The 1053897-nt window shown below is 36.7% G+C and overlaps 41 protein-coding genes and 2 long non-coding RNA genes across 56 annotated transcripts; 24 read left to right on the plus strand and 19 right to left on the minus strand.

The window, feature by feature from the left end:
* Positions 1–1154: 1154 nt before the first annotated feature.
* LOC112043204 (diacylglycerol kinase eta) lies at positions 1155–30567 on the plus strand. 2 transcript variants are annotated; one of them, XM_052891474.1, is made up of 18 exons: positions 1155–1348; positions 6084–6175; positions 18670–18875; positions 19449–19645; positions 20081–20226; positions 21734–21845; positions 22032–22219; positions 22521–22605; positions 22781–22888; positions 23356–23504; positions 23980–25413; positions 25778–26197; positions 26576–26750; positions 27094–27323; positions 27449–27569; positions 27930–28523; positions 28725–28847; positions 29341–30567. In XM_052891474.1, the coding sequence occupies exons 2-16, from the start codon at positions 6093–6095 to the stop codon at positions 28110–28112; spliced, it is 3837 nt and encodes a 1278-aa protein (XP_052747434.1). In that variant the 5' UTR covers positions 1155–1348; positions 6084–6092; the 3' UTR covers positions 28113–28523; positions 28725–28847; positions 29341–30567. The 2 variants fall into 2 exon arrangements, with proteins under 2 accessions (XP_052747434.1, XP_052747433.1); XM_052891473.1 differs by having other exon boundaries at positions 1218–1348; positions 25781–26197.
* On the minus strand, positions 22253–30694 carry LOC128199919 (uncharacterized). The gene is made up of 3 exons (XR_008252442.1): positions 30561–30694; positions 23337–23486; positions 22253–22567 (listed from the first exon to the last, which is right to left on the minus strand). It is a non-coding gene; the product is annotated as an uncharacterized LOC128199919 (long non-coding RNA).
* Positions 30695–41307: 10613 nt separating this feature from the next.
* On the minus strand, positions 41308–46877 carry LOC112043221 (probable glutamate--tRNA ligase, mitochondrial). Its single transcript, XM_024078538.2, has 6 exons — positions 46422–46877; positions 45526–45721; positions 44765–44979; positions 43523–43638; positions 42432–42541; positions 41308–42034 (listed from the first exon to the last, which is right to left on the minus strand). The coding sequence occupies exons 1-6, from the start codon at positions 46757–46759 to the stop codon at positions 41501–41503; spliced, it is 1509 nt and encodes a 502-aa protein (XP_023934306.2). The 5' UTR covers positions 46760–46877; the 3' UTR covers positions 41308–41500.
* A 269-nt stretch (positions 46878–47146) lies between these two features.
* Positions 47147–49745, plus strand: LOC112058091 (DCN1-like protein 1). Its single transcript, XM_024098777.2, has 3 exons — positions 47147–47295; positions 47440–48039; positions 48402–49745. The coding sequence occupies exons 1-3, from the start codon at positions 47293–47295 to the stop codon at positions 48594–48596; spliced, it is 798 nt and encodes a 265-aa protein (XP_023954545.1). The 5' UTR covers positions 47147–47292; the 3' UTR covers positions 48597–49745.
* A 3513-nt stretch (positions 49746–53258) lies between these two features.
* Positions 53259–55007, plus strand: LOC112043230 (NADH dehydrogenase [ubiquinone] 1 alpha subcomplex subunit 2). 2 transcript variants are annotated; one of them, XM_024078551.2, is made up of 3 exons: positions 53259–53432; positions 53779–53885; positions 54808–55007. In XM_024078551.2, the coding sequence occupies exons 1-3, from the start codon at positions 53353–53355 to the stop codon at positions 54888–54890; spliced, it is 270 nt and encodes an 89-aa protein (XP_023934319.1). In that variant the 5' UTR covers positions 53259–53352; the 3' UTR covers positions 54891–55007. The 2 variants fall into 2 exon arrangements, with proteins under 2 accessions (XP_023934319.1, XP_052747439.1); XM_052891479.1 differs by lacking the exon at positions 53259–53432 and adding an exon at positions 53480–53618.
* Positions 55008–55379: 372 nt separating this feature from the next.
* LOC112058099 (probable pseudouridine-5'-phosphatase) lies at positions 55380–61048 on the minus strand. The gene is made up of 4 exons (XM_024098787.2): positions 60701–61048; positions 59990–60208; positions 57367–57599; positions 55380–57040 (listed from the first exon to the last, which is right to left on the minus strand). Exons 1-4 carry the CDS (start codon positions 60813–60815, stop codon positions 56867–56869), a joined length of 741 nt encoding a protein of 246 aa, XP_023954555.1. The 5' UTR covers positions 60816–61048; the 3' UTR covers positions 55380–56866.
* A 338-nt stretch (positions 61049–61386) lies between these two features.
* LOC112058108 (uncharacterized) lies at positions 61387–173762 on the plus strand. The gene is made up of 11 exons (XM_024098808.2): positions 61387–61794; positions 139702–139854; positions 156314–156437; positions 156824–156934; positions 159734–159890; positions 167372–167534; positions 167693–168274; positions 168450–168603; positions 169156–169325; positions 170155–170301; positions 170865–173762. Exons 1-11 carry the CDS (start codon positions 61572–61574, stop codon positions 171188–171190), a joined length of 2310 nt encoding a protein of 769 aa, XP_023954576.2. The 5' UTR covers positions 61387–61571; the 3' UTR covers positions 171191–173762.
* Positions 173763–177276: 3514 nt separating this feature from the next.
* On the minus strand, positions 177277–189847 carry LOC112043238 (kelch domain-containing protein 4). The gene is made up of 9 exons (XM_024078562.2): positions 189641–189847; positions 189003–189176; positions 188115–188236; positions 187593–187701; positions 186779–187006; positions 185810–186010; positions 183925–184126; positions 182619–182834; positions 177277–177882 (listed from the first exon to the last, which is right to left on the minus strand). Exons 1-9 carry the CDS (start codon positions 189749–189751, stop codon positions 177743–177745), a joined length of 1503 nt encoding a protein of 500 aa, XP_023934330.2. The 5' UTR covers positions 189752–189847; the 3' UTR covers positions 177277–177742.
* A 277-nt stretch (positions 189848–190124) lies between these two features.
* Positions 190125–202541, plus strand: LOC112058123 (general transcription factor IIF subunit 1). Its single transcript, XM_052891475.1, has 13 exons — positions 190125–190328; positions 191379–191557; positions 193028–193162; positions 194158–194259; positions 194820–194888; positions 195402–195523; positions 196353–196475; positions 198032–198140; positions 198508–198573; positions 199060–199205; positions 200227–200322; positions 200887–201031; positions 202277–202541. Exons 1-13 carry the CDS (start codon positions 190308–190310, stop codon positions 202482–202484), a joined length of 1521 nt encoding a protein of 506 aa, XP_052747435.1. The 5' UTR covers positions 190125–190307; the 3' UTR covers positions 202485–202541.
* A 5975-nt stretch (positions 202542–208516) lies between these two features.
* Positions 208517–242939, minus strand: LOC112058135 (organic cation transporter protein). Its single transcript, XM_024098822.2, has 12 exons — positions 242755–242939; positions 222838–223067; positions 218633–218810; positions 217769–217898; positions 217267–217395; positions 216798–216990; positions 216173–216278; positions 215076–215308; positions 214485–214564; positions 213990–214165; positions 213044–213198; positions 208517–210838 (listed from the first exon to the last, which is right to left on the minus strand). The coding sequence occupies exons 1-12, from the start codon at positions 242755–242757 to the stop codon at positions 210772–210774; spliced, it is 1680 nt and encodes a 559-aa protein (XP_023954590.1). The 5' UTR covers positions 242758–242939; the 3' UTR covers positions 208517–210771.
* A 10009-nt stretch (positions 242940–252948) lies between these two features.
* Positions 252949–276636, plus strand: LOC112058145 (E3 ubiquitin-protein ligase RNF13). Of its 3 annotated transcripts, XM_052891469.1 has the most exons (13): positions 252949–253143; positions 253391–253440; positions 255576–255772; positions 259532–259879; positions 261554–261645; positions 264332–264434; positions 265398–265506; positions 266245–266419; positions 266702–266865; positions 268770–268871; positions 269742–269782; positions 270621–270772; positions 271163–276636. In XM_052891469.1, exons 4-13 carry the CDS (start codon positions 259734–259736, stop codon positions 271213–271215), a joined length of 1137 nt encoding a protein of 378 aa, XP_052747429.1. In that variant the 5' UTR covers positions 252949–253143; positions 253391–253440; positions 255576–255772; positions 259532–259733; the 3' UTR covers positions 271216–276636. The 3 variants fall into 3 exon arrangements, with proteins under 3 accessions (XP_052747429.1, XP_052747428.1, XP_052747430.1); XM_052891468.1 differs by lacking the exon at positions 253391–253440; XM_052891470.1 differs by lacking the exon at positions 253391–253440 and having other exon boundaries at positions 259532–259698.
* A 1222-nt stretch (positions 276637–277858) lies between these two features.
* On the minus strand, positions 277859–288949 carry LOC112058170 (60S acidic ribosomal protein P0). The gene is made up of 7 exons (XM_024098882.2): positions 288879–288949; positions 288603–288691; positions 287864–288100; positions 281381–281537; positions 280689–280813; positions 279384–279620; positions 277859–278251 (listed from the first exon to the last, which is right to left on the minus strand). Exons 2-7 carry the CDS (start codon positions 288654–288656, stop codon positions 278111–278113), a joined length of 951 nt encoding a protein of 316 aa, XP_023954650.1. The 5' UTR covers positions 288657–288691; positions 288879–288949; the 3' UTR covers positions 277859–278110.
* A 793-nt stretch (positions 288950–289742) lies between these two features.
* Positions 289743–308537, plus strand: LOC112058180 (PAX3- and PAX7-binding protein 1). Its single transcript, XM_052891555.1, has 18 exons — positions 289743–290092; positions 291027–291163; positions 291900–292184; positions 292846–292993; positions 293477–293584; positions 295413–295557; positions 296108–296340; positions 296530–296888; positions 297381–297504; positions 298128–298316; positions 298697–298872; positions 299302–299366; positions 301072–301250; positions 302088–302268; positions 302614–302747; positions 303310–303484; positions 304824–304848; positions 308412–308537. The coding sequence occupies exons 1-18, from the start codon at positions 289930–289932 to the stop codon at positions 308535–308537; spliced, it is 2952 nt and encodes a 983-aa protein (XP_052747515.1). The 5' UTR covers positions 289743–289929.
* LOC112058205 (protein arginine N-methyltransferase 9-like) lies at positions 306265–311453 on the minus strand. Its single transcript, XM_024098916.2, has one exon. It carries the CDS (start codon positions 311313–311315, stop codon positions 309126–309128), a length of 2190 nt encoding a protein of 729 aa, XP_023954684.1. The 5' UTR covers positions 311316–311453; the 3' UTR covers positions 306265–309125.
* A 1495-nt stretch (positions 311454–312948) lies between these two features.
* On the minus strand, positions 312949–316200 carry LOC112043247 (RCC1 domain-containing protein 1). Its single transcript, XM_024078572.2, has 2 exons — positions 315221–316200; positions 312949–313497 (listed from the first exon to the last, which is right to left on the minus strand). Exons 1-2 carry the CDS (start codon positions 315829–315831, stop codon positions 313017–313019), a joined length of 1092 nt encoding a protein of 363 aa, XP_023934340.2. The 5' UTR covers positions 315832–316200; the 3' UTR covers positions 312949–313016.
* A 2534-nt stretch (positions 316201–318734) lies between these two features.
* On the plus strand, positions 318735–333796 carry LOC112058215 (zinc finger protein 91). The gene is made up of 6 exons (XM_024098926.2): positions 318735–319098; positions 323263–323395; positions 323694–324858; positions 325440–326073; positions 326467–326664; positions 326780–333796. The coding sequence occupies exons 1-6, from the start codon at positions 318979–318981 to the stop codon at positions 329495–329497; spliced, it is 4968 nt and encodes a 1655-aa protein (XP_023954694.2). The 5' UTR covers positions 318735–318978; the 3' UTR covers positions 329498–333796.
* Positions 333797–333908: 112 nt separating this feature from the next.
* LOC112058223 (actin nucleation-promoting factor WASL) lies at positions 333909–354700 on the minus strand. 2 transcript variants are annotated; one of them, XM_052881433.1, is made up of 11 exons: positions 354349–354700; positions 347076–347303; positions 346501–346600; positions 342644–342817; positions 342344–342460; positions 341495–341668; positions 341187–341264; positions 340979–341086; positions 340436–340635; positions 339501–339590; positions 333909–339095 (listed from the first exon to the last, which is right to left on the minus strand). In XM_052881433.1, the coding sequence occupies exons 1-11, from the start codon at positions 354433–354435 to the stop codon at positions 338925–338927; spliced, it is 1527 nt and encodes a 508-aa protein (XP_052737393.1). In that variant the 5' UTR covers positions 354436–354700; the 3' UTR covers positions 333909–338924. The 2 variants fall into 2 exon arrangements, with proteins under 2 accessions (XP_052737393.1, XP_052737394.1); XM_052881434.1 differs by lacking the exon at positions 354349–354700 and adding an exon at positions 348065–348192.
* A 715-nt stretch (positions 354701–355415) lies between these two features.
* On the minus strand, positions 355416–376417 carry LOC112058271 (uncharacterized). Its single transcript, XM_024098986.2, has 3 exons — positions 376092–376417; positions 367374–367547; positions 355416–361695 (listed from the first exon to the last, which is right to left on the minus strand). The coding sequence occupies exons 1-3, from the start codon at positions 376156–376158 to the stop codon at positions 361604–361606; spliced, it is 333 nt and encodes a 110-aa protein (XP_023954754.2). The 5' UTR covers positions 376159–376417; the 3' UTR covers positions 355416–361603.
* Positions 376418–376651: 234 nt separating this feature from the next.
* On the plus strand, positions 376652–380972 carry LOC112058256 (MICOS complex subunit MIC27). Of its 2 annotated transcripts, XM_024098967.2 has the most exons (8): positions 376653–376802; positions 376900–377057; positions 377832–377998; positions 378556–378665; positions 379164–379299; positions 379672–379844; positions 380737–380775; positions 380868–380972. In XM_024098967.2, the coding sequence occupies exons 2-6, from the start codon at positions 376900–376902 to the stop codon at positions 379842–379844; spliced, it is 744 nt and encodes a 247-aa protein (XP_023954735.2). In that variant the 5' UTR covers positions 376653–376802; the 3' UTR covers positions 380737–380775; positions 380868–380972. The 2 variants fall into 2 exon arrangements, with proteins under 2 accessions (XP_023954743.2, XP_023954735.2); XM_024098975.2 differs by lacking the exon at positions 380737–380775 and having other exon boundaries at positions 376652–376802.
* LOC112058235 (probable ATP-dependent RNA helicase DDX23) lies at positions 380897–383754 on the minus strand. The gene has a single exon (XM_024098945.2). The coding sequence runs from the start codon at positions 383606–383608 to the stop codon at positions 381125–381127; it is 2484 nt and encodes an 827-aa protein (XP_023954713.1). The 5' UTR covers positions 383609–383754; the 3' UTR covers positions 380897–381124.
* A 5567-nt stretch (positions 383755–389321) lies between these two features.
* Positions 389322–396972, plus strand: LOC112058282 (exonuclease 3'-5' domain-containing protein 2). Its single transcript, XM_024098999.2, has 10 exons — positions 389322–389741; positions 390282–390438; positions 391989–392189; positions 392546–392790; positions 392937–393080; positions 393595–393797; positions 394642–394807; positions 395215–395376; positions 396184–396348; positions 396717–396972. The coding sequence occupies exons 1-10, from the start codon at positions 389560–389562 to the stop codon at positions 396784–396786; spliced, it is 1695 nt and encodes a 564-aa protein (XP_023954767.2). The 5' UTR covers positions 389322–389559; the 3' UTR covers positions 396787–396972.
* An 812-nt stretch (positions 396973–397784) lies between these two features.
* Positions 397785–402759, plus strand: LOC112058299 (uncharacterized). The gene is made up of 7 exons (XM_024099023.2): positions 397785–397963; positions 398085–398254; positions 398726–398903; positions 399821–399978; positions 400181–400352; positions 401816–401940; positions 402608–402759. The coding sequence occupies exons 1-7, from the start codon at positions 397912–397914 to the stop codon at positions 402740–402742; spliced, it is 990 nt and encodes a 329-aa protein (XP_023954791.1). The 5' UTR covers positions 397785–397911; the 3' UTR covers positions 402743–402759.
* Positions 402760–402860: 101 nt separating this feature from the next.
* LOC112058290 (dolichyl-diphosphooligosaccharide--protein glycosyltransferase subunit STT3A) lies at positions 402861–415095 on the minus strand. The gene is made up of 13 exons (XM_024099011.2): positions 414849–415095; positions 413808–413975; positions 412190–412350; positions 411628–411825; positions 410683–410874; positions 409986–410139; positions 409836–409913; positions 409546–409706; positions 408892–409056; positions 408358–408546; positions 407205–407424; positions 406252–406440; positions 402861–404856 (listed from the first exon to the last, which is right to left on the minus strand). The coding sequence occupies exons 1-13, from the start codon at positions 414949–414951 to the stop codon at positions 404711–404713; spliced, it is 2124 nt and encodes a 707-aa protein (XP_023954779.2). The 5' UTR covers positions 414952–415095; the 3' UTR covers positions 402861–404710.
* A 398-nt stretch (positions 415096–415493) lies between these two features.
* Positions 415494–466391, plus strand: LOC112058310 (anoctamin-1). Of its 4 annotated transcripts, XM_052881309.1 has the most exons (21): positions 415494–416045; positions 426852–426949; positions 434602–434715; positions 436295–436511; positions 437903–437968; positions 438827–438895; positions 441549–441709; positions 442742–442910; positions 443391–443511; positions 443866–443977; positions 444352–444512; positions 447267–447403; positions 448102–448368; positions 449386–449589; positions 450113–450261; positions 450392–450477; positions 451413–451618; positions 453261–453421; positions 454072–454174; positions 455206–455371; positions 459429–466391. In XM_052881309.1, the coding sequence occupies exons 1-21, from the start codon at positions 415815–415817 to the stop codon at positions 459599–459601; spliced, it is 3171 nt and encodes a 1056-aa protein (XP_052737269.1). In that variant the 5' UTR covers positions 415494–415814; the 3' UTR covers positions 459602–466391. The 4 variants fall into 4 exon arrangements, with proteins under 4 accessions (XP_052737269.1, XP_052737266.1, XP_052737267.1 ...); XM_052881306.1 differs by lacking the exons at positions 438827–438895; positions 455206–455371; positions 459429–466391 and having other exon boundaries at positions 454072–454272; XM_052881307.1 differs by lacking the exons at positions 434602–434715; positions 455206–455371; positions 459429–466391 and having other exon boundaries at positions 454072–454272.
* Positions 466392–466977: 586 nt separating this feature from the next.
* Positions 466978–573434, plus strand: LOC112058332 (adenylyl cyclase 78C). Of its 3 annotated transcripts, none has more exons than XM_024099094.2 (26): positions 466978–467466; positions 518707–518752; positions 535623–535693; positions 554319–554423; positions 556504–556582; positions 556946–557022; positions 557346–557438; positions 557805–557847; positions 557924–558076; positions 559707–559903; positions 560771–560963; positions 561477–561620; positions 562352–562431; positions 562952–563101; positions 563622–563758; positions 564538–564711; positions 565806–565917; positions 566345–566443; positions 567689–567900; positions 568696–568884; positions 569796–570092; positions 570572–570806; positions 571706–571826; positions 572606–572712; positions 573065–573179; positions 573258–573434. In XM_024099094.2, exons 3-26 carry the CDS (start codon positions 535643–535645, stop codon positions 573416–573418), a joined length of 3324 nt encoding a protein of 1107 aa, XP_023954862.2. In that variant the 5' UTR covers positions 466978–467466; positions 518707–518752; positions 535623–535642; the 3' UTR covers positions 573419–573434. The 3 variants fall into 3 exon arrangements, 2 of the variants coding, with proteins under 2 accessions (XP_023954862.2, XP_023954886.2); XM_024099118.2 differs by lacking the exon at positions 466978–467466 and adding an exon at positions 502531–502740; XR_008250823.1 differs by lacking the exons at positions 466978–467466; positions 573258–573434 and adding an exon at positions 502531–502740 and having other exon boundaries at positions 571706–571831.
* On the minus strand, positions 540380–543324 carry LOC128198081 (piggyBac transposable element-derived protein 4-like). The gene is made up of 2 exons (XM_052881431.1): positions 542787–543324; positions 540380–542505 (listed from the first exon to the last, which is right to left on the minus strand). Exons 1-2 carry the CDS (start codon positions 543071–543073, stop codon positions 540519–540521), a joined length of 2274 nt encoding a protein of 757 aa, XP_052737391.1. The 5' UTR covers positions 543074–543324; the 3' UTR covers positions 540380–540518.
* Positions 573435–573727: 293 nt separating the features above from the next.
* LOC112058356 (uncharacterized) lies at positions 573728–580385 on the plus strand. Its single transcript, XM_052891556.1, has 14 exons — positions 573728–573799; positions 573956–574065; positions 574242–574328; positions 574380–574479; positions 574636–574734; positions 574891–575000; positions 575177–575263; positions 575315–575414; positions 576533–576631; positions 577274–577467; positions 577508–577625; positions 577684–577873; positions 578255–578366; positions 579000–580385. The coding sequence occupies exons 1-14, from the start codon at positions 573728–573730 to the stop codon at positions 579394–579396; spliced, it is 1875 nt and encodes a 624-aa protein (XP_052747516.1). The 3' UTR covers positions 579397–580385.
* Positions 580386–580811: 426 nt separating this feature from the next.
* LOC112058366 (FERM, ARHGEF and pleckstrin domain-containing protein 1) lies at positions 580812–666467 on the minus strand. Its single transcript, XM_024099151.2, has 29 exons — positions 666141–666467; positions 663090–663245; positions 662730–662872; positions 634997–635101; positions 634591–634813; positions 627985–628108; positions 627463–627527; positions 626957–627135; positions 626593–626753; positions 625975–626049; positions 621743–621861; positions 621149–621300; positions 620863–620889; positions 620394–620480; positions 620176–620263; positions 601135–601335; positions 600015–600105; positions 599353–599479; positions 597788–597971; positions 596200–596267; positions 595182–595362; positions 594418–594555; positions 593885–593982; positions 593235–593358; positions 592570–592713; positions 591157–591281; positions 590147–590289; positions 589078–589194; positions 580812–587972 (listed from the first exon to the last, which is right to left on the minus strand). Exons 2-29 carry the CDS (start codon positions 663163–663165, stop codon positions 587927–587929), a joined length of 3411 nt encoding a protein of 1136 aa, XP_023954919.2. The 5' UTR covers positions 663166–663245; positions 666141–666467; the 3' UTR covers positions 580812–587926.
* LOC128199925 (uncharacterized) lies at positions 585807–586547 on the plus strand. The gene has a single exon (XM_052891557.1). The coding sequence runs from the start codon at positions 585807–585809 to the stop codon at positions 586545–586547; it is 741 nt and encodes a 246-aa protein (XP_052747517.1).
* Positions 666468–668038: 1571 nt separating the features above from the next.
* LOC112058383 (probable phospholipid-transporting ATPase IIB) lies at positions 668039–691121 on the plus strand. Of its 2 annotated transcripts, XM_052891449.1 has the most exons (19): positions 668039–668211; positions 668280–668382; positions 668972–669174; positions 669832–670077; positions 671868–672088; positions 673862–674069; positions 674569–674791; positions 675171–675360; positions 675981–676096; positions 676729–676866; positions 677674–677847; positions 678222–678392; positions 679513–679701; positions 680774–680960; positions 682044–682219; positions 682712–682816; positions 683226–683352; positions 684310–684513; positions 685158–691121. In XM_052891449.1, exons 1-19 carry the CDS (start codon positions 668159–668161, stop codon positions 685295–685297), a joined length of 3174 nt encoding a protein of 1057 aa, XP_052747409.1. In that variant the 5' UTR covers positions 668039–668158; the 3' UTR covers positions 685298–691121. The 2 variants fall into 2 exon arrangements, with proteins under 2 accessions (XP_052747409.1, XP_052747408.1); XM_052891448.1 differs by lacking the exons at positions 682712–682816; positions 683226–683352; positions 684310–684513; positions 685158–691121 and having other exon boundaries at positions 678222–678543; positions 682044–682185.
* Positions 690972–694372, minus strand: LOC112043256 (uncharacterized). The gene has a single exon (XM_024078583.2). The coding sequence runs from the start codon at positions 694178–694180 to the stop codon at positions 692438–692440; it is 1743 nt and encodes a 580-aa protein (XP_023934351.2). The 5' UTR covers positions 694181–694372; the 3' UTR covers positions 690972–692437.
* A 1030-nt stretch (positions 694373–695402) lies between these two features.
* On the plus strand, positions 695403–715949 carry LOC112058392 (replication factor C subunit 1). The gene is made up of 18 exons (XM_024099191.2): positions 695403–695635; positions 696252–696353; positions 697410–698220; positions 698845–698954; positions 699177–699305; positions 699628–700018; positions 700545–700665; positions 700839–700966; positions 701393–701539; positions 702359–702442; positions 702601–702749; positions 703128–703322; positions 703785–703936; positions 704028–704154; positions 704267–704412; positions 712695–712908; positions 713730–713894; positions 714281–715949. The coding sequence occupies exons 1-18, from the start codon at positions 695627–695629 to the stop codon at positions 714404–714406; spliced, it is 3306 nt and encodes a 1101-aa protein (XP_023954959.2). The 5' UTR covers positions 695403–695626; the 3' UTR covers positions 714407–715949.
* Positions 715950–716742: 793 nt separating this feature from the next.
* LOC112043269 (uncharacterized) lies at positions 716743–717174 on the minus strand. The gene has a single exon (XM_024078592.2). It carries the CDS (start codon positions 717027–717029, stop codon positions 716802–716804), a length of 228 nt encoding a protein of 75 aa, XP_023934360.1. The 5' UTR covers positions 717030–717174; the 3' UTR covers positions 716743–716801.
* A 2426-nt stretch (positions 717175–719600) lies between these two features.
* LOC112058408 (aspartate aminotransferase, cytoplasmic) lies at positions 719601–732905 on the plus strand. Its single transcript, XM_024099214.2, has 10 exons — positions 719601–719894; positions 720937–721044; positions 722806–722879; positions 723603–723711; positions 726114–726331; positions 727205–727355; positions 727863–728028; positions 728463–728534; positions 729223–729438; positions 732731–732905. Exons 1-10 carry the CDS (start codon positions 719783–719785, stop codon positions 732753–732755), a joined length of 1251 nt encoding a protein of 416 aa, XP_023954982.1. The 5' UTR covers positions 719601–719782; the 3' UTR covers positions 732756–732905.
* A 310-nt stretch (positions 732906–733215) lies between these two features.
* LOC112058400 (periodic tryptophan protein 1 homolog) lies at positions 733216–743599 on the minus strand. Its single transcript, XM_024099203.2, has 13 exons — positions 743378–743599; positions 741795–741853; positions 741002–741123; positions 739759–739832; positions 739328–739433; positions 738412–738519; positions 737552–737726; positions 736444–736540; positions 736031–736201; positions 735390–735480; positions 735005–735086; positions 734131–734282; positions 733216–733340 (listed from the first exon to the last, which is right to left on the minus strand). Exons 1-13 carry the CDS (start codon positions 743462–743464, stop codon positions 733270–733272), a joined length of 1395 nt encoding a protein of 464 aa, XP_023954971.2. The 5' UTR covers positions 743465–743599; the 3' UTR covers positions 733216–733269.
* A 333-nt stretch (positions 743600–743932) lies between these two features.
* On the plus strand, positions 743933–751859 carry LOC112058421 (uncharacterized). Of its 2 annotated transcripts, none has more exons than XM_024099246.2 (9): positions 743933–744179; positions 744464–744665; positions 745182–745297; positions 746034–746287; positions 746632–746696; positions 747173–747307; positions 748325–748400; positions 749628–749799; positions 750826–751859. In XM_024099246.2, exons 2-9 carry the CDS (start codon positions 744480–744482, stop codon positions 751016–751018), a joined length of 1197 nt encoding a protein of 398 aa, XP_023955014.2. In that variant the 5' UTR covers positions 743933–744179; positions 744464–744479; the 3' UTR covers positions 751019–751859. The 2 variants fall into 2 exon arrangements, with proteins under 2 accessions (XP_023955014.2, XP_023955024.2); XM_024099256.2 differs by having other exon boundaries at positions 747185–747307.
* A 513-nt stretch (positions 751860–752372) lies between these two features.
* Positions 752373–759098, minus strand: LOC112058429 (protein lifeguard 4-like). The gene is made up of 5 exons (XM_024099270.2): positions 758911–759098; positions 757498–757661; positions 756191–756296; positions 755166–755317; positions 752373–753994 (listed from the first exon to the last, which is right to left on the minus strand). Exons 1-5 carry the CDS (start codon positions 758974–758976, stop codon positions 753742–753744), a joined length of 741 nt encoding a protein of 246 aa, XP_023955038.1. The 5' UTR covers positions 758977–759098; the 3' UTR covers positions 752373–753741.
* A 21171-nt stretch (positions 759099–780269) lies between these two features.
* Positions 780270–851623, plus strand: LOC112058436 (acetylcholinesterase-like). Its single transcript, XM_024099283.2, has 5 exons — positions 780270–780369; positions 822711–822798; positions 844817–846620; positions 847438–847613; positions 848515–851623. The coding sequence occupies exons 3-5, from the start codon at positions 844849–844851 to the stop codon at positions 848637–848639; spliced, it is 2073 nt and encodes a 690-aa protein (XP_023955051.2). The 5' UTR covers positions 780270–780369; positions 822711–822798; positions 844817–844848; the 3' UTR covers positions 848640–851623.
* A 19571-nt stretch (positions 851624–871194) lies between these two features.
* Positions 871195–877857, plus strand: LOC112057898 (uncharacterized). Its single transcript, XM_052881430.1, has 8 exons — positions 871195–871214; positions 872055–872155; positions 872731–872863; positions 873771–873910; positions 874387–874447; positions 875407–875518; positions 876723–876818; positions 877519–877857. Exons 2-8 carry the CDS (start codon positions 872077–872079, stop codon positions 877615–877617), a joined length of 720 nt encoding a protein of 239 aa, XP_052737390.1. The 5' UTR covers positions 871195–871214; positions 872055–872076; the 3' UTR covers positions 877618–877857.
* A 10117-nt stretch (positions 877858–887974) lies between these two features.
* On the plus strand, positions 887975–896481 carry LOC128198080 (uncharacterized). The gene is made up of 3 exons (XR_008250822.1): positions 887975–888286; positions 893441–893574; positions 894490–896481. It is a non-coding gene; the product is annotated as an uncharacterized LOC128198080 (long non-coding RNA).
* A 7727-nt stretch (positions 896482–904208) lies between these two features.
* LOC112057869 (uncharacterized) lies at positions 904209–909662 on the plus strand. The gene is made up of 5 exons (XM_024098437.2): positions 904209–904342; positions 905683–905743; positions 906976–907087; positions 907914–908006; positions 909232–909662. Exons 1-5 carry the CDS (start codon positions 904240–904242, stop codon positions 909298–909300), a joined length of 438 nt encoding a protein of 145 aa, XP_023954205.2. The 5' UTR covers positions 904209–904239; the 3' UTR covers positions 909301–909662.
* Positions 909663–912788: 3126 nt separating this feature from the next.
* LOC112057893 (uncharacterized) lies at positions 912789–922051 on the minus strand. The gene is made up of 5 exons (XM_024098492.2): positions 921929–922051; positions 920542–920602; positions 919105–919216; positions 913757–913870; positions 912789–912956 (listed from the first exon to the last, which is right to left on the minus strand). Exons 1-5 carry the CDS (start codon positions 921978–921980, stop codon positions 912891–912893), a joined length of 405 nt encoding a protein of 134 aa, XP_023954260.1. The 5' UTR covers positions 921981–922051; the 3' UTR covers positions 912789–912890.
* Positions 922052–943866: 21815 nt separating this feature from the next.
* On the plus strand, positions 943867–954206 carry LOC112057886 (uncharacterized). The gene is made up of 6 exons (XM_024098477.2): positions 943867–943994; positions 945731–945870; positions 946557–946617; positions 948135–948246; positions 953098–953211; positions 954024–954206. The coding sequence occupies exons 1-6, from the start codon at positions 943951–943953 to the stop codon at positions 954081–954083; spliced, it is 531 nt and encodes a 176-aa protein (XP_023954245.2). The 5' UTR covers positions 943867–943950; the 3' UTR covers positions 954084–954206.
* Positions 954207–1053897: the final 99691 nt, after the last annotated feature.

The raw sequence follows: 1053897 nt of genomic DNA on the forward strand, positions 1-1053897 counted from the left end.
TATTCCCTCACTAGTGTTTTTTATATATTGGAAGAAGTATTGTGTTACACCTGTGTATAGAATATGAATTTATGATGGATGATATTTGGCTATCTCTATGTACATTACCGCGAACACCCGTCTGAAGTTAGTTCACTCAATCTCACTCAATCATTCGCGATTTTGTATCTTATTATGGCCGCTTGTTCTACGATTCGGTGTTCTGCAGTTAAAGATTTTAATATAGAAATAAGTGAATGTATAACCTGTGCGCATTAAGTTGACACCTGGCTACCAAACACATCCATACAAACACAGTACAAACATCATTCGAGCCAGGTGTCAAGTTAAACCGCACGAGCTGTAGTCCTTAACGAAATATCTACACTATGTATTTATTATTAAAATTAAGCATTAAATTAATGAAAAAAATGGTTACAATTAATGGTCGTTTGATCGTTAGCCAGCTATTTTTGTGAACTACCTCAATTTTCAGTAGTGTTTCTCAGTATAAATATTACTCGTACGTTAAATATGTTCAATGGATTTGAATTACAATTAGAGACTTAGCGCTGTAGGCGCCCACGAGCACGACTAGTCAGGTCGTGCTTGTGGGCGTGGTCTGCTCTTGGTCACGGCGGCCACGATCATGACCTATTATCGGCTGCTACATTTATTATTCTGTCCATTGTAATGCAAGACGGGGCGCATAGCAATCTACGACGTCCACAATCGCTGTATGGGACAATCCTACGATAAGTTTAATGGCCTAAGATACGAAATGTCGAAACATTATGGAATCGCTACGGATTTAAGAGGTTGTGGTACCGCCCCTGGTCGTTGCGGCCATTAGTGGTGATTTTTTTTTTTTATTCTTTACAAGTTAGCCCTTGACTACAATCTCACCTGATGGTAAGTGATGATGTAATCTAAGATGGAAGCGGGCTAACTTGTTAGGAGGAGAATGAAAATCCACACTCCTTTCGGTTTCTTCACGACATCGTACCGGAACGCTAAATCGCTTGGCGGTACGTCTTTGCCGGTAGGGTGCTAACTAGCCACGGCGGAAGCCTCCCACCAGCTAGACCTGGACCAATTAAGAAAACCTCAATCCGTCAAAATTTTTGTGGTCGTCTATGGCGAAAAGTAACTGGAACGAACTGTTGTCAGGTACACGGCGACACACGCGCGGCCCACCTTCTGCAACGTGTGCCGCGAGCCGCTGGGCGCGCTGGGCACGGCGCACGCGCTGGCCTGCGAGCTGTGCAAGTACAAGGCGCACAAGCGATGCGCCGCGCGCGCGCCGCCGTCATGCAAGTGGAGCACGCTCGCCTCGCTCGGGCCGCACGTCGTCGAGGACCCCGACGGGGTGAGTGGAGCACCCCACTCGTGAACTTATCGCGCCCCACCTTCTGCGACGAGTGCCCCAAGCCGCTGGGCACGGCGCACGCCTGAGCAACCCGACGGGGTGACTGGAACACCCCACACGGAGCAACAGTACACACCCCAGAATATACGGTCTCACGCCTTACAACCTGGTAAATAGTTTCATAGACGAAGTCTCTAACGAATTGCCTTACTACTACAAATTTATTTATTTACACAACAAACATAAAATCTTAGAACTATGGATAAAATTCAGTGCAAGAGGCGGCCTTATCACTAATAGTGATCTCTTCCAGGTTACCTAACTTGAAGAAGTATAAAAACCAGTGAGACCCGTCTCACTGGTTTTTATACTTCTTCTTTATAGTCGCAATAACATAAGTACTCTAAAAACTATATCTACGGATATAATAATTAATAAACTTCATAAAATACATACTGTAAATAATACATAATATACACTTATATACATTAAAATACTTAAATATATATAATATAATATAATTATTGATTAACTAATAGTCAAACTAGATACCTAGGTACCGTAAACCAATAAGCTTACTTAAATACATCTAGTAGTTCCAAACATTCACGCGCTCTAACATAGGTAAATACTCGTAGTTATTATTTAATTGAATTAAACATTTAAGAGCGTGCAGCACGTCTGTAGGATATGGATAAAATTAGCGCAAGCGAGACGCCGAATTATGACTTTCACGTGAGTGAAAAGCACGGAGCGATTGACGCGCGACGCAAATTTTATGCCGTGAGCGCCAAAACCATTTTTACCTAATTGCAAGTAAATTAAAAAACATAACGAAAAACAAAATGTTCAAGATATATACCTAATGTTCTATACAAAACAAAAATTTAAGTAAATAAGTTTGCTTTTCCTGAGATTGAAAGCAAAATGTGAGCAAAACATGTATTTTTCAAAAAAATAAACAATCGAGAAAAGTTTTACAAATTGTGTATTTTGTATAGTCATAACGAAGCTAACACTTTGAAATATCATTTACCCAAATATCAGGCTCCTAACTTTTCCAGAATCTGAGATTCAGAACCATTTGTAACCTCCTAATTACATATTGCACACTCTTAATAGTTAATTTAATACGTTAATTTGAAAAGTAATGTAATAGCTACATAACGTTGACTCACAAACAACAACTGGCTATCCGTCATGTGTAAATAATCCTAAGATAACAATAATTTATATCAATGCAATGCACACAATACTACCTCGATATGATCTTACTGACTTTTATTACCGTCTAACGACGAGATCGTTGAATTGATTATTTAACGACCCAGTTTTTCCTATTTGATTGATAGTCTAGGAGCTGGTGAACATATTTCTTAAAGAATCATGCAGCAGATAACGATAGTAATTAAGGAAAAAAATAAACTAATGATCTACTACTGAACCTGCCTTTTTTATGAATAATTGCCATACATTTAAATGCGAGTAATATTCCCATCTCCCCTCCAACTAGTCGGTAAAGACTGTATGAGGAGTGGGTACGACATTAGTTCAGCGGGCAGGGATCGAACCACCACCCCTCGGTGATGAGTCCGCCCCTTTACCGTTGAACTATTGAGTCTTGGTCTGTTTAGATTATTTGAATTTTTTATCTTAAGATATACTCTAAACGGACACGAATTTTTGAAAATACTGATGATTTATGGTATAAAGTATTCTATATCTGTCTCCAAGATGCAATCTATTAGCTTATTGGTTAAGAATATTTTTATTATAGAATATTTTTTATATATTATTTTGTATTATTACATATTTATAAGCTGTTTACAAATATTTCACTTTTGAACTTACAAAATAAGTCAACAATTGACGGCCGCGTGGCCCTACTTTCTGCTTCCACGGCCGTGGGTTCGATTCCACAACTGGAAAATATTTGTGTGATGAGCATGGGTGTTTTCTAGTGTCTGTGTGTATTTATATATTATATAAGTATTTATATGTAGTATATAGAATATAAATATAAACGTATATGGAAATTATAATATCAACTATCTTAGTACCCATAACACAAGCTACTCTCTATACTTACTTTGGGGCTAGATAATGAATGTGTATTGTTTAAGTATATTTACTATTTATTATTATTAACAATAAATAAGGCAAATATTTTACCGGAGTTGATCAAGCATTGCGTAGCGGTCATGGTACGCTATGTCTACGGCGTAGCCTTCATGCATCAAAGCACTTTCTACGCTGCGATGTTCAAAAATCATAGCGTATTCAAACTCTCTCAATTACAAAAAAATAAATCCGGACCAAATTAAAAAGTAAGCTTAAGTTACTTAAAATAGTTAATAATAAAGATAATTGTTTAGTTAAAATGAGACGAATATCTTAGCAGTCCATGGATTCACCGCGCAGGAGCCGGGTCTGTCGCGTGGTAGAGAGAAAAACTCCGAGCAGAGTCCTGAACTTGTGACTACAGGATGTAGGGTTAAGCATTTCCTTGACAATCGATCAACACCCCCTGTTCGCTGTTCGTGTTGTTCCCTGCCTAGTCAAATTTGGTAAGATCCTATTAGAGCAGCTTTGGATACTCGTTCTAATATAGAACTAGCTGCACTTCTAGAGAGGTCTTTAAGCAAGTTATAGAGAGATTTTGTTGGTAGTCCTCTCGCACCTACTTCTACGGCGTACAGACTAACTACATAGCCTTTCTTAGTTAGTTTATTTGTTAGGTCATAATATTTATTCACTTTAATATTGTGGTCCTTCGGAATGTTAGTCTCACACGGCACAGTAAGCTCTACAACTACCATTCACTTAGTTTGTTTGGACATAATAAGTAATTAAACTTTAATACGTAGTACGTACCCTGAACAAAATTCATGTGCATTCATAGAGCCGAGTTTAAAGTCTAAACACTGGTATGCTATGGTTCACCTTCTCTCGGACTACTTATCTATGCGCCCCACTTTCTTGCCACTCAATTCTGTCATAACGGTTATTAATATCGATTGCAATGGAATCGCAATCGACGCGTCAGTGGGTATCGATACAGTCGATAGTCGTAATTCAGTTTATAGCGCTATAATTCTTCAACGACTTCATTTTATAGCGCTTGGCGTCTTAAATGTCCTCGTTCAACGCTTACCTATTAATTTGAGCTGTTAAATGTATTTTCCGTATAATCTTTGCACTGATTATTATTTATTAATTATTTATTTATTTAAAAAAGGTAAACATAGAAATAGAACGTGTTTATAATTTCACAGATAAACTTAGTCTAATAACAATATTGAAAAACGAACATATTAATATAAATGCGAAAGGTCATTAATCAAGATATCTCAAAAACCGATTAACGTACAAAGTTGAAATTTGGCAGGGAGTTAGTTAATAGGTAGTATAGAGGTCCAATAAGAACGGATTTTGCGAAAGGGCTGGATTAAGATCTAAGAACGGACGAAGTCGCGGGCGTCCGCTAGTTAAACATAAACAAAACTTACTACAATATTTGCAATTTGTTTTGTTGTTCAGTTTGCCAATCCGTAAAGGAAAAAAAAACCTACACATGAATAATTTAAATTACATTATTTTTTATAACACAACTATTAAAAAATATAATTATTATTGTAGCAGGTTTCGATAATTACGTCTTTTATTAGGCTTAGAAGGAACGTTTCAATATATTAATAGAGAATATTTTGCTTCAAAATAAATTGTGAGAATCGAAAATAAATTAATCTCTTAAAGACGGCCTCCGTGGCGCAGTGGTATGCGCGGTGGATTTACAAAACGGAGGTCCTAGCTTCGATCCCCGAACCAGATTGAGATTTTCTTAATTGGTCCAGGTCAGACGTACCGCCAAGCGATTTAGCGTTCCGGTACGATGCCGTGTAGAAACCAAAAGGGGTGTGGATTTTCATCCTCCTCCTAACAAGTTAGCCCGCTTCCATCATAAACTGCATCATCTTACCGTCAGGTGAGATTATAGTCAAGGGCTAACTTGTATACCGAATTTTTCAAAAAAGATCTCGAAAACTTTTTTAATCTATGTCTTCATCGCTTGAAGAGATAACTCCCGGCGTGCGGTCCAGTGGAACTGACAGGCGGTATAATTACCGACAACACTTTGCTTTTAGGCGCTTTCCCTCTTTTGATCCTCGGAATTAAGGGAAACTAGTACAAAGGGTAGAGATTATGCTGATGTTTTGTACAGCAGTAGGTACATGAATCTCTATTAAATTACTAATTAATTACGATAAACATAAAAAGCATTGAAAATGTTAGTAGGAGGCATTTTGTTTATTGACTGATTACCACCATGCTTGGTTCTGTTTCCAACCTGATGTGTTTTGGTTTAAGGGGTTACGAATTGAAACTGTTCTAGAGTTAAGTTAGATAACTAACCAGCTGTTTTTTTACTGTTGCTTAATTAATAGTTATACAACTTAACGTCCACAATGTCTCGTTCCATCGCGCGACGCTCAGAAATTTTTATTACCTGGTAACTCAGCTAGCTACCAAAATAAAAATCCAGAATTATCATAAATAAAAAAGTTGAGCGTCTGATCCAGACGAAGCTACTCACGGTAAATTAACTTGATAGTAATCACTTGTAAATTTGTTCCACGGATCTCGGGCTAAAAGCATAATTAAATTAAAATGGATATCTATTATCTTTATTTGTCCCAGTTATATATGTCACTGATACATTTGTCATTGTCCGCAGAACATAATAATGCCTCACCAGTGGCTGGAAGGCAACCTGCCTGTGGCGGCCAAGTGCGACGTGTGCGACAAGACGTGCGGCTCCGTACTCAGGTCAGTGCCTCGGCTTTGACGGCCTGGATTTACAAGACGGAGGTCCTGGGTTCGATCCCCGGCTGGGGCGATTGAGATTTTCTTAATTGGTCCAGGTCTGGCTGGTGGGAGGCTTCGGCCGTGGCTAGTTACCACCCTACCGACAAAGACGTACCGCCAAGCGATTTAGCGTTCCGGTACGATGTCGTGTAGAAACCGAAAGGGGTGTGGATAATCATCCTCCTCCTAACATGTTAGCCCGCTACCATCTTAGACTCCATCATCACTTACCATCAGGTGTGATTGTAGTCAAGGGCTAACTTGTAAAGAATAAAAAAAAAAAATGCGCCACGCGTCATCTATAGAAGTTATAATACCAGGATAACATAAGTGGCGTGTTCTATTCCAAAGTATGTATCTCAACATCAATATCATCATATCAGCCGATGGAAGTCCACTGCAGGACATAGGCCTTTTGTAGGGACTTCCAAACATCACGACCCTGAGCCGCCTGCAGCCAGCGAATCCCTGCTACTCGCTTTATGTCGTCAGTCCACCAGATAGGGGGTCACACCACTGCGCTTTCTAGTGCTGGGTTGCGATTCCAGTACCTTGGAACCCCAACGTCCATCGGCTCTTCGAACTAAGTGCCCCGTCCATTGCCACTTCAGCTAAGCGACTCGTTGAGCTATGTCGGCGAGTTTGGTTCTTCTGCGGATCTTCTCATTTCTGATTCGATCACGCAGAGATACTCCGAGCATAGGTCGTTCCATCGCCCGCTGTGTGACTTTGCCTTAGTTTGAAGTATGTATTTGTATCACCCATAATAATCGTAGTACCAGGGCAACATAAGTGCGGCGTGTTATATCCAAAGTATAGATATAAATGGCCTCAACTGATAGCCTGGATCTAAAGTGGATCACGTTTCACGATAGATTACAGCTAGTCGCGTGTCCGAGCGGTCGTGATGCAATGAGCTCTATGTCGTATGCCCACGGGAGCAGGAATTACACGGGTGAAACCAGTGGCGTAGCAAGGTGTGGTCGAAGTAGGCGGCCCCATACGGCCTCGCACCCAAAGGGGCCCTGCGGAGTCACAAGGCCCCGCACGACATCACTACAAAATTTACCATTTCATAATATTAGTCTAAAGGACAAAAAGTAAAAAAGTAAAAAGTAAAAGTAGTCTAAAGGAGTCTCTTTCAGCACATTTATATTTCTTCCACTATCATAAGAATATTATATTAAGTAATTGTATTATTAATTTAATTAATAAAGCACTCATCATTATCAACCCATATTCGGCTCACTGTTGAGCTCGAGTCTCCTCAGAATGAGAGGGGTTAGGCCAATAGTCCACCGCGCCGGCCCAATGCGGTGTGGCAGATTTCACACACGCAGAGAATTGAGAAAATTCTCAGATATACAGGTTTTCTCACGATGTTTTTCCTTCACCGTTTGAGACACGTGATATTTAATTTCTTAAAATGCACACAACTGAAAAGTTGGAGGTGCATGCCCCGGACTGGATTCGTACCCACACTCTCCGGAATCGGAGGCAGAGGTCATATCCACTGGGCTATCACGACACGAAAAATGAAGCATTACAGGTACTACGTAGATACGTGATATCTAAAGGAGAAATTCACGTTTCTTTGAGATAGGTTATACCATCACTCATCCAAACAAAAAAGAATCAAATTTGGACAAATGAGAACCGGCTCTAGATTTTCGTCGGTTAAAAAGAGGCCTCGTAGATGCGTTAGTGAGTAGTTAGTTTAACTGTCAAAGTCTACTAAAATTAGCATCTGTTGTTTCCGATATCTGGGTCAATTGGGTATTCACGAAGTGTTTAGTGTTACGTCAGCGAGTCAACGAACCGTAGTAACTGTTTTAGATTCACTACAACTTATTTGTGGATAGGCAAGTCTAATTCAGCCCCACGAGATACCTAACGCCTACCGGTCTGTTCTGGGCGTTTTAAATATAGCCGGCGACAGGCGTCTGCAATTGACGACCGCAAATTGAGTTTGTCTTAGAACAGGCTCCGTGGTGCATGGTTATATAAGAGCGATGCCCTTATATAACCGTGCACCACGATGCGATGATGATTTTTATTGTGGGGCAAGGCTGCCGATATACAATCTATATTTGTACTTCAAAAAAGAGCAATTCGAGCAATATATCAATTAAAATCACGCGAGTCCCTTCGCCAAAAGTTTAAAGAAATAGGTATACTAACAGTAGCCTGTCAATATATATATAACAGTATAGTATATGTAAGACAAAATATTAATTTGTACAAACGAAAAGGAGATTTAAACCCACGTCTTTCTAGACACGGGCATAAGTTAGTTATTTCTGCATATCGTCTCCAAAGAGTAAAAAAATCTTTTGTAGGTTTGGGTGTACTCTTCTATAATAAGATCCCCAAGACTGTGATGGACCTGCCAATGCATAGCTTTAAGTAATGTGTTAAAAAACATTTACTTAGTCGAGGGTACTACAACATTGATGAGTTCCTTAATGATAAAGATGCTTGGAGGCCGTTGGATCAGCTTCCACCTTCACACAGGAAGTAAAACTATAAGAAATGTAAACAGTAATTGTTATCAATTGTAAATTATAATACTGTATGACTTTTTCAAAAGAGCAACTGTTGAGTTTCTTGCCGGTATCTTCTCAGCAGAACCTGCCTTCCGAACCGGTGTTAGAATCTTTACATATTATAGTCAACTGACGTGTCAAAAGTGCTTGTAAACTGAGCCTACTTGAAATAAATGATTTTTGATTTTGATTTTGATTTTGCCCCATTCGTGCGCTGCGTTATGTTACGTCATCATCATCGACGCTGCGAGATTTCCATATATTTTATTTAAACTAGTGGAAGCCCGCAACTTCGTCCGCTCTTAGATCTCTATAAGCTACCCTCGTCGGCGTCGAGGTCGACCACCTATAAAACGTCCAAGCTCCATATCCCTAATACATTCAATCATGGGTTGGCCTGCTATTGGCTAACACAGTGATATTTTAGAAAGAAAGAAAATTTAATTATTTGACACATATAAACGCACAACACAGAAGACATCAAAAAAAGTAATTAAAATGAAGTGCCTAACTAAAATGAAAAGATATTAAATAAAGTCAAAAGAGCAGTAGCAGCGCAGCTCTGGTCTTCCGTGGAGCCAGGGTGACGCACGCGATTTTAGTGTCTTTCTTATGTTGTCTTTCTCCTCTTTTCCTCCTTTATTTTGGTTATTCCTTCAGCTTGACAAATACTCGTATTGTCAAGCTTTCATGCTACAAGATGTCCTACAAAAATATCTCGCGCAAGAAGCTTCCGCTTGTCACACTACCTACCACTTTACAAAGAGAAAGAGGTTACCTCGAAAAGGTTTTACTACAAACGGTGATCGATCTAAATTTCAGGTCACACAAGGGGACGGTGGAAATTGAAAAATTCAAAGCGATGCAAATCGACTGGACACGTGTAACGCGGTTTTCAATACCACCGTTTCGATACATAACATTTCTAATCGATATCAGTCATGTGTGTTCTTTATTGTAATAATTAATGTACGAATAGTTTGTGTGACAGCTTATGAAAACTGATGATTTGATTTTTGATGGCAGGTTTATAAGTTGGAGCGGATTGTTTAATCTTTTACATTGTTCAATAACTTTTTTTATTGTAGGGGTAGGTATGCCTACAACTCTAGTAGACTTGTGTGTTGTCAGGTCATATTTTCACAGTCTATTGAGATCATTGTCATAGTAATTCATTGTATAGTTTATGTAATACCTTTTTTTAAAACTGCTATTTCGATTTTGATGGTAAATATACTTAAGTTGGGACGACTTCGCTTATCAGTTACGTTATTATTAATTATTTTATTGAATGAAAATTCAATACAACCACCTCAAGCACCTCAAGTGTGGGCCCATTGTTGTAGGCAGACGTAAGTATGACGTAACTACGACTCTGAGTGTTATGAGGTCATATTTTCAGTCTATTGAGATCATTGAGATATAGGCTGATAATCCTTTGTACGAATGCAATATTATTAGAGTCAATCGCACATTTTGCAAATTGCCGATTTTCGGCTGGCTGTGACCACTACATTTTTTTAAAACCAATAGCCAATTTAATTATCTGCATCAAATTAATCAAGACATCAACCTTTTTACTCGTGATTCGAAAACGATCTGCTTCCGTCGTAACGTTATCAACTCATGGAAGTTGAAGATTTAGTGTACTTTACATTACTATTAATTTGCTCTTTCTTCATTGTTTATTTTTAGTGTATTTTGTTCTGTTTATATTCTAAGTTTTTCTGTGTCTTCTGTACAAGCCAGTTATTGATATTTATGTTTTAAATCTGTATTTCTTGTATATCTCTATTTTAGCGGACCCGGTCAAGCTTCGTTTTTACATAAGTGCACTTATTCTCTATCCCTACTCTACCCTTCTTTACCTCTACCCCTACCCTACCCCCACCCTACCCTACCCTACCCCGACCCTACCCCTACCCTACCCCTACCCCTACCGCTTGACTCTTAAACGTTTGTATAGGAAATAGAAAAGGGCAGTTTTTAGGGTTTTCCCGGAAATTATTTGATTTTTTCTCACCTTTTAAACCTTCCCTATACCTCCTACTTTCTCTCCTTTAGCGAGACTAACTAACAGCAATTCATTTTTATATATATAGATAGATTATGTTAATTGTTTTGTGTGCATAAAACGCGATCCGGCTGCACCTGACTGCGATCCCAAAATACGTTAGGTAACAGTGTAAGTTAAAGGTCAATAAAATACGTTTTAGCCACTCGTAGTTTTTAGAACTCCGCTGCATACCTATGAGTTTAGTTTAGACGGACGATACGAGTAATTAATTACCTTACACGTGGCTATCGGCAAAACGAACAACAACTGGGAGTCACCTTATGAAATCATGATTATTATTTTAACCTCCATCACTAAATCGACGTGTTTTAAATATACTTATACCTAAACTGTGACCTTCTGTGATTTAAACCGCTGAATGCTGGCGGCTCGAGACTGTTTTGTTTTGTCCAGCAGTGGACATCCATCAGGTGTTAATGCTGATGATGTTGATAGTACTGTGTAATATTTGTTTGTCCGTCTGGCTGGATGTGACATTGTATTTCCTCCTTCTTTCATAAAAACTGTCATCAAACCAACAAAAATCGGGTAACAAAGAGCGAACCGACGCAAATACGTCGCGAATCCGCGAAGAATACGAGAAACTATTCGCCACTCATGTTTGCGACGTGCCTTCGCGCGCGATTTGTACAGAAATGTGTACATTACAGTATGAAAAGCAGACTCGAAATTTCGTGTGGAACCAAGGACAGATTTTGTCGCGTATTCGTGGGAGTCGCGCCGAAAATTCGCAGCAACATAATCCAGAGCAGCCCTTAATGCTCAACCTGTGAAAATGAAATTCTGCATAGTGAAAGTCAAAATCTCTAGCATCATACCGCTTTACAACCCCGAGAAAGATGCGGGAATATTTGCTAAAATGTTTGACATTGCAAGTGTGAGTGCAGATCAGAGAGAACCTACGCCGCTTTTAGATCTTATATTCTAAAGAAAATTCTCCCCTGTACGGTAAAGCAAAACACCTCAAGTGTTTGTTCAGTTTAGGCTGAGATGTAACGGTGCGTTTGAAATAAACGTACCTAAATTAAACGTTTGTCTTTGTATTTCAAGTAACTAAGTAAATACTGATAATCTATACTAATATTATAAAGAGGTAAAGTTTGTAAGTTTGTAAGTTTGTAACAATTTTTTGTAATGGGATAATCTTCGGAACTACTAGTCCGATTTTAAAAATTCTTTCACCAGTAGAATGCAACGTTATCGGGGAGTGCTATAGGCCATATTTTATATTTGTATCATATATAACTATTGAGTTATCGCGGGTTTTCTCTTACAGGTCGGACCGAAAAACTTACTTATTCGCATGCGCTGCCTCAACCATTGCGTATAACTGAAATTAATGTATGGAGGCTTTTTGAACCTTTAAAAGTTCTACAAAAAAGTCCGCGACACCATATATCTTTTATATTTTAGCAGATATTTAGTACTTTAAAAAATTATTTAAATTTTAAACTAAGGTTTACGTCATTATTTACACAACTAAACTTAAATCCTTATCAAAATAAATTATTTAATAATCACAAGAATATTATAGAGTTAAGATTTGCCCTTTACAGTATGTTAATTAGTTATATATTTTCGGAGATAATACAAAATTTCTGAAAGTCGCAGAAATGCCGCTATATGACGCCCCGCGGTTTCAATTACGTGGTTCCCGTTTCCATGTGAATATAATGACCAAACATAGCCTATGACACTCGCAAATAATGTAGCTTTCTATTGGTAAAAGAATTTTCCAAATCGGTCCAGTACATCCAGAGATTACCCCCGACAACCACACAAACTTTACCTCTTTATAGTATTAGAATAGAAGTCGCTTGGGAAATTATAGTCTTTTGGTCATTGCACCACGCTCAAAAGGCTGGACCAATTTTGCTGAGGGTAGGGATAGGATAGGGGTAGGACAGTGGTAGGGTAGGGGTAATTTAGGGAAAGTGTAGGGTAGGGTAGGGTAGGTACGGATAAGGTAGGGGTAGTGTAGGGTACGGGCAAGGTAGAGGTAGGGGAATGATATGGAAGGTATAGGGTAGGGGAGGAGTAGGACAGTGTTAGGGTAAGGTAGGGTGGGGTAGGGTACGGGTAGGGTAGGATTAGGGTAGGGGTAAGGTAGGGGTAGGGAAGGGTTAGGGTTAGCGGTAGGGTAGGAGAAAGGTAGGGGTAGGGTAGAATAGGGTATGGATAGGGTACGGGTAGGGTTAGAGTAGGGGTAAGGTGGGGGAGGGTAGGGTTAGCGTTAGCGGTAGGGTAGGAGTAATGTAGAGGTAGGACAGGGTAGGGTTGGGTAGGTTTACTAGCAGGGTAAGGTAGAGGTAGAGAAGTTTACATCAATTTTTACGCGGACGAAGTCGCGGGCGTCCGCTATAATTATTAAAATCGTTAATTTAAAACTAAAGTTATGAGCCTTCAAACGCGCTTAATTATCATAATTACACAACAATTTTTGAACCTTTTTATCTTTTATGGTAAAATGAAGAACTTCCATGAATTTAATAAGAACTTTGTAGTTTTGTCGGGTCTGCGTGTCCTTGTCGTTTGCATACGTTTACGGTTTTTGGTAAAAAGCAACAAAAACATCCGCATTTCACCGCGGCTCGACTGGTGACACAGAGTAATTTTTTGCGCAAAGGATCAGTCTGGATGTTCAACGCAGAAATGAAGTAGTCTTGCCAGAAAAAGCTTTGAAAAAAGACATTTATTTGAATGGTAACTATTGTTAATAGTAGTAGTACAGTGTTATGAAAATCTCAAACACTATCGTACCTTTTACACTAAGCTCTTAACCATAGACATGTCGTGAAACCGCGCCGTGATTATAATGTCAGCCACTGACGATCAAGTACTCACATGCCTTAACTAACGTCTTGACTCTGATAAAACTGATAGTGTGTTGGTCGCGATCGTCATGTTACGCACATAGCGACTAAAATACTGACGCGCGATCGTCAGTGGCTGGCTTAAGACGCTCCATGTGTTCGATGCCTAACCGTTTTGTATTGAGCGGCACGTCATTCGCCTCTCGTCACCCGTGAGATATGCATTTGCAATTCAACGTGAAACCCCACTTAAGCTAACCTATATACATACACGTGTAACGCTGCCTTTGTCATCTATTTGGCTAGCTAGCAGCGCTAAATGGGACAGATGTGTGTCATTTTCTTTCTTTTGACTTCTATTAGTAGTCTACTTTCTTTCACTTATTACTTAGTAGAAAAACAAGTGTTGTAGATATGTGAAATATCGTACGGGTTAGCAATATTTTAGAATTTAAACTATCGTGAGTGTTATTCATATTATTGATAATGAAACACGGCTAAAACTCACGTGATATTAGGTCGGAGTATGCCCGACTAGTTTCGAACCCATACGGGGCCCTTAGTCATGAGCTGGTTCTTGCATCGCGGCACGATCCAAACTGCGAAGCGGCTGCGCGACGCGCTGCTGCTCGCATTGCGCGCTGGGAAAGTGGTTGAGTGGTGGGGAGTGAAGGTTCCGTTACACTCTCCGGTTCATTAATGTCATCTTCATTAGACTCGTCTTCTTGTAAGCAAACCGAACTAACGCTATCTTGTTCCAAGTTTGTTGTATGTGACAATGAAAGAAATAGCGGTTTCCACACTGTAGGCAGCAACCATCCATGATCCCGATTAAAATTAGGGTTAGCAATAGCAATGGCGTATCCATGTCATGCGTCGCCACGAATTCAAATAACTTTAACATCTGCCAGGTGTTCCGCGATAGCTGATGTATTTTTTTCTTAATAATCTGTATGTCTGTATGTTCAAACTAATCTCCAAACTGTTAATTGTTATTAATTATAAAACGAAATAACGATAAACCAAATTTGTGTTAGTATCTAGATTAATATTATGTAATAGGTGAGATTTGAATTTAAGTTTATTACGATTTAACCCAAAACTGCTCGACCGATTTTAAAAATTCTTTTACCATTGGAAATGTACACCTTTATCGTGTAACATAGGCTATATTTTATCTTCGTATTCTCACGGAAACGGGCACTACGCGGGTGAAACCGCGAAGCGTCTACTAGCAATTAATACAAAGGTACATCATATACGATTATATGAGTTTTAAGCTCTATTTTCCCGTCTCTCAACCTCACTCTAATGTCACTCTCCTATTTCCATTCTATTAATATATCTTCTATACTAAAATCGTCATGAGTTCACTTCAATAAAAAAAGCTAATATTTAAAATTCTCGTATCGCGATGTTTGTTGCAATACTCCTCCGAAACGGCTAAACCGATTTTTTTTTAAATTTTGTACATGCATATGATGCATATCGGGAGGTCTGAGAATCGGCCAATATCTATTATTCATACACGCAAGTGAATAATTTATAAGGTAAATCAACGTATGCCGGGTCATGCAGCCTTAATATATAAATGCGAAAGGTCATTCATCAAGAAATCTTGAAAACCGTACAAAGATGAAATTTGGCAGAGAGGTAGTCTATAGTTAGTAGGTCTAAGGGCGACGAATTCGCAGGTGTCCGCTAGTACTTGTATAATTCCAGTAACAACTCTAAGCAAAGAAAAATATTAATCAATCATCGAATAAAACCAACGTCCATAAAAGGTAATGATTACACAACACGAGGTTTCAATTTGCAGCGCAACTCTAGGTAATAATAGGAACAAGCTTTTGCACTTCAGACCTTTCATATTTCCTCTCCGGCCGACATGCTGGCAGGCTAGTGCCCTTAAACTGCAAGCCTGCGATCGCTAGACCTTCGCCTTTGTATAAAAGCTATGAATGTCTGCTCATACTTCTACGATTGGTAAGTGCGGTGGGCAACTATAGTGTTTGAATCGTGGTGACTTTGATTGGTAACAGCTAGGCTATTACGAAATTTTTATAACTCGTAAGTGCGAATTTCGAATTCATCTCTATCTCTCTCTGTTTAACACGATACTATAGAATGAGAAAAATAGCGATGAATTCGAAACTCGCACTTGCGAGTTATACAAAACATCGTTAGAGAATAGCCGTGCAGGAAACAAAGGTTGAGATGAGACCCTCAATCGTTTAAAAAGCGTATTTAATTTATTGTAGGATATTATTCAGTCATGAAATGTCAATCACCACAGCTTTAGCTACCTGGCAACGCTTCGAATTCAACGTTATAGATAAAACTTGCTCGCAAAGGGTTGCCATGAAACTATGTGTCTGGAACATTTCCTAATTAACTTTATTCGTAACTAGAGGACGGACTTTGTAAGAAAATCGGCGAAATCCTTTCTGGGCAAACGTCTACTAAATATAAACTACCTCCCTGCCGAATACCGACTTTGTACGTCAAGTGCAAGTGGTTTTCGAGATTTCGTGATGAGTAACCTTTCGCTTTTACATATTTAATAAATATCTCATTAAACGCATTATTCTTACTTACAATTTATTTTCAATAAACTCATTTTCAATTACGCTACTAATACGACTGTTGATGACGAACTATCATGTTTTATAAAATCACGCAGGTCTGACCACCACGTAACGTAAAACACTCACACGGGTGACGACAGGACGGAGTGGTGTTTAAGTGAAGTCTACAGTTGATTCCGGTACCTAGTTACAACTTTTAAGCTCATTCAAAAATAAATGACGGATGACAGAACCTAGGATTTCATAAATAATATCCGTTTTTTGTTAACGGTAAACGAAAAGTGTTATGTAAATTTTATTATTTATAAAATATATACTAGCAGAACCTTGTGGTTTCATCCGCGTAGTTCCCGTTCCCGTGGGAATACGGGAATAAAATATTATAATTAACAACCCATATTCGGCGGATTGGCAGACTTCACACATGTATAGAGAATCAAGAAAATTCTCAAGTTTCCGCACGATATTTCTCCTTCAAATTAAAAGAAGCGATTCTTTTACTTTATTTTTTTTATTATCATAACTGAAAAGTTGGAAGTGCATGTCCCGGCCGGACCTCGTCCGAATCGAAGGCAGAGGTCATAATATCACGGCACAGGGATATTTACTTTATTTAGACATCACGGACCTATTTAGATATCACGAATTGGAGAGGGATAAAATACCGAAAGCTTAAGTTATTTGATGAAGATTCAGATGTAAATTTAAAAAAAACTTACAGCCTGGGCATCTTCAAGATGAGAGTGAAAAGGCATCTTCTAGCAACGTTCCACCTAAGGCCACATCTACACTTAACATCAGATGAGATCGTGGCCAAGCGCGAGCTTCAACCAACCTCTGATCACAGAAACCAACGAGTCGTGAACCAACGGCGTACTGTAACTACTTTACAAAAATAAAATAAATACATCCAAAACCCATCAGTATACACCTACGTACCTCGAGAACGTTTTCCTGTATTTCAGAGAAGACCGGCACACGACGGGATATTGAAAAGAAAATCTCAGATGGATTTTGACGGTCGGCGAGCGACGCAACGCTTTCGAATTTCCGGAGTCGGGATATAAATACTCTCAGGTTTTATCTGCGGCGGATTTATTGGAGGGTAGTAATCCCTTGTTAGTGCTTAGTAGCTTAGGTATTAACAAAAAATGACAATGTTTTACTCGGTACATTTTAACTTTTCCCAGACCAAACACAATTAATTCACAATCTTATGTCGTCTTATCTTATCTCGTGTCATCGTCCTGGAAAGTCCCTCAGGCTTATTGTGTAGATATCAGGATTGTTCCACATCACGATAATCTGGCTAAAGCCGAAATGGAAAAAGTATCAAAATACTTGGACCTTGCTCACGAGATTACCGCCATGTGGAATGTTGAGTCAACTATTTATTATTGTTCCGACTGTTGTTTAGTCAATGGTCTTAGAGCGGAAAGCTTGAACCAACATCTTAAGAAGCTTTCACTTAACTGTTGGATCAAAAGTCGGAAACAGGCAATGATTCTTGAGACGACGCGTATTGCGTTCCTCACTCTGGAGCCCTGACCCCATAAGCACTCAATGTCCCGCAGCGGGAGGGTTTATTTTAAATTTATTTTAATTATAGTAAATAGTAAATTTGATAGCGCCTTACACAAATGACATTATGACCGCCGTTACCAAATAACAATGAGCGCAACTAAAATATTAGCGCCGCGCCTACGGAACTTGTTTCGTAGCGTGGAGTTATGTAACATAGTTTACTCTATGGTTACCTATGAGGTCTATGCTCTATCTATAATTGACTTTTTTAACCTATGTGTGCTCTGTGTTGTCTCGACGAAGCAATGGTGGTTTCCTGTTTTTAATTTTACATAAAATAATTAAATAAAGTCTACCTGAAGGTTAAGTTGTTTGGTAATTTTTATTGGTACTCAATATTCCCCTGAGCAAATATATCATTAAATATCGATTGTCTTTCTACAAACGTTACCGCTTCTAAAACTAAAACATGTATGGGAAAGAAGTCATGCCTGATGTCTATATATCTTTACTCTGCTATAGGTCAATGTCGTGACCTATCGATAACTTATGTTTTTATCATAATTTTTATTGAAATTAAAAAAGTACTTACTATTCTATATTCAGCTTTAAAGCGCCTTAACCATCATTATATCAGCGGGTGCACCAAAGCGTCTAAGAGAGTCTCAGAGAGTCAAAGAGTCTAGCCAGCCAGTCTGCTGGCTAGCGACTGGCTGGCTAGACTCCCTATGACACGTTCACTGTCGTCAGACCATCTATAAGAGAGACAACCAGCACTGTACTTAGATGTTTCCTATCTAAGTCAAGGTCTTGTTGAAAATCATTGGCATTCGCAACAGCTTTAGTTGTACGCATGAATGATATTTTGACCTAACAATATTAGCTACATTGTAATTCTCTGTTCTAGGCTACAAGACTTCCGCTGCATCTGGTGTCGCAAATGCGTCCACGCGAGCTGCCGTCCCAGCTGGCGTGCCGCTTGCTCCCTGGGGCCCGCGCGCGCGTCCGTAGTGCCGCCCACTCGCCTGCACTCCGTCGGCCCCGACGACGGGTGGCTGCCCGACAGACCGCCGAACGCTTCGCCGCTCATTGTCTTTGTCAACTCGAGATCTGGTGAGTTACTTCCCAGACGTTCCTATGACTCTCTATTCAACAACCGCCAACATGTTTACTGCCAGGAACGCGTTGCCAGACGAGCGTTGCAAAATGAGTAGTGTTCCGGCTTACATGCGAATTTCTGGAACCGAAGTTACACGAGTAACAAAGCACAAAATTACGCTCGTTTGGCCTCAACCTTATTGTCTTTGTGAAATCAAGATGTGGTGATTTAGTGACCATTCTACTCCGAGATCCTTCTGTGATCCCCTGGTTACCTACCACTAATACTTGCCCTCCGACGGGGTGAATAGTGTCCAAACAGGGGCTGAACGTCTCGCATCAGCCTCGCCTCACGTTGTGTTCGTCAACTTAAGATGTGGTGAATCCACTCTTCAGATACTTTTGTGATCCGACGAGTGACTTTTTGATAGACCACTGAGCTCCTAGTCACGTTCCACTGTTAAAAGATCCTGCTGTGAAGAATCACAGCTCCATCGCCCTTTGAATGACTCGGAGCCTTCTCATGAGGCTCACAATTTGCGTAATCACTTATTATATTATGCTGAGCTACGAGTAATTTCTAAATAGGGGACAACCAGGGCGTGAAGTTCCTCCGTCGCTTCAAGCAGCTGCTGAATCCCGCGCAAGTGTTCGAGCTGAGCGGTGCGGGCCCGCGGCTGGGCCTGCGCCTGTTCCGCCACTTCGCGCCGCTGAGGGTGCTGGTGTGCAGCGGGGACGGCTCCGTCGGCTGGGTGCTGCAGGAGGTGGACAAGCTGGAAATGCATGTAGGCTTCTTCTTTTTAATCTATGGTAATAGTAGCAGTTACTTAAGCGTTATGCAGATCGGTTAGATTTGGTAGTTTACTTAAAAGGGAGACTAAATGGCTAGATGCTTTTTTCATTTAGAGAAATTCGGTTTATTGAAATCGTCAGAATATATTAGCGATTATTTAAGGAATTATTTCCTTAAAATTAAAAAAAAAATAACCGCGTTTGTGGCTCGAGAAAATCTTGGAAACCCTCCCTTTCCCTTACGTTACGCTCAAATTGTTAGATTTACGAAATGCACAACTTTTACTTTATTTTTTTGTTGTAATTAGAACTAACTGTCCACAACAGGTTTGGCCAGGGGTGAGGGTCTCGAGTTTAAGGCCTGCGATTAACCATAACATTCGGCTGATGATGATATCGATGAGTTTTCAATAGTCATTTTCCTAAAGCGACAGGTGCAAACAGCGGTGCTGCCCCTGGGCACGGGCAACGATCTGGCGCGCGTGCTGGGTTGGGGCGCCTCCTGCGACGACGCCGCCAACCTGCAACAGCTCATCGAGCGCTATGAGCGGGCTTCCACCAAGATGCTGGACAGGTGAGCACAAGGACACGGATCACAGAATTCACGCCACCCAGTCCTGAATTAGCGTTTAAGCTATTTTGAGCAATTGCTTAGGACATTTCCTCTAGGGAAAAAAACACACGAACGATAAAGCAATTTAAAATTTCGCGCGTTTTAAATTGACGCTGATTTAGATAGGTACCAGATACATACTCTGCGGCACGTTTTAATATTTCACAGAAGATTGCGGCAACAAGTTAGCTTAATCCGGCTCTGCTACCGCCAAGATGTTGAATAGGCGACAATGGGAGGGCATTATAAAAAAGTAGGTACGGTAAGGTATGTAACAAAAACAAAACCCACCAACGGCAGTTTAGTAACAATATCACATCAAATCTTTTTACAGAGCACTTTACATTACAGCAGAGACAGTGCTATGTAAAAAAGTTACATCAACATTTCAGCGAAATATTTCGGACATCCATTTTGTATACGGAATGCCTAAGTAGTCACTTAAGCTTTTTGTACATTACGGCTTTAACATTATCTTGGTTTTAAGCCCAGAGAGGCGATGTAGCCGACATAAAGCCGTTTTATTGTGGGCTCTTAACCACGTCTAAAAATAGCGGGCCGTTTTACGTTCCGTTAAATGGGAAAAGGGGTGCACGGGTGGGACATTGCGGCCTGCGGGACCCACTTAACATTGAAATGAGTGTTGTATGAATATGTAATTTGTTAATAACTAGTACGTAGTTACTTTAAATGAAACTGCGTAAACAATTTTTATTAAACAAAGAGGATATAAAAGTCCTTGAGGTATTTTTCCTTCCCCATTGCCAGTGATTACTAGTTTGATCAATGTCTTCGAGGTGTTAAGTTGTTTCGATACCGATGCCTAGGTTCTATGAGCTATCCACAGAATACAGCCACTCTTCTACAGCACCACATCTCCAAAGCGTCTATGCAATGCCGATCAGCTGATTTGATCGTCCAGGTCTTAGCTGCATAAATAAATACGGGAAAGATTAGTGGATGGACAAGAAGCTTTTTTGTGTTTATAGAGATGTGTCTGTCTTTCCACGTTCTATCTACGGATGTCTTTTCATCCGTTGATAGAACGATGTAATTTAGAATAGAACTATGTAATTTAGAAAGTAACACAGTTATAGAAAATTTAAATAATTAATAAAAAGTTATAGAAAAATCTCAAAGTTGTACATTACGTTTTAAATGTGATTGAAGCTCAAATTCGGGAAAAGCTTCGCAATTTGATTACTGAATTATTTCTAACGATCCTACACGTGCATATGGAACCATCGGTAGGCGAGTCCTAATCGCCTAAACTTTTCCGGTTTTTCTTAAGTGACATTCAAGAAAAACACTTAAAACGTCCTAACAGATTAGAATCTAGGTTTAGACAGACAACACTTCAAGTCAAGTTACTTATCTAACTCACTAAATGTAGCATGTAACTCAAGTAAGTTACATGTTACATTTAGTTTTTACTTAAGCGCAAGATTTTAATGATAAAGGTTTTCAGGTGGTCGATAATGACGTTCGAGAGAGCGTTGACAGCCCCGCCGCCGCCGCCCGCGCCACCCGACCTGCTGGAGGAGAGCTCGCTGTTGAGGAACTTGCAGGAGATTGTGCAGGTAGCGAAACTTACATTGTACATGAAGTTGTACTATTTGGAATTCTAAATTTTGAAAACAGCAATTTCCACATCCATTGAAAGATTTTGAAATGCAAATATGCCATTGGGATTGTTAGATGCCATTATCAGTAGTGAGCTTTATAGTTTTACTTTATTTATAATTCGATATGGATATATTTCTCAGGCGGGCGAGTGTGGCGAGGGCGAGTGTACGCTGGCGCGTGCGGCGCTGCGGGCAGGCTGCGCACGGCTGGCAGCGGCGGGAGAGCGCGCGGGGGGCGGGGCCGCGCGTGCTGCACACCGCCTACGTCGCGCACTGTCGCTGCTGCTGCACGCGCGCGCGCACCTCGCGCACGACCACGCGCGCTGCGAGTAAGTCTCGCGAATTTTCAGTAGACAAGGGGCGGCTGCAGCTGACCATTTTGATTGATATCCGAAACCAAATTGCAGAACCATGTGGGTGTGTGTGAACGAAGTTAAATTACAGCGTCGAATTGCGCAGAGCGCACAATGTCTTACTTACATATTCACATTTGTTTAGTTCAAGTTATCATTCTGTTTTTACACTGCAAAGCTGAGCTCTCCCCTATTATAGAACAGGAATATGGAGACATACCCACTTACTCCTATACTTCAATACGAACAGTCTCTAAATCATCTTTATTTTTTCCAGTTCTTGGGAGCCGATGGACACGAGCGATAGCGAGCCCGAAGCGCCACCTGCAGCCGAGAAGGGGAGCATCGAAAAGACTGAAAAAGTACGTCTTTTTACGTACGTTTTATTGTACGTTGTTTTGTTACAAGTCTTTATAACATAACTACAATATGTGACGCTCATTTCCCACTTAATCTATGGAGTGAGCAACACATTCAAGTCAGGGACGAATCCAAAATAACACAGGGACGTACTTAAAAACAATTTGTTTTTTTTAGGAGCAGTTGAACTGGGCGGCGCGCGGCTGTGCGCTGGCGGGACGTGCGGACAGCGTGCGACGCGCGCTGCGAACGCTCGTGCGCACGCTGACGCACCTGTTCCCGCAGGTGAGCACGTGTGGTTGATTTAGTCCTTACTTATGTATTCCCAACTGTCTTGTACTTGTACTGTACTGTTAATATATTACGTTGCAACCGGCGGTCGGCTTATTTACGTAAAGCAAGTATGACAAAGGGATAAAAGTACTCCATATCTTATAAAGAGCGAGGCCTGACTCATAAGTGGCCCACTACTTGCCATGCCCTCCTCCCTCCCCCCTTCCCCCGACCTTACGGTCATACAAGCCGAATTGTCGGAGGGCGAACCCGGTACTTGCGTCTCGCGTTTTTCCCGGGCCGCCCTCTTGGCTCCCTACAAGTTATTTACTTATCATCCTTTTCCATTCTACGCACTCTCTTCTTTCTGGGACCCCACTAGGTACACGAACGATTCTCCCCTTCTCCCGCGGACCGTGAAATAATGCTGATAATGATGATTCATCGTCATCTCACGTACAGCATACTTGGTATTACAGGACGCGATCCGCGGCGAGGCGAGCGGCGCCAGCTCGGGCCAGGGCCAGGTGCCTGAGAGCGGAGCGCTGCCCGTGCCGCGCGCGTTCGCCGACAGCCGTCGCTCTTCTGCTGCTTCCGCGGTATCCGCGTCCTCCATGCAACCAGAAAAGTGAGTCAGCGAACTTCCTTTAAAATCAAAATAATCTGGCTTAGAAGAGAAAATGAGATATCAATAAATAAATTATTTATTTATTTATTTGTATTATCTTAATGACACTTGATTTCTCATATTGAACGCCAGCTTGTGGTGGCTGGACCTGGACAGTAATCATTTTATCAAACCTATGAGTATGTCAGTTCATGCTTCGACCATACCAGTAGATAGATACCAAGTACGGTATGCACCTATTTTGAATCATGTATAATATCAGATAACACAGGTCCAGAATCCTTTTATTTTCTTCGGGATAATCGTCAAAAAATATCCAAATGGCGCCATTACTTCAAATTCCATGATAAGAGTAGGATCACAGGCTGACTTACTTTCTGCTTTATAAAATGTAGATAGGTTGGCCATCCCAAACTCTGTGACTTGTTCTATTTGTGGCAGTATTAACTTATCTATTTTTTTTATTTGTCCACAGCATTCCAGATGTAGATGAAGACATAGTTAAGTTAATAAGTTCAAATCCGCAAGATTCTGTAGACAACTTGGACGTTGATAAATGTAGTCGCAATAAGACATGCTCAATCTCGCCTCAGGATCGGCTGTCGCCTTCCAATATTTCCTCCTGTGATACTAGCTCTTGCAAAAATCTTCTGAGGCCTGATATAGAGCGAACTAGCGCCACTTTTAATAGCAGTAGTCTTACCATACCTAACCTAGTTATCTCAGATGATAGTGATAAGAGAGATTCGTTAATACAGGGAGAAACTTATGAATCGGACCAATTGACTATAATAGACATCGACAAGCCGTATACTGACGACGTGCACTTTAACGATATTTGTGATCGAGTGACGCCCGCTAGCGGAGACTGCACGCCCGAGCGGAAGCTCTCGAGTGTCGACTTGGAGATAGACGCGACCAGTTCCGAGGGGTCCAACATTAGTGATGACTTTAGTTTAATATCGGAGATCATTGACTCCAAACCTGGAGACACAGAAGAGAGTGTCTGTATAGGACATATAGACTCACCCGAAATTTCTGATACGTACATGAATTCTGAAACCATACACGGAGAATCCATAATGGATGACATCAGCTCGATGCTCGGACAAGAGGTTCTATTAGCGATGATGGGCAAAAATGGAGAAAATGAAACTTACACAGATGACACAACTTTATTTACATCTGATACAGTTTCTGATATTCCAGTCGATATCGAGAGCCGTCATCCTAGTTTGGAAAAGAAAAATAAAGGGAAAATGAAATACATATCCAAACACAAAAAACCAGCTGAACCTGAAGTTGAGAAGTTCGGTTACGAAAACAGAGTGTTTTATATTGAAAATGCAACCAATGCCGATGAGCAAATTAAGTACTGCAGTTTAGCTCAATTTGAAGAGGGAAGTGATATAGCGAGAAAATCGTTTCGAAAAGCTTTGAGGAAAAGTATAAAGAAAAGAGTAAATGATGAGCCAAGTCTCAAACATCTTCTACCTAAAACAACAGAAGAGTTGTCAAGAGGTGATGAAACTCCAAACGTTCAAACCTCTCCCAAAATGAAACCAATACCAAAAATAGAAGAGAATAATACTGAAATCAAGGAACATGTAGCATTTCCACAAGTAAGCGTTGTAGTAGAACCGCCATCACCATCTCATAGTGAGGATAGAAGTTTAAAAACCTGCCAAAGTCGTATGGCATCAGTACTTAGTGATATTTTTGACCAGGGAACAGATACGTTAAGCGTTCACTCACCGGAACCTAATCTTAGAGATAGAGAGAGACGTCAATCTGACAACCCAAAGCTTTTAGGATCAGACTCAGAATACGGACAATTTCTCAGTTGTTCTCCTGCAGCGACCAGAAGAATATCATGTGGAAGTCTCTTCAAACCCGGGGAACCTGATAAGTTAGTTAAATATATTTTAAATACTTATCTGTAGACCTAGCAGGCGTCAACGACATATCTTGTAAAGATAAAAAGATATATTGTTGAGAAATAGCGGCAAATTCGATATATCGCTATCTCTCTTTCGTCCCAATGCAACAAAGAATAATATTTTCGATTCAGCCGCTATTGCTCGATATTGGTCTTTCTCTAGTCTTGTGATATGTCGTGATCATTTTAGGCCTATAGATTTATAGATGGTTTATAGATTATAAAGTCTAGCAATGTTTGTTTTTCTCGCTTTATAATTTTATGAATGCATTAAAAAATTAATATTTTTTTCAAATACTAGATTTGAAAATTTCAACTATTTTTTTCTATGAAGCAGGCTATCAACCTCAGTGTCATCTATATGGGGAGAAGGCGGAACCTTAGGTGGCGGTGGGAGTATAACTAAATCAGAAACCAGCGACCGAGCCAAGAAACTGCCAATCATCAACCCCTTGGTATCACTACCGGCATGGCCTCACGTCGCACAAGGCTTTATCAGCCAGTGCCTTTTAGCCAACGCCGATGCGTTATGTGCAGCCGTAAGCCCCCTAATGGATCCTGATGATACCCTATTGGAAGGGTTCTACGAACGAGCTGTAATGAATAACTATTTCGGTATCGGCATAGACGCCAAAATAACGCTGGATTTTCACAACAAGAGGGAGGAGCATCCAGAGAAGTGCAGATCAAGAGCAAGGAATTACATGTGGTATGGAGTACTTGGGTCGAAGGAGTGGGTTAATAGAACTTACAGGTAACAACTTCGGACATATTTTGTAATTTCCGTTTCTTATTTAATTATTAAGTGAACTCAACTATAACTTCCAAAAAATCTGATGACTTTAAATTATGGATAACAAAGGTGTAATGATAATGGATGTATAGAATAATGCTTCGATTAATTTATAACAATATGTTAAAAATTCAGGAAAAGAAAAGATCATTTTGACATTTCATAATTAAAGTCGTGATGAATTATGATTTTTAGTGTTCCGCAACTCAAAACGGGACTCTCGTTACTTCCTTGTCTATCTGTTTGTCCATTTAATCTTATAATGTGATTGATAAAAAAATATTTGTTAATGAGAGACGTGAGTGGAAATAATATTAAGAGTATGATTCTTTTTTCCAGACACCTTGGGCAACGAGTCCAATTAGAATGTGACGGTCAACGGATACCACTCCCGGAGCTGCAAGGCATCGTCGTATTAAATATATCGTCGTTCATGGGAGGGACCAACTTTTGGGGAGGAACCCGAGGAGATGACATTTTTCTCGCTCCATCTTTCGACGATCGGATACTTGAAGTGAGTAAACAAATACTGCTTACTTGTTGCCATGTTTCTCGGAATTGTACGTAAAATATTCATATTGGTTAAAAAAAAATACTATTATATGAATTATAAAGAGAAAAACAAGTATAACAATATCTTTAAATTCTAACTTAATCCTTATATTGCCCCATGCGATGACAAAGTTTTGGTAGATAATTTTTTGCCCGTAGGTAAGAAAGTATTGTTTGTCTGCCTGCAGCACGATAAAGTCTGAGATAGGTTATTCGATGGGAGGTTCTTGTAATCTAATTTTCAAGTTTACATTTTAGAGGTTATAAATTGGAAATCAGTAGTACATATCCATTTGTGTGCGCAGGTGGTAGCTGTTTTCGGTTCAGCCCAAATGGCCGCGTCCCGCCTCATCAACCTCCAGAAGCACCGCATAGCGCAGTGCCGCGCGGTGCAGATCAACATCCTGGGCGAGGAGTGCGTGCCCGTGCAGGTGGACGGCGAGGCGTGGCTGCAGCCGCCCGGCTGCGTGCGCATCATACACAAGAACAGGGCGCAGATGCTGTGCCGCTCCCGCGCGTTGGAGACCAGCCTGAGGTACCGCCGCACTCTAAGTGTGGACTGAATTGTTGATCTGATGATGATTATTCTAATCGTAGTAATTTCTGTCAATGAGTGCAAAATTTCACAAATAATTTATCTAAACAATGTAACATCAACAGAACATGGGACGAGAAACAGCAGCAAAAGGCGCACGCGAACGCGCCCGCGCGTGAGCTGGCGCCGGCCGAGGCTGCGCATCTGCTTGTACTGCTGGACGACGTCAACACCTTAGTCAAACATGTAAGATGTTTATTTTGTCTATGAACTTATGAAATAATTCGGCATAAAAATTACCTGATTTTAAATCGAGTGAATTTGTAACTTAAGGAACCTTTAATTATATTATCCAATTTTCTAAAATCAGGAGCTTCTAAATACGACGCGCTTTCGACCTTGACGCAACGGTGTCCTTGTGTTGTCTTAAGCTTGTCCGAGTTACGAACGCTTACAAAAATCTTATCATCAGACACAATACATAAACTCCTTAATGTAAGCATTATTAAATTAACCTTAATAATTGGATATAAGTGGGTATTTTTCAAGAAACCTTAAAGCAGTAAAGAACTAAATTTTTAAAACCATATTTTTGTCTTTCCTTAGATAAAACTAGCATGCATCAGTGAAAACAGCGCAGTTGGGACAGGCAGGGTTTGCGGAGCGCTGGCAATAGCGCGACGCGTCTCTGCGCAGGCCGACGCGCTGCAGGACGCCGAAGGGAAGCTGCTGCCTCCGCCGCAGCTGAGGCGCATGCTGGCGACGCTGGTCAGTGCAACTGTGCATTAGTGAACACTGCTGCGGGGGGACAGGCACAGTGTGCGGCGCGTCTCTGCGCAGGCCGACGCGCTGCAGGACGCCGAAGGGAAGCTTCTGCCTCCGCCGCAGCTGAGGCGCATGCTGGCGACGCTGGTCAGTGCAACTGTGCATTAGTGAACACTGCTGTGGGGGGACAGGCACAGTGTGCGGCGCGTCTCTGCGCAGGCCGACGCGCTGCAGGACGCCGAAGGGAAGCTGCTGCCTTCGCCGCAGCTGAGGCGCATGCTGGCGACGCTGGTCAGTGCAACTGTGCATTAGTGAACACTGCTGTGAGAGGACAGGCACAGTGTGCGGCGCGTCTCTGCGCAGGCCGACGCGCTGCAGGACGCCGAAGGGAAGCTGCTGCCTCCGCCGCAGCTGAGGCGCATGCTGGCGACGCTGGTCAGTGCAACTGTGCATTAGTGAACACTGCTGTAGGGGGACAAGCACAGTGTGCGGCGCGTCTCTGCGCAGGCCGACGCGCTGCAGGATGCCGAAGGGAAGTTCTGCCTCCGTTGAGGCGGTTGCTGGCGACACTGGTCAGTGCAAATGTGCATCACATGGAAAGATGCGCTTCTATAATGTTGATTTCTTTTGATGCAGGTTGAAAGTTGTAACGAGCTTCTGGAAAGCGGCCCGAACTTGGGCAGCGCGGCGACAGGCCTACGGGCGCATCTTGCGCGGTGTTTGCTGCGCGACGGCCTTGCGTACATACAGGCAGACGAGGTAAATAGCATCTGACGACGAAAATAGTTTATGAAATAAGACCAATATGGCCGTTCCTGTTCAATTAGACGTAAAGAGAGACGTAATGCAATGGAGAATTTAACAATAACTTTTGTTTTTAATCACTCCCGCATTCTCCAGTCACCACACAGTAATATTCCAAAGGCATATCGTAGAATGTCCTTAGATGGCATAAGACTATACTATTATCATTTAACACACAACTCTGTTACCTAACTGTAATTTCTTCTGATAGATTTTCTTTTCTCAATTTACATCCACATTTTCTACATCAATATTTTCAATTGCTGTTTAAAAAAGTTAACCAAATTAGCAATGTGACTCTGTTTATCAGTAATCCTTTGTAACCAAGTAATGTTGAGGCATTGTTAGTTAACATCTTCTTCTGTAGCCTTCGAAACAGTTTCTTACACATGACATGGTCATTGTACACATTCCATTTACCCGCCCTAACCTAAGTCTACCCTCATAGGCGCCAAAGAAAGCTGGCAGCAGATGGCTACGCGGACGCCGCAGCACTTCAGAAGGTGGCACATCACAAACCCCAGCTCAAGTGCGGTCTTGGGGCGTAAAAGAAGTCCAGACCTGGTTGGAGAGTCTCGAACTGACGGAGTACTGCGAGGCGTTTTCCAAGCATGACGTAACTGGGCGCGAACTTTTGTCTCTAGCGAGACGTGATCTACGCGATTTGGGAGTCACTAAAGTTGGTCACGTCAAGAGGATACTTCAAGCTGTTAAAGAGCTCCAGTGACGACGTCGAGGCCGTTCGGAGGGGAATGGCCATGGATAGGTAACGCTTGATACCTTGTCAAGAATCTTCCTGGTATATCAATAAGCAACTTCTCAGAAATCAAAGAGTTCTGTACTTAATTATTCTTGAACTTTTAACTCAAGCAATTTCGCTAAGTCGAGTGTGTAGTAAGAATGGTCAAGGAGAAGTCTTCGTATTTACAAAGTTGGAATTTTCTAGATACCTTCAAGTTATACTTTCGGATGTTTTCATCTTTTATTTTAAATTAATGACCAAAATTTTTCTGAACAAACGTCCGAAAGTTTAACTGGTTTATTGATGAAGATAAATTACGTCCTATTTCTGTATTAGCTACAACACCAACTATGCTATGTAATTCTGTAAAGGGAAACCTTTCGTAAGCTCTCGAAACTATTGTAACCTCAACATTCCTGATAGTAACTTGAAAGCGAATTTTATAATTCCCGCTTAAATAATCTATCCTCTTTACTTCGATTTCATGAATGTCGTACGACTTTATGCTTCTAATACCTAATTCTTGGAGCTTTCATTCATTTCATTTCATGTCTACACGGTTTAGTTTTTAAATACCTTTCTAACTCCTTGTCCTTCGCCACTTAAAAAAGTTGGTACCGAAAATTCGTGAATAGTGAATTCGTCATACACAACGAAATTCGGCCTACTATAAACTTTTTACTTCACGAGGCTAAGAGATTGAGGGTTGTGAATTGTTTTTATTAGTGGGACCTTGATAAGGCTGTTGATGACCATAATAAATGTTACGAGTATGTAAAAGTTGCAATTTAAATAAATATTGAATCTATGCGTGTATAAAAAAAACTCGGTACCAATTTGGCGGTTTTTCTTTCTCCACTTTTTTATATATCTATCTAAAGGAATGGGGTAAAATAGATTATTGAGACACATCGAATTTTACCTACCTCTTCCGATCTATGTTCCTTCGTCAACGAAATCTTTCCATGTCTATTTTATGTAACTGTAGGTATATTTATTATATCGTACTCTTTATTACACTTATCTAATGTTCTTAATAATTAATTTAACTGATTCTTTATTGTATTTTACTGCAAAACGAGAAACAGAGATCACTAATTTTGAAATGTTTTACATCAATAAATTAGCAACAACGCACCGGTTAAGAACAGCAGTTCTTGGACAGAACTTTACTTTCAAATGAAGTGTCTATTCTACAATTATTAATTCCAGACAGTAAAATGACAAGAGCAACTGTCACTGAATTGACATTCTACTAGTAAATGACATTTCAGTGACAGTTGCACTTGTCATTTTACTGACTGGAATTAATAACAATCGTAGAATGTGTCAATCTTCTTAACTGCTTAATTATTTATAAATAATGATTTCTTTGCGCGCGGCCATTTTGATTTTTAGCCGTTTAAACCATTGAAAAATGTAACTACCTACAACTAAGAGATTTAGAGCTCATATTAAAATGACAAGCATGTTGTGCTTAATCTGTGCGATTAGTCTGAAAAAAGTGGTTTATAAAAAATATACACAAAAATATCGTGAACAGTGTGATCGATTATTCGAATTGAACGAATCGAATTAAATAGGGATCAGAACGAATTTACTAGGTATTTTACCTGCTTATTAACATTAAATTAACCATAGCTTTTCAGGGCCCTACATGTCTGACATCAAAATGTCAGTTTTTATAATTGTGTAAATTTTGACGTCAGATAATGCACCAATTTGTTTATTATAATGTATCTCACTCGAATGTATTGTTATTACCCCTAAAATACAGTTCACATGTTAAGCACTCATTAGTTCCAAGATATTTTTAAAACAAAAACATTTATTAAATACATGTATATTTATTATATTTAGCTGGCACTGCAACACTTTTAAACATTATGGTGATGGTTGTGAAGATTATAGAAGCATAAAACGTGACGTCATACCTACTTATGATTTGACGTGATTGAAAATTGCCTAAATCTTGCTGGATTGTCTATGACTGAACAATGTGGATGAACTAGTGAACGCTTAGACCATTAATAACTATTAATGGTCTAAGTAGTTATTAATGGTCTAAGAGTGAACGAGAACAATCTGTAAATGTGTTGCCATGCCAGGAAGAAATAATTTAGCTTAGGACTCTAGATATTCTTTGATCTACAGCTAATAACATTATACTTTAGTCTGCCGGAAAAATTAAAAAATGTTGCAAAACTAACCAAAACAAAGGAACTAATAATATTCTTCTACTAGCAAACCAAGCACAGACTACTAATAAGTACTTGTGCGCTATCAATACAGGTTCATTTATTTTTCTAGTCAGGTTACCTAATTATAGTAATATACAATTTAAAGCAATATTTTTACGTTAACTGTAAAATAAATTAACATAATATTTTTCCAAAAATTATTGTGTAAAATTTCAACAAATTAATCCCCTAACTCAATGTTATTTTTCGGAATAGGAAATAGGAATGAGAGTTAAAAAAATAAGAAGCTGCCAGTATTGCCTTTACAAAATAAATGTAAATACGGCGTTCCATAATGCAATAAATTACAAATAATAGATCTAATTAAACCACTAAAATTACAGTTTAGCTGAAATCCTCTAGGAATTGACGGTAGAGTTATGAATACCATTAGACATGACGTCTTTAAAATAAAACGACAGTTAGATGTTGAAAATATCTCTTCGTATTGATTATTAAAAATTATTTTCTTGCTAGTCGTAAACGTTTATAAGTAAAGAAAAAAACTATCTTCCAGAAATATTGTTTCAATATAGATTTAAGATATTAGAATTTAATTATTTACAGTTTGCGTAGGCTAATTGGATTGGTTTTAAGAATAGGTATCTTGTTTAAAGTTATTTATTAACGGTTTCTAAATTTTACTAATTAATGGTGTAAGATTAAAATGAACCTATATTAAATTTTCCCACGGAATCCTACACCCATGCTACATGGATAGTGCCGAGTTGGAGTTTTCAATGTGTTCATACTGTGACGATCGCGTAAACGTAAACGCGAATTTCTAAGAAATTGAAACAGTTGTGCAGTAGTGCCACTAGATGGCGCTGTTTCTATTCCTTAGAAATTCGCGTTTACGTTTACGCGATCGTCACAGTATGAAAACATTGAAAACTCTCACGATGTAGGAAAATTTGGGTCGATTTGTCGCTGATAACGACTAATACCTAAGTGCCTATAGGTATCGCAACTTAATTGCCAAAACTTCTAAGCGCCTTTCTGAAACTTTACTCCGTCAACTATCGTTGGCCATATAAACCATCTAAAATAATCTTCTGATCAAATCGTCATTTGTAGATATAGAAACCGTAAATAACTACTTCTTGACTTTCTAAAAGTAAATCTATCTCACACCAAATTTTGAAGAATAAAAACGATTTTCAACGATATATCACTATCATCGCGACGATAGACAATCGTAAGTAGGTATTTCGCAACTTAATATTCTAAATGAAAAATATAAGCAATTTCTTTGTCTTTAATTATTCGAAACGTTGAACGGATTCGGTGTCGAATTAATTAATAAAGTAAAATAATATTAATAATAATACTCTTTTACATAAAATGTGATCTCTTGTCTTTATTAATAATATGTAGGTGTAATGTTACCGCGTCGGTTACATGAAACGTGTGATGTGACATTAGAAAACTAAAGGTCGGAACACTAAACGACCTACTATTGAGACTATTTATTTCAAGCTAAGTTTACGTATCACATGAGGTACATATTATTATGATGAAACGTAAAAAAAGTTTTCATTTCTCTACAGCAAAATTACACTTGTAAGTATTGTAAAATTGGATTCATTAATCATTAGCGGACGTCGTTCGTGGTCCCTACCGTACTCCCACCCTACACCAACCCTACCATATCCCTACTCAACCCTACCCTAGCCTATTCCTACCCTACCTCTAACCTACCCCTTCCCTATCCCTATCGTAACCTACCGCTATCCTATACTGCCTCGTGTTCTACCCCTATGTCCGTCTCCTGGTTCTAAGCTACCTCTTCACTAATTTTTAGTCGGTCCAGCCGTTCTTGAGTTATAAGGAGTGTAACTAACACAACTTTTTTTATATATATATAGATTATAGATATAGATTTTAATTAAGTATTATAATAATACCAATTTTGAGAATTACTAAAATCTATTATATATTTACTTACTTCTTATATATTTACATTACCGACGCGGTGGCTCTTCCTTAAAGGAACTAGGATCTGCCTTATAGGTGTTTTTATAAATGTATCTCCAAGTTATTTCTATTTATACGTACTCGTGTCGTGTGTGAAAACGTGTGTCTAAACTCATATTTGCATATTTATTTATATATAACATGTATATATACTTAATAGGTATATATTAGTTTTAAAACGAGACGAATGAAAATATTACCTACTATATTAAATAATAACACACTTAGCTCTAAATATTTCGCCGCGTATCGCGGTAAATAATGCCTTAGAACTATTTTAATATAACAAAAATATACTTACAACTTTATAAAAAAAGTCATAATTTTGATCTTATTGTCATTATTACAGGACTATAATTTATACTATAATATTTATACCGATTTTTTTTTCGAGTTAATTATTGTAAAATAAAAGTTCACATCTGAAAAATTCGCATAATTTTCATGAATGTAAGTACATATATTGATACTTCTGGAAATGAATTGTAATGTCGTAGCACTGGAGCAACGCAACGGCGACATTTTAATATGAACCTAGTAGGTACATAATATCCCATATGACAATTTTAAAATAATAACCGTATACTATTTTTCATGTGGTATCTAAACATTGTACAGTCTATATTGCAATAGGTCCAAAAATTATTTTCTAATAGGTTAAATAAATATCCTCATTTTTTAAATACTTTAAAATTTTACCTATTTTAGGAAACTAAAAGAGCAGGTACAAATTTTAAAACTTGAATTTTATCTACTAAAAAAATATATAGATAGTTACCAAAATCTATTTGGTTACTACTTTTTTGTATTTTGCGACAATATAATAAAATTATAATTTCTCATTTAATTATTTGTTTGTTTCACATCAACTCATGGGAATGATCTAAAGTTATTACCACCATTGCCATATTCTAATCTGTGACTAAGATAAATACAATAGACGGGAAAAGATCTTTCAAAATATTTCTTATTTATAATAAGTATTCTGCTAAATATAGGCACTTACCCATTATGTTTTTATTTATAAATACAGAATAGCCGAAAGTTTGCTCCAAAGCTACATTTTTAATACGAATGAGTGTTTCGAAATAACAAACAAACAAAACCACTAGAGCTCAAAGCCCTTTTTTTTCAACGAGTGCGTGGAGGATGTTGAATTTTTATTATTTGCATTAAATTGAAAAAATCCATATTTCGTAATTTACCTATCTACAGTAAAAAATATTATGTAGGTATGTTACTCGTTACTCGTTTAATAAATTAAACCTTAATTTCCTAGTGGTTAAACTTAAATAAAACTTGCGAATTTTGATAATAGTATAAGACTTTTTAACTTTATTTCTTCAAAGCACAGAATATAGTTTACTGCATAATTACGGGTATATATTCAAAAATAATTAAGACTTTATTTAACTGTTGAAGTATACTCATATCAATTAAGTAGTTAAGGACTTTTATAACGTTCGATACTTTATTGATATTTTGATGTTTGGCAATTTGAAGCAATAAAGAATCGAGGTTTGTCTCCTTTGTCTCAAATTAAGATTATCGTAGGTATTTATTTTGTATGTCACATCTAGTCATTGAAACAAAATATTTTTTTTAAATAAACATTTTCTTAAATTATAATATTCCACCTTTTCATTATATGTATATCCTTGTAAAATACATACTTAATTTAATGTGATAATATGATTTTCTTTATTTTATGATTCAACCGAATTTTCTAAATAAAACAGGGTGTATGTAAAATTTTGTTATACACGAATAAAGTTAATGCCGCACCGTATAAAAATATTTATAAATATTAGTGTATTTTATAAATATTTTTATGTAACTAAATTATTTATACTAAATAGTTTAACTACCGTATTTTCTTAACTAGTTTAGCCACTCTTGGTTTTAGCTCTTTTGAGCTTTTGTATACTGTACTGTACCCATGTTAGTGTGTTATGATACGAATCCTAGGTGGATACATTTATATCTTAGGATGCTTAAAATTAACATCGTGCAAAAGAGAATTCGAATAAAAACAATTATAAAACACAAAATAAAACTAGTTGTGAAAAAACCACAAATCAGCGGCATTAGATTCGTTTATGTACAGCAAAATTGATTAAACCCGGATTAAATTATTATTTATATTTGAACAATTATATTGCAAGACTGACTCTTTAAATTGTTTTTATAATTAAGTTATTATATTTCTGATTCACTGGATACTAAACAATACATGTTAAAATAAATGTTCTTAATAAACAATGTACTTATCACTTTTAATTAAATTTTCATTTCATATTATTTGAAATAATATTATTGTTTAATCATCGCATGTATATGCTACGATTGAAGGAAAATGATTGGAACGGTTCATTGGAAAGCGATAAGAATGCTACTTAAATTCCAGTTCAAAAAATTCTAACCCTTATGAAACACATTCACCACGTCATAATCCGTCTATCTTTTTCCTTTAGTCTGAGTCTGTACTTTAGTATTTAAGTTTAGTACTGCTCAAACATATAATTTAAGGTTTTTTTATCGTTGTGATTGAATACGAATAGTTTGTTTTATTCGGTTAATAAATATTTTTTCTGTAGATAATTTTAGGCAGCAAAATAAATAGTTTAGTTAGACCAAATCGTGATTTAGTGAATTATACGATTAGATACATTTGACTTGTAAGACCTTCTCTCGTAATTTTAGTAAAATATAATTTTTAATCTACATTCAAATCACTCATTGAGCTTTATACACAAGCAGTTAGCAGTCTGCTGTGTGTCCAAATGTGTTTATGTACGAAATTATTCTATGAAGATAATTTCACGCATATACCTACTGATAGTCTTAAACATAGGTTCTCAACGTGGGTAACAATGGGCGTTTTAGAGTATCTGGGCTCAGCCAAGGTCCCAAAATAAAAACAGCCCAGAAGGGTAGTAGGCAGATATAAAAGAGGAATACTCCTAAAACAAGAGGTATGAATTACAATAAAAACGTAAAAAAATAAGTTAATTAGACGTACTAAAATTGGATGATATAGAAAAATTTTAATTTTCAAATAGTTTTTTTAAGAGCACAATAAATTCAGGTGAAGTAATATTACTTAAAGACAAAATATAGTTGAGAACCTGTGGTCTAAGAACTTCTGAGGGCCACAATTCGTCTTTGTATACAGTTGTGTTTTCCAGTCCCATCAATATAATTTATAATTATACAATAGTTTACATTGATTTGATTTAGAAGCATCGACAATCTTTGAAAAAAAAAGTGTTAAAATTCTGACTATCACAGGGACCCCGTCTATGACGATTTTTTGGTTATCGTTTTAATTAGATTTATTTATATTTATTTTTGTTATCTGTTCTGCATTTATTTATTAACGAATTTTAATGATATTTGTACTAAGTCATAATTTAATATTGTCTCGTGAGGTTGAATAATACTCTGAATTGAATAAAATTATTGTCTATTTTTCTCTCAATATTTATATTTGGGAAATTCAATAAATTATACTGTTACTCATTTTATGTGTATTTATTTGACACTAACTGTTCATACCTACCACATGAGGTTAAATAAGTTGATGGGTTTATTTTGATATTGTTCGATTCTCTCAACTAACGATGACTATCAGTATTAATGTGCCTAGTGGAAAGTTTCAATGCTTTACTGTGACTATCGCGTAACCGTAAACACGAATTTCTAAGAAATTTGAAACGGTTGTGCAGTAGTGCCACTAGATGGCGCTGTTGGATATTACCTCTGCCTCCGATTCCGGAGGGTGTGGGTTCGCATCCGGTCCGGGACATGCACCACCAACTTTTCAGTTGATTTTAAGAAATTAAATGTCAGGTGTCTCACACGGTGAAGGAAAAACATCGTGAGGAAACCTGCATACCATCAGAAAATTTTCTTAATTCTGTTGGTGGTGGTTGTGGTGGTGATGGACTATTGACCTAACCACTCTTATTCTGAGAGGAGACTCGAGCTCAGTAATGAGCCGAATATGGGTTGATAATGATGATAATGAGGTAGGTCTGGACTTAAAGTGGACCATTAAAAACAAACTGGAGATGATATTTAAACAACGTATTACTTTATGTAACTACAATGGGTTTAAAAATTAAAATTTTAAGAAATAAAAAATTACTCAACGGTACAAACATTTACTTAAAAGAAGACTTTACCTCTAAAGTTCTTCAAAAGAGAAAGGAACTGCAAGAAGAATTTATTTCTAGAAGACAGCAAGGCGAAAATATTATTATGAAATACGATAAAATAATATCACTGGGTAATAATAAAAACTATACTAAAGATAAAGTTATCAACCAAGAGAGTCCGAAGTCGCGAAGCAACAAAAGGAAGCCACTTTCTTCTCCCGAAACTCTACCGATGCGCAAAAGTACCTATTATGCTCATAAAAAGAGTAAAACCATTGACTCCTATATGACATCAAATACTACTCTATCGAGCTCTACAATAGTATCGCCTCGAACTTAGCAACGAAAGGCCTCTCTCCTTCCAATATATAAAAACAGTATAACAAACAGTATCTCTCCCAAGCCGGCTGGCCTCCGAGGGAGCAGTAGACCTTCACCCTCCATCCAACATCACCATCTATATTACATTGCTACATTTAATGTGAGATCTCTTGTAGGAATAGGCCGCCTAGAAGAATTAGAACATGCCCTACAAAATATCAAATGGGACATATTAATAATATCGGAAGTTAAAAAAGAAGGAACACATATCATAGAGCATGACGAATACATATTACTTTACACAGGAAAGAAAAGTGGAAGTAATGGGGTAGGATTTATGGTAAAAAAGAAGTTTAAAAATAACATAATTGACTTTATGGCAATTTCTGATAGAGTCGCTAGATTGGACATACACATAGAAAGCATTTCAATGAGTATCATACAAATCTACTCGCCAACTGAAAATTCATCTGAAGATGAACTAGAGTGTCTCTACAACAACATTGAATTGGCCCTCGAAAATACTCTATCGAAAACATACTTAATAGGAGACTTCAATGCCAAGATCGGGTATGCCAACTCAGAGGATAACACTGTTATGGGCCCATGGGGATATGGAAATCGAAATAAGAGAGGATCAAGACTTATTAATTTTTGTTTTGAAAACCAACTCTACATAATGAATAGCCACTTTAAAAAGAAACCAAAACAAAGATGGACGTGGAAATCGCCTGATGGTCGTACATTTAATGAAATAGATTTCTTTATTACCAAAAGTAATGATATATCCTGCATCCGTAACATGGAAGTAATTAACACCTCACACCCAACTGATCACAGATTAGTCAGAGCTACTCTTGCCATTACAGAAAAACATCGCAAGCACAGAAGAATTTTTGGAAAACATCAGTCAGGATACCAGCCAATTGAATGCGAACACGTAAAAAATGCCTTCACAGAACTATCAAAAACACTAGAAACTACAAATGACATACAAAAAACTTATACAAATCTAATAAATACAATCCGAGAAAGCATTAATACATTGCCGGATAGAAAAACGGAAAATCGAATTCAATACTACGTGACAGATCAAGTGAGAAAAATGATTTCAGAAAGAACAGAAGTCAAAGGAAAATTATTTAAAACAGACTCTGAAAGAAATCGTTTAAAATATCTTTATAAAAAAATTAGAAAATCCTTAAAAACTAACAAAGAACACTACAAATTAAAGATATTTGAAGAGGAATTGATCAAAAGGAGATCTGTAAAACGCGGAAATAAACGTTTAAATAACACGAAAGAGTGGATACCAACTTTGAGAAACTCATCCGGCGCCACTACTACAAACAGAAACACCATTATTAAAGTAGCTACCGAGTTTTATCAAATTTTGTACAAAACGCCAGTCGAAATTGTAAATAACTCACCAATAAGAGATAAGAATATAGTTGAGATCCCTGTATTTCTCGAAAGTGAAATCCGGCGCGGAATCAATTCTTTGAAGTGTATGAAAAGCCCAGGAGAGGACAACATAACAAACGACACTATCAAAGCAATTTCCGAACCACTGACTCCTATATTAACCGAACTATTTAATAACATTTTAGAACAAGAAAAAATACCAGAACAATGGGAAACCTCAATCATAACCTTACTTTATAAAAAGGGAGACCCCCAGGAAATTAATAACTATCGGCCCATTAGCTTATTACAAGGGTTATATAAATTATTTACAAATATAATACTCTATAGGCTAAAGGGAGAGTTTGAGATCCACCAACCCCGAGAACAAGCAGGTTTTCGAAGAAATTACTCTACCTTGGACCATATTTTTACTCTTCGTCAAATCATGGAAAAATATGTAGAGTACGGAAAAACTATGTATTTAGCATTTATTGATTACTCCAAAGCTTTCGATTCCATTTTTTATGAATCCTTGTGGAGTGCTTTGAGGAGTCAAAACGTTGCTGAAAAATACATAAATATCCTTAAAGAAATCTACACGAAGAGTAAAGCAATAGTGAAACTTGAAAAGAGAGGGAGACCTTTTGAAGTAAAGCGAGGAGTAAGACAAGGGGACCCAATTTCGCCCAACCTTTTCACGGCTCTCCTAGAGTACATCTTCAGAAAGTTAAAATGGACCGGTTTAGGATTAAGTATAAATGGAGAATGTTTAAGTAATCTTCGCTTCGCCGACGACATAGTTTTACTGGCAAGAAGTCACGATCAGCTTGTACATATGATTAATACTTTAGATTCCCGCAGCCGAGAGTGTGGCTTACAAATGAATTTAGAGAAAACTTGCGTGATGACAAACAGTGACCGATATAAAGTTTCAGTGCAGGACAACGAGATTAAATATGTGGATGAGTATGTATATCTAGGTCAGAACATATCCTTCAAAGGACATTATGTCGATGAAGTCGATAGGCGGATCAAAAAAGCCTGGGCTGCATACTGGTCCTTAAAACATATATTTAAATCAAATATGGATGTTAAATTGAAGAAACAGGCAATGGACTCTGTAGTAACGCCAACTCTTTTATACGGCTGCCAAACGTGGCCGATCACTAAAGAAATAATTCATAAAATACAGGTTTCCCAAAGAGCCATGGAAAGGAGCATGCTAGGCCTAAAAATAAAACATAAAATAAAAAATAAAATAATAAGGAACAGGACAAAAGTTATAGACGCGGCCAAACTAGCATGTCTCCTAAAATGCCGCTGGGCTGGACACATAACAAGGACAACGGACGGGCGGTGGACAGAAAAGGTATTGCACTGGTACCCACGTGACGAGCGCCGGTCGAGAGGCCGGCCGCGACGACGCTGGCGCGACGACATCGTAGACACAGCGGGGACCACTTGGACAAGGTTGGCGAGAGATAGAGATACATGGAGAAGGATGGAGGAGGCCTATGCCCAAAAATGGGCGTTCCAATAATTAATTGACATAATATTAACAATGACGAAGAATTTTTCTGACATAAAATATTTATTAACATTTAAAATTGAAATTCAAATCAAAATTTAAATCAAACTTATAATGTACAAATTGAAATTGACATGTTTAAAAATTAATACTAAATTTATTATGTATAATGTTTTGCAATTACTTTTATATTATTGGAAATAAAGGCTTTATTTATTTATTTATTTATTTTATTACTTTATTACAGCCTTTATTCTTTCCAACGATTGACATTTACCTAAAAGTTGCATCATTTCCGCTACACTCGGCCCTTCGTTCAGCCCACTCAAAACCGATCGTAACATTTTCATCAAAACCGGAAACTTAACATTATTTCTATCGGAGAAACTTCTCAAATTGTCTTTTATGGATTCCTGCTCAAATTTATCTAAACTCTCCAAATTATCGAGAAGCTTCTCAAATAAATTCTTGTTTATTTCCAAATTATTTGAGGGTAGAATCCACAAAAACGCTAATTTCGGTGAAATCAGCTCATCTATCTTGGATATTCTGGACGTCGACCAGTCTAATATACTTTTAACGTGTTCCTCAGATATATTTAATGATTCTTTTGGATATTTTTGTGTAACTAAACTTTGCACTTCGGCTATTAAACCTTTGGTTAGATTCTCGTCTTTCAAACGTCGTTTTATTTCTAAACGATTGCATTCTTCCAGTAAGTCGGGATTGAGGCGGCTGGGGTGAGAAGAGATTCTCTCTATTTGGAACTGAAATAAAAAAGAATATCTTATGACAAACTGACCAGTAGACTTAAGTCGGATTTACATTTGTCTCGGTATCATACGTTTTGTATATGTAGTGCAATTGCAAAGTACTCAACAAGGTGCAAGATATAGTCCCTTATCTGCAGCGCTCACTTTGCAATTGCACGTTGTAGAGTCAACATCTCCTGAGGATGCTCCGGTTTCGGGGTGAAACGTACGTAGAGAGTATTTTGTCGGATCTGGGTGACTTTGTCGCATGAGTTCGTCGGCTTTTCGCGGATAATAGCATAATAAATAAATCATTATACAATCATGACGAACTTCCGCAAAGTAACGCCTGCTTCTATCCAATATTTAAAAGACTATAAATAAAGGCGTAAACTCGTGTAAAAGCTCTCACCTCGCTGGCTAAGTCGTCCATAGTCTTGAGCCGGATGCCTTCCCCTGCCACGTGATTGAACCCTCCCCCTGACAGCGTTATGTAGTTCACTAGTGCCAAGGGATATATACCTGAAAACAATTTAACAAGGTAACTTGCCTTGTACTATGCAGAGTCCAAGAAACGGTTCATGACCTAATATTTATTGGAGTTTACTCCATAAGATTATCCGGTCCAGAGTGGAAGCGCATCGCCAAGGACAGAGAAAAATGGAAACTTTTAGAGGAAGCCTTTGTCGAAGGACAAGCTCTATAGTAAAGAACTGATTTTAATAATAATAAGTAGTTCAAATTATTAATTATTAAACTGGTATACATTAACGTCAGAAAATTACAAATGTATTACAGCAATAAAGGCTTATTTTATTTTATGTTACTCCATAAGAATCGATTTTTCATATACAGCCCTCGGTATGAAAAACATATGAGCATTAAAATTCGATGAACGATGAATGACAGCATTTAAGTTTTTGTGCGCAACCTATTCTGCGCACCTTTCACCGTGCCCTGCTGTTCCTCGGCTCGGTTTCACTTTTCAGGCGAGAGTATTGAGACATACATAGTGTATGCTACGGGGTAACATATCTATTTAGACAGTCGATCTGAAAGAGTAAATTCCATTCGTGCGTCGGAGCTGATACAGTTTTTTTTATGGGTAGATAGTAGATAATGTTACTAGCACTTAGTCTGGCAATACAAATGACGGGTAATTGCCTGTCGCTATGAACGTAGCTAACCATTAGGCGTTTTCCTTCCTAGCCATCGCAAATTCATAAATATGTATAAGATAAAAAGTTTCTGACCATCTTCAGTTTTATTTGAAAAGTATTTTTCTTTTATTTTTAAGGAAGAATAATCTCTCTGAAATCTCTCTGAAAAAATGGTTTGGTCGTTTGGTGCGTCCGACACGCCGAATATGTTAAGCTTGTAAAATGAACAACCATAGAGTTTTTTAGAGAATCGTTCTGATAAAATTGTTTGAAATCAAGCCTTGTACAAGGCATGGCAGCAGTACCGTACCTAGATAACTTTCCAACGAATCATCAATGTTACCTTTGTTCCTGTAATCTTCCACTGTGACGTCACTCTGTCGTTTGCTCAGTTTAGTGCCGTCCGCATTCACGATTAACGGCAAGTGGCCAAATTGCGGGGGCGTCCAACCAAAGGCTCTGAAAAAAAAACATGGATGATGACAATTTCTCAGAATTAGTTATCATACTCAAATCAATAGCAAGAATTAGAATATGCCTACATATGCATTGAAGCTGTTCAAATTATCAACATCATTAACAACCAATATTCGACTCACTGTTGAGCACGAGCGCCCTCTCAGAATAAGAGGAGATAGCCTAATAGTGCACCACACTGGATTGGCAGACTTCGCATACGATGAGAATTTAGAAATTCTCAGGTATGCAGGTTTCCTTGCGATGTTTTTCCTTCACAGTTTGAGACACATGACATTTAATTTCTTAAAATGCACATAACTGTAAAGACCTGCCCTGACCGAATTCGAACTCCTCCTAACCGAAGGCAAAGGTCATATCCATTGGTCTATCACGATTCACGGCTCTTACGGTTCACAATGGCGGGAAACGGACACTACGCTTTTGCTGTAGGTACGAATTAAAAACGTAGATGTTGTTAAAGTCCTGGACTTTGCTTGGTGTTTTTCTCTCTACCACGCGATGGACCCGGCGCCCGCACGGTGAATCCATGGAATGCTAAGATATTCGTCTCCTCTCGTTTTGTGGGCTTGATGTAAAACGTAATAAAAATTTATCCATTAAAAGCGGACGCTCGCAACTTCGTCTGCCCTTATACTTCCTCAATCCAGCCCTATCGCAAAATCCGTTCTTACCGGATACCTACTAACTATAGACTACCCTCTATTGTATGTCAAGCAGTTTTCGAGATTTCGTGATGAATGACCTTTCGCATTTATGTATATTAAGATGTAAGGATGCCACCGTTCGAGGCGTCTTATTGTGTTGTAGAAAGTGGAAAGAGGAAGATATTGGAGTATAAAAATATAAACAAGCAACACAATGGTAGCACAGTGTCCTCATTTACAAATCAACAAATATTCAGTAACCATCGCTTTTCAACAGCAGCGGCTCCTCTTACACTAATGACAAGTCTCCAACCAATGGAAAATGTTGTCTCTATTTCATCCCATCGCAATATTTTCGCTATTGGTTGACAATGTCTCTTACCGTAAGCCGTGCCATGATACCTAGGTCTACAAAAGATCTGTTGTTTGCCTAATTAAATATAAGTCCTAGGCTGACTTACTTATAAATCAACAAATGCTTGGTAGTGGAGATCTGCCACTCCACACCGCGCAGAACATGCGTGACGCCCATGAGCCGGTCGTCCACCACATTAGCAAAGTGGTAGGTGGGGAAGCCGTCGCTCTTCATCAGCACCGGGTCCCCTTCCACCAGTGACACGTCATATGCTATGCCACCGAATATTAGGTCCTCGAATGACAGGCAATCAGATGATAGCTGAAAGCAATAGTTTTGTTTGTACTGTTTGAGCTTACTGTGTTTATAAAAATAATTAATGGTTTATATATCACCCAACATATAAGTAAAAACGTGTTTAGTTTTTATGTTGTAGAAGTAAGTGCAAGAGGCAATCTCTCCACATCTCGTGGGATGACTAGGACAGTATTTTCCTTATACGATGGGTAAGGTTACATATTTGCATGTCCAAAGGCAGAGGAAACAATTATGCACATCCCACATATTAAACAGCAATTTAACATGTTCATAATCTACCATAAATCCAAGAATCACAAATATTATAAAAAAAAAACACTATATATTATTTGAGTTTCTTTTTTCGTTGGAAGAGGTTAAATTTGACTTTTTGTTTGTTATGATTTTACCTAATAAATACTCAACTTATTTTGAAAATCTTTCACCATTAAGAAGCTACATATATGCCGATTAACACCAGATATATTTTATTCCTATAGTTGGAAGTTTACATCGAGTTTCACGTGGACAAAGTCGCAGGCGTCCGCTAGTGTTAAATAAATGACTAACCTTAAATCTAATACAGTGAGGTGTTCCTGCTCTAATTTTTGCATCTACATCTTCTTTGGACAAGCTTCTACACTTGTTATCATACTTGGGCAGCCTCTGATGCTTCACAGCATCCCTCCTTAGCAAGTTGAGCCGCCTTTCAGAGCAGAAACACTTGTATGCTGAATTGTTGTCGAGAAGTTTGTTAATGTGTTCTCTGTAAAATTACAATAACCTGATATACTAAATGTGAAAGTAAATCTGTATGTCTTTCTGTCACTTATTCAAAGCCTAACTGATTGTGATAAAATTTGGTAAAGAAGTAAATTGAACCTTGGAGCAGAACTTGGGCTACTTCCCCGAAAATCCATAGTTCCTGCAGGAATAATAAAAAACAATATTACATGAATGAAGTCATCCCCTAGGATGAAATAAAAACATACATTTTCATCAGATAAAGATTTTTTTTTTGTGTTCAGTTACATCTATCAGTGCTCAGTCGCTTGACTATAAACTGAATTTTTCATAGCATATAATGTTTCTAGTTAAAGGTCACTCCATTAAGCGACTCTTCATGTTGTGGTCCTTTTTTCGGGTATTACTGTCCACCACATAATTCATCCACAGTGGATCGCTATAGCCTTTTGGTCTTACCAGGCGTGATAAGCAATATCAGATAAAGATAGATCTTAGAGTTATGTAAACTGTTGGGCGCTGTCATTATCAACCTGGTAGATTGCTTATAACAATAAGGCCGCCTTTGCATGCTAAGGTTAAATTAATCATTTGTAATGTTTTTTTGATTATTTTTGTATTATTCTGTTCAATAAAGTATTTTTACTTCTTCATTTACAATAGGTAACAGATACTTACCAGAAAAATAATGGTTGACTCAAAAATTACAATTATTAACTTACTGATATATATTGAGTCTCTCACTCTGCACGTAAGGGCCATACTTCCCGTCTTTTCCGGGCCCTTCATCATATTCAATACCAGCCCATTGCAAGTCATTTATTAATGCTTCCACGGACCCCTCAACTTTCCTCGTCTGATCTGTATCCTCTATACGTAAGATAAAAACTCCTCCGCGGGATTTTGTATACAAATAATTATACAAAGCAGTCCTTAAACCCCCTAAGTGTAAGTATCCTGTTGGACTGGGAGCAAATCTTACTCTCGGGGCAATAGTTTTTACAGTACGGTAGCAACCATTTCTAGGTAGTATAATGCGACCCAAAACTTTAATCCACATATTTATAACATATTTATAATAATGACTTAATTAAAATTCTAAATAAAATAACTTGAAAACAAATTAACAAAACAATAAGTAAGCTGTAAGAGGTTATGTCAAAGACTAATAAATAAAATTATTTTTTGGCTGACAATGACAATCAGCTGTGAGCTGATCTGACAGAGAGACCGCGGAATAGGTATGGTCCACAGACAACAAATGAAGGTATAGTCTTCGAGTGCATTACTTGGAACCGCAACTAGCAATTTAAAATACATTTTACTGAGATGTTTATTTAAAAGGGCTCTAAAATGTTTTTTTAAATAAACAATTTTAGTGTCTTTTATCTTATAGGAAAGGAAGAATTTTAATAAATATATAACCGCTATGTGTATAGCTACCTTAACGAAAGCTAAAGAAAAACTAATTTTTCAAAAAAAAAAACATCTATTTGTCTATGATTGTTGCTTTTCATTTTTAGTAATTTCGATGTCGAAACAAGTGTGAATTAGTGAAAGTCATTTGATGAATTAACATATAATTATTCAAAAATGGTTAGTGCGTATCCTTATCACGTTTATGTATATATTTTCTATTAGTGTTTCTAAGCTTAACATAATTTATTGGAGATTATTAAAATCTGTTTGACAGTTGACGAAACTAAGGTTATGACATTACTTACTGCGTTTTCTTTTCAGAATAAATTAAAATCATCACAGAGAGATAAAGTGAAGAAGTTCGTTGCCTTCACGCAGACAACGGAGACCACTGCGATATACTGCTTGGCTCAGAATGATTGGAAATTAGACTTGGCGAGCGACAACTATTTTCAGAACCCTGAAGCGTATTACAAGGACTCCGTGAAAACTTCAGTAGATAGGAAAAAACTAGAACAACTATTCAACAAATACAGAGATCAACAGGAGAACGATAAAATCACCGTCGACGGTGTTATGAAGTTTTTAGAAGACCTAAATTTAAGTCCAGAATCTATATTAGTACTTATCATAGCGTGGAAGTGCAAAGCGGCAGTGCAGTGTGAATTCACTAAAGAAGAGTTCATGACGGGCTTGTTCGAACTCGGTGCTGACAGTATAGATAAATTAAAAACTAAACTACCAATGTTAGAAATGGAAATAAAAGATCCCAATAAGTTTAAGGATTTCTATCACTTCACTTTCAATTACGCTAAGAACCCCGGCCAGAAGGGTCTGGATTTAGATATGGCTATAGCTTATTGGAATATTGTATTACGTGGAAGATTTAAATTTTTAGATGCCTGGTGTAAATTTCTAGTGGTGTGTATAATTCTTATTTTTTGTTGTTTCAATGCCTTACTAGGTTTATATTTAATTGGCTGGATTAAAATCCAGAAGGGTACAATCTCAGCCTGATATACTATTTTCTCAGCCACTCCTAGTTCCGGGATTGTGCTTAATTGGAGGGAATAAGGCTGTAACGTTTATATGTGGAAAAATGTAAGCCCACTTAAAAAAAACAAATTTGAAATTGAGTAAAGTAAAAGCCAAAAATAAATATTTTCTTGGGAATACCAGTTTCATATGATTTTTTGGAAATACATGATATAATATTTTTCTATCTACTCATGTACAAAACTGCAGACAAAATTAGGATGCTTACTTTTTATTTTATATTACAGGACAATCATAAAAGGTCAATACCAAAAGACACTTGGAACTTACTGCTAGATTTTGCTACCCAAATTGATGATGGAATGAGCAACTATGACGCAGAGGGAGCCTGGCCTGTACTCATTGATGACTTCGTAGAGTGGTGTCAGAAACAAGAACTCACAGCGGATAGTCTAAAGTCTTTAGAGCCTGCATCTGGCTAGCCGACAATTGACAGCTGCCAACAGTATGGAGCGAGAAATGTACACATTTTGTCTGCAGAGACAAACATCCATGAACACAACATCTTCAAGAAGCTGGGCTTGTTCATGGTACATCTGCTGTCTCGCTTCCTTCTGTACAGTCTGGAGCTGTGTGCAGTTGAGTGGATCGCAATCATTATAGTTTTTGATCTGTGTAGCTGACTAAATTGAGAAGGGACATGGACATCATCTTAAAAATAGAAGTCTTTAGTCTATGAACTAAATAGTGACTTGTTAGATCTGTTTACTGCAGTTGTTCTTAGTGACGTTTATAACAGGAGTGAAACATCATAGTGCAAACTGTACATAAAAAAAGTATAACACCATAGACCTTTTGGTGTACTGTGTGGGGTAAGACTTGATACTTGGTCTTGGAAGTTTTTCACTAACCAAAAGTAAGTACTCGAACTGTACAAAGCTCTGAGCTCTCGTCCGTTAGAATTAAATATGAATCCTAGAAATCCTGTTTCCTAATGAACTGTTTCAATTTAAAATTATTTTGCTTTTAAATTATACAAAGAATCGAAAAAATCAATTTAGATGTTTCAATCAGATTTAATATTTGCGTTATAGCATACTAATCTGTGAAGATAGTAAAATTAAGATGTAAATATGTATATAAAAATTATGATATTATTTTCTTTTAATAATTATTAAAACTTAGAACCTTATTTTATTTTATTTTGTGTCTGTCTTGCAACATAATTGTCAATCTTGTTAATTGTATAAATATGCCATTCACCTATTTTTTAAATGCTTTATATATTTATTTGTATTTTCAAATATTTTTCATGTCAGTGACATTTTAAAATTGATAAGTTAAAAACTTTGTGGCTTGTTTCAAGTTATGTATAAAATTGCAGCAACAATATAATACATTGTCAGTTACATTTGTTGTTTATCTACTAATTGGATATATTTTCCATTTTTAAAAACTAGTGCCTAAAGTTCTTATTACAATTTCATAGGTAACATAATGTAGTATTTTAAGAAATATTGAAACAGCACATACAATTAATATTATATCATTAACTTGGAAAAAAAATTGGATTGATTATAATTATTAGAAGAGTTTGTTAATATTATGCATAAATAAAATGTTGAATTTCATCAATTTTTTTGTATGCGACAGAATTCTTGTACTTGTTATCCCCTTTACTTGAGAACTTAATTGTTGGGTCATAATGTGGCGTACAGTCAGTGGCGTGCAGTTCATACATGCATTAAAGCACTGCATACCCTAAAAATGTTTTGTTTAGTGCTAATCCAATGCACATTTACCCAGTTTGGTTAAATTGTCTTACTAGTGCATACCCTGATCAACAGCCTTATGCACGCCACTGGGCGTACTATAAAACTACAAGGCCTTCCTTCTTAGAGCAGAGGGGTTTGAGATTTTCACCCACCGCAGTGCTAGTATGGGGACTGGTTAGAATAAAAGCATTTATAAAATTATCACAACCAGTGTATAAAAATAATATGTGCTTTGGATGTATTTAGCCTTGCATTCATTGCACCTAAGAGAAATACCTATATCCCCTTGAAATATTTACGATTTACTATGTAAGTAAGTATTAAGTTTAGGTATCTCATAAATAATTTTAAATACAATTTAGCAATTCCGGTTTGAGCATTTGAGACTAACAAATTCAAAACCCAGTAATGAAATCAACAGGACTATTCACTTAGTCGGTTACTTTCAGAAAATGAAAGCCACCGAACTCCTTTGAAATCTTAAATATATATACAGGAAGAAATTTTTTTAGTGCGGATATTTTTATATTTTGTACATAAACAAAATTTAATGATCACCTATTTTTTCTTTTTTTTTTAACTGAAAAATAACAAAATTATCGTTAGCTAAAGTTATTTACTTTTGAACAGAATTTTAGGGTCACCCTATTGTGCGTTTATTTTATTTTCGTTTGATACCTAAAGGACGTCACCAGATCACTTTTAAGCTGAATATATCTTGTTTAGTAATAATATGTACATTATTTTGTTATTTTAGAGACATAAATTAAAAAAAAAATTACATAAAATGTATCGAACTGTTTGTAGATTTATATTCTATTAATGATACAGAACCACGAAAAAAAATATCCGCAGTAAAGACCGAATCACCCTGTATATTTTTTTTCCATAGACGATATAACGAAATTATGTAAAAGAAATAGAATCAAGCTCCGCTTCGAAAACAACGAAGTTTGTGGATGCGATCAAAAAAGACGCTTGAGGACATCTAACATTTTGGTAAAGGGTCACTGATTTAATAAAGGAGATCATTCATTTTGGGCCCTTTTTAAAAGTGCCGGCCAACGAAAAAAAATGGCATGAATCGTTAGAACTAGCCATTTGGAGTAATAGCTAATATGTCATGAAAGTTGTAGGAGGGCTCTGAACCAAGTTATACAGGTTCGAAGATTCGTTATTTCCATACATTTTGTCGATTTTCAAAAGTGCCCGCCAAGAAAAAAAACTAGTACGTATCGTTAGAACTGCCTATTTGAAACAATAGTTGGTATAGCACAAATGTTGTAGGAGTGCTCTGAACCAAGTTATACAGGTTCGATGACTCGTCACTTCTATACATTTTACTGAGTTTCGTAAGTGCCCACAAACAAAATAAATGATACGTATCGTTATAACTAGCCATTTGCAGCATTAGTTACTATAGCATAAACATTATGATGTAGCTCTGTGTCAAGTTATACAGTTTCGATGGTTCGTCAAATTCATCTATCTTATTGAATATTTAAAGTGCCGTTTTACAAAAATATGGTACTTATCGTTAGAACTGTACATTTGGAGTAATATTTAGTATTGCACAAATGATGCAGGCTTGTTCTGAACCAAGTATACCTGTATAGGGTTCGATGTCTCGTCACTTTTATGTATTTTATTGAATTTTGAAAGTGCCCACAAACAAAATTAATGATACGTATCGTCATAACTAGCAATTTCCAGATATAATGGCATAAACGTTGTAGTATATCTCCGAATCAAGATATACTGTTTCGATGATTCATCAAATCCATATATTTTATGGATTTTTTTAAAATACCGTTCACCAAAAACATATATCGTTAAAACTAGACATTAGGAGCAATAGATAGTAGGCACACGGTTCAGAACAATCCGATTTCTGAACAAAGTTATATAAGTTTCATGATTCGTAACTTTCATACTGATTATAACTTTCATATTAATGATACTCATTTTGTGTGCCACATGCAATGCTACATTATTGTGCAAATGCATTTAAAAATGTTATGTTATTGTGGATTTTGGGTAGAGTGAAATAAAAATATTTTTTTTAAGTTCTTTCTTCTGGCTCAGAGCAGGCCTACAGCGTTTGTACAATACTAACTATTACTCCCAGTTCCTATTACAGACAGTCAGTTCTAATGATTCGTACCATTTTTTTTGGCTGGCACTCAATATTTAATGAAATTCATGGATATGACAAATAGTCACACTTGTATAACTTGTCTCACAGCATTTCCACAAAGTGTCTGCTATACTAACCAACTAAATACTGTTCTAAATGATCAGTTAAAACGATACCTATAAGAATTTTATTGGCAGGCAACTTATAAATCAATAAAATGATATAACGGGCCATCAAAATTGTATAACGTATGGTTCAGAGCAGTTTTACAATATTCGTGTTCTAATAACTATTGCCACAAATAACCAGTTTTAACGATACGTTTCATTAGTATTGTTGGTGGGCACAAAACTCAAAAGTTTATTAAAGTCATATAAGTGACGAGGCATCGTACCTTTATAACTTGGTTTAGACCAAAACTACACCATTTGTGTCATACTAAATATTGCTCAAAATTGGCAGTTCTAACGATAAGTACCATATTTTTGTAAAACGGCAGTTTAAAAAATCAATAAGATGTATGGATTTAACGAATCATCGAAACTGTATAACTTGACAGAGAGCTACATTACAATGTTTATGCGATAGTAACTATTGCTGCAAATAGTTAGTTATAACGATACGTATCATTTATTTTGTTGGTTGGCACTTACAAAACTCAGTAAAATGTATAGAAGTGACGAGTAATCGAACCTGTATAACTTGGTTCAGAGCACTCCTACATCATTTGTGGCGTACTAACTATTGCTCCAAATAGGCAGTTCTAACGATACGTACCAGATTTTTTTCTTGGCGGGCACTTTTGAAAATCGACAAAATGTATGGAAATAACGAATCTTCGAACCTGTATAACTTGGTTCAGAGCCCTCCTACAACTTTCATGCCATATTAGTTATTACTCCCAATGGCTAGCTCTAACGATTCGTGCCATTTTTTTTTGTTGGCCGGCACTTTCAAAAAGAGCCCAAAAATGTATGGAGCGTGAATGATCTCCTTTGAAGCCTCAATAGCTCAACGGTAAGAGCGGTTGGACTCATCACCGAGGGGTGGTGGTTCAATCCCCGCCCCGTTGGTCTATTGTCGTACCCACTCCTAGCACAGTCTTTCCCGACTAGTTGGAGGGGAATGGGATTATTAGTCGTATATAAAAATGGCAAATATTCTTTTTTTTTTTTTAAATAACTATGGCAACTCTGACAACAACGGTCAATTTTGACCTTGACATTTATAACTGTCACTGTCAGTCATAAAGTAATCTGTCACTTCGGAGTCGAGAAAATTTTGATTCAATTTCTTCTATTGAGATTTGAGATAAATAAAGAGAAAATGACCGTTCGTTTTTCCGGAGCGCTCAAGGAGCTGCGAATCCACTTATGCCAAACCAGTTCCCAGTCGGCCGGTGTGAGGTTCGTGTGATTTGATTACATAAACATTTTTATAACCTGTCAACAAAAAAATGGTATTTGTTTGACTGTGGTGTACATAATTTGTAAGAAGCAGTAGTTTTTTACTGTTAGTTTAACAACAGTTAAAAAATTTAAAGCTGTTTATAAAATCATGAGTTCGGAGTTAGATCCTAGGTCATACAGCAGGTTGGATAATTTTGTGGGAACTTGTCTACACTTATTTGCACTGTGTCTGTGCTCTCACTAATATATTCTTTTGACACAAACCTCACGAAAATACAAACACTAACACCCTTCCCTTCTTTTTCTTTTGATAACTAGACCTTACACATTATTTTCATTTCAGAGAGTTTATACAGAAGTACTATGTGTCACTAAAAAAAGAGAACCCCGACTTTCCCATGCTAATTCGTGAATGCAGTGGCATCCAACCTCGTGTTTGGGCTCGATATGGTGAGTAGAAATTTAAATAAAGGCAGTAAAACATATAACTTTTCATATTCATTATAATCACTAAATTCTGAAACAGCCCTAGGAGAAAGAAGCAAAAATAATATTGAGTAAACTAACAAACCACACTTATACAGAATAGTAGACACCATGTAGTTTCACCTGTGTAGTTCCTGTTCTTGTACGAATATGGGTACATAAGATATAGCATATAGTACTTGGGGATCAACAGTGAAAGAATTTTAAAGAAAAAATCAATCTAATCTTTTTTTTTTATAATGATAGTATAGATTAACCCTTGTTGTTCCTGGCCTGTGATAATATGTCATATAGAATATGACACTCACATATAATATGGCTTTCAATTGTTAAAGAATACCTCTACAATACCAAGAAAACCTTAGCCTTTTTAGAATATTAGTGAATTACACTCCATATATATTCCAAGTATGGAAACTGGGTTTCTGTTCTTTTATTAAAATAGAATAAATCTTTTCTATTATCTGGTTACGAATTGCAGATAAAGGTTTTGAAGTAAATGAGCCCTTGTGTGATCTATCTGCTGAACAAGTACTGGGAATAATTGGAAGACTTAACTCTGTGTAATTTTCATTTTCACATTATTTGTAGATATTTTATTGTTTTAGTTTGGAATGTAAATAATCTAAACCGCTAAACTTAAACATTGAATAGTTAAAACATTACCACATAAAATTACTTCAATACATGCTTATTTAAGAAACCTAATTTAAAATTGTGTTCAATGGTAAGTTAGTTTAATTGTCAAATCATCTTTATCATTTGTGTAGTGATCATGACTTGATAAAATGTGTTTTAACATAATACAACACTTCGCTTTCGGTAGCATAATTATGAGAAAATCTAGCTAGTAAATACAACTAATAGAAATATCACATTGTTTCAGACAAAGGTAGTGAGAAAAGTGCTGCACTTACAAACCTATCTTCAAATGATGTCTTATCGACCATCAAGCAGTTAGTTAAATGAATTATTTTGTTGAATGAATATAAACTTGAAAATTATTGTGTATAAGTTTAATAAATGCATAGGCAATATAGATAATTATTTATGATTTTAAATAAAACACAAAACTTGTTTTGTTAATTTATTGATTTTTAATTTTTTATTAAAATAATCGTACTTTTGGAACTATAACTGACATGTTTGTTACAGCAAACAATATCACTTTAACCATCTATCTCATATTAAAGTGGATGCATGCATGATAAATCAGCGACTAAAAAACGTCCCCACCCAATGAGTGCCAAGCACAACTTTAATTCAACCTTAAACTCGGGATTTTATTGAATATTGGACTATATTTAAGGGTTTTGGTATAATTTTCTTTACCAATAATTCTAAAACTGTCAAAGCAACATTTGCCTATAATATTTTTCAAATTCAATAAATTGCAATATTTCAATTCATTTTTACATCAGAATGAGTTAAGGCAAGTAATGTAATGAAACAAGAGTCGAAGGCTTTTATCAGATGTGTGTATTTTCATCGCACATGCACTCGGATTTCTCAGAATTGGTTTTTCCGGCACAAAGAAAATATTTGGTGTACAATAATAATTATGGTAAAACTTGTCAAAAAATTATACTTACAAAACTAAAGTAGCTAAATATCTAAATATATTTTGTAAAACTATTACGCTGCTATTACTAATCTAATAATTACTATCAAAATGACTAACAAAGTTTGGTCAATTGTCATATTTTATGCACTAAAGACCCGTTTGATATCCTGTATAGTGTACATTCCGGACTAAAGGTTGTAGCTCAATAGAACCACTCCGCATCCGACTAGCAACGACCCAAGCGGTTAGTATTCTTGTATTCTTGTAGGACCTAGGCCTGTAGCCATGTGGCACATTCACTTTCTACAAAAGCTAACGCGTCGTAAACTAGAAAAATGTATGGGAATGACATATCCGATCGATAACTCTATCACGTGACGTGTCGATAGCAAATGCCATTCCTATTCCTTTTTTTTTTAATTTTGGAAGCGTTTGCGATTGTAGAAAGAGAATGGACGTGCTATATGACTACAGGCATAGATCAAAGCTTTTATAAAGTAGCACAAGAGACGGCACAGACATGTAGACAGCAGGCTCTCACCGCTATTTGAAAAGCGCAAGACATGCTACTTCTGCGAATGAAGATACCCCTTGCACAAAGCGCTAAACTTCTGTTGAGTTTTGCGCTATCCGCGAGCTACTTCCACAATCTGCTTTTTAAAATTTATGCTAATCTTGTAGCTTCGCTTGATCGCCTCGCTTGTAAAACACAACAAGGCCAGGTATGGCAGTTCGGTTGCCGGGTGGCTGTAATGGTAAATGACCTTAAAACTAAAATGTTGTTTACGATTTTTAATTAAGTCGTTCTTCTAACAGTAAATAATTACTATTTCGTCTGCGACCTGTATAGTAGGTAATTTTTTCACACTTTACAAAGAAACCACAAATGTAAAAATAGAATATCTATACCTGACTACTGTTAAGTTAGTTCTTTAATTTTGTTATTGAAAGTTAACAAGGCAATGTATAATATTACTTTGAGCTTATTTGACTTATTACATTATGGTTTCTGGGCTCTACTTTACTGGCTCGTCCGCGCAGTATAGGGTTATGACGACAAAGGGGACCGAGCGAAAGGCGCAAGTTAAGCCAATCCTCGGTGTCCAGCGGCGCTAACTTGCGACCATCGATATAATCTCAGAAGAGAAATAGACTTTCTACCAATGGCGGTGCAACCGGAAATACCGCTAACTCTTTCATTACGATGGAACAAGAGACTAACAGTAACAAGTCACAGACAAAATACCTCAATACAGGCCGCTAAATGTTTCGCATTTTCCCTAATTGCGAAAAACATGGCAAGCGGACGCAACCGCGTTCAAACACGCTTGGTGAGAGCACTATCTATAAGTTTGTGTTTCCTTTGTTTTTTTTTAAATATCTAAAATGGCGGTAGTCCGAATATTTCCGGCTGAAACTTTGCTAAGGAGGGCAGCACTATCGTCGCGTGCGACGTGAGCCGTTTGTCTAGATGCGGGTCTGGCACCATAACGACTTGCATGCCTGCGGAGACGCCAGCGGTGACACCGTGCGGGGAATCCTCGAAGACCAAACACTGTAAAGTATAAAAACTACTTTTGAAAACCGGAGATTCTAGATTTGTATAGATAGAACGCTCTTACGTAGATTTAATTGCTGCTTACAAATTATGGTTGTAGTTAAACTATACTGCCAACTGCCAAGTATGATTGTAGTCAAGCTAGTATGTTGTTTATTATCATTTTAAAATGGTGTAGATGAAAGTGATGGCGCTTACATTCGGTTTTTATTTCTATACATATTATTAACCATTCGGCATATGTAAAAAAAATAAAAATAAATTAAGAACATATGGTTAAATCCGGCTCGAAGGACCATTATATTTTTGTTTACAAAACTCACCTTTTCCGGCTTAGGTTTGTCAGGGAACCTGGCGGCTGCGACCAGGAATATGTCTGGGTGCGGTTTCCCGAACTTCACTTCCTTGTCAGTGCTGCCCATCACCATGTGGTGGAAGTGGCTGAAGAGATCTTTGTACGACGCTATCTTGGTCTTCACCGAACGTTCGCTCGACGATGTTGCGAGCGCGAAGGGGACTTGCGTTTTGTGTAAATGACGGATTAGTCTTTCAGCACCTATTACAGGAATAAATGTAAGAATAAATAAATTACAGGCACATGTGGATTAAGGCACTTCACGAACTAGACAGCTGCGACCAGAGCCACGATAAACAGTGAGTTTTGAATGCGCCCCACCCATGCGACCAATATTTCAAGCTAGAGTTGCGCACTAGTTCTATGACGAATGCGGCTCGGCCAGCTACCAGTTAGCGTTACGAAGGGCAGAATAGCTGCAGCAGCTTGACAGTTGGCTGATGACGAATGGACCGGTTAAATATTAGCATGGAGTGTGGATAGTCATCCTGAATTCTTTAACAAACCAAACACCGCCGAAATTAATTTTGACCTTGACGGATGTTACGACTAAAATATATACAAATGTATGTAGCAGGTATGTTCCCAGTAGGTACGCATTTCAATTAGAATGAATAAATTAAATTTAGCTCGTTCTGCAAATTGACGTAAACTTGTGTGACATAATTGAAGTTCACCTCAATGTTGAACTTGAAGTTCAAGCTACTTGAGATCATAAATTGCGATGTTTATTTATATGGTGAGGAACTCAACACTTCTCATGTACCTAGGTGCTCTTGAGTTGCTTAATGTCTATTATGTCTATTTCTATAATATGTTGGTAGGCGTAAGTATAGTCTTACCCCCACCCCATAATTTTAATTTGTATGCTGTTAGTGTGGTAATTATCCTCATCTAAACTAGACCTTGGAATGGCGGCCCTGCACCAGAAAGCGTAGTGTTGGTCGACCCCCCACCAGGTGGACTGACGACAACAAGCGAGTCGCTGGTATTTGTTGGATGGAGGCAGCTCAGGATTGAGATTTGGAAGTCCCTACAAAAGGCCTATGTCCTGCAATGGACGTCCATCGGCTGATATGATGATGATGATGGAACTAGACCTATCCATAGTGCAATTGTACCATTACTACATAACAGCAAAAATTGTACCCCAATCATCCAATTGGTAGAACCAATAAAACTTTTTGTGTTGGTCTGCAACATGTATATCTTATGTACTCTAACAACTAGTAGATTGTAGACTGCAGGGTTAGAGGTTTTAGAGGGTAAAGAATCAAACAAGTTTGTTGTGGGATCTTCCTCGACCAAGGGGCATTTGGAACCCTTGTAATATTAATTTCAAGTTTTTGACTAATTATTATCAACATTATCTAATAATATTATTACCTGACGTTTCGAAAATACTATACCTAATTGAAATTTAAAAAAAAAAACATTTGATTTTAATGAAATGTCTTAGTTCTGTGATTCGAAACAATTTCTTTAAACTTGATTAATAAAAAAGGCAAATCCAATGCAGATAAGTGTCTACTATTTTTAATCTTGATAAGATTATTGTGACACTTGTAACACAAATACAAGTAGGTGCATCGCTTTATCTGCATTCGGCCTTTTTTCCAATAAAACCTATTATAAGTTATAAACCATTATAACACTGGAAACTATTCCATTAAGGTTTTATAAAAAATAGCTTTCCTACATTAGCTAAATGATGGCTTATTAGTACTAATAATCTTTTAACTGAACCACAGAGACAAACACAACTAAAGTATAATGGTTCCTTATTGCCTACAGAAACCTTAAAAAACAACTGATGTATATTATATTCATCAATCACACATTTTCTTTCAATTGGTTTGGTAGTTTTGTCTTATTAGTAGTTTTGGATTTTTTTATCTTCAGTTATTGTCCTTTTATACGGTTTAAATTTTAACAATTTGTGGTTCCTGCTGTATTTAACTTTTGCACGCCAACTATGGCAGGATATGTGTTAAAATATAATATAAGACCTATGTAAATGTACCATATCCTGGCGAAATAAAATTGATTGATTGATTGATTTACTGTAAAGTACATCATCTTTATCAGTCTATTATGGCCCCTACAGGCAGTCCACCCTCCATATAGGAGGAAATATGAAGCTTTAGACCCACCACACTCCAAAGCTGGTTCACCGACCTAGGGTGTCTAATGTTTCTTTAACTACCACTAATGGTAATGATACTGGAACTAGCCATGCCTCAAAGAGCGTGCTAAGCCACTTTAAAAAAATACGTCGTCATCAACCCATATTTGGCGCACTGCTAAGCTTGAGTCTCCTCTCAAAATGAGAGGGATTAGGCCAATAGTCCACCAAGCTGGCCCAATGCGGATTGGCAGACTTCACACACACAGAGAATTAAGAAAATTCTCTGGTATGCAGGTTTCTTCACGATGATTTCCTTCACCGATTGAGACACGTGATATTTAATTTCTTAAAATGCACACAACTGAAAGGTGCATGCCCCTGACCGGATTCCAACCCACACCATCCAGAATCGGAGGCAGAGGTCATATCCACTGGGCTATCACGGCACTAAAAAAATACATACCATCCAATAAAGGTGACCCTGCCAGCATGGTATCACCAAGTTCCAACAACTGGTCTCTGAACTCTTTCGGTGAAACAGGAAGATTCAGATCTTTGCACAGAATCTCTGACAGTCTCTGCTCTGTGCCACCCAGTACCTTCATCATCAGCTCATCAGTGTATTCATGACCATATTTGGCACATAATTGGGTGATCATTTTTTTGTATACTTGTTCTGTGTCTGAAACATAGAAACTTTATTGTCAGCCAAGGCCAGAGCAATTGAAACTGTTAAAAACATGAACATGTATAAACAGCTATTTGAATTGTTAAATTTTTAAAAGACATTTTGCCATGTCATATCTTTTAAATATGACCAATATTCCCGTTTCCTCCAAACAGTCAGAAAAACTATATTAGGAGGTACAGGTCCAAACTACCATAGAAGATTGTGGTAAAACTCCTAGAAGAATACAATAATTATTTATTATATAATATAAGTATCAATCTACTATAATAGTATTTTAAATGCTTAAATTATATCATCAGCTGACAGTGATGTTATAGCTCATTCTCTAAGATTTGCTTCGCCAAAAAACGCGCGACATAACTTAGTAATAAATCTAAATATAGTCAACAGATGGTAAAAATGTTTCGTAATACCTAACCTGGTATAATAACACTGACAAACATATAAATTATAAGACAAACATTTAAAAGTTTAATTGCTTACCCAATAGAAGTCCGTCCATATCGAATATGCAATGGGTAACTTTTCTCACATTTCTCGTTGAATAACATTGTTTTCTGATAGTATTTGATACGGTTTTCAACAAACAAATCCTCATATTGTCCCCGGTATTACATAAACAGTCTCGAGTTTATTATTTAAAGCTATTAATGTTTTCCTTGATGCCTTAGGAATAGGAATAATGCACTTAATTAAATCTTAGCTTCGATTTTGTAATTATGAAAAATAATATAACTAAAAAAGAAATCGGCAAACTCTAACAGCTGTTTTGCCTACCACTCGACGAATAATAACTTTTTTAAAAAGTTACAAAACAAATGAAATAAAACATTTGACATTGACATTTCACATGAATGAAAAATACAATCAAAATCAAATTATATAGTCATTTGTATCCAACACTTATAAACTGAGGCTATTTCTTTCTAATGTAATCTTTAAACTTTTGTATGACAGAGATAGCAATGCGTAATGTTGCACCATTAAATATTTCGTCCGTAATTTACAAAATCCAAAAGTCGAAGTAAAAGTGTCTAACTGAAAAAATCTAAAAAATGGTACTGCTTTAACTTATAGCAAATATGATAAAAGCATAATTACATAATTCACGTGCATAACGATATTGCTGGCAACAAAAATGCAAGTAACTCGCACTCGCTTTCAGCGCACTTCAGGCGGCGCAGTCTTGCTGCGGCCGTCATGGATCGCAGTTGAATCGTCGTGGGCCGTTTTTATGGCGTGTAAACTGTCTAAAGTTTCATTTAAAATCCATTAATTTAATTTTATATGTAACTCATTCATTAGAGTAGATTTAATAATTAATCAAACTTAATTTGATAACTTTACCGCGAACATGGCTGTGAACGTGTGTTTTTGTGTTAAACTGTCCCCTAACAAAAAATCGATTTTTGGATTGAGAATGAAGAGCCAAATATTGTATTTGGTGTTGTTTGCGAGTTTCTTGGCGTATACTTCTGCTGCAAGTACGGAAACATCTTGTGCTAATGTGAAAAGTATTTTTGCAAAGAAAGGAATGAAATCGATCGTGGAGTTGGTGACCGAGCAGCCGAATTCAGGTAAGAATCACGCGCTTGTTGTAAACCTAAATAAGATACTGATAAATGATAATCGTATTTACGTAGTTTAGCTGGTTGTTGATATTGCTTGTGTACTTATTAATTTTGATTTTACCTCTATAATGCATTTCATAATTACTTTAGATGGAAAATAATTGCTAGCAAGTCGTATAAAATAAAAGCTTTCAATTATTATTATTATCATTAAGTATTTTGAAGATAACAATTGTTAACATAAAAGTGATTTAGTTATATTGATTGTTTCCATGTTGATTTTATGATATCTTTGAAGTTCTTGAAATTAAATATCCTAAGATTGAGACAGTACTTAATATTATGAATAAAGAAGACAGCATAATTAAAATACTGGAAGTATAAAACACCACGCACTTAAATCGGCTAGAGTATGTAGAAGGACAAAAGGCTGTTAAGGGACTGGTAGCTATTGTTAAAAAACTTGAAGACCCCCGCCGATAAGGAAGCGTTTCATTTTACCTGTTCGAGAAACAAGTTAAGACAAGAAGTCTTTTAATTTTGTAGGAGCTTTTAATAATCCTACAAATTCCAGAGATGGTAATGGGAACTTTAACAAAGAGGCTTACTTTAAGCTTACTTTGGAATAAACGTTTCATATTAATATTACAAGTAAATTTTTAGATATTTTACGATATTAGTTGTTAGACAATGATAAACTGCAGCAAAATTATTATTACAAGCTTTTATTTTTTTATACTTTAATTAACGGTTATACGCGTATACACTTGCTTAGGGTACAACATATTAAAAAGACAAACTAAACATGTTTAACAGAAGAATGTAGGTGTAATAGTCTTAGTGGGCGGCGAGGTTGTGAAACGCATGAGTTTCAACATAAACAGATACCTACGCCTAATGCTTCTGCGAATCAAATATTGAAAGCTCCGCGACACTTCAAGTGCATGGCTGACCATCTGTCTTATATCTTGTAACAAAGAGTTGAAATTCATACATTTTATTTTAAATGTTTTCAATGTTAATGTACCCGGTTAAAAACAAGGACCAGCCAGCAGGTAATTAATTGATGCGTAGGTTACTATTAGGTTCAAACATTTATTCCTTCGAGTTATACGTATAAATACGCCTATAAATTGTAAATTAAGAAAAGATACGAGTATCTGAAGTTTAATTTAGTGTAACCAACGTTAAGGTTCCCATCAACTAACTGGTTTCTAGAGACAAAACTTTCATGCTCTTATAAAAATTTGGTTTATTGGTAACGAGGATGCTATTCGACCACACATATTTCATGAATTATAATTTACAATGGTAAAACATCTATAACAGAAATTATGCGCGATGACTTTTGTGGAAACCAATCCATTAGTGCTTCCTACTTACCCATGTAACCAATACGTTTCGATCTATTGACCCTAATTGTTCCATGTTAATCAATCAACAAAAAGGACAATTAATCAAACAAATGTGTTCGGTTTCGTGGGCTTAAATGATGAGGATCGTCACTTATGGAATAATAAAGTATAAGAAATATGTATTTCATTGCTGAAACCTTATATTTTTCAATTTTCAATCGAAATTTAATATTTTAAAACTTAATAGGTGCCACGTTTCCTAATATGGTGATAACATCTGATAGCACGAGCGCGGACGAGACGCACCAAGGCTTGAGCACTTTACATACTCAGCTTATTTAGCATGCAGTACTCGATTACCGGTCCTCTTAACGGCTGACTTGTCGCGTCGACTACCGGCATTTGTGTCTTGCTCACTGCAAAGTTCTGACGAACAATTCAATAAATTCGCAAGTCTGGATAATTTGCATGGAAGTGTCGTCAGGATACCGGGACAGGATCCAATGATTCATTCGGCAAATTAATTGAAATTTATATTTCATAATTACTTAAATAATTCGATAGCCACAATAAAAAACCTTTACATTTCACGAAGTCGTGTTAATTATTGTAAATATTGTTTTGAAGTAGGAATGCATTAAACATGTTGATCGTACCTATTTATTGCATGCAATAATCTTTTTTATATTGTAATACTTTTTACTTGTTTAATTATACGGAATAACGTGTAAAACTTGTGATTTATATAAATAATTCAAGCCAGGAAAATGTGAGGATGCATTTCGTTATCATTGGGTGAATATCCTGTTTGAAGACTTTCTAAACTAACCTATCTATCATTCTGTCACCTGAGTCACTTTAGATAGATAACGTGCGTTCGTTTTTGGAAAGCAGTAAAAAGTAAACTACCAAGTTATCGAATAAGTATTTGCATTTTTATTGATTATCGATTTATTATAAACACCGAAACTAAAGTTGATTCCAATGAACATGCTAGTGAAATATATAAATTGAATAAAATTATTTGCAATTTTTTATTAAAAATTTTAATAAAAATTAAGTATTTTTGAGTTATGTCACTTTGCCAGAACTATGTATGTACGTCTGTATAATGCAGTCCGCTATGCTAGTATTTATTCTGTGGGACAGGATCCTACCACAGTTCAGAAATAACTTACCATTAAATAAAACTAGTTTTACCCGGAGTTCCTTTTTTACCTTACACAGCTACCCAGAATGCAGTCAACTCTCACTCTATTAATAAATGGTACGCTATACAAATTGTCTAGTTCTGGTGGGTGGACTGGTTGACAAGCCGACAGCCAAAGAGATATAATGCAAAAGAGTGGCCGTAAGAAAACATTATTTTACCTAGCCACACATACCTTTTAAACTATTTTCGGAAGTTGGTTTGGTTTTATATGTATTAGTAAAGTGGACGCAAACGCGTTAGTGTGTGTAAACTAAAAATACCTACGAGGAGGCGTGTAAGATCAAAGTATGTATAGATTATTATTTATTTTTATAGTTTGTCTACATTCGGAAGTACAGACAGCGTTTGACAAATTGTTATTAGATTAAATTCAAGAAACTTGATTTCATTACAGATGGTCATTGTCAAATACACCTACATTGAGTTAATAAACTGACTGACTAACCTATGTGTCGACTGATATTCTCGGAACGTCTATCCTCTCTGTTACTGATCTCATGTTTAAATATCGCTGTAGACCAACATTGGTCAAACGTTGAGCAAACATTGAAAAGGTCGACAACCGGGTATTGATTAGGTTTCCAAGTGATTACTAATTTATCATTTGGCATCCTACCGGGAAAGTTACTAATGCATTCAACAATACTACACCCAAGTTTCGCTTCCTTGGAATATTTGAAAGTCTTCCGTTGAAACAATACATAAGTGAATTCATTAAGCATTTGCTACCATTTTTGTTTACATTTCATGCAACAAAGTTATCATTTGTTTACATTTCATGCAACTTGCGTTTGATGTAGTTTTTTTTTCTCTTTTCAATTAAGTCGATTTCTGAACGCAATTGCTGTATTATTCGCGCGATCGGTTTATTATTCGTATTTCAAATTGTGCCATGTATTTTTTTTAACTAACATTAAGTCCTTAAGTGGAATATTATTCGCTCGACATTTAAAATTCGAATTTTAAAAAGCCGATATGGACTATTTATATACTCAAAAGAAGGTATTTTTTGTTCGTGGGATTATAATTTGAAATTCGTCTTTTGCCAGGACAACTTTTGAATTACGAATTTTTAAATTAAATTTCAAATAAATTGTGGAAGAGCCTGAATGGTTAGACCTTTGTCATTCGACTCCACCGAGAAAACCGAATTATTTACATAAAACACTCTTGTTCAACCTCCACTTCACTTGTGCACCTTTACACTATACCCTATTATACATATAAAATGCGGTATCTATATATTAAAATTTTAGATGCATCAAATCAATGAAAATAAAACTAGAGCTACATGTTTGATGATGATGTTTGACATGATCCCTACGATTTTCTCGCCAAACTCTAGATAGACGAAGTTACAGTATAATAAAAGTAGGTATTACAATATAGTATAGACACATAAATTATAGACAGGATATACCTGCTCCGTAGTCGCTCGAAAATTCGAAATTTAAATGGGTAAAATTCACGTTCCAATTTCAAATTGGCATTCGTGTAGGTACTAGCACATACCTGAGTGTAAAATGCCATTATGCGAGGCAAATTGTTCGGGCTTTCACATGAACCCTTTCAATCAAGTTAAGTTGAATGGGACTCCATCAGTCACAGGCCTCATCAGCCCTTTTATCCTGCGCCCCGAAACCTCTTATTCTGTAATTAGGCCCTTATATTCATTGGGAACAGGATGCCGCGTTTTTTTTAATTTATTTGTACTGGCAACAATCGTGCAGAAATTGGAATATCTAATTAAGTCCTACTTGAACCTGTAGTAAGAGAGTTTATTCAAAGTACAATCTTCTAGATTGTACTTTGAATAAAATTAATATTAATAATAAAATTAACACTAACGAATAAGTTGCGTAAGGGTTTACCGACTTGTAAACATAATGGCAAACAATAACTTTGTGTTATGTAGGCAAAGATTTTAAACTACAGATATGTCACTACCACGTCGAAATAAGTGTGCATGTGTGTGTTCAGTGGAGTAGCAAAATTCGGATCACTTTTTCCGGTGATTTTAAAGGCAGGTAGCATATCTATAGCATAAAATAATCATTAGATATTAGTTTCAAATTCAGAACCTAGATATTTCTAAAAGTTATGAAACATAAAATTGATTTACGCGAGCTATTAATACCTATCGAGATATTTTCCTTTACCAAAACCCACAGGTCTTTCACGCCAGCACTAGATCAACGGCTGTCAATATTATGAATAGATTTTATTATTACCTATAGATCGTTAACATCGGCTAGGATCCGCTCGAGGTTGTTTGTGACGCAAACCTAAATGTACCAACGCGGCTGTTTAACAAAATTATTTATGTCAAACCACGTTTGGGTATCCGTCCGTCGACTAGGAAAATATTTGAAGAATGCGACTTGACCTATCTAGTGTTTGTCATGTTTAGTCCGCCCTTAGACCTCTTTAATACGGCCCTGTCGCAAAAAACTTTCTTAGCAAGATAAACTACATAAGTAAGTAGGTACCTACCTGCCAAATAATTATCATCTTTGTACATCAAGCAGTTTTCGATATTTCGTAATGACAAAGACCTTTCTTTAGTCTTTATCTAATAGTAGAGGAGCCGAAGAGGGGATTTTTGCAGTTACTCGAGCGCGGCAGATAAACCTAAGGGACTATACCTTACACTTTGTCGAGTACCTCCACCAAGTATGAGCCCTTAATATTGGTGGGTACGTTTAGGGCAACCAAAAAAAAAACTTCATAAATACTCAACCAGCACGTCAGATTAAGATAAGGTAGGTGAGTTGATAGCTAAAAAATGGAATAGGAGGGTTTCAAAGTTACAAAATTAAACCCTTATATTTTAGTGCTCGAGGTACGAGTGCGATTTATTTTTTACTTATTTTTAAGGAAATAATCTCCTAATTAATCGCTAAAATTTTCTTACAATTTCAGTAAGCCAAAGTAATAAAAATTGTTTTTAAAGTCTGTAGTTTTTTTTTCCACCGCTAAAAGCGGTAAAAGTAAATAACCATTTATTCTTCCTATAATTTAATGTACCAAATTTAATCGGTCTCAATGACGCTCGAGTAACTGCAAATTTAGCATCCCGGGCTCCCCTACTATAAAGACTACCAATTACTATCTATTGGACTTGTGTCGTACTCAAATTCACCAACAAATTGTCTATCATTTTTTGAGGGGGACTAGGGACGAAGTAAACTCCAACGATATTTTATACTAGAGATAGGGCACTAGCGCATCAAAACTGAGGCGGAGAAATGTCCATAATTATTAAACAACGAAAGTTATTTAAATACTTAGTACGTAAATATTGTCTACAATGTCGATTTGTTTGTTTAGGAAGTGTAAAAACGAAATATATTTACCTAAATACTCATATTATAAAACAAAATAAAAGCAAGTAGGTAAACCCAATATGTGTGTAATATATGTGTTCCAAAATTCGGAGCACTTTTCTTTTTTTTTTAAATAATCGCTGGGCTTCATCATAATTATCATTATTTGCCGAAGCGTTTTGCTAGACTACAGGGCAATGGTCTGCTCTCTTATCAGATAAGCCGTGTTTAGTCTCAACAAGCTCCTATGTGGTTGTAATCGATCAATGAGCGAATAAGTTGGTAACAAAGCTTTAAGAATACGCAAATAATAAGCAGCCTGAGCGAATAAACTTTTATGATAGGTAAAACTAAAACTACCATTAAACTTTCTCTATTAATTTCTACATTTACTTACAGAAAGTGGTACTTTAAAAGTTTATTGACTACTAACCGACGCTTCGAAGTTTCACCCGTGTAGTTCCCGTTCCCGTAAGAATATCGGGATAAAATATAGCCAATCAATCACACTCCAAATAACGTTGTATTCTGGTGGTAAAAAAATTTTGAAAATCAGTGGATCCAGAGATTACACCCCTAAAAAGCCGTAAACTTTACTCTTTATATTATTAGTACCAAAGATATGTCACAAGCGCGTCGAAACTGGCTAAATGAACAAAAGTGGCTAATTGTCTTTATTTCATTTAGTTTACAATGCGACTAAATGAAATAAAAACAATTAGCCACTCTTACAACGAAAGTTATATTTAAACAAATAATACCTAAATATTGTTTACAATGTCGAGTTGTGTTCAGGAAGTGTAAAAACTAATACATTAAATATATAATGTAAGTAAATAAAAAATAGTGCATATGTGCACTCCGTGGAGTAGCTAAATTCGGATCACTGTTTGCGGTGATTTTGTAGGGACGTAACTTGTCTATAGTATAAGATTATCATTATGTTTTCTAGTATTAAAAGAATTTTCAAAATCTGTTCAGTAGATCCAGGAATTACCCACTACATATCCTCAAACCTCTTTCACTCTATAATATTAGTAAAGATCTAAAAGTCGCATAGTCAAAGGAGCAGGTGCGATAATAAAATAGTGAACAAATTATGGCGATTAAAAGTCTTGGATTAATCGCATCGTAAGGACCTGCGCTAGCCGGACATACCAGGTGGCGACCTGTTTCATCGGGCCCAACCGGTCCGATGCAAAAACGTACCGCTTTGTTCACTGCCGGCCATTTATGCAAACCCGCCTCTGCATACTTAATTAAGATGTTAAGCTAATTAAAAATATCCGATTCTAATTAAAACCCGTTTGAAACCGCATCCCTGGTGCGTACTTTTTTAATCTGTCGCCGTGATTTAGAACCTTAATTGCGGTTGAGGCTAGTTTGTCTATGGTAAATTGTAATTCGATATTTAAATGGTTGAGAGGTACGAGACCGTAGTTCTAACATTATGAACTTGCCGTGAAAGAAACGATTCTAGATCGTCGAGATCTGACGACGACGACGACTGAGATGATGTAAAGGATATTAATTTTTGGAAGGTTAATCTAAAATAGATGAAGTTATATCTAAATCTAAATACCGAGTAACAATCTAAAAACAAGAACTTTTTACAAAAAATCCCGTTAGTAAAAGCATCCCTGAATATTTTGTATCTGTCGCAGTGATTTAGAACCGTAGTTGAAGTTAAGATCGTATTGTAATTCAATATTTGAATTGGTAGTAGGTAAAGATTTTTAATATAAATTATTATCATTGTATTGTAGGTTGGTATATCAATGGAGGCAAGCTGGAAACAGGATTATATTATATTATCATTATAAATTACCCTTTAATTATACACTCAAAGAACGACGCGATGACAAAAGAGGCTATATTTATCTCCGGTTCCTGAATGAGCATGAAAGATGATAATGTACGAACCTACCTTTACATTGGTGTAAGAATTTTGAAAATCGGCCCAGTATTTTCGTTGCTTTTTTATTACAGAGAAACAAATCTTTTCTCTTAATGATATTAGTGTAAATAAAGTATGGGATATGTTACAATTATTATTGGTTACTTGTACCGTTTCTTAACAAAAAGCACCTGCGACTTCGGTCCGCGACTGCGGCCAGTCTCGAGGGGTCGAGATGTGACGTGGCGAAAACAAAACAAGTTCGAACTTCCAATCGGTCCAGTGCGTGCATTCCATCGCCCCAAAGATTCTTTAGTCAAGAATGCGCGAGCGAGCTTGTAATGATTATAATCTCGATTTACTGGTCGATTCGTCATCGTCCGATTTAGTTAATGGAATAGCCCAACATTCGTGTGAGTAAACCTTATAGTTTGTAGTCCAGGATCTGGGGAACATTTTCACAATTGATTATTGTCTAATTTTCGAGCTTTACTTAATGATAATAATCTCGGTTTACTGGTCAATTCGATATTGTTAGATTTAGTTAATGGAATAGCCCAACATTCGTGTGAATAAACCTTATAATTTGTAGTCCAGGATCTGGGGAACATTTTCACAATTGATTATTGTCTAACTAATTTTCAAGGAGTTATAATAATAATCTCGGTTTACTGGTCGACTCGTTATCGTCCGATTTAGTTAATGGACCAACATTCGTGTAAATAAACCGAGAGATGATGACAATTTTTTAAATTGTATGATTATAAATTAAGAGTATGCTAATAGTAAAGCAATTTTGTAAAAGTAACGGGGTATCTGCGATCATTACTTTCGGAGCTACAGGGATTTAAAGGGTCAGATTTGCGGCGCTGCCGCGGATCCCTGCAAAACGCTCCACACAAAATGGTACGTATTAATGACGTCAAATAGTCAACTGACGTATCAAAAGTGCTTGTAAACTGCACTACTTGAAATAAATGAATTTTGAATATATTCAAACCTACCTAGTCATCATCCCCATTGGTTACTGTCACGCTAATTTTCTGTGACTAGTATCATCTTGATAAGACGTTCATTTTCCTTTCCATCTATTTATTTATATCATTTCGAATGATCTCTGTCCATCTTCCCAGTGAATCTATTAACGAGTCATTAAATTGTTGCTAACCAGCTGACTTTTTGCTGTTGATTAATAATATTTATGTGTACATACAGCATTGCCCTACAGTTTGCGTGGTACGTAAAGCAGTCCTATGCTCAGAAATTGTTATTGTCTCAGCTATCCCAACGAAAATTTGAGCGTTTCATCAAACGAAGCGATCACAGCAAATAAGCTTGATATTAATCAATTGTCGATCACGGAAAAAATTCTTTGACAGTAATAATCAATTGTAAAAATGTATCCTGGATCTTGGACTATTATAAACTGTGCGATGACTTATAACTTCATCTCGTGATTGTCACTCCGTTTGACGACCTCTTTGACGCAGTAGCGCGGCGGTAGGTTGGGAAAATGATATTATAATTGCCCAAATTGTTGGCAATCTGGGAGGCTTTGACTGCGGTTAGTTACTAGTGTTACTTGCCGCCCATCGCATTAACGTAATGAAGTTATAGAACGTTAGAGACTATGTTGTTTGTACTTGTCGATAAATAAATTAGTGAAAAGCTAATAGACGCATTGCTTAATCTTACTTACCAATTTTACTTCGTCGTTATCAACCCATATACGGCTCACTGCTGAGCTCAAGTCTCCTCTCAGAATGAGAGGGGTTAGGCCAATAGTCCACCACGCCGGCCCAACGCGGATTGGCAGACTTCACACACGCAGAGAATTAAGAAATTCTCTGGTATGCAGGTTTCCTCACGATGTTTTCCTTCACCGATTGAGACACGTGATATTTAATTTCTTAAAATGCACACAACTGAAAAGTTGGAGGTGCATGCCCCGGACCGGATTCGAACCCACAACCTCCGAAATCGGAGGCAGAGGTCATATCCACTGGGCTATCACGGCTCGATCACCAATTTTACTTGTGCGCTATTAAATTAAATTAAATTCCAGCAATAAATAATTATTTGATCTTATTTAAACATAATATATTTACTAGTAGACGCCGCGCGGTTTAACCCGCGTGGTTCCCGTTTCCATAGGGAATTAAATATAGCCTATAGCACTCGGGGATAATGTAGATTCGTAACAGTGAAAGAATTTTTAAATCGGTTCAATAGTTTCAATGCAAATGAACAAACAAATAATCAAATCTTTCCGCCTTATAATATTACGAATAGTATAGATTACGCAAATAATTCTTTGTAGCCGATTTGTAAAAATGAGGAGATTCTGTATGATTAGCTGTTCCTGTGTATTCTTTTTTACATTCTTATCACGTAGATAATATATTATTTATAAAAATAGAATTAATCACAAAGACTTATTATTGTACAAGAATAATGATTTTATCCGAGATACTATATCAATAATTTGTAATTATAATAACAATAGCTGCCGCCGCGCGGTTTAACCCGCGTGGTTCCCGTTCCTGTAGAAATACGGGCATAATATATGCTATAGCCTTCCTCGTTAAATGGGCTGTCTAACACTGAAAGAATTTTTCAAATCGGACCAGTATTTCCCGAGATTAGCGCGTTCAATCAAACAAACTCTTCAGCTTTATAATTTTAGTATAGATTGTCTGATTATAATTATTATAGGTACTGTCATCTTATCCGAACTATTCTTTTGTACCCATTGTTATTTTATACTAAAGACAGGTCACTAGCGCAAAAAACTGAGGCGGCATAATTGTCTTAGTTTCATTTAGTCGCTTATTAAACAAAGAAACTTCTTTAAACAAATAATGCCTAAATATTATCTACAATGTCGAGTTGCGTGTTTAGGAAGTGTAAAAACTATATAAATACATAAATATATAATGTAAGTAAACATAAATTGCGCATACTCTGTGAAGTCTTTAAATTTTTTGGATTACTTTATGCGGTCATTTTGTAGGCACGTACCTAACATATCTATAGAATAAACTAATCATTGATTGTACCTTCTTGTCTCTATGGCCAAAACCGGAAGCTCGCCAAAGCTTGTAGATCACCGACAACCGTCTCTGGTTCCATTGCGGTTATATAGCCACTGAACGTGTGATATCGTATTCAAGCAAAACCTCTAAATGTTAAAATATACTCGTAAAGATAGGCAATAAGTCGAGCGGAAACTTCGTGGAGTCGACACCTTTTTGCTGTAATGATTATACTGTTTTTTTTCTTTCTTGACTATCTTGTTTGTTAATATAGTATACCTACTGTATCTAGGTACCTATGTACTTCGACTTCAATTATTATTTTCCTAAATCGTTAACATCTGACACCAGATGCATAGATATTAAGCCTTACGCTTGTACACAAGAAACTATTCTCTTCAGACAGGAACAAAGCTTTGGTTTTGGCAATAAATATTATGTCAATGAAATAATGCAGCATGCTTGAGTGCCCTATTACGGGGTCTTATCTCCTACAGTAGACTACCATGGTCAAAGATTTTATACTATTAGATATTACAATCACTAACACGTCGAAACTGATGTGAACAAAGGTGCCTAATTGCTTTAATTTCATTTAGTTGCATAGTAGGTAGGTAAACGACTAAAGTTATCGTTGACTTATAAAATAGATGATTGGAACGATTGACAAATCGAAATGATCGGACGAATGGATTTGGCTGATATTTTAATTAAAGATATTAAAATATAACCTGGATACATATACGACTTTTTAACCCGAAAAAATCCATGATTCCCACGGGATTTGAGTAAAACTGAAATTCACGCGGTCGTGTCAAACGGTGAAGGAAAACATCGTGAGGAAACCTGCATACCAGTGAATTTTCTTAATTATCTACGTGTGTGAAGTCTGCCAATCCGCATTGGGCCAGCGTGGTGGTGGTCTAACCCCTCTCATTGTAAGAGGAGACTCGAGCTCAGCAGTGAGCCTAATATGGGTTGATAATGATGCTATACGGTAGTGCTTCCCTTACAAGACTAAACAGTATCTCGATCGATTATTCAGTTTACACATATTAGGCATGGCGAAATCGGTACAGTTTGTTACTAGCCCGTTACGGTGAGCAACAAAAACCGGACATTTCGGAGAGATCCTGCCCGGGACGCGGTCGCATGGGAGCGGAATGCGGTCCGGCGCGGGGCTGCGCGCGGGGCGGGGGGCAGGCCGTTTCATTACGAGCCTGCATTGTACAGGGGTTAAGTGAATGCTGGTGTTTGGTTAACACGTTCGTTGCGGTACGAGATCTATTGACCTCGTACTTTAGTGCGGTATGGGGTCGTTTTACCTCGTTTAATTATATACTCTAAACAAACGATCCGCTGATGTACGCCTTCAAACATAGATCAGCTGGTTCTTTATTTAGCATTATCGAAAATAAATTCCTTTAACTATATTATTTTGAATCCAAAGAAATATAGCGTCTTCAAGAGTTACGAGGTCATACATTACCACAGAACATTTTAGTACGAGGTCAAAAAACCTCGCGCCAGAGGAAAGTACAGAAGTTCAGTGCCACTGCGAAAGTGTTAACTATGTCAAATTAGTTGGCGCTACACTCTCGTCGGTCAAATTACGCTGTCAACTTACACATGGATTAGTTAATTTATGCTGTCACAGTCAACTAAACTGGCGCGCACTACGTAGATTCGTATCGCTTCGTATCGCGTTAAATTCACTTTAAGGTCTGTGGTGTAAACAATGTAAACCTACCCTTAATAAATTCATTACGAGCATGCATTGTACGGGGGTTTAAGCAATGATTATTTCGAACTACTTATAGATAATTAATAAGTTATGTACAAACAGAATCACCGCAAAAGTTAGCGACTCCATTGAGCGCTTAAATGCACAATTTCATGTTTACTTACATTATATCTTTATGTATATACATATATAGTTTTTACACTTCCGAAACACACACCTTGACATTGTAGACAATTATATAAGTATTACGTGTTTAAACAACTTTCAACTTTTGTTTAAATGAAATTAAGACAATAGGGATGATGACAGTTTTTTTTAAATTGTATATAAATTAAGAGTATGCTAATAGTAGAGCAATTTTACAAAAGTAACAGGGTATCTGCGATGATTACTTTCGGAGCTACAGGGATTTAAAGGGTCAGATTTGCGGCGCTGCCGCGGATTCCGGAAAAACGCCCCATACAAAATAGTACGAACTTATGACGTCGTAGGCAATTCATGATCGTTAGATTTGTATGGGCGTTTAAACAAAATTACTAATATCTTTGTTATTTGTGCGTTTATGTTTATAGCTCATTTATTAAAAATGTCACATTTACTTTTTAGGAAGCTAAAACTGTATGAATTTTCAACTAATTACGATAAAAGATTTTTATTAGATTTTGTAATTTTATAATCCCATTTATTTTGCAAATAACCAGACAATCTTTGCTTTTTATGTATAAATTAGTTAACATTTACCTAATTTACCCAAATGTATCATAAAAATCAATATATTCAAACTTAGTCATCATCCCCATTGTGCACACTTGTCCGCCTCAGTTTTGATGCTCTGGTGCCCTATCTCTAGTATGAATGTAATGCTTACTTGCCAGCAAAAAATATAGTTGCTTACCGAAGCATTGCAATGTAAACGGGGAACAAAGCAGGTCCCGAGTGTAATTATTGCGATAAAAGAATTCGAGTTCGGTCGCTTACACTGCGCTCTTAAAACCTAATGTCTGTACCAAAATTGTCACTTAACAATCTCCTATCTTTTACACCATGTTTTCGTTTGGCTTGGATAAAGCAATAATTAAAAAATAAAATGACTTTTTCTATTTATTATTTCTATGTATAATTATCCTTTATTGTTTCTATTTATTTATTTATTTAATAAAGATAATATATTCTTTTTTATTTTATTGTTTCTATTTATATCCTCGATTAGGTACAAGCCCACAAAGAAAATACTAAGTGTTTTGAAAAGTGTGCCATATATGGCACACAAACTCGGCAGAACAGCTCCCGTGTATCACATATGGCACACTGTCAAGTATACCAACGCGTTGGGTGCAATGTAAACAGGGAACAAAGCAGGTCTATAAAGCACGGACTGACTGCGCCTGTAATTGTTGCGCTGTAAGAGCTCGAGTTCAGCCGTTCGCTTTCGCGCACAGCCGTACTCCTAATGACTGTTGCAAATTGTACCAAAATCATCACTTACACACACATTACATCATATTTCTGTTTATGGTAATATTTAAAAAAATATGACATTTGACTTTTTATATTTATTATATCCTTGGTTTCAAGCCCACAAAGAAAACACTAGTTTGAACAGTGTGCCATATATGGCACACAAACTCGGCGGAACAGCTCCCGTGTACCACATGGCACACTGTTAAGTATACCAATACGTTGGGTGCAATGTAAGCGGGGAAAAAAGCAGGTCTATAAAGCACGGACTGACTGCGCCTGTAATTGTTGCGCTGTAAGAGCTCGAGTTCGGCCGTTCGCTTTCGCGTATAGCCGTTGTACCAAAATCACCACTTACACTTACATTACATCATATTTCTGTTTATGGTAATATTTAAAAAATATGACATTTGACTTTTTGTATTTATTATATTCTTGATTTCAAGCCCACAAAGAAAACACTATTTTGAACAGTGTGCCAAATATGGTACACAAACTCGGCGGAACAGCTCCCGTGTGTGCACATATGGCACACTGTTAAGTATACCAACGAGTTAGTGAATGTAATCGGGGAACAAAGCAAGTCTATAAGGCACGGACTGCGCCTGTAATTATTGCGCTATAGGATCTCGAGTTTGGCCGCTCACCCTGCGCGCGTAGTCGTACTCTAATGACTGGTGCAAATTGCATGCAAAATGTTTGTTATCACACCTGTTTATTGTGTTACTAGCTGACGCCGCGCGGTTTCACCCGCGTGGTTCCCGTTCCCGTATGAATGTGGGAATAATATAGCCTATAGCCTTCAGCGATAAATGGACTATCTAACACTGAAAGAATTTTTCAAATCGGACCAGTAGTTCCAGAGATTAGCGCGTTCAATCAAATAAACAAACTCTTCAGCTTTATAATATTAGTATAGATTATTGATTTTTGTTCAATGTTTACGTAGTTCTGCTTACCTGGTTCAAAAATATGTTACAATCCTTTCATCAGTTTTAACAAGTAATATTGAGCTCACTTTTGAGCACGAGTCTCTTTGAATGATAATAGCCATCACGCTGGCCTAATGCGGATTGGCAGACTTCACATACGTAACAGCGAATTATGAGAATTCAGGCAGGTGATATTTAGAACTACAGCTGCGGTGTATTAGTAAATAATTATATATTTTCATTCATTATGCACCTTTTTTAAGGATTCACAATAGAGCCAGACATTCCTCCTTAAAAAAGGGGGAAATGGAGCTGAAACCCACCACGCAACTGCAATTGGTTTAAATAGCGGGTTATTAGCTTAGAATAAAAATGGCTAACTGTGTATGGTTGACTTATTGTCGAAGGATCTGAGTACACTAACTTTAAAATTCCGGACAAATTCTTGAAAGCTCGATATTTTCATAGCCATAAACAAACTCGAACCCAAGACCAAATCATCTGAAGCCACATGTTAACCACTCAACATATGGGGCAATTTGCCACTACTATAGTAAATTTCTCCATAAAATCCAATCTTTTCGGTACTAAAGCTTCGATTGTAAGTGTTTTAAGGAATAATCTGCCATATGGTTGCCACGACGTTCATCAATTTGAGATAAATGACATGTTTATGACTTTATGGTGACCATAGTCAGCCCGCATCGTTGGTGGTGCGTCTCAAAATATACAATAATACTTTTTAAACCATTTTCAAACAATGTGGTGTTTTGTTTTCTTCTACGTTTCCGGTACGCCCTCTGAGTTTAAACTTTTTAAACTGTGTGCCATAATTGTAACAACAGATTGTAAATAGGGACTGGCTGGATGCATTAACATTCGTGCCTTCGTAGGAAATTTTTTTTTACAAATTCCACTAGGGGTTAAGAGTTCAACGTGTTTTTTTTTTTTGTTTTTAATTGCTGACATTAAAATAAAAAAAAAACTTTTATTTATGTAGTGTTGAGAATTGCATATTTCTTGTACCTACATGTTAAATTTTAATGAAGTATTTTTTCAAGTTACTCTTGGTTCTCGATAATTTAACTTTGACTTTTGTGACGTTTTTGTCAGCCTTCATTGATTTTAATAACAATATAAAATTAAATTCAGTTGTTATATAGGATTTTATATAAGAACTTTTCAAAAATTAAGTCTTTCAAGACACCTAGTAACGCGCCGCTTCGGAAAGTTAGCATGAAACTTAACAAATGTTTAATTCAAAATACATAATTATTTCAATTATAGACTCAGTTCAGATGAGGAAGTCACTAAAAATAATTTGTCAACAAATATAACATTAAAACCAGTACATCTATGGGAACATAAAAGTTACGTCTATGGTGTCAATAGACAAGCACGCGGCGTTATGATCACAGATGACTTATGAATGAACTCGGACCCCGTGGACCCCCAGCGGTGAGGGGCGATGGTGGGGGCATCGACAGGAATTCCAAAAACTCAGTGGGCGACTCGGACGTACAAAAAAGTCGTCGATCCGGCACGATGCACCAGAATCGGCATCTCTTGCTTTTTATTACAAATTGATTTCACTAAACTATACTCTTAACTTTAACTGGGGCTTCGTTACATTGTAGAAAGACTTACTTAGGCTTATATGGTTAGGGAATTTATTTTTAATTGATTTGAAAGCGAAATTCGATCGGTTAGCAATGTTGTATTTTAGTTTTTATTTCGAAAATGTCTGTGGAATATTAATGGTTATATTAATTACGAATAAGATTTAGTATTAATTATTTACACATTCTTATACTTGGCAAATATTTATGTTAATTACCCAATAATTACCTACATCGCCTTGTATTAACATATTGCAGGCTAGGCACCGCCTTCAAACTGATCAATTGTTTTAGTTGTGTTTGCGTACTTTGAAGTCGAAGCACACGTATTTTTTTTTTAATTATTTATTGCCTCGACAAGGCGGTCTTATTTATTACTTTCAAGTATATGAACAACCTTTAAATAAAACAAGCTTAGAATGAGGAAAAAATATGTAGCAGACTAAAGTAATGCAAGACATGTTATAAACAGCATAAATAAAAAAAAACTCTCAACATGACGACTAATAATTGATTTAATTTTAATAATTGTTTTTTTTAATACACTATGATTAAAAAAAACTAAATTCATTAAAGTGCTGTCAATAGCGTATTGTTAATTAATTTAAACAAATCCGCATTATCGAGTCACACATTGTTCAATAATGCACTAATCAATTAACAGCTAATTAAAAATGTATCGTTTAGAAAACTGGCATTCGTATGGTTTATTCACGACATTGGACAGTTATACGTCGTTAATATTTATCAGTAAATACATATTTGTCTTTCTTTTCTGTGTTAGTTAAGTGCTGGTGTAAGCGGCTTAGTGTCAAAGGTTCGAGGCGTGAGGTCCCGGGATTGTCTTTCGTGTTGCTATAAATTATTACTGTTTTCCATCTTCTGCACAAATAAAATAGCCTCGTTTAACATATGTTTTATATACTGCACCATACGCCTCGTGTTGAGGGCGGACTATAGTTGGCAAGACTTATACATAACTAGCTGACGCCGCGCAGTTTCGCCCGCGTGATTCCCGTTCCTATAAGAATATGGGGATAATATATAGCCTTCCTCGATTAATGGGCTATCTAACATTAAAATAATTTTTCAAATCGGACCAGTAGTTTCTGAGATTAGCGCGTTCAACTAAACAAACTCAAACAAACAAATCAACCCATATTTGGCTCACTGATGATTTAAAATTATGAATGCGAATGTTTGCAAGAATGTACGTTACTCTTCCAAATTACTGGAAATGGATGAATGAATCCAAACGATTGGACGAGTGGATTGCTGACGAATGGAGATGAATTTTACCTGAATTACCACATAGGCTGGGATTTGTGACAAAATTAAATTGACGTTGACGAAGTCGCGAAAAAGGGTTATATTGACATGGTGTGTTATATTATACTAGCTGACGCCGCGCGGTTTCATCCGCATTGTTCCCGTTCCTGCAGGAATACGGAGATAATATATAGCCTATAGCCTTCATCGATAAATGGGCTATCTAACACTGAAAGAAACTTTCAAATCGGACCAGTAGTACCTGAGATTAGCGCGTTCAAGCAAACAAACTCTTCAGCTTTATAATAGAGTAGAAGTAGAAGTAGATATGGTATCTAGGCAGTGTATTTTTCTAAGTATGAACTGCAAGCCACTGGTACACAGGTACCTACATAATTGAACATTTAAATAACACAAAAGGGGAGACAATGGAGGGGGGCGTGAAACGGTGGACGCGAACGGTTGCGCTATGGCCGGTTAAAATAACAGCGCGCCACATATTTGGTTAACATGACAAAGGTTGCTGAGGAATGCAGTTCATCTCGCCGGCGCTTCCTCGGCTGCACTGAGAGCCTCGTAGCACAGGAGACTGTGGATTAGTTTTTAAATCTCTTTAAACTTGACCTAACCTAACCCCCTAGGCTTCTAACTAAGCAAAATGCTCGTTACTTGTAAGGCCTTCTGGATTAAGGCTGAAAGTTTGTAAGTCCATGCTTTTACCATATGTAAGTACAGTAGGCAATTATGGAGTTTGTTGGTAGATATCAAGGGTCGAGAGTCTAGACCCTCAACCGTCTTAGTATAATACATAGTTGTTTTCATATTTTCGTCAGCATAATATGAGAAATCATGTACCAGTTCACTCTATGTTCTGCTAAAACTCTATAAAGCGATGCCATCTACTTGATCATAATCATTCAGTAATTTGACACCTATAATTACGTTCTATAATAACTTGAAATTTGATATAGACTTTCAATACCTATAATGAATAAAATGTCTTCGATTATTTTATCCGAGCTTCATCGTACAATATCTAGAAAATCTCTTTCAAAGTATAATAGTGACAATATGCACCCGAAGCATATAATTGTCAAGTGGATATGATATCCAAATCGTCTAGCTCTCAGCCTATCGTCCTCCAGTCGATTTTTATTTTCGTGTCACGTACCTTTGAGCCTCGTATTTTATAAACTGTTCAAGGAGCTTGTGTGTTTGAACAAGATTTAAACACCTGTTTATTACCAGCGCATGTATAAAACAATGCGACATACCATGGAGGCCAACCAACCACAGTAGCTGTATGATTTCCCATAATATGATGGAAATTAATAGCTTTCGGATTTAATTGGGAAATCGTACTGGTACGTTAAATAACGGGGCGGTACGGTGTTTCTTTGGCAGAAATCTTAGTCTTGCCTGCCCTCTGCTAACTAAATTATTTTGTGGCTTTATACAACCGCTCCTGCAACCCGTTTGATGACGGGTGACGTCGGTCTGTTGAGGTGTCGACCAACTAAACTAAACTAGCTTTAGTTTGGTAACTTTGGTTCTTCGGTTGTCATTTCTGGTTCAATCTCTGGTTTCCGAGCGTAAGTCGCTCGTAACTAGCCCGATTATGCCTCAGATCTTTAATGTTCATTTTAAATGATATTTATTGTTAATTTTCTTAAAAAATAGGAGAAATACACTGTTTCCAGATAACTGTATTATCTGATGAGATATTTCTCTTTCTCTGCACTATCTTTGACTGTATAATTTATAAAGGATGTATGTAACACTGAATTCATATTGCCTTTTCATCTAAACTTCCAGCGTCATGCTTTGTCGCAATAATCACCTGCCCTGTGGGACCCTCCATGTTTTCCTCGTAATGTGCTTGTAAATTGTACCTAAGTTAAGCCTAGCACACACTACAAAACATAAAATATATCCTACTTGAAACATGTTTTAGCAATTGGAGTGTTGGGTTCAACTGGACGATTGTTTGTAAACATTTGAAATTTAAATTCAATATTCTGTGAATATATGATTAACTGATATTGGGTTCATTGTTCTGTAAAGGTGACACTTTTAAATTGTAAAAAGTTTGATAAATTGATTCACACAGTTACAGACTTTAGAGAGATGCATGCCGAATAGTATCTGATTTGGCTTTATTTAACTATCATTATTCAATATTAACTATCATTAATTATAAATATTTTGTTTTGTTTCTACAATGTAATTTTTGTGAAGAAGTAGTTACCTAATTTATTTTTATTGAGACAGGATACAATAGGCAAGTTAAGCTAGCTTATCCTAATAAATATACTAATCATGCCCACGTGGCATGCTGCACTGCATTTTTACGCTGGACAGCCAGACTGATCCTTTGCCAGCCCTGTCACCAGTAGAGGCAACTAGCAACTATGTTAATAAATTGATTTATTTCCAGAGATCGAGTACGTTTGAACGAACTCTTTAGTATATTCTTAGTCCAGATGTTTCTATTGCCTTGTTGGTACCAATTTCATGTTGCCAAATGCGTACGAGCCTTTATGAGCACCCATTTGTTCGCGCTTGGCAAATATTTGACGCGGTCGCGCTTTGTTTCCGTATCACTGTCTCGCAAAGGATACTGACTGTGAGATGTTTGTTTGTTTATCACTTGGCGTCAGGGATGCCACATCTCTGAAAATTCGTTTGTAACAACTCCAAAGGGTTGTTTACTCATGTTTGTAATAAAAAAAAGTTTGAACAAAACTTTGGAAGGTAAAACTAACCACATTCAAATTTCTAGTAAGCTTTCCTTGAAAATTACAATGTGTGTATAACTTGAAAACCTCCTCCTTTGTGAAGGCAGTTAAAAAGTCTGATCCAGGACTTAACAATCCGAAGCCACACGACCAATTAATAGACAAACGAGACAGCAAATAGTTGGTATTGCAAGTTTTCTATGAAACTAACTGTATCAAAAAAGGGCAATTCAAATGAAAAGGAAATAAAGATCAACTTTTAACTGCATAATCGTGATTCCCATGCAAGTTAAGCTCGTGTTAGATGTAACACTGACGATGCAAGGGTCTAGCGATAATAAAAACTTACCTGCCTTATAGATGTTATCTGTGCACTCAAAAGGCGCCGCCCGCCTTCGCATCTGGCGTTTTATAACACAAATATCAACTTTATAGTTAAGGTATTAAGGTTTAATTTAGTTTGTTGAGTGGGTGGGTAACGGTGAGTATTACAACACTTTTGTTGGGCTTTTGTCGCGCAGTTTGCATTACTCATAAAATGGTGTGCCCGTGCCGTGAAGGTGGTACAATAATGGCGTTTATGTTATACAAGCTTTGCCCCGCGGTTCATCATCAACATTATCAACCTTCGGCTCACTGCTGAGCCTGAGTCTCCTCTCGGAATGAGAGGGTTAGACCAATAGTCCACCACGCTGGCAAAATGCGTATTGGCAGATTTCACAAACGTAGATAATTAATAAAAATCTCAGGATACGTGATATTTAATTTCTTAAAATGCACAAAACAGATGTGAACCAACACCCTCCGGAATCGGAGGCAGAGGTCATATCCACATTATCAAGTATACAGCCTTATGACAGCCTACAATCAATTTTTTAATTCGAACCAGTAGTTCCCTTGAAACTTGCTACCTTTCAAAGCCACCATACTCCATATTTCTTATGGCAGCACAGGTTGACAAACTTTCGGCCATTATAAAATGTTTGTTTGTCGAAGACTTATATCCCGATAGTCACGAGAGAAATTACTTTTGTAATAGATGCTATTTTCATTAGAAATATAAACGCCTATATTAGCTTATCGGATCATAGGTAAACACTAAAAATCCCATCATAATCGGTCCATTCGTTAGAAGCTACGATGCCACAAATAAACAGACAGACACGTCGAACTTTTGTCAATATTTAGCTTATAACTAACTCGATTTAGGTAAATAAATCGCATTATATTCGTTTAAAAGCTATCCTTAGTCTTCTTATAAGCACACAGATACGTCGAAGTTTTAACACCCTTTTTTATATCAGGAGGTAAAAAGACACCTTCACCGTTTACCCAATCAAGCTCACTACATCCGGGAGTAATAAAGCGAAGTATTTAGACTAAATAACGTATATCAATTAGACTAAAGATTCCCCGGATACGACCAAAACAATTTCATTGTGGCATAAAAATTCTTTTGGAATTGCCTTCCGCTCGGCTTAAGGCCGGGCATCCAGCCAACCACAGGCCAATGCTAAGCTAACATTTTATTGCTTTGTGTGACCGATGAGAATCAATTCATCCGGCAAATACAGATTTACTATTTATTACAGTATTTTGTTATTCAAGAAACCTACAGTGCATATGGACTTTTATTATTTTTCAACGTAAAAAGAAAAAGGTGTTATATCTGTATGACTTGGTATATTAGTGTCTGTCTGTGGCATCGTAGCTTTTTAACCGACTTCCAAAAAGTGGAGATTCTACGTTCGGCTGTATGTATGCACACAACATATACGTATGTATGTATCAAATAGATATAAAAATATATGAATGTATATTGTATATATGTAACAAACAACAAAAATGTAACAAATGGATTCATAATGGACGTGATTGAGATGGTTCTTAGCTGCATATAATTATGAATATTGAATTATTTAATGTTTTTCATCCAATCAAATTGCAATAAAGTGTTGCTAAGTTAAACTAAGTTTAACTAATAAAAGTTGCTAATCTAAGTGATTTTTTTTTCAAAGTAAAGAAATTATTTGGAAATCGTTATGAATCAACCGTGACTTCCATAAAAATTACCATTTCTTCTGACTTTGCATCTTAATATTCAAAATCCTAAATCAGAATTAAATACATTTATAATTAGTTTTAAACATTCAAGCTTTAGAAATAGCAAATCCATTGACACGTCGTTCTTCAAAATCAGTTTAGTAGAATGTAATCTTCCTATTCGGTATGCTAACGACTGCTAAAATCGCAATGTTTTAGCTTCGCCTTTCTCTGGAGGATGACTGCAATGAAGGTAGCCGCAGGGAATGCAGGCATTACGGCTTAACGTCAATTAACGTGGACATTAAACGCGCTGCGAGCGTAGGTGAACGAGTTGATATAAATACACGCGTACAGCTGCAGCGGTCAGCGGAATTAGAAAAAAATTGTTTGGTTTGTGTCTGTAATGCCAGCCACACACATTCAAGTATATCGCCAAGTCGAATTGTTTCTCTATTTTATTTATTTGTCTTTTTATTTTTAACAATGTTAATTAAATACAAAATATAATACAAAAACACTATTAAAATTTATAAAAAGATTCAACCCTTCTGCTGCTGAACGTTTGGATGTCCAAGCAACCGGCGGTCAGGGCTGCAGAGTGAAAAACCTCTTCACAATACGCGCCGTCTCAAGAATCACTGCCTTCTGTGTCCGACCCCTTGATCAAAAGCTTCATATGGTGTTAAGTTCTTAATTAAGGTCGCTAGAAGACCATTGACTGAAACGACTATTGGTATACTATTTTTTTCCTTACATGGCAAAAAAGGTAAACAAAGATCCGTCGTCACGACATTCACATATTTCTCACAAACCGTCCGTTTAAACTAAATCATTTATATACACATCACTTCATTTAACGCGCACACCGCGAATTACATAAAAACTGCTTGTAATTAACTATTATATCACATTTATTTCACTAAAAACGAAATCACAACAAGTTTTATTTCTACAGATTAACGAAAATGTTGCGAATTTGACATTTCGTAATGCTAGATTGTCTATGAATTGAAGAGACGGGAAAGATACATGAAATTATAACTTGTCGATAATTATGTACATATTTTTTAATTTTAATATTTGTGTCCTTTGTGGCTTATAAATAAAATAAATGTGTATCTTTATTAACACAGCACCAAAGAATATATTATACTCCATGGAGAAGAAGTAAATCTACATACATGAAAACGTTGGACATAGCAGCGACATTATTTCCGCATACGAATATTTTTTCATAAAGTCAGTGGCAATTTTAAATGGAGATTTTTGATTTTAAAATAGTTGAAGGACCTAATTGAGAAAAAACAAATAATAATTTAAAAAAATATATACAACCGACTTCAAAATATTAACGTACCCACGAAATTAAAAAAGGGAAAAATAATATCATTATATTTTCTGCCAAGCCAGTGTATTCAATCTATTAATTCAAGGTGTACCCTATCGTAAAGATTTTTGTTTCTCAGACATTATTTTTGTCTGTCATGTGTTTTTTTCAGTAACGACTTAAGTCAACATCAGACGGGCTTGGCAGTGACTTCAAAATGATCAATAAGTAGAAAATATAATAATGTTATCTTTCCCTTTTTAGTTTCGTGGGTACGTTAACATTTTGAAGTCGGTTGTATTTTTTCATAATATTTTTTTTTTATATTTTTAATATACCTAATAAATAAATCAATCCATATGAAATTCAACCTAAAATCCACCCATCTGAAAGTCGGAATTTTCGGTTAGTTATATTATTGTTAGTCATACACTACTCAGCAATCAGCAATAATATAACAACCAAACAACAAATAAATAACAAGACTAACAATTGCAAACGAAACAAATAAGTAATGATGATATGGAACAAACATTGACACGACCTCACTGTGAGCATGGAAGCGACAATGTGGCACTTTTTGCTCGCAGTAAACTCATCCTAAACCGAGCTTAACCAATCGCGGCGCGAGTGCTCCCGAATGTTTGTAATTATATAGCACGATCAAAAATTATTAAAAAACCGATAAACCGATTCTTCAACCACTTGCAAAATTTTTAAATTAAGAATAAAGAAAACAATACACAAATACGACTTGAATATTATGATTGCTGGATCAGAAAAATAAATAAAAGATTTGAAATACTAATGGAAAAAAATTTATTACTTTTGTTTCGCAACATGGTGAGATTTTTATTTTTCTGGTATACGTAAATCGTGATAGTCAGAGTTATTAGGATATTATATAAAGAAGTTTGAGAGATAGTGATGTACAAGGGGCCGAAACTTTAGTACAAAGGTTTTTTAATATATGACATTATGCGGTAATAAATTTAGTAGGTTCTAGAGCTAGAAAAATGTTACAGACAGTAAGTGTCCATTAATTCCAATTATGTTCTACATAGTCATTTGGACTAGTGGTGTATAACCAAGGTAAAAAAAGAAATAATAATCTTTAATTCAATAGAAAAATATTTTTGTCGCTTTTTTGTTTTTCTCAATTGTTTTCTTCAACAATTTAAAAATTAAAAATTTCCATTATAAATTGCCACTGACTTTATTTCAAAAATATTCGTATGCGGAAATAATGTCGCTACTATATCCAACAAAATGAAATGAAATGTTAATGTTTTTTAACTTTTGTAACTTTTGTATCTTTTGTAATTTTTAAAAATGTAAACTGTAAAATTTTTGTAATTTATGTACTTGGAAATAAAGGCTATATTATTATTATTATTATTATTATTACTATATCCAACATTTTCATGTATTTCATGATTCACTTCTTCTCCTTGGTGTATATATTCTTAAAATGATATTTAATTTCCTAAAATGCACACAACTGAAAAGTTGGAAAACGAAACGAATATGGAACGTATTCGTTTTATAAGATGACGTATAGTAACGGATATTTTAGTTTAGTTATTTCAGATATAACGATACCTACTTGATATCGTTACGATGCCCGCGGTTAACTTCTCAACCCTACTGATTGTCTTTGGTTCAAGTCAGCCATTATTGTTGTTTAAAATTGTCATCTAAGAAAATTTCAAGTATACAATAATATTTGACACAACATACCACATGGCGGTAATCTCGTGAGCAAGGTCTGTATTATTATAACGTCAAGTCTTACTTAGTTATGAAAATGGTTTCGATATTTTTTTCACTGCCACTTCCTTAAGCGCGCTGCAGACTGCTATACTTGACCGTGTGTGGCTGGCGTTACTGCTGAATGCGTTCTATTACACGCCGGAAGCTTTTAACCCGGATCTACGTGTTTAATTGTAATATATTATTGCGCACCCATAAAAGCAAATACATATACCTACAAAGTAAAAAACTTATTAATCTATTTACGTTTTGCAAAGTCGATTATAATAATTAAGTATACAAGTTTAAACGATAAAAATCTTGTGAATTGTGAATTGAAAAAAGTGATTAGTTGTATAACTGGATAGTTAATAGTCTATGCCATTAAAATAGCCAATTCCATAATTCAATAACTCAAATGAAAATGGCTGAAAAAGTCAGGCATCCGTATATCACGAGTCGTTGTAAAAATTTGCTTAACCTCAAAGTACTCGTAAAACGTTGGTACATTCCAGTGTTTCGTATCACGAGGTCCTGGGTTCGAGTCCTAGGTCAGGATATAAGATTCTGAGCTTATCTTTCTTTTAAGGAGATTTCAGTTAAAATTCTCAGTACGTAGATGGGAAGTCGGTGGTATTACACCCTGTGCTTCAGTTATAATCATTAACAACCGATAAATTATCACCCACTAACCCGCATTGGAGCAGCGTGGTGGGTCTAAGTTCCATATCCTCTCTCCTATTGGGAGATGGAGAGTTGGCGTATTATACTCGTAGTCAATATTCATTTATTCCGATTAGGTTTAGTTTACTTGCACTTTCGAAACGTCTATTAAAATTACAAAAATTATATTTGTAAGATAATGGTGATAATAATTAGTCGAAAACTTAAAATTCTATTTACGAGGGTTCCAAACGCGCCTTAGTCCGAGACCAAGTTTTACCAAGTTTCATAATAAATTAAGTTGATAGCGATGATAATGATAAACCTCATTTTTTCAACAGAAAAGTTTACATGAGTACTTTTGAATCACGAATTCAAATAGATTTTGCACAAAAGAATCCATCATTACTTCCTTTCATTTTTTGGCATTAACACAACAAAAGTGCATCGAAAAAAACTGGATCAAAGAGCCAGACGACCCAGTTACCGCTTCTATTAATATTTTCTCCAATACCGAAGTACGTACTGCATAGAGCCAGTGGCGGATTTACAAATATGCCGCCAGTAGGCTAATTGCCAATTCATAACTTTAAGCAAAACATTTACTTACACTTAGTCGCGGTTACTACACCATTAATCCTTCCTTAATGATAAAGGTGCTTGGAAGTCATTGGATCACCTTCCACCTTCACACAAGAAGTAAAAACTATATTAAATTGTAATGTTGTTTCGTTACCAATTGTAAATTAAAATACTGTGTGATTTTTTTTAAAAAGAGCAACTGTTGAGTTTCCTCCTTGTGTGTTGAGAACCTTCCGAACCGGTGGTAGAATCTTTACAAATAGTCAACTGACATTTTAAAAGTGCTTGTAAACTAAGCCTACTTGAAATAAATGAATTTTTGCCGCCCCTATACTGTCTTCTGAAATTCGATACCGTAGTTCGCAATCATATTTGTTACATATTTTCAATAGCTTTGCTTGTTGTGTGACTTTAGGACTAAAATATTAAAATTATCAATAGTAGAATATTCACTTTATTTCTGAAATATAAAACTATTACTACCTATGGGCCAAATTTGCTGCCCTCTGAAATCTGCCGCCCTAGGCTGCAGCCTACCTAACCTACTGGTAAATCCGCCACTGCATAGAGCTAATACTTCGACGCCGCTTTGAACTACCCACGTTATTTTAATACATTAACCATAATACGTCCTAGAGATCGACAACTTGAGAATTTGAAAAATAATCTATTAAATTATTTAGTGTTTGAGTCAGAGATCTACTTTCCTCTTTCTTAAGCGTTGAAAATCTTGAAATGACATTATAACGCTGTTTTTAATGGTCAGGTATCTCTATTTAGGTATATAGGAGGTAATTTGGAACTGAGATAGCCCAGTGAATATGAACTCTGCATTTAATTCGGAGTTATGTGCATTTAAAGAAATTAAATATAATGTGTCTCAAACGGTGAAGGAAAAACATCGCGAGGAAACCTGCATACCTGATATTTTCTTAATTCTCTACATATGTAAAGTCTGCAAATTCTAAAGCTAAGAAGGTACTAGAATGGACCCCGCACCAGAATGACCGAGATGGACCGAAGACATCAAGCGGGTTGCAGGGAGTCGCTGGATGCTGGCGGCTCTTCACCGTGATGTTTGGTAGTCTATACAAGAGGCCTATGTCCAGCAGTGGACGTCCATCGGCTGATGATGATGACTTTTCGAACCAAGAGACCCTACTCCGGGATTACTGCGAATTTCTTGAAGGAATGAAATTCTCAATTTTTCGGCTATTACTATGGCTCGGTACTATCCTGGGACTCAAACCCCAGACATTGTAATCCGTAGCTACTGGACATAAGAATAGTTCCTACCGTGCCCACCCTAGAATTAATTTATGCCCATCCTAGGAACTCTATTATGATACTAATAATAGACTTGATGTCGGGGCCAGGTCCACCCTAGGAAATAATCTTAGATACGCCAATGAGAATAGACCAATATAGCACTCAGAACAAAAGGTCGATGAAACATGTTTCTTTGTAGTTAAAATGTACAATAACACCATTCACGTCATCTTCATTCTTTCATCAGAAGGAAAACCGCAAATGAACGTAAATCGTTCAGAATATTATATAATTAATTAAAATAAATTAGCAATGATTTTCTGCATGCATGGAAAATACTGGGACTTTTGCTTCAGAAGCCAATCGGTCAAAAAAAGTTGGTCGCTAGGTCCGTCAACTATTAAAAAAAAAAATTCTTTACGGAGAAACAGACAGACAGTATCTAACACTGTCTCAGAGGGCCTAGTGGCAGTTTGATACTGTTACTATCGCGTTAACGTAAACGCGAATTTCTAAGGAATTGAAACAGCGCCATCTAGTGGCACTACTGCACAACTGTTCCAATTCCATATAAATTCGCGTTTACGTCAACGCGATAGTAACAGTATAAAATATTGAAAACTTCCACTAGGCACACTGACTACATCGTTACTTAACATACATTAATTCAATGCAGTAAGATGAGAAAAATATAATAATCCTCTGTTTTCTAAACAAAACTGTGGTACCTAATGTTTTTTTCGAAGAATAATAAATGCAAACAAAGCGTAGTTCGCATAAACACCGCACGAGTGACGGGCCGGGGTGTTAAGAAAAGATGATTCATCCAACTATTGAGAGGTGAATACGAGTCAGCCAAAAGTGATGACAAATAGCCGCTATCGATGTCAGCTTTACCTCTAGCGCATAGTATGCAGAACTTAGACACAGTGTCTTGGCAAAATCCTTAATTGAATAAGACCAAGAATATATTTCGTCCGAAATTGCTAGTTTACCGATGAGCTATTTTTTTTATTATTAAAAATAATATTTGCCATATCTTTTAAATGTGACCAATATTCCCATTTCCCTCTAACTAGTCTGGAAAGAGTGTACTAGGAGTGAGTACAACAATAGACCAACCAAGGCGGGGATCGAACCACCACCCCTCGGTGATGATATTGAGGCTTGATAAAGATTATTAAGTACTAGCGGACGCCCGCGACTTCGTCCGCGTAAAATTAGTTTTTTTAGAAATCCCTCGGAAACTATGAATTTTTCCGGGATGAAAAGTAGCCTATGTGTTAATCCAGAATAAAATCTATTTCCATTCCAAATTTCATCCAAATCGCTTTAGCAGCCGCAGCGTAAAGGAGGAACAAACACACACACACACACACAAACTTTCGTCTTTAAAATATTAGTGTGATAGCGGTCATGCTTTCGCTTTCGCTTTTACTTATGTACACATCTTCCCTACCCCTTCTATACCACATCTTCTCTACCTTACCCTACTCCCTACCTAAACCTACCCAACCCTACTGTGCCCCTACTTTTCCCTTACCCTACCGCTAACCCTAACCCTACCCTACCCCTGCCTTACCTCTACCCTACCCTTACCCTACCCCTACCTTACCCGTACCCTACCCGTACTCTACCCTACCCGTACCATACCCTACCCCTTCCCTACCCTACCTCTATCCTACCCTTCCCTATCGTACCCCTACCTCTACCCTACCCCTACACTACCCCTACCCTACCCTACTCGTACCCTACACCTTCCCTACCTTACTCCTACCCTTCCCCTACCTTTAGCAAAATCGGTCCTGCTCTTTGAGCGTGGTGCGATGACCAAAGGACTATTTCCCAAGAAACTAAAGTGGGGTAATCTCTGGATCTACTGGACCGATTTAGAAAATTCTTTTACCAGTAGTAAGCTACGTTATTTGCGAGTGTCATAGGCTATGTTTGATCCCCATATTCACACGGGAACGGGAACTACGTTATTAAAAGCGCGGGGCGTCATGTAGCGAAATTTCTGCGTCTTTTAGAAATTTTGTATTATCTCCGAAACTATTTAACTAATTAACATACTATAAAGGGCAAATCTTATCTCCATAATATCCTTGTGATTATTAAATAATTTATTTTGATAAGGATTTAAGTTAAGTAGCATAAATAATGACGCAAACCTAAGTATATAAAATTAATAATTTTTAAAACACTAAAGGTACTATATCTGCTAATATATAGAAGATAGATATGTGGCGTCGCGGATTTTTTTGTAGAACTTTAAAAGATACATAAAGCCTCCATACATTAATTTCAATTTTACACAATGGTTAAGGCAGCGCATGCGAATAAGTCTGCTAAAGAGGAATTTTGGTCCGACCTGTATGACAAAAACTGTGTTAACTCGGCGAATATATATCATACTAATATAAAATATAGCCTATAGCACTCCCCGATAATGTAGCATTCTATTGGTGAAAGAATTTTTGAAATCGGACCAGTAGTTCCGAAGATTACCCCATTTAAAAAATGTGACAAACTTACAAACTTACAAACTTTACCTCTTTATAATATTAGTATAGATTAGTATAGATAGAAGTATAGATTTAGTATACAAACTATAAGTAATAATATTTTCTTTCGTAGTTTACAATCGACGATCATTGCGTCTACTATATTAGTAACTATAAGAATACAATACTAACTAGGTATACGAATATCTCACTATAGCATAACGAAACCCACTGTTTTTAGACTTAGTCGGATTGTATTTCGATTATCACAATGATATTTTATATTAGAGATATGGCATTAGCGCATCAAAACTGAGGCGGACAAATGTGTATAATTGTCTTAATTTCATTTCTTCGCTTATTATAAAACGAAAGTTATTTAAACACATAATACTAAAATATTGTCTATGAATGTCGAATTGTGTGTTCAGAAAGGGTAAAAACTATTTTATACATATATTTTTATACGTAACTATTATACATATATACATAAGTATAATATAATGTAAGTAAACACAAAATTGTTCGTGTGTGTGCTCAGTGGAGTCGTCAAATTAGGATCACTTTGTGCAGTGATTAAAAGTATAAAATAATTATTGTATTATCAAAATTTAATAAAAAATAAACCAAGTCCGTACTATAAGTAGTTTCTAGGACAAACGAAACTCCACACGAGGGCATTGGTTTGTAAAATAATCTAGCGATATCTATGCCGTATTATTTACGATCGCTCAATGTATATGATATAAGTACGTCGTATCTAACACTTAGTAGATAAAGAGTCGATTATTTCACTACTCGGAAATCATACGGTAGCTATTTGATGACTGTTATTATTAGAAAAGAATGTTTACAAGCAAAGCGCGAGGCGTGCACTATTTCCGTGATAAAAAACAGATTTGCCACTCCACTGCGTTGCCGAGCGGGCAATTTTTAATGCACAAGTTAATAAGCACTAATTATGTATTATTTTGCTAAGTATAACCGTTGCAAACCGTTAAGATGAGGATAGGGCACGTACTACAAAACGAGAGATATGAGCTTAGCCTTAGCTCCAAGAGTGCTAGGTATTATATAGAGTGTTAGGTATTTTGCCTCGCAAAAGATCGGAACTGACTGCTAACCTTCGCTAGTCAGAGAGGTACTACAAGAAGAAGAATTATTATAAGAACTATTTCATTTCGATGATCCAGTGGTCAGCCTATGTGACATATCTGGCAACTTAAGCACGTTAAGCCTTCGGTCGCGATCATTATTACCATTAACATCTGATAGTGATTTGTTAATGAATTTAACACAATCACCCTAAGTCCAACCAATCGGCATTGGACCATTGTGGCAGAAGAGAGACCTGTTGGCCTGTTCACTAATCTGGTCTTTATTAACTGAGAAAATGTCATCTATCTGTGTGATATCCACGAAGGGTTGTCAGTGGATACCGGATGAACGTTACATTGAATCTCAATTTCATACATGTCAACTAACATACGTCAAAGTTAGTGAATTAGCCTGTTGGCTGTAATGGGCTGTTAAAATAGGCTGATAACTTAGATTAGGCTATAAGTGGATATTAGTAGATAAACACATAATCTTATAATTACCGTGAGATTATGGCGTAATTGCTATAATTGTTACCTCACAATTGAAATAAGAATGTAGGTATAATTTTCTTTTAATTGGAACCTATTGTTGATCCAATAGTTTTAATAAAAAAGAAGTTCACAGCCTAATGAAATACAGTCTAACTGAATTTAGAACTTCATTAGCTTTTCATTGACCGATAACTTCAATCATTATAAGTCTGTGAAAAAAATCAGCCTGGTTGTTCCAGTATGAAAATAATGAAAACACCATTCAAATCTGATCAGTATTTTTTACTTACAAGTCGAATACAGTTAAAGTAACTTATTTTGTTTTTATTAGCATATTAATAACTGATAACATTAATTACAAAGCTGATGTTATTTATACAAAGTTTTCGCTTTTTAGTGTTTTATTAGGTCCGCTATATCTTTTTAAACGGAGTTTATTACAGCTTTAGGGACCTGTGCTTTGGAAGTACGTACAGATTGTGTCGCATCGCAAGCTTTCGAATAAAAAGTAGGTACCTAAAGGTCGCTTTTCTTTACCGAACTTGGCTGACTCACTGCCATGTGCCTTTAATATGCCTATCAAGTTATCAACTAGATATAATATACTTATTTGCGTACTAACGATATCTACGGCATAAAGATTTCTTTCAATGTTGTAAACACCTAGTTTATGTCATTCGTTCCTAGAATTATAAAAACTTGACGGCTACGTACTCGTAGGTAGACATACAAGAGACTTTTCTCAGTGTTTTTCTATACGTAGCGTAAACGTTTTCCACGTGATTTTAGAATTTTTTAAAGTAGCTTAGGTATGTTACTCCTGATTATTATGACTCTGTGTCAAATTCTTTTGAAATTCGTCAAGTATTTGCGTGAAAAGTAACAAACTTCGTCGTAACGGGAACGTTACTTTAAAGGTTTTTTTTTAATATTAAAAAAAATATTAAATCCAATTTGATCGTATTTAGAACACACTAGCCGATATTCGCTGTTTCACCCGCGTAGTGCCCGTTCCTTTAAGAATTTTCAAAATCGGTCCAGCACATCCAGAAATTACCACCACAAACATTACCTCTTTATACAGTACAGATAAAATGTTAAATAGATACTCGTAGATCCAAGCTGGGAAACGAACGCAGTACCCTTTTGTATGGCAACCAACTGTGCCAGAGAGTTCGTCGTCAATTATTTATCTGAGAAAAAAATCACAACAAACTATTTTTAAACAAAAGGCGTGAGGTTTATCTTTTGTCCCGTTCTCTTGCAGCTTTCGATGCGCCCGAGCAGGTAGGGTGAATCATCCGGCCACAATAGCACATTATTCGACACTTTGCCTTGTTTGTTTTACATTGCTTTTCGTCCATACTGTATCGAGATTAAACTGATATCAAACACCGCAAGCTACACTCATATTGAAGATAGATTTCATGGCCACACTGGCTCATTATTCGACACTTTACCTTGCTTAATTTTCATTGCTTTTCGTCCATACTGTATCCAAATTAAACTGATATCAAACACCGCAAGCTACAGACATATTGAAGATAGATTTCATGGCCACACTGGCTCATTATTCCACACTTTGCCTTTCTTGGTTTTCATTGCTTTTCGTCCATACTGTATCCAAATTAAACGTAAATCAAACACCGCAAGCTATGTTGAAAATAGACTGATTTATTAGTGCATACCACCAGCTCAGACTATGTAAAGATTTAAACGAGAGACATCCTACACTTAATTATAATTATATAGTGTTGCTGAGGTACCTATAAAATACAAATTTATGCTGTTTTATTTGTATTTTTTATGCTTTCAGTAATAATAGTTTGGCTAGTAATTTTTTAGGCAATCTACTAGCAATATACATATTTTTCAACGTATACTAATTTTGATATTTAAACACTTTTCATCCATTAAATCATTAAAGGTCGTTTCGAATTCGGAGCTGTATAAAGCAACAACTGGACCAACAAGTTGAATTATACATATTTTTAATTTGTTCTGTGTTCGTCTACCACTTACTTAGTTGAAGGGTTTGTTGGTCAGGTACCTACAAAGATGTGTATAATTTTCTTTAAAAGTATTAAATTATACTTGGCTTTTCCAAAATCAAAATCATTATTCACTGTTTTATTGATAAGAACCGTAAAAAAAAACCCGTTTCAAAATAGAGACTTTTCTATTTTGAAACGGATTTTTCTTTATACTAGTACTCGAACCCAGAGCTTTTGATCGAAAGCATAGCCAACAACTGGACCAACAAGTTAAATTATACATATTTTTAATTTATTCTGTATTCGTCTAGTCTGTGCGGGCTTATTCTGATTTATCGTTGCGACCGGTGGCGCCGCCGCGGCAGCTTTTTATTTGCATCTATAATTACCGTGCATTTTATTTTACTTTTCAATTCGCCAGCCACCAGCGACACTTGTTAATGCGACTGTGTGTAATGTATTGTAATTGCACGTCTCGTTTTAAACCGCCATACTTGTTGGGGTTGTATGCGGTAATTAGATTTTTATGCAGAACTAGCGGACGAACACGATTACAGCTATTTAACATCGATTCTGTAGAGACAGTTTTTATAATCGCATTAGATCGTTGATCATGTACTTTGTCAGAAAAGTAACGTCTAGCGAGGCAGGTCCTATACAATAATTGGTCTGAGTGGCACCAGTGCTGCAGAAACGGCTCGAAGGAATGATGTATATGGCGGCAGTGTCTCAAAAGAAAGCACAGTGCGTTTTTGGTTCCAACGTTTTCGTTCTAGAAATTTCGACCTTCAGTACAAGCCTTGTGGACGGCAGGAGACCAAAGTTGATAATGAAGAATTGAAGACTATGTTGGAAGCCAATAGAAGATTATATTTACAAAATATATCATGGCTATTTATAAGTAGAAACAGGCTTCTATTTTTTTTTAATAATTCTAGTAAGTAAAACTATAAGGTGTCTTGTTGTTGACAGCAGGAGACCAAAGTTGATAATGCAGAATTGAAGACTATGGTGGAAGCCAATAGAAGATTATATTTACAAAATACATCATGTACATTTATAAGTAGAAACAGGCTTCTATTTTTTTTAAATAATTCTAGTAAGTAAAACTATAAGGTATCTTGTTGTTGACGGCAGGAGACCAAAGTTGATAATGCAGAATTGAAGACTATGGTGGAAGCCAATAGAAGATTATATTTACAAAATACATCATGGACATTTACAAGTAGAAACAGGCTTCTATTTCTTTTTTTAATAATTCTAGTAAGTAAAACTATAATGTATCTTGTTGTTGTTAAGTATAGGCATGTCTAGAGTAATTAAGTAGGTAATTTATCTCGTACTTAAATGTAAACATAATTACCATGTCCAGTGTCCTTGCGTACTAAACGCTCGTGTAGATGTTTTAAATTATAAGGTATGTGATGACATTATCCGGATATATTTAGATAAGCCGCAATTAAGTCCACAGATACTTAATTGGTAGGTACATATTATTCGCCTGTGATTTAGCAGGCTAATTCACTAACTTTGACGTATGTAAGTTGACATACACGAAATTGAGATTCTATGTAACAAATGTCATCCGGTGACAACCCTTCGTGGATATCATACAGTAGGTAGATGACATTTCTCATGATTTGAAGTTTATTTTAATAGGTTACTAATAAAATCCACATTAGTGATCAGCTGGTGGTCCAGCGGTCCTGGGTTCGAGTCCTAGTTCGGGTTATCTTAAACTTGGCTTTTTGTTCCAAGAAATTAAGAATAAAAAATCTAAAACTACACAATTAGCTCTGTGTTGTATATAAACAGCAGTTACCAAAAAAATGTTAAGGACCGCTTTCACCATCTTCTGTTATGTGGCGGTTAGTCTAAATGTCGTTTTGTCATTTTCTTGCCTTCATGCCAAATGACAATTTGTGAAATAGCTTATTTTACAAAGGCGGTGAAACCGGCCTTTAATGCCATTCAAGTGTGGTTGACCAACATATGCGTTTTCCGGTGTTGTCGTCCTTCCTTTGAACCCCCACATATGTTTTCTGTGCCCCCACGTCTACTGGTCATTTCCACGTTCCATTACGGCTTTTCTTTGCCGTACCATGACTAAACACTGTATCTTAATAAACATCAACTTTTGAGAAATCGCAGTTTGTATTTAGTCATTTCTATTTGTTAGAAACAGTATACCTATATAATATATAAATTCTCAGGGTGTTATTGTATTAGTCATTCTGTACAATAGAATGACGAATCAAATATATCAATTAAAAGTAAGAATTACACAGTATATTAAATTTAAATTTATAATAAATATAATAATTATAACAAATACAAACTATCAAATTGTTCACCCAGAGGCAAGGTACCCAATACGCTAGCGCTATTACCCCTCTGAAAAGCAAGGCTTAACCTTTGGGCTCTTGGGTCACCTGACGCACGGACTAATTTGTCAGACATATCATTGATTTTTTTTTTAGTATCTGTTGACCATGGACCTAAAGTCTCAAAGGTAAGCGCCGCAAAGTAAATAGTCATTCGATATGACCGAGTATTTACGAAGCTTACAAAATTGAGCGTATTCAGCAGCTGTGCCAGCCGTTTGGGACGTGTATGAGAGATGAGCCGCTGCCAACGTATGTACGCAGGTTGCGTCCCATACCTACTAAATCACGCCCTATAGACCATGGCACTATTGTCATCCCGTCGGGCCTCTTGCCGTCATCCCTGAACAAACCGGGAGGTTCTAATTGCGCGGGATTAGCGACAGTGGCCAGTGCGCGACGAATTATATCGTTAATAGTACCGTGGCGATACAAACGACCAGCGCTTCTGCTGCAGCTAAGTCCCAATGACCAAATTGATCCACGCGGCTACCGTATTCGTATAAAAAATAGTATCGGTTAAATAAACAAGCTTTATAGGTACTCGTATCTTGAAGGTTGAAAATACTCCAGATTCCCAAAGTACCCGTATTTAGAGCAGCACCTAGCTGAATACGTCTGATTATGTTTGACCAAGTGTTTTACAATACATTTATTGGTTCAGTTGGTATTTTATATCGTGAGGCATTCCAGTTTACAGCTCTATGAAGGGTTGGCTCTTCACGGAATTGGTGTGGCCTGTGACCGAAACATCTTACATATTATTATGAATAACTGTTAATTAAGATTTTTTTTTATTCTTTACAAGTTAGCCCTTGACTACAATCTCACCTGATGGTAAGTAATGATGCAATCTAAGATGGATGCGGGCTAACTTGTAAGGAGTAGGACGAAAATCCACACGCTTTTTTTGGCTTCTACACGACATCGTACCGGAATGCTAAATTGCATGGCGGTAATCGTTTGATAGTTTTTCTTCAAATTTCCCCAAATATTTTTATTAAATCTATACGAAATGCGAAAGTAAGTCTGTCTGTCGTCTGTTACCGACCGATCAAGATGAATTTTAGTACAGTGGTAAATTGGACTTTGGAGCAAAACATGGTATTTTTTGAGCCTAAAATGAAATCAGAGGAGGGTGAAATAGGGATTGAAAGTTTGTATGGAACAAATCATGAATAAAGTACGAAATATAATGTGATTTAAGATTTTTTTTAATTCTACCACAAAAGTGGTGAAATAGGGGTTTACTTTGATTCCCACGCAAACGAAGTCGCCCGCTAGTATTTCAATAATTCCTGAAAATAGAATGTGTACCTACATAAAGTCGGTCGGGATTTGGCCGAATGTTTCTCGTATAGCAACCCTGGCGAAGAACCAGCCCTGATTACGACCGTTTCAATTAAGGTATGCATTGAAACAAATTGGTTTTCCTTTGATCATTCAGCATTCGGACGCCATTTTGGGTCAGTGGTGTTAAGATTTGTTTTAAATTTTCTCTGAATTTATCTTTATGAATATTCTACTTGAAAGGGCGATTCGTATTGTTTGTTTTTGAACAGTCATAATAACGTTAGTTTTTTAGATTGTTTAACCTAAAACTGGATCCTTTTACTGACCGGGATTTTAAGATGTGTGAGAAGAAAATAATTGTTCTCATATTTTGTATGCGAGCTGTTGGAGGACTTGTCTGCCGATTTATCAGTCAACTAATCGTGCAATTAATCCAGGCACTAGGACTGTCTACTTTGCATTTAGTGGAGGCTAGTAATTTTCAAGTTCTCTCTAAATCTTCTTTATTCCAGTCGATGGTCGGACATACTACAAAGGAAGTAAGGAAGAAAAAAGGGTATTCAGAAGTGGCTATTAGGTACGCTGCAGGTTTATGGACACAGGGTCATTTGACCATGCATTTGCATTTGAATATCCAGCCAAGTGCTGTTATGTTTATAGGCGATAGTTTTCAACTTACCTTTTTTTTATTCTTTACAAGTTAGCCTTTGACTACAATCTCACCTGATGGTAAGTGATGATGCAGTCTTAAGATGGAAGCGGGCTAACTTGTTAGGAGGAGAAAATCGACACCCCTTTCGGTTTCTACACGGCATCGTACCGGAACGCTAAATCGCTTGGCGGTACGTCTTTGTCGGTAGGGTGGTAACTAGCCACGGCGGAAGCCTCCCACCAGCCAGACCTGGACAAATTAAGAAAATCTCAATCTGCCCAGCCGGGGATCGAACCCAGGACCTCCGTTTTGTAAATCCACCGCGCATACCACTGTGCCACGGAGGCCGTCAAGACTTTTAGTAAGGTAAACTGCTTGGTCCCTAAATTATTATTTCAAAATAAAAAAAGAATATCCAACGTCATCAAGAAAATTTAAGAAGTGTCTTTTTTTTACAAAATATAGGCTTGCACTTGTCTACAATTAAACCTGCCTAAGTTGGAGCGCGAATATGCCTATTCACTCTTGCTTTGAAGGCTTGAGTTGTTAAAATTATAAGCTTTGTAATATTATAAGGAATGCTTTAGAAGGTGGAATGCAATAAGAAAGGCCTGTATCCAACGTTGACCTACAGGTATACAAGGTGGTTATCTCGATAGATTAACTACTGGTTAAGTTTTGGCGGCGATTTAAAAGCTTTACAAACCAAAAGGCCGCTCTAATTTCTCTAAAGACCAGATGCCGCGTAACACTCAGCCTGATTCCTAGTTGTGACTTCTAAGCCTAGTTTGCTCAGAGTTAGTCCCAGCGGCGTTTCAATGAGTGCCGCTTGGCTGATGTAATCCCACTATCTAATCTACAGTCTGCATACATAGAGTCGCTTTGTTTTGTCTCTGAGTAAACACGCTGTGTCTCCAGAGACTTTAGAGTATATTCCTATAACTGCGTGGACAAAGACTAGGTAGAGCTGGTTTAAATTTTAATATTAAAGTCTGTAGTACGCCAGACAGACGTCGTTAGATATTTGACTGATCAGGGTGGTTTAGTACGAGTTCTTACAATTTCTATAACGAAATGTACTTTCATTTCGTTACAACGCATAATATGTGAACGCATATGTAAAGTTCTCAAAAAAGCAACAGACGCCCACCACCGATAGTATTACCGCTCATCTCATGTTTTAATGAATGAATAAATGGTCTTTGCACTATGTCCATGCCGATGATTAAGAACCCTGGTTGAGTACCCATGTTTGTAAAAGCTTTGCATTGTATACTTAATATAGCTAAGTGAGTGTGAATGAGTTATTGTTTTATTTTCTCAAAATTGAATACCTAAGCTTAAAGATATACCATATCATAGATTAAATATATAAATAGCACTAGTCTTATTATATTAGATGGACAAGTAACCTATTTTTACAATTTTTTAAATTTTTTAGCACTTAATCATGAATAATATGTTCCACATTGATATATTCCGCAAAAACCTGTTACATTTGAATGCCAAAAATTAATTTGATAACATTTTATCTGTTCTAAGTAGGTATGGCTACTTACAATGGCGATGGCTAATTCGATCATCATCATCATCATATGCTACTGCATCCTACGTCCACTGATAGACTGCTAGACATAGGCCTTTCTTAAGGACGTCGAAACAAGCTTTTGAGCAGCCTGCAAATAGCGGCTAATTCGGTCAGTAAGATGTCGAAAAGTATTAAAGTATTCGAGAAGCGTGCATCGTGCTAGAGGTACTACGAGTGATCTACATTATGCACCTTTCTTTATGCATTCTACTGTCGAGTGGGCGGTACTTGCCGCCCTTCCGCCCTGCCGCCCTCACGAGAGGCCGCGACACTCCAGACGCACGGCACGCCGGGAAAATTCAATAAATGCACTTTCCACGGCTATTTTCCGCTCTTTTGAGACCTGAGTTTTCGGTAAATACGTTAGATGAAAGTAGAATACGTTGCGAATAACGAACAGCTTCTAGTCAAAGACCTGCCTCGCAAGACATTATTTTTCTGTCAAAGTATATGATCAACGATCTTATGCGATTATAAACACTGTCTTCATAGAATCGATGTTTCATAGTTTACAATCGTGTCCGTCGGTTAAAACCATCCGTAAAAATACCTTCTTGTGTAGTTAAATGGTGTAAAAAACGAACAAAAACTGCTAGTTTAGTATAAGATAATTATGTATAAAATGTAAGCTCGTTTTCCTTAGAAAATGGCAGAAAATTTTGTTCGTGAATTTGGGTGAGATACTAGTCCTTATGTATTTAGTCTGAGAGTCATGGTTATTTAAATACTAGTAGATGCCGCGTGGTTTCACCCGCGTGGTTCCCGTTTCTGTAGGAATATAGGGATAAAATATAGCCTATAGCCTTCCTCGATAAATAGGCTATCTAACACTGAAAGAATTTTTCAAATCGGACCAGTAGTTCTTGAGATTAGCGCATTCAATCAAACAAACTCTTCAGCTTTATAATATTAGTATAGATTTTTAACCGACTTCCAATAAAGGAGAAAACTAATTTCGGCTGTATGTAGGTATGTTGTTTTGTAATATTAGTCTTAGGAACAACAAGGGTGGTTTGATGACGTGGAAAACCATCCTTTACTTAGGTAGTTCAGAGTGTCTCTTCTCAAGGCTCTTGTCTATGTCCAGTAGTGGACATCCATCGGCTAATAATGAAATAATGATAATGATTATGATAATGGCCAGAAAATAACTACGAACATCGTCAGCTACACAATTTAATAAATCATTCTCCTGTACCTTTTTTAGACCATTTCTGAAAACCCATATCATGAAGATGTATTAAATAATATGTATTAAATACATAGGAGTTTATAAAATATCTTGCTTACTTTATGTAAGGACATTGATCACAAGTAAGATTCAAAAATTAAAAAGAATGTCTCGAACCGAAAAACACTAACAAAAAATTGTCTATTGACGACAGACTTACTTGTACTTCAAGTCCCGAGAATGCAAGATGGGAATAGAAAAAAAATCGTCTTTTATTTTTTTTTAGAACAGACTCTGTGAGGCGACTGTCGACGCAAAACTTACAAAATATTTGTTCAAACAGGAAGGGATTGTACCGCCCCGCGGCTGAGCTTATGAATAGGAACGGTGTTTATTAGCCCATTGCTAAGTAATTTGAGTATATGCCGATGGTATGGGATAAAAGAAATATCGCTTGGCAAGCCCGCTTATTGATTTAGTACATAAACATGAAAACCGTATGTTTTTGTTAACTGTTTATCACTAACACGAACAAAAGAAGTAACATTGGAAAAAGCGGAAAATAATTCAGCATTGTAAACTAAAAAAGAAATAAGTTGTGATGTTTTAATTTAAAAAAGCGTCTAAAACTGGAAATAAAATAAAGAAAGAAATGACGGTAAATCCTGGTGAATTCATACCTTCATTCTGGATTCCCTAAATTTTATTTAATTTACAACTTACCTACGTGCTCATTCTTAAAATGCACACAACTTTTCAGAGTGCATTTTAAGAAATTAAATATCACGTGTCTCTAACGGTGAAGCAAAAACATCGTGAGGAAACCTTCATACCAGAGAATTTTCTTAATTCTCTGCGTGTGTGAAGTCTGCTAATCTGCATTGGGCCAGCGTGTTGGACTATTGGCCTAACCCCTCTCTTTCTGAGAGGAGACTCGAGCTCAGCAGTGGGTTAATAATAATGATGACATCATATTTAATAGTTATAATAGTGTACCCTTCTATCATAATAAATGTAACTAAATATTTCGATCAACGAATTCGTAATAAACTTTTACGAATTCGTTGACCGAAATATTATTATTTTTACAATGTTTACGTAATTACAATAGAGACATCTGGTTTATATAAATTGACGGCCATATCTGGCACGGCATCTGCGCGGGTACAGATAGAGCACAACTAGTGTTGCCAGGTGTATGGATAAAGCTGGACATAGTTAGGCTTTTCTAATCCGTGTCCGGCCGAAATAAATGATGTCTGGCTAGTCCGGCTTTTGTTAGGTTTTACATTTAGCAAACGAGAGAACGACTAGTGTGTTTGAGAACAAAAACAGTAATAATCATGATGGCTTAATTTTACATTAAAATAATCTTCGTACCTATTAATAATGATGTACACAAAATCCTCAATAATGTAGGCTATCCGGCCTTTTAAGAGTGTGCAATATGTAATTTGGTGGTTACAAATGGTTCTGGATCTCAGATTCTGAAAAAGTTAGGAGCCTGATATTTGGTGATGATATTTCAAAGTGTTAGCTTCGTTATGACTATACAAAATACACAATTTGTAAAACTTTTCTCGATAGTTTATTTTTTTTAAAAATTTAAAAAAACAAAAATTTAAGAAAAGCAAACTTATTTTCTTAAATTTTTGTTTTATATAGAAAATTAGGTATCTTGAACATGGCCATTATGTTGTTTAATTTACTTGCAATTAAGTAAAAATGGTTTTGGCGCTCACGTCATAAAATTTGCGTCGCGCGTCAATCGCTCCGTGCTTTTCACTCACGTGAAAGTCATAATTCGGCGTCTCGTTTGCGCTTCGAATTTTATCCATATCGTACCGATACGCTGCGCGCTCTTAACTCAAATGTCAGGCCAAACTGACTGGACTGTCCGACTTTTAATTGAGCACCTGGCAACCCTAGGCACAACCCGTCCGCAGTACGACAAACCCGGTCTATTTGTGGTGGGATATTGACCGCCCGGTGTTTACCTTGCACCTCCGCCGCTGCTAAACATAGCGGTAGACGCGCTGTTCACTATTCACAGATATTGAAGAGGAAGTTTTCATTTTTTTTTTAATGTAAACAATTGTGTTAGTGGATGGATGAGTTTTCTTTCCCTTGAAATGGGAAATTTTGCTAGAATTGTTTAGATACCGCCGAGTGGACGACCTAACTTCAAAGATTGGGCTTTCATTTATATTTTAAAAGCTCCTTCTGTTGATAGAAGGCAAGGGGACTTAAAATGTAAAGCTGATCCTTTTATAATAATAATAAATCTTTATTTATCAAAACTACATTATCACAATTAGTTTGAAGCCCTGCCTCCTGTACTAGTCATTACTGTGTGGCATTATTAACTAGTACAGGAGGCAGTGTCTTCCTATTATCATTGCTACAATAAAATTTTATAGTTGACATTTCCAAAAATCTTTTCTTAGTGAATGTCTATATTATTAAAAGGACTACTGACCAAAATTTGCTTACTGTATTCAGTAATCTGTAACAGATATTGAGGCTAAAAATAACTAATTAATCCCAGTAACTGATACCTATATTTCTTTATTTTAAGTCAAGCATTTTAAAACGGCTAAGTAAATGTTAGATAATTTTACTCATAGGATATTTTCTCTTCCGAAAAAACTAGTCATGCAAGCAAGAAAAAAATTACTACTCAAAGTTTTGTTACGCATTGTAAGCTTAACTACAAAACAAGTTTTTCTTTCTTTCATTGTTTGTTTCTTTCCTATAAAATACTTTAACAAACAATATTACAAAGGAAGTTAAGTATCACTGATAATAATCGATACTTTTTGTCAACATCAGAAGTGGGATAGATTTTAATCTTGAATTTTATTTAAAGATTGAATCGTACTTGAAAATGCATTTGAATATACAGACTATATTACGAATACTACAAAAGATTCACACAAGTTTTATTAAAAGCAAGTGTAGTGTATTTAATAAAATTCTTCTCTTCACTCGACAAACTGAACTCAGCTTTATTTGTCTGTGAATAAGAGTGGTTATTGAAAAGAAGGGCAGGAGGACAATGCTCAGAGATTTCACGCTCCATTCGATTACGGTTTTATAACGCCATCGCTGCAGTAATCCGGCCGCTAATCCCTTTGCCCTTAATACAAGCCCTTGTGTGCCGCGGTGATAAAGGCCGAGTAATTTCATGTGGATTACATAACATGTACTACATAATTTTCAATGTTCATATTGTGTACAAGTAATCTAATTCTTTTACTAACGGCTTCACTTTCAAAGTTATACAATTTATCAAAAAATAAGGCAACAAAGGCACACTTTGGATTAATCTATTTCTTTGAAATTATTACTAAGCATAAATATAAATAAATAAACAATTATAGATACATAGACAATACACACATTTCTAAATTCTAAAGTAAGCGTAGGTATAGCTAATGTAATGGGTACTAAGATAGCTGCTTTTAGCATTATATTTATTTACTACAAATAAATATTTAAGTAAATAATAAATATTCTATACTAATATTATAAAGCTGAAGAGTTAGTTTGTTTTTTGGTTGAACGCGCTAATCTCAGGAATTACTGGTCCGATTCGAAAAATTCTTTCAGTGTTAGATAGCCCATTTATCGAGGAAGGCTATAGGCTATATATTGTCCCCGTATTCATACGGAAACGGGAACTACGCGGGTAAAACCGCGCAGCGTCAGCTAGTAATATATAAATACACCCAAACGTTGGAAAACACATATGTTCATCATACAAATATTTTTCCAGTTGTAGGAAATCGAACCCACGGCGGAGGATGCAGCAAGGTCACTACACACTACGCCACTGCGTCAAATAGCAAGGAATAGATATTTTTACGATGGACCCAATGTTGTGGAATTATTATTTCACATCTTTATCATTATTATCATAACTATCGAATTTGTTAAAATCTTATCAATTGTTTCTAATACATAGGATTGTTAGTTCTTTTAATTTTTTTTTGTTGGTAATATTTTTGACATTACAAGTTGATCCGTAGGTTTTTCAAGGATCAATTTACGGATCAACTTAAATAACGCTTGAAAAATTAAAAAGTGTATGGGATTGACTTTCGTTACTGTCATTCCCATACATTTTGTTAGTTTTCGAAGCGTTAGCGTTTGTAGAAAGAGAATCGACGTGCCACATGGCTATATGCCCTGATCTCAGATCGAAAAGCCAAGCTAAAGCTTTCATAAGAAGCTTTTTATTACTATTAACATTATAACCCCAACATCAAACCCAGTAACATTTTTGTTTGTAATTTAGCATTCCACTGTTGAGTCAGAGAGGATATCAAAAACAAGTTTATGATACAATTGTTGTCTTTTTTTTTCAGGTAAAAAGATTCTGCATCTCGCATTACGTAAGCTGTAAGGAATGCAAGATTGGATGGAAGCATCAATGGGAGATTTTGTGCCTATATTGAAAAGAGGAGGGTAATGTTTTACGGATATATAATTTTTAATTAATTGTAAGTATTAATTAATACGTGAATCATTAAGTAATATAGAATGTGTGTACCCGTATAATAATACGAAACCAGTCTTTTTTACCGCATTCCATAAAGGACGACGTTTTGTTCGGCTGTTATGTATGTTTTTTGACTGTTTCTTTATTCAAGCAATAATTTATTGGCCAATGAAAACCATGCGGCTTATATGAATAAACTAAATATTTATCAAGCATCATTAAAAAGTAGTCAACCCATTTTAATACAGTTTATATGAAAATGTAATGATGTAAATTTTAAATGGCGAAATTGTCTTTGAATCATTAAATTCTTAATAAATAATTTACTTGCCAAATTAGCAAGATACATTTACCACCTACATCTACCGACCACCTGTATATATAATGCATGTATCTGCAAATAAATAATTTGATTAATTTAATGAAAAGATTAGGCAAAGCTTCACGCAGGACTTCACCATATTTTCATTGAGATCTTTACACAGATACGGAATTTAGGTAGAACATGGCGAGGTACAGTTCAATAAAGTTGCCATGTCTGCGTTTCATTAGACATTGTTTATTTACCCTAAATACGCGGAAACATCAATATTGACTACACTGCAGACTGCTGCTTCGGCAGCGCGATTCAATTTATTGTCTTACCTACCATATAAACCGATACCTACAGTTTAACTTGCTCTTGATTATGGTTTTTTAAATCATTCATCATTTAAAATGCTAAGGCTTTATTTCCTACTCCCCTAATACTTCTAATAGCCTCCTTCCTTATTGGAGAAAGGATATTCCTTGGCTGAATTTGTTGTGAGCTCTTCTCGGACCAAGGCAATTTGGAACCCTCGTAACTTTAATTTTAAGTTTTCGACTCTTATCACCACCATTAAATTAAATTATGACATAACTTGACGTTTCAAAAGTGCTTGTAAACTAATTAAAATAAATGAATTTTGAATTTAAATTTGATATCGGGCTTGACTTACCACGCTTCTAATAACATGGTTTTTGTCACCAATATATATAAATTCGTTTAAGTAGGTACTCTCAGATACCTATTTCTGAATTTTTTTATAATAACGTAAATGGACGATGAAGATCTTACTGGCAAAGTATACGTAATTTCAAAATAAATGTTCACGTATTCGGTATTCATGTCGACTAAAGAAATTTATGTATTATTTTTTAAATGTGACAAATATGGGTTCCATTTTTTTCGTCCGACGTAGGGAACCCTGAAAATATGACCTATATCCGTAGAAGCAAACACACTTATGGGCATGTGGAAAATCTTTATAGAAACGGCGGGGTCGATGGTTCGGCCTCGGGGCATTTAGGTGAAGAGCCACTGCACCGCCTTTGTGACTGGGTAAGGGCGAACTGTACTGTACGACGAGATTTGTTTACACTTTGAGAATAGCTATATATGGCTATACGGATATATGGTATGGAAAACCCTTATAGTGCTGATAGACTTGAGCATTCCTTTGTAATGAGCATTCATGCGAATGTTACATCACAGAAAAATACGGGAACATTCTATCGGCGAGCACTCTAGCGATCGTCAATTCTGACATCTTCACGAAGATTATCTTTTGACGAGCAAGGAATAGAGCGTTCGCTAGAAATCTCAAGGTGTTCGTAGCAATATTTGGCTCCATGCTTGGCTCGGCTCGTTGTTCAGTTCGACAAATATAAAAACGGCGAATGCTCGATGTTCTGTTACAAGTGAATGCTCAAGTCTATCAGCAACTTTGTATGCTTCTTAAAAAATAAATAAAAATCGTTTATTTCACTTTCTAAATTTACATAAATTAGTGCGAGTTTGGAACCTTCTTTTAGTAGTAGTAAAACTAAACTAATTAAAGAATAGACTACACAAATAGATACAAAGTTTCCTCACATCTCCTGGAAGCTGTTGATATATCATCACCATCATCATTATCAGCCGATAGACGTCCAATGCTGGACATAGACCTCTTGCAAGGACCTCCAAGCATAACCGTCTCGAGCCGCCAACATCCAGCGGCTCCCTGCAACCCGTTTGATATGCTCGGTCCACTTAGTGGGGGGTCGACCAACATTGCGCTTTCCGGTGAAAGGTCGTTATTGCAGCATCTCGGGAAACCAATCAATTCTTCGAAATTAGTGGCTGCCCATTGCCACTTTAGCTTCGCGACTCGCTGAGCTATGTTGCTCTATAGTCTGTTCAATTACTATAAAAACTAACATGAAAGATTACCAAAAACAACGGACATAAAACCTAAAAGTAACTAATTTCTCTTTGAAAGTGTTAGTAAAAGTTAGCGTAGGCATGTAGCAGTCGTAAATCGCGACAGGCACTAATCTCACTTCGCCAACAATTCCAATTTGCGAACTTCTGGAAGCTTCTCAGCGAGTAGACGCTGGCCCTTATTTACGTGGAGATATTATGAAATTGTTTGTAACAGCTGGAAGTTTGGGGCGTAATTAACACGTTGTTAGTTATGACATGAAAATTAAACGTAATTGCAGTATGGCCTAATATATTTTAACACTATATTTTCACAAATCCCACGAGAGCCATAGATTTTCTCGGGGTAAAAAGTAGCAGAAATATTACTCTAAAACCTCCTCTATATTCGAGTGAAGTTCCCATTAGAGTCTATTTGGCCGTTCTAAAGATAGCCCCGACAGACAGAAAGAAGGAAAGACAGACATACAACTATTTTTTTAAAGATTAAAAAAAAACATTTTAAATTGTAAATAAATCAGAGGCACACTTTAAATTTATTCATGTATATGTATTGATGTATGTACTTAATACTTATTTATACAATGACGAATTTAAAGTATAATAACTTTAGATAATTTAATTTCGGAAGACAGTTCCAACGAGATTTGAAAAAAGAACGCGCCACAACAGAACAATATTCCTGCGCTATCGTGATTCAATAGACAACGAAGCTTGTTTTTTTTTTGTTTAATTTCAGCACAGACTTGCGTTCTAGTGAATTCAATGTCGCGAACATTGCGGCGCGACTAACGATCCGCTGAAGTGACATATCCGCGCACAGAGCAATTAGCACGCAGAGCTTGAATGGGGGTTAACGCACCCACTCTCGGGGGTGATTATTTTAAAAATCTCAACTTTTACGCCTCAGTGCGAAACGTTTGAGGCGTGGAAATCGTGAATCAATGTGAAACTTTATATTATTTACTAGCTGACGCCGCGCGACATCATCCGCGTGGTTCCCGTTCCCGTAGGAATATGGGAACAAATTATAGCCTATAGCCTTCCTCGGTAAATGGGCTATCTAACACTGAAATAATTTTTCAAATCGGACCAGTAGTTCCTGAGATTAGCGCGTTCAATCAAACAAACAAACAAACTTCAGCTTTATAATATTAGTATAGATAACGCATCAAATATTTAAAATTGTCATTAATTATTAACGCTTTGGAACTTCAAAGAGTGGTTAATACCTACCTATTGGAGACGGTTCAATTCATTATTACGGTATTGTTCAATACATAATTAAGATTTGAAAAAAAAAACAAATCAAAAATGGATTTTGCTAATACATAAATAATAGCTAACAATTTGTTTCGATTTCTTTACTTTGTATTTGTGGACTTAGGCGTAAAAAAGATATAGGAATAGGATAATTGATTTGAAGCGACCAAGGATGCCTTGTAATATACGAAAACATTATTTTTTTTAGTGACTAATAATCCTATATTCGAATAAATCACGTAGGTATTCAAACGACTTCATTTTACACTCTTAAAATAGATACATTCACAAATCCGGGTAAGATTTATAGCCGTGTATGGAAGTCCGTGTCACATGGAGGCGAAGAAACGATCGTACTAAGTGATATGTCCGTGCATAGAGTAATTAACGTACAGAGGTTATTTTTACTGCGATCTCCTTATGTGAAGTGGTGATTATCTATGGTATTGGCATGATGTATTTTGCTGACTGGTCCAAGGCTAACGGAATGCTGTATTCCATTAAAACTTTAAATAATATAATATAATAATAATTTTAAATATAATAATTTGAAGGCCTCCGTGGTAGATTTACAAAACGGAGGTCCTGGGTTCGATCAGATTCAGATCGAGACAGATTGAGATTTTCTTAATTTGTCCAGGTCTGGCTGGTGGGAGGCTTCGGCCGTGGCTAGTTACCACCCTACTGGCAAAGACGTACCGCCAAGCGGTTTAGCGTTCCAGTACGATGCCGTGTAGAAACCGAAAGGGATGTGGATTTTCATCCTCTTCCTAACAAGTTAGCCCGCTTCCATCTTAGGCTGCACCATCACTTACCATCAGGTGAGATTGCAGTCAAGGGCTAACTTGTAAGGAATAAAATATATATATATATATATATATATATTAATCAGCTGATCCAATCAGTGGCAATGGGCGGGCACATAGTTTGAGGAGCCGATGGACGTTGGGGTCCCAAAGTGCTGGAATGGTGACCCCGCACTAGTAAGCGCAGTGTTGGCCGACCCCCCACCAGGTGGACTGACGACATCAAGCGAGTCGCAGGGATTCGCTGGATGCAGTCGGCTCAGTATCGTGATGTTTGGAAGTCCCTACAAAAGGCCTGTGTCCTGCAGTGGACGCCCATCGGCTGATATGATGATGATGATGTTGATGATGCAATCTGGGACTCAAACCCGGAACTTCTCAAACTTTTCTTTTAAACCACGGTATTGCCAATTGCGCCAATCGCCAAAAGACAAATGCAAAAAAACAAACTAATTTATTTTGAAAAACTTATATAACCTACAAAGACATTGTAGGCTTTTTAAAACATCATAATATCGCTATTGGCCTCAAACGTAAAACTCGATGATAATAAAGAATCAACAATAGTTACCATTCAGTAACTACGTGCGAATGTACGCTAAAAGCTTTTAGTGGGATTAAAAAGCAAAAGACTAAAAGAAAAGCATAGACTAAAATGAAAAAATAGATGGGACATTAATCGATGTAATGAAATTTCTACGGCAAAAAGGAATCGGGAAAGGCGCGTTTGGAACCCTCGTAACTTTAATTTTAAGTTTTCGAATAATTATTATCACCATTATCTTAAGTTTAATATTATTACCTGACGTTTCGAAAGAGCTTGTAAACTAAGCCTATTTGAAATAAATGAATTTTGACTTTGACTTTGACACACTCGTATGTACTTTAAACATTTCTAGTGTTCAATTTGGAGGTGTTTATAAAAATTATGAATTTTTCATCTAACGACGGAAAAGCACCACATCGGAAAGTTTGTCCACATTGTAAATCAACTTACAACTTAAATTAATAGACAAAAAAAATAAACTTAATCTTTCTATCTTGTTACAAAGGCGTTAACCAGATTTGTTTTAATATTTGTATTTAATGTACTTTTAAAGAAAACTCTGAGAACAATTCTGTCTATTTTTCTTTTAGTCAGCGTTAAAAGGTTGCTCAACTCTGAATATAGGTCTTATCTCTAGCGCTTTGCACTTTTTTATGATTTCGGTCCTTCATAAAGACCTAGCTTTAAGTGTTCCAGCTCTTATAATATTGCATTCATTTGAAAAGCTCTTGTTTTTACAGCATGTTGGAATGATACTTAAGTGCGTGCTTACCAGAGCTTAACTTAACAGAAAGAATTATACTTTGTTTTTATTTTTTGAAGTGTTAGGCTATTAACATACAAAGTCGTAGGCTGATTTTATCTCATACTATCTTCTACTTATATGTATATACTCAGAGGCAAAATTATCCGCCCACATTAATATGACATGAATAGGTATAATAAAGTGGGATAACTGTTGCCTCTGAGTATATCTATACTAGCTGGCTCCTTGTTTTGACATATTTTCTTTCACAAAAGTCTGAATCTCAGTCTTGAACTTTTTGACTCAAAATAGCAAAATTTTAACGATTAGCGTAATTTTGTTCATTCATCATCATCATTATCAACCCATAATCGGCTCTCTGCTGAGCTCGAGTCTCCTCTCAGAATGAGAGGCGTTAGGCCAATAGCCCACCACGCTGGCCCAATGCGGTTTGGCAGATTTCACACACGCAGAGAATTAAGAAAATACTCTGGTATGCAGGTTTCCTTACGATGTTTTTCCTTCACCGTTTGAGACACGTGATATTTAATTTCTTAAAATGCACAACTGAGAAGTTGGAGGTGCATGCCCCAGACCAGATTCGAACCCACACCCTCCGGCATCGGAGGCAGAGGTCATATCTACTGGGCTATCACGGCACGGAGATGTTTATTACTCAAACCAAATCGTGTAAACTGCCGGTATATGAACTTCCTGGTGCTAAACAGGGCTCTCTCATTGGCCAGCATGTTACGATTTGAGACAACGCGATAACTTGTGGGTACAATGTGAACTAAAATAGTTCTAGAGTCTAAGGCAGCACTCACACGGTAAAGATAGCCGCAGGAAAACATCGTTTAAGATATTTTCAAGTAAACTTTACAGACTTAGAGTAAAATTTTCTTACTCTTAAGTTTAAAGGTCTCTAGCGAAGGGTTGCTACGTTGCTGGAGATAATTCCCTGGATTTCATGTAGAAAATATCGAAAAATACGTTTTGCAACTGACCAATTGAGGATCTGGAACCTAGAAACCAGCAGCCTTCCGAAGCCACCACAGTCCAAAGTCCATAATGTTCTTACGTATGTCTCAAACGATGAAGGAAAAACATCGTGAGGAAACCTGCATACCTGAGAATTTTCTTAGTTCTCTACGTGTGTAAAGTCTGCCAATCCGCATTGGGCCGGCGCTGTGGACTATTGGCCAAAGCCGCTCATTCTGACAGAAGACTCGTGCTCTTGAGTTAGAAACTTTCAGCTTTCCTAAAATTAGGTATGTCTGGTTATCGTACGCTCTCGATCTCATAACGTTGTGTGTTACGCTTGCCACTGCACGAGTGGCAAGGGAAGTAACGAGCAGGGAAGTTGTGTGGTCATGTTACTCGTCCTGCCGCGAACATTCTTGAATTATTTCGGAAATATTCGCGCTATCGGTTTACTACGAGGCAGCGCGAGGTCGCCACGTTAACTCGTCCTGCCGCGAATGATATATCGGATATGATCGCGCGAGCATTTCCGTACCAGACCAGGCAGCGCGATATCGCGGCAGTACGAGTAGCACAGTGTGGCGGCCGGGTTAGCATCAAAAATAACAACGAGTATCAACAGTGTCATAAATCACAGCAATACGAGGCAGCGCAGCGATAAACGCTCAATTGCTGCTGCCGTAACACTCCGAGGCTGTTTTAATTTGGAGCAATAACATCAACTGATTGTTATTAGCATATTAGTTAAAGCAATTGATTAGCGGCCACGAGCTATTGAATGAATGAAAAGAATTATATGGATATGTCAAATCTGAACAAAAGTTTGAATGGGTATTTGGGTGATTTTAAAGGCGATTTTACCAAACTTTGTGCCGTTAATTTATAGGTTATCACTCAGGGGTTTGGTCGCTGTTCTGGGGCCTTACCACAAGCTAAATCCGTAGCGATTCCATAATGTTTTAACATTTTGTACCCTGAGGGCTTAGCTAAACTTATAGCAGAATTGCTTCGTCTAGCGATTTTGGACGTCATCTACCATTTGATTCACTCAATTCGCACCACTGACTGTGGTAACATTACTGACCCTCTTAAACAAGATGGGCCGATATCATGATGATTTGCAAAAGGTTGTGGTAAGCCTACTGGATATACTTACTCGACTCGACAAAGAAATAGATTATAATGTAGAATAGCAGATTTATTCCGATTTGCCCACAGCAACAGGATCTGCATGGGTGAAACCGCGCGTCACCTCTTGTTTTACATGATTCAACTACTTATAATTCTCAGTTAAGGGTTGTGTCTTTACTATGTAAAATTTAAAAAAAATCTTTAACAGAAAAATAAATTTTCCACAAATTAATCGATGTCCCGTCATTTACACAGTACACTCAAATTGCTTCAAATTATCAAGTGAAACGAACCCAGAATGTCGCTTTCGAACTTCCTGAATCTATTAAACCGTATGCATCCTTTGTCCCATAATTATGCTTTGAGTAATTTATGGGGCAAATTAATAAACAAAAGTATAGTAATGGCTCCCAAAGGGTACACAGCAATAACAGTTGCTCATTTTTACTTTTGTTTAATTCAATGTATTACTTGAATACATGAATATCTAAACAAAATATACGCCATCTAATTGTTAAGTAATAGGCAGGGTGAAAGGGACGGATAGTAAACGAATGCATGTGAACGAAATGCGTATGTTCAGATGGATGTGTGGTGTGACAAGAATAGATAAAATAAGGAATGAGTATATAAGAGGAAGTCTGAAGGTGGCGCCAGTGACAGAAAAATTGATGAGTAGAAGGTTAGCTTGGTATGGACATGTAATGCGTAGGGAGGAAAGTCATATTACTAGGAAAATGTTGAATGTGCAAGTGGAAGGACATAAGAAGAGAGGAAGGCCAAAGAAGAGATGGTTGGATTGTGTGAAAGAGGACATGTGTGTAAAAGGAGTGGATGATGAGTTGACGAGTAATAGAGACGAATGGAAAAGATTGATATATTTTTCCGACCCCACTTAAGTGGGATAAGGGTAAGGAGATGATGAGGCAGGATACCACACACGCTGGCGTTATTATTCCTCTGGATAGTAAAGCTAATCCTTTGCGGCCGAATAAGCGCCAGGTCTTGGGTCAATGATGGATCAGCTTATCATACACCATAATAATCAATTTTTCGACAGTTAATGTTTTACAATTATATAGATTTAATTATCGTAATCACATCAAGTATGGTCCTTTTAACTAAAACTATGTATAGGACCTTAGTTTTACTATCTAATTCACATATCTACAAAAATTCAGATTATATCGGACTAGACTCCGCACCACGAAACAAGTCCCGTAACCGCGGCGCTAAAATGGCGCTCATTGTCATTTAGTAATGGCGATCGTATTATTTTGTGTAAGGCGCTGTCAATTTTAGTTCAGGTTTTAGTCGCGGTACTTCTTTCGTGGCGCGGAGTACTTCAAGGAAATAATGAAAAAAAACTACCTAATTAATAGAGAAAGTAAATCCTGACACCTAAATAAACATTTTGCACGCAATCAGAATCGAAAAACACGGATACTATCCACGTATATCGTCAAAAGGGACTATTGAATTCGGTTACAATTGGAACCCAACATTGTAACACGTAGAACAGTTACCAAGTAAATTACAGAGGTTATAACTTAATAAGAAATGGTAGTAAATTTCAATATTCCGGAATGTAGCCGACTCTGCATAACAATAAAGTCTGGTTCAAACAATAACACGGTACGGTGGGTCGAATGCGATACATTATACAGCACAAATTCAACTGAAATTGAACCTTATGGTGTACGAAATACGGAGTTTCGGATAGAAGCAGGTGTCGCCAACTGTTGTTAAGAGAATTTCTGTAGGACGTGAGATGGTTTCTAGATAGGGGGTCGCAGTGTGAGCGTAATGTCACATTTCACACCACGTGCTACGTTTTCGGGGATCGTTCTCTTGGATAGTTTGAAGATGATCTTTAGTACGATAACACCAATATAGATAGTGTTATTTTGTACTTGGCGGGTTATCGGGGTTGATTATACAATTTTATGCGTATATTCTACCATAGCTTTATCTCATAATGTTCTTAGGGGATAAGAGGAATATTGAATATTTGATATTGAGATATTCAGATAGTACTTCCCGTTATATTACACACAATAGATAATAGTTTATAACCTTCAACTTCAACAAAAGTTTCTTATAAAGTGAGAAACAATTTATTTTAAAACAAATCTTGGTTATAGCGCTTAAATATTAATGGGCTGTCACCAAAGATTTTCTACTAGGTATTAGATATGTTACATGTTATGTTATGTTGTTATGTTGTTTATACCTTCAACTTCAACAATACTTTCATATAGAGAGAGAAAATTCATTCATTTTAAAGGCTTACACAGAAATTACTTATAACGCTTATATGTTAATGGGCCAAAGATTTTCTACTATGTTACGTGCCTACAAAAAGTGATCCGAAGTTAGCTTCTCTACATTTTTTTTTACACTGTATATATTTATGTATATATATTTCGTTTTTACATATTCTGAACACCCAACTCGACATTGTAGACAATTTTTAGTTATTATTTGCTTAGATAACTTTCGTTATTTACAATCCGACTATATGAAATTAAGACAATAAGCTATTTTCGTCCGCCTCAGTATCGAGGTGCTAATGACATATCTACTAATAACATAAAATCTTTGGTTGGCACGATAAGTAGTAATTATGTAGGTAACTACTATCCACGGGTGAAACCGCGCGTTTCTGCTAGCCTTCTTATTTTTACTCGGTTTCTTGCAATATACAAAAGTTGATAAAAATAAGTGAGTTAATAGCAGACAAAGTCGAATAATTAAGCTAAACTATGTATTATGCGGTATAAAGTATTTTTACTTGTTAGCATCTAAAAAGAAATATTAACTTGCAAATATTTAACCTTGCCGAGAACGTTGGCATTAGCATTTCATTATTCATTTTGCCCTTGAACTCGGTAAAAAGTTATTTACTATGAAAATATGAAAATGGAATAAGTTAAATAATTCCTACAAAATGTGAATTTCACTATTTTCTGGCTTTTATTTAAAATCCTGAATTACCTATTATATAAATTAAGCATTAAAGTAAAATAATAACTTTTAATATCATACTCTGTACCTACTTAAATCCTTTTAGGTAGCTAATATGTGTTTCTATGAATCAAACATTAATAAAAGTATGAAACCTGATATTAACACGTTGGTAAAACACAATAATCTTTTGTTGAAATCGTTTCTTATTGAGTGTTTTCTCTTCAAAAGATCATTATGGATTTGAAACAACATTTAGGGCTATTTTTCTCGTTTCCATAACTTATACAATTTATGTTTATTATAATTTCAATTAAATATTGGATAGAAGGAGGCGTTACTTTGCGGAAGTTCATCATGATTATATAATGATTTATTTATTTTGCTATCATCAAATATATAATTTCAATTTTCTTTTATATAAATACAGCCAATTAAGTTAGAATATTTTAACTTCTAACATCATTGAATACAGCAGTGAAGAATACATAAACACAATGAATAAATGAAAATTACACGGTTTCGTAGTTGCGGCGTTAAATAGTAACAAACATCCAAACACACATCTATACAAACTTTCGCGTTTATAATGTTAGTAGGACAGGATATTTGATAAAAAAATTTAATAAAAAATCTCAACCGACTTCAAAAACATAATACGTACCAACTAAAGTAAAAAACAAAAAAATAACATCGTATTATGTTCTACCTACAGATCAGTTTGAAGGCGGTGCTAACCCGGTGATGTATTAAATCCATGACAGAATATCATAAAGATAGAGGTTTTTCAGATTGTGTTCTTTCATGTAGCTCTTAAAACGGCTTGACATGATGAAAATGGGACCACCTCAGAAGCGGTCCAAGCGTCTTCGAGAAATCAGGTAATACATAAAAAAATCGAGAACCTCCTCCTTTTTTTGAAGTCGGATAAAAAGCCTATCTCTTCAACTATTTCGGTATATTGATACTGCACGTTATATGCGAATAATCACAGAGAAAGGGATCCTAACCTCAGGGGAAATCAAAAATCGTAATGCGACCGGTGTCGCAGGCACTCGCTAGCTACAAATAAAGCCTTATCTGACGTCGACACTTTATCAACTAAATCCAATAAGATAAGTCTTTATGTGACTTTCACACAAGAACTTTTTTAGACACCACAAGCTGTAAAAGCTTCAAAGCTCGTATAGTAGCCGGTTTCTAAATTTTATAATAGGTACGTATAGGCTTTTTGCTTTGTTGGCAAAAAGGGGTATTTTTGACAAGTTTAAAAAACTTGCCATTAATAAAAGCTGCCTTATTGGTCCACAGGATAGTCTATACGACTTCAGAATATAAAGTCCTGAGTTCGAATCCTGGCTAGAGATAGGAAATTTCGAGTTTTTCTTTCTCCTAAGGCATTCTGAGTATCGGCCTGCCTGGCAGCCTGATCATTATAATTTACTATAACATAAATCAAGATTGATTTATGTTTGATCACAGAGACAAAAACAGTATAACAATTCACACACCTCGCACTGGACCAGCCTTATGGGTCTAAGCTTCAAATCCACTTATTAATGGCCAGTATGCCTATTATGCGACCAACGACATATTTCGCGAAGAGAAATAGACAAAATGTCAACCAATGGCGTCAGAGTAGTACCAGTTCCATCTCTTTCGTCCCAACTCATCGAAATAGATAGCGATATTTCCGGTTGTCTATTTATCTTCACGATATATGTCTTCGGTCGCATGCCAGACGTACTTGCCCTGAAATAGCTATTAAAATAGCCTGATGTTGATGGTATTAAAAAATTAACTTAACTGACATTAAAAAAAAAGTTAAGCCAGCGATAATCAAAGTTAGAAAGGCTTCGCGTGTATCCTCCTATCCTAACTGTAATCAGACCTCTAAGATCCTCCAGATCCTCTAATTAAAGGCTTTCTGAGTCCCTAAACGATCAATCTTCGTTCCGCCATGCTCGCCGTTTACTTCGCCCGATATAGCCAATTTCGCCGGAATGCCCCATCGGTCGGTACGTCTAATTATAAAGGAATCCTTGCATGCGTCATCCTTTATTTATTCGAAGGGAATCTTTGCACTTGCGAATTAAAAAACGAGCAACGGTTCGCTAACGTGCGATATTTAAGTTAATTAACATTGTTATGTTCATCCCTTCGTAGGATTTGGACACGCTATCTTTTAGATAGGTACAAATTAGCGGTTGTAGCATAGAATAAATAATAGCACAAGAACACAGAGTAAATACGATCTCATCAAAACATGAATGTGAAAATGGGAGCCAAATTCTATATCACAAATGTGTGGCGTTATCGATTATGCTAACAACAGAAATGATATCTAAGTGGGTGCCAAACTCTATACATTATAGAACTTGGAATATTTAGCTTAAGATTTGAATTGGCTAGTATCGATGTATGGCCAGCGGCGAAGAGCTCATGCAAGCCGATTCCTGTCGGGTTACCTTTGAAAATCCATGCATATTCATTGTTGTACTGTATCTAGATATATGATTAACTGGAGTTTGTAGTACCCTTTTCTTTGGGACGGCTTAACATCTAAATTCCATCCATTGCCACTGATGCATACAGAAACGTGATAGCCCAGTAGAAATGACCTCTACCTTCAATCGGAGGGCGTAGGTTTGAAGCCGGTCCAGGGTATGCACCTTCAACTTTTAAGTTATGTGCATTTTAAGAAATTAAACATCACGTGTCTCAAACGGTGAAGGAAAATCATCGTGAGGAAATTTTTTTTGTCTTGGTGTGTGAAGTTTGTCAATCCAAATTGGGCCAGTATGACGGCCTATTAGCTGTTGTATTAGTATTATTTACTACTCTAATTCTGAGAGGAGATCCGTGCTTTGCAGTGAGCTATGGATTGCTAAGCTAGATCAACTTAGTGAATTTTAGTTCTTGCGTTCAAGTCAATATTTATACAGTCATTTTAAGTTGGCCTGAGTTCTATATAAAAGATAGAAAAAAATATAATATAGATGGCTGGTAGGCAACGTTGTGGTCTTTCTGACTTCTGACTCATCTCAATATCGAATACCTGTTTGATGTGTCTGCGTTAAAAGTAACTATCGACATATTTAACGATTTAGGTCATCGAAATGTTTACAACATTTGTATCTACATATACAATTCTGATTCATATAAATTACTTTGTTTTTCTGTCTTCTCAGTTTTGTTATTTTTTCATACAACCAATTTTACTTAACATTTTGATAATACAAATGTTTTGATAAATCCCTGTTATATGCATATCTTTGTCGTATTAAAAATTCATTTAATACATTTTTAGTTATATTTGATACTAGCGGACGCCCGCGACTTCGTCCGCGTGAAACCCTATTACTACCCTATCCCTATCCTACCCCTAACCTACCCCTAGCCTACCCATGCCCTTTCCTTACCCTACCACTACCCTAACCCTACCCTACCCCTACCCTACCACGCGACGGCGACGGAAGCTTAAAAAATGGAGTATCTTCTCCCGTTTTCTCAACATTTCCCTTCACTGCTCTGCTTCAATTGATTGTAGCGCGATGAAAAGTATACTATAACCTGCCCAAGAGTATAAAGAATAATTGTACCAAGTTTCGTTAATATCCGTCGAGTAATTTTTGTTTCTATAAAGAACATACAGACAGACAGACAAACAAAAATTTTACTGATTGCATTTTTGGCATCAGTATCGACCACTAATCACCCCCTGATAGTTATTTTGGAAATATATTTCATGTACAGAATTGATCTCTCTACAGATTTATTATAAGTATAGATTTCACCGTAGGTACTTCTATTACCTAGTAGGTACATAAATTATAAAACAATATCCAATACGTTTTTTGATCTCTATATGCGATACACTCAGAAGCACCCACCAATTGATTTTACACTATAAACCAGAGTATAAAATCATTGCGTAATACATAATTTATGAGGAATGAGGATGTTTTAGATACATGTGTGAATTCATGAAATTCAACCATTGACATTGTTTGAAAATATATTTTCTTCTCGTAACTTTCAATCTTTCAGCTTTTCAGGCACCCAAGTACAGTTATAGGCTATATATGTTGATCTCATACTACAAACAGTTCTTTATCCTACTTCCTACTAATATTAGAAACGCGAAAGTTTGTATGGATGTTTGGATGAATGTTTGGATATTTGTTACTCTTTAACGCCGCTGCTACGGTTGAAATTTGGAATGGAAATAGATTTTACTCTGGATTAACACATAGGCTACTTTTATCTCGGAAAAATCCAAGGTTCCCGCGGACGAAGTCGCGGTCGTCCGCTAGGTATATCTAAATCATTTCAGTATAGGCACTTAATCTAATTTCTTTTCACAAGCAATCATCGGCATTTACTTATCGATATAAATCATCCTCCTCAAGTCAAGTGCAATCTTCCTCGGGCCTATCTCAGCGGATGTCAGCCACTTCATAAATCTGCGCTCGTCGGGGCTGCCTTTCGATTGACTGCCGTGTGAGATGCGGGCGGGTAGGCAACATACTGGACCGACAGACTGACATAGTCAGACTTACCACATTTTAGGAAGATTGAAAATTAGTCATCCTATGGTCCTACTATTGGTAAGTACTGTAGCTAATTGGCAAAACGCGGATTAGCAGACATCACACGCGCAGAGATTAGGTATGCAGGATTCCTCACGATGATTTTCCTTTACCGTTTTTGACACGTGATATTTAATTTCTTAAAATGCACATAACTGGAAAGTTGGAGGTGCATATAATATTTTTTTTTATTTTATTTATTTAGAAAGGAAAACTTACAACTAAATACCTATAGAAAGAATAAAAAGAACAATATATAGAAAACAGAATGTAGCCAAATTACAAATGTTCGCAAATAAAGTTTACATATCAGATAGCAAGCTCGCAAGAAACATATAATACATAATCCAATATGATATAAAAGAGATAATGATAGCAATAATAATAAATTAAAAGAAAAGGCGAAAAAAACAACAAAACTTAATTGATAAGTAAACAAGCTAGCTTAACATAAACAAGTTAAAGTAATTCTTGGCCAGTGATTTACGGGCAGTGGTAGCCAAGGTACAGAAGAGATCAATTTCCTGTTCAACCACTTTCAATTTATTAAAAGAAAGACATGACCGACATATTATACGCTTTATACTTGAACGGTTGAAGGTCTTAACCCTTGAAACCTTCCGTACCTACTGTACTTACCTAGGTATATGGTAGGACCACAGGCTGACAAAATTTCAGCCTTCCTAAAATTACACATATCTGGCCATTGCAGGCTCCTCGGTCTGTACACCGTTAATGTGATGCTTGTTAGCTTTTTTATGTCTACTCTTTTATCTAGGGGTCGGGGAGCACAATCAACGGTAGATAGCTCAAGTGACATCGTCATCTGTACCTTTAAAGTCGTTTGACTTTATCTACGGAATTGACTGACCTGACTTACTATCAACAGAGTCAGAATCGAAGAATCGCAGAATCGAAGGATTGGTCCATAAGTGCTGAAATGGCAAACCCAAAAAGAAAACCGCAGTGTTGGTCGGTTAAATGGACTAATGACATCAGGCGGTTTACAGGGAGTTGCTGGATAAAGGGGGCTTTTCCTTTAGAGCTTGAATGCCCTTTAAAATAAACCTATGTCCAGCTGAGGACGTTCTTAGGCCGATATTGATGACTATTAACAAATAGTTGCAGTTACAGAATTCAATTTTTAATCGTTTACAATATCATTAAAACATTTCGGTACTGCCTTCTTGCTCTAAGGTTTATGCAGCTTCGCTTATACGGTTGGACTTGGTAACTTGCTTTTTTATCGCTGGGAAATACATTTGCGAAGAAATAATGTTACTGGAGCGTATGTGGGACTCGCCGAAGACCAGAATATCCACTAAAGCCCAGCGCAACCCTCTGCGTCTTAAATGCAGCAACATCTGATCGAATGAGACATTCCACACTGCCGCTTCGACGTTACCCAAAAGTTGTAAAACAATTGAGAAAATTAACCAAACCAAAGATCGTAAATAATAAAGAAGTCTTCATAGGTAAATTGGATGGGCAAATTCCCGCCTCCTGCCATTTGCCTTTCTTCTACGAATTGGTGGTGCATCTGTCAGCTCTCTTCCCTGCTCCGTCGTCTCCGTTAGGTAACTCTTCGCAATACTAGGTCATTTCTTGCCACTTAGTGATTGGACTTAGTAACTGCTCGAAGTATTAGAATTTAAATACACTCAACTCAGCTTAATACACTTGCGTTACGTCGACACATAACTTATCGTTAGTAAGTCCACGCTTAAGCGATAAAGAATGTGTCGTAACATCTCTTATTCTAACTTCTAGTGTCTAATTACAGTTTTATAGTGTTCCATCCATCAAAATGTAACCCTATATATCAGTTTTCGCTGTATGATTTACTGCAAGCCTGCAGTGTTTCCGTAGGAAGGCGCGCTCATCTGTGACCAAGCCTGCACCGTTCCGGACGATATTCGTTTCCTCTTTGGTACATTGCTGACCGCGCGATGCCATTGCTGCAAATTTCACTCTTATTGCATAATAACTCACATTTAAAACTATATTACTATGTTAAACTGCGTAATCAACGTCAGTCTTGAGAAAAATATAGTTAATTTTAATCGCCGATACATTATTGTATATTAATGTTAAAATAATAGTGATAAGTAAATTCCCACACTTTAAATTAAAGCTAAGTATGAGAATTCCGCATTTTACTCTGAACTGATTCCACGACAAGCTTTTTATCGTTTATAATTGTACTACGACATTTCTATAAGCTAGTTATTTACTGTCACTCACTGTTCAATTTGTTACATTTTTTGTCATCGTAGATTCATCACCTTTACCACCATCATCGTTAATATCAGATAAACTATTAACATTTTAACAACTTTAAACGTAAGACGATAACATCAAGTATAAGTATTTTGCAACTAAATTTTCCCCAAACTTAATAACTTATGATTACTTAAAATCTAAAACAACTAAACACACGTAATTATAGCTCATTCTCAATCTTGACCATGGTCTATTAAAGCTAGTGGTTCAAGTTGCACGCCTCGTCGACGACCGGCGGAGATAATTTGAGATATAATCGAGTATTAACGTCTACAGCATGCGACTAGTTTCGTGTGATGGCTTCATTGTGTTCTCGTTTAATATTTTGTGGTGAGAGATCTTCTGGGTGGTCGGTAATTATCATTCCCATTTGCTTTAGGCGTTTGTTTTTATGTACTTTAGGTCCCTTAATTGTTTTAGAATGTATATCGTAAGTGTGTTTCAGAATGCTAATACTGAAAGCACCTAAAACTCTTGTGTAATGGAATTTGTATGACTAGTTTGAAACCCATACGGGGTTCTTCCAAATCTTCATTAATTCTCTTCATCGTTATTTGTTTTATACGTAAATTAAATTGTCTATGACGCTAGGTGCTTGATATTGTCCTTGTTATTGTAGTACCATTGGCAACAAATGATGAAATTGGTACAATCGTAATTCGTAGACTTTGCAGTACGACAAGGATATACTTACTTTGGAGAGTTCTCTGAAGTTCTTTGGAGAGAGACAGAAGTTTACAATCTAGATTGTCTTTTATCCTAACATCGAGATACCGTGAAGTGAAGGATAGAAGCATTTGAGCTGAGATTTTTCTTCCCCTTACACTAATATACTAAGATTTTGTCAACTATATTTTTTCTTTTTAAGAAATTTAGGCGTTTCTCAATCTAGTACTCCCCTATATTCTCAAATTAACCTAAAATCCTGTGCTAAAAGAGGTACCTACGTCAATAGTACAACCCAAAAGGGGATCAAACCGTCGACCCCTATTATTAAGGCTTAGATTAATTATGATGAGCCTGGTTTGCTCCTACCCAGGTGGTCGGGCTCTATGATCATTGGTCTTATGTATCCACCGGCCATTCGCTTTGTTATTGGATATCTGACAATTAATAACTTAATGCTAGCTACAGACATTACTATTGTTTAAGCTCATATTGTGTTGCTAGAGACAATTTGTTATGATTACATGGTAAAATGTATTACGGATTACATCATCTATACAAGAGGTATTTAGGGATAGTCGTCGTAGCTTGGAAGCACATTTTGACGAATTTACTTATGTATTTTTGTCTGTTACAATGACTATGAATTTTACTCTTCTATGAAGTCTGCCATTGGGTCAGCCTGTTGGACTAACCTAACCTAACTATTCTGAGAGGAGACTCGTGCGCAACAGTGAGCCGGCAAGGGGTTACTAATGATAATGCATGTAAATGTATCGTATGACTACAAAATTTTACTCTTATGTATGTAATGTATGTACACGAAAATAAAAGACACCCAGCTGTTTCATTCGAGTAGTTCTCGTTTCGTGGTAATACGGTATCTGCATGATGTCATGCACATCGCGACCAATACACGACCAGTTTTATCGGATGTCCTGCCGGTAGCGCTGCAGGCACGTCGACTTATTGGATGGCGTGTGGCTAGCATATCTATACTATAAGTTCAGTGGTTAAGATATGCGACTACGGACCAGGGGTTCACAGTCATGGGTTTCGGTCCTGGATTTATCGGGTTTTTCTTCTTTGCCAGAAATTTTCTATTTTACTTCGGAGTAAGGAAGTGGGTACGAGCACACCTCAGTGACTTAGTCGGTCGTCATTCAAGCAGTTATACATTCTTGAAGTAATCTTTCAAAATACTCATATTTATTGGGATAATTTGTACTTTAAAACTTCAATACAAAAAGCAAAGTGAATTTATATCACAAAGGCGTAATTATTCAACACTTATTCGACACCTTAAACCATCCCTTCGTGGATAGGGGCGGCGGTGTTGCTGTTAAGGTAGCGCTAGCACCCGTTATTTGCAAATTTAACTGTTTTCAGAAAATGCAAAGCGTCATACTCATTTAATAATAGGTATGCTATGCTACAGTATGGTACTCTTTTTCGTTTCATTTAATAAAGTTACAATTTAAGACGTAATAAATATACAATCTCAGTTGACGTTAATTGATATTTTTATTTACAAAAGTACTGGGTTTCAAAATCATAATTTTTACCTAAAAATATCTTTGTTACGACATAAAGTCTATTAAAGCGAGTTGAGTAATGATCAAAAAGTAGACTACAACCAAACAACGACAAACTACAAAAACAATAGTAAAATCGATTTTTATATAAGGCTTAATTAATTCTCTGCGTGTCTACCAATGCGCATTGGGCCAGCGTGGTGGACTATTGGCCTAACCCCTCTTATTCTGAGAGGAGGCTTGAGCTCATCAGTGAGCCGAATATGGGTTGATAATGATGATGATATAAGACGTGGTCTAGTTTCGACCAGACTTAAACTTCATAAACAAAATAACCCCTAAATTTTCAAGACTCTCAAGTGTCTTGAAAATTTCCCGTAAAATATGCGAAAAGGTATGTTATTTATTTCCTTGTCACGTACAAAACAGTTACCAGCCAGCGCACCCTTAAAATCACAATCTAAACGAAGCTAGAGGGCTTTTAGAAGGCAACGAATTTATCAAAGCAAGCTCAATATGCAATGAAATTATTGCCTTCCTTCAACTACACTCCACGTAGCGTCACCAGCAAAACTTGAAAGAGCCACTCTCTTTTGTGTATTTTTTGCGAACGCTATTACCTTCAGAGGGCATGATTAAATGAATTTATGTTTATGAAAAAGAAAAACTAAAAGAAAAGATAGAGTGCGTTACAGCGTTGTTACTTCTAGCGTGAAATTGCTCAAGATGAAGACCCTTTACTGTATATTAATGTCTGTTTTTGCCCTTATTTTTGATGAAACTAAATAAAAAATAAAAAATGACTAACTCAAGGCTTGTTTTTCCCGACAGGCTTTTCGCCGTCTTTTTCGGTTTTACCATCCAACCGAAAAAGGCGTTAAACACAAAGGATTGAAAAATCAAAATATCTCAAAAAATAATAAATCAAAAATAATATATTAAAAATCTTTGCATTGCTTTGCATCGAACTTTTATCTAGAAGGTTTTATCATCAATTCATCATTTTTTTGAAAAAAGAGATTCATCATCAACATTATCAGCCTATTAGGCTTATGTTTATTACAGCTTAGGCAGTAACACCGCAATTTTCCAACTCCTTTTAAGAATTTTTAATAAAAAATTCTTAAAAGAATTAACCCACCCGAAATTTTGGCTGGTGGGAGGCTTCGGCCGTGGCTAGTTACCACCCTACCGACAAAGACATAACGCCAAGTGATTTAGCGTTCCGGTACAATGTCGTGTAGAAACAGAAAGGGGTGAGGATTTTCATCCTTCTCATCACAAGTTATCCCGCTTCCATCTTAGATTATAACATCACTTCAGGTGAGATTATAGTAAAGGGCTAACTTAAAAAAAAAACAAAAAGAATTAAAAAAAACCTGGACATCCACATGAGCTAAAAACTGGACGTTGATGTCTAGTTATCGCATCTAAAAGTAAGTTATCCAATGCGCTTGTCCAGCGCATACTTAAAAGAAACAAAATTTGAATTCTGAATTTTAAAACTACAAAGTGTTTCTCAAAGAACACATTTTACAATAAAAAAAAATAACTACGCATAGCGTTTTGTATCTAAGTCTACTTCATCAACTCCTTTCACAGGACCGCGAACAGAAATAAAAATGCATTATTCAAACGTACAATGGAGAAAACTATGAAGAAAATGCCTTGAGGCGGCGTCACGCTTTTCCTTTGCGAGAGGGACATAATCAAACCTGATGGAGGGGAGAGGACTCGCCTGCAATTACGTGATACGTCTAGCGCCGAGTGGGGGTCGTAGGGTTGGCACTACACGAGGTGACAGTGGCGTGAGCACTTGTGTATGTTTGATTGTCTGTAACAGAAAATTTAAAAATGTTTTTTTTTAAGTAGGCTTACTTTGCAAGAAACTTTGAAACGTCACGTTATGTTATCTAAATATATAAAACTCAAAGGTGACTGACTGATATAGTGATCTATCAACGCACAGTTGCACAGCCCAGACCACTGGACGGATCTGGCTGAAATTTGGCATGCATTGATGTTATGACGTAGGCATTCGCTAAGAGTGGATTTTGATTAATTCTACCCCAAGGGGATAAAATAGAGGTGTAAAGTTTATACGGAAAGTCCTTCATTTTTAGAGTTACAGTTTTAAAAATTTATCCATAAATCATAAAAAAATAAAAAATATAACGTGATTCAAGAATTTTGAAATTCAACCCCTAAAGTGGTAAAATAGGGGTTGAAAGTTTACATTGACTTCCACGCGGACGAAGTCGCGGGCGTCCGCTAGTTATAGTAATAAGTACAATCTAGGGTTCCAAACCGTCTCTTTAATCGACGTAAAAGTTATATAAATTTGACTTATCTCAAAATTCGATTTTACATGTTTTTATTAATTAACGTACTTTTCTCAGTGTAACACTGAAACTAAGAATATTTCAGAGTTTATTGCTTACACTAGCATATCCTCTGCGCTGGGAGTATGGGTGTAAAATATTACTCGGTGAAGATATAGCTTTCTCATGATGAGTGAACTTTTAAAATCAACAAATAGTTTACATTGATTAAAGCTACAATGACACGAAAAAACTGAGGGCAAGAGTTGGTAACAATGTATAAAATAAAAAAAAAATGTTTTTTTTATTGAATTGCCAACCCTACACAACAAGACTAGACAAGAAAATTGTGAATGAAAGGTTCGTAAGAGGAAACATTCTCGTACATATATCTGAATACAACTGTAGATATTTTTAGCACATTCCCCAGTTGTTGAAAGGCTGATTAATTCAACAGTCGTAGATGTGAAAGTTAACAAACGATTAATTTCGATTTGACTTTTTCGTATTACTTGAAGCATTTGAGATTCTTAGTAAATAATTAAGAATAGTATTGAGTGATGTAGATTTGCAAATTTTCTTGTATACTGTACAAACATAAATGTATGATATTTATAAAAGACACAAAAGTCGTATGTTTATTTTGTGTTGTCAGAAACGGTTTACAAAACGGTGAAGCAAACATAAAACTGTTAGAATAACTCTTTAATACGAAATCTAATGAAAATATCACAGCGTTATAAACAAAATACCAATTACTGCTATAATACTACTTAAAGATTATATAGGGTATCTTTTATCGTATAATATTCGTATTGTATTTTTTTCCCAAACTTCTCAAACTTGATCGCTGATCAGAGTTTCTGTAACTTGGCTATTACTCATAACCGGAAAATTCTGCTTGTTTCGGATAAACATCTAGTCTAGACAAAAAGTGAATGAAATATTGCGTTTCCAAGTAAAATGGTGTGAACGAATATAAATAGGGTTGTTAAGAAACTGATTCCTATATTTTTAGTGTTTATTTTTGTGTGCCCCACTATAAAGGCAGGCCTCCTTCTAGGAGGGGGATATGGAGCTTAGACCCACCACGCTCCTAAGGCTATAAGGGGGCCTAAGGGTGATAATATTGGATTACCAGATGTTAATGATATAACCGAAACCGACGGATTAACAAGTCACGTAGCACAACCCATTTCCCTACTCCAGGATTGCTCCTGAAAATTTCTTAGAAGAAAGAAACGCTTAGTATTACATTATCCGGCCTCAGGACTCAAACCTAGGACCTTTTGATCCTAAACCGTACCTATACATATGTATAACCACAGGAACAATGAAGCAGGCCAAGTTGTATGTATCGATGCTAATATGTTGTAGGGGATAATCTCTGGATCTACTGAACCGATTTTGAAAATTCGTTTACCACTAGAAAGCCACGTTATTTGTGAGTGTCAGGCTTATATTTTATACCCGTACTCTTACGGGAACGGGAACTACGCGGACCGTGGGGCGTCAGCAAGTATTACATAAATTGTAGACCATAGACACCACGCTTTGACGGCATTATGTCTAAAACAAGGATGTTATGGAGCTTCGACTTCGGCTCCGACACTTTTAAATCGGAGGATTTAATCGAAAGTCGATCGACATAATTCGCTACGAGTACTTTGCGATTCAATTCATTCAATTTATTTTCTTGTTGATTTGGAAACATGCCATTTTTTTTTCATTGTTTGTGTTTTATTTTATAAAAAAAATATTTGACTAAATAATGTTTTATTGGTCCTTACATAAAAAATCTCTCTCCTGCCACCACTTCTGACCCTGACTCCGACTCCGGTTGTGAGTCCGATAAATCAAATTAAAAAATTCTGACTCCGCCTTCGGTTCCGATAAAATTACCTCCGTTACATCCCTGGTCTAAAAAGTCGCTAATTCGTCATTAAAAGAACAGAAAAAGGTTTCCCTAGTTCAAGTAATCTGTAACATAATTCAAACAAAGTAACGATGTGATAGATCGTTAAAACGATGGTATCGCGCGCAATGAAGCTATTTGTGTCAAAAACACCCACAATAAGTAACAAATCACACCCGATTTGCGTGTTTGTTTTTGTTATTTATTTCGTGGTTAGGGTTTCTTACTTTTTAAAATGTTTTTGAACCCCAAAGGACAGTTGTTGTAAGTTTACTCAATCATAATTATGTACAAAAAAGTGTAATCTGTGTAAAATCGAATTTCACGGCGGTTTTAATAATTTTAATAAGTACTAAGTATTTATGCTTCACCGGTTTTTATAACTGTCGAATAGCTTAATCAATAGTTTTATTTTTACATAAAGTAAAAACTGGCAAAACTTTAGTTTAAACTAAAGTTTATTTTGGGGATAAGGTTTACCTATGTCAATGCATAGATATTATACCTTTAGTGTTATTCTGTAACGCAGATTTTATAACTCGACAATGTGAGTTTCGAATCCATCTACCTCTCTTTAAGTGGTATTATGTTAGAAAGAGAGAGATAGAATCGAATTCGAGACTCATACTGTCGAGTTGTAAAAACATCGTTACACAATAACGCCACAGTATCTCATCATGATGAAAGAGGAATTTGATACAAATGAAATACTGCCAGAGATTTTTTTGAAATGTCTAACTTGTTTGAAACGCTCTCAACACGTAACTCACTCGCCGCGTGTTTCTATTCTGTAAAACCGCATGTGTTTGTTTTTTCTGTGTCTCATAATAAAAGGGTTGTGCCTTTTTAGGCGATGAATCACACTAATAAGTATCTAAAGGCGAAAGTTTGTGTGTAAGCGTGTATGTTTGTTACTTCTAGCCAATTCTATTCACAAAACCGCATCCAAATCGACTCATTGGCTTGGGAGTTCCGATGCGACGGAAATACATTGCATTGCACAGGGGGGTTTAATGGACCAAAAGCCTCATTGGCTAGTTAGTATATGTTTTTTGACCGACTTCCAAAATGTTCGACTGTATGTAGGTGTGTTTTACATAATAATCTCCCGGATCTCCTAATAGAGTAGCGACCCGGTAAGAAGTTGGTGGTGTTACACCCTGTGCCTCGGAGAGCACGCTAAGCTGTCGGTTCCGGTCATTATCATTACCATCTGATAGCGATCATTACACCCTAAGCCCGCTAATCGACATTGTGATAGCTGTAGCTAATTGCGCAGTGCGCACTTGCTACAAATGAGTCGTCGCCATAGGCGTATACATGGCGGGAGGGGGGGCTTCCATGCCCACCCTAGAATGGACCTGTATCCACCCTAGAATAGACTTGTGCCCACTCTAGAATGAACCAGAACCCACCCTAGAATTCTGGGCTACCGATATGGAATTCTATTATGATACTAATAATAGACTTTTGACACGAGGGAGAAACACACTCATGTCGGAATATTATAAATCATGTTAATTGATTTGTCCTGTTCTTAATTTTACTTTACATTTTATTTCTACTACTAACGGGCGCCTGTGACTTTGTTTGCATTATATTTATTTGTTAATTTACAAATCCCGTGGGAAACAAGGATTTTTCGGGATAGAAATTAGTCTAAGTATATGTCGCTGAATGACCTATCTTCCAGTGAAAGTCGCATTAAAATCAGTTCAGGTAAAGTCAGACAGAAAACGCAGACATAAATTTTAAAAAGTACAATTTCTTGAGAAAACAGTAATTTTGAAATCACAGACATACACTTCATATATATGTATATAATTATGTATTGTTTTCAATAATATTTCATACGTTATCTGTAGGGAAACAGCTGTCTCTAATGTCATGTTTGACACTGATTGCATTGATGTTATTGCTTAAGTACTTCAATTGTAAGTGCCGAAGTAAGTACTACACTAGATAGTAAGTATTACATAATGATTATAAGACCTTAAATAGTTTCTACTAGATTTCTTACATAAAATAAGTCATACGTACGTATTATCTACGTTCGACTTCCCAAAATCGAGCTGTTGTAATTTCGTAATAGATAATTTTCTTTTGTGACATAGATAGGTATTATACTCTTAAGAAGTCTATATTATTTCTGATATTACCGGAAATTGCAACTTTAAAATGGGAAAAGAATCGGATAATATGATTTCCATGTTATTTCCTTTCAATATTCCTAGTGGATTGGTATTCCTAGCGGACAAAGTCGAGGATGTTTGTTAGTTATTTATTTATACGAGTAATTGGTAAAAGCACTTACATTATATCATTAAGTACTGTTGTAATTTCAATTGATTGTAAATGTTATACTTGCATATTAATAGTAATAATTATTATTATTAACAAGTTATTCAAAGTTGTATAATTTTCTCTAAGATCAAATTATATATAATACTTCTCTAACGCCCGCAGTTTCACTTGCAAAGTTCCCGGTTCAGTGAGAATACGGGGATAAAATGTACGACACTTCCAAATAAGATGATCTATTGGTGAAAAAAAATCAAAATCGGTTCAGTACTTATATCCATAAATTGTTCTTTACAATACCAAAAACTTTACCTACCTCTTTATAATATTAGCACAGAAAGCAGAATACATAATATATGTATGTATAAGATTATACTATGTGCACTGTAGCAAGGTGCGGGTGACAATTGCCATAAGACTATCGTGAGTCGTGGCAAACGAAATTTTAAGAGTAAATGGTAAGTGACGATGTTGTAGTGATCAAAGAGTTTCGTATGAGTTTCCTTTTCTACACTAATAATAGAAAAGATTTGTATTTTTTTATGTAACGAAAAAACTCGAAAATCTACTGGACGGATTTGAATAAATCTTTAACCAATACAAATCTTTAAGCCTCAATATCTCAACGGTTATAACGGTCGGACTCATCACCGAGGAGTAGTGGTTCGAACCCGCCTCGTTAGTCTATTGTCGTACCGACTCCTAACACAGTCTTTCCCTACTAACTAGTTGGGAAAGGCTGTGTTAGTGTGTGTTATTGTCCTCCAACTGGAGGGGAATTAAAAAAAAGAAAGCTTCATTATCAGATAGTAATTAAGGCTATATTTCCTGCTCTATTCCCATGAGAATGGGAACTACACTGGTGAAACCGCGAGCTTGTACTAGCTTTCTTGTATTTGAAAATGCCCAAATATTTTGTTTATAATTGTAGAGGCAAGTACATTCCCAAAGCGGACGGCGTCGGCTGTCGTGGGTAGTTTACCATCCGCGGAGTGTTTGTTTTGTTAGCATCGTACTGAGATTAAAGAAAGCGAGGGCGTGGGCCGGTGGCTCCCAAAGTTTGAAGCTTTTCAAAAAAGAAAGTTAAGTCTTAAATATGATCTAAAGAATGATACGAACGAAGAGTTGCTAGAAGCATCAGGTAGGTTAAGACAGTCCTTATAAGGCTTATATTTAGAACAAACCAGTGAACGTCCATCGGCTGATGATGTTGATAAAATAGCTTACCCTCCTTACCCCTTCTTCTTTCCTCTGGGCCGTTTCAGCACTTAGCCATGTGATTAGCCGTTGTGCGTTTCTCCTTACCCCTTACTACCTTACCTACCTTAAGAAGGGACACATATTGTGATAAATGACTACTCCGAATGGCTCTCCGAGCCGAGGTCCGTGTCTCACGCCTTTAAAGTATACTCTTAGTTTCGCCAATCCTTTGTTCTGCTTCTTCCTTTGGACCGCATCAGGCGATGCTTTTGCGCTCGCCCAAAATGACGCCCTCGTGACGTCGAGACGAACCAGACAAGATATGACGATGCAGTCTAGTAACTCTTTAGATGATACATGGGATTTTATTTACTTTATATGAGGTTTAAAAGTAAATAGAAATAATATTTTTTAATATATACGAGTAATACGTATATTTTGTTTCTGTATTTACTCGTAAATGGGTATGCCAGACATTATTTAGATAGGTATGTCTGCAGCTGCACTTGTACAGATAGTGGAAGTCTTTGTACCGTTCACGCATATTGAATCCAATGTAACATCGTTCGTAAAATATCACAGCCAAAATCATTGACTTTGGGAAACTTTGCCTCAAACGGAGATTCACATTAGAAACACGCTCTAAATCATACAAATACTATTTTTGTTGTGTTTGTTTACACTGCGATATACTTGCAGTGGTGTCTGGATGCGTGCTGCCATCCCTTGATATGGATACACAAATAAAGATGAGGGATTTTCACATTCCATGCACCGATTCGCCGAGATGCTTGGCTACTAGGATCTGCTATAATTTATAATGATAATGGGGAATTAATAACAGGGAGATTAAGGTTTCATATTGAAACATCAAACAGCCTGTATCCGTCCACTGCAGGCTGGACATAGGTTTTTCCGATATCGCCTTCCTCATCTAACCGTTTCCCACTACCTTTATGATGTCGTCGGACATCACCTGGCTCCCGCAACCCGCAACCCACCTAATGTCCTCGGTCCACCTAGTCCTCTTCTAACTATGTGCCCTGCCCATTGCCACTTCAGCTTCGCGTCTCTCTGAGCTACGTCAGTGACTTGGTCTTTCTGCGAATCTATTCATCTCTGATTAGATCTCGCAGAGACACTACAAGCATAGCTCTTACCCTGCTGTTACCCTGATCTAGGTAACATGAAGGATATGCTTTATTATAGTTTAATAAAGTCCAAGCCGTAGGCGGTCACCACTACGGAGACAAAACAATTATTGTTCCGTTGAAACTACAGAGCTATAGAGTAACAATGTTCCGTAACAATAATATCTTGATTAACGCAAATCCTTTTGATATTCGGGAGCGTTATTGTATTCAAGCTCGTGATTTCTGTCGGCGACGCGGGATAAACTGGAATCCAATTTATATGTCGTCGAGGGAATCTAGACGTTATTTCGGGAATGATAAGGTAGTGTATTGGTTGAATGTTAATTTATAGGGTCAATCTCAATTAAAATTAACGGTAGACGGTATAAGCTGAAGCGGTTTATTGTTATTTAACAATTGTTTGAAATTTAAAAATGTGCTGGGAAATGTTTACTCTTTTCTTATTTTATTTTATATTTTTGGGTATGTTTGTAGATGGGCTGGTTTGTACATTTCCTAATAGATTTCATTCAAACTCAATACTAATATTTAAAATCATTACCAAACATTCGCTCATTTTGTTTGTGTATTGTTTATGAATGAACGCAAGATGATCATGGTCAGTCATTTTAATGGGTCACACATTTTTCTACAAAGAAAAACCTTGCCAGTTAAAAATAATACAAGTAATATAAAGACAGTATATAAAAAATATTCAAGGCAGCAGGTATAACTGCTTCTACAGCTAGATAGTATTTTATAAACATCTTAGCCTCAGCAATGCTGTGTATGCTTTTATAAAGTTGTAATGTATCAGACTACTGTACTAATTGTTTATATTTTGTATTTTAATGTTTTCTGCTGCTATTGTTGGCATATCTAAGAAATATAAATAATTATAAGAAATACACACCATCTAATTGTACAATTGCAATTGGCAAAGTACCCATTATAATACATTATAAATACGCTGGCGCTTTTACCCCTCTGGCTGGCAAGACTAATCCTTTCCAAATCCAAATAAATCCAAATAAATGCCAGCTCTTGGGTTACTTGACGCAAGGATCAATTTGTCAGACATAAAATATTATAATTATTTTATTTATTTTAAATTTAAATTTCATTTTATTATAGTCTTATTTTATTTTAAGCTGATTAGAATGTTAGTACCGGTATAATGAATAAATTACAGAAATCAGTTGAGCAATTTAGGCTCGAAATAGGGCCCGCTTTGCGCCTAAGCCTTGTACCACACACCGTCATCCCCAAACTAAGGGCGTCGCGTCACTACGCGGCCGCAGGCTTTTGATATTTTAATATTTGCTCGTCGTCGAGCTCGTCGTTGAGCGGCGAGCGTGACTAATTCGAGGGGCGCGATAACATCAACCATCTCGATGTCGAGTCTATTATGAGTATGGTTTTATAGCTATTATAAATATTTTAGTACAGTAATTGGTGCAACAGATAATAATACTACTAATATTATAAACAAGCGGATGCTGACCGTTTGGAATTCGGGTTTTGTAGTATAACTTTTAAGTAGTAGAGCTGTTTGTGACGTAGATCGTCCGGGGAAGTATTAATGTCTTATACTGTTGTGTATTTTGTACTAACCCCATGCTTATTACTTCCACTAAGTGTTCTTGTCTAAAGGGTAATGCTACCGGGTGTTATAGATAAAGTTTAAGGTCAGCCGCCTTAACCAAGTAGCACGCCGATTCTCTTTCTACGATCGCTAACGCTTCGAAAACTAGACAGATGTATGGGAATGACAGATCTTGATCACGTGACCTGTCGATAGCAAATGTCATTCCCATACATATTTCTAGTTTTCGAAGCGTTAGCGATCGTAAAAAGAGAATCGACGTGCCACTTGGCTAGCGGCTGGGTTGAATATTTTTGCAAATGTTTCAATGAGCTGTGAATGTTACGTACCTACATTATTATTTTATTCATACGGTGTCTGGATAAATTGTATATTCTTATTATTCTGTCGATTAATCAGTCGGAAGGCTATGTGAGATGCAGTGGGCGGAATACTTAATAATGCCTGAAAATCAGCGCTACAGCTATTTAGCTGTAGCATAGAGTTGAGGCAGCGACCCATTCAGCCGAAGCGTATTAAGTTAGTATTAAGTCTCATGATTTCTCCTATTTATTTTATGTTTTTTGGCTGAATAAATGATTTTATTAATGTATCTCCTATTGATTTATTTCCTTTTTTTGAATTTTTAACAATGTTGATAAAATACGCAACCGGTGGTCAGGGCTAAAGAGTGAGGAACCTCCTCACAATACGCGCCGTCTCAAGAACCACTGCCTTCTGTATCTGACTCTTGATCCAACAGTTAAGTGAAAGCTTCTTAAGGTGTTGGTTGAAACTTTTCGCAGACCATTGACTGAAACAACTATCGGAACAATAACAGTTGACTCAAAATTCCACATGGCGGTAATCTCGTGAGCAAGGTCCAAGTATATTGATACTTTTTCTTTTTCGGCTTTAACCAAATTATCGTCATGTGGAACAGTAATATCAACAATTATTGAACGACGCACTGACCGATCGACTAGTATATTCTTTTTTATTTTAACAATTATTCAGGGGGAAACTATGTGGGTCCGCAGTAGGCTTAGATAATACTTACAGTTAGTATAGGTACTTATTACAAATATCTTTAGACTAAAACGCGTATTTTAGCAACAGTCTCAGCATGTGACACTTTTGGATGGGGTGGTTGATCGAAGGGGATGGTTCAGCCGGGCCTAAATAAGTTTAAACATCCGTCGGAGGGGGCCTTATTGCATTAGCGACGGGGAAGCGATCAATGCATCCATTGGCTTTGAAGCTATTCCCAATATTCTTTGAAACTATTTTTATTGCTTTTTGATTTTATTTTGAAGTAAGCGTTTGGTTTATTGCCTTACGTTTATAAATTTTTGATGTTCTAACACCTCAAAATAAAAAATATTCTAAGTATTACACTATATTTGCAACGATGTAGTTTAAAATGCAATATAAAATTTTTATTATTATTATGTTTTCATTCCTATCTTTAATCTATGGGAAACTCCTTGAAGAATTGACAAATATACCTACCTTCTCTTAACGTATTTGGATAACTAGGATTTATGTATAAAGTTCTCACCTTTTTAATAGAATAAATAAGAGACACTTAATCATCCATTCATAGATGAAATGTTCTATTTTGTACAATCTATACGTGTAATGCTTACCCTAGTTAAGAACTTTGTGCACGTCGCTACCGCAACATTGGCCACTAGCAGATGCGGACGGCCTGTGATGTTCTATTTTGTACAATCTGTACGTGTAATGCTTACCCTAGTTAAGAACTGTGTGCACGCCGCTAACGCTACATTGTTCGCTCGCAGATGCGGACGGTCTGTGCGCGACGCCAGGCTGCTGCGGCGCGGGGTCGCGGGCGCAGCTGGTGCAGCACGCGCGGCTGCAGCTGGAGGGAGCCGTGCGCAGCGAGCTCAACAAGCTGGCGGAGATACTGGCCACCAGGGCCAAGCGGTTCGACGGTGAGTACACACATATTTACTAATAGGTACTTTAGAATTTATACCTAGGACATATGATCTAGGTAGGTAGGTCCAATTTAGTGAAAAAGGTGAACCGTCGAATCCAACTCGGCTGGGCTGCATTCGGGAAACTTCGCGACATCTTTTCGTCCGACATTCCTCAGTGCCTGAAGACAAAAGTCTTCGAACAGTGCGTGTTGCCAGTGATGACCTAAGGTTCCGCGACTTGGTCGCTAACTATGGGCCTCATAAGAAGGCTCAGAGTCACACAGCGGGCGATGGAACGAGATATGTTAGGAGTATCTCTGCGTGATCGAATCAGAAATAAAAAAGATTCACTGCTGAGCTCGAGTCTCCTCTCAGAATGAGAGGGGTTAGGCCAATAGTCCACCACGATGGTCGCTGGCCCAATGCGGATTGGCAGACTACACACACGTGGAGAATTAAGACAATTTTGCTTTTCCTTCGTTTAAGACACGTGATATTTCATTTCGTAAAAAAAATAATATATTTACTACTACGGCATACCTACCTACTTACTAATTCTTAGCAGTTTTTGACGTGGCGCAGGTTTTGGGTTCGATTCCCGACTAGGCCGATTTAGGTTTTATTAATTGGTCCAGGTCTTGCTGATGGGAGGCTTCGGCTGTGGCTAACTACCAGTAAATACGTACCGCCAAACGGTTTAGCGTTCCGGTACGATGTCGTGTAGAAACCGAAAGGGATGTGGATTTTTATCCTCCTCCTAACAAGTTAGCCCGCTTCCATCTTAGATTGCATCATCATCATATTAGGTAAGATTGTAGTCAAGGGCTAATTTGTAAAGAATAAAAAAAACACTCTTGACTTCTCTGACAAAGAGAGGTCTAGGAGGATAAAACTAAGCTCCATATACATGTGAAGGGAAGCATGATTTGTAGTGGGCTGTTAAAATAATGACTAAATCGTAATTTTCACATTCATTTATTTTTCCATATTACTAGCAGTTAGGTATATATTTCTTGACCTGACCCGGGATTCGAACCCTGGACCTCATTGTCCGTAGCTGAAGCAAATAACCACACGACAATGAGACATTTATCCTTGTTATTTAAATACTAAATGACCTTTTATGAAACACCGATCTCATTCACTATAGACCGTATGAACAATGCGTTCAGTGATCGCCTCTCAATGAGCCAGACCACATCGCCTAGCCGTTACTAATGAACTAAAAGCCAGTGAGAGCCAGACATACCTAGATTTATAAATTTCTATCTTTTATATATTATTTTTTTTTTATTTAATAAATCTGAATCGGGAAATATAGCAATTTGTTTCATTGCGTTGGGACGAAGGAGATTTGGCTGGGAGTACTAAGCCGTCGCGCCGCCCGGTTAAAATTTTGTCTATTTCTCTTCTAGCGATATGTCTTGATATGATATGATGTCAATGGTTGGAGCTAGGCTCACAAACTTTCAGCTTTCATTAAATGCGGTATGTGTGGCTGTCACAGCCTCTCGATCTATAAGTGTTACTAATACTGCATGACTTCATTACTATGTTTTACTGCGACCATCAAAAGCTCTTACCATTGATCGCGCTATGTATAATACAAACCTAACGATTGAATAGAGTAAGATAATTAAAGCACATATTTCTTTTATTCAATGGCAAGCAATGGAATGCACTCCATAGATGTAAAAACTACTGCCTACCCTAAAGACTCAATACAAACCTATGTTGGACCACAGAGTACAAGGAATTTTCCAATTTTTACTCATTGTGCATACACTACTTAAAAACCTTCTGCACGCCACTTTGGCAAGTTAACCCTCGCCTACGATCATACCTGATGTTAAATGCCGATGCAGTTTATTCTACCCATATCTGTAACGGTTTTTACTATTTCGCTGGAAATCGAACCCAGGACCTCTCACATCACTACCAACTGCGCCACAAAGGTCGTCAAAATACAGTTTATATTATCATATTTGTTTTATCCCGATCTGTTTGTCATTTCACATTTAACTACGAAACTACTGATGAACGGATTATCATGCGATTTCAGAAATAATTTGAGATAAATTTCCATTTTCCTCCAGTTAAGGCAATAGTCCATCGAACCACCAACCCTCGGTAATGAGTCCGACCAATTTACCGTTGAGCTATTGAGGATTAATTACATAAAAATAAAAATTACTAATAATTCGAGTAACAATAGTAGTGGTTCTGCTGAGGAGTGTTTTCTCGCGATAACCCGCGAACGGTCACGCGGCTATTTATAGCTGACTCCTTGCTGTTGATACGCGCCTTGCACACGCAGAAAACACTCACGATATATAAATAAACGTAATTTAACCATACATTCAATAAACCGAATACGAATTAAGTTTTTGTTTATGTAAGTTGGTTGTATTTTTTGGCATCGTGGCTTACATAAACCGTCCCAGGAACCCTATTAATAACAGTAAGCTACTCAAAATCTATACTAATATTATAAAGCTGAAGAGTTTGTTTGTTTGTTTGATTGAACGCGCTAATCTCAGGAACTACTGGTCCGATTTGAAAAATTCTTTCAGTGTTAGATAGCCCATTTATTGACGAAGTCTATAGGCTATATATTATCCCCGTACTCCTACGGGAACCGGAACCACGCGGGTGGCAGCTAGTTAGTCAGATAAAGTCTTTATTGCGCAAAAAATTCAAAATTTTGGGCCGAAGCGGCGAACGTAAGCTTAACATTTCTGTCAAAACTTTGAATAAAACTGGAAATAAAACATAGCAATAGATAAATGAACAGTGGGAGTTTTCAATATTTTCATACTGTTACTATCACGTTAACGTAAACGCAAATTTATATGGAATTGAAACAGTTGTGCAGTAGTGCCACTAGATGGCGCTGTTTAAATTCCTTAGAAATTCGCGTTTACGTTACGTGACAGTAGCAATGTCAATAAACCACTCGAAGCTAGTAGAGTCAATCGACGACAATGTAAGGCCGCTGGGCATAGAAATATCTAGTAGTATATTTCTCTGTCTATTAATTTATTACTCCAAAGTTCTCACAAACTGCAGTCAAAGCCGGTTGTGCACTCGACTCAATATTGATTATTGACTTGTCCACTTTCCAACCGCTCAATACGCCTCGCTTAAAGCTCTCACAGATAAATTTTACTTGTATTTTCTCCCAGAAAACTACTTTTGTAAAATCCATAAAATACAATCAAGCTAAGTGCGTGTCAAGCCGCAGTGTAGGGTTCCGTAGTTTTGTGTCACTACAATTTGTAGAGACGGTAAACAACTAAGCTGTGATAGTTTGCCTTATTCATTTATTTATGTTATTAGGAAAACCGTGCCCAGACGCATAAAATATAAACTAAAACCTTGATGTTACTTTGTGAAATCGTACCTACCTACCTTTATAATGGTTAAAGAATTTAAAAAATCAGTCCAGTAGTTTTAAGTCAAATCATAACAAACAAAAATAAATTTGGCTGGTGGGAAGTTTCGGCCGTGGCTAGTTACCACCTTACGGATAAAGACGTACTGCCAAGCGATTTAGCGTTCCGATGTCGTGTAGAAACCGAAACCGAAAGGAGTGTGGATTTCATCCTACGCCTAACAAGTTAGCCCGTTTCCATCTTAGATTGCATCAACACTTACCATCATGTGAGATTGTAGTCAAGAGCTAACTTGTAGACAATAAAAAAAATGTATCAAATCTTTATATTCTCTTTATAATATTATTTTAGACTCTTTTTACACCATTCATGTAAACTCGTTTTAGCTGAATGACCACAATTTTCCCGTTGGCTATGAATGAATCGTGTGATAAGAAATGGGCACTTCTACTCGTAATACGTCATGTTTTATTTTAAACATGTTTGCCTTCATTGAAATATTAGGTAGGTATATGTCTTCTATTGCGAAATATTTCTTTTAAAAACCTAATGTTTTGAAGGTAATGAGCCGATTAACAGGAATTTTATTATTGGGAAATTTACAGCAACAAATTATTACGAATAGGTACCGAGAGTATTATCTATTTTATTTTTTATCCTGTATACAATAAGTGATAGTTGTGTGAAACTTAAAGATTCATTGAAATATTCGGGACTTTTGTAAATCTATGTGAAATCATTATTAAATAAGGGAAAAGGGTCTAAACACCAGTTTTCCTGTTAAGGTATGGAACCCTAAAAATCTAACATTTAGTAATTTTAAATCGATTTTAACATTAAGTCATCATCGCAAAACGATTCTATGGATATTTGCTAAAAGTGTAGATAAGGAAATTTTACCTATTACTTTTATTTAGGAAATATGTAGTAGGATTCTTGCGCAAATCAAAATAATACCACACAATACTCAAGCAAAACTCTTTCATGCTTCTTGTAAAACTTTCGGCAGAACAATATTTGCCGAGATAGATAGTAAAGATTTGGACAAAAACAACTGTAAGTACTTATTTTTAAGACACACATAAAATTTGGACAAAACAGTACTTATTTTTAAGACACCCTAAAAATCTTTGTTTAAAGTTAAAACTATTGCTGTAATTGCATAAATCATAATAAAAATACTCAAGCTAAACTCCATGCTTCTCGCAAAATTTTTCGGTAGGTCAGCCTTTACAAAGATAAATATAGCCAAAATTTGGATAAAATCTGCAGTACTTTTTTTAATCTTTTTTTATTTTTTTTAATCTGCAGGCCTACAAATCTATGTTTAAACTATTGCTGGTCCCAACAATCATTACCAGTGGTTGTGTCCACTTGCACTTCATAGATGCAAAAATGCACTGCTTACCCTGACGTCTCAATACAAGTCCGCTTTGGAGAGGGCATTTTCCATTTCGTACAATTTGTAGGCATAGTGCATACCTTCATTGAACACCTTGTGCACGCCATTGAATTTGTGTCCGGTCAATTAATGTAATGGCAGTGTTTTCTCAGCATAACTTTCGATCTGGTCGCAGCAATCACGCCTTGTTCGGAGCGAGCGTCCCGTTGGATGCCTTTCCACTGACGCGACTAGATGACGGGCCGCGATAGTGCGCAGTTCCTGGTAGCTCTGACCTTCCCGCTGGGTCATTCGCTAACTTAGTGGCTTTCAAATGTAACAAATTTGAAAAAAAGTATATTCGATATGTTTTTTATGCATCGTAACTTTTTTAACTTCAACCTATGATGACGAAACCGCATGAAGATTCACTCGTATTTAATTGAAAAATATTGCATTTTTCAGATTCAGCCAGGGCAACGTTAGAGTTAGTTTTTACTCTGTTTTTGTGGTTTCAACTCGAAAGTTTTTTACCTATGTATGTCAGGTACATTTTATAAGTCGAAGTCGTACACTTGATTTTCTATTTTTTTTTGTTTTAACTACACGATAGTTAAACTATAAGAGGCGAAAAAAAAAAGTATTTATTGCTGTTTTAGTTGTTTTTACATCTAAATAACATTTTAAATTTCTCATGTTAAACATCGACAAACGGTCGTTATTTTGGTTAAACTCGTCTCCCGACTACCTCCTCTAAATATTTTCACTCAGCCCTGTCTTTTGCAGTACGAGTCCATTTCGGATCAGATATACACCTGATCTCGTCTTCCTATCCTTTAGTCTGTCTACCTCTGATTCATTTGACGTCTTTCCATTCATACAATTCTGTCATTAGTCTGGTCCATTTTCTTAATCAAATTCAAATTCATTTATTGCCAGAATGTGGTAATGTACTTATTGTATTCAATTAACAGTAGTCATCAACCCATATTCGGCTCACTGCTGAGCTCGAGTCTCCTGTCAGAATGAGAGGGGCAAGGCCATTAGTCCACCACGCTGGCCTAATGCGGATTGGCATAATTCACACACGCAGAAAATTAAGATAATTCTCTGGTATGCAGGTTTCCTCACGATGTTTTCCTTCACCGATTGAGACACGTGATATTTAATTTCTTAAAATGCACACAACTGAAAAGTTGGAGGTGCATGCCCCGGACCGGATTCGAGCCCACACCCTTCGGAATCAGAGGCAGAGGTCATGTCCACTGGGCTATCACGGCTCCTATTCAATTAACAGGGTGTGGCACAATCACAATATTACTAATTGGCGTGCAAGAATACCAATAGTTATAGTATGTACCTAATGGTCTAAGTGAGATTTCTCTCAGCTTATCGTGTTATCTTGTCGTGTAAAGGCCCCCGCCCATGTTTGGCGAGGCGCCCGCGTCCCGTTCTGAGGCAATTACAGGCAGCGGGAAGCTCGCCTCATGTATTATGTATGGTCCAGTACTGCTACTTGCTAGCAGGCCTATGGCTGTGTCCCTTTTACTTAAACAAGCCTTAGGGCCAGTGCACACCTGATAAGATGCGACGAAGAGGCGTTTGTTCACCATCATTAGCGTTTTTTAATGGCTACACTACATGGTCAGCCGCCCTAGCCAAGTAGCATGTCGATTCTCTTTCTACGATCGCTAACGCTTCGAAAACTAGAAAAATGTAAGGGAATGACAGATCTTGATCACGTGACATGCCAAGCCCATATCTTTCTAGTTTTCAAAGCGTTAGCGATCGTAGAAAGAGAATCGATGTGCCACTTAGCTAGGGGGGTAGGGCTACCTAGAGAGGATTTGGATTCCACCACGCTGTACCAATGAGGGTTGACAGCGGTGATAATGTGACTTTGTGACGATCACAGTATTTATGATAATGACCAGTACCGACGTAGTATCGGATTAAGGTACCTTGATGATTGCAATCTTCCCCTGACCCCCTCCCCCTCTCTCCCTTAAGTAAACTGCACTTAACAAGTTTATTTACAATTGATGTAAATAAGAATCGTAGATATAATAATATGTGTCAATGAAAGTCAATTTAAAACGTCAATCCAATACTGGTCACCAACGGCTTAATATCAGCTTTCTTTGAGGCACAGGGAAATGCAACTAACCTCCTAACTCCAGGGTACTAGCACAGAAAACAACAGTAGAAGTACCAATAGTGAGAATTCCTTGGACGAAAAAACTCAACATTCACAGCTCGACACAGGAGTCCAACTCAAGACTACATGATCCGACTACATGCTAATTCGACGACGCAGTTGATAGGTAGTAATTACTTTTAATGTTATATATTATTTTTCCGAGTATACTAATGCAATAAAGCTGAAGAAAATGTTCGTTCGAAAGTACTAATCTCTGAAATAAACAGTTATTATACTCTCGCTAAACGTTGGTCTCGAGACCATCTGCTCTTATCTGTCGTCGGTATTAAGATGCACGTGTGAATGTATATTTAGAACGCCTCTTCGGTTTATCGTATCGCTACGACTTCGATTTAGAATTATACTAGCAAACGCTCGCGGCTTTTTCCGCATGTAGTTTGATTTTTTTTAATAACATTCCCTCTATTATATATAATATGGTGTCATGTTGAAGAATAAAAGTAGTAATATGATTTTTATTGCAAGAAAATTGCAAGTGGAAACACACGAAGCTAGAAAATCAAGGAAAGTTGGAGTATGTGAAACTTCATAATTGATTTTTGGTTTGCCGCGTTTACCAGGTCTATCCATCGAAAGGGCATTTGGTCAGATTTTAAAAAAGATGTTTTAAAATCGGTTCGCAACAGACGGCAATATCGGTGATAATACATAAAATAATACACAGCCGAACAAAGAACCTACTCCGCTCTGAAAATCGGTTACAACCTGCATTTCTGATGATGATCCCAAAGAACTTCAAAATTCGTAAAACACAGACAACGAAAGCCTTTTTCGAACCTTGAGTTCGATATCAATACTTTTTATCTCTGAATAGTTTTTTATTTTTCTGAACGCGCAAACAGGTGTTAGAACGTAGGCAGGTTCCTAATAGCGTGAAGTGACCAATTACCTACTTTAGAATAAAGGGGACATCCTCTACTTTAGCAATAACTATTTCATATTTTTATTTTCTTCGTATTAGGGCAGGAATTCTTCTTCCTGTCCTAATTTATAAGAAATATAATAGAACGTTCAAACATTACTGCGATGTATAGAAAGTGTTTTAATACTTGATGTCATAATTATGAGGAACCGTTTAGTCTCGAAGTCTTCATAATATTCTTAATTATTAGAACCGACTTCAATAAAGAGCTTATCAAGTCGACGTAATATTTTCAGTATTTGACATTTATTCTTATACTTAAATAATTATTAATTATGTCACGAGTACTAGCTTCTAAGCATGTCTGCCAAATTCCATAAATGTATGTATGTCTATCCGAGCATAATGCATATATACTTACTCGTGTGTATGTATATAAAATTATCTCAAAGACTGTCAAATTACATTTTTTTTTTTATTTGCAATTAAGGGAAAAGTGCAAGTTTCATTAAAATAGGTCCAGTGGTTTTTGATAAATAGATTAAAATATGTTTGAAGGCGGTTTAATTTTTTTTTTCCATTCTTGTTAGATAATGTATCTGTACTTATCTAAGAAATGTTCCCCCTTCCTCTGCAACTGAAACCCCGAAAACCTAGAAAAACCTATTAAAAAGACGAAAAATCTTCACGCATCAGGTTCATATGCTATACGTTTGAATGCATCACTTTGTATTGCTTTTCACATTCCATAATGCATTGTTCGGAAAATTAAGACCACTAAAGCTATGCTTGCGGCTCACTGAAGTACATAGCCAATCCCAACAGGTCCGTTATGCGAGCAATGCCAATTGTGCCCGATAGATTCGCCGGCGAATCTGTGTGACCCGTGTGTGACCCACTCGAGTGTGTGCGCGGGCCTTAAGTGCGCACTTAGTGCTTATCCGTGTTTGTGGGCTTTAAATTGAGCCGCCTAAGCCCTGGCACACATCATTATTCTTTAATAATTGTATAACTGCCTAGGGTTCCGTAATCTAGTAATAAAGTGGGGAGTTTCCTTTTTTTTATTCTTGTACAAGTTAGCCCTTGACTGCACTCTCACCTGATGGTAATTGATGATGAGAAGGATGAAAATCCACACCCCTTTCGGATTCTACACAACATCGTACCGGAACGCTAAATCACTGTGGTCTTAGCGTGTAGGGTGGTTACCTTCCACCAGCCAGATGAGCCTGAAAACTTCAATAGGTCCAGTCGGGGATCGAGGGATGATGACAGTTTTTTAAATTGTATATAAATTAAGAGTATACTAATAGTAAAGCAATTTTGTAAAAGGAACAGGGTATCTGCGATCATTACTTTCGGAGCTACAGGGATTTAAAGAGTCAGATTTGCGGCGCTGCCGCGGATCCCTGAAAAACGCCCTATACAAAATGGCTCGAAAAAATGACGTCATAGGCAATGTAATGATCGTTAGATTTGTATGCGCGTTCAAACAAAATTACTAATATCTTTGTTATTTGTGCGTTTATCTTTATAGTTCATATATTAAAAAATGTCACATTTAATGTAAGGAAGCTAAAACTGTATAAATTTTCATCTAATTACGATAAAAAAATTTTAATAGTTTTTGAAATTTTATAATCTCATTTATTTTGCAAATATCCAGACAATCTTTGCTTTTTATGTATAAATTAGTTAATATTGACCCTATTTACCCGAATGTATCATAAAAATCAATATATTCAAACCTAGTCATCATCCCCATTCCACTACAATTTGGGAAAAGGTTATGATAATAATTCACTCCACTAATATGTACCTATATCTATATATCACGAATATCACGTTTTCTCTTTCTTAATACACGAAAATAACATAATCTCTATCAAAGGTAAATTCTATTTGTTATTGAGGTACCCCATACTGCTTATATAAAATTCCTAAACCAATGGTATCACATTAACTATTAATCCTAAGTAAAGAATGTTAATTTGGTAGGCGCGGCCGACTCCACACGACGAGCTAATGTCGACTATCAAATGTCAGTTCATAGCTTGTTACCGAAATACACTCGCTTCCAAGTTCCGATGTTCAGTGATTTATTGATCATACAAATATTTGTAGTTTAGTTTCGTTATCAGCCTATTTAAAGGCCTAACGGACCATCAGGCTAATTCACACGTATGCTAGTTGACATATTCTAAATAGAGATTCTATGTAAAAATTTCATCAGTTTTTGTTTTTATTACTTTTTTATTCTTTACAAGTTATTTCCTTGATTACATTCTCACCTGATTACTAATATTATTAGACGAAAATGTTTGTGTGTGTAAGTGTGTTGTGAAGTATGTTTATACAACTAGGCAACTCTAGTCTATGTATTTAATATTCATACTTTAGAGAAGTTAAAACGATTTATAGAATGTTATATAAACGTCTATCAAGTATCGTGTCGACATTCCTGAATTAGCAACTTCTTTTTTCTATCAATCAACTTTATGTGAACTGACAATATAAATTACACATATGTCACATAAATTATAGTTTTTATTGTAATTAACATGATAATAATTTATTTTTCTGGGTAACTGTTTCCTTTATTATTGTCTACATTGATTTATTTCAATATTTTATCCAATAAAACTTGATCTTAAACCGATGCAGTTTCTTAGATGAAACCTTTATTTATTTATCTATATTAATATTATAAAGACGTAAAGTTCGTTTGTTAGCAATTGTGACGAGCGTTAAAGATTATAGTACAGGATTCTCCTTTCATCGCAAGTAATGATTTGATGTAAAATTCCTTCATTATTTCCCTAATTCTCTGCGTGTGTGAAGTCTACCGTGGTGGACTATTGGCCTGACCCCTCTCATTCTGAGAGGAGACTCGAGCTCAGCAGTGAGCTGAATAATGGTTGATAATAATGATGATGATTGCGCGTTTAGCGGTTTACTGCACTCAATTCCTGTCAAGCTTTTTTACTTTCCCCTTGGGTGGATTAAAACAATTTTATCACTAACACCGCAGCCTGTAGCTAGCTCGGCCCTCCTCGAGCCTTGTACTTCTAATCGAAATTTCCAAAACGAAAACGTAGTGTGCTTTCTTTCGCGACACCGGCGTTCGAGCCGTTTCTGCAGGACTGGTGCCACAATAGAACTCTTAACCGTAAAGAACGCAATATTTCAAGTTTTCCATTTTATGAACTGAGTGACGTAAAGAAAAAATAAAAGAGGAAACAAATGAATTAGGGTTTTCAAAACAAAAAACATTTATGAACTGTATAGATTTAAAATTGATATTCCTAACTGAATATGAAGAGGTGATATTCGAGATCAAAGTGGCCGAGCGACAAAACATCAATTTCACATGTAAAGGACCTAATAATTCCACCTAAAGTCAAGGGGCTGGTTTTTATAAATTATGCGTAGCCGTTATTTAAAAAAACGTACTGCTCGTCGGTCGGTGTGTGATGTTACATGCATACGTATCACCTAACCTTTTAATGGGAGGAAAGGTCATTTGAAGTCGGCCTCTTTTGTGTTTTTTACGGGACGACAAATTAGCACTTTACCGCGATCTACCTGATGTTAAGTGACCATGCAGTTTGTTTTACCGGTTCACCTGAATTCGATCTGGATATCATGTAAATAGTCTGATTATACCCGGTTAACATAAAAGAGGTGCAAGTTTATTTCACTTATTACACTTTTACTTTCTTTCTTTCTTTAGCTTAGCAAATTTTGATGGTTAAAACCCCTCTCTGTGGTGAAACTCCTCTCAGAGTGGCGTGGATCTCCCTTCTTCGAGGAGAAATATGATAGTAAGCTAGGTGAAATAAGCCGATAATTATCATGTTGACAAATAAGTCCCTAGTTAAATAAGCTAACTTATCCTAGTAACTATACAAATCATGTCCACGTGGAATGTTGGCAAGAATACTGGCTGTATTACTTGGACAGCCGGGCTGATCCTTTGAGCAAAGTAGGCAAAAATGAGCCAGCCCTTCTGTCACCAGTCAAGGCAACTAGCCGAGGTGAAATAATTCGGTGAAAGTTTTGGGCACTGTGCACTGAGCACACACATGGTCCAAGGGTTTCCACGGCAATTGGAACTTATGTAACTCTCGGTCGGAGAGGCATATTTGTGCCACTTACTGGTTTCAGCTTTTTCTGCTGCGGATCCATGCGGATTTTGTCTCCATTATATGAGACGGAGAAAATGTGTCAACGCATGTAGGGCCTGCCCAGGGAACCAGCGTCAATCCATCAGGCCTCTTGCCATCATTACATTGACAAGCGATTCCTTAAAGGGCGGAAGAGACGACTTCCTTACAAATATCCATAAGCACGCTTCCTCATGCCTGTCGAGAAAGCATCAACCTAACATCGCACTAGCGTGTGTTACATGAGCATAAAAACTGTTCGCTACCGAAGCGTTAAAACTGCAGAATTTGAAACATCAATCGTCAATGAATACATAGTTTTGTTTGTTTCCGCCTGTGGTTTCCCCGACAATGTAGCGCGTTAGAAAACGCAACATTGCCTTGCCAATGTTTGACCACGGCTTATTGGTGCAGTGACCCTGGCTTTTGCACCAAAGGTCACTGGTTCGAATCCCAAAATTATTAAAATAATAAACATGATAACATTAAATGCTGACCCATCAAATGTTGTTCTAATGTCATCTTCTGTTCATACAAAAATACTAAAATTGTTCGGGAAAGGGTAGAAGGGAGAAAAATGCTTTACGACCTATTCTCTTCATCGTTATCATTAACAACCCATATTTGGCTCTCTGTTGAGCACGAGTCTCCTCTCAGAATTACAGAGGTTAAGCTTTTAAGTTATAGTCCACTACGGATGCGGATTGGCAGACTTATCACACGTAGAGAATTAAGAAAATTCACAGGTATGCAAAGGTTTCCTCACGACTTTCTTCCTTCACCGTTTGAGACATGTGACAAGACACTATTCTTATATATATACCTAATGTATAAACAAAGTTTTATTAAAATCGGTCGAGCCGTTTCGAAGGTGTGCGACCGCGACGCGGATGCGTGTAATGATGACAAAAACCTTGACACGAGTTTCCACCTGACCCGAGAAGTTATTTATATAATAAATTGTTAAAAAAAATACAGGTGCGAGTCGAACTCGTCCACCGAAGGTTCCGTACATAAATCAAAATCGAACGTTACAAAATAAAACATTATCATCCTAAGCCAATGCTTTGGATGCTTTAGAGCAGAGTGGTGGGTCTAAGCTCCATAACCCCTTTGCTATAAGAAGGAAGTGCTGGACCTGTAATGGGCCGATAAAATGGGCTGATAATGATGACGCCGCTTCAAAGCCAAATCGAGAGCTTACTCGTAAATAACTTACCTACTATACAAATACTTTTATATACAATAATCATATCAGCCGATGGACGTCCACTGTTGGACATAGGCTTTCTGTAACCAGCGAATCCCTGCGATACATCCAATGTCATCAGTCCATCTAGTGAGGGGTCGACCAACACTACGTTTATAAGTGCGGGGTCGCCCCAAATACTTTTACTCTACTCCTAATTATACTCTTTAACATGGTAGTTAAAATGTTAACTACACGTGTGACCGCGTTGCTAATAGCTACGTATGTTAAACGGAGAATGCACGCACTGAGTATCGTGTGTAGTTATTTTTGCAGCTACCGTGTCGCACGCGAACGAATTATGAACAAGGCGCGGAATACAACGCCCAATAACAACTACACGCGGTCATTGCTCAGATCACAGTGTTATTATAATCTAGTGCTATATTCATCCGAGATTTTTTAACAACAACACAAAACATTCAAGTTTGCGTTATCAATATGTTGTTGACTCAATATAAGTGTTTATCGTCTACGAAATAATTGGGCACGCATGGTGGTCATGGCCATATTAATGCGTGAGGGCTCATAAACGTATCTACATACTTCAGTTCTCTCAGATGTAAAACAAACGATCTAGAAAATTAGACGCTTCTTGGATTTCAGCCATCCAAACGGTGGGGATAGTGCGTATTTGGAACTGACATAGCCCAGTGGATATGACATCTGCCTCCGATTCTGGAGGGTGTAGGTTCGAATCCGGTCCGGTTCAGTTCATGTGCATTTTAAGAAATTAAATATCACGTGTCAAACGGTGAAGGTAGAATTGTGAGGAAACCTGCATACCAGATGCAGATAATTATGAAAATTCTCATTTTCATAATTATCTGCGGGTGTAAAGTCTGCCAATCCGCATTGGGCCAGCGTGGTGGACTATTAGCCTAACCCCTCTCATTCTGAGAGGAGACTAGTGTTCAGAAGTGAGGCGAACATGGGTTGATAATGATGATATCGATGAATAATATGATTGTCACAACAATCATTTGAGTGAAAAGAAACTCTTATCTGTTATAGTAGGTAAGTACGAGTAATGCCAACGTATCGTAAATATCATCACAAGTCTACTAATTTTGTTTAAATTACATAGTATGTCAAAAAAAAACGATTAAAAACGTTGATATCATAACGGAGTCGCGTGCTGTGTAACTTTAACGCATTTTACTATCTCGAGACGCCAGACGCGCTATATTTAGCTTCCAATACTATTACTTAGGCGCCGATTGTTGATGACTTTTACGTCTAAATAAACATAAATAATAGACATAGTCTAAATAAATAGACTAAATGTACGCTTATGAAAATAGCGAAAAAATATTAAGTTATGTGACTTCACATACGTAGAAGACAGAAAAGGGATTAAAAAGAAATTCAATTGACTTTATACCTTCATTTTAAAGTGAGTATAAAAAAGATGCACTAAAATGCTAAAAATAACATCATCCATATCCATAACAAAAAATATACGAAATACTATAAATTTTAAGTTTTATATAGAAATATTTTTTTTACATCAAGTTAGTTACCTACAACAAGGTGTATACTGTTTCGACTAAGGCCTTGTAGGAATTTCTAAACACTAAGATCTAGCAACCAGCGACTCCCATATCACTCAGTGCGCGATTGACCAACACTGAGCTTTCCAGTGAGATCGCCATTTCAAAGCCTTGTGATCCCAACGTCCATCAGCTCTTCGAACTATTTGCTTCCTTTTCTTTGACCCTGCTTTCGGAAATACTAGGTCCACCTTCTCGTAAGTATATAAAAGTTTACTAAAGATAACATAGATACGTAGGTATAATAATTTGTTGGAATAGCGATACAAGTTATAATTAGTCGCCTTATAATTTATAGACTTACGCAGTTGGTATCGATAGGCAGTAGGCAAAGTATAGTGTAATGAACTAATCAATATTGCACAGTCTTATCGATCCGTTGCAGAAGTAACACGACGCCCTTAAAGGACCCACCGGCAGGGGTGACAAACCCTTACATCCTTTACCTTCATAACGAAGAATAACTTTGCATAGTAAAGTCGTAACTAGCAAATACTAAGGATAAAGATCTCACTTTGCAAAAAAATACCTACTTGGTGGCAGTTGGAACAGTTTTCAGTAGAAAAAATAATTTATGACTACGATAATATTCATTGTAAGGAATGATTGTAATTTATAAAGAGCAACTTTTGAGTTTATTGCTGGCTCTTCTCAACAGAACCTTCCCTCCAAAAGGATAGATCAAACTTGACCTTTCAAAAGTGCTTGTGAACTGTGAAATAAACGAAATTACTTACATTTTGATTTTGACCTAGAATCTTTACTTACTGTTAGATAATAATAGAAAAATACAAAAGGCATATCTAGCATATAATTGAAAATGACAAGGAAATCACTACAATATTGCTCTTAAAATGTCTTAAACGAATTAACTGAATATCTACTTAAATTAAATCATACTGTTACTGATAAAACCAGAGGATAAAATTAGATAGATTTGTCAAAACATGTTGTTTTGTAAAAAAAAAGAGAAAACAATTTCGAATTTTATTAAATTAATTTAATTTCAAGTTCTTGTGACAGGTTTGCCATCCCTGATCTTAGTATATAGTTCACCTACATCCATCAATACTTAGGTATATAGGTACAAACTAACCACAGTCCTGCGGTTACTATACAATTCACTTCGTAATTATGTACTCACGAATGTATATACCGACTCCTATACTATGTAAATGACGTTGACAACTATGTTACTGACTATGTTTGACAGTTGACTAATTAATCAGAAAACTAAAGTTGACTGACTAACTTGGAATAGCGGTTTGATGAGTGGTTTTGAAAATTATTAAATCTGTATAGGTATTTGTAGAATATTCTAATACATACAACAGTTATAGTTGCAAATAAACGCTAAAAGGATAAGGAGAGGCTCAAAGATTTACCCTGGCCGTCCAACGCGGAAATGCATTCAGCATTCTTGCCACCATTTTACGAGGCATGATTTGTATAGTTATTAGAACAAGTTAGCTGACCTAGGTTTCCAATTGTATTCTTTCTCAATAAAAAAAATTAAAACAATGAAATGTAAATGTTTAGGTACTTTGCCAAACTTTAATCTTCTTAATCCTTATACGACAGGTATTAAATAATCAACAAGAAAGTTAAATCTTCTAATATTGTAAATTAAATGGCTTGTTGCAGAATTCTTCCGCAAACTGCTGATGCTGTCGCGGGAGGAGTTCCACGCGATGTTCAAGCGCACGTACGGCATGATCTACGAGCAGCACTCCTACGTGTTCGTGCAGCTGTTCGAGCAGCTCGAGAGGTGACTATCGTGACTACTGTAGAGCTCTTCCGCAAACTGCTGATGCTGCGAGAGAAATGCCTGTCAGATAGGCAACGATGTGCTGCAAAAATCAGGGGCGTAGCAGCATAGTTATTACAACTTGTGTAGTGCGAGTATGTTACTACAAACATTTTGAAACCAATTTTACTTTGTGGTGAAAGACGAGTTAAGGGTAAATCAAAAACTGAAAAGATTTTTTTAGGATTTGCCGCTCGTCTATTGGGCCCGCAACTAATTATAGTACTAGCCTCACCAAGGGACGCTACGCCACTGGCAAAAATGGTTCTGTTTTTACCATTTTTGGTACGAAACCCTACAAACGAAACTATACATGGTGACTATAATACATTCTTGTTGTTCCTCAGGTACTACACCCGCGGTGACCTCGACTTCGACGAAATGATGGACGGCTTCTTTGGTGTGCTCTATCAGAAGATGTTCACAGTACTCAACGCGCAGTACAACTTCGACGAGAAGTAAGTTTTTGTTTAATTAAAATTAAAATACATCCTGATGTGTCTATGATTCATCGGCAAATAAACTCTACACTAATTCAAAGTGATGCAACATGGAAACAGAAATGAAAACTGTAATACCTATTTAGAAAAGTTCTGTCGCTAAAAGTTTTACATTCCATAAAACTACAAAAATAAACTCTTTCTAGGCACATCTCTTAAATTCAGTTGCAATTCGATGACAGAAGTTGAGACTGCTGTATAATTTAAAAATAAAACTGTCAAAATGATTAATTCCCTGCAGCAAATAGATTATTAGCCCACATAAAGAAGTCACAAATCATCGTACCGAATTTAAGCTTCAGACCGAATAACGTCATCAAATTCAACCTTAAAGACGTTAAAAACTAAATAGCGTTTTCAGTAACGATTTAATGACAATATCATAACCGTTACTAACACTTTGAATTATATTTTATTACAGTTCTGAGTTTTATTATAACACTTAAGTGTTTAGTAGATGGATTTCTTCATCATATCGGCACACTCTACCGGTTAAAGGGTTATATACGATTTCCAGATTTATGCTGAAGTTAAGGAATAGTAGCGCTATTCTGTAAAACTGATCTTATACAAAAGTGTGAGTCTGTATCTTTCTCTATCCTATAATACCTTATCGAAGGAGAGAGTAATGGTCGAATCCAAAACTCAATCTGTCGAGTTAAAAGACTATCATTACAGAGTAACGCCATCCTAAGCTTTTTGTAATTGCGATTCGTCGAAAAAAAAACAAGACCGAATTAGTTTTGGAAATCAATTAAAAATAAACATTACATTGTATGACGACGTATATCTCCTACAAAGTAATCGCTAAAATAGCCAGTTAGTGACGACAATCGGAAACTATGCCACGTAATGATCATTTAATTCTTCCACGCTTTCGAATATTTGGTTCCGTGAAATACAGGAATGGCGATCGCTGATTAATGTGGACAGTGGCCAAAGAGGACAGAACGTATAATTATAACGAGCGGCCAATGCGCCGGAGCGTATGCGTTTCGTGGAACTGAAAAGGATCGGAGACACACCCTAGGATGAAATTCGCTTAGTTTTTACCCGACTGATGCATGAAGGGTTATATTTTTCGCGCGTATCGTGTATGTATGTATGCAATATTATTTATTACCTCATATCTTCCAAACCACTAAACGGTGCAATTAAAATACCGTTAGATTTGTCTTAATAACCAAAGTGTTCTTAGATTGATGAAGTTAAAAAAAACAACACGACGACTGTGAGACGCTATAGACTCGAGGTGAAATTCGACAATTTGTCTTTCTCTTCACGAAATATCTCATGTCATAGGTACATCTCAGGTCTACTGGATGAAATCTAACAGAAAGAGATCTATTAAGAGTTACTAAAGTTACTAAAGTTGAGCAAGAGTTAAAGACGTTTTACGTCCGCGTGGAAATCAATGTAAACTTCACTACTTCAGGGATTAAATTTAAAAATTTTTGGAATCACATTATATTTCATATTTTTTTTCAAGATTTATGAACAATTTTTTAAAACTGTGACTAAAAATGAAGGACTTTCTATAGAATCTTTAAACCCCGATTTCACCCCCTTCTTATTTTATTTTCGCAATTGAAAGTGTCCTTTATTCTTCTCTGTATTATGGTCTTAAACGTGACAAATTTTATTTGAATTCATTGATGCCCGGCCAAGAACATCACAGACAGTCAAACATATAATGCCCTCCAATAAAAATTTTCGAAATATCTTCAATGTACAGAATCCGACCTGTTACAGTTTTATTATAAGTACCTATAGATTATAGAATAATTATTCAACGTTATTTCTAGTGCGTGCGTGCTACGTATGCGTTACACTAGATTCGATAATCATAAAAGGTGAACTAATAAAGTGTTAAAACAAGAAATATTAAAATTATTGATTCCGACTCAACAACTCTTATGATTTATTGATATTAACAGTATTACTCAACAATACAATAAATAGGTTAATTTACAACCGATATCCAAAAATTCTTTGAAGCGTTGAGTGATTTTATAATTGTTTCATATTTCGATACTCGAATACTATCGTCGTAATTTTCGAATCACACGAACTCGTACTAAAGGCTGAGACTAAAGTAAATGACACGAACGAACGATAATAGTGTTTTCTTTTAAATATATTTAGCGATAAACACGTGAGGTTTAGATACACGGCGGTGTAATGCGTTTCTTTGATGTCAGCTAATGTGGCCAGGGTCAGAGATAGCGTGTTGTTCAGCGATCCGTGACTGTTAAATTTTTACATAACTTCGAAGATGAATACATATTTTCTATGATATTATACTTTGTGAGCCGAAGAGGGGGAACATTTTAGATAAGCATAGGGACTTTTCATGCGGTTGAGTACATCTAATAAGTATGAGCCCTCAATATTTTTGGGTATGATTAGGATATTGGTCGACTCCAAACCAAGTGGACTGACGAAATCAAGCGAGTCGCAGAGATTCGCTGGATACAGGCGGCTCAGAATCGTGAAGTTTGGAAGTCTATGTCCTATGTCCTGCAGTGGACGTCAATCAAAAGCTAGTTGCCTCGACTAGTGACAGAAGGGCTGGTACAGTTTTAGCGCAAAGAGATCATTTGTGTCGGGCTGTCCAACGTGGAATTGCAGCCAGTACACTCTTGCTGAAAATCTACCTGACGTGGGTATGATTTATAAAGTTATTAGGATAAGTTAGTTTAAGGCTTGTATTCTTTGAAATGAAATGAATTAGTCTAACCACTGTTCACTGCTCAGGTACCTGAAGTGCGTGAACGAGCACATGCGCGACATCCAGCCGTTCGAGGACGTGCCGTCCAAGCTGTCGGTGCAGCTGCGGCGCGCCTTCGTCGCCACCAGGACCTTCCACAAGGCGCTGCGAGCTGGCTCGGAGGTGGTCCGGAACATGATGCAGGTAATGAGCATAGAAACCCATCATCAACAAGACGAATATCTTAGACCTTGTCCAGAAGGGGCGAATTCGTCGCGAATCGTATCGCGCGAATTCATACGCGCGTTGTCGAAGTACTAGACATCAATACATCGCGTCCACAAGCATCGCGCGAATTCACAATACGCGTAAATCGCGTGACTCTGAGTTAGTCGAGATACTAGGGACGCCTTGTTGTTTGTTGCGTTGTTGTTGTTGTTCAACTTCATGTTTCGTACTGAATTCCTCCCCCAATGCTCGCGCGCTGGTACGCGCCTTGTGGACGCAACGGTCGCGCGTAATACGCGCAAGAGAATCGCGGCGAATTCGCCTTTTCGGGACAGAGCCTTAGCAATCCATGGATTCACGGTGCGGGTGAAAGAAAGAAATATTATTTACTCCAAAAATAATCATTTTAGAACACATGTTCCTTGAACATTTTGAGTAATTTTTTGTTAAAGAATATAACCCTAAAGTTATGGGATATACTCCCGAGCACCCTGTATAAATTTCGTTATAACGGATGTGGACACAACCGTGCGAGCGGCTAAAACAGGACACGGACTTCCACTCTTTGCGGCGCGTTAGGTAGAGGATGTAATTTTTTCGAAAATTAAAGAAACGAAATTGTAGGTCCAGCAAGTTCTAAACATTTTTTCGACATTAATCACGAGAACAGAGAAAATAGCAAATTTCACTTTTTTGTGGTAGGTAGGTATATGGTAGTGATATGATGGTAACTTGCTGGATTTCAGCTTCTACCTATTGAGAAAGAAATGTCAATATGTACCTTTTGTCCAAAAACTGGCAGTGATTCAAATTATCAAGCAAATCATTATTGAGATGAGTCATTAAAACCAAACCTAATGATAAGTTGTTGCCATAAATAGTCCGTGACACGTATATGGACCACAAGGCGGAGTAACGAATGAATCGAATGGTTCGCTCACTATTAAATTGTACCAATTAAGACAATCGACGCGCCTCAGCTTGGTGACCTCCAGACACCAGTTTTGTAAATATTCGATTACAAGAGGTGAAACAAAGTCTATAGATACAGAGTTACCCATTTAGGTACTGAAATCTGTACTAATATTCAGTTTAGACCAATGGATGATCTCTGCCTTCGGAGGGCGTAAGTTCGAATCTGGTCCGGGACATGCACCTTCCACCAACATTTCAACACTTATATTATCTATGTATTACAAAGGCCTCATACGTTATCAATTCTGATGAATGCAAAATTCCTTTCCACTACTCGATACATCAGTTGTTATGTGCGCGCAAAACAAGCGCAAATAAATCTCAGCTCACCATTGTCCTAGCCTCATATCACACAGATAGACATGCAAATCACAATATTAAAATTCGGCGTTGAAAAGACATCGTTATTCAAGTCGGGTAGCGTGACCTTCGCACAAAGTATCTTAGTATCTGATTCACCGTCCGTTGCTCCCGTTGGCGCCACATGACACATTGCCTGCACAATTTATATATTAATATCACACACCCTCAGTCCTTGATTAGCCTATAAGCTCAAAAATCAAAATCAAAATTCATTAATTTTAAGTAGGCTCAATTTACAAGCACTTTTGACACTTCAGTTGACTATTTGTAAAGATTCTACCACCGGTTCGGAAGGCAGGTTCTGCTGAGAAGATACCGGCAAGAAACTCAACAGGTGCTCTTTTGAAATGAAAAAGTCATACAGTATTATAATTTACAATTGATAACAATTACAATTTCTTATAGTTTTACTTTCTGTGTGAAGGTGGAAGCTGATCCAATGGCCTCCAAGCACTTTTATCGTTAAGGAACTCATCAATAGTGTAGTAACCTCGATTAAGTAAATGTTTTTTAACACATTGCTTAAAGTTGTGCATTGGCAAGTCCATCACAGTCTTGGGGATCTTGTTATAGAAGAGTACCTACACCCAAACCTACAAAAGATTTTTTAACTCTTTGGAGACGATACGCAGAAATAACTAATTTTCTACGCAGAAATAGCTATTTCAGAAATTAGGGCATCGTATAGGGCACTATAACGACCGCCAAAAACAACGAGCACACGAAAATTACAAAACGCGCTTTGTAATTTTCGCGCGCTTTTTAAATTGACGTTGACGCTTTTTAAATTGAATAAGGTCCACAGACGAACATTGGTTATAGCATCAAGTTAGAGGCGTTTTCATGAAAGAAGCGGCTAAAAAATTACTCTGAACTCTGAACTAAAATTGACAGCGCCTTACACAAATGACAATAAGACTGCCATTACCAAATGAGTATGAGCGCCATTAATACCGCCGCGTCTGGGGGATTTCTTTCATGAAAAGGACTATACCTTAATCCGGCACTGCACAGTTCCATACCCTCTTAATTGATTTCATTAATCTCTACTAAGCACTGCCAAATAAACAAACCACTAGGTCAAAAACAAGTTACCAAATACTGTAGTAAACTTGAAAGTCGTTATTACGCAACAAGTAGGTTTTCAACCAATTAGGTGCCCAAAAGAAGTGAATTCATGACTATAAATTGCCGACAAAAATAAATTTTAATTCCCAACTTCCAACTGATCGATTCTGTTGCTGTGGGATCTCACTCCAAAGTTGTGGATTCATATTCTAAACGTTGATGTAAGTATAATGCATACTATCTATTGATATTGTACCTATAGGCAGCGCCGGCCCGAACTAAATTTTAGAATGGAGCGAGATCCAATTATGGCGCCTCTCCTGTTTGCTCCTAATAATAATTATATACCTATATCAATTGTGAGTGCAAAGTACGTATGGAACATGAAATCTCGACCATACTCAGAAGTGACCTACGTTCTTTACCATTTCGGCGCCCTCTAGGATTTGGCGCCTGGAGCGACTGCTCCGTTCGCCGTATGGGCGGGCCGGCCCTACCTATAGGTAGTGCTCGAATGCCGACGTTTGGCAAGTTCTTTGTTGACACTCCCATGATATGCGGGCGACGGGAGGGGAAGGACTGCGCGGGTATGAAGTCGTGCGCGCGGGGTACCGCTAACCCCTCCCGGCCCCCGCGGGCCATCGGGAGTGTTACGAACGAATTTACCAAGCTAAGCTATACATCAGATAGCCGTGGAGAAGACTTACGGATCACGACGAATCATCATCTGGATTTTATCGATATCTAATAAATCGATCAGGATTGATGATTCATTCTCTCCAGCACATTGGATATTTAGCTAGATAGCTGATGATCATAATGGTTTTGCAAAAGGTAAGCTTCCTGAAACGTACCTAGGTATGCTAGAAATTACACTAGAAAACATACCCTTAAAACCTGGACAAAGCCAGCTGCTTAGCGGCATCTTTTAGTATGGCGAAACTACATACTTCTTCGGATGAGCTTTGTCATAAAAAGCTGCCAAAAAATGTCTACTAAATAAGTCTGTGGTGATAAATAATCGCGTCTTCGTGTTAACTGATTAATATCACAATAATTATTCGGCACACATTTGCGTCCTCCTTCAGAATCTGTGAGCAGGCTCGATCGTGTTCACAAAAGAGCCGATCATTACATTTTGCGGTCGCGTTTGGTTTGCATGATGTCATCTCGGCTTGGCCGCTGTCTCTGTATAATAAATATTGAATGAATCCAATTAAATACCTACTATAAGTGTGATAACTGCTTTGTTGGTTTATGTGGTTTCTGATTATGAAGTCCTGAGTTCGAGTAATGTAGTTCCGCTCCTATTGGTAGTAGCATAGTAGTAGCGAAGCATGATATTAAATAGCCTAAAACCTTCCTCTATAAATTGAAATTAAATAAAAATTTTAATAAAAAAAATAGAACCGACTTCAAAACCTAACAACGTACCCACAAAAATAAAAAGCGAAAAATAACATCATAATATGTTCTACCAGCTGATCAGTATGAAGGCGGTGCTAAGCCGGTGATGTTATTGTACACCACAAAGAAAGATAAAAATACAATACAAAAAAAATGCACAATAGGCGACCTTATCGCTAAAAAGCGATCTATGTAACACAAAAATATTTATGAATGCGAACTAATAGTTCCTGAGATTAGCGCGTTTAACTAAAAAAGAAACACTTCAACTTTATAATATCAGTACTAAATAGTTGTATCAACATTCTAACTATAGGTACCTAGGTAATTAATCATGTACATACCTTCTTAATTGACAATATTAATTAGGGACAAATACATTTTTGCAATCATTACCGACAGTTTTTTAAAAGGCCAGAGTACCGAACGAGAAATAAAATGAAAAAAAATATCACATGCACGGTCATAATTAGCTGAAGTCGCCGGTTTCTTCATTAGTCACACCGAGTACATCAATCTTTGTAATAATATAAAACACGCATGTGCACACAACACACACAATTAATTGCACACTGCAACACATTCCGCGCGTTTTAGCGAGCAACTTGTAAGTACAAGTCGACCGCATCACTGTAGATTTTTTTTACCCGGAACTTGGTTAGTTAATATACTGAATATTAACTAACCAAGTTCCAGGTAAAAAAAAAAAATTCCAATAATAATAATAATACTTTGTTTCAAGCTTCAATAGGCTCATAATTATGTTAGTAAAAAATAGAATGTGTTAGTAACTTATAAACTATAGAAAACATATTTATTATTACATATTTATTATCACATATTTATAATGAAATTACGATTCTTCATTTATTTGATAGAAATATGCAACAATCGGCCTTGTTAATATGCACGATAACGAAGATAAAGATATAATAGAAAACCTGTAACGGTTAACTATCCTTTGTTGATGATAACTATACCATTATCAAACTATAGCACAGTTACAGTCATGGGATTTAATAAACAAATAGCCCACATTGCGAAAAACTTGCTGTTGTTCATTGAGAAGCTCCATCTTACATCTCTAACTATTGTTATCAAATGCTCATAAAATGTTATTGTGACCGACAAAGAAAAACATCATTCTTCTCAAATAGTTAACCGGCATTTAATAAAACACAAAAATATAAAAGATATACATCGATAACCTCTATTTAGAAGTCATACGTTTTGGATGCGGATGTTGCAGCAGTGTATGGTGAACTTATATAATGTTTCGACGAAGGCATAGCGACCAAGTATAATAATAGTATGCACGTATACACTTTTAAGCATCTACAGATATACCAAACAACCAACGACGTTTTAACACAGCACGATTCTGACTCAAATTCAGACCAAATTTGTATTGATAAGAAGAGTAAGAGCCTTTTGAAACAAGCCCTTTTTTAGTCACGAACTAATCTAAAAACGTGCCTACCAAGAACCTAGACTTATAGGTACATATGTCTATGTATTTCTATAATAACCAGCAACCCTATAGTGAGTTACACTCATACTTTTAGATTATAAGGTTTTCCTCGGCATTTTTGAGTGAGAGACGTGTTTCGAAAATATGTATAGGTGCTCAGGAGTATTTCCCATTTCGACTCGCAGGAGCCGAACTGCATAACTAATATTTAAAAAAAAAAACAAAAACTTTATATGTTTTATACAAAGTAATTCAAATAATTCCGACTATCCATGGAACACACGCCTTTATCTATCTTTGCATTTTAAAATACGTAAAATTTGGCTACGTCATAATAAGGATGTGTTTATAGGTAATATTTTAATATCTATTTAAAGCCTCAAAAATATTAATTTTAGAATACATGTTACTTGAACACTTTTAATTAATTGTCGGTAAAGAATATAACCCCAGAGTTATGGGAAATACTCCCCAGCAGCTTGTTTAATTTTACACTGATGCGAGTAACTAGCTGAATGCCAATCTAAATTGGATTTGGAAGTTGGCACGTCTGAAGATGTCAATGTTAACATGTCGACATTCCATTTATGTGTATCTTACGGAATGCTGATCGGCAATTATGTCGTAAAGCAACTCGCATGCCCTAAAGATCTGGGCAAAGCGAATACGTGCCTGCGCTGATACCGCTCGGGCCTAAGAATCCTAGATATTGATCTTCTCATTACAAGACTGGGTAGTTTACAAAACATTTACAACGTGAGCTATAAAGTTTCTTATTTGTTTTATTAAAAGGCTATTTGTCATATAATTTTTAAATATGACCAATATCACCTTCCTCTCCAATTGTTCGAAAGCAAAGAGTTATAAACAACTGCGAAAAGAGAGCATAACCTGCTTATGCGCAGCATAAGTGCTTTATGTTCTGTGGGTATAACAATATTCCAGCGTTTGAATCCGGCCCCTTTACCGTGTTGTTTATATACGGTCGAATTGAGAAACCTCCTTTTCGTCGGTTAAAAAAAAGGTTTGTTTGGTTTGATTTCTTGCAGTCATGTGACAAAATGCACTGCCCCTCATTCATCCTCATCCCTGAGGTTCTCATTAATAAAGGACGACTTTGCACAGCCAACTTACCCCAAAAGTTTTCATGAATTGAGGGAAATAGCCAACTGGGTCCGTGAACTTGATAGGTACATACTTTGGTGTTCCTTATCCTGTAAGTGCCTATAATTGGATTTGCCAATTAATTACCAACCAATTATATTAATTATCGGTAAATCCTTTGAAATAAGAGAAAGTCATCAAAATATTTTTACTTTGATTCTTCAAAAAAATGTGACAAGACCACCACGAATTTCCATACCATTAACCATGTAATTATAGACCGTAAATTCGCAAAAGAATTCGGAGAGAATATAATTATGCAGGTATCTACTTACAAGATTAAGCTGACATCACGTAACATGACCATCTCGATATGGTGTTGCTACTTTGGATAAAAACTGTTGACAAAAAGATATTTCAATTAAAGTCAGCTATAAACAAGGTTCTGTTTGGTTTTTCACTTCGACGTCTCTATCTGTAGTTCTTTCAGCACTTTAATAACCGAAATGGACAATGTTCCAAAAGTTTAGCCAATCCAATGCTCTAAACACCGTTTATCTTTAGTAAACGAAATAAATAATACATATCCCAAAGTTTAACCATTTCAATCTTGGGATTTGGATGTTCCTAGGCGAGACAAAGATGATTTTTTAAACAATTATGCGCTGCTGTGTCTCTTGATGTTAAATGGCAACCAAGTCTTAAGATGAAGCAGCTTAAGTGTTGGTACCTTTGACTAGTTTCTACCTGTCTGTTGTTTGTATGTTTTCATACTGCGACATACTATATTGCTAAGTAGCTACGTGTTTGTTGTAATAACCCGTTACCATCAGGTCTATTTATATTTTCACGGTTTACGTGAGCTGAGACTGCTACATAGGTGTAGATTATAATACGACACATGCACCAACACTGGCAGAGAAAAATTATAGAATGGCACCACTGGAGTACATTTTTACGGACGGACAGCTATAGGTAGAACAGATACATTGCCAAAATGTCCTGAATGTTTTTTAGACTGCTGATTAATGCTTTAACCGAGCTAAATGGTAATATTATTAACTTTCAGACAGGGGTAACTCAAGACTGTATAACAGCGTGGGCTCGCCTGCGGTTCTGCGGCACGTGCGCCGGGCAGCAGCCCCCGGCGTGCAGTCGGTACTGCCACAACGTCATCAAGGGCTGCCTGCCCACGCACGCTGACTTGGGCGAGCAATGGGACGCTTATGTTGGTAAGGCTTGGTCATCTTATTTGTTCAGAGCTCGATTTCGCTTGCAACAGCTCGACAACCAGCAAACAAGCAGCGATCAGACCTCCATCGTAAAAAAAATGTGATCCAATCTTGAAATCTTAAAGGAATTGTACAAAATCAACATTTTCGAATTGCAGATGCCGTAGAGAAGGTGGCAGATCGTCTGCTCGGACCATTCAACATCGCGATGGTCGTCGAGCCCATCGACATAAAAATATCGGAAGCCATCATGAGCTTCCAGGAGCGCAACCAGGAGATCTCGCAGAAAATCTTCTCCGGTTGCGGGACACCGGTACTGGGAGGGGGCGGCAGCACGGGGCCCTTCTTCGCCCCCGAGAGGAACAGACGCTTCGCGCGCTCCATACCGGACTTCGATTGGATGCAGAAGTCCAACGACGTCGACGACTTTGAGATCGAGGCCAATTTCGAGGGTCTCGTGAACGACGACCCGTCGCAGAGTAACCTATGGACGGCCCAGGGTATTCGGAAAGCGACGGAGGAAATGGCGGAACAAGCCAAATCAAGAACACGTTTTCTCCAGTACATGAGAGGACAGATCAAATTGGATGAGTTCGAGGAACACGAGAGGAGGAGGAGGGACGCCGACCCAGAGCCGGCGCCCGGTAATTCCGACATCGACTTCAAGGCGTACGATTTCGATGGTAAACGAGGTTCCAAAAAGAAGAAGCCCACAAGCAGTAAAGCTGAAGAGAGTCATGGTGAGTTAAATCCTTATTTAACTGTCATATCCTCCGGTTTCCACATTCAATAAGACGTATTAGGGTCAAGACTAGAACGTCTTGACCCTAATACGTCTAAATCTAAATCTAAGGTGATTTTTAGGGTTTTGCTGTGCCTCTAACGGTAATTAAAGGGAATTTATCATGTCTCCAGGTGCAGAATCAGGTCCAGCGCTGGAGAAGCTGGTGCGGGAGACGAGGGCGAGGGTACGCGCGTCACGCAACTACTGGCTGCATCTGCCCGCCGTGCTGTGCACGCCCATCAGCATCACCACCGCGCCCTGCTTCAACGGCTCACACGTCGCCAGGTACATGATCTCTGTATGATTCTGTGTCGCTAACGATGCTGGTGCGGGAAGCGCAACAACTGGATGCATCTGCTTAAATAGTTTGCACGTTGCACATAGTATCTAGTGGTTAGTTACGTGTCCCCATGACTTTTAGCACATCTGACGGACACGTCAATGAGGACATTATCTAGTCTTCAGTGTGTCTATGTGTTTGTGGCATCGTATACTCGTATATGAATGGTCTGATTTCAACGCAGTTCTAAAATAAATTCTGCTATGAATCTCAGGTGTAAACCAAGCAACTTAAATGAAATTTTATTGAAGTTGCTTGGTTTTTTTTGTTTTGTGAATTAAACTCGAGTACCTAAGCATAATTTAAAACTACTTTTATACCGTCAAGGAGCTCACAAATTCATTATGTTTTTCATAAGAGTTTAAAAACCCGTTCTCAGAATTCTTCAGAATTATCCTAAAACCTGGATGAGGAAGGCGGAGGATTGTGTAGTCTCGCTCGCTCTCGGAAAGGCCTATGTCCAGCAGCCTTTGTGACGTATCGTTTGCTCCCCACAGCTACACATCGATAGCGGCGGGCGACGGCAGCGCCGCGCTGGCGTCCAACCCGGAGCTGCGTACGCCGCCCGCGCCCGCGCCGCCCGCCGCCACCGCGGAGGCGCTCCGCGCGCTCACCGCCCGCCTCAAGGACGCCTACAACGGCGTCGAAGTGCAGTGGAAAGATTCCGGTAATTTGTCGTTTTACTTCCTTTTCTAACGACGAAAGACAGAGAGAAAGTCAACAATTCGACGTGTAAATAAATATATTCTTTATGTAGTCCGATTTTGATTGATTTTTTTTTATTATTGTCAATCTTCATTCGTATTTACGTTATTGCGGTCTTATGCTGAGTTATATGAAATTTATAAAATATCAGCAACATTTGTTGAGTTTTCGGTATCGACATCTAGAAAATATCATTATGATTAAACACATATTCACAGGCGTATATTAAGGTGGGCCGAATGGTCTAGTGCCCACCCTAGAATTCTGGGCATCCGATTAAAAATTCTATGATGGAAGCCAAAATACAAAATATACAAAGAAAAATCAATAAAATCAGTCGCTCCTTTTCAGAGGCCAGCGTCCACAAACATTGTTAACGAAATTTCTATATTGTCTCTGCTCAGGGGCATGACAGGAGCCAGGCCCACCCTAGGAAATAATCCTAGACACGCCAATGCACATATTCGTCGTCATAATTACAATCACAGATCAAAACCAGGAATTATTGCGAAATGGTTGCAGTACTAAGTGTCATAGACAACGAAGAACAACTTTAGAAAAAACTACCTTATCGGTACCAATAGCTTAGCTAAAAATCCCTTTGTATTTTCTCCCCTTCTTACTTTCGTTTTATTGATCTTCTATTTTCTCTTCGTCTTCTATTTACCGTGTCTTTTATTTTTTGTCATGACAGAGAAAACTATCGGCAATGTTACTTAAGGAAATTAGACATGAAGGTTTCTCATTTTAAATCTAGTAGATGACATTAACTCTTCAATTGCTCATTTCAGCGGAAGACCTGCAGGCGGCGGCGGCGTCGGTGAACGAGTTCGTCGACAACGGCGGCTCAGGGTCAGGCTCCGGAGACGACACCAACGACAACGACGACCTGCCCGACGACGACGAGGACAGGGACGCTGGCAACGACTACCCTGAAGGTTACACTCTTCTTCAACTCTATAACTGTCACTAAAGGGAACTTAGAGTTAAGATCATGCTGCTTCGATTTTTCAAACGTTGGCTTCTAAATCATCTATTCTTATAATAAATCTGTAGAGATGTCAATTCTGTACATGAAATATATTTCCATAGTAACTATCAGGGGGTGATTAGTGATCGATACTGATGCCATGCAATCAGTAAAATTTTTGTCTGTCTGTCTGTATTTTCGTTATAGAAATAAAAACTATTCGACGGATTTTAACGAAACTTGGTACAATTATTCTTCATACTCCTGGGCAGTTTATAGTATCATTCATCACGATAAGATCAATAGGAGCAGAGCAGTAAAAGGATATGTTGGGAAAACGGGAGACGTTACTACATGTTTACAGCGATACTACTGTAAGGGTTGGATTAAAGAGGTCTAAGGGTGGACAAAGTCCCGGGCGTCCGCTAGTCGTAAATAAATAATTACAAAGCTTTTATATAAAGTCTTACAACCGCACGTCTATGTGGTAAATGTTGAATGTAACCACTAAATAAAATATTTTTTTTGTAGGATCCGGAGACGGCAGACAGCCGGACTCGGGGACAACGCAGACCGAATCCATCAATCCGCCCTCACCACCGGAAGCACCAGAAGAGCCGATCGTGCCAAGCATCATCGACACCCCTGGCACAAACAACGTGCGAACGGGAATCCTAGACACACCGCCGGACGAAGACTTGCCAAGCGACATCGGCAGCCGGGCCGGATCCGACCCGGCGTTGGAAGAACCGGTGACCGGTTCTGCCGACCGACCTTCGCTACACAACGCACTGTTCACATATGCGTTACCAGTTGTTTGTGCGTGGTTCGGAACTATTGTCACCGATCTATTCTAAACTCAATCAACGCATTGGCGACGTCCTGTTCACGCGTACGATTATAATAATAATTTATTATAGAATAGTTCGCACATACGTAATGGAAATCACTATTTATTTTGTCAACGTTACTAATTTAATGACCCAGTTAATAAACGTGGTTATTGAAGTAAAGAAGAAATTTAATTTTAAATGATTATTTAATATGAAAGTTTAATTAATAGTCCGTAAATTTATGAATAGTCCGTAAATTGGGAATAGTCCAATTTATTTTTTAATATTTTTCCAATAAATAACAAGTGGCGAAAATGCAAAAAAGAAATTGTTTTGATTCATAATTTATGAATAGTCCGAAAATTGGGAATAGTCCAATTTATTTTTTTATATTTTTCCAATAAATAACAAGTGGCGAAAATGCAAAAAAATAAATTGTTTTGATTTATAATTTTACGTGCAAGCATTATTAATGATTTCTTTAACTTTTATTTTTATGAATTGATGGATCAATTTACTTTTTGTCGCGTTTTTTTAACAAGATGTCATTAGTTAGTAACAATCAGGATCGCGAAACGCGACGTCGCCATATTGATGAGAGTACGTGTAAAGTTAGAGCCTAGTCAGTGCGAGACGCGAGTGACGGTGAAGTGGGCGAGCTGCGGACGTAGCGAACGCTCCTGTGATATGAAACGTGTGGACAGAATATACGATGGGACTACAGACTCTCAACAAATTAAAAAATTAAATATTTACACAGTGAAATGTGTAGTGTTAATTTATTTTCTTAAATGGACTATTCGGTTGTCGGATAAGTGGTCGACAATAACAGTGAATTTAATTACCTAATTATTTTCTTTATATTTTCTCATCATAAATATTAGGTCGCAATTTCCAAAAAACTTTTTAGGAAAAAAAAATATGACAGCCAAATCGTGTATTTATTTAAATGATCTTGTAAATATTAACTGTAAATTATGATCGGATTAGATAGCGAATGTTTTTGATTCACGTACAGATTTTTGTATGGAAATTTGTGTTTATCCCGGTGTTACATTATTTGTTTTCTTGTGAACCATTTCTGTTCACTCTTACGGAGATTTAAATATTTAGAAGTATTCTTGTAATATCATTAGTAAATTCATCAAATCAGAATGCGCTGCGATATGACAATATTTCCTTCACACAATAATATATCATTCATAGTATTTTAATAAAATATCGCTATGGCAGTAACTGCGCATAAGTATAATTATTGTCAATTCAGAGATAAAGAACGCTTCTAACTATTTAATTTTTTGGATAAGAAAACATGATGAGTTTTTTTTGTAAATATTCTTGGCGGGAAAAAATGTCTATATTCTAGTTTCGGAGGTCAAAAAATATTTAAACTGTACATATAATTTTAATCTTACATAATAAGCGTAAGTTAAGACTGATTTGCTTTTGATATTTTTGTCTTTTCGAGTATAATACAATCATAAGAAAGATAACCTGTGTAATTTTGGTATTGTAAGAGTTTAAACTGACGGTTTTATGTACCTACTTATAAGTAATCTTTATATTTGAGTTACATTTCGTTAAATCAATAGACTATTTGCAAAATTAATATGCAAGAATTTCTTTATATTTAAGTACATATTTAATATTCAATGATAGTTTAAACTACGAATAGTTCAATTCAATATATTTGAGTAAAATACACTTAAAAATAAGCTATTCTTTCGAAACGGTTTTCTTTTGATTGTGCTATACTTGGCATTTCCATCGGATTAAGATTAACCGACTGACGTATAGTTAATTTTGCTTTATTAATTTTATATTTTTTACTGTAATGACGCAATTTTACATTTTGTAATTTAGGTTTTTTTTTATTATGTTGGCTTCAGCTTTACTTTTGCTATACATAGATATTGTAAATGAATTTCCATTTTAAGTTTACAATGCGTTAAAACTTAGTATTAGTAAAGTATAAATAAATTATATTATATATATTGAATACATTGGAAAATTGTAGATTTTTATAAATAACATATATGTCAACCCAGTGTACTGGCATATTGTTTTGACTATGCAGTATATGATAGTTCTAGAACCATCGCGAGTAATCTACTTTGTGACTTCACACCCAAAACAATTTTAATATCGAATTTACAAGTAAGATGAGATGAGATTGGGCTACCTGTGTGAAAAAAAGACATACAAGTTGATCTCAATAGGTACTATAGTTATATTTTATATCTCTCATTGGCATACATGAAGCATCCTTTTTCAATATCGATATTCGAAATACTGGTTTAAATATTATCTCCAAACAGCCTTGATTGGGATGGTTATATGAGAGAGAGATGCTGTACCTTAATTTGTCTTTGAAGTTTAATAAATGAATTTTATAATGTTTTCTATTTCTGTCGCAATATTTTAGAATTTTAGCAGTGATTGCATAGTCGAAGCTTTATGTCGATTATTTATTTTTACCTTAATAAACTATTTCACATGCCATACTTATATTGTATTTTTCATTTATTGAAGCGCACAACAATATTTATATTATAAATAACTGTTTATATGAAATAAAGTCGCAATAGATTTATAACATTTTTATTTTATTTTGAAAACATATCTTATCTACCACAATAACTTATTGGTGCATTAACATTTATAGATTCTAGACTAAGTATAAAAGCGACATAACTGCAACATAATATAATTTAACTGACTTTTAATATTTTTATTATTAACTCTTTATATTACGTTGAATAAAAAATACTTAGTATCTTGAATTTCACTTTGCACTTGACAGATTTATACTGACTATTTCTTATATTAGTTTATAAAGTATTTGGATATAAAAAATATCGTGCAAGTTATGGGACCAAAAAACGTATATCTTTTTTGTGACATATATTTTAGAGTTAATTTCGTCGCTAAATTCTTTAATAACTTGCATGCTAACTTTTTTTTTTAATACTAAAGTTACTTAACTAAAAACGACCATTAATTTCTTAAGCGCAATTAGTTTTTGTACATGTCCAGAACTTTTCTACAACATCTTTGTCAACAAAGATGAGGTAAATGATTTTTCACTTTACTCGAATATGTGTATCAAGACAATTTTTAGCAAAAATATAAAAAAGAAAATGATGTACACATGCAAAAAGAAAATGTTATGCATATTTGTTATTATTTTTTCAATAATATTAAAAATAAAATCAATAATTTTCATCAATTTGATATAACAATTAATAAACTTTAACAATAACAATGATCATTTAATTAGGTAGAATTTGAACAAAATAAAAACATAGCAATTCATATCGATGGTATCAAGTTAAACTATTTTTATATATCTTTGAAAATATTTAGGAAATGTAAATATATAAAAAAATATATTATCTTAAGGGATGATTTAATATAATCTTAAAATAGATAGCTAGGGTCTATACGTACGGCGGATTTCTTAAATGAATTGTAATCCGTCGATTTTAGTAACGTTGTTATTAGCCGTAACTTAAGTCAAAAGTTAAGTAAAATAACAAAAAATAAGATAATGAAAAATGGTCCTCTTATCATTTTTATAAAAAATAAATAAGTTTTTAAAAGATATTGAATAATTAATTTGCGATTTCACTACGAGATGTATCTAAAGACCGCAGCACGCAACGGGATAGCCAATTGTTGATAGTTGGGACATTTCTGAGAATGTATGTAATTTTCTATAAGCTTAAATAGAATAAAAAACTGCTTATGAAAAATAAATATAATTTATTATTTAAAAGATGTGTAGTCTCAAACTGGGCATGTTCGCTATGTTGAAATACACTGCCAACAATAACCTAAATAATAAAAACATTACTTGATATTTAATATATCAGCTATATTGAACAAAATTACAGGCAGATCAGAAAAATAAAAAACTTCGCCTTATTGCTGGCAACCAATTTCATCTACTAGCTAATTTTATTTCAACTAGGTCTATAAAAGGTTTTTTTTAATATTTCTGTCATGTCATTCTGCATGTCGGATCAATATGGACTATTCATTTACCTATATGAAGGTAAAATGAATAGTCCAAAATTTAATTATATATCGCTTATTAAGCTATCACACTGCCCTACATGTGAGAAATGTGTTAAATAATAATTTAGAGGTAAAAACATCATGAGTGACACTCATATTTAATATAGCAGCTGCAATAACAGAAAACTCCGGTCATACTCCGCCCCTGTCAGGGATACCCTGATTATTGCTTGGCAACTTCGTTCGTAACACTCCCGATGTTCTGCGCGGGCTGAGGGGCGTGTAGCAATGAATGAAAAACCCACGACTGTTGCTCGTCACTTCCCCGCACGCACGATTTCGCACCCACGCAGTCTTTCCCCCGTCGCCCGCATATCATGGGAGTGTTACCAACAAACTTGCCAGACCATAGAATTCCTGTTCGTTGTAGCGAGTAGCGGGGCAAGACAATTTTCGTTGTTTTTTTTAACATGACCAATATTCTTTTTCCCCTCCAACTACTCGGAAAATACTGTATTAGGAGTCCATCAAGCGGGGATCGAACTTCGACACTCTAGTAAGTAATATTCTAATTTAAAGAGAACTTTTGGAAAATAGTAGTACGGTTAATTTAGAATTCGAAGGTGTGTCGCGTCATAAAATATGCAAGAAATTGTTTTTTGGAAATTCTTCACTATTGTCTAATTCTTCACCTTCAAACTGTTTTAAATCAAATTTAGTACATTTAAAAATTTATTGCAAATAGGTTGTCTCGAAAACTCCTGGCGTAATTATCGACCCATAATGTTCGACCATGAATTTTTTAGGCAACCTACTCGAAATATATTTTTTGACGTAGTTACTAAATTAATAGACCTCTCTTCCAACAAACAGATGGGTGAGGGTCCTTTCTATAGTCTGGCAACTTCGTCGATGACACTCCCATGATATGCGGGCGACAGGTGGAAAGACCGCACGAGTGTGAAATCGTGCGTGCGGGGAAGTGACGTGCATCAGTCGTGGGTTTTTCATTCATCGCTACACGCCCCCCGGCCCGCGCGGAACATCGGGAGTGTTACGAACGAAGTTCCTTAGACAAGGACGTAGATTATGTCTTTCTCCGTCTCTCGTAGCCATTATAATTATAATTTATAAACTAATACTGTTTTTATTGTTATACTATACATATATAGATTGGTAGCTTACATTGTTTTTTATACTGAGTATGTAACAGCGCTACAGTGTAGACAAATGTGTAAATAAAATGATCAAGTGTATATTTTGTTTTATTGTTGCTATATATTCATATTATAAAGATGTAAGATATTTTTGTTAGTTTGTTTGTAGCGAATAGTTCCAAACTACTGAGCCGATTTTAACCATTTTTCGGTTAGTATCGTGGTACATACCCATTTAAAACGTTAGAAAATAATATTTTTTACATAAAAATGGAACCGACTTCAAAGACGTCTTTCAGTTATTTTTATTAACACAAAATTACAAAATCGATTTTTATGACAATGAAATGGGACCAATCTGAAAGTATAGTCTTTCAAACAAAAAATAATAAATTTCCAAAATTCCTTAATAAATGACGAAGTTATGAGGAAACAAACATTAACAAAAAAACATAAGCATCTAATTGAGAAACTTTAGCAAGAAGGGCCCAAAATAATCTCCCAATATGGCCTTCCCTAGGCCTGAAATATGATGAAGATGAAGTTACTGATCACACGAAAAGATGTATCTAAGGGTGGCCGCTCACTGACAATTTTTAGTTGGCCGATAGTTGGACGACATTTTAATTGTGCGTCTTTGCTATACCTCGCTATACCTGTTCTATTATCGGCCGACTAAGTCGGCCAACTAAAAGTTGTAAGTGAGCGGGTCTCTAATAAAAAAATATATGGTTTTATGTAACCACAATGCAAGTGATGAAATGAACTATAGGCGCCGCCATTTTGACTTTGGCTGCATTTTTATTTTATTTTAAATTTATTTTATGCTATTTTATTTTAATTTTAACCCCCGCGGTCAAATGTAACGCGGCATGCGACATGCGTTATAGATGGACGAAAAATTTGAAGTTTCACTTATAAATGAATTAGACATTGAAATGTAATTTTCCTTTTATTATAGTCTTATGTACAGTTTAATAAAATACCTATCACATTGATTGATAAAAATTATGCTTAACATTAAAAATATGTTATTCTTATAATTAACTTGTCAAGATCTAATAGGAAAGTTTATGCAAGTAATACAAAAATGTAAACATATTTTTCTAACTTTTCCATTACTGTAATATATACTGTTAGTATACTGTAAGATATAGTGTTAGTATATCTTACAGTAGTAATGGAAAAATCTAAATAACCAAAGGACCATACAAATAACATATGGTTCAAATACAAAACTTACCATTTTAAAATTTTCTCGTTAGTTTTAAAAAAATGACAGTTTTCAAGAAATATTCATAACAATCTTTGCACATTTAACTTGTTGATAGCAGCAATTATTAATAATATCTAAAACTTTCTTATAGAATATTTTCTTTAGAAATTAGATTTCACGTCTCTATCCCTCGTCGGAGCCTTCGCTATCGTCTGTCTCGCTCTCGGAGCCCGAAGTGGAGTACTCCTCGATGTCGGAGCCGAGCCAATCGGGTAATGGCGGCTGTTCGATCAGTGTTCTCCATTCGTTTAATTTGTGTAAATCTGAAAATAAAATATTATATATGAAAATATAATACCTACTAATTCATAATTCATGCGCGCGGGGGGGGGTGCGACGTGCCTGACGTGTTTATTTTGTTCCGCTGTTTATTTTTGTTATAATTGTTATAATGGAGAAATTAGTTGCTGCGGAAGTGTTAAAAGGTTTTCAAAGTATTGTGCTACCTTTAGAACTAAAGATCAATTCACTATTGGAGGCTGTTCGTGCACTGGAAGCAAAAATTGATGAGCAGAATGAGATGCATTCAGTTGCCGCAAAGCAAGGTAGTCAGAAAAATGTTGCCAGCCAGCCAGCTGATAAAACTGTTGGACAGAAACAGCAAGCTGCGACAGTGAGTGCAACTGGTTCGCGAACTCCGACGACGCAGCGAGAGCAGCCGAAGATCCGTCCCGACCCGGCCCGAGCGTTGACGACGAGGCGGCGGCGAGCGCTCGCGAGTACCACCGCGTCACCGAGAGAACAAGCCGATGTGCAATCGCAGCGGAGTGAATTACCGGTGGCGCCACCTGTGGATGCCGTTCCGAACGTAAACAGGAATTCCATGAATGCACCTACAGTGACTTTGTCCGCTGATGTACCAGTCGCCGAGGCGCTAGATGATAATGCGTTGGAGTTTCAACAGTGGCGCGTCGTTCGAGGTAAGCAACGTAAGGCACCGATTAGAGGCGCGGGACAAGTTGACGCTGAACTGGCTACGGTCGAAAAAAATAGACAAATTCACTTATGGTCATTAAGACATGATGTTACGGCAGAGCAAGTACAGTCATATATGATGAAAAAATGTTCTACTGGGGCACCTTACACGGTTCAAAAACTGCAGTTGAAACATACTAATTATGCCTCGTTTGTGGTGAACGTACCTGAAAGTTTGTTTGAGTTTTTCATGTCAGCTGAAAATTGGCCACCAAATGCAGAGCTTAGCGAGTGGTTTCGTAGACGTGAAACTAGAGAAAGCAATGATAACCGGCCCTTTTCAAAGTCGCAGGCGTAGACCTCGTAAAATATTAATTTATTACCAAAATGTAAGAGGTTTACGTACTAAACTTGAAGAGTTTTGTTCAGCGATTGTTGCTTCACCGGTGGACATTTATCTCATCAGTGAAACTTGGCTCACTGAGAGCATATCAGATTCGGAAGTTGTACCAAGTGGATTTAGCATGCTCAGGTGCGATAGAACAGACAATCGGCGTGGTGGCGGAGTAGCTATAATAGCACGATCAAAATACACACTTCAAACAATAAGTGTCCCGCTGGACTGCGCGTTGAACAGTGAGATAGTTTGTGCCGGTTTATACTGCGGTAAAAATTTATTATGTATATTAGTAGTAACATATATACCTCCGAAATCTAGTGAGGACAATTACTTAATGATTTACGAGTGCATAGAAAAAGTTTGTGCCCAATATAGTGAGCAAAAAATATTAATCTGTGGTGATTTTAACTTTAATTCTTCTTCTTTTAATGTTAAGTCTCAATTTGAATATGTATTAACCTTTTGTGAACTTGAACAAGTGAATAGTATTTCTAATGACAGTGGCCAATTTTTGGATTTAGTACTTGTTAGTGGATCATTGGGTCAGGTGATAGTGCAAAGGGCTGAGGAGTCACTTCTTCCACCGGATGCCTACCATCCACCGCTTGAATTAACTTTTGAATGTGCGCCTGACTGCTTATATATTAACTATTCTCCATCCAACTTGAAGCCGGAATGGAATTTTAAAAAAGCCAATTTTAAATTACTGTATGAGCGATTGGCTAATACAGATTGGTCACTCTTGTATAACACTTTAGAGCCTCTTACAGCAGTTGAAATATTTTATTCAACTCTTGAATCATGCTTTATTGATTATGTCCCTTTTAAGCAGTGCCTACTTGGGAAATCAAGATATATATATCCCGAGTGGTATTCTAGTAATACTAAACGAAACATAAAGTTAAAAGCGAAATATCACAAGTTAAAGAAAACCTTTAATAATAGTTCCTATTATAAGAGCTTATTTTCTAATTACCGGTGTTTAGTCAAGTCAAATATTCAGGAAGATTTTGCTTTATATAGGAGTAATATGGAACTTAACATAAAACGCGAACCTAATATGTTTTGGAGCTATATTACTTCAAAACGCACAGGGGCACGCAAACATAAGATATTGCAAGGGGGTCAGTTAGTACCGCCGGAGCAGTGTGTTGATCTCTTTGCAAAGTTTTTTAGCTCAGTGTATGCGCAGACACCTCCGCGTCTCAGCGTGGATGAAGCAGTGAGAGCGAGTGGGAGTGGTAGTGCTCGCATCCACATAGAGTCTATTCTCTGTGATGATGTTAAGGGAGCTCTAAAGAAACTTAAACCGAAATTTTCCGCTGGTCCAGATGGCATTCCACCTTACATAGTTAAAGATTGTGACAGGGTATTCTTATTGCCACTGCAGCATATTTTCAATGTTTGTTTTAGGAGTTCGTTCTATCCAGAAATCTGGAAAACGTCTAGGGTAGTGCCTGTTCCCAAAAAAAAGGCAACAGCTTAGAAGTAGGTGACTTTAGGCCTATCGCAGTATTGTCAGTTTTTGGAAAATTGTTTGAATCAATATTGGAGAGTCGAATAAGAAAGCAGTTTGAATACCAACTAACTGATGTCCAACATGGGTTCCGGGCAGGTCGATCAACTTGTAGTAACTTGTTGGCATTTTGGACTTATGTGACTGGGGCGGTTGATGGTAATTCACAGGTTGACGCAGCTTATTTTGATTTTCAAAAGGCGTTTGACGCTGTTGATAATGACGTACTTCTTAATAAGTTTGCTTCTGTTGGATTTACGCCATTACTACTCAATTTTTTCTCCAGTTACCTAAGAAATCGGCGGCAATACGTTCAGTATGAGGGACATTGTTCGGAACCTTATTTTACTCATTCAGGTGTAAGTCAAGGAAGCAATCTAGGACCATTGGAGTTTCTAATATTGATCAACGATTTGCCGAGTGTGATTACCCATGCTAGGTGCCTACTGTTTGCAGATGATTTGAAAGTCTTTCATAAGGTGGAACGCGTTTCGGATGCCAAAATTTTACAGAACGATGTTGATAACGTGTTGCAGTGGTGTACTCGTAATAAATTATTTTTTAACATTAATAAGTGCTCCGTCATTACATTCAGTCGAAAGGTTGAACCGATTGTAGTTACTTACCAACTAGGCGACACACATCTTTCGCGTGTAACGACGATTAGGGATTTGGGAACAAATATGTCAGAAAATTTGACATTCCGTAGCCATATAAAAGATATATGTACCAAAGCCTATAGGACTCTAGGGTTTGTGCTTCGCCAGTCACAGCATTTCAAATCTGTGGAAGTTATAAAGCTTTTGTATAATGCATATGTGAGGAGCAAACTGGAGTGTAATTCCATCATATGGAATCCATTTGAACATAAGTACATAGATATGGTAGAAAAGATCCAAAAAAAATTTATTAGATGACTCTACAGAAAGCAGTATGGCTACTCAGTTGGGTACCCTACCATATATCCAAGTTTGTTTCTCCTTGGTATGACCGGGTATGACAAACTGAAGTTAAGGCGTAACGTAGCTTTATTAAAATATATAATAATTTTAATTCAGGGCAAAATAAGTAATTCTGTTGTGCTAGAATCAGTAGGTTTGCATGTCCCGGACAAATACGCCAGTGCGCGACGTCGACATTTGTTTGCAATACCACATGGTAGAACAAAAGTGACTCAGCACGCACCGGTAGCGCTGGCGCTGCGCCTGCTCAATGATCTAACTGGTAACAATTTGGAATTGGACGTTTATCACTCTCCACCGCCGATACTTATAAAAACCATTAAATTATTACTAATGGAGTAGGTATAGGAGATTCGTTTTCCTATTTTGTTAAATTGATTTGTATGTTATTATTATTATTGATTAATGTTTTTGTATTTTTATTAGTATTTCTTTCTTTCTTTTTTTTATTTTGTGTTATTTTTATTGTAGTTTGTAATTTTTTGAAGTGTTATTTTTGTTCTAGTTAGTAAATTGTGTATCACCTGTACTGTTTTGTTAGTAATTATATAAAATTATAATGTATATTTGTAGCCCGGGAAGACGAATTGGGTAACTGTAATGTCTTCCCGGGTACTGTTTAAGTAAATAAATAAATAAATAAATAAATAACTGCAATAAAGGCTGAAAAAAAAGTCTAACCAGTCTAGCATTTACGAAAATATTGATGCAAATATTATCATTATTGACTACCCACATTCAGCTCATTGTTAAACAAGATTCTCCTCTCAGAATGAGAGGGGTTAGGCCAATAGTCCACCACGCTGGCCCAATGCGGATTGGCAGACTTCACACACGCAGATAATTTAGTAAATTCTCTGGCATGATGGTTTCCTCACGATGTTTTTCCTTCACCATTTGAAACACGTGATATTTTTTACATTTTAATATTTTCATTTGAGAGACGTGATGATAGCCCAGTGGATATGACGTCTGCCGTCGTCGCCGTCGATTCGGAGGGCGTAGGTTCGAATCCGGTCCGGGGCATGCACCTCCAACTTTTCACTTACGTGCATTTTAAGAAATTAAATATCACGAGGTGTGTGAAGTCTGCCAATCTTCATTGGGCCAGCGTGGTGGACTATTAGAAAAACCTCTCGCATTCTGAGAGGAGACTTGTGCTCAACAGTGAGCTGAATATGGGTTGTTGTTTGAAAAATACGTTACCTAGACTGTACATGTCCCCCAGATAGAACTGCTTGTCGTCCTTCTCGAGCACGCCGCCGTACACGTAGAGCACGGAGCGCTGCACGGCCAGCATGGCGGACATGCGCGCGCCGGGCCCGCCGCGCATCGGCTGCGCTGCCGGCGCCGCGGGCTGCTGCACGGCCGCTGCAGCCACAGCGCCGCCCAGCTTCATTGTGAACACTTCATCTGTTACCACTACAATAAAAAAATAACATATGTGACGCTTAAACGCTAACAGAGTTTATAGGTAATTAATAAGTCAATTAATAATTTAGTTTCAGTCTTTAGTCTTTTCTTTCATCTATATTTTTATAATTTCTTCATTTTTTTTTTAAATTTGTTTGTAATAATTTTATATAAAATATTTAGGTACGTAGTAGTCTAATTTATAGTATTGTAATCTGTAGTTTCCGAAGCTGGTGTCATAGTTATAATTTTTTATTTATATCACTAATATGATTTGATTATGTACTATGATGTTGTTTGTAAATAAAATAAAATGAAAAAAATGTGTATACAGGATGCTCGGGAGCATTTCCCATAATTTCAAGTTGACAAGTCCACTTATAGGAGCCGAACTGCATAACTAATATTTTTTTTTTTATTAAAAAATAAAAACTTTTTATGTTTTCATACAAAGTAATTCAAATAATTCCGACTATCCATGTCACATACGCCTGTATCTATCTTTGCATTTTAAAATACGTTAAACTTGGCAACGTCATAATTACAAGAATGCGTATAAAATTCACATTTTAAGATCTATTTAATAATATTTAATAGAAATATTATTTATTCTGAAAAATTTATTTTAGAACACATCTTCCTTGAACATTTTAAATTAATTTTCAGTAATGATTATAACCCCATAGTTATAGTAAATACTCCCCAGCACCCTGTATATTAGGATGCTATCTTTAGGACTTCCAATACAAGATTTTACACAGGGGCGCCGCGGCAGAGAGCGGCTCGACTGCGAAGAGAAAGATTGTGTCTGCGTCAACACACAATTTTACTCTATAATCCTTGAAGAGCATGATTATTGGTTAGCTGTCAGTTCCGAACACGAAAATTAACATTCCGTTTCACGCATTTCACATTTTGTTTTTTTGGTGTTTTGTTACTTTGCTTCCAATCTTGTTTGTGTTGTAAACTCATAAGTCGCTCCAAAGACCTTATCATCAGTTTATTTTAATTTTCCACCACAGATCCTGACCTCATTCCTTACAGATGAGACTCTAAAAATACCCCATATCCAGCAAGAGTATTGGTTTCCGTAACTTACCAGTAACAGCTTCTTTAGTTTGTGCACTCTCCTCTGGTTCAGAGATTTCTGTCTCTTGTGCGGCTGGTTGTGCGTTATCTAGTGAGGCGGGTGCGGTCTCTGTGCGGAGGGTGACGGCGTGCCAGCGACACTTGTCCAGGTCCAGCATTGACAGTTCGTCGCTCATCACTCCTGTCAATTCCTCTTCATTCTCTATGAAGTCCTAAAAACACAATTACGTAATTATTTGTCTATTTTAAAGGCCCAAAATAGGACAAAGCTTTACTCTTTACAGGGGAGAGGATAACATAGACCTTAAATCTGACTCACTGCTTTAATGTGGGTTGGCAAAAGGAATCTAGCACCAATAATCTTTTTAATAATGTTCACAGTAGATTTGGCACAGTTAAAGATCAGAAGTGGGATCAAAGTTTTCGTTAATTTTGATTGATTTCTGCTCCTATTAATGTATTTTAACAATTTTATTTATTTTCCTACAATAATCCATAACCAAATTTGTTAAGCTATACCAGGCTGGTCTTGGAGCCGGCTTCACCCTTGCGGCTCAGCTTGATCATATGATACCTACAGATATAGCAGCGAACACTAGCTAGACACAGGCATAAATTGGTTATTTCTGCGTATCATCTCCAAAGAGTTAAAAAATCTTTTGTAGGTTTGGGTGTACTCTTCTATAACAAGATCCCCAAGACTGTGATGGACTTGCCAATGCACAACTTTAAGCAATGTGTTAAAAAACATTTACTTAGTCGAGGTTACTACACTATTGATGAGTTCCTTAACGATAAAGATGCTTGGAGGCCATTGGATCAGCTTCCACCTTCACACAGGAAGTAAAACTATAAGAAATTGTAATTGTTATCAATTGTAAATTATAATACTGTATGACTTTTTCATTTCAAAAGAGCAACTGTTGAGTTTCTTGCCGGTATCTTCTCAGCAGAACCTGCCTTCCGAACCGGTGGTAGAATCTTTACAAATAGTCAACTGACGTGTCAAAAGTGCTTGTAAATTGAGCCTACTTGAAATAAATGAATTTTGATTTTTTTTAAACACTCACACATATACCGCCGAACACATAGCCCCTGTTGCTGTGCACGTTGACGGCGGCGGCGCGGCCCGCCATGCTGCTCTTGGAGCCAGCCAGCGCGCGCCACGACCAGGCGTCACCCTTGCGGCTCAGCGTGATCATACGATACCTACACATATAGCAGCGAACACTCACACATATACCGCCGAACACATAGCCCCTGTTGCTGTGCACGTTGACGGCGGCGGCGCGGCCCGCCAGGCTGCTCTTGGAGCCAGCCAGCGCGCGCCACGACCAGGCGTCACCCTTGCGGCTCAGCGTGATCATACGATACCTACACATATAGCAGCGAACACTCACACATATACCGCCGAACACATAGCCCCTGTTGCTGTGCACGTTGACGGCGGCGGCGCGGCCCGCCAGGCTGCTCTTGGAGCCAGCCAGCGCGCGCCACGACCAGGCGTCACCCTTGCGGCTCAGCGTGATCATACGATACCTACACATATAGCAGCGAACACTCACACATATACCGCCGAACACATAGCCCCTGTTGCTGTGCACGTTGACGGCGGCGGCGCGGCCTGCCATGCTGCTCTTGGAGCCAGCCAGCGCGCGCCACGACCAGGCGTCACCCTTGCGGCTCAGCGTGATCATACGATACCTACACATATAGCAGCGAACACTCACACATATACCGCCGAACACATAGCCCCTGTTGCTGTGCACGTTGACGGCGGCGGCGCGGCCCGCCATGCTGCTCTTGGAGCCAGCCAGCGCGCGCCACGACCAGGCGTCACCCTTGCGGCTCAGCGTGATCATACGATACCTACACATATAGCAGCGAACACTCACACATATACCGCCGAACACATAGCCCCTGTTGCTGTGCACGTTGACGGCGGCGGCGCGGCCCGCCAGGCTGCTCTTGGAGCCGGCCAGCGCGCGCCACGACCAGGCGTCACCCTTGCGGCTCAGCTTGAACATGTCCATGTGATTCTGCGTGCGCTCCGTACGCCCTTCGCGTATTCGTGAAAACCCGCCGTCGACTATTAACTGCAAATATATTACAAAACACAATTTTTTACCCAGACTGCCGACTGTGGAGGATTATGTTTTCTTAGAGCCATGGCTCAGTACTGCCAAAAACAGAATAGAATGGAAAATGTTAGAAGAGAGTTAGATTATTCATTTTCAATTTTTTAGGCTCATATGTTGAATGACACTAATTTAACACTGGAGATAATATTTTTAAGTGTGTATAGGTACAAATCAATTAAAAACGCCTTGTGAATTAATTGAATATATAAGAAAATATTAAAAAAAAATCATAGCCAATTGGACTAAACAGTAAAGTTTAGTTGAGGACATAAGAAATGAGACAAATATCTTAGCATTCCATGGATTCACCGTGCAGGTGCCAGGTCCATCGCGTGTTAGAGAGAAAAACACCAAGCAAAGTCAAGGACTTGTGACTACTGAATGTAGGGTTAAGGAATTCCTTGATAATCAATCAACACTCCCCTTCACTGCTTGTGTTGTTCTCCCTACCTATCCAAATTTGGTAAGATTCCATTAGAGCAGCTTTGGATACTCATTCTAATATAGAACTAGCTGCACTTCTAGAGAGGCCAAGGTCTTTAAGCAAGTTATACAGAGATTTTGCTGGTAATCCTCTCGCACCTACTTCTACGGAGTACAGACTAACATAGCCATTTTTAGATAGTTCATTTGTTAGGTCATACTATTTATTCACTTTTATACTGTGGTGCTTCGGAATGTTAGTCTCCCACGCCACAGTAAGCTAAAACAAATAAATCTTACCGAATCATTCCCAATGGGTAACATAACGCAGGCAGACCTAGCACACGGCCCCCTCCCACTGGGACTCAACTTCTCCCACTGCCGCGTGTCCAAACAGAATGTGTAGAGGTCATCGAAGTACCGGCACTCACGGCCGTCGTCACAGTAGCCACCAAATACGAACAGCTTGCGACCCAGCAGCACCATGCGGTGACCTGATCGTGGAGATGGACCGTTTGGAGCCACTACCTGTAAAAAACGACCTACTTTAGAACAATCAACTGAAGTAAAACTTCTCAAGCTCTCCCTGTCAACGTCCGTTCGCCGCCCGATTACACTTTTCGTAACATATTCAAAATTCAAAAGTTCAAAATTCATTTATTTTAATTAGGCTTAGTTTACAAGCACTTTTAAAATATAAGGGTTATGTTATAATTTAATTTAATCTAATGGTGGTAATAATAGACGAAAACTTAAAATTAAAGTTACGAGGGTTTCAAACCTTGGTCCGAGAAATGTCCACAACTCAGCCAAAGTTCTTTTTTTTGTTTACCACCATTTTACAAACTTATTTTTTTTCATTGAATAATAGAATTTATTCCAAAGACGTAACATATTAGTACATTATTTTCAAACATAGCAGTAATATTGTGATTGGAACCATCCCATTAAGTTTATTACTACTGTAACTTGCAAACGATTTAAAACTTAGCACACAGTCGTATAACACAGTTTAACACCATCACCAGCTTACTCCCCAAGTCGAGTTTGCATAAAGAAGTTTTACTTCATAAAAACTAACAAATACCGATATATAAGTAAACATGTAGTATACCTTTTCCCATTTCTTTTCTGTAAGTGAGAAACACCATAGATCCTTGTAATGGTAGAACTGTGTCTCTGTGGGGCTTGTAAATTCACCTCCAAATACCCATAGCTCGCCTCTGCAAAAAAATAAAAATTCTGCATTAGAAAATTGTCAGAGAGCTTGTTAACCTATCAGTTTAATTAATGTTTAATATGGTTAAATCAAATATTAAGATGTGGTACTGGTTCTGGGTTTCTAATTCCCCTCATTTATCTCAGAATGGAGGCCATAGAGTATTGTTTTATATACATTTAGTGGAGACCTGAGCCAGTGGGCCAATAAAATGTATTTGTTTATTTGTTTATTTATTTGGTCCACCAGTGACTGTTGCAGCATTTACACAAAAACAATATAAAAAAAACACAAACACAAGGCTCTGCACAATCAAATGAAGGTAGACACGGCATGCACATTTCCGTAATATTAAAATAAATTGACGATTAGATATAGAACACCTAGGTATTGATGATTTATGAAGAAAAAACTTACTTATTGGCGGATGTGGCAATAGTTTGATGGGCACTTCTTGGTGGTGGTGCTCCCGGCGCCTTCACTAGTCTCCAACTACCGTTAGCGGGATTGTAGAACAGCAACTCATTGTATACTTCTGTCTGACAATACAATTACTAGTAATAATAACAGTAATTTAAATATGAGATGAATATTTTTTATTATTAGCATTCCATGGATTCACAATGTGGTTCCTGGGTCCATCACACGGCAGAGAAAAACTCCAAGCAGAGCCCTGAACTTGTAACCAATGGGCATAGGGTTTAGGAATTCCTTGATGATCGATTAATACTCCCCTTCTTTGCTCGTATTATTCTCCTTGCCTAGCCTAATTTGGTAAGATCCTACTAGAGCAGCTTTGAATATAGGACTTACTGCAATTCTAGAGAGGCCAAGGTCTTACCCATAAAATTAAAGTGTGCAATCATTTTAGATTCAATAATCATTGTGTGTCATATTCTAATCAAAGTTTAACAGTCAATGTATGAGAAGCCTTCCATTTTAGCCATTTCTTTTAGCCGTGGATAGCCTAGTCCAGTCCATTCTCTCCATTGTTGTCACTGGCCACCAGTAGGCCAAAATATGGGCCAGAATGTATCTCATCTCGTGAAGATATAATGACATACTTTTGACCAATAGTGCAGAACCAGAAATATTACTCTCTTTGATTGCATGGGACAACAAGCTAGGATTGGGACAAATCTGCCACTATTGGCCAGCATTTGTCTTTTTCTCTCCACAAGATATGCCATGGCAAGTCCCACAATTGCTCTTTTGCCCAATATTTTTATATCCTTTAGTCTTAAAAGTGAAAACTGGACTCCTCTTTATATATTGTGTCCATAGAAGCCATTCTTTATTACCAACCTTTTGTCCATTATGAAACTCTCCACCAAACATGATGAGTTCATTGCTGGTGGGATGCGGAGTGAGGGAGGCATACGCTCTGGAGGATGGAGGACCTGGTAGTGTTTTATCTGATGCTGCAGCACGTTTAGCTTCCTCTCTCTCAATTTCTGCTATTACTTTAGCTATATCTTCCTACAGTTAAAACAACCAGGTAAAAATTAAACAAATGTTTTTATTACCTCTGGTATTTTTACCCAGTTACTACGAACGGCAGGTTAAATAAATAAGAAATTAACATTAAACATACAATAATAAAATTAAGTCAAAGGATGTTGAATAAAGTTAGATTAAAATAATGTTTATTAAGTTAAATTTAAAATAATAAGGAGTCAGATAGACTATTTAGTAGATTACTGTGATTAGTTACACTAACATTATTATTTTATTAGTAATTTGAGGTAAATAAATTAAGCATCTTGAAAACTGAAAGCACATTGCGTTTAATTAAAGAAATATCGCCAAGATGTGATTCGCGAATTTGCAAAATATTACCGGCAAATCTGCCACCAAAAGCAACATAAATTCTTCTTTATAAAAACAGTTTGATGATGCTTTTAGATAATAAATCAGTTTATAAAAATTTAAATAAAACTAACCTCTCCCAGATTTGCCAACTCCTTTTTCAATTTGTTTGCTAACTTTTTATCGGTTTTAGCAGCAGTTTTGACTGCTCCGCTCACTTTATTCTTATTCTTTTTTTTACCCATATTTATTAAATAATTTTTATGGTAAATTTATTATTTTTATTCTCTTTTTACTTTTTAACAACAACACAACCGATTCAAAATAAAAAAGAAATGTAGATTAAAAAATCCATATCTTCACCCACTGTCAAAATCAAGGAACTTACGTCAAAATAGTTCAAAGTTTTATTTTTGCATTAGTTTTATATTTTTATATTCTTTAGATATGTTTTAGCCAAACTACCGAATAAATATTTTTTTTTGTGTTACTTTTGTTTGATTTTTATTAAATTCTGATTTATTTATTGATAAAATTATTCTTTGTCACATCCACACTTTAATACGTGTTGAAATTTTAAAATTTTAGAAATGACCTATGACACAGCAATCATCAGCAAAGCAAATATCAAAACGCATTTTGCCAAGCAAGAGGTTGACGGAGTGTGTGTTACTGAAAGAATTTAATTAAAATATTATATTTTCCTCCAATAATGAACTTGAGGACGTTTAGATAGTTACAGTTTTACAATACAATCGTGTAGTGTAAATATTTTCATTAAATTACGTCAATAATTTCAAGATGACGACCCCAGGAGCCTCGGTATGAACAATATTTAAAAAATAATTAAAATATCGTAGTACTCCACTTGAAATTATAATATCTCTATTAACCATTATTTATTTAAGGACAATTTCTATCTTTTTTTATATGCATATGTCGAGTATATTCAGTTCGAGGTCCTGAGTTCGAGTCTCGGGTCGGGCATCATCATATAGTTGCATAGCCCTTGTGCAATATTTAGTTTTAAGGATGCATTTAAAATTCTCTCATACTTGGTTTAAAGTATAAAACATTTTTCATGACCTCAGTGATATTGAAATTGTAAAAATAAATAAAATAAAAATAGCCTTTATTCTCTGCTTATTACATTATATGCTTATTACATTATTATACGTATTACTAAGTGATGTAATAAACCAGAGCAGTCAGGTTGTCAGTCCTAAGGCCTATAACTCCTCTTATGTGGCTTAAGTTTCTGTTCTGTCGCTGATAGCTTCTTGGTTGATTTTGTAACTGCACTAGCCAATGAGGTGATGTTGCCACATGTAGAGGTAGGACAGACATACCTGCACATAAGTTAAAACTAAGCTGGACTGAGTATGCTAGTGTATTCATATGGAAATTCTTCACGAATGTTTAATATTATGATATGTCATATTTTACATAATAATAATATTTTTTAAGCCCATTTATTTCCAATCCACAAAAATAACAATAAAATACATGCAATATTTATAGTTAAAGACTAATAAATATAATATTTTTAAAAAATAGAGCATTGCAAATTACATTGCTGTTGCTGTAATCTTTGCCATTGATTGGGACCCCTTCTCGGGTAAAGGCCTCCTCTAGTTTCTTCCAGACTTCTCTCTCTTTAGCCTTTCCTGCTATTGTTTGTATATCATCTATCCACATTTTTTTGGGTCTCCCTCTTCTTTTTCCAGTTGATCCTTTCCATACTGTTGTCTTTAAAGTCCATCTTTTGTCTGTGTATCTTGCTATGTGACCTGCCCACCTCTACTATACATAATGTATAAAAAATATTTTCTTTTGATTATAATAATTCATTTAATTTTTTCTTGGTTTCAGAGTTCATCGTCCTCTGTACAAGAATTCAAAATCAGAGTGCCCAAGAATGTAAAGAAGAAGTATCACGTGATGAGGTTCAACGCCACACTCAACGTGGACTTTGCCAAGTGGACACACGTCAAAATGGAGAGGGAGAATAACATAAGGGAGTTCAAAGGGATAGAGGAAGATATGCCCAAGTAAGTGGGAAATTTATATTGAACAAATCTGCCTGCTAGCCCATTTACCCGGCATCAAAGCAGCAGTATAGGCCTATAGTCTGGTAAGTTTGTTGTTAATACTCCCAATGATATGTGGGAAAAGAACTAAGAATAAATAAGACTGCACGGGTGTGAAATCGTGCGTGCGGGGAAGTGACGTGCATCAGTCGTGGGTTTTTCATACATCGCGTCACACTCCCGTGCGCATCGGGAGTGTGACGAACGAAGTTGCCAAGCTATAAGTTTCATAATCTTCTCTTATAACAACAGAGGACTGATCTGTAGTTAAAATAGGCTGATAATGATCATGATGTTGATATCTGCTGGTAAACATTTACCTTACCTTACCCATCAGATAATCAGCAATGCATTCTGTTGGCACACTCAAATAATTAGGACAGTAGTATTTCCCATGACTAAACATTTATAGGAGTTGCATTAGAAACATTGGTGAAACTTAAACTGCCTCAGTTGGTAATTCTATGTGGCTTTGAATTACATTACAATTGAGGATTTCTTAATTGGTCCAGATCCGGCTGATGGCAGGCTTCGGCCGTAACTAGTTACCACCCTACCGGCAAGGACATACCACCAAGTGTTTTATACCCTTCCAGTTTCTGAATACACAACTTGTCATTGTAGACAATATTTAGGTATTATTTGTTTAAATAACTTTCATTGCGTTTACAATGCGACTAAATGAAATAATAACAATCAGCCACTTTAGTCTGCCTCAGTTACAACTTGCTAGTGGCACATCTATTCTATCTATCTATATATATAAAAATGAATTGCTGTTTATTAGTCTCGCTAAAACTCGAGAACGGCTTAACGGATTTATCTTATCTTGGTCTTGAAATGTTCATGGAGGTATAGGGAAAGGTTTAAAAGGTGAGAAAAAATCAAATAATTTCCAGGAAAACCTTTTCTATTTCCCATACAAACGTTTAAGAGTCAAGCGGTAGGGGTAGGGTAGGGATAGGGTAGGGGTAGGGTAGGGTTGAGGTAGGACCCCCTACCCTACCTCAACCCTACCCTACTAGAGTAGGGGTATAGAAGGGTAGAGTAGGGATAGAGAATAAGTGCACTTATGTCAAAACAAAGCTTGACCGGGTCCGCTAGTCTATATTATATAAATGAATTGCTGTTTGTTAGTCTCGCTAAAACTCGAGAACAGCTGAACAGATTCATCTTATCTTGGTCTTGAAATACTTGTGGAGGTATAGGAAAGGTTTAAAAGGTGAGAAAAATTAGAATAATTGCCGGGAAAGCCATAAAAACAACCCCTTTTCTATTTATCACACAAACATTTAAGAGTCAAAGGGGTAGCGAAAGGGAGGGGGTAGAGTACTTGTGTCAAAGTGAAGCTTGACCGGGTCCGCTAGTCTATAGTATAAAATCTTTGCTGATAATGATGAAGGAACCTTAACATAAGACATACCATTTCAGGTTTGGTGCAGGATCTGAGTATGGGCGCGACATGCGAGAGGAGGCGAGGCGGAAGAAGTTCGGCATCATCTCCAGGAAGTACAAGCCTGAAGATCAACCGTGGATACTTAAAGTTGGTGGAAAGACGGGCAAGAAGTTAGTATACCATTATTATTGAACAATATTGCTAACGATAAAATATTGGCTGGCGTTTACTTTAACAGATGCTTTCGGTTTTACCTGTGTTAAATGCCCATTACACAACATCTGATTATTTATCAGGTGTGATGTTCAGGGCAAAGTTTATGCTGAGCAATATTGTCCAAAATAAATAGTGAGGATGTAATAATGGTGTATCATATTTATATTGAATGAAATTTCCACCAAACATTTGAATATGAAGCATGATAGCCCAGTGGATATGACCTCTACCTCCAATATCAGTGGGTGTGAGTTCGAATCCGGTCCGGGGCACGCACCTCCAACTTTTCAGTTGTGTGCATTTTAAGAAATTAAATATCACATGTCTCAATTGGTGAAAGAAAACATCATGAGGAAACCTGCATACCAGAGAATTATCTTAATTCTCTGCGTGTGTGAAGTCTGCCAAACCGCATTGGGCCAGCGCGGTGGACTAATGGCCTTACCCCTCTCATTCTGAGAGGAGACTCGAGCTCAGCAGTGAGCCGAATATGGGTTGATGACGACGATTTGAATATGCAACAATCACTCAAAGGTAAAGAGAGGTTGTGATTCGATTCCTGCCTGTTAGGCTGTTGTCGTACCTGCTTCTAACTCAGTCTCTTCCAACTAAGAATAAAAAAAGAAAAAGTAAATTATAATACTGTATTTTTTTTTTTTTGAAAAGAGCAACTGTTGAGCTTCTTGCCAGTTCTTCTCAGCAGAACCTGGCTTCTGAACCAGTGGTAGAATCTTTACAAATAGTCAACTGGCGTTTCAAAACTGAGCCTACTTGAAATAAATGAATTTTGATTTTTGAGAACCTCCTTTTGGTTAAAAATTTGGAACATCCGAAAAACAAAATATGACTAGGTCACTTTAGGGATTTTTTGACAACTATTTAGATAACTAGGTGTTGTATCTACCATTTGCGTTTTATCCATCAATTACGGAACACCCTGTATATTCAGGTTCAAAGGAATCCGAGAAGGTGGCGTCTCAGAGAACGCGGCGTATTATGTGTTCACGCATGCGGCCGACGGCGCCATTGACGCATACCCGCTGCAGGAATGGTAAGTTGTGTTTTTTTTAATAATGACAAGTTACTCCTTGTCGATGTTAGGTGACTAGTCCTTTTAAAATTTCTTAAAACTCCGATGAATAATAGGATAGTTGACTTGTATCAAATACAATATAGACAATATTAATATCGTGTAGTATATAAAATAAGGATCAGAAATATTTTGATATTAATTAATAAATGTTAAGGATTTTAAAAATCATATATTTTTTAAAAAATTTCGTACATTAAAAACGCTGTCGTTCATTTTGTGACGTCTCGATGTTACTAAACGTCAAAGTAATATTGTTATATACCCTCCGTTTGTAAGGTTTGTTATAATGACGTCATGAAACAGTTGAAATATAGACCATCATGGCCGATAGGTGTTTTGGCTTGTACTGTCAAAAACATATTTAAAAACTAAATATGTTTTTGACTAGATGGTCTATATTTCAAATAAATAATTTTATTTATTTAAGACCTTTTAAAAAAGTGTCAACTAGCCTATTAAGGACATCCTCCTTGTTTGAACTTGGTTAAAAATTATTAACCTGAAAGTTTTTGTTACAGGTATAATTTCCAACCCATACAAAGATATAAAGCACTGTCGGCAGAAGAGGCGGAACAAGAGTTTGGAAGGTAAGAGATACTGCCTATCATAACTAATATTATAAATGTGGATTAAATATTTAAGGGGGCTCCCATATCTTATCGGCCCCATATCCCATAGCCTATATTCGGCTCACAGCTGAGCTCGAGTCTCCTTGAGGGGTTAGGCCAATAGTCCACCACGCTGGCCCAATGTGGTTTGGCAGACCTCACACACGCAGAGAATTAAGAAAATTCTCTGGTATGCAGATTTCCTCAAGATGTTTTCCTTCACCGTTTGAGACCCGTGATATTTAATTTCTTAAAAGGCACACAACTGAAAAGTTGTAGGTGTATGCCCCGGGTCGGATTCGAACCCACACCCCCGGAAATCGGAGGCAGAGGTCATATACACTAGGCTATCAGTGACACACATACACCAAACTATAAACATGACTTTTTTCCCTTTTTATTATTGATAATATTACGGAACCCTTCGTGCTCGAGTTCGACTTGCACTTCTCAAGCTTTTTTTTAAATATTGTAACAAAGAAAATGTTACAGACGTAACAAAGTGATCAACTACTTCTCGCTCATGTTGCGCAAACGCATGTGTGGTGACAACGCGGCGGAGGAGGGCGAGGACCCCGACGAGAAGAAAACTAAAAACGCTAAGGCTAAGAAAGGTGAGTATTCGTCATTAACAACCCATCGGTTCATGAGCTAACCTAACCTAACCTAACCACTCGCAAATGGTTTGTCTCGTCTCAGTTTGAGAGTGGTTAGGTTAGAAAAAGTCCACAAAGGCCCAATGCGGATTGGCAGACTTAACATTCATAGAAAATTAAGAAAATTTTCAGGGGTTCGGGTTTTCTCGTTGTTTTTACGTCACTGTTAGAAGTATGTGATATTTAATTTCTTAAAAGGCACATAACTAAAAATTTGGAGGTGCATGCCCCAGATTGGAATCGAATCAAAGGCAGAGGTCTTAATCACTGAGCTATCATGGCTTTGTAGTATGGTGAGTACTCGCAACAACGAAAGAAGCAACAAAGTGATCTCCTCCCTGGTGTTGATTATTCATCTGATCTTAAATGATAAACTGTTACTTATAGTACAGTATTACCACAGATACTCATGAAAAGTGAGGCATTGATAAAGCCTCACATCCCTGTGCCAATGGCTATACTGATCATTGCCAATGGTATCTTTCGAAACTTCAAAAGATTAAAGCTGTCTCAGACTTCCTTGTACTATAAAGTGTCACAAAATATACTTCAATTCTTCTTCTCATTATTTTTGTACTTTTCGAGTAACTAATAATGGCAATAACGTTTTTTTTTTTATTTTTGTGAAGGTTTATTAAAATACTGAAATAATTTAAACGGACTCTCGCGTGTTTTTTGATCGGCATTTGCCTGAAAAATCACGTGTTAGCCAATTTTTTTTTCAGATTTTGTTTTGTAATGGTGAAAAGGGTTGGCGAGCTCTGCTTTAAACGTAACTTTGTTACAGATCTGAAGATATCAGAAATGGACGAATGGATAGACTCTGACGACGACTCTTCAGACTCGGAAGGCGGTGAGAAAGAAAAGGAAGACGAAGAAGCCGCCGCTAAAAAGAAAAAGAACAAAAAAGGTAAGGTTTCATGAAAAAGCACTGAAATATATATTACTAGCGAACCCGGTCAAACTTCGTTTTGTCTTAGGTGCGCTTCTTCCTTATCTAACCTACTCCTACCCTACCCTAATCTACAAATGCTCCATGCACACTTCCACCACTCATTTTAGGGAAGTGGGGGGTTAGAAAGAGACAAAAAGTAGCTTATGTCACTCTCCACTTCTTTTCAACTCCACTTAAAAAATCACGTCAATTCGTCGCTCCGTTTTCTTGTAAAAGACTGACAGACAGACACACTTTCACATTTATGATATTAGTATGGATAACTAAACTCTTTCTATGTCTCTACTATAATAAATAAATAAAATAAAAAGCATTTTATTTCGCACATAAGTAAATTTTACACAGGGAACTAGGTTAATAAAATTTTAATTTTGTTACAAAACTAAAAAAAATACAATTTTTCTCAAGTAAGTTATTTTAATATATATAGTTTTTTTTAAATAGTGCGAACCCCTCTATTTGAGGGTGAAGGCCTCCTCCAGAGATGACCAGTAGTCTCTATCTGTGGCTTTTTTTCTCCATTGTTTTCCAGATGTCCTTTCAATGTCGTCTGCCCATATATTTCTAGGTCTTCCTTTTTTTCTAGCACCTAAATGTCTACTATGTCTCTACTATACTATATTTTATATGTATAATACTGTTCCTAAGGAGGTATGCTATAAGTTATAATTATTTATATATCATGCATATTAGGCGAGCTATTACATTTATTTTAGATGAAAATCCTTCATATGCACGTATTATAATAGTGGTATTCATTGTTACATGCTAAATGAAGTCACACGTAAGTATAAGCTAATATACACATCTGTAGAGTTACTGTTCTTGTTTCCTAACTCAACATACGAGTTTATCCTAAGTGACGGTTTTAGGTAATAAATTCGGATTTTAAGATTTCAGTTTAATTATGTTTTATCCGCAAAATCCAGATAAAACATTTAAATTGAACTCCTAAAATATCTGGAACATGTTACATAATTTTTCTAATGAAACAATATCAAACGTTTCACTATTATAGAATTTCTCTGGGATTTTATATTATGTATTTATTTTTTAATAACCAAAATTCATATTTTAAACTGAGAAAGATGGAAAAAATGATGTGAGCATAAAAGCATACCAATAAGGAAAATAATAAATCTGACCTTGCATATTGTTAAGTTCAGAGGGATTTTCGAAATAATTCATCAATATGGCAGAAATATTACACTTCACTGCAATCACTTTGTATTATACATAAATACAACAGAGATATATTGCACATCAGCACAATCACTTGGCATTTGTTACCTCTGCGATAGCAAAGGAATGACTAACTTGAAAATGAGGAACCGAGAGCTTCATATATGACATATCATGACAATGTGTCAATTTATTATTTACAGCTGTCAAGGTCTGTTTCCTGTCATGATACGTCAATTTACTGACTTATCATGACTTAGTAGGAACAATATTTAAAATTCCTAACAATTCCTATTACAGCATTAAACTATATCATTTAACATTTGTAGCTTTAAACAACAAGAAAAAGAAGAAAGTAGAAGACGAAGCGTTCGAAGAGAGTGACGACGGAGACGAGGAGGGAAGAGAAAGAGACTACATTTCAGACTCATCGGACAGGTAACTTTTGAAGAGATGCTTCTATCTTCATCATATCAGTCCACTGCAAGACTAAAGCCTTTTGTATTGACTTCCAAACATCTCGATCCTGAACCGCCTGCATCCAGTGAATCCCTGCGATTCGCTTGATGTCGTCAAACCTGGTGAGGGGTCAACCAGCACTGCGCTTTCTAGTGCGGGGTCGCCACGCCTAAGTTCGCCATTGTGACATTTAAGATTGGAGTGGAAAGCTAATATAATTGACATATTTGAAAAAGGCATTCAGACGTCTTGAAATAATTATAAAAAAGTCATAATTAATTTTTTCACTAATGTTCTCGTCTTGAGTTTATTTAATTTATTCTATCATTTGTTCTTTTTTTCGCAGTGAGTCAGACCATGAGACTAAAACTAACAAGGAACTGAAGGGAGTTGCAGAAGAAGATGCACTAAGGTTAGTAAATTGTTCTTTTTTGTCACTTTAAGGCTTTTGAAGTACTGACAATGATCATCATCATCATTGTCATCATCACTAACAACCCATATTCTGCTGTGCATGAGTATCCTCTCAGAATGAGAGGGGTTAGGCCTTAGTCCACCACACTGGCCAAATGCATATTGGCAGACTTCACACACGTAGGGAATTAAGAAAATTCTCAGGTATACAGGTTTCCTCACGATGTTATTCCTTTTCCGTTTGAGACACGTAATATTTAATTTCTTAAAATGCACATAACTAAAAAGATGAAAGTGAATGTCCCGGGCCGGATTCGAACCTACGCAATTCGAATCGAAGGCAGATGTCATATCCACTGGGCTTTCACATCACCCCTGTAATACTGGATAATGATTATAGTAAAACGTAATTGCCTTGTTACAGAGTTCGATAAAGTTTCATATAAAATTAATTTAAAAGTTACGCAATTCTTTTTTCCCGTAGGAAACTTCTGACATCGGATGAGGACAGTGAAGAAGACCAAGAGCAGAAGCAGGAGTCGGAGCAAGAGGACGAGCCCACTAAAGAGGGAGAAGAACGAGCTAGCAAGCTCACGAAGAAGAAGAAGAAACCAGACGAGACTAAGAAAGGTAGAATGGCGTTAAAGTCGGAACTTATATTGTAAATAACTTTCAAGTTTAAAAAACTAAAAAACACTCTTTAAGCACGCACTAAAAATTATAAATATTAGGTTTAAGTCACGCGACTATTTTTTTCGTATTCTTGAACCCTTCAAACCCTTTCATTGGTATCTATATCATGGGGGTGGATTTCAAACAGCCAGTCCGCCATCTTGGGGAGGTCGGCATATTGGATTTGTAATGACATTTATAGCTAGTCATGTATTGTCATCAGAACTCGGAGCGTGTGCAAAATTTCATCCTAATCGAAGACCGGGAAGTGGGTCAAATTAAGATTCCAAGATTTTCTTACATACATACATAGTTAGTTAGTTATAAGTGAAGCTAATATAAAGCGTGTAAAAAAAATATTGATAAATCAAAATGAGTTTTCAGGTTTTAACTAATATTATAGAGGTAATATTTGATAAGAAGAAAGAAGAAGAAGAAATACTTTATTGCACACAAAAATACAATTGTAAATTAAAACATTAAAAATATAATTTAAACTTAGCATGCAAAGGCGGCCTTATATATAAGTAATCTCTACCAGGCAACCCTTGACGAGAGAACTTGCAATTGAAAGTCTTCGAACAGTTCGTGTTGCTAGTTACTTGACAGCGTACGATGGAGCGAGCTATGCTTGGAGTTTCTCGTGAGTGATCGAATCAGATATGAGGAGATCCGCAGACATTAAAGTCACTGACGTAGCTCAGCGAGTCGCGAAGCTGAAGTGGCAATAGGCGGGGCACATACTTTGAGGAACTGATAGACGTTGGGGTCCCAAAGTACTGGATTGGCGACCCCGTACCTCAGACAGACTGACAGACAGGCTGCATAAGATTGTTTTACATCTAAAAAACTTAATGCATGCAGTGGCATGATTTTTTTAATTATAGAACATACATAGAACAAATTCAACCAAAAGTTACGTTAACGTTTGTTTCTTTATGTACAGTTTCCAGAGAAAAACATTTTTTTTTATTTCCAGATTCAAGCAGCGAATTCAGTTCAGATTCAGACACTGACCCAGAAAGCAGCACCAAGAAACCAAAGAAGGCCAAGAATGGAACCGACAAAAATGCTGGTAAGAGTAAGCCTCTGCATTCATTCCGTTTCTGACTATTGTTCATGTATTCGCTTTAATTAAGGAGAAACGGCGGATTTTGAATGCCTCCGTGGCGCAGTGGTATGCGCGGTGGATTTACAAGACGGAGGTCCTGGGTTCGATCCCCGGCTGGGCAGATTGAGATTTTCTTAATTTGTCCAGGTCTGGCTGGTGGGAGGCTTCGGCCGTGGCTAGTTACCACCCTACCGGCAAAGACGTACCGCCAAGCGATTTAGCGTCCCGGTACGATGCCGTGTAGAAACCGAAAGGGGTGTGGATTTTCATCCTCCTCCCAACAAGTTAGCCCGCTTCCATCTTTGACTGCATCATCACTTACCATCAGGTGAGATAGTAGTCAAGGGCTAACTTGTAAAGAATAAAAAAAAAATAAAAAAAAAAGTGTGTACTACCAGTATACTACGATAGTTTATAAGGCAGATATCCAGAGAACGGCCTAAAGAAGCTTTTGTTTTAGAAAAAATATATATTTCATGTATTATGTGTTGTGTATATAAGTCTTTCATCTGTATATGTGTTGTGTAGGTGGTGCGAGCGGGACGGGTAGCGCCAACACGTCGCGCGCGGGCACGCCCACGCCTTCGGCCGCCATGGCCGCCGTGGCTGCGGCCAACGCTGCCAACGCCAACCAACCCCCCTCCAAGCGACCTAAACTCGACCCCTCTTACACGTGAGTAAATGCACTTCTTTTTAGGATTGCGTACTCCACAAGGAACCCTTATAGTCTCGCCATGTTTAATAGTACATATAGCGAAGTAGGCTTCTAATAGAAGAGGGGTATTTGGAGTTTTGATCCAATAAGTTGCTTCAACGTTTTTTGGAAGTCCTAGGATAATAGGGATGATGACTAGGTTTAAATATATTGATTTTTATGATACATTCGGGTAAATAAGGTCAATGTTAACTAATTTATACATAAACAGCAAAGATTGTCTGGATATTTGCAAAATAAATATGATTGTAAAGTTTCGAAATCTATTAAAAATCTTTTATCGTAATTAAATGAAAATTCATAAAGTTTTAGCTTCCTTACATTAAATGTGACATTTTTAATATATATGAACTATAGACGTAAATGCACAAATAACAAAGATTGCAATGTAAATCTAACTGAAATGAGCGAGAAGTTAAACAGAACAAATATTCTTTTCAATTAATACCTTTTTAAGCTTAGCTTAGCATTAAGAAGGTGGAGTGACGATATAGTCAGGTTGCAGGAAAAACATGGCAACAAACAGCCAAAGACAGAAAAAAATATATAAAATGAAAATTAACACTACTAACATAATATAAAATTAGATAAGTAATATGAACTAACCCATTAACAATCTGTAAAACTTATAAGCCTTAATAATAATTTTCAAATAAAAAACATTACTGTATATGCTAGTGAGGAATTAAGCTATTTATTATTAATTGAGCTATTTTTATTATTTTTTATTTTTGCCTTTAGCTTGTTGATTGATTGTGAAGCTACCATCTAAGGAGATGGCCCATTCCAGGTCCACTCTTGTACCCCGTATCATTAAAATTTAATAAATACAAGGATTTTATTAAAATCTAAATAAGTGAATAAATCTAACTAAATAAAAAGAAAAAAAATTAAAACCCAAGTTCTTGAGTAATATTAAAGATGGCGCCCTTAAAGCAACTATGACATGACAATTGACAGCAAACGTCAAATCGAGTAATGCATTGAAAACGTCATAAATCCGCCATTATTACCCTTAATAGTGTTGCATTTCTTGGGAGAGAATGAATATTATTTCAAAAGAATTAAAGTAAATTCGTAGATTTGTATAGTCATATACATATAATAAAAAAAAAATCTTTTATTTCCGCCACTGTACAATGACTGATCCTGGCCTCCATACAATTATGGACCATCTCCTTTTAGCTTCTATTCTGTCTCCAGCGAGTGCGGCGTGACCGAGGAAGCAGTGCGCCGGTACCTGGCTCGCAAACCCATGACCACCACGGAGCTGCTCACCAAGTTCAAGTCCAAGCGCACCGGCGTCAGCTCGGAGCGGCTGGTGGAGACCATGACCCAGATCCTCAAGCGGATCAACCCGGTCAAGCAGAACATCAACGGCAAGATGTATCTCAGTATCAAACCCTCGTGATAGTACATGTGATAGTCTGAGAGCCGGCATTAGAAATGTACTTCTCATCAAAAAATCTACTTCGGACTATTTCAATTTTTTTGATGAGAAGGACCGTCATCTGTTATTTCTTAGTGATAAGAAATAAATTATAGATAATATTCACAGTGATGCATTGCAAATAGGTTGCCTAGTAAAATTCCTGCCAAACACATTTTTCATACAAATTCTAGGAAACCATGAACTAGATCAAAGGCAACATAATACAGTTAAATCTTAATATATAAATGCGAAAGGTAATTCATCACGAAATCTCGAAAACCGCTAGACGTACAAAGGTGAAATTTGGTAGAGAGGAAGTCTATGGTTAGTAAGTATCCGCTAAGAACGGATTTTGCGCTAGGGCCGGATTTAAAAGGTCTAAGGGCGGACGAAGTCGCGAGCGTCCGCTAGTTAGGCATAAAATGAGTTTTTGACAAATTAGACTAAATATCTGACGATGGTATATAGATAACATTACCTACTCAACTGTTTATATCTGGTAACCCCACAATTGCAGTGTGAAAGCTGGCAACCTTTACTTTTTCAATTCTTTTGGGTATATTCTTTTAAATAGTGTGTGATTTTATTTAACTGACCAATGAGGTAAGTAGATAAAATAAATATAGCAATATTATCCGGCCGCAATTTTACTAGGCAACCAATTTGCAATGTGCCAATTTGAATATTTTCATTCATTTCTTATCCCAAATAAATAACAGATAAGGGTATATATTTTTATGCCGGGTCTTGTACTATATTGAACAGGGGCAATAGAATGTGGAATGAGCAACAAATTATTTTTTCCTTATGATAGGGTAGCTAGGGTATGTAGACTATAGTAACGTCAGCATAGTAGAAACGCGTTATTAAATAGGGATGATGGCAAGAATTCAATATATTGATTTTTATCTATACTAATATTATAAAGAGGTAAAGTTTGTAAGTTTGTAAGTTTGTCACATTTTTTAAATGGGGTAATCTTCGGAACTACTGGTCCGATTTTAAAAATTTTTTCACCAGTAGAATGCTACATTATCGGGGAGTGCTATAGGCTATATTTTATATTGGTATCATATATATTAGCCGAGTTATCACAGTTTTTGTCATACAGGTCGGACCGAAAATCCTCTTAGGCAGACTTATTCGCATGCGCTGCCTTAACCATTGTGTAAAATTGAAATTAATGTATGGAGGCTTTATGTATCTTTAAAAGTTCTACAAAAAAGTCCGCGACACCATATACCTATCTTCTATACATTAGCAGATATAGTACCTTTTGTGTTTTAAAAATTATTAATTTTATATACTTAGGTTTGCGTCATTATTTATGCTACTTAACTTAAATACTTATCAAAATAAATTATTTAATAATCACAAGGATGTTATGGAGATAAGATTTGCCCTTTATAGTATGTTAATTAGTTAAATAGTTTCGGAGATAATACAAAATTTCTAAAAGGCGGAATGCCGCTTATGTTTAAGCGCCAACCGCCAAATTAAGTTGAACCTTCCTCTATAGGTTTCTACGTATTTTATAGGGATCAGCATTTTTGGTTACTAAACTCTATGTAGGCGTTTTATCCATTTACCAATAGATGGCGTTGAGCAAAAACACCATATTTTTGTACGGCGCTAGGGAGATTTATGCCGACTACATGATGATCGAAATTGATTGTTCATACATTGGTGTTGGTGGTGAAAAATTTACTTAGATTTTGGCAAGTCGATGTTAATTGTTAATGATTATGTTCTACTTTTAGGCACCACGTAGGTAGTTAAAGTTAGCTAGGTACTGTTTGTCTGACTCTGTCTATTTACGTATTTGCTTTTCAGATTTAGAAATAGAGATTAGAGACATACTTTAAGTTTAAGTTTTAATTTATTGTTTAGATACGTCGTACTTAGTACTTACTACTTTCTTTGTTTAGGTTCAGGACCAGGTTCAGGTAATCAGGTTTAAACTTTAAATTCAAATAAATAATTTGTAATTTTATTTTATTCGTTTCGTTTCGACTTTCGACTTTCGTCATACGTATTTCGTGTAATTAGTTATTATTTCGTTTTATGGTATTATTTCGATTATTGTGTATTAGAGGTGAGTCGTACTCGCTAAAACGCGTACTGAGTCTTACGAGTACGAGTACGCCGAGAGACGCGCTCCAAACACTAGCTCCACGAGTATTTAGAAGTACGAGCCATTAGGACCTATAGAATAGATACGTACTCCTAAATACTCAGTGGCCAGCGATTTTACATCATATTATCTGATACTAAGCGTACATTAATTTCAAACGTGTTCTACACAGTCATTTGGACTAGTGGTATGTACGCAAGGTACAAAAAAATTGAATCCTGAGTTCGATCCCGGGTAACAGAAAATCATTTTTGTCTTTTTATTTTGTTTTTTTCAATTGGTTTCTTCAACTATTTTTGGTTTTTGTAATCCACAAAAAAAAGAAAAAAATTTGCAAACAAAAATATATCAGTCATTAATTTAAAAATTTCAATTTAATTTTATTATTTAGTTATTTCTTTTAATATTACCTCATGATACTGTCGGGTTACATTAACTTGTTACTTTAGCGGATAAATAATCATACTAAAACAAATAAACATTATGTTTTTAAAATAAGGATTAAAATCAGGGACTCCAAATATTGGAGTATTAAGAGTATTAAGTGTATACTGCGTTAAAAAATCGGTCTTATGTTTGATAAGGTAAAGACAATTTTTCATCGGCAATGGGTCGTCACTCACACATTCTTAAACGAACGCGTCCGGGAACGCGTCTCGCGATGTTTTGTCTGTTGGAGTATGAAGTGTTTATTGCGTTGAAAAACCGGTCTTATGTCTAGACAACAAAGTCTATTTTCTTTCGGCATTGATAGAAGTATCTCACTCACACATTACTAATCGAACGCGTCTCTGAACACGTCCCGTATTGGTTGGACCGTTAGAGTATTTGCGAGTATTGGACTCGCACTCTGTTGACGTCTTGCGCTCCTCGGTACTCGGTACTTCTAAATACGCTTAATACGTGTATAAGTCCCTGCTCCGTACTCGTACGCCATACGTCTTCCAACAAACCTAGTGTTAAGACCTGCTCCAGTATATACGCCTCACCTCTATTGTGTATATAAATTAATTAAAACTTAGTAAGTGTAATTATTGTGTTTTGTGTTAACTTAATTTGGAAAAAGATATACATACGTAGTCTATACTAATATTATAAAGAGGTAAAGTTTGTAAGTTTGTCACATTTTTTAAATGGGGTAATCTTCGGAACTACTGGTCCGATTTTAAAAATTCTTTCACCAGTAGAATGCTACATTATCGGGGAGTGCTATAGGTTATATTTTATATTGGTATCATATATTTTAGCCGAGTTATCACAGTTTTTGTCATACAGGTCGGACTGAAAATCCTCTTATACAGACTTATTCGCATGCGCTGCCTTAACTATTGTGTAAAATTGAAGTTAATATATGGAGACTTTATGTATCTTTAAAAGTTCTACAAAAAAGTCCGCGACACCATATATCTATCTTCTATATAGAAGAAAAAAGGCCTTTTGTGTTTTAAAAATTATTAATTTTATATACTTAGGTTTACGTCATTATTTATACAACTAAACTTTAATCCTTATTAAAATAAATTATTTAATAATCACAAGGGTATTATGGAGATAAGATTTGCCCTTTACAGTATGTTAATTACTTAAATAGTTTCGGAGATAATACAAAATTTCTAAAAGACACAGAAATTCCACTATATGACGCCCGGCGCTTTCATTTACGTAGTTCCCGTTCCCGTGTGAATATGGGGATCAAACATAGCCTTGGACACTCGCAAATAACGTAGCTTTCTATTGGTAAAACAATTTTCCAAATCGGTCCAGTAGATCCAGAGATTACCTCCTACAACCACACGAACTTTACCTCTTTATATTATTAGCATAGAAGTCTCTATTTCTCTTGGTCATACCACCACTCTCGAAAGACTGGACCGATTTTGCTAAGGGTAGGAGTAAGATAGAGAAGTTACAGGGTAGGTTAGGGTACGGGTAGGGAAGCGTAGGGGTAGTGTAGGGGTAGGGTAGGTTTAGGGCCGGGTTTAGAGTAGTGGTAGGGTCGGGGTAGAGGTAGGGTAGTGGTAGGGTAGAGGTACGGGTAGGATAGGGAAGTGGCAGGGTAGGGGTAGGATAGGCGTGAGATAGGGGTACGGGTGGGATAGGGGTAGGAAAGGGATAGGGTACGGGGAGGGTACGGGTAGGATTGGGGTAGGGTATAGGTAAGGTAGGGGTAGGGTAGGGGTAGGGTTGGGGCAGTGGTAGGGTTGGGGTAGTGATAGGGTAGGGGTAGTGTAGGGGTAGGGTAGGTTAGGTTAGGTTAGGGGGTAGTAGTAAATTGACATCGAATTTTACGCAGACGAAGTCGCGGGCGTCCGCTAGTCAATAATATATTGAATTGAGTATGTTGAATGTGTCATAAAAATTCAACTTCAACATACTTTCAAAGAAGTGTCAACTAGCCTATTGTTATTAGAACGTAGTACAGTAGTTCAGTGAATTCAGTGATTGTTTATTGAATGTGACATCATGTGACCAGCTCTTTTGGCCTGAGTTTTAAATGAATAAAATTTACTTTATTTTTTTACTAAATAGCATCTTTTTTAGAATTTAAACTATCGTGAGTTCTATTCATATTAATTGATTATGAAATAGTTTGGATTCAGTTTGGATCGTGCTGCGTCGCAAGAACCAGCTCATGACTGAGGGCCCCGTATGGGTTTGAAACTAGTCGGGCGTACTCCGACCTTTTTTTATTAATTAATATAAATAGCATCTTTTTGAAAAAAAAGATGATTTTAATGAGAGTAACTACACTTTCTTTTGACAATATTGTGATGTTAATTTATGATCGTAATCTTTTTACCAAAAAAATGTGCTCACCAACCACTCACAGATGGATGATAATTTATAAACATATTTCTGTTTTGCTAACACTCCTTCAGTTTTATACATACGCGCCGGTACCAAGGCAAAATAACAACAAAATAAGTTTGATGTCCATTATAAATGTGATTATTAATAATATTTTTAAAATACATGAAATTGTTGATGTTCAACCAACGCCTTTCATTTTTAAATGCTTTAACTCCAATTATCAAAGCCCTCCTCAAAAAATCCCATTTTTACGTGTTTTCGTACATTGCGTACTGTTTTTAACCTGATATAATTTTAATTGATATATATTACATAAATTGAATGTATGCAATGCAAAGATGTTTTACTATTAGATATGTTACAAGCATACAAAAACACTGAATTTAGCTACTCGACTAAGTGGACGGCCAATTTTGTGTTTACTTTTATTATAAACTAGCTGGCGCCGCGTGGCGAGTAGGCGATTAGGTAATAATAGCGCCATCTTACATTAATTAGAGTAACTAATTTGATAGCAATATCTGTTAGAAACGTCAAAGTACGTGCCGTTTATCTGTTAGTTGTTTGTCTGTGGACATCTGTCAGTTGACAATCTCGGAGAGATCACGCGTTAGTTCTCAAGTTTATTCAGTTGAACGCTTGAGCTGGATCTAGTTGGTTTAGTAGTGTGTGAGTTATTTATAGTCCGGCATTGCATTGTTAGTTAATTGACTGGGAGGCAACACGAGTGGAGAAGGGGACCATTAACTAGTTTTAAATGGATCCCTTAACCCTACTGCCATCGGTCGCAAGTCCGAGATCCGCTCGGAGTTGACTCCCTGTCACATTTATATATATACTGTATATTTAATAATAATAATTTGTGAGATATCAAAATAAAACAGACTCTTAACATAAATTATATTTTTATTTAAAAAATAATGTACGACAAAATTATCATAAATTCAGACTTGTTAAAACATTGCATGTTAAAAATATTCCTTATGATAGGCAATTCGTTTTAAAACTAATTACAAAAATATATTTTCAAAATAATTTTCATATTAATACAGTATTATTTTTTATAAATCATTTCGTTCTATTTATTTGTCTGATATACTCGTAAATTATAATAAAATTCGGTATATTCAAGATTGAAAGTTGATATAAACTTGGTCTCTAATTGCCCAAGTTGCCACTTCTCTTTCTACGTCATTCCCCTACTTTTTTCTAGTTTTCGAAGCGTTTGCGTTCGTAGAAAGAGAATCGACGTGCCGCTTGGCTATAGGGGCAGACGCGCTAAGTGTGACACCAGACAGACAGATAGTAATAAATGAGAGTAGATAATTCATCAAATTATTCTGCTGTGCTTTCTTCTGCACAAAAGAAAGGATGCCATGAACTATAAAATCGTAATATTACTTTTGGTTCATCATGATGATGAACATCATTCATCATTATCATTAACAACCCATATTCTGTTCATATTCATACATTTCTGGACGTAGGAGCGAGATAACGTGCCACACAATTTGTAGGACAATGTGGCTGTTAAGTTGTATAACTATTAATTGAGCAACAAAAAAAAGAAACAGCTGGTTAGTAACAATTTTGGAACAAAAAATGCTATTGACAATTTCTGATGACTTCGTTAATGATACAAGGAGTTGTATCATTAAAGTCATCAGAAATTGTCAATAGCTGATTTTTTACTCTTCCTTTATTGCTAAATAATCACACGAAGGCGAAAGTTTGTGTGTAAGTGTGTAAGTATATTTGTTCCTCTTTTACGCTGCGGCTACTGAAGCGATTTGGAATGGGAATACATTTTACTCTGGATTAACACATAGGCTACTTTTTATCCCGGAAAAATCCATGGTTCCCGCGGGATTTGTAAAAAAACTGAATTCCACGCGGGCGTCCGCTAGTAATTAATAGTCATAGTACTTAACCACTCATCTGTGACCGCCATTTTGCTTAGCAGTCACATTACCTATCCTACAAATTGCGTGATACGTTATTTTGTTCCTACACTCAGAAGTTTTCATTACCTAGTTACCCTGTTAACTACCAGAATCAAGAATTTTCTTAAATATAACACTTGAGCGACTGATCAAGATGAAGCTACTCACAAAAAATTAAATTGATAGTAATCAATTGTAAAAATGTTCCCGGATCCTGGACTATACCTACCTTAATACCTTCTTATGTGCATTTTTGATGATAATGTAACTTTTAACCGACTCGGTTTTTTGTATATTTCTAAATATTTTTCGAAACTGGTAGCTATGGAGTTCGCCGTGATAAATTTTAATCAATGGTAGGGATTTCTTTAGTAATATTTATAATGCGTTATGCGAGCATAATTTTAATTGCTTAATCTAACTAACAAACATTAAAATTATACAATTTAATTTTAAGTAAAATTGACGCAATATCACAGTGTTTTAAGTAGGTAAATAAAAAAAATGAGTAAATCTATGTTAAATGTTAATTCAATATGTATTATGCTAAGTTATTGAAATTGCAAAAGGTTAATAGTAATATTACACTTTTTTTTATTAAGATTAAATTAACGACACACCCTTCATCAAATCATAAAAGTCAATATCGGAACTTAGAAATTAATTCATAATTTACAGTTATCGATGGAGTATGTGACATATTATTTATCTCAATTTGGTATTAGGTGTTAATTAAACTAAAATACAATCAATCTCTAAGTGCCACTAAAATGCATGTTAACTTTAAATTTGAAATCTAGAACATTTGTTTTTTTTTTTTATAACATTGAGTAAAATATTCTACGGAACATTTGAAATGCGTCTTGTACTATACATAGATAATTTGAAAATGAATAAGGTATGTGCGGGAGAAAGTATTAGCCGTAAGATCATGTTAAATATTTAATATTTCATCGTACAAGGTCTTTTCTTCTGGGTTATGCTTAGCTATGAACTTGCATAGGTCGGGTACTGTACATGTACAGTGCACCACAAATTCTTCCCATGGGAAAAATAAATTGCTCAAAATGACCCTGACCCACGAAAAACCTTAAATGTTTTGAAAAATTATAACAGTCGATAGTTTCCAATTAAAATCAAGTAGGCCGTTTGATTGATCCATCAACTACTCGCAGTTAGTAGATATCTACTAACTAGACCTTATAAAAATATGTGAACAATGATACTTTGGATAGACTAAAGGTTTACGTTATGCTGTTACAAGTTTCCGCAGAATACAAATGCTTATACGGTTTTACGTTATTTTTAGGCACATTTTAGATATGTCTCTAGTGAGCCGCCTGGCGGTGAGTTAGACCCATACGAGACGTTACATCTGTTAAGTTATCAGCGCTTTCAGTTTGTCGTTCTCTTCTGGACTGGCCACTTCGACATCTTCAGCTTTCCTGTAAAAAAAGAAATAGTTGTAGTCGTTTTCATGTACAGTGCTCGCCACGGATCTTTATGTTTGTGAAGTTAGCTGCGGAATGAGTATAGATGCGCGGTCGCGTCTAGCCAGCTCCCCGCACGCACCGTATGTACCGGTTATTGATTCATTGTGCTATCATTTGTTGCTAACTTCAGTGTTTTTACACGCTGCGTAAGGTATACTACTATCGTTAACAACTGAGTCTTAGGGCCATAAATCATTTCTCTATATCTATCTCGCTTGCACTTATGGGTCTTATGGAGCCGTCTAGTGAAGGGTGTAACAATGAAAGACATATTATCGATAAGTAAAGTTTATTATCGTATCTTGTTCACAAAATTAAAAAAATTAACAATATTTGATTTAATATAATACATATTTCATATTATATAATTATTAACTAAATAAAATTAATCTTCATCTGAGTCTTCATCATCAGAATCTTCGTCTTCTGCCAAATTTATTATAAGCGGCGCGTGATCTCTAATTAGAGCTTTTTGTAAATCTTTGTTTTGAAGTTCTTCGGCATGCCTAACACATTTGGCCCAGTCTTCTCGTGTGACATTTTCTATGGCTCGGTGGAGGTGATTTTCGACATCTGCTATCTTGAAGGTATTATTATTCTTCGCAACTTCTCCCTTTACTTGTGCCCAAATTAATTCTATTGGGTTATATTGACATTTCTTATACTGGAACCCAACCTCCTTCAGTAGTATTCTCATTGAAGTGTTGCCGCATTTAAAATCGGGTAATTGTTCACGGAATTTTTCTAAAATTTTCGCCACGGATGGATACTCTCCATTCTCATAAAATGAAGCTACAGTTCGCTTCAACACACTTTTATCAAAATCGTCAATATTAGTGACGGTTTGTGGTTTCTTAAAATTTGTTCTTGGTATACAGGTACTGCCTGATTGTGATACTTCCGTCTTGATTCGGTCCACTGTCGCTCTGCTCACACCACAAACAAATGCGGCCATTTCACGTGGTTTGTTGAAATTTAGAGAAGCCACTTTATTCGGATCACTTTTCAATTCATTGAGAAACAGGAATACGTTGTGAATCAGTGTTCGAGCTTGAGGGCTAATATCGCCATGTAATTTCTTCAGATCAACGTTAGAAAATAAAGTATCCATAGTGCGCAACGAGTAACACATGAATGTATTTATTTAATTGCAGTAAACACATTTATAGCAAAAAAAATACGCAATGCAATTACATTAGAAACCGACCAATCAGAATCGTCCAAATCATTATTGACTCATCATTAGCACGTGCGCAGGTAGCCGTTTATCGATAATTAGGGTGCGCAGGTAGGCGCGCTGCACATTCCTATCTTTTTTGACTTTTATGACCGGACGACTCAGATGATAACGCGCATACTATAGTTAATCTGCTAAATTCGTATCAAGCTGAAAATAGATACATGGCTCTCTACCTCAATCGAATCCTTGAGTACCTACTTGTACACACACAATGTATAAGAAAAGGCATAACACCATGATAAATATGGTCAAAGATGTAGGTAGGTCAAGATCCTTAGTTATACGTGAGGAATACGACTTTTGGAGGTGAAACCTAATTGTTACGTACGTGTAAGTACGTAACTATTGAGACTCCTGAAACTGCTGCAAGGTGCAGATAGGTTAAAATTTTTCCTTTCCAGTTCCCTTGTCTAAATTCAGGGGCAGTCCAACATATAAAGTGGTGATTGTTGCTTCTACTACTTGCGTTTTGGTCTTGCTACTTGCGTTTCTAAAACGCGCTTCAACAGCGCATTTAAAAAAACGTGGTGTGCACTGGCTTCAAGTGGTTGAAGTGTCCTCAACTACAAATTAATTTTAGGCATTGTGGTATTAGTATGTGGCACAACTTATTTTCTGTTTTTCTTTCTTACTGACTTTCATTCTGGACTTTTTGTCTTATATAGTGTAGCGTGTAGTCTAGAATTAATTAAACGTGTAAGTTAGCTGTTAGCGAATGTAATGAAATGACGTAGTCTTAATGTAAACAATATGGTACAGGCACGCATCTCGCTGTCGAGTGTAGATCCATTTAAGATAGTCGATCAGTAAAGCTCCTAACGTGAACACGCCTTTTATTTAAATGCCATCTAACCGAACATATTAAAACCGGCAAAGTGGTAACCTCGATGGCAAAATAGTTTCTAAGATAATCTTACCCGCAGAAGGTGTAACTGGAGACGATCTTCTCTCCCTCCTCTATAGTCTGCGGCATCTGCAGGCCGTTGGTCTCGGGCAGCAGCAGCCCCACCGAGCTGCCCACCACCGCTATCAGTCCCAGGATGAGCAGCGGCAGAGAACTCCATACGCGCTCCTGGAAGACGTAGTTTTTTTTTTAATTACTGGCTCTATATGACTCGGGGTTCTAGGCCTTTGCGTTTAAAGACATTAGCTCCATTGGCGAAAGATTGTGCACAATCTGTCCATTTTATGTACAATTCAGTGGTGCAACCACAGATTAATAGACAACACGTAAGATAGGGTGCAACTGTGCGTTAGCAGGGTAGTGTGTAAGCTCATAAGGTAATTTTTTTGGGAAACATAATATGACAAACTTTCTTTTCCAAAGAATTCTTGACGGGCCTCAGTAGGTGCAGTTATGACACAGACATAATCACAATTAAAAAATTGTTTTTTTTCATATTGTGTTGTTAGGTTTAGTAATCAAACCATATCGTAATATCATAATACCGTGATTAGATATGAAAATTTAAAAAAAGTGTGCTTTAGACCACTCGACTGAAACTTCTTTAAAAAATAAAACAATACTACAATAATAAAAGTGAAACTTGAAAAAAAATAGTATCGGTTAGGAGCGCCATCTCTCGTGTCGGACTTTATTCACTTAATAGGCTCCTGCTAGTTAGTCCACAATTAAGTCGTTCAAAGACAACGAATTAGGCGCTGGGCTTACTTGTGTTATGTCGTAGTTTAGCAGTGTTATTACAGATGGCGCTTGTATACCTTAACAGTAATACATTTCGATTACACTTTTTGTAACGCATTCACCAGCGTACACCCTAAGTAGTATATATGTATAAATGTAAATGTAAATGTATATGTATATAAGTGTATATGTATAAAGTTTTTGTCTGTGTGTCATACCGAGAACACTATGTACGGCGAGACGATGGTGGCGACGTAGCCGCTGACGTGGATGAGCGCGGTGCCCGACGCGCGCACCGGCGTGGGTAGAAGCTCCGCTGACCACTGGATGGCGGCGTTGTACGCCATGTTGATGAGGAACCGCGCCATTATGGCCAGCGCCACCTGCGCCACGCCTGGCCACAACACAAAAGGCTCATCATTACCAGAAAAGCAACTAGTGTCAAAAAGGTTAAAAGGACATGTTAAGTCTTCTAAACATACCTAATATAAATAAGAATGCGCCATATTCATCAGGAAGCGCGCCATTATGGCTAGCACCACGCATGACCATTATCATAATCAATAGAAAGAACGACGAACGATTTAGCATATAAACAAATCCCAAGAATTACATGCAAACAAAATTAGGTCCAATTGCTACAAAATTTAATTATAAATATAAAATAGAAGACAATAATATTCAGGAATACAATCAGTTGAATATTAACTTACCCTTTGGTAAAAATGCAGCAATTAAAGTAAGAACTCCTGAGATGATCATAGGTCCGCAAGTTAGAATTCTGCGGCCCCATCTGTAAGCAGATAAAATTAAAGTTATCAGAAGCAACTTTTGTGGTTTTACAGGGCCTCATAGATCCTCTTGACAATAATCACCGGATTTAGTTTTCTGCACATTAAAAAGTAGGTAAGTAATTTACTGTAATCTAATGGAACACGGAAGATGGCATGATTTATATAACCAAAGTTCTTATAATGTCAGTTTTAAAAATTCATGATTAGCAAACAGTGCAAACTCAAAAATGCTCAGATGATGTAATAGATCAATGATAAATATTAACTATAGAAAGCGACCCAAAATTGATCCCTGTGGGACACCCATTAAGGGCCACGAATCTCGCGACTTTGAAGCAAATCTTTTGAGTGTCGTCACTGAGATAAAAGACAATTAAATTAATTGCCAAAAAAAACTAACAAGATATTATGGTCAACATAATCGAATGCTTTAGACAAATCACAAGAACAGTTATTAGACTTCTGAACATTACCAGACTGATGTAGCATCTAAATGTAAACACAGCTTACTTGTCCAAAACAAAAGCCAACAGTGTGACCGAGGGTATCTCCGTGGCGGAAGTCAAGGTGAAGGTGATGAAGAAGTCGAAGCCCAGCCCCTCGGACATGCGCACCAGCCCGTCGAAGATGGCCGCGCACGCCATGTACACCACCACCATGATGCACATCATCTTGCGCAGCGGCGCGCTCTTGAACACGTCCTTCATTGACTCGTTGGTCTGTCTTGTTTGGCTCGCTGACACCTGTTAAATATTCATATTATCGCCGCTTAGCAATGACTTGCGGTACGGACGGCTTCAGTGTGCTCGTAGCGTTCGAGGCGCCCACATATCTTGTTGTGTAATTCTTTATGGAATACTTGGGATAGGCGGGGAGAGTGACTTGAGTGGAAAAGGGGAGTGTTTGTTAACAGTCAAAGGATCCTTTAACCCTACACACAACGTTCACAAGTGCGTGACATGGAGTCAAGGTCATTCTCTGCCTTTCTAGGGTCTTATTTTGGTTACAGTTTGATTTGTTTGTTCGACATTAGTTTTCTTATTTTTGTAATCACGTCTGAGTCCGCTAAAATTCATTTTCTAATATACCTAAATATTATAAAAGCGAAAGGTTATCACGAAATATCGAAAACCGCTTGCCGTACAAAGATGAAATTTGGCAGGGAGGTAGTTTCTAGTTAGTAGACGTCCATTAAGAGCAGATTTTGCAACAGGGCCGGAATAAGGTCTTACGGCGGACGAAGTCACGAGCGTCCGCAAGTATAGGTACTATAAGTATAAATTAACCATTTACTTTGCTGTATTTACTTAAGGAAATACAGGTAACTTATGCCTTTACTCGCTTTAAATGAAATAGCAATGGGCAGGTCACGCAAACAACCACAAAGACAAAGACAGATGGAACATAATAGCACTAAAATAGAGGTAATTGGAACCGAGTTGTTTGTCTAATAAAATGATCTGTACAGATTGGAGCATCATATGCGAGGACTTTCAATAAGATCGTGTTTTTTTGTAGAATCAAAACGTTTTTTCAAATGAAATCAGTCGAGGACAATTTTAATAAGTTATTTAATTTTACGTGCTAAATTAATGATTATCACTTACAATAAACTCATCCATGACGTCATCAGGAACCTTTGTGCCGTTGATTTTTTCAAATCGCCTTAGAACTTTGACAGCGTCATTGGCACGCCCTCGGGAGGAGAGCCATCTGTAAAAAAATCTTACTTATTTCTCTGTATTTTCTGAAGATAGAACAACTATTTATACTATGGATAAAATATAATGTATGGATAGTTGTGGCACGCTTAAGGCCAAAACTTTGATTGTCGGGTTAAGCTAGCAAAGAGTATATTAGGTTATAGTGGTGTTGGTAAACCCTCGTGTTTGTGAGCGGACGTAGGTACAGCCAATTGCATTTGATCCAGATATTTGTCGGTATACCGTCCTATCGAACTATAAGAGTGACAGCGAGGTATTTCTATTAAATTCCAGTGTATATAAGACTCATTTGACTTGAGGTACTTGAGGAACTATCAATACCTATGCCTATGCCGCAAGTTGATGGACGCCTAAAATTCCTAGAATGTCTTGGCTACTATGCATATAAGCGATGGTATTCCACTTATCATCAAGTCTACCATCTGCATAAACTGCTAGCAATTTACTAATAATATCGCTAGTTTCATTCGGCTCCCACAGCGAAATTAGCAGAACCGTTTATACTAACCTAGCACTCTCCGGCACAGTAAAAGGCACAGCAATGATGACCAGGACTGGTAACGTAGTGGCCCACAGCAGGTTCCTCCAGTCGCCTATCCAGACGGCCAGCCACGGCAGGATGAGGCATCCACCGCCGAAGTACAAGGCGATAGAGAGGTTCGCCACCCACGTGCGGTAGCGGGGACCCACGTATTCCAGCACTGAATGAAAATACTGTTTTTAAATATTATGATATAGGTTTTTACGCAAAAATCAGGTAACCAAACCGAAATATTTTCAACCGATGAGACTTTATATTGCATTTTTGAATCGTTTTTGATGTGTTGAGAGGCGATGTAATATAATTAACTGCCAAACTTTACAACTGGAAAACACGATCATCTTCCAAACTTTGGTACTAAGTACCCAACCAAGGCCTCATACTCCATAGCCATAGGCTAACTGACAAGTTAAAGAAAAGCCTTCAAGATACTTACCCAAGATATACATGATCATAAAGCAGCTGTCGTAAGACATGCCCACGAGTAGTCTGCAGAAGGCGAAGTCCCATATCCCTGTCGTGTAGATACTAGCAATACCGCCAACAATAGCGATTACATTCGATCCTGAAATTGAAAAGTACGTAAAACAACAAGTCAGACTCAATTTGCAGAAAGCTGTAGGGGTTTTTCCTTGTTCAAATGCATGCTCAACACACGCGGCGCCGCCAGCAGCAAGTGTAGATGTTTGCGGGTTCTGCATCTTTCATCAACAGCCATATCTTAGTCAATTCTCGTTTGAGAGTGCGAACCAAACTGAAATTTCGCAACTGTGGTGGGAAAGTTCTCGTCTGTATTTCACTCGTACCAAGTCTCTAATATAAGTAACTTCTTATTGTAATTGAGTGTTATGTATTAGAGAATTTTGCGAATATAGACTGTAGAGCACGCTACAAAGGAGTGTTTATAATTGGCATTCATACGTTAGACAAATTCTTACCAACCAAAGCAGGCACTCGTCCGAAGCGATCCGCCATCCAGCCGAAGTATATCCCTCCGACGAACGAGCCCACGAAGAAGATTGTCTGCGCCAACGGAGTGTAGCCAGCATTCTCGCACACCCAGCCACGCTGTAATGTGGAATTTAATGCTGTTATATTTAAAAGGTCCTTAATCAGTTATCAGGGGAGGGCCCCTTGTATACTTCCAGACACCACGAATTCTAACTGCTTGCACCCGAAAAGCTCTCCCCGGACTCTAACCGCCAGCATCCAAAAACTCCGTGTAAGAACCCGCTTGATGTCATCAGCCCACTTGTGGGGATCAACCAACACTGTAGGGTGCAGGTGGGTTTCGGTGCAGAGTTACCATTCCACTTGGGATACCAACGCGTGGCGACTCGCTGAGCTACTCGTATGAAGACTTTGGTTCTTCTGCGGTTCTCATAATTTCTGCACAGTTCACTACCTACTACCTACTCCAAGCATAGTTCGCTCTATCGCTCGGTGATTGACTTTGAGCTTTCAAATGAAGCCAATTATTAGTTATACAGTTAGCGACCAATTCTCGGATCCATAGATTGCTTGTAAACTGAATTTTACTAGAGGTAGTTACTTTATTTAAACAAATCAATAATTATCGACTTATTTTTAATGCTACTACCGGACGAGGCTTTTTGAGGCACTTTTTGGGCACGAGTTACGTGTTTCTTACCTATCTTCGTCGGGCAAGCATTTAAAAAGTACGTGTTTCTCATTCTCACTTCACTAATTTTTCGACAGATGTTTTGACAAGGCGTGTATAAAGAACTATTTTCTCACCTCGCTCTGTTTTGACCAGGCATGAAAAAGAACAATTTTCTCACCTCGCTAACAACAGTCTTATAGGGAATGTCGCCGAGCTCAAACTCCCAGCCGTCCCTGCAAGCTACGTGGGGAGTGTCGGGATGAACGGAGTAGTTCTGCAGCACATGCGTCCAGTTGGCGTCGAACATCAGGCATCTGTCCCACTCCTCCCCCTTGGGCGGCGCTGTGAGGTTCCGTCTGAAACGTACGAACCTTTTTAAACCTCGACCCAAAATATCAGGTAACTTTAGAAAAACCAGACAACCTTATATCGCCAGATTGTTGGGTTAATGTTGACCTGCTTGCCTAGGGGGCTAGGGTCGAATATTTGTTTTACCAATTGCATTAAATGACTGCGGGTACTTAGTTCGTACATAGTTCGAAGAGCCGATGGACGTTGGAGTCCCAAAGCTTTCTAGTGCGGGGTCGCGACCCTGCCAGCCAGGTGGACTGACGACATCAAGCGAGTCGCAGGGATTCGCTGGATATAGGTGGCTCAGTATCGTGATCTTTGGAAGTCCCTACAAATTCGGATGGCAGAATCTGCTGAGAAGAATCGGCAAGAAACTCAACAGTGGCTTACAAATATTAACTTTACAGCACGAGTAGGTACTAACTAGCACTAGCCTATGGTTTCGACGTTCATAAAATAAGGTAGGTATGTCTGGCTACTGCGTGTTTGAATCAGAAATGAGGAGATCCGAAGATAGTTAGAGCTGATCGACGTTGGGGATCCCAAGGCAAGTGTTGGTGGACCAAACCCCCCCAAAGTGGACATCCATTGGCTGATAATGATAATGATTCCTACGGGAATTCAAACCGTGCGGCGTATCATGCTACAATAGTAAGGCATTATCTTATGTCGTAATTAACTTTTAGAATCCGGAAAAGTTTATCTAAAAAAAGCGTTTTGGTAATTCCAACAAACCTGACAGTAAGATATTTCAATCATAATTCGATGACTTAAATCGATAAGATAATCAATAACGATGATAATTTAAAATCAAAAGTTTATTGAACATAAACTGTTTACTAATCTATATCCATAAATCATGTAGCAGGCAGCATCTTCGACCAATTTACCCGACTTAAAAAAGGAGGAAATTCTCACAAAAATATTTTTAGGCGTAGGTGGGTACTACTAAAAACATTGTTGGTTTGTTAATACCATTTGTAGATTGAGGGATGTTTGTGGAATATTAAGATTTATTGTTTTATAATATTCACAAAAGTACTAGCTAAAATAAAAACAACTCATCATATCAGCCGATATGATGATATGATGAGTGGACTGCGAGTCTTTGCGACTCGCTTGATGTCGTCAGTCCACCTGGTGGGGGGTCGACCAATGCTTTCTAGTGCGGGGTCAAAAAAAACTCAATCACAGCAAAGTAGAAACTGTCAAATCAAAAACCACTTTAGTGATGCAGATGCCTACAATTGCGGAACCCGACACTGAAGCCCGATACACGCTTGGCCGGTCTTTTTCAATTGATCTGCGAACCCACGTTACTGATGAGTGACGCCTACCCAGTAGGATAGCGATGTCTATCTCGTAGATGTTTTTCAGTCCTCGTTTTCCTTGTTTTTGATAACAAATTCGATATGACCTTGATATACTTGCTGATTAGCCGTGTATTACACAATTTTCTTTACTTATCTAAAAAGATAGGTGTGATGACACATACTAGGGTAGACCTACAGGCTTTCTTGATGATTACTGTTTACTAACAAAGAAATTAGAAATGAAGGTAGAAAACACATGTCATTTCTTAACTCATTTATTTTAAATTATGTATAGTTTGTTTATAAAATCTTATATAAAATATATTAACCATATCTAATTGTTCTAAGCTTAATAATCAAATTTATTTTCATGAATTTAAGAACAAGTTAATTATAACAATTTTTAGGTGTGAAATGACTAGTGATTTATACCCTCATTTTTAATTTTTTTGTTTTGTAAACAGTACTAATCAAGAACGGCTGTAGTATATACAGTAGGCACTATACGAAATGGATAATTTCTTCCACTTCTAAGCTCCGGGCTGCAAGTCACGCATTAGTCAGGTACATATTAGAAAAAAGCAAAGCTTTCATAGTTCAAGACTCGAAAATTATTTATGACCCAAGGGTCGGCCTAGACTCGAACCTGGAATCCTACGATCCCATTAATAAAATACCATCTTAGACATTTTAACACGGTTAGATAGCAGTCAAGAGCTACTTGACGATGATAAAAAAAATAAAAACCTGCCAAGTGCGCGACGAGACACGCGCAACGTAGGGTTCCGTAGTTCCGTCACCGATTCGAGACGGTGCATTTTGTTATTAGCGTCATATCTGAATAATTTTTATGCACGACTGCGTACTTCTCCAACTACATTTTATAAGTTTTAGTTTTTAAGACTTTATATTTTAAGCCCCACTTGGATAGGTAGTTTCTGTTATAATTTTCCTCTATATCTTGATACCTGGAATACATTAAATCTATTTGAAATTTGAGAGCCGTGATAGCCCAGTGGATATGACCTGCCTCCCATTCCGTAGAGTGTGGGTTCGAATCCGATCCGGACCTCCAACTTTTCAGTTGTGTGCATTTTAAGAAGTTAAATATCACGTGTCTCAAACTGTGAAGGAAAAACATCGTGAGGAAACCTGCATACCAGAGAATTTTCTTAATTGTCTTCACGTGTAAAGTCTGCCAATTCGCATTGGGTTAGCGTGGTAGAATATTAGCCTAACCCCTCTCATTCTGAGAGGAGACTCGAGCTCAGTAGTGAGCCGAATATGGGTTTATAATAATGATGATTATGATTTGAAAACTTATTCTATTCTATATTCATAGGCCTTTTGTTTGGTCTTCCAAGGTCTGGAAATCCCTACAAAAGGCCTATGTCCTTCAGTGGACGTCCTTCGGCTGATATTATGATAAAGAAGATGATGATGATGGATGGTGATTATATTCATGAACACTTCACAAACGGAACGGACAGACGGACATGTGGACATGGCGAAACTATTTTTTTTTTACTACGGAATCCTGAAAATGCGAGCCTTTAGTCGGCGATATATGACTATGATGTATGAAATGTAGCAAATTATTTTTCAGTTTTCCAGATAAGATTATGAATGTCTTTTTAAACGACAGAATCAGTATGCCAAGGTGAATGTATCGAAGTAGATAAGTCAAGCGTGAGCTGTGCATAAAATCCTTTTTTTAACGCTTATCGTAATTGACTACCTAACGAAGAATTCAAAACAAGTTAGTCGTGACAGCGAGAGTGAATTTTTGATTCAAAGAAGAGTAGGTAAAGGGGAAATTCCTACGAAATCTGGTTTACCTATAACCTATAGGTACCTACCATTTATATTGTTTTTTTTTTATTCTTTACAAGTTAGCCCTTGACTACAATCTCACCTGATGGTAAGTGATGATGAGTCTGAAATGGAAGCGGGCTAACTTGTTAGGAGGAGGATAAAAATCCACACTCCTTTCGATTTCTACACGGCATCGTACCGGAACGCTAAATCGCTTGGCGGTACACGTCTTTGCCGGTAGGCTGGTAACTAGCCATGGCCAAAGCTTCCCACCAGCCAGACCTGGACCAATTAAAAAAATCTCAATCTGCCCAGCCGGGAATCGAACCCAGGACGTCCGTTTTGTAAAGCCACCGCGCATACCACTGCGCCACGGAGACTGTCCGTTTTGTTTTTATTATTTTAAAGTTCATCCTTCGCCACAGCTAGGTACGGTACTTACGGTAGCCAATTATGGAGTTTGGACTGTGGCTTTGGAAGGTAGCTGGTTTCAGCCAAGGTCTCACGAACTCAGAATAAAATGAAAAATCATCAGTCTATAAGTAGGTACCTACATCTAGGTAGGTATCATATCCGTATACATATACTGATTATGTCAGGATTTTTTACAGGAAAATAAGTTTTCCTTACCGCGTGAACTACAATATAAACTATACTACTATTAAAGCAGCGTTTTAATGGAATATAGTATTAATAAAAAAATATTTGTACAGATTAGATACGTTAATGATTATTATTTATGTAAAATGATGAATGAAATTTATTTGGTCCATCATTGACTGTTACAGCATTTACACAATTACAATCTAAAAAAAATCAAATAAAGGTAGACACGGCATGGCCAATATTATGTTCAAAATAAAATTAATCAAAAAAAAAAAATAGGCTTATGTTGATGACTTACCGTAGTTCTAGATCCAAGTGTTCCAACTCTGGCACTCTGCACCAGTGCCTCTGCGGCGTGGCCGTGATGAACATCTGCACGAAGTACACGAACGCGAAGAACACGCCGAAGGGCGCCATGCCCAAGAACAGAAGCTTCTGGTAGCGACCGAACTCGCCCACGTGCGTGAGCACCGTCTCCAGGGCGTCGCTGTCTGCATGCTTCTTCTTGTTCAACTCTTCTTTTACGTCCTAGGGGGAAAAGAGTTGAATTTAATATCGTCGTCATCAACCCATATTCGGCTCACTGCTGAGCTCGAGTCTCCTATCAGAATGAGGGGTAAGGCCAATGTGGACTATTACACGCTGGCCCAATTGCGGATTGGCAGACTTCACACAAGCAGAGAATTAAGATATGCAGGTATGCATGTTTCCTCACATGTGAGATTGAGGCACGTGATATTTAATTTCTTAAAATGCACTCAACTGAAAAGTTGGGGGTGCATGCCTCGGACCGGATTCGAACCCACACCCTCCGGAATCGGAGGCAGAGGTCATATCCACTGGGCTATCACGGCTCTTTAAATAATTTAATATGACTCCTTTATATTATAACGTGTTTGTTATATAGTTTCAAATTGCTGATTAAAATACTCTGAAATATATATTGTTTTGTAATTTTAAAATAAAATAGTTTTACACAAACTGAATGTATAAAATATATAAAAAAAGAACGGAAAAAATCTGCCCACATTAAGAAGAACCCCAAGTGCGTGCCGTCACAAGAACCTTGTACCATTGATCGAACCAAGAGCCTTGTATGCGACCTGTAATCCAATAGCCAAACGAAAGCTTATATAAAAGTTGTTAGTCAAAGCTTTTCGCTATAATATAGGACTTAATGATCCTGAACACACTTTCGGAACAAATGTTGGTTTAATATTCCACATATCGGTAATCTCCTGAGCAAGGTATTTTGATACTACGATTAAGAAGATAATAAATTCAGAATATTTCATGCTCAGTAACTACATAGTTAAGGACAAGGAACATATTTACGTTAAGGCTAAGTTGCAGCGTAATTAGACCTAAATTGTTGCATTATTATAGCAATAAGATTAAATTGGTAACTAGTCCAGTTTTATGATTGCTCGTCGTGACCTATATCCGGCTTATTAACCGATCTTGACACAGAGATAGATTGTATCCCAGGAACGAATATAATATTTATTTATTTAAATTAGGCTTAGTTTACGAGCACTTTTTAACGTCAAGTATTCATGATTAATGGTCATACTTTTTACCCCAGACATAAAGAGTCTTCCCGGTATATTAAATAAGGGTTCCGTTTCCGTGGAAACGGAATCCGGGAAATGAGACATTTTAAAAATTATAAATTTTTTTTTTTTGCAGAAAGTTATATTATAAAAAAAATAAGTAAGTAAGACATACCGTCACTCACTAAATTCAAATAAAAACAATATTAGCCGTGTTTACTAATTAGCGTTTTATTGGTATTTAACGATAGATTTTTTATATACAATTTGAATATTTCTAACTTCTAACCTTAAATTTTATAGTTTCTCCCGTCATCGCCGTATTGAGAAAATCCCAAACCCAAGGATTCGCTACTACTCCAAAAATTAATCGTAGACCACGATTTATATCAGACGAGCCTAATAGTCGACGATAGTGCGAAACCGCACGTCACGGTTAACTGGCCAAGCACCTTCGTGGATTTTGATAAAAAAAGTGTATCTTTATTTCTGCCTTATCATCAAACCACAGTCTGGTGAATCGATCGATGTACGCCCACCAGCCTAGAGTTAAGATTACACGGTTTATTAATTCCAGTCAGTAAAATGACAAGTGCAACTGTAACTGAAATTGACAAGAATGTAAACACAAGACATAGCTCTACGGTGTAATACATTTGCCTTTTCCCTACGGGAAACAATAAAGGAAGAAAAAAAATGTAACTAAAATGACTTTTTACTAGTACATTTTAGTGCACTTCTCATTTTACTGACTGGAATTAATCCGACTTTAAGTAGAATTTTAGTAGCAATATTCGTAGATAGTAAAGAACAGAGCATATTTAAGGATTTACTATCGACAAAGCTTACTTCTACTGCTAAGTAACATTGATGTAAATGTAATGAATTTTTTTTTTCTCTCATTTATTTATTTCTCCTTTTTTTTTAAATTTTTAACTATGTTATACATAAAATATACGAAATTTATTATTAAAGTAACAAGCTTTATTTCAACAACATTGAATAATGGAAAGAAAACATTCAGAAAAGCCGAAATCAACGCACAATTAACGTATTAAACAAACACTCACAAGTTTAAAATAAAATGTTGTTAATGTACAGACATTATCCAGAAATAGATAATTGAGTAAAATATAGTAGATCCGATTAATCAAAATTAGTATCAACAGTCAACTTCGTCAGCATTACGTACCAACATCAACATGCTGTACATAATAGACTAAAAAGTACCTATGACCTCACATTGCGTTTGATGCTAAGTAAGTGCGTAGGTATTTTTTTCTTTTAGAATGAGGAAAATTTTCACGTATCACGAAGGATTGGCGATTATTCCGCCGGTAATCACACAGTCATGTCATAGTGCATGAGCTGGTAAGCCAGACTTTCGTCAATTTATGAAAGCTAAAAGCTAAAAGTCTGTGATCTCGTCTTCCAATACAAAAAAGAATTTTAGAAATCGGTCCAGGCGTATTTGAGTAATCGGTGTACATACATAAAAAAAAAATACCGACCGAATTGAGAACCTCCTCCTTTTTGAAGTTGGTTAAAAATACTAAAGTAGTAGTACTTAGCACTTACTTAGTAATACTAAGTAGGCCTTAGAGGTATATTGTACATCAATAGTAATATTATAAAGCTGAAAAGTTTTTTTGTTTGAGTGAACGCGCTAATCTCAGGAGCTACTGGTCCGATTTGAAAAATTCTTTCAGTGTTAGATAGCCCATTTATCGAAGAAGGCAGTAGCCTGTATATTATCCCCCGTATTCCTACTTCCGTCAGCTAGTTGAATAATAAAACTCCGAAAGTCTGATCACATAGGCTCATGGCACATCCGATATTCCAATCATACGAGTATTTCAATGACGTTAATCGATAAGATAATCAAAAATGATATCTAGTAAGTTGAATGTAAAACACTACACCTTGTCAGTTTAACTAATCCTACCCATCTATCATTTAGCTGGGGTTATAGGCTTTTAGAATTAACTGGTGCACGTCCGCGACTTTGTCTTTCATATTATTCAAAAAATAAAATAAGTATGACTGTTATCAAACCATATTCGACTCACTGCTGAGCTTGAGTCTCCTCTCAGAATGAGAGGGGAAACGGCCAACAGTCCACCACGCTGGCCCAATGCGGATTGAACGCAGAGAATTAAGAGAATTCTCTGGTATGCAGGTTTCCTCACGATGTTTTCCTTCATCGTTTGAAACACGTGATATTTAATTTCTTAAAATGCACACAACTGAAAAGTTGGAGGTGCATGCCCCGGACCGGATTCGTACCCACACCCTCCGGAATCGGAGGCAGAGGTCATATCCACTGGGCTATCACGGCTCAAAAAATCGAAAATAGATATAGGTAAGTATTGATAAATAAATAAAGTCAAGCTTAAGATACGCCCCAAGACATCTAGAGACGAGAAAAACACAAATAGACCAATAGCAGCGGAATGGAAAATATCGTTCCAACGCAACGAAAGAGAGCGATACTTCAACTCCACCGCTATTGGTCTTATTATCGTTCGAAAATATGCCTTTATCTTTTCTACTGAAGAAATACGTTCACGCACACAGATATTTAGCTTTTAGCGATCTCTGTTCTGTGTTCACGCATATACTCGTAGCACGCTATCTTGGACTCTTAGCCTATTACGTATGTATCCTGTGTCCCAGTTAACAAGATTTAACAATTCTACGTATTCTACGGCTAGTTACCACAAACCGTAACTAACATCTCAATTAGGTGTCATTTCCTAACTCGATTCGCATGTAAATGGCATTATCATCCATAAAAAGTGTGTTCACGCCTTTTATACCGTAACAAATTCCAGCAACTCTTTATTTGCATTGTAGAAATTCCGCGAAGGGCGTATTTTAAGACCTTTATTAATTATTTTTAAGTAAGTAGGGACTATACTTGTAAGTACCTGCCTAGGTTAGGTATTTCATTTTTTATTTTTTTTTGTTAAGTGACGGCTTTGTCCTCGAGTTATGTTGTGGACTGCAACAGACGCTTTTGGACATTTTGTCTATTTCTCTTCACTTGGTCTCATGTTAAAGTGGTTAGCCTATGTGTCTACAGATCATGTCTTGGGTTGAGTCCTAGGTTGGGCTATAAGACACTGAGCTTTTCTTTCTTCTAAGAAAATTTTCCGCCTGGTTTTGCAAAGTTGGTGGTTGTTACACCTCGTGCTTCGAAGAGCACGTTAAACCGTTGGTCCCGATCATTATCATTACCATCTGACAATGGTCGCCAAAGATTTTAACATTGCAACCCTAAGCCCAACAACCAAACCAAACAAAAATAAGGGCTTATTAATGAGCGACCAAAAATCAAAGTACTTAACCAATTATCTCACATTAGTAATTGATAGGGACTGTCCGTCTGTCCGACAGCTTCAGTCACAGTTTTGGTTTCTGCTGTAGTTCTGGCCGGTTTCCAGCCCAAACCGATACTAAACCGCAACCCGTTATTTCGCCGAACCTTGGCCGGAACCGAAACTGAAACTGTCGGTGGGACACTATATTGACAATCTCGATTAAAAATACAAACGAACGTGGAAAGCAGACAAAGAACTAAGATTAAATAATTGAAAAATAAGACATAATGCGCATCGTATTTGCATTGCACTACGGCGCCAGTAGCTTCCCTTCTCAACGGCGGCTCTGCTAGTAGGGTGCTCCCCCCCCCCTGAAATACCCCCGGAATCAACATCTCATATGGCTATGGAAATTTCGACTCTACAATGCTCAACAGTAACAAAATAAATCAATAATTCCATAATTAGGTAGGTACATGAATTACACCAAAGACGAACCAAGTTTTTTGGTCATGGTAAATAACAGCACAGTGTTAATTAGCCAATAATACAGCAATAGATTAGTAATACCTGATTTGGCTAAAATTAGGTGTCTGTCACGCCTTTGAGCATACCCGGATGTGATTAAAAGTTAACATAATACAATTTGCACACAAACATTAACCTTGGGCCGGCCTATGCACGGAAATCCTAATGTCAACACGATGCTTTTGTATAGTTCGTACCTACTGATTTCGCATTTACTGGATTACAGCACTGTCACCATTTTCAGCCTATTTAACGATAAATATAAACTACTCATCAAAAAAAAAATCTTTGTGGTAATTATATTGAAAAATCTATAGGTACTTATAATAAATCTGTAGAAAGGTCAATTCTGTAAATTAAATATATTTCCAAAATAACTATCAGGGGTTGATTAGTGATCGATACTGATGCCAAAAATGCAATCAGTAAAATTTTTGTCTGTCGTTCGTTATAGAAACAAAAAGTACTCCACGGACTACGAAACTTGGTACAATTATTCTTCGTACTCCTGGGCAGGTTATCGTATACTTTTCATCACGCTACGATCAATAGAAGCAGAGCAGTGCAGGGAAATGACGGAAAATGGAAGAAGATAGGTACTCCATTTTTTAAGTTTCCGTCGCGAGGTAGGGTAGGGGTATGGTAAAAGTAGGTTAGGGTAGGGGTAGGGGTACAGTAGGGGTAGAGTAGAGTAAGAGTTTGATAGGGGTAGGGTTAAGTCCCTACTCATTCCTTGTATAGTAGGGTATCTGTAGAGTGGGAGTAGGGTAGGGTAGTATTAAGGTTTCACGCGGACGAAGTCGCGGGCGTCCGCTAGTAAATGAATAAATGTAAACATTCTGCAAGTAGGTGCAGTTCCAGAGGACTGTTTTGATTTTATTGATGAGAAGTATCATCATCAGCCATGTTGCATCCACTGTTGGACATATGTATCTTTTAAGCAGCGCCAGCCCGTTAATTTTTGGGCTACTGTATACTATTATGTTAATATAATATTAAAATTATCATTGGCTGCAATACTTTAATGTTTTTCTTACAATAATCGCCGCTTACCGATAGTGCATTTGCATATTTTTAAATTCATTTCAAAGACGCACAAGAGTAAGTTTTAAACACATGATAAGCACGTACTCTTAATGTTTGCGACTCAGTAAAGGACGTGTCACTTCGGATATTTTACGCTTCTCATCTTTTGTTTTGTTAACAGACAAACACACATATCTCTTGAGTGACGTGGTGACATTTATGTACATATACAACCTGTCGAGTTGATGACCTTGTTCGTCAAATGGTAAGTTCAGGTTCGTAGCTAAATGAAGTCTCAGGTTATTAATTGATGTCGCTCCGCTATGTACATATTAAATATCCTTGATCTATGGTTTTTTTTATCTCTCAAGAAATTATCAGTTGTAATGTTGGTGCTTTGTGGTTGTGAATTGTGCACAATTTTAAAATAAACATTTTTTCTTTCATTGGAGAGAGATTTAGTCCTCAGCACTCATTCGCACGAGAGTTTTTTTAACGGACGTTAAAAAAGCGTTCAAATACAACAAATGCATTCCCGCGCCTCAGAGCATGTTGAGCAACCCATCCGGTCAGTGATCGTAACTGAATCAAAAATTATTTAAATCAAGCCACAATGTAGCAGCATGATAGAAGCTAACTTGTTAGGAGGAGGATAAAAATCCACATCCCTTTCGGATTCACACGCTACACGACATCGTACCGGAACGCTAAATCGCTTGGCAGTACGTCTTTGCCGGTCAAAAATCCTTCTTCAAGGAGGCCTGTATTGGGCTGATAAAATAGGCTGTTTTATTTTCATCGCACCAATACAATACAAAATTTATAATCACAGGATAGGTTGCTACATAATAAACATTTCATATTTATTTGCAGACTAATAAAACGTCAAATTTATGAATCAATAACATTACAATGTCTCGTAATAAGTAATGCTTTGTTATTAAACCTTGAGAAACACAACTCAAAAAGAATATAATGATAAAAGCTATCAACCTCGGTACTTCAGAGTGCGGGCATAATAATAAATAATAAATATACTTATAACTATAGTATAGAAATAAATGATAACCTTAAAAAGAAGAGTTATTGAATGTGCAAACTTCAACTATCATTATTAAACAGGTGACTTCGTTAAATCTTATTTATGCAATAAAATTTAATAACTTTCAGTTTCATGCTATACTGCATAAGTACATCTACCAGAACTTTCCGGTTTTACCCGCGTAATTTCTATTCGTGCGGGAAGCGAATCATCATCATTATCAAGCCATATTCGGCTCACTGTTGAGCATTAATCTCCTCTCAGAATGAAAGGGGTTAGGCAAATAGCCGACCACGCTGGCTCAATGCGGATTGGCAGACTTTACACACTTAGAGAATTAAGAAAATTCTCAGTTATGCAGGTTTCCTTACAATGTGTTTCCTTTACTGTTTGAGACACGTGATATTTATTTTTGTTTCTTTTGTGAAAAATCTTTACCCTTCATGGCCTTTCCAAGGCACACTATACGCCACTGAATGTAGGTAACACAAAAGAATTGTTCGATAGTAATGGTTTGATATAAGTAACCTTTGTTAATTGCCAAATTAAAGCGAAGGTCCAAGTTTCAACCTACATTGCAATGGAACCAAGGGAACCTTCGACACAATCAACAAGTCAAAAGCTTTCTCAAGACTTACTTAAGTTTCTCATTCACATGGCTTACAAAAGATTTCAATCTATAATCCATCCTACTTATATGTTACATCATACGAAGGTATTGTGTTCAAATCTTCAGAATGTTCATCCGGCTTTAGAGAAATATAATATGCAAGGTGTCATTCAATTCGGAAAAAAATGTGGATGATTTTTGAAAATTTATACTGTAAAAGGATTTTGGTTTTCTGCAAATATCTTAAATTAAGTTTGTTTTACATTTTGACGGCCTCCGTGACGCAGTGGTATGCGCGGTGGATTTACAAAAGGGAGGTCCTGGGTTCGATCCCCGGCTGGGCCGATTGAGATTTTCTTAATTGGTCCAGGTCTGGCTGGAAGGCTTCGGCCATGGCTACCGGCAAAGACGTACTGCCAAGCGATTTAGCGTTCCGGTACGATGTCGTGTAGATACCGAAAAGGGGTGTGGTTTTTCATCCTCCTCCTAACAAGTTAGCCCGCTTCCATCTTAGATTGCATCATCACTTACCATCAGGTGAGATTGTAGTCAAGGGCCAACTTGTACAGAATAAAAAAAAACCCTCTTCCATCTTAGACTGCATCATCACTTACCATCAGGTGAGATTGTAGTCAAGGGATTGTAAAGAATAAAAAAAACATTTAAGTAGAAATAAAAATTCTTAAAAAAAGAGTTGTCTTGTATTAAAGTAAAACTTCTTTAGCTCTTCCCCTGTATTCAATGTACTCTATGAATCTTCCTCGCCCGATTATACTTTTAGTAACGCCAATTTACTCCCCAAGCCGAGCGCGCGTAAAGAAAAGTTTTGTATCTACGCTCTAATTTGACTGATAATTTCGAAAATGGCGACAGATAACTATAGTTTTATTCACATACCAACAAAATCCAACATAATCTCTAGAAATGACATAATAGCTAAGTAATACCTTTTGAATATGGTGGTGATTATGTCAATGAATTATAGTCCTTGAGTTCCACGACACATAGAAATAGATAAGTAAGTATTTACAATGGTGATGTATGGTGTTTTATGATAATGCGATACAAACGCGGCAACGTGTCGCAATGCGTCGGCACCAAGAGTCGCTACGAATTTTAAATTGATCTGCAAGCGGGCCGAGGACAGAGCGACGTGGTCAAGCTTTTCGTGTTTATTTATTTACCCAATCTCTGAAGGACAGTTATTATTTTTCTTTTCTATGATAGGGGAGGATGAGGATTAACAAGGTAGAAAGAAAGAAAGAAAGATCTTTTTTTTAAGTGCCACTATCACATTATTAAATTCTAAATTAGGTATATTGTGGCTTAACTGTCCACTCAAACAGTGGAGCAATAAAAAATGCTCTGCGATATGTGGCATAACGTACATAAGTTTTCTATGGCATAACCTAGAAAAAGGCACCAACTTAGCATTTTGCCACATACTTTTTATAAAAAAAGTATGCAGCACTGATTTTTAGTTAAGGCCCAGTTCACCTACATCTCAGGTTGATGAATACAGGACGACAAAATGTTGGCGTCAAATAAAATGCACTGAATGCATATTGCTGGTGCAGTAGGTATACTTGGCAATTGCAAAGGATGAAATTTAGATAAAGGTAAGCCGTCCCAAAGAAAAAGAAATTCATATAGCGTGATACAGACTCCGGATCAAGATACAGTACAACTATGAATGTGCATGGATTTTTAAAGGTAACCCGGCGGGAATCGGCTTACATAAACTCTTCGCCGCTGATACTTGCTAAGTTAGTTAGACAGCTGAACTCTGAAAGTTACTCTACGAGTATTAGCACGCTCTATATCAAGCTGTTTGATGGATTTCAAAATTTATGATGAAGTTAGCTCAAAAAGCAGGAGTGAAAATTGTAAAAAGTTCCCATCTATCGCATGTGATTCTCATAAAAAGGTTGAGCTCTATACATATTGTTCCCCATGGCTTAGATCTTAGCAATGATGTTCGCGGACTGAGGTATCAGTACTTACGTCTTTATCGGATACGAATTGATGCGTACGATTTTTGTCTTCGTCGGCGAAGAGCCCACAATGACGCAAATGTAAATGTATATGTCATTAATCATGTAATATTTATTTATTCTACAAATGCTGCTAGGTATACATGGTAGGGCGAATGCAAAAGGTCAGCACGCAATCCTGCCCAGCGGCCAGCCCTGACTTCCTGATTTCGTGGATAGATAAAGAGGTTTCGATCTTTTTCACGCGATAGACGAGGTCGTTCAAGTACGAAGAGACGTCATCAAAGACTATTAATTTAGATTTAGAAAACTTTTTATGCGAAAGACAAATACGTTAACACGGATAAGATATACTAAGAGACTCTGTCCATCTCTTAATATAAAATTGTACTTCGATCCCGACTCGAAAATATTCAATTGCAAAAATATTGAGACTTAAAAAAAACCTACCTGAGACTAAAGACAAAAGCGCTTGCAGTGTAAACCTACTTGAAATAAACGAATAAAAATTGGATAATCAGAGATTACGTAAGAAATAGCTTAAACATAATCCTGTTTATAGATTTATTGTAGGGTTTTGGAAAAAAGTAAAGATTTGTAACTATAACCACATTGTTAAGAAATGCAATTAAGCTTTTTATTAGCAAGAATACAGTTTTATAATACAGACCTATATCTATATAGTGTTAGTCATAAGCTTCTATGATCTTCAGACACAATAAACGGCTAACGAGAATGAGGAATTATTAATTCATTAAACGATTATTATCGTTTATGATCACTGAATAATATGACCCAAGTACACAGCCTATAAACTCCTACTTTACTTCCTTAGAACAAGTCAACCGTGTAATTGTAATCCAATTACATTTTACATTACAAAGATAGTATATTAGTAGATAATTTTATATTTAATCTATCAATAAAAAGCTTACGTAGTGTTTTTTTTATAAAAATTGTCTGATTTAAATTTTTAAAGAAATTTCTAATCTTTAAAAAAAACTCTTGTATCATCTTGTTCTAGATTTACTCGTAATTTATGCACCAATTTTCATAAATGTGACTAAAATAATAGTAAGTAAATACAAATAAATACAAACTTTCAACTTCTATTCCACTCAATTTCGCAATTATATTTTCGCAACAAAAAGTAGCCCATGTTTAGCTCTAATCCAATTACCGGTTTATCTCTGTACAACAGTACATCAAAATTGGTTTAGTTTAGTCGTGAAAAGCTAAACAGACAAACAAATAGACAATTACAACAAAGATTTCGCATTTGTAATAGGTATTAACTATTAGTAGGGTTATAGGTTTTCGCCTGAACATTCTTTTGTACAACTAGGGTATTTCATCCTTACAGCTTTATTTCGCGTTTAAGAAATTTATGGCATATTGCCCTAATTTTTACCAAATTTTAACTATTTCCCTGTGTAAATCTTATTTTGTTTTGCGAAGATTTAAAATTTGGACCCTCAATCCAGATGCACACTGTAAGCTGTGGTCCAACATAGGTATTATTGACTTTGTATTGAACCCTTAGGGTATGCAGTGCATTTTTGCATCTAAAAAGTGCACGCCACTGACGGGTAGGACTTAGGAAAACGAGTTTCGAGTCAACTCTGTAATAGGTAGTTGTTTTCCACTTATCAACTGGTAGTGGTAGGCTATATTTGTTCCGTCAACAAATATCCTAAATAACCGTGTTCATTTAGTTAATATGTACTAGTGGCGAAGGATGGATTTTTAAAGGTAACCCGCCGGGAATCGGCTTGCATAAACTCTTCGCCGCTGGTACCTACTAAGCATACAGTTAAAATAAATATTAGTCTAAATGAGCTTGAATTTCGGTTCGGAAAAAGAAAAAGATAAGATAAAAGTGAAAATATTATATAACAGGGGAGCCAAAGAAGGGATTTATGGTTTCATTCGAACGCGGTTTGCATGTTATTGAGTAACTCTGCCAAGTAAAACCCTTAATATTGGGGGATAAAAAAAACGATCATCAGAAATACTCGTCGAGTGCAAATCGCCAGCCTTGCCCGCGACGCTTAAGTAAATGTCAATTTAGCATTAAAGACGGATTTAAATTCTATGTAAGCAATTAAAATTACCACTGATGTTAAATTAGCTATTAAGATAATAATTTAACATTCTATATTTATATTTTATAGCAATTATCTAACTGAAAATTACATAAATAGGTATTTAAGTGCAATTACTATAAATTACTAACTTGAGTAAGTTGGTCAATTGCTCAATTTACCTTTTATCTATGTAAGGTATGGCCTACCTAACGCCCGTATCTATCTACTTGAAGGCCTGTCTGTATTTCTATACATTTAATTATAAGATTCTAGAATTTTCACAAGTACATAATTCTTATCATTCGTATCTATCTTTAAGTTAAAATATGCGATCACACCTGATGTCAAGTGACGATACAGTCTGGATAATGTTATTAAGGTGTATTTACCGTTTAATGAAGCCATGGTTTTATATAATTAATTGATTTTTCCTACATAGCATTGCACCGAAACACTTAATTGATTGGCCGTATGCCTTAACCGGTGATCTACCTACCGCTAGATTGGTACATTGTAAAGCTGTTCTGATAACTCGACAGCGTTCGTATTCGTCTCTGTCTCTCTATAATATAGTGATAGAAAAATTGAGATATTCACAGTATCGGGTTATAAAAACATCAACAACCCATATTCGGCTCACTGTTGAGCATGAGTCCCCTCTCAGAATAAAAGGGTGGCCTTAGTCCACCATGCGCGCTCACCAAATGCAGATTTGCAGACTTCACACACCCAGAGAATTAAGGAAATTCTCAGGTGTGTTGGATTTCCTCACGATGTTATTCCTTCACCGTTTGAGGCACGTCATATTTGGTTTCTTAAAAGTGCACATAACTGAAAAATTAGAGGTGCATGCCCCAGACCAGATTCGAACCTACACCCTCCGAGTTGAAAGCAGAACAGAGATTTTCCAATTGTAAAGCAACATAGATTAATGTGCCAGGGAAAAAAAACTTAATTTATATAATTAAAGAAAATGTTGACGATTTCTGATTTCATGTCATTTTTCTTAGACAAAAATAAACGGTCCGTTTTCCATGTATTCTGTGACACAGGTCGACAACTAGCTTATCGCTTCAGCGCACGCGATAAAATTATGTTATTGTTACGTTTTAGTTCAAATAGTGTTCTCCCACTGGATGAAATTCGACCACAATAATTTTATTATTAGTAAAAGGAAAACACTGCATGTTTCCAATATATTCGAGATTTATGGAGCGTAAAAATAGAGATTTCTGAACAATTCTAAATCTACTTCGACGTTAGAGCTAGAAAAATTTTAAAATATGAAAAGTTTTCTAATTCTACTTTGACGATAGGGATCAGTTGACCGTTTGACAAATTAATATGTTCTTGTTCACTAACAATGATTAAATATTTCATCATCAGTCTTAGAGTAAGAATATTAGAATCATCATAAAATCATAATCAAGTATAACAGAATGAAGACTGGGAGCCGCAGAATAAAAAGGTGAGACCGGTAAGTGACACGAGTATTTGGCCATGAAGTCGTGGTCCTAAAGAATTTCTCCTAACTATTTCACCGCGGCTACTAGCTTCAACTAGTGACAGAAGTTGGCATTTTTTGCGCAATGGCAAAGGATCGGCATGACTATCACCATTACATCACTATAAGGCTTGATTTGTATAGTTATAATCAATCAATCAATCAATCAAATCATTTATTTGCTAGAATGTGTTACATGTTTTGGTCTTAAAATTATTGAGTCACCTATACATTCAACTGATTACAGTATGCGAATTTTTTACAATTAAAATATTAATTTCAATAATTTATCCTAATAACATATATTTGATGTGAAAAAACAATAAAAATTTCAACCTAAATTGAACATAAATATTTATTACAATTTTTATTATCTAACTAGCAAACCATAAATAAAATTTTACTATTTACAGAACAAAACTTTAAAATGATATATGAAACTGAAAAATAAATTGATGATGAGAATGAATAGATTAAATTGCTTATAGGTATAGTAGGATAATAATAAAAATTAAAAACCCGTTTTGGTTTCTACACGACATTGCACCAGAACGCTAAATCGCTTGGCAAGTACGTCTTTGCCGGTACTTGTACATATGTTTTCTGTGCCGGTAGGGTGGTAACTTACCACGGCCGAAGCCACTAGCCTGACCTAGACAAATTAACAAAACTTCGATTGGCCCAGCCGGGGATCGAACCCAGGATTTTCGTCACGTAAATCCACCGCGTACACCACTGCGCTACGGAGGGCGTCAAAATTGTTACGGGAACGGGGCACTACGCGGGTGAAACTGCGGGGCTTTTGCTAGTGTCAATTAAATTATAAGGGCCTAGTAGGTAAGTAAACACTCGTCAATGTAGCGTGCTTCATTTAACCTACTAAAATATTGATAACGCCTGCCTATAATATATCTGCTTATGTACCTACCAATACCAATTTGTAATTATTTGATGTAAGTAGGTTTTAAAATTATTTAAAGTTTAACTAAAGTTACTTTAATAATGGTTAAAAATAGTAAACGAAATGAGGTTCGTTTTAAATTACTTACCAATTTGTAGTTATTTGATGTAACTAGATTTTAAACTTATTACTAAAGTTACTTTAATAATGCTTAAAAATAGTAAACGAAATGAGAATGTTTTAAATTAGTTAGATAGGTACGCACTGAATAATTTTCTAATCGTTACATTAAAAACATCTTGTAGGTATCAAAGATTTACTACTTCGAAGAAAATGGAGTTTCATGTAAGTTCGTGAAATTCCATTTTCTTCGAATACCTACCTACCTAACTTTTATCCTTAAATCCCATTTCGGGAAATGTCTTTCAAGACATTTCAGGCATTTCATTGCAGGCACAGTCATGGACTAATTGGATGGTGAGTTGCTAGCTGACGTCACCGAAATAAGCTGCGGTAGTTGTTAGACGCAGGTATCCTACATAGTCAATCGACGGCGAGTGGGTCCACCGAAGCGGAGCGAGGCAGCGGAGCTGAGAAACGGAGAAATATTAACCAATAGGATTGCACAAAATCTCCGCTCCTCTTAAGTGGACGCGCGTGGAGTGAATCTCCGCCGCCGCCCCCTAAGTTGCGGCTGACAACTATTGGAATTCGCAGCTTATGGCACGATGTTCGGAAACGTCATAAAGATTGCTCCCGACTGTAAAAATTAAACTTTTGGTTAAAAATAAAACGATTTCCATGGACGAAGTCGCAGGGATACCTTGTTAAAGCCCTTCGCTAAATATAGACTGAGGAAATGCGACGCTGTTCAGTAACGATCTTTTGGCACTAAACCGCCACCTAATTATAGCAATTCATCAATTGCTAGAGAATATCTAATATTTGTCTTATACCTAGGTACCGAGTAGGACGATGGAGCTTGAAGCTCCGAGTTTGATTCCCATTCCAACTCGGGTCGCGTTTAGAAATGGTCGATATTCGTAGCTACACAATTTCGTCCTCGTTGAATTGGGTTTTTTTTAATTAACTGTCAATGAAATTAACCTCAAAATGATTTACTACGCTTGCGCGTAAGCGCTTGACGACTATAAAATAGAAATGGGTAGGTACATATAATCATTCAACACCTATGATGAAGAAAGAAAGAAAGAATGAGATGGAAGACATCCATGTTCACATCACACAAAATTTTTCCAGTTGTGGGAATCGAACCTACAGCCTACACGCAGGGTCATTAGTCACTACCCAATGCGCACTCAGCTGTCAAAAAGTTCTCTATTTTATTTAGATAAAGATTTAGATTTTGTTTCATTATTAAACCAACGACCTTTAATATTAAACCCCAAAAAAACTGAGGTCATTTGGTTATATAAATAGAGATAAATAGGTATACAATACAACATAATAACGTTATGTTAGTGAATTAATATGACATAGATTAAAAGCCTGTGATAGTCGGACCTTCCTCATTTTTTAAAGCTGAAAGTTTGCCTGTCTTTACTCCTGTTTCGTACCATATGTAAGGCAACCATAGAGTTTGGACCATGGTGGCGTTTGGTTTCTCATTATATCTTGTCGAAACTATTCAAAAATTACGTTTTGTACTTGGGTAATTGAAGGTCTGGAGCTTTAAAACTTGCTACCTCTCAAAGCCTCCACGGTCCTCCTCTTCTAGGTAAGCGCGCTCCAACTTAGACCGCATTATAACTTTCTATCAGGTAACTTGTAGTCAAGCGGAAGCCTAAAAAAACAGTCCATACTCTATAGTTGTCTGCTGTATCTTCCTTCCTATATAGCTTGGCAACTTCGTTCGTAGCACTCCCGATGGTCCGCATGGGGCGTGTAGCGATGAATGAAAACCCCACGACTGATGCACCTCACTTTCCCGCACACACGATTTCACACCCGCGCAGTCTTTCCCCCCGTAGCCCGCATATCATGGGAATGTCAACGAACTTGCCAGTATGACCGTACGAGCATGTACAACAAACTTTTAACTATATAAAATTAGGCAGGTCTGACCAACCTAGGCTCAGAAAATGTGCTAAAGAGGCTTATAAAGTAAATAAGTAATTATTTTTTAGTAGGCAAGTTACATCAAGATAATCTAAGTTGGTAGTTGGTATCTATCTCATACTACAATCTAGCCAATATATTACTGACTTAATTATGGACCTAATTAGCATAAACATTTATTTAATATGACTTTATTTTAGTTATAATTTATAACCGAGTTACGGAGCGACCAGACAAATCTGTTAAATTATTTTAGAATCTGCGTAGGTACGGGGCGTTTCGTATTCATTATTATTCAGAAATAATTCGGCTTTATTCATTTGAGTTTATTTTCAGACACTCTTGACATTGGGCGAACGCAAAACGCAAATCTGTGCGTCATGACACATGTTGTTGAACGTTCAAAGGCTTCAGCGCAGTAATGCGTTCACAGTTGCGTTTAGTTGAACTTTCGTCCTTGAACTTTTTGAGTTAAGAAATTTTGACAAAAAATTTAAGTGCCTATCTGTGATTTTATAAATAACTGGTTTATTCAAATGGTTACAGTTATTTACATGTATTTACACGACTATAACACATAATCGAACTTTAAAAAAAAATACTGCCTGTCTGACAGTCTGTCTGTATAATCGGACTGTATCTTTGGATTGTTGGGACTTTCACTAGAAGGTAAAGGAGGTTATTGAGCAAAAGGTGTGCGCGTTGGATTTACAAGACTTCAAGGTTTTGGGTTCGATCCCCGGCTGGGCTGATTGAGGTTTTCTTAATTGGTCCAGGTATACCCTACCGGCAAGACGTACCGCCAAGCGATTTAGTGTACCGGTACGATGTTGTGTACCAAAAGGGGTGTAAATTTTCATCCAACTCCTAACAAGTTAGCCCGCTTCCATCTTAGATTGCATCATCACTTACCATCAGATGAGATACTTATTACCATCCGTGTTGCCGCAGGATTCCAGAAAACCTAAATTTCACGCAGTTGAAGTTGCGCGCGTCCACTAGTCAACAACACAAATATAAACTATGTCGCTAGATCAGATAATATGAGAAAGACAAGAAAAATAATTCATTTATCTTCATTTGGACGTAGAACTTTGTAGGCATAAGTCTCTTACGAATTTCGATCGAAACTTTCGACCCACGCTGTAGACATTAAGCTTTGTACGGATTTAGAAAGTTACGATTCATTCCTTACGAGTTCGCTGCCTACCTATTTAGGTATTAACTAGGTATGACGTATGAGGTATGAAGTAACTTCTCGCTTACTATTTGCAAATAAGTAGAAGATGTACTTTTTAGTCATTAATTTAACTGCAGAACTTAACTACGACTTTATCGCACAGAAAAGTATTCAATCATAATCAATGGCGAATCATTATAATGGGGGTGATGAATAGGTTTGAATATATTGATTTTTATGATTCATTCGGGTGAATAAGGTCAATGTTATCTAATTTATACATAAAAAGCAAAGATTGTCTGGATATTTGCAAAATAAATAAGATTATAAAATTTCAAAATCTATTAAAAATCTTTTTCATACAGTTTTAGATTCCTTACATTGAATGTGACATTTTTTAATAAATGAATTATAAATATTTGAACGCCCATACAAATCTATCGATCATTATGTAACTAGCGTCATTAATTCGTACATTTCGTATGGGGCGTTTTTCAGGGATCCGTGGCAGTGCCGCAAATCTGACCTTTTAAATCCCTGTAACTCCGAAAGTAATGATCGCAGATACCCTGTTACTTAAACAAAATTTACTATTAGCATACTCTTAATTTATATACAATTTAAATAACTCTATTGATATGTAGAAATTAAGAGCCGTCTTGATCACTTTAACTTTTAACCATAAAAACCGCATCAGAACCGGTTTATTCGTTTAGAAGCTGCGATGCCAAAGACCCGTCAAATTTACGCCTCTTTTTCAATTTTCTCTTTATACAAAAGAGAAAATTGGAAGAAAAATATTTCCAATGATAATTATAATTTGTGCGGTTGTGTACACTCAGCAAAAGTGAATAGGCAACTTCTAGGCAAGCGCGCCCGAACCTCATTACTGCTTTCCACAAGGCATGATTAAATTCTGTATGCTAGTACCTACTCTACGGGTATAATTGGAATTGCAGTTAAGCACAAGCAAAAATAGCACAAAATAATGTAGGTGTAATACTCAGACCAATTATGAATTATCTATGGTCTTCTTAGTTCATGTTTACTTATTACTAGCAGTTATTACCTGTAGGAATACAGGGATAAAATATAGCCTATAGCACTCGGGACAAACAAACCTTTTCTCTATAGAATATTATTCGTAGTATAGATTAATAAACCAGTGGATTTATTCAGTGTTTTTGTATATTTGAAGATTTCACCAGATTACCGCCATGTGGAATCTTTAATCAACGGTTACTGTTACTGTTGCCGTCAATGGTCTTGATAGCGAAAAGCGTGGACCAACATGTTAAAAAGCTTTCGCTTGACTATCAGAGCAAGAGTCGAATAATGAATATGGCTATGATCTTTGAGACAGCGTATTGTGATTATGTTGCTTACTCCAGGGGTTCCCGAATTCTTTTGACTTCGAAACCCTTTTTGTTTCATTTCACCAATTTTTGGCGGAACTCTAGCTTAAGAAAGAAGTAAAGTGAAGACGGAAAACTCTTAAGTCTCGTCGCGTGGTAACGCGCCAGAAGAATATCGGTTTCCTAAATGGTGCCATGGAATTTTGGAATGCAATATTTTAAAACAAGTTAATTGAAAATGAATAATAAGTTACGTCAATTAATATTATCACAATTGAAACTATTGACAATATGAAAATCATGAATTTTCGCGGAACCTCTTAGGGCCTGTCATGGAATCTCAGGGTTCCGCGGAACACCATTTGGGAACCGCTGCCTTACTCTACAGTCGGTTGCTTAGGTAAGTACAGATTTTGTTTAAAAAAATAAGAGAAATATATATTGGTGTCTACTTAATAACAAATTGGGCTATTAACTAAGCTTTTACTCCTACTCATATCTAAAATAGTAGTTACCTATAGGCACAGAATAAATGTGGTCCTGAATTTGTCTTTACAAGCAGCGTGGTGAAGGCAGTGAAACCCATAAAAAAACGTCACGCGTCTCCTTGACATCCGCATATAAAAACTTTTTTCATACTTTGTATTTACTTGTTACATACTTATTTATAATTTACATTTAGTTTCATTTATTGTTTTTGCAGCGATGGATTCGACAAATCAAAATGTTCCAATGTCCAGATAAATAGGATCGCTCACTGACCTCCGCAAATCAGAAAAAATATAGGACAGCTGTTATTGTTGAGATAACGTCATTAAAGCGATAAAATACTTATTTATTGTGATTATGTATTTTATTCTTACTCGCAATTGGACGTATTTTTGTATAGGTTAGGTACTCTATATTCCTACAGTTATTATAGCCTAATGAACATAGTTAACTGGATATTATCGAAAGCTTTTTACAATTATAAATATTTTAATACAAGTGACGCAAATAAACAAAAGTGGAACACTTACACCCATCAACTTACCATTTTAGGGATCAACGGATCAACTATTTATAATCGCGACCACAATCACACACACACATAGACACGCGGTTGAAAATAACCAAAGAAATAGCGGTTGATGTTAATTTTTCCGTTCAGAAACACGTAATTTATGTGTACCAGATGCCACGACCGGCCGGCGCGGCGGTACGTAAACACTGCCGTGCCACCTCGGCACCATATGTGAAATTTATGAATACTGCAGTATACATGGTGTTTCTTTTATGAACATGTCGCTTTCGGTCGTCGTCGTCATATGGTCCTTTCTTCGTGCCAAGAGTTATGGAAATAATTTAGGGTATCTTTTCTTCGCAGGGATTCGCTGGATGCAGGTGGCTCAGTATAATATTTATGATGTTTGGAAGTCCCTACAAAAGGCCTATGTCCTGCAGTGGACGTCCATCGGCTGATATGATGATGAGGTGAAAGTCACTTCTGCACCATAATTATTATGTGAAAATTATGAATACTGCAATATACATGGTGTTTCTTCTATGATCATGTGGCTTTCGGCTGCGAATCTTATGGTCTTTTCTTCGTGCCAAAAGTTATGGAAATAATTTAGGGTATTTTTTTCTTCCGTCGATCGTGCCTATTTATTATGTGAAAATTATGAATACTGCAGTATGGTGTTTCATTTATAAGTATGTCGCTTTCGGCTGCGAATTTTAGGGTCCTTTCTTCGTGCCAAATAATTTAGGGTATCTTCCGTCGTGCCGTCAAAAGTCACTTCAGCATCATAATTATTATGTGAAAATTATGAATACTGCAGTATACATGGTGTTTCTTTTATGAACATGTCGCTTTCGGCTGCGAATCTTATGGTCCTTTCTTCTTGCCAAGAGTCGCGTTATGAAGATAATTTAGGGTACTTACTTCTTTCTCCCGACGTGCCGTCAAAAGTCACTTCTGCACCATAATTATTTTGTGAAAATTTGAATACTGCAGTATACATGTTGTTTCATTTTTGAACATGTCGCTTTTGGCTGCGAATCTTATCATCCTTTCTTCGGGCCAAGAGTCGCGTTATGAAGATAATTTAGGGTACATCTTTCTTCCGTCGTAAGGTATTTTTATTTCGTCGACCCGACGAAACTCAAAAACCGTGCTACCAACTTCGGCATCGTTATTATTCAAGTTTACGAATACTGCAATACATAATGTTTCATTTTGTGAATATGGCGCTTTCTTCGTGTCCAAAGTCGGGTTATAAAGATGTAAAGACTCGGAAGGATATTTCTTTCATAAAAGAAATTCTTAGTAGCAGCTGCTGAGAATTGAGAAGTCAACCAAGTCGTCAAAAGCCACAAAAGCTTTATAATTATTATGTGAAGTTTGTAAATACTGCCGTATACATAGTGCTTATGAATAGAACGCATTTAGAATTGAAGCTCGTTAAGTTTGTCAACTTAAAATAATCAAATTTTAAGTTGACAAACTTAACGAGATCTTGAGTTTAACCATAGAATACATACTTATGTACACAAATGAGAATCTTATGACTCTCCCTGAATCTACCACGCTGCTGCCATGCTGCATTTTACTGTGTTTTGGTTTACAAGTGGTGATAAATTAGCCACATAATGACTAGCTATTTATGCCTGAAGTTAACGGCCAAAAAGCAGCAGCGCTTCGAAGTAAATATACCTAGCAAATGCCTATTTAGGTAAAACTAAGTGGTTTATCAATCATTTTCGCAACTAGTAACATATGTTTTCTGTGTCAGTAGTACATAAATTTACCTTATATATCTATTTTATAATGCCTAGGATAGTCAAAACTTAAAAGCTTCAATCACTACCTTCACATAGATTTTTTCTAATTGAAAAAGTTACAGAAAACTTATAAACAATCGTCTTTTAAGCAACTTACGTTTTAAAAAGCATAAGTTGTATATAACTTTGTACAATAAATATAAGAAAATAATTTGCAGCGGTTTTGAAATGGATGAGATTAAGTATTTTATTTGGTTCGTATTGGAAAGATAATATCTTAACAATCCAAATTCATTCACCCTGTATAAAAATAAACTTAGTTTATGATTATCGCTATTTTAATTAATAAACCTTTTGTTATAAATACGAGTACCATACATTCAATAGAAGATAAAAGCTGTAGGTAGACGCAGTGCGGCAAACTTAGCAACAGGTTTAAAACCTCTTTTATCGACTGTTACTCGAGGTAATGGCGCCTCGATGTTACCGAGACTGATAAGTTTTAACCGACTCCGAAAATGAAGAACCTCATCCGAAATCCACAATAATATTTTAATCTATATCTATGAGAGGAGGATCTTAACTCATCATTTACTGTTATCATTATCCTAAAAACAAACCTTTCCTCAAACAAAATACCCTAACTCGTAGGTATCCACAACCGTAAGCCATTGAGGCGTTGAGGATTAAAATGACTCAAATCTACATGATCCATTTCGCTCCCCGAGGAGGACTATTTTGTCGTAGCCCGCACTCCTAGTTCCTTTGAGCTTTTCGCTGGAAGGGAAAAAGGAAAAATTTTCAAAGTCTTAAAAAAGAAACTTAAAAAGAACTTCGTTATTAAACCGTAGGTCACATGAAGGTTTACCTACACTGTGTATTAAGTGTGTACGTATATCTATACTAATATTATAAAGCTGAAGAGTTTGATTGTTTGTTTGTTTGATTGAACGCGCTAATCTCAGGAACTACTGGTCTGATTTGAAAAATTCTTTCAGTGTTAGATAGCCCATTTATCGACGAAGGCTATAGGCTATATATTATCCCCATATTCTTACGGGAACAGGAACCACGCGGGTGAGACCGTGCGGCTTCAGCTAGTTTTGTATATGGGTCTCTGACCTGAAAATGATTAATAATATTTTTTTATTTTAATTTATTTAAAGCCGCATCCGGAACTCTAACCTCGCAAGTCACAGTCAATTAAACTAACCGTAACCACTACACAAAATGGGCTTTTAACTAAGCTTTTACTCCTACTCGATCCTACAATAGTAGGTATAAGTAGCAGTATAATAATTATGTAGTTTTTATTAACTCGAGACGCATTTGAGCACGATATGAGTTGGCGCATTTTCACGGTCGATGGCGACCGATGTTCGCATTACAAAGGTCGCTGACCCAATTTCATAATTTCAGATGTATTCTTACAATAACAATAGAATTAAAATAAACTACACAACTAAGTATACGCTCCATTAGTATTTAATGCAAATTCTTGCAATATGTACTTATCCCAATGCATTTTGAGCATACGATTCCTTCATCGCATAGGTTGTCTGGAAGAGACTGTTGCACACTTGTGTATAGGTACTTTATTTTATGTCTTTGTTTAATGTATTTTTTTAGTTTTAAATGCTCAATCTTTACTTAATATTACAAAGAGGAAATATTTGTATGTTTGTTTGTAATGGTTGCATTTTAAATTTTGGGTGTCGGAAATAGACCTTTATTTAACTTCATAGTCCTGTTTATTGGTCTGAGTTTTTTTTTTATTGAGAAAGAATACATTAAGGAACTTAAGCTAACTTATCTGGTGTTGGTGGTGAATAGTGGAAAAATACTCATAATGCATTTCCGCGCTGGACAGTCAGGCAAATCCTTTGCGCAAAAAATGAGCCAGCCCTTCTGAGTCTGAGTCTGAGTCTATACTATATTTCAACGCTTTTTTACCGTCCGATAAAAAAGCTCTCATGCCAATGAGGGCTGTTAGCTTATACAAACATTTATCGCTTATAATTTTCAAAATTCTTGAAATCTTTTCAAATTACCCCGTAGAAATTTTCTTTAGGAATTTATACATTTTTTATCTATCTACTTTTATCCCTTACATAAACCTGTACTATGCTAGAATTTCCAAAATGTTAACAGCCGATATTGGCTTGTATTATCAAACGCAAACATAATATTTCAAATCCGGCTGATAATTCCAGAGATAAGCGCATTGCAAACATACTCTTCAGCTTCATTAAATTAGTATACACTAGCCGACGCCACGCGGTTTCATCCAAGTAGTTCCCGTTCCCGTGGGAATACGGAAACAAAATATAATTTATAATATTCACAAATAACGTGGCTTTCTAGTGGTAAAAGAATGGGGATGATGACTAGGTTTGAATATATTGATTTTTATGATACATTCGGGTAAATAAGGTCAATGTTAACTAATTTATACATAAAAAGCAAAGATTGTCTGGATATTTGCAAAATAAATAAGATTATAAAATTTCAAAATCTATTAAATTTTTTTTATCGTAATTAGATGATAATTCATACAGTTTTAGCTTCCTTACATTAAATGTGACATTTTTCAATAAATAAACTATAAACATAAACGTACAAATAACAATGATATTAGTAATTTTGTTTGAACGCCCATACAAACCTAACGATCAGCGAGCCAACGACGTCACTAAATCGTGCCATTTTGTATGGAGCGTTTTTCAGGGATTCGCGGCAGCGCCGCAAAACTGACCCTTTAAATCCCTGTAGCTCCGAAAGTAATGATCGCAGATACCCTGTTACTTTTACAAAATTGCTTTACTATTAGTATACTCTTAATTTATATACAATTAAAAAAACTGTCATCATCCCTATTGTAAAAATCGGTTCAGTAGATTCTGATATTTCCCCCTACAACCTCAAACAATGAATAATAATAGTACCTATAGATAGAAACCAGGTACCGTGTTAGTGTTGTGGTAAGGTGTTTGACGATGGCTTATGAGGTCCCAGGTTCAATTAAAAAAGGTTAATGGGTTATTCTTTCTTTTGAACAGTTTCTCAGTAACGCAGTCTTTTGTGAAAGTTACCTATATGTCTTCAGACAGGTTTTAAAGTAAGTAATCGTGTGTAGGTATAGTAGTAGTGTATATGTATATATAATATCTTTAGGATTATACGATTTTGGAAGTTTCTATGTCTTATAAATTGCAAGTGCGCTGTTCACCCACTCCAACGGTGTAGGTAACCCTTAAAGGGTTCTTAAGTTAAGTAATCCTTAAGAACCCTTTAAAAGAGTAAAAAAAATCTTTATTACCCGACTGCGTCGAAAGGAGGACTAATGTTTCGAGCGTGTGTATGTTTGTGTGTATGCGTGTTTGTGTGTATGTATGTCAATTTATTTGGCACGCCCTAAAACAGTTTAAAAAAGGTTTTTGACTTAAGACACAGTCTTTACTCTGCTTAAGAGGTGTCTTTGGATTCGTCAGAACTGTGGTATATAAATTTTATAAATGGGGCTTAAATTAAAAAAAAGGTGAGGAGTGGAGAAGTTTTTTTTATCTTATTTTGTATAAGTAGATATTGTGATAATCTTGATAAATGTCATTCCCATACATCTTTCTAGTTTTCGAAGCGTTAGCGATCGTAGAAAGAGAATCGACACGCCACTTGGCTAGGGGGGCTGGAATCTAGATCGCCGCGCCTGTTTGTCCGTATGTTTGCGATACCTAAGCTCGAAGACTACTGAACAGATTTACACGCTGTTTTACCTATAGATTCATTCATAAGCAAGGTTAAGTTAAAGACATTATCAGCACTTCGTGTAAATTGGTTGAGTCATTTAAAAATAAAGTACGATAATTGTTGAAAGTGTCGGAAGCCTCTGAAATTAGAAAAGTCGGGATTATGAAATAAATCTGCGGAAACTTTATACCTACTAGTCTTTTCTTTTAAAAAAACGAAGTGTTGCTTTTCCACCCGGACGAAGTTGGATAGATAGGATGTACCAAATATTAGGCACAAAATAAATCGTATTATAAGGGGCTAAATATTCTGTTTATCGTCAATAGCTTATAGATTGCTTGCGTAATTGTACTAGCCAATGGGGTGAAATTATCAAGTTGAATAAGTCAAAGAGAAGCTTGACTAGGTTCGCTACTTACTTTCAAGATAAACGACAGTTAAAATTAGACGTATTATTTGACCGTAAAGCACTTGATTTGTATTTTAACGCTAGCAAAGCTAACTAACCGTGCTTACGAAGCATATTATACCTACCTATACCTACCTAGAGGGGTGAATCACCTCTGAATGCTGAACATTAATAGTTCCCTGTCGCTTAGGTAGACGCTGACTACCGAATGTAATCTGTTATATCCGTAACAAATTGCATTTAAATATAACATGACTGGCAGCTTTTTACCCAACTTAAAAAGGAGAGTAAACGATCCAATGGAGAGCTAACTCTACACTCCAATATCGGACACTCTTACTTTATCACAACTAATGCTGTGAATCCTGGTCTTACAAGTAGGTTCACTACAAACCCTTTACCCACAATCATCATCATCAACATCATTATATCAGCCAATGGACGTCCACTGCAGGACAAAGGTCTTTTGTAGGGCCTCACGAATCACGATCTTGAGCCACCTGCATCCAGCGAATCCCTCGCTTGATGTCGTCAGTCCATCTGGTGGAGGAACGACCAACGCTACGTTTTCTAGTGCATTAAGATTTGGGACCCCAACGACTATCGGCTCTTCGAACTATGTGCCTCGTAGCCACAATGTGGTCAGTTAATCAGTTAGGATATCTTTATTACCAAACTAGTAGACGCCCCGCGGTTTCACCCTTCTAGTAGTACCTACCGGTTCCCATGGGAATACGAAGATAAAATATAGGATACAAGCGGACACCCGCACTTCGTCGGCGTGAAATTTACTTTTTCACAAATCCCTCGGGAACCCTGGATGTTTTCGGGATGAAAAAATCTATAGAGTAAAATCTATTTCCATTCGAAATTTCAGCTAAATCGGTTCAGTAGTTGCAGTGTTAAAGAGTAACAATCATCTATACAATCTTTCGAGTTTATTATATTTTATAGTAGGACTAGCAGACGCCGCGCGGCTGCACCCGCTTAGTCATCGGTTCCGTAGGAATACTGGGATAAAATATAGCCTGTAGCACTCGGAGATAGTTTAAGTTTCCAACAGTGTTCTGTAGTTTTGAAGCCTATTCAATGCAAACAATCAAATCTTTCCTCTTTATAATATTAGTATAGATGACTCATAAACAACATGACTTTCTATTGAAAATCAGTTTGTTTTATAAAAACTACGTAGGTTAATAGGTTACACGAAATAGGTTTCGGACATGGCACTACATAACTAAATTGGATGCAAATACTCTGCTTTCACCCCCTGCCAGGAATGTATCTTATTTCCGTACGTAAATGAATTTATCGATGTAGACGGTGTACGATGTATAGTGTCAGACAGTTTTATGGCGAAACTGAAACCATTTAAAACTGTGTTCCATCGCCCTTCAAGGCCTTGAAGGTTTTAAAATACAAACGAAGATTATATTTCGCCTTGTAACGTCGTCGTCATCAACCCATATTCGGCTCACTATTGAGCTCGAGTCTCCTCTCAGAATGAGAAGGGTAAGGCCACTACTCCACCACGCTGGCCCAATGCGGATTGGCAGACTTCACACACACGAGTATAAGAATTAAGATAATTATCTGGTATGCAGGTTTTCCTTCACCGATTGAGACACATGTTTAATTTCTTACAATGCACACAACTGAAAAGTTGGAGGTGCATGCCCCGGATCGGATTCGAACCCACACCCTCCGCAATCGGAGACAGAGGTCATATACACTGGGCTATCACGGCCTTGTAACGATCGGTGAGTAAATAAATGCCTACGTAATTGAATATTCAAAGAGCATCTTTTGAATACTGAAGGTTGACAACTTGACAGCCTTCACGTAGGTAAGGTACCTACTACCGTAAAACTAAACAATACTCAGGTAGATACCTACATAAATTAATTATCTATACTTATAATAAATCTGTAGAGAGGTCAATTCTGTACATGAAACATATTTCCTAAATACCTATCAGGAGGTGATTAGTGATCGATACAGAAGCTAAAAATGCAATCAGTAAAATTTTTGTCTGTCTGTCTTTCTGTCCGTCTGTCTGTCTGTCTGTCTGTATGTTCTTTATAGAAACAAAAAGTACTCGACGGACTACGAAACTGTGTACAATTATTCTTCGTACTCCTGGGCAGGTTAACGTATACTTTTCAACACGCTACGATCAATAGGAGCAGAGCAGTGAAGGGAAATGTTGGGAAAACGGGAAAAGTTACTCCATTTTTAAGCTACCGTCGCGTGGTAGGGTAGAGGTATGGTAGGGTAGAACGAAGTCTACGGACGTAGTCGCGGGCGTCCGCTAGTCGAACATAAAATAAAATACCGGCCAAGTCCGTGTCGCCCCACGCGCAGTGTAGGATTCCGTAGATTAGAGCAGTTTGATCCCTTATGTACACACTAGAATAGACGATAAATATAACTCGTAATTCATCCTCACTTTGCATGTAGAGAATCCCAAAAAAAAATATTTTTTCCCATTTTCTTATTATCACTTTATAGACGTAATTAATATAAATTACAACTTTCTAGTTCAAACAGACTCAGTTATCTTACTGACAACTTTATCTAATTAATTGACAACAGAATTTGTATGCAATTTTCGTGCTCCGAGTACGTTTTTTTAAGTCATAAAGGCCCTTGTGGTCTACGGAACCCTAAAAACGAGTGCGCTTTAGATCACACGAATGCAGTAAAACATCTTTAGTTCTCCCTCTCAACTTCCGTTCGCTTCGCCCGATTACACTTTTTGTAACGCACTCACTAGCTAACTCCCTAACGAACGGGAAATCTTCTGAGATTTCTTTCTGAAATCTTCTGAGATAAGTAAAATGTTTTTGAGGAATTCGCAGCGAGACTGTTTAGAGCGAACTAGAAGTTTCCCGTGATTTATACAAGCCGCAAATTTCAGGTGTACAAGTACTTAGTATTGTTTACAATAACTTTCGATATTCGTATACAGGCACTGGCAGCATTCAATTGTGGATAGGTATCCAAAGTATTTATAACTTTATTTATTGGGACAATGAGCTTAGTATTGTTCCCTATTAACCACTTTAATTAGCAACTTCCTGTACTCCAGTTGCACTGGCCTCATATTCATTAGTACGCGTAGCAGACGCCCTACAGTTTCACCCGCGTAATTCCCGTTCCCGTGGGAATACGGGATAAAATATAGCCAATGTCCATCAGCGATAATATAAGTACCTGTCTATGATAGCATTCTATTTTTTTTTTATTGTGTAAGTGCCATTGGCTCCTTTATGGGATCTCAGCGCCTTCGCCGGGGGTTTTGGGCGAGCGCAGAAGGCCAGAAGCATCACCTGATGGGGCCCGAAGGCAAAAGCAGAAAATGTGGGAGAACGAGACTCGGACTCGGCTTAGGGTTCATTCTAGAAGGGTGTTTTGGCCTGAATTCCCGGACACCCACGAGATCGTAGGTTAAAAAACCCACGTCTAGGTGACGTCAAATATAGAGGACCTCCTCCGTCTTCGTCGACGAGGTCCAGTAGTTTCAGAGACTAAGTATTTAATTCAAACAAAAAACAAATCTTTCCTTTTTATTGCTATCAAAGGATAATATCCATTCTGTAAGAACTTTATGAACTTTAGTTGATATGTCTTGGTTTTAAAACATTTTACAGTTACAGAAATGAATAGATAACTAAATAGCATTAGTAACTGTTACTGTTAATATTTTTCAATTAATAACTTCGTTTGTTGACTACCCACAATACACAAGAAAAATATCGTATTAAAATTACAGTTATTTGTCTATTCCTTGTTCAGTCTCATTCCTGGTATCTGTCATTCCGGAATCTGTGGGTTGTCATTTGACTTCAGGGTTCCCAACTTAGAGGTCGTCCCCCCAGATTTAGGGGGTAAATAAGTGCGATGGGATTTTTAGGGATTTTTTGACTCTTTAATATTTTAAAATTGATGACTTCTTTTTTGACCTAGTGACTTATAACAACATATAATATGTAAACATATAATACTACAACCACTCTGTGGCGACTGGCGGAAATTTTTATCCATTAAAAATATTGTTAAATTTATTCAATGTCAACAACATATCAAAAAATCTGAATCTGAAAACCTAATATTTTATGTATTAAAAAAATAAAGATTTTTGAGACATATTACAGCATATTATTTCTAAATCATTATGAATTTAATTTTTTAGGGAGATAACTAAATGATAAGGCGGATTTAGTGGTTTTTGACGGAAATTTTAGGGATAAATATTTTTGAGAATTGGTAACACTGTTTGACTTTGACAGCTTGTTGACAGCTGCAGCTGTCAGCTGTCCATTTAATTTTTCGATGAGTGATTCAAGTCGTAGTTAAATTAATTTTATTAAATTTCTTTTGATACCGCATGAAACGAGGTTTTACCAAAATCATCTGTGCTGTGTAAAATCAAAATAACCTATTTCAATAGTTCATATGTTTGTGAAATCTTCGGTTGCAGATATTTACGTAAATCAAGTGAGTAGTCGTTATGTACTTTTGTTTGGTTTTTGCGACTTTGGCTGTACACAGCGGAGTTGAATATAATTAATTCATTGTTTACACATTAAACCAAGGCCGACAAAATGTCTCAACTGTAAATTTGATTAGATGAACAGGACATGTTATTTTCATACGTTTTCGCATACTGAACAATGAATACATAGCGCTTGCATATATCCGACTGTTGTGGTTGCATGACCAGTTATGACGTTATTATCATTAGCAGGTAGTTCCTTGCCGAGTTATTTACTCCGAACGCATATGACGATCTCTGTGAGTATGTGACACTATTCATGCGATACTTTTTTATGGTATACAACTTCCAATCCAGTAGTAACAGCGCTTCTAAGTTCTATCGCATCAAATCATTAATTAATTATGTACCATAGTGATATAGTTCAAGAAGCAAAAGATACCTGGTTAACCTTTTGTATTGCCTACCAGATAATTATTGTTTGTAGCAAGTTTTCAGTTTTGTGACTGTCTAACACGGTTATTTAATTGAAATGGCATTATTGTTATAACCCATAACCATGTTAGATGATAGCAAAATTTATAAAAAAACTAGTGGACGCCCGCGACTTCGTTCGCGTGAAACTCGATGTAAACTTTCAACTACCTCTACCCTACCCTTAGGGGTATAAAAAATAGATGTTGGCCTATTCTCATAGATACCGGATAAGCACAAAAAATTTCATCAAAATCGGTCAAGCTGTTTCGGAGGAGTATGGCAAAGAACACTGTGACACGAGAATTTTATATATTAGATACTTATCAAAATGTGTACCTTCTCCTTTTTGAAGTTTGATTGAACCCGCTGCCACTCAAATGGTGTAATAAATAGGAATACTGTACAATTGTTCAATTAATCAGTCAATATTTTATTTGAAAACTTGTGGTGAGGATGACAATACAATATTTAAACAATGTTTAGCCTAAATCTGGCAAAATTATTAAAAATCAATTCCTAGCACAGCCATGCTCTATGGGTACTGTTTACCAACAAATAAACTAGAAATGATTGTAGAAAATGCATGTCATTTCATAACTTATTTAGTTTACATTATGTATTATTTGTATATAAAATGTTATTCAAAATATATTAACTATTCTAATAGTTCTAAGCTTATTAATCAAATTTATTTTCATTAATTTAAGAATAAGTTAATTACAATTAAGTGTATAATATGACTAGTGATTTATAGCGTCATTTTAATTTGTTTGTTGGTAAACAGTACACATCAAGCATGGCTGTAGTATAGGTAGGTAGATACATTATAATGTGAAAAAAAAAAACATCTGCTTATAATATAAAAAATGAAAAGAAATAAGTAGTCCCATGCTTCAGTCTGCCAGATGTTGTGGCAAGTTTTTGTTGTATTTTTTTGGATATTTTGTGACAAATTTTTGAAAGATGTAGGACTGAAACCTACCTAACTGTAACTCCAGCATTAGAAAGAATGTAAACTGGACATAAGATTTTACTATAAATTCAGTTGATGTGACAGACATCATAGAATTTCATTGTCATATAAAATAAAGAGTGCTATTAATATCTGTCAGTTATGTAAATCCTGAAAAATGTTCAAAACTTTACACTCGCCACTGAATTTATAGCCTTAAGTCACATACATACATATTCATTATGTTATGTATGTATAGTATGGTTGTATGAGAAACTGGAGTTTGTTTCATGCTGTATGAATTTCCTTTTCTTTGGAACAGCTTACCTTCGTCCAAATTCCATCCTTCGCTACTGCTAAATATACATAATATACAATGTTGAGTTGAGTGTTTAGGAACTTTAAAAACTGTATATGTATACATATATATAATGGAATTAAACACAAAACCGTGCATAGCCTAACCTAACCTAACCATTGGTTTCTGAGCCACTCAGTTCAAATCTTAGATTATAAACTAACAATATTTACAATTTTACGGTAACAAATGCACTGCAACTAGACCAGACATAAGCTAATATAGAAATTATTGATGAAAAAATTCAAAGAATTTTAAGTTTTAGCCATATTAAACTTCATACATTGTAGAATTATAACTGATGATCAGCGGATGACTAGCTGTTGCACCCATGTAAATACTTAGTTCCCTTATTAATACAGGGATAAATTAATATAAACAGTAAAGATAAAATAAGTAGAGTCAGCATGAAGAAATGTGTTGCAGTGCCATGCTGACTTCGGAGTCAAGAGGAGGTGGGACATTTAGTCTGTGCAATTAGCAGAAGTTCAGATTTTTCCTCCTCATGAAAAAAAAGGGATAAAATATAGTCACAAATAAATAATAATATGATCTATTGGTAAAAGAATTTGTAAAATTAGAACAGACAGACAGACGTGACAAAGAATCTTGTTATAATCTATATGTATGTAATGTATTTTTTTCAGATTCAGGAGATTAAAGTCTCACTTCAAGAGGATGTAACATTGTTTGCTATGTGAAGTGAATTCTAGAAGGAAGCGCGTGTGATGCGCTGACCATGCCTCGCGCGCTCCGCTCGTGCCTGCTCGGCCTGCTGGGCTGCCTCGGCTGCCTCGCCTCCGTCCGCTGCAACATCATCGTCTACACACAGGACATGCCACATGTAAGATTTATCATGACTAGTTACTGCGAATCTATACTTGTATACTCTATACTAATATATATTTTGTTTGATTGAACGCGCTCAATCTCTATATCTCTGGAACTTCTGGTCCGATTTGAAAAATTCTTTCAGTGTTAGATAACCGATTTATCGAGGAAGGCTATAGGCTATATATTATCCCCGTACTCCTACGGGAACGGGAACCACGCGGGTGAAACCGCGCGGCGTAAGCTAGTCTACATATAAGTTTATTAATATGTACGTTCTTGCCTGGGAAAGTACATAAAACCGTCGGTCCTTCACCTAATATCTCACTGGTTGTGTTGGCGTTTCTTACTGTTTTTTTTTATTCTTTACAAGTTAGTCCTTGACAACAATCTCACCTGATGGTAAGTGATGATGCAGTCTAAGATGGAAGCGGGCTAACTTGTTAGGAGGAGGATGAAAATCCACACTCCTTTCGGTTTCTACACGGCATCGTACCAGAACGATAATCTTCTTACTGTACGACTATGAGACCGCACCTGTGTTTGCGCATACATTTGTGCAGTACGCGAGTTGATGGCTGCGCTTGTTTGCTGTAGCCGTAATTCAGTCAGAAGATATTTTACTCCCTAAATTACCTTTAAAAAATCCAAGCATATTCATTGTTGTACTGTATCTAGATATATGAAAAACTGGAGTTTGTATCATACTGTATGAATTTCCTTACGGCTTACCTTCATCTAAATTCCATCCTTCGCCACTGTTTTACACTCACAAAATCATGCTGATTATTTTGTTTGTATGATTCACAAAACACATGTACTCAGTATGTGTGTCACGCGAAATAATAATGTAACTACATCGTTTACATGCGTTAGAAATTTATTAATTTTACAATGTATATTTTAATTAGGTAGTTAAAATAAACAAATATACTTTGTATTCGATAAACTCACCATTAAAGTGATAGTTGCGAAAAAAAGGGTAACCATAATATTATATTTTTATTAAGGACCTTCACCTTTCTAACGCGAGTATAAAATACATAATGACATAACATAATATTAAAAATAACACATTTATGGTCGTGAATTGAACTCTGCGTGAAAACTTTTTCTTCCACTATCATAACGCAGTTCGGTTCGCGATCTTAACGAAATCTATGTACCTATATGAACGATTTTTACATTTTATACTATTACGTACGTGCCTACCGCTAAAATTACCGCAAAAAGTGATCAAATTAAGCTTCTCCACTGAGCGCACACATGTACATATTTATTTTTACTTACAATATAGTATATTTATGTAAATATAATTTTTTCACTTTCTGAACACAATTCAACATTGTAAAACTTACTATCGCGCTCGCTTTTTTCACCTAAAATCAAGTAGATCGTCTGGTTGTTTAGTCAACTATTTTTATTAAAAACTATATTATATAATACTTTTGTCACCTGTTCTTCTATGGAACGTCTGCCTACCTTCTATCTTGAAGAGACAGATAGATATCGTCCTTGGTTAGAACTGCCTAAATTAAAGCCTGAATGCAACAGAAACCTCAGAAGTATGAGTAGGTATGGCTTCTTAGCACAATCGAAATATTTATAAACTAACTAGCGGATTCCCGCGGTATTACTCGCGTAGATGTCGTTCCTAAATATAGGATAGGACAGGGATAAATATAGCCTTTGTTACTCATTGATAATGTTGCTATCCATGTGTGAAAGAATTTTCATAATCGGCTTAGTGCTTTAGACAAACAAATAAACATTTGGATTTATAATATTAGTTGGATATTATTTATAAAAAAGTGTACACATGGCTAACAACCCGATAGCTTATCTAACGCTAACAAGGGAATATTACCGATTGAGATAATGACTTAAATCGGTTCACATTGCAGTTTATTCATTAATACCAACTAACTCGCATATGTGTTCAGTTAACTGCAGTGCTAAATGTATAGTAAAATAAATAAATAATAAATTATAATTGAAATTTATAATTATAATAAAATAACGGATTGACGAATTAAATCAAAATCTGTTTACAAGTTTCGATCGTGTAATGTGCTGGCTTAAAACTTTGTTTTGGTGTTTTAGAAAAATCAATGTTTAGTGTACATTAAATAATATAAAATTAATATAACTTAATATAAAATAAGTAAACTAAAAACGTTAATAAAAACACAATAAACCATTTGCATTTAATTAACTGTGATCAAAGTTTAATATAGCTTAACATTTCGTTGATAGTAAAATAGAAAATGTGTAAAACTTACTTCATATAAGTCCTGAATTTTAGATCGAATGTTACCTGAAATCTTTGATATTAGACACGATTTAAATGGATTTTATTTTCGAAATATCGTAAAGCTTACGTTAGTTAAATCGAAACTTTTTTTTAATTAAAAATTTTTTTTTTTGTGTTCTTGCTGCTTTTTTAGCACTTTTTCCAAAAAATGTATTAAATATTTAAATTACAAATACTCCATTCCTACTGTGAATAGTAAGGAAACAAATTTACAGTTTGCAAACTTGTATTATATAGATTACAAAAAAAAACATATTTTTTGGGATTATAAAGTCTCACAATTACAGATCTAATAACTAAAATTTTGGTAATCTCCGCAAATGACATAACATCAGCCGTCAAAGGTTAAATGCTTTAGCATCTCGATGCATGCAGATGATATCTAATAGAGTTGACTTCCTAGTGTTCGCTCAAGGACACGTTGTATGAAACACAAGTATTCATTGTCACAATACATGAACACCGCGAGACGAACTGGCCGAGGTAAATGTGGTGTCGGTTGAATAAAAAATCAGTGCAATTATAAAGAACGTTCGCTCCTCAAAGTGACTTTTGAATTTAGCCGGTTTTTCATCATAACACCATGGTGCACCCAGTTTTGAACAGTGTTATCGTGATGCATATTGTTGGGATGCAGCATTTTGTGAGTAATATGATATCTACTGTTGTGAAACTATAACGGGAATAAGATTCAGATTATCTTATTACAGATTTTTTAAAACTATTTTAAGTTCGATTCGGCAGGATTATTGACAATTTATCTAGGAAATAGCTGACGATGCGCGGTTTCACCCGCGTGGTTCCCGTTCCCGTAGGAATACGGGGATAATATATAGCCTATAGCCTTCCTCGATAAATGGGCTATCTAACACTGAAAGAATTTTTCAAATCGGACCAGTAGTTCCTGAGATTAGCGCGTTAAACCAAACAAACAAACTCTTCAGCTTTATAATATTAGTATATCTATAGATTAAGTACCTACGAAAATTTTGTGAAATATTAAACACTAAATAATATGTCGGTAACTGTTGTTCTTCTCCGAATCTTCTCATTTCTGAATCCATTACGCGCAGATACTCCGAGCAATAATGTTCTCCATCTTGTTTGACGGCCTCCGTGGCGAAGGTATTCGTTGGATTTACAAGGACGGAGGTCCTGGGTTGGATTCCCCACTGGGCCGATTGAGGTTTTCTTAATTCTGACTGGTGTTAAAGACTTGGTCGAGGAAGACCACCCTACCGGTGAAGACATACCGCCAAGTGATTTAGCATTTTGGTACGATGTCGTGTAAAAACCGAAAGGAGTGTGGATTTTCATCCTCCTCCTAACAAGTTAGCCTGCTTCCGTCTTAGCTAACTTGTAAATAATAAAAAAGACATCTGGTGCATGACTCAAGTCTTCTTGAGGCCCATGGTTAGCCAACAACTCTTTAATGCTATATTGTCATCTGTGTGTCAGATAGTGGAGGAGTTCCGCGACATGCCGGCGAGCTTCGGCCCCGAGCTGCCGGCGGACGGGCTGCGCGCGATGCTGGTGGCGGGCGAGCCGGCGGACGGCTGCTCGCCGCTCGCCAAGCCGCCGCCCGACGACAACTTCACCGGCAAGTGGCTCGTCGTAGTTGCTAGGTGAGTGCCTTTGTACATTCGCTGAGTTCCGCCACATGCCGGCGAGCTTCGGCCCCGAGCTGCCGGCGGACGGGCTGCGCGCGATGCTGGTGGCGGGCGAGCCGGCGGACGGCTGCTCGCCGCTCGCCAAGCCGCCGCCCGACGACAACTTCACCGGCAAGTGGCTCGTCGTAGTTGCTAGGTGAGGAACATTGATACATGATACATGCAAATCGTCTAGCTTTTGAAGCGCCTTAGGAGTAAAACTAAACTGTTCGAATGCTGTGACAGCAAACCAGACCTGACACTGCCCCGACGCAGGATAGCGAGTAATCGCAGTCCGCGAGTGGCCCTCGGATCTGGCACACCCAAACCCTCAGGCCACATTCCTCAACCTCGAAAGGAATTGGAAGAGATAACTGGAGGAGCAAGATCTCCCGCGACATACCCAGGCAAGGAAGGAAGAGAAGACTCGCATGTTCCGTCGCCGTCGTTCACACTCACGACGTGCGAGTCCCCGATATCTGACGTCACCCAGACGTGGGCTTTTTCTCTTCTTTCTAGTCTTTAAGGAGACGCCCTTAGAGAATCGTTCCGTCCATCACAAACTTTAGCTGATCGAAAAAGTAACGTTGAAGCGAAACTTTGTTTATAATGGGTATACTATTGAGATGATAGTTGTAATCACATCAATGAGATTTTGGGGAACAATGGGTTGATGCCCATTATTCTCCAAAATATCATTGATGCAAAGAACAGGCGAAAATGAAAAAGTCTGGGAGGATACCTATGCGTTTTACATTTTTTTAGTGAATCCATCCATTTTTTAGTGGTCCATCATCCATCAGCCTATTTTAATGGCCCCTACATAGTCAGGTTTGGCTTCCAGAAGTGGGGATTTGGTAACCAAGATTGATGTTAAACGTGCTCTCCTGGGCCCAAAGAGTGTAACGCCACTTTCTTACTCCTATCTCCGGTCTCTTGTCTGTAATGGCAATTCCTTGGATGAAAAGAAAGGTTAATATTCATAGCTTGACCCAGGGTCTTATCGTGCGCAGTCGCATACCAATGATTTACCAACGTGGCAGTTGAGTTATTTTAGTTACATTTATTTATTTACTCAGACGAGCCAACAACATTTATGCACACAAAATAACTGACAGATAAGATAAGCTAGCTACAAAATCAATTTCATAACATGAACTGCCATGAACACAGATATAGTAGTTATTAGAAAGATGGACAGACTATACAAAAGAACTAAGATATCGTCATCGTCATCAACCCATATTCGGCTCACTGCTGAGCTCGAGCCTCCTCTCAGAATGAGAGGATTTAGTCCACCACGCTAGCCCAGTGCGGATTGGCAGACTTCACACACGCAGAGAATGAAGATAATTCTCTGGTATGCAGGTTTCCTCACGATGTTTTCCTTCACCGATTGAGACACGTGATATTTAATTTCTTAAAATGCACACAACTGAAAAGTTGGAGGTACATGCCCCGGACCGGATTCGAACCCACACCCTCCGGAATCGGAGGCAGAGGTCATATCCACTGGGCTATCACTGCTCTTAACTTAAACTTACGCTCATAAACTAAGATATAATGTGTACAAAATACTAATTTTATGTACAAACAATTGTTTGAATTTTATAACACAACTAGCGGATCCGGTCAAGCTTTGCTTTGACTTATGTACCCTACCCTAACTCTACCCTACCCCTACCCTTGGTGAATATCCCTGCTGCAGCCTGCATGATATGTTTACGCGCAGTCATATGCCTCGTGTTCAAAACGGACCTATTTATTACAATAAGTTTTATCTTTAAGTTAAATAAAAATTGGACCTTAATACGTAATAATATGTACACAGGTATAACTGCAGTTTCGAGCAGAAGATTCGCAATGCGCAAGCAGCCGGCTACGACTGCGCCATTGTACACAACGTCAACTCCAGTGAACTTGGTGAGAATACCTTTTGATGTGAAACATTTATAGCAGCACGTAAAACCAATTTCTGGTGTTGCGACGCGTCGCCACGCTATATGATGGTATATATATATATATATATATACAGTCTATATGTAGTAATGTGTATGGTGTGGCGACGCGTCACATGTTTTTTTTAATTTCAATATTTACTCGCTGTCAGTTTCGCTATGGCTCTGCAACGTATAGCCAGTCAACAAGTAATATTTTTTATCTAGTATTTGCCCTATCAATAGCTCAACGGTAAGAGCGACTCATCACCGAGGGGTGGTGGTTCGATCTCCGCCTGTTGTCTATTGTCGTGCCCACTCCTAGCACAGTCTTTCCCGACTAGTTGGAGGGGAATGGGAATATGGGTCATATTTAAAAAGATATGGCAAATATTCTTTAAAAAAAGAATACTTATAGTCCAACGTCTGTCGTTGGCAATCAGTTCTATAGTTTTTACATTTAATTTTATTCAAAAAGTGTTTTCTTAAGTGCCTATAGTTGTTCGCGCGATACCAAAACACAAACAAGCTTAAATCTTAGTCTATGTATCTGTTTGTCGGGGGTAATATTTGGAAAGGCCGAACCGATTTTAATGGCATTTTCTTTGGAAGATAGAGGCGGTTATTGCGCAACACAAAGCTACTTTTTATCCCGGAAAAAACAATGGGTCCCGCGGGATTTGTCAAAAACTAATATTCATGCGGACGACGTTGCGGGCGTCCGCTAGTGTATAGAGGATACAGAGGTAAGATTTGAGTTTTTCTTTTGTTTGTTTCTTACGAATATGCTCCGAATCTACAGGACTACTTTTAAAATTATTTCACAAACAACATGACCATTATCAATGAGTTGTTGAGATTAATTAAGCTCAAAAAAAGAAATTTTTTGAGTTTAAGCTTAAGCGTAAAAGCTTTAAGAATATTTTTTTATAAATAGATAATACTTTTTCTAAAATTCAGCCTTATGTCGCCATTCTTAAGGACTTTATTTGCATATCATGAAGTTATTGACAAAATTGCGTTCAAAAGTGCAGAGATAAGTTGAGTGCATAATTATAACGTTATCTAGTCAATCCATTGAGCATTACGCTGGCTGTCCGAGACGAGTCAATCGATAAATAAACAATTTCTCTTAATTCACACGACAATTGCAATATATGATTTGATTGAATAAACTACTAAGAGCCCTATAAGACAAAGTCAAAGTTAGTGCAAGGTTCTGGTGGCATGTTTTGAATAGTTCTAGTTCGGAAAAAATACAAACACAATAAATTAAATTGTACTCACACTAATGGCTACTTTTCATACAGGAAAAATCCATGGTTCCCGCGGGATTTTTGAAAAGTTGAAATCCACGCGGACGAAGTCGCGGGCGTCCGCTAGTAGTAGTCCGCTATAACATGACATAAATGAATTCGATTTGAGATAAACCTGAGAGATTTGAGTCGTTGACCTCTCTTTTCTATACCGCAAGATAATAATTTGAATAAATATATAAGTAATTTAACTAAACTTCGATTCTCAAATCAACTTATGTGCAAATAGCTGACAATTATAAGCATTCAAACCAGAACTACACATTCAAAATTCACGAGCTGCTCTATATATTTTGACCAAATGGTCCGGTACTTTGCCGGAGTATTACCCATTTGACATCTGCCCGTCGAGTGGAGAGTACTTCAGTCCCGTCCACAGATAAATAATTGCTTCATTATAAAATTGTACAGGAACTATGTTGCTATAAATATAAAGTTTCCATTTACGTCGAAGCTCTTATTACACTCGCATAAAAGTTGATCTCACACTATTTTTAAACTTATATTTATATTATTAATAAGCTCTTGAGTGTTTTGTTATTTAATAATAATAATTAAAATGTTTGTCAATAACAAGGTCAATGTCCAAGGAAGTGACAAATTGCGAAATAATGTGAAAAGTAACAGTGTATAAAAATATTAATAATTGATAAATATTAAAAATAACTTATGTAGGAACGATTATATGTAGGTTATTTATAAAGTTTAACATTCAAGATACGCAAGAATGGAATCATTTGGGCCCTGCATCATCCGCAGAGGTTATAATAATGTAAGCTATTTATAGTAATGATTTTTGAAATAGATCAAATTGCTGACTTTCTGGATAGACTCTACATACAACACAGAATCTGACTCCAAATTAAATTCAAATTATGATTATATTAATAAATATTCTCAGTTCGAAGTAGAGAAGTTGTATGTTCCAAAACGTTTTTATTATTATTATTATTTAAACTGAATAAATTGAAAAAATATAGTTGTGAGTATGAAGACATACCAATCATTAACACATATTAATACAATTGTCTGTATGTTATTTCTGAATAAGTGTGTTATATCGGAAGTTATTTACACGATAACAAAATACAATATTTTTTGTTTATTTTGTGACTGTCTGTCTTTTTATCCTTGGATCAACTGAACGTAATTTACGTAAAGGCTTTTAAGCAACATATTGGCTAACTTTTATCTCGGAAAAATTAATTCATGGCTGCCGCGGTATATGTGAAAACTGAATATCACGCGTACGAAGTCGTCTGCTAGTATGCAAGGAGTACTAACGAAAATTTCTGCCCTTAATTCGAATCACATGTATATACCCAATTGAACTGGATTACGATGATTGTATTCCAGAGACGATGTCAGCGAAGGACGCCGAGGGAATAGTCATCCCGTCGGTTTTCGTCAGCGACCTCGCTGGTCTCATGCTCGCTGAGGAATACGTCTACTCCTACCGGTGAGTTCAAGAGATTACATACTTTGGCTATAGTCCTAAGATTCGTACCATAACTCGAGATTGAGAAAGACAAATATCGACCAATAGCGGTGCAATCGTAAAGATAACTCTTTCGTTACGTTGGGACCAAAGAGAGATCCATATTTTTACCTGCCGCTATTGGTCAATAATATATTAATTTATGTTCACAAGACATGTCGTTGACGCTTGCTAGGCCTACAGATTGCTTTTCTGTGCGTCGTTCGTCTCGTTACATACGTTTGTCCCATAGCGAAAGAAATAGATATGTAAGACAAACGAGAGCTTGTACCTCGGACAATTTACACTATAGAGTAGGTACCGTTTGCTTCAAATTATAGGCAAGATTGCAGGCAATAGATAGAAAAAGGAAGTCTTGGCTACGAGAAATAAGGGAATGGCATAAAGACATTCAGAGAACTTTTCTGCCTAGCAAAGAGAAGACCTTCAGTAATGGTGAGGCATTTTAAGAAGAAGACGACAAACTTAGGCAATAATTATCTCGTGACTCGCATCCTAGGACTGGGCAAACAAATAGGTGTATGCCACTTTAACAAGATGTTTACCTGTATAGGTAGAATAAACTTGTACACCCAAAAAAGCCCGCTTCCATCTCAGACTGCATCGCCACTTAACATCAGATGAAACCGCAGTCACAGGCTAAAATTTTGGAAAAACAGAAAAACATAGAATTCCCACCAAGAAGCCCTTTTAGTAGCAGAGAATTACTTGAAGCGGTGCCTGAAACTTGTGAATCCGGGTGCAAGTATAAAGGTTCCCTTGAAGACGCATCAATATAACTTAAACCTCGCGTCGATATAACTTAAACCTGCTTCCGTATACTTGAGAGAAAGGGAAGCCAGACAGGGAGCAGCGTAACGCGTTACGTTACGAAGCAGTTTACCATCCACTTCAAAAAATAATAACTGTGATGTACTTCTGCAGCTACTACGTGATGGTGAACGGCGACCTGCCCTTCAACATCAACACGCACCTGTTGCTGCCCTTCGCGATCGTCGTGGTGGTCTGCCTCCTCGTCATATTGATCTTTTTGGTGATATTTGTTTACAATTATTTTCAAAAATAATCTGTCAAGCTCTTTGCATCCTGAAACTCATCATCATCTTCATCATCATCAGCCTATAGACGTCCACTGCTAAACATAGGCCTCTTGCATGGACTTCCCAACAAAACAGTCTCGAGCAGCCAGCATCGTGCGGCTCCTAGCAACCTGCTTGATGTTCTCGTTTTAGTAACACACCAACACTGCGTTTTCCGGTGCGGAGTCGCCATTCCAGCGCCTTGGAACCTCAACGTCCATCGGCTCTTCAAACGTGACATATGTGCCATTACCACTTCAGCTTCGCGACTCGCTGAGCTATGTCAGTAACTTTGGTTTTTCTGCGGAACACCTCATTCCTGATTCGATTACGCAGAGAAACTCCAAGCATAGCCCATAGCCCTTATATACTATATATTATAATGGGGTATAAATGGTTTGGTTCACGGAGCCGACGTTGTATTGGCCAGTGGGCATTCCCCATCCTTTTTATAAGAAGAAAGGCTTTACTGAGCTTTTCAAATAGTCAGCTATAGCTTGGCAAATTCGTCCGTAACACTCCCTCTGCCTCGCGCGCACGATTTCACACCCGCACAGTCCTTTTTTTTCCCCCGTCGCCCGCATATCATTGGAGTGATCAATGAACTTGCCAAGCTACCTTGATGATAATAAGCTCAAATATGTTTTGTATCTGTCTAGATGGTAACTCAAATATATTTTCTATCTATCTAGATGGTAAAGTGCATCAACGACCGGCGGCGCGCGCGGCGTCACCGTCTCCCGAACAGGTCGTTGAAGAAGATCCCGACCTGCAAGTTCAGCAAGGGTGACCCTTACGAGACTTGCGCTATCTGTCTCGACGATTACCAGGAGGGGGAGCGGCTTCGCGTCCTGCCCTGCGCTCATGGTACGCTAATTCTCTTTTTCAGGGTAGAAGTCCTATCCATTATCCAACTCCTATCCATCAATATCTCGTTGTCTCTTAATATAGGATGATGACAGGATGTATAATATGTATTAACCCCTAAACTGTGAACATAGAATTCTCTCATGACAGAGATTAAAAACGTCCCAGCATGATAATGCATCCTGCACCACAGTTCAATCCTCCACAACTATAACTAGATCACATCATATAACATAAACATTTTCTAATTAATCTTTTAAGCGAATAAAATTAACGTTTTAGCATACCACACCAAATGCATCGACCCTTGGCTGACACAGAGTCGGCGCGTGTGTCCTGTTTGCAAGCGTAGAGTGCGCGCCGCCGGCGAGCGCCGCGCGCCCCGCTCTGACTCCGACTCTGACGACACGGAGCCCCTCGTCGCTGACTCGCCCCCCGCCACGCAGGTGAGCGAGCTCCTGCCGCGTGTGTCGACTCCTGGCTGACGCAGAGTAGAAACCTACGCAGCTGACTCCGACTCTGAAGACACAGAGCCCCTCGTCGCTGACTCGCCCCCCGCCACGCAGGTGAGCGCGCTCCTGCCGCGTGTGTCGACTCCTGGCTGACGCAGAGTAGAAACCTACGCAGCTGACTCCGACTCTGAAGACACAGAGCCCCTCGTCGCTGACTCGCCCCCCGCCACGCAGGTGAGCGCGCTCCTGCCGCGTGTGTCGACTCCTGGCTGACGCAGAGTAGAAACCTACGCAGCTGACTCCGACTCTGAAGACACAGAGCCCCTCGTCGCTGACTCGCCCCCCGCCACGCAGGTGAGCGCGCTCCTGCCGCGTGTGTCGACTCCTGGCTGACGCAGAGTAGAAACCTACGCAGCTGACTCCGACTCTGAAGACACAGAGCCCCTCGTCGCTGACTCGCCCCCCGCCACGCAGGTGAGCGCGCTCCTGCCGCGTGTGTCGACTCCTGGCTGACGCAGAGTAGAAACCTACGCAGCTGACTCCGACTCTGAAGACACAGAGCCCCTCGTCGCTGACTCGCCCCCCGCCACGCAGGTGAGCGCGCTCCTGCCGCGTGTGTCGACTCCTGGCTGACGCAGAGTAGAAACCTACGCAGCTGACTCCGACTCTGAAGACACAGAGCCCCTCGTCGCTGACTCGCCCCCCGCCACGCAGGTGAGCGCGCTCCTGCCGCGTGTGTCGACTCCTGGCTGACGCAGAGTAGAAACCTACGCAGCTGACTCCGACTCTGAAGACACAGAGCCCCTCGTCGCTGACTCGCCTCCCGCCACGCAGGTGAGCGCGCTCCTGCCGCGTGTGTCGACTCCTGGCTGACGCAGAGTAGACACCTACGCGGCTGGCTCCGACTCTGAAGACACGGAGCCCCTCGTCGCTGACTCAAATCGTCAAACGTCGCAAATGTGACATAGAAGTCGCAGTCTGACTACGATTCTGACGACACAGAGCCGCTCGCTGGCTCGTGCCGCGCCACGCAAGTGAATCGAGGCATGTATCCCACATGCATCTCATTAAATTACGCAAACTAATGACTGCGTCAATCATTGGTTCCCAAAGTGGTCCAGGTGGACCCCCAAGGGTCCACGGCAGACTCAACAGGGGTCTATGTTGTCGTAACAAAAAATTGGGTGTTCACGGTTCTTAAGCAGGGTCTATGAAATTGTATCTAGTTTCATACTGAATAGGGCGTTTTCTAAATAAAACAACATAAATTTTGAGTCCTTATGCTTATGTAAGTACCTAGATGGTAAAACGTAAACTTTTTATATTGGCTCACTTTGCTTTTTTACATCAATTCTCACTTCTTTTCGAAAACTGATAATTTTGTCGTCAATTTGATATGAACTGAGCCACAACGCAAATTTTAATAGTATACCTTCATACTTTTTCAACATTTGGGAAATGGTAGATATGTAGCAGAGGGGTCTACCGGAACCAGCTAGATTTCGAAAGTGGTCTTTGAGAAAAAAATTGTTTGGGAACCTCTGGCGTAAATTAATGAAATGCCTTTGTTACTTCATAAGCAATCCTACTATTATCACAAATCCGTGTTACAAATTGTCCGACTAAATCACTAGCTGAAAATTGCACATTTCACTCTGAAACCGGAGCTTTAATAAATAGAGATTCTACAATATTCAATTACAAAGTTCTCATATAAACTGATCCTTACAAAAACCAAATTAAACGACCTATACGGACAAATTGTTTGGTTTTTGTGTTCGACGTTGCTATTACTATATTTCCATTTACCATTTTGTTTGACATAATCTTGACCTTTCGAAAGTGCTTGTAAACTAAGCCTAATTGAAATAAACGAATTTTGACTTTGACTTTTCCAGGGAGGTACTTTCGATGAACAACGGGAGAACCCTTTCGTGAGGGCAGCGCGGTATATATCTAGGCTGCGCGGACGCAACGAGAACAGAGAAGCTGACGCTGAGGTGACATTCTCTTGTGTTTTTTCAGTCTCTCATTATTCCTGCAATCTTTTTTTTCTCTATTGTAAGGTACCAATTTGGTACTTCATAAAATTACGATCTACCCTATTTATGTGACTAATTAGTAATTTAACTTTAATCTAAACTTATTATATATTATTATACTAAGATAATCTCCAATAACTTAATCTTAGTCTTTCACTAACTATTACGTCTTTAGGTCACTTTGTTCACGTGATCTTCCATAAATTCCTGCAATCTGTCGTGAGACATTCAGCTGGATTTTAAGTATTTACATTAAGGCGTTTTAAGTGCAAAATCTAGTGATTTTCCCAAATATAATATAGTGTCTATTTCTAGATATCTGGTGATGCTCGTCTCTTGAGCCTTTTGAAAGTTGTACCAGGTTCTAGACTAATCTAATTTGACATAAACTGGTGAATTTGACTTAAGGGAGTAAGCTGGTGAATTGTCCTTAAGGGAGTAAGCTGGTAATTTGACTCAAGGTAGTAAGCTGGTGAATTTGACCTAAGAAATGAGACTTTCCAAAAAATTATGATCTTAATAGGGCAACTTTTAAGTTTATTGCCGGCTCTTTTCAGCAGAACCTGACTTCCGATTCTGAAGTCCTTATAAATAGTCACACTTGACTAAAGACTAAACTAATAACTAAATAAATTATTTTTAATTTTAGAGTGAAATTACAATGACATAATGCACTCAATGATATAATCACGTCACAGACAGAATGATTTTAAGCATTTCTTAATATACCTGTATAAGTTCGCAATGTACGTCTTCAAATTAAAAATGCAACATGGAAATCTACCCAAAAATTCCTTTTAAGACTCATTTTCAAATTTAATTTTTCAGGTAGCTCAACCCTCAGAAGCTCAAGACGAAACAGAAGAGAAGTAAGTAGTTTCTTTTGTCCTTAAATACGTAAATTGTCAATAAAACGAATAATATTTTAATTTTTATTCTATATCGAAGTCTTTCAAAAATAACTCTACTCTAACTCTAAAAAGCATAAAACAATCTCAGATTTGTTGTTTAACACCAAATTAAAATATAATTCTACCCACACCTCTCCGTCAGAGGTGTGGGTAGAATTCTACGCGACATCATGGTATGTGCCGGGTGGTAACTATATTCTGGCAAGTTCGTTGATAACACTCCCATGATATGCGGGCGACAGGGGGAAACACTGCGTCGGTGTGAAGTCGTCCGTGCGGGGAAGTGACGTGCATCAGTCGTGGGTTTCTCATTCATCGTTAAACGCCCCCCGCCCCGCACGGAACATCGGGAGTGTTACAAACGAAGTTGCCAAGCGCGGTCGATGACTACCACCAGACACATATGCAGTCAATATCAAATGGTATCTTCTTCTTCTTCTTTCTTCTGGGCCGCTACCGCACTTAGCCATGTGATTGGCCGTTGTGCGTGGGTCCCTCGGCGTAGGTTCCCGCTGGATTTATTCCATCCAGCCGAACTCGCTCCTGAAGCTTAGCAGGCCGCCCAGGTCTCCGATAGCCTCATGGAGTGTCGCTGAGGAACCAATGTAAGTTGCTCGTTGTTCCGTTACGCCTCTGCAACGGAGCATAACGTGTAGCGGTGTCTCGTTTTCCTCCATGCAGACTCCGCACAGAGGACTGTGAGTCATACCTAGAATTGAAAGGTGTTTGTTTAGCGGGCAGTGACCTGTTATTAAGCCAACTACTGTTCTCAACTCATCAAATGGTATGTTCACAGTCAAGAAACGCACGACACCCAGCCCCTCATCCGAGCCGAAGAGCCCGAGCGCCGGCGCCGCGGCCGCCGCTCGCGACGCTCGCGCTCCGGCCCGCCCGCGCGCTCCGAGCACTCCATCAACGCGACCCCCACCGCCGCGGAGGGGGAGATCGGTACGTATCTACGTACTAGGGCGGGGTGAAAAGTTCTCGGCCTGACACAGATAGAGCGTTTCAAGTAGGAAAAAAATATTTTTTCTGTCAGTTTCAACTTGTTCTTTCAAGTAGTTAGCTCACACGAATTTTTACTTCGATTAGGATGAAATTTTGCACACGTTCTGTGTTCTGATGATAATCATGACTAGCTAAGAAAAGTCATTACAAATCCAATAAAATATCTACCAAAGATGGCGGACTGGCCGTTCGATATGAGTATCAAATGAAAGGGCTTGTTGTCAGGAATACGAAAATTAGTGCGTTTATATCATTTACTCTTTTATTGCTCCTCATTTTTTGGCAATTAACTCTTCTTAATATTTGTCATATTGATGTTATATCTTCCAGGTGTAGCAGCGCTTCCCGCGGCGACCCCGGGCCCGCGGCACATGCGCGCGTGAGCACGTGAGCACGTGCACACATAGATATGTATTGATATAAATTGTTACTACTACATGACTCTGCGGTGACACCCGTGATGACTTGTTGGAATGCTTGAGATGACTTTGAGTATTAACGCTTACTTTTCTGGGACAGTTTTCAAAATGCGACAATATCATTCGTTAGATGCGACTTTATAATCTCCTGTTTCTAGTTATCACTTTTGCTTTTTAATTTATGACAATTTTCACCTGAATGAAGGTCGGCCAGTTTCATAGTATAGCGTGTCTTAGAAATTAGAATATAAAAAAAATATGAAAGACCTTACCCTTTTTATATATACTAATATTATAAAGCTGAATTGTTTGTTTGTTTGTACGCGCTAATCTCAGCAACTGTGACTTGACCATAAAGTGCCGTGTCAATAAATGATCTAATGGTTTATTGATAGCTTGTAATGTTACAAATCTCATCTAAGTAGACTTTGTGTTTTAAAGCCAGAATTTTTTTATGTAATGCATTTTATGTTGCGAGGAGTAATATTTAAGTTTTTCTATAAATCTTGGTATCAATTTCTTCACAAAATATAAACTCTTCACTAACCGAAAGCGTATCTAACGAGTGATATCAATAGAAAATTGAGTGTGTATGCAAATTTACTAATATTTTTTTATTATTACATTGTCTGAGATAATCTAAGATATATAAAATTTACCCAAAATCTATGGTAACAAATGAAGATATTACAAAATGGAACCACCTAATCAATTTGCCATGCATAAAAAACAATTTTAACTAATTAAAATGTTTGCAATTTTGCAATATTTAAAAAAAAAAGTCACTTTTGGCACTTGTGATAGATCATATTAAGTTCTACCATTAATATAGTCTATGAACTTACATGGAATGGTTTTAAAGTCAAATAAATAAAATATAAAATTCAGCAATTTATTGCAACTACCAAAGTTTATTGATATCATGTGCCAAAAAGGACTTCTTGAATTATTAACAGCTGTTTTCATCTGTAGTCTATTGGTAAGTTGCTAAGAAACATTATTGATCTAAAAAGAATTGAAACCTCAATAGTTCTGAATAGCTCAGTGGTAAAAAGGCTGGACTTATCACCGAGAGGTGGTTCGACCCCCCACCCGTTGGACTATTGTGCACACTCCTAACACAGTCTTTTCCGACTAGTTGGAGAGAATCAGCTATATTGGCCATATTTAAAAAGATATATATCAAATGCTCTTAAAAAAAGTTTTAGACGAAATAAAGCTGCTAAGTAACTAACCGACAGATTGAAGGTAGTATCCAAAAATGGCAATTATATAATAGTACCTTATACACTGACGAACGAATTAGTACCTTTAAGATATAATAATAAAGCATCAATTTGCACTATGTTCACTCCTCAATAAATTAGACATTGAAATAAAATAATAATGTCCGGCCGCTCAGAAATTGCATTTCTGACAGGTCATGATCAAATGGGCGATGTAACTTCGAACTGGCGTACAAGGTTGTTGAACTGCGCTGTTTCAAGGCTATAAGATAAGATAAGATAAATATACTTTATTTGCACACCACAAAGACAAAAACAAGTGAAATAAAAAACAAATTAAGAAGAGATCAGCATACAAAAGGCGGCCTTATCGCTAAGTAGCGATTTCTTCCAGGCAACCTTCGGTTTAGGAAAACTTAAGGACATCAGCAGGTGGCGTAAAACAAAAATAACCATAGTATTAGTAATACACATACATACAAATAATTTACATCCTAATACATAAACAATATTACACAAATACCTACAATAATGAATAAAATACATATCAAAATATACTAATAAATACCTTATATTGAAAAGAAATAATATATACAGATCGTCTTTACTGCACCAGATAATGAGTCTTTACGGCATTTTTAAAAATGACCAGTGTCTTTGATTGCCGTATGTTTAAAGGGAGAGCATTCCATAACTTAACGGCTTGCACAACGAAAGAATGTTTATAAAATTTCGTCTTATGCACGGGTAAACATAGAGTTAGTAATCGACACTGTCTCAGTTCAGACTGCACTCCCTGAAACGTAAATTTCTCCTTCAGATACACAGGAGATTTTGGATTAAACAACACACAGTACAAAAGTGAAAGTACATGCAGATCCCGGCGACGACGAATAGGGAGCCACTTGAGCTTCTGACGGAATTCAGAAATATGGTCATATTTGCGTAGGCTAAATATGAACCGAATAGCAAGATTTTGAAGTCGCTCAAGTTTATTGAGTTGGTCCTCAGTTATATTTAGATAGCTCGCGTCCGCATAATCTAAAACCGAAAGAAGAAGAGAATGTGCTAACATAACTTTAGTAGGAATTGGTAAAAATGAGCTATGCCAACTGTTTGTCTTTAGAGTGATGAGACAAAATAACGAGGCAATTGCAATTGAATATGTTTGTCCCGTTCGATCATGACCTGTCAGAAACGCAATTTCTGAGCTGCCTGATATTTCTGTAAATTCAGTTTTGAGCTGAATTCAGCAACATAATATGTTTAAGTTATCGACTGATGTGAAGCAACATATTTTGATCAATTTCTAAGTTTCATCATGTTTTTTTTCATTGATGATAAAAATGGAAACTAATCACATCGAAATAGATCAGAATAAGCCCTCGTTCGCACGAGAGTTTTTTAAACGGTTAAGAAAGCGTTCAAATATGAAGTAAAATGAAGGTCTATTTCCAACGTTCAAAATTTTAAATGCAACAGTGTGTTTTAAACACTTTGTCGTGTAAACATATACTTGGGAATGCATTTGTTTTATTTGTACGCGTTTTAAACGTCCGTTAAAAAAAAAACTCTCGTGCGAATGAGAGCTAATGTGGTTTGGCGTAAGAAATAATCATTTCGCTATTAAGGTTTGCAACAAAAAAACCTTCAAAAATACTTTTTTAAAAACTTGGAGAGTATTTTTGACTGAGACGTGAGTATTTAGATTTAGATTACATTTTTCAAAATTGCTTGTATAATCATGCTTACTCGAAATAAATAAATTTGAAACCCATCACATAAGACAATTTTTCACGGAAAATCAAATGTTGCAAATTATGAATAAATGAAATCTGAATCACAAGGAATAGTAATTATTTTATTATATAAGATGTAACAGAAAGCTTAGCGTGACGTTATTTAGTTACTACGGAGTATCGAAAAAAAAAATCTTATTTGTTTACTCTCTCTATGGCATTTCTATATTAATTAAATGATCGAAAACAACAAAATTTATTGTATCCAACCTTGAAGGAATTGGTAAAAAAATCCTTAAAGGTTGGATAAAATTAATTAATTGTAGTATCGTGGAACGCTTGGATATTCTTTCTATATATTAAAAACAACAAAGTTGATATGTTATATAAAATCGATAAAAATTTAATAGAAAACAAAAAAACTAAAATGAAATGATCGATCTTTTCACTGATTACCGTTCGCTTAAGAAAAGATGGACAAAAATGGCTTTATATATGACAAAAATTTTATTGATTTTTATGTAATAGAATCCTCTATCAAATAGTATAGTTGACAGAGGGATTTTAAATTAACAGCATTTATTAATTTTGTTTTTAATTTTCATTACTTATTCTCACATCTCCTGGCCTATAAATTTTCTTAATTTATCGATACCCACGTAGTAAAAAATATGGTGGTCACGCTAGGGACTGTGATTTAAAGCTAAAAATTATCGTGTATAGTTTATAGAATAGACATAAGGGTGAAGATGATAGGTGACCATGAACTTGGTACATGTTTGGCTCATTAATGGCTTGTAGCTTGGTGAACAATAAGATAACCCATTGCTGGAAATTTATAATGTTTTTATGGTAGCATGGTGCGGGTGACATGTGTATTTTTTACGTACAAACTTCACGGAATAGTATCATAAAATGAATGTACCTTTCTAATCAGTTTTGGAATTAATTTGTCTAACATAATGAAAAATAAATATTATTATTTTTGTCCGGCACGCACCATTTTAGGTAGATGGATGCTTAGAACTTGAATAAACATGCAAATGACTCGTCTGATATTAATTAAGAAGTAAAAAATTGCACCTAGATATACCAATGCTATCGAGTTGAGACAGATGTTAAGTTTTGACGACTCAAATAAAAATGGTACTACTTCCCTTAGTGAACTCTCTCTTTAAAGGCGAATTTTGTGCTTAATTTTTATACATACAGTACCAAGTTCATAATTATTATACACTATTACACTTTCCACCCTGTTTATTGTAGAATATTATGTATAGTAATTAGAATAAATTATAGAGTAATATATATATATGATATAATTATAAAGTCAAAGACTTCTGTGTATTATCTACTAGATCGGAATTTAACACTGAAACTGTCAATAATCCAATTTTTTCCATCGTAACCATAGAGTCGGGAACAGGATATCATTATGAAAAAAAAACGTTTTATTAAAAATAAATATGACGTATGTTCAGAGTCTGGCTAATGAAAGAAGAGACTGAAATGGCACGCCAAATTTAAAAAATCATTTAAATAAATTAAAAAAGCATGCGCGTTTTCATAATTTGTTTTAATTTTTTTTTTGTTTGTGAATACATTACTACCTTTAAATAAGTATTTAACTTATTCCAATATTGCACTATAATTTTTAAAATTTACTCCGATATTTTTTTAGTTTGGTTTCAGACTTTCATTAGCCAAACTTTAGTACATACATCATAGTAACCTAAACTTAATTTAAAATGGAATAGAAATAGCGCTATCTATTCACAGGTTGTGTTTTCTCTTGTTGTAACTAGATGGCGTAGTTTCATATCCATATAAATTCAAGTTTACTTTTACGGAATCGAAGTACCGTACCGTAGTTAATTTGTGAAGAATTTACCAATACTTTGTGGACAGTTTCCCATTTCCGGTCTAGACGAACACACATAGAAGCATTTGTAAATGCTAGATATTTTTATCATGCCGGAGCTTCCATCTTGTACCTTGTGTGTTTAATATTTAAAAAGACAATTGTATTATAAAGTAAACATAAACTTTAAGTACGGGTTCGTAACATGATGGAAATATGGATAGCAAGCTTCTTCAAGCCAAATACAAACTTAAATATTATTTGTAGCAAACGTGTGAAATACTAACACTAAAAATCTAATGAAGCTAAATGATGAACAAACTCAAATTATGGAATGTCAGATCATCACATACCTACCGGTGTGAAATAAATGACTATAAAAAGAATATTTGGCATTAACTCTAGTTTTAAAAGTATCGTCATTGACCTCAGAGGATTAAATAATTAACTACTTGTATAACAACTATTGTATATAATGCGGATTTTAGAGTAAGTTGATCTTTTGTTGTACCTACACACGGACGATTCAGACGCAATAAAAATATTCTATTTGATATAACATTTTTTTTATTTACTATTTGATGTGTTCCTTTTTTTTTTATTCTTTACAAGTTAGCCCTTGACTGCAATCTCACCTGATGGTAAGTGATTATGCAATCTAAGATGGAGGCGGGCTAACTTGTTAGGAGGAGGATGAAAATCCACACCCCTTTCGGTTTCTACACATCGTACCGGAACGCTAAATCGCTTGGCGGTAAGGTGGTAACTAACCACGGCCGAAGCCTCCCAAGCCAATATAATAATCTTCCATATTAATAATCTTTATTTAAAAAAAGCAAAATACACATAATAGTCAGGGATCCCTAGAACATTTTGTACACCTGATTACTAACAAGCTAATTCTTCGTAAGTAGCTTATCTCGATGAGACGATCAACTTTTTTATTTACGAAAATTCTTGATTCTGATAGATAACTGAGTTACCAGGAAATGAAAATTTCTGATCGTCGGAAAGAGATAATGTACCACGCAATTTGTAGGACAATGTGGCTGTTAGATTGTATAACTATTAATTAAACAACAGTAAAAAAACAGCTGATTAGTAACAACTTTTAATAACCAAATAATTGATACAAGTTGGGAGGAGGGTAGAGTATCAAAAGTTGTTACTAACCAGGTGTTTTTTTTACTGTTGCTCAATTAATAGTTATAAAATTGTTTGCAGCCACATTATCCTACAAATTGAGTGGTACATTATCTCGTTCCGAAGCTCTATATCAATAGCGGCTTAATCGAAAATAACACTTTCTTTGCCTGAATTAGGACGAAAAAGAGAACGATAAACTAGGTTATCATACTTTGTCAGTACGCTCATGTTTAAGTAGTGACGTTGTCAGCGCACCACAACGTCACTACTCAAACATGATCTATCATCATCAGCTACTCAACATCGTTCTCATAAGTTCGAGACGAGAGGAAGACAAATGACGACCATAGCGGCGCATCTCACGCAACGAAAGTGATATTCTCGAATCCGCCGCCATTGGTCGACAATACTTCTTTTGAAAGATCTGCCACGTGGTCCGGTTCTTGGTTTTTCTTCTAGTGTAAAGTTTGTGCATCTATTTTAGCTACATCTTCACTGAGTAACGTAAGCTTTATTTTATTCCCGTATTCCAACGACAACGGGAACTATGTGGGCGAGACTGCGGTGTGTCTTAAAAAGCCGTTCTCTCTAATATGGCTGACGCATTTCCGTGCGTCTCAAAAATGAAACAACAGTACTTTTCAAGTAGATTTATTCACTTACACCAATAAAAGCAACCGCCACATGGGTGTCCAAACCCGGCGGTGTTACTTTACACGAGTGTGCGAACATCCACACGCATTTGCCAATACACACTACACTCCGCTCTTCACTACTTACACAAACATCCAATTATTGGAGAAACAACAAATAATGAAAACCAGTACGAAAATAAGATAGTACAAGAGACAGTGTATAGTCTACAGTGGCAAATGAATCCTGTTGGCTTAGTCGAAGAGACCGAAGCCCATGTCGTCGTCGGACTCGGACTCTTCCTTCTCGGGCTTCTTCTCTTCTTCCTTTTTCTCTGCTGCGGGCGCGGCGGCGGCGGCGGGCGCGGCGGCTGCGGCGGCGAACTTGCTCGGGTCCTGTGGGACAAAATGTTTTAAAAATTATAGTGACTTTATTCACGCTAAAGACTCTTAGTTTTGCTTGGTTGGAGAATAAAGAGTTAATCACACATTTTTTTGTTTTTTATGATTAATTATAAACAATCCAAAAAACTAGATCAGAGAACCAATGAGACATTATAAGACTACATTAAGGTCTCCCTTAATCTGTCTGATTGAGGTTGGTCTCAAGATGATACAAGATTTTTTTTAAAAACAACATTTGCCATTTGGTAAATAAGACCAATATACTTCATCGTCCTGTTCTTCATCAATTAGTCTGAAAAGACTGTGATCACGCCTAAATGTACGATAGTCAACTTGTATCTTTAAAATGCCAGTGCAAATTTCATAAGAAAACAATCACACTAGGATAAATTTAAAGAACATTTAATTTAGTCTGAAAGCGAAGCCAGAAAAATATTCGATTTTACTGGTATTTTAACAGACATAATATTTTTTGAGGAATTAAAATTACAGTCAAATCGAATTAAATATAACGACATATTATTACCACTAAATGGGAAAGTCGCAGCTGAATCATGAATTAAGATTTTATTTTATGACTGTCATATTATTGTTTCATTATATTTGTCAATCATTTATCTTCACATTTGTGTTCTCATCAAATAATAAACTCATCCTCAATAATTATAGCTTTACAGTAGTAAGGTCTCAAAGTTAAATGCATGCAGATGGACAGACAGACAATGGACATGTTGAAACTAAAAGAGTGATATGATGATATGACCTAAAGACTATATTTCTTTGATTAACAAGCGATCTTTCTAGATTGAAAACTAGCGTCTAGTTCTAGCACATTGTAGGTTTTCCTAAAAAGAATATTTGCCATTTGTTGCTAAATAAGACCAATATTCCTGAAGTGAAAAGAGTGTGTGCGTCTGACAATTAAAGTGGACATGACAAAAATTCAGCATGCAGGGATCGAACCTACAACCACTTCATGTTGAATCCGGCCCCTTTACTTTATATTTTCTTGAGATGCTTACTATTTCATAGCATGACATCAGCAACATGAATCCGTCTTGGATTTGTGTTGTTGCAGTTATCTCACAATCAACAACGGCAAACAAAGCCGTTTCTCCCGTACCTTGATAAACTCCTTGATGGTGGTGGCCTCCTTGAACTCGACATCGGTGGCAGCGGCGATGGCCAGCAAGTTCTTGAACCCGTTGGCGATGGAGTGCGGCGCGGACGCCACGGTCGGGTAGCCGATGGCCAGCGACAGCGCCGCCACGTTGGCCACGCCCTCTTGGAACTTGGCGCGCAGGTCCTCGGGCTTGATGTCCAGGATGGCCGGCGCGAAGATGGTACCAGAGTCATACACCTATAGGATAAACAAATTAAATGTAAATGCCTATTTTTACGACATATTTTTAGAGTTAACTCCTTAAAAATCGATTTTTCATATATAGCCCCCTGTATGAAAAAAATATGGGCAGTAAAAGTTGATGAAAGATTGACAGTATTATGTTTTTTTGTGCAACCTATTCTGCACACTTTTCAGGCGTAGGTATTGAGACATACATAGTGTATGCTGGGGGGCTACATACACCTATTGAGACGGTCAATCTGACAGAATAAACTCCATTCGTGCGTCGGAGCTGACACACTTTTTTTTTATTTCTATACTGGCTCAGTGGTGATTAATGCATAGGACAACAGATTTGGGATTTAAAGTAAGAATTTGTCCCACAATTTCACTGGGTGTAGTGTTAAATGCCACATTGAAGATCACATGAACATAGAGACCTAAAGTTACAGTTAGTGGAAGACTTATTTAAGTTTAATTACTAATTAGTCACGTAATGTAAGGCTAGATTGTAATCTTATGAAGTACATGGTACTTTACAACAGAGATGAAAAAGATTTCACAAGTGATTATAATTTCTATATTATGTACTTGTTAATAATTACAATTAGTATATTGAGAGTTATAATTCTTAATATGTTCACACATAGTGTCAATTACCAGCAACAATACTGAAAATCAAAATGACACCACATGCAAACTGTTATTCCAAAGGTAAAATTTCAGAATGCACTATAATTATGCAAACTGTACTCAACACTTTGGGTATTATTGACTATTAGCATAGGCGTATAGAGGTACCTCTATATAGAATAAACCTGTGCCCACCTTAGGATTCTACGCTACCAATATGGAATTCTATTATGACACTAATAATATACTTGATATCAGGGGCCAGGCCCACCCAAGAAATAAATCTTAAATACGCCAATGACTATAAGAGATCCAAATTTATGCTGCTGTGAAAACTGCATCTTGAGATTCCCACATGTAGGAAATTTTGTTATGTTCATACATTTTATAATTTTATATTTTCTAAAGTGAAATACAAATAGGATCTTTTGCCAATGGTAGTTTTCTTACCTGTTTGACGACAAGACCGTACGAGAAGGGGGAGATGTTCAACATGTTCAGAAGAGTAGCTTCTGAAGCGCCCACTTTGTCTCCAGGCTTCAGGATGTGCACATCGTTGATGATTTCAATAGTACCTGTAATTATAACACGACTTATTTCTTTGTCTAACAGACAATGTCTAACAAAAAATTATAGCTCTAAAACATGCTACATCACATAGATCCAAAAATGCATTTATAAATTCCATGGATATGTGTGGGTACCGGGTTCATTGTGGAGCAGAGAAGTCTCTAATCCAGTGTCCAGAACTTGTGACCAGGGGGTGTAGGGTTAAGGAGTCTTTTAAATGGATTAACACTTCCCTTTCCTGCTTATGTTGTTCTCCCTGCCCAGTCAAAATTGGTAAGATCCTCACACAGAACCATCACAAACTAAGATGTTTGATATTTAAATTGTATCTTTAAAATGCCAGTGCAAATTTCACAAGAAAACAATCACACTAGGATAAATTTAAAGAAAATTTAATTTAGTCTGAAAGCGAAGCCAGTAAAACATTAGTTTATTTTACTGGTATTATAACAGACATAATATGTGAAATGAGGTATTAAAAACTATATCTCTTTGACCTCAATTAGAGGGGCAAGGGATCTATCTAAGAAGGTTGAAAGCATGAATTTTTACAGGATCATTTCCCAACTTACCCTTGGAAATCTTAGTGGGGATGGAGAGTGCCTGGAAGAAGGCAGTCTTCTCAGGTCCCAAGCCAGTGTTGTGCGCTGGAATCACCACAGCCAGTGGCGCAATGGCTCCAGGCCTGGCCGGAGCACGGACCTTGTTCTCCAGAAGCTTGTCACGGACCTTACAATTTAAACCAAAAATTTTAACCTCTGCTACACATTTATACACAATGTCCTATAACTAGAAAAACACTAACTCTCTGGTACCCAAGAGATGGTTGTCCAACAAAGATGACATCCACTTAATTCTAGGTCTTGCTGGTCAAAAGTTGTGGCTGATAGGGTGCAACGGAAGCATTTGGAGAAGGCCTATTTCAGGCGACATTATGTACAGCAGCATACTATAAACGTTCAAACGTCATAAGTTATGTATAAAAATAATGGCTGTTTGGAATAAAAGGCTAATTATTTATTTATTATAATATTTTATGTAGGGAAACTGAAATTTTGAACTAATTTTGAATTTTCCACAGTCAAATGACATGTCAACCTTCTAATAATGTTGTTTTTGAAATGAAATTTCTTTATGCACGCTTGGCTCGCGTAAGGTGGTGAATGTGTCACAAAAAGTATAATCACAAGAGCTAAAGAAGTATTATTATAGTTGTGTGGTCTATGCACACTCGTTTTTCTATATTAACATTTTACTCATTTTAAATTAAAGAAACATGAATGTAATGATTGCATTTATTATTCAATAACTATAAGAAAGATATAAACAATATATATCATACACATCTTTGGCATTTGAATTCCTTGTTAACATTGCAAACACCGCAAAGAGGCTTTTCACATAAACAACAATATTTAGTGGTTTTATTCTGACACCATGTAATTGAACATGCTCTTCTTTTTTTATGCTCCTTTTTATGATCTAAAGCCAGTAACTTGCCTGCAGACAGCCTTCTGCTCCTTAGATTTTTCAAATGAAAAACCTTTAAAAGTCCTGAATCTGAAAGAATAAAAATATTAAGGTGTCTATTTCAGGGAATGTAGAGAAAATAATCATTGTTATTATTATATATATCATCACAATCAGTCTATTTTAAAAGGATGCTACAGTGTCAGGCCTCTCTCCATTTAGGTGAGGAGATATGGAGCTTCGACGCACCACACTGTCCAATGTACTAGCGAACCTGGTCAAGCTTCACTTATGTGCAATTCTTCCTATTCCTAAGCTACTCCACCTTTGGAGTTGGATCAAACTGCACGCAGTGTGCAAATTTTCACAAAAGTTTAAGAGACCCATTGAAGACAAACAATGTGACAAAAAATTAATATATTAAGATTTATTAAATATTCATATCAAAATAAAATAAAGTGCACTTACCATTAAAATTTCTATAAACAATCTTATCTTCTTTAATCACATAACAATATAATCACTTTCTTCACTCTCTTAACATAATAAAAAGACACGAAAATTATTTGAAAGCTTAAAAATTCTTCTTTGTTGCTACACTGTTGACAGTACTTTAAATCCATCGCCAATCCTCTTGTAGTGTAAGTCTCCTAGCACATTAGTGGAGTGAATGATGAAATTTGATGATGAATGATGTGGTCTTTATTAGGTCAGTCCAGCGCATTGTCAACCTGCCACATATTCTTATGCCTTTGCCTGCACCACAAATCTTTCTATTGATGTGTTCTCTCATTGTGTCCAAAGAAAGTGACAATACAACATTGTACAATCAAAGTGTAATGTGATAAAATATTATGAGGGTAAGCATAAAACATATATTCATAAACCAGTCATAAGTTCAACAGCTACTGTGGTTTACTTGTCAATTACAGGGACAGGATACAGTTTAAAAAAATATTTTCCTGTAAAATAGTGTTATTGAGACATCACATTATTGAAGCAAAAGAATAGAATTCTGTCTCTGTCTAATATACTAGAAATCAGAATGTGTGTTGAAGTTATTGGCAAGTTTTAATATATGTTGACGTTAGAAAAAAGAAGTAGTTTAAACGTCACATTGTAAACAACTCTAGAATAAAAAGCTACATGTTATATCTAATATGAGTTTCTTTATTTAATTCAAAAGGCTTAAAGCTTAAGCCATCAGGTTATGGACCTTCAGCAAATAAGGTAAACATGAGTAATACCGATAATAAAAACGAAAATACTCTAGATGTTGAGAGATCGCCATTTTCCTATACGATGTCGAGTCTTCCGTGCATAGAGAAATTGGACGGATGCATGGATTACAGTACGTGGAAGTTCCAGATGGAACTTCATCTAATTCATGAAGATCTATGGGAATATACGACGACAACACCAACTGATGTACAAGGTAACAAAAGAGATCAAAAGGCTAGAGCTAAAATCTGCTTAATGGTAAAACCACATTGTTTAGTACATGTTCGTCAAACAAAGACAGCTAAAGAGGCATGGAATGCTTTAAAGGATGCGTTTGAGGACAAGGGTCTAAACAACAGATGTAGGTTGCTGTCAAGATTAGTTAGCATGAAATTAGAAAATTTCAAATCATTACGTGATTATGTGATTACCATAATGACAGTAGCACAACAGCTGCGTGATTTAGATAAGCAGATTGATGATGAATTACTAGCAGCCTTGATACTACAGGGCCTCACTGAAAAGTTTCAACCGCTGAGGATGACGATTGAAAATTCTAATACAGCACTCACTACGGACTACGTAAAATCCAAACTGTTCCAGATGGAAGAGCATTATATTCAAGGAGAGTCTTCTAGTAGCACAAACGCTTTAATTTGCCAAAAACCAAATACAACAAAAAAATCTAAGAACGTGGTCAAAAAGATCAAATGTTTTATCTGCGAGGGTCCTCATAAGGCTAGAGAATGTCCTATGAACCCGAAGAAAGGACATGCTGCTGCAGCACTGGGTGTACGGCAGATAGCCACGGACGAGAAGATGGAGTGGATCCTAGACTCGGGAGCGTCAAATCATATGACAAGCCAAAGGGATTGGTTGAATGAGTTTGAGTCGTGTGAAAGACGTATGGAGATTGCGTGTGCGAATGGCGACAGAATGTACGGTGAAGGGTTTGGTAATGTAGTGAGAGGAGGTCTGAAAGTTAATAGAGTTATGCTTGTAACTGCTCTGACGTGTAATTTACTGAGTGTAAGTCAGATCGTACAGAGTGGAAATGTAGTTGTATTTTCGAAGAATGGTTGTCGAGTTTTGAAAGATGAAGGATGTAAGATAAAAGGAGAGGTTTCTCATACAGGTGTTTTGGAAAATGGTGTATTTAAACTAAAATCCATATTTCAGAATCAAGCTTTAGCCTCGACTACATGTGCAGACGTGGAGTTATGGCATCGGAGGATGGCGCACCTAGGAATACGAAATCTTACTCTACTTAGAGATAAACTGGCAACTGGAGTTAGTTTTTCTGATAAGACTACAAATTTAGAGTGTGTAGCTTGCTTAACAGGAAAACAAACGAAACAACCATTTCAGAAAAAGTCTGCAAATCGAGCGAAGCAAATATTAGGTTTAGTTCACACTGACGTGTGTGGTCCAATGAGTGTCGAGTCATTAAATGGATACAAATATTATCTAATCTTTATAGATGATAAGACACGTAAAACCTTTGTTTATTTTCTCAGAAACAAGAGTGAAGTTTATGAGAAATTTAGAGAATTCAAAACATTTGCAGAGTTGCAGAGTGGACGGAAGATAAAAATTTTGCGTTCAGATAATGGTACTGAGTTCGTTAATAAGAGGATGAACCAATTTCTGTTGGAGAGTGGGATTGCTCATCAGCTCACGGTAGAGTACACACCTGAGCAAAACGGAGTTGCGGAGCGCGCAAATCGAACCATTACAGAGAAAGCTAGGTGCATGCTACAAGAATCGGGTTTAGATAATAAGTATTGGGCTGAAGCTGTCAATACTGCCGTTTACTTGAAAAATAGATCACCTACAATAGCAGTCAAAAATATGACGCCAGAACAAGCTTGGAGTGGTAAAAAGCAGGATCTGGGCATAATTAGAGTATTTGGCTGTAGAGCGTTCAAACATATTCCGGATGTGTTACGTAAGAAGTGGGATCCGAAAAGCATAGAACTGATTCATGTTGGTTATTGTGAAGATTCGAAGGCTTACAGATTAATCGAGCCTAAAACTGGAAGATTACACAAAGCGAGAGATGTGGTTTTCTTTGAATCAGAGAGATGCAATAACTCTAATGCAAAAGATACGAAATCAGAAGAGATTCAAGTTATAAGCATTGGAAATTCTGACGTTACAGAGGAATCAGTTGAAACTGAAGAAACAGAGGTTAATTCAGCGCAATCAGAAGCAGAGGCTGATGATAGTTTTATATCTACATCTGATATGGAACAAGAGGTATATAATCAAGAGAATATATCAGAGATTGTGACAGAAATAGAAAGAAGATATCCATTAAGGGATAGAGTTCCTAAGGATTATTCTGATTATGTCACGTACAAAGCTGTTAAAGATATCGAATATCCTTTGACTGTGAAGGAAGCTTTATCTAGAGAGGATAGTCACATGTGGAGAGCGGCAATCCAAGAGGAGATAAAAGCATTAAATAAAAACAACACTTGGACTTTAGTGAAGCTACCCACAAGTAAATGCAACTTAGTTGATTCTAAATGGATATTTAGAATTAAAGAAGAGGCGGGGGGAAAAAGATATAAGGCTCGCTTAGTTGCAAGAGGCTTCAGTCAAAGAAAAGGAATCGATTATTTCGAAACTTTTGCACCTGTGGTTAGACACAGTTCCTTGAGACTGCTTATAGCCTTGGCGGCGAGATTAGGACTTCATATAGATCAAATGGATGTGAAGACAGCTTTTCTTAACGGACGTCTAGAAGAGACAGTCTATATGAAGCAACCTGAAGGTTTTGAAACGAGAGAAGGATACGTCTGTCGTCTAAACAGGTCGTTATACGGTTTAAAACAAGCGCCAAGAGCATGGAATAAGAGACTCAATGGGACGTTAGAGAGACTTTGTTTTCTTAGATCCAAAAATGAACCATGCGTTTATTTTAGAGGTAATAAGCAAAATATAATTATTCTTGCTATTTACGTAGACGACATGCTTATTTTTTGGAAGGATGAGCAAGACATGAAGAAAATCAAAGAGGAGCTAACGTTGAGTTTTGAAATGAAAGATTTGGGAACTGCTAAGCTTATGCTTGGAATAAATATAATTCAGGATAAAGATGGGATAAGTCTTGATCAAGCAGACTACATAAGAGAGGTAATTCATGCATATGGAATGGATGATGCAAAACCAGTAGTTACACCTGCAGTTCAAGGACAAAGGTTAGAGAAACCAGGCCTTAATAATGTATTGCCTGATGTACCATATCAAGCACTGATTGGCTCACTTTTATATATAGCTGTGTGCACGAGACCAGACATAGCACATACAGTGAACAGTTTGAGTCAGTTTAACGGATGTTATGATAATAATCATTGGATAGCGGCCAAGAGAGTACTCCGATATCTAAAGGGAACAAGATCCGTCAAGCTAAAGTATTCTAATGTCTTACAAAATGAGATTATAGTGGGATATGCGGATGCTGACCACGCAGGAGACAGCGATAGAAGATCATATTCTGGTTCAGTATTTCTGTCTCAAGGAGGAGCTGTGTGCTGGAATAGTCAAAAACAAAAGACTATTGCACTGTCAACTGCAGAGGCAGAGTATGTAGCCCTATCAGAGAGTGCCAAAGAGGCTGTATTTCTACGTCGATTCATTACTGAAGTACAACAAGAAGCCTGCGGTGCGATAACTCTACATACAGACAGTCAATCTGCAATGGCTATTGCTCAAAATCCTGTACATCATCAGCGCACCAAACACATTGATGTGCGTTATCAATTTGTCAGAGAGGCGATTAAAAATGGTGAAATTAAACTTGAGTATGTTGAAACCTCACGTATGGTTGCTGATATATTTACCAAACCGTTAATGAAAGGTAAATTTGAGTGGTGTGTAAAAGGTATGGGATTAAGTGTATGAGTGCAAATGAGTGAGAAACTTGCGAATAAGGAGGAGTGTTGAAGTTATTGGCAAGTTTTAATATATGTTGACGTTAGAAAAAAGAAGTAGTTTAAACGTCACATTGTAAACAACTCTAGAATAAAAAGCTACATGTTATATCTAATATGAGTTTCTTTATTTAATTCAAAAGGCTTAAAGCTTAAGCCATCAATGTGCTTTCCTGTATCAGCAGGCCTAGCATTTACAGTATCTTAAGATGAGAAAAAAATGTAATGTCAACCAATAGTGCCTCTATTCTAAAAGTAGTAATGAACATATTTATAATGCCATTCACTGCTGTTCTAAAGATGAAATTTGGCAGAGAGGTAGTTTATATTTAGTAGACATCCGCAATGAACAGATTTTGCGACAGGGTCTGATTAACGGAGTCTAAGGGTGAAGATGCATCTGTTGGTCACCTGTAATGTTCTTACCTCAACTAGATCTCCACGGGTGAACACAAAGCCAACGTTTCCCTTGATGTGAGGGAGCAGCTTCTCAAGAGCGGGGTTGGTCTCCAGGTGGTCTTTGATGGCCTTCCGCATCATGGTGTTCTTGCCCATCAATATGATGCTGCTACCGCGGAGGGCTATACGGATCTGCTGCATTTGCTGCGAGCCCACATTGTCTGCGCCCACTATGAAGCATTTTGGATAGTCATCCAACAGGGTCTGGAAAACAATAACTTTTTGCAAAATCTACTGTCTATGATCCCTATGATTACTAGTTTACCACCCAACATGGTGGATTGCGGCAGTCAAGTGTCAACTCTTATAGTTTTATAGAGGTTCACATAACTAACACTGAACCTTTTTCTAAGAATTTACTTAATACAACATATAGCATGGTTTGACAATTAAAAGATATTGACTCTATAGAATAGAGCCATGAGAAGAAAACAAATCATGGAACTTCTACTCATTTGTAGTCTGCCAAGTTCGTTGATAACACTCCCATGATATGCGGGCGACAGGGGGAAGACCAGACTGCGGGTGTGAAGTCGTGCGTGTGGGGAAGTGACGTGCATCAGTCGTGGGTTTTCATTCATCGCTACACGCCCCACGGCCCGCGTGCAACATGGGGAGTGTTACAAACAAAGTTGCCAAGCTATAATGCTTATGGTACACTTCGTAGGTTATGTTGGATACTATTGTGTAAATAATTTCTACTTACGATGATCTTGGTAAAGTAGTTGGTCTTCCAAGTAGCCTTGTCCTCCCTACCCATCTTGTTGTGTGTAGGGACTTCGAAAAATTTAAGGACTGAAAATAACAAAAACAATCACTTATTACAACTTACACGACATGTCACCGCACATTTCAATTTCAGTGTAATCAAAATAACTTCAAATACGAATGTGTTTTACATAAATAATGCTAATTTAAGCAACTTATTAGGGTAATAATTTGGGATTATTTAAGTAAAAATGGATTTATTTTAACAACTCACCAAGACAAAACGCAAATCGCACAAATACGTGCGCGATTCGGGACAAAAAGAGACTTAGTGATGTGAAATTAAAATGTCATTGTCAATGTCAAAAGACAAATCAAAGATACGATCATTATTATAGGTATCGGAATCGTAATCATCATTCGTAAGCAATAAAATATTTTAACGATTCCTGCTGTAACGTATAATCTCATAATTGTTTTTGTACCTGTAAAAATAACTATGAAAAAAAAGATAAGTTTGTCAATCAAATTTGTCAAACACATTTAATTTTCATAAAGTTAAGGTGTTCATAAAGTTAAGGTGTAGGTTACATAAAACGCGTATGAAGAATCCTATTATTTTAAAGTAAAATTTCAAGTTTTTCCAGATTACTTTTTTTAATAACATTTTTAATAAATTGCTTCTTTTCCTACTAAAACATTACATATTTAATTGAGATGTATTAGCTTCGATGTTATAGGTAGGGTAGGGGTAAAAGTATTGAATAAAATGAATTCAACTTTATGCAATAAAACTCTAAATTGCCCCAAATCAATGTAAATGAAACGAGAGCTACATGTGTTTCCTGTGATTTCCCCGCCAAAAACTGTTGTCGACATAGCTCAACGAGTTGCACTGATGATGGTGATTGTTAAGATGATACTTTGATTTAAGGCAATTATTATTATAATAATCGATTTAATATGATTTTATGATGTACAGCCCTAATCCCTTTTCCATTTGTCTATGGAATTAATTAACATTAGTCTGTGCCTTAGATACAATAGGTGTCAAAGGTCTGTGCTTAATATTAATCTGTGGGTTCGACTATGTATGTTTACTTGGTGTCATGGAATATTACTCTTTGGTCTAATGTATATTTTTGTCTATGGGATTCCTTTACATTTTAATTTTTTCGTCTGCATTTCTGATTTCATTTCAAAAACCAATTTTAATTTTTAAATTATTACTATTACAATAATCATATGAAATTCACTTGTGTCTGAACATTTAATTCAACACTACAGATATTTTTAACATTGCACCGAAAAAATCAGAGTAAAACATGTCGTTGTTTCGTAAACCTAAAAAGTTTCAAAGACGTATGTTTTGTGGTGATGATGATGATGACGGAGACCCCGAGCCACCTCCGCCACCAATCATAAGCCACAATAGGAAGGAAAACAAGCCAGTTAAAACTACAACGCTATTAAGCTTTGCTGATGAAGGTATGGATTTTTCATTTCGTAACTGACGTTCATATAAAGTTCCAAACAAGTGCTAATATCAGGAGTTGTACTGAAATAATAATCTTTATTCTAATATACTTATATGAAATATTAATTATTGTTCGGTATAATCAATTTGTATAAATAAAACAATCTATGTAAAATGTAAATTGTTTATAACCAACAAAATAATTATAATTTCCTTGACAGTTTTGGTAACATTTATAGAAATTATAGAATGTACTTGACAAAAATGAACTTCATTTAGTTTGATCATCTACATTGTATATGTATAGTATACTTTATTCATACAAGTTACATACAACAACATACAGAATATGTAAAATTGCAACTTCAAAATGAGTATTGAACCAACTCATCTCATCATAGAAGAGAGATATTCTCAATGATGCAAATATGAGCAAAGCAAATCATAACATTAATGATTACAACATGTAACTTAGTCAAAATTATGCAATCCCATAATTCACTGTTCCATTACAATTTTTATGTATTCTGGTATCCTAAGGTAACAAGTCCTGGAACCTTCTCGAGGTGTTTACTTTACCACAAAATAATAATACAATCATGTCACATAATGTAACACTAATAATGAATTTACTACTACTGTTAGATTATCATGTATCTTTACATGTTTGAATTACAAAAGTTAAACCTATATGTATCCATATCATCAACTTATGAACATGATAGAATGGAATTCTAGAGGACAACCCAAGACAGATATTCATTATCATCAAACTATTTTAATGGCCCAGTATAGGGTCAGGTATACTCCTTATAGTGTAGGGGGCTTGGACCTTAAACCCGTGGTGGGTTTAAGGTCCAAGCTCAAGCTCTAAAGTGGGTTGGCATGGTATACAGACCACACAATGAGAAGGACTAATGTACGAGTTAATGTATCACATTACAGAGGAGGAGACAGAAGTGTTCAAAGTGAAGAAGTCCTCACAGAGCAAGAAGTTGAGCAAACGCAGGGACAAGGAGAAGCGCAGGGCACCAGACGGTGATAGTAATAAATATGACAATCATAATGATGACATCACTTTTGTAAGTTTTAAATGACAGCCATATATAGCCATTACATATGTTGTCCCTACTACAAACCCTCTACATACATTATTGCCATCATTACATCACAAAAAATACTATGTAAGTTCGGAACCCTAAAAATCACAGTATGAAAAATATGATATTGATTTAAAATGAACCATTCTTGAACTTACAATTTTTAAAATTACTGTTTTATGTCAATTTATTCGATCTCTAGTTCCTTAATTTAGAAAATTGCTAATTTTGTGAGGAAATTCCATATTTGCATAGCTCACTTCCTCCACCTCAATAAATATACTGAAAATAATGGTACATAATACAATAATTGATTTCTCAAACAAAGATTGTTAGTGAAAGAATAGATTATTATCAGAATAAAAAAATATCAATAACAATTTTTTAAAATGTCCATACAACATAAATGTTATAATATTGAATATCTATAATTCTATACTATCATTGAATTTATCAAATACATTGTAGTTTTAAAAGTAGAGTGGAAATCTGACTATCCATGTGTCTGTATTGGACAGATAAAGAAAACATGTCTTATGACTTTTCACAGTAGGTATTACCTATTTTCATATTACATAAATCTATTTTATGTAAATATTGTTAAACCGAGTATTAAATTCCAATGTTATTTATTCTGTTTCACATAAATTAATGTTGTGACAGTCAGATTTCTACTCTAACAATATAAATATAATTTTAATGTAAATAATATGAATAGGAACAACCAGCTGAGGACGAAAATAAAGAAAAAGAGAAACAACCCAAGCAAAAGAAGCGGGTCAACCTTGAGGGGCTGATCCTGTCCGGGCGGGAGGCACTGGCGGCGGGCGCGGGGGACTTGTCCGACAGCGGGGGGGAGGGGGAAGGAAGAGATACAGAGGAAGATAGTAGGGGGTTCCACCGGTACCGGCCGGAGACGGTGCGCGCGGCGCTGGCCGTGGCGCACTCTGGCCACATCCCCGATGCTGCACTCATCCACGCGGCACGCAAAACGCGACAGCAGGTATGAGAGGTGAGGGACTAGAGGAGGACACTGGACTACTTAGATATTGCGTTGGTGATCCGTCATTCACTCATCTGGTCGCATTATTGTGACAACTGCTGCACACTTTGGGAAGATATATAGGACTGTTGGTGGCTTTCTTTATCTTGGGATCCATGAACCTGTATTGCAGTAAATTTTGAGTGGTTTTGAGTTTTGCGATTTCTAACATGTATGTAACACCAACCTTTTTGTATATCATCATATGCGTGTTAATATTGTATTACAGGATTTTTTTCTGCAATGTTTAGACTATTTAAGTAGTTGGTTAAGTATGAAATATGTGTTTGGTTCTGGCAAAAATTATATGTTCAATTAATTCAATAAACCTATAATTGGTTATTATGTTATATTCACATGATAATTTTAAATAAACTACCAATAAATAGAGTTTTTTTTTATACGAAAAAAATAAGAATTAGTAAGTTGGGACGGGAGGGGGGTAGTTCTTCCCCTCCCGTCCGCATATCAAAAAAATATTTTCTGATTATTATAAAATTCAAAATTAGGAATCACCCTAATAAACATAAGATATTCTTTTAAAAAAATCATTTTGATTAAATGTCAGACACCAAACACGAGAAATAGATACAAGTTTTCCAGCAAACCCTTTGGTGTACAGGCTCGCGAGCTCGGGGACTTCGTGCCGATACACTCGGAGAGCGGGCCCGGCTCGCGGCTGATACGAGACGATGGCGACGATGATGATGATGACGAGGACGGTAGGATACAGGTGCGAGGGTTGGAACTGCCGAGCGACAAGCCTATACGTGAGTTATCGTTTTTTTAACCGCGTAAATTCTACGCGTATGTTTCTTTTTTAATGTTTGTTTTAAACAAAAAAAGAATTTTGAAGATTCTTTTTTTTGTTTAAAAGAGTATTTCCAGATTGTTCCCATTTAATTTCATGATTTTCATGAATTGGCTTAGTACAATTTTGTGTTAAAATGAAAATAACGAAATAGGACACACTACAAGTAAAAATTAACAAAAAAATCAACCGACTTCAAAATCAAACTAAAAAGTCTATTTCTCTTCACTTGTTCACACATGATCGTTTTCCCCACATTAGTTTTTTTAAATATATATGAAAATAAAATTTTTTATTAAAAGCAGGCGTTGTAGATGAAATAAAGCAGAAAAGTGAGTATTTTGCCAATATCCATCAAAACCAACTCAACAAAGCTGTAATACCACAGAGGTCTGTCTATAAAGAATTTAGAAGTTGATATTGTTTGTTTATGTATGTACAGGAGGTACGGCGGCGGCGGCGCTGTCGGACGAGGAGAATAACAGCGAAACTGAAGAATGGGAGGAGCAACAAATGCAGAAGGCCATGTCTGCCATGGGAGACATCACAGGTACGTGTTATTTATCTAATACTAGCAGGCCTGGTCAAGCTTCGCTTTGACTTATGTGCACTTCTTCCCTATCCCTACCCTACATTACCCGTACCCTACCTCTACCCTATTCCTGAATTAATTTGTTACAAAAAATGTGATAAATGAAGAACCTCTCGACCAGCAAAATCTTTCTATAACTTGCTTAAAGACCTTGGCTTCTCTAGAAGTGCAGCTAGTTCTATATTAGAATGAGTATCCAAAGCTGCTTGAATAGGATCTTACCAAATTTGGCTTGGCAGGGAGAACAACACAAGCAGAGAACGGGGAGTGTTGATAGATTGTCAAGGTATTCCTTAACCCTACATCAAGTAGTTACAAGTTCAGGACTCTGCTTGGAGTTTTTCTCTCTACCTCATGGAATGCTAAGATATTCGTCTCTCTGGTTATGTGAGCCTGTTCTTGAGTTATAAAATTACAACAAAAAGTGGCATTGATTTTTGTATAATATATAGATTCTGATATTTTTCATTATAGAATAATTGTTCAATTTGAAATTGTACAATAAAGCTAAAATATACACCAGAAAATCCAGTGTTGTTGTTCGATTTGAAAGTCCTTACCGAAAGCCTATGTCCAGCTGTGGACGTCCATTAGCTGTTACTGATGCTATTACATATATATATACACTTCTCTTTTTCTCATCATCATTCTCACATTGTTTCGATTTGTTTGACGAGAAGTATATTTTTCAAAATATCTTTGCAATTTATTTAGTAAAGAAAACACAACCTGTTTCCAGGCCTTGGTCCGAGAAAAGCCCACAACAAACTCAGCTAGGGTTTATTTTTTGTTTATAAGCTATTTATAAGCTTTCACTTGGTGGACCGATGACTTAAGTTATAGGGAGCCACTGGACGCAGGCGGCTTGGTGTTTTGAAGTAATTACAAAAGAGGCTAAGCCATGGAAAAAAGCATGTCAGGTATAAAAAAGCAGGATAAAATCAGAAGCAGTTATATCAGAGAGAAAACTCAAGTAGCTCATATCCTATTTCGAATCGACCAATTAAAGTGGCGATGGACCGGTCACATGATTCGAGATAAGCAAGGCAAGTGGAGCACTAACTTGGCTGACTGGTACCCTAGAAATGGTAAATGGGGCAGGGGACGTCAGTCAACGAGATGGGTAGACGATATCAAATTAACTGCAGGTAACCACTGGAATAGGGTAGCACAAAATAGAACGGAGTGGAAAAGACTGGAGGAGGCCTATGCCAACAGGCAATCCGAATTACTTGACATAATATATATGTGTATTGTTCAACTTGTATATCTAAATAAAGGGCTTATTATTATTCCAAAGGACTACAGTATTAAAGGGAATAAATATTATGACCTAACAAATGAACTAACTAAAAATGGCTACGTAGTTAGTCTGTACGCCGTAGAAGTAGGTGCGAGAGGATTACCAGCAAAATCTCTATAACCTGCTTATAACCTGCTTAAAGACCTTGGCCTCTCTAGAAGTGCAGCTAGTTCTATATTAGAACGAGTATCCAAAGCTGCTCTAATAGGATCTTACCAAATTTGGCTAGGCAGGGAGAACAACACGAGCAGAGAACGGGGAGTGTTGATCGATCATCAAGGAATTCCTTAACCCTACATCTTGCAGTCACAAGTTCAGGACTCTGCTCGAAGTTCTTCTCTCTACCACGCGACGGACCCGGCACCCGCACGGTGAGTCCATGGATGAAATGCTAAGATATTCGTCTCATTATTACAAGAGGCCTAAGTCCACTAGGTTCGTCTACCGATTGTCCATTGAGTGGTGTTTGTCGATGTATGACAGGCAATGGTATCGAGCTGAACCCGTTCGCCGTGGCGCCGCCGCCGCCGCAGCTGGGCGAGACCCCGGCGCACCTGCGCCCGCTGCGCGCGCCCGGCGACCCGCCGCCCGCCAACATGGACGAGCTCGCCGACGCGCTGCAGCAGAGGTGAGGCTTATCCGGCTTTTAACACCATTACCAATACAGCTCGAGTAAATGTTGATCGGCCCCTGTTGGTATTTTTCGATGACTACCCGCAAAAAGAAACATGTGTATTGAACTTGTATGTATATTTGTTAGCACTATTGTACGTCGAAATTTAAAATGTTGTATTAGCCTGTAGGTTTCACATGAGTAAATTATATATTCTTTGTTAAATAATAAATATTTTATACCTACAATTTCACAATATTCTTAAGTACCCAGTCATACACCCCCAATACGCTAATCGTGAAGTTGATCAAAGTTAATCGAATATGGTAGTGTAGAAACAAAGAGAGAGAGAGAGAAACCTCGCCTCGCTTAACTTCAGATCGTTGTCGTTTTTTGCGTCTGCGTCAAAGGATTCGAAGCGATCCGAGCTTCAAATACAAAGCATCTCTCTACACTACTCGGCTCACTTCAGAACTCATTCGATATGAAGCGAATATTTGAGGTTATGGAGCTCCGTATCTATTTGGTAAGGTTATCCTTAAGTGACAACAGCATATGTTTTCAGGTTGATGGAGCTGGAGATGAGCCGCCAGGAGACGATGAACAAGCGCGAGGCGGTGCGCGAGCGGCTGCTGGCGGCGGCGCGCACGCGCGAGTCCTGCCACGCGCGCTGCGCCGAGCTGGAGGCCGCGTACCGGCGCGCGCAGGCCGCCCGCGGGTACATCACCGACCTGGTCGAGTGCTTGGACGAGAAGGTGCGTGTCGCTCGCTGCACATTGTCTACCGCCAGCAGACGATGAACAAGCGCGAGGCGGTGCGCGAGCGGCTGCTGGCGGCGGCGCGCACGCGCGAGTCGCGCCACGCGCGCTGCGCCGAGCTGGAGGCCGCGTACCGGCGCGCGCAGGCCGCCCGCGGGTACATCACCGACCTGGTCGAGTGCTTGGACGAGAAGGTGCGTGTCGCTCGCTGCACATTGTCTACCGCCAGCAGACGATGAACAAGCGCGAGGCGGTGCGCGAGCGGCTGCTGGCGGCGGCGCGCACGCGCGAGTCGCGCCACGCGCGCTGCGCCGAGCTGGAGGCCGCGTACCGGCGCGCGCAGGCCGCCCGCGGGTACATCACCGACCTGGTCGAGTGCTTGGACGAGAAGGTGCGTGTCGCTCGCTGCACATTGTCTACCGCCAGCAGACGATGAACAAGCGCGAGGCGGTGCGCGAGCGGCTGCTGGCGGCGGCGCGCACGCGCGAGTTGCGCCACGCGCGCTGCGCCGAGCTGGAGGCCGCGTACCGGCGCGCGCAGGCCGCCCGCGGGTACATCACCGACCTGGTCGAGTGCTTGGACGAGAAGGTGCGTGTCGCTCGCTGCACATTGTCTACCGCCAGCAGACGTAAACACGCGACCAAATAAATAAACAAAATAAAGCAGAAAGAAGTAATTTTTTTTTTTTGTTCTTTTATCCTCGTGCGATCAGTCGACAGACTATGAGCAGAGGTGTTGTAAGTAAATTTGGCGGTTAAAAGCAATCTTCCCCAGTGGGAGCAGCTCCATGTAAATGTTATTTATGGCTTTCAATCAAATTTCCGTCTTTTCAAGCGTTGAATCGTCTGTGGTATAGTTAATTGTACAGCCAGGTGATTCGGATGGTTTCTGAGTCTGGCTTTGTACTTGATGTTACTGGTTTTTATTTCTTCTTTTACTGTCGGCATTTCTAGATGTTCGTGAATTTCTGTTATTCGTAGAAACCACGGCGAGTTCGACACTTGTTTCAATATGTAATTTTGCGCTCTTTGTATAATGTTAAGAAAGCAGTAATTAAAGGGCATCGTATTTGTGGTACAGATGCCGCAGCTGGAGGCGCTGGAGGCGCGCGCGCTGGCGCTGCACCGGCGGCGCTGCGAGTTCCTGGTGGAGCGGCGCCGCGCCGACGTGCGCGACCAGGCGCAGGACGTGCTCGCGCTGGCTGGTCAGTTACCGTCGTATGCCGTAGCATCATCTCAACTGATTGCGTCAACTGCTGGACATGGCTCCTTGAAAAAAAAAAAATACAATGCACTCAACGGTCCGGGGCATGCACCTCCAACTTTTCAGTTATGTGCATTTTAAGAAATTAAATATTACGTGTCTGAAACGGTGAAGGAAATACATCGTGAGGAAACCTGCATATCAGAGACTTTTTTTTTCTGTGTGTGTGAAGTTTGCCAATTCACTTTGGCCAGCATGGTGGTCTATTGGTCTAACTCCTCTCATTCTGAGAGCTCAGCAGTGAACCGAATATGGGTGATAATGATGAAGTCATAGATAAGACGTTTAACATAACTTGTACAACTTCTGAGTCATGGGCATGACATAGACAAACACCAGAGTCAGTGGTAAGACGTTGAACTTGACTTTATCAACTCCTGGCAGTGGGTCGCCCTCGACTCTGAATATTCGATTTTGACTAACAATTCTATGTGATTTCTGTAAAAACTGTTCCATTTTGGTTACTGTTCACTTTATGTGGGTAATGCGTTCTTTATCTCAGTTCTGAATAAAGCAGAACTCAAATATTTAAAAATATAAGAAAACGACTTTTTTTGAACACAGCTCGCGCCGGCGCCGCTAAACCAGTCGACTCAGAGGAGAAAAGACAACGCGCAGCGGAGCGAGAGGGAAGACGGCGCGCGAGGAGGTTGAAGCGAGAGGCAGCAGGCACCGCGTCCGCGCATCGGGACGGAGACTCGAGTGACGACGAGCTGCCGCCCGCGCAGCTGCACCACGCGCAGCAGGAGACAGGTGACACTTTGATTATATAGGTTGAAGCAAGAGGCAGCAGGCACCGCCTCCGCGACAGCTATGTAATATTACAATTCAGGTTCTTACAGCCAAATGTACTGCAATTCACTTTTACTAAATAATATTGCATTAAACTGTAACGTTATAGAGCAAAATCTCAAAACTTTAAAGCAAAACTTCAAACAAAACTCGAAACACGAAAAAATTGTCTGCCACCAATAACATTGAGGGTATACAAAAAAAGACTATATCCATATGCGAATGGAGACAAAACACTTAGTCTCGCCCTGCTTACACCTTTATAATTTCACAATCGCGTCTTACTCTTCCAATTATTATTTTTTTGACATCAAATCTATGTATTCTTGTCTATGTTGTAGAGGCAATCCGCGCGCTGTCCGGGCGGCTGTTCTCGGACGCGTTGAGCGCGTGGCGCGACGTGCGCGGCGTGTGCGCGCGACTATCGCGTCTGCGCCGGCGCCATCCCGTGCTCTACAACGACGCGTACGTCGCGGACTGCCTGCCCAAGCTGCTGGCGCCGTACGTGCGACATCAGGTATGTGTCAAAGGCATTGTGAACGCGACTCACGCGATTTGTTGGCGCGACGTACGCGGCGTTTGTGAGCGCTTTTCACTTTGTTATTATAACAAGTAATGGTAAGAAGTTCAGTACAAGAGAAAAAAATAAACAACTATTTTAAAACAAAATCTCCCTATTGCTCTTTAGCTTATTGAATTTAAATTTTTGTTTCATTTCATGTTTTTTTGTTTATTTTAAGCGACATTGAGCTGTTTAGCTTAGCTATAACTAACATTCTTGAATATTTTCAATAATATAGTATTAGTCCAAAAGATTGATGTTGGCATAATTCTAAAGTATAAAAGTGTATAAAAAATATTAATCCTGAAAGTGCATGATGTATGATTCATCATGAACTACTCTGTATTAAGTTTTTAATTTAATATCTTAATATCCTTGTTATAGTTAATATTATGGAACCCGTTAGCGGACGAAGACAACGAGGACTATGAAAAAATGGACTGGTACAAGTAAGTAAAGCTTACAATGTTATAATTTTTTTTTACTTAATATTAAAAAGAGGCATAAAATAGTATGAGCTTGTAGGAGGTAATCTGTGGATCTACTGACCCGATTTTGAAAATTTATTTACCGATAGAAAGTTGCGTTGATTGTGAATGTCATAGGTATGTTTTATCCTTATACCGACGGGAACGAGAACTACGCGAGTGAAACCGCGAGGCGTATGTTTCTTTTTTTTTTTTATTCTTTATAAGTTAGCCCTTGACTACAATCTCACCTGATGGTAAGTGATGATGCAGTCTAAGATGGAAGCGGGCTAACTTGTTAGGAGGAGGATGAAAATCCACACCCCTTTCGGTTTCTACACGGCATCGTACCGGAACGCTAAATCGCTTGGCAGTACGTCTTTGCCGGTAGGGTGGTAACTAGCTACGGCCGAAGCCTCCCACCAGCCAGACCTGGACAAATTAAGAAAATCTCAATCTGCCCAGCCGGGGATCGAACCCAGGACCTCCGTCTTGTAAATCCACCGCGCATACCACTGCGCCACAGAGGCCGTGGAAAATGTACGAATATATGTATAAAAAAAAATACAACCGACTTCAAAACCTAAAAACGTACCCACTAAACTAAAAAGTGAAAAATAACATCATAATATGTTCTACCTGCTGATCAGTATGAAGGCGCTGCTAAGCCGGTGATGTATTCATTCAAGCCATGTGAGCATATCTTATAGATTTAGATTTTGCAGACAGTGTTGTTTCATGTGGTCCTGTCAGAAATGGCTTAAATTAAGACAACACCGGCTAAGCACCGCCTTCATACTGATCAGCAGGTAGAACATATTATGATGTTATTTTTCACTTTTTAGTTTAGTGGGTACGTTTTTAGGTTTCGAAGTCGGTTGTATTTTTTTTATTAAAATTTTTATTATTTTTCCATTTTGAGTGTAAAATTTCATCTCAAACGAATACATCAGACCCCTAATGACAGTCACAACCCATCTTGGTACAAAATTCTCAGCAATACAAATTAATCAAGCCCAAGCACAAGGTAGCTACCGTAAACCGTTAAGGAGTTCCCTTAATAGACCTTGGTCTTCATCATCAGACCCCTAATAACAGACACAGCTCATCTAGGTAGAAAGTTTTCAGCAATACGAATTAATCAAGGCCAAACACAAGGTAGTTACTGTAAACTGTTAAGGAGTTCCCTTAATTGTTCTTGGTCTTCATCACCAAACCCCTAAATGACAGTCACAACCTATCTATGTGGAAAGTTCTCATTAATACAAATTAATCAAGCCCAAACACAAGGTAACTGCTGTAAATCGCCGAGGAGTTCCCTCGTCTGTTTTATGGCTCCATCATCAGATCGATTTTAAACCTTCGTGAAATTGTAGTGCTTAAAAGTAGTAAATGGAAAAGTTTACGAACACACTAGACACCCATATAATTTTCGAAAGTTTCCCTCAATTTCTCCAGGATTCCATCATCAGATCTTGACATGATGGCAATGGGACCAAATGGGGACTATACCGTTTCAAACAAAAAAATAATTTTTGAAATCGGTCCAGGCGTGTTTGAGTAATCGGTGTACATACATAAAAAAAAAAAAAGAAAAAATATTGACTGAATTGAGAACCTTCTCCTTTTTGAAGTCGGTTAATAACAATTTATTAGACATAGATTAAATATATCATCGTTTTACCAGATGCCTCATGATGTACGGCGTCAGGTCGGAGAAGGTGGCCAGTGACTCTGACGAGTCCTCGGAGTCGGACAGCGAGGCCCGGGAGCCTCCGCGCGTGACGGAGGACTCGGTGCGCGAGGACCCCGACCTCATGCTGGTGCCAACGATTATTGATAAGGTTGTGTTGCCGAAAGTTACTGGTGAGTCCGGCTCAAGTATGCAACGTATACATAGCTTGGCAACTTCGTTGATGACACTGCCATGATACGCGGGCGACGGGGGGAAAGACTGAGCGGGTGTGAAATCGTGGGGAAGTGAGGTGCATCAGTTGTGGGTTTTTCATTCATCGCTACACGTCCCCAGCCCGCGCGAGGGAGTGTTACGAACGAACTTGCCAAGCTATAGCTATACTGTAGGCGCAGAATGCATCAACGACATTTATATCGTTAAGATAAAAATACATATTTAGGACGAATGACGGCGAAGTAGCGGCCTCTCCGGCTCCCGTTGGTTTAAGAACAAGTTAATCATAATTAATATTAAGGTGTGAAATGACTAGTGATTTATACCCTCATTTTTAATTTGTTTGTTGGTAAACAGTACTCATCAAAAAAGGCTCTAGTATAGCAACATGCCGTGTGGATATGACCTCTGCCTCCGATTCCGGAGGGTGTGGGTTCGAATCCGGTCCGGGGCATGCACCTCCAACTTTTCAGTTGTGTGCATTTTTAGAAATTAAATATCACGTGTCTCTAACGGTGAAGGAAAAACATCGCGAGGAAACCTGCACGCCAGAGAATTTCTTAATTCTCTGCGTGTGTGAAGTCTGCCAATCCGCATTGGGCCAGCGTGGACTATTGGCCTAACCCCTCTCATTCTGAGAGGAGACTCGAGCTCAGCAGTGAGCCGTATATGGGTTGATAACGACGATAGTAACACGCGGCAATCGTGCGCGTCGGCGACGGCTGCGTGCCGCTCACCGACGTGCTCACGACACGCCGTAAAGAACGCAATGTGAAGGGTGTCCCGTCCCGCAGAGCTGGTGGAGGCGGCGTGGGACCCGGTGAGCGTGCGCGCGTGCGTGCGCCTGCGCCGCCTGCTGGAGCGCGCCTGTGAGCTGCCCGCCAGCGCCGCGCTGCCGCGCCTGGCCGCCGCCGCGCGCGCCCGCCTCGCGCACGCGCTCAACGCGGACGTGTTCCTGCCCGCGCTGCCGCCGCAGTCAGTGCTTTGTTTGTTTATTCATTAGCCCACCTCGTGACTCGCAGTCAGTTATTTCCTTTGTGTATTAATAATAATGTGTATTAGTAATAATAGCTCAGCGGTAGTTAAGCTATTGAGGCTCTGAGGTTTATTTATTTACTAGCCGACCTGGTGACTCACAGTCAGTTACTTCCTCTGTATATTTATTTACTAGCCGACCTGGTGACTCGCAGTAAGTTGCTGACGTTCTATTCAATTATCTGTCTACACTCTTACGATTTATTGATTCGGTTATTATATCCCGTGACTTCTAGAGTTGTCACTTGTAAAAGTTCTTCCCAGTTAGTGTAACAGTGATTGCAGGCTGCTGGAGGGTCCGGGCGGCGCGTTCTGGCGGCGCTGCCTCGGCAGCGGGGTGCGCTTGCTGCGCGCCGCGCTCGCGCTGTCCGCGCCGCCGCCCGCGCTCAACGCCAACTCGCTGGTGCTGGCGCTCGTCGGTGAGTGCCGGGCTGTTTACCACCATTGGCGAGGCCTGCCATGGCCTATGGCCCGTGCCTTATAGAGTGGCAATAAAGTGCGTTGACCTTTCGGTGGTTCAAGCAGGTGTTAACAACATTTTTGAAATTTATGCTAAACCCTATTTATGCTAAATAGTGGTTTGTTGGCATCAGTCAAGGTTCAATGCTAATCTTAATCTTATTGCCAATCTTGACGGCACGGACTATACTCGCAGTTCAAACTTTTGCAAAACAGTTCATAATATGTGGTGAGTTGGTGGATAGTTGCCAACGTCGGTAGTTGACAATTCTTCGGTTCCTTCTGGTTCAGTTTATAGCGGGGCATAAAATAATGTGACATTTGCGTCGCTAACACTGACTACGAATCCCAAAATCATCATAAACTTATTTTAATGTGTTAACATTATTGTTATGCAACTTGAATTTTTAGTTTACTTATCACCATTGCAACGGTTTAAAAGTACTTGTTAACAAAGAAATGAATGAGTTTTTGAATTTGAATTTTGAATTCAGAAATTGAATTAGAGTTTATCGGTTGCAGAGACGCTGTGCTGCGCGGCGGGCGCGGCGCCGGGCGTGCAGGTGGCGGGCGCGGCGAGCGCGCTGGCGGACACGCTGCCGCGCGCGGGCGAGCTGCGGGCGCGCGCGCTGCGCCGGCTGGCGGCGCTGGCGCAGCTCGCGCTGTCGCGGCTGCACTCCGACAACCCGCTGCATCTGTGAGTACATGTACAGTAGCAGTGGCGCAGACGCTACCGCGCGCGCGGTACGGGCGGTGGCCAGTGGCGTCCATTTCATAGATGCTTAAATGCACTGCCTACCCTACTGAGGAATCAATATGACCATGTATTAGAGAAGGGATTTTCCATTCTGTGCAATTTGTACGTATAATGCATACCCTAGCTAAAAACCTTGTGCAGGCCACTGACAGGTAATCTTCGGATCGTGTGTTCCTGAGTTCAAATCCCAGATATCTCTCTCCAGTTTGTCCTCATGACTGAGGATCGTGACTAAGTTGGCGAGTCGTGTTTCGAAAAACAACTGCTGACTGGGCTGGGCGACCGCTCAGGGACGCCAGGGATAAAGGAGCATTAAGCAAGTTGCAGGAAACCGCTGAATACTGGTTATATATAGGCTAATTTTATATCCCGGAAAAATCCATGGTCCCACGTGGCTGACAATTGCTGACAAGTTGCGGGTCCACTGGTAATAAATAAATCCAATGTTCACTAACGGATGCCTCGATCAACACTTTAAGGTGTCGGTCCCGGCCACTTTCATTAACATCCGAGTGATTGTTACAATATCAAGCATCACTCTAAGCCATGCAACGTATATGAAGAAAAAGAACTGAGCTCGAAATACCCTCTCCTATATAGAGGGAGGCTATTCTGTAAAGTTTTGTATAACTCGTATGCAAGTTTCGAATTTACCTCTACCCTTCTCATTATACATATAGTATGTATCGTGTTAGACAGAGAGAGGTAGAGGTGAATTCGTAACTATTGTAAAAATATAATTACAGAATATCCCTGCTAGTCCTGTAGTGGATCATTCTAATGATATCCTCCGATCGAATTTTCACCACTTTTTATTGGCATTGAACAGAGCACGGTTTGTCAAACTGGGGTACGCGAACCCCTAGAGGTTCGCCATTGGACGGCAGGGGGTTTGCGACAAGATTTACGTAATGGTGGCTTGAAAACTGATACCGAGTCAGAATTACGGTTAAAATTGTCCAAAATTACTTCTAACATTGAAACCATTTGCGATAAGAAACAAGCACACCCATCACATTAATATTATTCAAATACCTTTTATTCAAATAAAAACCTTATTTTTTTCAATAGTCAAATTATTTTTTTTCTTTGGGAGGCGGGGGGGGGGGCGGGTCCTCATTAGTCAGTAAGGGGTTCGCTGTTACATGGAAGTTGAAACGGGGGTTCGTGGAGCCGAAAGTTTGAGAAACCCTGGAATAGAGCCTTAGTTGCAATGAGTTAAAGTATAAAATCCATATCACAGGTTTTTTCACTTCATTAACACTTTTGTCGTTCACAGGAAAGCTCTGGAGCAAGCAAGGAACGTAATGGCAGAAGCGAAAGCGGCGGAATGACGGTTACAGCGCGGTGGTCTTCCTAGTTACGTTATGGATACGTTCAATACAAGCAGTTTGATATAGTAATAGGCCTCAGACTAATTATATAGGACCTGCCTCGATAGACGTTACTTTTCTATCAAAGTATGTGATCAACGATCAAAAAATTACAGATAATTTTGTTTTTAAATTTGGGTGCGATACATTGACCTCTTATAATAAAAGGATGCACAATCGTGTAGAAAATTTCACTTAAAATCTGGCCAATTTTGCTTTGACAGTTTTAGAATGATTGGTAAAGAAAATTATACCTAAAGGCCTTTAAATATAGTCCAATAATCAACAAAATCCCAAATTCAACCTTAAGGTTGAATTTGCAAAAGCGACTACTTGAATTGAGTGCCAAGAAGTTGTTTGGCACTCATTGAGTGGGGACGTTTTTTGGTCGATGGTTGTGCATCCACTTTTTAATAGGAGATCGATTGTGCGATATGAGCATGTCGGTGACGCGAACTCACAAGATTTTCCCAAACGTGTCCAATGCAGATTAAAGAAGTTTTAACTTCAAAATATTAGTTTAAATTGCATTAAGCATTTGATGGACATTTGAGAATATCAGCATGTGTTTGTTTAAACTTTAAACAATATCATATTATTATTATTTATGATTGCGATTTTTTGATATTACAAAAAAAAAAACGTGACAAAAATGCCGAATTAAAATCCCTGTAATTTTGATGTGCATTAAAATAATAAATAATTTAAATAACCCTTCTTGCAGTCGGATAAAACAATTACCTCGGTGTAAATAAGAAATATCAAAGTATATTGTGTAGAAAAGACACGTGTTGCAAAACACACACTGTTACTTAATATTAATATGCAGGTACATAATTATGAAATAATTATTAAAATAGATGATGTGGAAATATATTGTAAGGGTCGTTTTATTTCATTTTCCTGTAAACTCGAAAGTACTTTAGAAATAATTAGAAATATATTTTTCTTCTATTATTTTTGAAACTAGCAGACGCCGCACGTTTTCACCCGTGTGGTTCCCGTTTCCGTACGCATACGGGGATAAAATATAGCTTAGTACCAGCAGTGAAACAATTTTTCAAATCGGTTTAGTAGTTCCAGAGCTTATTCATAACATACAATTAAATCTTTCCTCTTTATAATATTAGTATAGATAAAATAATAAGCATGTTATAAAATGGAAATTATGACAAACATTTTTTTTATATATAACTTTAGGAACCAATCAATTCTAAACTTCTATATTGAAAAAATTAAAGTGTTTCTTTTAACGCCCAAGCGCTAAAAGTAACTTATTTGAGCGAGTGAGATAAAGGTTTCACAAGTTTGGCAATAAATATTTAAAGGGAATGCAATAAAACAGGAATCATTTAAGACATTTATTTTATTACAACATCAAATATCCATAAACAGTTTGTGTATATTTATATAGCCAAAATATCTATATATATTTATTTTAACATTTAGAGTACGAAGTAGTAGCAAAAAAAATACATAATTTAGTAGTAGATAGGTTGTCCGCACACACTCAATAATATATGTGGAGTAAGGATACATAAGGTGGTAGGTACCCCAACATATTGCCAATATTATTGTGTTTGTACGATTCCCCTATGATTTTATATTCAATGCTTGTGCACGAGGTTTAAATGATAGGTGTATGAATTAAATTCATGTTCGATTCCTACAAAGCCAAGAAAATTTATATTGTTCAACATTGAACCACAGTTAAACTGTGACATTCAATGCAGTTAGTTAAAATATATCTATACTTATAATAAATCTGTAGAGAGGTCAATTCTGTACATGAAATATATTTCCAAAATAACTATCAGGGGGTGATTAGTGATAGATACTGATCCCAAAAATGCAATCAGTAAAATTTTTGTCTGTCTGTCTGTCTGTCTGTCTGTCTGTCTGTATGTTCTTTATAGAAACAAAAACTACTGGACGGATTTTAACGAAACTTGGTACAATTATTCTACATACTCCTGGGCAGGTTATAGTATACTTTTCATTATGCTACGATCAATAGCAGCAGAGCAGTAAAGAGAAATGTTGAGAAAACGGGAGAAGTTACTCAATTTTTTAAGCTTCCGTCGCGTGTGCAGCCATAATTTATTTATTTATTATTTATTTATATAATGGGTAGGGTAGGGGTAGGGGTAGGGTAGGGTATGGTAGGAGTAGGAGTAGGGTAAGGCAGGGGTAGTTAAAAGTTTACATCTACTTCACGCGGACGAAGTCGCGGGCGTCCGCTAGTTAATAATAATTTTACATTGAAATCAAAAATATCTAGGTATAATATGTTACTCTAAGACAATATTATTAGTTATTGAGTGTATTATATTTTTAAATTTTTAAAAGTATCGTCGTACGAACTTTATTAACGTAGGTAAGCGGTAAGCGGGCGGGAGGGACCGTTTTTGTCTAGGCTTGGTCGAGTTACGTATAAATAACATAAATAAAAGTAGCAAATTATCTAAATGGAATGTAAGTATATAAAGTCCATTAAATAGTTGATAAATATAAAATAAGTAATACTTATTATCTAAATACTACCACCTAACATTTGTATACATCAACAGTTTTTTTTTTTGCTTTACAATTCTTTACCCTCTGTACTTTACCGCCCTTACAATAATTAAAAGATATAAAACGTGACTAGTACACATGTAAGCATGCATGTATTGAGCAATTAATAGTAAGCGGCATGGTTTTACGAAAAAAAATTGTAGTAATAAGCAAGCTCACATATTAACAACAATCTAGGTATTTATGAAATTGATAGTAAAGACTGAAAAAGCTTACTTTAGTACATACTTATTCTAAATATTACTAGATGTCGCCCAGCGGTTTTACCTGCGTAGTTTATATCCCAGTGAGAAGACAGGGATTCACTATAGCCACCATTAATTAGCTTTTACCACAAATACCAATACGATGTAGTAGTAAAAGTATTTTCAAAATCAGTTCAGTAAATCCAGGGATTACCCCCATACCACAAACTTTACCTCCTTAATCTTAAAGTATAGATTATGATAACATTATGCTTGACACAACATTAAGGTTACATAATACATGGCCATTACCGTAACACCGAACTGAGAAATTTGGCAGACCAGTAAAACTGATGGTTGTACAAATTTATATGAAGCTTTTTACATTACCCCAGTCCAGCAAATAACTGAGCCTGGCATTTTTGACCAACCCACACATGTCCAATTCAAGTGAGGTGACAACTTGACTATAAATATGATTTTCTTGTAGGATCCAGTGTAATTTGAACATCTTGTGTCTGGTTTCCGACAAGTCTGCCAATCTGACATAGTGGAACCCAATCTAACCTTTTTCCAAAAGAGCAAGAGCAGACTATAACTTGTGTATGCTAAAAACAGGTGGTTTAAATTCATTTACCACTCATACTATAAGCTAAAAAATAATAAACTACCTATTATTTATAAGAATGACTAGAACATCCAAACTGCATAAAAGCATGTTTTATTGAACAGTCCTTATTCAAAGTTTTACTGGGAACATGTACACTTATTGTGTTATTAACAAATTCTATGGTTAAATGCAAGATGACACATCTACTACTTTCTAAACTCTACACAAACCTAGGAGTGCCAGTATGATCTTTCTCTAAATGCTACATTGTATTCTATTACGTAAAAGGTTAATTGCAAGTAAATGGTAGAATATGCTTATACATTCTAATTTTATGAACAAAAAAATTATGACAATTTATATCGACATCTCAATTGGACCAAACCTCCCTGTCTCCAATACATCAGTACAACTTATTACCCTCATTCTTCTCCATATACAGATAATATTAACCTATTATAATAATGAGATCAATAAATAACTAATATATGTAATTAATACTACATATTTAACATTCGCATGCAATGTACTTATTCATAAAAGCAAGCAACATCAATATATGTATATGTGATTGCATTGAAATATGTAGCCTACCAATCAAAGTATTGTAATAATTGCATAACTTAGTATTAGTATAAAAAAAGTCTTAAATTGAACTCAATATAAATATATGCATAGCATACGAACACTATTGAAATAACACAACATAATTTTTGAAGTTGGTAGGTTGGTTTAAATACTGAAAGTAGTATAGATTATAGTGGTATAAATTATATGTTCACAAAAATACTATGTAGTAATAATACATAGTAAAAATTACAAGTTACCTAAGCCATTTAGGTACTTTCAAGATCTATCATCAATTTGTATGCTCCATCGCTGTCAACGCAGCAAAGAATATTGGCAACATTGCCTTTAATCATGGGTATCATTGGATCTACCAAAAATGCTGTTCCATCTATGAAACTGTTTGGCCGATGTGTTGAAACTTCAGATATACTCTCCATCAACTCTATTTTATACCAGCACAGTATTGCATTTGCATTGCCATCATGCTTGATTGTTAAGTTAACGACTTCTGGCGACAAACGAATGCAATTTCCCAAATCTATTGGATCTGAAAGAGGTGTGTACTCCAAATTTGTTAAATCCAAACTAAAGTGCTGTGACACTTGGTACTTGTTGATGTGTGCAGCAATTTTGTAGCCCACATTGCAGTCATTCAGCCTGTTGTTCAAATCTAACCATTCGCAACTAACTATTTGTGCCGTCAATGTAACAGCAGATGGCATAAACAGGCCACCGTGAACAAGATTTGTGCTTTGAAAGCGCTGAGCCAACTCTCTGTAATTCACATCTATATCTCCGCACAACTCAAGTATATTGCAGAATATTGCATGATATTTGTCATTACCAACAGACTCTGCGTGCCAGTTCTCCCCCATTATAATTGTTATCTTGCTCCTCGGAACATCACTATTGACATGGAAGACAGTTTCGAGGAACTCCCTGTCTTCCTCAGTTCTAGCATAGCAAGTCAAGGAATTAATGCCTCGTTTCAGCATGAACCAACCAAAGACAGGAAAAGGACACAAGTCGATGATTTTAATTTCAGATATATCAGTCAACTGGGTCAGGTGTACGTAAGCCATTCCTATGCAACGTTGGATCATCTTCATGTAGTCTTGATCGTTTAGAAATCGAAGAGTTTCAGGTGAGACCCTCATTATGTGATCATTGGGATTTGTTTCCAAGGTTAATTTTCCTGAATTCATCAAAAAATCTATAGTGAAAGTTTCATTGTTTGCAACATTTCTTGGGATGAAGTCAAAGAAGACAGCTTGTTGCCATCCGTTCGATTTATATTTATTTCTGGGATCAGTTGTAAGAGTAATGTTGGGTGTCAGTTGCAAGTTGAACCATCCAATCAACATATTAATGTTTGCGCTCTGCAATGCTTTTAATTCTACAAAATATGGTTCTGTTGAGCTGAGTTTTTCATCAATATCATTTGCATCATTGAAATTTACTTCAACAACTTCAACTGGATCGGTCATGTACTCAAAGTCACTGTACTGATGTAGATCCTCACAATCATAAGTGTGATCAAAGGGTAACATATGGACATTCAAATCTGGTATATTCAAGAATCGCTTAGGCTGGGACTGCAACTGATATTTTGCATTTAACAAATCAGAATGTGCACCCTGGATGAAAAACTTCGCAGTGTGAGGTATGACCTGTCCAGAGCTAGACAGCAAGTTTTTCCAAGCATGAGACAGTGTCTGCAAGATGTGCTCACCGAACAAACCCGCATCAAATAGCTCTGTGACTATCAAAGAACATTTTCCTCCAAGATCTGATTGATTCATGGCAGTTGACATTTTATTTAAGACCAGTATTGACATCGCCAGCCGGTTATCTTCCAGCACGCAGTCAGTGAGATTGGTCATGACATGTGATCCATCGCAAGCTGTGACTGCAGCCGCCTTGCTCTCTATAGCATACATTGCCAGCAATCCTGTTCCTGTGCCGACATCCAGTACAATGGATTCTCTGGGCTTCACCACCTCGTGAAGAGCGGCGCGGTATCCCTCGTTGCGGATTCGATCATTGAGCATTCTGTAGTGCCACCTTTCGACCAGCAAATTTTTCATTGAGTTGAGATTTTTTTCTGCCCTGACATAGCCAGCGTCGATATCCAAAGCTTTTCTAAACTGATTCCAAGCTTCGGCGTAATAGCCAAACTTATAAAGGTATTTTCCGATTTCATTCATTAGAAATACGTTTTCAGGGTATAGATCAATTGCTTGCCGAAAATTTGAAAACATCTCGTCAATTTTATTAGCATCCGCCAAGATTGAGTTCAGCTTCATGATATTAGACCTGAACTCCGGTTCGAGGGCTGGTTTTAATTGAGGATTTTTTTCGAAAGCCATAAAATATAAATTCACCGCTTTACCATAATTTCCATTGCTAGCGAGCTGCCTAGCGTATGCTATGTATTCTCCCGCTAACGCCGACATTTTGTAATTTATGTTTCATTAAAAATTCACTGATATTTGTTTTAAATATCGACCGGGTAAAGATTTTCAAATTTTCAAGAAAATTAACCAAACCACAGAGCACAGACACAGACTGCCACACCCACAGGCACACCTAGTGAACAAAGAGTATAATTATAGGTATAGTACGTGTAGTTCAAAGAACTAATAATAAGAGGAAATGAAATAAGGTCACGTGATCTGAAGCAAAAAAAATCTTAAAAATGGCGCCGTAACCGCTCACTTTTAATACCTACACACTTTGGGTATTACCCAAAGATTAAAGAATAATAGGCAGATAGTACGTACGGAACACGACGGTGTCGTAGCCGTGTCAAATACTAAATTCTAAAGAAGAATACTTTCTCGAGTCAGTGCGACACAAAGGTCGCGTCAGTAATTTTCAATATTATTCAAGAAAATTAGCGTCTTGTGTTTTTAACTATTTTAAAAACTGTTTACAAAAACTAAAGATATAAGATGGAGTATTTTTTATTGGTAGGTAATTATTTATTAATATATTAATTTACGTAAATGTTATTAGTGTTAAATTTTGACATACAAATTAAGAAAACAGTTTGTATACGCGGATGTCGAGGAGACGCGTGACGTTTGGTTTTTTATGGGTTTTAACAGAATGAAGACTCATTCTGGATTATCTTTATTCTGCGTTAATACCTATCTACCAACAAATATATTTAAGTTTGCACTTTCTGAAAGTAGAATCACAAGAATCACCATAAAAACGATCTGATTTCAAGAACAATATCAAATAAAAGAATACGTCAAAAACAATTAGATGGACTAAAAGTTTCACAGGACGTAAATGATTCCTTTAAATGGTGCCTACGTGCTTCAAGGCGGAGCTTTGTAATAATATGAATGATTTTGAAAGATACATATAACTGTTTGACATTATGTTATTCTTTAAAGCATTTTAAAAACAACGTAGGTGAGAATGAGACAAACATATTTTTACTCGTAAGGTTCATATTTCCATCGCACTTGTATAAAAATTATATAGACAACTTAGGACCCTTCCTCCTTACTCTTTCTTCATTGGTGTAGTTTAATGAATTATAAATAGGTGTCAAAGCTTACACCAGTTATAAATGATCTAAGCATTGTACCGAATCGTAAATCTATGGGTCTAAGTGTCAAAGGAATTTAAATATCTTTAACATTTTTGTCTATGGTATCTATGATTTCTGAAAACACTTGGCACGGTCTGTGGTACGTACTACGTTATCTATTAATCTGTGGAAGTACCTACGAACCGCGAATCTTTAATTTATTATTATTTTATCATTATTTTGTGAATATTTTTGTTGAAACTAAATTGCACTGTATTGTATTCTAACGAGAGACGTTATTTAGTGTGTAGTCGGAGTGAATCTTCTAAACTAAACTACTGTGGTAAGACACCAAAATAATAAATGTTGTACTATTACTAAAATATCCCGCGAGAATATCGTTTATCTTAATCCTTTTAAGGTTGATCCACAATCAAAATTTTATGATCTTTCACATTTGGTTTAAAGAATTAATGGTTCTCCTGAGGAGTCACAGTGCTTTGGTAGCTATAGTAGAGGAAAACATAAATAAAAAATCAATGTAATGTAAATGTTTACTTTACTGACAGAATCTCATATAGGTAAAGAGTAAGTATTCTGAGATTACAATTTACATACACACTTCAACTACGGTATTCCAAGATCCACCTATAAGACTTGAAATATTTGGGCTGTAAAATGACTTTGTAAAGCAATCCAATTTTTCATATTGCTGGGGAGAAAATCCCAGTTGGCCGTACTTATTCCACCCAGTAGTCCACACTGTGCCATCCTGGAGCAAAATAGCAGAATGTCTTGTGCCACAGGCTATATCCTTTATCAGTATATCAACTTCTCCATTAACATCACAGATATCAACAAGTGTGGGTGTAGCATAATTCTTTTTGGTTTCTACATTGTCTAGGCCGTTCTTGTTCATACCTAACTGACCTGTATCATTCCAGCCCCATACATATAAATCCCCATATTCACTTAAGGCTAGTGAATGCCAGCCACCAGCCCTTATTTTAGTTATTTTGATTCCTGCCAATGCTTCAACTTCAGTTGGGGTTTCCAAATTTATCAAATCACCATGACCAAGTTGCAATCTCCTGGAAATCCAAAAATTTTTTTTATAGATTTATCATAAATAATTATTAAGTAAAAATGTATAATATATAAGATTTAACCCACGTGGTTCCCATTTCCGTAGGTATATGGGGATAATATATAGCCTATAGCCTTCCTCAATAAATGGGCTATCTAACACTAAAAGAATTATTCAAATCAGACCAGTAGTTCCTGAGATTAGCGCGTTTAATCAAACAAACTCTTCAGCTTTATAATATTACTATAGATAGTATAGATTCCTAGGGTATAAAAGAATTCAATATTAATCTACTACTTCTGATTTCATGGAAATTTACAAAACTTGGGCCATTTTGAAACTGATTTTTTTTTTATTTTATATTTTTTTTGTATTCTATGGTAGTCTATCAAAAATAATTAAAATTTTAAAAATAAATCAATAAGATCTATTTTTAACAGTCTCACTGTTAAGGTATTATAAGAGCCGTGATAGCCCAGTGGATATGACCTCTGCCTCTGATTCCGGAGGGTGTGGGTTCGAATCTGGTCCCGGGCATGCACCTCCAACTTTTCAGTTGTGTGCATTTTAAGAAATTATATATCACGTGTCTCAAACGGTGAAGGAAAACATCGTGAGGAAACCTGCACACCAGAATTTTCTTAATTCTCTGCGTGTGTGAAATCTGCCAATCTGCATTGGGCCAGCGTGGTGGACTATTGACCTAACCCCTCTCATTCTGAGAAAAGACTCGAGCTCAGCAGTGAGCCGAATATGGGTTGATAACGACGAAAGCTAACGCTTTAGCAATAGAATGACTAAGGGGTTAACTGTCAACATCATAATTTCCAAGTATGTAAGGAGTTTGTTAGTGTGCTATATTTTTACACTATAGGTGTGTTTGTTTAGACATGCCCCGGGTACAGCTACAGTATTCAAAACTAAAAATGAGAGATATGAATTCCAGAGAATACATTTTTCTGTGTATATTTCAGACTATTACTGTGCATAGTCAGTATATATTTGAGAATTTAGTGTATGTCCATAAAAGCTCAGGCAATTTTAAAAGAAGATGTGATTGTAATAATATTAATGTTAGAAATAAAAATATAATTGTAGCACAGCACACTGGGTTACAAAAAATTAGTAATTCTTAGAAGGGCAATTGCATACGTTTTTATAAAAACTGCCACAACAAACCATGGGCAAGTTGAAAGTTTTTATCAAACAAAAGCTTATAGAAAAGTCGTGTTATAGTGTTAATGAAAACAACCAAAAAAGCTTTGCAATTTACTGGCTATTTATATATCTATTGTTAAATAATGATAAACTAAAAAAGAAAAAACCTGACTGAGTTTGTTGTGGGCTATTCTCAGAACAAGGCACTTCTTCTTCTTCAAAAATTTAATTTTATGTTTTCGAGTAATTATTGTCACCATTATTCCTTACTTTTATCTTAGTTTAAGAATTATAATATTTTAAGCAACAATCATTAAATTAGTATTGTAGGAACTTTTAAATTTAAAAAAAAAAACTATTTTGTCATGTTTTGTTTAAATAGCCCAATTCCCCTTCCCATCAGATAAAGATAGTCAAAACTCTTCTGATAAAGGTCTTCCTCACAAACTTTGTGTTACAATAGTGTAATATTAATCCAACTAGTAGGGAACCTATAACATTGATTTTATTGAGTTTGGCGCTTTAATGGCCTATTAAGGAGTTTGTAATTTATGAAAAAAAAATCATACCGTCCATTTCCCCATGTATAAACTCTGCCTTTGTCAGTGAGAAGTAAATAATGTTCATATCCACATTCAACGTCAATTACTTTGCCAAAACAGTGGCGTGTGTCCAGGTAGCTGGGTACTGACCCTGTGTAAACATTCCCCTCTGACGTCAAATAAATGTAAACATTGTTTGTAGCCACAACCTTTATAATGTCATCACTTGTCCTTAATTTCTTGACCTCATTCTCCAAAATGGGCTGCTCAGTAATATTCACCCTTTTGAATTGTTCAGTTTTAAAGTCATAAAACCAAATAGTTCTAGTCACTTTCTCTGCTAATATTAACATATAATCATTGCCTGCTATCAGAAAATTTGATTGTTTTGATGTCTTGCTTTGATTGGGCACTTTGATTACTTGATTATCTACACCTTTCCAGGCTCCCACTAAAATAAATGTATCGTCGATTTGAAAAATGTTATATGACCAGCACGACGTCACTAGTTTTGCCCGAGTTAAATCAATATCTTTTTCGTTTTCCTTTTCAAGTGGTTGGAAACTTTCAAATAAGCTTTTATTATTTGCATCCTTTATCCACTGCCCATACAAATTAGTTCCAGTAACATAGTACATTTTATTTAAATATCCAATGTAAAATACTGTTCATAGTATTTTATTATAATATTATTGTTCTACAAAACAACGTGGGTGTATTTTTCTTGCAGAGCAGCTCTTTTCACCCACGGATCACTATTTTTCACCAAAATTGTAACTGAAAATATATTTTTTAAATAATAAAACTTAAATGGTGGTCTTGGCAATCATAAAAAAAATATACTTAAACATATATTGCTTTTACTTTTAAAAATTCATAAAATCTTAATCATAAAAAATAATGCAAAATTCAAAACAATTTATTTTATCCACATTCATTTATCTTTTATTTTTTCAAAAATCAAAATAATAGACCAAAACAATAACTTGCACCACAGACGACAAATTGCACAGATTAGAATGCGACACATGCGAATGCGAAACGCGAAATGCGAACAGAGGTGAGGCGTATATACTGGAGCAGGTCTTAACACTAGGTTTGTTGGAAGACGTATGGCGTACGAGTACGGAGCAGGGACATAAACACGTATTAAGCGTATTTAGAAGTACCGAGTACCGAGGAGCGCAAGACGTCAACAGAGTGCGAGTCCAATACTCGCAAATACTCTAACGGTCGAACCAATGCGGGACGTGTTCAGAGACGCGTTCGATTAGTAATGTGTGAGTGAGAGACTTCTATCAATGCCGAAAGAAAATAGACTTTGTTGTCTAGACATAAGACCGGCTTTTCAACGCAATAAACACTTCATACTCCAGCAGTCAAAACATCGCGAGACGCGTTCCCGGACGCGTTCGTTTAAGAATGTGTGATCACTCACACATTCTTAAACGAACGGCAATGGGACGTCACCGTCCCATTGCCGAAGAAAAATTGTCTTTACCCTATTAAACATAAAACCGATTTTTCAACGCAGTAAACACTTAATACTCAATACACCAATATTTGGAGTCCCTGATTTTAATCCTTATTTTGAAAACATAATGTTTATTTGTTTTAGTATGATTATATATCCGCTAAAGTAACAAGTTAATGTAACCCGACAGTATCATGAGGTAATATTAAAAGAAATAACTAAATAATAAAATTCAATTGAAGTTTTGAAATTAATGACTGAAATATTTTATTTTGCAAATTTTTTTTTTGTGGATTACAAAAACCAAAAATAGTTGAAGAAACCAATTGAGAAAAACAAAATAAAAAGACAAAAATGATTTTCTGTTACCCGGGATCGAACTCAGGATTCTTAGTTTATCGTACCTTGCGTACATACCACTAGTCCAAATGACTTTGTAGAACTCGGTTGAAGTTAATGTACGCTACTATCAGATAATATGATGTAAAATCGCTGGCCACTGAGTATTTAGGAGTACGTATCTATTCTATAGGTCCTAATGGCTCGTACTTCTAAATACTCGTGGAGCTAGTCTTTGGAGCGCGTCTCTCGGCGTACTCGTACTCGTAATACTCAGTACGCGTTTTAGCGAGTACGACTCACCTCTAATGCGAACTTGTCATTTGTCATTGTCATAATTTACTTTAAAAGACTGGCTTTACGGCTCCGCGGTCTAGCTCTTTTGAGCCTTTCCAGTGCACAGATTACACCAATGTCTCAGACGAATTATATTCAGACTGTCACGTTAGAAGTTATCCCACTGTCAAAGATCAAGAAGAAGAACCAAACTCATTAAAAATGCTGGTTTGTGTAATTAAAAGCTTAATGAAAAGACATAAAAAATGGTCAAAAACAGTTTTAGACGATTTTATAACGGAGAATGCTCATGATTTTCAAATGTTTAACTTTCTGTATTATCCATTGAAAATAAAAAATCTCGTGAAAGAATTATTTCGATACGTTAATTAGTTCTCAACAGATGGGATTTTAAAGTGTGCACGCGGCGAGAGCTTGCGTTTAATGTGCGTGACGTCATCGTACTACACTTGCACGGCCCGTTCAGGCAATTTTGTACTTCTGCCTTAGCTACTGACGAACTAATACTTTGAATAATGGTAAATTAATATACGGGACATTAATTCGTAAATATGAAATTGACTGAACGGGCCAGGCAAGTGTTGTACGATGAGGTCACGCACAATATCGCGACTCTTCGCGGGAGTCGATATTTATGCGAACTTTGAATGCATGTAAAATCATAACTATTTGGTATTTTTAAATAAAACAAAAACTAGTGTTTTTGTATATATAAAAGCTCTAATGTAACAAAGTGAAACTTCGTTACATTAGAGCTTTTATATATTCGCTTCGCTTTGAAACAAGTGACTTATTTCTTCCCTACCTCTAAAATATTTTATAGAGGTAGTTTGTGAGTTTATGAGGATAAAGGGCTTTTTATATTTAACGATTTTATTGCATGTACTTTTAACGGTTACGTTGAAAAAAAAACGTACTAGGCAAAGTTGTACATCTAGTTCAAAACATGCAAATTTCAACGTGGTCGTTAAAAGTGCATACAATAAAAATCGTTAAACATAAAAAAGTAGTTAGGCCCGTCTTTTGGAAAATATTCACCATGTAAAAGAAAAAAAAACCAAGGCTGTGACTGAAACAACTATTAAAATTAATTAGTAAGTTTAAAATCAAAAGCTTAAATTTTCAGCACATGGTACGACTAAACTGCACTGAAAGTAGGGTTTTTTGTATTTTTTACAAAAGCCAATAAAACTTAAAAACCTCAAAATTTGGGCTAACAATAAATTATTAGCGTTATTTTATTAAGCCTTGATGTCAGCTATCAACCTGTATAGTATGTCGCAATATTTACGGGGCACGCTATAAAATAATAACTCCTAAAATCTCATTTGATAAGAATTAAAAATATATAAATAAATAAGAATACCTATGAATTATAGTGGCAACTTTGAGGTCGTTGCTGTTTCTGTTTCGCTCTCGCTTTCTTTCCATTGTCTGTTCTGCTCTTACTCCTCCACTGTCCACTTGATAAATTCTTGAAAATGGCGGAAGCCGGTTCGGGTACTTATTTAATATTTTCGTAACAGTTGATATCTTTGATAATAACATCATAAACTTAGCAGAATTTTACGTAACCGGTAATAGCTTTATCAAAAAAAATATTAATGTAGATGAACTAACACGGCGTTAAGCAATGAGTTAGTTGTGAAATGAAGGTTTTTGTGGACAAATCAATATGGCTCTCAAGCTTGGAAAATGCAGGCTTTGCCTCAAACTGGGCGACTTCTATTCCATCTTTACGGTGGACAACAATATGCAGCTTGCCGAAATGGTTATGGAATGCGCGCGGGTGAAAGTAAGTATTGAAGATAATGTCTCCCCGATAACACAATAACTGGAAACTTGCGGTCAACTTTATTGTATGAGCAAAGTCATCATATCGTTTTCCGTTTTCAAATGAGTTTCTATTTCACATCCTTTTATTTTAAGTTGCTAATTAGTGTTATCATGATTATATTTCATTCTTAAAAGTAGAAAAAGATCATTTTCATCAAAATGATCATTTTTCATTTCCATCTGTAGTTGTACAAGCAACTTACAGATTCCAGATTGTCATTGAATTTGTGAATATAAATATGTACCTACTTCAGAGATTAATAAATTTATCAACAAGCTTTAATATTGCATGTTTTGATTTTAAAATTTTCAATATACATCAATTGAATGCTTATTAGATATATAAACATTTAATTCTAATTAAGGTATAACAGCTGATAACAATGTTCTTTTTTGGAGGTAAATTTCAAAAATAGAAAAACCATCTGCCAGTGTAATCTTTTTAATAGATGTACTTATTATTAGAACTGTAAAGTAGTCATACAATTCTAATAAATGCTGATTCATACCATATTATTTTTCTCCTTAATTCTTAAACTTGAACTTGAAATTCAGTAATTTCTTTTGATTGGTTTAATCTCTAATGATGTTAAATATGTTACAGAATAATAATCTTGTGACCTGCTCAACATTAATATTTTCATCTTTGTTTAATTACTTGACTTACATTAATTAATTATTACATAGTTTTGGAGAAATAGTAGTTAATACTATTTTAACATTCACATCATGAAATAGATCTTTTAATTAATAAAATCCTATAGACAAGTGTGGAAAACCTTAGAAAAGACCATAAAAGTATTTAATTTTTCAAATTTTCATTTTGTTAGCAACATTTTAGTAACTAATTCATTTATTTATTGTTATCAGCTAATTCATTGTTCTCAAATGCATTCTTAGAATGTACATCATTATCATTAGATATACAAGAAGTAAAACATATTTAAAACAGTCCAACCAAACAACAAAATAATAGAAGTTGGATAATGAAATGTAATTTTGTATGCAGCTACTTTAGTTGTTTTGCTTTAGTGTTTGATGTAACATTACCAACTAATTTAAAATAATCTGTTAGAACATACTTTTTATTTTTATTATATTCAAATAAATTATTGCTTGTATATTTTTATTGTTGCACCATTTTGTGCTAATGAAAGCAATTCTCTCACTGAAGGTTGTTCTGTTACATTAAAATCTCCATTACATTCTGTGTTAGATTCTTCTTTTATGTACCATGTTTTATTTTGTTGTGTGGAGATTATAGTACCGCAATAAAATATTTCAAGTACTTGTTTGTTGTTTCTCCAACAATATGTTTGTGTAGGGATGTTTTTATTTTAAAATCTTCAAGCAAGCAAACTTTTGTTGGTGGGTCTATTATATTGTAAGTGTATTTAATAAATTTTGTTACTATTTAGGATTATTCAAAATTCAAAAATTCTATATTTATTTATTCTATGTAAGCTTACATTCTTAATTCTTATTTACAAGCACTTTTGAAACACCAACTTTCTCTTTGTAGTGACATAGGAATGTTTATTTAATATTTGGTTTCTGTCATTACCCATCTACAGGATGACTTTAAGAAGAAGAATAAGTAATAAATATACATTATACCAATCACTTATAATTATCTTTGGTGTGATTGTGATTAACAAAATTGCTACATTGTATGAATACCAACAAAAGATGAATTATTATTAATTTAATTAATGAGTTTACAGTACAGTGCAATTACTTTAAATACAGAAGCAGAAGAATGTAAAGTATCTAATGTAATAAATGCATTGAATATAAAATGTAATAAATTCTTAACAGTTTTTAAATCTGATTTTTAGTTGCTGCTTGTTTATGTGACCTTGAGTGTACATGACCTTTGTGTTATTTGATCCGTAGGTTCATTATCAACACTTTTAGTGTTTTCTTATATTTAACTGAAATTTAAACTATTTTCTGTTTAATAACAATGGTTTTTTTTTGTTTGTGTTCTAGATCTTTATCCTTTATATTTAAGATGATTTGTATACATTTCTACATTATTTCCTTTATTAACACTTACTTTATTGATAGTCGAAGTAAATATCTACATTTTTGTTCATTTATCTTACATTTTTGTCAAATTCTTTTTGATATAAACACTAATTATAATTATTATGTGATGTTGTATGTGTAGGATTTTAATTAAAATTAACTACATATTGGTGTAATTGTCTTTTTACCAGACTGCAAGAAGGGTTATGTATTTAGTGCATATCTTGTATGTATGTATGTATGTATGTATGTAACTATGTAATATTCTTTATTACCTGATATTTTCCAAACATAATTAAGATATCGTTAGATTTGTCTTGATAAACCAAGTGTTCTTAGATAGATGGAATTAAACTTGGGGTGGAATAAATTTTTTTTAGAATATTGTAATATGGGTATCAAATTACATGACTTTTCTTGAGGATTTTAAAATGGTATATCATAGCCATGTTAAAAAGAATTACGATTAGAAAAACGTTATTTATTATTGATCTATACAAAATAGGTAAGGCTGATGACTGTAGGTGCGCGCAGGTTTATGAAGTGAATGAATATAAATCACCTAAAAGACTAAATTAAATATATTGATTATAAAAATGGGACAAGTGTGAGCACCAAGGGTTCAGTAGAAATTTTTGAATATTTACTTAATGTTGGTGGTACATATGTCGTATACATTATTGTATTTTGTAACATGTAACAAATAAATCCGAAATTCACTGTCTGTCTGAAAATGTGTGAAATAAATAAAATAATTAAAGAAATAAAAAACCTATTAAACAATGTAGACTAAAATTGGACTAAAATCATTCTTTCCAATATTGTTCCCGACTGTTTTCTAATTGCTTTGTACACTTCTGGATTGAGCTTGTTTTTTTTTCTCTTTAGTTTTTTATATTTTATGCAGTCGGGTTTTTTTGTTTCTTTAATTATTTTTTGATAAGTTAAATGATAGGGTAATTCTATATAGTTGAACTACTTTTTAGTATTCTTAATAATTTTACATAATAATAAAAGCCTTTTTTATTTACTGATTTTTATTACATAATATTATTGTAATGTATCATTGACATTGATTGTACTTTCTTCAGCTTGCCCTCGGGCATAGGCCTCCTCCAGACACTTCCATAGTTCTCTCTCTTGCTTTCTTTCTCCATATGCCTCCTGCTGTCTTTCTTAGGTCATCCTCCCATCTTTAGCAGGGGTGAACTCTTTTCCTTTTTCCTATCCTAGGATACCACTCCATCACATCCCTGGTCCACTTATCTCTTTTATCCTGCATGAAGTGTCCTGTCCAATTCCACTTAAGCTTCTTAATTGTTACTGCCACATCTCTGACCTTGGTCATGCTTCGGATAGTGGAGAGTCTGTCTTTGTCTTGATTTTTATTTGAAGCATGCTTATTTTTAGATTATTTTGGCATGTTTTCAGTTTCATAATATTTTTCTCGGTCAGACCAAAAGTTTGGCAACCATAGGTTAAGCATGGCAAGATGCAGGTTTTGAATACTTAGACTTGTCTGATATAGGGATATCTTTATTTTTCAAATGTTTGAACCTAACTTTATAACTTCTTTTTTACAATTAGTATTATTATAATTAATTGGGTTTCCTTCGCTTAATAGATTATATTATACCGAAAAATAACATGTTAAATTGTAATCAGTTCACAATTTTACGGTAGATTATAATATTACAAGTGAGATTATAAACTAACGGTTTTTACAATCTGAATCTAAAATCAAACTGTGACATTTACATTAATACATTACCTATAAATTACATCACATGTTAAGGGAATATCAAAGTGTGACATGATAAGGAGTGGAAGAGGTTTCCTCAGTTTTGTGACGTTATCTATTAATATCAATTGTTTCTACATTCATTGATATAGCAAAAATATGAATGTTTAATATTTTAATGGACACTAAACTAATTGCTGAACTGTTGCTTTAATTTGTTATTAGTAGGTGTGAAATTTCAAAATATATTGTAATATCAGTTTTGGTTTGAGTCTAAAAAAAACAAATGAAATTTGTGTGACTTCATCTATAGATGGATCATTATTCATATATTGATGTGGTGTTTATCAGATATGCGATGGCGACGGACTTCCAGATAAGATTTGCAGCGAATGCATTCAGAAGTTGAGTAGTGCACATATCTTCAAACAGCAGTGCGAGCGCTCTGACCAAGAGCTCAGACGGAACTATGTTCCTCCTCCAGGTATGCTTTTTTTATTACTTTGCAAAACCGCCAATTTCAACATGCTTTTATACTTCCTACTTTTATGGAGTTGACATGTTTATATAAATGTATACGATAATGATGTGTTTTAATACAAACATATAGATGTTTCTGATATACTTCTTTAAATTAGTTGTGTTTCAATTTCATATTTTTATTCTTATTCATACTGACTCTCCACAGTAATTATTTATTAGTTGAATATTTTTTTCTTAATTAGACATTTTGAATTGCTTTTCTGTGTAGTAATATTTTTTTACTGTTTTAATATCAATAGGATTTAGTTCAACCCCGCCGCCTACCAGACAGAGCAGTGACTCTGCATTCTCATCCCAAACTGAAGTTTCGAAGCCATCATCCTCTACCGAGAGTCTAGTCACTCCAGTTAGCCGAACCAGGAAACGCAGTAGGGACAGTATCGACGAAGCGTCTTCCAGCAGTCGCTCCAACTATAAACCGGGAAGCTCGAAAAGAGTCGACGAGCTGCGCACGTCTTTGAAGAAACCAAGAGTCTCACAAACATCAGACTCTGATTATGAAGACAGTAGTCCATTCTATTCAGCGGAAACTGATTCTGATGAACCTCTGCAACACAAATGCAATCAGTGCTCCAAAGCTTTCAGGACATCCAAATCCCTTTGTGCACACATGAAATCTCACAAAAGAAAAATTAACATCTTTAATGCGCAGAACTCGCAAACCGCTACGACCCCTGAAAAGACGCCTAAAAAACAAGAGGACAGCAAAGAAACGAGGGAAGCTAATGAAGAAAAGGCCAAATTTAAGTGTGATAAATGCGGAAACAGTTTCAAATTACAAATAATGCTTAAGAGACATTATGAGTTTTGTGGCAAATCTCCACAAAAGCAGCTTCTGATTTCATTAGAGCCTATAGACATGGCACAAATGCCAACTTCATCAAACCAAAGTCCACAGATAAATTGTGATATGTGCGCTTCTAAATTTAAAACAGTAGACAATCTAGAGAAACATATGAAAATAGTGCACGCTGCTGTGCTAAAAAGAGAAAGAGTTTCAATATCCAATGAAAATGGTTTATTAGGCGTGCCGTGTGTCTATTGCAAAGAACCTTTTCTGGATTATTATCTTCACAGTGGTCACCTTTCTTCGTGTCCTAAAAAGAATGACTCTGTGACATTCGAATGCCCTATGTGCCAAAAGGTCATCAATAAGAAATCGTCATACATCCTTCACGCGAAGATGCACTTTTACCAGTTGGTCTCGGATGCAAAGGCGGAAAAACCTTCTAATAGTACAAATCAGGAGACTTATCAATGTCGCATGTGTACTAAGAAATTACCTTCTCAGGAAGCTCTGATTAGTCACCTGGCTGCACACATGAATAAAGTTGAAGAAGACAATGATGCGGCGGACGACGCTGCAGCCGACGACGATGTAGCGGATGATGATGTTGAATCCAAGTAAGATTTTAATTTTATTAATTTTATTATTTTTGAATATATTGATTTTTATGATACATTCGGGTAAAGAAGGTCAATGTTAGCTAATTTATACATAAAAAGCAAAGATTGTCTGGATATTTGCAAAATAAATGAGATTGTAAAATTTCAAAATCTATTAAAAATCTTTTATCGTAATTAGATGAAAATTCATACAGTTTTAGCTTCCTTACATTAAATGTGGCATGTTTTGATTTGATTAACAAAGATATTAATAATTTTGTTAGAACGCCCATACAATTTAACGATAATTATGTACCTACGACGTCATTAATTCGTACCATTTTGTTAGGGGCGTTTTTCAGGTATCCGTGGTAGTGCCGCAAATCTGACCTTTTAAATCCCTGTAGCTCCCAAAGTAATGATTGCAGATACCCTGTTACTTTTACAAAATTGTTTTACTATTAGCATACTTTTAATTTTTATACAATTTAAAAAACTGTCATCATCCCTATTGTCAGACAGTCTGTTTTCTGTTTTGAACTCATCCATAGCAGTTTGCATTAGTATGTATACTTTTTCAAACGATTTCTCTCTTTTAGAGCAAGCACTGCTGGAGATTCAGCATCGGTACACTCGGATTACAATTCCTATACACCCAGCGGGCCTTTAAGTTGCAAGTTCTGTGACAAAAGTTTCAAATACAAAAAGGCGTTGAAGTCGCACGAAGAGAAACACTTGGAAGGCAAAATAAAGATCGAAAAGCCGGACATAAAGCCCAGCGCTCTTTTGAATCAGACTACGAACTCGTACCGTTCAGACGAATCAGAATTGGAATCTAGTCAAGACGAGGCCGATGGAGATAACACCTGTGACATATGCGAGAAGCAGTTCTCTTACAAGCAGCTGTTAATAAAACACAGGAGGAAACACTCTATGACAGCAGGAACGAAGCGAGCGAAGATCAACTTGAAGGACTGTTCGGTCCGCTGCTTGATCTGCGACGTAGAAATGAAAGTCAGCGCCATCAACGAGCACAACCAGAAACACATAACAGCTAACATGAAGCCGCGGAATTTGTACACTTGCAAAGAGTGCAGCGAACAGTTTAAGAGTTGTAGTGGGCTCGCGAATCACATAAAGTTTGTGCACCGGTTGCACCAACCCCCCAATAGTAAAAAGATCGTGGTGCCTGCTGCTGATGTGGCGGATTTTTGTGAGGTCGTTGTGACGAAGGTGGGTAGGCGTGTAGTTACGTTGTTTTATGTAAATAATTTAAGTCAGATTCAGATGGTTGTTAACTGTGGGCTTCATAAAAAAGCCTCAACAGACTATTGAGACTCCACACCGGAAAGCACATATCAGGCATTAAATACGTTAAGCAAATAGGGAGTGGCTAATTGTAGGCTATTCAGAGTAGTGATGTTTGGATGTTACTACAAAAGGTCTATCTTGCCGTGGACGTCCATTGAATGATTTGATGATGATACGCATGTACTGCCCGTAAACATGTATTTTAACTTTTAATCACATAAATACAATATTTAAATTAAAGATAAATAAGTAGCTTATGATGGAATTCTTCTAAACATCTTCCTCACAGAGAATTTCTTTTTCTTGTTTTCACAGACGGAACCCCTGGACTATGTTCAGAGTCACAACGGCTTTGAGGTTTCCGTCGACGCTAGCGTTAACATGAGCGGTTTCACCTGCCCCGTGTGCAACAAGACCTTGCCCACGTTGATCTCCCTCAAGAGACACGTCAATTGGCACAAGAATGTCGGGAATAACATTGAGAAGAAATTGGAATGCTTCGTTTGTAAAGAGGTAAGCATAACTATAATTTTTAATTTATTATTTTTCATTCTGGTTCTTTTGTTGGTAAACTATAAAAAAATCAAGTGGAACATAGGAGATAGCCAATTGTTGTCAATTGTTGCAGATATTCCGATTCCAGTGTCATTACAAAATTCATATGCGCCAACATTACAAGGATCCCAACATAGATCCGAAGCTGCTCACGTGCTCCATCTGCAACCGCAAGAGCAAGCACCTCCGCGCCGCGCAGGCGCACATGAACTTCCACAAGCAGACGCGATTTAAGAACAAAGACTACGAGTGCTCTATTTGCAAAAAGGTCTTCCAGTACCGCAAAGTCTATCTCTCCCACATGGCCATCCACTTCAAGCGCGGCGAGAGCGCCGCCACCGCCGTCGTGGGCACCGTCGCGCCCTTGTCGCTCGACAAGAGCAAGTTCGACGGCACCTACACTTGCCAACTCTGCGGCAAAGTTTGCGATTCGGAAAACTCTCTCAAATGCCACACGAGCTGGCACAACTCGAAGACTCTACTGTATGGAGCGCGACACGAGTGCGAAATCTGCAACGTGCAGTTCACTAACAAAAGGCGGCTCGAGCTTCACACGAGAACACATTTCGAGGACGACAATGGACCTTTCAAATGCCATATATGCGGAAAAGGCTACATTGTCGAGGATTACTACAAGAGACACGTCAAAGGACACAACTTCGACCACCAGTCTCACAAGAAGCGCATAGAGAAACTCCGAAAGGATAAAGTGAAATGTCCCATTTGCGAGAGATACTACCCAGATTTGATCCATCTCATCAGACATCTGCGTCGCACGCACCCCGAAAGCAAAATGATCAAGGAAGACCCCGACGCCCCGCCTCCCATCTACTACTCGTGTAAACTGTGCGCCAAGGTTTTCTTGGATGAGCGGAGATTGCAACATCACGAGGAATCTCATTTGAGGAAACCGGAATTTTTCAAATGCAAATTTTGCGGAAAGAAAACAATCTCGCTCAAAAATCACAGGGTTCATATCAAAGGTCATTTGACTCAAAAATATATTGACGAACCCCTGAAGTGTACCCAAAAAGACTGCTCCGAGACTTTCGGCCGGGGCTACGACTTGCACTACCATCTGCGCGACGCGCACGGCATCACCGAAACTTGGATCGCAGAGCGCGGCCCGCGAGTGCCCGACGGGCCGCTCAAGGAGCTGCAGTGCTCCATATGCTTCAAAGTACTCGCCAGCAGAGGCAACTACGAGCGCCACATTGACTACCACAACTCTCTGAGATGCAACTATTGTTTCGAATACTTCACAGGCTCACAGTTTCTCGAAGGACATTTGACGTTCAGCTGCGAGAGGAAGAAATTGCTCGGTGACACTGAAATTTACCCAAAGAAAGTGAAGTGCCATATATGTTACAAAGCTTTCCACTTGCAAGTGAAGTTGGACTGTCACTTGCGCACCAAGCACGATATTAAAACGTTCAAAGAAGCTTCCGAGGGCAAAAAGGAGATAGTGTGCGATTATTGCTTCAAAGTGTTCGAAAACGAGTACGCTCTCAGCACCCACAAGATCTATCACCGCACCATCGGCTACTACGGCTGCATGTACTGCAACAGGAAGTTCAACACGATGACTCTGTACCGCAAACACAAGAACCACCACTTCGCCCAGCTCAACGTCGACAACCCGACGAAATGTGAACATTGCGACGAAACATTTGTCGCGTTCCGGGAAATGATATACCACTTGAGAGACGTTCACGGCGATGAGAAGGAATGGATCGTGCTACCCAAGGAATCCATTGAAGAGAAATGTCCTATCTGCAACAAAATTTTCTTCAATCTCCACAGACATTTGGATTACCACGAAGAAAACAGATGCAAGAAATGTGGCGAATACTTCTTCTCGCAAGTGGATTTCGACAACCATTTGTGTACGGTCGACAGCGACGAAGAAGTCACCGAAGCCAATACCAACGGCGTGCGGACCGTTTATGAGGAGTGCGTCTTCTGCTTCAAACCATTAACTAAAAAGAATTCGAAGAAGAAACACGATTTGATCCACAAGGGTTCAGGGTCTATATCGTGTCGATTCTGTCCTCTCAAATTCAAGACTATAGACGCGTTTAACATTCACGCCTTTTCTCATCGTAGCAGAAAGTACAAGAAGAAACCGATCAAGTGTCGGAAATGCGGGGAGAAGTTTGTGAAATACGGGCCGTTCATGAAACACATGAAAGGCGTCCACAAGTCGAACAAGAAGATTCACTACAGAGCGACCGTCATGCCGGAGGAATGCGTCGTGTGCCACGGAAGCTTCCCGAATCTGCACAACCACTATCGCGCGCATTTGCAGAACCAGTGTCTGCAATGTTTAAAGTATTTCACCTCCTGTAAAGTATTTTCCATGCACCAATGTGACAAAGAAGACTCGAATCCGGATAAAGTGTTCACGTGTGACGAAGACTTGTTGCATCTGATCAACACGTACGTTCCTAAAGACGAGAAAGACGACGAGAAGTATTACGGTTACGAGGGAGAAGAGGACGATGACGTCGACATAGAAACAGTGGACGAATCCGTCCCGTTCACATCTCTGGAACAAAAGCACGAACCAGATATTGCGTCACAGGACGAGGACAGCCAAAACTCCATAGACATTGAAGAGCAAAACCTACACGAAATGGTTCACGCACCCATAATATCTGATGTTCTTTCACTGTTTAAACAGAAAGAGGATAAAAACGACTCAGACGATGATGTTGTGGTTTTGACGGACGAAGATTCTGTTGGTTTCGAGGACAACATTTTGACAGTTATAACTATAGAGGATGATTGATCATAATATTATGAATGGAAGAAACTTCCATCTTGCAGTATTGACTGAAGGCTGATACAATGGTGTTATCATTTGTATTGAGACAACTTATTACAACAAGAAGGACTTTAAAACTACATTGATTTATGTTTTTTTAAAACAATCGATAATAGACTGTATGTCAAACATCCTTCTACATTAGACAAATGTGTAATACTTTTGCAAAGGAAAGCCTTTCAAAACCTCGTTTATTGTGACATGTGATATACTGAATGGTCCAAATATCGAACATTATTACCAAACAAATAATAATTGTATAGAAGTATCAAATATTTTAAGTAGGTATTTTATAATTTTTGGGACAAGTATTTTAAAATTGTAAATATTATTATAACTTTTAATTTTAGTAATGCATTGTTAGAAATTGCATTTACATGTAATATTTGTTCGCTTGTGAAGATTATGAATATGATAGGTTTTAGGGTTTATTGGTCATATGGGATTTTTTTTATAATTGATTTTCTCTCTTAGTGCGTTTAACGTAAAAATATTAGTTAAAGAGAGATATGTACTAGTATTAGAGTAATTATATCTCTCAAAATGCATCAAAATTCATTTATTTCAAGTAGGCTCAGTTTACAAGCACTTTTGACACGTCAGTTGACTATTTGTAAAGATTCTACCACCGGTTCGGAAGGCAGGTTCTGCTGAGAAGATACCGGCAAGAAACTCAACAGTTGCTCTTTTGAAAAAGTCATACAGTATTACAATTTACATTTGATAACAATTAAATTACAATTTCTTATAGTTTTATTTCCTGTGTGAAGGTGGAAGCTGATCCAATGGCCTCCAAGCACCTTTGTGGTTTGCCTCGTCTTCTTAGCTGTTGTTTAAATACAACATGACTACAGACCTTTTGGTATTTTGTTTCGACATATTGTCGTGGTAAAATATTTCCTATAAAACTAAAAAAAATAAGATCCGAATTAGAAATGATCTTCACCCATCAACAAAGAAAAATAAGATACAACGGAAGTCGAAAAATATTATAATGTACGCCTTGCTATATTTGATTATAAATTTTCCAATTTACATTAGAATAAGTTGCAGATTCTATTTGTGAGAGACTAAACTTGGGGTTTAGAGGCAAAAGAATGGTTTTTGAAAACGTTCTGTTTGCGTGGCGATTCTTTTTTACCGCTAAAATTCGCATTTGTCAGCAAATATTATATGATGTGCTAGTTGCAATACTATCTATACTATTTATTTAACTATTTCCTAAAAAAACTCGTTGGACTAGTTGCACACTAAATACGACTCAAAGTTGATGAACGTAAAGTCCAGTTTACTTTGTTTCAGTGTTATGATACTCAATAATTCCACATAAAAATCTCATACTAAGTCGATCCAAAATGTAGTACTTTGCTGACAAATGTGAAGTTTTATCATTTTTTTATTTGTGTATCAACTATGTATGAACAATCATGTGTAAATATATACAAATATTCCACCAGCTAGGAAGCTGCCATATTATATATGATCGCTATTTATAGTATAGGCATTGATTAAATGGAAATGGTAGACTAGGTTTATGAAAAATTGTACTGTATGTAGGTATTTTATTTACCTAATTAACCTATTTTCGTGTTGTGTGCTCGACCTAGAATTGTCATTAATGCTAAGCGCCCACATATCCGCGTCGTAACTCGTAAGCGTCCACTCGTATCCGATCGGACGGATCGCGTCAAACAAATTGTAGTAGGTATTTGTTTAAAAAGTCATACAAGTGCGTCCACTGATGCGCACTGATCGTACGAATCTACCGTAAAATGAAAAAATAGTGTCATGCGTCCGATGCTTACGATGCGGATATCTTGAGAATATAGTTAACAAGGAGTTTAGAAAGCCTTTAATTTCTCTTTTTTAATGAATCATGTCAAAGTAGTAATGAAAATTCAATAAACTACAATTTAAATCTTAAGCAAGGCAAAATAAGGTCGCAAATGAAATATTTGCGACCTTATTTTTAAATTGTAATATTTTGTAGCAATCGCAATTAAATGTAATGGTCTAAGATCCGAATTAGAAATGATCGTCACCTATCTGTTTGTTGGAAACTTGTTTTATATCAAAAGTATGCTTAAAATTTAACAATAATATGGCGGAACTATCATTAATAGACAATAATAATTAATATTCGTTTCTAATTCCGATCTTCTACTATAAGGGGCGTATATGTGACGAGTCGTAAGCGTAACGCACCTGTTAACAAACCACTATTGACATTGTTAGCGTTAAAATAAAGTCGAATATTCAAATGCCCACCGGCCAATACAACCCCAGGAGCCCAGGTAAATCCCCGGGCCTCGTATATAAATATCCAGATTATGTTATTAAACTAGAAAAATGTATGGGAATGACTGATCTTGATCACGTGACCTGTAGTTAGCAAATGTCATTCCCATACATTTTTCTAGTTTTCGAAGCGTTTGCGATCGTAGAATAAGAGTCGATTCTCTCAAAAAATCGGGGCTGTCAACGGGGAAATGGTGGGCTTCATTCCCTCCTGCTGGAGTATTTGTGTACCCCACTCTTAACACAGGATATTCGCTTGCTTAAAAAGCATTGGTCTACAAGATGCGATGGGAGTAAATGTGTTTAATTAATTTTGGACTTTATTTTAAAGGCATCAAGGTCAATAATAGTTTGATTCGTGCATTGACACGTTCAGCTGTGTTAAGATCTTTAAGCGTGCAGTATGAAAATATGGTATGACAAAAGGTCGCTGCAAGCAATAATAAATATAACATATGTGCCTACAGCGCTCGCGTCAATTATGATATCGACAAATTAATATCCAAATAAGAATAAAAGTTGAATTATGTTCCTGCTTGCAACAAGCTATTGTTGCTTGGGGTTTTGTGTGTAATAATTTGTGATTATTGTTTAAAATGATTTAACTTTAATGTTTATTTATTATGGAACTACACCAACTTTATTATTTCCATGCCAATTTCGATTTAATTTAATAAATAGAACTAAACTCTTGCTACTGTTTAATGTATATATTAACTATTGAAGCGGTTCTTATTAGACGTAAGATATTGAAATCTAATTGGTAGCCATGTGAGTTTTAGAGGTTTTAAAAAACCAATACGACAATGATCACTTAAATGGTAAAAAAGTACCTAAGGTTTGAAATTGGTCTATATCCAAGTGAATTGTCATGTATTATTTCTTAAACCCAGTGTAACCACCAGTTAAACTTATCCATGATATGGAAAAAGAGTTATTACGCACTAAATACTTAGCAGAGATAGCTAAAAATATTTTTGGCTCATCGAATCCATGTTTTTTTTTGTATTTTTTTAGTCAATAAAAAGAATACAATACAAATTATAGTTATAATAAAAAAAAAATTTGCTTTCAGTTAGTCTCGTTAAAACTCATTATTTTGATGTTAATTACTTGGTTTCGGTAGTTAAGAGTGATTATAATAAAATATTAGTGCTGTGCTAATAATTAATTAAAAAAAAAATGTTACTTTTGAAAATTTTATTTGTGACACTGTGGACTCGGACTGTGCAAAGTCTATAGAGAGTACAAAGTTCTTTTATTTTTGTAATAATGATCAATATTGATTTTTAGAAAATATATTTATAACTAATTCATTTACTAATCTCATAAGGTGTCTACACTGTGTCCTTTGTAGTAGGGGAGCCGAAGAGGGGATTTTTGCAGTTACTCGAGCGCGGCAGATAAACATAAGGGACTATACCTTGCACGTTGTTGAGTACCTCCACCAAGTATGAGCCCATAATATTGGTGGGTACATTTAGGGCAACCAAAAAAAAAACTAACTTCGGAAATACTCAACCAGCCTTCAGATTAAGATAAGGTAGGTGAGTTGATAGCTAAAAGGTGTGCATTTCAAAAACCTGACGATTTGAGCGTAACGTAATGGAATGGGAGGGTTCCAAAGTTACAAAATAAAACCCTTATATTTCTGTTATCGAACCACGAGCGTGGTTAATTTTTGACTTATTATGAGTGAAATAATCTGAAGAATCGCTCATTTTTTCCGACGATTTCAGTAAGCCAAAGTATTAAAAATTGTCTTTAAAGTCTGTAGTTATTTTTTCCACCGCTAAAATCAAAAAAAGTATATATCCATTTATTAATCCAATCATTTAATCTACCAAATGCAATCGGTCCCCATGACGCTTTAGTAACTGCAAATTTAGCATCTCGGGCTCCCCTACTATTGGGAATAATACGATTATTAAATTAAAATTGGGCAATAAATAACCTATCAAAATATGGTAGTGTTTTATCATTTTTACCTCCCGTGTACTTAATGACATCCCCCTAAATAACTAATGGTAATGGTAATAGATCACGATCTTTGTAAGTGACAAATTAAAAAGAAATTAAAGTATTAATTATTTATTTAGTCAACATATAATTATGTAGTGTTACAGGTGGTTATAACATTGCTTTATAAGTCTCGACGCTCATACATTTATGCTACAAGGTCCCAGACTTACAGATTTTTAATGTAAGTTTTAAAGTAGAGATAGCTTTAAATGTATCAATTGTGTATAGAAACATGACAACGATACGTATTTTGGCAGACTAACGTAAACCATCACGATTTTTTAAAACTTACACTAGAAACTGGTTTAACAATTAAATAGAAAACATAGTTTAATATTATAAAAATAGTTTTTGCGTCTTTTTTACAATCTATTTAAATGCTACAGACTATAACAGTAAATACACGCACGTGTTAGTTATGGTTTTCAGTGACGTACAAAACATACTTGTCAAATTGTAATGGCGACACTGCGTTTATAACGCACTAGCAGTTAACCCGTGCGTTTTAGGCTGACTACATACATTCATTTTCCGTATTCGTTTTCCAAATTTCGATTTGAAATTCCGTAAAATTACCGCAGACTACGTTTTTCTCATTCGAAATGTCGTCGCAAGAGCTCGCATGTTAAGTACGCGCGGAATTTATTCCGTTCGTAAAAAACGTACATGTGGATCATTTAAGGTGTTTTATATTGATTTTATGCTTTCGGTTTTCCGAATTCACGGAAAACGAGCGTTTGCGGCCAGCCTTAATGCTTATAATTACACGCATTTGATCGCCACAAAATTTGTAAATACGTCATAGCGCTATAACGACGACCGTCATTATAGTGATGGGATATATTTCAAAACATCGAAAAAAAAATATCAGTAGATAAGAGCAAAACGATAGCTACTCTGAAGACAAAGACAAAAAGTAAGTAATATTATGCTTTGTCAAAATACGTACAACTTGAAACGCAGATAATACCAAAGAAATCAATTATTCACTTTTCGTAAAGTCCGCAATGTAACACTTCTATTTATTAAGATACAAATGTTAATATATTTGATTCACCAATAAAGTTACAGTTAAAGCTCAAAACGAACTTATTTAATAGGTACAGCTTTCCTTAATATATCGACAAGTTGTACCACAAAATGCGGGCACTTTAAAAAATCAATGAAATGTATGGAAATGACGAATCGTCGGACCTGTACTATTTGGTTCAGAGCCAACCTACAACTTTTGTGCCATATTAGCTATTGCACCAAATGGCTAGTTCTAACGATTGTTGTTTTTTTTTGTTAGCCGGCACTTTCAAAACAGCCCATAAATGTATGGAGCGTGAATGATGTCCTTTGTATGTCTCTCTACACTTTTATAATTAAATTAAACGTTTAACATGCCTCATGTGCCTGGCAACTTGTCCTTTAGGCTACCAGTCCACCGAAGCGGAGCCGAAAAACGGAGAAATATTAACCAATAGGATTGCACAAAATCTCCGCTCCTCTTAAGTGGACAGGAACTTGCGAGCTAATTTAAAAATTCATATAAAACCGGTAAACGGAGCGGGGAAGTTTCTTCGGCCATTCACTTTACTCCGCAGCATCGCTCCGCTCCGGTACAGACAGTACGCAACTCCGCTCCGTATTAGTCCGTTTCTTCGCTACGCTCCCTCGCTCCGCTTTAGTGGACAGGCAGCCTAAGACAGCAATGTTTGTCAGCTCCTTCTAACATTTTAACTTGCAAAGTTGTGAATTTAGAAATTAGTTATCTCTTGATTATCTTGTGCTTTAATCTTAAATTTTAGAAATAAATAATACATAAGACAAAATGTCCTTAAAAATATAATGTTGTGAAAAAAAAAACACCTCTTAAATGTAATACATTAAGTCTTAATAATAATATAACATTAAATAATAAATCTTATTGATAACAAGTGGCTTACTAACAGTGAAAGTTATTGCTTCAAAGAAAAACATATAATACATATTTTTCGTTCATTAGGGCTCGCACACATGACGAAATATTACCGTGCGATTATTTTTGACATCTTCGAATATGCTTCTTTAGTGGGAGGCAGTCTAAAAGATTATAAATATAACATGATGGAGGAGATACAAGTTGATAATATCGCAGCTATATAGGTATCTAGTATCTACATTCCGGATTTACTATCTGGTGCACATCAAGAAAAACAAAATATTCGTTACTTTCATCGAAGGCAGACACATCGCATGAAAGACCTGCCTCGCAAGACATTATTTTTCTGTCAAAGTATATGATCAACGATCTTATGCGATTATAAACACTGTCTCTATATTATCGATGTTTCATAGTTTACAATCTTGTCCGTCGGTTAAAAACCTCCGTAAAAATACCTTTTTGAGTAGTTAAATGGTGTAAAAAAACGAACAAAAACTGCTAGTTTAGTATAAGATATGTATGAAATCTAAGCTCGTTTTCCTTAGAAAATGGCAAAAAATTTTGTTTGTGAATTTGGGTGCGATACTAGTCCTTATGTATTTAGTCTGAGCATGTCGAAGAGTGCAGCGCCACCATTTAAATGTAAACAACTATTACATGTATTAAAATACACAGCCGTGTCACGATAAAGCCACACCCTGGTGTTTTGCAATTTACAAAGTAGAGTGTAACTAACATAATTTATATTTACGAGTATATATAGTGAATTGGATTTGGATGAAATTGTGTATGTACGGCAATGGCATCGATCTCCTATTAAAAGTGGATGCACAATCAGCGACCAAAAACGTCCCCACTTAATGAGTGCCAAACACAACTTCTTGGCACTCAATTCAAGTAGTCGCATTTACAAATTAAACCTTAAACTCAATTCTTAAGGTTGAATTTGCTCTGAATTTGGAATTTTATTGATTAATGGACTATATTTAAAGGCTTTTAGGTTTTAATTTTCTTTACCAATATTACTAAAACTGTCAAAGCAAAATTGGCCAGTTTTTAAATGAAATTTTCTACATAATTGTGCGTCCTTTTATTATAAGAGGTCAATGAGGTACGGGTATAAATAATAGTCTGTAATAGCTATTAGCTAGCTTTTTTACCAGATATACAGAATTTATGTGAGTTAAATCAACTAAGTTTTATAATGTAGGGCCTACATTGTAGGTAATAGCGGTAATATTTCGCCGTATGTACTGATCTAAACATTTTACAGCTATATAAGTTACATCAAAACCTAAGGCAGTTACGTGGTTCCTTATAATTTACATCACATAAACTTCTAGAATAAGAAACGAAGAATAAATGAAAAATATAATTACTAACTATATAAGGTCACAACTTATGCGCACCAAATTAGTTTACAAATATATTTTCACTTAACATCAGGTTAACTTTTAAATAATAAAAAAAACTAACCCGAATCGGAAAAATGGTGGATTTAAGTTCTATATTCCTCTTTTCTTGAAATAATCATGGCTTCGTAGTACTTTCCTAACCAAGAATAGTTCCAAACAAGAATAGTTATGTATATTTTTTTTAAATACAAGTTCACGTCATATTCAGAAAATAATAAAATGGCGATGATGGTTATCAATGTTAAAATGTCAAGTATTTTTTGTAACAAACAAAAGCAATACAATAATTAAATTAAATGTAATGTGACTGGTGACTTGTTACGCAAGTTTGTCATTGTTAAGCATTTATTATTAAACTAATTTGTATTGTTATATTTATCATTGTATGGCTTTTAATCGAGGTTCCATAATGATTTGCTATAAAACCTTAAAACTCCTCAATGAAGCAATGAAATAAAAATAATAATAATTACAAAAAACACAATATTTTTCATACACAAGCTACTGCCAATACGATTATTAATTCCAGTCAGTAATATGACAAGTGCAACTGTCACTTTTCTGACTGGAATTAATAATCTCAAGTAAGATTAATAGTATGTACGATTATTAATTTCAGTCAGTAAAGTGACATTTCAGTGACAGTTGCACTTGTCATTTTACTGACTGTAATTAATAATCGTACTATAATTGAATGTTGAAATTAGTAAAATATTTCTTTCAATCCTATTACAATGAATACTTATCTAATAACTATTTATACACGGATATTTTCGTTAAATTTTAAAATCACTTTTGTTAACTTCAGTCGATTATTTCGTATGGAATTACTACATATATACATAATATACAACAAAATTATTTTTATTACAATACAATAATGATTAAAAAACGATAGATATGATAAACATTTAAATTAATAATTTTCAAAAATAATGCTAGCTAAGTTAGTATAGCTATAATGTAAAAATGTTTTCATACTTTCGACAAATTTAGTCGTGCGCTTTTTGTTATTATTTCACGCGACATAATGGTACCAGTTTGTACACACTCTTAGATTAAAAAAAAACATCATTATAGTTGTAGAATTGAAACTTGTATGTTTGTTACTAAATAAATCAACTGAAAATTTTATAGTATGAAAACACTTTTTATACATTTAAAATTATAAAATAAGTCGTCAATAAAGTCGTGTAGAATCACTAGTCGCACATGTTCATTCTAATCACACATGATCATGATGAACAAATATGATCACTATAATTAAGTATGTATGATCATTGTGATCACACATAATCATATTGTAAAGTATGATTATTTTAATCACAGCTATCTCTAGAATTAATTGTGATCAAAAGAATTATATTTCACAAAAACCTGACCCAGATGCTAACATAATAAAAGTTATGACTGGCCTAATCACTCAACAACTATAAGAACACTTGGTGTTACTCAAAAGATACATGTACGATGTTCTAGTCACATATAATCAAATATGATCATTATTATCATACTAGATTATTAGACTCACGTATTTATAGTGATAATTATAATCACAATCACTAATAACCTCTGATCACTCTAATAACGAATACTAGTCACCCCTGATCACTATAATCACACTTGATTGCTTAACGTGATGACTTGCATTTGTTATAATTAGACTTACGTAATCACACTCGTTTTCCAGTCTCACAGGATCACTAATCACACTAGACTTGATGATCACAACAATCACAGATAATAACTAGTCCCATTCTCCATCGCTCGTCGAATCTTCGGTGCTGTCTTCCGAGTCGGAGGAGTGTATCGCTCGCTTGCGTTCCTCGAGAGCCCTGGCGAGGGCGCCCGCGAGGCCGCTTGGCTCGGAACCACTGCTGGATTTCTCGTTTTCTGTCTTGCTGTCCGACCGACGTACCTGGATAAGGAGTAAGAAGTTACCAATATTAATACCGATTGTAGAGTCTGTACAAATAGATGAACGTTTAAAAAGTGCCTAACCTACAAACCGAATGTTATTACTAATTCATGCTAATTTATTTTATTTGTTCATTTTTGTTAAGATATATTTTGTTTATTTTATTTAGGGAATGTCATATGTAGGCGAGCTTTAACCTTCTAATATCCATCGGGACTCTGAGGGCAGTAGCAAGTTTGTTTTCATTGACTTTAAAGTGATTTCAAACCTGGTAATTTTTTGTTTGAATGTGGTACAAGTATACAAATGAAAAACTTTTACATTGGTAGGATTTTTTATTGGTAGGATTGGTAGGATTTAACAAAATAATAAATAATAATAATTAATTGGTGATAAGTGACTTACAGCTTTCAAGTTAAATCCTTGTCGTATTTCACTCATCAGATTGCTTCTGCTGTCATCGTTTAGTGAGGTTTTTGAGCCCACTTCCACATGCTGGAATGTTAAATAACACATTTAGAGATAATAATTAAATATGATAATAATACCGGGGTACCGGTCGGTTGGCGGGAACGACTTGCGATATAAGCGTGCGGTCGGCTTCAATATGCGTGGCGTTCGAGCCGTCCACATTTCTTGTTGTGTAATTCTTTATGGGTTACTTGGGATACGCGGAGATAGTGACTTGAGTGGAAAAGAGAAATGTTTGTTAACTGTGAAAGGATCCTTTAACCCTATACACAACGTTCACAAGTGCGTGACTCCACTCAAGGTCATTCTCTCCCATGCTAGGGTCTTATTTTGGTCACAGTTTGATTTGTTAATTAAGTTGTCCTGACAAATAATGTTATGTACATAACCTTTCTTCGACCTTTCATCCTAATTGTTCATCTAGATTGGCCAGGGGTTTTTTTTTTTTAAACATACAGTTTATTTATAAAATATACTTTTTGTTTATTGTACATTAGTTATTGAAATGAGAATGCCTAATTGACTCTGACGAGACTTTTAACAGCTCTCCAGCACAAGTTCCAAATAAATACTTCAATCGTAGTGTTTGTTTGGAATTCACCTCTGTACCTCACTGTCTAACATGATACTATAGAAAGAGAAAGATAGAGGCGAATTTAAACATTGTTACATAATAGCACTCCAAAACTCGCGTATTGTAATATCGGCAAGTAGGAATCATTGTTTAATCGAGAACTTTAAAAAGTTCGGAGCATAAACAGAAAGGGGAATTGTTTGCGAACAGATAGTTCCAAGAAGTGAATTAAACAAGATTTGTTTACGTTTAATTTCGATGGCACAATGACGAGCAAGGTTATTTGTAAAATTACCTTCAAGTTCTTGTTTCCTCCGCGGATGCTCTCCATGAGCGCGCTGCGAGCGTCCTGCGGCACGGCGGTGTCGGCGGGCATGGGCGGCGCGGGGGGCGGCGGGGGCGCGCACGGCGCCAGCGGGGGCGGCGGCGGCGGGGGCGGCGGCGCGGACGATGGCGGCGGCGGCGGGGGCACCGAGGGCGGTGCACTTGCAGGAGCTGGACATTGTAATCACAGACCATAGAAAATGGCAAAGGGGGCCCCGTATGTTTATATTGTAAGAAAATAGTCTTTAATAACGGCTACATAGAGTAAACACTAGTTAGTACTATAGCACTAGTCATGTCGTTAGACTCGTTTTAGATACATAACTTAATCAAAACATAGTTAGCTGGATCAAACAGAGGAGTTATTTTTTATTATTCAGAAGGCGAAATGAACTAAAGATAGAAAAGAGAGGTTTGGTTCTTAAATCAAAAGAGCAATCTTTCTCAAACGTCACGCGAAGTGCGCCAATAGTTTCAGTTACACAAGGCGGCTGTTGTACTCGTGTATACGTACGTTGATGTGGTCTCGGCGGCGGCGGGTTGCGCGGCGTGTGCAGCGTGACGGGCGGCGGCGGGGGAGGGGGCACGGCGCGCGCGGGCGGCGGCGGGGGAGCGCGGGACGCTGCGGGAAGTTAACATATTTCATATAATACCAGTTCACGCGAACACGCAGGTAATCTGACTTATTTTCTTAATCCCTATATTATTTGCATCCAACTTACGTGGTGCGGGGGGGTGCGGCGCGCGGGAGGGCACGGGCGGCGCGGGAGGCGGCGGCGGCATGGCACCTCGGGGCGATTCTGAAATTTGTACACATAAGTAATAAACAATTGATTTTTTTCAATTCTGCCGCTTACGTAATGCAAGTGCAAGCAAGGCAATGTTAATAAGGCAAGCGACGTCTTAGAGCAGGCACAGAGGGAACCTATTTTCCAAAATAAGTTTCTTAACAACCACTCCTCGCTAACCTGGGCACGGCACTAGACACTGCAAGTACAACTGTACCCTGGGCACGGCACCAGACTCTCACCGTTAGCCTTGGGCGCGTCGTGCAGCTCCTCCTTGACGGCGTCCATGCCGCCGTTCTTGTTGATGAAGTCGTAGATGAACTGACGCGTGGCGTGATCCTTGAGCTGCACCTCCGTGATGCCCGCCTTGCTGAAGAACGAGCGCATCTCCTCCTCGGGCAGGTCCACGTCGAAGCCTGGCAGACCACAAATATATTAAAAACTTTTTTGGCGTATCAAGAGTTCGCACAGACAAACTTTTCAGGTAATTTTGAGTGCTGCAATCTGCGTTAATTTTGTTATTTGGATTACAGAACGAAAGATTGGTAAAACGAAACTCTTCCTATCTGCGCAGGCTTTAACTTTTTTATGAGTTATGATCTACAGTTCGTTACATGTAGAATCGTGCACGTGACAGTTTGTATCACTCTTGAAAGTTTGTCGCGATTCACTATAGTAGATTATTAACAGGCGACTGACTGTCACCGTACCCAATTACCCATGCTATCTGAAAAACACTTTAGGGTATGGTACAATGTCGCGTTGAAACCAATTATGAGCATAAAACATTTTTAAAATTACCTTGATACCATCTTGGACTGCAAGTTAGGGAAAACCCTTTACCAACACACAGTGCGCCAGAGTCTCACTTAATTTAACAAACTGTTGGATTCTTTAGCTAATGGAGTGATGATTTTTTAGGTATGTAGATAAAAATAAATAATTTTAACTGTAACTGTATTCCCCGTATTTATCATCCTCAATTTCTAAATTGTTTTAAAAGAAGTTTAATATTCGAATCCGAAAATCTTAAAAGTGTGAATAAAGAACTATCATTAAGTTCTTCTACTGCAAAACTTTGATGAGCTTACCTTTATTCTCGTCCCACCCCACATGGGACACATGCTTGAAGTCTAACGGCATGCCGATGTCAGCTTTCGTCAGTTTACGCGCCTTCGGCTTCTTGCTCGAACTCTTCAGTGTGTAATCTGTAAGAAAATCCGAATATAGTTTAGGTATTATGGTAAGGAGTAGAGTAGAGGCGTAGTTCACTGACAATATGACTTTTAAAGTGCCATGTATCCGGTCGGCGGTAAAGGCGGCGTGAAACCATTGAGGCGGGGCGTGTTGGACACGCTGGAGTTGCGATTGTGTGTAGGGTTGTCACTCACTGGACAGGGTGTTGGTCTTGTTGGCGAGCGCTGGCGGCGCGGGTGCAGGCGCAGGCGCGGCGGGCGGCGGCGGCGGCGGCGTGACGCCATTGAGGCGCGGCGTGCTGGATACGCTGGAGCTGTGGGACGACACGCTGTTGGCGCGTGCCGACAGCATTGAGCGCTGTCTCCTCTCTGTTGGATGGAAACCTCTTTTATGTAAATCGGTAACAAGTTGACTTAGAATACGGGTCACGAGAAAATTATAAATGCATGTCTAACTAACAATATGTCAATATGTCAACAATGGGGATGATGACTAGGTTTGAATATATTGATTTTTATGATACATTCGGGTAAATAGGGTCAATGTTAACTAATTTATACATAAAAAACAAAGATTGTTTGGATATTTGCAAAATAAATGAGATTATAAAATTTCAAAATCTATTAAAAATATTTTATCGTAATTAGATGAAAATTCATACAGTTTTAGCTTCCTTACATTAAATGTGACATTTTTTAATATATGAACTATAAGCATAAACGCACAAATAACAAAGATAATGGTAATTTTGTTTGAACGCGCATACAAATCTAACGATCATTACATTGCCTATGACGTCATTAGTTAGAGCCATTTTGTATGGGGCGTTTTTCAGGGATCCGCGCCAGCGCCGCAAATCTGACTCTTTAAATCCCTGTAGCTCCGAAAGTAATGATCGCAGATACCTTGTTCCTTTTACAAAATTGCTTTACTATTAGTATACTCTTAATCTATATACAATTTAAAAAACTGTCATCATCCCTATTGTCTTATATCGCTGTGTTTCAATTTTGCCTATTGGTCGCCTCTCTCGTCACGAGATATGTTTTGACGCATGCTAGGCGTGCAGGTAGTTTAACAACTTAAATGAAGATGTAGTCTTTTTACCATTCCGGTGTTTAACCATTAGTGATGTGACACCGCTGTGGCAACTCGTTCTATCGCCCGCTGTGTGATTCTGAGCCTTCTTGTGAGGCCCATAGTAAGCGACTAAACCTCGGAGCCATAGGTCATCACTGGCAACACGCACTGTTCGAAGACTTTTGTCTTCAGGCACTGAGGAATTTCAGACGACAAGATATCGCGAAGTTTCCCGAATGCGGCCCGGCCGAGTTGAATTCTGCTATGGATAGCGGGCGATGGAACGAGCTACTCGTATGCTCGGAGATCGATATTATCGAATCAGAAATGAGGAGATCCGCAGAAGAACAAGTCACCGACATCAAGTCTATTATTAGTCGTATCTTAATAGAATTCCTTATCGGTAGCCCAGATTCCTAGGGTGGGCACAGGTCCACTCTATAATTATCCAAGTACCTATATGGTTCTCATTGCAATGATTATAATCTATCATAGGTTGTCTCGTAACTGGAATAAATGTTTCTTTTTGTAAAATGATGTCAGCATACAAAGTCAGAAACTTAACACATGTACCTATTATAATGTATGTAAATTATATAAATTTATATGTAGACGAGGTTCGACACCATAATTTGGTACTAACGCCACGTCGTAAAATCGACCCGATTTCACACCGTTTGATGACATAACAAGAAAAACATCTGTGGATGTCGTTTGTTTATATATTCGAGTACACACGTTTCGTATTATCCGCGCTAAGCGATCATTATCTTAATGCATAAACATGAGATGAAATCATTGCCCATTCAGATCAATAGAATAGGGAGAAGTTGTGTTTTCAGAGCGAATGTTGCATAACATGGGAGCAGAAGATATAGCGGCTATCATTTCAAAGCCATAACAGTTACAATAAGTAACTCCAGCAGGCTAATTCACTATCTTTGACTTTGACGTATGTTAGTTGACATATACGAAATTGAGATTCTATGTAACAAATGTCATCCGGTGTCTACTGGTGGATAACATACAGTAGGTAGATGATATTTCTCAACAGATTTTATGTTTATTTTAATAGGTTGATAATAAAGACCACAATAGTGAATAGGCCAGCAGGGCCTCAAGCTATGTTACATTTATATACTCAGAGGCACAATTATCCGTTCACTTTAATATGACGAGAGTATATTAAAGTGGGCGGATAATTGTGCCTCTGAGTATATTATCAAACATGGCTTGATGCCTTGCTGGCCTATAAAATTAAAAACCGTATGGGAATGACAAATCTAATTACCAGGTTGATCATCTAACCTATTCAACTGCTGAATGTATCTGGATAAATTGAGCAAATAAATAGATATAGGTATGATATAGAAAAGAAATAAATATTTTGATAATTTCCGGTACAATCCGACAAATCTGTTACCGCTCAGATAGGTTCAAAACCGTCAAGCTAATAAAACGTTATGTATATTAGCAGTGTAGCATTCTCAGGACACGTGAAATTTTGCATACACTTTGTCGGGAATATTAAAAAGTCTGAGATACTTTTCATCCAGAAATAACGAATGACACAAAATCGCTTGAAAAGAAATTCTAATCAAAGTGAAGTCAGATCTTGCGATTGTAAATTTTACAATAAAGATAGAGGGTTTTCCGTGAAGCCAATATTATCGATGTAACTTTATTTCTCCAATGAAGATAAGGAATATTGAACGTTATCACAACTGTCGACCGATGCTATCTGCGGAAAAGAATCTCCACTAGACCTCAGATGATTATACAATACTTTCACTCTCGCCCGCCATTTCTCGATTTACGTAATAATCTATTACTGCTTTTGTTATTCCAGTTAGCTGTAGATTGATTCCCAATACAGCCTTGTCTGATAATAATCAGTGGCCTAGCGGGCCTTGGATCATAATTAGTTGGGGTAAACCGAAAAGGGTAAAATTTTCTCACAAAAGAATCATTTCAGAGAAAGATATTCAGCTCGCAACAGTTCAAATTAAAGTAAATATACTTACTTTTCTTGCATTTATTTTCAGCAAATTGATTTATTAAATCAAATATAAGTAAGTAGCTGAAGAATTTTCAGTTTTTCTATAATTTCTGCTTCTACGAGTATATCTAGACAATAGTGATAAGTCTGATAATAGCTGTTCCTGTCCCATCGAAGTCCTTAAAGGCCTTTGTAACCCGGGGGTATTATTGATAGGTTGATACGGCGGTAGCTATGCTCCTGCTTGTCTTTAAATTTTTTGCAAACTGTGATATTTCACCTTTATACCGAATCAATAATATTGTGACATCTTGATCCTATTCTGCAGAATTATTGAGTGCTGCCAAGTAAACACACAAAGTCCAAAAAAAAAATACTGCTTCAGAAGCGCTCTATAATAATCGAAGGCAATTACGTTTATCAAGAAACATTTCTCATTCAGAGACAGTAGATTACCGTTAGTTTTCTAATAGAATATTTATGATGTCTGGTTAAAACTGGTCTCTGATTTGTTATCCTAAAATTAGATAAACTGATAAAATTAATGTGACTTTTATCTTTGATAATAAAATTACTGTAGATCTTCATTGTACCTATACAGCCAAGAGCCGCGTCCAAGTCAGACCCTGCGTTTGGAAGCTACGGTGCCACATACGAGACACACAAACAAACAGATACATGTGGTAAAGTTATAAATCCCCCTTTTTGGGGTTAAAAATCTGTAGCGGATTATTATCCAAGTACTTACTTGGATGAGGTACATGTAAGCAAGTAAGTCCGCTTCCATCTTAGTCTGCGTTGTCACCAAACATCAGGTGAAGCGACAGTCGAGGGGTAAATTGTCATTAAATAAAAAAAAATCCGGAATGAAATCGTCCAAGTGTGAATGACCGAATGTCTGTCGGCTGTCTGGACGTAACGGAGCGTACCATACGTGTTCCGATACGCATTAGATCGATTATGTTTACGAACCTTCTCGTCTCTGTTTCCGCAACTTAATTTTCTCGTTGAGAGTGTCTCTGAGCACTTTCGCTTCATCTTCGTTAGCGAAGTTGAACGCGGTCATGTAATCCTGCAAATTATTAAATATAAATTCAATACTACCTACTACTACTACTACCCGTAATTTTTATAAAGATAGGTTAGGTATAATTTTTGTCCAAAGAACAAAAAATCTTAGTACGTATAGGTCGCGCCAAATTTCGACTCCGCTTTGATATTGCAACATGCCGATCTGCGAGCTATTAAAAACCCGACTGCGATGTTTTAGTTTACTGCACAACCACACGCCTTGTGTTCAGAACGGACTCGAAGTTTAGGTGGTATCAAACTTCGAGTTAAAAATAAAAATATGATAAAAGTTTTTTTAGACAAGGACATAAAATATTAATATTTCTGACATTATTTAATTTGTTTTATTTAAATAAATGTAATTTAAAATTTTCTTGCACGCATATTAGGCAGATTATGTATGAGCCACACCAAAATGTAATCTAAGTAATATCTGTTCCACCACATTCTGGCAATAAATGAATTTCAATACGCACCTCAGCTTCAAAAGTGTGTAAATACGGCCGGGGGCTCTTATACTCAATTTGTAAATACACCTCATGCTCCCATATCATGGTCTTCCGATAGAGGCAGTATATCCGGAAGAAGTACGATCTTTTGCTGTTGTCTTTGATAAGGCAGAGCACTCCCGTGTCCTTTTTCTTCCATTCTGAATGTCCCGGACCCTCGGTTGTGAACAGTTGAACTACTGCTGTGGCTAGGCTCTGCAATAAATATTAATTTTGAATAAGACTACCAAGGTGATATAAATTAATTTTAGTGTGTGTGTTACTTGATAAAACTCCTTTGCTTGAAGATAAAAAATCTTCTAACACTGCATATTGCCAGTAATGACCTATACAGAGACTTGGTCGCTAACTATGGTCTTATAAGAAGTATCATACCTAAGCGAGATCTAAGATGGGGCGAGATATACTGGGAGTATTTCTGCGCGATCGAATCAGGAATAAGGAGTTCCGCAAGAAAACCAAACTCACTGATATGGGTTAATGTGTCGCAAAGATGAAGTGGAAATGGGCGGGGCAGATAGTTAGAATAGCCAATGGACGTCGGGCTCCCAAGGTGCTGGAATGGCTCCAGAAATCGCAGTGTTGGTCGACTCCCTCACTTGCTGTATGAACGATGTCAAGCGGGTTACAGCCGCTGGATACTGGCTGCCTGTGGTGTTTAAAACTTCATGCAAGACACCTATGTCCAGCGGTGGACGTCCATCGGCTGATAGTAATGATACATGAATGGCGATTGTGTATGTTACAAGATATGTAAGGAAGCTGAGGTCTTAGTTAGGATATGGGGAGTTTGGTTATGAAGAGTTTATCTTTTTTTCCAATATTTACATTAGCAGTCCAGAGTTACGTAGGCAGTAGTATAAATCACTTTCTTAGACTACAACATTATAGAGTTAAATATTATCATCATTCAAAGTCTCTACATGCACATATCATACAAAATGCAAAGAAATAACCCTGAGGTATCACGAGAAACTGTCAATCCACGCAAATAAGCTTGCGCGAGCTCTGAGTCGTGAGGGTGGACTTCTTTTTGCTCAGCAACAGAGACACAGCATCCCTGACCAAGAGAACAGATTTCTTTATTCAGTTAAAGGGGGAGTAGCTGATAGGGAACCTACAGAAACCTATAGCTCCCAAAGAAAACTTTTAACTAAGATAGTGCTATCTGATATATAAGTGGCATAATGCTTTTGAACTCTTATTTCTAGATCTAAGCCTTTGCTTGTAGAGGGCCAATTAAATGGCGTGCACAAGGCTTTCAACTATCACGCACGCCACGCCGTTTAATTATGCTGATGAACACACTTCGGTACGCAGATAATAAGTGTAATAAGCAATTTGCATGCTGCTCAGCAATTATTTGTCAACTGGTCAGTCGACATTTGAAAGACAAATGGAAGTGGCCCGACCGAGCAGGCTGTAATTTAGTAACTTTCACCTACTTATAAATACTGGCTGACTGACTGTTTAACATTTGCATATTGTACCAGCTTCCTGTGTTATCTATGTATTACTTGGTATCTATATTAATAATTTCGTCAAGGGGTACGTAAGACTCTATCGAAACTTTACATAATTAATTAATCTTAAAAAAATAAAGATTGTGAGTCAACGAGATCTGAGTTTTGTGGATATATGTTATATCCACAAAACTCAGATTGTCGAATAATTAGTTAAATTCTAATAATGCTGACACACAAATTGCAGTTTCCATAATATTTCACTGACAGCAAATGACATCTTGAGTATTTAACTGAGACCAATTACATAAGGACTTGTGTCTAATAAATCCATTTCTGATCTTTTTTTTATTCAATATTAAGTTAGTCCTTGACTAGTCAGCAAAAGTAATTACGTTTAGCTGTTTAAACTACTCAATATAACCTATTTTCTGGATACCCATAAGTTTTTACGTGGGTGAAGTCGTGGGCTCCCGCCCGCGTGAATACTTTTTGCATTTCATAATATAATACAACTGCAATAATATCATATGCAGTTGCTTGTTTATTTATTTATTTATTTATTTATTTATACACATGAAATATGCCCAGAGAAACATTACAGTTTCCCAATTCGTTTCTCGAGCAATCAGAAATAATAATTACAACAATAAATCTAAAATTACAAAATGAATATTAAACAATCAAAATAATTTAAAAATAATAAATTCAATTCAAATTAAAAATTAAGAATAAATTAACATTAACCAAGTCAATGTTGTTAACCAACCCACATTTAGCTTAAATTGCCAATTGTTTTTAATGTATGTGTTACTTGTTTAAGAACAGTATTAGTTTTAGTTTAAGCAGATTAATTCATTTTATATCAACAAAAAACTAAGAAAAATTTAAAATGTTCTAAGAATCTTAATTACATTAGTGTATTCAAAAATTTATTTAAATATAGATAGTTTGAATATTTGACATACTTAAAAATATTAGGTTTAAAATAATAATAATAATTGTTTATTTCTTATTTATTGGTATTTTTCTTCATATCTTGCTTACAGCTGACTACAAATATAATATGTTATTATGTAACATCCTCTTATTTATAAGGAAATGTTATGTATTATTATTTATTAAGTTATGCATGCTATTATTTATTATGACTATTGAAACTCATATTATGAAGTGAAAAATACCTGCAACTATGAAGTTTGACTTTATAAAAATATGGTAAAAAATTAAATTAAGGTTTTTAATATGTATGTGAATGAAAAATTATTATAAAATAAAACATTACTAAAATGCACAAAACTCAAAATATTTTCATCCTAGCATTCTTGTGTGATGCGGAAACCAGTTACAATAGTAGGTTCAAATCCAGTCCAGAGCGTGCAATCTAACTTTCAGTTATGTGCAGTTTAAGAAATTATATATCACATTGTGAGGAAAACTGCAGATCTGACAATTTCCTTAATTCTCTGTGTGTGAAGACTGCCAATCCACATTGCGCCAGTGTGGTGGACTAATGGCCTCATTCTGAGAGGAGACTTGTGCTCAGCAGTGAGCCAAATATTTGTTGCTAATGCTGAATAATGATACTGATACAATAACCTGACTCTGAGAGGCTTATTTAAAAGTTTTATATGAGTCTGTTTTTTGAAATTTTTAGGGTTAAGGATTTTCTATGCAGATGAAGTTGCAAACGTCTGCTAATGAATTTATAAGAGACAGATTTAGCTTTCATTATGAAATTTGAACATGAGATTATGACTCATTATGATTATTGTTTCACAAAACTTGTATAAGTGTGATTATTGTTTCACAAAACTTGTATTGTAATATGAAAGCTTTTTATTATACATCAAGACAAAAGAAAATTCTCTCAAACAATAGGTGTGTGTTTCTAAGTTTTATTTTATAATAGCCCAAACTTATGAGCTCTAAAAGTTATTTTTTCTATCCCTCAGATACAATGAGTTTTTATAACAATATCAGTCAGTATAACTAGTAAATACAATGCTGTAGGTCATTGAGTAGAGAGTGATTTTTGTTGATATACAACGTGTCCCAAAATTCAACGATAAGCGGGCGCCAAAAGATTGACCTGCTCATGAGCACTTAAGGAAAAATAATAAAAAAAATATACCTAAATTTTTTTTTTAGTTACAAAATAAATTTTAAAATTCTTTGAAAATTTACACCTTGTATGATATTTTGAACTACCGCAGCTACAATTTCTTAAATATGCTTAAGATTTTTTTTGTATCGGAACCTAAGTAGTACTACTATTCACCACAACTCTTAAAAACACCACAATGCCCGCAGTTTTTACACAAAAAAATATCAAAATATTTTTTTTCCCTCAAATTTTTAAAGATTTTTACTTTCAGTCTACTTTGACTCATGGTCTTGCAAAAAAAAGTATGAACACCGCTATGGCAAGTTATTTTCAAAGTTGACGCAACTAATCAAGATTTCAAAATAGTATAATACCCTAGGATAACTAGTCGCAAAAAAAAAATATGCGTACCATTTGTAAACAAGAACTAAATTTCTAAAATGTTTTTGCTCCTAGAAATCACTTTTACTTTATGCACAAAATGATGTGAGTCATACGTTGCAATTTCCTAGAATTTTAATGGAACGAACGATAACATTTAAAAATAAGAGAGAGAGAGAGAGAGAAAGATAGCGATAAGTATACGTTAGAGAGGGATAGACAGATGTTCTTTGTTGAATGACAATGATGCAGGTAAAGAAAATCCTGTTCCCAGCAAGTCAGTACGCTCTGCTCCTTTGTTTACTGCGCAACTTTCCGTATTCAATTGACGTGGCTCTCGTACTAACGACTTTTGGCTTTGCATTTTGGACTGGACTTAAGTGATCTGCAAACTGAACTGACCTGGCATTATTTTGGACTGTGCCTGTGTTTTGTGAATTGGACTTTTGGTGTATTTTGGACTGTTTAGCGTTATCATGCCGCAACCATACACGCCGATGGAATACGCTAACATGCATCTCATTTATGGAGAATGTCGGTGCAATGCTAACGCTGCTAGCAGATTGTATCGAGAAAGGTACCCAAACGCTCAAAGATATCCAGATTATCGGGTATTTATGAATGTGCATCAAGCGTTTTCGGAGGGTCGTTTGCCGTCAGCTAGAAGAAACGCTGGAAGACCTAGATCGGAATGCGATGAAGAAGTTCTCAATGAAATAAACATTGATTCAACTACCTCAGTGCGTGCCATAGAAGCAGCTACGGGAATCCCAAAAAGTTCAGCACATCGAATACTAAAACGTCATCGGCTACACCCATATCATTACAGACGTGTACAAACGTTACTATCACGGGACTATCCACTGCGGATCGCATTTTGCCGAGTGATGCTTCAAAAGCATCGGGAAGATCCTCAGTTCTTGGATAAAGTACTATGGTCGGATGAAACAACCTGCAAGAAAGATGGCTATTTAAATCTTCACAACCTACACAGCTGGAGCAATGAGAATCCGCACCTGATGAGAGAAGACAAATCCCAATATCAATTTAAGGTCAACTTATGGACGGGCATTTTAAATGGAAAAGTGATTGGGCCTTTTGAATTACAAGGAAACTTAGATGGGGACAGTTATTTGAACTTTTTACAAAATGATTTGCAAGAATTACTAGAAGACGTCCCCCTAAGCGACCTTCAAAATATGTGGTATCAAAATGATGGTTGCCCAGCTCACTACGCTCGTCCTGTGAGACAATACCTAGACCACGAGTATCCGGGGCGTTGGATCGGGCGACTTGGTCCTATCCTATGGCCACCCCGATCACCCGACCTAAACCCCCTGGATTTCTTTTATTGGGGTTGTCTCAAAGACAGGATCTACGCAAAACCGATTACGACATTGGACGAGCTTCGGCAAAAAATCACTCAGGCTGCGGCACATATCAATGCTAGAAGATATGCGCGAAAAATAAAACGGTCGTTTTTAAGGCGATGTCGTGCCTGTATTAATGCCGGTGGAAAACAATTCGAACATTTACTTTAATGTTGTGTAATTAAAATAACAAACACATTTTTGGAACATAGTAAAATTTATTACTAACAACAAGAACAATTAAGAAATTTGGTTCTTGTTTACAAATGGTACGCATATTTTTTTTTGTGACTAGTTATCCTAGGGTATTATACTATTTTGAAATCTTGATTAGTTGCGTCAACTTTGAAAATAACTTGCCATAGCGGTGTTCATACTTTTTTTTGCAAGACCATGAGTCAAAGTAGACTGAAAGTAAAAATCTTTAAAAATTTGAGGGAAAAAAAATATTTTGATTTTTTTTTGTGTAAAAACTGCGGGCATTGTGGTGTTTTTAAGAGTTGTGGTGAATAGTAGTACTACTTAGGTTCCGATACAAAAAAAATCTTAAGCATATTTAAGAAATTGTAGCTGCGGTAGTTCAAAATATCATACAAGGTGTAAATTTTCAAAGAATTTTAAAATTTATTTTGTAACTAAAAAAAAAATTTAGGTATATTTTTTTTATTATTTTTCCTTAAGTGCTCATGAGCAGGTCAATCTTTTGGCGCCCGCTTATCGTTGAATTTTGGGACACGTTGTATATGCCTAATAGAGCCGTGATAGCCTAGTGGATATGAGCTCTGCCTCCGATTCCGGAGGGTGTGGGTTCGAATCTGGTCCGGGGCATGCACTTCCAACTTTTCAGTTGTGTGCCTTTTAAGAAATTAAATATCACGTGTCTCAAACGGTGAAGGAGAACATCGTGAGGAAAGAATTATCTTAATTCTCTGCGTGTGTGAAGTCTGCCAATCCGTATTGGGCCAGCGTGGTGGACTATTGGCCTAACCCCTCTCATCCTGAGAGGAGACCCGAGCTCAGCAGTGAGCCGAATATGGGAATGATGACGACGATGCCTAATGCATATATAATAAGCCCGAAAGGTTTTTCAGTCACAGGTTACAGTCTTTCATTTATAATATTTGTTAGGATACAACTGAATTTAATAGGATGTTGAATGAAAAATAGGGGATATTGAGTAGCATATAGCTTTTTACCCCAGAAACATGTATGGTTATCACGGGATTCGTGAAAATCACCTACTTAGGGGAATACAGGGATAATAAAAAATAAAAAATTATAGTATAATAATTTTACAGAGGTCTGTGATCTCCACACTAGGATTGCCTGTATTGTGGTAATCACTTTCTTCCACAGAAGTGAAACAAGAAAAAGACATTATAAGAAGTGTGTGACCAACAAGTTAAATTAGGTAATAAAGTTTAGTTAGGTGGTAGTAAAGTTAAGTTAGGTGGTAATAATATTTAACCTATGACACTAACAAAGAGTGTGGTAAAATCTATTGGTAATTTTTCATCAATCCAGAGATCACCCCTATTACTCTACCATGTCATAGAATCTTTTTTAGCTAATATCTGGAACATTAAGTAGATAATGTGAAAAGGGTTTCTATTAAAGATAATTTTTTAAATTCTCTTGAATATGTGACAGAGGTTGTGATATCTAGAAAGTCTTGGCGGTGAATCATATTATTTGAATATAATGTACAATGTGGAAGTATTGTAGAATTTTTAAACACACACACATAGCTTGAATGATACGAATTACTGATATAACCAACATAAATCATCTACCTGTCATTACCACAGTTTATCAGCGTAACGGTAAATGATAAAATGCGATATAGCGATACTTCTAATCTACTAAATACGAATTTTACCGAAGGACATTTGGGTGTTCAAAGTCACAAGTTTACCAACCTGGCATTTTGGCCCGATGAGACTGAACACCTGATCGTTTTCATCCCGAGACAACAGGACGCTCGGCCTATTCTCTCCCCTCGGCATCCTGTTAAGCTTGCATAAAAAACACTCATAAAATCACTTTAAATAAGCACAAATGGATGTGTCAGACATCACAACTTCTCAATGTTTGTAATCTTCCCTACGTTTCTATTTTGGCACTCGCGACTAAAGGACCACAACGATACATACATATATCACTTATTAACATTTATTACAACATCGGGCGCGTATAATTTAGTAAAAAAATAAATTTACTTTCTCTACATCCCGTGCGTGAAACATCAATCATCAAACTGGTGTTGCAATATTTAATAAACCGGTCCGGTTGTCAAATGACGTCAGCTAGCCAGTGTTGCAAGTAAAACGTTATTTAGGCCCACAGACTCGACAGCTTTGTACCCACTTCAAAAAACTCGATTCCATAGCCGGTGTAATGAAAACAAGTTGTCGATGTTGCTGTTGTATTGAATTATACGAAATTATTGGGAAAAATATAGATGGGGAAAAGCTATACCGAAATGTTTTGGTTTGAACCTTAATAATATTTTCTATAGTGAGATTCTCTTTTTAATTAACTACAAAACTATGTATTTAATAACGTGAAGAAATAATATATCACTCTAGCTACTTAATAAATCTTAGAAATATATTCTTCATAGGTAGGTAGGTATAAGCACTGTGAAGTACGAAAAGTCAAAATTAAGTTAAGAAACTGGTTGAATAATATATTTCTTAAACTTTTGGGCATACTTAACACTGTGCTTTTTTTTTGTGTTTTTTTTACTTAAACATTTTTTTAGACTAGCTCGCAAGTTCCTGTCCACTTAGGAGAAGCTTGGATATTGTACAATCCTATTGGTTAATATTTCTTCGTTTCTCGGCTTCGCTTTGGTGGATTGGCAGCCTTACCCGATTAGCTGGAGGAGAGCAGGTACCGTTACCATTGGTCATGTTTAAAAGATATTGGAAATATACTTACTTTTTTTTAATTAATAGAAATCTGATGCAGAAATAAAAGACTGTTTAGTATGTATTATTTATTTACACAGCCCGATATGACAATAACAAGACTACATACTATAATAATTATTACAGAAACAAAATTTAATAACAGAGATCAATTAAATAGATATTCCTAGGCAGGTAAATAATTTTAAGTATAATGGTTATAATTCAGTAGTTAATGTATTGCGATGGACTGATAATAATTTAGTTTCCAACTTATATTGTTTCAATGTAAAATTACTAACATCTATTGCAGATAATAATAGACTTTATAATATAAGGTTACTTTGACTGTTAGTCTCAACACATTTACACAATTTATATAATATAGCAAAGCTACATTTATGTTATATTACGAGTCATAGATATTAAATGAAATTTGTCCAAGAACATCTTGTTTCTTTACTGTAGCACAGCGGCATGGACAAATTTTTAACTAGGGTATGGTATACATTATACGCTGATACAAAATTATATATCTATTGTAGGTTCGTATTGAGTTTTCAGAGAAGGCGACGCATTTGCATCTATGAAGTGCATGTCGCTGTGTTGCAGCATACAAGACTACAAGTGCCTGACTGACTGATAGTAACAAAATAAATAATGGCGAAACGTTATGTAGATAATAATTGACCTATGGCTAGACCCGACAGGCATTTTATTTATTGATTACCTACACATAAATAAGAGAAGTTTAATATCTATTCTCTATGTTCTAAATATTTCTGCGAGCTTAAAAATAGGTATACACTATCTATGGGGGCAATACACAGCCTGACAGATATATGTGAAAGCAATTTTTTTGCGATCTGAATTTTGAACAATACACGAAGAAATAGACAATAATAATTCATTCCGAATAAATTTTCATACTAACCTAGCTGTTTGTTCATTGTATTTGTTTTACAGACATTTAGCTGACCATAGAGAATAGATGTTAATAAGGGTTAAAATTTTAGGTTCCTTATATTATGTTTATTTCAAGCATAAATTGTACCTATTATTGGCATTATACAAAACGTACAAAAACTTATATTACTACGCAATTTTATCATACACACACTACATATTTTATACTAATTCGAGATAGATATAAGAAATTTATAATTGTTTTAATTGTCATTTAAACTAAATAAAATATAATATTGTGACTAAATCATACATAATACCTAATAAACCGTTATGCGTGATATATTTTATTTGCGTATCAGTGCCAAACATTTTAATAAGAACGTAATTTTTTTTATAAATGATCATTTTTAAGTTATCTCTCAAAAACTCGCTTGATTCAATATCACTAGATGTAAGTGGCAATGGAGTTTTGAATTAATTAATTTCAACACTGTTTTCTGTGTACTTACAAACTTATACACAAAAATAATCGCATTTATTTTATTGTGCGAATGTATACGCCGCGCGAAGGTTTATGGTCGCTCACGAAAGTGGAAGTCAGTCAGTAGCCAGCAGCGCTATTCTGTAACGATGTTTTCGTAACTAGCTAGTGCGAGTTTCGAATTCTCCTCTATCTCTCTCTGTCTAACACGATACTGTAAAATGAAAAAGAGAGGTGAATTCTAAACTCGCTCTTGCGAGTTTAAGAAAACTTCGTCATAGCACTAGCACTAGATTTCAAAGTTCTACGCATACCCACCACCCGGACGAGCGGTCATAGACCTTCGCATGACTACTCTACATCTAGAATTATTTGTTTATATTATTACTTGATGGAGTCATTTTTAATTTTTGTATGTTACAAATAAATAAACTCCTAGTCTAATCAGTTTCTAATAGCTAAGCTAACTTTGTACATTTACATTAACATCGAAATAACACTATATTAGCATATCGATTAATTGATCGAATCAATCGATGTTATACGTAATACATATTATAACGAACGAGACATCGAAAAATTGACGACACATTTCGATGTTAGAAAGATATCAAGGCAAGTTTATAGTCGTAATAGGGCGAATTTTATTTCGAAAGTAGATAAAAGACCCAAAGATTTTAAAATTATCTTACGATACCCTAATTTTTTTTAATTTTACCTACATTTAGGTACCCGTTGGACGATCATTCAGTTTGTACGACGCTGAGTTTTATAAACTAAGCATCCAAGGCAAAACTAAAACTTGTACTTTTATCCAAGGAGATATTTCTGCTGAGTCATTCTTTAAGACAGTGTCTTTCAAAAAGTAAAGTCGACCAAGCTTCATTGACATCAGTATGTTTTATAGTAAATTTCTACTTCTTTTTGAGTGATACACAAAATGTTTCTGTAGTATCAAAGTATCCCAAAGAACTCTAAAAAACATCGAAACGTCAAACGTAGTTTGGTGTTTTTTTTACTCTAAAACAATCGACTTAAAAATAAAACTAAATTACGTTAATCTGTGCTATTCTCACTCAATATAAATCACAAAAACAAATTGTACTCATTAAGTAACTAAGCAACTCGTGATTGGGAGATAAGAATAATAATTAATGTGTGAAGAATTATGCGTTATAAGATTGTTTATTATATTTTATTAAGTCATATTCGAAAAAATAATAGCTTTAGCTAAGTTTTACTATTTTTTTCAACATTTTAGAGAAATTGACGCATTTTTATCTGAATTTTTATAGTACATAATATTTGTTAGATTCGTATGTCTTTTCACCTTTGTTTGATAAGAGAAAACCAAGTAAATTGCCGATCCGCTATACCACTGTGGCTATACTAAAGAGCCCAATTATATTATATTATGGCCCAAATAACATACCTATAATCCACTTGAATTCAAAGCGTAACTATTTTAAACTACATAAAAGATAAATAATAAACTTTAAAAGCGAAAAACTTAAAAATAACAAATATTTGAGATGCATGTTTAAAATACAATAGTTAATTGAATAAACAAAATACAATGTAACAATATATAAATTCGACAAAAATAGCTCACACTAACACAACAGTTTACAAACCATACAGTTATGTATGAATTTCTGACATTTCATATCGCAGAAAAATCGCGACCTGTCAAATTTAATTTGACTTTAAATAAATGAATTAAAATATGTGAATTTGTTAGCGCCACACATTGTATCGCTGTGTGTGGCATATCTGGAACATCAAATTCTCTGATCTCCACGTTACGCGCGGCCTCAGTAAAAGATTCAACAGTATATAGACGATTATTTAAAGGAGAACAAATCCGTTACAAAAGTATTTTAATCCATGTTACAATTTGTAAAATGTAAATATTATCGCGTATATCCATTCACCCTGCTACCATATTGCCTAGTATTAATAAAATTAAAATATAAAAACACGCAGAAACCCTAATTCCATTTTCTACTATTATAATGAATAGGGATTTTTAATACGAAAAAATATTTAAAAACTTTTATTTAAAGTAATCAGATGTTAATTCCGAGTTTTCCACAACATATTTACAAAATATTTACGTATTTGGGGAAATCATAATGCTACACAACTTTAAATTAACAAATATATATTTTACGTTTTCTGCAAAATTGTTAATGTACAACTGTATGTTTTCTAAACTGCGTTTTTGTAAATAACTATACAATACATTTGTTCAAAGTAGGGTACCTCCCACACACTATATTTTATATGCACCTACTAAGGTGGGTACTTACTCAGTGCTTAATAATACTAATTTAGTACCTAAGCCCTGATTCTCTTTGAGATTGAAATCATTAGCAAACACACATGTTAAGAGTGCTACACACTTAGGTCGGCATTAATAGGCAGTGTTGCCAGTTGGATCTTATGAGAAGTTACCCGAAATATTAAAAAAAGTAACCTTTTCACTACTACTACTCTTGCTTTTACATCCACAGCATGGCTAAACCACCATTTCAGCCTCTGGGGGCTAAAGTAATTTTGTTTTTTTTTTTTTAATATCTGTCTGTTACGAATACTAGCCAAGTACTAAATTACTACAAACCGAAGGAGATTTTACTCGTAAATAGAATCATCTTAAATAAGGCCCTGATTGTTTGCCTTTTACTTATGGGATAAGAAAAATACAATTAAAGAGCAAGGATTTAAAAAACAATAGACGTTAATTTCTTAAATTCATACTTGATTTTTTAAGAAATTCAATGTGACTGCAACTTGCTCATTTCGCAACGTCAATTGTAACGTCTTCATTTATAGTGAGATTGACACAGAAACATCGATGAGTTCTTGAGCATTTGTCCGCATTTCTTGATTTAACGACCGTTCTGTTTTAGATATACGAAATTGTAAGTTAATTCTAAAAATTCCGAAATATCACGTAAAAGTAACCTTTTTATTAATGTAACCTAAAAGTTACCAATGCAGTCAAAAAATCACCTAAAAGGTTACAAAAGTAACCTTCTGGCAACACTGTTAATAGGTACAGACTTGCGGTAAAATCAAACTTAGGTAAGTAGTTAGTTTCAACCCGATTCAAACGCTATGATTTGTCGGAAGTTAGCTGCGGTCGTTAATACTTAATAGTTAGTACAGTACAGTACAAAATAAAGATGCGTGAACTGCTCCCGCCAGTTGCTGCTACGTTCCCGCCAGTGGCGTGCACTAGGTTTATAACTAGGGTATGCATTGTACGTACAAATTGTACGAAATGGAGAATGTCTTCTCCAATACAGGGTTGTAACTAGTCCTTAAGGTAGGCAGTGCATTTTCGCTTCTATGAAGTGTGCACGCCACGGGTTCCCGCTGATGCCTACAAATCCGTATTGCGAATCTTAACGATATTCAAAGACGTCATAAAGTCGAATACAACGATTCGTCTAAGTGTGAACACGCACTAAGATGCATAGTGTTGCCGTGAGTTTGTTTAAAATAAAGAAAGTTATACTCGCATTCGAGAAACTACTTATAACTTTTTAATTTCTTGTATAACTTTGGCTAAGTGTGTAGCACGTCGAACCCGGCCTCAAGCCTCAAGGCACTGTTCCATTGCTGCGTACCTTTGCTTTGGTTCATCATCCTTTTAATTCCGAGAGGAGACTCGTGCTCAATAGTGAGCCGAATATGGGTTGTTAATGATGATGATGATGATGATTATCAGAATTGACATAAAACTTTCACTGATGCAGTTTCACAGCAGCGACCCCTAAATTTAAATAAGTTTTTTTTATGACTACCCTCCATGGAACGGGGTTGATCATGATTCATTAGTTATGACGTTCAGAATAGCCGCACACAGCCGGCACAGCAATGGTACAGTGACTATAGCTAGGCAAGTTTGTTGATGACACTCCCATGATATGCGAGCGACGGGGGGCATAAGGAACGACTGCGCGGGTATGAAGTCGAGTCGTATCGTCGCTACCGAGCCCAGCCCGCGCGGACCATCGGGAATGTTAGGAACGAATTTTCCAAGCTATAGTATGGAGTCCTTGATCCGCAATTTTAATACATATATCGACAATGCCGAATGTACATATAAATATATCTTAACACTAAGTTTGTTGAGACACAGGCAACGCAGACGTGGGACACGAGCGATTTCTTCAACGCAGTAAATTAACAGGCGCAAACTACAGACCCAAGTCGAACCATCAATAGGTCCACATTTGGATAATAGGTACACAGTTTAGGCCACGAGCGTTCTTTGTTGAAATCCGCGCGCGATGAGAATGGAATGAAACCCAAAGATTTTATACTAGTTAGATATGTTACGTATCTACAAAATCAACAAAAAGTTACTGCACTGAGCGCACACATGCACAATTTCGTGTTTACCTACATTTTACTTCCTGAACACACACTTCGAGATTGTAGACAATGTTTATGTACTATTTGTTTAAGCTGTTGCGTTGTTAACAATGCGACTATATGAAATTAAGACAATTAGCCACTTTCGTCTGCCTCAGTTTTGACAGCGCTATTGACAGTATGAAATCTACGCTGACACGCGGACTGCGATTTGGTTCCAAAAGGTCGCAACCCATTCTCATTATGCGCGGGTTAAACGCAGTAAATATACCATGTTCGAGTCACACAGATACATGTGTTGTTATGACCATACAGGTATCTACTTCGAGGCTGTTTTGACTACGTTGCCTGTATCTCTACAATAATATATCAAGCCTAAGAATATGATAGGATTTCTATATCATAGCGAATTAGGGCCATGTTTGAGATTACTTTAGCTTTGGGCAAGTCCAGCGCGGCGAAACATCGCGACTGTGCGGAGACAGCTCAACTACAGCTGTCCTTTTTACCCGTCGTCTCGTCCACTTTGTTGGGGTCTATGTCGGATTTCGATGACCCCGGTTGGGGGATGTCCGGGTCTGAAAAGAAAGTCTGAATTTTAAATCCTTTAGTGAAACAAACAGCTTCATCTAGCCCCTACCGTGTGATATAACTCGAATAGTATGTGTTTTATAGAAATTACAAACTTATTTTATGTCAATAAACGGCGAAGGTAAAACATCGTGAGGAAACCTGCATACCTGAGAATTGTCTTAATTCTCTACGTGTGTAAAGTCTGCCAATCCACATTGGGCCAGCGTGGTGGACTATTGGCCTAACCCCTCTTATTCTGAGACTGCTCAACAGTGAGCCGAAATTAGGTTGCTAATGATGATGAAACTATAAGTTCGCAATTGACTATAAGATACCTATACGGCTAGTTAATTAGTTTAATATATGTAAAGGCGACATCAAAGACAATGTCGTGTTGAAATTGGTTGAGGTTCTCAAGGGAAATTATGATTATATTTACAATGTTTTTAGTAGGTACAACATTCATTTATTTTTTAAAGGTTAATATTACTTGCTCTGCTAGGTGAAGCAGGTAGATATGTATGTCAAATCTTAGAAGCTAAATATTACGTATTCTGTGACTAAATTTTAGCCATTTCCTAACCGTTGATTGATGAAATGATGTTTAGTATTGGTACGTGGTTAGGTACTTGGGTTTTTCGCACTATGAATAAGATTATGATACAGGAGCTGATCTAATGATGGAGTAAGTAGCTAGGAACTTCTAGATTTCTAGCTAAGACACATCATTACAAATCCAAAATGGCGGCCACCCAAGATGGCGGACATGCTGTTTGAAATCCACCCCCATGATATGGGTATCAAATGAAAGGATTTGCTGTCAGGAATACGAAAAAATAGTCACGTGACCTAAATCCAACATGGCCGCCGTCCCAAGATGGCGCATTGGCTATATGAAATGCAGCTCTATGATTGCAAAAACCGCGTTTTTTAGTGTTTTAAACTATTATTTTTGAACAAAACGCTCCATTTGTAATTTTTAGTGCGTGCTAAAAGCTTGTTTTTTAAACATTTACTTTACAAAATAAGTACACTCGTGTTTTAAGAACCCCTGTTATTCATCCGTTCTATAATCTACTGAATTTAATTATTTATTGATATACAAATTATATAAAACATCTAAACTTCCAATACAAACTGTGGGAGTCAGGTTATGATGACCGCATAATGATGTCATTTTATTAACTGATTTCCTTTTTTGCATCGGACATTAATACAATCGTGTAGATTGTCAAGATGATGAAAAATAAACTGTTCACAATTGGAATGACTTAGATGATGTCAGATCATTTAAGATATTTGCTTTAAGATTAACATTAACAAATTGTGGAGAAGTACCTACTCCTCAATTTAAATTAATGAACATGATTAATTAAACAATCGACTGTTTGATTTGACTACAATTTACCTAACAAGACTTAGGTAGCCACACAGGCTAGGTACCAAGACCTATCCCAGAAAAAACCATGGCGCCTTTTAAATTAAAAAAACTCGTGGAAAACGAACTGCAGATAAAATATAAATATTTCGTAAATAATAGTTTAAAAAACTAAAAAACTCGCTTTTAGCACGCACTAAAAATTACAAATGGATAGCAAACCCATTTGATACCCATATCATGGAGGTGCATTTCAAATAGCCTGTTCGTCATATTGTATTCAAGGTACGTGACTATTTATCGTATTCCTGAGAGCAAACCCTTTCATTTGATATGCATATCATGGGGTGGATTTCAAACAGCCAGTCCGCCATCTTGAGGAGGCCACCATATTTGATTTTTAATGACGTTTCTTAGCTAGTCATGTAAAGTCATCAGAACTCAAAGTGTGTGCTTTCATCCTAATCGAAGACCAAAGTGGGTCAAATTAAGTCTCCAAGATTTTCTAACATACATAGTTAGTTACAAGTGAAGCTAATATAAGCGTTTTTTTTATCGTGTTGAGTAAGTGCCGATGGCTCCATGTGGGACCACTACGGCGTCACCGGGGAGCTTGGGCGAGCGCAGAAGCATCGCCTGATGAGATTCGAAGGCTGAAATAAAGATAGAAGACGGAACGGCTCTCTAAGGGCGTCTTCTATGAGACTCGGACCTCGGCTTAGAGGGCCATTCGGGAAGGTGTAACCGTGACCTGAGTGAATCAGTCCGGACGCCCCCGAGATCGTGAGTTAGAAAACCCACGTCCGAGTGACGTTAAATATCGGGGACCTCGTCTTCGCCGGCGAAGACGCCGTGTTGCTTGTGATTGTGTTGCCCGGGAAGCATTGTCGCTCGTCATGTCATCGTCTGGATCGTAAAGGACGTTTTTGGGACGCCTCTGCTTGAAGTTAGCGTTAAGGTTGGGAGTGTAGTTGCAGGCCTCAACCACTACTTGGTTGGGATGGATGGCAGCTCTGTCGAAATAGTTTCGAGAGAGCTGTTTCATGTAACTACCTATTGAAGGTAAATCTAACAATATAAGCGTGTTAATAAAAGCTTCAACAGGCCTACACATACTCATAGCTACCTGCTAATCAATCAGCAGTAGTGGATCGTATTATTTCACCGAACACACATCGTAATCAGCATATTATTGGCTATTAACTATCGGATTTGTGTCATCGCACCGCGTCAAAGTGATAACATATTGACTATCTTACTATCGTCATGTTTTACGACAAACGTGACGTTGATAATAATCGTACTCTAATAGATTTATTACTTAATCCACTGGTAATAAGGTGTAAATTACATTGAAGATTGTGATCTTAATTAAACGATTTGTTACGCGTATTTCGGGTAGCAAATTGGATTAAGATAATTGGGATTTGTTGCTACAGCGATACACTGGTGATATTACGTATTCAATAATATCTTGTCGAACAATCAATTTTATACGTACCTTACTACGCACGTTAGTAAACCACGTACGATAGTTTTATCTGTTCGGCTTAGCGAGAACCTTTCTGTGATGTTATTTTTTTTTTCTTTTTACCAGTTTTTACCAGGAAAGCTCACCGAAGAGCATGATAATTTGTCGGTCGAGGTCATTATCATTAACATTTGATAGTGCAGCCAAGCCGCATTGAAGTAGCGTGAAGGAATCAATCCAAATCCCCCTATCTTATAGCTGAGAGTCTCAGACTAATTACATAAGAACCAGTATCGCACCTCAACTCAGGAACAAAATTGTCTGTATTTTTTTACGAACGAGGGACGAGGTAAACTCACACATTGAAAATATTTAGCACCAATAAATATATTCTGTGTCCTTACACCACACACTACTACCTACTACAAATTTGATTCGCAATACACACTCGTGTTAACACAGCAGAAACACATCGCTTCGATTCGTTGTACACCGAATATTCGATTACATGATCACTTTATGATGATTTTACTGTTCCGGCTGAAGAATCGATTCTTTTTAGATATTCTATTATATATCACAAATTTGATATAGTTAATTTAGAAGTACACACTCGTACAAATGAAACATAACTTCATCTTTTAGTAAACTAGCCACTTGGTTTGTTGGCCGCTTTTTATGCCATTCAACCGGCATTTTTAGGGAGCTCCTTACACGACGAAAACGTTTACAACAATGATACAACTATATAAAAAAGAAATTATAACCGCTTTAGATCATTGATCTAAATACTTTGACAGAAGGGTAACGTCTAGCGAGGCAGGTCCCTATACAATTTGTGTGAGCTGACTATATAAAATTGTCTGATAAAATGAAAAGACAGGAGTATAAGGTCCAATAAAAGTATAGGTTTAAGCCTTGTACTGTCGGGGTTTCCAATGGTCAGTAAGACTCACTAAGAAAGAATTTTTTACAAATTTCAACTTTAAGAAAAGAAGAACTATGAAGTTAAAGGAATTTTGTATTGACGAAGTCGCGGTTAGTGAAAAAATAAAAAAAGGTATAAGTCGTTATTTCTTCATTGGTGAAAGTAGGTAATCGATGTATATGAAACACGAGGGGTCAGCGGGATCATTCGATACGGAGTTTCCAGTTCACAGCGGCGTCTGTCCTTCAACTGTTACATCACGATAAGAGGTGGCACAAGGCCAGACTTAGCTCAGGGTTATGTAGTGTGTAGTAGATATTTCACCGGAGCTGTTATGATAAAACCATAAGTAACTACATTTGGACGTTACTTTAAATGAAAAACGTTTCATAAACTGACCCCATACATGAATCTAGTCGATCCACATTTTACATATCATATGAACAACATAAAATTGAAAATTTTGAAAAACCCCCGAGGGTCATAAAACTACTAATTACACTCTTGATCAAGTACTTTACTTTCTCTTTCAGTGCGCTTTAATTTGAGATTTGCGAGTATATTTGCAGACGTTCAGTTATTCTTCTCCATTTTCACATCCCACAACTTTTAAACGGCTCAACCGATTTTCATCAAACATGTCTAAGAACACTCGCACAGAAATTGAAATCGCTTCATCTGTTCGGGAGCTATGGTGCCAAAGACAGACTGTCAAACTTATAACACACCTCTTTTTGTGTCGGGGGTTAAAAATGGTCTATGTCAGTTTCCAGAGACAATTTTTCCATAATTCCTAGTTTCTCCATGCCGCACTAAAAGCTTTAGCTAAATGGAACACTCCATAAATTCTGTTGATGATATTTTTTCTAATGAAAGACTACCATCAAGCGTAATGGACAATCAAGATGAGGTCTAGGATTGGGCTCGTTAGATTACGCCTATTCAATCTTGCATCACTGTACTTATACGAGGATTTGAGGGCGAAAGAAAATATCACGTTTTTTATATTATACCGTCTATAACTTCGCTAACCTAAAGGTTCGTATCAAAAATGCGCTCGAAAGAAAACGTTTACATTTTTTAAAAAGAGTTAGTTGAATTTTTTTTCTGATTGTGTAAGTGCCATAGGCTCTTTAATGGGATCTCAGCGGCGTCACGGTTTGAGCGAGCGCAGTAACATCGCCTGATGGGGGATAAATCTCGGACATCAGCCGTTCTGGAAGGGCCTGTATTATTAGTTGAAGTTGTAAAACAGTGCTTAATAAATCCCGTACTATGGTTCCAATATCAGAGTAGAGTAGAGGGAGCAAATTACAGTTATTTTGTCGACCTTTGAGGATATTGGATTTGAGGAATCCGGTAAGGGGCATGCACCTCGAACTTTTCAGTTAATCATGTGCATTTTAAGAAAATAAACATCCGTTTCTCACACGGTGAACGAAAAACATGGTGAGGAAACCTGCTTACCTGAGTTTTTTTCAATTATCTATTTCTGTGAAGTCTGCCAACTCGCATTGGGCCAGCATGGTGGACTATTAGCCTAACCCGTCTCCTTCTGAGAAGAGACTCGCAAGAGTGAGCCCAATATGGGTTGTCAATGATGATGAATGGGTTCTATTAGCTGTGGTGACGAGTTGTTGAAGATGCGTTCTCAATGACAATGAATATGTTTACTTACCTGTAGTGACGAGTTGTTGAAGATGCGTTCTCAATGATGATGAATAGGTTCTCTTACCTGTAGTGACGAGTTGTTGAAGATGCGTTCTCAATGACAATGAATATGTTTACTTACCTGTAGTGACGAGTTGTTGAAGATGCGTTCTCAATGATGATGAATAGGTTCTCTTACCTGTAGTGACGAGTTGTTGAAGATGCGTTCTCAATGATGATGAATAGGTTCTCTTACCTGTGGTGACGAGTTGTTGAAGCCTCGATGGCAGGTCGGCGGTGGTGATCTCAGCGCCCTGCGGGTGCAGAATGTCCGGCATCGCGTTCCGTCGCCCCGTGCGACCCGTCTCGAGGAACTCCCGCGGCACTTCCTCACTATTCCTGTCCTGCATTATTGCCATCATTCTTAGCACTGGAAAATTAAATATATATTTTATTATATACTTAAGTTAATAATCATTTAGGGATCAGTTCTAAAGCGTAAGGCACACTGATCTGATCGCAGAAACATGCTAAAGGCAATCCCAAGCACATCAGAATGGCCATTGACCGTGGCTTAAGATGCTCGCATCTGTCATTTTCATCATAAATTGTTGTATTCTACATAACCAAAATTGGATATTTTATTTGGAAATTATACCTTCGCAAAAAAAAATACACCTAATACGAGTAGATATAAAATTAAACTACCAGTACAAGATTTATAACCATGCTCGATTACTTTAACATCATGCATTTATTCTGTCGGTCTCATTGTTTAGAATAACAATCAAGATTAACGACAACCAACTTAATGATAAATTATATGAGGAAATAATTCATCTATCGCTACCATTAAGCGGAAATTGCTAAAAAAATAAGACAATATTATGACGGCCTCCGTGGTGCAGTAGTATGCGCAGTGGATTCACAAAATGGTGGTCCTGGGTTCGATCCCTGGCTGGGCCAAATGAGGTTTTCTTAATTGGTCCAGGTCTGGCTGGTGGTAGGCTTCGGCTGTGGCTGGTTACCACCCTACCGGCAAAGACGTACCGCCAAGCGATTTAGCGTTCCGGTACGATGCCGTGTAGGCACCGAAAGGGGTGTGGATTTTCATCGTACTCCTAACAATTTAGTCCGCTTATATCTTAGATTGCATCATCACTTACTATCAGGTGAAATTATAGTCAAGGGCTAACTTGCAAAGAATAAAAAAAAAAAAATAATATTCCAAAACATAGGGATTGAAAATCTCAGATATGACCCAAGTTTGAACAGCGATGTCTTTTTTATTTAGATACCTTTCATCAACTGACTAAAATAATATACTCATAACTCTAAAACAAAACTTGTTTTAATATAGAACAGCTATATCTAATTGCATTTCACGGCACTTCGTAGCGGCGACGCTCGGCTGTTGTCAAGAACATGCACTGTACAATTTTAATGACGTCAGCAATTAATAAATATAATTAATCCAACTTCACGTCAAGTAGGCATTCCACTATATGTATATTGATGATATTATAAAGTAAAATTCAGATGTTCCAAAGACTCTCACTAAACTAAATATTAGCGGGGTTTACATGATTTTTTAACTTTATATAGCTGATTTAGCTATTTATGTAAACTGTACGTTTAAAATAATAGCTAATGATTTAATTTTTGGTTTCGTCTTGTAAAACATTTAATTTCTAAAGAAGTTTAACTTTTCAACTTGTCGAGATATAGACGAAAGCAAATGTCCTCCTTAAAGTAATACATCAACTAAACCTACTAATATTATAAATGCAAAAGTTTGTATGGATGTTTGTTACTGTTTAACTAACTGCTAATCTGATTTCGATGAAATTTAAAATAGATAATACCCTTAACAAATAAACTCTTTGTGCCGAAAAACCCATATATTTTTTTGCGAGCTAGACATAATACAGCCCTCCAACACCAAAATATTAAAATACTTAATTCTTTATCGTCAGACGATAAAAGAAAAGCAAATTAATCCGCATTATTTATTACTCAGTCTGACGTAATTTGTAGATGACCGGTTTTTTGAATAAGCCATTATTTATTGCGGGAAACCTGAAACTCGCTGTGACGCTGGCGAAAAGCGCGTGGGCTTACAAGGATATTTTTATACAATTCATCATTCAATAGGATTAAAAGCTGGTATACATTAGGATTAATATAGCCCATGTGTCGAAATATTTACTTTGCCGAATTGTTATTGGCCGAATTTGCAATTTGAATGATGCCCTTGCTAAATGTTTATTTTGGCCAATAGCGTGATTTCTAGAAATAGGAGGGTTTGTTGTATTAATATTGCTTTAATAATTTGGCAATCGACATCTAAAGGAATGCAATGATAACTAAGGTGCAATACTTATTTATAAGCGGTTAACACGTTAATATTAACATTAACCTCGTACGCAGAAAAAGATTTTGCGTCTCCAAGAGTTACGAGGTCGATAAACCTCGTTCCGCACCACAGAAAGTTTTATTACGTGGTCAAAAAACCTCGTACCGCACCAGGGGAAAGTACAGGAAAATCAGTGCCGCAGCGAACTTGTTAAGATTCTGTTTGTCGCCGATTGGTTGGACCTTATTGGTTGCTTGCGTAACTGTACTAGCCAATGGGGTGATGTTCCCGAGTTGCATAAGTCAAAGTTAAACTTGACTGGGTCCGCTAGTTCAAATATATGATTAGCAGGTGACCCGTGAAAGGTAAAAAGGAAAAACAATGACTGAAAGATATTTGACCTCTCAATCATGCTGACTCAACGTCCATGACATTTACCTGTTTTGTTATAAAATAGAATCAGGGCTTCTACCTACACAAAAGCGTCTATAGTATTATTTCTACAAACGTTTATTTAACTTGCTTCGTTTCGTTCTGCCTTTCTCATGCCATAAATGACAATAAACTCTGCCACTGTAGCCAAGTGGCATGTCGATTCTCTTTCTACGATTGCAAACGCTTCGAAAACTAGAAAAATGTATGGGAATGACTTATTCATTCAATGGAATGGGTCATTAGCTCATCGAAGCGACCACTTGGCTACAGGGGTTGGTCTCATTCAAATCAAAAGATCTTCACTTCTCAATCGAACAATCTCTGTAAGGCAGAGATTGCCGATTGAGGTTTTGAGGAGGCCAAAATATCTATAACTTATTGACGCCGCGGGTTTCACCCGCGTGGTTCCCGTTCCCGTAGGAATATGGGGATAATATATAGCCTATAGCCTTCCTCATTAAATGGGCTATCTACAACAGAAAGACAACAGAAAGAAAGAACTTAAATAAAATTACTGATAAACTAATTGGGATTGTGTAATTCGATGAAAATATCAATCCTCATCTGACAGGGAAGCGAGCAAGGAATTTGCAAGGACAAAAATAAATATTGCAAGCAATTTTGGAGGAATATAAAGACTTAATGAAATTGTGTATTTCTAAAAACATGTAATACCATGAATCGGTAGCAAAATTTGAATCCAATAACCGTTAATATTCATAAAATTCAGACAGTTGGTAAAGTAATGAGTAATCGAGGCCCCGGCAAAATCAATAGGACCCATACAACTTGCCTAATTGCTTTCGTAATTGCGCATAGCTCGGGGCACTGAATAAATATTGACAAGGGACAAACAGAAACCTATAGGTATAGTAGTTCTAATTGGGCGAGCGAAATTAACTCTCCATGAGTGGATTTTTGGATAGCCTGAAACGTTTTTAGCTCAACTTATACAAAAAGTTTTTAGGGTTCTGTGCCCTAAAAGATTCCGCTGTCCGTTAGACAGCAACAATTTTCACACATTATCTGTTTCTGTTGCCACTATAACAAGTACTAAAACATATTAAATATTAAAGTGGAACTTCTATACACGAACAGACATGATTTTTTTAGATAATGCTACGGAATACTTCATGAGCGAGTTCGACTCTCACTTGGTCGTCTTTTTATAGACACTGAAAGGCCGGGCATTTCCATAAAATACGCTTCTCAAGAAAATCCTACTCAATATTATCTGATGCCCGCGACTTCATCCACATGAATGTTGGAATTTACTAACCCTTTGATGGTGACCTCAGGACTTCGAAATCGAAGTCATAAAGATTAACCATTGAACTATCGGGGCAGTTATAACGAGGGGAAATATCTACCTCTCTATAAATTTTCCGATCACGTCACCAGAGCGCTATGACGTACGTAGGTACGGAATATTGAAGAGACAGTTCTCGCACTTAACGGGTTTAACACAAAATAGAAAGGTGTGTTGGCGCATTTGGCACGTCCACGGTTAGGTAAGTGGCGGCGTCATAATTGCTCGAGTAAGAAGCGATTGTTATGCTAATGGGCCCCAGTTTCAGACTGCCGCCGAGTTTCGTTTCACGATTCTATTGCTACAGACACGACCAACTTGCTTTCCAACATAGTATCCAATCTATACTAATATTATAATGCTGAAGAGTTTGTTTGTTTGTTTGAACGCGCATTACTGGAATTACTGGTCCGATTTGTAAAAATATTTCAATGTTAGTTATCTCATTTATCGAGGAATGCTATAGGCTATATATTATCCCCGTATTCCCACGGGAACGGGAACCACTCGGGTGAAACCGCGCGGCGTCAGCTAATACTATAATAGGTAGAAAACGCATCTGTATTGTACGTAAGTATTTCATAACAGGGAAAGCTCTAGGTTCACTCAACTTGAGTACATTTAGAAATCCGGTTACGTGTGTCTGTGTGACTTCAGTTTTAGGCTAGTTATCAAGTCGCAAGCAAGTAAAGCGTCCAGTACGACGTCACATAGAAGATAATTGAATTAACTGTGTCCAAATTAAAAATTAACAACAACAACATTACATGTTTGGAGTCCAGACATGTTAAGTAGCTTGTTTATTTGGACACGGTCATTACTTACTCACACCATGATTAATTACTTACTATCTGGACTTAAAACGATGTGAAAATGCTGCAAAGCGTGTTCAGTTATAGAAAAAAAAATACGTAATTAAAGTCTATCAAAAAAATGATTGTAAAGTATGTTGGAATGTAAGTTGGATAGGAAGTTGATAGTGTCTGTATAAAGCTTTTAGAATTTTAGATAATAGCTTCTGCTACGGCAATGAATAACTGACGCAAGTTTTTGTATCGCCACGACAATTCTCCTATAAGAAATGTTAGTATGAGTAACTTCTAATAATAGCTTTAGCTTGGGTTTCTCCTTTCAAATATATGCTGGAAATTTCTTAACAACTTTATTTAATACACAAAAAAAATGGCCAGATAACATTTTTTGCACAGGGGTAATTATAGCTCCCTTTAGGTAAGTGAAGAACTTGATGTGCTATTGAATAGATAGGATAGATTTGCGCACGCAGTGGTATGCGTGGTGGATTTACAAGACAGAGGTCCTGGGTTTGACCCCTGGCTGGGCCGATTGACGATTTCTTAATTGGTCCAGATCTCGCTGATGGGAGGCTTCGGCCGTGGCTAGGACCACCCTATCGACAAAGACGTACCGCCAAGCGATATAGCGTTCCGGTACGATATTGTAATCCAGTGTTGTTGACATAGAACAGCATAAATTCTAATTAACTTTAGCTGGTGTAACATATTATAGAAATCACTGCCTACTTCCAAGAATGCTTACATACAAAGGGAATAATTTTTATTTATGTACTTATAGAATATGAGAAATACTTAGCCCAAGATAATGATGGTATAAAGCAATACAATACAATAGAAAATCATTCCCATGACTCGCCTCTAACTAAATTATATTAGTACCAAAATTAAATGTACATACCACCATTATGTATTAACTGTATCCATATTGTTACCCATTACACATATATAAATATGTATTTATGTTTATGTACATATGTTTAGCATATAATTAATAAAAAATAAAATTTTAAAATCAGAATTAGATAGTGAGAACAAAGGCAAAAGAAATATTAAGAAAACCCAAAAATCAAAAATCACATGATGTACATTTAATCTCAGTTCCATGAGAAATTCTATAAATGGATGAAGGTATGCAAAACAGACATACTCAAATATTAAATGTAATTATAGAGATCATACTTTGTCATATAAAAGAATCAATGTAAATGTTAATGTCATCTCTGCACAATGCCATACCTATTAAGCCAATGATGTTGTTGGTATTTTTAAATCACTTTATGTGTCAACTGATGCATGCAACCACTTTATGGCTGAACTCTAGACCTATAAACGCATTGTGGTCTGGCGTATTCTGTGATATCTACATTGTATCATGTTACAAAGATATTTTTATTAATAAAAATCATAGTGGATGCCTTCAATTTCTTAGATTCTGCAGTATCTTATTTTTATTTTAACTATCAATTTCTCTCCAAGTAAATTACTACAAAATTTTGCGCATAATCAGTTCAGCAGTTAAGCATAAAATAGGAGTAGTACAAGCTCACTTTCACATTTATAATATTAAGTATAACAATAATGTATATTGTCTGTGTTTATAAGTATTTCATCTCTTTGTGATGAAGTTTTGGTGGGTTATTATAGATAAACACATAAAGGTTCCTCAGTTGAATTTGTATCTGAGAGAATATTTTGTATAATAAAGTTCTTGTATCAATGTTAGTTTCTATACTCCTCCAAACTATACAACTGAAATGTATAGTCTGGGTATGAGGATAATTATGTTGTAATATATTTTTTTATGATGCAAAACATTTGCCAGGCCAGGTAGTTTTCTCAAATAAAATAAATGGTTTATGAAACTCTTTCTTTTTCATTTAGCATTGAAATTAGTAAAAAACATAATACTGAGTCTATTTTGCATTACCACATCCACATATAAAGGAAAATGTAAGAAATTATATAATTATAGTATAGTATGAGTTTGTACCATTTCATTCCAAAGATCTCCGCTGTGTAACCATGGACTGTTGGGGTTATGTGATCATCACTCTACTGACATCATGCACCTCAAACTCCTGCATCAAGTCAATTTATTTGTTAGTATAAAAACCAATTTCACTGCTACATAATTATCATAAGAGAAAGCTTTATTAAAATGATAATGTTTTGTAATTCTGTTTCATTTGCTGCCAGGTTTTTTGGTTTGATCTAATAAGATTTATCATGGAATATACTGAGTTATTGACTAAGCTAGCTTTATGTCTTAATAATATAAATAATTATAATAATTGCAAATTTAATAAGTGCTAGAAAAACAGAATTGTTTTTTAAAAGCAATCAAGTTAGCAAATAATAAAATAACTTAAATAATTTGTGTATGAATGTATAGATAGCATAAAGATCAGATTTTGCATGAAAATCCTTTAATTTTAGAGTTTGATTTGATAAGAATAATTGACTATTGAAATACAGTTTAGATTCAGTCAACTGAATTCATATTATAGTATATTGTGCAGTATATAACCCCACAGGCTTATGTTTATTTGCATTGTGGGGTGTGAGAGGACTAGTAGTTTGCCACATAATATATACCACTGTGTAAGTTGTATGGGTAAATTGCAGTTGTAAAATATTATGAGTGTTTGAAGTGTAAAAACTCAATCAAAATATTCTATAATAATTGAAACCAACTAACTCTCTACCTTAAGGGCAAACCCTAAGGTTCTAAATCTCTTTTTTATTTATTATTCTATAGTAATTGTTTATTTGCATGTCATAGGACAATTAACAGTTTGGCTTAGATTTTATCATAAAGTAAACACAATAAAAATTCAAGTTGCTCATATTATTGTTACTTAGTTTATAAAATTTGATATGATTGTGAAATGTAAAATATTTTCAAATTAAAATATGTAATATAATGTATATATAGCAACAGAATGAAACTAGAATGTCAGCATAATTTATTCTACTTGAAATTCTAGTGTTCACTAATTAAAAAGAATTAAAATTTTACAAGTGCTAATTTATCATTGAAGAAAAAAAAAACATTAGAAACCTAGAATAAATTACTTATTTATCCATCTTTTATTTGATTGCCATAAAAACCCTTAGTGATTCATGATAAAATAAAAAGTAATTTAAAAATAAATTATGAATGGAGGAAAACCTTGACATTCAAATAAATGCATTTTTTATACACGAAGGAAATTTACTGATTCATAAACATTATTACTGATATAAGTGACCTTTAGTGATAAAAAAACTATTTTATTAAGCAACATGATTTCATTTGTGTTGTCACTTTTTATGGACTAGCGGACGCCCACGACTTTGTCCGCATGGAATTAAGTTTTTCACAAATCCTGTGGGAACCAAGGATTTTTCCGGGATGAATGTATGTTTTAATCCAGAGCAAAATCTATTTCCATTCCAAGTTTTAGCCAAATCGCTTTAGTAGCTCCAGCGTAAAAGAGGAACAAACATACTTACACACTTACACACAAAGTTTTGCCTTTATAATATTAGTGTGATAGACTGCTGTGCAATCACCATTAACTACAATAATATGACAACTTATACTAAAGGCAAACTTGTTGTGAATTGTTCATTATTCAACAAACAAATTAAAAATGAAGGTAGACAATCATTTAATACTGAATTTATGTAAAATGATGTATTGTTTTTTATAAAATAATATTCTAATAAAATTAACTTACTTAAACCTAATTGTTTAAAGTTTATTATTGCTACAATTAAAATTATTATTAGGCACAAAAAGGTAATTACTAGCGATTAATATATTTTATATTTGTTTGTTGATAAAGATTCCATATATTGACTTTGGCTTCACTATAGAAAGTTGATGCCTGTAAAAATTATTGTAGGGATGCTCTAGATTTTTAATTATTTTGGCAGCAAATAACACAGTAACAAAACACATCAAAGATGTGTCAAGATTCAAGCGCTTCTCTAAGTTTATGCCTTTCAAGCAAAAATCAAGTCCGCAGTCCAGAGACCAGCGGGGCGAAGCGCCAGCATGCGGGCCTTCTTTACCTGACCGACTCTTCAGACGTGCTCCGTTCCTGCGCTTGGGGACGCGCCCGACACGCACTCCGGTCATTTTAAACTACGCAAGGTGCTCTCTAAACAATTACCATTTATTGAAAACACAGCACAATCACAGAGGGACAATGGAAGATCTCACTTAAAACATTTCACAAAAACTGTGCGTTGGTCACTAATTTATTACTGTAGTAGAACAAGTCACGTTTTTAAATTGTGTACCACTGGAATCACATTTACTGAGACAAAGACGAAAAGAAAAATGAGCAGTGAAAATGAAGTGAACAGTTTACATTGATGTTAAGTTTGACTGTGACAGATTGAGTAAGTGTTTACATATCTTATATTCGATTTCCCGAAATTCTTAAATGCTAAAATTGTTCTAACATTATGATGAAAAAACAATTCATTGTACAGGAGTACAGAATAATTATTTTCTTTTTACTAACAAAAACATAAATGTTTTTTTTAAATTACAATTAGATAACAAAACTTATTTAACACATATTTTAACGTGTAACCGATTACCGAATGTATTACGTAATGTCATCCAAATTCGATTCGTTTCGATTTCGATCTGTCACTGTCAGTCAACTGTCAAAAACAAACGCAGCTGATCAAAATTTTACGAAAAACGAAAAATAAATGTAAAAAATTATAAAATTTATGTAATTTATTAACTGCTCTGACGTCGCGTTACAGGTATTTGTTACGTGTTATGATTTTGGTCTATATATTTTGTAAAAAGGAAATAATTTTAAATTGAATTATCTAATATTTTCGTCATTTTATCAAATAGATGATTCGCAAAATAGTTATTGGTTCTGGCATGCTGGCTTTAGTGCCGACCATCCGTGCTGCGACGCCGGTGCAGGAGTCTAAAGAGCCGACACGACCTCCACCCATGAAACCTTCCGAGTTACCGATATATGAAGCTCCTCATGCCGACTATGCAGAGTACGTGTAATCCTTCACAACCTTTGATAATTTATTGTTTACTTCCATTCAACGGTTTTATACTATTAGATATGTTACGTGCCTACAAAATCACCGCAAAAAGTGATACGATTTAAGCTTTAGCTAATCCACTGAGGGCACAATGCACAATTTTGTGTTTACCATTATATATTTATGTATACATAATTTTTACACTTCCTAAACATTCAACTCGACATTCTAGACAATATTTAAGGCTTTTTCAGACTATTAGGAATTTAGTCGAGTAGTGTAAAATTTAAGAGACGAATATCTAAGCATTCCATGTGTTCCATTGCGTGGTAGAGAGAAAAACACCAAGCAAAGTCCAGGACTTGTGACTACTGGATGTAGGGTTAAGGAATTCCTTGACGATCGATCAACACTCCCCTTCTCTGCTCGTGTTGTTCTCCCTACCTATCCAAATTTGGTAAGATCCTATTAGAGCAGCTTTTTAAAACATTTCTGAACACCGTAAATTTAGTCAAGTAGTTTAGTCGAGATGACACATTTTCAAATGCTTGTGAATATATAAATACACTATTTGCAACACAATATTTGAGGCGCTAAAAATAAAAAGTGCTTAAATTTATTTCATCTGGCTCTCTTGCAAAAATTCTTAGCAGACATTTGTATATTATCTTAGTAAATATAACCTTCCTGTAAAATTTCATCTTATTTCATGACTTTTATATAATATTTAGATAAACCATTTATTATGTTGTCCAGTATATTCCAAGTAGCTAAATATTTCAGGTATTTGGAAGAAAAAGCAAAAGAGAACAAAACCAGCTATGTGAGGTCTGCTCTCTTGGGACCAGTGCGGGCTGTGAGGGAGCAGGTGCAGATAGGGCTGGCGCACACTGAGTCTGCTACTAACACTATCAAGGACAACTACTCTGAATTACAGGACAGAAGCCAATGTTAGTGTGAATAATAAATTCTCATTACTTTTACACTTAGGTTCAAATTTGATAACCCAAGCTAAAATCCCTGATAAAATTAATTAAAATGCTGTGCATTGATAAGACCTGGATTAAGATATGCTCTCTAAAGCATAAGGCATTATACCAGCAATTTCCCTACACCAAGCTTCTATTGGAACTATCTTGAAAGACACAACTCATAAACTCAAACCACATAAGCTAACCAAGATATTCAATGATTTATCTGCAATAGATTATTTTAATTCCTTTTAGTTTTGTTGGATTCATTTATCAATTTCGAATAATATTGACTTAGCAAATAAATATATTCTATATTAGCAAACACCCTGTGGTGTCACCCCCTGTGATTCCCATTCCTGTAGAAATATGGGTATAAAATATAGTCTACAGCACACAGTCAGCTATAGTTTTCAAATCTATTCAGTAGTTCCATAGCCCATTCAAAACATACTAACAAACAATCATATCTTTCCTCTATATAATATTAGTGTAGATAATTTTGATTTATTTTCCCTCTTTTTTGTCTATTACAGGGATAGTGCAATATTTAAGGGAAGAAGAAAATAAACAGATAAGATATGGAGCAGTTGCAATGGGTGGTCTCACTGGTTTTATATTTGGACTGAGGGGTGGCCTAATTAGAGTATGTATATTATATTATAATAGCAGGCTTGGCAGATCAGTCCTGTGATGTTATATATTGTATTATGATGTATTTTAAATATATTGGATGTATTTAAATCTAACTGACTGCTTTGACGGTCTTAGTATTATTGGTAAAGAAAAATATACCTTAAGGCCTTTAAATATAGTCTAATATTCAATAAAATCGCAAATTCAGAGCAAATTCAACCTTAATGATTGAGTTTAAGGTTGAATTTGCAAATGCAACTACTTGAATTGAGTGCCAAGAAGTTGTGTTTGGCACTCACTGAGTGGGAATGTTTTTTGGTCGCTGATTGTGCATCCAAATTTTTTAATAGAAGATTGGTGCCTAATAGTTACAATGACATCTATAGATGTAGTTCGAGCTGTGCCTAAAAAAAGAAGATGCAAAGAACCATAAAAGAGTGTACCACAAACACACAATGTAGCTTTTTTAGGTCCCATAACTTTCTACAAACTTTGTTTTAACTTTCAGAGAATATTTTATGCCGGCTTAGGTACTACAGGTATGGGCTACATATGTTTCCCAGAAGAAACCAAACAACTTATGAAGGACAATGGGTCTCTTGCAAAACAGTATATCAATATTGCTTACAACTTTTTTTATGGAGGTAAGATTGAATAAGTATCATTGAAGTAGTAATACTTTATATTTATCTGTTATTTTATTACAAATTATTTGAGTAACCTACATAGACATAGAATGAAGAAATTTATATCTAAATGTTGCTATTTTTGTGTACATTTTTTAATGATTAATTTATTATTCAAATTATGTCAAAAAAAGTCTCCTCTTCATCCACTATCATAGTATGTGTGACTTTATGCTTAACTATATAAACTCAACTGCAACATCTTGGAGGAATTTAGGACAGATATTAATAAAATAGTGAAACAAGTAAGGTACCAAAGCATAGCATCTAATGTTGATGATGATGATGATGAACTGTTTATTTATGAAATTGTATTTTATTATTTACTAGTAAAACCGGGTGACCCACAACTGGAGGTTAAATTCCCTGATTTGTCTTTCCCTAAAGACTTGTCAGAGTTTGTTGACATGACAGTGTCTGTTGCCACATCTGTCAAACAAGCTGTGATGCCTCCACCATCTAAAGATGCTGGGGATAATAAACCTTCTGAACATAAGGAATAGGTATAATTTTGATTGTGTACAGCATGAATGTTTTGCTTGGTTTTGGTGTATTTTCTGTTTGTGTGCTGTCTTTTGCTTGATATAAATTATTTTTACATTGATATACATTGTTGGTTTCTATCAAATGCGAGAATGAATTATCCTTTAAATAGTTCTGAACATGGGAAATAAATAGTCAAGTATAATTTTAATTAAGTGTTTTGCTTGGTTTTGGTTCTTAGTTTCTGCCTTTCTACATTGTAAACTAAGCCTAATTGAAATAAATGAATATTGACTATTGACTATGGATATAAATTGATTGTTCCATCAAATGGGATGATAATTGTTTAAATAATAGGATAGGAAATATAATTTTATTTTATTCTAACATGAGTGTGATTTTGGTACTATATTTGGTAGATTCTCTTAACATGCTTTTAACTTTTGAGTTTTGCTGGGGAAAATAGGTGTGTTTTGCTTATAGACAGTGTCAGAAATTAGTAAAGATTTCACCTTTTTAACTATGTATCTATCTAGTTTGCACCTTGCATGGCAACTCTGTATGCTTTCACCCCTAATCTACTGAATAACCATAAAATATGATAATTTTTAATCTAGTATGTATTAATTCCCACTGATAAGAATAGAGCCTACAATATTGGTGTTGATACCTTGAATATCTCAACCGTTCTATTACAATTATGAGTGGTTTAGTCATAAATAGAAGTCAAACATACAAACTTTTATTTTTGTTTATATTGATAACCTTTTGTAATTCAAACTGGATTTATCAAATAGTTGCAGTGGTTGTGCCAAGTGGCTAGTGATTAACTTTCTAAATACACTCAAGCCCACAACATTCAGTGTTTATTATATTAAAATAGTAAACTTAATCTGTACAATTTGTTTTCAGATTACTTATCTGAAGAAGAAGACAAAGATTTCTGACAAAGTTAGTTAATAATTATTAAAACATTGTTTTGCTAATTCAATAAATAAATATCAGATAAATTTTGTTCTCTAACATGCACATTTTTGTTTCAGTACTGTGAAGGAAACTAAGTGAAATGAAATAAGTTTTAGAATTGTTATTTATTGTAACTCCAGTGTAATTTATTTAAAAAAATTGTAATTAAAATGTTAAATATGTTTACACTTGTTATTTCAACTGATCACACATCTAACACCTACTAATAATAATCAGGAGTGATCAACACTAATTTTAATTTTACAGTTATTGTATTTGTAAACAACTGTTAGATGTGGAATCAGCATTAAAATCCTTACAATATAATATAGAATTATGCAAAAATCATTTCCTCTCTTCTCTTCTTTGTAACAACTGTACCAGGCTTGTGTTGAGCCTCTGGATGGTTCATAAGCTCAGGTGGACATGTAGATACAGAGCTCGCTAGTAAAACTTGTTTAAGATCATAATATATGGCTGAATCCTCTTTAGTGACAAATGACACTGCTTTACCGGTCTTGCCCGCACGGCCAGTACGACCTATACGATGTGTGTAGTCCTCTATAGATTTTGCCATGTCATAGTTTATGACCATACTGACATCTTTAATATCAATACCTCGACCAGCAACATCAGTAGCAACCAATATATCCTTGGATCCATTTTTAAGAGATGCCAAAGCGAAGTCTCTCTGTTCCTGACCTTTACCACCATGTAACGTGCAAGCATTGAATCCAAGTTTCTCCAAACCTTTAGCAAGTACATCTGCACCTTTCTTTTGGTTAACAAATATGATAATGGGTGGTTCAACATTGCGTTGCAATATTTCTGTAAGCCTCTTACGTTTCTCGTTTTCTCCAATCATGTATACTACCTGTTCTGTCCTGTCTACTGGTTTACCGACAGACCCAATATATACTATTGCTGGTCTTCGTAAATAACTTCGAGCCAATCTTTCAACAGCTGGTGGCATAGTAGCTGTAAACATCACAGTTTGTCTATATTTTTTCTTTGTATTATAATTAGCAAGCAGCACAGATGCATCCTCAGCTGCGTCTGTATCTGGCTTAATGTTAGAAACTGGCATGTATTCTAAAATCTTCTGCACATCTGGTTCGAAACCCATGTCAATCATACGATCTGCTTCATCAAGTACAACGTAAGTGCATCGATTAAGGACTAAATATCTGTTCTCCAAGACGTCAATCAGACGACCAGGTGTAGCAATAACTATCTCACATCCAAGGCGAAGTTTGAAACCTTGGTCTTCTCTTGAAAGACCTCCAACAACTACAACAGAGGTAATGCCTAATGGAATACCAAATTTATTTGTTTCTTCTTCAATCTGTTGGGCCAATTCTCTGGTCGGTGCTAAGATTATGGCATAAGGACCTTGATCTGCATCTTCCATACGTTCACTTTTTGGTAAAGATTGAATCCAAGTTAACAGAGGTATTAAAAATGCTAAAGTTTTACCAGAACCAGTTTCTGCCACACCAATTATGTCACGATTTTGTAAACCAATAGGTATAGCTTGCCGCTGAATTGGAGTTGGGCTCTTATAGCCCACTTTGTTTATGATATCCATTATGTCACTATGGAAGTTTGCTTCCTTCCATGAGCGAGTTGGGTTTGGTATTTTGCCACCCTTGATGGTAATGTTGTAATCCTCTCTAAAGATTCTCCAGTCTCGTTCTGTCATTTCATCCACATCCTTTTCTGACCAGTGTCTATCATCCCACTTTTGTTTGTCTTCCTTCTTTTTAACTTTTTTCAAACGCAATTTTTCCTGTTCCTTTTCCAGTTCAGTTCTTCTCTTTTCCAATAGATTTCCATAAAACTTGGTGTAGTCTTTTTTCTGGGATTTAATATCAATGCCAGCAATGTGGCCCCGACCAAAGAATTGTACTTGATGCCTCTCCTTGTACAATTGATTGTAATCATTTGAAGTATCTTCTGAAGCATCCCAGTCAAAAACAAACTTCCTATCATTTAATCTTCTAACCCGTCGTTTCTTCTTGATAATCCCCAGGTAGCGAGCTTTTATAGCTTCCTCTTCCCTTTCCTTATCCTTTGTCTTATTATTTTCATCATTTTTATCTTTTTTATCATCTTTATTGCGATCAGCTTTTCTTTCTTCATATTTTCTTTCTCTCTCCTTCTCCCTTTCTCTTTCCCTTTCACGCTCTCTTTCCCGTTCTCTGTCCCTTTCTTCCCTGTACTTTCTATCCTCTTCTTTTTTGGAGGGGCCAGTGAGATCTATTGTAGTTACCACAGGCTTGTCAATGTTGGCTCTCATTGCTTCCACTTGCTCTTTGCGCCTCTCTAATGCAAGTGCAGCTCTCTGTTCTTTAGTTAAGAACACAGGCTTACTGCGAGCTTCCTCCTCAGCTTTTTTCTTGGCAAGCAGCTCCTCCAATGACAATGGTTCTCGTTTGACTGGTTTTGGTTGGTCTTCCTCCATGTTTTCTTCTTCATCTTGTTTACTGTCGTCGTCCCTTTTATTTCTGATTCTATCTCTGTCATCGGCATAGCGGTCTCTATTTCTTCCTTGTCCCTTCGGACTTCTTGATCGACCTCGATCTCTCCGAGGACTTTTCGAGCGTTCCCTATCTTTTCGTGGGCTACGCGCTCGTAAATCGCCGTCTTTCCTAGCGGGACTACGAGACCTATCTCGTTCTTTCCTAGGGCTCCTGGACCGATCGCGACGTTTCGCCTTTTCCCTATGAGTTTCCCGATCTTCATAGCGATCTCTTTCACGGCGTTCACGTGAACGCGATCGTCGACGATCTGTATTCCTGTCTGCGCCTCCAGCCATGGTACTTTTGAACAATTATGGTTACAAGATACAATAATGGTAATTCTGTTGGTGTTTTGAATTGATTTAGATTATAAATAGAGTGGTTTTATTTTTTCACTAAAAAAATTAACAAAATTCAACAAATAGACACAAAGACTTTGACAATAGAGTTGAACACAGATCACTATAGGTCTATAGTGATCTGTGCTATAGACTAGAGAGTTGAATGAGATTTTAGTTGAGTACGAACAATTTTTGGATTTACCCTTCGACCATTAAAAACAGGACCTGCCTCGCTAACCGTTATACTTGAAATTTTCTTAGATGTCAATTTTAAACAACAATAATGGCTGACTATGAACCAAAAACAATCAGTAGGGTTGAGAAGTTAACCGCGGGCATCGTAACGATATCAAGTAGGTATCGTTATATCTGAAATAACTAAACTAAAATATCCGTTACTATACGTCATCTTAAAAAACGAATACGTTCCATATTCGTTTCGTTTTCCAACTTTTCAGTTGTGTGCATTTTAGGAAATTAAATATCATTTTAAGAATATATACACCAAGGAGAAGAAGTGAATCATGAAATACATGAAAATGTTGGATATAGTAATAATAATAATAATAATAATAATATAGCCTTTATTTCCAAGTACATAAATTACAAAAATTTTACAGTTTACATTTTTAAAAATTACAAAAGATACAAAAGTTAAAAAACATTAACATTTCATTTCATTTTGTTGGATATAGTAGCGACATTATTTCCGCATACGAATATTTTTGAAATAAAGTCAGTGGCAATTTATAATGGAAATTTTTAATTTTTAAATTGTTGAAGAAAACAATTGAGAAAAACAAAAAAGCGACAAAAATATTTTTCTATTGAATTAAAGATTATTATTTCTTTCTTTTTTTACCTTGGTTATACACCACTAGTCCAAATGACTATGTAGAACATAATTGGAATTAATGTACACTTACTGTCTGTCTCTAATTATAATTCGTAACATTTTTCTAGCTCTAGAACCTACTAAATTTATTACCGCATAATGTCATCTATTCAAAAACCTTTGTACTAAAGTTTCGGCCCCTTGTACATCACTATCTCTCAAACTTCTTTATATAATATCCTAATAACTCTGACTATCACGATTTACGTATACCAGAAAAATAAAAATCTCACCATGTTGCGAAACAAAATAATAAATTTTTTTCCATTAGTATTTCAAATCCTTTATTTATTTTTCTGATCCAGCAATCATAATATTCAAGTCGTATTTGTGTATTGTTTTCTTTATTCTTAATTTAAAAATTTTGCAAGTGGTTGAAGAATCGGTTTATCGGTTTTTTAATAATTTTTGATCGTGCTATATAATTACAAACATTCGGGAGCACTCGCGCTCGGTTAACCTCGGTTTAGGATGAGTTAACTGCGAGCAAAAAGTGCCACATTGTCGCTTCCATGCTCACAGTGAGGTCGTGTCAATGTTTGTTCCATATCATCATTACTTATTTGTTTCGTTTGCAATTGTTAGTCTTGTTATTTATTTGTTGTTTGGTTGTTATATTATTGCTGATTGCTGAGTAGTGTATGACTAACAATAATATAACTAACCGAAAATTCCGACTTTCAGATGGGTGGATTTTAGGCTGAATTTCATATGGATTGATTTATTTATTAGGTATATTAAAAATATAAAAAAAAAATACTATGAAAAAATACAACCGACTTCAAAATGTTAACGTACCCACGAAACTAAAAAGGGAAAGATAACATTATTATATTTTCTACTTATTGATCATTTTGAAGTCGCTGCCAAGCCCGTCTGATGTTGACTTAAGTCGTTACTGAAAAAAACACATGACAGACAAAAATAATGTCTGAGAAACAAAAATCTTTACGATAGGGTACACCTTGAATTAATAGATTGAATACACTGGCTTGGCAGAAAATATAATGATATTATTTTTCCCTTTTTTAATTTCGTGGCTACGTTAATATTTTGAAGTCGGTTGTATATATTTTTTTAAATTATTATTTGTTTTTTCTCAATTAGGTCCTTCAACTATTTTAAAATCAAAAATCTCCATTTAAAATTGCCACTGACTTTATGAAAAAATATTCGTATGCGGAAATAATGTCGCTGCAATGTCCAACGTTTTCATGTATGTAGATTTACTTCTTCTCCATGGAGTATAATATATTCTTTGGTGCTGTGTTAATAAAGATACACATTTATTTTATTTATAAGCCACAAAGGACACAAATATTAAAATTAAAAAATATGTACATAATTATCGACAAGTTATAATTTCATGTATCTTTCCGTCTCTTCAATTCATAGACAATCTAGCATTACGAAATGTCAAATTCGCAACATTTTCGTTAATCTGTAGAAATAAAACTTGTTGTGATTTCGTTTTTAGTGAAATAAATGTGATATAATAGTTAATTACAAGCAGTTTTTATGTAATTCGCGGTGTGCGCGTTAAATGAAGTGATGTGTATATAAATGATTTAGTTTAAACGGACGGTTTGTGAGAAATATGTGAATGTCGTGACGACGGATCTTTGTTTACCTTTTTTGCCATGTAAGGAAAAAAATACTATACCCCTGGCATAGCGGTAACGGTTAGCGAGGCAGGTCCTGTTATTTAAATGGTCTAAGGTCGTCCGTGATCATTGAGCTCCTCAGTAAACAATTTATTTATTAATCTGTGCTTGTCATTGAGTTATTGACATGTGATTGACATCTTTTTAGCCGTTTGTGTTGGACACTGAGGTGGACTGAGTTTTATTTGATTTGTCGTCTGTGATATTCATTTGTAGTCTGTGTCTGTGACTTTTATTTTACGATTAACTTTGCTATTTGTTTTGTTGCTTAGGTGTGGGTAATATCGGATTCTCTGTGTATCAAATCGAAACTATATATTGATATTGAATATCGGATTCTGAAACTATATATTTTTTGAAACTATATATTTTCTAAGACTATATGTTTTCTGAAACATACATTAGTTTGAATCTATCTTGTATTACTGGATTCATGTCACTTCCTTATCGCTCTGGTGAGATTATGGCAATACATTTATTATGTACTTGAGGTTAAGTTTTTTAAGGGTTTATATATTTCCCCTTTTTTATATTAAGTTATTTAATGATTATTTAATTAATTTGTTATATATTTATTTATTTAATTAACCGACTTCATTATTTACGAATTAAAGTTTTTTTTTCTTTGCGCCATCTATGTTTGCGCCAAGGAACAAATTGGTTCGCGCCATTAACGCCATCTATTAATAACATGTTAACATTGTAATTTATATTTACAAGAATACTTAATTGATAATATAATTCCTTTATTTTCTTCGTTGCGCCATCTGTTTAAAGAAACATAAACTACAATGAATGATATTTACCTGTGATGCCATCTTTTAGGGTATTAAAACAATAGTTCGTAAATATAATGGTGATAAATTGAAAATATCTCATAAATGTTGACCCTGCATTAATTCGACGTACCTCTTTTTTTGATGACATTACCTTTGCATACATTTTGTTGTATTACAATTTAAATCTTATTTCTCTGTTATAAGTACCATATTGACTTGTATTGAAAAAAATATAGTGTTTTGCTGAATCGCGTTTTGGAATAAATTAATTAGTGCTCTATGTAATGAGATTTAAGTTTCATATTGACTTGTAATATAGGGTTTGGCCGAAAATACATAGTTTGAGAGCGAATCCGATTCAAGTACGATTTGCTCGATTCAGTTACATCGGAGGATTTTATTTTTCTCTACAGGCCCTTGACTACAATCTCACCAGTAATGATGCAATCTTAGATGGAAGCGGGTTAACTTCTTAGGAGCAGGATGAAAATCCGACATCGTACCGGAACGCTAATTCGCTTGGTGGTATGTCTTTGTCGGTAGGGTGGTAACTAGCCACGGCCGAAGTCTCACATCAGCCAGACCTGGACCAAGACCAAGAAAAATCTTGTCTTGTAAATCCACCACGCCTACCACTGCGCCACGGAGGCCGTCAAAAAAATGGAATGCAATACGGTTGTCTTCGAATTCACGGAAGACTTTGAAAATAATTAACAAGCCGCGAAGCCTGCGAACGGGCTCTACAGTCGCAGTTCATTCATAGCGCTATCGCCTCGAGTGTAGAGCGCGCACAATTATTTTTATTGTTTTTTGATGCAACATTAAGTACTATAAAATTTACTTGATTTTACTTGTTGTTTGTTTAATATAAAAAACATTATTTTATAGAATTAATTTCCTTTTAAAATAATTGTAATTTTAAACAAATTACAATCGGTTGTTCTAACTCTACTTCTTTTTTTTTGGTATACCTGTCTACTTATCAATTAAAAGATAATAAGCAATTTACAGGTGTTTGTAATAAGTACCAAATTAACTTGTAATCTAGTGTTTTGCCGAATAGATAGTACGAGAGCGAATCGAATTCACGTAGCATGTGCTCGTTTAGTTGATTCGGAGGCAATACAATAACAATTTACTTGAGGTTACATTTTTTCAAGTTTTATGGCGATTGTCAATTTTTTTAAAGGTTTATATTTCCCCTTTTTATTTTAATTTTGTTTTTTTTTCTTGGCGCCATCTGTGTTTGCGCCAAAGGAACCTATTGTTTTTCGCCATCCTGTGAATAACATGTTCATTTGTTTTGGTTTGCAAAAAAAATGCATTACGTTATAGGTTTTTTTCCTTTCGTATGTAGGTAATTTATTATTACAAATTAATACAACACAACAATACCTATATAATTATTTAACTTCCTTCGTTCGGATATCTGCTTACAACAACATAAACTATAATGAAGATACATGCGATGCCATCTATTTGAGTATTTGGGTAATCCAACTCTTAGTTAAATAAAACGATGGTTTAAGAAAATAATCGACATACTTCTTTTTTCATGTTTTATTTAAACTTTGCATACATTTTGTTGTATTGGATGAATATAATATACAATTTAAATCATATTAGTTTTTATTTTTATAAATTAATAAAAGATTATTAATTTATTAGATAATTCTTTTATTTTCTTCGTTCCGCCATCTGTTTAAAGAAACATAAAGTACAATGAATGATATTTACATGTGAATTGTGATGCCATCTATTTGGGTATTAAAACAATAGTTCGTAAATATAATGGTAGAAAATTGAAAATACCTGCTATAAGTAGACCCTGCATTATTTTGACGTACTTCTTTTTTCGATGTCATAATATGTCATTCATTTTGTTGTACTACAATTGAAACCTTATGTATTTATGATAAGTACTATATTGACTTGTATTTAAAAAAATATAGTGTTTTTCGGAATCGCGTTTTGGAATGATTGAATTAGTACCTTATGTAGTGACTTATAAGTTTCATATTGACTTGTATTAAAAAAATATAGTGTTTTGCTGAATCGCGTTTTGCTTTTGGAATGAATTAATTAGTGCCTTAAGATTTGAGACATAAGTTTCATTTTGACTTGTAATATAGGGTTTGGCCGAATACATGGTTTGAATCCGATTCATGTACGATTTGCCCGATTCAGTCACATCGGCAATATAGTGTTTCAGAAAATATATAGATGCCGAATGATTTGATATATAGATTTTGATATTACTACAATATATAGATTTAATATCTATATATGTTTTGTATCGTCCATACCTATTGTTGCTGTTCTTTTACAAAAAAACCCATAAACCGTTCGTGAACAATAAATTAACGTGGCCGTAACTTGTATAGGAAAACCCACGGCCTCTGATGACCGATTAACTGTCTCTCAATACCTACTTAATTACTCGGTAATATTTCTAGAACGGGTTGAAATTAAATACATCTGCTTCATTTCATAAAGTGAATTTATTTGAAATATTTTTTTGAATATTTGCGGTGTTTGTAGTTGTATTTTATATTTTACCTGCATACAATGAATATGTCCAAGTTAAAAATAAGTGTAACTTCTGCCGTGGCCCTCGGGGTTGCCGGTTTAACTTACGTAGTCTTACAAAAATTGAAAACGAAAACCGCTGCAGACGCCCTTAACTACTTGACGATTGAAGTTATTGGTTCAGAAAAGGAGTGCGAGCAAGCTGTCGCGAAAATCAGAAGGTATCAAAACGTATATTGCACCATACTTATATATTTATTTCACAATATATTTAGTCACTTACTTGGTACATATGTTTTGTATTCTTAGTTCATAATAACTGTACACCATACAGTAAAGTGTATATTTATTCCATTAAGTCATCATCATCACTACTTGGGCCCATTTGGAGCTTGTGTCTCCTCTCAGATTGAGAGAGGGTAGGCTAAGAGTCCACTTGCTAGCCCAATGGTAGTAATTTATTGTAACAAGCAATTACCTCCTAATTTTTGTATTAAAAGAATATTTGCCATATATATGTTAAGTATGACTATATAATATTCCTATTTCTCCTAATTAGGGGAAAAGACTGTAAGAAGAATTTTTGATGTGTTTGTTATTGTCAAGAGAAGTTTCATAAGAAAAAAAAAATAAAAAAATCACGGGGTATGGCAGTGGTAGGATAGGGTATGGGTAGTTGAAAGTTTACATCGAGTTTCACACGGACAAAGTCACGGGCGTCTACTAGTAGGGAATAAAACACTTATAATATTGTGTTTTAGGAAATGCAGTGAACAGGGCGCCATAGGTTTTGATTGTGAGTGGGTCACAGAGCAGGGAAGGAGGCAGCCCATAGCTCTACTGCAGCTGTCCACTCATGATGGCTATTGTGCTCTGATACGATTAAATCTAATTAAATCAATACCCAAAACATTACAAGTAAGTATGGTAAAACCTAGTTAGTACAATCATGCTTGATACATTTCACACATTTTTTTTTTTTTTTGTTTTTTTATTCTTTACAAGTTAGCCCTTGGCTACAATCTCACCTGATGGTAAGTGATGATGCAGTCTAAGATGGAAGTGGGCTAACTTATTAGGAGGAGGATGAAAATCCACACCCCTTTCGGTTTCTACACGGTATCACACATAATGCATTGTTTTAAATCAGCGTTTGCAACATAAGGTATCTTCTTTCTGGGCCTTTCTGCAGTCTGTTATGGACGTCCACTGTGTATAGGTTCATTGGTGCTGGTCATTAAAGTTATTCCAGCCAGTCAAACTTGCTCTCGTGTTATAATGTGTGCTGATCGCCTCATAGAGTGTGTTGCTAGGAACTTAGGAAGCTAATAGGCTGCTTTTATTTAAGATATATTTCACACATTTTATCATGGTTAATAGGATTTCATCATCTCATTGCATAAGTAAAGATATGATAATGTCAATAATGTTGGTCAGTTCAACAATTTTATTTGATGTATAGCCTGTCAAATTATTTCCGTTTACAGTCATTATATTGTCCTGCACATTTTTTGATGTCTTAAACAAATGATGTTGATGTCGAAACACTGCCTTTATGTTTTCAATTCAACTATCCCCACAATGTTAATACTGCATAAAACATGACTATATAAACATTTAGACTGACTATAGTTAAAAAAATGTGCAGGGCAATGCCAAGGCACTTAATTCAACACATTTGAAATACTCAAAATGGGTCAAAATTTCATTTTTTTTTATTCTGTTGATCTTGTAGGATTATTTGGGATAATATGGTTATTTTGGGATAGACAAAAAAATAAAAAAAATTGCATCCTAAATGAACTGGGTGTTGCAGAGTATTTCTATTTTCATACAAAGTAATTCAAATTATTCAGATTATCTATGTAACACACACCTTTATCTACCCATGCATTTTAAAATATGTAATGTAGTGGTAAAACTGTCAATATCTAACAAGATATTTCAATTGGCACTCTGCACTTCACTAGTAAGATATTTCATGATATTTATCAATGAATAAGTTTGGCTAGGTATAGGTATATAGGGCACACAATTTAAGATCTATTTACAAAAGAAATATTTTTTTCCAAAAATATTCATTTTAGAAATGTTCCTTAGACATTTTTAGTTAATTTTCCTTACAGAATATAACCCTAGAGTTATGGTAAATACTCCTGAGCACCCTGTATAATAAAGAGAGCTTTAACTATCATTTGTTGATCAGTGTAACTTACTCCTTAATTTAAATTCCCTGATGAAGGTTTCAAACTGAGTTAGTATTTAGTGCCCTGTTTATTGTGTAGTCTACACAAACCTTTTCAAAAATACAATGTCAAAGATCTCACTCAATTCAACCAAGGTCAAATGTTTTGGGTAAATGTTATCATAATAAAATAGTTTAACCAACTTTATGTACATTTGTTATTGTATTTTTTCCCCATGAATCACCATTTCTGAGTTGTTAAACATTGACATTAAACTTGCAGGAACTTTTGGAAGACAATAGTATATACAAGGTGGGGGTGGCTCCGAAGGATGATGCAAGGTATTTAGCCCAAGACTATGGAATATACATGCAAGGCACTTTGGATATAAGACATTTAGTACTTTTGTGTGGTTACCAAGATGGCGGGCTGGCAGCACAATCTAAATCGCTGCTGGGCATTATACTGGATAAAACTTGGAGGGTATGTGGTTTGAATAAGCTACTACTACTGCAAAAGAGAAAAAAATAATAGAATCAGGCGCTACTTTAAGTTCATTATGAGTAGTAATTAATTGATTTATTTTGCTATTTTCTTTGAAGAACCGCTGATATATATTTTTTTTTACAAGTTAGCCCTTGACTACAACCTCACCTGATGGTAAGCGATGAAGCAATCTAAGATGGAAGCGGGCTAACTTGTTCAGAGGAGGATGAAAATCCACACTCCTTTCGGTTACGATTAATGTAGGGTCAACATCTCATTCTGGTTTTGGTTTGAAGTGTAGAGGATTTTCGTACAGATCAGATGTTGAGTTGTTGCATTTTGATCTTTTGCAGATAAGATGTAGCGATTGGGCGGCAGAAGTATTATCTGAAAGCCAGGTGAAGTATGCAGCAGCTGATGCTCATGTGGCCATCAAGATATTCGTAAAACTTATCAATCATTATAATAAACGAGGCATATCATTGTTTGGGGCATATGGCAGGAACAATCATTGGAAAGATTTGAACATTTGCAAAAGATATGTCGATGTTCCATATAGAAGTAAAAAGAATGATAAACCTTCTGATAAAAGTAACAGGTAAGTTGTTACAGACCCGCACATGTTTCTTTGAAAATTGTAAAGAAACCTTTGTGTGTGTGTTAGACTCACACTTGGCCAGTTTTTTTTGGATTGCTTTAAACACTATTCGCAATATAATTGTTAATATTTTGTTTAATTTGTAGAACAAAGGACGCTAAACCTGTGAAAGAAACAGAGTGCAAACGCTACCCGCACGCGACGCGCTCCAAGCCGCTCTACCACAACTGCTTCCTGGAGGCGCCTGATGGAGAGCTGCTTTGCACGTGCGACAACCAGAAAGCCATGTGGTACGCCCTATGTAAATGCTAAATTAAAAAAAGTAATTATTTGGCACTCTTCGACCGATAGCGTCAGAGTTGAAATTTCATTCTTTCTTTGGTCCCAATGCAACAAAAGAGAAAGCAGTATTTTCGATTGCTCTGCATAGGATGCTATGCACACTCAGACCAATTATTGTATAGGACCTGCCTCGCTAGACGTTACTTTTCTGTCAAAGTATATGATCAACGATCTAGTGCGATTATAAAAACTATCTCTATAGTATCAATGTTAAATAGTTGTAATCGTGTTCGTCGGTTAAAGAGCTCCGTAAAAATATTTTTTTGTGTAAAAAACGGGCAAAAAATTCTAGTTTAGTATAAGATATATACCAAATCTAAGCTTCTTTTCGTTTTCTTCTGAAAATGACAGACAATTTTGCTCGTGACTATGAGTACGATACAGGTCCTACTATAATTGGTCTGAGTATGCACATGACTAAATTCTATTTAGTGATATGCCTATTGTTCAACAAACCATCAGGTACGTAGTAAAAGAGCTAGCTGACGTGGTGAGCAAGGAGCCACTGAAGGTGCGCCTGCGCTTCGAGCCAGCTGGCCGCTCGGTGGGCGACGTGGGGCGCTACTACCAGCTCACCAAGGAGAACAAGTGCGTCGTGTGCGGCGCGCACGACTCCTACATCCGCAAGAACGTCGTGCCCCGAGAGTACAGGAAGTACTTCCCGGGTGAGTGAAGGAGCTAGCGCACGCGGTGAGCAAGGAGGACTTTGCCTACGTGAAATTCGGCTGCGAAAAGTATAGATGTTTCCGTGATAAAAGTAAGTCTATATGTTGCTCAATAATCTCCTCCATCATCCAGTGAAATCGGTTCAGCTGCTTCAAAAATAAGTCCGGTCAAATAGATAGGACAGACAAGAATTTAAAAACAGTTTATTTTTGCTTTGGTATCGTGTACTTGTGTAATATATATCTTGAAATTGAACACATGACACTTGAATTTTATCTATATGTATTGATTTATTATTATTATAGAATCGTTTTCTTTTACTATTTCGCTATTATAGTAGCAATTTAATTCTTTTTACTATGATTTATGACTATTTTTATGAATAAAATATTTATACGGATATTGTTTTTTGAAATAACATAATAATAATAAAATGAACTAACTAAAAATGGCTATGTAGTTAGTCTGTACGCCGTAGAAGTAGGTGCGAGAGGATTACCAGCAAAATCTCTCTATAACTTGCTTAAAGACCTTGGCGTCTCTAGAAGTGCAGCTAGTTCTATATTAGAACGAGTATCCAAAGCTGCTCTAATAGGATCTTACCAAATTTGGATAGGTAGGGAGAACAACACGAGCAGAGAAGGGGAGTGTTGATCGATGGTCAAGGAATTCCTTAACCCTACATCCAGTAGTCACAAGTCCTGGACTTTGCTTGGTGTTTTTCTCTCTACCACGCGATGGACCTGGCACCCGCACGGTGAATCCATGGAATGCTAAGATATTCGTCTCACTGAGTCAAAATAGTAGTAGTTAAATAATATGATCGATATAATGTGTGTGCAGAAATAATGAAGGAGCATTCCTCTCACGACGTGGTGCTACTGTGCGTGTCGTGCCACCAGCTCAGCAACATGCTGGACCGCACGCTCCGCGAGCGGCTCGCCGAGCAGTGCGCCGCGCCGCTCGCCTCGCACGGACACAGCAGAGTCACTGAAGACGTTGACTGCAAGTATGTGCTTGTTGGGTGCTCATCATTATCAGACTAACGCCAATAGTGTAGTTGACTCATATCTAATTTAATTTAAACAATATTAATGTACATGGAATAAGGGACCAAAATATATCAATGTCATTTAATAAAAGTTAAGAATTTCTTTTAAAACTTAATTTAATTTTATTCAAATTTTCCAAACATTAAAAACGCTGTCGTCCATTTTGTGACATCACTAACACCCTTGATGTATTAAACGTCGAACTAATTGTTAACTAATATTTTTGTTACGCTCCATTTGTATGGGATTTATTGTAGTGACGTCATGAATGTATGCTGCGGGGTAACATACACCTATTTAGGCTCGGCCTGAAAGAGAAAACTCCATTCGAGCGTCGGAGCTGACACACACTTTTTTTTCATAGGAAGATCCGATCAGCCGCGCGTGCTCTGCTGTACCAGGCGCGCAAGCACGTGCTCCCCGAGGCACGCCGCGCCGAGCTCGAAGCCGTCATCCTGCAGCACTACTTGCAGCATGACGTCATCACCGAGGAGTTGCTGAAGGAAGCGGCGGAAATACAAGTTGTGTAAGTACATATTAGCATTGATTGAAACTGTTTTATTGGTTGGTTTATGTGGCTTATCTAAGGTTTGAATCTTCGGTCAGAATATGAATTGATAATTTTTTTAATGAAATTATAGGTCATCCTTCGTCATTATCAACCCACATTCGGCTCACTGCTGAGCTCGAGTTTCCTTTCAGAATGAGAGGGGTTAGGCCAATAGTCCACCACGCTGGCCCAATGCGGATTGGCAGACGTATCGTAACGCTAATTCGTTCATTGAATCTTACTGCCTATATTTTTTTTCATACCGGGTGCTATAGATGATAATTGAATGTTATGGAGTAAACTCCAAAAAATTAGGTAGAATATTTTTTGATTAGCATTTAGATTTAATGTAAAGAAGCTAAAACTGTATAAATTTTCATCTAATTACGATAAATGATTTTTAATAGATTTTGAAATTTTATAACCTTATTTATATTGTAATTTTCCAGACAATTTTTGCTTTTTATGTATAAATTAGTTAACATTGTCCTTATTTACCCGAATGTATGATAAAAACCAATACATTCATACCTAGTCATCATCCCAATTGCTGCAATGTAGAATCGTTGAAAGAATGTGTTATGTTTTTAGGATATGGTGGGTCATCTACCTTTGCCGCAATTTATGAGTAGATTGAAAGAAAAGAGACTGTCTTTTCTTTTCTTTCTTTGTGTTGCACTATGGTTAGGCTTAATTAAAATGTGTTCTTTGTATAATAATAAATAAATAAATAATAGACTGTCAATAGCCGAACTTTAGAACAGAAGTATTTCTCTAATCTAGGTTTGAGAACGAAGACTACGAGTCCCACGGGCACAAAGTGATGGAGCACTACATGAACAACGGCGGCGTGCTCCGCCTGGAGGAGCTGTGGAGGGAGCACTTCCTGAGCACCATGCAGCCCCGATACATGCCCGAGCTGTGGTCTGTGAAGCATAATGAGGAGAGGTTGGTATTTTTTTTTATCGGCGGATTGGACAAAACTCAACGAAATAGAAAAGGGGCTAGACAAGTAAAAAATAATTCATCCCCACTTTACATTTAAGGGAGTTACCGTATAAATGATTTTCAAAGTATTATTTTACAACGTTGTTGGCATGCTAAAACATAAATGCTACATTACAGTTTTCTTGTACTAATAATCTCTAAGCAAAATCACGGAAGGACATAGCGAAACTATAAGTGGAGATTGTCTATGGAATCCTAAAAATTAGTTCTTACCATAGATGTACTAGAGAAAATGGTTATGTGAAACTCCAAGTTTCGTTTATGGTATCATAAAACTGAGTTATTACATATTAAAATGTTGATTTCAGGTTAACTGTACGTTTAAAAGAAGGACGATTATCTGATGAGGACAAAAAACTGCTCGGCCTCTCTATATAATGAAAAAATAAACATTTGTATGTTTATCTTTCATAGTTTTTTTATTTGAAGACAGTTGCAGATCAGAAGATTGCTCGTGGTAAAAATATGAGTGTTGCCATTGTAAATTGTAAAAAACATTACTTGTAAAAATGTAATTAGCAACATACGTCATAAAATATTTGTAAATAAAAATTTATTTTTTCATCTGTTTTTTTTTAATACGAAATAACAAATACCTATAAGTAGTGAAGTACTACGTACGTTATGTGTATTATTTATCGCCAAGCAGCGTTGCTGTGTTCGTCTGAAGGACATAGTTTCATTGGGGCTTATGTACCGAATCGTAAATCTATGGGCGTAACACTTGTGTCTCAAATGGAAGATCCATGGCAGCGCCAAAGGTAATGTCTATGAACAGCACTTTGTAGGATGTATAATCTATTTCTTGCAATCCCTCCGGAAGTGCTGGTCTGTTTATAAATCTTTTACACGATGTTTTTCCATTTGACTCCTGCAGCCGTTCTACATGACGACTGTGGTCTGCTGTGGTCATTTTGATCGGGGCGACAATGTCCATAGAAAAACAACGTTCGTGGACGTTCAGAATTTCGCTCAGTAAAATGTTAAAAATAGTTTGGAAATAATTCTTTTCTACAAAAGTTCAATTATTTATATTATTTTAATATGAAAAAATATATGTTTAAGTGTTTTGCGTATATTATATTATTTTTTGATAAGAATAGCTTAAAATTAAAATAACTTGCATTTTAATTCGTCATTTTGTATTAGTTACATCACGCTTAAAACGCTCCATAATCCATTTCACTTGAGTGGAACACTCATAGACTTACGAGTCGGTACGGAAAAATTATAATCGTGAGCACGATCGATTACTAAGTGGAACGTAGCCTAGATCTGTGATTGTATGACGGGCTCAAAGTGGTTAGACGTCAGAGCCGCAAAGCTGTTTAAAAAAGTATGACTGTCATAGTGTCACAAAATGTCAATGTCATCAATTTTGAAATTTGATTTGAATTGACCGTTAGACGTTGATGTTGTGATTTTTAATTTTTATTGTTATTTGTTTGTAAATAATAATTAGATACTGATCTTTTTATTAAAATAAATTATTTATTATAAAAAATGCCACAAATGCATAGACAGTTAAAAATCACAAAGTTATTTCGAAAAGGCGGTAAGTAGCAAATTTGTGACGAAGTTTATCACGTAAATAATTATTGATTTGGATTTTGTAATAATAAACCACTCGCAGTGTACATACAAAACCGATAGAGAATTGCGAATAATTGTTCTAGCTAATACAAGACAAACTGAAGATTATGAGGAGCTACAACAAGTGCAGAAATTGGAAGAAAAGCTGCGGGAGAAACAGAATGAACTGTTTCAAATCCAAAGAAACAACTGTAGGAGAAAAACTGCTCCTCCAAAACCAAAATCAAAAGATTCAGAATTTGTCAAACCACAGGTTATTTTTTTAAGTTTCAAGCTATTTTTTTGTTATTCTTATATATAGATCGCTATCTCATTTTACACTTCAGCACGATTTTAAATTAATGACAATAAGTATGATTAATAATCCTATTATCAATTAGATATAGGAATAACATTTTATATATAAGCAGGGAGGCCTGGCCCAATAGTGGGTCCTTAAAATAGGCTTTTAATGATGATTAGAGTGTATTTGAATGGCCTTTGTGGCGCAGTGGTGTGAATGGTGGATTTACAGTATGGAGTAACACACACAGAAAGTGCAGAAAGTGCGACTCCCCACTAGGTAGAATAAGGATATCAAGCGGGTTGCAAGGAGCTGCTGGATGCTGGCACCTATAGACCATCCATGGATTTCCATCGACTGTTAATGATAAAAAAAACAAATAAGCCGATGCATTCCATAAAGCTTTGCTTTCCTTCCTCTTTAACTGTAAGCATTTTACAGAAAATAATTCTAACAACTTCAGTAGAGATATTAAAGAAAAACGTAGAACTGATGTCCATGCTGACAGGAGTGGAGGTGCAGTCTTATGTGGCAGACGACCACTGCTGTGTGGTGTTCCACATGCATCACAAGTCAGATACATTTGTCAAACATGGGCTCAGGATTGATATGCATTCTGGTAAGTATATATAGAAGTACTACCTACCTGAGTGTTTGTGATAAGTTTGTAGTCATGTTTTCTTTTTTATCGTCATTAGGTTAGGGTTGCGCTTAACTACAATTATGCCTGATGGAAAGTAATGATGAGGTTTTTAAGATGGAAAGCGCTTGCCTAGAAAGTGCCTATTCACTTTTACCTTGAAGATCTTTAGATTGTGTGTGGCCAAAAATGTATGCTTCAAGGTAATTTTATGTTTGCAGTTCATTCAGCTGTTGACAATTAAATGTAGCATTAGAGCTGTTTGTGACATAGCTTGTCTGGGGATGTACCGTCTTGCTGTTTCGGGCTTTGAGTAACATTTCTGCATTCCAATCATGCATGGTTGCAGGTGTAATAGTTACAGGCATTTGCAGCTTAACATCTGACTCAGGTTGATGGACATATTTAGGCACTTGTTTAATGTGTAATTTGCATGTCTTGTTTTCAATGTACCATCATGTGGGCCACCTGCATAGTTTGTCAATTATTACTATAAAAATAAATTTGGCTACCAGATCCTACACATCTATTTTTTTGAATTTGAAAACATTTCAAAAGTGCTTGTAAATATGTCTACTGGAATTAAAAAAAATTGGTTTAATAAGAAAAGAAACTCTGCATGCTGTAATTCTGATAGTGTACATGCATTGTTTTGAAATATAAAGTTGTACAGTGTTGTAGGGACAAATTAGTAAGTACTAGTTATAGCTTGGCAAGTCCGTTGATCACACTCGATGATATGCAGACGACGGAAGGGCAAGGACTGCGCGGGTATGAAGTTGTGCGCGCGGGGCATCGCTACGCCCTTCCCGACCCCCGTGGAGTATCAAGAGTATATATAATTATTATTTTAAATAAACATCACACATAAAGCAGTGGTCACACTTCTTTTTTAGATGGCAATGAGATATCAAAGTCAACAATGCCAGTTGGGTTCAATCTAATAGCAGTTATTGGAGAGTTTGACAAGATCACACGGCCACGGTGTCTGGGCGCTATAAGGAGGGCACTTGTGGCATATTATGATAGATTACATCAATATGACGCTCTTAAGGTACAGAGTTCTTACATTCCATTACAATTGTAAACAAATTTTTTGGATACATTGACAGGCCTTTGATCTGATATCACTTACTTTCATACGTTATTGGACCTAATGTCCCTCTAAGCCGAGCTATGAATTTAAGAGTCTCATAGAAGACACATTATATACATATATACATTCTTATTTTTTTTAATGTGGTTATATATTTTAGGACTTTCTGAATGTTGAAGCGAATATGTTCAAAAAGCTTGATGGCTCCTACATAGAGATATCATTCTCAGTCCAAAGTCGTGATGAAGAAGATGAACAAATTCAAGCAACTCTTATGCTGGACTACAGGGTTTATGATGTTAGACCCAAGACATTCTGCTTCATGGAAAATGGTACTGTTATTTAAAAGCACAGGTGTCAATAACTCCACAGTCTATGCTTTTCCAAAAAAATTATCAATCTGCATTTTTTGCAAAATCGTTCTATAGCTTGGCAACTTTGTTCATAACACTCCCGAAGCTCCGCGCGGGCCGGGGGGCGTGTAGCGATGAATGAAAAAGCCACGACCGTGGCACCTCTCTTGGGAGTGTCATTAACGACTATAGTGATATAATTAGAACAATTTTTTAGACATTATCAACATATATTCGGCCAATAGTCCACCACACTGACCCCCTGCGGATTGGCAGACTTCACACACGTAAAGAATAGGGATGATGACAGTTTTTTAAATTGTATATAAATTAAGAGTATACTAATAGTAAAGCAATTTTGTAAAAGGAACAGGGTATCTGAGATCATTACTTTCGGAGCTACAGGGATTTAAAGAGTCAGATTTGCGGCGCTGCCGCGGATCCCTGAAAAACGCCCCATACAAAATGGCTCGAAAAAATGACGTCATAGGCAATGTAATGATCGTTAGATTTGTATGCGCGTTCAAACAAAATTACTAATATCTTTGTTATTTGTGCGTTTATCTTTATAGTTCATATAATAAAAAATGTCACATTTAATGTAAGGAAGCTAAAACTGTATAAATTTTCTTCTAATTACGATAAAAAAAATTTAATAGTTTTTGAAATTTTATAATCTCATTTATAATGCAAATATCCAGACAATCTTTGCTTTTTATGTATAAATTAGTTAACATTGACCCTATTTACCCGAATGTATCATAAAAATCAATATATTCAAACCTAGTCATCATCCCCATTAAGAAAATTCTCTTGTATGCAGGTTTTCTCACGATGTTTTTCTTACACCGTTTGAGACACGTGATATTTAATTTCTAAAAATGATCACAACTGAAAAGTTAAAGGTGCATGCCCGGGACCGGAATAGAACCCGCACCCTCCGGAATCGGACAGAGGTCATATCCACAGCTATCACAGTTCTCCACAGGTTTTTTAGTAATAAATCTATAACCAGTAATCTGATGATGCAATCTAAGATGGTAGTAGGTTAACTTGTTAGGAGGAGGATAAAAATCCACACCCCTTTCGGTTTCTACACGACATCGTAGCCATACTGGAACGCTAAATCGCTTAGCGGTACATACTTGTAGGTAGGGTGATAACTAGCCACGGCCGAAGCCTCCCACCACCCAGACCTGGACCAATTAAGAAAACCTCAATCGGTCCAGCCGGGGATCGAACCCAAGACCTTGTAAATTTACCACGCACACCACTGCGCCACGGAGGTCTTCAAATTATTAATTAGACTAATGTGGTCATCAAAGTTATGTTTGTTTGTGCATACAATTTTAAATGGCAGGAAGTTGGAAGAAATGATTTTTACTGAATGCCATTTGGCGTTTGGCCATTGTTGTTTTTATAAAGCCTTTTTTTATACATAGAGAACCTCCAAGATGTGATGGAGATACTAATGCAGCAATGTCTAGCATTCAAAAAGAAACCGCTAAAGAAAGCTTTCAAAGAAGCGTTTATGGATGACATCGGACAATACAGACTTGTTCAACATGTAAGTAGACACAAAACAATTAATAATTAAGATTTTGTTTGCTATTCTCTGCAACATCCAAGTGGCGAAGGATTCAAACCCTGAAGAAGCCCATCTAATTATATTTTTGCAGAAAGCTTTGCATCCTCAGGTATTGACACACAACCAAACATTGACCAAATACGAGTATAATTGGTTAATAGAAGAGAAATTCTCAGAAGCAAAAGCAGGAAAGTTATGGTGCATTCGGTAGCACAGTGCATTCTTGTACCACAAACTTCAAAGGCATTTTAGACGTAACAATAATTAACATTAATATAATTAATAAATAATTAAAGTTAATTAATATCAAACAAACGCCAATTACTAAACTGGGATTAAAGCATTGACCTCTTATAATAAAAGGACGCACAATCATGTACAAAATGTCACTTAAAAACTGGCCAATTTTGCTTTGGCAGTTTTAGAATTATTGATAAAGAACCTCATGGACTTAGTTTAAGGTTGAATTTGCAAATGCGACTACTTGAATTGAGTGCCAAGAATTTGTGGGCACTCATTGACTGGGGACGTTTTTTGGTCGCTGATTGTTCATCCACATTTTAATAGGAGATCGATGGATTGAAGTAGGGTGGGTACATCTTAAATCCAGTAACCAATATTTTAAATTCACTTCTGAAAATTCCAGGTTGGTGTAAGACGTGAAGAGGAACAGCAAAGGCGTCCGAAGCGCTTCCGACCTAACAAAAACGACTACAATAACGACGACACCTTCTTACCAGAAGATTGCTCCGATCAAAGTGACGGGCAATGTAGCGAATGACTTTAACTTTAGCAATAAAGAAGAGATAAATGCTTAATTTTTTGACCTTGAATTATAAATTTTAAAACCAACAGCGGCTAACTGTACTGTCTCTTGTAAGATAGTAATAAAACAGTAGTGTTAATAATAATTTTAATTAAAATAAAAAAATGAATTTATACAACACAACATCCTATTGTCTTTCATTTACATTCATTTCAATATAGACAAATAACCATTCTTGATTATTTGATACAAACAAAAAAAGAAAACAATTATTATTTAATGTCACAGTATTTTTATTACAAAATTTAGCTTTGTGCGAAGCATTTCCACTAGGAACCAACTTCTTTTATGTTTTAATAGATTATTTAACTTAATAACAAATCCTTGATGTCTACCTCATGTAATGTTAAAGTGTAATAGTTAATGTAATCTAAGATCATAGTAGGCTAAATTAGAAGTACAAGTATTATATTTCCCATAATTCAGCCATGTCACACATTAATTCTTTTTCTACAATCGCTAACGCCTTGAGGTTGATCGCATGACCTATCAAATATTGATACCGAATGTCATCTAAATATATATTACTCAAAGGTGACTGACTGACTGACAAAGTGATCTATCGACGCATAGCCCAAACCACTGAATGGATCAGGCTGAAATTCGGCATGCAGGTAGATGATCCGCTAAGAAAGGATTTCGATTAATTCTACCACCAAGGAGATAAAATTGGGATTGAAAGTTTGTATGGAAAGTCCTTCATTTTTAGTTACAGTTTTAAAAACTTGTTCATAAATCATAAAAAAATAAGAATTATTCAAGAATTTTTAAAATTCAACCCCCAAAGTAGTGAAAAAGGGGCGTTTGTAGAGAGATTAGCTAGAGGTATCTATATCAGAAATCTGTAAACACAAGCAGAGAAGGTGAGTGTTTAAGCCATGTCTTAAAGGAACTCATTAACCCTACCACATTACCTGATCACAAATCCCAGGCTCTGCTGAGTTTTCTCAGCCACAATATAGACCCGGTACCCACTCTATGAATCTATAGAACGCTAAGATATTCATTGCTACATTATTCAGTAATTAGTTGTATTTACAAAGTATTGCTATGGTAAACCCGGGTCGCCTTTTTTATACATAAATCACGTTAAGATGTTTCTAAATTTTTCTACATCTGAAACTGATTTGTTTATCGAGAATGTACATGTTTTAGTTATCAATTAAATAAATGTATAAAATCAAGTGATATTTTTGCAATCAGCTAATTAATTATAGTACTCAATACAGATGTAGAGTCAGCACAGAATATACATTCAACAGTAGTGATAAATGTATAAAAAAATGTGGCAGTGTTAACAATTTATTTGTAATTTATTGATATTCTACTTATAATACATAATTTCCAATTAACCTTGTTGAATTATACAGCTAGATGTTTTAATAGAATATTTCTATACATGCACTTTGTATGCTCGTAACATATTGACAGAGTTTCTATTCTATTGTCACTTAATATCAGTAGGCCTAATTTACCATGACATATCTTGAGACAATATAAGACAAATGTCGACCAATAGCGATGTAATCGGAAATATTACTCTCTTTATTTATTCAAGGAAATCCTATCTGGTCTACACTTGTGGTCACCTAGTGTGGAGACCACAGGCAATCAACTACTTAGTACTGTAATCATTCATTCAAAAATTCATTGGTCGACAAAGTCTTTTTCTCTTATCGATACATGTCATGTGATCACATGTTTTTCCTACAGGTGAACTGAATGACTGTTCGCTCACTATTAAAACATTTTCATTTCAAATGAATTATCACTGTTAACACACAATAACACTTGCCAATCAACAGTTTAATAAGTAAATCACCATTTTTTATAATCACTGAATCTGTTCCTCTTTTTGTTTATATCAAACATCACAAGTTCAAGTGTTTTTGAACTGCCACCCTCTGCTGGTGGGAGGTCTACTCAAAGCCCCCGGTTGGGCAGAGGCTTGACCTTGTAGATGCGGACCAGCCAATGTTCAGTGGTGTACGCCTCCTCTAGGACGTCCAGGTTGAAGTCTTTGTTGCCGATCTCCGCGCCACGCACGCGGTCGTAGCCGGGAGGTCGACCTGGTGGAAGAAAAAAAATTCAATAGGTCAGTTGACACTTTTTTCAAATGGTCTTAAATAGTTCAATAGCAGTGGAAGTCACTGGAGGAGGCCTATGCCGAAAGGCACACTATGTTAAGAGACATTCTATGTTAAATGTAATGTATATAATATTGTAATTTCTTAACATAGAATAAAGGGCTTATTATTATTATTTTTATTATTATAAATAGTTCAATATCCTTCTGCTAGATTAAAAAAAAATTTACGTGAGTACATGAAAATATTAGATTTTAAATATGCTGTTGATAATAAAACGCCTGTCGGCTATAGGCACTATAACAAATCCCTTACAAACGGAGCGCTTGACAAAAATAATAGGAGCGTTTGACAAAATTAGTTTGACGTATCATCAAGTGTGTTAGTGACGCCAACGGACGATAGCCTTTTTGCCGTTTGGAAAATTTGAAAAAAAAAAAACGTGATATTTAAATTAAGTTTTATAACAAATCCTTAACTTTTATTCATTTATATCGATATTTTTCGTACCCATATTCCATGTACTACACGAAATGAATATTGTTTATATTAATATACATATAATTAGTTACGAGTCAACTACCCATTCATTTATTTGCATCACAGTTGGTAGTGGTAGTTCTGTAAAGAATTCGCCATATTATGAAACAATAAATAACCGATAAATTCCTCAAAAGACTAGCACAGAAATGTTTTCTTTGCAGCTGAAAATCAGTGCGAAAATTTATAATTGAGTCCCTTGTGTGGAAAATGTATCTAAATTAGAAAGGGAAAGAAGTTGTGTACGAGCACACGACGCTGTCGCTCGGAAATTCGGTTACGTTCATCATAGCGTACCTTCCTTTGAGCAACTGGTTTAGCAAAACCGCAAGAGCCACGCCGGAGCATCCTTACTGGTCGCAATTTGCCGCGTGTGGTAAGAAGGTAAGGTGGCAAAGAAAAGCGTGTTTATCGATCGCCGTTTACTGTTCAACTGCCTTAATAGTTAATATTACCAAATACATTGGGTTAGTAATGTGTTCTTAAGTTGTTAATTGTTAGTATGGCCTGCACGCCACATGTGAATTGTGCAGGCCACATGTCGGGTTACATTTTGGTACGTTATAAACTTATGGATAATCTACGAACTCAATATTAATGTGGATACGCTAATAATTAATAAACAATAATATTTGTATGGATAACGCTACAGCAAGACATTGTTAGCGAGACGAAAGGTCCCCGCTCATATGATATTGGCTTCATGCCTAAGAGTCCGAGGTAGTGTGCGCCAGTAGCTGGCTTCAGGAACTTTCGGGTGTGGCGGAGTCTGCACTGAGCTTAGCACTTCCTTACAGTCCGTCACACACTTACTTAATATTTGATTGCAGCACTCACCTCCCTCAGTGTAGACGAGGCCGAACTTGTAGTAGCTCATCTTGTACATGAGGCAGTTGAGCAGCGTGGGCGAGCCGTGCGCGTCGACGCGGAACTCGCCCGAGCCGGTGTAGTAGTCCGCCTCCTTGATGTGCGCGCCGCGGTCCGTGCTGCCGCCGATGCGCACCATCCACAGGAACTTGTTGATGTCTGCGGAATATAGCGTATTATACAACGACTTAACTATAGACAAGTTTCGTGCCTACGAAATTATCGCAAAAAGTGATCCGATTTAGCAACTCCACTGGGTGCACACATGCACAATTTTGTGTTTACTTACATTATATATTTATGTACTCGACATTGTATAAAATATTTAAGTATTATTTTTTAAATAATTTTCGTTGTCTTCTATACGACTCAATAAAATTAAGACAATTAGCCGCTTTTGTTCACCTCAGTTTTGTCATATCTCTATTATGATATTCCAGTTAGGTGAGCCCAATTTCGAGAAAGAGGTGAACTGCTGAATTCAACTCGGCTGGGAGGTATTCAGGAAACTTTGCGGTTTCATCCAAGATTCAAGTACCTGAAGAAAGAAGTCTTCGAACAATGCATGTTGCTAGTGATAAGGCCTCATAAGAGTCTCACAGCGAACAATGGAACAAGCCGTGTTCCGATTATAAATCAGAAAGTAACTGACATAACTCAATGATTCGCGAAACTAAAGTAGCAATGGGCGGAATAGTTCGTAGAGCCAATAGATGTTGGCGTCCCAAAGTGCTGCAATGTCCTCTCGAAACTAAAAAGTGCAGTGTTGGTGAAAACCTCACTATGTTGACAGATAACATCAAGCAAGTCGCAGTCACTGGATGCAGACGGCTCAGGATCGTGATATTTGAAAGTCCCTACAAAAGGCCCATGTCCTGAGTGGACGTCCATTGGCTGATATGATGACATGTTGGTTAACCTACCATCGGAGGAGTATCCGACGAGTCCGCCGAATATGACGAGCACGTAGTCCACGTCGAGTTCGCGCATGATCTCGTAGGCGCGCTCCTCACTGGACGCCATGGCCTGGCCCACGCGCGAGATGTGTGTATTGTTCCACGTGTTGTTGTCCACCAGCACCGTCCGATTCGCCATCGCTGTTATCTGGTACCCGTAGTCCCACCATGACATCACTTTTGAATTCTGCAAATAATCATATAATCAGATAATCTGCTTTTTATATAGTGAATATGTCGGCGGAGCAGACTAAATTCCACTTCTGATAACGGAGAAGCCGTAGTCTAAGAGCAGGTTTAAGCTTTACGTGTCAAGGATGGCAGATACACAATGTAACACTATCAATCATCACCAAATCGATCATTTAACTTACTACTACATTTCTACCCTCTAACTGCAATATTGATCAAGTACAGCGCTGATACTATCAGATGTAAACCAAGATTAACTAGCATATGACAAGTAGTCAGCCACCAGCGGATCTCAGACTTGCAACCGATTCCAGTAGGGTTGAGAGGTCCCTTTACAACATGTTAACGCTCCCCTTCACCGCTTGTGTTGGCTCCCAACCAAGTAACTAACAATGCAATACTAACCAGACCGGACGATAACTCACTCACTCTCACTTACTATTTCACTATGCTTAACAAATGGAAGACGACTATCCTTTTCAAAGACGCGATTACAATTCAGCTGCTCAACTAGCAGACTACAGTGGGGGAAGGTTCCCCTGTACCTGTCCAGCGTACTGGCTACGCGCCATTTTGGACGCAATGCTATTAGACGAAAATCACGTTATCAACCTTTTACAGTCTTATTTATATAAAAAGTAAATAATTAAATCGCAATTACATGAAAACCTGATTCTAAAATTATCGCAATAAAAAACGTAGATTTTGCTAACCGATCAAATAACTCACTCGCCGACAAATACATTGACTTCTTATAATAAAAGGACGCAGAATTATGTAGAAAATTGAACTTAAAAACTGGCCAATTTTGCTTTGACAGTTTAAACGTAACATTCAGTTAATCAATGATATGAATGTGATACATAGATTATGTGTAGATGATTTGAATGTAATGCTTAGATTATTAGATAGATACATAGATACATACATCAGGGGTGTTCATCTTGAGCCACGTGTAGGCCTCACGGAAGTCATCGAAAATGATCCGTGCGCCGTCGTGCGCGCGCGCCGACAGCACGATGGACGGCGACGAGTACGCTTCTGACGTCACCCACGTGCAGTGGAACACGTACGACACCAGCAGGCAGCCCAGCACGCACACGAACAGCGCGCCCACCTATACAAACGTTTGCATTGGGGTAAACAGGGCGGGTTGACGTCGCCTCATTTATTTAATTGCTATAAAAATACCAGGACTATATGCTAACCACTGAACCAGCAATTCAGAACATAATATTGATAGAAACAAACTTGATTCTTTTAGAATAAACTATTAATAAAGGATTCAAAAAGTTGCTGTTAGTTAAGATACATTTGAAATGAAGCCTGTTAGAGTATTTAATAGTAAAGAACAGATTATGACAAGAGGTAAACTGTTCTATAGGATTCTATCAACACATTCTTAAAATATGGTACTAAGGTAATAGGCATAGGATGAGGGAAATGATCTAGCAATACTCACCTCAGATCTGAACACCAGATTATTTTCGTGTTTCTTCTTCTTATCATGTTTCTCAACTTTAGGCTCAATATCCTTCACATGGAGGCTTAGTAAGCTCGAGGCAGCTACACCAGAGACAATGCACATAACAGGCGCGAGCACCAACATCAGACGTACCATCACACCCTGGAAATTAAACACCCTAATGTGAATATACCCTCAGAATATGTGTGGGAGGATTTGGCTGTAAGGCAATCAGCGATCAAAGTGTTGGGATCATGGTGCGGAGCAGATGGAGTTTGCTCAACATCTGCTCGACACACTCTAGCTTCGCTTTTGTCATCATCTTCATCAACAATTTTAATATCAACTGTAAGTAAAAATTATTTGGGTGTTTTTGTTGTTTGTAAACTTATAAACAATTACAAACAAACTCAAATAGAAATAATCGAATTATGTAGAAATTTAAACAAATTCAGAAAGGAATATTTTATTGTTTCATTTTAATGCAATTGGATGTTTTGGGGTAAACAGGGCGGTTTAAGGTCGTCTCACCTTATTAATTGTTATACAAAGGAACAAATTGACTAATCACTACAGAAGATGCCTTTAAAATATACTTTGTAAAGTGTTTTTTAAAATAAACTATAGTGACAAAACACAATTGTAACTCACAGCGAAGTAAATGCTCAGTACGCCATAGAGGATGATGAAGATATTTGCGTCAGTGAGCTTGGCAAAGCAGAAGTAGAGCCCGGCCGGGAACAGGAACACCAGTACTTGCAAGTCGAAGTAGAACGACGACCACGAAGTCGGCTGATGCTCAGACACCGACGCTATACAAAGAAAACTTCTTTAGAAACAAATTTAATAACAAGAAATAATATATATATAACTAGTGAATATGTATGGATATTTGGCTCTCTTTTTAATAACTACTAACAAAATAAAAATAACATGCTCACCAATAATAGGAATGTTATTTTTGGCATATGAAGGGTCCAACAGAGAGTAGAATCTGCCCGTCCAGGGTGAAATTTTACCTGAAATTAAAGTAAATCATTAGAACCATTGTACTTATAACTAAAGTTTCATGGTGAATGGTCCAGTTTTACCTGTCACGGTAAGCACGACGATAGCAGTTCCTAATGTTGCCAGCAATGTAGTCAGAAGTGCTTTAAATAGAAGCTCGAAGTTTGCTGGAGAAAGATGGTAGCGCAGGTACTGCGTGAATGCATACAGTTGGCACAGACCAAATGTGCCTAAAGCCTAGAAAAACATAAAACATCACAAAAAAGGAACAGTAAACTGAGATGGAGAGTATTTAATATGAAACTTTGTGGGGTTTTGGTCGGTAGGAGCTTTTAAGAGGATTTATCCATGTTTAAAAAAGAACCCACATTATTAGAATTTTGTTTTGCTGTACTTGGGTTTGATATTATTTTTGAGACTTTTTAGGTTTCTCACTCAGAATTTCAGTAAGTAAGAATTGTAGTCAAAGGAGTGTGAATCATAAGCTCTTTGTAATTTCACATTACCATAAGGATCACAAGATCACTCTATAGCTGGTAAGATTATAGTATAATAAATAAAAATAATAATTAAAAATCAGGTCAATTAACTAGTGTTAATTGACCTGATTTTGTCAAGACCATATCATTGTCAAGGACATTATACTACTTTTAAATTATTAAAAAATGTCTTTAAATCTTTAAGTAAAGGTACAGAAGTGGGATCAATGTACACTGATTCATAATTTTAAGTATCACAGATTTTTCAGTTTCAGAAGTGGGATAATATATTTTCACTTACCAGCATATGTTCAGAGCTCTGTACAGGTTGGAAGCCAACAAACGAGATCTGCATGGACAGTATGGTGCCCACACAGTACAGCGTGCTATACGCCACATACACACGCGCTGAGAACCGTCCCAGCATCATCAGGGCCAGCACGTGGAGAGGGATAAGGTTGATTAGGAACACGTAACCACCCCATGACGATACCTATCAGAAAAATTTTTAAGTAAAAAAGGTAAAGACTCGGAAAGACGGGAAAACAGAAAAATAAGTATCAAAAAAACAAAATCTTGTTTTAGAGTAGGTAAACGTCACTTTCTTTATATGCTTTTTCACTACATAAATAATGATTGTATATTGTAGTAAAGGGGCAACTAAAATAAAAAGAAATGAAAATCAATTACACATCATCATCAAAATGATTTAATTTAAATGCAATGAGAGTTTTTTGTATGAAAGAGCAAAACAAGCTAGTTACAGATTGCAACATGCTTGGTGAAGCTTTCATCTTATTGATCTATGATTGACTCAAAATCATTGTACAAATAACACAAGATTATACTTAATAAGTATTAGTATTAGCCAATCAATTTTGTATTATAATAAAATAAATAGCACAAAAAAGTCAAATCTCTACTGTTAATACAATAAATCAGGTCAGTGCCATTTTAAATCATACAAAAATTTAAACCTCTCAAATTGTACAGAAAAAAAAATGTTTTGTACTTCCTACATAGTCATATAGATAGTGCAAAATGAATTAACGAAATTCCACACGAATTTGCATTACTTTGAAAAAAATACATTTTTGTAATTGACTTTTCATTGAGAAGATCTCAAGAGCAAAAAAGTCCATTCAGTTAACAGAAACAATTGTCAAAAGACAGTAAAAATTAATTTCTTTATCTTGATTTTGTGAAGAAATAGTAAATTACATTTCTTTAAGTATTCATAACCCACCATGTAGAAGTAAGCAAGTGCTGTCAAAGTCCCCCACAGGATAGTGCCAGTGTTGACGGCTTTAATCCAGAAATAGTAAGTGAGCAGCATACAGAATATAGCAATGCCTTCATTGTCGTAACTCCCCGCTACTGAACGACTTATATAGCCAGGGACTATTGCTATCATTGCAGCTGCCACCAGACCTGCACCTTCATCCTGAAGACAATATTAGTTAGTAACAAAAACAGGACACATTATTTTTTTTAATAATCTTACCTCAAATGCTCATTTCATTTTCCTAAATTAAGCAAGCTAATAATTATCTATCTTTTTTTAAATAAAATGAAAATCCATTTGGTTATTTTAGATTTAATAGAAATTCCACAAATTGGCATAGTGCATTAATAAAGTTATTTTTTTTTGAGTGGCAAAATTCATTTGAATAAGTAAAGCTGTTTGTGTTTCATGTTTAATAACAGAGCAAATATATAAATCACATTCTATAGCATTTATGACATAAATATTGTACACAATTTGGAAAAGTCTATAAAATTTATACATTAATACATCAATCCCTCACCTTCAATTCCTTAGTAAGTAAGTAAGTTACAATAGTAGTGAGAGAGGAGAAGAATGGCGCAAGGAACACACACACATTCCTAATGTCTATTGTTATATTGAGGAACTGCATTATGTTGTAAAGTGTGGCTGAGGTGACCATGAGGCCAGGGTATATAGTACCTGGAAGAATACAAGTGTAAATGACATTAAAAAAAAATAAAGGATCTCCCGCTGGATGAAGAAAGATGAAGATTTTCTTAATTGGTCCAGGTCTGGTTTTTTGGTCTGGGAGGCTTCGGCCGTGGCTAGTTACCACTCTACCGGCAATGACGTACCACCTAGCACTTCCGCGTTCCGGTACAATGCCGTGTAGAAACCGAAAAGGGTGTGGATTTTCATCCTCCCCCTAACAAGTTAGCCCGCTTCTATCTTAGATTGCATCATCACTTATCATCAGTTGAGATTGTACTCAAGGACTAACTTGTAAAGTATATATAAAAAAAATTAAACAGTAATTTATACAAATATTATAAAGGTAAAGTTTGTGAGATTGTAGGGGGTAATCTCTGGATCTTAAACAAATTTTGAAACTTTCTTTACTGATAGCAATGCTATCACATTATTTGTGAGTGTTATAGGCTCATAGTATCCCACAGGAACAGTAACTACACAGGTGAAAATACAGGGAATCTGCTGGTGTAACTGTATTCTAATCTAGCTGAGTATTCCTTTATAACCAAATTTTGTTATTAGTATAAAACTCATAAACCTGAAGACTTTTTGTAAGCTCATTACAATTTATGACAGTTATTAAAAGATAAAGATTACACCTTTTGATAAATGTTGATAAACAAAAACTATGTAGATACATAAGCAACACTAAGTAACATTATACAATTATTTTATAGGTGCTGGAATGGCGACCCCACATTACAAAGTGCAGTGTTGGTTGACCCTCCACCAGGTGGACTGATGAAAGCAATTGAGTCGCAGGGATTTGAAGGAGGCAGCGGCTCAGGATCATGATGTTTGGAAGTCTCCACAAAAGGCCTATGTCCTGCAGTGGACGTTCATGGGGAAATATGATGATGAGGATGATGATTGAGCATGTACATTGCATACTTTACTAACTTTTTTTTAAATATTTGCTATCTTCCTCATTCAATAAAAATTGGTTGAAATATTTGCAATTAAAGCTGCTGGAAATTAAAGAGTAGGAAAAATTAAAATCACCTGTAAGTTTTAATTTAAATATAACATAATCCCTTTAAGTTAAATAAAAAAATAAAAAAAACAATGCATGCTGGGATATTTTTCTAAGTTGCTGAAATCCATCTAAGAATAATCTTTATAAATTCATCAATACATTTAAATAAAATTCAAGTGTTTGTCTGTGATTTGAAAATAACTGTGATTTCCAAGTTCTTACAGTTATTTTTAAAATTTTTGTGTCTGTTTAACTACTACTACTAATTTTAATTGAATTTCCACTGGAACATAGAAAAGGTTATTATTCAGCTACATAGTGGCTAATTTTTATCACACATAAATCTAGGGTTTCTGCAAAGCGCTACACATACAAAGTAGCAGACGTCTGCTAGTCATTACATAATCTTGAAGTAGGCAAAATAACTCACCACCAATGATACGTCCCAGGGGATACCATGCTCTGTCATCAAACCAGTTGTGGAAGTTATAGAACCCTTCCTCCGTGAGGTAACGTGTTGTTCTGTAGTTGAAGTACGGATCAAACTCGTGTATCACACTCTCAAAACGCAGAACAGAGAATAGACGTGTTGCAAATGCTGAAAAAATATCAATTATTATCGTCATATCATCATATATCATATATATATATATCATAGATCATAAATAACTTTTAAGATGTTGTTTTTAAATCAGATATTGAGTTGTGGGCAATATAAGATATATTGCAGATATATTAAGTAATATATCTGCAATATTTGTTGGTATTACTGTTCCACTTGATGATAATCTGTATATAGCTGAAAACTAAATAGTATGTGGAAGGTTGAGTTAACTATTTCTATTAGTTGTTTCAGTCAGTCAGTTTGACGGCCTCCGTGGCGCAGTGGTATGCGCGGTGGATTTACAAGACGGAGGTCCTGGGTTCGATCCCCGGCTGGGCAGATTGAAGTCAATGGTCGTGTAGCATTGTGGTAAAGTTTGACCATCACCTTAAGAAGTTTTCGCTTAACTGTTGGATGATGGATCAGGGTCTGATACAGAAGACAGTGATTCTTATGAGTGCATATTGTGAGTAGCTTCGTCACACTAAAGTTCTGCTCTGTGCTTGGGCACCCAGAATGTCCCGCAACACGAGAGCTGGTTTTTTGTACGTTTTACTAGTATTTTATAAACATTGTTAAAAATTAAAAATAGAATAAATAAGTAAATGAATGAGAAAAAATAATATTTTACAAAGTGTAAATGAATTGTGGGCCAAAATGATTTAGTGCAAACCGAAGGAAAATGCTAGTAATAGATAAAAATGGTTAGTGGCAGCATGGTTGTCGCCATTCACATCGAGTAGGATACAACCACGTAATCTAAACGATAAACATACACCCCTGCTTTGATTTTGTTGTCATCAATAAACACTTTGTTGCTGTAAAGGATAATAGGAGTATGAACATAATTCAGCGTCATTTACTCACATAAAATCGCTGCCATTGATAAAACAGCCAATTTTATAAATGTAAGTTGTTTATCAGATGTAAGTTGCGAGAGTCTCGCCTTACTCTGCGTTTCCACAGTCATCTTGCTTGATTTTCTTTTAGATATGAGTGTAATCACATTAATAGAAACAATTGATTGAGAAGGGTTCACGAATATTAAAGCCGGCAACCTATTTTTGCTTTTGCCGAAGCAAGCAATCAAGCAAAGCAAAATCTTGAACTTGACTTGACATGACAGTTGATGACAGATAGACAGCGGCGTGGCATATAGTGTTGCTATATGTAAATAAATGACTAGCCACCGGATAGCCCATGCCAAACCATGCATAAAAAGCGCTGTACGAATATAATGCCACGAATTGGTAAGTATTTTATTTACAATGAAATGAAATTTCTTGCAAATGTGTTTGTTGCGCGTAACTCCTGCTGTATCAAATTTTTTTTCACTACCTACATCCACTTGACGGTAAACTTGATTGTGTGTGGCTAGCCTTATGGACTATTTGTCACGCTACAGACTAGTTTGTCTACAAATACTCTTACTAAAATCACGTATATCTATGGCGTCGCCTGTCAGCCTAGCTGACGTTGCTTTGTCATTTAGCTTTCAATGTCAAATGTCAATGCCAGGCGGTACCAAACTCAAACTTCAAAGGTCTAAAATTTGTTAAAAAAATTTAGATCTAAAAATTACGAACACACGAACAATCGTTTTCAATTTGAGGTGATTTCGAGAGTCTAGTCATAACTGTTTGCCTCGCCTGTGTTTCAGTAATATAACCAAGACTGAGTTTTTCATAAAATAGCATGTATTTTGTGTGTATTAAACTATAAACGAGAAGTGTCTTTGGCCGTGTCTGATGACGAATCGTACAGAGATCTAAATCTGAATCTCAGCAATACTGTATTTAGTCAAGGCTTGTGTTGTTTTGTGCGTTTTATGTGATGTCTAGCGGAGACCCATCTCTCGAAGAAGATGTCCCAAAGCCTCTGTTAGAAAAGCCAGAAGAAAATGTATTTACACCCAAGATAGCGACACCTATCTTTGCTGGGAGCGTGAAACTACACCACAGGCCTTCAGACTCAGCGGAAGCGGAATCGTTTTTGTCTGATGAACAACGCAATGAGTTTGCGTTCCAACAGCTATTCCACGATGGAGTTGGAGAATTACAGGAAGTAAGTAAAATATAATCTACATAGGTTTACGTTCAATAAGTAGTATTATATTAAATTTTCTTTTGTATAAAAAGTTTTCTTGCTTAACTAAACTATCAGATCCTAGCCTTACAAACTGCTGCTGCTGTGAGCATGCCACCTTAATTTTGACAAACAATTTTCATCTTCGAAAATTGCTACTCTATGTGGGATGTGGTGTTCTTAAAACAAAGTTTTATAGTCTGTATCTAGATCTATCCACTCAAAAATATTGTTGCTAAGTAATATAGGCCATAATTGGGATACTATAGTTTTAATATTCATTCAAGGCTACTGGTTTAACAGGAAATATCAGTGAACCTATGTGTCATGCTGTGGGAATTAGGTGGAATAATATCTAACCCTACTTATTTGGGTGACCCTACGTGGAAGGTGTCAGGAAACACTGACACCGGCAAGGCATTCCAAATGTTGATGCAAATTGTTTCATTCGAGTTGCCTGGACATCCACAATGTATGATGCTTCCGTTCACAACGTCTTGCTGTTCTCTTGTAGAAAGGAGAAGGAGGTAGTAGATGGTGAAGTTCTTGAGCACATTCATCTGGTAAAAAACCGACTGACAAGCTACATTGCGACGATGTTGCAAAGTATGCAATTTTGCCTGTGACAATGGTTCACTACCAAGACACTGGTTTGTCAAAGTTTGTTTCTATTGTACACACATAGACATAAGTCTGTATGATTCTCTTTACATATTTACATAAAGTAAGCTCTCTTCCTTGTGTGATTCATGTGGTAAATCTTTAACCAGACAGTTATTAAAATTTACAATTTGTCACTGAACTTGGGTATTGAATATTCTAATTTAAGTAAATCAATATTGGCAGAGGTGACTGAGATGATGTCATGCCTCTGCTTACTGCCATTGTTTACTTAATTTTATGCTGTGTTTGATACATCAATAAGAGTGTTGTTAATTACAGTTCATATAAACTTCAATCACTTACTTAGCCAACCTAAATAAAGTATGTTCAGGGTGTCCCATAATTAATGGATAAAACACAAACAATACATCATCTAATTGTCTAAAACTAATTTGAACAGTTCTCTATTAATCCCTAGGGTGACCAAACTATTTTTTTTTTTAGATTTATAAAATTTTTCGATTTTAAATCACTATTTTCAATGCTGTAGCTGCATCTTTTGCATGGTATTAATGAGATAGTGTAACCACCGTTTATCCATTTTACCTTGTATAGGAGTATATTTTAAAAAATCTGAATTGACATTGTCTGTCAATTCGGAGCGTCGCGTAAAAAATACTTTGCTAGTTAAGCACACTGGAGGATATTACGGCAGCCGCCGGTTTGCGCCGCCTCTGTCAAAACAAAATTTTCTAGTGGAATAGAGCACGCTGGAGGATATTAAGCCAGCCGCCGGTATACGCCGCCTCTGTCAATGGAATCTTTTCTAGTGGAATAGAGCACGCTGGAGGATACTACGGCTGCCGTTGGCATGCGACGCCTCTGTTAATGGAATCTTTTCTAGTGGAATAGAGCACGCTGGAGGATACTACGGCAGCCGCCGGTATAATAAAAAAAAAAATAAAAATTATTTATTAATCACACAGTAACAAATTTCTAATACAATAAAAGAGTAGATCCCTGGCTCCCAAACTAGCTGTAACTGTATCTTGGGAGCCAGTGGATTCCCATTAGTGTTACTTTTTGATAATCTGTTACTTAATTAAGATAATCTGTAGTAGGCAAAACAAGAAAGGTGTATTCGTAAAACAAGATCAAACACAAATAAATAAATTTTTATGTGGTTGTGTTTGTGTGTGTGTGTGTGTGTGTGTGTGTGTGTGTGTGTTTGTGTGGGTGCGTGTGTGTGTGTGTGGGTGTATATGCGAGTGTGTGTTTAATTAAGTATGAACGCGCTTGCTAAGAAAAGTATCCTCATGTGTTCGAGTTTAAAGAATATGTTGAACGATTAGATTTTCGACATAGTTGTAATCGCAATCAATTAACCAGTTAAATATGTACGTCTTAAAAGCATGATTACCTAATTTTCTGATACTGAGTTTATTTTTTTGTAATAAGTTATAAATACGTGGAGCAATATATAGGTATTGTTTACGAGCAAAACAGCTTGCAACTAATGGTCTAGGGCATGTATTTCTTCTAGAAGAAGTTATAGGGATTAAAGGAACCAATTCACGATGATACAAACGTAGGCTTTGACAGACAAATGTCTTTCTAACACTCAGAACTTTAGCTTGTTTATATAGATCAGAAGTTGGATGGCGAAACGGCAAGGATAAACATACTTTAAGAACGGCACGTTGGGATCTCTCGATTTGTAACATATATGTTTTCGACATAGCACCCCAAACAAGAATACAGTAATTCAGTAAACAATGACATAGTGCTTTATAAGTTAATAGAATGGTGTTTTTGTCTGCAACATCTCTTAAGCTTTTAAATACATAAATTAATCGACGAACACGTTTAGATAGCACACCTGCATGGACATCCCATTTCAAATTGCTATCTATATTGACACCAAGATATTTAATATTTTCTACTCTGCACAATAGCTTGCAACAACAAGAACTGCCCAGCATATTGTTTGATGATCTGTTGCATGGGTATCCATGGATAGTTATATTAAAGTTAGTACTGGGAGACGTGACTTGCGTTTTACTGAAACAAATGAATTTCGTTTTATCAACATTTAATGTTAACAAGCTATCTTCAAGCCATTTAGTTAATATCGAGAGATTCACCTCTGCAGTTCGCTTAATTTCATCCCAGGACTTACCACTAACCAGTAGCACGGTATCATCAGCAAACATGAATATTTCTGACCCTGGAAATTTCATGTCACTGAGTTCATTCACATATATCAAAAATAAAATCGGACCAAGTGTGCTACCCTGTGGAACACCATATTTACAACAACTAGTAGAACTGGAAAATTCATCAACCCTTACATATTGCTGCCGATCAGTCAGGTAGTCTTGAAACCAGTCAAAAGCAACACCTCGAATTCCGACGTTTTGTAGACGAGCTAGCAGAATAGGAATAGAAACGGTATCGAAAGCCTTTTGCAGGTCAATAAATACCCCCATGCATTTCTTACTACTATCCAAATCTGCCAAAATTTTAGTGGTAAGTTTAAGCACAGCATCCTCGGTAGACTTGCCGTTTCTAAATCCAAATTGATTGCACGAAATTAATTTATTAGATTCCAGATAATTATTAAGTCGCTTACTTACGATCTTTTCTACAACTTTAGACAAGACCGGCAGCAAAGAAATAGGTCTGAAGTTTGTTGGTAGAGATTTATCACCTGATTTATATACTGGTGTAATTATTGCCTTTTTAAATCGTACGGGGAAAGAACCTGTTTCGAAACTTAAGTTGCATAAACAGGAGATAGGATAGGCAACAGCATCTCGGAAGTACTTTAATATATTGGTCTGAATATTATCCCATCCAGCAGCACTACCTGGTTTCAGTGAGGAAATAACTACCGACACTTCATGGGGATCCGTGGGAAGCAAGACCATCGAGTGCAAAGGTGCTGTGTCATTTATAGCTTTCATTGATAAGCTACAGTTTGATTCTTTAATTAGTGACAATGTTTTATCTGCTAAGTTTTGGCCTACTGATGTGAAGAAATCATTGACAATGTTAAGCGATTTTACAGGTGTAACGTCAATTGTTAATAATTCTTTAGGTAAAGTCCTTTTACTATCTAAATTGCAGACGTCTTTAATAACCTTCCATGTTTTTTTCGGATTACCCCGGCTATTATCAAGTTCACTTTTATAATATTGTTTTTTGAGCGATTTGATAATATTGTGACATATATTCCTGTATTGCTTATATTTATACTGTATCTCAACATTACTAGGCGACTTTCTAGCTTTTTTATGAAGTTTATCACGTTTTTTTATACATTTGACTACTCCATAAGTGAGCCATGGTTTAAGGGGTTGATTCCTGCGTGATATGGTTTTTAGTTTAGTATTGTTGTCAATTATCAACTGCAATTTGCTTACTAGCATGTCCGCCATTATGTTGACGTCTCGTTGAGAACAGACGTCAGACCAAGAGGTATTATTTAGGTCCTTACGAATACCATCATAATCATATATAGTTCGTATTTTAGGTTTAGTTGACTTATTAAGAGTAACGTTTGATTTGTCTGGACTCTGGATAGACAGAAGAATGGGGCTATGGTCAGTCAATTCAGGGAAAACTAAACTTTGCCAGGTATAGTTTGTTTTAATCATAAAATGGTCGATACAGCTCTTGACCCGTGTAGGTTTATCTACAGCAATCTGTAACCCGTGTAGGGCTAGTAAGTTTAGGTAATCAGAAGTTTGCTTTTCTGATACTTTTAAAATGTCAATATTGATATCGCCTGTAAGTATAATATTTTTGGTCGTAATACTTGTCAATATAACGTCCAAGGAGTTAAGGTACCTACTAGGGTTAGCAAAGCACGGTGGGCGATAAGAACATACCAATGAGTATTGATTATTCAATGTGACAACAAGACAATTACCATCCATTATAGTAGGCTCATAACAAATTGAGTTGAAGATTACGCTAGTGTATACTACTAAACCATCATTTTGATTAAGATGGTTCTTAGAGTAAAATAAGTTATATTTACTGAGGTTCGGAGGTACCAAACAATCATTCATCCAACACTCGGTAAGGACAATGACGTCTATAGTTATATCAATCGCAGCAATAAATGCAAGAAGGTTGTCAAAATTTCGTCTAATACTACGTATATTCACTGTGAGAATATAAAAAGAGTTGCAGTCGTTTATTTTGTATTTATTTAATAGTTGATTACATTGTTGAGTCTCACTAACTACCGTACAGTTCGTGCGCGTGCTGTTGTCGACTTCATTATGAAGTTTTATTTGTTCTAAATTGAATTTTGTTTGTTAGACAGGTAGATCTTAAGATATGTAGGTACTTAAATAGTGTTATGTAGTTTAAGTAAAAAGTATTAAAGTAAAGTATAATAAGTATGTGTTTAGTGTATGTATGTGTATGTGTGTGTGAGAGAGGGTATGGGAGTATGTAAAAACAAAATTGAATTATCACTTTAAAGCCAAAACAAATAGTAGTTATTACATTTTTATAGACTAGTCATGCATTTTTTTCTAATTTCTTTAAATCAACCTCATTTTTGACTAAATTATGCGGGGTTCCTTCCGCTTTGCGCAAATAGACCCTTCCATTTGTTGTCCAGCAGAATGCGTAATTATTATTCTTCGCAAAGTCACGAGCCAAGTAGTAAAGTCGGTTTGTGCTGTCTGTCAAATATTCAGAGATATAAATATTTGATGTAGGCCCAGCGATCCCCAACGATGACGTTGTTAACTTGTTACCATTACTCAGAGTTCGGTATTTCTTCACTGCTTGGAGTAAATTATTTTTCGAAAATATGTTATTTAATTCCACTACCACTGGGCGGTTTTTATCAGGCTTACCCGGTTTTCGGTATATATCACGCAGAGCATTCTGTTCGAATTGAATGTTTATGGTACTATATATATTTTTAAGTTTAAGACACAGGTCCTCTTTGCTTTCTGTTTTAAAATACGGAAGATTTCGAATTTCGATGCAATAATGCCGAGTATGCCGTTGTATATCGTCCAGTTTATCTTCAAGTTTTTTTATTTGGACACATAATTCCTTACGTTCCGCCTCAAGCTTGATAATTTTCTGGCTGATTTCTTCGAAGTTCTTGTTCATAAATTCAAGTGACCGCTCAATATCATAACAAGTTTTCTTCATTTCGGAATTCTGCCTCTTGATATCGGCCACGTCTGTGACTAATTTAGATAAAATTTCGTTTTGCTCAGCCCTTAGTTCAGCGAACATATCTCTAATTTCATCTCTTATGCAGCTGACGTCATCCTTGGGTGAAGGAGATACGCGCCGGCGTTTGGAGTAACTTCGGGAACGTTTAGGCAGCGCGTCACCCTCATCCGAATAAGGAGTTGCTTCCGATTCCGAAGGAAGAAGCGTCTTTGCTTGTCCTCTAGGCATTGCGAGGGATGTTTTTGATATAGTTATTTACAAAAAGTTAACAGCACTTTATATTAGTTAAGTATGATAGAATTTTGCTTGAATATGCTATTGGTAAGAATATAGCAAGTTGTTGTACACTTTATTCACAATCACTACATATTGATTTTATTTACACAACACTATTATGTATTTACGTGCAGTTTATCTGTGAATTTAATCGATCCAAACTACAGTATAAACATATCTAAGCGGGTACACGTCTATCGCGTTGACAGCTCGCGGCGGGAATGATGGTATGCGCCGTATCTGTCAATAAAACAGAAAACTTCTCATTTGGAATAGAGCACGCTGGAGTAAACTACGGCAGCCGCCGGTATGCGCCGTATCTGTCAATAAAACTTCTCTATTGGAATAGAGCACGCTGGAGTATACTAGGGCAGCCGCCGATATGCGCCGTCTCTGTCAATAAAAAATTTTCTAGTTGAATAGAGCACACTGGAGGATATTACTGCAGCCGTTGGTATACGCCGCCTCTGTCAATAGATACTTCTCTTTTGGAATACAGCATGATGGAGGATACTGTGGCAGTATGCACCGCTTCCTTAAAAAGATACTCTGAAGTAAGGAATACGACAGTTGTAGGCATATAATTAAATTCTTACTGTTCTACATCATCGATTTTTTTGTCACCAATCGCATTCCACTCTTTTGTCAGTGTACTCTGGCCGGACGTTATTAGCTATTAATAATTAATCAACACATGATCATACAGCATCATCGATTGAACGATCGAATCGTATGTTGTGAAAGCGCTCTGTTTCATTAGGTTAATTGACTCGAAATGCAAATCCCATAGGTATTTGGCCAATAAAGATAAATGGTAACAGGCCTTTCTGTATATCTAGTTATGTTGACAAAATGTATCATTCTAAATATACTATACTGATTAGTTACTTGCGTTCAGTACGAGTGACGCCTTTCCTTTCGTAAGACGTATAATGTTCCGCGTTTGTAAAAACTTTCCAACAAAATGTACTTTATTTATAGGTGTTTCATAAAAAGTCTTTGTGTTTCAATTACTTACTAAGGTCATTGCCATGTCGTTAAGTTTGGCTGAATTTAAAAATTATGAGTTAAGAAGGCGCGTATAATTTTGTGCTTGTGCAGGACTTTTCATGTGTTTTATTTTCTGTCGAAATATTTTTTATTTAGTACTAATGAATATTGGACTCCAATTGGACTTTTTAAAGTGTTACATGTGGTTTGGCTTCTATTTTGGTTTATAAAGATAAATAATGAAAAAAGAATATAACAGAAATGCAACAGATACGAGTATTTCTTACAAATAGGAAGTTTCCCGTACAAGGTTTGTTTCTCTCTAAAAACTACATATTAACTTATGCACAATGTTACCTTGTACTCGTATAGGTCCATTAATACAATTAGACCTTGCAACTTGTACCTATTAAAGATTTTGGAGAATAAATTGGATATACAATTTATTATTTTACTGGAAAATATGAATTTTGTATGAATATTGTTAGATGTTTTTAAACGGTTAAGTAATTTAATTAATTTACTGCGAATCTTTCGTGCATATATTTATTAATATAAATCTATTGCTTATGCTGTATGGCTGGATTGAATTTAGTGAAACTTATGCGTTTTGAATGGGTTTCTTCTCTGCATGTTTTACGGAGTACCTAATTGGGCTTGGTAGGTTGCGATCGGGTTATTAGATATTTTTTTGAATTTCATCTTCCAATATTTTTAAATGAAAAAGATCACCGTAAATATTTAAGTACCTAATTATTTAATTAGTAATTTCCCTTAAAAGTTCCCCTATAAATGTCTATTATGCGCTAAAAAGTCTCATTGGGTGACAAATTTGTCTCCCACCCACACGTTAACTGTAAACTTGCTCATATGTTTAGAATAATGTATGCTTCTTTTAAACAAAATGACTCATTTAATTCCTGGTCACTCATTTAACTGTGTCTGTTTATCGCGAATATAATTACTTATTATAATTTCTGATGAACTTTGAGATTCTTTGTCGTTAAGCCTGCAACTACTTAATTACATTCGATAATTTCAAAATGTGATTATCAAATCCATTGGCTTAGGAGTTAGGCCAATAGTCCACCTCGCTGGCCCAATATGGATTGACAGACTTCACACACGAAGTGAATTAAGAAAATTCTCTGGTATATATGCAGGTTTCTTCACGATGTTTTTCCTTCACCGTTTGAGACACGTTAGGTTAATTTCTTAAAATGCACACTACTGAAAAGTTGGAGGAGCATGCCCCGGACCGGATTCGAACCATCACCTTCCGGATACGGAAGCAGAGGTCATATCCACTGGGCTATCACGGCTGTCTTTATCTTAATCCAGTACTTGATGGAAATTATGATTTTCATTTGCTCAGCAAACACAAGTTCTGTTTAGTTTACAAAATCATGTGATAAACGTCTTGGAAAGAAGGTTTTTACGTTATAGAACGGCAATACAGATGAATCAGTCATTACTGTAAGAAACAGCAAGGTCGCGCGGCAGTTTGTTGTGTTTTTTCGTGCGATCAACACATATTCAAAAGACTCGCGACATGATGATCGCAAGGAGTTTCGTCGAAGTGATATTTTACGTCTTGTACGACGCCGGCCGGAGCAGGGTGATAAGAACCCGCAGACATGTGAGGTGTGGAAATTATAATGTATGCCATCATCACTACGTAGTGTATTTGTGATTGTCGTGTCTGTTTTTATGAAAGTTTTGTATACAAACTAACATAGTTGTCTAGTTCCTGGATTGTGTTGAAGATACCTAATATATAACACCAATCCGGTGTTGATAATGGTCTCCCAAAAGCAGTGACATTATCTTAATTTATTTTTCACTGTCTACTGCAGTATCAGTGATTCAGTTTTTTTGTTTAATGTATTTGCGTAAGGATTTTGATCGTTGAACCTTGGTGTTACTGTAATTTTTAACCGATTTTTTTTTATGTTTTTTATATATTTTCTCCGTTCACAAGAGACTTAATTGGACCAGGTCTGGCTGGTGGGAGGCTTCGGCCGTGGCTCGTTACCACCTTAACGGCAATTACGTACCTCCAAGCGATTTAGCGTTCCGGTACGATGTCGCGTAGAAACCGAAATGGGTGTGGATTTTTATCCTACGCCTAACAATTTAGTCCGCTTCCATCTTAGATTTCACCATCAGCTGAAATGGCAGTCAAGGGCTAACTTGTAAAGAATAAAAAAAAATGTTCCCCGTTCACAAGAGACTTTTAAAGTTTGATCTTTATTATGTTTCACGAAGGGTTGCCACGAAGCAAAGTGACTGGCGTCTGGGGACATGAGTCATCAAATTATACTAAGGAATATAAAATACTCTTTTTATCTCCTTGGTTGGATGATCGTCTGGATTTTTGAAACCTGTTACCTCTCAAAGCCTCAATAGCTCAATGATAAAGCCGGACACATCACCGAGGGGTGGTGGTTCGATCCCCGCCCGCTGGACTGTTGTACTCACTCTTAACACAGTTTTTCCTGACAGTTGGAGCAGAATGGGAATATTGGTCATAATTAAAAGATACTGCAGTTCTTTTCTTTTTTTTTTAAATCGCCCAAGGTTCAATCTCCATATTTGCCTACTATTCTTGCCTATGTTAAAAACATGGGCTGAGGAGCTTTCAGCTTTATATATATTAAGATAGTTTTGTTTATCAAATGGTCCTACTATATTAATTACGAAATCGAAGGGATTGGAATAAATAATAAAATATACCTAAGCGTCCTTAGCGCCACGTCTTACAAAGCAGTTAAATGTAAAACCTGTTTATAATAAGCAGTTAAACCAACTCTAATTGATGCTACTTACTAATTACTTAATTTGTATGGGATTGTATGAACGCTTCACTGTATACCGCCAGTGTTCGAAGAGTTTACATTTTTACTCTTTACTTTGCTGTTTATACTCGTTAAAGCGACAAGGTCGTATGATAAGTGTTAGCTTATCGTCTAGTTCACTATTATAGGAGAATTTGGTGCTAATTCGACATGAATCACTGTCTAAAGTTAATCTAAACAATTCGCGGATTTCCTAATAGGAATAATTATATCAATTATTATATATTATAATTATATAGGCGTTTGTAGAACACACAAGAAGTTTGCGTGTGATTTTAGAGTAAATTGGATTTAATGAGTATGGAATCATGCATTGTCTTAAAACTGAAAGATAAGGCCTTGTGTAGATGCGATCTGCTCACGCGAATTAAATGCTACCTAATTGTATTGCTGTGTACAAACGCTAAGCTTAATTTTTCTGGATTAATCTCGTGAAAATCTGTGAAAGTGAGTTGGAATATTTGATTTACTATATTCTCTTACAACTTGAGTAACACGAAATTTTGGCTTATTTACAGTTAGTAATAATCTAATGTTTGCTGCCAGTTTGCCAGCACCCTCTGCGAGAGCTCTTAAACCGTCGCGTAACATGTACAATTGTATATGCCTTAAACTTAGGTAAATCACGTGTGTTAAACGGTGAAGGAAAAACGACCTGCATACCTGCGATTTTTTTCAATTCTCTCCGTGTGTGAAGTCTGCCAATCGGCATTGGGACAGCGTGGTGGAATTAGAGGGGTTAGACCCCTCTAATTCCGAGAGGAAACACGTGCTCGACATTGAGCCGAATATGGGTTAATGATAGGTAGCAAGTGTGATTGATTGGCTGTGTTGTTTGGGGCAGACGGAGAAGGCAAAGGAGGAGCGGATGGCGGACCTGCACGCGATGTCCGTCCTGAGCACGTACCAGGACAATCTGTCGCACGACATGAACACGGACCGGTAAGTTGCGGAGCTGACACTGACGCCCATAATATGTGATCTGTTCAGTGGGGATGGGAGGTCTTCAAAATACTTAGCTTCGTCACAGGGGCACAGAAGTGAGGGGCTTAGGATTTTGACAAATGAAAAAAGCCAGATTTCGCTAGAGCTTCTAGCTTCTAAAAGAAGCTTCGCTCTTGCTTCTTGAATCTGTCTTTTTTTTCATGCAATATAAGACGCCCCAAGTTTACCGCGTTTTAGGCAAAGCCGTATTATATAGACAAAGATTGAGTTTCTCTTTGCAAAAAATTATTTAAAAGTTTAAAACTACATGAATTTTTTGAATCACTACGTGCAATAGGGGCTCTCATGTCTCTGCGTTGTACTAAGTTGTGGCAAATAAGTTGCGTGTGTTTCTGAGTCTAATATCGAATTCAATGTCAAATACAATTTTCTATAAACGCCAATTTTTTAACGGTGTTTTATCGTAATGATAATTAAATTCGTTACGGCAAAAGCGTGTTTCTAGAAATTCCCTACGGTCGTAGTATAAAATTAATGTCGTACTACAGAATGTACAAGGTCGTACCTACAATACCAGGCTAAACAAGCCAATAAACTGATATCCGGGGGCTGATTTCTACAGGAATCTGCATCCCTATTCTACCAATTACTTTATTGTGAAAGAGACCTATTTTTGGAAGGTAATTTCAAATCTAATTTTTAAGTTATATAAAGTTACAAAGAGAACAGAAACAAATCGCAGTAATTTCGCCGTGTTTAGTTGTTTTCTTAACAATGGAAGTTTACCTTGTAATAAATTTTTAACTCTGCAACGATAAATAATTCTGAGATTTCGCAAAAAATTCGATACGGAAATCCGTTTTTTAAAAAAATACCGACACCGACATCAAAATATTGAGACTTTCAAGCAACATCATTGCAGATTTTGTCAATCATTTCTATACTTATTTTTATTTTTGATTGGCCGTGGCTAGTTACCACCCTACCGACAAAGACGTACCGCCAAGTGATTTAACATTCCGGTACGATGTCGTGTAGAAACAGAAAGGGGTGTGAATTTTAATCCTACTCCTAACAATTTAGCCCGCATCCATCTTAGATTGCTTCATCAGGTGAGATTTTGGTCAACGGTTAACTTGTAAAGAGTTACAAAAAATACCAAAATTGGCCTAAACGCCCTGAAAGCCGATGTCCGAGTCTCACAGCAGGCAACCTTGGAGTCGTTTCACTCCTTCATCTAGTCCACTGCTAGAGCTTCTACGTTCGCTTACCTACCCTCCGGCGACGCTGTTGCGAGCCCCTTAAAGGGTCAGCAAGAACACAATAACTAAAAGGTTGGGTAGACACGGAAAAACACGATACGGTGGATTGGTGAAAAATATATTTAAGCAGTAGCGGTGTTACATTATTATTAAAGTACATGTACCTAACAGTTATTAACACTGCGATTTAAAATATCGTATATTTAAATTTATGGTGTGACGTCATTGGTTGGGATCTAGTCGGTGCTCGGTAGCATGTTTGTTTGTATAATATTTAAAATTTGTATGAATTTATCTCGGACTGAGTGTTCACGTACCACAGGCGACAGCGGATTTCGAGGAATATAAAAATCAAGACAACGGCCTTGTAGTGCAGGCGCTACAGGGAGTTGAGTGTGCATATTATGAGATGAACAAAGAGCGGTACTCACCCAAACCCTCGTTTACTTAGTAAACGAGGGTTTGGGTGAGTTAACAAGTATATTATACGTTTACTAAGTTAACAAGTATATTATAATATTATTTTCAAATAGGCTTCGAAATCAAAACTTACAATATTTTTTGCAAAACAATGTCATTGAGAAAATGAAAATGAAAATGAAAATGAATTTTATTCGTTTTATAAACATTACATTACATAGTAGGGCTGAGACCTTCTTTTAAGTGAAAACCTGTGTCAGAAGGTCTCGCTCTCGCTAGTAATTAATATAATATTATACGTTATAAGGAAAAAAACACATCAAAAGAAAATGAATTGAAAATGGAGTACATAAGTGTGTGTGAGTGCGTGCGTGCGTGTAGTTGTGTGTGAGAGAGAGTGTGTGTGTGTGTATGTGTTTGCGTGTTTGTGCGTGAATGTGTGGCATTCCTTCCCCTTGTTTTATTTTAATTTATTTAACAATCTTTAGGAGATCTTCGCTTTGATCATAGTCAAGCCCTTTCAAAAATTCACTCACCCTATTTCTACAATCATACAAATTTAGTGGATATATATTTAACTGTTTATTTATTTTATTGTATAACATACAAGATTGCTTTTTATATTGGGTCGCTGCAAATACAGTTTTAGACATGACCATAGGGAATGCTGCACTTTGAGTTCTTTTATTTATAATGGACTGATCAAAGCGAAGAGACTTATGAAGTTTTAAAATGGAACTTAATATATATAGTTGTCTTACTGTTAACACATTGCTACATAGATACAGAAGGTCAGTAGGATGTCGATAAGATTTAAAATGTATAATTTTTAATAAATAGCGCTGAGCTCTTTCTACCTCAATAAATCGCGTTTTTGCAGAGCCTCCCCACAAAGAAATACAATAGGATATTACCGATTGGGCTAAAACTACATATAATTTCATAAGTAATTCAGTTGGAGCAATAAGCCTCAATTTTTTAAAGGAAAAAATTGAGGATTCTTGCAAATAATATCCTCGAGGCTATTATCTAAAAATTTAATACCTTTATATATATTATTCAGAGTTAAAAAAAAATAAGCCAGTCAGGTTTGTTGAATATTAATTATTTTAATATTTCGCTGTCTTATGTCAATGTGAACTCTCACTCAACCTTATCGCCCCGACCCCGTCGACTGCCCGAACTAATTAGGTGATAATAATAATCATTAAAAATACTAAATATCTAAATACTAACAAAGGCGGAAGCGCACTTTACAAACGCGGTGTGACTGAAACGCATGTTAATTTAAATCAAATTTTAGTCAATATTTTCTAAAACGATATAGCTGTACAAAACTGCATGGTTTTGATCGTCAATTGTAGTATATATCCCAATGTAGTCGATAGTTTATTAGAATACTTTTAGGAAACGAAAGTTACTGAGCTGCTGGACTATTTTGGTCTATATTATAAACCTATCGAAGTGGGCAACAAGTTAATTGACAAAGTGTCATCTACATACTATATGATATCCACCAGTAAGCACCGGATGACATTTGTATTCTTTATTATTAACCCATCAATTTATTTTGATGGGTTAATAATAAAGATCAAAATAGGAAATAGGCCAGCTGGTTTGACATACTCGTAATGGCTATCCATAGAATGTACGCTACGAAATGTTTTTACTTTTTTATCACTTGTTGAAGTTGTAATGTAAACTTGTCGAACGAATGTCAAGCAGGCTTAGTTGAAGAATAACAACGAGTTAGCAAATAATAATAAATATTAGATTTGATTAAAAATCATTCGTCGCGTGTCGTGTTAAAAGTATGCTTATAGCACTTTAACAACTATATCGTTGTTTTGTAATGTGTGTGTTATATGTGTGTGGCTTTGTGCTGTAAACCATTGTGTTTGTGTTAGAATGGAAGCTGTGTAAGCTTTTTTTTTAATTTATTTATTTGAAGATTATAATATGAATCACAATCAGGTTACCGAATGCTAATTTTTAAAAAACAAAATTCTCAATTAACGAACATTTAAAACACTAAGCTGATAATATTTATATTTCTATTTTAATTATTGAAAATTCATAATATTGTTTGTTGATTGTAATAAATACCTCACTGGGGAAAATATTGAAATATTCATAGAATCAAGAAATCATCAGTAACAGTACTTTTAAAAAATCTTTTTGTTGGTTAGTAAGTGCTGAGAGTTAGGCAAGTGTTTTGGTTTACACTTGTGCAGTCTTTCATCTGCAGCTTAGACAGTAAGCTAGTCTCAGGTGACATATAAAATACCGTAAATTACGTAGACTGCACATTAAAACAGGAAATCTCGGTTTCGTGATTCGTCATCACCGTTTAATCATTCAACTAGCTACACTCTAAGAGTGTTTGCATTAGAATAGGGAAAACCATATATTTGAGCTAATAATAATCTATCATTATAATTAACTTAAAACGTTTCTTTTTTTTTTTTTTTTACTCTTTACAAGTTAGCCCTTGACTACAATCTCACCTGATGGTAAGTGATGATGCAGTCTAAGATGGAATTGGGCTAACTTGTTAGGAGGAGGATGAAAATCCACACCCCTTTCGGTTTCTACACGGCATCGTACCGGAACGCTAAATCGCTTGGCGGTACGTCTTTGCCGGTAGGGTGGTAACTAGCCACGGCCGAAGCCTCCCACCAGCCAAAATAAATATCTGTAATATAATAAAGTTTCAGTCATAATTTATTTGCTCGAAACTGTACATTTTGTACTACACACCTTGTATTGTTATGTATTGTTATGTATTCTATCGTAATACATAGGTATTGTTATTTTAATTAGATACAATGTCTCACCGTCAATGTTTATGCAAATATTAAATTAAGTTTCAACTAAAGTAAAGTATAAAAAGTTAGTTGAAAACGTGAGAATAAAAAATGATGATAGTTGAGTACGAATATATAATTCAGGTGTAATGTCTAATATTTAACAGACTTCAAAAAATGGAAGAGGTTCTCAATTCGTCAGAAATCTTTTATTTTACATTTAGTTATCCTCCATGATTGCACACATTGTTTGTATTATTTTATACCTTAACTTATTACATCCCTTACAAATTAAATCGGTTCCATCTTCGACTCCAACGGCCTCTCTGGCGCAGTGATATGCACGGTGAATTAACAAGACGGAGGTCCTTTGATCTTTGGCTGGGCCTATTGAGGTTTTCCTAATTGGTCCAGGTCAGGCTTCGGTCGTGAATAGTTACCACCCTACCGGCAAAGACGTACTGCCAAGCGATTTAGCGTTCCGGTACGTTGTCGTGTAGAAACCGAAAGGGGCCCGCTTCCATCTTAGATTGCATAATCACTGACCATCAGGTGAGATTGTAGTCAAGGGCTAACTAAGAGTAATAAAAAGACTGCCTGTTGACTAACCATCAGGTGTAATGGCAGTCAAGCATTAAATTTTTAGTTAAACCTGTTGTTTTAACAGCTCCCGTATATTAGACCTATTTAAATGTTTTATTTTTGCACGAGGGACAGGATGCACCCACGTTATTAGAGAACGATAAGCCGCAGCTCAAAGTCATAAGCATAACAATGTGATACAGATCGTTACACACATAAACATTAACGCACTAACCCCGCCAAGCCACAAAGTATTCAGAATCACCTTTATCATAAACTAGCTGGCGCCGCGTGGTTCCCGTTTCCGTAGGAATATGGAGATAATATAATATTATAGCCTATAGCCTTCAACCTTCCTTGATAAATGGGCTATCTAACACTGAAAGAATTTTTTAAATCAGACCAGTAGTTCCTGAGATTAGCGCGTTTAATCAAACACATAAACTCTTCAGAATTATAATATTAGAATTGATATAATATTCTTGACCCTACAGTAGGCTATTAAAGTAGGTAGACGGTAATGATTTTAAACCAATTCCTGTAAAATTTATAACATAAATTCTCTGAAGATCTTCAACAGTCAGTACGTTACCCTCGCGATTGTTGGATGCTAATTGATGACGTCATCGATTTGCGTATCGTTATTCAGTAGCTAAATGATGAGTGCATTCCTCTGAATAATTTAATATTGCGACTCATGACCTCTTGGTTCGTCCGTCCCGATTTTATTGTAATGGTTCGAGCTTTAGAGGTCTGGTAAGGTCCCAATTTACTGACGGTGAATTGGGACCACATCATTTCAGACCTTCATCGCTGGCTCGTAACTGTTATACATAATTTATTACTATACATATAAAAATACGTTCCCATTTCATTCTACCATCAACCCCTAATTTTAAATAGCGATAATTCGATAAGGCAAAACAACGTTTGCCAGGTCAGTTAGTGCCCTTTAATTTATTCGATAATTTTGCTGGCGATATCCCGTTCTCTTGTGGATAGCAGAATAAAAGTAGGTTGAGTAGCAGTAGAGTTTTGTGTGACAGAGCTCGTCCAAGGATGCAACAACTGTCATGCCTATTTCTACCGCCAAGCAAAGTTGTTGTGTTACCAGTGTAATCACTGACAATAAGGCTGCCAGTCCACCGAAACGGAGCGAGGCAGCGGAGCCGAGAAACGGAGAAATATTAACCAATAGGAATGCACAAAATCTCCGCTCTTTTTAAATGGACAGGGACTTGCAAGCTAGTTTAAAAATTCATATAAAACCGGACGGTAAGCGAAGTGGGGAAACGGAACGGGGAATCGCGTCTGCAACTCGCTCATCTACTGGTGGACAAACACAGTACGCAACTCCGCTCCGCATTAGTCCGTTTCTCCACTACTCTGCCTCGCTCCGCTCTGGTGGACAGGCAGCCTAAAGCTAAACGCCTCATGGCTGCATTTTGTATGTCGTGCTCCTTGCATTGCCCTGCGTGACAGAAAACATATGTATACAAGCCTGCTTTGTGTTGCTCTATTTATAGGCTATGTTTTACCACTTACCATCAGTTTGGTCCAGTGGAAATAGTTGAGAGGTAAATCCCGAAAAATCTCTTGGAGATTTTGATTTAACTCTTTTACCACAAAGTAGACACATACTACACAAAATGTAATATAATTTTTGGGTTCCAGTGTGGGAACATTGAAATATTGTGGATTACATTTTACTAATTTTTGCTTTCACACTTAAGGGGCCCCTAAAGTTCGGGGGGCCCGTATAATTGATACGGCTGATACTGCGGTAGCTTGGTTGGTCGGACATTTATAACTCCCATAACAGCTGATATGGTAATCCATATCAGCTGTTATGGGAGTTATAAATGCTACCCGAGATAGCATATGCAGCCAGCATTGTACTAGACTAACTCTTTACGTTATCTATATACGTATGTAAACGTAAATTAATTGCAATCGATACGTTACGACCGTAATGACTGCAAGGACATACCAATTGCCAAGCAAATAATTATTTTCACATAGTGAATAAGTATTATAGTACATATGTAGATACTTATAATGTAGCCGCTAGCGATTTTCGAGCAATCCACAGGATTTTCATTTACTGTGCTATGCAATCTCTACAGTTCAGTTAGGTTTCGTGATTTATTTTAAATGTTCACTTACCATCAGATGAGATTGTGGTAAAGCCTCAATTATTGTGCCTATAGTGTATACATACTATCGGATCTGCCTTAGTTTCGCGCTCCTAGTAGCCGTTCCCGTACGAACATGATGTTAGAATTTTGGCTATGCTACTCGATGATAACGTAGTTTTCGATACCTGAAATAATGTTTAAAATCGGTTTATAAACTGTTAAAGCATAACAAACAAACAAACACATTCGCATTTATATTAAGTTAAGATTATAAAGATAGGGAGGAGAGAATCCCTCTGGACTCCTGAATATACCAATTACTCCGTGGTCACCACAGAACCGTTTAGCATTTCTTTTTGCTGACCTTTTATGTTGATATACTAACAAATGTTAGGTGACATTATTAGCGAGCAACAGTGTGTCCACGGCTAACTTTCCAGGGACAATGGAAGCGAGGCCTCGACGAGGCCTGCCGAAGACTGCCCTTGCGGCGAGCCCGCGTTGCCTCCGGACACCATCAATAACAACGGCAAACCCGTGGCCAACCACTGTTCGTGAGTATAGAATCTATATTGTCTACATTGTCTATACCATGGACAATAGACAATTCCCAGTGGACACACTACTTCCTACATAAATTGTAGTTAAGGACTTGTTGTAGTAGAAGTAGTTGCAATGGAGCTTATTTTTTTATTTATTCAATAGATATTTAGCTACATCTTAAACTTCAACTTCCTAATCTTATGGTAATAAATAAATGTTTTGTTGGACTAGCTGACGCCGCGCGGTTTTACCTGCGTAGTTCCCGTTCCCGTAGGAATACGATAATATATAGCCTATAAGCTTCCTCGATAAATGGGCTATCTAACACTGAAAGAATTTTTCAAATCGGACCAGTAGTTCCTGAGATTAGCGCGTTCAACCAAACAAACTCTTCAGCTTTATAACATTAAATATAGATTCCATTTGATCGGAGAGTTGCCAAACCTGACAACACAATACAATACCTAATGTAAGTGTTGTATTTAGTCAATATATTATGTTATAGTATAATAGAGTAATATTTTCTTTACGTTTACTTAATATTTTATTATATTGAATAGTAAAACTGCTGAGTTAAGAAAGCTTATTTCAGAGTACAAAACTTTTTATAGCAGTAAGTAAAAAAATATGTTCGTAAGGCGTATATTATTACAAAATAGTCAACAATAACAATTATCATTTTCAATACCTAGACCTTTATTCAAAAAAGTAATACATTATGTAGATTACCTACCAATTCTTAATTACAATGAATTATTATTCATTACATTCAGTACAAATTAAAAACCGAGGATAGTTATTTTCTAAGCATATTAATAAGGATTTCTTTTTTATTATATGTGTTACCTTAATTATAATTTATTGTATTTTTAGGAGGTATTTTTATAACTAAAACTTGATTATTATCAAAGGGCTATAACTTTTGTAATGTATTTCTTAACGTGCTGGTCACATGCGATGCCTTGGTGGTGGCTTGGTCGTGCATGTCGCTATTTTAATGTATTATGTTTATATTTGTTACTGTTTATTTGGGTTTGGATTCTAAAGGATAAGATAAAGCATGTGTTTAAGGTTTACCTACTTACATTTTTTTTTATAAACTTTCATTTAATGAAATTACGTAATTTTCTACTTAAACAAACAATACATAGTTTAAAATAAATAAGTTATGAAATGCTTTCACTGCCTTAATTTTAATTTTGTTTTTGTTGGTAAATAGTCGAGTAGACCTTAAAAGACCTTAAAATACACCAATACAGCCCGTATGGTGTCTTTTATGAATTTCCTAAAGATTTGAATGGATTATGGTAATTTCTTTGTCCGTACTCAGATATATTCCACCGCGAATCAATCAAGAAGTGAATGAAATTAGTCAAACATAATTTTGATCAGCTAATAAAATGTATGGTTAAGAGTTTTGTATACATACATCCCATCTATGTAATGTAACGTTGAATACAAATGGCTCAAGACTTGGTATTTTGACTAAGTGGAGGCATATATTAAGAAGTTGACCTCCATTGGCTGCTGACGATGACATATGAATTACCGGATATTGTCTCATATTAACTGTTGGCATACGTTTTCCAGGATTGTGATGGGCGGTATTTTAAACAATCCTTCCCTGACATTTAACGATGGCGTCCGGTCGGTGGACTTCGTGTTGGTGTGGGAGGCCGGGAAGGAAGAGGCGACTACTGCGGAGGCTGTCGAAAGCAGAAGAGTCTTCGAAGGGAACCTGGAGAAAGAAGGCCTCCAGTTGGAGCGAGAAGCTCCCGAGGATCTGTATGGATTGCACTTTGTTAAGGTAGATGTGAGGTAGACGTAAAACGTTTATGTGGGTAGATCTTGCCCCCTTTGGACACATGCCTCAGCTATCAAAGTGGCTGGAAAAATATGAATGTAGGAGGAATAATTCTCCATGATTTACCCGGGAAAAGAGGGGAATCTCGTGGTCCGTACCTCCACTTGGTCGGTGCGATGTGATTACTTAGTGACTATTACTACTAGAAAGCTGTAAAATAGCATGAGTACCTATGTATATTAAAAATGTGAATCGTAAAATAAAATGTTGAAATAATTTTTTATTCTACATGTAAAGTGGGGATGAATTTTTTATTGTCTATCTCATGGTGTGGGGTATTCGGTATTTTTGTGCATTTCATAAGGGATTAAAATGTTAACTTAATATACGGAACCCTACACTGCGCGTGGCCCGACACACACTTATGATTCATTTACATGAGCAGCAAAAGTTGCTGCTAAATGAACACTTAACCGGTGTATTAGAATTTAAAGTAAGAACTTTCATTTAAATACATTCTGCCAGATATTGTTATGTATTAAAATTGTATTTATGAGTTCTGCATCTTCAAAGCAAGAGTAAAGACAAGAGGTTTCTACTAGGATAGCGCGCTGCATTTTAGAGTTTACTATACTATATTTACTCACTATTGCTTTCCATTCAAGCTGGTTTGTAGTCTAGTGCAAGTCTATTTAATTTAGGTGGAAGCTATTTTTTTCAAAATTACTAAAGAAATGTATTTGAGATCCTTTTTCATCACGATGTTAAACTGTGTACTGAACCATAAAAAGTTAAGGAAACAGAACGGGATACGCATTATCTTAGGGAAATAACCTTTAATCCTCAACTAATTAAAATGATTAACATAGTTATAATGGGGATGATGACTAGGTTTGAATATATTGATTTTTATGATCCATTCGAGTAAATTAAGTCAATGTTAACGAATTTATACATAAAAAGCAAAGATTGACTGGATATTTGCAAAATAAATGAGATTATAAAATTTCAAATCTATTAAAAATCTTTTATCGTAATTAGATGAAAATTCATACAGTTTTAGCTTCCTTACATTAAATGTGACATTTTTTAATAAATGAACTATAAACATAAACGCACAAATAACAAAGATATTAGTAATTTTGTTTGACCGCCCATACAAATCTATGGATCACTGCATTACGTACGACGTCATTAGTTCGTGCCATTTTGAATGGGGCGTTTTTCAGGGATCCGCGGCAGCGCCGCAAATCTGACCCTTTAAATCCCTGTAGCTCCGAAAGTAATGATCGCAGATACCCTGTTACTTTTACAAAATTGCTTTACTATTGGCATACTCTTAATTTATATACAATTTAAAAAAACTGTCATCATCCCTATTATTCTTCTTCCAGATTCATGCGCCGCTAGCAGTACTTAGAGATTACAGCGAGGTTCTTAAATTAAGAATGCCAATGAAGGTATGTCTTTTAATATACTTTTTTAATATATTCATACTGTACTATACGTACCTAACCACTGAGTATAGGCAGGCTCATGGTCAGGCTCATAGACTCTGCGCCACAAAAGACGTCCCGCGGATCAAACCTGAACTAAAATTGACAGCTCCTTACACAAATTACAATAAGACCACCATTATAACATTATACCAAATGACAGTGAGCACCAATAATAATACATTAGCGCCGCGTCTACTGGACTTGTTTTGTGGCGCGGAGTATAGGTATATAAATATTTTCATTCAACTGATCTTCTAGAAAGCTTTTTAATTTATTATCAAAAGTAATAAATAAAACATTTTATTTTATCTGTTGTCTATCCCTATCTTTTTGTTATTTTTTTTAATTTTATATACTTAAATTAAATAAAACATTAAACTCAAACTATTAAAAAACTGAATTAAATTGGCACAATATAGCTATTAAATGCACGATTGTTGTATTCTTTGTGAGATATACATCGACCTCTTATAATAAAAGGACGCACAATCATGTAGAAAATTTCACTTAAAAACTGGCCAATTTTGCTTTGACATGTTTAGAATTGTTGCTAAAGAAAATTATACCTAAAGGCCTTTAAATATTCAATATTCAATAAAATCCCAATTTCAACCTTAAGGATTAAGTTTAAGGTTGAATTTGCAAATGCGATTACTTGAATTGAGTGCCAAGAAGTTGTGTTTGGCACTCACTGAGTGGGGACGTTTTTTGGTCGCTGATTGTGCATCCACTTTTTAATAGGAGATCGATGGCGATATAACAAGCAAGAGCTACTCGTACGCACGTGTGTACCGGACATAATCGTGTTAACGTTCGTAGGAATGCAGTAAGATACGCAAAGGTGGGAAGACGAATGCGATACTGAACGCTGCTCTGTACATGTCGAAGGTATGCAGCTTTCGTGACTACGGATACGTCGGAGCAAAGCCAGCGATACTATCCGGCCGCTCAGAGATTGCGTTTCTGACAGGTCGTGATCGAATGGGATATTCAATTACAATTGACTCGTTTTTTGTCTAATCACTACAAAGACAAACAGTTGGCATTAACTTGAAACAGCGCAGTTCAACAACCTTCTACGCCAGTTCGTAGTTACATCGACCATTCGATGAACGACCTGTCAGAAACGCAATCTCTGAGCGGCCGGACATTAGGTAAAGGATGTAAAAATCTGACTGCTATTGCATGCGGGATAGAGATAGAAATACAAAAACGCATAAGATGCGTCAACGACATAATTTGAGATGAGACAAAAATGTCATCTATAGCAGTGCAAATGAAAATATTGTTCTCTCTTAATATCAACGATTATTTACGTTATTTACTTGAAAGTTTGTCGCGATTCACGATAATAGTACGTACGTACCTATTAAGAATGTCACACAGGTGATTGTCACCGTACCCATGCTTTCTGAAAAACGCTTTAAAGAGAGCGACAAAATCAGCGCGAATTATACCCATACGTGTTTTTTTCTTGAGCGAATAGTTTAGATCCGCAACTATTTGTGAACAGCTGCTGTTGTAACCATAAAAACGAGAAACTACTGAATGATTTTTTTATGTTTGTTCACAATGGGTCGTGATATACAATTCATTAAGGCTTTGTGTAAGATAACAAAAATATAACTAATGAGTAAAATTTATGCGATCTTATAAATTTAAACTATACTACAGCTTTTCTTGATGAGTACTGTTTACCAACAAACCAATTAAAAATGAGGGTATAAACTGGTCATTTCACACCTAATAATTATTATAATTAACTTGTTCTTAAATTATTGAAAATAAACTTGATTAATAAGGTAAGAGCAATTAGATATAGTTAATATATTTTATATAACATTTTATAAACAAACCAAACATAATTTAAAATTAATTAGTTATGAAATGACATGCGTTTTCTGCCTTCATTTCTGATTTCTTTGTTGGTAAACAGTACTCATCAAGACAGACTGTAGTATAGACATTAATTTTTTTCTCTATCTTCTAGTCATTTAGTGTAACAATACGTCTTTGTACAGTCATACCAATTTCAATAGCAGTAATGAATAAAAGTTGGGTATAAGGTGCGGCTAATAAGTTGCGCCCGCTCTATAAGTTTATTTACATTCTTTATCTTGTTCTGCTGGCTTTACTTTACATGCTTTTTAACATTAAAGCTTGGGATAGTTTTGCCATGTAAGTCATTAACCGCTTGTTCACGAGCGTTTTCGGTGTTGGGTCATTTCTAATGTTTTTTGAAACGTTTTTCGTGTTGTGTCATTGTTGTTTGAAAAACCTGATTGGAGTTGTATTGAATGTAAATATAATTAAGTATATTTCTACCTAAGGGTTGATACACAATAATGTAAGGGTTGGTTTTTACATTCGTGTTTTTGGCTTAATATAATATGTGTATTTTTCACATCGTTTTTGGTGTTGGGTAGTTGAAAATTTTAAGAAATCATAAATTGCCATGTTTTGTTTTTTGACTTAATAAAAAAATACGAATCAAAATGGTTTGTTTTGTTTTTGTGATTTAATAAAAAGGGAACAGACATTTTTTCGAGTTGTAGAGATTGATTTATTGAGGTTCGAGATAATCTTTACTTGAAATAATCACACTCGTAACTTTGGATAATCTGATCTATATAATAGCTTGCTAATTTTATTAAATAAACTTACCTAACTACATATTATCTAATTAACTAAATTAAACATTATCATTTTAATTTTAGTTTAAATTATAGTTTAGTTGTTGCTTCTAAAGATTTTTACAAACTAACTAACTAATAATAACCTATAAAATAATTACAGCTCTAAACTTAAACCAACTCGATAAGGATAGTAGATTAAAGGATGTCTGTGGTTGCCTGTGATTGAATACGGTTGTCTATGGTTTAATTGATGTAAATAGGGGTTTTTGGGAGCGGTTGTCTATGGTTTAATTGATGTAAATAGGGTTTTTGGGAGTTGTCTATGGTTTAATTAATGTAAATAGGGTTTTTGGGAGCAAAAATAACGATTCGCAACGTACTCGTAGTATTCGAAGCTGCCATATCATAATTCATATCACCATTGTACCTAATAATAAAACTGTAAAAATAAATTAATATAAAAAAGTTTTAAATTACTTTATATTTATATTTTTTGATCTTATTTATTTAAAACTTTCAACTTCATTATTATTTTCGCAACATTTTTTTGTAAACTAACATTACTTTTTTTAAGTGTGTTAAGTAGTTTCGTACTTGAGCGAAAATACGCATGAAAAAATATCATGCATCTAATATTTTGTTTTTAACAGAATTACCATTTGGTTTTGAATTTTCTTCTTCTTACTTCAGTAGATATTTTATTTTTTTATTTCTGCTGCTACAATTCGATAACGATGTACTGTCACTTTCATCTGAGAATAGTAGGAAAAGGATGGCAATACTTTCAATTGTAACTAAATATTAGTAAAAACAAATTGTCAGTACATTTTCCTATTCAGTCGTAAATACCGCATATTTACACTAAACTCAACCTTACTCCCATTGTTTTAAACATTATTTTTCAGTATTCAGCTCTCAAGGACATTCATGAGAAGACGAATAGCCTCATAGACAGGATAGACGATTGTTGGGATAAGTTCATGTCGAGAATCCGAGTAGATCCCGCTAAGTTTCCCGAGAGAAAACATCGGCTCACCGCCATTTATTCTAAGGACAAGGAGTATTTGTAAGTTTAACTCAAGCTTAACTTTTGTAATATGTCAGAAACATTTAACCAGTTTATAATTTTTAAGAATTAAATTACAACGGAGATTTTACACCGCTGTGGCGTACACAGGCAGCTGGACATAGAGTGGCACTTTGTAGAACTATTTTCTTAAATACGCTATGTAATGTTGTTATATTTATAGTCGACGGTTTTTCAATTATCATTAGGTGGGACATTTGCTTAGTCCGTCAGTTTATTATGCAAAAATATAATGAAAAAAAGAAATAGAGACTCTCTCTATTTCTTCGCGCGTGAGAATTCAGTTGTAAAGTTTACCTATAGACATCTATCGAAGCTGCCACGTCTACGTCGCCGCTTTGCCACTCTCTAAATAATATGTTTTTACGCATTTGATGTGAATTCCTCAAAATCGATGTCGGAATTTTTCTAGACGCAATGGATCTTGCATCGAGTATGAACTCGACCGCAAGATATCTTTCGCGAAGTTGTAAAGACGACATGAAGTTGTCGTAACATCGCCAAGCACGCAGAGAGATATTCAAATATCTCTCTGCGTGCTTGCGACGTAGGCACCCTGACTTGCCGACATCACACTTGCTAGTATTTCTTCGCGTATATGGCGGTGTTGCCACACATTTGCGACACCATTACCATTCCATACATATCTTCCCGCATGTTGCCACGTATCTGGATAAAAAAATAGACCTATACGATGGGCAAATTCGACACGAAGTTCGAGTGAACTTCGTGAGAGTGTTTCTGGGCGCCATTCTTTTCTTTCTGCCTCCCGACTGCAGTTAACCAACTTTGGCATCATCAGTTGAATGAAAGCAACAAATAAATATGTTTGTGCGTATTTGAGACAGCCATTCCGACTCCCTCTAAATCTCACACGCCATTACACTTGCTAGAGATCCGTTCGCGTACTTGCGATGTTGCCACACAGTTGCGACATCATTACCATTCCATACATATCTTCCCGCAAGTTGCCACGTACCATAGATAAAAAGATAGACCTACGATCCGCAGATTCGACACGATGTCCGAGTGTTTCTGGACGCCGTCGATCCGCTCGCGCATCGTGCAGTTCATCCTGGACCGCAAGCGGTTCACTGACGCGACGGGCGACGACTTCGGCTTCGGCGTCACCAGGCTCATCGCCAACAACGCTTACAGCGCTGCGTACCCGCTGCACGATGTAAGTCAAAATCAAAATTCATTTATTTCAATTAGGCTCAGTTTACAAGTCAAATTATGTCTGTTGTCGATGAAAATGTGTACTGTTGTCGATGTACCATTGTAACATTACAAGCTGCGCCCCGCTGTTTGACACTTATGGGCTAAGTACCATAAGTAAGTTAACCAGCACTGAAAGAATTTTTCAATTCGAATCAGTTCTTGAGATTAGCGTGTTCAAACCAACAAACTCTCAGCTTTATACATATGTATTTGTATGTATAACGGAGAAGAAAAAGAGTTACAAAATATCGAAACAGAATTATTTTTGAAACAAATAAAAATTATTATCGATCAAGCCGTTCAAGAAAATGTTGGAGCAAACTATAACTGGATTTTTTTAGTAATTACCTTATTTTCCTTACAGTGCAGACATTCTTAGTCAATAAAAAAAGTTAACTAATCTTTAAATAGCACAAAAAAGAATAACATTTGTTTACAGGGTGATCTCAAAACCCCCGGCTCAATGAGGCACCTACTGTACACAGAATGGGCGAGCGTTTCAAAATGCTTGAACTATCAACCCCTGGACTATGTGAAGGACTATTTTGGTGTTAAAATAGGTAATTACAATTTTTTTGTATAAAAATAATGTTTTACGAAATATTCGATATAATGAAGATGTTTTACCATACCGTTGTTGTCGTGCGAATAATTTTGCAAGTTGCATTTTGGAGAAAGAACGCGATGTAACTGGGACATATTTGCAATTATAATATACTAGCGGAAGCCCGCGACTTCGTCTGCTTGAAACCCTACCCTTACCCTATTTCTATCCTTAGAATCCTATATCCGTCTCCTGGTTATAAGCTACTGCACCACCAATTTTCAGCCCAATCGGTCCAGCTGTTCTTCAGCTATAAATATTGTAACCAACACGACATTTATGTAATTATACAGATATTTACATTCATTAGGTTTATATTTTGCGTGGCTGGGGTTCTACACACACATGCTAATTCCCGCGTCATTGGTCGGCCTCATCTGCGTCATATACTCCGCGGCCACCGTGTTCACCAATCAGCCTAGGTAAGTGTCGTATACAAAAAGTCTCGAGACTTACAAAGAGTAACCCAATTGATACCAGAGTAAAAAGAAAAAAATGGTCAATTACGAAATTCATTCACCTTCCGGTTAGGGTATTATTAATTAACTAGTTGACCCGACAAAAGTTGCTTTGCCTTTTAAAAATAAGAGTTGACGGTAAAAAGATCAAAATTTAGGGTTAATGACAATCTATTCTCAGGCTATATTATAATTAACTAATTATGGCAACCAACGCTGTCACGAGAATTTTATACATAAGAGATACTCGTATCTCCTATGATTCCGAGTATTCCATATTCGCGGCATATTTGAGGAGCTTTTTAAAAGGGATTTTACCGTATAATACCTTTATACAGTGAGGACGTGTGCAACTACAACTCGTCGGTGAAGATGTGTCCGCAGTGCGACGTGTTCTGCGAGTACTGGGACCTGCGCGCCACGTGTCTGCAGTCGCGCATCACCTACCTCTTCGACAACCCCACCACCGTCTTCTTCGCCATATTCATGAGCTTCTGGGGTGAGTGGCATCTTCAATCGTTACTGAAAACGGGTCTCGAGAATTCTTGGCACACCTGAAGAACTCTCAGTTACGAGTATTATATGTCTTTGAAAGCTATTTTATTTAAAACTTGCGGGGAAGCCTGCTACTTCGTCCGCGTGGAAACCCTTGACAATACAACATAATTCCATCTACTTATTAAAACCGAATTAAAATCCGATGCGTAGTTTAAAAGAACTAAGCGTACAGAAGGCGGGAAATTACTTTGTTCACACCGCTGCCGTGTAAACCCAAAACACTGTATCTCAGAAAACCCAGTTTTGAGAAAACAGCGTTTAAAAGTTTTTTTGCATTTTGGTTGATTTCTACTACAATATTCTTATAAAATGTGTAGTATTAGGTATCAATCGAAAGATATTTTTGTAACCTATATAGCCATGTAAGTTTTAGGGCAATCCTGTAAATACATTTGCAATAATCTTTATAAACTTGTATTGTCATAGCAAAGGCGTAACAAATTAAGCTTACTTGTCAAACCAAAACACTCCATTTATAGTTACAGTTTTTTGGCTTCATAAGTAGCTCTTCAATATGTTTACTGAAATACTGTATTTTTTGTGTTATTGTTCATATGCATATAGTGTACGGGCTAACATGGCAGCAGGGCTTTTATCTGTTCTAAATTTTGAATGTGTTTGCTAACTACCATGTTCAACCACAGGTTCATCACATAATATGTCTGGAGGGCTTCCTATTGAATCTTTGGTTCCAGAACAAGAGATTGTGTTTGATGTATTATTATTATTAAGTGTATGTAGAAATCTGTAGCGAAGTTCATGATATCTTGTCTGGTTTTAGTTTCAGTTTCAAGTTTTGGATCCAGGTTTTGTTTGTGGTCACTTCTTTTTTTTTGAGGCTTTTTTCGTGCTTCTGTAGTCTTTTATGTTCTCTATTGTTTTGTTAGTGTTTGTAGTCATTATTGATTGATTTTCTTGAAGCTTTAAACAATTGTCTCAATTCTTCTGCCATTTCTTTAGATTTTTGTTTTGTTTTCATAAGCTCAGTTCGTCTTTTAAGAAGAATTCGCATAGTTTCACTGAGTATTTTGTCTATAGTACTTAGTTCTGTATTATTATATCTATGTGGGAGGCTGGTGATGATAGTGTCAGCTAGTTTGTTGAAAGAAAATTGGATATCTTCTTCTACATGTTGCATTTCCGGTTGGTATATTTTAAAACCTAGGTTGGTAGGGCAATGGCACCTCTACGTTTCTTACCTTCGATCGGTGACAAAATAAAATCGTTTTCTTACTTTGCCGTATGGTGAGAGTCAGATCCATTTTCGATTTGCTCGAGCTTTAAAGAAAGAGTTCATAATTGACATTCTATGTTCCAATGAGTATATCTCCTCCTTCGTTTCTCTTTCCATATCCAAATATTCCCATCACAAGGTTTTCTATTTTGGACTGGCCAACTTTTGCGTCAAAATCACCGATAACGACGATGTTTTCTCCTGCCTGGCTTTGAGCAACCCGAAGCATTTCGTAGAATGAGTTGATTTCTTCATCTGCAGAGTTTTCAGTTTGTGCGTATATTTGTAGGTATTATTGTAAGCAGTTGGTTGCCGTATTTCAATTTTAGTAGCGCAACCCGATTTGAATGTGCTAAAAAGCTTGTAATTTAACATTTAAGTTCTTTTTTTATTAAAAAACCAACTCCATTCTGGCCGTTTGTTTCACCTTTGTAGCATAATATTTATTTTTGATTATGCAGCCCTACATAAATATATTGTATGTTAGTTCTATAATTTTTTTCTGATTTTGTTACAGAATTTACGTTAAATGTTCCAATTTTGGTAGTCTGTTGGGGCTGTTTAATTTTTCTGGTTGTGTTTTCGTCGTTTGCTTGATTTTTCTGGGTTATGGGCTTGGGGGAGGGCTTAGTGGTATTAAAGGACTTATATCATAGCGAGATTCGAAAATAAACTCTGAATTTTTATAGGAGTTGTCAAGCTCAATGGTCTGTTTGACCGTATCGCCTTATCGTATGACCTGTTAGCTTCAGAACATTCTTTGTTATTCTCCTATTCAATCAAAACATGGTTTAATGTTAACGCCATCGTGGAGTAATTATAATGTTGTATATTGTTTTGTAATCATTTTTGCAAAAGTAAATTACCGATAATTAATAAACCCGACGCACTAATATCTTTTATAACCTAACTGTAGCGTTCACTCACACGCATTGCCAAACGGCCACTGAATGTAGGAACCTCCCGCAGGCTAAAATGCTCTACTTGATGGTTTAAAAACTATTGGCTAGGGAGAACACTGTAATTTTTGTTTCGCGAAATAAGTAAAGCCAAAATACTGTAACTAAAATTACAGTTTTATGCTTTTATAAAGTATGACTTTTTTTGAATTACAGTCTTGTTAGTATACTCATATCTCCATAAATATTAAAAAAAAATCAAATTTTTTTTTATTGGGGTATAAAGCTCATCAAAATTAGTCAAATGAGCGCTATAAACCCAAAACACTGTAACTCAAGTTACAGTGTTTTGGGTTTACACGGCAGACCATAGCAATATACTTGTTTGGTCGCTAAGTCTAAAGTGGCCGTAACATCTAAATGGCCTGTTAAATAAGATGTCAAAACAGCAGATCGCTTTTGTCATTTCATGGATGTTTCTTTACTTATATTTTTCATAGAATTTTCTAGAAATTCTTAGCGGTCGACTTCACGTTATCATCAAGAAGTGCCATTGTCGTAGGAGCCTGTTTCTTGGAGCTGTGGAAGCGATACTCCGCAGAGATGACCCACAGATGGGACCTGACCGGCTTCGACGTGTACGAGGAGCATCCGCGCCCGCAGTACTTGGCGCGTCTGGCGCACGTCAAACGTACACAGGTGAGATTCAATCAACAAACACAAACTTGACAATCCGAATAGGTATACAACTCATGCCCACATGGAATTGTGGCAAGAAAAATGGTTGAATTTTCTCATTAGACAGCCAGGTTGATTGTAAATGAAATGTTCTCATCCTAGTTATCGAGGCTAACCTTAGTTAATCTTAGGCTTACAGTCGGGTCAACTATCCGCGGTGATATAATTCGGGAGAAATGTTTTGGCACTGCGACCCCATGGCCCAAGGGTGTCTACAGCAAAACAAATATGTAACTCTCGGTCAGAAAGGCATACATGTTCCACTGACCGGTTTCAACCTTTTATATTGCGGCCGGTGTCTTGATTCTGACTCCCTGAAATGACACGGAACAAGTAACGTTCCACGTTAGGACCCGCCTTACTTCCCAGGAAAACCATCGTCAATCTAGTGTCCATATGGAGTCAATAAAGAGTTCATTTCTAATGTATATAATCGCTGTACTCATATGTCGGTCTTTATTTCCAAATATCTCGGTAATGCACTTTGGCGTACCATATTACTTGATATCACTTATACTTGATAAGGTTACGACGGAAACAGATCGTTATAGAGTTAAAAAGTTTGATGTTAGTATTATTATGATGCAGAGAATTGTATTGGTTACTAATTCGATTAATAGAAGAATGGAGGGTAAGGGTTGTAATGTTTCTTTGTTTAGTTGAACGTGGTGACGGGCGAGCGCGAGCCCATGGTGCCGTTCTGGCGCATGCGCTTGCCCGCCACGCTCATGTCGTTCAGCGTGGTGGCGCTGCTGGTGCTGCTGGCGCTGGCCACTGTGCTGGGCGTGGTGCTGTACCGCATGTCGGTGCTGGGCGCCATCATCCTGCGCCAGCGCGACAGCAAGCTGCTCACCTACAGCCCCATCATGTTCACCACGGCCACTGCGGCGTGTATCAACTTGGTCTTCATCTGCATATTCAACTATGTGAGTACAGAATGTCGCTGAAACAAAGGGTCTGAGGGACCGTGAAATCGTGTGACTCTTTTAGATTTACAGGAGAGATAAAGTTTGATAGGAGGCGCTGAAATGCGCTCCTCTTGTAAATACCAATATGTCCACCGGAAAGTGCATGCTTCAGAGATCTTCCGACATATCATCCAACTGGGTCTCTGGTGTGAGAAGAGAAATGGAAGGGAAGCCCTAAGCGTACTCGTAAATGAAGACAGCTTGGAATCCTGTAGCTGATGTTCATTAGTTCCAGAAAATAAAGTAAGGAGGCGGCGGTATACTCGTATGCATAATCTTGCCACTCTTGTAAACACCAACAGGTCTACCGATAGCGAGTCGGAAAGTGCATGCTTTTTGCAAACCTTTGCGAACTATTGCGAACCTTTGACGTTCCAATCAACTAGGACTCTGGTGACTTTGCGGGTTTGTAGGTAGTGGATTTCTTTGTTTCTCAACTCAAGACTGCAAATCTGTTGAATCCTACACAACCGGCTTGCGTAAATACATACAAGGTAAAAACACAAAGGAGAGGTTTAAGCTAGAGAAAATACCATAGACATAATTTAGCACAAGCTAAGCTAAGAGGCAGAGCAATTGATACTCTGGGTAACCTCTTTCCCAAAGTATCAATTTAATTAAGTATGCTGTCAATTTTCCAATCAAACATGTGTTTTATTGAGCCTGGTTCTTAGTGTAGATATGTGTCAGCTATAGCGAAACGTAACTAAAGATCGTTGTCTTTCGTCTACCGTAGCGTATCGATATTGTGACAGCACCGGCTATCAAATAGCTGAAACAATCGGAGTTTGAGTCAGAACAAAATGAACTTTATGTGTATAGTTACATGGGCATGTTTTGAGCTTTAAAATATAAAATTGGGATCGATATTGGATAGCTGTTGTCAATATCGATATTTAACGCAAATAGCGGTTAAATAGCCGTTGCCATAAAAATCTGATAACGCCCATGTCTAGCTCTTACATTACCTTTCAGATCTACCAATTCCTCGCAGAATGGCTCACAGAGAAGGAACTTCTAAGAACGCAGACAGAGTTCGACGACTCGCTGACGCTGAAGATCTACCTCCTGCAGTTTGTGAACTATTACGCGTCCATCTTCTACATCGCCTTCTTCAAGGGCAAATTCGTGGGTAGACCAGGGAATTATGTGCGAATATTTAGCCACAGACAAGAAGAGGTATGTACCTGATTGAAGTACAGTGAGCTGTTCGTTTTCCTTTAAAGCGTTTTTATTAACCGCTTACAGGCAAATAATAATTTCATAAGATTTAATTTAAACATTCTTTGCTGAAGTTACTGATAAAATTTTGTATTGCATCCTTTTGACATTACCTTAGTAATCATTTTGTAAACTTAAATAATTTGTGATCATTAAGTTATAGTAAAATTCAGAAAATTTGCACGTCGGTTGAATGCAAATTGTTGTACGAACTTTTATATTGTGGCCAACTTGACCACATGTTTTATGTTAATAAATGATTGATTGACGCTCCTTCAGTATCTCACATAAACGCGCCTAAGTGTTTTTCAGATAACATGAATCGCGGCAAACTTTCAAGAGTGAAACGAACTGTCACCGTACCCATGCTATCTGAAGAACACTTTAACTGTACTAACACTTTACTAACTAACAATGAGTTAAGTCAAACATTCATCACACAACAGTATCTATGTATCTAGTATAATGAGTACATTTTCAGTGTTCACCGGGTGGTTGCTTGCTTGAGCTGTCAATCCAGTTGGCCATCATAATGGTGGGCAAGCAGTTCATCAACACCATAGTTGAGATGATGATGCCGTATTTGCTCAAGTGGTGGAACATTATACGAACTATTGGCAGGAAAAAACGGTAAGTAAGTATAGAAGTCTCATTGCGAGAGAAGGCTCATGCTCAATACTGAGTCGATGATAGGTTAGTGTATACACATTTTCAAATAAGATTTAATATAATATTATTTATAGAGACAATAAATTTTCAGGATAAAAAGTCCCATGCAGTGGGTGAAAGACTTCAAGTTGGTCGACTTTGGAAACATGGGTCTCTTTCCCGAATATTTGGAAATGGGTAAGATATGCTTGTATATTTTTGTCGTAAGAGGTACGGATATTAGGAGAATGCATGCAAAAAATATGCGCATATACGGAATGAGTATGTAAGAGGAGTAAAAGGCTTTTTTTTTTTTTTTTTTTATTCTTTACAAGTTAGCCCTTGACTACAATCTCACCTGATGGTAAATGATGCAGTCTGAGATGGAAGCGGGCTAACTTGTTAGGAGGAGGATGAAAATCCACACCCCTTTCGGTTTCTACACGGCATCGTACCGGAACGCTAAATCGCTTGGCGGTACGTCTTTGCCGGTAGGGTGGTAACTAGCCACGGCCGAAGCCTCCCACCAGCCAGACCTGGACAAATTAAGAAAATCTCAATCTGCCCAGCCGGGGATCGAACCCAGGACCTCCGTCTTGTAAATCCACCGCGCATACCACTGCGCCACGGAGGCCGTCAAAAACAAACAAAGGCTAGCTTAGTATGGACAAATAATGCGGAGGGAAGAAAGACATTATTAGAGTTGAAATTGCAAGTGGAAGGACACAAGAGGAGAGGAAGGCCAAGGAAGAGATATATAAAATTTATATAAAAAAAATAAAAGTCAAAGTATAAAATTTTTTATTAAAAGTTGATATTTTTGGCGGTTTAAATACAACGGTAAAGTCATTCTCTATATTCTTCCCTGCACGACGTGGTATTTTATTTACAAATACGTGCGATACTTAAGTCGTCGTAACGTTTTTAGTAGGTCGGCATCTGTCGAATTTTGGTAATTTTTGGGGATTTTCGGCGATTTTAGGGGGACAGGGCTTATCGGGGCGTTTTGATATATCTGGTTGATATCATGAGCGTTCAAGTTGCTAAAAGCAAATGGAAGAAGAAGATATATTTGACCGACACAACTTAAGTGGGATAAGGTAAAGGAGATGATGATGATATTTGTTTTCCAGTGTTACAGTATGGCTTCGTGACGATATTCGTGGCGGCGTTCCCACTGGCGCCGCTGTTCGCCCTCATCAACAACGTGTTGGAGATGCGCCTGGACGCCAAGAAGTTCCTCACGTGCTATCGGCGGCCCGTGCCGCAGCGCGTCAACGACATCGGCGTGTGGTACCGCATACTCGACTCCATCGGCAAGCTCAGCATCATTACCAACGTGAGCAGACACTTCATATACTATATAAAAATAAGTCGGGTTTTCCTTTCTGAATATACTCTAGCTATAACTCCAGAACGCACGAACCGATTTCCACGGTTTTGCATTCGTTGGAAAGGTCTCGGGCTCCGTGAGGTTTAAAGCAAAGAAAATTCAGGAAAAAATTCAACGTAGGGTGGGGGTAGGGTAGGGGTAGAGTAGGGGTAGGGTAGGAGTAGGGTAGGGGTAGGTTAGGGTAGGGGTAGGGTAGGATAGGCGTAGGGTAGGGGTAGGGTTGGGTAGGGGTAGGGTAGAGGTAGTTGAAAGTTTACATCGAGTTTCACGCGGAGGAAGTCGCGGGCGTCCGCCTGTATATTATGTAAATTCAGACCCCAGATTAGGAACATGTTAGAACTAATGTCTCCCTAATCTGCGTTTATATATTATGTATTTCTGAAGTAAACTTTCCTCACGCGCGCTCGACTTGACGAGTAAGTTTGAAGTTCATTAATGGCGTTGCGTGCTGCCATCTGCAAACATAGTAAAATAGTGTTTGTTATTTTTAACTACCAGTAGATGGCGCTTTTAGAGAACTTTGAAACAATCCCTGTCCGTACACTTCAGCAGCAGTGGATCATCGCCTCCCGAAAGTGTCGGGTACGGGCCCCGAAGCATCCTTGCTAGAGTAACACGCGGGGGAACTTGCTCTGATGATTTCTTCCAGCCTCTTTCGACGCTGACGCATGAGTAAAGGTTTCTTGTTGAGTGCCCCTGTGCAGACTTTGATTCCTTGCTATCCAGCGCAGGGCAGTGTCATGTCCGGTAGTTTATCCCATGTTGGTACCGATTTGTTGGCTACCTTGTACTGGGACGATGTCTTGTCCAGTGTTTCGCTCCACACGTACTGCGGTCGTATTGCTATCCCGCAGCGGGGCGGTGTCTTGTCCGGTGCTTGCGTTATCCAAATCGTCCTCTCCGTCGTCGCCAACGGTGCCTGCACCTTCGGGTATTGCCATTTGTAGAAGCTCACAAGGTAGGGGACGTCCATTTGCTGGTCTTCCGCGGTGTAGTGCGATACCGTGAAAGTGTATGTCTGTTCCGTTGTCCGCGCGTGATAATACTTAAAGAAGCTGTTGCGATGCAGTTATGCCTGTGGCTCATAGATGGCGCTGCTTCGTTTTTATTTTTGAAAGAAGTTTTGCTTTAGTCGTGTGGTTAAGCTCTCTCGTTTTTTGCTGTTTACACCTTTCCACTTTTATGTTTGACTAGCAGACGCCCGCGACTTCGTCCGCGTCTTATTTAGTTTTTCCCAAATCCCTCGGGAACCATGGATTTTTCCGGGATAAAAAGTCTATGTGTTAATCCAGGCTATAATATATCTTAATACCAAAATTCAGCGAATTCGGTGCAGTAGTCGGGGCGTGAAAGAGTAACAATCATTCATATCATCAAAATCATCAGTTTTCGTAAATCTCGGGAAACCATGGACTTTTTTGGGATAAAAGTAGCCTATGTGTCAATCCAGAGTAAAATCTATTTCCATTCGAAATTTCAGCCAAATCGCTTCAGTAGTAAAGGCGTTAAATAGTAACAGACATCCAAACATCCATACTAACTTTCGTGTTTATAATATAGTAGGATTAATTGTATATGTCTTCTGTAGGGCTTCATAATAGCGTTCACGTCGGAGTTCATCCCTCGACTCGTGTACCTGGCCGTGAAGGGCGACATGAACGACTACGTGAACCACACGCTTACCGACTTCAACGTCAGCGTGCTAGAGTACCCGCCCGACGGCTCGCACTACAACGGCACCATGTGCAGGTAACCGTCACTTCTAATAACGCCATAGCACAACGGTAGTCGGTCGTGGTTAGATCCCGCTGGACTTTTGTCAAACCCACTCCTAATAGTCTTTTTTGATTTGTTTGAGGGGAATGGTAATTTCGGTAATGTTTAAAAGATATGGTAAACATTCTTGACTAATAAAGAAAAAGATTTTTTTACTCTTACTCAAAAAGTTCCCGGTCGTAGGCTACGCAGAGAGAAATGCGCAGTTTGCGTCTATTAAAACCTACCGGAACTGCATGGGACTGCGTATTTGGGACATCAAAAGATCGCGAAAACAGGCACTTTAACATCCCGACATATACTTTTACTAGCTAACGCCGCGCAGTATCACCCGCGTGGTTTCCGTTCCCGTAAGAACACGGGGATGGTATATAGCCTATAGCCTTCCATGATAAATGGGCTATCTAACACTGAAAGAATTTTTCAAATCGGACCAGTAGTTCCTGAGATTTGCGCGTTCAAATAAACAAACTTTTCAGCTTTATAATATCAGTATAGGTTACCTCATAGGTTAGTATTGCTATCTTAGACTGCATACATCACTAAAAATTGCAAGTTTATAGACTGGTGTCAACACCAGGCTGTAAAATTTGAAATTTTTACCGGAGTTTTATGAATTCCAGTTACCCGGGATACTGGAACTACAAGGATGGCGATGACTACGAGCACACCAACTGGTACTGGCACGTGATGGGAGCCCGGCTGGCCTTCGTCGTCGTGTTCGAGGCAAGAAACTTAACATGTTCGCTGCGGCACGAGGTCAATTGACCTCGTACCAGCAAAAAAGGTTTTTAGCGTCTTCAAGAGTTAAGAGGTCGATAAACCTCGTTCCGCACCACAGAAAGTTTTAGTACGAGGTAAAAAAACCTTGTACCGCACCAGGGGAAAGTACAGAAAAATCAGTGCTGCAGCGAACGTGTTAAACGGATAATTTATCTCGAATTTGTTCCTTTTTTCTTTTCAAAATAATAATTATTATTGGTTTTCTTCTGACTGTTGTCGATTTAGGTGAGGTCCATTTTCCGGCGTAAACTGGCGACCTTTGCTTGATTTCGGATGCGATTCGATTTTTTTTATATTTTGCTCTCTGTTATTTATTGTTTATGTATAGCTTGCATATATATGCCTTACATATTAATTAGGCCCTGCCAGGGCGTTGCATCGAAACATAGATTCGTATTATTTCAACAATTTATATTAATTGAGTAAAATTAAAAAATCTCATATATTTCTTACCACAGATGTCCACGACTTCGTCCGCGTGAAATTTGGTTTTTCATCAAATCCCTCTTGAACAATGGATTTATCCTTGAATCCAGAGTAAAATCTATTTTCATTTCTCAGCCAAATTGGTTCAGTAGTTGCGACGTTAACAAAGATCCAAACAAACATCCATACAAACTTTCGCGTTTATAATTTTTAGTAATATAAGTTAACTAGCTGACGCCGCGCGGTTTCACCCGCGTGGTTCCCGTTCCCGTAGGAATATGAGGATAATATATGCAGTGAAACAACATGACTGATTGCTGTATAATGCTGTAATTAGCGTATTAGTAGTGTGTTATAAAAGCCTATAACCTTCCTCGATAAATGGGCTATCTAACAGTGAAAGAATTTTTCAAATCGGACCAGTAGTTCCTGAGATTAGCGCGTCAAACAAAGAATCAAACAAACAAACTCTTCAGCTTTATTATATTAGTATAGATGTCAAGATACCTCTAATTAAACAGTCTTTTAATTGATTATTTATTACTCAGAACGTGGTGGCGCTAGTGATGATAATAGTCCGCTGGGCCATACCGGACATGTCCGGCGAGCTGCGCGACCGCATCCGGCGCGAGGCTTACGTCATCAACAGCTTCATCATGGAGGAGACGCGCACGCGCTCCGTGGCCGACCGCTCCCCCGCGCCCGAGCTCGCAGGTCGATGCATGGCGCACTCAACGCCCGTCTAGTGGTCACGGTAGGCCCCGCCGAGCTTTGTGTGTGCGTACTAACCGGGGATCTTGTTTACTGGTCCTCATTGTATACGTCACGCGGTTCGTGAACATACGGGTGCTCCAAAAAATTATTCTCATTGCGCTATTTGTGAATACATGGGTGCTCTAAAAATTTTTACTCATCGCGCTATATGTGCATACATTGGTGCTCCAAAAATTTATACTCATAGCGCTATATGTGCATACATTGGTGACCCAAAAATTTATACTCATCAAGCTATTTGTGAACACACATGTGCTTAAAAAATATATACTCATCGTGCTATTTATGGCATACACGGGTGCTCGAAATATATACTCTTAATGCAATTCTTGATTAAAGAAATGTTGAAAAATGTACCCATTACGCTATTCTAGAACATACGGGTATCCTAAAAATGTACACCCATCATGCTATTCATGTATGAATATGTTCATGTTTCCAGAGAAATCATATATTTACAATTTGTACTAAATTTCGTTTAGTAGTTTATTTGTACAAAAAACCAACCAGTAAACAAGGTCCATTTAAGACAAAAAACTGTTTTGTGTGTTTGTGTTGATACACTGACAGGAATAAACAGAATGTTTATTTTTTTCATTTTATGCAGTGAAACAATATGACTGACTGCTGTATAATGCTGTAATTAGCGTATTAGTAGTGTGTTATAAGAAATAAATAATAATATACGTAAAGCTTTGTAACAAGTGCTTAGTGCAGAAATTCTTCGTCATATTTTTAATTTCAGAAATCTATCGAAAAATTTGATGCAATTCGGAGATAATTTGGTTGTTTATAACAATCTATACGTACTAAACAAAGTAAGGCAAGGTTTGGGATAGATAGACATATCTGAAATAGCACATAGGTTTTTTATTCCGATATTTCCACTTAAAAGGGTTAGAAGTACCATTAGATTAGAAGTAAAGTAAAATAGTTGAGTTGAAATTCTACATGGTTCCCTAAAACGTCGGAATTATTTTACTTTCGTTCGTTGTATGGGTAACAAGGTAAACCAATCCTTGTTAAATATTGGATAGAAGCAGGCGTTACTTTGCGGAAGTTCATCATGATTATATTATGATTTATTTATTTTGCTATCATCCGCGAAAATTCGGCGAACTCATGCGACAACGTCACCCAGGTCCGACAAAATACTCTCTATTTTGTTTGAGAGTATTTTGTCGGACCTGGGCGACGTTGTCGCATGGGTTCGCCGAATTTTCGCGGATGATAGCAAAATAAATAAATCATTATATAACCAATCCTTGTTACCCATACAATGATCTATTCACTTCATTTATTTACGTCTCTCAATAATGCCATAAATTCGCGTATTTTTTTTTAAAGAATTTCTTTTGTCCTCGAAAGATTCGTGTCTTTTAAACATATACACATTTCTCAAAAATTTAGGTGAAAATCTCGTGTTACGAGAGGCAATAAAAGATAACGAACCAAAGAGGATCGAACTAAAAGCCTCTCTTTGATACTGTCCTATTAATTGTTTCAATAATATTCTATCAAAGTTAATGATGTACAATGAATTACAATTATATTTTTTTTAGTTAGGACATTTTTACCTTACCATTGCATAGATTTTGACCAACCAAATTATCACTGTTGTGCGTCAATAAATATTCCCTATTTCAGTGTATGTATACATCAACAAAGCAGTATTTTGAATTAGCAGGAACCTCAACATATTATTTATTTTAATTTGAATTTCTAGTTCAATTATTTAATGCACATTTTGTACTGTTAATTTATTTATTTAATTTTATTGTAAGAAAATGTTGGAGTTCCTCGCATTTTTCTTTGTACTAAGGCGAGCTTATAGTTCTAATACTGATATATGACAAAAAGTATAGTAATCGTCGAGAACTGCGCACGCGCGTCGTGTTTGACGTCTGTTTGACGTTTGATTGACGTTTGTGCGGATCTTTGTGAGTGAGTTTGATATTATCAAATAACAGCATGCCTGGTTGCGATGATCATAGCACACGAGGACACTTTCACTAAATCATCACCGATACTAATACAGAAGCTTGAGTGTGACGGACAGACCGGATGTCGAACTTTTTTTGGGCTTTTATCTCAAGAATTTGCCATTATATAATCATATCATCTTATGGGTCATCTTAATGTGGATTAAATCCTCCTAAAAAGCAAAGGAGATACAGGACTCGACCTCGAGGCGAACCTCCTTGTCCGGGTAAAACGCAGAGAAACTTACGCCGCCTTGGTGATTAATTCCACCTCCTTTCAGGGGTAATTATATCAGTTCATTACATATTTAATACATGGGTTTTGCGACTGGAATATCCACATACTCACACATGACCTTATAAGGCTGGACAACATAATGCAAACAATTTCTGCCAAAATTCCGCTTCTTCTTTTTCTATCTGAAATTGACCCCTTTTTGGCTAACCCGTTTTCAATAACCTATCTATCGCCATTTCGCTTACTAAAGTTAAGAAAAGCTATCTTTCTGTTCTTATCTGATTTTCAATAGCCTACTGGCAGATTGTTTGACTATGTAAAGATAGTTTGACTGTTACTGATAATCGAGGATAGCTATATATCCGTTATTTTGGGTAGGTTATTGAAAACGGCCGTTAGTTTGTAAGTAACTTATTGCTTTTAAGTGAGTTATGTAATTACTAGCCAAAACATAGCCCTAGTTCTTCATTCGGTTTGTATTCACTCAATGCTTCTTTAACTCGTCACCCTTTTGGTGTATTTTATACGGATACCATTCTTTGAAATACTCAATTAGGGTCTCTATTATATTGAAACCTTTTTCTAACTTTAATATCGAATTATAACTGGGATCGCGTTATTCTAAGGAAATTAAAAGGCATGTCTCGTTTTGTAATGAAAAAACAAATAAATGGTTTCTGGTTTATTAATAAGCCTTCATTTCTACCTCTTCTGGTTTCTTCTTTATAACTTAGTTTATTGTTTAATTGGGGCATAAAATAAAATCAAGAAAATTGAGCTTTAAAACAATTTTCAATTCGTATTCGATTTCATTTAGTAATTAAAAGGGAGAAATCACCATTTTTATTAATGCCTTCATTATTTTGAGTTTATACCTTCATTATCTATTAAAGTAATAGTTTTTTTTATAGTGTGGGTACCTTCATATAATCCTTGTACTCTACATTTTGAAAATATCCCAACAGAGTATTTATTTAATTTGTTTAAACGAAAAAGAATACAGAAGAAGAAACTTAGGCCTACTTGTTCTGTCGCATGCAATTTAATTTTCTTCATCTTACACTAACGAATTAAGACTGTGACTGCATCACCAATGAAAATTATTTTAGTAATTTACTTAGTTAAGAGATTACACTGGCACTAGTATACGAGTTCTTTATTGAGTTTTTTTTTGTGTTATTTGTTTTTAAAGATGTCTGCATTAAAAAAAAAATACTAATCATATTTTAAAAGAATTATTTTTTTAAACAAGTAATCATTAGGTTGAGTTGTTTTTTTTACAAGAAGCTGTGAAGCGTGCGTGTAGAAGCAGTTATGAGCTTATGTTGAGTAGTTAGGCTTAAGCTTAATATGCAAAGCAGTAGTTATTGAAATATTTTCAGTATAAAGGAATGTCTGTGAAATTTTAGTATTTTACGAAGATCTGGTTAAACTTTTCTTTTTTAAAAATGTTAGCCATGTATTTCTTTTACTATACATGGCTAGTGGTAATTATAGTAGTCCAAATGACTGGGATCGAATCTGAGATTTATCCAACTTGAGTACCTTAACCGTAGGTTAACTGAACTACGAAGGTTAACTGCAATACGATGCATGTCGGTTACAGTTATTCAGCTCAAAGTTAATGGGGAATAATATAATTGCAGAATGAATGCAGGTCATACTAAACAACAATATTTTAAAAATCGACAAATGTAGGTTGTAGGTATCAGAAACAAGTTTCCTTTTCGTCACACAGTATGCGCTTGTTTATTAATTTGTATCTTCAATTTAACAGATGACGATCGCGAGGCGGCGGAATCGACATGGAATCACATTGCATCGCTATCGGGATCGGACTTCGACCTGGCGGCCCACGGCGATCATCAGAACATTCGCGACTTGTCTAAACACGTTGTGACTGATGTTTCCAACAATGCAAGTAACTCTCCCGACCCCGCTCATGTGTGAACGTTGTATTTACCACTTAAAAAAAAACAACTACAAAGAGTATCTAACTAACGACGAAAATTATTTCGACTTAAACGCCAAAGTGCGAAACGGTGTTTTCGCAATATATTAAAGTGTGACACAAATTGCTGCGTTTTTCGTGCTACAAAACAACTTGATGCTATTACTGTTGGAATGCGCAATGTTAATATATTCTAAGTTCTGACGGCCGAGCTCGTAAATTTCTGGGTTGTGTAGTCGTATTCTACTTTTATGTTCGACTTCGGCTTTATGTCACGCAATTTGGAACGTTATTCACACCCTTTTTGGGTTTCTAACGTTTTAAAACTATCTCTAAATGAGAACATCATTCGCGGCCTTTCCATAAGTATGTTCGTTTTTGTATGGGCTCTAGGCAACAAAAGCAAGTAGTTTTGAGAAAATAAAAATGATAACGTAATAAATACTTCAACTGAAAATTTGAGACCCATGTGACATAATTAAATACAGCACAAATATATGTGCGGCGTAGTTTATGCTCGGTCCGACGATATGAACGATAAAAAGGTAATATCATTTTTATAATGCTAATTTGGCTGTAGTCTATAATCTCATAAATTTACTTGACTGTTTTTTCCGTTGAAAAAATTTTTGCTAAGAAAAGAACCCTTTAAAGACCTCTTTCGGTTAAAAGTAAATTTTTATCATCAAATCTCTTAGATTGCGACCGCTGTGTTGTTCAAATTTGAGTATATTAAATCATAAAATATAACTACAACAGAGTCTCATTATTGGGGAATTTGGTGGAATAAGACTACGCTTTGGTTTACCACTACCTATACTAAACCTAAAACGTTAACGACCATTGTTTATGTGTTCGATAAAGATGCCTTTAACTAACTGTATTTCTGACTTTATAAGAAATATTAAGCACTTTATTGACATAGACAATTTATAATTATTATACTATAATGTGTAATGTGTATTTATATGTTATATATTTTATAATCATAGCGCACAACAACACTGAAAAAAATAAAAGTTCCTGATTGTTTTTTTAAAATATAATCTTATTACAATAGTGCAGTTTATTCGAAAGTTATATATTATACTCAAATGTTGCTCGGACGAGTAGTTTTAACTATTTAAATGGGCACATACATATTGTCTCATGTCTCGATAATGTGATCTTTTGCTGTATTTTTATAGATAGTTATTTCTTATCGTTGAATGTGACAAAGTATCAAATAAATTACCTTAAATTCACTCATTGAAAATGTTATTCACTCATCATCAATTTTAATTAAATTCACAAAAATAATCTTATTGTCTCGAATTGTGATTTCTGCTGTACTTAAATTATACACATATCTTAGGCGAAGCTAAAAATGATACACACATATAACAAAGTGCACAGAATGACCGTATGTAATATTTAATTCGGATAAGGATGTAGAAAATGGAATTTTAAGCAAAACACATATCAATAATATAAAGCGAAATAATGCATTGGATCGCTATTAATAGCATCGTTCTCTTCGCATAGGAGTTTCTCGAGTATAATCGTTCGTTGTATTTATGTGAAGAGCAAAGTAGCGTTGCATAAAGGATGATCGTTGATTTAGTAAATCATCAAAGTAATGTATAGTCGGGACTTTCGCACAGTTGAAGAATAATGTTGTGACAATGCAACATTCTTGCTGCTTTGTTGCGATGTACGCCAATTTGAAGGGGCTATGAACATCATATAAATCGTTAGACCAAAGTGCAGAAAGAAGATCGATTTCGGTATCGATCAAAATTATTTCTGTACTTTCGTCGTAAATTTTGGCCGATTGATAGCGTTGATATGTTTTTCCTCTACGCGATGTGTTGACTGGCCATCAATTGGAGTTTGGCTACTAATTTGAGCTGATTTCGGATAATGTTGCCTGCTATTATATACCCTAACATGTTAACCTAAAGGCCAGTCAAGTAACAAATAGTTTAAGCAAAAAAAGTTTGTTGCTTAAAAGTAATAGTTGGAATTTGCAAAGTTAAAGAAAGTTGAATTAAATTGAATATTGCCAAATGGAAATGGAGTATCATATAATCTTTCCGTAGCAATGTTATTTTAACTATTCTTCTTAATATTTATAATTCAGAAAACTCATTAGTTATTATTATAAGTTGAATCTCATATTATCGTATTTACATCATAAGTACATAATTATCTATTTTTATTGTAAAACTGTTACACAGATCAAATCAAAGAATTAAATTAAATAAACTGATCAATTTATTACCCGTATTCCGTATCTATTATGTAAGTAAGCATATGTAAAGCTGTTAAAATGCCACTGGTTTCTATATTATGTTTTGTCAATTTGACTGTGAGCTAATTGGCTAAGTATATAACCTAGTGTTCATTAGAAACAATAATACGTGTAAGAATATAGTCGTCCATTTTAACGCAAAGCGCTAATGATGTTTTACAATTATCTAGATGTGGTTAGTCGATTGTTATAGCGTGTACTTTTTTGTATTGTAGAGCTCAACACGTAAAAAAAAGCTTGTTAAATGACACTTTTTTGAGCTTGTTTCATAATATTATGCATAACTTTGTGATACTTATTATAGCTTTTAAGCTTGAATTAGTGCCCTCATATTTTATTGAACCAGTTAAGTTTGTGCCTTCATATAATATGCGTATTTTTCAGATGTTACCTTCATATGTTTAATTTTTATTTAAAGGCCTATTATTATCAATCGCATTATTCGGTAATGAGGGAACTGACATAACATAATTATATTTACTTCAATTTATTCTTTAAAGTTATGCGACTGTTAGATGCGTTGTTGCCAGCTTTAGAATGTGCTTAATTTAAGAGATAAAAATAGTAATAATAATTTTAGCTATCGGTGTTGTCATGGCCTTTACGGCCGGTTTTCAAAGTTTCTATCTGTGATCCGTCGCCTAGCAACGTTGTTTTTAGTTAAATACAACATACAATATAAGACAAATGAACTTTTATTACAATATCATTAAAGGATACGGTAAAATCGATGTTAGGTGCATCGTGCACTTACCGGAGATGCCTAATGAATATTTAATTGAAGGTAGGCCCAGTTAAGTCAATATTATGTCATGGCTCCCAGGCGATAGGTACAGCATAACATAGTCTATAGACGTCTTAGATTACGTGACCGGTGTGCAAAAATACTTTATTTGTTTATATAGTTTATTTGTAATGGGATTTGAACAATAATACATCATTACTGTAAGCGCACCAACCCACACTGGAGTGTGGTGGTGGGTAAAAATCTCTTCTCCTATTAGGAGAAAGAGACGTGACGCTTTAATGAGCTATTATATGCTAATTTGAGTTCTAAACTAAAATAAATTTCGAGATTTTATTTATTTATTTATGTAGTCATTTAATTAAACGCCAAATAGGAGAGAATTTCAAGTCGATTGATCAGGGAGCGTCTCGGAAAATCTGAGGGTTTTTAAGACATTGGGTGTTATGTTTATTGTAACCTTAATCAATGAGTCGAGTATAATGTCACCCTTGTGACTACACTTCGTGACCAGTGTATGATGTAATGAATTCATTATTGATCATATAGTTTTCCTTGTACGTGAAATAGGCAAATGTCACTTATACTGTTAGAGAACTTTCACATTAGTTTTTCACCCACAGAGTAAGAGTGAGATATATATAGAGATACCTATAAATAGACTCTTTCATTTCATCCACGCAGAGGCTACGTCCCGTATACGTAACTTTGTCTCATCTGTATCAACTATCCGGTCGTTTGATATACGTTTAGTGTGAAGATCCTCTAAAAATTCAATTGTATATTTATAGGTACATAATGAATTTTTACTTCAAGTATAAGTGGTTATACCCCAGTCAAGTATTTTTTCTTATACTATTCTTTTTTGTTATTAATGTACATTGAATCAAAAATATATTAGTTTTGTAATTCATGTTTACCCAAATAATATTAAATGATTAAAAAATCTATAATTTCATAAAAATATTTAATTACAACTTTAGTCATATTTCTATTTTATTTTCTTATAGTTTTAAAAATGTTGAAATTTATTAAAATTATGATAACCACACTTCAATATATTTTAGAAACATTTATAATTCTATATTGAAAACAAAAATATTTTATATGGCTCGCACAAGTATTAAATTATTTAGTAATGAAATATTGAAATTTTATTTATTTGTAATATTATAGTTATACTATAAATAAAAAAATAGTTTCGAATGGGAATTACGCAATGCTTGTTATATAAATATATATAAGTGTATTTCATTTAATATAAGACTTTACTTTTAATATATAAAGGAGATTAAAGAGTGTGATGCTTGACAATTTTAGTTACCAAATTATTTTACTAAGAAATTTAAATTGTTTACTATTTATGGGCTGTGTATTTGATACCAATTAGAGAAAAGAATTCAAGTCGAGCATAGTTTAATAATATATTTATAATTTAATAATTATTATAAATCGCTGTGGCTGCTCTATGGATTTTTGTCCAATGTTTTATGAACACGAAAAAGGATGCATGGAGTAGTATTAGCGATTAATTTTTCATTTTAATTTACTAGTGGAGGTTATAATTTCATAGACTTTTGTTGTAAAAATGTCACAATTACGTAAACATTTGGTTCCTAAGCGGAAGACAGGATTATTTTTTTTAACACAAGGTTTCTGTATATTTTGCATTAAGTACGGGTCTTCTAATTAACACGCATTTCTTGTCTCGATTAACTGTAATAATGATTTAACACTACATTGATGGGATTTTTTTTAATTGGACTAAATTTTGTTGGAACTACTTCTAATTAATAATTATTTTTTATAATGTAACTTTGACTACTTCATCACACTTCAACATTTAGTTGATAGTTTTCGTTTAGATTAGAAAGTTCCTTAAATCATCGTCCAAAAGTCAGGCCCAATTACTTAGTAGTTATAGGCACCCTATTGATTTCATTAGCTTTTTCGACTAAAATTCATGTTGCTCATTGACTAAAATTCATTAACATTCGAGTCAGTAGGTATAAGTCATTAAAAAACTTACTGACTTTTATTTCAATATTTCAGGCAGTATGTCAATGGTAGAGCCGTGAAAGCTCTTTGCCTCCGATTCCTGAGGGCGTAGGTTCGAATTTGGTCCGGGGCATGCACCTTCAACTTTTCAGTTATGTGCATTTTAAGAAATTAAATAAGTATCACTCACATGGTGAAGGGAAAACATCGTGAGGAAATCTGCATACCTGAGAATATTCTTAATTCTCTATGTGTGTGTGAAGTCTGCCAATCCATTGGGCCAGTGCGGTGGACTAAAGCCTAACTCCTCTTATTGTGAGAAGAGACTCGTGATCAGCAATGAGCCGAATATGGGTTGATAATGTCAGTGGTACAGACCTATTTCTGTAGCCTCTAAAATAGAATAGGTCCTACATCTTATTTCTCTTCTTGCGTGTCTGTGTACCTTCCTATCAGAGACAGTAAAGAGAGTGCATCTTTGTTTATCTACACACACTTGTGAGTAGTCCCATAATTACCTTGTAATTGTAGTTATTCATTGATATCATAATTTTAAAACACTGTCAAAAGTTACAATAATATAGTTCAAATATTTGATAAGTATAAAAATTGGGCAAACAATAATTAGTTTATTTACCCAATTGTTATACTTATCTATATTCAACATAATAAATAATTAACATAACTATGACCTCAACGTCTGGACGGGAAATATTTACCGACCTACTTATTATAGGTGTATTAATAAAAAAATGCTTGACTGCAGTGTTAAGAATCTTTTCCCTGCAATAAAGTTTTATTTATCTGCTATTAAAAATACAAAGTCGTTCTTTGTATGTTTTGTATTCTCTTTTTTTTTGGATATTTTTGCCTACATTTCAGTCTAGTGTTATTAACGTAAATAAGGAATTCAAACAGTTATAGGGTTGTTTGAAATCCGGAAACTTCTAAAATGCACTAATCTTGTCGCATGTAGTACTATCAGACCAATTACTTTCTATTGGGTTTGTATCGCACTCAAATTCACCAACAAAATTTTCTGTAGATTTTTGAGGGGAACGAGGTAAACTCGCACATCGAAAATACTCACTACACACAACTATAAATTTTAAATCGTTATACACACACGTGTTATTACAATGAAACATCGATTCTATAGACGCAGTTTGTATGAAACGTTTGATCATAATCAAATAGTTTTGACAGAGGCAAATCTCTAGCGAGGCAGGTCCTAGGGTAATTGGTCTGAGAGTATTACCACAAGTTATTCTTAAGGCTAAGCTACACCATTTGAAAACCCTTGAAACCTGCTGCCTACCAAAGCTACTCGTACGTCTAAATTTCATAATTGGCTACCGTAGGTACTAACTTACGAATACAGTGATAAGAACATGGCAGCCTTCATAAAATGCAAGCTCTGCTTCTATTAATTTTTTGTAATATTAACTTAGCCTAGTTCGCCATGTGTAACTTAGCCTTTATGGGAAAATTAGTGATGTCTAAAAACATGGCACATTATTATTTAAAAACAGTGGGTAAAAATATTTTATACTGTGAATTTTTCGAAGTGGGTTGGTAAGTTAGAAAATGGATTGCAAAATTATTGTAGTGTACCACTAGACGCCACTTAGATAAAAAGCTTTTGATGTTTGTTATACATGTTTACTCAACTTGTTAACTATTTCGCCCTTTTGAATGTGAAACGCTTGTTATTTATAAGATTTATATGATTATATGGAAAGTTTACAGATTCTGTGTGTGGTTTTATTTAAACACCCCTAAATTTTTTGGGTAGGTAGGTACATTACATATCCATTCAGATCGAATAAGTAACAATAGAAAAGGATGAACAAATTATTTCATGGAGCTCAAAAAATCAATTCTTTTGCTTAGTTGCTTGAAGAGAAAATATGTACCTAAACCTAATGAAATAATATTCGAGTCTTGATAACCCAGTGGAAATGCCCTCTTATTCCGATTCCGGAGGGTGTGGGTTCGAATCCGGTTCGGGGTATGCACCTCCAACTTTTCAGTTGAGTGCATTTTAAGAAATTAAATATCACGTGTCTCAAACGGTGAAGGAAAACATCATGAGGAAACCTGCATACCAGAGAATTTTCTTAATTCTCTACGTGTGTGAAGTCTGCTAATCCGTATTGGGCCAGCGAGGTGGACTATTAGCCTAACCCCTCTCATTCTGAGAGGAGACTGGAGCTCAGCAGTGAGCCTAATATGGGTTGATAATGATGAAGTATCCACGAAGAACGGTTTTTGGATAGGGCCGGATTAAAGAGGTCTAAGAGCGTACGAAGTCGCGGGCGTCCGCTAGTTAACTATATTGAGAACCTTGCAGGTGATATTGCAGCCTAACATAAATTGCTACCTGCTACAAATTCGTCAAGATAAGTGTAAGCTCATTGCAAATAGAGGAACTTCCTCACAGCTGGTCATCTTTATGACATCACTTACTGAAACATAATATATTATGTTGTTGTAATGAGTCAGTTTGAAACCTGCGCCGCGGACGAACACATGTGTTTTCTGTGTGTTGTTTTAATGCGATTTATTAGTCTAGACTTTAGTTCTATAATAACTTAATACCCTAGTGTTGTAACCGTGGATTATTATGCAAGTGGCAACTAATAAGGTTAACTTTTAATTGTGTCAAGAAAAACAATTTTTCTGAAATAAATATAAACAGTTTTATCTAATACAGTTTTTAGTTTAGTAACTGTTAGTTTAACTTGAAGTCTAGCTTTTCCCAAATAATTTAGTTACTAAAGGATCGAGAGAACTTTGCCGACTTACATTTGGAGTTGGATTTTATTGTAAGTACCTAATCTAGTTATTAAGTTATATCTATATTTTTAGTAGAAAGCTAGAACTAGGTACATTGAAGACTTCTGTGGTAGGAATGCACCGGGTTTCAATAGAGAGGTCCTGAAGACTTATTCTGAAAAGATGTTTCGTTTAACTCGCAAATGCGAGTTTGAAAAGCACCAAAACCTTTCTCTTTCTATAGTATCGTGTTAGACAGAGAGAGATACAGGTGAATTCGAAACTTATACGAAACATCATTACAGAATAGGCCTCCTGGGATCGTTTCACAGCTCAGGTCAGTTAAGGATTTTATATATACTCAGGCACAATTATCCGCCCATTTTAATATACTTGCGTCATATTAAAGAGGGCGGATAATTGTGCCTCTGAGTAGGTATATTTTTATGTGTCTAGTTTGGCCTACCGACAAATATGTATCTTCCGCCCAGCGATGTAGCGTTCCGGTATTCTACTGTGTAAAAACCTGTAGATAGGTGACAGGTGGGTAAATTAAAATTATTCCATCCATCAATCATTCCATCTATACGAGAAGGAACAAATAGAAAAATAGTCATGTCTGTCTATCTGTCTGTTCACTGTAAACTCAAATAGAACCTACCTACTGAAAGGATTTCCATGCGGTTTTCCCCAATAGATAGTGTGATTTATAAGGAAGATGTCGGTATTTGCAAGTTGTGTGTGAATTGATTGAAATATGACGATTCATTGTTGGAAGAGTCGAAATTAGTTAAAGCGCCTAGGAGTTTTCACCTTATTCCGTTAAAATATACCTATCTAACTGTATGAATGTTACGTAAAATGATGATAATTGTGACTTTCGTTGAAAACACAATGTAAGATGATCGCATTAGCGAAAATACGATGAAGAACTATGTAAATGACTGACTGATTAATTGAATGGTACACCGAGTTACATAATAACCCTGCAGGTGAGATAGCAGTCAAGGGCTTACTTGTCATTGAAGAAAAGTGAGTTATGTATTCTGTCGAACAAGATAAAGTGCCTATTCAAAACTCTAACATTGTAGGTGTATTTGACGGCCTCCGTGGCGCAGTGGTATGCGCGGTGGATTTACAAAACGGAGGTCCTGGGTTCGATCCCCGGCTGGGCAGATTGAGATTTTCTTAATTAGTCCAGGTCTGGCTGGTGGGAGGCTTCGGGCGTGGCTAGTTACCACCCTACCGGCAAAGACGTACAGCCAAGCAATTTAGCGTTCCGGTACGATGCCGTGTAGAAACCGAAAGGGGTATGGATTTTCATCCTCCTCCTAACAAGTTAGCCCGCTTACATCTTAGACTGCATCATCACTTACCATCAGGTGAGATTGCAGTCAAGGGCTAACTTGTAAAGAATAAAAAAAAAAGTATACCTATATAAGGCTTCAGTAAAATTAAGTAGATACCTACTTGTCTCTGGTATCGTAATTTTCGTTTTTCTATCGCTAATGCTTTGCCCATAATGTCAGGCGTGGGATCACTCAGCCGATAATAACGAGTGTTCCATTTGCTTTATCTAGCCATTAATCAGTTTGACTAGACTTCACTTGTGTACGTATAATGTGCTTAGTTCTAAGAATACAACTTTGTATTGCTTTTATCTACCTATTCACTTAACTCCCACGGGGAGTTCTCTATTAGTTACATATAGGTGCGTAAACTTAGATAGAATGTATCCATTTGGAAAACCTTGAATTAAAAACGTATTAATGTAGCTAATTAAATGATGAGCCGTGATAGCCCAGTGGATATGACCTCTGCCTCCGATTCCGGAGAGTGTGGGTTCGAATCTGGTCCAGGGCATGCACCTCCAGCTTTTCAGTTGTGTGCATTTTAAGAATTTAAATATCACGTGTCTCAAACGGTGAAGGAAAAACAACGTGAGGAAACGTGCATACAAGAGAATAATTCTCTGCGTTTGTGAAGTCCGCCAATCCAGGGGTTAGGTATTGACTTAACCCCTCTCGCATTGGGCTCGTATATGCAGGGAATATATTATAATAATCCTATAAATTATAATATTATAAAAATCCTATAATCGGCAGGTCTTCGGTAATAACAACTCTTTTAATAGGTTCCTGACCAGCGTAGCTGCTAGCCGTATCAGCCGTATCAATGACTAGCTGACGCCGCGCGGTTTCACCCGCGCCGCGTGGTTCCCGTTTCCATAGGAGTACGAGGATAATATATATCCTATAGCCTTTCTCGATAAATGGGCTATCTAACACTGAAAGAATTTTTCAAATCGGACCAGTAAATGCTGAGATTAGCGCGTTCAACCAAACAAACAAACTACAGCTTTTTAATATAATTAGTATGAATAAATCAATTTGCCGAAAAAAAAGCACGAAAAGCGTAGGTATTTTTAATTTGTATTGTTCATAACTAGCTCAATTTCTAGAAGGAAGTGGTAACTTATAATCAATAAATATTTATTTTAATTCAATGCAAGCAATTTTTAGTTTCTTTTGTGAGAAATTTTTACTCTTGGGGCTCCTAACTAATTTTGACACAGAGCCATTCCAAGGCATACTACGCCATCGGTCCTGACATTTAACTTAAAATGATATCTAAGTCCCGAGTATAAAATGACCAACTTCGCAATTCGCTGCGATTGGGTATTTCTTTATATAAAAAGAAAACTCAACATGAAACATTGAGTTTAGAGTAACGCAGTACTTTGTTAACAGAAAAAATCTCTGGAAGGAACGTTTTTTCCGCGTCAATGGAGTGTAACGAAGTGCACATTCGTACTCGCTGAGCTTTCAAACTGCCATTATCAGGTAGATAAGCGATATACAATATACATATAGATAACTAATGTGTATCATGATAAAAACTTTTCATATATTTTCCGGTGACCTTGCACGTTGGAAAAACATTTTTATTATAGCTTGGCAAATTCGTTAGTAACACTCCCGATGGTCCGCGCGGACCGGTAGGGCTAGCGATGCTTCGCGCGCACGACTTCATACCCGCGCAGTCCTTCCCTCTGCCCCGCGCGTATGACTTCACACCCGTCGCCCGCATATCATGGGAGTGTCATCTAATTGCATTTTTGACCGGATTGCATTAGATAAAATACCCGGAGACCACGCGGTGCTGCGTGCTGTGACCACTTTCACGATTCGCGAGGATCTGTAAATGGTCTATAGGCGGCGGATGTTGCAGGGGCTTATGTTACGAGGGCCTACGAGTTCCATCTAACAAACTATAAATATACTAAACTATCTATATGTTATTATAAACATTGTCTGTTATTTGCTGATAATAATTCTTTAATGTCATGATTACAGTTTTTCGTTTATAAGATACTGATTTGACTAAACCTAAAGATTCTATCTTTAGCTTTATTAATTATTATTTAAACTCAGATTAAACTATTTACATTTTATAATTAATTTAAATATTATAATGTTATTAATTTCATAATGTTAGACTAAGCCGTAAAACTGTATAATTAAAAAGTAGTTGTAAGATACAGAAACCATTTTGAATTGTACAACTGTTTGATTCATAGTCGGTAATAATTTTGTCGTCTGGTAGCCAGTCGAGCGCGATCTTTGTTGGTGATAATACACTTTGTTGGTACTATACGAGGATTTTCATTGCTGAATACACATTCCTGACGTCACGCTGCCCGTCTCAGTAATACTTAGTCTTTTTACTATTCCAGACCGGCGGGCATAAACCAGGTCCGTAGCTGGACAGCAATCCGGCTAATTACCAGAACGACTGACTGTTGGAGGCAGAGCTATGATTTATATTTATACTTCTATACTAATATTATAAAGAGGAAAACTTTGTTTGTATGTTTGTTTGTGTGTTTGTTTGTTTGTTTGTTTGTTTGATTGTAATGAATAGGCTCAAAAACTACTGGACCGATTTTAAAAAATCTTTCACCATTCGAAAGCTACATTATCCACAAGTAACATAGGCTAAAATTCATTTTGGAAAAAATAGGGTTCCGTAAGATATTTGGGATTTTCGGACACAAGGTGTAAAAAATCAACCAGAAAAGTTGCTTATTTTGCGTACGCTGCCTTAACTATAAAAGATAAAACCATAAAATGTTCTAATTATGTAGATCTTATAAATATCTACAAAAAATGTCTGCGACACACTATACCAATCTATGTCGAATGAGGCACAACAACCTTTTTCTTATTTAAAAATTGAATTTTTTGGACTACATTTAAACACATTTATTTAGGTAGGATGGGTTAGGTAGGGGTAGGGGTAGGGTAGGAACAGGGTAAGGGTAGGATAGGGGTCATTGATAGTTTACATCGAGTTTCACGCGGACGAAGTCGCGGGCGTCGGCTAGTAGCAAATATATTGCTGACTGAACATTTATATCTGTGACAGAGCTCTGCAGTATGAATATGGAATTTAGGGATGTAACAGTTCGTTGTTCAATAAGCAACGTTTAATACACATTTGTCCGCCTCAGTTTTGATGCGCTAGTGCCTTATCTCTAGTGTAAAATATCATTGCTTACAATAGAGGATATTTGACGGCCGCGTGGCGCAGTGGGTAGTGACCCTGCTATCTGCATCCACAGCCGTGGGTTCGATTCCCACAACTGGAAAATATTTGTGTGATGAGCATGGGTGTTTTCCAGTGTCTGTGTGTATTTATACATTATATAAGTATTTATATGTAGTATATAATTGTATATTAATATTATAATATCAACTATCTTAGCACCCATAACACAACCTACTCTGTATGCTTACTTTGGGGCTAGATAGTGATGTGTACTGTTTAAGTATATTTATTTATTTATTTATTTAACTTGGACCTATATACCTGAAACGTAGGCACATAAAGATATACTACAGGTTTGCAATGGTTTACGTTTGTAATATGTTCTTTAATATGAAATCTAGTTATAGTTAGCACGCACAATACATGAGGAGCTTTCAACCAGTCTACCGTGTTATCGACGAGATAACGGTCATAACATCGATAAAAACATTGTAACTACCCACTGTAGCCTTGATTTTGGGTTTCAGGGTTCTGTAGTAACCCTCAAATATATTCTGTTGTCTGAATGTTATAAATTGAAATTAATATTTAAATATATTTTTTTAATTAGGCTTTTAAAAAAGTTTTAAAAATTGAACAAAACTTCTCTTATTCACTTATCGTTCTACTATATTTTGAATTACATAATATAGGGAAGTTTCCTGACTGCAGTATCAAATTATATTTGACGGCTATGGTGCAGTTGGTAGTGTTGTGGTTACCACCCTACCGGCAAGGATGAATCGCCAAGCGATTTAGCGTACCGGGTACCTTCCTAGGTATGGGTATTTAGTTAATTACCATATAAATATCCAAACTTGTAACTACGTATTCCAAATAAGCCCGTTTCTACGAGTATTTTATTTATTATTATTTATCTATACTTTATTTGTACACCACAACATAAGAAAAAACAAATAAAAAGACAGAAAAAAAGTGCATCACTGAAGTAGGATACAAAGACGGCCTTATCGCTGTGTAGCGATTTCTTCCAGTATCTTAAGACTGCGGCGTCTCTTAACATCAGGTGAGATCGCATGTCGAGGGTTACCTTGTAAGTAATTGGATCAAAAATACATTTACCAAAATAATATTAATATATTTTCTCCAGAACCGATGAACTTGCAAAATGTCAGTAGGAAGCTTTTCAAAACAGTTTCAATGTACTTATTTGTAATTTGTAAGAGGGTATTAGATTAACAGATATACCTACCGATAAATACATTTAGAGATATTAAAACAACCCAGATGTCTATGGCACTGTCTTGCTTTGTTTAATTCTAAGGGTCGGCAAATGGCAATATCAATCTATCCCCTACGTCGCCTTAGATTTATGTTCTTGATATATTGCGATCCTCCTAAATCAATATCAAAGGCACCAGTAATTCGAACGCATTTCCCCGAAAATTACGGGAGAAAAGAAAAAATGGAGTTCCTTTAATAGTGAAATTATCTTCTTCCAAATCCGTATATGATACAATATAGTACAATCTGCATAACATAACATACTAATATTATAAAGAGGTAAACTTCGTGGATCCAGTGGATATGACCTTTGCCTCCGATTCCGGAGGGTGTAGACCGGTGACGTCGTAGTAGTTCCACAGGGAGCTAAACGGCATTTACTCAACAGGAAAAAAAGGTTCGAATCTAGTCCGGGGCATGCATCTCCAACTTTTCAGTTGTGTGCATTTTAAGAAATTAAATATCACGTGTCTCAAACGTACAGGAAAAACATCGTGAGGAAACCTGCATACCAGAAAATTTTCTTAATTCTCTGCGTGTGTGAAGTCTGCCAATCCGAATTGGGGCAGCGTGGTGGACTATTGGCTTAACCCTTCTCGTTCTGAGAGGAGAGCTCAGCAGTGAGACGAATATGGGTTGATAATGATGATGATGATGAATGTCTAAGAATCTTGAACCTTTCATATTACGTCATCAACCCATTTTACCTTTCATATAAAACAAATTAAATTGAAATCGCTTCCTCCACAGATTGATCCACAGACAAATTGACAGACAGAGACAGACACCTCAAACTTGTAAACCCCTCTGTTTTCGTCGGGGATTAATTAAAAATAAAGGTACGTTTTACATAAAAATAGGAAGATAGGTACATAAAAAAGGCCAAGGCGTATTTGTTCGCAAAAGAAGTCCATTATCGAAATAAGACGTGTACTAATCATATAAAGGGCAAGTGGCGTGTGGACAGACGGCGGCACTCACCTGAATTACATCGTCAATAACGTGACGCGACGGCCGGGGGAAGGGAGGGGGAGTATGTACTAGTCCAGGAGCCGGGGAGCATTCTTACAATTGATTACTATCAAGTTAATTTTCCGTGAACTGAGTGGGGGAGTATCTTAATGACAAATTTTGAGATCGTTTATTATTATTTTATTTTTGACATTTTTTTTTTTTTTTTATTCTTTACAAGTTAGCCCTTGACTACAATCTCACCTGATTCTGTCCTGACCTGATCACCTTGTCTAGTAAAATGCATCTTTTGTCTAGTAAGTTGGCTAGTAAATCAACTGAGGTATTGGACTCGAAACCTGCGTCTGATCGAAAAAAAATTACGGTTTTTGTAATTTATATCTGCTTGTCTTGTTAATCTTAATTATAAAAAATATATAACGTCAAAGTTTATTCTTTTTTTATTATTCTTTGCAAGTTACGCCTTGACTACAATCTCAAATGATGGTAAGTGATGATGCAATCTAAGATAGAAGCGGGCTAACTTGTTAGGAGGAGGATGAAAATCCACACGACTTACGGTTTCTACACGACATCGTCCCGGAACGCTAAATCGCTTGGCGGTACGTCTTTGTCGGTAGGGTGGTAACTAGCCACGGCCAAAGCCGAAGCATTATTACAATTGATTACTATCAAGTTAATTTTCCGTGAACTGAGTGAGAAAATGCTTTTTGTTAATTTGTGTATATACGAGATAATATAATTGGTTTTTTTCACGATCTTTCATTTGATACCCATAGTATTAGGGTAAGATAAAAAACCAAACTCACCCCTCACCTTCTTTTCATTTACGGGCGTCATTTTCAAAATTAATATTGCAGTCGCTACCACAGTTTTGATTAACTCAATGACACCCCTTATGTCAAACACCGCACATACACACATATAAACGCTCGAAAAACATTACCCTCCTTCTGACGCAGTCGGTTAAAATTGTTACTAATCAGCTGTTATTTTTACTGTTGCTTAATCAATAGTTAAGTTTTGTATAACTTAACTATTGATTAAGCAACAGTACAATTAACACAGTAACAGTCAAATTGTCCTACAAATTGCGTGGTAAGTTATTTCATTCCTACGGGCAGAATTTTTTATTACCTATCAACCCTGTAGGCTACCAGAATCAAGAATTTTCGTAAATATAAAAGATGGCGTCTCATCAAGATGAAGCTACTCACGGACAATTAACTTGGTGGTTATCAATTGCAAAAATGCTCCCCGTATCCTGGATTATATACGCAACGTGTCTCAGATACAAATTGACAACTTTTCTTTATAGAAAAAGAGAGTCTGCGGTAGCTAGACCTTATTTTATGAAGCCTGAAAGTTTGGCCCCATGCAGTGGCGTGCATAAGGCTTACAATTAAAAAAAAATAAGCACAGAAAACATATGTACAAGCTATAAGTAAGGATTGTACAAAATAGATAGTTTGCCCGCTTCCATAATAGATTGCATCATCACATATGTGATGTTATTAGGTGTGATTTTAGTCAAGGGCTAACTTGTTAAGAATAATAAAAAAAAGACTTTGACTTTTAATTTTTTTACAGTTAAGACTGACAAGACAAGCAGATAAAAATTTCAAAAACCGTAACTTTTTTTCGATCAGACGCAGGTTTCGAATCCAATATCTCAGTTGATTTACTAGCCAACAGACAAAGGAGGCAGTTAAGTACTTCTAATGTTTAAGTTAATTCCCGATTGCCTATTCAATGAACACATTACAATATTCAAAGAGCAAGTATTACGAAAGCATCAGAAAAGTAAACCTAATTTGACAGTCAATAGCGGTCACAGAAAACGCTTTCGGTTCGTTGATTTTATCTAATTTACAGACAATCGGAGTTTTCAACAAATACGTACTATCAAATTAATGATTGTAACCCTATTTTACAATAAAAATGTATTGAAATAGCACTACAGATAATCTCTTTCCAGCAGGCTAATTCGTTATCTTTAGCATAATATACTACAGCTTTTCTAATGAAAGTAGATCCATAAAATCGTACGGCAAATTAAACAAAATATCTACTAATGTTTATTAAAAAAACGTTTAAGTGTGAAAACATTACTAAATATTAAAAAAAAAATTGCAATTATCGAACTTGATTTATTTAAATATTTACACTATTGTTTTGGCAACACCTTCCATTTTGTTTAAGCCGATTTCAGTCTCTACTTTCATTAGCCAAACTCTAATTGACATATTACACGAAATTGAGATTCTATGTAACAAATGTCATCCGGTGGCTATTGGTGGATATCATACAGTAGGTAGATGACATTTCTCAGTTGATTTGCTGTTTAGTTTAATAGGGTGTTGATAAACACCCATGCTCATTAGTTATACATGTTTCAGTTGCAGTAATTGAACCTACGACCTTGTATGCAGAAGGTTACTGCACTGACTTCGTGCAAAATCGATGTCTGGGCATTGTACCTATTTAAAATTAATCCAAATTATTTCATTGGAGTTGAAATTTTAATCATATTTCTTTATTTATTGCACTGATAGCTACTGTTCCAAATAATATAAATCTGGGTATTGCGCGAATCTTATAATCAGATTTTGAAATAAAAAAATAATAAAGGGCCGCCATTTTGAGATTTCTTATCACTGCAAAGGACGTTCAAAATCAATATCTAGGCATTGCATTTATCATAAAACTTTATATTTTGTCAATCAACATTATTGTTATGTTAGAAGAAAAAAGAAGTAGACAGGTTACACGTGGAATGTTAAAACTGTGCTAATTAGCAAACCTGAGCTCAGTCGCCGCACTGTCCACGCCGTTGACAACGCCGCTGAAATATTTTCTGTGTACCAGTTGTAAATATCGAATGTGGTTTATGTAATCTATCTACCTCATTTTTCTTATAACATCATTGTTTTACGCCATAAGCATTAGAGTTTTACCTATAATAGCAGTTTGAATTGAATATTGTCAATAATTAACATTTTCCAATTTAATTTAGGTAAATACCAGTATCGCTGCACACATATGCAAGCGACACATGCTAAAACATTTTAGAGTGCATTTCGGAGGAACGTAGCGGCTGCCCATTTATAATCATAATGCATAAATAGAGTCTGCACAGGGTTACCATATGCTACTCACTGGAAATAGGACTTGACTCATGACTAGGCAATATAAGGAGGATCTCTCGCAGCATATTACACAGTAAATTCAAATAATTAATAATTATCCATTTATACACAATTTTTTTTATAGTCTATAGTATAGATATTACACTACAGAGTCGAAATTGAGGCGGAAAAAAGTGGCTACTTAATTGTCTTAATTTCATTTAGTCGCATTGTAAACAATGAAAGTTATTTAAGCAAATAATACCTGAATATTGTCTACAATGTTGAGTTGTGTGTTTAGGTAGTGTAAAAATTTTATACACATAAGTACCTATATAATGTAAGTAAACACAAAATTGTGTATATATGTGCACTGTGTGGAGTAGTTAATTTCACTTGATAATTTTTTCCGGTGATTTTGTAAGCACGTAACATATCTAATAGTAGTAAACTTTTGGTTATTCATGCGAAATTATCGCCGGTCTGTTCAGTTATTACGCCTAAACTGCAAACATTTATGAATTATGCAACGGTGTTTGGAGAAGTGAGGGTGGTGACTCTCTATCTGAATCAGTTTGCTTAAGTTATTTTAAACAAATACTAACTGCGTGATACTTAGCCAACGGCGTAATAGGTTTTTCATAAATACGATTTCCTTGATTATTTACGATATATTTTTGTGGGAGAAATAATACTTAAGATACTTATCCTAACAGCTGTACAAATTTGTGGGTAATATTTTTAGACTGCACACTTGAAACATTTTAATATGTCAATAACTTTTATGAATAAATCATCATTAACAACCCACATTCGGTCACTTATGAGTACAACTCTCCTCTTAGAATGAGAGGGGTTAGGCTAATAGTCCACCACGTCAAAGTTCAATGCGGGTTAGTAGATTTCACACACGTGGAAAATTAAGAAATTTCTTAGATATGCAGATTTCCTCACGATGTTTTCCCTTCACGGTTTGACACACGAAAACTCACGGTTTGAGAACTGAAAAGCTGAAGGTGGATACTCCGGACCGGATTCACTCCAGAGCTCCGAATTAAAGGCAGAGGTCATATCCACTGGGCTTTCATGGCTCATACATAGGGACTTGTCCCTTAAAATAATGTAATGTGGCTACACTATCATGGGTATTAAATTGAGGGAACGAGAGCCGTACCTACACTCGTGTGTGTGCTTTTAAGTACCCCGAATAATGTCTTCCAATGATTAATGTATGTAACTAGATGATAAAACACATTTCAGTCATTTGATAGCTGGAAGTGTAGTGGAAGGTGTGGTCCTTAAGTAATAGAGACAACACTGCATGTACCTAATAGGTAGTTGACTCATTTTAAATTTAATGTAAACATTATTAATTTCGTGTAGTACATGGAACAAGGGTCCCAAATATATCGATATTTCTACTATATAAAAATAAGTCGGGTTTTCCTTCCTGACGCTATAACTCCAGAACGCACGAACCAATTTCCACGGTTTTACATTCGTTGGAAAGGTCTCGAGCTCCGTGAGGTTTATAGTAAAGAGAATTCAGGAAATATTTCAACGTAGAGTAAGGGTAGGGTAGGGATAGGGTAGGGGTAGGGTAGAGGTAGTTGAAAGTTTACATCGAGTTTCACGCGGACGGAGTCGCGGGCGTCCGCTAGTCAGATAGTAAAAATTAAGGACTTCATAAAAAATTTAATTTACGAATTATGTATTTACATATTTCCTAACGTCAAAAATTCTGTCGTCTTTTTTGTGACCATGTTATTTATAGGAATAAACATCAAACTATAATTAATCTATACTAATATTATAAAGAGGTAAAGTTTGTAAGTTTGTAAGTTTGTAACAATTTTTTGAAATGGGGTAATCTTCGGAACTACTGGACCGATTTTAAAAATTCTTTCACCAGTAGAATGCTACGTTATCGGGGAGTGCTATAGGCTATATTTTATATTTCTATCATATATAACTACTGAGATATCGCGGGTTTTCTCTTACAGGTCAGACCGAAAAACTTACTTATTCGCATGCGCTGCCTCAACCATTGCACATAACTGAAATAAATGTATGGAGGCTTTTTGAACCTTTAAAAGTTCTACAAAAAAGTCCGCGACACCATATATCTATCTTTTATATTTTAGCAGATATAGTACCTTTAGTACTTTAATAAATTATTTAAATTTTAAACTAAGGTTTACGTCATTATTTACACAACTAAACTTAAATCCTTATCAAAATAAATGATTTAATAATCACAAGGATATTATAGAGATAAGATTTGCCCTTTACAGTATGTTAATTAGTTATATAGTTTCGGAGATAATATAAAATTTCTGAAAGTCGCAGAAATGCCGCTATATGGCGCCCCACGGTTTCAATTACGTGGTTCCCGTTCCCGTATGAATATGAGGACCAAACATAGCCTATGACACTCGCAAATAATGTAGCTTTCTATTGATAAAAGAATTTTCCAAATCGGTCCAGTAGATCCAGAGATTACCCCCGACAACCACACAAACTTTACCTCTTTATAGTATTAGCATAGAAGTCGCTTGGGAAGTTATAGTCTTTTGGTCATTGCACCACGCACAAAAGGCTGGACCAATTTTGCTGAGGGTAGGGATAGGATAGAGGTAGGGAAGGGGTAGGATAGAGGTAGGGTAGGGGTAATTTAGGGAAAGTGAAGGGTAGGGTAGGATAGGGTACGGATAACGTAGGGGTAGTGTAGGGTAGGGGTAATTTAGGGAAAGTGTAGGGTAGGGTAGGGTAGGGTACGGATAACGTAGGGGTAATGTGGGGTAGGGGCAAGGTAGAGGTAGGAGAAGGATATGGAACGTATAGGGTAGGGGAGGAGTAGGATAGGGGTAGGGTAGGGTAGGGGTAGGGGTAGGGTACGGGTAGGGTAGGGTAGGGGTAGGGTAGGGGTAGGGTACGGGTAGGGTAGGGTTAGGGTAGGGATAAGGTAGGGGTAGGGAAGGGTTAGGGTTAGCGGTAGGGTAGGAGTAAGGTAGGGGTAGGGTAGGGGTAGATTAGGTGTAGGGTAGGATAGGGTATGGATAGGTTACGGGTAGGGTTAGGGTAGGGTAAGGTGGGGGGAGGGAAGGGTTAACATTAGCGGTAGGGTAGGCGTAAGGTAGGGGTAGGGTAGGGTAGGGTAGGGTTGGGTAGGTTTACGAGCAGGGTAAGGTAGAGGTAGAGAAGTTTACATCAATTTTTACGCGGACGAAGTCGCGGGCGTCCGCTAGTAACTAATATTTTTGTCAAACACTCCGTTTATTTAAGTGTTTACGTGACATCATGAAATAATTAAAATATAGACCATCATGGCTGACAGCGTTTTGGTTCATAAAATGTTATTTTTTGCTTTTTAGTTTAGGTTAATTTTTGCGTTGGAAGACGGTTGAATTTTTTTTATTAAATTTTTTATACATAAGTATATCCTACCTAAACTTACGCTAGAAAGTAAGTACCAACTTCCTATCGAAAAATACTCCTTCTTCAGCAGTCGGGTAAAAACAATCCATAATTTCTTAATACAGTTTTTATGTTTATCATATCAGTTTTCCCAGAAATAAAATAATATAAAAAGAAATAGTTTTTTTTTAACCCATTAAATAATGTCGACATTGGTGCAGTAGTGCCGAGTGCTCTGCGGTCTACACGACCATCATTATGGTAATAGGCCGCCATTGTTGTGTTGGAAGATATTTTCATGCCTCCAGACATTTATTAGTACAATGTTGCGGTGTTTCGAACAAAAAAACAAAAGATTTCGCGTATTGAACTACGTAGCCAGGATAATAAGGAACGTTTGAAAGACCTTCCTCCTGAATTATGTTATTATTTTTGCTAAAATTATTTGTTTTTGATAATTAATAAGAATAGGCTCGGATAATCAACTAGCCTCTGATCAAGCTAAGTTGGTTCCGCATACCTACTAATTAGTTGAATTAATAATGTAGATACTATAGAGGAAAATATTTTTCCTCATAATTAAATACTAGCGTACGCCCGCGCCTTCGTCCGTCGGTTGACCTTCATTTGGTTCTCTAGCAAAACCGTTCGTAGCGGGCGTTTACTAAATATAAGCTACCTCCCTCATTTTCATCATCATTATCATTAAGAGCCGTGATAGCCAGTGGATATGACCTCTGCCTTCGATTCCGGAGGGTGTGAACTTTCCAGTTTTGTGCATTTTCAGAAATTAAATATCACGTGTCTCAAACGGTGAAGGAAAACATCGTGAGGAAACGTGCATACCTGAGAATTTTCTCTTTACGTGTGTGAAGTCTGCCAATCCGCATTGGATCAGCCTGGTGGACTATTGGCCTAACCTCTCTCATTCTGAGAGGAGACTCGAGCTCAGCAGTGAGCCGAATATGGGTTGATAACGAACGGACGACCACGGCTGGACCTAAGCCTCTTGAACTTTCAACAACTACCTCCCTACCTTTGTTGGACTTTTCGCTTATTCATACTAATAGCGTGAATAAGTGTTAAATTAATGCTTAATAATATCATTAGGTACCAATATAAATATTATTTATTTTTAAACGGGAAAATATTCCCGTATAACACAGTCTATGTACGTCGATAAACTATATTTAGTACCGCAATATGTCTAATAAAATACCCGGATGACGTCACGAGAAATAGATAGATATTAATAAACAACGACGGAAGTTGCAAAGGAAATTGTAGCGTGGCAGTGCCGCCGTAAACTGAAAACTTGAAATGAAGTAAAAGCATTGTAAAGCTGTACGCACACTGATCATTTTTGTACACGGAGTTTGTGATTATTTCTTCGTGTTCTGATTGTGTCGTGCTAGCAAGTACTGAGGGTTGCACTAATAAAAATTGTTTCTAGACGTTATTTAACTTGACCATTCGTCCGGTTTTGATCAGGACTGTCTTACTTTGAGTCTGTCACTCTGACCCTAGTCAAGGCAAAATTGTCCGGCTTTAGCAAAGATATAAATTTATTTTACGGTAGATTTACGTGATTTATGATTTACTAAATAAGTGACAAATACATATGTGCCTATGTCAGTAAGTAAAGTACATACTCGGTACTTACATTTTAAAAATTTTCTCAAATTAATAAAGTATGGCCGAGTGATACACTTGTGTCAGGGTCTCAGTTTATATATTTTAGTGCCGAGAGACGAAAAAGTTTCGAATTTCTTTTAATATTAAGGTCTAATACTTTAAATACCAATGAAAATAAACCAACTTTTAGCCTTACTTTCAAACAAAAAGCTTATGAAAAACTGGACAATTTTAATATATATAAATGCGAAAGGTCATCACGAAATCTCGAATATCACTTGCCGTACAAAGATGAAATTTGGCAGGGAGGTAGTTTACTGTTAGTGTACTGTAGGTAGACATTCGCTTTGAACGGATTTTGCAAGAGGGCCAGATTAAGGAGGTCTAAGGGTGGACGAAATCGCGGGCGTCTAGTACTTTATAAAATTATGTGTTATTATACATAAATACATATACCCGTCTAATTGACAACCTCCTCCGTTTTTAGTCGGTTATAAACCGCCAGTGTCTGCGTAGGGCCTTAATACACAGTTTCCGCCAAACATAACACTTAACAAGTTTCTGATTGTGTTACACGACTAGCTTGTATAAACTGCGGCTCGCTTTACACAATGGAGATGGTACCTACACTTAATGTTCTTGGTAAGGAGAATTGCTATAACATGATCCCTGCAAGAGCTAAGCTTCGTGTTCAGTACATCACCTTCATACGTCAAAGTCTTAGAACTTACTATTTTTATATTTTAAAGAATATTAGCCATATTTTTTATTCAAACATGACGAATACTAGCGGACTTCTTCATCTGCGTAAAAATCGGTGTAAACCTTTGTTCTCTATTTCCCTATTTATACTGTTTTGTTCTCTAATTCCGTATGTATACTTATATAATGATTTATTTATTTTGCTATCATCATCGAAAAGTCGACGAACCCATGCAATGCATGCATGCACTTTGCAATTGCACGTTGTAGAGTCAACATCTCCTGAGGATGCTCCGGTTTCGGGGTAAAACGTACGTAGAGAGTATTTTGTCGGACCTGGGTGACGTTGTCGCATGGGTTCGTCGACTTTTCGCGGATGATAGCAAAACAAATAAATCATTATATAATCATGATGAACTTCCGCAAAGTAACGCCTGCTTCTATCCAATCCCTATGTATACTGTTTGTTTCTGATACATAAATCTTTCTATGCTACATCATTCCCTACCTCTATCCTATTCTACTCCCACTCGCTAAGCACAACCGTGAGGAGCCGGCCACGCGCCTGAACAATTCTGTCACAGTCACATGATTTTTGCGAAACTTTAACCGTTTACGCAGCGCACGCAGCGTAAACTATCAATAGGAAAAATTCCCCTGATTTTGAAACATTCTTCACCTTAGCGTGATAATATATAGCCAATTGCCTTCCTCGATAAATGGGCTATCTAACACCGAAAGAAGTTTTCAAGCAAGCAAACAAACAAACAAACTCTCCAGCTTTATAATACTCGTGTTAGTATAGATTCCCGTTCCCCGCCAAGTAGTCTGTACTTGTTAGGAGTGGATGCGACACTAGTCCAGCGGGCGGGAATCGTCATTCCATGGAGCTATGGAGGAGGGTTAAAAATTTATAGTATAACACGCCTTTATTTTTGTAGAAAATTGCTTAAATTATCAAACACGAGAAACTTTATTGCAAGCATGTATATGACCCTATAGGTCATCGATGCAGTCAATGGTTAAAATGTAGAGATTGTCTTGTTTGTAATGGAACACCTAGGTACATTTACTTTTATTTTTTAAATAATTAAATCGTTTTAATGATATGAGGTAATTGTTTATTTTTGAATAGGTACGAAACTAAACCTACTTATGCGTCTATATCCCGCATTCAAATGTAAATATTGGTAAATTACCCTGCCTGAACCTAGGCCAGGCCAGGCCAGGCCAGGCTAGGCCAGGCTAGGCCAGGCTAGGCCAGGCCACTAGAAAAGTTTGAAAGTACTAACAATTGTATTTTATTATTAATTTATTTCTCATCCTCGATCAACTTGGCCCTCTTCGATCATAGATTGATTAAATTCCCCAATGATGCTTCATCGACTCGTAATCTAAAACAATTAAACAATCACAGAAAAGTATGAGCAAAATAACCATTTAACCTTTTCTCGTGTAAATAAAGTGAATCTATATGTAAACATCTCCAAGTTGGAGATGCCTTAAGTGAGTCTTAGTTGTATTCGCAGCTTCTTGGAATACTAAGTGCCCATTTGGGTTGCTAATGGAATAAATACTCCATTTACGGACGTTCAAGGAGTTGTTAGCAAAGATTTTGATCTCATGCTAAAAGTAATTGAATATTTAATGATGAGTTATAAAAATATGGATCAAAGGTGAACTTAATCATATATGTTGCTAGCAGGTAAACCTATACTACGTGAGAGACGTAATAACCGAGTGGATATGACCTCTGCTTTTTATTCGAAAGGATTGTTCGAATCCGGTCCGGGGCATGCACCTCCAACTTTTCAGTTATGTGCATTTAAAGAAATTAAATATCTCATATCTCAAACGGTAAAAGAAAAACATCATGAGGAATGCACACCTGAGAATTTTCTTAATTCTAATGTGTGTGAAGCCTGCCAATCCGCATTTGGCCAACGTGGTGGGTGGTGGACTACCTTTATTCTGAGAGGAGACTCGTACTGAACAGTGGGCCGAATATGGGTTGTTAATGGTGGTGGTTAATACCTATACTAAAGAAAATAGACAACTATAGTAAATTTTTCCTCTAACTAGAGTGTAGTGGGGCTATAATGGAATAGGCTATTGTATTTATATTTTCCTCTTCGATCGAAAAGCAATACTTCTAAGTTGTTTACATTCCATTACATTGTTGGTAAATTATACGTAATAGTGCGTTACGTGCACTAATAGAGGTAACATATTATGGAAATTCATTCATGTCATTACCAAGCCTGTAATATTATGACTAATCATGTCACTATGGCAAGGGTTTCCCATGGAATCATTACATATATCTAGGTATACTCATAGTGCGTAAGCAATATAAATAAAAAAAAAATATATTCTTAATTATGTTTGGAAATCCAAATAAGATTGCTTAATTATTTCACCATAAAAAAAAACTAAACTTATACTTCTACCTATTTAATTTGTTATTTTTCGTATAATTCTATTAACCAAGCCAAGCCAAGCCAAATATTCTTTTTGGCAACATTTAGGAGACAAAAAAATGTACAAAGATAATTTTTGACAAAGTTTCACTCGCAAGACTAGCAAACTAAAAATATATTAATAAACTAGCGTACGCCCGCGGCTTCGTCCGCCTCTTCAATCCAGCCCTTACAGTAGTAACTTCTCCCGTTTTCCCAACATTTCCCTTCACTACTCTGCTCCTATTGATCATAGCGTGATGAAAAGTATACTATAACCTGCCCAGGAGTATGAAAAATAATTGTACCACGAGTAGTTTTTGTTTCTATAACGAACATACAGACAGACAAACATTTAACTGATTGCATTTTTTTCGTCAGCGTCGATTACTAATCACCACCTGATAGTTATTATTTTGGAAATACATTTCATGTACAGAATTGACCTCTCTACAGATTTATTATAAGCATAGATAAAGGGGAACGATTAACATGCGAAAATGGCAGGTTTTTAAATTAAAATTAAATGTGATAGTGGTAGTTAAAGAAATTAAAATTATCATCTACCAGCAACTAGGCGGTAGTGTGGTGGGCCTAAGCTCCATATCCCCTCCTATACGCAAGGTCACTTGACTATGTAGTAGCCCGTTAAAATAGGCCGATAATGATTTTTTTTAAAAAGTTAGCCTTTCCTAGCCAATTTCACCTGATGGTAAGTGTTGATGCAATCTAAAATGTAAACAGGCTAACTTGTTAGGAGGAGGATGATAATCCACACCCATTTCGGTTTCTACACGACATCGTACCGGAACGCTAAATCGCTTGGAGTTCCGTCTTTATCGGTAGGGTGGTAACTAGTCACGGCTGAAGCTCCCCACTAGCCAGACCTGGAATTAAGAAAACCTCAATCGGCCCAGCCGGGTATCGAACCGAGAACCTCCGTCTTGTAAATCCACAGCGCATACAACTACGCCACGGAAGCCGTCGAATGATGATCTGTATAAGATGGAAAAACACATTTTCAATCATACTCTGCTACGAGTAGGAACGATCGTAAAAAACAAGTTATCCAATCATCTGAATCAGCAGTCCGGAATTAAATTTAACACAAACCCGTAACGAGCTCGTCCGGACTCGAAAAACACGTGGAAAATATACCTTCCAGGGTTTTAAACATTTTAATAACCGGGTGACCAAACTTCGGTTAGCGTTTTATTTTTAATCTCGTTTCTTATTTTTAACCTACTGCAAGAAGGGTTATGTTTTTCGCGCGTATCTTGTATGTACTCATGAATGTATTGTAAGTATGTACGTAATATTCTTTAATACCTTATATCTTCCAAGCCGCTGAAAAGATTTCCTAATTATGTAAATTAGGATATCGTTAGATTTGTCTTAATGACCCAAGTGTTCTTAGATAGGTAAAGTTGAAAACAAAACCAACACGACGACTGTGAGTCGCTAATAGACTCTAGCTAAAAAAAATATTTTTTTTTTCGAATATCAAATTCAAGGGCTCATCAAGAGGGTTTCGAATTTTGTTTTTTTTTTATTCTTTACAAGTTAGCATTTGACTACAATTTCACCTGGTGATATGTGATGATGTAATCTAAGATGGTAGCGGGCTAACTTGTTAGGAGTAGGAAGACAATCCACACCCCTTTCGGTTTCTACACGACATACGCGGTACGTCTTTGCTGGTAGGGTGGTAACTAGCCACGGCCGTAGCCTCCCACCAGCCAGACCTGGAACAATTAAGAAAACCTCAATCGGCCCAGCCGGGGATCGAACCCAGGACCTCCGTCTTGTAAATATACCGCGCATACCACTGCGCCACGGAGATCGTCGAAATGGTATATCATGGCCATATTTAATCGCTATACAAAATATGCGAGGCGGACGACTAGGTCCGAGCAGGTTAAGCAGTCGGGTTTTTTAATTTGCTTAATTATTGTTTAAGATCTTGTTAGGCTTTACTATAGTTACGAAACAAACTAACTCGACGTTTATAAGTGGTTATAAACTAAGCCAACTTGAAATACGAGTAAATGACCTTAAATTGATTTTCGCCGGTGACGAAAGACTAAGATTTTCTATTTAAACACGTATTGTAGAAAATCACACCTGTTGATTACTTTCTCTAAGACTAGTATGTAATAGAAGCCGTTCTAATAGTCCAAGGCGAGGCTAAATCATTTGGCGGTATATAAGGCTTCAGTAATTAAAATATCAATTACAACTTAAAATTATCTATTAATTGTCATGACTAGCAAATGAGTGCCAACTAAGGCGAGAAAATAGGCCTAAAATCATTCATCTGTATTTCTACACTAATATTATAAGAGGATTTATTTTCGTCCTTTCTGTTTTTAGTGTCGTTTGTTACTCTAATTTGACGATGTTCATCTGGTTACTAACTCTAGCACAATAAGTATTTACTGATACGAAGTAAATCAAGTATGCAAATTCGTTCGTAATACAACTCCCTATGGTCTGCGCGGGTCGTGAGGGGTAGTAGCGATGCCCCGCGCGCACGACTTCATACCCGCGCAGTTCTTCCCTCTGTCCCGCACGCACCACCTCACACCCGCGCAGTCCTTTCCCCCGAGGTTAGTTAGCAGTTAGGTTAGTTGGCGATCGAGGCTGTGTAACCAACAAATTTTTTTTCCAATGAATATAATTAAAGCCGTGATAGCTCCGTGTATATGACCTTTGACTCTGGGGGCGTAGGTTCGAATCCGGTCCGGGACATGCACCTCCAACTTTTTAGTTGAGTGCATTTTAAGAAATTGAATATCAAGAAAAACATCGTAAAGACACCTACATACCTGCACTTTCTTAATTCTCTGCTTAAGTGAAGTCTGCTAATTCGCATTGGGCCAGCGTGATGGATTATTAGCCTAACACCTCTTCATCCTCAGAGGACACTTGTGCTTAACAGTGATCCATATATGGGTAATATTTATATAATATCACCAACTCTTTGCTACAAGGTTCATTGAGATTTAAATATTTCCTGTAATGTACATACATCGTTGACCGGTAAAGGTAGCGGACGTTGGGTAGTTCCCTCAAGGATGAACGTTAACTATATGGTTGTTTAACATGGCAACTTTGTTTCCCAACTAGTTACTTACGTACAGACATTCAGTTTTACGACCCCTCTTAGTGGAGTTTTACTAATATTGAACTGTAGCTGCCGAATAAAATCTTGTTCTAAGTAAAAGTTACAACTTATTTACTTAATTGCTTAGCCAAATGAACGCTTTCCATTTCTTTAATTGACTCATTGATGTTTAATTTTTTGAGATTATAAAATGACTAGCGGACGCCCGCGACTTCGTCCGCGTGGAAATCAATGTTAACTTTTAACTCATATTTCACCACTTCAGGGGATGAATTTTAAAAATTCTTGAATCACTTTACATTTCGTATTTTTTTATGATTTTCAAACAAATTTTTAAAACTGTAGTATTAAAATGAAGGACTTTCCTTACAAACTTTCAACCCCTATTTCCCTCCTTCTATATTTTTTTAGGGTCCAAAGTACCCTACGTTTTGCTCCAAGGTCCCATTTACTATTATACAAAAATTCATCTTGATCGGTTCAGCCGTTTAGCTGCGAAAAGGTAACAAACAGACAGAATTACTTTCGCATTTAAAATATTAGTATAGATAGGTAAGTTTTCGGTTATTATTAGATCCAAAGCTTTCCCCATTGTTTATTGTAGATAATTTTATATATAGCTTGCGATTGAACCTTGAACTTTTAATACCTTTCACTTGTAGGACAGCCATGCCCGTGATTTAAACTGGTAGTTTGTTTTAAAAACAGATGCTCTTACCTTTAGAAGGATTAATCTCAAAACTATATGCGTATTTTATTCACTTCTAATATTCATCATCTCTACCTTAACCCACGTAAAGGGTCAGCAAAATATGTCATTCACTTCCATTCGCCTCTATTAACTCGTTATCTCATCATCCATTTCCTTTACATACATATCATTTTTCACGCACCGCACTATAACCATCTCTTTGTTGGCCTTCCTCTCCTCTTGTGTCTTTCCACTTGAAATTTCAACATTTCTGGTAATGTGACTTTCATCCCTCCGCATTACTTATCTCTCTCTCTCTCTCTCTCGAGTAAATTATCTGTATATGTGTACAAAAGGAATTACACAAATGCTGTACAGTAAATGACCCATTGCTTCTGCAATTGTCGACGAATTAAAAATTTGTACTGACTTCCGACACCACCACTTTAGTACGGCACTAGGTTTTTCGACGTTTATTTTTAATCATCTTTTACACTATAAAAAAGCCGTATATTATAAATAATTAGTCGTAATTCATCACTTGTACCTGAGAAATTCTTTTCACTCGCGAACTCACCTGTACTGCTCAGAAATCACAACATAGTGCTGTTATTTTCTGATATAGTAACCTTCCTTCTAAGCGATAATCACGTTGGTACAAGCCCTTGAAAAAAATTTACCTGTGAAATGACACAGGTAAAATTTTTTCAAGGGCTTGTCTAACTTTCATCTCAACATAGGCAGTTCGTTCGCATGCATTTTCGTTTACCTACTATTCACCCCCTTTGCCGCTCAAAATTTTGATCCATACAGCAAGACAGGTGTACAATATTCACTTCATAAGTTACCATCGTAGATTAGACAATTGAAATTGTCTTGCAAGGCTTTGCAGTCGCTAAAAACTTTATTCATCTCCAAGTATAATTATATTTCATTAGCTTAAACAAATACAATTTTATCTGCTCTGTGAAAATAATAACATCTGAGACATAATGGAAATAGTTTTATCTCTCTGTAAAAGTTAATTACCCAGTATCCTGCAGCGACAACGGACGGGAAACTAATTGTCTTCTTCTGACTACTCTATAGAACTGTTCAAAGTTGGAACTGTCTAGATTGCATTACTTGATGACTTTTAATGTAAGTACTTAAAGTTTTATAACTCCATTCGATTTGAATTGTTTAATGGAAGGCTGGACTTTATGCAGTGTTTTTTGCTATCGGATAAGCTTGGATACGATCTTCGTTATCAACCCATATTCGGTTCACTGCTGAGCTCGAGTCTCCTCTCAGAATGAGAGGGGTTAGGCCAATAGTCCATCACGCTGGTCCAATGCGGATTGGCAGACTTCATACATGCAGAGAATTAAGAGAATTCTCTGGTATGCAGGTTTCCTCGTGAAGTTTTCCTTCATCGTTTTAGACACGTGGTATTTAATTTCCTAAAATGCACACGACTGAAAAGTTAGAGGTGCGCCCGGGCCGGATCCGAACCCACACCCTCCGGAATCGGAGGCAAAGGTCATATCCACTGGGCTATCACGGCACGGCCATCGATATAAATCGTTAGATGGGCCCCTACATACTAAAGAACGCACAACTTTATGTCATTACCCAAAGACGTGCACGCACATCTTAGTATTTAGTTTTTCGTGTATTATTTATATTTAACAGAAACAACAAAACGAATCTAAATGTAATTTACCAAAAAAAAAGCACATAAACAACTTTTTATTCCGATATGACCTTGGTGAACAGAGTACAACTGTTGAAAACAATTAGTATCAAATAAATTGCAGCAGTAAGTAAAACTAAAAGAAATTTTGATGATGTTAAAATTAAAATTATTCAAATACTGTATGATTTCTGTTTCAAAAGAGCAACTTGAGTTTCTTGCCGGATCTACTCAGCAGAACCTGCCTTCCAAACCGGTGGTAGAGTCGTTACAAACACTCAACTGACGTTTCAAAAGTACTTGTAAACTAAGCCTACTTGAAATAAATAAATTTTGAATTTTGAATAAATTTCAAAATAATCACCCAACTGGATTAACTCGCCTTTGATGTTACCTTATAATATTTTCGTGAACGAAGGACAGTTAATCCGCTAAGGGCTAACTGGAAAACTTTTTACTAAAGTAAACTGGGAGCTGTCAGTGAGGATTACAATCCGTTACAGAGCGGGTGCCTGCGATAGCCACATATACCCAGTGGTGTTGCTAGGTAACTAAGAGCCCTGGTCCAAATAAAAATATGTGCCCCACAACCTTCTAAACTTGTTAGGTTTTCATCATTGTCAACCCACGGCTCACTGCTGAGCACGAGTCTCCTCTCACAATGAGAGGGGCTAGGCCAATAGTCCACCACGCTGGTTCAATGCGGATTGGCGGACTTCACACACGCAGGGAATAAAGAAAATTCTCTGGTATTCCTCACTATGTTTTTCCTTCATCGTTTGAGACCCGTGATATTTAATTTCTTAAAATGCACACAACTGAAAAGTTGGAGGTGCATGCCCCGGACCGGATTCAAACCCACACCCTTCGGAATTGTAGGCAGAGGTCATATCCACTGGGCTATCACGGCACGGCCATCGATATAAATCGTTAAATGGGCCCCTACATACTAAAGAACGCACAATTTTATGTCATTACCCAAAGACGTGCACGCACATCTTATCTTGGTACGTAACAAGCGCATGCTGTGAGTGGACGTGGACTTAAAAAAATATTTACTGTTTTTTTTATTTTAATCCCTTAGTTATGCCTTGGTGTTCATTTTGGAAGTGTAAAAACACAAGCCACAACATGAATCTATACTAATATTATAAAGCTAAAGAGTTTGTTTGTCTGTTTGTTTGATTGAACGCGCTAATCTCAGGAATTACTGGTCCGATTTGAAAAATTCTGTGTTAGATAGCCCATTTATCGAGGAAGGCTATATGCTATATATTATCCCTGTATTCCTACGGGAACGGGAACCACGCGGGTAAAACCGCGCGGCGTCAGCTAGTAATGAATAAAGAGAAATCTGTTACGAGTGATGACGTACTCAATGTGTGAAACCAATGACAATTCGGCGATGCTTTGAAGCCCATCTAACGATCTACGATCGATGGGCACGGCATGATAAAATTTCAGTGTTCATAAATGAGGTAAGTCTGACTATTGCAGCTCTTAGTCCAAACGAAAGGTGATTCCACAAGTGGAGCGCGTCTAAATACAGAATTGAGACTTCCATTTGTAATTATAAGAGGAAGTACTTGACCCAATTGTTTAGTAATTGAGCGGTATTAAATGTTACCCTCATTTGGATTTTATGTATTCGTCAACATTTTAACGTGCTTGGAGACGCGCGGCGTTTTATAAACAACTGAAAAGAGGTTTTGCACACAATTTATAAAAATGTCTTCTTTTTTTTTATTATTATAAAACGGAGAAAGTTCTCAATTGCACACGTTTTTTTTAAATACACACATATACAAATACACAATACTATGACACACTAAAAACAGAATAATAAAATATTTTTAATGAAAAAAATTAAACCGACTATGATGCAAGCTCATTCGTTTGTCACGGCTTCTGCTGCTTCATCATGCTTCATCATTCGTCATTAATCATTCATCATTAAAAGCTGATGGACGTCCACTGCTGGATATTTTGGCTGGTGGGCGACTTTGGCCGTGGCTAGTTACCAACCTACCGACAAAGACGTACCGCCAAGCGATTTAGCGTTCCGGTATGATGTCGTGTAGGAACCGAAAAGGGGTGAGGATTTTCGTCCTCCTCCTAACAAGTTAGCCCGAATTCATCTTAGACTGCATCATCACTTACCATCAGGTGAGATTGTAGTCAAGGGCTAACTTAAAGAATTAAAAAAAAAACATAGGTCTCTTGCATTGACTTCCAAACAGAATGGTCTCGAGCCGTCAGCAACCCGCCGGCTCCCTGCAACCCGCTTGATGTTCTCGGTCCACCTAGTGAGGGGTCGACCAATTCTGCAGTTTCCGTGTACCCTACTGCTTCATCATTAACAGCCCATATTCGGCTCACCATTGAGCACGAGTCTTCTCTCAGAATGAAAGACTTAGTCCACTAAGCTGACCCAATGCGGATTGGCGGACTTCACACATGTAGAGAATTAGGAAAATTTTCAGGTATGCACCGTTTGAGATGAGTATGTCCCGGACCGGATTCGAACCTACGTCCTCTAAATTGAAGGCAGAGGTCATACCCACTGAGCTATCACGTCTTACTACTGCTTGTACGCCAGAAACAACCCAATAAAGTAATTTAGTCCTTTGAGAAATCTTTGTGATTACGTGAATCATTAAACAATTTATGAACTCATCAAAAACGCCCGCTGTTGGCCAATTTTCAGTTTTCCTTTTCTACGTATTTTGGTACGGAAAAATTAGACAATGTGATGGTAAAAAATTGCAACACCTAATTTATTTTAATAAAACATGGCTCCAATTACTTTCCGTGGCAGCTGAAAACGGGCGGGTCGTAATGTTGATCGTTCACGTGGTCGATGAGAGGAATGTTTGCGTCTGACACACAGCTATATACGAGTCGGTGTCGCTACTTATAAATTACTAGCAGACGCCTACCGTTTCCGTATGAATACAAGGATAAAATATAGCCTATAGCACCCTGGGATAGTGTAGCTTCCGAACAGTGAAATCGGTGCAGTGGATTCAGAGCCCATTCAGTGCAAACGAAAAACAATCAAATCTTTACTATTTATATCATTAGTATAGATTCTTATAGTTAGATCCCCAAAATAGAAACACCAAAAATCATGGGTATAGAAATCAAAAGCCTAGATCTTTGCTATTTTATAAAAGATTGTCGACGTTATCAACCCATATTCGGCCTACTGCTGAGCTCGAGTTTCCTCTCAGAATGAGAGGGGTTAGGCCAATAGTCCATCACACTGGCCCAATGCGGATTGGCAGACTTCACACACGCAGAGAATTAAGAAAATTCTCTGGTATGCAGGTTTCCTCACAATGTTTTCCTTCACCGTTTGGTACACGTGATATATAATTTCTTGAAATGCACACAACTGAAAAGAGGTGCATGCCCCGGACCGGATTCGAACCCACACCCCCAGAATCGGATGCAGAGGTCATGTCCTCTGGGTTATCACGGCTATGAAAAATAGTGGACGCCCACAATAAAATTTTTCACAAATCCTCCACGAAATAAACGAATATATTTTATCGGTTATTCAGCAACATATAGCCTATATGTTGCTGAATAACCTCCTCTATATTCCAGTGCATGTACCATTTAAATCGGTCCAGCCAGACGTCTGTCTCAAAAAAAAAATGCTGTCTATGAATTTTTCACAATTTTTCACAAATCCTCCACGAAATAAACGAATATATTTTATCGGTTATTCAGCAATATATAGCCTATATGTTGCTGAATAACCTCCTCTATATTCCAGTGCAAGTACCATTTAAATCGGTCCAGCCAGACGTCTGTCTCAAAAAAAAAATGTTGTCCATGAATTTTAATGCATGCCATAAAAATACTTCCTATCGCTATTACAAATACATTAAGAACAGAATTTTTTAAACGCGTCCAAATAAGCATTTCTAAAAGCCAAACATATTCGGTTCCAAAAGGGAAAGATTGAAAGCGAATGGATAATATTTTTTTATGGAATGTATATTTTGTGCGTTTGTTTATGTTAGCTTCCAACGGAAAACATCGTTGAAGCAAATTGTCTCGAGATAATACTCGACGTACGTAACCTCTGTCTTCGATTTGGAGGGCGTAGGTTTGAATCCGGTCCGGGACATGCACCTCCAACTTTACAGTTATGTGCAGTTTAAGAAAAAGTGTCTCAAACGGTGAAGGATTATTATATTAACTAGCGGACGCCCGCGACTTCATCCGCGTGGAATTTAGTTTTTCACAAATCCCTCGGGAACCATGGATTTTTCCGGGATAAAAAGTAGTCTATGTGTTAATACAGGCTATAATATATCTGTATACCAAATTTCAGCTAATTCGGCGTTCAGTAGTTGAGGCGTGAAAGAGTAACAAACATTCATATCATTAAAGACATCAGTTTTCGCAAATCTCGGGAGACCATGGATTTTTTCGGGATAAAAAGTAGCCTATGTATTAATCCAGAGTAAAATCTATTCCCATTCCAAACTTCAGCTAAATCGCTTCAGTAGTAGCGTTATAGAGTAACAAACATCCAAACATCCAAACATACATCCAAACATTCATACAAAATTTCGCGTTTATAACATTAGTAGTATAGGAAGTAGGAAGTAGGATTTACGTAATTGTTGTTAGCGTTAAATCTTTTGATTTTATTTTATTTTATTGAAGGCTTACAAACAACATCATAGTAGGTACATATTCATTCATTCATGATTCATATGATCATCTTGAAATACAAATTATGAAAATGTTTGTATATGCGAATGCTAAGGAGACGCGCGGTTTTTTTATGGTTTTCACCGGCTTCAACACGCTGCTTGTAAAGACTCATTTTGGATTTATTCTGTGATCGTCACTTAACAAAAAGAAGCAGTGACGAGCTAACAAATAATTGAATTAAAAAACGTTTAACTCTTCAATTTTCATCTCATTAGAAACATCTTCTCGAGTAATTTCCGCCAAATGAAACACAAGAAAGTGGGGACGAAGTAATAATTAATTCTGATCGAGCTAAGTTTTGAGTGAGTTTTATGAAAAAATATTTTTTTTTAGATATTTGCATTGATTAGCAAAAAAAAGTAAGGAAGGAACGAATGGTTTAAACTAAGACTGAAAGCGTTTTCCCAAAAGTGAAATTAAATAATCCATATATTACTTATCTTATGTAGCTCGTCATTTCATCATTATCAGTCTATTCTGTCTAGACTTACTAGTTCTTCTTCTTAGGCATATATCCACAATCCTTAAAGGAGAAGTTACTACTGATGTATTTCATTGTTTCGTGTAAACCAGGGCGCATTGGTAATTGTTCTTAGTATTTTATTCTGAACTCTTTGTAATGATAATATGTTAGATTTGCAAGCGGAACCCCATATCTGGACTCCATAAAGCCAGGTAGGTTTAAGAACTGCGCAATACACTATTCGCTATTGAGCCGTGATAGCCCAGTGGATATGACCTCTGCCTCCGATTTCGGAGGGTGTGGGTTCGAATCCGGTCCGGGGCATGCACCTCCAACTTTTCAGTTGTGTGCATTTTAAGAAATTAAATATCACGTGTCTCAATCGGTGAAGGAAAACATCGTGAGGAAACCTGCATACCAGAGAATTTCTTAATTCTCTGCGTTTGTGAAGTCTGCCAATCCGCATTGGGCCAGCGTGGTGGACTATTGGCCTAACCCCTCTCATTCTGAGAGGAGACTCGAGCTCAGCAGTGAGCCGTATATGGGTTGATAAAGACGAAGAAGAATACACTATTACTTTATTGCTAAGAGACAACAAATTTGTCTGAAATATTTTTTTATTATATATCTATGCTAGCGGATCCCAATGATAATTAGTATAAAATTATCATTTTACGGCTTTACGGTGGAACGTACACGCATATCAATAGACTGCTAAAATCATTACCCTTTCTGTTGGCTTAGCCATAGTCGGGTAAAAAGTCCATGTTCTTGTACTTACATTATAGATCAATTACAAGCATTTTATGCCTATCAGTGTTTAACAATAAATTCGATTGCCAATCCGATAAACCGTTTAACATGCGCGTAGTTCCGCAATGTAAGGGTGGATGTTAAAGCTCTGATGACCGCGATATTCACCGTTATCGCTAATAAATCACTTTGCAATACATTTAACTTCGTTATTTAATAATTTACTACAAGCGTACGCCCGGCTATGTTTTACCTACGAGTATGTCATGTATCACAGAATACATAATAGTACATACAACCAACTTTTCTTGCACGACACGTTAGAGGTGGTTTTTTTAACTATACTTATATTAGCTTTACTTGTAACTATGTATGTAAGAAAACCTTGGAATCTTAATGTGACCCACTTTCCGGTCTTCAATTAGGATCAAATTTTGCACACGTTCTGATTTCTGACATAGATATCTTAAGTACGTAGTTCTGATGACAATACATGACTACCTAAGAAACTTCATTATAAATCCTATAATAATAATAATTCATTTGAAATCCACCCCAATGATATGGATATAAAATGAAAGAATTTGCTGTCAGGAATACGAAAAAAAATAGTCACGTGTGTTAAATCCAATATGCAGGCTATTATCCAATAGACAGGCTATTTGAAATGTACCCCCATGATAAAGGTATCAAGCATATTTTTTTTAGACTATTAATGTTTATTATTCAATGACTAGTTATAGTTATAGCCTTTAGGCATTGGCATGGTTGTCACACTGACGAAATGCAGCCAGTAATTTTGTCACGTGAGCATGATTTGTATAGCTATTTAGATAGCTTAAGTTTCTTATTATTTCTCAATGGGCTATGTTATTTGTAAATAAATTACATTTCAATGCTTAATTGTAAGACCGAGGGACGAGTTTATTTTACCAATACCTCTGAAGATCATTTTCGGGAACCATATTGGGACGCGAAATCGCTTGGCGGCATGGGTATCCATGGCCTATGCCTAATACCAGAAAAGAGCTAAGCCAAATATATAAACCCCTTCCTATATATCCTTAGGTAATAGGTATCCTTTCTGTACCCCACAAAGTTCCTATTGGGTCACTTAGGTTATAACTCGTTGGAGACGAGGCGAGCTTACGATCAATTAATTACTATATGCAAAGTTTTTAGGGGCAGAATAGACTGTCCGGAGCTTCTTAATGACTTGTGTCGAATATTTGCTCCTAAAAACAACCTGAATCCTCGCCGCCGAAAATTGATGGTCGTTCCTTTTTCTCGGACAGTATCACGCGCCAATTCCCCAGTACCACGCACACCGCATTTTACCGCATTAAATGGCCTGTTGTCGGAGTTTCCTGACTGTGACATTTTTGCAGATAATTGGGCCAAATTGTGCAGGGATATCTTGCAATTTTGCGAGAGGATGTAATTTAAATATATTTTTTTTTTTATTTGATAATTATTGTAATTGATATTTTAGTTAAGATAGTCAATAAGCTTTCTGTACATCAGTTTTTATGTTTAATTTTTCTTATTTTTGTCTATTTTTACTGTGGTGTTTTGTTCTTTTTAATTTTTATGTACATTTCTTTTAATTAGTGTAACTGGATTTATCCGTGCTAATTTAATAATAATAAATAAATAAATTTTAATCAACCCGAGAGTGACTTTTTTTTAAATCTTTAAAGTTGGGAATCGAATCTAGGAAATCTGTATTGGAAACTGTAGCATTACTAACTGCGCCAGAGGTCGTCACGAGATCTTAGTGACTTGCCATTTAACAAGGTCAAATGATAAAAAACACTAGACTAGAAAACACCTTGTGGTTTTTTTCGCGTAGTTCTCGTTCCCGTGGTAATACGGAGATAAAATATAGTCTGTGGTATTCACAAAAACTGTGGCTTTCTTTTGACAAAATAATTTTCAAAATGGTATCAGCAGACCCAGAGATTTTAGGCCCTTACAACCTCACAAACTTTGTCTCTTTATAATATTAGTATAGATTTACATGTGTTAGTTTTAATCTTGTGTTTAATAATCTCGATAATGATAACACGTGTATCTAACAAAATATATTGACGTACACCGCGGCGATAATGCTCAGATTGTAAAGTTTTGTGTTATAAACACTTTATTCATATCCAGCTGATCAGGATTTCAAAGTTCCATTAATAGTCAATATTCATTTTTGGCTGGTGAGAGGCTTCGGCTGTGGCTAGTTAGTACACTACAGGCAACGACGTACCGCCAAGCGATTTAGCGTTCATAGAAACCGAAAGGTTTCATCCTCCTCTTAACAAGTTAGCCCGCTTCCACCTGAGACTGCATTACTTACCACCAGGTGAGATTGTAGTCAAGGGCTAACTTGAAGAGAATAAAAAAAAATTCTATTAGGCTTGTTTTCCAAGCACTTTTGAAACGTCAGGTATTAATATTATAAAATAATGGTGATAATAAATTACTCGAAAACTTAAAATTAAAGTTACGAGGGCTCCAAAGCGCCTTAGTCCGAGAAGAGCCCACAACTAACTCAGGCAGGCTTTTCATTTTTTAGTTTATATTACTATTTAACAATAGGTACATCATTTACATAATGATTGCAAAAGAGTTTTATGTAGTACTAGCAACTCCCTCGGTTTTACCCGCGTAGTTCTCATTTCCGTGGGAATACGGGGATAAGAAAAGCCTACAGATATTACTTGTTGATAATGCAGCTTTGTATTAGTGATATATTTTTTTAAAACTGTCTGGTAGTTTCGGAGCCTAATATATTCGTACTGTTGTTGTAATTTGAGCTTTTTATACATATTATATCATAAATAGTGTATTTCAGCAAGTTAGACTCAGTGTTACATTTCCTGATGCAAAAGAAAGAAGATGTGTGAGGTTCAGCTTGTATGTCTATGTGTTTATATGGCATCCTAGCTCGCAAATAGAATAAAATTGGATATAACTGAACAATTTTCATGACGTCATCGTACGCTGGACTTCATACTAGTGAAGAAACAAACGGGATCTAGCTAAAATAGAAGTCTTTGAGTTTCCTCGTCTCACACATCATGGGGCGTTGTGAAAATGAAAAAGCTGTATTTATATGAGAAAATTTTCCATCTTCCACTTTCATACCATTAATTCCAAATCCTTTCCTTTTTGCCTCGAGGGCGTGACACCCCTGTCTTATTCCGGACTGCTTGAGGGTATTTTTTGATAAATTTTTATTGATCCAGTCGTATACAGGGTGTCCCATAAATATTACGACATACTAGGGGACATATTTACGAGACATCCTGTATATCTACGACTAATAGGTATCTTCACATAATTATTGTAAAAGAAGCACTTTCAGGTGAGGAGGTCTGTTTGTTTGTATGAACGTGATAAACTCGAATAGGTACTACTTTCATACTGTTCCTACTAGTATCATATCAATTTATATTTTTTTAAACGAAACCCAATAAATACAGGTTGCTCGGGAGTTTTCCCATAACTCTAGAGTTATATTTCATTTTATTTTAAGGAAAATCAATTAAAAATGACTAAGGAACATTTGTTCTGAAATAAATATTTTCGGAGTAAAAAATATTTCTTTTGTAAATAGATTAAATGACAGATCTTGATCACGTGACCTGACGATAGCAAATGTCATTCCCATACATCTTTCTAGTTTTCGAAGCGTTAGCGATCGTAGAAAGAGAATCGACTTGCCACTTGCCTAGGGGGGCAGTTTTCATCATATTAATCAAAATGATTACTACTAATGGCTTATAGGAGACTCTCGCAGTCTCGACTGGACCTTTAAAACTTACTACCTTCCAATATCACCACCGTCCAGACTTAATTCTTGCCGTAGATGACACACTTTTTTTTGTTTAATTCTTTAATATGATAATGCTATATAGATGTAAGCGGCTAAGTTGTTAAGAATAGGATGAAATGCCACGCTCCTTTCAGTTTCAGTATTGGAACGCTTTTAGCTAAGCACTTTCAGCTCCCATAAAATGTGGGAGGTCTTACCACTGACTCTCTACTCGCAAAATGACAAGTAGGTAATTTTTCAGCAAACAATCCAGCCACGGAATTCACCAATAAATAACCGGTGTGAACCGACGCAGATAAATAACATCGAGTACAGTGACGTCATATGACTCGACATTCGCCTACCTACCGGTATACGACATACCTCTGAGCTACCTACCGAGCTCTGGGATTTCTGGACTACGAGATTTGTTATGCTTAAATACTTTACTCTTAGTATTATTTCCTTATGAGACATTTGTGTAAATTTTTTAACTTGCGACGCAAAAAGGGGGGTGTTATAAGTTTGACGTGTCTGTCTGTCTTTGGCGCCATAGCTCCGAACTGATGAATCGGTTTCAATTTAGGTGACTTATGTGTGAGTGTTCTCAGACAAGTTTGATGAAAATCGGTTGAGCCGTTGAGTTAAAAGTTGTGGGGGGTGAACGTGGGGAGGAATAACCGAATGTCTCGAGTGGGGTCTCAAATGATGTCTCTACACAAGAGCCGAGAAATACGCGACCAGTTTTTTTTACATAACATAGTACATTATGAGGTGAAGTGCATCGACCTTCTTGACCGGGTCTGTCTTTCGGTTCCGATTAGATATCCCCGTCATTGCAAGAAGCGTAAAACATTTCATATCCCTTTCGCTAGAACACATCTCGGAAACTAAGCCCCCGTTGCTCGTATATGCGCAAAATATAATGCACTATCTCGTTCTATACCTGGCTTCGACATATTTATCAAATCTTATAATGCCTTTAAAAAAAACTCACCGATCGGTGATTTCTACCCCATAATAATAATTAAGTTAAGTTAAGTTATAGCTGTTCTTCTGTTCCTTAATTGGTATTTGACTGTTTGCTTGTTTTTTTAGTGAATGTTGTGTGCACTTGTCATGTATAAGTCAATGTGAGCTATTTATATATTATTTGTGTATGTCTCTATATTTATAGTGTACGTAAATAATATACAGTCTTTGAAGCGAAGTAAAAGCTTTTTTTAACCTTTATTTTTAAAGAGATTTTCCGCTGAGTGAATATGCCTCTCGTTAGGTTTCATATAATATAAACTTAATATTAATACAATAAATATACTACTACCTATACTAATTATTCTTAACACGGCAATGGATTAGGTTAGGACTGCAATTGATGAAAGAGTTATCTTTTTTTATCTTTTGGATGGCAGTCCTAACCTAATGATTTGCACATTGCATTATTAAAGCATAAAGCTTCACTGACACTTTAAAAAAGTTCCAACCTTATCAGTGTTTATAGTTTAGTGTGATAAGCTTAGTTGAGGCAAGATTTGTTAAAAGATAAATTCGCTTTCCATTGCGTGAAACTCGAATCATTTGCCATTCAATGATGTTTTGTTAGGAGCGATGTACGTTATCCAATCTGTTAATATAGCCGTGAAAAGAACGTCTAATGAAAGAGCAACTTGTACACGGTACGTTTTTCAGTGTTTAATTGAACTTTGGTTCGAACGGACGTGTGGATTGCGAGTTACATAAAGTTTTCAGTTAGTGTATGTTAACTATATTATAGCCTGTGTATGTTTGTGTTGTGGTTAAACTATTGTACGTATAAATAGGTTGTTAAACTATTTAATTAGTTATAATTATTATTATACATTCGAGAAGATAAAGTATTAATGTTAGAATAAACTTTCCGGGTTTATAGCGCATTTTATGAGGTAAGTTAGTTATTACTTTGTCTGTACATTTATTTATTAATTAATTTGATTTAACAAACTCTAGAAAGACATATCTGCAGGTATTTAAAAAAATTCTATGACAAATTATTAACTTAAATCAGGGGCATGTTTTTCAACAAGTTAAACGTTTTTGTGAAACGGTAGATTGTAGAACAATGTGATGGTGATAATAAAAAATATTAGCTAAGTTTCTTAATGTTTGTTGTTTTACTGGTTGGTTGGTTGGTTGGTTGGTTTGCAAGGAGGTAATTTATTTGAATTTCTTCAAAATTATGTAAAATTAATTTATGAAAGAGCCAAAAATTACTTTTTGTTTTTATAGTATCAGTACCTATAACCAGTTAAACATAACCAGTTAAACATACTGGTTAAAAAACTTATTCTAATTCAGAGATTCCAATATCGGGGTAACTTACTTAAGTTTCTTACTTTTAATACTGATATTAAAAAGAGTTGAAGTTTGTGGGCTGGCAGTAATTTCTGGATCTTCTGAACTGATTCGGAAAATTCTTTTACTATAAGAAAGCCTCGTTATTTGTGAGTGTCATAGGCTATATTATATTCCTGTATTCTTACGGAAACATGAACTACGCGGGTAAAACCGCGGGGCGTCGGCTGAATAATTTATTTAGGCTTAGATTCCAAGTTAGCGTTTATCATAACATCAAGTTAAAGCGCAATCAAGCGAAACTGTATCAAACAAAAAAAGTTTGTTTCATAACAAATAAACATTAGCTGTAATACAGTGTCGACCTCATGTTTTTCTAATCCTAAGGTCGGCTGCCAGAGATCGCTGCTAAGCTATGAGGCCATCTTTTGTGTTTCGCGTCTTTTGTACTGTTTCTTTTATTAAACATAACCGACCGGTTTCACCCGCGTAGATGATTAAATATATTAATTTAATTAATACGTCACTGGCTTGGCACCGCCTTCAAAGTGATCAGAAGGCAGCACATACTATGGTTTTTTTGCGTTTTAGTTTATTTTTGTGATTTTTTAGTCGGTTCAATTGTTTTGTTAAAAAGATATTTTAGATTTTTGTATTATAAATGCGAAGGTTAATTTCTTTGTTTATCTGTGTTTCCCTTTCTCGGCAACCGCTGATTCGATTTGGATAAAATTTGACAAATAGATATATTGCACCTTGGAGCAGACCACAGGCTTCTTTTTATTCCGAAAAAATCCCGTGGGTCCCGTGGAATTTGTAAAAAACAGAATTTCACGGGCGTCCGCCAGTATTTTAATTTTTTTTTTATAATCTCACCTAATGGCAAGTGATGATGCAATCTAAGATTTAAGCGGGCTAACTTGTTAGAAGTAGGATGAAAATCTACACTCTTTCGGTTTCTACCTATATCTAGCCACGGCCGAAACCTTCCACCAACCAGAAAATTAAGGACGAATTAAGAAAACCACAATATGCGTAGCCAGTGATAGAACCCAGTACCTCCGTCTTGTAAATCAACAGTGGCGCTGGGGTGTGCACCCCAGCGCCACTGAGGCCGTCGAAATAGAATTCGTCATCTATATCTATACTATCTATACTAATATAATAAAGCTGAAGAGTTTGTTTGTTTGTTTGATTGAACGCGCTAATCTCAGGAACTACTGGTCCGATTTGAAAAATTATTTCAGTGTTAGATAGCCCATTTATCGAGGAAGGCTATAAGCTATATATTATCCCCGTATTCCTACGGGAACGTCAGTGATCGATACTGATGCCAAAAATGTAATCAGTAAAGTTTTCGTCTGTCTGTATGTTCAAGTATGTTCAGAAACAAAAACTACTCGACGGATTTTAACGAAACTTGGAACAATTATTCTTCATACTCATGGGCAGATTATAGTATACTTTTCATCACACTACGATCAATAGGAGCAGAGCAGTGAAGGGAAATGTTGGGAAAACGGGGAAAGTTACTCCATTTCCATTGTCCTGCAGTGGACGTCCATCGGCTGATATGATGATGATGATGATGATAGCTAAAGGTCTAAGGGCGGACGAAATCGCGGGTATCCGCTAGTATAGAATAAAAGAGTTAAAACAGCTACTTTGCGGAAGTTCACCATGTAGGATGTAGACGTATTCAATAATACAATATTTATTCTATTAGTTTCCGCGATAACCCGTGGAATCCGTCGGGCAAATCCACACAGATCCGAGCAAACACTTCGAGCGCACGTTTCTCGCCGACACTGTACTCTGCAGCATCTTTACGAGATCAATCGACAAAAACATTCGAATCGACAATATTAAACGTTTGTACTTGTGTAGTATTATGTATTCTGTGGCATTGTTTAGATTTTTATCGTTATCAACCCTTAATCGGCTCACTACTGAGCTCGAGTCTTCTCTCAGAATGAGAGGGGTTAGGCGAATAGTCCACCATGCTGGTCCAATTCGGATTGGCAGACTTCACACACGCAGAGAATTAAGAAAATTCTCAGGTATGCAGGTTTCCACACGATGTTTGTCTTCACCGTTTAAGACACGTGATATTTCTTAAAATGCACACAACTGAAAAGTTGGAGGTGCATGCCCCTTATCGGATTCGAAACCACACCCTCCGGAATCGGAGGCAGAGGTCATATCCACTAGGCTATCACGGATAACATATGTACTTGTCTAGTATTATGTATTCTGTGGCATTGTTTAGATTTTTAATCCTACTATTCCTACTAATATTATAAACGCGAAAGTATGTATTGATGTTTATATAGATGTTTGTTACTCTTTATCTGAATCAATTTGGCTGAAATTTGGAATGGAATGGATTTTACTGTGGATTCACACGTACTTTTCACCTCGGAAAAATCCATGGTTTCCGAGGGATTTGTGAATAACTAAATTTCACGCGAAAAAGTCGCGGGCGTCCGCTAGTATTTGGATAATTATTCATAAAAAATATTATTGTAAACATTTAACTACATCATTATGACAAAGATCGATCCTACCTCCAATCTTCATGCTTATTTTTGCCACCAAGCAGCAAAATCAAAGTTTATTTTAAGTAGTCTTTCAAAAAATAATTATTTTAACAATTTAACTTGTGACCAAGCCCGATCAACAGTCAATAGTCAATAGTAATATTCATTTATATCTTAGTTTTAAGCTTTTTTTTAAGTTTTAAGTTTAAAAGCACTTTCGTAACGTCAGGTATTTTTTTTAAATTCTTTCTTTACAAGTTAGTCATTGACTACAATCTCACCTGATGGTAAGTGATGATGTAATCTAATATGGAACCGGGCTAACTTGTTAGGAGAAGGATGAAAATCCACACTCCTTTCGGTTTCCACACGACATCGTACCGGAACGCTAAATCGCTTGGCGGTACGTCATTGTCGGTAGGGTAACTAGCCACGGCCGAAAACTCCCACCAGCTAGACCTGGACCAATTAAGAAAACCTCAATCAGCCCAGCCGGGGATCGAACCCAGGACCTCCGTCATTAAATCCACCGCGCATACCACTGCGCCACGGAGGCCGTCAAAAATCCCCTATCCTATAATACTTAAGTCTATCTCTTATGTAAGCCTTGGACGTTTGAAATAGGCCGATTTTATTAATCGTGAATCTTTGAGATTTTTCGATAAATAAGATGATTACAATCGTATATTAATGTGAGATGTAATGTTAGTAAAACTACCTTTGTGGTCATAATTCTATCTTTTATCTTCTCATTTTACTTGGTCCGTAAGTTGATCTCTCTTAGTCAGCGGTGCAAGTCGCCTCACCTAGCGAACAATAGCGATGTCCGGGGTTAAAAATCTTCCATGACGCTAGACTATTTACGTACTTTATAACATTTTATAAGTTTTGCGCCATAGAAACGGTGGGTTTACTTAGTCTAACTTACCAGTTTGACAGAAGAGAGTTATTTTTTGCATGTATGGATGATTTGTTGATTGTTATGTATCGTTTTATATGATTGGTCTTGGAAAAATTTTACACTTTTAACATACTTCTGAAGTGTCAATAGATTCATCTTAAGTATATGTTTACGTGATACATCGGTATTAAAGTAACTTAATTATTTCCTGAAATGGCTCTCCAAAAGTGAGACTGCTTTTTTAAATCGATTTTTATTTATATAGTTTGTATTGTCGATTGTTTCTACTTAGCATCGCGTACATATCCAAATGTAAACATTACTTCATAGATTAATTAACCGTAATTCAATAAGGATAAATATTCATTATAATTTAAACTGGCTCGTTGAATGAGTGCTGTTTACGGCATTTACAAAAAGAACAAGGAAATGTTTTAACCATGATATAATAATATTTTACTTTATTTGGTAATTTACTCAATACAAAACCTCACACCATAATACAAAACTATTGATACCTGTTGGTCGTGTAACGATCCCAAATGAGTCAAATGACACACGTAATGAATGAAATGATGAAACACGTAATTTTAAATAGTTTGGCGTTGAATAAATAAATAAAAATAAAAAAGTTGGCGCCGTTTTCTTTTTATGGCATTGACTTCTAATTAAAAAAAAAACAGATCGCGAAAAATAAATTCATCCCAATTTTACATTTGTACATATTTTTCCAGATTTTATATTGCCATTTTGATACACTTCTGCTGAAATGTTGCGGATGGACAGACAGACGTACAGAAGGACGTGGCAAAACTATGTATAGCTTGACAACTTCGTTCGTAACACTCCTGATGTTACGCGCGGGCCGGGGGGCGTGTAGCGACCACGACTGATGCACGTCACTTCACCGCACGCACGATTTCACACCCGCGCTGTCTTACCCCCTGTCGCCCGCATATCATGGGAGTGTTATCAAAGAACTAGTCAGACTATAATAAAGCTTACTGATTGACTACGGAACCCTAAAACTCCGAGCTCTATTCAGTCGCCCCGTTATTAGTACCTAATAATAACAGTAGGATTTCCCCGTCAGTTCCCTGTCGCTATGTTACAAAGTACATTTATAATAAACGCTTTAAAATATTTAAATACAGATTCTAATGTTTATACATATAATGGATCGCTCGACAACGTTCATTCGAACAACAGTAAAAGCTTTTATAATAAGTTATTTATTCAGCTTAAGTAGGGAACAACTAAAACTCCTTAACGAGTCATTTAAAATTCTAAATATTATACTGAAATAATATGCTTCGTTCTGTGAATATTATATTAAACATATTTCAACGTCAAAATTAAATAATGTAAAGTAAGAGTAAGATCTCTATGAAAAGATTGTTTTTAAAAGAAAAGTACATTAAAAGTCAAGCTATTTTTCCCCGACTATGGCGAAGCCAAAAGGAAGGGTAGGTAACATAGATGATACATTATATATTGAGATAGATACGCAACTCGCATTTCAGTTAAAAAATTTATGTACCGTGATCACTAGATGACGCATTCTAATTAGATTTATTGGCTACCCATAGATGGCGTACTCTCTACGAGTACAATCTATATTTTAGTTGTATGACTATTGCTGTTTGTTTACCTTAATTCTTATATATTATTAATGAAAAAAATTTAACAAACATAATATTTACAAAATCACCTATTTCACTATATAATACTAATGTACCCAAATATTTAATATTGCCAAATTTTATAAATATATAGAAATAAGGAAAACAAACTGCAATAATCCTTCAAATATTAAAGGATTTTTAATCAAAGAAAGAAAAGAAGATTCTTATTATTCAACGATTTATTTTTTTCTTTTGTGATTATGAAAATATCTTAATGCACTTCAGCAGCCTGATAACATTAGTGCACCAACTATGAATATTGACGTTTAGGATTATAAATAACCACTGATAACATCTACACACTGGTCACCTTTAAGAACACGTAAAATTGCTGGCGACATTTTCGCCACGCCGTTTCGCGACACACCGGGCCGCCTTCTGAGCATAGTTCCGATGGTGGTCGAGCATGTTCCATGGTTAATTATTAATTATGCACACCAAATCCACAAGTAATACCCATTATAATCACTTATTTGTACCGATTACATCTTATTTTAATATTTTTCGTTCACCACTGTCACCAAGTTTTAAACAACATGTCACTATAGCAACAACAGAAAAAATTCAAAGACAGCTAAACTGTCATATTTAAAACTATATTTTTTAAAATTGTCATAGTTTGGAAGTGACAGGAGTGATTTTAATCAAATAATGTGCTTCATGCGTGCCATCTATACTGTGCCTGAGAAAACTTCGTTTAAGTTTTTGTACCGTGAGCGCTGGAAGACAGCACTTCATACAAAATATTTTACGTAAGCGAACTGTGCGGAAGTTTCACCCCCATGGTAGGTAATGATTATGGCAGTGTATGTTAACTGACCGTGCGTGTTGCCAGCGATGACCTATGGTTCCGAGACTTGGTCGCTAACTATGGGCCTCATTAGATGGCTCAGAGTCACACAGCGGGCGATAGAACGAGCTATTTTAGGAGTATCTCTGCGTGATCGAGTCAGAAATGAGGAGATACGCAGAAGAATCAAAGTCACAGACATAGCTCAACGAGTTGCGAAGCTGAAGTGGTAATGGGCGGGGCACAAAGTTCGAAGAGCCGATGGACGTTGGGGTCCCAAAGTGCTGGAATGGAGACCCCGTACTAGTAAGCGCAGTGTTGGCCGACCCCCCCACCAGGTGGACTGACGACATCAAGCGAGTCGCAGGGATTCGCTGGATGCAGGTGGCTCAGTATCGTGATGTTTGGAAGTCCCTTCAAAAGGCCTATGTCCTGCAGTGGACGTCCATCGGCTGATATGATGTTGATGTTAACTGAAAGTACTGAATTGTTTCTCCCTTTTATTTTTTCGTAATCGGGTTATATGTAGTTTTTAAACTATATTTTTATTTATTTAATGACAAGTTGTCCCTTGGCTCCGTACTCAGTTAAAATACGTCGTAAGATGACAATGAATCTACTTAAAAGAGGTATAAAGTTTTGTTTCTATGCTAAATCACTTTGCAGTATTTTTAGTTGGTAAAATTGTGTTTTACCCAGAAGTGGCTACGGAGGTGGCGAGTTAGTTTGAAAATACCTGTGTCTCTGTGTATAGAGTTCTAGTGATAAGGGTTACAGAGTAAAATAAAAACGCAAAACCGCATTGGAGGTGCGCGGTGGCTCCAAGGTCAAATCTTCATTGACTTAAATTCAAATCTTTATTGAATAAAAAGAAATTGTTGCTAAATTAATACAAAGAATATATTATGTAGATATTTCAATCCCTCAATATTAACTGGATAAAGCCTCGCCCAGCCTACTTTAAAATAGCTAATTCTATCAACATTATAATGGTTTCACGATGACTAGATAAAATTACACGTAACAATACAGATACGCTCCAATGAGTGCAGAACCTGGTGAGCTGTCAACGTGACACGTGAAACATTAATATTAATAATTTGTGCTCAGGAAGAAAAGAAAAAAACAACAGTACTTTTCATGGTACGTAGGAAAGAATGAAACAGAAAAAATCAAAAAAGCTTCACACAGGAAGTAAAACTAAAAGAAATTTTAATGAGGTTGACAATAAGACTCATGATTTTAAACTTATTTCGTGGTTGTTCATTATGAATGTTATTTAAACGGGTACATACCACGATAAAACGACGAGATTTTTATTGTCGATATTTCGACCCAGTTGCATGGATCGTGGTCACGACGGGACTGAAGTTGCGAGATGAGAAGTGAAGTCAGCTGTTAGGGGCAAAATCGATCTACCCTCTTTCTTGTTCTGCTGACCCGCAAAAGTCTGCGATAGCTGATCACATTCTACAACCGGGAACTAAACATTGGATTGAGATCCATAATCCACACATTATTTCCACGGACCGCCACTATATACCCCGAGTAGTTCGAGAAGCCATTGAAATTCGAAAATACAAAAATTTCAATCGGGAAGATGGCTTCAAACTAGCCAGCGAGTGGAACCCGGTGGTAGAATTGTGCAAACTAAGAGGGCGCCGCGACACGCATAATAACAAAAGCGATGTCGTGAGTGTGGTTTGCCTAAACAGCCAAAAACGCGAGGTCGTTGAAAAAAGAAAAAGAACAAGAAAGAGGGTAGATCGATTTTGCCCCTAACAGCTGACTTCACTTCTCATCTCGCAACTTCAGTCCCGTCGTGACCACGATCCATGCAACTGGGTCGAAATATCGACAATAAAAATCTCGTCGTTTTATCGTGGTATGTACCCGTTTAAATAACATTCATAAATAAGACTCATATTATCAAATTTAACATAAATAATATTAATTTCGTATAGTATCTACATGGAATAAGGGTCTGAAATATATCGATATTAATTAATAAAAGTTAAGAATTTCTTATAAAGCTTAATTTAAAAATCGTGTATTTTTAAAAATTTGCCAAACGTCAAAAACGTCGTCCATTTTGTGATGTCATAATGTTATTTGATGTACTAAACGTCAAACTAATTGTTAACCAATATTTTTGTCAAACTATCCGTTTGCAAGGGGTTTGTTAAAGTAACGTCATGAAACAGTTAAAATATAGACCGTCATGGCCGACAGGCGTTTTGGCTCGTATTGTCAAAAAATATTTAGAAATTAAAATTTTCATGCAATCACAATCAATATAAAAAAATTATATATTTTTTTCACTCTTATTAGAACGATTTTGTGCAATTTAAGACCAATTAATAAAAAGTGTCAACTAGCCTATTATAAATTATTGTAATATTGTATGATATCTTTTTCAAAAGAGCAACTGTTGAGTTTCTTGTCGTCTCTTCTCGGCCGAAGAAGAAGTTGGTAGAATTTTTACAAAATAGTCAAACTTGACGATTCGAAATTGCTTGTAAACTAAACCTATTTGAAATAAATATATTTTGAATTTGAAAATCAAATGAAAATCCATAATATATTTATTTCAAGGCTTTAACAAGCACTTTTTAAACGTTACGTTTGTCTGTTTATAATGACTAGTAACTCTAACAGTTCGGAACACAGGATTTGCCGTTAGTACCTACGTACTACTAACGTGCTACATGCTAAAATTGGGATGGCAACCATAGTACATCTCCAACATAAATTAATTCGAGAAATGTCCAGTTGAGGGCATAGAATCCTGTGTTTATCACTTTTTTCCACATTCATTTCTTCTTGTTTGAGCCTGTTTTGTTGAAAGCCATACTCTAATACACTTGCACGTTACAAATATTCTCTTTATTCCTGTTTTCTTTGTAAAAACATAACAAACAACTGTAGGGGTAGACAAAGGAACTCGGGGACAAATTGAAACAAAACAAGAGAGATTGAGTTATTTATCTGCTAAGATCTACCCGTAGTCTGCCTGGTGCTGTCACAAGTGTCTGTGACTAGTCTACTAACTAAACTGTATAGTAGCAATTCAGAGAATATAATTTAATACAAGAAATCCATGTTCAAAGCACATCGAATTTTTTAACTACAAACTAGCGGACGCCCGCGACTTCGTCCGCGTGAATTTCAATGTAAACTTTCAACCCCTATTTCACCTCTTTATGGGTTGAATTTTAAAAATTCTTGAATCGCATTATACTTAGTATTTTGTTATGAGTTATGAAAAAATCTTGAAAACTGTAACTCTAAAATTTAAGGATTTTCCATACAAACTTTCAACCCCAATTTCACCCCTTTCTATTTTTATTACATAGGGTCAAAAAGTACCCAATGTTTTGCTCTAAGGTTTAATTTACCATTATACCAAAATTCATCTTGTTCAGCCGTTTAGCCGTGAAAATGTAACAGACAGACAGACAGACTTACTTTCGCATTTGTATTATAGATAGACAGAGACGTATAGCGGTCAAACTTGTAACATCAGTCTTTTTGCACTAGGGCTTAAATAAATAAAGTCAAGCTTTTGTTTTATCATTTACCCACGACTCGTGACCAGGCGATTTCATCCTCCCTTTGTTCCATGGTACGGCACAGTTGCAAACAAGGCATGAATCTAATTAATTACGGGTCGTTTGTCTTTCGCGCCAATTTGTCTACATTAGGGCCATTCGAGACGATCGTTCTCCCTATAATTGTGCAGGCATATCGTGAATCATGACACTGAATTGCTCGCGATTATCGTTGGTATGTAATTACCTTCAGAGGCAATAACCATGATATAAATTAGGCGTCAAAATGGCGCCTGTGTTTACAATGACGAAACTGGAGATGTTTACACGTATATTTTATCATTATCACCCTATTATTAACTGCCTCATTGGTAAGCTGATTCGACTACGTACAGTGAGGTCCAGGGTTCGAATCCTTTTTCTTAATAGCAACCTAGAGTTGGGAAGTTGTTGTGTTAGTACGTCACCGTCCCTCGGAGAGGAAGTAGATCGGTCCTGCGCCTGATCTCTTACCGGTCGTGTCGGTCTGACATACTATCGATTCATAAGAGTGAGGGAATAGAGATTGCTTGCACACACTTGTGCACTATAATGTCTCCTGCGTTAATCTTAACATGAGAATAACCGCCGTGGTAAAAAAGTTCGGTCGGGAGCCTATGGCTTAATGGTTCCATACAGAGCAAGTACAACGCTCGCCCTGCCGCGCTTCAGCCTATATGACAGTAAGATCAGTAAGTCCTGGGAATTGGTGAGCTCAATAGAGGGCCAGAACCTCCTTATACCCATGAGGAGAGGAAAGAAAGGCATGGAGCTGGAACCCACCACGTTGCTGCTCCAATACATTGGCTCGCGTGTTTTATGGTGACAAAGGCGTTTGGAATGAAACCTTGTAAGTTTAGTTTTAAGATTTTGATCAATTATTATCACTATTATCTGATAATATTATTATATGACGTTTTAAAAGTGCTTGTAAACTAAGCATAATTGAAATAAATGAACTTTGATTTTTAATGCTTTTATGATGTTAATGATAATTACCGGGATCGACAACTAAACTTGCTCCAAAGTAACACCACCAACTTATTAACTGTGGGATGATCCGGGAAAAGGAAACCCAACATTTTTATCCTGACCCAGGACACGAATCTCCTCCGGGGTATCGAATCCTGGGTCTCATTTCCATAACCACAAAGGCCAAACAACAAACTGATGGCGCTGTACAAGTTACAAGAAAAGGCTCATGAATTAAACATCCTGGTGCAAAAAATATTTAAATTTAACTGATCTACGCTCGTCTTATCTTATAATGCAAATACTTTTGCTTATAAAGACGTATTGTTCAGTCGTATTGTGAAAGCTTGTCCGGGAAATACGTGTTTATTGCTGCAGAGATCTTTCAGAATTTTGCTACGACACTGCTACGGAATTCGTAGCAAAAAATATGATAACTACTCGTAGATACCGAATTATGTACAACCACACGGCTAAAGTGAGGAATGCCTTTCCTGGCCTTTATTTCCTGCCGCTTAAATTCTAAACACATTCAAGTAAAGAGTGAATAGGCACAACTCTAGGCAAGTCCGTCAATTCCCAGACCTTTACATGCTTTCCATAGGGTAGTTATTATTGCATAGGTAATAGGGATGCTGACAGTTTTTTAAATTGTATATAAATGAACAGTACGCTAATAGTAAAGCAATTTTGTAAAAGGAACAGGGTATCTGCGATCATTACTTTCGGAGCTACAGTGATTTAAAGGGTCAGATTTGCGGCGATACCGCGGATCCCTGAAAAACGCCCCATACAAAATGGCACGAACTAGTGACGTCGTAGGCAATGTAATAATCGTCAGAATTGTATGTGCGTACAAACAAAATTACTAATATCTTTGTTATTTGTGCGTTTATGTTTATAGTTCATATATTAAAAAACGTCACATTTAATGTAAAGAAGCTAAAACTGTATGAATTTTCATCTAATTACAATAAAAGATTTTTAATAGATTTTGAAATTTTATAATCTCATTTATTTTGCAAATATCCAGACAATCTTTGCTTTTTATATATAAATTAGTTAACATTGACCATATTTATCCAAATGTATCATAAAAATCAATATATTCAAACCTAGTCATCATCCCCATTGTAGCCTAGCGAGTACCATATTATATTGACCATAAAAATACGAATGCACATTGCATTATAGAACATTACTGCAGCGTCCGGCAAGAGGGGCATTGGTGGACGAATCTGTGGGCCGAGGCGAAGCCGAGGCACACATACCTAAGTCCATCAATCCCTAGTTGACCAAGACTTGTATAGTACTTTTCTCAAATAATGCGTGGAAATAAAACTAAGTTTTTTTTTTATTCTTTAAAAATTAGCCCTTGACTACAATCTCGCCTAATGGTAAGTGATGATGCAATCTAAAATGGAAGCGGGCTAACTTGTTAGGAGGATGATGAAAATCCACACCCCTTTCGGTTTCTATACGACATCGTACCTGAACACTAAATCGCTTGGCAGTACGTCTTTGTCGGTAGGGTAGTAACTAGCCACGGCCGAAGCCTCCCACCAGCCAGGCCTGGACCAATTAAGAAAACCTGCCCAGCCGCGGATCGAACCCAGGACCTCCGTATTGTATATCCACCGCGCATACCACTGCGCCACGGAGGCCGTCTATTAAATGCATATTTTGACTAAAAGCCAGTATTCGGAATATATGGTACCTTTTAAAAACTGTGTGACGTCATCACAAGTAAGCTAGCAAAGAATATATCAGTGAAAAGTCTTAATAATAATCTAGGGAATATAAAATGTTGATTAACTTTATAATTAAAACAAATTGAGAGCCTACTTTGATCCGCGCGTCTACGCAATAACCGCGCGCGTTAATTAATACGTAATTACACAGCGTTTTCTTTACCGTTTTTATGGTTATAATTAGATTCTGGTTTAATTTCCAGCTTGAATTGAGTTTAAATAACATGTTCTAAACCACGATACTACGATAACTCTGCCCCTGTAGCCAAGTGGCGTCGATTCTCTTTCTACGATCGCAAAAGCTTAGAAAACTAGAAAAATGTATTGGAATGACAGATCTTGATCACGTGACCTGTCGATAGCAAATGTCATTGCCATACATTTCTGTAGTTTTCGAAGCGATTGCAATCGTAGAAAGTAAATCGACGCGCCACTTGGCTACAGGGGCTGGTTAGATGGTGAACATCGACAGTGGCTAATTTCTATCCAATATATCCAAAAGACCACAGAAAATAAAAGAACTTGGTATTTAATATTCTGTAGTAAAATCACTCAACGGACTATGGAACGAGCTATTATGTATTTTTAATTATAAAATATGTATATTTAGTTAAAAAAATATTTGCTATATCTTTTAAATATGACCAATATTCCCACTCCCCTCCAACTAGTCGGGAAAGACTTTATTAGGAGTGGGTATGGCAATAGTCCAACGGTGCGTGGATCGAACGCCTCGGTGATGAGTACGACCACTTTACCGTTGAGCTATTGAGGCTCTATATGAAATAGTTTAAAGAATCGCGAAGATGAAGTGGCAATGGGCGGTGCACATAATTTGAAGAGCCGTGGAGGTTGGAGTCCCAAAGTGGTGGAATGGCGACCCCGCACCAAAAGAGCAGTGTAAGTATACTAGGTGTCAGCGTAGGTGGAGTGTTTCATATTGTCACTAGCTGCGCCCCGCGGTCTTACCCGCGAAAAATGAGTATGTACCTACACGCAAATCAATTTATCCGGGATAAAAAACCTATGTGTTAATCCAGGCTATAATCCATCTCCATTCCAAAGTTCAGCTAATTCGGTTCAATAGTCGCGGCGTGGAAGAGTGACAAACATTTATACCATCATAACCATCAGTTTTACGCAAATCGCCGGAAACAATGGATTTTTTCGGGATAAAAATGTTAATCTCGGGTAAATTTCATTCAAATCGGTTTAGTAGAGTAACAAACAACCATAAAATCTTTCGCGACAGTAACCGGTTAGTGTTGAAAATATTTACAAGAAGTCAAGCAGTGGACGTCTATCGGCTGATAATTATGATGATGGCATAGAGTTCCACCAAGCGATTAAGCGTTCCAGTACGATATCACGTAGAAGCCAGTTAGGTCTGTGGGTTGATTGAACTGTATTATGAATTTAGGTTAGCTCAATAATATCTTAAACATAGGCAACACTATACGTGCTCAATAAAAAAAAATATTTAGGGTTGATGAACCCTATCTATATGAAATTATTTTTCTTATCATAAATCAAATCATAGAAACATTCTTTATTCAAATGTCAACTAACATTATTCAAACGTACTTAAGGATTTTATCCATTGATAAAGTCAAGTCAAATAATATTATGTTAATTTGAATTTACAAAAAAAAGCATTTGTAGCAAATAATATTCTTTATTTATCCGTCTTTTAAGTGTCGCTCTGAGACTTCAAAATAACTTTGTTCTCAAATGCTTATAGTTATTTACACAATCTAAGTTTTTTTTTTAATTTTTGTCTGTATGTTTCTCCGGGCTAATCTTTGGAACGGATGAACTGATTTTAATGGAACTTTTTCCAGAAGATAGAGGAGAAGAAATGAGCCACTCATTGAATTTGATGCCCTTATTGTATTTGTCCTAATACTGTTTCAAAAATGGAATACTTTATTTGTAAAATGGAAAACTGATATCTTTTTGATAAAATATAAAGCAAGAAGATGATTTTCTTATAGTTATTCTGACACCGACGTGAAACTATTTATTAGTAACCTAATTAGTTCAACATGCAAGCACATATTCGAAGCGAACTGTGAACTTAGTTAATTATTTATTAAACTGCATTAACTGAATTATGTTCAAGTTCTATGTGACTTTGACATACTTCACCTATTACGTTTATGTTGATACTAGCTGACGCCGCGCGGTTTCGACCGCGTGGTTCCCGTTCCCGTAGGAATACGGAGATAATATATAGCCTATAGCCTTCCTCGATAAATGGGCTATCTAACACTGAAAGAATTTTTCAAATCGGACCAGTAATTCCTGAGATTAGCGCGTTCAATCAAACAAACAAACAAACTCTTTAGCTTTATAAGATTAGTATAGATTATGTTACCAAATATAAATACCTATCTAAGACAAATCTTATGAAATGAAATGAAATGAAATGAAATGAAAATTTATTGTTTTATCAAGTTTACATAGCTGGGCATAATCTTAAAGGTTATATTTTAGTTTTCTACCTACGAGTATATGTATATTATCTAAGCGTGTTAGTTTTACGTTAGTAGTTTTCTAACCCGACCGTGTGAGAATCGAATTTGTCTCTATCACTCTTTGTATAAGAAAAAATTGTAGAGAGATAGAAGGATTCGTAGCTCTCACTGTAGTAAAAACATAGTTATAATATATTCAGGGTGTTCCGTAAATATTACGACATACTTTAGTTAGTACATTGCTTAGATCTACAACTTTGCCTAAAACATTTTTTTTCCAATGTGACCGTTAAAAGTACATACAAAAAAAATGTTGAACATAAAAAATAATTAGTAATTGGAAAAAAAAATTGCAGTAGAAAAATTTATACTTCTGAAACAACTATTCAAAAATAAATATATAAAATAAAATCAACGTTTAAGTATTTTTTCAGCACATACTCGTACGTACGTACGACAAAATTGCACTGAAGGTAGCGATTTATGTATTTTTTTAGAAAAATGTTCGAGCCTAAATACGCGGCGCCTTACGCCGCACTTACTTAAATATAAGCCAACCCGAGCGCGAGATTGCACAAAGCGAAACGAAAGAACACGAAGGCGACTTCGAGACATTCGGCGGCAATAACTCGCAAAAACTTTGTCATCTTTATACGTCTAATATTGTTAATTTTCATTAAAAGTCATAAATCTATTAATTTGTTAAAAGTCACCTTGATGTCACCTATCAAACTTTAGAGCATGTCGTAATATTTACGGGACATCCTGTATAATAGCGCTCCAGCTAATAATACAGGCAATTTCCCAGTTAATTTATCGCCCGCATTGCTAACCGCCATTTATTGTTGCAGATTTTAGTTCAAACCATGTGGCCGCATCAAAGGGACTTCACCTGAGGTAAGCGTTGTTTGTAAACGATTAGGTGCTTACGATTAATAACCCTTTAGATGAGGGGACTCATTGTTTACTAGAACGTCTATTCCCTGGCGTTTATTGTACGAATACTCAACAGTCTGTTGTATATTTACATTCTATTTGTTAAATAAACCTACCAGCATATTATAGAGACAGATAACTGTTTTGACAGATCCAACAAACATAATTACTCCTTTTTCTAATTTTATCTAATGGTAGGTAAGTGGAAAACCATAAACAGACAACACTTCGCCGGGCGTGCAAGGAACACAAGGTACCTGTACGCCAGCATTAGACATTTTATAATCTTTACACCGGAATACAGGAAGGCTGCCTAGCGGCAGAAAGGCGCCGCTAGACAGCCTATTGAGCGTGGAGGTAGTGCTTCGCCTGACGAGCCCTGAGTGATTTTACTTATCACCATAATTAACTCGACGTTTCAAAAGTGTTTGTAAAGAAAGCCTTATACATCTTGCGCTGTGTCAAGGTGTGGGTGACAGTTGCCGCATGACGATATTATGTAAATCGCGGCAAACTTTTATGAGTAAAATGAACTGTCACCCGCACTTAGCTACAGCGCACGAACTATACTTTAAATAAATTTATTTTGACTTTGAACTCTGTCACAAAAAGGTCTAACTATTGAGATCTGATCGGATGTCCAATAATATAATCAGGGAAAGTCAATTACGTGTATAAAGAACAAAAAACAATGTTTCAGTACAGCGTAATTAGTCGGGCGCCGCGCGACGGCGGGCGGGCGGTTAACAATTAACTCAGCGGGCGACTTTCATTCTGTCCAATAAATAACGCCTTTCAGATGTCTCTTTAGATTCACTGGACGACATTATTGTGGGTAATTAAATGAATATTTATTGTTGCACAATATTTAATTATACATTGAACATCTATATTATAAATGCGAAAGTAAGTCTTTCTGTCTGTCTGTTATATTTTCACGGCTAAACGATCAAGATGAATTTAAATATAATGGGACCTTGAAGTCGATTTATTGTGTAGACAACTATGGAGGACCGTGCGGTGGCTTTCGGAGGTAGCAGATGTTAAGGATCCAGCAGAGTTATATTATTATTTATTATTATTATTATTTTTATTTTTTACAAGTTAGCCCTTGACTACAATCTCATCTGGTGGTAAGTGATGATGCAGTCTAAGTTGGAAGCGGGCTAACTTGTTAGGAGGAGGAGGAAAATCCACACACCTTTCGATTTCTACACGACATCGTACCGCAACGCTAAATCGCTTGGCGGTAAGTCTTTGCCGGTACCGGTGCCGAAGCCTGCCACCAGCCAGACCTGGACCAATTAAGAAAATCGCAATCGGCCCAGCCGGAGAGCGAACCTAGGACCTCAGTTTTGTAAATCCACCGCGCATACCACTGTACACATAATTACGTTATATGATCGTAAAAACGAAAAATCAGTGCCACTTGATAAAAAATGGAGTAATCAACAAGGTCATATTGTTGAAATAACTATGTTAGATGATTAAAGTAACGGTAAAATGTCATGAAAAATTATCTAGTAACTCATTATTTGAATGGCACACCGAGATTTAAAATAACCCTGCTACCCCTCAATTGTCGAAGTGTAATATGAAAAACCTAGAAACATTGGGCACGATAGGATAGGATAGTTAGATAGGCATGATAGATACCTTTACCTTTTTATGACAAGATATTTATATCAGGAAGTAGAAGTTATTTCATATCTTCAAATACTTAGACCTTCCGTGACAATGGAAAAGTATCTACACAAATAACTTTCTAAATGATTACATACCAGTAGATAAGTATATTATAGTAGGAGATAATTGTTATCAGGTGCTACCCTAATTATAATAAGTTAATGTTGTTTATAGGCTGAGGTCCTGCAGGGAGGTCCCTTTAGGGCCGTAAACATTTAGCTATACTGTGGAATTTCGAGTTACGAGTGTGCTGATATTGTTATTTAGCTGGTTTATCACTCAGTTTATGGCTGGCACCGTTCTATTAAACTTTTGTTACCTGCTTTTGACTCATTATTTTAAATATATGGACGAGCAACTACACTCGAAATGAAGGTTTTGTTATATAGCTGTGTGTTTAATTTAATATAGGTAGGTATTCAAGCACACTCCAATTTTATAAACTCGAAAGTTTGTATGGATGTTCCTTTTTCATGCAAAAATGGATTTGGCTTTTTCCCTGGGGATTTGTATAAAAACAAAATTCACTCGGATGAAGTCGTGGGCATTTTATCCCACCCCGTCCCGTCATGGTTCCCGTGGGATTTGGGATTCGTGTTAATATTAAATGTACAATGTTTGGCGCATTCACGGAATAAAAGCGTTAGCTTTAGAAAACGGATGCAATTACGGGACATTAAATTGACTCGAAAATCTTTGATCATACTTTAAGTGGGCTTTCGTATTGGTAACATATTATAAGGCTCATGATAGCCTAGTAGATATGACCTCTATCTTTGATTCGTAGGGCGGTTCAAATCTGATCCGGGGCATGCACCTCCAACTTTTCAGTTGTGTGCATGGAAAAATCTCGTGAGGATACCTGCAGACATGACAATTTTCTCAATGTGTGTGAAGTCTAGGAATCCGCATTGGGCTAGTGTGGTACACTATTAGCTGAGACGAGAGGAGACTCGTGCTCAATAGTGAGCCGAATATGGGTCGTTAATGATAATGAACATATTATAACAGTATTATACCATGCCCATTCGATTGAAAATCTTTTATTAAGAAAACCACAGATAATATTTCGCAGAGCGAAACTTCTATAAAGACCCCCATTCCGATTTTCTTTTGATGTCAGCAACTGAAGGATTTTTTTTGTAACTTTTATCGTTATACCTTAGAAATCCGATTTCACTCAATGCCTTGGAAATCGACAGCGTTAAGGGATAATATTTGATCGTGTTTGTTGGAGCAAATTGTGGATTTTATATTGGTTGTTGCTATAAGGTTTTACTACATTTTTATTAAGCGCCTTCAGAAGATTCTGCTATGTCGTAAAAAGCGTATAGTGTTTTTTATTTATTTATAAACCTGCAGATTTTTATTTTCATTGGAATAGTACTGTGTCAATGATAAATTTTATACTATAGATAGGTTACGTCCCTACAAAATCAACGCAAAAAGTAATCCGAATTTAGTGACACCACTGAGCGCACACATGCACAGTTTTGCCTTTAATTCTATTATATATTTATGTGTATATAGTTTTTACACTTCCTGAACACACAAGTCGACATTATAGAGGATATTTAAGTGTTTAAATAACTTTCGTTTTTTAATAAGCGACTAAATAAAATGGAGTCAATGTTCCACATTTGTCCGCCTCAGTATCTCAGTATAAAATATTGTTGTACTGTGAACAGACATGTTTTAGATATAAGCGTTTGTGTGTGAAAATGAAGGAGCGTTAACAAAGCTGAAATATTTACAATATCTTATAGCTTACATTGTATGGTGAGCTAAATTGTACTTTTTTTTTATTCTTTACAAGTTAGCCCTTGACTACAATCTCACCTGATGGTAAGTGATGATGCAGTCTAAGATGGAAGTAAGCTAACTTGTTAGGAGGAGGATGAAAATCCACACCCCTTTTCGGTTTCTACACGACATCGTACCTGAACGCTAAATCGTTTGGCGGTATGTCTTTGCCGGTAGAGTGGTAACTAGCCACGGCCGAATTGTTATGTTTACTATAATTTCAGGTTCATGTGACGTTACGAAATGGCCGACTGTGTATTTAACTTTAGGAAAAAAATACAAAATACGCAATTATTAACTTGAGTTTCTAAAGTAATCTTTTTACTATTTTTCATTAAAATTGGTATATTTCGGATCCTTAATCCAAGTGCTATACGAAATTAATATTGTTTATATTATACTTTTGCTGTTTTGTTGTGCTGATATTCCTTTAGTCTAAACATATGCGATGTAACATTATTAGGTACCTACTGATTCATTCATTCTAATCTAAATCGTCTTCTGTAAATGGAATAACGATGCTTACTTCAACATACACAATCTAATCATGAAAGCGTGTTTGATAATAATAATATGTCAAGAATACAATGTATGTCTGTCCGGAATATAAATACTACGTTAAATAAGAAATGTCAGGCGCAAAGTCTGCGAATGGCTTCGTATTAAATAGATACTTGAATGCACTTTGTTTTGTAGTAATGTATTTAAATAATAACTATAACGGACTTGTCCGGGACAGACTTGTCAGTGGATATGACCCCTGCCTCGGATTCCGGAGGGTGTGGGTTCGAATCCGGTGTACGGGGCATGCACCTCCAACTTTTCAGTTCTGTGCATTTTAAGAAATTAAATATCACGTGTCTCAAACGGTGAAGGAAAAACATCATGAGGAAACCTCCATATCTGAGAATATTCTTAATTCTCTGCGTGTGTGAAGTCTGCTAATCCGCAATGGGCCAGCGTGGTGGACTATTGGCCTAACCCCTCTCATTCTGAGAGGAGACTCAAGCTCAGTAGTGAGCCGAATATGAGTTGATAACGACTTGTCCGGGACGTTGATTTGATATTAATTAAAAACTCGTTATTCAAACAAATATGATAACATTTAAACTAATATTATAAAGACGTAAAGTTTGTGGTGTAGTAGGAACTCTGGATGGCCAGGAACGGGAGTGTACTAACACCGCCAACTTCCCAACTCCAGGCTGTTACTAAGATTTTTCTTGTAAGAAAAATCCCAATAACCCATTTTTCTTTTGTTGTCCTGACCCGGGATTCGAACCCTGGACCTCATTGTTTGTAGCCAAACCAGCTAACCACGGGACCAATGAGGCAGTTAATAAACACCAAATCTATACTTAATATTAAAACGCTGAAGAGTTTGTTTGTTTGATGAACGCGCTATTCTCAGGAATTACTGGTTCGATTTCAAAAATTCTTTCAGTGTTAGGTAGCCCATTTATCAAGAAAGGCTATAGGCTATATATTATCCCCACATTCCTACGGGAACTTCCCGTTCCCGTAGGAATGTGGGGATGCACGCGAGTGAAACCGCGCGGCGTCGGCTTGAATATACAAGCTGATCACAACATTTCACACAACTATGGTTATCATCATCAATACCGTAACTATACCCGTGGTCAATCTTCATCATCATCATTATCATGTCAGCCGATGGACGTCCACTGCAGGACAGGCCTTTTGTAGGGACTTCCAAACATCACGATACTGAGCCGCCTGCATCCAGCGAATCCCTGCAACTCGCTTGATGACGTCAGTCCACCTGGTGGGGGGCTGACCAACACTTCGGGGTCGCCATTCCAACACTTTGGGAACCCAACGAATCATTTTACAAATTACTTTTGAGCTCACAGCCTCGAATGCTGGGGATGTGGGTTGGGCCCTATGAGTCATGGGCCCATGGCTTTGACGCCAGCCCTGACGCTCTATAGTTACGCCACTGACAGTGGCGTGCACTTCATACATGCAAGCAATGCATACCCTAACAAATGATTTGGTAATGCTTATCCAGTGGTTTTTGGTTACATTGTCTTACTAGTGCATATCTGATCTGCAACTTTATGCACGCCTCTGGCGTTTATTCTCTTTATGAAATGTGAGAGGAGACTTTAAAGCAGCATTGAAACATTTTGCCGCGCTATTGCCTACGGCCGAGTGAACAGAATTTGCAAAACATTGAAATCAATTAAACAACTCAATTATATCTAAATTGAAAAGCCTTTGAAACACAGAAAACAGGAAATTAAGCCTTAATATCTGTGCATGTTACGGTCGACGAGCAAACCGATTGATTTCCAATTTCATTTGCCATTCAATTCAGAATATTCTAACCTTAACCTAAGGGTATAGGGGCCCTGCTTCTATCGTTTATTAGTAGTTAATAGCCGAGAAAATATTTATTGAAGTTTTGCGTATATATCCTACTAATATTATAAACGCGAAAGTTTGGATGTTTGTTACTCTTTAACGCCGCTACTACTGAAGCGATTTGGCTGAAATTTGGAATTTTACTCAGGATTAACACATAGGGTCCTTTTTATCCCGAAGAAATCCATGGTATCCCGAGATTAGCGAAAGTTTATTCAGTAAATGACTTTAAGAGATTGCCTGCAGCCACCTTGCATGCCATAAACTTTCTTCCTTTACGCCTTGCTTCCACTTTCATATCAATTTTGATATTGAGTTTAGACCTATCACCCTTTTGACGTGACGTCTTATAATTCGATGGAGCCGGCTGCACACTCGAAAAAAGATAATGTCATGCGTCGTTCTCTCGCTCTAGGGTTGCCAACTTTTTTTACAAGAAATGTATTTCCAAAGTGTGGTTTATTATTATTATGTTCTAACTATGTAAAATTTGTAATTGGCTGTAGCATATAGGAAATATTGCTTAGTTTTATTTTTGGTAATGATTTTGACTTTTCTTTACAATAAATAAATAAATAAACTTCCTACTTATCTTAAGGCTTAGAATTCCTTGGAAGAAAGAAAAACTCAATATTTCCTAGGATTCGAACCCAGGACTTCGTAGGCCGAAGCTACATATACTAACCACTAGACCCACGAGGCACCATCACAGTCATATACCTAAAGTAAAGTGCTGCAAAAAGTCATCTGTCTGAGTGTAATTGAGTAAAAGGTTAACGGAGTGGACTCATTTATTACTCCCTAGGGTTGAATGATATCTTTATTGACATTAGACTATTCTAATGGCCGGATCATTCTTTTTAACAGTCTTTGTCACTTTGTCACGGTTGTTTTAATTATTATTATGGCGAGCAATAATTACTAGTCTTGGGAGAACAGCTTTAGTAAAATATACTAGATATATCATGTAGTTGTATACATTTATAAATGCTTGAATTTTGCCGATTTTCTTAAAGAACAGTGATATGTTTTGGATAAGGCATCATTATCAACCCATATTCGCTCTTAGCTCGAGTCTCCTTTCAGAATCAGAGGGGTTAGGCCAATAGTCCACCACGCTGGTCCAATGCGGATTGGCATACTTTACACACTCAGAGAATTAAGAAAATTCTCTGGTATGCAGGCTTCCTCACGATGTTTTTCCTTCACCGTTTGAGACACGTGATATTTAATTTCTCAAAATGCACACAATAGAAAAGTTGGAGGTGCATGCCGCGGACCGGATTCGAACCCACGCCCTTCGGAATCGGAGGTAGAGGTCATATACACTATCTTTACTCTGCCACTGCGCTATCACTGCTTTATGGATAAAGGAAAAATATAAGTAGGTATGTAATTTAGGTTTGGCATTTCTTGTGTGAGGTGTAGGTATTAATAGTAATAATAATAATATATATCGTTTATTTGCAAGAATTATTGTTCTTTATAACATTCAACTAAATTAATAGTGTGCAAATAGTGAAATAGTAAAATAGTGAAATGGTGCAAAAAGAGTTAGGAGTGGAAGTGGCAGTTAATTAAAGCGAACACCAACACCAAGGAACTATTGAAACTTTCTTTTAGGTTTTTATCGTACGGTAACATAAACGCCTAAATAGTCTGTATTATAAAAAAATATTAATTGCCTGAATGATTGGTCGATTTACAGACCTTACAGGCTTTACTAACTTTGACGTATGTAAGTTGACATATACGAAATTGAGATTCTATATATTAAATGTCATTCGGCGCCTACTGACAACCCGTCGTGAATATCATACAGTAGATAGCTGACGTTTCTTAGTAGATTTGATGTTTATTTTAATAGGTTGTCAATAAAGACCAAATTAGTGAATAGGCCAGCTGGATCATGTTTCAAATATATATACACCGTTACGTTAGACAGGCCGATAAAATATACTGTTCAAATGTTTACTAAGTTTTATAGGAAGGATGTAAAAATAGAATAATTGTGGATGCTATTTTTATGGCGTCATAACACTGGTCGGCGTCACGTGTTGCGTCAGGGTTACTTCTGGCGGCTTGACCATTATATTTCACACGTAAACAACTCGAGGTGTAGCAAATATGAGGAAGTTCGTTCTTTTGTACCTATCGTTATCAACCCATATTCGACTCACTGCTGAGTTCGAGTTTCCTCTCAGAATGAGAGGGGTTAAGCCAATAGTCCACCACGCTGGCCCAATGCGGATGGGCAGACTTCACACACGCAGAGAAATAAGAAAATTCTCTGGTATGCAGGTTTCCGCACGATGTTTTCTTAACGTTGAAATTTGAAATGTAGTGTAATAATATCTGTTATTTAAATGGCTAAAAATAGGATAAATAAAAGGGCGCCCGCTAGTTAATAATTTTAGTATAGATCATATTTTATTTAAAATGAAAAAAAAAACAAAAATGAAGTGTCCAAATGAATTTTATTCGCCATGTCTACAGGTACTTTGAACACCCAAATGATAATGTGACCCGTGTCACAGTGAAAGGTTTCGAGTTAAGGCTCCGTCTCGGTAGCGACTGAAGTAACAAATTAGATTGTGCGATGAAGTTCGCGAGTTGGGTTGAGTGGCGGTTCGAGGCAATCAGGTACTTCGTACCCTGCGACTACGTTTTTCGTTACATATTCATGATTGATTATAAAGTTTATCTATGTGTTATATTAATTAATGCAAATCTGTAAGTTCTGAGACGGGTACGGTCTAAGGGTTGACAGAAATGTCACCCTATTTATAAACTGGGAATTGTATGTCAAGCCAATGAGGTATTTTTGCCACGAAATGATTTCTGAATATGAAATGAAATGATTCTTAGAAATGAAATTAATTCATTTAGAAATGAAAATAATTAATTTAATTTCAAACTGGAAAGTGTATGTCAAGCCACAGAGTTATTTTTGCCACGGACCACTGATTTCTGAATATGAACTGAAATGATTATTAGAAATGAAATTAATTCATTTAGAAATGAAAATAATTTAATTTCAGACTGGAAAGTCTACGTCAAGCCTCAAGAGTTATTTTTTGCCACGGACTACTAACTTCTAAGCAAAGGAAAGTGAAACCTTCTAAATAATAGTAGATTGTTAACCAAGGGTAGAAAGAACCAATTCCCGAGGTATTTAGACTCGCTACAATAACTTGTAAATAATAAAAAAAATATATCGTAAAAATTCTTTGAATCTTATTGTTTCTTACCACAATAACTTTAAAGCCCTCGTAGGTATAAGGACTTCTTGTGAAAACCTTGTGAACTATCAAAACTTTCATTTTTACAACAGTTCGCACGAAAATTAATAGTTTCTAGTTTCTTTTGTCTATATCTTTTACCGAAAGTGAAATTATTTAATTGTACCTACGTAACTTATATAACGTAAAATATAACTTAATCTACTTATGAACTTTAAGTAGGAACTATAAATTGAATTGTATTCTGTTGTATCTAAAACGATAATTATAAATTTGGTTGGAAATTAACCGATTCCTTTAATAGTAATAATATTTTTTTTTATATTACACTCTCTGTAGACTATAACAAACCTCTAGCTGAGTGAGATACCTACGGATTGTAAGCAATTTCCACAATATAAAATCTACAGAGCAATAACCTTTTCGGTTTCTATTAACAAAAATAACACATTAAGTAAGTGAAAAAGCAAAAACTTTCTTCGCTTCTTATCTGGAACCTGTCAACAGATTGTATCTAGTATGTATTAGATCCGAATTAGAATCGACCTTCACCCATTTGTTTATTGAATCAAAAGTGTTTTATATCTTTAGTATGTTGGCTGTCTGGCTGGCTCGTTTTTGCGCAAAGGATCTGCCTGGTTATTGTCATTATTTAATAAATAAGTAATAATGTCACCAGCAATTACTAATAAAAAAGCTAATTCACTAACCATGATGTGTGTTAGTTGACATATACGAAATTGAGATTCTACTTATGTAACAAATGTCATCCTGTGCCTACCTTCCTATGCCTTCGTGATTTCGTATAGTAGGTAGATGATACTTTTCAGTTGATTTGTTATTTATTTTAATAGGTTGTTAATAAAGACCAAATAAAACAAAATGACATATTGGCGACCAATAGCGCTGAACCGGAAATATTGCTTTCTCTTTCGTTGAGATGGCATGAAAGAGAGAACGATATTTTTTTTCTCTTAACGATATATCATTTCGTGGTGCATATCGTCGGCTTAAAAGAGTTTTTGTTTTTTTAGTATAGTAATTTTATTTAAATAAACATTTTTCATTCTATAAACAGATGGGTAAAGGGCGTTTCTAACTCGGGTTTTTTACTATACTCGTACTATGGTAATAAAAATTAACATGGTGGAAATGTTTGGACGTTAGACATTGCATGTCGACATCCATTCGATACGGCGAAGTGTGTGTAAGAGGACGCTCGTTTAATGTACTTTTAAACCAAATGAAAAAGCAAGGAGGGTATTGTACAGTGGCGTGCACATGGTTCTTAACTAGAGTAGGCACTATACGTACAAACTGTTTGAAATCTCCTTGATCTTTAGGGTAAGCAGTGCATTTTTGTATCATGACTGTATAAGTTACTTACTCTATTGTAGAAAGAGAGTTCGACTTTTATTGTAACAGTAAAGTGTATATATACGGTGAAGGAAAACATCGTGAGGAAACCGGCATACCAGAGAATTTTCTTAATTCTCTGCGCGTGTGACGTCTGCCAATCCGCATTGGGCCAGCGTGGTGGACTATTGGCCTAACCCCTCACATTCTGAGAGGAGACTCGAGCTCAGCAGTGAGCCGAATATGGGTTGAAAATGATGAAAGTGTATATACAAACACTTTGTAGAATATGTTCCTCGCATGCTTTGCGAGAGCCGTGATAGCCCAGTGGATATGACTTCTGCCTTCGATTCGGAGGGCGTAGGTTCGGATCGGAGGTTCGAATTGTCACATTTAAAAGATATGACAAATATTTAAAAAAAAATCTTTGTTCCTAAGTCAATCTTCTTTCTGAAATATATTTACTGTACATATTAATACTTATTTCGATTTACTCGAGAAAACCGTGTACCGAGCACTTCAACACTGAAAAATAACACTCATCACTATCGATATTATCATCACTTTATCGTTCCTATCACTTCATCATTACACATGAGAACTGGTACACATGAGCATTATCACTGCGGAGTATAAATTACACTCAACATAGTTTTTCATTAAAAAATCTGTCATGTCAATACTACGAATGATCTGATTTGATTGTCATTTTCAATAGGAAATCTAGCTTATTTCGGAGAAGAGTGTCTATAAGCAAGGCCCTACTACGAGTAGTTAGTCTAGTAAGGTAGCACTTGAAAGAGGTTCCAGTTATTTACTACCCTTACCTGTGGCGGTTTCAATGCCATGTCATAAAGGAACGCTTAACGTCTTTGTCGGTAAAGTGGTAACTAGCCACGGCTGATGCCTACTACCAGAACAGACGTTAACCAATATAGAAAGTTTGGTCTTTTTTGGCCTATTGATTTTTTAACCCATTCATGTGCCCTGCTCTAATTTTTTCAAATAATCTTTTTGAGTTACGGAAGTGTGGGATCACCAATTTCCCAAACTCGGTTTACATAGCTTTTCATAGAACTTGACCCCAGCTGGCCTATTCACTAATTTGATCTTTATTAACAAATTATTAAAATAAACAATAAATCAAGTGAGAAATGTCATTTACTTTGATATGCACGAAGGGTTGTTAGTAAGCACCGGATAACATTTGTTACGTAGTAACTCAATTTCGTACATGTCAACCAACATACGTCAAGTTAGTGAATTAGCCTGCTGGAGCTCGTGATCTAAAGGTCCAATCACTGCATCATCATCATCATCATCATCATCGTCAACAACCGACTCAGATCCTCCTCTTACATGAGAGGCCCTAGTTCACCCAATGCTGTTTCGCACACGAAGGAAATTGTCAAGTTTCCTCACGATGTTTTTCCTTCACCGTTTGTAACACTTTACTAATAATCATAGCCAGCTGCAATGACTAGCTTTCGTGCAAAAAGCTCTCGGCACTCATACAATCGTGAAAGCTCGGCGCGTTTGAAGCAGCGCCCGCCGCCATAAAGAGCAAATCCCCGGCGATAAGCCGGAGGGTCATCGCTCTCACGTGCGCCTCATAAAGCAAATAAAGGATATAACGATCGTGTTAATTCTACTACAATGAAACACGTTAGTGTTGTCTGAGAGAAACGCTTCGCTATTGGCTCTGTCTTTTATTTATTTAACTAGCGGACGCCCCTGACTTCGTCCGCGTGGAATTTACTTTATCACAAATCCCTCGGTATCCATGGATTTTTTTCGGGATAAAAAGTACCCTATGTGTTAATCCAGACTATAATCTATCTCTACTTCAAATTTCAGACGATTCGGTTCAGTAGCCGAGGCGTGAAAGAGTAACAAACATTCATATCATCAAAATCGTCAGTTTTCGCAAATCTCAAGAAACCATGGATTTTTTCGGGATAAAAGTAGCCTATGTTTTAGCCAACTCGGTCCCGTAGTGGCGGCGTTAAAGAGTATCAAACATCCAAACTTACATCCAAACATCCATACAAACTTTTGCGTTTATAATATTAGTATAGATGCATGCCTCCGACTTCGATCGCGTGTTTTCTTATAAATCCCCCTGCGGATGGAATAAAAGAAGACAATGTACCTATTACTTGAGTGTGTCTTTACTTTAAACTTCGACTAACTATGTTCGGCACTTGGGGTGTCAGTTAGTAACATACTATACACAATGACACACACAAACTTTCGCCTCTATAATTTTAGTCTGATTTTTATTCATGCTTGATGACACATGACTTGATGGTAAGTGATGATGGACTCTAAGATGGTGTCGGACTTGGAAATACTAATGTTTATTTACCGTAATACCTACCTCTAGTTCCACATGGCAACGTACTGGAACGTGCTGGAACACTTTCGCTTGGCCCAGCTACAAAGCGACGGCCGAAAAGCCTTAGACATGTCCGATGCTGGAAATCAATGCCATATCTGTTTAAGTTCCCATGTCTTAACATTTTCAGCAATGTTGTAGAAAATTTACTATTTTGTATTCTCTAGAGTCTCTTTAAAAGTCTATCTTCTACTGTACATTACAAAAGTGCTTGTGAGATAAAAACATTTTGATTTTTTAAATTTCAGCTTGATAACTTGGGTTTTGACAAAATTAAAAGAGATGGACCAAGTGTTGTCTTGTAGGAACTCCTGTTCGTTTTGATATTTTTAGATACGTAACCATGAAAATTGTAGATATTTCTATACAAAGTACATATCTAGCTATATTAATTCTATTAGTCCATATTTGACGTTAGTTTATGGGCAATAAAGCTTCCCAAGTGTGAGTAGCCGTGATAAAGGACCTAATGTAGACATAATCTTAATGAATTCCCGTCTCGCGGCATTATCTGCGCACACGGGATATTGCGTGCTCTCACTTAGAAGCATCTTAACTAGAGAATAAGGGCTGATACCATAGACATTAGACTTATACAGAAATGGCATGTACGCGGGATCTTGTCGCTGCGCAAGAAGATTTTATACGAGTGTCTTTATTATCAGCTTATTTGTACGTCCCCCTAGTGGACAAGCCCTTTTTATTGGAGAGGTAATTTGTAGCTTAGACCCACCACTCCAACGTGAGTTGCTGGGCTAAGGGTTTAACTCTGTAACATTTGTGGCGAACTCCTCCGTTCGCCCACTCATAGATCTGGTCATCTACATTTTCACATTTCATATCAGTTTCATATTTAGAATTCTCTCGACCACGTATGCGTGAATAGATTGTTTTACCGATTCATTACACCATTACCCTTCTCACCATCCATTCGTAACATCAATTTTATAGTCGTTTTATTTCATACTCTTTTAATATATAAAAATCAGTGAATAAATACATATATCAGTTAAGTACAACGCCTTATTACTATATCAACGTAAAACCGCGATACAATCACTATATGATGACATTATCATATTGACAATGACTGATGGTTAGACCAATAACAGATGAGTGTACGAGGCAGTCAGAGATATATACTCCTTCAACACTCTAAAAATGTGTAGTTTCTGCAACCGATTGTATTATAACTGTAAACTAGCGTAAAAACCAAGATTGAATAGGCATCTTCTAGTTAAGCGCGCTCCAACTTAGACCACATTAATGGTTACCATCAGGCTTAATTGTAGTCAAGCGCTAGCCTATAAAAAAAAAGTAGCGTGTGGAATAAGCCATCTCTATTATCTTGTTACTCTATGGATGCTACGAAACACTGCTATACGAAAAAGCAACAAAAGAATGTTCTGCTGGCTTTTTGTTATTGGATGATGGATGGAGCTTTTTAGGTAACTTTTCATTTATTCTTTTTCAACTTAAAATTATAGGTTTTCCATATTCTGTGGTACATACCTATCAGAGGTGACGGTTTCTAACAACCCGATTCCTATTTACATTTAAAATATCCACGACTTTTACGGACGTAAATAATTCAACATATTCAGCCAAAACACATTCAAACAAAAAAATCACATGATCAGGTTATCTACGAGAAAATTTCAGTCTTCGCTACTGGTACCCATCTATACCTAATACCTAAAGCTTTGAAATATTATTGTTTATAAGTTACTACCTCATTGCAAACAACAAACATTTTCTGATGTCATTTATCACTCGTCATATTAAGTAGCTTGGGATATCTTTTTTTTACTTTTTGTTTTTCGTTAAACAACAATAAAAGCTTTTGTTGGAGGTTTCAAAAGTAACAAGTATTGTAATTTTATTAATGGGTGTTTTGTTTTGTTTGCTTATAGAAGATAGGAAACATGGAAAACTTTTGTATTGTACCTAATTATTTATAGTCTAGTTATAGGCTTGGGAACAAAATCTTTATTAATGACTTCAAATTTGGTGTATGACATTTATGGTGTGTCAGACAAAACTATGAACGAGGTAAACCATTCTGCAAAAAGTTTTAATATGTTTTCTATACTAATTTTATAAGGTAAAGATTGAGCGATGTCACATCGCTCCAACTTTACAGATTGCAGGGGTTGAACCCAGGACATTTCTTCTAATCACAGGGACTGTTGTTGGATTTTTTTTCAAAGTTTTTAAAAAAATATTGTATTTTTAAATGCTTCTGTGTGTGAGATAAAAATAAAGTTAGCAACCAACTCTTTCGGTGACCTCGCGCAAGGCTCACGCCCGCCTTCGTTAGCATATTCATATTTGATTACAAGTTTACGCATACATTTGTCACAAATGAACTTAACTTTTGCTGTCAGTAGGTACCAGTGATTACATTAAACTAGAAACTTGAATAATTTACTTCAATTTACTACCCGACTAAGAAGCATTTTCCCAATAAGTTCCCACGGGACAGATAAAGGACGGTTCAATACGTATTCTTGAAGGTTTAATAACAACTAGCTGACGCCGCGCGGTTCAACCCGCGTGTTTCCCCTTCCCGTAGGAATAAGGGAATAATAGCCTTCCTCGATAAATGGGCTATCTAACACTGAAAGAATTTTTCAAATCGGACCAGTAGTTCCTGAGATTAGCGTGTTTAAGCAAACAAACAAATTCTTCAGTTTTATAATAAGATTTACTTTCTTTCTGTCATTTACTTTCTGAAGATTGTTTGTCTTTGGACGAATAGCATAAATGGCCATAACCTTTAAACCATACTCGACCGTATCTTTTTTTACGTTAAGTTACCATGATTTATTCACAGCTTTAAGTGGCCGACGACCTGAGTATACGGTTTTAATTTCAACTCGTTCCTAAGACAGTCAAACAGTAAGATACTTGGACTAAAAATCGATTCCATAAGTGTTTTATTTGCTTTTTTATGTATAGAACTTTAAAAATGATATCTTATCTAGAAGTCATAATATCTCATTGGTTGTACACTTCACTTGTACAGAGATACCGCTCTAAGGGCTATCGCTGACGCACACTCAAGCACGTCTCAACGACGGCAGGCAGGTCTGATCTTTCGGTAAGCAGCTATAAAAGAGCTCAACAATGAATATACAAACAACCGGGTGACTATACAATATCAAGTAGAGACAGAGTGTCTCTTACCTACCTTTTTAGAATAAAATTACTAAAAAATTAGACTCGTTAGACTTTCTTGGAAGTAGTAGAGATTTTGTGAGAACTTGCCAGGGGAAGTATTACCGTCATACTTATTTTTGCCGCCAAGACGCATTTTGTAGTAGAGGAAACACCTTGAGCAGATTCCCGGACTTGCCACCTTGGGTGTAGGTTTAAGGGATCCCTTTAGAATGCATTAACGCTCACCTTTCCTGCCCGATATGTTCTCCATGCCCACAAAAAAAAATGCTTGCATGCCCATGTCATATAAATTATCTATAACTAAAAAAATATGGTATTTATATCGTACGAGTCGGCCTTTTGATCAAATCAACGAAATTATCTGACAAACAGTTTCCTTTAATAAAGGCTACGATTACTTGCCTTAATACGATTTGTTGTTTTAATTTAAACCTAATCCTTCAATTGAATAGGCCATTTATTCTTAGCCATTAGCACATTAGGAACATAGTAGCAATACTTAGTAATAATCGTGTAACATTGTGTCTTGGTTGGTAAATAAGCACATAGTTACAAATACGTGACATGTAAAATAAACAATTATGACTTCTGTAAAAATAAAAATAATATTTTAAGTAAGAAATGTAGTAGGTGCTCACTTTATTTAATGGAAACCGGTGAACGAAATTTCGTTTATATATTTTTAAACAATTATGATTTTTTACCCGCTAACCCAGTTTTTAAGCCTTTTTTTACTTAAATGGTTTTTATATATTGAAATGTTTATTGTTCCCAGGGTATAATTGGTGAAAAAGTATGGCGGACTGTCGGGCAAGAAGTGCTGATGGAAGTTCCGGGCCTGATGGAGTAAGTTATATAGCCCTAGTTAAGTAGCCCTATGGACTGTGTTTGAAGGTACAGTTACAAAAATGCAATGAAAACTTGAAATAGCAAAAACAATCATACGATTTCCTGCATTGTCGCAACTGTTTGCGAACTAACTGTGGGGTGGTGCAGGGTGTTTTAGTGTATGGGTGTATGGGTGTACCGTCACCCAGATCACTTACAAGCCACGGTTAATAGGTTAAGGACTGCCCCATTTTATTTACGAGTACAGTCAATACAAAATACTCCGTCGCCGATAGATGTACCTACTTACTACTCTTATGTGTACTTACTATTGGCATTGACCACCTGCGTTTTTCTATTCAGTAGAGATATTCTGAAATGCGAATTGTACAAAACATCGTTAGAGAATAGCCGCCCAGATTATTACTACTTGTTACTACATTTATGTTGAACAAAATGAACTATTTTATATTTATTTTATTGTTTTATAGCAATAAATCATCATCATCATCATATCAGCCGATGGACGTCCACTGCAGGACATAGGCCTTTTGTAGGGACTTCCAAACATCACGATACTGAGCCGCCTGTATCCAGCGAATCCCTGCGACTCGCTTGATGTCGTCAGTCCACCTGGTGGGGGGTCGGCCAACACTGCGTTTACTAGTGCGGGGTCGCCATAAATAGAACAATATATATGCTCTTACCATAGATAAGTATACTTAAACATGAAGAAACGCTCATTGAATAAAATAACTAGATCTACAATCCGTGAGATATGGGGTTACCTTTTTGAATTGAATAAATTATTATATTTTGTTATAAGTAATTGATTCCAAATAAAAACTCTCGGAACGTGGAACGAGCTGTCCTCGAGGGATTACCTAGACAAATTATGAAGGCATCACCGCACACTTTGAAGGCTTAAATCGATTGTTAAGAAGATTTAACCTTTACCCGGTGAAGAAAGACCAGCTCTATAGGATATTCTCACTTTGAGGAAATGTTGTATACTTTGCTTTTGGCTACTACTATTTAATATAAAAACAATAGAAATGAACTTAATTGTAAGTACATTTTTATTAAGTTATATTCCAATGGGTAACGGAACGTACTCGACCTTGAGAGGTTGGGATCCCGCCCGTTGGATTATTCCTAAACTTACTCGAAGGAATTATGTTATTCTGTTCACAGAAAACAGATAAAGTGCTTTGATTACACTAATAGTTATTTTGAATAATTCAAAGAGAAAGGGTATATAAGTTATAGGCAGTGGCGTGCACAAGGTTTTTAGCTAGGGTATGCACAATAGGTGCTGAAAGGAAAGTGACTTCAACAATACAGGTTCGTAATGAGCCCTTAGGGTAGGCAGTGCATTTTTGCATTTACGAACTGCACGCCACTGGTCATAGGTATTTCAAAGATATGGATAATATTCTTAAACTAACTCAATCTTCGGACCTGTGGGACTATACAATAGTTACTATATATTTTGGAACGTAGTTGAAGAAGATATGCGAATATATAGTCTGGCAAGTTGATTACCGACACTCTCGTGATATACGGGCGACGGGGGAAAGGCTGCGCGGGTGTGAAATCGTGCGTGTAGCAAAGTGAGGTGCATCAGTCGTGGGTTTTTCATTCATCGTTACACGCCCCCGGCCCGCGCGGGAGTGTTACGAATGAAGTTGCCAAGCTAAAGTCATGTTGGGTATCGACCTTTATTAAAAAAAAGAACCACTGCTTGATTCACAAATAAGTTCTTACAAGTAGATATAGTAATATATATTATCGACCTAAATAAGAAGCGAAGTGTGATGAGTGATGATCCGTGGTGTTATAAGAGAATATATTTTCTATCGATCATCCCTTTTCAAGATAAATAGCAATGGTTCACCCTAACGACTACATATAGAGGACTTTTATAGCGTTGCAAATAAGCGTAAATCTTTGCTTAATTATACTAATATTATATAGAGGTAAAGTGAGATTTTGGGAGTAATCTCTGGACCTCATCATCATCTCCATTATCAGCCCATTATCACCACGATCAGTCATGTTACATGCTATAAAATCGATAGACGAAAATTTCAAGGCAATCGGAAAAGTTTTACTTAAAAAAAAGGTCGACTTGGCTGGAGGATTTTCTTTTATTTATATAGTGATATTAAAGGTGCGCTGCCCGCAAGTTGGTTCATGTTCTGTTGACAATCCTTTCAATGTTTACACACACTTAGATATTTCTAACTCAAATACCAAGTTTGTAGTTTGTTGATGAACTTTGTGCGAAGTTGTTGATAATTGCGAGCGAGAAATTATTTTGCAGGTTGGGGTCACTTGGTTACAGAAGTGGTCGGACCCAAGTAATTTATTATGATATCCAAATAAATTATGATTACCTATATAAATTATTGTAATTCACACAATGACATCCTGACTACAGGATCTTTTTTAAATATTTGCAGGATCACGAAAGGTGAGAAGAAAAACACTATTTTGAATTTTAGCAGCGAAGTGTCCGTTAAAATTAAATTTTCACTATATATATAAATTGTTATAGATAATCTAAACTTACTTTTAAGAAAATTTTTCGCTTGTATTTGTTAGATTGCCAAAAAGCAGACTGTAGCAATTATTAATTAATAATAAACAATTAATTCTATATTTTTTTCCTTTTTTTTTTAATTTTTCTTTTCTTTTTGCTAGCTTTTGAGATTAAATTTTTTGTTCTTCTGAGATTACAGTACCGTATTTTTAACTGTATTTTGTTTTATTTTATTAATGATATAATTATTTTTGTTTGACTTATTTTATGTGTTCTGTTCTTCCCTCCTAAGGGTCTGACAGAATACCAGATATGTTGTGGATACTGATGTACCCACAACAAATTTTAGCTGAGTCAGGTCCATTTTTTGGCACAACATATTTTCTATATATATATATATGTATTAGTTTTAAGTTATTATGTAGTTATGTGTTGTGTTAACAAATAAATGATTTCTATTCTATTCTATAAGATGACGTTATATCTGTTATAAGTTAAAGTCTACACTAGAAGAGTATAAGGGTTCGACCGCACTATCAACAATGCCGTTCTTTGGCGTTAACAACATATATGTTATGATTATTGTTATGTATGTATTTCGCTTAACAAACCCAATCACTCATTGAAATCCTTTTGATGTTAAATTAAAAATTATCCACCAGCTTGAACCTGTCAGTCTTTAGGAGGCCTGACACTGTACTAGGCTGTTTAAAATAGGTTAATAATAATGATTTATACTAATACTAGCGGACGCCCGCGACTTCGTCCGCGTGGAATTCAGTTTTACACAAAATATGTGTAAAATCTATTTCCATTCCAAATTTCAGCCAAATCGCTTCGGCCTAAAAATAGCCGCAGCGTAAAAGAGGAACAAACATACTTACACACTTTCACACAAACTTTCGCCTTTATAATATTAGTAGGATTATAAAGAAGAAAGATTCTATTGTTTGTATGCTTGCTCGCATTGACTTTGAACCTATTTGTATAATTCTTTCACTGTTGGGAAGCTACACTTTTTTGTTTTAATGTACAATAAAGTATATTTCTTCTTCTTCTTCTTCTCCGAGTGATATAGGTTATACTATGTTATCCTCGTATTCCTACGGTAACAGGAACCACGAGGTTGCAACCGCGCGGCGTCTACTCGTTTAATATAAACCCGACCCAAAAGTCCGATTCCCCGTAGCTAGAATACAAAACAACATTGACAAGGACCGCTCAATTTGCGACCATTCGTATTTAAAGGGCGGACGCGCGGGCGACATGTCTCACTAATCGGCTCACACGTCCATACAACGCGGGTTAATGGACTGTCAATAATATTTCCGATGGACATTCAGACATTCAAACGGTTACCAAACGTTCCGGATTTGAGGGAATCATTTTTAATACCAGTTCGTTTGGACATTGTTTATTTAAATTTTAAGTCATGAATTTTCAACGACGTTTGACGACAAAGTTCTTTATTTTAGAATATAAACTATTGTAAGTGTTATTCATATAAAAGTTATTATTTTTTATTTTTCAATTATTCTTTATTATTCTTTACAAGTTAGCCCTTGACTACAATCTCACCTGGTAAGTGATGATGTAATCTAAGATGGAAGCGGATGGAAGCGGACGGAAGGAGGATGAAAATCCACACCCCTTTCGGTTTCTACACGGCAAATAATTAAGAAAACCTCAATCGGCCCAGCCGGGAATCCGGGAACCCAGCACCTCCGTCATTAACACATTCACTGCTTAAGATATTATTAAAATAATTAGGCAGAAACCAAATTTTTTTAAGGCGTATTTTGATTAAGTATATAGGTATGTTTAAAAATATGGATGAAAGTATATTGTTATTATTATTTTTTTAATAAAAAATAACCTTTTTCGGATCCGAGTGTTAGGCACATAGCGCGCCAGGTGCCGGTCACTCGGATCCGAGCGTAAGGGACAGCAATGGTTGGAATGGAACTACTCCACAGATTTCGATAATTCTTTTACATTTTAAATGCTATATTATCCCTAAGTAACATAGGGATATAGATAGTAAATAAAATATAATGCGCATTTGAATAATTATTTATTGAGGAAGACATTCATAAATCTGAGCGATACAATAATATTTATCAAAAATCAAATCAAAGCCATACAATCAAAAGTATCAGTACGTAATAATTATAAGTTTAATTGAAAACTTGTCACAGAATAAAGGTGAGTCACTCACATAAAGGTACAAAGGAATAAAAAATATTCTGAAAATTTTAACCACATAGGTAACAAAACAATAAAATTTAATGAAAACAATTATGAATGTGCTAGGCAGAAACATTTTGTACAGAAACCTGGAGAACCTTCACATTGCTTACATTCATAAATTGTTTGCACCCTTTTTTTCTGTGATTTGCAACCTTTGCATTCTTTTCGGACCACTTCGATAGTTTGTTTCGTGACTCTTCCTACTGTCTTAACTCTCGTCCGGGTCTTTTCTATTTTTGTGAGTTCGTGTTTCACTTTCAAAACATTGCGTCGATTTACATCATTAGGATCAGGTAAAAGCTTCTCCAGTATCTTCATACGGAAATCATATAGATTTAATTTGTCATTCGCCGAAAATGTATTGTACAAGTGCAATGCATTAGTAAGGCTCATTTGCAGCATATGCACAAACAGCTTCTTGTACCAACGCAGCGTCTTCCTTTGGACTGGATAGTATGCCAACATCTGATCTTGAAGATCAACACCCGACATAAAATTATTGTAATGAACGATTGCCATTGGTTTCACTACTATAGATCCTCTTTTGGAAGTAGTCTCCATCATCTCACTACCGTGTTCTGTAGAAATATACAGAACGTATCGCTTATCCCTCCATTTTCCGACATGAACGCCGTTCAAGAACAAGGATTTGTTTTCTCCCTTTTCCAGTGAAACAGAGCCAATTTCGACGGGATTATCTTTCCTGTTTTTTCTTAACGTTCCTGTGCAGTATGTCTGTCGATCTAGCAATTTCACAGCCAGGCCATAAGAATTATAATAATTATCCATGTATACATGATGGCCACAGTCCAGTCTCTCTTCTAGTAGTTTGAAGACAATCTTACTACTATGTCCTTGCCCTGATGTCTCATCATTAGCACCGGCGTAAACTTGAAATTTCAAGACCGTACCATCTGGTTCTGCTAAAACATAGAGTTTAATGCCATATTTATGCCGTTTGTTTTTTATATATTGTCGGAACAGCAACCGACCGCGCCACAATACCATGGACTCATCCAATGATAGCTCTTTACCTGGACAGTAAATAGTTTTCATTTTATTGTTAAAATGATCCATGAATGGTCGGATTTTATTGAGACGGTCTTCTTCACTGGTTACAGACGTAAAGTGTAGGCATCGTAAAATAAGTAAAAAACGATTTCGTGACATGAATTGTCCGAAGCATGGAATATTAAACAAATAGTGTCGTTTCCAATAATCACTTAAACGGTTTAGTCGAATTGTTCCTGTGTGAAGAAGGAGTCCTAAAAATGTCAGCAGTTCTTCCTTTGTTAAATCTTTCCAAGATTTTATTCTGGAGTTTTGTTTGACGTTTTGTGCATTACCGACTCTTATTGCGTTCGCGTTGGTCTCGCGAACTATAAGATCTAACAACTCGTCATCAATCATTAGTCGGAATGCTTCGTAAGGATCAGTTGGAGGCGGCACTAAGAGTTCCTGTTCCTTAGTAAACTCTAAGCTTTTCATGGAGCTTGGATCACTGCTCCAGGTGGTAGTGGCTCCTTGACCAGAGGGTGAGTTATTGGGTGATAGATAAAAATCATCGGGTAAGTCTGGAGTACGACTTCCAGATCTCCGAACAGCCATAATTGATGGAGAGACGTCATCACGTTCTGGCGAAAGGTTGGGGGTGATCGCATCGGATCTCAGAAGAGATACGCTAGGTGTTGAACTGGTAGGGTTAATTGGTATATCCGGCAAAAAATCTCCATAGTCCTGTACGATATTCGGCGATGTAGGACGGCAGTCAATTTCAGAATTGAATTCAAAGCTACCGTCTCCATCAAATTCCAGTAGTCGAGGCGCTGACTTCGATGCTGAGGAACTATTTAGATCTGGTAACTTCAACGATTGAGTAGAATTATTACGCGTGGGGCCATCCCTAAATGAAGGTCTTAATCGCTTACATTGAATGATAGCCCTTCCATCTGACTCACATAAACCACGTTTTGATGCAGATGAACTTGAAGGTTGAGGTGGTGGTACACAGCTGACTGTCTTTGAGGCAGGTGACCTTTAAATAAAATTAAATGGAATTAAGTACAATTTACTGTTATTATTGAGTTCAATCAATTTAATTTCATAATAAATATTTTTAAGCATTTTTTGATGGTAACTACACCTCTTTGAGACGGTTCAAAGCAATGAGGAATTTGGCTTTTGAGGCTTAGTGATTAAAGTGTCAAGGATGGAATCCTGAAGGAACGGGTTCGATTCCCACTCGGAGATTTCATTTTCCACATTGTTTTCAAATATTTATTGTCATGCGTTCATAACATCATTAGTTAGTCATACCTTGAAGGTTGAGCTAGTGGTATATGGCTTGTCGTCTTTGGGGCAGATGACCTTGAAGGTTGAGCTGGTGGTACACGGCTGGTCGTCTTTTGCTTCAGTCTAGTATCAAAGATACTATCATCACTGCCGCAACTAGAAGAGTCCTCTGAACTTGAAGAGTCTTCATCAGCTCTTTGAGAATACACATCCTCATCACTATAGTCAGACTCATAGTCATCACTTTGCCGACGCTTTTTTCTAGAACTACTCGTAGATTTACTTCCAGACGGTCCAGCCTTATTGTCCATTTTAGTGCAAAAATAGCTTTGATACGATCGTGTGTAAAAGTCACAATTACACTGTTATAATGAAACCAATACGCGTTTTCGTAAGTTGAATATGTTTCAGAGCGGTCGCGCAAACCAACATAAACTCACCTCAAACGCCGGCGGCTTACTGACTACTACAAAATGCACAGGCCGGTCACTCGGATCCGAGTGCGCGGCACCGCTACTATCCCCCCTCCCAACTCGGATCCGAGTAGTGAGCACTAAATGTGTTAAATCCGCCGCGCATACCACTGCACCACGGAAGCCGTTAGTGGTTTTCAGTTAGCATGGGTAAGGTGACAGTTGCCTTATGACGTTCATAATACGTACTATTATTGTGAAATATTCAATAGTGAAACGAACTGTCACACCCATACTATCTGAAAACACTATAACCTATTATGAAACACGTCTAAAACACACGTTATACAACGTCGGAGTAGGTCCTACTAGCTTTGAACTCATACGGGGCCCTTATTCATGACTGGTTCTTGCAACGGCACGATCCAAACTGATTAGTTATTTATATTTATGAACTGTTAAGCAAAGCTTCAAGTACTTTATGTTCTGCTAAGAAGCTGGCACTGATTGACTACTGATTTAAAATTATATCCCTAAACTAGCAGACGCCCCTCAGTTTTACCCGAATAGATCGTATTCTCGTGGGAATACGGGGATAAAATACAACCTATGACACTAATAAATTACGTTGTTTTCTATTGGTAAAAGAAACAGTTCAGTAGATCGCGAGATTACGCCCCTACAAACTTTTGAAGTTTACCTCGAAGTTTACCTCTTTACAATATCGATAGATTGCTCTATTATAGCTGAGAGGAAGCCTGAACGCTGCAGTGGACCATTAAATTAGTTATTTTTTTTCAATCTCTTTCTTGCTTTAAGAGGAGTGTTAATTAATATGTTTTCATAAATAAAACTGTCCCTCTGAATGACAGGCTCAAGTTGTACCCACTAAGTTATCCCGATTTGTATCTGAACACCACAGAATTACCCCATACTTTGCTATTATCCTTGTTTATCTTTATGCTCAGCTACCCTAGCACCCTATAACCATAGGCGGAATAGAGCTTTTCATCTACCTTTAAACCGCATGCACGTGAAAGTATACCCTACAACCCGTACATAAGAGTCGAAATAGATTGTTCCACTTTTGAAATAGTCGCAAGTTAATTTTTATGTATACCCGCAGTTTAACATGTAAACATCGCCAACTGACCGGAAAAAAGCTGTGGCGGGATTATTCTTTCATTTCGTTCATAATATGTTTAATTTTATGTATATAGGCGAACCCTACGTGGTTTGTTTTGTTAGAAATTATTAGCAAATTGCGTTGTTTTTTCAAGTCAAGTCGTTCATAAGAAAGACATCTGATAACTGTCCTATTCTGTAACGATGTTTTTATAACTTGATAGTATGAGTTTTTTCTTGTAGCATTGTCTGTTCTGTGTTTATCTATATATCAACCTCTCTATATCTATAGTTCGTGTTAGACAGAGATAGATACAGACTAATTCGAGTCACACGCGTTATAAAAGTTACAGAACATTTTGGGTTCACTATTAAAAAAACTGAGCTTACCTGTTATGTTAATCGTTTTTTTTTAACGAAATAATTAAACCGACTTCAAATAAGCACTTTAAAATTCGAAAAATAATATCGTACTTATCTATGGATCGATTTGAAGGTGGTTCTTAGCATAGTATTGTAGACTTGCACTTATTTTAGTGATTTTGATTCAAACACAAAATTACTGGAATTATTTTTATGAAAATTGTGACCAATCTGTAAGTATATTCTTTCAAACAGTAAAAGTACAAACAAAAAAGCACTTTCTAAATTGGTTTATAAATGACGTTATAAGTTATAAGGTAACAAACATGTTAAAAATGATTCTGTATGCATACTTAAACCAAAATAAAATATTTATTGGTGGATACAGTACATAACACTAGTTATTTTTGATAGTGATCCACAAGTAATTATCACAAAACGATACAATAGATAAAATGCTCCCTCCAGGCATTTAGTTCGCTCTTAGAACATTCTCGTAATATATGTAGGTACAATGTACATACTTAGTAGGTACCTACAAGCTTTTTTATGTGTATTTTTCTTACAAACCAAACTTTGGAATTATTCCAATACAAAACTACCGAAAGAACGCCATTGTATCAGTATTTATTAGTAGGGTTAACAGTATTCAATTGACCGAATAGACAAATTGTTGTTAGAGCGTTTGTCTTCATAAAACCTATTCGCTAATTTATCGCGCAGGAAATTTGTTGATATAACGTAGTCTTCGTAAAACCTATTCGCTAATTTATCGCATGGGAGCCGTGCAGTCGTAAATACACAATAAATCGGCCGAAACCACAAACAAGACATTTGTTGCACAATATACAAATCCGTTCTAGAATAGCAAATACTTTTTTATTCAAGCTCATTATTTTCGTTAACAAAACATTGTATTTTACACAGATAATAAAATATCTGTTGTACATTTTTAAAGTCATGTAGTTTGTTTTGAAGCCATCAACTAGAATCAGCAGCAAATCTTCTCAATTATGAAAGTTTTATTAAGATTGTTATGATTTAACTCATAATGATCAGCCTATTTAATCAGCGAGATATGGAGTGTAGGTCCACCACTCTTTATCAATGCGAGTTGGTGTTGGGTTGGATTACTCGTATATGGTGATAATGTTTCGTTATTTGTTGACATATACGAAATTGAGATTCTACTCCTAATATGTAACAAATGTCATTCGATGCCTACTAGCAACACTTCGTGGAAATCATACCGTAGGTAGATATCATCTCTCAGTTGATGTGATGTTTATTTTAATCGGTTGTTAGTGAATAGGTCAGCGGCTGGTCTTTATTAACAACCTATTATAATAAATATTTCTAATATGTCAACTAACATACGACAAAGTTAGTTAAATAGCCTGTTGAGTATAATCAATAAAATCTAAAATCCTAAATCAGAATCAAACACGACGTCCATTATATAAGGTAAAGTACAGACTCCAAAATAGACCATCAACAAAAAACGCATTTGTCTCCAGGATAAAAAGAAATGTACCTAACAAAAGCACACAACATTACAAGATTTATTTAGGCAAGAACATAAAATGTTAACAAATGGAGCGTGAAGAGTCGCGCTCAGTGCGTATTTCCAGCGAATGTGAACTCATCAGTTTATTGTTGTTTTGTGGCTGTGATGTGACTGTGGTGTTGATGCCAAATTTTTAAGCTTAATTTAACTGGAAATCGCTCGTCACTAGGCGCATCGAACTGGTGTTTTGGAACGCATAAATTTTACTTTATACAGGGTGTTAATAATAGAATAGAATATAATAGAATAGAATCTCTTTATTTGTCCACACACAAGTAATGAAATAAAAATAAACAAACAGAACATACAATACATACATCTGGTCGTGGACAAAAAAGGTATCTACCTCAGCACGATGCCACAGCGAGCTGTGGCGCTGGTTTTCAGGTGAAACCTTGTGTGTTCACGGACGTGTCTTAACTTAAAACTTATACATGATTACATATTATATAATTTATACAAAGAAAAATAAAATAATGAAACAAAAAACAAAAAAGAACAGGGTAAAAAAATAACAAAATTAACATATATGGGAAACTAAATTAACAGGAAAAATCAAACAGTAAATAATTTGCCGCCACCATAGTATTGTAGTAGAAGAAAAGGAATTAGTATTATGAGTTATTTGTTTGCTGATCCAATTATAAAAGAGCTTTGTATTTAGTCTTAAATAACCCAAGTTCTCTGGGGTTATATTTTCCTATAGAGAATTAAGAAAATTCTCAGGTATGCAGATTTCCTCACAATGTTTTTCTTCACCGTTTGAGACACGTGATATTTAATTTCTTAAAATGTACACAACTGAAAAGTTGGAGGTGCATCGGATTCGAACCTACGCCCTTCGAATCGAAGGCAGAGGTCACTGGGCTATCACGGCTGAAAGTACTACGGCCATACCTATTTTGGTTTGAGGCTTAAAACGTACGAGCACGTCTCAGATTGGTGGATACAGAGCGGCACTTTGTAGGACGTGCTCCTTATACTAGCCGTCCGATAAGCCCACATGCCTGCAGTGTTAACGGCTTGACAGCCGATAAAACTGATCGTGTGTTGGTCGCGATCGGCTTGATGTCATGCACATCCCAACCCATTGATCGTCAGAGGCTGACATTATACTTCTACGCCTTGCGAAGTGTTGCTTTTTTAATATTAGTGTGATACACACACTAATATTAAAAAGGCGAAAGTTTGTGTAAGTGTGTATATTTATTCCTCCTTTACTCTGCGGCTATTGAAGCAATTTGCCTGAAATTTAGAATGAAAATAGGTTTTAGTCTAGATTAATACATAGGTTCTAGATTAATTTACGGGAACCATGAACTTTTTATCCCGAAAAAGTTCATGATTCCCGTGGGATTTGTGAAAAAGAACGAAAGTCACGGGCGTCTGCTAGTATCTTAAAATCTGTCACACCCGTTGTCACAGTCTATCTCTCTTTCCAAGCTAACGGACTTTACGAATAAGTATTAAATATAATTATAAAAAATATGTATTGTTATCCTTAGAATCCTTGTGTATGTGTTAGTAGGTACGTATTAAATTTGACGCATTACGATCTTACGCTGGAGTAACAATATAGTAATTAACGAATCAATTTCAAACGACACGACTGTATGCGTGTAGCTGTATATAGTGGAAGTGGTGTATGGAGACACAGACTACAGAATAAAAGGCAGATAGAGCGCACGTTTTTTTTTCACGCTTTACAAATACCAAAATTCAAAACTAAAACATTCTCGAGTCAGTACAGCGTCGCATCAGTAATTTTTATTACTATTCAAGAAAAATGGCATCTCATGTTTTTAAATATTTTAAAAACTGTTTACAAAGACTAAAGAAATAAAATGAAGTATTTCTTATTGGTAATTATTGATTCATATATTAATTTACGTAATTGTTGTTAGTGTTAAATTATGAAAAAAGTTTGTATATGCGGATGTCAAGGAGACGCGTGACGTTTGCTTTTTTTATGGGTTTCACTGGCTCATTCTGGATCATTCTTTATTCTGTGAGAGCAGCTGTATAGTTATGGAAAATACGAGTAGCTTGAAAGCGTTCGAGATTCAATTAAGGCAATGCGTTCATGTGGAAATTGGAGCGCTCAAAGTATTTAATCACAGTTCGCTCAACTATTTCATAATAATAAGCTTCATTGTGTCACGTTTGCAATGTGTCATACACACGCGCTAATTGAGTGACGAAGTACAAAAACATATTAGTTCATTACGAAACGGTTGAGTTTTTTTCTAATTGAGGAAATGTGTATTGTTCCTTAAAAAGTTCCGTGCCTCAAAAAGTTATTAATGATTATGACCTCATAATTATTGGAGTTAGGAATTGACTCTTCATAAATAGCCCCCGGTATGATAAAAATATGGGCAGTAAAATTCGATGAATGAATGACAGCCTTACATTTTTGTGCGCAACCTATTCTGCGCACCTTTCACCGTGCGCTGCTGCCACTAGCGTGCATATGCGTGCAAGCGCGCACGCCGCGGTCTGCTGCTCCTCGGTTGCGCACCTTTCACTTTTCAGGCGTAGTATTGAGACGTACATAGTGTACGCTGCGGGGCAACATACACCTATTTAGACAGTCGATCTGAAAGAGTAAACTCCAAGAAATAAGTAGGTATAGATAACCAAACAACAGCTGTCCGCCGTGATAGCCGGATATGCCCTCTGCCTCCGATTCCGGAGGGTGTGGTTTCGAATCCGGTCCGGGGCATGCACCTCCAACTTTTCAGTTGTGTGCATTTTAAGAAATTAAATATCACATGTCTAGAATGGTGAAGAAAAACATCGTGAGGAAACCTGCATACCAGTGAATTTCTTAATTCTCTGAGTGTGTGAAGTCTGCTAATCCGCATTGGGCCAGCGTGGTGGACTATTGGCTTAACCCAGTAGTGAGCCGACTGTGGGTTGATAATGACGAAACAACTGTCACAGGCACTTGAAGAAGAAATCCAAAGTTTGCGTCACAAACCATTCGCTCATATCGCTTCTCCGCCGACGTGGTCTCCGCCAGAGTCCGACCGCTCGCAAATATACCTCCACATGGTTCGAGCGTCGGAGCTGACACACACTTTTTTAATAACTGAAAGTGGTCGGCACACGGGTCTCCGCTGAAAATCAGCGCCATGCATTATGTTTTTACGGCATATGCTGAACGGTACACCCTTTCCTTAAAAGGATTACAGACAAACATGCTGTCATTAGGGTAGGGTAAGGGTAGGGTAGGTAGGGTAGAAGGTCTGTAACTTTTAGATTTGAATAAATTTATTTATTTCTTTAATTCTATCTAATGAATCTATGTTAGGAGCATGGGCTAACAAAGTTTCGTAAAATAATGTGTGTATGACTATCGTATCGTTCTAACACATTTCTTTAATTTTCTTACAAAAAAGCATAGTAAGCAATAAAATAACCTCCCTAGCTTTGAAAAGAAGAAGCTATACTAATATTATAAACCTGAAGAGTTTGTTTGTTTGAACGCGCTAATCTCCGAAACTACTGGTCCCATTAGGAAAAATTCTTTCAGTGTTAGATAGCCCATTTATCGAGGAAGGCTATAGGCTATATTTTATCCCTACAAGTTATTATATAAATGTGTCGAGAAATGTTTTAGTTTTGCAAGTTTTTACTTGTTTTTTTTGGAACGTTGACCGATTTCGTGTATTTACGTAAATCACTACGTAGGTTTTACGTAATCGTTGATGTTATCTATGAGCAAGCTCCATTGTCTTGGCCTTGTGTTTTATCGACTTTTTTATTATTTTCATCTGAAACTAAGATACAGCATTATAGATACGATTTTCAGGTTAGAACTGAAACTCATTATCATCAGACATCATCTTTATGCAGACAACTGAAAAGTTGGAGGTGCATGCTCCGGACCAGATTCGAACCCATACCCTCCGAAATCGGAGACAGAGATTATAACCACTTGGCTATCGCGGCTTATGTGTCTAACCCTTTAATGGTATATCTGAACCTTTTTTTTATACTGTATAAATGTTTCGAGAATTGTACACTTGCGGACACCCCGTGGTTTTACCCCCGTAGTTCCAGAGTCCGTAAAAATACGACAATATTATGGAGCTTGTTACACTCACTGATTATGTAGCTTTTCAGTGGTGTAACTATCTTTAAAATAAGTTTAGTGGTTCAGCCCTGAAAGCGTAACAAACAAAATCAATTACCTCGTCTAAGTATGGAATACTAGCAGACGCCCGCGATTTCGTCCGCGTGGAATTTAGTTTTTAACAAATCCCTCGGGAACCATGGATTTTTGCGGGATAAAAAGTAGCCTATGTGTTATTCCAGGCTATAATATATCTCAATACCTAATTTCAGCTAATTCGGTTCAGTAGTCGAAGCGTGAAAGGGTAACAAACATTCATATTATCAAAATCATCAGTTTTCGCAAATCTCGGGAAACCATGGATTTTTCGGGATAAAAAGTAGCCTTTATGTTAATCCAGAGTAAAATCTATTTCCGTTCAAAATTTTGCCCAAATCGCTTCAGTAGTAGCGGCGTTAAAGAGTAAAAAACATCCAAACATCCATACAAACTTTCGCGTTTATAATATTAGTAGGATAGTACATATATATAGACAGTTTAAATATTCAAATCGATTGCAAAGCTTTGACTACAGATCCCTAAAAACGAAATTTTATTTATATATGAGCGAGCATGTAAAGTAAAAACCACAAATCATGATGTTAATGTTCGTCTATAAAACTCGGTATAATCCTTCATAAAAGCCTCAGCGCCAGATAAAAAGTGTAGAGTGTACGCCCGGGCCCGGTTATATTTAACGCAGAGTTATTATCACTGTGATAATTGAAGTGTAAGTAATGCTAATGGAGTTCGTATTAATAAAATTTTAAACCTCGTTGAGCAAAAGAGTGAAGTGAACTCCGTATAGTTAAACCTAGGTTGTTGAACTATTGTTGGATTGTTTTTAAATCTATACCAATACTAGCGGTCACCCGCGATTTCGTCCGCCCTCTGACCTCTTTAATGCTGCGTTTTCACAAAATCCGTTGTTAGTAGGGAGGTAGTTTATAGTTTGTCTGTCGTCAACTAACTATAAACTACCTCCCTACCAATTTCAACTTTGTACGTCAAGCTGTTTTCGACCTTTCGTATTTATAAACTAGCGGACACCCGCGACTTCGTCCGCGTGGAAATCAATGTAAACTTTCCAAAAAGTCATATTTCACCATTCGTATTTTTTATGATTTATGAAAAACTGTAATTCTAAAAGTAAAGGATTTTCCATCACAAACTTTTAACCCCTATTTCACCCCCTTCTTATTTTATTTTCGCAACAAATTTAATTTTCGCAACATTTACATTCAGTAGTTTCAGCGTGATGCCCGAATAACCTAAAAACACGGACAGACAGACAGACACAAAATATTTGGCTTCAGTATCGATTGTATGCCCTGCAACAAAAATTTTCAAAATGTCTTCAATGTACAGAATGTACAAAATGTACAGAATTCGTATTATAAGTATAGATTCTAGATGGCGCTGGCGTCCGTTATGCCACAAATGGTATAAGTAAAATCTCAAATTGGGAATAAATATATAGAATTCGACCAGTTTTGTTATAAGTATAGATATAAATTAAGATTATAAAGAGGTAAAGTTTGTGGCGTTGTAGGTAGTCTCTGAATGTACTGAACTGATTCTGATAATTTTTGTACCACTAGAAAGCCACGGTCTTTGTGAGTGTCCTAGGTTATATTTTCTCCCTGTATTCTTACGAGAATGGTAACTTTGCAGCAGTGACGTGAATAAGTTATTGATGCACTGGAAAATTCCTTGTCCAACTATGTATTCTGTGGTTCAGTATGTTTGTATTGAGTAGGTACTTAGGGTAGGCAGAGCATTTTTGCATCTATGAAGTGCACGCCACTGCTACGCAGTTGAAACCGCGGGCCGTTGACTTGTCCTCAATAAAGCTTGAAGCCTTAGCTCTAAAGTTGAGTGGCCAAGTTCACAAGAGGTATTATTGTACCTACTCCTAAAACTGTCTTAATGACTAGCTAGCAGAACATCATGGTTTCAACCTCGTAGTACCCATTCCCTTGGGAATACGGGGATAAACATAGCCTATGTTACTCTCTGATAATGTGGCTTTCTATTGGGGAAAGAATTATTTAAATCTGTTCTGTAGTATTTGAATTTATTCTTTACATACAAAAATAAAATCCTCATAATATTAGTGTATATTCAAAGGGAATGTTAATATTGTACATATTAAAAAAAAATGGCAAACTAGATATTAAATTTAATATCCGTTCTCCCTTATAAGAGGTCTTTTAAATTATAATTGGATTCGAGCTTTATAAGTGGTCTTCACGCACCAATGAGCCATTTCGACTTATTTTCGTAGCAATAAATAGCATTAAAATTTCGTAGCACGTCTACATCAGCTACGGTAGATGCTACGAAAATCAATTTACATACATCAATGTATTTTTTTTTTCTTTCGTTATTGCTCTCAGGCAATTTGGAAATAAAATTATTGGCATATCAATGCGATATCGGTTTGCCGTACATTTTACCTTGGAATCATGCCGTCAAAGATTTTAGATGATTGGATCAGTACTCTACTAGGTATGATACCCACTGTTCTGCTTAAGCTATCTATTTATGTTTCATTCAGTCATTAACAACTCATATTCGGTTCACTGTTGTGCATGAGTCTCGTTGAGAGGGGTTAGGCAAATAGTCCATCACGCTGGCCCAATTGGCAGACTTCACAGAGAATTAAGAAAATTCACAGGTTTCTTCACGATGTTTTTCCTTCAACATTTGAGGTACGTGATTTTTAATTTCTTAAAATGGACTTAACTGAAAAGTTTGAGGTGCATGCTCCGGACCGGATTTGAACCCACACCCTCCGGAATTGGAGGCAGAGGTCATATCCACTGGGCTATCCACCATTTATATATTTACTTATTTTTGCTTAGTTATAAGAAAATAGAGTTTTGAAAAAAATTGCTAAAATGTTCAACATCATTTTCAAATAGTTTTAGAAGATTTACAGATTACACCCTGCAACCTCATGAACTCACTTTAACTCTTTATATTGTTAGTATAGATTACGAATAAATATATATTTTTTTATTTTTATTTAACAACATCTTTTTGAATAAATAACGAATATCCGTATCGTATCCGTAAGCTTATCGTTATAAAAATTACAAATAAGATTTTTTAGGTTCGCTAAGCACTTAGTTCGCAATGGATTTTTCTTTAAATTAGGCTCGCTGACGCCCTGAATACTCTCGTAAAAGGTATAATTAATAATAAAGTGGCTTTTTTTCCGAAAAGGAAAAAGTATCAAAATACTTGGACCTTGCTCACGAGATTACCGCCATGTGGAATGTTGAGTCAACTATTATTGTTCCGATAGTTGTTTCAGTCAATGGAAAAGATCAGAAAAGCTTCGACCAACACCTTAAGAAGCTTTCGCTTAACTGTTGGATCAAGAGTCGGATACAAAAGGCAGTGATTCTTGAGACGGCGCGTATTGTGAGGAGGTTCCTCACTCTGGAGCCCTGACCACCGGTTGCTTGGGCACTCAAATGTCCCGCAGCGGGAGGGTGAATTTTTTTTATAAATTTTTAATAATGTTTTGTATTTTATACTTATATTGTTAAAAATTTAAAAAAAAGAAGGAATAAATAAATGAGAGAAATAAATAAGTGGCTTTTTATTAATAAAAAAAATCATAATTGGTTTAGTATATCCTGAGATTAACACCTACAATATCATAAACACAAAAACTGATTTTACTTCTTTATATTACTCGTATATGACAGTAATATAATAAAGGCGAAAGTTTGTGTGTAAGTGTGTATGTTTGTTCCTCCTTTACGCTGCGGCTACTGAAGCGATTTGGCTGAAATTTTAAATGGACATTTCACACCTCTGTGTATACACACATTCTACTTCCGGGAAGAAACCATGGTTCCCGCGGGATTTGAAAAAAAACTGAATTCCACGCAGACGAAGTCCAGGCGTGTGCTAGTGTAAAAAAAAAATTAAAATATTTATTTTAATTACAGAGTCGCTGCTGCGAAGGTGTGCACGAGGAGAGTCAGGAGAGTCCAAACTGTGAGGATGAGAGGCTTCCTGGAGATGGCGCCAGCTGTACGCTACCTGACGATCATGTGGGTTGTCGCTTTTTAGGGTTCCGTAGTCCACTAGGAACCCTTACAGTTTCGCCATGTCCATCTGTCTGTTCGTAGTTTAGCTCAAAAAGTATTACTACTACAACGCTGTAATTTAACATGAGTAGAGTAAAAATGTTAACAAAGTCGAAAACTAACTTGAAAAATATTTTTTTGGATACATTTTTAATCTCATAATGTGAAGTATCGTTAGATAGGACTTTGAAAGATGTGAGAGGCTTGCTAATATTTGTCTACAATGTTTTCTGATTAAAGGACCCGTTTGTAAAACATTAAGATTTTAAGTGCTAATTTTTGTTAGAGTCTAGTTTCCCCATCCTCTATGACCTAAACGGTTACTTATGGATACGTAAAGTAATTACAGAAGCAGCATATATACTGAAATTACAAGGAAAACTATAACTAATACATATACAACTAAGTAGTAATTGCTAATTAAAGAGTTTCGACCAACTTATAAAACGTACTTGAAGCACGCACGAACATTTCATATAAATACCGTCGGATTTTCGTAATTAACTCATCAAACTTTCAAGCAATTAACTATCTCGTTGGTTCAGTGATAAGGAGGTCCTGGCAAACCCAGGACTTCACACATGCAGAGAATTAAGAAAATCTCTGGTATGCAGGTTTCCTCACGATGTTTTTCCTTCACCGTTTGAAACTCGTGATATTTAATTTCTTAAAATGCACACAGCTGAAAAGTTGGATGTGCATGCCCCGGATCGGATTCGAACCCACACCCTCCGATTCGGAGTTTGAATATAAAATAAAAAATATAAAAAAAAAACAATACTATGCATAAAATATTTTAAAATCAATGGCGTTAAAACATACATTAAGCTTTTGTTGGACACGTGCAGAAATAAAAATAAATAATCACTAAAAACTTCATTATTTCCTTTGATATTCATAAAGCGTATAAATGCGAAAATTTTCTGTCTCAGAAGCTTATAATAAATGTACCTACTTTGTATTTTCAGACGAGGTTTTAAACGTGATTTGAAAGGGTCTTTCTGATTTCCTAACGTAATTACTTTGAACTTAATTTAGTTAAATGAACTTTTGACACTCGTAAATCCGGGATTTAGGTGTTAATTTTAGAGATTACCGCCAAAATTAAAATATATTTTACACCTTTTATAGGCAATACGTAGCATCATTCCATCTCCAGTTTATTTAGAGTTTGCTACCCTAAATTACCACATTACCAAAGAATTTTCTACGTGGCTTCATATCGAAACGCTAAATCACTTAGCGTTCTTTTTCTTGACATAAGCGGGATGTAAAAAGTTTGCCGTTGGGATAGTAAAAAATGTGTGTCTGTGTGTCTCAGTGGTATTGTATAGTTTCTGCGAATGGACCGATTATGATGCGAGTTTGTTATGTTTGAAAACTGACGTAATCGCAATTTTTACTAACATCGGTGGACGTGGGAATTTATTTATGGGAAATTGTTAAATCAAGCAAAAATTAACAGTTATATAATAATTCTCTGAACCAAATATTTTAAATACAAAATAAACAGTACAACACTTTTTGACAATGTTACATAAACACATATTATATAAAATATTGAAATTAAAAAGTGCTGTTTTATGTTTTATCATGTTCTGGTAACTCTAAAAAATCTTATCCGTTTGACGTGAAACTTACATTAAATATATAAATTAATTAAATAAATAAAAAAACCCGACTGCATAAAATAGAAAAAAAAATTAAAAGAAAAAGAAGCAAGCGCAGTCCAGAAGTGTAGAAAGCAATTAGAAAACAGTCGGGACCATATACGAGTAGGTATATTGGATAGAATGATTTTCATCTACATTATTCAATAGGTCCCGTCTGTTTTCTAATTGCTTTCTACGGTTGAGTAAAAATAGGTAACAATATTATGTGCAGGTTCATGAATTTTTTGGAATCAGTTGACATTTTTTGAATAACTTGAAAAAATATAGTACAAAGTAAATAACTTATTAAAGAAAAACCGTAAAATGAAGAAGCCCTATAAAGCGAATTATATAATTAGGTTGAAGGCTTTAGTCTTATCAATTTGTTTCAGGTCCGGATAAGCGACGACGACGGCTCCACCAACAGCGCGCGGAACAGCATCGACCCCTTCCCCCCGGAAGCGGAACCAGGTTGAATTTTTTCTCTCTTATTTATTTTTTCTCTTTTTTTAATTTTTAACAATGTTAAACATACAGAATTAAAAACTTAAAAAAAAATCTCCTAATCATACCTGAGTGACAAAACTTTGAAATTATTTCACCAATCGAAAGCTACATTATCGAAATCGCGGACGTTCGTTAGACTTTATAAATGTTCAATTCTATGTGTAAAGGATTTCAATTATTTGGAATATCCTACATTTAAAATTATAAAGTCAAGTACAAAAACCGTGAAACTGAGAGAAATTACGCGGGTAAAACCGTGGAGCGTCTTCTAGTTCGTAAATAAAAATAAGTAAATGATATATTTATAAATTAATTTGTTTTTACCAGCCGTTACAGAGAGCATGCTAAGAACAGGTCGGTACTACAAGGGAATATACTGGCCATCACTCACTAATAGTTTTAAGGTAAGCTTAACTTTCAATGCACTTTCACGTATTCTTTCCCGATTTTTATATTATCTGATTTATTTTCTATAACTAAGCCATAATATCATAATGAGAACTAAAAGCCCTGATTTTAAACATAATTGAATTAGGTATTTATATCATAATACAGTTAAGAATTTTCAAATGAAACATTAAATAATAGTTAAAGATTGCTTAACATATCGTTACTTTTTTATATTTAAATTTCAATACCGTAAGTTAAGTCCCTGCTTATTATTTTGTAATGGCCTTTGAATGATGTTTTAATGCTGAAACTTATTGATATCAAATTGCATTTGCAGGACGAAGCTGTCGAATTATCATACCAAAGGTATTCACGGAGACAAAGGCAGAAATCTCTCATAATGGTCAACGTAGTTGACTTAGCGCTGAAGGTGACGAAATTACTTTTTTTTTAAAAAAAGAAAATATACACCATGATTTTTTTTTAGTTTAGTTTAACAGTTGAGGTCATTTAAAACCTGCTACCTCATAAAACTGATCCAAGGATAAGCGTCAGAGTGGCCTGTAGGTACTTATTTAAATGATAGACTAACAAACTATCAGCTTTTATATAATGAAAAAAGTCTGGCTCTATGACCATAATGTCAAACAGGATCGGTTGATTTTATCTTATGATAGACACCGAGATAGCGAATAAATAGGTATAAAGTAGATATACCTTTTGTTTGTTATAATTTGAATTTATCTATGAAACTAATAATATAATTTGTAATAAAGGATTGCGTTTTTATTTTCAGATATGTTTATCGTTAATCTACACATTATCAAATAGAAATAATAGTAAGTATCATTCTGCTTGAACTGAAACTGACACGTACCATATTATTTTTACTTTTGTTTTTTTTTTAATTTGTAGTCGGGGTAGTGACGGACGGGTACAAAATAACATGGACGGCCGCGTTCTGTCTCATCAACATCGCGCTGTGTCTGCTCGGAGGATGGCGCTGTTTCGCCAACAACTACCTGCACTGGGCCGCCGCTGCCACTTGGATACTACTCATAGCGCAGGGTAAAAACTTAATACAAAATAATGTGGACTCGTCAACATCGTGTCTGCTTGAAGAATTGCGCTGTTTTGCCAAAAAATACCCGAACTGCCTGACCCACCGCGGAAGCTCTGCCTGAGAGCTAGAAGAACGGAGGGTACTCAAACGTCGGCTTAGAGGGCCGATAGGCTGGAGTGAAACCATTCCTAACGCTCTCACGGGATTAGGAAATATGTCCGATCAGACCCCGAACCGTCCTGTTTGTGATATCCTACAATGCCTAGAGTGGGTGCACAGAAAACAAAAAAGACACATCTACACTAGGTATATATATTGGTTTTAATTTTGAATTATGAAATTACCAAATGGCTCAGATAATCATGCACTTTCGACAGAAAGATGAGGCTAAAATATGGAAAATTAGTTCCAAATTTCAAATTGACAGCAAAATTACAATAATTTATTAATGAAAGTTAGAAAAAAAACATCACTATACAAGTATCCAAACAAAGAATTTAAGAAAGCGTACCTAAATGGTTTTAAAGTGAAACAACGATGTTTAATCTAACCCGTAAATTGTTTCACTGTAACTGTCCCAGTATCTGTTAATCTGTGCACTGACCTCTATAATAGGTCAGAGGACGTTAACTTAAGTAAGACTGACATGGGTCAGTGCAAAACAAATTATTTGAATTAAGAGTCCCGTGTCTGTGTCAAATATTAGTTTCGTATTCATTTTACGAACTGCGAGCTGAAAATATTTGGTTTAATTTGCTTCTCGGCTTAGATTTTAATCCTTTTAAGTTTTTTAATTAATAAAAAATCCTTTTAAATCTATAACATCCGAATTAGAAACGACTTTCACCCATTTATTTAATGGATGAAAGTGTGTTGTATTTAAATTAGAAGTAACGAGTAAGTGACCTAAAAGCTCCTGGCCAAATTACAATTCATGTATAAATAAATAGTAATGTAAAAAAATCCTCAATGATATTTTTTGCTAAAATAAAATCCTATTGCTCAGCAGGCGGATAGATCTCTAGTTATTTGTTAGGGTGGCATAAAAGAGGTACACATCACACATCAGAAACACTTACGATCGTTGTCGGCAAGGTAACCGCGCGCGGTAAGTTTATCTGTTGGCGAGGCGTTTCCGTTAGGTGCCCGAGGCGTAATAATGAGTTTTGATCTATAAACAACAAATCACAGTCTTTTGGTGTGACGACGCGTCATCACATCCGTTGATTCAAAATCATTTCAATGTAATTTATGAGTATATTTATTATTATCATCATTATCAACCCATGGCTCACTGCTGAGCTCAAGTCTCCACTCGGAATGAGAGGGGTTGGGCCAATGTGGATTGGCAGACTTCACACACGCATAGAAATAAGAAAATTCTCTGGTATGTAGGTTTTCTCACGATATTTTTCATTCACCGTTTGAGACACGTGATATTTAATTTCTTAAAATACGCACAACTGAAAAGTTGGAGGTGCATGTTCTGGTCTGGAACCCACACCCTCCGGAATCGGAGGCAGACACTCCATATTTATTGATGATTATCCATATTTATTCAAGATTATTTTTTTTACTTTTCATGTTTCATATCTACCGGGCATTCAGTGACCCCTCATGTTTATTTTGGTACAGGCCTAAGCGGTCAGGGCATAGGTTTCCAAGAGCCAGAGAACCAGGTGTGGTACATGCTGTTCATCATTTTCGTGCCGTACGCCATGCTGCCGCTGTCGCTGGGCTGGTGCATCGTCATCGGGATCCTGTCTTCCTTCTCACACGTGCTGGCCACGGCTGTTAATATTAAGGACTTGATGCAAGACATTACACATGCAGTAAGAACTTTAGTCTTATTTAATTTAAGCCCTGTGTTTTTTTTAATATGGCAAATTTTTCCATCCAAGTATGTAAAAAGCTTGTGCTAGTAACGGGCACGACAATTATTCAAAGGGTGGGTATCAAACCTGTAATCTGGTTTTTGACCGGCGCCATAATCGGGAACATATTAAGACTAATATATTTATGTTCTGTTCTTTCTTCATAAGGGTCTGACAGAATACCAGCTTTGTAGGTACTCACAACAATATTAGGTGAGTCAGGTCCATTTTATTGGCGTGACAGATACGGGAAATCTGGACATAAATCCTCTAGTCGTTGACGTTCTTAGTATTCCCGAAGCGATCCCACAACAGGAGAGCTTGATTACGAGTACCGCTGGCTAGGTTGCGGTAGTTTACGAAATGTCCCCGTGGCTCGTAATGAGACAGCGAGTCGAAACACCGTGGGGTTTTAGTAGGTTGAAGTCCGACATAACCTTCTTGCCTCCCCGTGGCAAGAAAGTATCCATGAGGATTTCCCCACGTTAGAAAAAAGGTCAAGTTTTTTGACAGAACACATTTTCTTGCATTAACATTAAATAGTTCTAAGATACACATGTCGCGATCAGCATGACATGACATGTTTGCGACCAACACAATATGATCAATTTTATCGGCTGTCAAGCCGTTAGCACTGCATTAATATAAGCTTACTAGATCGTTAGCGGCTGACACAAACGCCGGAGGTATAACACCACCAAATTCCAAACTCCAGGCTAAGTAATTGTTATTGTAAATTTCTCGAAAGAATGAAAAGTTCTTCATGATTTACGATGACGCTCATAGGCTACGAGGTCGTATATAATATGTTTCCTTATTTTCCAGGCTAAGACATGCGGTACTCGGATCCTCATAGCAAATTCTTTACTTTACATGGCCGTAAACTTCGCCGGAATGTACGCTAAGTACCTCGCAGACTGGGGGCAGAGAAAGGCCTTCCTAGAGACCCACAGGTCTATGGTCACCAGGCAAAGAACCAAGCGGGAGAGTGACAGGCAGTGGAAACTATTTCAAAGTGGTAATGTTTTTTTTTTAAAGGAGATGCTAGAAACGAATCGATGCGATTAATATCTAGATTTTCAAATATTGCTCTTCTATTAACATAAAATTCGTAAAATTACAGAGTATAGAAGATTCACTCACACGCAAAATCTATTAAATAAATAGCGACTCTTGCTACCATACAATAAAGTGCTATTTAGGGTGCACAGTGTTAATTACCTATCGTTATATTCAACAACAAGTTGCCTCTTTTTCGTCTATGTAACTTTTACCTTTCTGACTAGCTTGTTTTTTTTTCAAAGAATACTTATAATCTCTCTGAAATTAATTCATAATGAGCATGATGCTCTATAATCAAGAATTTTCGTAAATAAAAAAGTTGATCGTCTCATCGAGATGAAGCTACTAACGAAAAATTAACTTGATAGTAATCAGTCGTAAATTATGTTCTACGGATCCCGGACTAGAATATCATAATATTAATTACCATTAAATTGAAAAATATGACTGTATACGTTTCGTATTTCAGTGATACCGGATTTTTTAGCGAAAGAGATATCAAACCACGTATCGAGAGTAAAGGGAGAGTTCCAAGAACAGCAATTTAATAACTTGTACATCCAGAGGCATGAGGACGTCTCTATACTGTTCGCCGATATAAAAGGATTCACTGGTAAGCTAAATTAATTACACCATTCTATAGAGTTACTTAAATCTATATGAATTGGAGCCGTTACAACTGGTTCCGGAGTGTGTGGGTTCGAATCCGGTCCCGGGCATGCATCTCCAACTTTTCAGTTGTGAGCATTTTAAGAAAATAAATATCACGTGTATCAAACGGTGAAGGAAAAACATTGCGAGAAACCTGCATTCCAGAGAATTTTCTTAATTAATGCGTGTGTGAAGTCTGCCAATCCGCATTGGGCCAGCGTGGTCGACTATTGGCCTAACCCTTCTCATTCTGAGAGGAGACTCGAGCTCAACAGTGAGCCAAATATAAGTTGATAATAATAATAATATGAAGTGGAAAGTACAGAGACTGTGATTGTAGTAATTTATAGGAGCGAGTTTCGTATAATTTTAGAGTTCTGTGAAAGATCGATAAGTTTCTAAAATATTATGGTTCGTTACCACTAATTCCCCACATTTTTGGAGCGAAACAGCTACAGGGTTCTTAATTAATCAGGAAAAGGATATATGATAGTTTTTAAATCGAAAAAAAATCTTCGATAGATGTTAGATACCAAGTAATGTGGATAAGACTATAGTTTGGAATTAATATTAATTATACTCGTAAATTGTAATTGCATTGGTTTTCCATTATATTAGTTTGCTCTTACATCAGTAGCTATGCTGCTGTGCATTAGTTTATAGTATTACATTTAGCTCTTGTTGTGTTTATAGAGTTATCCAGCAAATGTAGCGCACAAGACTTGGTGAAACTGTTGAACGAGCTCTTTGCCCGCTTCGACAGGTTGGCTTCGGTAAGTTTCCGCAATGAAGATAATTATATTTTTTTCTATAATTTATTAACTTTAACTCTGAATTACCTACTTATTATTGAATATTTATCTAAATTTTAAAAAATATTTGCCATATCTATTTATTTTAGCCGGAAAATACATTGTTAGGAGTGGGTACGACAAACCTTGGCTACGTTCGGCTTTGTTACAGAGGTATTTTAACAATAAGGGCATTTGCTTCTTCTGTTACCAACTATTAGGGGAGAGCAGAGTTGAACGTAACAATATTCAAATTTCTCGTTTTAAACCTACACAGATATATCAATATAAAAATTGTAACTAGTACATGTGATAGTCAAAGTCTGGTCTTTTACCTTCCGAATGTAATAAAATATTAGGTTAACTTTACCGATAACATACTACTTACTACGTAAGTTAACTTCCTGTTGATCGTCCACTATCCTACCAACACTCTCTGCGTCCTTATGAGTAACTTCCTGTTGATCGTCCACTGTCTTACTAAAACTCTTTGCATCTATAGGAGAATCACTGTTTACGCATCAAGCTGCTGGGGGATTGCTACTTCTGTGTGAGCGGGCTGCCGGAGCGGCGCAGCGACCACGCCTTCTGCTGCGTCAACATGGGGCTGCAGATGATCCGCGTCATCCGCGACGTGCGCTACAACAAACAGGTGCGTCGGCCAGGGGCGGAGCCAGTGATACACTCATTATCAGCCCACCTTAGGGCCAGGCTACCCTTCTCATAGGGGATATGGAGCTTGGACAACGCTGCTCCGATGCGTTTTGTCAGATTTGGGGTGATAATGTTGAATTCGTAGCCGAACCTTATTAGATGTTAGTGATTGTGACCGGGAGCGACGGCTTAACGTGCTCTCCGAGACACGGAGGTCGAGTTTCCAATTCCGGGCTGAAAATTAATAAAAAGAAAGTAAAACTCTGTATCTCATATAACCTCTCAGGACAGTCAAACCTAGGACCTCGTGTACTAAAACCATACAGGCTCACCAGTGGATTAACAAGGCAGCAATGAACGCTGCCTCCTTTTTCTGTAGTTTATACATTTTGTATGGACTTTCCGCACAATGCCGGTGACACTGATTGCACCTACGAGCCAGAAAACGCAGCTTCTAGCTTTATGTGGCAGTGTTTATGGTTATGCTTACATAAATAACAATTTTATGGCTATTTCAGGTGGATTTAGACATGAGGATAGGCATCCACAGCGGTACAGTACTGTGCGGCGTGCTCGGTTTGCTCAAGTGGCAGTTCGACCTGTGGTCGCATGACGTCACGCTGGCTAACCACATGGAGAGCGGAGGACTCCCAGGGTAGGATTACTTCTACATAATAATCTATTACTAAACGATCATACTAAGAACAATTTCAAAAAAGATGTGAGCCGTCGAATCCAGCTTGGCTGGGCAACTCTGCGACAAAATTCCTCGAAGATTAGATAAGTCTTCGAATAATGCGTGTTGCCGGTGATGACGGATCCGATTCTAAGACTTAGTCGGTAACTATTATGGGCCTCATAAGAAGGCTCAGAGTTACTAAGCGCGCGATGGAGCAAACTAAATGCTTGGTTGTAGTTGATCGAATCAAAAATGAAGAGATCCGCAGAAGAACTAAGTTTAAGTTACGTTACATATCCCCATTTCTTTTAGAAAAGAGGAGGTCTGATGGTCCGTTAGGTAATTGCAATGTACAATGTTCCAATACAATTTTTCATATTGTTCTTTCATTTATTTATTTGACCATTTTTCAAAAAAAAAAAATATTAAAAAGATCAACCCTCCCGCGTTCACACATTCAATGCCCAAACCACCGGTAGTCAAGGCTCCAGAATCAGGAACCTCCTCACAAAACGTGCCGTCTCGAGAATCACTGCCTTCTGTATCCGACCCTTGATCCAGCAGTTAAGCGACAGATTCTTAAGATATTGGTCGAAAAAATGCTGAAACGACTATCGGATCAATAATAGTTGACTCTAGATTCCACATGGCGGTAATCTCTTGGACAAGGTCCAATTATTTTAATACTTTTTCATTTTCCATATTATTTATAACACTTAGAGGGTATTGTTTTTATCAGCGTTTGTATTGTGTAGGCGGGTACACATATCGGCAGCTACTCTGGAATGCTTGAACGCGACGTTCGAGGTGGAGCCAGGAGAGGGCGAGAAGCGAGACCCCTACCTGCGCGAGCTCAACCTCACCACCTACCTCATCAAAGCCACGGAGCATCCCAGGAGAACTAGGAACAAATCTATAAGCACATACTCGTAAGTGTAGTGACCTCGTGAATCATTGTAAACAAACAATACCAAGGCAGTCTAGCCGTTTTAATAGAAAAGTAAGAACAGTGAGAGCCGTGATAGCCCAGTGGATTTGACCTCTGCTTCCCATTCCGGAGGGTGTTCGTTCGAATCCGGTCCGAGGCATGCACTTCCAACTTTTCAGTTGTGTGCTTTGTAAGAAATTAAATATCACGTGTCTCAAACGGTGAAGGAAAAACATCGTGAGGAAACCTGCATACCAGAGAATTTTCTTAATTCTCTGCGTGAAGTCTGCCAATCTGCATTGGGCCAGCGAGGAGGACTATTGGCCTAAAACCTCTCATTTTAAGAGGAGACTCAAGCTCAGCAGTGAGCCGAATATGGGTTGATATTAAAGAACAGTTGCTGAAGTAATTCCACGACCAATCCCTTTTCCTATAACAGGGTAGGCGAACCAATGGCACGCGTGCCATTGATGGCACGCGACACAATATTTTGGGCACGTCGCCGATCATAAAACATGTGTAAAGTAGGTATTTGACATAAATTATTTGTCATCTAACCTGCAGCAACAGAAGTCACACTAATTTTACAATAATTTAATTTATGCGTGTAATAAAAACATTCCAAAATGTACCTCTTTTGTTTACTTTATTTCATAAAGAGTTTTGATAGTATTTATTATTGTTATTCTCCAAATAATCAGAAAGTCAAAATTATTTGATGGCACGCCAATGACCCCATTAAACATTTTTTAGAAAAAATGGCACGTTGATGCATAAAGGTTCGCCTACCCTGTCCTATAAGGATAGCCCTGTCGTTAAAAACTATGATGATTGTGATATATGATGTTTTTAAAAGCCGGACTGCTTTTCTCAGTAGATTCTGCCTTCTGAACCAGTAGCTAAGTTATTATAACAGTTTTTAATTTCTGCAGTCTCATGTTTATTTATTTTTAAGAATTTTATTTTTACAAAAAAATCAAGCCTGATTTTTTTCATTTGACCTTCAACTGGCGCTTTAAATAGAATTTATCAAATAATAAAATTGTGCATATAAGTTCTAAGTATATGTGGAGTAATTTGTATATATGTCCTCAGCATACAGCCCCAGCTGCAGCTGCAACAGCAAGAGAACGGCCCGCGCGGCAGTAACGGCAGTATAGAGGATGAGAACACCACCGACTTCATACCGGAGATGCCCTTCCAAAGTGTGAGATTAACAATATACATATAGATCAAAGTCCTCCGCAATAAACTAAAAAACTATTGAACAAATTTCTACGCGGGTTCAACCAATATAGATTGAGTGACTGAGCAAGTTAAGGTAAATATTATAGTCAAGGTTTTGTCTAAATCGGTTGGAAGTCTCTGAAAAAGTCAAGCCTGCTAGTTTCATATGAATAACTTTTTGGACTTAAACCGTTCGGCAGTTTTAAACTATTATTTTTTAAATTACTGCTCTTCTAAAAACAATACCTACTACTCTTCTAATTTCAGACAACATCTTTATATTACTTAAAAATAAATGCCAATAGATACAGATGCAAATAGTACCTTGATTTTATACCTCAATGGCCATTGAAACAATAGAATATATAGTTATTCGTATAGATTCTGATTTATTCATTGTTTCTCAGTACTTCCAAAGCAGCGCCACAGTGCTTCGCAACCGTCGCCCCGACAAACACGATGACGTAGAACATGGGCAGGACTTGGAGATTACATCTTTATCAGAGGTAAGTATCTAATCTTTACTAAACTTTGAAAGAATAGAATAAAAAAGACAATATATACAAGATTCAGTGTAGTTTGTTAGAGAGGAAGGATGGAATTTCGCTATTAGTATATGTAAAGAATACCTATAGAAAACGAAATGACACAGTCCTAAAATCAAACGTGTTTTCATCATCATCCTTCCTAACATCAGCCGATGGACGTCCACTGCAGGACATATTTTTAGGCCTTTTGTAGAGACTTCTGTCTAAAAGTCCCTGTCTACAACTCATCTATACCGCCTGCGTCGAGTGAGTCGCTGGGTCTAGCTTGACCTTGAAATATGGGTGCTTGATTTAATTTTACATAATACAGCGTTATACGTGTACATAATACAACGTAATAGTAGCCTGCGTAGCTCCCGTTTCCCGTAGATTCCCGTAGGAATACAGCATTAAAATAAAGTCTGTGTACTCCCTGATAATGTAACTTTCTATTGGTGATAGAATTTTTAAAATAGGCCCAGAAGTTTTCAAGTTTATTTGTTACATTTGGCGTTAGTCTCAATGCTTGCTTTAATACTTTTACTTGGGAATAAGACGCCCGTAGGTTATAACATAATATATGTTCCACAAATTAATAGTACATAAGTAGTGGAGGCGGTGAAATTATAATTCAGGCTGTTGTTTGGACATGAGCCGCTTGTGTGGAGAACTCAAATGGTAAATGCCGGCCCGATTCTCCTCTGCGCATGTTTGGTGCGCAGCTAGCCAGAATCGTGTTCTAAATTCGAAACATTTGACGACCTCCGTGGCGCAGTGGTATGCGCGGTGGTAAATCGATCGGAATGGAATGGATCGGATGGAATTCGATCCCCGGCTGGGCAGATTGAGATTTTCGTAATTGGGCCAGTCTAGCTGGTGGGAGGCTACGGCCGTGGCTAGTTACCACCCTACCGGCAAAGACGTATCGCCAAGCGATTTAGCGTTCCGGTACGATGCCGTGTAGAAACCGAAAGGGGTATGGATTTTCATCCTTCTCCTAACAAGTTAGCCCGCTTCCATCTAAGACTGCATCATCACTTACCATCAGGTGAGATTGTAGTCAAGGGCTAACTTGTAAAGAATAAAAAAAAATAAAAATAAAAATAAAAAAAACATGCAATGAGACAGCTAGTCTTATGTAAAGTGAACTCCTTGGCTCGCCACATACATATTCTTTTTTCTTTTCTTTGCTCTTTATAATATTAAGTATAAATCTTTACGTAGCAGGAGGACGACATTATCAATCACTCTATCGAAGTGAGCAGTAATCGCCGCATGCGGGTGGAGCACATGAAGCCGTGGTCGCTGCACTTTCGAGAGCCTTCCCTGGACGAGCGCTTCGGAGAACTGGATGAGAAGACATTCAAGTCCAATGTTATGTGTTGCTTCGTGATATGGCTGTTCATTGTGGCTGTGCAGTGTGTCATACATTATAAGTATGTCTGAATTTCCCCTGAATATCTTTCCATTTAAGATGTGCATGTGTTATAAGATTGTGTGGTAATGTTGTTAAGCTATTTCTTTAGTTCACTATGGTGTAAATGGTTAAGTCTTTGATTCTTGACTGTTCTTTGTTTGATGCAATCAACATTAGTACTAGTACCTCATAGTCTACTTGTACCTCACATACATAGTTTTAATGGAACCGCAACAAATATCGAGACAAACGAGCACCCAAATTGTCGCCTCATAAAACCTCAACACCGATAATATTGTCTTTGTAGCACAATTAACATTGCACGCGCACCTACCATTGTCATCGTAACATTGTGCTAGTGAATTCTACCATTTCCAAGGCATTGAACATTCAATATCCAGACGCAGCAAGCTCTTTTACTTGCTAGAAATTCGATAATACCATTTCGATCTAACCTTTTTCAAGTAGTATTTCTTTACAGCCTCCGTGGCGCAGTCAAATGCGCTCGATCCGCGGCTGGGAAGACAGAGGTTTTCTTAATTGGTCCAGGTCTGGCTTTCGCCGTGGCTAGTTACCACCCTACCCACAAAGATGTACCGCCAAGCGACTTAGTATTCCGGTACGATATTCTGTAGTAACCGAAGGGAGTGTGGATTTTCATCCTCCTTCTAACAAGTTAGCTCGCTTCCATCTTAGATTGCATCATTACTTACCATGGTGAGTGAGAGTGAGATGAGATTGTAGTCAAATGGCTAACTTGTAAAGAATAAAAAAGTATTTACGGTTATAAAGGCATATGTTAACTTGTGATCAGTTGCTGGTTGCTGGTGGTGATACTGATGATAATGACGATCCCGCTGGCGCTGTCGTTCCTGCTGGTGATGGCGGAGGAGTTCCAGCAGGCGGTGCCGCGGCTCGCCAAGCTGTCGGCGGCCGTCAGCGGCGACCGCTTGCGCCGGAACGTGCACATCTGCTGCTTCGTCACTATCATGTCCATATCTAGGTACTTGCTCTTATATGAGAGTATAGAACTGCTGTCACCGACATCGAGTTGCGAAGCTGAAGTGGGTGGGGCACATAGTTCGAAGAGCCGATGGACGTTGGGGTCCCAAAGTGCTGGAATGCCGACGCCGCACTAATAAGCGCAGTGTTGGTCGACCCCCCAAGTGGACTGACGACATCAAGCGAGTCGCAGGGATTCGCTGGATGCAGGCGGCTCAGTATCGTGATGTTTGGAAATCCCTACAAAAGGCTTATTCTGCAGTGGACGTTCATCGGCTGATATGATGATGATGATGATGATGATGATTATAAAACTGCTTGGATTTTCTTTGATTCTCTGCGTGTGTTAAGTCTGCGAAACCGCCTTTGGCTGACTTAACACACGCCAGCCATCGTGGTGGACTATTGGCCTAACCTCTCTCATTATGAGTACAGACTCGAGATCCGAATAAGGGTTGATAATGCTGATGATGATAGAACTGCTTTTCTCTATGTTGTACTGGATCATGAGGTTCTGGGTTCGAATCCTCCTCGAGATTGTGTTTTCCTTACTTCTAAGTAAGTTTCAGTTAAATTCTTTGTCAGGAGTTGGGAAGCTAAAGTGTTACTCAGATAGCATGGGTACGGTATCAATCGCCTATATGACGTTCATAATACGTACTATTATCGTGAATCGCGGCAAACTTTCAATAGTGAAACGAACTGTCACCCGCACCATCAACTATCATTAGCATCTGATAGTGGCTCTAAGTTTTATATCCCCTTTCCTATAATGAGAGATAAAATAGGCTGAGAAATAGAGTAGAGAGTAAACATACTCATTCAGCATTTGGATTTTACTTTACGCGTTTAATTTAGCATGTGATTGGAAACTAACTTTATGGTATCTGATAAATCCGTTTTTATTTTCAGCACAATAAAACTTTACATTTGCCAGGATACTATTACTCCCGCTGAGCCATCTAAAAGCAACATCACTCGAGTGGTCACTATCTTAGAAGATTCCGACACGCAAGAAATACTAGAGGAGTGCTACAAACCGGAATATGTTGTGTTCACATGGATCCTGTGTCTGGTCGCTCTGACGTCGATCCTGAAGCTATTCTATCTGATAAAAACGTTACTCGCTATCGTTAATGTTGGGATGTACGCTATACTCTTGCTGAACTACTACAATAAAGAAGAAGACGCCTCGGGTGATGGTAATAAGTGAGTATCGTTTAGGCTTGAAAAGCGTGATTAGCTTAGATTTTCATAAATTAATAAGCAGTCTAAAATGAGAACAGCAATCCAAAAGAAACAAAGTTCCATCTTAATTAGAAATAATGTAATTTATTTTATTTTAAACATAAGATAAGATAAATGATATGAAGGATGGTCTAGAAAACTTGGTATTTCCATTTTCCAAGATTTCTTAGATGACTTAAACGATAATAAATTCCTGACTAAAATTGGGAATCAAAGAAACCCATGACCGAATGATTACTCGCCAAGGAGGTAACGTTTCTCAGTCATGAGGGACTGACTGGAGAGAGAGAATCAAGAAATAAAAAGAATACTTTATACCTATATAAAACTGGCTTGAAATTAAAAATATAAAATCACAAGATAAGATACTAATATGACTAAATTGATAATTTAATTACATTGCTAACTATATGCTTCAGCGTAAAATATTCAATTTTCAGCACACTACGTTTCTACATCCAAATGCTGATCTTGATGATGATGTTCCTCGTGATAGTGGTGTACCACGCGAGGCTGATGGAGGTCACGTCGCGGCTCGACTTCCTCTGGAAACTGCAAGCGGAGACTGATTTGAAAGAGATGAAGGAAACCCAAAGGACGAACAGACATTTGCTGAAACACATACTTCCTGATCATGTCGTCAATCATTTTCTGAGCAAAGACAGGTGTCCTGATGTGAGAAAACTTCATTTTTTTAGTTAAAATAGTTGTAGAGAGTCTATGGTAGCCAGACTTTCGTGAATTTATGAAAACTTAAAACTTTTCAGCTCTTGCTTCTTGCTTCCATAGGTAAAAAAGTGAGGGTCTCAGCCTCTCAGGACGCTCGACAGAAGTAATAACTTAAACCTGCTGCCGCATGTGTTAAAGAAAGGGAAGCCAAACAGAGTGGCGCCGTAACGCGTTACGTTACGAAGCAGTTTACTCGTCCATAAGAAGTTATTACTTCAAAAATTAGCTAAAGGTTTGGGTTTGGCGACTGGGGAAACGCGCACTATACTATACTATACAAGACATGATATACTATACTATACTATACAAGACATGATACCTGATAGATACATAAAAAAAAACGTTTTCCATTGCATTTAATGATCCAAACTCCATATTCATCTACCGTCTACCGTGGTTACAGCATTTAGCTTTTAAAAAATTACAGAGGTCTGGCCCCCCTAGCGAAGTGGCACGTCGATTCTCTTTCTACGATCGCTAACAAAAAACTTTAGAATAGTAGAATTAATAATTTTGTTTTGCAAGTAACGATAATTTTAATTAAAAGAACACATGAGTTTCTTACCAGTCTTTTTTTTATTGAGAAAGAATACAATAAGGAACTCAAGCTAACTTATGCTAATAACTACAAAAATCAAGCCCACGTGGAATGGTGGCAAGAATACTGGCTGCATTTTCGCGCTGGACAGCCAGGATGATCCTTTGCGAAAAAGAACCAAATTATTCTTAGTAGAACCTAGCGAATTGGCGAAAGTCTCTACAAATAGTCAAACTTGACATTACATAAGTGCTTGTAAAGCCTTTTTGAAATAACTGAATTTGTATTTGAAAGTGATATGTTCCAGGAGCTATATTCACAATGGAGGGACGAGGTGGCGGTGATGTTTGCGGGCATCCCCAACTTCCACGAATTCTACTCCGAACAGAAGGCCATCGACTGTATGCGGCTGCTAAACGAGATCATTTGTAAAGTACCAATCGATTTGATATTTTATTTGTTTTTGCTTAATTTTATTGATAAATAAAAGAAATTTTGTTTCTCTGTCTGTTTATCCGTGATAATCTCTGGAACGGCTTAAACTATTTTAACGGGTGTTTCACTGCCAGATAGAGGAGGTTATTAAACAAAATAATAGGCTAATATTTATTCCAAAAAAAATCCATGGCTCGCGCGGGATTTGTGAAAAACTGAATTTCACATTGTTAAACAGAAAAAAAATTCCGCTTCCATCTTAGTCTGCATCATTATTTACCATCAGGTAAGGTTGTAGTCAAGGGCTAACTTACAAATAATAAAAAAAAGTAATGGTGTGACACATCATACCGCCTCTTCTTTTTATTCTTTACAAGTTAGCCCTTGACTACAATCTCACCTAATGGTAGGTGATGGTGCAATCTAAGATGGAAGCGGGCTAACTTGTTAGTAGGAGGATGAAAATCCACACCCCTTTTGGTTTCTACAAGACATTTTACCGGAACGCTAAATCGCTTGGCGGTACGTCTTTGTCGGTAGGGTGGTAACTAGCCACGGCCGGAGCCTCCCATTAACCAGGTCTGGACCAATTAAGAAAACTTCAATCTCCCCAGCCGGGGATCGAACCCAGGAGTCTTGCAAATCCACCGCGCATACCACGAGTCACGCCACGGAGGCCTCATTACGAGATTTGTATGATTTTGTTCTGGATTGTTTGCCTTCCTCTTCCAAGATTTATTCAGTTAAAATATTTGTTTTATTTTCTTTTCAGTTGACTTCGACAGGTTATTGACGCAACCAAAATTTAAATGCATAGAAAAGATAAAAACAATCGGAGCGACTTACATGGCAGCGTCTGGGCTGAACCCTAACCATAAGGTAATATCACTTTTAAGATTTGTTTGGGCCACCAAACTAGTGCTCGAAGTGACCATTAATCCATCATATGTATCTAACTGATTTTTATAGCTATCCACTCCACGGTTAAGTAGTTTCATGACTCAAAAATGACGAATTGAACCATATATCAGGTGACCCAAGGCAAGAGTTGGCGCATAGTATGTCCAAAGGATAGGCCTTCCATCTTATCGCCAGCGTATTGGGTACCTTGCCCATGGGTAAACAATTAGATTTCATTTCATTGTATTTATTTTAAATTGCAAATTTAATATACTGTTCATTCTTAGTTTTAATGTATACCAACTTAGTAATATTAAAATAATGTATTCAGATCGGAGACGACGATTGCAAGCATGTGTGTGCGCTGGTAGACTACGCATTCGCGCTGCGCGAGGCGCTCGAGGACATCAACAAGCACAGCTTCAACAAGTTCCGGTTACGAGTAGGTACGGCCATGCGACCATTAACATTACATATGAATCAACAAAAACCTCTTTAATAATATCTTGGTCATGTATTGTCAGGTATAAGCTGCGGGCCACTGGTGGGCGGCGTTATCGGTGCGCGTAAACCCGTGTACGACATCTGGGGGAACACGGTGAACGAGGCGTCCCGCATGGAGTCCACCGGCGCCATGGACCGCATACAAGTTACCAAGTACACCAAACAGGTCGGCATAGTGTAGCTATAGTGTAGATATGACCGCTACGACATCTGGGGGAACACGATGAACGAGGCGTCACGCATGGAGTCCACCGGCGCCATGGACCGCATACAAGTCACCAAGTACACCAAACAGGTCGGCATAGTGTAGCTATAGTGTAGCTATGACCGTAGACGGGGCTACGACATCTGGGGGAACACGGTGAATGAGGCGTCCCGCATAGAGTCCACCTGCGCCATGGACCGCATACAAGTTACCAAGTACACCAAACAGGTCGGCATAGTGTAGCTATAGTGTAGATATGACCGCTACGACATCTGGGGGAACACGATGAACGAGGCGTCACGCATGGAGTCCACCGGCGCCATGGACCGCATACAAGTCACCAAGTACACCAAACAGGTTGGCATAGTGTAGCTATAGTGTAGATATGACCGCTATGACATCTGGGGGAACACGGTGAACGAGGCGTACCGCATGGAGTCCACCGGCGCCATGGACCGCATACAAGTCACCAAGTACACCAAACAGGTCGGCATAGTGTAGCCATGCCCGTAGACGGGCTACGACATCTGGGGAAACACGGTGAACGAGGCGTCCCGCATGGAGTCCACCGGCGCCATGGACCGCATACAAGTCACCAAGTACACCAAACAGGTCGGCATAGTGTAGCTATAGTGTAGCTATGACCGTAGACGGGGCTACGACATCTGGGGGAACACGGTGAATGAGGCGTCCCGCATAGAGTCCACCTGCGCCATGGACCGCATACAAGTCACCAAGTACACCAAACAGGTCAGCATAGTGTAGCTATAGTGTAGCTATAGTGTAGCTATGACCGTAGACGGGGCTACGACATCTGGGGGAACACGGTGAATGAGGCGTCCCGCATGGAGTCCACCTGCGCCATGGACCGCATACAAGTCACCAAGTACACCAAACAGGTCGGCATAGTGTAGCTATAGTGTAGCTATGACCGTAGACGGGGCTACGACATCTGGGGGAACACGGTGAATGAGGCATCCCGCATGGAGTCCACCTGCGCCATGGACCGCATACAAGTCACCAAGTACACCAAACAGGTCGGCATAGTGTAGCTATAGTGTAGATATGACCGCTACGACATCTGAGGGAACACGGTGAACGAGGCGTACCGCATGGAGTCCACCGGCGCCATGGACCGCATACAAGTCACCAAGTACACCAAACAGGTCGGCATAGTGTAGCCATGCCCGTAGACGGGCTACGACATCTGGGGAAACACGGTGAACGAGGCGTCCCGCATGGAGTCCACCGGCGCCATGGACCGCATACAAGTCACCAAGTACACCAAACAGGTTGGCATAGTGTAGCTATAGTGTAGATATGACCGCTACGACATCTGAGGGAACACGGTGAACGAGGCGTACCGCATGGAGTCCACCGGCGCCACGGACCGCATACAAGTCACCAAGTACACCAAACAGGTCGGCATAGTGTAGCCATGCCCGTAGACGGGCTACGACATCTGGGGAAACACGGTGAACGAGGCGTCCCGCATGGAGTCCACCGGCGCCATGGACCGCATACAAGTCACCAAGTACACCAAACAGGTCGGCATAGTGTAGCTATAGTGTAGCTATGACCGTAGACGGGGCTACGACATCTGGGGGAACACGGTGAATGAGGCGTCCCGCATAGAGTCCACCTGCGCCATGGACCGCATACAAGTCACCAAGTACACCAAACAGGTCGGCATAGTGTAGCTATAGTGTAGCTATAGTGTAGCTATGACCGTAGACGGGGCTACGACATCTGGGGGAACACGGTGAATGAGGCGTCCCGCATGGAGTCCACCTGCGCCATGGACCGCATACAAGTCACCAAGTACACCAAACAGGTCGGCATAGTGTAGCTATAGTGTAGCTATGACCGTAGACGGGGCTACGACATCTGGGGGAACACGGTGAATGAGGCGTCCCGCATGGAGTCCACCTGCGCCATGGACCGCATACAAGTCACCAAGTACACCAAACAGGTCGGCATAGTGTAGGCATAGTGTAGCTATAGTGTAGCTATGACCGTAGACGGGGCTACGACATCTGGGGGAACACGGTGAATGAGGCGTCCCGCATGGAGTCCACCTGCGCCATGGACCGCATACAAGTCACCAAGTAAACCAAACAGGTCGGCATAGTGTAGCTATAGTGTAGCTATGACCGTAGACGGGGCTACGACATCTGGGGGAACACGGTGAATGAGGCGTCCCGCATGGAGTCCACCTGCGCCATGGACCGCATACAAGTCACCAAGTAAACCAAACAGGTCGGCATAGTGTAGCTATAGTGTAGCTATGACCGTAGACGGGGCTACGACATCTGGGGGAACACGGTGAATGAGGCGTCCCGCATGGAGTCCACCTGCGCCATGGACCGCATACAAGTCACCAAGTAAACCAAACAGGTCGGCATAGAGTGTAGCTGTAGCGTAGACGGGCTACGTAAGACTGGTTGAGCCTTGTAACTACACCCCCGATCCCAATGCCGATTGTAGATCTATTCGCCCGAAAAATGTACTGTACGATCTTGACAAGGACATAATGACCGAAAATGCTTCCCAGGCAACACAAACACAAGCTACGCGGCGTCATGGCCGGCGAAGACAAGGTCCCCTATGTCTGACGTCACCTGGGCGTGGATTTTTAACTCATAATTACGGAGGTGCCCGGACTAATACACTCAGGATAAAACACCCTTCTGAAACGGCCCTCTTAAGTCGAGGTCCTAGTCTCAGAGGAGACGTCTTTAGAGAGTCGTTCCGATTCTTCCTTCGAGCCCCATGAGGCGATGCTTCTGCGCTCGCCTGAAAGCCCCTGAGGTAAAGTCGCTGAGGGGTCATTATCATTAAGGGGTCTACGGCATTTACACAATCAGAAAAACAAAACAAACAAACAGATTGACATAGAGTGTAGCTACGAGCGTAGACGGGCTACGACATCTGGAGTAACACGAGTCGTCCTAACTAAAATCTTATATCCGTGGATGTATTATCAAAAAAGTTTATCATAATTTCCGATGCGTGTTCTTTTTGCATGTTGGGTAATAAGTACTTAGTTATTTGATAAATTGATTATAATTTGTACTCGTATCTTATTAGGTGTTGGAGCGTCGCGGCTACGGGCTGGAGGCGCGCGGCGCGGTGGAGGTGAAGGGCAAGGGGCGCATGGAGACGTGGTGGGTCACCAAACGGAAGCATGTACGTATTCTTCAACGCATCGATACTTGAATGAGAGGGTTCTAAGTAATAAGTTGGTCCGGAGAAATAATCACTGTGTACGACTATCGTTGTGAATTATGTTACTTATTTAAAGATTCTCCGAATCATTTGGAAAGGTGATTGGGATTTATTACAAGAAAAAATCTTATTAGCAGCCTGAAGTTGAGAAGTTGGCGGTGTTGGTATACCCCCGTGCCTCAGAATGCACATCAAGCAGTCGGTTATGCAGGCGCATAACCGACTGCTTGATGGACGGCAAACCGACCGACAAGACCAGGAAAGATCAGGCGATTTCATCGGTCGTGTCGGTTTACCGTCCCATCAGATTATGCAGAGAGGTGGAAAAGAGAGTGCTCTTTGCTCTTTCTTGTGTAGTATAATACATGGTTGTGTTGTTGTGTAGTACATGGTTAAATTCACCATGAGATTGGCCGCCACGGCCGAAAAAAAGAAAAAACAGTTCGGTCGGGTGCATATATTATTGCTACGACTTATCTTAACATTATGTTGCTCATTTTCAATTAATAAGTATCAGCTTATTTTAACGACTCATTATAGAGCCAAGCCTCCCTTCTTACAGGGGGTAATAAGACATAATATTAATGCTTTACTTATACACAGGAGCAGCGTCCGCGCGACCGCTACCGCAGCCGCACGGCGGAGGCGCGCGTGCCCGAGGACGCGCCCCTGCCCGCGCGCCCCTCGCCGCCCGCCGCGCCGCCCGTGCCGCCGCGCTCGCTGGCCGCCGTCGTGTACACCATGCTGCAGGCGAGGAAGCGCATCTACACGCACCCGCTCGACGCGCAGCAGGGTACGTACTACACAGGAGCAGCGTCCGCGCGACCGCTACCGCAGCCGCACGGCGGAGGCGCGCGTGCCCGAGGACGCGCCCCTGCCCGCGCGCCCCTCGCCGCCCGCCGCGCCGCCCGTGCCGCCGCGCTCGCTGGCCGCCGTCGTGTACACTATGCTGCAGGCGAGGAAGCGCATCTACACGCACCCGCTCGACGCGCAGCAGGGTACGTACTACACAGGAGCAGCGTCCGCGCGACCGCTACCGCAGCCGCACGGCGGAGGCGCGCGTGCCCGAGGACGCGCCCCTGCTCGCGCGCCCCTCGCCGCCCGCCGCGCCGCCCGTGCCGCCGCGCTCGCTGGCCGCCGTCGTGTACACCATGCTGCAGGCGAGGAAGCGCATCTACACGCACCCGCTCGACGCGCAGCAGGGTACGTACTACACAGGAGCAGCGCATCTACATGCACCACCCAGCAGGGTAAATAATATACTCTTCAACACAACCAACAACAAAGGTACAAAGTACCTAGGTTTTGAAAGTTAGCTGCAGCTACAAGTAGCCGCGTGTTTGCTTTGTTCTGAACGGAACTTGGAAGGGGTAACTGTACATCAGGTACTGTCGAACAGTGGTATACCAAAAATATCGATACTTTACCTCTAATAGGTATCATTTTTCAGTTTCACATTCCTATAGGTACGCGTTGCAGACTTGACGGTAAACTAAAACTTGATAGTGAATGGTTTGTGTTATAAAATTATGTTAAACAAAGCTTTCATGTTAGCAGTAAGAGAATATAATATAAACTGTTTAGGTGCAGCGGGCTCGGGCGGCAGCGTGCGCGCGCGGGCGGGGCGCGCGGGGCTGGGCGCGGCGCGACGAGCCGCCGACCTGCGCCGCACCTACACCACGCACCCCAGGACTTGGTGAGACTGCTCTTACTTTACTAGTGCTGGCCCCGTAGCCAAGTAGCACGCCGATTCTTTCTCTTTCTACGATCGCAAACGCTTCGAAAACTAAAAAGATGTATGGGAATGACATTTGCTATCGACAGGTCACGTGATCAAGATCTGTCATTTCCATACATTTTGGGAACCCAACAACCAGAGCTGGGCAAAATACGTGCTCTGGTTTAATTAAAATACAAATACGTTTAATTGTAGCTATTTCAATTAATAAGAACGTATTTACAAGTACGAGTGGGTAGTTCAAATACTGCCCAACCTTGCCAACAACTTAGTTTAGACATTTTTAGGGCCAAAATTCTTGTGGTTAATGTAATACTTAGTAAGAAGTGTTTCCTACTAAATCTTTCAACAGATAGACACTCAGCTTCCAAACACCGACATTTCTATAGCTTATTAGGAATCTCACGAATCATTTTCATTTTATTACCTAATTTAATCTAAGTAGGAATGAGCTAACTCTGTATTTTAATAACCATCGATTGTACTGATTTTTTTTCACATGTTTGGTTTATTATTTTCCTGATCAGACTACTTTTATGCACCCTTATGTAAAAAGCAATTAATTATTTACTAAAATTCTCAACATTACAGCAATGGCGACATAGAGTTAGCAAAACGGCCCTACTCGAGCAGCATGGTAGCGCGGCGACCCGACATGGCGCCGCCCATCCTGGGCAGCATGTCGGCCCCGCACACCCCCACCGCGCCGCACCTCCCCGCCGAGGTCCTGTTCACGGGGCCCAAGCTCGGCCTCAGCGCCAGACTCAAGGCTGCCAGCTTCTCCTACAGAACGAGGCCTCACAGAGACCGCTCGCCGAAGATTAACGAAGAAAACAACGGCTCCAGGACATCAGTCACCAACGGCGTACCTGGCTCGTTCCGACTTAGATCCGTCACTACGGCTTCCTTCTTTAGAGGACGAAATAAAGATAGGAGAAAAACACAAGAGTTGAACTCAAATGGGGACACTGTAACCACTCGCATGTAAAATGTAGTTAAATGTGGGTAAACTCAAATAAATCTTTATTTTATTAGGCCTACAACTGACACCTTTGATGCGCAAACTTTTCCTTACACAGTAATTGTACTTATCTAAAATTATTAAATAAAGCCTACTATTATGTCTGAATTCTGAAAGTGGCGTAGATTTTTTTTTAAAAGTAAAAACAAATACATATAATAAAGCCTACTACCAAAGATAGTAATGAGAGAAAGAGAAGCAAATACCTATTTATTTTTGGAAAATTATTGTTTTATTTGCCTAATGCCTATACCAGATTGTTATACTGTATGCATATAACTAGTAAAATACGAATGAATGTCCACCTTGTCATATTTCATTATGTATATAGCTAATTTATAGTTTTCTAACAATATTCTTAAAAGTATAAGTATGTACTATGCACAGTTATTTTATAATTATTTATTCATTAGTTTGTATTTTATATAATAACAATTGTAAATTATATTATCTGTAGCTTATTAATAAAAAAATGTAACCTTAACAAGGAGCTGTCTAGATTATTTTTCAATTGATTTTCCTCCAATTTGGTTTCGTTTACCTAATTAGGTATGTAAATATAATAAAGGCGACTTTTTATTCTACTTAAACAATATTAAAATTGTATAAACAATATATCTACTTGTAGTGGCATTCTAAAAACACAAACATAAAATAGTTATATTTTAATGTAGGTTTATGTATGTCTATCGTACCTACGTAATTGATCTCCTAAATATTTCTAAGATGTACTTATTTACCAGAGTTCGTGAAACGGGTAGATTTTAAATGCCATACTATCTTGTACTATAATTTTAATACAGGTACTATATAGAAAATATGAGTACGTACCTACCTATATTTTAGTTTTAAATTAAGTAATTATAATAATTTATTTATTGTAGATATTAGTTTTAAGTATACAAGTAAAATCAATGCCAAAGTATAGTTAAATTCATTAAAAAATATAATGATAATTGAATGCGTCTCATTTTCATGAAATACCTTTAATACCCAAATAAAATACCTTTTTAGTAGTTGATCATTCGTTGGTTTAAAGATGTCCTGAACACGTTTTGGGTCAAATTAACCCTGATTTATATAGGTAACTTAGTAGGCTTTGTGTTTAGCTCATAAGCCCAGTTCGGACTATTTTAGTAAAGTATTAACGATTTTTGGATTTCCTGCCCAAAAATCGTTTGTACTCGACTCTAATCCTAAAGTAGTCCGATCTAGGCCTTAGATTATTAGGTACTCTGTACCTAAAGTAACTACCTACTCTTAAATCTATGGTTTGGCTAGAGATGGGCGGCCCTAAAGACCGTTTGACGAAGGTAACCTAGAAACACCTGTTTTCCTCTAATTAATCACTTGATATAAGCATTTATTAAATAAAACCAAAATTATCACTTTCCACTGCATTTATTTATACAAAAATATTGTGTTGACCTTTTGTGATGACAATACATTCAATAAATACCTCATGACATACCAGTGTTGCCATTTACCTTTAGTATTTTTGTACTCAGTCGCGTAATCTTTTGGAATAAGGCAGTTATAAAACATTATTAAATATCATTTTAAAACACATTTATATCTGGATTATTTTAACTTGGCACACCAAACCATTCAGAGTCTGTGTAGTGTCTATGAACGAGTGTTTTAAAGGTAGTGTAACAAGTTATAGTAATCTTGATATAAAGCAATCTTTATTTATGTTGTTTTTTTTTGGTATATACGAGTAGAAAACTAAGCGTAAAGCCCTGCTGGCTTATTCACTAATTTGGTCATTATTAACCTATTAAAATAAACATCAAATCAACTGAGAAATGTCGTCTACCTACTGTATATATCCACATAGGGATGTCAGTAGGCACCAGATGACATTTTTTCCACAGAATCTGAAATTCGAATGTCAACTAATATACATCAAAGTTAGTGAATTAGCCTACTGATACTAGTACATATTCAAGATTGCGTTTTAGCTTCCATAATTTCTACCGATCACAATGTTCTCTTTGTTATTTGGTTGGTAGATTGCAAGAAGGTAACTATAAACGTTGGTTTAAAATTTTGTTGGTTCAACATTCAAAGCGTGGAAAGATAAATAAAACTGACAAGGTATGTATTAACTGGTAAATATACGATACTTTAATAATTTACACCATTCTATAAATAATAGTCCTAACGCAAAGAGTGAGAGATATTTTGCGGTTGCGCCGCTATTGGTTGTCTTTCTAGCGTCCCGGGATATTTCGTGGCCAACACGAAGCAATATACCAATACATGATTAGTCCCAAGATTACCAAAGGTTAATGCTAGATGACTGAAATGTATAATTTGAATTAAACACGAGGCTAAATATTTTGATGGAATTAATGTTTATCCTACAAAAAGGTCGTTTAAATATTCCAATTATCATGGTAGGTAATTACCCTCTAAATATCTCGTTTCCAACAGTAAAAAGAATCATCAGTATTGGTTCATAAACGACGAAATTATTCGCGAATTGAGAAACCTCCTCCTTTTTTAAGTCGGTTAATAATTTAGTATCGATTTATGTTAAACTTTTGATCCAGCAGCGTTGAATGTCGAACAACGTAGTGCAGACTTTTACGGTTAGGTCGCAAGAACGCATATTTTAACAATTATATATATTACCTGAGGCTTAGCCATACAAAGAAATATATAATAAATCCGCTATCCTTATCAATTCATAAAAAATATATTATACAGGTTATGTATAATTTCTTGAAAAATTAAAAATACAATTATAATTTAAACTATTATAATTACTAACATTTATAGTTATAACGCATAATGTACTGAGATAGTGTAAGACCAAATGGGAGCAATTTGGTCTGGGTGTATAAATTAATAGAAAATTCATGTACTTTTATAAATTAACGTATAAAACAGGATGATATTCAAGTCTATTAAATATAATTCTATCATAAATAATAATCTATAATACTAGTTTATAAACACTATTAAACTTCACACATTTAATAATCACGAAAATTAGAAAAAAAATTATAACTTTCGCGCCATCTTAGCCTTGTAGATTAATCCCATGCAGTCATATAATCAAGGCTTGAAATTCAAACCTAAATTTTCTTCAAAGTAATATGAACTTTAATCAACAGTGTTCTAAATAAAGGTTCAAACTAAACTGGTAGTTTGAAGAAAAAAATCGAGGTTTAAATAAGATTTAAATTTTGATATGAATTAATAACCTTAATCTTTTCCATGTTTATAAGTATGGTTTTGTCTAGAATTTGATCCGCGAAGATTATAGCTATGAGTTTGTTGTCTATAAAGACAGCGCATTTTATTCTTCTTGCTCTTAAACATACAGCAAGAAAATAACTAATATTTTTCCTAAATTTGACGTGAAAGGTCTGATATAACTAAACAATATTTAGTTTATACTTTGTGTAGGTACAGTAAGAATGGATCACTTTAAAGCTAAGTAAGGCCTCAACCGCGCAGTGCGGTGTATAACATAGAAATGTGAGAATTGTTCATGGAAACATATTTAACACAGAATTATTGTCTGTGACCACAAAGTAACCAGAGTGAGTCTTTACAAACAACGTACTGAAGCCGGCGAAACCCATTAAAAAACAAACGTCACGCGTCTCCTTGACAACCGCATATAGAAATTTTTTTCATAATTTGCATTTTAAAATTTAACACTAACAACAATTACATAACTGTGAAATGAAGATTATATATCCATACATTTTCAACCGATGGACAGACAGGTGACGGACGATTACTATAATAAGGATCCTCTATTGCTCCGATCCCCGTTCTAGGTTAGTACTAGGTTTGTTAGTTAGGGCCGGTGTATATCTGCCGATTCGCTGTGGCGCGTTTAAACCATTATGAACCTTGCTAGCTACTAATACCCAAGACGTGACGGTTGTAAGAATCACCAATGGCGATGTTATTGATAAGCCGCGGAAATAAAGGCTTAACGTGCTCGCCGAGGCATAGGCGTGTAACACCACTAATTTCCCAACATTCCCTAAAAATATTTTTTAAAACACTACGAGGAATACTATGTATTTTAGGAATTTTTACCGAGAATATATTGTAGAAAAGCTCAACGACCTGACGACGATTTCATTACCAAGAACTTGAAGCCAGAACGTAGAGATCAGTGGCGCTAACATACGATCACTGAAGAGAAAATAGACAAATGGACATGACCCAGATTTGTATGAAGGCTGGGACTTTATTTGGTTTGTCAAGCAAGCTGTACCAAATTATTTTTATTCCAGTCCTATCACTTTTGTACCAACGCAATAAAAGGCATTTTCGGTTGCGCCGCCATTGGTTGGATTTTGTCTATTTCTCTTCACGAGATTATATCTCTCTCTCACTAAAACCACATAGGCTAAGTGCACGGAGACAGATAATAAAATACATGATAAATGTAATGTCACTGATATGGTAATTGAATAATAATACCTAGGTATATGTCTCGCCATATATACACCGGCCGTATGATTTGTTCCTTAATAAGTGAGATCGCAGTCAAGAGATAAATTGTCACAAATGATAAAAAACATCGTATTATTATTTCGTATATATAAAAATAAGATCATTATTTTGTTTATTAAATAGTATCTAATTGTTTTGTCTTGTTATAATTCCTGGAATGTCCTACCTAACGTACTGTTATTGTATCAATTAAATTCCGTTTAAATTATAATAAACAAACGGTGTATTTAATACCACACTGGTATAAATTCAGTTTATAAACAAAAATCTTGAACAAAAAGCAACACAGTACTTTTTTAATGTTTCAGTGTTTGGTGCATTTTAATCTGTCAATTTAGTTGTTACATAGAGATTTGTTTACAACCAAATTATTACCAATTACAACACCATACAAAATGCCCAAAACCTAACTAATAATCTATCCATTTAAATGTCAATATTGCTTAATTGTACAGTTATTACCAAGATTTATTTATCGAAATCAAAAATATCTATAATTTCTTGATCAAAAATGAACGACGAAATCAATTATTAAAGTCATTGAATTTTTACATAAAACATGATGTAAAAATTCAATGACTTTAATAATTGATTTTTATCAATTGATGTACTTATACATATTTTTTATATTTTCAAAAATAATTTTCCATTTTACAGTTACATCTGGTTCGTACTATTATTTTGGTGCAAAGCTTAAACACGAAACTCATATAACTACTTTAAATACTGTATTAATCATAACTACTGTTCGCGCGGCGAGAGTTTGGCTTTGACCGTTATTGCGCAGAAATCAGAAATTGGGTATCAACGGGCATTAGCGGGGTGCGGGGCGGGTGCGCGGTGCTCTGATTGGCGCTCCAGTCGTTACCTGCCTCTCGCACCGAAACGACGTACCGCGCACTCCTGTTGTACAATCACGTTCACAAATGAATTGCTATTTTCGTTAATTGTTGTCGATTGTTATTATTTGTTGAGTTTGTTTGTTTAAGTTTTTTTGTTAAATATTAAAAAGTGATTTAAAAATGCGTAAAAAAAACATTGTTTTAAAAAGGCAAGCACGGAAAATGATATATGACGTGAATTGCTTTTTAAAGAAAGAAGCTGACGAATGTATCGATTCATTGAAGCAAATTCGAAGTAAGATTGAGGAAGTTGCTTCTTTACTCAGTCAGTCGGAAAATAACCAAACTATAGAGACTTTGCAGGTAATGAAAACGGAAACTGTTTCTAAATTAAATAGAGTAGTCAGTAAATTAGCTCAGATTCAAAAACGGACATCGGAGGCCACTAAGACTTCAATTGGCACTGTAAAAAATATCGCAAATCAAGCCAAGAGTTCCGATTTGCTAATTACTTTCAGAACACCTGGAAAAAAACGTCCCAGAGCTAAACCAGTTACCAATATTGATAATTTTGACCAAGGTGTTATAAAAAGATGTTTACACAATTTTCACAAGACGAATAATGAACTTCCCACCATTGGGAAACTAAAAAAGAAACTTGAGGAAGATATAAACTTTAAAGGGTCAGAAACAAGTCTTCGTGTAATTGTAAAGGAGTTAGGATTTCGCTGGAAAAAAACAGAAAACAACCGTAAATTACTAATAGAAACATCGAATATCCGATTACAACGCATTGAATATTTAAGAAAAATAAAAAAATATCGACAAGAAGGAAGACCCATTGTTTACACAGATGAATCCTACGTAGATTCATCGCACTCAACAACCAAAGCCTGGAGCGATTGCCCTACGGAAGGACTAAAAAAACCCATTTCTAAAGGACAACGAGTTGTGATAGTCCACGCAGGATCTGAAGCTGGGTTTATACCAAATGCTTTATTAACTTTTAAAGCCGGCACCAAAACAGGGGACTATCACGACAACATGAATTACGAGAATTATGAAAAATGGCTTAGGACACAATTAATTCCCAACCTACCACCCAATTCTGTAGTGGTTGTCGACAACGCCTCATACCACAATAAACAATGGGATTTAGCACCGTCCTCCAATACCAAAAAAGCCGATATGCAAAATTGGCTAACTAATAAAGGCATACAATATGATTCAACAATGCTCAAGCCACAATTGTACAACATGATAAAAGCTAATAAAGAAAGATTTAAAACTTTTTCAATAGATCAAATTTTAGCAGAAGCAAACCATAGCATATTGAGATTACCGCCTTACCATCCAGACCTCAACCCCATAGAAATGGCATGGGCTACTATTAAACAATATGTAGCTAGCAAAAATGTTAAATGGAATTTACAAGAATGTACCAAACTTATCAAAGAAAAAGTATCCTTAATGGGTGCCCAGGAATGGGAAAAAATATGTAAGAAGGTAAAAGATATAGAAGAAGAGTACGCCAAGAGTGACTATGTAGTTGATTTACTTACCGAGCAATTTATAATTCGCGCCGATGATAGTTCCGAAGACGATGATTCTGATGATGGTTATGAAGATGATGATGATGACAACTGCGACCGAGGAAGCCCTGAACCCGGACCCTCAACAAGCAAAAGACGTTGCACAATTTCGTGCAACGTCGGCAGCACCAATGACCCATGCGGTAATTTCATAGAAGGCGTTAAACCGTTAACTGATTCAGAATCTGAATAGTACTGCTGCTAAGACTTTTTTTTAATGTTAACTTTTTTAAATTACATTTTGGTGTAGTTTCACCCCCTTTTGGTGTTGCAGATTATCCAGGGACACACTGTATTTAATAATTATTTTAAGTTTTCTTTTGTTCTTATGTACCAATTTTACATGTATCTTGGAATAAATAATTTTATTAAAAACAATTATTTAGAATTTTCATTGCTGTCTCTGTATAAACATTTTAAATATGTAAAATAACTATCAATAGTTTTAATAAATGAAGAAGTTTATCTACTTCGTATTATTTTCTAGCATTATTATCACTATACATGAATTTTGACCCACTCAAATATCCAACCTGGTACATAAAAAAGGAAAAGTATTGTGTGCGTGACAGTACCCATGCGCAGTAATCCCCTCCATCCGAAGGTCAAAGCCAAACTCTCGCCGCGCGAACTATACTAGTTTATGACACAAACATCACCCACAAGTTCTTTCATAACTTCATAACACAAAGGGAACAACTAAATAAATAATATAATCAGATATGCTTAGTTCTAATAACTCTCTCAGGATGCGTTCAATATTCAGAAGTGGGATATCGCAAAAACAAGATTTTGGCAAACGTTACTCACAACCAACTTTTAATAATATTATGCCAATTTATTGCCTAGATATTTGTACATTTTTTTTAATATTTTATAAAAAATAATCTTACTTTATAAGCAAGATCTTTAGGTCCAAATGCGAGCCACGACATATTTCGTGAAGACAATTTTGAAGCACCAATAGGTTAGTAATAAAGCGGCCAGACACATCACCGAGTGGTGGTGGTTCGATCCCCGCCCGCTGGACTATAGTCGTACTCACTCCAAACACAGTCTTTTCCGACTAATTGGAGAAAAACGGAAATTGGTATATAAAAAAATGTCTCTCTGTTTCGTTAATATGGGACGGTTTTCAGTCAGCTATTGGTCGATTATGTTCATTATCTTCATGAAATGTGTCATGGTATGCATCTCGAGCCTACATAAATTCATTTGGTATTATTAATTTTATTTTCTGAGAATAAATATAGGCAAGATTATTAATCCTCCGTGATTTTCTTTGACAAATATGGCACCAATTTTTAACAGTATATCGAAAATAAGTTTTAAGCAACACCAAACGTTTATTAATAAGTTGGGTCAAAGACAAAGATGTTTGTAAAGAAACTAAGAGGAAAATCTAGCATTCGACTTTACATTTCGTGTTCTGTTGAAAAGGCTTTTATGTGTGCCATTGCGAATGCGAAAGTTACCCAGTTTATACATGCAGAAATAAAGGGCTACTAATTTGTATTAATATCTTCTCTTAAGATTCATTAAAATGGTTATAATGAATATAAAAGTTTACAGTTAATTTTCATGCGACAGCATCGGAGTTTGTAGAACTTCTATCCACCTGAGAAAGAAATAAAACTAGTTACTAAGTATACAGGGTGCTGGGGAGCATTTTCCATAACTCTGGAGGTTATATTCTTTACCGACAATTTATTAATAATGTTCAAGGAACATGTGTTCTAAAATTCATATTTTCGGGGTAAATAATATTTCTTTTGTAAATAGATCTTAAAATGTGCCCCTTATCGCACGCGTCCTTATAATTATGACGTAGCCAAGATTTTCGTATTTTAAAACACAAGGATAGATAAAGGTGTGTGTATGGATGGCATGGATGACATGGATAGTCGGAATTATTTGAATTACCTGGATTCACCGGGATGATGAAATTTGCCTCAGTCCACTAAATGGTCTTGTACAATGTGAAGTTGTCATGGGGAATTTGCCTCAGTCCGCTAAATGGTCTTGTACAATGTGAAGTTGTCATGGGGAATTTGTCTCAGTCCGCTAAACGGTCTTGTACAATGTGAAGTTGTCATGGGGAATTTGCCTCAGTCCGCTAAATGGTCTTGTACAATGTGAAGTTGTCATGGGGAATTTGTCTCAGTCCGCTAAACAGTCTTGTACAATGTGAAGTTGTCATGGGGTATTTGTCTCAGTCCGATAAACGGTCTTGTACAATGTGAAGTTGTCATGGGGAATTTGCCTCAGTCCGCTAAATGGTCTTGTACAATGTGAAGTTGTCATGGGGAATTTGTCTCAGTCCGCTAAACGGTCTTGTACAATGATCAGCTGTCGTGGGGAATTCTGCTCAGATCAATTATAGAATATCAGTATCGCAACCCAAATTCACGAAACAAAATGTCTGTCATTTTCTGAGGAAATTGAACTTACATTTGGTACATACAGTATCTTATACTAAACTAGAAATTTTTGTCCGTTATTTTCAACTACACAAAAAGTATTTTTACAGAGCTCTTTAATTGACGAACACGACTACAACTGTGAAACATCGATACTATTGAGATAATTTTTATAATCGCTAGATCTTTGATCATATACTATCACAGAAAAGTAACATCTAGCGAGGCAGATCCTATACTATAATTGGTCTGAGAGAATTCTAATAATAATTAACATCAAACAGTAAATGAATTATAAATTACCTATTGTAGGTGAAGTGACTGTCAGCTCGAAAGAAGTAAACGTGATTCTTGAACTGCAGCTTGAACACAAAGTCTTTGTCGATGCCGTCGCTCGGCGCTGGCGACCCTACGCTGTACCTGTTAGCCAAATTGATATTCAGTTCTAATGTACTGGTAGCAATTAAATGTACATAGGTACAGGCCATACTTGTCAGTTAAAAAAACATGTTTTTTTTTAAATACAAAAAAACGTGTGCGACGCTTGACAGAAGATCTCAAGCCTACTGTTGTATGCGTGAGAATGGCGCTAAAACGCGTTACGTTACGAAACGGTTTACCCTCTCATAAGAATTTCACTTCAATAAAATTGTATAGATGGGTATCATTATCATCATGTTTAAATTAAATCAAGGCAATTGGAAATGATATATCTATATGGTCCGAGAGCTGGCTGACATTTAGGTAGGTATTGGAAGCTGAAAACTTGTTCTATACCTCTCCTATGCTACCTTAACACATAATTGGATACCTGATTAGATAGTAGTGCGGTTGTTTTTTAAAATTTATCAACCAATTGATAGTAAAATCATGGCAACGGAAGTAAAATACAAGTAAGCTATTGTAAGTAAGCCATTATAAGTCTTACTAAACATAGGGTAAAACTATACTTGGTAATATTTACTAAGTTTTGCGTTCGGAGTCACCAGATTTAGGATATGGTGGGTTGATCCTAAATGAAACTCGTACTGTTGTTCACTCTTGTGTATTGAAACTAATCTTAAATGATATTACACTAAAGTTAATATACAAGTAGTACTTTCAACGATATGCGTTGATATCAAAGTACATGAGTTTCTTACGAGTGTTGCGGTACGACAGGGCAGATAAGTGTCGTATCGCTCGCGGTAAGGGTCATACGGTCTAAATGACCGGGAATACTAGCGTCCCTTTTCGTTTCCCGCGCGAGGCTGGCTGTGGCGGAGCAATGTTGCCAACCGATTCGCGCGCTTTGTAACTGCCGCGCAGCATTGCCAACGTAAGAAATGTATCGTATACTTTCAGAAAGCGCCACAACCGGAGTATCTCTTACCCGAGCAGCGGCAGCGAGGCGAGCGGCGCGCGGTCGCGACACGTCTTGTAGAAGAACAGCGTGAACACGGCGAACACCACCCACAGCTTCTGCCAGCCGTGAGAGTTCTTGAACTTGCGTAGAAGGTAGCCGGACAACTGGCTCTGCACCAAGTCATGAACAGCCATCTTCGTTATCAGTATATTTTAACGGCCCACTACAGGGCATTATATAAGAGGCATTACACGAAAGTTAAACTAGTCGACATATGTCGAGACTAAAAGAAAACAAATCTCGGCCAATAAGCGGCTGAATTGAAAATATCGCTCCTTTTTCCTTGGGTTGAGACGAAAGAGAGTGCAGTATGTCAACTCCCGTCTTTTTTCATTACAAGATATTTCGTTGACGCATAGTTATTTTTCAATTACTATTCCGTATTGTTGTCAACAAACAAACATAAATGCCGACTTGAGAGCCAACAAACTCATGAATCCGGATGCCCAAGATCGGGCAAAGTGGGTGGATTTTGACTAAAAGTGGACCCCACGTAGTGGAATCACGATAGAAAGAAGAAGAATAAGATTGTACATGTGGATAAATTATATTATTATTCCTTTTTAAAATTCATAATTGAGGTTTTATAATATGTGTATGTGTCCGTGTGAAAACGTGCGTGCGTGCATGCATGTTTTCGTGTGCGAGTGCGTGCGTGCTTCAGTACGTGTGTGTATTCGTGCGTGAGCGAGTGCGTGCGTGCGTGCATGCATGTTTTCGTGTGCGAGTGCGTGCGTGCTTCAGTACGTGCGTGTATTCGTGTGTGAGCGAGTGCGTGCGTGCGTGCATGCATGTTTTCGTGTGCGAGTGCGTGCGTGCTTCAGTACGTGCGTGTATTCGTGTGTGAGCGAGTGCGTGCGTGCGTGCTTTAGTGTGTGTGAGTGCGTGTTTGATTGCGTGTGAGTGCATGCGTGCGTGTGTAAGTTCATGCGTGCGCGCTTGAGTGCGTGTGTGAGTGCATGCGCGTGTGCTCGTACCCGCATGGCGAGGTGCAGCTGGTCGCGGCGAAGCGACGTGGCGCGGTGCCAGCACACGTGCGCCAGCGCGCTGCCAGCACTCGAGCCGCCCGCGCCCACCGCAGCCTCACCGCTGTCCGCATCCTCTGCATCACATTTTAATCTTATTAGTACGAGATAAAGCATAAGAAATATTCACCTTCATCTATTATTTATTTGGGATAAGAAATAAATGATCATAGCAAATAAGTGGCCTGGTAAAATTGCGGCAAATTACATTTTATTTATAAAATTTATTTAATCTACTCCCGCATCGGTTAATTAAAAAAAACCATTAGTTAAAGAATACTTCTAATAGAAAATTAAAACGTAAAGGTTGCCTGCTTTCACAGTGCAACTGTTGGGTTGCCAGATATAAACAGTTGAGTATTGTTATTTATATACCCTCATCAGTTATTAAGACAAATATGTCAAATGAAAGCTTATTTTATGCCTAATTTAACTGTATTAAGTTGCCTTTGTAAAATGTGTGGCCGCAACTTAACTAGGCAAAGTATTTGCAATGTGTCACTGTGAATATTATCTCTCATTTATTTCTTATCACTAATAAATAACAGATGAGGGTATATATTTTTAATACCGGATTTCGGCCCATAGAATTATAGACAAAGTACTAAACTGAGTCCTCAACCACGCGGTACAGTAGTGCGGGGTATGAAAAGAAACAGATTGTAAACCCATTCCTGATTCATAGATAGGCAGGCACTATTGCCGCCCGCACTCGCTCGTCTATCGTCTTACCCGCACCCCATGGGCGAAGACTGAGATGAGCGAGCCCCCCCATACTAAAGAACACAAAATTTTATGTCATTACCCTGTGGTGGTCACACACACATAGATTGTAAATGAAAATGCTACTTAAGCATTAACGTAAATATGACGAAGTCAATACGGGCGGTTTGTCGCCAATCGTTACCTAACCGTTGTAACTGATAGTCAATAAAAAGTGTTTTATCAGTGGAGCCTACTATTATTTATCACCCATAACCGCTACCCGGGACACGACATACCTTACTCAAACCCAAATATATAAGTATCCAAATAGTACTAAAGTGGTACAAAAACCCAAAGATGTGCACCCACATTTTATCCTAGTACGTAACAAGCGTGTGCTGTGAGTGGACATGGACTTAAAAAATATTTACTATTTCTTTTTTGTTTTAATCCCTTAATTATGCCTTTGTGATCATTTCGGAAGTGTAAAAACACAAGCCACAATATGGATAAAGAGAAATGTGTTACGAGTGATGACGTACTCAATGTGCGAAACCAATGACAATTCCGCGATGCTTTGAGGCTCATCGAACGATCTACGATCGATGTTGAAAACCACATGGTTTAGGGTATGGCTATGTTTAAAGGGAATGTTCTCACCATAGTCTTGCAACTGCGGCGTCAACTGCGTGTCGACGGTGTTGGGGCGAGCGCGCGCCGCCTCCACTGCGCCCGACAGCGACTGCAGCCATCCGCTGTACTCCTGCTCGTTGCTCGTGCTCAGGGTTATGTTTGTTTCTTCTCCTACGGAGACATATATTCATAAATAAACGAAATATTTGGCACTATATTTTGTCAGTAACACATCAAAACAACGATCCCACTAAAGTTCACTTTAAAAAGAATCCACTGTTCCAAACGTAGACAGGGGAGTTAATAGCATTTAATAGTATCTGTCGCATACTTTTAAAAAAGATAGCGAGCCGATATTTAGTGTCACGACGCGAGGCCATTTTTACTTCTAGGTGAAAAAAAAATGAACTGAACCATTTTAGTTTTCATTTAAGTGTGAGGTCTTTAAATACGAGTAGGGCATGTTTAAGGCAACCCAGTAGAATAAAAAAAAATTTATTAACAGAATCACTAAGGTTACTTAGGTATACTTCGAAAATCAGACGATTTGAGCGTAACCTAAGAGATGATAAACAAACCTTCTCAGGTAATTAAGTTTACTGCCATAATCGTACATCGTGATAGTCACAACTTCACAAGCTATTTCTATTTTTTCACAATGACTACATTATTGGTGGTGTGATGAGACTTACCAGTAACAACAAAGGAGTTGGGGAAGTCCGTTGGCTCCACGCTGAGGCGCTCGAGCGCGAGCGCGGCGTGCGCGCGGAACTGTCCGCTCACACACTTGGACGTGAGCAGCAGCATGTCACTGAACTACAGACAAACATTCTATATTTATTTATGTAACTGAACACATTAAGAAACTTATCATCATCATCATATCAGCCGATGGACGTCCACTGCAGGACATAGGCCTTTTGTAGGGACTTCCAAACATCACGATACTGAGCCACCTGCATCCAGCGAATCCCTGCGACTCAACTAGCTGAGAAACTTAAGCAGGTTGCAACTGGTTACATTTGGTGGACAGCCATGCTGATCCTTTGCGCAAAAAATGAGCCTACCCTTTTGTCACTAGACAACTTCGAAATAATTCTGAGATTTTTTTTCGTACTGCGACTCGAACATACCCCCTTTGTCGTTGCGTTGGAATACATATTATTTCAACTCTGTCGTTATTGGTCTTTGTCTCCTCACGAGAGATATCGTTGACTTGGCAGCTAAGAGAGGCGAATGAAATGGACATCCACAGCTGGAAATAGGCTTTTTGTACTTCAGATGCCTCCCACTAAATGAACTGACGTCAAAAAATTTTACAATATATTTATGATGCACGTACCAAAATGAGCATTCTCTGTTGCAAGCCCTTCGACGAGTGTTTGTAAACGCAGCCGTATCTCACGAACTCACGATCCACCACCAGAAGTTTATCGTAACCTGTCCGAAAATTAAGAAAATTGAAATTTCATAACAATACAAAATTTAAAAAGAAATACACAACTTCAGTTTATATTTTTTTATAATAACCATAACAAACATAAATGTGGATCCCAGAATGTGGGCGCAGCAATACTGCAATGTCCTAGACGTAGTGCTCTCAGTTTTTGCGAATTCATCCCACATGTCTTCTTTTAAAATTATCGTTATGATTTAACTTTCGCCTCATTTCCCGTATTTGAACTATGTGAATCGTTCGTTATCCATCGTTTACGTTCACACACCATCACTGACGAACGACCAGTGTGCGCGCAGCTATATCGTTCGCACGCGGTATTCGTGCGCGTCCAAACACAGCGAAGAAAATGCTGGCGGCGTGCCTCTCGCGATTGCCGCGCTATGTGTGGACCCGCCCTTAGTAAAAGCATGTCCTACCTACAACGTCCCTCTGCAGCTGGCACAGAGTGGCGTGGTTCTCCACGTGCCGCAGCTGCTCGTCCGCAGTCTCCGACAGCTCGTGCGCCAGCTCGTGTGCTTTGCGAGCGGCTTTGCTGCCCGTTGACGACCACAACTCTATTGGAACAGATGAATAGTTCATTAAATATATGGTATGGCTCTTTGACTCTTAGCAATTGTTATCTGAGAAAGAGCAGATTGAAGTGAGCAGAAACCTAAGGAAAGTTATTTTTACTTTTGAAACCGTATTGCCATGTTCTGGTGTGTTATCTATATATATAATGAATTGCTGTTCGTTAGTCTCGCTAAAACTCGAGAACGGCTGAACGGATTTATCTTATCTTGGTCTTGAAATGTTCGTGGAGGTATAGGGAAGGTTTAAAAGGTGAGAAAAATTAGAATAATTGCTGGGAAAACTATAAAATCAAGCCTTTGAGTTTTAAGTAGGGGTAGGAGTAGGGTAGGAGTAGAGTAGGCGTAGGGTAGGGGAAGTGTAGGGGTAAGGTAAGTATAGGGTAGTGGAAGGGTAGGGGTTGAGTAATGTAGTATAGGGATAGGGAAGAAGTGTACATAAGTCAAAGCGAAGCTTGACGGGTCCGCTAGTTAGTTAATAAAGTCTCGTTTGAAGAGTTTTTACAATAGCTCCAAATTTATAAAGGAGGAGACACAAATTCTGCAGGTATTGGGATCGATCATCGATCAGTGGACTGTTGTAGTTGCGACAGAAGTGTCGTAGTACGCACCGTGCGCCAGTCGCCGGTAGTGGTGCAGCCGGTGCAGCGGGCGCAGCAGCAAGCACGTCAGAGGCAGCGGCGCCGCGCGGTCGAAGGCGGCCGCCTGGCGCGAGCCGTCGCCGCCGCGTCGCCGCGCGCTCTCCACCAGCGCCACCATGGTGCCCACTTGTTGAATGTACTCGTTGTACGCCTGCAGATTTGACATATCTATTTTTTATTTATTTATTTATTTAAAGCACGCCAACAATACCATTAAAAACAATACAATATGCCACAAAAAATCTGATATGTATATTAATAAGTGCGCCTAGGCACATAACATTTTATATAATTTCATGTCAACACTTTCATAATAATTATATGTCAAGCTTATAATAATATTATATTATGTCAAAGTTAATAAAAAAAGTATACTATTATTATAAAACATTAGCATAAAAGGAAAACAAATTCATTGAATACAATTATTAAATTAGATTACTAGGTAAAATTACATACAAAATTAAATTAAAGTTGACAATATATTTAAACTTATTCTAAATTATTTATAACAAATAGAAAGAGAAGAAAAGTAATAAACAATTTATTTAATTAATTATTATTATTATTATTAAGTACAAAATGGTCGACATATCATCACTAGGCATATGATGCACACCACGACATTATGTCGGGACGATAGAAAGACAAAATATGTCCAGTATTAGCGGCGGAAAACATCACTCTCTGATTGCGCTGGGACGAAAGAGGTTGCATTTGTCTCTCTTACGTCTCGAGATATCTCAAGGTACACATTCAGCTTTCACATTGACTTTATTGGACAAATCGAAGCCCCCATTTCTTACTACAATTCCAACCACGAAAAAGACTTAAAGACTGATCTCTCAAACCACAAAATATCCCTCGAAGCCGAGGTCGGATATCAAAGGCGATCCTTCGTGAAGTGTTGTCCATTTACGATCTTCTATTATGGCAGCGCTTCTGCTATTTATTTGTATTTTTGTGTTGTATTATAACGTATACTTACATCGAACGTGTTCGATAAGTAATCGTGGAGTAACTCCGCCACTTTCTTATATTCGGGTTCCTCTGCATCTGTAATTAAGATGAAGTATTAGAAAGCGGACTGTTATATTCGTATTAGAACTAAATATGTACACTATACAAATTACCATAAAATAGCCTTTAAAATTTCTACAAAACTAAACAGTGATATTTTTCTACAAATCAAAATAATAGTGCCCAACAAGCCGGTGAAATTTTTGAATAAAATCTAATCACAACTTTTATTTCTACACCAAAAAGTGATTTGATGAACTGCAAATAAGATAGCCGCAATGATGTATGTCTCTCCATACTACATCGAAAAGCACTACTAAACTCAACGAGGATTTGTTTAGATTAAGAAGGTCGTATATAAAATAATATAATTAATAAAAAGATTAACTTTGACCCACAATGCCTTCATAATAAACATAATACATCGCTGGACCTAAGATACGGCATTCTTAATTTAAATAGTATCCAGTGCTATACTACAACCCTACTCGATGTGTATTGTTTATTAAGAAACAAATTAGAATTGAAGGTTAAAAACGCATAAAATTTTTGAATTATGCATTTTTTATTTATATAATGTTATTCAAAATATATTAACTATTAATCGAATTTCTTTTCATAAATTCAAGAAGAAGTTAATAATTGTAATCATTAGGTGTGAAATGACCAGCGATTTATACCCTCATTTTTAATTTCTTCGTTGGTAAACAGTATCATCTAGTAGGGCTGTAGTATAATCAGTAAGGTGTTCACAAAACTCCAAAAAAGTAATGCTCTCCTATTCTACACAATTTGGTGTCTAGAAGTTGGCATCATTTTAGCACATCAAGTTTTGTGTACAACCTATCTTTCACACACGCTGAACAAGCAACGATAGCCAAAAAGTTCTTTCGTTAGCACAAACTACAACGAAGTCCACTCGCAGTCAAGTTACCGTTGCACGTGATAGTGGATTCTATAGAGGAGAGTACACTGTCTAGATAAGCTAGGAGCGGGCCTGCCGGCAATGCCAACAGAGACTCCAGGTCCGGTTCTGTAAAATTATGTTACTTGAATTTTTGCGTGTACTCCGATTTTAATGCAGATAAAATCTTTGATCCCGGAAAAACACATGGTTCCCACGGGATTTGTGAGAAACTAAATTTCACACGGGCGTCCGCTAGTCTTCTACACTTTGTCTACTTTTGGATGTCTGATATAATAGTAAGATGTACAAACAATTGTACATTTTACAATCTCCATCTTCATCTATTTGGCATTGAATATTACGAGATTTGTGTGTATAAGCTTAAGGTTCGTTTCGTTGAAGAACATTCCTTCAGTTTTATTCCAATGCATTGTCCAATGGCTCCTCTCTGGCATGTCTTTACAAACAGACAAGCCAGAGAGGAGCCAGGAATGAACGAACCTTAAGCTTATACGCACAAATCTCATAATATACAATGCCAAACAGGTTTCACGGAATATATTGACGACGATCCCTAAGCAATATTCAGTAATGTTAGTGCAATATTGTCAATGTATAACGCGTCTATTAGTAAAATGTCATTGCCTACCTTCAGTATCGCCAGGCAGGTTGTTGGTTGGCGAGGCGGCCGCCAGAGCGCGGTCCAGCTTGGCGAGCAGCGCGCCCGCCGGCAGAGCGAGCGGCTCCAGGGCCAGACAGGCCCGCGCTAGTGCCGCCGCCTCCGCGCCGCTCGACGCGCTGCGGCCTATCGTGCCCACGCGCTTGGACCACGTCTGTGGACGGACATCACCATTGGCTATCAATATGTCTTAACCATATGTGGTAGAGCCAGAGCCTCTAGAGATGGCGCACGTCAACGCCGCCGTCTCCTTGTTACGAGAAATAGAACAGAGAGATTAGTGACTTGGGTTTATTCTTTGTTGTGCACGCTGTCACGTTGCTTGGGAGGGACCTCAGCGGCGTCACCTGGGGCTTTAGGCGAGCACAGAAGCATCTCCTGATGGGGCCCGAAGAAATGGGGGAAACGACGCTCTAAGTTCTTCTCCTCTGATACTCGGACATTGGCTTGGATTGGTCGTCTTGGTAGGGTGTTTTGACTTGAATGTATCAGTCCGGGCGCCTCCAAGATAATGAGTTAAAAATCCAGGTCTGGGTGATGTAATTGCTCATAAATTGAGAACATGTGTGTTTGGGGTGGTGAGTAGTAATGCATTCTGATAGAATCGTTTAAACCTACACCCGAGGTCACAAGTCCTGGCGTATATTCCAAATGTTTCCTCTACGACATGATGGTGGCACAATCCTTGTAGCTGCCACCTACCGCGTTATACTTATACCATGTCCAGATTGAATTGCGCTATTTGGTAAATAAACAAACCTTTTTGTCGATGCCAAACTTTCATAACAGTTTTCAGAACCATCAAACTATTAAAACACGCACAAACACTTTGTTCTTTACAATCCACCTATGGAGAATCATACAAACGTAACATTTTTTTAATTTACACAGGGTTTAATCAAAATTTTTAGAAATAAACGAAATTAAACACGAAATTATGCACACAGATTACATTTAAATGTTAATTTGACGTTTCGTCTCTCTAAGGTTGTGCCAAGTAAAATTGTCACCACAGATTAAAAATGAACGATTTACCGATTGTAAATATCGAATTTATTCCGTTCAGTATCGATATCGTAATTGAGTAATTTGAATAAAGTATTTTTTTCATAGCGTTGTTTAGTTAGTTACGTACTTATATGTTAAAAAAAGATAATGCGTTAACAAGTACTGCCTAAATTTTTTAGTACTCTTTTAATTTATAACAAACAGATACAAGTGAAAAAAATGTTATTTGATAGGTATTAATTAATATGCAACAGAAAGAGGTAGATAGTTAATATCGCGCGTATTTTGACTGTGTGATTTGTGTTGCCAACTTAGAAGTGAGTTTTTAAGTAAAGTGATTTTTTACAATTGATATAAAATTCGATTAGTAGTAGTTAATTCTCGATATAGTTCATCAACGGCCCATCCCTAGGATGACGTCACAACTAATGTCAGTGATGAATACGGCCATATTTGTTTACAAAATTTTGCAATTCTAAAAAAACGAAGTTTATATGAAAGTATGTAAACAATACGCCAGCTCTTACAACAGTGATCAGCTCCAGGTCGCGCTTGTAGGTGCGCTCGGTCATGAGCAGCTCCTTGGCGACGTAGTACGTGACGTCACCGCGCCGCCTGCCCCCTTCGCCCGCACACACCACGCTCGAGCTAATGCTGCAATATCGAAAAAAGACTAATGTTCAACCTAAACAAAATGTTCAAATGTACTAGCAGATAGTTCAACCTAACAACTAGGTAGGAATATACTCTTGTTTAGGCCTCGCTCTAACATTTAGACGACGTTTCTGGCGCAGTTAAGGATGCCTTTTTTTAACCGCAAAGGTCTGGCTTCGAACACCAGATTTTTATATTAAGAACTTGATTGGGCTTGCATTTCAGAAGGATTTACATACAAAATGATCTCCTTATCTTTTGGCAAGCATCTAAGGCTTACGGGACTGTCTAGGCTAGCTGGATTCCGCTTTTATGCGGAATCATATATAATAAGACGACTTACAATAGGTACTGTAATGTTTTAGTCGGTAGGAGTTCGTTATAATCAGGCTACCCGAGAAGAACCACGCCAAGGGCACGCTATAGAGCTCAACCTCCCATGATTCCGCCTGAATGACCGTGAGGTCACGGGGGCCATGGGAGGATTGGATTGGGAGGAGGAGGTGATGGGTTGCAAGAATGAAATATATCTCACGTGTTGTTATTCCGCCTGGTCAAAGTGTCACCGGCATCGCTTTCGCCGCCGCTCAAAACGTCCATATTATTCGTAGAAGCCACGATGTTGACTGCAAAGATACAATCATCAATATAAACATTGCCATCATCATAGTTCAGCTGATAGACATCCACTGCTGGACATAGACGTTTTGTAAAGACTTCAAATCATCACGGTCTTTTACTTGCATCCAGCAGCTCCCTGCAACTCACTTGATATTCCTTATTAGCCATAGATTTCAAACGAACGGCCCACTACAGACCTCATTCTTTATAGGAGAGAGGGGATTATAGACCCACCATGAAGCTCCAATGCGGGTTGGCGCTTAAATATACCTTCCAAAACAAAATTCAGTATATTAAAACACTCCGCACAAAAGTAAGAGGATGTGTTTCTAGCATTCATTATTGTTTGAAATGGCGTTGGAATGGTGACCCCTGGTAGTAGACCCTTATTTCCCTCCAATAGGTAGACCGACAACATCAAGGTTCAACATCCAGGTCTGGCTGGTGGGAGGCTTCGGCCGTGGCTAGTTACCACCCTACCGGCAAAGACGTACCGCCAAGCGATTTAGCGTTCCGGTACGATGCCGTGTAGAAACCGAAAGGGGTGGGGATTTTCATCCTCCTCCTAACAAGTTAGCCCGCTTCCATCTTAGACTGCATCATCACTTACCATCAGGTGAGATTGTAGTCAAGGGCTAACTTGTAAAGAATAAAAAAAAAAAATCAAGCGCAGGGAGTCGCTGAATCCAGGTGGCAAAGAAGGATCTTTATGTTGACAATGACAATGACGATCACTGTGATGATCATGATGGTGTGTGTAAACTCGAAATAATCGACGTATCCCAAAGGATTAGCAAACAGAAGTGGCAGTGGACGAGCCATATCTGTCGCAGAATAGATGGCCGTTGGGGCAGAGGTGTTCTGGAGTGAAAACCGCACGTACCAGCAAGCGCAGTGTAGGACGCCCTCCAAGCCAGATGGTCCGACGACATTATGAAGGTAGTGGGAAGGGACTTTTTGAGGAAGGCAAAGGATCGTGTATAATAGGCCTATGTTCAGCAGTGGACGAAAAGGCTGTTTATGTGTAAACTCACCATGCACATTCCCGTTGACGGTATCAATATGTTCATCCCGTCTATTGTCCAAGCGCTCTATCCGGTCGTGGTAGCCATTCGGTATCCGTTTCTCCATCGGCGTGGACGCGTACAGCGGCGCGCCAGTGCTGGTGTCTCCGTTCGGAGACATGCATAGACTCGCGGAGGACACGGTGTGCTCGTCTTCTGGCGATGTTTCCTCTGCAGATGTTAAAACATTGTATACTAATTTGTAACAATTTCGAGTGTAAATAGTGCACGATTTTGTAACAATTTTTGGAGTTTATTGGAGTTTACTCTTGGCACTTAATTCAAAAAGTCGCATTTGCAAATTCAACCTTAAACTCAATCCTTAAGGTTGAATTTGCTCTGAATTTGGAATTTTATTGAATATTGGACTATATTTAAAGGCCTTTAAGTATAATTTTCTTTACCAATAATTGTAAAACTGTCAAAGCAAAATTGGCCAGTTTTAAACGTTAAACGTTGAGTTTTAACAATATACTATACCTCTCAACAAACAAATTATTCTATTACAACAATTTAAAAAAAAACTATGGTAAATTAATACATAAACATACAAACATACTATATTTCAAAATGCCAAACGTCAAAATAAAAAAAATAACTGTTCTACATCAGAAAAGTCATTTAATAATACATATGCTAAGATTAAATCACACAAAAAGGAAGTATAAAAAAGAAATTATAATAATAATTCAGTCCTGAAAATATAACAAAAATCAAGAAAATGCATGCTTAAACCTGAAAATAAATATAATTAAAATAAAATGTATTACTTTACAACAAAATTGAAAAAAAAAAAACAATATCTGTAAATCATGCTATAATTTTAGTGACACTTACATGTTATTCCTTGCTGCACAAATAATAATTGTAACAAAATGGGGTTCAAACTAAAAACGTAAATGCAAAACATCGGTGTTAGTTCGTTTTATTTATTTATTTATTGTTCAACTATCTCCAGCCCAAAGGGCAGTGTATTGCAAGGATATCGTTACACTTAAAATTACATATAAATTCAAAAAGGAAGTAACATTCGAAATTCTTCAAAACAATATACCGAATTACGATAATAAAAAAATTATACAGGGTTACGTTTAAAATATTGGTTTGACCGTTCGATTTTTTACGAGTAGATACTTAATACCAGCTGATCTATTCACTAACTTGCTCTTTATTAACAACCGATTAAAATAAACATCAAATCAATTGAGAAATGTCATCTACACGAAGGGTTGTCAGTAGGCACCGGATGACATTTGTTAGATGGAATCTCAATTTCGTATAATATGTCAACTAATAAACGTGAAAGTTAGTGAATTAGTCTGCTGGATAGTTAGGATTAAGCAGGGTTTGTATGAGTTGGAACGGTCATGTCAAGAGTATTTTTTATATAAAACAAATTAATGATTAATTATGATGAAAATAAATTAAACAACTGTAATACTATCTAATATAAGATTATTCAGTTGATGTGGTGGGATTACTTTGTATTGAAAAATATGTTTGGGTTTAGACCTTATTTTTAGATATCTTGGTTATAAAGATATCTCTCTTGGTTCTAATCTACTATTGAGATGGAATGTAAGAAAAAGGTGTAATCTTAGGAATGTTAAAAATTGTTACGCGAACTACTAATATTTTAAAAATAACCCAGTACACATATACCAATGAAATAGTAATATTACAGTCTATTCTGATTGTACAATCTCAATCGAGAACTCGAAATACTTACAATATACGTTTTTCTTTTGTATTAATCGAATCATCATTGCTCTTAAGCCAAATATACATTGCGAAATGTTGTTACAATAGTTTCACTAAATCAGAAGTTATTGCTTTTTAAAAAAAATCTTGATAATTTAAAAATAGAAAAAGAAAGAAAGAAAGAAAGAAAAAACATTTATTTAAAAAATTGTGCCATACACCACAATGCCTAATTAAGCACTATTGTTGTGTCTGATGCTTCAACCACCTGATCAATTGAAAATCAAAACTAAAGTAGTTGAAGCATCAAAAACCACTTCGTTATGTTTGGCACAACCTTGAAAAAAGGTAACAGCTCAGCATTGTGCCGCATAAACCAAGCAAAGTACTTGGCCAAGCGGCGCTGATTTTCAGCTGCTACCTCGATCCAGGTGACACCACGGATATACATAGCCACAGTGACAATATGCTATATTATTACCTTTAAATTAAAAACAAACAACCTTGAATTAATATGCTAAATAATAGGATTACGCTAAACAAATAAAAGTGTTTCAACAAATTAAGCAACAATATAAAATTAAAAGGTATAAATAAAACACACACACACATACACAATAATGATAAGCCTTATATCTAACAATCTACGAGTATAATAATTGAAACATGAAATGAGGAAATAAAATAAAAATAAAAACAAAAAGAAAAAAGAAAATATTTTTTTTGCATTAACTAGTTTACAAAACTACTGTAGTATGTACCTAAATAACGAAATCTATGAAGATTACTAGGAAATTTCATTTACTAAAGAAGTGAAAACTCCGCCACATAATCCTGTAATTCCTCCTGTTTGCTAAGCAAATATCTTTTTAATTTCTTCTTAAATGTAAACTTACTCTTAAGGTTCTTTATAGGCGGAGGGATATTATTCCAGCATTTAGTGGCAAAAATACAAAATAAAAACATGCATCGCATCAAACATAAAATCCGATCCGTACGATGGACGATCGATCGATCAATCCGATCAATGGACACGCTTGTGACTTTTTATATAAAGAATACTAAACCGTTTGATGCGATGCGTCCGATAAGTACGATGCGGATCAATGGACGCCTGCCATTAGAGAGACCTGATGTTTCCGGTTGTGTCGAAAATGAAACAAAATTATTACTAAAATCTAATGGCTTTCAGTAAGTTTTTATCTAACATCCAAGTAGATCCTCGTTTTAAAGCTTTCAATTCGTCGATAGCTTACAAACTAGTTATTTTAAAGAAACCATTCCACTAAATGCGCGCTTATAATATTTTTTGTCAGTTTTAAATTTTCCTTTAATGAGGCAAGCCCTATAAAATAGTCCACATTTAAATAACCCATACTAAGTGTTTTCGTCGGTGTTGCATATATTTTTTCTAATTATACAAAAAATTACATTAGAAAATGCAATAATCAACTAATTAACAACACGTAGTTAATTAATTAGAGAATTAATTCCCACTAACCTAAAGCCTATTTAACAATAAAACTACTGTCAAAAGTAAGATCAATACGCATGAAAATAATCTCGCAATGTAAATCAGGCTTAACTAATGCTGATCGTACACTCGCTGCAACCATAGACATCGTTAAGTACTAGAAATGGCACGTCAATAATAACAAAATTTGTTAACGACCTGATCTTATTCATTTGCCGTAATTTGCATTGAGTTAAACGATCAGCTCCATGAGGCAGATCCATCACAGGACCGTATCAATAGACGTTCCACAATATCGAAATTGATGTTTAATAACTTGTGACGTTTGTGTATACGACGAGGAACTCAACACTCATGTATGTGCTCTTGAGTTGAGTAACGTCTATAAATACGGGCCTTAGCATAATATTTTTTATTATTACTTATTAGTATAATAAATATTACAGACTAATTATAGTGCGCTTTCACATTGATTGGGATTTTTTATTTCTTTATTTTTTTACATAAAAATTCGAGTAAATTGAACAGCTATAGTAAGTACTTTAATGAGTTTATTTATTAATTAATATTATTTATATGTTCTAAACGCAAAATATATTTTACGAGTAGGTAGAGAATTAAGCTTTTTAAATATTCATTAGTCCATGGGTTTGCACAAATCCTAAATTCATAGCGCCATCCCTTTCAACATGGAAAAAGGTGACAAAGAAAGCGCTACAATGTTTAGGAATTATGAACAACCTGATTGCAGTATGTAAAATTATCTTAGAATTAAATACTGATGGAATTGCATGACAAAGTATTGAACGAAAGAAAGTATACAATATACAACAGTAGTAATCAGCCGACTAGCACGAAGACGGAACTCCTTTATGGGCGGCGTACACCTGACAAGGCAAGGCGAGTCAAACAGCCGACATTGTAACTTTCGACTTTATTTCAATGCTAACAATGTCAGTAATATATTGGCAAACGCTGCTTTACTGCCTCATCAGATGAACCCCAAAATTTTTGCTTATACGACTGTATAAGTCTAAATGATCAGGGTCACAAATGAGATCTATAGGAATGTCAGTAAACGATTTGAACTGAATCAACTAAGTGTTACAAGGAATATTACACATTAAAATACGAATTCTTAGATGAAGTAAATGAGACTGCCTAATACAGCGGTGATTGAAGTGTCCAAAGTGAGTTATTTTGAACATTTCAAGTAGGTACCACTTTATAGGACTTTCGGCCTAAAGCCAAGTTTATGGTACGAACATCCACTGTTTTTGTTAACACATCGTTCTAGTTCGGCATTGAGCCTAAAGCGTCAGGGGAATCATCCTTATGGGTAACTACTTACAGTAAATTGATAAGTACACGTATTCTATATGCTACAGTAGGTTCACGACTGTGTTCAGTACAACTTACTATAGGTACATTCATTCGATATTTTTTTCCTATCTACTGAGGAAAATGCTGAAGATATACGAGAACCACAGACTAAACAAAAGATGGACGAAGCTGCTAACAAAATAGTATGTTGACGAAACTGTCTATTGCTTATTTTCGCGAATAAATGGCTCATATAACACTTTATATCATTAGTTAATAAGATTATAATATCTGTGTTATACCATTAGTATAACAATAGAATTATTGGAGTGTTGATTTAGAGTATCAGAAAACGAAAATAGATCTTTATTCCGAACAATTTTTCGATACTCTTCATTTAGAGCTTAAGTTCTTCACGCTTACATAACTATATTGAAAAAAGTAAACATTTTGAATTGGAGATTTGTCAAGACTAATTTCTAACGGTTGCCATCAGAACCAAGCTGACATCAGAAGCGCGCTACTTTGATATATTCGTACGAACTTCGTCTATATTTTTTTAAATTAGTCTGTGATAACTCTGTCATTATATCTGTGTCTGTTATAACACTGGAAGTGTTGTTAAAATTATGGTTTCATTTAAAAGAAAGTATGACAGAATTAACGTTTAATATCTCCTCTTTTATTCGGAAGTTAGTCAGTTATTTGGGATTAATACAAAATCGGTTCTTACATATAATAATTAATCTCTCTCATAGATTGTTTAACGCATATAGCTCTCGCTCTAACATTCACTTATATTCAACTCTGTCCAAAGTTCTTGTTAAGGATTAAATTATAGGTTGGAGTGCTAAACCAATACTTGCTTTAAATATAAGTTCTACATATAAATTAAAGTATTTTACGTTTTTTTATGATCATGAATATTTCTGTCCATCCAAATGTGTACATATACTCGTAAGTATTGCAGCAAAATTGGAACACTAAATTATATGAGTAATTAATACTATGAAAATGTATTTTATGTGCATACATTATTCTAGTCATGTCTACATTTCGATGCTTAATAATTTAGAACTATTTTATTCATACACATAGACGAACCAATGTATGTAATTAATAATTTCGATACTTTTACTTGGTGACTAATTGTTCATCCACTTATCAGACAACGCTTACAACCCTCATGTTTTATGATTAGTATGTAAATGTCTATTTTGCTAGAGGGCTTATTGGTTTTTCGATCACAAAGCTTGTTTAAAAAAGAATATAGGCTACTTATTTTCCAGACGACAATGATGGCAAGAGGTTAAAAATAAATGAACAATTTGTATTGACATGAACCAAAATTGGTTCAAGAACATATCCCAGAGGTTCAATATGGTAGTGCTGAACGAAGTCAAACTAAGCCTTAATGGTAGCTATAGTTCGCTACACTACACATATTATCTCTAGTGATATTTAAGGCCTCAAGACTCAGGTCTATACGCTGACTATAACCGCAAACACTAGAAAAAGGATAAGGCTGTGATTTTTTATGGAATTCTCGCGTCTTTAATCATAAGTACTAGCGAACGTCCGCGACTTTGTCCGCCCTTAGACCTCTTTAATCCAGCCCTATCGCCAAATCCGTTCTTAGTGGATACCTACTAAATAAACACTACCTCCCTGCCAAATTTTAGCTTTGTTCAAGTTGTTATAGGTTTCCGAGATTTCGTGGTGAATGACCTTTCGCATTTATATATTAAGATTGTGCAAGTTTCGGATGAAACAATAATAATAACGTTTATCAAAACTACATTATCACAATTACTTTGAAGCCCTGCCTCCTGTACTAGTTATTACTGTGTTACAGGAGGCAGTGTCTTCCCATTTTCAATGCTACAATTGGTTGATAAACAATTTAAAATTTAGGTTTAAAAGAAAACAATAAACCAAAAGAACGCCTGGTTTAGTGAAAAAGTCTACAACCGTAATCAGTAATTCACTATTCTGTCCTCAAGTCATTGTAACTGCTAAGAGAAAAGTGGTAGAACAACAGTCACCCAAACACCCTTACTGTAATATAATTTTTCATTGTCCATCAAAAATTCGAATAAAAATCATCAACTACAATAATAAAGTGTGGAAAAAATTGAGCAGATTTGGCACGATTGCAGACGTGGTTACTTTGTTAGTCTTATTGTGTGTGGTGTGGTGATTACATGGAATACTGAGTTAAATGCAGTAAGTAACATAGCCTTAACTTATTGTTGCTTCGTCACATTTAAAGAACTGTTATAAAGCCTATCAATATAATCTGGCACAATTCCTGTTTAGTTTAAATGTTATTTCAATTGAAATACAGCGACACACTAAACTCTAACAATTTATGGAAAATTTATCCCTAAACAGATATAAAATCAAATCAAAGCTTTCAAGGGTTTAGACATTTACTTTGTGTCCTTGGATAGTCTGAAAGGTGATTACTTTTTGTAATAATATCCAGGGTATTTTTATTTTTAGCACAACCTTTAAATATATTTAGGGGATGAATGTTTTTAATTATTGCTAAGATATAATGTCACACGAGTAGTTTCATAATAGTTCTTTTAATGTGAAAGATTCAAGTTACTATAACAGTTTTGAGCAGTAATATTAAACTTAAGTAAAACTAAGATCTTGGATCCCAACATACATAGGAAGTCACAGCCCTTACAAATACTTAATAGAATGTTATATTTTTTTTCTAATAAAAGAATTGTAAATGCTAAGGTTATTAAAATTAAATTTTAAATATTATTAACAAAGGCGGAATGTAATAATTTGGCACTACGAAACGAAAGGAACACTGAAATAGAATCATAAACGACTAACATTCCAAACATTCAACTTAAAAGCTAAGAAGTAACATTCCTTTTAGAAATTATGTCATTGATTGAAATAGTCTAATTTCAAAAGTGTATAATTTACCAATCAGTACTCATACAACTACCTACAACTAGTTAATTTATAAGCTAGGACAAGGTATAATTTCGCTTTCAATCACACGATAGTCGAATACTCACATCGGGAATTGGCACTATATATTTTTCCTAAATATTTAAAGTGAGAATGTAAATATTAAATTTATCAGGACTTCTAATATCCAATACGATTATAACAATTAATTGCGAATTAGAATTAAAATTTCGATACGCTCGTTGACAACACGCTCGCGCACCGAATAATTAACAATTTATCTAACAGCGGGATTTCGTCTACGATGACTTGGTCTAACGTTTAAAAGTGCAGCTATTCGTGCTCGTCGTCAGAGCAGAGAGGCGGAGGAAGAGTGGAGACGTCAAACTTCTGCTCGGGACTGTCGCTCGAAGCTTGCGAGTCAACGTAATGACTTGAATAGAAACGTTCAACGTTATTGAGACTAAAGCGCTGGTCCAGATCTCTGGCGAACCGTTCGTCGTTCTCGTCCATGCGCTGAATGTGCTCGTATTGAGGATAGAACTCTTGCGTTTGAAACATATCGACTTCTTCATAATGTTCTGGATAAGGACTTCCTCTGTATTCCTCATACTCATCTTTATCCTGCGGTAGGTCTGTATCAGAATAAGCGATAGTCTCGCTGCGTTGGAATAGGTAGCTACCGGACTTGCCCATTTTAGGCGCTCTTTTTATAGTATCGATAGGGTAGGCATAGTCGTCAGAGTCTTCTTTGTCGCTAACCTCATCATAAAAAATAGGTCTAGGTTGATGTTGGCCCGAAGACTCGCCTAATGATTTATCGTCAGACTGACGGTACGATGTAGTGGATTTTACTCTTTTCAAAGAGGACTGTCGGCTGCTTCTGTTAGAGTAAGATGTTCTCGGGGGACTACCTTCGGGCACGAAAGGCGGTTCTTGAGAATCAAGATACGGATGCCTCAGACGGCCCAGTCTATCGAACCGAGGAAAACCCATTTCATCTTCATCAGCAGAAGACCCGAAACCTTGAAACTGTACAGGATTAATGTTAACGGGAAACTTTTGCGAATCATACGAGGCGCTTTTATATTTGGCATAACCTACTTGTTCATCATCCTCAGAATAGCTTATGGGTTCTTGAATGTCGTCGTTCTTTGAATCTTTAGATAGTTCAGAGGAGCCTGATTCGACTTCGGGGATGTAGCTGTCAGAACACTCAGAACTTTCCATTCGCCGCAAAGAATCATCAACTGCCAGATATTTGGACCCCTTAAATTTGTCACTTTCAGAGGAACATTGACTTTTCGTCGAATCTTCCTCTAGCACATCTTGTATTTTTTCTTGCTTTTTTCGAGTGTTTGTAACTTGTTTTTTGCGTCTAAAAGTTCTCATTCTTTCGCGAGGATCTCTGATAACATCCAAGGAACTATCAGTATCATTGCCGCTCGGAGGACTTTTTAACGAAATATTTCGCACAAGCAGAGATTTTTTGACAGGAGCTTTAAGAGGTTGTATAGGCGGAGATTCAGAACTGAGACTACTGGAGTAATAAGGAGAGCATCTGGAAAGTGGTGTTTTACCAGATCTCTCTAATGATCTTTTCTCTTGCAGTTCTCTATGAATAGAATCTCTCGGTATTTCTGGAACAGTTATTACAGGCAAATCAGATGATGATAAGTAATGTTCATGAAAAGACCAGCTTTTTGGTTTGCTACGGAATTGCTGGGAAGTTTTATACTCTTTTATTTGGTTTTTAGACAGAGTTTTGTCGTCATAACTTGCATGCTTTGCTAAAGGTTTATAATCAGACCTTACAAACTGACTACTTGATTCTTCTCGAATGATATTAGAAAACTCTTGACTTTGATATCGTTCACTATGTTTTTCTTCTTGGCTATATAATTGAGATGGTATATCAATATCTATTTCAGGTTGAGGACCAAAGAAATATGGTTTATCATATCCACTGTCTTCACTCTGGCATCGTAAAGCGGGTCGAACATATTTGTGCGACTCTTCTTCATAACTGTAACTTTTAGGTGGCGCCTTCGAATAACGTTCCTGTGATAAATCTTGCGATGCAGGAAATCCTTTCAACCTTTGATCAAATCTGAGAACCCCATTTGTATGTTTTTGTAAACTACTTAGTGAACTTGAACTTGATTTATCAGATTTGTCACTATAACTTATTGATGAAGATTTATCCGTCTTTCCTGTATAGGAAGCTGTTAGTCTTAAAACCGGTTCAACGATGTCATTGGTTTCCTTGGACGATGTTAAAGCTGGTTCAATATTCAAACCAGTTTCATCTTTTTCTTCAACAGGAGATGCCTCTGTTATAATAGTTTTATCAGATTTAGTATCATCAGGATCCTGTTGATCTTCGCGTGCCGTAGCAATGAGCGTGTGACTTGTACTCGCTGACCAATCAGATATAGATTGTGCTAAAGTAAGAGTACTATCACTCTTTGTCCCTGAACTACTATCAACTCCTTTTCTAGAAACAGTTGTATCTGAACTACACAACTTGTCATATTTAATATTCTCGGAACTTTTGTCAAGGCTACTACTTTTTGAACTTGCTTCTGCTTGGGAGCTTATTTTTGGTATAGGTTCTGATTTTTTATTTGTATGCGAAGCAGAATACTTCTTAGTAGCAGCTTTTTCAGACTTATCACTCTTTGGAATAGACACACCTGATATACTTTCTGAAGCAGAAAGATTAGCATATTGCCGAACAGTATTTGTTCCAGTTGACCATTCAGAAATACTTAAACAAATTGATGTGTCTTCAGAGTGGGAGCTATGCGTGCACTTCTTTTGGGGTAAACCTATTTTAACTGTACCATCTAAATCCGTGCCAAAAGAACTAGTTTCTTCCTCAGAATGGCTACTATGGCTACATCTCTTACAAGCTCCTGAACTTCCCACACTGAGTTTACCTACAGCTCTAACAGTTTCTTCCACATTAGTTTGTGAGAGCATATCATCTATAGATGTATCAGAATTATTTGAGCCGAACGAAAATTTATGAGTACCTATTTGAGACAAACCTTTATCAAAATCAGGAGAAAGCGACTTACTATCACCACCAAAGACATCATCAGTATACAAATGATCTTCATCATATACCGGACTATGGTTTGTTGGAGACTTCTGAGGTTGGCTTATTATAACCTTTTCCTCTACATTGCTTTTTGGACTAAATGATTTATTTTCAGCGCGAGTGCAACATGTGCCCATATCCCCCATGAGACATGATGCTTTACTAATAGTACCACTCAAACATGACTTATCATAGTTTGGAACGACACCTTTATTAAGACATGTAAATTCGTCATGGTTCTCTAATGGTTCAACCATGTAACCTGATTTGTCATAAGGAATTGGTTTAGACTTCTCTTTTAAATCTCCGGATATTTGTTGTGAAGATTTTTCAGATTTCGATTCCTGAATGTCTCGTTCTAAATCTTCGTCATTGTTTAAAGTGTCACTGTCATCATCGGAGCCAACATGACCTTTGGAGCTTTCCGACTGAATAGTAACTTTCATAGCTTGTTCTGGTTCATTGCTCATATAATAAATATGAACTTTCTCAACTATGTGCGTTTCTAAGGTTCCGGAAACAAATGAACTTAATTCGTCATATTCACTAGATTTTTGCCTCGCTACTTCAGATAATATCGTTTTAGGCGTAACTGTAGGTGGTAGCTCAGGTAAAGGCCAATCCTCAGAATCCTGACTTTCACTCGCCGAAGACTGTTTTAAAGGAGCTAAGTGATGGCTGCGTTCCCCTTTATTAGGTTCGGGACCATCTTCCCCTTTCTTATTATTCCCCTTTTTAGACTCTAAATACATTTCACTTATTTTAGTCTGATCGATAGGAATATCTGGCATCTCTGCTGACGTCCTTCTGTCTGTGTCAGATATATAGGCAACATTGGCGTTACTTGGAGGATCTGAACTAAGACTTGCTTGATGATCACTAGAATTCAAAGATTCCTCATTAATACTTTCAGATCGTGAACAAGCTTTAGTGGAATCTTCGTCAGCACTCGTCTTTTCCGAGGCTGTGCTGCGTTCTGATATTCGTGATAAAGTACGCCCGAAGTTTTGACCATAGCCAATAACAACATCAGATGTTGAAGTAGACGATGTCGCGGGATACAAGAAATTAACAGGAAAATCATTTAGATCATCAGTAAAATCTGCTTCAGTGGAATCTTTCGAAGTATTTGACGATAATGGAGGGTTTTTGGAAAATGAATGGAAATCATCTAACATTCTTTGGTTGTTATATTCAAAAACATCTTTGTTAGTAGTCAAACTTTCGTAACCCTCATGATCTTGAGGTATCCAAGCCTCTTCAATACTAGTACTATTTTCACTACCCGAAGCGCCGAAAAATGGTCGCCATGTTGGTTTTAACTCTTCCCCACGGCGATATGCTTCACCTAAAGAGCCCGACGTAGACTCCGTGGTCTCGAATGAGCCTCTTGACTCAACACTAAGAGATCCTCTTGAATCCATACTTGATTTAGATGAGCTTTTTTGATCATCCAGAAGCCGCCCTTTTCGTCTCGAGGATGAATCGTCAACGCTAAGTGATCCTTTCGATGGAGTAGTTGTAGTCGTAGTATCCATACTTGATTTTGAAGAACTTTTTTGATCAGTGTCCTTTAAAGCTCTTTTCTTCATTAACTCACGTTCAAAGGATGATGTTATGACATTACCATCATCATCAAAATCAACTGTCATATTTTGATCCTCTTGAGAAATTGTTATAGCAATTTTAGTTTTCTTTACAGTTTTTTCCAATTCTTTTTTCAAATCAGATGCTTTAGATGCGGCTGAATGGCTTGATTCTGACTCTTCAACTACACATTTACCTATTTTATCTAAAGCGCTCTTTCTTTGATTTGGCTTTGAAAGTTGTTCTACAGTCTTATGAATGCTTTCAGAACTAGAATCTGAATCAGATGGTGCCTTTTGTGAATCTACCTGTCCTTGTTTTTCTAAAGTTGGGGTTGGTGATTTTCTGTTGCCATATTTTGAAGGGCTCCTTGGACTTTCGATCCGATCGATTTCAGGAACAGGAGACGGTGATTTTGAATTTGATTTCGAATGTTCGCTTGATAATGTATGCTGAGACAGCAAACGTTCTTCTCCATACTCCATAGCCTGTTTTAGTTCTTCGAGACATTCCCTATCTTTTTTGTTAAGTTTTTCTATATCCTGAGATATACCTAAAGGTCTTGCGATTGAACAACTCACACTAGATTCATCGTCAATTGAGCTCCCTTTAATGTTAGCACTAGAAGGACTTACATCTTTTTCTACGCTAGTCCAAGAAGTTGACTCCGAACTTCGGGAGCGCTCTGCACTTAACTTAAGTAGTTCAGCGCGTCTTGACTTAGTAGGTAAAAGTGATTTATGTTCATTCTTCTGATCTGTAGGTGATATGTCATTTGCACTTCCAGAGCTACCAGTGTAATCACCAGATTCAGACTTATGCATTGATTTTGAAGTACTAGAGTCAATAAACGGAATATTTTCGATAGTAGGACTATTTTCTTGTGGAGGAGTAACAATAATTTTATTTTTATTTTTAAATTTCAATCCTAAATCTACTGACTTTGACAAATCTTTGATTTTCACATCACATTCAGATTCACTTTCGAGTACTAACTGTGACATTGATTCATGTTTCAAAAACTCTGCTAAGCTTGCAGAGGATTCCTCAAAGGTACTTTGCGCTTCTACAGATTTTTTGCTTTTAGGTGTATCTGAAAGTGGAAGATCCGTATCAGCTGTAAGCTCATCACAATGCTCAGCCGATCCAGTATCATCACTTTTAGCGCGTAGAAACTTAGCTAACTTATCTTTTTTTGATGTTTGATCCTGATCTGAAGAACTATCAGCATCAATATAAGGCAATAATATACCTAACATATTGCTGTCATCGGACATTTTTAATTCGCTAATTTCAGTAATAGATTCTTCTTCGCTCATTAAACGTGTTACTTCAGCCTTATCATCTGCTAATTTTTGCAAATCTTGACTACTCTTACTCTCACGAAGCTCGGACTGCCTTTGTTTATTATATATTTCAATTTTTCTTCGTTCCATTATAACTGTTTGAGTGTCATTTTCAATGACAGTATGTTGGGAACTAGTTATCCATTCAATAGAAGAATCATCTTCAGTTTTTTCTTTATAACTATTAGTAGGAGACACTTCTTTGGTTTCTTGTTCTTGTACAATACTTTCTATGTCTTCTTTTACAGTAGGATGTACGTCAACAGTAACAACTTCAACTTTAAAATGTTTATCAGTAGATGGTTCTAACATAGAGGCCGGAGTTACATAATTTCTGTCCAAACTCTTTGATTTTACCTTCGCTTCCAAGTAAGGATCAACTTTTCTATCTAAGCTTTTTGATTTAACACTAGGATGAACTTTCTGGTAAACTACTTTGCCTTCTATTTGCTGCTTAATTTCTTGCTTCTTTGATAAAGTTTTCGGTGATTTTTGCAACGATGCCAGATCGTCAAATTTGTCTTCCAAAGACTGACTAGACTTATCATCCATACTTTTATTAATTTTGTTATTGGACTTTGTAGGATTTTGATCTTCAAAGCTACGGCTTATTTTGCCTGCAAGTTTATTGTCAAGCTTTTTCGGAGACTTAGCTATAAATACGTGGTCTTCAGCCTTACTGTTTATTTTAGTTTCAATAATTATTTTGTCACCCTCGGTCTTAACCAAAATTTTATCTTCAGGCAGTGGGAATGGTGGCATTGTGTCCTTCACGGGGCTTATTAAGGTTTTGGTCTGTTTTAATGCAGCTTCGAAAAGCATTTGTTGTTTCTCTTTGCGTTTTGCAATTTCAGTATCACTATCTTCTTGAGATTTCGTTCTTTCTTTACTGCCTCCTCGTTTAACTTCCATTTTTTCCAACGATTTAGATTTTTCTTTGGCAACCTTTTTTGCTGCTTGATCCAACTCTTGGCTCTTAGCTCTTACTATATCTAAAGGTGGCACGGTCAAGAAATCGGGACGCTCTTTAAGCGAAGATGGCAAGGATTTTTGTGTTTGCAGAGCCTTCACTTTTGTAGCGTTTGTATCTAGTGATCCAGCTTTATTTAATTTGCTAGGCCTCTGCTTATCATCAGGCTTCAGTGTTAATTTTTTCTTATCTTTTCTTTTGATTCTCTCAATGTCAGGAACTATTTGATCTTCACTAAGGTCTGATAGTTTACGAATACTTCCTCTTGGTGAATTTAAGGAAGAAGTCGGCGATCGTGAAGGTGATTTTGATAAAGGTGAACGAGACAATGGCGACCTGTTCATAGGAGACCTTGACGGTGATTTCATTTTCGAGAATATTTTAGTTATATCGTACTGCCGCCTAAATGATCGGGGTCTCCGCTGCTCAACTAAATTCTGTAAAAGTGTCATTTCTTCATTATCAATTTCAACGGGTTTTTGTAAAACAGGTTCTGTAACATGTTCTTCTTCGACTTCCTCAATCTTATCAATTATTTCTTTCTTTGCAATACCAATTTTAAGAGACTTTTCATCTATCAAGGGCTTTTCTTCCATAATAATTCCTTCCTCATTAACATCTTCAACAGTGTCATCTTTTGAAGAGAAAGCATTCATTGGGGGCAATCTATGTAATTGAATAACGGGTGTATCTAAACTTTTAGCTCTGCGACTAGATGTAGGAGACTCCTGAGCTTTTTGACGTTGTAGCGAGAAAACTGAACCTTCAGAAAGATTTAATCGAGCATGAGCAAAAAGAATCGGAGTTCCACCAGTCTTACGCAGCATCGGTGAAATTAATTCATCACGTAAACTCTTTTTTATATCAAGCTTTATAGATTCTTTCTTATCAAGCTGCAAAACTTCACTTTTCTCCTCTGACGTAGTGCGCATTCCTGTCACTTTTTGAATCTCCATATCAATAAGTTGCTCATCATCGGATTTTAAGAATTCCGTACTTTCTAGAATAGGAGAAGGAATGTTTTCAGTGTATTCCCAAGTAGAACTTTCTTTGCTAACTTGTTTTATTTCTGTCGGTTTAGGAATAATGTCGTCCTCTGAACTTGGAATAGAAATTGATCGTTCAGAAATTCGGCGTAACTCAGTGGCATTACCACACACATTGTCTAAAACCTGTGGGTTATACTTTGCTTCAAGTTCAGCTAATTTTCGACATTGTGGTGGTGATCCTTCTATTTCAGTTGAGCTCATTGTTTGACCTCTGTGCCAAGCACCCGATGTAATTTTGTCATATTCATGTTGAAGTATAGGTTCTAAGTCCTTACGAGACTGTGGAGGTGAAAACTCTAGTTTTGGTGCAGCTTCAGTGGTACCAAATACATCGTCAGAATCTACACTTTCATCGTCTGAAGAAAACGATGTTATTCTTATTTTATTATTGCTTTTATTTTTAACTTTACCTCCTACTCCTTTTTTATTAGTTCCCCGACCTTTAGGTAATCTTTTAGAAGGTAATTTCTCCGATTTAGATTTAATGTCAGCGCGCAACTTTTCAGCAGCTGTAAGAGGCTTTGGATCTTTGCAGATAGGTGGTTGTGTAACATTGCGACCGTTTATAGCAAATTTAATATCATGTGGATAGTGTGGCTCTTGTCTCATACTATCTGTTTTTGAACTTGTAGCCGAATCGCTTTCTATTTGGCTTAATTTAGAATTTAAAGTCTCAAGCAATGCAGAATCTAAACTTTTTGTAATATCTCGTTTCGGACTTGGTAAATGTTGCAATTGTCCGCTTTTATTGACTTCCAAAGTAACAGGATCCACTTTTGATAAATCAATATTTTGCGTAAACAGAAAGTCACGACTTTCAACTTCCAGAAACTTTGATACATGGTCCGCTTGAATACTATTTCTTGGTGATTTTGGCGACTTTGGAGACTTTGGTGATTTAGGAGACTTAGGAGACTTTGGTGATTTTGGCGATTTTGGTGACTTAGGCGACTTCGGAGATCGAGGAGATTTAGGGTGATCGTGATATTTGCATCTTGAGTGAGCATTAACAAGATGACGACCATTTTGAGGTGGTAATGTTATAATATCCGGAGGTTGTCGTTTATCTTCATGGGGTGATGGTGCAGTTCCATTCATTACATGTCTCTTATGCAAAACATATGGAATGTCATAACTATCTTCAATAGATTTTTTATTTTCGTTAAAGCCAGCTTTAAATGCGTCAAATTCTTTAAAGTAATTTTGAGGTAAATCAAATAGTGGTCTCACGACTTCAGAATGTCTAGCTGGCAATTCAAAGTGGGATCGCTTAGTTGCGATTGGGGGAGCACTGGGAATTTGCCGGAAAATGTAATCTTCATCGCTGGATTCTGCAGGTGTTAAATCAATAGATTTTTGATGCATTAGGACATGTCTTCTAGAGTTTACACTACTAAATCGAGGTCTGTTGGCCAAACTGTTCGGATCACTCTTTGTTCTTTCCACTGTTGGGTGAATATATGGAACTGCAGTATCAGCAAGACGACTACTAGAGCTGGTGTCAAGTATAAGTTTAGGATTATACTCGTCGAAATGAGTTTTAGCCATAAGTTCCTCTTTTAAATTTTCTTTTCTAATAATATGTGTATGTACTTTTCCGCGCATAGACTTATCAAAATCTGACTGAAGAATCGATGAAGTACCGGATTGAAGAGCGGCTGCTTTAGCTCTATTTTTAGCGTATTCAATACTGTCCATTGCTGGTAATACACGTACGTTAACGTCTGATTCATTTGAAGATTCTTTGACAAGATGGGATGGCGGATTTTCTTTACTGGTTGATCGCGTAAGAGATTCTATTTTATCTTTATCAAAACTAAACACGGTCTCTGAGGACCGTCGTCGTTGGTAGTTCTGAACTTTAACCGATCTATTGTTATCTATTTCTGTTTCTAGGCCATCTATTTTTTCAGGCCATATGTGAGTTGTACGGGATGGCATATCTTCATCTTCCGTCGACAACTCATCCGGTTTTTTCATAGGACTCAAATCTGAATATTGAGCATATTGATCGAGTTCTACATTTTGTAAACTCGATGAATGCAAAGCAGCAGATTCTTTATGCTTGTTATTACACGGAAATGTCGAGTATGGTGTTGGAATGTGATAATAATTAGGAGAGGTAGCTAAATTTGCAATAAGATCCTCGTGCGACTTGTCAAAAAGTGTCTTTTCCCTATACTCTGGCTTTTCCATTCCAATAAATGTCGATTGAGTGTCATAAAAGTCTTTCTCAGAATCGGGGCTCGATGAAGGAGATATAGGTTCGAAGGGGTCAATGTAAGCGCTTTGAATACTACTGCGACGCCTAATGTGCAAATCTTCGGGTTCATACAAATTCTTTTTACAATCGTAATAATCAGATTTTGAATCTTGACTGGAAGTTCTCGAACCCGATCTATCGGAACTTTTACTTTTAAGTGTCTCACGAGATTTCTTGCTATCAGTATGGTAAACGCTGTCTCGTGATTTTTTACTAGATTCTGCGCTACTCTTCGACAGTTTAGAATCATAAATATCGCTCTTGGACTCTTGACTGGAGGTCCGAGAACCGAGAGTGCGTTTGATCTCCTTGTAGAAATTCCCGTCAGATCGAACCGATAACTTCTCCCGCGGGAGAATTCTCGGATCATCAATCAAGAAGGGATCTAATGGTAAGTCGTTGTCGCTCTTGTACTTAAGGCCAGAGATATTAAGATTCGCTTCCCGGTCCTCGGCCTCGGATAGATGGGAGAGGGACTGATCGTCGTCAGAGGGCAGATCGTTGCCCGAATCGAGCGAACACGAACGCGTGCGTGCAATCATCGAGCGCGAACGAACGCGCGCGTAACGTCGTCGCTCCGAACACTCGTCGTCAGAACGCTCAATAAGCTCGTAGCTGTCGTGCGAGATGTCGTCTTGGGAGCCGCTACGCGCGAAGGTAGGCAGGTCGAGGCGCGGTTCGCTGACCGCGCCGGGGAAGCTGGACGAGTAGGTGCGCCCGATCATCTCGCGTTGCGCATCGAGCGAGCCGCCCGCCGCCAGCACGAAGGCCAAAGTGCGTGCGTCGTCGTAGCGCGTGACGGGCGAGTCCACGCGGCGCGCCAGCGGGCAGTACGCGTCCAGGTCTGCCAGCATGGAGCGCGTGTCGGGGCGGCGCTTGCTGCGGCCGGCCTCGTCGAAGCTGAAGTCGCGCAGGTTGCGGCAGCTGGCGCTGCGGCGCCACAGCGTGCGGCGCGGGCGCGGGCGCGGCGAGGGCGGCGCGTCGCGCTCGTCCAGCTCGTCGAGCACGAGCGACGCGCCCGAGCGCGACGAGCGCGTGGACGCGGCCGAGTAGATGTTGGTCTGCGAGAGCTCGTACTCGAGGCGCTCGGAGGACTTGTTGAAGCTGGAGGACTGCTTGGCGAGCACGAAGTCCGGGTAGACGCTAAGGGGCGGGAAGTCGGCGCCGGGGCGCGTGGCAGTGGGTGTGTGGGTGTGGGTGAGCGTGCGCGAGGGGGTGCGCGTGTGGGTGCAGGTGGCGGTGTGCGTCTGACCTGGCGTACGCGGACGCGACGCACGAGGCGGCGGAGTGGGAGCGCGCGCGCGCCCACTGTCCTCCGCAGCTATCCAGCACGGCGATGTCTGAAATGTACGAGTACGGGTTAGAAGGTATTCATTAGCATTAAAACTGACATAACAAAGAGTGGTCATCTAGCACAGGAGCAATCTCTAGAACGAGAGCAGGTTGGTTGGCAGGTTGGGAACTACTCACCAACGGTGTCGTCATCTGAGGAGGCAGAGGCGAATCCTCCGTAGGATGATGATTGACCTCCGCATGTGTCACCACCTCGGGACCCGTCTGGTGCACAAAATACAATTACAAAAAGGCCACATTTTTCTATTGTCAAGGTTAAGTGCAATAAAATGAAAAAATGTGTGTATATTCTAGAATAGAATATAATTTATTTGTTAGCACAACACATAACTACAGAATATTTTAAAACTAATTAGGTAATAAATGAAAGTGAAAATTATTTACTTGTAACTAAATAGATTGACTAAAGAAATTGATACAGAGTTCTTGAAATATTTATACAAGGATAAATTTCTGACATTCAAATGATGTCTGAACTAACAATAGACAAATGTTCAAAACAACTATGTTTACATGAGGAAGTGGGATTAAAGATGAATAATCAGAAAATTAGGAATGAATAGACAAATTTGAGTAAAGCTCTTACGATTTGATTGCAGTATAGTTTTGTTAGCTGAAAGGAAAAGAAAAAGTGCGAAAATAAAAAATAATACGCATTTTACGTCACAGCACCTACAGTAGATCAACTAAATGACAGATACGTTATTTGAATATTTTTATAAATCGTGCCTGATTTATTAAATATAACTGCTACAGCTACTTATTTTTAAGTGAATAAAATCTACGATCTTTTGCCGTGCAGTTTATTGCAGGATTTATCTAAGATATGTAGTGTGAGGTACAGTCGTGAGGCGTGAGGCGTGGTCACGCACCTTGTCCCTCGTGGAGGCGTAGGCGGTAGCTGGTGGGGGTGGGCGAGCGCTGGCGCGGCGCGCCGCCGCACGCGCCTCCTCCGCCGAGTATCCCTTCATCATCAGAGAGGCCTCCAGGTAGTGAGGTTGTTTGTCCCACTCCAGGGAAATCGCTGCAACGACACAAAACACATCACAAAATCGCTGCTTATGTAACGTGTATTATTTAGCATTGGACTCGTACAAAACACATACGAAAGTGATTATACAACACCACGTCTGAAATATATTAATAGCAACATTTAATTGCCATGATTTAGGGCAGAGTTGACCAAGAAAATCTCAACGAGTCCATCGACGTCTTGTCGGATAATTTCCCCCCGTCATTCAATCATCCTGTGATTGGTTTGGTACAGGAAGACTGTCGAGAGGGTCATCTCGTTAGTGATGATGGCGTTCACGCTAAATATACATATCTGGAAGTGGTACCTTGTGTTCAGCAGATTGTTTGGATAGATACGGCTGTAATAGACGCTTAGCCAGCAGCGCAGCGTTGGAGCCGGTAGCCGGCGTGCTAGCCGCTGGGGCCGGTAGCCGAGCGCGCTGTGTACGTACCGTCGGAGCCCGGCGGCAGCGGCAGCAGCGGGTGCGCGGACACGCTGGCGTTGAGCGCGGGCGCGGACACGTTGCCGCGCGACGAGCCCGCCGAGCGCGACGCACGGAATGAGCCCGACCTGCGACATCGGACAGAGGATGGTCACCACACCAGCTTTTGGCTACACGCTTACCCTAGCCGCAACTAACCAGGGTCCCCGACCCACCTAACGTAAGGTAACCTAGCGCATTCCCTATTCCAACAAGAAGTCCACCCTACCTTATCTAACCAAATTGCAATTAACCACCCACAGTTCAATCAGAAACTCTTGTCTACCTAACGAAATCTGACCTGAATACCTGACTATCACCAGGAATTCCACAATACCGGACAAAATCTAACCAGACTAGTCCCTAAAAATTCCACCAAAAACTCCGCTCTATCTAACCTAACCTAACCTTGATATTTAACTATGCAATAAAAAAACTACTTGGGTTCAGAATCGTGAGTGGTTGTGATTACTCACATTTAATGAGTTTGAAAGTGGTTATTGAGATAAACAGTCCGTAACACAACGTAACTAATCACTAATTATCTCAGCAAAAATTTAGACATTATAACCTAAAACAACAACAATTAATAACCCATAATTAAACCCGATCCTTAGGTGTAATCGTAACTAACCACTCACAATTCCACAAGATACTATTTTTTTATTATCTTATGGTTTATTTAGTGTTTGCCTTTTTTAATTATTTTTACTAATAATGATATGGCATTAACTGAAAATGTTTTATCTCGCCATAATTCTGAACGCACTGGGTGTTCAAAATCACAAAAGGCTCTAACATTAGAAACTTATACAACCTAGTACTTTGAATTCAAATAATATTTGCATTTAAAGTTTTTCTCGTTTCTTTACTATTTAGGTATACTATATGAGCATTATCTAAGGTGTAAATATTATGTTGTGTGTAACAAAAACACATACTTTTCTAGATTAATTTCCTTTATTGCACAAAATGATATACACCAATTTATTATTGATGAAAATCGATTACCCTTATGGTAAACAAAAACATCATATATCCCCGATATATATACTTTAGTCCACAAAATCCGTACTTAACTACCTAACCTTACCATTACAACGAACGATTCGCGAAATATAAAATCTAATATAAACAAAATCCAGCCAGCAACAGATGACGTAAAGTGCAATGTGTAAATTGTGGCGTATATAGAAAATTCTATGATATAAAAAACATCGATCAAAAAAAACTCTACCGAATGACTGACGGGCGTAAACAAAACGGGGAACAGGGGGGGAGATACGACAATAAAAAAAAAATGTGCACGGGTGGAATAATAGATTGTAAAAATTAATTCTAGTAATATCGAAAGCGTCACTGGTCTGTAGCGAGCGTGGCGCTGTATTAGAGACAGGTGTACCAATTGGTGGGAACTTTTGGCAATACGAAGAACGCGAAGTGACGATTGTACCATCCTCCGACCGATAGTCAGCGTTGTACGACTACACTTGATTCATGTATTTTTTTGGAAGAAGCGAAAGTCTCAACGTATACAGCGCATGCTCGAGAATGCTAAGTTAGGCTCAACGCAGACCGAGCCACGAATCAGCTCGAGTGTATATCAGAGAACAAACACTACTAAAGCCAAATTTGATGTGGAATGTTTATCAACAAATATATTGTAAATAAAGGTAGAAAACACATGTCATTTCATACCAAATTTATTTAAAATTATGTATTGTTTTTTTTTATAAAATGTTATTGAAAATATATTAACTATATATTCTAATAATAATTATTCTAAAATAATTTATCATTGTTTTAATTAAAAGTATTATTAGGTTTAAAATGACTACCGATTGATACCATCATTTTTAATATATTTGTTGATATACATTCCACATCTAGTTTGGCTTTAGTATAAGAGAAGATTATCTCCCGTGTTAGTTCTCAATCGAATAAATTAAACATCGTCTTTAACAATTAATAAAATCTACAACACGGCACCAAACGATACTTTACAATATTAAACTTTATTCCAATCAGTTAAAGACGATATTTAATTATCTGCAAGAATGCGTGAGTTTCGTCACTCGGTCTACATATACCCTTACACCACACACCACACAACACACGCACAGCACACAGTTTAATATTTGATAGTGATGCTTAAGCGTGAAACATACTTTAAACAAAACTCGACGACAGTGTATTAATCTGTATCACATAGGGTGCGTGCAATATTTGTGTCGCGAGGTAAAAGTATGTTTCCGCTCTAAGTCGTATTCAATTAATACATTTATCAACGACAATACTATTGGTCAAGCAAGCGGGCTAGCCACGCAATGGGCGTAGTAAGCGAGCTACGAGGAAATGAGTATTTTGTACTGTAAAGACAAAATGCTACAGCAGCTACCCATAGTTATTGCAAATAAGCGAGTATTCTAAATTTTTTCTTCACTATTTTTCTATGCATAATATAATAAAATGAAAATCTGCCCTATTTGATTGCAATAGGAATCTAATTATATTTTGATTGAGCAGCTGTTTTTTGATAATTTCACACTTCATTATGTATTTAGAAATGTACAAAATAAAAATTCGCTTACACGCGTTTTGCGTAGCTTGATCGCTTGCTTAGTAATTTAAAAAAAGCTTATTTTATTGTCGTTGAAAAATGCATCTACGGTAAACGACTTAAAGCTCACATCACAATGGCGAGCCGTGTGCTGAATGCGAGCGGTGCGGTGTCAATTAGTGTTGACCACAATTTACCATCGATATATTTTAAAAAACCATTCGAAGCGTCCCTCTACTCGGTACTAGTTAGATGTTATCAGGGATTTTACTTTACATGCAACTCCCGTTTTCACTGGACCGTGTAGCATACAACCAAAAGCTAGTGTCACCCAGCCCATGCGGACCACTCACCGTTATATATTTATTTTATATATAAATAAAATGTAAGCTAAACAACCCCTTCACACAAGCAATACTACAAACATTGGCAAACTATGATCGGCAAAAGTTCAAGACTGACGTCAATATGACGAGAGATAGAACCGTCAAGAAGTATCGATGACGTCATTATAATGCTACGCTAACTTAAGCTATACTAGTGTGAAAGGGCTGTAATCACTAAATACATATTATATTTTAGATAAATAAAAATTAATATCGGTTACTAAATTTTTAGAATCTCTGTTAATAATGAAAAAAAAAAGAATGTTCAAGAGAAATAAGTTTTTTGCTTTTTAAACTTAATTAAAAATACAATTTTTATTACTAATTTGATTTTGAAAGATATACTATAGGATAGAACATATTGCTTTAGATATTATTACTAAATAATTTGGTTAACCTATGCTAAACGTAATATTGTGGCGTAAGTACTAAAATATTACTAATTACTAATATAATTATAATCAACTACTTATACAAAAGTAAGATCTGTACCACACACCTAACTTCATATTTATAGGACCTGGTTCACGCACATTTTGAAACTGCATTAAGCTCAAATATTATAATACGGATCTAATAAGACCTACCAACTAAAAATAATTACTATAGGACTATTTTAGAATTTAAACTATCGTGAGTGTTATTCATATTAATTGATTATGAAACACGGCTAAAACTCACGTGATATTAGGTCGGAGTATGCCCGACTAGTTTCGAACCCATACGGGGCCCATATCACGTGAGTTTTAGCCGTGTTCATAATCAATTAATAGGACTATTTGTTTATTTTCCACAAAAACAAATAACAATATGCCCCAGTTAGTGTTATAGGGTAATATTTTAACCTTAAATTAACTGATTGAGTAGATTTTGTTTAATATTAAAATAAGGTATTTTGTTGGATGTCGATAGGTGCGCGGTACATCACTAACGCGTTCCTTAAGAACTGAAAGAGCGTGCGAGATGGCAATATCATCGATGCTTTTCCAACTTTTTATGACCATGACTGTCGCATGTTTTTACGACTTTTGTTATTTTGAAAAAAATAGTTTTAAAAGAAAAATTAATTCGGTCGAAAACGATGCTAGGTGTGTACGGTCGCCTTGATATATAGCCTAACTACTAGCATATTAAGGCCTAAAATAACATTACGATCGTATATCGCTGAAGCCAATTGGAAAATCATGCAATACATTACTTTAACTGCCTTTTACTGTAAAACTATCACCTCTACATATAGTAAAAGATTTACAAACCTTTGGAATGTCTGCCTTTTCACGTAGTTATCTCTGACGAACTCGACGATCTGTTTCTGAGTTTTGCCGCTATATCTGTAAAAATATTATGTAACTATTTAGAATTTTAAAACACTTTTTAACCGACTTAAAAAAAAGGAGGAGGTTCCTCGCGACATGACTCTGGTCTTGTGTCTGGGCAGGCGCGGCACGCTCGTGCAGCGGAAGAAGCCGTGGTTCTCGACGCACTTTTTCTAGAAGTTCTTGCAGTCGTTGCGACCTTCGCAGAAGAGCGTACATGTGTCCACAGAAATTACCTGAAGGAGGAGCCTCGCGACATGACTCTGGTCTTGTGTCTGGGCAGGCGCGGCACGCTCGTGCAGCGGAAGAAGCCGTGGTTCTCGACGCACTTTTTCCAGAAGTTCTTGCAGTCGTTGCGACCTTCGCAGAAGAGCGTACATGTGTCCACAGAAATTACCTGAAGGAGGAGCCTCGCGACATGACTCTGGTCTTCTGTCTGAGCAGGCGCGGCACGCTCGTGCAGCGGAAGAAGCCGTGGTTCTCGACGCACTTCTTCTAGAAGTTCTTGCAGTCGTTGCGACCTTCGCAGAAGAGCGTACATGTGTCCACAGAAGTTACCTGAAGGAGGAGCCTCGCGACATGACTCTGGTCTTGTGTCTGGGCAGGCGCGGCACGCTCGTGCAGCGGAAGAAGCCGTGGTTCTCAACGCACTTCTTCCAGAAGTTCTTGCACTCGTTGCGACCTTCGAAGAAGAACTCTACCACGTCGCGGAAGTGACCCTGTGGTGAAAATAAATATTTAAATAGCCCTTACAATATGAGCACTCTGCAAAGTTTCTTATTGATTAATAAGATAAGGAGGAACAAGCATTTAAAAATATAAAACTGGTAAGTCTGAAAGTCTTTGGTGTTTGAAGTACTTGCAAGAAGGCTTTGTCCAGCAATTAACGCTCATCGACTGATGATGAAAAAACAATACTCACATATCCTTCCGAATGCAGTTTGATGAGAAAGCGTTTCCTCTTGAAGGAGATCTTCCTGATCTTGGCCCAGCTAAAGGTGTTGATCTTGGTGAAGTGCTGGAACACCACGATGCCCATGTGAGCCACGGCCAGGTTGAGTGGCACGCCCTCGTGGTCCTTCGCCGCGTGCATTTTTACACCTGCAATGTTCAAATGTGAATTTTCAGTGAGTTTTTGCATCTATCATTATTATTTTAACGGCCCACTAAAGTCTGAACGCTCAGAAATTGCGTTTCTGACAGGTCGTGCGAATGTGATAAACATATTCAATTACAATTGCCTCGTTCTTTGTCTCTCTCTCGCTGGTTTTTTCTCTCATGTTACCTCGCTCATTCAGAAACGCAATCTATGAGCGGCCGGACTTTACAAGGCCAGGCCTCCTTATATCAGGCCTTCCTTATTTGAGGAATATAGAGCTAAGAACCACCACGTTGCTTCAATGTGGGTTGGTGATTGTCTTAACTTACCGTATAACTCGCATCTTCTTGCTGTTTCTAATAAATTCAAATCCGCCTCCGCGGGACTTTGGCCGCTGTAACAAGAATTTTGTGATTAATTTTCACGCTACTATGATATATTTATTTATCCTGTCTACCACGGAATGTCGACGCCGTGAACGGTGGCGTCCCGAGAGACATCAAATGAATTGTTTTTACATTTCTGATTCAAACAGCTTAAGTGTGGAATGCTCTTTCTGTGTCAGTGTTTCCTTCCATCTATTGGTATCTAAGTTAAACACTTATAAAGCAAGAGTAAGTAGGCATTTTTGACAATCATAAGGCGTTGTTTTAGTCTAGCAAACTTAGTTGCCAAAGAACTGCAGAGTTTGTACGCTTCTTTTGAACTACGCGACGAATTTTAATTCGGTTTTCACAATTATAGATATTCAAGAGGAGGGTTTAATTGTTTAGTTTAGCGTTGTTTTCTAAGCAAACGAAGTCCGCTAGTAAAGACTGAACAAAAGAAGATAAAGGTCGTCATATAATTACATGTGCTTCTTATGGTTCTCCATGATCCGCCGCTCGGACTCCATGTCCTGTCCGAGGAAGAACTTGTACCCACTCAGATACGTGTGGTCCGGGTAGTCCTCCGGCACGAAGTCGCCGCATTCCGCTATACAAACAAAGAATACGATATTACAACACACATAATATTAGTATAACATTTAATAGTCTATGTTACAAACCAATGTCCTTTTTTACGGTAAAGTCAAAACTACTGAATGGATTTTCATGCAGTTATCTCCAATAGATAGAGTAACTCATGAAAGTTTACACCGATTTTCTCGCGGACGCAGCTTGAGTGTATGCAAAACAGTGGTCGAAGGTGCTACTCTTGCGACGCATAAGATTCCCCGAGGCACGCACTATTCGAATGCACAGGTGGCACAGACTTAAGAGCTGTGGCCGAAGAAACAGGAAGGAAGGCGATGGGGTAAACGCAGCAAACCTTATCACCCGCATACTGTCGAACGATGAAGAGTGGCAAAAGTACGCCCATATGCAAGTCGGACATACGCTGTCGACTAGCCGGCAGAAGTCCGGAGAGTTTGTTTTCCTCCCCGACAACAAAAATAAAGGTTACATTCTGCTTCTTGCAAGGTCGCTAGACTGTTTTTAATCTCGATGTGGAAAGTCTGTAGCCAACACTGCGACTTGTGGCGCAGAGTCGTCTTTCCAATAGTTACTCCTCGAGTCGGGAGATCGAATCTAACGAATAAACGGATCGTTTGGAAAAGCACGGCTTCTTTTATCGCACAATTCCTACGAGAAAAGATCTATCGGAAAGATCGAAACCTTGGGACTACACTACACGTCCAACTAATATAGATTAATATTATAAAGAGGTTAAATTTAGGGGAATTTTTAATATCCGTTCAGTAGATCCAAAGGGATATTAAAAACCACTTTTACCACTAGAATGCCACGTTATTCGAGAGTGTCATAGGCTATATTTTATCCCAGTATTCTCACGGGAACCAGAACTAAACGGGTGAAACCGCGAGGCATCGGCTAGTATAATACAAACACCACATGTCACTGCCTTTAGACTGAGCCAGACCAACCGATTTCAACGAAAACTCTGAATTTAACGCAAATATATTCATGTCAAAAGTTACAATAAAATACCCAAATAAACTTTTCCTATCTGGGCAATTCTAAAATCTCAAAGAGCCATAATTTGAGCAACATTATAACACAATAAGAAATTCTAAAAGTTTATATAAGAGAAATAATTTAATAGCGGTCATTATGAAGGTTGAATACTTGACTGAATTGTTTTATTATAAAAGCCCGGCCCCTTTAATCAATACTTCAAGTGCTCATATTTTTGGCATATTAACTACGAGTAGATCATCGTTCAGAAATATCTTTAGTTTTAATAAACACCCTATACCCCTTGGTCATACGGCATGGCTCTTCTCAGAGTTTTTCTCTCTGCCACACGATGGACCTGACATCCATGGAATGCTAAGATATTCATCTGAAGCTCATGTTTCAGTGACTCTACTACGGCTTCAGAATGAACCCACTGAGAAGAGTTGGCAAAACGGCAAATTGTTATAACTTTATAAGCCTTTATTTTAAGAAATTAAATATCAGGCCTGTAGCCATGTGGCACGTCGATCCACTTTCTACGATCGCAAGCGCTTCGAAAATTCAAAAATGTATAGGAATGACATTTGCTATCGACAGGTGACGTGATCATACATTTTATGAATTTCGAAGCGTTTGCGATCATAGAAAGAGAATCGACGTGCCACTTGACTACAGCCCCAGGTGTCTCATACGGTGAAAGAAAAACATCGTGAGGAAACCTGCATACTTGAGATTTTTCTTCATTCTGAGATGAGACTCGTGTTCAACACTGAGGAACTATGGGTTGATAGCCGGCAAAAAATAAGTTACTTTTTTTTTAATGAATATTTGCCATATCTTTTTTTTTTTAAATATGATCAATATTCCCCTCCAACTAGTCGGGAAAGACTATATTAGGAGTGGGTACGACAATAGACCAACGTGGCGGGGATCGAACCACCACCCCCACGGTGATGAGTCTGACCGCTCTTACCGTTGAGCTATTGATGCTGATTATGAATTAATAATTTATTAAATTACTAGCGGATCCGGTCAAGCTTCGCTTTGACATTTGTGCACTTCTTCCAAACCCTTACCTACCCTACTCCAACCCTATCCCCACCCTACCCCTACCTCCACTCCTACCTTACTCCTACCCTACCCTATACATATTAAAATTCAAATTATTACGAATCGTTTGTTTGGAAATATAAAATTTTTTTTTAGTCTGTTTAAATTTTTCTTGCCGTAAAAACCATCCTAGAACTTCAATGAATATTTTAAAAAAAGAATTGGCTAAATTGGTCCAGGCGTTGTTGAGTTATGCGCTTACCAACGCATTTTGCGATTCATTTTTATATTATAGATGAAATTTTGAAATATGTTTAGTTAATTTGATTATTGTAGGAGCTACTCGAGTATAATCAGACTATGTGCATAATTGATGTCAGTTGGGAAGGTCGACCGTAAGCCCGTAACACTGAACAACTCGTTACTGTACAACTATGCCGCATGTAATTTGACAACACCAAATTAGTACGTCATGTATAATAGAATGAGAGCCTGTAGTAGCCAGACATACTTTTTATGAAGGTTGAAAGTTTCTCATCCCATGCTCCTTTCATCGAAACCTTTCCTATCTAGTTCAGAAATATCTATCTAGTAAGTAATAGCCAATTATGGAGTTTGAGCAGTGGTGACTTTAGAAAGTAGTAGCTTTTAAGGGTCCTGATCATCAATAGGGATGATGACAGTTTTTTAAATTGTATTTGAATTAAGAGTATACTAATAGCAAAGCAATTTTGTAAAAGCAACAGGGCATCTGCTATCATTACTTTCGGAGTTACAGGGATTTAAAGGGTCAGATTTGCGGCGCTGCCGCGGATCCCTGAAAAACACTCCATACAAAATGGCACGATTTAGTGACGTCGTTGGCTCGCTGATCGTTAGGTTTGTATGGGCGTTCAAGCAAAATTACTAATATCTTTGTTATTTGTGCGTTTATGTTTATAGTTTATTTATTGAAAAATGTCACATTTAATGTAAGGAAGCTAAAAGTGTATGAATTTTCATGTAATTACGTTAAAAAAAAAATAATAGATTTTGAAATATTATAATCTTAGTAATTTTGCAAATATCCAGTCAATCTTTGCTTTTTATGTATAAATTAATTAACATTGACCTTATTTACCCGAATGTATCATAAAAATCAATATATTCAAACCTAGTCATCATCCCCATTGTCCAAGTATAAAAGGTATTTTTTTTAATTCTAAGTACGGGATATCATGAGGAATCATTTTTACAGTCATCAGACTCTTACGAGTAGCTTTACACACACGCATGCACACACGCACAATACACAACAAAAACAAAATTAAAAAAAAAAGGTAACCAAAATTAAAAGATATTTAAATAAACTAATAGATGATGATTGTGGTACAAAAATGGTCACCACTCAGCATGTGCTATCGCAACCCTCAGTCCATTACAAAACCTAAAACTTTTTTACGTTATAACGTTTACTTGGCCTAGTAGACTATTTGGCCCAACCCCTCTCTTTCTGAGAGGAGACTCGAGCTCAACAGTGAGCCGAATATGGCTTGATAACGTTAGCGTTTTAGACAGGACCAGTAATTTTTCAAGTAAAATGGATATATGCGTCGTCCTTAGATACAATGTTTTTTAACAATGTTACAATAGCTATATAAATAGCATACATCCTGTCGATGTGGCTGTACACAATGCAACACAACGTAACACACTGAGATGACATTGTGGCGACTAGTGCCGTATTGTTACACACTCGAAGTACGTAAGCGAGTGTGCGGGAACAGTGGCTGTTTTTGTTCCGTTGTGAGAGCCGACTCGAGGGTCCTGAGTGTGTAGCACGCTTTACACTTAAAAGTGTAGAGCATACCGCATTGTGTGTATACGATCCTCAGTCGTCCTACATGAATTACACTTTACACTTGAAAAGTATATCTCTACATTCGAGTACAAGTAGGACAGAGGGAGACACCTAAGTAAATTTTTTTAGGGTTTACCTTAAAAATATCAACGGAACCTTTGATTGTCCATCTGTCTGTTAAGAACATTTTTTATCAGGCACGCGTATTATATTTAAATGAATACAAACTAATTAGTAAATAATTGATTTACTTTGAGCCGTGATAGGATATAACCTCGATTCGGATGATGTTGTTTTAAATACGGTCCGGGGCATGCACCTCCAACTTTTCAGTTATGTGCATTTTAAAGAAATGAGGATACCCGCATACCTGAGAATTTTCTTAATTATTATCTACGTGTGTAAAGTCTGCTACTCTGCATTGGGCGCGGGCCTATTAGCCTAATCCTTCTCATATCGAGAGGGGACTCGTGTTCCACAGTGAACTGAATATGCTGCTAATGTTGTTCATCTCGTCGTCATCAACCCATATTCGGCTCACTGCTAAGCTCTCCTCTCAGAATGAGAAGGGTTAGGCCAATAGTACACCACGCTGGTCCAATGCGTATTGGCAGACTTCACACACGCAGAAAATTAAGATAATTCTCTGGTATGCAGGTTTCCTCACGATGTTTTCCTTCACCGATTGAGAAACGTGACATTTAATTTCTTAAAATGCACACAACTGAAAAGTTGGAGGTGCATGCCCCCGGACCGGATTCGAACCCACACCCTCCGGAATCGGAGGCAGAGGTCATATCCACTCGGCTAGCACGGCTAACTTTGTTATTATTTATCAGCGAAAAATTCACAAATTTTTATTTTTGAAAATTAGGCAGTCAAAGCTCAAGTTATCAAATGTTAGGCGGACCTTGAGTAGATCCTGTTACAAGCCGGAGGGCGGATGTTAGCACTCATCACATCACAACGCTATCGGCCGCGCAAAAAACATTCATTGTACAATTTATATGAATACGCCGTTTATCTTACTGAAGCAAGCCACGTATCATACACGTCGTTTCATGTAAAAAGTGCGCCCATTGACAAAATATATAAATAGAAATAAGGTAATTTTATTTATTACTTTAATTACACAAAAACAAATAAAAAATTAAAATTGTTATAACATAAGGAAATGTGCATCAAAAATTAGATTATTTATACTGCTTGACAATACACTGAGTTTCTGTTAGCCCGTCTCTGAAGCAAGAAGACTACATTGACAAGTCAGTTTTGTAAAGTATTTTAAGTCTCAATCATTAGGAATTTATATTAGAAGAAATTATAGATTTGGTTAGCTCTTCAAATGACTTTACATTGATCGAGTATGTTATTAGTTTATTGTTTTTTGCATCACCTACCTAAATAGCTATACTCGTATCCGAGACGGTATTGTTTCTAAATCTTGAAAAATTTTTTATAAATTCATCATTTATATACGAACATCTGTGTATTATTCGTGCCAAATTAGTATGCTTAATCTTTTTGCACAGCTCGTAGTTAGCGCTCTGTTTACGCGACGGCACTTACACCGGTGTGCTTAAAATAACGAGTGCCCACTCGGCACATAATAACTTCTTTCTGTAGCGTTATGAGCTGTATGAATGGAGTATAAACTTAGTACAATACGAGTACGAGAATAACGTCACCTTTTCACTAGAGTATTCCAACCAAGGGCTCAGCTTTCACTCTGTATAACTGATATAGCCAATATAATCCGGGAAGTATGTTTGGCTTTAGATAAATAAAAATCACACAAGGCGATATACTGGGCGTACTAGAAGTTGGTGGCTTTCCTTTAAGAAATCTTTGAACAGTGCTTGTTGTCAGTGGCCCTATGGATCCAAGACTTGGTCGTTAACCATGTGTCTCTGTGTGATCAAATAAGAATTGAGGAGATCGGCAGAAGAACCAAAGTTACAGACATAACTCAGCGAGGACGGGAGCACATAGCTTGTGAAGAGTCAATAGAGGTTGGGGTCCCAAAGTGCTGGGTTAGCGACACTGCATCGTAAAGCGCCGTGTTGATCGACTCCGCACTAGGTGGGCCGACGACATCAAGCGCATTGCAGGGATCCACTTGGTTTATGTATACTTTATTTGTACATCACAAAAGAAGCAAACAAACAAATGTGAAATTAAGAAGTAAGATGTAAAAAGGCGGCCTTATCGCTTCATAACGATCTCTCCTAGGCAACCTTAAGTTTTGGAAAATGCTGATGCATGATGCTGGCGGCCTGGTGGTATTTGGAAGTGCATACAAGAGGCCTATGTCCAGCAGTGGACATCCATCGACAAGACGCAGATTATTAAATTAACGTCCGTGGGAAGAAATCATCCCGGTTGGAGACAGGTACCGTCAAATGTCCGCGAGCCAGTAGTTATGCAACTATAGTCTGGCAAGTTTGTTGGTGACACTTCCATGATATGCGAACGTCGGGGGGAAAGACTGCGCGGGTGTGAAATCATGCGTGCGGGGAAGTGAGGTACATCAGTCATCGCTACACGCCCCCGGCCCGCGTGGACCATCGGGAGTGTTACGAACGAAGTTGCCAAGCTGTACTCACCTTGCACTATATAGCTGGCTATGAGGGCGGCCGTGTTCTCGTTGCACTGTATGCAGCCCTGCGCCAGGTCGCGCTTCACTTGCAGACAGAAGAGGTACCGCGTGAACTCCTCCTCCAGGCGCGCCGGGTCCGGCGTGTAGAACTTGACGCAGAAGCGCAGGGTCGGCTCCAACATCGACAGCCCCACTTGGCGGCACATCGGCTTCTCCACGTCCAACCAATACTGTTGACAATTACCATGTATTCATTATTAACCTAATTTAACAACCCACTAGCAGGCCTCCCTTTTTATAGAAAAGGGGATATTGAGGTAGGACTTTTAGCGAATTTCTCTGCTACGTTACAGATTAATAATAAAATGAATTTCTCAACGAACTAGTATGGAGTTTAATTAATAATGTTATACCTTAGTTCCGTTAGCATCTTGATACTCGAGTCCGAAGTAATCTGCTTCCAGTAGATGCAGCTGGCGACAGACTTGGTCAAATAACACGCGACCGAGCGCCTTTGACTGGAACAAAACATTATCCATTAGATAGTACTAACATTATACGTACGTTAGATATACCTCACGTATGCCTCAGGATGAGGCATACGTGTTAATCTCAAACTCTGATGAAAAATTACAGTTTTTTTTTAATTGTACATAAATTAGGAATATGCTAATAGTAAAGCAATTTGTGTAAAAGTAACAGGGTATCTGTGATCATTACTTTCGGAACTACAGGGATTTAAAGGATCAGATTTGCGGCGCTGCCACGGACCTACCTAAACCTAGTCATCATCCCCATTTACCTGTGATTCATACCGACAATCATATCCTTCAGATCAGCTCTAATATGCTGAAGCAAACTACTAAAGTTCCACTTTTGGTTTTCTACTAGCAGACGCCAAATACGGGGATAAAATATAGCCTTTGTTCACCAGGGATAATGTAGAATTCTAATGGTGAAAGAATTTATCAAATATGTATATAAAAATTTAAATCTTTCCTCTAAGTCTATGCAATATTAGTATAGTACAGTAGCAATTACAATATATATATTCATCTTAAAAGATCTTAATAGATCATTCATATTGCAGCTTGCGAAATAGGAAAAGACGGGCAGTGTATCGATTTGAGACAACGTAAAACGAGATGTTACATAAACGATATTTCCATCCCATTCATCTCTCCGTCTACGTCCGGTCTAAGTAAACAAGATTTACAACTACTCAAGCTCTCACAGGCAAACGATACATTGTACACAGCCGAGACCCTTGTATAAATTTTCAAGCGAATCACTAGTAACTTGACATAGGAGTTTGCGTAAATCTATCATTTAAGCACGGACAAGCGAAGTTTGGCAGATTAACTAAACTTCGGTGTCACGTTCGCTTGAAAAGTTACGATGTTACCCTACAATCAACATACTCCTGTATAAATTGTTGTTGTAATGATGGAGATGCTCATGTTGTCACTTACTATGGCGGACCTACACTAGACTTTTTGTTTAAAAGTTTAAACCCGCAACTTATAAAAGATCAATGTTATTATGTCTCTAACCAGACTTATTTAATATAAAAAAATATCAAAATACGAAAACATTATATTTTAATGTCATAACAAAATAATTGCGTACAAGGTAAAATAAACAAAGATTTATACTTAATCCATGGAATTTTACAAATGTGTAAGTGAGTATATTTGTTTGTGTTGTTGCAAGGGTTACAAAAAAAACATAAAAATAACTTTCATCCAGAAAAAGTGTGCCCGAAGCATGGATAAAATCTTTATGCAAGTACAGCCGAGAGCAATATCTACAAATAGTATAATTTATTACATTCACAAGATTTCGCAGACGTAATATTTTTTGTTAGAGAAGCATGTGTATAAAACGCGCGCCCCCATAAAAGCCTGTATCTAATGACAATATTTATAGATCTAGTAATTAATCACTAAGTAATACTCTATACACTATCATACTCATCCTTTAGATAAAGACGCGTCCTTTACAGTATACGAACTACAGTCTCGTCGGCCTCCGCTAGCCAAGGAATTTCATATCAGCGCTTTATTGCCGGATTTTCAGACCCCATGGATATTGAATCGGGGCTTAAGTTTCGACTCAAATTTCTATCAGATTTTAGGGTTATAGAATTACATTACATTTTATCTTTATCCATGTCCATGGAGGGCTATGTTTTTCTTGCATATGCTTAAATAACTAGACACGACACAGTCTGTAGCCTAAAAAACCCTTTGTCTAACTAATCAGGTGTTTTTTTTTTAATAATTTAAATGTTACTTGTTACCTAACTTGTAATGATAATATTTGTAATGAGTGTTTGACTTCTCTGGCAGACATTTCGTAGGATTTGTGTGGCTACTATACACAAATTTATCAGTCTTTTGCGGTCAACGGCATAATGTGTTTGCTATTGGATATACAAAGCAAACTTTATGCGTAATCAATACAATAATAACATCCGAGTGTTACAAAACATCATCAACTATCAAACGGCCAGCGACTTCTTTCGCGTGGAGATAGATATAAACTTTCACCCCCTTCTATTTTTATTTTAAAGACAAAAAGCCTATTTACCAATAAACTAAAATCTTCGTCGATTCAGCCGTTTAGCGGTAAAAAGGTAACAGACAGAAGTATAGATTAACTACACTCGTGATCGAGAAAACTTTTGATCGAATAATTTCTTTGTAATCCGGACCGAATACCCGCTGGAGCGTACGGAGGAGAAGGGTCATAGAAATTTTATTTCAATTTCTATTGTATAAAATATTTTATTAAATTATATCCATCCCCTAATCCATTTATATTAAAACTAACAAGAATTTCTTGCCGGATTCTGTTATGTAAGACTGAAATATTAAGGAATCAGGTTTTGATTCCAATTTTAAATACAACGACTACGTATAAGTAATTCTTCTTCACGGTGCAGAGGAATATTGGTCATATTGAAAATATATAGTCTTTAAAGCAACCTAGAAACCAAATTTTTGCACACAAGCTAAGAAACTGAAAAAAATTATCGTGAGTTGGTCGCGTTGACCATGATGTCAGCACATCGCGACCAATGCAAAATAAAACCCTTATATTTCAGTATCCGATCCACAAATGCGGTTAATTTTTTATTTATTTTGATGGAAATCTCAAAAATAATCGCTTGTATTTTGTAGTATTTTCAGTAAATAAAATTAAAAGTAATCAAAATTGCCTTTAAGGTCTGCAGTTTTTTTTCCACCGCTGAAAGCGAAATCAGTGTATAACCATTTATATTTTTATTTATATGTTTTATAATTTATATTATTTTTTATATTTCCTGTCTATCTACCATCTAGTCTACTAAATGTAGATAAATCGGTCTCTATGATTCCTTAGTAATTGCAAACTTAGCATCCCGGGCTCTCCTACTAGGCGTGCTTATGGCAAAATAAGGTAGATAGAGAGCTACGAATAAAATCTAAAACTTATAAAAACAACATTATATATCATCTAAATATTAACCATGTCCCCGTAATATCGAGTCGACTGACTCGCTTCAACAAACTCAATTAAAACTATACTGGAACGCGGTCGCCAGTATGCATATCTTTAATCCATATAAATTAGAGACGCTTTACAGATCAAGGCATCCTAGCTACTATTATGTCACCATTCAGTTCAACCCTGATGACCGTCTAAAAGAAATTTTATTACTCCTCAGAAAAAAAAATCTAGTTAAAATATACTCTATCTTAACCTTCGTATTTATGCATGTTCCCTTAAAATTCAATTACTCACCCAACTGTGATGTAAGGAGTTAATCGAATAATTTCCTCTCAATCAGTAACTCCCAACTAATCTGGACTTGATTAAATAACAGATTTAGCGTTCCGGTACGATGTCGTGTAGAAACCGAAAGGGGTGTGGATTTTCATCCTCCTCTTGAAAATTTAGCCTGCTTTCAACTTGAATTGCATCATCACTTAGCATCAAGTGAGATTGTAGTGCAGTACTAGATAGCATGGATATATAACCTGTACTTCCGATTTCAAGGGCGAAGGTTCGAATCCGGTCCGGGGCTAGCAGCTCCATCTCAAAATTTTCAGTTACATATGTGCATTTTAAGAAATTAAATATCACGTGTCTCAAACAGTGAAGGAAAAACATCGTTAGGTAACCTGCATACCTGAGAATTTTCTACGTACGTGAAGTCTGCCAATCCACATTGGGCCAGCGCAGTGGACTTATTACCCTAACCCCTCTCATTCTGCGAGGAGACCCGTGCTCAACAGTAAGCCAAATGTGGATTTGTTAATGATGATGAATCTAGAGGTCAGTAAACACGAGACCGCATAACAAAATCGAGCGAGTCGGCTCAACAAACTTATTTATGCGACCAGAGCAGTCCCCTCGTGAACACTTGGGAGCGCGGCCGAGGGCAGGGCATCGATTTAGAGGAAATAACTCGATTAAATTCATTCCTACTCGTGCATTATCGCCCCCTCTATAAATTACTAGCAGACACCCGCGACTTCGTCCGCGTGGTATTCAGTTTTTCGCGGGAACCATAGATATTTTCGGGATGAAAAATGTGCATTTGTGTTAATCCAGAGTAAAATCTATTTCCATTAAAAATTTCAGCCAAATCGCTTCAGTAGCCGCAGCGTAAAGGAGGAACAAACATACACACTTAAATAAAAACTTTCGCCTTTACTCGTATAACATTAGTGTGAAAGCAGCGGTTTCACCCGCGTAGCTCCTATTCCCCAAGGAATACGGGAATAAAATATAACCTATTCTACTCCCTGTCGATGTAGTTTTCCATTGGCGAATTTTTCAAATCGACATACTGGACCCATTTGCAAAATTGAGCTTTTAACTTGTTATTAAAATAAAATAAAATTTATAGTAAATGATATAGTATAATCAGAAAGTCGTGTAAATAACTTGTAAGTTAGAGATTAATGGCAGGCGTCCACAGATCTGCATCGTACGTATCGGACGCATCGCATCAAACAGATACGTATACTTTGTAACAAGTGCGTCCACTTATCCGCATCGTCTGGATCGCAACGAACGGATTTTTAACTACCATAAAATTAAAAATCCGTTTGATGTTATGCATCCGATACGTATACGATGTGGATCTATGAACGCCTACCATAAATCAATCGTGTGATTGTGATTTTAAATGTGATTTGAAAATTGCGTAAATATTTACGAAAACTGACACGTGAACGAAAGGCTCGTATAAAACCTCCTTGAAAATTGAAATAGATTTATCGCTTGCATTTCACCCTCGGGAGAGAGATTATTACAGAAATAATATCCAACTCCCTCGCTCTTTTTATATTGTTTGCGTTCGCTTTATTCAAATAGGTACTGTACTAGTGGTTTTATACATATAAGTTATTCAAAAATAATATTTACACGATGTTTACTAGTGCAGTTTCGCTATCAAATTGTAATAGTTTTTATACCACTGTCATGAAATGAAGGCAATTGTAGCACTTTTACAATGAGAACCCTCCGCCTTTTTTTTTGAAGTCGCTTAATGAGGCAATGCCGAATTTCAAAATCAAACAGCACGAGTGCTACAACAGCTAATTAAGTGCAGTGGCATACAATATTTACGACTATGATAAAAGAAATAAAAAAATTAACAAAACTTGCTGAATAATATATAAATGCCGTTAAGCATGGCCTCCTCGATGGTGTATCAGCGTGGCCTTATAGATTTTCTCTTATAAGGAAGCCTGAATTATTATAACTGATGCCATGGAAAATTTTAATAAGGGTAATCGTAACACGATTTACCCGTATCGTAATGAACATTACCAAACGACCTGTACGAATGAATAGCATTGTGATTAAGTATATTACGAAATGAGATAGAAATTTTTTCTTTAAATACACTTACGCATATCAAACGTGCATCTAAACTAACTAATAAGTACTAGATAAGCCAACAATGACTCTGAGCCTTCTTATGAAGTAGAATACATATTATACTACATTTCAACGCTTTTTTACCGAATGCGAATGAGGGCTAAGCGAGGTGAGAATAACGATTATTTTTTTTCTATTGAGGTACGTAACTCAAATAAAATTCTGAATTCTAAAACTGAAGTACTAAGTAAGTCAATAAAGTTATGAGAATTGAATCTTAAAATGCCGGTTGCTCCTTAAGTAGGTTGAACACAATTATGCATTTTTATCGTTTCCTTCTAAAGTTGTTTTTCTTTTATGTGAACTTAAGCGAAATCTATTGAATTTATTAATTTCCACAAAAAAAAATTAGTTATATGCGATATTTTAAACATGAAACATTCCTTAAAATTAGTTCTTTGCCCTTGAAATATCTTGTAAAAATCCATTAATCATCCATTATTTCGTACTCAAATAGATTACAAAATTAAAACGGATTACACGGTACATTAATTACAGACAACGGAACGTAATAAGTGAACAATTAAGTAAGGGCGGCCTATATTTAAGTCTCAGGGATATTTGCGCTGAGTCTATCGTGCGCGGCGTTAAAAGGTGGCACTTGGTATAAAGAATTCCTTAGATTCTCGCTAAAAGCTCGTGTATAATATAAATCGTTGATTATAATTTAAAACTTTGCATTAAATAAAAATGTATATTCGATCCTTAATAATAATAATAATAATAATAGCCTTTATTAACAATTTACCTTAACATAAAAAACTATACCATATAAAAAAAATACGACACCGGTATATCGTCTTGCCTTTCGGCATAGGCCTCCCCCAAGATTCGATCCTTATCTTATATTAATAACAGTCGAATTTGTAGGTACCACACAACTGTAACTCCACCGAGCCAACTATGCACCTCAGAAGGTATACGACGTCTGATAGGGTTATTAAAATCTATACTTCTATACTAATATTATGAAAAGGTGTAAAGTTTGTGGATGTGTGGGGGTCCACGTGATAGCCCAATGGATATGATAGGATGACCTCTGCCTTCGATTAGGAGGGCGTAGGTTAGGGCATGCACCTCCAGCTTTTCAGTTATGTGCATTTTAAGAAATTAAATATCACGTGTCAGAAAGGTGAAGGAAATATATCGTGAGAAAACCAGCATACGTGAGAATTATCTTAATTCTCTACGTGTTTGAAGTCTGCCAATCAGCATTTGGCGTGATGGACTAAGGCCCCTCCAACTTTGAGAGGAGAGTCATTTAAGGGGTTATAAACAAATAAATGACTGAAAAGTTTGTAGGGGGCAATATCTGGATCTACTGAACCTATTTTGAAAAACCACTAGAAAGCCACGTTATTTATGCGTCTTATAGGCTATATTTTAACCCCATATTTTCATGGGAACAGAACTAAATGGGTGAAATCGTGGGCCGGCGGCTAGTCGATAATAACAACAGTCGAATTTGTACCACTTCACCTCAATTTTTCCGTCAACATTTTGAGCTACTCCTTTTTCTGTATATCATTTTGAGCTCAACTTAATAACATTGCTTGTTAGAGTTAACAGCCAGAGAAGGCAGCCCTCTGCGTATAATTCATCCCGTAACTAGGTTACGTGTAGGAGCCTCTCCTTTGACGCCAGGTGACGGTGCAACGCGCTTCTTATTACAAGTTCCCTCACTTCGCTCTCTCGGGGAAAATGAAAAAAACATTTTTTATGAAATTGTGTGAGAAGTATTTTTATATTTCTAAACATAACAAAGGTTACCTACGAGAGATGGGTCGATTGTTTGGAAGACTTACAAACAAATTGTTTGTAATTCTTGGGAAATTATCAATATAGAAAGAAAATTATAATTGAAGAATGGAACTCAATGAACAAAAGAAAGGAAAGTAGAAACAAAACCAAGGGTTTTAGAGAGAGTAGTTGTTGGAAAATGTTCATATAATATGATATAAAAATAAACAATATAAAAATTATTTACCTAAATAATAAAAAGTCTAGGTAATTAATACTAGATGTTACAGGTAATATTAATACTATACTACAGATTATCCTTTTAAAACTAAGTACTCGAAAGTAATGTACTCTTTTCTTGTCTACTTAAAGAAGGGTAACTAACAACAAACTAACAAATTCATTATAATGTACTAAACAAAAACATAGCCCAGTGGATATGACCTCTGCCTCCGATTCCTGAGGATGTGGGTTCGAATCCGGTCCGGGCATGCACCTCCAACTTTTCAGTTGTGTGCATTTTAAGAAATTAAATATCACGTGTCTCAATCGGTGAAGGAAAACGTCGTGAGGAAACCTGCATACCAGAGAATTATCTTAATTCTCTGCGTGTGTGAAGTTTGCCAATCCGCATTGGGCCAGCGTGGTGGACTATTGGCCTAACCCCTCTCATTCTGAGAGGAGACTCGAGCTCAGTAGTGAGCCTAATATGTTGATGACGAAACAAAAATATACATTACATAAAATATATTCCTTTGACTTTTATGAAGGTTTTACTTTTTTGGAATAACTAATGTTTGCCTTTCTTCTCCAACAAAACGAAAAATTTGTGTAAGAAGTAGCTACGAAAATAGAACGAAGGGTGCCGATTGAACCTATAGGACCTCTTTTCAATTTACCCCTGAAATTTAGGGAGGATTTACCAAGATCTATGGGACAATTGTTATTATGTAGATAACTATACTAATAGGTAATGTAGAGAGGATTTTTAAGTAAACTCAAAACTACTGAACCGGTTTGAAAAATTCTTTCACCAATGGTAAGTTGCTTACATTTATTTGGGTATGTCATCGTAAAATTTTTATTTTATCAAGTTTTTCCAGCCTTTAGTGCTACGTCACTGTGGAAAATTAGGGCGGAGTTTATTTTTAGATCGGGTTCACTTTAATTTGACCCGTATTTAATTTAGACGAAAACGTGAGACCGCGCGAATGTGAATGAAACTTTCATGGAATTTAATTAGATGATACGTAATATGTACTCGTACGTTCTGAGGAAATTTTTTTTGAGTATGTATTTAAGTTTTACCTGAAAACATTTTGCTTTACAAAAACGATTTTAAGTGATGTTTATGTAGAGCAGATTAAGAAGTCAGCTTTAAGTTATTTACTTATAAACTTTTGATTATAATCTTCATAATATATAAATGCGAGGTACAAAGATGAAATTTGGCAGGGAGGTCGTTTATATTTAGTAGAAGTCCGCTAAGAATGGATACTGCAAGAGAGCCGGATTAAGGAGGTCTGAAGTCGCATGAAATCGCGACACTAGACCAACGGGGCGGGGCTCGAACCACCACCCCTCGGTGATGAGTCCGACCGCTCTTACCGTTATGCTACCGGTAAGCTAAAAAATATAATATCCTGAACTGACACGCATTGGGAGTCAAACCCAGGACCTCTCTGATGCCACAGAACGACCAACTGCGCAACAGAGGTCTTCAAAACGGTATACGTAAGCCTTTTATGCGCTTGATAAGTTACGGTGAGCAATCAGGGCGCGACATATTTTATTTTTAGGCCCGAGTAAACTTTTATTTCGATCCCCCGGCAGGTGGCGCTAGTTACGGCGTTATGACGTCACGGAGCGGCACCTAAATAGATTTTATCCTTTTCTTTTGACCCCCGTTAAAAGCTGATTACCGAGATAAGCTGCTCTGAGCTATATTTTTAACGATTATTTTATTAACAGATGATAATAAAAATTTTAATAAAAAAAATACAACCGACTTCAAAACCTAAAAACGTACCCACTAAACTAAAAAGTGAAAAATAACATATGTTCTACCTGCTGATCAGTTTGAAGGCGGTGCTAAGCCGGTGATGTATTAATTCAAGCCATGTGAGAATATCTTATAGATTTAGATTTTGCAGACAGTGTTGTTTCATGTGGTCCTGTCAGAAATGGCTTAAATTAAGACAACACCGGCTAAGCACCGCCTTCAAACTGATCAGCAGGTAGAACATATGTTATTTTTCACTTTTTAGTTTAGTGGGTACGTTTTTAGGTTTTGAAGTCGGTTGTATTTTTTTTATTAAAATTTTTATTATTTTTCCATTTTTAGTGTAAAATTTCATCTCAAACGAATACATCAGACCCCTAATGACAGTCACAACCCATCTTGGTACAAAATTCTCAGCAATACAAATTAATCAAGCCCAAGCACTAGTTAGCTACCGTAAACCGTTAAGGGGTTCCCTTGATCCCTTGATCTTCATCATCAGGCCCCTAATAACAGACACAACTCATCTAGGTAGAAAGTTCTCATCAATACGAATTAATCAAGGCCAAACACAAGGTAGTTACTGTAAACTGTTAAGGAGTTCCCTTAATTGTCCTTGGTCTTCATCACCAAACCCCTAAATGACAGTCACAACCTATCTATGTGGAAAGTTCTCATTAATACAAATTAATCAAGCCCAAACACAAGGTAACTGCTGTAAATCGCCGAGGAGTTCCCTCGTCTGTTTTATGGCTCCATCATCAGATCAATTTTAAACCTTCATGAAATTGTAGTGCTTAAAAGTACTAAATGGAAAAGTATACGAACACACTAGACACCCATATAATTTGCGAAAGTTCCCCTCAATTTCTCCAGGATTCCATCATCAGATCTTGACATGATGGCAATGGGACCAAATGGGGACTATACCGTTTCAAACAAAAAAAGAATTTTTGAAATCGGTCCAGGCGTCTTTGAGTAATCGGTGTACATACATAAAAAAAAAAAAAAAAAAAAATACCGACCGAATTGAGAACCTCCTCCTTTTTGAAGTCGGTTAAAAAGAGGACGATATTCTCTTCGTTGTGTAAAATACTTTCTCTAGATCATTTCATTTCACAAGTGTAAACGTTGCCACGACGAAACGAAACGACACGTCTGACAAACATAAATCCGACTTGACTCTAAAATTTAATAAAGAATAGGAAATAGGAGATGCTATTAGGTCTTATGTCACTGGACTTCCCCTTCTAGTAAAATATTACATACTAACCACTGGTCGAATGTTGGAAAAACATATTCAACTACTAAATTAAAAACCGGCCAAGTGCGTGTTGAGTCACGCGAAGTGTAGGGTACGGAAGCGCTCTTCAAACCCTTATAATAGACGAGAAAAAATCACTCTCACTTTACGTGTGGGAAGGAACGCCAATTTTTTTTTTAATTTTAATTTTATAGACATATTTAATGGTTACACCCGTGCCAATTTTCTCTTTCTTTATCTTTTTAATTAACAACGGGATTAGTATACAACAAGAGTTCCAATTAGGTTTTAAAGTTGGTCGACTATACCTAACTCTTTACGAGTAAGTAGCAATTGCTACTTAACTGTTATAGTTTTCCTTGTGATTTATACATCCTACTTCTGTGAATTATTTCACGTATCCATCAACAACCCTTTAGCTGGTAAAGGGTGGGTGGGGACACTTGACTCAGTCAAAAGATTTCATATTTTCCCAATTTGTAGAACGCAAGCACATTGCATTTAAGGTTGTATTTATTGCGCGTAACAAATAAAAATAGAGCCGTGATAGTCTAGTGGATATGACCTCCTGTGCCTTCGATTCCGGAGGGTGTAGGTTTGAATCCGGTCCGGGGCATGCACCTCCAACTTTTCAGTTGTGTGAAGGAAAAACATCGTGAGGAAACTTGCATTCCAGAGAATTTTCTTAATTCTCTGCGTGTGTGAAGTCTGCCAATCCGCATTGGGCCAGCATGGTGAACTATTGGACTATCCCCTCTTATTCTAAGAGGAGACTCGAGCTCAGCAGTGAGCCGAATATGGGTTGGTAATGATGAACAAATAAAATAAGTTTAAAAGGAGATAAACACTTAAGTTCCACTAAAAATGGAACAATAATGATATAGTTTACCAAATGACGCAACGTAGAACAACCGTTGAGGCAATAAAAACTGCCGACCAAACCATATTCCTGATAAGTTTTTGGCGATAGGCCAGCCGGGCCTCAGCCTCCAATAAGGAACGTAGAGACGAATTGCTTTAACAACAGGCCTTACGAAAGTACACTGTCCGCTCGTCGGAACTAAAGCGTGGTTTACATGGAATGGAATATGAGAACTGTAAATCCCCGGAATGATCTGAATCAGTTACGTTGTCAGGTATAAATGGTTGTAATTATATCATGTGTGTAGTAGTAATTTATTTTGCTTATTTAACATGTGCAATTCATAAATTGGTATCTTTGAGCTTTTGCTACATCAGATTGGGTTTACTAGCAAGCGTGATGGACTATTAGCCTTATCCCTCTCATTCTGAGAGAAGACTCATTGCTGAGCCGAATATGGGTTGTTGATGATGACGACGATGTCGATGACGGTGGTGATAGCGATGGCGATGACGATGATTATGACGATGATGACGATGACGACGATAACGACGATAATGATGAAGATGATGATCATAGTTAAATAGATGTTTTTTATATATTCTTTACTAAGTGTAAGTACCTAAGCCTATTGTACTTTGGAGCGCGCTTGCCTAGATTCTAGGTCCTAAAAGCTGACTACTCGTATTCATTCTTGTCTAAAAGGTGCACAAATCATACGTGTCAGAAAAAACCGACATCAGAAGAGCATTCCGCATCTTAGCAGTTCTAATCAAAAACGTCGAAGCGAAACATTTCGTGAATATCAACAACAACACGTGATGATGAAAATGGTGATGGAAAAAATAACTTAGATATATTGTCAACGATAGATGTTTTTACACTTTTTTTGCTGTGTGAAAGCTGTTTTTTTGTTTTAAAAGCATCTACATAATTGAGATAGTGAAAAGAATAAAAATAATTAAAAAAACATAATATTATAAATAGGTGCCAGACAACGACTACTAAGTGACGACGTTTATCCAAATTACTGGAGCACCAACTCCAAAAAGCCGGACTTGACTTCCGATGAAACTGATTTTAACAACAGGTGTATAAGTAGCCAGTCATGTAATACATTTCATTTCCAAGCTTTTTTGTCATGTCACTGTTTAATAAAATCTTTAAACTTATTGAGAGGAGACCGTCAGTGGTCGACTTAATGCTCATAGCTGATAAATACGTATTTTAAGACGCCGGGACGAACAAGACGCCGGGACGAACAAGAAAGTCACTGGAGGCAATCAAAACTGCCTACTAAGATTTATTCGCGATAAATTTTTGGCGTAGTGCCAGCTACGCTACGATAACAGCCAGTTGCCGAGGCTTTAGATTTTTACGGAGTCTGCAAAAAGTATTCTCTTTAGAAACAAATGTCTACTCCGTTTTGTTTGTAATCTGTAAACTTAATCCTTGAATTTGCCGGAACGCGTAAAAAATGAGGAACGTTTACTGGCAGGACCATATTATTTTATTTTCTTCTAAAATCTTTAATAGAAAGTCTGTAAATAGTTTGTGGGACATACAGAAATATCTAGCTTTAAAGTCATCAACCCATATTCGGCTCACTGCTGAGCTCGAGTCTCCTCTCAGAATGAGAGGGGTTAGGCCAATAGTCCACCACGCTGGCCCAATGCGGATTGGCAGACTTCACACACGCAGAGAATTGAGATAATTCTCCCGTATGCAGGTTTCCTCACGATGTTTTCCTTCACCGATTGAGACACGTGATATTTAATTTCTTAAAATGCACACAACTGAAAAGTTGGAGGTGCATGCCCCGGACCGGACCCGAACCCACACCCTCCGGAATCGGAAGCAGAGGTCATATCCACTGGGCTATCACAGCTCACAGCTTTAAAGTACAACAAGTAAAATGGAATCAAATATTAATCTTTTTAATAATTAAAAAACCGGTCAAGTGCGTTTCGAGCCACGCGCAGTATAGGGTATAGTTTCGCAGTTGTATGTCACCAATGCCGACTTAGAACGGTGGTTTTTGGTTAGTCGACTTCAACTCTTTCAATTTTAATTCTTACTTGGCTGTGATGGCTTTTCTTTTAATTGTATTATAGATATATGCTTGTAGTGATAGTCTCTTCACCTATTCATAAAAACTTTTGAGCTAGCAGAGGAAAAGACACTTGAATTTTACAAAAATTATCAATATAATCCTCAATCAAAATCCAAACAGATTTCTAAATCGAAAAATGATGATTGTAACAATGATTCTATCACACTGAGATAAACGTGTAAAAAATATCCCCACTTTATATGAATGGGAGGTCAAGATAAACATTTTCCTCAGAATACAAATTTTCAATAGATAGAAAAATGTCGACAAAGTCACAAAATATAGATTTTATATGACTTTGTCGGGGTGATAAAATCCACAAACTAATGCAAAACTACATTTTTAGTACTAAGTCTCTGAGGTAAACCGCAGACGGACGAACGCAAAGACGAACAGACGAGTGGATGAAATGGCAAAATTATAAGGGCTCCTGCGGAACCCTAAAAATATTTATGACCAGAAAAATCGATGTCAGAATGTCACGATCCGCAGTCAAGTAAACTAGACTTGAAACCCATAAAACCATTTCCAAGTGAATATATTAGTAATAGATTGACTTGGAAAGATGCATAGCTGTATTCGCAAGACCGTTTATGTATATCTGTCGGCACTTTCGCGACCGCTGGGACCTGGAATGCATTCAAATAGTTTCGGCTAACTGAACACGGTAAGCGGATGCACCCACATAAATATCACTATAACGATTGTTAATACTTAGTACGTAGCATAAACTATTTATTCGTTTAGTTTTAGTTTTCGACTAATTGTCGTTATCTAACAACATAACCTGCTGGCCTATTCACTATTTTGATTTTTATTATCAACCTATTAAAATAAACATCAAATCAATTGACAAAATGTCATTTAGGTACCTACCTACTGTTTGATATCCACCAGTAATTAAAGTACATTACATACAATTAAAGTACATTCGAGAGCCGTGATAGCCCAGTGGATATAACCTCTGTCTCCGATTCCAGAGGGTGAGGGTCCAAATCCGGTCCGGGGCATGCACCTACAACTTTTCAGTTGTGTGCATTTTAAGAAATTAAATATCACTTGTCTCAAACGGTGAAACCAAACATAGTGAGGAAACCTGCATACCAGAGAATTTTCTTAATTCTCTGCGTGTGTGAAGTCTGCTAATTCGCATTGGGCCAGCGTGGTGTAATATTGGCCTAACCCCTCTCATGCTGAGAGGAGACTCGAGCTCACCAGTGAGCCGAGTATGGGTAGATAATGATGAAAGTACATTTACAAAATATCTAATGTTAATCCCCAGAAAAGGATTTTATTTTGAAGGTTATTAATTTGTAATTATTTTGCACACTCATGATTAATCCAAAACGAATGCGCAAAGGACGTCTTATTTTTTATGTCCAAATATATCAACGTAGAGGATTTTACAGTCTAATTCACCGAATCATCTAAAAATCACCTTTTATCCCTTTTCCTTGCAGATTGCATAATAAGCTAATCCAATAAAATGGAGATCGAACCTAGAACTTTTCAGATTGGAGTGAAACCGTTAAGCTATTGATGGCTCAATTTACGGGCTAACGCCGCGCCCTGACTTGGCCTAATTGTGATAGCGCATGTCGACCGATTGGGCCCCTGTGACCCAATTCGCTGGGCTGATGGGTGATCCAACATTGTGTTTACCCACGGTCACGTTAACGGTGATCGGCACTGATTATATCATAATTGCTAGCCACCAACCATCAAGTAAGACATGTGATAAAACTGATTTGGTTTACAAACAGTAAGAAAACCAATTTCAAACAAAGGTTATGTATGATTCACAACATTCTTCAGGACAACTTAATTAACAAATTAAATTGTAACCAAGATAAGACCCTAGAATGGCAGAGAATGACCTTGAGTGAAGTCACGCACTTGTGAATGTTGTGTGTAGGGTTAAAAACGTCTTTGATAGTTAACCAACACTTCCCTTTTCCACTGAAGTCACTTTCCCCGCCTATCCCAAGTAACCCAAAAAAGAATTATACAACAAGTAATGTGGACGGCTCGAACGCCACAAGTACACTGAAGCCGACCAGACGACGAGCGCCTTATATCGCAAGTCCTTCCCGCTAACTGATCGCTACCCTCTCTAAATCCCAACTCTTTACGAAACAAGTCGCGCCACCTAGCGTCGGCCGAGTCAACACGAGATCGAGCTGTCATATCCATGCCTGACTACTATTTTCAGCAATACATTATATTACGTTACAAAATAATATTTTTTTAATATCTTAAAAGCACCTGTGAGCGACGGCAACTCATCCGAAGTTTTCCAATCAGCTCGAGTAAATAAGTACGAGAGAGTGGTCCGCGCTGACTCGCTTTATATAATTGCGCGAAACACAAGCTGTGTTTAATTGACATACCTGCTAGCTAAGCGTTTAATTACTACAAGCTTTTACCCATGGTTTTGCATGTGAAAGTTTTTTATGAAGTGAAAACTTCTTTATAATCCCCTACGCAAAAAAGGGGTGTTATAGGTTTGACGTGTCTGTCTGTCTGTCTGTTTTTTCTCATTCATTTTATAAATAGGAATTTTTCTTTATAATATTGTTTTTTGTAACCTGGCAAGACGAATTGGGCAACTATAATATCTTCCCGGGTATTGTTTTTGTAAACAAATAATGAAAGATCTCTCGGTGATGCGTACAGACTACGGCCCCTTCAGCGTTGAGCCATTGAGGCTTAAAGTTACAAAGATACTTAGATGTAATCGGGTTTATTTTCACACAACGCACATCCATCCATACTAATATTATAAAAGAGAAAAGCTGCCTTTTTGTTACATTTTCACGACAAACCGCTGAAACGGTTTTGATGAAATTTGGTATAGAGATAAATTGGAAGTTGGAGCAGAGCATAGCCTACTTTTATCCCGAAATAAATTGTGAAAAACTTAATTAAACGCAAATGGAGTTGTAAAAAATAAATAAAAAGTAATCCCTATTTACCTTAATACTTTATAGTTTTTGCAAAACTAATAATTACGAAATAATGCACAGGAAATTCGAAAATTTCAGAATCCTTAACGACATTTTTACGGATATTTTGCTCAATAGCTGAATGGAATTTGGCTTTATGCAAAATACAAATATGAAAAAAATATGAGGTTTCATGAATTAATTACGGAACCCCAAAACTGAAGCATCGCTAACTTTAAAATAATAGCACAGAACACAGCCAAGGAGAGTGTTTATTTAACATTCGACCTGATTGCGGTTCCGCTAACGACTGCAGTCGTATCTCCACAGTTCCAGACGCTATTTACTTTACAAATATTTGTGATGATGAATGAATGTCAAAATGTATTTCGTGGTAGGTATGAATGAATATCAAATTGTATTTCGTGTTTTTTCTTCTTGTATATTGAATTAGCGGACCCGTTCAAGTTCGCTTTGACTTATGTACACTTCTTCCCTATCCCTCTACTCTACACTACTCTACCCCTTACCCTTACCCTATAAATCCCGGTGTTTGAACATCAAAGGTCTAACTAAGAAATGTAGGTAAAGATTAGAGATGTTCAAAATCGACTATGTTGAATTGTCTACATTTTAGACAATTTAACATGCTAGACTGCTGCTGCAATTTAACATAATGAGGTAAAAGTTAAACGTTCCAACTCAGTCAAATGCATTTTACCTCATTTTATTATTCTCGTTTAATGTGGCCAACCACACAAGTTAACAGTAGTAGGTCGCCAAAAAAGACAGAGTAACTACAACTGCAAAGTTGTACCGAAAGCCTTTAAAAACGCTTTTAGTGCGAACACCAACTCTCGTACTTTCATACGCCTAATGGACGAGCGGCGTGGCGTCGACGGGTCTCAAGCCACAATATAAGGCTAACAACACATTGCCTACCTACAATCAATCATAAATATTTTAGGGTCGCTCTCAAAGACCTTTTACGTATCCTTTTTAACAGTCACAACCTATTTTATCCCTTTTCTAAACTAACTCAAGGGCTCTAGTCTCTCTCGTCATCCAATGTCGGCGGAGTTGCCCATATCTCTTTCGTCCCAACGCAATGAAAGAGATGGCGGTATTTTCGTTTACGCCGCCATATTATCAACCCATAAATGTTTTCGCCGCGTTGCAATGACTTGCGGACCTTGCGGTACGGACGGCTTCAGTGTGCTCGTGGCGTTCGAGCCGTCCACATCTCTTGTTGTATAATTCTATAAGGGTTACTTGGGATAGGCGGGGAGAGTGGAAAAGGGGAGTGTTAGATATCTGTCAAAGGCGCCTTTAACCCTACACACATTGTTCACAAGTGCGTGACTTTATTCAAGGTCATTATCTGCCAATCTAGGGTCTTATTTTGGTTACAGTTTAATTTGTTAATTAAGTTGTCCTGACAAATGTTGTGAATCATAACCTATGTTCGACATTACTTTTCTTATTTTTATAATCACCTCTGAATCTGCTAAAATGTTCGGCTCACTGCTGAGCTCAAATCTCCTCTCAGAATGAGAGAGGTTAGGCCAATAGTCCACCACGCTGGCCCAATGCGGATTGGCAGACTTCACACACGCAGAGACTTAAGAAAATTCTCTGGTATGCGGGTTTCCTCACGACGTTTTCCTTCACCGTTTGAGACACGTCGGCTATCACGGCTGTACACTACTACTATACACAATACAAATCCAAACAAACATCTGTTTGATATTTAACTTGTATCAAATGTATATTTGAATTGCTATTCCAACTAAATACACAGAGCACGTAACATCTAAATCTGTACAATAGAACCGGTGGTATGTGCAAAATGTGATATGAGCGAGCAAAATCAATTTTCGAGGGTGACGTGGATTTCACACGTCGATGTTATTTTCATTATTATTGTGTTGTATTTCGGACTGAAACAATCAAGTTGTCGATAGATCACTATTGGATGATCAATTGTTCATTATTTACGACAGCTTCAAATCAAATTATTTAGTTTATAAATACACTAGCGGACGCCCGCGACTTCGGCCGCGTGAAATTTAGTTTTTCACAAATCCCTCGGGATCCATGGTCTTTTCCAGGATGAAGTAGCCTATGTGTTAATCCAAAGTAAAATTTATTTCAATTCCAAATTTCAGCCAAAGCGGTTCAGTAGTTAAAGAGTAACAAACATCCCTACAAACCTTCGCGTTTATAATATACTAATATTATAAACGAATCATTTATTTAGGAAGGAATCATTTATTTTTTTAAATATGACCAATATTCCCATTCCCCTCCAACCAGTCGGAAAATCCGTGTAAGGAGCGGGTACGACACTAGTCCAGCTGCTGTACCTTGGAGTTAGTGATGTTTTATTAACCTACTAATGATAAATAATATAATGATAGAAAAATTTTATTAGTCTTTGAGCCCACGAACAACATATTTATCCATGACCAAGAATGACCAATCTGTTCAGACTTTGGTTTGTAATATATAAAATTAGGTATGTAGGTAATAACTAATATTCATGGTGAGTCGGACAAGAATATTGAACGTAGCGAACGAGCCATGGTGATCGGCGTTTTCCTTCAGTGTGCCTAGTGGGAGTTTTCAATGTTTTCATACTGTTACTATCGCGTTAACGTAAACGCGAATTCATATGGAATTGAAACAGTTGTGCAGTAGTGCCACTAGATGACGCTGTTTCAATTATTTAGAAATTGGCGTTTACGTTAACGCGATCGTCACAGTATCAAACTGCCATTAGGCCCTCAGATTTTAGTATTTCTGGTAACAAATAATTATGTCCTCTGAGAATTCCAAAAAAGGTTACCACTTGATTATTAACTTAATTTATAATCTTTTCTGCAAAAAACGGCTCTGCAGTTGTAATTTCTTTATATTTTATAAGATTGGTTGTTGAATATACGAACCGAAGTCTGGAAGATGGATTGGCTTTACACTATGGCCCATCTAAATGAACTATCGCGATAAGCCACCGTGTAGTTCCTGCTTAACATCGACACGCTTTAGGACAAAGATTTTCTATCCTACACGTAATGATTTAGATTAATTATCGTCGTTAGTTGATTTAGATTAATTATCGTCGTTAGTAATAGTCGATCATCTAAGCGACAGCAAAAAATAAGAACCACGTCTGCGATAAGCCTTACAGCACCTATTTTCGCCTGAAAATCGGGCTTTAGGGCAAGCGGTATATACCACCGGAGCTTCGTATAAGAGGTACTTACTACTGCATCGATTACATTCCGTTGGGAATTGTTTTACATTCCAGAATACTGTTGGAACCGATACCGATTCCCTTCTCTAGGGGATTGCATTACATTTTGAAAGCAACTTTAAAAACAAATTCGCTTAGATATCGTAAATGAATACTTTGCAAGCGACGCTGAATGAATTAATGAATAATTTAGGAATCGAACTAGTACAACGAAACTACAAGACATAGTAATAAAGATGCAAGCAAAATCAAATCACGCATTACGTGAAAGTACATGAATGGTGGCTGCCATCTTTGATTTGAATTTTTATGTATACCTTTAGTATTCTTTCTTTGCTGTGAAACGCATTTGATACCCATATTTAGAGAATTGTGGGAAATAAAGTAATCGGCCATTTTGTGATAGCGCCTGGCGGCCATCTTGGGGAGAATTTCATTAAACATATTGATTTTCATGAATATTATTAGTTAGTGTAAATAATTATTAATATTATTGATAGTGATATCAATAGTGATTCTGGTAATTTATATGTAAGGCGGCCAACCGTCCCGTATTCTGCGGGACTGTTCCGTAATGCTAGATGTTATCCCGCTTCGAAATAATTAGTAAAATAGTCCCGTAAAACGTTGGATGCGTCCCGCATGTTCCGCAATTTCTACCACACGACACACACATACACAACACACACACGCGCGCACAAACTATAGCGCTGCATCTATACGCGTTGCGCGTATCCAGCGTATCACGCGTGATTTCGTTCTCTCTTTCTCTCTTCAGAACACATGAGGCGTAAGAGCGGAAGCGGCGCGAGTGATTGAAGTGTTTTGATTTTTAAAATTAGTGTGATATACAAAGGCCATTTGACTTTTGTACCTAAGTTTTATGTTTTTATGTAATTTTGGTAGATATCGTATACCGACTAAACTTTACCCTCCCAACCCTATCGATCCACAAAAAGTCCCGCATTCAATTTTCAGAATGTTGGCCGCCTTATTTATATGGTACATTGGAACAGCAGCAAACCATAACAAGAAAATGAATTGAAAGCTACTTACTTGCAGCAGCATTTTTACAGAACATGGGTTTAGAAGGTAAATATTCCATATCTTTTAGGATTTTATATCATTCCTATGCTGTAGCGTCAGCGTATGAAAATGAATAAGGATTCCATACGAAGCCTTTGCGTAAAATCTTTATTCATATTATGCCTTATGAAAATACCACCTACAACGCTATTCCTTGACATGACTTCAACGGATCTGCGTGCGTCGAATTTCGCCGCTGCGTTATGATTTTGTAACCGCTCTATTATTGTCTCTATTTTTTGTTGTTGTATGTATCTATATTACTAATTTTGTAGTTATAGACTAGATTAGACAACTATTTTTATAACAACCCACCAAGTTCAAACTTTAAGAGCTCTCTATCGAAGGGTTGCCACTAAGCTAAGGATGTTTAGCTTCGTTATTCAAAGCCACCACGATCTAAACTCCATAATTGGCTCCTTAATTACTCATGGTTGGAGCTGACAAATTTTTAGCCTTCATAAAATGAGGTTTAGTGCCACAAACTTATCTGGTCAGCTTTAGCCACCGGCTCAGATAAGTTTGTGGCACTATACGTCTGGCTATCGTAGGCTTTTGGTCTATGTATCTAAGAAGACTTACAGATATATTGAAAAATGTAGTCCCTTCTTAGTGTGGTAGCAGTTGCTGCTCGTGTAAATGAACCCTTATTCGAGTGTTCGAGCTTAATTATTTTAAATCTCATTTTTAATTTTCTTACTCAGGAGTCTCTTGTGCCCTATGCACGTCGACTACGGTGGCCCAAATAGCACAAGTTAGAAAATTTAACTTCTCTTTAATATCGTTTGCGAATATCAATCAATATAAAAGTTTGAAGAGCCGGGGGCTATTAGCTTAGTCAGCCCGCCTAACGCCTACGCTCTCAGTTCTCATTTGCCCGATCCGTTGACCCTCGACGCTAACAGAGGGGCTGTTATACATTAACTGTGCGTATATTTTTAAGAGACTAGTAGATATGACCTCTACCTTCGATTCGGATAACGTAGGTTCGAATCCAGTCAATCCAGTAATGCACCCCCAACTTCACAGTTGTGTGCATTTTAAGAAATATTTAATTTCACGTGTCTCAAACGGCGAAGGTGAAACATCGTAAGGAAAGCTACATACCTGGTAATTTTCTTAATTCTTTACGTATGTGAAGTCTACCAATCCGCATTTGGCCAGTGCGGTAGACTAAGATCTAACCACTCTCATTCTGAGAGGAGACTCGTGTCGAACATGGGTTGTGATGATATTTTTACACAACTGATTGATTGATTTGATTGACTAAGCGAGCGTATGTTACACCTGCAGGCTACTTCACTAACTTATATGTTAATTGACATATACGAAATTGAGATTCTATGTAATGTCTTCCTGTGCCTACTGACAACCCCTCGTGGATATCCTACAGTATTTTAAAAGGTTGTTAATAATGACCAAATTAGTGAATAGGCCAACTGAAAGTGGCAGAACTATCATGATGCAGTCATAAACGCTAGAAACACATCCTACAAGGTTCGCTGTTCTGCCAGAAAGTGTAACATCGAAGTTCTAAAACCACAAGCTACGATTCAAGATAAATCTTTTAGGAAAATATTAAAAAATAAGATGCGGCAAATATTCTTTACATATAAAAATTTTAATAAAAAAAATTCAACCGACTTCCAACTCAAAAATTAACCTAAACTAAAAAGCAAAAAATAACATCTTACCTATGTGCTACCTTCTGATCAGTTTGAAGGCGGTGCCAAGCCAGTGATGTTTTAATTAAGCCGTTTAAATTACAAAATTTCTGTGGTTCTTTCAGAAACGGCTTTAATTAAAACATGACACTGGATTGGCACCGCCTTCAAACTGATCAAAAGGTAGCACATAGGTAAGATGTTATTTATTGCTTTTTAGTTTAGGTTAATTTTTGAGTTGGAAGTCGGTTGAATTTTTTTATTAAAATTTTTATTTTTTAATTTTTAGTGTTAGCACACCTACTGTGTGTGAACAAAAATTAATAAGCAATTAGTTGAAGCGTTTCTTATGATAAGTATCTAAGTCCTACAATCCCAATTTTAAAAATACTACCTTAATTCATATACAAAATTTCACTCCCCCTTTATCCACTCGTAATATGAATATTCAGAAAAACGTGAAAGGTGTCCGTCTTCATCACCAGACCTCCCATGGAGTTATAATCCATATGGTTGGAAAGTTCTCATCAATATAAAATTTATCAAGTCCAAACACAAGGTAGCTACAGTGAACCGCCGAGGAGTTACCTTAACTCTCCTTCATCTTCGTCACCAGACCCCTAATACAGTCACAACCTATCCAGATGGAAAGTTCTCATCAATACAAAATTATCAAGTCAAAACACAAGGTAGCTACTGTGAACCGTCGAGGAGTTCCCTTAACTATCCTTCGTCTTCATCACCAGACCCCTAATATAGTCACAACCCATCTAGGTGGAAAGTTCTCATCAATACAAATTTATCAAGTCCAAACACAAGATAGCCACTGTGAACCGTTGAGGAGTTCTCTTAACTGTCCTTCGTCTTCATCATCAGACCCTTAATACAGTCACAACCCATCTAGGTGGAAAGTTCTCATCTATACAAATAAATCAAGCCCAAACAAAAGGTACCTGCTGTAAATCGTTGACGAGTTCCATCGTCTGTGTTTCGGCTCCATCATCAGACCAACTCCAAATCTTCATAAAATTGTAGTGGTTTAAAATACCGTATGGAAACACTAACAAACGCACTAGCCGTCCCTACGATTTTCGAAAGTTCCCCTCGATTTCTCCAGGATGCCATCATCAGATCCTGACATGAAAAAAATGGGACCACCCTGGAATCAAACCCTTCAAAACAAAAAAAGAATTTTCAAAATCGGTCCACAAATGACGGAATTATCGCTGGACATACATAAAAAAAAAAAACATACATACAGCCGAACGTAGAACCTCCTCCTTTTTGGAAGTCGGTTAATAAAATAAACCTCAGGTATATTCTTCTTTCTATATATAATAGAACTATATGTGTATATGATAATCTAACTATTGTTAAGTTACTAGTAAGTTGCAATGTGCCCTTTAATCCACATTGCACCTGTAATTTCAGAGGCAACCAGACCCTTTTTTTTTCATTCTTTACAAGTTAGCCCTTGACTACAATCTCACCTGATGCTAAGTGATGATGCAGTTTAAGATGGAGAAGGGCTAACTCGTTAGAAGTAGGATGAAACTCCACACCCGTTCTACACGACATTATACCGGAATACTAAATCGGTTGGCGGTACCCGCACGCACGATTTCACACCCACGCAGTTTTTTCCCCGTCGCCCGCATATCATGAGAGGGTCATCAACGAACTTGCCAGACTATAGTACTAACAGATGACCTTTGTACTCTACTAGTACCTATCTATAACTAGTAGGCACTAGGGGATGAACTTTACACTTTACACGAGTCATTTCTGTAATATCTCTTAAAAGCGCCCTACTACGAGTATAATCACAAGAAGGGTGCACCTATTTTTTTCTTGAAAATATGAGCGCCGTCAAATCAATAACCGAGAGCCTTCACAAGAGTCTAACGTCTGCTACTTGAAATATCGTCTCGTAAGCATCATTATGCTGTCTTATGTTGTAATAGATTTTTTAACTAACTTCGTTAGTGAAATATATTTTTTGTTCAAAGTCTCGTTACTATCAAATCTATACTAATATTATAATGAGGTAAAGTTTATGGTATTATAGGGGGTAATCTCTGAACCCATTTAGGAAAATTATTTTACCACTTGGATGTGGATTTTCATCCTCCTTCTAACAAGTTAGCCCGCTTCCATCTTAGATTGCATCATCACTTACCATCAGGTGAGATTGAAGTCAAGGGCTTACAAAAAAAAATCTTCAGCGTACGGCTAATCTCAAGAATATGTAACCCACCGTCCCCAGTAGACACAGCAAGAGGACATCATATTGAATAGAAGAAGAAGAAGAAATACTTTATTGCATACAAAAATACAATAATAATTAAAAACATTCAAAATTAATAATTTAGATACACTAAGAATGCAGGCGGCCTTATTACTGTAAATAATTTCTACCAGGCAACCCCTGACGAGGACTTGCGAAGAAAGAGCGGTGATATATAAGAAGGTGATATATACATATACAGGGTGTCCCGTAAATATTACGACATACTTTACAAGCCAGTTATGTTAGTTATTTTAGTAGGCCTTGATGTCAGCTATCCCCCTGTAGAGTATGTCGTACTATTTACGGGACACCCTGTATAACATATATACAACTTAGAAGGCCACAACAAACTAGAATAGAATTTTTAGTTCGTTGTTTATAAGTATTGATTATAATGATTAATTAGGATAAGGATTAGTCCATCACTTGAATGACTCCTAATACGGTCTGAATACTGTTTGACACGCGTCTCCGGCAAACGGTCTCGCCCATAACTCACAAGAGGCCCCCTGATTAAGTCGGGAACGTTACCGTAAACTTACCGAGCAATTACATAAGAGTAATGGATCTACTGAAGCACCGCGCGCTAACATATTGTACTCATATGTATCATGTGCTACTTTATACCAATAACATAAAAAACTAAAAAAGCTTTTTTTAATGTTTCTATTTATTTTTGTGTGCAATAAAGTACATTGACAATTTGCTGGTGGGAGGCTTCGGCCGTGGCTAGTTACCACCCTACCGGCAAAGACGTACCGCCAAGCGATTTAGTGTTCCGGTACGATGCCGTGTAGAAACCGAAAGGGGTGTGGATTTTCAACCTTCTCCTAACTAGTTAGCCCGCTTCCATCTTAGACTGCATCATCACTTACCATCAGGTGAGATTGCAGTCAAGGACTAACTTGTAAAAAGAATTAAAAAAAAAAAGAACATGATCCATCTATAGTATAATTCGAGCTTTGGCAAAAATTCCGCGAATTAAAAATTCTCGGTCGGAGAGATATTTTTTTAAACGCTATATTTTTTTTCAGTATTAAGTTGCGTCGGTTATCTAAAGAGTAGTATTTTCGCGACACTATAAATGGATAAACAAAATGTTCAATGAATTGTTCAATAAATAATAATTATATTGGAGTTTATGCAAGAGTTATGTAATTAAGAAAATTCCTCATTATAACCTTAGTAAGTAAATAAGTTACAGTTATAAGGCTCAAAGTCATTTAGCGGGCGATGAATTGAGCTATGCTTGGAGTTCCTATGCGTGATCGAATAAGAAATGAGGAGAGCAGAAGAAGGTTATTTGCAAAGCTCATTCAGCTTATCGGTCGACCCCCACTAGGTGGACCGACGACATCAATCAGGTTGCAGAGAACCGCTGGATGCTAGCGGCTTTTTGGCTCACTGCTGAGCCAAAAATTCGAGTCTCCTCTCAGAATGAGAGGGGTTAGGCCAATAGTCCACCACGCTAGCCCAATGCGGATTGGCAGACTTCACACACGCAGACAATTAAGAAAATTCTCTCGTATGTAGGTTTCCTCACGATGTTTTCCTTTCACCGTTTGAGACACGTAGTATTTAATTTCTTAAAATGCACACAACTGAAAAGTTGGAGGCCAGATTCGAACCTACGCCCTCTGAAATCGGATGCAGAGATCATATCCACTGGGCTATCACGGCTTGGAAGTCCATGCAAGAGGCTTATGTCCAGCAGAGGACATCCATCTAATAACGATTATGATCGATCCCAGACATTAGGTATCATTAGAATCTGATAGATATCGTTAAGAGTCTAATTAACCCGTTTAATAAGCTCGGATCAAAATTTCGATATCTATACTAATGAGGTAAAGTTTGTGATGTTGTAGGGGGGTAATCTCTGTATCTAATAAACCGATTTCAAAAATCTTTTACCACTAGAAAACCACGTTATTTGTGAATATCATATGCTTTATTTTATTCTAGTATCGCTACGCGAATGGGATCTACGCGGGTGAAACCGCGGGGCGTCGGCTAGTGCCCTATACAACAAAAATTAATTTCCTCATTATGAAATGGAATAATGGAATTCATGTGCACGTCAAGAAGGCACTGTCGCGAAGATTTCAGTACGTGCTCGCGCATAAAAACATAATGAGGTGCCTCCGAGTTTATTCTATCTGGGACTCTACAGAATTTCGATACCCATTAATTATTTATTCTGAGACTAATTTATCAACAGTTACATAGACTTATAGAAAATCAAATTAGATCACCAGTTTTAGGAAGCTTTCCATAAAGAAATCAGCAGTAACACCGGATAAGAATTAGGGCAACCGATAAGACCTGCTGTGTAAATATTTTTTTTGACCCCAGTGGAAAGGTTGTTGTTCTGTTTGGACTCACATAAGTACTACCAAAATTGTGACATGTCTGATGCTTGTAATGAGTCCCGGATGCTGCAAAACGGAGATCAGTATTGTTTCTTATTAGAAAATTGAAAGGGCGGCCTCTAGATCAGAAAATTCAAGTCTACAAGATTTACTGACACATCATGAGTGACACTGGATTTAAAAAAACCGGACTAGTGCGAGTCGGACTCGCCTCTAGAGGGATCTGTACGTAGACCTCCACGCATTCCCGAAATAAAGGTCTTGACAGGCAACAAAGCGTTTTTTCTTTTGAAGTATGGAACCAGCGCCGGCCCGAGGTAAATTTTAAAATGGAGCGAGATCCAATTATGGCGCCTCTCCTGTTTGTTCCTAGTAATTATGTAGATACCTATAATATGATATGAGTAAAAATTAAAAATGGAACACGAAGATCTCGACCATACTCTGAGGTGAGCAATTGAAAATCAGGCGCAGTACCGTCTACGGTTGAGTAGGATTATCATTACGGCGCTCTCTAGAATTTGGCGCCTGGAGCGACTGCTACGTTGGCCAGGCCAGGCCTGTAAGGAACCCTAAAAAGAAACACAGTTCAATGGTAGTGCAGGCACTGACCTGTATCTGGAACATGGAGATGGAGTCGTCGAGCATCTGCACGCGCACCGCCAGCATCTTGCCGCCCTTCTTGGGCGTGGCGGGTGGCGTGCGCGCGCCGCCGTCCACGCCCGCCGGCGTACTCGCCGAGTGGTGCATGCGACCTGCGCGCACCAACATCATCTCTTTAAATATGACCAATGTTCCCATACTAAAGCCTTACTTCATGTGCACTGTTTTGACGGCCTCCGTGGCGCAGTGGTATGCGCGGTGTAACTTGTAAACATAACATAAAATAATTTATACTATGTAGCCCTAAAACAGCTACAGTTTTGTGACTCAGCTCTTTAAAAGAGAATAAAAAAAATGATAGCTAATGACCTTGTGTATTCCATCCAATTGTGGACAGGTGGCCGGTGGAGTTGCAGCTGCCAGGCGGGAGCTCCGTCTCCATCATACTGCTGTCACACACTTGTGCACTGCCCAAGCCCCCATTGTCACTACACTACACATTTAACACTGCCGCTGCTCGTTTAACTGCAACAATAGATTTAAGTTCTACTGTAGTCATAAACTAAAACAGTACATAGTTTAGTAAGTAAATAATATCATAGAGCTGAAGAGTTTGGTTGTTTGGTAGGTTGGTCGAATGCACTAATTAATACAATCAAATTTATAAATTATTTGAGTGTTGGTAATTAATAATAATAATAATAATAAGGTAATAAGAAACTACAATTTTTATATACATTACATTTTGTTTTAATTTTTTTTTTTATAAAGAATGTCTCATAGCACAGTGTGCCTTTCGGCATAGGCCTCCTCCAGCGACTTCCACTGCTCTCTATCTATTGCGACTCTTCTGCGTGTTGGTAATTAATTGATAATAATTAAAGTCCATTCATCAAGGAATGCTATTGGATATATAAAAAAAAATCCCATTTAAACAAATTAGATAAATTATTCCTATAAAGACTAATTTTAATTAATTCCATTGTGTATGCTGTGTAAGCAGTTAGTTGTAAATGCAAAAATCATGAATGAGAGAAATTTATTCTGTCATACATGATTTTTGCATTTACTTTATCCCCTTTGAAAGTTAAAAGAAAAAAAAATATTTATATGAAAAAAGTGAAAATACCATTCCAAATACCAATTGTTAAATTATATGAAAATTATCTAACCTAATATTACAAATAGGAAAGATTTGTTTGTTTGAATTAAATAGGTTCTGAAACTATAGGACTGACATAAATATACTTAGTCAAGTAGCTTTCCATTGGTGAAAAAAATTAAAATAAATAGATAAAATATGGCCTAAGTTACTACTTAGGCTATATTCTATCTTCCTATGCCAACAGGAACTATGAAGGCGAAACTGTGGGGTCTGTTATTATTACATAAAATAATCATTTTCACAGATAAGGATACATAAGCTAATTAAACTGATAATAATAATTATTTCAACAACAACAATAATAATAATATTTATACAATTTGCCTTATTATGAATAATATGGAAGGATTTCCCTTTTGCCTTAAAGATTTGCTTTTCAATTTCCATTTTCCCTACCACCTACAGAGCAGTGGTGTGCAGATCATAAATGCAGAAATGGACTACTTACTATGAAAATTTGTTGGGAGCCCAACATACAAGCATATTGGAGGAGCTAATTTTCCATTTTGTACAGCTTGTCCATACAGTGCTTACCCTAGTTAAAAACATTGTGCACAGCATTGCTACAGAGTGGTGTGTTCCTACAACCCAAAAATGAATAGGCACCATCTAGGAAATTATCATTCTAGCAAGTTTACAAAAACAGGGTAAGCAATAATAATTATTATTTTTACATAATTTGAAAAAAATATGCAATTGTTATTATTTAACAACAAACAAATATTCAATTTCTATCATCATCATCATTAACAACACATATTTGGCTCACTGTTGAGCACGAGTCTTCTCTCGGAATTACAGGGATTAGGCTAATAAGTCAAATGCAGATTAGCAGACTTCACACACATAGAGAATTAAATTCTCAGGTATGAAGTTTTCTTTGAGATGTTTTTCCTTTACAGTTTGAGACACATTATATTTTAAATAAAATATAATAATAAAATGCACATAAACACACCACTAAACTGAAAAGTTAGAGAGGTACATGCCCTAGACTGGATTCAAATCTACACCCTGCAAAATGAAGGCAGAGGTCACATCCACTGGGCTATCACAGCACAGAATCAGTTCAATTTGTATATTAACACATTCATTGCTATACCACATGATGTCGCTTGGTGGTCTCTGACTATCTTGAACAAGCTATAGAACATAAGCCATTTAAGTAATTCCAAGATTTTGCTTGGCAATGAATGAGTTAAAGAATAAATAATTAGAAATTTTGAATCAATGATGAATATTTAGGTCTAATTTGAAATTAATTGTTAATTTCAACTTTCAGTAATGTGCACATTACCATTCAGCTCACAAACTATCATTGAAGCAGAATGTTGGGTCTAAGCTCCATTTTACCTTTTATAGAAGAACCAGGTAAGAAACCTGTATATATACAAATTATGTTCATTACTATTTTGTTTTCAAGACAGAGGGCAATTTATTATAAACAAAGATAAATAGTTAAGAAAGGAGATTTACTATTAATGATTATATTAAATTGGATATGAATTATAACATAATAATGTGTTTTGTATAATCAAGTACTAGCAGTATATAAATTTTGAAAAGCAAACAATTTAGCCAAAAACTGTGCTAATAATGAAATCTTTCTAAAAATTATATAACAAATACCTATACCCTAAATAAAAAACATTCTGCAGATTGAACTGAATAGTCCAAAAGTATTTTAATCATTCCTCAATCACAATTTTATACAATCATGATATCAAATACAATCCCATAATTAATAATTGCACTCACCTTTTTCTTAGCATTTACACTAAGTGCCACTTTTAAATCATTATCTAAAGTAAACAATATTCACAATTCACTCAAATCACAGGTTTTAGCATATTCGTGAGCGTATATTAAGGCATACAAGTGTATCAAATTCTGCACTAAATTAAGTTAGGTATTACAATTTAGTCTATACACGGTGCGCGCTGTGAGACCGGCGACGGGCGGGATATCGCTGTCCCAGACATAAATACTAGCCCCCGATGCAATCCAGAAAATAGGTCACGTAGGTGCGCCGCCGGCAGCCGGGCCGACCTCCGATAGAGACAACACGGCGCGGCCGCGCGACCTCCGCGAACCCGCCGCGCCGCGATATCTAACAAGATAAGCACTAGGAAGCACCCCTCGCAAACTTAATTACGCAAATACTAACTACTATCACATGTTACAATTAACAACGCCCTGTTGCCTCATTAAAGCTCATCATTTTACTATTTAACGTAAACATAATCTTGTCTTACTTTCTAACACTCGTTGATGAACGAGAGGTTCGACAAATCACAGCGCATCGAAGCCCCAACTCAACTCCAGAGTTCATTTCTGTCAACCACCACAGGCACTGGGAGTCATTGATCTGTCATGTGATGCACCACTACTTTTTTACTACGTATCACTGTTTCTAATACTAATTTTGTTTTAATTACTTTAGTTTTTTTCAGAACTTTTTCAATACAGCGATGTCATAACTGATTAATAACAATTAATGGGAAATCACTTCACACACCCAATGCAAGTTTTACGCCATATTTATTTACTTTATTTTACGATGTTACCATATCACAAAACTCTATATAATTATGTAGTCTATGGATAACCCTATGTTACTGCACAGACTAAATCTGTGTTATGTGGAGTATAATAAATTATTTTGTATAATTTTTTAGAATAACTTCGATAACTCAGGAACCTGACCATCGCCAGGGAGCTGCTTATCGAGGACTAGACTCAACAATAAATAGAGTGGCAATAAATCGACATCCATACGCATGTAACACAGGAAGCTTACAGTTAAAATTGAAAAATTCTTATTGTGTTGAAAAACCCGTATACCCAGGAAGGCTATAAATATATTAGGAAGACTAACTGACGACCGAACATTATTTTCCCCGTTTTGGCCAGATTTTTGATCGGCGCTTTGCTCCTATTAGTCGTAGCGTGATGTTATGTAGCTTAAAGCCTTCCTCGATAAATGGGCTTTTCAACACAAAAAAAAATTTAATTTTAACCATTAGTTCGTTAGTATGTAAGGCAGAAGTACGAAATTGCCTATAACAGGTGAGCAAATGTTGTGTGATGACGTCACGTATAATATTGCGACCGTTAGCGGGAGTCGATATTTATGCGAACTTTGAATGCATGTAAAATCATAACTATTTGGTGTTTTTAAATAAAACTAAAACTAGTGTATCTGTATATATAACAGCTCTAATGTAACGAAGTTTCAAATGATTTTGCGTACCTTGTAACATTATTCATTGTTCGTACTCGACTAAAGTAGTCTGCACGGCCTATTAGTCCTTCAATTATTATAAAAATGTATCGATTATAACTCTTTGCGATTCTGGCGATTCTCTTTAAGTCGAGACTGCCTAAAAATTTAAATGTATACTTGTTACGTATTTCTACTATTATTGTTTCTGGTACGGTACATTTTGACAATTTATTTTTGTTTATCAAAAGTGTATTATCTATGTTGTTTGCCGTACATGTTGTGTTGTCAACACAGCACAAGTTGTCAATGTCAATTTATGTAAATTGTAAAGAAAAGAAGTTAGAAGCATGCCATGGGAACTTAGAAGAACGTGAAATCTTTATGAAGCAGCGCCATCTACATTCTAGATTTAAGATTCCAGGATAGTAAATACAATTACATAGATGTGTACGTACTAGAATGTTTTTAGAGATTAAACCCGTGTAAGTACGGAAAAAGAACCGAAAAAAAAGAATTATTTATCCTTTTAATTTTGACGCGTAATAGAAAGAATGTGTTTGTATTTCTAAAGCAAAGGGATTATTAAAGAAAAACAGTAAGTGTACATTAATTTCAACGATTTTCCATATAGTCATTTGGCCTAGTGGTGCATTACAAAGGTACAATATAATAATCCTGAGTTCGAGCCCGGGGGTAACAAAGGAAAACTTTTTGTCTTTTTTTTTGTTTTTCTCAATTGGTTTCTTCAACTATTACAAAATCAAAAATGTCTCTCCTTTACAAAAAATATGCATTATTATTTTTATACTTTTTACTATACTAAAAATACCGTATCTAGTCACTAGATGGCGTTATCACATTCGTTCCGAAAAAAGTTCGAGTAGCCTATCTATTTCCAATAATACACTGTAATCTTTGGTTAGAAGACCCAAGTCAAGTCACAAGTTGCTTTGTGAACGTAAAAAGTTTAAACGAGAAAATAATTAAATACTTAATTGTGCATAATGTGAAAATTGTATATAAGAATATTCAGATTAAGTGTAAACAATGGAGACTACCCCGCTGTTAGCGCGGCCAAAACCTAAATCAATATGGTCAAGGTATAACCATTGTTTGTTTTTGTTCTTTATTTTTGTTTCTTTGTATTAAAAATACTGCGTGATTTTAGGTTGAACTTTTTGAGGTTTCGTAAACGGGAGCTATGCTCGAGAGTTATACATTTGGGACAGTTACCTGAAGAGGCATATCCGCCCAATTATGTGTGCAATCAGGTAAACAAAGTTCTTATTATTAAATACATGATAAAGAAACTGTTCAGGGCCAATTGAATCGTATGCGTGTGTAATAAATGCTAATGGCATCCTTCAACTTATGATTCAATATGTATTATCAATTTTAGTTCATTGTAACACTACCAGTATTTAAATTGGGGTCAAGTTTTACTTGGACCTGAGTGGAACAATTTGGACTAGTCTCTGTCTAATGTTAATAAAATAAATTATATTGGTATTAAATTTATTTTAATAAAGTATATGAAGACATACATAGTATCTTGTTGTTTTCCTGTTTGCTACTGCTCAAAACAATAATAAATGTACAATTAGAGAACTATTATGGATTATAATCATTAGTAATATTATATAAATATATACTATAATATAAATGTGAGTTTGTTTGTGAGTTTGCACTAAAAACACTAAACCAATTTTTTTAATTCTTTCACTGGTGATCTTATGTTATCAGCGAGTAACATAGTTCCACAGAAACACTTTGAACTTTTGAGGTCACTGCCATCCAATAATGAGTTGCAGTTGCAGTTGGTGACAGTAAAAATACTTGAAATATTTATTTTAATTACAGAAATACAACATCATCACATTCCTGCCAATAGTTCTGTTTGAACAATTCCGGTTTTTCCTCAACCTATACTTCTTAGTGATGGCTCTTACACAGTTTATACCCAGCATAAGGATTGGATACTTGTACACTTACTGGGGCCCACTGTGTTTTGTGTTGGCTGTGACTTTGTTTCGAGAAGCTATTGATGACTTCAGAAGATACAGGTATTAATTTTATTTTTTATTCAAAAACAATTTTTGCCATATTTTTTAAATTTGACCAATTTTCCCATTCCTGTCCAACTAGTCAGTATGACTGTACTGTGAGTGGGTACGAAAATAGTCCAATGGGTAGGGATTGAATCACCATCCTTCTATAATGTGTCCAACCGCTTTACCATGGAGCTATTGAGGCTTAAAAATACATTAATTTTAAAGCTTTTCTAAAACAAAAAAAAAATACAAAAAAGGCAAAGACTGTTTTAAGAAACTGTTGATAGTTTCAGAAGCTATATTTTATTGACAAAAAAACAATTTAGGCTAAGAAAAATACTAGTAAACAATAGTAAAAATACTTAAATTTAAGTAGGCACCTCTTTCAATTAATAACCACTAAGGACCAATGCCTTATCACGCTCTCTAGGCCCCCCAATATACAATAGACCCCCCATAATCCAACAAATGTTTTCCAGGGCTATTAAATATATATCTGATACAATAGATACAATACTGCAGTAAGACAGTAAGATAGTCAGATTTTTTTTTAAATCTGTAAACTACCCATTAAAATTATATAATTCTGTCTGAAGTACAAATCATACTACATAATTGTATGCATTTTATTATAAAATTAACATGATTAATGATAGAGATTTGTTACAGGAGAGATAGAGAAGTAAATCGGCAGTGTTATGACAGAATATCAATGGACTACACACCCATTGAGGGTTACCGTCCATTCATCACTGAACAAGTGCCTGCATCCAAACTGAGAGTCGGTGACATAGTGATGCTGCACAAAGGGCAGAGGGTCCCTGCTGATATGATCCTGTTGAGGACAAATGAGACTATGGGAACAGTGTTCATTCGCACTGATCAGTTGGATGGAGAGATTGATTGGAAGTTAAGGTAGGATGAGAGACAAATATCTTAGCATTCCATGGATTGACCATGCAGGTGCCGGGTCCATCGTGTGGTAGAGAGAAGAACTCCGAGCAGAGTCCTGAACTTGTGACTACAGGATGTAGGGTTAAGGAATTCCTTGATGATCGATCAACATTCCCCTTTCTCTGCTCGTGTTGTTTTCCCTGGCTAGCCAAATTTACACAATATCTATACACATTACGAAGAGAAATGATTTGATTGTTTGTTTGTTTGCCAATGCAACTGTAACAGGCTCTGAAAATGCTAGAACAATTTGGAAAATTCTTTCACTAATGGAAAACGAGTAAGTGGGAGTAAGAGTAAATTCAGTGACAATATCAGTTAGTAACATAGGCTATATTGTATCCCCATGGGAATGGGAACCTAAGTGATAAGTCATCTGCAGATTTTTTGAACTAATATCATTATCAAATGGTAACCATGTTAGTTGATTTTTCGCCCACTCAAGTGATACAATACATTGGTGTTATATTCAGTTGACGCAGCATTGAATCAGCCTAGACACTGGTGCTTCCGTTACCCAGTTTGATAAAAATATTTACACAGCTAAATTACTGCAAAGTTTTACAATCTTATCAATTTATACTTAACTAGCTGATGTCCGCGACTTCGTCCACAAATGTATGTTTTAAATTGTTTGTAAATCTATATATAAAAATGAATCCATATATCCCTTGATCACGCCATCACGCGTGAACGGCTGGACCGATTCCACTAATTTTTTTTTGTTGTTTGTTATTGTCAGGAGAAGGTTCTTTTAAAAATTTAAAAAATTGAAGGAGTAACTCCCTACTCTGGAGGGGTAGTTGAAAGTTTACATCGAGTTTCACGCGGGCAAAGTCGCGGACGTCCGCTAAAATAAATACCAGTGCACATTTTTTTGTCCATCTACAAATGATACACTATGCAATGTTTTATTATAACTTGAAGGGATCAAGCAGTATGTTCAAGGAAAGCTAGGAGCCACTTGATTCCTTATGACACTTTCAACAATTATCGTCATATTTCAACTGGTTTACATAAACATTGACAAATCATGTACTTTCCTTTTGAATTACATTATTGAAAACCACATAAATCTGTTCACTTAGTCTTTTGAGTTTATTTTGAGCATAGAGACAGAGAGATGGACAGACACGGCAGAGGACTTTGTTTTACAATTTGTAGTAGATATTTATGTGTGTTCAAGCTTGGTTATCAAACAAACACTATTTTTAATAGGATTACTGTGTCATATTAGGGTAAATCTAAATAGATTAGAATAGATAGAGTCTGTTACCATTCTGGCTATAGCTTAGCAACTTCGTTCTTAACAGTTGTTACAGTTCTGTTCTTTCATTCTTCGCGTTGTAAACGTGTGTGTAAATTTGACGTTGTGCGCCCTCTTGTGTGTTTTCTGTACACTGGTTCGTTTATATAAATTACTAGTAGACGCCACGAGTTCCCGTTCCCGTAGGAATACGGGGATAAAATATAGCCTGTAGCTTTCCTCGATAAATGGGCTATCTAACATCGAAAGTATTTTTTAAATCATACCAGTAGTTCCTGAGATTGGCGCGTTCAATCAAACAACCAAACAAACAAACTCTTGAGCTTTATAATATTAGTATACATGTCGTGAGCTCTACATATTATAAAGAATACCAAGCTAAGCTGAGCTGAATGGCTTGTACAATATAAATGAGATGAGACATAAATTGGCTTTTATGTCTCATCTCACGTCTCATATTGAGTGTAAAGAATTTTTTTTTCAGAATACCACTTCCATCAACTCAAAAGTTGCCTACAGATGCTCATCTGTTAGACATAAACGCTAAGTTGTTTGTGGAGAAACCTGAGAAAGACATACATTCCTTCATTGGTACATGCACAAGGCTGGACGAGGAGGAAAGTGACTCTTTGGACATTGAGAATACTTTGTGGAGCGGGTGCGTGGTTGCCAGCGGTCAAGTGACCGGCTTGGTTATTTATACAGGTAACAAAAAGTTCAGTAGGTACTTTTATTAAAAATACTATAAATACATAGGTAACTATTGAATTCGTTCTTATATTATGTGTTTTATAGACTGCGTTCAATTCAATTCTTGTTTATGACTTTTATTTGTGCCAACTGGACCTAGTTTATCTCGCCAGTGTCGAGTAGATGTTACATGAGGCACGAAGGAGATTGTTTGGTGAAGGCTGACAAGTTTAATTTTGAGGATCTACTAAATAGTTAATATTAAATAATATTATTTTTGTTAGTTCTTAACCTAAAACAACACAAATAACATATATTGATAAACAAAATATATAAACAATTTACATAGTATAAACAAATATTACAATTTTATCTTATTACATTCTACATATTTACATAAAAATCTTCAATATAGACAAAATACAAACATTAACAAACATTTATTAACACTTAAAGGATGTGGACTTTTGGAGGGGACTTTTGGGGAATGAACGTCTTAGAGAGGATGTAGAAGTCTGGGACAGTTAAAAAGGAGATGAGTAACAGTGCCTTCATCCAAATCACACTCACAGATAGAGTTATCCCTAATCCGGAGCTTGTTTACCAAGACAGAGTGTGTTAACAGTATCTTAATTGACGCAATCTTTACGATTAAATGGAGGGGTAGAAAAACAAGTAGAGGCCCGCAGCTAGGTCCGCTTTCAGACCCACTGTCCGAAAAATTGTTAGATCCTTTCTTAATGAACATCTACTAACTATAAACTATTCCCATCCGTCCGATCTTAACCTACGCTAGTGTAGTGTTTGCCCACCGTCCCAAAGCGACCCTTAGGCCGCTTCAAACCCTACAGAATCGTTTTCTGCGTCAAATCACGGGCGCGCCGTGGTTTTTACGCAATAATGACCTCCATAGAGATCTAGAATTACCGACAATAGCTAAGTACATGAAACAGCTCTCTCAAAACTATTTTGACAGAGCTGCCATACATCCCAACCAACTAGTGGTTGAGGCCTGCAATTACACTCCCAACCTAAACGCTAACTGCAAGCAGAGGCGTCCCAAGAACGTCCTTTACGATCCAGACGATGACATAACAACCGACAATGCTTCCCAGGTAACACAATCACAAGCTACACAGCGTCTTCGCCGGCGAAGACGAGGTCCCCGATATCTAACGTCACCCGGACGTGGGTTTTCTAACTCACGATCTTGGGGGCGTCCGCACTGATTCACTCAGGTCACGGTTACCTCCTCCAGAATGGCCTTCTAAGCCGAGGTCCGAGTCTCATAGGAGACGCCCTTAGAGAGCCGTTCCGTCCTCTATCTTTCTTTCAGCCTTCGGGTCACATCAGGCGATGCTTCTGCGCTCGCCCAACCCCCCCGGTGACGCCGTAGTGGTTCCGCAGGGAGCTATCGGCACCTACTCAGACAGAAAAAAAAAAAAAAAAAACTATTCCCCTGCCATATTTCATACTAGCGGACGCCCGCGACTTCGCGTTGAATTCAGTTTTTCCACAAATCCCGTGGGAGCCATGGATTTTTCCGGGATGAAAAGTAGCCTATGTGTTAATCCAAAGTGAAATCTATTTCCATTCCAAATTTCAGCTTCAGTAGCCGCTGCGTAAAAGAGGAACAAACATACTTACACATTTACACTTTATAATATTAGTAGGAAGTAGGATTTGTACGTCAGGCCGTTTTAGATATTTCGTGATGACTGAAATTTCGCTTTTATTTAAACAGATAGATAGATAGATTATTTAAAAAATTATGTTTTTTGTTTCCAGGCAGTGAGACTCGCAGTGTAATGAATAACGCGACCCCGAGGTCCAAAGTAGGTCGCCTCGACCTGCGCATCAATGATTTCACGAAAGTTCTGTTCGGAGCCACTCTGTTCCTGTCGCTGCTGCTCATCGTGCTCAAGGGCTTCGACGGGCCGTGGTTTGCGTTCCTCATCAGATTCGTGCTGCTGTTCTCGTATATCGTACCCATCAGGTAAGTTCAACATTGCATGGCATTATAATATTGAAAGAATATGAAAAAAAATGGTTTATGGCATTGCTTACAATGTGTTTCAACATTCCAAAAAGTCGGCTGTCAGTGTCTAGTTCATTTAGTCGTTTCACCCGCGTAGTTTCTGTTGTAAGATACGAAGATAAAAGCCTTATCTTCTCGCTGATAATAATGTATCTTTCCATCGGTGAAAGAATATCTAAGTAACTAAGTACTAAGAATAGCAAACACAAGTCAGATTCGCCTTTATAATATTAGTTACGGTTATAATTGATTGATGTTTATTATCGGTAAAGGCTCATTGGTAACGAGGCGTTAACTAGTGCAAACTTGCAATCAGAGCATCGCCGAAAAGTTGCCTGTCTGTCGGTGTTCTACGGGATTAGGCTGCATCTTCACTTACTGTTAGGCATGATTGCTGCCAAGCACTCGCCTATATAATGTAAAAAAAAAGTAATTGTAAAGATCAAATTTTTTATAGCTTGCGGGTAAATCTGGAAATGGGCAAGGTGTTTTACTCGTGGACTATTCAGCGAGACAAGAAGATTGAGGGCACCGTCATGAGGTCAACCACCATACCCGAGGAGTTGGGTCGGATACAGTACTTGCTGGCAGACAAGACGGGCACTTTGACCAAGAACGAGATGGTCTTTCAGAAATTGCATTTGGGGAACGCGCTTTTTGACAATAATATATTTCATGAGGTAATTTCTTTCATCATTTTCGCTTTTACACGAAAGTAAAAGCTATATTTGTATATACATATGCTTTTACTTGTCTTGACTGATTTGATGCATTGGCGCTAAGCCTAGCATTAGCTTTGGGTTTTACTAGTAATTTTGTATAGAAAAAAACCATTTTTATAGCTACAGAGCATTAATTGACAGCTTATATAGGTATTATGAATTTTAATATTTTGTAAGAAGACAAATCTTTATATGCTAGTATCAGTTTTTAATGTTATTACTAAAAAAAAAGTGCTAAAATATAAAATTAATATCTATCTAATTGGATATATATCGAATAATAATTTGAACTATTATGTCTTTACTATTTCTCGAAGCCCTCTGTACTTATATCCAGGTAGAAGCACTACTAACGCAGCACATTACCAATGAGGAGCCATCTTTGCCCACGTCGCCTGCCACCGAGGGCGCTGTGCTAGCGCCCACGCCCCGACAGGTGTGGGAAGCTGTACTGGCGCTCGCGCTCTGCCACAACGTCACTCCTGTCTACGACATAGACGACCAGAGAGCTGACGAGGCTCAGTCAGGTCAGTAGTAAATAAGTTACTGCTCACAGACATTGCAATGTATGCGCCCATGCCCCGACAGATATGGGAAGCCGTACTAACTCTGCCACGTCACTCCCATCTACGACATAAACGACCAGTCGACAAGGCTCTAACTTAGCGGTCAGACAGATATGGGGAGCTGTACTAACACTCTGCCACATCACTCACATCTTTATGCATTCTAAAGGGATCCCTTAAACCTACCCCAAGGTCACAAGTCCTGGGACCTGCTCGAGGTGTTTCCTCTGCCACAAAATAATGGTACAATCACTATCACTGTTACCCGTCACTTCACACTATGTTAGTGCCACGCACAGACTGTTAAAAATGACAATACAATATTTCCAGCATACTTGGAGGGAAATAGGAATATTGGTCATATTTAAAAGATATGGCAAATACTATAAAAAATAATTTAAAAATATACAGCGGTCTTCAGCCGGCAGTTCTCCATTACTCGCTTAATGTCATTGTTCCACCTAGTGGGGAGGGGGGATAAAAACACTGCGCTTTCATGTGCGATGTCGCCGTTCCAGAACCTTGGGACCTCAAGTAATGCTGTTTTTGGGATTGTTACTGATAAAGTGATTTCGTTTTAGATATGGGCAGTTCAGTGATGTCGGAGAGCTGCGGTGGCGCGGTGCCGCAACAACAGCTGTGCGACTACCAAGCTTCTAGCCCGGACGAGGTGGCCTTGGTCAAATGGACAGATATGGTAAGTAAATAACATGAATAGTTTCAAAAACTAAAAAAACACGCTTGATACACATGATAAGGGTGCATTTCAAATAGCCTGTCCGCTATCTTGGACTACCGTCATAAGTCACGTGACTGTTTTTTTCGTATTCCTGACAGCAAACTCTTTCATTTGATATTTATATCATGGGGGTGGATCTTGGGGATCTCGCCATCTTGGGGAGGCCGCCATATTGTAATGATGTTTCTTAGCTAGTCATGAATTGTCATCAAAACTCAGAGTGTATGCAAAATTTCATCCTAATCGGAGACTGGGAAGTGGGTCAAATTTAAAGTTACAAGTGAAGCTAATGTAAGCGTGTTAAAATTAGTCTATCAACTAAAAATTGAAAAAAATTGCCTCGTTGCTCCAGTGATTAGCCTATTTGGATTTGGGTCACGAGCTCCTGAGTTCGAATGATCCCTGGGTTAGATCCACACCTTCTGTGCCTCGAAAAGCACTTGAAGCCGTCAGTCCCGGGCGTTATCATAAATGGGTCGAAGCTCCTTATCCCCTCTCCTATAAGGAGAGAGTGCTGAGCCTGTAGTGAGCCGTTAAATAGGCTGATAATGATGATGATGTCAAGGATGTCATGCTCTGAGACATTCCAGATGGGCGTGTCGCTGTACAATCGCGATCTGCACAACATATCGCTGAAGCTGCGCGCCGCCAACGAGATCGTGCAGTTCAACATCCTGCAGATATTCCCCTTCACCAGCGAGAGCAAGATGATGGGCATCATTGTGCAGGTAATGAGATCCAAAAGGGGTAGGTAAGAGTTTTCCAAAAATCCCTAGGGTGACCAAGTTATATTTTTTTTTCGGGTTTTTCAAATATATCTATCTTTAATCTGTTTTTTTTCAATGCTGTAGCTGTAATTAAGATTTAAAAGATCTGATTTTTGTTAAACATAACAGATTGAATTGCGAATGTACTATAATACTATTTTTACAAATAATGTTTTATTTGTTTTGTTGAAGAAGCTTGTAGTGTAAGTATTATTTTTCTTTTATTATGATTACCTTTTACAACATTTAAAAAAAATATGGAATTGTCTGAATGAATTGAAAAGTGTCCTATCATTTTAAAAACTTGTACATTTATCAAGGTTTTTAAGTTGTACACTTGTATTTACTTTTTGTAGTTACAAAGTTGCTGGTATAAATGTATGGAAGGTGCTGAATTTCCAAAACAAGATTTTTTTCAAATCAAAAATCATTTATTTGAAGTAGGCTCAGTTTACAAGCACTTTTGACACGTCAGTTGACTATTTGTAAAGATTCTACCACCGGTTCGGAAGGCAGGTTCTGCTGAGAAGATACCGGCAAGAAACTCAACAGTTGCTCTTTTGAAAAAGTCATACAGTATTATAATTTACAATTGATAACGATTACTGTTAACATTTCTTATAGTTTTACTTCCTGTGTGAAGGTGGAAGCTGATCCAACGGCCTCCAAGCATCTTTAAAAGTGTTCACATTTCAACTTTCTCTTTAAAATGTGTTATAATGTCTGTAGCAACAATGTTAAATATTAAGCCGTCTACTTTATTTACAGGAAGAAAACAGTCAAGCGATAACTTATTACGTGAAAGGCGCCGACGTGGCACTGTCCAAACTGCTGAACTCTTCGTGGCTCTCGTCGGAATGCAAGCTCCTCGCGGCAGATGGGCTGAGGACTCTGGTGGTTGCTAAGAAGACGATGACGAAAAACGAGTATTTAGAATTTGAGGTAATAAAAAAGTACCACGTATTGTATACCACTGCATGTAATTAGCGATTACAGCACGCACGAGTGCCGTAATCGCTAATTACGTGCAGTGGCATATGTAAGTAAAAACTGTAGTAAACTACGACACAACACAAGCCTAACGCCGAATCTGTTAAGTCTCTTAAGGGCATAGTTGTGGACTAACAATAGTCTGGCAAGTTCTTTGAAGACACTCCCATGCAACGGGGGAAAGATTGCACGGGTGTGAAATCCGGGGAAGTGATGTGCATCAGTCGTGGGTTTTCATTCATTACTACTCGCCCCCCCGCGCGTACCATCGGCTGTGTTACAAAGTTGCCAAGCTATAGTGAGGTATCAGAGTAATGTTCTTACAGAGCGAGTACAAAGAAGCGCGGATGAGCGTGACCGGTCGCACGGAGCGCACGGCGGCGTGCGTCGCGCGGCTGCAGCGCGGCCTCACGCTGTTAGCGCTCACGGGCGTGGAGGACCGCCTCGCGGACGACGTGCCCGCCACGCTGGGACTGTTGCGCGCTGCGGGTATCAAGGTAATGTTGTTGCGGTCGCACGGAGCGCACGGCGGCGTGCGTCGCGCGGCTGCAGCGCGGTCTCACGCTGTTAGCGCTCACGGGCGTGGAGGACCGCCTCGCGGACGACGTGCCCGCCACGCTGGGACTGTTGCGCGCTGCGGGCATCAAGGTAATGTTGTTGCGGGGGTGATGCATCCGCTATGGCGTCAACAGTTTGCGGACTTTACAGTCCAGGGAATCCAGTTATGTTTGCGTCTACTTTAGAATGCCAAAAGTGTATATGAGTAAGGGCATGACCCAGCTATTTAAGGCATGTTGTTACCGCCTGATAAAACTTTTTAGGACTTTTTCAGATGGCCAAAGAAGGTTCTTTCACTACCTGTTTCATATCCCCTGCCTCAATACCAAGGGCTTCTGTCATTCCAAGGTACTTATAGGTCTCACCTTCACGGAGTGATTTGAGAATGATAGTTTCTGAAATAGCTATATTCTCGGAGCTATCTATCCTGCCTAGCTCTACATTGATAACCGCACACTTGTCTACACCAAATTCCATCCTTATGTCATTGCTAAAGGTTTGATTAATCTTCAGCAAAGACAATGGAAAACTCACGTTGGGCTACGACACTAAATAATATTCATAATAAAGCAGAAAACTTATTTTTTCGATATTTTTAGCGACTGCTGAATGGTTGAATAAAATTCTTTTGGTATTATAATTATTATGTTTTGACAGCCTGAGATGGATGTGTGGTGTGACAAGAATAGATAAAATAAGGAATGAGTATATAAGAGGAAGTCTGAAGGTGGCGCCAGTGACAGAAAAATTGAGGAGTAGAAGGTTAGCTTGGTAGCATGTAATGCGTAGGGAGGAAAGTCATATTACTAGAAAAATGTTGAATGTGCTAGTGGAAGGACATAAGAGGAGAGGAAGGCCAAAGAAGAGATGGTTGGATTGTGTGAAAGAGGACATGTGTGTAAAAGGAGTGGATGAATAGTTGACAAGTAATAAAAACGAATGGAAAAGATTGACATATTTTTCCGATCCCACTTAAGTGGGATAAGGGTAAGGAGATAATGATGATGTTTTGACAGCCTGGGGCAAATTTTATTAATGTCTTTTGTCTGTGTGTTTCAGATATGGATGCTGACGGGCGACAAGCTCGAGACGGCGCTGTGTATCGCGCGCTCGCTGCAGCTGGGCGGCGGGCGGCGCTGGCTGGCCGCGCCCGAGTGCCGCACGCGCCGCGACGCCTACGCGCTGCTCAACGAGCTGGCCAACAACACGGACTCCATCGACCTCATCATCGAAGGGGAAACACTGGAGGTGAGTCTATAAACATGCTCACAGAACAGACAACGCTGAAAGCTGACGCTTTTAGCAATAGAAGTAGCAAGGGGGCGTGGCCCGCGTACACCCGGGTGTGCGGAACATCGCAAGCGTGTCCGCGCATGTACTAGCAGTCTTGTTTTGTTCTGTGTCAAAAGGAATAAATAATATTCAACTCTTTTTCTTCTTTCTTTCTTTCTTTCTTTCAACTCTAAAGTAAGGGTGACATATTTCATTTTAGACTAAATATTAAACAGCCATTTAGGCCACGCCCCTGGGTACGCTGGTTTCAATATAAAGAATTGACACTTTATAAATCTAGTTACCTCTTACGTCTGTGAACATGTACCACCAATATCATTCTTTTTGTTTTACCAGTTAAAATGTTGAAACCCTTGGATTTAGACGACGAATCAGACATGAGCAATGCGCAACTTGATATTACAGTCGTTTACATGCGTGGCAACACCTGGTAAAATGTAAGGATGCGCTTTAGGTTTTGTTATCTTGTGTTTTATTTTACAGACTAGATACGCCGCGCGGTTTCACCCGCGTGGTTCCCGTTTCTGTAGGAATATGGGTATCATATTATATAGCCTATAGCCTTCCTCGATAAACGGGCTATCTAACAATGAAAGAATTTTTCAAATCGGACCGGTAGTTCCTGAGATTAGCTCATTCAATCAAACAAACTCTTCAGCTTTATAATATTAATATAGAATATAGATTATGCTTTTGAATTAGCTTAGCCTTATTTTAAAGTAAACTTAAAAATACATAATTAGGTTAAATCCGCAATGCAGTCATCCAATTCAAATCCGAGAATTATCGTACCGGAGTGTCCGTAGTTCTAATTGTTTCATATTGCATCCGAATTTCGTTTTGAACGGACGGAATAAACCACAATATTACAATACACACACAATGAGATTTGCGTCGAATCTGAGTCACATTCAAAATCTGCAAGTAATATTTGATTATAAGGTTGCATTGTGAAATAAACAACATAATGCGGAATTGAAGGTCTATTTTTGATCGTACATTAAATAATTTAATGATAATATTTAAGGTGTGCCTCCGATCATACCAAGAGGAATTCGTGGAGCTCCTGCGCAACTGCTCGGGCGTAGTAGTAGCGCGATGCTCGCCGACTCAGAAGGCGAGGGTCGCGCGGTTGCTGCGCGCGCGAGACCTCGTCGTTGCGGCGGTGGGGGACGGGGGGAACGACGTCGCCATGATACAGGAGGCTGATATGGGTAACGTATATATCTACAACTATCTCTCCCTCTTCTCTATCCTAAAACCGTTATGCCGTACCAAGTGTTAACTTTTTTCACTCTTCTAACAAGTAATAACTTAATATTCGAACTTGGCTTTCTTACCTCTCTTTCTCTCATTCAACGTTTGTTTTCTCTACTTGCGATTGTTGTTGCGATGCGTTGTTGTTCATAACAAATTATTTGTGAGAACGAATTTTATACTTACTTAATAAGAAAATTTGCAATATAATAATTATTACAAAATTAGGTATATTATATCTAACTATAACTAAATAATGAATCGCGAACGGAGATCCATCTGAATTTATAAATTATAACTAAGATCGGCAATCGATCTATTTCATTCTATAATTAATACCTGCACCTAACCTATTAAATGACTACCGATCGACGATCGACCAAGTAATGATGATCGCTAGCTCCTAACTTTAGAGCAAACCGCGGTTGACGTCAGTCAATGTAGGCCGATGCTGATCTTGCGCCTCGTGCAGATGGTAGCATGCGCGAGGTTTATAGGCCAACTCTTACATGGCAGCTTGTGAGTTATGGCTGGATGTAACACGTGTATTACGTTATTACGTATATTATTAGCGACCAAGTCGCTACCTATGGACTTGGTCGTTAACTATGGGCCTCATAAGAAGGCTCAGAGTCACACAGCGGGCGATGGAACGAGCTATGTTAGGAGTTTCTTTGCATGATCGAATCAGAAATGAGGAGATCCGCAGAAGAACCAAAGTCACCGACATAGCTCAACAAGTTGCGAAGCTGAAGTGGCAACGGGCGGGGCACATAGTTCGAAGAGCCGATGGACGTTGGGGTCCCAAAGTGCTGGAATGGCGACCCCGCACTAGTAAGCGCAGTGTTGGTCGACTCCCCACCAGGTGGATTGACGACATCAAGCGAGTCGCAGGGATTCGCTGGATGCAGGTGGCTCAGTATCGTGATGTTTGGAAGTCCTTACAAAAGGCCTATGTCCAGCAGTGGACGTCCATCGGCTGATATGATGACGATGATGATGTATATTATTATTATTATTTATGTGTTTTTTGTACCCAGGCGTAGGTATCGAGGGAGCGGAGGGTCGCGCGGCGTCTCTGGCGGGCGACGTGAGCGTGCGCGAGTTCTCGTGCCTCGCGCGCCTGCTGCTGCTGCACGGACGACGCTCGCTCATGCGCTCCGCGGCGCTGTGTCTCTTCATCGTGCACCGAGGCCTCATCGTGTCTACTATGCAGGTATACACAGCATGTGTTCATACATGCACATGTGCGTATCGAGAGCGCGTCTCTAGCGGGCGATGTGAGCGTGCGCGAGTTCTCGTGCCTCGCGCGCCTGCTGCTGCTGCAAGGACGACGCTCGCTCTCAGACCAATTATAGAAGGACCTTACGAAGGAGTTACGAACAACATTGTCTGTCATTTTCTGAGGAAAACGAGCTTATATTTGGTATATATCTTATACTAAACTAGTACTTTTTGTCCTTTTTTTACACAATTCAATTACACAAAAAGGTATTTTTACAGAGCTCTTTAACCGACGAACACGATTACAACTATTTAACATCGATTCTATAGATACAGTTTTTATAATCGCATTAGATCGTTGATCATATACTTTGGCAGAAAAGTTACGTCTAGCGAGGCAGGTCCTATACAATAATTGGTCTGAGCGCTCGCTCATGCGCTCCGTGGCGCTGTGTCTCTTTAATTTGTGTGTGTATTTTTGCAGGCTGTGTTCTCCGTGGTTTTCTATTTCTCGTCAGTGTCGCTGTACCCGGGGTTCCTGATGGTCGGATATGGAACACTCTTCACTATGTTGCCAGTATTCTCATTGGTAAGAATTATGGAATATTACCTTGGAATGTATTCTGTGATAATACAAAGCCTCCAATATATATGTTTTCAGTTCAGTCATCAGATTATAATGATCTGGACTATCGGCTAAGCGTGCTCTCTAAAGCACGAAGGTTGGTTTTACTAAAAATGTCTAGGAAAAATGAAGTATTCAATATTCGATGGAGATATAAAATATTCGCCACAACCTCCTAAAAAAATAGGTTCTGAGTAACTTTAAGCCCATTTCTGTCAGAACATTGGCACCAAAGGTTACATTGGTCGAAAGTGAGGCTTTGATAAAAAGATGGTACGACTGTGGTTTTTTTGCTTAATTTTCTGATACTTGCTTGCTTTTGAAAAAAATAGTTTAAGAATTTAAAAAAATATTAGCGATTTCCTTGCTGCAGGTTTTAGACAAAGATCTTCCAAGTTCGATAGTCTTAAAGAACCCGCAACTGTACAAGCAGATGACAAAAGGAAGGCAACTCTCCTACAAGACATTCTATATATGGACGGGGATATCGATTTATCAAGGTACTCCAATTTTTTAAATTATATATATTTTCTCTTATCTTTAAAATCAATCTAAAATTGTAATCGTAATTGAATTTTCAATAGATACTTAACATTCATAAGTACAAATTTTCACAAAAAATATATGAATAACAATTTGCTATTATGATAGAAAAAAATCTAACAATGGTAGTTTTATTATTTTTTTGTAGCTAAGTTCATGAGAGTGTAGGGCTTGTCAAATTTAATTTTAACTTGTCCAATCTATACTTTAATATTACAAAGAGGTAAAGTTTGTGAGGTTTGAGATTGTAGGACATAATCTACTGAAGGTCTATTGACTGATTTTAAAAATTCCAAACCATACCCTCCCAATGATCTTTTAATATTTATTTATTTAATAAATGAGGCAAGTAAGTGAGCTTTATCTTAATATATATAAATCTCGTGTCACAATGTTTGTCCTCGATGGACTCCTAAACCACTTAACCAATTATAATAAAATTCGCCCACCATGCGCAGTTTTATCCAACTTGAGAGATAGGATAGTTTAAATCTCAAATTATAGTCGCAATTTTAATTTATTGCTAATTATTTGTCTCTATATATATAAACGGCTGAACCGATTTAGCTGAAAATTGGCAGGGAGGTAGTTTAGAGCCAGGAGAAGGACATAGGATACCTTTTTTTTTGTAGGGGTAGGGTAGGGGTAGGGGTAGGGTAGGGTAGTGGTAGGGTAGGTTTATGGTATAGGGATAGGGTAGGAGTAGGGTAGCGGTAGGGTAGTTGTAGGGTAGGGTAGGGATATAGTAGAGGTAGGGTAGGGGTAGGAGTAGGGTAGTGTAAGGTAGGAATAGGGAAGAAGTGCAAATAAATAAATTAATAAGTCAAAACGAAGCTTGAGCGGGTCCGCTAGTTTATTTATATAAATCTGCGTCGTAGTTCTAAACATTATTATTCATAAACCTAATATTGTAGGTGGAGTTATAATGTACGGAGCGCTGGTGCTGTTCGAGGAGCAGCTGATCCACATAGTGGAGATCAGCTACACGGCGCTCATCCTCACCGAGCTGATCATGGTGGCGCTGACCGTGGTGACGTGGCACCGGCTCATGGCGCTGGCGGAGCTGGTCAGCCTGCTCATGTACACGGCCACGCTGCTCATCTTCACCACCTACTTCGGTGAGTTGTTGCTGCATTGCTGATCAGCTACACGGCGCTCATCCTCACCGAGCTGATCATGGGGTTTACTGGTCTTAACTGTGAAACTAGTGAAACGATTTAAATGGGACTTTAAGTTTATTATATTGAGTAGGAGGTTATTGAGTAACATACAGGCTAGTTGTTCATCTCGGAAAAATCCTTGTTGTACAAAATCGTTCTTGCAAGTTTTGTATAAAACTTAATTACACGTGGAATGAAGTTTCTAATAAAAAAATAAATAAATAATTTCCATTAACCTCTTATAATAAAAGGATACACAATAATGTAGAAAATTTCGCTTAAAAACTGGCCAATTTTGCTTTGACAGTTTTAGAATTATTGGTAAAGAAAATTATACCTAAAGGCATTTAAATATAGTCCAATATTCAATAAAATCCCAAATTAAATGAAAATTCAACCTTAAAGATTGAGTTTAAGGTTGAATTTGCAAATGCGACTACTTCAATTGAGTGCCAAGAAGTTGTGTTTGGCACTCATTGAGTGGGGACGTTTTTTGGTCGCTGATTGTGCATCCACTTTTTAATAGGAGATCGATGATAATATCGCATTTCAAAGGTTTCCATTTGTCCGATAGTTATAAATCTATGGGTATTTTGACGCAGATGCGGATTTCATAAGGCACTGGGACTTCTGGTGGAAGGTGACTGTCATCACGGTCGTCTCCTGCTTCCCTCTCTACGTCGTCAAGTATATGCACCGCAAGTGGAGCAACCGACAGTACAAAAACATTAAAACTAAATAATTTACTTCAATGAGGTGAGTTTTCTGACATAAGCGGAGCGGAGGCAGACAGACACAGGAGCGGAAAGAAACGTGAGCGGAGCGGAATTGCTAAGAAGCGGATATTAAAAGAATATAACAAGGATTTGTATTGTCCATGCATATAATTAAATTTGGTAGCCTTATTTCTATTTTCTATTTTTTCAAGTGGTCTTAAATTGTTCATGAAAATTTTTTGAGACGTGATTACATGAAAATTTTAGTTTTTAAATATGATTTTGACAATACGAGCCAAAACGCCTGTCGGCCATGACAGTCTATATTACAACAGTTTCATGACGTCACTATAGCGCGTTTGGACAAAAATATTAGTTAAAAATTTGTTTGACGTTTAGTGTGTTAGTGACGTCACAAAACGGACGACAGCTTTTTTGACGTTTGGAAAATTAAGAAAATACGTGATATTTAAATTAAGTTTTTTAAGAAATCCTTAGCTTTTATTAATAGATATATATTTCGGACCTTCATTTCATGTACTACACGAAATTAATATTGTTTATTTTAAATTTGATATGAGTCAACTACCCTATGACAACCTTTATTTATATATTAATATTACTTCTATATATAAACAAATGAACTAAAAAGAGAGAAATATACAATTGATTTAGCATTCCTATGCGATCTAAGTACGAGTAGATATCGAATGAACTGTTTCCGTCAAGGTTAAAGTTAATTATCATTTAACATCAGATAAAATTACAATCAAGTTAGCTTCAATATTATATATCGCTATGTGACTGCTCAGCTGAGTAGAAAAGCTCTTAAGATTATTACTGATTTAGTCGTACGCACCTTCTAGAATGAGCGATGCCTCATTAGTGCTTTGTGTCGTCGTTTCCTATATATTTAAAATGACATGCCACATTAAGCGTTGCCTCGTCGCACGTGACGTTTCAACAGAGCTTTAACTTGTTTTATCTGTTACTAGCGGACTCCCGCGACTTTATCCGGGTGGATTTCAGCTTTTCACAAATCCCGCGGGAACCATGGATGTTATTATACATAAATACCTTCCACTTCAATCACTCTATCTGTTAAAAAAACCATATCAAAATCCATTACGTATTTTAAAGATTTAAGCATACATAGGGACAGAGAAAGCGACTTTGTTTTATACTATGTAGTGGAGACTGACTTGCTCCGTGCTCTGTGACGTCGTACGTCGTCGCAACGGTGCTGTGTCATATAATGCATTGTTGCGTTGCGACGCCGCAACGCAACACACTAATGAGGCATCTCTTTAACTGACGATATTAATATATTAGAATTACAATTGACTTCGCGTTGTATCAGTGGTATTATATTATGATATAAGTCAGTGATAACCTTAAATGACAAAAAGGATCATTTTAAAAGTTTTAACAACAACGATCCTATTATTATAAAGTTATGTTATAAAATCTAAACAAATGAAATAGCATTTTGAATATCTATTAAGTTTTGCACTTAGGATATTTAGTAATATTAGGTTACGTAATATAAATTTATTTTGTAAAACATTAAAATTACTTTTGTAATTTTTGTTACATCATGTTGTTACATCATTTTGTTACATATGTGTATTTTTTTTTCTTACAAAAATGTTATTTTTTTGGTTTACACATTTTAAGAGACCTTCATCACAATACGTGCTGTGTCAAGGATTAATGTTTTTTTTATTCCGACAATAATTCAGTGAAATATTCGCTGAATTTAGTTTTGAAAACTATTATTTAATTTAAAATAATGGTTTTCAAAACTATTTTAAAAAAGAGCAGACGATTTACAAATACAATTAACATTAACGTTTTAATGTTAATTGTATTTGTATTTGTGAAAACAAAACACATTTTGACTATAATAGTTAATTTTTTTTATAGGATATATAATAGGGTCTTAGTCCTTAATGACTTTAAAAAAGATTATGAAACTACAGCTACACTAATTTTTTCTGTCTTTTACTTTTACACTATTATTTTTAAATACTATAATTTTTAATGTATTAATATATTTTCTAGTTCTTATGTTACCTTATGAAATTCACAATATTTTATATTATAGTCTGGCAAGTTCGTTGATAACACTTCCATGATATGCGGGCGACGGGCGGATAGACTGCGCGGGTGTGTAATCGTGCGTGCGGGGAAGTGACGTGCATCAGTCGTGAGTTTTTCATTCATCGCTACACGTCCCCCAGCCCGCGCGCAACATCGGGATTGTTACGAACGAAGTTGCCAAGCTATAGGGACTTTTATAATGTCTCACACAATGTGTTTAATAACTTCACTTTATTTATAGTATTTCTACACTATAGTTCTATTAAGACTTTTATTATTATTAGCGAATTCTTAGGTTGCACACAATCACATTTTAATATAAAATGCTGTATTCTCGTTAATTCATAATAGTATTCAAAAACGGTATTTTTGAGAAAATTGGGTTTTTAAGTGGAACCTTAAATAGGCGCGTTAACAGGTTTTTAGTGGAAGGCAGCTTGTTTTATTCAATAACTATTTTAGACAATTATTCAATAAAATAAATAGTCTTTTAATAATCTAGACCAAAAAATGCAATAACACTTTCAGAATGAGTTCAGTAAAATATAGATTACACAAAATTTTTATTGTAACAAAAAATTGTTACAATCATTTTGGGTCTTAACATCCAAATCAGTTTTTCATAGATAAATAATTAATATCTCTATATAAATAATATATCTTGTTAGACATGAAATTTAGTGCCTTCCAAACATTAAAATAGTTAGATACGGTAATTTTTAACCGACTTCCAAAAAGGAGGAGGTTCTACGTTCGGCTGTATGTATGTTTTTTTTTTTTTATGTATGTCCAGCGATAATTCCGTCAATTATGGACCGATTTTGAAAATTCTTTTTTTTATTAGAAATCTTTTCTTATTTACGTTAAGTTTTAATTTATTGAATTCTTCCAAGTGTCCTGCAAGAAAAACACGAAATTAAACGACTAATCTCTCAATTATTTTATATTAATATTTGAAGGGATCTTACCATATCTAACGATTTTAATCAGGGTTACTTTATTGTATCAGTATTTATAAAATTATTGTGTGTGAATTTTCAATACTTAGGTCATTAGGTGTATACTTGTATGCTTTAAAGTTAAAACAAATGGTATTGGTAAGTATAACTTTAGTCGAGTAATCGTGAACTATAAAGTTACCTACCGCTACATCAAAGCAAACAGCTAAGAAAATACAGTGAAATTTGCAATTTTTTTGGACAGTATAGAGATCTGTTGTTTTTCTGCGGGTAATTATGTATTTTTTATGTTAAATTCTATTCTAATAACTGCACAGGTGAGGTGTGATTTTGACGGATGGATTAACTATATATAGATATATGGCACTAGCGCGTCCATACTGAGGCGGACAAATGTGGCTAATTGTCTTAATTTCATTTAGCTTATTAAACAACAAAAGTTATTTAAAGAAATTATACCTAATTATTGTTTACAATGTTCAGGAAATGTAAAATTTATAAATACTGTAGGAAATTGTAGTCTGAGACGGATATGACGTCAGGTGGCGCAACTTGTTTCCGTAAAGAGTGGGGAGTTAGAGAGGGGTACCGATCGGTCGGACCGAGCGGGAACTACTTGTGATATAATGCGCTCGTCGTGCGGTCGGCCTCACTTTGCCATTCTAGGGTCTTATTTTGGTTATACTTTGATTTGTTAATGAAGTTGTCCTAACAAATATTGTGGATTATCTTTGTTCGACATTGGTTTCTTATTATTTGTAAACCACTTCTGATTCTGCTAAAAATACATAAATATATAGCGTAAGTAAACACAAAATTGTGCATGTGTGTATGGAGTAGCTGAGTTTAGATAACATTTTGTAGGCACGTAACGTATCTATAGTATAAAATATCGTTGACTAGCATAATGACTGTTCAATTCAGGGATAATTTAATTGCTATCTATAATATAAAATAAAACTAACAGTGCTCAAGTTTTGCCGTGCTGCTTTGATGGAGCGGTGTGGTATATCAGCGATGTCCTTTAAAAATACTCGACGTCCAGTTACCATTCCATAAAATAGACAAAAAATGTAAATGAGGGAAACTTTAAACAATTTAAAATGTTTCATATTTGTATTAAAATATAATGAATTATTGTTATGATTAGATATTTATGAAAACGTGTTGTAGTTTATTAATGTTGCAGAAAATGGGAACTGAGATTGAAAATTAGATAAGAGATAGTATTTTTAATTTAAACTGTCACTCATGAAGCTGAATGGAAACTACTGTTAAATAACAGTAGCTGCTTATACACAAAAAAAGGAAATGTAAGAAAAGAATAACAGACTTCAAAACAACAAAAATGCTCTAAAGCACGAAAAATAATATTGTATACTCGTAATCTATCTACCTACTGATCGTTAGAAAGAAAACTGTGCTAAGCCTAGTAGTGCTAATTTAATATTTTTAAATTCAGAATAAATTTTCCAAAAATATCTAAATTCAAACGACCGTATACGCGCAAAAATTACTCTATAGTCTGTAATGACCCTTAGAATGAAAACATACGAATATCTTTGTGGTGTAGTGCAGGTGGTGATAATGATATAATATATAGTAAGTATTTTTGTTAGTTTGAATATTTCAAAACTGCAGACCGTAATTTCAATAGATATTCCGTTGTTGTATGAGTAGGTGTAATATGTAAATTCAATTAATATTCGGTACTTTAATAAATACGACACTCCAGGACGATCTTACAATAGCAATTTTTTTGTTTATGAAGTCCGTTGATTTCTTTTTTTTTTTCAAGTTTTAGTCATATATAGAAAACTGTACTTCTTGTGAAGCCATTAGAGTTAATGGTCTTTTGACGGGTTGCAATTGCAAATGGTTGGTGTGTTCCCAGTCCCAATAGATAAATGTCATTTAGATCCTCAATTCCTATGGACCAATGGCCCACCGAAACCCCATTTTGTTCCCGTGTTTGCTTAATATATTTATCATACTTAGACGTAAAATAAAATGATACTGTGATTCCAATTATTCGATTAGCTAGATGCGTATTTACCTTTATTATATAAGGACAATTAATTCCATAAGATTAGGGTACGGAGCCTTTACACACTGCGAATTTTCGACGCGCGTTTTAAAGCGCGACAGATGCAAACCGCGACGCAGACGCGTTACGACCACATTATATATAGCAAATTACTAGCAGACGCCGCGCGGTTTTACACACGCTCTCATCCCCACAGGAATACGGGGATAAAGTACGTATAGCCTATTAGCACTCGGAGATATAGCCTGTAGCTTCCCAAGAGTGAAATATTTTTTTCAAATCACTTCAGTAGTGTCAGCCTATTCAATACAAATAAACAAACAAATCTTTCCTCTTTAAAATACTAGTAGGTATAGATAATGCATTTATAGCCATGCCATACAAGTAAATAACCTCTAAATAAAACTGACATAAATAAGTAGTTAAGGTTTAGCCGAAACAGAGAAATATAAATATTCCCATGTTCGGAAAAAAGGAACTAATTTCTTCTACTAGCTAATTGGAAACTAACGCGACGTGTGTAAAGGCTCTTAAAAATATGATTTGATAACTTTTAACAAGGTACAAAGTGTGTGTTTTGTGATATGCATATTTATTTTCATAGTTTATAAATTTGTTAGAGATTTTAATTTATGATTTACGTAATATTGATGTTCCATTATTTTGTGTTACTCACAGTTGACAAATTTATGTAGGACACCTGTACCTCTATTTATAAAATAAAAAATATATCAAAGATAAGTTATTATTTTATTTATTTACCAACTAGCTGACGCCGCGCGGTTTCACCCGCGTGGTTCCCGTTCCCCTAGGAATACGGGTATAATATATTAGCATAGCCTAAAGCCTTCCTCGATAAATGGGCTATCTAACACTGAAATATTTTTTCAAATCGCACCAGTAGCTCCTGAGATTAGCGCGTTCAAACAAATTAATAAACAAACTCTTCAGCTTTATGATATTAGTATAGATGTTTTGCTTAGAGCGGTGTCAGACTACCGTTTTTTCGCGCGTATGAATGAGCTCGTTTTTTGGAAGCGCATAGGCGCGCCTTTTGGTACACGCTCAACTCGTACGAGCGTTGACGTGCTTCTAAGTTTCCAATAATACACTGTACACTTTGATTTTATGCTCATTTAAGGGCGAGCCGCGAGAGACACCTCTCAGAGATACTGACACGACACCGCCGTTTCGAGCGAACACGCCGAAATATGCCCGTTTACGCGAGTCCGTTTTTTTTTTAAACGCGTAATGTAGCGCTAGCGCGCGTGTAAATGCGTATGCTGAAGCGACCGTATACGCGCAAAAATTACTCTATAGTCTGTAATGACCCTTAGAATGAAAACATACGAATATCTTTGAGGTGCAGTGCAGGTTGTATGTGCCTACCTATAGATGATAATGATATAAGTAGTAAGTATTTTTGTTGGTTTGAATATTTCAAAGCTGCAGACCGTAATTTCAATAGATATTCCGTATATATATAAACTACGTATGAGTAGGTATAATATGTATTTTGTAAAAAGCTTCCAGTGTTTCTCAACATCTACCTATTAGCTCGAATTTGAGGGAGGTTCGCACGACACGGCAGGACAACCGGTCGAATGAAAACAAAGTATTTTCAAATATAACCTTTTATTTATCAGCACATGCAAAGCTTTATTATATCTATACTTATAATAAACTGTAACAGGTCAAATTCTGAACTTTATAGATATTTTGACACATTTTTTTTTAATTTTTGCCTATCTGTCTGTCCGTATTTTTGTTGACCGGTCATTACGCTGAAACTACTGAATGAATTTAAATAAAACTTAGCACGAGACCATAATACGTATTATATAGTATAATAGTTTTGTAAAATGATTGAATGAATTAGTTGACTATTTATTAGGTAGGTATAAATAAAACATGTTGATAAACGTCCTTACAAATTTTAAACATTTCTTAAATAAATATGCCTTAATTCATACACGTTTCTCCAAAACGAAATATCCTAAAAATTATGTAAACTACTTCTAAACATTATCTACAAAGTGATAACAATCTACTGCTTGTCATCGGTGAGACTTTGGGGTTATATACGAATTCATATCCAGTTCTGTTCCTGATGATTTTGCGTGTAAGGAATGTTTGGAGGCTACACGACGTGCCCACTCCAAGTCACGAGAAGCTCGCGATTTCCGACATTTAGATTTTGAGCCAATCGAACTAAACGATTGCGCCGAAGTCGAGCTTGCGCTTCCTGACCAAGAATCCGTTCCTTGTCCTCTTTGATAAGTCAACACTGAATTGGTAACAGTGCTTGGGGAAAACATGGCCGTTTGCTCCCTAATTTTAGGAGCTCTCCTTTGTATTTGAGTGATGGGTGTATCTATCTTCGGTGGACTTTTCGACCTTGCTGTTTGGTTCACGTTAAGAATGTCAGAACCATCTCCGCTGCTTTTTGATCGTGGTGACGATTCTTCGCTGGATTCATCATTCATTACAATTGACATGACCTTTTCTGTGTTCTCATGCAAATCGTACACTCTTTGCGACTGTATCGAGCCTAGCGATGAAGTTCCTTGCTTATTTCTCTTGCCTCGAGTCTGTTCTTCAACGTAAAATACATTGTTCTGGTTTGGCAACATAGCTGGAATATTAGAATCCACTTTCGCGTACGAGACGTCTTTACAACTCGATGCTTGTTTCGGCGATGGTTTGCATTGACATCCGTTGTCTTCTGTAAGGTAACTGCAACATACTTGTATCAAGCAGATTGAGAATCCTATCATCATAATTACGGTGACATAAAAAATTGAGTTATAGTCATTGGAACATTCATTAATACTATACGACCGCTTCAAAAAAGTCCATGGATGGAATCTGGACCCTCCAGGATCCTGATATTCGAAAATGTTGCGCCGTGATAAGACTTTTCCATAGTTTTGAGCAGCGGCGGCTATACGTAACACGCCGCCATAAGCTGCATACAGATTCTCGTCGGTTAGATGCGGGGCGACGTCTCTCTTCATCCAATGCCAAAGTTCATTATTAAAGTTCACAAAATCGTTGTGCCGACATGTTTTAGGCGAATTATGCAATACGCATCTCGAAGCGGTAGTGTAATATTTCAGCAAGATATTTTGCGAAGACGGTGATACTAGTTTGACTAAGCCTCCGGTTTTAAAAGGTAGCGATACTGCGGTTGGTCCAGAATCGTCGTCCGTTTTTAAAGGCGGCAAATGAATACAAGAATTCGCATCTCTTTTTGTCACCAAACTTAGACACGGATCTGTGAAATGTCTCCCAGATCCTATACGAATTTTTTCAACGGTAATGTTAGACAGTTTCGGTATTGTCGAAGGTCTTCTCCACCCCAAGCCTTGCGTGTTGAGGGACCTTTTGATGTGATCGTAGAAGTCGTGCAATTCTCTTACTCTTCTATAGGGAACGTATCCTGCGTAAAAGGCAAATCTAACGGCTGGTAGTATTTCACTTCTCAAATGTGCTCCTATGGTGTCCAATAACACATCTTCTAAAATTACCGCTGATTTCTTATCTAAACCTGTTTCGGTGGTTTTTAAAGCATTACGAAAATACTTCAGTGTCTCCTTTATATATTCATCGTTAACTTTGTGCGGTGGGACGATTGGTGGTATAATGTTATCTTCGAAAATTTTCCGTGCCCGTAAACGAGCTATGTCCTCCTGACTCCAGCATCCAGCTCTCCCGGACCTTTTGTAGAATATAGTGCTGCCCACATGATTACACCAAGCTATTCTTGTAATCAAGAGCAAAAATATAAAAAATAACATGGCATTTTTGTATTTTTATAAGCATTGACTGACGTCACAGGAATGACTGCACCAGTGTCATAATTTCAACAGTGTAATGAAAAGATAATAAATATGCTTACCTATTAATAAAACTTTATTGTCTTTTCAAAAACAACACCAACGCTATAGGCGGATTATGAAGGAATTACCTTTATGCCTGATTGGCGTGCGGTTGTCAATTTAATTATTTACATTTTAACGTGGCTTTGCATTTTTAACCGACTTCCAAAAAGGAGGAGGTTCTACGTTGGGCGGTATGTATGTTTTTTTTATTCTTTACAAGTTCGCCCTTGACTACAATCTCACCTGATGGTAAGTGATGATGCAGCCTAAGACTAAATCAGGCTATAATTATATTTTAGTAGTAGTATTTTTAGTATTATATTGTATTATATTTTAGTCAAGTACGAACAATTTTTGGATTTACCGCCCAAAAATCGTTCGTACTCGATTAAAATACTAAAGTAGTCCGATCTATACTACAGCCTTTCTTGATGACTACTGTTTACCAACAAAGAAATTAGAAATGAAGGTAGAAAATGCATTATGTTCATTAATTTAAGAACAAGTTAATTATATTTATTATTAGGTGTGAAATGACTAGTAATTTATACTCTCATTTTTAATTTTTTTGTTGGTTAACAGTACTCATCAAGAAAGGCTGTAGTATAGGCCTAATCTAATAGGCCGTACAGACTACTTTTCAGTCTACAGTCCGACCGAACTATACTGTAAATAGGCTTTAACGTGGTAACTTCGTCTTTTGGTTATACCACGACACATGTACTTAAAGATAGCCTATATGTACCTGAGTCGTGTTATGTACAAATCTTCTGAAGTTTTTTTGTATAAACCTACCCACACTCGAACAAGTACTAAGACCAAATTATCAAGTAAAAAAACAATTTAAATACCTACCCAAGTGACTCGGGTATTTAAATTGTTTTTTTTAATAACATGTTTGCTTTAAGACTCCCCTAATGAAATAAATGTAGGCTAGAGCGTTAATTACTCATCACATTCTAAAATCGGTTAATCTGCTGATATCTCCTTTCCTCCGACAAAGGTCAAATGTAATCTGTATGGTCCTTCAAAATAATTGACGTCATTGTTGACATTGACAATGACACTGGCAGTGACAATGACAACACAAATCCAAAATAAATTTTGAATTTTCTAGTCTATAGTGATCTGTGTTTTGAATGGCGGTTAATGAAAAATAAAGGGTCTATAAAATTTTAATTTTTACAATAATTGAATAAAGTAGATTGTGATTTGATTCTGTATTCTATAAAGTTTGTAATGTAATTTTATTTGAACTAATTCTAGACCTCCGTATTCCTTTCCAAATATTTTGCAACAACTGAATAACTTTATAGAGCTACTTCTTCCAATGTTCTGATTTACAGCTGTACGAATTTGAAGATGAGTAAGGTAAGAAAATTACTTAATTCTATACATTTTTAATTAATTAATAAGGTTTTGTGAACCTTTCTACACTCTTTATCAATATTTCATTAAATTATCCATGTCCACCACCCATCTACGTCGTTAAAAATTACTTGGTTTAAAATGTTTATTTTGAGAATTCAATAAAATTAAAATAAGAATAACAAAAAACATGAGTAAGTATATTTTGTATGATACTTTTATAATAGGTAGTAATTTTATGAAGAGGTAGAATTTGATTGGATTGAATAGTCTATGTACTGGACTGATTTGAAAAATCTTCATCTCAAGTACCCCAAAATCTTCAAATCAAGTACCCCTAACCATCAGCAAAATCTTGAGATATTTCTGTTATAGGATAGAACTGCCAGACATCACAGTAATCTACACTGATATGTTGTAGATATCCCTTGGAAGCATACTAATCAATTTGGTTCCTCATTCCTTAAAATGCATTGCATAGATATTATCATCAGCACAGGCTGATGATGATATCTATGCAAAGCAAGGAAAGGCAAGGTTTATGGCCAGCAGTGGATGCATATAGATCCGTCCACTACTAATAATGAGAATTCTAGTAGTTAAAAAATTGTTATTTTAGGACATAAGGTCATTCTTCACTGTTAAAAAAGCTAAGAAAAAGATTGAAGATGAGGACAGTGACGTCATACCCGAGTCTCCTGAGGTGACAATTGTCAATAAGGTAATGTATTTGTTTTATTGAAACTTTGTACATTTTATTTTTACTAATAAAACTTTCTTATTTTATGTCAACAAAGTCAAAGAAGGTAGGTAAAATTAAACTTATCACTATAATTATAAAGTAGCTGTTCAAGATAAGTGGACAGTGGTGACAGCTAAGTGACTGAGGACATGATTTTGCATATTATCCCTAACAAAATATAAAAAACTAGCGTACGCCCGCGACTTTCTCCTTCGCCAGTAGTCTACTATGTATGAACTACCTCCCAGCCAAATATCAACTTTGTATGTCAAGCGGTTTTAAAGATATCATTATGGATGACCTTTCACATTTATACAATAAGATATAGTTTATTCCTTGACAATTCATGGTCATCCTTGAAAGTTACCATGATTGTAACAGACAAAACAAAATACTGTAGTAAGTTGGCAAAAATGAGCTCTTCGGGACATATACCATTGTCAAAGGTTGACAGTTGTATAATTCTCTACTCACCGAGTGGTTTAAATATCTGTTAAAACTGACAGATACCCTTGAACATTATATAATATTACGTTATTTTCCCAACCAGTTTATTTTATTAAATAGGTCCAATAAATGAGGTCTTTATTGCTATATAAATATTATATTAATTCGTGTTAACTATAAATGACAAAGGTCTGGTCCACACCAGCTGTTACTCTATAATAATAATTGCAGTATTATTGAATACTCTAAAATTATAATTACACGTGATACTAATATAACCATTAACTGAAAAAATAATTAAACCAGCTCAATGGTAAAGGGATCCAATTAGAAAAATTTCAAGCCCAATCCCCATGTGTATCTTTGTTGTATCTTTTTTTAACTTCACCTATTATTCATTACAAAAAAAGCCAGATATTAATATTTCAAGGTTGCCTATGGTGTAATATTCAAAAAATAATTGAGTAAAGAAATAAAAATCATATTATATTTCTTGGCCAGCAACAGATATCACGACTTTGCCTTCAGTATCAGGTAACATAAAAATTCAGTGTAACAGTAAAGATTAAAAACTAAAAAAACTTTCAGAAAAAACAATCTAAAAAAAGAAGGCAAATCCAAGATGACTCTGATGAAGAGATATTTTCGCCATCAAAAAAAAATAAGAGTGAATCTAAACCTACTCTAAAAGAAGTTAAAGCTGTTGACATATTTGGAAGTACATCTATCAAAAGAACAGAACCATTGGTTAAGAAATCCAAAAAAGTAACTGAAACAGGTATACATTCAGATGACGAATTTGAGAAGAGTTTATTACAAATTGATGAAATTGACAATTTAGTGTGTCCCAAATCACCTAAAGAAGACAATTGTATATCTAAAATAGATGTTATGGACAAACCAAACGAGAAATCACAAAACAATCATGATCTTAAACAGAATTTAAGTAAAAAAGAGAAGAAATCAATCACTCAAAAAAATGTGTTAGATTTAACTGATAATGATCAAAAAACATCTGATAGCAAGAAAATAGTACCAGAGAGATCCTATTTTAAAGACAGTGTTAAAAAAGATAAAGACTCAACAACAAAGAAAGAAATTAACAAGAATCAAAATGACGATATTGTAGTTGATGCAAAACATCAATCCAAAGAACATGATTTAAAACAAAACTGCACAAGTAATGGTATTAAAAAAGAAAAAGAACCTCAACCTTCTCAAAAGAGAAAATTAGACAAACTTCATAATGAAACGAACAGTATAAAAACGGAAACAATCAAGAAAGAGAAGGCAGATTACAGTGAGTTTCTTAAAGATGACGAAAAAATTAATCATGAAGACAAACCAAGTGAACCTAAACAAAAAAAAGTTAAATTGGACAAGAGTCTTAATGATTCTGGTAGGTATGATATATATTTTTTTTAGAATAATCTTATCCATATTTTTTTCGTAATGTACTTAATAACGAAAAAAATGTGGATTGATTAATTTAAAAAAAAATATTTTTAAATTTTCAAATAAATGTATTGATCACTGCCAAACCATATCTTACTAATAAATTAATTATCAAAATATATGTTATCAATAGTGTGTTGTGTTGGCACGTGGCACACTAGGTGGCACAACTTGTTTCCGTAAAGAGTAGGGAGTTAGAGAGGGGTACCGATCGGTTGGCGAGAACTATTTGTCTCGTCTATAAGGCGCTCGTCGGTCGGCTTCAGTATGCTCGTGGCGTTCGAGCCGTCCACATTTGTTGTGCAATTCTTTTTGGGATAGGCGGTGAGAGTGACTTAAGTGGAAAAGGGGAGTGTTAGTTAACTGTCAACGACATCTTTAACCCTACATACAACAATCACAAGTTCGTGACTCCACTTAAGGTCATTCTCTGCCATTTTAGGGTTATATTTTGATTACAGTTTGAATTGTTTATTAAGTTGTCCTGACAAATATCGTGAATTTGTTCGACATTGGTTTACTTATTTTTGGATAGAAATCATAAATTAATAAAATACCTTTCTATTAGCTCTTACAGATGAAGAGAGACATGAAAGAAAGAGGTATTCTGCTGCTTTGTATCAAAAGTATTTGAACAGGTCTGGACCCAAGCATTTGGGATCCAAAGAAATACCGGATGTGAGTACTACACTAAACATATTATTAAATTGGTTTTTTTTGCATTATTAATGTAGACAATTTCACATTGCTGCAAGATGAAATAACTTGTTATTTTAAAAATTAGTAATTGAAAATTGGCTTACAACTTCGACCTAATTAATACAATTGATAATAAAAGTATATATATTACCTTTAGGTTATCTTAATATAATTAATATTTATCATAATATTTACCTCCAGGGTCCACCAGATTGCTTGAAGGATTGCGCGTTTTTACTTACCGGTGTGTTGGATTCGTTTGAACGCGACGAGGTTGTTGCAGCTATTACTAAGTATGGAGGGTGTGTGAAAAATGGAATTAGTAAGAAGGTATATTAAAAAAGTAACGATATATATGAATTTTCTTTATGAATGTATGTAAATTATAACTTGAATTACGAGTTTGCGAGAAAATCCGCTCAGTAGTTTTTGGAATTCAAGTTGACGAAAATCAATTTATGTACTTCAAATAATTACAAAAATACCATACAATCCAAATAGATAATATTCTTAAATTTTCTTCTATTTAGTTAACGTGAATTGTATATGAATTTTTAAGTTATGAACCTCATTTATTTGCCTCTATGCAATATAGCAATTACACCTTCAGAAAAAACAAGTGATTTATATGTACAAATAAAAAAAATAACAGGTGACACACGTCCTAGCGGGTGACGACGCCGGACCGGCAAAATTGGCCAAAGCACAGGAACTTGGCATTAAAATCTTAAACGAAGACGAATTTTTGAAAATGATCAAACATTCAGACAAGAAAAGTTCATCGACTTCTAAAGAAATTAAAAAAGAAGATAACATTGAAAAGAAAATTTCTAAAAGGGATAAATCAAAGGAAAAGAATACTGAATCTCGATTAGGAAATAATAGTAATGAAAAAGTTAAACCTAAAAATGACTTGAAAATAAATGACAGTAAATTAAGTTTAACAAATGGTACAAATAAACGAGAAAGATCTATATCACCAAAGAAATTTTATAAACAAGCAACAGATAAATCGGATATTAAACCTGATGCAGTTGTTAATAGTAAGTATCGAAAAAGTTATCTTGTTTGCTTTTTTGCCTGTGATCTTACCTGATGTTAAGTGATCAAGCAAACCTGGTTGGAATTGTGTTGTTTTTAAAGAAGTGTGGCTTATGTCTAATAACCCCTTAGGTATTCATATCACTAGACTTGACCTGAGCCAATTTAGAAAACATAAAACCACAATAATACAAACTGAAAAACCTACCTATCTTTATTGTAATTCAATTACCAAACCCCAAGTTACTCAGAATGTAAATACATTCTGAGTAACTTGGCAAATAAATATTACAGAAAGTCGTTTATCTATAAAGAAAGTATATAATGCTCAGTAAGCCTAAGTTGCACACTACAATACACAAGAAAGACGTATATAGCTCTATTATGTTGCACCAGTATGAAAGGAGGAATATTTCAACTCTGCCGCTATTGGTCGACAATATGTCTTTCTCATCACGAGATATATTGATGACACATGCTAGGCGATCTCGTCAGATCTCGTCACCTACCTTATTATTTCATTTACAGGTGATCCCCAGAAATCGAGTAATTTAACAAACAACTGCAGTTTGATGTGGGTAGATAAATACAAACCAACGAGCGTCAAGAACATTATAGGACAAAATGGGGAGAAAAGTAATGTCAAAAAGTAAGTTCCATTGAGTTACAATACGACTTTTCTTTTCACCAAAATCATTATTAATTAAGTAGGGTCTCAACCTGAGTACAAACAAAATGTCCAAAAGAATTAAAGTGTATCCTCTCTGGCGGGCAAATATTTTGTACACGATTAAAATATTTATTGGATTGTCTGTATTACAGGTTATCAAACTGGTTGACCCAGTGGTACGTGAGCAGGAAGGCAAAGATACCCAAACCGAGTCCATGGGCGAAGGATGACAACGGAGCGTACTTCAAAGCTGCATTGTTGTCAGGCCCGCCTGGAGTGGGTAAGAATTATTATAGAATTATTATCAAGATGTAGTGTACTTTATTTATACTAATTTAATTTTAACGAGGTTTATATGTAGAGTTCACTTAAGTGTCACAGGCTTAAACTTCAAGGTCAGGGAGTCAAGAAATTTTCTTGTAAACTCCACTATTTTTTATAAATCCCGCGGATTAATATTTTCGGAAATAAGTTAGCCTATGTTTTTTAATCCAGGGAGTAATTTGTCTCCAAAAATCAGCCAAATTGGTTCAGGCAGTTGCGGTGAAGGACTACCAAATATAGACACGCAATTCGTTTTCTTTATAATATTAGTGTGATTAATTGTAACAATTGGCACACTGCCAATTAGAAAGTATAAATAGATACTTTGATTGTTTTTTGGATTTGTTTGGTTGAATGTTAAATGCATTTTTTTTGCCTGAAGGTAAAACAACAACTGTATCCCTGGTGTGCAAGGAGCTAGGCTTCGACATGGTAGAGTTCAATGCATCAGATACAAGGAGCAAAACACTCATACGTGAACAGATCGGCGAGCTACTCACTACTACTTCGCTGTCGGCATATGCTAGAGGTAAGTAGTTATTGTTTTCTCTTTCTATTTTTTATTTGCAGTATCCCACATTTTAATGCATTAATTCCTTTATTCGAAGGTATAAGCTATAAGCTATAAGAGAGAGAAGATTGCTACACAAGTATATGCATAGGCCCCCTTTGCATATACTTGTGTAAGTTGTTTTTTTCTATTTTCTTTGTTATTGTTGTTATTTTGTGCAATAAAGTATACAAGTATATAAATAAATAATTTTACGAAGTGTCTTTATTCTAATGGACCAAGAGTCAGACTCATGGATACAAAGACTGATTTAATGATGGCTGAATGTTTGTCAGCTGATGCTCCTTCTGTAGGTAATTGTGTTAACCAATTATGAAGTTAGGACTGTGGTGGAAATGAGAAATCATATCCAATTGCCAGTCACTTAGTTTCACGGCGACCGGCGAAGAGAATTTCAAAAGAATTTTAAGGGTATAGAGTCTAAACATAATTAAGTATCTTAGTGAGGGGACTTAGTAGAGGAAACAAGTCTGCACATTCTGTGTAATTGTCCAGCTCTAATACATAATCGCAACCTCCATCTAGGGCATTTCATCGTAAACCAGGAGGAGGTAAAACACATCCCTGCCAAGAAACTGCTGCTTTACCTGAGCTGGTGGCAACCAGTATTAGAGGAGAAATCTAGTCATTTGCGATTACAATAGGTCAGAAGCGGTCAACGAGACTTCTTAAAGACCTGCTGAGCCGCTACATCAAGAAGTAGGGTCTAGGGTTAGCGAAGGGTTACCACGAAGCTAAAGTATTGAAAAACAAAATCATATCATATTTTGGTTGTAGGTGCAACCGGAAAAGGTGCTGTAACGAAGAAACACGTGCTAGTGATGGACGAAGTCGACGGTATGGCGGGCAACGAGGACCGCGGTAAGATAGTTTCTTTAATTATCTCTTATTGTCATGATAATATCATATAACATCAATTAGGTAATGCTTTTTTGTCAGAGTCAACAGATAAAACGAAAGTAATCTTTTTAACTGAGACAATATTATACGTGAGATAATAATAATTATTGGTGGTGTAGGTGGTCTACAAGAGTTGATATCTCTGATCAAGTCAACATCAGTGCCAGTGATCTGCATGTGCAACGACAGAAACAGCGAGAAAATGCGCTCGCTCGTCAACTACTGCTACGATCTGCGCTTCGAGCGGCCGCGCGTCAACCAAATCATGGTGATTGTTGTTATTTATTATTTATTGTCTCATTTAGGTGGTCTCCTAGAGTTGTTATCGCTAATCAAATCAACGACGGTGTATCCGTGATCTACATGTGTAACGACAGAAGCAGCGAAAAGATGCGCTCGCTCGTCAACTACTACGATCTGAACTTCTCTTACGATCAAAACTTCAACTCTCTTTTTGCAGATCCTGTAGTTATTAAAACTAGGTTAATTATGTGTCCGTGACCATGTGTAACGACAAAAGCAGCGAGAATATGCGTTCGCTCGTCAACTTCTGCTATGATCTGCACTTCTCTTACAATCAAAACTTCAAACTCCATTTTTGCAGATCCTGTAGTTACTAGAACTTAATTATGTTTATGTCTGTCAGTGCGCGATGCTGTCGGTGTGCTTCAAAGAGGGCGTGAAGGTGCCGAACGAGGTGCTGACGCAGCTGATCGAGGCGGCCGGCCACGACGTGCGCCAGACGCTGCACATGCTGTCCGTGTGGGCGGCGGACGCGACGCGCATGGACGGGGAGCGGCTCAAGAGAGAGGCGGCCAATGTCAACAAAGATATGAAGATGGTGAGTAGACAAATAATAAATTCATCTCATATTTATTATCGTAGCTGAAAACATCGACATCTTCTCTTGTACTCTGAGTGAACTCACAAGGATTGCTGAGTGGTGTATTTGTTATACTAAGTAGGTAGTATTAATTGTAATGTATATATTTAGGTAAATAGAATTAAGTTTTTAGATTTATAATATAGTACTAAGCTAGCGAATTAGGTGATACCTGTAAGGCTAGTTTTAAGTTTTGATGATAATAAATAAATAAATAAATAAATGAAAAAATCTCACGTTATTGTCTATAGGAGGGAGCCTGGACCTGTGGTGGGCCATTCTAAAGCGTAGTTCCGATACCAGATCCTGTGCTCTGCAGATATTAAAAATTATAGTATTTTGATCAATTTTTAATAATGAAAAAATACTCTTGGTAATTTCCACTTGGAGCGATTTTGGGTCATCTCCTTTATAATCCAGGGTCCGTGGGAGGCGATCCGTCGCGTGTTCAGCGCGGAGGATCACCGGCGCATGAGCATCCACGACAAGAGCGACCTGTTCTTCACCGACTACAGCCTCATGCCGCTGTTCGTGCAGGAGAACTACTTGAGCGTCGTGCCTCATGGGCCTGGGTGAGATTTCTCCATTGGTTTACATCCTGGATGATATATATAATGATATATCATGATGAATCAACTTTAGTAATTTGACCTTTTTAAACAGCAAAGCGAGCCTCTCGAAGCTGGAGACGTTGGACCGTTTGAGTCGCGCCGCCGACAGCATCAGCGCGGGCGATCTGGTGGACGCCAGGATACGGCGCAACCAGGCCTGGAGTCTGCTGCCCATTCAGGTAAACTGGACCTATTTGAAAAATTCTTCCAGGAATTCATGAATCATTCATTCATTAAAAATAGGCCGAAAATTTGCAAATCCAACAGTTTTATTATGTTGCAATTTCCCAGGCCATGTACAGCAGCGTGATACCGGGGCAAGAGATGGAGGGGCACGTGGCGGGGCAGATCCAGTTCCCGGGCTGGCTGGGCAAGAACTCGCGCGCTAACAAGATGCGGCGTCTGGCGCAGGAGATACACGCGCACACCCGCCTCAGGTAGTGTCACATGTACAGCGGGATACCGGGGCAAGAGATGGAGGGGCACGTGGCGGGGCAGAACCAGTTCCCGGGCTGGCTGGGCAAGAACTTGCGCGCCAACAAGATGCGGCGCCTGGCGCAGGAGATACACGCGCACACCCGCCTCAGGTAGTGTCACATGTACAGCGGGATACCAGGGCAAGAGATGAGGGGGCTGACAATAAAAAGGCTTGTACGGTTATAAAAATGGCGTGTAAGGTTGTATGTCCACCAAAGCGAAGCGAGGGAGCGTAGCGGAGATACGGACTAATGCGGAGCCGAGTTCCCTACTGTGTCTGTTCACAGGAGCGGAGCGACGCACGTGATTCGCCGCTCCGTATCCCCGCTCCGCTTACCGGTTTTATATGAATTGTTAAACTAGCTCGCAAGTCCCTATCCACATAAGAGGAGCGGTGATTTTGTGCAATCCTATTGGTTAATATTTCTCCGTTTCTCGGCTCAGCTGCCTCGCTCCGCTTCTTGTGGACTGACAGCCTAAGGCAACAAAAATGGCGCGAAAGACCACAGATATAAGAAGTAACTAGATTTATAAAGTGCTAACTGTTTGTATTGAAACCAGCGTACCCGGGGGCGTGGCCTTACAAACACATTTATAGTGTAATAATAGAGAGTTTTAACTACCAATAAAACTTACCTATTATTTTTTCATCAATGTCCGGAATCCATCTTGAGAGAAGCACTCATCTTTCCTTGCCGGATGTCAGCTAAAATCACCTCTCCGATGGTGGCGCCCCCTTGCCGCAACCTAATACCTATGTACAAGTGACCGTAGCGAGCGGAGTGAATGTTCGCCATTATTATACTCATGATGCACCAGGTAGGCCTTACCTGGATTCCGGACATTGATGAAAAAATAATAGGTAAGTTTTATTGGTAGTTAAAACTCTCTATTATTTGTTTCGTATCAATGTCCGGAATCCATCTTGAGTGAAGTGTTTGTTATCACCTGGTGCTCGCAAGGTTGACGCTTTAATGTGAATTATACTGAAAAGTATTTTTGAATAAATGAAAATTCTCAATTTTGAAGAACAAATATACTCTTAATATGTATGTTAAGGAATTTGATAGTGGCCTAGGTAATCCAGTTATGTATACCTATTTTGGAATTCATAATCAGTGATTTTCTAGAATTCTAGATGTTAGTAATTAAATCTGACTTCCAAATCCGTCCGAATTTCTAGAAATGGATAGAATCTGATGAAATATTTGCTTTACAGATCTTGTAAAACAATTTTATTTAACCTATTATTGTACAAGATGCATGCGTAACATAGATCCTAGTATTATTAGATTAGTTATGTTTTGTCATTCAGTTACAGCAATACAAAGCAGTTGCTTAAACCCATAAACCATACTTGGATTTTTTACTGATTATATTTCAAAACTTTATATGAATTGCTTCTTAATGATACTCTGCACTTTAGAGTCCAAATATGTTAGCCAACAGTGACACGCCCAGGAACTAGGATATGTACCTATAAATAATCTACTTACCACAACCCATCAGACAGATTGTGCCACATCGAAATGTAATTTAATATCATTAGATTCATCATTCTGGCGATAAATGAATTTTAATTACTTTTATTTAAATAATAGACCTCACTGTAGCAGCATGGTGGATTCAAGCTCCATATCCCATAAGTAGGCAGGCCCGGCTGAATATGATGACGGTAAATGAGTCCGGTAGAAGCGAATCCTTTGCATGTATGAGGTGCACGTCACTGCTGTTCATTGTACTAGTATCTTGATTGATAAAATTATGACAATCCATGTTCAACGGTGAAGAAGCCCTTGCTAAGCTGGGTGTAGAAATTATTGATTTTGTCAGAATCATGTGAAACTATATAATACGGTGGTAAGTTTAGGATACCAATTTAACTTCTCTTCCGATACTGAAATAGCTTTGGGTATCGATACCAACGTGAAGAAGCATTAATATAAGCCCATCTCACCTACTAGTCAAATTAGTAAATTTTTTATATTAGGTACCGATTTCTGTATTGGCATCCAAGCCCTCAGACCAATTATTGTATAGGACCTGCCTCGCTAGACGTTACTTTTCTGTCAAAGTATATGATCAACGATCTAATGCGATTATAAAAACCTGTCTTTATAGAATCGATGTTAAATAGTTGTAATCGTGTTCGTCGGTTAAAGAGCTCCGTAAAAATACCTTTTTGTGTAATTGAATTGTGTAAAAAACGGGCAAATCTTCTAGTTTAGTATAAGATATATACCAAATCTAAGCTCATTTTCCTCAGAAAATGACAGACAATTTTGTTCGTGACAATGAGTGCGATACAGGTCCTTCTATAATTTGTCTGAGTCCAAGACAGATAGCAAACTATTTGTCCAACATTGTAGAATATAAATTCAATGGTTTGTGGGATACACCATTTCTTTACATCTGTCTCAAACTGGCTTTATCATATGATTGTAGCGCCGGCTGGATATTGATAACTGCTGCCCTTGATCAGGTCAATGGATCAACATTTCTAGTCACTCAAAATCGGTGAGGCTCAGTAGTTATAATCTTGAATCACTGGGGCATGTGCATCTGTTTGTTTTGTGGTGTGTGTGTGATCGCCATATTTAAAAAAATTAAATTTTAATAGCTTTCCGCTCGAAATGATTGGAATGATTCCGGTGGCCGTGTACGATGAGGTTTGGTGGAAGAGACAACCAGTTGTGCTTCTTTAGTACACATAACGTGTTGTTGTGTATAAGGCTTACTAGTCCTGATCATCTGCTCTCGAAAGGCCATTCAGCATGAGTAGTTCCTACACAAGACGCTTGTTTTGGGCGTGTCTCACACTTGAAATAATATAGCTGTCGCACGTCAAAAAGAAAAATCATTCTGACTAAGTTTGCTGACTCGAGAGGACAACTCTGTATTAAACCCGTCCAGGAAATATTGAGTTATTATATAAATATTTTATTTGTCTAATTTTGTTAGGACCTGATGTGACTGCTAGATAACTCTGTTCTGTTTATATAAGCAATCCACGTATCGGTTATAGATCTGAAGAAGCATCTAAGCACTTTGCAATCGACAATGCTGATAAAATATCGCAGCACATTTTCTTGTGGTGTGCGTACCATGCGAGTCATTCGTCCAAGACATCGTGAATTTCATGTCATTAAATTGCGTTTTCAATCCACATCTGAAAGCCAATATGAGTGTGTGTTGGCATGGCCAATAGGTGTTTTGCCATGTGTTCTATAGGTATTCTTGACCTATTAATCTATATCTGGGCACAACGGTATAGGAATAGTCGCCCTGCTCCACCTATGTGACTGACTTATCGGCAGCAGTCGGTTGTAGTATTGCATTGTCCAACTGTGTAGCCTGCTTATCCGTCCTAGGCAGTGCAACAGGCGTGTTGTAAACGTAACCTGTTGACTTAGCTGCTCGAAGGACTGTGGCCCAACACACACAGGTCGCAAAGGTCAGCCTCTCTTTAAGAGATTGATATTTGTCAGAGAGACCACCTACGACTAAGAAGCTGTTGCTGAAGCGCTGTTGCGTAGCGTTAAGCACTTCGACTCCGACAAGGGGACTTTGCGTTGCGTCTTGCGTCCCAGTTTGCCAAGAAACTTGAGGCAAAGTATCGGAGTCAGCACAGACTTGTCGGAGTTGGTTATCCATTCTAATGTTTACAGTCCTTATTGTGAAAGGGTCAGTCCAGTCCATATGAGATTAGCATTGCTTTACCTCTTACGTTTAAGAAGGTGTCGCTCAAGTGTCTTGCATAGCGTTAAGCACATACGACTCCTTGCTTGTATCCAAGTTATGCCGACAATCCCGAGGTATTGTGTCAGTACCAGGACCGACTTACAGTCTAAAGGGTGTATTCTAGAAAAGGTACACTTGTTCCTCGATTTCTTGGAATCGTGCAACCCAATTCGTTGTTATTGCAAAGGTTTTTAGGTGCTTATAGACCGAATGTCAATTAGGCCAGCTGAAGTAGCTGCTGTTTGTCTAAACTTCAGTGCTAATCGAGCCTTAGAAATATGCGGTGCAAAATTGGTTGCATAGGCGAAAGCGGTTTTTCTCTTTCCATCAGTTGCGTTCAGTTAAGTCAAGTTTAGGATTGGTCGGAATGTTTGGTTGCTGTGTTGCGCCAGTTCTAAAATAAACATTACGTATACCTGTGTAGCAAAAGTTAATAGGTATTGAGTATACATACACAGTGTACGTTTTATTTCTGAAACGCTGCATGAGTAGAAACTAAAACTGAAATAGGTATATGATATGGTCTGAAGATATGAACACCATTTAAAAATATACCACCACATATTTCAAATCTCAAATTTTTTCAAACGTCCGTCTTAAAATGTAAAATATTTTCGTTTGAATTATCGGTAAGTATAATAGATGTTGTTCTTAAAATGTCACGCTGAAGAAACAAGACAGTTTTGCTCTGTTTCTGGAACTAAGTGTATCAAGGGTAAGTTTTTTAGCCCCCGCCCCCTTGTTTTGAAAATCGCTTTGTACTTGGGAGGAATTTTATACAAAACATCATATTTAAAATTTTCATTTCACGTAAAAATAAATTGATAAAATCATTTCATCTACCATTGTTTTGTACTTGTATGGATAGATGACCTTTCAGAATAATAAGTCTTAAGTCTACTAATATTTGTCACGCTTTCTTGTAAAACAACTATTTGGCAACTTGAGAAGTTTTACAAAGCTGCGAAAGAACATTCCAGTATATTTGAATGCAATTCTTTCATAATTATGTACCTCTAAACGTTTTCTTTCGTACTAACTCTGGGTGTGAATGATAGAATGTGGGTACCCACATTTTTCTTTTAAGTGAAGATAAGTCGTAACAAAGGGAAAATCAACAATATATAGTTTATCAATACTCGTATTTAAAACGATGTTTGAATAAATTCATGAGGTTTATGACTCGCTTTAATAAATAGATTCCTATAAAGTTGCAACAATTTCGTACTAATTTCCAGCCAAGATCAATCGTTACTACCGTCGCTTTGTCTGTAATTGTACACGTATTTTCACTATTTCTATTCATAGGATTTGTTGAAAATGTGACGTGTTGTAATAAAATTTAAACTGTACGTAACTCACGGTTTGCAAAGCCTTACATGCTCTGCGCTTTACTTCTCGTAGGATCACTACCACCGCTGCCGCTGGAACTCGACGATGGAGAACGTGCACGTTTTAATTTCATCTTTTAACAAAATCACTTACGTTCTCCATTTTCGGAGAGGTTTATTCACACAGAAAATATAAAATGTGCACCTAATATGTAGGTATAATTGTTTTTTCCGTGATCACAATGGCTGACATGTGAACGGCGTGAAAAAACGACGCTTAATGGCGAACATTCACTCCGCTCGCTACGGTCACTTGTACATAGGTATTAGGTTGCGGCAAGGGGGCGCCACCATCGGAGAGGTGATTTTAGCTGACATCCGGCAAGGAAAGATGAGTGCTTCTCTCAAGATGGATTCCGGACATTGATACGAAACAAATAATACTTATCACACTGATAAACTCTTCACTTAATTGGCTGTTTATTATTTAGTGAAAAAAGAAATATATTACCCTTATTTTAGAGTTGATAATTATTTATTACTGTTGTCTCAGAACAAATGAAAATTCTTGAATGAAAATTCATGAATGAAATCTGTAGTACCGCTACTCGTCACTAGTTGTCTCTATATATAAGCTTTATTACCTTATAAATAAGATTCAAAATGATCCTAACTTTGTTTTATTAATGTTGTCTAGGGATGTGAAATAACGATAGTCTTAAACATCGATAGTCTCGTTACTCGCAGTAAATAAAACGAACGAACTGCTCTAAGTATTTCGTAAACTTAAATCCTAAATATTTCAACGAAAAGATTCACTCTTTTCTGCAAAGAAGTAAAAATAGTTCCTAAATATATAAAAAACACGATAGTATATATTTTTTTAATTCGTCGGTTTTTGCAGAAAATAACTCAATTATTTCCTATTTAACTATAATGAGTTTCATGATGAATGTTACCAGTAGATTATTTTCCAACCCGTTAGTAGTCAATAGGTCAATTACAAATACTCAGACTTGACGTTCCTAACACTTTAAGTACGTCATTTTATTTGTATCCTAAAAGACGCGAATACGACTTTTAGAAAAAAAAAATCTTTTTGTTTGGCACTGCCGTGACTACTAAATATCATCTGTTTCCACTTTACATTAACGTGTCTGACTGCGTAAAATGTTTGGAACAAATTAGAATGCGGTTTTGCATAAAACAAATTTTGATTCCTAGTCGCCTCGATTAATTTTTTTCCTCTCCGGATTCCTAAAAAATTTTTTCGAAAATTCCATCATTATCGTGTCATCATAATATAATAGTAGTAGATATAAAATATCGATATATTATTATCGACATCCCTAAATGAATAGCCAAATGACATATGGCAGCTGCTTAAATTCAAAACTAACATAAATCAAAATTACACTTTTTTCAGGAGAACTCAAACAAGAAAAATAAAAACTATTTTTTGGTCTATTTTTCGTCTTATTTTATATAAAGCATAATATAATATATACATTGAAATCATATTTTTAAAATGTTTTACAGTTTTCTGATAAACTGAATGCTAGAGGAGATATTAAAAGCATAAAATATGCTGCTTTTCAATTGAAACCTTTGGCTTTGAAATCAATAAAATAATCGTATATTTGTTGATTTCAGACAATAAAATAATCCTATTAATCTTGTTTCACTGTCTCAAATCAATAAACATTCCCCTTCGTCGCTTGTGTTTTTTTATTTATTTATTTTATACTGCGGTGATGTACACGTACACGTAATTTAATTTTTACTGATTCAACGCCTACATTTCTGTCTTTTTTTTATTAATTCACAGCTCTGGCATAACAGTGGAAACGTGGTGGTATTTAGAAGGAAAACGGCCACGAGGTAGATCACCAATCCGATGGTCGGATCTTTTCATAGAAACAGGTGCCCACACCTTTTATAGTGCCATCTAGATGGCCTGTATCCGTACTCGATGGAGGAGCATTGTTTACCGAAAGATGACTCGCCAAGGTGGTACCGATTGTCAGTCATGAGGGACCGACAGAGAAATTCAATTAAAGGACCTAAAGGCATAACGAACACTCTGTCTCTTGAGTTTATTTTGACCTTAAAATTGTTTGAAAGAAAATGCTCCTTTAGGTACATTTTATATGCCTAACAACCAGTTTTTAAAAAATATAAAAAGGTACTTTCATTTAAAAATTCACATGATGATCCTTTATTAAAAGCTGGAGCATTCCTAAATATTTAATTAAAAATTAACACAGATTATTTTGAGATTAATGTTCGACTGACAACGCGCAACTCAGAATATAGCAGTTTAGATTATATTTCGCACGTTAACAATGAAAATTCAAAATTCAAATGGCTACAATTTCTTGTTGTTAATTTTATGCAAAATCAATGGGTGTTTTCGTTAAATATAAAATAACAAGGATTATTAATATTAATAATTAATACATTTAATTAGGAATAGAAGAATTATTGCAATAAAAACATTTTTGTATATTTTTGATTTATGATAGTTTTGTTGTTGTTGTTGACGCAGTAAATGTATGCCCACTGGTGTCAACAGAATCTTCGAGAAAATCGAACTTGTATTAAAATAAAGTAATCTTTAGTACTATTCCCGTAAAGTTCATTTTAGTTTGTGACTTTGAGTAAAATTATTTTTTCATATTTTAATGAAAATATAATAAAATACGTCTTAATGATGGTACGAAACACCATAATTTGATAAATGTTTGTGGCGGCTATCATTTTGGTATTCCAAAACGGCACAATACAGCATTTTTGTAATCGTTTTTAATTATTTTCAATTACCGAATTTGACAACCGCAGGACGTAACGTGTCAGTCAACGAAACAAGACTGCTAGTACATGCGCGGATAGGCTTGCGAAGCTCCGCACACCCGGGTGTAAGCGGGCCACGCCCCTATGCTACTTCTATTGCTAAAAGCGTTAGCTTTTAGCGATCTCTGTTCTGTGCGAAAGACAATAACACTATCATGTAAGCAGGAAAGGAACAACTCAATACCATTAACCGACAATATTGTTGCTACTGGCATTACGCCATACTTTTAACTCTATATCCGAGGTATCCGTTAGTGTATTCTATAAATAGATGTAATCTCAAACATTAGCTTCAGTCCAAGTATTTTTTTCTACAGTACATCTGGTTCAAAGTCGTCGATATACCTGGACTATTCGACGCATCTTCGCGACGCTATCTTGACACCGCTGATACGAGACAAGACAGACGGCGTAGAGCAATCCTTGAAAGTGCTAGAGTCGTACAACTTGCTGAGGGAAGATCTCGATTCACTCGTGGAGCTCTCTCTATGGCCGGAAATGAGAAATCCCACTGTTTTGATTGATCCTAAGGTAAATTGGTTGTAAAGGTATTTGACATTGTCATAGATAAGTATAATATGTTGAAACAATATTTTGTTGATGGAGTATGAAATGGACCACTTATTGACAGTCATAGTACGAGATCCGGCATAAGAAATATATACCATCATTTGTTATTTTAATTGGGATAAAAAAATAAATAGTGGAAAATATTTACATTGACACATTGCGGATATTGCCTAGTAAAATGTGGCCTAACTGTATTAAATAATTAATTAAAAAAAATTCGTACACCCGTTAATAGAATATATCAAAAAAAAAATAAAAAGTAAAGATTGCCTACTTTCACCCTGCAATTGTAGGGTTGCTAGATACAAACAGTTGAGTAATGTTATTTATACTCGTGTACCCTCATAAGTCATTTAGTCGTCTAATATGTCAAATTAAAGCTTATTTTATGCTTAATTTAACTAACTGTATTTATGTTGCCTTAGATCAAGTTCATGGTTTTCTAGATTTTGTATGAAAAATGTGTTTGACCGCAATAACTCTAGTGTTTTTCAGTTAGGATGGGTACAGTAACAGTTCTTTTCACTATTGAATGTTTGCCACGATTCACGATAATAGTTCGTATTATGAACGTCTACGTACCCATGCTGTCTGAAAAACACTTTAGGCAACCTATTTGCAGTGTGTCACTGAACATTATTTATCATTTATTTCATAGCACTAATAATTAACAGATGAGGGTATATATTTCTAATGCCAGATCTTAGACCATCAAAAGACTTTGCCATTGATTTAGACGTCTTTTTTACATTAAAACATTTAAAAAAAAATGTTTTGACCAGGTAAAAGCGGCTCTAACCCGTACATACAACAAGACGGCGAGCGCGCTGCCGTACGCGCCGGGTGCGGTGAAGAAGGGGCGCGGCGCTGACAACGAAGACAACTCTCAGGAAGACGAGGAACAGGTCGAGGAGGACAGCGATCCCGAGCATGATGCCATGATAAAGGTATCTTCTTTTTCTTTTGGGCCGTTCCCGCACTTGGCCATGTGATTGGCCTTTGTACGAGGGTCCCTCGGTGTAGGTTCCCGCTGGATTCCTCCATCCAGCCGAGCTCGCTTCAGAAGCTTAGTAGGCCGCCCATGTCAGGTCACGCAGGTCATGATGAAGGTATACCACTACCATTGTATTTAATTTTTTTTGTTTCCCCAAATTCAAAGTCAGAGCAAATTTAACCTTAAGGATTGATTTTATGGTTGAATTTGTAAATGCAACTACTTGAATTCAGTGCCAGGAAGTGTTTGGCACTCTTTGAGTGGGGACGTTTTTTTGCTGATTGTGCATCCGCTTTTTAATAGGATATCGATTAAGCAAATATTTCTTTTTTGTTTAAGAAAAAGAAGACTAAAGAAACTGAAAAGGCAGGCCCTAGCAGAGCATCAGGAAAGGCAAAGAAAAATGCACCATCTAGTCCAGGGAAAGGGAAAAAAGGAAAAACCAAGACAAACAATAAGAGATAATAGCATATATTTGTTCTAACTTTCTGTTTATTATTTGCTATTATCTATGTTTGTTGCCAAATTGAAGACATTATGTGAATTAAAAAAAAAACGTTTTCCTTTTTATATTTGGCGATGTAAACTACAGAATGCCCTATAAGAACATTTCCGTAATTTTAAAAGCCCGGGTAAACAGTACAACTTTTAAGTGTGAATATGAATATTTCTCTAAAGGTGGTACTGACCAGAATTGTTTTGATTTTTTTTTTTTTTGATAATAATAGTTGACAAATTGAATATATGTATGGAAAAACTGAAAGAATTGAATGGAAAACCCATAAATAGAGCAACACTACACAGGGCATGTAAAGAACACATCCTTCACAATAACACTGTTGTCCATCAACTTGAGAGATAGGTTTTAAGCCATGCCCAATCACATATGCAATCAGTGCCAAATTAAGGAATGCTGATGCCCTAAGCAATCTTCCCCCTATCCTTTAAAAAAAACTGTTTACCATAGGTAGAAGATATATCAATCAATGTGAAATAAAAATACATAGATTCCTAAATTGCTTCATCTTTTGTGTGCTTGTGTTCTCGATTGTCTTTGGTGCCATCTAGACGGGATGCCCTAAACAATTGCTTAAATATCTTACAAGTACAGGACTGCAGGCAATCATGCCTTTCAGGCCTAAACAAAACAAAGCTGTTTGGCAGCAAAAATAAAGTTGGCAGTCATTTTTCCATTTGCAAAAAAAAAAATTACATTGATATTTGCAATGTTGGTCAGTGCCTTGGATGAATGATGTACAGATAAGAAACAGTTGTTCATAAATCACAAACAACCACTTTATTAATTGTATATATTTTAATTATGTCTAAAAGTTGTGTTGTCAAGTCCTTTTATATAATTTTTTAATAATAATTATGTTAAATATTCGTGATTTCATACATAATAAATGTTTGAACATTTCTTTTGACAATAATAGGCCGTATGGACTACTTTAGTATTTTAGTCGAGTACGAACTATTTTTGAGCGGTAAATCCAAAAATTGTTCGTACTCGACTAAAATACTTCAGTTGTCCGAACTAGGCCTAAGGGTGAGGCCAAACATGCGTAATTTTGTGAGTTTTCAGTCGCGTAATTTCTGCTGCTTTCAGTTTCATACAAAAGTCCAGTTCCTGCCACACGGAGTCGCAAAATGAGTTGTGTTCCGACTTACACGCAAATTTATGTGACCGAAATTACATGACTGACAACTCACAAAACACATGTTTGGCCTCACCCTTAATGTAAAATTATTTTAGAGGAGTTTATGATCATTATGACATATAGATATTTTATAATTGGGAGACAGTTTGGTTTTAGATGTAAGGTGTAAGCACAAGTGTTTTCACTACTCTTGCTTAAAAACACTGTCATATTACCACTCCACTGCTCAAAGCTCAACTGTCTTCCCAAAATATAATATCTATATTTATAATTATGTTATGCTTGTGTTTTCTTATAATAATGTTTCAGTATTTTGACAGTACAATGATTAAAACTTATTGATTAAATATAGTATTTATTTATTGAACTTGTGGTTGCAATCTTACATCCGTAGAACATTTTTAAAACAGATTACTATCAAGTTAATTTTTGGTGAGTAGCTTCATCTCAATGAGAAGAGCAACTTTTTTATTTATGAAAATTGTTGATTCTGGTAGCTAACTGATTTACCAGGAAATAAAATTTCTAATAATGTATCACACAATTTGTAGGACATTGTGGCTGTTAAGTTGTTTAACTAATTAATTAAGCAACAGTAAAAAAAAAACAGCTGATTAGTAACAACTTTTATTTTGTTATTTATACAAGTTGGGAGAATGAACTTATCAAAAGTTGTTAAAAAAATCCTATAGAAATATTTCTTTATATAATAAAAAAAAGTCTACTGTTCCGTTGTCTGTCTGTCTGAATGTTGTATTAAACTTGAATACTACTTAGATCAGATTTTCATATCATATTATAAAGCTGAAGAGTTGTTTGTTTGTTTGAACACGCTAATCTCAGAAGGTCCAATTTAAAAAATTCTTTCAGTGTTAGATAGCCTATTTATCAAGAAAGGCTATAGGCTATATATTATCCCCGTATTGCTACGGGGATAATACCACGCGGGAGAAACAGCACGGTGTCAGCTAGTATTATAATAAACATCAAAAACTTGGTCTACAATACTTTGTGAAAGACACCCAGTCAGCTGCAGACAGCTTGCCTGGTTGCTGTAGAATTTGAGGACTATTTACTATATTAACTATCCAGCATTACCACTGACTGACTGCACCCTCGTTGAATAAAAATAATAACAAGTATTTACAACACTGATTTATTACATAATTGCATCTAAATATTCACAAACTTTTAACATTCTAATCTTTTCGGATCTTCGCTACTCTTGGGTCGTCGGGTCGCATAATAACGTATACGTGCTTGTACCTTCTGTTGTCACCATCCTTTTTCACATAATCATAACATGCGTAAGTTCCTAGACCCAAACCAAAGATTGCCAAGCCCGAAGAGGCGAGAACCTCGGGAATCTCATTCCAGCCCTGTTGAAGTAATTGGCCAAGGGTACGCCGAGAAGCGTGGGCAGCCATGGTTAGCGATTTATAAAATTATGCCTTTTATTTAATGTACAGTTCCAAGATTAGTTTTACCACAATCCCAATTCTCAAATTGATATTTGATATTGAAAAGAATAGATTAAATGCGAAATTACAGCTTAGCTGTCAAATTTCATCCACTGTCATGGTCTGTCAGTGACTGTCACTGCCAGTGTGACATTTAAGTTTTTTAATTAGATAAATTCTTTCCCATAGGAAAAAGCAAAAGTATTACAAACGCTTACGTATAGTGCAATAAAAAAACTGGCACGTTACAACATACAACAATATTTCTCATCATAATTCAAATACGTACAATAAAATTGTAACAGATCAATTTCTGTACATTGAAGATATTTTAAAAACTTTAGTTGGAGTGCAACAATCAATACTGGAGCCAAAAATATAATTTGTTATTTTTTGTCTATCCGTGTATTTATATTTTGTGTCTGTCCGAATTTCATGTTGAGCGGACATCACGATAAAACTACTGAATTAATTCAAATGAAACTTGGCAAGATTTGAGACCTTAATACAAAGAAGGCTATAAAATACTTTTTGTCGTGAAAATTAAATCATAAGGCACCCCCATCTGATTTGTTATCGTAAAATCCTTAATAATAAAACAGAGGTTGAATGTTTGTATGACAATAGGTGATGTGTACCTACCTACCAAAAAATATTAAAAACTAGCGGACGCCCGCGATTTTGTCTTCGTGAAATTTAATTTTTCACAAATCCCTAGGGAACCATGGATTTTTTCGGGATGAAAGTAATAGCCTGTGTGTTAATCCAGAGTAAAATCTATATCCATTCCAAATTTCAGACAAATCGGTTCAGTAATTGCGGCATTATAGAGTAACAAACATCCAAACAAACATTCATACAAACTTTCACGTTTATAATATTAGTAGGAAACATTACATTAGTATAGAAATACTTTTCAAAGTTCTACGCCTAAGGGTACCTACACTCTAACCACTTTTTAATAGTTAGAGTTTTTTTGGAGTTTACTCCATAAGAATCGATTTTTCTTATATAACCCCCGGTATGAAAAAATATGGCCAGTAAAATTCGATGAACGAATGACAGCGTTATGTTTTTGTGCGCAACCTATTCTGCGCACCTTTCACCGTTGAAAGTTTACATCGAAATGCACGCGGACGATGTCGCGGGCGTCCGCTAGTCACCAATGTATCAAATTAATCGAGATCTGTGCCAATAAATATTAACTCGTTAATATGCATAACTTTTTATGCCACACAAGTCATTGTCATTGTATTATTTCCCTTTGAAAATAATATTTACTGTGTTGTGTATCGCTGTGTAAACAAAAGTGATAGTTCTTTCCAGAAATTTTATAATTTTTGGACATAAATGGCAGAAATAAAATATGTTGGTCACGTTGTTAAATGGCCTAAAACTCTTTACGGCTATTTTCAAAAAGCATGGTGGGAAATACCTGAAATTATGGGTGCATCACTTCATGGTGTCGCTGGACTAATTTTGGGTACTTTTGCTGTCTATAGATATATTAAAAATGATGGTCAGAATCGAGAATACAAAAGTATCTACATGATAATGCGACCAGAAGATCCTCGAGTTAAAAAACTTAAAAATCCTGTTTGTACGCAATACAAAAAATAGCGTTAATCAATTAACCTAATGAATAAAGTTTTAATATACATTTAGATTTGTTTTAATATTAAAGTTTATATTTAATAATCGACACCAACTTCAAAAAGATCAGTCAGATCACTTCAAAGTGATACAATCACTACAAATTGCGTAAAAGTTACACTATAACATTGGTTCCCAAACTGGTTCAGGTGGACCCCCAAGGGTCCATGGGAGTCCACAGGGGTCTACGTTTTCACTTATCGTATCAAAAAATGGAGGATCACGGTTCGCTCGTTCGTTCGTGTTCGGCATGCCTACGGCTTCGCAAGTCATAATAAGTGAATGTGGAGCGCGCATACGCACAGAACACTAAAATACTCCTGTATGACTTATCTGTAGTTTTGGTGACTTTTTCGACATTGGTAAAGGTCATTTCATCTGTCATCGAACTTTGCTTTGCTTTGCTTTGCACAGGGTTCCCAACTTAGGGGTTTTCCCCCCAGATTTAGGGGGCAAATAAGTGAAATGGGATTTTTTTAGGGGTCTGAAAGTTTTAGGGGTATTTTCAGGGATTTTTTGACTCTTTAATATTTTTAAATTGATGATAATTTTAATATTTCTTTCTTGGCCTAGCGACTTATAACGACATATAATACGTTATTCTACAACCACTCTGAGGCAATTGGAGGCAATATTCATCGAATAAAAAAATTGGTAAATTTGTTCATTGTCAACATGTATGATTTCAAAAAATCTGAATCTTCAGATAAAGACGTAGTATTTTGTCTGTATTAAATATAGACTTTTGAAACATATGACAGCATATTATTTCTAAATTATTATGAATTTATATTTTTTAGGGGGACAACTCAATAATAAAGGCGGTTTTAGGGGTTTTTGACACCAACTTTAGGGATATATATTTTGGAGAGTTGGTAACACTGGCTTTGCACCAGTTTTGTTTTGTCACACACTAGAAAGTTGATTTGAATCTTGAATTTAAAAATTTTGTAAACTTCTTGCCTTTGCAATTGCTTATACAGTGATAAAGATTAAAAACGGCATAGAAATCCACAGTCACTTTGTGAGCGTGTTTTAATATACGAGGTTGTGAATAATATTACAAAATGGGCTCTAGGTTCCAAAACATCGAGCAAGGGCCGCCGATCGAAGTTTTTCAACTTAATAAACTTTTTACTGAAGATACATTTCAAAATAAAGTGAACCTTGGTGTGGGAGGTAATAAATTTCTTACTCTCCCTTTAATTATCGCAGTATAGTTATATTGGTTCATCCACAAAAACATTATGTAAGAAGTAATTAGACGTGCGGTACTTAACCGGCGAAGTTTACTACAATACAGTAAAAGATTTCTATTCACGAGTTATTCTATACGTTCCATAAATGTACCGCGAATACAGAAATCTCGAATTTAGAATGGTAATTTATAGGGTATTGTGGGATAAGTGATGTACAAAAAACAAAAATTTTGAAAAATCAAATTTTTGGCAATATTGATTAATTATTCGTTCAGGCAGGGTATTCAAAACTTAGTATTTTTGTCTTGTTTAATAGTTTAAAGTAGCTTCTTTATGTCAGGCTGATATTCAGCAGTGTCATGCCATTTGCCTCATAAAGATAACACTTCATTTCATAAACCTTCAGCTTACTACACACTACCACTACAATCTATTCACAATATTAGCTACATTTGCTGTTAAAGTAAGAATTTGCAGATTTTTCATCATTATCTGCAAAGTGCAAATATAGAAATTTGTTTGCAATTTAATAATGAAAATAATGTGAATAGTTTTGTGCTTAAGAGATGACACATTTAAAAGATGGCAAAATATTTTTTAAAAAATTTCTATATCTATACTTAACTATACTTGATATGATAAACAAACAAATTAAAAAATAGAAACAACAAATTAATTAATCAAATTAATACATCCCTAGTCATTTCACACTAATAATAATTATAATCAACTTGATCTCAAAATAATGAAAATAAATTAGATTACACTATGTCTCACCCAAACAAGCACATATATTCTTCTGCACAGCATTTTCTTAGTCATCCTTGCTTATTAACGGCCAGTTTCTTCATCACAAGTAACTGCCAAAGTAATGTCATAAATCAAAAGTAATGGTCTTATTCACTGAAAAATAAAGTCTTCTTTACTACTTACTACTTTTACTGTTACTTTAGCTTTACATGAAGAAACTGGATGTAAATGTATAACATACATTCTTAATATTGTGTATTCTATTACTCTAGCATACAGAGATGAAAATGGCAAGCCCTGGGTACTGCCAGTGGTTCGTAAAATGGAGAAACAGATGGCAGAGGATGCTACCCTTCTCCATGAGTACCTGCCAGTGTTAGGTAAGTGAAGCACTCCAGTTATATTCTATCAGTTTAATAAAGAACCTGGGAACCTGCAGAAGAAATGAACAATCTTATTGGAATAAGATTGTTCATTTCATAAAGAAATAGTGTTTCATTATCAACATTATAATTTATAATAATGTTTTTGTAAAGTCTTATATTGTAGAACAGGAACAAGAAAACTTTTTTTTATTCTTTACAAGTTAGTTAGGATGAAAATCCACACCTCTTTTGGTTTCAACAAGACATCGCACCAGAAAGCTAAATCGCTTGGCCTGGGCCATTTAAGAAAACCCACCTAGGACTCGAACCCAGGACCTCCGTCTTGTAAATTCACCTCTGACACTACTGCGCCGCAGATACCATCAATTTAAGGTTATTATTACTTTAACTGAAAGTGCAGTTTAACCTTAACAAAAACCTTACCCAGCCAACAACCAACTTTTACTTTTAGTATAGTCAGCATGAAATTTTGAGTCCACTATTAGGTATCAACTGAACTGCATATGTTTATTAGCTCTTCTGATATGTTTTTGTACAGTGCGCCATGTACCTCATATTCAAAGCAGACTAAATATTCAAAGAGAACATAAATTACATGCAAGTGTAATCTGACATTCAAATTACACTTGAATGTATTATAACTAAATTATTCCTTAGATTGTTTAAAATTATTATTGCTGTTGTTTACCCAAGCAGCCATTGTTTTCAAAGTTATTTTTATTACATCAGCAGTTATCTAAAAATAAATATAACACAAGGTCAGTGAAGTTTAAATAATAATTGAGCAAACTATATTCTCTCAATTACTTCATCCTGACTCCATTCATAGTATGCTACAGTGTGTATATATATTACTGGTTGATTCCTGCGACTTTGTCTATATTTAGAATGTTATTTTAATATTTTTTATGCATTGAATTATGAAGTTTTATGAATATTATGAAGAACAGCAAAAGATTGAAGAAAGTGATTGAATAATCTTAAATCGTGTTTTTGATGTCTTTATGTTTTGATGTGTATCAATACACATCAAAACATAAATATTATAATTACATATTATAATATTATAGTACTGGAGTCACATATGACTTTATTCCACTCCAAATGAAAGAGATAATAGATGAAATTTATATACTTATAGGCCTAATGTAAAAAAGGCACAGTATACTTCCTGCTAATATTATTAACGTGAAAGTTTGTATGGATGTTTGTTACTCTTTAATGCTGCAACTACTAAACTGATAAGGAAAAGGAAGAGAAAAGAAGAAAGACAGACAAGTAAAAGACAACAGTGTTTCCCGTGTTAGGCTGAAAGGCGGGTACACAGAAAACAAGGTGACAGGAGGGGTTTTAGCCGGTTAGAGTCCGGCACTACCTAACTCAGCTAGGTGTCCATGAGGATTTCCCCTTCTGTATACAAAAAAGAAAAAAAAAACTGATATGGATGAAAAAAAAAGTAGGCTAGTCTTTGTCAATTACAAAGAACCATAGAAAGTTTGACCTCTGTCTGACACTTTTAACCAATTTTCATACTTTATTGAATAAGTAAACCTTCCTTAGAATAATTCTGTCTATTGGTAAAAACTGCATAAAAAGCAGTTCAGTTGTTTTAAGTTTATTGAGATCCGACAGACAAACAGATATGCCAGGAGGACTATAATATTTATATCATAATAATATGTTTAGCTTGAAACGTCATACAACTTTTATTTTACTGATATGTTCGTATCCATCAAACATTTATGTATTTGCCAGGTCTGGAGAGTTTCAGCAATGCATCAGTGTCAATGCTTCTGGGACAGGATAACCCTGTCATTGCTGAGGGTCGGGTGAGTTTACTGAGATATGTCTTATTCAATACAGTTAATTATTAGAAGAGGGCAATAATTTTGGTGCTCCAGTGTGAATAAAGAGAAAGGGCTCAAAAGACTATCGAAATATTAAAACAGTCTTATGTGTCACACACCTATGGTTATGATTTATGGTTCAGTTACAAAGTATAAAAAGCCCTCGATTGGCCATAATAATGAAATAAAAGAAATTGAAAACCACGTCATTACATTACATTGGAATGTTTTGTTGTACAGTAACAGTAAATTAAATGCAAATGTGTTATATTTAAACCAAATTACTAGACATACCTTTATAGAAGGCGTCCACAGATTCGCATTGGATGCATCGCATCAAACGGATTTTAGTATTATTTTTATAGAAAGTTATACAAGTGCGTCTATTGATCCGTATCGTATGGATTTTGTGTACCGTAAAATTAAAAATCTGTTTGATGAGATGCGTCCGATACGTACGATGCGGATAAGTGGACACCTACGTTAACTGTACGATGAGTGCAATGGCGAGTTTCTCACTGTATAAATAAACGTCACAGTTACGATCTCAAGTTAATAGAACTTCAAATTTGTTATTGGGATCGTCTATTAATACGGGGTTTAGTGACCTCGCATACGAGAGCTGCTACACGCCACAAAAAGCCGCTTTCTTATACGTGGCGGCGTTTGTAGTCTTGCATTGTTCCCTACACAATTTGTCCACAGGCCTTCGGCGTGCAGACTTTATCAGGCACGGGCAGCTTGCGCGTCGGAGCTGAATTGCTCAACAAACATCTCAAATATACGACTTTCTATTACTCCAGCCCGACATGGGGTAAGTAAATCTTGACAATCTTAGGGTTCTGTACATCAATGGATAAAAATGAAACCGTCGTATGATCACATTCAGTAAAGTGATCATACAAGGGTTTCGAGGAACAGCTCCCTCTATCTGTCAAGACTCTTTATCTCGGGAACGCGTGGAGTTATCGAGTTGAAATTAAAAGCATACTTGGAATAGGTACTCAGGTCTACAACTCCTTGATGGAATGAATGAAACGAAGAAACGGTCGTTTATGCCACAAAAACGTATAACACTCAAGACTATCGAAATTTATTGGGCACTTCCCGTTAACTTGGAAATATGTAATTTGCCAAGTAATGGTTCATTGGCACAAGCATATCCAGATTTTCAATGATTTTCATGATGTTTTCGATTTACGATGAAGATTAATTTATACGGAATCCTCGATGGGCGATTGCCACTCACACTTGTTTTTAAAAAGAATATTTAGCAAGCGGTTATGACATGACCATTCCAACTAACTATTACAAGTACAACATTAATCCAGCGGGCGGGACTGGAACCCAAGATCTCTCAAATGTCTGTCAATTGTCATATATATGTCCATGAAGTTATTTGAGACTTTTAGAAAATTTCTCCTGCTAGAATATTCCTGATTCTAAGAAACGAATTATATATATACTTTTGATTTTTTTGACACAGCTGCTGGTACGGTGGGAAGAATGGCCATAAAGTCTGGATACAGATATTCATACATTAAATTTTTATTATACATCTTATTTGTAGAAACAGTAGCCATACCAATAGCTTCCACAATGGGGATGATGACTAGGTTTGAATATATTGATTTTAATGATACATTCGGGTAAATAAGGTCAATGTTAACTAATTTATACATAAAAAGCAAAGATTGACTGGATATTTGCAAAATAAATAAGATTATAAAATTTCAAAATCTATTAAAAATATTTTATCGTAGTTAGATGAAAATTCATACAGTTTTAGCTTTCTTACATTAAATGTGACATAAATATATACGCAGAAATAACAAAGATATTAGTAATTTTGTTTAAACGCCCATACAAATCTAACGATCAATAATTGCCTACGACGTCATAACTTCGTACCATTTTGTATGGGGCGTTTTTCAGGGATCCGCGGCAGCGCCGTAAATCTGACCCTTTAAATCCCTGTAGCTCCGAAAGTAATGATCGCAGATACCCTGTTACTTTTACAAAATTGCTTTACTATTAGCATATTCTTAATTTATATACAATTTAAAAAACTGTCATCATGCCTATTATTAATTCATTCCACAATTGTAATTAAATTGTACTGAAGTACGTAGGTAATAAACTTCAGTTACTTCTGTAGAACATATATAAAAACTGCAATCATAAATATGATAAAATTGCCCATAAATCCACTTAGTGTAAAGTGTTTTTCATTATGGTTTAATCTTGCAAAATTGATCAAATATCACTATAACACATAAAGGTATTGTTATCATAATATTCTTTATTATTATTTGATCGTGTATTACTTTTAATAGTGATAAGATTAATCGATAATTATCTTTATTATAAAGCATATATTTTACATATCATATCGTAAGATAGACTTTGACCTTCGCTAGACCTTCGTGCAATAAATGGTTTTTTTCCCTTGGGATATTGCTTGGCGACAGAAACAATTGTGATGGTATTAGTTCTTCAGATAATAGACCAGGGATGTCACATAGATTATTATGACCAAATCATATAGGTACTGTAAATCAAGATTCCAAAAAAACAAGCATTTATATAAGGAAAATAGGATCAGTAATTCCACTGGCTGGCTATAAAGTTGTGAAATATCTTTATAGCCAGATTATAACAGTTTAAAATATTTAGTAAAACAGCTCAATTCGGATTTGGAGTGTTGGTGGTGTTACAACTCCCAACCCTGTACTTCGCAAGTTAAGTTGTTGGCCCTGATTACTATCGGTAACAGTGGTTGTTAAACTTTAAGCATATCTCCTCTCCAGAAGGGAGACCTCACCCTGTAGTGGCGATTTAAAAAGACGGGGTAATGATGAAGATTATATGCCAAAGTTAGCAGACTTCTTTGGGGACACCGCTAAAAAGAAGAAGATATGCTTTCACCATTAACAACCCATATTTGGCTTATTGTTGTGCACAAGTTTCTTCTCAGAAAGAGAGGGGTTAGGCTAATAGTCTACCACGCTGGCCCAATGCGAATTGGCAGACATCACATACAAAAAGAATAAAGAAAATTCTCAGAGAGACACGTGACGTCTAATTAAAATGCACATAACTGAAAAGTTCGAGGTGCATGCCGCGCACCATATTCGCATCAATGCCCTCCGAATCGATGGCAGAGGTCATATCTACTGGGCTATCAAGTAATTCCATTCACTATTTGTTGCACAGAAAACCATCATCTGGTGTTTGTGAACTCTGGCTTCACTCAACCGCGTACGTACCGCTATTGGGACGAAAAGACCCGCGCTATCGACTTCGCTGGCTTTGTGGAGGACCTCAGCAGTGCTCCCGAGAACTCAGTGGTGATACTGCACGCCTGCGCTCATAATCCGACCGGGATCGACCCCACTCAGGAGCAGTGGATAAAGATTGCTGATATTATGGAGGTAGGCACGGTTTTTTTTGCTCAGTTTATCAACAGAATATCTATAGTATTGTTATAAAGCTAAAGTTTGCTTCCTAGAACGTGCTAAACTCCTTGGCCCTTTCCTTGACCTAGTAACAAAATATTTATTCATGACTATAGCTTGTGAATGTGACATTCACGGCAAGTCAGACAAAATTATGAACATAGCAAACCATGGTTATGGGGCATTTTCTTTCCTTTCTTTCATGCCTTTTTCCAGATTTCGCGTGTTATTTTTTCTGTAAAAATCGGGAGTCAGGTTGTAATTGTTTTTACTTTGAGAGGCTGGTTATTAGATATTTAAAAGCAAGTGTCTTAAAAGAAATATTAAAGTGTAAAGAGAAAGACAAATGGATCGAAAGGAAAAACAATGCATTTTAATATAGACAGGGGAGCTGGTTAACAGAAAGGACAGGTACACCAACATATTGGAGGGGTTTTTAGTCAGTAGGAGCTTAGTACTATTCAATGTGAGTTTGTCTGTGAGGATTTTTTTCCTTTCCAAACAGAAATAAGCCATTATCAACTCATATTCGGCTTACTGTTGCGCACGAGTCTCCTCTTAGAATAACAGGTGTTAGACTAATAGTCCACCACACTGGTCCAATCACTTGGCAGACTTTACACACAGAGAATTAAGAAAAATATCAGGTATGTTTCCTTAACATGTTATTCCTTCACCGTTTGGGACATCTGATTTAAAATTTCTTAGAATGAAAAGACATAACTGTAACTGTAAAAGTTGGAGGTGCATGCCCCCGACCGGATTCACCTTACCGAATCGAATGCAGAGGTCATATCCACTAGGCTATCATGAAAAAAAAAGCAACTATTAATTAATGGTGTGTTTCAGGAGCGCAAGTTGTTCCCGTTCTTCGACAGCGCGTACCAAGGGTTCGCGTCGGGCGACCTGGACCGCGACGCGTGGGCGGTGCGCTACTTCGTCAAGCGGGGCTTCGAGCTCGTCTGCGCGCAGTCCTACGCCAAGAACTTCGGACTCTACAGTGAGTTATTAACTTAAGGAATTCCTTAACCCTACATCCTTTAATCACAAGTCCAGGACTCTGCTCGGAGTTGTTCTCTCTACCACGCGATGGACCCGGCACCTGCACGGTGCATGGAATGCTAAGATACGGCTCTCGTAAAACTTCATGGGGCTTGAGGAGTAAATTGGTGAATGTGTTACGAAAAATGTAATTAAACTGGACATACAAAGCGCCATCTGTAGTAATACTGCTAAACTATGACACAACACATGTAAACCCAGTGCATTCGATAAAATAAATCAGTCTTTTGACGGCCTAATTGTAAACTAAGTAGTGGAAGATTGTAAAGAAAAGCAAATCTGACACGAGAGATGGCGCTTTTAACCGCTATTATTTTTTAAGTTTCTCTTTTAAGTATTATTTTATTTTTGAAAAAACTTTTACTTTAGCCATGTCTCAACAGTTCAATGACAAAGGCTGAAAAAAGGCTGTCAATAATAATGATGATGTTATGATGATCCGCAGACGAGCGCGTAGGCAACCTGACGATCGTGCTGTCGGACGCGAAGCACGTGGCGCCGCTCAAGTCGCAGCTGACGTGGATCGTGCGCGGCATGTACTCCAACCCGCCGGCGCACGGCGCGCGCGTCGTCGCCAACGTGCTCGCCGACGGCAGGCTGTTCGACGAGTGGTGCGTAGCGTTGCGTTCTACTCGACAAGGACTATAAAGTACTACAAATAGATACACGCTCTTTGTAGTACTTTTTAGTCCTTGTCGTTATCTACCTCGTTTTTAGTGTCTGAACGAATTACGAATAATTTGCTTGAATAATGGGTGCGTAAGTGATTGGTCGGAAGTAGGTACATGTATACTTTGGTCATGAATGAGCTGGTACCTTTTTCAAGGTTGTGCCAAACATGTCAAACTGATGCTTCTAATACTTGGGGTCTGGTCTCGACCAAAATGGTTCAGACACTACCAATTAACGTAAGGAATTGTGACGCGATGCAATATTTAAATATTTTCTTTCTTTCTCTTTTTCTTTCTAACTCCCTCATATTGTTCTATTAGTGCGTACTTTATAACTAGGACGATGATGATGATTCTGTACATTTTGTTCACAGGAGAGATCACATCAAGTTCATGTCTTCCAGAGTGATCCAAATGAGGGAAGCGCTAAGAGCCGAATTGATAAAGTAAGTAATTATTATATCATTACACTATTTCAACAGCCCATCACAGAGCTACGCCTCGCCTTTTCTGGAGCTTATACCCACGAGACTTAGATGCTCAAATACGGTACGACGAGCTTAAGATATGTGCTCAATTGTAATGTAACGGTCACTATCAGATGGTAATGAACTAAAACTTAAAATAAATTTATTTCAATTAGGCTTAGTTTACAAGCATTACCGAAACGTCAGTTGATTATAATTATTATCAGTTTGGTGATAAATAAAAAAAATAAGGAAAAGATTTTATAGGCATTTTAAACTTTAATATAAAATCTTTAATTTATTTTGCTTCAAAAACACATTGTTATAGTTGTAAATCAATCCTACATTAACTAACTATTTTTTCATGAAGCATTCAATAATGCGCTTCAGTATAATTAATAATATAATTCAGTAATCGCTAAAGCCTCAATAGCTCAACGGTAAGAGCGGTCGAACTCATCACCGAGGGGTGGTGGTTCGAGCCCCGCCCCGTTGGTCTATTGTCGTACCCACTCCTAGCACAGTCTTTTCCGACTAGTTGGAAGGGAATGGGAATATTGGTCATATTATAAAATATATGGCAAATATTCTTTAAAAAAAAAAAATAATAATAATAAATATGGACATTTCCACGTTAAATGTGACCGTACTCCTTTGTATAATCCAGATTGGGCACACCGGGCAACTGGGACCACATCGTCAAACAGATCGGCCTGTTCTCGTACACCGGGCTGACGCCGCGGCAGAGCGAGCACCTCGTCCAGCAGCACCACATCTACCTGCTGCGCTCCGGTCGCATCAACATCTGCGGCCTCAACCCCGGAAACGTCGCCTACGTCGCGCGCGCCATCGACGACGCCATCAGCAAGTTCCCGGACAAAGAGTAATGACGCTTTCCATTGTTTGCTTTCATTGATATCTATGAACAAGTTGAACTCCTTATACTTTGTCTACTTTTGGACCTCTGCTTGCCTTTGGACGTAGTGGTTAGGTAAACAGACGGAATGTTCCTCAACGAGACAAATCTTCGAATTTATAGACAGTAAAAATACCCGAAAAAGATCTTGTACATTATAGTACGAGATCCGGCGTAAGAAATATATACCCTCATCTGTTTTTTTAGGAATAAGAAATAAATAATAGAAAATATTTGACATTGACATTGACACACTGTAAACAGTTTGCCTAAAAAAACAGCGGCCGAATAGTTAAATGATAAATTTATTTTATCTACTTCCTTCATTGTAATGTACCTAGCAGAATTGTAAACGTTGCCTGCTTTCACATTGCGACTGTGAGGTTGGCATATATAAACAGTTGAGTAATATTATATAAATATTCTCAACAGTTATTTAGTCGTCTAATATGTTAAATGAAAGCTTATTTTAATTGTATTAAGTTTATGGCTTTTTATATGAAAAATGGGCTTGACAGCAATTTAAGTATGCCACCTATTTGCAATGTGTCAGTGTGAATATTATCTATCATTTATTTCTTATCACTAATAAATAACAGATGTGGGTATATATTTTTAATGCCGGATCTTAGACCAATATAAACGGCTAAAAACTCTGTTTGTCGCAGATAGCTTTCTTGCGATTGCTTGTGTTTGTAACTGTCAAAGCGAAGCTTGACTGGGTCCGCTGTTATTTACTTGTTCGTAGATTGATAATTATGTTGTTAGGTGTTGAGTTGTGTAAGCGATGCTAACTATTGTCAAAGTATTTTATAATAGTAGAGGATCCCAACATATCTAGCTTTACCCATCTGTTTACTGGATATTTTTCATTACGAACACGGTGTTAGTCGGCAAAAAAGTTTTCCTGGAATTTGAACTTCATCATAATCCTAGACTGAAATTTCTTAGGCAATATTATGACATACTTAATTTGATATAAAACATTTTTCATAGTAAACTGATGGGTCAAGATAGTTTCTAATTCGGACCTTAGACTATAAGGCTCAGACCTTAGACTATAAGGCTGAGCCTATTGTTTAGAAAAGATAATTCATAGAAGAACCTAACTCAAATTAACTATGATAAGCTTTTGGACTTTTTTGAGTATCAATTTTTTATTTATATATTTTGCATTTATTTTTAAGTAATATGGCAGCTCAATTATTTCTTTATTTTGATGAAAGCATTTAATAATTACAAAATTTGTATACAATAATTTTCGCTTACACTGCTCATCCCATGTGCAGGTAACAGCAGATAACTTAAATTCATGGGAATAGACAATATTCTATTTTTGTTAATGGTCATAGACTATAGTCTGTGTGATGCGTGGCAAGCTTTTGGCTGTGTAGTATTAAGTTATTTGTCTTTACTTGTATTTTTATCATAATAAATGTTTATGCTTTTACGTCGAAATATTAAAATAGTGTACTATGCTACCAGAATAATTATATAACTAGACTTATCTCGTATATTTTATCGAATACCAATAATAGAGGATTCCTAAATATTCTATTGTGATTATATTTTTACAGTTTTTATAGGTTTTAGATTTTTTTATAGAATGTACAAAAATTGTGTAACAGGCAACACCAATATAGAATTTTAATAATTGTGTAAAATTATACACCTTGATACTTTTTTTTAAATGGTAACACTGCCATTTACGAACAAATTGTGTGTTCAAATTAGAGGCCTTATTGGTCACGATATTTTATGAAGTAATTTTGGACATTCGCTGCGTGCTTTTACTAACATACTTGAGTTCAGTATTAGTGCTTAGAGGTACAAACAAAAACCTACCATCAATAGAAAGTACAACCTACCATTCATACATTTGAATTATGAAAGATTTACCAAAATTGTTGAAAAATAAATAAAAACCTTGGCAAAACATTTAACTATTTAAGCAATTTTTTACTGTCTTTACGGCTCTAGCCCTTCTGGACCTTCGTAAGTCTTGGCAAAAAATTTACATCAAAAGTTTTTTTTTCTGGCTTTACGGCTCTGAGTTCTAGCTCTTTTAAGCCTTTTCAAAAGCAAAAGCCATTTACACACAACACAGATTTAAATAATATACTATTTTTTTTAATGTAAAGAGAGTTGGGTTGACAAAATTTCGAGACCATTCTAGAGTTTACTTATTTGTATGAAAATTTTAAATTGTATATTTCACTTTCTATTGGTGTAAAGGTGAATTTATAGTAAAAATTTAACACATACCTGTAGCTTGACACAAACTAGCGAATAGCATACAAAGAGCTCTATTTAGTATTTATTTTATTGAATTGTTTTAGAAGCAAAATATTAATGTTATAAAAATATAATTCTCGGTTACCGATAAGTGTGTTTTATTTTAAGTAATGAATATAACCCTTTAAGTATTTACTGGAATGAATTACCACAATAAGTCCACTTTAATTTAAATCCACTAGTGATCCCGTTTCCGATATATTATTCATTCCTAAAGGTTAAATTATTATTAATTCCTATTGAAATAATCCTAGAATCGCAACTTTTTTGTAAACCCTAACTTTGGAGTTCTTATACGTGAGCAACCTTAGATATTTAATGTTAATTGCAAAAAGATATTTTATTTTTTGGTATTTGCTTTTACTAGTCTAAGGCCCGTATTATAGACGTCCTTCATCTGTTTAATGGATGAAAAGTGTTTAGTATGTTAAAAATATATAAAAATATACAACACAAAATATAAAAACCTTTTCATCCATTAAACATGGTGATGGTTCTAATTCGGATTTTCTACTATTAAATATGACCAATATAACCCGAGTTCACCTTTAATTAGTCAAATAGTTTTAGGGAGTAGGTATGCTAATAGCCCAATGGTATCAAATCCATGACCTCAATGGTGAATTCAGCATTACCATGGAGTTTTTGAGGCTTTAATCTCGTACTATTTATATTAATTTTTTAATATTTAAAAATCCCAATTTGTTTCTAAGTAAAAATGTATTAAATAGGCAATTAAATCCAATATTTAATTTTAAAACTGTAATCTGTAGAAAGGTTATACTAAAATTCAAAGGTTGACTTTTTCGCTAAATGCTTTGAAATACTTTTTTTTTGCTGGGAAATGCTTTTACCCTCCCGCCTTACCCGCCTCCATCCCTTCCGCGGTACCCTCGGGAGGGCAAGCTTTGAAATACCTACTGCTTCATCTAGAAAGTTCAAATAATATGGTTTTTGTTTTCAGTGACAATTCGCGGGCAAAGTTATAGCAACTGCAGTGTAGTGGCTCCTCGTGAGATTGGTACGAATTATCATTAAAATGCTTGAGTTTGGGACAAATTGGTGGTTGGTTTTATGTTCGTCCTACCGTTACTGTAACTTTGGTGAATTTGTATATTATTAAAAAAATATAAAAAATTGTTGGGTGTTTTTTTAATTTTTAATGCTTGTTGGAGAGAAATAGAAATAAAAAAACGTAATATATGATTTATTTATATATTTTTGCATAATAAAGTAATTTAAATATGTTCAATGTTGGTTCTTTGAATTTTTGTACCAAACAAGTTGGTCTCTTTGAATTTTTACCCGACTGCAAAAAGGGTTATTTAACCAAATCATATAATCACAAAAAATCATATGAATTATTTAATTTAAAAAAAATATACTAATAATTATGTTGTTATTGTTGATAGATTTTTAATGTTTGTGAGGGAAATAAAACAACATAAATAAAATATTAAATATATATATTTACTTATGAAAGTAATTAAAAATATATTGGTTTTATGATTCCATAGCTTCATTATTTTCTGTGGGGTTGGCCGTTTGTCCTCGAGATCCGAACCGATTCATTACTGAAAAGGAAAATGTTTCCAATTTATTTATTTCATATTATTCAACATTAGAACTGATAAGATGCAAAGATTTTATAATAGAGATATGTTACTACTATATTTAATTTCTTAAAATGTGCATAACTTTAAAGTTGGAAGTGCATGCACCAGACCAGATTCCTACCCACACCCTCTGGAATCTGAGGCAGAGGTCATATCCACTGGGCTATCACGGCTCAATAATAACCACTATCACAGATAATGATGAATAAGAGCTTGTAATGGCTGTAAATGTAATGGGGATGATGACTAGGTTTGAATATATTGATTTTTATGATACATTCGGGTAAATAAGGTCAATGTTAACTAATTTATACATAAAAAGCAAAGATTGACTGGATATTTGCAAAATAAATAAGATTATAAAATTTCAAAATCTACTAAAAATATTTTATCGTAATTAGATGAAAATTCATACAGTTTTAGCTTCCTTACATTAAATGTGACATTTTTTAATATATGAACTATAAGCATAAACGCACAAATAACAAAGATATCAGTAATTTTGTTTGAACGCGCATACAAATCTAACGATCATTACATTGTCTACGACGTTATTAGTTCGTGCCATTTTGTATGGGGCGTATTTCAGGGATCCGCGGCAGCGCCGCAAATCTGATCCTTTAAGTCCCTGTAGCTCCGAAAGTAATGATCGCAGATACCCTGTTCCTTTTACAAAATTGCTTTACTATTAGTATACTATTAATTTATATACAATTTAAAAAACTGTCATCATCCCTATTGTACCGACCTTGTTCGCTGATGGACAGGTCGACCATCTCGATGAAGCGCTCCTTGTTGTCCCCGCCCACGGCCACGGCGTAGGGCGCGTCGGGGCAGGGCGCCGCGCACAGCACCTGCCCCACCTTGCACGCGCGCTCGCTCACCTGCACTGCCTCTGAACTGAAAACGTTCGAAATTCATCTAATTACTATTTATAAACTGAGAGTGCAACTTTGGGGCACAGCATCTAACTCAGATTTAGTATGTGTGCAACGGTCCCAGTCAAAAATGCTTCGCATGATTACCAATACTCCTTGGTACATCAAAAATGATCGCTTGCATAGTGAACTAAAAATTAAAACTATAAAGACAAAAAAACCTGACCATGAAGAATATATAATTAGCATAATAGTAGCGGAATCGAAAATATGGATTAAAGCGATATTTAACTCTGCCGCTGCTACAGTAAAGTCTATTTCTCTTCACGAGACATGACATTGACGCATGCGAGGCCTACTGGTCAATTTTGAAGTATATATGTTATATATGTATTTTCGTGCAGAAATGGCCCCGAAGAAAAGAACTCAGTGCACCTAACATGGGACTAAACAACGTCATAAAAAACCAAATTATTCCTTATTACTTATAAGTAAATCATCTACAATATAAAAATTTATCGCTGAATGTGTTGCTAAGCGCAAATCTCGAGAACGGCTGGACCGATTTCGCTAATTCTTTTTTAGCATATTCCTTTAAGTATGAGGATGGTTCTTACAGAAAGAAAAATTTTAAAATATAGGTAGGGTAGGGTAGTGTAGGGTAGGAATAGGAAAGAAGTGCATAGACCGGGTCCACAGTACTTTATGATAAATTTTGATTTAGATTCCATGATCACAAATTACCTGGATATGTCCCAAGTTTTCAACATCTCATCTGCACCAACAGTTACCATCAAGCCAGGTACTTTTTCACTTAAAATTAAACCTGAAATTGAAGATACTTTTATAATTTAATTTAATAAAGGAGATCATTCACGCTCCATACATTTCTGGGCTCTTTTTTGAAAGTGCCGGCCAACAAAAAACTTGATTATTTTCATATGTAATTAGTGGATCCTTGTGGTATTACCCGCATAGTTTCTGTTGTCTTGGGGTTACGGGGATAAAATATAGCCCATGTTATTCGCTGATAGTGTCGCTGTAAATCGGTTCAGTACTTTCGGGGTCTATTTGCCACAGACAAAGAAGCAAATCATTGTTTTATGTAATATTAGTAAATGATATTTACCTGTAACTTCTTTCCCATGGGCGCTAATAGTCCAAAGCGGCTCATCTTGCCTGCAGTCCACGTATGCCACTTTGCCTTCGTTGTTACTCATCTAAAAACAAAAGGAAGTGTAGCATGTTAAAAACAGTCGACAGTCGCATATGCGCATGCGACTGTCGCACAACTCAAATAGGCTAGTTGACATTTTTTAAAAATGGTTTTAAATAGTTCATTATTATCGTTATACAAGATTGAAAAACATTTTTTCGAGACGTGATTACATGAAAATTTTAGTTTTTATATATGTTTTTGACAATAGAAGCCAAAATGCGTGTCGGTCTATATTTCAACTGTTTCATGACGTCACTACAACAAATCCCTAACAAACGGAGCGTTTAACAAAAATATTAGTCAATAATTAGTTCAGTACATCAAATAACATTGTGACGTCACAAAATGGCCGACAGCGTTTTTGAAGTTTAAATTTTTTTAAAAAATACATTATTTTTAAACTAACTTTCATAACTAATTAATATCGATATATTTTATTAATTATTTTTTCTTATTCCATTGTACTATGCGAATATTGTTTATTATACTCGTATTCGTAATATTGTTTATTTTTTGTATATGAGTCAACTACCCTATTGAGAGTAACTCACAGCGAAACAGAACGGGTTCCTCGAGTCCCACACGACGCGCTCGATCTCCGGCGCCAGAGACCACGCCTTGTGCGCGTCGGCGGCGCGACAGTCGGTGACGCGCGCGCGACCGTCGCACGCGCCCGACAGCAGCGTCTGAGCTTCTAGCGGGTGGAAACATAGCGACTGCACCTACAAATTAAGGAAACAATTTACTTTTATCTTTAATATATATTTTTTATTTATATTCTTTAAACCTACATCCGTCGGTCACTAGTTCGGGACTTTACTCAATGTTATTCTCTGCCATTGGAGGGTTTATGGGTAACATTCTTGGTGGGAATTAGACCTGACAGACTTATTCAATAATAGTGTTTTGCCCTTTATATCCGCTTCTGATGTCGACCCGTTTCCGACATGCGCAAACAACAAACCTTGTCTTCAAAGTAATCCAGCTTAGTGTGCGGCGAGCCTTGGTCGAGGTCCCATAGCAGCACTGTGTTATCTGCCGACCCACTTGCCAGGACATGGCTGGAAAACAAAGCAAAAGTTGTAGACAGAAAGGTATAAAAAATCAAAGGAGGTCGGTCACATTTAACTTGGAAATCTCCATTGATGAGAGCTACATGAAAAAATAGTTCATTGTTGGAGGATTCAATAATAACTATAATAATTTCTTATTGAAGCAAAATAAATCCTACTTCCTACTAATATTATCAACGCGAAAGTTTGTATAGATGTTTGGATGTATGTTTGGATGTTTGTTACTCTTTAACGCCGCTACTACTGAAGCAATTTGGCTAAAATTTGGAATAGAAATGGATTTTACTCTGGATTAACACATAGGCTACTTTTTATCCCGAAAAAATCCATGGTTTCCCGAGATTTGCGAAAAGTGATGATTTTAATGATCTGAATGTTTGTTACTCTTTCACGCCTTGACTACATAACCAAATTAGCTGAAATTTGGTATTGAGATATATTACAGCATTATTAACACATAGGCTACTTTTATCCCGGGAAAACTAAATTCCACGGGGACGAAGTCGCGGGCGTCCGCTAGTAAAATATAATTATTGTAAATTGCCTTAAAATCCTGCCTTTTATTTTTTAAACTGGTTGGGGTCTTGGGGTTTTAGCCCTTTTAAGTCATAAGTCCTGGGACCTGCTCGAGGTGTTTCCTCTGCCACAAAATAATGGTACAATCACTATCGCAGCTACCCGTGACGTCACACATAGCAAAGAAATGAACTGATAATATTTTCACAGATTTGATTGTATTTAAAAGAGGTTTGTGTTCTGCAGTGGATGTCCATCGGCTGATTATGATGATTACGATGATGATGACGGTGATGATGATGATGATGATGATGATGATGATGATGATGATGATGATGATGATGATGATGATGATGATGGATGATGATGGATGATGATGGATGACGGTGATCATGATGGTGATGGTAATGGCGACGATGACGATGATGATGACGACGACGACGAAGATGGTATGATGATGATATGTAAAACTTAATAACAAACTTGAAATTCCTATTCCATGAGAGGTCCAGCACAGCATCCTTGTGTCCCACTCGTTTAAGTTTCTTCTTCTTGTTCGGCTTCTGACCGAGTTTGAACACCGGCTCCAAACAGTTCTCAATGTCCAAGTCCCATACTTGAATCACTGGATCCATTCCTCCCAGGGCACATAGGTTGCCTACAAACATTTAAAAAAATGTCATAACATAGCTGGACCAGTGATTAAGGTGACTTGATGTCCTAAGCAATCTTCCCTTGTGACCTTATTTTACCATCATTATTAAGTATGCATTGTAGTTACAAAGAATTAATTAAAAAAAAATACGTTTTTTGGACTTTCTGGAGTATTTTAAATTTTTTTTTCTGTCACACAATGATAGTAATATAATTGGAGCCTTTACATTTTACCATAACTGGTGTATGAATTTAGAAATAATAAATTTACACAATTACAAAATGTCCATGTCCATTAAATAGAAGAAGAAGAAGAAGAAATATACTTTATTGTACATTAAAAACAAAAATAAACAATAACTTATAATAACACTTAGAAACTAATGTACAATGGAATGTAAATCTTAAATAAAAAAAAAAATTATCCATTAAAATACATAATTATAAATTCAAATTCTGACCAGGGCTTCTCTTTTAGACTATTATATCTAAAACTCCTAAACGAATTGTTTAATTATGATGTGCTTTTCTTGTTTGAATAATTATATTTTATTTATTTATTATTCTACAAAATACATATTTAAATTACGCCTAACTATATGATAAAGTAATTCGGAAAAATTATCGTTTTTCTATTATGATGAAAAGATTTTCTGATATAATTCTTTAAAACGATTATAGTAGCTTACCAGGTTCCGGGTCTGACGGGTCATGGTTCAGCCACTCTATACAAAGCGGGAACCACGGCAGGATGATGTCATGATGTACGTAAAATGATCCCTCTTCTTTGTTGTAGACTGAAATAAAATACAGTGTGATTTAAGAAAACTTGTATGAAACTGTCGTACTCAAAGGTTTTATATTTATACTATTGATATGTCACTAGCGCGTTGAAACTGAGGCGGTCGAAAGTGGCTAATTGGTAGGGTAGCGTAGGGTAGGGTAGGAATAGGGAAGGTAAGGTAAACAAATTTTCACAGTCTATAGAAAGGTATAAATAATAAATATAAATCATAAGCAAACCAATGTAATATTATATGTATAGAAAACTTGAAAATTTTTGCTGGTGGGAGGCTTCAGTCGTGGCTAGTTACCCACCCTACCGACAAAGACGTACCGCCAAGCGATTTAGCGTTCCGGTACGATGTCGTGTAGAAACCGTAAGGGGTGTGGATTTTTGTCCTCCTCCTAACAAGTTAGCCTGCTTCCATCTTAGATTGCATCATCATTGCGTAGTCAAGGGCTAACTTATAAGAATAAAAAAAAAAATATTCATTTTATGTTCCGCATTACATGTCCTACAGTCCAGCACGTCCATATTTGTAAGCACATTCCAATATGACGCAAATCTCTGTATTCGTATAGAATTAATTAGTATATAATACCTTAAGATATTGTAAATATTTATGCCATTATAATTATAATATAATAAATATGTAAAGTCCGTGTCGTTTCACTTATACCCAAACACGCAAAGTTAGTCTGCCAAAGGCTAATCGTAATATTGTGCATTTTGCAGTGATTTTGTAGGCACATAACATATCTATAGTAATGTCTATTGAGGCAGGTCCATATATAATTCGTCCAAGCATGTAACTAACTTACTATAAACTTCCAGTATACTGGCATCAGCTTCCACGTGCCCCACCAGGAGCAGATTATCATCAGGTTTGATGATGTCATCTTCTTCGTCACTGTCTGCCCCTTCTGTCTAAAAATAAAGAATGTTTTTTTTTTATAGATTCACTTCTATGCTAAGGGAGAGCAATTATGATCGACAATATGACTTTTTTCTATGAAATATGTTATTGTCGTATCCTAAGGCCTACTGGACTGAAATGTTGAGTTTGTCTCGTCCAAGAAATTTTCAGTAATAGCCCACATGCAGTAATCTGACATTGTGTTTTGGATTAATCAATACTTTTAATGAACATAGTAACATTTATTCAATTCATAAAATTATCCAGGTATCAATTCTAGGACCTCATGATCCATAGCCCTACTACCAATGAGGATATGAAAAGAAATTAGCTTACTCGTATTTGTACGTTTTCACTCAAATCACCCAGATTAGGAACTGTAGCTATTGTAGCAATACCAATTGGATTATCTGAAATGGAAAGAAACTTTTATTTATAGCTACTAATAATACTAATCTATATCTATACTAATATTATAAAGGGATAAAGTTTGTGGTATTGTAATCTCAGGATCTACTTAACTGATTTTCGAAATTCTTCTACCATTAGAAAGCCACATTATTTGTAAGTGTTATAGGCTATATAATTAGTAGATGGAAAGATGATCTGATTGCCTTTGAAGGAACATACTGGACCCGATCAGCACTGGAAAGGACACAATGGAAGAGAAAGGGGGAGGCCTTTGCCCAGCAGTGGGATGAAATTTAACTATAAAGCATGTAATAAATATTATGTAATTTAGATTGTAAAGGCTTAAATAAATAAATAAATAGGCTATATTATATTCTGACAGGAACAGAAACTATGTGGATGAAACTGCAAGGTGTCAGACAGTTAATAATGAGGTACATAATGCGGCCTTCGTGGCGCAGTGGTATGCGCGGTGGATTTACCAGACTGAGGTCCGGGGTTCAATCCCCAGCTCATCAAAACCTCAATTGGCCAATTGAGGTTTTGTTAATTGGTCCAGGTTTGGCTAGTTAGAGGCTCTGGTCGTGGCTAGCTACCACCCTATCGGCAAGCGATTTAGCGTTCAGGTATGATGTTGTGTAGAAACTGAAAGGGGTGTGGATTTTCATTTCATCAAAATAGCCCATTTCCATCCTAGATTGCATCATCACTTACCATCAGGTGAGATTGTAGTTAGCCCTTGACTACAATCTCACCTGATCTCACTTGTAAACAATAAAAAAAAATTAGACTCCCTAAGTAAGTAAGACTCCCAAGATATATCTTGGGGCAACTTACACTAAATAGACAATGAAAAAAAGGTGTTTTTGAATTCTATTTTCTGGAATATTCTGGTGTGTTACAGTTCTAGTTTTAGGCATATACATATATAGGAGGCACAATTTCAGGTTCTTGTACTTAGTACACCAAGTGCGAGAACTGGACTCTTCTCTTCCCTGAAAGCAGACTATCTGTTTTATACAAAAATAAATCAAATTTGATTTCAAATATAAATAGAATAGAGCATCCTTTTTACTACTTGAAAACAAAATTCAAAGCTCCACTTCTTTTTTTTTGTTTTTATGTGAAATAAAATAAAATTATAGAATAAAACAAAATGTGAACTCACTAGAATCTTCCTGGTCATAATTAGCAAAATTGAACTCATCATTGGGGTCTGCTGGTGGAGGTCTCACTGAGCTGGCGTTCTCCTCCTCATCATCACTTTGGTCTTCACCTTGTTCTGCTATTCTTTATATTTATAAAAGAAAGTTTAAAGTTATATTTATATTGTTAAGAAAAAACTAATATTAAAAAGAGGTAAGATTTGATTTTTTGTTTGCTTGTCTGTTTGAGATATTTGCTATGAATAGGCTCTGAAACTACTAGTAGTACTAGTGGCCCAAAGTATATATAGAAGTTATTTCAAAATACCAATTGCCTGTCTGTTTAAAGATAAGCAACAGTCAGAAGTAGTATCTACAAGTCAACCAGTATCTAAAATAACATTAGCAGTATATAAGCCAACTATTATGAAGGAGAGCCGTGATAGCCCAGTGGATATGACCTTTGCCTTCGATTCCGGAGGGTGAGGGTTCGAATCTGGTCCGGGGCATGCACCTCCAACTTTTCAGTTGTGTGCATTTTAAGAAATTAAATATCACGTGTCTTAATCGGTGAAGGAAAACATCGTGAGGAAACCTGCATACCAGAGAATTATCTTAATTCTCTGCGTGTGTGAAGTCTGCCAATCCGCATTGGGCCAGCGTGGTGGACTATTGGCCTTAACCCTCTCATTCTGAGAGGAGACTCGAGCTCTGCAGTGAGCCGAATATGGGTTGATGACGACGACGATTATGAAGGAAATGCTGTATAACACAAAGGCCTTCCAGTTACTAAGCATTGTGAAAAGAATAACTTACCTTAACTCATCAGCAGTCTGTTTGATTAAATTAGCTAACTCATTTTCAGTTAGTTCTATCTGCAACAATATTCAACAATACATATTTTCTGAATATAATTTAGTAGACCAGGCACTGTGAGTTAGTGAGTTTACATAACGAGGACTGCATTCTGTTAACAGTTTTGAACTTAAAAAAGCATGCGGATATGATTCCAGGAGGTCCATTCTTTCGTTATACTCTACTCCCTTTGGTGTGGAGTATATGTTTCGATCAAATGCTTTGTATTAGTTTTATTGCTTGTTTTATTGAGAACATTAAATTTTTGGGTAACCTGTACAACCTACACAATCAATTTGAGAGTTGAAAATTTTATGTTCAATAGTTCTTGTGTATGTCAGTCTACTACTAAAATTTCAACTTGCGGAAATTCATAGTTTTCGAGACATTCAGTTTCCAAATCTCAAATAAAATATGTGTAAATAAGGCTGAGGTTCGATATCTCTCTGCACGCAAAGGGGGAGTTATGGTGGGGGATAAGGGAGAGCACCCACAACCCATCCTTACTAACCCCATCACACGAAAAATTCGAGCCTCAATAGCTCAACGGTAACAGCGGTCAGACTCATCGCCGAGGGGTTGTGGTTCGATCCCCGCCCCGTTGGTCTATTGTCGTACCCACTACTAGCACAGTCTTTCCCGACGAGTTGGAGGGGAATGGGAATATTGGTTATATCTAAAATTTATGGCAAATATTCTTTTTTTTAAACAAAAAAAAAAACAATAGGATAACTTGAAAAGTACTAAACCGATTTTCTTGTACATTAACACATATATTAAGCTTAGTTTGGAGCAAGTTTCATAGTTGTTCCATAAAGATTTATGGATCTTTATAGAACAAGTATGAAACTTGCTGTTTCTGTCTTAGGATAAGAAAAAAAGTTTTGCTAATATACATTATCTATCCATTAGGTCCGAGTTGCTGATGTCCACTATGTATTAAACACTTAATTAACAGTAAAATGCTGTACATCTCTCATTTATTTATTACTTCTTTTTTTTAATTTTTAACAATATAAGTATAAAATACAAAACATGTTGTTATTGTTGTTATTGTAAAATGTTATTATAAGTATAATTTTGTCAAATCTAAAGTTATAATTAGAACACTCAGGTGTCATAGGCCGGGCACTTAGGTCAGTGCTTAGGTTATAACCTAAGGTTAGTTTAGGATTAGGGTACCTACCTATTGGCTTATAAGTAACATTTATATTGTACAGTCCTTCTCAATTTTCATCATAATATTAGGTATCACATTAATAGCTAATCTATTAAATAAAAATACAAGAAAGATAAAAACAAGCGTTTTTTAATTATGGAACATGATCGATCGATTCGATATTTAAATTAACCTAATGTAAACTATATAATTTCAATTATAGAACCTAACCTAATTTAAGCTGTTTTAATCATATTAAACTTGTAGTGTAGCAAAAAATATAGGAAAATTTATTGTCAACCGTAATAGATCTTGTGATAAAATTGTTAGTGATCAGGCGCTATAAAATTTAAAGCTTCATTATTTGATTATTGTAGTGGGTTACCTTTTCTGGGACTGACTTAGCAACTCCACGCCGCAAAAAATGCATACATGACACCAGGCTCACGTTAGGTGTTTGTTCTTCTTCCATTGTAGTATAATCCTGTAATACCTAATAGTTTAAATCAACCAATCAAAAATCTAATTTTGTATTTCAATTTTACAACACATCATTTCACATTTCGCCGCACATGTTTTTGTTTTGACTTTTTAGTTTTTACCACAGACGACAAAGTTTTTGACATTTAAAAACACGTTTGAAATCACAGACGTCAAATCAAATATTTGTAACTTTTTTAAAACATCGGACTCTAGTTCTTTGAATCTATGAACATAGTCACAGAGTTCTCTGAATTAAATATTCAAACCAAGATTATCAGCTTTTAGTGGATTTATTTTATCACTTTTGTGTTTAATTAAGAATATAAGAAGCTTAAATTAAAGAAAAGTCCAAAATTTTAGAACAATAAAGCAAGGATTGCAAAATTGAGTGACACTCATCTCTACAATATCTATGGAATCGTGCAATTACCATGGATAAAAAATTAAAATACCACACGATAAACATAGACAAAGTAAATGAAATCCGTATAAGTAAATGTGTTTTGATGTCGTGAAGTGTATTTTTACAGAAATTTTAACATTTCTATCCATTATATTCCTACAATACTTTGACAATTAATTTTAAAGTGAAACGATGGTGTAACGTGATCAAAATTACTGATTACAATATTACGTTCAGTAATATTCCTTTGTCGATTCTCTAGAGGTATCAATATTTAACTTTCAGAAAAAAGACTATACTGGTAAGGAATTCTTCTATGTAGATTATAACTATGCATGATTATTAAAAAGGATGAAAAATATTCTAAGTTTTAGCTAAATATGTAAAATTATTAGTTCATACATAATTATTTTTATGAAAAGTGTCCATTCGCTAGCTTTTTGTCTATGTTGATGTCAAAAAATCAAAGTGTCAAAATCATTTGTCATTTGTCGTTTGTATTGAAGCTTTTTGTGCTTGTTGTTTGTTATTTTTAAAATGTAAGCAGTAAGCTATTTATTGAATAAAATTATGTATGATTTTCAGTGAATAGTTATTTAAGATGGATGGAGATGTGTTTAATTTTAACACTGCGGTAAACGAAGATACTATTTTAGAATGTCGGACTTGTTTGCATATTATGAGTCCAGACGCTATTTTATTCAATATTTTCGAAATGTGGTCTCCGCCTTGGGACGGCATGGCGAGCACTATCGCCGAAGACATAGAGAAGCTTGCTAATATAAAGGTTTGATAGGTTTTACATAGTTTAATTAAGTTTTAAACAATGTTTTGTAGTGGTGTACTCTTGCAATTTTACTTCTGTACTGCTATTTAAATATTACATTAAACCTATAGATACGTGGGAAAAAATCTATATGTTTTATTTTTATGAAAAGTATAAAATTGCCTAATTTTTCTTTCTCCACTTTCTTATTAATTAAAAAATCCATGTTCGCAAATTATACAATAGCCCAATGGGCTATGATTGAACCTCTTGGATTTGTGTTTTCCCTTCAAATAATGTGTGAAAGCTGAATTTTTAATAAGATGTGGGTTCTTTTTCCTAACTGTGTAAATGCTGTAGGCTCTTTAATGGGACGTTTACTTACATATTAAGTATTTGAACCACTGTGTTGGTGATCACCTTTATTTAGTTGTTAATTCTTTTACTTGATCTTGCCTTTACTTGAATTGCACATTGGCCCTTATACATGATGATGATGATGACACAACATGTTTAAACAGTAATCAAAGTTTTCAGGTGCAGCAGTTAGATAGACATTCAAAGGTAATATGCAGGACATGCTATGAGCTGCTGCACACCGCTTGTACATTTGCAACACTCGTCAAACGCAGTGATCTAGTTCTATTACACAGGTATGTTGTTTGAAATACTAACATGCAACTAAGTGAATAGAAAGTAGACAAAATGTCATCAAGTGACAGCAGAACCGTCACAGTCCCATCTATTTCATACCAACATAATGAAAGATATAGAGTTATTTCTGGTTTCACAGCTATTGGTTGAATTTTCTCTACTTCTGTTTACTAGATTGTCTATCTATTTATTCAATGATCAATTATCAACATAATGAACCTGCATGAGATCCATATTGAAACATGGTAAGTGCAACATTCAGCCTCATTTCCTACAGATATGTTAACCTACAAATTCATTTCAATTCAGTCATTTCACTCCTAATAATAGAACAATTGGATTAATATATTTTAAATAACATTTTATAAACAAACCTTACATAATTAAAAATAAATAAGCTATGAAATGACATGCATTTTCTACCTTCATTTCTAATTTGTTTGTTGGTACACAGTGGTAAACAGTTTTTTTTTAAATTCCCTGTTAAATTTCACCTATTTATGTCAAATGGTGAAGGAAAAACATAGTGAGGAAACCTGCATACCTCACAATTTTCTTAATTCTCTATGTGTGTGAAGTCTGGCAATCTGCATTTGGGTAGTGTGGTGGAATAAGACCTAACCCCTGTTATTCTGAGAGGAGACTTGCTCAACAGTGAGATGAATATGGGTTGTTAATGATGATTTTGACCTTTCGCTTTCATATATTTACATGTTGATACTAATGTAATTGCAGATACCCATCTGAACCTAATACACCGTACATTGATGCTGCATGGCCTAGACCCATACAAATAAACAAATCCGTAAATAGTATACTGAATGAAAACTCTATGAATGTTGAAATCAAAGAGGAAATACTATCTGACGATGAACACAACATGGTAAATGGCATATATGGGAACGGAGGTGATTTTCCTGATATGAACATTAAAGAAGAACCTGAGGAAATGATACAGCCACAACCGTCAGAACCGTTCACTATAAATGGTAAGAGAGACAAATATCTTAGCATTGATGGATACCATGGATTCACCGTGTAGGTGCCGGGTACATTGCGTGGTAGTGAGAAACCTCTGACCAAAGTCCTGGACTTATGACTACAGGATGTACGGTTAAGTAATTCCTTGACGATCGATCAAAACTCCGCTCCTCAGCTTGTGTTGTTCTCCCTGCCTATCAATTGTTTTTATTTCGTGAATATGTATAGATATTTGAATGTTATATATGTTTGCATGTACATTAATTGACTGTATAATCCATAAAAATTACTTATCATTTACAAATGCATTTTTTTTTTCAATATTTAAGTACTATATTTGTTTTTGTTCAAGGATCAACAACTTCAGACACATTTGACGTTAACATGACGAATTTAATGAATGGAAACAGTGCAGAGGTAAGTTGTTTTTAGTTTAAACATTATTTATATCTTATACATATTATCACACAGTAAAAATGAATTACATTAATTCAATAAAGAAAACTTTAATTAAAAGTTTTTAGGCAAGAACTCGAGTAAAAATTTTGCTGAATTTAATTAAAACTGGCTGGTTTACAAAAACAGAGAACTAGAATAAATGTATAAATAAATAACTAATTATATTATATAGTATAAATAAATAATAATAACTTATTATTTATTTTTATATTCTTGGTGTTTTTTTATTTGTATATTGTAGATGATTTTCATAGTAAACCTATTGTTGGCTGCTGGTTGTTATTTTATTTAATATATTTTTTAAGTTGTCTATTTTTAAATTTCAAGCTTATTAAAGGATGTGACGTTGTACCAGAAAGTAATTTTTTAAATCTTTTAAAATTAAATTAGTAATAGAAACCAATTGTTAATATTAATAGAATTTATTATGTAAGGTTCCTTTGCAGAATTTAGTAACAAAAATCAAGGAGGAGCTATTAAGTGAAGAAGAGACTGAACTGACGCAGAACGACTTGCCGCTGGAGTGTTTGCTGTGCACTAAATGCTTCAAAACTGTTACTGGCCTGAAGGTAAACACATTTCTTACCTACACTAAAATTATAAAAAGAAAAAAAAAATTTTTTTTGTAGTGTAGATTTGTTGTGCTCCTGACATATCTGGACTGAATCTGGAAGTTCTGTCACCAATATTTTTTTATTTTTTTAAATGCAATTTTTATTAAAAGCAAGCTTATAGAAAAGTTTTATTATAGTGTACATAATAAGTTTGTTAAATGGTGGTAAACAAAAAAAAATAAACCTCGGCTGAGTTTGAAATAGGCTCTTCTTGGACCAAGGCGCATTTGGAACCGTCGAAAATTAATGATTTTAAACTTATTTTGTGGTTGTTCATTATGAATATTATTTAAACGGGTACGGGGTACATACCACGATAAAACAACGAGAATTAAAATCGAAATTTTTAAATCTGAGTTGCTTGTAAACTAAGTCTAATTGAAATAAATGAATTTTTGAATTTTTAAATAGTAAGCCACATTATTCGCGATTAATTTAGGTCATCTTAGGGTCCGCTAGTCTCAGAATATGAGGGGAAACAGAGAATGCAAATTCATATTCGCTAATACAGTTGTGTATGTGCTAATTATATAACTTGTGTGTTATTTTTTTTGTAGTATTTTAAATATTTTTCTAAACAAGGAGTATGATAATATGATTGGTAATAAATATTTATATCTTATTATTTAAATTTGATAAGTTTTATTATTGACGTGACAATATCTTGTAATTCGTAATGGAGCTGGCTGCACACTCGAAAAAGATGACGTCATGCGTCGTTCCCTCGCTCTAGGGTTGCCAACATTTTTAACAAGAATTAAAGTATATTCTAGTCTATGAAGATTATTAAACAGTATTTTAGAAAAATAAACATTTTCTTTTGAAAAATGCAACCATTGGTATTTTCTTAAGACGTTGTCACGTTTAATCGCCAGTGACTTTACAGACAACCGATCTTTTTCAAAGTTTAATAAGTTATTTAATTTGTCTTACATTTAAAAAAATAATTTCTTTATATATGTATTGTTTCAGGCACATGTCATAGTTCATCATTCATACAAATCTGTGAAGAGAAAGAACAACTGTGTGTCGCCTGAACGAAATAAAGGTAATATTTGTAAAAGTTTTCATTGTAAGAGTGGCGTGCACAGGCCTATTTTAACTTGGGAATGCACTATAGGTACAAAGGTACAAAGTGGAAAATTCCCATCGTAATGAGTATATGGTAGGCAGGGCATATTTGCATCTATGGTGTGCACGCCACTGATAATGATTGATTGTATAATAAATCCGCCTCCGCGCCACGAAACAAGTCCTGTAAACGCGGCGCTAATATCTTAATGGTGCTCATTGTCATTTTGTAATGGCGGTCTTATTGTTATATTTGTAAGGCGCTGTCAATTTTAGTTCAGGTTTTAGCTGCGGGACTTTATTTGGGGCGCGGAATCTACATGCCCTAAAGAAAAACAATTTAGACCAGAGTATCATTTTTATCTAATCCACAACTAAATTCCAGCTGATATAACTTAGAGAAAGTTTTTAAAACGAAAATGCTTAATCACAGTCGCGCCAAAATGTTTCTAAATGATCTGTCGCATGGAGCATGCATGCTGTTAAGGGACATAAATAAAATATTTTTAAAACTAGGTATATCATAAATAAAATATTTTTAAAACTATTTCATTTATCAACCAGACAACAAGGCAAAATACGACTGAATGTGTTCTAGGGAGCTATAGTTAAACCCCTAGAATATAGAGCATTTTCTATACTAATATTCAAAGATGAAATATTTTATTGTCTGTTTGCATTAAACAGTCTCTGAATCTACTGGACCGAATTCTTTTACCAGTGACAGCTACGTAATCAGAGTTACGTAGGCCATATTTTATCCTCGTATTCTCATGGGAATGGGAACTACGTCGGGTTATACTAGTTTCGAAGGAGAAATCCATGTCCCGGCCCTAATAATCCGAAAATTTCCCATAAATCAGGACAATTAAAGAGAAGTCATGAAGCCAATTTTCAAAGAATAGATAGAAGATATTTGCCTAATCAGTTAAATTACTTATTATAGGTGGGCAATAATTTATATCCCTTTGACATAAAATCCATTGGATTATCTGTGTCTAACTCGTAGGCGACAGTTTTAATAAGGATTTAACTCAAAATATGATAATAATGATAATTAATCAGCTTATTTTCCCTGTTGGCGAATATTATTTTGGCTAAGATTCTAATGGAGTAATCTAGTAAAATAGACAATATTTTCAGTATATTTTTAATTTCTGTATCACTCGTACATCTCCTTTAGTAAATGCCGGTGTTTTTCCAGGTTTCCCAACACCCACAGACCTGATGTTGCGTGGTGATGAAAATAAGAACATATGTTACGCATGCAACGAAGCCTTCAACACGTTCAAGTTGTTGACGAAGCACAGCCGCAAATGTAAAGCAATAGCTAGTCAAGAGGTCAAAAGACCCAAAACTTTGAACGATGTTATTCGGTAAGTTGTAACCTGTTTGAATAATCCACTAGGGTCAGAGTCCTTAAAGGAGAGGTTCCTGGGATAGATCGCATTAGCGATAAGACCGCCTTTGCTCGCTTACTGTAGTATAAGCTTCTTTTTTGTCAAGAGGTCAAAAGACCTAAAACTTTGAACGACGTTATTCGGTAAGTTGTAATTTTCAGCCTGTTTGAATAATCCATTAGGGTCAGGGTTCTTAAATGAGTTTCCTGGGAGGGAAAGCTTTAACGATAAGATCATCTTTACACGCTTACTATAGTATAAACTGCTTTTTTGTCAAGAGACCTAAAATTTTGAACGATGTTATTCGTTAAAGTAAGTTGTAATTTTCAGCCTGTTAGAATAATCCACTCAGTCCTTAAAGGAGAGATTCCTGGGATAGATCGCTTTAGTGATAAAACCGCCTTTGCACGCTTACTGTAGTATAAGTTTCTTTTTTGTAAATATTTTGTATGTGTATGTTTGGTTTGCTATAAAGAATTCATTAAATAAATATTATTAATCGAGGTTTCTCACAGCAGTAATTTTTAGTTATATGTATAAAATAATTTAAGTAAAGTAAATAGTTCAAGTGTTTGAAGAATTGGACTGTATTACTAAAAATGCCTTTACGATCCAGACGACGACATGACGACCGACAATGCTTCCACAACACAATCACAAGATACACAGCGTCTTCGCCGGCGAGGTCCCTGATATCTAACATCACCCGGACGTGGGTTTTCTAACTCACAATCTTGGGGTCGTCCGGACTGGTCACGGTTACCCCCTCCCGAATGGCCCTCTAAGCCGAGGTCCGAGTCTCATAGGAGACGCCCTTAGAGAGTCGTTCCGTCCTCTACCTTTATTTCAGCCTTCGGGTCTCATCAGGCGATGCTTCTGCGCTCGCCCAAATCCCCCGGTGTCACCGTATAGATATACATAGAGCCATGGGCACTTACTCAAGACGAAAAAAAATACACTAAAAATATAAAATTATATAGCTATATTTTTTTTCATTTCTAGACCGCAACCACCGGACGAACCGAAATTAAAATGTACACATTGTGATGAAACTTTTACGGACATGTACTATGTGACGATACATCAAGAGATACACCATTCCACGGCGGCCAGCCGCAAAACAGACAAACAATCAGACAGTGCCATGGAAACTGAGGCGCTGGAAAGTATTTTCACTGAAAGTAGTGATTTTTAGAATGAACACGTTTCTATGAAATCTATAGACTGAGCACAACTTGTTGGCCTCTCTGAGCTTTTTAAGGAAGAATCAAATTAAGCTCTCACTCAGCGCACAATGGAGTGAGCTAATCTCAGAGTATCTCTATGTGATTGCATTAGAAATGAGATCCACAGAAGAACCGAAGTTACTGACATAGATCAACAAGTACCAGTAGATTGGGCATATACTTATAGCTCTAAGAGTCAATGGACATTAGAGACCCAAAGTGCTGGAATGGTATCCCCGCACCGGAAAATACAGTGTTAGTGACCCCTCACTAGGTGGACCGAGGATATCAAGCAGTTTTGTTTGAACGTCCTTAAGAGAGGCCTATGTAAAGTAGTAGACGTCCATCAACTGATATTGATAACTTGTCTTCGTACATACAAGGTGTGGCCAACAAGTTGCTTGAAGTTAAAATTTGGTATCTTTGTAACCAATCTGTATATCACAGCCACTCGTAAGCTATGAAGCTTCATTGAATAACCGCTCCTCTAAGGTGGGGGGGGGGGGGGCAACTAACCCTGCTTCTTTAAGGCGGGAGGGGGCAGTTGACCCCCGCTCCTCTAAGGGGAGGCAGCTGCCCCCTCTGCCCGTACCTCGCTATGTCGCTATACCCGTGGGTCATCGGTTTTATTTAGGAAAATTTACAAGGATACTTCTTTCTTAATAGTGATTCGCTGTTTGTATTACAAATCTTCCTGATCATAGGCACTGAATATTTGTAAATATTTTTTAATTCCAGTACTATTGTGTCCAGAATTTTGATTTATGTCTGTATGTATGTAGATAATGAATATAAGGTACTTTTGAGATATTTACAAGCTTTTATTTTTCTTGCCCTGTTAGTACTAGTATGTGGTTTAACTCATCATCAACCAATACTGGACCAGGCTCATCCTTTACACGAGAGATAAACCCACCAAGCTGCTCCACAGCGTGGTAGGTCGTCAGTTCACCTGGCCTCACCAGGTGAACTGACGACATCAAGCGAGTCGCAGAGATTCGCTGGATGCAGGCGTCTCAGGATCGTGATGTTTGTAAGTCCATACAAAAGGAATGTGTCCTGCAGTGGATTCCATCGGCTGATATGATGATGACGGAAGCTGCGAGTCCAACTTGCAATTGGCCGGTTATTTCCGCAACATGGCGAGGTATTTTTTAGTTTTCTGGTCCGACTATTTGATTTTACTTTCTTTAATGTAGATTTGCCTGATACTCATTGAATAATTAAAAATAATTTAAATTACTTAGGAAAATGACGTCATCGCAAATTCAATATGGCGGAACTTAGGTATAAACCTAATAAAGCAAGGAAAACAAACACAAATAAATATATAAATAAATTTATTAGATATATTATTTACAACCAAGAATATATGATCGATAATTGTTAAATTATACATTTATATTTGCTTTCACAGCCTTTTTGTCAGTTTCCCTTTGATACAGTCCCAAAAATATCCATTTTGGAAATGAATTGATTTTACAAAGTTTGGTTAAAAAAACTTGTCCGGTAATAAATAGTTAATACTGTTCATATTTAAGTACGTTGTAAGATACAACTTTGTAAAGTCCAACAAAACCATGAATCATTTAGGTTTTATAACATTTTTGAAATAAACGATCTTATATTTATTTGCTTTAAAGGGTATGTGAAGCTGCACTTTGGTGGTTGACGAAATATAAAATTACATATTATTTACATTAATTATTCTTTTGTGGAATGTTTGCTAAAATATTAATAACATAGTATGAATGCATTTGGTTAATACGTATATATTTAATAGCTCCTAATGTAACACAGTCTGTAAAAGCAATTATCTATAACAATATTAACTAAAAATTCATAATCAAAGTCAACTGTATGATAGGACATTTCAATATCCAGTCAACCTTTAAGTCAGTTTTTATTTTTCACAATGTAAAAGTGAGGTACATATAACACAATATTTTACCCTAAATTAAATGAATTTATGCAAAAAATTGCAAAATTGCCGGCGCTACATATAGCTTCAAACTATTAAACACTGAATGAAGCTATGTCTGTCAAGGGACTTTGGATCTTTGTTAAAATAACTGCTCAAACACTGTGCTACAGTTTTTTTTATTTTTTACAAGTTAGCTCTTGACTACAATCTCATCTGATGGTAAGTGATAACGCAATTTTTGTTTCGGACGAAACTGAGGCTGAAACTGAAATTGGGTTTCAGTTGCGACCGTAAAACTAGTTTCGGTCGGACAGTATCAATTTGTAATGAAATACTCAATTTAAGTATAGCTTAAACCCCCCCCCCCCCAGACAGAATTCTGGCTACGCCCATGGAAAGATGTGGTTGCCAAACAGTATTCAATAAATAAAAAGGGTGCATAGACAGTAATTTAAATGTCCAAATAATTAAAGCTATAAGTAGCGCCGGCATTATACAAATTGACGTCAAATTTTTTTAATAAGCTCTCACTCATGTTTATGTTTACAATATAACATAAATATTTAACAATTTGTAAATTAATCGATTTAACAAGATCAAAATGCGTGACTCCATACCAAAGATCAGCACGTTTACAAGTGATGCTAACAGCTAAAACGTTTAAAAATCCAACATTTTATCGATATTAAAGAGTACCTCATTATTTAAAAAAAAAACATTGACAGTGTACTTAGAATTTTGGTGCTATTTGGAGCTTTAACCCAAACTCTAATTTCTGTTCAACTCGTTAAGTATACGCAGTATGTATAAAAAGAGGTTCAGTATATCCATGTACAGGTTGATGGTCGCCAGGATATACTCCTCTGGGGAGAGGACTGTCATCATCTGGTGAGTGTCGAAGATGAGGAAGAGACTGAAGAAGATGGCGCCTGTGAAGGAGAGGGCAATCTCGAAGGCCGAGCTTTGGAGGAAAATCTGCAGAATGCCACCGACTATGAGGACGCACAGACCGGCGCCGAGACTGCAACAAAAATAATAATTTTATACTTAAATTATACGATTTTGGCCAAGTTGAAGAATCTCCTGAATGTGAGTATCTATTTTTTTAGAAGATAATTGTACTTAAAGGTTGTTGAACTATTTTTTGAGTGAGTTTTTAAGTTGTAAACCTCTTATAATAAAAGGATGCACAATCATGTAGAAAATTTCACTTAAAACCTGGCCAATTTTCCTTTGACAGTTTTAGAATTATTGGTAAAGAATTTTTTTATATATATAGTCCAATGCTCAATAAAATCCCTAATTCAGAGTAAATTTAACCTTAAGTATTAAGTTTAAGGTTGAATTTGCAAATGTGACACTTGAATTAAGTGCCAAGAAGTTGTGTTTGGCACTCATTGAGTGGGGACGTTTTTTGATGATTGTGCATCCATTTTTAATAGGAGGTTAATAGTTGTAAAGACAACTATAAAATAAACAAAATCGTCAACAGAAGCTTTCCTCTTAGCTTTCTATACAATATACAGGTTGCTCGGGAGTATTTTCCATAACTCTAGGGTTATTTTCTATTAGGAAAATTATTTAAAAATGTCTAAGGAACATGCGTCCTAAAATGAATAGTTTCGTAGTAAAAAATATTTCTTTTGTAAATAGATCTTAAATTGTGTCCATTATATCGCATCCTTATATTAGCCAAACTTATTCATTGATAAATATCATGAAATAGCTTACTAGTGAAGTGCAGAGTGCCAGTTGCAATATCTCGCCGATATCGACAGTATTACCACTACGATTACGTATTTTAAAATGCAAGGATAGATAAAGACGGGTGTTACATGGATAGTCAGAATTATTTGAATTAGGTACTTTGTATGAAAACATAAATTATATAATGATTTATTTATTTTGCTATCATCCGCGAAAATTCGGCGAACCCATGCGATAACGCCACCCAGGTCCGACAAAATACTCTCTACGTACGTTTCACCCCGAAACCGGAGCATCCTCAGGAGATGTTGACTCTACAACGTGCAATTGCAAAGTTTTGAATTGAAAACATAAAGTTTTTTTTGTTAAAAAAAAAATAGTTATGCAGATCAGCTCCTATACCTAAGTGGACATGTCAACCTTTGGGAAACACCCCCGAGCACCCTGTATTATGCTTTTATATTTTGTGATTGTTCCACACTTACCCATATCCAATGAAGGAGAAGTCACGTTTGGTGTTGAGAGTGAAGAGAGTCAGAGCGAAGACCACAGTGAAGGTGAGTGTTAGAGCTTGCAGCACAACAGCCGTGTTGTAGTAGGACACCACAACGCCTATTGTGTACGCTTGCACTGCAGTCTGAAAAAGAATGTTTGGAGTAAAGATATGGAATAGAATAAGATATTGTCTCACTAGCTAGAAAAGAGTCTCTTTGCACCTTGTTGAATCGAAAAGTATGCACGCAGCTGTGGCGAGCTATTTAAACACATTTTATTTTTATTTTAAAAAGAATATCTGTCATTATCTTTTAAATATGACGATTATTCCCATTCCTCCTTCCTCCATTCATTCCTGAGTCAGACTGATTTACTGTCGAGCGATTGTGGCTCAAATTGGATGATTTATATTTAAAACTTCCCCGAGTGAAACTTTGCTGTATTTTACTTTACTGTATTTGCAAATTTCATATTAATAATTCAGTCCACCTTAAAATTTTAAAAGAAAGGCAGTTTCAATAATTTTACTTTATACTTAAAGTTTAGAAGTTTTACTATACATTTAGTCATAGGATTTCCCTTAACCCATTAACATTGAATTTTCCTTGTTAGTTGTAAATGTGTGACAAGAATCATAATGTTTTTTTAAACAGGAAGATTTTTTTGCTATACATAATTCATTGACCTAGCATGTGGTTTGTTGTTACAGTTGGATGCAATCTTTATGACGTCTCCCTACATGCAGGTCATCAAAAAATTAAGACGCATGAGGCGAAATAAAGTGGGTCGGTATCGCGCGCGGGTTGATACCCTGCCGCCGCGCGCCTGATACCGATGATACCTAAAAACTTGTATTGCGCAGCTTAAAGCACGATTTTCGGCAACGTCATAAAGATTGCATATTATATTGTATAAAAAATAAACATGTGTTTCATAAAGAGACAGAATTGTTAAAAGAACAATCTAGAACCACAAAAAAATTATGGACAACTAAAAGCTCCCTGTATATACTTACAAAGGCGGCTAGTAGGTACAAGTTGGCAGGGTGGTCCTTTCTCTTAGCGATTAGTGCGAACAGTGTCACCATGCTCAGGATGAATGCTATGAACACCATCCAGTTACTGTAACAAGATTTTTTTGTTATAAGTTCGAGTTCATGGTTGAATGGAGTTGAGCAAGGGCATTACATAAAAAAATAACTACTAGTACCAAAGGCAAGTGCAGTATACAAAAATATATCTGAGAATATATCTGCAAAGTATATCTCTCTGCAAAGTATATATCTACAAAGACTTAACAACAAATTGCTCATTTACTGTGCAGTCTTGAAACCTATCTGGCTTTACGGGATTCAGCTGTGGGGCACCTGCAGTAAATCCAACGCAATGCGTATCCAACGGATCCAAAATAATGTATTAAGGACTATTACTAATGCCCCTTGGTTTACTCGCAACGATGAAATCCACCAATATCTGGAAATGCCAACTATCTTTGAGGAAACCAAAAACAACTGTAGAAAGCATAAAGAAAGGCTAACCCGACATCCCAATCGCCTCGCTAACTCACTGGTGGTAGCGCCGCGATTCAAGCACCTGAAGCGAGCTGACATGCTCGATGAGTAGTTGATGGCTGAGCTCTGGCTCTCCTGTCAGAAACCGTCCCTAAGTCACAGAACTCACCTGCTTATAGTCTCATGACTGATCGCTGATATCAAGGAAAAAAAAAAATATGTGCAAAGTTTAGTTAGTTGCAACTTTAGAAACTATATCGTTAGAGACTGTAGTGTCCTGCCCATGTAGCCAAGTGGCAAGTCGATTCTCTTTCTACAATTGCAAACGCTTCAAAAACTAGAAAGATGTATTTGCTATTGACAGGTCATGTGATAAAGATCGTAGAAAGAGATTTGACATGCCACTTCCTACAGTGGCTGTATTGGTCAATAGTTGCTGGTCAAGTAAACAACAGATGAATTACAATAGAAAAATTAATACAGATTCTAGATAGATTTAGTAGCAAAGGATTTAGTACAAAGTTATAAATAGCAGACACCCCACAGTTTGAGCCACACAGTTCCAGATCCTGTAGGAGTAGGTATATCATCATCATTATCAACCCATATTTGGCTCACTGCGAGCACAAGTCTCCTCTTGAGAATTTAAGAAATTCTCAGGTATGTGGGTTTCCTCACAAAGTTATACTTCACCATTTCAGACATGTGATATTTAATTTCTTAAACTGAAATGTTGGAGGTGCATGCTCTGGACTGGTTTCAAACCTACACCCTCCACAATTAAATAGTCATATGGAAAATGTTGATATTACTTCTCATGTATGAAACCCTGCACAGGCTTGACAAGCAGGAACACGGCAGCAATAGACACAGTGGCCAGCAGCTGTATAGTCAGGAGGCCGTACACCTTGCGGATAAATCCAAGGCGAATCTCCCTGTCTGCATTGATCACATTGTTGCGGTATGCAAAGTCATCCTGCAAATTTAAAATTATTCATTTTCATTCAAGCTCAATGACTGTACGAGGCGTCTTAAACAGGACGCACCAAATGAGGATCTGAGGAATGAGGATCGACCTCCACAAGACAAAGACACTCCCAACATATTTGTTTGTAGTCTTAGGACTGATCGCAAATTGGCCGTACAAGAAAAAAAAAAAACATTTATTCAAGTTGATACTTTCTATTCAAACACTTTTGTGAAATCAAGTCTTGCTGCCACTAGATAACCCATCTGGCAAGATATTCAATAGTTAATCTTGTCGATAAATCAGTTTATCATTTACAATATTACAAAGTTTGCATCATCACCAAATATGGCCTCCGTGGCACATTTACAAGACATAGACATGGTGGATTTACATGACAGAGATACCCAGCTTTTTATTTTTAGTTGATTGTTTATAACTTTTTAATTTTTGTGAGCAAGCCTTCAAACTTCTCAAAAACATTTGTACAGCTCTATAGTACATTCATACAATTATAAAGCTAAAGAGTTTGTTTGTTTGAACGCGCTAATCTCAGGGACTACTGGTACGATTTGGAAAATTCTTTTAGTGTAAGATAGTCCATTTATTGAGGAAGGCTATATAGTATCTCCGTATTCCTACGGCTAAGGGAACCACGCGGGTGAAACCGCGCGACATCAGCTACTTTCAGAATAAAAGTAATGAAATAAAGTTTAAATTTCTTGATATTGATGTTTTGTTATTGTATATGTTGCCATGGTAATCAACTAATCATTGATCTACTAAAACAAAGAAAATTACAAATATCTAAAGCTTCCAAAATTACATTTTTATAATTAAGTATACCAAATATGACACTAGTAAGGAGCTATAGATGACAGACACATTTCTCAATTACTTTTGATTTTTTTTCTCAATTTAATTCAATTACTTATTATAATACCCTAACATTAAATAGTTATTTAGTAAATGATCATATTAATTCTTCTTATCTTATCTATAAAATTATAACATATCTAAATAAAGCAATTCTCTTCCCTCAAAACAGATTAACAGTAAGCAAATGTTATAGCTTGAATAAAGGATGTTATTAACCAATATTTGCCGAAGATCTTTACATTATACGATATATATTAATTTTGATGACAACTGGTAGATAAATAACACTTTATATACTATTGTAAATAACGAAGGCCATCTCAAATTGCACCATTCATGTGATAAGTAGTACAGCGAAACAAATTCGGAGAAATCTTACTTCGATATTATCCTTGCCTCCCAATTCACAGTCCTCTTGAGCATACATTAAAGGTATGCCAGCCATTTTCACTAATTTTATATGTTCGCAGTAATATTACAACAATATTCACTATTTCTGTATTATTTTGAGCAAAAAAAATTATTATTTCGTGATAGTGAAAGTGACGTACACAAATAAATTGACTTTTGATATGACGTTTATGTAACATAGACGTCGATAAATATTATTGCAAGTAATTATTTTCCCAATTCCCTACAAATCTAAGAAAAAATCGGCAAAATGGGGAAATTTTCAACTTTTATTATTATTTAAAACGAATATTTGCCATGGTCTTTTAAATATTATGAGCAATATTCATGTTTTCCTCCAAGTAGTTGGAAAAAAGTGATACCAACAGCAGTCCAGCGGGCGGGGATCAGCTCTCTGTGATGAGTCCGGCCCCTTCACCTTAGCGATATTAAAAATTACCCAGGTTTAATTGACTACTAGCGAACGCCCGCGACTTCATCCACGTGGAATTAAGTTTCTCACAAATCCCACGGGAACCATGGATTTTACCGGGATGAAAAGTAGCCAATGTGTTAATCCAGAGTGAAATATATTTCCATTTCAAATTTCAGCCAAATCGCTTTAGTAGCCGCAGCGTAAAGGATGAACAAACATACACACACAAATACAATCAATCAGTACACATACAACAAATTAGTGTGATAGTCCTTAATACTAGCCATTCAGTCGATGTCATGTCAACGATACATGCAGTATTAAAGAATGCCCGAGCAATGGTCAAAATTGAGTTGATACTGCCTACAATTTAGGGAATTTATCATAAGAAGGCAACAATGGCAACGGTATTGACAAATGACAATTGACAGTAATAGGTACTGACATTTGACAAACCACAGAATACATAATAGTCTTAGAGTTTAAAAACCATATCCCTAGTTCGGACTACATTAGCATTTTAATCGAGTAGCGTGCTACTTGTCACTGCCTAAAAATTGTTCGCACTCGATATAACTGCTAAAGTAACTAACTTTTTTTGCGCCTGGAGGCCTGAACCCAAGGCTTTTTGATTTTAATTTGCATATGATCTGGCGATGTTTCAGAAAAAGCGGAGCTTATTTCTTCCAAGAACATATTACTTAGCTTAGAAAACACTTGTAGTTCCCCTAACCCAGGCTTCTTTATATATCTGCTCAGGGCCTGTAGCCATGTGGCACTACGATTCTCTACAAAACGTGAACGCTTCGGAAACTAAAAAAAAGGAATGAGAATGACAAATCCAATCGACAACTTGTTACTTGATCACGAGACCTGACGATAGCAATTGTCATTCCCATACATTTTTTAATTTTCGAAGCGTTTGCGACTTTGCGATTGTAGAAGAGAGTCGGTGTACCACATAGCTACTTCTTAATCGTACACTCTTGGCAGAGTGGTCGTGGTTGCAGCGATGAGCGACGCCTTCTGTGCAATGCTCCGCCGCTTTTGGCGATTGGCTGCATTTTGAGTACACTCCGCCAAAGATGACTGAATAGCAGCCTTAACTAAATTGGTCCAGCGGGTTGGAGATCGGCCTCTGGATCTTTTGCCTTGGACTTGCCCTTGCACTACTAACCGTTCTATAGAATCATGATTTCTGGAGATGTGGCCAAAGAACTTTAAGACCCGTAAAAGCACAGTCGACGAAAGCCTTTCTTTTATCTTTAGTTCATTGAGAATGGAAATGTTGGTTCTGAATCCAAGGAATCCTCAACAAACGTCTCCAACACCACATCTCCAGGGCATCGATCTTGCGACGGTCTTGTAGACGCAAGGACCACGTTTCCGCACCGTAGAGAAAGATTGGAAAGACAAGACACCTCATAAGTCGAACCTTGGTGGTTTTGGTGATTCTCCTATCTTTCCAAATCTTGCTAAGTTTATCCACTGCCGATCTAATAATGGCATAACGTCTCCAGATTTCAATCTCACAACCACCAGTATTAGAGATAGTAGAACCCAGATAGATGTAGGTTGCACATAGCTACAGGCCCAGGCAAAACAATGCATATAACAAAGTTGTGAGAGTAAGAAGGAAAGAATACCTTAAAACCTATTCAAGAAACCTACTACGTTTGGTTGGATGGTTTGGAGAAAACACACAAATAATAAAATAACTGTCTGTCTGTCAGTTTTTCCGTGCTAATCTTTGGAATGGCTGGGCCGACTATAATGGGAATTTTATTGAAATGCAAAGGATAGTCTACTTTTATCCCGAAAAAAGAACATGATTCCCGCGCGATTTGTGACATAGGTACTATTAGTCTATAATTTCGCGCGGACGAAGTATTGGACGCGGCGTCTGCTAATAAAGTAATTAATATATTCTTTATTATGACCCGTATGAACGAAATATTATCTATTGCATTTTAATTATAACGACAATCGTTAATTAATTACCTACAGAAATAAGGTATTCGCAAATCGATTGTCTGTGTGTGTGTGTGTGTGTTTTATGTATGGATTGGAAGGGCGTTGCCACAAAAAGTAAATTTGCACTTACCACTATTGACAGCCTGCCCTGATTCAATACTGTCGGCTTCCACAATGTTTACTTTGACAAAAATATATGGCCTAGATATACGATTATTTTGTGGCACCTTGAAAAACATTTACATTTTGTTAATTCTTTGGTTTTTATTTAAGCCCCTTTATCAAAGAAAAACCTTAGGTAACCTACCTAAGGTTTTTCTTTGATAAAGGGGCTTATATTTTTATAATCTTATATTTTTTCTGATTGGGTATTTAATTTTTAATGTACGAAGGTAACTAAGGGGTTGGGATGGAACGTCATTTTAATAGTCTTCAGTAAGATTAGAATAATTAAACCTCGCGATGGAACGAGCTATGTTAGGAGTATCTCTGCGTGATCGAATCAGAAATGAGGAGATCCGCAGAAGAACCAAAGAGTTGCTAAGCTGAAGTGACAAGTTGTTTTTTTCAAGATTTCTATAGTCACGACGTACGGACGTGTACGATGAAGACGCCAGGACTGATGTTACCGGTCCCAATATGCTTCTAATTCAAGGTTTCATCATCATTTCAGCCGATGGACGTCCACTGCAGGACATAGCCCTTTTGTAGGGACTTCCAAACACCACGATATCCAGCTACCTGCATCCAGGGAATTCCTGCGACTCGCATCAATTAATTTTAGTATTAGTAGTAAATAAGTATTTAACATTTATTTATTTCTTAACTACCAGACTATTGCGACCCTATCCGCTTAAAATCTATTGGCACAGATTTATCAATAATAGGCAGATGGAGCGGAACACGACGGCGTCGCAACCGTCACAAAGACAAAATCTAAAATTTATGACCAATTTCCCGGTATGTAAATAAATTCGGTTCACTTTTTGCAGTGATTGTCATCATCATCATCATCATATCAGCCGATGGACGTCCACTGCAGGACATAGGCCTTTTGTAGGGACTTCCAAACATCACGATACTGAGCCACCCTGCATCCAGCGAATCCCTGCAACTCGCTTGATGTCGTCAGTCCACCTGGTGGAGGGTCGGCCAAAACTGCGCTTACTAGTGCGGGGTCGCCATTCCAGCACTTTGGGACCCCAACGTCCATCGGCTCTTCGAACTATGTGCCCCGCCCATTGCCACTTCAGCTTCGCAACTCGTTGAGCTATGTCGGTGACTTTGGTTCTTCTGGGGATCTCCTCATTTCTGATTCGATCACGCAGAGATACTCCTAACATAGCTCGTTCCATCGCCCGCTGTGTTACTCTGAGCCTTCTTATGAGGCCCATAGTTAGCGACCAAGTCTCGGAACCATAGGTCATCACTGGCAACACGCACTGTTCGAAGACTTTTGTCTTCAGGCATTGAGGAATTTCGGACGAAAAGATGTCGCGAAGTTTCCCGAATGCAGCCCAGCCGAGTTGGATTCGACGGTTCACCTCTTTCTCGAAATTGGACCTACCTAACTGGATCATATGTCCTAGGTATATGTATTCGTCTACAATTTCGAGTGCAGCGTTCTCAACTATAACTGGGTGGAGCGATACATGAGCATTACACATTATTTTTGTTTTGCCCATGTTCATTTTCAGGCCCACCTGTTGAGAAACGCTGCTGAGGTCATTGAGCATGGTACTAAGGTCATCCAGAGTCTGTGCCATGATGACTACATCGTCCGCGAACCGCAGTTGAGTGATGTACTCGCCATTGATGTTGATGCCAAGTCCGCCCCAGTCCAGAAGCTTAAAGACGTCTTCCAATGCGGCGGTAAATAGCTTCGGAGAGATCACATCTCCCTGACGCACTCCTCGCTGCAACTGGATTGGCCTCGTAGTCTGATCCTGAATACGGACTGACATAGTGGCGTTTTCGTACAAGCACTTCAACGCTTGGATATACCTGTAATCAATTCGGCATCTCTGCAATTACCTTAGCACAGCCCAGGTTTCCACCGAATCGAAGGCTTTCTCATAGTTCACAAACGCTAAGCAAAGTGGCTGGTTATACTCGTGAGTCTTCTGTATAACCTGCCGCAGCGTATGGATGTGGTCTATGGTACTAAAGCCTTTTCGGAAACCGGCTTGTTCGGGAGGCTGGAAGTCGTCAAACCTATTAGTGATTGTCGAGAGACAATAATTGTCGAGCGGGTGGGGATCGAACCACGAACTCTCTGATGAGTCGGGCCCTTTTTATCTTGGAGCCGGGAGAGGTTGATATGTGGATTTCGTTTACAAGAGCTCTGTAAACAAAATCTATGGACATTGGATCGATTGATGGTCGAACATTTTTTTATACTGGCAATAAAAGTTTACTGTCATCGGGAGCGCGGAAAGGTCGGGTAATTACCGTTTTTATAGCAACTGACTTCCAGTGCATTAGCAGATAAGGGTTGGGCAACACTGAATCCTGATCGATTAAAATTATTTAACACCAGCTTTTGATTAGAGCTTCGCAACGTTAAATTGGTTGACAAAATCGTAGATTAAATACCGTTATAGCCGGTATTTTGAAAGGCTGTCTTTAAGTAATTTTTATCTCCTTCCGAGAATAGTACCTACTTATCCATTTTACCTCTGACAACGTAAACAACGCTGTCATAACTTTTTAACCGATTTGAACTAAAGAGGCGGTATTTTAAATAGGCACAAACGTTAGCTTCAGCGTTTTTATGTTCTGTAGGTATTGGGTAGGTACATCTAACCGGTCAACAATGCTTTTTCACAATATAGCGTTTAAAAACAATAAACTATACCTTATATTTGGATTAAGTATACTATACTAAATGTAACTGAACCCTTAACCACGTGGTATGTGATTTCTCTTTCTACGAACACTAACACTTCGAAAAGTAAAAAAATGTATGGGAATGTCGGATCCGATCGACAACATGATCACGTGACCTGTGATCCTGTGACAATAGTGAATGTCATACCTGTCCATTTTTTAATTTTCGAAGCGTTAGCGTGTAGACAGAGAATCGACATGCCACTTAGCTACAGGCTCTGATTAGATTAATAAACTATAGACACGCGACACCTAACAATTTTTCACTGTAAACGTAAGCCTCTTCTGTGACTACGTGAGCGTAAAGGTAGCATTCCGATCTTGGCGGCCGAGACGCGCGACCGCGACCGGGTCGCACGACCCACTGCTTAGGATGAATTTATAGAGCATTAAACAAACGTGGTCGAGCCACGCGGTCTCGGGCTTTGTTTAGTGCTCCATATAAATTTATACTAAGCAGTGGGTCGCGCTGTCGCAGGTCGCGCTCGCCAAGAACGGAAGGCTACCTTAAGTACTAAGCTAATACAGTCGCCGACACGCACACAAGCGTACATAACGTAGCGTAACGATGCGTCAAGGGCTCCCATTTCGGGGCACATAAAACGGCTTACAAATTTTGCGACTAAACACTATGTGTTATAAATCTATGCTGTAGAATGTAGATATACTTTATTACAAATCCATGGAAGCCTTAAGTTATGCTGCATACACGTATTCGCTTCGATTTTTAAAAGTAGAGCAGTAACAAAGCTCTTTGAAGGTTTACTCCGAAGTTCCGAACATTAGTTGATCGTAAAAATTTTATGCTACCAGTTGGTGCAGCTTTTATATTATTCAACTAAAATTATGGTATATAGTTAAAATTATAATATAGTAGCGGATGCCCACGACAGGGGGAATCCCTATAAATTATTCGGCTTATAGACGGAACCCTCCTGTAAAAGAGATCTATACTATCTATACTAATATTATAAAAAAATATTGATTCGTCGAACCCGCTAATCTCAGGAACTGCCGGTCCGATTTGAAAAAATCTTTCAGTGTTAGATAGGCTATTTATCGAGGAATTTATAGGAATTATACTATCCCCGTATTCCTACGGGAACGGGAACAACGCGGGTGAAACCGCACAGCGTCAGCTAGTGTTATATAATATCTGATATTATTGATAACAGTAATAAAGTAAATGGTTATACATAATTATACATAGTAGATATTTATTAATTGGTGGTTAATTAGGTAGTTCGAAGAGCCGATGGACGTTGGGGTCCCAAGGTGCTAGAATGGCGACCCCGCACCGGAAAGCGCAGTGTTGGTCGATCCCCCACTAGTTGGACCAAGGATATCAAGAAAAGAAAGAAAGAAAGAAAGAAAAAAGCTTTATTAGTAAATTAAATCAAGCGGGTTGCAGGGAGCCGCTGGATGCTGGCGGGATGATGTCCAGCAGTGGACGTTTATAGGCTGATAGTGATGATGATGATAATGATGATGATGGTTAATTAGATATCTGTTATCGTAATATTCAAGCAAACTTTTTAAAAATCCGCAAACTCGTGTATTTATTTGTAGCCACAAAATGAAGGCAAACGACACGGACGTTTTCAAAGAAATAATTTAAGAACAAGAAAAAAATAACAAGTCTCATTGCGTCAAAGGTTTGTTATATCAATTAGTCACAAAAATTGCCAAGCAAAAGTAGGTTTTGTGGTAGATTGAAATAAGGGTGATGATCGTTTGTTAACTAAGTCGGTCGGTAGTCTGTGAGTGTCGTATCATGGGTAGTGAAGCCCCATTGTCGACTCGACGCCGTCTCGAGAAATTTAATTAGAATTCTCACGAAAATTTCCCCCATAAAGATGTTTGAGATAAAAGAGTTCCGCGAAGAACGTTTTAATAACGTTCGATCGTAACTTCTAGTTAACGACTGGTTAACTTAAAGTTCCTTTGAAATAGAAATTCAAGTACGTTTATTTTAAATCATGGTTCCGAGACTTGGTCGCTAAGTATGGGCCTCATATGAAGGCTCAGAGTCAAACAGCGGGCGATGGAACGAGCTATGTTACGAGTATCTCTGCGTGATCGAATCAGAAATGAGGAGATTTGCAGAAGAACCCCTAGCTCCCCTTAGCTCAACGAGTTGCGAAGCTGAAGTTGCAATGGGCGGGGCACATAGTACGAAGAGCTGATGGACATTGGGGTCCCAAAGTGCTGGAATGGCGACCCCGCACTAGCAAGCGCAGTGTTGGCTGACCCCTCACCAGGTGGACTGACGACATCAAGCGAGTCGCAGGGATACGCTGGATGCAGGTGGCTCAGTATTGTGATGTTTGGAAGTCCTTACAAAAGGCCTATGTCCTGCAGTGGACGTCCATCGGCTGATATGATAATGATGATGATAATGATCATGATGATGATGTAGTGTTGTGTATACTAAATAGATACCTATAATACTACATACACTATTTCATGTACATTGGTAGTGGGGGCATGGGACAGTCTGTCACCGGCGCTTAGTCGTGTGCGTTCTGCTTGCCATAACAGTGTAGGAATGAGCCAGTGATTACAATTGTCATGATCATTACGTATCACTCGTTATCAACCCATATTCGGCACTGCTGAGCTCGAGTCTTCTCTCAGAAAGAGAAGAGTTAGGCCAATAGTCCACCACGCTGGCCCAATGCGAATTGGCAGACTTCACACACGCAGAGAATTAAGAAAATTCTCTGGTATGCAGGTTTCCTCACGATGTTTTTCCTTTACCGTTTGAGACACGTGATATTTAATATCTTAAATGCACACGACTGAAAAGTTAGCTATTATTATCAGCCTATTTTTAAAGTCAACTACAAGGCCAGACCACCTAAGTATAGATCGGGTTGGCACAATCACCCCTATCTCTACGGGGGGCTGTAGATTTAAAAGAAAGAAATTTCAGTGTCATGGCCCGATCCAGGACTTGAACCCATGACCTTGTGATCGGAAGCACATAGGCTAACCACTGGACTAACGAAGCAGCTAGAATTTATTATTCTGAACAGGCTTAAATTTTCCGGATTGCATATTTTGCAGTACCGCAGCATCGTCGCGAAGGGGTTAGTTGGTAAGGTTAAAATACCCTGGGAGGGATAGAACGATAGTCTAAGAGATGTCGTTGAATACCTCCGTAGTTTCTTTATAACTTCGTCTATAATTGAACAGACAAAACCCTCAGTTTCCCCAAAGAGGTCACCAAGTTGCAACCAAGATATTTGATCTAAGTCCGGCCCAGTAAGGGCCTTGTAGAATCGTCCATGCAACTCCTTGCTCTTCCATATTGCCACAAGATCTTGGTCTTCCATATTGCCACAAGAGTTAGGTACTAATTACTATAGGCCGTCAACATCCGACTTACAAAATATCATTGTTGGCTAAACGAATCCAAGATTTAATGTTTTCTACACATGACACCATTATAACACTTGGAACTTCTTTCTGTTCTGTCCCTCTGATATCTTCCACTCTGTATCTATCATGACCTAATGTTTCAGTTATTTGAAATTGTCGTTTGTACTGGGCCATGATTTTAGTAAGAACTCTGTCCGTTCTTTGAATTACTGGGAACTTTAATGACAAGCTCCGCAACCTAATATTTAGTCTCTTCTTTCCGTTACGAATCAAAAGCCACCTTTTGTTTTTTTGAACTAATTTTCGTTTTAGAATCCACTTGTTAACTTAACGCAGGTATCTGTAATAACTGTTCTTCCTTATTGCATCAATGTCATCATTCATTATTATTAGCGGCAGCGTGAGCAGATGATAACTTATAATGTGTAAACCGATTATAAAAAGTCTTATTTTTTTTACGCGACACATATAACTGCACTTTTAATTGCAATAAAAAATATAGAAATGAAAAAAAAACAAGTCTGTTTTGATAGTGAAGCCGGTGAAACCCATAAAATAAGTCACACTTCTCCTTCACATCCGCTTATACAAACCTTTTTAATAATTTGTATTTCAAAGTTTAACACTAACAACAATTAAGTAAATTAATATAGTATTCAATAATTACCAATAAAAAATACTACACATTATTTCTTTAGTTTTTGTGAACAGTCTTTAAAATATTTAAAAACATAAGACGCCATTTTTCTTGAATAATATTAAAAGTTACTGATGCGACGCTTCTGACTCCAGAATGTATTCGTTTTTTAATTTTTTATGTGTAACGGCTCATCGTCGTGTTCCGTGCTTTCTATCTGCCTATTATTGTTTAATCAGTGCCCCCAAAACAAAGAACTACTTACTAATACTTACTATTGTGCTAGCGGACGCCCTTAGACCTCCATATTCTGGCATTATCGCAATTCGTTTTTCAAAAGTCAAACCGCTTCGTGTCGTACTGACTCGAGAATATATTCGTTTTTGAATTTTGTATTTGGAGCGGCTACGACATCGTACGCTCTAGCTGCTTATTATTGTTTATCTGTGCTAGAAACCATAATTTTACGTAGACGAAGTCGCGGCTATCACTTAGTTAGGTATATAGAAGAGGTTGTAAAGCCGATCGGTGTCGTATAATCGGCTTTAATTTGCGCAGCGCGGATGCAATCGCGGACGCAATGCGGCACGATGCGATGCAGGCTTTATGATACACGGAAATGCTAATAAAACTACTTGTAAACGTATAAAAAACTATACTCAAGGTTTTCGCGGGTAACGAGCTAACGGAAGAAACGTTGGATAGTTTTAATTGCCCACAGCAAGTAGGTCTAGGCTGGCGTTTGAAATAAATATTCTATTTCATTTAAAAGAGGACGATTGCCATCTCGAACATAAAAGGTAAGAGATACTTAATTAAATATAATATTACTAGTGGACGCCCGCGACTTCATCCGCCTGAAAATGGGTGTAAACTTTCAACCCCTATTTCACACCCTTCTATTTATATTTTTGCATGTTTTTATATTATAATAAATAGCTATTTATTTATCATTTTACATTTACAAATATGACTTGAAAAATGAAGGCTTTGATGGTATTTCCACTTAATATCAGGTTTGTTCTGTAAACCTATTACTTTAAAAAAAATAGCATAGTTCCGTAAAATAATGAAAAGTCATGAAACATTGGAATCAAAAGGTTTACACTCAGAGCCGTAAAGTTGTAAAAAGAAATAAAAGTATGAAAAATATAAATGTCAAAGCGTTAAGAATTTAAAAATGGAAAGAATTATCCTAATAAGTCTTTGCAACAATACGCGATGGCCAGCGCCAACCTCGCCGACCTGTGTAGATTGTCCAGTGTAACTTGAGCTACCGTGGCTTTTACATAAAGCGTATTTCATTCGTGGGGAGGACGATCAACTAGAGATGTGCGAAATGAAACGGTTCAGTGAAAGAGAAGAGTGATGCTATTCTTTACTGAGCCAGTTTCGATTTATTTATTTGCTAATTTAGTTTAGTAACAAGTAGTAGAAAGTGTAAGCGTACCTATACCTATACCTACCTTTTACGAGTTAACCAAATCATAGGATTTAACATAATAAAATTAATTGAGTATAAATAAATAGTAATTAAAAGCAGTCTCCTGTAATGCTTTTTAAAATAAACTTTCATTAGCACCTGAACATTATAATATTTTTACTGTAATGAAGTTTATTTTTTGATAATCATAACCTTAAAATCTTGATAAACTCATTTACAAAAGTTATTCCTTAGTCTCAGTTTCTATCAAATATGAGTCGAAATTTTGTGTCCAAACAATAAAGTGATTTGAATTAGGTCAGCCATTTTTACTTTTTTTCTACAGCCTAGTAAATATGACCTCTGTCTTCTATTCGGAGGGCGTAGGTTACCTCCAACGTTTCAGTTGTGTGCATTTTACGAAATTAAATATCACGTATCTCAAACAGTGAAGGAAAAACATCGTGCGGAAACCTGTATACCTGAAAATTTTCTTAAATCTCTACTTGTGTAAAATCTGCGAATTCGCATTGGGCCAGCGTAGTGGACTTTTGGCCTAACCCCTCTCATTCTGAGAGGAGACTCGTGTTACAGACGACAACAGAAGTCAACAGCTAATGTTGAAAAATTATGATGATTTTTCTTGTTAGTCAGAGGTATAGTGAGTGAGAGAGCTAAAGACAAATGATATGGTTCACTTTATGCACAGCTCGCGAACTATTGAAGCCCAGCAAGACTAATGAAATACCCAAGCTCTTTATATCTGGCGGCGTTGCTCACGTGGAAACCCCGACGGTTCAATTTAATTTCGAAATACGTTTCTATTGTTCGGCGCCGTTCGGAATTTTGAGCTGCATTGTTTATTGTATACTGAAATTTGAAATAATTGTACCTTCGTTCAGAAATTCTGAGTACTTATTTAATGAAAATTGTAGGTAGTAGTATGCTATGAGGTATTTTCAGAGTATATTAACTTAATTGTGGTCTTGATTGAAATTGATAAAAAAATCTGTTAAGAAATATATTATAGTGAGAATACGGTAATAAAATATACCCTATGTAACTCGCTGATAATAGAGCACTTCAAAAGTGAAAAATCATAAAAATAAATGGAATTTAGAAAGTTACAAGAAGCACTCGCTTTGTTCTTGATTCAAACTTAGAATCATTTTCTCACTCGGTATTCCGCAAACTATAATTTGCTACCTTGCTTAACAATAACAATGGGCGGGGCACATAGTTCGAAGAGCCGATGGACGTTGGGGTCCCAAGGTACTGGAATGGCGATCCCGCACTACTAAGCGTAGTGTTGGTAGATCCCCACCAGGTAGACTGACGACATCAAGCAAGTCGCTGGATGCAGGCGGCTCAGTATCGTGATGTTTGGAAGTCCCTACAAAAGGCCTATGTCCTGCAGTGGACGTCCATCGGCTGATATGATGATGATGATGATAATAATAACAATTTATATATGTGACTCTTCGTCAGGATAATTGGTAGGTAGGTATTATTACTTAATATTTGAAGCCATTTTAAATATCGTGGGCGCTATTAGTGGGTTATATATGTATGGCTGTTGACTTCCTCCGACATATGAATGATTTTAACTTTGTTTTCGGTAGTTTTATATGATATTATGATTTATCAATAAGAGAGCACAAGTAGTCCGCAGTATTATCACCTTGGCACGCGTCCAGCGCACCTCTACAAGTAATAAGTGGTTTGAATATCAGATGAGATCTCTGGGATATTTCTAGAAATGTCCAAGTGGGCTGGCACCGGTGGATTTTGAATTATTTATACCGCAAACCGTTTTGGTAATCGCGTGTGACAAGGCTTGGTTGCGTCAACTTGTATGGTCAAATACTACACAGCCCATGTGTTGTTTTTTTTTTTTATTCTTTACAAGTTAGCCCTTGATTACAATCTCACCCGATGGTAAGTGATGACGCCGCAATCTTAGATTGCTTTGCTGGAAGCGGGCTAACTTGTTAGGAGGAGGATGAAAATCCCCTTTCGGTTTCTACACAACATCGTACCGGAACGCTAAATCGCTTGGCGGTACGTCTTTGTCGGTATTGTGGTAACTAGCCGCGGCAGTCAAAGCCACCAGCCAGACCTGGACCAACTAAGAAAACCTCAATCGGTCCAGCTGGGGATCGAACCCAGGACCTCCGGCTTGTAAATCCACCGCGCGAGGCCGTCTATAAAAATTATATGTATGTTGATAAAAAATTACAATGACTTACCACACCAAATACGAAAAAAGGAAAAAGATATTGCATTAGACAAGATGGGACTTTCTAGTCTAAAATCTTTTTAACAAAAATATTTAACCGACTTCAAAATCACAAAAATAAACTAAAAAGCCAAACATAACATCGTATGTGCTGTTCTGATTACTTTGAAGGCGATACCAAGACAGTGACTTATTAATTAAAGCCGTTTCTGAAAGAAACAGGGAAAAGAACTGTCTTTAAATCAAGTTTGTTCAATTTTTTTTTTATAAAGATTTTTATTAATACCGAATTTCCTCTAAGGGCCAACAACAAAACAAAGGCCGCAGTTTGAGTATAGCGGGTCTAAATCAACTGGGTCCTTAGAACCACGGTTGAAACAGTTTTTACATGCATAAGGTCTATTTTGAATTGCTGCTCGTATCGAATTAGTTTCAAGAGCTAGGGTAATTACTTAAAGCAAGGATTATATTCGAAGATTACGCAGATATTGGGCTAATATTTTAAATGTTACTATTAAAAGATTTTTCCATTCGCGTTTCTTGTGAAAGAACGAGTAATTTGAGGTATAAAAAATGGGTACCATAATCATCCCAAAAATAAAACGTTATTTATAGCTGAAAATTTCTTTAAAATATTAATTATGTTCTGAATCTAATAGAGTCTGGAAAAAAACAACTCCAGTATTAATACACTGGTACGTCATAGAACTTCTCGGAGAGAACAAAAAAGAATATTCCATTGAATAAACATTCCAGCAAAAAAAAAAGTTGTAAGAAAAATTCCATTTGGAAATTAAAACAGATAAATCCTAAAGGTCGCCTATTCTGATGAATCGGGCATTATACTCGATTTGCATTAGCTTCGAAAAAAATTAAAAACGCAAAAGCGCTTTCGCTGCAGCTGAAGATTAAGCACATGCGCACACAAGACGCGTGTCGCGAGTGAAACCATTTTAATAAATATTTATACAGGGTGTTGCTGAGTATTTCCTATAACTTCTAGGTGTTGACAATTCCACTTCATAGGTGTTGACATAGGCCTCTTGCATGTACCAAGCAAAACGGTCTCGAGCCGCCAGCATCCAGCGGTTTCCTGCAATCCGCTTAATGTCCTCGATCCACCTAGTGGGGGGTCGACCAACACTACGCTTTCCGGTGCAGGGTTGCCATTCCTGCACCTTGGGATCCCACGGGAAGTCGTGAAGTCCACATGCCAACTTTTTTTTTTTTAACTAAAAAAAACCTTTTTATGTTTTTATACAAAGTAATTCAAATAATTCCGACTATCCATGTGACTCACGCCTAGCATTTTAAAATACGTAATCGTAGCGGTAAGACTCGATATCGACGAGATATTGCAACTGTCACTCCACACTTCGCTAGTTAGTTCTTATCAATGAATATTTATTTTTAATTTAAGTTTTAAAGCATTAGCAGTTATTAATATTAATAAGAATACTCGAGCAAGATTAAGGTTCTGCTCGAGGCTCAAGACAAAAAGTAGTTAACAAAAAAGCGGAAATCCGATAGTGTACGCGCAAACTAACGCAGAAGTTTTTAATTAAATCGCCTAGGGATGTGAGTTATTATGCCAATTCGCAGACTTTTTTAACAACCTAACGTAGAAAAGAAATGTTACGACTGCACGCGCTCGTTTTACTGCGCAAAAATTATTCTGGGAGCGCGACCTGTTTAAAAAGTGGAATAAAATAATATTACCTACCCTCGTTATTTTAGAATTTAGCCTAGTAACGTTTCACGCCTTGGGGGTTCTGCGAATTGTTGAGCAGAATACTGGTGTGTCTTTTGTTTTTGCACCATAACTTTGAGAGGCGCTACCTCTCAGAGTCATGGTGCAAAACTCTTGCGTGGTATAAGTATTGCTGATCCACTTTTATAACATCTCAAAAGTCTTGCTCTTTGACAATTAACTACGCTTACTTACAGATACGTAAAGTGTTTTTCAGATATAGACTACAAGCCCTTGAAAAAAAATTACCTGTGAAATGAACCAACGTGAATAACGCTTAGAAGGAAGGAAAATAACTCTGAGCACTATGCCGTCCCGTCCGAACCCCTCGGTGATGAGTCCGACCTCTTTACCGTTTAGCTATTGAGGCTTTGTTAATTTTCAAGGTGTTTAGACGGCCTCCGTGGCACAGTGGTGTGCGCAGTGGATTTAGAAGACGAAGGTTCTGGGTTCGATCCTCGGCTGGGCTGATTGAGATTTTTTTAATTGGTCCAGGTCTGGCTGGTGAAAGGATTCGGACGTGGCGTCAAAAAAAATCATTCCGGTACGATGTCGAGTAGAATCCGAAAGGGGTGTGGATTTTCATGTTACTCCTAACAAGTTAGCCTGTTTTCATCGTAGATTGCATCATCTCTTTCCACCAAGTGGGATTGTAGACAAGAGCTATTTTGTAGAGGATAAAAAAAATACTACCGATTTATTTTAAAAAGAATATTAAAAAAGGGTTCGGAAATAATCTAAAAAAAAACACATTCTTTTCCCATACACATACTAATATAACAAAACAAAGTCTGTCGGGGCAGTTATTTAAAAATAATGGCAGTCGTAAAAAAATGTCCAAGACCTCTGACGAAGAAATTAAAGGTGCCTCTGTGTGAGTGAAGTAAGGTAATATAAGTTTGTCCTTCACGGGCCGTGAAGGGTATAGCTATCAGCCGTATAAAATCTACGCCTGCCAAGCCTGCGGTAGAAGTCAAGTAGAGCTGGCATTCTTGAAAACTAGTTTCAGTAAAACAAACATTTTCTTGTAGAAACTTGAATTCAAAAATTCGATTTACAATACGTTTAACGTAAAATGTTTGTTTTATATTTGTGTCTCTCTGATCTAATCACAACAAATAATCGTATCAAAATATTTCAACTAAAAGATGACCATTCTTGGATAGAACAAGTTGCTTTCAAGAGTCAAGAATATAATCGATTGGTGCATTTTTAGTATTTATTATTGTTACGGGTTCGAGGATTTGGAATTAAACACCTGGTGACTCGCCAAAATTAGAGCCGTGATAGCCCAGTGGATATGACCTCTGCCTCCGATTCCGGAGGGTGTGGGTTCGAATCCAGTCCGGGGCATGCACCTCCAACTTTTCACTTGTGTGCATTTTAAGAAATTAAATATCACGTGTCTCAAACGGTGAAGGAAAACATCGTGAGGAAACCTGCATACCAGAGAATTATCGTAATTCTCTGCGTGTGGAAAGTCTGCCAATCAGCATTGGGCCAGCGTGGTGGACTGTTGGCCTAACCCCTCTCATTCTGAGAGGAGACTCGAGCTCAGCAGTGAGCCGAATATGGGTTGATAATGATGATGATGATGACTCGTATTCCACTCCTTAATCAAAGTACGTAGATCCAAACGCAGGCAATTCGTTGTCTAAAATCGTAGCCGAGTTCAGTTATGTTCACTTGTATCGCTTGTATCACTTAACGTTCACACCACTTCGTTTCGAAGTAAACTGCCCCGATCGTCGGCTCCGTGGCGTATTTATACCCAGTACCCACTCAGAATGGCTCCAGATCTTTCTGGAAACGCCTACACGCGTGTTGTTTATTCCACGGAGTTTGCCAAATCAAAACAATAACAATAGGTGAGCGATCAAAACATCTCGACTTGTAAACAACTCGAAAGGGCGAGTGATTTTGAACCCTATGTCTGTAGTAATAGGGTTATCCGTAATAGTATTTTAGTAGAAATCCGAATATAAATTTGTTCTTTTGTTGCGTTTTTACGGCTAGACCGATTAAAAAAATCCTTTCAACAATGAAAAGCTTCATTGTCAGCTAGTAATATCAGCTATATTTTATTCGCGGGGTTTCTGCCCGTTTTAAAAGCAATTTCGTCAACTTTCTCGACGAAATATAAGAGTAAAATTACCGTAAATATAATATATAATTATTATTGTAGAACGTCTACGCCGTAGCGCACATTATTGCTATTGCATCTAAGTATCGTACAATGAAAACACTTTGTTCTCTGATCTCTTTTGTATCCAAGACAGGATAAATTAGAAATTGTAACATTTATTTTATAAGGGCATCTGCTAATGTCCTCTTCTAGACTGAATCTGACTCCTCACTGACAAAATCGCCTTTTCAAATCCCTCAGGAGATTTGCGGATGGGTTCCCATGCCCAATCATCAGGCGACCAGAATGAGCGCCGTTTGATGGATTGCAAGAAGGTCCATGAAGAATTCCCCATGTAATGTCGTTATAGAATTAGAGTTATTTTTATAGCTCGATTTGATAAATATAGATGTCTACATGGCAGGCAAAGATGTGGGCAAAATATGGTACCGTTATAAATAAAATATAATACCGGTGACCGTCGTATTAATAAAATACCAGGTCAGGAAGCTATTTGATCCCCGGGCGGGCCCACTTTGGAATGTAACGTACCGTAAAAAGGACATGCAAAAATACCATAAGCGTGGAGTGTGGGCATAATGCCCTCTTCACACGCATCTGACGAGCACGGTCACGGTCGTCCCCGGAATTATGTATGAAATATTTACTTTAGGTTGAGGCTGCACTACGATTTTTTTCAGCAATCGATTAATCGCTACGAAACCGCTTGAGACGCACACACCACGATTAAAAATCGCGAAAGTTTGAGATGGATCTTAGCCTCCAACAGTATCATCCAATTAGTATTTACGTGAAGCACTTCCTCCCAAAGTTTTTTTTTTACATTTCTATCGCTATATTGACGCAAAGTAGTGTCGTATATGGTCTTTTCTGTACTTCCACGATGATTTTATGAGATAAACTTTCATATTCTGGTATATAAAACAGACTCCGACTCGGTGGATGACACGGTTGAAATTGCTCGCCAACGCTCTGCTCTGCAAGACGGTCTGCCCAATACTCACAAAAACCGCCCGCGGTTAACGCTAGTGCGTGCGCCTCGACTAAGTTCTATAGATTACAAATTTTGCCCCGGTATTTACCCGCGAGCATTTTGTAGCAAATCACGTTTTTAAAATCAGTCGTGGGAAAAAACCGCAGGTGCGGCCGCTTGTATTACTTTTCTAGCGGCACAAATTCACGCGATTAAAAACCTCAGCGGTTTAACCGTAGTGCGGCCTAGGCCTTACTTGAAGGATAAAGGTTTCTTCAGACAGGTGAATCTCCCGTACATACCATGTATGTCGAAATTGTTATGTACTAGATGAAAACCCGGCTTCGCTCGGGTGAAATGTGACTCTATAATACACATTTAGGTGTGTATATTTCTGTAGTTATCAGTTCTCTAGGAATATTAAAGACAAAGGAAGGCACAGATTTTTATAGCCCTTTTGTAGTGTTTAACAAATATAGTAAAATAAAATAAATAATTTTAATATTAAATCAACTTTATAAAAAAATAAACTAACATTAAGGTTTATTCTCTGTCAACTTCTCTGTTTACTGTCAAAGGTTTTAAGCATTTAGCATTTTTACGTACGGACTCGTAAATGTTACTTTTGATTTGAATAAAAATATAATTTTGAAATTATATTAAAAATAATAGAAAGAAGAAAAAACAATTACAATTTATCAATGAGTTCTCACCTGAGAAGTTGGCGAAGATACTTACTCGTAGGTACCCCTACCACTACCCTATTCTACCCTTTCTTTATTGTAGGAGGAAATCCTCGTGGATGAAATCCAGATAGCCTGGATGACGATGTTCGACTTCACCGATACGCGGCGGGCTAAAACCTCCTACTTTCACCGACCTTCTTTCCCGGTACCGGCGTGAACATTACTTTCTAACTATTCTACCTTTACCCTACCCCTACCATATCACTTAACCTACCTACCCCTACAATACTTCTACCCTACCCCTACGATATCCCAACCCCTACCCTAACCCTACTGTCACCCTTTCCTACTCTACACTTACCCAGTCTACCCCTACCACTATCCTACTACCCTGGGCAACCACTAATAAATTAAAATAAAAGCATATTAGACAAGATTGCCACCACACACTCAATAATGTTGCAATGTATGTACTAATGTCAAATAGGTTAACTTTATCCACCGTACCGAGTTAGCGTATAATTCACCAAACCACAGCAATTAGTACAAAACGAAGTTTTAAGTTAAATCTGCCATTATCACAATGATTTAATCTAACAATCTAATCTGTGTGCTTCAAGTCGACCACCGTTGGATAAATTTCATACGGTATAACCCCTTAAAAAAATTATCAGAAAACTGAAATGTTTTGAAATGTTATAAAATCTAAAATTTATACTAATATTATAAAGCTGAAGAGTTTGTTTCTTTGTTTGATTGAACGCGCTAATCTTAGGAACTACTGGTCCGATTTGAAAAATTTTTTCATTGTTAGATAGCCCATTTATCGGGGAAGTCTATAAGCTATATATTATCCCTGTATTCCGGGAACGGGAACCACGCGGGTGAAACCGCGCGGCGTCAGCTAGTATAAAATACATTGAAACAACTTATAATAAAAATCATTAAAAGCTTATTGGTTAACGTATGAAAAGTTTTTTAAAAGTCTAAAATATAAATTAGGTCGAATAGACATTTTAATTTTCATGCCATACTCTACCGAAGCTTATAATTAGTTGGAAACTGAAATTCTCTCAAGAAGCTTGAGACGTTGCAATTATTGGGCTACTAGGGATGCCACTTGAGCAATCTTGAAGAGCCAAGATGCTCTGAGACTTTGTATGGGTTACTAACTAGTTGGGTTCAGACAATATTGCCTTTGCTTTGACAAAGCAAATATGAGAATGTATTTTTCTTATTAGGAGGATTATTATGAAGTCCTATTATTATATGAATTTTAAAGACTATGTTAAAATCAGCTACAGGCTCAGACAAACTACACGAGAACTTGCCTGGACGTTACTTTTCTTTCAAAGTATATGATCAATGATCTAGTGCGATTATGCGAGTAAAACTGTCTTTATAGAATCGATGTGTCATAGTTATAATCGTGTTCGTTGGTAAAAGAGTTCCGCAAAAATACCTTTTAGTGTAGTTGAGTGGTGTATAAAACGGTCAATTTTTTTTTTTTTATTATTTACAAGTTAGCCCTTGACTACAATCTCACCTGATGGTAAGTGCTTAGCCTTAGACTGCAACATGCAGTCTAAGATGGAAGAGTAACTAACTAGTTAGAAGGAGGATGAAAATCCACACCTCTTTCGGTTTCTACACGGCATCGTATCGGAACGCTAAATCGTTTGGGGACGTCTTTGCCGGTAGGGTGGTAACTAGCCACGGCCAAAGAATCACACCAGCCAGACCTGGACCAATTAAGCAAATCTCAATCTGCCCAGGACCCGTTTTGTAAATCCTAATCTAAGCTCGTTTTCCTCACAAAACGACAGACAATTTGTTCATGAAAAATTTAGGTGCGGTACTGGTCCTTATGTAATTAGTCTGAGGCTGCAGGTTATTAACTGCCTACTACAGGGCAAGTACTTCCTGGTTATAAAAAAAATCTGGAGCTTCGACCCACCACCACCGCCATTAGTGAATCCAATGTGGTATGGCGGGCTTAAGATGATAATGGTTTAATTTCATTAATTAATTTAATTACATATACAATTGAATAATAATTAATTACAAGACAGATATTGAGGCTCTAATGTGATATATATAAATTGCTAACTTAAGTTTGAATTTTGTTTTTATTGTTAATAGTTCAAGTACAAGTAATTTTATAATTAACCTACAGACTGATGGTAAGTTAACAGACAGTTAGAAAATTACAGTTAGAAAATGTTAATATAAACAAAGGATTTTTTTTATGCTAGAGCTTGATGATGTTTATTGAAAAACTTTCGTAGTCGAGTCAGATAATCTTTCATTACATTATCATATGATCCTTGTTCGAAGGACAGTATTCATATACGTTGGATAACACCACAATGGACCTTTTTTACGTCCCGCACCAAATTGAATGTTTGCCCAAATATGACGGCATATTCCAGAACCCAATATCATCGTTATCCCGGATTTGTACTACTATCATACTTAAATCCAAAATCTATAATGCTAGACCTGTATCTGGGTAACAAATTTGTTTACAGACTCTTTATATCGACGTGAATATCGATACAAAAAATTGTATATATTCCATTGCTGGTTTAACATTATAGGGATAGATATAAGGTTAACAAAAGAAGCAATGGTTGTGGAATAGTTGGTTTAAGGCCGCTGGAGGTGTGGACGTGTGTAGTGTGTACCCAGCAGAGCAGGTCCACAGATCGCGCCTACAATGCACGTTGTTTATCCGCTAGGGTGCGGGGGGCGGCGCGCGCGGGGGGAAAGGGCAGGGGCTCCTGGCCGGGCCCAGAGTATTCAGTCTGTAGCCGCCCTCCGCCGCAGTTGCACGCGACCGCGAGTGCACCAGTGCCCCCTCTAATCAGATCCGACCTTCAATCCGAAAGAACGAGACAACTATATACAGGTGAGTTCAAATTCCAATAAAAAAAAGTTACTACAATTTTTTGCAATAAATTAATATTTGACGCTTTGTTATTATGTAACGCGGATTAATCAGCTTATCATTATATCGGAAGTTTCCGATTTCGGCGAAATGAATAATGTAGGTGCTACGGTGCTACGGTTCGTAGCCCGCGTAGGCGATCGTCTGGCGTAGCTGTAGGGTACCCCGAAACGTTAGGGGTAGCAAGGATTCGTGATAACATTTTGTAGTATGTAGTAAAATCCGCGAACGTCTGAAAGTTTCAGGGTCAAGGCAAGGACATCTTTTACCCATCTACGACTTAAATGAAGAGTAATGTATTTGTTTGTGTATCCATGTGTGAGTACGTAGCTACACAAAGAATGTTCCTGATTAAGTTTATATTGAAAATGAGGCATCGTAGGTTTTGTGTTATACATTTTTATGAAAACCAAGATGGCGGAAAGGAAAAATAATTTGGCATAAATAAATCGAGTTTGAGTTGAGTGAAAAGTGTGTGAATTTTTTTACTTAGGTACTCTTAGCAACGGTTTTAAAGAATTTTTGTTTAAGCATAGTCTTTCTCTCGTTTAATTTTTTAGTAAATGATAGTTATTATTTTTTTTATTTTATAGATATGTATTTTTATGAAAAAACCTTATTAAAGAATGAGCCTTGTTTATCTGAAAAGAACCTTACCTATGTTAAATCTTCTCCAGTCGCAATAAAGAGCTTATGTATTTACTTATTTATGCTACTTTTCTTCAAATTCTCCTTTCTTCAACCACTTATTTGAATATTCAAAAATCACTTCCCTTGAATTCCTGTTAATTCGTTAAGAAATTATTCGAAAATATATTCTGTTTTTTATTTTGCTTTATACAATTTTGTTTGCCTGGATTTGAATTTCATGTTGGATCAATGAAGTATACAAAAATATCTATAGCATTTTAAGAAGATTAAATTATTTCTGTAAATAGCCTAGCAGGACGAGTTCTTTGTAACAGAGATCTAGGAACTATTATCGCCATGTTTATTTTGTCAAGCACATTTTGTTCCGGCCTGATGGGTTTTGTTGCAGGTTAAACAGATGTGAAACTACACATTCTATTGATCATTTTGATTGATACCCTGGCACAGGGTAGCGTTGCTATTTATTTATTTATATCCTTACACAAATAAGATACAAAAAGTTTATTAATTAATTAACGCTTAAAATTCATCCCACTGCTGGACAAAGGTCTCCCCTTTCCGTTTCCATCTCTCTCTTATTTTTTTGTCCAATAAGATAATCCTTCGAAGATGGTTAATTCATCTTTTTATCTGGCAATAGGCCTGCCTCTTTATCTTTTTGCATCATATTATGAACCACATGAAACAGCGTCTGAAAAACCTAAACCTGTGATATTCTTACTTGGCTTGAATTAATACATTACCGGCTTAGCACCGCCTTCATGATGTTACTTTTCGCTGTTTAGTTTAGTGGGCACGTTTTTAGGTTTTGAAGTCGGTTGTATTTTTTTTATTAATTATTTTTGCATCCCTTGAGTACCACGATGTTTTTATGCTACTCCAGTTGTCATTGGATCTTCGTTTTAAGTGTCTAGATCAGTTCCACGTCGCTATACTACATTAATTATCAAGTCTTCGGCCCATAATGCATAGCTGATTTGAATAACCTACCAGAAACTATAGAGGCAGGCCTTCTTATTATAGAATAGATGATTTGGAGCTTACAATATTGCCATAATGCTCCAATGCGGCCTAGCCGGCAGATTAGTAAGATGTTTGTTACTCTTTAACGCCGCAACTACTAAACAGATTTGGCCTAAATTTTAAACAAAGATAGATATTACCCTGGATTAACACATAAGTTACTTTTTATCTTGAAAAAAAAATCCATGGTCTTTGCGAGATTTGCTAAAAACTGAATTACATGCGGAAAATGTCGCTGGCGTCCGCTATACATACATAAATTAACGATTTTGTATGCAAAGGTTTATTACTTTTTTTTATTGAGAGAGAATACAATTAGGGACTTAAGCTAACTTATTTTGATACAAATCATGCCCACGTGGAATGGTGGCAAGAATACTGGCTGCATTTCCGCGCTGGACAGCCAGGCTGATCCTTTGCGCCAAAAATGAGCCAGCCCTTCTGACACCAGTCGAGGCAACTAGCCGCGGTGAAATGATTCGGTAAAATTTTTTCTCCACGGCAAAAGGTACAAATATGTAACTCTCTGTCAGAGAGGCATACTTGAGCCACTTACCGGTTTCAGCTTTTTCTGCTGCGGCTCCCAGTCTTGATTCTGTCGGGTTTGTTGTATTTATTATACAATCTCATGTAATAAATTGCGTGTGTATTCCGATAAAATAGAGTCATAAAAATCGCAGGTACAATTAGCGCCGTCCATTGTGCCTGCGAAGGAATTTAAGTGTAAGTATTTAATGAGGTGTTAAGTACATACTTAATGTTCCTTATAACTGAACATGTATCACGGAATATTAATGGGAAACACGCAACCTGCCACGAGCTAACGTGATCGAGTGTGTTTCCATTGTCATACAAAACGTTGTAGACGGTTTTTAGACGGGCCAAATCTATATTTCAATTTTAAAGTAATTTATAGCGAGATATGACAAAATCAGGTCGACGAGAGTTGAAACTACATATTTGAAGGAGGATATAAATTATCTCAAGATTAATATTTAATTTTAATAAAAAAGTTAGTCTCGCTAAAACTCAATAAAAAGCTTGAACGACTTCCTTAGAGTTTTACCATCAAATGATGAATTGGTATTATAAGAAATCCTTTCGATTTTGATTAAACTAATGAATTTCGGTATTAATGAAACTAATGAAAGCCTTGTAATGCACCTTAGTCTATGGAAACCCTACAGTAACAAAACCAGGCTGTTTGAAACTACCAACCAGTAGAGCTAAGCAAGTTATAAATAACAATTCACTTCCATGCGTTTTTATACATTCATACATCATGTATATAATATGATCCAGCCATCTAAGTACACAGGTTTCGCTTCATCAACATCAACAGCCTGTATTCGTCCACGGCTGGACATAGACCTTTCTGAGAGCGCGCCACCACACACGATCCTCCGCCTTCCTCATCCAGCCACTTCCCACTACCTTCTTGATGTCGTCGGACCATCTAGCTGGAGGGCGTCCTACACTGCGTTTGCTAGTATGCGGTCTCCACTCCAGAACACGTCTGCCCCAGCGGCCATCTGTTCTACGACAGATATGGCCCGCCCACTGCCACTTCAGTTTGCTAATTCTTTGGGCTACATCAATTATTTTATTACAGGTTTCGCTTATTTGGGGCTAAATAGTGATGTGTGTAGTTGACGTCCATCTATTTAGCACAGTGGAAACTCGCAGTACATTTACAAACATATCAAATGATTATTATTATTAATGACCGGCCTGGGTTTTAGAGATATTAATGATACTTCAAACTATTCGTACCTAATGATCATTATTTATTATGGGTTGTCAGTTCAGATATAGAATTTAGTAACGATAACGCTTCTAATATTGTTTATGATTCTAGATCGATTGATGATACATGCATAGATAGATTGACAGGCGTGATATCCCAGTGGATTTGAGCTCTGCCTTCGATTCCGGAGGGTGTGGGTTCGAATCCGGTCCGGGGCATGCACCTCCAACTGTTCAGTTGTGTTCATTTTAAGAAATTAAATATTACGTGTCTCAAGCGGTGAAGGAAAACATCGTGAGGAAACCTGCATGCCAGAGAATTTTCATAATTCTCTGCGTATGTGAAGCCTGCCAATCCGCGTGTGGGGTCGACCAACACTGCGCTTCCTGGTGCGGTTTTCTTATTAACTTAAATGTAAAACAATGATTTAAGATTATTAAATTAAATTATTTAGTTAAAGTGGGAATTTAAAAACCAAAGACTTAAAGTTTGTGGGACTAAAAAAATCACCCAAAGACGAGTCAGTCAAGGTATTGTGTACTTTATTTACCATATAATTTCTTTTTTTTTTAATTTGCAAGAATTATTGTTATTTACAACATTCAACTAAATCAATAATGTGAAAATACATTTAAGATAAAAAAAAAATACAAATAGTGCAATTACCAGATTGAATGAAATAAAACTAAAGAAGAAAAAAAAATACAAATAGTCACAATTACCAAATTAAAACAAATTAAATTATAACTTTGACAGTAGAATAAATGTTACAAAAATAAACATCGTAAAATAAACTAATACTGTTATTTTTCAACCGATTTCAAAAAAAAGGAGGAGGTTCTCAATTGGAATTGAACGCGGATGTTTTTTTAAATATTTGTTACCTCTTAACTTCGTCACTTATTAACCAATTTTGAAAATCTTTTTTGTAGAACTGTTTAAAAGAGTATCCCAGATTGGTCCCATTTAATTTTCATGAAAATCGGTTTAGTAATTTTGTGTTCAAATCAAAATAACTGGAATACGCGTTGAAGTCGGTTTTTATGTTAAAAATATTTTATGGTAACGCCTTCGCGTCTGCTCTATATCCGTACCCACCCACGCTTTGGCTGGCTTATTTCTGTCTCGGCCCACGCATTTCAGACCACGTGGTCTGGCGTGACGTGGACTACTATTATATTTACGCGACTACCCCTCACAAGGTTTGCTTTTTATTTATTTATTTATTTACTTAGCATCCATACACTTACAAACTAATACATAAGTTTGGCATGCATGTCACATGGGGCCCTGTCAGGGCATTGCTAAAAATAATAACATGCAATAATAAGAGATTGCTTTCATGTATGTAGGTATGATCTATCATAACTTCTAAATGCTTGAATGTCGATATGGAGGTATCGTTAAAAGCCTGACAATATACCAACTGTTTGTTTGTATAACAAAAACAATAAAACCACTGTATATGTCTTCTCAATGGTTCTTTTATTTTTTTTGTATTTATATTTTTTATTTGTTCCAAATAAATTATAGCTTATTCACGTTTCTCTGGCGTAGTTTTAAAATGAGGACAATTTACTCGTATTTTTACTTGGATATAGGAATTCATTACTCTTTGAAACCTTTTCACACTTATTACGGATCGATGACAATATAATATGCTTCAGTTACTTTTTTACAGTGCGAGCAAACCTTGGTCTTACTTTACATTATAATAATATGTAAAGTAAATTTTGTTAAATAATTTGTTTTTGATGAACAATTATGTGTCGAATTACGACAGTAAACCTGGTTCACTTGACGTTATGTTACGCTGGACATATTTGGACTCTAGAACTAGACGTAACAGCAGGCTCAAGGTACTGTTACACATGCTCTAAAATAGCATGCTAAAAACATGCTATTAAGTATGCTCCATACGAGCATGCTCATCATCAGTTTACATTTGCTAGCAATAAGCATGCTATTTTTAAGTATGTTCCTGAATAAGCATGCTCAAAGCAAACATTCCAATTACACATGCTAATTTGTATCTATCGCTCTCTGTCTGAAGGCTGAAAGGCGTGATAGCCCAGTGGATATGACCTCTGACTCCGATTCCGGTGGGTGTGAGTTCTAATCCGGTCCGGGGCATGCACCTCCAACTTTTCAGTTATGTGCATTTTAAGAAATTAAAAATCACGTGTCTTAAACGGTGAAGGAAAACATCGCGAGGAAATCTGCATACCAGAGAATTTTCTTAATTCTCTGCGTGTGTGAAGTCTACCAATCCGCATTGGGCTAGCGTGGTGGACTATTGACCTAACCCCTCTCATTCTGAGAGGAGACTCGAGCTCAGCAGTGAGCCGAATATGGTTTGATAACGAACGCTCTCTGTCTATAGTATCGTGTCAGACAATGTTGCGATACACATGTTAATAAGTAGCAACTGCTCAATAGTAGCATGCTTTTGTGATTGAAATGAGCATGTGTAATAATAGGTTTAAAGTGTCATCTGGTATTTACTGGTGAATATCACACAATAAACAAATGTTTATTTTAATAGGTTTATAATAAAGTCCAAAATAGTGAATAGGCCAGCAGGTCAGACACTCGACTTTTATTACACTGGACATAGACAGCCTAAAGTCTAAACGTTACATAATAAACAACAAAACAAACTCTTCAAACAGTCACCCGTAAGCCAATTACAGGCGGTGTTATTCAGTTAGGAGCATAATGGGGACAAATTGTTGTAACGCGATCTGCAATTGCTTCCCGACAGAGTTCAAAGTGATGTGTTGCGAACGGGTTCGTACGTTGCCAGAACAATGGCGGAAATTCAGAGGAGCTACAGTTTTTAAGTTCTAACGTCAGTACATTTTTTTTTAATAAAATATATCACAGTCTTTATAAATTAGTATGTTGGTAAAATTTAAAAACCTAAAGAGGATTTTGGGGTTTTGTCACTGATACTTAACTGTTGACATTATTTTTTTATTTTCAATAACATTTTGATGGACGGGCCCGTAGCTAACGATTCTATTTCTACAAACGCTAACGTTTCGAAAACTAAAAAAAATGTAAGGGAATGACAGATCCAATCGACAACTTGATCAGTGTGCCTAATGTGAGTTTTCAATATTTTCATACTGTTACTATCGCGTTAACGTAAACGCGAATTTGCAGGAAGGTCATTTCCTCCCGGATAAAAGTCCAGGTGGGAATTTATAAGGAATAGAAACAGTTGTGCAGTAGTGCCACTAGATGGCGCTGAAAGAAGAAGAAAGAAAGAAAATAAATTTATTCAAATCTAAAAGTTACAGACAGTTAGTACCCTATCCTTATGACAGCATGTATGTCTGTAACCCTTAAAAAGGAAGGGTGTACAGCTCAGCATATGCCGTGCACTACGTACAAGTATAATACACGGCGCTGATTTTCAGCTGAGACCCGTGTGACGTCACAGCTTATAATTGTACAACTAAATTAAATTAAAATAAGCAGCAAATATGTGTTACATTTTAAAAAATATATAATTACTAATAGTTAACAATTCGCTGTTTCAATTCCCTACAAATTCAATATTACGTTACGTTTACGTTAACGCGATAGTAACAGTATCAAACTGCCACTAGGCCCTCAGGTGACCTGTCGATAATGATAGTCGATAGATAGTTTGTAGAAAGAGAATCGACGTGCCACATGGATACAGGCCCTTAACTATAGAATTTCTTAGAATTTTCTCTCCACACACCTAGTTTTATATAGCATAGATACACATTAAATCACAAAGGCACTTGAATAAAACTCGTGTACGCGACAGTACCGCAATTTACCATCTACATACCTTATTCAAGGAGCGTTTAGGGACATCATCGTTAAAGTTACGGCGAACACTTGATTACACAAGTGTCCCCTCGTGTTCTGTGGAGTTCCTAATTGTTAACTATCATTAATTAGGAAGTGCTAGATTTGTACAGTTGAGCGCAAATTTTAGAAGTAAAGAATTATAATCATATTGTCTTACTAGCGGACGCCCGCGACTTCGTCCGCGTGGAATTCATTTTTTCACAAATCCCGCAAGAACCATGGATTTTTCCGGGATCAAAAGTAGCCTAGTGTTAATTCAGATAAAATATAAAAGATAAAATCTATTTCCATTCCAAATTTCAGCCATATCGCTTCAGTAGCCGCAGCGTAAAAATGGAACAAGCATACTTACACAATTTCACACTTACACACTTACACACAAACTTTCACCTTTATAATATTAGTGTGATTTATCATATTATAACAAAACATGATGACGTATTTCAAAAATTTCACCCCTGAGGGGTTTAAAAGGGGTCGAAAGTCTGTTCTTTTTAAGTTATTTTACGTGTGTAAAATATACCTAATGGAGTTGAATAGTAAAAAAATATTCTATATTTCAATCAATGTTAATGTCAATGTTGACATTCAGTAATTTTTATATATGTGTGTGTATGTTGTATATTATTCAAGCTTTGTAATGTGTGTGTGTGTAGTGTTTAATTTAATAATTACTAACATTACAAACAAGTAAAATTAAGTAGGAGATAATCTCTGGATCTACTGCACTGATTTTGAAAATCCGTATTCTCAAGGGAACGGGAACTATGCTGGTTAAACTGCAGAGCGTCGGCTAGTTGTATGCATATAATATATTACTAGCTGACACCGCGCGGTTTCATCTGCATGGTTCCCGTTCCCGTAAGAATACGGGAATAATATATAATCTATAGTCTTCCTTGATAAATGGGCTAGCTAACACTGAAAGAATTTTTCAAATCGGACCAGTATTTTCTGAGATTAGCGCGTTCAATCAATCAAACAAATAAACAAACTCTTCAGCTTTATAATATTAGTATAGATGTAAGAAAAATAGTTTTATGCACTTTTTTCCATATAGACTATAACTGTATAAAATTTTACATTTATCCGTTCGCTCAGTAATTGAAAGAATGTACTGAAAGTTTTCGCTTCACGTATATAGATAACAGGATACAAACCAATGTATAAAAGCTTTGTACCAACGATGCCTTATTCAAGCTAAAACGCCAAAGCCATTAATTCCAATACCTTAACCCAGATATTAAGTTTACCTGTTCGTTTCCATGATACGGATCCTAAGCGTTTCAAAAGAACTTGACCTTTCGTGATCCAGTGCGATATATCATTTGCCCTCTTCGGCATAGATAGCTACGAATTTATCACGAGCACGATACTTGGATTGGTTTTTTAAGCTTTGTTATTAACTTGGGATTTTGTTCAAGGTTGCGTTCTACAGTCGATTAAGCTATTGCTGTATTAAGCAATTTTCTGCTGACTTTCAAAATGAATCATACTAAATAATATTACAATGACGAAAATATGTCAGTGTTTAAGTGTAATTATTTGTTACTTTTACGCCGCAATTACTGAACCGGTTTCCCTGAAATTCGGAATCGAGACAATAATCTGGATCAACAAACGAAAACTGTCTTCCTCGTGGATTCACGAAAAATAGAATGATACGCGAACGGAGTCGCCAACTTCCACTAGTATTTTATATGTCATAGAGAGAAGAACAGAACGAAACGACTGCTATTTTCAACATCTAGCTGAAAGAGATTTTAACAAACCTTACTCTTATTTGTGGTTTCTACGATGGGCCAAATTCTTGCTGAAAATATTTGTCATACACTCACACACATTTTGTATTTTTATTGACAATTGATGAGATTATCATAAGTAGAAAATCGTCTTAAACAAAGGAATATTAATTACGCTGGCTATTGTAGCAAAATTCAATAATAGTGGAACTCGAAATTCGGTATTAGTTCGAAAAGTGACGTTATATTTTGAATATGTGACGTCATAGTCCACGATCGCATAGCGCGCTGAATTTGCGATTTTGAAATTTTACCTTTATCGGGAACATCTCGTAATTTGTATAAAAGCAAGTCTCTTCACGAAATATTGAAATCCGCTTGACGTACGAATTGAAGAACAATAATTATTATTAGGTGTGAAATGACTAGCGATTTATGTCCTCATTTTTATACAAACAAACCCTCATTTTTAATTTGTTTGATAGTAAACAGTGCAGCTCATCGAGTGCTTATAATTGAAATGAGAGTCCGCTAAAAACGGATTGCGATAGTGCCACAATATGGAGGTCTAAGTTCGTCCGCTAGTATAATAGTAACACAGTTCTTTGTTTTGGGGGCACAGATTAAAGAATAATATGCAGATAGAATGCACTAAGATGTCGTAGCACATACAAATTAAAAAAATAAATAAATTGTGGAGTCAGTTCGGCACGAAGCGTCGCATCAGTAATTTTCAATATTATTCAAGAAAAATGGCGTCAAATGTTTTTAAATAATTTAAAAACTACTACTGTTCACAAAAACTAAAGAAATAAGATGGAGTGTTTTGTTACTGGTAATTGATTGTTATATTAATTTAAGTAATTGTAGTTAGTGTTAAATTTTGAAATCTCTCTCTCTAGTCGGTCCCTCATGACTGAGGATCGTGACAGTCATCGTGAGCCATCTTTTGGTATATAATCGAGTACGGTCGCTGGTCATTTGGACGACACTGTAAAAGGTGCGGGCACCTGTTTTCTTGAGACGATCCGACCCTCGGGTTGGAGATCTACCTCGTGGCCGTTTGCCTTCCACATTTCCCAAACTAATTTTGAAATAAATGAAAAAAGTTTGTATATGCGGATGTCAAGGAGACGCGTGACGTATGTTCTTTCATGGGTTTCACTAGCTTCACCACGTTGCTTGTAAACACTCATTTTGGATATTCTTTATTCTGTGTTTGGGGGTAAAAGTCAATGGGTACTAGACAGTCGCGATGGCGGATGTGCGGGCGGCACAGTGCCTACCGCAGTGCGGCGGGCTGCGGTATACGCTTGTCGCGGTTCGAGCCTTACTACCCGACTGTCTCATATTTTACACCTTTCACGTGCACTAAACACTTTTCGTTTTGATGTTATGAGCGCATTTATGATTTTTTTTAAATTCTGAATTCATTAATTTTACAATTAATAATGACTAGTGGTTGTCTCAAGTGACACTTTTTATTTTTCCGTATTTTTTTTCAAATTTCCGTATTTTTATTGTATTTCGGATTTCACGCAATAGAAGTCGCTGACGTCTGCACTCTAATAACTGTCAAAATTGTCTATGTATATATTATAATATGTATATATACAGTAAGGACCAGACAAAGATAAATATCTTTATTTTTTAGCTCATTTTGCTATATAGATATTTTCTATATTAGATATTTATGTATAACTAGCGGACGCTCGCGACGGTCCGCGTGGAATTTAAATTTTCACAAATCCCTGGGGAACCATGGATTTTTCGGGATAAAAAGTAGTCTATGTGTTAATCCAAGCTATAATATATCTTAATAGCAAATTTCAGCTAATTCCGTTCAGTAGTTGAGGCGTGAAAGAATAACGAACATTCAAATCATCAAAATCATCAGTTTTCGCAAATCTGGGGAAACCAAGGATTTTTCAGGATAAAAAGTAGCCTATGTGTTATTCCAGAATAGAATCTATTTCCATTCCAAATTTCAGCTAAATCGCTTCAGTAGTAGCGGCGTTATAGAGTAACAAACATCCAAACATCCATACAAACTTTCGCGTTTATAATATTAGTAGGAAGTAGGATTTTTAATGTATTGGGATGTAAATTATTTGTATGTACGAATAACACATCACCTGCTGATGTCCCTATGTATGTATGTCCTGAAGCAAAGAATGCATGGAAGAAATCGCTACTTAGCGATAGGGTCGCCTTTTGTATGATGGTCATATATTTCTTACTTGTTTTTGTTATGGTGCAAACAAAGTATATAAATAATAATAAATGTTTATTTATCAAATAAAATAAATAATTAAAAAAATTATGTAACCCGACTGCCTAACCTGCTCGCACCTAGCCATCCGCCTCGCGTATTTTGTATAGCGATTAATAAATAACGTTTATCTAATTGTAGGTTTTTAATATGGACATGATATGCCATTTCGCGAAATTCTCTTGATGAGCCCTAAAATTTGATATCCTTTTTTTATTCTTATTTCCTCAACCCATATTCGGCTCACTGCTAAGCTCAAGTCACCTCTCAGAATGAGAGGGGTTAAGCCAAATAGTCCACCACCCAATGCGGATTGGCAGACTTCACACACGTAGAGAATTAAGAAAATTCTTTGGTATGCAGGTTTCCTCACGATGTTTTCTTTCACCGTCTGAGACACGTGGTATTTAATTACTTAAAATGTACACAACTGCAAAAATTTAAGGTGCATGCCCGGGTTGGATTCGAACCCACATCCTCCAAAATCGGAAGCAGAGGTAATATCCACTGGGCTATCACTGTCTCCGTCACTGTTTTTTCTTATACCCATATCGCAATATTCGAAAAAACATTTTTTTTTTCGAGTCTATAGCGTCTCACAGTTGTTTGTTGATTTTTTGTTAACTTCACCTATCTAAAAACATATATGACAAATCTAAAGATATCTTAATTACGTAAATCCGTCCAGCGGTTTGGAAGATATGAGGCAATAAAGAACATTACATACATACATACAAGATACGCGCGAAAAAGTTAATACAGACAGAGTATTATCTACAAACGCACTTGCGTGATTTACTAGCCATCACACACCAAACGGTGTGTGATGGATGTCAACGGCTGTTGTTGACAAATGAGACCATCGTGAGAACACGCGCGCTCCGAGAGACACTATACATTCTGCTACTATATCTGAGACTAGCGGACACCCGCGACTTCGTCCGTGGAAATCAATGTAAACTTTCAAGTCCTATTTAACCACAGAGTTTGAATTTTAAAAATATTTGAATCCCATTATATTAGGTATTTGTTATGATTTTTGAACAAACTGTAACTCTAAAAATGAAGGACTTTCCATACAAACTTTCAACCCCTATTTCACCCCCTTCTTATTTTATTTTCGCAATAAAAAGTATCCTATAACCTTCTTCGTATTACGGTCTTAAACCGTGCTAAGTTTCATTTGAATTCATTCAGTAGTATCAGCATGATGCCCGAATAAAAAACGAAAAAAAAAATATTTTTAGCTTCAGTATCGATTATGTAATGCCCCCCAACAAAAATTTAAAAAATATATTCAATGTACAGAATTAGAGCTGCTATTATCTGTTATTTTTTTTTTAAAGATTATTTGCCATATCTATATAATATGACCAATATTCCTGTTCCAAGACTGTGCTAGGAGTGGGTACGACAATAGACCAACGGGGCGGGGATCGAACCACCATCCCTCGGTGATGAGTCCAACCGCTCTTACCGCTGAGCTATTGAGGCTTTTTTTATTAGGCAGCAATTTGTTATTATAAGTATAGATTAACACTATAATAAGACTTTCCTTTTATTGTGAAGCTTGCGTTTAATAAACACTTTGAACTTTTTGAGAGGCCTGTGGCTCATATGGTTGTGGCAGTTTATTATAAAGCGTATTATGATCGTGATCGTGATGGCAAATATGCGGCAGTAACATGGGCCATGCTCTACGCAGGTCGGATCCGAAGCGACCGATTTGAATTCGTAATAATGATCGCGGCCCCACCGTTTCGACATCCGTTTCTGATTGACATCTTTATGATTGGAGGGAATCGTCACGTGCAATGTACAGTCGCAGTGTTTGACAAGCTAGCCCAGCTGACCTATTCACTATTTTGGTCTTTATTATCAACCTGTTCAAGTGGACAACAAAGTGTCAACTACATACTGTATGATATCCACCGTAAGCACCGGATGACATTTGTAATTTGTATCATAGTATGTGGATGACATTTTGTCAATTGATTTGTTTTTTTATTTTGATGGGTTGATAATAAAGACCAAAATAGGAAATAGGTCAGCAGAAATGTGGTTTTGTTCTGAAATCATTAACAACCCATAGTCGGCTCACTGTTAAACTCGAGTCTCCTCTCGGAATGAGAGGGGTTAGGCCAATAGTCCACCACGCTGGCCCAATGCGGATTGGCAGACTTCACACACGCAGAGAATTAAGAAAATTGTCTGGTGTGCAGGTTTCCTCACGATGTTTTCCTTCACCGTTTAAGACACGTGATATTTAATTTTCTGTTTTATTGTGTCCAAAATTATTGAAACGATTTTCATGAAAATTAAGTGGGACCAATCTGGAAATCTTTTTCAAAGAAAAAAATATTTTTTAAAATTTGTTAAGAAATGACGAACTTATGCGGTAACAAAAATTTATTCTAATTGATTTTGAAATTTTGTAATCTTATTTATTTTGCAAATATCTAGAAAATCTTTGCTTTTTGTGTATAAATTAGTTAACATTGACCTTATTTACCCGAATGTATCATCCCCATTATCCAATTTTTACATTCAGTGCATACCCTGGTTAAGATCAGATGCACGCCAATGATGGTAGGATCATGGGCTGACATATGTCCAGCCTACATAAAATGAAGTATATCTGGGTATTACAGGCTCTCTAGTTTTACAGCTCCTGCAAAGAACTTTTAAGAACTACCCCTAGACTACTAATAATAACTAATAGAACCCCATATATATATATATTCCAAATGCAATCATGATAAATGCAATATATTACAAAAAGATCTGTTCAACGGTTACGCTGGATTTATGACAAACAAACACACTTTTTGGATTTTATTTCTACATATAGATGTAGAAAAATAACAATAAAATCTTAAAACGACAAATTGTAATAGATCATTGGAGAAGGAAAGTCTGCAGAAGAACTAGAATAAATTATTTTTACTAAGTACAGAACCAATGAGACAATTACTTCAGAATATGAGAATGTCAGTATTACATATCTTTACTAATATTAAAAAGCGGAAGAGTTTGTTTAATAGAACGCGCTAATCTCAGGAACTACTGGTCCGATTTGAAGACTCTTTCAGTGTTAGATAGCCTATTTATCGAGGAAGGCTAGAGGCTATTTTTTCCCTGTATTCTTACGGGAACGGGAACCACGCGGGTGAAACCGCGCGCCATCTACTAGTCATCAATATTTGGCACTAATTTACATAGTCAATATAATAACCAATTTAATATGAACAGATACGAAACAATTGTATAAAGTCCACGCCAATCAGATTATCCGTTTGGTCACATCACATCAATGTACAATGTACATCCTATCTGCAACATAATATCAGGAGCGGAATATACAGCTGAATTACCATACGACAAAGTTGGCATTACAACTATGTATATTGTAATCGAATTCTGATATACGTTGTATACATTCGTTCCTATGTCATTCGGGTCATGAATAAAACAGTCCATTACAATACGACAATTTCAGTTGTCCATAAAATTGTAATGGACACGTGTTTTTTTACAGCAGACATTTTCATGTAAAATTGTATTGCCGAACTACGCGTGGAATAGATTTTTATTTATAATAGTTATTAATTTAGATTGAACTAGCAAAAGGTTTTAAGAGTTTATCATTCGCCTTCTTCTTTTTTACATCGGGTACATCGTAAGACAGGAATAGGGCTTCTTTTCTTAAACTTATGGCTATAATTTCAAAATGGCTTCCCACTAATATTATAAACGTGAAAGTTTGTATGGATGTTTGGATGTTTGTTACTTTTTAACGCCGCTACTACTGAAGCGATTTGGTTGAAATTTGGAGCGGAAATAGATTTTACTTTAGATTAACACATAGGCTACTTTTTATCCCGAAAAAACCATGGTTTCCCGAGATTTGCGAAAACTGATGATTTTCATGATATGAATGTTTGTTACTCTTTCACGCTTCGACTACTAAACCGAATTAGCAGAAATTTAGTACTGACATATATTATAGCATAGTTTAACACATAGGCTATTTTTTATCCCGGAAAAATCCATGGTTCCCGAGGGATTTTAGAAAAACTAAATTTCACGCGGACGAAGTCGCGGGCGTCCGCTAGTATGGCTATAATTTAGATTTCAAACAGGGCATGTCATGCCAATCTTTTTTTCTGAATGTAGGAGAGTGTGTAAACTCTTTTAAGCTATTGCATAGCTTTTATCACGGGCTTTGAGCGACCGAATCAAGAAATTCCGTAACGAAAATAAACCTAACAGCCAAGCCGTGCATCAAGTTAACACATTTCGACGTTATCATATAGACTCAACTGGACAAGTAGTGTGAAATAAAGGGGAAAAACTTATTAAACCAGTTTCAGAAGGCATTTTATATTTTTTTATTAATTGAATTCAAAATTTTTTATTGATTAAAAGAGTATCTTTCAGACTTTCAGATTGGTCTAGCGCTAGGGAATAGCAAGGGAGTGACGGCCTCCGTGGCGCAGTGGTATGTGCGGTGGATTTACATGACGGAGGTCTTGGGTTCAATCCCCGGCTAGGCTGATTGAGGTTTTCTTAATTGGTCCAGGTCTGGCTGGTAGGAAGCTTCAGCCGTGGCTAGTTACCACCTTACCGACGAAGACGTATCGTCAAGCGATTTAGCGTTCCGGTACAATGCCGTGTAGAAACCAAAAGGAGTGTGGTTTTTCATCCTCTAAAATATGAATAAAAATTTATTATCTGCAACGTGAAATAGTTTATCCGCAGAGTATTATTATGTATAAGTAAATAAAACAGTACATTTTATGAGTGGAGTGGTAATGCAGCCAGTCCATTGCGGATCAGGTGTTGCAGGCACGTGTCGCTGGCGCGGCGCCAAATTGCGGCAAATTGCATTGCAGGCTTCGACCGGAGGCGGGCTCGTGTGTGTAATTGTCATTGCGCATTGTAATACGTATTGTAATTTCTTGTATTACGTTGTAATTATTATCAGGATAATATACTAATAATATCAGACGTGATAGCCCAGTGGATATGACCTCTGCATATGCCTGCCGGAGGGTGTGGGTTCGAATCCGGTCCGGGGCATGCACCTCCAACTTTTCGGTTGTGTGCATTTTAAGAAATTAAATATCACATGTCTCAAACGGTCACATCATTGTGAGGAAACCTGCATATCAGAGAATTTTCTTAATACTCTGCGTGTGTCAAGTCTGCAAATCCGCATTGGGCCAGCGTGGTTGACTATTGGCCTAACTCCTCTCATTCCGAGAGGAGACTCGTGCTCAGCAGTGAGCCGAATATGAATTGATAATGACAGGACTAGGGCGCCCTTATTGGCGGCCTAGTTCTGGGATATGGAAATTAAACCCACCACGCTGCTACAATGCAGATTGGCGGGCATGATAATGTTTTTTTTTTTTTAATTACACACTATCAGTAACCGGTATAATAACCGGGAACACCAGCTTAACGTGCTCTACGAGGTAGAGAGGTGTAACACAACCAACTTCCTAACTCCGGGTTGAAAATTTTCACTGAAAATTAGAAAAAAGGAAAACTCAGTACTTCATAGCCATACCCAAGACTCGAACCTCGACCTCGTAATGAGAAGCCACATAGACTAACAACTTGAAAAACGAGCATAAATAATTATCCTTATGAAATATGTTACTAAATACTAAATGTATGCCCTGATTCTGAGGGCTTATCATCAATCTAAATAAATATATTAAAGCAAACTATCACAAATCCCCAAAATCTCTTTAAAAATATGAAAATTGGCAGGGAGCTCGTTTATTGTTAGTAGAGATTCGCTAAGAACGGTTATTAGGTACCTACGATAGGGCCGAACTAAGGTGGTCAAAGGGCGGACGAAGTCGCAAACGTCGGCTAGTTAAACAATAACTTTAGGTTGATAGTCCGGCGTCTGTGTTTCTTGACACCTACAATTTGTGCACCTTCAAGGCAAACGCGTAACATCTTAGACCTCATCATTGCTCACCATCAGGCATGATTAAAGTCAAGCGCAAGCCTATAGGCTAGATAAAAAAATAGTAACGAAACGATAAATGAACAACGAAAATTTCAATACAAAATGTTTTAAATATATCTTTCCAAGAAAAATAAAATGAGTAAGCCCAAATATAGTATGAAGTTAAATGAAAGTATATTTCCGACGTCCAAAATTGAAAATGCAACACTTCTCAAAAAAAAGCGCCGTATTTTAAAAACGCTGTCGTGTGAACATATACTTGGGAATGCATTTGTTGTACTTGAACACTTTATTAACGTCGGTTAAAAAAGCTCTCGTGCGAATGAGGGCTCAGGTAAATGTAACCTAGTATGTAGTAATATGCGATGTGTGCCTTTTCCTGCTAATAAATCAAAAAATCAAAATCAAAAATCATTTATTTCAAGTAGGCTCAGTTTACAAGCACTTTTGACACGTCAGTTGACTATTTGTAAAGATTCTACCACCGGTTCGGAAGGCAGGTTCTGCTGAGAAGATACCGGCAAGAAACTCAACAGTTGCTCTTTTGAAAAAGTCATACAGTATTATAATTTACAATTAATAATAACTTAAACTTAAAATAATAGATTACAATTACCTAAAATTAAAAAGGAAAAAAACAATAAAATACCATACTAAAAAATAACAACGTGAGAAGAAAAAATATTAAAAATAAAATTATCTATTTTAATATTATAAAGCTGAAGAGTTTGTTTGTTTGTTTGTTTGTTTGTTTGTTTGATTGAACGCGCTAATCCCAGAAACTACTGGTGCGATTTGAAAAATTCTTTCAGTGTTAGATAGCCCATTTATTGAGGAAGGCTATAGGCTATATTATCCCCGTATTCCTACGGAAACGGGAACCACGCGGGTGAAACCGCGCGGCATCAGCTAGTATCATATATATACAAAGGTATTTACAAATTTACGCAATTCTTATACCTATAGGAAGGAAAAACTGGTCCAGTAAGTCTATTTAGCTGTGTCTAAGTGGCGTAAGCGATAGATACGTCCCGGAAGTGAAGAGGGAGCAGGAAATAGGCACCCGCAACTTCAAAAATGTATCATCAATGGACCATTTCATACTAAACTGTAATATTATATTATATTTTAGAGATCCACAACGAAATTATTTTAGAAATGTGAGAAAAGAATTTTTACTTTCTTTTTGCGTACTATTTTAAATCATATTTCGTGATAATTGTCTTACGACATCGACTCTTACACAATATTTCCTAAAATCATACATAACATATTATATTTTATAATTAAAAATAAAATTTTAAATTAAACAAAAACATTTAAAACGGTAGGGTATATTGTAAATGATATGGAATGATATCACTAAATTTGCTCTGTGGTTAAAATAAATCTGTACTCACTTAAATATACTGTTTTAAAATTGCAAAAGATTAAATACAAGAAGTTAATCACGAAAATTCCAAAGGAGAAACCTTGGCTAACACTCTCGGCAGCTCTATAAAATTTAACTACACTTCATAATCTGAACTACTTAGCACAAGTTATGGATGAAAACACCTGCTTCGGAAACTTAATAAAGGCTTAAACTTAAGTAGAAGTTTTAGATTGAATCTTCGATGCCGCCGCCTGTGAAATTCGGTCCCCGGAGAATATAACTTTGAAATGCACCGCGTATAATTATGCACTGAGCTAGCACTGAACTATTCTAATTAAATTAACGTCAGCCACAATTCAAATACGAGTCAAATTGTATAGGAATTTTAAGCTAACTGGTATAATTAAGTTGAAGTAATTAAAGTATCAAATGAAGATAAAGTTTAGGGTCAGGCTTAATAAAACACATTTTTTTGTAAAAACCGCTTATTTGTTGGAGACGTGTGGTGACGGTCTAGCAGTTGGCGAAAGAGTCGTTGATTTTCAAATTAGTTGTCAATTTTTTTTCTCTGTTGTAAAGTACCAATTTTGGTACTTCATAAAATTACGATCTAGCTTTATGTGACTAATTAGTGATTTAACTTTAACCTAAACTTATAATATATTATTATTATACTGAGATAATGTCCAATAACTTAATCTTAGTCTTTCACTAACTATTACGTCTTTAGGTCACTTTGTTTACGTGATCTTCCATGTAGCAGTTAACACTACACTATCACTAGTCACTAAACAGGTACACTAACTCAAATGGTTTGGTCCACAGATCACTATAGACTAGAAAGTTTGGTCCGTTTAAGTCTTCTCACTGTATTCGTTTCGTCAAGCTGTCAATGTGTGATGTTTACTGTCATCACACACGTTCCGTTTCACATTTTATTTAACTTTAGATAAATAACAACAATATGTGACAAATAAACACACACAAAAAGTAAAACTAATTATTATTTTATGTAATGACAAGTTAGGAAAGTCTATTTTGATATTAATGAGTATATGAATGATAAAAAAGCTTGGTGTTAAAGTGTATTGTATATGTGTGTATACGACTGTGTGCTTAGTTAAAATAAATTTGTAAAATGGTGGTAAACAAAAAAAAAGTTGGCCTTGGCTGAGTTTGTTGTGGGACCGGACCAAGACGCGTTTGGAACCCTCGTAACTTTAATTTTAAGTTTTCGACTATTATTACCACCATTATATTAAATTAAATTATGACATAATCTCTAATTCAAAAGTGCTTGTAAACTAAGCCTCATTGAAATAAATGAAGTTTGAATTTTAAATATTGTAAAAAATGATGATTTTAAAAGAGCTGAGTTTTTTGCTGTTTCTTTACAGCAGGACTTGTCTTCCGAACCGGTCGAAGAGCCTTTACAAAAAGTCAAACTCGACGACCTAAAAGTTCTTGTCAACGAAATCTTTAGAAATAAATGAAAATAAATTTTGATTTTTGAATTGGAATAATATCAGATTTACATAACGAAACATGTTAAGCTATGTCTATTTGTAACATAGAAACAAAAGTAACTCAGTTTGCTGGGGGCTCTTCTTGTGGCGTGTTTAGAACTACCCGGGCATAGTCAGTCAATCATGCAATTTCATCAGTTTGTATTTGTATACTAGCAGACTTTGGACGTGTGTAACCCTACTATAAGAGGAATATTCCGCTATACATTATTTAGTATTTATTTTGGTTTTTCAAAGGGATTGCCAACGTTTTCACTTCACTATTATCGTTATATTTTAACCAATTTACACAAAATCTTGACGAATTATATACTTAACCTTAGTCAATCATTTTATCTATTTATTTATTTATAGACTTGAAAATAACAAACGAACACATTTTATAGGCAAAAGGCGAACTTATCACTAATTGTGACCTCTTCCAGGCAACCTAAACATAAATAATCTAAATATCCTGTGAGATGGGATATTGCAGTATAATAAATAAGTACTGTTCACTATAAATAATAATAACTAATATAATAAATAAATAAAAACACTATAACTTCGTTATCAACCCATATACGGCTCACTGCTGAGCTCGAGTCTCCTCTCAGAATGAGAGGGTTTAGGCCAATAGTCCACCACGCTGGCCCAATGCGGATTGGCAGACTTCACACACGCAGAGAATTAAGAAATTTTCTGGTGTGCAGGTTTCCTCACGATGTTTTCCTTCACCTTCACCAAGTAAATGTGTTATTAAATAACTATCTAAATATACGCATTAAAAATATTCATATTCATGTAGCCTTTTTGGAAAGAAGTTCTAAAAGAACAAGTACGTATCTAGGAGCAGGTTTATGTATTATTACTGCGTTAAAAATTTCCACGTTCAAGAACTTTCGTACATAGATAATATTATTATGTTTTTATGCGGCACTAGAGGAGGAACACGCCGAAATATTGCCGACTTGGGCGCAGTATACTCCGGCAAATGGTCTCAAAACATTTTCTACAACATAAACCGCGATGTTTCTCCGCTGTGCTAACAAATTGCTGCATGTAGGCCACTTGAAGGCGGGTTTAGGTCAACGTAACATTTAAGAGGCCGCTCTACATTTAACCCGCAGTTGCAACACTAACTGTGGGAATTATGCGGAAAAAATAACAACAACTCTTTCTCATAATTAATTATTTTTCAGTACAATATGCTTTCAGACAGTTTATACTTCAGAATATTGTAAGAGGGATGATGACAGTCTTTTAAATTGTACAGTTAAAGCTATTTATTCGCGGGGGGTACGTTCTCTAAATTTATCGCGAAAACAGAAACCGTGAATATGGAATGGTATTTTATATGGGATTATAAGGGATACGTTCTTGGGTGACAAAATAAAAAACAAATATATAAAGAAAAAACAATTAGTGAAGTTATTGATTAACTATTATCTTCAGTCTTAGACAATGGTAAGAAGAATTTTGATTTTTTTTTGATTTATAAAACAATTATCATCATTATCATTAGACTGTTTTCAAGTCACTACAAAGTACAGAAATAAATAAATAAAAACCATTTGATAGTACATAATTTCGTTATATTTCAACGGAGATAGTAAGCAAAAAGATTCACAATCTACATCGGAAATTACTCGGGCGAGCGGATTCCTTTTAAATGGAGGACTCGACGAGGTTACCCGTTTGTTAGCGCTGAACGAGCGCGCCTTCGATAGGAAATGTTGATCAATCTAGAAAAACTGCAGACGGGAACACAAATGAACGGGGAAATACCTACGATTGCGTTAAATGTCGGGTAGAACGGGGAAAATTTAATTTGTATTCGCATTATGTAGGAATGGGTGTACATTTATATCTGTTATCAGTGTCTATAGTTTCCGATTAAGAATGACACCTACAGTTGTATAAAAAAGCTAGAGTAGTATGATAAAAAAAATCCGGCTCGAAGGACCATATATATACGAGTAGTTGACTTCAAAACTGTCATCACGTTTTCTGAGGTTCTTTCGAGAGTCTTACGAAAATAAAATGAGAAATCTCAAGACTGTCACAAAGGTACTATACATTTATCTTCTAAATACTGCGTGTGAAACTTCTAGAAAAGGTATAAAAATTCAACTAGCTTGATATATTATTTAGTAGATCGTTAAACATGGGCCATATAACTGTTATTACATTCTTCATAATATCATGAATTGCGGTGGAACAAATTATCCGGCTCGAAGGACCATATACACGACTAGTTGGCTTCGAAACTGCCATCACATTTTTCTGAGGTTATTTCGAGAGTAAATAAAATGACGAAGTCTTATGGCAGTCACTTAGGTACTATTAATTTATCTTCTAAATACTGCGAGTGAAACTTCTAGAAATAGGTATAAAAATTCAACAAGCTTGGTAGATCGTTAAACATGGCCCATATAACTGTTATTACATTCTTCATATCAAGATATGCGGTGGAATTAAATAGTATTTTTCTCAAAAGCTATTCTTTCTTCAGATTAAATGTGGTTTCTGAGACAATGCGCGGTCCCCCGGGGCTCGCGGGTCCCGATGAGGAAAATTCTAGGCCTCGTTAGACCTTGAACAAAGGTAGAAACGTTTTTGTTTCGGCTCGACTGAAATGAATGGAAAGAATACTTGTTAACTTACATTATTGTTTCCGTTAATACGTTTCTTTTAATTTCTTACGTTTTAGATTTAATTCTCAAGTTTTATTTAATACTAGCAAACGTCGCGCGGTTTTACCTGCGTGGTTCCTGTTACCGTAGGAATACGGGGATAAAATATAGCACTCCGGGATAGTGTAGCTTCCCAACAGTGAAAGAATTTTTCAAATCGGTTCAGTAGTTTCGGAGCCTATTTAATGCAAACAAACAATCAAATCTTTACTCTATAAAATATTAGTTTATACAGCTTTATCGTTTAGATATTCTTTATACAAGTTTTGATTTAACTCGTCCTATTAGTAGGTATCTATATGTGGATCTGAAATGGTGACCCCGCACCGGAATGCGCAGTGTTGGTCAACCCCTCACTAGGCGAATCCAGGATATCAAGCGGGTTGCAGAGAGCCGCTGGATACTCGCGGTTCGATATCGTTTTGTTTGAAAGTCCATTGGCTGATAATGATGATGATGATGATGATATGTGGATCAAGTCTTGGAAACTAAACTAATCGATAATGATAGGAACCGACTGCTCAACGTTACCTCCAAGGCATGGAGTGAAAAAGCACGAAGGGCCCTCCAGGGTGTGACGCGCCGATCTGCTTATTAGGCGGGCTCAAATTAGCTATGACTTATGACCAAAGAATATATACTCCAAGGAGAAGAAGTGCATCTACATGAAAACGTTGGATATAGCAGCGACATTATTTCCGCATAAAAAAACAAAAATATTTATCTGTCTATCGATCTCAGGAACATTATATCGTATCAATAATTCGTAATTCAACATTCAATACCAATAATTCAATTCTACATAGCCATATGGTGTGGACTAGTGGTGTAGTACCAAGTACATCACAAGTCCACACCACCATGTAGAATTTAATTGAAATTAATGTACGCTTACTGTCTGTATGTAGGGGAACCTGTTGTACCTTGAGCCCCGTTGTACCTAGAGCCACTTAGATTTTTTTTAATGATTGCACTTTTTTTTCGTCTCTTTGTCTATGACATAGAGAACTTTGACAAGCCTGATCAACATGAAGTTAGTTGCAGGCGGCCATTGCATCGAGTTTGCATGGGAGATCAGTTAAACGTTTTCGCCGCAAAAAAGTAAGTTATTTAGTATTTATTTTCATTTCTTTTATTACTTCTGTTATTTACTACATATTTTTTTAAAACCATTTGTTTCAAACAAGTACTTTAGCCAAGTTAACAATGTAGTATGCTTAATTGTGTTAATCATAACCTCCATATTTACATGTGCGAATAAACATACAAGGGTAGGGGTGTTGTACCTTGACCATACTAAAACAGTTGTACCTTGGTCATATGGTCAAGGTACATACATTCAAATGTGATCTTGTTAATTCTGTTTATGAATGCTCATATTTATTATTTTGTTTTAAAACAGAACTTTCTAGTGCTATTGAACTAATTAAAGAAACAATTCTCATTAAGAGGGTCTGTCAAACAGTTTATATAACATAATATAATACAATAGCTATAACCGATTTTTTTTTCAAAAATCGTTAACTGAAAAAGTGAATAAGGTACAACAGGTTCCCTTACCTATTTCCGCAATCTCATGTCCAAAAGTCTGTACTGAAGATTCGGCCCCTTGCTTATGACACTGGCAGTAGGCACACAAGTGCAGTAAACCGAACAGCTGCTATTTACCTGCATTATTCACAAGCCCGCGCCTGCATTATGCATGCATGACCTTCTTATCATGGCCCGCCGCAATAAAAAGCCCTACTTTACCACCATTTAGTTCCAATGACACTGACATTAAAATTGAAGGACTTCTTGGCTGTTTTATTATGTTTCTATTCAATACCAAGGTCGAGGCAATTTACCTTACGTATATCCTTATATTTGAGGCAATTAAGGCATTAAATTTTTCCTTTTGATGACAAGTTTTCAGTTAATCGGTTGGCTTTGTTTCTGATTCTTTTTAATTTTTTCTTTTAACTTGCTTCGTCTATATGGGTTAAATATTTCAAGCTGAAGTAGATTCACTTCTTGACATCCAAATAGTTATTTAATACCCTCATGTGAGGTCAGTAATGCAATTTCAAGATACCAGCGAGCAAATCTGATATGATATATACAGGCAATTATTTAATATCCCGTGTGGTATACGTAAAACGTTGCAACCTAAATTAGATTAAGCATTTAACATAAAAACGCAGACATTCTTTATACGTGTTTATGAAAGTTTTTTTGACAATTTGTATCATTATACCAATCTAAGCTAAGGTAGCAAAAGGTAAGGCAATTTTCAGTACCGGATTAAGGTTACTTGATGTCCTAATCGTTTTCTATGTGCTCCCCTATTCTATAGATAACTTCAAAGAATAGTTTAAAAAATGTTAATACCTACCGCAAATATGTATCAATCAGCAATCAACGTAAAATAAAAAACGCACGGATTTTAAAATCGCTTTGACTTTCGTTTGTTCCTTTTTTTTTTCTTGGTCATCTCTGGTGCCCCCCGTAGATGGGATGTGATACCCTAAGCAACAGGGTACTTGATTTTTTTTAATGGTCTTAAATAGTTCATTATCGTTCTACTACGATTAAAAAAATATTTTTTCATATATTTTTGTAAATGATTACATGAAAATTTTAGTTTTTAAATAATGTTTTTGACAATACGAGCCAAAACGCATGTTGGCCATGATGGTCTACATTTCAACTGTTTCATGATGTCACTATAACAAATCCCTTACAAACGGTTAACAATTAGTTTGACGTTTAGTACATCAAGTAACATTGTGACGTCACAAAATGGACGACAGCTTTTTTGACGTTTGGAAAATTTTAAAAAATAATTTTAAATTAAGTTGTATAAGAAATCCTTAACTTTTATTAATTAGCATCGACATATTTCAGACCCTTATTCCATGTACTATGCAAAATTATTATTGTATAAATTAAATTTAATATAGGTCAATTACCCTACTGCTTCAATAGCTTAAAGGCTATTAGTTATTCTTATTCCAGGACTGGAAATCATATTTAGACCAAAACTTGCAACTTTAAACGAAAATTGCTATGTATGATCAATTGAGTTCTGCTCAATCAACTGCCTGCGTGGTACAGCTTATGTACCTTCGGATCTTGAAGAAATACTCTTTGTAAGCACCATTGAGGTACATATGAGTATGTTAGCTCCTAAAACTACTACCGCCTAAATATTTCTTCTTCTAAGAGTGCTTCTCCATTACTGAAGGTCGGCGGTCAGCTTTTTAAACTTTTCCTTGTCCATGGCTAGGCGGAAAAGTTCTTCGACTGTCTTTATGCCAGTCCACTCCCTCATACTTCGTAGCCAGGACTTCTTTCTTCTTCCTACACCTCTTTTGCCTGCAATACTACCTACCTATAGTTAGACAACTATTCGTATCTTTGCTAAAGGCATGGGGTGACAAGCTATTATAAAATTATGGTACTCGGACCACACAAAAATCAATGGTGCCGACACGTACGATTTTTTCGTGAGACACCGTTCACACCTTTGTGACGCGGATGACAAGGAATATTGATTTTACCACGCCCCTCAACCTTCTTATTAGGACTCCTTTTTAGATTCCGTACAATGCTACTTACTTTTATTATTCCAACATGCAATGGCTTGGGAAACTTGAATATACTTAGTTATAACAATATCAGTTAATTTGAGGTAGCCATAAGATAACAAGATAACATAACACAGTCAAAGAAAAGGCAGTCAAATAAAATATCTTTTTATTAAAGTTGTTTTTGATGAATTTTAGAAGAAAGGTAAATTGGATACATCGGGGAGGGACAGACTACCTTTTCTCACAAAAGAAATTTGAAAAAGGGGATGATTAAACATATTACAATATAAAAGATATTTGAAAAAGGGGATGATTAAACATATATTACAATATAAAAGAAATTTGAAAAACTTACATTTTTGGAATCCCCATTAAATAAACATGTTTTTAAGCTAGATATATAACATTGCCTTGGACGATTATTTTTCAATGTGACCGTTTAAAGTACATACACAAAGTCCCATTTTTTGAAAAAAATTAAAAAAAAAAATTGAACTTTCATTACTTGAAACAACCATACAAATAATAACCAAGTAATTTTTATTAATTTTTTTTAATCAATGCATAAGTAATTTTTCAGCACATGGTAAACCTAAACTGCACTGAAAGAAGGGATTTTTGAATTTTGAAAAAAAATCGATATAACTTGAAAACCGTAAAACTTCGACTAATATATATTGCGTTATTTTAGTAGGCCTTGATCAGCTATCACCCTGTAGAGTATGTCGTAATATTTACGGGACACCCTGTATATACACATATTCTTGAATAACTCTATCAATTGGTTTAAAACGCTTTAAAAACTCTTGTGTAGTTTAAAAGATCAAAAATGCGGTAAGCGATTTGGAAGCTTACGCTTTGCTTTGTGTTCTATGTAAAGATTTGTATGGAAAATTAGGTTATACAAAATTTACATAATAAGTAATTTAGCTTTAATTATATTTGGATTGCTGTAACAGATTAATTGTAAATACAACGATTTGTTTGATCAATTCAGTTCTACTGGTCTGTAATTACTGAAACAGGCTTTACTCAAATGGCGCATAATTGTTGCAATTACGCTAAATATTTACTGATGGTATTTACGTATATGTTTACGTAACATCGTTAAATTTAGTAATAATAAATTGAAATTGCTATTTTCAGCAAAAGCTCAATAAAGATCCGATATTGACTTATTGAATTTGTTTTCACAAGAATAGGTCATAATCATCATCATTTCTACCTATATTCGGCTCACTGCTGAGCCCGAGTCTCCTCTCTGAATGAAAGGGATTAGGCCATTAGTCTGCCATGCTGGCCCAATACGCCAGATTGGCAGTCTTCACACACGCAGAGAATTAAGAAAATTCTCCGGTGTGCAGGTTTCTGAAAACACAACTGAAAAGTTAGTGGTGCATTCCCCGGACCGGATTCGATTCCACGCCTTCCGGAATCGGAGGCAGAGGTCATATCCACTGGGCTATAACGTCTCTCAAAGTCAAGAGTAGGTACTCGTATATAATAATATAGAGTAGGTATATATCTTTTGGCCAATAGAAAATTATATAACTCAAATAGTTTTTTTTTTGCTATTTTTCACGATATCTTGCGCCAACTTATCGATCCGACATGTATATATTCTGCAATTGAACAATGAACATTATTGACTCGAGCTCCTGAAGGCTCTCCTCCGAAGTGTTTGCTGCTGGGATCTGTCGGGTTTTTACGGAAAATTGCAGCATTTTTTATTGGTTTAATAATTTAAAAATTCATTTAATTTTTTTCAAAAATATTTTCTTGTTTAAACATAACTAACTTCTGCCACAGAATACATGCTACAAAGTAACATCCTGTTTCTATTCAAAATTCTTCTTTTATCAATATACAATTTTCTTAATATAGTATTTGCAAATATCTTGTTAATAACTAGCCCGCGACGCGTCTGCGTGAAATTTAGTTTTTCACAAAACCCACGGGAACCATAGGTTTTTTCGGGATGAAAAGTAGCCTATGTGTTAATCCGGAGTAAAATCTATTTCCATTCCAAATTTCAGCCAAATCGGTTCAATAGTAGCGGCGTTAAAGAGTAACAAACATCCATACAAACTTTATAATATTAGTAGGATTAGTAGGATTATGTTACTTGGTAAACAGAAGAAAGGTGAAGGACTTATCCATTTTCATATATCAGCATGGCAATCAAGGACACCACGCCCTTTTGTTAGTGCGCGCTTGCTATTGGAGTTATCTTCTTTGACTATCTTTTTAGTGGTAGTAAAATAAATTATAGGGACGGTTTAATAGGTGCTGTATAATCTTATATGCTTAACACGTAGATGAGAAACTCCCTTTGTAATGGTTGTTTGTACGTTTTAAAACAAATATAGATTTAAGTTTAAGAAGGCACATACTTTTTTAAATGGTCTTAAATTTCTACTAGATTGAAAAATTTTGGTCATTACAGGCTCTCGGTCAGGCTTTCCTTGCATGACAAAATATCACTTATGCAGTAAAAATTGCCATATTTATTGAATTATACTCAGAATACTCAGAAATACTCAGAAGTTTTAACTTTTTCACAGCTCCAAGCGGGTGCGGCTAGGTCGTTATCAATTTTAGCTTGATACCTCTGTGCGTCCGAGCATGACAGAGAGACGGACAAAGTGGTCCTAGAAGGTAGAAACAGATACAATATCTATACTAATATTATAATGCTGAAGAGTTTGTTTGTTTGATTGAACGCACTAATCTCAGGAACTACTAGTCCGATTTGAAAAATTTTTTCAGTGTTAGATAGCCCATTTATCGAGGCAGACTATATATTATCCCTATATTCCTACAGAAACGGGAACCACGCGGGTGAAACCGAACGGCGTCAGCTAGTACCAATATTATATATGTACAAAAAAAAAAAAACAAATGTTTTTAAATCATAAACCTTTCACAGTCGGGTAAAAGGGGCGTGTTGTCCTTGATAACGTTGGTGATATATGAAAACAGCGAAATCCTTCACCTTCCGAGGGCCAAGGTCGCGAACTTGAGCCCAACGAAGCCTTATGTAACAGTAAATTTTATCTTCATTTATTTGCCACAAAGCCTTTTATCTTTTGCAAGGAAACCATTTTATTTGCCAATAATAATCACACTAATATTATAAAGGCGAAAGTTTGTGTGTAAGTGTGTAAGTATGTTTGTTCCTCTTATACGCTGCGGCTACAAAAGCGATTTGGTTGAAATTTGAAATGGAAATAGATTTTACTTTGGATTAACACATAGGCTACTTTTCATCCCGGAAAACTCCATGGGATTTGTGAAAAACTGAATCCCACGCGGACGAAGTCGCAGGCATCCGCTAGTAACGGTTATAAAACCATTTCTTGATGATCCTTTTTTAACCGACTTCCAAAAAGGAGGAGGTTCTACGTTCGGCTGTATGTATGGTTGGTATGGGATGGTTAACATACTGATTATTGTATTGGGATAAAAACAGTAGTAGGTATTAAAAACGAAATCAAATTAAAAGCAACTTGCGCGTCTGAAAACTATGCAGAAGTCAGCACAATGTTTGGAATTGAGGCTTTTGGCGTGCGCAAATATTGACGAAACATACGAAGTGATATTGCAACCTTGAACGTCTCCTCTTCAAGAATTGTTACTATGTACATAATTGCATTTACGTTCACGTTGGGGTTCCAAGGTGCTAGGTGACTTCGCACCGAAAAGCTTAGTGTGTTTAGCGGGTTGCAGGGAGCCGTTGGATGCTGGTGGCTTGAGACCGTACAAGAAGAAAAGAAGCCCATACAAGAGGCCTATATCCTGCAGTGGACGTTCATCGGCTGATAAAAATAATGATGATGAAGTGAAGTTCTTCTTTTATTTCAAATGTAGTTTTCTATCAAATCAGTCTAGGCCTCCTCTTCCAGTTCCTTCTATTTTAGTCTACTTGCTTACGTCGCTACTGTGATGATGTAATTTTTCATCTCACCCCATCCAAAAGATTTACGTGGTCAAAATTAAAAGTTTAAAAGCAGCCTTGTATTTCGTAGACCGCATGTTTCGTCTCATTTTGTCGTTACTCAAGTGGAAAATAGGTGCTGTTTATAAAAAAAAAGTTCAGTTGTAGGTCTTCGCGTGAGAAGATAAACTTCTAATACCTATATTTACGATTATTTATGTATAATGAAAATGAATTCAATTGAATGAATTGAATTAACAAAAATTAAAAAGGCTACTAAATTTAAGAATGTGGAAAAAGTATACAAAACACTAAAATGGCAGTGGACAGGACACATGATACGGGAAAAGGGCAAGAAATGGACAAAAAGGATTTCAGAATGGTATCCAAGGGATGGTAAGAGGAATAAAGGAAGACAGGTGAAGCGTTGGGAGGATGATTTTAAAAAGGTCGGTTCGCCGGTCCAGAATGGATGAGAATGGCGAAGGGCAGAGAAAAGATCTTTAGGGGAGGCCTATCGAAGGACAAGCTGCTAATGAATAAGAATTATGTATATACTTAAAAATGTAAATGTAACTAACCAGCAGTGATAAAGGCTTATTTTATTTTATTTATTTTATGTATAATGAACACTTTTTTACTTTTGCAGGCTCCCTATTCCAAAAGTGCTCAGAAAAGTTTAGTTTAAAAAAAGTTCGAATTCCCCAGTTCGAATACCGAAAAGCAATTACCGTTTCCTCCGTAAAAGCAGCCCGTGTATTTCGCGTCGTCGAGTACCTAAGGTCGATGGATGCTGATTATAAGAAAATATAGTCATTACCCAGCCAGCCCTTCTCACCAGTCACCAGTCACCAGTCACCAGTTGAGGCAACTAGCTGCGGTGAAATGACTCAAAGTTGATTTATTTCAATTAGGTTTAGTTTACAAGCACTTTTGAAACGTAAAGTTATGTCATAATTTAATTTAATGGTAGTAATTATAGTCGAAAACTTAAAATTAAAATTACGAGTTCCAATCGCGCCCTGGTACGATATCTATTCCAAAAGTGGCTGACGTGCTCAGAAAAAAAGTTATCAAATTCTCCCGGTCCCAGTTAGTTCGAATCTCCCAGTCTAGATACCGAAAAGCAATTACCGTTTCCTCCGTGAAAGCTGCCCGTGTATTTCGCCGAGTGCCCGTCCGGGCCGCGTCGCCGAGTGCCCTTGTTGGGAAAACTAAGCTCGCAGTTCTGTTTGCTTTTCCACTTTTCCCGCAAACTTCCTTTTTATGACGGAAACAACTTTCGAGAACTCCTACAAATAATTTGTGCTGAAAACTGTTTTTTTTTTTTTAGTTTTGAATGTTTTGTATAAACTTATTTTATTGTCGGATGCAATCTAGTATTTTGGTTTGAGTGGTTTTAAAAAATACATTTCAGTTTAATTAATACGAGAGTTTTCAATGTTTTTTGTTGTTATTCATTTTTTTTTTATTTTCATTATTAATTTTCATATATATTTATTAATTTTCATTAATTTTGATACAGAGGGTAAAAACGCAAATAAATTTTGCCTTACAATACCTTTTCATTCGTTTGTTTTGTAACACCACCAATTTCTGAAGTCCTGGCTGAGATTTTTCTTTCAAGAAAAAAAAACGCCTTATAATATTTTGACCTACTAACTTAGTATATAAAATATGAACCAACTTTTTTTGTCCACAAGTTAGCCCATGACTGCAATCTCACCTGATGGTAAGTCATGATGCACTCAAAAAAGGAAGCGGGCTAACTTATTAGACATATGATGAAAATCCACACCCATTTCGGTTTTTACACGACATCGTACTGGAACGCTATATCGCTATGTTTTTGCACGTAGAGTAGAAAATAGTCACGACCGAAGCCTCCCACTTAATACCTGGACCAATTAAGAAAACCACAATCGGCCAGCCGGGGATCGAATCCAGGACCTCCGTCTTGTAAATCCACAGCGCATACCACTGCGCCATAGAGCCCGTCAGGCCCGTAGCATAATAATATAGGATGAGACTTTTAAATTAAATGAAACGAACATCTAAAACAAATTAAATAAAAGTTCGTAATTAGAGAAAGATTTAAAAACATGGCTAATAAATAAAGGCTAAGTAATAACAAATTTGGTGGATTAACTAATTGCATACTCAGTTTGCGAGAGTCGAACAATAGACAAAAAAAAAAAACATCTTAACACACTTTTCCTTTAGTATTTACTGACAGTGTTTCTATTTTCACTCTGTGTAGACTCTCAACGGCTATTGTGGCCGGTCTATGTTTAGTCCGACTTCATTGGAGAGTTTCTTTTTATACATCTGATGAATAGGTGACCAGAGGCAGTGGATTAAAGCCGCAAATCGGAAAAGTTGCAGCAATGTAGAGACTTTTAATATAAGAAACTACTGCACCTTAATTGGAAGTTAGGAAACAGTTTTATAGTCTCTTTGGCGGCCTCCGTGGCGCAGTGGTATCAGTAAATTTGCAAGACGGAGGTCCTGGGTTCGATCCCCGGCTGGGCCGATTGAAGTTTTCTTTATTGGTCCAGGTCTGGCTTTTTTTTTTTTTTTTTATATACAGAAGGGGAAATCCTCATGGACACCTGGTTGAGCCGCACTACTGCCGGACTCTTACCGGCTAAAACCCCTCCTGTCGCCCTGTTGTCCGTGTACCCGCCTTACAGCCTAACACGGCAACCATTGTGTCTATTTCAAGTCTTTCTCCTTTTCTCCTCTTTTTCCTTTTCTCTCATGACTCTATCTAAGAAGTCAACGATAGTCGTCCAGTTATTTGACGTTTTCAACATTTTGGGTACAAGATTTTCTTCCGAGATATCACCCACTTTCGCACAAACTTCTTCTCTGTCTTTACTCCACCGTAGGCAGTGGAATATTGTGTGCAATGCATTGTCCGTTTCACTACAGTACATACATGTCGCATCTGGCCTTTTTCTGATTCCTGCGAGATAGTCCATGTCCAGGTCTGGCTGGTGAGAGGCTTCGGCCGTGGCTAGTTACCACCCTACCGGCAAAGACGTAGCGCCAAGCGATTTAGCGTTCCGGTACGATGCCGTGTAGAAACCGAAAGGAATGTGGATTTTCATCTTCCTCCTAACAAGTTAGCTTCCATCTTAGATTGCATCATCACTTACCATCAGGTGAGATTGTAGTCAAGGGCTAACTTATAGAGAATAAAAAAAAATAGTAGGACTTGGGTTATATCTGTACCATACTGAGGTTCATAGTAATCGAACTTTGTATACGTATTTGATACTAGCTCACGCCCCAAGAATTCACCCGCGTAGTTCCCGTTCTTAATAGAGTACTGGGAAAAAAATATAACCTATGATACTCACAAATAACGTGGCTTTCTAGTTAGTGGTAAAAGAATTTTCAAAATCGGTTCACTAGATCCAGAGATTAACCCTGCTATACCACTAACACAAACAGACATCCCCAAAAATTAGTCTTGGGCAGATTTCCCAAAACTGCAACATACTTAAAAAGTTGCCATTGTATAGGTATTAAAATATTTAATTCGTTGCCTGAAAGCATGAAATTATTGCCCTACAAAAGATTTAAACCAGCACTTAGAAAGTGGCTCATTCATTGTGGATTTTATTCAACTAGAGATTTTAATTATAAAAACAAATAAAAAACCATGTATTGTGACATTTTTAGTATTAAATATTTTATTTGTTTTCATTTATTAATTATGTTTATCATTGATACGGCTGATACGGCGGGCCTGTCTTAAATTAGACCATTTACATATCTAGAGCTTAATTTTGGAATATATTAATGTATAATTGAACTTTAAAATATATTAATTCATTGTATTAATTTATAACTCCCCTCAGAATACAGTAAAAAGCATTACAAGTTATAAGTAATCCTCTTAGGTTAAGCCAAATTACCCCTTTTTATTTTAACCGTGCTTTTATAACACACAAGTGCCTCCAATCCGTTTCACTTAGCTGATTGGACTATTGCGCGGTCAGAATCGTGAAATACTAAATGCTTATTCGGAAAGTGTTGAAGCTATGTGCCACTTAGCGTAATCGTTTTTTGTTAAAGCAATAGTTGATAAAATAGTTTTTTTTTTAATTTTTTAATTTTTTTATTATTTTTTTTTAATTTTTTTATATTTCTTAGGGATGGTTAACATTTACATATTATCTCTTAAATCTAAAATAAACGTAAACATAGTTTAAACATTTAAACAACGATACTATCCACGAATACACATACGAAAATAATGGCGTCACAAAATACACAAACATGAATCAATTAAATAAAAAACAAACAAACATAAATCTATTACAAAAAAAAATAGAGAGAATAACAACAATAATAATTAAAAATACAACGAAACACAACTAGGTTAGAAAAAAATGTAATAATAATTATAATAATACTCTATTAAAATAAAATAAGTAAATGGAAAAAATAAATTAAAGATTAAGACCATTACTACTCAGGTACACGGATATTTAATTTAGTTCGGATAGTTTCAAGACCAACGTCTATATCATCATTCCTATCCTCCTTCACCGTTTGAGACACGTGATATTTAAATTCTTAAAATGCACACAACTGAAAAGTTTGAGTTGCATGCCCCAGACCGGATTCGAGCCCACACCCTCCAGAATCGGAGGCAGAGGTCATATCCACTGGGCTATCACGGCTCTTCGTCTATATAACAGAGCAATATTATTTAACAGGCACCGGATACTTTTCCATTAACCGTAACGTGGCAGTGTTGCTTGGTTTAAAAAATAATTTTGGGGGTCAAAGTTGCTCGCGTCCGTACATCCCACCGAAGTTAGGTTCAACCCTCAATACTGTACACGTGGCCCCTGGGTGGTGCAAAATGAGCAACCAATTAATAGGTGGTAGGCTTCGGCCGTGGCTAGTATGACCACCCTGTGAGTAAAGACGCCTCGCCAAGCAATTAATTAAGTGGCCCGTGCCATGCTATTGATTGTGTTCCGGAGCGATACTCACAGTAGCTGTTTATGGGGATTGAGTTTATGCAGTTGTGCTGCACTCGATGTTAGGTTCTGACTTAAGTTTATGAGACGCCGGATGATTCAGCTCGGAGATCAGCGGGATCCGAAGCACGGTGCACCGCTGGCCGACCGCAGGTAGCAGGGGGCCCGATCATACGCTAGCCACCTATGATTGGCTGCCCCGCCAACTGGCGAAAAATCCTGGGATGGCTTCCATCGTGCCGGTTGGCAACCGGAGAGAGGACGCGATGGCGATTTCCAGGGGGGTTCGGGCGTTCCCGCGGTCTCCAGCTGAGTCAACCATCAGCGTCTCAGAGACGAAAGTCACGATTTCTAGATTGCAGCACCTCGTATAATTACCACATCCCCATACCTATTCACTCCTTTTAAATTATCCTATGAAACGCAAAAGAACAAGAATCAGTTATACACAGCGGTTGCACATCCTCTCTTTTTCAGTGCACCTCGCGAACATCCGAGGTCTGCACTCTAATCTCGTTGCGGTCCACCACCACCTTGAGTCCGAAAAGCCGCATTTGTTCTTCCTTACGGAGACGCAGATTAAAAGTCCAGCAGATGTAGCATACTTGCAATATCCGGGATACTCGCTTGAACACAATTTCAAGCCTCACGCTGGTGTTTGCTTATATGCTCGTGACAACATCTGCTGCCAGCGGCTCCGTAAACTGGAGGTACCAAACTTCTCTGTTCTGTGGTGTTTGGTTGACAACGGCGTAGAAAAAACCGTGTACGCCTGCATTTATCGTTCGCATAGCAGTGATCAGGAGACCACTCAGTTATTTAATTATTTAGGTGAAACGGCGGACATTGTCCAACGACGTTATCCGTGTGCTCGTCTGGTTTTTTTGGGAGACTTTAATGCCCATCACCAGGAGTGGCTTTTCCCATTTTTAAAAACTGACCACGCTGGGAGAGAAGCGCTTAAATTTGCGCTCTCACTGGACCTCTCTCAGCTAGTTCGAGAAGCCACACGGGTACCGGATGCCGACGGACATACTCCCAACTGCTTAGACCTTCTGCTGACTACTGATCCAGATAGTTTCTCAGTGTCTGTTGCTGCTCCCCTAGGCACTTCCGACCACTGTTTGGTGAAGACTGTATCAAATTTTTATCCTCCCATCCCTAACCCTACTGCTAAGAGGCGGGTGTGGCGATACAGGTCAGCAGATTGGGATGAGATGCGGCATTTCTTTGCCTCTTATCCTTGGCAGCGAATTTGTTTCTCTTCCAACGACCCTTCGACCTGTGAAAGCGCTTTATCGGATGTGATTCGTCAGGCAATGGAGTACTTTATTCCTTTTTCTGACGTGTCACCTGATAGCAAGGTCTACCCATGGTACAATGCTGATTGCGCCGCTGCGGAAGCGCAGAAGCGTTCTGCATTTGTGACGTAGGTTAATGCGCGCGCTCACAAGGCTCCAGACGTCAAAAAACTAAAAAAAGAATTCAACTTGGCTGCCAAGTCATGCAAAAGGGTTTTAAAAAGAGCTCGTTTTGACCGTACTAATCGCATCGGACGTAAGCTTGCTACGTACCCCAGTGGTAGTAAAGCTTTCTGGTCCCTCGCGAAGTCGGTCGAATCGAATTTCTGTCGTCCTTCTCTACCGCCCCTGCAAAAACCTGATGGGTCTCTGGCTGTCACTGCAACAGACAAAGCTAACTTGCTAGCTTCTCTGTTTGCAGAAAATTCACGACTCGATGCTGGGAGTACTCCACCCCCGACCCTTCCTCTCTGTAACTCAGTTATGCCGGAAGTTCGTATTCGTCAGCGTGAGGTTCTGAAAATACTACGTAACCTCGACGTGAATAAAGCTAGAGGCCCAGATGGCATCCCTGCAGTAGTTTTACGGAATTGCGCCTTTTTCGCCTTTCTCTGGAAACTGCTCAAGTCCCTCGGTCCTGGAAGGTAGCTAATGTGCAGCCGGTACCCAAAAAGGGAAGCCGTGCCGAACCGGAAAACTATAGGCCAATAGCCATTACGTCCTTACTTTGTAAAAGTATGGAACGTGTGCTCAATGGCAAACTCCTTGCATACCTAGAAGAAACCGAACTTTTATCCGACCGTCAGTATGGCTTTCGTACAAATCGGTCCACTGGCGATCTTCTAGTATATGCCACCCACATCTGGGGTGAAGCCATTGAGAAACAAGGCGAAGCCCTTGCTGTTTCCCTCGATATTTCCAAGGCTTTCGACCGGGTATGGCATGCTAGTCTTCTTAGCAAACTACCGGCGTACGGGATACCTGATGGCTTCTGTAAATGGATTTCTGACTTTCTGAGGGAACGGTCATTCCGAGTAGTAATTGACGGATGCTCATCTGACCTAATGGCTGTCAATGCCGGTGTACCTCAGGGGTCTGTTCTCTCCGCTACACTGTTTTTGCTTCACATTAACGATCTGCTGAATCCCGGTATCTTTGGGTACGCAGATGACAGTACGGTAACGGAGAGATACATGTCCAACTCAAGAGCCAGCGGTGCTGAAGTCCTAGAGCTTAGAAGGGCCCTGGTTGAGCGCGTTAACTTGAACCTGGAGATGGTGTCTGACTGGGGTGACGCTAATTTGGTTCAGTTTAATGCAGCAAAAACTCAGGCGTGTCTTTTTTCTGCTAAAAGGAGCCCTTTCACCTTGGCTCCCACTTTCCAAAGTATATCCATTCCCATCTGTGATAGCATCGAGCTATTGGGTGTTGACATATCCTCCAATCTCAACTTCGGGAAATACATCGAGAATAAGGCCAAGACAGCAGCTAAAAAGTTAGGCATCCTAAACAAGGTAAAGCGGCACTTCACATCAGAACAACTTCTCACCCTATATCAGGCACAAGTTCGAACCAGCATGGAGTACTGCAGTCACCTATGGGATGGCTCTGCTAAATACCAACTCGCTGCATTAGACTCGGTTGATCGTCGCGCTAGGCGTATCATAGGTGATGAACCGTTGACAAGGGCAAAATTGCAAAGTCTTCAACACCGACGCAACGTTGCCTGTCTATCGGTCTTTTATCGCATATACTTTGGAGAGTGTGCACAGGAACTTTACGATCTAGTTCCTCCGTCCCCATTTTACCACAGAACAGCGAGACGCCGTGAAAAATGGCATCCTTTTGTTGTCAACGTGCAATCAACCCGCACGAAACGTTTTGCGTCAACGTTCCTAATAAGAACTGCCAAAATGTGGAATGCCCTTCCGGCGTCTGTGTTTCCTGACACGTATAATTTGTGCACCTTCAAGGCAAGAGTGAATAGGCATCTTCTAGGCAAGCGCGCTTCATCTTAGACCTCATCATTGCTTTCCATCAGGCTTGATTGTGGTCAAGCGTAAGCCTATACTACATAAAAAAAAAAAAAAAAAAATAATGATGATGGGAGTAATTCCCCAGTTCTACTGTGTTACCATCTTTCTACTAGGATAATAAAATATGTTATAAAATTAAATGTTGTTGTACTAAATAGTTATTTTTAGCTAGTTCTAGTTTCGTTTGTATCTAGTTCTTGCTCTTGGCATTTTTCCTAATATTCGCGATATTTTGGGAATTAATGGTTCTACGGTAATTTGGGATTTTTTCAAACGTGTTAAGAATTCGTTATATTGAATTAAGAGATATCATCAGTGTCATCAGGTACAGAGAGAGGGAGCGGAAGATTTGTCATTTTGAGTTTGTTTGTCAACGATATTTTATGACAATTAGCCACTTTTGTTCGCCTCAGTTTCGACGCGTTAGTGATATATCTGATAGTATAAATCTTTGTTGTTGTGTACTATGGTCGTGTCTACAAATATTGCAACAACAGCAACACCGCGATTGTTGTCAAAAGAGGACTGGCGACATCCAACGCAGGAATCGGTGACTACGGGTTCAGAATCGTGGCTTATATCCAGCAGGCTAATTCACTATCTTTGACATATGCTAGTTGACATATACGAAATTGAGATTCTTTATAACAAATGTCATCCGGTCCCTACTGGTGGATATCATACAGTAGGTAGATGACGTTTCTCAATTGATTTGATGTTGTATAGGTTGATAATGAAGACTAAAATAGTGAATAGGCCAGCTGGAGTGGTCCATCAGCTGATTTAATGATAAATGTGGATTATTACACACTTTTATGAAGCTTGCTCTGTTAGTATGTAGTTAGTTTAGTAATTTAGCGTTCCGGTACGATGTCGTATAGAAACCGAAAGGGGTGTGGATCTTCATCCTACTCCTAACAAATTTAGCCCACTTCTCTTCAAGACGGAAGCGAGCTAAATTCGATGGTTTGTTTGTAAAAATCTTTTGCATTTTTTGTAGCATCAAATGAACCTGTTCCTGAAAACTCAAGATAATAAGAAATTTTATAATTGTTCCTTTTTACTGACAGTAACGTAGACCTACTCGTAAAATGATAAAAATAAACTTGATGCAATCAGAATTATATCCACAATAGACGTGAAACTTTGGATGAAATGTTTAACTTTTTTTTCTCTCGATCTTTTATGTCATGATCATCATCATTTTCGAAACTGTGTTGAGTGACTTTGACAAGTGAATGCCAAACAAACAAACATACATGACTGACAAAGCTATTAGCTTTCTATAGCTAGCTAATAGATAGCAGCTATCATTCCTTTGGTCGGATAATCTTAAACGTTGGTCCACCCTTTGTTATTCAAGTGGCTCCAATCTGATCGGATCACTTAGTTGATTGAACGCAGGGCGCCCGGCGGCGAATATGCCAACATATATGTTCCTATGTTGAAGCAAATCCAATCTAAACAACTCCTGTACATAGGTCTTACTATATCGATCACTGAGTTGCTATGAAGGTTTTTTTTTCTACGGTATGTTAACAGTTGATGGTTAGGTAGGCCTTGTATTTTCTAACTCGATTGTTTTCGAGAAATGGGAGGCGCCTAACTCATTTTAGGGGTTTTGCATAATAATGTCCACCCAAAAGATTTTCAGTTGCGGTTAAATTATGATGCTGCCTTCTGAATCGGTGGTAGAGATACTATAAGCAGACAAAAAACGTTTCAACGGAGTTTACAGACTATCACACTAATATTATAAAGGCGAAAGTTTGTGTGTGTGTACGTTGCGATTACTGAAGCGATTTGGCTGAAAAGAGAATGGCGAGTTTGCATGTATTTTGGGACTAGCTGATAGAAGAAGCGTGCATAATGGAAACTTATTAATAATTGTTTATCGTGATTAAACTAAGAAACAAGTAAATGGTAAGCAGTCTTAAAAAGCAAGGGAAAAAAGATATACCGTAAATTAGTAGGTACCCTATTTATAGATAAATGTGAAGAAAACCACCAACTGCGTGGCTGCTTAATAAATACGACAAGGCGTTTTTGCAGACGACATTTTTTGTTAATAAAATGCACTTTTTCTTTTGATTCCCGTTCTGTAAAATCACAATATTTTTTTTTACAGGCATGTTCAAAAATAATAGTTTTAATCAATACAAATGCATGAGTGTACGACACTTCAGAGTGTGACTCCCACTTTCGCCAACCTCCTTTGGAATGGAAATAGATTTTACTCTGGATTAACACATGGGCTATTTTTCATCCCGAAAAAAAATCATGGTTCCCGCAGGATTTGTGTTATACTGAATTAGACGCGGTCGAAGTTGCGGGCATCTAGTTATAAATAAATGAATTTTGAGATTTCTACGTAAAAAATATTATGACGCAAAATGGTGTACGCAAACACAGGCGCGTTGGCTATTGCTTCATTCACATAGTTCTATGGGAACGGCAAACCGAGACGATCAATATGAGATCAAGCGCACGAGCTTACGTGCGCTTTGTTTGAGGCAAGAGGTTAATACTCGTACCACAACACCGCCGGCTTACCAGCTTCACGTTGAAATAACAACTTTTATAACTTTTTGAATCGTTATATCTCAGAAACAGTGGCTTGTAAGAAAAAACTATTGATACATTTTTTTATAGATCATTTTATGTTCTACAATTTTTGTCTGAGGTACTTTTGTGATAAAATTTACCTTTTTGTTGTAAACCGTTTTTTTTGATTTTTGAAATTTTTTCCATACACGGGAATGATGGGGAAATTTTAAACATTGTTTCTAATTATGTTTTGAACAATTTTAGTGATTTTCAGCTTGTTGGGATTTAATGTACCTTCACTTTCATTTTTTGGTCTAGATTGACCGGACTAAAAGGAATAGGAACAAATGATTACTAGCAGCAAAATTAATTGTCAACATTTGTCGCGTGCTTGAGAGAGTACGCAAATCCGATGGTTTCTCGACGTATATTGTTGAGACTTGTTTTTGGTGTGGTCTACCCCTGCGTTTGAGCGTATTTTTGCACAATCTTCTGTGTAGATGGCTAGTCTCAACCATCAAGATTGATCGTCATAGTTGAGATTCGGTTGGGAGGACATTATTATATAAAACCACTAAATATCAATGAGTTCGGTGATCATTATCATTATTTGAAGATTGTGATTTATTTGCTCTTAGCCACGAAAAACAAATTAATCCAAATGACGACGTCATTTAGAACCGGGTTTAAAATCGTTGGTTTTTCACACGTTTGTCACTATACATAAGAACTTTCGCAAAGTAATACCTTTTTGTTCGTAGGGGGGAAAATCCTCATGGACACCCGTTTGGGTAGTGCCTGACTCAGTGATAGTGCCATGTTTCCTCTCTATCCAGGTTTTAATATTTTTAATTAGTCTATGGGTTCAGCGTCCTTTCGCAGATTGGTCCCATTCCTGCTGCCATGCCTCCAGAGTCCTCTCTCTGACTGAACTTCTTTCCCCAGGCATTTTTAGCTCTTATGTGTAAAATCTTTCTTTTGCCAGAAGATGGGGGGGGGGATAATACCTGCTTCTATTCAATATAAAATAACACCCAATTGGTGAATGTTCCAGGTGGCGAAGCGAAGCATGTGAAGTGGTGCACCTGCACGTTGCCCATGCACTTCGAGCTACGGTCATGGCTTCCCATAGATAGTGCCAGGTATTTCAGATTTACAATAGTTACATATAGCACAACACAACGTAACGTAACGTAACAATAAGTAACGCAACGTGACGTAAGATAACATTTAAAAACAAGAGTAATTGTACTCTTTTTAAGATCAATAAGAAACGCAAATAAAAGACAAATATCTATTTTTTAAAAAACAGAATCTGTAGTAATTGCAAAAGGAAACTATTCTATAACAATGATATTATTATAACTCGACTGTTGAGGTTTGTATTTGTGTTTATGTGTCTATCTATAGTATTTTGTTAGACACATATAGATAAGAACGAATTGGAAAAAACTATCGATTTATAATGTCAAATACAGTGCCACACTAAAGAAGTTGTGCTGGTACGGTTTTACTTAACGTGTCTAGATTTATTCTGTATTTTTTTTTATAAAAGTTAATTTTATTATACTACTCTATCGCTGGGATATATGACACCCTCCAATTCTGGAGGGTGTGGGTTTGAATTCGGGCCGGGGCATGCACCTCTAACTTTTCAGTTGTGTGCATTTTGAGAAATTAAATATCACATGTCTCATACGGTGCAGGAAAACTTCGTGAGGAAACCTGCATACCAGAGAATTTTCTTATTATCTGCGTGTGTGAAGTCTGCCAATCCGCATTGGGCCAGCGTGGTGGACTATTGGCCTAATCCCTCTCATTCTGAGAGGAGACTCGAGATTAGCAGTGAGCCGAATATGGGTTGATAACGACAACTCTATCGCTGCCCTAAGAGTATTGGATTGGAGTATTACACATATACGGAAGGACTAGTAATGGGCCAACATAACAGGCTGGTAATGATGCAAATATGTTTCCGCCGCAAACCGTTCAGCAGTTAGTAAACAGTGCACTATATCACAACAATAATGTTCGCTCCAGACGCGTCGGATTGCGGGGAGCGAGTGAGGAGAAAAATATAATTACGTCGTTTGTATGTGCCGGCACGGAGGCAGCCGTGCATCGACTTTATGTACGGAAAATGCTCGTAGTGTTGTAGCGCGGTAAAGTTATCGATAGTCGATAACTTTGGCTTACTTCAGGCTGCACTATCATTATTATCAGCCTATTTTAACGGCCCATTACATTCATGCCCTTCTCTTTATAGGAGCTTAGACCCGTCACGCTGCTCCGATGAGGATTGGCGGGCTTATTTTTTTTTAATTCTCTACAAGTTAGCCCTTGACTATAATCCCACCTGATGGTAAGTGATGATGCAATCTAAGATGGAAGCGGGCTAACTTGTTAAGAGTAGGATGAAATTTACACTCCTTTCGGTTTCTACACGACATCGTACCGGAACGCTAAATTGTTTGGCAGTACGTCTTTGTCGGTAGGGTGGTAACTTGCCACGGCCGAAGCCTCCCGCCAGCCAGACCTGGATCAATTAATAAAACCTCAGTCGGCCCAGCCGGGGATCGAACCCAGGACCTCCGTCTTGTAAATCCACTGCGCACCCCACTGCGCGTCATCACTTACTATCAGGTGAGATTGTTGTTAATAAAGATTTACAACCAAATTAGTGAATAGGCCAGTGACCAAATTAGTGGTGCCTGACTAACTAATCCATGCGTCAGATGACCCTAGAGCTGGCATTATTTAACCCAAAGGATAAAATATAGCCTCAATAGCTCAACGGTAAGAGCGGTCGGACTCATCACCGAAGGGTGGTGGTTCGATCCTCACCCCGTTGGTCTATTTTCGTACCCACTCCTAGCACAGTATTTCCCGACTAGTTGGAGGGGAATGGGAATATTGGTCATATTATAAAAGATATGGCAAATATTCTTTAAAAAAAAATGTTAAAACAATAGACTTCTCGTTGCTTTTAACAATTGCCGCCTTAATTTTCAGGCGCGTATCTTACTATGAATTTATTTCTTTATTCATTATGATAGACTTGAGATTTTAGATTTTAATCCACATAACGACATAAAATGGTTTAAATATTTTTGTATTTTGAAGAAACTTTCCATAATAAGATGTAAATAGTGAAAAGTTTTCAGTTCAGTCAGCCCAAGTTCCAAGCTAGATTTTATAAAATGTTGCAGTATTGATCAAACTGGCGCTTAGAAAATATTAATTATATGTAAGTAGGTTTTTTAAGGCGACCCAACAAAAAATTCTAAATTCAGATTAATAAAAAAACTCATATCGACATCGGTTAAGTTAAAAGCCTCAAAGTGACGTCACTAGTACTTAGAAGTTTTCCACTCAAGTAACGTTGCCGCATGACATACTAAAGATATGAGGCATATTTTTAATGGGAAATTAATTGAAATTAAATGCTCAGAATGAAATTAACATTTTTAAAACATGTGGATGTTCTATCTTGCTTAGAGTTCTTCAGTGAAATATTTTGATAAAAAAACATTATTATTTCCACATTTGATTAGTTTGCTGAGCTCTGTAAGGGTAACTGAAAATATGCTGAATTATTTCGATTATTTAAAACCTCAGTATTGTTTAGAAGACAAAAGAGAATTTAGAATTTTAATTTTTTTGTTAAATACTAGTCCAGTACATTCGAAAGAAACAGACAGACATTAAAATGTGCGCGAGTGATATTAAAGGGTTCCGTTTTTGTACTACGTACGTTCAGAACCGTAAAAACTAAAAAAAAAATACCCAAAGCTTCCAGAAAACCCCAAGTTGAAAGAAAAGCTTTTTTCATTGGAACATCTAACTTACAAACGGATTGGCAGAGTGTTGGTCGTGACTAATTAAAGGGGATCTTCCGAGCTCTGAAGCGGCGAATATCAGGCGCGCGACAGTTCACGTTTTGACTTTTTATGGGTGAATTATGTTCAAAGGGAATATATTAAGCCCTTAACCGCGAGGGGGTTGAATAGATTAATAGATAGTATTCGTACTGAATCATTATCATCCCACTAGCGGACACCCGCGGCTTCGTCCGCGTGGAATTCAGTTTTTCACAAATCCCGCGGGAACCATGGATTTTTTCCGAGATGAAAAGTAGCCTATTTGTTAATCCAGAGTAAAATCTATTTCCGTTCCAAATTTCAGCCAAATCGCATCAGTAGCCGCAGCGTAAAAAAGGAACAAACATTACACACTTACACACTTTCACACTTACACACAAACTTTCGCCTTTATAATATTAGTGTGATGTGATATTCGACTCGCTGCAGAACTCGAGACTCCTCTCAGAATGAGAGGGGTTAGGCCAATAGTCCACCACGCTGGACCAATGCGGATTGGCAGACTTCACACACGCAGAGAATTAATAAAATTTTCTGGTATGCAGGTTTCCTCACGTTTTTTTTCCTTCACCGTTTGAGACTCGTGGTATTTAACTGCAACTGCATTGAGATGCATGCCCAGACCGGATTCGAACCCACATCCTCCGGAATCGGAGGCAGAGGTCATATCCACTGTGCTATCAAGGCTCTCTTAGTTCGTATTGAATAGAAGGCGTTATTTTGAGGAAATCATTATGAATAATTGATTTATTTTGCCAATCATCGCGAAAAACCGACGATTCTAATTAGTTTTATGTAATTAGGTGATGTATCTTTCAATTGTTTTTCATTTATTAACCACGGGACGCTGTAGGTATAGATTTAAAATATTTAAACCAACAATTATAGAATATAATAGCGAATGTCTGCGAAATTCATTTTTTACAAATTCCACGGTACCTATAGAATTTTTCGGAATAAAAAGTATTCAACATGTTATTTTAAATATAAATCCAAGGTATAATCTATCTTCATTCCGAAATTCAGCTAAATAACTTCATAACGACGTTAAAGAGTAACAAATATTTATTCAAACTTTCGCGTTTATAATGTTAGTGGGAATACATATTCAGCTGTATTTCTCCTTTTAGTAAATATTTCAGTGTAGAAGATACCCGTATATTAGGTTTAGAAATGTGAATGCTCTTCCTCAAAAGCGGGAAACTCCCCTAATAGGCTCCCCTAGGATATAAATCGGTTATAAATTTCATTTTGAGTCCGTCGCCAGCCTTCGGTACTAGCTAATGTGATTTGTAGACTTACTCAGACTTCTTGGTCTCTATATCTAATCTTATTCGTTTATATAAAGCTTTAAGAATGTATTTTTATATAGAAAAAAACAAATAATATATTTTTAATGTCTCTATAGAATTATTTTTGATTAGCAAACTATTTCTAGATCGATATTAATTATCGTTTACTAACTAGCAGAAGTTTGCAACTCCGTTCGTTTTTTTTTCAGTTATTATTGACTTTTATTTTAAGAAATTATCACATGTCTCAAACGGTGAAAGACAACATCGTGAGGAAACCTGCATATCAGAGAATTCTCTGCGTGTGTTAAGTCTGCCAATCCGCATTGGACCAGCGTGGTGGACTATTATTGGCCCAACTCCTCTCATTCTGAGAAGAGACTCAGAATGAGAAGATAATGATGATTATGGCCTTTTAAAAAGAAAAGGCACATAGGTTGTAAGTCTATAACGGACATAGGTAGAAACATTTTCGTGTTTTAAATAACTATCAGGAGCGATTGTAGCTTACAACCCGATTCCTATTGGTTTACCTTTTAATTCACGAGTTTTACAAATGTTAATAAGGGAACGTACTTAGATAATTATCGATATTCATTGTGACTCAGCCAAAAATACATTCAGACTAAAAAACACATATTAACGGGTTACCTATATAGAAAATTTCAGACTTCGCTACTGATAACTATACTGGTAAGGTTATGTCTTTTTAAACTTTCAGCCACGGCAACCAATCTTTTTGTAAGGCCACGATGGTATAGTTTAGTGTTCAAAGTGATCGAATTAATGGGTGCAATATCTATTCTCTCTTTCATAGTCCAAATGAATGGACAACACTCGATTGTTGTTCATGAATGATTTTATAAGGGTTCCGTATAACAGAACTATAAAAAATAATGAAAATAGTATCCCCTATCCTGAAAATGATGCAGTAAATTTTATCGCTCAATAAAGCACCGAGTCAGAGCAGATAAGGTAGATTTACAATCCTAGTGGGGTGATACATAAAACTCTCCCGTCAAATTCATGTATCAAATATAGTGCGAATGGGTAGAAATGTAGCAAATCAAATGAAATCGTTATTTATTTGCTAAAATGTTGTATATTTTGGTCTTAAAATTATTAATTCGACGTCATACCACCTTCGCCTTTTTACCATCGCACCGTAAAACATCGGGTGGGTTTTCATCCCTATGTTGTAGATGTCCCTAGGACCCGTACAAAACGCTTTGCATCTTCTTTTCTCAGACGCACGGCTAAGGTTTGGAATACCCTTCCCAAGTCTGTGTTTCATGAATATTATAACTTGGGTATCTTCAAAACAAGAGTGAATAGGCACCTTCTAGGCAAGCGTGTCCCATCTTAGACTGTATCTACACTTACCGTCAGGTTAGATCATGGTCAAACGCAAGCCTATCTACATTAAAAAAAAAATATATATATATTAATCAAATACCCCTCAATCAATCCTTTTATACAAGTTCATCGGTAGATACTACATGGAATAATGAGAATGAGATTGTCCTTGATTTTTTCACATAAACGTTCGCCTTAGCTTCCTCCTTCCAACATTTCCATTCACTCGCGCCTTATAAATCCTTTTGTTAGTCTCCTTTCTTTTATCATTTCTACGTGCTCATACCATATATGCTGACCTACGGCAAAAATCCAGCCAAGTGCAACTCGTGCACGAAGGGTTCCGTACTATTTATTTATTATATTTATAAAACGAGCAAAAATATTACGTTTGTTGTATGAGAGATAATATTTATATAATTTTATTTAATTTTTTAGTATTAAATGTTAATGGTAGACGTCCGCTTTTCGTTCAGGACGCATCGCGCCAATCAGATTTTTATTTTTACGGCAGATAAAACCCGTTCGATGCGATCTATACGAAACGGCAAAAGAAATACCTACATTATCACTGTCTAACTACCACAGAAAGAGTCTGCAGGCTTTTTCAATATTTTTGACCGAATGCTAGTTGACATATACGAAATTGAGATTATTATGTAAAAAACGTCATCCATTGCTTACTATTGTATAATACACAGTAAGTAAATGACATTTTGTCAATCGATTTGATGTTGATTTTAATAGGTTGATAATGAAGACCAAAATAGTAAATAGGTCAGCTGGTGACAGACGGAAGGATGGACAGCGGAGTATAAGTAATAGGGTCCCGTTTTACCCTTCAGATAATGAACCCTAAAAATCAATGAAAACATAATAGAAGGCGTATCAATCATGGAAATAATGCAGCGAACGCTATCGGGCGGTCACGTGCTAAGGTCAGAGCTACAGCAGCTATTTACAATTCCAGCGAGTCGAGTGCCACTGCGACACTGGTGCTGGCCTTGGCGGTTAATTGATCGTTAGGAAGATACCGCACCTGATAGCAAATGGAGATGCTTTCTTTTACAGCATGATGCAATTAAAATTGTATAAACAATTTTTTTTTTGTGACTCATCCATCATTATTACCAACCCACTTTCCGCTTACTGTTAAGCACGAGTTTCTTTTTTTCTTTTCTTTATTCTTTACAAGTTAGTGATGATGCAATTGATGTAAGCAGGCTAATTTATTAGGAGGAAGGTGAAAATCCACACCCCTTTCGGTTTCTACACGACATCGAACCGCTAAATCGCTTGGCGGTACATCTTTGTCGGTAATAACTAGCTATGGCTAAAGCCTCCTACCAGCCAGACCTGGACCAATTAAGAAAACCTCAATCGGGATCGAACACAGGACCTCCGTTTTGTAAATCCACCGCGCACACCACTGCACCACGGAGGCCATGAAACTGTTAGAAGAATAGGGTTTAGGCTATTAGTCTACTTTACTATCACCCAACAGAAGCCCGACAACCACCAACCCTCGGTGATAAGTCTTAGAAAAACCAAAGTCATAGTTCAATGAGTCGCAAAATTGAAGTGGGTGGCGCACGTAGTTCGAGGAGCCGTTTTCTGGGGTCTGAATTCTGGGGTTCCAAGGGGCTGAAATAGCAATCCTGAATCTATGTCGGTCGACCACCCATGTGGACCGAGGTCATTAAGCAGGTTGCAGGGAGCCGCTTGATGCTGGCGGCTCGAGACCGTGTTGTTTGGACGCCTATGTCCAGCAGTGGAAGCCCATCGGCTGGTGATGATGATGATGATGATAAATAACAATCCTACATCACGTACTAGTGGCGGAAGTACGAGAGTTTCTACAGAATCCATTACATATAAATCATACAGCATAATATAAGGTTTTCTTTTCGTTATTATTAGCTTACAAAATATTTGATATTAACTTGCACGTAATGGCGCCTTTAGGTTATGAATCTGCCATAAATTTCATTATGGGACCGCTGTCAGCCCATTACCGGCGATGTAATTTGTGACGCTTCTATAGAGGGGGCGTCCGTTCGCTCCCGGGTTATTGTAGTGTGCTGTCTATGACATTCTATGGACTAAAAGCCTGCTATAGCCATAGCTTATTTTATGAATGATGAAGTTTTGTCAGCCTATGCTTCTACCATACCCACAAAGGACTAGCTTCGCAGCTACTTTTAGAAAATCACCGGTAAAGAATTAACTTTAAGGATCTCTAGTGAAGGGTTGCCACGTAGCTAAAAGTCTGGAGACATGATTCTTCATGATATCCCGCAGAAAATACCAAAGAAAAATACGTTTTAAACTTGAACAAATTCAGGATCTGGTCTCTTGAAACCTGTTACATTCCAATGCCATCTTAGTCTTAACCGAAATATTTACGAGTATGGTAGAACATTAAATGAGTTTGCCTTCATGAAATGAAATATGGCTATCGAAGGCCATGGTTTTACTAGTGCGATGAGGCAGTGTATATGATTCCACTGTTAAGCAGTACAAGCTGCTTAAGACAGTGGAATCATCATTATCATTTGTAAAGTTGCGCCAATAATTGACAAGAAAAAGGAGAGTAAGATAGTATGGTCAAGTTATACGTAGGCTAGTGTCTTTCTTTCTAGGGGTGTCTTTCTTTGCTACGGTGTCTTGAATAGTTGTCTCAGTTAGGATTCAGATCAGGAAGATTTTAAAGATACTTAAGGATGTTTATTCATTAAGGCCCTTGATTTTAAATGAAATAATATCACCTGTAACAGAGCAATTCTATTTAGGTACGGTGTCTTAGATAGGTGTCTCAATTAGGTGTTAGATCAGCGAGATTTCAGGATACTTATAGATACATACTCCGTAAGGCCCCTGATTCTAAGTGCAATGCCATCGTGTATAAAAAGGAATGCTTATGCCATACATTGTACGACGTAAAACTTGTACGCGTCATAAGTCGTACAATACTGCGCCAATCTCTGTAATTTCATCTGTAATCATACTCTTCAGAGTTCCACTGTTAAGCTCTAAGACTTTGCATTTGTCCCTTTTTGACACGGTACACAAAAAAAGGAAAAATGCAAAGTAATGCCTTGCGGTGTTTAATTTTAGACGCCGTAAGTCATACACATAACAAAAAATTGCTCCGCCAAAGGTACAAGCACCAAAAGCCGGGGGCATGCAAAGCTCCCGCCTGTCATTTCTTTGCGAAGTGTAATTTTCCGTGAAACCGCCAGATGGGCGTTTTTTGGCGTATTTGCATAATTTAATTCGGACGGCGTCTTCCTTTTGAATCCTTAAAGCTTAGCATCCACCGGTGCCACAAGGCGATATTTTGTTACGAAAGATAGTAAGCGAGTACATAATTTGACCGAAAGCAAATACGATCTCATCTTCTCAATCTAAGATAGTGCTGCACTAACTTGGAAGGAATAGTTGTATTTTGCACCAAATATGAGACGAATATTTTAGCATTCCATGGATTCACCGTGCAGGTGCCGGGTCCATCGCGTGGTAGAGAGAAAAACACCAAGCAAAGTCCAGGACTTGTGATTACTGGATGTAGGGTTAAGGAATTCCTTGACGATCGATCAACACTCCCCTTCTCTGCTCGTGAATCGTAGTATTTGGTGCAAATTACTGTAAATTTTTCAATAGTTCTAGGGCCCACTAACGAAATATTTATTTTGTGGTATATATGGTTTTGGCTGGTGGGAGGCTTCGGCCGTGGCTAGTTACCACCCTACCGGCAAAGACGTACCGCCAAGCGATTTAGCGTTCCGGTACGATGCCGTGTAGAAACCGAAAGGGGTGTGGATTTTCATCCTCCTCCTTAACAAGTTAGCCCGCTTCCATCTTAGACTGCATCATCACTTACCATCAGGTGAGATTGTGGTCAAGGGCTAACTTGTAAAGAATTAAAAAAAAAAAAGTCTCGTTAATAATTTTGTCTGATTCGCCATGGAAAAAGGTTTAGTATGGTGAGTAATAAATATTTTATCCCTGGGCCATAAATGAAACTTCAAATAATATTACGATTCCTTTAGTTTACTTTCAAATAATATGTTTACAATAAATCTCATTTGCAGTTGATAAATTGAGCACTACCTATGTCGGTGTATGGGGGTAACAGTTTTCCAATTGCAAAGTTAATTTGTCTTTATATAAGTTTCTTTGTTTAGTGCTTTCATGTTTTTAAACTGCAAGAATGTTATTTAAATTATATCCAAACTTTTACAAAAGTCAGTTAAAAAATTAACATTTAAAAAGAGTTTAATGATTATCCAAAAGCATTTTCACTATAAATAAACAATTGAGGGTAAACGAAATGCAGTCAATACGGTGCGCCTACCATAATGTAAAATTTACTGAATAAACCGTGGTGCTAAGGCCGCTTACATATTTAATCTGGATTATACAACTTCGTATTTGTGGTACATTTGGTAAGTTAGGAAAAACATTTTTGTATTTTTTATATTATTTTATGTTGAATACTCAACACCCATATGGTTCGCATGTTTTTTAGCGAAGATTGAAGTTAAATATCTAATTTAATTTTTTTAACCGGTTTTAACCAAAAATTTTAATGCGACGCTATCTTTTATTTTTATGTCACTAGCAGCATTTGGATGAGTCAATAAGTCCACAGTAACTATACCGGATGCAATTATGAGAGGTTATGGCTTCCATTCCCACTGTACTGTGATGATCATACCTAAAAAAATAAAAAGGTAGTACTTATAATCTGCGACTCGCGAGTCGCAGATTATAAGCAGGCTGGATGCAGGTGGCTCAGTATCGTGATGTTTGAAAGTCCCTACAAAAAGGCAATGTCCTGCAGTGGACGTCCATCGGCTGTTATGATGATGATGATGATGACTTATAACCTATTTCTAGTTCCCACCCTATCAACAAAGACGTACCGCCAAGCGATTAAGCGTTACGTAGCGGTACGATGTCGTGTAGAAACCGAAAGGGGTGTGGACTTTCATCCTCCTCTTAACAAGTTAGGCCGCTTCCATCTTAGATTGCATCATCACTTACCATCAGATGAGATTGTAGTCAAGGGCTAACTTGTAAAGAATAAAAAAAAAATTATTGGTAACATGACTAAATTAAATGTACACCTATTAAAGTTTTCAAATTATGTGAAAGAAATCACTGTAAGACAATTTTGTCGCGTCGCAATACTCATAAATTATCTGCTGTAGCAACTCCGCGAGAACCCTAATCGAATCCAAATAAATAAAATCGATTTCGGATATGAGAAATTTCAGTGTTTACTCGAATCGGTCGGACCGGCCGATAGCCGCGGGCGTTTATTTTACTCTGTCAATAGTAACAAACGCCGCGCCCGCCAGCCTTGCGCTAATATTTGAACGAGTCAACTATAGCTTACTAGTCGACCTCCCGCGGTTTTACCCGCGTGGTTAATATAGTCTATGACACTCAAAAAATTTAAGAAATTAAATATCACGTGTCTCAAACGGTAAAGGAAAACATCGTGAGGAAACCTGCATACCAGAGAAGTTTCTTAATTCTCTGCGAGTGGAAAGTCTGCCAATCCACATTGGGCCAGTGTGGTGTGTTGGCCTAACTCCTCTCATTTTGAGAGGAGACTCGAGCTCAGCCGTAAGCCGAATATGGGTTGATATAATGATGATGACTCAAAAAATCAAAGTGATCAGAAGGTAGCATTATTTATTATTGTGATTTAGAAGTCGGTTTTGTAAAAAAAAAAAAATATTTTTAAAAAAGATTGTATTTTCTTCAGTCCAGGTCCAGGCGTCTCAAAAGTAAAGTCGAGTAATCTCAAAAATAAAAATACAGACTCGAATTGAGAACCTCCTCCTTTTTAATTCGGTTAAAAATAAACTAAATTGAAATCGCTTCATCCGTTCGGGAGCTATGGTGCCACAGACAGACTGACAAACAGACACGACAAACTCATAACACCCCTCGTTTTGCGTCAGGGGTTAAAAAAATAGGCCTGGCTTATTTGCCCTGGTTTTGGTAAAGATAAATAATACAAAAAAATGTTATCTAGTGCTGCTCTAAACTACGATCTATAAAGTAGGCGGATGGCTAGAAGCCAAAGTGTGTGGATGTTTTGCAAGCGTACAAATATTATCTTTCGACTACAGGGCAGTGGCGTGCACAGGGCATTTAATTAGGGTAGGAAATATACGTACGAATTGTACAAAATAGATGTACTAATATTATAAAGCTGAAGAGTTTGTTTGTTTGCTGGAACGCGCTAATCTCAGGAATTAATGGTCCGATTTGACAAATTCTTTCAGTGTTAGATAGTCCATTTATCGAGGAAGGATAAGTCATAAGTTGTCATGCTAAGTCTGTGACGTCCTGCTTGTCACCAAGGTAAGGCTTATAAAGAAACACAAAATGATTTATTTGACAACCTCGTGTCTGCACGTCCGCTCGGCTTGGCGGTAAGTTCCTGTCCCCCCGCGCCCCCCGCCTCGCGCCGTGCCTCCACGACTATATCGTTTATTCAATAGTCATCACACCTCTCCTTTTTTGACAAATTGAAATATTTAAATATAGTTCATATACAATAATAATTTACTGTAAATAAATTTACAAACAAAACAAAACTAAACATCTTTAATGCATTCGCATTACTAGAAATTATTTATTCGCTGTTAACATCACTTATTTTATCCGAATCATCTTTATCATCTCCTAAAACTCCCCATTGACCTTCAATTCGTGAATACTATTTCTCATTAACTCCTGTCCTGTCTTATCATTTCATATATTATACTCAGGGCCTTTGTTGTTTAAGACCGTATGTGTTGTTGACATATACCTTCTCTCCAAAACCAGTATCTATATCTTGTGCCTTTTTTCTCCTGTCTCCGTATTCTTTCCCTTTTTCTTTCATTATTTTGTCTTTATCTTTAACTTGTGAAATTTATACGTATTCTAAATCAATTTGATTTCTCAGATTGACTAATTTTAAGACTTTTCGTCAGCAGGTGTTATCGTTTAATTTCTTTTTATTTGCTATAGTAATCAACTGTAACTAAAAGATGATGTCCGCTAGGCAAGTTAATCGACTGCAACGTCAATCCAAGGTTTAGATGGCAGCTCACGACGTTTCATTGGTATTGGAGGATTTGGTGCAGAAACCAAAGTGCAACCCTTACAACTTTTTACAAATCTCTCAGCATCACTGTCCATTTTGGGTCACCATACTTTGGTTCGTAAGCGTGCTTTCATTGTACCAATTCCTGGATGTTCTTTGTGGATTGCCTCCAAAACCTGGTGTCGTAACTTTAGGTATGACAATTTTAGTTCCTCTCCACAAAAGGCCTTCATATGTCCAGAGTTCGGCTAGAAATATTCTATAAATATTTATTGATGGATCCCAGTTATTGGATGACAGAGCTTCTTTAACTAGTCGAATTTTATTATAATCTAAAGACAATTCTGTTAATGTTTTCATCTCTAAGGCACACGGTCTAGCGAATTGAATCAAACGGCTGGGGGTTATTTGTGGCACATAATCGAGATAGGCGATATTTGTTTTGCCTGGTTTACATAGCACCTTAAAATTATAAGCTTGAAGATGAAGTACCTAACGCTCAATTCGGGCACATGTTTTTTGATCGGCTACCAAATATAACCTCCAGTGGTTTATAATCGGTTTCTAAATCGAACGTATCCTTGCCGAATACATTTAAATCGAAATGCTCAACTGTCCAAACTAATGCAAGTGCTTCCTTTTATATCTGACAGTAACGTTTTTCAACGTCAGTTAGGCCTTTATTGCCGTAAGATACGAGATCCGTTACTATATGAATAAACACTGCAATTAACCCTACCGGACTTGCATCGGTGCGCATGCAACCGATTTGTGCATTTTTCCTAATTTAAGGGATTTAGTAAGCTTAACCCCTTGTATTGATAACTCATGGCCGAGAAATTTAATACTTTTGCAACAAAAATACACTTATTTGGGTTTAGAAGCTTTTTATAAATATTGCTTTCTTTTAAAGTAGCTAAAAGTTATCTAGCTGAACATAATCAGCTTTATTTTCTTCATAAACTACAATATATATCTGAAGTTTACCACACCCTCACATGACAAAAGGATTCTTTAAAGTATTTTCTGGAACTGCTCTGGAGCACATGAAATGCAAAACATCAATCTTTTATAGCGACATAAAATTGTACCTGATCTGCTACTTGAATATCAGTATCAATAGATCCAGTAACTATATGAGGTATATCGCTACCATAAGCAATAAATATATTATTTGGCTTAGCAATTTGATTTCAAACTTCAAGTTTTGGTCATCGCTTGACATCTTAATTCTTATTTTTCTTCAAGAATTCAAAAAAATCTAAATTCATTTATTTCAATTAGGCTTAGTTTACAAGCACTTTTGAAATGTCAGAATTATGTCATATTTTAATTTAATGTAATGGTGGTAATAATAGTCGAAAACTTGAAATTAAAGTTACAAGGGTTCTGAATGCGCCTTGGTCCGAGAAGAGCCCACAATAAACTCAGCCAAGGTATAAATATTTATTTATTTATTATTATTTTTTTTTTTTTTTTACCACCATTTTACAAACTTATCGAAAACTAAACACACAGTCGTATAATACAGTTTAACACCAAGCTTTTATATTATTTATATAGTCATTAACACTATAATAAGACTTTCCTAAAAGCTTGCGTCTAATAAATGCGTCGTCACTTTGAACTTTTTGAGAGATATTCCAGTGGCTTCATGTTTTAGTTTATTTATTATAAAAACGTATGCAATTTCTCTTAAAAGAATTACTACTTTTTTTTTTATTTTATTTTTATTTCTGACATTAATGTTATTGCAATCACACCTTTAATTTTTTTTTTTTTTTTTTAACGATTCTCTAGGCCCCATTTTATATATCGCACGAACAGCTCTCTTTTCTGCAGAATAAATATACTATCAATATCAGCAGCATTACCCCATAGTAAAATACCAAAGTCAAAGTAGCTTCGAATATTTATCTGCTGCCTTTAAAATAGAACTATTCCTTTTGCTAGATTGAGTGCGATATATATTTCTTAAATGCCTATAAACCCACATTTTAGACAGTGGTTCCTTGCCGGGCAAATATTACTATCTGCTGTATTTCGCACACTACCACACCGACAACATTCTCAATTTTCAGATCAATTGTATTTTGTGTCAATTTTATATATAACAGATGTTTTAGATACTTGACCGAAATCATCGAGTTGCCGTTCAACGGCCTCAATACATTTACCTGGGCATCATCACCCAGTATAAGTATTTTTTCTTTAGATCTTTCGAATTACATTTCTCTACTATCTGATCAATAATGTTATCCTCATTATTAGAAAATTTGTATTTACTACTTTGATAACACAATCGCACTAAAAATTCATGAAATCATTCATTTTGTTTTTGAAATTTTTCATTTCAGTCTTACATAAATTTTATTTTGCATCGGAGAGAAACAAAATATCTAATTTCTTTATTGCAAAGTCATATTCATCACCATCGCGATCAGTGTCTTGGTCGCCCGGTAAATTATAATATATTTCTTGTAACGCCAACCCTCCCAAGTGGAGCAAGTTACCCTAGCGTTTTTTTTTTTTTTTTTGTCTTTTTCGATGCTGTTAGAAATATTTCTAATGTTTCCATTTTTTCGCAAACCTACAGATGCAAGATGGCCATCGTCATCGTAATCGAATATTTCTAGGGATGGTGTATCATCCAGTTTGTTACTGATTTTTTAGTACCAACCGACATCCTTGTCAGTTTACTACTGTTTTTCTAGCACCAACTGGATTATCCAGTTTGCTACTGATTGTTTTAGTACCAATTGACAGTGTCAATTTACTACAATGCACATACGTTCATTACCAGCCAAAATTTTGACTTTATGTGGATGGTTGTAGCACTCGTTAAAAGGCTTCATTTCAGAATGTGAAATGTTTGCTTTGATATCCATATTGACCAAAACAGTTAAGTAAGTACCCAAAATAATTTCAATATAGTACCTACCAATATTTCAGGGGAAAATTAAGTTGTATTCCTTCTCTTTGACTGGCTATAAACCATAAACTATTTCATTTTTATAAGATATTTAAAACAATTTTAACAGTCATCATTCTTCCGTATCTGAATCAATCTAATTTTAACTGCTTGTGCACAAAGCCCATTTGTAAATGCCCATAAAAATAAACTAAATTTTATTTTAGTATTATTACTAATTTCCAAACGACTCTAATCGTGGTTACAATTTAATTTAGATAGAATCACTCATACTGATTAAAAAAGAATATACTCCACGGTGTGATACCTTTGCCTCTTCGAATTGAAATTCGAAATTAAAAAAAATAAAGAAAAAATAAATTATTCAAAAAAATCTCAATTAAACTTAATCTTTTATAAATTATTTACTAAATTGGAATGTTTTTTGGTTACGATAAATTAATTATTATTTTATTAACATTTTATCTACTAGAATACACGCTACTGAGACGGCATTCGTTTATGCAAGTTGCCACCTGTACCCAATGGCGTCGGTGCGTTCTGTTGGGTACTTACTCACTATTTTATTTTATTCACTGTTCTTTTTCCTTTTTTTCCACATTTATTTCTAGCGCTTACCCTTTAGGACTCGTCGCCAGTTGTGACGTCCTGCTTGTCACCAAGGTAAGGCTTATAAAGAAACACAAAATGATTTATTTGACAACCTCGTGTCTGCACGTCCGCTCGGCTTGGCGGTAAGTTCCTGTCCCCCCGCGCCCCCCGCCTCGCGCCGTGCCTCCACGACTATATCGTTTATTCAATAGTCATCACAAAGTCCAATAGGAGCGGAGCGCAAATAAAAAATGTTTCATAACATGGGGATTTTTTCCTATTGAGAGCTTAAGCTGCGTAAACTGTTAAAGTTTCGCAAAAATCATGTATGACATAATTGTTCCCCTTTAAAAGTTCTAAAAAGTCCGCGACAGTTCCCGCGGGATTCGTGAAAAACTGAAATCCACGCGGACGAAGTCGCAGGCGTCCGCTAGTAAACTTAATAATAGTCACTTGTACGTTAGTTGTATGTTGTATGTTAGTTGGTAGAACCATCGCAGTTAGAATCCTGAAATGTACTAAATGCTTTATACTGAATAAGATATAATGAATAAGAGCACCCACTCTCTTATATCTATCTTAGTTGGCCGACTATCGAACAACAACATTGCAAACGTTTATAACTTAGTTGGACAACTTTTTAATTTGTATATAATCGAAGGTGAATCGCGACTCTGATACGATCGGTGTCCAATTTATTACATGGACGATTTAGTGGATTTAGAGGATGTGCGGGCTAACATATATCGCTATATCAGGTCGGGCTATTAAGCAACGATGTTTTGTGTAACTCGCAAATGCGAGTTTTGACTTCATAGGGCCTAGTGGCAGTTTGATACTGTTACTATCGCGTTAACGTAAACGTGAATTTTTAAGGAATTGAAACAGCGCCATCTAGGGGCACTACTGCACAACTGTTTCAATCAATTCCATGAAAATTTGTGTTTACGTCAACGCGATAGTAACAGTATAAAAATATTGAAAACTCCCACTAGGCACACAACTCTATCTCTCGATAGGATACGAGTTCAAACCTCACACTGTCGAAGTGATAAAAACATCGTTACAGAATAGCCTGAGTTAGTCTCTCTGCGATTTAGTCGGCCAACTTAGAATTGTAAGTGAGCGGGTGCTTTAAGCTATCAATGTACGAGTAATGTAGCGCGTCCACAAGTTAGCGGTGTTCAATGTCGTGTCCCGCGGCTCGCCCATTACCGGCCGCAGGAAGCTCTTTGTGTAGGCGTACGGTGAACAATCAGCTTTGCTTAATTGCTTCATCCAACTGATTTTATTGTTCCACTTTGTCTTTGTTTGCGCTTTGTGAAATGAACGTGTTACCAAGTGTGTTTTTTCTCAACGGAGTTAAGAAATTGGTGGTGTTACACGTATCTTGGGGAGCACGTTTTGTTGGTCATATAATTAGTTACTATTGATCGGTTTGAAGGCGGTGCTATGCCTTAAAGTTCATTGTGTTTTTATGGCACCGCCTTCAAACCGATCAGTAGATAGGACATAAGTATTCGGTACGATGTTATTTTGTTGCTTTTAAGAGGGATTAATCTTTGACGTTGGTTAAATGTTTTTGTTGTTTTTTTTTGTTTTTAGTGTGTTCTAGCCTTAGACCATTAATAACTGGACGCGGTTCACACTCAAATTCACCAACAAAAAAGTCTGTCATTTTTTGAGGGGGACGAGGTAAACTCACACATCAAAAACATTTAACACCATTAAGTATATTCTGTGTCCATACACTACACACAACTATAAATTTGACTCGCAATACACACACGCGTAATTTTTACACACACTAACAAACACATTGTGCACAGTAAAAATATATACAAGCAGTACACTCGGCCGTATTTTTGAAATAAATACTTACAGCGCGCGGTACGTAAACATGTGATAGGGCTGCCTGCCTCCAGCATTTTAATTACATTTGCCAACTTTGTATTTCCATTTAGTTTTGTGATTGTAAATATACATTTTTTATGGAAACAAATAAAATATTTTGTAAATTGTAGTAAAATAGGAAGTGATCAATAAAATGCGTGTTGTTTTTTGATTGGTAGATTTAAATAAGGCTGATACTAATCAATGACCTTGAAGGATAGGTCGTATTCATATGTTTATTTTGTGGATGCCATCTAAATATTACCTCCACACTACGTGACCAAATATTAAAAAACCGGTCCAGTGCGTGTCGGGCCACGCGCAGTGTAGGGTTCCGTAGATTATGTTAGCCCTTATGTTTTTCTTAATTTCAAAGCCTTTATTATTCCTTATATTATTACATTAAACAAGATTTTTTTTCTATGTTAGTATATTGTTAGTGTATCTGTTTTAAGTTTAGTATGTTAGTGAGTTAGTCTTATTTCTAATTAATAAAATCTATTTAAGTAGTAAGTTGAAATTGAAATTGAGGTATAGCTCGCGTTTCGACCTCTAGTATGAAGTCAAACTACTGCTTGCATATTTACTGTGACATTGCCTAGACTATCCACAGATTAAATACATAGAATATTCGATTACTGATCGATGTTTGGCTGTTTCGTCAAAAGAATCGATTTTTTTTATAAATTGTTTTTATTAAAAATTTGATAAAATTAAGGTTTAAATACTTTCAAATGAAACGTTACTCCATCTTTTACTAAACTACAAGTTTTTGGCCGTTTTTTATGCCATTTAACTACAAAAACCGGCATTTTTAGGGAGCTCCTTACACGACGAAAACGATTACAACAATGAAACATCGATTCTGTAGCAACAGTTTTTATAAACGCATTAGATCATAGATTTTTGATCTTTGCCAGAGGGGTAACGGTTAGCGAACCACGTCCAGTTATTAATGGTCTAAGGTTCTAGCATAGTAATCGAAACGCCACAACATGGGTAATTTCGTTTACATATTTTAGTTATTTTGATTTTTAGACAAAAGTACTGAATTGATTTTTGTGAAAATAAAATTGGACCAACGTGGAAGTTATACTCTTTCAAACAATAAAATAATTTTCATAATTCGTTGTTAAACGACGAAGTTATTAGGTAAAAACATACGCGTTGAATTGAGAAAAACCTACTTTTTTAAAGTCGGTTAGTAATAAACAAGTTATAATTATCGTTACAAAATCAAACATTATCACTCTAAGCTAGATAGATAATGATCAAGTAATTTTGCGTCATCGTTCGGTAGTTTACTGGGTGGGGCTATGCAAGAGTCTGATCTCAAGATCCCCAAGATCCCCATGATCCCCAAGACTGTGTTGGACCTGCCAATGCATAGCTTTAAGCAATGTGTTAAAAAACATTTACTTAGTCGAGGTTACTACAACATTGATGAGTTCTTTAAAGATAAAGGCGCTTGGAAGCCGTTAGATCAGCTTCCACCTTCAAACAGGAAGTAAAACTATAAGAAATTGTAAATTATAATATTGTATGATTTTTTTTTAAAAGAGCAACTGTTGAGTTTCTTGCTGGTTTTTTCTCAGCACAACCAGCCGAACCGGTGGTATCTTTACAAATAGTCAACTGACGTGTCAAAATTGCTTGTAAACTGAGCCTACTTGAAATAAATGATTTTGACTTTTTTGATTCATTATTTAAGTATTTTTCAGTACTCATATAAACTGTGTTTATACACACTCAGAGATCGCAAAACACACATGTTCATCACACAAATATTTTCCAGTTATGCCTGTCACAAATAAACTACCTTAGTGGCTTTGCAAAATCTGTAGCAGAATACGGCGCAGTATTCGCCAGTACAAATACAGTACGGGCGGAATCCAATAAGCAATTTAGCAAAGCGATCACTCGTCGAACTCTCACAAAGGTGATCACTGATCGATGGGCACACGGCCCTGGAAATGGCTTTCAGAGTTGATAGAACTCAATTACAGTGCGAGAGAGCCGAGTGAGGCATTTCTGACTTATACACGCAGTTAGCCTAGCCAGTTAACACACATAATTATTAATTGCGTTGTGGTAAACGCGACAATGATAAATTTAGATGCGAACAACATATGAATGGGTGAATGAAACAATGGTACAGAGTAGTTTACTCTGTACCATAATAGTTTATTCATTGCGGCAGTAAGAATTTATAATAAGTTACCAAAAGAAATTAGGAAAGAGAAGAATATAAATTGCTTTAAAAATAATTTATATAAATACCTAACTCAATCATTTCTACAATGTAAATGAGTATTTAAGTTAATATTATTGTTATTTTCATACATATTTTAATTGTAAAGATGTAAATTTTAAATGGTGAAATTGTCATTTGAATCATTAAATACTTAATAAATAATTTGCATGCCTAATTGGCAAGATACATTTACCATCTACATCTACCAACCACCTGTATAAATAATGCTTGTATCTGCAAAGAAATAAATTGATTGATTGATTGATTGATTGGTATTATTTAAGATCACTTCGTTGTCCGTCTGTCTTTCTGTTTGTCTGTCAAGACTTTATAGTTCGCGTAGAGATGTCATATTGAAATTTAAAACGTATATTCAAGTCTAAGTATGAAGCTGTGAAAAAATTAAACTTATAAAAAGGGTGTGTATTTTCATCCTACTCCTAACATGTTAGCCCGTTTCCACCTTAGATTGCATCATCACATACCACCAGGTGAGACTGCAGTCAAGGGTTAACTTATAGATAATAAAAAAAAAATTTGAGAGTGAATCATGGGTTACTTCCCTTGAACTTTGGAATTTTGCAAATAACATCGGTATAGACCACAAGTATAAGAAAAAATATACTTGTAATTTTGAATTTGAACCTACGCCCTCCGAATCAAAGACATACATCATATCTGGGCTGTCACGGCCCACCAGTTTCGTAAGATTCGACAGTATTTTTCCATTCCTGAATAACCCCGATTATATTATTTTGTTGAACGGTATTTTGTGGGTAGCAACATGACATCACTGCCATCGACCACCTGATAGTCCAATGCGCAAATATTATTTATCAATGTAGATTGTACGTGTTATCTGTTTTTGATAGTCCAATTAATTATTATTGTTATAAATTATTTAATCCAAGGAACTGTATCACGGTCGATTATATTCAAATAGATAAAAATGCAGTTACATTTTTTTATATTTAGGTATTACATAATAAATAGGTACTATATATTACGTAATAACTATATATAAAGAGGAGTCCAAAGTTGCAACCAAAACCCTTCCTCGGTAGGTGGGTCAGGGCGTAGCTACCGCCGTATCAATGATACGGGGCCTCTGGACTACAGGGCCCCCTTACGTCTGAATGCAAAATTAGGGTAATCCACAATCTCACTGAATTTGGTGCTTCCCGGAAAAAAGCGTATATAAAAGCTGCCTATATAATTTCAATTCAGAAATGACAAAAATCAAAAAAGTAATTTCTATTTTTCCCGAATTTTAAGCGTGCACCCAAAAGGGCCTGTAACTAATTTTGATACAGGGCACGCTACGCCACTGGGTACGGTGTCGGTTATAGTGTACCTATTATCAATTTGTGCTCCAAGTAAAATATTTGTAGTTACAGTGAAAAAACTGTACTCATACGAGGCTATATTATTAAAATACAACTAATCTTCTTTTCATAAAATAAAAAATACTAATTTTGAGAGAGCAATACTTCCCTGCTATATAAATATTTTTAGAATCCCATATCCAAAGGGAAAAACGGGTCATTATTATTCTATGGTGTCTGACCGTCTGTTCGTCATCAGGCTCTCATGAAACATGATAGTTAGACAGTTGAAATTTTCACAGATGATGTATTCCTGTAGCCTAATCTTAACAATTGATGGTTAACCAACCACGTTAGCCGCGCAAAACACTGACAGCAAAGCAACGCTCTCAGGACCTATAAAGAATATATAGGAAGCAGTATTCCAGCTTATAAGCTGGTTGATTTGGAAGCATAGACATGGCGGAAGTTCTCCGACTGAGTTCTGTTACAGAACGTGATGCGCTATATTGTACGTTTCAGGTGGTGAGTGTGGGAGCGCGTGTAGCGGCGGCATGCGCGTGCTGGTAGTGGCGCTCGCAGCGCTGCTGGCGCGCTCGCTGGCCAGCCCCCACGAGCACCGAGCGCGGCACCACGCTCCCGACCATGCGCCGCACTTCCCCGCCCCCGCGCCGCCCCAGCCCTACCGCGGCCACGGCGAGGCCGTGCGATACAACCCCGAGCTAGACACCATCCTCCCGCGCCAGGACGACCACGAGACCTCGTCCAAGCGCGCAAAATACGAAGACGCCGAATCCTCCTCCAAACGAGCCAGCGAAGAACGCTTCTACTCCAACCATGAAAGGATCGAAGAGCTCATGGCAGACGAACCCCAACTCGGTCCTGAAACCGACGACCCCCTAATAGTGCGAACGAGAAAAGGACGCGTCAGAGGCATCACTCTCACAGCGGCCACAGGAAAACAAGTCGATGCATGGTTTGGCATTCCCTACGCTCAGAAACCCCTCGGAGATCTCAGATTTAGGCACCCGCGGCCTGTAGAGAATTGGGGTGATGAGATCCTCAATACCACCACCCTGCCACACTCGTGCGTCCAAATTATTGATACTGTGTTCGGAGACTTTCCTGGCGCAATGATGTGGAACCCCAATACTGATATGCAGGAAGATTGCTTATATATAAATATCGTAACACCAAAACCACGTCCTAAAAATGCAGCTGTTATGCTGTGGGTTTTCGGTGGAGGTTTTTATTCTGGAACTGCCACTTTGGATGTGTATGATCCAAAAATTCTTGTATCCGAGGAAGATATTGTATATGTTTCGATGCAGTATAGAGTAGCGTCACTGGGCTTCTTGTTTTTCGATACCGCTGATGTTCCTGGGAATGCTGGATTGTTTGACCAACTTATGGCACTACACTGGGTTAGGGACAATATTGGTTACTTCGGTGGAAATCCTCATAACATAACTCTGTTTGGTGAATCTGCTGGTGCTGTATCAGTTTCTTTACATTTGTTATCACCACTTTCTAGAAACCTCTTTTCTCAGGCTATAATGCAATCTGGAGCAGCTACAGCCCCATGGGCTATTATTTCGAGAGAAGAGAGTATTTTGCGTGGTATGCGTTTAGCAGAAGCAGTTCACTGTCCGAGCTCTAGATCAGATTTGGGACCTATGATCGATTGCTTAAGAAAAAAGAGCGCCGACGAATTGGTGAATAATGAGTGGGGAACTCTTGGTATATGTGAATTTCCATTTGTACCGATTATAGATGGCTCATTTTTGGATGAAATGCCTAGAAAATCCTTAGTACATCAGAACTTCAAAAAGACAAACATTCTTATGGGTTCAAATACAGAGGAAGGTTATTATTTCATTCTTTACTATCTCACTGAATTATTCCCGAAAGAAGAAAATGTCGGAATATCTCGAGAGCAGTTCCTTCAGGCTGTAAGAGAGTTAAATCCTTACGTCAATGATGTAGCTAGGCAAGCTATCGTGTTTGAGTATTCCGATTGGCTCAATACAGAGGACCCTATAAAGAATAGAAACGCTTTAGACAAGATGGTTGGCGATTACCACTTTACATGTGGTGTCAATGAATTTGCACACCGCTACGCTGAAACTGGGAATAATGTTTATACATATTATTATAAACATCGCAGTAAGAATAACCCTTGGCCGTCTTGGACCGGAGTGATGCATGCAGACGAAATAAACTACGTATTTGGAGAACCCCTTAATCCTGGAAAGAACTACTCTCCTGAGGAAGTGGAATTTAGCAAACGTTTAATGAGATATTGGGCTAACTTCGCAAAATCAGGGTGTGTATCTAAGGCTTTCTTCTTTATCTTTTTAGGGTTCTGTAGTCCACAAGGAACCCTTATAGTTTCGTCATGTCCGTCTGACCGTCCGTCCGCGGTTTAGCGCAGGGACTATTACTACTAAAAAGCTGTAAATTAGCATGAATATATAAAATAAAAATTCAAATAAATTCGTAAAATGAGATCTTTAACAATATTTTTTTAGAGTAGCTCCCCTACATGTAAAGTGGGGACAAAGTTTTTTTTGCTCGCTTATTTCATTATGTGGGGTATCGTTGGATAGTTATTTGAAATTTGTGAGAGGTCTTTTACCAACGTTTTTCGATTTAGGGATCTGTTTGTAAAATATTAAGCTTTTAAGCGCTATTTTTGTTAGTCAAGTATATATACCCTTTACCGGCTAAACGGTTTTCTATGGATACGTAAAATAATTCAAAAAAGTAGGATATATAATGAATTTACAAGGAAATCTACATAGCCAATAAGCAATTGCTATTTAAAGAATAATAGTCGACCAACTTAAAAATCGTAATTGGAAATCGAAAATTGCATACTAATTCCGTTGTTAATTAAAATGATAAATTTGTCAGTACTATAACTCAGAGTATGTTAAAACTAGAAAGATGAGATTTGGTAAAGATATGTATATTAATTAAGTCTATAAAGCAGTAAAAAGAAAATTTGAAAAAAAAATTTTGGGGTTCCACCCTACATGCAAAGCGAGGATGGACACCATTCACAATATATTTTAGCAAATAAAATATACAATTATTTATTGCAAGTTTACTGGTAAATTATTTCAAAATTCATATTTCAGGAACCCTTCCATGAACGGTAACGGTGAAATGACGAAAGTCCACTGGCCGGTCCACACAGCGTTTGGTCGTGAATATCTCTCACTCGCTGTAAACTCCAGTGCTGTTGGACACGGGCTGCGCGTCAAACAATGCGCTTTCTGGCAGAAGTATCTGCCTCAACTCATGATGGCAACTAGTAAGTGCAACCCATTATTATCAGCCTTCTTTTTAACGATTCACTAACGGTTCATTAACGACTACTTTATTACGATTTCTTAGAAGAAATTCAGGTTCTCATAAAGCTCGACCCAGGATTCGAACAGAGGAGCTTGTGATCCGAAACAACTGTTGTAAAATATTGTCCACGTGATAAACCTTCAACGGCGGCCAATCTCAGGCCGCAGCCAACATAGGAGATATTAGACTCGTAGTATACAACTGTGTGTTCTTTTGCACTTTTTTTCTCTCACACCTTCGTTAGGACAGTAAACCGACATGTTAGGTGAGGGATCAGACAAAGGAAAGGCTTTACTGTACCCTACGAGGCACAGGAGTGTATCAACACCTTCGACTTCTCAACTCTAGGCTTCCGTATTTCCGTCTTACGAGTATTTCCATGTTTTATACTTGCTTAGACAATGCCGTGAGTGTAACTATAACATGTTGTCTTGTTAACGATTTTCAGACCTGAGTTTTTAATGTTTTAATTTGTACATTTTCTGCACATTTCCTAGGTTATGCTACACATCATCATCATCATCACCATCATCATCACCACCATAATCATCATCATCAACATGATGATCATCATTAATGCAAATCCCATGTCGACTAACACTGCGCTTTCTGTGCAGCGACCCCGCAGCGTGCAGCTCATTCCAGCACCTTGGGACTTCAATGTCTCTTGTCTCTTGGAACTACCCGCCCATTGCCACTTCAACTTTGCGACTCGTTTAGCTTTGGTTCTTCTGCAAATCTTCTGATTTGTGATTCGATCACTGTGATATTGTGATGTGCATAATATTGAAATAAAGACTTTTTTCTCATCAGATAAACTAAATAATAGATTAACAATTTGATTTTATTATTATTTTCAGGTAAGCCAGAGTCTCCAAAGAATTGTACCAACTCAGCGTTATCATTTCGACCGTCTTATATAGCGGTCAGCTTGGGACTTATTTCTCTAGTATCAGCGAGGCCTGCCTCATTTAAATTAAAATGAATGATTTATTTAGGTATAATGATGACTATTCGGCTTTTTGATGTTTGTTTCTTTCGCTTTTTAACACTTCACTGATGTTAAGATATGTAGTAACGGTGGAGAGTTAATTGTACGGCCCACTGTAGTACTACGTAAATGTTGATATTTTATTAGTATATAGTGAAAAGATATTCCAAAAGCCATTTTGTTTTATTTTTAAATTTTTGAGTAAAAGTTAAAATTATATTGTGTCGAATAAGTAAGAGGATAGGAATGAATTTGTCTTAGATACGTATGTAGTTAGTGATATTTTCAAGGTTCATGATGTTAACAGTGGGCCTAGCGTTTACGCATTTTGTCCAATGAATCAGTGGAATATTTTAAAAATTATTTTTATATGTATAGTATTAAAAAATAATTATGTATACTTTAATTGTAAGCCACCTTAAGTGTTATATTGCTCTGTAAGTCCATTAAATATTTATCAAGCTTCGGTTAAGTTTCATAATTGATTGTAAGGAAGGTAATATTGTTCATGAAGTTAATGTTATATCTATTTTAAACGGGAGTGATGCCTCCATCGACATATCACTTGTTAATAACAAATTATAGGAGTACGTAGTGGTTATTCGTCTTAGGTGATAAGACTTTACATATCTTACAAGAATAGGTTTAAATGGTAAATGATGAAATGAAAAATTGAGAAAAAATAAATTCGTGAATGTAATACATGAAAGAGGAAACGCTAATGAAGATACAATTAGAATGGACTAACGGTTTAAGTAAATGAGATACAAAAAAATCTTAGCTTTAAAGCGCCTCTATTGCAATACATATCACGCAAGGCATAGAAATGTTTAAGTTCATTCTAGCCTTAGTGTAAGTTAAGAATAAGCTAGGTCACTTCACAACTCTGTAGCGGACCAATATTAGAAAGTTGTACATGATTTAATGGTACGATTCGAAAACCAATCCTGGAAAGCGGAAGCAATGATTTAACAAATCAACACGATGACATAATCTTTCGCAAACGATAATTTAGATTGGTTGGAAAGTTTTTAGAATGTTAATGATCGTGTTTTAAGCTAAAAGGAAAAAATAAGATAATGTAAGAAAGGAATGGAAAAATCACAAACATTTCATTCAAGAATGATAGAAAATGTAACAGTAAACAATATTCACATGATAACGCTATTAAAATAGATACCGTGTTTAATCTTTGAAACACAAACGACGATTTTCTCTATTTTCCTGATAAAAAAGTGATTTCTGATTGGAAAATGACGTCAGTGTAACAATGATGGTACCGTATGTTGTAGGTATACTCCGTATGTTAGAGCATACAAATAAATTAGTATCTTAAAGTTTAGGATTGACACATCTAGATTAGAGATTGTAGTAGTCCAGCGGTTCAGCTTTCGAATATTGGTATTTATGAGATAGTTGAATCTATACAATTTGTTCAAAATACAAAATACAACTTACTAGTACAATACAGTAATTCTAACGTCTTTTGCGAGAACTATTTTATAGTAATCGAATATTATTTCATTCATGTAAATAATGTATGAATGTTAGTATATAAAGTAGGACTCGTTGTTGTTCGGATCTTAGTTTTTATGTCTTAATTCGAGGGCAAGACTCGGTGCCTATGTGTCAAAACTTATAACCTGTTGTGGAAGACGATACCTTATGAGATGTAGACGATACTAAATATAATTTTAATAGATTAACTATTACGGGCTTTCGTTGGTTTCATTTTGTAATTAGAATAGGAGTAAAATATACAAAATTTTAACTGTGTATTCGTATAAGTCAATTGGGCTATGTCGTCTGTCTCGAATACTAGTGTTTCGATGATAACTCATTTATATATATTCAGACAGATAATGTGGCTTTTCGGATAGCTTATACAAGCGGCAATTGGCTGGTGTTAGAGTACGTAATCTAGTGTCAGTATTCACGTTATTTCACGTTCGATATTTCACGAAGTACGCTTATTTTAACCTGCGTATATGAACCTATAGAGTGCCTCTTGTTCACTTTTATATATATTGATATAACACTTAGGCGGTACTTGTAGACGTTCCTAAAATATTTGCACTTTTGAACTTTCTGTTGAATAATTTCGGATGTGAAACTGAGATGGCCAGAAGGACGTCGAGTGGTGCCAAATGCATACAATTGTTATGATAATAATTCAAAATGCATAAGCTAGTGATTAGCAAAATGTAAAATGATTATACAAGAGTATATTTTGAAAACCCATAAACGAAATACCATGCAATAATTAAGCATAAACATGCATTAAGCTGGATAGAAGCAGGCGTTACTTTGCGGAAGTTCATCATGAATATATAATAATTTATTTATTTTGCTATTATCCGCAAAAAACCGACGAACCCATGCGACAACGTCACCCAGGTCCGACAAAATACTCTCTACGTACGTTGTAGAATTGCACGTTGTAGACTCAACATCTCCTAAGGATGCTCCGGTTTAGGAGTGAAACGTACGTAGAGAGTATTTTGTCGGACCTGGGTGACGTTGTCGCATGGGTTCGTCGGTTTTTCGCGGATAATTGCAAAATAAATAAATTATTATATGCATTAAGCTTTTAACTACAGACATAAATCATTATAGAACAAGAGCCTTTTATCGCCAGACCTTTGACATTTTATAAAAGATCCCAAAATAGATACGATTTATTTTCTATTTTTAATTTCGGATTATCATAGCAGTGGCCCATTAATCAGGTGGCTACTTAATTTTATCAAAGTATAAAGAATTACAGATAACAAAGTGATAGTGATGATATCACCATATTTTATAATTTATCAATACCCAATACGTGGTTCCAAAAACGCGTGGAGCTAGCAAATTGAAATTAACACCAAAGCCTCAGGTCCTTAATTCATTGCAGCTGTGAAAATCTGAATTCTAAAGATATAGCTTAATTATGATATCTTGAGCTAGGATTATATAACTTTGCATGTCATAAAGCATGCAAAGTTATATAATCATCAAGCATCATGCATGCAAGCATAATTTGCATGACAAGTTCATTTTTTTTCTCACTTTTATAAATGTCGAAAGTCTGCCATTCATAACCTCTCAGACTACATATTACGTTGATATACATAATACTAGATATGCAGCTTTAAACAGCTTGAACAACTAATACAGAAACGGTAAAAAAGGTATTGCTATTGAAATTAAGAGAAAACAAAGAAGGCATTATGTGTCGAGAGAAATTAAACAGGATTTTGCGAAATGTATAATTTAAATTGCAATTGATTGTAAAGTATAGCTTAATAATGTAAATAGCATATGATCGCTTATTTTAAGCACTCCTTGGGAAAATGTGTCCTTTTTCTGAACACAGATGCTGAATAATCTATTGTGCTTGGCAGTAATTAAGGCGATTGGTAAACGTCACAATAATTGTATATTGTATTTTTTTTTTGGTTATTAAAAATTTTCCAGTTTGCAATTTTATTACTAGTGCATACCCTGATCGACAACCTTATGCACGCCGCTGATTATACCAGCAGTGTCTTTCGTACTGTAAATTCTTATGTGCGGTGGTTACCACAGGTGACCGCTGCTCATTCGTGTGCCTGCTATGTAAAGGTAGCCTTCCGTTCTTGGCGACCGCGACCAGCAACTGCGACCTGCGACCGCGACTGGGTCGCACGACTCGCTACTTAGTATGAATTTATATGGAGCACTAAACAAAGCCCAAGACCGCGTCGCGCGACTGGCTCTTTTTAGTGCTCCATATAAATTCATACTAAGCAGTGGGTCGCACGACCCGGTCGCGCAAGTTGCGGTCGGATCGGAATGCTACCTTTAGCGATAAAAAAAACAGAAATAAATTTATTTATATATGCCTCATGTAACTCAAAAGTTCCTGTGACAATAACACTCTGAAAGTTTTAATACTCGAAGCTGAAACACTCAAAGGAAATCGTGTTTTTTTACAATTGAAACTATCGATGTAATAATTAAAACTTATTAGACTTTGAGGAATTCCAGCATTCGAGCCTATTAATTAGTTTTGTATGGTCTGGTCTGTCATAAGGCCTCACATATTCTGTATGGAATTTTTCATACAGACTATTTCAGAATAATGGTTATCAAAGGTTTTCGTTAAGTGGCCAAATTTTTTTTATTCAATGTGTGTACAATTATTGTGTCGTGTATTGATCGCCTAGTCTTTAATTCACAAATGGCCTAATTGTAGCGAAATTTCGAAAGCACGAATAATGTAAGGCCTACGCTGTGTCTAACGCCTGAAATTAATATCGCATCCAGTACACACTGATGTAAAAATACAGTAAACACAATTGCCCGCCCATTTTAGTATACTCGCGCATATTAAAGTGGGCGGATTTGTGCCTCTGAGTATATTTTGTGCTCTGCAAAATAAAATAAATAAATCTGTATCTGTGGCATTATGTTTGATGTACACAAGAGGAAAACACTGTATTCTTTCGACTGCTCAACTTACTTATCTACTTAATATTTTACTTACTAAACTTATTTCTTTTTGTTGTAAAAATCAATCTGTTTGAGAATAATAAATTAAATTCCTAAGCTTTTATTTAGCCGTGCTGTGCTAAGTTCCAGGCGTGGTTATAATCTGGCAAAGTTCGTCTATTGACACTCCCATGATATGCGGGCGACGGGGGGAAAGACTGCGTGGGTGTGAAATCGTCGCTAAACGACCCCCGGCCCGCGCGGACCATCGGAAGTGTTACGAACGAAGTTGCCAGGCTATAATTGCTAAGTAAAGTTCGCGTTAAGTAAATTATAAAATATCTGTTTAATATATTTTGCCTAAAAGATGACTCTTTCAGACATAATATATAATTCGATCTTGATCACAAGTTTTTGAGATTGTAATATAAAATGTGTGTGAATAAACTTTTCCAACTTAATATGATCTTTTTGGGTTCTGGTGTGGATATGTTATTAATTTCGGGCGAAAATTATTTTTCATTCCAGTTATCTTTTTAAATTCTAATAGTAAAGTTTCTAGTAAGTTATTAAATATATTAGTGCTATGATTGCGTTATTGAACGTTTGCAACGTTTGTGTTTAATTATAAAAATAAATGCTTGTATATAAATTAATTGTGTTTTCATTCATCGGCACTTTTTGTACTAGATAGGCTACGGGACCTTGCATACTAAGCGGCTATGACCATGAGTACCTAGTAGAGTAATCGTTGGTCGTGGTCGCAAAAGTTACAGTTTCGCTGCTGCCAGATTTTCAGCCACGGGTCGGAAATAATGGCTGTCTGGGCCGCTCTCGCTATCACAGATCCTAGTGCACGAAAGCTCACAGCAAACTATACTGAGCTGGCACGACTGGTTGTCACGATCAAGCTATGGTCGTGACAACCAGTCGTGCCGACCCAGTCTGGCCTAGCGACTTAGCGAATACGAAGCCGCGAAGAAATCATTAGAGAATGGGTAGAATACATTTTTACCTCCTCCAAGTAATCCCGCTTCGAACTTAGACTGCATCGTCACTTAAACGGTGAGAACGCAGTCAAGGGTTAACTTGACATATAATAAAATATGCTCAATGCCACGGTGACTGGAAGCTATAGGGATTTATATGACTGACTATTTATATCTGTTTGTTAATAATGTTCTGTTTGTTCCTAAATATTGTATTATGCAATAATAACCAGTGCACAGTAAAACCAACTGTGGTTTGTGTTGCACTATGGTTAGGCTTAATTTCAATGTGTTGTTTGTTGAATAATGAATAAATAAATAAATAATATGCATTGGCTATCAACATGAGGACGGAGGTTGATAATGGATGACAGTATTGAGTTTTTACACGTGTATACGGTAGGTATGCTAGTCTTATCCCGGATCTTGCATCGATTATCGGATGGTATTATCGGATGGCCTTTGAAACGGAATTACATTAATTAAAAAAAAAACAAAATTCACGGCGCGAGGTCAAGACTAATGTAGTATTTACTAAGGACAATTTTACCACCTTCTGAATAGTCTCGGAGAGACTAAGGTGGTAAAATTGACTTTTGAAATCCTTAACATACTTTATGCCTTAAGACAAAGACAAAACTTGTGAATAAGCTATCAGGCACTTATAAAATGGTAGTGAAACTAGCCCTTAATGTTTTAAAAGTAATTTGGAAAAGCCAAATGATCATCCAGTTTTATCGACTGATCTATTGGGTTTTTCTAATTAATAAATAATTTTGCTAGTTTAGATTGATTACGATTGATGACAGTTTTTCACGGGGTCGTAAGACGGATTTGATTCGGATGTATTGTAGTGAGTTGGTATCACGAATTTCTTTGTGTGTGTTAACTAAAAGAAGAACGCCCGACACACAACCGAGTAGCGTTGTTAAATTATTTAGAACTAGTCGATGCCGATGCATAGGCTATATTTTATCCCCGTTCCCGTAAGGATATAAAAATGAAATATAGCCTATAGCACTCACAAACAACGTAGCTTTTCCAATTTTTTTCAAAATCAGTTCTATAGATCCAGAGATCCCTACCATCACTACCTCTTTACAATATTAGTTTTATTTTTTTTTCGCCAAATCCTAGAGGGCGCGTAAATGGTAAAGAACGCTGGTCACTCCAGAGTATGGTCGAGATCTTCACATTTCGTACTTACTTTGCACTCACAATATTGGTATAGGTATATATTATTAGGAGCAAACAGGAGAGGCGCCATAATTGGATCTCGCTCCGTTCTAAAATTTACTTCAGGCCGGCGCTGTGTTTTGTGTTTGGTTTTGTTGCATATGCAGATCTTATCTTAGAGAGTGATCTCATTCAGACAATGTCCGGAATATATATACCTATAATATATATGTATGGCAGCAATAAAATAGATGACATACGTCCAATAAGGATTTTCTGATAATACGATTTATTAAAAACAAACTAGCCAAGTGTGTTACGGTCTACGCGTAGTGTAGGGTTCTGCAGTTGTACGTCACCATTTGCCGACTTAGAGGACGGTTGGTTGACTACAACTTTTGAAGTGAAACTTCTTTAGGCGCATGAGGGTAAAATTTTTACAGATGTAACGTCACGCCGGTATGAAACGGAAGTGTCGAAAAAAAAAGAGAGAGCGATCGAGACCGATTGAGAGAGAGTAAGACAGGGCGAACGTAGCATGAAGCAACTAGCCGTGGAGTGAGAGTAGAGAGCAAGCAAGTGATAAAGATTGAGAGAAAAAGTGAGACAGAGCGAACGTCGTATCACGCACAGTGCTATGGAGTGAGAGGTGGGAGAGAGCTATAGTGAGAAAGATTGGACGAGAGAGAGAAATCGCGCAATGTAAATATTAAAGAAATAAATTGAAAAAATTTACATTATTTTTCAACACTTTTTATATTTTAATGACAATTAAATTCCTAACCTATCTTCCTTTTTCCCTTCCTCTTAGTCTCGGAAATCTAAAGTTTTAGATTTGCATAAATATAAACAAGATTTATAAATTAGTTTGCCAAAGAAGTTTCACTTCTGACATGTGTACTTTGTACGCACGCATTTTTTTTTAAATTAAATTTTCAAGGTGTAATAAAACCCTCATTTCTTCTTCTTCTACAGAAAACATAATTATCTACAACTTCTTCCTTCTGGGCCGTTTCCGCGTTTGGCCATGTGATTGGCCGTTGTACGTGGTGAAAGATCACTCCTTACATTCAACATAACATTAGGATTAGCCCGGGATCCGACGAACAATGTTCCAAGTGATTACTACTATAGTTAATTTTTTGTTAGTAGTTACCTCTTGATGAGACGCTTTTATTTACGAAACTTCTTGATGCTGGTAGCTTACTGGTAACTTTCTTACTGGCTTACTTACAAGGTAATAAAAATTTCTGAGCTTCGGAACATTAAGTTGTATAAAATATAAAATTTTAATATAAAAATAAAATAGTTCCAATAAGAAATATATTTCAAGTACTAAATAATATAGTCTCTGACCTAAACAGTGGACGGACTGACAGACAGACAGACGTGGTGAAACTATATGACATATTATATCATACACACGCACACACACACACACAGACGCTCACAAGTATGATGTTTGTCTGGCTTGATGGATTGGCGGGGTACCCATTACTACAGGTTTTCTAATAAAAATGCCACACATCATCAATTCGACGCGCATGTTTTTTTTAATGTTATTTCTTAACTAATTTTGTTTCTTTTTGTTTGAAAGAGCTACTACTAGTTACATTCTGATCACTATGAAGGTGGTGCAACACAGTGATGCATTAACTCAAGCCGTTCAAATTATGAAGTTTTAGGATTTTCCGACTATTCATTCCTGTGGTTCTTTCAGAAACGGCTTTAATTAATACGTCACTGGCTTGGCACCGCCCTCAAAGTGATCAGAATGTAGCACATACGAAGTTATTTTCGCTTTTTAGTTTATTTTTCTGATTTTTTGACGTGACAACGTTTTATAATTCGATGCCGGTTGCACAATCGAAAAAAGATGACGTCATGCGTCATTCCCTCGCTCTAGGGTTGCCAACTTTGTTTACTAGAAATAAAGTATATTCTGGTCTATGAAGTATTTTAGAAAAACGAATTTTTTTTGAAAAATGCAAGCATTCCATTGGTATTTTCTTATGACGTCGTCACGTTCAACTATCGTCAGTAAACCGACTTTACAGACAACGGATTTTTTTTGTTAAAAAGATTTTATTAGGGTTCCGTGTTCATGTGTGTTCTGTAAAAAACATAATTGCAATTATAAAATAATAATAGGTATCGTTGATTTATGATAAGCGATATCATAATTACTTACGTGATTTTAATCATTCATATGTTTTGGTATATATAAGCTACTACGTCGATGTCCCCTGTATTTCGCAGCTGTGAAGGTAAGAAATATACCTACAATAATAATACACTAATATACAGTTTTGTGTCGTGATTCATATTATTTTGCTAAATAACCTTCACTATCCTCCAGTGAAAGTCCCATTCAAATCGGTCCAGCCGTTCCAAAGATTAGCCCGGACAAAAAGACAGACTGACAAGACAAAAACTTAAATAAAGCTTGTTTTGCTATCGTGTATATCAAAACACATAAGCAAATTATAATAATTAATCTTAACTTGAGCCGTGATAGTCCAGTGGATCTCTGTCTCCGATTTCGGTGGGTGTAGGTTCGAATCCGGTCCGGGGCATGCACCAACTTTTTCGTTGTGTGCATTTTAAGAAATTAAATATCACGTGTTCCAAACAGTGTAGGAAAACATTGTGAGGAAACCTGCATACCAGAGAATTTTCTTAATTCTCTGCGTATGTGAAGTCTGCCAATCCGCATTGGGCCAGTGTGGTGGATATTTAGCCTAATCCCTCTCATTCTAAGAGAAGACTTAAGCTCAGCAGTGAGCCGAATATGGGTTGATAATGATGATGAATAATTTTAAACCAATATGAGACACTTAATCAAATCAAAATCAAAAATCATTTATTTCAAGTAAGCTCAGTTTACAATTACACGGTTTAAATGTCAGTTGACTATTTGTAAAGATTCTACCACCGGTTCGGAAGGCAGGTTCTGCTGAGAAGAAACCGGCAAGAAACTCAACAGTTGCTCTTTTTTAAAAAATGTACAGTAATGTAATTTACAATTGATGATAACATTACAATTTCTTATATTATATTATAAATATATTATATTTTACTTTTTGTGTAAAGGTGGAAGCTGATCCAATGGCCTCCAAGCGCTTTTTAAATTTTATTTATATGTATGTATTGATTTTCAGATTAACTGTGAACATGAAAGTTCTCATCTTCGCTTTGTTGGCTTTGGCCGTAGGCGCCTACGCCTTGCCTCAAGATCTAAGTGGTAAGTATATTATATTATATTTTATACTTTACTATGAGCCGTGATAGCTCATTGGATATAACCGTGTCTGTCTGTCTGTGGGACCGTAACTCCCGAATGGATGAAGCGATTTCAATTTAGTTTTTTTTTTGTATTAAAGGTGACTTGGATATTTTTATGAAAATCGGTAGAGCCGTTCAAAAGTTATGGTGGGTGTGAATTTTCTTTTATCCGGCTTACATATGATGATAGAAAAAACTTCTGGTATAAAAGTCTTTATTCTAGAAAATTTCATGATTTTCGGGGACATTTAATTTTTTTTTATTTCATGACAAGGCACCCTTGACTGCTATCTTACCTGTAGGACTATTCTGCATCGATGATTTAAAAACACAATAGTGCGAGTTTCAAATTCATCCCTATCTCTCTCTGTCTAACACGTTACCTACTATAGATAAGAGGTGAGTTTGAAACTCGAACTTGCGAGTTACCTATACAAAACATTGCAGAATCACCACCAAGTATGAGCCCTTAATATTGGTGGGTACGTTTAGTGCAACCAAAAAAAAAAAACTTCAGAATTACTCAACAAGCACATCAGATTAGGATAAGGTAGGTGAGTCGATAGCTAAAAAGTGTGCTTTTCGAAAATTTGACAATTTGAGCGTAACGTAATGGAATTGGAGGGTACAAAATAAAACCCTTATAATTCTGTTATCGAGCCACGAGCGCAGTAAATTTTTTACTTATTTTTAATGACATAATCTCCTGAATAATTGCTCAAGTTTTCTGACGATTTCAGTAAGCCAAAGTAATAAAAATTGTCTTTAAATTCTGTAGTTTTTTTTCTCCACCACTGAAAGCAAAAAAAGTATGTTAACCATTTTTTCTTGCTATAATTACATCTAATCTACCAAATCTAATCGATTCCCATGACGCTCTAGTAACTGCAAATTTAGCATCTCATCCCCTACTATAAGGAATAAACTGGAAAATAGATTAAACCTTCTTTTTAGCATTAATAAAAAGTAAAAGAAAAGAAACTTGTGCGTCTCAGAACACTCCACAGACGTGATAACTTAAACCTGCTGCCGTATGCATGACCGAAAGGGTATCTAGATAGAGCGCCGTAACGCGTTACGTTACGAAGCGGATAATCCTCCAATAAGAAGTTATCACTTCATAAGTAGGTACAATAATATTCAAAATTGTTTAATGACATTTTACTGCTACAGATGTAACTCGTCAAGAGAGAATTATCGACAACCAAATTCGGAGAGCTATTGAAGATTTCCTGGAGTCGCTTAGAGTGAACGGATACGATCCATATGAAATTATAAGGCACGAATCCACGACCACCATCCAACCAGGGTATGTATTCGTAAAGGGGAAATCCCATTGGCCAGTTCAACAACCCAGGTATACCCCGTATAAAAGTCCATGGAGATTATAATAATATGATGTATAAATAAGGATCTGGTTAATGATAATAAGGATAATGGGCTTAATAAAAGTACGTTCCTTGAAAAAAAGTGCTGCAAAAGTGGCAAAGTCCATAAGAATTTGAAGTTCAGCTTTTATAGGCACCCCTATAATCCAAAATTCTTGGTTTATTTGCATTTCCAAATGTACATGTTACCGGTTAAAGCCGATTTCAGGACAAACTAGTTTTGCCTAGGCCGAACTAGTTCTTCATATACATGATAAGATTAACTAATATAGCCTAGTCCATACTAATCCGTCCTAAGCCCGATAGGATATTAGGCCAGTCCACACACATTTTTCCTAGTAAAAATACGCACACTCTATAAACTGGCATGGTCTATCCTAAGCATTATAGTATTCTAGAAAGTCAAAATAAATAGATAAACTGAAATTAAATGCTGTATAATTGGAAAAATATTAATTTTTATTAAAACCATAACGGTGCGTATTTATATTAGGAAAAATTAGTGCGGACTAACCTAAACTGATTTTTCATATAAGGCTTAGGACAGATTAGTTTGGACTAGATTATACTAGTTTATACTATAGTATATAGGAAGAACTAGTTTAGCCTAGGCAAAACTAGTTTGTGCTGAAATCGGGTCTGGCCCGTAACATATCTAGCAACTGGACTATCTGTCAAAGTTACAAAGCAGCTGGCCTGTGCACTATTTTGGTCTTTAATATCAACCTATTAAAATGAACTTTATAACAATTGATCAATCAATCAATTTATTTATTTGCAGATACATGTAGTATATATTGACAAAATGTCATTTACCTACTGTGTGATATCCATCTGTATAAATCACCAGATTACATTTTTACATAGAATCCCCATTTTCGTATAAGTCAACTAGCATACTATCGGTCTAGATGTGATACCTCGTAACAACCAATTTTTGGTAAAAATTGATTTTGATGCAGAAAGCTTCAAACAGCTTTTCCGGTACATTAAAAAGTTTTTGGTCGCATAAAACTTTTAGTGATACCTGAAAGATGTTTCTTGTCTCTCCTGGTAAATTCGACAGTTGCACGTACGAGCTACCACATCTGCTGCTGTGGCACCGTTCTTTCCATGGCGACTTCGTTGATAGTGACATTTTAATTTTGACATTCCGTAATCAAAATTCGAATAAGTCGTGTTGTTGGCGAACAGTTCGTCGACGAGTATAAAATAGTAGAATGCGGATCAGGGTCACGTGACTCTGACGCGAGTTTAACATTATTCTCATGCCAAAAAAGTGCACAACGCTTAAGAAGTTTTCACTTAAAAAAAATATTTGGCATTTGTTCTTAAAAATAGATATAAAATTTATGTGAAAATAAATATTGTCCACAGCATCATACTTTATCTCAAGATCGTTAACCTCGACATTCGCGGTGTCAGTGTTTGGGGCATTGACAGACTGGAATACAGTCTCCTCACAAACAGATTGCGTCTGAATATGGTATTACCCGAATTCTTATTTAGTCTCGGTAAGTATATTATCTCTGCGTGATCGAATCAGAAATGAGGAGATCCTCTGAAGAACCAAAGTCACCGACATAGCTCAACGAGTTGCAAAGCTGAAGTGGGCGGAGCACATACTTCGAAGAGCCGATGGACGTTGGGGTCCCAAAGTGCTGGAATGGCCACCCCGTACTAGAAAGCACATTGTTGGTCGACCCCCCACCAGGTGGACCGACGACATCGAGTCGCGGGGATTCGATGAATGCAGGTGGCTTAGTATCGTGATTTTTTGAAGTCACTACAAAAGGCATATGTCCTGCAGTGGACGTTCACCGGTTGATATGATGATGATGATGATGATGAATTAAAAGGATGGAGAGTGACATAGGCTATTGTCAATTATCAATTTAGGGAGACAAAAGTTGTCTCCCTAAATTGGGAGTGGAAGTTTTTTATGAATAATTCCGCAATTTCAAGGTAGAAAGCTAAAAATTGGTATGCAGACTATTTGAGACTAAAAAAAAACCCTACATCAATTTTTTTTTTGTAAAACCCCTTAAAAGAGGGGATGAATTTTATATGGGACTTTTCGTAGTTTTCAGGTAGGAAGCTCTGGAACACAGAGGTAGTGTAAGGGTAGGTAGGGACAGTAGGGTAGGGTAGGGTGGGAGTAGGGAAGGGTAGGGAAGAAGCGCATAATAGTCAAAGCGAAGCTTGACAAGTCCGCTAGTAAATTATATAAAAGTGAAAAGCAACTCAACTACAAAAAAAAAAAACTCATCACAAAATATAGAAAACCGCTTGACGTACAAAGTTAAAACAAACTTACGTAGTTTATTGTTAACTGCCTCATTGGTCCCGTTAGCTGGTTCAGCTATGGACAATCCAGGTCCAGGGTACAAATCCCGGGATAGGCCAACAAAAAAATACGTTATTGGGATTTGGCTGTTAAGAAAAATCTTAACAGCCAAATCCAAATCGGACCAGTAGTTCCAAAAATAAGCGCATTCAAGCAAATAAACAATCAAACTCGTCAGCTTTATAATATTAATCTTTATATGTATTTATCTACATTACAGAGAGCGCAAGCGGATGGATAGACTATCACGGCTCCCGCCGTGTTGGTGAATTCAGTGGCACGTAAGTAAAGTAAACATAATAATCTTTATAACATAATAATAACTTCAAATAGTTTAAAAAACTAAAAAACACGCCTTTTTGACGCACACGCACGCTTGCAGTTTCGAGTTTTTCTTTTTTTTATGGTGTACAATAAAATTTCCTTTCACATTCATTTCCTTTAAAAAATTAAAAAATAACCGTATTTTAGACATATTTAAATATTTTTAACATTTGGTCATAGTCAGGATTATTTGTCCTCACCTTAGTATCAGACGATCTATAAAAATTAGACAACTAGTAGGTAAAGCGTTTTATAGTAGCTTAATCTTATTTGCTTTCGTTTCAGCTTCGCCATGAGGCGTTTGAGCATTGGCATTGATGCTCGCATGAACGTCGGTGTCATCTCTGGCATTTCCATCCGTACTATGGACTTCCAACTGAGAATTCCAGAGATAAGGGTAAAATTCGTCGTTATCAATACGAAAGAGAGGGGTTAGGCCAATAGTCCACCACGCTAGTCCAATGCGGATTGGCAGACTTCACACACGCAGAGAATTAAGAAATTCTCTGTTGTGCAGCTTTCCTCACGATGTTTTCCTTCACCGTTTGAGACACGTGATATTTAATTTCTTAAAATGCACACAACTGAAAAGTTGGAGGTGCATGCCCGAGACTGAATTTGAACTCACACCCTCCGGAATTGGAGGCAGAGGTCATATCCACTGGGCTATCACGGCTCTCAGGGTAAAATTACCTTTCGTATAAACCACACGCACAATCACAAACAAAACTATAAGCACACATTATTGTTATAAACTCGTATTCGGCTCATTGATGAGTCTCCCTCTCAGAATGAGAGGGGTTAGGCCAATAGTCTACCACGCTGGCCCAATGAAAATTGGCAGATTTCACACATCTAGAGAATTAAGAAAATTCTCAGGTATGCAGGTTTCCTCACTATGTTTTTTTTCACCGTTGTAACACTACTACACACGCGATGTATATTTTTTGGATTTGACTGCCGGACATTGAAATAAATGATAAAAATGCCTAAATTTTCATTTTATTAGGTTACAAAAAATTTGATATTCTTTTAAGGGTAATTTCGTTCATGTGGCAGTTTATTTTAAAAACACGTTTTTAAAATAAACTGAAACCCTCCGAACGTTAATTTCAAGTTTTCGATTGATTATTATCACCATTTTTCCTGTCGTTTCGAAAGTCTAATTTTGATTTAATTTGATTTATAGTAGTAGATTTGATAAACGAAATCTCACTTTTATTTTCAGTCTGACTTCCGATTGGTTTACCAAGGAGAAGACTTATCTGACACCCTCAATGAATTAGTCAATGGAGTTCCTCAATTCATGAGAGAAAATCAGGTAAGCGTGATTTTGTTTATTTCCTTTCATTTCCTTTGTTTGATGCGGTTGAGAGGTTGAACTACGAGGACATTGGTCGTTGGTCAAACCAACGATTTTATACTATTAGCTATGTTACTTGCTTACAAAATCACCGCAAAAGTGATCCGAATTTAGCTTCTCCACTGAGCGTTTCCACAATTCTGTGTTTACATATATTTATGTATATATAGTTTTTACACTTCCTGAACATACAACTCGACATTATAGACTACATTTAGGTATTATTTGTTTACATAACTTTCATTGTTTACTTTGCGACTAAATGAAACTAAGACAATAGGAATGATGACTACGTTTGACTATTTTGATTTTTATGATACATTCGGGTAAATAAGGCAATGTTAACTAATTTATACATAAAAAGCAAAGATTGACTGGATATTTGCGAAATAAATAAGATTATAAAATTTCAAAATCTATTAAATATCTTTTATCGTAATTAAATGCAAATTTATACAGTTTTAGCTTCCTTACATTAAATGTTTCATTTTTCAATACATGAACTATAAACATTAACGCACAAATAACAAAGATATTAGTAATTTAGTTTGACTGCCCCTACATATGCAACGATCATTATGGACCTACGACGTCATTAAATCGTACCATTTTGTACGGGGCGTTTTACGTAAATCTGACCCTTTAAATCCATGTACTTCCGTATGTAATAATCGCAGATACCATGTTACTTTTTATTCTTTAATCTGTGAGTACCAACCAACTAATCTTTATTTTGTTTTCTAGGCCGCCATTGACAGGTTTCTTTCGGATTGGATAAGGGACATCGGCAACCAGATCCTTGGTTAAGCATCAAACGACAAAATTTGTACAAGAAAAAAAATTCAATTGTATAAACTTTGAAATCAATATGTTACATGTTTTCGTTGAAATAAATATCTAAAATATATATTTTTTTTTATTTGAGTTTAAATCCTACACAACAATGTTAATATATTATTAGGGGTTGAAGTATGAAATTGCCGATTTGTACTGAAAATCTAAATTGTATATTTTTTAATTTTTAACAAATTTATTTAATCAAAATAGTTGCCATTATTATCTATTCATTGCTGCCATCTAATGGGAAGGTCATTAATGCCTTTGCGATAAAATTCCGACGATCTAGACTGCACAAACTGTGTGAAAACATTTTGTACTGCCTCCTGGGAAGAAAACTTCTTGTCACGTTGGAGCAAGGTCTGGTGAATACGGAGGATGACGAATAGTTTCTAACTGCAGTTCCTGAAGGGTTAAAATGGTTTCTCGTGCTGTGTGAGGTCTCGCGTTGTCGTGGACAATAATGGTGAAGATCGATTCATGAGTCGGGGCTGTTTAACTGCTAGTTTTGTCAACATGGTTCGGAGTTCGGCACAATAGACATCTGCCGTTATTGCTTGACCAGATCGGAGAAAACTATAGTGAATAACACCATGCTGAGACCACCAAACAGTTACCATTTCCTTTTTATTGGTAAGTTTTGCTTTAGGACACTGTTGTGGCATTTGACCTGGGGTCAGCCATTGCATTTTTCTTTTCCGGTTATCATAAAGAATCCACTCTTCATCACATGTTACAATTCGATCCAATATTCCTTCATTTCTGTACCGGGTCAATAAGGCAACACAAGTTTCAACACCGCGTTTCTTTCTGCAGATCAGTCAAATCATGAGGCACCCATTTTTCGTATTTTTTTATTTTATTGGTTTGACGCAAGTGAGACAATATTGTGGGTAAGGTAACGTTAAACCATGCCGCTAATTCCTGTGTAGTTTAACTAGGATCGGCTTCCACTATCTCTCTTAATTCATCGTTATTCACCTGTGTGGGCGGTCTTCCTCGTAGCTCATTCTTTAAGTCGAAATTTCCATCACGAAAGAATTTAAACCAAAATCGCACGGTGCGTTCATTAGTAGACCCCTCTCCAAACGCAGCATTGATATTGCGGACTGTTTCTGTCGCGTTAGTTCCGCGTCGGAACTCGTATTCAAAAATCACTCGAATTTTCGCAGTATTCATCTTTCATGTCTAAATTGAATAACAAAAACAATTGAAAGCCGATATTCAAATGTTTCACATTTTTTAAAGAAAGAACATCATAGAAACCATTCGAAAAAAGTTTCATTCGAAAACCTCATACCATGAAGATTCTATGTCAATTCAAAAAACCTATTGCAATAAAACGGCAATTTCATACTTTAACCCCTATTATTAAGGTGTGAGGTACATAGTTTTTAAAAGTTAATCGTTAAAATACATCACGATAAGAAAAATCTATACCAATTTATTTCGGTATAAATACCATAATAACAACCGTTTCTGTAAAACAGAGTTAAAAGAAAATATATGTAATCTATACTTATAATAAAATTAGATTGTGATAACGTCGTGAGGTTTTATACTACTCATTAGGCGTAGCTACCCAGGGGCGGCGGTGCAATACCCCGGGGCAAGCTCAGGGGGTCCAACCCTTATCAGAAAATCGTGATAGAACTGAACTTAGAAAATTTCGAAAACGAAACACAGCTGATGATAAAGTAGCTTAGCATCTTTATGTATTTGTATTATCTATCTATACTATCAGGGGGTGATTAGTGATCAATACTGATGTTAAAAATGCATTCAGTAAAATTTTTGTGTCTGTCTGTCTGTATGTTCGTTATAAAAACAAAAACTACTCGACGCATTTTAACGAAACTTGGTACAATTTATTCTTCATACTCCTGGGCAGGTTATAGTATACTTTTTATCACGCTACGATTAATAGGAGCAGAGCAGTGAAGGCAAATGTTGGAAAAACGGGAGAAGTTACTGCATTTTTACAGCGATACTACTGTAAGGGCTGGATTAAAATGGTCTAAGGACGGACGAAGTCGTCCTCTAGTATTATATATTTTTACTGGATAAAACCTAACCAGCTTAGATAGTAATGGAGCCTTATTTTTTACTAGCTGACGCCGCGCGGTTAGTACGGAGATAATATATAGCCTATAGCCTTTCTCAATAAATGGGCTATCTAACACTGAAAGAATTTTTCAAATCGGACCAGTAGTCCCTGAGATTAGCGCGTTCAATCAAACAAACAAACAAACTCTTCAGCTTTATATATCAGTATAGATTTGCACCAGGGCCCTTGGTTACCTAGCTACGCCACTGCTATCCCCAGCACTCCCTACCTAAGGGCATGTGTATTTTTCGAAGACCAAATTTTCGTACATAATCTTTAAATACCGAAACAGGTATAATCTTTTATTCTGAAAAATTAGGCACACTGATAATAATGTCCAGACAGATAGGTAGGTATTAAGGTTACAGATACCTACTTGTCTTAATACAAATAATAAATGAAAGGTTTATAGGAAAGTTATAAAACATAACTATAGTAGTACTTTTATTATGCATATATTTTATTTTGACAGCCTCCGTGGCGCAGTGGTATGCGTGGTGGATTTACAAAACGGAGATCCTGGGTTCAATCCTGGGCTGGGCAGTTTGAGATTTTCTTGGGCTGGGAGGCTTCGGCCGTGGCTAGTTACCATCCTACCGGCAAAGACGTACCGCCAAGCCATTTAGCGCCCCGGTACGATGTTGTGTAGAAACCGAAAGGAGTGTGGATTTTTATCCTCCTCCTAACAAGTTAGTCCGCTTCCATCTTAGACAACATCATCACTTACCATCAGGTGAGATTGTAGTCAAGGGCTAATTTGTAAAGATTAAAAAAAAACCATTTGATAGAAATTTTCCGCGATGAAGTTATTGACAACTGCTAGTAAAATGTATACAACAAGAACGTCTGAAAATTATTCAAAACTATTTTCTATGTACAGATGTTGTCCTTGCTTTTTTTAATTAGGCTGCCCTAAACAAAGATGCCGTAGCCGTGGATAGCCCAGTACGACCTCTGACTCCGATTCCGGAGGGTGTGGGTTCAAATCTGGTCTGGAGCATGCACCTCCAACTTTTCAGTTGTGTGCATTTTAAGAAATTAAATATCACGTGTCTCAAACGGTGTAGAAAAACATCGCGAGCAAACCTGCATACCAGAGAATTTTCTTAATTCTCTGCGTGTGTGAAGTCTGCCAATCCGCATTGGGCCAGCGTGGTGGGCTATTGGCCTAAACCCTCTCACTCTCAGAGGAGACTCGAGCTCAGCAGTGAGCCGAATATGGGTTGATAACGAACGAAACAAAGATGGCCTTAGATGCAAACTGTGATATAACAAAACAAAGAGGTTAAGGTTCATCAGACAATCAGTAACTTACTGTCAAAAGAACTACAACAAATATTATTAACAGATAAGATAATAGTTTTCAATGACTATTATTATCGCTTTTGTACATTGACCCTTTGTTTAACTCAGCCGTTAGTGTGAGCAAACCACTTTCAATCACAACTCCCACCAGCCAGACCTGGACCAATTAAGATAAATCTCAATCGACCCAGCCGGGGATCGAACCCAGGACCTCCGTTTTGTAAATCCACCGCGCATACCACTGCGCCACGAAGGCCGTCACAACTTTATCTGCGACTTTATCAAAAGTTGTTCAGTATTTCATACTTTTATTTAAAATTAATTTTAATGTTAATTAAATGTAATGTTACATATTTAATTTTAATGTTAATTAAATGTAATGTTACATATTGAAATGTATCAAACAATCCAACAAAACCTTAACAAGTTTCGCGCACTTATAATATTTATGTCTATAGGTATTTATAATAATACTGTCAAATAAATAGGTCAAATTCTGTAATTTTTGTTGGAGGGCATTACCTATATAATTGAAACCAAAAATATTTTTTTTTGATTTTTACTCTGTCCGTGATTTTCTTGGCCGGGCATCACGCTGAAATTGAATGAATTCAAATGAAACTTGCACGGTTTAAGACCATAATACGGAAAAGTTTAAAGGATACTTTTTATTGCGAAAATAAAATAAGAAAAATTTGTTCATAAATCATAAAAAAATACGAAATACACACTGTAACTTTCAGAAATTTCACTGATTTAAGAATTTTTAAAATTCAACCCAATAGTGGTGAAATGGAGGTGGAAACTTCACATTGTTTTCCACGCGGACGAAGTAGCGGGTGTCTGCTAGTATTTTATATTCTTTCATTTAAATCATGAATTCAATTAATTCATAGAGAAAATTAACCAAGATTCACCATTGTTATACCGATGAATGTTGGGGTCCCAAGGAGCTGGAATTGCGACCCCGCACCGGAAAGCGCAGTGTTGGTGCGACCCCCACTAGATGGACTGAGGACATAAAGCGGGTTGCAGGGAGCCGCTGGATACTGGCGGCTCGAGACCGTTTTGTTTGGAAGTCCATGCAAGAGGCCTATGTCCAGCAGTGGACGTCCATTGGCTGATAATGATGATGATGATGACCATTGTTACTATTGGATAGAAGCAGTTACTTTGCAGAAGTTCATCATGAATATATAACAATTTATTTATTTTGCTATCATCCGCGAAAAGCCGACAAACCCTTGCGACAACGTCACCCAGGTCCAACAAAATACTCTCTACGTACGTTTCACCCCGAAACCGGAGCATCCTCAGGAAATGTTGACTCTACAGACTCCACTCTAGCAAAATAAATAAATATTTTTATATGGCCATTGTTACCTAAAGAGAAAAGCGTTATTTTCCGTTCGAAATCTATTTATTGAAATTATTCTTGAAGAAATAATACAAAATAATAAATGCAACCGAAGGCCTTATCGCTAAGAGACGAACTCTGTTTTCGATAAATCTAATTATATATTATCTAATTATGCCAATATTACATTTCTTTGTTTTCTAATTAATATGTGATAATTTTGATATGGATCATTTTGATACTGTTCGTGTCTCGCCGTGACGTCGACATCGGGTGTAATAGTCTAAGAGACAAAGGAATATATTATATAATCTTTATTTGTACTCATCTATACGACCTGATTATGAAAGTATTGGAATACAAAAGTCATTGCTTAATATGACAAGACAATCTTAGATAGCGAAGTGTTTATAGGTATAAAGTAATAAGAGTAAAATTACTTTCTTTGAATATTGAGACCAAACCCATCCTCTGGAGTTGCGTTTGAGGGCTAAACTTTCCAATAATTTTGAACTATCTTATTTGCTTACTTTTAAGCAAGACCCTATAAGGTACGTTGAAAAAAAAACTTACTAAATGTAGGGTTATAATATGCAGTGGTCAGTAAAACCAACTGTGATTATGTTGCACTATAATTAGGCTTAATTTAAATATGTATTTTGGCGAATAATACATAAATAAAAGTAACGGAATGATAATGTTTGAATTTAGTATAAATTCTTAGTAAACTTGTTAAGACATTTAAAGTTGAAAACTTACTCAAATGTTATCGCCGCGTTGCAACGACTTGCGGTACGGACGGCTTCAGTGTGCTAGTGGCGTTCGAGCCGTCCACATCTCTTGCTGTGTAATTCTTTATGGGTTACTTGGGATAGGCGGGGAGCGTGACTTGAGTGGAAAAGGGGAGTGTTTGTTAACAGTCAAAGGCGCCTTTAACCCACAAAGCGTTCACAAGTGCGTGACTTCAGTCAAGGTCATTCTCTGCCATTCTAAGGTCTTATTTTGGTTACTGTTTGATTTGTTAAGTAAGTTGTCCTGACAAAATATGTTGTAAATCATAACCCTTGTTCGACATTAGTTTTCTTATTTTTATAATCACTTCTGAGACTGCTAAAAGTAGTTCTCTTATTATTAGATTTTGAGCAATGAAGGACAAAAAATGAAGTAAAAAATAACAAAATCTTAGAATCAATAGCGAACCCTTGGCTTTAAATGATATAGAGTATTACTGACTAAACTACTTTTGAATTTACGGCATCAATCAATTACGGTATATGTATAATTATTCTACATGGGGCCATATTCAATAACGCATGTATTTAATAAACTGCCGTATGTCCTAAAAATTAGGGCATTCATAAAATGTATTGCTATTTTGAATACCATTACGTAAAATACCATTACGTAAGTTTGACTTCACTTATATGTAAAAAATAAACATTTTTTTCTGTCAGCTCTGACACTATTGTATACAAAATTGAAAACATGATAAATTATTGTTTTGTCTTTTTTTATCATTTCAATCAATGACCCTCTTTTAGGCTCTCGATTTTAATCAGTTTGATTTTAATATAAATAGAGGGTAGATTTTTAATTATGTACATACTACTACAGCACTTCTTAGCAGTTTGCAGCGGTAAGTGTAGTTTAAATATTTTATTTATTAAATAGCCCAGCCCATTATACAGCCCATTATATGTAATTAAATTTAAATGAAAATAAGTAAAAAATAAAATAATTTAGATAAATATAAAAACAAAATTTTATTGATTTGTTGTATTTTATACTGCAGTGACTTCGTCCGCATGGTTACCCTGAACTAGGACATTATTATATTAGAAAAGTGGCCTTTAAAAAATAACTCGCATATCTTGCAAAGAAAACCACATTACAACCGGTTCAGCCGTACAACAGACGAACAAACAAAAATTTTCATTTTATAATAGTTTGTTTTATCATCGTTTAAATGACTAAGCATTGGAGAAAACACAGTTGCCTTAAAATCATAGACAGATAAAGTATGTGTATGTCTGAGTTAAATCAGCTGAGCTGACTTTAATAGGATTTTCAGTGCAAGAAAGGCAAGATTATTGAGCAAGGGCTACTATTATCCTGGAGTTTATGGTGGAAAATTGCGTTGAATATCGCCAAGATACATAAGAAATAATCCAACACTTCTATATAGTACCTATCAAAATAAAAATCACGCGGACAAAGTCGCGAGCATTACCTTCTAATAAATCCCACTAATATTATAAACGTGAAAGTTTGTATGAATGTTTGTTACTCTTTAACGCCGCTACTACTGTAGCGATTTGGCTGAAAATTGGAATGGAAATAGATTTTACTCTAGACTAACACTTATGCTACTTTTCGTCCTGGAAAAATCCATGGTTCCCGCGGGATTTGTAAAAACTTTATTCCACGCTGTTGTCGCGGGCATCCGATAGTAAATAAAATATTATTTTAATTACAGATACGATTGAATTTAATCTAAAATGAAGGTGTTATTCGCTATTTTGCTGGTGGGAGTTTGCGCCAATGCCTTGCCCCAGGCGTTATTTGAAAATGAATTTAGTGAGTAATAACTTTATAATTTAAACATAAAATCACGTCTCAATCTCATGTTCAAGCCTCAAAGCTTTTTGGCAACCCTTCGAAAAACATCATTTAATTTTTTTTTAGGGGAGTCATAGTCCAAACTCCATAGTTAACGAAACATTGACTGACTATACAGCTTTTAGAAAATGACCATGTTCTATACTAGCTATAATTGGCTTATAGATCATCAGTTTTTCAATATACTTTTTGAGTTCTTGTCGTCGTCATCAACCCGAGTCTCCTCTCAGAATGAGAGGGGTTAGGCCAATAGTCCACCACGCTGGCCCAAAGCGGATTGGCAGACTTCACACACGCAGAGAATTAAGATAATTCTCTGGTATGCAGGTCACCTCGCGATGTTTTCCTTCACCGATTGAGACACGTGATAATTAATTTCTTAAAATGCAAAGAACTGAAAAGTTGCAGTTGCATGTCCCGGACCGGATTCGAACTCACACCCTCCGGAATCAGAGGCAGAGGTCATATCCACTGGGCTATCACAGCTCTTTTGAGTTCTCACCATCAATAAAACTCTCTTTACTAACTTTCAGGTACCAGAGAAGAGCGCATTGTTACCAATCAAATAAAAAGAGCAATTGAACAGTTGAGGCGAGACATCAAGGCTGCTGGACTCGATCCTTTGCTGATCGAAAAATACGAAGGATCTACTTCTCCTGTACCAATGTGAGATTTAAAGCTTTAAAAAAAAATCAATACTGCAATGGTAGAGGGGATGGACTCACGATCGATGCTGAATCCCCGCCCGCTGGACTATTGTCTTTTTTTTTCTTTACAAGTTTGCCCTTGACTACAATCTTACCTGGTGGTAAGTGATGATGCAGACTAAGATGGAAACGGGCTAACTTTTTAGGTGGAGGATGAAAATCCACACCCCTTTCGGTTTCTACACGGCATCGTCCTTCCCTCCTACCTCCCACCAGCCAAAACCCCACGTCGTACCCACTCCTAACACAGTCTTTTTCGACTAATTGGAGGAGAACGGGAATTTTGGTCATATTAAAAAAAAAAAAAAATTTCAAAGCCCAACCATCTCGAACCCCGGACCTTGTGAGCTACATAGGTTACAGTTCGCTTTATATAGGATGGTGACAGTTCGTTTCACTCTTGAAAGTTTGCCGCAATTCACGATAATAGTACGTATTACGAACGTCATACAGGCGACTGTCACCGTACTCATGCTATTTGAAAAACACTTTAATCCGTCCACCCACGCTATTCCTCTTTTTTTTCTTTACAAGTTAGCCCTTGACTACAATCTCACCTGATGGTAAGTGATGATGCAGTCTAAGATGGAAGCGGGATAACTTGTAAGGAGGAGGATGAAAATCCACACCCCTTTCGGTTTCTACACGGCATCGTACCGGAACGCTAAATCACTTGACGGTACGTCTTTGCCTGTAGGGTGGTAACTACCACGGCAAAAGCCTCCTACCAGCCAGACCTGGACTAATAAGAAAACCTTAATCTGCCCAGCCGGGGATCGAACCCAGGACCTCCGATTTGTAAATCTACCGCGCATACCACTGCGCCACGGAGGTCTTGTAACCATAATTTTTTTTTCTTTCTCCAGTCTTGTCACAATTGCTGGTAAGATTGAAAACCTGGAGTTCACCGGCCTCAGCAACATCGCCATTAACGACTTGGATTACAGTACCCTCCGCAACAGACTTCGATTTGACATCTCTCTCCCTCAACTCAGTCTGTCTATTGGTAAGTAGGTGACGATTTTAAACGTTTATTCTACTTTTAAGGTCACCATTGACGGTCAATTATTCTTACGTTTCTGAAAAGCAAACGGCAGTACCCACGCGGCATACTATACAAGTCACATGATCAATTATAGTCGTGGGTGCTACAGAAACGTGAGAATAATTGACCGTTTGTGGCTAGCATTAAGTACGCCAATGTGAATCAGACTTTTTATTTATAACTTTACTAGCAGACCACTCCGCCATTTTATCCGCGTAGGTTCCATTGTTGTGGTAATAACTAAAGCAGTCACAAATAACGTGACTTTATATTCGTAAAAGAAGTTTCAAACTTGGTTCAGTATATCGAAAGAATATCCCCTACAACCTCACAAACTCTAGATACATCTTTACTATAAAATAATCCTGAAAAATATTCACGCAGATGACGACATAAGTATATTATAAACATACGTATTCTTAATTTTCATTTTTCAGGAAATTCTGAAGTCAGGGCTAACGTTTTTGGAAATCGTTACAATGGTCGATTGAGCGGCAAGTAAGTCGTTTAATTTAATTAATATTATGATATATATATTTGTATATATACAGACCAATATAATGAATGATATGACCTCTGCCTCCAATTCCGGGGGATATGGGTTCGAATCCGAAAAATTTTAAGAAATTAAATATCACGTGTCTCAAACGTGAAGGAAAACTTCGTGAGGAAACCTGCATACCAGAGAATTGTCTTAATTCTCTGTGTGTGTGAAGTCTGTTAAACTGCATTGGGCCAGCGTGGTGGACTATTGGCCGAACTCCTCTCGACTCGAGCTCACATCAGATATGATGATGATGATCAATCTTTTAATAATAATAATAATAATAATGAATATAAAAAATAAAAAGGGATTGTTGTAGAGTGCTTTTAAGCATTTTAATTTAAGAATGGCGGAACTGTTACTCTATATATATTATATATATATATACACTTATGTGAATGACAACATGCCGATCGAACGTCAAACCGTTAGCGCTGCAGGCATATGAGATTACTTGACCGTCAGTTGCTGACATAAAGGAGATGGTCCATTTCAGGTCCACTCTTGTACCCCGTATCATTAAAATTTAAAAAATACAAGGATTGTATTAAAATTTATTAAAGTGAATAAATCTAACTAAATAAAAAGAAATAAATTAAAATAAAACCCAAGTTTTTGAGTTTTAACAAGATAGCGCTCATAGAGCAACTATGACATGACAATTGACAGCAAACGTCAAATAGATTACTGCATTGAAAACGTTATCTAACCGCCATTATTACCCTTAATAGTGTTGCATTTCTTGGGAGATAATGAATATTATTTCGAAAGAATTAAAGTTAATTCATAGATTTGTATAATCAAAAATAGTTAAAAAAATATCTTCTTTTATTTCCGCTAGGGTACAATGACTGATCCTGGGCTCCATACAATTTTGGACCATCTCCTTTACCTTTGAACTTTGTTTTTTCAGTTTGGGAATCACTCAAATCCGTGTGTCGGGCGAGGTACGCGTCAACGTGGGAATCATCTCCGGTGTCAGTATTCGCAGTGTTGATGCGAAGTTCAGAATACAAAACATTAAGGTAATTTCTCCCGTTGCTTTAAAACTACGTCATTCCTTCATATTCACCGGTGAGTTAGTACAAAATTGACTGCAGAGAAGACCGTTCGAGACAAGCTCTCTTTGAATGCCCGCGATTTGCCAGAGCAATGGCTGAAAGAGCGAGGGAGTTGAATGTGTCGACGAGTACGAGTACATTTATGCTCGCATCGTCATATCAGCCGATGGACGTCCACTGCAGGACATAGGCCTTTTGTAAGGACTTCCAAACATCACGTTACTAAGCCACCTGCATCCAGCAAATCCCTGCGACTCGCTTGATGTCGTCAGTCCACCTAGTGGGGGGTCTACCAACACTGCGCTTACTAGTGCGGGGTCGCCATTACAGCACTTTGGGACCCCAACATCCATCGGCTTTTCATACTACATGCCCCTCGTACTATGCTCGCATGTAAGCGAGAAAAGCAAGAGGCACAAATGCTCAAACATGCTCCTAGCGATAATGGTGAAAGAGAAAAAATAAAATAATAATCGCGAGGAATTACATCTGAATTATTTTCAACATGACTGAGATCATGCCATTTTTGTAGGTGTGAGGTTTGGATTTATGAATGGCTTACAAGCTCATTTTGAACCGTTTTTTCTCAACTTATGAATTTGTTTATTGCTGGTTAGTGCGAGTTTACCCTCGCGTATGTCGTTAGTCGCGACGTGTAAAAGTAAATTTAAAATTACAAGGAATTGAATAAGCGCCATCTATTAATGGATTGTGTTTCTCCTCTTTATAACTATATGACGTAAAATTATATGTATATTTAGAGACTGAAGCCTAGTATATTTACGACTCTCGAACGCCCGAAATTCGTCCTCATGAAATTCAGTTTTTCACAAACCATTTTCTGTACAAAAAACAGATATATTTTGCTAAATACCCTCCATTGTCTTCTAGTGAAAGACGAATTAAAATAATTTCAGCTCTTTTAAAGAATACCCCAAATACAATCAAGTGAACAAGTCAAGAGGACACAAATTTAAAAAACTTCGTTAGTGTTATATTGTCGTGTAAATAACAATTATAAGCACTTGACGAAAATCAGTTATTTTGATATCACAGACAGACGTTTCTATTTTTTTTTATTATCGTATTGATAGCATGAAACACATTTTGTAGTTAATGAAGCTATTTCTAAGCCAAAAACATAATTAATAAATTTTTCTGTTTCCAGTCTGCGTTAGCTGTTCTTTTCCAAGGTGAAGATTACTCTGACACCGTGAATGCGCTACTTAATGAGACGGTCCCACAACTCCTTGATACTTACAAAGTAAGTATATATTAATATTGATTATTTTTGTTTATTTGTTTACCACTAACAGCCTTTTTAACGGTCCACTGCAGGGCCAGGCTTACATCTGTATAGGGATGGGATATAGAGCTTAGACCCACCTCGCTACTGGGGTTGGCGTAGTGTTACACCGTTAAATTTTTTAACAGTAACTAACTAATGTTAGTGTTAATGACCGTGATCGACGGTTTAACATGCTCTTTGAGGCGCGGTGATGGATACCAACAACTTTATAACTCAGGGTAAAACGCAATGATTGAATGAAAACTGGGTCTAACAATTCGTCCCAAGAATACAACCAACAAACCCATGAGTGGAAGAAAATAATCTTGAACGAAGTTCCGGACTTGTGACTGATGGATGTAGGGTTAAGGATATCTTGTAAAACTAGTTAATGCACTCCCCTTCTCCGCTCAAGTTATTCTCCCCGCCCATCCAAACTTGACAACAACTTTCCAGAACAGCGCTACGTATAGCTATAATGTATAGCTGAATACGTTTTCTCCTACTACCTTTACCCAACAATATAGTTATTAATTTAATCCATTGTTCCGGTACCAATAAAAATGTTTCGTTTTTTACTTCATGTAGGTACCTGGCCAACTCAAAGCTATGTACTTTAAAACAATACGAAAATATATAAAGAACAAATTAAAAATAATCTTATTCTTATTCTCAGGAAGAAATAGACAAGTACCTGTCAGATTTAATCAAGGAAGTCGGTAACGACGCTCTGGGCAGAACGATCATGATCGAAAATGAAGACATGATTCTGTAACTTTGTAATTTTAGTATTAAACGTATATTTAAATTTAAATATTTTACGCTAGATTGTTATTATAATAATTGTTTAAATATGAACACATTTTATTTTATTAAAATACTTTACATAATGTGCTGTCACATCCATATGGTCAATACTTTACATCGAAACCTAACCGTTTACTTGTAAGTTTAGTGATAAATATGTTTTTGTATGTTTGTGTATGTTTATAAATAAGACTTTTTAAAAGGTTATATTGTGATATAAATAATAAATTTTTAATTATTAAATTATGTTTCTGACGATTATTTCACCTAATATACAAGGATGATAGAAGTAAATATTATAAATTTTTACCTTTAGTATGAGAGTAAAGGGATCTCCTAAGCAAGCGGGTTCTACATTAGGCCACATCCACACTTACCATCAGGTGACATCGTAGTCACATTACATAGTAGATCACATCGCTTGACGTACTTCGCGCTGTCTTTCTGTCTGTCTGAACCTGCATACAGACTGACAGTAGCGTTTTCGTACAAACACTTCAACTCTTGGATGTACCTGTTGTCAATTCGGCATCTCCGCAATGGCCTTAGCACAGCCCAGGTTTCCACCGAATTTCTCATAGTCGACAAACGCTAAACAAAGTGGCTGGTCTTAAGTCTTCTGTATAATCTGCCGCAATGTATGAATGTGGTCTATGGTACTAAAGCCTGCTCGGAAACCGGCTTGTTCGGGAGGCTGGAAGTCATCAAACGACTCGTAATGACTCTCGAGAACAACTTGTAGACATGACTCAACAACGAGATGGGTCTGTAGTTCTTCAGCAAGGTATTGTCACCTTTTTTGAAGAACAGAACCACCACACTCCTATGCCACGCCTCAATCGTAGTGCCTTCGTGAATGACGGAATTGAACAATCGCTGAAGGAGTTCTGATATGATTCCATCCTTAACTGGCGCCTTATTATTCTTCAGGTGTCAGAGATATGTACTAATCTCAAATAGGCTGATTTCTGCGGTAGGTATATCTAAATATAACTGAGGAGCAACTCAATAAACTTCAGCGACTTCAAAATCTTGCTATTCGGTTCATATTTAGCCTACGCAAATATGACCATATTTCTGAATTCCGTCAGAAGCTCAAGTGGCTCCCTATTCGTCGTCGCCGGGATCTGCATGTACTTTCACTTCTGTACTGTGTGTTGTTTAATCCAAAATCTCCTGTGTATCTGAAGGAGAAATTTGCGTTTCAGGGAGTGCAGTCTGAACTGAGACAGTGTCGATTACTAACTCTATGTTTATCCGTGCATAAGACGAAATTTTATAAACATTCTTTCGTTGTGCAAGCCGTTAAGTTATGGAATGCTCTTCCTTTGAACATACGGCAATCAATGATACTGGACATTTTTAAAAATGCCGTAAAGACTCACTATCTGGTGCAGTAAAGACGATCTGTACCTATTATTTCTCTTCAATGTAATGTATTTATTAGTATATTTTGATATGTATTTTATTCATTATTTAGGTATTTGTGTAATATTGTTTATGTATTAGGATGTAAATTATTTGTATGTATGTGTATTACTAATACTATGGTTTTTTTTGTTTTACGCCACCTGCTGATGTTCTTAATTTTTTCTAAACCGAAGGTTGCCTGGAAGAAATCGCTACTTAGCGATAAGGCCGCCTTTTGTATGCTGATCTCTTCCTAATTTGTTTTTATTTCACTTGTATTTGTCTTTGTGGTTGCAAATAAAGTATATCTATCTATCTATCTACCTATCTATATTGTCGGGTCAACTTGGCTCTAGGGTCTGTTGAGTAGTTGTACTGTTCATAGAACTTCTCGACCTCACATAATATCTCGTGCTTTGAAGAAATCAGATTATCCTGTTCGGTCTTCAAACGCATCAGCTGCCTTTGTCCATTAGACAGATCTCTTGCGAAAACTTTTGAGCCTCGATTGTTTTAAATCGCTCATATAATCTACGGAACCCTACATTGCACGTGCCCTTGATGGGTTTTTTTGATATTATATTACAGGTACGAGCCTTGAAGGCCCAGTGAAAATGTCAGTTCGGAGTACTTGTAGGTTCGAATCCGGTCCAAGATATACTACTTTAACCTGACAGTTATGTGCAATTTAAGATTTTAAATATGACGTGTCTGAAATGGTGAAGAAAAAACACTTATTTCTCACGATGTTTTTTCTTTACCGTTTCAGACTGCTTGAGATTTTTCTTAATTAATTAATGTGTGTGTAAATTCTGCCAATTGGGCCAGCGTGGTGAACTAACCTACCCTAACCTAACCCTTCTTATTCTTTGAGGAGACTCGTGCTCAACAGTCAGCCGAGTATGGGTTGTTAATAAGGTAATAAACATTTTGCCTGTTTTTCTCTTACCTACCTTACCATTCCGGTATAAGGTAGGTATAGACAAAGTTTGCACAACTTTGTTTAAACTGGATGCACTTGTACCATTTGTGTAGTTGGAAATTACATAAATATTCAATTTTTAAATTAACAAAAAACCGCAGACAGTAAACACTTGAATTAACATCACTCTCACTATATAAGGAAGCCATTTTGAAAACAATACCTACATATTGCATTGAGAACTACGTAGACATGAAACTTACAGTTGCGGTGGTTTTTTTGGCAGTAAGTAATAATTATTTCTATTTTTCATTTTCATCCCACTAAAGGACCTGTAGGCTAGCATGGCAAATTCGTTCTTAACACTCCCGATGGTACGCAGGGGCCGGGAGGCGAGTGGCGATGACAGATAAACCCATGATGAAGCACCCCACTTCCAGCCTATGCCCCGCGCGCACGATTTCACACCCGCGCCGTTCTTTCCTCCCCGTCGCCTGCATATCATAGGAGTGTCATCAACGAACTTTCCAAGCTATAATTCACTAACTTTGACGTGTGTTAGTTGGTATACGAAATTGAGATTCTATGTAACAGTGTCATCCGGTGACTACTGACAACCCTTCGTGGACATCATACAGTAGGTAGATGACATTTTTCAGTTGATTTGATGTTTATTTTAATGAAGACCAAATTAGTGAATAGGCCAGCCTCTTAGCTAATAGCTAAATGACATTTTTGGGTAGGTATTTGAGAGCTGCGATAATCTTGATTATGTGAATTTTTTGAAATTAAATATCACATGCTTAATAAGGAATAACATTTTGAGGAAACCTGCATACCTGAAAATTGACTTAATTCTAATCCCTTTCATTCTCATGAGTATATGGGTTCTTAATGATGACTATTATAAAAATTATGATAAATGATATTCAATAGAAATGTTCAGTTGCTTTTTTTTCTTTACAGAGCCTTCTGGCTGTGGAGGCTTTTCCTCAAAGTAAGTTTAAATAAAAAGTTCCACAGTATACCTAATTAAAAATAAAAAAACGCATTTTTTATAAATAGTAGATTGTTATACAAGAGGCTAAAACGACCCATTTACGTGGTATTTTTAAAATTCAAAATTCAAAATTCAAAATTCATTTATTTCAAGTAGGCTCAGTTTACAAGCACTTTTGACACGTCAGTTGACTATTTGTAAAGATTCTACCACCGGTTCGGAAGGCAGGTTCTGCTGAGAAGATACCGGCAAGAAACTCAACAGTTGCTCTTTTGAAAAAAGTCATACAGTATTACAATTTACATTTGATAACAATTAAATTACAATTTCTTATAGTTTTATTTCCTGTGTGAAGGTGGAAGCTGATCCAATGGCCTCCAAGCACCTTTGTCGTTAAGGAACTCATCAATAGTGTAGTAACCTCGACTAAGTAAATGTTTTTTAACACATTGCTTAAAGTTGTGCATTGGCAAGTCCATCACAGTCTTGGGGATCTTGTTATAGAAGAGTACACCCAAACCCACAAAAGATTTTTTAACTCTTTGGAGACGATATGCAGAAATAACTAACTTATGCCCGTGTCTAGTAAGACGTGGGTTTAGATCTCCTTTTCGTTTGTACAAATTAATATTTTGTCTTACATAAACTATACTGTTATATATATACTGACAGGCTACTGTTAAAATGCCTATTTCTTTAAACTTTTGACGAAGGGACTCGCGTGATTTTAGTTGATATATTGCTCGAATTGCTCTTTTTTGAAGTACAAATATAGAATGTATATCAGCAGCCTTGCCCCACAACAAAATACCGTAAGACATTACGCTGTGAAAGTACGCAAAATAAACAAGTCTAGCTGTATCAACATCAGTAAACTGTCTTATTTTTCTCACTGCAAAAGCAGCTGAGCTGAGTTTACCTGACAGTTTTTCTATATGAGCACCCCACTGAAATTTAGAATCCAAGGTCACTCCCAGGAAAACTGTGGAATTCTCTATTTCTAGTGTTTCACCATTGATCATTATCGACTTATCTAATTTTATAACATTTGGTAATGAAAACTCAATACATTTAGTTTTCTTTGCATTTAAAAGTAAGTTGTTAACAGTGAACCAATGCGACACATGCGATATGGCACGGTTTACATCGTCGGAATTATCTTTACTTCTGTCACTCTTAAAAATTAGGGATGTGTCGTCAGCAAACAGTACTATCTCACAGATGCCGCTAACATGGTGTGGTAAATCGTTTATGTACACTAGGAATAGAAAAGGACCCAGAATTGAACCCTGTGGGACGCCCATTGTGTTAGAAAAACCGCGAGACTTTGAATCATTTATGCATACCTTTTGTGTTCTATCACTAAGATAAGAGGCGATGAGATCAAGTGCAACACTTTTTATGCCATAGTGGCTTAACTTAAGTAAAAGAATGTTATGGTCAACACAATCGAATGCTTTGGACAAATCACAAAATACACCAATAGCATTCTTAGCATTTTCCCATGCATCATATATATGTTTTAAAAGTTTAGCACCTGCATCAGTTGTACTGCGACCTTTAGTAAAACCATACTGTTCAGGGTGAAATAAATTATTTAAATTAAAATGACTTAAAAGTTGATTTAAAATGATTTTTTCAAAAACCTTACTAAGTGTTGGCAGTATTGTAATTGGTCTATAATTATTAACATCAGTTTTGTCACCTGATTTAAAAAGTGGTAACAGTTTGCCATGTTTCATTAGGTTCGGAAAGATACCCAAATCCACGCATTCATTAAAAATAATAGCTAAGTGGGGAGCAATTACATCAATTATATTAGATATTACTTTCACTGACATGCCCCACAGATCTCCGGTTCTTTTTAATTTTAACAAATTGAAAGATTTTTTAATGTCTGATACAGTTATGTGGTGAAATTCAAAAAGAACGTTGCACTCTTTAACATTGCCTCTTAATAGTCTCTGGGCTTCCGTAGCAGACGAATCTAGTGAATCAGTTAACAAGATAGGAACATTCTGGAAAAAATCTTCAAAGGCATTAACAACCTCGATATCAGTGTTTACCTTTTTGTCATTGACAATTAATTCAAAACTGATATCCCGCGGTTTGATTTTTCCTGATTCTCTATTAATTATATTCCAGGTGGTTTGTATCTTGTTCTCAGACTCAATTATTTTCTGTTTGATGTGTAACGATTTCGCAAGAATACAAACACGTTTGAAAATTTTTGAGTAACTTTTGACATAATCTAAATAAGTTCGCGTTTGAGTATATTGTTTTTGCTCGTACAACTCGTACAGTTTGTCTCTACTTTTGTAAATGCCTACAGTAGCCCATTCGCTAAACTTTAATTTTTGGCTAGCATTAATGCGTTTAAAGTTAAAAATTTTACTAAACTCTCTGTCTATTGTCTTGAAAAGTGTACCAAAGAGCATGTCTGGATGATTATTTTCAAATGCAAGACTTGGAATTTTAGAAATAATTGTGTTTTTGAATCGCTTTAATTTACTTTCAGTTATTGGCCTACACTTTACCCATTGATTGCTATTGGTTTTATTATTTAAGATAGTAATTATTTGACCACTATGATCAGAGCTTAATTTATTTATTATCTTCTTTCTCTCAAGCACACAATTATAAAATATATTATCCAGACAGGTACCTGAAGTTGCGGTTATCCTAGTAGGTTCGTTAAAAGCATGCATCAAATCAAAACATCTAAATAAATTAAGAAATCTAACAGATTTTGAGTTTTCTGTTAGAATATCAACATTAAAATCGCCGCAAATCAGTATTTGTTTGGAAGATGTAGCACAATCGCCTCATTACATCTTCCATTACCTCTTCAAATTGATCAAAGTCAGCAGGAGGGGGTCTGTACACGCATACTATAATAATTTGTTCCAACTCCACACAAGAAAGTTCAACAATGCATTCCACAGAAAGACGAACTATATCTTTTCTATCCTTACATTTTAAGTTATTATGTAAGAAAATTAAGGAGCCACCATGACCAGCCCTTCTGAAGAACACACTTGACAATGAATAATTATTAATATTAAGAACTGACAGCTGTGAGTTAGTGAGCCAATGCTCCGTAATACATAATATGTGTATATTGAATTTTTCTACAAATAGTTCAACTTCTAACTCCTTGCCGTTGATGCTCTGTATGTTTTGGTGTACAAGGTTAATGTTACAGTGCATCTCCGTTGTCGTATCTAGTTTAAAAAATTTTCAATTGTAACAGTACCAGGATTGGTACTGCGGTCAGGTATAGAAATATTTGTACTATTAGTACAGGTTGTAAAAATGTCAAAAGACTGCGTTACAATACTTGTAACTGGATCGGTTAAATTACAATTAACAATTGAGACAGTACTATCATTCGTACTCTGGTCAATAGAAACATAACTACTATTATTACATGTCATATTAATGTCAATAGACTGTGTTACAACACTTGTAACTGACTCGTTTAAGTTGTAAGCCAACAGAGAGGCAACATGCTGCTTACATTTTTTTGGCAGATATAAATTATCTTTAGTCAACGAATAAGATGAGATAAACTTATTCATGTCAAAATAAAAAAATGCATCGCTGTGATGGTATGTCAAGTTGTATAACATAAGATTCAAGTTATGGATATGCTTATTTTCTTTAGCAATTGACTTAAGGTATGGAAATGCACATAATGTAAATTTACATTTGGTTCTATTATGTAATACCAAAAGCTTTTCAATACATTTTATAATTTGATGCCTTTTAATATTTGAACTGTTCCCTAACATCAAAATTACATTTGAGTAACCAACTACATTTTCTATACTTATGCTATTTATTAAATAACTAAAACTAGCCCCCGGAAAACATTTATTAGTCACTGAATGGTTTAAGTAATGGCTCATAATGGAGCCAAAATCCTTACCTAACTTATCAGAAATTATTAGAGTCTTTTTTTGAGCTTTGTCTGGCAAATTAAAACTATGTGAACTTAAATTATTATCTGAGATTGAAGGAATTGGAATAACATTATTATTACACTGCTCATTTTTGCCAATATATCCAGAAATAGACAAAACACTACAATCCTGGGTAACCGAAGGTACCTGATTTAGGTAAATAGAAACCGAGTTTGGCCCCGCGTGTTACACTATATTTTTCACTACGATTGCGAGAAAATAAATAAGACGTGTGGCACTCGGGGACTGCCGCGGTAAAGCTATTGCATAGCATTTTGTATCAACTTATGCAATTATTTATTTTTTATTTTGAAAAGATGTTACGTAGTAAAGGGTATCCACAACTGGTAGTTGTGCCTTTACTACGTAACATCTCTAAACAGAGATAAATTATTGAGGGAGCAAGGTATGGGTGAATTACGCCAGTTGTTGTCTTTGCAAACGCGTGCTGTCAATGTCAAAGTCAATGATAGAATGAATGAATGTCAAATATACTATAATCATAATTTGTTTAGATTCGTCAAATCCATAATAATAATGTCGTCTGTCAGTTACAAAAAACATGGCTTATTATTTACACAAAAATATTTGACATATTGGCATATTAAAATAAATTGTCAATAACAAAGATTTGTTTAAATAAGTTTGTTTAAGTTGTCTACGTTTTGGAAAAAAAGTAGGACTCTTCAAAAGTTATATGAGGCGCATTTAACCATTTCTCTGAAGATAGGATTGAACCTTTGAATTTGATACCTATACATACCTACTGGATAATTCCATAAAAAAAAATTCTCCGCAAGTATAGCGTCATAAAGTTGTCGTTATGGTCATTTTCAATTCACCTATGAGCATTTGGGTTATTATGACGAATCTAACGATAACTTAATTAGGTAAATCCGTTCAGTGTTTTGAAAGATATGAGGTATTCAATGTTACATACTAACTTGCATACATACGTTTTTGCAATCGGGTAAAAATCAAATCTTATTTTATTATAATATAAGTTTACAAAGATCTAGCTTGCATTGACTGTTAGATAATGAGTTATTTATTTTTAAATGTTGAGATATCTCAGCCATTAATTAAAATTTTCTTTACCAATTTTTAGGTACCAGAAAAGACCGCGTTGTTACCAATCCAAAAAAGTAAGTTGATCCATTCATATCGACGGTGGAAAGGCAAAGTGTATTAACCGCCACTTTAAGCGATATTGAATTATATATACCGTTGGAATCGGGAGAATTTTATCTTTCGAATAATCCGGTTCATCAAGATCTGACGACTTTTATGGTCGTTAATACACCCCTGGTTTTGAAGATTTTCACATTTTTTTGGGTTTTAACTCCATAGTAAATGGGGTATCTCTCAACTAAAATTTTTACTTTATGCTACTTTGCCTTACTTGAATTTACTAACATTAAATGTTAAATCAATTTACCAAACTTTAATACAATATTTTATGTAATTGATACATTTTACCCAACTTGACTTTTCTTTATCATCGGAGTTAAAACATTTTACTTGGATTTAAAATGTTAGTTATTGTAATTTGATACATTATACTCCAGTCTAAAATAAGATGATATTGCTTTTGCTGTTGTACTAAATGTATTTCATTCTTTAATTTTTATTATAAGTATCTGAAAGTTTAGGTTGTGGCTTAAATAATAGTGAAGTGTACGGTTGCCACTTGGTCCTCTTTGTTCGAATACAACGACGTCTGCACACGTGTTTTTCAATAGTAGATTGTTATACAAGGGGCTAAAAAGACCCATTATATACGAGGTATTTTTAGGGCCCGAGACGTAAGGCGAGGGCCGCCTAAATAGAAACCGAGTTTATAATGGGTTTAGCCCCACGTGTTACACTCTGCTTTTCACTACGATTGCGAGAAAATAAAATAGTTTAGTACAATATTCAATGATTTATTTTAATTAAAAATTAAATGTACAAAGTCTACAATTTTGGATATTAAGGGAGATGCTTTTACCCGGTAACATAATTTCCGACTACTGTGAATATGAAAAATGAGGTAATAGTGAGAGATAATAGTTTAAAAAACTCATTTCGTAAGTGAATCCATTCGTTGTTGTTTTCTTCACTTATTAAATTTTTCGTAGGTATTCGTAGGTATCGTAGGTAAGTATTTAAGTAAATGCATCTCGACTTTGATGGTAACTTTGATGGTAACGACATGGATTGAAAATTTCATCCATCTCCAAATTAGGATCACCATTCTCACTAGATGAAGACAACAATAACAATTATTGTTGAAAAATATGTAAGTTACGGTCACAAATTTACAATGAATTTCTGAAAAAAACCAAGTGTGTATTATTTACGCCAATTGTTTTTTAAATTCTCGCTTTTTAATTTTATTTTTTTCACAAGAGAAAGAGGCAAAGGTATTACATCGTAAAGGATGTCCCATGTCTTCAAGTCTCGCTCTATTCGCAACTCAATAAAAATTAAATAAAAAAATAAACGCATTCCACAGACAAGAACGCTGCATTTCATTCCAATTTAAAGTCTTTTATTTATTTTTCAAAACAATCAGTGCCTTACCTGTAATGATTCTATTTTCGAATAAAACCTTCTCCGTTTTATAGTAGGCTAGTACTTGGCTAGTACTCGTAACAGACAAGAATTAAAAAAATAAAATTACTTTAGCCCCTAGAGGCTAATATACTTGTTTAGCCCCGCTGTGGAGTGGTAATATGACAATGTTTTTGAGCAAGAGTAATGAAAATAAAATTATTTACCTCTATCTGGTCATTAATGGATTTGTTTTTAAATCATTTTACTCTATAGAAATATCACAATTTATTTGAAAATGCTATAATTATATTTTGGATATAAACCAATTTTACCTATCTGAAATTTTGTGGTATTTTGTATTAACTCCAAAAATCAATAGAAATATTAGACATACATTATTTTTTCCCTTCTCTTCCCCCCGCGCGGCGTTTGAGTGCAAACGCGTTACGCGTGCATTCTTACTTAACAAACATTTCAAGATAAGTGTACTCGTAATGTTCTAACTATTATGTAGCAGGGAGACTAGTTTCGTTGCAATACAATGTTCCCCGTGTAGTTACTATACTGAACTATCAGTGTTACCAATAATTCATTACAATGTTTATTTGGTCTCGTCGTGACTGTGCGTGCCAGTTGAAAGTGAAGTTTTTTAAACACGAAGTTTTACATTAATATGGATCCCAGTTCCGCCACACACCTCGACTGCAGTGGCGCGTCAATGCAGCACTTGATTCGGAACCCATTTTAAATAAGAGCACGGGCCTGGACCGTACTATTGTACGTAACAAAATAAAGTTCGAAGGTAAGGATGAAAGTGTCTCCCGCGGAATGTTAGCGGAGATGCGAATAAGGTTTCACCAATAATGTGTCATCTTTCACCGCTGAACAAGATAAGAAATTGGCTACAGGATGCTATAAATTCAATCAAAAATCAAAACTCTGAACTATTTAAAACTATAGAATACCTATCAAATGGGTATGACGTTATGAAATCATTATTAACTAAGTATGAGTTGGAAAGAAAAGAACACATATCCCGCATCGATATCTTAGAAACCAAATTGGAAGCATTTGAAAAAAAGTCATTAAATTCGACAATTGAAATTAGAAACATCCCACAGTTGAAACAGAAAGAGACTAGATATGATCTACAAAATATGGTTATAGAACTATCCAGTTCTTTGTCTGTAAAAATTGACCATCGCGATATAAAGAACATCTATAGACCCCTTCTGGTGGACTGAAACCTATTATGGTGGAATTCAACACTGTGTCTACGAACGAAGAAGTCATTCAAAACCATAAAACAATTAATAAAAAAAAAACTGGTGATAAACTTAACACTAAAAACTTAAATTTTGAGGGACCTCCGCGTCGGATATATAATATCTCGGAAGGTCTCACTCGCAAGACGAAAAAAATTTACTATCTATCACGTGACTTTGCAAAAACTCATAACTATCTATTTTTTTGACGGCGCACGGAAATGTATTCCTCCGAAAAAAGAAGGCTCTTCGCATATCAAAGTAGAATGTCAGGAGGATGTATTATACTACTCTATGGGAGGGCCTCAATAGACTATGACTTGATGCCTGTTATAAGGGAACCTGGTTGTACTTTGGCACTGTACAGCTACCTACTACTCATTAAGTTCTGTTGTAATTGTATTGTACTTATTATTCGATACTTAATCACAAAATTGAATATTATTCAATACCTAGGTACTTACTTTCGCTCACCACAACTAAATCGAGTTTCGGTATATGCTATTTTGGTTACGGTATTTTAACTATTATTATTATTACAGTTTTTTAACTCATTAAGATAAATATCTTAAACTCATTAAGATAATTATGAAAAGTTGTTTGAATTCAACTGCTTTCTACCACAGTTAAAACATTGCTTCTACTATTTGTCATTTAATAAACATTATAAACTATAGTGTGTGCTAGTCATGTTAATTTTGTTATAGAACATAGGTACGTATAAAACATATGTATATGGGTTCGAACCCTTGTCGGGCCTGCTCTGACGTTTGTATTCACGTTATTTTTTGCCTTAATATCGACTTAGATATTATAGCACTTACGGAGTGTTGGCTCTATCTGTCTCTATAATATCTGGCTACATATCCTACTGCTCTAAAAACATCATAAATCGAAATGACGGTGTAATATTATATTTAAAAAAAATTTTAATAAAAAAATACAACCGACTTCAAAACCTTAAAACGTACCCACTAAACTAAAAAGTGAAAAATAACATCATAATATGTTCTACCTGCTGATCAGTATGAAGGCGGTGCTAAGCCGGTGATGTATTAATTCAAGCCATGTGAGAATATCTTATAGATTTAGATTTTGCAGACAGTGTTGTTTCATGTGGTCCTGTCAGAAATGGCTTAAATTGAGACAACACCGGCTAAGCACCGCCTTCATACTGATCAGCAGGTAGAACATATTATGATGTTATTTTTCACTTTTTAGTTTAGTGGGTACGTTTTTAGGTTTTGATTTTAATTATTTTTCCATTTTTAGTGTAAAATTTCATCTCAAACGAATACATCAGACCCTTAATGACAGTCACAACCCATCTTGGTACAAATATCTCAGCAATACAAATTAATCAAGCCCAAGCACAAGGTAGCTACCGTAAACCGTTAAGGGGTTCCCTTAATTGACCTTGGTCTTCATCATCAGACCCCTAATAACATACACAACTTATCTAGGTCGAAAGTTCTCAGCAATGCGAATTAATCAAGGCCAAACACAAGGTAGTTACTGTAAACTGTTAAGGAGTTCCCTTAATTATCCTTGGTCTTCATCACCAAACCCCTAAATGACAGTCACAACCTATATATGTGGAAAGTTCTCATTAATACAAATTAATCAAGCCCAAACACAAGGTAACTGCTGTACATGGCCGAGGAGTTCCCTCGTCTGTTTTATGGCTCCATCATCAGATCGATTTTAAACCTTCATGAAATTGTAGTGCTTAAAAGTACTAAACGGAAAAGTATACGAACACACTCGACACCCATATAATTTTCAAAAGTTCCCCTCAATTTCTCCAGGATTCCATCATCAGATCTTGAAATGATGGCAATGGGACCAAATGGGGACTATACCGTTTCAAACAAAAAAAGAATTTTTGAAATCGGTCCAGGCGTCTTTGAGTAATCGGTGTACATACATAAAAAAAAAAAAAAAAAATACCGACCGAATTGAGAACCTCCTCCTTTTTGAAGTCGGTTAAAAAGAGTTGCGGCACACCATTATATACGTGAGTGACGTCACGGACCGATTGGGACAGTTGAGTGTCTACAGAGTGTCTTGAATTAATACATCACCGGCTTAGCACCGCCTTCATACTGATCAGCAGGTAGAACATAATATGATGTTATTTTTCGCTTTTTAGTTTAGTGGGTACGTTTTTAGGTTTTGAAGTCGGTTGTATTTTTTTTATTAAAATTTTTATTATCAATATGAACCATTGCGGAGGTTGTGGAAAATTTATGTCGACAATAGGTGCCGCTAAATGTGGCCAATGCAATAAATTGCACCACAAAGCGTGCGTAGAACTTGCCGACAACGTCCAACCACATGCGCAGTGGGACTGTCCAGAATGTGTGTCGAGGAGGCCGAAAGTCGGTAACGTTAACACTCCTGTAAAGTTAGCGGCAAGGTCACCCGGGCAGGTGGATATCCAAAAAAATACACCCACAGCGACCACATCAGACTCTTACTCTGAAAATGAAGATATAAACAACACGCCGTTATTCGATTTGAGCATCGAAATACGCCTCTTCCGGAAAGAGCTACACGGTTTAAGGAAGAAGCTCAAGGAGTTTCATGCTGACCTGTGCGATATACAGGAGGCCATTTCTACGTGCAAACTTCAAATGGATGACTTTAATAGTCGACTGATAAACCTTGAGAAAAAAGTCAAAGTTTCATCCAGTCACAAAGGCACGGAAACTTCCAAGCTGGAAGAAACGATCTTACAGCTTAAATCTGATATCGATGAGCGGGACCAGGATCTCCTCCAGGGAGATATAGAAGTTTCAAACCTCCCAGAAGTAAGTGGAGAAAATCCTTATCACACAGTTATTTGTATAGCCACAAAGCTGGGTATAGATATTGATGAAAGAGATATTGTATATGCAGAGAGAGTGGGAAAGAAGTTAGAATCCGAGGGAAAGTCTCTTTTATTTAGTTCGTGAAACAGCTAAACAAGCGCGTTGGAGGTTCATCTGGACTAAGAGAGGAAAAATATACACGCGTCAGGGAGAGGGAAAACCGGCGCATCAAATAAAATCAGAAAGCGATATAAAACGGGTTTTTGGCGACTTTTCAGTTGGAGTGAAAGAAAATTATATTACTAGAGTATTTATATATTATATTATCGTTGTTCCTAATTGTCTTCACCTTTCTATGTATTTGTGTAGGTAATAGTAATAGTTATTATCTTAAGTATCTCATTCATCGTTTAAGTCATACTCAAAAATATATCTTTTCTACTGAATATTATCTATACTAATATTATAAAGAGGTAAAGTTTGTAAGTTAAGTTTGTAACATTCTTTAAATGGGGTAATCTTCGGAACTACTGGTCCGATTTCAAAAAAATTTTTACCAGTAGAATGCTACATTATCGGGGAGTGCTATAGGCTATCATATATTATTAGCCGAGTTATCACAGGTTTTGTCATACAGGTCGGACCGAAAATCCTCCTAACAGACTTATTCGCATGCGCTGCCTTAACTATTGTGTAAAATTTAAATTAATGTATAGAGACTTTATGTATCTTTAAAAGTTCTACAAAAAAGTCCGCGACACCATATATCTATCTTCTATATATTAGCAGATATAGTACCTTTTGTGTTTTAAAAATTATTAATTTTATATACTTTGGTTTACGTCATTATTTATACAACTAAACTTTAATCCTTATTAAAATAAATTATTTAATAATCACATGGATATTATGGAGATAAGATTTGCCCTTTACAGTATGTTAATTACTTAAATAGTTTCGGAGATAATACTAAATTTCTAAAAGATGCAGAAATTCCGCTATATGACGCCCCGCGCTTTCATTTACGTAGTTCCCGTTCCCGTGTGAATATGGGGATCAAACATAGCCTATGACACTCGCAAATAACGTAGTTTTCTATTGGTAAAACAATTTTCCAAATCGGTCCAGTAGATCCAGAGATTTCCTCCTACAACCACACAAACTTCACCTCATTATATTATTAGCATAGAAGTCTCTATTTCCCTTGGTCATAGCACCACTCTCGAAGGGCTGGACCGATTTTGCTAAGGGTAGGAGTAAGATAGAGAATTTATAGAGTAGGGTAGTGTACGGGTAGGGAAGCGTAGGGGTAGTGTAGGGGTAGGTCAGGGGTAGGGCCGGGGTAGAGGTAGGGTAGGGGTAGGGTAGAGGTAACGGTAGGATAAGGAAGTGGTAGGGTAGGGGTAGGATAGGCGTGAGATAAGGGTACGGGTGGGATAGGGGTAGGAAAGGCATAGAGTACGGGAAGGGTAGGGGTAGGATGGGGGTAGGGTGTAGGTAAGGTAGGGGTAGGGTAGGGGTAGGGTAGAGGTAGTGGTTGGGTAGGGTAGGGGTAGGATTGGGGTAGTGGTAGGGTAGGGGTAGGGTAGGGTAGAGGTAGTAGTAAAGTTGACAACGAACTTTACGCGGACGAAGTCGCGGGCGTCCGCTAGTATAATACATGTAAGTTGTCCAGAAAAAATATGTAAAGTAAATATGTTCAAATTAGAAATTTGCTGGTGTTACGACTCTGTTTCTCGGTGAGCCCAAGAAGCCAACAAGCTACAAGATATTTCATAGCCCAACCAGCTCGAACCCAGGACTTTGTAAGCCACATAGGCGAACCACTGGATGCAGTGGAAGCTATTCAGGTGAACATTATTGTTTCTATTTTTCCAGCATAGCTGAGGGTGTGCTTGAACAAATTATGTTTTCTCTCCTTAGAAGCCTTGATATCATGAAAGTGAATTATAATACCCTCAATAACGTAGTTGACCATGATAAAGCTATTCTTCCATACAATCTATATGTTGGTAAGTAGATGATTTTTTTTTTTATTTGAAATGAATTTTAGATGACGACTATATAAAGTTAATTAAACTTTCAATTACGCCAACGCGAATTAGTTTTTTATTTATTTATGACTAGCAGACCTCTCGTGGTTTTACCCGCGTAGGTTCCATTTTTGTGCTAATACGTTGATAAGAAACTATAGCCTATCAAACTCACAAATAACGTGGCTTTATATTTTAAATTTTCAAAATCGGTTCAGTACATGCAGAGAGTACCAACTTCATCTCGATGAGACGATCAACTTTTTTATTTACTCTTAATTCTTGATTTTGGAAGCTAACTGAGTTACCAGGAAATAAAATTTTCCGAGCATCGGAACGAGATAATGTACCACGCAATTCGTAGGAAATTGTGGCTGTTAAGTTGTAGATATAACTATTAATTAAGCAACAGCAAAAAAACAGCTGGTTAGTAACAACTTTTAATAACCTCTTTCTTGATATAAGTTGACTTAACAACAAAGTTAATACAAGTACTTATGCTATACACTAAAAAGTTAAGCCGTTAAAAATTACAAGACGGAGGTTCTGGGTTCGATCCCCGGCTGGGCCGATTGAGTTTTTCTTAATTGGTCTAGGTCTGGCAAGTGGGAGGCTTAGGCCGTGGCTAGTTACCACCCTACCGACATAGACGTACCGCCAAGCGATTTAGCGTTCCGGTATGATGTCATAACAAGTTAGCCCGCTTCCATCTTAGATTGCATCATCACTTACCATCAGGTAAGATTGTAGTCAAGGGCTAACTTGTAAAGAATAATAATAAAAAAAAAATATCCATTGTTCGAGTTGAATCTGCCCAACTCAGAACTATAAGTATGTATGTTTTTAAAACTATAAGTAAAGAACAAATAAAAAAAATCTTATTCTTATTCACAGAAACAGAATAAAGACAAGCCCTGTCAGATTTAATCAAGGAAGTCGGCAACGAGACTGGCAGAACGATCATTTTGATAATGAAGACTTGGTTCTATAACTTTGTAAAATTAGTATAAAATTTTGGATTTAATTTTTATTTTTTTAGGTACACATGTTTTAGTTATTAAACTGTATTGAAGTAATAATAATATACTGTCACATCCGCTTCTTTCGAAACCTACTTAGTGATAAATATGTACATATAGTTAGTGACAGTATGTAATATAAGTTTTTTAACCAAAGTTTGTGTACCTATACCTTTTAAAAAGTATTATTTATAAAAATAATACTTTTTAAAAGGTTTAAATTCTTATTATATAAAAAACTAGCGGACGCCCGCGACTTCGTCCGCGTAAAAATTGATGTAAACTTCTCTACCTCTACCTTATCCTGCTCGTAAACCTACCCAACTCTACCCTACCCTACCCCTACCTTACTCCTACCCTACCGCTAACGCTAACCCTTCCTTCCCCCCACCTTACCCTACCCTAACCCTACCCGTAACCTATCCATACCCTATCCTACCCTACCCCTAATCTACCCCTACCCTACCCCTACCTTATTCCTACCCTACCGCTAACCCTAACCCTTCCCTACCCCTACCTTATCCCTACCCTAACCCTACCCTACCCGTAACCTACCCCTACCCTACCCTACCCCTATCCTACTCCTCCCCTACCCTATACGTTCCATATCCTTCCCCTACCTCTACCTCTCCCCTACCCTACACTACCCCTACCTTATCCGTACCCTACCCTACCCTACCCTACACTTTCCCTAAATTACCCCTACCCTACCTCTATCCTACCCCTTCCCTACCTCTATCCTATCCCTACCCTCAGCAAAATTGGTCCAGCCTTTTGTGCGTGGTGCAATGACAAAAAGACTATAATTTCTAATACTAATACTATAAAGAGGTAAAGTTTGTGTGGTTGTCGGGGGTAATCTCTGGATCTACTGGACCGATTTGGAAAATTCTTTTACCAATAGAAAGCTACATTATTTGCGAGTGTCATAGGCTATGTTTGGTCCTCATATTCATACGGGAACGGGAACCACGTAATTGAAACCGCGGGGCGTCAAATAGCGGCATTTCTGCGACTTTCAGAAATTTTGTATTATCTCCGAAACTATATAACTAATTAACATACTGTAAAGGGCAAATCTTATCTCTATAATATCCTTGTGATTATTAAATAATTTATTTTGATAAGGATTTAAGTTTAGTTGTGTAAATAATGACGTAAACCTTAGTTTAAAATTTAAATAATTTATTAAAGTACTAAAGGTACTATATCTGCTAAAATATAAAAGATAGATATATGGTGTCGCGGACTTTTTTGTAGAACTTTTAAAGGTTCAAAAAGCCTCCATACATTTATTTCAGTTATACGCAATGGTTGAGGCAGCGCATGCGAATAAGTAAGTTTTTCGGTCTGACCTGTAAGAGAAAACCCGCGATCTCTCAGTAGTTATATATGATATAAATATAAAATATAGCCTATAGCACTCCCCGATAACGTAGCATTCTATTGGTGAAAGAATTTTTAAAATCGGTCCAGTAGTTCCGAAGATTACCCCATTTCAAAAAATTGTTACAAACTTACAAACTTACAAACTTACAAACTTTACCTCTTTATAATATTAGTATAGATATATATTTTACTGTCCATTTTTACCCTACTTTCAATAATGTTAAAAGTTTTTGATTTATTTTTTTTTTAATTCTGAACGATATGCAGTCATAGTATGGGTTGGCAGTAACATCAAACCTAGCTAGAGTCTGTGATAATCTTAAGTCCAGCTCGAACCCAGGACTTTGTAAGCCACATAGGCGAACCACTGGATGCAGTGGAAGCTATTCAGGTGAACATTATTGTTTCTATTTTTCCAGCATAGCTGAGGGTTTGCTTGAATATCTTACGTTATCTAAACGTGTACTTATTCGAGCCTTGCGAAATTAGTCTTTAGGGTTATATCTATTCGTTAGATATAACCCTAAAGACTAATTTAATTATTTGAGCTTGCTGAAATCGTTACATTTTTTTTGTTTAGGGAAAATAAAAAAAAAATGGCTCGAGAACAGAAATACATGGGTTTTATTTTGCAACTTTGTAACCTTTCCAATCGTCAAATACGTATTCGAAATGGAGGACGAAAAAATATTGTAAAATTTTGGTCGAGTAGTTTTTGAGTTAAATTGTAACACACAAACAAAAAATCAAATCTTTATTATAAATAATTTAAAAAAACTGTCATCATCCCTATTAAAAGTGCAAAGCCTACTAAGATATATTAAATAACCTCAAGTTTTACTATTTGTAAAGATTCTACCGCCGCTTCTGAAGGCAAAATCTACTGAGAAGCAGATCCGCAATAAATGAACTAAACTCCTAGTTGCCCTTCTAAAACCATCCTTCATTCCGTTAACCTAGAACTATGAAAGCTAAGTTAATATCTTTTTATACTAAAAACAAAAACAAAAAAAAATTATACGCTCTCTTTCTCTAGGGGTTTGAGGAATACAAATTTTTGAATTGTAGTGACACGGTCAACGGTGAAATGGTTTCATTAGGACAAAATATTTTTAATTGTTTTATCGCCGCGTTGCAACGACTTGCGGTATGGACGGCTTTAGTGTGCTTGTGGCGTTTGAGCCGTCCACATCTCTTGTTGTGTAATTCTTTATGGGTTACTTGGGATAGGCGGGGAGAGTGACTTGAGTGGAAAAGGGGAGTGTTTGTTAACAGTCAAAGGCGCCTTTAACCCACACAGCGTTCACAAGTGCGTGACTTCACTCAAGGTCATTCTCTGCCATTTTAGGGTCTTATTTTGGTTACAGTTTGATTTTTACGTACGTGTACGGAACCCTCGGTGGGCGATCCGGCACGCGCTAGTCATTTGCTTTTTAATTTGCCTAACTTTCGCGTGAGTAGGTTAGGAACACGATAAAGTGACTCATTCTATATAGATATCTTATCTAAAACATACAATTAAGTGCAAGTCGCACTTTTTGAAAATTTACTTGAATAATCTTTTTTTAACTATTGTAATGATAATAACAATAGTTAAAAAAAGATTCCGACGAATTAAGAACTTTCTCCTTTTTTGAAGTCGGTTAAAACAAAAATAAAATATCAATGATAATTATCCCCACAGTACATTCCTTGATTTTGATCCCCAGGATAAAACCTCATGTTCTGAAACCACATAGGCTAATCCGAAAACTCATAGCTTAGTATTGGTGGAAACGGTCACATATTTTCGTAGCGTAGATTTCACAATATCATCGCAGCATATCTGCATAGCATATCTCTGGTGAAAAAGCACCCTTAAATGACATTAAAAATGCTACAAGCCAAAAGAAAACTAACTGTCGCCTAAGTAACATAGGATGCCAGCTTTAATAAATAGTTCTTGGCTAGTTTTTTTCTGTTTGTGTGTTTTAGGCTTTTTAATGGGACCTCAGCGGCGTCATCGGAGCATTTGGGCAACCGCTAAGCACCACCTGATTGGGTCCGAAGGCAGAAGTAGAAGAGATGAGCGGAATGGGCGTCTCCTCTGAGATTTTATCTAGTTAAGATAACTGGATGGCTTGGTTCCAAAAATACCACGTCCCACGTCCAGGGAAAAGCCAAGACGAACGTGCCTCAATCAAATCCAGGACATTCTCATTTATGTATATGAGTATTGTCTATTGATCCTTATACTGTTCGGATTACTGACTACTTAACACTTTCACCACAGACCCTTGACTACAATATGATATCATAAATTATAATCGTTTAATCATGTTTTTGACATTTTGTCCTATCAAATCACATAATAATTGCGGATAAGCTGAAACCGACATTTTGATATACGAGTACAATTTACTGCGTGAAATAATAATAATAATAATAATTATTATTATTATAATATGTAGATATAAAACGTTAGTAGTATAATATGTTGATATAAAATTCATATCTCTACCACACAGGGTGCCACCATCCGCTTGCTGCCCTCGATCCGCCTAGTGGGGGGGGAGGGGGTCGACCAACGCTGCGCTTTCCATTCCAGCACCTTGGGACCCCAACGTCCATCGGCTCTACGAACTATATAGCTTGCCTATGATTTTAAAATAATTACAATTAATCAAGTGATTATAGAGACATACAGTAGTGCGTCAACCAAATAGATTTACACACAATCAAGCTTTTTTTTTAATTTTATCTGTCTGTCTGTCTGTTTGTTCGGGTTAATTACTGAAACGGTTGAACCGATTTTAACGAGACTTTCATCTATCTCGAACGAGACTATCTCGAATACACAATTCCCGTGGGATTCTTAAAAAAACAGAATTTTACGCGTTCAAAGTCGCGAGTGTACGCTAGTATTTTATAATTAGATAATGACAACAAAGAATATTATCACCAAATTATTTTCAGAAATTTGTTCTACTAATTCCTCTTCATTCTCTTGTCAATACAAGCTGTTTATGAAAGTGTCTGTGAAGTTTTAATAAATAATACTTTTATATTAAAATTAATTATTATTGTTTTATTTCTTTTATTATCTACAAATTACTTATTATTTATCCGTTTTTCAAAATATATTTGCATGAAAATTTAAATAAAACTCTTAATTAAATGGAACCTCATTACTAAACATTATGCGGTAAAATTATGGCCAAAAAAATCATATATATATGTTAACAGTAATAAAATTTATATTCGATGTATATTTATTTATTTGGTCCACCAGTGACAGTTGCAGCATTTACACAAATAAAATCTAAAAAAACACACAAACACAAGGCTCTGCATAATCAAATGAAGGTAGACACGGCATGCACATTTCCGTAATATTAAAATAAATTAACGATTACATAAAATCAGTTTACATAAGAAAAAAAAATACATTCAAATACAGTAACAAGAAAAAGAAACATTTTACAACTACTATTTCAATATACTATATAATACAAAAAATAAAATGGAATTGGTAAAAACAAAAAGAAAAATTTGTTTAGCAAATCTAGTAAATCTAACTTGCGATTATGTCCTTGGTGAGTCTATGTGAGGTGAGGATATCTATAGACCGACTAAGTGCGTTATATAATTTACATAGCCTAGGCATAGTAGAATAGGCACCAAAAACAGTTCTAGTGCGTTGCGGTACGAATAATGTAATAGCTTTGCGAGTATCTACTAGGTGCGTGTATCTATCCTAATGTTTTTTCACTAATAATAATGCTCCCGATCGAATCTCATGTTGAGATTAACCATATTCGCAGGAAATTTAGTGCACAAGTGTGTGTGCAAGCACAGTTGCACTCTCTATTCCCTCAGTCTAATAGTTCGATGAGACAGCAGACCGACACGACACGACCGTCCGATCAGGCGCAGGATTGACGGCTTTACGTGCTCTCCGAGGCACGGGAGTATCCTATCACCCCTAACTCGCTAACTCCAGGCTGCTGTTAAGATTTTTCTTGTAAGAAAAATCCCAATAACCTATCCAGGATTAACCCTGGACCTCATTGTCCGTATCTGAACCAGCTTACCACGAGACCAATGAGACAGTTATAGATTTTCAATGAAACAAGTACTCGTATGTATTTAATGTATTTCATTCGTTAGCTTTTAACTCCCCTTACTAGGTACGTAGGTAACTTTTGGATCCTTCAACTATCCAAGCTATCATCATCATCATGATCAACATTATCAACCCATATTCGGCTCACTGCTGAGCTCGAGTCTTCTCTCAGAATGAGAGGGGTTAGGCCAATAGTCCACCACGCTGGCCCAATGCGGATTGGCAGACTTCACACACGCTGAGAATTATGAAAATTCTCAGGTATGCAGGTTTCGACGTTTTCCTTCGCCGTTTGAGATACGTGATATTTAATTTCTTAAAATGCACACAACTGAACAGTTGGAGGTGCATGCCCTGGGCCGGATTTGAACCCACGTCCCCCGGAATCGGAGGCAGAGGTCATATCCACTGGGCTATCAGGGCTCAGCAATCCAATGGTGTAATTAAATTTTGGATGGAGAATGTAGTTATGTAGCTGTAACACTAAACTGTATCCCCCCATTTTGTTACTTAATTTTTTCAATGTTTAAAAAAATGCAATAGCAGTTACTATGGAAAACATTTTAAATACGTATTCACTTCAAAAGTATAAAATCTAAATCTTAAAATCTTCAGTTAATAAATCACCAATAAATACTCCTATCTGTTGCCACTTGTGGACTATTAAGAAATAACATCTTTATCTGGTACCTTAATCCTCTGTTAATCACCCTTTAGCCTTTCTTTTCCCTTATCGCAGGTGGCATGGTGATGCATTTAATTGGCTTTAGTCAGATTTAGGCAAATCCTTCGCTCGGTATATATACGGACTGCAATTACTGATGCATTACTTTAATACGGATAAGGTGAGTGTTTAGTCAATTGTACTCTATGATCATTAAAAATATTAAGCATATCAATTTCTTTACTAAGTCTCTCATTTATTTATTTCTCCTCTTTTTTTAATTTTTAACAATGTTATACATAAAATATACAAAACACTATTAAAAACTTATAAAAAAAAATTCAACCCTCCCGCTGCGGGACATTAAGAGGTAAAATTTTTGGTATTGCATGGGGTAATCTAATGTATTGGTATTGTATTAAACCGATTTTAAAAATTCTTTTACTGTTGGGAAGCTACACTATTCCCGAGTGCGATGGGCTTTACTATACTTAGACCCTCAACGGTCTAAGTATAGTGATTTTTTTTTAATTTTCCCCTAAACAATGTGAGAAATTATGTCCCAGTTAATTTCGAGACAACGTAACTAATAGTTTCAGAGTCTATTCAACGAAAACAAACAAACAATCAAATCCTTCCTCTTTATAATATAAGTAAAGATTAGGCCTAAATTACCTTAAATTCTAAAATGATCTTAAATGACTGTTACTTTATAATGTACCTACTTAGGAGTACTATAATACGTAACCATGTAATAATTTATATACAATAGATCACCAACGATTCGTTTGTGTTAAAGTAGATTTTTCAAGTCTACGAGTAATTTATATTTGTTTGCATAAATATTCAATACTCAATACATATTACACATATAAAAATTGAAGTGCCTGGGTCAATCTGCGAATTTAAAATAACTATGTTTTCTCAAGAGCTTACAATTATTTACACGACAGTGAAAAACAAACAATCTGTTTTAACACAAACAACAAATTCAAAGCCTCAATAGCTCAACGGTAAGAGTGGTCGGACTCATCACCGAGGGGTGGTGGTTCGATCCCCGCCCCGTTGGTCTATTGTCGTACCCACTCCTAGAACAGTCTTTTCCGACTAGTTGGAGGGGAATGGGAAAATTGTCATATTATATATAAAAAAAAATATGACAAATATTCTTTTGAACAAAAAAAAAAATTAAAATTTTCGTATCTCTGGAACGCTTAAATCGAAATTAATGTGACATACACTGTTAGGTATAGGAGGTTACTAAACAACCATATTTCCGAAAAAATTCATGGTTCCCAAATTATTTGTGAAAATCGAATTTCACATGGAAGAAGTTGCAGAAGCTAGGAATAAATAAAATACATAAAATTATCATTAAAATAATTAAAATATTTCAGGTCAAACAGCTTCAAAATGAAATTCGCCGTTCTTGTCTTGCTATTCGTCGCTGGCACCTACGCCGCTGGTGTTGGTAAGTAACTATAATTAGTATACGGTTAGTACTAGTAGAAGAGCCGTGATAGCCCTGTGGACTTGACCTCTGCCTCAGATTCCGGAGGGTGTGGGTTCGGGAATCCTGTCCGGGGCATGCACCTCCAAGTTTTCAGTTGTATGCTTGTTAATAAATTAAATATCACGTGTCTCAAACGGTGAAGGAAAACATCTTGAGAAAACCTGCATACCAGAGAATTTTCTTAATAATTTTTTGCGTGTGTGAAGTATGCTAATCATTCTCAGAGGAGACTTGAGCTCACCAGTGAGCCGAATATGGGTTGATAATAATGATGACTAGTGGTAGAGCTCGCCCGGGGAAGTGAACGGCTTCACTCACAAGGGATCTAGGAGATCTTATTGTGACTTTTGACGTGATAACGTCTTATAAATCAGTGAACGCAGGCTGCACGCACGAAAAAGGATCATTGTCACATTCTGTCTGAGCCGAGCGTTACTTACACGTACACTTTTTTAACCGTTAGCCGTCTTAATTCTTTATTTATGCGCCACTTTTGCTCTTCGAAGTCTTGGCTGTTACATCACTAACTTCCCAACTCTGACAGTTTTTATTGAGAAAATCTTGGGATCTAGGATGGAGGGAGCTGTTCTTTCAGTTAAATATATTTTCCGACCGACCGCCCAACTTTAATTTAACGCAGGTTAATGATTGGACCAACACGACTGTTTAAAAGGGCATTAATAAAAAAATATTACTCAAAGCGAAATCTATCCCATATCCTTAGAATTAGGGAAAAATAATTATATGGAGAGGATTGTTGATTGTCTTATTTTCTCAATTTTATTGCAGAGAGAGGCAATCGCATGGTTGACTTAATTGTGCAGGATTCCCTCAACAAATGGTGTGACATGGTCCGAGCAAGGGGACTAGACCCTCATGAAGCTGATCGACACGACCTTGATTTCACCCTATTGGAAGGGTAACTTGATATTTTTGAAGAAGTAACTTCTTAATACGTTCGCTGCGGAACGAGGTCAATTGACCTCGCATACGTTACGAGGTCGATAAACCTCGTTCAGCACCACATAATATTTTAGTACGAGGTCAAAAAACCTCGTTCGGCACCAGGGGACAGTATCAGTGCCGCATACTTATGAGTATATTATAATTCAAAATAGTGATGGCAGTTCCGACGGATATTATACATACATGTATATATATATATACATATAAAAAAAATTAGTTAAGCAGTTTGGCTCCTTTAAGTGGACTTGTCAACACCTTGAAGTTATGGTTATACTCCCGAGCATCCTGTATATCCCGAAGTTGGGATTTTAAAATAATTTTATCCTTTTTCAATTAAATTTTAACTGTCGTAAGCTTATCAAAATTTTCAATTCTGTTTTTTATTATAATATAAAACGTTATTTTCCGCATTTGTTTGTCTCTGTTTGTATGTTCGAGATGAACTATAAAACGGATTTCCGTGCTGGTTTCAACAATTAGAGTAGGTATTTCATGAGGAAGGTAGTATGTAATTTGTTATGATTTTATGTACCTACCCATTTAGAGTCGATGGACGTTTGGTGTTCCAAGGTGCTGGAATGGCAACCCCGCACCGGGAAGCGCAGTGTTGGTCGACCCCCTATTAGGTGGACCAAAGACATTAAGCGGGTTGCAGGGAGCCGCCAACATCCAGCGGTTCGAGACCGTTGTATTTTGGCGGCCCAAATATAGACCGTTGTATTTGAGCCTCCAAGAGCAAGGCAAGAGGCCTATGTCCGGCAATGGGCGTCCATCGGCTGATAATAAAAAAAAAACGATGAAGTACGAGGACAATTGAAGGAAATGTCGGAATAAGTGAGGCTTCGTGGGAGTTACCATCGGAAACAACCCGAATCGAATGGCTTGACTTTTTCCGATTCTTCCAACATTTTAGATAAAATGTTTAGTTTAGACAGAGATTTTGGTTTGCAGATTGGTTTGGGCCAAAATTCATATTCGGGACCTTCAAATGTTTGGCGCTGCGGACTTGGATATCAGAAAAATGAAATATAACATATTGTGGGGCATCTTGGAATACGACGTGCGTTTCACCAGATTCTTCATCAGAATAGGTGAGACATTTTACATTTTGCTTTTAAATTTATTCTGTGGCTTTGTCTAAGTTGGTTTTTGGCTGGTGGGAGTCTTCGGCAGTGGCTAGTTACCACCCTACTGACAAAGACGTACCGCCAAGCGTTTACCGTTCCGGTACGATGTTGTGTAGAAACCGAAAGGGGTGTGGATTTTCATCCTCTTAACAAGTTAGCCCGCTTCCATCTTAGATTGCATCATTACCTACTTACCATCAGGTGAGATTGTAGTCAAGGGCTAACTTGTAAAAAAGGGAAATCTGAAGAGTTTGTTTGTTTGTTAGATTGATTGAACGCGTTAATCTCAGGAACTACTGGTCCGATTTGAAAAATTATTTCTGTGTTAGATAGCCCATTTATCGAGGAAGGCTAAAGGCTATATATTATCCACGTATTCCAACGGGAACGGGAACTACACGGGTAAAACTGCGTGGCGTCAGCTACGTTGAACCAGCGAGATATGTTATCATACAAAGCTTTGTGACATCATTGCTACAGCAATTTCTTAAAGAAAAAAAAAATGTTTTCATAAGTTTCATGTCGGTGAATTATGTATTTTTTTACTTGAATCCGATTCAACAACATCGAGCAATATTGTATTTAACCATTCGCTGCCCGCGAGTATTTTATCGAAAAGCCCGTCTGCGTTGAAGAAGCCGACAGTCAGGGAATGCAGTATTAATCTACCGTTGTGAGCCATTTAAAAAAATCTTTATATTCCTCTATCGCGCGGAGCATGATACTGTGCTCGCCTATTGCCCTTAGTTTACCTTATATTTTTTTACATGTCACGTAACGGATACGATGGGCGACCAGTCGTCCATTTAGAAGTCAAGTGGATATGAGGCAATTAGTATCAATATTGCTGAAACGATTTTTATTGACATTGCTGTATAGGTATTGCTTTACTAACTGCTCCAGATTTTTTTTTTATTTTTTTTTATTTATTTAATTATTTATAATAATTACATGATAAAAATTAAAGGGTGCAGACATAAACTTGTTAAAGTTTTTCTGCGCACCCTTCGCCGTTGACAATACCGTAATTAAATCTACTACTTTATAATATTATAATACTAATCTACTATGAACTTAAAAATAATAAAAATTAGAAAGAGAAATCTAATTCTACAATTAAAACTACACATAAATACATAAAAATACTACGTCTAACTTAATATAACAATAAACAAGATTTATCCATTACGTGTTGCTTCCATTCACTATGGACTGGCCGCGATAACAGAATTTAGTTTTTTTTTTAAATTAGAATATAATTAATAATAGATCTTACTCTTGAAATATAACTTACATTGTTCCAGGTCATGCTGACGTCAGAGTCAAGTATGGTGATACTGAGATAGCCGGAACCGTCCGCGGAAAGTATGAAACTTTAACTTATTATATAATTTTTATTTGTACAGTTAGTCAAATGGTTAGATTTCTAAAATGATGTTTTGTAGAAACCTAATACGACAATCATCATCATCAAGACAAAGGCCTTTTGTAGGAACTTTCAAACACTACAATCTAGGGTTGCGATTCTGCTATTTTACATACGTCGACGACCTTTTCGCCTATCATTATAACACGTCTTATCCACTAAATTACCACAGTTTGAAAAAAAAAGACGTTACACAAATAATGACAGCGAATATTTCTTAGTGACTGCGACAAATGACTATTACGGATGACGTAATTGCACTAAAATAATGAACAAGATTGACCGTGTTCTTCATTCAAATCCTCTGGAAATTTAACAAAGGTTATAACTCAATAAACTTGTTCATTCTAAAGTAGTCTCTATTACATTCAAAATAAGGTTTTAAGGAAGAGTAGGCGCTTAGGCGCTGCGCGGCGCTCACGTGCAAGTTACCGTGACGTAAGCGGCGGCGCCGAAGCGTCGCGCAGAAATCAAGGAGCTAGCACCTTGGGACACCAACTACTACGTGTTCTATAAAACTTACATACATTGATAACATTCTCCAAGTATATAATTATAAAGTGTGTAAACAGGAGTTGGGCAGACGCCTTGTTTGTGAGTTGTTTGTGAGTGAAACGATTTTTAAAATTATTTCACTAATAGAGAGACACGTTATTTGTTGATGTAATAGGCTATATTTTATTCCCGTATTCCCATGGGAACGCGAAATCATTATCGTCATCAGTCTACATTCGTCCATTGCTGGACATAGGCCTTTCCAAAACCACGCCAACACACACGATCCTCCGCCTTCCTCATCCAGCCACTTCAAGGTACCATCGGATTACTGGTACGTGGACTCCATTCCAGAACACGCCTCCTCATGTGGCCATCTGTTCTGCGAAAGATTTGGCCCGTCCACTACCACTCTAACACCTTTATTCCTTTCCTTTTTAATTATTTATTATTCCTTTCCCTTTGGGCTACGTCGATTAAGTTAACGGGAACGGGAAGTAGACTCCACGCCACGAAAGAAGTCCCGCGGCTAAAACCTGAACTAAAATTGACAGCATCTTATACAAATGACAATAAGTGCCATTAAGACATTAGCGCCGCGTCTACGGGACTTATTTTGTGGCGCAGAGTATACGCGAGGGATGAAACAGTTGCTAATATAATTAAAAAATTACAGCATGGAGTTCGTTGCCGTCGGCGTAGGCGGAACTGCTCATATGTGGTACGATTACCAAGGAATAGCCCACATCAAGACTATCAACCCTGAGCTCAGATCTGAAAGCATCAGAGTAAGTATATGCGTATAAGAAATTAAAAAAAATAAATCCCGCTGATCCGAACTGGGAATCGAAACTAGGACTTCTCTGTTTAGAACAAGCCAGACAACACAGCTGCGTCAGAGAGATTGACAATTTTTGAAGCGATAACTCCTTATGCAAGAGTAAACCATAAGACATTGACGGCCTCCGTTGCGCAGTGGTTTGCGTAGTGGATTTACAAGACGGAGGTCCTGGGTTCGATCCCAGGCTGGGCGGATTGAGGCTTAATTGGTCCAGGTCTGGCTGGTGGGAGGCTTCGTTCGGCCTTGGCTAGTCACCACCCTATCGACAAAGACGTGCCGCTAAGCGATTTAGAAATGATGATGATTATTTTGTTAAAAAAGTTTGCTACAACGATTTATGACATCCTTTGCGCAAAAAATGAGCCAGCCCTTCTGTCACCAGTCGAGGCGACTAGCCGCGGTGAAATGATTCGATATTTTTTTTTGCACTGCGACTCCATGGCCCAAGGGTCTCCACAGCAAAAGGTACAAATATGTAACTCTCTGTCACAGAGGCATACTTGAGCCACTTACCGGTTTCAGCATTTTCTGCTGCGGCTCCCGGTCTTGATTCTGTCTCCCTGATATGACACGGTGCTAATGTGTCAACCGCATGTTGCGTCCCACATTAGGGCCTGCCCCATTTCCCTCGGAACCAGCGTCAATCCATCAGATCTCTTGCCATCATCCCGACTTATTCCTGACTGCTCGATTAGCAGGAATATTTATAGTGGCAAGAGCCTTTTTTATTATATTAAGAGAGCCAGTTACAATTAAACGATATTTATTTTCAGTCGGACGTGAAAGTCGTTGGATCTCGCGATTACAGCGATCAGGTCAACAACTTCTTCAACTACGAAATTCTGCCTCTATATGAAAAGTACCAGGTAAGATATGATTACGATGTCAACGAGAGCCTCCTTCGACGGCCTCCGTGGCTTAGTGGTGTGCGCGGCGGTCTACAAGACGGTGGTCCTGGGTTCGATCCCCGGCTGGGTCAATTTTTTTAATTGGTCCAGGTCTGGCTGGTAGGAGGCTGCGGCCTTGGTTAGCTACTGCCGGCTAAGGAGTAACGCCAAGCGATTTAGTGTTCCGGTACGATGTCGCGTAGAAATCAAAAGAAGTTTGGATTTTCATCCTACTCCTAGCAAGTTAGCCCGCTTCTATCTTAGATTGCACCATCACTTACCATCAGGTGAGATTGCAGTCAAGGGCTAACTTGTAAAGAATTAGAAATGCCTGCTATAGCCAGATATATCTCATTTTATTAACGCCAAAGTTCATTATAGGTAAATACGGTAGGCTCCGAATCCTCAATTATTCATAACGTTATCATCATTGTTCGATATCAACCGACTCACAGCTGAGCTCGAGTCTCTTCCCAGAATGAGAGGGGTTAGGCCAATAATCCACCACGCTGACCCAATGCGGATTGGCAGACTACACACACGCAGAGAATTAAGAAAATTTTCTGGTATGCAGGTTTCCTCACGATGTTTTTCCTTCACCATTTGAGACACGTGATATTTAATTTCTTGAAATGCACACAACTGCAAAGTTGGAGGTGCATGTTCCGGGCCGGATTAAAACCCACAGCCTCCGGAATCGGAGGCAGAGGTCATATCCACTGGGCTATCACGGCTCTCTCAATTATTCAAATATAAAACGTAATTTCCGATATTTTCTACTGTACACCAAGAGGAATTGCAGTCGTCAGACCTACCTTCGTGGCAACGCTGGATTTCCTGTATACCCTCAAAGTTTGAAGTTTACGATGATTTTCGAAACGTTGCCTCGAAACTATGGCTATTCGAGACATTATTTCTCTGCTGTCGTGTAAAATAATAAAAAAAAAATACGCTTTATGGTTGAGGGAGGTCCTTGAAATCTTCCAAAGCCACTTTCCAAATTCCACAACTATCTTATTTACTTATGGTAGTAGGACCAAAGGCTAACTTAGACTTAAATGGTCGCTAATTAAAGGACTTTACGTTTTCGATCGGAATACTGATTATATTTGATTTAAAAAAATAAGGTATGGAATTTGCGAACGGCGTCGTATGATTGGAACAGGCAAGGACCAGTTAAAACCACAAATATTTTCTTTTTCAGCATGAAGTAAACACCATGCTTGGACAGGTCATCATCTGGGGTGTTGACTGGATCAGGAGCATACGTTGATTTTAAAACAGTAGAAAAGCCAGGTCTATCCACATATATTATTGTAGATAATCTTTTTATCATAAAAATGGAACCGACTTCAAGATGTATTTCAGTTATATTGATTTTCATACAAAATTACTAAACAGAAATAGAACTAATCTGGATGTACAAGTTCAAACAAAAAAAATATTTTCCAAATTGTATATTAAATGACGAAGTTTTGAAGTCGGTTTAATCTGCCACCCTTAACTGAGCACAACTGTATTACTCTGATATATTTGAATAGACCTTACAACCCTGTTTCAACATTGTGTTATAAAATTCAAGTGGAAGATTGTTAACTCTATTTATATTACGTTAACATATCAATAAATCACTTTAATAATTGAATGTTTTTGTGTTTTGATTTAACTTAACATAACTCATATCGCCTGTCAGCTAGGGTCAACCAACCTAGGTCAAATCGCGACCCTTTGACCGTAAGTAGTTCATTGGCTATCTGACCAATACTTGAAGGCTTTCGTTTCGCGGTGTAGCGTCGTATTACGAACGCCCGGTTTCCCACTAGATCACTGGAGATTTGGCCACACAAAAATTCTGGTACTACAGGGCACAGCAATGAAAAATTTCATTAAATATAAATCTGGTAACTGAATCAACTGTCGGCAAAATAACGGAATGTTTAGTAAGTTAATTTATAACACATTTGCTCGTAAAGTATCGCTTATTTCACCAATTTCAATATCATAATGTATCTCATTACGCACATGAGCCGTAATGTAAAGTAAAATGCACATGTGCCGTAATGTAATATAAAACCTTTATAATTCGTCTAAAATGAAACGGTACTTTTTTAAATCTTGGCAAAGAGTTTTTTATGTCAGAAAAGTGCTCAACATTTTATGAATAAAATTAACTTTGTGAGATAAAATATAATAAAAAAACATTTAATTCTTTAATTTTAATAATTTTGACAATAAATGTCAACTATTTATATGTATCATAAACACAAAAATATTAATTTAATTTAATAGTAATACTGGCTGATTTTGGTGCATTTGTCTTGTCGCTAACTATGGGCCTCACAAGAAGGCTCAAAGTAACGCAGCGGGCGATGGAACGAGCTATTACGAGATATTAGTAGTATTTCTGCGTGAATGAATCATAAATGAGGAGATCCGCAGAAGAACCAAAGTCAACGACATAGCTCAACGAGTTGCGAAGCTAAAGTGGCAATGGGCGGGGCACATAGTTCGAAGAGCCGATGGACGTTGGGGTTCCAAAGTGCTGGAATGGCGACCCCGCACGAGTAAGCGTAGCGTTGCCTGACTCCCCATCAGGTAGACTGACGACATCAAGCGGGTCGCAGGGATTCGTTGGATGCAGGTGGCTCAGTATCGTGATGTTTGGAAGTCCCTACAAAAGGCCCATGACCTGGAGTGGACGTCCATCGGCTGATATGATGATGATGATGATGATTGATTCAGACTGACAAACAAAAAAATGTATTGTAACGATGTCAAAAATTGCATTTATTAATAGATAAGTTTCGCAATAAAATTGATTGAAACATTAAACTAACGTTTTCTTCTATTTAAATTGGTCGTATTATAGTGAACCATCTGCTAAGGATTTCCCAGAAGCCTTCTGCGATGAAATAATTTATTTCATCCTGCAAAAAACACAAACATACACTTGTGTTGTTTAATTTTTTTTTTATTCTTTACAAGTTAGCCCTTGACTACATCTCACCTGGTGGTAACTGGTGATGCAGTCACACTTTTCGGTTTCTACACGACATCGCTAAATTGCTTGTCTTTGCCAGTAGGGTGGTAACTAGCGACGGCCGAAGCCTTCCACCAGCCAGACCTTGACCAATTAAGAAAATCTCAATCGGTCTAGCCGGGGATCGAACCCAGGACCTCCGTTCTGTAAATCCACCGCGCATAAGCCCGAAAAAAAAATAGAACAATACTCATTTCAATATTGTGCTCGTATTACTTGAGCCGTGATAGCCTAGTGGATAAGACCTCTGCCTCCGATTCCGGAGGGTGTGGGCTCGAATCCGGTCCGGGGCATGCACCTCCAACTTTTCAGTTGTGTGCATATTAAAAAAAGGCTCACTGCTGAGCTCAAGTCTCCTCTCAGACTGAGAGGAGTTAGGCCAATAGTCCACCACGCTGGCCCAATGCGGATTGACAGATTTCACACACGCAGAGAATCAAGAAAATTCTCTGCTATGCAGAGAATTCTATTTCCTCACGATGTTTTTGGGCTACTGGGCTATCACAAATATTACTACACTAACAATAGAAAAGCTAACAAGTAATGTCTCACAGTCTTCCTAAACAGGCACTTCACACCTGCCTATTGCTTTATCTTCACCTTCTTCACATTTTTCATCATCTTACTACCCAGTTAGATGATGGAAAACCACTTGCTATTCCTAAATTCCTAAAATGAAATCAAATGCAAGGCACACCATTTAGGAATAGAAGGGTGAAGAAACACTGAGTATGAGTACTCATTTTGCATTTCTAAATAAATTGCATGTACTTTATAGATTTCATTTTCATCTTGTTTTAGAAAGGATTTTACTGTAAGGATGTCTCGGTTAGGTACCAATTCTTTTTGCATTTCTAAATTCATTGCATAATTTTTATAGCTCTCAATTTAATCTTGTTGTACAAAGGATTTTTCTATGTCCCTATTCCTTATTCTTTATCGTAGCCTACATATTGTTTTTCTACTTTTATTTATTTACTTGTCCATTTAAAAAAAAATCAGGGCTCCAGAGTGAGGAACCTCCTCACAATCCGCGCTGTTTCAAGAATCCTTCTGTATCCGACTCTTGATCCAACAGTTAAGCAAAAGCTTCTTAGGGTGTTGGTCGAAGCTTTTTGCTAGATGACCATCGACTGAAACGACTATCAGAACAATAATAGTTGACTCAACATTCCACATGGCGGTAATCTCTCAAGGTAGTATGGCGGTAATCTCTCAAGTATTCTGATACTTCCTTTGCAGCTTTAACCAGATTATCGTCATGTGGAACATTCCAGCAGATTACCACTGGATTGCCAGCACCTGATCTTATAGTGGTAGTCACGATCACTATTGGCTCAAGAGTCTGAAGGAAAGACAACATTCTTGATCGGTACGTAGCGAGGTTAGTTCCCCCCTCTGTCGCCCCATAGTACGCACGCATGACGCTCTCATTGAGTGAACGACACCATCTCATGCGGCACACTTACAGGAGTCCGCAGCTCCTCTTGCCCCAAGCTCTCTTGTCGTGGTTATGTTGTTGTCAAGCTGGTGTTGTTGTTGCCATCACCGTATGGTGACACCCTGACGAGTTTTGCGCTGATGTTGGCGGGGTCTTATTTTTATTCTATGGTGTCAGCGCCGTCGAAGATTCATGGTTTATTTTTTGTGCGCTTGTTTTATTGTGTTCCCTACCCATTGTTATCAATAATGCGGCAATAAATTGGAAAAACACAAAAACATATTTCAAATTTCATTTATTATTTAATTAGTTTTACAATAAAATTTACTTTTACTTTATTTAATGTGAAAAATTAAAATGTTTTCTTCGATTTCTCCGTCTGTTACCACCACCACCACCTGTTCACCATTTCCCTGATACCTTCTGCGACGAGGGTGTTCAGAAAAACCTACAAACAACATTAACTTATATTACACATTCATCACCATCAAATCATATTCGGCTGACTGCTGAGTTCCAGTCTCCTCTCAGAATGAGGGGTTAGGCCAATAGTCTACCACGCTGGCCCAATGCGGATTGGCAGACTTTACACGCAGAGAATATTAAGAAAATTCTCAAGTATGCAGGTTTCCTCAGGATGTTTTTCCTTCACCGTTTGAGACATGTGATATTTAATTTCTAAAAACACACATCTGAAAATTTGAAGGTGTATGCCCCGAAACGGATTCGTTCGTTAACGATAAGTTATCTCGTAGAGAAAATAAGAAAAAAAGATCTATATTTTTAAGTAATGCCAAATATCAGATTACTAAATTATAAAATTTATTAAGGCTTGACTGTCCACTCAAACAGTGGACCAATAAAAGAATGCCCGGCATTTATGTGGCATACTGCAGGTTTTATTGCATTGAAATTTCGTCGCGATTAGTCGACAATTAGCTTTCTTTTTTTGTCTTTTTTGTCAATTTGTCTACTGGGTATGAAATATTATGCTTCTCTTTCGTCTAAGAAATTTTCAGTAGTAGCCTAAAGTTATGTTAGTTCGTACGAAGTCAGTTGAGTTAGACTCTCGCGCCTCTGAGAGCAAGGTGTAGGTTTTAGTCATCATCATCAACATCTGATAGTTATCGTTGCTGGACAAACAATTACTCTAAGTTCCAAATTCTCTCCTAAAAGGAGGGAGGTCTACCCTGTATTAGATCATTAAATATATAATGATGATGATAGTACGATCATTGATATACTTACATCGTTTTCTGCCCATAATTCCTTCATTCTCACGTTGAGGATGTTATTGACGCAACTGGAAACGTCGCGTGGTGCTAAACAGGTCAAGCACTTCCAGTTAGCCTTGAAGTTAGCCTGAAATTATATATGTATTATTATATTATATGTGTTTGAAAATTAAATTAAACTATTCTTTATTGCACATAGACACACAATACAATAGAAACAAAATATTAACAAAATTCACAATACGCTGTTTGTAATACTTGAATTCCTTATACAAATAGTTACACAAGCACTCTAAATACCCAATAGTCAATGAGGGGATTTGATTAAATAAATTTAGTTAAAAATTTCATCTATCTGGGTGCTTTTCCACCTGAGGGCCTAGTGGCAGTTTGATACTGTTACTATCGCGTTAACGTAAAAACGAATGTCTAAGGAATTGAAACAGCGCCATTTAGTGCGCAACTGTTTCAATTCCATATAAATTTTCGTTTACGTTAACGCGATATTAACGAACATACGAAAATATTGAAAACTCCCACTAGGCACACAGAGATGTGCTATGCAACTATGCTGCGAAGATGAGAAATCTACTGTGTAATATGTGACCGTTGCCACCAATTGATATTAAGCTATGGAGCTGTGCGAGAAAGATGCGCTATGAAGATGTGCCGCCGCAAAATACACTCGCGACGGCCCATAGCAGGCATCCTTATCACGCATCCTTCCATATAAAAAAACTCATCTTATATCTTAGTTGAATCCGTTTCCACCAGTGCTTAGCTATGTGCACCATTGAATATGATTGGTGGATATCAAATGCATAGCAAATTAGCGAGGCACACCTCTGGTGGAAAAGCACACTTAATATTTATACGGGAGCAACCTATTTGCAATGTGTCCATGGGATTATTATCTAGCAATTATTTCTTATCTATACTAATATTATAAAGCTGAAGAGTTTGTTTGTTTGTTTGTTTGATTGAACGCGCTAATCTCAGGAGCTAAACTACTGGTCCGATTTGAAAAATTCTTTCAGTGTTAGATAGCCCATTTTTCGAGGAAGGCTATAGGCTACATATTATCCCCGTATTTCTACGGGAACAGGTACCGTGGCGTCAGCTAGTCACTAATAAATAACAGATGAGGGTGTATATTTCTTACGCCGGATCTTAGACTATTAACATTTGGAACATCTTTTGAGCGCCGTTTTTAAGTGCATTGGCCTATGTCGCTGCAACCGTCACGCCAATTTTGTACACTACTAGCCGACGCCCCGCGGTTTCGACCGAGTTGTTCCCGTTCCCGTGAGAATACAGGAATAAAATACAGCCTATGACTTTTACAATCAACGTAGCTTTTTTGGTAAAGGAATTTTCAAAATTGATTCAATAGGGATTACCTCCTACAATACAACAAACTTTACCTCTCTATATAGATATAGATATAGATTATGAATATCGATGGTTTTGTGAGAAATTATAGTTGAGTTTTGGGACACCATAGTTTGTAGCCAAATTACACATCAATCTTTCTACAAACTTTAGGGGTTAGGCCAATAGTCCACCACGCTGGCCCAATGCGGATTTTCAGACTTCACACAAGCAGAAAATTAAGAAAATTTTCTGGTATGCAGGTTTCTTCACGATGTTTTTCCTTCACCGTTTGAGACACGTGATATTTAATTTCATAAAATGCACACAACTGAAAAGTTGGAGGTCCAGCCCAGATTCGAACCTGGATATGATCTCCACTGGGCTTTACAATAAATAAAATAAAAACTTTACAATGGTATTTTTCGCTTTTTAGTTTGAATGAATGAATGAATGAATGAATGAATGAATGAAATATACTTTATTGTACACCAAAAATAATAATAACAGGCAAGAAATTAACTTAAAAACTAATGTACAATTGGCGGCCTTATCGCTAATGAGCGATCTCTTCCAGACAACCAATCGAAAAAAGAGAAAATAAATACAAGGAATAATGCATAATGACGGGTGTACACATAAAAAGAGAAGTAGAAGATATATTACACTTAGATAATAATATATAAAATCAAAATCAATATATTTATATATATATATATATGAACACATACAAATATACATACATACCTACCAACAATTACATATATTCCTACATAAATAAGGATACTTACAAATAAATATATATATATATATATATATATATATATATAACATAAGCATACATACGAAAATTTTATTTAAATAATTTAGATGTAAAAAGTAAGAAACAAGACAACATCAACAATTATTTAAACATGAACAAATAAATAAAATCATTTAAACGAAAATAAATACGGAATGATAAAAAGGTCAAGGAGGAAAGAAGTGCATATTTACCAGTTGTTTGAAAGAAGCTAGAGATTGCGCACGCCGAGCCTCGAGAGGTAAGGAATTCCAGAGGCGAGCAGCTTTTACAGAGAATGATTTAGAATAATAGGAAGTATTATGAGAAGGAATTTTTAGAATGAAATTATCCTCAGATCGAAGTGAGCGACAATGAGAATCACTGAGAAAGTTAAATCGCTCCTTTAGATATGGGGGAGTAGCAGGGTTAAAAAGGACGTTATATAAAATAAAAAGAATGTGAGTATTCCTGCGAAGGCGAATTGAAGGCCACTTGAGTTTATCGCGAAATTCGGAAATATGATCATATTTGCGAAGTCCAAATATGAATCTTATACAAATGTTCTGAATGCGCTCAAGCTTATCAAGCAGTTCCTCACTCAAATTAAGATAACACGTGCCAGCATAATCGAGAATTGGTAGTAGGAGTGATTGTGCAAGCGCAATTTTAGTAGATACTGGAAGGAAATTTCTTAATCTTCGAAGTGACCTTATAGATGCAAACACCTTCCTACTGACCTCACTTACCTGGGGTGCCCAAGTAAAATACTTATCGAAAGTAACACCGAGGTTTTTAACCGTGTCACTAAATGGCACATGCGTTCCATCAAAAACTACACTAGGAATAGAAGCCCAATCAATGCGTGCTACCAAATTATGACTACCTATAACTATAACTTGAGTTTTGGAAGGATTCACTTTCAGACCGTATGAATTGCTCCATTGTACTATCGAATCTAAATCCTTATTTATAACATTTATTGCATTAGGCAAATCAGACAGTTTGGCCTGAACGTATATTTGGAGATCATCCGCATACAGGTGGTAGAGAGAAGAAAGCTGAAGAGTGATAGAACTAATGAAAATTGAAAAAAGGAGAGGAGACAACACGCCACCTTGTGGAACACCGGCAGAAATCGTGCACCAGTTAGATACAGAGTCATTGACTCGCACACACTGCCGGCGACCAAACAAGTAACTACGAAACCAGTCAATCACTTCAGGAGATATGTTGAGAGAACCTAGTTTAGCCAATAGAAGATCAAAATCAACATTATTAAATGCATTACTAAAATCAAGTAAGGCCAACACCGTAACACATTGATTATCCATACCAAGGCGAATATCTTCAGTAATTTTGATTAATGCAGTAGTCGTACTATGACCAGTCCGGAAACCCGATTGAAATGGGTTCGAAAGATTTTGTCTAGTTAGGAAAAGGCTTAATTGACGGTGAACTATTCGCTCAAACACTTTTGAAAGAAACGGGAGGATGGAAATGGGTCTATATTCAGAGAAACTGGAAGGATTTATTTTCTTAGGAATAGGAGTAACTTGAGCATTTTTCCAAGACGAAGGAAAGCTCCCGGAAAGAATAGAGAAATTAAATAAGGATTTGATTATCGGGGCTAAGATGTTAATGATAGGAACGATCATCTTACGACTAATGCAGTCAGTACCAACGGCATTGGAATTGACCTCGCTAATATTTCTCACAACATCACTATCAGTGATATGACAGAAAATGAAAGAAGGATCGTCAGAAGTGGGTAAAGCTATTAAATTATTTATAGTGTTTAGTTTTGTGACGTCATCAATAGCGCAAGAAGAAGAAAAATGATTATTAAGCTGATCTAAATCAAGTTTACAGGAATCATTATTCTGACGTGCTTTCCCAACTCCAAGTGACTTGAGAAATTTCCACACTCTACCGGAATCTTCTTCTTCGAGTATGGACTTATGGATATGGCATCGTTGCATATCTCTACATAACCTGTTGCATCGATTCCGAATAGTGTGATACTTGTTCTTATTAACATCACAGTTGTTACTTTTATATTTAGCTTTTGCAGAATTCTTTTTATTTTGCAAAGCTTTAAGCTCCTGAGTAAGCCAGGGAGCAGGAAGGTGCTTAAGCCGAACTGGGCGAATCGGAGCATGCACATCGTATAGTTGCGTTAGGAGAGTGTTGAAACTATTAACTCTATCATCAATACAGGCTCCGGTAAGAACACTTGTCCAATTTATCCCTGCTGCATCATCCTTTAAGCTATCGATGTCCATATTACTAAAATTACGTTGCAGAAGAATTCTCGGTTTAGCTTTTGGGGGACTCATTTTATAGGACACATAGATCAAATCATGGTATGAAAAAGCATCAGCGGAACACTGGCCATGTTTGGCAACATGATCAAGGGAAGAGACTAATATGATGTCTAGAAGAGTTGGGCAAGAATTAGGAAATGAGTGTGTAGCTAACAGAGGGAGTATATGTAAATTAGCTGCCCTCACAAGAGTTTTTAAACGCACAGACCGCGAGTCCGATTTCAGTAAACACGTATTAAAATCCCCCATAATTATAGTATGTTTATATAAAGGAATAAATTTATCTAAAAGGTTTTCAAAAGCAGAATAGTAATCTATTGTGAGACTAGGATTATAATACACACCCAGTAACATTTTAGTGTTTGAAAAAAGTACCTCAATAAATAAATGTTCCGCTCCCGGTGCCGTCTGGGGATTTGACAAGTTTATGATGGTGAAAGGGATATGGGAACGTAGATAAATGGCTACACCACCACCGGTCCGATGAATACGGTCATTTCGTATTAATCGAAAGCCAGGAAGAGCATAGGACGTTGAAGACAAACACGGTTTAAGCCATGATTCTGATATCAGAATGGCATGGATGTTCGTGTTATCAAAAGATGAGAGCATATCTGAATAATGTGCAGGAATACTCTGAGCATTAATATGAATAATATTAAAGTTTTTCGATACATCAGAGAAGTACATATTAAGATTATCAGAAATAGAAGGAAGGCTGTAGAAACTGGAGTCACTATTTGTATCACTAAGGGTTGAAACTGAGAGGAATGCATCGTCTAGTTTCGTGGGTTTATGTTTTTGAAGTCGGTTTTATTTTTTAGAAAAATATTACGGATTTAAAATAAAATATACGCAATCACTCCAAATAAATTAAAATACCTGAATATCTTTAAGGCTGACGACAGTGTTGATGTTGATGATGTAAGCGGGTTGGCCAGGGTATACCCTCAAGAGAGTGTCCAACACAATACGCAGATCGACAATTTCGAGCCTAAAAAAAAAACATTATCCAATCTTCGTTAGTAATACAGTCCGATACCCAGCGTCGGCCCGACGTAAATTTTAAAATGGAGCGAGATCCAATAATGGCGCCTGTTTGTTCCTAATAATATGCAGATACCTGTACCAAATTATAAGTATAAAGAAAGAATGGAACGCGAAGATATTGATCATACTCTGGGGTGACCAATAGGGATGATGACAGTCTTTTAAATTGTATATAAATTAAGAGTATGCTAATAGTAAAGCAATTTTCTAAAAGTAACAGGTTATCTGCGATCATTACTTTCGGAGTTACAGGGATTTAAAGAGTCAGATTTGCGGCGCTGCCGCGGATCCCTGAAAAACGCTCCATACAAAATGGCACGAACTAGTGACGTCGTTGGCTCGCTGATCGTTGGTTTTGTATGGGCGTTCAAACAAAATCACTAATATCTTTGTTATTTGTGCGTTTATGTTTATAGTTCATTTATTGAAAAATGTCACATTTAATGTAAGGAAGCTAAAACTGTATGAATTTTTATCTAATTACGATAAAAAAAATTGATAGATTTTGAAATTTTATTATCTTATTTATTTTGCAAATATCCAAACATTCTTTACTTTTTTTGTATAAATTAGTTAACATTGACCTTATTTACCCGAATGTATCATAAAAATCAATTTATTCAAACCTAGTCATCATCCCCATTGAAAATCAGGCGCAGTACCATCTACAGTTGACTAGGATTATCATTACGGCGCTCTGTAGCATTTGGCGCCTGGAGCGACTGCTCCATTCGCCGTATGGACGGGCCGGCCCTGCCAACTAAATCCTACTAATATTATAAACGCGAAAATTTGTATGGATGTTTGTATGTTTGTTACTCTTTAACGTCGCTACTACTAAAGTGATTTGACTGAAATTTGGAATGGAAATTGATTTTACTCTGGATTAACACATAGGCTACTTTTTATCCCAAAAAAATTCATGGTTTTCCGAAATTTGCGAAAACTGATGATTTTAATTATATGAATGTTTGTAACCCTTTCACGCCTCGACTACTGAACCGAATCAGCTGAAATTTGGTATTGAGATATATATAGCATGGATTAACACATAGGCTACTTTTTATCCCGAAAATATCCATGGTTCCCGAGGTATTTGTGATAAACTAAATTTCACGCGGACGAAGTCGCGGGCGTCCGCTAGTTTAACATAAACATTCGAGCAGCATTGTATGTGTGAGCCTCATATCCCCTCTTCTATAAAAAAAGTGGCCTGGCACTGTAATGGGCCTTTCAAGTAGGCTGATAAATGTTGCACAAGTTACTTACGTGCCAGAGAGTTGACCCTTACCACCTCTATCTCCGATGCGACCTTCAGCTTCGTAGTGTCCTGAAAACGTACGAGACAGTAGAAATTAAATAAAACCGACCGATTATGGAGTAAGACCTACATATAATTTCAATAAAGCTGAAAGTTTATCACACTGGGGGCCCATTGTCATGATTATCAACCCATATTCGGCTCACTGCTGAGCTCGAGACTCCTCTCAGACTGAGAGGGGTTAGACCAAAAGTCCACCACGCTGCCTAATGCGGATTGGCAGACTTTACACAGAAAATTAAGACAATTGCCTGGTATGCAGGTTTGCTCGCGATGTTTTTCTACACCGTTTGAGACACGTGATATTTAATTTCTTATAATGCACACAACTAAAAAGTTGGAGGTGCATGCCCCGGACCGGATTCGAAACCACGCCCTCCGGAACAATAGGTACAATCATAATTTTAAAAGATCATTATCCTTCGAAATTTGAATATCCAAAAATTTGTTAGCGAGTTCCCTTAACTGTCCCTCGTCTTCATTATCAGACATGTAATGACAGTTACGACTCGACAGTTTCACTAGGTGGAAATTTGTCATCATTGCATACTAATTAAGCCCAACCACAATGTAAGTACTGCAAACCGTTTAGAAATTCCATTTACTGTCCTTCGTCTTTTTAACCAGACACCTAATAATGATACCACGCTCGGAGTACTATACCAAAATCTGCTTTACAAAAAAAAAAAGAATCATCAGAATTGAACCATATAAGACGAAATTATGCGCGAAAAATGATTGTCACTCTTTGAACAACTGATTGATATGATGGTATCCTGAGAAAAATAAGCTACGTAAATGAACTACGTACTTCAGTAGCTTTCTTTACTACTTACTACGGGTGCAGCATACGTAAGAAAGATCCCGTATACTGAGTAATGGTACTGCATACTGTAACGTTTAGAAGCAACACCATGCTCCATAAGTAGCTTGTGATTAACGGAGTCACTTACTTATAAGAGTATGTTCGACCAGTAAATTAATATGTTTCGCAAGTATATTATTAATAAGAATTTCATCACGCTTGCCCGGTTTTAATAATAACACCTTACTAGTACGTCTTCGTAATATGATTGCGACAATCGAAGTCAAGTCGAGAGTCGAAGTGCGGTTACGTAGGATGCACTATTCTACTACTTGACCCGAAAAAGTATGCAATAGGGTACCGGCTACAAGCGTACTCGTAATAGTGTCTGGTTTGCTACGTATTTTACGTACACCACTCCAGGAAAATTTTCAACAGGCTATTACTTGGAAGTTGGAAACAATTTGTGGTTAACATAATTTCACGAGAAGGAAGTCCCGGTATCAGCTACATAATTTTTAAACACTTACCAAATTTGGCTTTCACTCTCTTCAAACTCAGATCTAGATCAAGACGGCCCATCAATATGTTGTATGTTACACTGTTGATATGGAAACTACTCAGACCTTCGACGTGTAGTTCCTTAAGGTATCCCTTCACAAATAATAAGCTGAAATAAAACCAAGAATGTCAAATACGAGTACATTTATCAACTTCACATACGGATGCCAAGGATTTGGACTGAGACGAACACTGAGTTTTATTTATGCAGAGGAGTATTTAAAAATAAATCATCTATTTTCCACGATCTTTCATAAAGTGCCGCTTCATCAACACATCAGCCGATGGATGTCCACAACAGGATATAAGGAGAAAAGAAGGAGGTCCTTAATCTTTTAGTTGGGACAACTCGCCATTAATCGCCAAGGCTCTGGGCTCGTAGCCATGTGAAACATTGATTCTTTTTCTACAAACGCTAACGCTTCGAAAACTAAAAAATGTATGGGAATGAAAGACCAATCTATAACTTGATTACGTGGCTAGTCTATAGCAAATGTCTTTCCATACATTTATTAATTTTCGAAGCGACTGCGATCGAGCAATTCCTAGCGATTCGCTTGATGGCATTAGTTCACCCACCTAGTGGGTTGATAATGATGACTGCTACTAATTGCGTCTACTATTAGTGTAGTCGTACTAGCAGTTAGTAGATAGTATTAATAGTCTTATTTACCGTATTATTGCAATTTTAAAAGACTTCAAAAAAGAAGGAGGTTCTCATTAAGGCACGTATGTTGTATTTTTTTTAAATTTTTGTTTGAAAAATTATTCTTCCAGATTGGTCCCATTTCATTTTCATGAAAATCGGTTTAGTAATTTTGTGTTAAAATATAAATAACTGAAATACGTCTTTGAAGTCAGTTCCATTTTTTAATTTGAAAAGATTTGCCAGAATGCAAAAGAAGACTGAGCTTGTTAAGATCATTAAGCAGCGGAAGATATCGTATCTAGGGCATATTTTGCGACACGAAAGATACCGTTTCCTTCAAACCATCATGATGGGCAAGATTGCAGGCAAAAGAGGTGTAAGAAGAAGAAAGAAGTCCTGGCTACGAAGTATAAGGGAGTGGACTGGCATAAAGACCGTCGAAGAACTTTTCCGCCTAGCCATGGACAAGGAAAAGTTTAGAAAGCTGACCGCCGACCTTCAGTAATGGAGAGGCACTCTAAGAAGAAAAAGATTATAATTCTTACTTCTGAATAATTGTTGTTTCGAAACTATGATGGGGTTTGTGCAAGGGGTCATATCCAGCTGCCTTGACGTGGTCAATCACTCTATTAACGAAATCTATAGTCCACAAATCCATCCAACGGCTCTGTGTTGGTACGGGAGCTGTAAAATGTAAAATAAAGTTTTTAAACAGAAAAGCCACGCAAACGATGCTTCTTGCACTCAAAGCTTTTTGTACAAAACATATAAAATATTATTCATAAAAATAGAATCATAATACTCGTACATTGGTTGTAAGTAATGTTCAACAAAAAATAGATCTTTAAAATCTCAACTACAGTTTAATTGATGTACAATTGTCTGATTCAAGGTAGAAAAATTTATAAATCTGAAAAAAGTATAACAAAGGTTTAAAAAACATCCCTAGGGTGCAGTGGCGAAGGATGAAATTTTGACGAAGCCATCCCAAAGAAAAGGAAATTCATACCAGTTGATGCAAACTCCGGTTTCTCATAGGAGTATGTATATTCTTTACAATAATGAATATGTATGTATGGATTTTTAAAAGGTAACCTGGGAATCGGCCTGTATGGACTCTTCGCCACTGCTAGGGTGACCCTAGGGATGTTTTTTAGAACTTTGTTATAGATAATTAGGTGGTACATCTATCGCTTGCGTTTTATCCATTAAATGCGGGACATCCTGTAAATATATTTATTTATAGCACGCACTATTATTTGTTATTTTATTAATTAAAAGCTTTAAGGTTTTTTCTGGCCATTGAACACTTTTCAGATTTAACAGAGGATGCATTTAACACTTTTCTATATAATTGTATCTGCACAGATTACCGTCATTTAGGTTCAACTTTTTTTTTCATTCTCGACAAGTTAGCCCTTGACTACAATCTCACCTGATGGTAATTGATGATGCAATCAAAGATGGAAGCGGGCTAACTTGTTAGGAATAAGATGAAATCCACGCTCCTTTCAGTGTCTACTTGTCTTCGCTTGGTGGTACGTCTTTGTAGGTAAGGTGTAACTAGCCAAAGCCGAAGTCTCCCACCAGCCGAACCTATAGCCTATAGCTACTTATTATAAGGTCAAAACATTACTCACCATCAATGTCCCGAGGCATGGCGGCAACGCCAGCGATGGCCAACAGGCAAGCGAAGAGAACGGCTTTCATCGTGGAATTCCGCCTGAGTAATAATAATAAATTAATTAATAATTCAAAATATTTTCAAAAATCAACTTTTAGCCTGTTACACAAGTTTGTCGCGACAAATGAAACCAAACCATCGACCATCGACCTGTTTAATCAAATCATACTAATGCATTGCCAAAATTTAAGTCCAATCTAAATTAAGGCATGGTTCAGGTTCTAATAGGAAAATAAAAATATTACTAAACGTGCAATGTATTGTAATCCAAAAATTACTGTACTAATACTACTTACTAGCTGACGCCGTGCGGTTTAACCCGCGTGGTTCCCGTTCCCGTAGGAATACGGGGATAATTTATAGCCTTCCTCGATAAATGGGCAATCTAACACTGAAAGAATTTTGCAAATCGGACCAGTAGTTCCTGAGATTAGCGCGTTCAATCAAACAAACAAACTCTTCAGTTTTATAAGATTAGTATAGATCGAAGCGTCGAGTAAAAAATAAAGCTCTAAACTAAATAGGTAAGTACCAAAAATATGAAAGATGGAAGTTTTGCTCACCTTTTCAGTTTGTGAAATGAAATTAAAATGCATTTTGCAATCCATATTTATATCAAACGGTAGCCTTGATTAAATCTCTTAATCGAGGGAAAAACGTAGATAATGTGATGATTATAATATTATTACTTAAAGTTCTGATACCAGTGTTACAGAATTTAAAAATTTTTACTTATCTAGTAATTGCAGCTACACCTGTGCTAGCAAATATACAATTGGCTTATCAAGCCACAGTGAAACAATTTCTAGATATCGAAATAGGATTCCCTAGGTTTTTAAGTGTTTTTCAAACGCGACTATTAGTACAGTTCGATCAAGTGATGTGCATAGAATTGAGTAGGTATGGCTTGCTTTTGAAATTTGACATTAAGCTTGTTTATATAAAATTAATTAAGTTTTGCTCTCAATACTTTTGAGTTGATAGGGATATTTGACGTCACCCGGACGATGGCTTTTTAACACATGATTCTGCTTCTGCCTTCGGACCCTAAGACGATGCTTCTGCGCTGGCAACCCCGGTGACGCCACTGAGCTCTCGTTAAGGAGCCTACGGCATTTAGACAACCAAAAAAAAAAGTAGGTCCTTTCAAATACTTGAGAACGCATATCCAGGAGTAACTTGCATTCTACTAATACCCATTACTTTACCACATGCAAAGGAAGATTTTTAAGTGGTTTTACATTATTTTACTAGGTTATTTTAATCTAGGAGGGTCATTTAAAAGGTTTATCTTACCTTTTTAATAAGCAGAAATTTTTAACAGGAGACCAGTCGCAGTGATTTTACATTAGGGATTTTGGAATACCACCGCTAGCTACCAATTCGTTTTGCATTTTTAAACTTATTGCACGATCTTTATAGCTCTCAGTATTATCTTGTCGTAAAAAAGATTTTACTATGTCTCACCTACCCATTGTTATTAATATTTCGACAGTAAATTGAAAAACACAAAAACACATTTAAAATTTTATTTATTAATTAATTAGTTTTACAATAAAATTGACTGAAAAATAAAACGGATGTTTTCTTCGATTTCTCCGTCTCTTACCACCACCACCTGTTCACAACTTCCCTGATACCTTCTGCGACGAGGGTGTTCAGTTCATTCTGCAAACAACATTAACTTATATTACAAAACACGATATTTGTAATATTAATTGTCTAGCGGACGCTATGTATGTATGTAGTTATGTTTTTCACTTTGAGAGAACCATGGACTTTTACGGGATAAACGTAGCCTATATCAATCAATCAATTTCATCTATCTTTTAGTGAAAGTCCCATTAAAATCAGTTTAAACGATGTGTCCATGACATATTTCGTGAAGAGAAAGAGATATATTGTCGATAAATGGCGGCGGAATTAAAATATTGATCTCTTCCATCGCAATGCGTCGTCAACTATTTGTCTTTTTCTATTCATGTGAAACCTCGTGACGAACATCATTATGAACCCATATTTTACTCACTGCTGAGAATGAGTCTCCTCTTTGTATGACGTTTGATCATGATCATATATTTTATACAGAGGGTTACCCCTCTGTATAAAATATATGATCATGATCTAGCGAGGCAGGACCTATAGGCAATTGGTCTGAGTTATCGTCTGACAGTAATTGTTGCAAGGCAAACATCATTAAAAATAAAACATTATATAAAATAAGTCCGCCAATTAAGATTAGGGTAGCGTAAAATGCGTTAAAAGGAGGAAGACTTGGCCCTATAATGGACAATAGGGTAGTTGACTCATATCAAATTTAATTTAAACAATATTGATTTCGTGTAGTACATGGAATAAGGGCCCGAAATATATCGATATCAATTAATAAAAGTTAAGGATTTCTTATAAAACTTAATTCAAATATCACCCTTCAAAAACGCTGTCGTCCATTTTGTGACGTCACTAACGTCGAACTAATTGTCAAACGCTCCATTTGTATGCGATTTATTATAGTGACGTCATGAAACAGTTGAATTAAAGACTGTCTTGGCTGACAGGCGTTTTGGTTCATATTGTCAAAAACACACACAAAAAAAAAATTAAAATTTACATGTAATCACGTCTAAAAAAATATTAAAAAAAAATTCAGTCTTAAACAGAACGATTGTCAGAATGATAATGAACTATTTTAGACCATTTAAAATAAAGTGTCAACTAGCCTAATAAATGATAATCAATTATAAATGTGATAGTACGATGATTGGTATATTTACCTTGTAGGTCGCCCAAATTTCCTTCACTCTCACGTTGAGGATGTTATTGACGCAGCTGGAAATGTCACGTGGTGCCAAACAGGACAGGCACTTCCAGTTAGCCTTGAAGTCAGCCTGAAATTATATAACTGTTTGTAATACTTGAATCCCTAGTAAGGAGCTCCTCGTGGATATCTTCTCGCAACAAGTAGTTACACTAGCACTATAAATATCCAATGGCTAACTAAGGAAATTGATTAAATAAATTTAATAAAAAAATATCCGGTCGCAATGTAACTAGGTAACATAATATTTATTTCTTATCACCATTAAATAACAGATAACAATCCGGTGTAAGAAATATACATCATATTTCTTACGCCGGATCTTAGACCATTATAGCTTGGCAACTTCGTTCGTAACAGTCCCGATGTTCCGCGCGCGCTGGGGGGCGTGTAGCGAAGAATGAAAAACCAACGACTGATGCACGTCATTTCCCCGCACGCACGATTTCAAATCCGCGCAGTCTTTCCCCCTGTCGCCCGCATATCATGGGAGTGTTATCAACGAACTTGCCAGATTATAGTATTTTTAACAACAAGCGCTGTCTATATGAAACTTCAATGCAATATAATTGTAGTTGCAGTATAATGTCGTTGCAACCAGCATGCCAATTTTATACACTACTAACCACTGGCCCGTGTTTTCTCGCGTAGTTCCCGTTCCCATGAGAATATGGGAATATAATATATCCTATGACACTCACAAATAACGTGGCTCTTGGCGTGGTTCAATAGATCCAGAGATTACTCCCCTTACAACACCATAAACTATACCTTTTAATAATATTAGTAGGTATAGAAGAGTTCATACTCGATCAACACGCGCCAAACAAAAATGAATACCTGAATATCTCCCAGGGTGATGTCAGTGTTGATGTTGATGATGTAAGCGGGCTGGCCAGGAGTTACCCTCAAGAGAGTGTCCACGACAATGCGCAGCTGAGAAATTTCAAGGCTAAAAGAAAGATAAATAAAAAATATTAACATACATACATCTCCTTTACCTTATGTCACTTAAATCGGCAAAATATGTCAATCCCCTCCATTCACCTCTATCATTCGTCAACTCTTCAACTCTCATTCACACACTCCAACTTTCTCATCTTTGGCCTTCCTCTACAGTGTGTCCTTTCCACTTGCAATTTTTACATTCTTTTACTTATATTATTTTCATCCCAAAATATTACATGTCCAATACCAAGTAACCTTTTACTTCCTCTTGTATCATCATTATCATTATCAACCTACTTCGACTCACTGCTGAGTTCGATTTCCTCTCAGAATGACAGGGATTAGGCCAATAGCCCACCACGCTGGCCCAATGCCCCACGATCTTTTTCCTTCACCGTTTGAGATACGTGATATTTTATTTCATACAATGCACACAACTGAAAAGTTGGAGGTGCTTACCCCGGATCGTATTCGAACCCACACCCTCCGGAAACGGAGATAGAGGTCATATTTACTGGAGTGTATCCACTCTTGTCATCTACATATGCATTACATTCATTCTGTCCCTGTAGTAAGCCATTAAAATAGGCTGATAATGATAATGAAAATGTTACATTGCATAAGATACTTACGTGCCAGAAAGATCACCCCAACCTCCTCTATTGCCGTAGCGACCTTCAGCTTCGTAGTGTTCTGAAAATAGTTGAAATTGAATGAAACATCTAATTATAAAGCTAACTGGTTTGTTTGTTTAGTTGATCGCGCTAATCTCAGGAATCACTATTTTGAATTAAAGAAATATTATTGTGTTGAATAGTCCATTTATCGACCAAAACCGTAGGCTACATGACATTACGCTGCGACTAATAGGAGCAGAGCAGCAAAGATAAATGTAGCAAAAACCTTAAAATTCTAAAAAAATCTCGGTACTGAATAATTTCGTTTTATTTCAACTGCACCTGTCTTATAATATCACCTATTATGCGACCGTTTTATAATACGAATAGTCTACTGTTATTCAACGTTAACAACCCATATTCGGTTCACTGTTGAGCACGAATCTCCTCTCAGAATGAGAGCGGTTATGCTAATAGTCCACCACTCTGGTCCATTGCGGATTGGACTTGGATTAATAGACTTCACATGCGAAGATAATTAAGAAAATTCTCAAGTATGCAGGTTTCCTCACGATATTTTTCCTTCACCGTGATATATTTATTTTTTTAAAATGCACATAACTGAAAACTCGAAGGTGCATGCCCCGGACCGGATTCGCACATTGTTTTATTATTGCATTGCATTATGAGAATTATTATTTATGACCACTTACCAACTTCTAGTTGCACTGCGTTCAAGACCAGGTCTAGATCGAGACGGCCAAACAAAATGTTGTATGATACACTGTCGATATTTAAACTGCTCAGACCTTTAACACTCAGATTCTTGACGAATCCCTTCACATATACTAAGCTGAAATTAAACAACGTACGTCAAAATTACGAGTACATATTAGTATGAGATCCGGCATTAGAAATAAGATACCCTCATCTGATAATTAATAAATAAATAAGTTTAAAAACTATAACCCGACTACGTAAAAAAGCCTATCAACTTATCTATCAGATTGAATAGATTCTTGCGACACTCCAGTAAGTACACATTTAGCATCATAGGCCCCATACACAGTCGTTAAATACTCGTAACAGTGTGAACTACTATCGGTAGTATTCGTAGTAATAGAAGTAAGAATAGATTATATAAGTCATGACCGTAAATCAGTAAGTATTATTGTAGCAGACGCCCGCGACTTCGTCCGCGTGGAAATCAATGTAAACTTTCAAGCCCTATTTCACCACTTAGGGGTTGTATTTTAAAATTTTTTGAATTACATTATATTTCGTATTTTTTTATGGTTTATGAACAAATTTTTAAAACTGTAACTCTAAAAATGAAGGATTTTCCATACAAACTTTCAATCCCTATTTCACCCCCTTTTCATTTTATTTTTGCAAAAAAAGTATCCTATAACCTTCTGCGTATTATAGGCTTAAACCATACTAAGTTTCATTTGAATTTATTCAGTAGTTTCAGCGTGGTGCCCGAATAACAAAAAAACATGGACAGACAGACAGACTTGAAAAAATTTTCAAAATATGTTTCAAAATGAACAGAATGTACAAAATGTACAGAATTCGTATTATAAGAATAAATTCTAGATGGCGCTGGCGTTCTTTATGCCACGCTAACGTTTATTGTTACAAATGGTATAAGTAAAATCTCAATTTCCATGAGTTCCATGAATTCGACCAGTTTTATTATAAGTATAGATATAGATTTTCCTTACTTGGAAATAAGTGTTGTTTCGAAATCATAAAAGTCCTTGTACAAGGGGTCGTATCCCATTTCCTGGATGTAATCAATCGCTCTTTCAACGAAATCCTTGACCCACAAATCCATAATACGACCTTGTACGGGTACGGGAGCTGTAAAATTAAGTAAAATTAAAATTATTGTTAGATGCAAAATTTTGAGTTTGGATTTATACCCTCATTTTTAATTTCTCGGTTGATAAACATTCCACATCAAATTTCGCTTTAGTATCAATGCGCAACTTTTCATACAATACGTTAAACGTTACTCACCATCGATTTCCCGAGGCATGGCGGTTACGCCAGCGACGGCCAGCAGGCAAGCGAAGAGAACGGCCCTCATCATGAAATTCCGCTTAAAGTAATAAGAATAAATCAATCAATGTTTGAAAATATTATAAAAATTAAACAAGTTTATATATGTTTCTACATGTTGCACAAAACAAATGAGCTCATTCGGATCTACACTAAATTGCATTGTCAACAAATATACACAAGAACGTACACAGATTTGAAACACTTTACAACAAGGGAAATAAAAAAAAACTCGCAGTATTACAAAATATGAAATGTGCAATCTGTATTGCCATCCGAAAAGAACTGTACTAATACATAAGGAGCAGCATGGAGTCAAAAATATAGCTATAAATCTCTACATGATGAAAAAATAGACTCAATAGAAGTTCAGAATCATCCAGGCCTCGTTCCTTATAGGAGAGAGAATATGGAGCTTGCTCCAACGCAGGTTGATGGACTTGGCATGATGAATAACGATGTTCCACTTTTAAACGACCACTATCAGATGTTATTGATACCAATTTCCCTACTCCGAACTGAAAATTTTAACTAAGAACTTTTTGAATGTTATGAAAGCTCAATACAAATAGCTCAAAGTAATAGAAATAACATCCAAGAAGTATAGGAATTCAATAGAAATTACATTCCAGCAAATACTTATGAATTAAATAAAGACCTTGATCTATGTATTTATTTAATTAATTCTAATAATTTTTAGAATGCCATAATAGTAAAGAATGGTAAAATGGCTATTTTTCCACCAAATGATAAAGCTTAGTAGCGAAATAGAGAAATTGTGCTTACCTTTTCAGTTAGTGAAATGAAATGAAAATGACTATTAGAATCCATATTTATATGAAACGGAAGACTTGATTAAAACTATTAATCTAGGAAAAAACATAGATAATGCTGTGATTACCTATGATATAATTATTTCAAATTCTGATATCAGCATTAGAATTAGAAACATTCTATTATCTAATAACTTCGGTCACGCCCGTGCGCAAATGTAAAATTTATTTTTTAGCGACTATGATCCTAATTCGAAATTCCGATGTAGATGTCATAATAGCAACATCCTGTAATATTTTAAAGTGTATTTCCATGTGGACACTGGTCACGTGTCCATTAAAATAGTTTAATCAGGTGAAATGCGTAGAATTCAGTACGCTTGCTTTTGAAATTTTGAATTGAGCCTGCTTATACAAAATATATTTGTCTTTTTTGTAGTAAATTTCTGAGCTTTAGGCACTGAAAGCACATATAACTTAAAGTACTTTATCAATGCGCCGAGAGTAAGAACTCCAATCAAGGAGCATATTGCAATCTATACCAATTAATGCTTTGCTGTTTCTATGTAAAACAATATCTTTCAGTTTTTTTCCTTCTTACTAAGGTACTTTGGGAACTACTAAGGATGGGCATTTAAAAGGAATTTTAAGTCAGGAGACCAGTCAAATTGCAAAGCTTTCATTTCAGTCCTACAGAAATGCAGATATTCAGGCAGACTAACCAATGCATACCCACTTGCATTTCTAAATTCATTTACTACACTTTGTAGCTGTCATTTCCATCTTGTTGTAGAAAGGATTACACTTATTCTTTCTGGTATCCAACACTGATCTGTGCGCCTGATACTGAATATAGAATTAAAACCTTAAAATGAGTTCTTTGGCAACCTCATCTTTTAGAAGTGACACAACTAATTCCTCTTACGAGTAGGAGGACTTTACCAGGTCATGTATTTGGTTTAATTCTATGATGTTAGTAGAGTTTTGAGTTAGTTGAGAGGTCAGCCGAGTTCACCCATCGAAACAAAAAGTTCAATGTCCTTATGACATTTGCATCTAAAAATGCTAGATGGTTTTAGTCTAATGTCATATACAAAAAACCCAAGGTATTCGACTGAGGACCAACGAGGCAAGACGGAGGCGTCAAACTCACAGTGGTTCTTTTATGCGTGACAGCTGTCACAGATGTTGATGTGTCAGCTGCTTTCAGAGAGATCCCGGGTTCAATTCCTAGCTTGGTTCAGCTTAGTATTTTATAATTTCTAAATTGGCTCAGATATGGTCTGTGGCAGGCATCAGTCATGGCTAGTTATCACTCTACCAGCTAAGATGTATCGATCGACGTACAAGCGATTTTGCGTTCCGTTATGATACCGCGTAGAAAAAACTATTTTTGTTATTATTATTATTATTTACAAATTAGCCCTTGACTACAATGTCACCTGATAAGTGATGATGCAGTCTAAGATGAAAGCGGGCAAATTTGTTAGGGGAAAGATGAAAATCCACAGCCTTAAGGTTACTAAACGACATCGTACCGGAACGCTAAATCGCTTGGCGGTACGTCTTTGTCGGTAAGGTAACTAACCGCGGCCGAAGCCTCCCACCAGCCAGACCTGGACCAATTAAGAAAATCTTAATCAGCCCAGCCGGGAATCGAACCCAGGACCTCCGTTTTGTAAATCCACCGCGCAAACCACTGCGCCACGGAGACCTTCAAAAACTTGTGCCCCTGGTAAGTAATCCCGCTTGCATCTTAGATTGCACCGTCACTTAACATCAAGTGAGATTGCTGTCAAGGAGTTACTTGTCATAGAATAGTAAAAAGATAGCGCATATTAGTAGAGTATTTAATACGGCATCTGGAGTGCGATTCCGCTATTTTACTTTCGTCGTTAAACTTTTCGCCTATAATACAGGATACAGATATTTTTTAACTGTGCAGATATAACGCTACAGGTTTATCTAATCGAAATTTTAATTAAAATCATTAGAATAAACTGTACATGTGCATTTCAATGTGCAGTTAAAACTACAAATCTGTAGGCCGCATTACCTACACGTCTAAATCGAATTGAAACTTTATGTTTGATGCGAAAACTAAACGAAAGCAAAGGCTGCCCCTGCATTCTGCGAGCTTCAGTTATAACTGTACAGTTTTATCTAATCAAACATTAGAAAAACTGTGCAGCTATAAGTGTATACAGTTTTGGCTACACACAGGCGTTTTTACTGAACAGTTCGACTGTACAGTTAAAACTGCAGATCTGTCAACCCAAAGTTACAGCACAGTGACATCGTTCGTTTCCATTACAACTTCATTGTTAATGATATTTTAATTTTAACAATCCAACATAAAGTTCAAATTCGTATAAGATCTGTTATTTTGACAGATTCGAAGATTAGTCGTATTCGACGTATTATTCGTCGACGAGTGTAAAATAGCGAAATTGCACCCCTGTTCATTCATTAATAGGATATCAAACCGCATGTTTCGGTATCTACGATGACATCACGAGAGTTATTTTTGTGCTATCAAAAGTAATTAAAATAGTTTCAATCACCTTCCATCATTAGAGATAATGATAATTAGATATTACTTCAGACACCTGCAACTTCGCGAGAAATTCATTGTACACTTTCATTCCCTTTTTAACCGACTTCAAAAAGGAGGAGGTTCTCAATTCGGCCGCCGGTGTTGTCTTAATTTAAGCCATTTCTGACAGGACCACATGAAACAACACTGTCTGCAAAATCTAAATCTATAAGATATTCTCACATGGCTTGAATTAATACATCACCGGCTTAGCACCGCCTTCATACTGATCAGCAGGTAGAACATATTATGATGTTATTTTTCACTTTTTAATTTAGTAATGAATACTTTTAGTTTAGTAATGAAATACATGGAATGTGTAAATGCATTTTCCACCGAGAAAAAGTGGCCCTCTCCAGCATTTCTATTCACACTCTCCTTGTGCTATCCTGATTTGGCTGGTAGGAGGCTTCGTACGTGGCTAATTACCACCCTACCGGCAAAGACGTACCGCTAAGCGATTTAGTACGATGTCGCATAAAAACCGAAAGGGGTGTGGATTTTCATCCTACTCTTTACAAGTAAGCCCGCTTCCATCTTAGATGGCATCATCACTCACCAGGTGAGATTGTAGTCAAGGGCTAACTTGTAAAGGATTGTCACTACGTATTTGTTTTACCGCAAAGTTCTCTTTATTACTTATTACGCTCTTATTCAGTGATTTATTCATTCTCTAATCTCTACTGAATATATTTTACATTTATGCTATGCCATACCCAACTTTCACTGACATATTTTGGTCATCATACCAAGTCAGCTAAAAAGAAGCAATAGAAATTCGAACTTAGGACCTTTAAATGTCGTACTAATCACTAAACCAACAACATAATTTTATCAAAATCAATTCATTCATCAATTCGTAAATCGCATAAGTATCACGTTATCAATCTACTGTTTGTTACATTTTGTTGTTGTGTGAACGTATAATATAACAACAGATTAAAAATCGTGTCTGTACATTGAATAAAGAAATGGCGCAGAATAGAATATGAAAGAAAAAGAAGGGTATACACATAATTTTCAGGATTTAAACAGGATTCGTAAGCCGTTTTACGTACCCCGAAATGGGAGTCCTTGGCGCATCGCTACGATAATCCCGCTTGTGTGCGTGTCGACGAGTGAAACCATAGGGGAATGCCCGCTGGCCCAGAGAATTCAGGTGTACCCCCGTATAAAAGTATATGGAGGTTTTTACGGTATATTATACTATACTGTAAAAACTACATTGAAAACGTAAACAAAGTATTTCAGTTGAGTGTTATTACTTTAAAGTTTCAGCTGTAATTCGATTGTTTCAGTCATGTAGTTGCGCTGCACTGAGCTAGAAAAAAGGTGTGAAATTTTACAGAAAGTAATATTTGAAAAACATATTTCATTAACTTTAGTTAAATCTATACTAATATTATAAAGCTAAGGAGTTTGTTTGTTTATTTGTTTGATTGAACGCGCTAATCTCAGGAATTACTGGTCCGATTTGAAAAATTCTTTCAGTATAAGATAGCCCATTTATCGAGGAAGGTTATAGGCTACAAATTATTCCCGTATTTCTACGGGAACGGACACCACGCGAGTGAAACCGCGCGGCGTCAGCTAGTTATATATATATAAATCAATAACAAAAGTTACAGAAAAAGCAATTATTTATTTCTTTTTCACTGAAAATGTAAGATTTTCTAAGGAAGAGCAGCTTGAGTCTTTCATAGTTTGCGGACAATATTTTTTTTGTGATTACCTTACCGCACCCAAGCAGTGGCATAGTAACCGAAAATGTAGTCTAAAATGTAGGTAACCGAAGTTTCACTAAGACTGAGTACAAAATCAACACGTGTAGATTTTATTAAAGCTATGAAAGAGTCTCGTAAGCTCATGACAAAATTCGGATACAAAGACAACACCGGCTAAGCACCGCCTTCATACTGATCAGCAGGTAGAACATATTATGATGTTATTTTTCACTTTTTAGTTTAGTGGGTACGTTTTTTAGGTTTTGAAGTCGGTTGTATTTTTTTTATTAAAATTTTTATTATTTTTCCATTTTTAGTGTAAAATTTCATCTCAAACGAATACATCAGACCCCTACTGACAGTCACAACCCATCTTGGTACAAAATTCTCAGAAATACAAATTAATCAAGCCCAAGCACAAGGTAGCTACCGTAAACCGTTAAGGGGTTCCATTAATTGACCTTGGTCTTCATCATCAGACCCCTAATAACAGACACAACTCATCTAGGTCGAAAGTTCTCAGCAATACGAATAAATCAAGGCCAAACACAATGTAGTTACTGTAAACTGTTAAGGAGTTCCCTTAATTGTCCTTGGTCTTCATCACCAAACCCCTAAATGACAGTCACAACCTATCTATGTGGAAAGTTCTCATTAATACAAATTAATCAAGCCCAAACACAAGGTAACTGCTGTAAATCGCCGAGGAGTTCCCTCTACTGTTTTATGGCTCCATCATCAGATCGATTTTAAACTTTCATGAAATTGTAGTGGTTAAAAGTACTAGTACACTAGACACCCATATATTTTTCGAAAGTTCCCCTCAATTTCTCCAGGATTCCATCATCAGATCTTGACATGATGGCAATGGGAACAAATGGGGACTATACCGTTTCAAACAAAAAAAGAATTTTTGAAATCGGTCCAGGCGTCTTTGAGTAATCGGTGTACAATGTACATACATAAAAAAAAAAAAAAAATACCGGCCGAATTGAGAACCTCCTCCTCCTTTTTGAAGTCGGTTAAAAATTCGGATAGTACGAAAGCGTTTCGTATAGATGCAAGTATCTCTTAACTACAATAAACGAATTAGGTATGGCTATAACTTCATGTTTAAGTGAAATATAGGTTTCCTTCATTATGTTTCATTATAAATATCTACACTTACGAGTACAACTATTATTAGGTTATTAATCAATTTTTAAGAAAGCCATTATTTTCGATATTTTTCATATTTCAGGATAATATCCGATTATTTTGAAACTTTTTATTTAACTTCGCATAATCGTGTAACAAAATTTTATTGCTATTAGAAGTCAAAACAAAGCAACTTTTTTCTCATACAAACGTGACCCACCTAGAAAACGAACAAAAATACCAATAGTCTTCAAAAAATATCCTAAAACTCTAACTGTATGGTCAACGATCTTTGCTTGTCCTTGTTGTGGACAAATTAAAGATGATTTAAAAATGTCCTAAAAAGTTGTAGCAAACTTTTTTTGATAAAGTTTTATATCATTATTAAATTAGACTTATCAAGATTTTTTTTAGATATAAGTAGTCCAGGTGGTTAGGGTAGGCCCAGGCCGGGGACGGCCTATTCCCTATAGCATCTCTCAGAAATTGAAGAAGTTCATGTTATACATGTATAGGCAAAGACAGTTAGAAGATTATGCAGTGGAGGCATCAATTATTTAGATTAGATACAAATAACACATTTAGGTAAGTATATGTATACATATTTCTGTGTATATACCTATATATGCAAATCTATATATATAAAAGAATGTCGTGTTAGTTACTCCACTTATAATTCAAGAACGGCTGAACCGATTTAGCTGAAAATTGGCAGAGAGGTAGTTTAGAGCCAGGAGAAGGACATGGGATACTTTTTACTTTTTTTAGGGTAGGGTTAGGGTAGGGGTAGGGTAGGGTAGAAGTAGTTGAAAGTTTACATCGAGTTTCACGCGGACGAAGTCGCGGGCGTCCGCTAGTATTATATATATTTTTTAATTTTTATGTATGGTATGTTATATTAATTATTGTATGCTGGCATTTATCTTTATGTTATTATCATGTTTTTTATACGCTGCTTATATCAAGGCTTTTTGAATTTGAATTTGAAAAGTATTTCGTAGGTAATTATAACTGATTGTGATGTCACCCGGGTCTCAACTGAAAATCAGCGCAGGGCACTGCTCTTCTGCTATGAACAACTAATGCTGAGCTGTAAGCCCTTTCTGTTTGGTGTCACAGATAGTCATATAATATCTTAGATAGGATGTACTGGGACACTAAAAACGAATAAACTCATTTTCTTTCTTTCTTTCTTACTAAAGTAGTCGAAACTAGGCATTACGCTCATATAGTCACAGAAGTGACTTCAAATGCTCTAAAAAATTCAATGAATACTATACTACATCACAATCATCAGTAAAACTTTTAAATGGAAAATTACGGCCCTAGTTTGGGTTGCATTTTATTTTGTTTTATTACCCAATTCCAAACTAATTATATTATTGCTTGAACTAATTTCCCATTAAGGCTGCCAGTCCACCGAAGTGGAGCGAGGCAGTGGAGCCGAGAAACGGAGAAATAATAACCAATAGGATAGCACAAAATCTCCGCTCCTCATATGTGGACAGGGACTTGCGAGCTTGAAAATATATAAAACCGGTAAATAAATTACATTTAACATTCATTTATTTAACATCATTTATTAAATCCGGTGGACAGACACTGTAAGCAACTCTGCTCCGCATTACTCCATTTCTCCGCTACGCTCCCTGGCTCCGCTTTGGTGGACAGGCAGCCTTACCCTGAAACGGTGATATCTTTGACAAATTGATCCCCCTGCTTTAGATTTCATGTCCCCACGGCAGTGTGAGTGAAGTTGCCGATATTAGGTAGTTTATAACAATTGTCACAGCTTTTGCGAATGTCAAGATAACACTTAAGTCCGTGATTAAGATTAGATCATGACCCAAAAATAAGTCTTAATTACAGTTATATAAGAAGGCCATATTTATCGTCATCATCATCATCATCATCATCATTGCACACTTTTGTTGGCGTGGACTGAAAAAAATCAACTAAATATTCCTTTTGCAGAATTTTAACCTTCAAACTAGCTATAATGATGCCGAAAGGGTATTTAACTGATATAAAATGTCTCAGCCATCGATTGGGCGCCGGCATTTATTAAAATGGTTGTAAAACAACTAGCTAAATAATTGACGGCAACGTTTTTTTTTTTTAATTCTTTACAAGTGTAACAGAAGGTGGGAGAAGTAAAATAATACTTTCACTGTACACAAATTTATTCGATAACAATTTCAGCATAGCTTCCGCTATAATGTTAATATTACACGCTGATGGTAGTATATAAATAAATCTGCCAAACAACCCTCTATTTCATAATATTTGCAAAGTTAGTGTCTACTGTTGGTAACACGAATATGTTAACAATACAAGTACGTTTTAATAATAGTTCCGGAGTATTATTATACAAACCAAACGTTATAATTCTATCTAAAACACATTAATTAATTAGAGGAGATTTATAACGATCGTAAAATAATATTAAAACATCGAAACACAAAGTTGAGACATTAAATACAATATAAATCATAACGTGACGTCACAATTGTTAAGAGTAAAATAACCAATGATGAATTTATATTATGTAAAATAAATAATTATATTTATATAAGTCATTAATAATAACCTCTACACTGTTCGGATTGATAATCATTGTTAATTAATTAAATTTAACTATAATAACCGGAAGTCATAAAAGTATGAAATGGAATGACGCTACTATACGCTAGGCGGCGACACGTATCTATACGAAATAGGCGGAAAGCAGGTACTATTTGTAACACAAGTTAGCCCTTGATTACAATCTCACCTGCTGGTAAGTGATGATGCAATCTAAGATGGAAGCGGGCTAACTTGTTAGGAGGAGGATGAAAATCCACACCCCCTTTCGGTTTCTACACGACATCGTACCGGAACGCTAAATCGCTTGGCGGTACGTCTTTGTCGGTAGGGTGGTAACTAGCCACGGCCAAAGCCTCCCACCAGCCAGACCTGGACCATTAAGAAAACCTCAATCGGCCCAGCTAGGGATCGAACCCAGGACCTCCGTCTTGTAAATCCACCGCGCACATCACTGCGCCTCGGAGGCCGTCGTTTAATAAAATGGCTTATTATCACTAGTTATGTCGTTACTGGTAGATACTATTATCATTAATCTGTGGTTATTGATGAATTTTTGACATTTGGTTAGAGTGAAGTCGCTAATCATGACATACCTTAAAATAGGATTAAAGCATTCGACAACGTTAATTAAATACTGAGATTACCCCCTTCAAACTCAGAACATTACCTCTTTATAATATTAGTATAGACTAGCAGACGCCTCGGGGTTTCACTCGCGTAGTTACCATTCCCGTAGAAATCATCAGCCAATGGACGTCCACTGCAGGACATAGGCCTTTTGTAGGGACTTCCAAACATCACGATACTGAGCCATCTGCATCCAGCGAATCCCTGCGACTCGCTTGATGTCGTCAGTCCACCTCAATGCGCATTTTAGCTTCGCGACTCGCTGAGCTATGTTGGTGACCATACCATACCGCAGGAATAGGGGGATAAAATATAGCCTAAAGCATCCAGGGATAGTGTAGCTTCCCAAAAATTATATAAATTTTAAAATCGGTTCAGGTTCAGTATCGGAGCCTATTCGATGACAAGAAACATTCAAATCTTTCTTATCTATATAATTATATATATACTTTTAATGAAACTGGTGAAATTCTATACATTGATTCGCAATTTTAGATTTTACTTGTACCATTTGCAACACCAAACGTTACCTTGGCATAACGTACTACTAGCGCCATCTAGAACTTATAGATAGTAAAGGTCAAATTCTGTACATTTTGTACATTCTGTCATTGAAGCTATTTTGAAAATTTTTGTTGGGGGCATTATATAATCGATACTGAAGCTAAAAATAATTTTTTTTCGATTTTTTGTCTGTCTGTCTGTCTCTCGGTGTTTTCTTGTTATTCGGGCATCACTCAGAAACTACTGAATGAATTCAAATGAAACCTTTTCTTTGTTTGAGACTTGAATATGGAGACAGTTACTACTTACTTATATAATACACTTTATACTTATATAAAATCAAAAGGTGGTGAAACAAGGGTTGAAAGTTTATATGGAAAGTCCTCCATTTTAAGAGTAACAAATCTAAAAAAGTGTCCATAAATCATGAAAAAATTAAGAAATTTAATGTTATTCAAGAATTTTTAAATTCAACCCCTGTAGGGTTGAAAGGGAATAAAATTTTCGTAAAAATATAAATCAGTCTTGGGTTCTATCCCCGGCTGGGCGGATTGAGGCTTCGGCCGTGGCTAGTTACCACCCTACCGACAAAGACGTACCGTCTAGCGATTTACCGTTACGGTACGATGTCGTGTAGAAACCGAAAGGAGTGTGGATTTCGTCCTCCTCCTAACAAGTTACCTCGCTTCCACCTTAGATTGCATCATCACTTACAATCAGGTGAGATTGTATTCAAGGGCTAACTTGTGGAGAAATAAAAATCCATCACAGAATAAAGATGATCCAAAACGAGTCTTTTCTTGCAGCGTGGTGAAGCCGGTGAAACCCTTAAAAGTGTCACGCGCCTCCTTGACATCCGCATAATATACAATTTTTTTCATAATTTGTATTTCAAAATTTCACACTAACGAACATTACGTGAATTAATATAATAATCAATATATAATTACCAACAAAATATAGGTACTCCATCTTATTTCTATAATTTTTGTAAACAGTTTTTAGAATATTTAAAAACATTAGACGCCATTTTTCGTGAATATTATTGAACACTAATAGACCCGGTCAGGCTTCGCTTTGACTTATGTGCACTTCTTCCCTATCTCTACTCTAACCCTACCCTACCCCTCCATACCCCTACCCTTCCGCTTGACTCTAAAACATTTGTATGGGAAATAGAAAACAGTGTTATTATGATTTTCATGGCAATTATTCTAATTTTTTTTCACCTTTTAAACCTTCTCTATACCTCCACGAACATTTCAAGACCAAGATAAAATAAATCTGGTCAGCCGTTCTCGAGTTTTAGCGAGACTAACGAACAGCAATTCATTTTTATATATATAGATTACAGCTACGACACCGTCCCTGTATTTTTACGAGCATGAGAACTATGCGAGTGAAACCGCGAGGCTAGTTATATAAACGTTTGCAAAACTTGTTATATAAACGAATGTCATGCGTCATATATGCGGTAGACTAGAATTTTCCTTAATAATCCATCACAATGCATTACATTATTTACCAAATTTTATTAATCTTCAATAATCTTAATTATGATAACGTGAAACATATCGGAGTTGCCACTGGATTACTTTGTGTTAATGAATATTATTTAATGCTATAAATACAGATTTCAATTGCAGTTTAGCCATTTCCCTCACACACAAGGTAAGGACTACATTTTTTTATCGAATCGAATCGTATTATGACAGTTAATAGTTAGTCGTTTCTACAATATTATCGGCTTTAAAGAAAAAGTTATCATTACAAAATCTTGAGGACTACCTTAAGATTTTGTAATGATAACTTCTTATGGGAGGGTTACGTAAAAACACTTGGTAACGTAACGCGTTACAGCTGCAGTTGGCATATTTGACACTTGCACTTGACAGAGCGAGCTTGTCGTAAAAAGTTCTATAAATTTTGTTAGAGCAATATTTTCATTAATAAAGCAGAATTATCGAGTGTTTTTTTGTTTTTTTTAATTTTTTAGTCTTTTCAAGAGGCCGTCAAAAAGGCCGTTTTTCTTATAAATATTCCTTTCCCTTTTCACATTTATATGCCTCTCCACGCATTCCCGACAGCGTCTTGACAAACAGACAGACGGGCAACAAAGTGATCTTATATGGATTCCATGTTTTCCTATTAAGCTACGGAATCCTAAGTACTGAATGTCTATTTTCTTGTTAATTTCAGGGCAAATTCCTCCACGATGAAGGCCGTTTTCTTCGCTTGCCTGCTGGCAATCGCCGGGGTATCCACCATGCCTCAGGCGTCAGAATCGGATGTCGGTGAGTATATGGAATCATCCTAATTGGTTAAAAGGAACTCAAAGAATACAAAATCGTTCGTAACCCGATGGTTCGCGCGGGCCGGGAGGAGGGTAGCCCCGCACGCACGACTTCATACCTGCGCAGTACTTCCCCCCGTCGCCCGCATATCATGGAGTGTCATCAACGAACTTTCCAAACTATAACAAAACCAATACAATAAATTTAATAGGTAGATAGCACACGCACATTTTTGGTGACATTTTTATATGTGTGTGTGTGTGTATGTACCCCCTTTAGGGGTAGAAATTTGAAAAATTTTGATTGACATTATTTTTAATATTCTTCTGGTAATAAACATAGCAATTTATACAAATGTAATTTGAAAACTGAAGGACTTTTCATACTAACTTTCAACCCCTGTTTCACCCTCTTCTAATTTAATTTTCGCGACAAAAAGTCTACCAGCCTATTATATTACCTTCTCCTTATTTTGGTTTCAAATAGTGCCAAGTTTCATTTGAATTCATTTAGTAGTTTTAGCGTGATGCCAGGTCTACATAAAATACAGTCAGACAAAAAAGAATAATAAAATAATATTTTTGGCTTCAGTAAAAATTTTCAAAATATCTTCAATGTATAGAATTTGACCTGTTACAATTTTATTATAAGTAAAGATTACAGCTTCGCAAATTCGTTCTTAACACTCCGATGGATCGCGGGGCCCGGGAGGCAGGTAGCGATGACAGATAAAGCCACAACTGATGCACCCCACTTCCATCCTCTGCCCGCGCGCACGACTTCACACCCGTGCAGTCCTTCCCTCCCCGTACCCCGCATATCATAGGAGTGTCATCAACGACATTGCCAAGCTATAGTAATGCCATTTTTTATTGCAGCTCCCGCCCAAAACCGTATAGTAGACAGATGGTTCACTGATCTCATTCAACGTTATGTAGATACCATTCTTAGGCACGAATTAGACCCGATGAATAAGGACATTTTCCATTTCGACACGACCGTGATTCCAGGGTGAGTATACTAGTAATATCACATCGTCCCTGGTTATTGAATAGAATTGAATACATATTTGTTAGCACAACACATGACTACATAATAACTTAATACTAATATATGTTAGAACTATTTAATGGTAAGACTTGAAAATGTGTTGAGACAACAACATTGACCTAAATCAGCTAATATTAATATATAATAATTTATTTATCTTGCTATCATCCGCGAAAAGCTGACGAACCCGTCGACAACGTCACCCAGGTCCGACAAAATACTCTCTACGTACGTTTCACCTCGAAAGCGGAGCATCCTCAGGAGATGTTGACTCTACAACGTGCAATTGCACGTTATGGGTTCTTCGGCTTTTCGCGGATGATAGCAACATAAATAAATTATTATATATTCATGATGAACTTACGCCTGCTTCTATCCAATATCAGCTAATATTAGCTGTATGTATGTATGTATGTAGCTGAGTACATCAGTACCCACAACACTCATGGTAGTGTGAATGTTTGTTACTCTTCCACGTCGTTACCACTGAACTGAATAAGTTGAAATATGGAATTAAGATAGATTAAATACTTGGGCTATTTTTATCGCGGAAAAATTACATATTTATTTTTCGCGGGTTACACCGCATGTTACAGTATCCATATATGTTGGGTTTTGCGATTCGCTGAGCTATGTCTGTGACTTTGGTTGATCACACAAAGAACTGCCGAGATAGACATTATAAGCTTTCTTATAATGCCTATAGTTAGCGACCTGTCAGTATCATCACTGGCAACACACAAGTCTTTAGTCTTTGACACTGAGGAATTTTTGACGAAAAGATATAGCGAAATTTCCCAAATGCTAATTAGTTTTAAAAGGTCACTTGGTCACACAAGGTTTTTCTTGAAAGTGGTTTACATGTTACGAAGTATTGAATTTTTTTTGTTATAGTAGATTGTTATACAAAGGGCTAAAAAGACGCATTATATACGAGGTATTTTTAGGCCCATTGTTAGTGACCAAATCTTGGTCACTAACAATGGGCCTCATAAGAAGGCTCAGAATCACACAGCGGGCGATGGAACGAGCTATGTTAGGAGTATCTCTGCGTGATCGAATCAGAAATGAGGAGATCCGCAGAAGAACCAAAGTCACCGACATAGCTCAACGAGTTGCGAAGCTGAAGTGGCAATGGGCGGGGCACATAGTGCGAAGAGCCGATGGACGTTGGGGTCCCAAAGTGCTGGAATGGCGACCCCGCACTAGTAAGCGCAGTGTTGGCCGACCCCCCACCAGGTAGACTGACGACATCAAGCGAGTCGCAGGGATTCGCAGGATGCAGGTGGCTCAGTATCGTGATGTTTGGAAGTCCCTACAAAAGGCCTATGTCCTGCAGTGGACGTCCATCGGCTGATATGATGATGATGATGATTTTTAGGGCCCGAGACGTAAGGCGAGGGCCACCTAAATAGAAACCGAGTTTATAGTGGGGTTTAGCCCCACGTGTTACACTATGCTTTTCACTAAGATTGCGAGAAAATAAAATAGTTTAGTACAATATTCAATGATTTATTTTAATTGAAAATTAAATGTACAAAGTCTACAATTTTGGATATTAAGGGAGATGCTTTTACCCAGTAACATAATTTCCGATTACTGTGAAGATGAATAATGAGGTAAACGTGGGATATAATAGTTTAAAAACTCCTTTCGTAAGAAATATATTTTTTGTAAATTGTTTATTTTATTTTTAGGCTACTATATCTAGTAGGTCACATCAGGGACCTACACTGTGTTGGTCTTAGTGCTTTATACATCAACTACGTACACTACAACATTCTAATGGGCAGACTTGACTTCGATATCGTTATGCCGAGAGTAAAAATGACCGCGGGTATGTATGTTTTTATTAGTAAGAATTAATAGACTAAGCAAATGGTCCACTTGATAGAAAGTTTTGACGGCCTCCGTGACGCAGTGGTATGCGCGATGGATTTAAAAAATGGAGGTCCTGGGTTCGATCCCCAGCTGGGCAGATTGAGATTTTCTTAATTGGTCCAGGTCTGGCTGGTGGGAGGCTTCGGCCGTGGCTAGTTACCACCCTACTGGCAAAGATGTAACGCCAAGCGATTTAGTGTATCGTGTCGTATAGAAACCGAAAGGAGTGTGGATTTTCATTCTCCTTCTAACAAGTTACCCCGCTTCTATCTTAGACAGCATCATCACTTACCATCAGGTGAGATTGCAGTCAGAAAAAAATAATCATTATTTTTAACACTCGATAATTTTAGGGCAATGTTTAATTTAAACGAATTAAATTACTGTTAAATTAATTTCTGTCTTGGACGTCCGTATGTCTGTACCTGCGGATATTGTATGTGGATCTCAACAACCACCGAAATTCTTCAATATTCGAGTCTTTTTAGAGTTCCGTAGTCCAACACTTCAGTAAACTTCTGGAACGCTATTTAATTTCACACTCTCATTCGATGTGGTTTATTTCATTACTTAAATAAACGCAAAGCGTGCATTTTTGAGTTTCCAAACTATTTTTTTTTTAAATTTTAATTTGTTTTTCAGGCCAATGGGCAACTAGTGGTCGCTACGGAGACAGTGGAGGCACTGCTGATGCCTCTGGCAGGTAAATCTTTTGGATTATGTATTATACTAGCTGACGCCGGGCGGTTTCACCCGCGTGGTTCCCGTTCCCGTAGGAATACGAGGATAATATATAGCCTGTACCCTTCCTCAATAAATGGGCTATCTAACATTGAAAGAATTTTTCAAATCGGACCAGTAATTCCTGAGATTAACGCGTTCAATCAAACAAACAAACTCTTCAGCTTTATACTCGTAATATTAGTATAGATAACGAAGTTATTTTGTGTAGTAGACGATGATGCCAGAAATCGTCATGTAAAACACAAGGATAGTACGCGGCCTATTAGTTGACCTATGGGCAATAACACATTTTAGGGTGAGGAAACCAGCGTAATAATAATAATAATTCATTTATTCATTTGAAAATGCAAGGTTTACAGTTTGTTCTTTTAGATATATGCCCTTATACTTTCTACCTTAACAGGTGTATGAATATTAAAAATAATGTTATATTACTAACTGCTCATGCTAACATGGTTTGAGCAAAAAAAAATAATTAAAAATAACATAAAAAGTAAAAACTAAAAAGAATAATTAACATGATTTGACTGTGCATTCCCAACAACAATAAATATATACCAATATCAGTTTTAATGTTACTTACTACATAAAAGAAGAAGATCATTAATTATTTATTAAACTGTCAGAATATATTATACAATGTCAATATTATTATAAATGCCATGTCAGGTGTAATACAAAATCAAATCAATCAGTGTCAAATCAGTGAATAATTAAAACTTACCTGAGAATTTTCTTAATTCTCTAAGTGTGTGAAGTTTAATTGGGTCAGCGTGGTGGATTAGCCTAGCCCTAACCCTTCTCATTCTGAGAGGTGACTCACGGCTCTATTGAAAACCGAAGCATTATTACCTGTGCAAGAGGTCGTCATGTTTTTATATCTTCTGAACAAGCTGCACCTAAATCTATCATCTAAAAATAAAATAAATAAAAAAGCCATTTATTCTCAAATCACTTCACGTTTAATTTTTGTTAGTATTGTTAGTATGAAAAAAAATATATATCCTTAATTAATGTTAGTTGGTGAGTATGTTAACAATATCTATGAGATTAGAGCCCCTTCTCGGGTAAAGGCCTCCTCCATTCTTTTTCATGATTCCCTTTCCTTTGCTGTTCTCATCCACTCCTTCCCGGCAGTTTTAATGATGTCGTCAGTCCACCGTTTGTTTGGTCTGCCAACATTCCTTTTACCTTGTGGTCCTGTCCACCTTGTACATTGTAAGGTCCACCTGTCATCGGCGAAACGTGATATGTGACCGGCCCACTGCCACTTTAGTGTCAATGCATGTTTTAGGGCGTCTGTAACTTTTGTTTTTTGTCTAATCCTTGCACTTCTTATTTTATAGATTTTTCTTATGTTTAAAATACTTCTTTCCATTGCCCTTTGTCAGCCACCAGAACAAGAAAGACAATAAACTAGTAGTACATAAGAGACAATCTATCATCTAATTATACTTAATTCTGTTTGTTTGTCAGTCTTGAAATTCGCGACCTGCGCCTCGTGTGTGACACGCTTCTGACTATTGTACCTGGTTGGCCTGTCACCATCCACAACATCAATCCTGACCTCACTCTCGGCGAAATTAGGGTACGTAAGGTCCTTTTTTTGGCTGGTGGGAGGCTTCGGCCGTGGCTAGTTACCACCCTACCGGCAAAGACGTACCGCCAAGCGATTTAGCATTCCGGTACGATGCCGTGTAGAAAACGAAAGGGGTGTGGATTTTCATCCTCCTCCTTACAAGTTAGCCCGCTTCCATCTAAGACTACATCACTTACCATCAGGTGAGATTGTAGTCAAGGAATAACTTGTAAACAATAAAAAAAAAGAAAAAAAAGAAAAAAAAAGGTTAAGTGAACAGAACCCTCATAAATTATACTTGCTACTGTGTACTTTACGTTGAAATATAACTACATTTGATGTCAATTAATTATGAAACTCGGCAAAAACTCACGTGATATAAGGTGGGAGTATACCTGACCTCATGCGGGGCCCTTAGTCATAAGCTGGTTCTTACAACGCAGCACGATCTAAACTGCGAAGTAGCGGCGCGGCGCGCAGCTGCTCGCATCGCGCGCTAGGAGAGGGATTAAGTGGTGGGGAGTGAGGGTTACACTCACCGACGGTTCATTAATGTCATCTTCGTTAGACTCGTATGGGTTCGAAACTAGTCGGGAAAACTCCGACCTTATATCACGTGAGTTTTAGCCGTGTTTCTTAATCAATTAATATGAATAACACTCACGATAGTTTAAATTTTAAAATACATTTGATATCATAATCATTATTGTCATCATAATGACATAGTACCAGAAGACGCCACGCGGCTTAGTACGTAGGCGTAGATTGGGTTACTGGGTACTTGGTTAAAACATTGCTTATAGCGGGGATAATGTAGCTTTCCAACAGTGAAATAATTTTTCAAATCGGTTCAGTAGTTCCGGGGCATATTCAATGCAAACAAACAAAGAATCAAATCTTTATTCTTTATAATTAATTATAATTAGTTATAAAGATTAGATTTAAATATTAACCTAGAACATTACGAAATAAACAAAATTCATCGGATAGGAACTAAAAATGAGGAAAGTAACAAGTCTCGACCGGTTTTATGTTCGTTTGTGAACAACTGGAAAAAGAACGAAATTCTGAAAAATAGGAAAAATCTAAAGACTATTAATATCAGTGAAGATTACTCAAAGGAAGTATTAGAAAAGAGGAGAAAACTAAAAGCAGAGCTATTTGAAGAGAGGAAGAATGGAAAAATAGCCTATTTGAAATATGACAAACTAATAGTCAAAGAGAATAAAAATAGCCAGGACAAAAGAAAAAGGGAATCATCTGCCTCACCCTCCTCTTACAATACCCAAACAAAAAAATATCAAACAGTTTCTTCAATCAAGTCGAACAGGACGAATGCTTTCGATGTGATGAGGTCGAGATCGAACTCTTTTTCTAATGTAACTACCAAAAAACAATAACAATTACCAATCGGCAAACGCCAAAACCCAACCAACTACGGAAAAACTGGCAATATTGAAAAAATAATGCACAAACCTCCCCCAAGCCGACTGGTCCTCGTGGGGGAAGAAGACCACAACCCTCCAACACAAAGACATAACAATTCCACCACTTATAACAAAAAAGATCATAAACACAAAATATACATCGCTGCACTCAATGTACTTACCCTTAAAAATGAAGAAAATCTCACGGAACTGACGTATGCTTTAAAACGCATTAAATGGGACATTGTTGGCTTAAGTGAAATAAGGCGAATGGGAGAAAGAATTATTTCCCATTCAGAATTCCTTCTATATCATATAGGAACGACCCCAGGTCATCATGGAGTTGGATTCATTATTAAAAAACACCTTGCAAACTACGTGGAGAGCTTCATAGGAGTATCAGAGCGCATAGCGTTAATGAATCTTAAGCTACCGGGGTACAAAGACCCATGGTCCATCATACAAGTATACTCACCTACGGAACAATCTGATGTAGAAACAGTAGACTCATTCTATCAAGATTTATATAAAACAATCCAAGACCATGCTTATAATAGTATTATTGTATTAGGAGACTTCAATGGCCAAATTGGAGAACGGCAACCAGAAGAAAACACAGTATTGGGACCATTTGGATATGGAAAAAAGACCAGAAGCAGAAACGGAGAGAAGCTTGTAAGCTTTGCGCAGGAAAATGGTTTGCGAGTCTTGAATTCAATGTTTAAGAAGAAAAAAAGTAAAATGTGGACCTGGATATCACCAGACGGGAAAACAAAAAATGAAATAGATTTTATAATGACTAATAAAAGCAGATACTTCGCAAACATGAAAGTTTTAAGCAATTTCAACTTCAATACCAACCATCGAATGATTCGAGCAGAACTATTGACAAACCCGCCAAAAAACCCAAGACCGAGAAACAAAATGACATTTACAAAACCGACCAAATACCAAACAGCTCAAATAGCCAATTTCATAATGCCAAAGCTGATTGACTACAATAGAGAAACAATAAACATGCAAGTGCAAGAAAAATACAACTGGTTAGAAAGAACAATCAAATCATCTATTCAACAAAGGACTAATAACAAAGACCTATCTGACAAGTGGAAGTCTGCTAAAACTACCAATCTTCTTAATGAACGAGTTGACCTAATCAATGGAAAAAGTACTAACGACAGACGAAAGAAAATAGCAAAACTCAGCAAAGAAATAAAAGAAAGTATAAGAAAAGACAGAACTCAGAGAAGAATGGAAACAATGGAGAGACACATTTTGCAGACAGGAGGAATAAAAAAGGCTAATAAGGAGCTAAACAACAAAAAGGACTGGATCGTACAGATGAAAGATGGTAATAGATTGAAAGAAAACCGACGACAAGGAATTTTAGGAATCGCTACATCTTATTACAAGAAACTATACGAATGTACTAGAGTGGAAGAAGAAATAGAAATGTTAGAAATGTCAACCGTACCCAGTATCATGCAGGAAGAAGTAGAATTCGCTCTAGAAACTCAAAAAGACGATAAAGCTCCGGGACCAGACGGAATAAGCAACGAATTATTAAAACAAACAAAACAGGTAATAACACCTATTCTAAAAGAAATCTTCAATGATATCACAAATTCAGAATCGATTCCACAGCAATGGACTGAATCTAATATAATCCTTTTGTACAAAAAAGGTGATCAGTACGATATCGGAAACTACCGGCCTATAAGTCTGATGTCCAACGTATATAAAATATTTGCTAAAATTATACTCAAACGAATTGAAAGAAAACTTGATGAACAACAGCCAGTAGAACAGGCAGGCTTCAGAAAAGAATACTCGGTTCTTGATCATATCCATGCTGTTAGACAAATCATTGAGAAGTATGGGGAATATCAACTTAAATACTACATAGCATTTGTCGATTATAGCAAGGCTTTCGACTCGCTATTACATACGAAAATCTGGGAGGCGTTGAATGACCAAGGTATAGAACAAAAATACATAAGATTGATCCGAAATGTCTACAAAAACAGCTCTGCCTGCATTCAGCTAGAAAAGAAAGGAGAACCATTTAAGATACAAAAAGGAGTAAGACAAGGAGATCCGCTCTCTCCAAAACTTTTCTCCGCTGTCTTAGAAATGATCTTCAGAAATTTTGAATGGGAAAATCTTGGTCTTAATATCGACGGCCGCACACTTACACACTTAAGATTTGCTGATGATATTGTGTTATTCGCAAAAACAGCAGGAGACCTCAATATAATGTTAAATGACCTAGCATGTGAAAGCGGAAAAGTAGGACTGATATTAAATCCCGAAAAAACAAAAGTAATGACCAATGCAATTGAAAGCAGCATAATAGTAGGCGAGTCACAGATTGACTATGTTGAAGAATATATATACCTCGGACAGTTGATATCACCTACAGATAATGTAAACAAAGAAGTCGAAAGAAGAATAGCAAACGGTTGGAAAAGATATTGGGGCTTACGGGAAGTAATGAAAGACAAAAACTTACACATAGCAACAAAGAGCAAATTATTCAATGTCTGCGTCCTACCAATCTTAATCTATGGAAGTCAAACATGGGCCATAACGAAAAACATAGCCAATAGACTTACCATTTGCCAACGAGCAATGGAGAGGAGCATGTTAGGAGTAAAAAGAGCAGATAGAATAAGAAACAGTAATATTAGGAAAAAGACCAAAATACAGGATGTGACCTTAAAAGTAAAAAGGCTAAAATGGAAGTGGTCGGGACACATGATCAGAGGAAAGGACAAGTGGAGCAAAATAATTACACAGTGGTATCCAAGAGAAGGGAAAAGGAACAGAGGAAGGCAACAAAAAAGATGGGAAGATGATATCAGACAGGTTGCTGGGAAAACCTGGACTAGAGTAGCCAGAGAAAGAACTGAATGGAGAAGGTTGGAGGAGGCCTTTGCCGATTGGCAAACGGACCTACAGAAAGTAAATAAAAACGAAATATACGAAAAATTTTAAATGTATAAACGATATAGTATTTAAATGTATGTAATATTTTGTATTGTATATACTATTGTAAGATATCCTTAATGAGGTCCGAATAAAAGGCTTATTTATTTATTTTATTTTATTTAGTTATAAAGAAGAAAGATATAATTAGTATAGATAAAATAAAGGCCCTTTCGCTGCATTTTCCACGGCCACTAATAGGTTTCGGCCGTGGCTAGTACCAGCCTACCGACAAAGACGTACCGCCACGCGATTTAGCGTTCCGGTACGATGTCGTGTAGAAACCGGAAACCGAAAGCCCGCTTCCATCTTAGATTGCTAGGTGAGATTGTAGTCAAGATTGTACTTGTAAAGAAAAAATAACAAAACCTATCCAAATATATTGAGTTACTGTCCTAGAAAAAATTATATCGGTTGTTTAAAAAAAATATTCGTTTTTTTTCAGGCTGACTTCCAGGTTGGATGGAAGTGCCTGGGCTGCGAAACGGAAAGTGATATTTCAGAACGCGTCAACAATGGATTGAACGTGGTATTACCTGGGATGATGGATACCTACAAAGTAAGATTACATTAATATCATAATTCAACTTTATTTCAAGTAGATTTAGACTGGAATTGGAAAACTGTTAGATTTAGAATTCCTACTGCAGACTTTACGTTTTTTCACATTCGGAATGTATTTTATCGTAAGGGCTCGCATTCGTTAGTGTCGCCGCATACGGGCCACTTGCGGCAGCCATAAACGTCGCTACAAGAAGCAAGAACGGGCCACAAAAGTAGCTGAAGCGTGCGACAGCCACTTGTGGCCAGTGGTCGACACTCGTGGTCGATGGCTGCTACATTTTAACCCACACATGCAGTATCATAATCGCGCGGCGTTTTGTGGCCGGTGCGGGCCACAAGAAGCGAGCAGCGACGATTGTAGCGTGTGGCGGCCACCGGCGTCAACCGTGTGCGGCAATTCTGTATAAAATGTATAGAAACTACAGGAAATATGCCGGTAGCGGCCTTTTGTGGTTGTGGCCGGTGGCCCGTGTGTGGGAGCCCTTACGTACGCGCATGTGTGCGGACGGTCTTAGTTTACAAGCACTTTCGACACGTCAAGTTTGCCTAATTGGATATTTTTGTCAATTTTTTGTATACTTACATGCTATTTATATCAATAGTAGGCAAAAGGACATTTTATACTATACATACGTTACGTGTCTACAAAATCATCTCAAAAAGTGAACCGAATTTAGTGATGATCATGCTGCATAAATTTACAAATAAATACAAATAACACTAGCGATTTCTGCTTGAAATAAATATTGCAGCAACAAACACAATAATTGCAGCAACTAGTTTTATGATGTTTTTCTTTCTTTGCAGAATGAAATTAACACAATGCTCGGAGAAGCCATAAGGTGGGCTGTTAATAGGTTCTGGTAGAAGAAAGCCAACTTCAAGACTAAATAAAAAGTATCACATTGATGGTTAATTTTTATTTCATGAGCTTGATTTGTTTTGACTCTGAGATTGTTTTGTTTGTTTAAATAAAAATATTGAAATAAGAATGACTATTTTAATTTTTCTTACTTTACTGCTGATATATGGGTCCAGGATGTAATTTCTTAAGCTAATTAAATTAAATTAGTTAAATTTAATAAGAAAAGATTTATTTATTGTTAGGAGTATTCTGAGTTGACATCATCAAAGTAGGAATAAAATGTAGTGGTATTGCGCCGACAAGGCTATATTAGTCGCTATGCGCTTCATTCGAGACAGTTTTCGTATAACGACAACAAGTAAGGTCAAAACTCTGTCTATTTGAGTTAGAGAATTTGTTATAATTTGTTGTAATACTCAGCTAAAATTATTAACAAGTTAAACCTTTGATTTTGTTTAAATTCTTATTAAAAAGTACATGTTTGTTAAAATATTAAATTATTTGTATGTAGTAATTTTTATTAAATCTCCCCACTGGTTCCTAAAATTATTTATTCTTTATTACACGATACAGAATATACCTACAAGAATAGTTACAAAAAAGGAAGCTTTACCTGGACTGTAGATCCATAGGTCGCTGGTTCAGATCCGGCTCGAAGGACCAAAAATACTGTTGACTTCGAGCTGGTGGTTTTAAATATAAATACTGGTTCTCTTCGTGAATTTTTATTAAAGTTTACAAAAGACCAAACAACAATAATGTGTATGCGCACACAGTCCGTGCGAGTCTTATTAGAAGTGTCTTCGCGCGTCGGTCGCTGGCACGACGGTCCGTCGCGGTGCCCCCGCGCCCCGCAACCCGCGTTCTGGTCTGACGTCTACGCTTGGACATTGCGCTTAGTTTAAGCGATCTATCCCAGACAATCTGTCCCTTTGGATCAATCAGGAATCAATTAAGGTAAACGGATTAATACGGACGGATTATTTAGGCCCTACCCATAATGAATAAAGATAAAGTACATTGTAATACCATGGTAATACACAAATATAGCTTTATTATCATAAATAGGTACATATTAAACTAAACGTACTATTTTTTCAAGCTCAATACTTACTTAGATATACAAATATTATGTTCTCAAACGAGCTTTGAATATATTAAGAGACTTAGAAAGACGATTGTAGATGTAAGTTGGAAGTTGGGAGTGAATTCCACTGTTTGACATCGAGTCACTATAGATTGAACAAGCGTTTTAGAACACGATCCCACAGCGATCTGACACATTTTATTTTCACCCAGATGAAAGTTGAAACCATCTTGCTCGGTGACACATTGGCACCTAAAAGTACCATTAACATCTGGGTTATTAAAAAAAGTTGCATGAAGGTATGTTACGCGACTAATCGAAGATGCCTGGACCGAGTTAGATAATTCTTTTTTTTGTTTGATAGGGTATAAGCTGGTCCCATGTTAATGTCAGAATGACAGGTAATGATCTTGGAGAAATTCCAGGATCCAATCAACAGGTACTGGCCCAGGCTCCAGAAACACGCAGGCACATTTTGAATGCACATGAGACGCTATTGAAAACCCAAGGTTTCATCTATGAAAATAAGATGTGTCAGATCGCTCTGGGAGCTTACTCTATTTGGAGTTAAAAGCTTACAGAGCTATCACACTAGCGGATTGCTAGCGTTTTTAAATGGGAGCGGGCTCGCAACGGATACGTTACGGGCGCGCAACTAACACGCCGCGCATCCGCAGCGAATTCGTTGCGGACGCACAATGTTGTACTGTCTCGTAAAAACGCCAGTCCGTCCCTCGTGTTGTCGATCGTTGGATTTAAATCGTATTTGAACGACTTTTTTGGCTCTTGTACGATGTACGATCAAGTAATCTTATGTAAAATTTACGATCTTTTCAAATCTTACGCCCATTTCAAATCTTAGCCCATATAATAAACTAAAAATATTAACTAGTTGACGAAAAATGAATCTGCGATGATTTGTTGGTTTGGAAAGAAAAATACAAACAACAATTTTTAGTCAATAATCTGATTTTTTTAAATAAATTTTAATAAATAAAACAGCAGTGTTTCCTCGTCAGAATCCATTGTTACTGATTGTACTGTACGTCGTTAATTCGCTACAAAACCGCGACGAAAACGTTGCGAATCCGCCACGCCTCCGCGACGTCTTCGCTGCGCAGCCGCGACGTGTTCGCGACACATTCGCTGTGCGCTTTGCAACCGCTGGCAAACCGCTAGTATGAGAAGCCCTTATTCACGGTGCAGATACGAACTAAAATGACATTGTTAGCTCCGCGAAAATGAAATCGTTATGTTAGCGAGTCTGGACAAAATAGGATGCGATATAGAAGTGAAAAGGCATGGAAATCTCTATGCTGACTGATTGGAAACAACTTCAATTCAGTTCGGAATCGCGAGACATGGTCAAACTTTTTAAAATTATAAATGAGACGAATGCACTGAAAGATATTTAAAAAAAGTTAAAGTTAAATTGACAGTAAGTCAATTGTAAAATCAATAGGTACCTTCTCTTTTTAGATATAATATATAAAGTTTGTCAGTTAATCCTTAAAGGCTACAATGATTAAGTATTCCACTATGATTACAATGGGTGAATATACACCCGATTATTAGTTAGTGGAAAAAATTTTGAATGATAATATTATTTCAGTTCAGTAGGTATCAAAGTAAGGAACATTTTTAAAATAAACAGTAATAAAAATAAAGGCACCGGTGTCATCGCCCCAATTTTTATTTATGTCAGTCATTTCTACATTTCAAAACTTTCATGTTTTAAAAAATTACTTTGCGCGCCTAGGCGTTAAAGATGTCTTCACGGCTAAGCTACTTTTACTAGTCGAGCAAATGAGATAAAAAATATTTTTACAGTTGTTTGTATTTTTAGGTACTTATCATCATATAGGTAGACATTGAAAAATAATCTAGGGTTTTTTGTTATAAAATCAGTAATCAATCTAAGATCATCGATACAAAAGATAAACAATTAATTTGAGTGCAAACAGCTTTATCAAATAATTCTCTATTGGCAAGGCGAACATATGATCGGATAGTTGTTTTGCTTAATATTTGTAGATACACTGACGGTAAGCTCCTTATTTTATTAACTATTAATAATTTATTTGTTAAAAAAAATATAATGTATATTCTTTATGTATTTTTATCTACTAATTTCAAATATACAGATACTCGTACCTCTAATATACAAAGATTTTTAAATAGCAGTTCAGTACCTTTATCTCTTGTAAGTCTTAGTAATAATAGGTATTGATGAGCTATATCATCATCATTATGTTCATCATCATCATCATCATCATCATCCTCATCATCATCATCATCATCAACATCATCATCATCATCATCATCATCATCATCATCATCATCATCATCATCATCAACATCCGACGTCCACTGCTGGACGTAAGGATAGTTTCCTCTTGTAAGGACTTTCAAATGCCACGATCTTTATGACGTCAGTCCACCTGGTGGGAGGGTCGACCAACACTGCACATTCCGATGCGGGGTCGCCTCCCATCACCTTGAGACCCGAACAAGCAAATATGAGGTACTTCTGCTAGGTATCAGTTTAGAGTTTTGGTTTAAAGGCCAAAAAAATAACAGATTCATAAATGGTTACCGACAGTTAAATAAAGTTCGTAAAATATTTTTCAGAGGTCAAAATGGGAGTGGCATTAGTTTTTGTCACGGCACTAGGACTGGTGTCTGCTGCGCCATCTATTTACGAAAATTTGGAACAAATAGAAACGGGTAAGGATCATCATCATTATCATTAACAGCCGATGGACGTCCACTGCTGGACGTAGGCCTCTTGTACGGACTTTTAAACAAAACGGTCTCGAGCCTCAGGCATTCATCCGCTTCCTGCAACGCGGTAGATGTCCTCGGTCCACCTAGTGGGGGGTCGAGCAACACTGCGCTTTCCGGTGCGAGGTCGCCATTCCAGCACCTTGGGACACCAACGTCCATATCGGCTCTTCGAACTATGTGACCTGCCATTGCCACTTCAGTTTTGCGACTTTTAAGCGCCTAGTAAAAGTGAACAGTTTTTTTTTATTCAACGGCAAAATAGCTAATCTGATGCTAAGTGACGATGTAGATGAAAGCGGGCTTACTTAGAAGAGGTACAAGTTTACGTAGGTACCTCTGACGGTATCTATTTCTACAGCTTGGCAACTTCGTACGTAACACTCCCGATGATCCGCGCGGTCCGGGGGGCGTCTAGCGATGAATGAAAAACCCACGATTGATGCACCTCACTTCCCCGTACGCACGAATTCACTCCCACGTAGTCTTTCCCCCCATCGCCCGCTTATCTTGGGAGTATCATCAAATCAAATCCCCTCATTGACTATTGGGTATGTAACGAACTATATCGTAACGAACGTATATGGTATATACGTATATGGTAACGAACTTGCCAGACTACACGCGGCATAATACCGGAACGCTAAATCGCTTTGCCAGTTACGGATTAATACAATCCGTTTGTTGTGATGCGTCCGTTGCGTACAATGTGGATCTGTGGACGTCTACCGTAAAGCGGAAGGTGGAAAGTGAATATTACCGGTTGACCTGCTATGGAGAGAGCTATGTTTGGAGTCTCTCTGAAGCACAAAATCCGGAACGAGAAAATCCGTAGTAGAACGAAATAAATCAACGTAGTCAACGTATCAAAGGATTAGCAAACTGAAGTGGCAGTAGGCGGGGCATATTGCCGCAGAACAGATACTGGAATATACGTGTTCTGGAGTGGAGATGACGTGCCAGCAACTAGACGGTCAGATATTAAGAACACCTTTCCGAGAGCGCATCACCATACACGATCCTATGCCTTCCTCATCCATCTACTTCCCACGTAGATGGATGAAGAAGGCATCTCAGAAAGGCTGTCTAACAGTAGACGGATACAGGCTGATGATGAAACAAATATAACAAAAACCCGAAGTCAAAACACCAAGGAGCTCCACTAGTGTTTGCAGATCCCATCACTTCCCGATAAGATATAAGAAATATCATGACAATAATGATTCATTGTATCATTTAAAGAAGATGGATGATTGTAATTAAGCGATGATTATTATTATAATTATTATTTATCAATGTTCCATCTGTGTACGTGTGACATTTACGCTAAGAATTATTAATTTTCCAACCAAAATAACATTTGATTAGAATTTGATAAAAATTATTAATGCATTGCAAAACTGAGCCATGACAGCCGAGTGGATAAGACTGCCTTCGATTCGAAGGGCGTAGGTTCAAATCCTGTCTAAAGGATTCACCTCCAAATTAAAAAAATAAATATCACGTGTCTCAGTCGGTGAAGGTAATCGACTACATCGCGAGGAAACCTACATACCAGAGAGTTTTCTTCTACTTGTGTGAAGTCTACCAATCCGCATTACGCCAGCGTGGTAAACTTATTAGATAAACCCCTTTTTTCTGAGGGGAGACTCGTGCTCAACAGTGTGCCGTATATGGGCTGTTAATGATGACTGAAAACTTTGTCATCATAATCCATCATCATCATCATCATCATATCAGCCTATTTGGACGACGGACGTCCACTGCAGGACATAGGCCTTTTGTAAGGACTTCTAATCATCACGACCCTGAGCCGCCTGCATCCTGCGAATCCCGAATCGAATTTTTACTAAAAATTTGTTAGAAGAAAGAAAAGCTCAGTAATAAATAGCTGGACCCTGGGATCGAACTTAGTGAGGTATAAACTATACATACGAGTAAAGTCATTACATTGGCAAACAGAAATTTCGACTATTATTTAAATATTTTTAGCTGTTGGTGAAAGAAATGGGCCAATCGAATCCGCCATTTTGGATTTATTGGAGACAGTAAGAGAGATCATGGTGAGCGGTACAGATACAATCCCACCGTTGGATCCTCTGAAAATTGGACGGATTCATGTGGATGATACCACCGTGCCTTTACCCGGGTAAGTTGGCTTGTCTATACTAATATTTTGAAGAGGTAAAGTTTGTGTTAATTTAGGCGGGTAATCTCTGGATCTACAGAACCGATTTTAAAAATTCTTTTACAACTATACTACAGCCTTTCTTGATGAGTACAGTTTACTAACAAAGAAATTAGAAATGAAGGTAGAAAACGCCTGTCATTTCATAACTTATTTATTTTAAATTATGTATGGTTTGTTTTTAAAATGTTATATGAAATACATTAATCATATCTAATTGATTAAGCTTATTAATCAAATTTATTTTCATTAATTCACGAACAAGTTAATTTTAGTTATTATTAGGTGTGAAATGACTAGTGATTTATACCCTCATTTTTAATTTGTTTGTTAGTTAACAGTACTCATCAAGACAGGCTGTATTATAGAAAGCCAAGTTCTTTGTGAGTGGCATAGGCTATATTTATTCTTACGGGAACGCAAACTACGCGGGTGAATTGAAAACTCGGCAAGATACCAGTAATTTAATTTATCAAAATGTAACGTGGAAATGACCGCTGCCTTCAATTAAAAGGGTCGGGTCGAGCCTACACTTTATGGACATGCAATATTTAAACGGGTTAGGGCAGCTTAAGACTCTAGTGTTTGGAAGACCTTGTCCAGCAGTGGTCTTTTATTGGCTGATGCTGATAATAGTGAGGACCAAAACAATACACACAAGCCAATACATTCCAGAACGCATTATTGAGTCCGAGATTTTAACATATGGCTGGAAATCCACTACACTTTCTTACTTTCTATTCATTTGAATATTTTCAGGGCCTTTATCACACTTAATGATATGGTGGTGAGAGGAATCAGCTCATTCCGTATGGACAACCTCCGATTCTCCATTGCCTCCTTACTTCCTTTGCGTAATAGGATGGAGTTTGATCTTGTTATACCTGCAATAAATGTTGAAACAAGTAAGATCTTTTTCTACTTATATCTGACCAACTAAGTAGATGATCCATCAATGGTAAGTGATAAACCATCTACCATAAACAGAGTTATAATTCTGATAAAGCAAGGTGAGAACACCCGGACACAATATGCCTGTCGGACTCTCCAGGACGATAACACGCTCGACTCTCATTCATAAAATTTTAATAGTGTATTATATGATATTAACTCCAGACAATGTTGGTAACGCTTACAAACGTTGGATAGAAGCAGGCGTTACTTTGCGGAAGTTCATCATGATTATATAATGATTTATTTATTTTGCTATCATCCGCGAAAAGTCGACGAACCCATGCGACAACGTCACCCAGGTTCGACTAAATACTCTCTACGTACGTTTCACCCCGAAACCGGAGCATCCTCAGGAGATGTTGACTCTACAACGTGCAATGCACGTAGAGAGTATTTTGTCGGACCTGGGTGACGTTGTCGCATGGGTTCGTCGACTTTTCGCGGATGATAGCAAAATAAATAAAGCTTACAAGCGTGTTATTTATTCCACGTAATTCGACAAAAAACAATAACAAAAGATTGTAAACAACTCGATATAGGCGAGCGACTATGAACCTTAGCTTTCTTGTAATAGGGTTCTCCGTAACAATATTTTAAAATTAGCAGTTTACAGCTCGTTCGAATTAACTTGTCACCTGATCCCGATGATATTAGTACTGTGTTTGTCTGGTTGTGTTTGTTAGCCAGGCGTCAAGTTAATGTGTACGTGCTAATATGTTTAATTCAAATCAAATTTATCAGTAAAGTTTCTCGATGTTACATTTTATTTTATGGGGTTATTGTTTCAGGTAGTTATGAAATGTTTATGAGAGTTTTTGGTGGAGAAGTTTACGGCAAAGGTGACATGAGGTAAAGAAAACAAATATTCTTTTTATATGCAAAAAAATGTAATAATAACCTATTTTTGACGTGACAACGTCTTACAATTCGATGGAGTCGGCTGCACACTCGAAAAAAGATGACGTCATGCGTCGCTCCCTCGCTCTAGGGTTGCCAACTTTTTTTACAAGAAATAAAGTACATTCTGGTCTATGAAGATTATTAAACAGTATTTTAGAAAAACGAACATTTTCTTTTGCAATCTAAGATGGAAGCGGGCTAATTTGTTAGGAGGATGAAAATCCACACCCCTTTCGGTTTCTACACGACATCATACCGGAACGCTAAATCGCTTGGTGGTACGTCTTTGTCGGTAGGGTGGTAACTAGCCGTGGCCGAAGCCTCCCACCAGCCAGACCTGGACCAATTAAGAAAACCTCAATCGGCCCAGCTCGGGATCGAACCCAGGACCTCCGTCTTGTAAATCCACAGCGCATACCAATGCGCCACGGAGGCAGTCAAAATTATTAGGCTGTATTTGTTTTATTTGTACATCACACCATATGCTTTAATTTTCAGATTAACAATAGCCAATACTAGAGTCAGGGGTAACATAGTAGTCGCCTTAAATCGGCAAAATGGACTATTTGTCACCATTACCAGTTGTAAAATCACTTTTGGACTTGACGCTTTTAAGGTAATTAAAAAAATATCACATAATAATTCAAACTGCCGAGGTAAGCTAATAATGTCTGCCACCATACCAACATGATAGTCTAATTTGACGGCTGCGTAGCGCAGTGGGTAGTGACCCTGCTTTCTGCATCCAGGGCCGTGGATTCGATTCCCACAACTGGAAAATATTTGTGTGATGAGCATGAGTGTTTTCCAGTGTCTGTGTGTATTTATACATTATATAAGTATTTATAAGTAGTATATAATTGTATATTAATATTATAATATCAACTATCTTAGCACCAATAATACAAGCTACTCTGTATGCTTACTTTGGGGCTAGATAGTGATGTGTATTGTTTAAGTATATTTATATTTATATTTGAAATTACGACTCGATGTACATACAATTCAAAACATGACCTACCTACTACATCGAGCGACAGTGATTCTTTATTTTTGCAATTTGGTTATTCCTATGAAATTATCTCGGACACGGACGGACATTTCCTTTACTAGCACGTTAAAATATACTGCGAGTCAACCTACTCGCAATATATATTATATTATATTATTTTTAACGTACTAAAAACACTTTTCATCCATTAAATAAATGGGTAAAGGTAGTTTCTAGTACGGAATCTATATTAATAATTTCGTCAAGGGGTACGGTAGACTCTAGACTCGATTGAAACTTTATCTGAATAATAAAACATAAAAAATAAAGATTTCGACTCGACAACATATTATATCCGCAAAATTCGGATTGTCTATTATGTTATTAAATTTTAATAGTGCTGACACTCAAATTGAGGTCACCATAATATTAACTCAGACCAATTACATATGGACTTGTATGGCATCCGTATTCATCAACAAATTTGTCTGTAAATTTTCGAGGGAAATGAGGTAAACTCATACATCCAAATTATATAACACCATTATATTGTGTCCTCACACTATAAATTTGATTCGCAATACACACACAAGTAATTTTTACACATATTAATAAACACATCGTTTATATTCGTTACACAGAATATTCGATTACTTGATCGATGTTTTGCTATTCTGGCTTAAGAATTGATTCTTTTTAGTTATGTTTTTATTACAAATTTGATAAAATTAATGAAGAAATACCTAAAAATGAAACTTCATCTTTTAGAAAACTAGAAGTTGTTGACCATTTTTTGTGTCATTTACCTACACATACTGGCATTTTTATTGAGTTCTTTACACAAAAAAAAAAACGATTACAACAATAAAACATCGCTTCTATAGAAATAATTTTTATAAACGCGTTACATTATTGATTCTTAATTTTTCACTGAGGTCTAGATGTTACTCAAAAATGAAATAGGTGTCCTTATTTAATTGCTCTGAGGTATTTAATAAAAGTTCCGTTTTATACTAGCACACATACACCTCGCCACTCAACACGTGGTGCTATTCATTTTTTTAAATAAGTGTGCGTTACAAAGAACTGTGACTGTGTAGCACTAGGTGTTTTGAGTCGTTCAGTGAAAAACATTGCGTACCTTGCAGATTGTTTTTTTTTCAAAATCTAATTTTCTTTCTAATATTTGATTCTATAGTCTTTATACATGATTTCTACATGATTTCAGCCGGTGATTACAGGAATGTTTCATAACGAAGCCAGTAGTGAATTCGTATCTAGATTCTTGAGCAATTTGATACCTGAACTATTGGACTTCTTCGAAGTAAGTAAAACAAATAATGTATTATAGCATTTATCTAACGAAACCATTTACAGAAAAGTAGCTCAAAAATCATAATTATATCGAAATTCTGAAACATATTTTTCTTAACTGCTAACAAATATTGCCTATTAATAATTATCTTCTTTATTAAGATAATAATGGTGTTTTTCCCAACATTTCATCCTAATTACTGTATGTTTTAGTTTATTAGTCTATTTGACTATCACAGGTACTAATAAATTATATTTAATAGGTAGCAATTATATTTAGGTAACATAATTAAATTTAGGTTAAATAATTATTTTTATATATCGTCTAAGTATATTGGTTACTATACCTACTATGGTTCTAAGAACTAACTTATGAAATTAGAGATCTCTTCATAGGCAAGGCATCTAATTTACCTATTGGTGATGTTATTAATATAATTTACTCCTTAAGAATAGATTTTTCATATATAGCCCCCGGTATGAAAAAAATATGGGCACTAAAATTCGATGAACAAATGACAGCGTTACGTTTTTGTGCGCAACCTATTCTGCGCATCTTTCACTTTTCAGGCGTAAGTATTGAGACGTACATAGTGTATGCTGCGGGGCAATATACACCTATTTAGACAGTCGATCTGAAAGAGTAAACTCCGTGCGTTGACTGACACACACTTTTTTGTATTAATTTAAATATTATTTGTAAATAATTTTTTTTTTTAATTTTCAGGTAGAAATTAACAATTTTTTGAGTACTACAGTTATGATAGTTGGAAATCAAATCTTGGCTGAATTGGATTTAAGTTCTTTGTTTCCATAAGAAGTTACAACTTCTGCTGTTATTCAAAAACCAAGCAAGTGAATTATTGGTTTTGATATAAGAGTCGTTGCAAGCATTAGTACTTACTATACAATACATAATAGTTGCTATATAACATGAAATTACCAGTTCTTGTATTAAGTAATCTTATTGGGAAAATAAATGCAGATTCTCTAAAAAAGTACCTACACTAATTATTTTGTATATTTCCCAAAAGAAATTCACCATTTTAAACAAAAAAAAAATGTTTATAAATTTCGGTAACCAAATACTTTACTCAGTTATCTCTGTTGGCATTAACTTTAGGAGTTCCATGTATACTATATAGCTTTCACTTTCTCATAAAATATTCATGTCACTTGCTATGTTTTGATGTTAAACAGTCGAACATCAGATTGATTTAGTTGTTTAACGGCAAATTTGATTTATATTGTGATATATTTTTAACGAAACCAATATATAAATATTTTATAAATAATTACATTTTGGTTATGCATTTTTATTCGTTAATTTATTTTGCTTACACATGTTTATAATGAATACATAGTGACATCTATAGGACACTACAAAATACTGGCTTACCCATTCTAATTCCTACCTTGATAGGTGGTTCCTGATTTGTTGTTGCCTTTTAAACGCGTTTGCGTTCGTTGCGCATAGATGGCGTTTTTGTTAAAATAAGTCTCACGTATGCTTGTACAATACAAGCGGATGACCGCAACTATGGTCACGTAATATCAGTTTTTTTATCTCCTTAAAGCGCATTGCATTTTAAATGGATCAGTTTGCTCCAAACTTTACTTTCACCTCAGAATACAGAAAAACACCAGAATAGGTGATCGCGCAAAGTAGTGAAGCTGTTAAAACTACACTTTTTATGAATAAGTACACTTACAAGCGATCAGTCACTCTGTATGCCTGTATGTTGTGTGACGTGCTATTTTTACAGTACCTCCTTTCAGTAGCAAAACTCTAGCAAACCATCCAGCTGGCTAAGAGTACACACGATGCGTTGCGGCGGCGGTGCGGCGCTGAAGCGGTTTCGCTGCGTATTTTTACATAAAAATATCTGTGGCATGTCACACGATGCGTTCCGTCGCCGCACCGCAGCGGACTTACAACTACCGAGACGAGGCGGGGAGGGATGAATGCGTTGCGACATCGGAGCGGCACCGCTCAGTTGTTTATGCGTCACAAGGATTTACAGACTGTCCCACTCTGCTACGGCGCCGCTGCGATATAACAACTTTGCGGCGCCGCACCACTCGTGTGACAGCCTCCGTGGCGCAGTGGTATGCGCAGTGAACTTACAAGATGGAGGTCATGGGTTCGATCCCCGGCTGGACCGAATGAGGTTTTCTTAATTGGTCCAGGTCTGGCTGGTGGGAGGCTTTGGTCGTGGCTAGTTACCACCCTACCGACAAAGACGTACCGCCAAGTGATTTAGCGTTCCGGTACGACGTCGTGTAGAAACCGAAAGGGGTGTGGATTTCATCCTCCTCCTAACAAGTTAGCTCGATTCAATCTTTGATTGCATCGTCACTTACCATCAGGTGAGATTGTAGTCAAAGGCTAACTTGTGAAGAATTAAAAAAAAATGTGTGCCTGCTGATACGGTAAAATCTTTGCGATGCGGCGCTGCAAGGCATCGTGTGCCCCCACTCTTATTTACTAACTTTGACGTTGATATATTCGAAAATGAGATTCTATGAAACAAATGCCAGTGACTACTGAAAACCCTTCGTGGATATCATACAATAGGTAGATGACATTTCTCAGTTAATTTGATGATATTTTAATAGGTTGTTAATAAAGACCAATTATGTGAATAGGCCAGAGTTGCAGCAGGTAACGGTTTGCCATACGTGTATGTATACTTTTGATAACTCACTGAGTTATCGACCAATGAAAATGTACCTTTAATAATATAACTATAAACGCCGCAATGTTAATCGAAAGATGCTTTGTTAGATAACGGTATATAAAATCAAATTTCGCCAGAACCATAAAGCCGGCCATTATTTGTTTATGGACATTTTATGCCGTAAAATTTTGATTAAGCCACATTACATTTTGGAAATATACTTATTATACACTCCCTGGTTATTATTACAAAATGTATCTTTCTAAAATTATGTAAGTTTTTCGAATAATTAAGACTGTAAAAAAAATGTTTTTTAAAAAATTGCACAATATTCTAACGGGCGGCATAAGGAACATCAAATCAAATCAACACCATCAAAATCACGACTTTTCGGTTTTACTTCGGCTTCTAAAGGATATCACCATTTTCTTTTTCTTTTTTATACCTTATAGGCTTGACTACAATCAAGCCTGATGCATTAATGCGTACTAATTGGAGCGCGCTTACCTACAAGATACCTATTCACTCTTGCTTTGAATGTGTTTAAATTATAAGTGTCAGGAAACACAAACGCCGAAAGGAAGGAAGGAAGGGCATTCCAAATTTTCGCTGTGTGAATTAGAATTTTAACATTGGTTGTTCTTATCCAATAAGCTCCAAGGCAGCAAATTTATCATTCTATCTGGTACGGTAGCTATTAGGCAAACTAAATTTATGAATACTTTGCAAAAATAAACTCAAAAAAAAAGAACGAAACTTAGTCACTTAGGTCCTGGCTGAGTTGATAACAATTAATGTGAAAGTTTAAAAGCGGTCCCTTTTGAAAAAGTTGGTGTAATCATGATAATGAGGCCTTTTTATTTTGTTTAAAAGGGTGGCTTTGTGTTTAAGTTGTTTCATTAGAATGATTAATCACTGTTAAGTATTGGTCTGCTTTAGTTTATAATACGGATGATGACAGTTTTTCAAATCTAAATATATAAAACTAAAGAACATTCATAACGAAATTTCAAAAACTGCTTCTCGTACTCGTACTTATAAAAAAAGGAACAAAGATTCCGACGAATTTAAACCTCCTCCTTTTTGAAGTTAAAAACGTAATTTGGCAGGGAGGTAGGTTATAGTTAGTAGAAGTCCTTTAAGAACGGTTTTTTCGATAGGGTTGGGTTAAAGAGGTATATGAGAAGATGCCCTTATATTAAGAGTATTTTAATATTAAAGAAATTTTGTAGCAGTAAGTAACAGGGTATCTGCGATTGTTATTTTCAGAGCTACAAGGATATTGTACGAGTGCATTGCTCTCAAATAGCCGTAGACAGAATTAGATGGCGTGACATCGTAAGGACAAAGGTCATATATGGAGGTGGTCACGACCTTCAAACATGAGAACTCGACTCACGGAGGTTGATGCTTCGTCGTCATTTACAAAAGCCGACTTGGTACTCTTGCCCACAGCTGGACAAGTAGCCTAATCCCTAACCCTCCTCGGAACTCCTGCAAGAAATGTAATAAAAATCAAATAACACACTTGCAGGGGTTTCAAAAGTATAACATGTAAACGCGGCAGAATAGATTATCAAAATTTTCTCAATAAAGTAACAATATTGGGCTAAATTAAAAAAAAAATAAGCTTACTTGTAAGTTGGATTAAATAATACTTTAGACTTAAGCTTCTTTAGACTTGCTGTAAATTCGTCATATGTTTCGCCCTCTTTTTAAAAAAGCTTAGTTTGTACTGCAATTTTGATCACCTAAGAGACAGTCTCTAATGGGATCAAATTATAATGGGATTTTTTTTTTTTTTTTATTCTTTACAAGTTAGCCCTTGACTACAATCTCACCTGATGGTAAGTGATGATGCAGTCGAAGATGGAAGCGGGCTAACTTGTTAGGAGGGGGATGAAAATCCACACCCCTTTCGGTTTCTACACGGCATCGTACCGGAATGGAATACCTGGGGCATGACATTGTAAAATGACTGGTTAGAATATGTGTTAGATTATTAATGTAATAAAGGTACAACTACAGTGAACTATAATATGGAGTATTATTTAATCCGACTTACACTCAGGGATCAGTTCTCTCCGCTACACTCTTCCTGCTGCACATAAACGACCTGCTCAAGCCAGGTTTATTTGGGTATGCCGACGACAGCACTGTAACGGATAGATATATGTCCAGTCCTCGCGCTAATGGGGCTGAGACCCTTGAGCAAAGAAAGACATTGGTAGAACGTGTCAATTTGACCTTAAACAAGGTGTCCGACTGGGGAGACGCCAATCTAGTCAAATTTAATGCTACCAAAACACAGGCGTGTTTATTCACTGCGAAAAGGAGTCCATTCCAGTTTACTCCTACTTTCCGGAATACACCTGTTCCGATCACCGACAGTATTGAGCTTCTAGGTATTACAATATCGTCCAAGCTCAACTTTGGAGAATGCATTGAGTTCAAAGCAGAAACAGCTGGTAAGAAGCTCGGTATCCTAAATAAGGTGAAGCGCTACTTCACGCCGGAACAGCTTCTTACTCTTTACCAAGCTCAGGTTCGTTCGTGCATGGAGTACTGCTCCCATTTATGGGATGGATCGGCCAAATACCAGCTTGCTGCTCTGGACTCGGTGGATCGCCGAGCTAGAAGGCTCATCGGTAACGAGGCGCTAACTAATGCGAAATTGCAATCATTGGAGCATCGCCGAAAAGTTGCCTGTCTGTCGGTGTTCTACAGGATTTATTTCGGAGAGTGCGCTCAGGAACTTTTCGATCTAGTTCCCTCTTCACCTTTTTACCATAGAACTGCCAGGCATCGCAGAGGTCTGCATCCATACGTAGTTGATGTCCCCTGGACTCGTACGAAGCGTTTCGGTTCTTCGTTCCTGATCCGCACTGCGAAATTATGGAATGCCCTTCCAGCTTCCGTTTTCCCTACCACCTACAACATGGGTATATTCAAGTTAAGAGTGAATAGGCATTTTCTAGGCAAGCGCGTTCCACCTTAGGCTGCATCATCGCTTACTGTCAAGCATGATTGCTGCCAAGCGCTAGCCTATATAACGTAAAAAAAAAAAAAAAACACTCCTGAATTTGTAGGACATGATCCTAACATACTCGGGGATGAGTTGTTGTTTTAATAGGCAGGGCAGCCTTTATACCCATCAACCTGAGTCGGAAGATGATAAGCCTCAAACACATCCTTCAGACCGCAAAACAGCAATGCTTCACGGCAGAAATATGCATGACGGTAGTACTTCCCCGAAGGAGCTCTCTTTATCATATCACTAAAAGCTCTCATCATTTTTCATCATTAACACTCGATGGACGTCCAAATCTGGATAATAGGTTTCTTGCATACACTTCCAAACATCACAGTCTCGAGCCAGCATCCAGCATCTCCCTGCAACCAGCTTGATGTCTTCGATTCACCCAGTGGGGGGTCGTCATTCCAGCACATTGAGCGTTGGGACCCCAACGTACATCGGCTCTTCGAACTGTATGCTCTGCCCATTGCCACTTCAGCTTTGCGACTCGCTGAGCTGTGTCAGTGACCTTGGTTCTTCTGCGGATCTATGAATTTCTGATTCGATCACGTAGAGAAACTCCAAGCATAACTCGCTCCATCGTTCGCTGAGTGAAAAGCTTTACTACTGCTGTATTAACTTAGTTTTTAATTAATAAATGAATAGTTGCAATAACGTGTCTGAGTATTTGAATGCCATGTGCAATTAGCGACCTGTATAATAAGTTACGATGTCGGGAGAATTAACTGCATTAGAACTGCTACTAACTTAACTAAAACTATGTGACATGAAATTAACAGTACAAAATGTAGGTACTCGTAGAATGGACATCGTTAAAGCTCTCTTAAGGTGAATACAGACTAGTGCCATTTTATCTTTATATTTTTGAATAACTAAATTTAAAGCAATTATTTGTATATTTAAATTATAATAATTAGTACCTTTAAAAATACTATAATTCTATATAAAATTTCACTCCCAATAAACCCAAAACCTAAATCACTTTATATTTTATTATAATATATAACCACCAAATAAGAAATATATATACCACTTGCGTACAGAGTCAGTACGTGCTAGGTGAGCTGTTGCGAGCTAGAACTAGAGAGAGTGAGAGAGAAGTGAGAGTGAATGAGTTATCTACCTGATAAAGAACCTTATAAGTTTGATTACGGGTCAAAGAGTCGTGGCTTATTATCTAACTAGCGGACGGCGGCCGAAATTCAGTTTTTTACAAATCCCGCAGGAAACATGATTTTTTTCAGAATAAAAAGTAGCCCTTGTGTTAATCCAGACTATAATCTATCTTTACGTCGAATTTCAGGTTCAGTAGCCGAGGCGTGAAAGAGTAACAAACATTCATTTCATCAAAATCATCAGGTTGTCGCAAATCTCGGGAATCTACGGATTTTTCGGGAGTAAGTAGTCTAAGTGTCAGGAGTGTTAACCCAGAGTAAAATCTATTTCCATTCTAAATTTCAGCTCAATCGCTTCAGTAGTCGCGGCGTTAAAAAGTAACAAACATCCAAACAAACTTTCGCGTTTAAAATATAATTAGTAGGATAGTAGGAAGTAGGATACTTAAACGAATATAGACCATTAACATTGTGATATTAGTATATACTAATGAAGGAACTTCGCAGCGTTCTATAAAATTGCTTGCATGAGTCTAGTGCTAGTGAGTATTCACCTTTAGAACCACTTAAAGTGTGGTCTAACCTCTGGAACAAGGAGGATAATTAATGTGGAAACTTTAGTCTACATTTAGTTAGGGTAATGATACTTGATAAGGATACGAACGTTTGTAGAACAGCTATCGTATGTATAGAACTAGCTGCCCGAAGCTTCGTTGGTATTTTTTTGTATATTATTTCAATCAACACAATGTTCTAGACCTAGATAATACTACCATTTTTTAGTAGATAATAAAAAAAAATATAAAAAAATACAACCGACTTTAAATACAGAAAAAAAACTAAAAAGCGAAAAATATCATCGTATGTGCTACCTTCTCATGACTTTGAAGGCGTTGCCAACACAGTGATGCGTTAACTTAAGCCGTTTAAATCATAGTTTTAGGAATTTCAGACAGTTCTTTCCCGTGGTTCTTTCAGAAATGGCTTTAATTAATACATCCTGGCTTTATTACACCTCCTCCTTTTTTGAAGTCGGTTAAAAACGGTCTTAAGTTATCCTTTAAAGATACGTGTGGTATTTTTAGTAGATCTGTATAAGAGAACTATGCCACATGCAAGTTTTGGTTTTAGCTTCACAGCATTAGGCAGCGTTTTTTATGTAAGCTTGTCAGGCAGTTTGACTTTAAACAACTTAATACAAATAATGTCATATTGCAATTAATCTCAATACAGCAAAATCCTAACAAATTGCATCTGAAACCTTCAGTATATCTGTACATAATATATTGTTGAAAACAGAATGAAAATACATTTAGTAATATGTGAGTTTACCGCAAACTGACAGACAGATGCGGTGAAGGACATTGTTTTATAATTATGTATAGAGGTCATCGTCTTTTAGAGAAGTCAGCGTAGCTCAGTCTCCCAAATATCGTCAAATACGAGTACAGTTCTCTGCGTAATGGAGAATTCAAGTAAAACCTGATAAAGGAAACAGACATCATAAATTCTGTGGATGGCTCGGTACCCGGATACCGTTTATAATTTATGTTCATCGCGTCGACAGCATTGGATTTCTATACCAGGGTCGACAGAGAATCCTTTGTTCTTACATATAACGTCTACGAGTAACAGGTAGGTAAAGATCATCCGACGTTTTCCAAGACAAGTTTCAACTGCAAAATCCACAGATTTTAACTCAAGTAATACGTTTTAAAAATCCTTTTAGTTTGAATTTTAATTTAAAATACATTTTACTTTATAAATTGAACTGTCCATTTTTACTAAAGATTACTTTGGCTTTGGCTACGTGGTTTACCCCCTAGGAAGAGATGACATGTGTAATGTGCGCTATTCGTAATTCGTTTAAGACCAACCGGTCTATAAATATTTTAATTGGTAAATTTCGGGTTAAATATTACGATATTACCAATACATAGGAAGTAAAAAAATAATTCATTCCGCTTCCGTGTTGTATTGTAATAAAGTAATTTAAAGCTAATAACAATACTACATTTAATAATATGTTATAAATAAAACCTAAAAAAATAGGATGTTTTATGTATTATAAATTCATAGCTATATTTTTCATGAAAACTATTTTATGTCAAAAGAGTTCAGTGGCTACCATCTGAAAGCAACAGATTTTACAGCCCAGTAGTTATGAGATAGCTTAAAGAAGTAAAAAACCTCCACATCTTGCACCTAAGTGGAATCAAACGAAGTTACTTACCTCTTCTCTCCCTTTACCTAACCGTGTCACTTGAAGGTTTTCACTGTCAGCTTGGTCACGACGCGAAATTTCCCTACGTAAAGTGCTTCTGAGTGCACTTTCGTTTGATTTGTACTCTTCCACTTTGTGCGGTTTATTACTGCTACTGCAGTTTAAATTTAAACGCATATTTAACATTTTAAACAGCGCATTGAATTCTAAAATATCGCTTTTTCCACAAAAAACCAAGAAATGCCTTTGACATGCAACCGCACACATGACGTACACACATATTATATTATTACTAACAGTAGTAATTAACACAAATAATAATAAATTTATCTGACATACATTTAAAGACACTGAGTGTGAACCTTATAAATGTTGTATATCCAGGTAAATCCCACAATACATTTTCCATTTATGTTTTTACAGAAAAAGTGTGGTATGCCCTTCCGGTGTCTGTCTTCCCTATGTACACTTTAACTTAGGTCTCCTCACATTCTGTCAAGTGTAATTTTAGTCAAAAACAAGCTATAAAGCCATGACAAAGAGTCTATAATAATAATAATGTATTATTATTATAGACTCTTTGTCATGGCTTTATTTTATATAAAAAAAAATAACCAATTCGACTTATTAAAAAACCAATGAACGATTGAAATATAAATAAAACACAGATTTAAACAGAAGTGGTAGATAAATATTTACCATTCGAGAAAACAGAATGAAAGTATGTAGTAGACCACACTAAAGACAATAAGGCTCATAGAAAGCTTCTCGTAAGTGGACTGATTGAAAATAATATTACCTAGTATATAAATACTAGTAATTCGTAAAAGTTAAAAGTATAAATGTCTTTGAAATTTAAAAATTTGCTGAAATTAAATAGATATTTAGCTATTTTATTATGTTTTTTTTTATTATTTGTTGTTATAGCGGCAACATAAATACATCTTCAATTCAACTGTCTAACTATTCACGGTTCACGAGGTACATCTTGGTGACAGACGGACGGACGGGCGGACAGCGGAATCTTAGTTACAGGGTTCCGTTTCACTATTTGGGTATGGAAACCTAAAAAGGGTTTCGAACTTATTTTATAGGTAACTGCCGCTTATTATATATATTTATTTTTGATTTCGTGAATATTTTTTGGATATTCATTAATTTATGAATTTAATAATTCACGAAAATACAAATGCAGAGGACAACTTCCTTTGATACCTACTACCTATTAGATAAACAAATTATGTAAGAATGTACATTTCTTGGGTGAACCGAATTTTAGTCAAGCAACATGTCGCTAATGCAATTATAGCCTAAAGTTGCCGGTGACGAGAATTTCCACCAAACAAGGAATGTTTTACATGCAATTCGGACGAATTTTCAGAATGAGTTTGTATTTCAGGAATTCTCTCATTTCGTCACTCGAGCAATTGACTGAATAAATTGTTGAATTTGTCTTTATTGTGTGACATGGCCTATTTTAGTGTAGGTTTGAATCTTAATTTTTTATGCAAGTCAAGGCCCTGCTTTTATTTATGTAGGTAAGCACCTACAAATATCTTTAAAATAATTTGTTGTAATTTTTTTGACTTATAAGTAATCTTTATTTAACTTACTATACTTCTATTTTAAGGATTAATTTGACTGGACTATATCGCGTTAGTCCAGCGGTTGATATATGTGAATCCGATCATGAAGTCCTGGGTTTGAGTCCGGAATCAGGCTCAGAAACACTAAGATTTTTTTTCTCATTAGCAGAGTTTGGAAATGTGTGGAATACACCCCCATGGCTCTGAGAATATCTTAACCTACTACTACTAAAATGTATGGCATATTTTACTACTATCAACTGCGATAAAACTGTTCTATTTTTCGTTATATAAAAGTTTCTCAACTTTAATTCTTATCCGGGGAAAAGCGGATAATTTAGAATGAAAACAAATAAAAAATATTATTTGTAGAAACAAAACGAATTAAAACAAAGAACACTAAAAGCATTGAGTCGGAAATACTTAAAACAACTTTGGGTTTTATAAACGCTACTTTTGAAACGACTTAGTGGCCAACTTTATTCTTTCGTTTTAAGTTCAGGGTAAAAGTTGTTATATTCGTTCAGTGCCGGTTTTAAATTGATACAATATAAAAATACCAACATTAGCAACAACATTTTTGGAACATAAGAAAATATTTATCAAAAGTATTTGGATATATTTCATCTAAAAACAACTTTTTTTCTTTCTTAAAAATCATTTGTGGAAAAATTGTTAGCTAGTACTTTTAACTGAAATCTTTTGTATGTAAATATAATAATCATTAAAAATAATACACAGTCTCAAACGTTGTTTTGCTCTTTATTAGAGAGACATAGCTTGAATAGCATAAGCAGAATCTTTCTAACAAGGAGTTAAAGCAATGTGCAATCAGAAAAATGTAAAACTTAACCTCTTCCAACTTGGTCTATTTTACAAGCTTTTATTTAACTTGCAATGTATGTTGTTCGGATGGAATCTTGAAACTCAATTTTGAAACAGATATTTCAAGCAATTGAGATGAAGTACATACAAGTATGCAAGTTCAATATGGATGACAAGGCATGGTTAATCGCATTCGAACAAAAACTTGTTTTTTAATATATTTTTTTTAATTTGTACAGTAATATTTTTAAAACGATGTACGTGACATTTACCCTATCTTACTTTCCTACTTCAGAATGTGCTGCGGTCAAAGTTCAGAAACTCTAACTGGGATATTCAGCTTTAATGTTCGCTTTGTTGTTTCCTCAGTTTTCGACTTCTGTTCCATCGTGAGCTAAACCGAATTGTGATCTATTAAAGTTATGACTAAAATTAAACTGTGATATAGCTGTCTGTTATATAGAGATAGCACAAATATTTTTAGTTCCTAGGTACTAATTGTTTTATGTGCATTATATCATCATCATCAACCCATATTTGGTTCACTGCTGAGCTCGAATCTCCTCTCAGAATGAAAGAAGTTAGGCACCTAGTCCACCACGTTGGCACAATGCGGATTGGCAGACTTCACACACGCAGAATTAAAAAAAATCTCTGGTATGCAGGTTTCCTCCCGATGTTTTTCTTCACCGTTTGAGACATGTGATATTTAATATCTTAAAATGCACATCAACTGAAAAGTTGGAGTGCATGCCCCGAACCGGATTCGAACCCTCCGGAATTGGAGTCAGAGGTCATATCCACTGGGCTCTCACGGCTGGGCTGCAGAAAAATTACCTATATATAGCAGTAGACGACCAAATTCTGACACGAAGATGATATTGAAGCTATTTACCCTATGAGCATAATAATATCTATATTTATTTTGATTAGCAAAACCTCAATAGCTCAACGATAAACGGTAAAGGGGCCGGACTCATCGCCGAGAGATCGAGCTTCGATTCCCGCCCGCTGAACTATTGACCCACTCATAACACAGTCTTTTTCGACTTGTTGGAGGGTGATGGAAATATTGGTCATATTCAAAAATATATCACACATATTACTTTTAGCCTTTTTGCTCTTCAAGAATCACATTGTCCCTAAACGAATATGTCTATTTACTTTGATCAGAGACACATCGAGATATCTCTGAGTGTCTCGGGTCAGGTGCATGCTATTGCTACAAGCAAATATGTAACTATTAGTTGATTAGTTTGCTGAAGCTACGTACATTCCAATACGTTTGAAGTACAAGTCTCATTAAACTTCAGCTACCGAGTAAGTACATAGGTTTAAACTTCGCTAAATGGATTAGGTTGAGTAATTAAATGCACCCAGGTAAATGTTATGTAACTAGCGGACGCTCGCGACTTCGTCCGCGTGGAAATCAATGTAAACTTTCAAGCCCTATTGCACCATTTTAAAGTTTGAATTTTAAAAATTTTTGAAATCACATTATATTTCGTATTTTTTTATGATTTATGAACAAATTTTTAAAACTGTAATTCTAAAAATGAAGTACATTCCATACAAAATTTTAACCCTTATTTCACCCCTTTTTATTTTATTTTCGCAATAAAAAGTATCCTATAACCTTCTCCGCATTGTGGTCTTAAACCGTGCCAAGTTTTATTTGAATTCATTCAGTAGTTTCAGCGTGATGCTCGAATAAGAAAAATCACGGACAGACAGACAGACAAAAAATCGAAAAAAAATACTCATTTTTAGCTTCAGTATCAATTATATAATGCCCCCCAACAAAAATCTTCAATATACAGAATGTCCAAAATGAACAGAATTCGTATTCTAAATGGCGCTGGCGTCCGTTATGCCACGGTAACGTTTGGTGTTGAAAATGGTATAAGTAAAATCTCAAATTGTGAATAAAAGTATAGAATTCGACGATAGATAGATATAGATAGATAAATAGATTGGCTAGTTAACCCTTTTTTTAAATAGTCTATAATAGTTTTTTATCGTTTTACTAGATTGATTCTTTTCTGGATTAACACATAGGCTACTTTCATCCCGGAAATATCAATGGCTTCCGTGGAATTTGTTAAGAACTGAATTCCACGCGGATGAAGTCGCGGGCTAGTCCTACTAATATTATAAACGCAAAAATTTGTATGGATGTTTGGATGTATGTTTGTTTGGATGTTTGTTACTCCTTAACGCCGCTACTACTAAAGCGATTTTACTGAAATTTGGAATAGAAATAGATTTTACTCTGCATTAACACACAGGCTACTTTTTATCCCGAAAAAATCCATGGTTTCCCGAGATTTACGAAAACTGATGATTTTGATGATATGAATGTTTGTTAATCTTTCACGCCTCGACTACTGTACCGAATTAGCTGAAATTTGGTATTAACACATAGGTTGCTTTTTATCCAGGAAAATCCATGGTCCCGAGGGATTTGCAAAAAATTCCACGTGGACGAAGTCGCGGGGGTCCGCTAGTATACTATATTTTTGCTGCCAAACATTTTAAAATTATAAACAGACAGATATAGATCTATATTTGTCATTATGTTTTTGCCTACTCATCGTTTTGTTTTGTTTGTGAAAGGTTATCATGATAATTTCACGCTGAAAGAATTTCAATTTACTCCAACATAAGTCTGTTACGCACAACCAATTTGTTTAGGCTTCATAATAATTTACTTTTTTTATTGAGCCTAATGAAAATACGCCTACGAGCCTGTTTGTTGTAACCTATATAGGTATACTAACAGTTAACGTTCATTAGAGAAATAAACTTAAATAGACTTTTGTATCGAATTCTTACACGTTGTTAGATTTATGAACCTACTTAAATTGATATTGGATAGAAACAGGCGTTACTTTGCGAAAGCTCATAATGAATAGATAATAATTTATTTTAGAATTTAAACTATCGTGAGTGTTATTCATATTAATTGATGAAACACGGCTAAAACTCACGTGATATTACGTCATCAATTAATGATTTATTTATTTTGCTATGATCCGCGAAAAGCCGACGAACCCATGCGACAACGTCACCCAGGTCCGACAAAATACTCACTACGTACGTTTCACCCCGAAACCGGAGCATCCTCAGGAGATGTTGACTTGCATGCACGTCGTAGAGGCAACATCTCCTGCTGTATTTTATTAAATAAGTACTTCTAAGCTCATAAACTCTCAGACCACAGATAAGTTTACACCACTGGTTTCCTTTTTTTTTGTTTAATTTTTATTTTCTTTTATTTTTTGGTAATTTATACCTTAGTCGTTAACTAACTGGGTATTAGGCCCTCGAGGACTATTGGCTTAAGTGTCAACCTCTCTCATTCTGAGCGGAGACTTATACTCATCAGTGAGTCGAATATGGGTTGATAATGATTACATCTTATAGAAATTAAATATAGCGTCCATTTTTAACGAACCATAATTAAGGTTGTAAGCTTTAGCGTTCTGTGTTCTGTGGTTGTAATGGTAGAGATACTAGTAAGTACTTGACGAAGAACCAACTACAGCATATGAAGTACGCTTAATTGGGTTCCAATTAAAACTATGACCGGAAACATACCGTGAACGGTGTAGGTGATGTCGAGTCGTGTAAAACTCATTAAGAACTCGTCGAGTGAACTCAAGACTGCGTGGTATATTGCACGCTAAGTTTGCACTCACTAAGTTATTTTATAAAGTTTAGTTTAGGACGTCTGCAGACTATAGACTTTTTGTCAACCGATAGTTTAGTCGATTTATTTTTCGGTATGCAGATTGTTTTTTTTTTGTTCAATGAAATGATTCATTCTAAGGTGGCTTAGTGGCTACTTAGCAGAGATACGAAATAATACTACGGCATCATACCGACATTGATTTATCTCCCATATCTTTAAATATAGGTACGTGTAGTTGTGGCAATCATCGTCCTTAACAGACGATGGACGTTCACTGCCTTAGGCGTTGACTACCAAACAAAACGGTCTTGAGCCGCAAGCATCCAGCAGCTCCCTGTACGCTGGATTGACCAACACTGCGCTTTCCGGTGCAGAATATCCCAGCACCTTGGGACGTCTAAAAATAAAAAAAATAAGCAGTAGCGGTAGTAGGTAGAAAATATATTGTTGACCGATAAAGGCAGAATCAAAATTATAGCTAGCTCTCTTTCATTGTGATAGGACGAAAAAGATCGATACAATAATATGTTGTATGCTAGCTTACAAATGGGTTATCTGCAGGCAGGCAGGTTATCACTATCTTTGAGGTATGCTAATTGACATATTATACGAAATTGAGATTATATGTAAAAATGTCATCCGCTGCTTACTGGTGGATATCACAGTAGGTAAGTGACATTTTGTCAATTGATTTGATGTTGATTTTAATAGGTTGATAATAAAGAACAAATAGAGTTTCAGCTGTTCAGTAAAGTCTGCGTTACCGTGTTTCCGAATTTTGTGTCAGATGCAGTGTCAAATCGATATCCAAAGCATTTGTTCCATTTTATCCGAATAGGATTAGATGAAGTGCGGAAAAGGCAAAAATAATCCAGATAATATTAATAAGTCTGCGGTTTGTAGATAGCCTTACAGCGAAAAGTTTGTATATAGTTTGTCAAAGTACTTTAAAATTTTTAACAAAATAATACTGCATTTAATATCCTCAGTGTACTGAAAAAGTGGCACGACAATTTATTTATCTATGTCTATTGACTTTTTTAAATTTTATTTACCTAGTTTTTCGTCCTCGTAACGTAAGCAACCGAGCTCACCGAGCCGTGATAGCCTAGTGGATTTGACCTTTGCTTCCGATTCCGGAGGATGTGAGTTCGGATCCGGTCCGGGGCACGCACCTCCAACTTTTCACTTGTGTGTATTTTAAGAAATTAAATATCACGTGTCTCAAACGGTGAAGGAAAACATCGTGAGAAAACCTGCATACCAGAGACGGAGAATTTTCTTAATTCTTTGCGTGTGCGAAGTCTGCCAATCCGCATTGGGCCAGTGTGGTGGACTATTGGCCTAACCCCTCTCATTTTAAGAAGAGACTCGAGCTCAGCAGTGAGCCGTATATGGGTTGATAATGATGATGAACGTAAGCAAACAGTAGATTATGTATTAGTATTATTTCACATTCCAATATTATACAATGATAATATTCAAATTCAATAGTTTGAATATTATTAGCATATGGAATATTCTGGGTATTAGAGTGGTTGAACGTGGATGATACTGTTAATGGATTGCATGTATATAGGTTTAAAGGTTTCATATTAACCACAGCGGTATACGGACTAAACCAAATTAATTGAATTCCACTACATTATAATATGCGGCACTTCATTACTGGAACTAATTAAGCTAACTGATTCAATATATGTTTATTATAATTATGCAGGTAATTATACCGCAGCCACTTTACCTTCATATCATTTGTGGTTATCATGATAATGTAATATTTGGCCAACCGAGCATTGCTGGTGGTTTGATTATTTTCTTTTTTGAGCCGTGATTGGATATGACCTCTGTCTTCGATACCGAGGGGTTAAGTTCGAATCAGGTCCGGGGCATGTACCTCCAACTTTTCAGTTTTGTGCATTTTGAGAAATTAAATATCTCAAACGGTGAAGGAAAACATCGTGAACACCTGAACATCTGAGAATTATCTTAATTTTGTTGGTGAGTTAAGTCTGCCAATACGCTTTGGACCGGTCCGCGTGGTGGACTAATTAGCCTAACCCCTGAAAGGAGACACGTGCTCATCAGTGAGCCGAATATGGGTTGTTGATTATTTATCATTATTTTTTTTTGTTTATTCTTAATAATTATAATTCTAATTTATTAACTAGCCGACGCCTCGTGGTTATACTTATGTAGTTCCCATTCTCGTGGAAATACACCGTTAAAAATTTACATTTGACACTCACAATGACAACTACTTCCTATTACTAAAAGAATTTACAAAATTGGTTTAGTAAATCCTGAGATATATCCCAAAACATCACAAACATTACCGCTTTATAATATTAGTATAAACAAAATTAGAGTGTAATGATTAACGTCTTTATAGTTAAACACTAGCTGATGCCGCGCGGTTTTACCCGCGTGGTTCCCGTTCCCGTAAGAATATGGGGATAATATATAGCCTATAGCTTTTCTCGTTAAATGGGCTGAAATAATTTTTCAGATCGCTATAGGCTGCTATAAAAGCTATAGACTATAAAAGCTATAGGCTATATATTATCCCCATATTCTTACGGGAACGGGAACCACGCGGGTAAAACCGCGCGGCATCAGCTAGTGTTTAACTATAAAGACGTTAATCATTACACTCTAATTTTGTTTATACTAATATTATAAAGCGGTAATGTTTGTGATGTTTTGGGATATATCTCAGGATTTACTAAACCAATTTTGTAAATTCTTTTAGTAATAGGAAGTAGTTGTCATTGTGAGTGTCAAATGTAAATTTTTAACGGTGTATTTCCACGAGAATGGGAACTACATAAGTATAACCACGAGGCGTCGGCTAGTTAATAAATTAGAATTATAATTATTAAGAATAAACAAAAAAAAATAATGATAAATAATCAACAACCCATATTCGGCTCACTGATGAGCACGTGTCTCCTTTCAGGGGTTAGGCTAATTAGTCCACCACGCGGACCGGTCCAAAGCGTATTGGCAGACTTAACTCACCAACAAAATTAAGATAATTCTCAGATGTTCAGGTGTTCACGATGTTTTCCTTCACCGTTTGAGATATTTAATTTCTCAAAATGCACAAAACTGAAAAGTTGGAGGTACATGCCCCGGACCTGATTCGAACTTAACCCCTCGGTATCGAAGACAGAGGTCATATCCAATCACGGCTCAAAAAAAAAAATAATCAAACCACCAGCAATGCTCGGTTGGCCAAATATTACATTATCATGATAACCACAAATGATATGAAGGTAAAGTGGCTGCGGTATAATTACCTGCATAATTATAATAAACATATATTGAATCAGTTAGCTTAATTAGTTCCAGTAATGAAGTGCCGCATATTATAATGTAGTGGAATTCAATTAATTTGGTTTAGTCCGTATACCGCTGTGGTTAATATGAAACCTTTAAACCTATATACATGCAATCCATTAACAGTATCATCCACGTTCAACCACTCTAATACCCAGAATATTCCATATGCTAATAATATTCAAACTATTGAATTTGAATATTATCATTGTATAATATTGGAATGTGAAATAATACTAATACATAATCTACTGTTTGCTTACGTTCATCATCGTTATCAACCCATATACGGCTCACTGCTGAGCTCGAGTCTCTTCTTGAAATGAGAGGGGTTAGGCCAATAGTCCACCACACTGGCCCAATGCGGATTGGCAGACTTCACAGAATTTAATTTCTAATTTAATTTTCTTTAATTTCTTTACATTAAATGTGACATTTTGAAATATTTAAACTATAAACATAAACACACATATAACAAAGATATTAGTAATTTTGTTTGAACACCTGTGCAAACCTAACGATCATTATGTACCTACGACGTCATTAAATCGTACCATTTTGTATGGGGCATTTTTAAGGGATCCGCGGCAGCGCTGCAAATGACCCTTTAGATCCCTGTAGCTCCGAAAGTAATGATCGCAGATACCCTGTTACTTTTACAAAATTGCTTTACTATTAGCATACTCTTAATTTATATACAATTTCAAAAACTGTCATCATCTCTAGTAGGAAAATCAACCACTAGTATGTTAAGTATGATTGTGTGCTATTAAAAGATTTTCACAACAATATGAATGTACTTCGTCATAACTTCACTACTTTCAACCAGCAATGTACAACATCACAATCTAACTGATCACATCAAATCGTGTATCAAGTGCTGATCTGAAAAATTATTTCAGTGTTAGAACACTGAAATAATTTTTCAGATCGGGCCAGTAGTTCCTGAGATTAGCGCGTTCAATCAACCAAACAAACAAACAAACTCTTCAGCTTTATAATATTAGTATGGATTAACATTAGAATTCTAACCGATATTTAGGCAGCGTGGTGGTTTCAGCTCCAGAAGCCTCTTTAAGAGAGAGGAGTGTCCAGTGTCCTGTTAACCTTATTTAGGCTCATGATGATTATAGGAAAAATACCAGCTCCAAAGTATAACGACAAATTATGGAAATAATATCAGTTACCTATTTTATTATTCCCAGCTTAAGCACTTGATACACGATTTGATGTGATCAGTTAGATTGTGATGTTGTACATTGCTGGTTGAAAGTAGTGAAGTTATGACGAAGTACATTCATATTGTTGTGAAAATCTTTTAATAGCACACAATCATACTTAACATACTAGTGGTTGATTTTCCTACTAGAGATGATGACAGTTTTTGAAATTGTATATAAATTAAGAGTATGCTAATAGTAAAGCAATTTTGTAAAAGTAACAGGGTATCTGCGATCATTACTTTCGGAGCTACAGGGATCTAAAGGGTCATTTGCAGCGCTGCCGCGGATCCCTTAAAAATGCCCCATACAAAATGGTACGATTTAATGACGTCGTAGGTACATAATGATCGTTAGGTTTGCACAGGTGTTCAAACAAAATTACTAATATCTTTGTTATATGTGTGTTTATGTTTATAGTTTAAATATTTCAAAATGTCACATTTAATGTAAAGAAATTAAATTGTATGAATATTCATTTAATTACGATAAATGATTTTTAATAGATTTTTGATATTTTATAACCTTAAAATTAGTTAACATCGACCTTATTTAAACGAATGTATCATAAAAATCAATATATTCAAACCTACTCCTCATCCCCATTAAATAAATACAATATTATTATAATACTTACTGTTAAAGAGAACCCCAAATGAGAAGACAATACTGGCTACAGTATCAAGTTATCTCAATAACATTAATCAGAACTGAATAAGCGTGTCATTCATGATTTGACTCACACGTACATAATAACAAGGTAAAGTTATCTATACTAATATTTTAAATAGGAAAGATTTGATTGTTTGTTTGCATCGAATATTCTCGGGAACTACTGAACCGATTTGAAAAAATCTTTCACTGTTGGAATGCTCCACTGTCCCCGAGGACTGTATGCTATAGATCCCCGTATTCCTACAGGAACGGGAACCACGCAAGTAAAACCGCAATGTACAACTAACTGTCCCATATATCCGATAGCCAGTACCTAATACAGGATCTTGTTTTGTTTTTATGTTTGTAATCGTAAATTGTATCGAGGCCTATTTATGTTTGCGCATAATTGGGAGGTTTGTTAATATAATTTGATTCATTTATTATGTATACAGCTGCCTCGTAGCTCCAACAATGAAATACTGAGTTTTTGAATATTGTATAGAAGCAGGCGTTACTTTGCGGAAGTTCATTATGAATATATAACAATTTATTTATTTTGCTATTATCCGCAATAAGCTGACGAACCCATGCGACAACGTCACCCAGGTCCGACAAAATACTCTCTACGTACGTTTCACTCCGAAACCGGAGCATCCTCAGGAGATGTTGACTCTACAACATGCAATTGCACGCTTTCTTTTCTTTATTTTCAAATTTAAATAATGTGTGTGTCGGAGAGCACTTTTGCTAGTTTTCGAAACACAAAAGATTGCCTTCTTATTCTTAAAATATATATTTTTTTTAATATTTATGTTTTCGTAATGTTTCTTTTGCACAAGATGTTAGCCAACAAAAGTCTTGGTAACTGTTTCAAAAGGAGAGCCTGTGATAACCAGACCTTTGTGATTTAATGAAAGCTGAAGTTAATAAGCTGCTTCTACCATTACGGTAGGCAACTATGGAGTTTGGAGCGTAATTTGGGAGGTAGCAAGTTTTAAGGGGTCTGACAGTCAATTGTCGTTGTGTAAAGAGTAATCTATACTAATACTAATATTATATATTTTTTTAAAGAATATTTACCATATCTTTTAAATACGACCAATATTCCCATACCCCTCCAACTAGTCGGGAAAGACTGTATTAGGAGTGGGTACGACAGTAGACCATCGGGGCGGGGAACCACCACCCCTCAGTGATGAGTCCGACCACTCTTACCGATTAACTAATGAGGCTATGCATTGCCACGAAACCACGTGATTTCTCATATTATGTTTATGTAAAATAGAAAAAAATTACACTTTGTCCAAATTTTAACTGTTGACGTTCTAGATTATTAAAACCTACCACATTTCAAAGCCACCACGATTCCGACTCCGTTATTACCTATCACACTTACCTATGGTCTGTATGCATTGACGAACTTTAATTTTTCCTTCGATTTTATTTGATTCAGGTTTTATAAAATGCAGTAAGTCTGGTTGTCACAGGCTCTTTAATCCATTACGATGTATCACAATATCAAGTGTCGTGTAAACTCGCACCATAATCGAAAAGTTCTCGCTTCGTATGAGAAATCTCTTCGATTAAATTATGTAGACGTCGAAAATAATCTCATAATTTCCAGGTATTTATTGTCTTCCATTTCGTCTGAAATTTTCATTTTACGTTGTTTGTATTTGTTTGTGTGAAATTGTAATTGTATATTGGGCTAGCGGACTCCCACTTCGCCCACGTGGAGTTCAGTTTTTCACAAATCCTGCGGAAACCATGGATTTTTCCGGGATGAACTATATGTTATTCTATAGGAAAAGTCTATTTTCATTCCAAATTTCAGCCAAATCGCTTCAGTAGCCGCAGCGTAAAGGAGGAACAAACATACTTACACTCACACAAACTTTCGCCTCTATAATATTAGAGTGGTTTTTTTAAAAATGATTATGCAACCTTTTTGGCGCATGGAAATGCTCTGCGAATGGTTCAATTCCCAGCCTAGGATAATATAAGATTTTCTTAAATTTTCTAAAATATACCAGTTCTGGTCGCTAGGTGGACGTGAACCGTGGGTGGTTATTAAGTTACAATCAAATATGTCATCATGTCAGCCGATGGACGTCCACTGCAGAACAGGCCTTTTGTAGGGACTTACAAACATCACGACACTGAGCCATCTGCATCCAGCGAATACCTGCGACTCGCTTGATGTCGTCAGTCCACCTTTTGGGGGGTCGACCAACACTACGCTTTCTAGTGCAGGGCCGCCATTCCAGCACCTTAGGATCTCAACGGAAATCGGCTCTTCGAACTAGATCTTCGACTATCAAAGATGTACTAACATGTAACTTCCGGTAGCATCGGTAGTCGCTAACAGATCTTTAGAATATTCTTTATCTTTAGAGATTCATTAGCAGACATCCATCCTCTGTCTTCCTTATAGGAATAACCCTGCGAGGTCCCGGCCAAGACCTAGGGGGTTATTGAAAAGGGTAAAAATGATCATGTATCATGAAAATTACTATTAGATTTGGGAACACCAATTTTCTGTTACCGTCATGTAGTATCTGTCGCTATAGCTTGGCAAGTTCCTTGATGACACTCCCATGATATGCGGGCGATGGGGGGGAGGACTGCGCGGCTGTGAGGTCGTGCGCGCGGGGCAGAGCGAAGGACTGCGCTGGTATGAAGTCGACCGCGCGGGGCATCGCTATAACAACGCGGACCATCGGGAGTGTTACGAACGAATTTTTTAGATATAATTTTCTTTTTTATTTTTTTTTTATTTTATGTGACTTATTTTTTATTTTAATGGCTTTTAGTTTATTGTAATCCGACATTTTTAGATATTAATTTGCATTATATATTTTGACATTTCATTGCTGTACTACAACTGTAGTTTTGACATAAGTTATTTTAATTGGTGAATGCTGTGATAACCTGTAATTAGCTGTGCAATAACTTAGTATATTAATGTAAATTATTGACATGTGACATTGTATCAGCTATTGGTTGTCCTTATTAAATAAATAAATAAATTTGCCAAGCTATGTTTTATCATTAAATAATAAAAAATATTCAATTAAATTTGGAACGTTTCCAGAATATCGTTACAATTACGCCTGCGAACTACAGTCAAAACTAATTAAGGCTCAAACTGTTTTAGGTATTCTATTGTTAATCAAGTTCACGGTTGAGAAAATTCACCGTTTATATCTGTCTTTAGCAACGAGTCGATAGCTAACTAGAGTACAAATAGCTATGAATATCTAACAAACTTACAAAGAAGAAGTTAATAATAAGAATAATATAATTAATATTAATAATAATACTAGCGGACGCCCGCGACTTTGACCGCGTGGAATTCAGTTTTCACACATCCTACGAGAACTGGATTTTTCCGGGATGAAAAGTAGTATGTGTTAATCCAGAAAAAATCTATTACCATTCCAAATTTCAACTAAATCGCTTCAGTAGTTCTGCACAAAGGAGGACCAAACATACACACTTACATACACTTAAACACAAACTTTTGCCGTCTCCGTCCGTCTGTTTTTTGGGATGAAATGTGTTTTCCATTTTCCATCAAAAATTTCTGTAAAAAAATTGCTTCCAAATCGATTAATCTGTGACGTCATGTTTCCATGCGTGCTTACGATATACATAACAGATGCTTATGACATACATTATCTGATACAAATCCTCGTAACTTATAAGTTTTCGACTTTAATTATCACCATTATCTCAATACATAACGACGTTTCTAAACTGCTTGTAAACTCAGTTTGGATTTTTTTTTGTGTAAGTTTAATCTGCAGTCAGTCGACAGACTATAAGCGGAGTAGTGGTAGAAGAGCATAGCGTTGGCAGAACTGGGGACCACTGTCCTCAAATCTGTATTAAGTCGAGCACGTCTGCCCGTTTTAACCTTTTGACTCTATCGGCAGTCAACAGCCCACAAGTAAGTGGGTTTTTAACAAGCGTGTTCTATATTGAATTTTGTGCTTCTTTATCTCTTCTTGACATACGTGCATACGTGATAGCCCAGTGGATATGACCTCTGCCTCCGATTTCGGAGGGTGTGGGTTCGAATCCGGTCCGGGCCATGCACCTCCAACTTTTCAGTTGTGTGCATTTTAAAAAATTAAATATCACGGTGAAGGAAAACATCGTGAGGAAACCTGCATACTAGAGAATTTCTTAATTCTCTGCATGTGTGAAGTCTGCCAATCCGCATTGGGCTAGCGTGGTGGACTATTGGCCTAAACTCTCTCATTCTGAGAGGAGACTCGAGCTCAGCAGTGAGCAGAACGACATATCTTCTTGAATTGTTGGTATTTCCAAGTATTGGTGTATTTCAGTGTTGCGTGAGTATAAATGGAATATATGAATTTTGACTTTGACTTTGAAACGGTCAATTTTAACATCCTTTTGCGTCTGGGGACAAAAAGGTACACAATAAAATCATATTTGCCACTATACGAATGTATGAAAATCACATTACTGATATAGAAATCCCCTTTTTGTCCCCAGGCTTTGGGGATCTGTTACAGTCAATCTCGCTGTCTCGACACACGAGACAGCTCCGCAATACAGGACGGGAATGTAATAAAAAGTGGGAATATTTTTGTTAGAAGTTTAATTCAACTTTTTGGGGGACAAATGCTTGGTACGAAACTGGTACGTGCCTCGTAATTCGCATATTTTCTTATTTCCCGGTGGAGCATACGTGGTATAGTGCGCATTGCAGGCAAATGCAGGCGATTTAGTGGATTCCTCGTGGATTTTGATTTTTTTTTGGGAAATGTTTTTCCCAATGATGGACTTCGTAGTACGATTCAAACAAGTCACTGTCTTTCATCGTGTTTTAGTTTTTGTGCTTATCTAACATAGTTATTACTATCAAAATGACCTTCATTGCGCCATTTAGCCATTTGACATCTTGATTCATTAACTGATTGAAACAAATCCTACAAATGATGTGAATAGACAAACTATAATTTATTTCAGGGATAACCTCATAAAAATCAATTCAGTTTTCTTTATAGATATCAGCTATACAGAACAGACAGACAAAAATGTTATAAGTGCAAATGTAAATATAATTGCGACACTATTGCCTGTACTAATATTATAGAGTAGGTAAAGTTTGTGGTGATGTAATCTCTGGATCTACTGAACTGATTTTGAAAATTCTTTTACCTATACTACTAGATGTTAGATTAAACAAAAATAAATATCACGTGTCTTAAACGGTGAAGGAAACATCGTGAGGAAACCTGCATACCAGAGAATTTTCTTAATTCTTTGCGTGAGTGAAGTCTGCCAATCCGCATTGGGCCAGCGTGGTGGACTAACTCCTCTCTTTCTGAGAGGAGTTTGTAACGAAAGATATTACTAGAAAGCCACGTTATTTGTGAGTGTCATAGGCTATATTTTATCCAGGTATTCTCACGGGAACGGGAACTACGCGAGTGAAACCGCGGGACGTCGGCTAGTGTTATATAAAACAAAATTTCGCGTAACTTTGTTTCGCTTCGGTAAACCGTTTCAAAAATAATGTAAAATGGAAGCAATTCTTCAAAGCCTGTACTGAGAGCGTAAATGCAAATCCAGTATTCTTCGATTTGAATACTAAGTGGAACATGGAATACAAAATCCAGTGGATTCTAAATTCGATCATGCGGCTCAACGTTCCGAATGTTTAGAACAACTTTTCTGTTTCGTTCCGTTTTTACGTTTATAGATATATTTATTTCTGAGTTTGTTGGTTTTAAAACGTTTCGATGTCGTGTAAAATGTAGTTTCCGGCAACATGAAAGTTACGAACCGTGCAAAAAAATGGAAAACTATTTTTATTTACCTACAGAAAACAATACAGGTAGGTAGGTATATATTTTTTAATTATTTAACTTGACAGAAATCGGCCTTCCGACATTGATTTCTAACTATTCTTGAAGTTATGAGGGGCAATGTTTTGAACTCAGTTTGTTTATAGGGCTGAGTGAGATCACACCGTGTACAAGAAAAGATTTTATACTATTAGATATTTCACCAAAAGGTGGTTAATTGCCTTAAGTCGTAGAGTATCTAAACAATGAAAGTTATTTAAACAAATAAAACCTAAATGTTAAATGTCGAATTGTGTATTGAGGAAGTGTATAAACTATATATTTCACTAACGCGACGAAACTGAGGCGCATAAAGGTGGCTAATTGTCTCAATTGCATTTAGTCGTAGAGTACCTAAGCAACGAAGGTTATTCAAACAAATAATAACTAAATGTTAAATGACGAGTTGTGTATTGAGGAAGTGTAAAAACTATATATTTCAGTAACACGATGAAACTGAGGCGCACAGAAGTGGCTAATTGTCTTAATTGTTTTTAGTTAATCAATGAAAGTTATCCAAACAAATAATACCTAAATGTTAAATGTCGAGTTGTGTATTGAGGAAGTGTCAAAACTATATATTTCACTAACGCGACGAAACTGAGTCGCACAATGGTGGCTAATTGTCTTAACTGCATTTAGTCGTAGAGTTTAGAACAACGAAAGTTATTCAAACAAATAATAACTAAATGTTAAATGTCGAGTTGTGTATTGAGGAAGTGTAAAAACTATATATTTCACTAACGCGACGAAACTGAGGCGCACAAAAGTGGCTAATTGTCTTAACTGCATTTAGTCGTAGAGTACCTAAACAATGAAAGTTATTCAAACAAATAATACCTAAATGTTAAATGTTGAGTTATGTATTGAGGAAGTGTAAAAACTATATATTTCACTAACGCGACGAAACTGAGTCGCACAATGGTGGCTAATTGTCTTAACTGCATTTAGTCGTAGAGTTTAGAACAACGAAAGTTATTCAAACAAATAATAACTAAATGTTAAATGTCGAGTTGTGTATTGAGGAAGTGTAAAAACTATATATTTCACTAACGCGACGAAACTGAGTCGCACAATGGTGGCTAATTATTAATATATAATGTAAGTAAAAATAAAAATTGTGCTATGTGCTCTCAGTGTATAGGTAAGTTTATTTTATATAATAACTTAACATAATGGTGAACTCGCCGTCCTCACAAAAACGTCAAGTTTATGAGGATGGCTATTTATGTACCTAATTATGTAGCACTTTGTATTTTGTACAATAAAAAAAAATAAAAAAAAAATAAGAAAAAAAAAGTGGAGTAGCTAAATTCGGATCACTTTTTGCGGTGATTTTGTGGGCACGTAACATACGAGTATCTAAATATCATTTTATACAAGACAGCAAATAGATCATTACTACGGAATATTTCATGGCCTCCGTGGCGCAGTGGTACGCGCGGTGGATTTACAAGACGGAGGTCCTGGGTTCGATCCCCGGCTGGACCGATTGAGGTTTTCTTAATTGGTCCAGGTCTGGCTGGTGGGAGAGTTCGGCCGGCCGGCTAGTTACCCTACCGACAAAGACGTACCGCCAAGCGATTTAGCGTTCCGGTACGATGTCGTGTAGAAACCGAAAGGGGTGTGGATATTCATCCTCCTCCTAACATGTTAGCTCGCTTCCATCTTAGACTCCATCATCACTTGCCATCAGGTGTGATTGTAGTCAAGGGCTAATTTGTAAAGAATAAAAAAAAAAGAATAAGCATAAAGCTCACAATCATTCTACCCTTATCCACGAAGTCTAGTCTGTGGCAGTATGCCCGACCGACAGTCGCTTGCCTTTTAATTTCCTTTCTCCACCAGACGCGGTGTTCCGTCTTATCTTCCGCTCATAATTTATCTTAGTACCTTTGTATATCTAGATTTATGTCTACCTTTAAAAGTAGAACTCTATATCTACCTTTAAAAACTATTTTGAACCGTTACTAATAGGTAGAAAGCTACGTTATTTGTGAGTGGCACGGTACAGTTGAAACAGCAGGAAAAGTATTAGTTATAGATTAAAATAAATTAATGTTACGAAATATTTTATTGAGAATTTTATTGAGTTCTACGCAGATTTTGTTAATATAATAGTGCTTAAAACTAAAACTTTTAGGGAATAATTTTAAATAAATAAATATAAATTCATGAATAACAAAAAATACAAGCTTTTCAATTCAAGCAAAAAAAGTTTGTGTTGCCAAATTTTCATCCATACTGTAATATTATAGCGAACGTACTTATGTCTGTTTGTATTGTTTTGTTATCTTCTACTTTTCCCGGCTAGCCCGCTGAAGCAATTTTGACGATTTTTGAGTAAAAAAATTGGATCTTAGAACAAAACATATGTTTAACCCGAAAAATCTATCGTTCCCGCGGGATTTGTAAGAAACAGCCTTCAGGCAAACGGAGTAGCGAGCGTGCGCTAGTCACACACACATCCCACTAATATTATAAAGGCGAAAGTTTGTGTGTAAGTTTGTAAGTATGTTTGTTCCTCTTTTACGCTGCGGCTACTGAAGCGATTTGGCTGAAATTTGAAATGGAAATAGATTTTACTCTAGATTAACACATTGGCTACTTTTGATACCGGAAAAATGCATAGTTCCCGCGGGATTTGTGAAAAACTGAATTACACGCGGACGAAGTCGCAAGCGTCTGCTAGTCTTTTATAAACTGTCGAAGGTCTAACCAATGCAGGCTCACGTTTTATTAAAGCAAGTTTTAGGACCGTATCGGGGAGCCGCCTGGCATATTGTATACAATCCATTAGTGTGACAGGATAATAAATGAAAGCTAAGGCATTGTAATACGTGAGCAAATAAAACCAACATAATTTGACACAACACATCATAACCTTATTTTGTTTACTTTAAATTAAGATTTGGTGTCAAACGTTGAATATGTATGAAACATTAATGTCAAAACGTAAACCCTAGTATATCAGTGAGTAGATTCCTCCCTTGCCTACCCCTTTATGCGTTATGAATAGGGGTATGTTAATATTATTTGCTAGGGCTGGTTGAGTCGATCTAAAAATAAATTTCGACGACAGACCCATTTATTCTTGACTAAGTTATGTGTTAAATGTGACTAATTTCTTCGAATGACTAATTGTTGTTCTAAATTTCGTGTCATAAAGTGGTAAGATTTTATGTTTGTTTATTTGTTTTAAACACTTTATCAGCAGGTAACAGGCTACATGTTATTCTAGTATTCCTAAGGGAATGAATTGCGGGTGTTTGCTGGTATATTTTATATAGTTAGAATGAAAGACTTGGACGAACATTTTCTTTAAGTCGGGGATTTGGTCGGAAGTTTGTACATTATCCGGTGCATACTGGTGGATATTATACAGTAGGTAGATGACATTTCTCATTTGATGTTTTTTTTTAATTTACGTTGATAATAAAGACCAAAATAGTGAATAGCCCGGCAGTGCCTTTCTTTGCTAGGCGTCCAAACTGCGCCATTCAATACATCTCAAAATGCTACAGACGATCTGGGACTTCATCCAATGTAGCGAAATACGTTAAGAATTCATGATCTTTCGCATCCTCTTCGGCAAAATTAAGTATCATTGGTAGTGAGGTCACGTAGGGCTGTTCGAAGGCTGTCACTGGAGAAGACATCGATTTCTTATTATATCCTGATAAATAAAAAAAATAAGAAGTCTTTCTAACCTTTTTGAAGAACTAGTTGATTCAGAGGTGCTAATAAATAAAAAAAAAAAATAGATTGTCCGAGGAAGTAAGCCGCCTAACTGATTGTCACAGAACAGACATCGTTAAAAGCTAACGCTTGTGTCAAGCAGTATTGCTGTGCAGGTGAAATTGTAGTTGACTAAGCTAAGGCCAAACCAAAGCGTCCCAGCTAGCCTATTCACTATTTTGGTCTTTATTGTCAACCTATTAAAATAATCAACGATGACATTTTGTCAACATGAGCGGTGCAGCGCCGCTACGTTGTTAGGTATGTCTCAGCGGCGCCGTAGCAGCGTTGGACAGCCTGTAAAGAGTGTGCAATATGTAATTTGGTGGTTACAAATGGTTCTGAATCTCAAATTCTGGAAAAGTTAGGAGCCTGATATTTGGGTAAATGATATTTCAAAGTATTAGGTTCGTTATGACTATACAAAATACACAATTTGTAAAACTTTTCTCGATAGTTTATTTTTTTGAAAAATACATGTTTTGCTCACATTTTGCTTTCAATCTCAGGAAAAGCAAACTTATTTTCTTAAATTTTTGTTTTGTATAGAAAATTAGGTATATATCTTGAACATGGCCATTTTGTTTTTCGTTATGTTGTTTAATTTACTTGCAATTAGGTGAAAATGGTTTTGGCGCTTCGTGCTTTTCACTCACGTGAAAGTCATAATTCGGCGTCTCGTTTGCGCTTCGAATTTTATCCATATCGTACCGACGCGCTGCGCGCTCTTAATAAAGTAATGTTGTGACGCATTGACAACTGAGCGGTGCCACTCCGACGTCGCAACTCATTCACCCCTCCCCGCCTCGTTTAGGTGGGCAAGTCCGGTGCGGCACCGGAGCGCATCGTTTCACATGCCACAGATATTTCTATGTATGATGACGCAGCGACACCGCTCTGGCGCCACACCGCCGCCGCAACGCATCGTGTGCCCCCGCCCTTACGTATAGACACGTCGTGTAGACCTTTTGAAGATTCCTGATAAGCTTAGGTATGTTTACAGTCCGAACCCAGACTTGAAATCAAAATGATCCAATCACTGTACCAAAAAGTACACAAAGATGGCCGAATTGACGTGAACGTAAATAGACATCACGTTTGTTTACTCCACAACTTCCACGAGTGGCCGACGGCACGTGTACATCAAGCGAGCTTAATTATCAATACTTTGATAATTCAACAAGAAGTTGTTTAATTACGAACAAAGCGCCCGCAAACCGACACCGAGAGCAAACTCGACGATAGGCGAAATCGGATTGCACAATTTAATTAAATGTATCCTCATTGTTTCGACACAGCGTATGAATATCAGTGTCTCCATTTTCAATTTCCCTAGGGAACAAAATATTATGGAATTTTGATCTCTAAGCCGCAATTAAGTGCGTTGGGATCAGTGACGTAAATACTCCACGTAGTCGCAGAATAAACGACACATTATAATATAGTAGGGGAAGCCGAAGACGGGATTTTTGTTACTCGAGCGCGGCAGTTGAATAAGGGAGTATACCTTGCACGTTGTTCAGTACCTCCCCCAAGTATGAGCCCTTATTGGTGAGTATGCAACCAAAAAAAAAACTAACTTCAGTAATATTCAACCAGCACGTCAGATTAAGATAATGTAGGTGAGTTGATAGTTAAAAAATGTGCATTTCGAAAATCTGATGACTTGATCCGTTTTTGTACTACGTTCGTTCGGAACCCTAAAAAAAGTACAATAATATAGTTTTGTAATATAAATGTGGTTACAAGAGTTACTGAACCCTTAAAATAACATACAAATGTCTGCAGTTTGTGAACATGTAAATTACAATTTGTTTTTCTTATCAGCGTCTATTGTTCGGATATATGCAAAACCCACTCCTAAATTTTAACGTATCGCTGTCTGTAATCTTTGTTTATTTTGTTTGCTTGTTTTGTTTTAATGACAAAATTTATCACACTATTTATTCATATAGTCTCAATGCGGGACGTTTCTGAGGCTGGTCATTCAACATTCTGATATTTTTTAACCTTTATAAGTTAGCCCTTGACTGCAATCTTAGAAGGAGACGGGATAACGTTAGTCGTAGGATGACAATCTACACCCATTTTGGTTTCAATACGACATCGTACCGAAACGCTAAATTGCTTGGCGTTACGTCTTTGCTGTTAGGGTGGTAACAAGCCACGGCGGAGGCCTCATTTTTTCAACTGCATGTAAGTAACTGTTAACGGGCTGTTTGATATACAGGAATGGAGATTCCTGTATATCAAACCCCCCTCCTTTCTCCTGAATAATTGACTAATTTTAATAATCCGTTTCCTTTATTAAACATCACTTTTTTATCATTACTAAACAAAATCATCTTTTAAAAGTAGAATCTATGTGGTTATGACATTTATTGTTTCAAAAAGAAATTACATTTTACCGGAATTTAAAATCAAAATTATAAAGTTACACTTTAGCTATATATTTGTGACTAAATACTAAGTTTATTCGACTTATTTATTTATTAACACACTTTATTTGTACGTCACAAAACAAGGGGAAAATAATATACGCTCTTACAAAATAAGTAAATAAAGAAGTAGAATACAAAAAGGCAGCCTTATCGCTTTATAGCGATCTCTTCCAGGCAACCTTAAGTTTAGGAATACCAGTGAAATATAACAATTTATTATTTTGGTTAACGTATTTTACTACGCTGTGGAACATTGTTTAACCAACAATTAGACAGATTAAGGGCGAAACAATAAAATATGACAGAATATTTATTATCTGAATATTGTGCTTGTATTATTTAATTGAATACCGAGACGTAATTGCGAGTTTACCTTTACAAATAAATAAATATATATATTTTTTCTTGTACGGCCAATTTGCGATTAGTCCTAAGACTATAATAAACAAATGTGTTGCGAGTGTCTTTGTCTTGTGGAGGTCGATCCTCATTAGGAGTCGGCGCTCATTTGGTGCGTCCTGTGTTCCAAATGTCCAGGTCGAGTATGTGTTTACGTTTATAACGCCTCGGACTGTCATCAGTCAAGAGTCTGCTGGCCAAGATATTAGGATGAATAAGTAGTCGCTTCTTGTATATTTTGGCTAGCCCCCTAACTTCATCCTTAACTGTGCAAAGTAAATGACGTTGTAGTTCCTCATTTGTAATAAACCACGGCGAGTTGGTAATAGAATGCAGTATTTAATTTTCCATTATTTGCAGGATATTTAGGATAGTGGGGCATGCACTATCCCACAGTTGCGCGCCATAAGCCCAGGCCGGCTTCAAGATGCACGTGTATATATACAGCTTGTTGTCAACGGACAGCTTAGAGTTCCTGCCTAAAAGCCATTGGAATGTTTTGAATCTGATATTCAGCTCCTTCTCTTTTGGTTTTTATATGCTTTTTCCACGTGAGTCTGCGGTCTAGATATTAGGCCTAAATATTTGTAATACGAAATAAAATGGAAGTCTTTGTTTTCATCGGTTGATAATGATGCTTATAATAATTTCATATAGAAAAGCTGTTCATTTTAAATTACAAACATACTTTTAAAGATTTTTGATTTTTGAAACCCCTACTAAATGCTAATTATTTAGTAGAAGTTTTAATTCTGATTTAGTGATTATAAAAAAATCAAACCACGATTTAAAAAGAAAGCAATTTATATATTTTTCATAATTATTGACAAAGATGACTGACAGAATTAAATTTTCGCTCAAAAAATTAAATGGAAAGAAGTAGTGGCAATTTCGTCGCCGTAAAAGGCTTTATTCGTTCCAGTCGGCTAACTTCGTTTTGTGCTTCATATTGGCGTTCACGATGTTGGACGCTTTCGTAGTTATTTGGGTCTGGGCGTTGGTAATAGTGATGTATTTTTTATTCTTTACAAGTTAGCCCTTGACTGCAATTTCACCTGAAGTGATGATGCAATCTAAGATGAAAGCGGGCTAACTTGTAAGGAGGCAGATGAAAATCCTCATCCTCTTTCAATTTTTACACGACATCATACCAGAACGCTTAATCGCATGGCGGTACGTCTTTGCCGGTAGGGTTTTAATAGCCTCGACCGAAGCCTCCCACCAGCCAGCCACCTGGACCAATTAAGAAAACCTCAATCGGCCCAACCGGTGATCGAACACAGGACCTCGGTCTTGTAAATCCACCGTGCATACCACTGCGCATTTTAAGAAATCAAATACGTGATATTTAATTTCTCTCAATTGCTCTCAAATGGTGAAGGAAAAACATCGTGAGGAAACCTACATACCAGAGAATTTTCTGAATTCTCTACGTATTGTGAAGTCTATCAAATCACATTGGGCCAGCGTGGTGGCCTAACCCATCTCATTATTAGAGGAGACTCGGGCTCAGCAGTGAGCCGAGTATGAGTTGATAATGAAAATCACTGCGCCACGGAGGCCGTCAAAATACAAATTTATTTATAGTCATATTTTTAAGGAGTAAATTTTTACCACTAGAAAGCCACGTTATCTATATATATCTCCGTAATCAAACAGCAACAGGAACTACGCGGGAGAAACCACGGGGCGTGTGCTAGTCTACAATAAAAAGCGTGACAATAAAATGAGCTATTCTAAATATAAATTACCAGTTAGTCTTATAAAATCCATTTAGTATATTTATTTGACGGGAGCTTATTAAGTTTATAAATCTTCGCTTTTCGTCTATAATTTATGGAAATCTTTGCTCTTAAAGTAAATTGGGAATTCCGATTTGGATGTTGGGTGACAATTATTTTGAAACTGTAAGCTTGAATTGTAAAATGATTTATTAACCCTCGTGGGCGATATTTACTACTGTAGTTACTTTGAAATAACCCTTGAGAGACTTTACTAAAGTCTATCTAATTTAAAATATTTAAACTACTTATTTTTCTGGATAAGTATTGCGTGGATGCGTTTTGAATCACATCTAATGAGAGTGGAATATGACGTTTAATAGCAGGAGTCCACAAATCAACATATATTACTAAAAGGCAGGCTATATGTTTTTCATTAATGTTTTGTAGGTTAATCTTGAAATTAAGTTGATAATTAAAAGTGTTAATATTTTAATTTTACATTAATTTATTTTCTACAATGTCAGCCAGTTAAGATTCCGTTCAATTTTGCTAATGAGAGGGTGTAACAGGGTAAAATGGGTGCGCGGATTAATTCGCAACGAAGCAGAGTAACGGTTTACTTAATTAAAAATCCAGCTACAACGTTGAATGTCGCGTTCATGGTACATTCCTAGCGCAATCACCATGTGTATTGAAGATTTTTACGTTCATTAGCCTACTTTTTTTTATTTTCTACAAGTTAGCGCCCTTGACTACAACCCCACCTGATGGTAAGTGATGATGCAATCTAAGATGGAAGCGGGCTAACTTGTTAAGAGTAGGATGAAATCCACACTCCTTTCGGTTTCTATCGATATCGTACGATAACGTACTGGAACGCTAAATCGCTTGGCGGTATGTCTCTCTGTAGGGTGGTAACTAGCCACGGCCGAATCCTCCCACCAGCCAGACCTGGACCAATTAAGCTTCAATCGGCCCAGCCAGGGATCGAACCCAGGACCTCCGTCTTGTAAATTTACCGCGCATACCACTGCACCACGGAGGCCGTCAAAATACTTGAGCGCCTAGTTATAACCGTAATATTTCAATCAAATTAAAATCGTTACAAGGTAGCAAAACTCGCAGTTGGATCATTTGAATGCTTTGAGCATTGAATGTTTCTACTGGGAGTTTTGTTACCTTGTTCCAAATTAAAATGACATGGTTTTAATAAAATAATTAATTAAGTAAATATAGTTTGCTGTAATTATGGTGTACTTAACTTACGGGTTAACGAAGTTAACTTTTCCCATGTTACATAAAGAATTTGGGAATAAATATTTGCTCAATTTTGCGTTCACAAATTAGAAATTATTAAGAAAATGGAAATTAATATTAGATAATTAATAAATTATGATCTATGTTCATTTTACCCCATGTTACTAAACACAGACAGAAAAATCAGCATTATAATGATTCTAACCGATTATGATGCGTTTTTTTTGGTTTGAAATCTGACGTATCGAGATTATTTTTCGCTACATGTGACTAAAATCCGCTAAGCCAATCCGCAGATCGGCATTTTTCGATAACGATGGAACTAATTTCTAATCTAAAATTCTTGATTTTATTTAAATTTACGAGTGTCGGAACATTTTCAAACTTTAACTTGTATCACAAATTTAACGTCGCCCTAGTCACGGTGGCTTAGCGTAATTGTTGTCAAGATTACTCCTTAGTGTTTCCGCACACGGGCTACATGCGACAGCCACAAACGCCACTACAAAAAGCAAGAATGGGCCACAACAGTAGCTGATGCGCGCGACAACCAATTGTGGCCGGTGGTCGACACTTGTGGTTGGTGCCTGCTACTTTTTTAACCCATACATGCAGTATCATAATCACGCAAGTGGCGGGTTGCGGTGTTTTGTGGCAGCATTTAGTGGCCGGTGTGGGCCACAAGAAGCGAGCAGCGACGATTGTAGCGTATGGCGGCCACTGGCGTCAACCGTGTGCGGTGAGTCCATATAAAATGTATGAAAACTACAGGAAATATGCCAGTAGCGGCGTTTTGTGATTGTGGCCAGTGGCTCGTGTGCGGCGACACTAAGGAGTAATCTTGACAGCCCTTAATTCCTTGCCGACAAAAATTGAATTACCATACTAAAATATCCAATGAGCTCCTCCAAAAAGTCTTCCTGGATGTTTACGGGAAAGTGGAGACACGTGTAAGCCCTTATATTTAGAACTGCTTGTATTTTTAAATTAGGTTCGGTTTATTCAAAAGGTCAGAATATCAAACCCGGGTACGCTTTTCTACCTTTGAGTAGTTACGTGTATTTTAACATGTTAATTCCTTACAGTTTTCGTAAAGATATAGATATACGTATCGTTATCAACACATATTCGTCTGAGCTCGAGTATCCTCTCAGAATGAGAGGGCTTAGGCCAACTGTCCACCACGCTGGTCCAATGCGGATTGGCTGACTTTATACACGCAGAAAATTAAGAAAATTCTCTGGTATGCAGGTTTCCTCACGGTGTTTTTCACCGTTTGAAACACGTGATATTTAAATTCTTAAAATGCACACAACTGAAAAGTTGAAGGTGTATGCCCCGTACTGGATTTGAACCCAAACTCCCCGGAATCGGAGGCAGAGGTCATATCCACTAGGCTATCACGGATACAAGTAATAATGTAACTTAATTAACATATAATTGTGGATTCAACATTATGTTGAAGTAATACTTTCACATATGAAATCACACCACAAAAAATTCAATAACTAAATAGCACTTGCTTCAACAGTGAAGTAAAACTTCGTAAAAGGCTATGACTGAGAATCCCCATTTTTAAGGTGTGTAAAGCTCGTATGGCAAGCTTTGACCTAACTTCTCTCACAACTAAAGTAAACACAGCCTAGTCATAATCCTTTTTAGGTATAATTAATGCAAATATAAGTATGTTTGTCTGTTTGTTAACTAAACCCGTGTACAACGTTATAAAAGTCCATTTCAGGACCTTTGTATAAACTGAAAAGATTTTAACTTAATCCGTATCCAAATGGATCTCCTTTAATCCTCAGCAAAAGAAAAGTAAACGGTCGGGGTATACGAATACATTACAAACGGACAGAAACATGTTTCTCAATTCAAAGATATCTACTGAAATGATAGAGCGACCGCTGGGAAGACTTAGATATGAATAAGAAATCTTCAGTTTGTTGTGTGTTATTCAAGAATTAATGCTAGTGAGTTTTCATAAATATAGCTAAAATTTATATCTCTCAAGGTAAGCTGCTTATCAAAACTCCAACTACACGCCGGCAGAATTGGAGGGCGTAGTGAAAAACCTCTTGGGCAAGGTTTTTTTATATAAAAAGACGTAAAAGACCCAATGAAAGCTATTCTGTGATCAAGCAAGTTTACTCACTATCTTTGACGTTTCCTGGTTGAATAAATATAAGAAATTAAGATTCTATGTAAAATGTCATCTGGTGCTTACTGGTGGATATCACACAGGTAGGTAAATGACATTGTGTCAATTGATTTCAGGTTGATTATAAAAAAACAAAATATTGAATAGGCCAGCTGATAAATGGTATCCGTATGGTTAGTTAACTCCACATCCAAAGCCAATCGTATGTTGCAGATTATTAATTCATTACTTAAAGCAGGCATCCTCATCCCCAATATCTGCTTTATTTGACGCTTTGTCCTATTTAGTAGTAGACGTAAATGTTGAATATCTCTGTCCTCAAGTCAATTTATATTTATGACGCTCACAGTACGACCCGATAGCGTTTTCATGATAATGCAAAACCTTCGAAATTTAGGCGTGAGTCGGCCCGGAATTGCTTACTTCACTTTATTTGAATCTTAATGTTGTCCTTTCCACAACATTATAAAAAGCCTTTTTGTCCATAGATGACAGAAAAGCTCAAAATTATTTTAATTCAAGTATATCACATGACGGCCGCGTGGCGTAGTCGGTAGTGGATAGTGACCCTGCTTAATGCAACCACGGCCGTGAGTTCGATTGCTGCAACTAGAAAATATTTGTGTGAACATGTGTGTTTTCCAGTGTCTGGGTGTATTGTACACTCGCAGACGCCGCGCGGTTTCACCCGTGTGGTTCTCGTTACCGTAGGAATACCGGGATAAAATATAGCCTATAACCTTCCTCGATAAATGGGCTATCTAACCCTGAAAGAATTTTTCAAATCGGACCAGTAGTTCCTGAGATTAGCGCGTTCAATCAAACAAACAAACTCTTTAGCTTTATAATATTAGTATAGATTATAAGAGTATTTATATGTAGTATATGAATATATACAAGTATTATAAACTAGTAAAAGTTGTTAAAAACCGCTCAAATGTTACTCAGTTAAAACAATCCTGTCATAGAAAACGCAACACGAATTTAGCTCATTACACGCGTCTACTTAATGAATGACATTGTTTGAAACACAAAAGCTTGGGGCGAATGGAAACTGTTCTGTTCGCCATTTTACCTCAGCACGTGATGTTTTGTCGGTAAATTTGTTGAGTGATTAGTGAAATACTTCAAGCAGATAAATTTTAGGTACTCGTAGGTAATTAAATATTTCTTACAAGACGTTCTGTACCAATCCGTTAACTTTGGAAGTTGCTTTTATTTCAAACAGTATTCAATACAATACAGATTAAAGCTTTATATTATTTTGTTTGTTAGTCTACAAAAGTTAATAAATTGACAGTATTTTTTTATTTATTCTTTACAAGTTAGCCCTTAACCACTATCTCGCCTGATGGTTAGTGATGGTACAATCTAAGATGGAAGCGGGCAACTTATAGGAGTAGGATGAAAATCCACACTTATTTCGGTTTCTACGCGAAATCGTACCGGAACGCTAAATAGCTGGGCAGTACGTCTTTGATGGTAGGGTGATAACTTCTCACCAGCCAGACCTGATTAAGAAAACCTTAATCGGCCCAGCCGGGATCCTACCCAGGACCTTCGTCTTACAAATCCACTGCTCATACCACCGCGCCACGGAGGCCGTCTACGAGTATATTGCTTTTTTACTCAAAATGTCAATCATAACTAAAATAAAATGGTACTACTATTGTGTCATAGAAAATAAAGCAGATATTGAGCTCACATTACATGCATCTACTAAATAAATGTCATTTTTTTCTAACACAAAAGCTTAGGGTGAATACAAACGTTTACTATTACTACCGATTACTATTTTTGACGACCTCTGTGGCGCAGTGGTATGCGCGGTGGATTTACAAGACGGAGGTCTTGGGCTCGATACCCAGCTGGGCCAGTTGAGGTTTTCTTAATTGGTCCAGGTCTGGCTGGTGGGAGGCTTTGGCGGTGGGTAGCTACCACCCTACCGACAAAGACGTACCGCCAAGCGATTTAGCGTTCCGGTACGATGTCGTGTAGAAACCGAAAGGGGCGTGGATTTTCATCCTCCTCCTAACAACTTAGCCCGCTTCCATCTTAGATTGCATCATCACTTACCATCGGGTGAGATTCTAACTTGTAAAGATAAAAAAAATACTACTATTCGACATATTAGCTCCGCACGGCATGTTTAGTTAGTTTTGTTGAAATTAAGAAAAATACCTTCATAAGATTTTAGTTGCAAAATTATGCTATTCCAGGCTTTATCAGCAATAGTCTTTTTTGCCAAACATAATTAATCAACTAGTAAATAGCAAAAGCTTCCTCTATATTTTATCCTGTATCATGAGCCTTATAGAGTAAATACCCATCGATTATATTTATGGTTATCACTTTATATACGAGAGGATGTTACACGTGTTGAAGAGGGCGTATCTATGTTCCATGAAAAACTAAAACTAAACGGACTTTAGTAGTTCTGAAATATAAAAATAGTTGTGGTTTATATATCTACTGTGGTGAAATATATCTACTACTAATTTTAATAACTCAGCTTTTATAGGGCCGTATGTTGTTGACTTAATTTTGAAGCAAAATTATGCTAAAACACGAACTGTCTTCGGTTTTTTTATGGAACATAGATACGCCCTCTTAAGCACGTGTAGCATCCTCTCGCTGTATAAAGTAATAACCATAATTGTTATCGACGGTTATTTACATTTTAAGGCTCATGAGACAGGATAAAAGCATCCTGTATCACATAGCCTTATAGAGTAATTTTGCTATTTACATTATACTATTTATATGATCGGTTTTCCACCCGCTTTCAGGAGTTCTGCTGTGATTCCGTCATCACCTGGTGCTTTGTTGTTCTTAAGTTGTTTGTGGGCCATACTGATCTCGTATAGGCTGATGTCCGGGATATCTTCGGTAAAGTGTCGAGTCAATTTGGCTCTAGGATCTTTGGCCAAATTGTCAACAGGCTTTTGCAGGGAGTCGCTAGATGCTGGTGGCTCGAGACCGTTCTGTTTGGAAGTCCATGCAAGACGCCTCTGTCCAGCAGTGGACGTCCATCGCCTGATAATGATAATGATGATTATTCCGGAGGGCGGAGGTCCAGTCCGGGACATGCACCTCCAACTTTTCAGTTATGTGCATTTTAAGAAATAAAATATCACGTATCTCAAATGGTGAAGGAAAAACTACTTGAGAAAACCTGCATACCTGAGAATTTTCTTAATTTTCTATGTGTGTGAAGTCTGCCAATCCGTATTAGGTCAGCGTGGTGGACTATTGGCCTAACCCCTTTCATTCTAAAAAAACTCTTGTTCACTAATGTGCCGAATATGGGTTACATGGTACTAAAACATAAGAAAGCCTTTTAAAATTTATCTACCTTTGTGTTTCTCCGAGCAAATATCTGGAACGGCTGAACCGATTATAATGGGACTTTTACTGGTAGAGGTTATTGCGCAAAATAACGGCTACTTATTGACCCAGAAAAATACATGGTATAAGCGGGATTTTTGTAAAACTGTTTTTTTTTCATTCCTTACAAGTTAGCCCTTGACTACAATCTCACCTGATTGAAAGTGATGATGCGCAATCTAAGATGGAAGCGGGTTAACTTGTTAGGAGGAGGATGAAAATGCCGTGTAGAAACCGAAAGGGGTGTGGCCCTTTCGGTTTCTACACGGCATCGTACCGAAACGCTAAATCGCTTGGCGGCACGTCTTTGTCGGTAGGGTGGTAACTTGCCACGGCCGAAGCCTCCTACCAGCCAGACCTGGACCAATTAAGAAAAACTCAATCTGCCCAGCCGTGGATTGAACCCAGGACCTCCGTCTTGTAAATCAGATGAAGACTCAAGCGTTTGCTAGTAGCGAGCGAATCATTTAGACACATCTCAATTATTTAGATTGCCATACCAAATAATGGAAATATACTTTATTTACTACAAAATCGCATCAGTATTTACCATGAAGTTGAGTTCCTGGAATATTTATTTTCGTTCGGAAAGCTCTTATAGTTCACTCTAGTGTTTATTTAAACGCTGAACGTTCGAGACTATGTTTTATTTGTCTCATATTTCTCGAGGCACCTCTGCGCGCTAGCCCCGTGATCGTTCAAGAAATACCGTTGTTTATTTTTAATTTTATAAGACGCTTGCAAATATTACGTTTGTAAACGTTTACAATAGGATTTTTCATAACGTTTTCAAGTAAAAAAAATCAAAATTCATTTATTTCAAGTAGGCTCACTTTACAAGCACTTTTGATACGTCAGTTGACTATTTGTAAAGACTCTACCACCGGTTCGGAAGGCAGGTTCTGCTGAGAAGAAACCGGCAAGAAACTCAACAGTTGCTCTTTTAAAAAAAGTCATACAATATTATAATTTACAATTGATGACAACATTACAAATTCTTATAGTTTTATTTTCTGTGTGAAGGTGGAAGCTGATCCAATGGCCTCCAAGCATCTTTATCATTGAGGAACTCATCAATGGTATCCTCGACTAAGTAAAAAAGTTTACAATAATTCATGACTTTGCTTCTTAAACTTTGTGTATGAGATGTCCAAGGCGAGTCGAACAAAGTGCCGAATAAAGTTGTGAAAGTAATGAATCATGGTGGTTGATTGTGAACCAAGTGTTTTCCTTCCAAGCCATCCAGACTTAATGCGCCCAAATGCATTTTTTTGTTTATAATTGTAAAACATAAATTGTCTGGCAAAGGTTAAAATTTAATTTTTAATAGTTTTCCATACTATTCGGCATAACTTGCATCTTAGGTTGTAAGTATTTTCAATAAAAAAAACTACAATTTATATTTAATAAAATGGCTTAACCAATTTGGATGGGACTTTCACTAACAGGTTGCGGATGTTATAACATAGTAACTTCTTTTAAAGATAAGTTCCACACTTAAACAATAAAAATAAATAATGAAAACCGGTTCTAAATCGGTTGTGTAGTTTAGAAAAATTGTGTACCTACTTACTGTACATACAAACATCGTGTGATAATATTTAGAACCAAACGGCTTACGTGCTCTTTAAGTCACATGATAACATGCCAGTTTTTTAACTCCCGTCCTATTTTTTTTTAAGAATATTTGCCATATCTTTGTAATATGATCAATATATATATTTTATTGTAGTCGGGAAAGTCTATCTTAAGAGTGGGTCTCTGAAAGTCCCGGAGCTTTCGGAAATCAATGACACACAACACATACACACAAACACAAAAAATATATGCATTATTAGTTTAAAATACAAACTAATCCGCTATTTACCAAACACATAACTGCTTCGAAGTCGGTTAAACACAAGTGGTTCCAACAAGGTTCTTCAAAATTCTACGTCACGTACTTCAGCCATTAACGCGTTAGAACGCCCAGTGCGTGAGATTTCCTTGTAAATAACAGCAAGTAAAGGATTAAAAGGAAACGAAGTTATGGCAATAAAAGCGAAACTTGGCTCATATATTTTCAAACACTGTCGACTTACCGACTCTCTCTCCGAAGTTTTTTTTACTTCCATCGATGTGAGGAAAGTTGCGGATAAATGGATTTTGTATTGGGAATAACAGGAATGTGCGTAGAATATAATGTTGTTATAATTTATTGTTTTTGTCCGTTTATAAAGATACAACTTTTAGGGCACGTATCGATAACTTAGTTTTATAAATTAGTACGAGGATGTTTTTGACTAAGAGCTTGATACATCCAGTCGTATTTCATTTTATGAAGACTGAAAGTTAGTCAGTCCATGCTCCTACAATAAGGGCGGTAGACAAATATGAAAGTTAGTCAGTCCATGCTCCTAAAATAAGAAAGAAAGAAAATTATTTTATTTGGACACACACACACATAATACACAAAAGACAACAAATACCTAATACAAAAGAAAGAAATTTTAAAAATATAGAAAACTAATAATTTAAAGATATTAAACTAATGATTAAATTAAATTAAAAAAAATGATATGTGTGGTACCGAAATGGTCACCACTCAGCATGTGCTACGCTAGTGATGGATGCACCAACGCAGCGCTGGTCTTCCGTGGAGCCATGTGGTGACGCGGGCTAAACAACTAGAAGAAGTGTTACTAATTACTAATTAATAATTACTAATTTAAGTGCGGTAGCCAATTATGAAAGTTAGCCAGTCCATGCTCCTACAATAAGTGCGGTAGCCAATTATGAAAGTTAGTCAGTGTCATGCTCCTACAATAAGTGCGGTAGGCAATTATTATGAAAGTTAATTAGCCCATGCTCCTACAATAAGTGCGGTAGCCAATTATGAAAGTTAGTTAATCCATGCTCCTACAATAAGTGCGGTAGCCAATTATGAAAGTTAGTCAGTGTCATGCTCCTACAATAAGTGCGGTAGGCAATTATTATGAAAGTTAATTAGCCCATGCTCCTACAATAAGTGCGGTAGCCAATTATGAAAGTTAGTTAATCCATGCTCCTACAATAAGTGCGGTAGCCAATTATGAAAGTTAGTCAGTGTCATGCTCCTACAATAAGTGCGGTAGGCAATTATTATGAAAGTTAATTAGCCCATGCTCCTACAATAAGTGCGGTAGCCAATTATGAAAGTTAGTTAATCCATGCTCCTACAATAAGTGCGGTAGCCAATTATGAAAGTTAGTCAGTGTCATGCTCCTACAATAAGTGCGGTAGGCAATTATTATGAAAGTTAATTAGCCCATGCTCCTACAATAAGTGCGGTAGGCAATTATTATGAAAGTTAATTAGCCCATGCTCCAACAATAAGTGCGGTAGGCAATTATTATGAAAGTTAATTAGCCCATGCTCCAACAATAAGTGCGGTAGCCAATTATGAAAGTTAATTAGCCCATGCTCCTACAATAAGTGCGGTAGGCAATTATTATGAAAGTTAATTAGCCCATGCTCCAACAATAAGTGCGGTAGGCAATTATTATGAAAGTTAATTAGCCCATGCTCCAACAATAAGTGCGGTAGCCAATTATGAAAGTTAATTAGCCCATGCAACTACAATAAGTGCAGTAGCCAATTTTGAAAGTTAGTTAATCCATGCTCCTACAATAAGTGCGGTAGCCAATTATGAAAGTTAGTCAGTGTCATGCTCCTACAATAAGTGCGGTAGGCAATTATTATGAAAGTTAATTAGCCCATGCTCCTACAATAAGTGCGGTAGCCAATTATGAAAGTTAATTAGCCCATGCTCCTACAATAAGTGCGGTAGCTAATTATGAAAGTTAGTTAGCCCATGCTCCTACAATAAGTGCGGTAGCTAATTATGAAAGTTAGTTAGCCCATGCTCCTACAATAAGTGCGGTAGCTAATTATGAAAGTTAGTTAGCCCATGCTCCTACAATAAGTGCGGTAGCTAATTATGAAAGTTAGTTAGCCCATGCTCCTACAATAAGTGCAGTAGCCAGTTGTAGTTGTAGTTGTAGGTGCTCGTATATGGCTTTGAAAGATTTCAAGGGTCCAGGCTTTTAACCGTTCAAGTTTATAGTATATTTTTTTATTATCCTTGTAATATGAAAGGTAATATCCTTCTTATCCTTCTATTTGATAAAAAAAACATATTAAAATATATAAAGCCAATAGTCCACAACGCTGGCCCAGTGCGGATTGGCAAACTTCACACACGTAGATAATTAAGAAAATTCTCTGGTATGCAGGATTCCTCACGATGTTTTCCTTCACCGTTTGAGACACGTGATATTTAATTTCTTACAAAGCACACAACTGAAAAGTTGGAGGTGCATGCCCCGGATCGGATTCGAATTCACACCCTCCAGAATCGGAAGGAGAGGTCATATCCACTGGGCTATTACGGCTTGAACGAGGCCTTTTTAAGTAAGAGAGGAGAAATATACGCTGCCCTAGTTTAAGTCTAAGCTTAGCTTATAATATAGCTTGGAAAATAATCCTGCAAACAACTTGGAACATATTAAGGGGTTCGTGAAGGAAACGTATTGAATTGTAACACAAAAGCAATAAGTAGCCCCTTGAACACAAGGTAATATCTCTGAAGAGTACTTCCCCGTCTCAACGTAAATAGAACGAAGGCCTGCGTTTGCCAGACTACCCTCATATGAACGCTGAAAAGGGGAATTCCCATCGCACCGGCCAATACAACGTCGGTCTCGGGAACCCAGGTGTACACCCGTATAAAAGTATATGGAGATGATAATATGATGAATAAGCAAGGCTCTGGTTAAATAATTGTTTATTAAAAGTATGTTTCTTGAAGAAAAAATCTTTTTTTTTGTCACTATTTACAAGTACGAAGTAACATTAGAAGCTGAATTATTTTTTTTCGTTACCTGGTTACGTTAGTTCCGCAAAGGAAACGAACAAACAACCCAATCATAAGTCTTAAAAAATATAAAACTCAGGCTGTATCGTCAGCGATCCTTGCTTGTCCCCGTTGGAACAATTTAAAGATGAATTTAAAATGTTGTAAAACAAAGTCGCAAACTTGTTTTCATAAAGTAATGATTTCATTATTAAAGTAGAATTATCAATTTCTTTTTTGGTGATTAAGGCCAGGGCCTACGTACCATAAGTGTGGATGCCAATTGTGGACTTAGGAGTGGTGTGGATTTGGAAAGTAGGCCTTAAACTGTCCAAGTATAAAACGTATTTTTTTATTTTTCTTGGCAGTTTTATCATCATCATAATTTCGCTAGGTAGCCAGTCAATTGACATTGTGGCAACTCTTCCAAAAACACAATTAAAGATCTAACTTTATGGGTTTCTACTAAAGTATTATCACAAAAACCTTATAGCTTCCAAAGCCACCATAACCTGAAGTCCATAGTTGACTACCGTACTAACCTTTATCCCCGTACCGTACTAGCATGGACTAAGAAATTTTTATGAAGTATATCTGGCCATTGCAGGATGTTTTTCTATCTCAAAATAAGGCGTTCATAAAATAAAGACAACTCGACTACACTTAAGAGAAGTAAGGTGTTGAATTTGTTTCGAAAACAATAAGATTTGAGTTACTCTGTCGTGTAAAAGAAATGGTATACAGGAAACAGTCTTGTATATCCATTCTCTTTTATATAGATATGTCTGTGTGTAGTAATATCACTCAAACAAAGACATTTGTGTGTAATCTTAACGTTTTTTTATTATTTTGTATGACTTAACTGTCTTTCCCGACTAGTACACCTAGCACAGTCTTTCCCTCTCTTCTTTTCTTGCCTTTAGTTGGAGGGGAATGATCATATTATAAAAAAATATGGCAAATATTCTTTAAAAATAAAAAAATAATCGCTAACGAAAATCATCTTTTTGTTGACAATGTACTAATAGTTAGACGAAGTTTTGATAGTATAGATTGCTGGTACCTACCTAAAACATGAATTTTAATGACTTTTGCAAACTTTATAGTTAACTCTAGGGACTCTATTGCCAATGATTCATACTACAGTATAATAATACTAATCGAATTTCTACTAAAAGTACAATAGGTACGTAAACTAAAGTATTGATTGAAAATATGATTTTACAAATAAATAAAAGGGTACCTACTCGTAATAGTAAAATTTTAATCTATACTAATATTATAAAGCTGAAGAGTATATTTGTTTGCTTGAATCTCAGGAACTACTGGTCCAATTTGTAAAATTCTTTCAGTGTTAGATAGACCATTTATCGAGGAAGGCTATAGGCTATATATTATCCCCGTATTTCTACGGAAACGGGAACCACGCGGGTATACCGCGCGGCGTCAGCTAGTAATTAATATAATTTCTTATTTCATCCACAAATTTATGCACGGTGAATTCATGGAATGCTAAGATATTCCTCTCTGTACTAAAATTTAATAGAATAGAAAGGAAGAAAGAAAGAAAAATATTTCTATTTGGTCATTAAAACTAAGAAAAAGAAAAAAAAAAGCACTGACCAAATAAAGATCCCTTCCACTCAGCATAATGCTGCAGCTAGCTGCAGCGCTGGTTTTCAGTGGAAGCCTATTAAAAGGGTGACATCACGGGCGCAAAAAACAGTTATTAAAAACAAACAACAAAAAAAATACTTCAAATAGAGAATTAACTACAAAAATATAAAATATACCTAAATAAACAATGCCTAAGAATAATAAAATTATTACAAGCCTGAGTAAACCTAAAAACTATAAAACATAACTACATAACTCAAATATATGCCGGAACTATAAGATCAACAAGCCTGCTTTTGCTGAGTTATTAAATATTTAATCAATTTAAGTTTAAAAGTATTAGCAGGTTTAACAGACTTTATTGTTGGAATATAAAACGTAACACATTATAGAAACTGGTGAATCAAATATTTAGGCTATAGATTATTTTATAATATTATAATTTTTGATGTAAAACTCCGGTACGCAATACCATCATTACAATTTTCCCATCTGCGACGTTCATCTCTTTTATATTTTTAATCAAAAGAATTTATACATATTGGATGCAGAGAAAATGAGGACCTTGGCAGCAGGTGTATGCGTAATCGAGTCGTAACGTGGTTCACGCTTACATTAGGGCAGGTGTATGAACATGTTATGTATTGTTACCACCATGATAATTTCCTTTACTGCTATATTATAACACATGATTTTTATTGTAGTGGAAATTACCTTGCACACGCTCTGAGTTTTGATGACAATTTAGAAAAAACGTCATTACAAATCTAATGACAGCCTCCCAAGATGGCAGACTAGCTGTTTGAAATCCACCGTCATGATATGATTATCAAATGGAAGGGCTGTCAGTACCTAATACGAAAATTGTCACGTAACTTAAATCTTTTACAATCATATTAAATTTTTGGCGGCCTCTGTGGCGCAGTGGTATGCGCGGTGGATATACAAGACGGAGGTCCTGGGTTCGATCCCCGGCTGGGCAGATTGAGATTTTCTTAATTTGTCCAGGTCTGGCTGGTGGGAGGCTTCGGCCGTGGCTAGTTACCACCCTACCGGCAAAGACGTACCGCCAAGCGATTTAGCGTTCCGGTACGATGCCGTGTAGAAACCGAAAGGGGTGTGGATTTTCATCCTCCTCCTAACAAGTTAGCCCGCTTCCATCTTAGACTGCATCATCACTTACCATTAGGTGAGATTGTAGTCAAGGGCTAACTTGTAAAGAATAAAAAAAAAATCTAATGTTTGTAATTTTTAGTGCGTACTAAAAGCGTGTTTCTTAGTTTTCAAACTATTTCAAGTTTTTTTAATTCGAAACCTAGTTCTGAATTTATCGCTATCGAACAATTCCCTCGGCATTCCAGCACTTTGGGACCCCAACGTCCATCGGCTCTTCAAACTATGTGCCCCGCCCATTGCCACTTCAGCTTCGCAACTCGTTGAGCTATGTCGGTGACTTTGGTTCTTCTGCGGATCATTTAATTTCTGATTCGATCACGCAGAGATACTCCAAACATAGCTCGTTCCATCGCCCGCTGTGTGACTCTGAGCCTTCTTATGAGGCCCATGGTTAGCAAACAAGTTTCTGAACCATAGGTCATCACTGGCAACACGCACTGTTCGAAGACTTTTGACTTCAGGCACTGAGTAATTTCGGATGAAAAGATGTCGCGAAGTTTCCCGAATGCAGCCCAGCCGAGTTGGATTCTGCGGTTCACCTCTTTCTCGAAATTGGACCTACTTAACTGTATCATATGACCCCTAAGTGATTAAAATCTCTGTTAAATTTGAAATATTTTAATTTTAAATATAACAGAGATGTTTATTATAATACAAACGATGTATTCAGTAAGTAACGATCTGCCTAGAAGCAGGTGCGTAATCGAGTCGTGACATGGTTCAAACTTACATTAGAGTAGGTTCATACCGAATTATTTATTCAATTATTTCGCTGAGATACATGAGACGAAGATTTGGATAAGACAAATGATGCTGTACAAAATTAATGCGACATAATTAATGAACTAATGAGTTCACGATTACGTATTATCTATAAGTACGTAACAATATACGATATTTTATAATTCAATTTTTCCTAATTACCGCGAACTTTTCCGATATGAAAACAGCCTGTTTTTTACTGAATATCTATCTTTTCTATCTTCTGATGAAAGTCCTAGTCAATAGGTCTAGTCGTTTGAAAGATTAGACCAGACACACACAGACAAACAAAAGTTTTAAAAAATTTAGATTGTTTTTGGAATCGTGTAAATAATTTGAGAATTGAGACAACATGTTTTGAACACATAATTTTGTTTTCTTCATGATCGGTTCAATAGGGATGATGACAGTTTTTTTTAAATTGTACACAAAATAAGAGTATGCTAATAGTAAAGCAATTTTGTAAAAGTAACAGGGTATCTGCGATCATTACTTTCGGAGCTACAGGGATTTAAGGGGTCAGATTTGCAGCGCTGCCGGGGATCCCTGAAAAACGCTTCATACAAAATGGCACTAATTAGTGACGTCGATGGCTCGCTTATCGTTAGATTTGCAAGGGCGTTCAAAAAAAATTACTTAATATCTTTGTTATTTGTGCGTTTATGTTTATAGTTCATTTATTGAAAAATGTTACATTTAATGTAAGGAAGCTAAAACTGTATGAATTTTCATCTAATTACGATAAAAAAAAATCTTATTTATTTTGCAAATATCCAGACAATCTTTGCTTTTTATATATAAATTAGTTAACATTGACCCTATTTATCCGAATGGATCACAAAAATCAACATATTCAAATCTAGTCATCATCCTCATTGTAATTTAGCAGTTAAATTCACTTCAGACAAATTCACTTTACTACATCATTTATACTGCTAGGACAGATAACTTACATAGTATAGACCTTACTTAATGTAAAGGATTCGAAAAAAACGTCGATCGGGCTATAACTCCCCTGAGTGCTAGAAGTTAGCATACAAATGTCCCGAGAGTACCTTAATTTGGGGAAAAAATGTAGGCTGCAGGATCGGCAAATGGATATTTAACTTGCTAAATATATACGTGTAGGCTTATAATATAGTTGCAGCTTGATATTGATACATCTAAATAAAATTGTAATGTCCTTCTGTGATTTCGATATATCTGTCTTTTCAAGTGATTTACACGATACTAAAATAAAAAAACAGACATTTTTTTTGACGGCCGCGTTGCGCAGTGGGTAGTGACCCTGCTTTCTGCATCCACGGTCGTGGGTTCGATTCCCACAACTGGGAAATATTTGTGTGATGAGCATGGGTGTTTTCCAGTGTCTGTGTGTATTTATACATTATATAAGTATTTATATGTAGTATATAATTGTATATTAATATTATAATATCAACTATCTTAGCACCCATAACACAAGCTACTTTGTATGCTTACTTTGGGGCTAGATAGTGATGTGTATTGTTTAAGTATATTTTTTTATTTTATTTTTAATTTTCGACTGTTTATCTGTTTGTCCGGAGTATGGAACTTCTTTAATATTTTTTTTAATATTACCAATATTCTCATTTCCCTCCAACTTGTCGGGAAAAACTGTATTATCAACCACCACCCCTCGGTGATGAGTCCGACCGCTCTTACCTTTGAGCTATTGAGGCTCTATTGATTTTATTGGAGGTTTATTGAGCAACATATAGGCTACCTCGAAACCCGAAAAAATCCGTGATTTCCGCAGGGATTGTGGATTTTTTTTCACACGGACAAAGTCACGGGTTCGCTTGTATGTTGTATAATAGTTGAAGTTATTCTAGAAAAGAGGAACGTCGGCGATGTTTCAAGACTGTTTGTCTGATTTGAAAGAAACAAAAACACAATTTAAACTTTTAAATTTGTTTAGAAATACATCGTGAAAAAAGGTGGAACCAAAAGAATTTATACCGGCATCGTTTAAGCATTTATTGTAATGTATTTTTTAATTGATTTCTAAAAAGGAGGAGGTTCTACGTTTGTCTGTATGTTTTTTTGTACTATTGCTTGACAGAACAAACAGACTGAAATCACTCTAGAGTGAAAAAAAGAGCCGTGCTAGCCTAGTGGATATGACCTCTGCCTCTAAGTTCGGAAAGTGTAGGTTCGAATCCGATCCATAGATGCACCTCCAACTTTTCAGTTATGTACATTTTAAGAAATTAAATATCACGTTCACCTTTAACGGTACAGGAAAAACATCGTGAGGAAACCTGCATAACTGAGAATTTTCTTAAATATCTGTGTGTGAAGTCTGCCAATCAAATTAGGTCAGCGTGGTGGACTATTTGACCTAACCCCTCTCAGTCTGAGAAGAGACTCGTGCTCAGCAGCGAGCCGAATATTGGTTGAAAATTTATATTGTATTTTACTCTAGACTCCAAAGTTGTTTCGCAATTCATCTCATTAAGGTTTAGATTTCAATTTTAGAGTACTAAAATATAACATAACTAACTGACGCCGCGCGGTTTCACTAACGTGGTTCCCGTTCCCGTAGGAATACGGGAATAATATATAGTATATAGCCTTCCTCGATAAATAGGCTATCTCACACTGAAAGAATTTTTTAAATCGGACCAGTAGTTCCTGAGATTAGCGCGTTCAATCAAACTAACAAACTCTACAGCTTTATAATATTAATATAGATCATAAAGCATTTTTTTCAATTAATGTACGAATAGTAGATAACATAACTTATAATTTATTTCACATCTCTATTGTATTGTTTGTTTGTTGTGTGGGTTCCAAAGCCCGTTGTCTTTATTTCAGGGTTACGATTGCATAACTCTTTCATAAAGTCGGACAACGCCATGTAAAAACTGGTATACCCATGACAAGCTGACATCTGGATATGAATAATAAGCGGTCCCTTTTCGAGTGAAAAATGATCCCGGCACAAACTATTATTATTTATGAAAGGGCTCACCCATTAGTTGATTGTGTACTGCTTTTGTTGACATCTTTTTTATTGAAATTTCTCTACCCTATACATTGCATTGGGCATGTATAAGGCCTATATACATTACCGTTGATACAAAACAGCGTTAAGACTGTTAGTTAGTACAAGTGACCTAGAACAATAACGCCCCTTTCACTTCTTAACCGACTTCCAAAAAGGAGGAGGTTCTACGTTCGGCTGTATGTATGTTTTTTTTTTTTTTTTATGTATGTCCAGCGATAATTCCGTCAATTATGGACCGATTTTGAAAATTCTTTTTTTGTTTTGAAGGGTTTATTTCCAGGGTGGTCCCATTTTTTTCATGTCAGGATCTGATGATGGCATCCTGGAGAAATTGAGGGGAACTTTCGAAAGTTGCAGAGATGGCTAGTGCGTTTGTTAGTGTTTCCATAAGGTATTTTAAACTACTACAACTTTATGAGGGTTTGGAGTTGGTCTGATGATGGAGCCGAAACACAGACGATGGAACTCGTCAAGGATTTACAGCAGTCACCTTTTGTTTGGGCTTGATTAATTTGTATTGATGAGTACTTTCCACCTATATGGGTTGTGACTGTATTAAGGGTCTGGCGATGAAGACGAGGGACAGTGAAGAGAACTCCTCGACGGTTCACAGTAGCTACCTTGTGTTTGGACTTGATAAATTTGTATTGATGAGAACTTTCCACCTAGATGGATTGTGACTATATTAAAGATCTGGTGATGAAGATGAGGGACAGTGAAGAGAACTCCTCGACGGTTCACAGTAGCTACCTTGTGTTTGGACTTGATAAATTTGTATTGATGAGAACTTTCCACCTACATGGATTGTGACTGTATTAAGGGTCTGATGATGAAGACGAGGGACAGTGAAGAGAACTCCTCGACGGTTCACAGTAGCTACCTTGTGTTTGGACTTGATAAATTTGTATTTATGAGAACTTTCCACCTACATGGATTGTGACTGTATTAAGGGTCTGGTGATGAAGACGAAGCACAGTGAAGAGAACTCCTCGACGGCTCACAGTAGCTACCTTGTGTTTGGACTTGATAATGTTGTATTGATAAGAACTTTCCACTTAGATAGGTTGTGACTATACACACGCAGTAGGTATGCTAACACTAAAAATAAAAAAATAAAAATTTTAATAAATCTATTAAATCTATTTTTTGAGTTGGAAGTCGGTTGAATTTTTTTTTATTAAAATTTTTTTAGTATATCCTGCATAATTGGACGCTATGTTCACATGTCAGTTCAGTTTTGCAGGATCCAGTAAAAAGCTACCATTCCTATGTTTAATAAACAGTGTCCAGCAAAAAACCGCACGCAAGGAGCCATACGAACACTGCTATCTAATGTTAATATTATAAAAGCGAAAGTTTGTGTGTAAGTGTGAAAGTCTGTAAGTGTGTAAGTATGTTTGTTCCTCTTTTACGCTGCGGCTACTGGAGCTGAAATTTGGAATGGAAATAGGTTTTACTCTGGATTAACTCTGGATTCATAGGTTACTTTTCATCCCGAAAAAATCCATGGTACCCGCGGGATTTGTGAAAAACTGAGTTCCAGGCGGACGAAGTCTGTTGCATTGTAACTTACTGTTATATGTCAGTTTTAAGTTCAACAGATTTAGGTGTTTTAAATGTTTTGTCTTTGGTTCCAAACAGTGTGTATTATTATTATTATTATATTTATGTGATAACAAATAGGTATATCCCCTGAAAATTAACTGACGTGTTTCAACAATACTTTAAAAACTATCTTTATTTATCTATTCTACAAAAATCGGCTCTTGGGTGTAACTTTTATTGATTTGATCAACCCATAATCGGCTCACTGTTGAGCTCAAGTCTCCTCTCAGAATGAAAAGGGTTACGCCAATAGTCCACCACGCTGACCCAATGCGGATTGGCAGACTTCGCATACGCAGAGAATTATGAAATTTCTTTGGTATGCAGGTTTCCTCACGATGTTTTTCCTTCACCGTTAGAGACACGTGATATTTAATTTCTGAAAATGCACATAATTGAAAAGTTGGAGGTGCATGCCACGGACCGGATTCGAACCCACACCCTCCAGAATCGGAGGCAGAGGTCGTATCCACTGGGCTATCACGGCTCTTTACTATATCCTGCATAACTATAAACTGTATATGTAACTTTTATAATAATAACTAGCGGACCCGGTCAAGCTTCGCTTTGACTTATTTGCACTTCTTCCCTATCCCTACTCTAACCCTACCCTACCCCTCCTTACCCTACTTCTTCTGCTTGACTCTTAAGCATTTGTATGAGAAATAGAAAACGGTTGTTTTTATGGTTTTCCTTGCATTTATTCTAGTTTTTCTCACCTTTTAAACCTTCTCTATACCTCCACAAATATTTCAAGACCAAGATGAGATAAATCCGCTCAACCGTACTCGAGTTTTAGCGAGACTAACGAACAGCAATTCATTTTTATATATATAGATAGATGAATGCTGCAGATTCACGTAAATGTAACGCTGCGCTGATTATACTGACATTGATGAAACTACTGATTATCTTTAACGTCGTATATCGACGAGTTAAATACGAATTTATCTCGTGCCATCTTGTTTCTGACAAAACAACTGACGTTCGCGTGTATGAAATATGGAAGTTTGCCTGCGATTTGCTTGGATTTATTGAGCTGTACTATTTGTTCAATAACCTGCGGAGATTTATTATTGCCTGTGCTTGTGTAACAGAATGGAAATATTGCCTGTGTGTTGTTTTATAACTGCCTCTTGTTTAGTAGTTTCATTTGTAGGCTTAGAGGTTCCTGGAGGAGGAAGTAAAACTATAAGAAATTGTAATTGTTATCAATTGTAAATTATAATACTGTATGACTTTTTCATTTCAAAAGAGCAACTGTTGAGTTTCTTGCCGGTATCTTCTCAGCAGAACCTGCCTTCCGAACCAGTGGTAGAATCTTTACAAATAGTCAACTGACGTGTCAAAAGTGCTTGTAAACTGAGCCTACTTGAAATAAATGATTTTTGATTGGATTTGATTTGATGCCATTGAATAAGAATAATATACCCCAATTTCAAGTTGAAATTATATACGCAGAAGGTATTATAATGCACAAGTGCACTCTCTAGTCTCTCATTCTCATACTCCAATGGGACGGCAGATCGACACGACCGGAGAAAGATGGAGAAAGATCAGGCACAGGACTGACGGTATTACGTGCTCTCCGAGGCACAGGGATGTACTAACACCGCAGACATCGTAACTCCAGGCTGCTTTTAAGAAGTTCGTAGAAAGTTTGGTAGCGAGAATTTATACATACAACAGCTGTCTTTACTAATATTATAGAAAGGGAAAAGTTTGTAGCATTTGTAGATGATCTCTGGTTCAACTAATCCGGTTTTAAAATTCTTTTACAAATCGAACACGTTATTTGTGAGTGTCTTAGGCTATATTTTATCCCCTTATTCTCACGGGTACAAGAACTACGAGGGGCGTCGGCTAACATTAGATAACAATACAAACAATCTCTCTGTCTCACGTAGCACCAGCTACATTTTCGTAGCAGTTGCTACGAGTTAGTGAAACAGACATAGCGCCGTTTCCGGAGAATAAAATTGTAATTGCAAAAAGCTAATTTTTCTGGAAGAAAACCGAATTTTGGCGATTGTTGATAAAGTAATAGACTGGGATAAAAATGAGAAAGCTCGAATGGAAGCAAATTTTTATAGCTTTTGTTAAACTTATTTGACAAAAAAAAAACCTTGATATAAAAAATAAATGTTACCGAAAATAAATTATAATTGTATTTTAAATTTCATATTGTAATATCCATTATCATTTTATTCGCCTTACAGTCTAACTGGAATCCAATATTGTACTTACCGTTTTTATCTGTAGGTTAAAACCTACCTAATAAAACGTTAGGTGTAAGTGATTATGAACTACGCGCTCCGACGGGAAGATTTTGAACGAGAATAAAATGATTATTGATTTTATCATAATCAAGTCTTAAATTTTATATAAGGCCGCCTTTTGTATTCTACTTTTTGTTATGTTTCTGTTTTGCTTGTTTTCTTTTATTTATTGTGGTGTACAAATAAAGAGTATTAAATAAATAAATTTTGAGTACCGGAAGACAATTGTATGTCTGTTTACTGTACTAAGAAGTGAGAATACATTATGGTAATATTATATTACAATTTTATTCTCATACCTTTATGCCATTCACTATATTTTGAATATTTTGTAGTTTCGTTAATAAGTGCATAAAAATTACGAAAAAAATTGTGCAGATGTATTAATCCCAATAGATCCCAAAAATTAAATAATACTAAAACACGTGTTAGTGCAGTTACTATTTTATTCTTCGGGAACAGCGATAGATAGATGCATTTAAGTCATAAAATAGATAATTATTATTGGATACAAAATGTTGTGTATAATCAAATATTGCACCGTTATCGGTACAAGATCCAGCAATTTTCACTTAAGCTCCTATAAAGTGCATAGTAGTTAGCACAACAAAGGGGGGATTTCCCGATCACGTCGCATGAATATTCTACCGCAGCGCCGCGGTGTTGTCGATGTTTCCTTGTTAAACACTTTTAATATTGTTTTAATATAGTGTAAAATTGTTTTAGATAAGCGGTAGTTCTTTTGATGTAATTTATTGTAGTGAAACTTCCTAGGTCTGGACCGTACTATATATTCTAACGCTAAACTCAATGTTTATCAATAATAAATTAAAAATTAATGTAGAAAGCGTATGTCATTTTAAAACTAATTTATGCTTAAATATGTTATTTTATTCAAATGATATTTTTATTGTAAAAAACTAATTAATCATTTTGTTACGGAGAACCATATTACTACAGACATAGGGTTCATAATTGCTCGTCCTTTCGTATTGTTTACAAGTCGAGATGTTTTAATCGCTACCTATTGTTATTGTTTTCATTTGGCGAACTCCGTGGAATAAACAACACGCATGTAGGATTTCCCAGAAAGATCATGAGACGTTCTGAGTGGGTAACAATACGCCACGGAGCCGACGATCAGGCAGTTAACTTCGAAACGGAGTGAAGTGAACATTAAGTGTTACAATTGAAGTATAGTGAACTACGATTTTGGACTGTGAATTACCTACACTAAACAGAAGTGGATACTTGGATTAAGGAGTAGAATAAAATCTTGTACGAGTCGCCAGGTGTTTAATTCCAAATCCTCGAACCCTAGTTCGTAACAATATTTATTGTCATTAATTTAGGAACAACTTGACTAATATAATAATTAGGTGTAAAATTACTAGTATTATACCCTCATTTTCAATATTATTTCTTGATAAACATTGCACAGCGAGTTTGACTTAGTATAGCGAGCTATAGATAGCTTAGTTTTTTTTTACACCAAACAGCTGGTGGTAAGTGAAAAACCAACGCCTTGGAAATAAAATGTACTATATTGTGACTGGGTACACAGTTTTAGACAATATTGTAAAAAGATGATAACATAAAAAGATGTCAGAGTGTGTTGTGAGCATTTTTAAGAACAAGGCGCGTTTGAAACCCTCATGACTTTAATTTTAAGTTTTGGACTTTAGTTATCACCATACTACCATAAGATAACCTGACGGAAGAGCTGTGATAGCCCAGTAGATATGACCTCTGCCTCCGATTCTGGAGGGTGTGGGTTCGAATCCGGTCCGGGGCATGCACCTCCAACTTTTCAGTTGTATGTATTTTAAGAAAATAATTATCACGTGTCAAATGGTGAAGAAAAACATCGTGAGGAAACCTGCATACCAGAGAATTTACTTAATTCTCTGCGTGTGTGAAGTCTGCCAATCCACATTGGGCCAGCGTGGTGGACTATTGGCCTAACCCCTCTCATTCTGAGAGGAGACTCGAGCTCAGCAGTGAGCCGTATATGGGTTGACAACGACGATACTACCATATCGATAACCTGACTATTCAAAAGTGCTTGAAAACCAAGTCTACTTGTACAATGACTTTGAATTTGTTTATACACATAAAAATTTAAGAGGAAAAAGAGAAGAGAATATTTCGCAGCGCCGTCCTTAAAAATATCGCACTCAGTTATTGGTGTTAAGCATTATGTACCTATTATATACCAACAACCTCCGGCCTCCGTGGCGCAGAGGTATGCGCGGTGGATTTAGAAGACGGTTGTCCTGGGTTCGATCCCTGGCTGGGCAGATTGAGATTTTCTTAATTTGTCCAGGTCTGGCTGGTGGGAGGCTTCGGCCGTGGCTAGTTACCACCCTACCGGCAAAGACGTACCGCCAAGCGATTTAGCGTTCCGGTACGATGCCGTGTAGAAACCGAAAGGGGTGTGGATTTTTATCCTCCTCCTAACAAGTTAGGCTGCTTCCACCTTAGACTGCATCATCACTTATCATCAGGTGAGATTGTAGTCAAGGGCTAACTTGTAAAGAATAATAAAAAAAAACATGCCCTTCATTAAAAAATGCATTAAAATCCGCTGCATTAAAAGATCTAAGCGAACAAACAGCAAAAGCGACTTGATTTAATAATTACCTAATGCTAATGATGAATAGCTGGGCTCTAAAGTCAGCAATACATCAAAATCAATATAATTCGTAGTAAGGTAAAAGATACTCTCCAAACGTCTTAGGAAAGATACAAAAGAGATAAAAGAAGACCTTTCCATGGTAGTACAAAACCTATCCCAAATTGAACCATTCTGACTTTGAACCATTCTTCAGCGTGACGACTTGAGGCGACAATTTTGAACAAAGCTAATTCAAGGTACATCAAGTATACGTAATTAACGTTGCATTGGAATAAAGATCCATATCGCGTTGGTTATAGAGTCTACATTTGTTTGAACAGATATGTCTTTGTGGAACGATCGTGCAAGGATTCCAGACCCATGTCACAGCTGTGGTCGCCGCAAATAATTTACGATGTACCAAATTGAGAGGCCGATACCAGGTACGGTACGTAGTCTTTATGATCTCCGGTTTGTCTTATGTCTATGTTGAATTAAAGAAAAGTGTTATCCATAAACTTAGTACTTTAAGAGATCTGTAAAATAACGTAGAACCCGATGGACCGCTTTGCTTGCAATAATTAAAAATTTAAGCTCTAAAAACGCTGGCGGTAATAATTTTAGCTTCTCTACCGTGCCATTAACCATTCGCGGACCGCGAGTATTTTATCGGTGAGCCCGTCTGCATTGAAAAAGCCGACTCCATTTAGGAGTCAAATTTTTTTCAGTATGTATTTTGTAGAATAATAAATAAAATAAATAAATTACATAACACTGTATCTTCAGATACAATTATAATTATTGGTACTTGAATATTTATGGTATTTAGATAGCCCACTGGATGTTACCTCTGCCTTCGATTCAGAAATCGAAAAAAAATAAAGGTTCTTTTAAAACAAACAACTGTATTTTTTTAAAATTTGGACGTTTTTAGATACAGTGTTTTGTCATGACTGCATGCAATGACCTTATCTCAGAAATCATACACATTGTAATGAAAAAAAAAACTCGGTTGTCTGTAAAGTCGGTTTACTGACGATAGTTGAACGTGACAACGTCATAAGAATATACTGATGGAATGGTTGCATTTTTCAAAAGAAAATGTTCGTTTATCTAAAATACTGTTTAATAATCTTCATATACCAGAATATACTTTATTTCTTGTAAAAAAAAGTGGGCAACCCTAGAGCGAGGGAACGACGTATGACGACATCTTTTTTAGACTTTGCAGCCGGCTCCATTGAATTATAAGACGTTGTCACATCAAAAATATGGTAATTTTTAATGGCCTTATCTTACCTTCAATAAACATGTAGCTAAGAACGCTGTGTTTCTAAAGTGGTGGTCAGAAGAGGAAATCTGAGGGCGCACAAAATCGCGGACGTCCGCTGGTCTGTTATAATTTCTGCGCCTGTCTGTGATGAGTCCAGAACAGTGACTATGAAGTTTTCTTTGTGTTAAGAAATTGAGCAAACTTCTATTGGCTTAATAATCTCAAAAATCCAAAAAACCTTTTTTTCTTTTATTTGATACACCTACAGCTAGTACATAGTACATACTACATATTATAAGAAAAAGTACACAATGATCGTGGACAATGTGTCCAGCCACTTACAGGTGTCTACAGCTTGATATGAAAAACATTTTAGGATCGATAAATAAAATGTGGTGCTCCTTAAAAGCAGTTCACATATTCAAGAAGCACTAAAATGTCAAAAATAAAGCTTAAAACTATTAAATGATATTTATGTTATTTTTAATTATATAAGACAGAGCTTAATTGCAGTCACGCTTTATAATAAGCTATTATGCAGCCTATATTGAAACCGTCTAAAAAAACATAGTAATCTTTTAGGCATGCCTAGAAGATTACTATATATATTCTCTGTTCACTTTAACATACCCACATTGAAGGTGGTTCAGAAAACGGAAACTGTGGCATTTCACTTTTTTATTAATTGTTTGCATTCTAATAAATAATTCTTTTAAAAAATAACAGTTTAAATATATTAAATTTAAATTCTAATCAATAAACTCAGTTCAAATAATAATAGAAATTAAGGAATGTTATTGCGTTCCAGTATATCACATATCATCCTTCATACCTCCATATTAATGTGAACTACGCCATTCCAATGACTTGTAGAATCTACCAAATATTATTAGATTCAATACTGGCGCAAATATATTACCTCTGCTATTATAGTGTCAGCCACAAATTTAATAAATAGTACTACAATTCGTGCGAATTAACTTGATAACTGTCTCGAATGGTGTTTGTACTGTGTTTGTTTGGTTGTGTTTGGTAGTCAGGCGTCAAGTTATTATACCTAACACCATAGATACTATAGATAATAGCCTAACACAATCGCATCATGGACACTTTTACTTAGACACTTTACAGCTACTATAAAATATATATTACTTGCGGACCCGGTCAAGCTTCGCTTTGACTTATGTCAACTTCTTCCCTACCCTACTCCTACCTACCCCTACCCTACCCATACCCTAACCTACCCTACCCCAAACCCTATCCTACCACTAACCTACCCCTATCCCTTATTTTTTTATCTTTTTCTGTCATAAGAACCTTTTCCTGACAATAACAAACACATCAAAAAAAAATAGTGAAATCGGTCCAGCCGTTCACACGTGATGGCGCGACCAAGATGGATTAATTTATATATATATAAATTTTTTTTTTTTAATTTTTTGAAGTTTTTAGCCAATTGAAAAATTAAAAAAAAATGTATATTTTTTTTCTCAAAACTTTTAGATTTTTTTTTCTTAAATTTTTCAAGTCACTAATACAGAATTGAGAGCAAAATGAAAAAAAAAAAAAAAAATTTCATTTTTGATAAAAATTATGAAATTTTCAGAGCGAAATTCTTGCTCCTTTAATTTTTTCAAAAATTCGATCAAGTGGGATAAAAAAACGGTTGGCTAGATTGAATTGAAACTTTGTAGGGTTTTTGTGGGTATATTGAACAGTAAAAGGCACACTTAACGTCAGTGGTTTCCGCAATATTTTTGATTGGGTGCTTGATTTTCCAAAAAACGACAAAAAGCCCTTTTTTGGATGCTTTTTCAAATTCATGTAATGATTGAAAAAAATTTTTTTTTTCAAAATTCAATTGCCAATCCTTGTAGAGAATTTATTCAAGTTTTTAAAACCAACCTCAAAATTTCTGTGCAATCATTGATTGCTGAGATATTGGTAATCATAGACAAAATGATCTTTTTCCATTCAAACATCGATATCTCAGCGAGAAATGCTCGTATCGAGATTTAAAAAAAACGAAATTAAATCTGAATAAACAAGCTATCCGGTCCATATGCAGGTTGAGTCGAAAAAATTTTTTCCACGTCCGTAGATTAAAAAAAAAAACCAAAAAAATTTCGAAATTTTTTTTTTCGGTGGTTTTCTTATGATTACTCGAAAAATATTTTCAAAAAAAAATTTTGAAACTCAGATCCAAAAACTAAACACTTAGAGCTACAATTTTCTTTTTTTTTTTTTGCTGTACGACCATTTTTTGTATAAGTTACAGCCTGTTGAAAATCCCCCAAATTTGGTTGATTGGATCTTAACTTCCTATAATCTATCGAAGCAAGGAGTATAGGATAACAGATAATGCCATTTTATCTCAATCAAGCAGCGTCCTACACAGATACTTTGCGTTTCTTTAGCGAGATGCAGGTAACTAACTCATGAGTTACTAAATAAATTGAAAGAATGACGTAAACCTGTGATGTACTTGCATCAAAATCCACTACTTCGACCAAATGAATTTAACATTTTTTAAGGTCTTCATTGTTTTCTTTCATGTGCTTCAGCGATGATAAGTTGTGCCATTCATAGCATGCAAACCTCCTCTAACTCGTAACTAACCATCGCTGTCTAAAATCGGATTGGGAAACCACGACTATACTCTTCTTACCGAAGAGGATCCGATTTTAGTGATATATTCTATTTCACATGAAAGAACCCTTGCTAAACTGCTTACTACTCGTACTTTTCTATTACGTTTTGCAATGAGAATCCTGAATAAACTACTCTTCTTTCATTAACTTTACCAATAGCTCAATTCTATCAAACTTTCTTCCTAAATTGGTATCTTGGCATTCTTGATGTGGACTGTAATTAATAACTTCTTCGCTCAGCCAAAATTCCATGTTCTATTTAAATCCTATCACCATCGGCAGATATCTTTTATCCTTGATCGTTCGTGAGCAAACATTGAAAAACAAGATAGTTGGGGCGATCCATCCTAAAGGATCGAACCAACGCGAAATGTCCGGAATAACCTTCTTCTTCGTTTCTGGAAGTTGTATAGGAAGGAGACGGATACTATATTTAAGCTTGTAGGTACTGCTATCCCAAGTAAGTCCTAATACTTTCTGTGTAACTTCAATTTCCTTATCAGCTCCTATTTCTAACTCTGTCTGCTTGTTTCCTCTTCCCTTTTCTAATTTCTCCATAGTTGCTTTACTACTGCTAGCTTCTTTCTGTACCACTATTCCTCCCTTTTCTAAGATATAACTAATTTCATTTTTTAATTGCATGCACTCTTCTACTGTTTGATAGCCCGTCATGAGGTCATTCATGTAAATGTCTTGCAGGATTTTCTCTACAGCAGCAGCGTTGTATACATCTTTATTTGTGGCTAGTTGCTGCAGAACATTAGCAGCAGGGTAATGTGCATATGCTTTCCCGAACGTAACACGTGACATACGCTGAAACTGGTCTTCATCCTCTAGTGTAACTTTAACTTGTCGGTACATCTTTGTAATATCTGACCCAAAATAGAAAGGATGTTTTTGCCATCGCATAATGACATGCCTCAGAGAAAGCTGAAGTGGTGGACCTACAGGAAGATCATTGTTCAAGCTTACATCTGCAATGCCAGAGCAAGACTCATCGAAGACAACTCTTACTTTCGTCGTTGATTTATCTTTAAGAACTACGGCGTGATGCTGTAAATATACTACGTCATTGCTTTGTTCATCGGGAACCAACTCCGGCAATTTCTTCATGCCAATTTCTCCTAACTTCCGATGTTTACCGGTTGGGTTGTCTTCCCAAAAAGGACTCTTCACCATGTATCGACCACCATTATCTCTAGAAACTGTTTTCTCAAAAATCGTTTTACACTGTCAATGTAAACAACGAATATTTTCTAAGTGTTTGACAATTGTCATACAGACGAAATTTGGCATGGATTCCCCGTCACTTCACTTTTCTTCGTTTATTAGTCTATGTCCATGCACTACTTTAATTTTCTAAGTTAAATGTCTTCTTGACTTTGACAGCTGACGTTGACAGAAGGTCCAATCTTGACACTGACAGCTGACGTTGACAGAAGGTCCAAATCTTGACATTGGCAGCTGACTTTGACAGAAGGTCCAAATCTTGACATTGACAGCTGACTTTGACAGAAGGTCCAAATTGACACAATACTTCTTACTTGACAGTTAACGTAGTCGGTTGCTCTCCCTCTCGCTCACTCACTGCAACTGATGTCATTGCGCTGCGCAGACGGCTATTCTCCCTCACTCCTGCCGCTGACGTATCCGCGTGACGTAGTTGGCTGCCGCTGACGTCACAACTGCCTGGGCCTGATGGCTGCTCCAAACCACCAGCCGATCAGGATGCACACTGGCTCCTCCTCCAAATTATTCGGTTCGCTGGACCATGAACACTTTCGGGATCCGCACCGGAGAGAAATAAAACAACCAAGGCGCTCGGCCGCTCCTATGCGAATCTTATTTATTGTAAAAAACTTCACAATATATACCTTTTGTACGAACCAAACGATATCGCGATACAAAGTTGCGGACTTCACATACACTGCCATCTATCGGCACATCGCGTCGAATGGTCGATTATACATGCTGAAGTCCCTGAAATACTTACATTACAAGCTAATACCGCAGTTTTTAGAGGCTAACAACATTCCTATTGGATATAATGAAAATAAAATCAAATGAGTGGGAGTGGTGAGAATGAGTGAGATAGAAAGTCAGCGGTGGCAACTAGTAAAGGTAATAGAGTATAAACAATTACGCCCGAACGTGAGTTTGATGAAGCTTTATATTTCACACACGTAGCTACCACGTCGGGGCCCGGAGGCATAGTTTGCATAATAATATACTCGTAGAACTTAGGCCTTCGAAGAACGAGCATAGGGTAGTAAATTTAATTTGAATTCTAAGTGGATAAGTATATCGTATACCGCATTCGTGGTTATTTGGTAAAAGCTTGAAATATGTTTTAGTATGTTAACTGTTTCTGAGGTTTGTATTGTAGGGGTCGCCATTACAGCACCTACCCATTGCCACTTCAGCTTTGCGACTCGCTGAGCTATGTCAGTGACATTGGTTCTTCTGCGGAATTTCTCATTTCTGATTCGAGTTCGCAGGGAAACTCCAAGCATAAAAAGAAAGAAAGAAAAAAAATGTGACCCGTCACGGGACGTGAAACATCGACATCATTTTGTAAAAGTTAATAACACTGTATACATTACGGAGTATACACTATAGGTATCCAAACTGAGTGTAGCGAGAGAGATGGCTTAACGCCGGATCGAGTGGGAGAGAATCGCACAGTCGATTGCGCATGGCGACTCGTCGCCACACCGTACGCACTACTGCATATAGACTGTATATATATAGTGTGGCGACGCGTCGTCACGGCATGCGTCGCCACGCCAGAAATCGGTTTTACGTGCGGCTATAGATGTTTCACACCAAAAATATTTATTTAAGAATTGAACTATAAACCACAATGCCTAAGTATGCACTATTTTAGCTCGTTCTATCGCCCGCTGAGTGACTTTAAGCCTTCATAAGAGGGTAACAATTAGCGACCAAGCCTCGGATACGTAAGTCGTCACCGAAATTACAGAAAATTTTTACATCTTAGCAAAAATACGCCTTTATCCGTATCCGGAAACCTTCATCGCTATTTATAAATAAGGATCATCACGTCATTGGCATTTCAAACAAACTTAACAACATCATATTCGGTCCAATAATTTAGAAGCAACGATGCCACACACAGATACAAAGACAAACGGCAAACTCATATGACCACTCTTTCATACCTCGGGGCAAAAATACGAAAGTCAAGCCACTAATAAAACTAAAAAGAAGCAAAAACAACTAAAAAGTTGTACAAGTTGCAGGCTTACAGTTTGTACAATGTTGTACGTACAAAATTTACATGATTCTCGTGTTACGAACAACATAACAGTTTTATTGTTGCGTATAATTTTACGACTTACTACAATCCTGTAATAAAACTAACTTACTAATTTAGCTTTCTGCTTGTTTAATACATTATGCCGTCATGCCTTTATCTCATGACGAGCATAATATCCTGAAATCTAAATATTTATACTTAACGGGTACGCATGCGCCTTCAACTTTTCAGTTGTGTGCATTTTAAGAAATTAAATACCACGTGTTTCAAACGGTGAAGGAAAACATCGTGAGGAAACCTGCATATCAGAGAGTTTTCTTAATTCTCTGCGTATGTGAAGTCTGCCAATCCGCATTGGGCCAGCGTAGTGGACTATTGGTCTATCCCCTCTCATTCTGAGAGGAGACTCGAGCTTGGCAGTGATGATGATAATGATTCATTTTTTTTTAATGAAATATGCGTTTCTGGTTGATTTAGAATTTTGTATGTAGTACACACAAGTTAAACTATCGCTAAAATAATCAAATCAATCCAAATCAAATCAAAATTATTTAAAACAAACAAAATAATTTAAGAGGAACATATTGAATCACAAGAGCTCCATCAATCAAGTGGCGATGATCTCACATATACATTGAGTCTACATAGATATCTACTGCAGTATTGAGGTCATTTAGGGTTTTATACAATCTACTGATGTATGATGTATGAATCTGAGTAGGAACAGGGGAATTGTTCTACGTGGCGGAAAATATAAAGGTATGATTGTTATATTAATGGAGCACAGTTTATTTTAGAATTTACAGTTTTATATAAGAAATAGTTCTTCTTCTTCTACTTCAGCGACTTTGTCCGCGTGGAATTCAGTTTTTCACAAATCCCGCGGGAACCGTGAATTTTTCCGGGATGATTAGCTTAAGTATTAATCCAGAGTAAATTCTATTTATTTAAAAAAAATCATAAAGTTCCCCTACTTTGTTCTTATGAATTTTTCAAATTAATGGGCTCACTACCGAAATAATGTTGCGATTTGAACTAGTATTTCCTGAGATTACCGTATTAACTTTTTAATATATATCAAAGCATTACCTATATACCAGAGAAATTGTGGAAGGTAATCGTAAAGAAAGTCAACTTTCCCGTTTTTATCTTAAATGCAATTTATTTTAAAACTAGCTGACGCCGCGCGGTTTTACCCGTGTAGTTCCCCTTCCCGTAAGAGTACAGGGATAATATATAGCCTATAGCCTACCTCGATAAATGGGCTATCTAACACAGAAAGAATTTTTCAGATCGGACCAGTAGTTCCTGAGATTAGCGCGTTCAATCAATCAAACAAACAAACAAACAAACAAACAAACAAACTCTTCAGCTTTATAATCTACTATATACTATATAAAAATAAGTCGGGATTTCCTTCCTGACGCTATAACTCCAGAACGCACGAACCGATTTCTACGGTTTTGCATTCGTTCTAAAGGTTTCGGGTTCCGTGAGGTTTTTAGCAAAGAAAATTCAGGAAAAGGTAGGGGTAGGGTAGGGTAGGGGTAGGGTAGGGGTAGGGTAGGGTAGGGGTAGGGTAGGGGTAGGGTAGGGGTAGGGTAGGGGTAGGGTAGGGGTAGAGTTGGGTAGGGGTAGTTGAAAGTTTACATCGAGTTTCACGCGGACGAAGTCGCGGGCGTCCGCTAGTATTAGTATAGATTTTGTAAATATAAGATGCAACTCCAGAAAATACAATTAATTGTTAAATTTAAATTGCAAACAGATAGATAAAAGCTTAAACGATTTTGAAATTATTACAGTTAAATTAAACGTTTTCGATTACCTATTGTGTTGGCAATATTAAACCAATAAACGTGGAATGTCAATGTGGGAGATTAAAGTATAATATGCTGAACTCCATATTGGATAATAATCAATCAGAGCTTTGTAGGGATTAAGAATTTATATCTTATTTAATAGACATTATAGAATATTAAAGAAAAAACATAGATATCAAAGTTCAAGCGTTATTATAAGTAGAAGTAAGGCTCATCATTAACAACCCATATTCGGCTCACAGTTGAGTTCGAGTCTCTTCCTCCTCCACGCTGGCCCAATTCTCACACACGTTGAGAATTAAGAAAATTTTCTGGTATGAAGGTTTCCTCACGATGTTTTTTCTTCACAGTTTGAGACACGTGATATTTAATTTCTTAAAACGCACACAACTGAAAAGTTGAAGGCATGCCCCGGACCGGATTTCAACTCACACCCTCCGGAATCGGAGGCAGAGGTATCTACTGGGCTATCGCGGCTCGAAGTAAGTTTACAAAGACAATACTTGCTTTTAGAACCCTAGTTGTAAAACACACTTTACTTTTATACTTTATCTGTGCTGAGAACAAAGTTCTTACCATAGAGATTATTTATTTATTTATTCATTTAAGTTACATTTCCATTATAATATTTAACACATGTCATAAATAAAATGTCATAATTATTACAAATGGAACCCCGTGAGGGTGTTGTAACTACAAAGTAAAACTTAACATAACATAAGATAAGATACTTAAGTAGAGAGGCGGATTTATTATTTTTCGGTCAAAAGTCATTAATTTTATAATATACTTTTTCAAGCAAAAAGTTTTTTAATGTTAATAAAAACTCATTAATGTTTTCCTTTTCCTGAATGTTTTGCGGTAATTTATTATATATTTATATGCACATTTTGTGCGGGCCAGTACTGTGCGTTTTTAAATTTGACTTTGGCTGTACTATGTTCAATTTACGCGCGCTCCGTAATTTATTTTTCCGTGGCAATTCATTTAATTTTTGAAAAAATTCTGGAATTTTCCTTACGAATTTGCATGTTTCTAAGATATGGTAGGGTTCCTTACGAATTTGCATGTTTCTAAGACTTGGTAGGGTAAGAACTTTTAATGATTACATTAGAGTATAGCTTTGAGCTAGCATGTAACAATTTAACGGAAAGCACTGCAGAAAAACAAACAATGCGAGCTAGCGTCGATGTTATACCATTCCATCTTGACATATTGTTTTTCATTTTCGTAATGGACAGTACGGCACTGTGATAGCATGGCTGACGTCTATTGTAATGTTCCAAGATCCGGCATTAGTAACATACCCTCATCTTTTATTTATTAGTGATGTGACAGTTAAATCATACTAATATTGTAAACGCGAAAGTTTATATGGATGTTTGGATGTTTGTTACTCTTTGCGCCGGTACTACTGAAGCGATTTGACTGAAATTTGAAATGGAAATAGATTTTACTCTGGATTAACACAAAGGCTACGTTTTGTCCCGAAAAAATCCATGTCTCCCCGAGATTTGCAAAAACTAACAATTTTGATAATTCATATTATCAAAATTCTGAGTTTTTGCAAATCTCAGGTGGTTTTTTACTCTTTAACGCCGCTACTACTGAAGCAATTTAGCTGAAATTTGGTATTGAGATATAATATAGCCTGAATTTACACATAGACTTTTTATTCCGGAAAAATCGATGGCTCCCGAGGGATTTGTGAAAAACTAAATTCCACGCGGACGAAGTCGCGGGCATCCGCTAGCAATTATAATAAAAAAAGCTCATCGTCTATCTCTCTATTTGTGTATCTTTCTGTAGTATTCATAAAAGTATAGTATATAAGTATAGTGTTGTTTAACATCCAATGAACAGAAAAAAAACAAATTCTGTCTATTACATACAAATAAATGACTTTTGGGATCACAAGCACAACAAAACTGGACTCCTTATAAAGGATGAGTGTATAAACACTTGAGAAGGGCGTGTTCTACACAAAACAAATTTTCGATAAACCATTATTTGAATATTTTATTTGAATATTTGAATATAATAAAAGTACTTTGGGTCATGTTGTAGACTTCAATAATCTTCGAAAGGGACCGCTGGCTATAAAGTCTAAGGGTTCCCACACACGGACCACCGGCCTCGACCACAAAACGCCGCAATCGACATATTTCCTGTAAATGATGACATAAAATAGATGTTATAAATGATTGACAGTTCTAATATTAGTAAATAGAAATTATAATAATGTACTCGGCTTGCACGCCTATGAGGCAGATTGTGTAGGAACATTAAAATGTAACATTATCTGTATATGACCACATTCTGGCAATAAATGATTTATGATTTATGTATTTTTTTTTCTCACTGTTGTAAAGTACCAATTTGGTACTTCATATAATTACGATCTAGCCTACTTTTGTGACTAACTAGCGATTTAACTTTAACCTAAACATTTAATATATTATTATTATACTAAGATAATGTCCAGTAATTTAATCTCAGTCTTTCACTAAGTATTACGTCTTTAGGTTACTTTGTTCACGTGATCTTCCATAGAATTCATATAGTTTTCATACTTTATAATATAGACTCACCGCACACGGTTGACACCGGTGGTCGCCACACGCTACAATCATCGCTGCTCGCTTCTTGTGGCCCGCACCGCACTAGAAGCGAGCAGCGATACAAAACGCCACAACACGCCACTCGCGCGATTCTGATACTGCATGTATGGGTTTAAAAGTAGCAGCCACCGACCACAAGTGTCGACCGCCGGCCACAAGTGGCTGTCGCGCGCTTCAGCTAGTTTTGTGGCCCCTTCTTGCTTCTTGTAGCGGCGTTTGTGGCTGTCGCGTGTGGCCCGTGTGCGGCGACACTTAGGTCTGATTTTTGGCTTGCTGCCTCGTGCTTGGCTTATGTGGCTTCAGATTATAAGGTCCGAAGTTCGAGTCCTGGGTCCTGCAGTATTTCAAAGAGCTTTCCTTTCTTCTAAGAAATTTTCAGTAGTTAAAGTTTCTCAGCCTGAAATTTGGAAGGTGGCGGCTTTAAACAGCGTGTGTGCCTCAGAAAGCACATTTAGCAGTCAGTCTCTGTCATTATTATCAACATTTAATGGTGGTTTTTAAGAAACATTATCACCCTAAGTCCGCCAACCCGCATTGGTGGGTCTAAACTCCATCTACCCTCTGCATCTCCAGCCTAGCCCCGTAAAGGGTCGTTTAAAGGCTGAATCATCATAATTGATTCTAATCCATACTAATATTATAAATGCGAAAGTAAGTCTGTCTGTCCGTTACCTTTTTACGGCTAAACCACTAAACCGATTTGGCTTTTGATTATGGAAAAATTCATAGTTCCCGTGAGATTTGTAAATGAAGAATTTTACGCGAACAGAGTCGCGGGCGTCTGCTAGTACTAAGAAATATGGTATAAAAAGTTTTAAGAAAAAATAAGTCAAGAACCATGTTGTCATTCATGTTTCACACTTATTAACACTTGGAGATCGCTTACATTTTCGAAAATGAACCCTTGTGTATATAACACAGCCTAAATCGACACACGACCGGCGCGTGCCCCATAAATAAATTCAGCAAAGAAAATATTTTATCGTACTTTATTTTCACGCAAAACATTTCGTTGCGAGAACGCCATGTTGAATATATGGTCGATATGTATAGCCTCTGCTAAGAGCGAGATGATTTTAGACCCATGCTCGTAGTTTTTAAGACCTCACTGGTTGGTTTTCACGAGGTATTAGGTTCCATTCTCAGATTTTATTAAGATTAGGTCTATTAAGAATATTTAGAATTTAGACTTTAGAAATTTAGAATTTAGATTCTACATTCGCTCAGAAAATTCTATGGTATGCAGGTTTCCTCACGATGTTTTCCTTCACTATTTGAGACACGTGATATTTATATTCTTAAAATCCACACAACTGAAAAGTTGGAGGTGCCCCGGGCCGGATTCGAACCTACGCTCTCCGGATCGGAATTAGAGGTCATATCCACTGAGTTATCACATTTCCGTTCAGTTAAAATACATATATTATTAAGTGCAATAATCGCCTTCTTGCAGTCATGATATTGGACCAAAATACTCCTACAAACTATTAAACACATTACTCTTAATTTTTTGGGTAGGATAAACGCCGCGAATAGAATAAACGCCTGTACTAAACCTGTCGGGTTCCCCTACTTGATATACTGTTATGGTTTTTTTCTTCCTTATATTATGTCATACATATTAGATCATAATATTCTTCATAAATAAAAAGTAAGTATGATATAAACCATTCTATCTATCATTTACTATTAGGTAATAGATATTTTGGTACTATCTTAGTGTCTTAAGAATGTCGTCGTCGGCGTTATCAACCCATATACGGCTCACTGCTGAGCTCGAGTCTCCTCGCTGAATGATTCTTAAGAATGTAGTAGTGTATTAAGTAGATGTAAGTTTGTATTTTTTAGGTTTGTATGTTAATGAAATTGTAACAAAAATAATTAAAAAAAAAACAAATGGTTAAAATCAGCAGTAGGCTATATTATATTGTGGAAGTTAATGGTTTTCTCTAAGAATTAATATCTTAAAGTTTAAATGTTTAAAGCCTAATACAAAACCTAATAAAAATAAATAATAACAGTTTTCTCAGCTTTCAGTACCTACAATTGAAAGACCTCACTAAAGTACGTAAGTAGTTAAGAAATAGTAATTCTTATATTCAGTTAAAATTCAGATTTATAATGCAATGAGTTACAAGTCATTATCAAACAACAATAAACACAAGCGTGAATAAACATTTTCTAGTCAATCGCACTCTAAGTTAGATCTCATTATTGGTTTCCATTAGTCATGATGTGAAACCTTTTTATCACAAAAAAGATGTGACCTAAATAAACAAACAATACAAGTTAAAAATAAAAGCTTTTAATGACAATTTCAGCTTTGTAGAGATGTTTTAAAAATAGTCCAATGTAAATAATAAATGTTGTTATTACGTCTTTTTTCGTAAGCTACACATTTAGTTTTTTTTGTCGCCGCAATTGGAGATATTTTGTCTGTTTCTCTTCACTTAGCATACTAGGCCGGCAGAAAACGCGTGCAGTTCTTTACGTAATCTTCACTCTTGTGTAGTTTCGAAACCACGCAGTCTTGTGTGTCCTAAACCACTACAGTGTTTTTGTAAAATGAGAAGGTGAATGAAATATATACCTAATGAAAGGGCAATGGATCGAGTCTTCTGGAGTAGCCACTTCTAGATACTTGAGTCTTGTAAATATAATAGTTGCTACGTTAATCTGTTGCAATAATTTAATTAGATTACTCCGAAAAAGTGAAAAATCTTGTCTTGAGAGTTATATGTGTATGACATTAAACCTCAATATCATTTCATACACGATTATTGGTTTGATAAGCAAATGATACTAAACTCTATTTAATTTACCGGTGGGCCAGTAGGTAATACAATTCCCAGACATTTTATAGATTACCTAGGTAATGTATATAATGAACAATTATTTACCAATCACCTATTCATATTATGGCCTAAGGCATTGCATAGAATACTAGCCGCGGTTTCATCCGCGTAGTTCCCGCTCCCGTGAGAATACGGGAATAAAATAATATGTCACTCACAAATAACGTGGCTTTCTAGTGGTAAAAGAATTTTCAAAATTGGTTCAGTAGATCCAGAGATTATCTCCACAAACTTTACCTGTTTATAAATTATTTATACTAATTCATAAAGAGATTAAGTTTGTGAGTGATAATATTAATAAATTATTTATTCGTCAGATATATTGTAGGTATTATATAATATCATTATCTACATTTAGATTTTTCGTGGATTCTTCCTAAAGTTGGATGAGATCGGCGCTAAGTCATATTCGCGGCACATTTTCCGCCGTTACTTTTAATAGAATATCCATTTATCGGTAACTTTTTCGCATCGACGAAAGAAGGAAAACTCGAGCGAAGTGAAATGGTAATTCAACGTTTGGAATGTACACAGTTTCACGTTTTTCGGCGAAACTTCGATTTCGCAAAGACTTTTAGTCAATGTCAGGTAGGTACAAATGACTTTACGGGCGTCTTTGTTTTTGGTTTCTTAGCAAAAACCTGACTTTTCCGGTGATTTATATAAACGAGTTAATGCATATTGTAAATAATTGCAGTAATGCTGAGATTTCTAACAAAACGGCTTTGGGTTCTATTACTAGGTCGGATCAAATTAAGATATTTTTATACGACGAAATTATTAATAACTAGCGGACGCCCGGGACTTCGTCCGCGTGGAATTCAGTCTTTCACAAATCCCGCGGGAACCATTTTTTCAGGATGAAAAGTAGCCTATATTATATTGTTACGGAGAACCCTATTGATAGAGCCATAGGGTTCATAATCGCTCGCCCATGTCAAAATTTGAGATAAAAAGTTGTATTGCTTTGTTTACGCCGATTTGGGTAGAAAAGACAACACGTGTATAGACGGTACTAGAACTATCAAAGTTAACTGCCTCGACGCTCGGGGCAGTTAACTTCGAAACGGAGTGAAGTGAACATTGGAGTGATACAAGCCATACAAGCGAACAATAGTAAACTCGGCTACGATTTTGGACTAAGAATTGCCTACGTTTGGAAGAGTGTATTGATACTTGGATTAAGGAGTGGAATAAAGTCACGAGTCACCAGGTGTTTAATTCCAAATCCTCAAACCCTAGTTCGTAACAATATGTTCCTTGCATGTTCTGCAAAGTATTATTCTATTCATAAGCGATGGTACCACTTAACATCAGGTGGGTTATCTGTTCTAATCATCAATTATTACTGTTAAAATAAATACCTAAAAGAATTTGGATTAAAAAGAAAATAATAAAAAATATTCGTACAGGTGAAATAAAGAAGGTAAAACGTCATACTTTCCCAAGCGCGGACCGTCACAACTGGCGGTAGGTAGGTCGCGACAAGTAAGAAAGATTTATGCTCATTACGGTTTTTTGCCGGCGTCCTTTGAGACAAAGCTTAATTAACGTTAATTTTTCATGTGCCCGGCGTTCCTTAAAGCTTTGGCCTGTGATATAAAAGGAGGTTTCATAACACAGTTTGTACATACGAGTACCTAGTCTCACATATAACTACTTTTACAAGCATATACGAGAATGTTAGATTGTCGGGAGTCATTTACATGAGCAGCACGTTGCCAATGGCAGAGGCAACTGTTACCGACGACCGATAACGACTGCCGTCGAAACGTCGACGACTGCAGTCGTCGAAAGCAGTTGCTTCTGCAACGTGCTGCTCGTGTAAATGAAGACGGTTTTGGTCCGAAGACGGCGAGAACAAATCAGTTTAGTTCTATTTGGTCAGGCGTAGCTATGGCGTATTGTCATACCGATGGTACAAGTCACGACTGTTTTGGTAAAAATTTACACAGTGTCATACAGATAGAGACCTAATCGCCCTGAAACTGTGATGAGGACGTTGGGGTCCCAAGGTGAATGGCGACCCCGCACTAGAAAACGCAGCGTTGGTCGACCGCCCACCAGGTGGAATGACGACATCAAGTGAGTCGCAGGGATTCGCTGGATGCAGGCGGCTCAGGCTCGTGATCTTTGGAAGTCCCTTCAAAAAGCCTATGTCCTGCAGTGGACGTCCATTGGCTGATATGATGATGATGATGATGATGATGATGATGACAATGCTGATGTTCTTTACACAAACCTCTTTTGACGGCATCCAGTTTGAGTGGTATGCGCAGTGGTCTTACAAGACGGAGATCTTGGGTTTGATCCCCGGCTGGGCCGATTAAGGTTTGGTCCATGTCTGGCTGGTGGAAGGCTTTGGCCGTGGCTAGTTACCAACCTACTTACAAAGACGTGCCGCCAAACCAAGCCAAGCGATTTAGCGTTCTGGTTCGATGTGGTGTAGAAACCGAAAGGGTGTGGATTTTCGTACTCCTCCTAACAAGTTAGCCCGCTTCCATCTTAGACTGCATCATCACTTACAATCAGGTGAGACTGTAGTCAAAGGCTAACTTGTAAACAATAAAAAAAAGGGCACCGCTCACTGGACTGCCTTTTCCTTCACCTCTAAAATGTATTTCTTCGAATCTGAACCAAAATAAATATAATGTCCTGCCAGTCATGTCCCTAAACACCAATTCGACAACATTAAGAATGAGTGGGGACATAATGTCGCGTAGTGTGTCAAAGTTTAATTGGAGACCCATCCCGCGCTGAAACTATGAGAAAGCGATTTACATGCAAATTCGCGTTTTGATTACTTTTATTCGTATTTCGAGATATTTCGAGAACTTTGACATCCACAAACATAAGCGTTGCGTGATAAAACTCCTACACACTACGTACCTTTCTTCCTGTGTAGGCGTATTTGAAATGTTTGAACATAAGCGTACATTTATACTAATACTAGCGGACGCCCGCGACTTCATCCGCCCATTAGGTATTGTTACACATGCTCTAAAATAGCATGCTAAAAACGTGCTATCAAGTATGCTCCATATGAGCATGCTTATCATCAGTTTACATTTGCTAGCAATCAGCATGATCATTATTAGCAATGTTGCGATACACATGCTAATAAGTAGCAACTGCTAAATAGTAGCATGCTTTCGTGCTTGAAATGAGCATGTGTAACAGTAGCTTTAGACCTCCTTGGTCCGGCCCTCTCCCAAAATCCGTTCTTAGCGAGATTTCGTGATGAATTACTTTTCGCATTTATATATTAAGATTAGAGGAAAATTTTGATTGTTCGTTTGCATAGAATAGTCTCTGAAACTAGTAGACCGATTTGACAAACTCTTTATCTAATGGATAGCTACATTATAAGGAAATAACTTAGGCTATATTGTATCCCCGTACCTTCAAGGGGATGAGAATTGAGAACTACGCGGGTCAAACCACGCGGTTCTGCTAGTTATGTTTAAAACTCTCACAAACAATCAATATTGCAATTTTGATAACGGTCATATTGGCTCAGCAGGCTATTCACTATATTTGACATAATATACGAAATTGAGATTCTATGTAACAAAAGTCATCCGATGCTTATCATACAGTAGATGACATTTTGTCAATTGGTTTGATGTTAATTTTAATAGTTTGATAATAAAGACCAAAATAGTGAATAGGCCAGCTGGCACTTCTAGTATAATAGCCAACGTGTGGACTGGATTACCTACTCACGAAATTATATAGCACATGCGAGTATATTAATTTCAGCCCTAGTATAAACATTCAAGTTTACACTTAGCTTATATAGAAGACCACTTTCTCAGTACGCCAAGCGGTATTAAATAATAAACTAAGTTGAGTGAGTGAATAGTAATTTACAAAGAATACTGTTTGCATATTTAAGCCACAGTACGTGCGAGCGAGACAAGAGATGAAGAAAATGCGTGCTTATTTCATAAGACTATACTATTCTATTATATAATTTGTTAGGTCATGGAGAAACATAATAGAAAATCGGTACGTGATGAAACGCGAGTTAACAGGACTAAGGATAAGGCTTAGTCAGTTCTTAATCTCATGACAAAACGCCTAAAAGGCAATACAAAATGGTGAAACAAAAACCAATTCAATATGACTCGGACGTAGACATAGTACCTATTGTAGTAGTATAGACTAATATTAAGCAGAAGTAAAGTTTGTTGTATTGTAGGGGGTTCTCTTTTACTGAACTAACCGGTTAAAAGTCGTAGCCTATATTTCATCTCCGTATTCTCAGTAACAAGATCTACGCGGGTAAATCTGCGGGGCGTTAACTAGTATTAAGTAATTTTTTAAAGAATCATCCGCTGAAGTACATCAAGAATAGCTGCATTTTGGTCCAAAAATGTTGATTTAAATAATGAGACTTAATAATTATGCCCGAGATCCGTGCTAGTATCCACTGGGGATATGACCTCTGCCTCCGATTCCGGAGAGTGTAGGTTCGAATCCGGTCCGGAGCATGCACCTCCAACTTTTCAGTTATTTAAGTATTTTAAGAAATTAAATATCACGTAATTTTAAGAAATTAAATATCACGTAATTTTAAGAAATTAAATATCACGTATCTCAAACAGTAAAGGAAAAACATCGTGAGGAACTTGCATTACACATAAATGAAAAATACCCATCTAACTTTATAATATATTCACACAAGTTTTCATTTCTACCAGAAGCCATGGACCTCTGAACAGAATTTTAAGCGTGACATTTACGTTTTAATGATTTTAAAACATGCCCTCAAAATATAATCACAATTCGGATTTGCATGTAAATCGGGTTCATGTACTTACTCCCTGCGCGGGATGGGCCACCAATTAAAACTTCACGCAAAATGCCACAACGAATCATAATCTACGGAATGAAATTTGATTTCACGAAGAACTTGGCACGTCCTTCTCTTGTAATAAGCGCAGCATAAACCCACCTTGTGATTCCATTTTTAGTGTTCCGTAACTCAAAAGGTTTTATAAGATTATTATAAGATTATTATGTTCTCCGTAAGTTTGTCTGTTTAGCTGTCTGTTTGTCAAGACCGTTTATTGCGGGAATGTGTGGGAGTAACAAGTACAAATTTAAATCGTATATTCAAGTTAGCGGTCAGTAGTTGTGAAAAAAAATAAACATCTAAGTTTACGTAAAAAAGATACGGCCTCGTAAAAAAGATACGGCCTTTAATTTAGCAAAAAACGCATATTTGGACACTTAAGTGAGTCAAAAGCTATAGAGTACTTCCCGTTGACCCAGAACTAAAAAAGTCAAGTAACATCGGCAAGTTATAGACCACACGTAGGTACATACAAGAAAACCATAAAAACACGAAAAAATCTCGAACTCTTTATTTTTAATTCATCATTAGCAACATATTTTCGGCTCACTGTAAAGCACGAGTCTCTTCGCAGCAGAGAGGCTAGGCCAATAGTCCACCACGCTGGGCCAATGCGTATTGACAAACTTCACACACGTAGAGAATCAATAAAATTCTCAGCTATGCAGTTTTCTTCACGATGTTTTTCCTTTACCTTTTGAGACACATGATTGTTAATTTCCTTAAATGCACATTGCACATAACTGAAAAGTTGGAGGTCGAATCGCCATATTTACGAGGCTATCATGGTTCTCACTGGGCTATCACGGCTCTCTATTCTATCTATTTACAATTAAATCTTAAATAGACCTTCTTGCACTCGGTTTAAAAGAGATAAGTGTTAATAGCTGAATTTCGGGAAAAACTTTACAATTCAATTCCTGAATTATTTATAATGATCCTACTGAACTCTCGGTGGTCAAGTCCGAATCTTTGCCATATCTTTTCAATATGACCAGTTGAGTCCAGTCAACAATTCCTGTCAATACCAACGTTCACAATATGACGTTTAATAGTAAGCCAACAAAGAAAATGCTTCAACTTGACCTTTAAAGAATAATATGTAGGTGGATATTAAACAGGGTAGTTTTAGCTTAGCGTGGGCTGAACTAGAAGCTAAGTTTAGCGTTTCTTTTGTTAGTATTGTTTACTTTTAGCTCTCTTAGCTATCGTTTGTCGGCGATTTATCTGTTAAATAAAACGTCTAATAATAAAGTGCTAATTCAAAAGGGCATGGACTCTGAATCGACTTTAGTAGGTTTATTGGAAAGCGTAGGTTGGCAAGACTGAGATAAGTAAACAGATAGCTTCGAGAGATATCAAACTCAAAATATAACGGGATGCCAATCTAAGTTCAACGTGTAGCTAAAGAAAGTTTGTTTTATAAATAACATCACTCGGAAAAAGTAAAAACGTAAAGGTACTAACTATTACGCATACTCTTATATAGCATGCTATTAAGTATGCTCCATACGAGCATGCTTATTAACAGTTTACATTTGCTAGCAACAAGCATGCTATTTTTAAGTATGCTTCTGAATAAGCATGCTCAAAGCAAACATTCCATATCTATTTCTATAGTATCGTGTTAGACAGGGAAAGATGAAGATGAAGAGTATACAGAATAGCAATGCTGATTGACTAGCATACTCAATAAGCAAACCTGTTAGACGCGCTAAATCACGCCCCCTTCCACCCGCGCAGCAAGTAGCATCCTCATAAATCGCACGACTGTTGATTCTTGAACAAGCTCGAAATAAGCATGCTCATTATTAGCAATATTGCGATACGCATGCTAATAAGTAGCAACTGCTCAATAGTAGCATGCTTTCGTGCTTGAAATGAGCATGTGTAACAGAAGCTTTAGAATAGGTACTTATTGGGCAATGCGTGGGGCAAAGTAGATACGTATCTAGTATGCAATTTTCTTAGAACAATTCTAAAATAACTAAATATTTAAAATTTAGTGACACAATATACATATTAAATAGTAAAAACTTCACAGTCTAGACCCGTAGAGCAGATTACATTGAAATCGATAGTTAAGAAATGGTATTTTGACCCAATCGATTCATGTATGCACTAAAGACACAAGAAATGCACAGTCAGGGTATTTTTATTTGTTTTGTACATATCAGTGCAGAAATTGCACTTTGGAGTCGACGTGGTATGGATTTTTATCTTGGCGGAGAGAAATATAGCGCGGATGCGTGCTAAGCTAAGGGCGACCCTCTCATTTTTCAGACTCACATTTCGCTGTAAATTCAGGGATTTGGTGGGAATACTTTTCAAAGAGTTTTTTAATGGAATGTTTTTTAATCTCTTAAAAGCCAATGTGTTAATACGAGTACCTCCGCGACGTAATAAGCCTGGAACATGTCTGTATATTGGATTATAATTCAATTTTTTTAATATATTTAAAAATACATCATACAAATGCCCTAACAGCGGCTGTTTTTAACCACATTCATAGGGGTTTTGTACATATAAATTGCAGTCCTGAGGAAAAATTCCAAAAAATAAACAAATAAGAGCGACAATTTTTAGCGTTCCGTAGTCCCCAAGAAACTCCGTTGTTAATTAAAATGATAAAGTTGTCAGTAGGGGTTCATTTACATGAGCAGCAACTGATACCAACGACTGTCGTCGACTGTAGTCGGTGACGTCTCGGCGGCAGTCGACGGCAGTCGTCGTATAAATATAGATGAATATGAACATATTCTGTTATAATAGTCAGTAATTTAGTTCACTATGCATAACTAAACATTTACTCTAACAATAACATACTCGTAGTATCTCCCTTGAGATACATAAACAATATTGTCTAATTTGTTCTGCTATAATATATCGTAATCCATAATTCATTTGGTAAATATAACTAGGAAGGTATTTGTATTGTCATATCTAGAGACTAGAAGCCTGTAGTGCCAGACCTTCGTTATTTTTAACCCCCGACGCAAAAACAGGGGTGTTTTAAGTTTGAATTGCCTGTCTGCCTTTCTATGGCACCATATCTCCCGTACGGATGAAGTGATTTCAATTTAGTTTTTTTGTATGTCAGGTGACTAATGTGTATGTGGTATTCTTAGACATGTTTGAAAGGTTTGGGGGTTGAAAGTGGGGAAGAATAACCGAATGTTTGTAAATATACTCAAGTGGGTTCTCAAATGAAAGCGCACTAAAACAGAGTATTGACAACTTTCAGCCAAATCGCTTCAGTAGCCGCAGCGCAAAGGAGGAACAAAGATACACACTTACACCTTTTGACGACCTCCGTGGCGCAGTGGTATGCGCGGTGGATTTACAAGACGGAGGTCCTGGGTTCGATCCCCGGCTGGGCCGATTGAGATTTCCTTAATTGGTCCAGGTCTGGCTGGTGGGAGGCTTCGGCCGTGTCTAGTTACCACCCTACCGAAAAAGACGTACCGCCAAGCGATTTAACGTTCCGGTACGATGTCGTGTAGAAACCAAAAAGGGGTGTGGATTTTCATCCTCCTCCTAACAAGTTAGCCCGCTTCCATCATAGACTGCATCATCACTCACCATCAGGTGAGATTGTAGTCAAGGGCTAACTTGTAAAGGAAAAAAAAATAAAAAATTACACACACACACTCACACACAAACTTTCGCGTTTATAATATTAGTGTGATAATAAAAAAAATACGTGTACAAGCGCTTAGAACAAAATTAATTGGTCGGTATTTAACTTCCAAGCAAGCTCTTGTGTTAGGTACTTAATGCAATTCCGTAATGAAAAAATTGCAGACATTTTAAGAAATAAATAGCTGTTACAAGTTTCAAGAGTAATAATTTAGAAGTTTTCGGTGTAATTTATAATTACAGTACAACTACGAGTAACTTTGTAGTTTCATTTGTAATTTAAGAAATAATTATTTTTAACGATCAGTTGAAGCTAAAGTTAATGTAGTTAGCGAGTGGATTATTCATTCTTTCTTTTTAGATGTACTGTAAAGAATTGAGCGTGCAGAATCCGAGGACCACCATCACCATCAAAAAAGCATGCAAATTGCGATTCTGTATGTTGCCGGGTTTGTTGGTCCATTCTTTCCTTGTCCCTACCTCCTGTGATATCGAGAATATTAAGAAAGATAAATAAGAAAATTCTCTGGTATGCAGGTTTTGCATACCAAAGAATTTTCTTAGGTATTTTCTGATGCAATTCATACACTATTATTGAATGAAAGTCTGTCAGGTCTAAAAATTCCCACTAAGTATGGTACCAATAAAATCTGAGTGGCAGAGAATGATCTTGAGTGGAGTTACGCACTTGTGAACGGTGTGTGTAGGGTTAAAGGCGCCTTTGACTGTTAACAAACACTCCATTTTTCCACTCAAGTCACTCTTCCCGCCTATCCCATAAAATCCCAGGATTATTATAAAACAAAGGTGGAGACGGATCGATTACCACGACAAGAATGAGCTAGACCGCCCGAGCGGTCACTTATATCACCAGCACTCGGTCTCCCACTATTCCCAACCTAGCTTCGTACTATCTCGACTAATGACGACACGAGCCGACCGATTAAAAAAAATCATTCGCGCCGACATATATATTTAATGCCTAAATAACATAATATATAAGCATTAAACATTGAATAAATAAAATACATTTCAGAAGTAACAAAGTATCTTTATCCGAGGCACGAGAAAATTAAGTGTTTAATTGAATAATACAATCAGATTTCACCGATCGCGAAGCCTGCTTTTGATCTCGCTTCGTTTATAATTGAACAAGTTTCTGATAAATTAGTCAAAGTATCGATGGTTTGGCGCCGGGATTCGGGAAATGCGGCGTTTTGGAAATCCCAATACTTAATTGATGTTGATTCTACAAGTTTGGTATTTTGATGGAGTTCCAACAAATTTGATACTGGCAATATTGGCTGTGTATTTAATTGACGGTTGGTTTAACTATTTGTTATCTTTGCTTAACTATTGGTTATGAAATAATATGATACACGCTATTTTAGAATTTAGGCTATCGTGAGTGTTATTCATATTAATTAATTATTAAACACGAGTAAAACTCACGCGATACAACGTTAGAGTATGCCCGACTAGTTTCAAACCTATACAGGACCCTTAGTCATGAGCTGGTTCTAGCAACGCACCGCAGTTTGGATCGCTAAAAAATAATGCCATAAAAAAAACAACACTTGTAAAAAGTAGCAATTCTCGCAATCAGTTATTCTACCGTAAAAAGTTGTGAGATCCACGTGATACCAAGTCGATAACTTTATTCTGCCCGTAATTAAGGGATCTTCTGTTACAAGTTATTACGTAAATAGTTAACCTAACAACATCTTATAGTGACCATATCAATATTAAAAATCTTTTATATTTAAAATAAATAGATTGACGTCGCCATCGCATGAATAAACAGTATACTCGTTTATTACAATTAATACATATTATATTCAATAACATTGCTTAGAGCGCTTGCCGTCAAATACACAGGAATGTATTTTTAGTTATAAATTATTATTTTCTATTGAAGACACATTGGCAGCTGAAGACCCATATCCGCATAATACGAATATTCCCATATGTAATATACGTCGAGATTCCACGACAATGTATTGTGATCTACAGGTCTTTTTTTCTTTTATATACTCGTAAATTTACTTCATATTTCGCTGCCAAACTTCTAATATATTGCACTGAAGCATATTTCTTATTTTTAACCAACTTCCAAAAAAAGGAGGCGTATGTTTTTTTTAATGTTTATTACCTCATAGCTTCGTCATTTGTTGACCAATTTTGAAATTTTTTTTTGTTTGAAAGAGTGTACTTCCAGATTGGTCCAATTTAATTTTCAGGGAAATCGATTCTGAATTTTTTTGTTAAAATCAAAATAAATTAAAATACATCTTAAATACGGTTAAATTTTTATATTAAAAAGATATTTTTAAAATCTGAGAATAAAGTTTTGCAGCTGCATAAAAATAATTATACTTAATAGATAATAAGCTAGAAGTGTTTAATTTGTGCAATTAAACACTTCTAGTGAAGACTAAAATATCGCAAATATTGTTAGAAAAAAAGATATAGTTCCTGCAGTAGAAACTCTGACAAACTTTCAGTTTTTATAAAATAACGGAGATCTGACCATGACAGGCTGTTAAACCTATCTTATAGCAATAATCTCTTAGCGTTGAGTTTGATAACAGGATAATTCAAGCCAATTCCAAAAATGGCGCTCTAGGAAATCCCTAATCTAGGGCGCTCGCGCTTTTTATAATAAAACTCCTCGGAGCACCTGATAACAACCACTTCGGATGATTATATTACCCAAGTTGATTACACATTGCCGCTAGCTAGCTAGATAGACCATTTTCCACCGTATATTAGGAAGGTGTTAACTTAAATAAAGGTTTTTTTTTTATTTTTTACAAGTTAGCCCTTGACTACAATCTCACCTGGAGGTATGTGATGATGCAGTCTAAGATGGAAGCGGGTTAACTTGTTAGGAGGAGGATGAAAATCCACACACCTTTCGGTTTTTACACGACATCGTACCAGAACGCTAAATCGCTTGGCGGTACGTCTTTGTCGGTAGAGTGGTAACTAGCAACGGCCGAAGCCTCCCACCAGCCAGACTTGGACTGACTTAGAAAATCTCAATCAGTTCAGTCGGGGTCAAACCCAGGACCTCCGTTTTGTAAATCAACCGCGCATACCACTGTCAAAGGTTTTGATAAGTTGGTACGTATGTATATAGTTACAATATGTCTAATATTGAGGTGTATTACAAAAAAAGCTGCTGCATAATTATTAATCAATGCATTAAAAAAGCAATAGATTAAAATATATCCAAAAAATATTATTTGTGTTTAATTAACATCAATTTAAAATATCTGCGCCAAAGAATTACAAATAATGATCCATCGATCCATTAAAAAGTAACATAATAGTACTAGATAAAAAGAGAATTGTATTGGTTTTATCGTTTACGTCATCAACCCATATTCGGCTCACTGCTGAGCTCGAGTCTCCTCTCAGAATGAGAGGGGTTAGGCCAATAGTTCACCACGCAACCCAATGCGGATTGGCAGACTTCACACACGCAGAGAATTAGGATAATTCTCTGGTATGCAGGTTTCCTCACGATGTTTTTCCTTCACCGATTGAGACACATGATATTTAATTTCTTAAAATGCACACAACTGAAAAGTTGGAGGTGCATGCTCTGGACCGGATTCGAACCCAAGTCCTCCGGAATCGGAGGCAGAGGTCATATCCACTGGGCTATTACGGCTCTCTTATCCACTGGCCTATCACGCTTTATCGTTTACCTGCACTTATTCGAATTCCGATACATTAGGTTTGAATAAAATCCAATCAGGCCATGTAATCCAAGGTCCATTAACTTTATAGGTACAGCAAGCAGCTGTGTGTAGGCAAATTAAGCGTCTGTCAACCGGGATTGAATTTATTTTGGGCCATTTCGATGTTTCCAGCTTGTCGTGGCAAATAATTTAAATGTGCCGCCATTTTTAACTCTCGTAGCGGAAATTGGTATACTAACTTAATATTATTTACAATTACTATAAATAGATAGACCATTGAGTTACTATTGACTACGTACTAGTTCCTTGATTTCTGGCGCGACGCTTCGGCGCCGCCGCTTACGTCGCGTTAACTTGCACGTGAGCGCCGCGCGGCGCCTAAGCGCCTACTCCCCAATGGACTTAAAACCCTCATTAAAACCTTATTTTGAATGTAATAGAGACTACTTTTGAATGAAGAAGTTTATGGAGTTAAAACCGTTGTTAAATTTCCAGAGGATTTGAATGAAGAACACGGTCAATCTTGTTCATTATTTTAGTGCAATTATGTCATCCGTAATAGTGATTTGTCGCAGTGACTAAAAAATACCCGCTGTATTAGTATGTAGTATTTGTGTAACGTCTTTTTTTCAAACTGTGGTATTTTAATGGCTAGAGAAGACATTCATCACTACTGGGTTCCTTAACATCGGCAGCACTTCATAGTTTCTTAGTTGAGCGAATCTAGTACCTGCCACGTGTTTTTTTGAGAATATTTGCCTTACAAATAAGACCAACACTCCCATTCCCCTCCAACTAGTCGAAAAATACTGTTTTAGGAGTAGGTACGACAATCCTGCAAATATTATAAACGCGAAATTGTGTATGGATGTTTGTATTGTTATCTGTATGGATGTTTATTTGGATGTTTGTTACTCTTTAACTCCGCAACTACAAAATCCGATTTGGCTGAAATTTGGAATGGAAATAGATTTTACTCTGGATTAACACATAGGCTACTATTCGTGATAGTGAATCGGAGGTAAAAAAATATCCCAAAAATGTCACTAGAGAACTCTAACATATACGTGATCTCTCTATGGCCATGATACGAATATTTGTATTAAATATAGCACGCTATTTACATCCCAATGATAATATAGTTAGTATTACAATATTATTGAGATTATACGACATAATATTTTTCATGTAATCTAATATTGTAATATTTCTACAGCGGAATATTGGCAGACGTCATTCGATGCCCTTTTAATTTCCTCTTTCCACACGCGCGCTCCGTGCTTCCTTCCGTTCTCGTTTTCTCCCGACAGTGAACTTACTTTTTTATGGAAGACAGATATAGTATTTATTTATTTATTTTATATTAATTTTAGAATATAATATTATATTCATATTCCCGTTTTCCCGTTAATATAAAATTATATTAATTTTTTTTTTCGTGTTGAGTAAGTGCCGATGGCTCCATGTGGGACCACTACGGCGTCACCGGGGGGTTTGGGCGAGCGCAGAAGCATCGCCTGATGAGACCCGAAGGCTGAAATAAAGATAGAGGACGGAACAGCTCTCTAAGGGCGTCTCCTATGAGACTCGAACCTCGGCTTAGTGGGCCATTCGGGAAGGTGTAACCGTGACCTGAGTGAATCAGTCCGGAAGCCCCCGAGATCGTGAGTTAGAAAACCCACGTCCAGGTGACGTTAAATATAGGGACCTCGTCTTCGCCGGCGAAGACGCTGTGTTGCTTGTGATTGTGTTGCCCGGGAAGCATTGTCGGTCATCCAATTATATTCATATTCGTTCGTTTATTGTGATTGGAGTACGACAATAGTCAGGCGGGGATCGAAACTCTATGAATGATCTTTCAGTAGGTCCGGCCCTGTACCTTTATTCACCTGTATTCAGGCATTTTATGTTTTTTAAGGCTTTTATAAGGCTCTATTGCTCCAGAAATATTTGTATCATTAGCTATGAATAATTTAATTAGAGCTAGACCGTCGTCAGACTTTTGACAAGATTTCTGAACTCACAAATTCTACAAGACATTGCGTTGAAATATTTAGTAATTACTTGCGAAGTTCATATTGTCTTCATGGCATTAGTTTGCGCATTAACTTTATTATATTTATCATAATTTATGATGAAAGACGGCTGAGTAATGTGTTCGTTTATGACTCCTACGTCACACTAATGTACGAGTGTTTCGCTACATAATGTAGTTTATGAAACAGAAAAGTGATGTGAACATTACGTTATTACTTATTACGTTCACAAGGAAATGTATGCTTTGAACATGATACGCTTATGTTTTATGTGTAGCTAGGTAATTTAGTTGGGTTTATATAACATTGTTTGTTTACTATGTTACGGGTAATGTTAGAAGGTTAATTAAACGTAAGTTTATCCATGTATAACTAATATTGCCTTTAGGTTAAGTCCGCAAAGGAGAATGCTAGATCCTAACCCAGAATGTTGCAGAAAATGTAAATGTACTAAAAATATCCAATTTGTAAATATTTGTTTTTTAATAACTTACTATTTTTTACTGTTAAAACTCCGGAATAAAAACATATCAAAAAAGTTATTAAACGTTATTTCCTCTTATTAGACATTGATTACTTATTTTTTAAAAACCTAATTTCGACTTTGGGTTCGAGCCCTTTAGAGCGTTTTCATTCCATTCTAATCACTTCAAAATGGCTAGAATCCAGAGCTGGGAAGCCTGATCAAAACGTAAAAAAAAACTGTCGAAGTTGTTCTTGTGTGAGAGTTGAGTTGCAGTTGAGACTTGAACATAACCTTAAAATCAAACTTCAACTTAAATTTATTTTAATACCTCAAGTTATTTAGGGCTTAAAAGTAATATTTGTTTAATAGTACAAAAAATCCAATAAAATCATTTACAAGATTGTTGCAAATATTTTTTTTAGTGGTTTAAACTTCTATATATTGGCATTGTCCTTTAAACAACTTCACATTCGGCGTTTACCCGTATTCACCTACGTCTACTCATATACTTGTACATATGTTTATTGGCATGGCAAAGCTGGGTACTTAATGTTAGGTGCACGGAGCGGGAGCGGTTTTGTCAAAGCTATATCAAAATATAGGCATCCCGCACGCTTTGAAACTGTCGACCATTGACCATTGAAATTGCTACCTCCTAAAGCAAACATAATTGGCTACATTTGTTACTTTTAGACCATAAGCTTACAAATTTTTAGTCTTATTTATTTATTTACTTAAACAGTACCCGGGAAGACATTACAGTTGCCCAATTCGTCTTCCCGGGCTATAAATATACATTATAATTTTATATAATTACTAACAAAACAGTGCAGGTGATACGCAATTTACTAACTACAACAAAAATAACACAAAATAGAAAAGAAAGAAAGAAAGAAATACTAATTAAAATACAAAAACATTAATCAATAATAATAATAATAACATACATATCAATTTAACAAAATAGGAAAACGATTCTCCTATACCTACTCCACTTGATTTAATGAGGTCAAAGTGGTTTCTCAATTAGTCATAATAATAAATAAAATAATA

The sequence above is a fragment of the Bicyclus anynana genome, chromosome 4 (assembly GCF_947172395.1).
Source record: "Bicyclus anynana chromosome 4, ilBicAnyn1.1, whole genome shotgun sequence".
Classification (NCBI taxonomy): domain Eukaryota; kingdom Metazoa; phylum Arthropoda; class Insecta; order Lepidoptera; family Nymphalidae; genus Bicyclus; species Bicyclus anynana.

Bases quoted from the DNA above. Each gene is read 5' to 3' on its own strand.
- LOC112043204 (XM_052891474.1), top strand. From the start codon at position 6,093: ATGCCTCACCAGTGGCTGGAAGGCAACCTGCCTGTGGCGGCCAAGTGC. The intron at 19,646-20,080 runs GTAGGCTTCTTC...ATTTTCCTAAAG, and splicing joins TGGACAAGCTGGAAATGCAT to CGACAGGTGCAAACAGCGGT. The intron at 25,414-25,777 runs GTTAGTTAAATA...TTTTCTATGAAG, and splicing joins AAACCCGGGGAACCTGATAA to CAGGCTATCAACCTCAGTGT.
- LOC112043221 (XM_024078538.2), bottom strand. From the start codon at position 46,759: ATGTGGATTAAAGTTTTGGGTCGCATTATACTACCTAGAAATGGTTGC. The intron at 45,722-46,421 runs GTAAGTTAATAA...GTAATTTTACAG, and splicing joins GAGAGACTCAATATATATCA to AGAACACATTAACAAACTTC. The intron at 42,542-43,522 runs GTAACATTGATG...AATTGTTTTCAG, and splicing joins GGAAGATTACAGGAACAAAG to GTATATATCCCTTGGCACTA.
- LOC112058091 (XM_024098777.2), top strand. The intron at 48,040-48,401 runs GTGTGTATAATT...TTTATATTACAG, and splicing joins CCTGGTGTAAATTTCTAGTG to GACAATCATAAAAGGTCAAT.
- LOC112043230 (XM_024078551.2), top strand. From the start codon at position 53,353: ATGACCGTTCGTTTTTCCGGAGCGCTCAAGGAGCTGCGAATCCACTTA. The intron at 53,433-53,778 runs GTTCGTGTGATT...TTTTCATTTCAG, and splicing joins TCCCAGTCGGCCGGTGTGAG to AGAGTTTATACAGAAGTACT. The intron at 53,886-54,807 runs GTGAGTAGAAAT...ACATTGTTTCAG, and splicing joins TCGTGTTTGGGCTCGATATG to ACAAAGGTAGTGAGAAAAGT.
- LOC112058099 (XM_024098787.2), bottom strand. From the start codon at position 60,815: ATGAGGATTTGTTTGTTGAAAACCGTATCAAATACTATCAGAAAACAA. The intron at 57,600-59,989 runs GTATGTATTTTT...TTCCTGTAATAG, and splicing joins AGGGTCACCTTTATTGGATG to GTGCTGAAAGACTAATCCGT. The intron at 57,041-57,366 runs GTGAGTTTTGTA...TATACTTTACAG, and splicing joins ACAAACCTAAGCCGGAAAAG to TGTTTGGTCTTCGAGGATTC.
- LOC112058108 (XM_024098808.2), top strand. From the start codon at position 61,572: ATGGCTGTGAACGTGTGTTTTTGTGTTAAACTGTCCCCTAACAAAAAA. The intron at 61,795-139,701 runs GTAAGAATCACG...GTTCGCTCGCAG, and splicing joins GACCGAGCAGCCGAATTCAG to ATGCGGACGGTCTGTGCGCG. The intron at 169,326-170,154 runs GTAATTTGTCGT...TGCTCATTTCAG, and splicing joins AGTGCAGTGGAAAGATTCCG to CGGAAGACCTGCAGGCGGCG.
- LOC112043238 (XM_024078562.2), bottom strand. From the start codon at position 189,751: ATGGGTAAAAAAAAGAATAAGAATAAAGTGAGCGGAGCAGTCAAAACT. The intron at 187,702-188,114 runs GTAAGTTTTTTC...ATTTTTTTGCAG, and splicing joins ATTGCCACATCCGCCAATAA to AGGCGAGCTATGGGTATTTG. The intron at 187,007-187,592 runs GTATACTACATG...CGTTTTTTACAG, and splicing joins CAGAAAAGAAATGGGAAAAG to GTAGTGGCTCCAAACGGTCC.
- LOC112058123 (XM_052891475.1), top strand. From the start codon at position 190,308: ATGACGACCCCAGGAGCCTCG. The intron at 194,260-194,819 runs GTAAGTTGTGTT...TTTTTGTTACAG, and splicing joins GCATACCCGCTGCAGGAATG to GTATAATTTCCAACCCATAC. The intron at 200,323-200,886 runs GTAAGAGTAAGC...TGTGTTGTGTAG, and splicing joins TGGAACCGACAAAAATGCTG to GTGGTGCGAGCGGGACGGGT.
- LOC112058135 (XM_024098822.2), bottom strand. The intron at 215,309-216,172 runs GTAAGTGATAAT...AATATTTAACAG, and splicing joins ACGTCATGGATGAGTTTATT to GTGTCAGCGAGCCAAACAAG. The intron at 213,199-213,989 runs GTATGACACACA...TACGTCTTCCAG, and splicing joins CGCCGTACATAGTGTTCTCG to GAGCGCGTATGGAGTTCTCT.
- LOC112058145 (XM_052891470.1), top strand. From the start codon at position 255,668: ATGCCTCGCGCGCTCCGCTCGTGCCTGCTCGGCCTGCTGGGCTGCCTC. The intron at 268,872-269,741 runs GTGACATTCTCT...TTAATTTTTCAG, and splicing joins ACAGAGAAGCTGACGCTGAG to GTAGCTCAACCCTCAGAAGC. The intron at 269,783-270,620 runs GTAAGTAGTTTC...GTATGTTCACAG, and splicing joins CAAGACGAAACAGAAGAGAA to TCAAGAAACGCACGACACCC.
- LOC112058170 (XM_024098882.2), bottom strand. From the start codon at position 288,656: ATGGGTAGGGAGGACAAGGCTACTTGGAAGACCAACTACTTTACCAAG. The intron at 279,621-280,688 runs GTAAGAAAACTA...TTTATCCTATAG, and splicing joins ACGGTCTTGTCGTCAAACAG to GTGTATGACTCTGGTACCAT. The intron at 278,252-279,383 runs GTACGGGAGAAA...TTTGTCCCACAG, and splicing joins CCATCAAGGAGTTTATCAAG to GACCCGAGCAAGTTCGCCGC.
- LOC112058180 (XM_052891555.1), top strand. From the start codon at position 289,930: ATGTCGTTGTTTCGTAAACCTAAAAAGTTTCAAAGACGTATGTTTTGT. The intron at 296,341-296,529 runs GAACAAGCGCGA...GTCTACCGCCAG, and splicing joins GTCTACCGCCAGCAGACGAT to CAGACGATGAACAAGCGCGA. The intron at 303,485-304,823 runs GTGAGTACATGT...TGTCGTTCACAG, and splicing joins TCCGACAACCCGCTGCATCT to GAAAGCTCTGGAGCAAGCAA.
- LOC112058205 (XM_024098916.2), bottom strand. From the start codon at position 311,315: ATGTCGGCGTTAGCGGGAGAATACATAGCATACGCTAGGCAGCTCGCT.
- LOC112043247 (XM_024078572.2), bottom strand. From the start codon at position 315,831: ATGTACTATGTTACTGGAACTAATTTGTATGGGCAGTGGATAAAGGAT. The intron at 313,498-315,220 runs GTATGATTTTTT...TTGGATTTCCAG, and splicing joins TATACATGGGGAAATGGACG to GAGATTGCAACTTGGTCATG.
- LOC112058215 (XM_024098926.2), top strand. From the start codon at position 318,979: ATGGCTCTCAAGCTTGGAAAATGCAGGCTTTGCCTCAAACTGGGCGAC. The intron at 324,859-325,439 runs GTAAGATTTTAA...TCTCTCTTTTAG, and splicing joins GATGATGATGTTGAATCCAA to AGCAAGCACTGCTGGAGATT. The intron at 326,074-326,466 runs GTGGGTAGGCGT...TTGTTTTCACAG, and splicing joins GTGAGGTCGTTGTGACGAAG to ACGGAACCCCTGGACTATGT.
- LOC112058223 (XM_052881433.1), bottom strand. From the start codon at position 354,435: ATGCCGAGGGGAGAGAATAGGCCGAGCGTCCTGTTGTCTCGGGATGAA. The intron at 346,601-347,075 runs GTGCGTATTGAA...AATAATTTGCAG, and splicing joins TACACACTTTTGAAGCTGAG to GATTACATGACCGCGTTCAA. The intron at 342,461-342,643 runs GTGAGTGACAAC...ATTTTCTTACAG, and splicing joins CAAGACCAACACCCTGTCCA to ATTACACACTGAAGAGTTCG.
- LOC112058271 (XM_024098986.2), bottom strand. From the start codon at position 376,158: ATGACCGGAGTGCGTGTCGGGCGCGTCCCCAAGCGCAGGAACGGAGCA. The intron at 367,548-376,091 runs GTAAAGAAGGCC...TTAATTTTCCAG, and splicing joins ACGTCTGAAGAGTCGGTCAG to TGCTAAGAATGATGGCAATA. The intron at 361,696-367,373 runs GTAAGAGAACCT...CTTTCTTTTCAG, and splicing joins TCAACAACTCGTCACCACAG to ACCCGGACATCCCCCAACCG.
- LOC112058256 (XM_024098975.2), top strand. From the start codon at position 376,900: ATGATTCGCAAAATAGTTATTGGTTCTGGCATGCTGGCTTTAGTGCCG. The intron at 377,999-378,555 runs GTTAGTGTGAAT...TGTCTATTACAG, and splicing joins ATTACAGGACAGAAGCCAAT to GGATAGTGCAATATTTAAGG. The intron at 378,666-379,163 runs GTATGTATATTA...TTTAACTTTCAG, and splicing joins TGAGGGGTGGCCTAATTAGA to AGAATATTTTATGCCGGCTT.
- LOC112058235 (XM_024098945.2), bottom strand. From the start codon at position 383,608: ATGGCTGGAGGCGCAGACAGGAATACAGATCGTCGACGATCGCGTTCA.
- LOC112058282 (XM_024098999.2), top strand. From the start codon at position 389,560: ATGAATATGTCCAAGTTAAAAATAAGTGTAACTTCTGCCGTGGCCCTC. The intron at 392,190-392,545 runs GTATGTGGTTTG...GATCTTTTGCAG, and splicing joins TACTGGATAAAACTTGGAGG to ATAAGATGTAGCGATTGGGC. The intron at 393,081-393,594 runs GTACGCCCTATG...ACAAACCATCAG, and splicing joins GACAACCAGAAAGCCATGTG to GTACGTAGTAAAAGAGCTAG.
- LOC112058299 (XM_024099023.2), top strand. From the start codon at position 397,912: ATGCCACAAATGCATAGACAGTTAAAAATCACAAAGTTATTTCGAAAA. The intron at 397,964-398,084 runs GTAAGTAGCAAA...TAATTGTTCTAG, and splicing joins AAAGTTATTTCGAAAAGGCG to CTAATACAAGACAAACTGAA. The intron at 398,904-399,820 runs GTAAGTATATAT...CTTCTTTTTTAG, and splicing joins CAGGATTGATATGCATTCTG to ATGGCAATGAGATATCAAAG.
- LOC112058290 (XM_024099011.2), bottom strand. From the start codon at position 414,951: ATGACTGTGGAAACGCAGAGTAAGGCGAGACTCTCGCAACTTACATCT. The intron at 413,976-414,848 runs GTGAGTAAATGA...ATATTTTTTCAG, and splicing joins ATCAATGGCAGCGATTTTAT to CATTTGCAACACGTCTATTC. The intron at 410,140-410,682 runs GTAAGTGAAAAT...ATGTTTTTCTAG, and splicing joins AGAGCTCTGAACATATGCTG to GCTTTAGGCACATTTGGTCT.
- LOC112058310 (XM_052881309.1), top strand. From the start codon at position 415,815: ATGTCTAGCGGAGACCCATCTCTCGAAGAAGATGTCCCAAAGCCTCTG. The intron at 438,896-441,548 runs GTATGCAGCTTT...ATTATTTTTCAG, and splicing joins CTGCTCTGTACATGTCGAAG to TATTCAGCTCTCAAGGACAT. The intron at 447,404-448,101 runs GTGAGATTCAAT...TTCTTTGTTTAG, and splicing joins CGCACGTCAAACGTACACAG to TTGAACGTGGTGACGGGCGA.
- LOC112058332 (XM_024099094.2), top strand. From the start codon at position 535,643: ATGGCGGACTGTCGGGCAAGAAGTGCTGATGGAAGTTCCGGGCCTGAT. The intron at 557,848-557,923 runs GTAAGTATCATT...TTTAATTTGTAG, and splicing joins ATTATCAAATAGAAATAATA to TCGGGGTAGTGACGGACGGG. The intron at 565,918-566,344 runs GTGAGATTAACA...ATTGTTTCTCAG, and splicing joins CGGAGATGCCCTTCCAAAGT to TACTTCCAAAGCAGCGCCAC.
- LOC128198081 (XM_052881431.1), bottom strand. From the start codon at position 543,073: ATGGACAATAAGGCTGGACCGTCTGGAAGTAAATCTACGAGTAGTTCT. The intron at 542,506-542,786 runs GTATGACTAACT...TTTTATTTAAAG, and splicing joins CCACTAGCTCAACCTTCAAG to GTCACCTGCCTCAAAGACAG.
- LOC112058356 (XM_052891556.1), top strand. From the start codon at position 573,728: ATGAACGAGGCGTCACGCATGGAGTCCACCGGCGCCATGGACCGCATA. The intron at 574,329-574,379 runs GTACACCAAACA...CTATGACCGTAG, and splicing joins GACCGCATACAAGTCACCAA to ACGGGGCTACGACATCTGGG. The intron at 575,001-575,176 runs GTAGCTATAGTG...CTATGACCGTAG, and splicing joins ACCAAACAGGTCGGCATAGT to ACGGGGCTACGACATCTGGG.
- LOC128199925 (XM_052891557.1), top strand. From the start codon at position 585,807: ATGAATTACGAGAATTATGAAAAATGGCTTAGGACACAATTAATTCCC.
- LOC112058366 (XM_024099151.2), bottom strand. From the start codon at position 663,165: ATGATGGAGACGGAGCTCCCGCCTGGCAGCTGCAACTCCACCGGCCAC. The intron at 626,754-626,956 runs GTGAGTATTGTT...TTTTCACCACAG, and splicing joins AACTGCATTCGGAAGGATAT to GGTCACTTCCGCGACGTGGT. The intron at 597,972-599,352 runs GTAAGAGCTGGC...GTCCGTCCACAG, and splicing joins ACCTGGAGCTGATCACTGTT to ACGTGGTCCAAGCGCGTGGG.
- LOC112058383 (XM_052891449.1), top strand. From the start codon at position 668,159: ATGGAGACTACCCCGCTGTTAGCGCGGCCAAAACCTAAATCAATATGG. The intron at 668,383-668,971 runs GTAAACAAAGTT...TTTTAATTACAG, and splicing joins CCAATTATGTGTGCAATCAG to AAATACAACATCATCACATT. The intron at 674,070-674,568 runs GTAAGTTCAACA...AATTTTTTATAG, and splicing joins TCGTATATCGTACCCATCAG to CTTGCGGGTAAATCTGGAAA.
- LOC112043256 (XM_024078583.2), bottom strand. From the start codon at position 694,180: ATGTTATTTTTTATATTTTTGCTCTTGATTACAAGAATAGCTTGGTGT.
- LOC112058392 (XM_024099191.2), top strand. The intron at 703,937-704,027 runs GTGAGATTTCTC...CTTTTTAAACAG, and splicing joins GTCGTGCCTCATGGGCCTGG to CAAAGCGAGCCTCTCGAAGC. The intron at 704,413-712,694 runs GTAGTGTCACAT...TTTTTTCTACAG, and splicing joins CACGCGCACACCCGCCTCAG to TACATCTGGTTCAAAGTCGT.
- LOC112043269 (XM_024078592.2), bottom strand. From the start codon at position 717,029: ATGGCTGCCCACGCTTCTCGGCGTACCCTTGGCCAATTACTTCAACAG.
- LOC112058408 (XM_024099214.2), top strand. From the start codon at position 719,783: ATGGGCTCTAGGTTCCAAAACATCGAGCAAGGGCCGCCGATCGAAGTT. The intron at 726,332-727,204 runs GTAGGCACGGTT...GGTGTGTTTCAG, and splicing joins AGATTGCTGATATTATGGAG to GAGCGCAAGTTGTTCCCGTT. The intron at 728,029-728,462 runs GTGCGTAGCGTT...TTTTGTTCACAG, and splicing joins GGCAGGCTGTTCGACGAGTG to GAGAGATCACATCAAGTTCA.
- LOC112058400 (XM_024099203.2), bottom strand. From the start codon at position 743,464: ATGGAAGAAGAACAAACACCTAACGTGAGCCTGGTGTCATGTATGCAT. The intron at 741,854-743,377 runs GTAACCCACTAC...ATATTGTTGCAG, and splicing joins CTAAGTCAGTCCCAGAAAAG to ATAGAACTAACTGAAAATGA. The intron at 739,833-741,001 runs GTGAGTTCACAT...TTTCCATTTCAG, and splicing joins TTATGACCAGGAAGATTCTA to ATAATCCAATTGGTATTGCT.
- LOC112058421 (XM_024099246.2), top strand. From the start codon at position 744,480: ATGGATGGAGATGTGTTTAATTTTAACACTGCGGTAAACGAAGATACT. The intron at 745,298-746,033 runs GTATGTTGTTTG...ATGTAATTGCAG, and splicing joins GATCTAGTTCTATTACACAG to ATACCCATCTGAACCTAATA. The intron at 748,401-749,627 runs GTAATATTTGTA...GTGTTTTTCCAG, and splicing joins GTCGCCTGAACGAAATAAAG to GTTTCCCAACACCCACAGAC.
- LOC112058429 (XM_024099270.2), bottom strand. From the start codon at position 758,976: ATGGCTGGCATACCTTTAATGTATGCTCAAGAGGACTGTGAATTGGGA. The intron at 756,297-757,497 runs GTAATATCAACA...ATCTTGTTACAG, and splicing joins CAGGGTTTCATACATGAGAA to TAACTGGATGGTGTTCATAG. The intron at 753,995-755,165 runs GTAAGTGTGGAA...TTTTTGTTGCAG, and splicing joins TTCTCCTTCATTGGATATGG to TCTCGGCGCCGGTCTGTGCG.
- LOC112058436 (XM_024099283.2), top strand. From the start codon at position 844,849: ATGCGCGTGCTGGTAGTGGCGCTCGCAGCGCTGCTGGCGCGCTCGCTG. The intron at 846,621-847,437 runs GTGTGTATCTAA...TTCATATTTCAG, and splicing joins GCTAACTTCGCAAAATCAGG to GAACCCTTCCATGAACGGTA. The intron at 847,614-848,514 runs GTAAGTGCAACC...TATTATTTTCAG, and splicing joins TCAACTCATGATGGCAACTA to GTAAGCCAGAGTCTCCAAAG.
- LOC112057898 (XM_052881430.1), top strand. From the start codon at position 872,077: ATGAAGGTGTTATTCGCTATTTTGCTGGTGGGAGTTTGCGCCAATGCC. The intron at 874,448-875,406 runs GTAAGTCGTTTA...TTGTTTTTTCAG, and splicing joins AATGGTCGATTGAGCGGCAA to TTTGGGAATCACTCAAATCC. The intron at 876,819-877,518 runs GTAAGTATATAT...TCTTATTCTCAG, and splicing joins AACTCCTTGATACTTACAAA to GAAGAAATAGACAAGTACCT.
- LOC112057869 (XM_024098437.2), top strand. From the start codon at position 904,240: ATGTTTGGCGCTGCGGACTTGGATATCAGAAAAATGAAATATAACATA. The intron at 904,343-905,682 runs GTGAGACATTTT...ACATTGTTCCAG, and splicing joins CAGATTCTTCATCAGAATAG to GTCATGCTGACGTCAGAGTC. The intron at 905,744-906,975 runs GTATGAAACTTT...AAAAAATTACAG, and splicing joins GCCGGAACCGTCCGCGGAAA to CATGGAGTTCGTTGCCGTCG.
- LOC112057893 (XM_024098492.2), bottom strand. From the start codon at position 921,980: ATGGGCCGTCTTGATCTAGATCTGAGTTTGAAGAGAGTGAAAGCCAAA. The intron at 920,603-921,928 runs GTAAGTGTTTAA...GTACGTTTTCAG, and splicing joins GAGAGTGAAAGCCAAATTTG to GACACTACGAAGCTGAAGGT. The intron at 912,957-913,756 runs GTAAGTATATCA...TGTTGTTTGTAG, and splicing joins AATTATGGGCAGAAAACGAT to GTTTTTCTGAACACCCTCGT.
- LOC112057886 (XM_024098477.2), top strand. From the start codon at position 943,951: ATGAATAAGGACATTTTCCATTTCGACACGACCGTGATTCCAGG. The intron at 946,618-948,134 runs GTAAATCTTTTG...TTTGTTTGTCAG, and splicing joins ACTGCTGATGCCTCTGGCAG to TCTTGAAATTCGCGACCTGC. The intron at 953,212-954,023 runs GTAAGATTACAT...CTTTCTTTGCAG, and splicing joins GGATGATGGATACCTACAAA to AATGAAATTAACACAATGCT.